This window comes from Taudactylus pleione, unplaced genomic scaffold (genome assembly GCF_031769625.1).
Source record: "Taudactylus pleione unplaced genomic scaffold, aTauple2 ptg000086l, whole genome shotgun sequence".
NCBI lineage: Eukaryota > Metazoa > Chordata > Amphibia > Anura > Myobatrachidae > Taudactylus > Taudactylus pleione.
The window spans coordinates 17,920,922-19,005,122 of record NW_028284488.1 but is presented as its reverse complement, the minus strand read 5'-3'; the positions used below and the strand labels follow the sequence as shown (position 1 = coordinate 19,005,122).

Genomic DNA, 1,084,201 nt, shown 5'->3' with positions numbered 1-1,084,201 from the left:
ACCATTTATCCGGGTTACTCCGTGCCTCTTCCATAAGTTCAACGAGCTGCTTTTACCACCTGGTGTCTAGGAGCCTGGTCATCATCCTGTATATATAGGATTGATTTGACAGCCCTCACCAAAGAAAGGACATACCCTGTAGAAGGATGGTCCTCCTCTCCTGAGATAGACCCTGGAGAAGAACCCAGCGCATCATCTGATTCCTCTGATGATGCGTCTGAATCTACATGCTGAGCAGACTGATAAAAAGATAACGTCCAATTATTCACCTTGGTGACTACCGGTCTGCTAGCAATAGTCGACTGAGCCATACTCTGACTTGAGTGGGCATAAACATCCATCCAGGAAGGATGTATAGGAGGGGCAAACATAGCATGTTGAAACTGCTATGGGTATTCTTTTAAAGGGGGCAGCTTGGGAGTAGACAAACAATCCACTAGCTGCATCATCACCTGAGACAAGGAGGACACAAAAGATGACTCCTGTACTGGGCCAGGTAAACTGGACTGGTGAGGTGGTTCTTAATAACAGACAGCACATAAACCATCCTGTATAAAGTCCTGAAGGGACAAGCCTGCCAACAGGATTTACATGAAACCAGCACAGGGGCCTCAACCTCCTGTTTCCCTTTACCTTTCCACATATCAATTATAAGTAACAATGCAATGTAATGTGACAGCCTTCAGAAATAACTAGTAAATGTGAAGTACAAAGAACCCCCCCTCCCCCCACCCACCTGAAACTGAGGGATGAGAAGAAAAAACAGTGATAGTTATAACTCAATCAGAAATAAAAGGCAGTATCAACACCGCAGCTAGCAAAAAGTCACATACAATGCATATGTAATGCAGTTGCAATGGGCCCTGAATCAACTACTCAAATCTTGGTAGGATATAGAGAACTGTATACCTGACCCAAGGGAGACTGACCCAAAACCTCCTGAGACCAAACCGCTTCAGCAGAGCACCAATAGTGGGCTGTGAGCATCTCATATACCAGAGGAGGGTAGGAAGAGCAACCCAGATGTGGGAAAACCTTTGGTGGATCTGCATCTGGGTCGGACTAGGATCTGCCGGTGGAGAGCCTACCTCCCCTAAGCTGCATCAACCGGCCGTGTAAGATGACTTCATGGCAGCAGAAGCATCTGCTGCCGATCCCCGGCGTCAGACAATAAGGCCCCGGTGGTCTAGTGAGGGAGCGGATGGCCCCACACCCTCAATTCAGCAGCTTCTGGTACTTCTCTAGTGCAAGAAGCAAGGAATCACCTTACCTGACATCTCCGTGCATCCGGTTCCCAGTGTTGCCGCTAGCAAGCTCTGCCATGACCCGCTGAAATCACCAGAGATGTTACTGGTGTTGCAGACCGGCGGAGGTAGACTGAGTCGCAGCGCAGGTGTTTTATTATGCTCAATACTGCTAACTCAATAACATAGAAATAAAATAAAACATAAACTTAAAGCTTAGGACTGGCCTGAGCAGTCCCCCTGTTCAAAAGGTGCGTCTGAATCCTGCCACACCAAACTCAAAACTGAATGCCTGTGGCCAGGGGCAGGGTATATGTGGAGGAGGACCTGGGGCATCCTGGGAGCTGAAAGCTTAACTGTTTGGTGCCTGGATCACTCCAACCACATTATCCCCATGGTATCCCTGTCGATCCCTATGTACCCTGAAGAAGAGAGAGTTCTTAGTTTAAAACACTCCTTGATTATTTCCATGGATGTGGAGAAAGCATTTGACTTAGTCACCTGGGATCACTTGTACTATACTTTTATGAAATGTGGCTCTTCTACTAAATTTATTTCCTTATTGAAAGCTTTATACACTGCCCTTCCACCCAGGTATCCCGCAATGGCTTCCTATCTGCTCCCTTCTATGTACACAAAGGCACTCGTCAGGGTTGTCTTATGTCTCCCCTTTTATTTGATAGCCCTGGAACCCCTGGCTGTATGTCAGTCACATAGCTTTACAGGTATACGTATTGGTTCGGCCGAGCTTAAATTGTCACTATTTGCAGAAGACATGCTCTTGTTTGACAACCCCGCTTCAGCTATACCAAGTATTATTTCTCTGTTAGCCCGGTTTGGATCATTTGCAGGGTATAAAATCAATTTACATAAATCAGAATTGATGCCTCTTGCGAATATCACAGCAGCAGATTTGAGGGATCCTGCCTATCAACATTTTCGTGTTTCAGCCTCCCGTTTCAAATACTTAGGTATTAATATTCCTGTGGTTACGTCCTCCCTACATCATCTTAATTATACTTCTATTATTGCCCAACTGACTAAATTGCTGGATGCCTGGAAGATGCTACCCCTTTCCCTACTTGGTAGAAACGCATTACTTAAAAGTTTAACTTTTCCCAAATTATCTTACTCCATACAAATGCTTCCGATTAGCATGTCACTAGCAGACATAAAAACCTGCACCAAGCTATTTACCAAATTTCTGTGGAGAGATGGCAGACCCCGGTTGGCAGTGAACAAATTACTACTGCCTAGGTCTTATGGAGGGCTGGGGCTCCCCGATATTCTCACATTTACTAGGGCGGTGCATTTTAGGTATATTGGTGATTGGTTGTTGAACAGGGAAACATATACCCATGCGCCTACTAAGGTAGCCATGTTTTCACCTTACTCAGCTGCTGCTTTGTTGCATACTCCTAGAAAATCTATACATATTTCATAATGTCTTATTTCATGATACCTATTTGGCCTGGAGAGCTATTTGCACCAAACTATCTAGACCCTATACCGCCTTGAAGTATATCCCTTTTACTGGTAATCCTATGTTCCCACCAGGACTAGATAACTCTGGGTTTTGCCAGTGGAAACAGAAGGGTATTGCCTTATTTAAGGGCATTTTTGACCCAGCTGGAGTTATTCTCCCTTTCTCTACCCTCCATACTGATGCCCATATTCCACACAGACAATTCTATATGTACCTTCAAGCCAGGGCCGGCTCCAGGGTTCTGAGCACCCTGTGCCGACGGCAACTGAATTTGGGGGCGCAGCCTAATTACCATAGGCCACGCCCCCTGTGTGATGTTATTTGGAGGCACGCCTCCAAATAATGTCAGGCTGGGGGTAAAGCCCAGCACTCTGTCACTGGCTTTGCTTCCCCCAGCCCTCTCCCATCAGTGAATGGTTGCCGCGCACATGCATTCACTCTGTGGGAGTTCGGCACCACCACACAGCTGAGGCGGTGGGGGTCCCCAGCCTCTCGATTTGACCACCTGCGGGCCACTTCGGCCCCTGGGTGGAACAGCAGGACAATACTGCTGAAATCGGGATGCTGGGGAGGGGTGCCAGTTCATTCCTCCAATTCGCCTGATCCTCTGCACAGTCTCCTATCCATTCTCGTGCTACACCTCTATAAGACTAAATATCTTGTCACAGATCTGGTGGGGAGTTTGCATGACAAGGTATGGAAACATACATTTTTATCCTGAAGCAGAGACCTGACTACTGTCACTTCCATGGACGACTTCTTGCATACTTACGATGCTACTCTAAAATTTTTGCGCTGTTCCTGGCTACAAGAGGTTCACATCAAAACTATTAATACAGGGGCGTGGCCTGACCGGCAAGCTAAGTGTACGTGCCCCTACACAGCTCCTAAAACTGCCACAAAAAATGACCTATTCCCGCAGAACCCTGCTGTCTGAGGGTCTTCCCATCACCTCTAACAGCTTGTGGTGCCGCTGACCCCTCGTCTGGACTCCGGGAGTGATTTTGAGCTCTGTGACCGTCGTGGCCTACTACATCTCTGGAAGCCCCGGCCTTGATTTTGGCTCCCAGTCCGAATCGGCCGCCGGACACTACTGCGACCTCCATACCTTGCCCAGACCTCCATTACCAGACAGGGATCTTGGGAGCAGCCTCCAGAGCTAGAGGTCCCCTAGAAAGGTCAGTGGCCGGAGCCACAAGTCGCAAGGGGCGCCATTTTGGCTTTCCTCTATCTCCGCAGCATCACCTCAGAATCTTACCTGCAGTTAACATTGAGACACAGGGAGTCACAGCAGGCAAATTTTCCTTTCCCAGTCACTACTTTTTCACTGCTGACCCAACCTGCAGTATTATATTCTCTGAACCGGAGGACCTTTTCTCTCCTTAAAGTGTGATTTAAACCTGACCACTCACCCCTGGATTGCCCCACTGCCAGCTGGGTGAATTAGCACCATGCCCTGGGACTTTTGCCCCATATAAATCCGCATACATCACCATGTATACATCACGTACATAGAGGTGGAAGTAGTGGTGATCGGCCAGTTTTTTATTATAAGATATCAAGGGATCTATATACAGGGTCTTAAGGTTTCACATATAATATATCCATGACTGAGATGAGGATGGTTTTCTTTTTAGTCCCACAATCGACCTCCGTCACCCATCTTTTGATATTAAACTACAGTGCAGTTACCCATACCGCCAATATAAATACTCGGCTTTCCAGATGATGCCCCCCTTACAATGGGCTCAATGAAAATGCTCTTAGCATCCTTTAAAGATGATATTACCATCGAATTTAATGCGGCATTGCAGTGCTGCCAACACTCGGTAGATGAGTTAGGGACATGCACAGATCATCTAGAAAGCAAATTAGAGATTGTTAAGTCGCACAATGAACTGACTACACTTCAGGATGACTTGCACTCCGAAGTTACATCTCTCAGAAATAAAGTTGTGGATCTTGAAGATCGATCTAGGCGCAATAACCTCAAGGTTCGAGGGATTCCGGAGACAATCCCGAACTCAGAGCTGAAGGATTATGTAACGGAGCTCTTTAGTAAGCTTCTCCCGACCACACAGATTTCCGATTTCCTAATAGACTGTATCCATAGATTACCTAAAGCCTGCAACGCTCCTGCAGATGCTGCCAGAGATATCTTAATGCAACTTCATTATTTTCACTCTAAAGAAGAGATACTTTGTGCAACAAGAACAGCAGATACTGAGGTTTTTGGAAATCTTCAAATATTTGGCGACTTGTCAGCTGAAACTCTGGCATTGAGAAGATCATTTCTGCCAGTAACCAGAGCACTTCAGAAAGCATCTATTAATTATCGTTGGGGCTTTCCCACTGAATTAATAATGTCAAGAATCCACTCCACCAAGGTCATTTCAGATCCAGCTGACGGCATCCAACTGTTGGTGTCATGGAACTTAGAGGACATTTCTCAGAAGATCCCAAGCAGCCTTCATGTTAAACAAGACTGGTCCTGATCAGTTCCTAACCATTGATATCCTTTTCAAACCATACTTCATATATGTTCTAAGCAGAGATGAATATTTCTTTTGTTTCACGAAGATTCTTATGAAAAAAAAAAACAGAATACCAGTTGATATGTTATTTGTTATGTCATCATGAATATTGCTGAGGGGTAGTATTTTGTTTTCATAGCACACATTATGGGTGTATATCTATTTTTATTTATCTCAGGTATGTTCTCGCATATTGTATTTTTGAGTGAGGTTTATTGCTCGATTTTTCTTTTCTATTTAGAGCACTGATATATTAAGTATATGTAACAGTTTTTGGGCGATGGAGGTTATATGCCTCTTTTGCCACATACCCCAATGTACCACCTATGGAGGTGGTCCTCAATAGTCCCTTTTAGGTACTATTTTCTTCCTAACCCCCCTTTTTTTTCTCTGTCCTTATTTTTATTATGATGGTACAACATTTCTTCAAATGTTAGTTTTATATGGTACACAGCTTTTGTCCATTTCACAACATGATTTAGACAAGCTACAGTACTTTCCAGCATTATGATTCTCCTTCCAAATGGTTAAGGTGCTCTCTATTAATGTAAAAGGTTTCAACTCTCCTACTAAAAGAAGACTTGCATTGAGACATTTGCAAGAAACCCACTTTCAGCCCCCCCCCCAATTTTCAAACCTGAAATACCCCCATTGCTATACCTCCAATGGCTTTTGCAAGAAGGCAGGAGTGGCGATACTGCTTTCTAATACATGCAATTTTTTTGTAGATAAACAAATAAGACAAGGAAGGTAGGTACCTAATTTTATAGGTAAGATAGATAATATTCCAGTGACAGTTGCTTCAATCTATGCCCCAAACACTAAACAAGTGCCCTTCACCAGGAAATTTTGCACAGCCCTTCAAATTTGTAGGAAGTATACTGTTAATTTTAGGAGATTTTAATATGGTCCTAGACCCCTCTTTGGATAAGTCTTCAGCCAGTCCTAGAGCGGGATCCCGCTCCACTTCTGATTATTCCCATAGTTTCCGTCGAATCCTCAGTGAATATGAGCTATATGATGCATGGAGAGTGGGACACCCCGGCGAAAGGGATTATACCTTTTACTCCCAGGTGCATAGGTCATATTCCCGTATTGATTTGGCCTTATTGGACAATGGTCTCTACCTTATATTAAGCAATCACTGATTCTACCAGTAGCATGGTCCGACCATGCAGCAGTTTCTATTGATTGGGACATTTCCAGACTGAGAATCCCCCCGGGCCCTTGGCAACTGGGAGAACATATCTTAGTTAACCCAGAATCTAAGGAGATAATATGAAAAGCTCTCTTTACCTATTTAGAAATGAACAAACCAGAAGACACCACTCCATTTACATTTTGTTGCGCTCTAAAGGCGGTAGTTAGAGGATCAGCGATTCAGGCTGCAGCTCGCATACATAAAACAGCTGTTCTACGTCAAGTAGATATAGAGTGTCGACTAGCCAACTTAGATGCTAAACCTAAACTTAACCCCAATGATGATACAATGATGATACAATATACAGAGACTTGCTCAATGTTCGAGAAGAATGGAATACTTTAGCATTCAGCAATGTTCACCGAATGAAACTGCGCCAAAAGTACTATGTACAAGGAGATAGGGCTGGGAGTTTACTAGCTCAGAAACTGAGAGGTAAACAAGCAAAAGAAAACATTAGGAAAATTTCTAATCTTCAAGGTACCAAAATCACTGATCCCTATGCTATAGCAGAATCTTTTGCGCAGTATTATTCTACTTTGTACAACTTGAAAGATGACCCCAAAATACCCCAACCTACAACAGCACAGATAGATACATTTTTAAACACGGTTGACTTGCCCTCTATAGATGCTGATTCTCTCGCCTCCTTGGCGAGGCCATGGTCAGAGGAAGAAATATCGGCAGTTATAAAATTCCTTCCTCTAGATAAGGTCCCAGGCCCAGATGGGTATATTAACACATTTTTTAAATATTTCCAGAATACATTGTCCTCTATTTTAGTACAAATATTTAATGAAGCTTCATCGGTGGGTTCGTTTCCGGGAGAAATGCTTGAAGCGAGAGTAGTAGCATTCCTTAAACCGGGTAAGAAGTTGACCTCCATGGCTAATTATCATCCAATTGCACTTCTAAACACGGATATAAAAATATATGCTAAACTTTTAGCTAATAGAATTAATGTATTGCTACCTGACCTAATTCATTGAGACCAGGTAGGATTTGTATTAGGACGCCAAGCCTCGGACAATACGAGAAAAGTGATTAATATTGTAGAAGCTTTTTCAGACTTTGATCAACCTCTTCTTCTTCTATCATTAGACGCTGAAAAAGCATTCAATAGACTGAATTGGCGATACCTGAGGGCTGTCCTGGAAAAATTTTGGAATTGAGGGTAGACTGCTATCCTCAATCCTTGCACTATACTCTTCCCCCTCGGCCAAAGTTTATATAAATTGTATACTCTTCTCCCCATTTATGATTATGAATGGCATGCGCCAGGAGTGCCCCCTTTCCCCTTTGGTATTCGCCTTGGCAATTGAGCCCTTAGCTGAGGTCATTAGAAGGGATCATATTATTTCAGGCCCCATATTATTTAATAGAATATATAAAACAAGTTTATTTGCAGACAATGTACTCTTAACCATCATCACAGACCCTCTTACCTCCCTGCCAGCCTTACACACTATTTTAGAAAAATATTCAGAATTTTCATATTCTAGATTAAATTGTTCCAAAACAGAAGCACTCCTCATCAACTTCCCTCAATGTCTATTAACAGCCCTTAAAGCGAATTACTCTTATTCCTGGCAGGATAATTCCATTAAATATTTAATTTAACCTCCTCTACTAATAGCTTAATATCAACTAATTACTTACCCTTGTTGCGGAAATTATCCCTAACAATGACTGACTGAATGTTGCACAATATCTCATGGATGGGTAGAATCTCCGCTCTAAAGATGGTTGTATTACCGAAGTTGATATATCTATTTAGAGCAATACCTATCTTTGTACCAAAATCCACTCTTAATAAGTTCCAAAAACTCTATATATGGAAAGGCAAAAAACCAAGGTTAGTGATAAAAACTTTGGCCCTCATTCAGAGCCGTACGCTCTGAGCAGAGCGCACGCTCTGAATGAGGGCCAGGCTCCATTTTCATGGAGCGTCCTCCTGGACGCTCGTATAGCTGTGGGTCACCACCCACAGGCTATACGAGCGTGCATTGTGATGGCCGCGATGGTCGAGACCATCGCGACCATCGAAATTGCGAGCCGGAGCCTGCGGTTGAGGTTTTCAACCGCAAGCTCCGGAGTGATTTTGGCTCTATCAGAGCCAAAATCACTCCCACTGACATCACTAGTGATGTCAGTGGGCCGGCTTCTGACGGGAGGTGTTCCCGTGGGAACGCCCCCGTCAGGGAGGCACGCCCCCGGCACGCCCACCAAAGGGGGCGTGCTGTCAATCAACATTGACAGCACGCCCCCTTTGATCGGACACAACGAGCGAAGGACTTTCCTTCGCTCGTCGCGTCTGGCGCATGCGCACGACGGAGCTCCCTCCGTCGTGCGCATGCTCAGTCCATAACATCGACCCACTTGCGAGCGGACAGCCGCTCGCGAGTGGGTCTGAATCAGGCCCTTTGTCTCTCCCAAAAAACGGAAAGAGGTCAGGGGTATTCAGACTTAAAGTACTAACAGTTAGCGTCGCTTTCAGCACAATTGCCTAACCATGAGATGTTAGCTTCAGCTTAATGACAAGAAATTGGTAGTATGTTGGCCAATTGGTGATATCTAAAGAGTTGCGTTACTAGATCTACTAAACTGACCTGTATTTATATTTCACATAGGTAGCTATAATTAGTGTAGTCTAACGCTACCAATGAAGGTTTGAACCATATACCTATCTTATGCATCTGAGAAAGTGTATAATTGAAAAGTCTGGATCATGGCTGTGTACTTATTTTGTATATTCTGTATTCTAAACTTTGTGAATGTTTAGCGGCTTTTCAAGTTCGCAACCATTGTACCTCTAACACACCCCCTATCTCCCCACCTACTTTTTATTTCTTTACCCCATACTCTTCCTCCAAAAATGTTTTAAACAATAAAAATGTAATGTTTAAAAAAACAACAACTATTAATAGAGCATATATCTCACAGGCTTGCAGGAGCTTTATGGTGCAAGTGGAAATGGGTGATTGCTTTAAATGGGGATGCAATCGGGAAGCCGGCTGACATTATACCGACAACTGGCGTCCCGACTGTCATATCCCGGCGAGGGTGAAATGCCCGGCGTCTAGATGTAGACGCCGCTCATTTCACCGGCGCCCGGCATCCCGACTGATGCCGGACGCCGCGAGCGGACAGCCGCGGGGTGGGGGGGTTAGGTTTATCGCACCCAGGGGGGACTTAGGGTTAGGCACCCCCTCGAGAGGGTTAGGGTTAGGCTAGGGGGGGAGGGTAAGGATTAGGTACCCCCCGGGGGGACTTAGGGTCAGACACCCCCCGGGGGACTTAGGTTAGGCAGCGGGGAAGGGGGGGTTAGAGTTAGGCACTTACAGGGGATTAGGGTTAGGCACTTGGGGGGGAGGTTAGGGTTAGGCACCCCTAAGGAGGGTTAGGGTTAGGAGGGTTAGGTTAAGTTAATCATTACTTACCTTACGACGATCAGGATTTCCAGTGCTGTCGGGCTGCCGCTGCCGGGATCTGTTCCAGTGTTGGGCTGCCGCTGCCGGGAATCGAACCACTGGCCATGCGCCCGGCCGTATTTCATACCGGTTCCCTTTTAATGTAGGTGCCCGAATGCTACGTTTTTTCATAGTTTCTGGACATGCCCTAAGATCGCAAAGTTGCGGGGTAAGGTAATGATCTTTATTAACTATTTTTCACCTTTATAGTGATCCGCTGGCCTTATTACAGTATGTGCTAATTTCACGGTAGCTAAAAAAGTAATTTTATGTGCTTGGACCTCCCCTTCCCCTCCCTTTTTGGGAATGGTCAAGTCTATTATGCTCCAGATCCTGTATTATGATAGACAAGCAGTTTTCCCTGCGCTGGAAGCAGGGTTTACATCCTTTGCCCATATATTGGGCATGGCTGCACAGCTCTGTGAGTGGGCCTAGCATGTAAGAAGCACCCACTCACAGGAGCATGGCATAGCATCCAGCATCCGGGACTATAGTACTCACTATTAGGATGGTGGGACAGTCCCATAATAGCCACATTTTAGCTGGATGTATTTAGATGCTAAAATTTAACAGACAAAAATTAAAGTGCAAACTACTTTATTTTGTACATTTCTTATGCAAATAACACATAAATAAAATCTATTTTTGTCATATAGATGAATGAAGAACTTCATTTTGACATAACACAAGGTCATCTTATACACATTCCGCAACAAAAATCCTAACCCACTGCTCCATGCTCCTTCCTCACTATCTACCCCTTCTGTGTTGCCCCTGTCTGTCTGCCCCCCCCTTTAGAATGTAAGCTCTCACGAGCAGGGCCCTCTTACCTCATGTATTTTTTATCCTTTACTTACATCGTTATCTACTCTATACTCCAAATGTTTATATACCATGTACTTGTCCTGCAATGTCTTGTACTGTATGTCAGTGTTTTCTTGTTTTGTTCAAATGTTTATGTACTTTGTAAGGCGCTGCGGAACCCTTGTGGCGCCATAAAAATAAAAGATAATAATAATAATAATATTGAATCACTCGACTCCCCTACACAAGCTCAGATTATGAAGGTGTTTGAGACTACCTCATGGTATTTACTCAGACAGTTATCTTGAATGATACAGAAATTCTTATGTATTGTATTTCCTTTTGATCAATTGTAAAAACTGTATATTCTTATATATAGTATGCTCAGGGGACATGTTCTGTACATCACCCTGATATTGACCACATATTCTCTCTTCACTGATTCTACTGTGACGCTGCCTTTCTTTCTTTCCTCCTCTACCCCCCCCCCGCTCCTTTTTTCTAATATTTGTATTTTTTGCTGTTATCTTTGTGTTTTGCTCCAGATATCCATATGTACATGGGCTCTTTTTGTAGTGTTATACTTGTTGCTACAAGATCAATCCCGTTGGAGACATTGGAGGGCACCTAATTGCTATATCTTTGAGTTTAATTTAAAGATGTTGAGGAGTGCCGCTTCCAACAAAATTATATATATATATATATATATATATATATGTATATATTATAATATAGAGTCCTGAAGAAGTCCATATTGGACGAAACGCGTTGAGGCAACCTCACCCAGGCTCTCTAGACATTGGACACTTATACCTAAGAGGACTGGGTACCATTTTGAAAGATAAGCATTCATTTTTTCTTTTTATGTGTTTCCCTTCAAATTGTTCCCCCATGTTAATGTATCCAAATAAAATATTTGATAAAACGTACTGACGAGGGATCAATCCTGTATCAATTCCAAAGCCTATGCGTATTGCATACTCCTCCAAGGAATACTGAGGAGAAAGGAATACTGGGAGCTGTCTTGGTTATACATACTACATGCTTGATATACAACGATACATGGTACGCAGCTAATTGCAGTCCTGTCTTGCTATTTCTGTCAAAACAAACTACACCATATCATCCTTTTTTTCCCGGGCTTGAATGAGCCTCTTTCAAGGTGTTCCAGTAGATGACATCCCATATACTCCTCCTTATATGAGTTATACCAATGGAAACCAGATAAGCTTTAAAGTTCTTTTCTTTGGTACGCACAGTCATTTTGAGCACCAATCGTCACTTTATTTAATTTACTACACTATCAGGCGTATGTCTCTTTAACCCCCTTTTTCATATATATATATATATATATATATATATATATATATATATATATATAATATGTATGTGTTATAAATAATTATACACCCATGCAGCCTGGAACTCCAGAATAATAGGGTTGCTTTGATCACAATCGCACTAGTGTCCCAGTAACCTTTCTTCTTAAACAGTCTTTATTAAGTAACGCCACTATTTTTCTTGCCTATACGGTGTGTTTCACCACCTATTGTGCATGTTCTTACTGTCACTCACTATCCTCTAACAAGTATCTCTGAGATAACAGAACCACTGACTAAAAAAAATACACAGCAAGTTCTTAACTGGCCCTCATTAACTTGATAGCTGACAACTTGGCAGCAGTGAATTTTCTTTATTGTTACCTATCACTGCGTGTTAGAGAATCCCTGTCACTGTTTTATTTTGTGTTTGCAAGGTAGTCTTCAATTGTTTGAAACCACACAGAAATGCTGGCACATTTTTCAATGGAAAGCAATTTTATGTATGAACAGTGACCTAGACAGTATAGGAGGCCTCTTGTAATTACAGCTACTGACCTCTGCTTATTTCCCATCGATGACTAAACCAGCTCTAGCCAACAACAAAGAAATAAGGGCTGTGGAGGAAAAAGTCCTTGCTAGTTATTATGGTGTGTTAAAAAACAGAACTAACCATGGTGACTTGGAAGTTCTGTATTTTAGGATTATGGTAGATTTTGAGTTGTTTAGGAAAAGTGTCATTGAGAAGATTGCAACTAGATACAGTATTGACAATGCATACTGAATACAGGTAAAATAGACTGGAGGATGTCTTCTTTCTTACCAAGCTATAGGTAAAGTGCTTCATAATATATAGATGACCATATCCATATAAATGTTTATCAAAAACAACCATGTTTGTTAATTATATCTTGGAGAGTTCCGTAGTATTACAGCATTATATTGTGTTTCCTGAAATAAAATACAAAATTACAAACCGTTAAATAGAAAACAACTTAAAAATCTTACATTATTTTAATTGATTTTCTTTCTCTATTGGTCATAAGCTTTCCAAATCAAAATATGGTGACACTTTAAAGTGAAAATACCACTTACCTGTAGGTCTTTTTTTCAGGGCTGGATTTAGCATTAGGAATATTAGGCATAACATATAATGATAAAGAATGAAGAAAAAGGTCCAACATCTATAAGGTTATCTTGTTGGATAACCACACTACTCAGTGACCAGACTGGCTTGCAAAGCTACAGAGTGTAAAGGTTGTGGGCTAGTGTACTGGGCTGGACTTGAAATACCAATATCTGTGCACCTACCAACTCCAGTTATGTCAAACTAGCCTTGCTCACCAAAATTACCATGCAATCAGGATAATTTGTGGTTCAAAAAGTTGAATTTCTTTACAGACTCCATGGCAGCCCTGATGAATGGTTTAAACCCTCTTTTTCCATGATGGAAAAATGTGCACTCCTCAGAAGATATAATACTGGACTCCATCTTACTTTGCATGTGTTTTTTTCCGGTCTTCACATTAGATAGTCGGTGCCCAGGGCCGGCGCTTCCACTAGGCAAGCTTAGGCAGCTGAAGGAAAAAGAGAAAAATGAAGAGCACCAAAAGTGTGGGTAACAAGATTAAATAAATACATAGTGGAGATAAAAGTAATATAGATAAAAAGGGGAAAGGTCCTGTAGGACTGCTGTTTCTAAAGAGGTGCTGGACCTCACCAAGTGACCAATGGAGAAAGAGGAAAGAAAGAAGCGCAGTGCAAATAACAGAATAAAGATAAATACATTTAATTCACAATAAATAGATATGGATAACTAAAGGAGTCAGGTTGAGAAAACATATTAAATATAAATAGATAAATGAATATAGAACACACGTGAGGTCAGGAAATACTAAAAAAAACTAATTGCAGCTGCATAAAACAACATATATGGATGATGTAGAATACAAAGTATCAAATAGTTTCATGCATGAACTGAAAGTGATAACATCACTGGTAACTGTATCCACAGGAAGTCCAAAGCACTAAGTATAATGGATAGATACAGTGTAACCATTGTACTGACACATCAATGGGCATATATTTCCAAATCCTTAATGGATAGACAAAGTACTTTCAATTGTATGGTATAAATGGTGTTAGGGACAAAAACTGGCTAGATCTCTCCGTATAGTGGCCTGCTAAAGTAAGATACCTTACAGTGGAGAATCGGCCCAAATCCAATAGTGAGGGAGAGCCCCAGCTGGCTGTCTCTTTCACAGCATCCCGGCTATCAATGGAGTGTACCTGCGGTAGTTAGCCCGTATAGGCAAAAGGTGTCGGAGCTTTGCTGGACGCCGGGAGGAGTGTGAGTCACCACAAGGATGCGTGGTGTGCTGAGCGTGAAGGGATCCCAACAAGTCGGCTCTTTGTCAGTGCCCTGGTGTCCTGGAAGGATAATCCCCGCAGTGAGTCAGGCCGGGGGAACACCTCGCTACCAGACCTGAAATTGCCAATGGGCAGGTGATTCTCCAGGCACAGTGGAATAGCCAGTAGGTGTGTCAGATGCTGCTGCATGTAGTGGGGATTCAGACTGACGTCACAAGCGGGATAGTGTGCTGCTTGATGCGTTTCTCAGCGGTAAGCAGTTTCCTCAAATGCAAACCTCACGTGTGTTCTATATTCATTTATCTATTTATATTTAATATGTTTTCTTGACCTGACTCCTTTAGTTATCCATATCTATTTATTGTGAATTAAATGTATTTATCTTCAAGCTTAGGCAGCTACTTAGGGGCGCCGGCAGCTGGAGGGCGCTTCTGAGTCCGCCCTAACTACGGAGGGTGCAGGGGGTGTGATTGCTATGGCGCGATCGCACCCCTTGCACCCTCCATTTGCCGGGCGCCCGCTGAGATTGTGTTACCAGCAGGCGCCCAGCTCCACTCTGCCCCCCCCCAGCTCCAGCGGCAGCTGGAGGACGGAGCTCACTCCTGAGCTCCGGCTTCCTGGTCCCACAGTGCACTATGGGAGTGATGTCATGACGTCGTGTGTGTGCATGGGGGGGTCTTACTACAGGGGGCAGTGGCAAACGCAGGATTTTGAAAGGGGGGTTTCCAATTTCTGAATACAGAGCCAATTAAAAAAATCCACAGACATATATATATATATATATATATATACACACTATTACACACATATATATATACCAATTAAATTAAATATCCACTTACCACAAAACTGTCTTCCAGAATAGCCTGTTACAGTCCAAGGAGCGGACTTGGTGGTACTGCAGCACTTCCCTTGCCTATTTCTGCTCCTCTTAGGTGGCCGCGGCCCGCCGCTGCAGGGAAGGAAGTAGGGCCAGCACAGCGTTGTATGTAATGGCGCTGCAGCGTCATTAGTATGACAAGAGTAGCCAGGAAAGGGACCATTCATGGGGGAGGGGAGGAGTCACCAGGAGGATTACCAGGGCTGGCGGCGGCACTGTACCCCAGCTTTGAGCCCTCTAAACCTCAGGGCCCGGGACGGGGGTACCAGTTTGTACCCCCCTGTCGCAGGCTTGTCCGACAGGTAGTCTGCAGGCGGAGTGGCAGATTGGGCCAGCCGGTGTCACAGTGATGTCACTTGCGCAGGACCCAGCTGCCGCAGTTAATCTGTGTATTCTACAGGGAGGTGGAAGCGGGTGACCATTAGAAAAGGCAGCACTGTGATTGGAGACTGGAGCCTGGAGGCGGGGCTGGCCGGGGAGTGAGGAGACAGACAGTACTGTGACACTGCAGTCTGTCTGTCTGTCTCAGCCCCGACTACATGATAGCTCGGTGGTCGCGGCCAGCTTCACAAGTGCCGCAGCCGCCGGGCAGATACGATGGACACCTACAGGCTGTGACTGTGCCTCCCGCGGGCGGCTCTGCCTAATGGAAGCAGCCGGGCCTGAGGACCCCCCACCCCCTTCACCTGCGGCTCCAGGAGAGAGTGCCGGGAATAGTCAGCACCCGGCGGCAGCTCAGCTTCTCAGCCGCCTCTCACAGTGCCCCATCGGAACTCCCTGTGAGGAGCTGCGCTCCCGCTGCAGCTCCCCCTACGTTCAGCCAGCAGCCAAGCCCCAGCTGGTTGTAAGTCGGGCCTGGCTGCTCCTTCTCTTTCGGAAAAAAAATAATTCAGCCGGGCAGCAATGGAGCGGCGGCCAGGGGGGGTTTCTAGGTACTCGGAAACCCCCCCTGCGTGCGTGTATGGGGGGCACTACGGTGGGCTTGTTACTGGGGGCATCATATGGGGACACTACAGGGGCCTTACTATTGGAGGCACTACAGGGGCCTTACTACTGGGGGCATCATATGGGGGCACTATTGGGAGCATTACAACTGGGGGCACTACAGGGGCCCTTACTATTGGGGGCACTTCAAAGGGCCTTACTACTGGGGCACTGCAGGGAGCATTACTACTGGGGGCACTACAGGCAGCATTACTACTGGGTGTACTACAAGGGCATTACAACTGGGGGCACTACAGGGGCCCTTACTACTGGGGGCACTGCAGGGGGAATCATCCCTTTAATTCAGGTCATGTGAATATTATTAAGGTGCTGTGTATGTGTCTGTGAGCTGGGCGGATGGTTTGCGGGAAAAAAGGGGTGGCATTGTGAACCTTTGCCTAGGGCGCCCTGAAACCTTGCATCGGCTCTGTCGGGGCCCTGTTGAGCTGCAAAGGAGACAAAGTCAGAAGGCTCCTGATGTTGCTTCTATATAGTGAGAAAGCGCTGATCTCTGCTATTCACAGTAAACATGGTTTGGTGGGCCCCGACTATATAAGAGCAGTCTTGGCCGACATTATTAAAAGGTGATGGCATGCCAGGGCATTCTCTGTATTGCAAGTCTCTGAACCTGTCTGCGGCATGGAACCAAAACCTGCCCACAAGAAAAATAAAAAACTTAGTGTTATGGCAAGCCCCTCTCTGGAGGGGTTAAGTGTTGACTCAGTATTGTTAGGTATTTAGTTTTTTTTTATATATTTGTTTATATTTCAGTACTCTGGGGTAGAGAACCAGCAAGAGAAAACATTTACTATGTGGCACATGTGATAAGGATTTACCTGATGATCAATTATTTATGTACAGAATGTGTTTACAAAGGAGTCAGTCTCCTGGCCATTTCAAGGATTTTATCACTTGGATTATTAGATATTTTGTGTCTAAGGAATATTTTTAAACTGTAGTGAAGAGATCTAGGTCACAGGTGGCATTATAAATGCAAGATGAATATCTACGATCCTCCCCAGGTGTCTCTGAAGTCATATGATATGTCTTCCCAGAGTGAAAAAGGAGAAATTAAAAAGGATTTTTCTGTAATTAACGAAGAAAGTGTATAAAGTCTTATAAAACATAGAACCATGGGTATCTAGGAGGTTCATGCTGAGTATGATGCTCCATTATTTGGATATAAAACTTCAGCAATGGTCTGTCTTTGCTATTCACAAAGTGAAAAAGGAAATGTGAGATAAAGAACTGAGTCACCGTGAGCTTGATAAGAATCAGACAAATACTAGAAATTCAAATATGAAGTATCCATTTCCCGGGAGATTTGGGACTATGCACCTAAATTCAGATTCAGCTTTGGTTGTATATGTTCCACGGTGATCCTATTAAAAGATGTAGGCCGTATGAGAGATGTGGTTGATAGAGAAATGTTTTAAATAATTACATGTGTCAGTATGGATGACCATTAAAACATCTATTGCCATATCATCCATCTGTACTAGCCATATCTTAAAGCTGTTAGAACCTGGATGTGTAATTTATATTCTGATATACAGGACAACATTAACAGACAGGAGCTGCCCAAAGATATGGAGTTTATTAAAGACTGCATAGATTATGTGTGACGCCTATTATACTGACGTAGCCTGAAAGACCATGTTATTTTCTTATTGCCGGATTCAGTATGGATCGCAATTACAATGGCAGCTGCGTAATCACATGCAATGAATCTGCGAAAATATGCTAATGTCAGCCACCGCTCAGCCAGCATAGAGATGCCCACTGCATACATTGGTACCATGGAAGCGCATTGGCCGGTCACGCACAATTACAGCAGGTCTGTCCTGTCGTAGAAACTGCAAGTCTCATCACACGCAGAGAGTACTCAAGCTGCACAGGCAATCGTAGTGGCTAATTTATACACACCCATGCAACGGTGTTCAAACAGGCAGACATGCCTGCGTTTCTCCAACCACTCCCCCGTCACCACCCCCATACGCTCACGCCCTGTCACTCATTTTGAAATGGATTCTTATGTGCGTGTGTGATTGCAGTGCGATTGCAATGCACGCACAGTGCAGTGCATGAGCAGTGCTGAACAATTGGCCGATCTGCGTACGTCGTTGCAATTGTGTATGCTACTGAATCAGGCCCTTGGTCTGCAGATCAACAGTCCAAAAATTTTTTGTTAACATTACTATTTGAGCAAGGTGTACTTTTTGGTAGAAAATTAGGTGAGATGATAAAAAGGGGTGCGGGAAATAATTTAAATTAGTTACCAATGTCTAACAGACAATCGTGTTCCTATTCCTACATCTTGCAGAAAATACTTGAAAGAAACATGAACATATCACCCTGATCAACAATATTCAAGACTTGATTCAGGGAATAGTTCCAGGCATCCTTTTAATTTCTTCAGGAGAAGGAAAGAAAGACATTATGGTAATACTCAATGACTAGCCACCACTCCTGAGGGAGGCAGAATTCAAAAATTCTTAGACATATGGTTTGCAGCAACACAGGTCAAATGGGTGCAAAATCAAAAACTCTGGCTACTAGATAGATGTTTGCAAAATCAAGACACACAGACACTTTAAGAAAGCAATTTGTTTCAGACATTCCAACACTAATAAACGAAAAGAGAGTACCTATAGTACCATATTTTATTCAAGACTGTTCTTAGTGAAAAAGCAATCCAGAGAGAATACAGGATGGACCTGGATCTCAGAGGTCTCAAAAAATTTATATAGACTACTGCACTTCAAGATGGAGTCAATCCTGAATGCGGTTAACAAATGAGATTTTATTATATCCATCGATCGTTAGTATGCATACCTATACATAGCCATTGTGGCACATCATCAGAACTTACTGAAATTCTATATTATAAGAAAAATCACTACCAATTCACTTGCCATCAGTTTGGACTTTCAGCAGCATCAAGAAATGCTAACACTTTGGGACCACAAACCAAGCAGTTTAGAATATCTTGTGTGACTGTCAAAAGGAACCTGCAGGTATCTAATTTGGTGGCAGTGCCTTCAGGGACCTACGGAGGTAGTGCCTCTAGCAGAATCTCAGTGGTATGTACTAACAACAGACTCAAGTCTCAAAGGTCTTAAGGACAAAATTGTTTAAGATCAGTGAACCCACAATGAAAGAACCTTACATATAAATGTCTTGGAAGCAAGAGCCATATACCAAGCAATGCAGCACTTGGTCCCTATGAAACCAGGCAAACCTCTAAAGATATTGGGCTTGATTCCAGAGGTGCACACTATGTCTATACTGCATGCTAGGGCTGGTGCAGTGTTCGCTGGTGCGACCACTGTAGGTGTATAAAACAGAACAAATCCTTTAACCTTGCTCCTATGTCTGCAGCTATGGACCTCTACATGGGCACACCCTAGTCCCCAAAAAACAATTATATACTGGCAAGAAGAGGTTTAACAGCACTGACTTGTTGTATATAAATCAATATGATATAATCACTATATTCAGTCAATCCAATCCCGTGTTGTCCTCTGTTCCCGAACAATAGGATCTAAACTTACATTAAAGTTCTGACCGAAAGTAAACAAAGGTATCTTTTAGGATGTCTCTCTGGTGTATTCAATAATCACATATACAGTATCTGGACCCCATGGAAAGAGGAAACTTACATTAAAGTACTATCTCGCATGCACATCACGCTGATATTGATTTATATACAAGTCAGCGCTGTTAAACCTCTTCTTGCCAGTATATAACTGTAAGGTGTATGGTGGTTCTTCATGCGCACTGTTACTGGTGGTGCCTCTGTACAAATCCCATCGGCTGCAGCATTCACATAGAGACGCAGTTGTGCTGCAACAAAAGACAGTCGTGGCTGTAAAACGCTCATTCTCTGACAATCGGACTATAATGACCTTTTTGAACAAACAATGCGGCACAAGTATGATGATAAGACAGATATTGTCAATCATGGTTTGGGCTGAGAACAATTTAATATCACTAAAAGCTCTATATGTGAATGGCAAGCAGGATAATCTAGCAAACTTCCTCAGTTGTAACAATACATATCCAGATGAATGGGAGCTAAACAAGGAGGTTTATTATCAGCTGACCCATTCATTCAAAAAACCACCAGTAGATTCAATGGCAACAAGCAAAAACAGATTTACAGATGGATAAAGGAAATTATGTATGCATATCAGAGGAAAAACCTTGAAGTCCACAAAGTATTGAGGACAAACTCAACTAGGGCCATACCAATGTCTTGGATCATAGACAGCAGGTTTCGACAACAGATTTGTGTAAGGCAGCAGTCTGGTCTTCTCTACATACCTTCTGCAAACATTATCTCTTGGATGTGGCTAATGCGGAAGATACTGGAAGACAAAAAACGTTTGTCAAGTTATTGATCATTAAAATTGTTGTACAGTTTTTCTCCGTTCTGTGTATTTTGACATTTCATAGGATTCCTCCCATATATTATTGCTCTGGTACATCTCATTTATCAGGGTTGCCATGGGATTTATAAAAGAAATAAGCACATTCTCAACTGAAAAACTCAATGGCAGCTTTATATATCCTTCCCTTGTACGTATAAAAAATGTATTTCAGAAGCAGCATGGAAAGTTACTCAAGACATGGAAGGTAAGGTGGAGTCCAGTATTATATCTTCTCTGGCGTGCAGATTCCCTATCACGGTGGAAGGGTTTAATCCATTTGTCAGGACTGCCATGGAGTTCCGCAAAGAAAATAAATGACAAGTTGTGAACCTAATTTGCTTATTTATGCTCATTGAGCAATTTGTAATTAAATGTTTATTCTATATGGAAGACCAGCCATAGTTTAACTTAAAATAATATTCATGTTCCCAGTATTGATGGGAAGAACTGCAGCACATTGCATGCTCCTCTATAAATGAGTTTTCCTGTCTCTCCTGTGCTCCTTCCTTTTCAATTCTTCAATCTCACAGTTCGCCTCTTTCTGCTTCACACTGCCTTGAATATAGAGTACGCTCTGTTTCATGCAGCTTTGCTATGATTACCCTTGACCACAGATGACTGCTTATCTTCCTTTCCTACACAGTATCTGATATCTGGGAGATATTCTGCTTTGGAGCTTCTGGATCTAAATGGAATTTACATGTCCAATATTAACCCATTTAAAGCCAGCTAACAAAATCATTTTCACCATTATGGTGCTCCACTAAAAAGGGTTCTGTTATAGCACAATTGCTTCCTAGAACTCCTTCTGACCAACTAACGGTTCCACTGGTTTTAAAAAGTGAGTGGCATGCCTATTTGTGCAGATAAGTAATGTGGCTTCAAGCAGACTCCTAATTAAATCAGTGATTAGTTTTTGTTTAGGGTAATTATTTTTGTAAAAATTATTTTAAAATCCTATATTATAACAAATATTTTTCTCAAGGTAATGTTGGTAATAAAAAATGAGGATGACCAGTGCTGAATCATTTGAGTACCGTGAACTATAAAATGCATGTGACAGTCGATCATGGGAAGCATTATCATGCTGGTTGTAGAAACTGAATTAAGGGTGAAATTACTATAAGGATGACTAAAAGCCATAAGAAAGGGGACAATATTTCCTGACCATATGGCATTGATCTAAGAGTGAACACCATTACCATCATTATTCCATATTTATTTTCCATGTTGCAGTCCTTTGATCAGGTTTAGACCAGAATGTTGCATATCATTGTTGTGTTGTGGAATAAATGTTATATCTACACAGTGCTTTGAAAAAGCAAATTATACAAGTTTGGCATGTGTTCTATTGTGACATATTTTCTTTTAAATGTGAAGTATGTGTTGGTAGGAGTGCACACCTGCGTTACCTCTCTCCAGCATCCTGTAGGTGGATATGAGCCAGCAGTCACTATGACCCAGTGCAGCTTAGTCAGGAGGAGTCTGACCTCTGACAAGCACTACTGCGCTTCAGTGGCGTCTCCACGCATCTTTATTACACAGCATCCATGAGGTCATGATGGACTCCAGAGGTTCTCTACAGAATAGATGTCGGTACAACCTGAAACAATAACTGCCCTATAGCACCACCAATACACAGGGGGACTTTTTGGCTATCATCCACTGGCTAATTCGCCCAGCTTACGCTGGCCGCACTACCAGCATTACTCTAAGCTCCAGCCTGCTATATTCCACACAGAATGCCTACCGCTGTTACACCTGTGATATCCCTGTGTCTTATGTTACTTGCTCTTCTGCCAGATTACAATAAATATAAGAACTGGTTAATCATACCATGTGTGGACTAACCACCACCAGCACAAACATCTGCGAGAAACAAACTATGCCACCAGCATATTGGCCAATACAAGTGTACCTGAGTTTAATGCCATATCTGGAGGCCTACTACACCAAGCACAATTCGTTATGCGTAATTATGACTGTACGCTCTGCTATTATTATCATCTGCTGCCACCCTACACTCTATAAGCATGTACCTGCAACAATAATGAAATACAGTGCACAGTGTGCCATAAACTAAATGATGTATTATATAGCATCATATTCCTCATATAAAACCCAATGTCTAAGCATTCTAAAGGCATTTTTAATATTATGACTTGAAATAATCGACCATGTATTCTCGCTACATCTTTTGTGTATCTATTTTCCCTTGTCGTTTTTTACATTTGTTTTTATTGCCTTAATGGATAATTAAATCACATTATTTTATTTGACATTGGTCATTAGAGTTATTAACTTATTTTACTTATATTTAATCCATTTAGTTTATTTGGGAATACCAATTTCATCACATGGTGTACAATGCTGATTCCTGAAGTTTATTGTTGTCCTTTTTTGGTGGTTGACGCGAGTTGGGTATGAAATCCTGGCAGTCAGGATGCCTGCTGTCACAATGCTGACAGTGGCATCCCGATGCTGGGAATCCCAACAGGGGTCGGGTAAGTATCTTAACCCTCACCCCTTCTCCCCCTAACCCTCCCTTCTTGCACCCTAATCCTACACCGCACCCTAATTCTCACCATTAGTGCCTAAAACTAACCCTCCCCCTTAGTGCCTAACCCTAACCTTCCCAAGTGGTGCCTAACCATAACCACCCCCCCAAAAGCCTAACTCTAACCCCCCCGTGAAGCCAAAAACGAACCTCCCCCCCGCGGCTAACAGCGAAGGGCACCCCGGCTTACCGTCGATCGAGATTCCGCCATCGGACTGTGGACTGGCATTGGCATGTAGCCGCCTATGTTAAATCCTGGGTCGGGATTCCGCACCAGGATTTCAACAGATGGCGTCCCAGCCGTTGGTATTTTTACATCCTGTTGCAGCCACCTGTTAGCAACTGCTCCACACCTGGTTTTCCTCCTTTCCTATATTTTTTCTGCTCAGCGCCGCGTTCCTTATAAATAATTTCTATCTATTTTCTTATATCTGTATATCTCTAATATATAATATACACTCAATGCCCACTTTAATAGGTACACTGGCTAATGAGTGCACATATCTAATCAGCCAGTCTTGTGGCAGTATCTTACATGGTCCAGATATTCAATTATTCAGACCAAGCACCACAATGGGGTGATATAATAGACTTTGCCCATGGAATAATTGTTGCTGTTAGACAAGGGTCATTTGAGTATTTCAGAAACTGTTGATTTCCTGGGATTTATATGCACAACAGTGTCTAGAGAATAGCGTACACATGAAAGAAAAATCCAGTAGGTGTCAGTTTTGTGGACACAAATGCATTGTTTGAGAGAGGTCAAATGAGAATGATCGGGCTGGTACAAGCCGACAGAAAGGCAGTAGTAACACAAATAACCATGCTTTACAGCAGTGCTATGCATAAGTGCATTGAAGTGAATGTTCTACAGCGGCAAAAGACCACATCAGGTTCCGTTCCTGTCAGCCAAGAGCAGAAAACTGAGGCTACAGTTGGCACAGCCTTCCCAAAACTGGACATTTGATGACTGGACAAATGTTGACTGGTCTGACATATATTGTTTTATATGCAGCAGCATGAAAATATTATGGTCAGACATTGTTGTAAATCACATGAATTCATGGAAAGTTTCTGCCCTGTGACGGTGCTTTAGGCTTGTATTGTGATTGTGGGTGGAAGGTATTCTTGGCACACATTAAGCCTCTCAACACCAATAGAGCATTGTTTAAATACCACAGCCTACCTGGTTTTGTTGCAGACCATGTGCATCCCTTTAGGTCTACTTCCAGCAAGATACCACACCTAAAGCAGAAGTCATCTCAGGCTGGTGCTGAAAGATGAGGAATGCTCCAGCACTGCCTCCATCCACGCTGCATTCAGGAAATGAAGCCAACGATCTCTAGGACCTGCTGGAGTTCAGCTGGTGTGTCTTTCCTCCCCGGCGGTCTATGTTAATGGATGTACTCTCTGAGACCCATTACTACAGAGCCCGCAGAGTACTGCACTAACCACCAGGGTGTTTGTCATCACACCCTACAACACCTAGCAATACCCTCATGCTCCAGGCTGCTCAATACATTTATTATACCTGTACATCCCTGTGTCTCTATGCTACATGTTGTTTCTACCTGGTTAAATAAAGCTAAGACCTGGTTAAACTGTAACACATGAACACTAACCACCATCAGCACCAATATACTGCTCAACATGCTTAACACCATTATACAATCTGGTAAAGTGGATTTGTTTTCCAACTGGACAAACACAATAACACCCAGTGTGCTGAACCCAAACTCAATACAGATGCAGACCAGCAGCTACAAGTTAATAGTTTGCGAACTCCAGCATCCTTCCCATGTTGTGCAATACTCTGCTATAAGGTTCCACAAACATGACAGTAAGTTCAGTGTACTCCAATATCCTCTTTATTCACCAGTCACAATCCAATGGATCGAACCTGGACTTACATGTTTATATATTACTTTGTTTGATTGCAATATTTTGTTAACATCTATGAGTAAAAGTTAAAACAATCTTATGTATACACTTGCTGAAGCTGGGTACACATCTATTCGATTACTCTGCTGATCTGCCGAGTGCTGTGTCCCCAGCTTGATCCCGTCAGTTGCCTGCGGTTCCCATACACACTGTGCAGACATAGCTCAGTGTGTACAGGCATCTATGGGATCGGGAGGTCTGGCCGGCAAAGATTAAACAGCACATAAGATGCAACCAACCTGATCCTGACTGTTGCAGCCTTGCAGGAGCGTTATAAGCCGTTTATCGGCTAACGTGCCTGCAATGGTACTGTATACACACCTATACAATTGTTTGCCCGATCACCCTTCATCGGGTGATTTGGCCGATGATTGTATAGGTGTGTATTTAGATTTACTTTAGATGAAACCATTATATCATATAAAAATAAAAATTGTTCTTGAATTATGTTTCATGACTGAAAATTCCAGATTTGAGCATATTACTTTTAAGGGTATATTAATTAAGTGATTGTTTTGGGGTTTTCAGTGATTTTCCAGCAGGATTGCTTCCCCCTGATTTACTACAGCCTAAACTGCCGTAAAGCTGTAGTGAATACAGTCTTTAGAATAGAATAGAAAATTGTTGCACTATCAATGTTTTGACCATTATACTGTAAGTATAGAAGTCCTATATTTTCTAAGCAGTGGCATTAGAAACCACCAAAAAAACTTTCAACAAACAAACTCAAATAAATGATCAGCCTCAGGTAATGTTTGTAGAATGGGCTGCACTGACCCCATTGTTCCCAAGAATCTGCCTTATTGATATTTGGAATTGTGAATGATTGTTTGTATCACACTCATTTTCACTAGACCAGAGGTGTCCAAACTCGGTCCTCAAGATATCCTAATGGTCCAGATTTTAAGAATAACCATGATTGAGCACAGGTGACTTAATTAGTACCCATCTGTGCTCAATTATGGATATCCTTGGAGCCGCAACATGCTGGCCAGGTTTGTTGGCGGTCGCTCAAACTCTGTCTGGGAGATCATTAGTGGCGATGAATCCTGGATCTACAGTTTCGACCCAGTGGATCCCAATTGGTGGTACGCCACCATAGAAGTTCAGACATGAGTGCAGACTGGTCATGTAGCTACCGTACCACTCATGGAGCACTGCACCCTTACTGGCGAATGGTACGCCAACCAATGCCTGCCGCAAGTGCTGGAAGCAATTTCACCGCACTGTACAAAAACACGCGCCCGTGGGTTCTTCTCCATCATGACAATGCACCTACCCACAAGTCCAGGAAAGTGGTGGATTTTCTGACCCATGAACTCATCCAGGAGCTTGGTCATCCATCTTATAGTCCAGACCCAACCCCCTGCACCTTTTTCATGTTCCCACAAATCAAGCACAACATGCATGTGATTAGTTTTGAGTCACTGGAAGCTGCAGTTGAGACCTTTATCCAGCATGTTAACGACTTACCTGCTTCAGACTGGACCATTAGGGTGACTTGAGGTCTGAGTTTGGGAACTCTAGGCTCTTCACCTGACCAGGGCTTATTGTGTGTTCTGCGTGTAAAGCTGGCCATCCACTATACAATTATCTGTCAGATATCTGTCCAATCTGGCTGGTTGGAATGAAAACCTGGTAATGTATGGGAGCAAATGACAGTGGATCATATGGTTTTAAACACTGAAAAAAGGACAAATAAATTGTTCAAATTGGTTAAATTTGTGTGTTTTAACAATTTGTCTGAACAACCATTTTTGGTTATTTCCCAGTATTTATGAGCATCTGGACGATATTGTAGCATGCTTTGTATTCCTAATAGTATATGAGACAGACTAATAAGTATAAAGTTACAGGGAACATTTTATTTGTATTTTGGGGGAGGGAATGACTATTAAAAATGTATTTATTTTAGGAAAAATATTTATAAAATTGTTGAATTCAAGGTGGGGGTAATTCCTCTGTACAGATGATTGTGCCAGCAGGGCCAGTTCCAGGGTTCGGAGCACCCTGTGCCAGCTATTGAAAGAGCGCCCTCACATCGTGCGTGACCAAAAAATGGGGGCGTGGCCTAATTACCATAGGTCATGCTCCCTATGTGGTGTTATTTGGTGGTGTGCCTGCATGGCATGCCTCCAAATAATGTCAGGCTGGTGGAGCCTCAATAACTGGGCTTCCCCCAGCCCTCTCCCATCACTGAATGGATGCCGCGCACATGAACGCAGCATCCATTCAGACTCCTGGGTGACCAAGCTCCTGGATGTGCTCATGGCCGCACTGGTCGAACACCCCTAGAGCCGGCCCTGGTGGCTAGGGTACTGGTAGGGATTTTGAGGTAAATGGACTATTATATGAGTTATTAGAGATGACACGTGCTTTTTGTGAGGGCTGTAGTGAGAAATAGGCTCACGCTGCAGGCAGGAAGGAGCAGAGGCTCGCAGGAGGATATAAAGGGGAGCACTAGCGGTAGAGCTTATATCCCCTACGGCAGTTCCCCCTCGAGAGTCCTCTGACGTGCGTCCACAGTGCTGTCCAGTGAGAGAGCGGGACAGTAGCGGCAACTGTGAGGCACAAGTCAGAGGAGCCAGTGTGGGCTTAGAGGAGGTAGCAGTATCAGATGGAGATGGTACCTGCTACGAAGGGGCAACAGCTGAGTCCAGACAGCTGACTGTCATAGAACGACTGTGACAGTCTGGCAGTGGGAGCTTCTGGATGGCAGGGAGGAGGCGGGCTACTGTGACACACTCTGGCAACTGAGAGTGACAGCTGGGAGGAGAAGGGCATTGAGGGCTGATGGGCAGGTCCATCATATTAGGGAAGCTGAATCTTTCGATGCGATGGTAACTAATCATCACATCAAAGAATTTGATGGTAAAAACTATTTATATGACTAGTCAAGGGGCGGAATTGTAGGTGGGGCTTAGGGGCGGGGTTTGGAGTTGGAGCAAAAAAACAAACAAAAAAAAAACAGTGCCAGGCAGGTAGAGCTGAGCGAGGAGGAGAAACACTGTCATTGCTGCTACAGTGTTACAGCTGACACTGGGACCTGCACACAGACCTGGACACTTAACAAAGTAACAATAAAAACTGAAGTGTAAAATGGGGGAGGGGATTCTGGCTGCTCCCAGGGAAGAAACACTTGGCTAGAGAAGGTATCAGAGGGGTCACTACCAGCCAAGCTGCTTAGTCCCCAGATGTGTGATAGGTGAAGGAAGGGAAAATGTAGGATCATGAAGGAGGAATTGGATATACTGGAAAACAAACCTTACAGCACCAGCAGTGACATTACTGTCCATCTCTGCTGGTGTAAACATTGCTAGATGTCTGTGAGTGACAGCTGCTGCAGGGCCAGGGCTTCACACTGATTGGCTCTCTGAGACAGTGAGAGCCAATCAGAGCTTTCAGCAGTCAAAAGAGAGGGGGGAGGGGCTGAGGGTCACGTCTGAGGCAGTGAGAGACAGCCTCCAATGATCCCAGCAGCATGATCCATGAAGATTTTGAGATGCAGACACACAGCACACAGTAGCCAGGGGAAGGATAGCATTTAGGATTTAAAGAATAGAAGCCACCATTGAAACACCATCGAATGATTACCATTCAATGGCAGCAAACATCGGAATGCTGCCATCGAATGGTAAAATCACTAACTTCGCAAGAAAAACATTGATGGTCAGCAAACATCGACCATAGATGTCCATCCTTACATCATATCACAGTAGCCAGGAAGCCTACCTCACCAGAGGAGCCTGTGTCGCAGCCTTAAACCAGCGGAGCATTACTCTACAAGAGGCGGTGAGCCTATAGTATTTATTTATTTATTAACAGTTTCTTATATAGCGCAGCATATTCCTTTGCGCTTTGCAATTGGAATCATAAATAGAACAAAACTGGGTAGTAACACACAGATATATAGGTAGGAAGGCCCTGCTCATAAGCTTACAATCTATAGTACTACTGTACGCCATACTATTAATGCTGACATGTTTGCACCCACTATCTGCTAGTATTATCCTAGTTACCACTAGCATATGTAATATTGCAGCGTTAGGAGAAAAACAGAGTCAAATGAGCACATAACCAAAAGTTAAAGTAGCTACACTGAAGTTACCAGTACTCAGGGCCGGACTGGCCATCTGGCAATTCTGGCAAATGCCAGAAGGGCCGATGCCAAGATGGGCCGGTCCGGCCACTGAGATGCAACGCAGTCGGCAGACCATATCTCCATTGATAAAATCACATACTGTAGAAGAATCCTTCCCAAAATGGCCGCCAGAGGGAGAGGTGGGCTCTAGTGTCTGCCCGGCTGGAGGTAGTACTGTTGCTGCCAATCACAGGTGCATCCACCCCCCCACCCCAGGGGTCACAAGACCCCCTCCTACTGCGGGTGCCCCCCTCCCATGATTACAACAGCCCCTCCTCCCGTGGGTGCCTCTCCCGCGATTACAGCAGCCCCACTTCCCACAGGTGCCCCCCCGCGATTACATCAGCCTCTCCTCCCACGGGTGCCCCCCCCTCCTGCGATCGCAACAACCCCTTCCCCCGCGGGTGCCCCCGTGCCCCCCCCTCCCGCGATCGCCAAAACAACCTCTCCTCCTGCGGGTGCCCCCCCCTGCAGCTATAAATGTGTGTGTGTATATATGTGTTTTTATGTATATATGTATGTAGTGTTCACTCTAGGTCCGGCACTGCGCAGGGCGTCGGACCTAGAGAAGGAGCACTTGTGTGCACACGCCTGAAAGGGGGCGTGGCCAAGGAAAAGGGGACTTGTCTTTACGGTCTCCCGGCGTCGGGGAAATGCAGGCGTCTACATCTAGAGTAGACACAATCTGACTATTTTGTGAACTGTAATCTCTGACTAAAGTTCTTGTGAAAATTCAGTGCACAGAACAGTATATAACACTGCACAACAACAAAATCAGCTTGTTTACTTGCTTCAAGAAACTCATTATGGAGCTCAAGACAGGCCCCTGGAGAACCATGATCTACGACCACAAAAGTGGTCTGCGACAGCAGGAGAGTTTTGACTGACTGCAGGCTGTTTTTGGGGAGGAAGCACCATCCTGAACCATTGTGTTTAAGTGGTTTGTAGAATTTTGACGTGGGAGATGATCCCTGGAAGACGAGGAGCACTGTGGCCGACCTGTGTCTGCCATCACTGAGGACAACATTGCTGCCAAGCAAGCCATAGTTGAGGTGGACACCAGGGTCACCATGGCCCAGTTAGAGAAGGAGACAGGCATCTCATCGGGATCCATCTGCTTGTTACTCCACAAAATGTTTGGCCTGAGCAACATTTCTTATTCGAGAGCAGAAGGAGGCTCAGGTGACTTGGAGCAGCAACATGCTGGCCAGGTTTGATGGCGGTCAATCACACTGTCTGGGAGATCATCAGTGGCGATTAATCCTGGATGTACAGTTTTGACGCCGAGACCAGTCAGCCCAGTAGACCCCAATGGTGGTGCACCACCACAGAAGTCCCGACATGAGTGCAATGTGGTCAAGCAGATGTTAGCTGTTTTTGTGGTCAAGGCAGGTCATGTAGCTACTGTACCTCTCGTGCAGCAGTGCACTCTCACTGGGGACTGGTACACCAACCAATGCCTGCTGCAAGTGCTGGAAGCCATTTTCAGGCACCATCCATGAACTTGCGCTCATGGAGCCCTTCTCCATCATGACAATGCACCTATACACAAGTCCAGGGAAGTGGTGGATTTTCTGGCCCATGAGCACATCCAGGAACTTGGTCATCCACCTTACAGACCCAACCCCCTGAGACTTCTTTGTGTTGCCAAAAATCAAGCACAAGATGCGGGGGATTCATTTTGAGTCACCAGAAGCTGCAGTGGAGAACGTTATCCAGCATATAACCATACCAGCTTCAGACTGGCCCAGCTGCTTCACCAAGTAGTTTGAGTGCATACAACTTTCCATAGACTCCTCTGGTGAATACTTTGAAAAAATGTAATGTTCACTTTGTTTATAAATTATAATACTTTTTGTGCATCCAGAAACTTATTGCAGACCCTTGTATCTAAACCATTTGCAAGTGTGTTATGACCATAATTCTCTACTGCTGCTTCTCCAAGTTCAGGTTGCTTAAAAACCCTTCAAAGTGTTGTCGCTGACACAGGGTGTAATCGTTGAAGCATAATTTCAGTAAGACTGGTCTGGTGCACTCTTATGTATTTTGGTGGCCTAACTGTCACTATTCGACTCTGCCCTTTTGCTGATCCCTCTCGCAAGGTAATAAATCCCTGACCTGTACCACTATCCTCTTTCTTTGTGCCTCCCCCTAAAAAACTGGAATTTAACTCCCTTACAAATGCCCCCTAAAAATCTCCTATCATTCCTGGTCATATTTATATCTTTGTTTTACTATAGTCTCTCTTTCTCAGCTATTTCACTCTTTTCTTGGAAAATACCCTGGCGTATTAAATATAGCCTTAGAATATATCAATAGCCTCATTATAGGTATAATACGAGTATATACTCCTGTAAAATATCTGTGTTATCTGTAAACGTTTATAGCCAAATTTCCTCATTTGTAGAATGCTACATAAGTAAATGTCGGAAGCAAATTTGATTTAACATGTAAATGTTTCTATTAACAGGAAAAAAAACAATAATATACATTTTAACAAAGAAACAAATTAAACTTCTGGTGTAAAAAGATCAAAATGTGATAACTCTGGACCATTGTAAGCTTTGTTGCTGAATATAAATTTAGACAGTAGTAATTAATCATCTTGTAACCTTGTTGTAAAAGCTGTTTGTACAGAAATAAGGTCTATTTATTTAATAACATACCTATTACACTTTTGAGTGTGGTTAAATAATAACTATCCTATTTCACACCTGGGACTGTATCACACTTGGGAAATCAGACACCCTTACCTCCGGCTGCTCCAGAGATTCTCTGTATTAAACTCACTCATCCGATACATCATATGCTGTCAGACTCTAGCAGGGTTGCTCACTTATTATTCACATATATGTAATTCAAGAACATAAGTACATAGCCATATAGAAATATAAATTTTTGTGCTGAATTCTATTGTTTGGAAATATGTTAAACAGCTTTTAGTTAAAGTTAATGTAGTCTGCAATGTATATTTTAGTTTTGTATTTTTATTCAGTGTCAATAGTTTTCAAGGTATATCTTGCCAACATCAGAATGCTACATATTAAACAAATACGTGTGATGTTGGCACTAAATAGATTCTGACTCCCTAATGAAGATTTTATAAATATATGTATATCTATATACAACACATTGCAAAAGGGAATGGGATTGAAATACAGACGGCTGTTTAGCCGCTGGTTCAAATCCCGACAGCAGATGCCCGACAGAATGAAGATCCCGACTGGGGCAGGTAAGTACCCTAACCCTCCCCTGTCCCCCCCCAACCCTAAGCCTTCCTTAACGGTGCCTAACCACCCCCCTAGTGCCTAACCCTAACCTCCCCCAGGGGGTGCCTAACCCTAACACCCTCTTACCGCTCCCTAAACCTAACCCTCCCGGGGGGTGCCTAGACCTAATCTCCCCCCCGTAATCTAACCCTAACCTTGCTAGACTCCCTAATCCTAACCCTAAAGGCGCCCCGAATTTACCTTAATTCGGGCTGGCGTCCTCAGCGTTCCGGCATCGGGATTAAGATGGATGTCGGTATTTCGACGCCTATCTTAAATCCTTTGCTGGGATTCTGATGTCAGGATTGAGACCTGCAGTCTCCTAACTACATCCCCTGCAAAAGTTTTGGGCATGTGTGGAAAAGTTTTTTTGAAAGCTTACTTACTTTGCAGCATCCACACCTTTTGCACAGTACTGTGTGCGTATGTATGTATGTATGTATGTATGTGTATATATATATATATATATATATATAATATATATATATATATATATATATATATATATATATATATATATATATAGTGTGTGTATATATATATATATATCATACATCTCAAAGGTGATCAGTGGAAACAGGATACACCTGAGCTCAATTTTGAGCTTCATGGCAAAGGCCGTGAATTCTTATACAAGTGATTTCTTAGTTGTTTTTTTTAAATTAAATATGCAAATATCGCAAAAAAACTGGGGTATTGTGTGTAGAATTTTGAGGACAAAATTAATTTATTCCATTTTGGAATAAGACTAACATAACAAAATGTGGAAAAAGTGAAGCGTTGTGAATACTTTCCGGATGCACTGTGTATATATACTGTATATATATGTATATATATATAATATATAGTGTTCACTCTAGGTCCGGCAGCAGGCAATGTGCCTGATCTAGAGCTAGGGCACGTCTGCACGCTTCCAAATAGGGGGCGTGGCCAAAAAGGGGACATGTCTTAATTACACATCACCTTTTCGTCCCTCCTGGGCAGGGGCGCCGAGGGGGGGGAGAAGCGGGTACAGATTACCCTGGCCGGGGCTTCCTGAGGGGCCCGGCACCGCCCCCTCTCCCTCACAGCAGCCCAGCACACAGCGTGTGCTGAGCTGCAATGGGAGACTGCTCGTGGCTGCTGAGCAGCAGCCACAGCAGTCTCCTATGCCTGTGGGGGGGAGCGATCACCCTGATCGTGCCCCCCCTGGCTTTGAGCCAGGCTGTGACCCACGGGTGGAGACAGAACCTGCAGGTTGTCTCAGCGGGGCTCCGCACTGTAGGGCAGGGTGCTTTCTGCCCTTCAGAAATAGGGCAGGGCACAGCGCCCCGCTAAAACAGCCTAGCGGGAATGCTATATATATATATATATATATGTGTAAAGTCAGAAATCCACTGCCCTCGGCACTCCCAGATTTGGGGTGCAAACCTGCACTCGCCATACCCAGGACTGGGGTGCAAGTGGCCTGTGACCACATTCCTTAAATAAATAAAAACAGAAAACTCAGCACTCACCATTGTTAAATCACTCACAATAATACATAAATAATGGGGTTTTGGTTCATGGATTGATCAATGCATTTAAGCCTGCAGCCCACATCACGGGACCCCACTTCTCTGCAGGTCCTACACTATCTGTCATACTGATGGAAACCTGGTAGCTACTATCACAGAGGGCCGGACGCTATTTGCACTCGCTCGTTCAGAAAAAGGGGCCGGCTATTTAAATTGAGCGCTCGCTCTTTGTGGTCTGTTGACGCCTCTATGTCTGAGCGAGCAAACGAAAAATGCGCTCGCTATTTTGTAAAGACGCCCCCTGGCCGCTCGCATCCTACATCATCTCCGCTATTTATTAGATTAATCGAGTACATCGAAAGGCGTCTGAACTGCTCGTAGTGCTTGTGGTAGGATTTTCCTACCGCAATCATGCGAACAGTTAAGGCTAAGAAACAACCAAGTGACGTGGCCGATGACGCTGCTTTGTTAATTATGCACACCCTGACCGTTTGGCACGCCTGCGTTCGGATCTCCACTCCCCGTTTTCAAGCACCTTCCCCTGTTACCACCCACAAACGCCTCATCCTGTCACTCAAATTAGCAGGCACTCGCTATTTTGCGAGTGCTCGATTTCCGACCGCAATGACTGGTTGGCGCATGTGCATTACGACCCATACGCATGCGCAGATGTGCGAACATCGCTCGGAGCGAACGAGCGGCTGCTTACGAGCGGCTCTGAATCAGGCCCAGAGTTTGAACTGAAAACATGTTAATTGGTTTAAAGCTTACCTGCCAACTAACTTATGGCTTTTAAAGGCAAGACAGTCACCAAACATAGCTTCTATCATACTACCAAAAAGGCAGCTGACACAGGTTATTATAAATGAGCTTGCACAGGGGTGCATGAGAAAGCTGTGATCACAAAAAAGCTAATTAAAAATTAACCAAATAAACAAAATCAGTGCACCCCAAATCTGGGAGTGGCGAGTGCAGTGGATTTCTGACTTTGTTTATTTGGTTAATTTTTAATTAGCCTTTTTGTGATCACCGCTTTCTCATGCACCCCTGTGCAAGCTCATTTATATTAACCTGTCAGTGTATGGCCACAATATCTGCATTCTTCCCAAGGGGAGGAAATAAGGGAAATATCCGGTGGCTGGCTGTGGCAGTGCAGCCGACCATTATCGGCTCTATCTGACATGCTGGATAATTTTGCATGTCCGATAGACCAGTAATTGCTGATTAGTCGCGGCAATACACTTCATTTATCGACCTGATCAGATGATTATTGGCTGATCAGTCTGATAATTGGACAGTGTATGCCCAACATTAGAAATGAATACTTATAGTGGGTGTATTTGCAAGCAAGCATGGTCCCTTATAGCCCATATAAAATAAAAAGCACAATGATGGATAAATGACACCACAAAAAAGCGGACCCTAATTTTGCCATATGTTGGCACTAAAGTACCACTATTTAAGTGGTTACATAAACCGATGTAACAGATGTGTCCTCATACACCTAGCCTCAATACACCATATGGTATGAGATACCTTCTCCGGTACTGCTCGACTTGGCTTGTGTCAAGCATTTTTTACGCCCAAACATTCATCTTCGTCGCAATATGATGAGACAAACTGCTTCACGAGACTGCATTGCTTAATTTGATAGGCGCGACTTTGTGCGTCTGAGTATACAAAGCACAACAAAACTTGCCATCTTCAGATGGTGAATGCTCTCGCTTGTGGATTACAACCCATTCCTTCCCTAAGGGAAGGAGGACCGGGTTGTGAAGAGGAATACTTTTGGATCCCTCCACCCCTGTCCGGCTCCTTCCACCGGATGTCGGAGCTCTTGTGCGCATGCGTGACCTTCAGATCAAGCATGCACACAACAGTCACTGCTCTGAAAGGAGTAGTGAAGCTACTCACGGGAACAGCTGATTTCGCATCAGCTGTCACCACACTGCAGCATTGATGAATTTGCTCTGGATTCCACGGCGAGTTAGAATGTTTTTGGCTCCAGTGTATGAAGAGAGATGACACAGTACATGTGTATGGCTAGCCCAGAGAGTAGAGCAGGGGAAAGCAGCTGCGACTGCATCTGCTAACACCCGCTGCAGCCACCAGCATCATGGAGATGAAGTACTGTATGTCTGCATCAAATACATGCTTATGGTAGATGGAGTCAACTGCGCCCTCTAGTGGCCAGTGCCCTAGGCAGCTGCCTAATGGAAGTGCCAGACCTGGTCCAGGCACCTGGCAGATTCATTGTGCAGGCACCGGGACCCTACCATATGGCCAGGACTGAGTGTATCCGCCTCTCCTTCGGCAGCGGCAGCCCCCCTCATCAAAGAGGGTAAGAGTGCTGTTGAGGACATATCTGTATAATGCACAGAGGGCCTAATTCACTACCATATGCAACTGCGATTACGAACGCAATTGGCTGATTGTTGCTTACTACGCATGCATCGCAGTGGGCAAACCAGCCATTGCAATTGGGACTGCAATCACATTGACTACGCAGATCCATCGCAGAGTGATTGACAGGAAGTGCCATTTGTGGGTGGTGATGGGGTGGTGGTCGGGCAAATGCAGGCATGCATAAATTATCCACTGCGATGCCCTATGCAGCCTGAGGCCTGATGGCATGCGTGGAAGTTAGCAATTTCTGGGTAAGGTCAGGGCTTGTGCAAGTGTGCGTGAGACTGCCATGGTACTCAATTGTACCGATGGATTCACAGTCTTGCTAAACATTACAGATGTGTAAGGTAAGGTGGGTGCCCTCATGTAGTGCTGCGTATGGCATTGTGATTGCAATGCATACTATCGCAGTTGAACTGCTTGCATAATCACTATTGCAGTTGCGTTCCGTAGTGAATCAGACCCAGAGTTATAAATATTTGGAGATTTGTCCGCTTAGCAATAATAGTGAACAGTACTGTTGTGTATCCTCCTGATCCAAATTAAGAATTCTATATAACATGTGAATATAGAGATTTGGGCTAGAACCTTTTTTATTGTAGAGGTCAAAATATTGCATGCTTCTGTATAATGCGTCCTTTCAATTGCACAGATGTCATACAGATGTGTCCTTATTCAACTAGCATTATTGCGTGCGACTCGTGGCGTCACTTAAATGTAGCACCACGGATAAGTAGTTTCAGACTTTAGCAGTGTAGAGCCTTTTTTTGCACCACATAGCGTCTTTCTTGCATTGCAGCCACACACAAACAGGTTTGTATTGTACTGAGTTCTTAGAATTTGTACTTTTCTCATAGACATAGCAGTGTAAATTCTCATGAAATTGCGTGGTGAGGTGCATGGCGCAGCTTAGTCATATCAGTTCCCGGTCTGTTGCCTATTTTTTTCACAGATTAGCATCTTCTTTGCTGAGCACCCTTGATCACTCCTCAGTGGCTAGAAAAATCCCAAAACTTAATAACACTTATGACTCTAGGTAAGTGTGCCATCATGGTACTGGCTTTCCTGTAACTTTTACCAATGCCCACACTCCAGCTTTATGATCCAGAGAGCATAAATCGGGCTCGCCATTTTGTATGCATGGACCAGCAGTGGTCAATAGCCTTCTCTCAAAGGCAGCTTTTAGCTCCTAGCTTACTACCCTATCCCATGACCTGGAACCCGACTTGTAACAGTCCTCTAGAGCTAACTTCTAGCGGAAACTGGCCAAGTATTAGTATGATGGATTTGATCTGCAGCTATCCTCATAGTGTACATATGAGGCATTTACTGCAGATGGAATAGTGCTATTGCCTCCTGCACCAACGTGGTGAGTAGGAGGATATTATACCCGAGTAGCAGTGCCTGGTCAGTCCGGGGGCCATACACAATAAGGATCCCGAATCTGGGCCTCCTCCCAGGAGCACATCCTCTGGACCATGTTACCTGTCAATTAACAGGCTGGAGTAGTGCCGCTACCTATCTCCTGTTACCCCGGAGGAGAGACACTAGCAGAATACAGGTTCAGTTTAGTCTCTGTGATGAGACTGGAATATACTGTAAAGACAGACTCTGGGGGATTAGCTATCATGCCTCAACGTATTTGGAATATCCATATAACTGTTACCAAATATAGGTTGAGTCTCCCATATCCAAAATGCTTGGGACCAGGGGTATTTTGGATAAAGGAATATTCCGTATTTTGGAATATTTGCATATCATAATGAAATCTCTTGGGAATGGGACCGCAATATACATACAGAATGCATTTATATGTGATATACACCTTATACACACAGCCTGCAGGTAATTTTATACAATATATTCAATAATTTTGTGGCTCAAGCAAAGTTTGTCTACAGAAATGAAATTCATTTATGTTTCATAATGCATCTTATACACACACAGCCTGAAGGTAATTTTATACAATATTTTTAACAATTTGTGCCTTAGACAAAGTTTGTGTACATTGAACCATCAAAAATCAAAGGTTTCATTATCTCAGTCATGCTAGAATGATTCCGTATTTCGGAATATTTGGATATGGGAGACTCAACCTGTAGTTGATTATCGAAATATTGTTTACTAGGGGACCTGGCACAAAATTGAGCTTCAGACTTGGACTAGTTTATGGATCTTAAAGATAAACGGCATTCACCATTATTCTCCTCTAAGGATTTCACTGAAGCCTATAGACACCAAATAACTGTATTATTTGGGAATACTGGTCAACCTGAGATAAAAGATTTTCTTCACATTTTGATAAATAACATTCCTTATTGACAGAAAGGATTAAAGTGTATCTAAGTCCCCATTGTGCCTAAACAGCATCCAAGTATTTAAGAATCTAAACCATATGGCATTTTCTATACCAGATAAAATAACAGTATCATTTGCAGAGAGCTGTTAGCACACAGTTTACATATAACGTTTTTCTCTAACAAAAATAAATAAATCTCAGTGTTTTAGCTGTATGTGGAAAACTAATTTCAGGACCAAGTGACATCCATCCTATCTGAGTACTATAATAAATATAATTTTCAGCAAACTCAATGGTCATACTAAAAACCTTTACTGACCTTTGCAGAAGAGCTGTCGAGTATAACCTGCAACCTACTTCTCTGTAATAGCAGGACTTATAAGAACACTTGAACTTATACCACAGTAACTTGCAATAGCAAGACAGCACAATTAATACAGTATAGTTTATTGGCCAACTGATAGGTCCTTTTACAGTTAATACTTCAAAATTGTATATAACAATCAAACCTACATTGTGAAATATTACAACTGGCCTAGGTCTGGTTATTTTATAATATAATTAAAAATCAGATAGGTGAGGTGACAGCAACACTTCAAAATAATAAAGCTCCAGAGTTCTAGAAGGCTTAAAGTAGTGAATAACATAAAATTTTAAGACCAAATGTTTTGCCTTTTATAATACTTGATCTCCTCCGGTAGATCATAGCCTAAAACAATATTTAGTCATTACTAAAATGCTTATCCGCTCCAAACAATTTTACCTAAACGATACGCGATATTTATTTAGAAATGGCATCTCAAGGGGTTTGTACATGAAACTAATTGTGGAAAGTACATGAAAAAGTGGGAAATAAAATAGCAGGGTAGTATCGAAGGCTATTAGTAGACATAGCTTATAAAAGGTTTTAAATGGCAGAATTTTTTTTTTATGTTAACAATGTAAGCAAGTATGCAAGTGTTTTTCAGCAAATTCCAGCCTCTACGTTAATTTTGGGTACATCAAATTGCCTGTAATGTGATTTTAAGACAGAAAAAAACATGTCACTCGCACCTGCAAATTCAAAATCTAATTTGCCACCTAGACTACACCTCCCCACATGCCTCACATAATTAACCCATTTGTGAGCATTTTTGAGAAAAATACTAGAAAAATCATGTCTTTATTGACCAGATTTTATTATTTAAAATAATCCCTCTCAAGTGCATTATTATACATTGGGGGTGTACCAGAGGTTCTGCAACAAGTCCCAACAGTTTTACCTTAAAATAAATGTTTCCTAATTTTTCACCTACTCCGGAAGTGCAAACTAAAAAGCATTAAACTAACAGGGATTTCTAACTGCATAGCAAAAACTTGCAGTCAGCTTATCGCAGCAAAATTGCGGCTAATTGCATTCAACCCTTAGGCCTTCTCAATTGGGCTTCACATAAAACAGATATTCTGTAAATGCATGTAGAACTGCTATTGATCCTACAGTGTGGGAGACTCCCAATTTTTTGAGAAGTCTCCTGGCCTCCTGGAAGAGTAGGTGGTCCTCCTGCTTCCTAGTGAAGTGAGCAGGGTGGTGCAGGTAATACTGGGAATTCGGGTTCTACCTGTTTTGATAGTGTATGTGAATACAACATATAATGCTGGCCTGGGGATGGCTATATCACACTGTTTTTATACTGTACCATCTGTGACTTATAGTTCTACCACCTACAGAGCGGTAACTAAACTTTTTGGTGCCGTGGGCCAGAGATAGCATTGGCGCCCTCCCCATATTTTAAATAGGGACATAAGATAGTACACCTGAAAAAGGGCCATGGTTCATGGGGAAAGGGCCAGAGAAAAGATAGGGGAGGCCAGGAGATGCTGGGGATAAAAGAATAGGAAGCTACAAGTGAGAATGATAATAAACAGAAAAATTGACAGGCCCAAACAGCACCCCCTGCCCTACAGTGCTATATGTCATGGCAAAGGTCGCACTACCCTAGTTACGGCCTTGACCACCCATGCCATTCTTTCATTGTTTGTGACTCCAGCACTACTGGTTCTCACTCCAACAAGTTCTTGCTACACTAATTTTGGCTTGTCCTGGTGTTTTCCTGAATTGTCATCATGTTTCTGGAAAGACTGGAGCAGACAAAACTACCCCATTCTATTCGCTTCCCATCCACATTGGTCCCTAAACCCACTACTGCTACTGCCACTGCCACCTGTACTAGTTCCACCTACTTTTCTGCTACACCGGTCTTCCAGGGTCCACTCACTCTGTCCAATCTGGATGGTTGGAGTCCAATCTCCATGCACTCCCAACATGTCCTTGACAGTGCATATGATAATCCAGATGTTTACTGCATTTTGGGTGGATTTGCTCTCAGAAATTAAGTCATCTGTTCAGTTGCTTTGCCCGAAGGTTACAAGAATCAGTGACCACATGGACCATTTGGAAGGTAAAATGCAGGAAATAATTCTCTCATAATGAACTGCTTACAGCCCATGTCTTCAGTCTGAGGTTACTTTTCTTAGAGACAAACTGGCAGACCTCATGAATAGATCTAGATGAAAACAATTGAAAATCTGGGGAATCACAGATTTGGTTTCCATTGCAGAATTGTTGGAGTATGTTAATAAACAAGCTCCTTCCCTCTGCTTCAGCTGAGGATCTCTTGATTGATCATATCCAACGCCTACCAAAACCAAGGTCAGGCTTAAATAATTACCCCAGAGACACTCTGATGCAGGAAAGTATTCTTAAAACAGCTAGACAGGCAGAGGATACAGAATTTTTCCTTGATGTCTTAGCCACTATCCTGGCAAAATTTAAATCTTTCCACGACTCCGGCTTTGAGGAACAATGATATTTCCTTCATCCTAAGTCACATCTCCTATGTGAAAGCTGATATGAAGTTCCTAGCTGAGTGGGATATCTATGTCCCATCAAACATGGCTGGATACAAAGACCCAGTCCCGCAAGATTGGTCTCAATATAATTGACTATGCAGAACCTCTGGAGTTGTAAGTTTTATTTGTCTGCAATAGAGACCTTTGTCAGTCCGTGGGACTTTCTTAGCTCATTGATTCTTGAGATACTCCCGTCCACTTGCAGCATCTTGAGATGATACATTTCCATCTCTGAGCATTTTTAGATTTTCCATCAGACACACCATGAACACTTGCACCAGCCCTATGGCAGATGTACTTTCTCAGTTAAGTATGACTTCCTGTGTGAGCAGTTCAGTGTCTTTGGATGCAGCCTGTTTCAATGAGATGCTCCCGTCTGCTTAGCCACCCCCCCTGTTACCCCCCAGGTATGCCCACTAATATCCACAGACCCTGCATACATATCTGTACTGCATCTCTGAGCGATAACTATCAGGCGCATTCTCAGTGTGACTAAGATGCATATGCACAGACTTACAACATCGGCTGCTTCGTGCGTCATCACCACTGTGTCTACCTCTGAATCAGGCCCATTATGTCAATTTATGCTGATGTGCTTGATATCCTCTCCTTTCTTTTTTCCCTGCTTCCTATTACTGTTTCTTATGCTGTTGTGACAGCTACATTTTGTTGCCACATTTGTTGGCTGTTGTACTGTAATTTGGGTTTTTACACATTGTATGCCTAAGTTTCTCTTTCTGCATTTATTATCGAACTGCTATGGAAGTATATGTTTGATGACTACTGTGTGTAAGCTTAGGTGGCTGGTCCTTCATTCTGCTCCTTAAACCACCCTCCCCGTACTTGGTTTTGCCGTATTCTATTCCCTTCGACAAACTCTGTAGCCTCAGTTTTTGGGCTATATCTGTTTTATGTCCCAGATTTTCCCGCCCCTCCTTTTTCTTTCCCAGTTCTCCCCCCACCAAGGGAACCAATGGTCGATGTTAGTCTATACTTTTCCTCTGTGTAGGGTCCTCCTTTATGTTTGTGTTCATGCCAACCGATGTACAGTTTTTTTGGTTTTATTGCTAAATGGTTACTTTTTAGAAATTGAATTTTCATGAGCTGAATTCTCCAATTAAAAATACATTGGTCCTCGGTACTTTTCATAGACACATATCTAAAATTGTTGGAAACCAATTTTTTAATCTCATGCACCTCCTACTCTCAAAAATAATAGGTATCCATTGGAGAATTAGCTAACTGGCCATTTGAGAGAAATGGGATTGTTTTATTGTTTCATAACTCAGTGCATTTTCACCACTCTTCTAAATTAGAAGACAGTCCATTTTTGATTGAACAAAGGCAGGCTGTTGGATGAGGAAGTCAATGTAGTTTCTTTGTACGCCCCAAATATGTGCCAACTCCAGTTCCTCAAACATGACTTTGGGGCAGTTATTATTGTTATAATAATATTAATAATAATTATTATTATTATTATTAACAGTTACTTATATAGCACAGCATATTCTGTTGCGCTTTACAATTGGGAACAAGCAGTAATAAAGCAAGACTGCGTATTAACAGACAAACATAGAGTTAAAAGGGCCCTGTTTGCAAGCATAAAATCTATAGGATGTTCAAAAGATACACAATGGTCATGTTATAATTATAGGTGATTGTAATATCCACCCTGATAGTCACCTTGATAGATCATTCTCTGTGGTTTCCAGCCCTAGGGCAGATGCAAGGAGAGTTTTGTTTGCTCTGTGTGACATATTCACAGTATCTGATCTATATGACAGAGGGTTCAGGCCCAGGTGGTTAGGGACTATACGTATTTCTCACACGTCCTCACGATTTACTCACAAACTTTATCCTACTGGATGAGTCGGTGCTTCAACACACACCAGTCTAAAATTCTAACCTAAGTAAGGTTAGATTATACACCAGTAACATGACATGAGCCATTAATGATCTTGCTATGCCACCGTGACCGTGGAGGTTTCCTAAATGTATGTTGTCTTCCCCTGAGGCCATACAATCCTTAGTCGACTCTATTAATGCTTACCAGCATACTAACGTCCCAGAAGACACTTCTATATACAGTATTTGTGCTTTTAAAGTAGTCCTCTGGGTGGTAGCCATTTAAACAGGTGCACACTTGCAAAAACTATTTTCCAACAACTGGCAGACCTGGAAACAAGTTTGGCCAACAGGAATAAACTCCAAAAACTGTTTATGGCTTGTATGAAAAGTGCCTACTTAAAACTTCAACAAAAGTGCTACTCTTTTGGAAATAGAACGGGTCATTTTCTTTTTCAGAAACTTCGAGTTTGCCAGGGTAGGAATGGAACTAGTGCAATCCTCTACGTGTGTGGTAAAAATCTCCTTATCCTTGTTGATATAGCTAATGCTTTTGCAGACTATTACACTAAACTTTTATAATCTATGTAGTGATAGCGTCATCTATCCATTACTTCCTTTCTTAATGACCTTAAACTCCTCTCTTTAGATCATGACTCTCTAGCCTTTCTTAAAGCACCCTGGAATGAATAGGAGATTCATGCTGTCATTAAGACTCTGCCTGTGTCCAGATGGTTTCACAAACTCTTTTATAAAAAATTTGCTGATCTTATGTCGCCTTGTCTTACCTTTCTGTTTAACAGTGTGGCTCTTTTCCAGCAGAATTGGTGGAACTTCAGATTATTACATTGCCAAAGCCAGGTAAAGATGCCACTGATTGTAAAAAGTATAAATCTATAGCCCCGCTCAACACAGATGTCAAAATATATGCTAAATTGATTGCCAGTAGGCTGACCCCTTTTTTCCCCAATTGATCCATCCAGACCAGGTGGGCTTTGTGGAGGGCAGACACGCCTCTGATAACACTCGTGGGGTCTTTGATCTCACCGAACATATTCTGAGACATAAACACCAGTTCTTCTCCTTTCCTTGGATGCTGAGGAGTTTGATTGCCTTCATTGGATGCACTTACATTCAAAAGTTAGCCTTAAGTTTGCCTTTAGTGGAGATATTCTGAACTCTATTTTTTGCCCTGTTTACAAGCCCCCCAGCCCTGGTCTTTAGCAACTGTTTTTTATCATACATTACCCGTGTATCAGATGGTACAAGGCAGGACTGCCCTCTCTCTCTGTTGATGTGCGTATTTGTAATTTAACCTTTTGCATGTACTGTTAAATTAATTATATTGTCTTCCCCAATGTGTCTGTACTCTCTTCTACAACTAAAATGTGTATGTTTACAGACAAAGTTTTGTTATGTGCCATTTATCCGGAACCTGCTGGCCTTCCATACACACTATTATTGATCAATTTAGTGCAGCCTCCTTATATAAACTTAATGCTACAAAACCGGTCGCTCTGGCATTTAATATTACTGGGTATTCCTTATAGGCTTAAAGCCACCTATAACTATAATTGGAAATCAGATTATCTTCTTTATTTGGGCACCAACATCTCTAATTGCCTCTCTGATGTTGCAGATATGAACTTTACTCCTTTACTTAGGCAGGTTGTTGAGCTATTGAATCATTAGGTTGGGCTCTGAGCTATCTTGGTTTGGCCATTTAACCGGTTAAAACCAAACAGTGGTTTTACCTAAATTAATGTGTTTATTTTGCATGTATACCTTTCTGATTCCCAAATGACATTTGAAAATTGCTCATAATTGATTTTGTCATATATTTAGAAATGCAACCCTCCTTGTTTGGCATATTCTAGACTGACTAGGTCAAAGAGACAAGGTGGGCTGGGAGTTCCAAGTTTACCACTTATCAAGCCGCATGTTTGGTGGCACAGCTAAATTATAGGACACTACTGGCAGGCACAAACCCTGGGTTTATCTAGAGAAGGTGCTTTTTCCCCATTATTCCCTTCTGGAACTCAGGTGGATACCCAGACAAATGGAATCGGTATGAAATACCGACTGCTGAATAGCCGCCGGTTCTCATACTGATGCTGGAAGCCTGATGATCTACAATTCCAACTGGGGCTGGTAAGTATGCTAACCCTCCACTCTCCCCCCCAACCCTAACCCTAGCCTCCCCCCGATGATGCCTAACCCTAACCCCCCCTTCCCACGCTCAAAACCTAACTGTCGCGGGGCGGTGCCTATCTCTAACCTCCCCCCGGGGTTGCCTACCCCTAACCCCCCTCCCTGTAGGCTTACTCTAACCCTCCTGGGGGAGGTGCCAAACCCTAATTTCTCCCAGGGGGTGCTTAAACCTAACACCCCCATCCCCAACTATACACTTACCCGGCTGTGGACAATCAGGATGGCGGGGGTCGGGATGCTGATGCCGGTATCCTGATATCATTCAGGATATCAGCATTATGGTGGGTGACGGGATTCCAACGTCCTGGATCCCGACCACCGGGAAACTAACTACAGTACATCCCCATAGAAGACATCTCTTTTTGCTGAAAGATATATTTTATCTGTAGCTAGTTATTAAAGGGATTTCTATTGTAAGAGCGGTTCACAAGTTCTTAGACGCTGTAAGTAAGAGTAGATTAGACATTTTTATTTAAAAAAATGAATTGTCCAATTGCAGAAACAGTAGTCAGGAAGGACATTTTCCTCTTAAGTCAATTGGGCTGCGCATCATATTTTTTATTTTTTTATTTGCCTTCCTTTTGATCAGTGGAGTTTTTGAGGTGAGTAGTTGGATTTGATTGGCATGTTTTTTTTCTGTAAATGAATAACTATGAACCAAGGTATAGTTAAGTGTGAGTCCCCACAATAATATATGTCAATTTGTGGCTGACACTGTACAGTATATTAGTGATGGGCAACAGGAGGCCTGCCAAGTCTTTACCCACATCTCCCAGGTCTTCTCAGCTTCATGTGTCGGCCATGAGCTCTAATTCTCTGCTTTATGCCCTGCAAAAACTTCCTCCTGCTCTCTTGCTCTTATTTACCAAGAGTGATACTGGGGGAAGCTCAGCGTGTCATAAAGAAAAGAAAAAGCTCAAACTTCATCATAATTCCTGCTTACTTAATTAAAGCCAGTTACATAATGTTAAGTAATATTTAGGCATGCCCTGTTATGCCCCAGTGCACTGCTAAGTTGTCTGTTTTCACTTTTACTTAAATATGTGAATAAATATGAGACAAACTAAAATCAGCAAGCACAGGTGGATGGATCTAAACCTCTCTGTAAAATTGTATTGTACCTGTGTCGGGATGTAGTTGAGATCCGGCACACACAATGCCAGCGGTTGCAATACAGATGCCGGAATCCCGACAAGAGTCAGAAGCTCGGCTTGACTATCCCGGCGGCTGCAATCTCGAAGGTAAGTTTTAGGGTTAGGTTTAGGGAAAGGAGCTAGAGTTTGGCTGCGGGAGGGGAGGGTTAGAGTTAGGCTGCAGGAAAGATGGGGTAGGGTTAGGGTAAGTGTTAATTTACTTACCTGCTTGCATCAGCATTTCAACTGACAGGATTCTGGTGTCAATATTGCGACTGCTGGTATACTGTGTGCCAGGATCTCGTACCCAGCTCCCTGTGTCAATCTTACACCTATTTTTCAATGACTGGTGGCAAATTTGATCACCCAGAAATCACACTGAATATTTGTTTGTCATAGTTTGTATTGTAACACTCATTTATCCCACCAGCTGATATGTTTTAAAAAATAGTGTTATGTTGCCCATCCACTAGGCGATTCTACCTAGCGATGGAGCGATAACGACGGTCTTTATCGCTCCATCGCTTGGTAATTGCCCGCAAATCGGGCAGTAAAAGGTTAAAAACTACCAGCGATATGCGTGCCCGCTGGCCGTTTTTAACATCAATCATCGCCCAAACATGACGGTCAACCTGACGATCGCCGTCAGGTTGCCATGTTCGGGGATGATTGATCTGCATACACTGAATGTCTGAACGTTCAGTGTATGCAGTTCACCCCGCAGGAGACAACGGCGTCATAATTGTGCCGTCGTCCCCGCATCGTGTAATGGATGGGCAGCATTACTCTTTTGATTAAATGTAGTGTAATGGTTAGGTTGGCTATGCGGCCCTTGAAATGTATCAGGATTCACATCATGTTGTAGATGACACAACGTAATAACATATAGGGAAAGCAAATGTCTTTCCTTTTCATAAATATAAAAATAATTCATTTCATACTGTGCTGTTGAAAACGAAGTTACTCTATGAAGCAACATATTCTTTCTATACATGTAGAGCATCTTCAAAATAGCAACTAAACAGCTGGATCCTCTTTCTTAAGTACATAGAGCTGGAGCTGCTGTGACCGGAGGTTGATTTATGCACAAATTGAGCAGTGGCTCTGAAGTCCAGAAGTTAGATGACTGTTCCATAATTATTGCTGTGTGCTCACTTATAGGGAAATGAACTGGAGGATAAAGTAACAGTCCATTTACATGTAATCATATGGTACTAAATGAGATCTCATGAGTCAGCTCATGCTGCAAGTATTTTATTGTTCAAGAATCAGATTTTAATGTTACATCATTAGGTATTTTCACCATAGATCTGCTGGTTTTGACTTTATGAAATTCCATATGTTAAGTGGCAGAATTTAGTTTGGCCTAGCTATGCTGAACATGGTTATCGGAAAAGGAGCCTGATTCAGAGCCTCAGGCAATGCCGATTGTACATGTAGTTGAGCGATTTTTTTGCTACTGCGCATGCACAAAAATCTCTAAAAACTCCTATGGCGCATGCGTTACACAGAGTGCACACACAAAGCCGCTGCTGCGAATGAGACGCACAGTATCAGTCATGTCTTGTAAAAGGCATTCCTGGGAAGTGGCTAAACAAACGCACAGTCTTATGGCCATGTTATGTGTTTGCATACACAGATGCTCAATCATCCACTCTAGGAGGAATACTCAGACGGGAAAGCTGCACCTAGCATAGGGCTGGTGCAAGTTTTCATGGCGCCCTGTGGTGGCATCTAAACATGCACCAGGCAGAATTACAGCGTCTATAGACCATCATAGTGGGTGTCTCAGTCCTAGCACATTCTTATTCACGGGTGTACACCAGGGAATTGATTTGTAGCTTCATTTGCATAAAGTCCTACCTCTGAATCAGGACCAAGGTGTTTATTTTTTATATTTACAGTTCATAGCTACAAAAACTCAAGACTTACCAAATGGATGGGAAGAATATTAAAATGACTTACAGCAAATTTAAGTGGTGATATATCAAAAATCTAAAATCTAATCGCAATTTAATAATTTAATCTCCCTCCTCTCTCTCTCTCTATGCATGTTCCACAATTAAACTGATACTTTTCAAAATCTGATTATAGACTGCATGGGCTTCTAGATTGCATAAGGTTTATTTCTAATTAGTATCATATCTGCTACCAATTAGTAACATGGGCTGATTCGTAAGTAGTATGTCTGCTTGTAGTAATGTAATACTGAAAAGCCTCTTTAAAGCTTAACACCTTACTGAACTGTCACAGCTTTCTATGACCTTGAACATGATTGCTTTACCCTAGAAAGGTCTGTTTATAACAAAGAAAGAAGTACGGAGTTAAATATGTAAATATGTAATATAATGTACCTTTGCAACCCCAGTGGGTTTTTTTTTGTATACAAAAACTCCAACTATAAAAAATATTTTTTTCCTTATTTGGTCCATTTATTATATGGTGAACAAGAATTCCTAGTCTGTTTTCTTTTTTCTGGATCCAGATTAAATTGGAGAACAACTCTATGATCCATGATCAACTTTGGGTGGAGCAACTGAGGTATCATTCCTTATGATAGATTGAATTTTCCACACTCACTAGAGGTAGCATTTGCTACTATCTTACAAAATGAACATATCTGTACACTTCAAACCAGCTTACTTTATGCTAAACTCAGTAAAACTATAGCGTGAGCCTCCCTAAATGGCAGTGACCATGATAAATCTTTCTAAAAAATGAGGTCACAAAAAGATCAATAACTTAGGATACATCTATCGACTAACCACATTGCACATGCTCAACTCTTTTCTAACCAGAGTGACACGCAGCACAAAAAGGTCTATATTGTGCTGTCAGCAGAGGAAATTGGACGGGAATGGAGTTCATCTTTCTAAAATCCATAGGATTATCTGACAAATGCTTCAGGCTACACACACTTGGATACATTCAATAAAAGCCAGACCCTGTGTATTGTGGTGGCAGTAATTAGATGAAGTGGACATAAATCTCAGATTTGTGTCATACCCATCAATATTGATTCATATATATATTATTTTGTTTTTAATCTTGTCCTTTGGAAATGGTTTATTGTAGCAGTAAATGTCATTGAAACATTCAGCTGTTTAAATGCTCCATGTCGGCTGCCAGTATTGAATATTACTTCTCAGGGTGTACTGGTAGCATTCTTCTGCTGTGTGCAACCTTTGTGTTTCACAATACAATCAATGCATGCTGTGATTTTGTTCTCCTGCGGTGTATGAAATATGGATCTAGGATTTCAGAGAAGAGAAATGGCTTTGTTTTATTATTTTTTATATATTATAAGATTACATTCATGATAGTGCTTTTACAGAGGTCTAGTCTCAGCCCCTGCATCATTTATGATCATGTGTGGTGCTCAGAACTGCAGCTATTAGAATTACTATGTTTTACTGAGAACAAACTAAAATACTTTGTAACAATAGACTCTTTCCTATGCTGTGAGTCTTAACAAAAGACTATCTCAATACAAGTTTAACAATACAGTGTAAGGGGTCTATTTATCATTATGCTGCAATAGAAAAAAAATTATTACTCCAATCTATCATTAAAAGTTCACAGGGGCAGCTGAATGATTCTCAGCTCCCCAGAGGTACAGGCTGGCAGTGGTAAGGGGACTATTATTGCTTCACCAGCCAGTCTTGGGGCCTTCTCCGCATATGTAATGGTTCCAAACCTGTGCACCGTGGCTCCCTGTGGTGCCACAGTGCTGTCGCCAGGTGCCGCAGCCGGTTGACTAATGAGGCTGCTCAGTAGCTGCCTGATTTTTTTTTTAATTGTCTTTTTGCCCTATGGTAGAGGGTGGAGCAGAGCTGTCATTGGTAAGCTACAGGCAGCAAAACCAATGGGGTCCTGGCTGATCTGAGGAGCTGAATGAAACGGTACTGGCTGCTAAAGGTAAGTAAAGGGGGGGCTGCAAAGGGAGACTGTTAGTCCCATTAAAATTACAATCTTGTGCTGTACAGTATACAAAATATACTAGGTAGCATTTACGTTGTGCTTGGCTTTTCTATCGCTACAGAAATACTGTCCAGGAATGATGATGTTCGTCCATGTAAGATGACGTTTTGCCTCTTTCTGAGTTCCGTTTTTTTGGAGGGAAAAATCCGAACTCCACGTGCAAACTCGAACCTATCCGAGACTGCACATCCCTAATTTCTTATAGCCCTAATCTAAATGAGTAGTGTTTTTTTTTAAATATGTTTAACCATAAAAAGCTGATATGTTTAATAGAGAATAATAAAGTAACTATTCTTTGTTTTATTAAAGTGAACATTATACTAAAGCCTAGGTTAGTTGTTTTCACATGATAAATACTGACTGAACTCACAGCTTTGGTTTATTATACTTTTTTTGCTGGGACAGTGCATCTGAAAAGTGGAAGACCCTGCAAACAGCTTTCCCTTTTGTGACATCGTTTGGTGATCGACATTCTAGTCGTCATAGGAAGCTACTGAGCAAATGTGGTCATCGGACTGTGCAAACAGACAGTCCAGCCAGGACATAGTCTATGTTCCTGGGGGTAGCTTAGTCTATCTGCACCCCCTCAGGACATAGGATACTTACATGATGGGTGGTGGTCATTGCTGTTGTCTCCTCCCCTCCCCGCATCTCAACCGGCTCCCAGGGAACGCTGCCTTGGTTTGAATCCAAGATGGCCAGTCATCTTGGATTCAAATGAGCCAGTTTGTTCCCTGGAAGCTGGCTGAGATGCAGGGTGGAGATGCTGTAGGTAGGGGTTGAGACTGCCTAAAAGATGGGTACACATCTGAACAACAGTGCAAACCAGTGATGCGACAAGCAATATAACGATACATTGCACGTGCTGTAAACACTGCACAATCCGGCATATGATAGTGTGATATAACGTTACATGCTGCAAGTAATAGTACTGCGTCGTTCATTGCATCATCCCATCTGACGTGCAGGACAGCAGATGGGACGATGCTATGAATGACCATTGGGAATGACGGATCCGGTGTACACACTATAGATGTGTAGGATATATTGTTCTTATCTGCGTCAGAATGATATATCATACAATACTTAATGGTTGTGTGGGCACATACCCTGTGCGCATGCCTATGCTTCCATACTCATTCATCCTCTGACTCCATACCAACATTACTGTGAGACTAGAACATTGAGTACTTTTTCCCATTGCAAACCTCATGCTCAGTATCAAACTTCTATTTTCCTATTGATTATAATATATCCAGTAGGGGCCAGTTACCTTTGTTTTTTAATACCCCGTCTTTTCTTATAATTATGTTTCAAAATGTTAAATCACTGATTATGCTGGCACTATACAAATGTTAATAATCAGTTTAATAAATTAAAAAGGAATGTTTTGGGGGTGATGTTTGGCTACAAAAGAGGACTTGTCTGGTTACTTAAAAGTTGTACATTAGTCTGGCCCACACAAAACAATACATGCACATACCCTTAGTTCAGAGGTTCCCAAACGCAGTCCTCAAGGCTCCTCTACCATTCAGGTTTTTGAGATATCCATGGTTGAACACAGGTGGCTCAATTAGTACCTCAGTCAATTTGAGTTAGCCACCTGTGCTCAACCATGGATATCTCTAAGATCTGTACTGTTGGGAAGCCTTGAGGACCGTGTTTGGGAACCTCTGCCTTAGTTTATAGGCATGATTCAAAGTATACTGACATGTTGGCAGAATGTATCTTATACTTGTACTGGGACTGTCCTATATTCTCTCTCAGCTCCTGACACAGTATGAAAGGTGTTCTGTACCTAACAAATTACACCTAAAATCATTTAATAAACTATCTTCTTACAAGTCAATATGGAGTAGCTTAAATGGAATTGAGTGCTGGATTTAAATCCAAGTTTTTATTTTCCTTTATAACAAAACATCATAGCACTTTAGAAAAAACCCTCTAACATCAATAATTCTTACTGAAAATGCCAAGCTTACATTCAGATGTGCCTGCGTCTTCATTTTCTGCTAAACATGGCTGTCATCCAAAAAACCATTGAAGAGAGAATAACTTGTCTGTTACACATTCTTACTGCAAATGTTTCATTGGACGTAATGAGCCTGTGGGTATACAAAATCTGTAACTCTACGAAAGTGCTATGTGAATGTGGGGCTAGTGCATATTAAATTGGGGTCCTTGAAGGGAAGACTGTTTGGCAATGACTTTACTACTACTCTGTTTCACTCCTCTACTGGGGGCATCATAACAAAATGGTGTTAGTGTCAGAAAACTGTCCCTTCTCAGACTCAGGAAAAGCAGGCCTGGGTTACACCAAGAAATTAAGCATAGGGGCTTCTGTTGCTCAAACCTGAACAATTTTGACCCATCCTTCTTAAAACAACACATTTCATCATAAACACAGCTTAGGTCAGAGGATGCATTTTTGCATTCATGAGATACAAAGATATTCATGCAAAGGCTATTTCCTTCAGAAGATGACTTATATGCAATGTAAAGTGTAGATAATTGTCCCAATCAATTCTTTAAATGTAGAAGCGCCAATGCTCGCAAAAAGTGGTAAATCCCATGCATAGAGTAAACGAGGACCCATCAACATGATCATCATACATAAATCACCATAAATATAATATACTATTCAATCTAAAAAGCAGCTACAGACCCTACAGAATAGCCAACATGAAAATCAACCACAAAAAGAAAAAAAAAAAAATTGAAAAAACTAAAAAAAAGCTAAAAAAGTAATAAATAATATTAGAGAAAATTGGGCGGTGCACCGCTTGTATACAACGGAGTCCAATCAATCCAAGACAATGCCCAGATGTATAGCTTCATTCAAGCCAGTAGGATTTATGGTATCCAATCTGTGAGTCCACAAAGCTTCCTTTTGTAGCAGTAACTTAGCACGGTCACCTCCCCTTCTTGGTGGGGGTACCCAGTCAATAATGATTCATTTCAAGGATGCCAAGGCATGATGTGCTTCATGAATATGTCTAGCCACTGGTTTATCAGAGGATCCGCTGGACAATTTGGTCCTTTTAGAAGATCTGTGGTTAGCCATTCTTTCACGGAATGGCCAAATGGTCTTGCCCACATAATACAAAGAACAAGGACAAATCACAATATACGTTACATGTTCCAATGTACATTTAAAACGATGCTGTATCTGGATTTTGCGTCCTGTGTGGGGATGATGAAAAAATTGTCCAACAAGTATACTTCTACAAGTTGTGCAATTTATACAATGGAAACAGTCTGGTTTGTGCTGGTATAACCATGTGTGTATTCCTTGTAATGTACTTAAATCAGGTCACACTAGAATGTCTTTAAGGTTGCAACCCCCCTTGAAGCGCTATTGGTTTTTTAGGCACTCGTCCCTTTAAGACCGAGTCTGTGGCAACCACATGCCAGTGCTTCTGTACTGCATTACGAACAATTGATCCAGCGGTATCAAAGGTAGTGGTTATAACAAACGGATTGTTGTCTCCCCTACTTTGCCTTTTGGTGTTACCTTCTCGAAAGATTTGTCTCTCTTTCACCAAACATCTCTCAGTGGTCCGCTGATCATATCCTCTCTCAATGAATCCGTCCTGCATTTCCCAGAGTTGAAAATCAACCATCCAGAAATCTGAATTGTTGTGAAGAACTTGCAAAAATTGAGAAACTGGTAAATTACATTTTAAAGAACCTGGATGGTGACTCCTTATTGCCCAAAATCCACAAGACCATGGATAAGCCACCCGGGCGGCCCATTATATCAGCCCGCAACTCTCTATTTGCACCTATAGCTCAATATTTAGACCGCTTTTTGCAGAAATGTGTCAAAGGAATTGGGAGTTATCTTAGAGATACAAATGACCTGATAGATAAATTAAGGACCTTACTGGTGGTTGATGATGGTATTTTGGTCACTTTAGAAGTAACATCTCTTTTATACTGTTATTTATTAGAGGATCCGCTGCACAATGCGGTCCTTATAGAAGATCTGTGGTTAGCCATTCTTTCATGGTCGAATGGTCTTGCCCACATAATACAAGGAACAAGGACACATCAGAGTGTACACTACATGGTCCGATGTACATGTAAAATGATGCTGTATCTGGATTTTGCGTCCTGTGTGGGGATGATGAAAAAATTGTCCAACAAGTATACTTCTACAAGTTGTGCAATTTATACAATGGAAACAGTCTGGTTTGTGCTGGTATAACCATGTGTGTATTCCTTGTAATGTACTTAAATCAGGTCACACTAGAATGTCTTTAAGGTTGCAACCCCCCTTGAAGCTCTAGTGGTTTTTTAGGCACTCGTCCCTTTAAGACCGAGTCTGTGGCAACCAAATGCCAGTGCTTCTGTACTGCATTACGAACAATTGATCCAGCGGTATCAAAGGTAGTGGTTATAACAAACGGATTGTTGTCTCCCCTACTTTGCCTTTTGGTGTTACCTTCTCGAAAGATTTGTCTCTCTTTCACCAAACATCTCTCAGTGGTCCGCTGATCGTATCCTCTCTCAATGAATCCATCCTGCATTTCCCAGAGTTGAAAATCAACCATCCAGAAATCTGAATTGTTGTGAAGAACTCGCAAATATTGAGAAACTGGTAAATTACATTTTAAAGAACCTGGATGGTGACTCCTTATTGCCCAAAATTCACAAGACCATGGATAAGCCACCCGGGCGGCCCATAATATCAGCCCGTAACTCTCTATTTGCACCTATAGCTCAATATTTAGACCGCTTTTTGCAGAAATGTGTCAAAGGAATTGGGAGTTATCTTAGAGATACAAATGACCTGATAGATAAATTAAGGACCTTACTGGTGGTTGATGATGGTATTTTGGTCACTTTAGAAGTAACATCTCTTTTATACTGTTATTATTAGAGGATCCGCTGCACAATGCGGTCCTTATAGAAGATCTGTGGTTAGCCATTCTTTCATGGTCGAATGGTCTTGCCCACATAATACAAGGAACAAGGACACATCAGAGTGTACACTACATGGTAAAATGATGCTGTATCTGGATTTTGCACCCTGTGTGGGGATGACGAAAAAATTGTCCAACAAGCATACTCCTATGAGTTGTACATTTGAAACAATGGAAGCAGCCTGGTTTGTGCTGGTATAACCTTGCTGATCAGCAAGCCTGATATACAAGCTTTTTATTTTGCTGCTAAACCCTGTGAGTGCCACCTTCTGCTCTTAGTGTCTTGTTATCCTAGTGAAGAGCACCAGGGTCATTGTTATAGTTGTGCAGAGTGCCGAGTGAACAGGGCGTTTAAATAATAATAATAATAATAATAATAATAATAATAATGTTATTTATATAGCACTTTTCTCCTAATAAGACTCAAAGTGCTTTGCTTTACATTTGCATTTACAGCACAAAATACAAAGCAAGCTTAACAAGATGCATTAGTGATATGCTTGGGTGAACAGGAAAGTCTTCAGTCTATTTTTGAGGGATTCTAGAGTGGAGGCTTCTCGAACTGTGCGAGGAAGTGAGTTCCATAGAATTGGAACCACAAAGCTGAAAGCTTGACCTCCAAATGCATTCCGGAAGGTCTAGATACTGTTAACAGTCCTTCGTCAGTGGATAGCAGTAATGGAGTGGGACAGTAAGGGATCAGAAGCTGCTTCAAGTACATTGGGCCCTGGTCATGTAGGGCTTTGAAAGTCAGTAAGCCAATCTTGAAAATGTTTTTTTTTAAGAGAGGAAAGGGCCCATGTGTAGACTTAGTGCAGGCCCCCTCCTCTCTGGCAGAGCAGTAGATTCTGGCTTTGTGCCAGAATCTACTACGCATGAGCGGGTCTCTGGGAGAATGGCACTTCAGAGCAGCTCTGGAGACTGCGGAGAGGTAAGTACAGCTATATATGAGTGCAGGGTGTGTGGTGTGAGCCCCCCTGCGCCCATTATTGCGAGTGACATATATATATTTATTAGCAGTTTCTTATATAGCGCAGCAAATTCCATTTCGCTTTACAATTTGAATCAACATTAACATTATACTGGGTTGTAAAAGACATACATACATACATATATAAAAGACATACATAAGGGTAAGAGGGCCCTGCTCGCAAGGTTACAATCTATAGGGAAATAGGTGTTGATACACAAGGATATATATATATATATAATTATTATATATATATATATAATTATATATATATATATATGTATATAATGTGTTTTGCAGCTTGAATAGCAGATTTAACCTGCATATAGCATATGAGGAACCTATGTGGAGTCCCAAGAGAGGTTTTTTATATAAAAAAAACAGTTTGAAAGAATACACACTAATGAGCATATGTAGGGTCAGTATTTCTCACTTAAAAATATCCTTTGTTATAAGCACAGAGTTTCACAGTTTTCCTTGCTCTGTGTGTTATTTTGAAATGTTCCAGAGTAATTCCCTATTTATTTATTTATTGAATATTTATTTGAAATAAACCTGATTCAGATATTTGCAAGGTGCCAAGATATTTTCCCACATCCATGGTAATAGGGGTGAGTGATAGGCTAAATGACAGCCTGGAGAGTGCTGATTTGTTTTGAGTCTCTGACTTTTAACTCCACTCATTGGTCAGTGCAGGGAAATAGCCTGCGGGTAACCTTGGTATCACAAAATCCATGAAATGAATACAAATCAAACTTGTTTGGATATTTTCCTGAACTCTAAGTATATATCCTTAATATCAAGAAGTATAGTTTATTTATATGTATATATATATATATATATATATATATATATATATATAAATCCAATGCTCCGGCACTCCTCCACGCAGTGTAGATGGGAATACTACAGCCCCAACTTGCTCCGGTGCCTTCCCAGGAGGACAGCAGCCCCAAATCGATATGAAAACAATGTCAGGCGGCACTCGGAGGCTGGTGTGAACAATACCCTCACCAGAGGGATTTTATTTGGTGGGTCAACGTTTCGGGGTATTGTACCCCTTCCTCAGGACAACATATATATATATATATATATATATATTTATTTTAAACTATTCGCCCCTATTGGTAATTTTCTCTTGCAGACTATGGCACTTTTTCAGTTTGTTCTAGACTGGCCCTCATCTAAGCCAAGACAATGATTTATCTAATTGAGGAGCCAAGTGGGCCAAATGCTTCTTAAGGTACTTGTCCTATGCCAGGTCAGATCCAGCATAGATGGGCTACTTGATGGACAAGCATACTTTATAAATACAGGGTAGTTTTGCATAATATTTCTGTGTGATAGTTTTTGTATCTGTCCCCAAATGTCTTGATCGGTTGTCTCTATAATGAATAACTGGTATTTGCATTAACCGCTTCATGACTGGGGCTGTGTTTGTACCCTTTTAACCACATGACTTTTTACAATATTGCTGTTAAATAATCACTTAAATTGCATGCAACTGAATGAATAAGGTTTTCGTTTTGTAGTAGGTGGAGATATTTTTTCATTTTAAGAACATTTTATTTTTTTGCTTTATTTATCAAGGAACCTGTCATGTCAGAATTGTTAGATTCAATTAAACCTATATACAGCAAACATATTATATTGAGAAATACACGATACAGTGATTTCAATAGTGTATAAATTAATTGGGCCTAAGTAAATTTGCATGGCTTTAAATGTGAGGTGCAGATGGAGAACACAAATCCAATTACTGTGATACAGTACTGCAAACTCTAAATCAGTAAATCTAGTGTTTCAAGGCTGTTTGAAACAACAAAACTGAATCTGTGCACCAAAGTAAAAGGTAAAATGCACATGGAAACTTAATACAACCCAAACTGACAAAATATTGATTAGAAAACATGTTATTTGTCCTGAAAAACAAACATGGACTTGTAAAAAGATCTACAGATTGATGTAACAAGCAGTGTACAGAATTGAGAAGTGGTCCAGTAGAGTTGTTGCGCATAGCAACCAATCATCATCCAGGTAGCATTCATTAAGTACACTGTATAAAATGATTGATAGTTAGAAGCTGATGGGTTGCTTTGGGCATCTTCTCCACCGGTTCACTTCTCTACTCTTTACACTGCTTGATACATTTCCCCCTTAATAGCTGGTGTTATATGAATTGATTCTACAACAGTGCATCACAATCCTCTAGAAGTGAGAAGAACTGCAAGAAGACCAATAAGGAAGTAACTATTTTGAACTAAAATTAAGAAACAAATATTTGCTGCTAAGGGAGATCATGTTAAGTATTACTAATTTTATATATACACATATATATATATATATATATACAGGTTGAGTCTCCCATATCCAAATATTCCGAAATACGGAATTTTTTTGGCATGACTGAGATAATGAAACCTTTGATTTTTGATGGTTCTATGTACACAAACTTTGTCTAAGGCACAAATTATTAATAATATTGTGTAAAATTACCTTCAGGCTGTGTGTATAAGGTGTATATGAAACATAAATGAATTTAATTTCTGTACACAAACTTTGCTTGAGCCACAAAATTATTGAATATATTGTATAAACTTACATGCAGGCTGTGTGTATAAGGTGTATATAACACATAAATGCATTCTGTGTGTATATTTGGGTCCTATTCCCAAGATATTTCATTATGGTATGCAAATATTCCAAAATACGGAATATTCCGTTATCCAAAATACCCCTGGTCCCAAGCATTTTGGATATGGGAGACTCAACCTGTATATATATATATATATATATATATATATATATATATATATATATATATATAAATAACCTGTGTGTTCCTGACATGTTCAGAAGAAGTAGAAACTGACACTGGTGGGAGGGGTCAGGGGTCACACCAACTGTCAGTGACTGTAATTTAGCTGTTGCTTATGTTGGCCATTCACACTGTGAGATCTGACATTGCTATACACCAGCCTTCCCTGTCATGCTCCTGAGATTTGATATTAAATGATTAAATTAATACAAAGAAGAGATGTATAACTTATAAACATCTTCTTTGTTTATTGTAATAATTTATTTTAGTTAACACTCACCAGCTTTGTGGAGCTCCCTGGGACTGCAGGGAGACAAGAGATGAGGCAGCAACAGCTCAGCCTCACTTCTGTATAGTCAGACACTGCTTGCAGAGCTGGGGGCAGGACCACACCACCGGCAGTAAGATGCACAAAAAGAGAACTTATACAGAGACATGCCTCTGCGTAAGGGAGGGGGGAGGGGGGGTTTGCCTTGAGCACTGATGGACACCTTGGATGTGTCATGTGACCAGGAAGTACACTGCAATGTTTAGTGTTTAGAGATCAGAGCTCAGCCAGCAGTAGCAAGAGAAGACACAGTGATGCAGGTAGGAGAGTCAATGGACACTGAAGCTTAGTGTAGTGAGGGGAGTGTTACAGTGAGAAGGGGGTGAGACAAGTTTCCAGCTCTCAGACCAATCTCCATGTGTGCCTCCCCAGCCTATGACATCACAGCTCTGCGAAATTTAAGGTATTGAAAGCTTTTTTAATAATACTTTTATATTCTTAATTATACTCCTGTGTACATCAAGACATAGTATATTAAAAAACATTACCACATCACATATACCTATAAGGGGGTTACATACATTTTTAAGAAAAAACAAGAAGTTAAATTGATTTTTACATATTTATTGTGAAATACGAAGAAGTGTAGATGATATCACTGTTTTTGTCTTAATTACATAATAAAATAACAATAAAATTAAACAATAATAGAAACAAACATACAAACAAACATAACATACTGTATATGTACTGTGTGTGTGTAGTGTGTACTGTGTGTGTGTATGTGGTGGTAGGCAGGGGTTAAAATGAGCCGACACAGGGCAAAACTGTGTTGCATCTGTTGTATTTGGTTCCACCTTCGCCAGCTCACCTTGTAGTTGTAGTTGTGTGTGTGCAATGTTCCTTTAGACAGTATGGGGTTTAGGCCCTTAGTAAATTTCAGTTCCAGGCCCATGTGGACCTTAATCTGGCACTGAGCGGGGGGAAGTTTTATGACGAGAACTGAATTGCAATGTTCTATACTACTGACTGAATTCATTTAAGACAATGTTTTATAATAAATGTAGGCAGAATACATTTATTACTTTAAAGAATATGAAAAAAGTGACTTATTCATAAATATAAGTTTTTCAGAAAAACCTGATGTGATATGCAAAATCGGGAGTCATATTCGTGTTCAGAAGCCAAAAATCTATAAGTATCACATAAATTCGTTAAAAAAGCTTTTTCATCGCAGACCTGTGTAATTGGTCTGTCTGTCAGATAGGTAGTATATCTCAGCACAAACTATGGCATCTGTCGGACATGCTGAAAGATTTTTCGTGCCCATAATTGATGCCCAGCTGCCGCCATACACTGTAGAATTATTGGCCTGATCAGCCTTTAGTAAGTTTCTTTTTTCTGGTGTCTCCTTCAGATTTGCATCTAACCTTTCATAGAACCATTCTACAGAGACTGTGTTAAGATGGGGAACACTCTTAAGGCATTTTTATAGAATGCAACTGACACCAAGATGATCACTCCAATTGGCCATTAAATCTCTAGCAAAGAAAATAAATATATTTATACCATTACCCTGGGTCAGCTTGGCCTGGCCGCTCACCCACCTTTCCTACTAACTCCCACATGATAATTTGCCCTTGATCCCCTATTTTGTCACTTTGTCCCTGGCCAGTGGAGCACATCTGCAGTGTGCTCATGCCTGTGATGATGTGCAATAAACAAACTTTAGCTTCAGCACAACTAAGAGTATGTAAAAAATAAAAAAAAACAGAAAAAAAGACCCAGAGAAAAAGGGGAAGATGTACCAAACCGTGGAGAGAGATAAAGTGGAGAAGTTGTCTGTCGCAAACAATAAGCATCTAGCTATCATTTATCTAGCACAGTCTATGAAAGACAGAAAGTAATTGGTTGCTTTGGGTAACTTTTCCACTTTATCTATCTCCATGGTTTGATACATTAGGACAGTGGTCTTCAACCTGTAGCTCGCGGCCTTAATTTTGGTAGCTCACCTAGCTGCAGTACTGCCGAGTCAACTAGGAGGAAATGACCTTTGATGTGTGCTCCCCCGTGGCATTGATGCCACAGGGAAGCATGTCAGGTGATTGCCGCAGCCCATGATTGCGAGAAGGCTGTGTAACTATTAAAGAGCGAGAGAAACACTATAGGGGAAGTGTTTCAAGCCTTGGAGATAGAGAAAGTGGAGAAGTTGCGGAATGCAACCAATCAGCTTCTGTCATTTCATGGATTTTGCTAGATAAATGAAAGAAGTTGGTTGCTTTTGGGCAACTTCTACTTTTTATCTCTCTCCAAGGCTTGATACATTTTCAAGTATAGGAGAGATAATAAAAGAACACACAACAGAGTGAGGATCGTAGTGGCAGGTTAAAAAAAAATAATAGCACGACCTAAACAGAAGAAAGAAGTAAACACAGAGACAGACTAAAACAGAGAGAATTCACCTCTAGTTACGGCATGGTGCGCACATGTTTGTTTGTAGACACTGCAGCCAAAGTGTAATAGCCTGTGATTTGCGAGCACCAACATGATTGCCACAATATACTGTAGCTGCTAGATTTAAAGTAGAAATTCTGGCACCATCTCTTCAGTTGATTCCACAAATGTAGATAAAGTGTCTACTTACAAATCTGTAGAGCTCTGCTTGCTGTGCTCATCCCAACCTTATCTAAAATCTGCAATCTCTCTCTCTCTACTGGCATCTTTCCATCATTATTCAAGCATGCAGTGACTACTCCTAATCTGAAAAAAAAAACTACAATTCCACTCTCTTAAATTACAATGTCATATTTTAGCTTCCTTGCCCTTCCAAGCTAAAGACTACACCCAACTCACACTTTCTTGACTCACGCAACTTAATTAACTAATTTCAGTCAGGCTTTTGTTCCCAACACTCAAATATTACACCAATTAAGGAGGGGAATGATTTGACCACCACTGAGATTAAAGGCCATTATCAGTTCTTATTGTTCTGGATCAAAATGCTGCATTTGACACTGTTAGCACAAAGTTTTGGGTATGCCGGGGGTCAGAATACCGAAAGCGTCATTCCGACAGTCAGAATCCTGACACCATTAGGTAAGTACCCTAACGCTAACCCTTTGCCCTAACCCTAAACCCTCCCTCCCTGGTGCCTGACCCTTACCAGTGATGTATTAGTATGTTTTCATCAACAAGTAGATCATTTACATTTGGATGTAAGTCAACTTTATGCCATGGCTCCCAGGCAGAACAATACATGTCCATTGTAACGCTGTGCTCAAATGCTTTTTCAAAAGTAGGCAAGTATGTTACACACTGTATTTGACCATTCACATCAGTCCCTGCCACAGTGGAGCTTACAATCTATAAGCCCTACCACATGTAAGTACACACACAATAAGTTTTTTGTTAGTGACCATTTAACCCATCAGTATTTACTGTACATGGTGGTCCATAACGGTGTGGAAACACCCTTATGAAAAGGAAATGAGTAAGAACATGTTAATCAAGTGTCTACACATATGATATGGGAGTGGGGAAAACATTTATAGGGTATGTCACCAGTATGGTGGCCATCTTGGATGCAACTCTAATTTTTTAATTGGGAAGGAAGTCATGTGACATATCAAACAGATGCAGAATTTCAAAAGAAAAACAATGGTGTTCTTAGTCTTAACATGTCTTTATTCATTCTCAAGTTTTAACATAAAGTTTATAGAATATGTTCGAAGTGCTGTCCACCATGTTACATAGAAACATAGAATTTGACGGCAGATAAGTACCACTTGGCCCATCTAGTCTGCCCCATTTTTAAACATATTGTTACTTCAACCCTTATTGATCCTTACTTCTTCTGAAGCCTTATGTCTTCTTCTGATAGCCTTATGTCTATCCCATGCATGTTTAAATTGCTCTACTGTCTTAGCCTCTACCACCTCTGATGGGAGGCTATTCCACTTGTCCACTACCCTTTCTGTGAAGTAATTTTTCCTCAAATTCCCCTGAACCTACCTCTCTCCAGTTTCAGAACATGTCCTCTTGTTCTAATACTTCTCTATCTTTGAAGAATGTCTCCTTCCTTTACCTTGCTAAAACCCTTTATATATTTGAACGTTTCTATCATGTCCCCCCTTTCCCTTCTCTGCTCCAAACTATACATATTAGGATCCTTTAGTCTTTCCTGGTATGTTTTGTGGGCATAGTTTCCCTTGAATACCATTGCAATGTCACAAATAAAGATATTAAAAACCACTGGTCCAAATACAGATTCTTGAGGTACTCCACTGGTAACATTTCCCTCTTGAGACTGCACTCCATTTACTACAACTCTCTGTATCCTATCTTGCAGCCATGATCTTATCCATTCAACTATCTTTGTATCCAATCCCATGCTTTTCAGTTTATTTAACAGTTTGCTATGTGGAACAGTGTCAAAAGCCTTACTAAAGTCTAGATAAGCTATATCTATGCCCCCCCCTTTATCTATTTCCTTAGTCACCCAGTCAAAAAAGTCTATAAGATTTGTTTGACATGATCTCTCCCCAGTAAATCCATGTTGTTTGGGAACCTGCAAATTGCAGGATTTGAGATAATCTACGACTCTTTCTTTTAAGAGTGTTTCTATCAATTTCCCAACTACTGATGTAAGGCTCACTGGTCGGTAGTTGCTCTCCTCTTCCTTGCTTCCACTTTTGTGCAGTGGGACAATGTTTGCTTTTCTCCAGTCCTCTGGAATTATTCCAGTAGCTAGTGACTGGTTGAATAATTTTGTTAATGGTGTTACCAGCACCCCTTTACGGTAATTTAGTATCCTTGGATGTATCCCACCAGGCCTCATTGATTTATCCACTTTGTTTTGAGAGTTCTGTTAGGATCTTCTTTTCTGTAAATGTGCTTGTTCCTACCTCACTTTTCTGATCACACCTGCAACTTAACTGTGGCCCCTTGCCCTCTCTCTCAGTAGTGAATACTGAACAAAAATAATTATTAATGTGATCAGCTATTACATTGTCTCCCTCAACAAGACACCTTCTTTCTGTCTTTTTAGTTTTTTTATTCCACCTTTTGTTTTTCTCCTTTCGCTTATATACTTAAAAAAACGTTTTGCCCCCTTTACCCACTGACTGTGCCATTTTCTCCTCAGCTTTTGCCTTTGCACATCTGATTACTTTCTTAGCCTCCTTCTGTTATACAAGATACTCCTCTTTGTCTTCATTATTTTGCATCTGCTTGTATTTTTTAAAGGCCATCTTTTTTGCATTCACAATACTTGCTACCTCTTTCCCAAACCACACTGGTCTGTTGCCTTTAATATTGCACTTTTTAAATTTTCCCACCACTCCTGCACTCCTTTCAAGTTCCTCCACTTTGCCAAAGATTTGCTTACACAACTTCCCATCCCTGCAAAATCAGCCTTCCTAAAATCTAACACCTCTGTTTTTGTATGGGGTGAATCAGTATATCTGTCTTTATTCTGAACCATACTGCTTGATGATCACTGGATCCCAGGTTTTCACCCACTTTTACATCAGATACTCTGTCTCCATTTGTAAATATCAAGTCTAATATTGGTTCTTTCCGAGTGGGCTCCCTCACCAATTGCTGGAGGGAGGCTCCGTGCAATGAATTCAGGATGTCCCTACTTCTAGTGGAACTTGCCACAGACACCTCCCAGTTTATATCGGGTAGATTAAAATCGCCAATGATTATAACCTCTCCTTTTAATGCCATTTTAGTGATGTCCTGCAATAGTTTATTGTCCAGTTCCTCTTTCTGACCTGGTGGTCTTTAGATCACCCCAATACGAAGAATAACTTTCTCCCCTGTTTCTATAGTCACCCAAAGGGACTCGTTTTTTTCTTCAATACTATGTATTAACATAGTATTTATGCTTAACATAGTATTTATGCTTTCCTTGACATACATTGCTACTCCTTCTCCTACATTTGCTAGCAGAAATAATACCACTGTATTGGGGGAGCAGATTTCTTTTTTCTTTTTTTGGTTCACTGTTCCCCTCTTCTAGTTTAAATAGTTCTTGGTGAAACTTTCAAACTGTTCACTCAGTATACTAGTTCTTTTTGAAGATGGGTGCAGGCCATCATATTTGTATAAGCTTCTATCTTGCCAGATGGCATGGCTATGGACTGTCAATCCAAATCCCTCCTCATAACACCACTTCTGTAGCCAAACATTGAAGTTTCTGATGCAATGATTTCTATCTCCCCCTCTGTGTACTGGCAATACTTCTGAAGTGTTAAAGCTTTTTTTTCCCCATTCCTGATGAACATGTCTGGCTGAATCTGAGCACAAGCATCAACAGTTCGTTGTTGCAGATGATAACGATCTTGTATCTTCATAGAATAAACAAGTTCCTTCAGATAACCCCCGAGAAAGAAATCTAGCGGAATGAAATATGGTGATCTTGGTGACCACTGGACTGGACCTCTATGGCCAATAACTGCACATCAAGATATTCCCTGACAATGAGTCCATAATGAGGTAGGCCACCATCTTGCTGGAAGAAATTAGAATATAACCCATCCTCTGATAACAATGAAGGAAAAATCTCTCATCTAACAACCTTGTAATGTGCTGCTGTTAATGTTCCATCAATGAAGAATGATTCAACAATGCGGATACCCCACAAACCACACCATACCAACTGTTTTGCCGAGCCTACAACCCTACAGGCATCCATCCAGTGAGGGTTTGTCTCTGACCAGTACCTGTGGTTCTGTTTGTTTATCTCACCATTTACAAAGAAATTTGCCTTATCACTAAACAATACCTGGTGTGAAAAATTAGGGTTCAGTTGAAGTTGCTGTGTTACCCAGTGTGCAAACACCACCAGACGGTGTGGGTCGTCCTCAGTCAGGTTTTGCAGCATCTGAATCATGTATAGGTGCCATTGATGTGTAGACAAAATTCTTAAAATTGCCATACGACTAACCCCACATTCATGAGACAGATGATGAGTGCTGCTCTACGTTCTGGGCTTTTTGAAAATGATGCCAGCACAGCAGTTTTTGTTGCTTCATCTGTTACAGTAGTTGGTATTCTGGTTTATCTGCAACTGATCTGGTTTCTTTAAATTTGGCAAGGAGTTTGCAATGCACTGTGAGGAATGGATGGCCTATTTGGATGATGTTGGTTGAATTCACTTGCAATTGTAAGTGTGCTTCATTCTCCAGATATCAGGACAATCTCAGCACATTCTGTCTGTGTTAGTGCTATTGTTATTAATGTCACTACCTGCAAAAGAAAAGTCAGTTAAAACTTGAGAGTGAATAAAGATATTTTAAAACGAAGAACACCATTGTTAAAATTCTGCATCTGTTTGTCACGTGACTACCTTCCCAATTAGAAAAATTAGAGTTGTATCCAAGATGGCCACCACCATAATGGTGACATGCCATAAAAAGTTTTCTCCCATATCATATGTGTAGACACTGGATTAATATTTCCTTACTCATTTCCTTTTTATAAGGGTGTTTCCAAACTTATGTACCACCCTGTACTTTTGGAGTGCAGGAGGAAACCCACACAACCAGAGAGAGAATATACACATTTCACACAGTTAGGGCCATGGTGGGAATCAAACTCAAGACCTCTGTGCTGTGAAGCAGTAATCTTAACCATTTCTTTTGCATTTACCATAAATAAAAGGCAATGTTGAACTTTTAACTCTGGTGGCATATATTTGCCATCTCTGGTTAGTCATAGACAACTTTATGTAGCCTTTTCCTGAACAGAATCCTTTCAACAACTGATGAGCAGGTTATGGCAATTATTTACTAAAAATGCATATAAGGAAATCTTTACTCGGTAACTCAAAATCTTTTACTGACAATGGTTTTTATAACAAACACTGTGGGGCATCACACAGTAGGGGTCCAGGTAATTTGCTCATGGTAGACACCTTATTTATCTTCAGCATTGCTTCCATGATTGTTTGGTTACTGGTACCCATGCAGTTCACATCTTTCATGCTTGCAACCCACAGAATAATTAGTTTAAAATACTAAACTAACATTTTTAATAATAAACACAAACTAAACATAGAAAATGCAAACTTTATCCCAAATAATTTGTATATCGATGTAGTGGTAAATTTATTAACTATCGGTTTTGGCTTTATTAGTTCTATTCGAAAAAATTACGGTAACCGACGGATATAGACAGCGTGTTGCTGTCTAAATAATTAGTACTTACCATCTGTCAGGTTTCAGCTTCAATTAAAACCAGACGTCGATGTCTGTTTTCGCAAGCTGTAAAGTCCATCGATTTTGATCTCTCCGAACAAAACCGACGGAAACTTAAAAGCAGAAAAAAAACCAGCCATGGACCTCGGAGCCTATCCTGGGATTGGAAAATAGATGGAAAAAATGGCGTGGCGTTCCCCCTACTATCCAATAACCAGCATTAGACAGAACCAACATGGGAGATAATCCTATAGCAGGGAGACATACAGCTGGGGTCAAGTGCCAGCATCCATGGGTATTAAGGGTCCACTGGCAATTGTAATCCACCTATAAAAAAGATATTAAAATAAACACAGGACACACGCACCATATGTTGTATATATTTAATAAATAAACACTACCCCACACATCCCTCTTTTTCCAATTTATTACTTACAGCATCCTGGGATCAGTTCCCCTTCATTCCATGTAGGTATCCACGGGTCTTGGCACAACAAAAAAACACTGAACTTTCCCTTTACAGGGACGCAACGAAAGTGACCAGGTCACTCATGATCATTGTCTATAGAAATTAATGGGGAAGCGCTGGTTTGCTGAAAGCGTCCCCACGCTTTTAAAACAAATAGTTTTAACCATTTATTGCCTTTTCAACCTTACAAAGCCTGCACAGATCATAGTGATCTGTGCAGGGCTTCATCCTGACTCACCTGCCACAGGCAGGTCTATTCTTTGGACGGGTTTGCAGTTGTTTTATGTTCGGTTTTAAAACCGACCATTAGTAAATCTGCGGCTCCTATATTTGTCTACGTGAAAAAATTAATAGTTTGTCCATTGTTCTACGTTTTCTAAAGTTGGATTTTTGGTCGTTTTGTCATCAGTTTTGACTGTAGTAAATGGTTGGTTTGCTAAACTGAGGGCACAATGACCAAGAAGCCAAAACTGACCATTAGTATATTTACCCCTAGGTGTCCCAGAAATGAATGTAAGAGTTCTTGATTACATAACTGGACATTGATGATTGGCAAGTTCCAGGTTAGCACACACAAAAGGACCGTGGCCTCGTGGCACGTCCCATCTTTTTCTGCATGCTGGTCAAGCAGAGCGCTGGGAGGTGGGGTTGCTCGGCTAGGCTTTCAGGCTGTACAGGACCATCAGACCATTGACCCTTCTAGCATTTGCCAGAAGAGCCAGATGGCCAGTCTTGCTCTGCATTGCTTCCTGTTGTGTTTCTCATGCATGATTTCAGCAAGGGATGTGTATTGATCCTATGAAGGGTTCCAAAAGAGAGACTCTCACTGATGTTCTGTGACGTAGAAATAAAGAGGGAGTGTATAACCATCTCAAGAGAAGAAAACACCTTTAATGTTCCACCTTGTGTAATCGAATGAACTTGTGTTTTGTTTGTAGCAACTGAAAGCATTGCAGTCTGGCTATTCTAAAACTAATTATGCTAACTTTTTAAAATATAAAATTATCTAGGTACTGGAGTTGCACAGTACATGTGACCATAATCATTATACTTTACTGTGCTCTCCAGATAGAAATAAGCACACTCTTTAAAGTGATGGCTCAAATAGTGGAAATACATTTGCTGGAGTCTGAATGCAGGTTCCGCTCTTGGCACAATTCTGCACTTCACAATACCTTTAGAGCTGCTGCACTCAGAACAGTACTTCACTGCACATGAAAGCCATAATCTGCATTTATACGTGCCCAGAAATCAAGGTCTTTTGTAATGTTTTATAACACTCCATCATTTTCAAAACAGTTCCACTGATTGATATCTGTGAACCTGAACAGTGTCACAAAGTTCCAGCCAGTGTGTGAATAGGAGCAATTTATTGAAGAGCGTATTCAGTGCCTAGCACTGTATTGCTGTGAACATGAATTACCTCAGCATGCACTGTCATTTCTCCCTTTCCCATGTTAGATAGAACATTATCTGTGGGAAACTTAATTTATGTAAATAGAAATCTAAACATGTGATGGCAGTTTTTAAATGAAAGATGTTAGGATCAATCATGCAAATAGTAAAATGCTTGCAATACTGTATCTGGCAGCATATTTTTTTATTTAAATATTTTTTTTTTTAATCTTTGCAAACGAAAGTCTAAAGCTTTAAAGAAACGGAAACAAATACATTGTATGCTACTTTCAGGATTTGTCTTTTTTGTTTATTACAAAATATGGTAGTTACATGTACTTTACTATTAGATTGCACACAGCTTTGTGCTCCATTATTGACTTTTAAGGAGTTCATTTCTTTTAAACAACCATCAAATTTTGTCCTGAGCTTTCAAGCAGGGAATGAAGAACTCTTCCCAAACCACCAGTGCCAATAGGTGTCGGTCAGGTCTGGCGATGACTAAATCCGCCCAGTCCCCTTTAGTAGTGCAGATTGGGGGGGGGGGGGTGTTGTTGTGGGTTTATGGGTCAAAATGTGGGGTCTCTCAATTGCCTATAGGTTTTGCGTATACTGAAATAAAGAATAAGTAAAATAAATAAGGAAATAAATAAAGTCACTTTTAAATGTCAAATTACTTCAATTTGAAATAGTTATTTGATTAAACTAGAAATTATGTGACATGAAGGCTTTAATTGCAAAAACTGTTTTCAAAACAGCATTTTGGACAAGTGTCCACAGAGCTTAATTAATGTATTTTGCTTACTGTTTATAAGTCTGTCTTTTTTTTTATATTAATGAATCTACATTTTTACTGACAGCCTTAGCATACATTACATAAAATATTAACTTTGCATACATTTAAGGTGTATAGTTTGTTTTTAGCAAGGTTAGTATCATTACTGTTATACTTTATAGAAAAAAAGTAATCAGGAATACTAAGGGGCATATTTATTAAGTCAAAGCCCCTGAAAACAGCTGGGATACCCACAGAAAGCATTCCCAGGATGTATGAAGGGGTGACTGCAGCAGATATTGGAGCTATATGCTGCCGTCTCTCCATTTTTTTATAGCAAAAGCAGCCCCCATAGGTTTCTCTGGAGGCTGATAAATTGTGGAATTTTCCAAGCTCCGGCAGTTAATGCCATCTCAGATGGTTTTAGCCCATAGTAGCCCATGGGCTTCGGCATTATGTTATAGCAGAGAGGGATACCCTGGATACCTTCACTTTGGCCCGTATTGGTGCATTGCGCAGCCACAACAGCTGAACATGCACAATCTGCTTGCCTGGTCTGTACTTGGCATCAAAGTGATAGTGATAGCTGTCATTTTGCTTCTAACCCTTCCCCGTCACAGCGCTTTTTTAGCTCTGTCCCAGCATCGGCAGAATCTCAGTAGCGGGTAATAGGGAATATAAATGTTCTAATCCTTAAAATGAGTTTTTAAAGAAGACACTAGAAATGTGGCTGGAAAGTTGTATGACAACCGAGATATGATGGTGCCCTTTAGGCCTAGGGGGTCAGAGTTTGGATATGAAGGATGTGATCATTTTGAACCACTAAAACAGATCTGAACCTTGAAAGTAAACTGTTTTTCAATACTAACTTGGTGTTGCACTATATTGATATAATCTCTCCACTTCATTGCAGAGTACTGGAGCTCTGCCCCTATTTTAACTATCCTAAGGGCATAGGGGATGCATGGGGTGCCGTTGGTATGGGGCCCAGAGGCATAGGGTGCACCAGACCCAGGTCTTATAGTTCTACCAAGTTCCTGTGATTGCCTGTTAAGCAGTTAGCCCACTTTCAAAAGGGGGACTCATCAGCGCTTTTATAGGTGGCTGTCTCTGTCTCTCCCACTCAACAAAGCTCCACAGTCCCGTGCTCCTGTTTTATCCTCACAGGCACGACAGTGAGCTTGGCACTGTCGGAGAGTAGGCTTCACCTTAATGCAACCTTTATGAAGTGTGCAGGGAGTGGGGATCGAGCACGGAGATTAGGACTGTCCCAGAGAGAGACAGTGTGCTGAAATTAAGATCTCCACTCAAAGTTGGACTCTCCTGCATAAGGAAGTGTCCCCCTCAGGTAGGAACTGGCTGGTCTCTGCGCCCTACTCTACTATCTTTACATTCACTGTAAACTGCAATTTTCTCAGATCTGAAGGACCTGCAGACATGGGGCTGGCATGCAAGTTTCAAAAGCTGACAAAAGGGATGAAGCACTTGAAGCATCAGCAAATTATGTGAGATAAGATAAAAGGTTAATGGAATATCTCTTACCAGACTGCTATGTAGGATAAGGCTGTCTAATGCTGGGTACACATTGGCCGACATATTGGCCGCCCAATTGAACGGCTGATATATATCGTGTTTGCGTCAGCCAGTGTGTACAGGCGATATGTCTGAATTACGTAATTCATGGACATATCACAGCACAGCCAATGCCCAATATATCTGCAGATATATTGGTGCATCGTGCTGTGTGTACGCTTGCTGCAGGGGACACCAATGACCGACAGCTCAACTGGGGGGGAACATCTAAATGCCCGCCCTGTTGTGATGTCAGGCACGACACATCGGGCTGATGATTGGTAAGTGTGTATGCAATTACCAATCGTAAGGATGGCAAATCGGCTGTATGGCCGATCTGTTGTCCTGGTGTGTACCCAGCTTGACTGGGCGATATCCCATTTTTAGCGAGTTTTAATGGATTGAAGGTGTGTGTAATGGATGTTATACTGTAGAAGTCACTACCATGGGGCATATAATTTAACCCGGAAACTACTATGGGGAATAAAAAACCCCCTTTGGTGAGAGATGTCTCTTTAGAAAAGCCCCGATTGGTGTGGGGGCCCCTTCAAAGTGATGCTATGGGGCCAACAGAGTTCTGGCTATGCCTTTGCCTAAGGGAATCAGATTCTGGGAAAAACATTGGCCCTGTAGGCAGTTGAGTTGCTGTGGCATAACAGGCCACCAATAAATATTTTATTATTTTCATTCACATCATACTTTTCTGCAAAGCAAATCTGTCAACTTCATCCTAACATAGCAACCTGCAATGAATGAAAGAGACCATGGTACGCATATTTAGTAAAGTATGAACACTCCTGTTACTTTAGATATATTATTTGGCTCTGTAACATACATCTTTTAATATATGTTATTGTCAAACAGTGGCTTTATTTGCTTTCTAGCTTATGAAGAAATGTAAAGGTTTTTTATCACTGGATTGCAAAATGTAAAAGCTATATTAAAGATTGCCCAGCACAATGTGAGTGGAGAGATAACTGGTTAGGGAGCTGCACAACATAATTCAAAAAGTGTGTCTGCCAAGATGTTAGAGGCAGGGCTGTAATTTGGGGGAAAAGATGTATAAAGAAAGGGCTTCTTGGAATGAGATGCATGTCAGATGAGGATAAAATACCAGATGAAATATACACGTTAAATATTTCCGTTAGATAAGGAAGAAGTATTTGATAAAGAAAGCAAGCAAGGTGTGTGGGAAGTGAATCAAGATGCTGAATAGTTGGACAAGAAAAGGAAGAGTTGCAACATCCTCAGTTGCAGGGTTCAACAAAGATAGAGAATATTTGGAGGAGTTAACGTGCTGTATAGTTTAAATCTTATCGCGTAATAGTCAGGTGTTGTACAGCAGATGTCTGCATTGTTAATACATAAAATAGTGAAGGTGCTAGAGATTTTTAGTGTTAGCGAGAAAATGGGCTATGTGAAATAAAGTGTTTGCATCTATAACTGCCTATAGGCAGAAATTATCTAGATTCATGTGCATATGAAATGTTGTAATAGGTATTTCATAGAGCAGCAAAAAGGAATGCTTATGAATCAAAAATAATCTACCTTTAGAAGAGAAGTTAACACATTTAATAAGTCGTATACTTCAATTGAAGAAAGTACAAAGAAGAAATACTTAGATGGTGTTTAGATCGTATTTTTCCTATGTATCATGGATGTTCTGAGAATGCTTCTCTTTATATTCAGTGGACCAAAGTTTTTCATACATAAAGATACAAATGAACATGCAATGTGTAGTATTTTTAAATACTCTGTATATATAAATAATAATTGAATTTGATGGTCATCACTTGATCAGTCACTACTTGTACAATTTATTATCTTCACCGTAAACATTTGGAACAAAGATCCTCACTTTCATATGCAAAAGTGAGCTCTTGTTAGTAAGGATTTCTAATGATCTCTCTATGTATCCCACCAAATAGTCAGAAAGGGTGAATTAGAGACACACCTGACTTACATAGATAGGCACAGACCAAAGCCTGTAAAGGTATCTTTTCATTTGTAAAACGTGGGTGTTAATAATGACTAGGAAACACACCTGACTCACATAGACAGTTGCAGACCCAAGCCTGTAAAGCTATCTTTCTTTGTTACACGTTCTTATTCCAACCCGGGATGTACAGAATAGATGTCAGAAATAGCAAAAGAATGATGGTTATACCAGCGTACCAGTACTCACACTTATCACGGTGTTTGGCTATCACATCTGGGTATCTTTACTGTTTATCCCACAACAACATGGACTTCATCTTAGCGCAGGTACAAAAACTTCATTTAATGTTACAATAGCCCAATCAGGGGCAAAATTCGAATCTAGATTATTGTTGAATCCTTCCTCCTGGGTGGGGCTCCTGAACCTGGCCCACCCAGGAGGAAGGATTCAACACTGATCTATATTTGAGCTTTGCCCATGATTGGGCTATTGTAACCATAAATTAAGTTTTTGTACCTGCTCTAAGATGAAATCCATGTTGTTGTAGAATAAACAGTAAAGATACCCAGATGTGATAGCCAAACACCGTGATGAGTGTGAGTACTGGTACACTGATATAACCATACTACTTTTGCTATTTCTGACATCTATTCTGTACATCCCGGGTTGGGAAAAGAACGTGTAACAAAGAAAGATACCTTTACAGGCTTTGGTCTGCACTTATCTATGTAAGTCAGGTGTGTCTCTACATCACCCTTTCTGGCTATTTGGTGAGATACATAGAGAGATCATTAGAAATCCTTACTAACAAGAGCTCACTTTTGCATATGAAAGTGAGGATCTTTGCTCCAAATGTTTACTGTGAAGATAATATTGTACAAGTAGTGACTGATCAAGTGATGGCCATCAAATTCAATTATTATTTATATATACAGAGTATTTAAAAAATACTACACATTGCATGTTCATTTGTATCTTTATGTATGTATGAAAAAATTTGGACCACTGACTATAAAGAGAAGCATTCTCAGAACATCCATGATACAAAGGAAAATATGAAAGAAACACCATCTAAAATAAGTATTTCTTCTTTGTACTTTCCTTACTAAACAAAAGGCATCGCCAGTTCTCCACACCATACTTTTTATTGTACCCGGTAGACCTAGACCTATAGGGATAAGGTCTTTTTAGTGTGGACTGGCTGAAGCTTTCTCGAGTACAGCGCCCAATTGTCTCCCCATAAACCTTCTTTGTCTGTTATATCCTTACATTGATTTGGAAATTATTAGATTATCTGCTATTTTTGGATGGGAAAGTAAGTTTATGCTATCATTGTTTGCTAAGTGAGTTTGAAAATAACAAAACAGTAATTTGCTCTGACCCCCCTACAATCCCTATTCACTACTCAAACAGGGACTTTTCTGTTATGTGGTTTTTTGTTGCACTTTGTAGTAATTACAGTACTGTATGTAGTCTGCAAAACTGTTAACTCTTGTGCCAAGAAACAGTTTGTTTGCCTTTCAACTGTAACAAAACTGATAACAATGTTTACGAATCATCTAATCCAGTGATGTTGATATAGAAATAAAGTCTTGTATGATCTCTGTATAAATACTAGTTAACTCTTATTCAATCAATTCTAATTTGTAAGTTCTGATGTAATCACTTTAGTGAGATCCCAAACTACACTGCGCCGCCACTGTTGTGTGTTGTGTATTATACAGCCATGGCCAAAAGTTTTGAGAATGACACATTTCACAAAGTTTGCTGTAGTCCAGGTGAGTAACCTAGTGAGTCTGTAATGTACTTAGGGTAATTGCACTCAACACTGAATTTTCACTTTGGATGGAATTCTCCTCAACTAGAAAAGTAATCTAAACAAACAGAATGACTACTGTAACGTTCATAAATGTGTGCTAACAATTCATGAAAAGAAAATATAACAGCACTTTCTGCACTACAAAAGATTATGACTAGGGAGTGATACACAGTAAACATGTTGAATTCTGCCATGGTATGAAAACTATGAAAGGATGCTATAATGGGTTAATTTACTAAAAACAATGAAAAAAAGGTTTGCATACACTGTGAGCAGTACAGCCATGGCCAAAAGGTTTGAGAATGACACAAGTATTGGTTTTCACAAAGTTTGCTGCTTCAGTATTTTTAGACCTTTTTGTCAGATGTTACTATGGTATACTGAAGTAATATTACAATCATTTCATAAGAGTCAGAGGCTTTTATTGACAATTAAATTAAGTTTTATGCAAAGAGTCAATATTTGCAGTGTTGACCCTTCTTTTTCAAGACCTCTGCAATTCGCCCTGGCATGCTGTCAATCAACTTCTGGGCCACATACTGACTGATGGCCGCCCATTCTTGCCTAATCAATGCTTGGAGTTTGTCAGAATTTGTGGGTTTTTGTTTGTCCACCCGCTTCTCTTGAGGATTAATCACAAGTTATCAATGGGATTAAGGTCTGGGGAGTTTCCTGGCCATGGACCCAAAATTTTGATGTTTTGTTCCCAGAGCCACTTAGTTATCACTTTTGCCTTATGGCAAGGTGCTCATCATGCTGGAAAAGGCATTGTTAGTCAAGCATTGATTAGGCAAGAATGGGCAACCATCAGTCAGTATGTGGCCCAGAAGTTGATTGACAGCATGCCAGGGCGAATTGCAGAGGTCTTGAAAAAGAAGGGTCAACACTGCAAATATTGACTCTTTGCATAAAACTTAATGTAATTGTCAATAAAAGCCTCTGACACTTATGAAATGCTTGTAATATTACTTCAGTATACCGTAGTAACATCTGACAAAAAGGTCTAAAAACACTGAAGCAGCAAACTTTGTGAAAACCAATACTGTATAGATCCATCTGCCACCACTGCATAACTGTAGTATATGTGTGTGCACCATAGGCATAACACCAGCACCAGTATACCCTGTATGCTCATGGCTGCAATTGTATATATTTGTACCTGTAGCTGCTGCTTATACATATAACCCTGCTTATACTGTACATGTAACCCTGCACCTGTTTCTACCAGTTAATAAACCTGGATAAGTTTATCTGCTGTGTGGACTGACCTCCATAGCACACTGCTGCCACCTACTACCACCATAGGACCTGTCAATATTAAGGGCTAGAAATCTCTGATATATACTGTAGACACATTACTGGAATCTGTTTCTGACTAGAAAAATGCATAAATATATGACCCAAAGTGATCCAATTATCATGTAGTATAGGACCACCAGAGCAGAGATGCCTTGACGTGGCTGGTGGCTTACCTTATTTTTGCACATTGTATGTAATGAAGTCCTCTGCATGTTATTATCATGTAGGATGTAATTCTCTTTTGCTGGCCTATTGCAGTGTGTTGGGGGAATTTGTTTTATATTTCTCTAGTCTAAATTAACCCCTCCCTTACTTGCAACTGTGATGAGCCAATAAAACAATTGAGCAACTTCCATTCTGTGTATCACTGGAGTCTGTTTCTGTACTTAAATTATGCTCTTCGTTATAGGCTTAGAGCCATATCCAATTTGAGCCGAGCCGCGATATTTTTTTGCGGCCCGGACTTTTCACCTACTTCGCCTGTTTTGTAGGCGGAAAAGTATCACGCGCGTGCCCGCTTTACCACGTATTCAATGTAAAAGTAGGCAAAAACGGGAGCCGGGCGAAACTTGAACAGGCGGAAAGTACTGTCAGATTTGGGGAAATCAGCCTGACACCCCCCAAAAGATGCTCTGACATGGGGATACCCTATGGTACCCCCCGATTTGGCTTGCTGAAGGTATTTGGTGTTTTTAAACGGGCTCAATAGCTGCTAAATAACGTTTTTCTATACATGATGCAGAATAGTATTCAGGAGTATTTTTTGCAGAAAATAAGTTATCCCAGCAAATTTGGGGTACTTGAAAATGGGGTCAGCATATTTAAAAGTTGCTAAAGTGAAGTTGAAAAAATTGTGAAAAATCCACCTGCCACAAGCACCTGCAATCAAAAAAAGCACTTGGAACATACCTGGGGACCCCACCAGAGTCAAGTTCGCTAGTTTTTAACTTTGTCCCCCAACTTTTTTTTTTTCGCCTCCAAAATGAAAGTGATTTTTTGGGGTGTTCTTAAGTGTTTTTTTTTTACATTTTTTAACATAGTTTACCTTTGGGGGACTGTCTGAAGGTTGCAGGGGAGTTCCCGCAACGTTGCACCCCAAAACCCCAATTCTGCACTTTTTTCCGCCTGCTATTCATAGGCGAAACTTTTTTGCCTATTATATTGCATTGACTTTCTGCCTAGGCGGAAAGTCTTTCAAATTGAATACGGGGTAAAAGCAAAACAGGCGAAAATGACGTAATCGGCGATAAAATATTGCAGATCCGGACTTTTCGCCTCAAATTGAAAACGGGCCTCGGAATATGATTAACATTTGTTTGCATACAGTCACTTTGCTATGAATTTACAGCATCATTGTATTATAAATTTTTGTTTAATAAAATATGATTTTGGGATGTTTACATTTTTAAATATTCTTTTGAACCAATATTTAGTTACATTGTGTGTACATTTTCCTAAATATTAGATCTTGCAAGTGGTATAATCCTGTTAAGTTTATATAAAAAGTCCTTTGAGAATTGTGTTTCACAGTGGTCTCTGCTATTAGATAGAGTGGCAGTGTGTGACACTTTACCAAAAATACTGTTACAACAAATATATTACAGTGATTGCGTAACCGCAATGGTGCAGTTAATTTTTATTCTGCTAGTGACGCTCTAACAGTCTTGTGTTGTTACAAATGACATTGATTCCACACTGGAGGGAAGGGTAGACGTGAATCTAGTACTATTAGCTCCTAAAATTCTCGGCTGAATCATTTGGCCCTAGAATCCCAGAGCATCGGAGACATTTGTCTGCCATTACGATCAGGTGGAAATCAGCATTGTAGCAAAAATAAACCCAGTAATGAGACAAAAGAGCATGTTTTATGATGGCTTTTGCAGACTTTTTTTTATATTTAAAGGTTATGGAGTGTTCCCCAGAGCAATCTTATTGTTGGGATTTCACAATCCTGTCTGCTCACAGAAAAGCTGTGTTTTTTTCTACTGTGAAGTGTAGCTGTTGTGTTTAGTGAAGCAAACTGTTTTCATAGCTACACTCTGGGGATTATCCTGTAATCATTGTAGATCTGAAATAGTTGCTGGCAGTCACACATGAGCAAGTGGAAGTAACAGCAATTCTTAATGAAATAAAAAACTTAAGAAATAACTACATTTATCATGCAAAGAAAATTAGCACAGTATGTTAGCTCAGATCAGGCAATGTTTTTTTCCCTATATACTGGTATAGAAATGGTGGCTTCAGAGCCTGATTCAGAGATGCAGTGATTGGGGCTACCTCTTCAGTAACAGCGGATCTGAGAAGGTAAATTATGCAGGTCTCGTCTTTTGAACAGAGACTCCCTCTTGTGCTTTCTCATATCAGCTGTATGTGGCTGAAGCTGCAGCATTGGCTCACCAACGGGAACATCACGTGGACCATTGGACATCTTAGTAGCCCTAAGGTTACTTAGAATGTCCACCACTTCTAAGTTGCCGAGGCCAGTGAACCTACTTCAGAAGATGCGGTTGCTGACTTTGGCACACCTCAAAAATGCAGCCAACATGCCATTTACTCAAATGGTACAACACCTCATCAGTAGAAAGAACCAAAATTGTAAAGTGAAGTCTCTATGAATGCTTGGCCAAAACAAGCCAGGAAACAGGCTGCCTTAGGGGTTGCGTGACTGCCACATTGCAATCTAAATGTGCCCATATAGATGTCAGTGTTATGGCTCAAATCAAGGGTTGAGTGACAGCAAAGTTTGAGTGACAGTTTAATCTGTCCAATCATGAAGACATCCTAAAATACAGCTGTTCAGCCCTATAGTAGAGCCATTGGGAAAACTTCTGTTCCATTCTCGCTGACAATTTTTTTGCTGTGGGAAAAAATGGGAGTGCTGGGAGAAACCCACATAAACCTGGAAAGAGCATAATCTATGCAGACTATGGACATAATCAGACCCAGGGACTAATACTGCTAAGCACTATGCGACTAGGAATGCTTTAAATGGATTACTTAATTTGGCATTGAAATTTGCAATATCCAGTTTACCTGTGGCCACCAGGGCGGACAGGGGCTATACTTAATTTGAAGCGGAGCACTCTGTACTGTCTCCCATCTTTTTATATGCCAGGCACTGCAGTAAGCTAAGCGCGTGCAATAATATGAATTAATATATAGATAGGATGCTGTCTATATCTCAGCAATTAAGTTCAGTAGGCGCCAAAGTAAATGACGAGGAGGTTGCAATAGTTACTGCAAAACCTTATGCCAGAGTATTATTTTTTAGTAGAAGCCTTGGAGTCATGCGTTTCTGAGCTACCAACGGAGATTGTACAGACCAAGCTACAGTTTCAAGAGCGCATTGAAGTTGAGACCAATGCTGAGAATTCTATCCTGCTAACAAAGGGCACAAAATCAAAAAGACCCAATTACAAGTGCAATAAGTGTCACAAGGTGGAACATAAGGCCTCAGGATGTAGAGAAACTGAACCAAGTGGTACTTTGTAATGCAAACTTGCAGCATTAAATGTAACTGACAGTCACCATAAATATTGCTGGAATATAGATTCAGGAGCCACAATGCACTTAAACTGTAATGAAAGTTGTTTCAAGTCACTAAAGTCATGTGATCCTGTAAATGTCAGGGGAATAGGAAATAAAGTACTAAATGCCATGAAAGATGGTACAATTACTGTGTGCTTGAGGATCTAGGGCAAAACAGTTGTCACAGACATAGAAGATGTACTATTTTTCGCCAGATCTAGGTACCAATCTAATTGCTAGCAGTGTACTGGAAAATAAATGATACAAGGTCCAATTTGCAGAGGGACAGTGCATTCTGTACAATAAAAGAGGGACTTATAACTGTAATGGCAACCCGGTGCAAGCAACTGTACATCCTAGACACTGAGGAGTGTTGTGCGATGGCAGCTTCAGATTCTAACCAGCTAATGAAACAATGTACTGAAGATTCTAGATCAGGGGTGGGCAATAAACGGCTCTCCAGCAGTTGTTGAACTACAAATTCCCAGCATGCTTTGTAACAGTTTTAGCATTGCCGAATAGCAAAACTGTGGCAAGGCATGCTGGGATGTGACAACAGCTAAGGGGCCATTTATTGCCCACCCCTATTCTAGATGGCTTGGTGACTAGCATGTCAGTGAACAATCCAGAAAAACCATTATGTGAAAGTTGCGTGAAGGGTAAGCAAAAACATTGCGCCTTTCCGAAGTCAGCATCCAGAACAAAAACACCATTGGAACCAGTACATATGGACGTGTGTGTACTGATGGAGATAGTCAATAAGCTCCACCCATTTCTTCCCCTTTCTCCTCTGTCCAGTCCAGCTGACCAGTGATTGGTCCATAGTTTGTGGCTTTTGGTGCTAGAAACAGCGCCGAAGGTTACATGTAAGAAGGTGCTCCAGTCCAGACAAAGAATGTTTACTTCCAGTCCCAGGGTACTTCATATCCTTTTGTCCTAAGTCAGGATGAACCAAAAGTCACTGTGCACCTAGCAAAGCAAATACAATAGCTGCAATATTACCTGTTACAGGAGATTTTGGAATTGGGCCCCATGTGCTTGTAGACCTACAGTACTTTTAGCTGATTTATCTAACTTGAAAAGGGGGGATGTTATGTATGAATATTGTGATTGTTGCTTTAAGTTAAAGGACAGTGTTAGGATTCTCTTTGTAATCAAAGGTAATACTTTGGGGGTATGAGATTGGGCGAACCTGGTTGCCAATAGACTTTGATATTATTTTATACTCAAATACATCATTTTGTAGCACCATGGAGACATGAGCTGTGCATGCAGTAGAACTATCCTAACAGCTCAGAAACTTTTGTCCACAGTTACATGTCCAATGAAAGTGCGTAGGATCACTTTACAATAACGTTCCACATGTATGGTGTTTTTGAAGAACATGGGGCCAGTTATCTGTTTTCCACATCACACGCCAACCTTCTGATCATCTAGTCATGTGTCTCATGCCAATTATGTGATGACCAAATGCGGCTCTTTTGGCTTTTCACATAACCAAATAAATAGAATCATGCCTCATCAGAAAAAAATGTGTAATCCACAACGACGAGTCCATTGACAGCAATAAAGTATTTGAATCATTAGAATTATTCAACATGCCTGGCTTGGTGTGTTTCTTTCATTTCATGCACGGATATTATTTTTTAGGGGTGGCAGAGCAAATGATATTCAGCCCCCTACATTTTCTGTATGATACCCCCAAATGTGCCACTTTACAAACAGTCTATTTTGGTAATTTCTTAATGAGATCTGGAATATCCTTTACTTTATCTTCTGTTAGTGCTTGCAGCCATCTGGATCTTAGTGTGTCCACTGATCCAAATGAATAAACAAAATGCTGCTTTGATTTGCAATGGGGAATGTCAGTGTCAGAAAATTTTTCCAAAAACGTACCTTTTGCTTTTTCTATATACTTACTTGAACTACGAAGCACCTGTTCCAATAAAAACACCTGAGCCTCAAAACTATTAAAACCATTTTCGGGGTCACACTTTTGGATGGTATCCACTATCTAGTCACATTGTCGACAGTTACCATATCGACATTTATACTGTCGACACTAGAATGTTGACGTGCACAATGTTGACATCTAAAATGGCGCCACATGAAAGTCTCAGAATGCAAATGATTAGGTTTAGGCACTGCCAGGAGTGTTAGGCATTAGGGGAAGGTTAGGGGCAGGGATTAGGGTTAGGCAGAAAATGCTCACCCAAACCACCATTCTGTCAGACGTCAGCACCGAAAGTGCCGGGACCTGGAAGCCGCACTGGAGCAGGTGCAGATGTTGGGACCAGGTGAGTGACGCTGGATCACCAGGGACGCTATGTAGACATGCTATCATAATGACATGACATCCGTGTACATATGAATGTCGGCATGGTCACTGTCGACATTTCAACCTGATGCATGTCGACATAACTGTCGACCTAACATACCAGACCCCTTTGGGACTGGCTGTCTTTCAAAGCAACAATGAAGAACAAGGACCGCAAGACCTCATGAATGAGAGGGGAGGGATGGAGGATGGCTGTTGCACAGTGACCTGACTCCACCTGTAGTTTTCCATGGGAATTTGTTCCCATGGTTCCCATGTGCTTGCAGACCGACAGTACTTTTACCTGTTTTATCTACTATGCAAAGGAGGGATGTTTTGTATGACTATTGAGATTGCTTCTTTAAGTGAAAGTACAGTGTGAGGATTGTCTTTGCAACCAAATATAATGATTTGGGGGGGTGAAATTGGGCGAATGTGGTTGCAATATAGCCTTTGAGATTAATTTGTATTCAAACTTATCACTTGGGAGCACCATTGAGACATGAGCTGTGCATGCAGAAGGACTATCCTAATGGCTTATTAATTGCAAACTAATCTGCAAGGTGTATGAACAGTTGAGATATACTGTCATTCCTATGTGTTATCAGTGGCGTCCCTACCTTTTGATGCATCCGGAGCCCGGTCGGAGTGTGTATGTTTTAAGCAGTGTCGTGTGCCGGGAAAAGGCAGCGTGGTTTAATGTCAAGGGGCGTGGCCTCATGGCTGGGGGTGGGGCAATGCATCCGAACCCAGGTTTTAGCCTCTCCAGGGGGTCCCGGAGGTGCGGGCTGCCCCCTGGGACCAGTGTACTTGTAGTGCCGGCTCCCTCCCTGTGACAAGAGCCAAGTGCTGCATGTAATTCTACAGTGCAGAGGGAGTCTGCACTTTGGTGTCACCTCTCGGAGGGTGACACCCAGGTGTGGCCTGCACCCCCCTTGTGACGCCACTGAGTGTTATCAGATGCAAGTGCAGCATCAAGCAAAGTTTTCATCTAATCTATGGTATACCTTGAGGTTACAATCAGTGAGATAAATTGTGTGATTGTTTCTGAGAAGGAACACAACTTCATGCAATAATTGCAGTAGCTCTATAAAGAGAAAGTTGGAACCAGAGCTGTACTAGGGGTGTGCAACCTGTGCCACAACACAGAGTGCAGGACTCAGTGGGTGGCACATTTTTGCCACCCCACCACCTGGAATGACACCCTGCAGCCAAGATAGCTACTGCATGCCACCAGAGTCTCCTTTAGATGCTCCATGGGCACCCTGCAGTCTGTGCAGCTGATGCGTGTTAAGCACTGCACTTCCCAAATGCTGCTGGCCCCACCCCCTCTGCACGACATTATGACATCTTGTGAATGATGTCATGACATCGGGTGCTAAGGGGATGGCCCGGCTTAGAACAAATCTTAGCTCTGTTCTACGGTGCTGGTGGGAACTGTCAGACTCAGAGAAAAGAAGAAATGGGTCTAATACATTGATGTATTTATAATGAGTGCAGGCATGGGCCCCACACCACACACCATGCCCCCATATAATTATACTTACCTGTCCAGAGTCCCACATTGGCTGGTGCTGCAGAGCAGTAGAAATCAACAGGAAAATGGCGTTGCAGCCTTGATCCTGGAGACCTGCGCATGCACAGTAGACTCTGGCACAAAGCCAGGTTGGGCTTTTTAGCAAGCAAGACTTCCATTGGTGTTGAGTTTCTTGTAAAAGACCCTCTTGTTTTTGATTGTTTTATGGTGAATCAGCTCCACAATGATCCTTTTGGTAATTTTGTTTAAAGCTGTAAGCTTTATCTATGGCTGATTTCCATTCTACCCAGTCGCTGCTTTACTTTGCTTCTGTTATGGATTGAAGTTCACAGCAGACAAAGGGGGTAGCTCCCCGGCAGCTCCTACACACGATTTGGAGTAAAAAGCATAAGATCTATCTTTTTTCCCAGTGCATTTTGTCCCAGATTGTCAGATCTGCCCTACTGCATGGCAGATCTGACGATGCGATGTGCGACCAGCGGGGACGCGCATCACATCATGATCGTGAGTTAGGACTCACGATTTCCTCACGATTTAGCCATATTTTACACGATCTGTCGTCACGATTCGTCGGAATCGGCCAGATCGTGTAAAATATCGCTATGTGTGTGGGCACCTTAAATGCATCCCCATAAAGTTTCTGGATGCAAAGGTGGCACCCTAGCTCCCTGGCCGTTCAATTTGAAAATGACCTGGATTTTCAAATATGTGTAAATAAATATTACTTAATATGACATTTAGCATAAGAATAGATACTTAAAATTGCATCCAGGCATATTTTCTTGGACAAATCGTTAAAATATGTGACAGTTAATATCTGTGTTCCTAATTTACACTGACTATGGGGCCTATTCATCAACACTAAAATAACGTTTTTAAGGACATTTTCCTTGAATAACGTTATTTTAGTATTCATGATGACACTTAGCACCAGAGATAACACTGATATCTCCTTGCTAAGTCCCTCTGCGTTAATTTCCACACTCCCAATCATTAGTATGGGGATATGGAAATTATGGTATTCATCAAATTCCGAAAATTATGTATTTTCGGAATTTGATGGAGGTACTATCCACCACTGTTAGGTGGCGAATAGCAGGTGAGACTTAACTGCGGTCAGCTGGACAGGTCCCCAGCAGCTCCCTCCGGCGCTCTGGTCCCTCCTCTGGCTCCAGTGGTTGCTCGCACACTGTGTTCTCCCAGCAGAACACAATAAAGTTTAGAAAAAAGAAAACATTTTTTTTTTTTGTTTCTAAACTGTACTGTGGTGTGCTGGGAGACCACATGTCAGACCAGCAGGATGGAACTGGAGGCTGCTGCGCGGCAGGTAAGTGCGGGACAGGGGGGTAGTGAGTGGAGGGGGAAGGAGGGAGGGAAGGAGGGCACATAAACTTTCTGCCGCTGTAGGTAGTGCTGCGCATGCGCTGGGTTTACAAATGTAACAGCGCATGCGCAGCACTGTTTCCAGCTGCGGTAAATTAGAGTAGAGAGGGAAAAGTATATTTTTCCCGAAAAGCTGTCATCGCAAAAATGACAGCTTTTCGGAATAGATACTGATGAAGAGGAATGATGAATTCCTTCGGTAATTAGGTAGAACTACATGCGAGTTCTAAACCTATTTACCTCCATCGGTTTTTAAGGTATGATGAATAGGCCCCTATGTCTTTGAATATACTTTGCAGGTCTCTCTTCTGCAAATCTGCCATGTTATTTGCTATCCTTTAAAGTTCTATAATTTAAATGTATTTTCAATTGTATTATTTACAAACGTGTTAAAATATTTTATTGAATAAGTGGTCAAATTAATGTTTTGAAGGTTTGTCATTTAGGTTTAAGGCTAGTAAAATTCTGCTGTTTTCATAATATAAATATACAGTATGCATGTTTTTGTTTATACTGGAACATTTTTCTGCAGAGTTTAATAAACTTCTGCTTATACAACAAGTAAAATGCTTACAACCAAACAAACCTAACCTAATTTATCGTACAACAAATCTTGTGATTTGATTTCACAAGGTCAAGGCTTAAAATAGCATATGTGCCAAAATACTACATAACAAATTTGTTAAATAATAAAATTGACACTTAAAGTATCTGTATTATTCACATTGTCTGGGTAAAATCACCTTCAGTGCAGATTTCTCTGTACACTGCTTTTTCAATGTTGTTACATATCTGTTCACCACACAACTGTTGTTCATGCACAATTTGCATTAATTTACCAGTCTGCACACTTTTCTTAATGCATGAACTATTTATAAATTATAAAAGATATTGGGCATAATATCTACGTTCTGCAAGTTGGTGTTATCAATTGTTCAGTGAGGTATATAAGATATATTTACCTTTATCCTACTCTAATGTAGAGATGAGCAGTTCGGTTTCCCCGGAAACCGAACACACCTGAACTTAGAGAAAATTAGTGGATCCAAGTCTCAGGTTGGGTCTTCCCGCCAACTTCGGATCCCAAAACAAGGCAAAACATCATCTTCCTAGCGTCAGATCTCACGTGTTTTGGATAGCATATAAAAGTCCCTCCCTCACGATTGGGCGCCATTTCAAACAGAAGAGCGGACCAAGAGGGTGTGGTACTGTAGGCTTAAGCATTTAGAGGCACTGTTTTAAAAATATGTTTTAGCAAGCCATCAGGGCGCCATTACGTTAGGAGGAGTTACTGCTGTGTCCTGCTACATCTTTGCTCATAGCGCAGCATTCTGGCTTCCCTGCCGCGGCATGTCAATACGCGTTATGGCATGGCATACTGTATGCCGCAAAAGACTACATGCCATGCAGTACACAGTTAAACCTCTGGGTGGTGTATGCTCCACGGATGAAGACTACAGTACTGAATACAATACTGTAGCATTGGATGGTGATCCATGAGAGGCTGGCCAATCATGTTCAGGCAATGTAAAGCGTCACTCCTCCAGGTGCTTGAAATTATCACTTTGTGTGGAGACTAAACCGCTATAGACATTAGTGTATATTGTACTCATTACGGGCCATCCGTACTGTATACTGTTGCTACATGGTGTAAAGACTCCTGGCCTAAAGACGCACGGGCAGTTTCATAAAGAGAGATAATTTCAGGTTCAATACTTTTAAAGTACTCTATTCAACTCTATGCATTGCTCCACACTTTCCTCATCCCTTATGACATACAGCTTCATTAGACTATAAACTGCTATTGATATTGTATTGTACATGTTGGTGTAAAGACACGCTAGACATGACATACACAATAGGTGTAACAGCTGCTGTGGCTGGCTTGGGTGAGTGCTTTACAAAGCCTGCACCTCGGGTTTCAGGCCTGGAAAGGGACAATATCGTTTTGTAAATCAGCATAGTTTATTTATCTGTTTTTTTTAATCTACTATATAGGTTTAAATCATTTAAAGGACTAAGGGCTCTATTTATTAACATTATTTTTACTAAAATAAAGTGAAAAACGGTGTTTTCACACCCTTTTCACATTATTTTAGTTTCACCTGTAGTTATTACAGGGCAATTGGAGTAGAATTAGTAAAATTCTACTCCAACATCTAAGTATCACTTATTTTTAGTAAAGCAGATCGCATTTCTCATAATTGTAATGGGAAATGTGATCCGACCAGAGTTACTAAAAATAAATTGTAAAAAAATACCGGGGGAAGCCCTGTGATAATAACGCCACCTGGAGGTGGCATTATCCAGGGTCTCCCCCGGTTACCGTGCTCCCACTCTGCTCTAATGGGAAGAGCAGAGGCGGGAGCCGGTACCAGTAATCAGCTGTGTGGTCTAAACAGACCGCAAGCTGATTGCTGTAAAAAAAGAAAAAAAAAATTTAAACATTTTTTTTTTACTTACCTGAATCCAGGGACCGGTGATCGGGCCTCCGGTGATGGCTCCTCTCCGGTCAGCTGGTCTCCCATAGTGCACTGCGGCCCGGTCATCAGGTGATCGGGTCCCAGTGCAGTATGGGAGATTACCTGATCGGGAAGCCCGGAGAAGATCACCGGAGGCCAGGAGGATGCAGGTAAGTGTAATGAAGGGAGGGGGGATCGCGGGGGGGAGGGGGGGTTGCGGGGGTCCGCGATCGTGGGGGGCGGGGCTTAGCGTCGGTGGGGGGTAGCAGTGGCGGCCGGTCAGCACATGCGCGGGCTCTTAGTCGCGGTATTTTTTCCGAAAATACCGCGACTAGAGTGCGGATGGCATCCGCAAGGACAGAGCTTTATCGCAAGCTCTGTCCCTGCAAGGGATTTATAATAAATCCCTGTGATATTGCACAGGCAGGTTTTCATAAAGAGAGAGAATTTCAGGTTCAATACTTTTGAAGTACTCTGCTCAACTTTATGCATTGCTCTCCTTTCATCTCTTTGTTATGCCACCAAGCTGCATTAGACGCTAAACCACTATAGACAATGTATTGCTGGATGGGACCCTTTCCTCCCAAATCCAAGCCAGCATGAGTCATTCATCGCAAATCTCACAGGGGAGTGGGGGCGGAGAAGCTGCCTACAGTATGAAAGTGTTACACACTGCTATTTGTGCCATGGCCCTTGCAATTTTAGTGGCCTCCAGGAGTGCTGTTTGAAATGATCATCTTGTGTCAAGACTAAGTCACTATAGAAATTACAGAGTACTGTGCTCATTACGGGCCATCCGTACTGTATACTATTGGGCACTGTACAAAGCCTTTCATCTCTATGTTATGCCACTCAGCTGCATTAGACTCTAAACACACTTAACATGACATACACAATACATGGAACAGCTACTATGTCTGGCTTGCATGGGCGAGTGGGTAAGGTGAGTGCTTTCCATAGCTGGCCACTCAAGTTCGAGGCCCAGAAAGGGAAGATGTAATTCAGTATTTTTTTTTAAATCTACAAAACAGGAATAAATAATGGATTACATAATTTGGTGCGTGAGTTCTGTGTTTTACAAGAATGTATGTGTGTATGTATCAATGTCAATAGCATTTTAGAGTGTAATGCAGATGGGTGGCACACAGTAACTTAGAGATGAAGGGAAACGGAAAGTGCAGAACAATACATAAAGTTGAGCAGAGTGTTTTAAGATTAGTGAACCTGAATTGATCTGTTTTTATGAAAAGCTTCCCATGTGTCTTCACCATAGGCTTTTTTACACCATGTAAGGACAGTTATCTGTGCAGTATGGATGGCCCTGTAGCGTGTGCAATACAATGTCTATAGCAGTTTAGCATAAAATGCAGCTGAGTGGCATACAGTAGCATAGAAAAGACAGGTGGTGGGAAGTTGGGAGCAATGTATTGAGTTCAGCAGAGTTCCTTAAGAATATTGAACTTGAATTTATGTCTTTATTTAACACTGGGTGTGCGTCTTCTGGCCAATGCTGATATGTAACTATTTAATCCTGCATTCATGACAAAACGCAGTTAAGTACTACTGTATAGTGTAATGAATGACAGGTTCCGTCAGCCAATCAGAAGCCGGTGCTACAAAAGCATTATTGGCTATTTGACGCATGCGTTGTGCAGTTTAGAAAAAGCGACATCTAGTGGACAGAAAGTTGTATTACACACTCCAGCTTTCCAGCGCTTCAGTATGTTAAGTTGCAGTACGGCCAGGTTCGACTAGCATGGCACGCTATATGGCGTATGTAGCAGGACACATCTGTAGCTAAGTTTAGGTTTAAGAGTTTAGATCTGGAGACAGGTGTAGGTATCTGGGAAGTGTGACTGCAGTGCAGGCATCATTGTCACCAGGGCCGGCGCTGGCTTTGCTGCGCCCAGCGCCGTCTCGTGTTGCCGCCCCTTCCCTCCTCCGCTCCCTCCCCTTGAGCTTACTTATTCACTATAGTGCCGGGAGGGAGGGTGGGCATTTCTTGCGCCCGCCGGATACAGTGGCACTCCAGGCGACGGCTCGGCTCGCACGGGCCTAGAGCCGCTCCTGATTGTCACTTGTCACTCAGTGTTTGTGTGTTTGTCACACACACTGCACACTCATGCACTGCAGTGCAAACAGACAGACTACTGTCTTTGTTGCTGGTGATTGTTTGCTTTTGTCTCTTAAAGTGACCCTTTACCTTTATTTTTCTCACTGCAGTATACTATATTGTTTATCTGTGCTTGAGACTGCTGCACCCCAGCGATGTGTGCAGTGGTGTCCCCCCATCATCTGCACTCCAAAACAATTCTCATCAAGACCTGTTCTTCCAAGTGCATGCAAACAATTGCCAGTGTTGTCTGTGTCTAAAAAACGAACCCATTATTGCAAAATGTGTGCAGTGGTGTCCCCACATCATATGCACCCCAAAATAATTATCACAAAGATGACACGACAATGTGTTCTGCTTCAGTTTCTCTGGTAAATGCTGCTGCCAGGAAAAAAATGCCCTTTCCCAAGGGACCCACTGGTGAGGTAAACATCACCAGCTTCTCATTCAAGCAAATAGGCCCTGTTTCCTGCAGCTTCTCAGAAGATACAGATTAGTATCATCAAATCATATATTCAATTATTCAATTTGACTAGGGTGTTATTCTGTCTTAATTCCTGAGGACTCAATCTCATTGGGATTTTGAATGCTTGTTTTTTTAGTAGTGTTTTGCATTGTCCGATTTACTTTTTTCATAGTTAAATTAACACTAATCAATTTTAATGGTTTGTTCCATTTATCCATTTTTATTATTTATAGATATATTCTGTAATCAATCAATCACTCAATCAATCTCATTGGTTTCTCATTTCTTAATGATTTGTTCTATTAAATTACTTTTCATTTATAGTTATATTCTGTAATGAATCAATGAATTAATCAATCAACCTCATTGGGATTTTGGAAGCTTGTTTTTTGGTAGTGTTTTCTTTATAGTAAACTGCTATCCTGTCTGCCACTGCAATGCCACTTTGTTTCCTAGATGTGCTATATTCTTCTTTAAACTGCCATGTGTTTGTGTCACTGCTCTGTCGTTTAATTTAGCCAGACAGCTCGCTGCCGCCTTTGGCCGATATAGGTAAAAACTGAAAACAATATTGTGAGCTGTGAGGCATTCAGAATTGACTGGAAATGACTGGAAATTAATGTTATTAAGTCTAATAATACTGTAGAACAAAACAGGACAAAATTACACGATTTTAGCTGTTTTTATCCATTTTTAAAGAAATTCAGATCCAAAACCAAAACACTTGAGGGTGGTTTTGGCAAAACCAAAACATGGTGATCCGCACATCTACCCCAATGAAGGTCGCCCCAACTGCAAGGTGAACTAAACAATATTCTGTAAGTGGTTACTGATTTCTAAAAAGATGTTACACAGTTATACTTAGCTAGTTATTTACTCTATGAAACAGAATTGTTACATGCATTTCATGTGTACAGGCATATGGCAATGCGTCTGAGCTGTAGATGTGCTCAGAGTGACTACTATGAGATGGTATGTTAAAGTGATAGAGTAGTTAAACTGCCAGATGGCAGTTAACGTTTATAATGGTAAGTGATGTTATCAAAAGTAGTGTTGGTGTATCAGGGGGTGGTGTCCCACTGACTGTGAAGTACACCTTCTTACTCGCTGTAGATCTTCATGCTTGTAAAGTCCTGATCTTCCTTCTCCTGCTCTTTACTATGTACTGGGTAAAAGGCAATAAAAGTTTTGTGCATTTGGTTAAACCCATCAGTCCAATATACAACTATTTTACAGTGATGACAACTTTTCAGCTGTGTTCTTATCAGGGCTGCAATATTTCGGAAGAAACGTCTTATTCTATCATGTTGTCAGAGTCAATGTGTATATTCAGTTCAGGACTTTATTCTCACGACAGATCTGCATAACAATGTTGGGGAATGTCAAGCCTGAGATTTTGTTGTGGTTAGAACAGGCATGGGAGGCTGAAGTGGAGACTTGAGAGGCATAGATGAAACTGGGTGGTTTGAGCCAGGACTTCCTCATGTATGATGTGAGGAGTTATATGAACTTCAGAGGATGATGGGCCCAAAGGCGGGACAGTAAAGTAAATGTCTTTAATGAACAGCAGGTTGGAATGGGAACTGGATATATGATATTGAGGAGAAGGGCAGAATTGGATTAGGACCAATGAGGCTGGATTGAGAGCTGAATTGGTTTGAGACCGATGTTGATGAATTTAATAACTTGATCAGTCTGAGACTGATGTTTATGAATTGAAGAACTTGATCGGTTTGAGGCTGAGATTTGAGGATATTAAATGGAACCGGTATTTTTAGATATCGAATGGGACCGATATTTGGAGATACTGTATAGGATGGGACCGATGTTTGGAGATATCGGCTAAGACCGATGGAGGCAGATAAAAACAAGTCTGTGGTAAAACCAGACTGGAGTGTTAGATGGAATGGATACTTGTAACTGAACTGAAGTGTTAGATGGAATGGAGTCTTGTAACCAGACTTGGAACTGGAATCACACAGACTGGAACCATACAGATACAGAGTACCTGGGAGCTCAGCACAGAGCTGTAACTTCAGCAGAAGTAATGTTGTACTGGCAACAGAGGAAGCCAGGAAATGGAATTTATAGGGGAGGATCCCTACGGATTGGCTGCTGTGATCAGCTGGCCTGGGAGCAGCGCTCTGAGTGGAGGAAGAGCATCAGGTGACAAAGTCCAACATGGCTGCACCCATACTGTGGTTTAGTAGGAAACTCTGGCATGCAGCTTGTGTGCCATCTTTCTGGGAAGACACTGTGAGCAAGGGGCTGCAGAGAGCCATCTCCATGCTCAGTGACAGGACACTGAGTGGACGGGGCCGGAGCAGCACAGACAGACCTCAGCACCAACTGGGAGTAATGTGTAGCATGAGCAGACCTCTGTGCTATCTGGGAGTGATGCACAGCATGAACAGATCACTGCACTAGTCTGGACAGACCCTGGAGAGTTTAAGAAAGTGTTTTTTTTTAATGGCCGGTGCATGACAGCACCCCTCCCCCTTCATGGGTGGCCCCAGGACACCTCTTAGGCTTACATGGAAACTTGGCATAGAATGCTTGGATCAACTGAGCTGCATGGACATCAGAGGCAAAAGTCGAGGAATGTTCTTCTGGACCATAGCCTTTCAGTTGATCAAGTATTGGAGACATCCATAACAGATTCTAGAGTCCAGAATCTTTGCCACTTCGTATTCGACTCCACAATGAGTCTGGACTTTGGGTGCCTTTGGATGTGATGAATAAAACTGGTTGAGTAAGAGTGGCTTCAATAAAGAAATATGGCAGACATTTTAGTATCCTCAGGAAGGGAGGTAGCTTGAGTTTGAATGAAACTGGGTTGATAACATGCTTAATGACAAATGGCCCAATGTAGCAGGATGCAAATTTAATGGATGTAACTCTTAACTGCAGGTTTCATGCAGAGAGCCAAACTCGATCTCCTTGCTTGAGACTGAGGACTACTCTCCTCTTCCTGTCAGCAAACTTCTTGTACCGCTCAGAAGAGATCACAAGGGAGGAGAGGATCTCTCTCCAAATCTTAGAAAAGTGCTGCAAGGTGCAATCAGCATCTGGAAACTGTGAGGCAGGATGAGGCTGAAACGAAATCGAGTGTGAACTCCATAAGTGGCATAAAATGGCGTGGAACCAGATGAATAGTACTGATTGTTATGACAACATTCCGCCCAAAGGAAGCAGTTCAGTCCTGTTGTCTTGAGAGGATATAAATGAAGAAATTACTCCTTCCGTCTGGCCATTAGACTGGGGGTGGTAGGCAGTGGAGAAATTAAGCTTGACTTGAAGTGAAGAACACAAACACCAAAACTTGGTGACAAACTGCACTCCCTGGTCAGAGATGATTTTCAGAGATAGTCTGAAAATTTCTTGTATGAATAATTGAGCCAACTTGGGAGCTGACGGAAGGCCAGTGAGGGGTATGAAGTGAGCTATCTTAGTGAACCGGTCAACTACCACCCAGATGGTGTCACATTTGTTTGAGACTGGAAGGTTGGTAATGAAGTCCATCAACAGATGTGACCACAGTTGATGTGCAACAGAGAGGGGAAGTAACTGCCCAACTGGAGACTATTGAGGCACTTTATGCTGGGTGCATTGTTACAAGAGGCAATGAAGTCTTGGATGTCTTTTCTGAGAGATGGCCACCAGTAAGACCTGGAAATGAACTGAAAGGTCTTTTGTATGCTTGCATGACCTGCAAAGTGGGAAGCATGAGCCCAATGTTGCAGTTTCTTGTGTAATGCGGGCTTGACAAGAGTTTTCTGAACAAGTGGTGAGGATTCTACTCCAACTGCAGATAAAGCCACTGGATCAATAGTGAGAAGTTTGAAGTTAAATCATGAGAAGAAGAGAGCCCATCTGGCTTGTCATGGGTTCAGATAATGGGCTGTCTTAAGGTATAAGAGGTTTTTGTGGTCTGTGAGAATGGAAATGGGATGCACAGCTCCTTCCAAAAGATAATACCACTCCTCCAAGGCTAACTTAATAGCAAGAAGTTTTTGATCCCCCAATAAAGTAGTTACACTCAGCTAGAGTGAATTTTCTGGAGAAAGATCCACAGGGGTGGAGAAGACCATCAGGAGTATGTTGAGAGAGCACAGCTCCAACTTCTACGGAAGAAGCGTCAACATCCAAGATGAATGACTGTGTGACACCAGGCTGTCAAAGAACAGGAACTGAAATTAACTTCTTTTGGATTTTTTGGAAGGCTTCCTTTGCTTCCTTTGACCATTGTGATGGATTGGCATCTTTCCGAGTAACATCGGTAATAGGTGCAGTGATGGTAGAAAAGTTCTTTATGAATTTGCTATAGTAGTTTGCAAACCCAAGAAAGTGCTGGACAGTGTTGAGTGTATTAGGAAGAGGCCATGTTTGAAGTTTTTCTGGGTCCATTTTGAGACCAGAACCTGAAATGATATATCCCAGGAAGAGAATACACTTGACTTCGAAGACACACTTTTCCAATTTGCAGTAAAGATGATTGACGTGTAAGAAACTCCTTTACTTGATGGCGATATTCCCCCATATCATTGGCGAATATGAGAATATTGTCAAGATAGACAACATGTTTGTACAACAGATCATGGAATATCTCATTGACATAGTGCTGGAAAACTGAGAGAGCATTGCTGAGACTGAAGGGCATAACGAGGTAGTCGTAGTGACCGTCGTGGGTATTAAATGCAGTCTTCCACTCATCTCCTTCCCAAATTCGTATGAGATTATATGCTCCACCCACTTAGGTGAGGATGGTGGCTCCACTGGCTTGGTAAAAAAGCTCTGTGATCAGAGATAGAGGATAGTGGCTTTTAATGGTGATGTCATTCAGACCCCTGTTGTCGATGCAGAGATGCAAACCTCCATCTGTTTCTTTTACTAAAAAGAAGCCCGCACCAGCGGGAGAGGTGGAAGGGCGGAGGAACTCTTTTTCCAAATTCTCTTGTAAATAGTCAGTCATGGTCTTTGTTTCTGGAAGCAATAGCGGATAGGTTTGCCCTCTAGGAGGAGATTCAGGGATTAAATCAAATTGGACAATCCCATTCAAGGTGAGGAGGAAGTACATCAGCACCAAACATGGAAACACTATACATTAACATTGTCAGACAACCCTGTAAACAGGAAAAACAACCTGTAAGTAAAAATACTGAATCCAAGGCACCATTCAGTTGTGCCTATCTTTTCTGATGTGGGACGGGAGTTCCCTCTGCCACACTTGCCACACTACTCCTCTTTGGTGGACCAGACTTTATCCCTGACATGCCTCCTTTTGTTGATGCAGCTCTATTCTCTTCTCTGACAGCATGGATCTTCCTGAACACTGATCCACCATCGTCATTGGCTGAGAGAGGTGGGGGCTGACCTCTCTCAGCCATTGAACTCTCAGAAACGGCCCTAAAAAGGGAAGAGCCGCATCTGAGCTCTTCATTCGGGTGGTAACAACCATTGTGGTTGTTACCTGTTGCGTGGCTCGGCTTTTCATGTTTTTTTATTTTACGAAGTCCTAGGATGCATACAGGGAGAAGTGGACCAGTCCAGGTAATATAGGTGAGTATGTGTGAGAGTGTATGTACGTATTACACCTAAACTGTCACAGTGTGTGTGTATTGTGTTTATTTAAACATTTCTTTACAGGTGAACTACAGGTACCAGTGGGCCCTTAAAGCCCCACATGCTGGTATTTGTGGTTCTCCAAGTACCAGCATGCAGGGTAGGCTTGCTGGAACCTGCAGTTCTACTCGTAAAGACAATGTTTACACTTCTCTTTTTTCACACTACATTTACACTATCAACCCACCACCCACGGGTTGAGGGGTTAGCCTTGGGCTATCAGCCTAGGCCTGTGGTGCCATGGAGAGGGGGACCCCTTTATTGGATCCCCGGCCTGGGCTGACTAGCGGTCCGGTGCTGGTTGTGGGTATTACAGGGGAACCCTACACATTATTTCCCCTGTAATTCCAGAACCAAGACTGGACCAGAGCCCAGAGCTGGTTGTGCTAAGTACAGGGGAACACTACGCAATTTTTTCCCTGTACTTACAAAACCAGGACTGGCTATGAAAAGTCTGAGGCTGGTTGTGTATTTAGGGGGGGGGCCCATGTCATTTATTTAATTTTTAACCATTAACTCTTTACAAGCTTTTTACAATAAGATACATGCATGCATGCATCTCACTGGTGTATGCATGTATCTGTGAAATCAATCTGATCATGCTGAAAAATTCTTCTATCCATTTGGGGATTTGCAGTTCGAGTTTCAGTTTGTTTTTCATTAGATTTACAAATCGAATGTTCGTAAATGAAGGGATCCTATTGTCCTCTATGTAAAAGTATTGATGTTTTTCAGAAATTCAATTTCATTTCAAATTCCTTTTTCTGTTTAATTTGACATTTGATTTGGCCTTTAGTAAATCCCTTCATAAAAAATCGAACCAAAGTCGAACCGAAATCAAAATCGAACCATAGTAACTATATCCCCTGGTAGCTCTGTAGGCTGCTGTTTCACTAAACCACTGAATATTAAATCTGGTGTTTTTTTGGCAGTGTGTTGGCAGCTTAGCCTTTAATAAATACAGGGATTAAAAACTGCAGGGGAAATACCCAAAACCTGAGTTTAGCACAAACTGTACTTAAAATAAATATCAGGGGGTAAATTTCGAAAAAGGACAAAGTATTATTGTGGGCTTGGGGAATGTGCAGAGGGGAAATGTCAACCTCTAGGTGGCTTATAGATTAAAAGACAATACTTATTTGAAAGTGAAAGAGTACATTAATCCCAAGTGTTAACTGTGTTAATTAAAAGAGATTTGCAAAAATAAATTTTTAAAGCTATGTGTATAAAGGAATGCAACAGAATGGGCAAACTACATTTTCTAGATTAATAATAACACAAATTGACATAATACTTGCATCCAGAAAGACTCCTATTATACTGCATTTAATATAATCAAGGGTCAAAGCTATTTTCATAAAATATTTTATTGCAAACAAATAACCAATAGTCTAGTGCCCAAGTCTGCTTTAAATTTAACAGCCCACTACTCTTCAATTGGGTAATTGCCACTCAACCTTGCTGAAAGCTGTAATTTGTAAGTCATTTTCTTGACTGGTATATAAGGGCGATGAAGGAGAACACAGCTAGCATTAGTGTCCAAATGGTAATCATTGCACTGGCATTAGGAAGAAGGAAACTGGTTTGGTTCTATTAACAAGTGTGTTAGAATTAGCAACAAATTCAGTGCTGCATGATAATGAAATACTTTTTTGCAAACAAAAAGAATGTACTTTGGGCCAGATTCATCACTGATCGCAATTGCAACAGTGTATGCAGATCGGTCGATGGTGCGTACTGCGCATGCATGTGCATTGCAGTGCATGAGTTAGCATTGTGATCGCTCTGCGGTCACTCAAGCAGAAAGAAAGCCATCGCAAAGTAAGTGACGGGAGGTCAGCGTTTGGGGGTGGTGATGTGGGAGTGGTCGGAGAAACGTAGGCGTTTCTGTCCGTTTGAACGCCGTTGCATAGGCGTGTATCAAATAGAAACTGCAACGGCATATGCAGCTTGAGTACAACAAGTTTAGCAATTTCTGAGTAAGGTCAGACCTGCTGTAATTCTGCGTGAGGGGCCGATGTATATGCAAGGCTGCAAGGTATTACAGATGTGAGATACCGGTAGTGGACGTCTCTATGCTGGCTGTGCGATAGCATTGCAATTGCATTTGTTAGCATATTTTCGGAGCAGACCTTCATGCGTAATTGTAGCCGCGATCGCAATATCGATCCGTAGTGAATCAGGCCCTTTGTTTGTTCTGACTGTCTTTTTAGGTCTTGTTCTGAAAATCTTTTTCAACCCCTCTTGTGATAGCTTCCCCATACTAGCAGACCCTATAGCATTACCCCACCCCACCCCTGTAGCATTTTTCATTTGTCCTTTTAGATCCCATCTGTAGTTTTTCTGCCCCCTGTATCATTATGCCCCCCAACCCTTTTGAATATGCTCACCCCTTGTCCTTAGCCAAGACCCCGCCCCTCACACACAGTCTGGCATCCTCATCTACCCTGTCTGACTATTCTATTCAGCCCTGGTTAAGACCCCGCCCATCACCCGAGACCCCGCCCACTCCTATACCCTGTCTGACTTTATTAACATACTCCCTCTTGTCCATTTCCAAGACCCTGCCCCCTTGCCTGAGTCTCCGCCCCTTTCCTAGTCTATGCTGTTGTTAAATGATTATCCTGTATTGTGGAGATCTGCAGGGACCAGACAGTCACTTCCTCATTCTGGAAGGTAAGTGCTAAAGGAGGGGTGAAAATTTTAAATATTGTCTAGGGGGATGGTATACTTATGCAATGAGATTGGGTAGTTTTCTTCTTTACTTTCTTGGAGGGGGAGTGTTAATAATGTCTGTGCTGGGGACGATTTATTCATGTGTGTGTGGGTGTTATTATTGTATTTGTGTGTGTTAGGGGTATATTCATGTAATCTGTTGTATCTGGGTCAGTTATGGTCTCTGCATTATCTTGAGGTCACTGCGGCACTCTGCATTATCTGGCGGTCACTGTTATGCCCTCTGCATTTCACTCTGCATTATCTGGTGGTCACTGCGGCACTCTTTGCATTATTTGGCGGTCACTGTGGCACTCTCTGCATTATCTGGTGGTCACTGTTACGCTCTCTGCATTTCTCCCTGCATTATCTGCATGCTTGCCGACCGCTCCTGATTTTTAATTTAGCCTCCCGCTGCCCCACAATGTATGCTTCAACTCCTGCGAGTCTGGAATGGGACGGAGGGCGGGGTCTGTGAAGGGAACGTCATGACTTAAAGGCCGGCCACCGCGGGGTTGTAGATAGCGGTGGCCATTCTAGCAAGCAGCTGGGCTGGATTAACGGCAGAGCTACAGACCCCCACACAGGCTCGGTCTGAGCCTCCGATGCCTGAGAGCAGGTGCCGCCCCCCGACCGTCAGCTGTTGAATGCAAATGCATACAGAGCAGCTCCCGAGTCCCTTAAGTTTCACATCATGTCCACGATACTTAAGGTACTCAGAAGCTGCTCTGTATGTTTGGGACGCCGGGCTATCATCATCAGAGAAGAGCCCACCACAAAAGGTAAGTACTTAGGGTTCTGTCATATTAATTCTGGTGGGGCATACTTTTTAATACTGGGGGCATAATATTAATGTTAGAGGGCACTGTGGGGTATAATGTTAATACTTGGGGGCATACTATTCATACTGGGGTAATATATGGCATAGTGGGGGCATTGTGGGGCATAATATTTACTACTGGGCATAAAATTCTGGAGGGGACACTGTTACGCATAATATTTCATTTTGGGGCACTGCGGAGCATAATATTCTGAAGGGGACACTCTGGGGCATACTATTTAATACTGGGGCACTAGGGGGGGCATCATTTTAATTCTGTAGGGGGCACTGTGGGCATATTATTTAATATTGAGTGACAATAGACACGCCCATAGGCTGAGCTAGACACGCCCATTTGGGTGGAACATGACACGTCCCCTGAGCGGCGCGCAGCAGATTCTGCTGCCTCCTACAATCTTCCCGAAACTAGTTTTCAAAAGTAGGCAAATATGATTATCTGGCGGTCACTGCGGCACTCTCTGCATTATCTGGCGGTCACTGTTATGCTCTGTACATTATCTGACGGTCATTGCTACGCTCCCTGCATTATCTAGCGGTCACTGCAATGTTCCCTGGATTATATGGTGGTCACTGGAATGTTTCCTAAATTATCTAATAGTCACTGCAATGCTTTCTGCATTATCTGGTGGCCATTGCGAAACTCTCTATATTATCTGGGGGTCACTACAACACTCTCTGCATTATCTAGCAGTCACCTTTACTTTAAAATTAACTCCACCCAAGCTAACCAGTGCTACAATTTACTTTCTTACTAAGGGCCTGATTCAGCATGGATCGCAGTTGCTAATATGCACACAACTGGCTGATGTTAGCAGTCTTCGCATGCATCTGCGTGAACCGCTCACTGCGACTGGGTCTGCGAGCGCACCTAGTACGCAGTCCCCTCGCAGAGTGATTGACAGGAAGTGCCGATTGTGTGTGGTGACGGGGGGTGGTTTGCGGAATGCAGGTGTGTCAGTGCGTTTGAATGCCGTTGCAGGGGTGTGCACAAATTAGCCACTGCAATGCCATAGGCAGCTTGAGGACCCATAGCGTGCGTGGCTGTTAGCAATTCCTGAGTGAGGTATGACCTTGTGCAATTGCTGCGTATAGGGAATCGCTACGAAATACCGATGGACGGGATGCTGGCTGTCAGTACACTGACAGTGGCATCCCGATGGTTTAAATCCCGACAGGGGAACGGTGAGTAATGTTTCCCCGTCCTATTTACCCCTAACCCTCCTTTTTATTACCTAATGCTAACCCTCCCCACCCCGCTCCCTAACCCTCCCGGTAAGTGCCTAAACCTAACCTTCCCCCCTTAGTGCCTAACCCTAACCCTCCCCAGCTTAGTACCTAATCCTAACGTCCCCCCAGTGGTGCCTGAACCTACCTCCCCCTGTCTAGAGCCTAACCCTAACCTCCCCCATCCCGCAGCCTAACACTAACTCCCCCCGGGGCGCCTAAACCTAACCCTCCCCCCCGTGACTGATACGCCATCTGCCGGGATCATGGCATCGGCATTCCCAGTCCTGTCGGGATTTCGTCGCTGGTGTTCTCTCAGTGATCGGGATTCCAGGCGGCATCCCGGTTGTCGGAATCTTAACCGCATCCCGCGTATACAGTAGGTCCAATGTTAACGATTGTTTAGCAGTCTTGCTAAATATTACGGATGTGAGTAAGGGGAAGTGGTTGTCCTTATCTGAGACTGCGATCACAGAGCAATAGTGGGCATGTTAATGTTTTGCTTGCGATTGCAGGATTAACATACCTTCACAGCGGCCGCCTGTGTGCATATTAGCAACTGCGATCCATGCTGAATCAGGCCCTAAGGTGGGCCTGTCTCAAACTACTAGTAATGTTGTACATGAGTTTACATGAATGGTAAATAAGGGGCATTGACTTATGTGGTGCTGTCTGAATGAATGAACTGTTTGGTTTATAGTGTCATATTTTTAGGTAAATGATTAAGCTCAGTAATATACAGCTTTTCCTGATAATATCCTATAGGGTTTCTTGCTGTTTAGAATGTTAGAAATTATTTAAATAACAGCCTGGGAGATGGCAGAGAAGGTGACCCATGTGGGAGGTGTCTGTCACCATCAGGAAGGTGTCGGGCTTGAGAGGCGCCACTGCTGTATTCTCTATATGTCGGGTGCCCGCTGAGAGTTTGTTACTTGATGGCTCCATCCCTGCAGCCAGAGGCTGGAGCTCACTCCTGAGCTCCATCTTCTGGCTCCCACAGTGTGTGTAGGGAGAGATGTCATGACATAGCACCGAGCGACAGGAGCTGTCGGACAGCAGCGGGCACAGGTGCGGTGTTTCAGGTAAGTATAGTGTGTCTGTGTGTCATTATGTGTAAAGGACATTATTACTGTGTGTCATTATGTGTAAGGGGCACTAGTACTGTGGGCATTGTGTAAGGGTCACCACTACTCTGGGCATTGTGTAAGGGGTACTACTACTATGTAGCATTATGTAAGGGGCACTACTACTGTGGGCATTGTGTATAAGGGGTACTACTACTGTGGGCATAATGTGTATAAGTTGTACTGTTGGCATTGTGTATAAGGGGCACTACTGTGTCATAACATAAGTGATACTACTATGTGGTTTAATGTGAATCAGCGGAGCTATGTACAGTGTAATGTGAATAAGATTTTGCTACTGTGTGGAGTAATTTGAATTGGGGGGTACTATTGTTTTGCCACGCCCCTTCCTTGTGAGACCACACACCATTTTTGTGGTGCGCTCTGAAGGCGAGTGCTATCCCTTTATAAAAGCTGGGAGAGAGGGCTCAAGTTTATAGTTTGCAGGGGGACGTTGAACACCCTGCACATTGTGTAATGTGGGCCTGATTCAGCAGGGATCACTATTCTGCTAGAACGCACGCACCGCAGTTGCTAATATTAGCGGTGAAATGCAAATGTTTGCAATCGAATTGCGATCACAGCTTACCAAGAGGACGCCCACTTCCCCTTACACACATCCTTGGGCAACATAGTGAAACAATCGGTAACATGGGACCCATACGCACAGTTATAGGCAGGGTCAGACCTCACTCAGGAATTACTAACTTTAGCACACGCTATGAGCCCTCATGCTGCGTATGGTATTGCAGTGGATAAATTATGCACGCTCCTGCAACGCCGTCCCAACGCACTGGCACGCCTGCATTCCCCCGACCACCTCCCCCCGTCACCACCTACAAACGGCACTTCCTGTCAATCACTGTGCTCGGGGTCTGCGTAGCCTCTGCAAACACATTTCTCATTGCAATTACGCGTGCACACTGTGATGCATGCGTAATGCGAATAAATTGACCAATTGCGTGCCTCTTTGCAACTGCGATCCTTGCTGGATCAGGCCCTGTGTATGGACAACCACACGATACATTGGCACAACCTTTCCTCTGTTTACCATTGATCTACACTGATGACTGCATAGTGTGTACAGATGAAACAATCAATTGGCTACAATGCCCCAACACGATATATCGTGCCGTCAGTCAGAATATTGCATAGTGTGTATGCTCTGCATCGTGTGTTCTGGTGTTAGTGAAATTAGAACGTCCATCGCATTGTTTGTTACATAGTTTAAGTGTATACCTAGCATGGATAGTGAGGGGAGACAACAGAGCCAGCATGATGATGGACTTGTCGAGAGGCCATATTTTATAACCCAAGCCAAAGAAAATGTGGTTGATATTTTATTAGCCATATCCACAAATGGCCATATAACCCGGATTCCTGCTCAAGACCAAGAAGCAAAATAGTGGGCAGCTTGGGCATCCTGGAACTTATTACCCAGCAGGTGGAGAAAAAGTAAATAGTGACAGTTTAAATTCTATTTGCGATGAAACCTCCTGTAACAACCCTGCACCCATACTTTCTAATACGTACCTCTCCGAAGTCCCACGTTGACTGGAGAGGCGCTACACAGAGCCACATCGGCCATTTTCCCAGCACTCTGCGCATTTGCAGTAGGGAAATTGCCGGGAAAATGGCGCGGCAGCATGTGCAGTAGACTCCGGACACAGACTAGTGTCCGGAGTCTACTGAACTTGTCAGTGCACTGCGGCTGCCAGAGAGAGAGGAGGGGGCCCCAGACGGTGAGTGAACACGGGCCTCCTCCTCTCTAATTATACCCCTGATCCATGAGGACATCAATAAGATGTTAACAGAAATATCAAAGGGAATTTCTTGTTTGTGAAGGTGCAAAATAAATAAGGTCAATGCTAGGTAAAGATTGCTGTTCCAAAGATGTATTCGCGAACACACCTTGCTTATGGACCCAATGTTTAATATACCTGCAAGCAGCAGCCAATTATATCATTCTAGATATCAAGAAAGTGAATACCTAACTCCGATCTAGTACGCCGTAATATGTCTAGACTCATTGTTTCTTGTGATTTCAAATAAACATTTGGAACACTCAACTAATAGCTATAAGATCAGAATGACACAAAATGAAAAGGAATATCTGCAGCAGACACAGGACCTCATTCAGACCCCCTGAGCGCTTGCAAGCGGGTCGATGTTTAGGCCCTGCGCACGCGCAGTGGCCGCACTGTGCATTCGCAAGCCCCAGAGCGAGAGAAAAATTCTCTCGCTCCGGGGCTCACTACAAAAGGGGCGGCTGTCGATGGTGATCGACAGCTCGACCCGTTTTGTAGGCATGGCGGGGGGTGGTTTCACAAATGGAGGCATTAAGGAACGCCTGCCGTTTTGTAGGTGGCCGCACTGACATCAGCAGTGATGTCAGTGGGGCGCTTCCTGCTCGATCAGAGCAGGAAGCTCCCTGGGGCTTGCGGTTGCCGAGACCCAACCTTGGTCTTGACCATCGCGACCATCAATCTGGTCGGTCGCTAAAGCTGTGGGTGGTAACCCACAGCTTAGCTAGGGACCAGGAGGCCGCACTTCAAAAGCCAAGTGGCCACCTTCATTCAGAGCGACCGCTCGCATTTTGCGAACGCCTCTGAATGAGGGCCTCAGTACTTTGGGGAAGGTGATCACCTTAATTAGATTCGCTCTTCCCAAAAAAGAAAGGGGAAAGCGTTGCCATGCTCTCCTCAATCGATATTATGATAATTTTGTAGACATGGGGCTTGATTTAGAGTTGTATGCTTTGCCGATGTTTTCGCAGTTGAGCGATTATCAGCAGTCTGCGCCTGCAGCAAGGTACATTATCATAGCTGCTGCCAGTGAGTATGTATTTGCAGTGTTTGAGAGTCGGGGAGGTAAAGGGGGGGTGTCGGCTAAAAATGCAGGCATGTCATGATCATTTCAGGGGCGGGTCACATCCTGCATCTGCGATCCCGTATGCAGTAAACATGGAATGGGTATGCTGGCAGCATGGTGGTTCGATTCCCGTCAGCGGCAGCCCGACAAGAGCAGAGTTAGAAGCAGCGGAAGCCCGACAGCGCTGGAAATCCCGATCGTGGATAAGTAAGTATCTACTAACCTAACCTAACCCCTCTAACCCTAACCCTCCTTAGGGGTGCCTAACCCTAACATCCCCCCCAAGTACCTAACCCTAATCCCCCCTCTAAGTGCCTAACCCTAACCACCCCCTTCCCCGCTGCCTAAACCTAAGTCCCCCGGCGGGGTGCCTAACCCTAAGTCCCCCCCGGAGGTGCCTAACCCTAACCCTCCCTCCCCCTAGCCTAACCCTAACCCTCCCAGGGGGTGCCTAACCCTAAGTCCCCCCCGGGAGCCCTAAACCTTCCCCTCCCCCCCAACGGCTGTACGCTCGCGGCGCCCGGCATCACTACGATCGGGATGCCGAGCGCCGGTCTCCCGGCGTCGGGGAAATGCGGGCATCTACATCTAGATGCCCGGCATTTCACCCTTGCCAGGATATGACAGTCAGGAAGCTGGTATTTAGGCAGTCGGCTTCCCGATTGCTTCCCGTAAACATGGCTCCGGTGTCTTATTTCCCGCGGCCTTTATCACGACCATAAAGTTACTCAGGATTGCTAACATTGAATGATCTGTGACCAATGCTGCGTCTTTGTACGTAGATGCTTGGATTTGCAAAGGCGTTGGTGAGTGTCTCAATACATCTCCTGGCAGCTGTGACATTTGCATATTTTCGCATAGCAGCTGCGTACGACTCTGAATCAGGCCTATTAACATCATATAACTCAGACACAATTGCTTAGGTAGATATATGCCCAAATAATTTTCTCCATAATGAGAGGAGGACAATGCTCAGGGCTGGCAACATACAAAATGAAGTCATTCACAAACACTGTTGGTTCAATTTCAGTGGACCCTCGAACCAAACTCAGTTTTGCAGACTTCAGCATGAATTCTCCAATGAGATCATTTATTATGAGGGAAGTAGTGGGTTCACCACTCGTATACTGATCAAATTGGCCAAACTGATAATCAAAATCACGAAATTCAAATACTGTACATTACATATTTTAGGTAGGCCCTTGATACCTTATTTAACACCTTTTTTATTTTTTACTTAAAAGGAGGTCTGTGGTATGTACATCAACACCAGATGCCAAAACCAGCCCCAGGGACATGTGAACACCTTTGAGAGAACCTGCATCCAGCACCTCTCTCTGTTGGCCAGTAATCTTGAGAAGAGCCACCTCTGTGAGTACAGTGTGAGATAGAGAACTATACTATTTTTAAGCAGGAACTATGATGTAATGACCTAGGCCCCCCTCCCTCCCAAAAGAGCAACCAGCCCCAGGCTTAGTGACCCAATGCTGGTTGTGCAAAATACAGGGGACAGATGACGTAGGGTTCCCCGTATTTAAGCACAGCCAGCACTGGGCTCTGATCCAGTCCTGGTTATGGAAATACAGGGGGAAAAAAATATGTAGGGTTCCCGTGTATTATCCAGAACCAGCACCAAACTTTTTCTAGCGGGGGGCTAATGTCACAGCCAGGGAAACTCTATCACCAGGTCCCCTGGTCGAAGCATTAACCCTGACCACTAGTCAGCCCAGGCCGAGGGCTCCCTGGGGAGCTTGGGACCCCCCCAATAAAGGGGACCCCCTCTCCAGGGCACCCCAGGCCTTGGCTGAGAGTCCGAGCCTATCCCTGGCACCCCTTGAGTGGTGGGTGCTGGGTTGATAGTGTAGTGTATTTGAAAGTGTTGAAAATATTGTCTGTTGTGGAACTACAGGTCCCTGCAAGCCTCCCCGGCATGCTAATACTTGGAGAACCACATGCGGGGCATTACAGGCCCTCTGGAACCTGTACTTCCACAGCAAAAGCAATATTAAAATAAACACAGGACACGCACACCGTACAAACTAAAAGTTTATTAAACATACATACACATGCACACACTATCTCACATAAATTGCAGTGTAAAAATAATGCTGTCCCGCATTTGTGGGCTACATGGAAAAGCAGCCAGTATTTACCCTGCATGCAAAAAAATTTATGTATTTGCACCTCTTGCATTGCAACATGGTTTGTCCAACTGCACAGTCACTTGCTATTTCTTAACTCTGGGCCTGATTCAGACCCGCTTGCGAGCGCATAGTCAATGGTGTCCCAGTGCGCATGTGCACGACGGAGCCGGCTCCGTCGTGCGCATGCGCAAGACCCGGATAGCGACGGGCAAACCGTCCCTCTGTGTCTCATACCAAAGGGGGCGTGCTGTCGATGTGAGAGCCGAAATGTCTCTGGGGCTTGCGGCAACGAGACCCTACCACAAGGGTCTTGTTACAAGCCCGATGGTCTTGACCATCGCGACCATCTTCCTGGCCGCTCGCTATAGCTGTGGGTGGTCACCCACAGCTATGCGAGCGGCCAGGAGGCCACTCTAAAAAACAAGAAGGCCGGTCCTGATTCAGAGCGAGTGCTCTGTCAGAGCGTCCAGCTCTGAATCAGGGCTTCTATTCCCAACTCTGAGTCAGTTCCTAAGACACTGCATATCCACATTTGTGTGCATTTTCTGGACATAAACTTACTATCTCAGTTTCCATGCAAACTAAACTTTTCCTATGCTCTGATCTGAAAGTTTTCTAAAAATAGCTGCATAATAATGATAATAGCTGAGGTAAGCTAAATAAGTGAATCTTCACTGTTGAAATTAAAATCGTAAATAAATATATAAAACAATGTAAAGCAAAAGATAATACTACAGGCAAACATCTTTTGTGACTTATGAATGCAATCAATGCAATGACTCATAACCTAATTCAAGCAATCCCAAAAGTAGCAATAGTTCATTTATCCAATAAAAAATATTCCTAATACTGCTAGCATTATAGGAAACGATAAATCAACCTGGAGGTGAAGTCCTTGTGATAAACATCTGTGACCTTGGAAGTATTGTAAAAAAAAATAGCTGTGAGTAAAAGAAAACATTAAACTATAAGTCAAGCACAAAGAGAGGAGTAATGTAATTTGTGTTTGCAAATGACACATACTGTAAGAAACTGACTGCATGTTTATATGGTTGAGATATAAAGGGGCAGATTCTGAGGCGCACCGAATCTCCTTTCACTAAGGCGCACCGTATCTCCTTTCACTGAGGCGCACCGTATCTCCTTTCAAAGGCGCACGTACTCCTTTCACTGAGGTGCAAGTATCTCCTTTCTCTGTGAGGCACATGTATCTCCTTTCTCTGAGGCACATGTATCTCCTTTCTCTGAAGTGTAAGTATCTCCTTTCTCAGAGGCGCTAGTATCTCATTTCTCCGAGGCGCACGTATATCTTCTTTCTCTGTGAGGCACAGGTATCTCCTTTCTCTGAGGCACATGTATATCCTTTCTCTGAGGCACATGTATATCCTTTCTCTGAAGTGTAAGTATCTCCTCTTTCTGAGGCGCACGTATCTCCTTTCTCAGAGGCGAACGCATCGCCTTTCTCTGAGGTACATGTATCTCCTTTCTCTGTGAGGCACATGTATCTCCTTTCTCTGAGGAACATGTATATCCTTTCTCTGAAGTGTAAGTATCTTCTTTCTCTGAGGCGCACGTATCTCCTTTCTCAGAGGCGCACGCATTTCCTTTCTCTGAGGCACATGTATCTCCAGTGGCGGGCTGGGCCGGGGGGCAGGGTGCCATGTGCCCCCCGGGCCGCAGCGTCATGCGGGTCGCGGGCCGGTGCAGTCTGTGTCACTGTGACACAGACTGCACCGCGTGTGTAGCGCTGACCGGACGGAGTTCGGTCAGCGCTACACTGACAAACACACAGCCGCCGGCTTCGGCAGCTGTGTGTTTGTTGTAAGCAGCAGCCAATGAGAGTCTGTCAGACTCTCATTAGCTGCTGCTGCTGCGCCCACTGCAGGAGCCGCTCCATCTTCCGGCTCCCGCAGTGGACAATGGGAGAGACGTCATGATGTCATATGACGTCTCTCCCATAATGCAGAGCGGCCCGGCCCGGGAGGACAGACGAGGAGCAGATGGCGGTGGCGGGAGCGCGGATTCAGGTAAGTGGTTTTTTTTATTTTGTTTTTTATTTTGTGTGTTTACTGGGGGAGGGGGAGGGGGGGTCTGGCACTACTGGGGGCACTACAAAGGGGGGGACTACTACTACTGGGGACACTACAAGGGGGGTGGGGGACTACTACTACTGGGGGCACTACAAGGGGGGGACTACTACTACTACCGGGGACACTACAAGGGGGGGACTACTACTACTGGGGAAACTACAAGGGGGTACTACTAATGGGGGCACTACAAAGGGGGGGACTACTACTACTGGGGGCACTGCAAAGGGGGGACTACTACTACTGGGGGCACTACAAAGGGGGGGGACTACTACTACTGGGGGCACTACAAGGGGGGGACTACTACTGGGGGCACTACTGGAGGCCTGCATAAGGGTGTTCTCTCCTGTGGCACACAGGGGCACTGCATATGGGCACTACGACAGGGGGCTGTCCTAATCTTTATTTTTACCTTACATTAATCCCATATGGACCTGCCTCCTCCCTGGAACACTTGAGGGGGGGGGCGCTGTAGCACGCACGTTCTTCGGACACCCTGGCTACACGCTACTCCTCTGCCAGGGCCGCCTGCATGCATTTGCCCCCCAGGCTAAAAGTTGCCAGCCAGCCCCTGTGTATCTCCTTTCTCTGAGGTGCACATATCTTCTTTCTCTGAGGCACATGTATCCCTGTTCTCTCAGGCAAATCACAATTTTCAGCATGCATAAAAGTGAATTTACACAGTTTTTACAATTTGGATGGCTGTTTGTTGGATCTCGTTTTGCATGAAATGGACATCTCAGTCATGCATACAGGGAAGGGAAGCCTATGTCAGACACTTTTCTTGCACCTAGCATAGGGCTAGTACAAGTGCTGATACCGGTTGCGGCTGTGGGCAGAGTGGCTTCCTGCATGCATCCCCACATTAGCCCTATGGAAACTTGCATTAGAGTAAAGCTGGCCACACATATAAAGATTATCTGTCCAACCAGCCAACTAGTTGATTGGTTGGAATGAAAATCTGGTAAGGAATACAATCAGCAATTTGCTCCCAAACGCTGGAAAATGGACCAAAACTGTTGTTTGAACAAATGGTTTGGATCAAACATTTAACAAAAATGTCTGAACGACCATTTTCATCTGTTTTCTGGCATTTAGGAGCAAATTGCTGATCATCATTTACTCCCATACGTTACCAGATTTTCATTCCAACCAATCAACTAGTTGGCTGGTTGGATGTAAGTTGGTCTAGTGTGTGGCCATCTTAAGGTAGTAAATCTGGCAGCCGCTGTATCACGCAAGCACAGTCATTTTGTGTCCGACTCAGAATCAACCCCAATTTTCTGAAGTAAATTTGTGTTTTACATGTGGGTTATTCATGATCGCTTGGAGACAGATAAAACAGAGAGATATAAAGTACCAACCAATCAGCACCTAACTATCACTATGCAGGCTGTGTTTGAATTATGACAGTTAGGAGCTGGTTGGTAATATTATGCAGAATTTCCTTATGTTCTGCAAATAATACTTGGCTTTCTCCTATGCTTAGGTATGACTCTTCTAGGGGTATATTTACTAAAGGTCAATTTTAACCAATGTTGAGCAATTTAAATTTGGATCAACATCAATTTTCTGGGGCTAAATCACACATTTACTGACAGACAATCTTTGATTTGTTTTTTTTTAAGTAGTAGTAAATGTATGATTTAGCCCCAGAAACACAAGTTGATTGATTTTCATTGATTTTAAATAAATCAAAATGGATTAAAATCGACCTTTTGTAAATATACCCTCTGTACTCTACAAGTGCAAGCAATAAGTCGGAAAAGGTCTTTACAAGATGACTCCTGGTAGCTTGGCGACTCCATTCCAGATTTGGATGGAGACACTGCACCAATAGATCAAGGTGAAACCTTCTTCTGTGACATTCCTAGAGACTGCAACAAGCTGAGAGGTATGCAGGTCCCAGGCCCATCCACATTCTAGATCCTGCTTCATCTCCTCTCCAGAAAATTATTGCTCCCTATCCTACACTTGACTATTTTCAAATTTCCAATATTGCCATTATTGTTTATGATAGCTCATCTAGAGATCAGTTTTATAATATTGATGTTTCCCGAACTGGTTTTATATAATTATAGGAAAATAAAGATTTGAAGTACATACAGTATATGTTAAATATGAGGGGACTATATGTAAAATTCACTGGGATGTGTGATTTCAATTTGCCTATGTATGCTGAGGTTTACACTATGCATAATAGTTTTGACTCTCTCTATTCTGGAAACTAAGAAAGATTATTTTTTAAATATTCAACAGAATAGATGTGTGTTCCGCATATCCACTGAACAGTTACCTTTGTTCAATGAGACAAGGAATGTGTGTTGATTCTTCTTAACACAGACATGGTTGTATTACTGCAGAATGAAGCTTAGCGAAATTCACAAATGGTAGCTATAGAGTAAAATTTTATTTTGGCTATCTGCATACCCCAATTTTTTAATCAAAGAGGAATTTTTCTGTAAGATTTAACTCCGCATTAAACAAGAACAGACTTTAAGAGTTGGCAAGGAATTCACTTTTGTAGCCCTGTGTGAGCTGCATGACTTTATATAACACATGGTTTTCTTCACTGAATTTTCCATTATGTCTTCACATTTTTTTTTTATTAAATATAAAAGCTCTCTCGTCCTGCTGCTTCTAAAAGTGTGCACTTGGCACCACCTGTGCCTGTCATCACGTGATGCCAGTAGCCGCAGGAACGCAGCCCATTGATCAGAATATAGAAGGTGTGTGGTAGAGCACACTTACATTTTGCATAGTTTTCTGTGAACAAGATTTATTCTCTGATGTATGTCGATGTGAATTAAGAATGTATCTTCCTATGTAGAAGAAAGTCGTAATATACATGTTTTGCCCTCAGTTATTTTTTTATGCCACTGACTGCATTCTGCACATACAGTCATGTCCATAAATATTGGGACATTGACAGAATTTTCATATTTTGACCTCTATTCACCACCACAATGACTTTGAAATGAAACAAACAAGATGTGCTTTAACTGCAGACTTTCAGATTTAATTTGAGGGTAATTACATCCAAATCAGATGAATGGTGTAGGAATTACAACGGTTTTTATATGTGCCTCCCACTTTTTATGGTGCCAAAAGTAATGAGACAAACTAAACAATCCTAAATCTAAATTTCACTTTTTAATACTTTGTTGCAAATCCCTTGCAGGCAATTACAGCCTGAAGTCTGGAACGTATAGACATCACCAGACGCTGGGTTTCATCACTGGTGATGCTCTGCCAGGCCTCTACTACAAATGTCTTCAGTTCCTGGTCATTCTTGGGGCATTTTCCCTTCAGTTTTGTCTTCATCAAGTGAAATGCATGCTCAATTGGATTCAGGTCAGGGGATTGACTTGGCCATTGCATAACATCCCACTTTTTAGCTTTAAAAAACTCTTTGGTTGGTTTTGCAGTATGCTTCGGGTCGTTGTCCATCTGCACCGTGAAGCACCGTCCAATGAGTTCTGAAGCATTTGACTGAATATGAGCATATAATATTGCCCGAAACACTTCAGAATTCATTCTGCTGCTTTTGTCAGCAGTCACATCATCAATAAATACAAGGGAACCAGTTCCATTGGTAGCCATACATGCCCACGCCATGATACTACCACCTCCATGCTTCACTGATGAGGTGGTATGTTTTGGATCATGAGCAGTTCCTTTCCTTCTCCATACTCTTCTCTTCCCATCACTGTGGTACAAGTTGATCTTTGTCTCATCTGTCCATAGGATGTTGTTCCAGAACTGTAATGGCTTTTTTAGATGTTGTTTTGCAAACTCTAATCTGGTCTTCCTGTTTTTGTGGCTCACCAATGGTTTACATCTTGTGGTGAACCCTCTATATTCACTCTTGTGAAGTCTTCTCTTGATTGTTGACTTTGACACATATACACCTACCTCCTGGAGAGTGTTCTTGATTTGGCCAACTGTTGTGAAGGGGTTTTTCTTCACCAGGGAATTAATTCTTCTGTCATCCACCACAGTTGTTTTCCGTGGTCTTCCGGGTCTTATGGTGTTGCTGAGCTCTCCGGTTCGTTCTTTCTTTATAAGAATGTTCCAAACAGTTGATTTGGCCACACCTAATGTTTTTGCTATCTCTCTGATGGGTTTGTTTTGATTTTTCAGCCTAATGATGGCTTGCTTCACTGATAGTGACAGCTCTTTGGATCTCATATTGAGAGTCGACAGCAACTGATTCCGAAATGCAATTGTCACACCTAGATTCAACTCCAAACCTTTTACCTGCTTAATTGATAATGAAATAATGAGAGAATAGCCCACACCTGTCCATGAAATAGCTTTTGATTTGATAGTCCCATTACTTTTGGCCCCTTAAAAAGTGGGAGGCACATATAGAAACCGTTGTAATTCCTACACCGTTCACCTGATTTGGATATAATTACCCTCAAATTAAATCTGAAAGTCTGCAGTTAAAGCACATCTTGTTTGTTTAATTTCAAAACCATTGTGGTGGTGAATAGGGGCCAAAATATGAAAATTCTGTCAATGTCCCCATATTTATGCACTCGACTGTACATAGAAATGATTCTGCCATAATTACTATTTATTATTAACACAACTAATGACTTTGGGGTCTATTTACTAAGCAGTGTTAGCAGAGCCGGATTTAGGCCTCCTGGGGCCCTAGGCAAGATACCGGTTTGGGGCCCACCCTCCCTCAAACAATTCTGTACTTTGTTAGGCTCTGTGAAAACCTTGTGGTGCCATATAAATGAAGGATAATATATATATATTTCACAAAATGCCCCATGGTGGTGGGTGACAGGGGGAGGCAGAGGGTGACAGGGTAAAGAGAGGCAGATGGGGAGAGGGTAATGGGGAGGCAGAGGGTGACAGAGAGAGCAGGACAGTTTGAGCCAGAGGGTGATGGGGAAAGGGTGACAAGCAGAGGGCAATCGGGAGAAGCAGTGGGTGACAGGGAGAAGATAACAGGGAGAGGTAGAGGGTGATGGTGAGTGGGTGAAAGGGAGAGGGTGACAAAGGGAGGCAGAGGGTGACAAGCAGAGGGTGATAGGGTGACAAGGAGAAGCAGTGGGTGACAGGGAGAGTGGGACAGGGAGAAGGTGACAAGCAGAGGGTGATAGGGAGAAGCAGTGGGAAACGAGAGGGTAATGGAGAGGAAGAGGGTGACAGAGTAGGTGAAAGAGGGTGACATGGAGAGCATTTGGAAACAGAGAGGAGATGACGGAGGATGGGTGAAAGGGAGAAGGGTGAAAGGGAGAGGCAGAGGATGATATGGACAGTGTGACGAGAATAGGATTACAAGGATAATCAATGAGTGACAGGCAATGGGTATATTAAGTTTCTGAGTGAGGGAGTAAAGAGGAAAAACAAAGCTAGTGGAAGGAGAGAGAGAGAAAGAGAGAGACAATCAGGAGTTAACTGCGAGTGAAGAACTGACCTTTCATGCTTTTCTTGTGCAGTGAAGCTACAGCAGGTATTTTCCCCTGACCAACACAGCAGGAGCCCAAAGAGAGACGGAGAAGATCCGGACTGGCATGCCTAACTTTAGACCTAATGCTGACTGTAGCGCTCCTCTCCTCTGGTTTTTTCGCCGGGGCCAGTCAGTAGATTGTGACGTTCGACCCCTGGTATCAACAGTGTCAGAGGCAGTTGGCACCTCCCCACGCCACTGCACCTCTCCACACCACACAGCATTGCACCTATCCACACCAAACAGCACTGCACCTCTTCACACCACTGCACCTCTCCACACCACACAGCACTGCACCTCTCCACACCACTGCAGCCCCCCACACGGCACTGTACCTCCCCACACCATTGCTCCTCCCCACATTACTACACCTCCCCACATCACTGCACCTCCCCACATCACTGTACCTCCCTACGCCACTGCACCTCCCTACACCACTGCACCTCTCCACACCACACAGCACTGCACCTCTCCACACCACACAGCACTGCACCTCCCCACACCGGGCTGCACCTCCCCACACAGCACTGCACCTCTCTACACCACACAGCACTACACTGCTCTACACCACACAGCACTGCACCTCTTCACAACACTGCACCTCCGCACACAGCACTGCACCTCCGCACACAGCACTGTACCTCCCCACACAGTACTGCACCTCCCCACACAACACTGCACCTCCCTGCTTCACAAAGCACCACCACAAGCGACTACGTAGCCGCCGCTGATTGGCTTCCAATCCGCAAGCTGTGATTAGCTTGCGGAGAGGATGATGTAAAAGGCGGGCCAGACCGCCTCCTCCTTCTTTGTTATGGTCGGCCGCAGTGTACTGAAATTAGTCACTTTGACTCATTATCAGCAATGCTGACAGTGTCGCTGTGGGCTCCTTCATCATTGCTGCGGGCACCGGTGCAATGCACCGCTGATATGTCTACTGGCCGGATGGTCGGGGCCGGATTTCGGGCGCCCGTTCGCGGGCCCCATGAGACCCGCCGGGCCCTAGGCAGGCGCCTAGGTTTCCTAGCGGTAAATCCGGCCCTGAGTGTTATGAGACAGAGTGAAAGTGATAAGGTGCCAGCCAATCCGCTCCTAACTGCCATCTCACAGGCTGTGTTTGAAAAATGACAGTTGGGAGCTGATTGGCACTTTTCACTCTGTCTCCTAACACTGCTTAGTAAATAGACCCCTAAATCTACAATTGTAAAGAAAATAAAATCAATCAGTGAGCTGCCCCTACTGCTCTGATTATGGAGTAAATTTACTAAGCAGTGATTTTGTAAACCTCTGTGTCTGGTTTGGGTCACTGGATTTAAAGGGCCTATATTATTAAATACAATACATGCCTGGTTTTGTATTAATACTATTGCCCCTTTAAATCCAACAGAAGAAAATACTGAAGATGAGAGGCCTTTGAAAAGCACTACATTGTAAATATATCCCTAGGGGCAAATTTACTAAAGTGAGAGTTTTTAGAAGTGAGTTTTAAAAGTGATGTTGCCCATAGCAACCAATCAGATTATAGCTATTATCTTCTAGAAGGTGCTAGTTAAATGTTCAGTAGAGTCTGATTAGTATCTTTCCACATACTCAGGCCTCTATGCACATTCACTTATACTTTTATTTATTTTTTTATCTTGTTATGTGACTTTCGTTTTGCACATTTATGGAAAACAATGTTATGAAAAATGAGTACTCTAATGTAGATGTATGTGTTTGGGTATATTTCAAGGCAAAATCACAAATATAATTGTTAAACATTGTACATATCTTGTTTGGCGTGGTGTTTTACAACAATGATATGAATTATAATCTGAATGAAAGTACATGGGAAATGTTCTCTAAATTGTATATTGATTCCCTGCTAGTACTTTGTTCCGGGGTACTGAGTTATGTGAAAAGGAAGAGGTGAAAATGAGACCAGCCCCATGTAAAATCTAGTTGCAGCCACGCATTCCTCATTCCAACCTTACAATTATCAAGAACAAGCACTTAAAAAGTAATTACTGTACAAGGTTCTTTATGTTGCTATGAAATAAACAATACAAATCACATTATAATTATAGTTTGAATGACCTGGCAACTTTGGAGTGTAATTATTATGTATGCTGTGAAATGCAATGCCTGTAACATTGGAAACTAGGGATAATTTAACCATTGGAAGACGTGGTAATTATGATTTTCTTCTCTGTACTGTTACAAATCAAATGTTGGCAACTTTCTTTCCAAACCTGTTAAATATGATTTTCATTTTGAAGGATAAAATGGAGACATAAACTGCCCTAAACATACTGTTCTGTTCATAGGAAGGCAGATGCAGTGTCAGTGTCTTTAATAAACGCAGCTGTGTTTATTATTGTAGTGTACAAGTTGCCCCTTCAAGTAGACATATGTGGGGAAGGATCTATGTTTTGGAGTGGTGTATTCCAGTTCTTTGAACAGAGAAGAACTTCTAAACTGCTAATTAACACTGACAATGAACACTGCTAACTTATTCAGACTGCTGGAGAAATAAATGTAACCCCTGGGAGCAGTGGCGGCTCCAGAGGTGGGGCTGCAGCTCAGTTCTAAACTCAAATAGGGGAGCCACACCAGTGAGTCCAGGATAGGGATGTTTGGCAGCATTTGGGATGACAGTGGGTGTGGCTCCGCTATTTCAATTTTAGAGTGTGTTGCAACACCACCTCTGGAGACACCACTGCTTGGGAGGATGCTGCACAGAGTGTTTGATAAAGTGAAGTAGATTCACTTATCTTCATTGCTTCCATCCAGGTCTCTTCAGGTGTTCTTTCAGCAGAAGCAGTCATGTCTTCGTCTGGCAAGAGTCAACCCAGAAAAACCTTGCCAGTCTCACCCACAACACAATAAAAACACAGGATGTATGGGGGATCCTTAAAGTGTTATGTTTATTCCAGAACAAGAAATAGTTGAGTCGGTGGATAGAGCAGGAGAGAATGGATTCGGTGAATGGTATTTACGGTTGTATTGAGCTGCACATTTTATTGACCGGATTGGACCCTAAGAATCTTGACTGTCATTAACCTAGCTTCAATTATGGACTATAGCTTGATAGAAATGTGAATTAGCAAATAATGTGGGTAATGGCCTTTCAAGGACAGCTGGAGCAAGAGTGAAAGGTGAACATTGCATCAACATAACTAAAGTAATTTTATCAGTATTTCATATTAGATGCCAGGTATTAGTGGATCTCATCTATGTGGTGAATTATTTATGAAGGGCCTTATTTAGTATTAGAAATCAGTTCAGTTAAAGGGTGACATTTACACCTGGGCGGACCATCCTGCGATACAAGCTCTCTGATGCATTTCTATGCATGCAGGGAATATAAGGTATGCTTATGCATGCTTCACACAAGTACAGGGTATAATGTATTTTGTGCTGCATTGGAGAGTTTAGACAGGAGTTAAACAGGAGGAATACAGGAGGACAACAGTTAAAAATATCTCTTTACAACTTTGAAACAATTGGATCTTCCGAGCTTCCGGATACCCTGCAACTCAGCCACCAGCTTTCATTATAACATGGACACACCTTTTGCCAACACTCTGCTTCAGTATTGCAAGCAACTACCCAGTTAGTTTGCTGCACTTTAATTTTTGTATGTATGTTTTTTGCCTCTACACTGTTCAAATCATTCCTGTACCACTGTCAATTTATTTCTATACCACTGTAGTATCTACCATTGTTTAACACCTATACATCTTTAAAAATACTTTATCCTAAATTTAAAGTTCAGCAAGTTTAACAGCTCATTTTGTTTATTAGATACTATTGTAGTTGTTCCTTTACATCTACCAGCACTGTTCTTCCTTTTATCTGATTTTCAGACACTTTAACTGTACTGTTCCTGTATCTCACTCTCATCACTACTACAGTCGTTTCCCAATTCCCACATCTACACTGTCTTTTCTTCTGCTCCCCCCCTCACTCAGTAGCTACATTACTTTCTCCTCTACCACCAGTTCCCATCTCTTTCCTCCCTCCATATTCTCCTCCACCTTCTCCTCCCCCTCCTTCCTTTCCTCTGTCTCCCTTCTTACCATCTAGTACTCTCCACCGTATCTCCCATAACTCCATTATTATTTATTTCTATTCCACCATGGTCCTGCTATAACACCACTAAGCCCTGTACCCTCCCTTTTCGACAATTTACCTCTCCTCTTCTCCACCCACACCACACCAAACCTCCACCTTGCCCACCACCTGCCTCATTCTCAAGTCCACCACATACCCACACTGTCCTTATCCCCCTGCTCTAAATAAATCTCAATCCCACACTACAGTAGCCCTAATAATCTCCTTCTCTCTCCTCCTAACTCTGTCCCTCTCTCCTTTGTCCTCTGGAAAGCCAGCTCTGTCTATAATCAGCTGGTCCCCATCCATGACAGCTTCATCTCCAACTCCTTGAATCTCCTAGCCATCACCAAATCCTGGATTTACCCATCTGACACCACACCCCCTGGCCGCTCGCATCCTACGTCATCTCCACTATTTATTAGATTAATCGAGTACATCGAAAGGCGTATGAACTGCTCGCAGTGCTTGTGGTAGCATTTTCCTACCGCAATCATGCGAGCAGTTCAGGCTAAAAAAACAACCAAGTGACGTGGTCGATGACGCTGCTTTGTTAATTATGCACACCCTTAAAACGCCCTTTTTGACCGTTTGGCATGCCTGCGTTCGGATCTCCACTCCCCGTTTTCAAGCACCTTCCCCTGTTACCACCCACAAACGCCTCATTCTGTCACTCAAATTAGCAGGCATTCGCAATTTTGCGAGCACACAATTTCCGACCGCAATGACTGGTTTGCGCATGCGTATTACAACCCATACGCATGCGCAGTTGTGCGAACATCGCTTGGAGCGAACGAGCGGCCGCTTACGAGCGGCTCTGAATCAGGCCCTATGTCCTTTGGGGGCCTCACATTCTTTCACACTCCCTGGAGGTTGCCTCGGTGTTGGTGTTGGGGTACTTCTATCGTCTGGTCACTCCCACCAACTCTTACCTTCTAAACTCTCCATTTCATTCTTTCCATTCAATGCTCATTATATTCGCCTCTTCCAACTTCTTCGAGTAGCTGCCTTTTCTTCGTCCCCCTGGCCGTAGCTCAAAATTCCTTGATAACTTTGCTTCCTGGATCCTAACCTTCAAATGGGCTCTCAAGAGCCCTTTCTTCCTCAAAGCTTTCCAGCACTCAGCCTAACCCACTACTCCATGTTCGTTCCTCACAATCCAGCCCATCTGTGTCACCACTGTTTGGCTGCCCCTTCCCTTTAGAATGTAAGCTCTTACGAGCAGGGCCCTCTTCTCTCACGTGCTTCTCCTTCCCTTACTTATATTTTAATTTACAACAGCACCTAACACTTGGTTGCTGACACCCTGCTACTTATATGTTAATAACTGCTTCCTCTCTTGTGTGATCATTTGTTTATGTACTTTGTAAGGTGCTGCGGAACCCTTGTAGCACCATATAAATAAAGGATAATAATAATTCCACTCCTCACAACTTTACATCTGTCTACACATTTGAAATCCTCCACACCCTTATACACACTTCCTATGCTACACATATCTGCTTTACATGTAACAGGTACAATGCTGTGTTACACTCCATTTTACTATAATCCATCCTGTCTTGTGTCAATAGTACAGGGTGGTGTTATGGTGTGGGAAATATTTTTTTTCCATACCTTGGGACCCTTGATAGCAATATTAATTAATCATCATTTAATACCACTTGAGCCTGCCTGAGTATTGTTGCTGATCATGTGCATCCCTTTATGGCCACAGTGTACCCATTGTAAATGGTTACTTCCAGTAGGATGATGCAGCATGTCACGAAGCACTTGTCTTCTCAAGCCGATTCCATGCACATGACCATGAGGTCAGTATACTGCAATGGCCGTCACACGGTATCATTCCTATAAAGCACCTTTGGGAAGTGGTAGAACAGAAGATTTGTACCATTAATGTGTGCAGCAACTGCATAATGCTATCATGTCAATATGTACTAGACTCTAAGGAATTCATGCTGCAAAAATGTATGCAGGGGGCAAAGTGAGTCCTACCCAGTACTGAAAGGTGTACCTAATAAATAGGCTACTGAGTATATACATTTGCAGTCAATTGATCTGCGATTGCTTATCTGTTTTGCCTTGCATTTCAATTTAGTGCATAGATACCTCTAACATAGGCAAACACAGGGGGGTTTCCTGTTGCCGGGAAACCCCCTCCCCAGCCCGCACCATGACCACAACAGAAATAGTATATAATACAATTTTACTATTGCTTCATGTTCTCATCAGTATCACAAATGAAATAATTACCACCACCTGTGAATATTTTAACATGTGTCAGCCAGTATTAAATATACCTGTACACCAACTAGGAGATCTGGAAAACATGCACTGTTTAGGGTGCACTGCTTTAGACTATCTATAGGGTAATTATTAATACTGTTATCCAATACATAAGGAGACCAATATGTACATATATGTCCAGGGCAGTGCTAGGCTCTTCTGCTGCTCCCCTAGACTCCCATGTTCTGAAATGGTTGCCCACATGTGAGATAAAAACACTCAGCTCAGGCAGGATGGCCCTACAAAGTGTATTGTGTGTCATAATTCCAGCCTATACAGGACCAGCGTTCACAGAAATCTGGAAATCCCCTCTAGAAATCCTGCGTTTGCCCCTGTCTATCCTGCCCACTGTTGACTTTTGCTGGGCCTGATAAAGAGCTGGACAAAATTGCAAAGCAGCACACAAGCAGCTTTGCAATTCTGTCCTTGCTATTATGTTTATGCAGCAGGTGGCATTTTGTGAAACTGAGGCCGTCGCCACCACCTCCACAAATGGCAGCAGACCGTCAACCACTGACAGTCTGCTGCTGGCTCTGCATACGATCACGCATGACCCGTTCTGCACATGTGCAGAACGTATCCTGTGCTCCAATACTAGTTCCTCTAGTTTCTGATTGGACAATGGGCGGGATGTGTCAACCATAAAATTCACTCAAACCTTAAAACTGCCTTTTTCGGAGGATTGCCACAAAGCCCATGTGCATAAAAGTGGTCTGCAGCAGATATTGAAGATATTTGATGTGGCCCACCGCCGTGAAACTTTCCAGAGCTTGCTCCCACGGGGTCCGCCTGTCAAACACTGTCAGCAAGTGCAAACGAAACCTATTTTAATTTCCACCGGCCGCGGGACCTGCACTGACTGGGCGGTCTTTTAAATCAAGGGTCATGTTTTGGAATATAGTGAAGATATAAATCTGACTTTCCAGAAATCAAGATGTCTACCCTTGATTTAAAAGATGGCTCCGTGTAATTGAGAATACGTTTGGGATGCCTTCCAGAAACAAAAATGGCCGCTCCATATCACCGGAATGTCTTTGTTTTTTTTTGTTTTTTTTTTGTTTTTACAGTGTCCAAAAATGATTTATTGGGACTTATGTTATGGCTGCTATATGGGACTTTTATTTGTTATTTCTGCTGACTTTGACTAAGACTATAGAGGATATAATCTATGTTATGATAACATCCAAGATGGCGGTGGGTTCCACCTGGGAGGCGCCTCTTACGTAGCCACGCTCTATGTAGGACGCGCTGCCGAATATGACGTGGCCACGCCTCGGATGTGCATTCCGACGCCGGGTATGACGTGGCAGTGTCATTGGGTATGATGTGCCTGACACGCAGATGCGTTTCAGGTCCGGCTGGTTGATGCACCCTGATGCCGGATGTTTTAGCTATTTCTCAATATGTCTGCGACGCGCTTGACACACAGATGCGTTTCAGGTCCGGACCGCTGTTGTTCCCCGCCTCCGGATATGACCCATATATACTGTATGTTAGAGGTAGTTTATTTATCTATCTCTTTCCTGGTCATTTTAATATTTATTCATTATATCTGTATTAGTGATTATTACTGCATGGCTTTATGTTTTTGGCATACCAATTCTTAAACAGTTAAGGATTCTCACTCCCTAATGACAGGAAGTGAGGTCATGCTGGCTTTACATGTATGGTCTCCACATTTAATTGAATAGGGTATAAGTAGAGCATCTTGTTACTGTGTTTCCATCCCCTTGATGAAGTCATAAAAAGATGAAGCGCATTGGAGTTTGCTGCTCAACAACCCCTCACATATGGACAGATAAGCATTGAATACTTTTATGGCTTGTATGTGTGTGTTTTTTTTACCATTTACTGGATACTGTGTCATTAAAACTGTTTTAATATAATCTGTCTCTGACCCAGAAATGTGCCTTGGAATAATCTTCTAGGTAATAGGAATGATTTCCAAAAGGGTCTAGCCGACTATCACAATATGTGAAGTCATACACAGTATAGGATGGTACACGCTATGTTGTTTTCTTTTTTTTTTTTTTTCCTCTTTCATATCTCTTCTAATGGTCATTTGTCCGAAGAAACACCCTTTCAGATAAGTAGTGGATATATTACGGATCATTTTTTCACTGTATTTCACTATCCTTTGTTGTGTTTATGAAGTTATTTTGGACACTAGTAGACGCTCCTTTCTTTCACTTTATATCAGCTATTGTGGGTGCCATACTTTTTGGAGTTGCCACTAAATGATTTTTGAAGTGTGTCACATCTGTTTATCTATATTTTGAATATTTATTATTGTGTATTTTTAAGTGTCACGTTGTACCCAGTGTGCCTCTTTATCGCATATATATATATATATATATATATATATATATATATATATACACACACACACACACACACACACACACACACACACACACACACACACACACACACACACACACAGTGCATCTGGAAATTATTCACAACGCTTCACTTTTTTCACATTTTGTTATGTTATAGCCTTATTCCGAAATGGAATAAATCCATTTTTTTTGTACTCAAAATTCGACACACTATACCCCATAATGACAACGTGTAAAACGTTTTTTTTGTGCAATTTTTGAATACTTTCTGGATGCACTGTATACATATAAAACGGAATTCCTCCTTAGTAGTTTAGCAAGCCACAAAGCAAAAGAATGAGCTGCACTCCATGTGATGAAAACAGAAAAACTTGTATTTAAATGTGATACATATTACACAAACTGTGTCTTATGTATCCCATTTAAATACAAGTTTTTCTTTTGGAGTGCCGCTCATTCTTTTGCTTTGTGGCTTGCTAAGCTACTAAGGAGGAATTCCGTTTATTATTTGTTTTGGGAAGGCACCCAGCAACTAACCTCAAAAACAGAGTGCCAAACGAAACATTACCTATATTTATTTATTACCAGTTATTTATATAGCGTACACATATTCCGCAGAGCTCTACAGAGAATATTTGTCCATTCACATCAGTCCCTGCCCCAGTGGAGCTTACAATCTATATTCCCTATCACATGCTCACACACATACACACTAGGGGTAATTTTTTTTGTGTTGGGAGCCAATTAACCTACCAGTATATTTTTGGTGTGTGGGAGGAAACCGGAGTACCCGGAGGAAACCCACGCAAGCACAGGGAGAATATACAAACTTTGCACAGGTAGGGCCTCAGTGCTGTGAAGCAGTAATGCTAACCATTACACTATCTGTGCTGCTATATATATATATATATATATATATATATATATATATAATATATATATATATAATATATATATATTAAATTAAAATGTGTCAGTTTATATCTGTATATAATTTTTAATTGCTAATTATATTATCATTATTTTACAATTTTTTTAACAATTTAACTTTTCATTTAATTATTTTTTGTAGAACCCGCTGGAAGCTATAGTCAAGGCTTCAAGTGCATTCGGCAAGTGTGATCATCAGAGCCGGGCTTCGCATGTGCAGAAGGTACTATACCTGGCGACCAAGGCTATAGTGTAAGTGGCTTTTTACTGCTGCCAGCCTGTAGCGCCAAGGAGCTAAGCATCACTCACCTGTCCTGGCTTTGCTTATATGTTACATTGAGTAAGCATTGGCAGAAAATCTTTAATACTGTACTGTCCCAAACAGTAGATGTGCCCCTAAAGTGGAGTGGGTGCGGTGGGAGAAGTGGGTGCCCAAACTATCCCTGTGCCTATGGCCCTTTGGGGCCTAAATCCGGCTCTGGATGAGGATAATATGGTTGGATGTGTGGTTTATTGTGGAATCAGCTGACATAAGATGGCCACCTTCATGTGCTTTTGTACCCCTCCCCCCTTTGAACCATGTTCTTGGAATAATGATACAGAATGAAATGCATAGGATTGAGTGGTATGTGATTGTTTTAGCTGTAGAAGATGGAAAAGTTGGATAGTGTAATCAGCTGAAATGTATTATACAATGTTATAGTTATGCATTCTGGAATACTATATAATGCAGTCTTTGACTGAAATATATCATATATGTGAACTTTATGAGTAGCAATTGTTTATATGAATACATTCGTACTTTAGTACATCTGGTGTGCAAGTTTTCTTAAATTAAATTATCCTAATTATTTAAAGGTATATTTCCTGGGTAAAACCTTACGAGTAAGCTATTAATGATGTATAATTAGTTATTAATTATGATAACTTATTAAATGATACTGTAAATATAGAATATTTGCTTCAAGCATATGAGATTAAAAACCAGGCAGGAAAGAGGGAAATAAATACAAACAGACAAACAGGAAAAACCCACACCTTTTCATTATACATATGACAGAATAGTGTCTAGACAGTTTTATGAATAAATACAAAAGAACTGCATTTATGCAATTAAATACTAATGCAAAATCAAAGTACAAATTAATTTTTATTAATGCTGTCTTCACCTTTTAAAATCAAATGGAAATATCCTTAACTGCCACCATCCAAATATACTGTAAATATCAATTAAATTATATGAATAGTTAGTCGCGACATAATAAACTATACCACACTAGTGATTTACATACAGTGGGGGTCCTCTACTCGCAATCAATAACCTAATCAGATGCTGTTGTTGATTATACTCATCATAAGTATTTTACACTAGGGTTCAAGCGGCCATAGGAGATATGCATTCTGCTACTTTCATATTAATCGGTGCCCTTATCTACCTTGGCCTACTTTTGCATGCTCCATGCCTTTCATGCTCTGGCGGATGATTATAGGTTCAATAATAAAAATATTTTTTACTGATCTGCTTTTCCTTTTTGTTGTGCTAAATAATAAACCAAACAATTAATTTATTCCTATAAACAAATCTCACAAAACAAAATAAAACATACTACAATTGCATTGTTAGGGGTATATTTAGTAAAGTGCAGGTTTTTAGAAGTGGAGTTTTTGCCCATTGCAACCAATCAGATTCTAGCTACTATCTTCTAGAAGGTACTAGATAAATAAGTAGAATCTGATTGGTTGCTATGGGCAACTACTCCACTTTTATAAAGCCACATAGTAGTAATACCCCTTAGTGTTAAAGTTTTAATAGATGGTAGTCAAGTTATTTACTGTATGCAATCTCCTTTATAACAGACCTCCAAGGAGACGAGCATTATTCATTTCCCCCATTCACCGATTGTATTTTAGAACATGATTCTTTTTTTCTTTCATCATCCAATTAGCTGCTTATGCTTTGATCTCTTTTTTGTCTTCTCTGTGGGTCACCTGACCTAACTGTCACCTCCACCTCAGTTTGATTTGACTTCTTTCATCTCTTTCAGGATACGAGGTGCCACATAATCGCCGGCTAACCACCTTTTGTATTCCATATCAGAAAAAAGTGGAATCCTGGTGACCTTGTCTTTGATGGGTATTTAACCTCTAATTTTATTTTTACCATGAAGCAATTTCTAAGCCAGTCTGTCCATGGTACCTTCTCATCAGTTTTCCCTTATAGAGAATATACACATGTAGTTTTATTTACCAGTCAATAATATATTTTTTAACCTGCATGTATGGAAGGAAATTGCAGTTTATTGCACTTACAAGACAAAGCTTTTGTTCTTTATATTGGAAATAGTATGCAGTTTATAAGGATTTAAGCTGTGAAATGAATGCATGATATTCAAAGTATAAAATGAGTCATTGATTGTGGTGTTCTGTGAAATACCTATTTCATAAATATACAGTTAGTAAAATACAATACAATAGCTGCATATGCCAGAATTGTTCATATGTGACGGCTGAAAGTGTTATAGATAAATTCACTTATAAACCTTTCAAGCAGGAAAATGTGAAGGTGCAGTGCTTATTTTTACTCAAATGCGCCTATTAGACTACACAGATGAACGCCTCTGCTCCAATTTTTGAAGAGCATCTGTGCAGACGATTTGCACTACCATTTACTGAATAGCAATCTGCCTTTGGAAAGTACTTGGTGACATATATTCCTACCTGCTTTCACTTTTAAACCAACCTTGTAAATTACTACTTCTTTACCTTTTTAAGGTGCATTTGACTGAGGCTGGAATATGTTTGTCACAAGCCGCTGCATTGCCAATGCTGTGCGGGGTGAACACCGGGCAAACGTTCGCTGAAGTCTCCTCCTTCCTCCTGTTAGGATCTGTGGTTGCAGCATTTTGTTTGCAGTCCCAGTCTTGATTGCTGCTGAGGCTGTACACTAATTACTCCCTGTCTGTGTGCAGTGTCAGGTGCACGCTAATTTATTCTCCTGTCTGTGCACAGCCCAGGTGCTCCCTGGTCTCTCATTAGGGAGTCGTGCGCTGTTTGGGCCCTGTTTTTGTTAAATTCCAGCCAGCCCTTCACACCATGCCGGCGATAGTTCCTTGTGCTTCCGGTTGTTCCAGTCTCCTGTTTGTTCAGTTGAGTATCTGTGTCCAGTTTAAGTATTATTCACTGCCGTTTGTTCCATCCAGACGGCATTGGTCTGCATTCCATCTGCTGTGTGCTGCTCGAGTCATCTAAGCAGCACAGTGTGTACCTCTACACTTAGCCGCGTGTGTCATCCCAGCGGTTCAGAGTACACCTCCGTCCCGGGCGCATGCCAGCGTCCGGCAGCTAGTGTCAACCCGGCGACACTCGTCGCATCTCAAGTGCGCAATCCAGCACACCGACGCCAGTGTCAACCCGGCGACATCGGTAATTGGTAGCATCTCAGCGTCCCAAGTGCGCAATCCAGCACATCGATGCCAGTGTCAACTCGGCGACATAGGTAGCATCTCAGCGTTCCAAGTGCGCAATTCAGCGCACCGATGCCAGTGTCAACTCGGCGACATTGGTAGCATCTCAGCGCCTTGTTCACATTTTGTTAAAGAGACTCACCAGCCCTCAAGGCTGCCTCCATGGCCCAAAGGCTGCATCACATCTTTGACCATCAGGCCACAACTAACCACAGCATTCCAGCCCTCAAGGCTGCCTCCACAGCCCAAAGGCTGCATCACATCTTCGGCCATCAAGCTACAACTACCACAGCATTCCAGCCCTCAAGGCTGCCTCCACAGTCCAAAGGCTGCATCACATCCTCGGCCATCAGGTCACAACTAATCAAATCAATTCAGCCCTCAAGGCTGCTGCACGGCCGCATCCAGCCAAGATATACCAGCCCTCAAGACTGTTGCAGGACTATTCCCTACTATCATGCCCAAGCCTTAACAATGTTTTTGCTATTACTTTTCATCTTTTGGTTATTCTAATAACCGCTCAACTTATTTCAGGAGATGGGTCATCTTATCAGAACCGGTGATCTATTCACTAGTAGAGATGTGTGAGGACCTATGTGTTTTTGCTATGGTGTTGCCAAAATCACCCTCAAATGTTATGGTTTGGGCAAAACCATCCTCAATTAGAGATGTGCGTGGACCTCCATGTTTTAGTCCTAATTCATCGTGTTTTGGCAAAAACCCTCTGAAGTGTTTTTTTCAGATTCGGGTTTGGATTCTTTAAAAATGTATAAATATCTATAAAAAAGTGATACAAACAACTAGGGGTGTGCACCGGCCACTTTTCGTGTTTTGTGTTTTGGTTTTGGATCTGGATCTTTCTTCGTGTTTTGGATCTGGATTGGTTTTGCCAAAACCACCCTTCCGTGTTTTGGGTTCTGGGTTTTGTGTTTTGGATCTGTATTTTTTTGAAAAAAAGCATAAAAACAGCTAAAATCACAGAATTTGTAGGTTTTTCTGCTCCTATGCTATTATTAACCTCAATAACCTTAATTTCCACTCATTTCCAGTCTATTCTGAATACCTCACACCTCACAATAGTGTTTTTATGTCCAAAAGGTTGCACCGAGGTAGCTGGATGACTATGCTAAGCGACACGAGTGGGCGGCACAAACACGTGACCCATCTAGGCGTGAAACTGCAGTGGCAGACAGGATGGCATTGAAAAACTAGGCCCCAAACTGTACATAATGCAAAGAAAAAAAAGAGGTGCAAGATGGAATTGTCCTTGGGCCCTCCCACCCACCCTTATGTTGTATAAACAGGACATGCACACTTTAACAAACCAATCATTTCAGCGCCAGGGTCTGCCACACAACTGTGGCTGAAATGATTGGTTCGTTTGGGCCCCCACAAAACAAGCTGGCAATTTATCTGTCCCTGCACAAACTGGCTCTACGGAGGCAAGATGTCATCCTCATCCTCCTCATCCACCGATTCGTCACCCTCTTCAGTGTGTACATCCTCATCCTCACAGAGTATTAATTCATCCCTGCTGGAACCACAGGTCCCTCTGTACGTTCTGGAGGCTGCTCTCCCTGGAAGAGTTGATAATTCATTTTATGAACATCATCTTCTCCACATTTTGTGGAAGCAACCTCCTACGCCTTTCGCTGACAAGGTTCCCGGCTGCACTAAACACTCTTTCGGAGTACACACTGGAGGGGGGGCAACTCAGGTAAAATAGAGCCAGTTTGTACAGGGACCTCCAAATTGCTTCTTTTTCCTGCCAGTACAGGTACGGACTGTCTGACATGCCTACTTGGATGCTGTCACCGATGTAATCCTTTAACAGACAGACGCACGCTTGTCGCTGCTGCTTTGAGGATTCAAGTGCGGCTACAGCCCACACAATTCACAAAGACAGAAAAAAAAAAAGAATATTTTTATTGTTTGTGGAGCACACTTTGAGGGTTACACCACCCTTTAACAGACAGACGCACGCTTGTCGCTGCTGCTTTGAGGATGCAAGTGCGGCTACAGCCCACACAATTCACAAAGACAGAAAAAAGAAGAAGAATATTTTTATTGTTTGTGTAGCACACTTTGAGGGTGTCACCACCCTTTAACAGACAGACGCACACTTGCCGCTGCTGCTTTAAGGATGCAGGTGCGGCTACAGCCCACACATTTCACAAAGACCGAAAAAAAAGAACAATATTTTAATTGTTTGTGTAGCACACTTTGAGGGTGTCACCACCCTTTAACAGACAGATGCACGCTTGTCGCTGCTGCTTTAAGGATGCAGGTGCGGCTACAGCCCACACAATTCACAAAGACAGAAAAAAGAAGAATATTTTTATTGTTTGTGTAGCACACTTTGAGGGTGTCACCACCCTTTAACAGACAGACGCACGCTTGTCGCTGCTGCTTTGAGGATGCAAGTGCGGCTACATCGCACACAAGTCACAAACACATTAAAAAAATAGTTTTTTATTTTTTGGAGCACTTTGAGAGTTACATCACCCTTTAACAGACAGACGCACGCTTGTCGCTGCTGCTTTAAGGATGCAGGTGCGGCTACAGCCCACACATTTCACAAAGACCGAAAAAAAAGAACAATATTTTAATTGTTTGTGTAGAACACTTTGAGGTGTCACCACCCTTTAACAGACAGACGCACGCTTGTCGCTGCTGCTTTGAGGATGCAGGTGCGGCTACAGCCCACACAATTCACATAGACAGAAAAAAGAAGAAGAATATTTTTATTGTTTGTGTAGCACACTTTGAGGGTGTCACCACCCTTTAACAGACAGACGCACGCTTGTCGCTGCTGCTTTGAGGATGCAAGTGCGGCTACATCGCACACAAGTCACAAACACATAAAAAAAATAGTTTTTTATTTTTTGGAGCACTTTGAGAGTTACACCACCCTTTAACAGACAGACGCACGCTTGTCGCTGCTGCTTTAAGGATGCAGGTGCGGCTACAGCCCACACAATTCACAAAGACAGAAAAAAGAAGAAGAATATTTTAATTGTTTGTGTAGCACACTTTGAGGGTGTCACCACCCTTTAACAGACAGACGCACGCTTGTCGCTGCTGCTTTGAGGATGCAAGTGCGGCTACATCGCACACAAGTCACAAACACATTAAAAAAATAGTTTTTTATTTTTTGGAGCACTTTGAGAGTTACACCACCCTTTAACAGACAGACGCACGCTTGTCGCTGCTGCTTTAATGATGCAGGTGCGGCTACAGCCCACACATTTCACAAAGACCGAAAAAAAAGAACAATATTTTAATTGTTTGTGTAGCACACTTTGAGGGTGTCACCACCCTTTAACAGACAGACGCACGCTTGTCACTGCTGCTTTGAGGATGCAAGTGTGGCTACATCGCACACAAGTCACAAACACATTAAAAAAATAGTTTTTTATTTTTTGGAGCACTTTGAGAGTTACACCACCCTTTAACAGACAGACGCACGCTTGTCGCTGCTGCTTTAAGGATGCAGGTGCGGCTACAGCCCACACATTTCACAAAGACCGAAAAAAAAAGAACAATATTTTAATTGTTTGTGTAGAACACTTTGAGGTGTCACCACCCTTTAACAGACAGACGCACGCTTGTCGCTGCTGCTTTAAGGATGCAGGTGCGGCTACAGCCCACACAATTCACATAGACAGAAAAAAGAAGAAGAATATTTTAATTGTTTGTGTAGCACACTTTGAGGGTGTCACCACCCTTTAACAGACAGATGCACGCTTGTCGCTGCTGCTTTAAGGATGCAGGTGCGGCTACAGCCCACACATTTCACAAAGACCGAAAAAAAAGAACAATATTTTAATTGTTTGTGTAGCACACTTTGAGGGTGTCACCACCCTTTAACAGACAGACGCACGCTTGTCGCTGCTGCTTTAAGGATGCAGGTGCGGCTACAGCCCACACAATTCACAAAGACAGAAAAAAGAAGAAGAATATTTTTATTGCTTGTGTAGCACACTTTGAGGGTGTCACCACCCTTTAACAGACAGACGCACGCTTGTCGCTGCTGCTTTGAGGATGCAAGTGCGGCTACATCGCACACAAGTCACAAACACATTAAAAAAATAGTTTTTTATTTTTTGGAGCACTTTGAGAGTTACACCACCCTTTAACAGACAGACGCACGCTTGTCGCTGCTGCTTTAAGGATGCAGGTGCGGCTACAGCCCACACATTTCACAAAGACCGAAAAAAAAGAACAATATTTTAATTGTTTGTGTAGCACACTGTGAGGGTGTCACCACCCTTTAACAGACAGACGCACGCTTGTCGCTGCTGCTTTAAGGATGCAGGTGCGGCTACAGCCCACACAATTCACAAAGACAGAAAAAAAAAGAACAATATTTTAATTGTTTGTGTAGCACACTTTGAGGGTGTCACCACCCTTTAACAGACAGACGCACGCTTGTCGCTGCTGCTTTGAGGATGCAGGTGGAATCTAGACGGGATTTGGAATCGAGGACACACTACCTCCATCAATTGTCTAAATCCCACTGCACTAATGTCGGATACCGGACGCACGTCAAACACCAACATAGCAGTCAAGGCCTCAGTTATACATTTTGCTTCAGGATGACTGCTGTCGTACTTCATCCTCATCGCTAGGGACTGTTGGAGGGTCAATTGTTTAGTAAAAGTAGTGATGTTCCTACTTCCTCTCTGGGATGATGAACAACTCCCAGCAGCAGCAACAGCACTAGGAGGAAGTGGTTCTTGATCTTTCCTTATTTTAATTTTTATCGGAGAAAGTTTGGTCCTCCATTTATGTTATATTGATATATATACGTGCGGCTAAAGCGCACACAAACACAGAAAATATTTTTTTATTTTTGCTGGAGAATAGTGCACTTTGTGGGTTACACCACCCTTTAAGAAATGAGCCAGCCGGCTCTTTACTTATGGGACACAGGCGCACGCTTGGCACTGCTCCTTTGTTGATGCACGTGCAGCCACAGTGCACACAAGTCACAAACACAGAAAATATATATTTTTTTGGTTTGGAGTGTACTTTGGGGGTTACAGAACCCTTTAACGGTCAAGCCAGCCGGCCCTTTACTTATGACACAGGCGCACGCTTGGCACTACTTTGTTGATGCACGTGCGGATACTGCGCACACAATTCACAAACACAGAAAATAATTATTTTTTTGGTTTGGACTGGACTGTACTTTCGGGGGTTACAGCACCCTTTAACGGTCAAGCCAGCCGGCCCTTTACTTATGACACAGGCGCACACTTGGCACTACTTTGTTGATGCACGTGCGGCTACTGCGCACACAATTCACAAACACAGAAAATAATTTTTTTTTGGTTTGGACTGGAGTGTACTTTGGGGGTTACAGCACCCTTTAACGGTCAAGCCAGCCGGCCCTTTACTTATGACACAGGCGCACGCTTGGCACTACTTTGTTGATGCACGTGCGGCTACTGCGCACACAATTCACAAACACAGAAAATAATTTTTTTTTTGGTTTGGACTGGAGTGTACTTTCGGGGGTTACAGCACCCTTTAACGGTCAAGCCAGCTGGCCCTTTACTTATGACACAGGCGCACGCTTGGCACTACTTTGTTGATGCACGTGCGGCTACTGCGCACACAATTCACAAACACAGAAAATAATATTTTTTTTGGTTTGGACTGGAGTGTACTTTGGGGGTTACAGCACCCTTTAACGGTCAAGCCAGCCGGCCCTTTACTTATGACACAGGCGCACGCTTGGCACTACTTTGAGGATGCAAGTGCGGCTACATCGCACACAAGTCACAAACACATTAAAAAAATAGTTTTTTATTTTTTGGAGCACTTTGAGAGTTACATCACCCTTTAACAGACAGACGCACGCTTGTCGCTGCTGCTTTAAGGATGCAGGTGCGGCTACAGCCCACACATTTCACAAAGACCGAAAAAAAAGAACAATATTTTAATTGTTTGTGTAGAACACTTTGAGGTGTCACCACCCTTTAACAGACAGACACACGCTTGTTGCTGCTGCTTTGAGGATGCAGGTGCGGCTACAGCCCACACAATTCACATAGACAGAAAAAAGAAGAAGAATATTTTTATTGTTTGTGTAGCACACTTTGAGGGTGTCACCACCCTTTAACAGACAGACGCACGCTTGTCGCTGCTGCTTTAAGGATGCAGGTGCGGCTACAGCCCACACATTTCACAAAGACCGAAAAAAAAGAACAATATTTTAATTGTTTGTGTAGCACACTTTGAGGGTGTCACCACCCTTTAACAGACAGACGCACGCTTGTCGCTGCTGCTTTAAGGATGCAGGTGCGGCTACAGCCCACACAATTCACAAAGACAGAAAAAAGAAGAAGAATATTTTAATTGTTTGTGTAGCACACTTTGAGGGTGTCACCACCCTTTAACAGACAGACGCACGCTTGTCGCTGCTGCTTTGAGGATGCAAGTGCGGCTACATCGCACACAAGTCACAAACACATTAAAAAAATAGTTTTTTATTTTTTGGAGCACTTTGAGAGTTACACCACCCTTTAACAGACAGACGCACGCTTGTCGCTGCTGCTTTAAGGATGCAGGTGCGGCTACAGCCCACACATTTCACAAAGACCGAAAAAAAAAGAACAATATTTTAATTGTTTGTGTAGCACACTTTGAGGGTGTCACCACCCTTTAACAGACAGACGCACGCTTGTCGCTGCTGCTTTGAGGATGCAAGTGTGGCTACATCGCACACAAGTCACAAACACATTAAAAAAATAGTTTTTTATTTTTTGGAGCACTTTGAGAGTTACACCACCCTTTAACAGACAGACGCACGCTTGTCGCTGCTGCTTTAAGGATGCAGGTGCGGCTACAGCCCACACATTTCACAAAGACTGAAAAAAAAGAACAATATTTTAATTGTTTGTGTAGAACACTTTGAGGTGTCACCACCCTTTAACAGACAGACGCACGCTTGTCGCTGCTGCTTTAAGGATGCAGGTGCGGCTACAGCCCACACAATTCACATAGACAGAAAAAAGAAGAAGAATATTTTTATTGTTTGTGTAGCACACTTTGAGGGTGTCACCACCCTTTAACAGACAGACGCACGCTTGTCGCTGCTGCTTTAAGGATGCAGGTGCGGCTACAGCCCACACATTTCACAAAGACCGAAAAAAAAGAACAATATTTTAATTGTTTGTGTAGCACACTTTGAGGGTGTCACCACCCTTTAACAGACAGACGCACGCTTGTCGCTGCTGCTTTAAGGATGCAGGTGCGGCTACAGCCCACACAATTCACAAAGACAGAAAAAAGAAGAAGAATATTTTTATTGCTTGTGTAGCACACTTTGAGGGTGTCACCACCCTTTAACAGACAGACGCACGCTTGTCGCTGCTGCTTTGAGGATGCAAGTGCGGCTACATCGCACACAAGTCACAAACACATTAAAAAAATAGTTTTTTATTTTTTGGAGCACTTTGAGAGTTACACCACCCTTTAACAGACAGACGCACGCTTGTCGCTGCTGCTTTAAGGATGCAGGTGCGGCTACAGCCCACACATTTCACAAAGACCGAAAAAAAAGAACAATATTTTAATTGTTTGTGTAGCACACTGTGAGGGTGTCACCACCCTTTAACAGACAGACGCACGCTTGTCGCTGCTGCTTTAAGGATGCAGGTGCGGCTACAGCCCACACAATTCACAAAGACAGAAAAAAAAAGAACAATATTTTAATTGTTTGTGTAGCACACTTTGAGGGTGTCACCACCCTTTAACAGACAGACGCACGCTTGTCGCTGCTGCTTTGAGGATGCAGGTGGAATCTAGACGGGATTTGGAACCGAGGACACACTACCTCCATCAATTGTCTAAATCCCACTGCACTAATGTCGGATACCGGACGCACGTCAAACACCAACATAGCAGTCAAGGCCTCAGTTATACGTTTTGCTTCAGGATGACTGCTGTCGTACTTCATCCTCATCGCTAGGGACTGTTGGAGGGTCAATTGTTTAGTAAAAGTAGTGATGATCCTACTTCCTCTCTGGGATGATGAACAACTCCCAGCAGCAGCAACAGCACTAGGAGGAAGTGGTTCTTGATCTTTCCTTATTTTATTTTTATCGGAGAAAGTTTGGTCCTCCATTTATGTTATATTGATATATATACGTGCGGCTAAAGCGCACACAAACACAGAAAATATTTTTTTATTTTTGCTGGAGAGTAGTGCACTTTGTGGGTTACACCACCCTTTAAGAAATGAGCCAGCCGGCTCTTTACTTATGGGACACAGGCGCACGCTTGGCACTGCTCCTTTGTTGATGCACGTGCAGCCACAGTGAAAACAAGTCACAAACACAGAAAATATATATTTTTTTGGTTTGGAGTGTACTTTGGGGGTTACAGAACCCTTTAACGGTCAAGCCAGCCGGCCCTTTACTTATGACACAGGCGCACGCTTGGCACTACTTTGTTGATGCACGTGCGGCTACTGCGCACACAATTCACAAACACAGAAAATAATTATTTTTTTGGTTTGGACTGGACTGTACTTTCGGGGGTTACAGCACCCTTTAACGGTCAAGCCAGCCGGCCCTTTACTTATGACACAGGCGCACACTTGGCACTACTTTGTTGATGCACGTGCGGCTACTGCGCACACAATTCACAAACACAGAAAATAATTTTTTTTTTGGTTTGGACTGGAGTGTACTTTGGGGGTTACAGCACCCTTTAACGGTCAAGCCAGCCGGCCCTTTACTTATGACACAGGCGCACGCTTGGCACTACTTTGTTGATGCACGTGCGGCTACTGCGCACACAATTCACAAACACAGAAAATAATTTTTTTTTTGGTTTGGACTGGAGTGTACTTTCGGGGGTTACAGCACCCTTTAACGGTCAAGCCAGCCGGCCCTTTACTTATGACACAGGCGCACGCTTGGCACTACTTTGTTGATGCACGTGCGGCTACTGCGCACACAATTCACAAACACAGAAAATAATATTTTTTTTGGTTTGGACTGGAGTGTACTTTGGGGGTTACAGCACCCTTTAACGGTGACAAGCCAGCCGGCCCTTTACTTATGACACAGGCGCACGCTTGGCACTACTTTGTTGATGCACATGCGGCTACTGCGCACACAATTCACAAACACAGAAAATAATTTTTTTTTTGGTTTGGACTGGAGTGTACTTTGGGGGTTACAGCACCCTTTAACGGTCAAGCCAGCCGGCCCTTTACTTATGACACAGGCGCACGCTTGGCACTACTTTGTTGATGCACGTGCGGCTACTGCGCACACAATTCACAAACACAGAAAATAATTTTTTTATTGGTTTGGACTGGAGTGTACTTTCGGGGGTTACAGCACCCTTAACGGTCAAGCCAGCCGGCCCTTTACTTATGACACAGGCACACGCTTGGCACTACTTTGTTGATGCACGTGCGGCTACTGCGCACACAATTCACAAACACAGAAAATAATTTTTTTTTTGGTTTGGACTGGAGTGTACTTTCGGGGGTTACAGCACCCTTAACGGTCAAGCCAGCCGGCCCTTTACTTATGACACAGGCGCACGCTTGGCACTACTTTGTTGATGCACGTGCGGCTACTGCGCACACAATTCACAAACACAGAAAATAATTTTTTTTTGGTTTGGACTGGAGTGTACTTTGGGGGTTACAGCACCCTTTTTATCGGTCAAGCCAGCCGGCCCTTTACTTATGACACAGGCGCACGCTTAGCACTACTTTGTTGATGCACGTGCGGCTACTGCGCACACAATTCACAAACACAGAAAATAATTTTTTTTTTGGTTTGGACTGGAGTGTACTTTCGGGGGTTACAGCACCCTTTAACGGTCAAGCCAGCTGGCCCTTTACTTATGACACAGGCGCACGCTTGGCACTACTTTGTTGATGCACGTGCGGCTACTGCGCACACAATTCACAAACACAGAAAATAATAATTTTTTTGGTTTGGACTGGAGTGTACTTTGGGGGTTACAGCACCCTTTAACGGTCAAGCCAGCCGGCCCTTTACTTATGACACAGGCGCACGCTTGGCACTACTTTGTTGATGCACGTGCGGCTACTGCGCACACAATTCACAAACACAGAAAATATATTATTTTTTTAGCACTTGGGGGGAGCACCCCTGATGGACAGAGCACCCCCTGGACAACACTACAGCACCCCTTTAGGACTGGGACACTGCACAGGACTTTGGTGTGGACACAGCCCCTATGGAGAACTGACTGCACAACACAGTCCAGCCAGCCCCTATGGACTTTGAAGTAGTGGACACAGCCCCTATTAACAACAGCAGCACAGCACAGCACAACACAGCCAGCCCCTATGGACTTTGAAGTAGTGGACAACAGCAGCACTACACTACACTACACTACACAGCGCTAACTCCCACCCTCCCTCTTCACTGTCCACAGCCGAGTGAGAAAATGGCGCCGACGCGGGTAGCTTATATAGGATCCAAAACCCGCGAGACTCGGAAGGCGGGATGATGACGTTTTGCCTCGATTTCAGATCCGAGTCAGGCGGGAAAAGTCGAGCCTGATTCGGATCGGACTCGGATCGGGGGGGCTCGGGGGGGTTCGGATTTCAGAAATCCGAACCCGCTCACCCCTACAAACAACTAAATCATGTAATTTGGGCCTGTTTACATGCAATCCAAAACCTGAGTTCGGTTTTTAAATCCAAGTTCTGGGTGTTTGGGTGTGTTTGTATTTTAGGAAAACTGAACTGCTCACCTTTACCCTCAAGTGTTATGGTTCAGTTTTGTTTTGGATTTCTTTAAAAAAAAAATATAAAAACATCTAAAATCATGTAACTTGGACCTGCTTTTGTTCCTATAGTATTATTTCCATCAATAACACTCATGTCCAGTAATTTCCTCTCAATTTTGAAGTCCCAAGACAGCGACTTACATGCAATCAAAAACACGAGAGATTTGGTTTTTAGATTAGAGACCCGACTTGCAGGAAGACGGACCTCGGTTCTACTTGGAACCCCAAAAGTGTTCCGAGTTGTGATACAGTTCGACTCAGAATCCCAAAGTTCAGGTATCAGTGTAATGGTTATAAGCAAGAAGCCACAAACTGAAAATAAGAATAGCAGTAGAAGGAGCAAGAACCTCTAACAGGGAAGAGTAATAATATGAGACTCTGGTCAAATGTTCCAATATTGTAATATTGTGGCACAAAGTACACCTCAATATGAAATGCTGACATGTTAATAATGTTTACATCATTGTGTTGTCGACATTATGAATGTCGACATTGTAAATGCTGACCTAATTACTACATCCCTTTCTGAATGCAATGCACCTGACTCTGCACTTGAATGCAGGAATTAAATATAGAGTGCATAATGTACCTTTAGGGAGGCATTCCCAGTTTAAAAAGTATCATACCATTCCCTTCACAAAGGATCTTTTCAATTTTCCCAACTCTTCCTATCAAAAGAATTAACTGATTCAATTAACTTGCCCCCGCATGGGAGGGAGGTAGTTGGGGTTGGAGCTGCAGTGGTGTAGAAACACCAGCAACCACAGCCACACTTGTACTTGCCCTGGACCCTATAATTTGTGAATGCAGCCCTATGGGCCTGCGAAAAAAGATCTGAGAGTTCCGACCTACATCAAGTGCGGCATATAGCCGCACTTTTCATGGATGGGGGCGAGTTAATTGGATCAACCTCTTTAGTGTTGTTCCCTTGAAGGTGCCACTAATTTGATATACTGTAGTGACTTTGAAACAGGCACAAATGCACAATAATAGGACCATGTTGTCACTAAAGAAGGATACAAGACATTTGCAATTGGTAGCAGCATTTCTTCACATTACCAATGAATACCTCTATGTTTAGTGTCACGACCAGGGCTGTATGTGTCCAGGGCCAGCGAGCCTTACCTGTTCGTATGCTGTGGCGGGATCCCTCTGGCTGGGGCGCTGGCATCTGGAGGTCAGCGCTGCATACTTCGGGGTCACACAGACACAGAGTTCTGAATGCAGCTGTCAGTTTGGGTCACTTTAGGCAGTGCTGCAGCACAACAAGGGCATCGCCATCTTGGATTTCATCAGGTGACTCATTTCAGCCAATCCACCAGAGCGTTATCAGGAATCCTAGCAACCATGCACTTCCTTTGGTATTTAAGGGCTGCTGAGCAGTCCTTTCTTTGCCAGTGCAATGTTAATCTCAGTGCATGCTGGGTGCTAGTTATCTGTGCTCCTTTGCTGTTACCTGTCCTAGCTACTATCCACAAACCCTGCTTGCTCCATACTCCAGCTACTCTTGTCAGACCTCTGTAAGAGAGCAGTACTTCTCCAGGCTACCACCCCTAGGGGTACTCCTGCTGACTTCCGAACAGTCTGCGCTTCTCCCCAGTCAGCAAGTTACCAGTCAGCAGTACTCAGCATATCTGTCTGGTTTATCTCCGTCTGGGCTACCACCTGCCAGCGGGCCACTCATGTATCATACCTCTCTGAAACCTGCATCCTTCCAGTACCAGCAATCTGCCCTGAAGACCTCTCCTAGCTCCACTCCGGGTCCAAGTCCTAATGCTCCTGTGACATTTAGTTTACCAGCATTGGACCAAACAGTATGCCTACAGTTACCTATATATTTTCATGCATGGTTATTCATAGAATAAATACTAGTTGTGAATTTCCCCTAATTTCTAAAACAAAAGTAGTAAGTTACAACTATAATTGATTAATTGTATGAATGTTTAAAAACCTTCACAGTGGCGGGACTCCCGGAGGCCATAAAAGCATTGGCCTCTGAGGCCAACTGTCCCCCCTGACACAAAGAGATCCATCTATAACCACTGCCTACACCCTACTGATCACTGCAGTGGTCCAGGTAGCTGTTATAGATGGAACTATACTATCCATTACTGTGGGGCCAGTTGTTAGCAGCTGCCTGGTACAATAAAATTTTTATTTATTGAGACACATGACACCATGTCGTCACGTGTGCCGCACCACTGACAGAGGAGCCGGTCGCAGCACAAAAGGGAGCAGCCACAAGACACAAGATCGCAGGACCCGTTCTGCACATGTCATCGGGTTTGCGGACATCTCTGAATCATGCCCTAAATCTGATGCATGATACAGGTACTGTTGAAAAGTCAGGTGGATATCCAAGTGGGAAGTGACATATACATTGCCTTTATTCTTAACAGGTCATTTCATATGGCTGTCTTTCTCCTGCAGCCTACCTGACTTTAACTTAAGCTGACTACACACCTTTCAGATTTCACTTATGGTGCAATCTAATGTATGTTTTTGCTTGTCAGGAAACATTCAATATTATGTGTACACAGTATACTATTGTTCCTTTTGGTCCTCATTATTATCTGGAAATACAGTATTGTCCCCCTGTACACACTGCACAGATTATTTGTATATGTAGCTGCCTAATAAAAGAAAAAAAAATTTGATAGAGTGTATACACTATAAAATGTGCACAATATCGGCACAACGTTTATCGCATATTTTAAGTAGTATGTACCAGTTTTAGAGCGATAATCAGTGCTCGTATGTGCGTACACACTATACAGTTAGTGGCTGATTGTGCCGCTAATTGTATAGCTTTAGGTTGGCCCCAGCTTGATAGGAGGAAATAGACTTCAAAAGACCATGTGATAGGTGCAGTTATAGCAGATTTGTAGGGACAGCCAGAGGTGCATTTACTGGTCCTCCTCATTTATGCTTTGGAGCACACCATTGATTTACACTACTGCATCCAGAAGGTTCACCATGCCTAGTTAAAGGTGCAAACCTAGTCTATGTGCTCTGGCGATGCCTCAGAACAGGATGTAGTCGGCATCCTGGCATGTGATGCCAATGGTCTAAATACCGGTGTTGAAATCCCGACAGCAGTATCCCTACTGCCGGCATCCCGAGGGTAAGTATCGGCAGTTAGGGGAGGGTTAGAGTGCGGGGTCACTTTAGAACTCATTCACAAGGAGAAAAATGTTTCTCCTAAAATACAGCTTGGTTTGTTGAAACGTTCATAAAGTGATGGGACAGCAGGACTACATTATGTGGCACTTTGTGAGTTTGAAGCTTTTTTTATTTCATTGGGCAAAATGCATCTAGACGTGCTTCACTGGCGTGCAACTGGAATATACAAAATGTCTTCCATTAATAAAACAGAGCTGTTTAAAGTTCAGTTGCTTTTGAGTGGAAATTAATGTGCACTCTTCTGCAAAGCAAGGAATGTCCCTAAAAATGTACCCTCTACAATCCATAATTTCATTTCAAGACAGTCTCATCAAAATTATATCTAGTATTTGATCTGCTCTGTAAACCTAGGGGCACTGGTGTATCTACTTTGAATTTTCAAAAAACTACTTTGCTCCTCCCTGCTTCTCTATTTGACAGCCCAGACTCTTGCTGCTCAGCATACACCACCCTGCTGCAGATAGGTAGGTGAACCTCTACAAAACAAGGTGCACAATGCCATCATACAGTATTTTGCACTGAGTATCAACCATACAGTCCTTTGCGCTTACAATGTGCGTATTCTTATCTTATTCCCTGGCTGAGTTGTTAAATAGACCCCATTATCTGGAAATATTGCAAGGAACATAGAGCTTGAATCAGACCCGCTCGCAAGCGGGTCGATGGCCGGGCAGTGCGCATGTGTGAGCCCCGGAGCAAGCGAGAAATCACTTGCTCCGGCACTCGCATCCAAAAGGGGCGGCTGTCGATGTTGCTCGACAGCTCGCCCCCTTTGGTAGGCGGGGAGGGGGGGGGGGCTGGCCAAATGGAGGCGTTCCCGAAGGAACGCCTGCCATTTGGGGCGGCCCCACTAACATCATGAGTGATGTCAGTGGTGAGCTTCCGGCTCTATTATAGCCGAAAGCTCACTGGGGCTTGCGGCAGACGAGACCCTGCCACAAGGGTCTCGTCACAAGCCCCGATGGTCGCGTCCATCACATGGCCGCTTGTTAAAGCTGTGGGTGTTACTGTGTATAAAATATATCCACAATGACTAATGTTCATATATGCATACTAGTTCCTTATTCAGATATAGATGTAATTACTTATTTAAACACAGCAGCATACAAAGTCATCTCTTGTATCTAGTAATATGGCAGCTTTTTGTACAGTTGAGTAGCCTGGGACACTGTTTAACTTTAGCTTTTATATGTTTGTTGGTTTCCTCGACTGCCACTGCTACAGGGGCAATCCACCGTTTGTACCAGGAGTACTCAAACTGGCTGGCTAGGATAGTGGTAGTGTTTTTCCTTTATGTTTACTTTGCAGGTACTTCCTCTAGAATCTGAAACTCTCACAGTCCAATGATGAAAGGCCTAGGTTGCCTGTGAATTTGCATGAAAGTTTTGCAAAATTTGAATCAAAATATTGCCCACTATCCATACCCAATCCAATAATAACTTCCAAAAACACATTTGAGATATGCAAAAGTGTCTAAACAATATAACAAGAGAATGCCCCATGTTGAAGGATTCATGTATACAAGTTAGCTGCTAAAATGTCATTTGTATAATAATAATATGAAATTCCTGGCAAACATGGAGCTCAAGAATCCATAGTACCTTTTCCTGAGAGAGAGTTTTTTAAAAATGTAAACAAAATAGATTAGTAGAGGTAATCCATGTACATAGATGTAATAGATTTAGCCAAATACCTCAGTCATGTCCTATTCCAAAAATCTACTATGTTGTTCGTTAACTTGAGCAACTGTTTGTAGCTGACATTAAGTTTTGGTTGTTTTGGAGGCATGTACTGTATACAGTAACGTTTTTTTGTTGTTTTCTTGACACAGGGCTTCTGCCACTTGTGTTAGTGTGTATGGCTGGGTTCAAAACAAATTACCGGTATTTTAAATTAATTAATCCTCCATCAACCATTATGGGATATAAACTGAATAAATTCTAGTCCTGTTATTGCAAGTAACTAAATAAGATACATGTAGCAAAATAAATATCTGCTTTGGAGCAGTGGATAAAGGTTCTGAATTTAAACCCTCTATAGAGTTTGGTGGTCTGATCATTTGAAAATAAGTTTTACAAATTTTATATTTATAATAAAATCCTTGATATATACTGTAGAAGTTATGACTTTTCTGTTTTAAGAATGGTTGGTAAATACGATAAGTATTATCAAAAATACACTGTTCTTGATTTCAACTATAAACTCTTTGTAAAGGAATAAGCTCAAGTGCAATATAACCAATATAAATAGTTCTGATTACCATAAAAATAAAAAAACTATCTTAACCGTGTGTAAAATAGTTGGCTCAACATCTTTAGCAATCTACAGTTGAAACATTTCTCCAAGTATGTCTGGGTCAGTTCTTAATTGAAAAAAGATAACCAACCATTAAATCCAGATGTTATCTTTTGCATAAAATCAAAACAAGACATTATTTTCAAGTTTTGATGTTCATGGCCATCACGTAATTTCTGCTTTTGATATAATACAGATATTGCAGACATTTCGGGACACAGCTCATAAAAAAATAAGTGTAATAAACAAAACATAAAAATGATGTTCCCCTGCTTTCTCAATATAGCACAAACAAACAGACTTAGAAAATCAACTGTCCAGAAGAGGGGATTGATGGATTGGAGCAGATGCACTCAGCGGTAAGTAGCTGTAAAATGCACCTACATTATATTGTAAAAAATACATATTATATATATATTCCATGCGACACTCGGCACTCCAGCTATTCAGAATGTTATGAGTCCTGGGTGCCTTCCCCAGCAGGATAGAAATGCTTATACATACAAATCAGATGGCACTCTCAGTGTATCTATAAACATATAATGAGGGTCCAGGATAAGAGGACCGGGACCCTCAGTATATGTTTTATAGTTGCACTATATATATAAAATAAACAGCCATTGGCAGCGGCACTCATCGGATTTCCAGAAGGTAAATTAAGACACACACAGTGTATTTCAACGTTTCGGGTTTATTCCAACCCCTCGTCAGGGTATATATACATACAGTACTGTGCCAAAGTTTTAGGCAGGTGTGAAAAAAGTGGTGCAAAGTAAGAATGCTTTCACTTTCAAAAACTAGTGTTAATAGGTTATTTTTATCAATTAACAAAATGCAAAGTGAATGACCAGAAGAGAAATCTAAATCAAAGGAATATTTGCTTTGACCACACTTTGCCTTCAAAGCATCATCAATTCTTCTAGGTACACTTGTACACAGTTTTTAAAGGAACTCCGCAGGGAGGTTGTTCCAAACATCTTGGAGAACTAACCACAGATCTTCTGTGGATGTAGGCTTGCTCAAATCCTTCTGTCTCTTCATGTAATCCCAGACAAACTTGATGATGTTGAGATCAGGGCTTTATGGGGGCCATATCATCACTTCTAGGACTCTTTGTTCTTCTTTACACTGAAGATAGTACTTAATGACATTAGCTGTATGTTTGGGGTCATTTTCCTGCTGCAGAATTATTTTGGAGTCAATCAGACGCCTTTCTGATGGTATTGCATGCCTGTATTTCTCAGCATTGAGGAAACCATTAAACCTGACCAAATCCCCAACTCCATTTACTAAAATGCCGACCCAAGCTTGCAAGGAACCTCCACCATGCTTCACTGTTGCCTGCAGTCACTCATTATTATACCGCTCTCCAGCCCTTTGGCAAACAAACTGCCTTTGTTACAGCCAAATATTTCAAATTTTGACTTATCAGTCCAGAGCCCCTGATGCCATTTTTCTGCACCCCAGTTCCTATGTTTTCATACATAGTTGGGTCACTTTGCCATTTCCATGTCGAATGTATGACTTTTTGGCAAGTCTTCCATGAAGACCACTACTGACCAGACTTCTTCGACCAGTAGATGGGTGTTCCGGGGTCCCATTGGTTTCTGCCAGTTCCGAGCTGATGACATCTTCCGATATCAAAGGAAAGTAAACATGATGTGTCTTTCATCTGATGCACTAAGTTTCCTTGACTGATCACTGCATCTACAGTCCTCAACGTTGCCCATTTGTTTGTGCTTCTTCAAAAGAGCTTGAACAGCACATCTTGAAATCACAGTCTGCTTTGAAATATTTGCCTGGGAGAGACCTTGTGTCTTGTTGCTGTGCTCAGTCTTGCCATGGTGTATGACCTGTGACATGAAACTGTCTTCACCTTTGTAGCAGAGTTTGGCTGTTCCTCACCCAGTTTTAAGCCTCCTACACAGCTGTTTCTGTTTCAGCTAATGACTGTGTTTCAACCTACATATGAAAATGATTATTAGCACATGTTTGGTATGATTGGTTAATCATATATGACTATAATCCTTCAAAATCCCTGACTTTATGCAAGCGTACCTAGAAGATTTGATGCTGTTTTGAAGGCAAAAGGTGGTCACAGGCCAAATATTGATTTGATTTAGATTTCTCTAATGTTCATTCACTTTGCATTTTGTTAATTGCTAAAAATAAACTATCAACACTTCTATTTTTTAAAGCATTGCAGCATTGTTACCACACCTGCCTAAAACTATTGCACAGTATTTCATATATATATATATATATATATATATATATATATTTGAAAAAAAGGGAGCACTCACCAGGCTTTAAAAGAAGTATTCACGTTTTTAATCTTAATCATAACATGGCTTCTCCTCGACGTTTCGGTCACAGTGCATGACCTTTTTCAAGAGACATAGCCCAATTGTGAAGACAAACACAACAACTACCAGGTAGGATCCAGAGATAGAACTTACCTTGACACAACCGCCTTATATATCCCTTAACTGATGAGGAGATTGCACAGGGCACACACCTGATCGCCTCCCATGTGACAGACATCAGCATGACGTCACTTCCGGTCACGGACCTCACAACATAGTGTAGTAATGTAGCGCACAAAAACACAGAACAAACTAACACCAATCATCGGCACTAGGTGAGTAAAGCGTGTGTCAAGCACGCGATCGCGCTAATATAACAGCACAACATATGTTCACAATCCCATCCGGGTAGTCCCCATGGAGCTCACTCACAATGTAAGTAACCAAGGCAACCTACAGGAACCGGACATACACAAGGTAAACATCCGGTTAGCCGCGCTATGTATTTCTGGTAGTCACGGCAACCACCCACTACGGAAACTCCGACTTGCTCATTAATCAAACCAAAGTTATATGTTGTCACGACAACAAATATTATAGAGAGCAAACAGGGAAAGACGCAGACGGATGCAACAAGGATATTTAATTTATCTGATTACAAGCTTAGCCCCTCTGAATTGTCTCTCCTCTCCTTGGGATTGTCCTTTGTACCATCTTATACACATAGTGATCTACAGGGAGCAGTCGATCATTATAAATTCATGCGGAAGATCCGATTACGTGAGTTTTTTGGTGATCGAAACAATGAGCCGGCAGCTACTGAACGATTACTGCGGAGACCAGGGCTCTTTGATCCACAATCCACCAATTCTAGCATACGTACTTTTCAATGTATGACAGAAATGGATATCAAATCGGCTCCTCCCATGAAGCATTATGAAAACCTGACCAGTGAACAGAGATCTGCACTTTCTACTCTCAGGAACAATCAGAGCATTGTTATTCGCCCCGCTGATAAGGGCGGGGCAATTGTTATCCAAAATCTTTGTGATTATGATAAAGAAATTAAAAGACAGTTGTCTGATTTTTCCACGTATATCAAATGTGAGTGTAATCCCATTCCAAACTTTAAAAGGGAAATTGATTTGATTCTTGATCAAGCCTTATCACACGGTTGGCTTGATGAACGACTTTGTGAATATCTGAAAGTGGATTATCCATTGTGTCCGTACATTTATACGCTAAAATCTACAAAACGCTTGAGGACCCCCTGGCAGACCAATTATATCTGCCAGGGGATCCTTGCTACAACCTCTAGCTGTTTTCGTGGATAGTGTACTGCAAGAGGTGGTACCTTTGATACCTAGCTACGTCAGGGATACTGGTGATTTCCTTGATAAACTGGCTATACTGCATGATTTACCCAATACTCTATTATTAGTATCATTGGATGTATCATCCTTATATACAGTCATACCACATGACCATGGGATTTGTACTGTACATAAATTTCTTATTGAGAAGAGTAATACACATATACCAATTGAATTTGTTATACAGTTATTGTCATTGGTTCTTGAGAAGAACCACTTTATGTACAATTGAGATTATTATGTACAGAAATCAGGTACGGTGATGGGTTCAAACCTGGCGCTGGCCTATGCTAACATCTTTATGCATGAATTTGAGGATACGTATATTTTACCTATTTTGGTCATAAAATTTCTTACTACAAAAGTTTTATTGATGACATTTTTTTGATTTGGAATGACACTGAGGAGACACTCATTGAGATGGTGGCGGCCTTGAATGGTCTGGACTCTACAGTTAAATTTACTTACACATGCAACCCTACTTCATTGAATTTTCTTGATTTGACAATTACCTTTAATGGTTTGTTTTTGGAGACAACACTCTTTCGGAAAGAGACTGATAGGAACTCTCTATTATTTGCAACCAGTAACCATCCCCCGCGGTTGAAAGAGAGTCTTCCTATATCTCAGTTTTTAAGAGTATATCAGAACAATTCTAATCCCCTCAAGGCTGAGGAACAAATTACTGAAATGAAGGACAGGTTCCGATCAAGAGGTTACTTGAACTCTATGATAGAGGGTTGCCTCACCAGGGCTAGAAAATACCGCAGCTCCAGAAGCACATGTAAATCACAAGATAGAATGATCTATGTCACACAATATGACTATAAATCATCAGTCATTTCTAAATCTGTGAAAAAACATTGGTCCATCATCAGTTCTGACTCCACTTTGGGTCAAAAATCAAAAAAACCTCCACTGATGGCATATAAATGAGGCAAGAACCTGAAGGATATACTAATGCGCCCTCTGGGATTTACCAACAACACTGACCAGACGTGGCTACAGACACAGAAACCAGGTTGTTTCCGGTGTGCAGGGTGCACCACTTGCAGGTCCATGATGCCAGGCTCGTCCTTCCCACATCCCCAGAGTGGAAAGCCCATTAAAATAAGGTATAAATTACACTGTCTTATGGACCACGTGATCTATCTACTTATGTGTCCGTGTGGGTTAGCCTATGTTGGCCTTACCACTCGTCCTTTTAGAGAACGGATGGCGAACCATCGTAGTGCTATTCGTTCAGCACTAAGCTGTGGAAGAACTGATAAACCGGTCGCTGGACATTTTTTAGCTTTCCAACATCAAGTCTCTGCACTGAAATGTCGTATCATCGATTGGGTACCTCCACCGATAAGAGGGGGTGATCGCTCATTATTGCCGAGGAAATTGGAAAAGAAATGGATTTTCCAACTAGAGACCCTCATACCTAAGGGTTTGAATGAAAGTAACCCATTTAATATTTTTTTACGCTAATTTTTAACAATTTTTCTATTTTTGTGCTGTCACCTTACAATGACCCTGTGCTCCTTAAATTAATTTTTCTTTATTTATTTGGTATATTTTTTCTTCCTTACCTGTTTGTCTTCATATGCTTTATAGAATTTTTCTGGAATTACGTGTGTATACTGATGTTTTTGTGATACAATGACACAACTTGCCTCTATATCCTGACTATAACATGAGGTTTTGATTATCCTCATATTGTACTAAATATGCAACACTTGTTGTAGGCTGCAGCTATATCAGGGGTGTCTGCCCCGATATTCACTATATTTGCGGTTAGTACACTAACCTGTTTGCTCTCTATAATATTTGTTGTCGTGACAACATATAACTTTGGTTTGATTAATGAGCATGTTGGAGTTTCCGTAGTGGGTGGTTGCCGTGACTACCAGAAATACATATCGCGGCTAACCGGATGTTTACCTTGTGTATGTCCGGTTCCTGTAGGTTGCCTTGGTTACTTACATTGTGAGTGAGCTCCATGGGGACTACCCGGACGGGATTGTGAACATATGTTGTGCTGTTATATTAGCGCGATCGCGTGCTTGACACACGCTTTACTCATCTAGTGCCGATGATTGGTGTTAGTTTGTTTTGTGTTTTTGTGCGCTACATTACTACACTATGTTGTGAGGTCCGTGACTGGAAATGACGTCATGCTGATGTCTGTCACATGGGAGGCGATCAGGTGTGTGCCCTGTGCAATCTCCTCATCAGTTAAGGGATATATAAGGCGGTTGTGTTAAGGTAAGTTCTATCTCTGGATCCTACCTGGTAGTTGTTGTGTTTGTCTTCACAATTGGGCTTTGTCTCTTGAAAAAGGTCATGCACTGTGACCGAAACGTCGAGGAGAAGCCATGTTATGATTAAGATTAAAAACTTGAATACTTCTTTTAAAGCCTGGTGAGTGCTCCCTTTTTTTCAAATCTATCTAATGAGTGGCGTCTGTGGATTCCACTTTTAGGTTGACACCCCAGCACCTGACATTGTCTGTTTGATGTGAGTGCCACCTTTCCTCTAAAGTCTATATATATATATATATATATATATATAATATATATATATATATATATATATATATACAAAGCGACAGGCCGGCACTCCAATATACGTAGTGTTTACTTGCCCAGGTGCCATCTAAGGACCAAGTTCCAAGCCCAGACGTATTCCCACAGATGAGCGGCACTCCAGGGTCATTCATTCAAGAAAAGCGGACACCAAATCCAAAGCAATTCGACGTTTCGGTTTATTCAACTTTTCTCAAGAATATAAAAGACATAAAACATAAACACCTTAAATACACCAGAGCCCTCATTTATCCTGGCGTCCACTCCGGCGTCTAGAGATAACATCACTCGCCTGCGGCGCACGCAGGAAACTTGATAAAGTCACATGTACTCAGTGCAGAAGCCCGGCAAGGTCCCGCCCTCTGACATACCATTGGAGGATCGCAGTTACCATAACAACCAATAGTGTACACAACAATCAGTGAAATAATCCCCGTCTGGAATCTAGCATTCCCTAATGGGCTGAAAAATACATACCCCGGATATAGCATAAAAGTATAGGCATATGAACAATATAGCTCATCAATCCTTTTAAATAGACAACACAGCATCTAAATGCGATAAATATAACTACACACAATCAAATCTGTATGTGTGTAATGTCCAGAAAAGCACACCATCTAACTGTAATCCGATATATGAAACATATAGAAGTACCAAATGAAAAACTGTCCCTATAATGAAAAGAGGGGGGGTTCGTAACTGTAAGTTGCTGCAATGTGAGGCAACATGGATTTATAACATGAACACGGTTGCACCTAATGGACTGAATGAGTCCTTGTCTCTTGCTTGTTTTCTATAATGTATATGTAGTTTGTCCTAATATGTTGGTTTTTCATGTGGTGCTTCTATATGTTTCATGTATCTGATTACAGTTAGATTGTGTGCTTTTCTGGACATTACACACATACAGATTTGATTGTGTGTAGTTATATTTATCGCATTTAGATGCTGTGTTGTCTATCTAAAAGGATTGATGAGCTATGTTGTTCATATGCCTATGTTTTTTATGCTATATCCGGGCTATGCATTTTTCAGCCCATTAGGGAATGCTAGCTTCCAGACGGGGATTATTTCACTGATTGTTGTATACACTATTGGTTGTTATGGTAACCGCGATCCTCCAATGGTATGTCAGAGGGCGGGACCTTGCCGGGCTTCTGCACTGAGTACATGTGATGTTGTCAAGTCTCGTGCTTGCGCCGCAGGCGAGTGACGTCATCTCTAGACGCCGGAGTGGATGCCAGGATACATGAGGGCTCTGGGGTATTTAAGGTGTGTATGTTTCATGTCTTTTATATTCTTGAGAAAGGTTGAATAAGCCGAAACGTCGAATTGCTTTGGATTTGGTATCCGCTTTTCTTGATTGAATGACCCTGGAGTGCCGCTCATCAGTGGGTATATATATATATATATATATACAAAATATCCACAAGTGCGGCACTCAGGCATATAAGAATAATAAACGGCAAGCACAATTCAGAGCTTCAACGTTTCATTCAACAGAATTTCATCAGGAAGTAAAAGAACAATTAAAAACATCTTGCCCTTATGTACCCCTAAGCCGCATGTGAAGATGCATCCTGCCAGGCATCCAAACTGGAGGAGACGCGACATGATGGCGTCATCGCGTATCAACGCGATACACGTCTAGTGACAAACCCATCACCATAGAAACAAGTATACACATGGGTACGCTGGAAAAAACACATAATGCTATAAATATAACAATACAAATGATCAAAACTAGAATCCTAAACATATTGGGTAATAAAAAATCCAAAGAGAGAGGCCAATAATCAATAGGACCGAATATAATGAACAAATGTGTCTATTATCACAGAGTGGTCAAATAGATCTGTGAGTGGTAAAACCTCATTTAACCCTTTTGGGGAAATAACATCCAAAAAATTTATCCACAAAGCTTCACACTTAAGAAGAAGCTTACCATGATCAGCCCCTCTTTTAAGGGGGGAACATGGTCAATCATCCGATACCTGAGACTTGCAAGATTGTGTCCAGCTTCAACAAAGTGGTGAGCCACTGGCTGGTCACTCGTGCCATTAGTGAGTGCCGCTCTAATAGAGGAACTGTGGACCTCCATCCTTTCCTTACATTTTCTAGTAGTCTTTCCATTATAGGAAAGACCACAGGATCAAACAATCTGGTATATAACATGCGTAGTATCGCAGGTCAAATTATAATTAATATGGAATTTCTTACCCGAATGTTGGTTGAAGAATGTCTCACCCGTACGCATATGACGGCAGGTCACACGAGCAATTAAAACACCAAGGTTTATTTAGTTAGAACATTTTTAGAAGGTCCTTTCCTTATACCTGTTATGTCAGTTTTGACTAAAAGATCCCTGAGTTTTCCTAGATCTCAAATAACATGCCCTTAAAGAGTGGTCAGATAGCTGCAGATCTCTATCTGTCTGAACCAGATTCCACAACTTTTTGGTAATGTTATTCACTTGTTGGGTTAAAGTGTGGTATTGGGTTACCCACGTAAATTTTTGAGAGATCTCAATATGTTGTTTTATACTTAGTAATTAATTTTGTTGCAAAAGCAACACTTTCTGTTTTAATAATAGTAACTGTTTCCGATCATAACCCCTAGTAACAAACCGCTCAATCAGATCATTGATTTGTTGCTCAGCTTTAACCGATACATTGTTAATTCTCCTCAGCCGTATCACTTGAGAATATGGGATGCCATACTTCAAATTCTTAGAGTGACAACTATTGACATGCAGAAATGCGATCTGTATCTTTACGATACACCATTGTATTGATCACAGCTTCATTCAGATACATTTTTACAACCAAAAATGCAATCTCCTGTTGGCTCATTTACATGTAAATTTTACTGGACTAGAAGACAGGTTATTATTATTGAAGACAGCTATTAAATCATCACATGGACCCCTCCAGATTAACAATAAATCGTCAATGAATCTTTTGTAGAACAAAATTCTGGAAGAGATTTTTTAAACTTTTCCTTAATTTCTAGTATAAGTTCTATGCATGTGACAAATGTAAATATGATGGCCTCTTTTATGCCATCAGACCCTTCCACATCTTATGTGCCAACAGACCCCTTCACATGCCCTTTGTGTACCTACAGACCTTTTCAGATGCCACTTTTATGCAACAATTTCCCACCACAGGCTTCTTATGTGCCATCAGTTTCCACATGTCCCTAATGTGCCTTTAGGCCCTTTCACATGCTCCTTATGTACAATTAGACCCACCCAAATACAGTTTTTTTCCATCAGACCCTTCCACATGCCTCTTATGTGCCTTTATTTATTATTTATTAACAGTTTCTTATATAGAGCAGCAAATTCCGTTGCGCTTTACAATTTGAATCAACATTAACATTATACTGGGTTGTAAAAGACATACATACATGACATAAGGGTAAGAGGGCCCTGCTCGCAAGCTTACAATCTATAGGGAAATAGGTGTTGATACACAAGGAGAGGTGCTACATATTGCAAATTGGTCCAGCCCAATTGCAGATATTCTTGGTGGGCTGCATAACCCAATCACACTGGAAAGTTGGCCTAGGGTTAGGAGGATGTTAAATTGAAGAAAGAGAAGAAGTGATAGGTGTTTACTATAAGAAGAGAGGTAGTAGGGAGCTATAAAAGGTTAGGTGGGCGGTTCTGGAATCTGATAAGCTTGTCTAAAGAGGTGAGTTTTCAGAGAACGCTTGAATGTTTGGAAACTAGTGGAAAGTCTTATTGTGCATGGGAGGGCATTCCACAGGGTGGGTGCAGCCCAAAAAAAGTCCTGTAACCGTGCATGGGAACAAGTAATGCGCGGGGATGAGAGACGCAGATCTTGTGCAGAATGGAGATGTCGGGTTGGAAGATATTTTGAGATAAGTGCAGTGATGTATGTTGGTGTGGTTTGGTTAATAGCTTTATGTGTGAGTGTAAGTATTTTAAATTGAATACGGTAGAATACCGGCAGCCAATGGAGGGACTGACAGAGTGGATCAGCAGACACTGAACATTTGGTGAGAAAGATCAACCTCGCAGCTGCATTCAAAATGGATTGTAGTGGGGAGAGCCTGTTTTTGGGAAGACCAATAAGGAGACTATTACAATAGTCAATGCGGAAAATTATGAGTGCATGTATTAGAGTTTTTGCAGTGTCTTGCGTAAGATATAGTCGAATTTTGGCTATGTTTCTTAGATGTATGTAACAGGATTTAGAGACAGATTGAAAGTGGGGAACAAAAGACAGTTCAGAGTCAAGGATCACACCTAGGCAGCGAGCTTGTGGGGTGGGGTTTAGACCAATCTACACTCTCTTTATTTTCCATCAGACCCTTCCATATGCCCCTTATGTGCCATCAGACCCATGCGCATTCCCCTTATTTGCCATCAGACCCCTACAGATGCCCCTTAAATGCCCTTCAGTCCACCCTATGTGTCCCTTTTATGCCATTAGACCCCTCATGGTGCCCATTCTGTGCCATCAAACACCTTCCACATGTTCTTTATATGCGATCAGACTCTTTCACATGCTACTTATGTACCATGAGACCGATCCACATTCCCAGTATTTGCCATCTGATACATACAGATGTACCTTATGTGCAATAAAACCCCCTCAATAGATTTCATATGTGCAATAAAACTATAGTACCTCAGTAGGTTTCATATGTGCCATCAAACCCCCACCATGTGCCCCTTATGTGCAAACAATCCCATTACACATACACTTTATGTGCCATCAGACTTTGCCCAATGCCATTAGAGCCCTACAGATGCCCCTTAAGTGCCATCAGACTCATATCTTATGTTTCAACAGTCCCCTCTGGATGCTACTCATATGCCATAAGTTTCAGGACTGCGACTATTTCAGTACATAAAGATAGATTACTTTTCCCAAAGTTCCTTTGTGGTCATTGGAGGAGCTATCCTGCTTGCTGGCGTTCTTCACATACAGGGAATAGAGAGTTAAAGTGATCATCTGTTTCCAAGGTGTTGTCAGGTTGTGGGATTCCTAGATTGCTCATTATTTCAAACCTGATTCTATTTGGGTCACATGTTCTGAACTTCCTATGGATCACAGACCTCTAGTATAAAGCCTGTTACTAACTGTGTTTCAGTGTCTGTGCAACGTTACTTTCAGGTCTTTCTTGGACTCCTGCCAGATCCCTGCTGTGCTTGTGGGTTGCTGTGGACGTTGCTATATCTCCGCTCATGTTCCAGCTTAACTTCTGATACCAGCTACCAGCCACACTACAGAGCTCAGCATAGCCATTGTCTAAGTATTGCTTTCTACTCCACTGCTGTGGTTTCACCTTTTGCTGCACTATTTACTTTGCCTGTTGCCTCTCACTCCTGTTGATATCAAACCCATCTTCATTACAGTTGTCAACTGCACCATTACAGTTATCATCACCGCATCGCGGGGCTCACCCCCGTTCCGGATTCTAGTCACACCGCAGGGCTCAACCCTGTTTCGGAACCAAACCGCTTCACAGGGCTCAACCCTGCTTCAACCTTCATTGCATCACAGAGCTCAACTCTGCTCTGATCTCACTGCATCACAGGGCTCAACCCTGCTCCGACCTCACCACATCACAGGGCTCAACCCTGCTCCGACCTCATCGCATCACAGGACTTAACCCTGCCCTGACCTCATCGCATCACAGGACTTAACCCTGCTCCGACCTCATCGCATCACAGGACTCAACCCTCCTCCGATTTCACCGCATCACAGGGCTTATCCCTGCTTCAACCTCACAGCATCACAGGGCTCAACCCTGCTCCATCTTTCACCACATCACAGGGCTCGCTCTGCTCTTGATCTCCATCACTACAGGGTTCCACCCAGGTGAAGCTCCTCTATACCATCCTGAGGTTTTAGCCTCATACTGGATCGGGGTTCCCTACCATATTAACTTTTCTGTGTTAAAGACTATATGGGGTTTTTTCTCCTATACTCGTTATTGCTTATGTGAACCTCAAGTGTTGTTGAGACTTTATGTGAGACGTTGCTATTATATTTCTCCTGTGAATAAATTCTATTTACTTTTATTCTGTGCTATCGAGATTTCATGAAAAGGTCATTCCTAAAGCCACCCCAGTTTATTGTGCCTAGTAGGCCTGCCTCCTCCCAGGAGTCTCAAGTGTCGGCAGCTGTGACAATAAGCCTCCTCAAAATGCCCTCATATGCCATCAGTTCCCTCCAGGTGCCACTCATGTGCCATCAGCCCCTCCTGATGCCCTTTTTTTGCCATCAGACCCCTACAAATAACCCTTAAGTGACCCTTAGACCTCCCTACATGCCTTTTTTTTTATTCTGAAACATGAACTGTAATAGTTTGAAAACAAAATGACATCGGTTGACAATACAGGTTAGAATCAGAGGTGAGGGACACCAAGTGTATAACCTAGACAGAAATAACTGAACTTTATAGTACAATAACAAAGTTCTAAAAAAAAAAGAAACACCCCCAGACTGGAGTAGTTTGTCTCAGAATATCACCTTTTCTAAATTTTTCCACCTTGGTAATCTAAGACTCTGCACCCGGAAAATAATGGTGCAGTGTAGACTTGTAACAGTCATAATACCAAAACTAACCTATGGATATACGAAAATCAAAACAAATGTGTGGTAAAATGCCAAAAGTAGCACTGAGGCAAGAAACATCAATGTAACATGATATAGTTATGATAAACTTATAGTCTTAAGCATCAGAACATCATGCTGTCTTAAATGTCTTATGCTGGCCATATACCTGCATGATTTCTGGACGATTGCCCGATTTTCGATGAGTCATAAGATGGATCTTGTGAAAATTGTGTATTATTTTAGTAAGATAAGATCCAATGCAGGCTCCCGCAGCTCCTATAATTGGATCTTATGATCAGATATGCAACCCATATGTTCCATCCTATCGTGTGTAGATCATGGCATTTATTTTGTTCATGCGATCCATCGTGCAGCAATTCAAGTCATTTCAATGACTGTTTCCCTTATGAGCCTGTGAGACACAGGATCGATCTTACGACTGATCCTATGCTAAGAAAAACAACAAACATGCTGCCGGGACTGCCAGGGAGCTCCAGGGAATCTAAAGGAAATCGTATGATGAATCGGATCTTATGCTGGTCGTGTAGGTTTATGGCCAGCATTAGTCAATGTACTAATACATGGATAATACTGGTGTCCCAGTGTAACCTAAACAACTCAAACAGTCAACAGCAATGAAAATAAGGATGCATCTGTTAAACAATTGGTATTCCCCACTTCACAATAGTTAAGGACAGAAATATGTCCCCATGAAATTAAAGATATATTCAGGAGAAATAGGTTACGTGTCACTGAGAACGGGCAGTTAAGCATCAATTGACCAGTTACAGTATGTAACAGCACCTAGGAGACCCCTAAAAAAGATTTAAGATTGTCCGCCTTACCTTTCTGATAAACACCACAGCCCGGTGGGTAAAGGAGAGATTCAAATGTAGAGACTAATAGAACAGGACTTGTATCTGATGTGTACCCTCCATTGGGATAAATAAAGGGCAGTGTGCAAAAGGGAAGCTCCCAATTGAATATGCAGTTCCTAATTGTCAAAGAGATGAGAATCAGGGTTTGCAGCTAAATTAAAAGATGTAAAACAGTGGTAATGTGTAGGGGCAGAAATAGAGATGGCAGCCTCAGAAGTATGTGTGAGCATAAAGATAATAAAATCAGTCCTGAGACTAGTATAAGGTGGATCTCCACTCTTAGAGTCACTTTGTAACTAAATTTGGGTAACCGGATAGGGAGCTTGGTCATTTAAAGGAATCCGATCAGGATCTAAGAGATACATCATGTGGTTAAATATTGTGTCTATGTAGGGTATCATGATCTTGGATAGCTTCATTGCCAACTGAGTATCAAAAGCCTCAGTGTCAGATACTGAATACATGACCTCTACCACTGGTGAGACAGGAGGGAGTGGGGGTAATGGAGAGAACTCCCCCACATGAGAAATCCTATATCTGGACATATTACATGATTCAGTGTTTCAACTTGGATACACAAATGAATTCACAAATTATGAGGTGTCCAGTGTAATATATCACATGTAGTAAGAAATATGAAAAATGTTAGTTCGTGGTAACAAATGATAAAGAGAAAAAACATGCAGTATAGTCACCATACAGTTCATGTAGTAAAGAACAATGAGAAACAAAAAAATTGTTTAGTAGCAGAGTAATGATTCCCTGGGACATCGGTGCTGGTCTAGCAACTAGAGGCTGTTCCACAATAAAAGTACTAAGCCGCTGCCTCAGGATGGCAATCGCTTAGACCGCAGGCAGAGGGGTACAGGTGGCGGTCCAGTCAGCAGGAATGGACAGAAAGATGTAGTTAAAGGAGTCAAACAATGATCCCACACTGAGAAAGCACACAGTCAAAGGCGGTCAAGACTGGGTGGCTCACTGACCACCAAGTGGAACACAAACACTTACCACAAGCAGCGGGAGAGCCATGGGCAGCAATCTGTAACCCACAGAAGACATGTCTTCACTGGAGTAGGGAAGGAGATTCTCACTAGAAAACTGGTGAAATGGTAGTGTGCGGTGGAAGGTAGCACCTCAACAGGATCAGATTTGTTGCAACACCCAGCAGCAGGCAGCAGCGGAAACCATGGATTTAGCCAAGGTCTTTGATGTTGCTGGGAGAGAACACAGGAATCACTGCAGCCCCAGATGACAGTGCCTGGAGTGGCTGGAGCAGAATCAGCTCCCCGGAAAGTAAGTCCAGCATCTCAGATGTAATGGGGTTGACACAGACTCAGACTTCAAGAGCCCAAACATGTAGCCAGCAGTGGCAAACGCAGGATTTTTAGGGGGGGTGTTTCCAAATCTCTCTCTATATATATATACACACACACATATATACTGTACATACATGTTTTTATATATTTATATATATATATATGTATATATTTACATATATATATGTGTGAGATACACCCCCGTTTTTAGTCCTTTGTATCTGTATTGTGACTCTTATGCAGTGCCCCTAATGCAGTTCCCCCAGTAGTTTTGTGCCATATGCAGTTCCCCTTATGCAGTGCCACCTGCAGTTGTGACCCATATGCAGGTCCCACTAAAGTAGTGTCCCTTATGCAATGCCATATATGCAGGGCCACTAAGTAGTTTTGCCCCATATGCAGCCCCCCTGTAGTTTTGACCCCATGCAGGTCCCCCTAAAATAGTGTCCCTTATTCACTTTATTTTAGTAAAAATAATGATAATAAATAGAGCCCTATACCATTGTTACCTCTATCGATGGTGGTTGTTGCCCTGTGTGTCCAGAGTTCATGCTGAGTTTCTGCATCAGCAATCATTCTGGTTGTTGGGGACTGGGTGCTGGACCTAGCCGCCTCCTTGAGGATTTAGGTTCCAGTGATCCAGCTCTGATAGGTGGTCTGCAGCATCTGTTAGCAGATTCCAGACAGGCTACAGATTACCCGAATTACTCGCTGTGCTGTCCCCTGAGTTCTCCAACACTGGTTCCAACCCCTATTCCCTAAATTCAGGGTAAGGGACACTCAATTGGATTCCAGAGTGTTGAATCCTCTGGGACCCTTTCAGATATAACTGAACTTTCTGAAGGCTCCAGGCATTTATCACATGGGTCTCACCCGTAAGTAGACCTCTAATCCTACCACTGCTATTCTGCTACAGCCCATCAGTTAAGTCCACAGGTCCTGAGTCGGATCTCAAAACCCTAAATGTGACACTCCTGCATTAGATACATGGAAGCAATTGCGTATGTTTGCCAGTATGCTGAGCTGTATATTTGATTTTATAGCTGTCACCATTAACAGCTCACTTGAACCAGCACTGTCTTTGGATATGAATGATCTATCTCAAAACATGCTTATTTATGCATATGTACACCTCTGCATAGCCCCCAATTCTGTCGACATGCCTTCACTGACCTTTTGTCCTGATTCAGCAAGTATTGGCTTTCACTGCGTTGGATGAGGTCAGCAATTGCTGAGTAAGGTCAGACCTTGTGCAAGTGTGCGTGAGGCTCCGATTGTACTCGATGTTACTGATGGTTTCAGAGTTTTGCTAAGTATTACGTGTGTGTGTAAGGTGAGGTGGGCATCCTTATTGTTAGGCTGCGTATGGCATTGCGATTGCAATCATTAGTATATATTCGCAGTCAGACTTTGTGCTTAGTCGCTATTGAGATCGCAATAGCGATCCTTGCTGAATCAGGCCCTTTGTCTTCATGCAAATAAACCTATTACCATCTAGCTACACCCTGAAAATGCTTCTGAGTTGCATACAATCTGAATTGCCCACACTTGCATACTCTCAGCTCCAGAACATGCACAGTATGAAAACATATACAATACAGCCACAAAACTCATATACTGTATCAGCTCTTCATCAGCCACTTTGTGTTCTTACAGAATCCATGTGTCAGGCTTGATGTTTATAATGCTACACTTACGTAGAGAATTATTTGGTTCACAGTAACTGATTAAATTAGGTTATGATTGCATTCAGGGTAAATTAGTGAGTAACTGAAGAATTAAAATGAGTGTCCGCTCCTGAACTAAATCTTAGTGGTGGTAGTAATTTTTGTTTACTTAATGCCGAGTTATTTTATGAAGCCATTGCACCCGGAAAAAACGCATTTCACGGCGGGCTCCAAACCCAGTGATGTACTATGATGGGTGTGTGGCCTACATGTGGGTGTGTTGAAGTGAAAAAAAAAACAACAACAGTGGCAGTATCGTACAGGAGCATGAAGGGCTGACTGGGGGAATGCAAAGGTATGGGCCACAAACTAGTGTGTCCACCCACCAGATGGAGTGCGGCCAGCCTAAATTTTACATAGTAGAGTACAGGGAGTGTACGATTTAAGCCCCCAGTCCACCCTTGGGCAAGCAGACATCATGGGACGCACTCTCTCTTATCTATATGGCAGTAGGCATCATGCGTCTTAGTACAGGAGTGAGGGTGCTTTTGTTGGTGTCCCCATCATCACAGGGTTGTTCTGCTGCCAGGAGTCAAGCGGATGATCCTGGCAGCCAATCATCATTGCATTCAAATCATGAGAGGTCTACACAAAGTGCAATTTCTCTGCCTGCTCCACCCATGCTATGCCCCTTATACCCCTTTCAGACATACTGAGAATCCCGGGAATTTGGTCTGCCTCAGCCAAATTCCTGGGTTGCAGCATATGTCTGAAAGGTACCTACCCGGGAACATGTTCCCGGGTAGTCAACCCTTCAATTAACCAGGGAATTTCCTGGGACTTAAGTCCTGGGAAATTACCCTGCTTATGTCTGAATGGTGCTACTCCCAGGCTGCACCAAGCAGCTTTTACATTGATTTGGCAGCGTAGAGCGTCCTATAGGATGCTCAGCGCTGCTGCTCACCACCCCCAGCGCCGGACACCAGGGACACCTGCCAGCGGGTCTCTGCCACAGCAGGCCACCCGTACTCCTGCTGGACCACCAGGGCACATTTAAATAATTTAATAATAATAAAATAAAATGCCTGTAGTGATTGGTCGGCTGCCTGCTGCATGATGATGACATCATCAGTGGCAGCCAGAGAAGGAATAGGCTAGGAAAGGGAGAGGCGAGGCAGGTAATATTAAAAACTAAAAAAACCCTTCTTATGTCTGAAGGGGTCTACCTCTGAATTTCCCGGGTAGATGCTGTAGTGTGAAAAGCGGGTCTCAACCAAATACCCGGAATTTGCACAGGAGAAATTCCCGTGTCTGAGTAGGAAATTTCCCAGGTCGTATGTCTGAAAGGGGTACTAGTGATATGTTCTTGAGGATAGGAGGAGGAGTCATTTTAAGACAGACTGAGGGAGAAGTGTATCAAACTTTAGAGAGCGATAAAGTGGAGAATTTAAACATAGCAACCAATCAGCTTGTACCGTAACTGTCATTTCATAGACTGTGCTAGATAAATGACCATTGCTATGTTCAGCTTCTCCGTTTTATCTCTCTCAAAGGTTTGATACATCTCCCCCAAAGTGATTTTGTTTTGTTTGACCCTTTCACAAGGACATGTTGGATATTTCCCGGTGAGTCTGGCAATAATATACAATAATCTGACCACAAAATTAAAGATTGTAATTTTAGCAACAGAACAAAAGGAATCTTGGAATTACAGTTTAAGAGTATTCATAGAGTTCAGGCAGTAGTTTATATGACAAATGCTTTGAAATTGGAGTTATGAAGATTGAAAATTATTAATATTAGAATTTTTACAGAAAAGGTGATGGACCCATAAAATAGCTTCTCGGCAGTCGGGGGTTAAGCAGAAATGAATGACAAGAAATAACCAAATCCAAAATAAATACACACACAAACACAATATCATACTGGATGGATCTAGATTCTATTCTGCCATCAAATTTTGTTTCTATAAATCCTGTTTGCTTGAGATTGGATTTTTTTTTTGGGAATATAAATTGGTCCACTTCACATTTGATGAATCCTCTACACCTGTCAATCAATAATTACACCTTACATTGTTCAGTGTTCTCCCCACAAAATGTTCCCAGCAAGGAGGCATTATGAAGAAGCTGGGAGGGGGCACACTGAACGCTCTTACATTAATTATAAAGACCCTGGAGGTTATTGCCAGGAATGCGGAACAACACAAGACATTTGTGCAGCTCTAACATGTGCAATAGCGCAGATGAGGTGTTATATTGTTCGCCCTGATTCAACTTGGTAAAATCTCTACTAATTACTGCGCTTGGTAATAAGTTATATTTAAATCAATTTAAATCAAATGCATAACACATATATAAATTTTATATATATATATTTATACACAAAATCAGAAATCCACTGCACTCACCACTCCCAGATTTGGGGTGCAGACCTGCACTCGCCATTCGCAGGCATGGGGTGCAAGTGTCTTGTGACTACATTGCTTAAGTAAATAAAAACAGAAAACTCAGCACTCACTTCCAACGGGCGCTCCTTTCCTCACAGGATGCGGCAGCTAGAGGTAAAGAAGAAGATCGCTGAACACTGCGGCAGTGGCATGTAGCAGCTGCTGCGATCAGCATGCATCGGCTGCATTGCTCTATTCCCGGCTGCCAAGGTGAGTCACACTGAAGACCGCAACAGTGTCAGGAACAAAGTGTGTCTGGAGAATGTTCCTGCCACTGTTCCGGCAGTGTTCAGCGATCTTCTTCTTTACCTCCAGCCGTGGCATCCTGTGAGGAAAGGTGCGCCCGTTGGAATGGACCCAGGCGTGGCCACACTGACCGGGGGTCCGAAGAAGTTTTATACCTCCTCACTGCCTGGCTGTAACACACTGGACTCACTTCAGTGGCCTCACCACCAGTGCTGGGCATAATGGACTCTGGAACCAGACTGTATATGTAAATATAGCATACCCTCCAGTCCACACAGCACAGCAGCACTGCTAGATACACTGGAGAAGACACAGTATGTATGTTGCTCCGGGCCACGCAGGGGCATATCTATAATGGGTGCAGGGTGTGCGGGGAACATGGGCCCCTGGGTCCAGGGGGGCCCTGCACCGCACACCCTGCACCCATAATATTACTTACCTCTCCGGAGTTCCACGTCGGCGCGGGGATCTGGCGCTGTAACACGACTGGAAAATGGCCACCGTGGCCATTTTCTCAGTGACCTGTGCATTCATTATAGACTCTGGGCACACTCTACTGCCCAGAGTCTATAACTCCGGTGCTGGCCGCGCACAGCCCAGTGCACTGCCGGCCGCCAGGCGGAGAGGAGGGGGCCCATGTTGGAGACTGCACATGGGCCCCCCTTCCAACTGCGCTGCAGTGTTTTGTGTGCAGGCGTATATCATATAAATAGTTTTTACCATCAAATACTTTTGATGCGATGGCTAGTTACCATCACATTGAAAGTTTCAAAGTCCAGCTAGCATTTGATGGTGGGCTTCCGATGTCCATCCCAGAATAACTGAAAATAGTGCCAGTCGATGCCAGGAGCACACATGGCGAAGATGACATTTTGTGGAAATTTGCAATATTCTGACCTTTTTTCCGGGGGGGGGGGGGCCACAGACCGCCTCTTAAATGTCTACCCCAAAGGTTTGTATCTAACTGAGTTTAACTGAAGCATTTTCACCTAAAAACAACTTCATTGCCAAAATTTGTGCCCCAAAACCGTGCCTTCACCTGATTCCAAAATATCCTAATTTGTGTCAAATATTCAAAACTTCAAGCGCCCACTGGGGATAGTAAAAATTATCCAACCGAGCTGGAATTTTGCACATGAGTTACTGTTATGCAGTGGCGTAACTAGGGGGGGTCGGGCAGGGTGCGTGCCCTGGGCGCCGTGGGACCGGTCAGCCCTAGTTAGCCACAAGTGTAGCGCCGACCGCAGTGATTGCGGTCGGCGCTACACATTTACACAGGACCGGCGCTAGGCTTCCAGCGCCGGTCCTGTGCTGCACACCTGAGCCCGTTCCCTCCCCCTGAGCGCTTGCCCAATAGCGCCAGGAGGCGGGCTCAGGCTGTGCATAACACATGCATCGCCGCCAGCGCTGGCGGCGATGCGTGTGTTAAACAGCAGCCAATGAGAGTCAGATAGACTCTCATTGACTACAGCAGCACCCACTGCAAGAGCCGGACTTCCGTCCGGCTCCTGCAGTGGGTAATGGGATTGACGTCATGACGTCATGACATCTGTCCCATAATGCTGAGCGCGCCAGCCCGGGAGGACTGGCGGGCGGCGGCGGGAGCGGCGGCGCGGACCGGAGCAGCAGGTAAGTATGTTTTTATATATATATACATATATTTTTTTTTAACCTATCTGCAGATCGGGGGAGGGGGGTGGCTACTACTGGGAGGACCTCTACTGGGGGCACCATTACTGGGAGGACCTCTACTGGGGGGGGGGCTACTACTGGGGGCACTTAATCAGGAGGGGGAACCTCTACTGGGGACTACTACTTGGGGGGGAACTACCACTGGGGGCATTATAAAAGGGGCCTACTAGTAGAGGCACTGCACTCGGGGGACCACTACTGGGGGCAATAATAGGAAGGGCCACTACAGGGGGCACTGGATAGGGGGGATCACTACTGGGTGCCTGCATAAGGGGACCACTACTGGGAAAACTGCATGGGGGGGACTACTGCTAGGGGCACTATACAAAGGGCACTGCATGGGGGGGGACTACTACTCCGGGCACCATATAAAGGGCACTGCATAAGGGGATACCGCTACTGGGCACACTTCATTGTGGGGACTGCTACTGGGGACACTGCATAAGGGGGAACACTACATGGGGCACTGCATTTGGGGGGACCACTATTGGGGATACTGTATAAGGGGCACTACTATGGGCCTGCATAAGAGGGACCACAACTCCATACTGGGGGTACTATATAAGGGGTACTACTGGGGTTAAGGTGCATATGGATAGGAATGTTCAGTGTGAAAATAAAGGGGTGTGTCATGTTGACACGCCCCATTTTTAAGTGACCACGCCCATTTTTCCGCACATCGGGGGGGGGAGGGGGCTCCCTTTTCAAATTTGCCCTGGGCTCCAAATACCCTAGTTACTCCACTGCTGTTATGGACCCACAACTTTTCCACATTATTGGAATTTTTAACTCATGAGATCATGGGGACAGCAAATTTTCAGATCAGCTGTCTCCACACCGGAGAAATGTTGAATTGCTCCGTTGCCTTTGTATCCACTGCTGCTGTCTGACCACTGATAATGAACATAATGAATGGCTCCCATGATCACTGAAAAGTGCTTAACAATATGAAGTAATTGGATCTGCGATCCAAGGACTTCTGCTCGGTATGGTGAGCACGTCTGCAAGCAGAACTCTTTCCGCCACTCGAATGTCACACTGAGTGGGCGAGATTGAATGAGGAGTGTGATGGACGGTGAGTTGGAGGGATTTAATCAGGAGTGGGACGGATTGTGAGTGGGTGGGATCGAATGAGGGGTGAGAACTGATGATTGCTGTGGTGATACCTGGCTGTTAATCACAGACCTTGGAATGGATTGACAGCTGAACTGGACAATTTGGGAAAAATGGCGGGCAGTGCAGCCCTGAAAATGGCCCTGGCAAGAAAACTTTTGTTAGTCTCATCTCCCCTGTGCAGAAAGTGGAATCAATGTACAGTATTTGTGTCATAAAAGTAGTAAAGCTCCATTAGAGTGAACAGGTATATGAATATGGAGCTATTGTTCTATTTTTTATTTTTTGCTACATTACTATTACATTGCTCAATGTCATTTGCAATTATTACTGTTTAATGCCTTTTTAGTGGAAATATTCATTATTATCTGTAATATAAATGCAAACTGAATGAAGCTGTGATAGCAAATTAATATTGTAATCTGTTTTCTTTTCTTCTGTTACCACCCGAAACAACATGAAAATTGGATTCTATCATATGCTCATTCTCATGTTATTTAATTTTTTTTTTTATTACTGCAATAAAATTTGTTTCATGTTATGAAATAAGATATTGGTTAACCACATGCGTGCTCGACCTGGAAAATGTCATCTTCTTTTGTGTAATAACACATTGCATAGAAAAAATTACATTTATAAATTATCAGTCTCTCCTTGTGGTGACTTTTCATCACAACTTTTGATGTTAAACAGTCATTTACCTCCCAACCAAGCATTCTAGCACTGGCTAATACTTAACTATATTAACACTGACATACACTTAACATTGGCAGTCATAGCAGTGAAGGAATACATGGAAATCTAGTACTGCAGAGTTTTAGGTGTGTGTGTATTTGTATATATGTGCTTGCAGTGGAGGTCTGAGTGCATGCTCCAAAGGCTTCCACTGTGAGGGAGATAGGACAGACTTCAGAGAGGAGGACTTACCACGAAGGGTAAGTATAAGAGTTCTGGCAGGAAGGAAGGATCGGGATGGAGGTGGTGAGAGGAATAGAGAGGGGGTGGGGCCAGTTAGAGAGAATTGTGGGTTCGAGCAGGGGCGGAGTCTGAGGTTATGCGACATATGCCGGGTCTGTTATACTACTATATATATATATATGTATTTGTTGATTTGGGATAGGATGTTGCCATGAATAAGGTCCCTGTGTGGACCAAAACGGCAGTTGTATTATGGATCATATTTCAATAAATATTGATTTTTATTCAAGTCTAGTGAGACCCTGCTCTATTTAAAGTTTAGTATTCTTCCTTGGATGGATGTGATCTTCCATTGGTTGTTACAGGAAGCCCCCCGGCTGCTGGATGAAGTAACTGTGAGTGCGTTGCTTTTATATATATATACATATATATATAGAGATAAAGGAATGGATGGCACTCCGGTGTAACACCAATAAATCAAACCACTCAGCAGTGGGTAGCCAACGTTTCAGGGGCTTAACCTCTTTTATCAAGACATCACAAACAAATACACTGAACAAATGAAATATATAGTCACTCACAAACGTGCATCGCTGAGCCTCACTCCCCATCCAGGCGCCGATGACGTCATCAATAGCGGCAACCCGCTGGCGTCACGGCAACCTGTGGGGGGCGTGGCTAGACCTACGTGCCCATCAAATAGACAACAAGATAAACAAACAGGACAAGAAGCCGGTATACAGATATAAAGACATGCGCATGCATGTCATATGGAAACATGTATAATGATGCATTATAGTAACCTGATAAATGCAAATCTTCATGTCCAGCAGCGCAATAACAGCAAATGGACTCATGGACATCACTGATAGAAAAGACTAATAGGCTGTAAAGGGGTCATGGGGCAAAACCGTGCCCTTCATTAAACGACCAATACTACCATAAGTACTGACACATTAGAACAGGCTGTGGCAACTACAAAAAACATTATAATGAAAGCATCTCATTAAGGCCGGATGGATGCACCGTATTCAAAACGTGGATCCATCTTGCCTCTTTCTGCAAAAGAATGCGGTCAAAGGTGGTGGCGTGGTCATCCAGGATCTGGATACCTATAAAAATGACATTTATGGACAATTATCGGACATCAACGTATATGAAGAACTGGCTTCAGATCCTACCATGAGATATAAAGTGGAGCTGGACGCTATATTGCATAAAGCTGTCATGGAAGGTATCATCTCCCAGAAGACTAAGGATTCCCTTGTCATCGATTTTTCAAAAGTACCGGTGTTGTATTGTATTCTGAAATTACATAAAAAACCTTCTAATCCTCCTGGAAGGCCGATCATTGCGGCAAGGGACTCATTATACTATATCATCTCACAATTTGGGGATTTTTTTCTTCAGCCTATAGTACAGCAGGAATCCACCTGCCTGAAAGATACTACAACAATTTTTACTAAAATTACAATCTATGTCCCCACTGCCAGCACAACACCTGATGTGCACCATAGATGTGGTAGGTTTGTATACCTGCATACCACACAATAGAGGATTGGAATCCATCAGGTGCATTTTGAGCAACAATACAGCCTATACGGGTCCGGATATTGATTTTTTTATCACTCTTTTGGAGTTGAGCCTAGCTAGGAATTATTTTATTTTTGATAACAAATTCTACAATCAACGGTCGGGATACGCAATGGGATCGTGCGTGGCTCCTTCTTTCGCTAATCTCTTTATGGTGCAAGTAGAAAGGGATATCTTTTTCTCAGACCCTCAAATTGGACAGTACATTAAGTTTTTTTGTCGCTATATCGATGACATATTCATCCTGTGGTCTAATGGAGAAGAATCATTTCTGAAGATGAGTAACATCAATGAGAAAGATCCTGCGGTTAACTTCACATTTGACTGCAGTTTCAAGGAAGTACATTACCTGGATGTAGCGGTCAGGCTTAACAATGACTTTGAAATTGAAACCTCAATTTATTCTAAGAGCACTGACAGTAACAAATAGCTAGATGCTTCAAGTTATCATCCTTCAGCGTCAAAAAAAGGTCTCCCATTTTCTCAATTTTTGCGGATTTTAAGAATTTGCAGCAACAGGGATGATGCTATTATACAGATGGACCTGATCACCAATAAATTCTTTGCTAGAGGTTATCACCCAAAAATCCTAAAATCAGCGATGAATAAAGCCTTGACAGTTGGCAGAATAAATGCATTGAAACCCGCCACCAAAACTAAGAACAGGAACCAGCGCATTGTGTGGACACAAGATTATATGGCTTTAAGTGGCAAGCTGATGAAATCAGCCAAAGAACTTTGGCCTATTGTGACTGGTGATGACTCCCTACAAGTCCTGAAGAATACTTCCATAATGCCAGCATTTAGACGTGGCAGTAATATTAAAGATCTGGTAGTGCATAATGACATCTACTCCTTCAAATCTCCCAAAAGCAGTAATTTTCTTACTCGTAAAGCGGGGAATTATCATTGTATGGGTTGCATTACATGCAGCTATTTAGAAGTCGGAGATACCTTTGTGCACCCCAGATCAGGCAAAAAGTTCCAGATAAGGTTCCCTCTCACATGTTCGAGTAAATTTGTGGTTTATTACATTAGGTGCCCCTGTGGGCTCCTTTATGTGGGTAAGACCACGAGACAATTAAAAGAGCGCATGGCACTCCACAGTTCTAGTATAAGAAGAGATATAGACAGCAAACCCTCTGAGCAACCTGTGGCGAGGCACTTTCGTGATGCCAAACACGGTTTGAGTACCTTAAGGTACAAGATGATAGATTGGGTCCCCCCCAGCCTGAGGGGTGGGGATAGGGGCCGCATTCTTTTGCAGAAAGAGGCAAGATGGATCCACGTTTTGAATACGGTGCATCCATCCGGCCTTAATGAGATGCTTTCATTATCATGTTTTTTGTAGTTGCCACAGCCTGTTCTAATGTGTCAGTACTTATGGTAGTGTTGGTCGTTTAATGAAGGGCACGGTTTTGCCCCATGACCCCTTTACAGCCTATTAGTCTTTTCTATCAGTGATGACCATGAGTCCATTCGCTGATATTGCGCTGCTGGACATGAAGATTTGCATTTATCAGGTTACTATAATGCATCATTATACATGTTTCCATATGACATGCATGCGCATGTCTTTATATCTGTATACCGGCTTCTTGTCCTGTTTGTTTATCTTGTTGTCTAGGTGATGGGCACGTAGGTCTAGCCACGCCCCCCACAGGTTGCCGTGACGGCAGCGGGTTGCCGCTATTGATGACATCATCGGCGCCTGGACGGGGAGTGAGGCTCAGCGATGCACGTTGGTGAGTGACTATATATTTCATTTGTTCAGTGTATTTGTTTGTGATGTCTTGATAAAAGAGGTTAAGCTTCTGAAACGTTGGCTACCCACCGCTGAGTGGTTTGATTTATTGGTGTTACACCGGAGTGCCATCCATTCCTTTATCTCTATTCCATACCTGTATCACTTGGACTACAGCAGGAGGGGCACCTGGACAGTTGAATTTATCATTTGAGTGCCGGAAAATCCAAATACTATATATATATATATACATATATATATATATAATATATATATACATATATATATATATATATATATATATATATATATATATATATATACAGTCAGGTCCATAAATATTGGGACATTGACAGAATTTTCATATTTTGGCCTCTATTCACCACCACAATGGCTTTGAAATCAAACAAACAAGATGTGCTTTAACTGCAGACTTTCAGATTTAATTTGAGGGTAATTACATCCAAATCAGGTGAACGGTGTAGGAATTACAACGGTTTCTATATGTGCCTCTCACTTTTTAAGGGGACAAAAGTAATGGGACAAAATAAACAATCCTAAATCTAACTTTCACTTTTTAATACTTTGTTGCAAATCCTTTGCAGGCAATTACAGACTGAAGTCTGGAACGCATAGACATCACCAGACGCTGGGTTTCATCCCTGGTGATGCTCTGCCAGGCCTCTACTGCAAATGTCTTCAGTTCCTGCTTGTTCTTGGGGCATTTTCCCTTCAGTTTTGTCTTCATCAAGTGAAATGCATGCTCAGTCGGATTCAGGTCAGGGGATTGACTTGGCCATTGCATAACATTCCACTTTTTAGCCTTAAAAAACTCTTTAGTTGCTTTTGCAGTATGCTTCGGGTCATTGTCCATCTGCACTGTGAAGCGCCGTCCAATGAGTTCTGAAGCATTTGACTGAATATGAGCATATAATATTGCCTGAAACACTTCAGAATTCATTCTGCTGCTTTTGTCAGCAGTCACATCATCAATAAATACAAGGGAACCAGTTCCATTGGCAGCCATACATGCCCACGCCATGACACTACCACCACCATGCTTCACTGATGAGGTGGTATGTTTTGGATCATGAGCAGTTCCTTTCCTTCTCCATACTCTTCTCTTCCCATCACTGTGGTACAAGTTGATCTTTGTCTCATCTGTCCATAGGATGTTGTTCCAGAATTGTAATGTGTTTTTTAGATGTTGTTTGGCAAACTCTAATCTGGTCTTTCTGTTTTTGTGGCTCACCAATGGTTTACATCTTGTGGTGAACCCTCTATATTCACTCTTGTGAAGTCTTCTCTTGATTGTTGACTTTGACACATATACACCTACCTCCTGGAGAGTGTTCTTGATTTGGCCAACTGTTGTGAAGGGGTTTTTCTTCACCAGGGAAATAATTCTTCTGTCAACCACAACAGTTGTTTTCCATGGTCTTCCGGGTCTTTTGGTGTTGCTGAGCTCTCCAGTGCATTCTTTCTTTATAAGAATGTTCCAAACAGTAGATTTGGCCACACCTAATGTTATTGCTATCTCTCTGATGGGTTTGTTTTGATTTTTCAGCCTAATGAGGGCTTGCTTCACTGATAGTGACAGCTCTTTGGATCTCATATTGAGAGTCGACAGCAACTGATTCGAAATGCAAATGTCACACCTAGAATCAAGTCCAGACCTTTTACCTGCTTAATTGATAATGAAATAACGAGGGAATAGCCCACACCTGTCCATGAAATAGCTTTTGAGTCCCATTATTTTTGGCCCCTTAAAAAGTGGGAGGCACATATAGAAGCCGTTGTAATTCCTACACCCTTCACCTGATTTTGATGTAATTACCCTCAAATTAAATCTGAAAGTCTGCAGTTAAAGCACATCTTGTTTGTTTCATTTCAAAGCCATTGTGGTGGTGAATAGAGGCCAAAATATGAAAATTCTGTCAATGTCCCAATATTTATGGACATGACTGTATATATATATATATATATATATATATATTTAAAAGTAGTAGTAATGGAGAGAAGAGAGGTAGTGACTCATGAGTTATGGAGAGAGCAGGGGCATGTATTAAAGGGAAGGAAGGAAAGGTCATTTGTGACATGGATATACAGTAGTATAATATTCCAATTGAGCTGGAACTAGAGAACTGCTTAGGAAAGTAGTGACTGCCCTCGGGCACCAAATCTACCATACTTATATGGTGTACTCCACAGGTCAGTTGTCTCTCTTGCCTTTAATTTTATCCGAACAGGGGGCTAGATGTACTAAGCCTTGGAGAGAGATAATGTACCAACCAATCAGCTCCTTACTGTCATTTTTTAAACACAACCTGTAAAATAACAGTTAGGAGCCAATTGGTCGGTACTGTATCTCCATCCACTTTATCTCTCTGCAAGGCTTAGTACATCTCCTCCAGGATGAGAGGCAGCAAGAAAAGTAGTTTAGTAATACCATTAGTCAATAGGTCTGTGGATGCCACGCAACAAAAGAGAAGACAGTAAACAGAAGAGAGACCTATGGAAAGAGAAGTCTTTTAAATGAATATTGGAAAATAGTTTTACTTGATGAATAATTATTATGCAAATTAATATTTACCTTGTTAATTTATAGTAGGATTGCTGGACCTGGATGAAAAGCCATAGTGTGATAACATCATAGAGGCATTCCAGCAGGCCCTCCTCCAAATAAACAGATCTGTGGCATCCTACCCCTCTTTCTTTCTCTGTATAGGCCAATGAACAGAATGAAAAAGAAATATTATAAAATGCAAAGCTCTGACTGAAAACAACCTGGTTATATAGTTGAAGCCCAAGTCAATGATTTGAGCAAATGAGTGAACTATTGAGCCAAGGGCTTAATTTATTTTGTGGCACGGTACACGGGAGATTCACTCATCTCTACCCACGTCATGCATTACATTAAAATAAGGCTATTTTGCCTTTCATCTGTAATCATACTTCCAGGAAATGTTCAATCCTCATACTATCAAATGAGTGTCACAGTTTATATTAAGGTACTGATGTGCTATGGTAAGGTTAGCAGTGTGTGCACTTCTCCTTATGGAGAGCCAGCACAATTATCCAGAACTCTGTAACCTGCAAATATTAGCTGAGGGAATGCATCCACAAGCCATGGTTACAATGCAATGATGATGGAGATCTGCGATCCAAGGACTTCTGCTCATTGAAATGAGAAAATGAATATGTGAATAGTAATGGAGTGGGCACACACATTAATGCTCATTGGAATACTGATTTATTGGTGTTTAACATGGCAATAATAATTTAGACTGCCTTTAGTGCTATTTATGACTTTCACTGTCAGTCCTGGGCTAGAACACAAATATTTACAGATATGCTTCAATGTATTATGTAAAGGCTGCACATTCTCGTCAAACCAGATGCTCTCTTTAGATATTTTATTGAAAATGGAATATCACTAAAATGATTCTCTCTGTGCCATATATGATTAATGTAAGATTTATTCAAGTCATTTGAATACATATTACACCCTTTCTGGCTCGTTTTTTTATTTATGTGAATGACAGACAATATATAATGTTTACCTTGGATTGCATCATTTGACACAAAGCTTTGCAAACAGTCTACTGAATAAATAGAAATAATCCTGAATATTAATTATTTCTTGAAAAAACTATTCAAATAATCTGCCTACAGGCAATAGACAATCAATGATTCTATATGTCAATGCTGCAACATGTTGTTGGAATGAAATACATTGTTACATTGTATTAAACAAGTTATGTGACAACATGAAAGATTATTATTATTACATTTTATTTATAGGGCGCCACAAGAGGTCCGCAGCGCCGTACATACAGTAAAGGGTACACAGAACATTACATTACAATACAGTAACCAAAATATAAACAGAACACAAGTAACAGTTAGCAACACAATTCTCCATACACAATACAGCTCTGAAGGTGAAGGCTGTCATATAAGTGCTAGAGAAAAAGGCTGTGAGACAGTGGGGAGGAGGACCCTGCTCCTAGGAGCTTACAATCTAGGGTAGAGGGGAGACAGACAGATGACATGAGGCATGAGTGTGTAGAGGGGGACCATGAGTGCAGGACGTAAGCAAGGTAGAGATGGCTGAGGCGGAAGGGACAGAGACCTGGTAACATGGTTATGTGGTGGAAGGGTATGCTTTGGTGAACAGGTGGATTTTTAGTGCACTTTTGAAGCTCTGCAGGGTCGGGGAGAGCCTAATCGAGCAAGGAAGCTCATTCCAGTGGAGGGGGGCTGCACGGGCAAAATCTTGGACACGAGCATGAGATGAAGTAACCAGGGTGGAGGAGAGGTAACAGTTATTGGCAGACCTGAGTGAGCGGGACGGAGTATGTAATGAGATGAGGTTGGAGATGTAGGGAGCAGTAGAGTTAGAGAGGGCCTTGTATGTAAGGAGTTTGAAGAGGATTCTGTAGGGGAATGGGAGCCAGTGAAGGTTTTGGCAGAGGAGAGCAGCAGAAGTGGAACGGCGGGAGAGGAAGATAAGTCTAGCTGCATCATTGAGAACAGACTGGAGGGGGGCAAGATGGCAATGTGGGAGGCCAATAAGGAGAAGGTTGCAGTAGTCAAGCCGAGAAATGATTAATGAATGAATAATCAGTTTGGTAGCATTCTGGGAGAGGAAAGGCCTAATGCGAGCGATGTTGCGTAGCTGGAACCAACTGGATTGTGCCAGAGATTGAATGTGGGGGGTGAAGGAGAGTGTGGAGTCAAGGGTGACACCCAAACAGCGAAGTTGGGGGGCAGGGGAGATGATGGTGTTGTCAACAGTGATAGCGAGATTGGATGGAGTTGAGACTTTATTAGGGGGAAACATGATGAGTTCAGTTTTGTCCATGTTGAGCTTCAGAGAGCGCTCGGACATCCAGGAAGAGATGGCAGAGGCAGCTGGATACCTGAGAGAGGACAGAAGGGGAGAGCTCAGGAGAGGAGAGGTATAGTTGTGTGTCATCGGCATAGAGGTGGTATTGGAGGCCGAAGGATCTGATGAGTTCTCCTAGTGTAGAGGTGTACAGGGAGAAGAGCAGCAGGCCCAGGACAGAACCCTGCGGGACACCAATGGGAAGGGTGTAAGGGGGTGAGGTGGAGCCAGAGGCAGACACTGAGAAGGAGCGGTTGGTGAGGTAAGAGGTGAACCAGGCATGGATGGTGTTAGAGATGCCAAAGGTCTGAAGGGTGCGGAGGAGGAGAGTATGATCCACGGTGTCGAAGGCTGCAGAGAGGTCCAGGAGGATGAGCAGAGAGAAGTGGCCCCTGGATTTGGCTGCAAGCAGGTCATTGGTGACTTTGGCCAGGACAGTTTCAGTGGAGTGAAGTGAGCAAAAGCCAGATTGAAGAGGATGAAGGATGGAGTTGTCAGAGAGATAACTGGTGATGCGGCTGCAGACAAGCCGCTCAAGCAGTTTGGAAGCAAAAGGGAGAAGAGAAATAGGGTGGTAATTGGCGGGTGAGGACGGGTCACGGTTGTTTTTTTTTAGAATAGGTGTGACAAGAGCATATTTGAATGAGGAGGGAAAGATGCCGGTGGAGAGAGATAAATTGAAAAGGTGAGCAAGGTGGGAGCAGGCAGTGGAGGAGAGGGAGTGTAGAAGGCGAGAAGGGAGGGGGTCAAGGGGGCAGGTGGAAGGGGGAGAGGACAAGATGAAGGAGTGGACCTCATCGCCCATGGTGTGGCTGAAGGAGCACAAGGTGGGATGGCTGGGAGGTACGGATGGTGGGGGAGGTAGGGTTGCAGCAAAGATATTGAAGGAAATACTGTGATGAATTGCCTCAATTTTGGAAGAGAAGAAGGAGGCAAAGTCAAATGCAGTGAGGGAGGATGGGAGGGGTGGAGGGGGGGACGAAGGAGAGTGTTGAAAGTACCAAAGAGGCAACGGGGATTGGAGGACTGAGAGGTGATGAGCGACTGGAAGGATTGCTTGGTGAGGGAGAGGGCTGAGCTGAAACTGAAGAGAGGACAAACTTGAAGTGAAGGAAGTCCGCCAGAGAGCAAGATTTCCTCCAGAGGCGCTCGGCTGTGCGTGAGCACTTTTGGAGAAACCGGGTCAGTTTGGAGTGCCAGGGTTGGGGTTTGGACTGATGGAGGGGGACAGAGGAGGTGGTGGCAACAGAGTCAAGTGCAGAAGTGAGGGTGATGTTGTAGAAGGAGGCTGCCTGATTAGGGCATGGTTGATAGAAGAGAGAGAAGAGTATCAAGTGATGAGGACAGGACAGCAGGGTCAAGAGTCTCAAGATTGCGTCTGGTGATGGTGGATTTGGGTGAGGGGAGGAGTGGAGGAGTTGAGAGAATGAAGGAAAGCAGGTGGTGGTCAGAGAGGGGGAAGGGAGAGTTGGAGAAGTCAGAGAGAGCACACAGATGGGTGAAGACAAGGTCAAGGGAGTGGCCGAGACAGTGGGTAGTGGTGGAGGTCCATTGAGAAAGTCCAAAGGAGGAGGAGAGGGCAAGAAGATTGGTGGATGCAGGATTATTGATGTCAATAGGGATGTTAAAGTCACCAAGGATTATAGAGGGAAGGTCAGCAGAGAGGAAGTGAGGAAGCCAGGCAGCAAAGTTGTCAAGGAATTGGGTGGGGGAGCCTGGGGACGGTAGATGACTGCAACACTGAGATGAATGGGATAGAAGATACGGATAGAGTGTACCTCAAATGTGGAGAAAGACAGGGAGGGCTCAGGTGGGATAATGCGAAAAGTGCAGTTGGGGGATAAGAGGATGCCCACTCCGCCGCCTTGGTGGTTGTCAGGTCTGACAGAGTGGGTGAAGACGAGGCCCCCATAGGAGAGCGCGGCGGGGGAGGCAGTGTCATAGGAGGAGAGCCAGGTTTCGGTGATGGTGAGAAGATTTAGAGAGTGTAAAATAAAAAGGCCGTGGATAGCAGGCAGTTTATTGCAGACAGATCTGGTGTTCCAGAGAGCACAGGAGAATGGGAGGGAGGGGATGGGGGATATGTGGATGAGATTGTCTGGGTTGTGGGTGAGGGTGTGTGGGCTAGATCTAAGGGGAAGGTGTAAGCCGGTGGATATGGTTGGTATGGGGCAGGGGCGAGGAGGCATGGTGGCTGACTCAGGATGGAGGGAGACTGAAGGTTGACAAGGGAGCAAGTAGGAGGTGGGCAGAAAAGCACAGCAGAGGATGCAGCTAATTAGAGGGGAAGCAGACAATTAGTAAGTGTGATATGATGGTGAGGTAGTGGAAGAGACTAGCTAAGTAGTGTTGGAGGAATAAAAGTCAAATGATGAGTAGAAAATAATACACTAGTAAGAAGTAGATTTAGACAGGGTATTCATATGTATATAAAGCAAAGATGTAATATGGGATTCATTGTGTCTATACTATAATGTGTATTGTTGGGTACAGTTAGTGCCTTAGAGATATAAATTAATCAATGCACTATGTTTCCTCTCCACAGATTGTCCTATTGCAGTCCGTTCTAAATGCAATTTCCAAGCTTATTCACCTAACCAAATAAACAGCCTAAGCTGCTACACCCTGATAATTATTGCATTAGCATTCTACTTGTAAGGATACAGCTCATATGGTTATTTGTAACCTAACAAAATAAACCCCTGAAACTGAACAACTCCAGCAGGGACGGGCTGGTACAATTTTAGTAATCTACTGTGGGGCCGCCCACAGTCGTGCTATGCACATGGCTGCCAGCGGGGGGCAGGCATAGGTTTCTCCTTGACTGCTCTTGCTATAGCACAATTTGAGCACGTGCGATTGTGACATCATTATGTCATGTCAGACTGTGTGCCACTGCAGGAGAGCAAGCCACCATCAAGGTGCAAGATGGAAAGGTAGAGTTATCCGCACTTTTGTCATCTATGGCTCCCCCGTAGTTTGGGAAGTTCCACTGGCCATCATATTCTTCAGCAATACTTTGCCATTCCTCATAAGTGCACAAGATGTATTGCACAAGCCCCCAGATGATTGGGATGTTTTTGGTTCCAATATTATTAAGATGCAGTGTATGAGTCTGGAGCACTGGGCGCATGCTGAGCGCATTGTTTATGACACAATGATAAAGGGTCTAGCTGGGCACTTTGAGGAAAACAGTCAGGTAATAAACAGGCCTCAGTCTGATACAAATAGTCTCATTCAGCCCCACTCCGAAAAGCAGCCAATTTTGCATACCCCACAGGGCTATGTTGGCCAGTCTTCTACAGCCATTCATAGTGCCATCTCAGTATCCACCAAGTATCATGGGATGTCGGCATCTCAGTTTACAGCACAGAGCAGCTGACAAGGGTTTTTGTTTTTTTATTATTATTATTTTTTTTTTTACAGTGATCAGCATGTGATCTATTTAGATACACAAGGCTGATCACAGGCATTGGGTCCTGGCTCTGCTGTGCCTGTCAGGAAGTCGGTGAAATGGTGAAAGCCCTAATAACGCCATCTCCAGGTGGCGTTAATATCGCAGGGCTCCCACCATTATTTGTTTGCAATTTTAATTGAATAAATTTGAGCAGATCACATTTCCCATTCAAGTATGGGAAATGTGATTTGCTTACTAAAATATTGTGAATTTAAGTTAAATTGTAGTAGTTTTTTTTTTATTTTTTTACTACAACTGCTCCAAAAGCCATTTAATATGTGATACTAAAATAATGTTGTAAAAATAATATTGATAAATTTGCTCCAATAAGAGAATGGGGTAGATGTATTATAGCGGCACTTAACGTGCCGCTATAACGCTTCCCGCTTCGCCTCTTTACCGAGGCGAAGCAGGAAGCACTACTGATGAGATGTATAAACATCTCATTGGCCGGAGAGGGGGAGCGTTAACTCCCCCCTCCGGCGCTACCCGCTAGAGACAGCAGCGCATCAGCCTAGTGTTGATGCGCTGTCTCTTCCCGGCCAGCTCCAATGAGCATGCGCGGGATCTCGCAAGTATCGCAAGATCCCCGCGTGCAGCCATGGAGCCGGCAGCCACCGCAGCAGGTACAGCGCTGTCTCTGCTGTGGGGATAGGCTAGCGCCAGGCTGTAGCTGTCGATAACGACAGCTACAGCCGGACGAACGGTCAGACGATCTGACCGTTCATACATAGCCCAGGCTATCAGCGCTGCTATCTTGTAGATAGCAGCGCCGATAATGACAGGGGCACCTAGCGCCCCTGTCATTTACAGCCCAGACCCCCGATCATACATCGGGGAGAAGCGGTATCAGCGCACATAATTATGTGCGCTGATACCGTTTCTGGGCATCATACATCTACCCCAATGTGAGATGTGCACCAAAATTAAATTTATCAACTTTAACAGCCTGATATGTAGTGCAAATTCAATTAGCAGCAGTACTTACCACGTGGCAGCAGCTCACAGGTTTAACGCCCAGAGATATTCAATTAGCAGCCTGTTTTCTCATGTGGCAACCCAGAGATTCTGGGTTAAATGCCCAGAGCTATGAGTTAACAGCTACTTTCTGCGGATGTGGGCAAGTGAATTGCAACATTGCAATATTGTTGTATTTCATTATACTATTGAGAATCAAGGTGGTGCACTATACTGTACCAGTTAGCTGGCCATATAGTTGCTGTTTGTCAAGGTTAGCACACCTTGCTAGACTAGTGTGGGTGTCATACAGTAACATTTGGTATACAACTGCGTTTTACTTTGATATTTTAAATAATGTGGCTTTAAACAATAGCACTTGGTATTGAAAGCCTATGCATTATTGACCTCGTATATTCAGAATTTGAAGAACACTGTTGTACTATTCAGAGGACCTTCAGCATAGATATCCCTTATCTTTTTAAGCACATACTTTTTTCATAAAGCCTTTTGTGACAACCACATCCACTGACTTCTATATAAATCTTTTGTTTTTATTCTACTTTACTTTACTTTATTCTATATAAGATATTTTACTCCCTTTTCCATTTGTTTTATTTAATTTAATTTTTTTCTTTAATATACATGTACTTACAATGTATTAAGCAACATAAAAAATAAAAAGATTAAAAAAAGTAATGAGACAACATCTAACCCATATATAAACTATAACAGAAACCAAAACAATTAGGGAATGTTGGAAGCAAGATCAAAAGAGGAAGTCTTTGACCCTGTCTAACAAAAATAAGGCCAGAATATATTATAAGGGCACAGTTGAAAAGGCTGCATGCTCAGTAGGTGCCTCCAGCAGGGGGGTGTACGTGGCTTCACATCGGTGTACTAAGATGGCTGCCTTTTATTATTGTTTTTAATAATCCACTTTTTCACCAATTGATATCCCGACACGACAGCATATGCTTTGTGATTATATAGAAACAGGACAAGCGGGATGCTTGGCAGCTACCTAGGGCGGGAGTAGAGGGTCTCTGGAGCTGTTCCTACCCTCCACCATGACCCGTTCCATTAGGTACAAAATGCTCTGCTCCTGGACTTAATGTATGATTGCAGTCACCTGTGTTGAGGAAATACCATTCAGCCGCTTGCAGGCTCGCTTCACTCGCCACGCTGTGAGCATGGTGGTTCACTTTGCTCGCCACATGGATATATTCCCCCTCCATGCCCACTGGGATGGTAGGGAATGACGTTGGACACTGGCTGATCTTTACGAGGCGAAGCAGGACTAGTGAAGATACGTAAGTAGCGTAACCAGCGCCTCCAGCAGGTGGTCGCAAAGAAGAGGAAGTACCCAATTGTTTTCACAAGGGTATGTATATACAATATATAATGTGTTTGAGGGCAGCGACAATACTGTGATTTCAAGCTTAGCTGACCAATGATCCAGTTTGCTCAGTGCTGTACATGTCAAGGGGAGATAAGGGATATACAGTACACTATGGGGTATATCTAATTGGCTGCGAGGTGTTGACTGCAAAAAAATCACACGAACCTTGCAACCAATTTTGGATTACCGCGGGTATGTGCGCTCCTGATACCATCTGTAGTAAATAAAAAAAATGCAACTTTGAGAACCCAGAGGTGCGTGAAAAAAAAAAAAAAGAACTCACCTGCTCCGGACATCTGCTACCATCTGAGCCCAGCTGCTACATCCTCCGAAAGCTGGACCGGCTCATGTGCTCCTCTGCAGAAGAATGAAGCCGGCCAGGGAAGGTACGTTTAGTGTGTGCAGGGTAGCGGGGGTAATTTAGTGTGTTCGTGGAGGGTGGTGCAGGAAAGAGGGGGTAGTGTAGTGTGTACGGGGAAGGGTGCAGACTAGTGGGGGTAGTGTAGTGTGTGGGAGGGGGTGCAGGGTAGCGGGGATAGTGTAGTGTGTGCAGGGAGGAGGGTGCAGGGTAGAGGGGGTAGTGTAATGTGTGTGGGACGGGGTGCAGGGTAGTGGGGATAGTGAAGTGTGTGTGGGGAGGAGGGTGCAGGGTAGTGTGTGCGCGGAAAAGGGGTGTAGAGTAGTGGGGGTAGTGTAGTGTGTGTGGGAGGGGGTGCAGGGTAGCGGGGATAGTGTAGTGTGTGCAGGGAGGAGGGTGCAGGGTAGAGGGGGTAGTGTAATGTTCAGGGAGGGTGGTGAAGGGATAGTACATACCTGTTCTGTGCTTGGCCAGTCCCTGGTACCTGTCTGCGATACTGGAGAGAAGAACAGGAGGAGGAGGCAGCACTGCAAAATATGAGTAATTAAGTAAATTGGAAACTTACAATTGCTTAATCAGTCATATGGGGGGGTTGCCAACGGGGTCCCAGAGCAATACGCGACCATTTTTCCTAAAATTATGGATTTTAAGAAAAATTGGTTGTGCTCTAGAAGTGCGCAAACAAGACCTCCTGGCACAAAATTTAAAATCCTGCACCTAATTGAATAGCAAAAATCCCGCACCTGCAGGAAAAACCCTGCAGGTGCAGAATTTTTGCTATTCTTGCACTTAATTTAATATGCCCCCTGTAGCTAGCAATCTGTACGGGCTCCTCTTTGTGCATGAGTCTGAGTTGCACTTACTGTGAACACATTTGAAGGGTATATATCTTGTGCATTAGGGACAGAGACAGTACTGTGATTCAAAACAAGAGGAGAGGTACCGCAAATTCCCTAATAATTATCAAAATAGTTAAGAAAACCAACAAATATTGTAAGTTTAGTGTTCCCTATACAGGGAGTCCTAAACTGCTATATGGTCGATGATGCTTCCTAGAGATGTATAACTGTATAGACATGGAGAGAGGAAAGGAGACTCTTTTTCTGGGGCACAGCTGACCAAAAAATACTGTGCTGTGTCTGAGTGAGCTGCACCCCAAAGAAGACAACGTATCTCCCATCCAGATACTCATGCGGACTACTCCACCAGACCAGCAGTAGCTGGTACTCTCACACTGGCCTTCTCCCATCCAGATACTAGTGCGAACTACTCCACCAGACCATTAGTAGCTGGTACTTTTATACTGGCCTGGTCCCATCCAAATACTAGTGTGAACTACTCCATCAGACCATCTGTAGCTGTAACTCCCACACTGGCCTGTTTTCATCCAGATACTAGTGTGGACTACACCACTGGACCATCAGTAGCTGTTGCTCTCACACTGGCCTGCTCCCATCCAGATACTAGTGTGGACTACTCCACCAGACCATCAGTAGCTGTAACTCTCACACTGAAAATGAAAATATACCAAGCGTTCCTTTTTCTTGCATATGTATATGGATAAAGTTACAATAAAAAATACTTTTTTGTATTTGTTTTTTTTTCAGTCAGATACTTTTTGTACATAAATGCATGTGACTGGCACCTCTTGATATTTTCCCCTCAGCTCACTTGAAACATTTCGTAAAGGAAAAAAATGGGTGAAAAAATTTATAGAGTAAGACCATATTCCTCATTCTGTAAGCTGCAGAACTATTTATGCAGTGAGTATCTTGTTAGTTTCATTTTACCCTTGCATGTCTTATTTTCATGTATTGCTAATCGCACATTGTAACCTATGAAGTATAAAGTGCACCCAAGATGGCTGCCTCGCCTGGTGCTCTCTTGTGTAGAATAAACAATGCATGGTTCTGGTGATTTAGTAAGGATCTCTCCTAGTGTTTTTTTTTTATCTCCCTGATTATGTGTCAATTCTTCCAAGCATTGCCTATTCTGCACAGTATAATCCTGTGGATCTCTCCTAGTATTTTTCCCAATTATGTGTCATCTCTTAACTTGCATTAATTTCTTACTTACAATTATTGATAACTTATTACTCAGAGGCATCGATCCAATCTCATCATGTCTCCATAAACCCCTCTCATTTGCATTGTAACCTCAGTGATTAGGCTCTAAGCCTGCTGATCTCACACCATTACCTATACTTTATCTAAGCAGAGCTTTCATCCTCTCAGGCTCCCCACCACCATATTCCTTCCATTACCAGCTCTGCTCTCATTTACCTCGCCAAGCCTCACTTCAGCCTCTTTGCCTTTTGAGAGCATTTATTCATAAAAATAAAGACAACTTCAAGCAGAAATGTATTTAAAAAAAAATATTTAAGCTTTTATTTCAAGCAATATATAAACTTTTGTTTTATGTACTCTGCATTATAAAATAGAGAATTCTGGACCAAGATTGATACAGTAGTCACACTGTCTGCCGACGCATGGAACTAAGCTGCCCTTATCTTTGTCCAGTCACTAACCTTATGCGAGTATCTCCTGCTGGTGTGTGGTGCAGTGTCAGTGACCTGGTAGTGTATGAGAGAGGCAGCAACAGCAAAGCCCTGATACAGGCAGTTACCATTATGACATCACAGTATGACCTCACAGACTCCAACAGACAGGCCAAAACTGGTTATTTCTGGTTTGAGGCCCCTGGTGTCTTTTGTATGACTGACCTAAGGGAAATGTGATGTCACTTCTTATTTACAACTATTACAGTCACATCAGATTATTATTATTTTTATGGCAGGGTTTCCCTTTGAATTTTTGTGCTGTTTTGTATGAACCCAATTTCACTGGTTACGGGTTTTTAAAAAAAAATAAATGAATAAAAAAATGTATTCCAGTATAAAAAACATTATCAATACAGGTATTTAAAATATCGGTATCATTTACATTCCTTTGGGGAGCATTACATTTGTAAATAAAATCACATGTAGCACCATGCTCATATAAACCCAAAAAACTATATAAACAAACTGAAATCAATAGCACCTCTATATAAAGAAATAAAACTTTACGTTGTGTTTTAATGTTACAGTGTATCAGTGATCACCACAATTAAGGATTAAGCACTGTTTATGGCACTGCCTCCCTCAGACGTATTGTGATACTTTTAATAAAACATCATATTGGCCATAAAATTCAGCACTACATTCTCTCCCTTCACCAATAGGATCTGCAGAGCAGCTATGGAAAGTGTCCAATTGTCTTTGTTTAGAAATAAGTATATATACTAAAATATTATATTAATAGTTATCAAAAACCATAAGGGCAGCAAGTGAACAGACCTATATAAGGTCACCAGAGGCTGCATCTGGGACCTCCGGGACTCTGCTTGATGGAAGACAGAAATCACTGCAGCACATTAAACAGCTAAAATTGATTAGTTCATGTTCATGTGACTGCAGTAACCAGTCAGGAAAGCCCTGACATGGGCCTGTGTGATGGGAGGGGCTATTTTAAGTGCACCAATCACATCAGGGTATATCTGTGGGTTGTATTATTCATATATACATACATAGATGCTAAGTACCACATTTTATTAGGAGAATGTTGATGAGAAAGGGTCCCAGACTGACAACCAACTTTATTTAATCACATCATTAATACAACAGGCTACAGCCCTGGGGTCCAAGCAACTCACCTCCATTTGCTATTGCCATGTTATGACTATGACTGATGGCCTCTCCAGCTTCATTCCAGTTGAGAAGATTTAGGTCCCCTTCTGGATGAGCATTGGGAAACTATTCTATGCACCCTGCGACGTGCTACTATGTCGGCGCTGTTTCTACAGATTAGCTTTATATGTTAAATTTTTTTCCTCCCTGCAAGGTGGCTATATTTGGAGGTGCTTTGTGCAGTAGTGTCAGACCCTCCAACATGACCCCTTCCACCAGGTACAAAATGCTCTGCTCCTGGACTTTCCACCTAATTTATTATTCCTTTCACCTGTGTTGAAATGGTTTATTGATGTGAAGAAGGTTTCAATACAGGTGACTGCAATCATAAATGAGGTAGGAAGTCTAGGAGCAGACCACTTTGTACCTGGTGGAAGGGGTCATGTTGGAGGGTCTGTATTGTATCTATAATGGGTGCACACGGACCACTGGGTCCAGGGGGGCTACAACCAGTGGTGGGTCCAGGGGGAGGGGCGATCTGGGCTATCTCCCCCCGTCACACAACTGAAAAAAATAAAATCAAAATATTTTTTTCCCCATAAGCAGGTGTGGCCACGGACCTGCGATTAGGCCATGCCCCTTTGATCCAGCTGGCTCTCTACATAGGCAACTGCTCAGGAAGAAGAATAGCCTGAGGAGCAGGCAGTGCACACTTCACTGGCTGCCATGATTGGAGCAGCAGGACGCTGATCTCAATGAAAAAGAAGCAGTCCAGCTGCCGAAATTAAGGTAAGTTGGAGGGGGCCAGGGAGCTGGTTGGTTGATGAGGTTGAGGTTACTTAGGGCTGGAGGCTGGAATGACAGGAGCCTGAATGGCTGGAAAGATGAAGGGATGGAGGGGACAGGAGGCTGAAATGACAGGTGGCTGGAGGGGACACAGAGGGCTGAATGGCTGGAATGATGAGGGAATGGAGGGGACAGGAGGCTGGAATGACAGATGGCTGGAGGGGACACAGAGGGTTGAAGGCTGCAATGATGAGGGGCTGGAGGGGACTGGAGGCTGGAATGACAAGTGATTGGAGGCTGGAATGATGGGGGTCTGGAGGGTTCACAGAGGACTGGAGGCTGGAATGATAGGGGAATGGAGGGGACATAGAGGGGTAGAAGCTGGGGGGGAACACAGGGCAGGAGGCTGGAGGGGACACAGGGGGCACACTTTCTGTTGTACGATGATGAAATTGGTTATATTCCTACATAAACAGGCATCTTTCAGACCATATGATCTTCAACGTGAATAGTGACTACTGATTGAGGACATTGGGCCTGATTCAGAGCCGCTCACAAAAAGCGAGCGCTCGCTCTGAATTTTTGTTTGGCCTCCTGGCCGCTCGCTAAGCTGTGGGTGATCACCCACAGCTTTAGTGAGTGGCAAGATGATGGTCGCGACCATCGTGACCATCGGGCTTGCGACAAGACCCTTGTGGTAGGGTCTCATCTGTCGCAAACCCCAGTGAGCTTCCAGCTCTAATAGAGCCGGAAGCTCACCACTGACATCACTCGTGACATCACTCGTGATGTCTGACATCACTCGTGATGTTAGAGCCGGAAGCTCACCACTGACATCACTCGTGATGTCAGTGGGGCCGTCCCCAAACGGCAGGCGTTCCTTCGGGAATGTCTCCGTTTCGCCAGCCACCCCTCTCCACGCCTACCAAACGTGGCGAGCTGTCGATCAACATCGACAGCCACCCTTTTTGGATGCTAGCGCTGGAGCAAGTGATTTCTCACTCACTCCGGGGCTCGCGCATGCACAGTGTGCACGCTGCGCGTGTGCACTGCCCGGCCATCGACCCGCTTGCGAGCAGGTCTGAATCAGGCCCATTGTCTGCCCACAGAGGATCAATTTCTTCAGAGGTTCCCCATTGCCGAGAAACCACCATATAGGTAAGGTGAGTTTTTATTTAGTACACACAAATACAGTATTGATTTTTTGTCCTTTTGAAGTGGGGCACCAAAAGGAATTTTCACCCTGGGCTCTACTTGGTCTAGCCCGGCTCTGATATGACACACAAGGTCCCCCTCCTACAGGTGACTATTGTCAGAGTCGTGGGATTCTGGGACTGTGGGCCTGATTCAGAGCCGCTCGTAAACGGCCGCTCGTTCGTAGTCAGTCGATGTTGTACAACCACGCATGCATCGGTGTAACAGTGTGCATGTGCGTACGTCTGATTGCGGTAATTTTTCAGTCAATCGTAGACACAGCGAACAGGAAGTGACATGACAAATGTGATTGACAGAATTGGCCGTTTTGGGGTGGTGACGGGGGTGGAGATGGGAAAACGCAGGCGTGTCGAGGCGTTTTTTGGGCGTACATAAATTATCTTATGCAAGCACCAAATGTGAACAGAACAAGTGATACATCACTGTCTCATCCAATTTCCATTAAGACTGCTCGCTCAGCTTGTGATCTGGTATAGTCTACCACAATGACGATGGTCTCTTCGTACTTCCCTGGGCTCATCGATGGTGTAGTGATTTATCAATTGAGGCCACAAAAACAATCATCTTTTAATTGCAAATCTGCTTGTAAGGTATTAAGCAAATAGACCTTTTTTAGTAGCTAAAATCCGAACGCAGGTGAACTACTCAGCTGCTAATTTCTGGGTTATACAATCAATCAGCTAACAAATATTTTTTATTTTGGGGCTTTTAAAATATTTGTCAGTGTTTCTTTTTTAGGGAAACAATATTGAACGCATGTTTTTTTTTTGCTTATTTTTTTGGAGAACAAGAAACCAATCGTCCTTTTGTTTTTTGCTAAGTGTTAATTCAAACTCATAAATTGTTTTTAACCCTTGTTTTGTTTTACAAAATGAAATGTTTCTATTTCCGTTGTATTGTTTCTAAGTGTTTTTGAGGAATTACCTTTTATCCCGTTTTGGAATAAATCATCAATAGAATTTTGCAGATTTTTATCATAATTTTATTAAATGATTGTGTCCTTTTTTTTTTTTGCCATAAACATATTTTTAATAAGGAAAAAAAACTTAAAAATGATTTGGCCCATACACACACAAAATAAGTGGCATTTGAACTTTAAAAAAACAAAAACAAAAACAATTCACAAGAAAGGAGGGGGAGGTTGTTGTCATGAAGGAATATGGGGCAAACACAGAGATGGATTGTGGGGTAATTAGCCAGTGCTGTCATCGCCTTTTAGGCCTTTTGGCCAGGGTTTGGAGGGAGCCGGAATGGGCCCGGGAGCTCCTTCGGCTGGCCTGGCCAGAGGCAGAAGTTGTTTCCTCTGGACTAGGCATAGGGCTAGGCACATTTGGAGGGATGGTTGTTGTTGTGCCAGAGGTGGAGGGTCCTGATGTTCCGGCAGGAAGGGAGGCCGGCTCCAACATGTGCTGGCGAACGAGCTGCTCCAGGGCATTTGCAATTCTTACGTTTGCCCCAGTATTTTCCACCAGGGCATTTGCAATTCTCACGTTGGCCGCAGTATTTTGCTCCAGGGTGTCCGCCACCCGTAGCAGATTGGCGTCCATCCTCAGCAGAATCTCGGTGTGCTGATCCGTTTTAACATTGAGATCAGTGAGGAGGGTCACTGCCTGCGAGGGGGAATGCCCTGGACTGTCTGCCACAGGGTCCCCAGCCGGATCTACTGCTTCCTCCCCTGCAGAGCCAGAAGAAATTCTGCGGCCAAAGCTCACCTCTGGAGCAGACTCATCCGCCTGTGTCTCTGTGAGAAAAAAGAGAAAAGATTAAAATTCAAAATGAGATATTTTACAAAACACATTTCTGAGTTGTTAACATTACAACATTTACCTGGGGCAACATGAGGAGCCGCAAAGTCTGGCATGTCGTTATCCATGTTCGACACGCCAAACACCTCCTCATCCTGCACACACCCCTGGGCCAGCTCCTCCAAATCCGTGAGCTCAAGTGACACAGGGGTGGGACCCCCACCTGTTCCCCCTGCATGCCTAGCCCTATCAGCCATTTTTTGTTTAAGCCGATATTTGAAGTCGCTCCATCTGTTGGTTAAACAGTTGGCATTATTACTGCAGTATTTGGACCTGTAACCATTCTTTATTCCAATGTAGTTTTTACGTTTGACTTCCCGGGTTGAACGTTCAAACTCACCCACCCCATTGACAGCACTGGGTATGTCGTCCCACAGTTTCCATCTCTGGGTTGCACCCATATTCTTTGGTGCCTGTGCCAGGTTGTCGTTGCACATTTCCACCAAAACCTCCATCTCCTTCCTTGTGAATTGTGGCTGCCTTTTTTTTTTTGCCCTAGTTTGCCTACTAGACCCAGCAGCCTCTTCCATGGCATCCTCCACACCTTTTTTTTAAATGGTTGAAAAATTAAAAAAGTTAAATGTTTCAAAATGTAATGTTAAACATAAGCATTTTCACATAATTTTTAAAATAATTACATGGCGCCTCTTGGCTAGTACTTTGCTGCTCTGTACTCATTGTCTTTTCTCAATGTAGCAGACCGATTTTGGCCTTCAGTGACGTTTTTATACATGCGTCAGCATTATTCGGCCTCATCATTCCTTGTGCACTCCTATTGTCCGTCCTTAATTTGAGCGGGAAAATAAAGCCTATTTATGGCTTGGTATGACTCCATTCGAGGTGGCATTTTTGGATTGATGGAGGTTTTTCGGTGTAGTGGTTTGTTCCTGGTTTGTGGTTTCGTGAAGGAGTAGTTTGTATTTTTGAGAAGTTTTGTTTTTTTATTACTTTGTTTACGTTAGCATTTTTGCGTTTTTTTTTCTATTTTTATTTATATTTTTGAGTAAGTATTTCAAAAATTCCCATAAAAATGTATTATTAAATTGTTTACATTTTTTTTTTTTTTTTCTTTTTTTTTTACAGTTATTTTGGCAGTGACCAAGTGACCTTTTCTAACTTTGGGATATTTGTCTGTTTTTGGTAAGTGTTTTTGGTTTTATTAATTAACAAATTCGATGTGTTGGTCTTAGCATATGTTTCGCAAAGTAATGTGTGTTTTTTCGGTGTCAAATCATGTCTTAACTCTAAATGTAGCGTACTATTTTGCGAACTAATGTGTGTTTTTTTCGGTGTCAAATCATGTCTTAACTCTAAATGTAGCGTACTATTTTGCGAACTAATGTGTGTTTTTTTCGTTGTCAAATCATGTCTTAACTCTAAATGTAGCGGACTATTTTGCGAACTAATGTGTGTTTCTTTCGGTGTCAAATCATGTCTTAACTCTAAAAGAAGCGTACTATTTTGCGAACTAATGTGTGTTTTTTTCGGTGTCAAATCATGTCTTAACTCTAAATGTAGCGTACTATTTTGCGAACTAATGTGTGTTTTTTTCGGTGTCAAATCATGTCTTAACTCTAAATGTAGCATACTATTTTGCAAACTAATGTGTGTTTTTTTCGGTGTCAAATCATGTCTTAACTCTAAATGTAGCGTACTATTCTGTGAACTAATGTGTGTTTTTTTCGGTGTCAAATCATGTCTTAACTCTAAATGTAACGTACTATTTTGCGACCTAATGTGTGCTCCCTTCTCTAAATTTTCGACAACTATATTTGGCTTAATTCCTAGTTTATTAAATTAATAATAAAAATATTTTCAACTTTGGAAATGTAGGTTGATTTTCACATGACACGACCCAGGCCTGTAAGAATCTTTGGTTTTCTTTGAAAAGATAAGTATATTTTTCTTAACACATTTGTCTAAAACAATAACTACCTGGCTTAACATTTCAGGTTGATGTTGGTCGTATTATATTGGCCATGGTTCCAGAACCCGACCAACCTCAACTTCGTCCCAGGTGTAGGCCTCGTAGGCATGCAAGGCCCCAGATATATAAAACACGTGTCACCCTTTTTGGAATACCAGATGATGAGGTATTAAGGCGATACCGTCTTCCGCCACAAATCATCATAGACACTCTCTCATTAATAGAGAGTGATCTTGAATGGCAAATTGACAGTCCTACAGCAATACCGCCACTTACGCAATTAATGTTGGTGTTACATTTTTGTGCCTCAGGATCCTTTCAAACCACCGTGGGAATAGTGGCAGGAATATCCCAATCCTCCTTTTCAAGGCTTCTGAGGGCAGTGATGGAGGTACTTTTTAAACACCTCCATCATTTTATTAAAATGCCATTGGATATGGGTTCCCTTAATGTGGTGAAGGCTATTTTTTACCAAATTGCTGGCTTCCCACACATCATAGGGGTTGTGGATGGCACTCACATACCACTTCAGCCTCCAGCAAGGCTGGAGGCTATATTTAGGAACCGAAAACACTTTCACTCGATGAATGTAATGGTGGTATGTGATGCCTCCCTCCAGATCCTGTCCCTGAATGCCAAATTCCCAGGCAGTGCACAAGATTCCTTCGTCATCCGGCAATCAGGGATTTGGCACAAATTAAACAACCTACAAGCTGGTGATGCGTGGCTTCTGGGTAAGTTGACACCTTCTGTTGAAACCAATGCAAAGCTTGGTACACAATGGTCCTGATGTTGTTTTTTATATTTTCACAGGAGACAGTGGTTACCCTTGCACACCCTGGCTGCTCACTCCTTATTTGGTTCCCACACCAGGGCCACAAAGTCAGTATAATTCCGCACTTACAGCCACCAGGCAGGTGGTGGAGCACTGTATCGGCCTTTTAAAAGGCAGATTCAGATGCCTCCACCGCTCTGGTGGCGACCTCATGTATTTGCCAGCTATGGTTTCGAAAATTGTGGTCCTGTGTGGGATATTTCACAACATCGCAAGGAGTGGTGTCCCAATGCAGCCAGAGGATGCCTTGCCTGAGGACGGCCCCCCCGAGGTTGGTCGGAGGTCAGTATGTGGGGGGGGGCCATACGAGATGAAGTTGTTGCAAGATTTTTTAGGTAATTATTTCCACAAATTTATTTAATTGACAAAATGTAGACATGTAATATTTTAATGTACACTTTTAACTTTTTTTTTCTTTTTGTTTTATTCCCTCAAATGACCATAAAGAACCATGCATACTATCTGATCAACACAAATGACTTTATGTGGACACATTGGATATAACTTCGGGAACAATGATTTCTTCTCCTCATTTGTGGATTCATGTTGGCATGCTACTTCTTCAAACAATTCCTGATTTTTTTTTTTTGGGGTGGTTTTTGGTGTTGTTTGGACTTTTGTGTGTGTTTTCAATGTCTGAATTTATTGTGTCAATTCACTTGGTGTTTATTATTTGTGTGCATTAAATTTTTTTTTTACGTTAACCAACCATTTACTTCGTAAATTACAACCAAGTGTAACCTGTTCCAAAAAATGCAAAGTTGCTTAATGCCTAATACTGTAATTTCTTAATTTGTAAACTTTAGTACCCTGCTTTGTTGCTCAAAACAAACAACAATGATATTATGGTGAATCAGTATGTTTTCCATTCTAGGCCTAAGCAGGTAGCTTTAATTTTTACATTACCCCCCCAAAAAATTATTCTCTTTTTGAGGTTAATTCTACAAACCTATTGGTATTGTTATGTGTTTAATGTGCAAGCTTACATACTTACTTGAGCTTTCTACAAACAAATTTACATTACTTAAAAACTCAGGGACAAATAATATACTTATGTAAGGTTCAACAATCTAAGATTTACAGACAAGGAATGAGACTAATATAATTCAAAATAAACTTTATTTTTTGTGAAAATATTTTTAGTCATGTTAAAAAATTATTGGCGCAGGATCGCCAAAAGATGGTCCAATGCCACCAGCATGGCAATTACATGGCCCCGTATATCCAGTAATCCGGCAGCAAGTGCCTCATTACGCCTCTGGTCCTCTGTGGGTTAAAAAAATGTGCGGATTACTAAAATGACACCTTCATTTAGATTTTAAAAACCAACCAAAAATTCAGACTATACCAAAAAAATACATCAGTTAACAAAACATCACCAAAACAAAAGGAATGCAAAAAGAAAAGATTTAAAACAAATAAGGGCCCAAAAAGAAGAAAAAAATCCCTGAAAAAAATAAAAAAAAACACTAAGCAAAACTACGACATTTGTTGGTAGCGTAAACAAGAAAGACACAAGTGTGAGTGTTTGGACATGTGTCATATGTGTAAGGGAAAAACATCCTTGACTTTGTTTCACAAAGATATATTTAAAAAACATTTGAACTACTTTAATATTTTGAACTGCACAGGCAAAGGGACAACATCAACCAAAATCAAACAAACATAACTAAAAACCATAGTTTAAAATGTAAACATACCGGGCACACTGCTGACTGGGCCTGGAGCTCCGAATTCCTCCTCATCAGAGGTGGGCCAGTGGAGGGGTAATGTGGGAGGAAGTGGAGGGTGAGGAAAAGAGAGGGGGGTTTGAGGGGAGGGGGAAGTTGGAGGGATGTTAATGTGAGGAGAGGGAGGGGACTGACGGTCGGCAAGGTCTGGGGTGGAGGGGGAATTTGGGGAAGAGTGGGCAGAGGATGTTTGGGTGGGAGTGGGGGATAGGGGATGAAACACACATCTGCGACATGTGAGTCTCCGCTCTGCCCCTAAATGATGGAGAAAAACATTTTTAATTTTAATTATTTTTTTTTTTGGGGATTTTATCCCAAAAATTAAATTAAAAACAGGGCTATACTGTAAACATGCACACGCAGGTATGTCCAAAATAAACAAACAGGGCTATACTGTAAACATGCACACGCAGGTATGTCCAAAATAAACAAACAGGGCTATACTGTAAACATGCACAAGCAGGTATGTCCAAAATAAACAAACAGGGCTATACTGTAAACATGCACAAGCAGGTATGTCCAAAATAAACAAACAGGGCTATACTGTAAACATGCACACGCAGGTATGTCCAAAATAAACAAACAGGGCTATACTGTAAACATGCACACGCAGGTATGTCCAAAATAAACAAACAGGGCTATACTGTAAACATGCACATGCAGGTATGTCCAAAATAAACAAACAGGCCTATACTGTAAACATGCACATGCAGGTATGTCCAAAATAAACAAACAGGCCTATACTGTAAACATGCACATGCAGGTATGTCCAAAATAAACAAACAGGCCTATACTGTAAACATGCACACGTAGGTATGAGAATAAAAAAACAAAACAAAAAAAACATACACAGAAACACTTACTTTGCACTATCTGGAGACGCAAACGGGCCAGCAGGCGTGGGGATCTGCGCCTCAGATCCGACCACCTGCGTTCCAGCTGGCCGATATTTCGGCGATAGCCGAGGGAACGCAGGCGGCGGCGCACCTCCGTGTAGGCCAGCCGCTTGCAGAGGTTGGTGATGGGGTGCGGATGGTCAGTAATTCTCTGGTCCATCACCTCAAAACAAAACAGTTTTAATAAAGGTCCTAGAAAAAATTTGATTGGCTAATGTACTTTGTAAACTAACAGGAACAATTTTATTGGTTATTGTATGAGTCATGTGACCTACACCCTCACAAATATAATGTGAGTTATGATAGGCTTGATGCAGTGACATGCGTAAGCTAATTTAAATATCAAAATTAAAGTATTAAAATCTGCCTATAAAAATAAAACGCAAAACAATAGCAGCATTCTAACAAACTATTAATTTCGAAAAACCATCCCCTTGGTCAAACCGTACGTATTCTGCGGAAGAAATGACACACACTAACAAGAATAAAGTTTATTAACATTGAAAAAAAAACAGGATTGCAAACATGTGAATAACAATTAAGGTAATTAATATAGTGATTGCCATTAATCGATTCAAGTATGCTTGCAGAATGAAATAGCAGGCAATCGAAAAATGACAGGGCCACTTCCGGAATTGACTTGTGCGAGCGCTCAATGCAACCAAAGAGGAGATGGACGCTCGCTATTTTGAACGCTCGCTAGCTAGAGGAGGGGTTGGGAGAATATGGGGCGGAAGGTTAGCTACGAGCGAACATACAAGCGAGCACTTAAATTTACATTTTTGTGCTCGTACAGCGGACAAGCGAACGGCCACTTGCATCCGGGTCTGAATCAGGCCCTGTGTTCCCAGGCTGGGCCTTGGACCTGTATTACTCAGCTCGGATGCTCGCTGGAGGAGACTAGGTTTGATGAAGTTCCTCCACATGAGAGGATGCAGAAGACTGGTAGAGGATTGATTTAGCATGGGAGTTGCTTGATGCAGCTGGAAAGCCGTGTAGTGGATGGTGTAAGCACGGACTGCTAGGTGCGGCTAAGGAGCCTTATGGTAAAGATGGCAGCACGGGCTGCTGGGTGTGGCTAAGGATCCGTAGAGTGACGGTGGTAGCTCGAGGCACTACTTGGAGTGGCTGAGTAGCTGAATGGAGATGGTGGTAGCGTGGAAGCTACTTGGAGCGGCTGGGTAGCCGTATGGAGATGGTGGTAGCATGGAAACTACTTGTAGTTGCTGGGTATCCGTATGGAGACAGTGGTAGCATGGAAGCTACTTGGAGTGGCAGGGTAGCCATATGGAGATGGTGGTAGCTCGGACGCTACTTGGAGTGGCTGAGTAGCCGTATGGAGATGGTGGTAGCGTAGGAGCTACTTGGAGTGGCTGGGTAGCCGTATGGAGATGGTGGTAGCATGAAAGCTACTTGGAGTGGCTGGGTAGCCGTATGGAGACGGTGGTAGCTCAGACGCTACTTGGAGTCTCTGGGTAGCCATATGGAGATAGTGGTAGCATGGAAGCTACTTGGAGTGGCTAGGTAGCCGTATGGAGACGGTGGTAGCTTGGACGCTACTTGGAGCGGCGACAACACCTATGGAGTGCAGTGGTGAGGCTCACTAGTTAAAGTAGGGGACTTGTTGCACTGGAAACTTGCTGGGAGAAGTGGAGATCCTTTTATAGGGAGTGCCAGATGTTCATTGGAGGAGATCGCGTCACATGAGCAATCCAAGATGGCCGCGCCCATGGACCAGAGGACAGCATGTTTCAGCATGTAAGTATTTGAGCTGGAGCTGCCATCCATAGCTGGCGTGGAGGAGAGAAGACAGCGGGACCTGTCAGAGAGAACAGCGGGCAGCGCTGCACTTTGCGGGAGCCGGAAAGCACACCGGGATATTACCCGCAAAGGTAAGCGTCGGGGTCTGAGTCTGAGGTTTCTGTTGCGGGCTGTGACAGTACCCCCCTCTTCATGAGTGGCCACTGGACACTTTTTTGGTTTATGAGGGTACTTCGTATGGAAGGCCTTGATTAAGCGAGGAGCATGAACATCGGAAGCATTTATCCAAATCCTTTCTTCTGGACCACATCCCTTCTAATTGATGAGGTATTGAAGATGATTGTATTGACAACAGGAGTCTAGGATTCTGTCAACCTCAAATTCCTCTCCTTGTTGAGACTGGACAATAGAAGCTTTGGGAAGACCCTTCTGGAATCTGTTTAGGACCAGTGGCTTCAGGAGAGAAATATGAAAGGAATTGGGTATCTGAAGGAAAGGCGGTAGTCTCAGTTTGTAAGCTACTGGATTCAGGACCTTGATAATTGGAAAAGGACCAATATAACGTGGTGCAAATTTCATTGAGGTTACTCGGAGTCTGGGGTTTCGAGTGGAAAGCCAGACCATATCTCCAGTTTGAAGACTTGGAATAGCTTGTCTTCTGTGGTCAGCAAATTTCTTATACCGGGCTGAAGCTTTAGTGAGAGTGGAGTGAACCCTTCTCCAAATGTCATAGAATTGTTGAAGGGATACTTTGGCAGCAGGCACATCCAGAGCCGGGAGTAAAGGGAAGTCTTTAATCCGAGGATGAAGGCCGAAGACTGTAAGAAATGGAATTGAATCTGTGGATGTATGATACTGATTGTTGTGAGCGAATTCAGCCCAAGGGAGAAGTTCAATCCAATCATCTTGGGAGGAGGAGATGAAGGTGCGTAGGAACTATTCCAAATCCTGGTTTACCCTTTCGGTCTATCCATTAGTTTGAGGATGATAAGCAGTGGAGAACTTTAGTTTCACCTGAAGGGCTGAGATGATTTCTTGTGGTAGACCATGAAGTCGAAAGATCTCCTTTATGAAATTCTGGGCCAGTAATGATGCAGACGGAAGCCCAGTAAGAGGTACAAAGTGGGCCATTTTAGAAAACCTGTCCACGATAACCCAGATTGTGTTGTGACCCCGAGATGGAGGAAGGTCAGTGATGAAATCCATCGACAAGTGTGTCCATGGCTGGGAAGGAACGGCCAATCATTTCAGTTGTCCGGAAGGAGCCTGCCGAAACTTTGTGCTGGGCACACTTCACACATGAAGAAATATAGGAGACAACGTCCGCTTTCATTGAAGGCCACCAATAATATTGCCAAACTAATTCAAGAGTTTTCTCAATATCATAGTGTCCAGAAATATATTAAGCTGATTGAGCAACTACCATATTTTTTGCAGTTTGGAGGCATGAAAGTAGTCAGCATTAGGAGGAGGTGCTGATCCTTATAGTGCCATGTGGAGGTTTTTTGGGGTACCTCCAAGGTAAGTTAGCTCTCAGCTCATACTTGTACTGTTATCATGCAGTACATCAATTTGTTATTATATGACCCAGAGTGGGTGCTACTATTATGTAGCAATAATTATTTTGGGGTGAGCATTTGGGAGTGGGGCCCCCGGGGTTGTTCTGGCTGGACCTTGCTCATGACATCACCACTTAATTCACATAGAATATTTTTTCACTTTTCTATTCGTTTGTGTATTATTTATGTCATTTTAATTCTTTTACATCTCATCAACACTTATTGATTTATCTTTACACACCTATCCTTTAACACTTCACTATCACCTTTTTTCCCCTTTTCGTGTGATGCCCTGGGGATGGTCCTTGGCTGTAATTTTTTGGGGTGCCTTGCTTCTCGGACGTGAACCCCTTAATGTTAGGGACGCTGGTATAGAGGAGCCTTGACGTCGGCCCAGCGCTTATTCATATATTTGCAAATGTATGTAAACCAATACCTCTGAATTTCTATTATCATGTAGGATTCAAGTATTTTTGATTTATCTGCAGTGTGCTGGGGGGCAATTTTCTTTTTTCTGTGTTCAGTGTAAACCCAGCTCTTTACAAGCACCTGTAGTATATTAAGCTGATTGAGCAACTACCATATTTTTTGCTTCCTGGGTGATTCGATGGCTACTCCTAACTTAACCTCTCTGCGATAAGTTAGGAGGAGGCATTTCTCGGACGAATGGGACAGGATTTAACTAAATGTTGGGAAGATCCGCAGTACATGCAGAGATTCTGGGGGTCATTCAGACCCGGTCGTTAGCGCCGATGCGCTCGGACCGGGTCGATGGCCCCCCACAGAGCATGCGCACGACCGCACCGTCGTGCGCATGCATGAGACCCGCTATGACCGACAGCGCCCGTCGTAGCGGGTCTCGATCCAAAGGGGGCGAGCTGTCGATGTTGATTGACAGCTCGCCCTGTTTGGAAGGCGAGCCGGGGGGGTGGCAGCCCAAATGGGGGCGTTCCCATGGGAATGCCTACCATTTGGGGGCGGCCCCACTGACATCACTAGTGATGTCAGTGGATAGCTTCCTGCTCAAACAGAGCCGACAGCTCTCCGGGGCTTACGACAAGGTAGACCCTACCCTAGGGTCTCGTCGTAAGCCCCGATAGTCGCGATGGTCTTGACCATCGCGACCATCACCTTAGGCGGTCGTAAGGCTGTGGGTGTTAACCCACAGCCTTACCACTGCAAAGGAGGACTTCTTGAAAATTCAAGACATCCTCCCCTCATTCAGACCGACCGCACGCTCTGTGCGACCGGTTCTGAATGAGGTCCTCTGTCTCTGCCTTTTCTGCCATTCCTCAGGGGTCAGGCAGGAGCGGTTGACCTGCCTGAGTTCTTCACCCATGGGAGGAGAAGGTAGTCGAGAAGCTGAATGTGGTCTTTCACAATCGAATCTGCCTCTGTCCAAGGCACGCTCTCTGTGTCAAAGATCCACCTTATTGCAGAGAGTGACTAAATCATCCAGACTGGTTGGAAGGTCACGGGAAGCCAGATCGTCTTTGAGTCTTTCTGAAAGACCACTCAAGAAGGCAGCAATGAGAGCATCCTCATTCCAATTGAGCTCCGAAGCCAGGGTCCGGAATTGGACGACATATTGGCCGACGGTCCTGCTGCCCTGACGGAGGCATAGAATATACGCTGATGCGGAAGTGGTTCTTCCAAGCTCATCAAAGCAATCCAAGATGGCCGTGCCCATTGACTGGAGGACAGCATGTTTCAGTGTGTAAGTATTGGAGCTGGAGCGGCCATCCGTAGTAGGCCTGGAGGAGTGAAGACAGCGGGACCTGTCAGAGAGAACAGTGGGCAGCGCTGCACGTCATGGGAGCCGAAAAGCACAGCGGGATAGGACCCGCAAAGGTAAGTGTCGGGGTCTGAGTCTGAGGTCTCTGTTGCGGGCTGTGACAACTATAACAGAGGAGTCTGAGGACCCAGGCGACACGTACCTCACTCCCTGGGCCCCATTGGGATCCATGATGATGGACGGATCGCCGACACGGTGGCAAGCACATCCTTGCCACCACTGCATATACACACACACACCACCCCCCCTAAAGCAAGAGTCTAGATCTGTCCCTGGCCACAACCCACATCCTACTCTCATTAACAACACTTGCACTGAGCCGAGCCTGAGGCCACCTGAGAGGAATCCTCCAGGAAAATAGTGCCGACACCATTCTCTGTGAGATATGTACATGCAGCGTAGATTCTAGCACAGTGCACATGTGCCAGCTCAAGGGATTGGGTTCTCGGGCATGGCAGACCAGACCCACAACTGATATAAGATGTCAAAGCAGAAACATGTGAATGCAGTTTGAAGTACACTAATACACCACCCTTCCAACCCTCCAACATGACCCATTCTATTACAGCAGTCCCTCTCAGAGTCATTCTATTCCCTGATGTCAGTCACTGAAGTCAGACTGCTGCTCCATACATGTCCTTGATGGCGCAGAACAGTGCCAGTCTTCTTGGTCACTGCCACTTCAATCATTTCTGAACAGTTGGACACTGCAGCCTTAGGGTAGAAAGCAAAGTTCTGAAGCACAGGAGCTGTTACAAGTCACGGTCATGACTTGTCTCCTTTGAGCAGTTTACCCAGTCAGGACGGGGTTACTCCAGTTTCTCCTGTTACTAGATGATCGGCACGCCTTAGGAAGTGACGTGTCATCCAAAGTGCAGCATGATTGGTGCTTCCTTCTATTTGTACACACTGGTGGACGCAGTGTCGACATTGGTAACAAGTGGGCATTGTTTTCAGTCTGCGCATGTGTTCAAGCTTCACTGCACATGCGCCCCGATGGTTACCGGCAGAAAGAATTTGATGCAGAGGGAAACAATTTCAGTGAGTGTTCCTTGGTGGTAACAGGGGAGAGGCTAGCTAGATTCAGACGTGTCACAACCAGCAACTGCGTCTTTTACCATAGATGGGCATTCTGAGCAACCATAGGGCTTCTCTAATGTCTGATGGTGCAACTGATGTGCGTCCAATGGTGCAACTTATTACGCAAAGCGTCAGATAAGAGCCGCAGATGGTTGGCATCTCTGTACAAATCCTAACAGCTGCGATTTTAGCATAAAGATACAGTCGCGCTGCGTACAAAGATGCAGTCACAGCTGCATTACTATACACCTCAGAAATCAATGTGCTGTACCTCTGCCCTCCCCTCCCCTCCCCTGTGCATTGAGCAGCAGCTGGGACAATCACTGAGGGCTCCATCCAAACAAATGTGAGTAACTCTCACCCGCTAGTAAGTGTGACTGTATGCCGCACCTATGGTACCTCCAGACTCACACATTTCTGTACGCAGTCCCATAAGACTGCAAGCAAAAATGTGCAAGATTGGGGTGAGATCGGGCTGCAAGGGGGTGAATTGCCGTGCCGTCGCCGGTGTTTCTATGTCATACTAACAGCAATTGCCTACCCTCCAACATGAGCCATTCCATTAGGTACAAAATGCTCTGCTCCTGGACTTACCACCTAATGTATGATTGCAGTCCAGGAGCAGAGCATTTTGTACCTAATGGAACGGGTCATGTTAGAGGGTCTGCACCCTTTACATAAACTTTATGTTCATCTACTAAAGTATTGCTCATCTTAGTCTCCTTTATGGCTTAAATCAGTATTTCGCATGGGCTAGATACTATAGCAAGCAATCTGCAATACAGGCTCCTCCTGAGTATGTTTGAAAGTGAGCTGCTCTTACAATTGTTTTCACAAGGGTATGTATATACAATATATAATGTGTATGAGGGCAGCGACAGTACTGTGATTTCAAGCTTAGCTGACCAATGATTCACTTTGCGCTTTTTAGTTCACCAAGACACAGCACAGAGCAGTCTTTTAAACTGTACATGTCAAGGGGAGATAAGGGATATACACTATGGGGCATATCTATTTGGGCGCGAGGTGTTGACTGCAAAAAAATCACGCCGACCTCACAACCAATTTTGGATTGCGCAGGTATGCGAGCTCCCGATACCGACTGTAGCCAATAAAAAAAAATGCAGCTTTGAAAACCCAGAGGTGCGTGATAAAAAAAAAAAAGAACTCACCTGCTCTGGACATCTGCTACCATCTGAGTCCAGCTGCTGCATCCTCCGAAGGCTGGAATGGCTCATGTGCTCCTCTGCAGAAGACTGAAACTGGCCAGGGAAGGTAAGTGTAGTGTAGTGTGTGTGGAAGGGGGTGCAGGGAAGTGGGAATAGTGTAGGGCATGCGGGGAGTGGGGCGTAGGGTAGAAGGGTAGTGTAATCTATGCAGGGAAGTGTTGCAGAGTAGTTAGGGTAGTATAGTGTGTGCAGGAGGGGGTCCAGGGTAGCAGGGATAGTGTAGTGTGTGCGGGGAGGGGGGTGCAGGGTAGAGGGGGTAGTGTGATGTGCGGGGAGGGTGTTGAAGGGGTTGTACATACTTGTCCTGTGCTTGGCCAGTCCCTGAAAGCTGTCTGTGATGCTGGAGAGAAGAACAGGAGGAGGAGGCTGCACTGCAAAAAATCAGTAATTAAGGTAATTGGAAACTAACAATTGCTTAATCAGTCATTAGGGGGGTTGCCCCCGGGTCCCAGAGCAATACCTGACCATTTTTCCTAAAATTATGGATTTTAAGAAAAATTGGTTGTGCTCTAGAAGTGCACAAATAAAACCTCCTGGCACTCAAAAAATTAAAAGCCTTGCACCTAATTGAATAGAAAAAATCCCGCACCTGCAGGAAAAACCCTGCAGATGCAGAATTTTTGCTATTCTCGCACTTAATTTAATATGCCCCTATAGCTAGCAATCTGCACAGCCTCCTCTTTGTGCTTGAGTCTGAGTTGCACTTACAGTGAACACATTTGAAGGGTATATATCTTGTGCATTAGGGACAGAGACAGTACTGTGATTCAAAACAAGAGGAGAGGTACCGCAAATGCCCTAATAATTAACAAAATAGTTGAGAAAACCAACAAATATTGTAAGTTTAGTGTTCCCTATACAGGGAGTCCTAAATTGTTATATGGTTGGTGATGCTTCCTAGAGATGTATAACTATATAGACATGGAGAGAGGAAAGGAGACTCTTTTTCTGGGGCAAAGGTGACCAAAAAATACTGTGCTGTGTCTGAGTGAGCTGCATCCCAAAGAAGACAACGTATTTCCCATCCAGATGCTTGTGCAGACTACTTTACCATACCATCAGTAGCTGGTACTCTCCACACTGGCTTGCTCCCATCCAGATACTAGTGCGGACTACTCCACCGGACCATCAGTAGCTGGAACTCTCACACTGGCCTGCTTCCATCCAGGTACTAGTGCGGACTATGCCCCAAGCAATCAGTAGCTGATACTCTCACACTGGCCTGCTCCCATCCAGATACTTGTACGGACTACTCCACTGGACCATCAGTAGCTGGAACTCTCACACTGGCCTGCTCCTATCCAGATACTAGTGTGGACTACGCCACTGGACCATCAGTAACTGGAACTCTCATGCTGGCCCTCTCCCATTCGAATACCATTGCATATTACGTCATTAGACCAGCCTCATGGGGCTTTCCCTTTTTCAGGATAGCGACCCAGTGTGTCTGACTGTACAATTGTGTGGTTATCCACCATGGCTGCCTACACCTGGTGATTGTAACAGCTTCTATTTATCCCAATATAATTTTTTTGTTCACAGCATCCCTTATATACATTGGAGCAACAGTGCGTATGCTAACATGCCATAACACTTTTATTGTGCTTTAAGTGAAAGTTAGATAAAACCTGTATGTTTAGATGATCTCATATGCTTGCATTTGTTTATATTGCACCAAAACATTATGAGCATGAATATGAGTCTAACATCGTCTGAGTACAGTATCTCATGATTAATATAACTTTTTTGTATTTGTTTTTTGCTTATTGTTTCAGTCAGATACTTTTTGTACATTATTGCATGTGACTGGCCGCTCTTGATATTTTCCCCTCAGTTCACTTAAAACATTTTGTAAAGGAAAAAAATGGATGAAAGCATTTATAGAGTAAGACCATATTCCTCATTCTGTAAGTTGCAGCACTATTTATGCAGTGAGTATCTTGTTAGTTTCATTTTACCCTTGTATGTCTTATTTTCATGAATTGCTAATCGCACATTGTAACCTATGAAGTATGAAGTGCACCCAAGATGGCTGCCTCCCCTGGTGCTCTCTTATGTAGAATAAACAATGCATGGTTCTGATGATTTAGCAAGGATCTCTCCTAGTATTTTCCATAATTATGTGTCATCTCTTGACATCTCTCGATCCAATCTCATCATGTCTCCATAAACCCCTCTCATTTGCATTGTAACCTCAGTGTTTAGACTCTAAGCCTGCTGATCTCACACCATTACCTATACTTTATCTAAGCTGAGCTTTCATCCTCTCAGCCTCCCCACCACCATATTACTTCCATTACCAACTCTGCTCTCATTTACCTCACCAGGCCTCACTTCAACCTCTTTGCCTTTGAGAGCATTTATTCATAAAAATAAAGACAACTTCAAGCAGAAATATATTTAAAAAAAAATATTTAAACTTTTATTTCAAGCAATATATAAACTTTTGTTTTATGTACTCTGCATTATAAAATAGAGAATTCTGGACCAAGATTGATCCAGAATTCTTACACTCTTGTCCTATAAGAGGAACAAGATGGCGGAAACCTCATGACTCACGAAGAATCATCCTTCAGCACTCAGGAGAGGAAAAACCCCCTGTGGAGGAAACCTCTGGGGACCCATTGCTGAAGGACTGCCCGTCCCTCTAGGCATTAAGAGGCTATGCATAGTTTTCCCAAATCACCCACCCACCACTAACCACTCATAACCCGTCATCCCTTCTGTCACCTCAATCTGCTATTTTGACCTATTAAACGGCCGGTGATAAACGCATCTGTACGTCGATGGAGAGCGCATGTCCACGGTCAGAGATAGAAAAGAGAGTGACACACAGGGGAAGTGGGAATGGAAGGCGGAGAGACAAGACAGAGAGGGGAAGAGGGGGGTGGGAAGAAAACCCCTAGCACCCCCTAAGTATTTAGAGCTCCATGTAATAAAGAGTTATGACACCTTTAGTCCTCATTTCTGATGCTAAAAGGGGTGTGACTGCAATGCTATATTTAGCAAACAGCTCTAACGCTGATTCTAAAGTCCCCACAGGGTTTGAGCTCTATGCGCATACACAGACGGTCATCATGTATGAACATTAGTCAGTGACCCATCGCCAGCAGTATTAGGCTGCCAGCAACACAGCAGGGGATGCATTGGAGGAGCACACCGCTGGACCTCCCTGCGGTGGTAAATGCAAGCAGCATATTCATATGTATCACAGTGACACAAAACAAAATATGCCACCGGCATTTAGTATCACTTACATGGAGCCCAAACTATGATCTAAATGTAAGATTTACTAATGACAGTATTGGATAAAACAAATAACTAAAGCACAATATGCTGTAATTCTCTCACAACTCTGCACATTAATAACAATAGAACAGGCCGCAATACTGGCATGCCGGGCTTAGGAGGCAGAGTGTAAAGGAATTAATTAGGAACAGTATAGTGCCATCCAGGCAGTGCCCATCTAACACCTATAAGAGATGTCCCAGATAAAAGCCGCTCAGGGCTTATAGACACTGTCCCACTAGGTGTGAGATTCTATTTTTAACCAATACCGTCCTGTCCCCAAGGTCTTAAGTCATATTACAGTAGTTACGCTGTCTGCTGACGCATGTAACTAAGCTGCCCTTATCTTTGTCCAGTCACTAACCTTATGTGAGTATGCCCTGCTGGTGTGTGGTGCAGTGTCAGTGACCTGGTAGTGTATGAGAGAGGCAGCAACAGCAAAGGCCTGATACAGGCAGTTACCATTATGACATCACAGTATGACCTCACAGACTCCAACAGACAGGCCAAGACTGGTTATTTCTGGTTTGAGGCCCCTGGTGTCTTTTGTATGACTGACCTAAGGGAAATGTGATGTCACTTCTTATTTACAACTATTACAGTCACATCAGATTATTATTATTTTTATGGCAGGGTTTCCCTTTTAATTTTTGTGCTGTTTTGTATGAACCCAATTTCACTGGTTACGGGTTTTTTTTTTAAATAAATGAATAAAAAAATGTATTCCAGTATAAAAAACATTATCAATACAGGTATGGAAAATATCGGTATCATTTACATTCCTTTGGGGAGCATTACATTTGTAAATAAAATCACATGTAGCACCATGCTCATATAAACCCAAAAAACTATATAAACAAACTGAAATCAATAGCACCTCTATATAAAGAAGTAAAACTTTACGTTGTGTTTTAATGTTACAGTGTATCAGTGATCACCACAATTAAGGATTAAGCACTGTTTAAGGCACTGACCTCCCTCAGACGTATTGTGATACTTTCAATTAAACATCATATTGGCCATAAAATTCAGCACTACATTCTCTCCCTTCACCAATAGGATCTGCAGAGCAGCTATGGAAAGTGTCCAATTGTCTTTGTTTAGAAAAAAATATATATACTAAAATATTATATTAATAGTTGTCAAAAACCATAAGGGCAGCAAGTGAACATACCTATATAAGGTCACCAGAGGCTGCATCTGGGACCTCCGGGACTCTGCTTGATGGAAGACAGAAATCACTGCAGCACATGAAACAGCTGTAATTGAATAGTTCATGTTCATGTGACTGCAGTAACCAGTCAGGAAAGCCCTGGCATGGGCCTGTGTGATGGGAGGGGCTATTCTAAGTGCACCAATCACACCAGGGTATATTTGTGATATGTATTAGCATCTATATATGTATATATGAATAAGTACCACATTTTATTAGGAGAATGTTGCTAAGAAAGGGTCCCAGACTGACAACCAACTTTATTTAATCACATCATTAATACAACAGGCTATAGCCCTGGGGTCCAAGCAACTCACCTCCATTTGCTATTGCCATGTTATGAGGGGTCTATTTACTAAGTAGTGTTAGGAGTGAAAAATGAGAAGGTGCCAGCCAATCAGCTCCCAATTGTCATTTTTCAAATGAAGCCTGTGAGATGGCAGCTACTAGCTGATTGGCTGGCACCTTATCACTTTTCACTCTGTCTCCTAACACTACTTAGTAACTAGACCCCTAAGACTGATGGCCTCTCCAGCTTCATTCCAGGTGAGAAGATTTAGGTCCCCTTCTGGATGAGCGTTGGGAAACTATTCTATGCACCCTGCGACGTGCTACTATATCGGTGCTGTTTGTACAGATTAGCTTTATATGTTACATTTATTACTCCCTTTGGGGTGGTAACATTTGGAGGTGCCTTGTGCAGTAGTGTCAGACCCTCCAACATGACCCCTTCCACCAGGTACAAAATGCTCTGCTCCTGGACTTCCCAACTAATTTATTATTCCTTTCACCTGTGTTAAACTGGTTGATTGATGAGAAGAAGGTTTCAATACAGGTGACTGCAATCATAAATGAGGTAGGATGTCTAGGAGCAGACCACTTTGTACCTGGTGGAAGGGGTCATGTTGGAGGGTCTGTATTGTATCTATAATAACCATTCTCTGTGAGATATGTACATGCGGGGTAGACTCTAGCACAGTGCGCATGTGCCAGCGCAAGGGGAAGTGGGGCAGGGTAGTCGGACACTCCAGACTAGACCCACAACTGATTTAAGATGTAAAAGCAGAAACATGTAAATGCATTTTGAAGTACACTTATACACCACCCTTCCTACCCTCCAACATGACCCATTCCATTACAGCAGTCCTTCTCAGAGTCATTCTGGCCCCTGATGTCAGTCAGTGAAGTCAGACTGCTGCTCCATTCATTTCCTTGATGGCACAAAACAGTACCAGTTTTCTTGGTCACTGGCACTTCAATCATTTATGGACAGTTGGACACTGCAGCCTTAGGGTAGAAAGCAAAGTTCTGAAGCACAGGAGCTGTTACAAGTCATGGTCACGACTTGTCTCCTTCGAGCAGTTTACTCAGTTAGGACAGGGTTACTCCAGTTTCTCCTGTTACTAGACGATCGGCACGCCTCAGGAAGTGACGTGTCACCGACAGTGCAGCATGATTGGTGCTTCCTTCTATTTGTACACACTGGTGGACGCAGTGTCGATATTGGTCACAAGTGGGCATTGTTTTCAGTCTGCGCATGTGTTCAAGCTTCACTGCGCATGTGCCCCGATGGTTACCGCCAGGGGGCACAGAAAGAATTGAAATGGAGGGAAACAATTTCAGTGAGTGTTCCTTGGTGGTAACAGGGGAGAGGCTAGCTAGATTCTGACGTGTCACAGCCAGCAACTGCGTCTTTTACCATAGATGGGCATTCTGAGCAACCATAGGGCTTCTCTAATGTCTGATGGTGCAACTGATGTGCGTCCAATGGTGCAACTTATTACGCAGAGCGTCAGATAAGAGCCGCAGATGGTTGGCATCTCTGTACAAATCCTAACAGCTGCGATTTTAGCATAAAGATACAGTCGCGCTGCGTACAAAGATGCAGTCACAGCTGCATTACTATACACCTCAGAAATCAGTGTGCTGTACCTCTGCCCTCCTCTCCCCTCACCTCCCCTGTGCATTGAGCAGCAGCTGGGACAATCACTGAGGGCTCCATCCAAACAAATGTGAGTAACTATCACCCGCTAGTAAGTGTGACTGTATGCCGCACCTATGGTACCTCCAGACTCACACATTTCTGTACGCAGTCCCATAAGACTGCAAGCAAAAATGTGCAAGATTGGGGTGAGATCGGGCTGCAAGGGGGTGAATTGCCGTGCCGTCGCCGGTGTTTCTATGTCATACTAACAGCAATTGCCTACCCTCCAACATGAGCCATTCCATTAGGTACAAAATGCTCTGCTCCTGGACTTACCACCTAATGTATGATTGCAGTCCAGGAGCAGAGCATTTTGTACCTAATGGAACGGGTCATGTTAGAGGGTCTGCACCCTTTACATAAACTTTATGTTCATCTACTAAAGTATTGCTCATCGTAGTCTCCTTTATGGCTTAAATCAGTATTTCGCATGGGCTAGATACTATAGCAAGCAATCTGCAATACAGGCTCCTCCTGAGTATGTTTGAAAGTGAGCTGCTCTTACAATTGTTTTCACAAGGGTATGTATATACAATATATAATGTGTATGAGGGCAGCGACAGTACTGTGATTTCAAGCTTAGCTGACCAATGATTCACTTTGCGCTTTTTAGTTCACCAAGACACAGCACAGAGCAGTCTTTTAAACTGTACATGTCAAGGGGAGATAAGGGATATACACTATGGGGCATATCTAATTGGGCGCGAGGTGTTGACTGCAAAAAAATCACGCCGACCTCACAACCAATTTTGGATTACGCAGATATGCGAGCTCCCGATACCGACTATAGCCAATAAAAAAAAATGCAGCTTTGAAAACCCAGAGGTGCGTGATAAAAAAAAAAAAGAACTCACCTGCTCTGGACATCTGCTACCATCTGAGTCCAGCTGCTGCATCCTCCGAAGGCTGAACTGGCTCATGTGCTCCTCTGCAGAAGACTGAAACTGGCCAGGGAAGGTAAGTGTAGTGTAGTGTGTGTGGAAGGGGGTGCAGGGTAGTGGGAATAGTGTAGGGCATGCGGGGAGTGGGGCGTAGGGTAGTGTAGTGCAGCGTGATTGGTGCTTCCTTCTATTTGTACACACTGGTGGACGCAGTGTCGATATTGGTCACAAGTGGGCATTGTTTTCAGTCTGCGCATGTGTTCAAGCTTCACTGCGCATGTGCCCCGATGGTTACCGCCAGGAGGCACAGAAAGAATTGAAATGCAGGGAAACAATTTCAGTGAGTGTTCCTTGGTGGTAAAAGGGGAGAGGCTAGCTAGATTCAGATGTGTCACAGCCAGCAACTGCGTCTTTTACCATAGATGGGCATTCTGAGCAACCATAGGGCTGCTCTAACGTCTGATGGTGCAACTGATGTGCATCCAATGGTGTGACTTATTACGAAAGCGTCAGATACGAGCCGCAGATGGTTGGCGTCTCTGTACAGATCCTAACAGCTGCGATTTTAGCATAAAGATACAGTCGCGCTGCGTACAAAGATGCAGTCACAGCTGCATTACTATCCACCTCGGAGATCAGTGTGCTTTACCTCTGCCCTCCCCTCCCCTCCCCTGTACATTGAGAAGTAGCTGGGACAATCAAGTTACACTGAGGGCTCCATCCAAATAGATGTGAGTTCAAGTGTGACTGTATGCCGCACCTATGGTACCTCCAGACTCACACATTTCTGTACGCAGTCCCATAAGACTGCAAGCAAAAATGTGCAAGATTGGGGTGAGATCGTGCTGCAAGGGGGTGAATTGCCGTGCCGTCGCCGGTGTTTCTATGTCATACTAACAGCAATTTCCTACCCTCCAACATGAGACATTCCATTAGGTACAAAATGCTCTGCTCGTGGACTTACCACCTAATGTATGATTGCAGTCCAGGAGCAGAGCATTTTGTACCTAATGGAATGGGTCATGTTGGAGGGTCTGCACCCTTTACATAAACTTTATGTTCATCTACTAAAGTATTGCTCATCGTAGTCTCCTTTATGGCTTAAATCAGTATTTTGCATGGGCTAGATACTATAGCAAGCAATCTGCAATACAGGCTCCTCCTGAGTATGTTTGAAAGTGAGCTGCTCTTACAATTGTTTTCACAAGGGTATGTATATATAATATATAATGTGTATGAGGGCAGCGACAGTACTGTGACTTCAAGCTTAGCTGACAAATGATCCACTTTGCTCAGTGCTGTGTCTTGGTGAACTAAAAAGTGCAGTCTTTCAAACTGTACATGTCAAGGGGAGAAAAGGGATATACACTATGGGGCATATCTAATTGTCCGTGATGTGTTGACTGCAAAAAAAATCACACCGACCTCACAACCAGGGATTACCGCAGGTATGTGAGCTCCCGATACCAACTGTAGCCAATAAAAAAATCGGGCTTTGAAAACCCAGAGGTGCGTGAAAAAAAAAAAAGAACTCACCTGCTCTGGACATCTGTTACAATCCAGCTGATGCATCCTCCGAAGGCTGGACCGGCTCATGTGTTCCTCTGCAGAAGAATGAAGCCGGCCAGGGAAGGTAAGTTTAGTGTAGTGTGTGTGGAAGGGGGAGCAGGGTAGTGGGAATAGTGTAGGGCATGCGGAGAGGGGGGTGTAGGGTAGTAAGGGTAGTGTAGTCTATGCATGGAAGTGTTGCAGAGTAGTTAGGGTAGTGTAGTGTGTGCGGGAGGGGGTCCAGGGTAGCAGGATAGTGTAGTGTGTGCGGGAGGGGGTCCAGGGTAGCGGGATAGTGTAGTGTGGGGAGGGTGCAGGGTAGAGGGGGTAGTGTAATGTGCGGGGAGGGTGTTGAAGGGGTTGTACATACTTGTCCTGTGCTTGGCCAGTTTCTGTCTGCGATGCTGGAGAGAAGAACAGGAGGAGGAGGCAGCACTGCAAAATATGAGTAATTAAGCTAATTGGAAACTAACAATTGCTTAATCAGTCATTAGGAGGGTTGCCACCGGGGTCCCAGAACAATACCTCACCATTTTTCCTAAAATTATGGATTTTAAGAAAAAATGGTTGTGCTCTAGAAGTGCACAAATAAAACCTCCCTGCGCTCAAAAAAGAATAGCAAAAATCCCACACCTGCAGGAAAAACCCTGCAGGTGCAGAATTTTTGCTATTCTCGCACTTAATTTAATATGCCCCTGTAGCTAGCAATCTGTACGGGCTCCTCTTTGTGCATGAGTCTGAGTTGCACTTACTGTGAACACATTTGAAGGGTATATATCTTGTGCATTAGGGACAGAGACAGTACTGTGATTCAAAACAAGAGGAGAGGTACCGCAAATGCCCTAATAATTTACAAAATAGTTAAGAAAACCAACAAATATTGTAAGTTTAGTGTTCCCTATACAGGGAGTCCCAAAATTGTTATATGTTTGGTGATGCTTCCTAGAGATGTATAACTGTATAGATGTGGATAGAGGAAAGGAGACTCTTTTTTCTCTTTTAACTGTGCTGTGTCTGAGTGAGCTGCACCCCTAAGAAGACAACATATCTCCCATCCAGATACTCGTGCGGACTACTTCACCATACCATCAGTAGCTGGTACTCTCACACTGGCCTGCTCCCATCCAGATACTAGTGCGGACTACTCCACCAGACCCATCAGTAGCTGTAACTCTCACATTGGTCCGCTTCCATCCAAATACTCGTGCGGACTACTCCACCAGCCCATCAGTAGCTGGTACTCTCACACTGGCCTGCTCCCATCCAGATACTAGTGCGTACTACTCCAACAGACCATCAGCAGCTGGAACTCTCACACTGGCCTGCTCCCATCCAGATCCTAGTGCGGACTACTCCACCAGTGCATCAGTAGCTGGTACTCTCACACTGGCCAACTCCCATCCAGATACTAGTGCGGACTACTCCACCGGACCATCAGTAGCTGTAACTCTCACACTGGCCTGCTTCCATCCAGGTACTAGTGCGGACAACGCCCCGGACAATCAGTAGCTGGTTCTCTCACACTGGCCTGCTCCCATCCAGATACTTGTGCAGACTACTCCACCGGACCATCAGTAACTGGAACTCAAACGCTGGCCCTCTTCCATTTGAATACCATTGCATATTACGTCATTGGACCAGCCTCACGGGGCTTTCCCTTTTCCAGGATATCAACTCAGTGTGTCTGACTGTACAATTGTGTAGTTATCCACCATGGCTGCCTACACCTGGTGATTGTAACAGCCTCTATTTATCCCAATATAATTTCTTTGTTCACAGCATCCCTTATATACATTAGAGCAACAGTGATTATGCTAACATGCCATAACATTTTTTATTGTGTTTTAAGTGGAAGTTAGATAAAACCTGTATGATATTAGAATTTTATAAATGTATGTTTAGATGGTCGCATATGCTTGCATTTGTTAATATCGCACCAAAACATCATGAGTATGAATATGAGTCTAACATCTTCTGAGTACAGTATCACGTGATTAATATCACTTTTTTGTATTTATGTTTTTTGCTTATTTTTGCAGTCAGATACTTTTTGTACATTATTGCATGTGACTGGCCGCTCTTGATATTTTCCCCTCAGTTCACTTAAAACATTTTGTAAAGGAAAAAAATGGATGAAAGCATTTATAGAGTAAGACCATATTCCTCATTCTGTAAGCTGCAGAACTATTTATGCAGTGAGTATCTTGTTAGTTTCATTTTACCCTTGTATGTCTTATTTTCATGTATTGCTAATCGCACATTGTAACCTATGAAGTATGAAGTGCACCCAAGATGGCTGCCTCCCCTGGTGCTCTCTTATGTAGAATAAACAATGCATGGTTCTAGTGATTTAGCAAGGATCTCTCCTAGTATTTTCCATAATTATGTGTCATCTCTTGACATCTCTCGATCCAATCTCATCATGTCTCCATAAACCCCTCTCATTTGCATTGTATCCTCAGTGTTTAGGCTCTAGGCCTGCAGATCTCACACCATTACCTATACTTAATCTAAGTTAAGCTTTCATCCTCTCAAGCTCCGCACCACCATATTACTTCCATTACCAACTCTGCTCTCATTTACCTCACCAGGCCTCACTTCAGCCTCTTTGCCTTTTGAGAGCATTTATTCATAAAAATAAAGACAACTTCAAGCAGAAATATATTTAAAAAAATATATATTTAAACTTTTATTTCAAGCAATATATAAACTTTTGTTTTATGTACTCTGCATTATAAAATAAAGAATTCTGGACCAAGATTGATCCAGAATTCTTACACTCTTGTCCTATAAGAGGAACAAGATGGTGGAAACCTCATGACTCACGAAGAATCATCCTTCAGCACTCAGGAGAGGAAAAACCCCCTGTGGAGGAAACCTCTGGGGACCCATGGCTGAAGGACTGCCCGTCCCTCTAGGCTTTAAGAGGCTATGCATAGTTTGCCCAAATCACCCACCCACCACTAACCACTCATAACCCGTCATCCCTTCTGTCACCTCAATCTGCTATTTTGACCTATTAAACGGCCGGTGATAAACGCATCTGTACTTCGATGGAGAGCGCATGTCCACGGTCAGAGATAGAAAATAGTGTGACACACAGGGGAAGTGGGCATGGGAAGGGGAGAGACAAGAGAGAGAGGGGAAGAGGGGGGTGGGAAGAAAACCCCTAGCACCCCCTAAGTATTTAGAGCTCCATGTAATAAAGAGTTATGACACCTTTAGTCCTCATTTCTGATGCTAAAAGGGGTGATGACTGCAATGCTATATTTAGCAAACAGCTCTAACGCTGATTCTAAAGTCCCCACAGGGTTTGAGCTCTATGCGCATACACAGACGGTTATCACGTATGTACATTAGTCAGTGACCCATCGCCAGCAGTTTTAGGCTGCCAGCAACACAGCAGGGGATGCATTGGAGGAGCACACCGCTGGACCTCCCTGCGGTGGTAAATACAAGCAGCATATTTGTATGTATCACAGTGACACAAAACAAAATATGCCATCGGCATTTAGTATCACTTACATGGAGCCCAAACTATGATCTAGATGTAAGATTTAATAATGACAGTATTGGATAAAAACAAATAACTAAAGCACAATATGCTGTAATTCTCTCACACCAATGCACATTAATAACAATGGAACAGGCCGCAATACTGGCATACCGGCCTTAGGAGGCAGAGTGTAAAGGAATTAATTAGGAACAGTATAGTGTCATCCAGGCAGTGCCCATCTAACACCTATAAGAGATGTCCAAGATAAAGCCGCTCAGGGCTTATAGACACTGTCCCACTAGGTGTGAGATTCTATTTTTAACCAATACTGCCCTGTTCCCAAGGTCTTAAGTCATATTACAGTAGTCACGCTGTCTGCTGACGCATGTAACTAAGCTGCCCTTATCTTTGTCCAGTCACTAACCTTATGTGAGTATCTCCTGCTGGTGTGTGGTGCAGTGTCAGTGACCTGGTAGTGTATGAGAGAGGCAGCAACAGCAAAGGCCTGATACAGGCAGTTACCATTATGACATCACAGTATGACCTCACAGACTCCAACAGACAGGCCAAGACTGGTTATTTCTGGTTTGAGGCCCCTGGTGTCTTTTGTATGACTGACCTAAGGGAAATGTGATGTCACTTCTTATTTACAACTATTACAGTCACATCAGATTATTATTATTTTTATGGCAGGGTTTCCCTTTGAATTTTTGTGCTGTTTTGTATGAACCCAATTTCACTGGTTACGGGTTTTTTTTTTATAAATAAATGAATAAAAAAATGTATTCCAGTATAAAAAACATTATCAATACAGGTTTGTAAAATATCGGTATCATTTACATTCCTTTGGGGAGCATTACATTTGTAAATAAAATCACATGTAGCACCATGCTCATATAAACCCAAAAAACTATATAAACAAACTGAAATCAATAGCACCTCTATATAAAGAAGTAAAACTTTACGTTGTGTTTTAATGTTACAGTGTATCAGTGATCACCACAATTAATGATTAAGCACTGTTTAAGGCACTGAACTCCCTCAGACGTATTGTGATACTTTCAATTAAACATCATATTGGCCATAAATTTCAGCACTACATTCTCTCCCTTCCCCAATAGGATCTGCAGAGAAGGTATGGAAAGTGTCCAATTGTCTTTGTTTAAAAAAAAATATATATACTAAAATATTATAATAATAGTTGTCAAAAACCATAAGGGCAGCAAGTGAACAGACCTATATAAGGTCACCAGAGGCTGCATCTGGGACCTCCGGGACTCTGCTTGATGGAAGACAGAAATCACTGCAGCACATGAAACAGCTGTAATTGAATAGTTCATGTTCATGTGACTGCAGTAACCAGTCAGGAAAGCCCTGGCATGGGCCTGTGTGATGGGAGGGGCTATTCTAAGTGCACCAATCACACCAGGGTATATTTATGATATGTATTAGCATCTATATATGTATATATGAATAAGTACCACATTTTATTAGGAGAATGTTGCTAAGAAAGGGTCCCAGACTGACAACCAACTTTATTTAATGACATCATTAATACAACAGGCTATAGCCCTGGGGTCCAAGCAACTCACCTCCATTTGCTATTGCCATGTTATGACTATGGGGTCTATTTACTAAGTAGTGTTAGGAGACAGAGTGAAAAATGAGAAGGTGCCAGCCAATCAGCTCCCAATTGTCATTTTTCAAATGAAGCCTGTGAGATGGCAGCTACTAGCTGATTGGCTGGCACCTTATCACTTTTCACTCTGTCTCCTAACACTACTTAGTAACTAGACCCCTAAGACTGATGGCCTCTCCAGCTTCATTCCAGGTGAGAAGATTTAGGTCCCCTTCTGGATGAGCGTTGGGAAACTATTCTATGCACCCTGCGACGTGCTACTATATCGGTGCTGTTTGTACAGATTAGCTTTATATGTTACATTTATTACTCCCTTCAGGGTGGTAACATTTGGAGGTGCCTTGTGCAGTAGTGTCAGACCCTCCAACATGACCCCTTCCACCAGGTACAAAATGCTCTGCTCCTGGACTTCCCAACTAATTTATTATTCCTTTCACCTGTGTTAAACTGGTTGATTGATGAGAAGAAGGATTCAATACAGGTGACTGCAATCATAAATGAGGTAGGAAGTCTAGGACCAGACCACTTTGTACCTGGTGGAAGGGGTCATGTTGGAGGGTCTGTATTGTATCTATAATGGGTGCACATGGACCACTGGGTCCAGGGAGGCCACAACCCACATCCTACTCTCATTAACAACACTTGCCCTGAGCGGAGCCTGAGGCCACCTGAGAGGAATCCTCCAGGAAAATAGTGGCGACACCATTCTCTGTGAGATATGTACATGCTGGGTAGACTCTAGCACAGTGCGCATGTGCCAGCACAAGGGGAAGTGGGGCAGGGTACTCGGACACTCCAGACCAGACCCACAACTGATTTAAGATGTTAAAGCAGAAACATGTAAATGCATTTTGAAGTACACTTACACACCACCCTTCCTACCCTCCAACATGACCAATTCCATTACAGCAGTCCCTCCCAGAGTCATTCTGGCCCCTGATGTTAGTCAGTGAAGTCAGACTGCTGCTCCATTCATTTCCTTGATGGCACAAAACAGTACCAGTTTTCTTGGCCACTGGCACTTCAATCATTTATGGACAGTTGGACACTGCAGCCTTAGGGTAGAAAGCAAAGTTCTGAAGCACAGGAGCTGTTACAAGTCATGGTCACGACTTGTCTCCTTCGAGCAGTTTACCCAGTTAGGACAGGGTTACTCCAGTTTCTCCTGTTATTAGACGATCGGCACGCCTCAGTAAGTGACGTGTCACCCACAGTGACGCGTGATTGGTGCTTCCTTCTATTTGTACACACTGGTGGATGCAGTGTCGATATTGGTCACAAATGGGCATTGTTTTCAGTCTGCGCATGTGTTCAAGCTTCACTGCGCATGTGCCCCGATAGTTACCGCCAGGGGGCACAGAAAGAATTGAAATGCAGGGAAACAATTTCAGTGAGTGTTCCTTGGTGGTAACAGGGGAGAGGCTAGCTAGAGTCAGATGTGTCACAGCCAGAACATGCGTCTTTTACCATAGATGGGCATTCTGAGCAAACATAGGGCTGCTGTAACGTCTGATGGTGCAACTGATGTGCATCCAATGGTGTGACTTATTACGCAAAGCGTCAGATATGAGCCGCAGACGATTAGCGTCTCTGTACAGATCCTAACAGCTGCGATTTTAGCATAAAGATACAGTCGCGCTGCGTACAAAGATGCAGTCACAGCTGCATTACTATCCACCTCGGAGATCGGTGTGCTTTACCTCTGCCCTCCCCTCCCCTCCCCTGTACATTGAGAAGTAGCTGGGACAATCAAGTTACACTGAGGACTCCATTAAAATAGATGTGAGTTCCCCTCACCCGCTAGTAAGTGTGACTGTATGCCGCACCTATGGTACCTCCAGATTCACACATTTCTGTACGCAGTCCCATAAGACTGCAAGCAAAAATGTGCAAGATTGGGGTGAGATCGGGCTGCAAAGGGGTGAATTGCCGTGCCGTCGCTGGTGTTTCTATGTCATACTAACAGCAATTTCCTACCCTCCAACATGAGCCGTTCCATTAGGTACAAAATGCTCTGCTCCTGGACTTACCACCTAATGTATGATTGCAGTCCAGGAGCAGAGCATTTTGTACCTAATGGAATGGGTCATGTTGGAGGGTCTGCACCCTTTACATAAACTTTATGTTCATCTACTAAAGTATTGCTCATCTTAGTCTCCTTTATGGCTTAAATCAGTATTTTGCATGGGCTAGATACTAAAGCAAGAAATCTGCAATACAGGCTCCTCCTGAGTATGTTTGAAAGTGAGCCGCTCTTACAATTGTTTTCACAAGGGTATGTATATACAATATATAATATGTATGAGGGCAGCGACAGTACTGTGACTTCAAGCTTAGCTGACAAATGATCCACTTTGCTCAGTGCTGTGTCTTGGTGAACTAAAAAGTGCAGTCTTTTAAACTGTACATGTCAAGGGGAGATAAGGGATATACACTATGGGGAATATCTAATTGTCCGTGATGTGTTGACTGCAAAAAAATCACACCGACCTCACAACCAATTTTGGATTACCGCAGGTATGTGAGCTCCCGATACTGACTGTAGCCAATAAAAAAATGCAGCTTTGAAAACCCAGAGGTGCGTGAAAAAAAAAAAAGAACTCACCTGCTCTGGACATCTGCTACAATCCAGCTGATGCATCCTCCGAGGGCTGGACCGGCTCATTTGCTCATCTCCAGAAGAATGAAGCCGGCCAGGGAAGGTAAGTTTAGTGTAGTGTATGTGGAAGGGGGAGCAGGGTAGTGGGAATAGTGTAGGGCATGCGGAGAGGGGGGTGTAGGGTAGTAAGGGTAGTGTAGTCTATGCAGGGAAGTGTTGCAGAGTAGTTAGGGTAATGTAGTGTGTGCGGGAGGGGGCCAGGGTAGCAGGATAGTGTAGTGTGTGCGGGAGGGGGTCCAGGGTAGCTGGATAGTGTAGTGTGGGGAGGGTGCAGGGTAGAGGGGGTAGTGTAATGTGCGGGGAGGGTGCTGAAGGGGTTGTACATACTTGTCCTTTGCTTGGCCAGTTTCTGTCTGCGATGCTGGAGAGAAGAACAGGAGGAGGAGGCAGCACTGCAAAATATGAGTAATTAAGCTAATTGGAAACTAACAATTGCTTAATCAGTCATTAGGGGGGTTGCCATCGGGGTCCCAGAACAATACCTCACCATTTTTCCTAAAATTATGGATTTAAAAAAAAAATGGTTGTGCTCTAGAAGTGCACAAATAAAACCTCCCTGCGCTCAAAAAAGAATAGCAAAACTCCCACACCTGCAGGAAAAACCCTGCAGGTGCAGAATTTTTGCTATTCTCGCACTTAATTTAATATGCCCCTGTAGATAGCAATCTGCACGGGCTCCTCTTTGTGCATGAGTCTGAGTTGCACTTACTGTGAACACATTTGAAGGGTATATATCTTGTGCATTAGGGACAGAGACAGTACTGTGATTCAAAACAAGAGGAGAGATACCGCAAATGCCCTAATAATTTACAAAATAGTTAAGAAAACCAACAAATATTGTAAGTTTAGTGTTCCCTATACAGAGAGTCCTAAATTGTTATATGTTTGGTGATGCTTCCTAGAGATGTATAACTGTATAGTTTTGGATAGAGGAAAGGAGACTCTTTTTTCTCTTTTAACTGTGCTGTGTCTGAGTGAGCTGCACCCCTAAGAAGACAATGTATCTCCCATCCAGATACTCGTGCGGACTACTTCACCATACCATCAGTAGCTGGTACTCTCACATTGGTCTGCTTCCATCCAAATACTCGTGCGGACTACTCCACCAGCCCATCAGTAGCTGGTACTCTCACACTGGCCAACTCCCATCCAGATACTAGTGCGGACTACTCCACCAGACCATAAGTAGCTGGAACTCTCACACTGGCCTGCTCCAATCCAGATACTAGTGCGGACTACTCCACCAGACCCATCAGTAGCTGTAACTCTCACATTGGTCTGCTTCCATCCAAATACTCGTGCGGACTACTCCACCAGCCCATCAGTAGCTGGTACTCTCACACTGGCCAACTCCCATCCAGATACTCGTGCGGACTACTCCACCAGACTATAAGTAGCTGGAACTCTCACTCTGGCCTGCTCCCATCCAGATACTAGTGCGTACTACTCCAACAGACCATCAGCAGCTGGAACTCTAACACTGGCCTGCTCCCATCCAGATCCTAGTGCGGACTACTCCACCAGCCCATCAGTAGCTGGTACTCTCACACTGGCCAACTCCCATCCAGATACTAGTGCGGACTACTCCACCGGACCATCAGTAGCTGTAACTCTCACACTGGCCTGCTTCCATCCAGGTACTAGTGCGGACTACGCCCCGGACAATCAGTAGCTGGTTCTCTCACACTGGCCTGCTCCCATCCAGATACTTGTGCAGACTACTCCACCGGACCATCAGTAGCTGGAACTCTCACACTGGCCTGCTCCTATCCAGATACTAGTGTGGACTACGCCACCGGACCATCAGTAACTGGAACTCTCACGCTGGCCCTCTTCCATTTGAATACCATTGCATATTACGTCATTGGACCAGCCTCACAGGGCTTTCCCTTTTCCAGGATATCAACTCAGTGTGTCTGACTGTACAATTGTGTGGTTATCCACCATGGCTGCCTACACCTGGTGATTGTAACAGCCTCTATTTATCCCAATATAATTTCTTTGTTCACAGCATCCCTTATATACATTAGAGCAACAGTGCTTATGCTAACATGCCATAACATTTTTATTGTGTTTTAAGTGGAAGTTAGATAAAACCTGTATGATATTAGAATTTTATAAATGTATGTTTAGATGGTCGCATATGCTTGCATTTGTTAATATCGCACCAAAACATCATGAGTATGAATATGAGTCTAACATCTTCTGAGTACAGTATCACGTGATTAATATCACTTTTTTGTATTTATGTTTTTTGCTTATTTTTGCAGTCAGATACTTTTTGTACATTATTGCATGTGACTGGCCGCTCTTGATATTTTCCCCTCAGTTCACTTAAAACATTTTGTAAAGGAAAAAAATGGATGAAAGCATTTATAGAGTAAGACCATATTCCTCATTCTGTAAGCTGCAGAACTATTTATGCAGAGTATCTTGTTAGTTTCATTTTACCCTTGTATGTCTTATTTTCATGAATTGCTAATCGCACATTGTAACCTATGAAGTATGAAGTGCACCCAAGATGGCTGCCTCAACTGGTGCTCTCTTATGTAGAATAAACAATGCATGGTTCTAGTGATTTAGCAAGGATCTCTCCTAGTATTTTCCATAATTATGTGTCATCTCTTGACATCTCTCGATCCAATCTCATCATGTCTCCATAAACCCCTCTCATTTGCATTGTATCCTCAGTGTTTAGGCTCTAGGCCTGCAGATCTCACACCATTACCTATACTTAATCTAAGTTAAGCTTTCATCCTCTCAAGCTCCCCACCACCATATTACTTCCATTACCAACTCTGCTCTCATTTACCTCGCCAAGCCTCACTTCAGCCTCTTTGCCTTTTGAGAGCATTTATTCATAAAAATAAAGACAACTTCAAGCAGAAATATATTTAAAAAAAAAAATATTTCAACTTTTATTTCAAGCAATATATAAACTTTTGTTTTATGTACTCTGCATTATAAAATAGAGAATTCTGGACCAAGATTGATCCAGAATTCTTACACTCTTGTCCTATAAGAGGAACAAGATGGTGGAAACCTCATGACTCACGAAGAATCATCCTTCAGCACTCAGGAGAGGAAAAACCCCCTGTGGAGGAAACCTCTGGGGACCCATGGCTGAAGGACTGCCCGTCCCTCTAGGCATTAAGAGGCTATGCATAGTTTGCCCAAATCACCCACCCACCACTAACCACTCATAACCCGTCATCCCTTCTGTCACCTCAATCTGCTATTTTGACCTATTAAACGGCCGGTGATAAATGCATCTGTACTTCGATGGAGAGCGCATGTCCACGGTCAGAGATAGAAAATAGTGTGACACACAGGGGAAGTGGGCATGGGAAGGGGAGAGACAAGAGAGAGAGGGGAAGAGGGGGGTGGGAAGAAAACCCCTAGCACCCCCTAAGTATTTAGAGCTCCATGTAATAAAGAGTTATGACACCTTTAGTCCTCATTTCTGATGCTAAAAGGTGTGATGACTGCAATGCTATATTTAGCAAACAGCTCTAACGCTGATTCTAAAGTCCCCACAGGGTTTGAGCTCTATGCGCATACACAGACGGTTATCACGTATGTACATTAGTCAGTGACCCATCGCCAGCAGTATTTGGCTGCCAGCAACACAGCAGGGGATGCATTGGAGGAGCACACCGCTGGACCTCCCTGCGGTGGTAAATACAAGCAGCATATTTGTATGTATCACAGTGACACAAAACAAAATATGCCATCGGCATTTAGTATCACTTACATGGAGCCCAAACTATGATCTAGATGTAAGATTTAATAATGACAGTATTGGATAAAAACAAATAACTAAAGCACAATATGCTGTAATTCTCTCACACCAATGCACATTAATAACAATGGAACAGGCCGCAATACTGGCATACCGGCCTTAGGAGGCAGAGTGTAAAGGAATTAATTCGAAACAGTATAGTGCCATCCAGACAGTGCCCATCTAACACCTATAAGAGATGTCCCAGATAAAGCCGATTAGGGCTTATAGACACTGTCCCACTAGGTGTGAGATTCTATTTTTAACCAATACCGTCCTGTCCCCAAGGTCTTAAGTCATATTACAGTAGTTACGCTGTCTGCTGACGCATGTAACTAAGCTGCCCTTATCTTTGTCCAGTCACTAACCTTATGTGAGTATGCCCTGCTGGTGTGTGGTGCAGTGTCAGTGACCTGGTAGTGTATGAGAGAGGCAGCAACAGCAAAGGCCTGATACAGGCAGTTACCATTATGACATCACAGTATGACCTCACAGACTCCAACAGACAGGCCAAGACTGGTTATTTCTGGTTTGAGGCCCCTGGTGTCTTTTGTATGACTGACCTAAGGGAAATGTGATGTCACTTCTTATTTACAACTATTACAGTCACATCAGATTATTATTATTTTTATGGCAGGGTTTCCCTTTGAATTTTTGTGCTGTTTTGTATGAACCCAATTTCACTGGTTACGGTTTTTTTTTTTATAAATAAATGAATAAAAAAATGTATTCCAGTATAAAAAACATTATCAATACAGGTTTGTAAAATATCGGTATCATTTACATTCCTTTGGGGAGCATTAAATTTGTAAATAAAATCACATGTAGCACCATGCTCATATAAACCCAAAAAACTATATAAACAAACTGAAATCAATAGCACCTCTATATAAAGAAGTAAAACTTTACGTTGTGTTTTAATGTTACAGTGTATCAGTGATCACCACAATTAATGATTAAGCACTGTTTAAGGCACTGAACTCCCTCAGACGTATTGTGATACTTTCAATTAAACATCATATTGGCCATAAATTTCAGCACTACATTCTCTCCCTTCACCAATAGGATCTGCAGAGAAGGTATGGAAAGTGTCCAATTGTCTTTGTTTAAAAAAAAAAATATATATATACTAAAATATTATAATAATAGTTGTCAAAAACCATAAGGGCAGCAAGTGAACAGACCTATATAAGGTCACCAGAGGCTGCATCTGGGACCTCCGGGACTCTGCTTGATGGAAGACAGAAATCACTGCAGCACATGAAACAGCTGTAATTGAATAGTTCATGTTAATGTGACTGCAGTAACCAGTCAGGAAAGCCCTGGCATGGGCCTGTGTGATGGGAGGGGCTATTCTAAGTGCACCAATCACACCAGGGTATATTTATGATATGTATTAGCATCTATATATGTATATATGAATAAGTACCACATTTTATTAGGAGAATGTTGCTAAGAAAGGGTCCCAGACTGACAACCAACTTTATTTAATGACATCATTAATACAACAGGCTATAGCCCTGGGGTCCAAGCAACTCACCTCCATTTGCTATTGCCATGTTATGACTATGGGGTCTATTTACTAAGTAGTGTTAGGAGACAGAGTGAAAAATGAGAAGGTGCCAGCCAATCAGCTCCCAATTGTCATTTTTCAAATGAAGCCTGTGAGATGGCAGCTACTAGCTGATTGGCTGGCACCTTATCACTTTTCACTCTGTCTCCTAACACTACTTAGTAACTAGACCCCTAAGACTGATGGCCTCTCCAGCTTCATTCCAGGTGAGAAGATTTAGGTCCCCTTCTGGATGAGCGTTGGGAAACTATTCTATGCACCCTGCGACGTGCTACTATATCGGTGCTGTTTGTACAGATTAGCTTTATATGTTACATTTATTACTCCCTTCAGGGTGGTAACATTTGGAGGTGCCTTGTGCAGTAGTGTCAGACCCTCCAACATGACCCCTTCCACCAGGTACAAAATGCTCTGCTCCTGGACTTCCCAACTAATTTATTATTCCTTTCACCTGTGTTAAACTGGTTGATTGATGAGAAGAAGGTTTCAATACAGGTGACTGCAATCATAAATGAGGTAGGATGTCTAGGAGCAGACCACTTTGTACCTGGTGGAAGGGGTCATGTTGGAGGGTCTGTATTGTATCTATAATAACCATTCTCTGTGAGATATGTACATGCGGGGTAGACTCTAGCACAGTGCGCATGTGCCAGCGCAAGGGGAAGTGGGGCAGGGTACTCGGACACTCCAGACCAGACCCACAACTGATTTAAGATGTAAAAGCAGAAACATGTAAATGCATTTTGAAGTACACTTATACACCACCCTTCCTACCCTCCAACATGACCAATTCCATTACAGCAGTCCCTCTCAGAGTCATTCTGGCCCCTGATGTCAGTCAGTGAAGTCAGACTGCTGCTCCATTCATTTCCTTGATGGCACAAAACAGTACCAGTTTTCTTGGTCACTGGCACTTCAATCATTTATGGACAGTTGGACACTGCAGCCTTAGGGTAGAAAGCAAAGTTCTGAAGCACAGGAGCTGTTACAAGTCATGGTCACGACTTGTCTCCTTCGAGCAGTTTACCCAGTTAGGACAGGGTTACTCCAGTTTCTCCTGTTACTAGACGATCGGCACGCCTCAGGAAGTGACGTGTCACCCACAGTGACGCGTGATTGGTGCTTCCTTCTATTTGTACACACTGGTGGACGCAGTGTCGATATTGGTCACAAGTGGGCATTGTTTTCAGTCTGCGCATGTGTTCAAGCTTCACTGCGCATGTGCCCCGATGGTTACCGCCAGGGGGCACAGAAAGAATTGAAATGGAGGGAAACAATTTCAGTGAGTGTTCCTTGGTGGTAACAGGGGAGAGGCTAGCTAGATTCAGATGTGTCACAGCCAGCAACTGCGTCTTTTACCATAGATGGGCATTCTGAGCAAACATAGGGCTGCTCTAATGTCTGATGGTGCAACTGATGTGCATCCAATGGTGTGACTTATTACACAAAGCGTCAGATACGAGCCGCAGACGGTTGGCATCTCTGTACAGATCCTAACAGCTGCGATTTTAGCATAAAGATACAGTCGCGCTGCGTACAAAGATGCAGTCACAGCTGCATTACTATCCACCTCGGAGATCAGTGTGCTTTACCTCTGCCCTCCCCTCCCCTCCCCTCCCCTGTACATTGAGAAGTAGCTGGGACAATCAAGTTACACTGAGGGCTCCATCCAAATAGATGTGAGTTCCTCTCACCCGCTAGTAAGTGTGACTGTATGCCGCACCTGTATGCCGCACTCACACATTTCTGTACGCAGTCCCATAAGACTGCAAGCAAAAATGTGCAAGATTGGGGTGAGATCGGGCTGCAAGGGGGTGAATTGCCGTGCCGTCGCTGGTGTTTCTATGTCATACTAACAGCAATTTCCTACCCTCCAACATGAGCCGTTCCATTAGGTACAAAATGCTCTGCTCCTGGACTTACCACCTAATGTATGATTGCAGTCCAGGAGCAGAGCATTTTGTACCTAATGGAATGGGTCATGTTGGAGGGTCTGCACACTTTACATAAACTTTATGTTCATCTACTAAAGTATTGCTCATCTTAGTCTCCTTTATGGCTTAAATCAGTATTTTGCATATGCTAGATACTATAGCAAGCAATCTGCAATACAGGCTCCTCCTGAGTATGTTTGAAAGTGAGCTGCTCTTACAATTGTTTTCACAAGGGTATGTATATACAATATATAATATGTATGAGGGCAGCGACAGTACTGTGACTTCAAGCTTAGCTGACAAATGATCCACTTTGCTCAGTGCTGTGTCTTGGTGAACTAAAAAGTGCAGTCTTTTAAACTGTACATGTCAAGGGGAGATAAGGGATATACACTATGGGGCATATCTAATTGTCCGTGATGTGTTGACTGCAAAAAAATCACACCGACCTCACAACCAATTTTGGATTACCGCAGGTATGTGAGCTCCCGATACCGACTGTAGCTAATAAAAAAATGCAGCTTTGAAATCCCAGAGGTGCGTGAAAAAAAAAAAAGAACTCCTGCTACAATCCAGCTGATGCATCCTCCGAAGACTGGACCGGCTCATGTGCTCCTCTGCAGAAGAATGAAGCCAGCCAGGGAAGGTAAGTTTAGTGTAGTGTGTGTGGAAGGGGGAGCAGGGTAGTGGGAATAGTGTAGGGCATGTGGAGAGGGGGGGTGTAGGGTAGTAAGGGTAGTGTAGTCTATGCAGGGAAGTGTTGCAGAGTAGTTAGGGTAGTGTAGTGTGTGCGGGAGGGGGTCCAGGGTAGCAGGATAGTGTAGTGTGTGCGGGAGGGGGTCCAGGGTAGTGGGATAGTGTAGTGTGATGAGGGTGCAGAGTAGGGGGGGTAGTGTAATGTGCGGGGAGGGTGTTGAAGGGGTTGTACATACTTGTCCTGTGGTTGGCCAGTTTCTGTCTGCGATGCTGGAGAGAAGAACAGGAGGAGGAGGCAGCACTGCAAAATATGAGTAATTAAGCTAATTGGAAACTAACAATTGCTTAATCAGTCATTAGGGGGGTTGCCACCGGGGTCCCAGAACAATACCTCACCATTTTTCCTAAAATTATGGATTTTAAGAAAAAATGGTTGTGCTCTAGAAGTTCACAAATAAAACCTCCCTGCGCTCAAAAAGAATAGCAAAAATCCCACACCTGCAGGAAAAACCCTGCAGGTGCAGAATTTTTGCTATTCTCGCACTTAATTTAATATGCCCCTGTAGCTAGCAATCTGCACGGGCTCCTCTTTGTGCATGAGTCTGAGTTGCACTTACTGTGAACACATTTGAAGGGTATATATATTGTGCATTAGGGACAGAGACAGTACTGTGATTCAAAACAAGAGGAGAGGTACCGCAAATGCCCTAATAATTTACAAAATAGTTAAGAAAACCAACAAATATTGTAAGTTTAGTGTTCCCTATACAGGGAGTCCTAAATTGTTATATGTTTGGTGATGCTTCCTAGAGATGTATAACTGTATAGATTAGGGGTGTGCACCGGCCACTTTTCGTGTTTTGTGTTTTGGTTTTGGATCTGGATCTTTCTTCGTGTTTTGGATCTGGATTGGTTTTGCCAAAACCACCCTTCCGTGTTTTGGGTTCTGGGTTTTGTGTTTTGGATCTGTATTTTTTGGAAAAAAAGCATAAAAACAGCTAAAATCACAGAATTTGTAGGTTTTTCTGCTCCTATGCTATTATTAACCTCAATAACCTTAATTTCCACTCATTTCCAGTCTATTCTGAACACCTCACACCTCACAATAGTGTTTTTATGTCCAAAAGGTTGCACCGAGGTAGCTGGATGACTATGCTAAGCGACACGAGTGGGCAGCGCAAACACGTGAACCATCTAGGCGTGATACTGCAGTGGCAGACAGGATGGCAGTTTGAAAAACTAGGCCCCAAACTGTACATAATGCAAAGAAAAAAAAGAGGTGCAAGATGGAATTGTCCTTGGGCCCTCCCACCCACCCTTATGTTGTAGAAACAGGACATGCACACTTTAACAAACCAATCATTTCAGCGCCAGGGTCTGCCACACGACTGTGGCTGAAATGATTGGTTCGTTTGGGCCCCCACAAAACAAGCTGGCAATTAATCTGTCCCTGCACAAACTGGCTCTACGGAGGCAAGATGTCATCCTCATCCTCCTCATCCACCGATTCCTCACCCTCTTCAGTGTGTACATCCTCATCCTCACAAAGTATTAACTCGTCCCCACTTGAATCCACCACCACAGGTCCCTCTGTACGTTCTGGAGGCTGGTCTCCCTGGAAGAGCTGATAATTCATTTTGATGAACATCATCTTTTCCACATTCTGTGGAAGCAACCTCCTACGCCTTTCGCTGACAAGGTTCCCGGCTGCACTAAACACTCTTTCGGAGTACACACTGGAGGGGGGGCAACTCAGGTAAAATAGAGCCAGTTTGTACAGGGGCCTCCAAATTGCCTCTTTTTCCTGCCAGTACAGGTATGGATTGTCTGACATGCCTACTTGGATGCTGTCACTGATGTAATCCTCCACCATTCTGTCAATGGTGACAGTATCATATGCAGTGACAGTAGACATGTCAGAAATTGTTGCCAGGTCCTTCAGTCCGGACCATATGTCCAAACTTGGTCCTGCCTGCCCTGCATCACCGCCAGCGGGTTGCTTAGGATACCTAAGTTTTTTCCTGGCAGCCCCAGTTGCTGGAGAAAATGAAGAAGGAGCTGTTGACGTGTCACGTTCCGCTTCAGCTGACAGTGTGTTCACCAGCAGGTCTTTGCACCTCTGCAGGCTTGTGTCGGCCGGAAAGAGAGACACCACATAGACTTTAAACCTAGGATCGAGCACGGTGGCCAAAATGTAGTGGTCTCATTTCAACAGATTGACCACCCTGGAATCCTGGCAACGCGAATGAAGGGCTTCATCCACAAGTCCCACATGCCGAGCAGAATCGCTCCGTCTTAGCTCCTCCTTCACTTTCTCCAGCTGCTTCTGCAAAAGCCTGATGAAGGGAATGATCTGACTCAAGCTGGCAGTGTCTGAACTGACTTCACGTGTGGCAAGTTCGAAGGGCTGGAGAACCTTGCACAACACGGAAATCATTCTCCACTGCGCTTGAGTCAGGTGCATACCCCCTCCTTTGCCTATGTCATAGGTGGATGTATAGGCTTGAATGGCCTTTTGCTGCTCCTCCATCCTCTGAAGCATATAGAGGGTTGAGTTCCACCGCGTCACAACCTCTTGCTTCAGGTGATGGCGGGGCAGGTTCAAGAGTGTTTGCTGGTGCTCCAGTCTTCAGCACGCAGTCGCTGAATGGCGAAAGTGGCCAGAAATTTTTCAGGCCACCCAAAGCGTCTCCTGCACGCCCCAGTCGCTTTTCAGAAAATTCTGCACCACCAAGTTTATTGTGTGAGCAAAACATGGGACGTGCTGGAATTTGCCCAGATGTAATGCCCACACAATATTGGTGGCGTTGTCAGATATCACAAATCCCCAGGAGAGTCTAAGTGGGGTAAGCCACTGGGCGATGATTTCCCTCAGTTTCTCTAAGAGGTTGTCAGCGGTGTGCCTCTTACTGAAACCGGTGATACACAGCATAGCCTGCCTTGGAACGAGCTGGCGTTTCTGAGATGCTGCGACTGGTGACGCTGCTGCTGTTGCTGCGTAAGGTGATACATCTACCCAGTGGGCTGTCACAGTCATATAGTCCTTACTCTGCCCTGTTCCACTTGTCCACATGTCCGTGGTTAAGTGGACATTGGGTACCACGGCATTTTTCAGGACACTGAGGACACTTTTTCTGACGTTTCTGTACAGTCTCGGTATCGCCTGCCTAGTGAAGTGGAATCTAGACGGGATTTGGAACCGGGGACACACTACCTCCATAAATTGTCTAAATCCCACTGCACTAATGGCGGATACCGGACGCACGTCTAACACCAACATAGCAGTCAAGGCCTCAGTTATACGTTTTGCTTCAGGATGACTGCTGTCGTACTTCATCCTCCTCGCTAAGGACTGTTGGAGGGTCAATTGTTTAGTAAAAGTAGTGGTGTTCCTACTTCCTCTCTGGGATGATGAACGACTCCCAGCAGCAGCAACAGCAGCAGCGACAGCAGGAGGCGTAGCAATGCAGGATCCTCCAGAGGAATCCCCGATAGGAGAGTCAGTCATGCCAGTGACATGGCCTGCAGGACTACTTCCGATCCTAAGGAGGAAATTGACAAGGAGGGAGTTGATGGTGTGGTTTGCAGGCGCTTGGATACAACAGGACAACGGGATTTAGGTGTCCCTGGACTGCTTACGGTCTTAGCCAAAGTTTCTGAACTTGACAGTAACTCATTATGAACGCGCTGCAGGTGCTGTATAAGGGAGGATGTTCCTAGGTGGTTAACGTCCCTACCCCTACTTATTCCACCTTTACATAAGGTACATATGGCAAGACAGTTGTTGTCCGGATTTGGATAGAAATATTGCCAGACCAAAGAGGTGGAATGTTTGGTCTTCTGCCCAGGCATGACCGTGATGGTTTTTTTCATCCCACGGACAACAACTGTCTCCCCCGGAGCCTGATTTAAACAAACCACATCACCATCAGAATCCTCCTCTCCAACTTCCTCCTCAGCGCCAGCTACACCAGTATCCTCATCCTGTTGTACTTCAACAGTGACATCTTCAATTTGCATATCAGCAAGTGGACTGTGGGTGCTCCTTTCAGCACTTGCAGGGGGGCATGCAAATGGTGGAAAGAGCCACCTCTTCCCGTCCAGTGCTGGGAAGGTCAGGCATCGCAACCACCACCACACTTGGACTCTCCTTGGGGATTTGTGATATCTTCTTAGAAAGCACAGTTCTTCGCTGTGCTTTTGCCAGCTTAACTCTTTTGATTTTTTTAGTGGGAGGAGGGCTTCCATCGTCATGTGAAGCTGAACCACTAGTCATGAACATACTAGGGATCGACCTTAGCCGTTCCTTGCCACTCCGTGTCGTAAATGGCATATTGGCAAGTTTACGTTTCTCTTCAGCAGATTTAAATGTTTTTTTCAAGGTCATTTTCCTGAACTTTGTCATTTGGGATTGTATGTGCCCTCTATTATGACATTGGGCATCGGCCTTGGCAGACGACGTTGATGGCATGTTATCGTCTATGTCACGACTAGTGGCAGCAGCTTCAGCACTAGGAGGAAGTGGTTCTTGATCTTTCTCTATTTTATTTTTATCTGAGAAAGTTTGGTCCTCCATTTAGGTTATATCGATTTGATATATACGTGCGGCTAAACACAGAAAATATTTTTTTATTTTTGCTGGAGAGTAGTGCACTTTGTGGATTACACCAGCCTTTAAGAAATGAGCCAGCCGGCTCTTTACTTACGGGACACAGGCGCACGCTTGGCGCTGCTCCTTTGTTGATGCACGTGCGGCTACTGCGCACACAATTCACAAACACAGAAAATATATATTTTTTGGTTTGGACTGGAGTGTACTTTGGGGGTTACAGCACCCTTTAATGGTCAAGCCAGCAGGCCCTTTACTTATGACACAGGCGCACGCTTGGCACTACTTTGTTGATGCACGTGCGGCTACTGCGCACACAATTCACAAACACACAAAAAATATAATTTTTTTAGCACTTGGGGGGGAGCACCCCTGATGGACAGAGCACACCCTGGACAACACTACAGCACCCCTTTAGGACTGGGACACTGCACAGGACTTTGGAGTGGACACAGCCCCTATGGAGAACTGACTGCACAACACAGTCCAGCCAGCCCCTATGGACTTTGAAGTAGTGGACACACCCCTATTAACAACAGTAGCACAGCACAACACAGCCAGCCCCTATGGACTTTGAAGTAGTGGACAACAGCAGCACAGCGCAGCACAGCACAGCACAACACTACTCTGCACTACACTACACTACACAGCCCAGCCAGCCCTAACTCCCACCCTCCCTCTTCACTGTCCACAGCCGAGTGAGAAAATGGCGCCGACGCGGGTACCTTATATAGGTTCCAAAACCCGCGAGACTCGGAAGGCGGGATGATGACATTTTGCCTCGATTTCAGATCCGAGTCAGGCAGGAAAAGTCGAGCCTGACTCGGATCTGCCTCGGATCGGGGGGGTTCGGATTTCAGAAATCCGAACCCGCTCACCCCTAATATAGATGTGGATAGAGGAAAGGAGACTCTTTTTTCTCTTTTAACTGTGCTGTGTCTGAGTGAGCTGCACCCCTAAGAAGACAACGTATCTCCCATCCAGATACTCGTGCGGACTACTTCACCATACCATCAGTAGCTGGTACTCTCACACTGGCCTGCTCCCATCCAGATACTAGTGCGGACTACTCCACCAGACCCATCAGTAGCTGTAACTCTCACATTGGTCTGCTTCCATCCAAATACTCGTGCGGACTACTCCACCAGCCCATCAGTAGCTGGTACTCTCACACTGGCCAACTCCCATCCAGATACTAGTGCGGACTACTCCACCAGACCATAAGTAGCTGGAACTCTCACTCTGGCCTGCTCCCATACAGATACTAGTGCGTACTACTCCAACAGACCATCAGCAGCTGGAACTCTCACACTGGCCTGCTCCCATCCAGATCCTAGCGCGGACTACTCCACCAGCCCATCAGTAGCTGGTACTCTCACACTGGCCAACTCCCATCCAGATACTAGTGCGGACTACTCCACCGGACCATCAGTAGCTGTAACTCTCACACTGGCCTGCTTCCATCCAGGTACTAGTGCGGACTACGCCCCGGACAATCAGTAGCTGGTTCTCTCACACTGGCCTGCTCCCATCCAGATACTTGTGCAGACTGCTCCACCGGACCATCAGTAGCTGGAACTCTCACACTGGCCTGCTCCTATCCAGATACTAGTGTGGACTACGCCACCAGACCATCAGTAACTGGAACTCTCACGCTGGCCCTCTTCCATTTGAATACCATTGCATATTACGTCATTGGACCAGCCTCACGGGGCTTTCCCTTTTCCAGGATATCAACTCAGTGTGTCTGACTGTACAATTGTGTGGTTATCCACCATGGCTGCCTACACCTGGTGATTGTAACAGCTTCTATTTATCCCAATATAATTTCTTTGTTCACAGCATCCCTTATATACATTGGAGCAACAGTGCTTATGCTAACATGTCATAACATTTTTATTGTGTTTTAAGTGGAAGTTAGATAAAACCTGTATGATATTAGAATTTTATAAATGTATGTTTAGATGGTCGCATATGCTTGCATTTGTTAATATCGCACCAAAACATCATGAGCATGAATATGAGTCTAACATCTTCTGAGTACAGTATCACGTGATTAATATCACTTTTTTGTATTTATGTTTTTTGCTTATTTTTGCAGTCAGATACTTTTTGTACATTATTGCATGTGACTGGCCGCTCTTGATATTTTCCCCTCAGTTCACTTAAAACATTTTGTAAAGGAAAAAAATGGATGAAAGCATTTATAGAGTAAGACCATATTCCTCATTCTGTAAGCTGCAGAACTATTTATGCAGTGAGTATCTTGTTAGTTTCATTTTACCCTTGTATGTCTTATTTTCATGTATTGCCAATCGCACATTGTAACCTATGTATGAAGTGCACCCAAGATGGCTTCCTCACCTGGTGCTCTATTATGTAGAATAAACAATGCATGGTTCTAGTGATTTAGCAAGGATCTCTCCTAGTATTTTCCATAATTATGTGTCATCTCTTGACATCTCTCGATCCAATCTCATGTCTCCATAAACCCCTCTCATTTGCATTGTAACCTCAGTGTTTAGGCTCTAGGCCTGCAGATCTCACACCATTACCTATACTTAGTCTAAGTTAAGCTTTCATCCTCTCAAGCTCCCCACCACCATATTACTTCCATTACCAACTCTGCTCTCATTTACCTCGCCAAGCCGCACTTCAGCCTCTTTGCCTTTTGAGAGCATTTATTCATAAAAATAAAGACAACTTCAAGCAGAAATATATTTAAAAAAAAAAATATTTCAACTTTTATTTCAAGCAATATATAAACTTTTGTTTTATGTACTCTGCATTATAAAATAGAGAATTCTGGACCAAGATTGATCCAGAATTCTTACACTCTTGTCCTATATGAGGAACAAGATGGTGGAAACCTCATGACTCACGAAGAATCATCCTTCAGCACTCAGGAGAGGAAAAACCCCCTGTGGAGGAAACCTCAGGGGACCCATGGCTGAAGGACTGCCCGTCCCTCTAGGCATTAAGAGGCTATGCATAGTTTTCCCAAATCACCCACCCACCACTAACCGTTCATAACCCGTCATCCCTTCTGTCACCTCAATCTGCTATTTTGACCTGTTACCCGGCCGGTGATAAACGCATCTGTACGTCGATGGAGAGCGCATGTCCACGGTTGGAGATAGAAAAGAGAGTGACACACAGGGGAAGTGGGCATGGGAAGGGGAGAGACAAGAGAGAGAGGGGAAGAGGGGGGTGGGAAGAAAACCCCTAGCACCCCCTAAGTATTTAGAGCTGCATGTAATAAAGAGTTATGACACCTTTTGTACTCATTTCTGGTACTAAAAGGGGTGATGACTGCAATGCTATATTTAGCAAACAGCTCTAACGCTGATTCTAAAGTCCCCACAGGGTTTGAGCTCTATGCGCATACACAGATGGTCATCACGTATGTACATTAGTCAGTGACCCATCGCCGACAGTATTAGGCTGCCAGCAACACAGCAGGGGATGCATTGGAGGAGCACACCGCTGGACCTCCCTGCGGTGGTAAATACAAGCAGCATATTCGTATGTATCACAGTGACACAAAACAAAATATGCCACCGGCATTTAGTATCACTTACATGGAGCCCAAACTATGATCTAGATGTAAGATTTAATAATGACAGTATTGGATAAAAACAAATAACTAAAGCACAATATGCTGTAATTCTCTCACACCAATGCACATTAATAACAATGGAACAGGCCGCAATACTGGCATACCGGCCTTAGGAGGCAGAGTGTAAAGGAATTAATTCGAAACAGTATAGTGCCATCCAAACAGTGCCCATCTAACACCTATAAGAGATGTCCCAGATAAAGCCGCTCAGGGCTTATAGACACTGTCCCACTAGGTGTGAGATTCTGTTTTTAACCAATACTGTCCTGTCCCCAAGGTCTTAAGTCATAATACAGTAGTTACGCTGTCTGCCGACGCATGTAACTAAGCTGCCCTTATCTTTGTCCAGTCACTAACCTTATGCGAGTATCTCCTGCAGGTGTGTGGTGCAGTGTCAGTGACCTGGTAGTGTATTAGAGAGGCAGCAACAGCAAAGGCCTGATACAGGTTATTATCATTATGACATCACAGTATGACCTCACAGACTCCAACAGACAGGCCAAGACTGGTTATTTCTGGTTTGAGGCTCCTGGTGTCTTTTGTATGACTGACCTAAGGGAAATGTGATGTCACTTCTTATTTACAACTATTACAGTCACATCAGATTATTATTATTTTTATGGCAGGGTTTCCCTTTTAATTTTTGTGCTGTTTTGTATGAACCCAATTTCACTGGTTACAGGTTTTTAAAAAAAAATAAAATAAATGAATAAAAAAATGTATTCCAGTATAAAAAACATTATCAATACAGGTATGTAAAATATCGGTATCATTTACATTCCTTTGGGGAGCATTACATTTGTAAATCAAATCACATTGAGCACCATGCTCATATAAACCCCAAAAATGATATAAACAAACTGAAATCAATAGCACCTCTATATACATCATATTGGCCATAAAATGCAGCACTACATTCTCTCCCTTCATCAGTTGGATCTGCAGAGCAGCTATGGAAAGTGTCCAATTGTCTTTGTTTAGAAAAAAAATATATACTAAAATATTATAATAATAGTTGTTAAAAACCATAAGGGCAGCACGTGAACAGACCTATATAAGGTCACCAGAGGCTGCATCTGGGACCTCCGGGACTCTGCTTGATGGAAGACAGAAATCACTGCAGCACATGGAACAGGTAAAATTGATTAGTTCATGTTCATGTGACTGCAGTAACCAGTCAGGAAAGCCCTGGCATGGGCCTGTGTGATGGGAGGGGCTATTTTAAAGCTGGCCACACACTAGACCAACTTACATCCAACCAGCCAACTTGTTAATTGGTTGGAATTAAAATCTAGTAAGGAATGAAAGCAAATGACAATCAGCAATTTGCTCCCAAATGCCAGAAAATGTACAAAAACTGTTGTTTGAACAAATTGTTTAGATCAAACATTTAACAAACTTGTTTGACAACTATTTTCATCTGTTTTCTGGCATTTAGGAGCAAATTGCTGATTATCATTTACTCCCATACGTTACCAGATTTTCATTCTAACCAATCAACAAGTTGGCTGGTTGGATGTAAGTTGGTCTAGTGTGTGGCCAGCTTAAGTCCACCAATAACACCAGGGTATATCTGTGGGATGTATTATTCATATATACATACATACATACATACATACATACATAGATGCTAAGTACCACATTCTATTAGAAGAATATTGTTAAGAAAGGGTCCCAGACTGACAACCAACTTTATTTAATAACATCATTAACCACTTAACTGACAAATTCTTTTTCCAAAAACCGAACCAAAATTGTCGGTTTCTTTTATGATTGAATTAGGTAACGAACATAATTTTAAACTTATCCATCACTATTTTAGTTGAAAATTTTTTTTTTTTAAAACACAGTATACCATAAAATAAGCAATTTTTATGTTATACTGTAGTGATGGCAATTGAAGGCTGTACCGTCGATGGTTCAACCATCGTTAGAAGGCATCAATTGTTTTGCGATTGGTCAAAGAGATCTGTGTAGACCACAACTGCCGATGTTTCCTAAACATCGATTGAGGGTTGCCATCGATGGTGCAACATTGATGGCCACCAGCAATGGCAAACCCACTTGTTGTCAGTCAGACCATCGATGGTTTGCAAACCATCGATGGTCAGTTGCCATCCCTAATCAGAGGCTCTGCGATATCCATCGATATATATATATATATGCTCCTGCTTACACACACACACACGCATGTGTGTGTATATATATATATTAGGGGTGTGCACTGGCCACTTTTGGTGTTTTGTGTTTTGGTTTTGGATCTGGATCTTTCTTCGTGTTTTGGATCTGGATTGGTTTTGCCAAAACCACCCTTCCGTGTTTTGGGTTCTGGGTTTTGTGTTTTGGATCTGTATTTTTTTTAAAAAAAGCATAAAAACAGCTAAAATCACAGAATTTGTAGGTTTTTCTGCTCCTATGCTATTAATAACCTCAATAACCTTAATTTCCACTCATTTCCAGTCTATTCTGAACACCTCACACCTCACAATAGTGTTTTTATATCCAAAAGGTTGCACCAAGGTAGCTGGATGACTATGCTAAGAGATACGAGTGGGCGGCACAAACACGTGGTCCATCTAGGAGTGACACTGCAGTGGCAGACAAAATGGCAGTTTAAAAAACTAGGCCCCGAACAGTACATAATTCAAAGAAAAAAAAGAGGTGCAAGATGGAATTGTCCTTGGGCCCTCCCACGCACCCTTATGTTGTATAAACAGGACATGCACACTTTAACAAACCAAACATTTCAGCGCCAGGGTCTGCCACACGACTGTGGCTGAAATGATTGGTTCGTTTGGGCCCCCACAAAACAAGCTGGCAATTAATCTGTCCCTGCACAAACTGGCTCTACGGAGGCAAGATGTCGTCCTCATCCTACTCATCCACCGATTCCTCCCCCTCTTCAGTGTTGTGTACATCCTCATCCTCACAGAGTATTAATTCGTCCCCGCTGGAATCCACAACCACAGGTCCCTCTGTACGTTCTGGAGGTTGGTCTCCCTGGAAGAGTTGATAATTCATTTTATGAACATCATCTTCTCCACATTTTGTGGAGGCAACCTCCTACGCCTTTCGCTGACAAGGTTCCCGGCTGCACTAAACACTCTTTCGGAGTACACACTGGAGGGGGGGCAACACAGGTAAAATAGAGCCAGTTTGTACAGGGACCTCCAAATTGCTTCTTTTTCCTGCCAGTACAGGTACGGACTGTCTGACATGCCTACTTGGATGCTGTCACTGATGTAATCCTTTAACAGACAGACGCACGCTTGTCGCTGCTGCTTTAAGGATGCAGGTGCTGCTACAGCCCACACATTTCAAAAAGACAGAAAAAAAAGAATAATTTTTTTATTGTTTGTACAGCGCACTTTGAGGGTTACACCACCCTTTAACAGACAGACGCACGCTTGTCGCTGCTGCTTTAAGGATGCAGGTGCGGCTACAGCCCACACATTTCACAAAGAGAAAAAAAAGAGGAATATTTTTATTGTTTGTGGAGCACACTTTGAGGGTGTCACCACCCTTTAACAGACAGACGCACGCTTGTTGCTTCTGCTTTAAGGATGCAGGTGCGGCTACAGCCCTCACATTTCACAAAGATAGAAAAAAAAGAGGAATATTTTTATTGTTTGTGGAGCGCACTTTGAGGGTTACACCACCCTTTAACAGACAGACACACGCTTGTCGCTGCTGCTTTGAGGACAGTATCATATGCAGTGACAGTAGACTTGTCAGAAATTGTTGGCATGTCCTTCAGTCCGGACCAGATGTCCAAACCGGCCCTTGACTTATGACACAGGCGCACGCTTGGCGCTGCTACTGTGTTGATGCACGTGCGGCTACATCGCACACAAGTCACAAACACATAAAAAAATAGTTTTTTATTTTTTGGAGCACTTTGAGGGTTACACCACCCTTTAACAGACAGACGCACGCTTGTCGCTGCTGCTTTGAGGATGCAAGTGCGGCTACAGCCCACACAATTCACAAAGACAGAAAAAAAAGAAGAATTTTTTTATTGTTTGTGGAGCGCACTTTGAGGGTTACACCACCCTTTAACAGACAGACGCACGCTTGTCACTGCTGCTTTAAGGATGCAGGTGCGGCTACAGCCCACACATTTCACAAAGACAGAAAAAAAAAGAAGAATATTTTTATTTTGTGGAGCGCACTTTGAGGGTTACACCACCCTTTAACAGACAGACGCACGCTTGTCGCTGCTGCTTTGAGGATGCAAGTGCGGCTACAGCGCACACAATTCAAAAAGACAGAAAAAAAAGAATAATTTTTTTATTGTTTGTACAGCGCACTTTGAGGGTTACACCACCCTTTAACAGACAGACGCACGCTTGTCGCTGCTGCTTTAAGGATGCAGGTGCGGCTACAGCCCACACATTTCACAAAGAGAAAAAAAAGAGGAATATTTTTATTGTTTGTGGAGCACACTTTGAGGGTGTCACCACCCTTTAACAGACAGACGCACGCTTGTTGCTTCTGCTTTAAGGATGCAGGTGCGGCTACAGCCCTCACATTTCACAAAGATAGAAAAAAAAGAGGAATATTTTTATTGTTTGTGGAGCGCACTTTGAGGGTTACACCACCCTTTAACAGACAGACACACGCTTGTCGCTGCTGCTTTGAGGACAGTATCATATGCAGTGACAGTAGACTTGTCAGAAATTGTTGGCATGTCCTTCAGTCCGGACCAGATGTCCAAACCGGCCCTTGACTTATGACACAGGCGCACGTTTGGCGCTGCTACTGTGTTGATGCACGTGCGGCTACATCGCACACAAGTCACAAACACATAAAAAAATAGTTTTTTATTTTTTGGAGCACTTTGAGGGTTACACCACCCTTTAACAGACAGACGCACGCTTGTCGCTGCTGCTTTGAGGATGCAAGTGCGGCTACAGCCCACACAATTCACAAAGACAGAAAAAAAAGAAGAATTTTTTTATTGTTTGTGGAGCGCACTTTGAGGGTTACACCACCCTTTAACAGACAGACGCACGCTTGTCGCTGCTGCTTTAAGGATGCAGGTGCGGCTACAGCCCACACATTTCACAAAGACAGAAAAAAAAAGAAGAATATTTTTATTTTGTGGAGCGCACTTTGAGGGTTACACCACCCTTTAACAGACAGATGCATGCTTGTCGCTGATGCTTTAAGGATGCAGGTGCGGCTACAGCCCACACATTTCACAAAGAGAAAAAAAAACAAGAATTTTTTTATTGTTTGTGGAGCGCACTTTGAGGGTTACACCACCCTTTAACAGACAGACGCACGCTTGTCGCTGCTGCTTTAAGGATGCAGGTGCGGCTACAGCCCACACATTTCACAAAGAGAAAAAAAAAGAAGAATTTTTTTATTGTTTGTGGAGCGCACTTTGAGGGTTACACCACCCTTTAACAGACAGATGCACGCTTGTCGCTGCTGCTTTAAGGATGCAGGTGCGGCTACAGCCTACACATTTCACAAAGAGAAAAAAAAAGAAGAATTTTTTTATTGTTTGTGGAGCGCACTTTGAGGGTTACACCACCCTTTAACAGACAGATGCACGCTAGTCGCTGCTGCTTTGAGGATGCAGATGGAATCTAGATGGAATTTGGAACCGGGGACACACTACCTCCATCAATTGTCTAAATCCCACTGTACTAATGGTGGATACCGGACGCACGTCTAACACCAACATAGCAGTCAAGGCCTCAGTTATATGTTTTGCTTCAGGATGACTGCTGTCGTATTTCATCCTCATCGCTAGGGACTGTTGGAGGGTCAATTGTTTAGTAAAAGTAGTGGTGTTCCTACTTCCTCTCTGGGATGATGAACAACTCCCAGCAGCAGCAACAGCACTAGGAGGCAGTGGTTCTTGATCTTTCCCTATTTTATTTTTATCGGAGAAAGTTTGGTCCTCCATTTATGTTATATTGATATATAAGTGCGGCTAAGGCGCACACAAACACAGAAAATATTTTTTTATTTTTGCTGGAGAGTAGTGCACTTTGTGGGTTACACCAAACTTTAAGATATGAGCCAGCCGGCTCTTTAATTATGGGACACAGGCGCACGCTTGGCACTGCTCCTTTGTTGATGCACGTGCAGCCACAGTGCACACAATTCACAAACACAGAAAATATTTTTTTATTTGGTTTGGAGTGTACTTTTGGGGTTACAATACCGTTTAACGGTCAAGCCAGCCGACCCTTTACTTATGACACAGGCGCACGCTTGGCACTACTTTGTTGATGCACGTGCGGCTACTGCGCACACAATTCACAAACACAGAAAATATTTTTTTATTTGGTTTGGAGTGTACTTTGGGGGTTACAGCACCCTTTAACGGTCAAGCCAGCTGGCCCTTTACTTATGATACAGGCGCACGCTTGGCACTACTTTGTTGATGCACGTGCGGCTACTGCGCACACAATTCACAAACACAGAAAATATTTTGTTATTTGGTTTGGAGTGTATTTTGGGGGTTACAGCACCCTTTAACGGTCAAGCCAGCCGGCCCTTTACTTATGACACAGGCGCACACTTGGCACTACTTTGTTGATGCACGTGCGGCTACTGCGCACACAATTCACAAACACAAAATATATATTTTTTTGGTTTGGACTGGAGTGTACTTTGGGGGTTACAGCACCCTTTAATGGTCAAGCCAGCCGGCCCTTTACTTTTGACACAGGCGCACGCTTGGCACTACTTTGTTGATGCACGTGCGGCTACTGCGCACACAATTCACAAACACAGAAAATATTTTTTTTTTGGGTTTGGACTGGAGTGTACTTTGGAGGTTACAGCACCCTTTAATGGTCAAGCCAGCCGGCCCTTTACTTATGACACAGGCGCATGCTTGGCACTACTTTGTTGATGCACGTGTGGCTACTGCGCACACAACTCACAAACACAGAAAATATTTTTTTATTTGGTTTGGAGTGTACTTTGGGGGTTACAGCACCCTTTAACGGTCAAGCCAGCCGGCCCTTTACTTATGACACAGGCGCACGCTTGGCACTACTTTGTTGATGCACGTGCGGCTACTGCGCACACAATTCACAAACACAGAAAATATTTTTTTATTTGGTTTGGAGTGTACTTTGGGGGTTACAGCACCCTTTAACGGTCAAGCCAGCTGGCCCTTTACTTATGACACAGGCGCACGCTTGGCACTACTTTGTTGATGCATGTGCGGCTACTGCGCACACAATTCACAAACACAGAAAATATATATTTTTTTGGTTTGGACTGGAGTGTACTTTGGGGGTTACAGCACCCTTTAACGGTCAAGCCAGCCGGCCCTTTACTTATGACACAGGCGCACGCTTGGCACTACTTTGTTGATGCACGTGCGGCTACTGCGCACACAATTCACAAACACAGAAAATAATTTTTTTTTTGGTTTGGACTGGAGTGTACTTTGGGGGTTACAGCACCCTTTAACGGTCAAGCCAGCCGGCCCTTTACTTATGACACAGGCGCACGCTTGGCACTACTTTGTTGATGCACGTGCGGCTACTGCACACACAATTCACAAACACAGAAAATATTTTTTTATTTGGTTTGGAGTGTACTTTGGGGGTTACAGCACCCTTTAACGGTCAAGCCAGCTGGCCCTTTACTTATGACACAGGCGCACGCTTGGCACTACTTTGTTGATGCACGTGCGGCTACTGCGCACACAATTCACAAACATAGAAAATATTATTTTTTTTGGTTTGGACTGGAGTGTACTTTGGGGGTTACAGCACCCTTTAACGGTCAAGCCAGCCGGCCCTTTACTTATGACACAGGCGCACGCTTGGCACTACTTTGTTGATGCACATGCGGCTACTGCGCACACAATTCACAAACACAGAAAATATTTTTTTTGGGGGTTTGGACTGGAGTGTACTTTGGGGGTTACAGCACCCTTTAACGGTCAAGCCAGCCAGCCCTTTACTTATGACACAGGTGCACGCTTGGAACTACTTTGTTGATGCACGTGCGGCTACTGCACACACAATTCACAAACACAGAAAAAATATAATTTTTTTAGCACTTGGGGGGAGCACCCCTGATGGACAGAGCACCCCCTGGACAACACTACAGCACCCCTTTAGGACTGGGACACTGCACAGGACTTTGGAGTGGACACAGCCCCTATGGAGAACTGACTGCACAACACAGTCCAGCCAGCCCCTATGGACTTTGAAGTAGTGGACACAGCCCCTATTAACAACAGCAGCACAGCACAACACAGCCAGCCCCTATGGACTTTGAAGTAGTGGACAACAGCAGCACAACGCAGCACAGCACAGCACAGCACAGCACAGCACAACACTACTCTGCACTACACTACACTACACTACACAGCCCAGCCAGCCCTAACTCCTACCCTCCCTCTTCACTGTCCACAGCCGAGTGAGAAAATGGCGCCGACGCGGGTACCTTATATAGGATCCAAAACCCGCGAGACCCGGAAGGCGGGATGATGACGTTTTGCCTCGATTTCAGATCCGAGTCAGGCGGGAAAAGTCGAGCCTGACTCGGATCTGCCTCGGATCGGGGGGGCTCGGGGGGGTTTGGATTTCAGAAATCCGAACCCGCTCACCCCTACTATATATATATATATATATATTTTATATATATACACACATATATATATATATATATATATGTGTCCATATGTACTATGCATATATACAGTCAGGTGCATAAATATTGGGACATTGACAGAATTTTCAGATTTTGGCTCTATTCACCACCACAATGGCTTTGAAATGAAACAAACAAGCTGTGCTTTAACTGCAGACTTTCAGATTTAATTTGAGGGTAATTACATCCAAATCAGGTGAACGGTGTAGGAATTACAACGGTTTCTATATGTGCCTCCCACTTTTTAAGGGGCCAAAAGTAATGGGACAAACTAAACAATACTAAATATAACTTTGTTATTTTTAATACTTTGTTGCAAATATTTTGCAGGCAATTACAGCCTAAAGTTTGGAACGCATAGACATGACCAGATGCTTGGTTTCATCCCTGGTGATGCTCTGCCAGGCCTCTACTGCAAATGTCTTCAGATCCTGCTTGTTCTTTTTGCTATTTTCCCTTCAGTTTTGTCTTCATTAAATGAAATGCATGCTCAATCGGATTCAGGTCAGGGGATTGATTTGACCATTGCATAACATTCCACTTTTTAGCCTTAAAAAACTCTTTGGTTGCTTTTGCAGTATGGTTCGGGTCATTGTCCATCTGCACTGTGAAGCGCCGTCCAATGAGTTCTGAAGCATTTGACTGAATATGAGCATATAATATTGCCCGAAACACTTCAGAATTCATTCTGCTGCTTTTGTCAGCAGTCATATCATCAATAAATACAAGGGAACCAATTCCATTGGCAGCCATACATGCCCACGCCACGACACTACCACCACCATGCTTCACTGATGAGGTGGTATGTTTTGGATCATGAGCAGTTCCTTTCCTTCTCTTCTCTTCCCATCACTCTGGTACAAGTTGATCTTTGTCTCATCTGTCCATAGGAGGTTGTTCCAGAACTGTAATGGCTTTTTTAGATGTTGTTTGGCAAACTCTAATCTGGTCTTCCTGTTTTTGTGGCTCACCAGTGGTTTGCATCTTGTGGTGAACCCTCTATATTCACTCTTGTGAAGTCTTCTCTTGATTGTTCACTTTGACACATATAATCTATCTCCTGGAGAGTGTTCTTGATTTGGCCAACTGTTGTGAAGGGGTTTTTCTTCACCAGGGAAATAATTCTTCTGTCATCCACCACAGTTATTTTCCGTGGTCTTCTGGGTCTTTTGGTATTGCTGAGCTCTCCAGTGCATTCTTTCTTTTTAAGAATGTTCCAAACAGTTGATTTGGCCACACCTAATGTTTTTGGTATCTCTCTGATTGTTTTGTTTTGATTTTTCAGCCTAATGATGACTTGCTTCACTGATAGTGACAGCTCTTTGGATCTCATATTGAGAGTTGACAGCAACTGATTCCAAATGCAAATGTCACACCTAGAATCAACTCCAGACATTTTACCTGCTTAATTGATAATGAAATAATGAGGGAATAGCCCACACCTGTCCATGAAATATCTTTTGAGTTGATAGTCCCATTACTTTTGGCCCCTTAAAAAGTGGGAGGCACATATTGAAACTGTTGTAATTCCTACACTGTTCAACCGATTTGGATGTAATTACCCTCAAATTAAATCTGAAAGTCTGCAGTTAAAGCCCATCTTGTTTGTTTCATTTCAAAGCCATTGTGGTGGTGAATAGAGGCCAAAATCTGAAAATTCTGTCAATGTCCCAATATTTATGGACCTGACTGTATATACATACATATATATATATATATATATACAAACACACATATGTATATATACATATATATATATATATATATTATAACTTCATATGTTGCCCGATAACTGTGGCCAGCAGTGATCGGGACACATGGGGACTGGTAGGCGGATCTGAGGCCAGAATTCAGTGGGCGGGGGCGCCGGTCTACATGGCAGCAGCTACACAGTGATCTTACGGAGCTGCAGCGGGTGGATGTCCCGCTAGCGGCCCGGAGACTTAGCAGCTGCGGCGGCTACCAGAGCCGCCGCTGCTGCTCGTACACACACAGTGATCTCACTGATCACTCTTCTGGTGCCAGAGCTGCCACTACTGCTTCTGACGGTCCGGCTGCCCGATCACTGCTGGCTACAGTTATCGGGTCACAGCAGCAGCGGCGGCTACATAAGCCGTGGCTGCTGCTTCCAGGGGGTGCCGCTGGTGTCTGATCACTGTGGCCAGCAGTGATCAGGACACAAAGGAGGAGGAGGCACAGGTGTAGAGGGACCAGCAGGTACCATACAACCATACCAGAAAGCCCTGTCTGGTATGGTTGTATCTGATACTACCGTGCCAGGCAAGTGGTTAATACAACAGGCTACAGCCCTGGGGTCCAAGCAGCTCACCTCCATTTCCTATTGCCATGTTATGACTATGACTGATGGCTTCTCCAGCTTCATTCCAGGTGAGAAGATTTAGGTCCCCTTCTGGATGAGCGTTGGGAAACTATTCTATGCACCCTGCGACGTGCTACTATATCGGTGCTGTTTCTACAGATTAGCTTTATATGTTACATTTATTACTCCCTTCAGGGTGGTAACATTTGGAGGTGCCTTGTGCAGTAGTGTCAGACCCTCCAACATGACCCGTTCCACCGGGTACAAAATGCTCTGCTCCTGGACTTCCCAACTAATTATTATTCCTTTCACCTGTGTTGAACTGGTTGATTGATGAGAAGAAGGTTTCAATACAGGTTACTGCAATCATAAATGAGGTAGGAAGTCTAGGAGCAGACCACTTTGTACTTGGTGGAAGGTGTCATGTTGGAGGGTCTGTATTGTATCTATAATGGGTGCACATGGACCCCTGGGTCCAGGGGGGCCACAACCCATATCCTACTCTCATTAACAACACATGCCCTGAGTGGAGCCTGAGGCCACCTGAGAGGAATCCTCCAGGAAAATAGTGCCGACACCATTCACTGTGAGATATGTACATGTGGGGTAGACTCTAGCACATTCCGGATGCGCCAGCGCAAGGGGAAGGGGGGCAGGGGACACTCCAGACCAGACCCACAACTGATATAAGATGTAAAAGCAGAAACATGTAAATGCATTTTGAAGTACACTTATACACCACCCTTCCTACCCTCCAACATGACCCCTCCCATCAGCTACACAATGCTCTGCTCCTGGACTTCCCACCTAATTTATGATTGCAGTCATCTGTGGTGAACTAGGTAAATCATGAGACAGGTGTTTCACCACAGGTGTCTGCAATCATAAATTCAGCTGGAAGTCCAGGACCAGAGCATTCTGTACCTAATGGTATGGGTCATGTTGGAGGGTCTGCAATTCACCTACTTTGCACCTAACCTCAGGCTCCTTACCCATTCCAGCGCAATTAAGTTACTACTTTGAATTCCCATGTAGTGACAGCATCAGCTAGAAGGATCTCTATAGAAGACTTCCCTGTGTGCACAGTTATTTCTGTATGTGCGCGTATGGTGGAGGTGAGAATATGCCTTTTTCAGTCTCCCATGCACAGCAACACTGCATACCCCCTAACCATCCCAATGTTAGCGGGACAGTCCCGCTTTTCAGACTCTGTCCCTCTGTTCTACCCGCTGGCCACAGTATTCCGCGGGCGGGGGAAAGGTTGGGAGAAAATTTGAACACTGAATAGGTGCCGTGCACTGAGGGCATGCCCCCCAGAGTGACAAAAATGGGAGATGTGCCGTGGGGCTGCACTGCGTCTTCCGAGACATGCCCCCTTTTCGGGCGAGGCACACACATAGTCCCAATTTGAGAATTCCAATTGTGGGGAGGTAAGAAACGGTACTGGCAAGTAACCCCTGCAATGCCGATTAATTACAGACCCTCCAACATGACCCGTTCCACCAGGTACAAAATGCTCTGCTCCTGGACTTCCCACCTAATATATGATTGCAGTCACCTGTGTTGATACATCTGTTTCATCAATTAACTAGTTAACACAGGTGACTACAATCATAAATTAGGTGGCAAGTCCAGGAGCAGAACATTTTGTACTTGGTGGTACAGGTCATGTTGGAGGGTAGGTAATTAGGACTAACCTTGATAGATGTGTTTTCCTGCTTGGGGTTACACAGCCTCCTGCCTCAGGCTCTTCTTCATTTAGATTCTCCTTCTGACTGCCCCCACCCTACTCTGTCTGATTACTGCAACAGCAGTCCCTCTAAGAGTCATTCTGGCTCCTGATGTCAGTCACTCAAGTCAGACTGCTGTTCCATTAATTTCCTTGACGACACAGAACAGAGCCAGTTTTCTTGGTCACTAGCACTTCAATCATTTATGGACAGTTGGACACTGCAGCCTTAGGGTAGAAAGCAAAGTTCTGAAGCACAGGAGCTGTTACAAGTCATGGTCACGACTTGTCTCCTTCGAGCAGTTTACCCAGTTAGGACGGGGTTACTCCAGTTTCTCCTGTTACTAGACGATTGGCACGCCTCAGGAAGTGACGTGTCACCCACAGTGCAGCGTGATTGGTGCTTCCTTCTATTTGTACACACTGGTGGACGCAGTGTCGATATTGATAACAAGTGGGCATTGTTTTCAGTCTGCGCATGTGTTCAAGCTTCACTGCGCATGTGCCCCGATGGTTACCGGCAGGGGGCACAGAAAAAATTTAAATGCAGAGGGAAACAATTTCAGTGAGTGTTCCTTGGTGGTAACAGGGGAGAGGCTAGCTAGATTCAGACGTGTCACAGCCAGCAACTGCGTCTTTTACCATAGATGGGCATTCTGAGCAACCATAGGGCTGCTCTAATGTCTGATGGTGCAACTGATGTGCATCCTATGGTGTGACTTATTACGCAAAGCGTCAGATACGAGCCGCAGACGGTTGGCGTCTCTGTACAAATCCTAACAGCTGCGATATTAGCATAAAGATACAGTCATGCTGCGTACAAAGATGGAGTCACAGCTGCATTACTATACACCTCGGAGATCAGTGTGCTGTACCTCTGCCCTCCCCTCCCCTCCCCTGTACATTGAGCAGCAGCTGGGACACTCAACAAACACTGAGGGCTCCATCCAAATAGATGTGAGTTCCTCTCACCCGCTAGTAAGTGCTACTGTATGCCGCACCTATGGTACCTCCAGACTCACACATTTCTGTACGCAGTCCCATAAGACTGCAAGCAAAAATGTGCAAGATTGGGGTTAGATCAGGCTGCGAGGGGGGTGAATTGCCGTGCCGTCACCAGTGTTTCTATGTCATACTAACAGCAATTGCCTACCCTCCAGGAGCAGAGCATTTTGTACCTAATGGAACGGGTCATGTTGGAGTGTCTGCGCTGTCTGCAGGGGTCTCTACAGGTGGTTGGGTATGCTCGGTAGGAGGAGAGGGGCAGGCTGTGGGTGGCGGCTCCCCTGTTCCCTTCCTGGTGTGTTTGGTGACTGTGCACAGAGTTCCTGGCCGCCGCCTCCATTCCGCCCATTCCCAGGAGGTTGGCCGGGAGGCGGGAACCCAGTCACCTCTGCAGGAGATAGTGCTAGCACCATAAACAAAGGCTGGCCTCTGCCCGCCCACACTCCCCGCATAGGCCGGCCTTTGTTTATGGTGCTAGCACTATCTCCCTGCCCACCCATCCTCTGTACTCCCTGCTACTGCTGGGATCTGGCCGAGGCAGCCCCGACCAGCACTCAGAGGAAGGTGAATGCACTTCCTCTGTAACATGTGTATTGCAGCCTGTCATAGGGACTTCTGCACCCATACTCGTGTAATGCGGGGGACACTGCTGCTCCCAGGCCTGGCTAAGGAGAAGGAGAGATCAGGCATTGCCCTTCCCTGGTGAGTGCTACTGGGATAGACATGAGCTGCGGGGCAGTGCAAAAGGCACTGTGGTATTACCGGAATGGGGCACTCCCCATGGTGTGATATGTATGGTGTCCTAGTCTGAAAATCATTTAGTTGACAGCAGTGATGGAACATGTGACTGGTGGGCCCATGTGCAGAAATATCTTTTGGGCCCCCCTCCTCAGTTCATAGTGCCGTGGGTGACATGGAGAGGTAAGGGATGATATTGAAAGGTAGACGGGGAGGGGCACAAGGTAGACAGAGAGAGGCAAGAGGATGACAAGGAGAGGGTGACGGGTACTGGGTGACAGGGAGAGGGTGACAGGCAGTGTGTGACAGGGAAAGTGTACACAAAAATAAAGAGGAATGAAGTGTAACATTTCATTCCTCTTTCTTTATTTTTGTGTACATAATATAAGTGTCTGTGGTAGCACCCCTCAAATACATTCTTTCATTGTCAGTATATTCAGTACGATGGTTCTGATATTCTCTTTGTTTGAGAAATAATGAAATTATTCTACTGACACGGAGAGTGTGACAGGCAGTGGGTGAGAGGGAGAGGGTGACAGGCAGTGGGTGACGGGCAGTGGGTGAGAGGGAGAGGGTGACAGGCAGTGGGTGACAGGTAGTGGGTGACAGGGAGAGGTGACAGGCAGAGGGTGACAGACAGTGAGTGACAGGGAGAAGTGACAGGCAGAGGGTGACAGGCAGTGGGTGACAGGGAGAGGGTGACAGGGAGAGGGTGACAGGCAGTGGGTGACAGGGAGAGGGTGACAGGTAGTGGGTGACTAAGGGTACACCTGTACCGGGCCCTGAGGTCCAGAGGGGCCCCCGAGGACTGGACAGGCACAAAACGAGGCCGCAGCCGCCGGGACCAGTGCCAGATTAAGGTCCACATGGGCCTGGAGCTGAAATTTATGAAGGGCCTATTGTGTGATGCTGCAGGGGGTGTGACCAGCATGGCAGGGGTGTGGCCTCTGATGTGGGGGTGTGACCAATGATGTGGGGTGTGTGGTCTGTGCCAAGGGGTGTGGCTAGCACCATGGAGGGCATAGCTACCCGTCTACCTTCAGCCATCTCAATCTCCCTGGTGCCGGTACTAATGATGACACTTGTGGCTCCGAACAGGAAAACAGAGGGGGGAGCGGTTTCCTGCTTGCAGGCGCATGGATTTTTGCATTAGCTGAATGGAAATTCCCTTTAGCATAAAGTGCAGTGTAGACATTGAGCTTGGTAAGGATTAAGGGCCAAATTTATCAATGAGTTTTATCATTCATAAAGAGTGGTAAAACTTGTTGCATATGATAATGGTGCTCCAGCCAATTAGCTCCCAACTGTCATCTATTTGAAATATGATAGTTGGAGTTGAATGGCTGGAGCACCATTTATCATATGCAACGAGATGATAAAACTTGTTGATAAATGAGGCACTGATTCAGAGCCGGACGCTCTTTCAGAGAACTCGCTCTGAATCAGGGCGTTTTTTTTTTGGAGCCGGCCTCCGGGCCGCTCGCATAGCTGTGGGTGACCACCCACAGCTTTTGCGAGTGGCCAGGTTGATGGTCGCGCTGGTCGCGACCATCAGGCTTGCGAAGAGACCCTTGTGGTAGGGTCTCGTTCCAGCAAGCCCCAGTGAGCTTCCCGCTCTACTAGAGCAGGAAGCTCAACTACTGACATCACTAGTGATGTCAGTAGGGCTGCCCACAAATGGCAGGCGTTCCTTCAGGAACACCTCCGTTTGGCCAGCCACCCCCCATCCCCACCTACAAAATGGGGCGAGCTGTCGATCAACATCAACAGCCGCCCCATTTTGTTGCGAGCCCCGGAGCAAGTGATTTCTCGCTCGCTCCAGGGCTCGTGCACGCGCAGTGTGCATGCGGTGCGTGCGCACTGCCCGGCCATCGACCCGCTTGCGAGCGCATAGCGCTTGCGAGCAGGGCTGAATCAGGCCCAGAGTCCCTAAATTTGAATGCACCCTGACAAAAATTTTAATCATGCACCTGCCCCTTCCTATCTCATACAAATATTGTGCTCTTTTTTGCCATTTTTTCCAACATCCAAAAATCATACATGCTCTCTATATATAATATATACACATATACAGTATATCTAGCTATATATAATATATACACATACTGTACTGTGCTTAAAGTGGTCCTATATATATACACCCTCCCCTCCATGGGTGACATGCCCCGAGCCCCTCCCTTTCCTGACTACCTGGCAGATGCCACACCCCTAGTCCCTCCCCTTCAAGTGTGATTGTGAACCATACACCTATACTGTATATAGTCACACATACATCCATATAGCAGTGCAGGAGGAGACTGATTTATAGAACAAGAGTGAGGCTAGCACTCCAAAGCAATGACCAATTTTATTATTATGCTTTATTTTTATGGTGCCACAAAGTCTCTGCAGCACATTCCAGCGTACATAAACAGGGTATGAGGCCCCCCAAAAAGTGAACTACATTACAAAACATTGCAGAACAAGGACAAGGTTTATAAACCATTGTTGAATATTGGGGGCACTGATTGGACTGGCTGGGGGTTCTTGCTGAGGGTTCAGCAGGCTGGGCTGGCTGTATGGGAGTCACTGGGATGAGTGGGTCAGTAATGCTGGGGAACCGGGCTGAAGAAGGTGCAAACACTGGGATTGGAACACCTGCTGCTGTACCATTTCTGCCGGGCCCCGAATACTCGCTGCAGCACTGCACGCTCACACAGCAGCCTCCTGAGAAGCCCTTCTAACTCCGGCTGCTACTGGGATCTGGGAGGAGTGTCCGTTAGAGGTGGCTAACTTTCCCTGGCAGTGCGGCTCCGATTCAGTGGGAGAAGAGACTAGTGTGCCCACCCAGCCCAGGCAGCAGAGAGACGGAGCTTAGAGCAATGAGGAGGCGGGGCCTCTCATCAGCTCCATCTCTATTGAACAGTGATGAGGCCAGGTCAGGCCAGCTCCTGATCAGCGCTGGCGGAAGTGGATATATGATGATCCCCTTTAGTTTTTGTACCCTGACATCACCCAGCGCTGGCCAGGGCACCACGAATTTTAAGAAAGTTAATATATAATAAAACACACGCAAAAAAAATGTGTGCCTTGATGGGGCTTAGCTCACACAGGCAGGGACTGCGGGAGGAGGAGCTGAGCCGAGAACACGGAGAAAGATAAATTAAGGGACCCGGGGATAGCCAGAGCTGAGTACATGTAACCTAATGGCAGGTCGTAGCATGAGGCCGGCGCAGCAGAATGCGGGGACGGCGCCTGTCCAGTCCGGCGCTGTCCTGCAACGCATACCCCGCTTACTGCTTCACGCTGGTACTGTATACCAGCTTAAGATGCAATCTATATAAGTACTGGCCCGCAGCGTATCTTAGGCCAGGGAAGGTGGGGGAATGGAGGCGGAACTGGTTCTGCCTCCAATTACAACCCCGCCCCGTTCAAGCCCACTTTAATCCCTGCACATATATATATATATATATGCAAGGCCACGCCCCCTTGAGGACACCTATAAGTACCTAATGGGTCATGTCGGTGGTTATGTATAATATATATATATATCCAGAAAGAAGCGGCACTCAGGTTAGGGTTAGGTGGGGGGTTAGGTTAGTTTATACATACTTTAGGACAATCAGGATTTCCTCCTCTGCCGGGATGCCGCTGTCGGGATTAGAATGGTAAATCATACTGAATCCCCCAGGCAGCACTGTCATCAAGAAGACCGTGGAAGATACGGCAGACAAGAACTACAGCCTGCATCATCTGTGACAGAGAGACAGTGTGGTAAGCCATCGTGTATTTTACTTTATTTAAAGGCTGGCATATTTTTCAGTTTACATATCATGCTTCACATATCACACATGCAGGGGAGGGATGTGCGGGTTCGGGAGTGGTGGTGAGGTGGGGCTCCCAGAGACATCAGTGTACTGGGCCCCGAGATTTCTGTTGCCAGCCCTGAGTATGAGTGACAGTGAGTGTGAGTGTACATGTTTGTGTGCATGTATGTTTTAACAAACTTTTACTTTCAACTGTGTTTGTGTCTTGTGTTTATTTTAATATTTATTTTGCTGTGGAAATACAGGTACCAGCGGGCCCGTAATGCTCCGCATGCTGGTACTTGTGGTTCTCCAAGTACCAGCATGCTGGGGAGGCTTGCTGGGACCTTTAGTTCCACAGCAAAAGACAATATTTTTAACTCAATTCAATCGCACCACACTTTACATAAATAATCAACCTGGCACCCACTGGCCAGGGGTGCCAGGGATAGCCCCGGGCTATCAGCCCAGGCCTGCGGTGCCCAGGAGAGGGGATCCACATCTGCCCAGGGATCCCTAGCCTGGGCTGACTAGCGATCAAGGGTAAGCGGTCAGGGACTAGATTAAATTGTTCCCCTGGCTGTTACATCACTCCCCCGTTAGAAAAAGTTTGGTGCTGGTCCTGGAATTTACAGGTGAACCTTACTCCTGTATTTACAGAGCCAGGACTGGCTCAGAACCCAGTGCTGCTTGCGCCAAATACAGAGGCCCCCTACATTATTTGTCCCTTGTATTTTGGCAACCAGGACTGGTTCTGAATAGCCCGGTTCTGGTTGTGCTTAATACAGGGGACCCCTAAATCATTTGTGCCCTGTATTTAGCACAACCAGTACTCGGTCTCCAAAGCCTGGGGCTGGTTGGGCTTTGAGGTTTTGGTGGGGGACACACCCCTTTTTCTTTTTTTTCAATACTTATATTAATTTTTTTGCACAGATGCACGGACAGATCTCACTGATCCGTCCATGCATCTGTGTCTTTTATCACAAGTGCTTGCCACGCGGATTGCACCAATCCACGTGGGCTTCTGTGTTTTGATGCATGCAGGGATACTAGGTGAGTATGTGAGATTGTGAGTGTACATGTATGTGGTAATAAACTTGTGCTTTCACAGTGTGTGTATAATGTCTTTTTTATATTTCTTTCGCAGTGGAACTACAGTTACCAGCATGCCCTGCGTGTGGTTCTCCAAGTACCAGCATGCAGGGGAGTTTTGCTGGGACCTGTAGTTCTCCTGCAAAAGACTATATTATTTCATCTTTCTTTGCCTTACGGTTTCACATGTCCCATTAAGGCTTCTTAGACATGATCTGAAATTTCACAAAGCCTCCTGAATTTCTGCCACTCAAACGTAAAAAAGCAATGAAATTCTGAACATTATGGCTGACGCCTTAATGGACATGTTAATTGAGCAATACAGATATAGTATGCCATCACACCCTGTGGTTAACTGCAGATTTAGCACTCTCACAGAGTGAGATTGCCGACTCACAAAATGGTGGAGCTGCTAATTCACAGAATTGTGTGCTCATTGGAATACACACATGCAGTCTATGCAACTGGGGTCTGAGCAGAAAATAGAGCTGCGTAGGTGGGATTTGAGTGGTGTGGATGGGGGAGGAGACAGAGCAGAGTAGATGGGGAGACAGGCGTGGAGACGGGGAAGATTAAACAGTACAGCTAGGGGGAAACCAAAGTGATTCAAATAGGTGGAAGACAGTGGTGCGGGTGGGGGGGCAAAGAAATGCAGGTGGGTGGAAAACAGTGGTACGGATTTGGTGAAGACAGCAGCGAGGAGGGAGGGGACAGAGTGACGTGTATGGGGTGGTACAGAGTGGCATGGATGCGGGCAGGGCTGCCATCAGAAATTATGGGGCCCGGGACTACCAAAATAGGCAGGGCCCCCCCACAGGATGACGGGGAGAGACAGTGGCTGGCAGGAGAAATAGGTGAGATGGAGAGGTAGTGGGTGATGAGAAGAGGCAGTGGGTGATAGGGAGCAGCAGAGAGTGACGTGGAGAGGGTGATACCTTGTAGAAAGCAGAGGGTGACGGGAGAGAGAGGGTGATGGGGAGATAGTGATGCAGGAGAGATGCAGAGGGTGACGGGGAGAGGCAGTGGGTGATGTCAGAGAGAAGGTAACAGGGAGAGGCAGTGGGTGATGCCAGGGAGAAGGTAACAGGGAGAGGTAGGGGGTGATGCCAGGGAGAAGGTAACAGGGAGAGGTAGTGGGTGACGCCAGGGATAGTGTTATATAGTATCATGGAGAGGTAGTGGGTGACGCCAGGGATAGTATGACATGCAGTGGGTGACAGGGAGAGGCAATGGGTGATGCCAGGTAGAGGGAGAAAAGGAGGGGCAGTGGGTGACAGGTAGAGGATAATGGGGAGAGGCAGCGAGTTTTATATAGGGGGGCACTGGGCTGGATGGAAAGAGGGCAGTGAGATGGTGGTGGGAGGGGGACACTGGACTGAATGATGGCAGGACACTGACTGGACTGGCTGGGGGGTGTGCTTGCTGAGGGGCAGTTAGATGGAGGCAGTGAGCTGGTTCTGGAGGGAAGGTGGTAGACACTGGGAAGTGGGAGTCAGTGAGATGGTGGGGGACACTGGGCTGGATGGGGGGGACACTGGACAGGATGAGAAGGGGGATCACTGTGACTGGACTGTTTGCATAGTACCTGTGCCAAATAGAATTGCACATGGTACATGTGCTGGGGTTTTGAAATTGCAGAGAGAACAAAACAATGATCTGCAGCACAAAACATGTCATCTGTAGAATTGCTTTTCCACAGCTTCTGTTTTGCAGCTCATTGGACTCTCTCTCTCTGCAATTCCAAAATCCTGGCACTTCATGTACTATGTGCAATTCTAATATATTTGGCACAGGCACAGCATATGCATATGAAATAAAAAATACACCTGACCTTACCTATATGGAGGTTTCTCTGCGATGGGGAACCTCTGAAGAAATTGATCCTCCCTGGGCAGATGGTGTCTTCACTCGGTATTCACTATTCATGTAGGAAATCCCATTGTCTGGAAAATGCCTATTTGTGTAGGAATATATCTAATGTCATTATCATACTACAAATGTTCAACCAGACTCACCACTTGTGTCCCCTCCGGCCTCCTGCCCATGTGTCACGCCAGCCTCCTCCATCTATGCCCATGTCTTTCCAGCTACATACCCTATGTCATCTCCAGCCGCCTGCTTCCTGTGTCATCACCAGACCCCTGCAACATTCCAGCTTCCTGTCCTGTCTCCCCTTAAGATCCCTATGTCATTCCAGCCTCTCTGCCCTATGTCATCTCCAGATCCTTGCCCACTTTCCTCCCTGTTTTTCAAGCCACCTGCCCCCTTTTCACCCCATTTTTCCAGCCTTCAGTCCCCTTTTCACCCCATAGTTTTTCAAGCTACCTGCCCCCTTTCCACCCCCATTTTTCCAGCCTTCTGCCCCCTTTCCATCCCCTTGTTTTTCCAGCCTTCTGCCCCCTTTCCACCCCCTAGTTTTTTAAGCCAACTGCCCCCTTTCCACCTCCATTTTTCCAGCCTTCCTACCCCTTTCCATCCCTTTGTCTTTCCAGCCCTCTGCCCCCTTTCAGCCCCTAGTTTTTCAAGCCTTCTGCCCCCTTTCAACCCCCTAGTTTTTTAAGCCAACTGCCCCCTTTCCACCCCCATTTTTCCAGCCTTCTGCCCCCTTTCCATCCCCTTGTCTTTCCAGCCTTCTGCCCCCTTTCAGCCCCCTTGTCTTTCCAGCCTATGTCTCCCTGTCTTACCATTTGCATGATCCTGTTAGCTGGTCCAGGCCTCCCACGCGGCCGGCGGCTCCTCTCTTCGGCAGGGAGCGCGAGGTGATGTCACGAGGTCAGCATCGTGCTCCCAGCAGTCCTTCAGGTAGGAGGAACTGTGTCACAGCAGGAACTGCCGCTGCACCGCCGAGCAAGACAGTAGAGCTCGGCGGCGCAGCGGCAGTTGCTGCTGTGACACAGTTAATAATGGTGACTGATGTACGGTGTTGGCGTTACTAGGAGTGGGTAGGGCCCCCAGAGTATCCGGCTTCTACCATTGTGCAGCGGCAGGTGGGCCCCCGGAATGTCCAGCCATGGCTGTGTAAGGTGCAGAGTGGGAGGACCTTACTTGGGCTTGGGCTGCGGCAGGGGGTAGGAGTGGACGGGCAGGCCCCCCAAGTGTCCGGGCCCAGGACTTCAGTCCTGGCGGTCCCCCCCTGATGGCGGCACTGGATGCAGGATGACAGGGCAGCGCAGGGGGGTGAAGACAGATTGGTGCGGATGAGAGAATACAAATTAGGACAAATGGGAGAACACAAAACAGTAGCAATTGGGGAAAACAGAGTGTGGATGGGAGGAGACAGTCCCCCAGTTGGGGGGGACAGAGTGGTGCATATGGAGGAAGAAATAGTGGCACAGATGAGGGGAAGACAAAGCGGTGTGGCTGGGGGGAAGGCAGTGGTGCATATGGAAGGAAGACAGGGTGGCACAGCTGGGGAAAGACAGATTGGTGTGGATGAGGGTATACAGACTAGCCCAGTTGGGGTACCACATAGCAGTAGAGATTGGTAAATATAGAGCAGTATGGAGGTGAAGATACTGTACATGCATAGACAGAGTATGATAGTTTTAGCAATTAGGGAGCTGAATGTTTATTCAGAATGAGATGGATATATGGAGTGAGAAGGATGGTGGAACCCAGTGGGGTTGTTGAGGTAATCGAATAGGAAGATTGTGGGCACTGAGTGGAATGTATGTGACACATAACTTCTCAGGCCTCAGTTGCATAGACTGTATGTGTATATTCCAATGAGCACACAATTCTGTGAATTAGCAGCTCCACCATTTTGTGAGTGACAGCAATCTCGCCCACCAATGACATCGTCTCCAGATTCCTGTTGCCACAGTGACTATAAAAACACAAATACACATTACATAAAAATACCGCACTATAAAATGCAGACAATGACCCATAGCAAAAATTTGTAGCTGTAAGGGCCCCAATGGTGCAAAAATGTGTATAACACATGTACATTTGACAAGGTAGATGGTCCTTCTCAGCCCTGGGTCCCTTAGCAGCTGCACCTCTAGCACCCCCTGCACCTATGGTAGTTGCTCACATGCTGTGGAGCAAAGAGGAGAACACTATCCAACAACCCATTCTCGAAGAGGTGTGGTGGGGTGTGAGAATCGAAATTTTACTCCCTTGAGGTAGGGTATTGGAATCTCCAAGGATCAGTCAGCTGGCCATTCCTATTATTCAGGCAGCCATACAAACTGCTCTGTATTTACATGTTCAATACTCAGTCTGTTTAAAAAGCCAATACAGCAACTGACTGAAAATTAGCAGTAGTCACAATATTACTACTTATTGCAACTTTCTAACCCTCCCTTTCATTAAATGGAATGTTTGTTTTACTCCTAAAATACTGCTTCTATTAATAGATTATCTTGAACGATTGAGTGACATCCCAACTGTCTTTATTACATGCATTTGAATATTGAACATATAAATACACTTACCTCAAATGCACCTGGATGGTAAAGTACCTTCTAATCATAGAATGTCTACAGTGCCGGATTAACCTCTGTGGGGGCCCCTGGGCAACAATCATGTGGGGGCCCCTATCAATAAAGGTTATATATATATATATATATATATATATAAATATATATATACAGTATATATATACACACATGTAGTACCCCTTCTGCAATGCCCCCTGAAGTTGTGCCCCCTCTCCAATGCCCCCATAGTTGTGGCCCTTCTCTAATGCCCCCAGTAGTTGTGCCCCCTGCAATGCCCCCAGCAGTTGTGCTTCTTATTCAATGCCCCCAGTAGTTGTGCCTCTTCTTCAATGCTCCCTGTAGTTGTGCCCTTTCTCTAATGCCCCCAGTAGTTGTGCCCCCTGCAATGCCCCCAGTAGTTGTGTCTCTTATTCATTGCTCCCTGTAGTTGTGCCACTTGTCCGATGCCCCCAGTAGTTGTGCCCCCTGCAATACTCCCTGTAGTCGTGCACCCTAAAGTAGTGCCCCCAGTACTAACTCCCCCTCCGCGCCCACACCCCTGTGAAAAACGTACCTGTCTTCGCTCCATGCTGTCAGGGTTCCCGGGTCCCGCCGTCGCTGCTGCCGCTGCTTGCTGGATCTAAATAGATCCAGTAAAGGCGCGCAGGCTCCTCTCATCGCGCGTGACGTCATGACGTCACCCGCGCAATGCATCACTGGGAACGCTGGCCTCTGAAGCGATCAGAGGCCAGTGTTCCCAGTTAGTTGGTCACGATCTACATGCAGGAGCTACGCAAGCTTCTAGTAGATCGCGACCAACCTTAGCCGGACCTGACCTGAGGCATGTGGCCAGGGGTCGGGAACAGTGTGTGGGGGCCCCCTATGTGTGGGGGCCCCTGGACGACCGCCCCTGTCGCCCTGCCTTTAATCCGGCCCTGAATGTCTATAATTAAGGCACCTTCTCCGCACCTAAAACTCTAATACTGTGGTTGGAAATAAGTGCATTACTTTCCTCTTTTTAATCTCATTTAATTTGTTTTGACCTGTTACATAAAATATTGGGCCTGAATAAGAGTAGTAGGCAAACCCGATGGTTTGTGCACTACTCCGGAGTTAGGAGATAAGCGCATATGCTGGATCTGTACTGTGCATGCACCGGTCTTCTACTGCGAGATCTCTAGCAGTTCTACAAAGCTGATTGACAGGCTGCAGCCGTTTGGGGATGGGGAGTGGGCGGGGCCGGCACCCAGCCAACATTTGCCAAGGAACTCTGCAAACCACCCAGCTTGTCCTATCTTACGCTAAGAAATGTAATGCTACCTCAAAGATGATTCGATCTTGACACACAGATCTATGAGATTCCCACATCTGCATACAAATAGGGGCATTGTGTCACAAAGCCATCTATGCATTGGGCGCTACAGTTATGTGACTTTGTAAACAATGCTTTTGTTATCTTTATGATTTCATATACTTGGTGCAAAATCTGTATGTTAAATGCAACACAATAGAGAGTATAATTTGTTGGAGAAGGTACTCACTCATCAATCCACTAGGATTAGTTTTTGAGGGTTCGATATTTGTCACATGCACCATGTAATTTAATTTGAGTTATGAGAAATATTATTAGAAAACAGGGTCTTTGTAATATAAATCATTTGTTGTGATGCAGTGCATCTGCGCCCATACTGCCACAGGCTGAATAAGCTCCTGTCTTAAAATTCCCAATTATATGCAAAATGTTATCAACATATTCTATATGCCATATATGTTTTTTTTTAATTCATTTCAATTAATATGTGTCTTCTTTTATGTTTCGGCAAAAAAAAAAAACACAAAGACTGTAGCTAAAAGGATGATGGTAATATCATTATCATCATGGAAGTGGGTAATCCTTGTTCAAATACCAATATCTTCTCTGTTTGATCTCTCCATCCCTGTGTCTGGCACCAAAAATTTGGTTGGAAGCCCTTGGAGACCAGATGTCATTTCCATTGAATATCATCACATTAATGTATGACAGAGCTGGCTTTCTCTCACACATTCAGTATCCAGCTCTTTTGTTTATTCTGCCACAATTAAAAATAATTGATAGGAGGAGGCTGTTATCCTCCTAAAAACACATTGTCCACGCTGTTGGTTCAAGCTATACATTTCCCTTAGTTTATGTTCTGCTTTCAGTCAAAACAAGCTATGTAATAAAAGCTATACAGGAATATTATAAGGACCTCATTCTTGTGTTGTCCTTCTATATTTGAATACTATCACAAAGACATACTTTGACTTGCATTGTTGCACTAATGGGATTCTTCCCTAGTATAAAAAATCTCTTTGAGCAACGTTTGAGAGGTTTCAGACTAGTGTGCATGCATGTATGCATATTTATATATACATATATATATATATAGATATATATATATATATATATATATATATAGATATATATATAATCTTTGCAAAAAATTTTTCAATTGACCCACCAAGATAGTGTAGGTGCAGGGTCAATGCAGACTGCTATAAGTGATAACTTTGGAGATTCAATTAATGGTGACTGATTTGGAGAAAGTGTGCTGGTCTCACCTATGTTCGAGCTCTGGTGGAGCTATATATGTGTATATATATGTATTCATGCAATATTTGACCGCCACTCTGCTGGCCACAGCAGGCCAATATCTTGCCCAGGGTGCAAAAAGCAATACAGGCGGCACTCCTGGGACTCTCCAAAAAGGTGTAAATAACCGTGTTTATTAGGGGTGTGCACCGGCCACTTTTCGTGTTTTGTGTTTTGGTTTTGGATCTGGATCTTTCTTCGTGTTTTGGATCTGGATTGGTTTTGCCAAAACCACCCTTCCGTGTTTTGGGTTCTGGGTTTTGTGTTTTGGATCTGTATTTTTTTTTTAAAAAGCATAAAAACAGCTAAAATCACAGAATTTGTTGGTTTCTCTGCTCCTATGCTATTATTAACCTCAATAACCTTAATTTCCACTCATTTCCAGTCTATTCTGAACACCTCACACCTCACAATAGTGTTTTCATGTCCAAAAGGTTGCACCGAGGTAGCTGGATGACTATGCTAAGCGACACGAGTGGGCGGCACAAACACGTGACCCATCTAGGAGTGACACTGCAGTGGCAGACAGGATGGCAGTTAGAAAAACTAGGCCCCAAACTGTACATAATGCAAAGAAAAAAAAGAAGTGCAAGATGGAATTGTCCTTGGGCCCTCCCACCCACCCTTATGTTGTATAAACAGGACATGCACACTTTAACAAATCAATCATTTCAGCGCCAGGGTCTGCCACACAACTGTGGCTGAAATGATTGGTTCGTTTGGGCCCCCACAAAACAAGCTGGCAATTAATGTGTCCCTGCACAAACTGGCTCTACGGAGGCAAGATGTCATCCTCATCCTCCTCATCCACCGATTCCTCACCCTCTTCAGTGTGTACATCCTCATCCTCACAAAGTATTAACTCGTCCCCACTTGAATCCACCACCACAGGTCCCTCTGTACCTTCTGGAGGCTGGTCTGCCTGGAAGAGCTGATAATTCATTTTGATGAACATCATCTTCTCCACATTCTGTGGAAGCAACCTCCTACGCCTTTCGCTGACAAGGTTCCCGGCTGCACTAAACACTCTTTCGGAGTACACACTGGAGGGGGGGCAACTCAGGTAAAATAGAGCCAGCTTGTACAGGGGCCTCCAAATTGCCTCTTTTTCCTGCCAGTACAGGTATGGACTGTCTGACATGCCTACTTGGATGCTGTCACCGATGTAATCCTCCACCATTCTGTCAATGGTGACAGTATCATATGCAGTGACAGTAGACATGTCAGAAATTGTTGCCAGGTCCTTCAGTCCGGACCAGATGTCCAAACTTGGTCCTGCCTGCCCTGCATCACCGCCAGCGGGTTGCTTAGGATACCTAAGTTTTTTCCTGGCAGCCCCAGTTGCGGGAGAAAATGAAGAAGGAGCCGTTGACGTGTCACGTTCCGCTTCAGCTGACAGTGTGTTCACCAGCAGGTCTTTGCACCTCTGCAGGCTTGTGTCGGCCGGAAAGAGAGACACCACATAGGCTTTAAACCTAGGATCAAGCACGGTGGCCAAAATGTAGTGGTCTGATTTCAACAGATTGACCACCCTGGAATCCTGGCAAAGCGAATGAAGGGCTTCATCCACAAGTCCCACATGCCGAGCGGAATCGCTCCGTCTTAGCTCCTCCTTCACTTTCTCCAGCTGCTTCTGCAAAAGCCTGATGAGGGGAATGACCTGACTCAAGCTGGCTGTGTCTGAACTGACTTCACGTGTGGCAAGTTCGAAGGGCTGGAGAACCTTGCACAACACGGAAATCATTCTCCACTGCGCTTGAGTCAGGTGCATACCCCCTCCTTTGCCTATGTCATAGGTGGATGTATAGGCTTGTATGGCCTTTTGCTGCTCCTCCATCCTCTGAAGCATATAGAGGGTTGAGTTCCACCGCGTCACAACCTCTTGCTTCAGGTGATGGCGGGGCAGGTTCAAGAGTGTTTGCTGGCGCTCCAGTCTTCGGCACGCAGTCGCTGAATGGCGAAAGTGGCCAGAAATTTTTCGGGCCACCCAAAGCGTCTCCTGCACGCCCCTGTCGCTTTTCAGAAAATTCTGCACCACCAAGTTTATTGTGTGAGCAAAACATGGGACGTGCTGGAATTTGCCCAGATGTAATGCCCGCACAATATTGGTGGCGTTGTCAGATATCACAAATCCCCAGGAGAGTCTAAGTGGGGTAAGCCACTGGGCGATGATTTCCCTCAGTTTCTCTAAGAGGTTGTTGGCGGTGTGCCTCTTACTGAAACCGGTGATACACAGCGTAGCCTGCCTTGTAACGAGCTGGCGTTTCTGAGATGCTGCTACTGGTGACGCTGCTGCTGTTGCTGCGTAAGGTGATACATCTACCCAGTGGGCTGTCACAGTCATATAGTCCTTAGTCTGCCCTGTTCCACTTGTCCACATGTCCGTGGTTAAGTGGACATTGTGTACAACGGCATTTTTCAGGACACTGAGGACACTTTTTCTGACGTTTCTGTACAGTCTCGGTATCGCCTGCCTAGTGAAGTGGAATCTAGACGGGATTTGGAACCGGGGACACACTACCTCCATCAATTGTCTAAATCCCACTGCACTAATGGCGGATACCGGACGCACGTCTAACACCAACATAGCAGTCAAGGCCTCAGTTATACGTTTTGCTTCAGGATGACTGCTGTCGTACTTCATCCTCCTCGCTAAGGACTGTTGGAGGGTCAATTGTTTAGTAAAAGTAGTGGTGTTCCTACTTCCTCTCTGGGATGATGAACGACTCCCAGCAGCAGCAACAGCAGCAGCGGCAGCAGTAGGCGTAGCAATGCAGGATCCTCCAGAGGAATCCCGGATAGGAGAGTCAGTCATGCCAGTGACATGGCCTGCAGGACTACTTCCGATCCTGACTAAGGAGGAAATTGACGAGGAGGGAGTTGACGGTGTGGTTTGCAGGCGCTTGGATACAACAGGACAACGGGATTTAGGTGTCCCTGGACTGCTTACGGTCTTAGCCAAAGTTTCTGAACTTGACAGTAACTTTTTATGAACGCGCTGCAGGTGCCGTATAAGGGAGGATGTTCCTAGGTGGTTGACGTCCCTACCCCTACTTATTTCACCTTTACATATGGTACATATGGCAAGACAGTTGTTGTCCGGATTTGGATAGAAATATTGCCAGACCAAAGAGGTGGAATGTTTGATCTTCTGCCCAGGCATGACCGTGATGGGCTTTTTCATCCCACGGACAACAACTGTCTCCCCCGGAGCCTGATTTAAACAAACCACATCACCATCAGAATCCTCCTCGCCAACTTCCTCCTCAGCGCCAGCTACACCAGTATCCTCATCCTGTTGTACTTCAACAGTGACATCTTCAATTTGCATATCAGCAAGTGGACTGTGGGTGCTCCTTTCAGCACTTGCAGGGGGCGGGCAAATGGTGGAAAGAGCCACCTCTTCACGTCCAGTGCTGGGAAGGTCAGGCATCGCAACCACCACCACACTTGGACTCTCCTTGGGGATTTGTGATATCTTCTTAGAAAGCACAGTTCTTCGCTGTGCTTTTGCCAGCTTAACTCTTTTGATTTTTTTAGTGGGAGGAGGGCTTCCATCGTCATGTGAAGCTGAACCACTAGTCATGAACATACTAGGGATCGACCTTAGCCGTTCCTTGCCACTCCGTGTCGTAAATGGCATATTGGCAAGTTTACGTTTCTCTTCAGCTGATTTAAATGTCTTTTTCAAGGTCATTTTCCTGAACTTTGCCATTTGGGAATGTATGTGCCCTCTACTATGACATTGGGCATCGGCCTTGGCAGACGACGTTGATGGCATGTTATCGTCTATGTCATGACTAGTGGCAGCAGCTTCAGCACTAGGAGGAAGTGGTTCTTGATCTTTCTCTATTTTATTTTTATCGGAGAAAGTTTGGTCCTCCATTTATGTTATATCGATTTGATATATACGTGCGGCTAAACACAGAAAATAATTTTTTTTGGGGTTTGGACTGGAGTGTACTTTGTGGGTTACAGCACCCTTTAACGGTCAAGCCAGCCGGCCCTTTACTTATGACACAGGCGCACTCTTGGCACTACTTTGTTGATGCACGTGCGGCTACTGCGCACACAATTCACAAACACAGAAAATAATTTTTTTTTGGTTTGGACTGGAGTGTACTTTCGGGGGTTACAGCACCCTTAACGGTCAAGCCAGCCGGCCCTTTACTTATGACACAGGCGCACGCTTGGCACTACTTTGTTGATGCACGTGCGGCTACTGCGCACACAATTCACAAACACAGAAAATAATTTTTTTTTGGTTTGGACTGGAGTGTACTTTCGGGGGTTACAGCACCCTTTAATGGTCAAGCCAGCCGGCCCTTTCCTTATGACACAGGCGCACGCTTGGCACTACTTTGTTGATGCACGTGCGGCTACTGCGCACACAATTCACAAACACAGAAAATAATTTTTTTTTTGGTTTGGACTGGAGTGTACTTTGGGGGTTACAGCACCCTTTAACGGTCAAGCCAGCCGGCCCTTTACTTATGACACAGGCGCACGCTTGGCACTACTTTGTTGATGCACGTGCGGCTACTGCGCACACAATTCACACAGAAAATAATATTTTTTTTGGTTTGGACTGGAGTGTACTTTGGAGGTTACAGCACCCTTTAACGGTCAAGCCAGCCGGCCCTTTACTTATGACACAGGCGCACGCTTGGCACTACTTTGTTGATGCACGTGCGGCTACTGCGCACACAATTCACAAACACAGAAAATAATTTTTTTTTGGTTTGGACTGGAGTGTACTTTCGGGGGTTACAGCACCCTTTAACGGTCAAGCCAGCCGGCCCTTTACTTATGACACAGGCGCACGCTTGGCACTACTTTGTTGATGCACGTGCGGCTACTGCGCACACAATTCACAAACACAGAAAATTATTTTTTTTTTGGTTTGGACTGGAGTGTACTTTGGGGGTTACAGCACCCTTTAACGGTCAAGCCAGCCGGCCCTTTACTTATGACACAGGCGCACGCTTGGCACTACTTTGTTGATGTACGTGCGGCTACTGCGCACACAATTCACAAACACAGAAAATAATTTTTTTTTGGTTTGGACTGGAGTGTACTTTCGGGGGTTACAGCACCCTTTAACGGTCAAGCCAGCTGGCCCTTTACTTATGACACAGGCGCACGCTTGGCACTACTTTGTTGATGCACGTGCGGCTACTGCGCACACAATTCACAAACACAGAAAATAATTTTTTTTTGGTTTGGACTGGAGTGTACTTTGGGGGTTACAGCACCCTTTAACGGTCAAGTCAGCCGGCCCTTTACTTATGACACAGGCGCACGCTTGGCACTACTTTGTTGATGCACGTGCGGCTACTGCGCACACAATTCACAAACACAGAAAATATTTTTTTTTTTGGTTTGGACTGGAGTGTACTTTCGGGGGTTACAGCACCCTTTAACGGTCAAGCCAGCCGGCCCTTTACTTATGACACAGGCGCACGCTTGGCACTACTTTGTTGATGCACGTGCGGCTACTGCGCACACAATTCACAAACACAGAAAATTATTTTTTTTTTGGTTTGGACTGGAGTGTACTTTGGGGGTTACAGCACCCTTTAACGGTCAAGCCAGCCGGCCCTTTACTTATGACACAGGCGCACGCTTGGCACTACTTTGTTGATGTACGTGCGGCTACTGCGCACACAATTCACAAACACAGAAAATAATTTTTTTTTGGTTTGGACTGGAGTGTACTTTCGGGGGTTACAGCACCCTTTAACGGTCAAGCCAGCCGGCCCTTTACTTATGACACAGGCGCACGCTTGGCACTACTTTGTTGATGCACGTGCGGCTACTGCGCACACAATTCACAAACACAGAAAATAATATTTTTTTTGGTTTGGACTGGAGTGTACTTTGGGGGTTACAGCACCCTTTAACGGTCAAGCCAGCCGGCCCTTTACTTATGACACAGGCGCACGCTTGGCACTACTTTGTTGATGCACGTGCGGCTACTGCGCACACAATTCACAAACACAGAAAATATTTTTTTTTTTGGTTTGGACTGGAGTGTACTTTGTGGGTTACAGCACCCTTTAACGGTCAAGCCAGCCGGCCCTTTACTTATGACACAGGCGCACTCTTGGCACTACTTTGTTGATGCACGTGCGGCTACTGCGCACACAATTCACAAACACAGAAAATAATTTTTTTTTGGTTTGGACTGGAGTGTACTTTCGGGGGTTACAGCACCCTTAACGGTCAAGCCAGCCGGCCCTTTACTTATGACACAGGCGCACGCTTGGCACTACTTTGTTGATGCACGTGCGGCTACTGCGCACACAATTCACAAACACAGAAAATAATTTTTTTTTGGTTTGGACTGGAGTGTACTTTCGGGGGTTACAGCACCCTTTAACGGTCAAGCCATCCGGCCCTTTACTTATGACACAGGCGCACGCTTGGCTCTACTTTGTTGATGCACGTGCGGCTACTGCGCACTCAATTCACAAACACAGAAAATAATTTTTTTTTTGGTTTGGACTGGAGTGTACTTTCGGGGGTTACAGCACCCTTAACGGTCAAGCCAGCCGGCCCTTTACTTATGACACAGGTGCACGCTTGCCACTACTTTGTTGATGCACGTGCGGCTACTGCGCACACAATTCACAAACACAGAAAATAATTTTTTTTTTGGTTTGGACTGGAGTGTACTTTCGGGGGTTACAGCACCCTTAGCGGTCAAGCCAGCCGGCCCTTTACTTATGACACAGGCGCACGCTTGGCACTACTTTGTTGATGCACGTGCGGCTACTGCGCACACAATTCACAAACACAGAAAATAATTTTTTTTTTGGTTTGGACTGGAGTGTACTTTCGGGGGTTACAGCACCCTTAACGGTCAAGCCAGCCGGCCCTTTACTTATGACACAGGCGCACGCTTGGCACTACTTTGTTGATGCACGTGCGGCTACTGCGCACACAATTCACAAACACAGAAAATAATTTTTTTTTTGGTTTGGACTGGAGTGTACTTTCGGGGGTTACAGCACCCTTAACGGTCAAGCCAGCCGGCCCTTTACTTATGACACAGGCGCACGCTTGGCACTACTTTGTTGATGCACGTGCGGCTACTGCGCACACAATTCACAAACACAGAAAATAATTTTTTTTTTGGTTTGGACTGGAGTGTACTTTTGGGGGTTACAGCACCCTTAACGGTCAAGCCAGCCGGCCCTTTACTTATGACACAGGCGCACGCTTGGCACTACTTTGTTGATGCACGTGCGGCTACTGCGCACACAATTCACAAACACAGAAAATAATTTTTTTTTGGTTTGGACTGGAGTGTACTTTCGGGGGTTACAGCACCCTTTAACGGTCAAGCCAGCCGGCCCTTTACTTATGACACAGGCGCACGCTTGGCACTACTTTGTTGATGCACGTGCGGCTACTGCGCACACAATTCACAAACACAGAAAATATATTATTTTTTTAGCACTTGGGGGGAGCGCCCCTGATGGACAGAGCACCCCCTGGACAACACTACAGCTCTCCTTTAGGACTGGGACACTGCACAGGACTTTGGAGTGGACACAGCCCCTATGGAGAACTGACTGCACAACACAGTCCAGCCAGCCCCTATGGACTTTGAAGTAGTGGACACAGCCCCTATTAACAACAGCAGCACAGCACAACACAGCCAGCCCCTATGGACTTTGAAGTAGTGGACAACAGCAGCACTACACTACACTACACTACACAGCCCTAACTCCCACCCTCCCTCTTCACTGTCCACAGCCGAGTGAGAAAATGGCGCCGACGCGGGTACCTTATATAGGATCCAAAACCCGCGAGACTCGGAAGGCGGGATGATGACGTTTTGCCTCGATTTCAGATCCGAGTCAGGCGGGAAAAGTCGAGCCTGACTCGGATCGGACTCGGATCGGGGGGGCTCGGGGGGGTTCGGATTTTAGAAATCCGAACCCGCTCACCCCTAGTGTTTATTCAACATTTCGGGGTTCTGGGACCCCTTCTTCAGGAACACACATTATAACAAATACAGAAACCGTGACAATAAATACCTTGCTCATGGTGCCCATAGTGCTATCTCCCACTACACTCCACCGATGCTCAGACTGCACACTTCCGTTCGCGGCATCCGAAAACCGGAAGTGACGTCATCCTGCACCCAAAACGTTGAATAAACATGGTTATTTACACCTCTTTGGAGAGTCCCGGGAGTGCCGCCTGTATTGCTTCATATATATATATATATATATATATATTGTGATAGAAGCACTGGAGAAGTGTGGAATGGCTTCTATATTTATACCAGATTCCTGTCTTATGTCTTTTAAAACCCACAGAAGTTTGTTAGGAAAGCAGACTAGTAATGTCGGTTTCTGTGAAAAACCGAAATGGGTCCTGGGGGTGTGGATGTGAGGAGAGGGAGGGCTCCATCCACAGGCCACTCCAGGTCTTGGGCCTTTCAGCTTGGTAGCAGCCTCATTAGGGCTTCCACCTGGAACGGGCTGATTTAAGCTGGGTTTGTTTGTGGCTGAGTGTCTCATACCTGGGAGAGCTGGCAGTCTAGCCTGTTCAGAGACACTTGGTTAAAACCCTGTAAGTACTGTGCATGTGTTTTGTTGATGGTGAGGGCAATAGGCCCTACCATTGTTATAGCAAAGGAATCTGCTGTGTAGTTAGTGCCCACCCGGGCTAGGATTTATGTTTATGTTTTTGTTTATACTTTTGTGTGTGGCACAATAAAGACTGGCGCCGACCAGTTTGTACAAGATTCCCAGACTTGTCTCCTGTTTCTACAGTTGCTGTGTGTAATGAGGGAGTCCATCTACCCCCGGAGAGGGACCCCTATCCCAACCTTGTCACAATACACATATATAAATATATATATATATATATATATATACATATATATATATATCTATACATACATATACATATATATATCATAGAAGAAAAACAGCGAAACTCCAAGAATTTTATAAATAAATGAACATCTTGTATTGGCAATGAATACCGACGTTTCAAAGCAAAATGTGCTCTTTTTTCAAGGCAGCCAAAACACAAGTCAAACTTCAAGTCCTGTGTTACAACGTGCTAGTAAAGCACTGTGGCCTATTGTAGCCACAGATAGGGACCTTCCAAGTCTCAGAAACAAAATACCTATGGCATGTTTCATTAGAGGCCACAAGATTAGAGACATAATGGTCCACACGGACATATCCGGATTTTCAGAGAAATCACAGTTGCTCCACTCATTTTTACAAAGATCCCCGGGATGCTATAAGTGTCTCCACTGTACAAAGTGCCAACATATGATCACAGGACGTTCATTCAAACACCCTCATAAGAACAAAATGTATAATATTTGGTTTACTCTAAATTGTTATCTACTCACGTAATTTACATGGTTATGTGCCCCTGTGGATATTATTACGTCAGCAAAATGATACAGAGTCTAAGGGAAAGAATGGCATTAATAAGTCAGCACTTATTAAAAAATCGTCTGATCAACCTGTGGCCCGGCACTATTTGGAGAAGAGACACTCCTTAAAGGACTTTTGTCATATGATCATTGACCACATTCCAAAATCTTTATGTGGGGGAGACAGGGATGGTAAATTACTGCGACGTGAAATGAGGTGGATCCACCAAATGAATACCATCTCACCAAATGTTCTCAATGAAAATATCTCTTGGAATACCATAATAAATTGATCCTTAGAGTCCAATGATTAATATGATATATTTAATTAATATTGTTGAACTCTAGAATAGATAAATAGTCCGTTGTATAGCTTGAGGTGATTTGTTCCCTGCAGTTTTCAATAGCGTTAGCTATGCTTATGCCTGACATCATTGTTACTCCGTGATATATACCATTTAAAATTACTCACTTTATTCCCAGTACTTATGAGTGCTGGGACAAACTATATATATACCTGGTACCTAATGAATACTTAGGTTTATGTCAGGATACACTTAACCAGCGGTATTTAGCTTTAGTAGTACATTTCTGTGTTGGGTCTAGCGTTGTGATGTTTGTGTGATTTTTTCATTTGAGTAGTGTGGTTACATACCAAAGACACTGCAGATGGTTGAGTTCCGTAGATTCCAATTGCTTCTATCTATCTATCTATCTATCTAGATAGATAGATAGATATGAGGGTGGTTCAATAAATAAGATAACAAGACCTCTCATTGTGTACATTTATTTAACTTGTACATTTTTCTTTTTCAAAGTAGCGTCCTTCACATTCAATACATTTTTGCAGTGTTTCAACAACGATTCATAGACTTGCAGTAGACTGTTTTGTGACATCAGTTTTAGTGTTGCAGCTGTGGCATTTTTCACTCCATTGTTTCTTCTTTCCACGCAGTTGTTTTTTCAGAGTTGGGAATGCCCAGAAATCACAGGGCGCTAAGTCCGGGCTATATGGAGGGTGTTCTAGTGCTATCCCATTCATTTCAGTCAGTGCTGCCAATGCAACAGCAGCAACATGTGGTTGGGAATTGTCTTGGAGCATAAACTACTGTTTCTTCAGCAAATGTGGTCTTTTCTTCCTCATGGCTCCACGCCATGGGCAGAACTATGGAAGACAATGGAGGCGACTGCTGCCAGGCTACAGCTCTGAAGGGGCACCTCTTCCATTGTCCACATCATATTCACCCCAGTTAGGGCTGTAACTATGTACACTGTGTATACCTTCACGGCTGCCCAATACATGGCACCCCTTCCCGGCACCTGAGAAGCCACCATACACTAGTGGAGAGCTGCATGTCAGACCATCAGCTGCTGCCTTCATCTATCTATAGCCTGTCTACATGCAAATTGCTACATTACAGTGTCAGCGACTGTGACGGGGGGAGGCACCAAATTATAACTTGCGTCTGGGATGAACTTACGCCACTGTTCCAGGCAAATGAGTTTGTAGGAAGTTTGTATAGTAGTTACCATTAATTGTCTGTCCACGGGGAACACAGTGCTGTAGGATCATACCGTGTGCAGCAAAGGACAGCAGAAGCATAACTTCACACGCCGAAGGAATCACACGCAATATTTTGGGTGAAGGCGAATTTGCGTGTTTCCATACACTGGACTGTTGTTTGGATTCCGGATCATAATGACAAATCCAAGATTCGTCACACGTCACAATCGATGTCAGGAAATCGGGTATCCTCTCCGACATTTGAATGGTGTTCTTGCATGATTCAACTCATCGTCGCATCAGCTCTTCTGTGAGATTTCTAGGTAACCACCTGGGACACACACAAAGCATTTCCAGTTCCTTTGTCACAATACGCTAAACCCGTTCAAATGAGATGCCAAGTGAACAGGGCTGCCATCAGAAATTGCATGACGCCGCGTGCGACGACTCCAGTCCACAACAAACTTTATTTAACAGTGGACCACAGCGTGTTGGTGTCCTGTAGGTTGGTGCAGCTTGGGCCCTGCTCCAGCCTCCATTTACTTAGTGGGAACCGGGTTGGCGGCGGTGAGCAGTAGCAGCGGCGGTACAAGAGGTAGTGTAGGGCTGCAGGCTGTGCAGCAATGGTAGAAGCTGGCAGGCCCCCTCCCGTTCTGCCAAGATCCAGGCATATGACTCCAGTCCCGGCAGTTCCCCCCTGATGGCAGCCCTGCAAGTGAAGCCGAAAGTTTGTGTAAAGTTAACCTTCTGTAATTTTGCAACATCTCTGCAGCTTTAGCAATTTTGACATCTGTAACCGCGGTGAAGGGTCTCCCAAAACGCGCTTCATCAGTCACTTGTGTATTATCCTTTTTGAAGTGCTTCCACCACCGAAATACTGCAGCACGGCTAATTGTTTCTCCACCTTATGCTTGCCGTAACATTTTATGAGTTTCATTTCCGCTTTTTCCAAGTTTAACAAAAAATTCAATGATATATATCTGACGTAATCTCATAGACACGTCTTCCTCATCTGCCATGACAAAATGTACGAAGATCTTCCACTGGCTGTGACTAAACAAAGAAGACTATGGCTGTCCAACTACAGGTTCAGACACATCAATGTATGGGCTTCACAATAACCAGCATAGCGTTGCTATGTCTACCTATGGGAAGAAAAACAGAGACAGTCTCATTACTTTTCAATCAGTCCTTGTACTGAGATGTTTTTACACAGGAAAATATGACCAATGAAGACATCATTTTTATGTAATTTTCTTTAAAAAGTAGTACTGGGTTAAATGATGTGGGACATGAATATTGAGTTGTTGTATTAATTTGAACTTGCAAATGGGAGTTTTTTTCCAATATTTTACAAACTTGCATATATACACACACACATAATAATCACTATAAAAACATTTTAAATATACAGTACCCCAAAATACTGTAGACACTTTTATTTGCTGAAATACACTTGCTATCATTTTTCCATCATATGTAAAATGTGCAATAATCAACCATTTGATGCCATGTAACTGTCTCCAATACTTTGCTTATGGCCACTAACAGCCTTCTACGCTGACCTGCTATCTTATTTGTCACTTTTTTGGGGGTTCAGGATGATCTCCAGACTCTTTCCCGCACTTTACGTAGCATACTTGATGGAAATATCAAGCAAAGTGCATGTTAATGTAATGCAGGACTTCACACTGCAGAACTTGTGGCTGATTGAATTCGACCACAAAAATAAGAGAAACATAACAGAGAGAATCACACCTAGCTATTGCAATAACTAAAATATATTATAGAAAGGTGGCCCATGTATTTTTATAGTAAAACTGCAGTGTGAAGTTGTCCTTTGTCCCTTTCTGTATGATTGTGTGCCAGCATATTTTCTACTGTCTCTGTATGTATATGTGTGAATTTAAGTGTCCTTGTAAAGTGTGTGAATGTTGCTGCATCCAGAAGTGTAAAAAATGACACCACTCTGCAAATCCCTACACATGTTCGCCATTTCCCCTAGAAATCAATTCAAGATATTTCCCTTCCTCTTAAAAGCCCTCACCAACCAGCATTCATACATCTCTGATATTGTCATGATATTAACTCCCTCTCATCTTTTTGATCTACCTATGATCTGTGCCTCTCTTCCTCTCAGGTAACCACCTCCTGCTCCCACCTCCCTATATTGCAGTAGCTGCTGCTGCTGCCTCAGAACTTCCAATATCTTTGTTGACTCCTATCCCATTGGGTATCGGCGCTTTGATCTTCATCTGGGTAGCGGTGGCCAGTTTACACTTTTCCAAGGGCTTCCGCTGTCTTTCTTGCTGCTTCTGATTTCTTCTTTCTGCAAGAGCTCTTCCTCGCTCCCACTTAAGCGACAGGGGGCGGGGTGATGATACAGTAGGCTGCGATTGACTTACCACGGCCATCTTGGAATGACTTGCTCATGGCGCTCTTTTCAAGAAGCCAGTCCATGATTGGCGGCAGGGCCAGAATCCTTGCAGATTTATGGCTGCCAATGTAGTGCAGCTGTACCCACAATCAGTGCCTATCTCTGTGATACTGGCTGGTGGGTACTGGATCCTCACAGATTCATGCCCTCAACCATGCCCACGGGTTATGCAGGGTCCTACCGCTTTGGCTGATGGGGCTGGGATCTCTCCACATTCATGCTCGCCACCATGCTTGGGGTCCCCAGGTGTCCATGCCACCCAGGGGTGCGTCAGCTCCTTCCCCTTGCTCTCAACTGTCAGGTGCTTCTCTCCTCATTCTGGCAGAACCTCTGTGTTGAGCCCAAAATTTCTCCCTGGGGGGACCATAGCTGATGACCTGTGTCTCCTCAATCTGTCCTCCTTTGGCTGACTCAGGTCCTTTTAGCAGATCTCTCCTCTGCCCATTAAAACATCAACAGTTTCTGGACAGCTGCTTTCTGTGTTAGTTTTCAGCACCTGCTCTCTGACCAACCCTGCTCCTGGTGGCCTGTGCACCCTCAAAGTCTCCTTGCTATGGGACTGTTTTAGCTGCTCTCTTGACTGCTGAGATTACTCCACAGGAGTCCAATCTGCCTTAGTACACCTGCTATTTATCTACAACTAGCCACAGGTACTTTACCTTGTTATGCAGTCATTTTTGCTAAACTCCTCCCTGGCTCCATGCTATCTGCATCAGTCTGGTCTGTGTTTGACCTCTGTTGCCCTATGAACAAGACTTTCTTGAACTAGAGAAAAGTCTTATGGTGCATATCCACTACACGAGAGTGGAACAACTATACGATTACAACATTGTAATCGTGCAATTGTTCACTATCCTTTGCAGTGGATAATGTGCCTACACTGAATGATATGTAGTTCAGTGCAGATACCCTCCCTCATCTCTGAACATGCACAACCTGCTGATATTGACATGTTGGCCTGCAAGTTCAGGTGATGACAAATACTGACAACGACCAGAGAGAGTGCGCGTCGCTGGTCATTGCCGGCATTTTACTGCACGATTACTGCATGATTAATGAAGGATTGAACGTTAACGATGTCGTAATCATTCAATCACTCATTTTTCTCGTCTAGTGGATAAGCGCCTTTAGGTATACAGTAAAAATGGACATAGCAGTACTGCAAGCGGACATCTCTCAAGTTTCTCACTGCCTATCTGAACTGGAAGACCAAACTAATGCTGTGGGGGAGTATAAGGTTAGACTCCAGAAAAACTGTGCACAGCTTTTGAGGAAATGGCACAGGATATGAGAAATGCGTCAAGCCACAGCCCTTTGTTGACATCAGCGGGACTCCATGCTCCTACACACACAGCACACTTCTCACTGTGAACCATTGCCAAACAGTATCAAACCAGACCGCTTTATTTTGCCACAGGGATGGGAAACGGTGACCAGGAGGATGGCTGTGGCCGCAGTCACGGGTCTCCATACCACAGGTACCGGTCTCACCATAGAAGTACCATGAACATCAACAGAGCACAGGTTCGGTTTCACTCACAGTAAGTGGCTGGCCCCCGTAAATAGGCTATTCATGACTCTTTATCAACACATGCATGTGATTTTACTACATTGACTGTGTTTCCAACAAGTGGCAAGTAAAACTATGGAAGCGGTATTATTCATGTTACAGAAAATATCCATCACAAGTTCTGCACTTTAAGATTTGGTTGGTTACATGTGGCAAGCTATTTGGCTGTGTGTTCTAATTCCATCTACAGTAGAAGTATACCCACACACTTGACAAAAACAATTTGTGGACATAGCGCTCCATCCAGTATCTTGGATACTTATGGTGTCAGGTCTGAGAGAACTATGACTTATACCGAGATATAGTCCGCTCATTAATAATTTAAGGTTTGGGAACGGAGTCCCATTTAGATGTGTCTTATTTACATGATTTTTTAAATTGTGGTTTTATGAGATATATATTTTTTATGTGTACAATTTCTATGCATTAACTAATTTTACTTTTACTGTGTTATACCCTGTTAGTAGGACAGCGCTCCACTCATTTCTCTATTGTTACTGTGCTTTCTGTATTTTGATGATCCAGGCAGCGGTTGTTTCCATCTTAGCCCAGTTGAGTTAATACACTTTTCAACTCTTGTATCATGGGCTCCATTGTGCTGCCCACATGGTCCAACAATTTTTCACCAATGTTTTCTCTTTCAATTTTTATTATGGTGCATTCTATGTGACTTGTTGTATCTTTACCTGTTTCCTCCCTCCCACATGTTACAGCCTGTCCCCTTTTGGTATGCTCCACCTTGTACAACTGGTAGATTCATGGGTTGTACATCCCTTTATAGACCTCCAATGCATCTTTAACTTCCCCACTCTTTTTGGATTTATCTCCAGCAGAGAGACTTATTTCCACATTGACATGAAGTAGCTCCCCTCAGCAGTTACCTTCTTCATTTGAGTCTCACTGGGTGGCAAAGGATTCTCCTGAAGAATTAGTTTCAAAATCAGCTACAGGTACCCTAGAGGGATTGTCCAATTTGCCACTTGTGTATACCTTGGCCTGGAACAGGTAGTTCAATAAGGAGCATAGGGCCTGATTCAGAGCTGAACGCTCTGACAAAAGCGCTCGCTCTGAATCAGGGCCCTCCTACCTAAAATTGGAGCGGCCTCCTGACCGCTTGCATAGCTGTGGGTGACCACCCACAGCTTATGCGAGCGGCCAAAAAGATGGTCGCGATGGTCAAGACCATCGTGACCATCGGGCTTGCGACGAGACCCTGCAGAAGGGTCTCGCTCCCGCAAGCCCAGGAGTACTTTTGGCTCTATGAGAAAAGGGAGCTGTGCAGTGATGACTTTAGTGAAGCAAGTCAATAAAAAACTGACGTCTGAAAGCTTTCTTGGCTTACGCTGTCTAAACCATTAAAGATATATCACAACAATGGACTTTGGCACTCATTCAGAGGCGCTCGCAAAATGCGAGCGCTCGTTCTGAATGTGGGACGCCGCGTCTCTTTTGAAGTGCGGCCTCCTGGTCGCTAGCTAAGCTGTGGGTTACCACCCACAGCTTTAGCGACCGACCAGGTTGATGGTCGCGGTGGTCGAGACCATCGCGACCATCGGGGTTTGCGACGAGACCTTGAGGTTGGGTCTCAGCAACTGCAAGCCCCAGGGAGCTTCCTGCTCTGATTGAGCAGGAAGCTCCCCACTGACATCACTGCTGATGTCAGTGCGGCCGCCCACAAAACGGCATGCGTTCCTTAAGGAATGCCTCCATTTGTGAAACCACCCCCCGCCATGCCTACAAAACGGGGCTAGCTGTCGATCACCATCGACAGCCCCCCTTTTGTAGTGAGCTCGGGAGCGAGAGAATTTCTCTCTCGCTCCGGGGCTTGCGCACGCGCAGTGCGGCTGCTGCGCGTGCGCGGGGCCTAAACATCGACCCGCTTGCGAGTGCTCAGCCTTGCGAGCGGGTCTGAATGAGGTCCTTTATCTTATACTTTAGAATGTAATCTCTCGCAAGCAGGGCCCACTTCCCCCATGTGCTTTTCCTTCACTTACTATTACTTTCGGCACATGACCCTTGACTTCTGCCACAAAGTACAACTTATTTGAGGGTTAAGATCACTGTTGGAGCAATGTTTAAATATCATGTATCTGTCCTGCATTGTCTTGTACTGTAAGTCACTGTTCTCTTCTTCTGCAGAATTGTTTATGTACTTTGTAAGGCGCTGTGGAACCTTTGAGGCCCTATAGAAATAAAGTATAATAATAATAATACCATGTAGAGAATGATACGTATTATCCAGTTTCTCCTGGGAAACTGAAGAAACCCTGTTTACTAAAACAAACTTTCAGTTCTTACCTTTTTTTTACCATTGCTTTTTCATTTATGTAATAAATTATTATTTAATTTCAAATGAGTCCAATTCCCAGTAAAGAGTCTGCTTTGGCGTGACAATAAATAAAGCACAGGGATGGACACTTAACATGGCTGGAGTTGACCAAAGTGGAGACTGTTTTGCTCATGGACAACTTTACGTGGCCCTTTTGCATGTCACATCAAAACGAAATCTTTTCATGTTGACATCAGGAGGAAAAATGACTAATGACGTCTACAAGACCTCTATTAAATAAGACTATTGCTGTAAATTCTAAATTACTCCCATGCAAAGCCGAGGCGGGGAGCTAGTGATAGTATAAGTAAGGAAAAGGAGAAGTACATGAGTGAAGACGGCCCTGCTCCTGAGAGCATACATTCTAAAGGGAAGGGGCAGACAGACAGGTGACACAGATGGGGTAGACAGTGAGGAAGGAGCAGTCGGTTAGGATGAGAGCTGAATGGTTTTGATGAAGAAGTGGGTTTTGAGAACCTGTTTGAAATTTAGTAAAGAAGTGGAGAGTCTGTAATGAAGAGAGAGAGAGACGTCCAGAGGTAGAGAGCAGCACAGGCAAAATCTTGGAGGCGGGAGTGGGAGGAAGTGTATCTACTCTTTGTGGCCATTCCCTCCTGGTGCATTTGACTTCCCTGCAGCATTCCTCTCCACTGCTGTCTCCTACACTCGGTTCCTGATACCAGACCCTCTCACCTGTGTCCTTCATTTGACCTGGCAACTCTGGCCCTGATTCAGAGCCGGATGCTCTGACAGAGCGCTCGCTCTGAATCAGGGCTGTCCTGCTGAAATTTTAGAGTGATCTCCTGGCCGCTCGCATAGCTGTGGGTTACCACCCACAGCTATAGCGAATGGCCAAAAAGATGGTCGCGATGGTTAAGACCATCGCGACCATCGGGCTTGCAATGAGACCCTTGTGGTAGATTCTCGTTGCCGCAAGCCCTGGTGTGCTTTTGGCTCTATCAGAGCCAAAAGCACTCCCACTGACATCACTTGTGATGTCAGTGGGGCCGGCCCTACACGTAGGCGTTCCCGGAGCCGGAGCCGCTGGCACTGTGGGGAGGGAGCCGGGCGCCCGCTGGTAACAAAATCTCAGCAAGCGCCCGGCAAAAAAGCCTCCCTGTGTGAGTCGGAGGAGGTGGAACTGGTTTCGTCTCCAAATAGAAGTGATGGAACGCAGTTCCGCCCCATTACGACCCACTTTAACCCCTGCTCAACATGCTTCCTCACAGGCCCCAGTGTGTGTATTTCACCATTCCCCCCCTCCAGTCCCCTGTGTGTGTGTCACCATGTCCTCCTCTTCCAAGCCTCAGTGGGTATGCCCCCAGTATATATATCATCATGCCCATCCAGCCCTCAATATATGTATACATGTCGCCGAAGGCCCCTGTGTGTCTCTTATCATCTTTGTGTGGTTGGCCTTTCTTTTTCCTACTTTGCATGTGTCTCCAATTGCTTCTCTTATTATATCTGTCCCTCCGCCTACATCTACCATTTACCCACCACCTGACAGGTAGGAGGAAGGGGGGCCGTGTCAGATGGCCTTTATGGGCCCCTCCAACAAGCCTGGGTTATCAGTACTCGCTCCCCCCCTTCCTCTCAGCGCCCCTGAACACCCCCAAATGGCCACAACATGTCAATCATTCTGCGTCTTAAAGGTCACTGCGATCATCGTCGCAGACACAGAATGCATGCACCTATTGGCAAACATCTGAGTTGTACGTTAAACATTGGGTTTGGATACAACTATGAATCAAGCCCATAGTTATCCAGTTCATCACACATTTATATTTAAGGATGGTCACGTTAGTGTATTAAACAGTATAAAGTACCTAGATTAGAGTAACATGTGTTTAACTTAAAGCAAGTATATTAAAGAGACAAGATCAGAATTGTACATCTCATGGTAACAAAGTTGCATGTCAGTTATATAATAGAGTTACTAACAGCTGATATGAACTCTCACTCTGTGCAAATATCTGGTAAAATGAATCCAATTATCCAGAAGATCCTTTGCATATGTGTATCTTCTTTCCTGATAGGTGAATCCCCTGTAGTGTTTTTTTTACTATTCCATCAGATCCTAGGTAAGTCCAATCCACTACAAGTAAACCTGCTGGGAAATGACTACGTTGACACATACTACCCTGTACAGTACAGATGCCATGTGATCCCAGGTTCATATGTTACAGAATATGACAACATGATCCAGCTACAATTTATTTATGTTTAATCATTTAATATAATTTAATATATTTCTTAATGTCAATTTCTTAAAATTGATGACTACTTGAAAATATGTTCATCCTTTAGTAAAACATAATTTAAATGTCATAGTTTGCATTTAATTAACCAAAATGCCACATCTATCTTATAGTTCTTTCCTTCCACTATTACCGGTAATTTGTTACCATTCATAAAAAGTAACAAAATAGGAGAAAGATCTAAACACATTATAAACTGGTCTTCAGCATTCGTAGTCTGCTGAAAGGGGTACAAGATGTCGATATTCTCAATGCTGACATGTTTTCAATGCCAACATGGACTTTTTTATCTTTTCATAAAGTTTTTTTCCTTAAACTTAATAATTCTTCTGTAAATCCTGTGGAATGTGGCAAAAATCTATATAGATATGAATAAAAGTGACTCACGTTTTACTGTGCACGGTGAGCCATTGTTGTATTATGTTTTCTTCTACATTGTGTACCACCCTACACTATTAGATTGTTACTTATACAGTATTTTCATATGCTCTGTCTAGCACTATATCACTCCACTCTTATGGGTATTATCCAGATACTGGTCCTAGTGAAATTAAAGGTTATTCACAAACAATTTTGCTTTGTCTTGGTCTTTTCAGTTGAAACAGCGCATGAACCATTATTAAGGTTTGGAGATCTTTGCATTGAAGTTTACTTTTTTTCTCTGTTCCCAAAGAATAATAATTTAAACCTTAGGGCTATGTTAGATACCAGTTCATGTACTTGCAACATTTTCACTGTTGTGTTATATTTCCTTAGGGACAAGCAGAAGTTCGATCATACTGACTTTAAGGGAACAGCTGATGTATTTTGAAAATACAATAATGATTTATTTTTCTCCAGTAACTCACATATATCTTATTGTATTGTTACCTTTGTACTCTTCAGAATTTCTGCAAGAAGATTTTATGCCTTGTATGCATGATATATTTTACATGAGCTTGTCCATTCATATTTTGGTGACTAATATAACATATACAATACTTTGTGAACTTGCAAGCCGGCCCCTCAAACCTCTTTCTCTCTCTGGTATTACCCAATCTGTTTTAATTACTGTTTTGTTCCCAATTTTAATGAGCCAGGGGACTCTAATGTTAGAACATGGAGATTGCACAAATGGAATTGGTATGATTTATCACCGGACCCCTGCCCGGCGGTTGGAATCCCGACAGCGGCATCCCAGCAGAGGAGGAAATCGCGATTGTCGAAGGTAAGTATTCACTAACCTATTTCTACCCCCCTAACCCTAACCCTCCCTTAGGGGTGCCTAACCCTAACCTCCCCCCAAGTGCCTAACCCTAATCCCCCCTCTAAGTGCCTAAACCTAACCCCCTCTTCCCCGCCTTCTAAACCTAAGTCCCACGGGGGGTGCCTAACCCTAAGTCCCCCCCGGGGGTGCCTAACCCTAACCCTCCCTCCCCCTAGCCTAACCCTAACCTCCCGGGGGGTGCCTAACCCTAAGACCCCCCGGGAGCCCTAAACCTAACCCTCTCCCCCTGCGGCTATCCGTGCTCGGCATCCTGCATCACTGTCATTTAACCCTCGCCGGGGGGATAAAGCAGTCGGGAAACCGGCTGTGGGTATTAGGTCCGCTGGTTTCCCGACTGCATACCGCACAAATACTGTACACAGGTACACAAATGTGTTCAATTAAATATAGCACTGCCATCACTTCTGAGATTCTCACTGAAGATTGTATACACACAAATCATCTCAAATGACAAAGTATATGTGTTTGTGTGTTGTTTACTGTTAAAACGTCCCAGATGCCCCAATAAATTTTGTACTTTACTATGGATATTAGAAATCACCTTTGATTTCTATGATTTGATATGGAAATGGTATGCCTCAGTTACTTACTGAAAACATTTTAAGGGCCTGTGATATTATTGGCTACAAGCTTAAGGGCTCCATTTAAGAACAAGTCATAACATCTTTAGCACTCGCTGATGGGGTTATGATAACATCTGTTCTGTAATTAGCAGACAGCAGTAAGCTGTTTATGACTGTACTGCTTATGCCGTCTATAGGTGGCTTTAACTGTAGGGTCCTCAGTCCTGAAAATGGGAATGCAGCAGAACCTTCTAAGCTTCGGCAAAGCCTTCTGGGTTTTGCTTAGTTCCCACCAGGTTACAGAACTATGCGCATGTGCAGATGGTTATTTCACATGTGCATTAGTCAGCAGCTCGTCTCTGACAGCAAGTCAGACTGCAGAGGACACCACTCAGGAGATACCCACTGCTGGAACTCGCCGGACAGGTAAGTTATGTTAAATACCGGCGGCATATTAATTAATATCACTGTGATACTACATGTGCCACCAGCACTTGTTATCGTTATGGAGCCCATGATATAGAATTTACCAAGTGCACTTTTATTTCTTCTCTGTGTTTGTTTCAAAGTACTGACTAAAGTAGTCTTGACTACTGTATATCTCTTAGGTGTACCTTACTCACCGGCTTGCTGCATGACTGAGGTGAATGCAGTTGATCTAAGCATGATGTCAGTGTAGGACTTGCAGGACTTAGAAGCACCAGGACGTCTACTACAGGTGTGAATGTTTCCAAAATATGAACTTATACTGTATCTAATTTTGCTAGATATTTACAGATTTGCAAAGTGAGCAAAAGCGCTTTTTATTTAATAATTTACATATAATTTACAGTAAAATATATGTTTTAGTATTATTGTACTATATTGTTTTCCCAACTGGATGTTTGTATTTGCGATCTAAGTATATTTTTCATTATTATTTGTTAATAGTTTTGTTTTTCACTTAATTTTTCCTATATTTTTGATTATTGTGGATTTAACAAAGATCTCACACACAAAATGATTTTACTGCAATAGATTGATGTTTGTATCACTGTAATTTCAAAACTCTGAATGACTAACAATTCATGGATGTATTTAGATTTGAGGAGTTGCAACAAATATGCATTTTATTTGTGATATGACATAGTTGAGAAGAACCCATCTGTAGCTCTGTATGGTTGGCCACTGGTGTCATACATAGTTGCCTACCTTCTAAAATCTCTTCCCGGGTGAAGCCCGGGTAAGAGAAGCAGGAGGGTGACATCGGGGGTGGGGCCTGACAATTTGTGTCATTAAGCCCCACCCCCTCATGGTAAAATTGCCGTGATTGGATATAATTTGCATAGGGGGCGGGGCCAAATGATGTGATTCATGTAGAATCACGTCTTAAGCCCCGCCCCCTACACGGAGACCTGCGATCGCTGTGGGAATTCTCCTCATTCTGCCCACTTCACTAGGAAGTGGGCAGAATGCGGGAGAAATGCCTACCCTTCCGGGGGTGTGGGGGTTTACCCGAAAAATCGTGAGCCTCCCGCGACAACTAGGAGGGTAGGCATGTATGGTGTCATATGATCTTATTTTCATGATGGCTCATATTCTGAACAGTCTTTATGTACAAAGCACACAGGAGGCCCACTACATATTGCTTTAGTTTTGCACCATTTTATCTATATGGTCACTCAGCATAATTCAAGGTGCATGATGAATTTCTGCTTTAGAGAAATAAAAGTGCACCCCTTGTCCATGCAAATAGGTGCATTGATGTACAGAGCCGTAACTAGACTTTTTGGTGCCCTGTGCCAGAAAGAGCATTGGCGCCCCCCTCATTTTTCAAAGGGACAAAATGTACCCAAAAAAGGGCCATGGCTTCATGGGGAAGGGCCAGGGAAGAGATAGGAGAGGCCAGGAGATGCTGGGGATGAAATAAGAGGAAGCTACAAGCATGAATGATAATAAACAGAAATTTGACACTCCCAAACAGCGCCCCCTGACCTGTGGTGCCCTGTGCGATGGCATCGGCCGCACTACCCTAGCTACGGCTCTGTTGATGTATAAGCTTTGCAGCTTATGTCACTGTCTTGCACCTTGTATTGTGATTTGTAAGTTTAGCCAAGTGAAAACAAATCAGGACCGATTCTGAGTTGAGAGCAAAGCAAACAAAAAGCAAGTAAAGCTGGAGCGAGCAGCAATTGTTCCGACTTTCCTGCGATTTCCCATGAGTTGGAATTGAGCGCACACACTAGAAGTACAGGAACAATATACAGTATATTGTTCCGTCCTTTTGTAACATACATTAGGTCACATGCAATATCATCAGGTTTGATGTGCAGCATGTCAGACCTGACAACATCACAAGCAACCGTGGGCATCTACATACTGAGTGTACACACTGAGCGATGCAGACAATTTGTAGTTACGACACAGCAAATCGGCCCGACATCACTCCTTTGTGTATCCAGCTTAAATTTGCACCAGGACAAACCATGTTGCACAGCAGGTGGGGCAGATGTAATATGTGCAGTGAGATTTAAGTTTGGGAGGGGTGTGTCTAAACCCAAATCTACATTTCTGGGTAATAATAAAGCTGTCAAGCATTTGTGGGATACATGCAAAAGCTGCCACTCTTTACCCTGCATGCAAAAATAAATAAATGCACTCTTTATATTCCAACATGCTTTGTCACGGGGCACAGTTACTGTACTTGTTTTTTGTTGTTTTGTTTTTTTCTTTATTCCCAACCCAGAATCAGTCTCTCATACTTAAAAGTTATGTCATGCAAGTAACTTAGGGGTCTATTTACTATGGATGGTGGTAAAGTGAATGGATACAATGTACCAGTCAATCAACTGCCATGTTACAGGCTGTGTTTGAAACATTACAGTGAGGAGCTGGTTGGCTGGTACTTTATCTCCGTTCACTTTACCTCCATCCTATGCTTAGTAAATAGACCCCTTATATCTTAATTCTATAATGGGATGACAATATCAGTATTTTATGATCTGTTGGTGTATTTCTAAATTTGCTAAAGATGGTGTTAACCCATTAAGAGATTGTGTGACTATGTAGATTCCATTATCTTTACCCATTACAGAAGTTATTTTCACCAGTTTCTCATTAACATTGGTGGAGTATTTCTAAAGAAGGCATAGCACAGCATGTGAATGGTGGGATTAATGAGCTATCAATATACAAAGTATACATAGTGTAGTTACAGGGTTATTACAGTGTAATCTAGAAGATCCTCTTTGCTTCTTGGGTTGTTTGATTTTGTCAATTCTTGTTTGAAACATGCTTCACCATTCTGCAAACAAGCATATATTTTACGTGACTTTTGCAACAGTATCCCTAGTGTTTATCATGGACTTATTTATGCAGTGTATGACCTTTACACAGAATATTTGGCCACTCACATCAGCCCCAGTGGAGCTTACAACTTATATTCTCTACCACATGTACATATACACATAAGGGTTATTTTGACTGACCAAATTAAACTATCAGTATATTTTTGGATTATGGGAGGAAGCTGGAGAACCTGGATGGAACCCATGCAAGCACAGGGAGAACATACAAATTCCATACAGTTATGACCATGGTGGGAATCATGTAACATTACAACCAGATACTGTGATATGGGAATGCTGACTTGACCATTATTGACTTGTGTCTTATATTCCACTGATTATGCTGTATATAGTTTTTCTAGAAGAGTTTAAAAGCAGTACCAATGGGAATGGATTGTGCTGCTATGTCAATGAACTTGATATCCATGTGTTGTCTATATCTTCTCATGACCATATTATCTTCAGTCTTCACAGTTCATCTCCTTGGCCAATAATCTTGAGATATTTTATAGTATTTTGCCTATTAATTAACCTTCTTTGAAACATAACAGACAGGCAATTGATTTCCAGTTGTAGATATGCCATTTGAAAACAAAAAGGAAGGAGGGTTCCATAAGAAGGGCATCCACTATATAGGTATTTTGTCAGGGCCCCTGTAGAAATTGCCCATTCACAAAGGAGGAACAGATGTGAAAGCAAGTATTGGTACTATATATCTAGATGGTCACATTAGAACATTTTTCATATGTAACTGCATTGAAAAGTACAGTGCCATTACTTACTGTATTATTGCGACTTACTAGTGTCATAATGTAACCAAGTGAAATATACAGTATATGTGTGTGTGTAGCCTCATTACAGCAAATGTCTAGTTTCAGCATTAGCCTACAACACACACACATATATATATATATATATATATATATATGGGATGTAGTCGTCATATATTATATACTATATATAAAGTACTCACCATTAGGTTCCATGGGTGTCGGGATCCTGGCTGTCAGTATTCTGAACAGCGGCATCCCGACAGCCGGAATATCATACCCAACCCATATATATCAAGAAACACAATACCTTTATATTGCACTGAAAAATAAGCAGCACCTCAAATCGGACCCCTGTTAGTGGGTCCCAAAAGGATCTGAGGGTGCTCGAAAGGTGCAAATATATAAATGTTTCTTAACCGCACAATTAGTCAGTTAGTTCCTTGTTGTAGTGAACATGTCTTTAATTAATTCTGGTTCCACGGACCAATGAGGATGGATTCTTCTTGTATCGGTTCTAGGGATACCCCATCAATGGGTTAAATGAAACTTCCTGGAATTAGACCCTCTCACCAAAAAAATCACCCGAAACATGGCCGAAAGGCCTCTTGTTAGTAAAATACCAATTTGTTTATTTTTGATAAAAATAGTTTTACAATAAATGAAATTTGCTTACATCCAATAAAATGGTGACTAATACCCAACATTTTCTTCTACTCCTTACTCCCCATAAGGGCACCTAACACGTGGCTGCCAACTCCCGGCTGCTTATTGTGAGTGCTTTAATCGCTATTGCATCAATGTATATAAATCGTGTCCTTGTCCTGTAATGTACTGTAAGTTACTTGTTTCTTGTTCATTTATTAGTTCTATGTACTATGTAAGGTGCTGCGGAACACCTGTGGCGCCATATAGATTAAGGATAATAATAATAATAATCGATACTAGAAGAATTCACCCTCATTGGTCACAGGAACCAGATTTAATTAAAGTCATGATCACCACAACAAGGAACTAATTGACTAATTGTGCAGTTAAGAAACAGGGTCTACATTTATATATTTGCACCTTTCTAGCGCCCTCAGATCGTTTTACTGTATGTGTGTATATATATATATATATTTATTTAGACATAAATACACAACCTATGTTATTACACATAAGTTTATGTTATTACTGCTATACAACATTGAGGTTATGAGTTCAAGACCTGATAATTATCATTTCTTATCGCCACTTTTCATGGGAATAAAAATGAAATGCCGCCGCCATGTATCATAGCTCATGTGCAGGGACAGGGACTTCCTGCATGTACCAATATCTCCGATCTCCTGTAGATACTTACTATTTGCGGGGTGTTTTGTGGGATATCAGGCAAATAATAATTAATAGGCCCCAAGTCTGGGGAATGGTATGGTGGAATCTGTCATTTACAAGTTCTGTAGATATGTATGTTGTTATCTGTGAAGATACTGAAACATTGGATTACAGTATTTTGTATTCTTCCATTGTTGATGATTGTTATGTACAGTATCCTTTAAGGTTCCTGCAATACAGTGGTAGTGCGTATATTTGGAATGTACCCTATGGGAAAGAGAAAGACAGCAATCTTCTAACACTTTTCACTTTAGTGAATTTTGCCAACAAGTGATAATGAACTTCTAAGTACAATGTTATTTTCATTTCAGTAGGAAATAATAAATGATAGAACTTTATGTTTTGTAATATAAAATATAAAGACAACCATTTTTATATATGTTTATTTTATTATCCATGTTCTTCACAGACACATCCAAGGTAGGGTTCTTGAAAATCAGAGCATAGTTTCAGTGAGGTGAGGATGCTAGAAATCACTTTTACTATTGTTTTTCTTGATAACAAGAAAACAAATCCTGGCAATTCTTATATTATGAGCATGAAAGAAAACAAAACACAGTAATAGCAGTGAACTACAACAGGGATGAAGAACAAAATATATCGGCAAGTTTAACAGTACAGTCGATTCCTGATAAGTGAATAACCCAGTTGTGCACATAGTGTATTGTATTCACTTATCAGGAATGATTAATATAAAAGTGTTGTGACCTGACCATAATGAAAGAAACTTGCATAATCTTATTTGGTATTTTTCAGAGATAGTATATATGACTGTCTTTTTTACATTAAATTTATATTGCTTAACAGGCTAGTGCTGTATTCAGAACATGTAAACATATTACATTGTGACAGGAAAGTGTCTTCTTTACACCAAAAAAGGGGTTCCATCAACCTGCTGTATTTTATCAAGTAGAAATCCAAGGACAACAGTATGGGCGCTAAATATCTATATTATTATAGTCTCTGCATATGTTAGGTGCCAGCATGATGGAGATGTTAATAGAAACCAATACATTATCTACATCTATAACTATTGAAACTAGGCTGCCATAGTTATATACGCATATGTGGTTTCTCCAACAATCCTATTGCTCAGTTACTGTAAAACAGATTATTATTGTTGGGGAAAAATGGGATAATCACTTTGACATGTGCATGTTAACCAAAATGTTTTGAGTCCTTTGCAAGTCATTTATTCACCCTACCACCGAACTTCCACATATACAGTAGCTGCTACAAGTGGCTGTCCTGTCTTTGGACATTGTACACAGACAGCTTCTGAAAATGAGGTATAGCAATATTTATGGCAGTATTTATGTGTCTTCAGTATTTGCTCTCTTTCCATTAGTTACTCATTAGTAAACTGACCCAATGTTACTTTTAAGCTGGCCGTACACTGCACTATAATCGTTCAAACTAGCCAACAACATGACTGGCTTGAAAGATTATGGTTTAGTGTATGGTACTAAATGATGACCATTCACAGCCAGAAAACATCTGAAAAGCGGTATGGATCATTTTGTCCGATCCACCCAACTGTTGTTTAGCCAACTTCCGGCTATGAATGGAGATTGCATTCACACATTGTGTAGTTTATGGAGGTGTTCCAACTATTGGACAGTCACCTCTTCCCCTGTCCTTCCCTATCAGCTGGACAATCGTACAGTATATGGCCTGCTTTACAGTTTTAATAACTGGCTAGCTTAGGGATCAATCCAATTCGGTGCGAATTGCGAGTTGCTATTTTCTCCTCGAGTTCGCATAGCAAATTCATTTTGCAATCCAATTAGCTACTCGCACTGAACAAGTCAGACTGAATTTGCGTTTTCCATTCGCACCTCCCTGAGGGTGAGAGATGGAAAGGTAAAATCTTTATTTTAAGGTTAAAATGTCGGGACACTGGGGCTGATTCAGAGCCACTCGCAAGCGGCTCGATGTTTACCCCCGCACATGTGCTGCCTCCGGCATGCACATGCGCGAGACCCGGCCAGCGACGGGCGCTCCGTCGCTACGGGTCTCGCACCAAAACGGGATGACTTTAGATTATGATTGACAGCTCGCCCCATTTTGGAGGTGGGCAGGGAGGGTGGCTGGACAAATGGAGGTGTTCCCGAGGGAACGCCTTCCGTTTGTGGGCGGCCCTATTAACATCACTAGTGATATCAGTAGGTGGACTTCCTGCTCTATTAGAGCAGGAAGTCCACTGGGGCTTGCGATGGACGAGACCCTACTACAAGGGTCTCGTCACAAGCCCGATGGTCTCAACCATCTCGACCATCATCTGGCCGCTCGCAAAAGCTCTGAAAGCTCTGAAAGAGCGTCCGACTCTGAATCAGGGCCACTGTGCTGAACCCCTTGGACACCTCCCCTAATGACTTAGTAGGCAACTGGAAGTTTCCAATTAGCTTAATTAGTCCAATAATTACATGTCAGTTTTTGGGGTAAAAAATTACTCCCAAATCAACTTTTTCGTTAGTTTAGGCATCCCGTATTTAATTACAATATTTTTTAACTGAAAAATAAATTGTTTTTTATTATTTATATTTCAAGGTGCACTCAAAGTACCCCAAAATCCCTTTTTCCTACTTTTGTTTTGCATTTTTAATTTAATTAGTTAGAGATTATATGAAAAAAGTTTTTTTTTAATCATTTTCTTGCATTTTAACCCCCCCCCACAAATCATCCATTTGACACCATTTAAAACCTACAGTACCTTCCTAATGCCCACAAACCACCTTTTATATGATCCTGCTAACGAAATTATCTATTTTGGGGGGTCCAGGATGGAGGGGCGTTTCTAGAGAGGAGGGGGCCCATGTGCAATCTCCGATACGGGCCCCCTCCTCTGTCCGGCGGCCAGCACTGGAGTTATAGACTCTGGGCACTAGAGTGCACCCAGAGTCTATAGAGTATGCGCAGGTCACCGGGAAAATGACCACAATGGTCATTTTCCCTGTACTGTGCATGCGCAAATGATGGGAAAATGGCAGTGGCGGCCATTTTCCAGTCGTTTTTACAGCGCCGGATCCCCATGCCGGAGAGGTAAGTAATACTATGGGTGCAGGGTGTGTGGTGCGGGGGCCCCCCTGGTCCCAGGGGCCCGTGTGCCCCGCACACCATGCACCCATTATAGATTTGCCCCTGCCAGGATGGTCGCCCCGCTTTTTCATGCACTTCTCTCGAATCTCATTTGGCAGTCAATTCACACCCCTCTGCTGCGAGTAGTGCGAATAGGCATTTTTAATTGGATAGAAGAATTGTGGGAACATGCTTCGATGCAAAGTCTGCGAGTTTCAAAAAACAAACTCGCTACTCACAATTCGTACCTAATAGGATTGACCCCTTAGTCTTAAAACACACTTGTTTAAGTTACTACAATATTGTCTGCTGAAAGTATATGCTATGTCTTAAAAAGAAAAAAAAAGTCTAATTTTGAAAATCTTTTTGTTATTGTAGTGACATTGGTAGCCTTGATGAAGTAAACAGAGGTTGCAAATTGATATATCACAAACTTTTAATGGACTCTGCAAACATCTGCAATCATTCGGCATTTTCAAAGTTGGCCTATAATACTGTATAGGTAATTGATAAACACTATACTCAGTGTATTGTTTCCCAGAGTTAGGTAGGAGATTGAGATTATGGTGATATAACAACCTTATTAGATATAAAGTGAACAGATGTCAGCTTTCATTTAATTAACTAGAAGAATATACTATGATTCATATAGACATACTATACGGTGATAGCATTGCAAAATCATCACAAAAAGATTATACTGTGTTTTCTCTGTCCAGGGCTGTAATCTTGTAAAATGTTACATAAGAAGCATTTTACAGCATCTGTGGGTTGTTTTTATTTTATATTCAACTGTTTTCACTATGGTCTAGGCTGTGTGTTTGGCATAATGAGGGGTAAATAATACCTAATAGCTAAGAGGCACAGAGCTATTCATATTGATAGTGAGATTTAATGTACAAAAGCATTGTCGTGAAGGACAATGCTTTATGCAAATGAATCCACATTCATACATTGTGTTGCAGATCTCTAGCAGCGTTGAGGCCTGTAATACACAACTCAGCAATAATGCTTCGTTTAGTTACATAATGTACAGTACATGCCTGAGAAACAATAAGCTTCTTTCATTGCTGAAAGATATATAATTGCAGCCTCACATTAATGTTGTGGCTATACTGTGGTGTTACATGTTACAGAGTTAAAGACAGTTGTTCCCAACTATTGTATTCCATTAATGCCATTCCCATTAGCAAGAAAATTAAGGTACACTTATTTTATGGTTTAAGTACTGTAGTGTATAGTTTACAAATTATAATGTCATTTTTTATTGTATATATCTTATTTGTTCAATTATGTAGATTACACTTTAACTCATTATGTTACTCTGTCTTTTGTAGGAAAAAATACTTAAGCTACAAATAATGTTACATGTAGTATAAACCTTATTGCAATACATAAATATGAGGAACAAAAAGGACCATTGCTCCCTTTAATTGGTTTGCATTTGGGTTTTCACTTAATGGAATCGACTGTAACTTTTATATGCAACAGAAATAAACTAAAAAAAGAAAAGACGTTAAACAGTGGAGTGTATAGATGTTTTACCACATGATGAACACCAACAAACACAACACACAGAGAGACGAGTATTAGGAAAATGGTTTAATATTGGAGACAGAAGCAAAAAACTGCATCACACAATAACATACGTTACAAAAATAAGTTTGACTGTTTTAACTACACAGTAATGTTCACAATGAAGACAAAAGAGTCGGAAAAAACTTTGATCTAAACGGCAAAAAAAGCAAACCCCTATTTTTTTGTTTTAATTATTACTAATACATTTATCCACTTAAAGTGACTGTGTATGTCTAGCGCTAAGTACCTTAGTTGTGTTACTGCACAATACATAATAAAAAGTGAAACTTACCGCTTTCGTTCTAGACATAACTCTTAACGTTAGGTATAAGCAAATGAAAAAAAAGCAAGCCAAAGTTTTTAAGCGTTGAAAGCAAAACCCCCATTCTTTTTTACCAGTCAGCAATCAAACTCAAAATCGGTCATGATCGGGCCTTCAAGAGTAAGCCACAAGTTTTCCTTTCGTATTTTTAATCTCCAGTATAAAATGTTGCACTGGTACAAAATGCATAAGTACAATCAGTTAGTAGAAATAGGAAAGCCTGTTTTTTTTTTTGTTTTTTTTTTGGCTAAAATTCCATCACACAACAGAACCAAAATGCATCAATAAAACATAAACAATACTTAAATGATCTTATAGTTTCCACTAAAATTGCAGTAACTTTGGCTTTTCTCAGACGATACTTAAAAACTATTTGTAATTCGAAACAGAATGAGTTATTTAATCTACAAACGACAATTCTCACAGCACAAAAAAAAGAAACACAAATACATTTCTTTTGTATGAAGTAGCTCGAAAATGTTATGAAACTACAAGTTTTTTTTCTTATTTGTATTTAGCACTTGAGATAATAAAAACAGAACAGTTAATATGACTTCAGAGTTACACAAGCCAAAAAACTAGAATCTTGTGGTGAAAGAAAAGTTGAACATATTAGTCCTTTAAGCAATGTCTCTTCAGTGCGAACCTAGTGATTAACTACATCAGTGCTGGACATTATCTTCTATATACAGTAGGACAATCTGTTATCCCAATGACTGACTGGTTCATCACTTTGTTCAAATTATTGTATATAAATAATTTTTTTTTTCTTAATGAAAGAACAAGTACCCTGATTGTTCTACTGTAAAAGGAGATGAAGAAAATGGATATTAAGCATTACTAAAAGTTTTCTAAAACATCCTCTCCCCACCCATTTTGAATAAAAGTTTTATAAGAAATACATTATAATAACATAAGAAATTGGTATTAGACAAGTAACTGTATTGTTCTCTATTCTGAAATTGATCCAAATCTGCATAAATCTACATAATAAAAATATGTGTTTTATATTATATATCTCTATACATATATTCCTAGGATTGCATAAAGATATAATTTAGTCATATTCTTTGTTAATTTTCTCATACAAAAATAGCCCTCAAATAATTCTGGTAGGACCCAGTGGTAGAGACATAAATACTTGTAAGGACCAGTATACAAATTAGTTTACCAAATTTACTGTACATAGGGGTTTATGCTAGTATTCTTATACTGTATTTGCTGAGGCTTAAAAACGAGGCACTGCATAATTAACCAAATATGTTAATTGAGAAGAAAAGTAAGTGTCCATCTTAAATCAACCTTACATTTGTGCCATTGGTAATGAATGTCAGCAACGTTTTGTTTTTGATTTTTTTTCATTAGAAAAAGAGAAAACATGAAACACACTGTTAAAATAATGCTGCTGACATATGGAGGATGGAGACAAGCAATAACAAGTATGGCACTTTTTCAATGCAGTATACAGTATAATTGTGTGTTTCTGAAATAGGCATCCATTGCAGTGTAAATTTCACACTATGATACCAGGAAAATGGATGTCTGGGAAGTTCTACATAGACTGTATGGACATGCTTATAAATCATGTGTGTTTTATATACCCTGATTCTCTAGGACAGTGTGCTTAAAAGGAATAGCAGTTCAACACTTCCTCACCAAGAAGACATCCACAGACCATGAAGAAAGTACAGTTATGAGGTTTGCTTTCACAGATATGATGTGCAGAGTGGCTAAAAAAGTGGAACATGGGCACTTACTGTATACAATGTTTTACCAAAAACATCAAAGAGATATAACAAACAATAACAATTTCAGGCAACAAGACCACAGGATAGCAAGTTAACAAACTTTGTAATCTCTCTTTTTTTTAAATAGAAGGGATTTATACAAAACACATAATAAAATACCCATGTTATCAAATTACTTCGTACACGAAATACACTGAAGCTTTAGGCAGGAAGTACCTTTGGAATTTGGCACTGTTATTTTCACTGAATTTTTTTCTTTAGAAGAAAAAAAACAGGTCACATTTTGCTGAACACAAACACATCTAAGTTTCCCCACAATAGAAAATAAGAACACCAATGCTTTACAAGCCAACACAAAACTTATTTTTCTGGAATAGTTTTTGTTTCACATGAAATCATAGCAAACAGACTTTTTATTTCAGAAAATTATTTTAGTTCAAGTAAACCAATATATTTTTTTTAAACTTATTAAACATAGAACACTGAAGACTCTTAAGACTTAGTGAAGCCACAACTAAAATCACAGAAGCACCAACGTGACAGTATACATTTACCTTCTTTTCTGTACATTTAAACAGTATAAAATATAGGTAATTTCATGTGCATTAAACCATGGATTGTCTAACTGTGAGTCAGTTCAGCAAAAGGTGACAGAACTAGGTAGCATTTGCCCCAAAACAGGGTAAATATTTTCTTATACTAATCTACAAAAAAGTGGTTCTATATATATAATTTAATGAGAAAGTGAGCCACCTAAAATGGCCTTATCAAAAAACTTTACACTGCCTGAAAAATGTAAAAACTATTACAGAGCTCTAGAGACTTAAAATCAGACAGTTTTTCTCAAACTGTTGTGGAAGTTGTCTGCTTCATTTAGAAACCAACATTCTGTATTCCTGGACACATATTGCTTTAGGAAACAGTGACCAGACAGAATGCTAATCCCTGTGTAATACTTTCAAGTCTGTTTATGTTATGAAACAAAACATAAAGAAAGAAAGAAAATAAAAGAGAAAACTTTTTTTTTGCCACAGGATTTTTGTCCTTTTTTTTTCTCTATAATTTATCTTATAGTAAATATCAGTCTTGCGTGAACGCTGCAACGCTTTTCACATTGACTTTTTCCCAGAATTCATAGCTAGATGAGATCACATGCAAATTTCAGAAGTCAAACTAAGTCAGTTGTAGGATCAAATATGATGTGAGGTCAGAAAGACATCAGAAACAATGACGGGACGATGAAACTTTTTTTTTTTTTATAGACGCCACAGGGACATGCTAGGCAAACGGTGAACTAACAGGCATGAAGATGTTCTAGGGAAAAAAAACAAGGAAGAGTATAAAGTTACACAGAGTCTATGCAGCAGAAACAAAATCACTTTTTAAGCCCATCAGTGTTGGTTTGTATCAGTAGTGCATTAAAAGAAAATGCAGCTCTGTTCTTTCCAGCACTGAAAAGCTTAACCAGTGTAGGAATAAAATGCAATGCAAATCTTTGTAGTTATTAGAATATATATGCATTCCATAATTCACATTTATCTATAAATATATAGGATATAGTTTACACAAAGCACAATGAACAGCCCAAAATAAACCATCTATTAGAGTTAGTGCAGATGGATTGCTTTGGGGAGCAAAGGTAGGGTTACAGAAGGGGGAAAGCGGCCATTTTGAACATATGCCACACAACAGATATGTCACGGGACAAATCTTTCACTACGCAATGGAAACAAAAATAACCAAACAAAACATAGAAACGAAAGAGTGGTTTGTGCACAATGGGTGTTTGACCTAAAAATAAAGAACTTATTTTGTTATTATTATTAATATTTTGTTACTCTAGAGTCTATTTCAAAAGGTATCTATCTAGCATTGAGAACTTCTCTTTAGATATCCAATAAGTTAACAATAAATAACTCCCATTATTTCTGAGGCAGTAAAAATTTTTGTACAAAAATAGAAATGTTTTTTTACAAATAAAATTTACAGGCCTGTGGCTTCCTTTTTTATTAAATTTATCTCTCAAGAAACATCAAGTATATTCACTCACGTTAGTTATTTTTAAACCCTGTAGCTTTAGAAACAGTTCTCCGAGACTTCTTTTTTTGACACACATCTTTTCCAAACATATTAATAGTATAATAATAAATAACAACGTACATAAATAAATAGTGAAATAAATAAACTAACTCAACTTATCATCGTAACAACGTAGAGACCAGCAATTTCTGGTCCATAATATAGTTTACTCAATTCAAACTGAAACCATCTAAAACAATTTGACAAAGTGGAAGGACTTTCTTTTTGCCTGTGCATGAGAGTGTTCCTCAAATAAGCAAATATATAAATAAATAAATAAATAAATAAATAAAAACTATGCGTAGATTGACTGTAATGTCATATTAGGCCACTACACTATCCTCCTAATTGCTGGTGTCACTATTATACAACTAGGTCTTTGAAACCTTTACTTGTGTTGAGTATATTTGTTTTTTTGTTTGATTTTTTATGGCACCAGTGGTTTCAGATTGTAATTGTACATTGTTTTGCTGCTATTGTAATCTGAAGATGTCATACATAAAAAAAATATAGGCAAATGAAAAGTGGAACAGAAAATTATTACACAACTTGCTTGATTCTGGGTAAGAAAATATAGCCAGAGTAAGTGGCAAGACCAGGGGGCCAGGGTAGAAGGGAATGGAAGCTTTTAATGTAAAAATAATTGTCTCTCTTGGTGTGTGTTGGCAATGTTTTCCTCCTCAGCCCCCAGTGGAGAATAGGCTGGCTCATGGGACTTACCCTAAAAAAGCTAAAATAAGAGCAGAAAGCTTCTGGGGTTAAAATCAGTACGGTTTGCTGTCATTTTTGGAGCGTTTCAGCTGAACTTTCAAGCGTTTCATGCCGATCTGAAATCCGTTCATCGCCTGAATAGCAGCTTGTGCAGACACAGGATTGTCATAGCTAACAAAGCCTGCAAAGGATAACATACAAACATTAATGCAGTACTAAAGTGCATATTATACTGGGGATACACCATAATATAAACAATTCAACTTACATATCAATAGTAAGGAAATGTAAAATGATGCTAAACATTGACCTCATTGACTACATTCGTTGCACAAAGACACACTAGAAAAACAAATATTGTAAGGAACAGGATTTAATCAGAAGAAACTTGTTAGTGACACACAGTAATGTGATCTTCCTGAAGATTTCCTCGAATAGTGACATAACAAATTATATAACAAATGATATTTGACATTATAGGTTTGTAAAATGTGTCCCTCTTTCAGTTAGACTACTACTGGCTGTTTGGCATAAAAGAGTAATTAAAGCTGTATTTCATATAATATAACATCTGTCTCAATGCTACTGTTGAGAACTCATTCTGCCATGACAAACTGTAGAGGCATGATATGAATGCTGAATGTCTTTAGCAAAATGTTTTGGTTTAGCATTCATGGATAAGACGGATATTGTGAATTAGATATAATGTAAAAAAAAATAAAGTTGAAGGTAACTAGTAGTGCACTGAGCCTTCATTTAAATAAAAAAAATTGCAATGTACAGGTTTATATAATCTTGGCAGTGTGAATGCAATGTTAAAGCGTGCTTATTAGTGGACTGAAGATGAGCATGACTGTACGGTTCATACCTAAGAGCATTATTTTATTGGACAATATGACACAACTCTTCTTTCTTTTCCGATCATTTTAACAAATAAATGTATAATACTTTTCTGGTTGCAGAAATGTTTCTAGATTATATTAAATATGAATGAAGACTTTAGGTTGCCTATAGAGTCACTGTTTTGGCCTTTGTCCCATAATTCCATTATCTCTTCCCACAGGCCTTTTGTCAGTCTGTGTAGTAATCCTTTCACAATGGATGACATGACCCCATGGCCAGGTATGTCAGAAAACCTTGGTACTGTAGTAGGATGTCATTGCTGGCTTAGCACAAACCAGAAGTATGAGAATGACAGATAGAGGTTTATTGCCTGCCTACCCTTTCCCTTCTAAGCTTGATAATGGCCTGCACACAGCATAAAATGCTATTCCCTTGCGCTAACAGCGTGGCTATCAATTTTTTAAATGTAACACCTACATTTTATATACAATAGCATGCATGCAATAAGTAATTTCATGATCTCCTTGCGGCAGGCATGTCAACAATTGTTGACAAGTGTACAACAATTTTTCGCAATAAGCATGCATCTGAGCATTTGCATATGAGCAACTATATGTGCATCTCAGCCACGTCTTCACTTGCAACTGAGGTGGTTGTAACTGTACGGCAACTTGGTGCTCGAGCTTAAGTGCCCTGAGGGCGAGATTGCGGGCTATTCAGAGTTCAGCGATCACACCAAGTAGAGGGATGATAGTGATGACAGCTGCTATAACAAGCAGATAGTTGGGAGCAGTGTGACAAACTCTAAACACAGATGGAGATCTGCATTTATTTCTGGGGTCGCAATTGTAGTCAACTTTTCTGCAACTCTGAATCAGGCCCTGTAATTTGAAGCACCAGTGAAACTATGTCAAGTGCAAACACATTTAATATGTGGTTGTTAACTTTATAGCCATTAGGAGGTCAATGAAAGTCAATTCATTGATCTTAATACATATAATTTGCATTAAGCAAACTGAATGGTGTAGAGGGCATTTGGAAAATCACTAGAAAATTGCTAAAACCACTAGCATAAGGCACACATTTGATGCCACTGGGTAGGAGTTCTTAAGCATTAAGGCTCATACACACGGGACATGTGCTGTATGAACGATATTGGTGAAAGATTTCCCTTGAACTTTCTGTAGTGTAGGACAAACAATATTGGGTGTACACATTGAAAGATATCTTTAAAGATATCTTTCAGTGAAGTCATCCTGCCACATCTCTGAACAGGTAGTTCTTGACGATATCATCAGATTGGCCGACATGTACGGACGACAAAAGACAGCGTTAATGACCCGCGGGATAGTGCATTGTTGGTCATTTACTGCATACACACTGAATGATATGAATGATATATCATTGAACAATATCGTTATTGTCCATATCTTTCCTAAAAATCGTCAAGTGTGTATGCGGCTTTAGGCTAACCAGTGGATCATCTGCTATCGGCAATGGTCAGTTCAAGCACGTGTGTAAAGTGCAATTGAGTAAAAAATTATTTTCAGGTTAGAGTGTCCGAGTGCCTGAGCTTTATTTCAAGTTTAACCCTAAATTCATGTTTGTAGAGTAGGACACATACAAGGCCAATATAAAGGATACACTAAAGTGGGTTACACACTAGACTATGGGGGCGATTCAATTCAACACGAATTGAATAGCGCCGGGAGCGAGCTCCCGGAGCTAGTTAATTCAGTGCGCTGTGTGGTCAGAGAATGCCTGTTATCGGGGTCATCACGCCTTAACAAGGGTGTTAAGGCGCGGTAACCGCCATTCTCTGACCAAAGTGCCGGGCCCGCGGCTGTTAGCGCCGCGCTATGCACCCGGCACTTTGGTCGGATTTCTCTTTGCATCCCCAGGGGGGTGCGAGAAGAAATCCTTAGCGCGCCCAAACAGCGTGGTGTATTGAATAGCTTCGGGAGCCCCTCCCGTCGCTATTCAATAGAGCATTGAATTGAATTCCCCCCTATATGTCATCTGATCTGCCATATCAGACAACATATCGTCCATATCGGACAGTGTGTACGGCTATGGCACTGACGAAGCTCACTCCCGGGTGTCGTCAGCGACATCAACAGCTGCCGAATGCAGCATGGCCCCCGCTGCCGGCACCAGCAAGTGTGTATGCACTTGCCATTGCTGGGACCCGCCAAGAACGACATTGTGCTGGGTACACCTCGTTAAGTGTGTACCCAGAATTAAACAAATACAAACAGCAAGAAACACCTATAGAGCTTAGCCAGTCCGCATTTCTATTCTTATATATTGTACTTAACAGATCATAGCAATTAGCCGCAGGACATCGGTTACATCAAAAGCATTCAAAATTAAAGGTGGAAAGTGAGCAACGTGTACTTTTAACATTAACAACTCTCTTTTTAACATTATTACTGTATGTTTCATATTTGAAAACAATGAATTATCAACAATATTTCAAATAGAAGTTTTTAACTAACATGGTAGTTATAGAGGGAAATGTCGCACATATGCAAAATTAAAATCAAACCATTAGTCCCTTTAAGAGAGATAGAATAACCTCATTCTAAGCTGCCTATTTACATAGACTTCAACCAAAATTTACAAGTGCTGAGTCAAGACTTTCCTCAGTTCATCAGAAGACAAAAGCGTTTAGTCACAATGAAGCATGTGACCAAGTCAACAGCAGAAAAAATAGGGACAAAGCTACTCGGTAAGACAATTAGGTATTCTTGCACTGACAAGCAGATAGTGTAGTAATGGCATTTCCCTACACCAAAAGTAATTTTGTTTCATTTACTAGTTACATTTACTTGTCAGCTTGTATTCATTTTCTTTTGTGAACCATTGTGTCTGTGCATCGTTCATTTTAAACAGTATAAAATAAAAAAAGGTAACCTAGTATTATCGTCCTAATGCTTGAATGACAGACAAACTCACTGCAGGTGCTGGAGGTCAGTATATCTTGACTGAAGAGATTAGTATGGATCCAAATGTACAGTATGTGAGAATACCATTAAATAAGCCCTATACGGTGTAGGAAACTTACTTGTTAAACATTATTTTACTTTTGAATTTTAGCATTCCCCCTAATTACTGTTGTTGCTGTTACTGTGTCTTGTTTTTGTGAGTTTGCTTGTTTGTGAAGCCTGCTTTAGCCCATTGAAATTGTTAACATGCACTGATCATCTGCATTATTCCCTTACCCCATACAGCGACCAAATTATCAATGGGCCATTTTCGGGGGATACCCGTAAATTTTAAGCATCCCAGAGATGTACCATGTAGGGACCACAGAAGATATCTCCAATATGTTACAGTCCATCCATTTTTGACAGCAGCCACAGTCCCCATATGTTTTTTTGGGGCTGCAAAGCTGTCAGATTTACTAAGCTCTGGAATGCAAAGCATTCTGGACATTGGCCCATATAGGATAATGCTGTCTCCAGATGGAGTTTATACGTATGGGCTACTAAGTTGCAATTTTTTATGAAGTGGGAGCCCCGCGATGATTCATGCACTGACAGCCGTGCATATACCGGGAACCTGAACCAGGAGTAATGATATTATACTATCACGCTGCTTCCAGCACTTTGCCACATCTCCTGGCTAGAGATTTATTAGTACATTTCCGCAAAAATATAAATTTTCACTTTGCGAATATACGCAAAAAATATTTATCACATCTGCATTAATAATGCGGATTGTGATAAATATGCCCCAAAGTCATAGCTTAATCTTTGTTCAATCTATTATATGAAGTTGCCAAACTCAACCATGATATTCTTTCATAAGCTGCAGTTGTATGGAGCCTTCTGCAATATGGAGTGTGGTACATACAGCTCCAGCTGGTCTATTATGAATGTGCATTATTTCTCTTTATGAAATATCACTTTTATTAGGCTAAAGATTTGATTGTTTGTTCTATATAGAGAAACTTGCATTTTAATTTGAACTAACTTCAAATAACTTCATGGTATCATGGCAAAAAGTTTGAGTTGCAATATTAAACTTAAACAGCACAGGAATGGATAGACTTTTATTTATAATGTTGGCAAAAATCCCTAATTTCTTTTAATTTTATCTCTAGTATAGCCCCATAGTCAAATTAGATGCACAATGACAAACATGAAAGTGGTTTTGTATTAGTTACTGTAAAAAATAACAATACTTTACTTTGGAAAAAAAACAAACAAGCAAAAAAAACGCTTACAGTAGTCCAAAAATTCCAGTGAAGAACATTTACATCATGGGGTCAAATCAATCAGGAGCGAGTTTGCAAAAGCAAGTTTGTTTCATGAAACTCACATACATCGCACAAATGCACGCACCAGGAAAATGCAGATTCAATTAGAAAATGGCAATTTGTGAAAGTCGCTGTGAGAGTATGTGTCTTTACTACAAAATACGATTCAGGAGAAGAGCATGAAAAAGTGGGGAACCATCCTGGACCCCAAAAAAGTGACAACTGTGAGAGCAGGACAATATAGAAGGCTGATAGGGGCTATAAGAAAAGTACTGGAGGTTTCTAAAGGGTGTCAAATGGCTGATTATTGCAACTTTTACTAATGGTTGAAAATTGATAGCAAGCAAGTGTTTTTCATCAAATTATAGTCTTTCAAGCATTTTGGGGTTCAGAAAAATATATGTTTAGTAGTTTTTCATACTAGTTTTTATACAAGTTTTTTAAAAAGTTGGATTAAACACTTACCTCTCATCTGTAAGTTCTAATACCTCTCTGCCATCAATATACCGCAACATACCTGTACCACATCATGTACACCTCCACATATGTCCCACATCATTTACATCTCCACATACCTGTCCCACATCATGTACACCTCCGCATATATGTCACACATCATTCACACCTCCTCAAACCGGGTGCCGGACTATAGATAGACAGTAAAAAGGTTGACAATTCTAGATAGACACCAGATGTTACACAGTCAATAGGTCGACTGGGACTAAAGGTCGACAAACTAAAGGTCGGCATGTAAGAAGGTTGACAGGAACAACTGGCTGACAAGGTCAAAAGGTTTACATGAAAATGGCTGGCATGAAAATGGTCGATTTATTTAATTTTTTTAGGGTTAGGTTTAGGATTAGGCACTTACTGGAGGGTTAGGGTTAGGCACTTAACCCGACGGTTAGGGATAGGCACCAGGAGGGAGGGTTAGGGTTATGCTCTTACTGGAGGGTTAGGCACTATAAAGGATGGTTAGGGTCAGGCAGCTACCTCAACGGTTAGGGTTAGGCACCAGGAGAGAGGGTTAGGGTTAGGTACCAAGGGGAGGGTTAGGGTGAAGATTAAAGCTAAAAAATAAAAAAAAATGTGTTGACCATTTTTGTTGACCTCTTTGACCCTCTCGACGATTTGTACATGACAACCTTTTTACATATCGATCTTTAGTGCGGCAACCTTTTATACCTGTCGCCCTTTTGTCCCAGTCGACCTATTGACTGTCTAACATCTGGTGTCTATCTACACATTGTCTAATTTTTTACTGTCTATCTGTTAATCCACACTCCTCATACCTGTCCGAAATAATTTACACCTCCACATATATGTCCCACATAATTTACACCTCCACATATCTGTGCCACAAAATTTACACCTCCACATACCTGTCACACACAATTTACACCTCAACATATCTGTCCCACATCATTTACACTGCAACATACCTGTCCCACATCATTTACACCTCCACATACCTGTCCCATATCATTTATACCTCAACACACCTGTCCCACATAATTTACACCTCCACATACCGGTCCTATATAATTTGCACCTCCAAATACCTGTCCTATATAATTTATACCTCCACATACCTGTCCCCACATCATTTACACCTCCACATATCTGTCCCACATAATTTAACCCATTATGGAGCTTTTTAGAGAAAACCAACAGGTCTTTATTGGCCAAATTATGGTATTTAAACATCTCCAAGTGCATGATTATTCATTGGGAGGGGTATATCAGAGGTTCTGCACTGTGTTCCATCATTTTTACCTTAAAATAAAGATTTTTCCTACCTTTTATCCTGCTCAGGAGCGTGCGCACGAAAAATTGAACTCCCTCATTTATTTTGTACACTAGGCTATGTCACAACAAATGACAGCATCTTGATACAAAGTGTAATTTATTTGTGTGTGATTATGATACAACAATTAATACCATTTTACGTACCAAAGCACTTGCTCAGATTGGTCTGTTTGTCAATGAAGACTTTAGCAGAGATAACATTTCCAAAAGGCATAAACATCTGCAAGATGTCCTGGTCACCAAACTCTTGGGGTAGATGATAAATAAAGAGATTTGCACCTTCTGGACCTTGAGAGGAAGAAAAAAGGAGGCCTGACTTCACTATAGTTAGAATCTCTTTTCACACATCTTTTAAATGTATATACACATCAAAATAATTACATAAATATATTACATCAATAAATACAGTAAGTGTAGTACAATAAAGATAAAATACAAAAAGAAAATGTAAAAAGTAAAAATATGGATGTTAGTTTGACCTAGAAGGCAATGATTGATTGTGACACAATAGGGCAGTACGATGGGGCAGACATGGTAACATATGGTACCAGAAATAGCCAATTGGAAGGGATACATACAGCTTGTTGACAATCAGAATTCGATAAGCAGTACGTGGACCCCTATAGGCAGGGACGTTGGCAAGTGCGAAATGCTATTTAAAACATTTCACACAAGCTAGCAGTACAAGTGTAAACATAATGTTATTCTTTCAAGCTTTTCACACTTGCCGGCATCACAGCGCCTGCCTTCTGTGGTCACCCTAATGCTTGCCGACATTTTGATTGTCACAAGCAAACTGCATACCATCTGGAATTGTCCAAGAAATTACTTTAGATTAAAAGTGCCCTATCTGTAACTCCCAACAGCCGTGGACATTTATGTATGAAAAAATTATCCTTTTACATAAAGGCTGAGATTGAACCCATTTGCATCAAAAAATGAAGTTGAACACATATGCAAAATTATGGCAAGATGTGTATAGGTTTTCATCAGTAGCGTACACATCAGATATAAAATATATTTGCGAATGCAAAATTATTAAGTTTGTATAAAATAAATAAAAAAAATCTCAAATAAAGCAGGTAAAACTATTTCTCTCTGTGTAAATATAACTAAACAAATTGCTAAAATACACTCACAATATCATATAATATATGTGTGAGCAGTGAATAACCAACTGTCACTTTTAGAGGTGAATCCACCATCAGCAGCGGGCAGCTAGTGCTGGAGACAGTGCTCATCATGGGTATATGTTTGCACCAGCCTTTAGAGCCCTGCAACTGATATTGCTCCTGTGAATTGTATGAATGTACGGTTATGCATCTGTTCCCAATTACGCCTTTACCGTATCTTTTACGATATACAGAAAAAGATCAAAACAATAGAATTATATTATTTCTTTACCCTATCCCGATCAGACACTAGTGTCAAATAAAAGCTACTCTGCCCTACAATGTTCTCTATGTAAACACACCTTACAATACAGAGCACTAACGTTCAAAATAGTACACTACGTCAACTTGACAATTTAGAAGCCTAAAATATACCATAAATATACACACAAAATGGAACAGTGCAAATATGCAGTAATCCATGACAAACATTTTAGGGTGTTTCCCACTTTTAGAACAAGGTCCAATGTAACAATATTTAGTGGAAACGCTAAATAAGCACATTACAAATATTTTCTCACTTTTATAAGTTTTAAATATAACACAACTTTTATATATGATTACATTACACCGTTTCCTGGATAACACACATTTGTGCATAGTCTGCTCACTGACACACCCTGCTGTTCTCATTAAATAATCAAGCTGTATAATAAATAATAACATTATTTTTTGTATGAATGGAAAGGGGTAAAAAAAAAAGTATAACATATAATGTACAAAATTACAGAAAAAAAACAATGTACTAGTGTAATTTGCAGTCTCTCTCAAATGTTGGGCAAACATACTAACATATTGATTTAAGCACTTTATTATATTGTAATCAGTTTCCAGGAGAACATCAAAAATAATTTTGTGCATTCAAAAATGCCAAGTGGTATTTTCAAGATCTAAAGTCTGTTATTTGGGATGCCACAAAAAGATGAAGAATACTATAGTCAACATTCCAGTTAATTTTCTCACTGGGAAATATGGTAAACAGAAAGTAAACAAATACATTTTATTTACTGGATGGAAAGTCTGAATGCTGCTTTCAGTAGTGAAAGCTGATGAGTTCATGGGATCAGATGGTATAGATTCCAGGATATTAAAGTAGCTTAAAGGTGTGCTTATAGCACCACTTCCAGAGCTGTGCAAGCAGTCACTATTGACAGATGTAATTCCAGATGACTGTCGACTTGCAGATTTAGTCTCTCTATACATAAGTGGAGGCATGATATAATCAGATAACTACAGGCCAGTGAGCCACGTATCAAGTATGGGGAGAAATGAATGAAGCCAGTATTGCAGGAATTTGAATATTTTATACCACAAGGCACAACCTATATTAGGATTAATTGAAGAACAAGAAACAGTATATGTAAGGGAAATATGACACAAGATATCTAGTCCTGCAGACAAAATATGAAATAAAAATGATTTGTGTAAATTATAGTGTAAAATATATTAAAAAAAAGGATGGAGGTTAATATAAAGTAAGAATAACGGTGAAAAAAATACAATTTGCTAACAAAAGCCAATACAAAATGAAGCAATCAACATGGGTTGGAGACAATAGTATGGCATATAATAAATATGTAATTTCATATGATTTATCTTAAGAGAGCTTTCAACTCCATATGGTCTGCATTATCACATCTAGGGAATCTGTATTTATTGAAAATATGTTCACTAGAACCTGCTATTGGTAATGTCTTTCTTCATATAGTGTCCAATTTACTAGCATGCTGTACATTTGCACAAATACATATAAAGTTGTTATTGACTAAAAAAGCCGTTTGAATGAACGGTGTGAATACATGAACTATACACTAAATATCTTTTTTTCTTTTTGTCAGATTTCCATATTAAGAACACTGCCCAAATATGTAGCATTCTACTGTTATAGCAACAGCACATAAAATAAATAGATAATTCGAACAGACATGTAGGCTACTTCTAAATACAGGGGTGACAACCCTATAGTTCCCTTATGTACAGACCCTCAAGGCATCATAACCACCACAAGTGCCTGTATGCACTGTACAACCATGAAAGAAACCATGGAGGCATTGGTAGAAAAGTGCTGGTTGGTATAAAGCCTTAGAACATGCAATTGCTTTTCGTTCTAGTTGCAATGAAATTGTGAAAGATGTTTATTGGGATTTGCAATGATCAGGTTATATTCTCACTTGCATATGTAGGGAATAATTCCCAAAACAGCGACAATGTGAGATGTAACTATATGTGTAATATAAACACTTTAAGGAATAGATTCAAAGGTCTTTTCCTGAATTAGAGAGCTGTGAGAAATAATGACAGCTCTTATTGAATCTGCAGAAGTAAATGAGTAAAATACATCTATGCAATGGCAAAACATCAGTAAAATGTTGAAATATAGTCTGGTCACGTTACATAACCAGTTTTGAGAGATGTGTAGTAAAACATGAAAGGAAGCTGGGGAGTTGAACAAATCGTGCGGTCTCTAATGTGTTAATGATTGTCATATCACTAATTTAAAAATGACAGGTATGGTGAAAACTCCACATGCTACTTATCTCAAGTGACCTCACAAGGGATAACAGTACAGGATGAGGTTCCTAGTCTAAATGTGATCTTGTTTAATGTGTTTATTTCTCACATGTTACATTTTGATAAATTGCTGTGTTCAGGCCTAGAGTGAAGGCTGTGAAAAATATTGGGCATAATAATCTCATTTTCAAATATGGTCCATTCAACAGAGTGGACTGAGCAGCTTATCATAGTGTACCATAACTTCTTATTGCGTAGGCTCATAATATGACAGTGTCATCTTTCTCAGGAATGTGGATTGAAAATAAATCTAAAGAGAATTCAATAATCTCAGAACCCATCAATCAAACCTCCCCTTATGCTGCATTATTTTAAGCAATACTTTAGATAAACCCATTTGCAATGCTAAATTCTTTATAAACTCTTACCTTCCTTCTGACTGCCTGCAGCACTCTGCTGTTGTAGCAAACTCTGACTATAAAGTGTTGGCAGTGCCGCGGCGGCATACTGCTGAATTCCTGAGTAGGCCTGGGTGAGGGCATCCATTGTACCGGCCGTACCATTCGTCAAGCCTGTGGCGCCGAGTCCTCCATTCAGAGCAGCCATACCTGAGAGCATTTGAGCAACTTTACAAAAAACCCAACAATAGAGAAAAAAAATTGCACTTGTTCATTAGTGCTTTCTAATAATATTGACCATTTTATACACCAATATGACTGCACTGCATGCAATAATGTGACCACTCCAACAAGTAGAAACTGATACAACAGCACTTTCAACAATGGTGGGTTTAAATATTTAAAAACATGCACATTTCTGACAACAGGCAGTACAGCTTTACGGCATTCTACATTTCTTTCTGCAACAAAGAGCATGCAATAATTAAGCTTTGAAATAGAACAATGCTTGGGTACACACTGACAGATATATTGGCCAATCAATTGATCAGCCAATATATTGGGTGCCCATCGGCCATTGTGTGCCAGCAATATGTCTATGAATGACGCCGTTCACAGATATATCTGTCCACCGGGCACACTGTCCACCGGGAAGTATGTTACGGGCGGTCTGCTGACCACCCGTACACATGCAAAAGAGGCTGCGGGGAGGGGGATACGCCCCTGGGCAGCGGGACCCGCGGCCAAAAGCAGATGATGGCCGTTCACTGTGTATGAATGACCATCATCTGCAAATATATCTGCAGATCACTCGATCTGCAGATATATCTGTTCGGTGTGTACCCAGCTTGAGTCATCCCATAATAGATGTAGGGAAGATTATTTATTATACAGTTGCATATATTAAAAAAACAACAACAACAACATTTATTTACTAAATTATTAGTCATAGTTAAAAGTGAAATCCACTTTGTAAAAATGTTGTTACTGTGGTGTAATACCCGAAAGAGTGCTGAGTATTACAAGCACATTACAAGATCCAAGTAATAAGAAACTGATTTGCAGGTATACCTATTTGTTTCTTGTTCAAATGGTTTACTGTCTTACAATAGTGTGGCCTTCTGATCTGTGGTGGCTTTTACCTAGGGGATGCAGGATTGCAGCTCCTGCAGTAAAATCCATCGCCTGCAGGGACTGTCTAGCAGTGGCCAGTGGCATTATGAGGGGGGTGCGGACCGCACATGGGTGTCACCCTCAGGGGGAGTGAAACTAAAATACTGGCTCCTCTGCAGTGACAGGAGCTGGGTGCTGCAGTGTGACATTCTCCTGCAGCACCCAGCTCCTATCATAGAAGAGGAGCCGACTGTGCAGACTGCCCAGTCTCCGGTGATGTTATTAGGATCCCCAGTGAGGCCATGCCCCCTTTATTTAGACCACGCCTATTTTTGCTGGCCGTGCCTCCGGTGTGCGGAGGGTATACAGAGTACGCACCGGGTGTCACCAGACGCAGTGACGCCTGGCTTCCCATTGGAAGCACTCTCTGCTAATCACAGGTGGATAAATAGTCCCACGGGGAGGTGTTTTAGCAGAGAGAGTGCTTTCAATGAGAAACCCCTTCCCTGCTATAATGCCAGCTACAGCTGATGCAGTCCCAAGAAGCCTGGGCTGCTTGTCAATTTGTGCGCATGTGCGGCATCGCGTCCCTTTGCATGCGCACATGCTGGCTGAACAGATCAGCACAGAACCCAGACTTCCCTGGAGGTAACAGGTAGGAGCCACCACTTGCTTCTAATACACTAAATTATTGAGTGCATCATTCAAACGATTCATGTAACTATCTTTTAAATAAATGTGAAATCCTTTAAAGTGGACAACAGTTACATTGTAATTTATTTTGTAATGTTTTACTTTAAAGTCTAAAGCTGGCCACACATCTAAAGATTATCTGTCCAACCAGCCAACCAGTAGATTGGTTGGAATGAAAATCTGGTAAGGAATACAATCAGCAATTTGCTCCCAAACACTGGAAAATGGACCAAAACTGTTGTTTGAACAAATAGTTTAGATCAAACATTTAACAAACTAGTTTGAATTACCATTTTCATCTGTTTTCGGGCATTTAGGAGCAAATTGCTGATCATCAGTTACTCCCATACGTTACCAGATTTTCATTCCAACCAATCAACAAGTTGGCTGGTTGGATGTAAGTTGTTCTAGTGTGTGGCCAGCTTTAGTGTTTCATTTTGTGTGTACATGTATATCATGCATTGTCTAAAGAATCAGCAGCATCAATATTTCTTTTTTTTTTTTGCTAATAACACCCTTTATAAAAGATTCCCTTGTTGTAATATTTAAGTTAGCAAATAGATAATCCATTCATATATGAGAGCTGTGTTAAAAACTGCATATGGATTCGCTTTTTGCAGGTCACCCAGCAGGTGCACAGGTGTATTCATTACTCACTGACACATTTTAAAAGATCTACAGGTGCAGCTGACTATTTCACTAGTAATTCTGTGAGGAGACCTGCAAAACATGCACTGTTTGGGGTCCTGAGGACCGAGTTTGAGAACTTGTGCATTAGACAATGAACACAGCCCAGGGTAATACTACCTCCAGAGGTGTAAAACCATCCCATTGTCATTCAAATTCAAAGTGTATACATTTAAAATTCCCAAATCCATAAAATGGTAAAAATGATTTATGTTATGCAGCAAGTTAATGCAAAAATGTTCCCAGCTAAACAAAAATCATCCAAATACATGAGCTGTGTCCTATGAAATCTGGGTCTGATTCAGACCCGCTCGCGAGCGCTGAGCGTGCGCATGCGCGAGACCCGGATAGCGACGGGCAGGCCGTCGCTATGGGTCTCGCTACAAAGGGGGCGTGCTGTCGATGGTGAGTGACAGCACACCCCCTTTGGTGGGCGTGGCTGGCCAGACGGAGGCGTTCCCATGGGAACGCCTACCGTCCCGGGCTGGCCCCACTGACATCACAAGTGAGGTCAGTGGGAGTGCTTTTGGCTCTGATAGAGCTATTAAGTCACAGTCAAAATGTGTCTAATTTTCAAAATTACATGTTGGCATATTAAGAAGGATTAAATGAGCTACAGTGTAAGGGCTGATAACAGAGCAAACTGACAGGCTTACCTTGTTTTGCAAGGTCTTGCTTCCTGTATACAGACCACGGCTGGACTGGCAATTTTGACGAATGCCAGAAAAGCCAATGGCCTGATGGGCCGATCTGGCTGTCTAGAGGCCTGACCAAGCAGCTCTGCCTTCAGGTGCTCTGGTCAGCTGGCATGTTTAGACGGGGTGTAATGCAAGGCCACACCTATGACGCATGACCACCTTTCTTTTAAATGTGTGTGTATCATAGGCATGATCACACATATAATGCCAGGGTAATATTTTAGCTCCAGTCCATCCCTGATAGGGACCATGTCCTGGCAACTCCATATAGTGTACATAGTAGTCAAATCACATGATGTACAGTGGATGCAGAAACTAACAGAGAGCAAACTGGAAAATATTTACCCCCATTGCACTCCAGGTGCAATGGGGGTAAATAAGATATGCATAATTGAAATAACTGAACTTGGGAAAAGTCATGTTTCAAATGATTTTGAATTAATGGTATCCAGATAGAAGATCAACAGTGTAATGGTCAATAGTCAATAGGATGACACCAGATAGTCAACATGGAATATAAGGTCGGCTGACAAATCGTAGACAGTGCAGAAGGTCGACAGGGACAAAAGGTCGACAAAAATAATTAACACAAAAATGGTCAACACATTCTTTATGGTTTATCAACATTTTTAAGGTTAGGGTGAAGGTTAGGCACTTGGAGGAGGGTTAGGGTTAGGCACAAGGGGGGGTTAGACACAAGGGGGAGGGTTAGGATAAGGGTTAAATGACAAAAAAAAGTGTTGACCATTTGAACTTGTAGACCTTTTGTCCTTCGACCATTTGTACCTGTTGACATTTTGCCCATGTTGACCTATTACATGTCAACCATCTGGTGTCGACCTACACATTGTCAATCTTTTATACCACACTCAAATTAATATGGGTGTTTGACAAGTATGTAATGCCCACACTAAGCAAGACTTAGAATGTTTTTCCTACTACTTTCCCTCAGTAATGCTAGGCATTTCACATGTTAGCGGGAATGACAAATACATTGTAAATTATTGTGTTAATATTTCATTCTTGCATGTAGACAATATAATAAAATAATCACACAAAATCCAATGGAAAATGCCATCCACCACAGCACTAAATACTCACTGTTTACGGTACCTGCTAGTGCATTAATATTGTTCAATCCCACGGTGGCCCCAGCCAGTCCCTGTAGAGTGCCTAGAGAAGTCAACGAATTCATGGCAGCTCCAGCAGAGGAGTTAGCAGTTGATCCAGCCACTGTAAAAACACATTAAAAGACAAAACGTTAAAATCATTGAGGAACCATAGATCACTGGGGAAGCAAAAAAAATAAAAGGTTCCACTGGTGTAACTTGTTAATTTACTATATCATAATTGATGGCACCTGTTATTATATGACAAGTGCTAGTGTTCATCATATCTAAAAAAGAAAGCTAGGCGGAACCATTCAGTAAGGTGTTCTGTACAATATATTCCAGCCAGGAATGTGTTAAACTGTGAACAGTCAAAAGTATCTAATCCTGGCCAGGATTCATTGTACAAAACATATTGTACATGGACTCAAACCTGTTAAACATTTGAACAAACTGAAATGAGAATGTGTGAAAGAGAGGTGCTTGCACAGCAGAAAAATGTAATATCATAATAAAGCACAGCTCCCTTCTGGCAGCATGAAGCCAGAGGTACCGTTCACTGAGAATATGAAGCTAGACCTTGGCACTTGTTTCATCTTCCAGTTCTTATCATTGTCTTGCCCTTCAAGCATCATAAAAGGAAGACATTAATAGAGCTACCCCTATCTACTTCCTAAGTAGAATTTTTTTCCCTTGCTCCTGGGTCTTTTCATAGTTGGGCAAGTTAAACTTGTTTTTTAAAACGGCAAAATGTTAACCAAAATATTTAATATGACTGTTATAGTTGGCAGTCTGACTTCCATTTTAATAATATAATTTGATTTGTGGAGGAAATTTTAAGTAAGCTGTGGTGCTGGAGTCAGTGGTGAATTTCCTATTAGGCACATGAGTGGAGTGTAGACGGATAGGACATGCGTGGACTTGCCCCTATAAGTTGTCTTACTTAGTAAATATGTATACACAATTAAATAAAAAAATATATATCATAGTTCATGGTTTTTTATTATTATATTAAATTGCCAAACATTAAATGATGGCTTATAACCAAACAATGAAATTATAAAATTGGGCAGAGGGGGACGGCAATTACTGTTATGCCTAGAGGTGTCCTGACACCTAAATCCGCCCCTGAGTAGAGTTGGACACATTTTTCATCAAAAGTACAGATGGAAAATGTGTCCATAAAAAGCAATTTTTGAAGCATTCAGAGCTCTCCTAATCATTCATACATCACAAGAAAACTGTAACATGAAACTAAGATAAAAAACATTTGTAGTTGGTTGCAGCTTGACAGTGTTATTGGTAAATGCTATGTCACCAAATTTGTTCACAATATAGTATTTTAATGAAGTATCATATTCATCAGATCTTCAAATTGCATTTGTGCGGGTTCGGTTTTACTCGGATTTACTCGGTTCTTTTCGCCAAAATTATTGCAAGTTCGGATTAGTATATATTTATTTTATTGGCTATTCAAAACACGTGATAGCTGATAGCCAGTAAAATGCAGTTTTTGAGATCCGAACATTTCCGAGTAAAACCGAACCCGCACATCTCTAAAAAACATGCAAATAGAGTAAAATATTATGCTCCCCCCTAAAATAACAAAAATCAAATTCAAATCTGCCTCCTTTCCATGAACTAAATGCAAATATCAAACAAATAATGTGAATAGACCATTAGCCACACTAATCATTTACATTGTATTAGTGGGAGGGATCAAGACAGACTCAGCCAATCAGAAGCAGCTGCTGGCCTTCATAATCAATGCATATTTTGCACCAGGGGTAAAGCACCCACAAATGATATGCCTCCTGGCAGGCACATATGTATCCTAGTTGTTGTCTGGCCAAGTCGCATTTGCGTGAACACACCTGTACTCAGGCTACATTTGCACTGCAGTTGTATATTCAGGTGGTTGCAGTGGGAGCGACCACTCCTTATTTTATAAGTTATAAACAGCCTCCATCAGGCATAGCCAGATTAAGGGTGCACAAGGGGCCTGTCAGCCATTGCCCTTGTCATCATTCAGTTATATGGGCAGTGGTGGCTGTAAGCTGCCTGTCAGAGCACGCTTCCAGATTACACAGGCACAGGTCCCGAAGTTTTAAACAGCTCCTTCCCCCTCTCTACTTCTACCTCTTTTGCCGGTCTATCAATATGCACAACACAATCCGGTCTAACAGCGGCGCCAATAACATACTACGTTTATGAAATAATAGGTAGTTATGAGCGTTTCGAGCTCAGAGGCTTTTCCATGTATCTTACAAGTGAAAAATATGGGATGTCAGTTTATAAAAAAATAAAAATAAAATATATATATATATATATATATTTTCTCCTTGTTACATTTTGCAATTAATTGTCCTTATTCATCTTTAAATGTTGTCATTCAAAAATGTTAATTAAAATCTAATGTTCTGGTCATATTCGTTTCTAACGCAATGCATATAATTCAGAAAGAGTTTTGGATTGTCCTGCACAGTGGGTAATTCATTTTCCTTAATGTATGATGCACTTACCTAAAACTCCTTTCCCTTTGTGTTTAATATTGCTCAATTGATAAAGAAATATATTTTATTTAATTTTCATGGAGAAAGAAAAAGAGAGTATACAGATGTGTCCTCTTACATCTTTGCCGATCGCGCTACAAATGTGTGCACGCATCGCGCCATGTGATTAGCGCTATGCCATGCCGCACGCTGTGTTAGCACCATGCAATCCCATGTGTGGCGTGATTTGCCGCAAAAGAAGCAAAGATGCAAGAAGATTCATCTGTATATGGCATACTAAGGGAGGGTTTTCAAATAAAACACTTCTTGAGTGTGCAATATATACTCTCTTTTTCTTTCACCATAAAAAACAATGCATATAAATAATAGAGACGTGTTCTCATGTACTATTTCTGCAGTCACGCCAAACAGCCAATCTTGGCACGCCAGCTCCCCTGCTACTTGGCTTGCGCTGAATGTTTTTTGCATCTTTTACTCAGATGTGCATCCTAGACGCAACAGGATGCAAACAAACTGCTCTACGAGACTGCATTGATTCATTTGGTATGCACCACTTGTATACTTGTATGTGCACACCACTGTGTGCGATGGAGTCTGCATCTCTATACAAAGTGCTATGGTTTTTACACCAATTTGGAGCTAGGGTATTTGGAGCCCAGGGCAAATTTGAAAATGGAGACCCCCCCTATGTGCGCGCGCCGCAGATGCGCGCGGTGAAAAATGGGCGTGGCCACTGAAAAATGGGGCGTGTCAACATGACACACACCCCTTTCTTGTCACTGGGAACATTTCTTTCCATTTGCACCTTAATGCAGTGCCCCTTATACAGTCCCCCCTATGCAGTGCCCCTAGTAGTGGTCCCCCTTATGCAGGCCCCAATTAGTTCCCCTTATACAGGCCCCCAGTAGTGGTCCCCATATGCAGTGCCCCTTACACAGTGCCCCCTGTAGTGGTCCCCCTTATGCAGCCCCCCATTAGTTCCCCTTATACAGCGCCCCCAGTAGTGATCCCTCATATGCAGGCCCCCAGTAGTGATCCCCCATATACAGTGCCCCTTATACAGTGCCCCCAGTAGTTGTCCCCCTTATGCAGTGCCCCCTGTAGTGGTTCTCCCTTTTCAGTGCCCCCTGTAGTGGACCCCCCTGTGCAGTGCCCCCAGTAGTGAGCCCCTTATATAGTGCCCCCAGGAGTGCCCCAGTAGTAGTCCCTCCTATACAGTGCCCTTTATATATTTCCCCCAGTAGGAGTCCCCCTTGATGCAGCACCCCCTGTAGTAGTCCCAAGTAGTGGTCCCCCACAATGCAGTGCCCACAGTAGTATCCCCCCCAGTGGTAGTCCCCAGTAGTGGTCCCCCACGATGAAGTGCCCACAGTAGTATCCCCCCCAGTAGTGGTCCCCCCTGAAGCAGTGCCCTCAGTAGTATCCCCCCAGTAGTGGCCCCCCCGAGGCAGTGCCCACAGTAGTGCCCACAGTAGTATCCCCCCCCCAGTGGTAGTCCCCAGTAGTGGTCCCCCACGATGAAGTGCCCACAGTAGTATCCTCCCCAGTAGTGGTCCCCCCCTGAAGCAGTGCCCTCAGTAGTATCCCCCCCAGTAGTATCCCCCCAGTAGTGGTCCCCCCCGAGGCAGTGCCCCAGTAGTATCCCCCCTGTCATTGTCCCCAGTAGTGGTCACCCCCCCCCGAAGCAGTGCCCCCCGTAGTTACACCCACCCAGTAGTAGTCCCCAGTACTGGATTCCCCCCACCTGAAGCAGTGCCCACAGTAGTATCCCCCCCAGTAGTGCCCCCAGTAGTAGTCCCCTTCTTTGTAATAGAGCGCCCCCCGAAATACACACTAAAATGAAACAAAAAAAAAATACTTACCTGTATCCACGCTCCTGCTCCCTCCGCCGTCCGCACGTCCATCCTCCCGGGACAGCCAGCTCTGCATTATATGAGAGACGTCATGACATCATGACGTTTCTCCCATTACCACTGCAGGAGCCGGACGGAAGCCTGGCTCTTGCAGTGGGCGCGCAGCAGTCAATGAGAGTCTATCTGACTCTCATTGGCTGCTGATTCACACACACATCGCTGCCGCTCGGCAGTGATGTATGTGCAGCAGCAACAGCCAATGAGAGTCAGATAGACTCTCATTGGCTGCTGATTAACACACACATCACCGCCAGTGCTGGCGGTGATGTGTGTGTTATGCACAGTCTGAGCCCGCCTCCCACCCTCCTCCTGGCGCTATTATGGGCAAGCGCTCAGGGGGAGGAAAGGGGCTTAGTTGTGCAGCACAGGACCGTCGCTGGAAGCCTAGTGCCGGTCCTGTGTAAATGTGTAGCGCTGAAAGCACTCACTGCGGTCGGCGCTACATTGGCTAACTAGGGCGGGCCGGTAACATGGCCGGCGGCGCCCCCCCCAATGCCGCCGGTCCCACGGTGCCCAGGGCACGCACCCCGCTTGCCCTGCCCTAGTTACGCCACTGTGTGAAACAGATGAAATGTGAAACAGAGAATATGCTATACCACTCAGCGCAGCTCACTTAGGCGTAATGAGCCTAGTGTATGAGGATACGTCTGTACAATGTTTATGTTAATTATGCTGTATGCATTGTATGGCGGTCACTGAAGTCTGTGTTTACTATATGGTGATCTGGCTTTATTGCTTCATGCTGTTTCCGCAGTGCATGTGTGTGCGTGGGTAGTAATGTAATGGCATTGGTAATTATTTATGTAATTGAGATGCAGATAATGCATTTAGATGTTGATATCTGGGGTGCCTATTGTTACATCTTTGCTCCCCTTCCTGTCAAAAGCTGGCTTTGCCACTGTAGCACCGTTCTGTCTTTATATAAGCATGGGGATGTAATTGCAAATAAAAAAAAATGTCCAAGTGTGCACACAAACACGAAGTGTAAGAACTTTTTGTGCCCATGCGCAGGACAGTAATGCATATTTTGCACAACAAAAAGATTCTTATGTCATACTCATACTCTGTCACTAATATTATGAAACCAACAAAGCAATAAAAATTATATAGAAGTATATGTTTGACGTAAGTCATTCATTTATATGCAGTGGTCAGATTATAGTAACTAGTTAAAATTGACAAATAAAAGGAATTCACTTTCCTTACTAATTCTGTATATAGAAGACATGGGGCTTGTTTGCAATGCACTATCCGACACCTCCCCCTGAATGGGTAAAACTTGACATATACTCAGTATCCTGTGCATATTCATCTTACCTTCATGCACTGTATCCCACCAATGTTATTAGTAAATCCACCTGCATCTCTACCTACTGAAAGAAGCACATGCTATAATAGCACATTGATACAAGGATAGTGGAAAATGGCCTCCAATCTGTGGCATCCAGCTCTCATCCTAACCCACTGCTCCATGCTCTTTCCTCATTGTCTACCACATCTGTTCTTGCCCGTTCCCTTTAGAATGTAAGCTCTCACAAGCAGGGCCCTCTTCCCTCATGTGCTTCTCCTTTCCCTACTTTTACTATCATCTACTGCATACTCCCTACCATGGCACCTAACCCTTGGTTTCTGCCACTCAGCTGCTTATTTGAGTGTTATGATCACAAATGCAGCAATGTTTTATAAACCATGTCCTTGTCCTACATTGTTTTGTACTGCAAGTCACTATTCTATCGTTCTGATCATTTGTAAGGCACTGCGAACCCCTTGTGGCCAGGGCAGTATATAGGTCTGTTGAGGCATCTGGGCAACAAAAGTGTGGGGGCCCCTATCAATAAAATGATAAATTTGAACTTGATATTTCAGTACCTTATGTTTCTAAGCAAATATAATGAAGTGGTGCTCTGGTCTGACCAGTCACAGTCTCGCGACATTTGACGTCAAAATCTCACGAGACTGTGACTGTACTGAAGTTCCTCGGCGGCCACTGAGCTGAGGGAAGGGATCAGCTGGGCTGCCGAGCAGGACCGCAGAGGAGACAGCTAAATGCTGTACCCGCAGGGGCAAATGCAGGATTTGTAGGAAGGGATTTCCAGAGACGGGATGGAGCCAAGGACAAGGGGGGGAGGTGAAGACGGAGATTGAGGTGACCTAATATATGCCAAGTCCTTTAAACTACTGTGTGTGTATTATATATATATATATATATATATATAGAGAGAGAGAGATATAAACATGTACATTACTAGCCTGTATACATCTCCTGGTGGCAGAAGTTGGACCAGGTCACTGCCACGATTCGTGAGTCTTTGAAGAGGGGGCAGAGCCCAATGCAATGAGGGGCGAGGCTTAATCACAGACCGCGGGTGACGGCTCCATTAAAACCATTCAACCCCCCCTGCGTGCACTACTGACTCTGGTGTTTAGGTAGTATTTGTGTAGGACCCGGGGCGACAGCCCCTGCCAGCCTGCCTATAATCCGGCCCTGCTTTTGGTACCATAAACAAAGGATAACAATAATATACTCCATGCCAAATAGTTTGTGGCAAAATAAATACAGGACATTGAATTGGGTGTCAATAATCTAAATAAGCAGCAAAAAATTCTGTTAAAATAAGCCCCCAGTTACAGTGAATAGAATGGCAAATACATCATTATTATCATTCCACAAGAATAAGAGGGATAAAATAAAGGATATGTAAAATAAAGAACTAATCTGATGTGAAGCATAAAAAAACCTATTTATGCCCATGCTGATACAGCTGTGGTGTTGTCTAACACTGAGTAACCTACATATGTCAGTGTAGTCACAGTGGCTTCTGGGTTTGTCAGTTGTGCACTGTAATGACAATGCAGTAGCAGCTTATCTCTGCATGTCTTTATTTGAAATTTATTGTGCCTCTTGTCCTACTGACAGACTCGGATTGGGCAATGGCAGAACTTTTAAATTGCATTTCTTCAGTAGCTCCCAAGACAGCAGCTAATACGTAAATAACTGTATTGAAATTTGCCTACTTTGAATTGCTTCTCCTCCTAGCTTCTTTCAATATTGTCACAGTAGGCCATGTCTGTGTACCTTATAAAAAGCGTGGCCACTAAGGATCTCAATATTTATTCATGGCAATTTAACCAACGTCTCTGTTAATAATGCTGGTGCAATAAAAAAGTAATGACGTTTTGTTTTTGTAATGTCTCAGGTCAAGCAGAATAACATTATCATGTTACTGTTAAATCAATGTTATTTGTCAAGTGCTGTATTCCATCTGTAGAACACGCCTGCATGGAAATATGGTACATAATAGAAATAGCCAAACAAAGTATTATTGCTGATTACTGAAGAAAATATTCATACAGTATATACAGTACCTGGTTTTAATATCCTAACTGACACCGCCTATTTGAAGCAACACCTTTGTTGTGTTTTCAGATAAGACTATCTCCTACATTTACAGTATGTGCTTTAAATAATTTACATACAAACGTGCCAGTCACAATTGAACATAAGCTGCAGGTACTGGATAACAACTTTATTTCCAGAAAATATCTAATTGCTTTCACTATTCAATGTAATATTACTTATTTCTCCTTAAAAGGCAATTAAGTACAGTGGCGGAACTAGTGGCGGTGCAGCCGGAGCATTGCATGCACTGGGGTCTGCGAAAATAAATAGACCTTCAACTAGCAGCATTATCAACAGGCCACTCAGGTCCTAATAATGAATCAGACTCATTATAGTAGGCTGCCAACCACCAGCCGTAACGAAAAAGGGTGGTGGAGGCAGTATGGCTTTAGGAGAGGAGGTGGTCCCTCCCTTCTTCTTTGAGGCAGTTCTCCTGCTGTTGACACCAAGTATCTGACATCACGATCCAAATTCATCAATACAGGGTACCCTCCGCAATTACAGCATGCAATCCAGAAGCCTGGGAGGGGGCGGCGGCACTCCAATCTAATCAATTTAGTACAAGCAGTCAGGGGACCTAAGTCATAATTCAACATTTCAGTCTTTATTGACAATAATAATTATGACTTAGGTCCTCTGACTGCTTGTACTAAATTGATTAGATTGGAGTGCCACCACCCCCTCCCAGGCTTCTGTCTATCTATCTATCTATCTATCTATCTATCTATCTACACATAATGTCACCATAGTCCTCTACATCTCAGCACAGCCTCCTGCTTCTTTCTCCTACCCCCTGCATCTCACAACAGCCTCTTGCTTCTCACAACTGCCCCTTGCATTTCACCAAAGCACCCTATATTTCACCACAGCCCCTTGCACCTCACCACAGGCCCCTGCTTCTCACTCCTGCTACTGGTTTTAACCACAGCCCCCTGCATCTCACCACAGGCCTCTGCATCTCACCACAACCCCCTGCTTCTCAATCCAGCCCCCTGCATCTCACCAGCTTCACCACAATCTCCCCTGCTTTTGTCCTGCAGCTGGCTGGGGCCTGGCCACTGGGATGTGCTAGGAAGGGCAGAAGGATCATGGATAAATATTTGTATTGCAGCTACTGTATGCATTATTAGCATTATGCACAGGTGTCCCTGGGCTGGGACACCTGTACATATTTCTGCAGCCTTCCCAGCTGCCAAATATGGCGATGAGCAATGTCCTCTTTGTACAATGTATCCTGTATTTCCTGGGCTTCCTGTTGAGCTTCTTCGTTGTTAAAAATAGCACTGACTTCAATGGGAGTACCTCCTGTTCACCATGGGCATGTGGCTGAGTGGGAACATCACGCTGGAGAGGGAGCACTTTATGATGGAGGAGTGGTGGCCAAAGTTTGCCTGCAGGTTCAACTTAGGGATGGACATCGGAATCCGATGGTTACTAACCAACAAAAATTTTTTGTTTCGATTGTTGTGTTTTTACAATTTGATGGTGGTGGTTTGATGTTTGCCACCATCGAATGGAAATCATTTGATGGTGTTCCAATAGTTGTTTTTTTTTTAATTCCTAATAGCTATGCCTCCCCTGGTTCCTTCCTGGCGACTGTGTCTGCATTAGGGCATTTTCATGTTTTCATTGGAGGCTGCCTCTCACTCTCTGTCTGCCTCAGATGTGACTCTGCTCAGTCCCTGACTCCCTCCCCACTCTAGGTTGCTGCACATTGCTATCTCTGATTGGCTCTCACTGTCTATTGCTGTTTCAACACCTTGGCCAGCTTCTATACAGCAGCCTGGGCAATATTTTTTTCTGTGACTTTGCTTTACTAAAATTGTCACTGCTTGGCTCACATTTGCCACAGATGAATAATTCATATACCTAAACCTTCCAGGACCAATTCTGTATAGAATGGTGAAACCCCATCAAAATCCGCTCAGCGGTTCAAGAGATTAGCCCTATCGAACAGGCAGACACCTAAACCGGGATGGGGCAGCCAGATCAGCACAGCAGATGGTGTGGCACAGGTGGGTGGTGTGTGGGGGGGGGAGTGACACGACTAGATCATTATGACACCACCCCGCTATACATGACGAGATTACCAATCACGTCATCAGCCACCTGGACTGCTTAGAAATATGGTGACCCTGGGCCAGATTAACAATGGGGTACTACAGCTCCAGGACTCTACATAAAAATACCCATCACTATGACAGCATGTTGATGATCAGCCATCCAGCTGTTCACATGGTCGTTCGTAATTAATCATAACTATTAAAATTGTATTTCTAGTTTCCTTACAAAATTAAGCAATTTTTATACTTTAACATATTTAAGGAGAGATTGGAACTGATAGTGTAAGGGTGATGCTTTACAATTATGTTTAAAATTATAATGGCAACACTTTAAATTACTTTACTACTGCATCTGTATAACTACCTCCTGTATACCATTTACAGGACTAATTCCTAGGCAACAAATTAAGAATCAATCATGTTCTACATACATGTCTACATTCTGTTTTTTGCACAAACTTTAATAAGGATCAAGGAGTGAAAAAGTAGTTTGTACTTGAGATTCAGACACAAAGTGAGGAAATGTCTACAGAATGCGGTGTAAACTGTGTTTACCTATTACAGCTGTAAACACCTCCTGGATCAATAGGATTAAATTGCAGTCTTTTGGAACACATCTGACATATTAACACAGGCACAATAAAAAAAAATAGGAAAAAAAAGTAAGATGTTTGAACTGACAGGGGAAAAAAAACAAGGGCAAAGTAAAAAAAAAAAAAAAAAAGAGAGAGAAAGAGACGATGATATAAGGAAAAAACATGATGAAATTGGTAAGAGCTAGCAAAGGTATCATTAGAACAAAATAGGTTAATGGGAATGAGTGCTGTAAAAAGCATTGCCCAAGGGCTTCTCTTTCAGATACCAAGAGGAAAATATTATCTTATAACTGAAGTAAAAAAAAAAAATTGAAAAGAACAAAGTGAAGTGGAAATAGAGGATGTGAATGTTAAAAAGATCTATTGTGCTTCCTATTTAACTGTTCATTTTGTTTAACAGTTGTTATAGGGTTAGTGTGTAATAAATAGTTGTTTAAAATATATCGGTATAAATACACTAATAATACACTGCTTTCAAGGTTAAGATTGAAAAATGTAACCAGATAAAGGACTTAGCTGGCCAATACCTTTACAAGAATATATGGTATTTCTTTCTTAGGAGTGAACAATATATTATTATAAGAACTCCAGTTTCCAGGGTTTTTTATAGTGTTTACTCTGCACATGCTGCTCTCAATACTCGTGGCACTGTTTTCTCCAATCCATCTGAGTATGATAGCATATGATATATTTTTCATACACTAGAAAATAAATACATTTCTACTGGCTGACTCTAGCTACACATCTCCACTATATTTTCATTCAGACAGTTTTATCTTCTCAATTGCTTCCCAGCTTCATTCTTATCTTCCTCTATCAAATTTACCTCAGCCACATTACACATACCCACATCACTGCACCTGGCCCCACCCCTGCTCCTCCTCCAGGCTGCAGCACGTCACAGATTTTTGCCAAGAAACCACCTGGGTAACAGGTCTCATTTAGCTCATGAAAACATGGAAAGCAGGAAAGCACATATACACAACTATACATATACCAAAACAAAACTGTGTCAAATAGAAATAATAAGCCCACAAACTTTTTTTAAATTTTTTGGTCAAAACTACAAATAATTTGTTCCAACCTATAACATTACGTCAGCCACTGATCAAAGCACACATTACAGTAAATGCCCCCTGTATCCTCTCACAGATAGAATATAGTTAAAAGAAACAAACAGCTGAGGCAGTTTCTATCCTCTCAATAAAAACCCAAATTCTTATGTAAACAGTAAGTCAAGAAACCCAGAACATAATTTAATAGAATAGAAATGAAAATACTCCCAATATATTTAAGTTCTTTGTCAAAAACTACAACTCCTATATAACATTAACAAATCTCAACAATGCCCTTACTATCACCCCTGTACCCGTCTAAATACTAATATTTCTCTCTCTCTCTCTCTCTCTCTCTCTCTCTCTCTCTCTCTCTCTCTCTCTCTCTCTTTCTCGCTCTCTCTCTATATATTAAAGCATAGAGAGATCACTCACCAGTCTTCTTTATGCAAACATAGTAGAAAGTTTATTCACACACATAACATCCCAATTGCATGTGTCAACGTTTCGGGCCATACAAGGCCCTTTGTCAAGACCCAGAGACAAGAATGATGTATATATATATTATGGATGTTGACATGGCCATAATGTCAACATACTTGGCATGTACAATATCGTCATCGTAACTATCCACTTTGTGGTATCAACATTGTAATTATGACTACATATATATATATATATATATATATATATATCCAGAGGAAGTCCTGTACGTAACAAGAACAGAGGGCACTCACCAATAGCCAACGAATTCTTTTTATTCCATATCTCACATGGGTGAATAACTTTAGTCTTTGTCGACGTTTTGATCCCGGAGGACCTTTGTCAAGAATATCATCACTTGTACTTAATAGCCAATAGTGTCACCAACACACGTATATCACCCGTGACATCATAACATAAAATAAACATACAAGCCCCTATTTATACCATACCTACTGCCGCCGCGCGCGCAGTCCCATGTGTAGCGCATCACGGAAGTGACAGACACTTCCTGTCGCATGGCTCTGACATCATGCTGCATGTCAGGCGGTTGCTATGCAACCAGCGACTGCTAGTCTCAGACGCGATCCTGTCACACGATACCAAACATAGGATCCCGGCGTGTTGCTATGCACAAAAATAGCCACTAGTCAAATGAAGACGGCTTCCATATAGCCAACATGGCCAATCTACAGAGTGCCTGTCAGATATGTAATCGTGCAACATCGTATCGCTCATAGGCATACCAGAATAATATGCCTAACACCACGGCTCGTTGCTATGCAACCCCGGGATGCCAATCCTAACTCTTACCCCTCGTGGTTTAAACGAGTCCAATCCAATGACTATGTTTTTGAGATAAGTTTTTGTGTACTAAAAGTTGGTCATCATATTTGTTTGTTTTTTAATGTGTTTTTGTACTGGTATGTCATTATGTATTACGGGCCCTTATCTATAGCATATGTCCTATATTAGCTATGATTATATTTATGTGTGCCATTATTTGCGAGTAATACAGTTGGAATCTAAACAATGTTTAATACTGTGTTGACTATTAGGTACAGACAGTGGCACTATGTTCAATGCGTGATGTTTATTAATTTGGTGGTTGCTATGTAGTCGGTGGCGCTAGTTTTCTGGCGCCTAGCAACGCACCTGGACATAACGTATTGGACGCGCTGACTGACCGGATGTGTGTCTGTTGCACATTTAGGATTGGCATCCCGGGGTTGCATAGCAACGAGCCGTGGTGTTAGGCATATTATTCTGGTATACCTATGAGCGATACGATGTTGCACGATTACATATCTGACAGGCACTCTGTAGATTGGCCATGTTGGCTATATGTAAGCCGTCTTCATTTGACTAGTGGCTATTTTTGTCCTTAGCAACACGCCGGGATCCTATGTTTGGTATCGTGTGTCAGGATCGCGTCTGAGACTAGCAGTCGCTGGTTGCATAGCAACCGCCTGACACGCAGCGTGATGTCAGAGCCATGCGACAGGAAGTGTTTGTCACTTCCGTGATGCGCTACACGTGGGACTGCGCGCGCGGCGGCAGTAGGTATGGTATAAATAGGGGCTTGTATGTTTATTATATGTTATGATGTCACGGGTGATATACGTGTGTTGGTGACACTATTGGCTATTAAGTACAAGTGATGATATTCTTGACAAAGGTCCTCCGGGATCGAAACGTCGACTAAGACTAAAGTTATTCACCCATGTGAGATATGGAATAAAAATAATTTGTTGGCTATTGGTGAGTGCCCTCTGTTCTTGTTACGTACAGGACTTCCTCTGGATACATGTGGACTTACAGTTAAGTCTTGGGAGGTTGCACCCCGCTGTTGAAGTTACTGGACGTGAGTGCAGGACCTCTAGTTTTTTTTTTTACATATATATATATATATATATATATATATACATACTAGCAGTGCCTACCCATTGTTGCCGAGTGATTATTAATTTTATTCAATGATACTGAATCGATGATTAAAGTATTATGTGGATGGGGACTCTCTCACCTGGTTGTCAGTGAGATCAATCAATCTGCCTGCTTAGAGCCGTGCAGGCAGTTTGGTGGCCATACTTTCCCTCTCCTTCAGTCCTCTCCTGCACTGGGGTCCTCCGGAGCCTTGTCAGTCACAAGCTTCCCCCCCCTTCCCCCAAATTACATGAGGAGCTGCTGCTAGAAAGAAGCCCATTAAGTTATTTCTGTAATGGCCTCCTGATGAGGAGAAAGGATTGGTGTGTGTGTTAAGCTGGCCACACACTAGACCAACTTACATCCAACCAGCCAACTTGTTCATTGGTTGGAATGAAAATCTGGTAAAGTATGGGAGTAACTGATTATCAGCAATTTGCTCCTAAATGCCAGAAAACAGATGAAAATGGTCGACAGACAAGTTTGTTAAATGTTTGATCTAAACTATTTGTTCAAACAACAGTTTTGGTCCATTTTCCAGCGTTTGGGAGCAAATTGCTTATTGTATTCCTTACCAGATTTTAATTCCAACCAATCAACTAGTTGGCTGGTTGGGCAGATAATCTTTACATGTGTGGCCAGCTTTAGACTATGCCACTCGGAGGATCTTAAGGAACATTTCAGTGAAAACCCGATCAAAATCGGCTCAGTAGTTCTCGAGTTTATTGCGAACATACATGCAGACAAAGATTATCTATCTACAGTATCTATCTATCTATCTATCTATCTATCTATCTATCTATCTATCTATCACTTTTCATGGTAGTTTCTAAAATCCCACCCACTTAAATGCAAGGACCTTCATTTTAATTTGTGGAAAATGGACGACATTCATTTGTTTATTAACACTTGCTCTTTTTGTGGTGTATGTTCTTTTTATATTCTTTTAATATGCTATATTTTTCTTTGCTTTCTTGTAAAATATGTACAGTTTCCAGGAAAGCCTCATTACTCCCTTGATTTGGTACAATTTACTTGAATTGCATCCTCCCTCCCTTTGTTTGACGACATAGAAGTGCAGGATTTCCAGTCAATGAAATATAGAAATCCTTATTCATGAAGTGTTTTAATTTATTACAGATTGCAAAACAGCTTTTCCATGAGTCTATATTTCAGTTTAAGTTATAAGGGGAGCCTAAGTTTCACTCATTCAATGTCTTCATTGTCACCACACTGAGCCCCACATACTGAGATGAAGCGGCAGCACTAGACAGCTTCTTACCTGTGAAACTGCTGATCCTCCATACTTGTAATGTGCTGAGCATGTCAAGGTGTCATCTATGGCACCCAGAACTGACACCATCTCTGCTTACATTACCACCTGGCATGTGTAATGCTGGGTACACATTAAATGATGTATACCCAGCACAGTCTCGTTCACGAGGGGATCCGGCGGGGGTCCAGGCATCGGCAAGTGCATACACACTTGGCGATGCCAGGAGCGACAGCGGGGGCCATGCTGAATTCAGCAGCGTATGCCCCACTGATGATATCGCTTGTTGGACCTGCATGCAGGTCCGCCGGGCGATGTCGCTGACGACGTGCTGGAGTGCACATCATCAGAGACATTGCCGGTACACACTTGCCGATGTGGATGATATGAATCGGACGAGATATCGTCTAATGTGTACCCTGCTTTAGGCTTTAAAATAAAATTATGTCTTTATGGAGGTTTTCTTAAGACACGTCAATAAGTATCCACAGCATTTCCTATTATCAACAGTGTGATCAAAAGTAAACTATACCAAATAATTCCCCCCAAATACTTTAGAATGAATCATGAGAATGACGCTTTCCCTTTAATATTATGTACTGTTAGAAGTGAACTGCAGTGGTGTTCTCAGAGGAAGACTTTCATTTAGAGGAATCGGCTGTGTTTTATTATTTAACAAAACAATAACAGTTTCACCATATGCAATGAGCTCAGTTGTTTTTTATTCTATTCCCAGGTACAAAGGGAAGACTGTGAAATAGCTGTGATTTACTGTACGGAAATTGCTTCTACATTCGGGTTTATACCAAAGATGTGATGTGAATACACACAGATAGGAGAGAAATAATTAAGTGATGACAGAGGTATCATCATCATTACATAATCACAACCCAAAGCGATAAAAAATGCCAAGTGCTCCCTATCCCACGGGGTCTCATTATTTTTGTGGTAACCACACCTCATCATTTGAATCCATTCCTGGAAGGATTTTTTCTTTTGGTGAAAGAGGAAGGAAGGGGAGATGATGATTTAAGAGCTGGCGCTTGGAGAGAATGAAGCAGCATTTTACAAGGCCTGGGATACACTTTGATGAGGAGGTAAATGTGACCAGCATATTGTAGGGAGATAAAGATTTTCTAACACTCAGTATAATATGTTACATAAATGCCACTGTACCTGACAGATTAGGCCATACAACTAACAGTAATCAACACTTCACTTGTAACCATTACTTTTATCAGGTGCGACAGCAGTTATACAACCCACCCTTTACAGCAGGGGAGATACTCAATACAATGATAAATACATATTTTTGTGGCATTATGAACTGGGATTTTCTGGTCCAGCACTGCAGATAATGTCAGTACTGTAAGCAAGAGATTTTACATCCTCAACATGAAATTCATTCCCCAACAGATCATCAGGCAATGGCCATAATTAAATGTGTAATCATTATGTAACCATTCAGCACTATAGAATGTTGAGTGATTCACTAACAATTAAGTTTGATTTTCTATTGCATAGACCCTACTGTGTTCAGTATAAACACTTCAAGCAGAGATGAAAGGAAACAGCTGTAAAATAAAATATTGGGCCTAGGTATAACCATACTGTACATATTCATTTTTGCACCAGTTATGGCTCTGTATATTATTTTTGGCAACACATATGGCTCTGCACCATGAGCGTAACTACCGGGATAGGTTCAGTATCCCGACACATGGGATGGCAGTGCTTAGAATACAGGTGGTGCAGTCCCAGCACCTGTCAGAATCCCGGCGCTGGCTTCTCGACCGCTGGCATCACAAAGGTAAGTAGGTTGGGGGGAGGGTTAGGCACTAGGGGAGGGTTAGAGATAGGCATCAGGGGGGAAGAGTTAGGTTTAGGGTGTGGGGAGGTTAGGTTTAGGCACTAGGGGGAGGTTAGGTTCAGGCACCAGAGGAGGGAGGGTTAGGGTAAGTAGTGGGGGATGGTTAGGAGACCAACCGACAGGTGTCAGTATCCTAAACCTGTCGCGATGCCGTACCTATCCTGTAACTACCATAGGTACAAGGGGTGCAGCTGCTATGGGGCCCAGAGTTGAAGGGGACCCATCTTCCTTGTCAAAGATACATGTGTTATATACATATACACCATTGGGTGGTACATAGGGGCCCTTACAAACTTTTGCTATGGGTCCTTCAAATACCAAGTTACGCACCTGCTCTGCACAATAGTCTTGTCACCAGATATGACCCTGCACAATAGTCTTGGCATCAGGTACACGTGTGCACATTAATTTGGCATGAGATCTGTCTGTACACATTAGTTTTCTCACTATGCCATAGCTTTGTCATTAGATATGGTTATGCACATTTCTCTAGTCACCAGATACGTCTGCTCACATTAGCTTGACACCGGTGTGGCTGAGCACATTAGTCTCTCCAGAACCTGTCCTGCCAGCTCTTCACTTAACCATACCTCACATAACCTGCTGTGCAGGCATATACTGATCACTCCGGTTCAGTGAACATATACCAAGGCAGGCTCCATGTAGTGAGGGAAACAGGAGGCTAGATCTATAACATTATGGCACGTAATGCATAAAGATACCTTTTCAAACCATTTATTACACCATATACTACACACACTAACATTTCACACTATCCCATCTGTATATGAATATGGACCCGATTAGAATACCAATTACTTAGAAGTTATATTAACCACACTTTTTACACCTTCATTCAACAAATGGGTACTTTTGTCTAATATTCCATGAATACTTTTCTATGAGTCTTTTCTTTAGCTAAACTCTTGCTTTAAATAACATTTAAATTGAAAAAGCAGTACTGAAAACAAGCCAACTACTTACAATAAGCATAGTTACAGCAATGATGATTTTAAGACCAATTATGCAGGGCTGCAATGATCCAAAACATTTTGCAGATGTAGATACTTTCATTAAACTGAATAATTTATAGACTTAATGGGAGAAAGGCAGAAGGAAGGGAACATGAAGACATTTGAATGAAATGATCACTCTTCTTTAAAATTCTAAATACGGCACCTCCTAAAGAGCTTCCTCTTATATTTAAATATTCCCTATATATGTACAGTAGTAGCATATCTGCTCCTATTCTGCAAAATCTCTCAAAAGGCACAATATATTATCCTCATTTTATTTAGCAGTAACAATCATTTAAAAAATATTTATAAATAATTATGAAACTGCTTCTGCCCATTCTGTATTTTCATGGTCTTGAACAATATATAGGGCCTATTTACTAAAATAAATTTCCCCAAAAATCATGCAGAAACAGCAGTACTCTTCACAGGCAGTGTTAGACCGCCGGCGAGGCAACACTGCTTATGAGCTGGGATTTCGGCGGGGCTTGTTAAGTAGCATGTGCTATGAAGCGATAAGGAATGCTAATTATTGATGTCCAAATGCTAACATTAATAAATAGGCCCCTTAGTGTTTTTGGCCCATGACTTCAAGTCACATATCTGCAAAAGTAAAACCTTCACTGCTATTAAAATTTGTACCACTAATAAATTGAACTTCATTTGTTTGTTTGCTAAAGTACTGCTCATTTATCTCTTTTGTATTATCATTTATGACTATACCTTACTATTTAATATTTTTAGCTTTTGATTTACACTAATAATTAATGCACTTCCACTTTAAAATGTTAAATGTTTGGAAGACCCTTTCTCAATAAAACTTGCCCTTTCTATACAGGAAAGAGCCCCATCTCCATTTTGGCTTAAACAGAGAGTAACCTTTGTGGCTCTATGTGCTGACACATAGAGCCACACCAGGGGCATTTTATCAGAGGAGGGGGCCTGTCTGTGTGTCATCTCTGTCAGCCACCAGCCCACCTGGAAAGAATTGTATCACTCAATGTGCCAGAGTCTACAGCGCATGCGCAAAATCTCTGGGAAGACGCTGCTGGCGGCCGCAAGGTAAGTAAATTCAATGGGTGCAGGGTGTGCAGTGTGGAGCCCCTGACGTGGAAGCCCATGTGCACAGCACAGGACACCCTGCACCCATTATTGATACAAAGGTGCATTCATCAAGAGACTTCACTAGAAGCTGTTCAACAGAGCTGTGCTGAGGAGAACTGGACGGTCTGCAATGATCTTGTTATTGCTGAAAATAATCAAGCAGAATTCACAGTGGCCCATCTCCCTGGCTTTAGGTAATACGTGAAGAGGGACTCCTATATGAGGGCCCTTTCTATTTTCTACACTGGATGTACATATTTTATTGAAAAGGGCTTGAAGACAGCCTTATTCAGATATTTCCAGCTTAGTTATTATTTGATTAATTCTTATGCTGGGTACACACTGCACGATGTATCGTTTGTACAGCCGATGAACAATATACCGTCCAGACCATTGGCAGGTATGTACACACAATATATCTGTGAACCACATCGTGCAACATAACAGATGAACTATATCTGGAAGATATATTGTACACATCTGCCTGTATGTACGGGTGACTGACTGACTGACCAACCCATATGCTGTCCGCAGGAACAAGCAACAATGATGTCACAACTGGTTCCTGTGGCCAGACATATTTGGCAACCGATTGGTTAGTGCGTACGCACATATGGTTTGTGCAGAACACCTAGCAAATGGTTGAATCGGCCGGCCGATCCATCGTTCAGGTGTGTACCCCACATTAGGCTGGAGTGTCTCAATGATATCAATAGTTATTAGTACATTTATAATCTACAATGTTATAAATATTGATAACAGAAAATGGGTACCTCAACCATGACAAATTTCTACCAACAGGTAACAAAACACGTTTTAAAGTGTCTAATCAGCAACAAATGTATTTTGTCTTTAATTTTACAAATCTGCATAATTTCTAAACACTGACATCACTGTAGTACACTATGTCAATGCCTCTGTGTTTGTTTTTTCTTTCATTTAATATGTGCACACACTCTACCATGAAACTGCTCACGTTCACATTTCAATATCATTATCACGTCCACAACCAAATTACATGACAAATGCCCTAGCAGGAGAATGCTTACACTGACTATTATGCAGTAAATAAATTCCTCTTCATAGGGAATTGCAGACTGCTAATGTGAAACACCTTGTGCTTATTCATCGTTGGGATAACTGACAGACATGTACATTCACCTGAAAAATCCACTATTTTTATATCACCCCAGGGCCAAATCACCAGTAGATTTGGCCTACTGTATATAATAAATGTTGTAATGACTGTTGAGAATTACTCAAACAAATGCAACTAGGAAATACAATATTACCTTTTTAACATCCGAAAACTGGGCTACTATACTTTAAACCAGGGGTGGGGAACCTTTTTCTGCCGAGGGCCATCTTTATATATATAATATTATTCACGGGCCCGGTGCAGACCACAACCCATCCGTATGATGACACACATGAGTGGGGCCACAATCAGAGGTGATTACAGCAATGCCCAGAGCATCTTCAGGATGCCTCGGGGAGCTGTAAGGGCAGCAGTGTGACCGTCTGAAGCATCCTAAAGACACTCCAGAGGGCACTGCTGCATAGATTCTGGCTGCAGGGTACCATTCTAGGCAGTGGCCTAACTAGGGCAAGGCCCCGGGGGCTTGTGCCCTGGGCACCGTGGGGGGAGGGCGCTGCAGGCCACGGTACTGGCCCATCCTAGTTAGCCAGTGTAGTGCAGAATGCAGTGAGTGCGGTCGTACCACACATTTACACACACATCGCTGCCAGCGTGGCGGCGATGTGTGTGTTTCAGCAGCCAATGAGAGTCAGACTCTCATTGGCTGCTGCTGTGCCCACTGCAAGAGCCGGGCTGGAGCTCACTCATGAACTCCACTTTCCGGCTCCTGTGGAAGGAGCAGAAGCCGGAGCTGGTGTATTTTTTTATTTTTTTTAACTTGTGTATATTTGTCTGCACTATTGGGGGTACTGCATCGGGGGGGTACCTTTACTGGGGACTACTACAGGGGGGACTACTACTGGGGCACTGCATCAGGGGGGGCCCTATACTGGGGGGGACTACTACTGGGGGCACTGCATCGGGGGGGGACTACTACTGTGGGCACTGCATCAGGGAGGGACCACTACTGGGGGCCCTATACTGGGGGGGACTACTACTGGGGGCACAGCATCAGTGAGGGACCACTATTGGGGGCACTGCATCAGGGGGGGACCACTACTGGGGGCACTACTGGGGGGGACACCTATTGGGGGCACTATATATATATAAAGGGCACTGCACAGGGGGGACCACTACTGGGGGCACTGCACAGGGGGACTACTACTGGGGGTACTATATAAGGGGCTCTGCATAGGGGGGACTACTACTGGGGGCACTATATAAGGGGCTTTCTACTGGGGCACTGCAGTGGGGGGACCATTACTGGGGGCACTGAATACGGAGGACCACTACAGGGGGCACTGTATAAGGGGTACTGGATATGGGGGACCACTACTGGGGCTTGCATAAGGTGGACCACTAAGGGGGCACTATATAAGGGGCACTACTGGGGGCCTGCATAAGGGGGACCACTACTGGGGGTACTGTATAAGGGGTACTACTGGGGGCAATGCATAGGGGGGACTGTATAAGGTTCACTGCGTTAATGTTCATATGGAATGGAAAGGAATGTTCAGAGTGATGAGAAAGGTGTGTGCGTCATGGTGAAATGCCCCATTTTTAAGTGGCCATGTCCCCTTTTGACCACGCCAATTTTTCACCGCGCACATAGGTGGGGATGGCTCCATTTTAAAATTTTCCCTGGGCTCCAAATACCCTAGTTACGTCACTGATTCTAGGCACCCTGCTGGCCAGATGAGGCTAGCAGAAAAAAGCTCAGAGGGCCAGAACAAATGATTCCGTGGGCTTTATACGGTTCCCCATCCTTGCTTTACACCATGAAAAAGTAATAGTTTTTATCAGGGGCTGGCTGGTAACTTTTAGCCTGGGGGGCAAATGCATGCAGGCGGCCCTGGCAGAGGAGTAGCGTGTAACCAGGTTGTCCGAAGAATATGCGTGCTATGGCGCCCCCCCCCCTCAAGTGTTCCATGGAGGAGGCGGGTCCATATGGGATTAATGTAAGGTAAAAATAAAGATTAGGGCAGCCCCCTGTCGTAGTGCCCATATGCAGTGCCCCCGTGTGCCACAGGAGAGAACACCCTTATGCAGGCCTCCAGTAGTGCCCCCAGTAGTAGTCCTCCCCTTGTTGTGCCCCCAGTAGTAGTAGTCCCCCCCCCCTTTGTAGTGCCCCCAGTAGTAGTAGTCCCCCCCTTTGCAGTGCCCCCAGTAGTAGTAGTCCCCCCCTTTGTAGTGCCCCCATTAGTAGTAGTCCCCCCCTTGTAGTGCCCCCAGTAGTAGTAGTCCCCCCCTGTAGTGCCCCCAGTAGTAGTCCCCCCCTTGTAGTGTCCCCAGTAGTAGTAGTCCCCCCCTTGTAGTGTCCCCAGTAGTAGTCCCCAGTAGTAGTAGTCCCCCACCCCCCTTGTAGTGCCCCCAGTAGTAGTAGTAGTCCCCTTATAGTGCCCCCAGTAGTAGTAGTTCCCAGTAGTAGTAGTCCCCGCCCCTTGTAGTTCCCCCAGTAGTAGTAGTCCCCACCCCCCTTGTAGTGTCCCCAGTAGTAGTAGTCCCCAGTAGTAGTAGTCCCCCACCCCCCTTGTAGTACCCCCAGTAGTAGTAGTAGAAGTCCCCTTATAGTGCCCCCAGTAGTAGTAGTCCCCCACCCCCCTTGTAGTGTCCCCAGTAGTAGTAGTCCCCAGTAGTAGTAGTCCCCCACCCCCCTTGTAGTGCCCCCAGTAGTAGTAGTAGTCCCCTTATAGTGCCCCCAGTAGTAGTAGTTCCCAGTAGTAGTAGTCCCCTCCCCCTTGTAGTTCCCCCAGTAGTAGTAGTCCCCCACCCCCCTTGTAGTGTCCCCAGTAGTAGTAGTCCCCAGTAGTAGTAGTCCCCCACCCCCCTTGTAGTACCCCCAGTAGTAGTAGTCCCCTTATAGTGCCCCCAGTAGTAGTAGTCCCCAGTAGTAGTCCCCTCCCCCTTGTAGTGCCCCCAGTAGTAGTAGTCCCCCCTTGAAGTGTCCCCAGTAGTAGTAGTCCCCCACCCCCCTTGTAGTGCCCCCAGTAGTAGTAGTAGTAATCCCCTTATAGTGCCCCCAGTAGTAGTAGTCCCCAGTAGTAGTAGTCCCCCACCCCCCTTGTAATGCCCCCAGTAGTAGTAGTCCTCCCCTTTTTTAGCGCCGCCATCTGCTCCTCCGTCTGTCCTCCCGGGCCGGGCCGCTCTGCATTATGGGAGAGACGTCATATGACATCATGACGTCTCTCCCATTGCCCACTGCGGGAGCCGGAAGATGGAGCGGCTCCCGCAGTGGGCGCAGCAGCAGCAGCTAATGAGAGTCTGACAGACTCTCATTGGCTGCTGCTTACAACAAACACACAGCTGACGAAGCTGGCGGCTGTGTGTTTGTCAGTGTAGCGCTGACCGAACTCCGTCCGGTCAGCGCTACACACGCGGTGCAGTCTGTGTCACAGTGACACAGACTGCACCGGCCAGTGGCCCGCATGATGCTGCGGCCCGGAGAGCACATGGCACCCTGCCCCCCGGCCCAGCCCGCCACTGGTTTCTACTGCAAGTGCATAAATATTTAATAACTTTATTGAATGCACAACATAGTAAATTGGTGGTTTTAGATTTCTATATATCTCCATATTGGAATGTGAGTACTGATAAATGTAGTCCAATTACTTTCCCTTGAATTCTTGATGATGATGATAATAATAAGGTCTATATTGAAACAATTTATTGAAGATATCCCAATGAAGTAACAGAAAGGTCACTGTGCTGGGCATATAGCAACAGACAATATAAACTGAACCTGTCTTCACAGTGACTGAAGGCCTGATTCAGACATGTACCCTAATGACGCCTACGAATTTGTACACAGTGGCTGTGTGTAAATATGCAAATGTAGCAGCCGTCGGGATTTGTACTAAGATGCCCCCTGGTGGCTTCACAAATCCAAGTAACTGCATTAACAGATGCAGCTCGGCCGCAGTTCATTTGGTTATCGGACTTCTGAGTAACCTTATGGTTGCGCAGAATGACCGCCAGAACAGAGATGCCGGAGCCATTTTCACTGCGTACACGATCACAGTGGTAGGCAGAGACATGCCCAGAAAATGGTTATGACATGTCTGCATTTGAATCGTTACCTCCCCATTGCTGCACAAAAATGGTCCCTCCCTGTCAATCAATTTGCAAATAAATCCTCACTGCAAACAACATCGGTGATGGTACTTGATGCATGGGCAACCAGATGCAAGCGCAGACCACAATAATCGCTCAACTTTGTAAAAAGTGTACGGTTTTTCAGAACTTACCATTCAGTGCAAATACACTGTCAGATGGGGTGATTCAGTAGAGGACCGAATTGCAAAGCTGAATGCAATTCCACCCTTGAAAATATGCAAATGCAGCAAGAGGTGTTGCAGGCTGGGTTAACTATTGCGACCATCAGTCTCGATGGTGGATGGCGCTTGCCAGCTGAGTTAGCCCCAGCTTGCGAGGCCAGGTAGCTGCATCCGTGGCCGCAGATACTGGCCTTGCCACACATGTGCAATGCTGAATCAGGTCCACTATTTTGCTCAACAGTAGTGAGACAATATTAATTGAAAAATATTAATAAAGAAACATAAGGGGACATGGAGTTCCATTTATGACGTGGTGACAGGGCATTTTCACCACTTTGTGTTATTTACAAAGGGTAACATTGGACACATCAGATTTTTTTCCAATGCAAACGTATTTATCAGCACTTCACCATCCCCATATACCTCTTTTGGGGGAAGGGAATTTACTCAATTTATCAGGTGCAAAGTAACATCAACCTGTAGAGAACTACAAAAACAAGATAATACACATCATATTTAAGTGTGATATGCAATGAGGGAGCAATGAGCAATGCGGAGGGGGCACTGAGGGAGATATGCAGGGAGGGCTTGATGAGACAGCTATTGAGGGGGCAATCAGAAAGCTATGCAAGGGCAAAGAGACGACAATGGAGGGGGCGATCAGAGTAATATGGAGTGAGGGGGTAATGAGACAACAATGGAGGAAGGGGGCAATCAGAAAGCTATGGAGGGGACAGTAAAATAGATATGGGCAGTGAGAGACATATTAAGGGGCAGTGAGAGATATTCAGGGAGGGGGTAATGCTAAAGATTCATGCATTCTAATACTTTATGATGGCTAGCATTTGCAGATTTAGGGAGAGCTTAGAACACCAGCTGGCAGCTGTAACAAGTTGTCAAGTGCAGGTAGGACATAACTTGTCTTGGCTTTGTTTACTGTATGTACCCCATGCCCCCAGCGTGCCTAAAATGGGTGGGGGGGTTTTGCATGTATGGCGTTTCCTGTGAGGCAAAGCCCCTTGCAACAAAACCACACCCCTTTTCCGGGATTGCTTGCATGCCCTTGGTGTGCATAAATGTCCCTAACATCACTATCCCACATCCGTTCCTCTATCGTGGTTCCCCCCTGTCATGTTCTTCTGGATCTGCCTCTGTCTTACAGTATAATCATCATCAGTGCAATTTTCACCTTATAGTGGTTTGTAATGTGTTTTTTGTTTTAAATAAATTCTACAGAAATCACTTACTGTCAATAGAATTGGAGCATCTGTTGTTTAGATTATATTTTATCAATGAAGACTAATCCAACCACCATGGAAATACAATGGAGTTGTTTGGGTTATTGCAATTTAATCCAGTGTGCTCACTTTCCTTTGGGAGACACCAAATTGCGCCATTTATTTAAAAGAAATGCTCTATACTGTATGTATTAGCCTCATAAAAAAGATTCAGTTCATGTTCATGTTGAATATTTAAAAGAAAAGCCAGTCGGTATTTGCTGTTGAACTTGTGTTTTATTCCATTTTTACAGTATGAATTTATATGTTTGTCCTTGCATGTCTGTTATAATTAAAGGGGACATTTACTTTGTTCAAAGACAATTTAGAAATATGCAACTCTATTTTTTGAAACCATAAAACAAAGGAAACAGCTTATTGCCCTAGGTGTTATTTTCAACAAAGGGAATCTCACTTTTTAAGTTACTGCACAAAGTTACCAAGGATCACCTAAGGGAATGCTATTGGAAGGTACTCAGTAGCATAAAAAAAGCAACAAACAAGGCACTGTTATCATGATTTCAGTTTAAAGTTTACCTATTTTCTCCATGTTTACTACCCTCTAGTGACCGAGACCTTGGCGGATACATTTTCATGTCCTCTGTGACAGAGTACAGGACAGTTGTGTTCTAAATACTCTTTTAATCTGTGTGTTGTGCAGTAATAATACATTACAGTAACTATGTTATTTTGCGATGTCATTAAACAGTGTTAATAAATTGGCATGACAAAATATTAGTAATTATCTATCAAATATTAGATGTGGGCTGCCTAATATTCATAAAGCAAAACTTGTTTTCATCTACAGCCAAACCTAAATTCACTGTTAAAATAGCTACAACACCACTGGCTGTAAGTCCCGTTTGTCAGGAAAATTAATTTTTCTGATCGTCAATGTACATTATAGCTACAACCTATTTTTCAGTGCCGTGCTCAATTTAGGGATGTCAATTCCACTGTGTTGTCTGCTGTTTCAAAACGTACCTTCTGTATGTGTGAGTGCAGATATTCATACATAACTGGGGAATCAACAATGCATTGGGTGATGTATGGGTAAAGCCAAGGCATTTCAAAAAGGGACACAACCCTACCATTGCAACCCAGCATAACCTTGCATTTTACATATCCTTGTGTTCAAGGCAGTAATCCACATACAGTATACAGTACCAGGCAGAACTGAGTTAGAAGAGTACCTTGTCCAGAAAGGAGAGGACAACTTAGTGTTTTGCTGGGGACCATTGTTGCTGGAAGAGGAGGAGTACAACCTGAAAGAGAACTTGGATGCCATATGGGAAGGAATGCATTACAGTGCATTTGTGAGAGTTAATATTAGATTATTAGATTTGTTTTTAGCTTAACTTTATTTTTGTTCATCAAGCTACATGGACTACAGAAAGTGAATATGATATATCTCCTACTGTCTCATTTACATTATTCTGCCACTGTGGGTTATGGTTATTATCTCTCTCTCTCTTTCAAAGAAAAGATTCCCAACTCTGTAGGTATGCATTGGGCATCAGTAAGGATAACATACTGTTCTGTGAGAACTCTCCCCCTCTTTGTTTTATTATACATATATCCAATACCTTGTGACCGGCACTCCACTAGAGCAAATAAATGTACCAGGGTGACCTTCCGGGAACAATACGTTTCCAAATGCAGACCAACAGTAGGGGCGGCACTCCTCAGGTTTACAATCACACGTCTTTTTGAAATCAACATTTCAGATGTTTTATTATTTACATCTTACGTCAGGATGAAAAGATGTAAAATAAAACATCTGAAAAAATGCGTGACTGTAAGGCGAGGAATGCCGCCCCTACTGTTGGTCTGTATATGTGTATATATAAATTCAACCAAAGGATGTGTTTAATTGTACCACGTAATGACAGACATACAAATTGACAGCATAGTCGCCTGAGGATTACAAGAGCTCAGTGAGTGTGGCCATCTTTTAAATCAATGTTTGTTACAGGGGTATAGAAAAATGCACTCAATACACAAGCTGTGTTCAAAGGACATTGCTGAAAAATCAGAATTTTGAAATAATACAAAAGGAAGCTGAACAAAGATATAGTGAAACCTGCTAGAATCAGCACAGAGAATGCTTTTGATACTGACATTGAGCTTTTATTATGAAAGAAGCTCTGTTAAACTAGAACTTTATATATCTTTTTTATAATAAGAAAGAGTTGCAGCATGGTATTTCGTATATTCTCTCACAAAAATGCGTATCTGCGGAGGCCAAAGTCACACCATTTTTCCAACAAAGCCACATTTTCAAGATCCATTGCTTTGTTATCCAAAAAAAATGATTCTAAAACTGCTATTGATGAATTCTCAACTTAAGCTTACCTCCCAGTTATAGAGAGCCAATATTATAACTCGCACATACAAAGTGACAATGCAGTACAATGAAGTGAAATTACGAAAATATAATTGTAGTGTTATACACTATAGCTGAGAGTGACAGTTTAGAGAGAGAGAACACAAGAAAGTATGTTGTACCAGGTAATGGGGGGCATCCACTAGACAATTTTATCCCTGTCCAACCTCTTAACGATTTTCCCTTGAAGTTTCCCCTGAAATTTGATCTTCCACTCTGAACAATGTGCAAAAGATTTGCAAACGATTTGCAAAAGATCTAACAATAAACTATGTTGTTTGAATCTGTGACTGAGAGCTTTCAGCTATAGTGGGCAGATAGTGGTTCATCGTTTGATCGTTCAGCGTGAACGATGTGTAAACGATTTGTAAGAAATCATGTGAAATTGACCTGCATGTTCAGTCGATGGAGGAGACGATCAAACGACCAGCGGGAGCTCGCATCGTACATCGTTAGAAACAATTACTGCACGATTTGCAAACGATGTTCAAACGATGTTTGAACAATTATCGAACGATTTTATCATTATCGTTCAATCGTTCAACTTTATCGTCTAGTGGATGCCCCCCATAAGATATTTGTTTAATAAAATCCCAACCAGTTAATGTATAATAAAAGTGATACATTTAATATTATTCAGAAAAGTGCTATATATAAGAAGGTATACTATATTACAGAAGTAAACTAAAAACCATTGTGACATTACTTGCACACTCATGAGTCACTGGAGTGGCACATCTATATTATTATTATAAAAGTATATGCAAATTTTAATATTACAAAAAATTCTTCCAACTTGTTTTGTTGCTACACACAAATCGTACAGTACCATACTCATAAGCTACATTATATATTCATTTTCTTAGTCTCTCAAATTATATACATTTTTAAGTAAATAATGGTATGTGATATATTTACTATGTAATTTCCATTGTGCTCCATTATGAAGTACTCACTACCTTTTGTTTTTACTGTACGTCTGCAATTGTCTACCATGTATGTCCCTGTTTTCCCCACTGTTCCACAATTGTTTCAACAATAAGTCAAATTAAATAATTAATATAAAAAATGTGGCCATTAGTAAATTATTATTTTGCAGCATGCTAAATATTTTAGGTTACTTCTAGGAATGCTCAATAATCTCTTAAGCTGCATACACACACAACGATTTTTTGACCGATAATCGTTAAACGATATCGTTTAACGATAATCGTTTGAAAAAATTGTTCACTTTCTGAGTCAAATGATGAACGATTATCGTTCATGCGCATTCACGTTTGTAGTTTGTAGTTTGTAGTTCAGTCAGACTTGTCAACTGAACGATTTTCATTAAGGGAATATGCAAAAATCGTTTGTAGTTCATAAAAATCGTTCATTACACTTTAAAAAATCTGACAGATAATCTGACAGATAATCGTTCCTAAAAATCGTTGTGTGTGTATGCAGCTAAAGACCTCACTTCAGTTTTAGGAACTGAAATTAACATCTGAGTGTCATGATCAACAAGTGTTATCAAAGCCTAGTGTAGTCCTGTCCCGAACTAGCCATTACAAAGGGGAACAAGTGGTTAGCATATCTGCATCAATTGACCATATAGACACAGGTTGGTGAATTGCAAGCAATTTTCCCAGATAGGATTAATAAAGGGTTGCAACTTAGAGTAAATAAACATAACAGTTATACTCAGTTATCAAAAGGATATATGACCCTTCAAGAGATATTTCTTCATATTTCAGCATTTGTGGAATTTGTTTGCTTAGTTAGGCTTCAAAACAGGAAATGCATAAAAGTGTGAACCATAAATAACTGACATATAAGGAACAAATAGTAATTGCGTATGTTCCAAAATGCAGTTTATTCATGCCCTAAAAAAGTGTTTGTTTTTTTTTATATGAAAATGTGCAGGTTGTTATGTTTAATGTAATGTACTGGACAGGGAAATTATATCTCTTGGAGGTATCAGGGGAAAGTTATACAATGGAAACATTTTTTGACCCACTAGAGTTCACACTTATACCCCTTTCACATCGGTATGTCGGGTCGCACCCAAGATTTTGTTCACGCGCCTATATCCTGGGTGCGACCTGTCTGAGACCCCTTTCAGACTGGCACCCGGGGCACTAATGACAGGTCGATGACATCACCGCCATCACGTGGTGAGCTGGCGCTTGAACATGATCTCACCTCCCAGCGCCGACTCTTCCTATGCAGTGAACGGGACCCAGGTTGCATCGACCCAGGTTACCCGTTAACACTGCATCATGAGCTGGGTTGGATGCGCGTTCAACCCTTCTTGTGACCAGGGTTGAAATGCCAAGTCTCTCGACCCGGCTTAATTCAACCTGTCCCCTTCACACTGCACAGTAACCTGGGTCGCTTTGCGTTCACATGCATTGCTTGTAGCGTGAAAGGGGTATAAGCAGACATTTAGTCCCCCGCATTAGATAAGTTTATTTACCCTGTGGATAAATTGGCAATCAAAGATCTGTTCATTATTCTACCTTGTTCCCGGCATACAGAATATATCAAACCATCTAACATGACACCTTCTACCAGGTACAAAATTCTGTACTTCTGGTCTTCCCACTTAGATTATGATTGCAGTCACCTGTTTTAAAAGCACCCTTCTTATCAATTAAGCTATCCACACATCTAAAGATTATCATTCCAGCCTGCCAGCTCGTTGGCCGGTTGGGAGACAACTCTGGTAATATATGGGAGCAAACAGATTTATCAAAGCTTGTGGAGAGAGATAAAGTACCAACCAATCAGCTCCTGTCATTTTTCAAAGCCTATACAATGACAATAAGAAGCTGATTGTTTGGTACTTTATCTCTTTTCACTTTATCTCTATCCAATCTTCGATAAATTTCCCCCTAGGTCACTTCAACATAGATGAATGCAATCGCAAATGAAATGGGAAGTCTAGGAACAGAGAATTTTGTACCTGGTAGATAGGGGTAATGTTGGAGGGTCTGTTATATTTCTTAAAATTTAGCATTTTTTTATTTATGACTATATTGGCAGTGGCACTTATATGTCAATTGTGATATCCGATTTCCCGTACCTTTACTATATTAAAACTAAAATGTAATACGTTTGTCTTTGTTACTCTAATTAACCCACATGCCTTTTATGAAGAGAAGTATATGCTACATTTTTAAAAGCTTGACTGCATTAAATTTGCATGTTAGGGCAGGCTGTGCTAACCCTTTGAATGCTGGTATGATATCTGCTGGTGTGATATCTTTTAATTAACAAAGAGATAAGAGTGCAACAGTGGGTACATTTGTTCAGAGCCGTAACTAGACTTTTTGGTGCCCTGGGGGAGCATTGGTGCCCCCCCCCATTTTTTAAATAGGGACATAAGAAAGTGCACCTGAAAAAGGGCCATGGCCTCATGGGGAAGGGCCAGGGAAGAAATAGGGGAGGTCAGGAGATGCTGGGGTTAAAAAAAGAGGAAGCTACAAGTGAGAATCATAATAAACAGGAAAATTGACAGGCCCAAACAGTGCTCCCTGCCCTGCGGTGCCCTTTGCCATCACACTGGTCGCACTACCCTAGTTACGGCCCTGCATTTGTGTAACGAACGGGCAGATTTATTAGTCAGCCTTGAGCTATCTAATTAAGGCTTGCTATCCCACATGCTACTTTCCATTAAATGCACCCTCTAGGTATTAACGTGCAGGGTAAACCATAAATTCCAGCACTTAATGCAGAATCTATTGCTAAACGTGCATTACTCACAGGTTTACTGCACAGGGAAATTAACTAATAATTGAATAGCTCCACGAGGTAACCCTGGAGCTCTACCGCGGGTAATTGAATCTGCCCCATAATGTCTTGGGGTACTTATGCCCGCTTTTAATAGATGGTGGCAGAAATAGGTGTCTATGGATGCCAGTGACTGTTTAAGGCATCTAGTCTAGGTGAGTGCAAGATTCAGTTGAATACTTGAGAAGCCCTTACAGTATCATACTATGTCAGGCGTGCACAGGTGATACATGTTCCTAACAACTGATTCTTAACAGTGAGATACTTTATACCTTAGACCAGTGGCACCCTGGGGTGCCTCACGGCACTTGCAGGGGTGCCTTGGGTTGGTGGTCTAGTACCAAATAAAATGATTCTTAGTCAGTGTTTTAGGCAAAACCAGTGCTAATGACTGCTAATCAAATAATGTGGACAAAAAGAAGCGCAGCCCTGCCGACCACCACATAACTGAAGGGCAGCACAGACGGTGTAATGGTTAGCATTACTGCCTCACAGCAATGAGGTCATGGGTTCAGTTCCCACCATGGCCCTAACTGTGTGGGTTTCCTCCCGCACCAAAAATATACTGGTAGGTTAATTGGTGTGCATGTGGTAGGGAATATAGATTGTAAGCTCCACTGGGGCAGGGACTGATGTGAATGGCCAAATATTCTCTCTGTAAAGCGCTGCGGAATATGTGTGCTCTATATAAATAACTGGGAATAATAATAATAATAATAATAATAAAGCTACTAAAGACATTTTGATAGAAATTGCTATAGGTATTACTATAGATTAATATGAGAGACAGCACAATTAACTTAATGCATTAAAACAGCAATGTTGCATTGACAAACATACTCTCTTTTATTGGTTAATTGATAGTAGTTAAGCAGGATTAATCAAAACACAGCTGTGTTGTTCCAAACAAGTCAACGAGAAAATAAAAAAAGACTAAAACATATAAAAAAGCTGAAAAAGATAAAAAGTTGAACAAAAACCCACAAATAAATTAATGTGTATACAAAAACAAATTTTCTGTACTAAAATATAAATGCATGTGAGCTGTCAGAAGTGCACAGGGCTCTTCAATAGATATCAAAATAAATAAAATAGGCAACATGGAGTACAAAAGAGTATAGTGACCTATGAAGATGGCTGCTGCTTATTAGTAGAATGTTATTGCTAACCACCAAGGAACATCTATAATCGCTCTTAGGGCCTGATTCAGAGCAGAACGCTCTGACCAGAGCGCTCGCTCTAATCAGGGCCCTCCTCCCTGAAAATGGAGCGGCCTCTTGGACGCTCGCATAGCTGTGGGTGACCACCCACAGTATATGCGAGCGTCCATGATGATGGTCGAGATGGTCTTGACCATCACGACCATCGGGCTTGCGACGGAGACCCTGCGGTAGGGTCTCGCTGCCGCAAGCCCTAGAGTGATTTTGGCTCTGTCACAGCCAAAATCACTCCCACTGACATCACTAGTGATGTCAGTGGGACCGGCTTCAGACGGTAGGCGTTCCCATGGGAACGCCTCTGTCTGGCAGGCACCCCCCCGGCACGCCCGCCAAAGGGGGCATGCTGTCAATCAACATCGACAGCACGCCCCCTTTGGTGCGAGACCTGGAGCGATGGAGAGCCCGTCGCTCGCCGGGTCTCGCGCATGCGCACGACGGAGCTCCCTCCGTCATGCGCAGTGGGGGAACATCGACCCGCTTGCGAGCGTACTGCCGCTCACGAGCGGGTCTGAATGACCCCCTTAATCCACATGCAAATTCAGCTCAGAATGCACTCTGCATGCATTCGAATATGAATAGCTGTTCTAAACAGAAAACTGTTCTTGCGGGATAGATAGGAAGTTTTAAAGTCTTGCTCTACAGCACCCATACATTGCTGCAAGCCATTTTCCCTATGTACCTGAGAAACCACAGACATGTTCAGTCTATAGCACTAGGAATGTACAGGCTCGTATAGGTTCGAGTTTGCACGTTGAGCCTCTTTCTGAGTTCCGGTTTTTTGGAGGGAAAAATCCGAACTCAACGTGCAAACTCGAACCTATCCGAGCCTGCACAGCCCTATATAGCACATGACTTAATAGAGATCTTGCAGTACTTTAAGGCTGAACTAAGGAAGATGATGGGGAACAATTGCTGAACTAAATAATATTTTAGTAACATTAAGAGATCTTCATTAGTAGACACATGCTGAGATCTCTATTCTTTTGATCCTATGTTTTTTCCCATATATTCATCAGTTGTGTTCACAATTAAACTGCAACTTTATAGATTTTGCATGGCATTTAACTTTTAAGGCATACATAAAATAAGTCACATGGTATGGTCTATATGCAGTACACATCTATTTGAAAGAATGCAGAAGCAGACCCGCCAACATAACCATTAGGTACAAAATGCTCTGTTCCTGTAGTTTCCTCTTAATGTATGATTGCCGTCACCTGTGTTGAAATTGTTAAAATGTGCTACTTTCAAGTTTCAACACAAAAGTCCAGGAGCAGTGCATTGTGCACCTGATGGAGGGGATCATGTCGGAGTGTCTGCAGAATCAATTGGAGACTTATGCATTTCTTCCTAAATGGTTCAGCAATAGCAGAGAGGATAGAGATGTTCTTGATAGTTTACGTTCAGACTACTAAGATAAGTTGTCAACTTCCACAGTATGGAATGCCCATAACCGCAGTGATACAAGAAGACTCCATTCAAAGTTGTTCACAGCATAAGAAACCATGACAGTATTGAACTGAGAGGCTAAAGCTGGGTACACATTAGACGATTTTATTTAATGATTTGTCCAATTACGACAGATCGAAACAACAAATCATTCAAACCATCAACTGTGTATGCATTATGCATGCTCCCGTGGCATCGTCCATCGCATCATCAAGTTGTCTCTACATGCAGCTCAATCTGACAATCTTGTTAAAGATTCCATACAAATCGTGCAGTGTGTATGCACTACCGGATGACCAGTCGATATGTTAGCATTATATAGTCAATTATATAGTTTATGACAGGGCTGCCATCAGGAATTGTGGGGCCCGGGACTGACAAAGTCGTCCGCCCCCCCCCCTCTTTCCCCCACTACCTTATTCCCACACAAAAACATTTTGGTAAAAAATATCAAGCCTGCCCTCTTCTGTGTCCAGCTAAGCAAGGTGGTTATGTGTGTACAGCCAGCACCACCATATGTGCGTCCAGTCAGCTCCCCTTTCCGTACGTCCAGCCAGGCCCCCCTTATGTGCTTCCAGCCAGACCCCCATTATGTGCGTCCAGCCAGGTCCCCCTTATGTGTGTCCATCCAGGCCACCCTTATGTGTGTCCAGCCAGGCCCCTCTTGCTTGCATCCAGCCAGCCCCCCTTATGTGTGTTGAGCCTCCCCCCTCTTTCACAGGCACAGCACAGCCCACCAGCAGCACGTTTAAACTTACCAGCTTTGTGTGCCACTGCCGTCTCTTCTGCTGAATCCGGGGCATTGGCACACACGTGCATCCTAGTGTCCGCTGACTCAATCTAATCTGTTGCTGCTCTCCGTAAAAAAAAAAAAATTTAATGTATAGCTCACCGCAGTGAGGGGGTCCATTCATTATGCTTATTATTGGGGGCTGGATGGCCCCCGATAATTAGGTATCCAACTCGCTACGAGCAGCAGAGGTGGATACAAAGCCACGGAATCAATTCAACATTGCTCAGGTTTGGAGACAGCGAATCTGAAAATCAGCCGTCTCTACGATCATCTTAATACTTAGCAATTAGACCTGCCAAATCAGACTCAGCAGTGCTACTGCACATGCGTGAACTCCGGCGGAAGGAGACAGATGGGGTGGAGGGTTGAGAATGGATCTTCACAACCCGTGACTCCTTCCCATAGGAAGGAACTGAGATCCGAGAACAAATGGCATCTGAAGATGACATTAGTTTCCACAGTCGAACTAAAAAAAAACATCACTTACTGACTTCTTACTGACACCACATGCTGTATTGAGTCTTGGTGTATGTGGACACATCTGTAGGTCAAGCTCTTATAAATTGATGTAAGACATTATTCACATACAGAATTAACTGAAGCAAACTGAAATGTGATATGTAAAGTTGCTTTTCAGAATTGGATTATTATTCACAAGGGGAAGGCTATAAAGATTATTTTTCACCGGTATTTAACCACTTCCCATCATCATCCATTATTTCCTTCAGATCCATTTTGTTTCCATGGGTGTGGGGCTTTATGATATATGGAGGTCCCAATTGTAACCTCCTACTGGTAGGTGTTGGCCAGAAAGCTTACTAATATTTGGAGTCAGTATAGCCACATAATCTGATTATTTTCTCTTGCTCTTAAACCATGAGCAAAATTGTCAACATTTCTCTTGATTTTTTCTTACTCAATGTTTACTTGCTTTCATAACTGTATTGGAAGAAACAGAATTTACCCACACTCTGGAAACTTCATTGACTTAGTCCAAACTGGACCAAGTCAATGACTATTACATAGTGGCTGCTTTGGAATAAACACAAAACAAGTTTTGTTAAGACACCGAAACAGTCTAAACCTACATCAACAGTGGAATCTCTTCTCCAGGAACTTCTATGTAGAGGTAGTGATCACTTTAATGTACTTCTCTTAATGTGCTTCTCTTCTCTTTTCTCTCCCCCATACCTTTTATTTTTTATACTCAGTGTTCCCTATTGTTATTTTGTCCTGCAGTTTTTGTGCAAATTGTTATTCTTACTTACTCTTTATTGTTCTTGAAAAATTCCCTACATAAGGGACGAAACGCGTTGATCATGCCAAGATACTAGTGCATTCTTAACTTCTGCTGTCTATTTTCCGGGACTCATCAAACATTTAATTATGAGCCAGATTATTGTGGAGAAGAGGACGCACCTACTGGTAGCTATACTATTGCCCATTATAGAAAGCAGACAAGCCTTGGGGTTTCCCGAGCTCAACACCACATTATTGTTCTAGCTCATCCTATTTGGGGAGAACAGTGCGTCGGGTCCAGATGCTGCTGTTATTCCCACTGCTGCTGTCTGTGGCCCTGCAGGGATTTATTGCTATGGAGGTGCACCACCTGGAGCGAGGACTGCTGCCTGTCACTCTCATGCACACTGGACAGGTGCAGCAGGTGGTGAGTATTGGATGTGGGGCAGCTAGCTCCTGACGAGGACTATTCAGTGTCCAAAGATATTGGGACCCAGGACAACAGTTATATAAAATAAGCACACAGCAAAATGGTTCTGGATTTTTCTAAGGAATGACATTTGAAGTATAAAACAGACTTGATCTTGGAGCGATATTGTTACTTTAAAATATTTTCAATCCTCCGGACATTTTATCCGGCAATCTAAGAAGTCCCTGGTAAATATACTTATGCATATATTTGTTATGATTGAAGTTATCTTAATCATCCGTTAAAGCAATTTTATTGTATGTTAATGTTTATGTGTTTAAAATAAATTGGTATATTTATAAGAAAATCCATTTCTCTTTGCAAGACTCTATGAACAGATTTACAATACTTATCTTTTTGTGATATTCCCCACTGGCGCAGTCTCTTTACATTATAGTAATGTATTACAGACAGAATTTCTTCCTATTTGCACTTTTATCAAAGGCATATTTTTGCTATACAATTATACTTATTATCTTTTTTATAGAGGGCTAAAATATTACAAACTTTAAAAAAAAAGCAAAAAATAGTCTATCGACAGTCCTCTACTATAGCTGAATGCCCAAATAGTTGAATAATCATGCGTAAAGTAGAAGGGTAACAGTTTATACAGCATGTGCAGCCAGCCCACCAAAGAAAACTCAAAATGAATCAGAACAATGGGGAAATAAAGACAACTACGATGGAAGTGGTGAGATAAATGGAGTTAAAAAGCCCCACAAAACATGATCTCTGAATAATATTTGTCAATGGAAAAATAATGCAATTGGAGACACAAATGTTTTCTTTGAACATCCAGGAAGAATGCTCTGCGTGACAGACAGAAAACACGTCTCACCCGGGCTTGTTAGCGCTCCCAATGCGCTAGTCGTTGTGGAGAGAGGATTTGCATTGGTGGTAGCTGAGGTTTGGGCTGCGGCTGCTGCAGCTGCTATAGTAGCCAAATTCTGTAATTGCAAAGCATTCATGCCTGTGTAGGAGACAAAAGAAACCTTCAGGGACAATGTCACAAAAATAATTCACTTGCTTTGTGAGCAGGCTTCCTGCTTCATGCACTGTGATGAAATCTGAAAATAGACCAGTGTAATGGAAATGGTAATGGTCAGTTAAAGGGAGTCTAATGTAGATTGCAGTAACTAAGACATATCTGCCGTGTCTTCAGTTCCTCTGTGACAACACATGCTAAAAATAAATACTTCATAATCTAAAATAAACAACAAAAACAATGGAAGCCATTCTGAAATCTGACAAACTCCTTGATCTAAATACATAAAATGGAGGAATATGAAAAAAGCCCTAATCTAAAGTACATGATGATTTTGGGCATGATCATTAATTGCTAGAATTTTTAGAATAGATTCTCGTTCAAGAATATCTTCAAACAATGTTAAATCATTTTTAAGGAAATGGGGATTACAAATGGATATTTCTATCAATGTCTGTCCATTATTGAAATCAAAGAGTATACCTGAAGTAACTGGTTTATACTAGGGATGTGCAGGCTCGGATAGGTTCGAGTTTGCACGTGGAGTTCGGATTTTTCCCTCCAAAAAAACGGAACTCAGAACGAGGCAAAACGTCATCTTACATGGACGAACATCATCATTCCTGGTCTTTTGTCCAGGAATGATGATGTTCGTCCATGTAAGATGACGTTTTGCCTCGTTCTGAGTTCCGTTTTTTTGGAGGGAAAAATCCGAACTCCACGTGCAAACTCGAACCTATCCGAGCCTGCACATCCCTAGTTTATACACATAACTAAAATTTCAGCATGCTAAATAAATCATTAATTTGCTTACAGGAGTTACATCTTATGTCTGAATGGAGGGTTTGCATGCTTTTAGTTTTGAGAAATGATCTGCATAGAGGTTTATTCAAATGCAAATCCTGTATTAATGATGACATTTTGGGTTTGTAGTGAAATTGTAAGCATGCCTTAAGCTGAGTACACACCAGTACAATCACACTTTCAATGCGATGTTACGATCAACTTCACTCCCGTTCGGAAATCCCAACCACAGTGGCTATACACACATACACACCTACACAATCTTATTTGCAACCTTCGATCCGCGTCTGACCAAAATGTTGGAAGTTTAATTATGCATGCCCACAAAGGCAATGCTACTGTAGGAGGAGCATCACAAGACAGGTCGTAAGAACGGTTGAAGCTGTGTACACATTTTACTTTTGAGCCAATATGGCACCATTGAATTGGATGAAACAGCACATAAGAGCCTTTGATCCATCCAGTATTCATCTGACAAAACATTATCGAAGGTGCGTTGACACTCTTACGATATGGAATGAACGGGTCAAAATGGAAAGAATGGGCCAACAATTGTATAAGTGTGTACCCAGCTTAAGTTGCTCTTTAAGCTCTTTGCTATGTATTTGCAACAATTGACAATTATCTTTGTCATGGCACAATATGTCATCTGATTAGAATAGGCCGTAGAGTAAATACTCTCTTATAGCTTATTTATGCATTACATTGTACAACATAATTATATACAATTCTTAACTTGTTTTGAAGTTTTAAGATTCTTATGTTTTTGTGTAACTAATTGCACTTGCCTTCACTCAAACTGGCAAATTTGGAACATGTTTCCAACCTGGATCAAACCCAGGACAGAACCTTTCTACACTGCTGCACCAACCCGTGGTATGCCCAGGTCTGCACCGTTCACACCGGAGCCAGGTCTGCAGTGACCCGTCTCTTCCGACACTGCAGTGGATTCTTGGAGATGATGTCATCTCCAAGCGCCACTGAAGCCAGCCAATCAGGTTGCATGCAGCACAACCCGGGTCATCGTGACCCAGATCGCGCAGTTTACACTGCAGGGTGACACGGGAACATCCCGTTGCCAACCCTGCAAGCTACCCGAGTTGGATCCATGGGTTCCTGGACCCGGGTGGATCCGTTTACACTGACAAAAATCCCAGGTTGATGCACGTTCACGTGCAACAACCCGGGATTTTAATGTTGGTGTAAAAGGGGTAAACAAATTGTGTTTATATCCTTGAAAGGAGAATAAATGAACAGAGTGAGAGTATTATTTATAAATAGAAAAACATCTTATCTCTAGAGGACAACATAAGTATTAATGCTTTTCATATTGGTATCTGTTGCATGGTCTAACAAGCCATGCAAAATAAATATTATTATATACAGATGTGCCCTCATTCACCTAGCGTCAATAGGCCATACAACGCAAAACACGTAGCACATCTTTTTCTTTACATTTTGCATCATCTGCGCAATGCAGACGCAGTGAAACACCACTCACAGTGTATCAGAGAAGCTGGGCTGCGACTTTAACCACACAGGAATACGTTTTAAACACCTACAAAGTTGCAGATAAGCACAACGGACCTTGGCCAATGCATTGCAGCATTTTGTATACAGATTCAGTTGTACACAGATATACAAATGTCACATATCAAATCGATCAGTGTAATCTAGAAAAGTAGTTTTGTCACTTCCAGTTGTTTTATTTCTGTTAATAAGATGCACATTGTGAGTGGCAAAGACGTCAAACATTTTCTGAGTTGTCTGGGATCTGGCACCCCGAGAGGGGCTGCTTGGCGCGACTATAGCCACAGAGTATGAGGACACATCTGTTCAATGTGTTGAGAGCAATCAAGATGATTTTTTGGAACCAAGGCGGCAGCGGGCGCAAAAAATATGGGAACCACTGGTCAAGTATATACATTTTACTATTTTGGAGACTTTACTATAGTTGGAGTCGGGTTGGGTATGGACTGCCGGCGGTCTGCATGCCGCTGGTCAAAATACTAACAGCGGCATCCCAACAGTCAGAATCCCGACACCCATAGGTAAGTATGCTAGCACTAACCCCTACCCTAACCCTCCCTCCCTGGTGCCTAAAGCTAACCTCCACCCTAGTGCCTAAGCCTAACCTCCCCCTCCCCACACCCTAATCCTAACCATCCCTCCCCGATGCCTAACCCTAACCCTCCACCTAGTGCCTAACCCTGCTCCTTACCCTCCCCTAACTGGCAATACTTACCTTCGGGATACCATTGTTTGGGATACAGGTGCCAGGATCCCGACACTGTCAGGATTTCTGTGCCGTATTTAGACCGTCGGTATCCCGCACCCCAGGATGTCAACTACATCCCGTTGGAGCCATGTGTTCATTTTCCTGGGACTCTGTGGTCCTTGTAAAAAAAGAAAAAAAGACCTGACCTCACCAATTAGTTTATTTAGCTCTATTTAAAACATAACTTAAATGTATCTATGCATATAAGCCTAGGAAATAAAATAACTGAAAAAATGTCAATTTGTCAGTTACATTTTGGATTCCATAGGGGAAAACAACATGTACAAAGGGTTCATGTTCAATGAAATAAAATAATAAGTGCCCTAGTTTAATTACAATTAATCATTATAAAAATACATGTATCATACGCAAAGTTGCCTTAAAACCTTCCTGACTTAAATCATGACCAAAATAACAGTAATATATAATATAATTTTACTAGAGCTGCAGTATAAGGTACAAACTAGATCACAGTGGCAGCAGCTTTTCCTACCAAGTCTGCTGTGTGTGTGAATCTGAGCGCGTAATAAGCGCACCGGACCAGCGAGAGCAGCTGGCAGCAAGAAGAGGTGGGAGACTGTGTACTTAGAAAGCTCAGTTCTGGTTATACTATGTATATATTAGGGGTGTGCACCGGCCACTTTTCGTGTTTTGTGTTTTGGTTTTGGATCTGGATCTTTCTTCGTGTTTTGGATCTGGATTGGTTTTGCCAAAACCACCCTTCCGTGTTTTGGGTTCTGGGTTTTGTGTTTTGGATCTGTATTTTTTTTAAAAAAAGCATAAAAACAGCTAAAATCACAGAATTTGTTGGTTTCTCTGCTCCTATGCTATTATTAACCTCAATAACCTTAATTTCCACTCATTTCCAGTCTATTCTGAACACCTCACACCTCACAATAGTGTTTTTATGTCCAAAAGGTTGCACCGAGGTAGCTGGATGACTATGCTAAGCGACACGAGTGGGCGGCACAAACACGTGACCCATCTAGGAGTGACACTGCAGTGGCAGACAGGATGGCAGTTAGAAAAACTAGGCCCCAAACTGTACATAATGCAAAGAAAAAAAGAGGTGCAAGATGGAATTGTCCTTGGGCCCTCCCACCCACCCTTATGTTGTATAAACAGGACATGCACACTTTAACAAATCAATCATTTCAGCGCCAGGGTCTGCCACACAACTGTGGCTGAAATGATTGGTTCGTTTGGGCCCCCACAAAACAAGCTGGCAATTAATGTGTCCCTGCACAAACTGGCTCTACGGAGGCAAGATGTCATCCTCATCCTCCTCATCCACCGATTCCTCACCCTCTTCAGTGTGTACATCCTCATCCTCACAAAGTATTAACTCGTCCCCACTTGAATCCACCACCACAGGTCCCTCTGTACCTTCTGGAGGCTGGTCTCCCTGGAAGAGCTGATAATTCATTTTGATGAACATCATCTTCTCCACATTCTGTGGAAGCAACCTCCTACGCCTTTCGCTGACAAGGTTCCCGGCTGCACTAAACACTCTTTCGGAGTACACACTGGAGGGGGGGCAACTCAGGTAAAATAGAGCCAGCTTGTACAGGGGCCTCCAAATTGCCTCTTTTTCCTGCCAGTACAGGTATGGACTGTCTGACATGCCTACTTGGATGCTGTCACCGATGTAATCCTCCACCATTCTGTCAATGGTGACAGTATCATATGCAGTGACAGTAGACATGTCAGAAATTGTTGCCAGGTCCTTCAGTCCGGACCAGATGTCCAAACTTGGTCCTGCCTGCCCTGCATCACCGCCAGCGGGTTGCTTAGGATACCTAAGTTTTTTCCTGGCAGCCCCAGTTGCGGGAGAAAATGAAGAAGGAGCCGTTGACGTGTCACGTTCCGCTTCAGCTGACAGTGTGTTCACCAGCAGGTCTTTGCACCTCTGCAGGCTTGTGTCGGCCGGAAAGAGAGACACCACATAGGCTTTAAACCTAGGATCAAGCACGGTGGCCAAAATGTAGTGGTCTGATTTCAACAGATTGACCACCCTGGAATCCTGGCAAAGCGAATGAAGGGCTTCATCCACAAGTCCCACATGCCGAGCGGAATCGCTCCGTCTTAGCTCCTCCTTCACTTTCTCCAGCTGCTTCTGCAAAAGCCTGATGAGGGGAATGACCTGACTCAAGCTGGCTGTGTCTAAACTGACTTCACATGTGGCAAGTTCGAAGGGCTGGAGAACCTTGCACAACACGGAAATCATTCTCCACTGCGCTTGAGTCAGGTGCATACCCCCTTCTTTGCCTATGTCATAGGTGGATGTATAGGCTTGTATGGCCTTTTGCTGCTCCTCCATCCTCTGAAGCATATAGAGGGTTGAGTTCCACCGCGTCACAACCTCTTGCTTCAGGTGATGGCGGGGCAGGTTCAAGAGTGTTTGCTGGCGCTCCAGTCTTCGGCACGCAGTCGCTGAATGGCGAAAGTGGCCAGAAATTTTTCGGGCCACCCAAAGCGTCTCCTGCACGCCCCTGTCGCTTTTCAGAAAATTCTGCACCACCAAGTTTATTGTGTGAGCAAAACATGGGACGTGCTGGAATTTGCCCAGATGTAATGCCCGCACAATATTGGTGGCGTTGTCAGATATCACAAATCCCCAGGAGAGTCTAAGTGGGGTAAGCCACTGGGCGATGATTTCCCTCAGTTTCTCTAAGAGGTTGTCGGCGGTGTGCCTCTTACTGAAACCGGTGATACACAGCGTAGCCTGCCTTGTAACGAGCTGGCGTTTCTGAGATGCTGCTACTGGTGACGCTGCTGCTGTTGCTGCGTAAGGTGATACATCTACCCAGTGGGCTGTCACAGTCATATAGTCCTTAGTCTGCCCTGTTCCACTTGTCCACATGTCCGTGGTTAAGTGGACATTGTGTACAACGGCATTTTTCAGGACACTGAGGACACTTTTTCTGACGTTTCTGTACAGTCTCGGTATCGCCTGCCTAGTGAAGTGGAATCTAGATGGGATTTGGAACCGGGGACACACTACCTCCATCAATTGTCTAAATCCCACTGCACTAATGGCGGATACCGGACGCACGTCTAACACCAACATAGCAGTCAAGGCCTCAGTTATATGTTTTGCTTCAGGATGACTGCTGTCGTACTTCATCCTCCTCGCTAAGGACTGTTGGAGGGTCAATTGTTTAGTAAAAGTAGTGGTGTTCCTACTTCCTCTCTGGGATGATGAACGACTCCCAGCAGCAGCAACAGCAGCAGCAGCAGTAGGCGTAGCAATGCAGGATCCTCCAGAGGAATCCCGGATAGGTGAGTCAGTCATGCCAGTGACATGGCCTGCAGGACTACTTCCGATCCTGACTAAGGAGGAAATTGACGAGGAGGGAGTTGACGGTGTGGTTTGCAGGCGCTTGGATACAACAGGACAACGGGATTTAGGTGTCCCTGGACTGCTTACGGTCTTAGCCAAAGTTTCTGAACTTGACAGTAACTTTTTATGAACGCGCTGCAGGTGCCGTATAAGGGAGGATGTTCCTAGGTGGTTGACGTCCCTACCCCTACTTATTTCACCTTTACATATGGTACATATGGCAAGACAGTTGTTGTCCGGATTTGGATAGAAATATTGCCAGACCAAAGAGGTGGAATGTTTGGTCTTCTGCCCAGGCATGACCGTGATGGGCTTTTTCATCCCACGGACAACAACTGTCTCCCCCGGAGCCTGATTTAAACAAACCACATCACCATCAGAATCCTCCTCGCCAACTTCCTCCTCAGCGCCAGCTACACCAGTATCCTCATCCTGTTGTACTTCAACAGTGACATCTTCAATTTGCATATCAGCAAGTGGACTGTGGGTGCTCCTTTCAGCACTTGCAGGGGGCGTGCAAATGGTGGAAAGAGCCACCTCTTCCCGTCCAGTGCTGGGAAGGTCAGGCATCGCAACCACCACCACACTTGGACTCTCCTTGGGGATTTGTGATATCTTCTTAGAAAGCACAGTTCTTCGCTGTGCTTTTGCCAGCTTAACTCTTTTGATTTTTTTAGTGGGAGGAGGGCTTCCATCGTCATGTGAAGCTGAACCACTAGTCATGAACATACTAGGGATCGACCTTAGCCGTTCCTTGCCACTCCGTGTCGTAAATGGCATATTGGCAAATTTACGTTTCTCTTCAGCTGATTTAAATGTCTTTTTCAAGGTCATTCCTGAACTTTGCCATTTGGGATTGTATGTGCCCTCTACTATGACATTGGGCATCGGCCTTGGCAGACGACGTTGATGGCATGTTATCGTCTATGTCATGACTAGTGGCAGCAGCTTCAGCACTAGGAGGAAGTGGTTCTTGATCTTTCTCTATTTTATTTTTATCGGAGAAAGTTTGGTCCTTCATTTATGTTATATCGATTTGATATATACGTGCGGCTAAACACAGAAAATAATTTTTTTTTTGGTTTGGACTGGAGTGTACTTTCGGGGGTTACAGCACCCTTTAACGGTCAAGCCAGCCGGCCCTTTACTTATGACACAGGCGCACGCTTGGCACTACTTTGTTGATGCACGTGCGGCTACTGCGCACACAATTCACAAACACAGAAAATAATTTTTTTTTTGGTTTGGACTGGAGTGTACTTTCGGGGGTTACAGCACCCTTAACGGTCAAGCCAGCCGGCCCTTTACTTATGACACAGGCGCACGCTTGGCACTACTTTGTTGATGCACGTGCGGCTACTGCGCACACAATTCACAAACACAGAAAATAATTTTTTTTTGGTTTGGACTGGAGTGTACTTTCGGGGGTTACAGCACCCTTTAACGGTCAAGCCAGCCGGCCCTTTACTTATGACACAGGCGCACGCTTGGCACTACTTTGTTGATGCACGTGCGGCTACTGCGCACACAATTCACAAACACAGAAAATAATTTTTTTTTTGGTTTGGACTGGAGTGTACTTTCGGGGGTTACAGCACCCTTAACGATCAAGCCAGCCGGCCCTTTACTTATGACACAGGCGCACGCTTGGCACTACTTTGTTGATGCACGTGCGGCTACTGCGCACACAATTCACAAACACAGAAAATAATTTTTTTTTTGGTTTGGACTGGAGTGTACTTTCGGGGGTTACAGCACCCTTAACGGTCAAGCCAGCCGGCCCTTTACTTATGACACAGGCGCACGCTTGGCACTACTTTGTTGATGCACGTGCGGCTACTGCGCACACAATTCACAAACACAGAAAATAATTTTTTTTTTGGTTTGGACTGGAGTGTACTTTCGGGGGTTACAGCACCCTTAACGGTCAAGCCAGCCGGCCCTTTACTTATGACACAGGCGCACGCTTGGCACTACTTTGTTGATGCACGTGCGGCTACTGCGCACACAATTCACAAACACAGAAAATAATTTTTTTTTGGTTTGGATTGGAGTGTACTTTCGAGGGTTACAGCACCCTTTAACGGTCAAGCCAGCCGGCCCTTTACTTATGACACAGGCGCACGCTTGGCACTACTTTGTTGATGCACGTGCGGCTACTGCGCACACAATTCACAAACACAGAAAATAATTTTTTTTTTGGTTTGGACTGGAGTGTACTTTGGGGGTTACAGCACCCTTTAACGGTCAAGCCAGCCGGCCCTTTACTTATGACACAGGCGCACGCTTGGCACTACTTTGTTGATGCACGTGCGGCTACTGCGCACACAATTCACAAACACAGAAAATAATTATTTTTTGGTTTGGACTGGAGTGTACTTTCGGGGGTTACAGCACCCTTTAACGGTCAAGCCAGCCGGCCCTTTACTTATGACACAGGCGCACGCTTGGCACTACTTTGTTGATGCACGTGCGGCTACTGCGCACACAATTCACAAACACAGAAAATAATTTTTTTTTGGTTTGGACTGGAGTGTACTTTCGGGGGTTACAGCACCCTTTAACGGTCAAGCCAGCCGGCCCTTTACTTATGACACAGGCGCACGCTTGGCACTACTTTGTTGATGCACGTGCGGCTACTGCGCACACAATTCACAAACACAGAAAATAATTTTTTTTTGGTTTGGACTGGAGTGTACTTTCAGGGGTTACAGCACCCTTTAACGGTCAAGCCAGCCGGCCCTTTACTTATGACACAGGCGCACGCTTGGCACTACTTTGTTGATGCACGTGCGGCTACTGCGCACACAATTCACAAACACAGAAAATAATTTTTTTTTGGTTTGGATTGGAGTGTACTTTCGGGGGTTACAGCACCCTTTAACGGTCAAGCCAGCCGGCCCTTTACTTATGACACAGGCGCACGCTTGGCACTACTTTGTTGATGCACGTGCGGCTACTGCGCACACAATTCACTAACACAGAAAATAATTTTTTTTGGTTTGGACTGGAGTGTACTTTGGGGGTTACAGCACCCTTTAACGGTCAAGCCAGCCGGCCCTTTACTTATGACACAGGCGCACGCTTGGCACTACTTTGTTGATGCACGTGCGGCTACTGCGCACACAATTCACAAACACAGAAAATAATTTTTTTTTGGTTTGGACTGGAGTGTACTTTCGGGGGTTACAGCACCCTTTAACGGTCAAGCCAGCCGGCCCTTTACTTATGACACAGGCGCACGCTTGGCACTACTTTGTTGATGCACGTGCGGCTACTGCGCACACAATTCACAAACACAGAAAATAATTTTTTTTTGGTTTGGACTGGAGTGTACTTTCGGGGGTTACAGCACCCTTTAACGGTCAAGCCAGCCGGCCCTTTACTTATGACACAGGCGCACGCTTGGCACTACTTTGTTGATGCACGTGCGGCTACTGCGCACACAATTCACAAACACAGAAAATAATTTTTTTTTGGTTTGGACTGGAGTGTACTTTCGGGGGTTACAGCACCCTTTAACGGTCAAGCCAGCCGGCCCTTTACTTATGACACAGGCGCACGCTTGGCACTACTTTGTTGATGCACGTGCGGCTACTGCGCACACAATTCACAAACACAGAAAATATATTATTTTTTTAGGACTTGGGGGGAGCACCCCTGATGGACAGAGCACCCAATGGACAACACTACAGCACTCCTTTAGGACTGGGACACTGCACAGGACTTTGGAGTGGACACAGCCCCTATGGAGAACTGACTGCACAACACAGTCCAGCCAGCCCCTATGGACTTTGAAGTAGTGGACACAGCCCCTATTAACAACAGCAGCACAGCACAACACAGCCAGCCCCTATGGACTTTGAAGTAGTGGACAACAGCAGCACTACACTACACTACACTACACAGCCCTAACTCCCAACCTCCCACTTCACTGTCCACAGCCGAGTGAGAAAATGGCGCCGACGCGGGTACCTTATATAGGATCCAAAACCCGCGAGACTCGGAAGGCGGGATGATGACGTTTTGCCTCGATTTCAGATCCGAGTCAGGCGGGAAAAGTCGAGCCTGACTCGGATCGGACTCGGATCGGGGGGGCTCGGGGGGGTTCGGATTTCAGAAATCCGAACCCGCTCACCCCTAGTATATATATTTATTATGTACCACTTATGCTATTTATATGATATAAATATGTTAGATATAGAAAGGACATATTTTGGCCTCTCTCTCCTACAAAATATAATATAGATCAGTAGTTCCCAAACTTAGGGTAGAATTACTAAAACTTCTAAAAATGAAAGGTGGTGATGCTCAACTAATCAAATTCTGTCTATCATTTTCTAGGATACAATACAGAAATAATAGCTATAATCTGATTGGTTGCTATAGACAACAGCACCACTTTTCATTTTTAGAAGCTTTAGTAAATGTACGTCTAAAGCTGGCCATAGACTAGACCAACTTTCATTCAACTAGTTGGTTGGTTGGAATGAAAATCCAGTAATGTATGGGAGCAAATGACAATCAGCCATTTGCTCCCAAACGCCAGAAAACAGGTAAAAATGGTCGAGCAGACAAGTTGGTTAAATTTCTTTTATTTAAACAACTTGTCTGAGCGACAATTTTTGTCCATTTTCTGGGGTTTGGGAGCAAATGGCTGATTATCATTTGCCCTCATACATTACCAGATTTTCATTCCAATCAACAAACTAGTTCAGTGGTTCTCAAACTCGGTCCTCAGGACCACACACACAGCACACGTTTTGCAGGTCACCCAGCAGGTGCACAGGTGTATTCATTACTCACTGACACATTTTAAAAGATCCACAGGTGGAACTAATCCTTTCACTTGTGATTCTGTGAGGAGACCTGGAAAACATGCACTGTTTGGGGTCCTGAGGACCAAGTTTGAGAACCTGGGAACTAGTTGGATGGTTGGATGAAAGTTGGTATAGTGTATGGTCTTGATGGACCTCTAACAGATATCCTCACTGTCACCATTGAGTTTATTAGCACCACCTGTGGATCTATTAAACAGTGTCAACCAGTACTGAGTACACCTGTGCACAATTAGGAAATCTGTACAACATGCACTGTTAGGGGAACCTGAGGACTGAGTTTGGGAAACACTGCGATAGACCATTCACAGTGTTAATTACTAATACTATATTAGATACACTGTCCAGTGTATTAGGAGGTCATTACATACATATATGTTTGGGCCAATACTAGGGTCTTCTGCTCTCCCCAGACTCCCAGACTTGCTCCAATGTTCCACAAAGCAGGGGACTTAGATTATAGAGTAGTACCCACATTGGGAAAACAAAAACTAAAACAAAACATTCAGTTCAGGTGGTCCATATCGGCTTACCATGATCGCTGCCCTCTAAGTGTCAGAAACATTAAATCATATTTGCTGACTTTACAGAACTTCTCCCCGGGAAAAGCCCGAAGAGGAGATTCTGCTGACATCTTTGGGGGGTGGGGCCGGATTGTAGATGTTATTAGGCACCGCTCCATCACAGGAAAAGGCAGGTATTCGTGGGTCCATGAGGAAAGGGCAGGGCTAAATGATGCAATCCGTCCATTTTAGCCCCACCCCCACTGACCTGTGAATTCCCCATAAATCACCCCATCCTGCCCACTTCACTAGGAAGTGGGCAGGATGAGGAAGATCTTCGTACTCTTTGCGGGGGGCTACCTGAAAAATCGGGAGCCTCCCAAAACTTCCGGGAGAGTAGGCAAGTATGTATTGAATACACAACACTTTGTATGAGGTATGCTATAGTTTGTTAACTGCTAATTATAACCCCTTTGTGGGCAAGCATTTGAAAACCTCTCCTCTAGAAATCCTGCATTTGCCTCTGCATTAAAAATTCCACAATTATAGTTCCCTGCAGTGCAATATGGCTATATAATGAAACTTCAATGTACAGATGTGTCCATATACATCTTACTTCCTTGCATGTTAAACAGCCCTTATAGTCGCACCATTCTGTGGCATAACTCAGTAGCACTTAGCTTCTTTTTGTGCAACTTTTTCTCTTCAAATGCGTCTTATTCGCACATAGATGCGAATAGGACGCACAAGCAGCTTCTGCTGATTAAAATGATATGTGCCCTGCAAATAAGATGCATTTGAAGGTAAAAAGTTGCATGAAAAGACAATTGGTGCTACCTAGTTGCATAGCACTCACGTGTTATGTTTAACGCAACTTGTAGCGCACAGAGGTAAGATGTAAGCTGCATTCCGACTGCCGGCATCCTGAAGGTAAGTGGCAGGGTTAGGCACTAGGGGGGGTTAGGGTTAGGCACTAAGGGGGAGGGTTAGATTTAAGGTGCGGGGAGGGGAGGTAAATTTTAGGCACATGGGGGAGGTTAGGTTTAGGCACTAGGGGAGGAGGTTAGGTTTAGGCACCAGAAAGGGAGGGTTAGGGGTAAAGAGAGGGTTATGATACCAACTGACAGGTGTCGGTATCCTAACCCTGTCGGGATGCCAGCGTCGGGATTCTGACCGCCGGGATCCCTATCGCCGGCATCCCATACCCAACCCATCTCTGCACTCTTTACAGCATACTATAAGTGAGGTCATCAGTGCCAGCTCTTTGAGCGCTTAAGCACCCTCAATTGTTATGCTGCCACTCTTACCAACCATGATATGTTTCAGTCTTATGGAGGACAGGTAACAAGACTACCCAAAATCATTTAAAGATCATTTTAAAAAGTTGGAAATTTTAAATGAAGGTTAAACCACACAGTATTTTATAATAAAAAATAAAACATTTAAATGAATAAATGGAGTGAAGGTAAAGTGGTAGGAGTGTGTGTAAGCAGGGCCAGCACTAGGTTTCTATGCGCCATCCTGTGCTGCCCTGTTGCTCCCCTTCTCTCCCCCGCTCCCACCCCTTGAGCATACAGTATACCAATAAAGCCAGCGAGTTGGTGGAGTATTTTCCAGAGCCGGCCAGTGAGGGGTACCTATGTTCAGGAAGGGCACTGGGCTGCACCCTTCAGTCCATGGCACTCCAGGCGACGACACTTCTAGCCCATGCCTTCAGCCGCCACTGTGTGTATGCTGTAAATGGACATTTCACATTCTTCCTTGTGCTTTGCCTGATGGACTGCATTCTCTGCAAAAGTAGCTGCAGATTGGTTTTTCAAAAGGCAGTTCTGGAAATTGGTACAAGTGTGTGCAACTATAAATGCACTAAGCTGACAAGTATATAATCTCTGCACATAGATATGTTTTGAACTTTACAAAATAAACTTTTCTTGATCTTATGCAGACTGATTTCAATTTGAATTCAAAGTTATATTTGTAATATAAATCCAATATTTTCCACAACAGGCATGAATAATTAATATCTAGAACATTAAATCATTAGTCTACACACCAGACATGCCATACAAAACACTTAAGTGGCGTAACATCTGGCTGGCTCCCGACAGGAAGAAGAAGCAGGGTTCCAGGTTCATGGTTAGGGGAAGAACCTGTGGGCACATTACACAATCTCCTCCCCTGCATAGGCTCCAGCGGCAGAAGTAAAATGGGGGATTCTGATGGCCATATATATATAGATTACACTACAGGAATGTGGAGGGGTCTGATGGTATATAAGGGCTATATGGAGGGGTCTGATGGCTTACTTAGAACATCAGTCATCCATGAGTAAATAGGAAAAGACATAAGGCGGAACTTAGAGGCTGTATACTGTAAGCACTACAGGGACACCTTTTTACCAACATTTTTATAGCCAACCACTATTTTCATTCCAACTTAAAACAAGTAAAACACAACTACAGTAAATAAACAATTGTAACAATAAATATCTGTTACAATAATAATTGGATATTACTGTTTTTTATAAACAACCGGAATCACACTTTTTGACACCCCGTAATGGGTGTTTTAGGTTACAGGATGCACAACTTGTAGCTTTATGATTCAAGGAGATCAATTTAATCATTCATCTACTAGCAAAAAGTTCAGAATTCAACACAGATTAACCCGCAACTCAAAATTTGTGGTCTATCTTCTGTCTTACCCATATGGGTTACCCTATGTGGGCAAGACAGATAGACAGTTTAAAGAAGACAGGTGAGCAGGCTGTTTCTTAGCTGTGCGTAACTGTTATTTAATTTCTAATGTGATATGTGTGTATATAAGTATCTACTTAGGAAATGGATTAATTATTATACATATTGTTGTATCTTGTATATAAACACTAAAATGCCCTTGCGCTTATATTAAAGATGAAAGTTGGTACCGGAAAAAGTCATAGATACAAAATTATAAACACAATTATTATCACATACAGTATTTAATATAATTCACTGACCGGTCAACAGAGATAATACTAAAACATCACATAAAATAAATCTCCATGGAATGAAAATTAATATTACAGAAATTATTATACTTGAAAAATGGTTTTTACTATGAATTCAGTTGATTAATATAGTTGAAGGAGGTGGATGTTATATTTTATATTGATTTTAATATAACAATAGCGGTTATTTACACACACAACTCGTGATGATTTATGGATATTCAGATGTCCTTCTTTTTAAATATATAGAGTCTCTCAGTTTAATAGACTGCAGCCGCAATCAATTTAGATATAGATGCCTGATGGAATACCTCCCTAACATGGGACATGTGCAAATGGTAATTAGGTCTCCACTTCGGGAGATCCACAGACCCCTTCTTAGCTGATCGGGGGAGAGAAAAAAGAGGGAGGGAGGTACAATCACTCCAACAGGAGACTTTCCAATTAGTACCTGTCAGGTTATTATGTCCTTTAGTAAGCGGTGATACAGTCTCAGCCTCAACCTTGCAAACAGTTCACATCGAGCAGTGTAGTGCACGTCCATCTCTCCGGAGTTCCAGGCAATAGCGCCAAACGAGTAGGTGTCACAGATTGTATTCAAGGGTCCAAAACGCTCACGCGTTTCGCACCATCACTGGGGGCTTTTACAACTATATATCTTATCTTATCTTATCTATATATATATCTTATGTATAGCATTATTATTATATACAATGCAAAATGATCACATCAGTCCCTGTCCCCATGGAACAGGCCCATGTCTATTATGAAAACAGTAAGATTTTTTTACTGTATTAAAAAAACACATTTCCAAAAAATTATTAATACATTCTGTTACCTAAACTTTTCCTTCCCTGCGCCGACTAAATTAATTTTCCAATAAATTTACTGACTACTTACAAAAAATTTTAGGACACTTGAAAGGTGTATTCTTTACATAATTCCACTTAGGGCCCTGTTTATCAATTCATATTTTCGGGTGATATCCAGGAAATATTAAGTATTTCCTGGAATGCATGTATAGGGGACTGCACCAGATAGGTTTCTAAGGGTGCTGCTTTTTTGCTTAATTTATCAAGCTCCAGACCGCTTGGCCCCAGTAGCTAATGTTATCTCCAGGTGGCGTTCGCTATTGTAACCCATGGGCTACTTTATGTAAAAAGCGATCCTGCAGGACCCGTTCAGCACAAGAGTAGAAAGAGTTCTGCATGATGAGCATAACGGGTCCTTTATGATGAGCAGAACAAGTCCTGCATGATGAGCAGAATGGGACCTGTATGATGAGCAGAATGGGTCCTGTATGATGAGCAGAATGGGTCCTGCATGATGAGCAGAACGGGTCCTGCATGATGAGCAGAACGGGTCCTGTATGATGAGCAGAATGGGTCCTGCAAGATGAGCAGAACAGGACCTGTATGATGAGCAGAATGGGTCCTGCATGATGAGCAGAATGGGTCCTGCATGATGAGCAGAACGGGACCTGTATGATGAGCAGAACGGGTCCTGCATGATGAGCAGAATGGGACCTGTATGATGAGCAGAATGGGTCCTGTATGATGAGCAGAACGGGTCCTGCATGATGAGCAGAATGGGACCTGTATGATGAGCAGAACGAGTCCTGCATGATGAGCAGAACGGGACCTGTATGATGAGCAGAACGGGTCCTGCATGATGAGCAGAATGGGACCTGTATGATGAGCAGAATGGGTCCTGTATGATGAGCAGAATGGGTCCTGTATGATGAGCAGAACGGGTCCTATATTTTAGCGAAGATTAACAACACTCCTCACTCCTTTATCTATTTTTCCACCCACGTTTACACTTAAATCTACATATTATCTTTTCTTGTCTAAAAATGTAATATATAAGAAAAATAAACACAGCATTACTTGGTATCTTATTGTAATCCTGCAATATTGCATCTTTTCCAACAAGCATATGATGTTTGGTCTTTCTTGCTGCCTTGTTCATCATTTGTATTTTCTGCAAGGGATTTAATGCATCTAAACTGATTTATAAAGTGTTTATTTTAATATAAATATTTAATATAAATCTATCCTACATGTAGTCTACATCCTGCAAATGCTTTCCATTTTTTCATGTTGATGTAAGGAATGCAGATGCAGCGTACGATCAGTGCATTGACACTTTTATACTATTTTATTTTATGTACAGAGGCTCCTAAGGTTTGGCCTAGGCTCACATTTTCAGGTAGCCACTTTAATATACCCAATGCAATGCCACCAGCTTTCAGTAAACAATTACAATTAAATTTTATTAGAAAATGCTACAAATGTAACAGATTTTAATAAAATTATCTCAATGCATCTATTGTGTGTTTTAACAATGGTTTACATGTTTTCTAACTACCAGTGTGTATAAATTATATATGTTCAGAATTGATATTGTGCACATTAGGAACACTAATGGTGCATACACACTCATCAATCGTCAACGATAACGATATCGTTGAACGATCTCCCGGGTGTGCTGGATGATCGATATCGATCATCCAGCACACCACCAACCCACCAACAACGGCCAACGACCCGCGATCGTTGTAAATATGGTCGATATCGACCAGGTTGGCCTGCATTCACGGTCAATGGTTGATATCTTTATTGTCCATACGTGCCCGCGCATCGCAGGTCGTTGGTGGGTTGGAGGCACTGAAAAATGCACGATATGAACGATAACGATATGATCGATATCGCTATCATTCATAACGTGCATTTTAATCGTACTGTGTGTATGCACCATAAGTGTACTGCATTAGTAGATATTACATATATGCTGTTGGTTGTGTTTAAATGTTTGTATGCCTGAATTATTATTATTTTTCACTTTATTCAAGATCAATTTAAACTAGGAGATCAATTAGCTTCTTAATTTATATTAGTTTCTTTAGGGTTGGTATGGCAGAAATTTAACATTCACCTTAGGTATTTTTTATCTTATTGTTCATAGCCATTATCATAAATCTGCATATCAATAAGCTCAAACAGATGTCAGTTGTTAGGAGTGCTTGCCAATCAGGCCTGTTAAAAAGTGACAGATGGGTGGTTATAAAAACATTCTCACAAGACCTATTAGCACATTCACAGAAACATTTTGGAGTGAGTCTGTACAGTCACAGATGCAGCTCTATGAAAATAAGGAACTGTTTACAAGTACGATATGTGCATTTCTCCATGTTAGAGGCTGCCCTTTACAGACGTGCTCAGTCAAACAGGAAAATAATTATCAAATTGACAATTATTCTTTTCTCCATATACAATGATATATAGACATTAGCAGACTGTGTTATTGTTTCTTTCTGTAGAGTCGTGTGTTTTTCTCTTTTTCATTTATATCTCTACTACATATATCTATCTATTATATATCTATCATATAGATAATGATTTAATACCTGTCAATCAATAATTGAGAAGCAGTAATTATTCATTTTTGGATTTAAAATATAAAAATATACAATATAAGTTCATTCTTGAATAAGTTAGTGTGTAAAACGTATTGTCAGTTATAAGGCATGCTTATATGAATGCATACCATCTTCAATGTAAAAGGTACATGTATGCAGTACATGATATTGGTTTTGAAAACATTGCGTGGTCTTTCCTAAATAGTAATATAGCAGTAAAGAATCATTGCTTGTACAAATACATAATATTTGTTTATGTCTAATACACAATACATAGTAAAAGCCATACTATTTAATTACAAGTTTAATTATCTACTTTAGTATGCACCGCAATACATTACTTTATTAACAGTATATTTTAATTTGGATCATGTCATGTGATTGACTTAAAATGTATCTAGTTTACTAGACATATATAATTATTATTTTAGGGACAATGTTGGCACATAGAAATCAAAACCTCTGGCGCTTCTCATATCAACTATATAGTATGTAATACACAAAATCACAAAATAAATGAAATAAAAAGGAATTTAATATGTAAAACAATGGTAATCCATATATAGCATAAAACTGGTAAATACCGGTACAAACAACATATAACATGAGACAGTGCAATTCTAAATTCTAAATTCAAAAACAATGTTGGCACAATCAAATCTCTGTAATGTCAGGTACCATTAGACATATTACTTCATTGTGTCAGCATATAGAGTAGTTGTAAGAAAAATGCTACATGCACCCTCCCGACCAGAGCAATTACCCCTGTCTACTCCGTAATCTTAACATACGTGAGCACAGTGCATTCACACAATCTATGTATCAAATGAATCCATGATTGGATGGTGATATCAAATCATGAGCTTGATTGGCCATCCATACGCTAGCCTACTGTTCCGCCTGCATGGACAATTTATTCTGATGCCCTGGCCTCATCTTAGTTATAAAGGTGAAATATGTTGACCACGTGATAGGACCCTCTTATGCAAGGTCCCTGAAAGGAATCATGTTGTCATCCACTGGAATAGTATTATTAGCTTGTAAAAACTAAACAATCATGTAAACCATTACAGTTCAAGTATTTACAAAAGAAGGGCCAAATACATTTGTGCGCTCCCAGCATTATAAAATAACATCATGCCACAAGACCTAGGGGTTTGTCTGGGAATCTCGGGACATTAGAAAGCATTTCGGTGCAGCTTCCTGCCCTCGGGTATCCAGTTAGAAGCCCTGTTGTAAACAGTATGCAAAAATAAAATAAATAAAAAAACACCTTGCAGGAATGCAGCCGGTGAATTCACATTTTGAAAAATTTGTAGTCTATAAACAGTGATGGGATTAGGATGGTCAATGTATTCTGCTGTTTTGTATGGTTGGGGAACGACTTTGAACACTTAAGGCCAAAAGTCTGCCAGCAAAAAACATACAAACTCTAGTCAAATACAGAATATGCTACAGTGTTGATCATTTTGCTCTTATCTAGTAATCATAGTTCTCTCACTCAGTGATTTGACATAAGCAACACAAATGGTAAAAGCTGTGAGAATAATGTACAGAAGATGCTGTAGAGACAGAAGTTATGTATTGCCCTTGTTAACCTATGTTCACCTGCAAGTGAGACGCATATATACTACTTGTGCTTTATTATCACAGCTCCCAGCTGCAAACCTGAAGCAAACAGCACAACAGGTGTTAAATAAAACATCAAGCAAACACTGCACAGAGCCTTATTCTATATGAGGAAAAAGCAGATGTTACTCTTTTCTCTTGTTAACAACTGTGGACAGCAGTGGGAATTACGGTCAAATCGACTAGCGAATAATGACCAGTATGTGTTCACCTAATAGAATACATTTGAAATTGAGTTTTTCTTTTGATAAAGTGAGTGCAATTTTCTCTTCTCTTGATTGGATTTTATTAACACAATCTTAACAAATAAATTAGATGTTTTACACTTTGAGGTAGAGTTGGTACAGTGGAAGACATTATTCTAAAGACTAATGACAGCTCAAGTGACTGTTCATTAAGAAAGTAATAAGGAGAATCATTTTATAAAATTACTTTAGGTAATGAAAGCCACTGTTTTAATTCACTCAATCATATGTTGTAGGCTAAAATAAATATTGACATTACACTGAAAAGTCAACTAAAGATAGAACACTATTCCTGACAGTGTTGCCAATAATATCGTATAAGAGTTTTCTCAAAGTCCTGTATTGCCAACTCTGCTACTTACTTTGTACAAAATGTATTTTAATTTCTATATCCAAATCATGGTCTCATATTATGTAACAGTTGTGCTTTTTTTTCTTTTGATACTAACTGTATTTGGTGACCCCTAAATGGTTATTGTTTTATGGCATTGTTGTTTATTATACAGTATATTTAATTTATTTTTAGTGTGTGCCTTATATCTGCTGGGGTATATGTTTCTCTATGTGCAGTATAGAACGAAAAAGCAAAAAAAAAAAAAAATGTTTCAGACTTTACACTAGTATTAAGTGTCATCGGCCACGGAAAATGTTAACATGCTTTCTGCATTCTCAGGTCTTACGGTCTATCTTTACTCATATATTAGATTAAAAGTAAATATGAAAAAATAAGAAAAAAAAATCAACAGCCAGCAGGTGTTAAGATGAGAAAATAATTCTGTGATCTTTACATCTCCAGGCCAGTTTATATTGTCAGGCAGCAGGTTTAGATTACTCATAGATGCCTGTGCAATAATGAGTTGCTGTACCAACTGATCACAGAATATCTGTGGGGAGAGACTTGTACCAGTAAAAATATTGAAAGTCTTATTGGAACTGAAGTTAGAATCTAGAAGACAATAAAACGCACAGATGAGAAACCCTCAAGTGATAAACTCTTGCCACAAACAGGAAGCTCCCATTAGAAAACAGTCATGCACATTTAAAAAACCAACCTCTTGCAATGGACAACTATATATTAGTTGTTTTGCAAGTATTGAATGTAATTTCTAAAACACACTTATTTATATTGAGTTCTCATACTGATGTTTGATGTGCATAAATAAACAAATAATTTAAATGTTAAGTGTTATTAATTTAGTACATCATGGACTACTGGTCTTTAAAGGAAACACTATGCTTATCCTGCCTGCATTATACTATACTCTTCTAACTAATCATAATATAAACACAAATTGCATTTTACAGTGTGAACAATAACAGTAAGCAAAATATACCAGTTTATAAGTGAAGGTTGGAAACTCTAAAGTACCATCCCTCCCATTACACAGAGTTGTGTTATAACTTTTGCATGCCTATTGCATGTATATATTGTTATAATTTAACTATAACTCATAATTTATCAATGTTCCAAAAAGACACTTGGGTATCCCTAAATTCTGTACAACTAGACCACAAACGTGTGCCTGAAGGAGCTGGATTACTGCCAATCACAATGAGTCTAGGCAAATTCCTTGGTTTTTTCATGGCAAATGGACAGCGTCCCAACACACATATAGCTCTTTGGTTCATCTTCGGCTCTGCTCTCTCCATAGCATGCCAACACAGTAGCTCTATGGCTTTCAAAGTTACTTCTCCTCTGATCCTCTATATCCTACCTGAGCTTCACAATGCCAGATCTCAAAGGCCAGTTACAGTACATGCTTCCAATAACGTCAATGCTTCAGCGCCTCTGTTTGGTTGTTTTAAAAGACTAATAATACAATGTGGCCATTCACTGGCCTTCCAGACCCTAACAGTTTTATTGAAGCTTGTACCACATTCCATATTATTCCAATCTACACCACTTTTGTTTGAGCTGTAGCTGCTGTCCAGGTTTTTCCTGTTAATTATATGCTGTTAGAGCATGCTTGCATATTGTAGCAGCAAATGTCTGATACCATTTGGTGGAGAGATATTACATCAGTCAGACTGGTTAGCCACAGTATCTCCTTGCACCTATTCCTTAAATAGGACATGCTCAGTAGATGGTTGGTAACAATTTTGAAAAGACTTATGTCATTACAGTATGTACTGTAGATTGGTTTGTGCGTTCTCCGTCTTGCACAGTGTAAAATATTTCAGCATCTTGTACAGTGTCAGTGGACAGAACAAGCTAACAAAGCTGCAGATGTTGACATCACTTTATAATTTGCAGACATTGCAACAGATATTCTGATGCGTGATCTGTTCAGATCCCATTAGCTGCCCTTCTTGCACTGTATCAGTAGCATCTTATACAGCATTAAATGTTTGACATAACTTAATGAACACACTCATGTCCAACCATTGGCCAGTGGCATTGATCATGGCTCTATACAGTTCTTTCTCACTTCTTTATACATGTCTGTTGTCATAACAAAATTTGTGATACTACTTATTTAAGAGTCTAATGTACAGATTTTATAGCCTACATTTAAAGTAGCTTGTGCCATATTCAATTCTGAATTACTTGCACTTGCATTGGGGCGTATTTATCAAGCATGAAAACATGTGGAAACAACTGTTTCCGCATGACTAAAGCAATCTGCAGTAACAGGGCTATTTGGCAACAGCCGAAAGCAGGAGATATCACCATTCAACAAAGCAGCACTGAATACCACAGTGAGACTGGTTTGTGCTCTCTCCAATTCTCCCTCTGGCCCCCTCCAACCATAGAAAACAAGACAGGCTCACACAACAGCAGATTTCCTCTCATCACTAAATAGAACGACGGATGTTAATTTTAATGTAACACTGATTTGTGCTGTTTAAAGGCAGTGACACCTGAACACAGACCTATCAATCAATGTTCTAAAAACTGCACAAGTCATATCACACCCTCAGGGCGGCTTACACCAACAATTTTGATGAGCAATACAATGTCGGGATCCTTGTCAATATGTTAACATGGCTGAATAGTGTATCTGTAATATAGATTAATTTCACATACAATATAAATATTTTCTATGACTACAATATGACTGTCTCCAAGTCAACAACTTACCTTCTTTTCCTACCAGGGCTCAGACAACCGCATATCAAGTTAATTCAAGCTTGCATTAAAAATGTCCCTATTTTTTAACAGTAAATATTTCGAAGCATGGGAAATAAATTACTATCCAAAGTGTAAAACATGATAGAAAAGCATTTAAAATGCCTGCATAGCCAGGGTAAAGGAGTAAGATACTGTACATACATAAAGGGCTAGACCTACAGTAGCTTGAAATATTAAGTAGGCAGAATACTGCCAGTCCAGAATAGGAAGAAAAAGGGACATTTTGTACTTGTTTGTGCAGATTACATATTTATTGATGCAGTGGGGGTTATGATTAAAATAAAATACAGCCACATTAATGCTCCAAATTGTTTTGCTTTTGCATCAAACAAAGAGAAAGCTTTCTTGCGGTTTCTCACGGCAGGCATAATGGGCATCCAAGCTCTGATTTACCGCACGTCCTGCCTGCTGCAGCTCCATGTTAAGTTAAAATATCAGCATGGAAGGTCACACAGTAGGAATGACCTTTTACTAATCACTACACATCAGCAACTACAGGCAGAGCTCATTACAGGAAAATTCTTCAACTTGCAGCCTTTCAAATATAGCTTTGATTTTTGGATAACAAAAGATAATTTCATTTTGGGGGTTGAAAATAAGGAAAGAAAATGAATGTGTGCGTTGTGTAATTTTGTTGTCTGGGCTTCCTGTGCAACTAGTCCATTCTGCAAGGGTTTAAGATGTATTTTAATCCTGTATCGACTCAATGCCTGTAATTTTAGTTTTTTGCCAAAGAAGGTCAGAACATTTTCCTTCCCAGCGTTCACTGCTTTCTGTAAAATGCCTGCGTTGACACAGAATTGGTTGCCAGGACATTGCAATCTCCATAGAAGTTAAACTGAGGTCCTGTGGTTGTTTTGTCGTCACCATTATTAGAATATGATGCAGCTGCAGGGACTAAAAGCTCTCCTGCCTTTTACAATTGGTTGCTTAGGACAAATGGCGGGTGACTAATGCAGGATAAACTACTTGTTCAACCTCTGAGCAGTTGGTTCAATTTTCCATTTCTAAGAGAGCAAGTGTTTCAATTGAGAATTTAACAGAGGGGTGTCCCTTTTTAACAGAACATCATTAGTGCCAAAGAACTTAAGAGCCAGAGAAAATAGAGCATAATTGGCTAAAATTAAATGCTTTTTTCTTCACTTACCAGCCATTTGCTGAATACCGCTAAATGCACCCAGGTTACTAGAGGAGGTGGCTTGCTGCAGGAGCTGTACATAAAAGAAGAAGAAATCAAAAAATGAGGCACCTACAATGAGACAAATTGGCTGCTTGATATGCATTGTCGCACACAGGTTTTTCCCCCTTCTTCATATATTCAGTTTCTTAAAGACTTTTTGCTCACGGATGGACAGGATGTCCCCTGGGTCGAAGCTGTAAATCTATATCAATGTCTAATCTCTGCAAAGAAAGGAGCACACACTGGGGGGACTCAATAAAATGACTGCTTTAAAAACAATTAATCAATTTAGTCTTTTTAACAGCCAGGTGTTAAATACATTTAAACCGACACAGCGCGACTAATTGAAGCCCTCTGTAGTATTGTAGTTACCATAACTCATCTTCAAAGAATATTCTAATCTTTTTCTTCTTCCTGAAATGTGTTTCTTTTACAGTAATATACTGGTGTCTGGGCTTCTGTTTTCATGGAGTGGGACATACAGAGGCATGTTTATATGAGTACTTGTGATAAAGTTTAACTGAGGGAAAGCTCTTATGTGAATACTGAACAAGCATTAACTATGATTTGCACTAATAAACCTGAAGGCCCCTTGAGTTAAATACTAATTACTCATTAAATGTCAGTGTTGCAGAAAACTAGTTGTTAAGCATACATGCTATTCAGCTGTTCTAATCTTTCCTTCATTATTACTTGGAGTACTGCAGAATAATTATCAACAGGTAGAAATTACCTTTTAATCCATTAATACATCTTTGAAAATAAATGTACAATTTGTCCTATATATTCTAGCTATTCCCCATGAACAGTTTCTTTTAGAAACTTTGATAATGCTCTGGACAGCTTACTAACTCCCCCCTGTACCCTCTTCATGCTTAAATAAACCACTGCCAATTATACATGGTCACCTGTGTTGGGAATGGACAAGAAATAATATAAGGAATGTGCAGATGCATGACGCCCCCACTGCAGAACTAACTATCTATCTATATAAAATCAAATGTCCTGACTCACTGACTCATCAACACCCAGCCCAAACCTCTGGACCTAGAAACATGAAATTTGGGGAGTATATTCCTTCCATGACGTAGGTGCCAACTAAGAAGGGATTTTTCAAAATTTGACTCCTAATGAGGTGAAAAGGGCTAAAATGTTTCCTCCCCCTGTGCAATGTCCTGCCTGACTTCTCATCGTGGTTGTAGCACAGTTCAGTATTTAAACACGAACTGTCATCCCAAGTGCTGCCAAATATCACTGGCAGTTGGTGTGTCTCCTCTATTTCATTAGTGAGGGAACAAAGGGAATGTGTTACTACAGAGGTGAGAGAGGAAAATGTGTTACTACAGCAATGAGAGGGGAATGTGTTACTATACAGATGAGGGATAGGAATGTGTTACTACACAGAAGAGGGAGGGGAATGTGTTACCACACAGGTGAAGGAGGGGAATGTCAAATGTGTTACTACGTGGAGAGGGTTGGGATTATGTTACTACAGTGGTTAGCAGGAGTAATGTGTTACCACAGAGGTGGGGTAAGGGAATGTGTTACTACAGGGATGAGCAGGGGTAATGTGTTACTACAGAGGTGAGGGAGGGGAATGTGTTATTCCAGAGGTGACTGAGGGGATTATGTTACTACAGGTGTGAGTGAGGGTAATGTGTTATTACAAGTGTGAGGGACGGATTGTATTTCTACACAGGTGAGGGAGGGGAATGTTGAATGTGTTGCAAATCGGGCGAGAGATGGAAATGTGCTACTACAGAGGAGAGCGAGGATAATGTGTTACTACAGAGGTGAGGGAATGTAATGTGTTAGTACACAGGTGATGGAGATTAATGTGTTTCTATATCAGTGTTGATGTGTTTCTATATCAGTGAGGCATTACTATAGCGTTGAAGGATTAATGTGTTCCTAGAGAGGTGAACAGGAAATTGAAACAGTAAAAATCTACTTGGGTGACATCATATACATCTGCTAGTATATATATATATATATATATATATATATACATATACACATGCAGTATAAACACAATACTCTCCTTAGTCACAATATTCCATGATTGTTTTCTTTATTTCAAATATTCTTGGAATCAACTTGTGTCTCTTCATTTGATACTAAAATGTCATCTAATTTTACAGGCAAAGACATTTACTTACTGCTAAGTACTGTGGTGTAAGCCCTCCAAGTCCAGTGAGGTTCCCCCATGTGGCAGTATTAAGCTGTTGCATTTGTTGTGCTAACTGCTGCTGTAGACGTCTCTGTTCCTTGTCTTTCTGGGTATCGGCAAACTTCACCACTATTGGTGAAGAACACCCCTAGAATGGGATAGACCATAACAAAAGCTATATAACAACAGCTACACCATTCAAATCATGACTGCCACTAGTTGCATATTGTTTCTTTTTACTTACTGGATTCTGTACGACTACATTTAATTGCAGTAGCATTGCAGGTTATCTAGTAGAAATAGTATGCATGCTAAATGTTATACACATAACTAAGTTATTTTATAACAATTTAAAACCAATTGTGCAATTTTAAATTACAGATATAATAACTAAGCTATAAGTAATGCAAGCTGCATGATGAGTACTGTACTGGTTTTGAACAGAAAATCAAAGTCTCCCTTTGACATAATATTGTTTTTATATGCCATGAAAGCCTACCTGTGTTTCTTTCATGTCAAATATACTAAAATGATAGAAATCAGAGCCCAATATTACTTACTCCTTTAGCTCAAGTCTCAAAAACTGTGAAAAACCCATAGGAAAATTGGGACTGGTTGGGGCTCAAGAACATTACACATATGAAGGGTAATTTATGACATGAAATACATTTAACCCTTGCAGAAAAAATCCTATTCTGATTAAGGAAAATATTATAAAAAGTATATAAGAGAATGTTCACACAAATGTTCTTGCAGCCCACTGGGTGTACTTCAATAATTAAGTGTATTTGCTTCTTCTTCCACTGACCACCACAGATTATTAGGAGGGTGAATTAGGTAAATATCACTTGCAGTTTCAGCAAATACACTTTTAAGCTAATACTTCTGACTTGCCAAAACGACACATTGTTACGTAATTGGAGGTAAATAATAATTCCAATTGTATAAGTAAATGATATGCTGTGAATTTCTATTCTCCTGTATAACGGCTTGATATCAAATTCAGCAATTATGTAGCACAATCAGTTACAAGAGAGGTTTATCTTGTGGTTTTATAAAAGACAGATGGGGTTTTTCTAGAAAGAAGCAAAATAAATAATCGTAAATATATGAAATTGAAATACAATGCAGTTTGCCTTGCTATCTTGACTGCGACCTGACATTTCATTTCTGGAAGCTCCTTTTCAATGCAATGCATAAAAACAATTTCTTCATTGTATACCCATCTTATTCATCCTTCTGTGCCTACTCCGTATTTCACAAGTTTGTGAATTTCAAAAGCAGAAGCCATTATCAAAATTGTAATGATATGAGAAAGTGGTTTTTTTTGTTGTTGAATGAAATATGTTTAGCAGAAATGAAAAATAGAAGAACCATACCTAGCAGATGCTTTATATCTGAAAAGTGTGTTGTTATTATTACGCCGTATTTCTATCTTACATAGGGCTTTTTGGAACATACTTTTGACGCAATAAAAATTAAAATGAACATAATGGGGTCGGAAAAAGAAGAATTGTATGTATTCTTTGGGTGTGGAAAAAATGGTGCAAAGTAAGAGTGCTTTAAAAAATAGAAGTGTTAATAGTTTATTTTTATCAATTAGCAAAATGCAAAGTGAATGAACAGAAGCAAAATCTAAATCAAATCAATATTTGGTGTGACCACCCTTTGTCTTCAAAACAGCATTCTTCTAGGTACACTTGCACAAAGTTTTTGAAGGAACTCGGCAGGGTGATTGTTCCAAACATCTTGGAGAACTAAGCTCAGATATTTTGTGGATGTAGGTTTGCTCAAATCCTTCTGTCTCTTCATGTAATCCCTGATAGACTCGATGATGTTGAGATCAGGGCACTGTGGGGGCCATATTATCACTTCCAGTACTCCTTGTTCTTCTTTACGCTGAAGATAGTTCTTAATGACATTGGCTGTAGGTTTGGGGTTGTTGTCCTGCTGCAGAATACATTTGAAACCAATCAGATACCTCCCTGATTGTTTTGCATGATGGATAAGTACCTGCCTGTATTTCTGAGCATTGAGGACACCATTAATCCTGACCAAATCCCCAACTCCATTTGCTGAAATGCAGCCCCAAACTTGCATGGTACCTCCACCATACTTCACTGTTACCTGCAGACACTGATTATTGTACTGTTCTCCAGATCTTCGGTGAACAAACTGCCTTCTGTTACAGACAAATATTTAAAATGTTGACTTATCAATCCAGAACCCCTGCTGCCATTTTTCTGCACCCCAGTTCCTATGTTTTTGTGCATAGTTGAGTCACTTGGCTTTGTTTCCATGTTGAAGGTTTGGCTTTATGCCCACAATTCTTCACCACTTCTGGCCAGACTTCTCCGAGCAGTAGATGGGTGTATCTGGGTCCCACTGGTTTCTGCCAGTTCTGAGCTGATGGTACTGCTTGACATCTTTTGATTGCGATGGGAAGTAAGCACGTCTTTCATCTGATGCACTAATTTTCCTTGGCTGACCACTGCATCTACGGTCCTCAACCTTGCCTCTTTCTTTGTGCCTCTTCAAAAAAGCTTGAACATAACATCTTGAAACTCCAGACTGTTTTGAAATCTTTCCTGGGAGATAAGGTATAACTACTGTACCTTGTTTTTTGTGTCTTGTTGCTGTGCTCAGTCTTGCCATGGTGTGTGACCTGTGACATGAAACTGTCTTCCACTACCCCACCTTTGTAGCAGAGTTTGGCTGTTCCTCACCCAGTTTTAAGTATCCTACACAGCTGTTTCTGTTTCAGTTAATGACTGTGTTTCAACCTACAGTACATATAAAAATGATGATCATTATTACCTGTTTGGTATGATTGGTTAATCATTTACCTGACTATAATCCTACAAAATCCCTGACTTTGTGCAAGTGTATCTAGAAGAATTAATGCTATTTTGAAGGCAATGGGTGGTCACACCACATATTGATCTGATTTAGATTTCTCTTCCTTTCATTCACTTTGCATTTTGTTAATTGATAAAAAAAACTATTAATTGTTGACCCCTAACACCTGAATGGGCAATATTCGGTATCACACCTATAGGTACTAGAATGGCATAAGGGGTTAGAAAACTACTAATTATTGTATCGGCAGTAGCAAAAAAGTGTATTTTGCAAGTATGGCTACAACCCACAGCTCCTACACTTGCCTTATTTATGGGAATTTTTTTTTAATATTTTCCGGATGGAATGGCTAAAAGCCTCGCTACAAAATGAAAAATTCACAGAGAAGCTTTTCGAAATGTGGGAAAGCTACATAGACACATTACCTCAAACACTCAAAGACCAGGTGTGGAATTGTTTTTGACATACACTTTGGTATGAGACACGTGTTAGTAAGCAAAACCTCCCGATCTCCCTTAATGCTATATAGTTTAAATATGGGAGTTGGTGTTGCGGACCCGGGTTTGCACTATTTTATTTCACTTAATTTGTTTACCAGTGTATAAAGTTTTGGTAATTGAATGTGTCTGTCTATTAACACTTCTATTTTTGAAAGTATTCTTACTTTGCAGTATTTTTTCCACACATGCCTAAAAGTTTTGCACAGTATTATATATATATATATATATATATATTTATATTTAGGTCTACAGTTTAAGTAATTCACTAGTAGTATTACAGTTGGTGTATGGGGTACAGCCACTATCAGTCTCAGAGCTTAGGGGCCTACAACTCCATTTTGCTCTAGTCTAAGTCCCCTGCACCCCATCTGAGCAGTGAGTGCATATATCAGACGTGCTGATAAGATGCTCTCATTCAGTTTTCAGGGCAGACACAGGGCACAAAAAGGGGCCTCTCTAGAATTTCCAATTGAGACCAGCTATGAACTGTTCTGATTCTGGTAGAATTAGATATTTTTCTGTTCCCCAAGGACAATATTTTATCCAGGGCCAGATTAAGGGCTACATGGGCCTGAGGATGAGAAAAACTACTGGTAGAAACAGAAGAGGTGTGACCACTGCTTAGTGTAGGGGGTGTACATTTCCATATGGCATTGGACACACCCACAATCAGCCCACATGTATCCCTTAATACTGTACATAAAAGTAGAAAAATGACATAATTTTAGTAATAAATGCAATTTTAATAGTTATGATTTATGACTAGTAGAAAATGTGAGTTTGGCAGTAAAACTCTCACACTAATACATTGATCGAGTTATATTTTCAAAACAGGAAACACCTGGATGAGAGTTTAAATCTTGAGAGTTTTTTGAGTCTGAAAAACATGCATGTGCCTGTTCTGTGACTTTATTACATTGGCTGAGTTTAAAAATGTGACAGTTTTCTCTGATTTTCTAATCTCTCACCTATTACATTTGGCCCTAGATGTCTGTGTGCATTGTACAGAATGTGCCAATGTTTTTTTTTTTTTTTTTAATATTGACAAACTATACAGTAAATTATATTTCAGTTGGACCATTTGACAGATGTGCAGTACATATTTTTGGGAGCCACCTCCTGAGACAATGGCAAGTGGACAGCTAAGGTTTCCAATACAATGATGCACTGAGAGTGAGGTCCCAACTATGAAGAATTTGTGCACCGCTATTACAGAGGTTAAGTTTAATTCAATTGTAGGTGTACAGTGTTATAGTGGGCGCATCCAAAAACTCCCCATTGGACGGACTGTTTTTTTTAACTGTGATGGATTCTCAGGGGTATGGGGAGGGCGTGCGGGCTATATAATGGGATACTTTTAATTTAATCATTTTGGCTGTGCTCTCTATCCATAGACCATTATGCTGTGAATCAAGACCTGCTGCTGCATCTTCTTATAAATGTGGACACGCACACATTTTATATAGTTTATTTATATATATATATATATATATATATATATATAATGGGATACTTTTAATTTAATCATTTTGGCTGTGCTCTCTATCCATAGACCATTATGCTGTGAATCAAGACCTGCTGCTGCATCTTCTTATAAATGTGGACACGCACACATTTTATATAGTTTATTTATATATATATATATATATATATATATATATAGCGCACATCTACGAACCCTCCCCCTTCTTTACAAAGTCTGTTTTTCCTTCATTGTACCATTGTTTCATGAAATATATATTATGTTATTGTAAATTAAAATTAAACATTTCAAAGAATGCCTTCATAGTTGACACTGACAGCCTTTGTGCGCTCAATATTAATACAATTTATAATAGAGTATGTATAATAGAATGACCTGCACAGACTATTGTGATATAAAATATATGATAAACTATATGAAAGGAATACCGACTATTTAATTCTGTAATAATGGTATCACACAGCCAGAAGCCACTGAGTATCTATGGTCCGAGAGAGAAATGGATGATTAAGCAACTTCCATCTTTAGTCACATCGCATGCTTTGTGTCACACTAACAGACCTGTTAGAATGATTAAAGTGAGACCATATTAATTTAATGTTCCGTGTGAAAGAATTATGCTTTCAACCACAGTGTGAAGTGTCGCAATCCTTTTCTGATTTGTGTTCAATGCTTTAGCTGTACAAGACACCATACATATTTTACCAGCTATTCAATAGCTTGTTTCTACTATGTTGTTGATAACAAGACTAATCAATCTTCAATTAGATGAAAGTAGAACTCCCGTAAAAAGTCTGGGATTTCTTATACGGAATTATCATCAACACACATTGGACAGGATATAAAGCTAAAATTTTAATATTTCAAATATAAACTTTCAATTTACATGTTTACAGTTATCTTTAACAATGACATTATTTTAGGTACAGAACTGTATAAGCTACAAAAATAGATATTTTCTATGTGAATTCTAATTGAATAAACTATATATGTTTTCCTTACCTAGTGTGTATACTGTACACAATCTAATTTTTCAGACAGTGTCCTAACCTAATAATCTATAAATATTAGGAAGGTAGTTTTAATGTTATGGCTGATCAGTGTAGACATGATATACTGTGGATAGATGACTAATTAAAAAGTAAATGTAATTTGCATTCCCATACAACAATATACACTGTTGTGTATGTTTTGTATTGGTTCAAATTGAAATTCATCTTTTAAATCAAATTAATTCGTTATTTTGCTTTGGGTAGAGATTATATCATATCTATTCATTAATTTTGCTATATTCTGCGGTATATGTAGAAAGGAATAGTTGTCCAGTGTCATAAGGTGGAGACTACTTAGAAAACAACATTAGTCCTGCATGAGCTCTATACAAGTACCACTAGGGTTAAAATCACAGTTAAGTGCACATCATTATCTGAAGAAGCAAACCTGCCACCGAGATAAATGACAGGCTAAGTATTTTTCAGGCATGCTTTGGACACAAAGCACTTTTAATGGGAAATTGCTGGACTCCAAGGGGTTACAAGTTCTGTATTAGTCACAGCAATTATCAATACTAATTAGTGCCTCACATTACAAAAATGCCACAAGTAAACACATTTAATTAATTCCCTGTTAGCCAGTCTGTGTACTGTACTTCCTGATCTCCAATGGATACCAGGCAGAAAATTCTGGAGAAAATAAAACGTCATTCTGCATTTCTACAGAGTAAATTATTATTTTTTTTAAAAGAGGAGGGTGGGGGGGGGGGGGTGGCGTGTATCATTTACACAGCATAATTAGTTATATCATAATGCCATTTTATTTAGTGCCGAATAACAAAGTGGATAATATTTTATAAAACCAACATTCTTTCTAGATCTTGATTATGATTGTTCATCCCCTACAGTCTGCCATATGCAATGTCTGCTTTTAAAGCAGATCAAATAGTTAAAGGCACTGTAGCAGACAGGCACTTTAATAGGCTGGATCTCAAACAAATTGTATTGTAACTGTAACTCCAATTTCAGCATGGGTAACAATTTTAGGGGGTTGGGTACCGGATGCCGACACTCGGGATCCCGGCGGTCAGAATGCCGATGCCAGCATCTTAACAGGTTTAGAATACCGACACTTGTCGGTCTGTATTCTAACCTTCCCCTTCTCCCTACTCTAACCCTCCCCAGTGCTTGACCCTTACCTCCCCCTCCTGAGACCCTAACCCTCCCCCTAGTGCCTAACACTAACGCTAACCCTCCCCCCAGCCCCGCTACTTAAATTCAGGATTCCATTGGTCGGGATGCCGGGATTCTGACAAATGTCGGGATTCCGGTACCGGCATTCTAAATGCAGAATTCCCATGGTCGGGATATTGACTGCAATCCATCTCGGGGTAGTACCAGAATTTTTTAAGGGACCAGTACATATTAGGTATTACTGTAATATCAAGGCTGCATTAAGCGTCTTAACAAAATATACTGGTGGGCCTGAGGGTGTGCTTGTTAGAAGTCTCAGGCAGTTAGTTAGTATGTGGGACATGAAATGTAAGTAATATAATATCATTTTCCTGAAAATGTCTAACTTATCCAGATGGTAGACACATTTAATAACGAGTCAATGGGTCATTTATAAATAAGTTGGGTGGCACATAAGGCATAAAGGTGTCAGTGTGATGTCATGAATAGGCAGCTGTGGGCCTTGCGCCAGTTTTTATGATGCAATGGAACAAGATGGTGCTTTTTGTGGGCAGACCTGGACATACTTGGAAGGATTGGTGCATTAATTATGAAATGCAAAATACTTGCAATTTATGTGCAATTTGGCAAAAGAGAAGTTTTTTCTCCATTTGATTGTAAAGTAAGATGAAAGTTGTGGAGATTAGGAATATATGAAAGGGTTCCTGAGCTGGCACATTCCGGGAGACTCCCAATGGATGAAATACTTTGTATAATGAAAGAATTGTATGTTAGGTTTGTAAATATATGGTTATTCTCTGAAGGTTTCATTACCATTACTTTTCACAATTTAATGTAATCCTAAACTTTAAAAGCCTTTCTGCAAACTATGGTGTCTGAACTTGTATTTGACATTTCTCCACTTCTCAAAGGGGAGGGGGGTCATAATAGAGCAGAAGCAATCTTAGCTATGGCAGATGCTTTTTACTACTGTGGATGTTAGCTGGTATTACTACTACTCATTGCTTTTTTACTATGATTAGAGGTGCTGGAACTCACTTATTTATTTATTACCAGTTATTTATATAGTGCACACATATTCCGCAGCGCTTTACAGAGAGAATATTTGGCCATTCACACCAGTCCCTGCCCCAGTGGAGCTTACAATCTATATTCCCTACCACATACTTACACACTAGGGTTAATTTTTGTTGGGAGCCACTTAACCTACCGGTACATTTTTTGGAGTGTGGGAGGAAACTGGAGCACCCTGGGGGAAACCCACGCAAGCACAGGGAGAATATAGAAACTCCACACAGTTAGGGCCATAGTAGGAATCGAACTCATGACCTCAGTGCTGTGAGGCAGTAATGCTAACCATTACACCGTCTGTGCTGCCCAATTAAAGTTACAGGTTGATACAATGTTTGTTGTAGCCTCCAAGTCTGGTAAAATTATCCAGACATTTAATTGTATTCCTTTCTGAAATTACAACACTGTTTTTTCCCTGTCTCCAGAAATAGACATATGAGAATTAAATAAGAAAGGGGAACTACATGGATTACCTTTTAATACTATCAGGAAAAAAGTACTGGTACTACTACTACTTTACTATGTACTTGTCTGCAGCAAGGACAATGTAGTCTTAAGCTGGCCACACATCTAAAGATTATCTGTTCAACCAGCCAACTAGTTGATTGGTTGGAATGAAAATCTGGTAAGGAATACAATCAGCAATTTGCTCCCAAATGCTGGAAAATGGACCAAAACTGTTGTTTGAACAAATAGTTTAGATTAAACATTTAACAAACTTGTCTGACGACCATTTTCATCTGTTTTCTGGCATTTAGGAGCAAATTGCTGATAATCAGTTACTCCCATACCTTACCAGATTTTCATTCCAACCAATCAACAAGTTGGTCTAGTGTGTGGCCAGCTTTACTCATTTTGACCTATTTAAATCCATATATATGTTCAGCCTGAACAATGAACACATATGTGAGTGGGCACATTAGAAAATAACATAAGGGCCCTATTAGTGCAGTAAGCAGAAGACCAAACACATGCATAACACACACCAGTAGACTGCATTTTCATGGAATAATTATCCGAATCTAGTGATTTTAACAATTTCTATCATTTTCCAGTGAAGTAATAGACCCATAAATTTCAGGCTAAATCTTCAGTCTATTTATGAAGCCCTGAAAAGTCTCATACAGATGTGTTCATGCTAATTTTTTCTGCTTATGCGGCAAACGTGCGCACACATTGTGGCATGTGATTTCCAGCGCACGCATACGCCAGGCCACAGCAGCATGTGCACCATACAATCCTATGGATCGCAGGAGCGAACAAGATGCACGCGCCCATTCATGGGCATGAGACACGCAGCATAGGTGCCTCGGCGACTCGCAGCAGCGGCAAAGATGAGCGTGGACACATCTGTATTTGTAAAAAATGTCTGTTTTCACCAGAGCCAGGCCTTTTTTGCTAATTAGCCATGTCCGCCACCCAGAGTATCGTCAGTTTAAAAGGGTCAGTGGCATTCCTTCAATCACTATCATCATCTCGGGATGGTGATTGGAAAAGGAAAAAATGTTTTAAAATTAAAGCATTTTTTTCCTTCTTTTAAAAATTTTTTTTTTTATTTATACAAATGTATATTTCTGTTTGTGTAAATGATTGTCACATATTAATATGTTGATGGTTTGCATTCTGTTTTTTTTTTTATGTTAATCCAGAGAGAAACTGGTACACCTGCCTCAACAGTTATATTGACATCAGTTAATTGAGCTATGATTATTATTATATAAATATAATTTTTAAGGCAAATATCTAGTATTATTTTAATGCCATAATGGCACAGTCCTGGAAGAAAAACAGTTTGGTTACAAGTTGAAGATTTTCAACCAATGTTCAAATGTGCTGCTCACAAAAAAAGAGGACAGATTTATGATGCCAATCTCATTACATCTGGAAAACGGAAAACAATTAAATTATGACATTTTTCATGCACAGTGCTTTTCACCTCTCATTTAACAAAGCCATAGATTAATGGGTCACAACATGATGCCATAATGATGATTTAGTACCCAGCATGCTCTGGGAGAGAGTAGCATTGCAAACTAAACAAACAAACAAACAAAAGAAAAAAAAGCAAAAATAAAATCAAGTACATTGACAGATTTTGATTTGAAAACACTGCACAGAACATCACAAAATCATAACCAAAAAAATATTATACACAGAATTACAATATACAGAACACAGTACACATGCATGCTGAAGTCAGCCAGTAACAAAATGTTCATTACTGTTTTTTGTGCAAAATTCTGAAAGGCCATGACAGAATCACAGACTAAATAGTTTAGGCATAATTTAGATTTTGATGTTTTTGAAAATAGATGTAGCTGATATGTGAGTATTGGCTTTTAGACATAGTTCAATCATTGGAAAATGTCACCATTTTGGTTATTTGGTTTATGTCCACTAGAGGGCAATAAGTGTGAGTACATTATATCAGGGAATAATAAAGTGTTTGGGATAGTAACTAGAGTGTATTTTGACTTTGAATAATCTGCTATGTCGTTAATCTAATGCTTAAACATAATGGGCCTCATTTACCAACAAGTTTTATCATTCACAAGTGATAAAACTCGTTGCATATGATAATGGTGCTCCAGCCAATCAGCTCCCAACTGTCATCTGTTTGAAAAACGACAGCTGGGAGCACCGTTTATCATATGCAACTAGTTTTATCACTAGTTGTGAATGATAAAACTCATTGATAAATAAGGCCCAATTTATCATAAGGTTGGGGACTGGGGTTATTTATTTACTTGTTTATTTTTGAATATAATGCATTGTGCATTATATATATTTAAAAGCAAGTATAACAGATTGTTGTTAAAGAAAATTAATATTTGCAATATACTGTATGTGCACATATTTACAAACGTTAGCACCTTATAGTATATTAGAGGTCTGATGTCTTGCTTCTGTTATCTGAACTAAGTTCCCTGTTCATAGTGCTGACCTCTTGTACTGCTAAATATTTCACCTCCTCTCTCTGCACATTTAGTTAAACTATGAAAATTATATCAATGTCATTGTAAGCCACCATCTTTCTAATGCAACCCTTGCCCTTTCATTTACTAATGGTGACACTGCCGTTTCCCATTAGTAATATAAGATAATATACAATAGCTATATTATTAAACTAACATCCTTTCACCTTATGGAAGCTGTGCTGTTACTTTTAGGTTAGGTTATATAAGCTTCATATTTCTGTAATGGCAATATTTTAGATTAGAATAGCTTTGTGTGATCTGCTTTATTGCAATATACATGCTGAATATATTGTACATTCTGTATGCTATATTCAACTCAGTACATTACTATGTTGCATTAAAATGTTACAAAAAAATTAGTACAGACCAGTGCTTGGGGTTTTATTCTTTAAGTTTCTGTAGCACTCTTAAATCTATTTTTGCAAGTTATTTTTCAGTTGAAGCAGTTAAAAAAAGATGTCTTCACTTAGACAGGTTAAATATCACTTTGATAAAGTGGGAGCCAATTTTCTATGTAGGATTTCAAAGATATAATTGCACGACCGCAGCGGGCCAAGCTGTAATTTTAGAAGTCAGTGCTCTGTATCAAAACGAACCTTTCTTTTAATGTTTGGGATAATTGTGCAACAAACACAGGTGGTATTGTAGCAATGCGGCATTTTACTTGTAGAGATTTTTTTGTGTGTTTTAAATAAACACTATATTTCAAATTCTTCTAAACCTATATGCCATGCTATAGTAACAGAGAACATTTAGATAACTGACAAAATGAATGGTATTTGCCCTAGAGCCTTGCATTTTTATTTTACTCTTTCAGGCATACAATTCCCTGAAGAGTTCTATTTTATGTTTTTCTTTTATTGCACTATGATTTTTACTCCTTGTTTTAGCTTTATTTTGGAGGTTCTATGCTGTTATCGCTATACATTATGGCTCCGTTTTATTGAGCTTAGAATATCGGATTACAAGATGACATTTAAATATATATGGACTGATAGTGTTAAAACAGCAAGCTGGAGATAAAAAATTGTGTCCAATGAGGTTAAGGCTGGTCTGCTGCCTGACTACAAGTCACAGACTAGGTGTCACTGGTGATTTAAAAAAGAAAACTCTCTTGAGAAACTGCCTGCTGGCTGTTGATTTAGGTCTGTTGAACCATGGTGACCTAAAGTCTGGTAATTGCAAGGTTATTTGACAGAAAGTGGTGATATTAATCAGCCATATTGTCTTTTGAAAGCTCATTTATGAGAAATAAAAGAGCTCACCCTGCTGCTGCGGCTATGGAGATTAAAGGTAATATATAGCCAGTGATCAGTATGTTACACATTAGAGGTGGACTGCAGATAGTATTAAGTCAGCTGCCACACTTTAAGTGCCCAACAATGTGCTCCTTTCCAGCATTGGTAGGAATCAGGGTACAGATATGATTGTAAAATGTATATATTAACCATACAATAGTTCTTGAACAGGTACGCAAGACGTAAAGTAGAGTATAGCAGCTCTACCAGTCCGACCTAGCTGCATGTCCTGAACAATGGCAGATCTTGGAAAAATAATTAACAGTTCAGATTGTGTTAATTAAACCAATGAGGTCAGAATCTGTACATTGAGGATCAGCATAGAAGACTAATCTAGAAGAAAGAGCGAGACAAGCAACATTTTCAGACTGTCGCATTGCTTATGGTTCTAAAGACTATGCAATAACTGCAGCTATTATTAGTTTACTTGTCTCCGGAGCAAATCCTGAAAGTGCAGTTACTCCTCCACTGGTTCATGTGCTGGAACCTAAATCTCTAGTTGAACAACAGACCAGACCTTTTCCACTAAATTACATAATAACTGCCTTGTGGAATGGTATAAATCACTGTAGAAAACTATCATAATTCAGTTTCATGAGACATTAGTAAATCTTTTATACCCAGCTGCTTTCTATTTGAAATGAATGTGCAAATCCTATCAGGATGCATTGTACCTGAATTAATCGACAATATGCAGTGTTGTGAGACCTGGCAGCCCTATCGCTTGCAATGGAACAGCAACAATGAGTGCTGTAATAAGTGTCAGAGAGAGGTCTGGGGTCTTTGCATCTGTGATTGTCATGTTAACAGCCTGTACAGGAGAGAATGACTTTATTTTTACCCAATCATTTGCACAAAGAAAACAAAGAAAGGGCAGATGATACAGTACCTCCATGGTCTGAGACTGGTGCATGGCTTTGATTGCATTCTGTGCCATTGCCCTTGTAGAAAATGTAACAAACGCACAGCCTGTGGGGACAAGGGGACAGGGAGCAGGAAAGACAAAAAAAACAACAAGACAAAAGGGTTGGACGCTTGTTAAACCAACACAGTCTACGAGAACGGCCACAAGACGACACTGTTCTCAGTAGTACATAAAAGTAACAACTCCTGGAATTTTTTAGTGGTTTGGTACTTACAGTGTTGACTTGCTAATCCGACCATAGAAGAAAGGAAAAACAAAAACAAAAAAAAACAAAATGGGGAAGTGTTCTTTTCAGCCACAGGTGGTTACATATAATTAGAGAGCGATAGATCTACAGATATTCTACAGATATTCACAGGTATTTAACTTTTTATGACTGTTACACGATAGAATAAGACCATTTATAAAGGGACCACGGATAACATTTGATAGTCTGGCGCTAAATAATAGAGGTATAATACTAGAGAGCACATTTATAGCTGGTTTTATTATTTACATCACTGTAATAACAGTTAACAAAACAAACTTATTTTAGCTTCACAGAATACCTAATTTTTAGTACAAAACTTGTATCTGTCACTATACTACACATTTACTGCATATAAATGACATTAAACATTGACTAAACACCATTTTTTAGAAAGAGATCCAATGCTCAACAGGATATATTTACATTTCATTTGCACCCCATTTAGCGCCATATTTAAAAGAGGAAACCCAAAGAACAGTAAACATTTAATGTTAAATGCAGCTTATTATAGTGACTGGATCTGTAAATTTGTTCCCATTTAGTTTGTGCTGTTGTTTTCTTGATAATCCCATTCTCTAACTATCCCTAGACCATTGCTAGTCTGATTTTATTAGGTTGTCGTTGCACCTCCCCTAGTGCATTCATTAAGAGTGAGTGACAGTCTCATGCATTGATCTTCTGACCTCGCTGTTCTCTCTTGGCACATTCTGAAGCCCAAAGCATGAGTGTCACATTGGTTATATAAGCACTAGGAGGCAGGTCCTCAACAATTGCTTCTAGTGCAGAATTGTAGTGTACATATTAAGGAACTGTTAGAAGCTGAGGCTTAATAGATATCAGAAGAGAGTCACTAAAATAAAACGCACATCGCGAGTACACTAATAATAATAGGCCATAGTACATTTAACATTACATGTTTAGTTTTAACTGGTATTCTCATGTAACCTCTTTTAGTGTGAATCAAAAACAAAAAAAAAGAACAAGCTACTATTATACAAAATTTTATTCCAGATTAAGATTATAGTTTAAAACACATTTATGTATATTGCATATTGTCAGTGAATGTTGAATACACAGCCTCACAAAAAAGATGATTTTTATGCAAGTGTTCACCAGACTGCCCAGATATAATATATAGAACTTGGCATGTGTCCAATGTTATCTTTTGTAAAGCAATATGATATGGTACAACCTGATAAAAAGTTTTTAATTAAGTACCAAAATATGTAAACAAGCTTAATTTTTTTAAACTATGTAGTTGGTCCCATTCATATATGACCTCAAATATGTTATGCACAGCATTTTGTAAAACATTAATATTTAGTGGAGGGACAAATATTTTACATATTATATAAAAGAAATTTAATGACATTTCTTAGACAGCTCACTTAAAAGGACACCAACAGTTTAAAAAATATATCCTCAATAAAAAGTATTTATACATATTTCTCTGATTAAATTACTTCTTACAAAGGGGGAGATGTTTAAAACCTTGGAGAGAGATAACGTACCAAACAATCAGCTCCTAACTGTAATTTAATAAGTGATTGAAAAATCGAAGTTAGAAGCTAATTGGTTGGAACTTTAACTCTCTCTTCTTCATCTCTCTCCAAGGTTTGATACATTTCCCCCAAGTTGCAGAGAGATGTCAGCCTCTGTGTTTAAACAACACTTTATTAAGACTGCAGACTTTTGCTAATGTGCACTTGAAGGACATATTTCAAATACATTTTTATTTCAGAGTTTTTTTAAGCACTGACATGTTTGTGGGTATATATAGTACATGATGTGTTAGTGTCCTTTTAAGATAGTGTTAGATCTATAATTCATTAATGACATGCATTTTTATTATATACTTTTAATTAATTTCAACTAAGAAATTGTAGTTGAATTTCTATAAATAAATGATCTAAACAAGATACATATTAGAGAAGCTTACAAACAAAATGAAGTTAGTAAACACTAATTATGGACATCCTTTATAACTCTGGCAAGTGGCTGTGCTTCATGGAAGCTAGAAAACCCAGCAACATTTGGAGTATCAGAGGTTGTCCATGCCTAACAGACATTTATAACATAAGCTTTATATAAACTTAGCAGTATACTGTATAATATTAGTGCTCAGACATAGCAATATAGACTCTTGTTAGTATTTAAGAAGAGAAAATCATTCAGCTGCTGGAATTTGTAATATTTAGTCTATTATTTTTGCAGTGTGTTCCTTTAACTTTGCAGTATGGATATAAAATCTACCTAATTCTCAATTATTTGAGAAAAATGCTAAATAATTCCAAAGGTAAAAGAAAAAAAAACACAAGGGGAGATGTATCAAATATTGGTTAGAGATAAAGTGGAGAGAAATAAAGTACCAACCAAACAGCTTCTAACTGTCACTTTACATGCTGTGTGTGAAAAACAACAGTTATGCTGGGCATCCACTATACTATTTTCTGTCAGATATCTGTCCAATCTGGCTGGTTGGAATGAAAACCTGGTAATCAGGGACGGCGCTTTCACTAGGCAAGCTAAGGCAGCTACCTAGGGGCGCTGGCCACTGGAGAGCGCTTCTGAGTCCGCCCTAACTATATAGGGTGCAGGGGCTGCGATTGCTATTGTGCGATCGCACCCCCTTCACCCTCCATTTGCCGGGCGCCCGCTGAGATTGTGTTACCAGCGGGTGCCAGGCTCCTCTCTCCGCCCTCCCCTGGCGCCAGTGGCAGCCGGAGGACAGAGCTCACTCCTGAGCTCCGGCTACCGGGTCCTGCAGTGCACTATGGGAGTGACGTCATGACGTCACTCCCGTAGTTCCGAGGAGCGGGCGCCGGGGACGGGCGGCAGCAGGCACTGGAACAGGGTTTAAGGTAAGTATTTTTGTGTGTGTGTGTGCGCGTGCGGGGGGGCACTTACTACAGGGGACACTACTGGGGGCATCATATGGGGGCACTACAGGGGCTTTACTATTGGGGGCACTACGGGCCCTTACTACTAGGGGCATCATATGGGGGCATTACAGGCCCTTACTACTAGGGGCATCATATGGGGGCACTACTGGGAGCACTACAACTGGGGGCACTACAGGGGCCCTTACTACTGGGGGCACTTCAAGGGGCATTACTACTGGGGGCACTGCAAGGAACATTACTACTGGGGACAACATATGGGGGCACTATTGAAAGCACTACAACTGGGGGCACTATAGGGCCCCTTACTACTGGGGGCACTACAAGGGCATTACTACTGGGGCACTGCAGGGAGCATTACTACTGGGGGCACTACAAGGGCATTACTACTGGGGGCACTGCAGGGAGCATTACTACTGGGGGCTCTACAAGGGCATTACTACTGGGGGCACTGCAGGTAACATTACTACTGGGGCACTGCAGGGAGCATTACTACTTGGGGCACTACAAGGGCATTACTACTGGGTGCACTGCAGGGAGCATTACTACTGGGGAACTGCAGGGAGCATTACTACTGGGGGCACTACATGGGCATTACAACTGGGAGCACTACAGGGGCCGTTACTACTAGGGGCACTGCAGGAGGAATCATCCCTTTAATTCGAGTCATGTGAATATTATTAGGGTGCTGTGTATGTGTCTGTGAGCTGGGCGGAGGGTTTGGGGGAAAACTGGAGCGGCATTGTGAACCTTTGCCTAGGGTGCACCGGCCCTGCTGGTAATGTATGGGATCAAATGACAGTCGATCATATGGTTTTAAACACTGAAAAATTGTCAAAATTGTTAAAATTGGTTAAATTTGTATGTTTTAAGCAATTTGTCTGAACAACCATTTTTGGCTATTTTTCAGTGTTTGTGAGCAAATGGACGATTGTCACTTGCTCCCATACATTACCAGGTTTTCATTCCAACCAGCCAGATTGGACAGATATCTGACAGAAAATTGTATAGTGGATGGCCAGCTTTAGGAGCTGATAGGTTGGTACTTTATCTCTCTCCAAGCTTTGCTACATCTCCCCCACTGACAATCAATTTTTGAATAAATATTTGTACTTAATTTAATGGAATATTTACAAAAGATTCACATTCAAATTGCGAATAAAAGACAGGCAACCAGCAACACTGCTTTATGTTACGCAGCAAGTGGTTGGTCATCTTAAATAATGCATATCTCTTGTGCTTTCCAGCAACCAATCATATAGACACATGCACTGAGATTTGCAGATAACAAGAGGTGAAACAAGTAATACAGTTAATGTATGCACTTGTCTAAATACTTGATTCTACAGTAAATATATAAATTAGCCTTTACTGACTTCAGCTCTTATCTGTATGTACAAATTCAAATAAAGTGTTTCAGCTCCTAGAATACATAATTCCTTAATGCTACCAGTGTCAGTGCTGGCTACTCTGTGGGTCAAATGCAGCACTTTCAAGGCTCATTGCCCCCCTAACTAATAAAAACACTGGCTTTTCCCATTTTATTCATCAGGCACCCTTGGGTATCTTGAAGAAAGAGACTGTGAAATGAATGCAGATTCTGGCTGATTCTGTAATAATACTATGGCTCACTAAAAGCTTCGTCAGAGCCACACTAACATGTTTGACTCTTGCTCTCTAATGACTTTAAAAGTGCATTGATTTTCAGCATCTTTAGCCTTGCACAGTTTGAACTCAGGTTTCAGAGAATAATTTAGTGTTCCACTCAATTTCCTCAAAACATTATTATTACTACTTAAAAGATTTCCAAATGAAGCAAATCTAAACACTGAGTGGTTCCAGCATATTGTCATTTCAGAGCTAATGCGCGGAATCCTGTTCTTGGCATTGCATGTATATCAGCTGCCCCAGTGGCCAGTGACGGCAACGTAACAATTATTTATTTATTTATTTATGCTATTACATGTTCCAGCAACTAAAGGATTTGTAGAAAATGGCCAAATCAATCAGCTGGCTAAATCTAATAATAAAAATTTACATAGTTTATTTTGGTTCTTTACTTCCCTTGTGCACAGCTGATGAGATTAACAAGTCATTACTGTAGCAAACAATGGAAATAGAAAAATAGAAATAGAAAGAAGAGCTCACACTGCACCAACTATACCATGATTATGAGAGAGGCCGTCAGTGCTCATGCTTATTAGACACCTTAAAGTAGAACTTCAGCTGTGGGTCTCCTAAAGCCAATAGTTATTTTCCTAACAGTTTAGTTATGACTGTGTAATAAGTGCACATGCTGCATTAATACAATCACATATTTCAATTAGTTGTGTTACCTTTCAGGACCCAGCACAAGATCAACCATAATCATGCAGAAAAAAATGTCCCATGCAACAGATGGTCAGAGACCTTAAATGATCAAGCTTTATTTTATATCAGAAAAATATTGCCATTGTACAGAATAAGGGGTCTATTTACTTAGCAGTGTTAGGAGACAGAGTGAAAAGTGATAAGGTGCCAGCCAATCAGCTCCCAACTCCCATCTCACAGGCTGTGTTTGAAAAAGGACACTTGGGAGCTGATTGGCTGGCACCTTATCACAGTCTTATCACTTTTCACTCTGTCTCCTAACACTGCATAGTAAATAGACCCCTAAGTCATCTAATAGTTCAAATCCATAGCTAGTAGAGGCATAGATTGGACCCCTAATGTACAGCATCTGGTCAATCATATGAATAAATCAAGCACGCTTATGTACATTACAGTAGGGATACAATGTATTCCTCTACACATCTTCGATATGGACTGCATAGTAAATTATTATTCTCTATGAAGATCATATGTAATGAAAAGGAGCTGCTTCATCTGATGTAATGGACATTCTTTTATGTAAGCCTTTTCTTCAATTTAAATAATAGGATTAGTAGATATGTCATTTATATGTATTGCAGTATGTCACTCAAACACAAGCATAAGAAGACTTTTGGAACAAAGATTAAAAGATGGGATGATCATTAACCTTAATACAGTGGGTGAGGTTGAATACTTCAGCATTCAGAATGTCGACATACAGTATGTTGAAATATTGACATTGTCATTACGACATTGTGCATGCCAGCATGTGGCATGTCGACTATACGGTCTCCCATTGGGCTCCTAACTAACGCTGACTGCAGCCTAACCCTAAAATCATGAAAATTGGGTCACTGTCTACATTGTGGATGTTGATATGTCTAATGACGACCTTCCATCTATGGCTACATTCTGAATGTCGACATTCTGGTGTCAACATTCTGAACATATACCATTACAGTTTTATTAGCTATGGTAGCATGGCATCTACAACATAATGATATGTTAAGTGTTATAGTGATTGGTATTAAGTGTTTGGTCATGCCTTTTTTGTGGATTGTTCATTTTTAACTAAGAACAAATATACAAGTTAACTTATGTAGTATTAAATATAACTGAAATGTTATGTAGTACTTTTTCCCTTTGAGTTTAGAAAGTGTATGCATGTACTTATAGACAATTTTTTTTTAAATATTCTCATGGTGCGTAAGCAGATCTCTTTTTATTACCTTTAGGAATATATGTCTGTGCTCACAGCATTTATTTTTTCAAATGGACTAAAAATAGAACTACTTTCAGCATTGATGATGATGAATGATGATGAATGCCTTAATTATATTGATCTCCTGAAATGCAGTATGCACCTCTATCTGTACAGCTAATCAACACAATCAATAAACAGCAATTAGGCATTGAACTTGTGATTTTGCAGGAATAATGTGCCCCTTCTTATATAACAAGTTGGAGTTTTTTTTTAAGCCAAAAATCATTTAACAGCGGTATGTTTTAAAAAGATTGGGTCTAGCAAGACAATTGGGGACATTTATAAAAGTAGCACAGCAATACTGGCATAAAAAGAGGAGTTACATAAATACTCAGAAATTGTGACTAGGAAATTATATCTTGCTTCCCTACTTCACTTTTAATAATGTCTCCCCATGAGTTTGCAGACATACTGGCTAATATGTGGGTGAGTTAAAGCAGATGTGTGCACCACATAGAGCTCTGATCATTTTATTTTTTATTTTTGGATTCTGTTGCTTGTTAGATATGCAATACATTCTTCTGTAAACCATGGCACTGAAGCACTTGGATTCCCAGAAGGTGGCACACTGTTTGGCATCCCAGCTAAAAGAATGTTGAGGACTACTGAGTTCTAGTGCCATACATACTGCATATACTTGAGCATCTAGAGCATGGGTTCTTAATTCCAGTCCTCAGGTACTCCAAACAGGTCATGTTTTGTAGATGTCTTTACTTATAGACAGGTGAGTTTGTCTATGTTGCTGGGTCAGTAATTATCCCACCTGCTTCCACAGACAGACGTCCTCAACACATGACCTGTGGAGGGAACCAGGGGGTTGAGATTGAGAACCGCTAGTCTATATGATTTAATATTTAAAGAAGTTCTACTTCAACATATCCTCTTTGCATTCAGCACATTATTTTTTCTATCAAGTAATTCCAGTAAAGTTCATGTATAACATGTTGATGTATTGTTTGGTTATAAGTACATTATTTCACATTTACCATTTCTATGTAATTTAGGTGATTTTGGTGTGCAGATTTAAAGTGAGCATTGAACGTGCATACAATCTAGTAGTGAGAATAGAAAAGATAAGGAGGATAAAGGGGAAATAAAGTTAAACAGTACCTCTGCTAGATTCCATATTGCTGCTGGGCACTAAAATTAAAAAGGGCTCACGTTTATGATCAAACTCAAAATGTAACATATGAATCTTACAGTACATGTGCCACCATAACATGGTCATTTTGAACAAACAGTCATTTATTTAAAGGAAAGCCTTCACTTTAGTCCTTTTTGGATTATCTACTTCTCTGATGACCAGCAGAATGACAGGGCCCTACCATTAGTATTGGGAACATTATGACCAGGGCTGGATTAAGGGCCATGTGGGGCTGGGGATAAAAATGTACAATGGCCTATTGTGAGAAGCGGGTGAGCTGTGAACACTTTTAGCCCCAATGTCTTTATGTAAAAATACAAATAATTACATCATTTTGTGAGCAAAATAGAAATACAATTTTTATACTTGGCAGCTGGTCATCATGCTGGCAAGATAATGGCCTATTATTTGTGGAGGCCTGGAGATGTAGTCCCATTTGCCCCATTGTTATTCTGCCCCTGATTATGGTCCCAACATTCTGCTTTTTAGGCTGGCAATGAAAAATAAAATACTGGCATCATACAAGTTAACTATGACTATGAGAGTTGCTAAATGTTTTTGCCCTCTCCATGAACAGGTGACAATGCTACAATTATCTTAAGCACTCCTCAATACTGCACTGCATTCACTCTCCCTAACCACTCCTTCCTTTGGTGCATTTGACCCTGGATTACTGTGACAGTGCATCTAGCTCAACTTTCCTATACTTTTTCTGCAGGAACTCTTTAGGAAGGTTAATATAGGAAATAAACATAGAATTTTTAGGGGCCTATTTGGTAATCAATTCTGCCTTTAAAATACGCTAAAACTGCAATTTCTGCATGTTTATGGGCAGAATTAAGTATCCCTTAAATGTACAAATTAGGAGATATCTTCTGCTTTCTGTCCACCAGCCCCAGCATCAGCCATCCCCAGAGTTTTCTATGTGGACAGTATTTAACAGGATCATGCTTGAGTGGGCTAATGGGATCTTCAGATTGTGTTAGCCCATTACCTGCAATGGGGCTGCTCTGCCGGAGAGGAATCTTGCGAACCCTCTCTGGTGGGCTGCAGGATGTCTTTTTGACGCATTGTGCATGCACAGCTAGAAAGCCATGTCTGCACAGAAGCCACAATGGGGTGCCTGATCGCCTGGACAGGTTCCTATTCAAGAGTTTGTCCTGGCTGTAAAAGTGGTATATTAGAATGATAAAAGGGACAGACTGCATATTTTAATAAATATGCCCCTTACTGATCTATTATATTTTGGCTACTTCTTTAGATATAATGAATTATGCTCACCTATGGACCATACAATGATAATGGGTCAGTTGCCCAGTATGCTATAGATGCTGCAGGGTGTATTCATGTATTTTAGGTTTAGTGGCTATTTCAATCAAAATTAAAGGGCCTCAGTAACCTCTTAATAAATGAAAGCACTCCCATATACATTCAGTTCATATTAAAATAAGTGTGGTACAGTATCATAAATGTATGTACAGTATATTAATGGGTATATCTACAGATTAATGCAACAAGGATTGTGCCAATTCATTAAATGTACAAATATTATTTCCTCCTTCCTTGGATAAACCATATGTAAAAGGTTTTGCACTTTCCTTATCCGATTGTAGATAATAAGTACTTATGGTTTTGCCCTTTTAATCTAGTTCATAGTTACACAAAGAATGGCAAGCATGCTGACATAAAATAGCACTAGCAGAAAATTGACATCTGTTGTTATGTAACGTTTTACTCAATAGAATAACTATGGCAACTATTGTTCTTTATTGAGTTATTATTATGCTGTCATTTCTTTCTTTTTAAAGAAAAATATAGATAATTCCTTACAAGAAATATCTGAGTGCTGGAATTATCTGGAGATACTCAGTAATAACATATTAATTTAAAAAAAATGCCAGGGGGCATAGTATATATTCATCAGTATTCACTTGTGGCAACACTTGCGATAATGCTTCCCAGCATTTTGTTGTCCCAATTCTTATCATTGTAACTATTGGCATCCCACTTCTTAAAATGGTATCTGCACAGATTCCATCTAGTACCCACAACTGTGCCAAGAAAGTCTATTACAAGCTTAGACATATTTATGATAACAGATATAGAGTTTAACCCCCAGCCAGAAGGGGGGAGGTGGAAAAAATTAAAACTCTCTGTGGGTAAAGCAACATTTCCTAAATCAACTAGATAAATGTTGCAAGATAAAGCTAAATAAAAGATGTATTTCTACCCGTTTAACAGAAGAAGCAGGTGGTTTACTTTAATGCAGGATATGGCACTTAAAAGTCCCATTTTCTTTCTACTGATTTAAATGTGAAGATTATTATCTTATAGTAGTACATACACATACCGCATTCTTGAATAACATGGCACTTTGTTGCCAAGGAATCCTTTTAGTTACCTAATTTGATCTTATTATCCATGAGTGTGTTCCGTACTGGCAATTACTAAACAGAGGTTAAGAATACATAAGAGGCATGTAAAATGTCAACAAAAATCAATAAGGCATAGTTTATGCATTTAGCACAATTTTCAGCAGCAGTGTGCTAGATAGGAGCTGCACAGAGATGGTGCAATTAGCTGTTCTTGAGAAAAGTCAAAGTGTTAGCAGAACAATAAAGATGCTTTTTATGCCAAAGAGAACAAGCAAGGCCTTTCAAAAGTGTATGTATTTTAATTTACAGATCAATCAGTATTCCTTTTAGTGTCAAATGAAATGCATAGCACCTCCCAAATTCTATTTGAAAATCTTATAATAGCTTTCAAGTAGCCTTGATGTTGGGCAGAAATGTGTGTGTGCATACATGTATATATATATATTTTTTTTATTTTTAAATGAAGTGAATAGTATTGATTTGATTTAGTTTAAAAAAAAGAAAGCACTTTTTTATTATCATCCAAGACCATTATATGACAGTGCCATCAATATAAGAAATGTAAAGTAAATAAATATCATCCTAAGTATAGAGTGACTGACCCAGTCATTTTGGAAATGTGCACCTATTATTTGTAAAATATTCTAGATACTTGATTTATCTTGTTCCAAAGAATATTTTCCGAGCATAGTCTGCAGATAACATGCATTGATATTCAATTTAAGAATAAGTTGAAAAGCCCTAAGTGAGAAGCTTGGTGTCTTATAAGTAATAGGAGCATGGCAAGCTAGTGTATCTACAGTTTTAGTGTACATAAAGGTACATTCTTGTCGTGATTCTAAAAATGTATTCCTGAAGTCTTTCATTACGGGGAATACAGTTGGAAGTGAATGCAACAACCAACCGCTGCTCTTTTTGGGACATCAAACTATGAGCTGTCTTTATAGCCCACTAAATATTACAGGAATACACAAGCTGGAATTTATATCAATAATAAATATTACACACAGAAGGGCATCAGTCGCAATTACATAAATTCAAATGAATTAAAAGTGATTTGATGACCGGTGTTTTTCAGTATATATAGTTTTCTATCTGTACATTATGTTTTATGTTTATTGCACATATGGAAAATTTTACAAAGCAAATTCTTCCAATAAAGGAATATTGCCTGTGGAAATACAAACGTACAAAATGGATGGATGGATGGACATGTGATTCTATTTTCCTCACATGTGGAAGAGGAAGGTAATAGTGCACGAAAGTCTGCTAACAATGATCACTAGTGATGTGCATTTCTCTCTGTAAATAAAAGTAGAAAAAGTAGCACAAGTCTCGGGGGAAAAATATTTATATTATTATTATAATCAGTATGATAGGGGCAGAGTTATCAAACCTCCTATAGAGGACAAGTGAGATGTTGACTATAGCAACTAATCCAATTCTAGCTATTGTTTATCTAGTACATTCTATAAAATGATAGCTTGTTTCTTATTGGTTGCTATGCACAACACCTCCACTTGTCCTCTTTAGAAGGTTTCATAAATCTCCCCTAAGTAAGGGGTCTATTTACTAAGCCTTGGATGGAGATAAAGTCCCAACCAATCAGCTCCTAACTGCCATGTCACAGGCTGTGTTTGAAATATGACAGTTAGGAGCTGAATGGCTGGGACTTTATCGCCGCTCACTTTATCTCCTTCCAAGGCTTAGTAAATAGACCCCTACATGAGCAGACAGCATATTTATAGGTGTTAACGTAGTAGTGAGTGAAGACATGTTCTGTACCAAGTCTAATGTGGGATCATATATTTTACAATGTACTAAGTAATCATACAGTACTCCATGTAATACATCAGTACTGCATATAAGACTACATCTGGTAAATGTAAAAAAATAGATACATAATGGATATATGTGCATATGTGTGTGATAATATGTCACAAATTATATACATAATGTATGTATATTTTGTTAATTGGTGATCAATATGCATGTATATTGATAAACTATTTTTACTTTAAGCAGTGTTCTAATGTAATTGCCTGTAATATATGTACAACCAGTTGTAAGTTTGTATTACTAAATGTTTTTAGTGTGCAATGTAAACATATTTCAAGAAAGATCACTCCCATATAAGCCATTATGAATGAAGTAGAGAGGACAAAGATGAGTTTATTAAGTTAAAACGTTTTCAGAGCTCTGAGGTAAATTTCATTCCTCGATCAGAAACCAATGGAATGCCTTAGAGACTAAACAGTTCCTGGTTTACCAAATCAGTTGCTTGTTCAGCTGTAGGGAGACAGCTAGTTGCAATTAAGGTTACACAGCACCTGCTTCAATATCACACAAGCTAAGGAGTAGGCACTGAGGCAAAATGGTCCTTGGTTAAAAAATTTGGACAGCACCAAATTTTATAAAGATTTTTGCAGTGTGCAATCTTCCCTGTAATTCAGGGATCAATGGAAGAGGATATCCAATTTTACTGGTTACCACGTCTTGGCAACACAGTGGCACAGTGGTTAGCCTTGCATCTCACAGAGCTTGGCCATGGATTAGATTTTGACCGAGGCACTATCTGTGAGTTTGTACAGTATGCTCTCTTCATGTTTGCATGTGTTTCCTCTGGGTGACTTGCTTTCCTCATACATTCCAAAGAAATACAAATATGTTAATTGTCTTCTGATTAAATTAACTTTAGGGTATGTATATTTGTCCATGGGCTTGGGTCCGGTGTGAAAATTAAATATTCTTTGTCAAGTGCAGTGTAATATGTAGGTGCCATATAAATAACAATAACTGGCTTTTAGGCTCAGAATCATGACGTATACAACCTTACTGCTTCTGGAATGAAAAAGTCAATGTTCATTGGCCCAGTAGACATCATGGGCCTGATCCAGAGGTTTTTAGATAAACAAATGCAGGTTCCACATCAGAAGACCAGTTAAACGGAACATCCTTCAGAGTAAATTGGGTGACGAGCAATAATTGTAGCTATGGTTTTAATAAATCGTATGTACAAGATTCCAACCTTACAAATACTTGCATTTCTTGCTCATTTTTTGGGGACAGGTTATTCTAAAAATATTTATTTTGCTATGGTGAATAATTAGACCTTCAAGATAGTTGATGTATCCAAGAAGATGGATTTGTGTCTTCTCAAATTCACACTTATCTAAATATGTAATTGATGTTGGTGTTGATGCTTTGACACAAGATTTACTTTTTGCTTCAATGTCGACAACAGGACATCAAGAATAAAGTATGTCATCAAGATAGTTCATCAAAAACTGAACCAAGATAATCCCATGTTATTAGGTTCTATAATTGCACAGAAATTAAAGTAGTGAAAAAGCACCATTAGATATTTAAAGTGCCCATAAGGGATCCAGAAAGTGATCTTCCATTCATCCACTGGTCATAATGCAGATCAAGTTGTAGGTCCCTCAAAGATAAAGTTTTATAAAGATATTTGCCAATCTCAACTTTATAAAGTTTATCTTTTCTAGTAACTCAAGAATTAATGGAACAAGAAGTCAGTTTTTAACTATTACTTTACTAAAGTTCACTGTTGACAATACAGGAACATAATGTTCTGTCTTTTATTCTCCACAGAAAATATGACCGCTTAAGCCACAGAGTTTGAAGGTCAGATAAATCCCTTATCTATATTCTCCTTGAAACATTCCATAAGAACTTTTAACTCTTGTTCACAATGACAATAAGAACAGCCAAAAGGTATAGCAGACATCCAATGGGACGATCATAAAGTCATTGGGGAAGCAGTTGATCATTATTCTTTTGATCGCTATATCATGATTTCAAGTAAGTGGTTTATCAATTTCTGTAATTGTGAGACACTGTGTACCATCAGCGGCATCAGAAGATGTTGCAGGATGACCGTGAACGTGGCAATATTTTGAAGGAAACAACAAAGTCTTTGTCTTCCAAACAATTGTTGTATGTGTTATATATGAAAGTCCTCAGATTTTAATGATCTGCTGAAATACTCATTTATTATCACCTATAGGATAGTATATACATATTGTCCAAGCTTATTGCAGTGCACACACAGAGGACCTCCAGTGCTTTCTTCAGAAATGAGGATCTTCTAATCAAATCCAATAACATTGGAGACACAGAGTACAATTGGTTTAAGAAACATTTTGAACTTCTATAGCTAAAGCATGGTGCAGATGGTCTTTCAATACTTCTCTCAAAAAGTAATTGATCAATATGAATACTTAATATTTACATCTATGTTATGAGGGGTTTTAGAAACTTGAGAAAGCTAATATTTTGTTTAAACCTCTATGTAAATGATACTGTATAGTCAGTGTTAACAACATCTGTTTCAGTGGAGTATCCAGCCACTGTATGTTTTCCTTGGCAGAGAGTTGTCAAGATGGCTTCAGCTGTGTTGCATTATAAAGTAAATTAAGTTAATAAGAACATTATCCAGATCTCCTAACTTAGGGCTGTTGTGTTCAAATAAAGTGGAACCGTAGCCTTATTTAGGAGGAAACAAATGATCCAATCCACTTTACCTGTTCTGGAGCAGAACTGTAGCTGGAAATGTAACCTGCTCTGCTACTCCTCACTAGACATACTCTGATATGCCTCATTGGTTAGTACCTCCGATACATTCAGATGATAAAATTTTATTTTCCAGATTGTTAACTCTAGAGGTGACTACTTCATTTGGGTATCTGAAGGGCTATAGTAATGAAGAGAGATCCTGGGTCAGGACTTCTGGGGTTCACCCCCCTTTTTGCGAAAGGAATTATATACTGAAACTTGCAAAAAGTACAATGGCAAATTTTGCTTTGGGAAGAATGGAGTATTAAAACCTGAGCTCTTTCAAGGCTTCCCTATATCATGATTTCCTTTATACCATTTGAAAAATGACTGAAAATCATAAAACTTCAAAAATAGTTTCACTCATCTCAAGTTTTTTACATTCTTTGAATTTTTTGTTGAGTCTGCTGTGTAAGGCCAAATTTTGGTACACAATAACCACAACTCACCGACAGCAACAGTAAATTACTTGCATCTTATAATACATCTGTGCCTCAAAACAGGCCACCACCCCCAAGAACAAAAATACAAACCCTTCTAAAGTCTATTATTTTCGTGGAGCATTTTGAAATCTAGGTTTTAATTTTATAGCACATGGCGGCAAATGCATACCATTTAAAGCCTGTATGCAAAAAAAAATGTGTGCATTGTTATATCATTTAAAACTTCACTTATTATATTACTGATGAATCCCGGTCAGAATAAGCCATGTTGTGAGATAAAACTATGCTGCTTTGCCTACCCTTTCTAATTATGTAGGCAGTACTGTTATTCTAAATAGTATAGAGGCTTTTTCATTTTTCTTTTAAGCTTTTAAGATTTCAAGCATCTCAATATGTAGTGCTGTATCTAGATTCCTAAGTCCAGCTACCTGTATAAGGAAATGTCAGGTAATTATGTAGTGCAGAATTTCAGCAATTTATGAAAATGCCAGAAATGATTGAGTCTGCATTACAATGCAGGTAATTGTTAGCTTCTTACTTGATTCTAGCTGACATTAGAATGTGTGGTTCTGCCCAATAAGTGGCAAAGGTCACTCTATCTTTTTTGCTTTAGTCAAGCATACTCTTCTCTAACCTTGCAAGTTTCGCAATTTAAAAAAAAAGAAAACATTATCTCACTTACTAGACTATTAGTAAAGTCCCCTTTTGAGTTCATGGGTCAAAAAGACTAATGTGTTAAATGAGGGTCTTAGAATTATCAAGTGTTGAATGTTGAAGAATAAAATAATGTAGCATTTGGTATCTAGGTGAGAATAGGAAGAGCATGTGGATGCTTAGGGTGGGGTTTGCATGATAGCTACTATATGCAAGGTTTACTATTTGTCTGTGACACAAAACACATCCCATGTCAAAAAAGAATAAGAAATATTTTTTACTTCGAAACACATCTTAGTCAAAAATGCTCATTTTGATTTTCACAATGTAGATTTCAGTAGACTGATTTTTTTTCATGCTATTCCTTGAATTCAAGACATTGCTCAAATTGCTCAGTGTTCCTGAAACTGATCCTCTCAAGGGAAAATGAAATATGTGTCCATATTGTTTTCATTTTATCTGTGTAATCTACAAATGAAAGGAGAAGTCTATTGGGATTGGAAAGCTGTATTCTCCTTCTCTCAACTATTCGGTTGGTCCAATTAAAGGTATCACCATGTACAGTCAACATGATCTACTCTGGGAGGATTGTGCCAGACAAGCTCTAGACGAGACACTAAAAATCACATTCAATTTTGATTTTACATTACATTTCTGAGTTGCTCTTGTTCAATTGTACCTTTGTGCTGTCACAAAATAATTACACATTAACCTAAATTGTGTAGGATGTGTATGGAGAAATATTAATCACAAACAGCAGTCATTGCAATATTCTGTAATCTGGCCAATAATCAGTTGCCACCACACTGTACAGACGTTTCCATCAAGCTTCATTTTGTATGCTTCATGTTGCCGCCAATCAAATATATTTGCAGAAATCTCCAGCAGTAACACAATTTGCAGAGTAAATGCAATCAACTGCATATTTGTAGTATTGTTGGTAAATGCATAAACCATAAGCACTGAGTAAAACAAAACTGGAACAACCATGAGTGACCATGAAACATTCACAGCTGAAAAAATGCCTCTGTTTCAGTCTTTATGACTGTTAATTTTAACTTTGAATCCCTTTTATGTTATGTTTGATTAAAGGGCAAACAATCTGTAAGTCCCCGCCTTATGTATACTGAAAATCAAGAGGTGCTTTTCTCTTCTGTGTTTTTTCCCTGATTCTCTGTTATTTTTCCCGTACCCTCTCATTTAGAGAATAGAATATTTTACAGTTTGTGCCCGACCATATTTAGCTTATAACTGAGATACAGCTCTGGTCCCTTCCCAGGCAGCTCTGCACATGTTGGGTGCAAGAGGCCAGCTGTTGGACTTGTGGAGTTTGACATTGCTCCTGTGTTTGGATTTTCTGACATGGGCATAATAAAATGTGCTATACAATGATAGTAGCAGCATTAGGGAGATGTTGGGAAAACTAAAATACCAGAACCCCCTTCAACACAGTGGATCAACTTACCTTCATGACTGTACAAGTGCAGATCTTCTGGTTGTAGCAATCAGGTTATCACAGGTATAAATATGGGTGGTCTCAGAAATTTACATAAGGTAGTTTCTAAGAGGGTGGGGTACAGCAAACAGTGGAGAACTCCTTTAAATTGGCCATAGTTATATTTCATAGATAATACATGCTAAACAATGACAAATAGTAAAAATCTACCATTGCCATGAGCAGTATGGACAAGTTTTAAAATGTACTGTAAGAAAAAGGGGTTGTGCTTACATTCTTCAATATGACCCCAGTACTATTACCCCCAAGAGAACTTGGTGTGTTCATTATGGGGTACTGGTAAGATCGGGGATGACTGATGCTGACTGCCCTAATAGATTGCAACTAACCATCTCTGCTTTAATCTACATATAGTAACTACGGTATCTGAAAATTAATGGTTTATTCCACGTTTGTAAAAATGTTTGTGAACACGGGCTGTAGCAAAACATTGTATTGGGACAGTTTCCTGACATATCATCACACAGATTAAGTTTACCAACATAATTAAGTTTCACTTGCTGAGTACAGTATGTTAAATATTAGTGCAATGTCTTTGAAACATAATTATGCCAGCGGGTTGAAGCAGGGTCTATTTTTGGGATTCCAACAATTTAGAAGAGAGTTCTTGTGTGGGAACACCTGAATTTAATATGTATTGTTCTATAAATGTAAGGATATTATATAAACTTGTATTCATTATTTTTTCCCATATGTTACAGCTTAGAAAAACAACTTGACATTTGTGTATTAAATTTTTTTTAAACTTAGATAAGAAATTTTTCTATTAAAATAGGTTGGGTTTTTTTGTCTTTGTTTTTTTAGTCAGAATATTTAACCTGGCCATTCAGTTTATTCCTTGGCTGCTTTGGGGATGTCCCTATTAAACTGAGACTTGATTATATATTCAAACACTTTCATTTGTAAGGTCAATCAAAATACCCCAAAATTAAAAGCAAATGTGTTGTATGGAAGGGAAAGTCTGGGACTGGTGCTTAGAATCTATTTTTAATACCTGTTTATAGCTACCAGCTGGGTGAAGACAGGATGGGTTAATCCAGAATGTTGAAATCAAAGGCTACAAATCCCAGAATGGTTCGAAAAGGAATGAATTAACTTGTCCTGTGAAATTGAGTTCTGCTGGTAACATTCAAGATGTTGCAGTTATAAATGTTACATTTGAAAATAATCCTTTAAAGAGCTGCAGTCGTTTTGCACACAAGTGACTGAAGATAAATTGCTTTATTGTACCCATGTTGCATTGTAATAGATAACTCACCAAGTCATGCTTTCCGTAGAGACCCCCTTTGACTTTACAAATAAAAGTGATTACTTCTTTCCATCTTTGTGAAAAGTTCATGTGGGTAACTAAATCGCGTGGGAAGCAATCGTAAGTGACCTCTGGCCCAACACATCTGTCGTCTGTGACATATTGCTCCAATTAGCTGTTAAGGAAAGGGTCTTTATAGACGGCACACTCACCTCGACTCAGTCCATCAGGTCCCCGAAGGATTCTGCATTCTTCTATTTGACCAAATGGAGAAAACATCACCCTGATATCGTTCTCGTTACACTTCTTCGAAACCATTCCTATGAACAATTTTCTGTCTTCCACAGCTAGGAGATAAAAATAATGAATGAGCAAAGGCCATTTCATCTTTTTATTCCTGTGATCAATGCTTCATTACCACATCAAAACCAACTGCGATCATGTGAGCCTTGCTTTGTGCTTTACACAGGTCCCATGAAGGCAAATGCTTACTCTTTATTTCACATTTATTTTCTTTCTTCCTTTTTTATTTTTTTGCTGTGATGCTACTACAGCTCGCAGCATGATAAAAAGCCACTGTTCATCCAGATACATTCATTTCAGTCACTAACACTGTGAGCAAGAACATTCTATTTTATGTCTATGGGACACACTGTATTTTAATACATCTAAAAAACTGAAAAAGAAGAATAAAACACAATAATAATAAAGTGAAATCAGCAAGACTAAGGGAACTATATTTCAATTTAAATTGGAACAATAGTGGTATTTTGCAGAATTATTTGACATTATTAGACAAAAACCTACAATGTTTCTGTAAATATTTACTTTGCTGAATCCAAAAGACCAATAGGTTTCCACATATTAGAGATGAACAAAACCATGATGACATTTTACACAAACCAGTTGTACAGTAGAGCAGTATAATAAGAAAATTTTAAAAAAATGCTACTGTTTAGTTTTGTTTTAGGCATCAGGTGTACCATGTGTTTTAGTAAATTCCAGCTTAACTACCTATTTTTAACAACTTAACTGCTCATTAGCTATATTTATGGCAGTAGATTTTTCAGCTTGTACCAATAGTCAGCAGTTTAATCATCATGGTGTCACTGTGGAACCAAAATATTTTGAGGTGATCATGGTATCACGGATATAGAACGGCTGAGCAATATGGTAAACGTGTATATTATGGTTTGTATTAAAAGTATAATTTGAATTCATACATGAAATTAAACCTATCTCCAAACATTGGGAGAATCCAAATCAGAATGATATTTTACATTCAACAAGTTTTATTAAGCTTTTCAAGTTAAATAGCATACAATAACAGCAACAAACACATACGATAGTAAGGTATAGCCAAAAAACAGTGTCAAATACACAGATAGAGTAGTAGCACTGTCTGAAAAAATGAGTAGCGCAGAGGCAAGGAGCATTCTCAAGGGGTGTAATAGCTTTATGAGGTGTGGCTATTAAATAACAAGACTTTACTTGTAAAAAAGAAATCATACTGGGTGAATTATAAGAGAGTAGACTAATGGTTTTGCTAGTTGCACCCCTCTCACACAGATAGTTTGCGATCACACAGCGTTCGAAATTATGTTTACCCTGTGCAAAATGCTATGTTACAGTGTCAGCAGCTGCGACACTGTAACATAGAATTTCACATGCAGATACAGTCGCACACAGAATATAGGCATGCCAAATAGAAAAGCAGGCATTGAGACTAATGGGACAGATACAACTCTCCTGGCAATGCATCCTATCACGGTTGCTAAGAAAACCTGCACCACAGGGCAGGCCCAAAGAATGTGCCAAAAATTAAAGAATGGGGCATGACATTTGGGGATGTCAAGGGGCTTAAATATGATCTAGGCAAATAAATAATGACATTTGGTAGAATTTCACTGATATAGTGGTTTAATTTGTAGTGGCCAGAATAGAGTCTCATTCCTCATAGGACAGTATAACCAGGTCCCGCTCCCAATGTAATTGTGGCAGATATTCCCTACAGATTACATCCAACAGCTTGCAGAGTGAATTAAAGTGGTTTGATTGAGTACATAATAAGTCTCATCGTCCTCTCCATGTGGCTAACACTGGGATACCCTCCAGGAACTACAACCACTGCGCATGTCATAATTGTAGGTATCTAGAAAATATAAGTAGCATAATACCCAAAGCCCTACAAAGTTGTTCAAGATAGCAGAGGCCACCATCGCCATAAAGCTGACCCAGAAAGACTGGCCCATGCTCTCCACTAGCCTGTATAAAGTAATTTCTGCTTAAGGGGGTGCAGTGGATCTACACCTAACCTTCCCTTCATGCCATGTGACAGAAAACAAATGTTACTGGCATAATCACTATCAGTGCTGCACTACGAGGGAGATTACCACATAACAGCACCTGTAATGGAAAGTGTGACTGGCCCAACCTCCTCAACAATTTACAGTGGAGGTAACTTATATCCAGGTCTCATATTCACCCGCAAATCAAAACAATCCAAGAACAGTCCAAGAAAATTGGAACTACCCCACCAAAAGTAGTACATTTTTATGTATGATTTCATGCATACCTCCCAAACATATGTTTGGTAGTAAACCAGGTGACTTGTACCATACCATGTCATTTTGCTCATCTGAACTCCATAATTTTAAGGGCTGAAGTTATTTCCCTGAGGTCTCAGACTATTTAGCTTTTTGACACACCTGACACCAGATTTTATTTTTTGTGACCCACCAATATTAAAATTATATAAGAATCATGAATACATGTGTTTATTTGAAAATCCAAGTAAATGTTATTTTGTTATATGTTTCATTTACAGTTAAGAATAATTCATACATACATATATAATTTCTTATAATTAACTTGTTTTAGAGTTTTCCTTATTGTGATACATTCAGTTTGGTGTCAGGATACAGATTGTTGGAAATCATTGCTGATTGGTGTGGTTAATCCGACACCCTTGTTCAGCAAACAAGCCAGGTTGTAGAGGCAATTGTTAAACTACATTAAGTCTGATCCCTTCCCCTCTAGCTGCTAAAACAGACTTATTGAAAATTAAAGGATATAACCATGACATAGTAGTCATTATATTAATGCTTGCATTGTGGTTTTCTTCTTGAGAGACTGACATATTTACCACTTGGACTGTTCATTTTACACTGGAAAATTTCTCTGAGTATTGTTATCACTATAGAAGAGCCCCTGGAAATACTCATTGATTTAGCAAAGATTTACTGTTTTCTTCTATGACCAAAGGGAAAGCTTTTTCCGTTTTAATTGCAGCTATTCTCTTTAACAGTAGTGCCTGCTAGCAGCAGCAGCTATCATTTTGTCTTTGTTAGAATCCCAATTTAGCTAGAAGGGAGAACATCATGGATAATTGTGAATACTTTCACAGCAATCTTAGGAATGGAGTTACATATACTATGAAACTTTAGACACATATCAAATATGACCTTATGATGCACTGGATCTGGTTCCACAGATCAAGCTTTGTTCCCAGAGTCACGGTAGGTTATAGTCAGGATATTAATAGCCACAATAATTGCAGTATTTTTCAAAACCAAAGTATACAGCTGAGACATTTGTGCAGCCATTCTTGAGTTGGAATTATATGAAGAACATGAAAGTACTACACATTGCTACCTGTAGATAAAGCCAGGTGCCATGCTTATCACTTTTCTCAGGCTACAACAGTGGTTTAGTGTTTGACAATCTCTACATTTGTTAAAAAAAACAAAACAACTTACTTTTCGACAACCATTGGTTCAGCGGTTTCAGGGGCCTATTCATTAAACATTAAAATTCTCTAGAGATAATTAGCTTTAGAACTCTCATGGAGTTCTAGCTAATTATAGGTGGAATTCATCATTCCACCTCTCCATAAGTCTATTCCGAAAAGCTGTCATTTTTGCAATTACAGCTTTTCGGGAAATAGATACTTTTCCCTGCCTACACTACCTTATTGCATCTGGAAACAGTGCTGCGCATGCGCTGCTACATCTGTAAAACCAGCGCATACGCAGCACTGCCTACAGATGCGTTAAGTTTCGTATACCCCCCACCACCCTCCCCCCTCCGCTCACCTCCCCCCCCCCCCGACTTACCTGTCCGCGCAGCAGCCTCCGGCTCCGTCCTGCTGGTCTGTCATGTGGTTTCCCAGCAGACCACATGACAGATTAGAAAAAAAAAAATTTTTGTTTTCTTTTTCTAAACTTTCTTGTGCTCTGCTGGGGAGCACACATGACAGACCAGCCTCCGGAGCCTGAGGACGGAGCAGAGCACCGGAGGGACTCGTCGGGGGACCTACACACGCTGATACAGGTAAGTATCACTCACAGTGGCGAATAGTAACTGCATCAAATTCCGAAAATTGATAATTTTCGGAATTTGATGAATACCACAATTTCCACATCCCCATACTAATGTATGGGGAGTGTGGAAATTAACGCAGGGGAAGTTAGCAAGGAGATATCTGTGATATCTCCTGTGTTAAGTCTGTTCATGAATACCAAAATAATATTATTTAAGGAAAATGTCCTTAAAAACGTTATTTTAGTGTTGATGAATAGGCCCCTTAAACTTGTTTGTCAGTTGATGGTATACAATTGAGGGATTAATACAATAGGCGAGATTTATCAAACCTTGAAGAGAGATAAAGTGGAGAGATAAAGTACCAGCCAATGAGCTTCTAACTGTCATTTTATAGGCTGTATTTGAAAAATGAGAGTTAGAAGCCTATTGGTTGGTACTTTATCTCTCTCCAAGCTTTGATAAGTCTCCCCCAATGTATCCTGAACAACATACAATGGAGGTATGATACAATTAGTAACTAAATAACTTCCTATGTAATATAAGGACCACTATAAATACTTTGGGTCATCCTGAAAAAACTATTTGGAGAAGCTTAAGATAGTATATGTTCAAGATAGCAGAATGCCTCAGGAGGTCAGACTGGCATCACTGGGCACTAACTCAAATTATGGTATGAGGATTGGCAATGTACAGTAATGTTCCACCCCAGTTCCTAAGGAAGACATACTGCAAAGATTTTGTTTATGAAAATTGCAGAAAAAAGCTGTTCTTCATATGACAACTTATTTACAGTATATTCTGCATTCATATTTCGCAGCACTTTACAGAGAATATTTGGTCATTCACATCAGTCTCTGCCCCAGTGGAGTTTACACTCTCATTCCCTTACCACAGCTACACACACATACACAGTAGGGTTCATCTTTCTTTGTCAGCAGCAAATTAACCTATCGGTATGTTTTTGGATTGTGAGAGGAAACCAGAGTATCCAGAAGAAACCCAGGTTAGCACAGAGAGAATATACAAACTCTGCACAGTTGGGGTTGTGTTCGGAGTTGAACCCAAGACCTATCAGTGGTGTGATGAGGCAGTAAAGCTAACCACTACACCAATCATGCTGCCCCAATATTTTATATATAAAGAGAATTCCTGGGGCTTGATATACTGCAACTTTATTTGACCTGCCAACATCACTGTTAAATAAGATTAGGCAATGCAGTTCATAGCGCAATCTGATTAAGTTGTAGTCTCACTCAACCAACATCTCAACCTGTCCCGCTGTCATGATCAGGACTTAATTGTCCCTATTGCCATGGAGATTTTTCCATTCCCTGTAGCTCTGCACACCATCAATGTTGGGAGGTATGTTCACCCTTTCTATCATGTGGACTAGAGGTATGTCAGCATATAGTTGTGCGATTCTTCCTTAATTTGGCACAAAATCAACATCATAAAGTTTTCATCCAAAACTAAACTGTTTCACAGCTATATTGTTTGCAATGAATGAACAATTCAACAAATTCCAATAGCGTTACCCCAACTTATTACTTCTTCCCTCTCCCGCCTCAAAGATTTTGCACTTATTGTTCACTTACTTCCCCTATCAGACTCTCCACCTCTCTACAAAACTTCAAATGGGCTCTCAAGACCCACTTCTTTATTAAAGCCTTCCAACTCTCATCCTAACCCACAGCTCCATGCTCTTTGCTCACTATCTCTCCTCTCTGTGTCACACCTGTCTAACTGCTCCTTCTCTTAATTAAGCTCTTATAAGCAGGGGCAGTGGCATCACAAGGGGGGTGTGGGCCGCACCCGGGTCTCACCGCCGAGGGGTGACACCAAGGAGCAGACTCCCCCTCAGTGACAGGAGCCGGGTGGTGCACTGTAGTATTAAGTGCAGCACTCGGCTCCTGACATTGTGAAGGAGCCAGCACTGCAACCACAAGGCAGTTCACACCTCCAGTCCTGCACACGACTTCCCCCACCGGTAAGAAGAACGGGACCACGAGGGTACAGCCCGCGAGGCCACTCCCCATCATACGTGGCCACACCCCTTTTCAGCATCCCGCCCTGGGTGACACTGCGGGGAGGAACACCACTGAGCAGGGGCCCTCTCCCCTCATGTGTTTTCCTTCCATCACTTGTGCCATCATCTCTTCTCTGCAAACAATGGCACCAAACCCTTGGATTCTGCAGCCCTGCTGCTTATTTGGGAATTATGGCTACTGATGCAGCAGTGTTTATAAACCTTGTCAATGTCCTGCAATGTTTTCTACTGTAAGTCACTTTTTTCATATTTTGTTCATGCTGTTTCTGTACTTTGTAAGGTTCTGCGGACCCCTTGTGGTGCCATATAAATAAAAGATAATAATTAGAAGAAGAAGAATTAAAGGGATACGTTCAATAGTCAGACTTTACTACTTTCCTATATGTTAGAAAAACCTTGCATGTCTGGAGTAGCATGTATATATCTCTAACTAATAATCTGTATCAAACAAATGAAGGAAAGAAATATCACATACTACAGTGCAATGAAATCTATTTGTATGTTCTCCATTTGCAATACATCAGGATGAATATTGATGATGAATTTGAAAATACTTATTTGTCACGTGATCTCCATCAAGAGTCCATCAAACTACACTGCTAAGGGCTGAACTAGTGCGCGTTTTAACAGAATATATTACTTATGTTCTAAGTAGGGGTGAGCGGGTTCGGATTTCTGAAATCCGAACCCCCCCGAGCCCCCCCGATCCGAGTCCGATCCGAGTCAGGCTCGACTTTTCCCGCCTGACTCGGATCTGAAATCGAGGCAAAACGTCATCATCCCGCCTTCCGAGTCTCGCGGGTTTTGGATCCTATATAAGGTACCCGCGTCGGCGCCATTTTCTCACTCGGCTGTGGACAGTGAAGAGGGAGGGTGGGAGTTAGGGCTGTGTAGTGTAGTGTAGTGTAGTGTAGTGCTGCTGTTGTCCACTACTTCAAAGTCCATAGGGGCTGGCTGTGTTGTGCTGTGCTGCTGTTGTTAATAGGGGCTGTGTCCACTACTTCAAAGTCCATAGGGGCTGGCTGGACTGTGTTGTGCAGTCAGTTCTCCATAGGGGCTGTGTCCACTCCAAAGTCCTGTGCAGTGTCCCAGTCCTAAAGGAGTGCTGTAGTGTTGTCCAGGGGGTGCTCTGTCCATCAGGGGTGCTCCCCCCAAGTGCTAAAAAAATTATATATTTTCTGTGTTTGTGAATTGTGTGCGCAGTAGCCACACGTGCATCAACAAAGTAGTGCCAAGCGTGCGCCTGTGTCATAAGTAAAGGGCCGGCTGGCTTGACCGTTAAGGGTGCTGTAACCCCCGAAAGTACACTCCAGTCCAAACCAAAAAAAAAATTATTTTCTGTGTTTGTGAATTGTGTGCGCAGTAGCCGCACGTGCATCAACAAAGTAGTGCCAAGCGTGCACCTGTGTCATAAGTAAAGGGCCGGCTGGCTTGACCGTTAAGGGTGCTGTAACCCCCGAAAGTACACTCCAGTCCAAACCAAAAAAAAAATTATTTTCTGTGTTTGTGAATTGTGTGCGCAGTAGCCGCACGTGCATCAACAAAGTAGTGCCAAGCGTGCGCCTGTGTCATAAGTAAAGGGCCGGCTGGCTTGACCGTTAAAGGGTGCTGTAACCCCCAAAGTACACTCCAGTCCAAACCAAAAAAAAAATAATTTTCTGTGTTTGTGAATTGTGTGCGCAGTAGCCGCACGTGCATCAACAAAGTAGTGCCAAGCGTGCGCCTGTGTCATAAGTAAAGGGCCGGCTGGCTTGACCGTTAAAGGGTGCTGTAACCCCCAAAGTACATTCCAGTCCAAACCAAAAAAAAAATTATTTTCTGTGTTTGTGAATTGTGTGCGCAGTAGCCGCACGTGCATCAACAAAGTAGTGCCAAGCGTGCGCCTGTGTCATAAGTAAAGGGCCGGCTGGCTTGACCGTTAAAGGGTGCTGTAACCCCCAAAGTACACTCCAGTCCAAACCAAAAAAAAAATTATTTTCTGTGTTTGTGAATTGTGTGCGCAGTAGACGCACGTGCATCAACAAAGTAGTGCCAAGCGTGCGCCTGTGTCATAAGTAAAGGGCCGGCTGGCTTGACCGTTAAGGGTGCTGTAACCCCCGAAAGTACACTCCAGTCCAAACCAAAAAAAAAATTATTTTCTGTGTTTGTGAATTGTGTGCGCAGTAGCCGCACGTGCATCAACAAAGTAGTGCCAAGCGTGCGCCTGTGTCATAAGTAAAGGGCCGGCTGACTTGACCGTTAAGGGTGCTGTAACCCCCGAAAGTACACTCCAGTCCAAACCAAAAAAAAAAATATTTTCTATGTTTGTGAATTGTGTGCGCAGTAGCCGCACGTGCATCAACAAAGTAGTGCCAAGCGTGCGCCTGTGTCATAAGTAAAGGGCCGGCTGGCTTGACCGATAAAGGGTTCTGTAACCCCCAAAGTACACTCCAAAACAAAAAAATATATATTTTCTGTGTTTGTGACTTGTGTGCACTGTGGCTTCACGTGCATCAACAAAGGAGCAGCGCCAAGCGTGCGCCTGTGTCCCATAAGTAAAGAGCCGGCTGGCTCATTTCTTAAAGGGTGGTGTAACCCACAAAGTGCACTACTCTCCAGCAAAAATAAAAAAATATTTTCTGTGTTTGTGTGCGCTTTAGCCGCACGTATGTATCAATATAACATAAATGGAGGACCAAACTTTCTCCGATAAAAATAAAATAGGGAAAGATCAAGAACCACTTCCTCCTAGTGCTGTTGCTGCTGCTGGGAGATGTTCATCATCCCAGAGAGGAAGTAGGAACATCACTACTTTTACTAAACAATTGACCCTCCAACAGTCCCTAGCGATGAGGATGAAGTACGACAGCAGTCATCCTGAAGCAAAACGTATAACTGAGGCCTTGACTGCTATGTTGGTGTTAGACGTGCGTCTGGTATCCGCCATTAGTGCAGTGGGATTTAGACAATTGATGGAGGTAGTGTGTCCTCGGTTCCAAATCCCGTCTAGATTCCACCAGCATCCTCAAAGCAGCAGCGACAAGCGTGCGTCTGTCTGTTAAAGGGTGGTGACACCCTCAAAGTGTGCTACACAAACAATTAAAATATTGTTCTTTTTTTTTCTGTCTTTGTGAAATGTGTGGGCTGTAGCCGCACCTGCATCCTTAAAGCAGCAGCGACAAGCGTGCGTCTGTCTGTTAAAGGGTGGTGACACCCTCAAAGTGTGCTACACAAACAATTAAAATATTGTTCTTTTTTTTTCTGTGTTTGTGAATTGTGTGGGCTGTAGCCGCACTTGCATCCTCAAAGCAGCAGCGACAAGTGTGCGTCTGTCTGTTAAAGGGTGTTGTAACTCTCAAAGTGCTCCAAAAAATAAAATAAAAATTTTAATGTGTTTGTGACTTGTGTGCGATGTAGCCGCACTTGCATCCTCAAAGCAGCAGCGACAAGCATGCGTCTGTCTGGTAAAGGGTGGTGACACCCTCAAAGTGTGCTACACAAACAATAAAAATATTCTTCTTTTTTCTGTCTTTGTGAATTGTGTGGGCTGTAGCCGCACCTGCATCCTTAAAGCAGCAGCGACAAGCGTGCGTCTGTCTGTTAAAGGGTGGTGTAACTCTCAAAGTGCTCCAAAAAATAAAAAACTATTTTTTTAATGTTTGTGACTTGTGTGCGATGTAGCCGCACTTGCATCCTCAAAGCAGCAGCGACAAGCGTGCGTCTGTCTGTTAAAGGGTGGTGACACCCTCAAAGTGTGCTACACAAACAATAAAAATATTCTTCTTTTTTCTCTTTGTGAATTGTGTGGGCTGTAGCCGCACCTGCATCCTTAAAGCAGCAGCGACAAGCGTGCGTCTGTCTGTTAAAGGGTGGTGACACCTTCAAAGTGTGCTACACAAACAATAAAAATATTCTTCTTCTTTTTTCTGTCTTTGTGAATTCTGTGGGCTGTAGCCGCACTTGCATCCTCAAAGCAGCAGCGACAAGCGTGCGTCTGTCTGTTAAAGGGTGGTGACACCCTCAAAGTGTGCTACACAAACAATTAAAATATTGTTCTTTTTTTTTCGGTCTTTGTGAAATGTGTGGGCTGTAGCCGCACCTGCATCCTTAAAGCAGCAGCGACAAGCGTGCGTCTGTCTGTTAAAGGGTGGTGTAACTCTCAAAGTGCTCCAAAAAATAAAAAACTATTTTTTTAATGTGTTTGTGACTTGAGTGCGATGTAGCCGCACTTGCATCCTCAAAGCAGCAGCGACAAGCGTGCGTCTGTCTGTTAAAGGGTGGTGACACCCTCAAAGTGTGCTACACAAACAATAAAAATATTCTTCTTTTTTCTGTCTTTGTGAATTGTGTGGGCTGTACCGCACCTGCATCCTTAAAGCAGCAGTGACAAGCGTGCGTCTGTCTGTTAAAGGGTGGTGACACCCTCAAAGTGTGCTACACAAACAATTAAAATATTGTTCTTTTTTTTTCGGTCTTTGTGAAATGTGTGGGCTGTAGCCGCACCTGCATCCTTAAAGCAGCAGCGACAAGCGTGCGTCTGTCTGTTAAAGGGTGGTGTAACCCTCAAAGTGCGCTCCACAAACAATAAAAATATTCTTTTTTTTTTTCTGTCTTTGTGAATTGTGTGGGCTGTAGCCGCACTTGCATCCTCAAAGCAGCAGCGACAAGCATGCGTCTGTCTGTTAAAGGATTACATTGGTGACAGCATCCAAGTAGGCATGTCAGACAGTCCGTACCTGTACTGGCAGGAAAAAGAAGCAATTTGGAGGTCCCTGTACAAACTGGCTCTATTTTACCTGAGTTGCCCCCCCTCCAGTGTGTACTCCGAAAGAATGTTTAGTGCAGCCGGGAACCTTGTCAGCGAAAGGCGTAGGAGGTTGCTTCCACAAAATGTGGAGAAGATGATGTTCATAAAATGAATTATCAACTCTTCCAGGGAGACCAGCCTCCAGAACGTACAGAGGGACCTGTGGTTCCAGCAGGGACGAATTAATACTCTGTGAGGATGAGGATGTACACACTGAAGAGGGTGAGGAATCGGTGGATGAGGAGGATGAGGATGACATCTTGCCTCCGTAGAGCCAGTTTGTGCAGGGACAGATTAATTGCCAGCTTGTTTTGTGGGGGCCCAAGCGAACCAATCATTTCAGCCACAGTTGTGTGGCAGACCCTGGCGCTGAAATGATTGGTTTGTTAAAGTGTGCATGTCCTGTTTATACAACATAAGGGTGGGTGGGAGGGCCCAAGGACAATTCCATCTTGCACCTCTTTTTTTCTTTGCATTATGTACAGTTTGGGGCCTAGTTTTTCAAACTGCCATCCTGTCTGCCACTGCAGTTTCACGCCTAGATGGGTCACGTGTTTGTGCCGCCCACTCGTGTCGCTTAGCATAGTCATCCAGCTACCTCGGTGCAACCTTTTGGACATAAAAACACTATTGTGAGGTGTGAGGTGTTCAGAATAGACTGGAAATGAGTGGAAATTAAGGTTATTGAGGTTAATAATAGCATAGGAGCAGAAAAACCTACAAATTCTGTGATTTTAGCTGTTTTTATGCTTTTTTAAAAAAAAATACAGATCCAAAACACAAAACCCAGAACCCAAAACACGGAAGGGTGGTTTTGGCAAAACCAATCCAGATCCAAAACACGAAGAAAGATCCAGATCCAAAACCAAAACACAAAAGTGGCCGGTGCACACCCCTAGTTCTAAGCACCTGCTTACTGGAATTAATCTAATTTGGCGTGCCTCAAATGACTGCAGGGAATCTGAACACCTTCCCGCAGTAGGGTATAATACATATACAGAGAAATAATCACAGTAACTGACATATAATTGAACAACAGCTATACAGAACATATCCAAAGTGGGTTGTGGTCCCCCTGACAAGCGTTCACTGCAGGGGTACTTTAAGAGAGGAGGGCCCCTTGTGCAGGCTCCGATCGGGCCACCTCCTCTCCGGCGTCGCAGTATAGACCTGCGCATGTGCAGGTCTCCGGGAACATGGCGCCCATGCCATGTTCCCAGGATATCTCTAATGCGCATGCATGAATCACTGGGGAAATGGCCGCGGTTGCCATTTTCCTGGTGATTTCTGCAGCGCTGCAGCCAGCACCGGAACGAATGAGAGGTAAGTATATGTAATTGGGTGCAGGGTGTGCGGTGTGTGGGCCCCCTGGCCCGTGTGTACCGTACACCTTAGACCCATTATAAATACGCCCCGAGTTCACTGTGTGTATACAGTATGTCCCAGGCTAGGGTTAAACCTAAATGCAAGTGTGTAATACAGTTGAGTAACTTTACAGTGGATTGTAGCATGACAATTAGTTTCAATCCTACAGATTTCAGAAACCATTGTGATAACAGCTCTAGATGGTGGATAATTCCAGTAAAATCTAGAATGCAGTTTATGCACAATGTATGGTCTCAGGTGAGTAGTGATCTCTTAACTTCTAGTACAAAATAAATTCTCACTACAGAGTTGTCCCAGAATTTCAAGATGGACAGCTAACCTAGCTTCTTCCTTGTACTGAAATAGCTTAATAACGTCTACGGTCCTGTTGGCAAACCTAGGGAAAGACTATTCTGTGCAGAGTCGAAGGAACAATCCTCTCTCTCTAGCAGCAATAACTTTTACATATTCCTGTCCAGGATATTCAGGCATTCAAATGGCTTGTCCCTTTTAAAGACTCAGGAGTAAATTTACTAAAGGTTGATATTAATTGATAAAAAAAAAAAAATCAATCAACATCGATGTTGTGTTCCAGGGGCTAAATCACACATTTACTAACACAATTTTTTTATATAAATTTTTAAGTGTTCGTAAATGTGCAATTAAAATCGACCTTTAGTAAATGTACCCCTCAGAGAGAGAGAGAGAGAGAGAGCTCCAACATTCTGGTCAGATTCTTTACAATGCACCGGCTGACGCGTCATTCTTTGACAGTACTCTGTCTGGTGGGCTCCGTGTTTCTGTTTTTTTATTTTTCCAAGACCGTGGAAGCCTACATGGAACAAATAGGCCCTGAACCAACAGGTGAATGAGTATGTTTTTGTTTTTACAGGTACAATCATGGATTCTACTGGACAAGGGGACAGACCGGCGCAAGGGACAAGGTAAGTATGTAGTGTGAGTGCGGGTAAGTGTGAGTGTATGTGTAATAAAATATTACAATGGTCAGTGTGTGTCTTTTAATTTCTTTTATATTTCTTTCACAGGAGGACAAGAGATACCATTGGACCCTTAATGCCCCGCATGCTGGTACTTGTAGTTCCACAAGTACTGGCATGCAGGGGATCTCCAGTCCCCCTATAAAATACAATATTAGTTTTACACAATTAATTAACACTATCAACTCTGCAATCACTGACCAGAAATGCGACGGATAGCCCTGGACTACAGCTCCGCCTGGGGTACCCTGGAGAGGGGGGACCTCTTTATTGGGGGTCCCCACCTCCCCAGGGATCCCATGCCCACACTGACTAGTCAGGGGTGAGAATGCTTTGGCTGGGCGACTCCGTCAAGTGTGTACCCTGGCTGCGGCATTACCACCCCACTAGTGAAGCATAATGCTGGTTCTAAAAATATGGGGGAACCCTATACCATTTTTTTCTCATATTTTTAGAACCAGTGCCAGATCCAAGAGCCCAGTGCTGGTTCATTAAATATGGGCTACCCTACATTTTTGGGCTTTTTTTTGAACCAGCACTGGCTCAAAGAGTACGGAGCTGGTTATGTTTTTGGGGAGGGGGACCCCATGCCATCTTTTTTCCTATTTTTTATACACAATACACACATATAGCCTGCATGTATCTCACTGATGTGTAAAGGCTGCATGTTCAGGTGTGTTTGGCCACGCTCAGACACAGGGAACACCAGTAAACAACACGATCACATACACCCAGGGGCGCCGAGAGGGGGGGGGGAGCGGGTACTGATTACCCGGGCCCGGCCATGTCAGGGGGCCTGGTCTGCAGCACAACAGTAACTTTTTTGTCATTTTTCTTATCTTTTTATTAAAAAAACCTCCTTTATTAAATCTCCACCGCGGGGGGTAGCAGTTCGTTCGGGTGGGGGTGTTAGTGGGGAAGTGGGGGGGGAGGGTCTTGGACGCCGGACTTCTGCATAGTGCATCACTCACTTCTGGTCCTAGCTGCAGCGCCGCTGCGGAGCTAAAGGTCTCGCGAGATGATGATGATGTCATCATCTCGCGGGGCTCTCTCTCTACACCAGACTCCGGAAGGTGTGCCTGGACTAGGAGGGACAACAGGAAGGCTCAGAGACAGAGACAGAGTCAGAGTGGTGTCAGCAGTGTATGGAGGAAAGAGAAGAGCCCAGGAGTGCCCCGCTGACTGCAGACTGTGAGTGCCTTTGACACTGGTGCTGCAGTATATAATAAATGTATTCATCCTTTAGTGTACTAGATATATATATATATATATATATATATACATATATATATATCATACATATAGATAGGTACATTTAAATGTGTGTTATATATATATATATATATATATATATATGTATATGTGTGTATTAGCGTTTGGATATAGGTGTGTGATATATATATATATATATATATACATACAGTATATATTATACAGTATATATGTGTGTGTGCATATATACAGTGTGTATATATATATATATATATATATATATATATATGGTAATACCTTGACAAAAGGGCGACCTGGAACGTTGGATTAAATTGCATTCATTGAAGACCTTCAGTGCCGCCGTACTTTCCTCTATGCAGATTATTCATTATCAACGGAGGGCACAAGGGCTATCAAAAAACCTTAATAGTAGTGCCGGACCATTGGACTTATATATATATATATATATATATATATATCTTTATATATGACACTGTATAGAGTCGGCACTCAAAGGTCTAAATGGTAACCTGATGCCCTGGTGCCATCCCCAGCCATAAGTATAGAAACACTTGTCCCTCGCAAGAAAGACACGGGCGGCACTCCACAGAGCACAGAGCCGGTGGAGCTCTGAAACATTGGTGTTCAAATATATGCATTTTTTTCTAACAGTCCTGGAGTGCCATCCATGTCTCTCTTGAGAGGGAGGAGTGCATATATATATATATATATATATATATATATATGGGTCCTGGGGGATGCGCTATGCAACCAATCCAATGTCGGATGAGATGCACAGCATGACGATAGCGTCCGGTAGTGTTCCCGCTAGGCTGTTTTAGTGTGGTGCAGTGCCCTGCCCGATTTTAAAAGGACAAACTGTGCCCTGCACTTTTAATGTCACCCCACTAAAATCAGCCTGCCCTGTGTCTTCCCCACCAGCAGGCCGCAGTGTCCCAGTTGCAGTGACCAATTACCACCGGGTTAATAGAAGCCATGCGCATGCGCTCATCATATTTATACTGTGAGGGAAGAGCTTGGGGGACGTCCAGCACCTCGGTAAGTGCCGGGTATGCCCCCAAGTGCGATGAATTGTCCTTGTGACACGCCCTTCATGGTTAGCTTCACCCACTTTTTGTGAACGAGCACACAGACTTCCTGCCCTGGCCACGGTCTAGCAGAACACTAATCCGGCTGCTCTGTGCTGCAGCCGATAAGATCTTGTCCTGTCTCCCCCTGCAAATGGCTAGGGGGGGGCCTGGGAAGTTGCTGTACCGGGGCCCAGGATTTCTCTTGGCAGCCCTGCATACACCATTGAAAAATACGATTCAGCAAAACACGATTCTTGGTAAATTTTAAGGGTTTCAGCTGACAAATCTCTCTCGTGTCCCTGCGATGCTGTGCTTGTGTAAGCTCTGGCAAACTCGGGTCCCAACATGTGTAGATATATTTATAAGAATTAGTTAATTGTAACAAAATGTTATATATAAAAAAGTAGAAGCAACATTAAGATAAACAAAAGCCATAGATCATGAATCAAGTTTCAATTATAATTTTTTTGTGCTTTTATTTTTAAAGTCTTTCCACATAAACATATAGGAATATATATTTCATTGTGGTAAGGTACACCATCTTTAGTGGGTTTAGGGCCTGATTCAGAGCCGCTCATAAGCGGGCGCTCGTTCGCTCCGAGCGATGTACGCACAACTGCGCATGCGTATGGGTTGTAATACGCATGCACGAACCAGTCATTGCGGTCGGAAATTGTGTGCTCGCAAAATAGCGAATGCCTGCTAATTTGAGTGACAGAATGAGGCGTTTGTGGGTGGTAACAGGGGAAGGTGCTTGAAAACGGGGAGTGGAGATCCGAACGCAGGCATGCCAAACGGTCAAAACGGGCGTTTTAAGGGTGTGCATAATTAACAAAGCAGCGTCATCGACCACGTCACTTGGTTGTCTTTTAGCCTGAACTGCTCGCATGATTGCGGTAGGAAAATGCTACCACAAGCACTGCGAGCAGTTCAGACGCCTTTTGATGTACTCGATTAATCTAATAAATACTGGAGATGATGTAGGATACGAGCGGCCAGGGGGCGTTTTTAAAAAAATAGCGAGCGCATGTTTCGTTTGCTCGTTCAGACATAGAGGCGTCAACAGACCGCAAAGAGCAAGCGCTCTATTTAAATATCCGGCCCCTTTTTCTGAACGAGCGAGCGCAAATAGCGTCCGGCTCTGAATCAGGCCCTTAGTTCTTTGAGCGCAGTGACACCAGTCCTGCAAATGTTTTGAAAATCCACAATAGAAAGCTCCGTTACCATGAATTAAGACATAATCATTGACTTTCAGTTTACTGTCTTGTTGTCAGCAACCTGCAAGGTAGTATTTTTCTGAATGAGATGCTAGTGGAAAGAGAAGCATGATATTATCTAGTTTTCACTCTCCCTTATTTATCCAAGATGATCATTTTTCCTAAGGTGGTAAAACATCAATACTTCATAAGTGCTCCATATGGGATGTACACATTGTTATCTAAAAGCTAATCCTTTGATTAGTAATGATCTTGAATTGGCTGGAAATAAAGCATATGCTCTTGAGCTATCAGTGGGTTATTTTCTGCCGTGGTGCAGTCAGTAGAATCTAGGACACCACAGCTGAACGTTGAAAACCACCCCCTATCAGATTTACCGACTGTGTATTTACAGAAGTAGGCACTGCAAGCAGTTGTTATATTTGTATTTAATCTGCCCTCATACTGTACTTCTGAATTGGTAACTACTGATTTTTTTTGTTTGCAGTTAATACAAACTGAAATCTAATATTTTTTGTTTTAAAATGCTTAAAGTACTCTGAATTCCCTTTTTATGATTGTATTCCTTCCATTCCCTAAATGGCATGCAAATTCAATTCATTGTTAATGAGCAGGCTGTCAGAGCTAGTTTTGAAGTACAGCTACGAAGTCAGAATTTTCCCCCGCGAGACTTTCCAGCGTACATATTTATTTTTATTATTGTGCAAATTATTTTAGCAGAGTCGTTGTATTTCCATTTTTTGTGTTTGTGGTATTTTTCTCTATTTTTTATGTTTAAAAAGGACCAATTCCCTCAGATGAGGAAAATAAATTTGTTATAACAAAGTCAATAAAATTAGAATAATGTGTACATGTTTAAGCTCTAGTTTATTGGTATTATTCAGCATCCCTGCTGAATTTGTATGCTTGTTTGGGTTCTTTCTTTAGTAAAGTGTAATCCCTCCACTTTCCTTGATATATACTATGAAAAGAATAATTATAAATGTGAACATATTAACAGCAACATTTAGGAGGTGATTCAATTCTTTTATTGTGCACCTTAACTAATGGGCATCCGACAGAGTAATTAAATTGTTGCTCCATTCAGGTGTCCGTACTAAACCCATCTAAAGTACTGCTTTGGGAGCCCAAACTTCAATTTAGGTGCCCAAAATGCAGACTTGCACATTTCTGCTTGCCACTTCTGGAGGCGGCGAGCAGAAAAGTGTCTACCTACGGCGTGGGCGTCAGAATGGAGCAACAGTTGAATTGCTACGTCAGGTGCCTATTAGTTAAGGCGCCCCATAAAATAATTGAATCACCCCCTTAATATCATTATCAATGAAAATAATCAAGTTGCTTGTAAGAGGGGATCCACAAGTATAAGTAAGCTGTAGAGGACACAAAAATGAGTTATGTGACATAAGTATGCAGGGCTTCTTAGGGCTAGGATTTCCCATTTGTGCTGCTCTCCTGTCTTCCCATCAGCACAGAGATCCACCACATCTCCTCCATATATAATACACATATTCTGCCAGGAATAACAATGATCAGAGATTATATGTTCTGGCAGCTATAATATACACAGAAAAAATGGTAAAGGTTGGCTCACTAGGTCCAGGTATACTAATCCATTAGACACCATCTTAATCATTACTAATTATAACTTTAAAAAAAACAAAACTACACAAAGATGGAACCCTATGTCAGATAAATGTGACATACATTTGGAATATCTGCATTCCATGGAATCCTAAGAGAAATGGAGGTTTTGTAAATAATACAAAGTAGGACATTTTCTGAGACCACACACTTAGGTCCAAAATAATGCTTCTACTACTGCTAAATGTGACATTCCTTAGTATCTGATCTATTACTAATACCTGGATGACAGGAATTGTTATTCCAAAACAATATATGTGTCTACTTAGCTAATTTAGGTTATCAAACTAATTATAACTTCACACATCTGATATCACATCACTGTGAAGCTCATAAAACACTGCACAGAATGGTAGTACTCCCTAAAGAATGCAGCTCTTATATAGACAAGTTATACAGTTATATTGGCCACATAATTCAATAACTCATTAAATGAATTGTCTCTTTGAAAACAGATGGAAAAAAAAACTCTTTGGACTATTATTTCAGAGGCAGAGCTAGTGGTGTAGCTGTCCAAGGTACTAAAAAAAGAAGCTGAACTGCTGACAATAACATGTTTACACACAGCGAATAAAATAATCCTAACTGCAGTATTATTTATTAACATTTATATATAGCGCCAGCATATTTCATTGAACTTTACAACTGAAATATAATAATGTTCATGGGTTAAAATATCTGGAAGAGGATAGCATCACTAAAACAGTAAGTCCATGGTAGTTAAGTAGGGTAATAGCAGCATTTGTTTTTTACTTTATCTACATATATAGCTACATATATTTCACCAGATATTGCTATATATTTATTGACATATTCTAAACATAATACTACATAAAAATCACAGTTCTTATCAGACTTATAAGTGAGTACTCTGGTCACCCTAATCTAATCATACAAACATTTTAGATAGGGTACAAATAAAGGTCCAGATAAAATCAGATTTGAACAGTTATTCATTTTAAACAATTAAGTTTAGAATTTTACTGTTACTTTCTAAAACAAAATGTCATCATACTCTAATATACCACAAAAAGTGACAGAAAAGTGAGAAAAAAATGTAAATCACTTGACTCGTCTCACAGAAGAACTAATAAAGTACTACTTAGCTCAGGTGTGTCGCTGAGGCACTTGAGGTACAGATGTGTCCTCTTGCATATTTATCGCTTTCATGCAACTAGCAACATTCATATCTGCATTTAGTTATTACATAAGAAATCACATTTGCATATGTACAACTACAAAGATAGACTTTTACAGCATATATTCCATTTTCAGATGTGCACTTGTTTTCGTGCAAATGTGTCTATTTATAGGGTAGTGCATGGATAAGGATGGTGTCTGTGGTGGAACTACAGTACAGTTTGAAACTTCTGGAGGGAAAGGTTGGGAAGTTTTGGGTTGTTTATTGCTTAATACGGACTAGAAAGAGGTTTGCTATACTTTCATTAGCCATGTAATAAAATCATTCAAACATAAATAGAATAAAACAGTCCCAATGTTTCATCTCTCTCACACAATTACTTTAGGACACAAATGATTAATAAACTGGTAAAATCTATCATAAAAATAGCTATATTGATATTCATGAGAGGTTGTTCCATAACTGGAAGTAGGCTGGACTTTGAAGAGGCTGAAAATCAGATTCTGGGTATGCAGATATTTATGCATAAGGTGAATAAATATTGCACAAAACTAAAAGGGTGACTCAGCAGAGCACACTAGTGCACTTCTTATCGCAAATTCCCAATGGCCAATCTGCACATGCGCCGGACTCGTAATGCGCATGTGCAGTACGGATCTGCAATGTTGCACTCAGTCCGACAGCATATTATCAGTGATTGACAGTCTGCTACTGTTTCTGGTGGGGGGGGGGGGTGGCGATGGTCTCAGTATCCCAAAGTGGAGGCATGTCACCCCCATTGGAGTGGAGAGGCCAGGATCTCTGACGGCTGAAGAAGATTTCCTGGTCTCTTTTACAGATCTACGGCGGCCGGCTTGCACTAAGCCGGCCAATGGACACACTGATGATCCAAAGTTGTGTTCAAGGATACACCTCAGATCAGTAATGCCTGCAGGAGGCGTGATGCTGCACATCCTGCCAGGTTAATTACTCCCGACGTCTGCCAAAAGGGAGTATGTTACATATGTTACAATAGATATATCAGATTTTACATAAAGATTATGGGAACCATTCAACTGCAAACCTAGCTACAGCCATCATAAAACATTCATATATATACAGTATCTCTTTTGATTGATAAAGTAAAAATATGACTTTGTGAATTACTTAAACAAGGTATTAGAACACACTTCACATTAAGTAGGATGATACTTGGATACAAGACTGAACCTTAGACTAGGAACCTATTTGCAATAATGCCTGGCTGTTCAATATCTGGCCTTTCTGTATGGATTCAGTTGTATACCTACTTACCATGGAAATAATTCACTTCATTACATTTTTAATTGAGAAAACAATATTTTCAATTGTACATATTTTAACACTTTGATCCAAGGGTGAATATATGCAAATCACAGGCAAGAATTGCCTGCATTAATTAACACGTTTTCTATGTGTTAGTGTGAGCATATGGCATTTAATTACCAACTGCCAAATCTGTGAGTGTTTCTGATTAGTAAAGCAGAATTTGTCACCCAGGTTTTAAATAAAGATATAGCTTATTATTTCTTTTTATTCTAAAAGATACCGGGGCTGATACAGAGTTTCTTGGCAAAATGGATGTATATAATGATGAAAAAGGGAGCACGGAAAAATAGCGTATTTCCGCACATATTTAGAGATGTAATCATTTTGTGCTGTGTTCCCCTCGGCATCGGCAGGATATGCGCCCGGTTTACGGTAAGTCATCATAATCAGCATGAACAGATACTGTATGTTCTTACAAATCATTGCTGCAGTCACGCCAAATCCGCCTATATTGGCGCAACTGGTTCCATGCTAGCACCAGCTGTCTTTTTTTGCCGAAAATGCGTCTTAGTTGCAATGCGACTGTGCTGATTAATTAGATATGTGACACTTGTATATCTGTGTGCGACTGAGTCTGAATCTGTGCGGCTCTTTTCATGCCAAGTGTTGCATATCAAATTAATCAGTACAGTCTTCTGGTGCATCCTAGTCGCATCACATTGCAACTAAGATGCATTTTCGGAAAAAAAAGTCTCAAAAAGCGGCTTGACGGTATCAGAGTAGCACAGGACCTGGCGACTCACTCATGACAGGCATCACGCACTGTGTGGCGTATTGATACCAGATATCTGAGGACACAGCTGTACTTGCTCTTGTCCTGCAATGGGCCACATTTGTGTAAACACCTTTTACCATACTGGTCATATTTTAGGAATCCCCTTTCCTGTCCTTCCAGCAAAAGCAGTCGTAAGAGGCAGAATTGGGCAAGTCTGTAAAAGCACATAAGCATGAGGCTATTTTCTAGGTATGCATAGAGTAATTTCACTGAAGCAACAGGCCAATTGGCTTTCTGCAACAATCCAGTCAGATTGCTACAGATGCCTCATCTCGTGTTAGATCCCAACACCAAAGATCCATGAATGGATCTTTGGTGTTGGGACCTAACATGAGATTGTGTGTTAAAAGAAGCCTTGATAAGGTTTACACACACTTCAGTTGAAGTTGGGGTACGTGGAGATGATTCATGTCAACATAGATTGTGTCTCACTGTTAGGGGTGCTTTATGAAGTTCTATTTATAAGAAATGATTACACATTGTTGTTTTTATATTTTTCCCCTTTTTGTGTGTACATATTATGGAGAAATATAATCATTTGAACAAGAAGAGAAATTTAGAATGAAGAGATTATGTTTAACATCTTCACAAGAGGAAACCTGCTGACTCGGAGTGGTCGGAGTGGGCTGCTCTTTATACCTTGTTCTTTGCACCCAGATACACTTTTTCCTATATTTATATTCTACAGATGCCTGTTAATGTGAGATTTTAATCCATAATAACTTTAGTTTCCTGTTTGGCAGTAGCTTTGTTTTATTGTAGGTTGTAATCCACATTGTAGTAGGTGACCATCTATACATTTACCTTATTTTAGGCCATGATTTATAAAACAGTGAGGGCTGTAGAAATTAAGGATCTTTCATGAGGATCTGCAATACTTCTTTACATGCACAAGTATAAGTTTTTGTCTGTCTAGAGCATTGGAATGGGCATGCCCACTCTCCAGTCCCGGGAACAGAGCTCGGAAATCACATTTCTGGGTTTGTGGACTATTTCCGCTGTAGGCCCACACTCTAATGGATTAAATGTTTCTGCTTCTCTACTAAAATACTGTTCAGTTTAGCTTTAGTTACATGACAACTATACCAAATAATTTCTTTACCTAATCAAGCACATTGTAAATTTCAATGAAGGTCTATAACCCTAAATACGTACAATTAATTTCTGTTTGATAACCTCATATATATATATATATATATATATATATATATATATATATATATAAAACCTCCATTGTATATGGCTTACTTGTGCAGTACCAACTGAAGTTGTGCTGTTTACTTATTGTTAACTTGTTTTTTAACAGAACATAAGTGAACAATGGTTGTAGTTGTACCCATGGATGTTACATTGTAAATGAATAAACATTGATAGATTCTAATATTCTCAAATTTTTTATTTTGTATTTCATTAACCCTGCTGTCTGTAGTGAAACAAGTGCTGCTGTTTTCATGCATATTCATTTACATATACAGTATTCTAGACTTATTATTCAGTACTTCTTGCAATACAAAAGGCATAAAAGGCATAAAAAGCCCAATCTAATTATTAACTTGTTTTAGCCATCTTCTGATTTGTACACATATATCACAGTGTACTTACTGTGTTTGAAAAAAAAGTCTCATATAAAAAAAAGCTATTTTTTTTGCACCTATGTTGGAAGTATCTAAACAGGTGACCTGCACAGCATCTGTAGCATACAGTACCTGCCAGGTTTATGTCAAACATACATCAGATACACTTAAACCCTACCAGGTCACATACACAAGAAAGTTTGACAATTTGCTTTTATAGCAAAAGATTAGCTATAAGGTTTGAGTTAAATGTAAAAAATCTCTTTAATACAGCAGGCAAATAATCTTCCTTACCATGTAGTAATGAAAGTAACTACACTTCTGATGCCCACATGCCACCAAAACTTTATATGATATTTGTAAAGGGACACGGCATATGTTGGGTCACTGCAGTCTGCACGCTGCTCCACCCTGTCCCGCCCCATCTCCCTCCCTGTCTACTGCTCTGTCTGTGCCCTCTCTCTATGTCTGCTGCTCTGTCCAACTCCACCCCAGCACACGTTATCCCCTGCTGCTATTACATACAGCAATTACCGCTTCTGGCAGGTCCTCCTCCTCTGTGGCTAGGCTATCGTCTGTCGCTGTCCAATCGTTCTCATGTACTGGGCAATACACTAGGGCAGGTGCGCACCACAGTCTCTTAATGCAAGATGAAGACAGGACAGACCTTACAAGATTTTATAAATATATTAGTCATGATCCTGGCTGTCAGGATGCCGGCGCTGGAATTCTGACACCAGTCAGAATCCCGGTGCCAGCATCCGGATCGCTGACATCCCAATAGTAAGTATTGGGGTTAGGGGTAGGGTTAGGTGTTTGGGTTAGCCACTAGGAGGAGGGTTAGGGTTAGACTGCTGGGGGGAAGGGTTAGTTTTAGGCTATGGGGGGGTTAGGTTTAGGCTGTGGACATGTAGGCATGTGCTTCACTGGTGAGAGAAAAAGTTAAGTTAAGGCACACATCCACTTGCAGACCAAAAAACGACCGCACAATTATGACATTGTAATCGTGCAGTCGTTTCACAGTCTGTGCTGTGCCTACACTGAACGATCAGTCGTCCAGTGTAGGCACATCAATCATCCACTACCATGCTGAACCTGACGTTATCGTCAGGTTGTACAGCATTTTCGGCCGATGATTGATGTTGGAAACGACCAGCAGGAAAGCGCATCGCTGGCCGTTTCTGACATAAATGTGCACAATTTGTGAATGATTACTGAGCGATTGCATGATTATGATCTCGTAATTGTGCAATAGCTCAGTATTATCGGCAAGTGGATGTGTGCCGGATGAGTGGCCTGGCCAAGCTGGCTCAAAGGATACAAACTTCTGTTGTGTGAGATTTAATGGCTAATCAGTATTTATGTAGGCTGTTAGGTGGCAATACAGTTTCACAAAGCAATTTTGAAAAATACCTCTTTGATGTTCCCCATCTTAACTCTGTCGCTGTAGACTGGTGCTAATCAAAGAAGTAAACAAAAAACACCTTCACTAAGTAACAGCTACATTACAGTTACTGACAGGTGGTCTGAACTCTGACTCCCCCTCTCACTGGTGTCAGTATGTCATTACCTGAGAGTTCCTGACACCTACTGAGCATGTCAGAGGCAGGACGGACCTTATGGTGCATACACACGGTCAGATTTTCTAGGACGATATAAACGATAATGATATCGTATAGGGACCCGCGATCGTTGATCGTGGGTCGTTTAGGGGTTGGTGGTGTGCTGGGTGATCGATATCAAATATCCAGCACATGCAGGACGATCAGACAACAATATCATTATCGTTGTCTGATCTGACTGTGTGTATGCACCATTAGACTAGTAAAGGTACTCGGCATAAACAAGGTCACCATGGTCCACACCGTCCAGCCCCTATCATGTCCCTTACACAGGTCCGCCACGCACTCTGTTCCGCCCTGCCCCCCTCTGTCCGCTGCTCCGGCCCACCCAGGAGTGTCCAGTTTATAAACAAAGCTGCCCAGTGTGCATGTGTACAGCATACAAGAACATGCAGTACATACTTGCTCTTTAAGCAAAACTAAATTTGTTCAGCTACAAATATTACTCCCAGTCAAAATCTGCACCAACTCTTAATCATCCACATTCTCTCTACATCAAGGTACAATATTGTACATATTTATTGGCAAAATTCAAAATTCTAAAACTTATTTGCAGACTATATTATGAATAAAAATAGAAGTGCACATTTAACAATACAAGCCGACACCTTTCGATCAATGGCATTGTGACCCAGGGTGGTCAGTTTTGTGGTATAAATCTATAATAACAAAGTTGTTAACAACGTGACCTATAAAAATTCCTACATTCAGCTAGGTCATTATCACATTGACATGAAGAGAGTTAGCATATACTGTATTGCTTTCATACACAGCACACCGCCTAATCATTATTTGACCAGATGTGCAATCTTCAACACAGTGCTCTTGATTAAAATCAATATTTTGCATTAAAATTCCATTTCTGGTCTACAATCCCCAAATCTCACAGATTGTGCTTCTTGGAATTTGACATCCTTGCTTCACTAAGCATTTCTCTGGGAAACGTGCTCTAATTAACTTCTTTCTTATTTCCCACAGGAGAACATGTGATCCTTGTAACAATCATTGGGTACAGAATATTGTGTCTTCTGATAGTTTCAATTAATGGTAGCTAACTATAGCAGCTATAGCAGCAACCTGACAGCGATTATGAGCTACTCCCAATCTACAGATATATTTTATGATAACAAAGACATGACATTATTAAATAATAATTAGTAGTATCCAGAATATATATATATATATATATATATATATATATATATTTCATTTAAAAAAAAATAAAACGTATGGCACTGGAACACCTGTCACTATGGCCTCATTGTGGTTTTGACACCTCCCCTGTCTGCAGTATTTATACCAGAGTATATAAATGTTAAGCTTCACAAACAAAAGATAAGAAAAACAGACTTTAAACTATGTATGTCTCCCAAAATCTTCATAGAAAAGCCCATACCTTTCACAAATATAAATTATCTATACTTATTTTAACAAATGTAAAATGTTAAGCCATTGTTAATTATGGCTATAATTAGCAATCATTTAGGTTTAGTCGTGAATGCATAATATAGTAGTGCTGAGAGGTATTCAAATAACAACATATTTTCCTTATTTAAATATGGTATTTGTTTATCATCACAATTTGGCAATTTACACCTAGCGGCATCTTGTATCCATGGAGTATTATAAATCCATATTATCAAATTATAATCATAAGAACTGGCACTATGCTCTAATTCTTTACATCCTTCAACTGACACAGTAATGGAACAAAGTGAACTCAATTTTATTTGCCTAATTGTATACTTGATGTGAAATTTCCCATATTTTGTCAGCAGAATCTGACCATAAGTGTTCCTAGACCTACCCCATCCAGACCATAAAGCAGAAAGAATTGACCACAGTCATACCAGTAGCAGTAATACTTACTGGTGCCACTCATTGCGTAGGATGCAGAGAGATTTGCCCGGATCCCTCTCGGCAACCCCAGACAACCTTCCCATAGGAAGTTTTCAGAGTTTTCTGAACATTAAGAATATTCCCACTGCACTGTCAATAGCAGCTGGTATAGGGGTGTGGGTGTGTGTCACTCCCTAAAAAAAGCTTAAGCAAATAAATAAATAAAATCAACAGTGCTGTTGCTAAAAAACAATATAAAGGACGTCCTTTATATTGTTATGTAGCAACAGCGCTGGTGATTTTATTTATTTATTTATTTGATGAATATTAGGCAGCCCTGCTGGGTCCCTAATAATGAATGGGCACGTTACTTAAAACATGTGGAAACTAGTGCCCATTAGTGATAATAAATAGGCCCCTATAAATTCAATGACATGCATATTAATAACAAATATAGGGGCATATGTATCAAAGCTTGATGTGAGATAAAATTGTGAAATATATATCACCAACCAATCAGCTCCAATATATCATTTCTTAAACACAGCCTGCAAAATGTAAGTTAGAAGCTGATTGGTTGTGATATATACAGTATCTCACAATTTTATCTCACATCAAGCTTTGATACATATGTTCCCATAGTGTTGGAACATAACACTTTTTTTTTAAATTAACCGTTTTGATGCTTATCTTAAATGACACTCCATTTCACTGTTATTTCAATCATATCTAGGATAAAGCTTTCATAGCACCTAAACCTTTCTCTTTTTTTCACTTATTTTTATTTAGGATGTAAAAGAATGGATCTCTGCAGATATAACCACTAGCTCTGTGCATCAGACTCTTGCTATTGACATGACATATACGCACATACACATGTACAAACACACAGTGAAATAGCAGAATGTCCTAACTGATTTTTAAAGCTAGTAAAGCAAAACACAGGAAAGGATGTACTCTGCTCAGTTCCTGACAGAGACTGAGTGGGAGAGGAAGCAACTGCTCAAATCAAGATACAATCTGTAGTGATTGGAAGCCTGCTGAAGTTACCAAGAGATGCTTTACATGAGAGCAAATATTGAGGACTATAGGGATCATCTACAAAATGAAACACTGCCAAGACATGTTGCGTCTGTATTTGCACAATTATGCATATATTATGGACGAACGCATATTGTACATAGATGTCTCTGTACAGAAAATTCACGGTCCACTTTGCCCATTAATAAAACACACCTGTTACGTCAGACATCGTTTGTGTTGTTCTGCTTACTTTTAGTCCACTTAAATAATAATAAGTCAGGAAGCATGGGACAATCTTAATTTGAAGCGTCTCAGGTATAAGGACCTATTCATCACCATTTAATTTGTACAAAAGTAGGTGAAAATGAACATTTGAAAATGAACCTTCCGCTTGCGGAATGGCCCGCTGTCCCCATACACTAGTATAGGGACAGAATTCATCAAGCTCTGAAAATACAATATTTTCGGAGCTTGAATGTGGTAGCATTCGCCATCTTCAGATGGCGAATGCTCCTGCTTGTGGATCTCAACCCGCTCCTTCCCTTTTGGATCCCTCCGCCCCTGTCCGGCTCCTTCCGCCGGACGTCGGGGTTCTTGTGCGCATGCGTGACCTGTAGGTCACTCATGCGCACTACCGTCACTGCTCCGAAAAGAAACAGTGAAGCCGCTCGCGGGACAGCTGATTTGGCATCAGCTGTCACCGTGTCGGAGCAATGATTAATTGCACCGGCTTACCCGGTGAGTTAGAATGTTAATTATCGAGGTCCATTCGGACCCCGATAATTAACATCATGAATAGACCTCTTAGAGTTTAAATTTCTGGATTATTTGCTAAGCTCTGTACAACCCACTATCAGGAAAAAAAAGGGCACAAAACAACAAAGATTTGTTGACATCCTACGAAATTGGCAATTAGTCCAAAAACACATTATGTTTTCTCTTTATCATTACCCATTTTATTTTATTATTGATTTCTCTGTATCATTACACATTTTATTTTATTATTGGTATCTCTATATCATTACACATTTTATTTATCACTGGTTTTCACTGTAAATAAAGATTTGCTTTTCATCAATTCCGGCACCATGTCATGTTAAATAGTCCGCAAATGTATGTGCTATTTATTGAAACCAACAGCCTACACTTTCCATTTATAAGCTTTGGGTAACCCAAATCAGAAAGTTACATTATTTGTTTAAGTATTTATTGGAGCAGTGTTTCACTTATGGGTGCCTGTCTTCCTTTTTATGTGTCGTTATGATAACCTTTTCAAATTTTGAAATCAATCTGATGTGAGAATGTCTAGGACCAGCTTCATAGAACCTCTTACTTACATTATATTGGTTTGCTGTCCCATAATATTCTGAATGCGCCAAGAATAGTTTCTGCAGACTGTTCAAATCAATTTCTCTGCTCCAATATCTGGCAGAGAATCATGGGAAATGTAGTTCAGCTACACCTGGATTTGCAAAGGTTTTCCATTTATGCTTTAAACCATCTTGTCTTGTAAGATACAGTATACATTAAAATTGATATATATTTTTTAATTGTGTTTTAGTATTTTTATAAGCTATAGCAATGTGCTATAAAAAATTCTACACAAAGCAGATAAACGGATGCTTTAATATTATACGATTATAGTAAGATTTCAGAATGGCTTCCTGCTGAGACCCAGTACAGTCACACAGGAAAAGGATAACAGTTATTTTTTATAAATATATACATACTTACAGCGATCTCTTTTTCAACAAAATTTTTCATTTGTTACATTTTGATTGACCTTTAACCTCTGCAATGGCGTGCTTATATGTTCTATATTTATATTCTATTTCCCATTTTGCTAAACATTAAAAGACACGATATTTGGCCTGTGTTGTGTATTCACTGCTGGAACCAAAAAGTAATTTAAAATTCATTACTACCACTACAGTTAAATTCAGTGTTTTAATAATGCATTGCAGTATTTTCTTTCAGTTTTATGTTTGCATTAGTAAGATCTGAGACCTTTATTCTTGACACCCTTTAATAGCATAACGTTGGTGAGGTCAGCTCAGGATTTGTACCCTTCCTGCGAATATCCACTTATTTTAAGTTCTAAATTATGTTGTACAACATGTACATTGATTCGAAGGAATAACATTATAATAGAGGTTCATTTAATATAGAAATTCTTGAGATTACGTTCTCTATAATATTTCCAAATGCTCCCAATCAATGATGTACCAATGTTAGAAAACAGTGAGTGGTCAAATGGGTGATTCCCCCCTCCGATCGCATTTACTGCCAACACCCCAGTTCTAGCAGCACTTATACTCCCCCTTAAACCACATTCACTACCAACACCCCAGCAGCACCCAACACACACAAACTACCTCCCCCTGCATTCACTACTAACACCTAGAAGCACCCAGAAACACACTGTCTCCCCTCCTGCATTCACTGCCAACAATCCCAGCACAGGTGCCGAGAGGAAGGAGGTAGTGGGTACTGATTACCCGGGCCCAGCTATGCCATGGGGCCCAGGCCACAGCACACCAGTAGCAGTTTATTTTTTTTTTTTTTAATAAAAAGGTTAAAAAAAAAAGCAATCAGTTTTATTAAACCCCCTCGCCCGGCAGTTTGGGTGGGATGGTAGGGGAGTGTGGGGGGGATGTCTTGGTCATCCGACTGTGTGTCACTAACTCCCAGCCACGACGTCGCTGCAGACCTAATGGTCTTGTGAGATGATGATATCATCATCTCACATGGCTCTGTCTATCACTCGTCACCAGGCTCCAGGAGGCGGGCGGGGAATGAGAGGGACAAAAGAGAAGAAGGCTGGGCTTGGTGATCCTGGGCCTGGTGCACACTTGCCTACTTTTGAAAAAGCTTTTCAGGGAGATTGTGAAAACTACACCTATGAACGCACATTAAAGTGGGCGTGTACTGCTACATCTGAGAAGCAGGTCATAAACCTGACTTACATGCAAATGTAAACGAGTCCCAAAGCAGTTAGTAAGACCTATTTTTTGATGAAAACACACTGATATTTTTTAGAAAATGCATGTAGCCATAGGGATAATTGTGCCTTATAACCAATGCAGGGAAATGGTACTAATGATCCCATTTGAATATATATATTTCTGTTTTTTTTTAATATAACAGCTACATAATGGGGGTATAGTGCAATGAGGGAGATTGCTAGACTCTTCAGGGAGTCTGGGAGATTGCAACTATTTCAGGAAGTCTCCCTGACAATCAGAGAGAGTTGGCAAGTATGGACTGGTATGGTGTAAGTGTGACTGAAGGAAGAGCTGAGGAGCACACCGCTGACTGCAGTTATTGTGAGTGTGACAGTGCTGCAATTTCTATATCTTTAGTTTATAAATATAACAAATGCTTCCATCCTTTAGTGTATTAGATGTGCGCATATATATATATATATATATATATATATACATACAGTATATATATATAGTGTTCACTCTAGCTCCGGTGGCAGGCAGGGCACCGGAGCCAGAGAGGGTACTTCCGCACGAATACACCCGAAAAGGGGGCGTGGTCATTGAAAAGGTTGCGTGTCTATAAGACGCGTCCCCTTTTCGTCACTCTTGGGGGCATACCCGGCACTTACGGACATGCCGAGCAGCCCCCAAGCGCTGCTGATAGGTAGAATCGATGCCGGGCGCATGTGCCCAGCGTCTATTCACCGGCGGTGACAGGGTCACCGCACATTTCCCCACCCGCAGGACACTGTGACCCGCAGGCTGTCTTAGAAGAACGCTGCGCGATGAGGGCAGGGCGCTTTTTGTCCTCCAGAAGGAGGGCAGGGCGCAGCGCCCAGCTAAAACTGCCTAGCGGGAAGGCTATATATACACTAAGGTGTTGTTGGTGAGAGATCCTGTTGTTGATTTTGGTCCACTTTTTATATCTATGTGGATATCAGTGAACTAACACTCAGTTGCTTACATTTGTCTAACTGTAACAAGCTGGGAACCTGTCCCTTTTATATTTATGTGGATATCAGTGAAGTTCCATTCAGTCATTTAAATTTGCCTAAATGTCACATCAAATAGTGTTACCCCTGATGAAGTCCTTATAATGACAAAAGTCTCCCAATCTTGCTATTGCTGCTCCCATAGCAACAGCAGAGGAAGCTGGTCCTGCATGTGTGTGTGTGGGGGGGGGGGGGAAGAACCAACAAAGGAGAGAGGGGCCATACACTCCAGCATGTACCCCGCCCCTTCTACTGTATATACATTGGTGTAGTTTGCTTGCTGGAGAACCGTCCCTAGAGACTGGACTCCAGGGTGGGGGCCCTGGGAGAGGGACGGCTGCAGCAAATGCCCCCTTGGCTTTCTGCTTGTTCCTTCTTTGGGGCACATAAATCAGAACCTAGAGCAATGGAAGAGGTCTGTGTGTCCCTTCAGGGGTGGCAGCCGGGGGGCAACCACCTTCCATTGCTTCCTCTATTTCTGCCACTGAACTGCATAGAAAGAAACTAATAGAATATCAGAGGAGACTTTAGATTATTTCTTTAATAAATTACCAATTTTGTAGGTTCTTTTCAACTATCAAACTGTATGGATCTAGACAACATTTGCCATAGAAGAAATAAAGTAGGATTGCATAGTGTAAACCTGCTATACTACCAACTGTTTTTCACTGCGGTTAACATTTCAGTCTCCAAGTGGCTCATTGAAGTGTTCTAAAAAGTTTTACCAACAGGTAGTCTGGCCTGCGCTAAATACAATACATATGCCATGAAGACTGACTCGTTTATGATCTTTTCGGTTTAGAGCAAGTTCACAAATATGTCTCCCCTCCATAAGACTGCCTGTCAGTCTTTGTCTCCCAATGTGAAGAGCAAAATAGCATCAATATTTTCATGGAACTAGTGAGCGCATTTTGAAAATAATCGAGTAGGTACTAAAAATGGGATTTCAAACCAATTACTTCCACACGGTTCATTCTGCAGTAAATAATTTGAGAAATACAAAGTATCACAGCTTAAACAATGTAAAGTTATTTAACAATCTATTGATATTGATTAGGAAAAAAAAGATTTTAACTACATGCACTGCAACCAATAAAGTGATAATTCTTAGCACAGATATTGACCTTGAGTTAATTTTCTTTAATAAACCATGAATATGTTATCCTAATTGTAGTCTTAAATCAATAATGAACAACACAGTAACTAAAGGCCATTGATTAATCATCTGCACATCATTACATGTAACAACATAGTCCGCTGGCCAAATACAATGCATCAACTTCCATATAGCGCAAAACACCATTATCTCACAGAAAGCGTCATGGTGCATATTTTACTCAGGTAAGAAAAGTAAAGTAATGTCATTTATAATTTGGGATATTATAGGTAAAACATGCTGTGATATGAAAAAGATTTCATTTGTTATTTGTAATATAAGAGTCATTAGTCTAAGGTGCGTGTCACAAAGGCTCTGCTCAGCACCCTTTTTACCAGCCAAAGAAATGTAACATGTGGTCAGAAGCTCTTGTAGTTACACAATACATTTAACACATTTTGAAAAAGGTCTATTTAATTAAACATGACCCTCTGTACAGGGCCGTAACTAGCTGCGGGCGACCGGTGGCGTCGCACAGAGCTCAGAGGCTATGTGGGCGGCACCGCCGCTGCCCAACAGTCGCTGCTCCTGGCTAGCGGGGTGCCTGCAATGGCACCCTGCAGCCCGGATTGCTGCTGCAGCACCCACGGAGCGTCCTATGGATGCTCCAGAAGGGAACCCTGCACACTATATGCAGCCTGCATTTACTGTAGCTGCCGGGCGCGCCCCCTTTGCATGACATCATAATGTTGCATGCTCAGTGGGTGGGGCTGGCACAGGGAGCTGAGGTGCCCAGTTATGGCCCTGCCTATATATAACAAATAGAAAAGATAGGGACCCAAGCTCTCTTGATTTCACACTTAGGGGCATATTTATTACTGTTTCTGGCGAGCCCCGGAAAACAAAGATTCCTTTATACCATAATTTGCAGCAATAAGGGTCTTTATTCGCCCAGATACAGTGGCGTCACAAGGAGGGTGCGTGCTGAACCCGGGTCTCACCCGCCGAGGGGTGACACCAAGGTGCAGACTGACACTCCCCCACAGTGACAGGAGCCGGGTGCTGCACTGTAGTATTAAGTGCAGCACCCGGCTCCTAACACTGTGATGGAGCCGGCACTGCAACTCAAGCAGTGAGCACCCCCTGCACCCCCCCTCCCCAGTAATATTAATAATGGGACCACGGGGGATTGGCCCGCAAGGCCATGCCCCCATCCCAATAGGCCACACCCTTCTCATTAGGCCACACCCCTTTTTCGGGGTGAGCGCCACGCTCAAAATGTCCCTCCCCACACCGGGTGACACCGCAGGGAGGGACGCCACTGCCCAGATGTATCATTTCTGAGTAGCCAGGGCAGGGGTTCCGATAGGTGAGAGGTAAAGTGATCGCATTGCAATCACCATACTTCCTGCTTTGTCCTCTAGGCTGCGTTACTGCACATGCACCTACAGACCCCTCTCCCCCCAAAAAAACCCAGCAAGGGTAGCCCTTAGGCTACTATATCTTAAGATGGCATTAGCTATAATGCTTCGCATTCCTGAGCTTGGTAAATCCAGCAGCACAAAAGCTGCCATAGAAACTTATAGGGTTGCTGTTGGAAATGGAGGGACTGCTTCATATCTGAGATATCAGCTGTGGTCCCTACAGTACTTCTTACATTTTGAGGATACTGCGGGTATACTGTACTTTAATAAATATGCCCCTTAAAAAAGGTTTCTCAATCTCACCATAGCTTCTTATTATTCAATTGGTAACAAGTAGTGCTCCAATTAGCACCGACCCCCCCCTCCCTCCCAATTCAACATTTCATGTGTAGCATTGGCTGGCTGGCAACTTTTAGCCTGGGGGGCAAACGCATGCAGGTGGCCCTGGCAGAGGAGTAGCGTGTAGCCAGGGTGCCCGAAGAACATGTGTGCTACGGCGCCCCCCCCTCAAGTATTCCAGGGAGGAGGCGGGTACATATGGGATTAATGTAAAGTAAAAATAAAGATATGGGGCAGCCCCCTGTTGTAGTGCCCATATGAAGTGCCCCCCTGTGCCCCTGGAGAGGACCCCCTTATGCAGGCCTCCAGTAGTGCCCCCAGTAGTGATACCCCCTATGCAGTGCCCCTTATACAGTGCCCCCAGTAGTGGTCCCCCCTGTGCAGTGCCCCTTGTGCCCCCAGTAGTAAGCCCCTTATATAGTGCCCCCAGTAGTGGTCCCCCCTGTGCAGTGCCCCCAGTAGTAATCCCCTTATATAGTGCCCCCAATAGTGGTACCCCTATGCAGTGCCCCTTATATAGCCCCCCAGTAGCAGTCCACCACTCATGCAGTGCCCCCAATAGTGGTAACCCTTATGCAGTGCCCCTTAAATAGTGGCCCCAGTTGTAGTCTCCCCACTATGCAGTACCCCCAGTATTGCCCTTTATATAGAGCCCCCAGCAGTGGTCCCTCGATGCAGTGCCCCCAGTGGTAGTCCCCTCCCCTCTATGTAGTGCCCCTAGTAGTAGTCCCCTCCCCCCTATGCAGTGCCCCTAGTAGTAGTCCCCCCTTGTAGTGCCCCCAGTAGTAGTAGTCCCCCCCTTGTAGTGCCCCCAGTTGTAGTAGTCTCCCCCCCTTGTAATTCCCCCAGTAGTAGTAGTCCCCCCCTTGTAGTGCCCCCAGTAGTAGTAGTCCCCCCTTGTAGTGCCCCCAGTAGTAGTAGTCCCCAGTAGTAGTAGCCCCTCCCCCTTGCAATGCCCCCAGTAGTAGTAGTCCCCCCCTTGTAGTGCCCCCAGTAGTAGTAGTCCCCAGTAGTAGTAGTAGTCCCCCCCTTTGTAGTGCCCCCAGTAGTAGTAGTCCCCCCCTTGTAATGCCCCCAGTAGTGGTCTCCCCCTTGTAGTGCCAGCCCCCCCCAGTAGACACACGTAATAAAAAATATTGAAAAAACCCACTGTCCTCCCGGGCCAGTCCACTCTGCATTATGGAAATTGGAAGAGAAAAAATATTGACACAGCTTTATCAAAAGCTGAGATGAGGTGGATTTTTAAATTAAAAACCTTATCACCACTAGGGCTCAACACAGATTTTGAGCTGAAATGGTTTTTATAGTAGTGTTTTATAAGTGTATTTTTTAATTATGCTTTCTTCTTTATGTTTATTGTACATTATTATCTTATCAGGATATATGTCTTCATTAGTACGATCTTTGAATACTATTAGCTATGTGATTTTTACATGATTGAATCTGTGTCTTAAAAACATATATTTTTTCTCTTTTTATGTATATTCCATCTTGGGAGTACAAAATTAGGAATAAGAACTACACATCCCAGAATCCTATTTGAAAGTGATCTCCAATGAATAGAACGGCGTGCTCTATCAAAATCTATTAAATGTAAATGGAGTTCACGCCGTCGTAGGAGAAACTACATTTCCCAGACATCTTTCTCTGTATTGACGCACTTCCGGATTAGCGCTATCTACCTCCGGCTGCCCGAATGGGAGTGGCGGTGATGGGGGAAAAAAAAATGCTATTGCCTACGAACTACTACATTTCCCAGATGTATGTGCGCGGAATGACGCACTTCCGGGTTAGCGCTACACACTTCCGGCAGCGATATAACGTCTCTGCCCATTAATAATCCTGAAGGGGTAGACTTTAAGCTACCCACGAATCTCCATCTTGGTAGGGGAACTGAAACCGGAAGTATAGAGGAATGAATATACGTGCACGCCTGCCTATTATATAAGAATTTGTGTAATATGAATAATATTTATTTTTTCTGAGATTTGGATCTATTATGGATTCCACGTTATTGGATGGGATGTATCATTAGGACTGTGTTTGGAACTATTGTTAATATTGTTATCCTTGTAATTGAGTTTTGTTTGCTACTTCCGCCCTTCATGGGCGGAACAGGAAGTTCATCATCTCTGCCCTATAAATATTCTGCTTTATGCATGCATCCATATGCCTTGAAAAAGACCCACAAAGGTCGAAACGCGTTGGTATTGGATGCCTGCATCATCTCTGCCCTGGAAGCAAGAAACACCTTTATTTGAAAGCATTGGGACCCCAAGTTTGACCCCTTAGGAGATTCCGGATGATCCCAGGACCGGTTACCTAGGGGTCCAAGTGCTTATTCACTGGGTATGTGACAGCTTGCTCCATCTTTTATTTTATTGAACACTCCCTATTGTTATCCTAGGGTGGTGTCATATCTGTATGCGGCTTCATCTGCACTTTATTATATTTGTGTGCAATTGCATTTGCACTTTATTTTTATCTATTCCCACTGGGATTTATGTGATTTTACTGTGTATTGTGTGATTAAATTGTTATATTTCATCAACTATTCACCTATTTTTTCTTTAGTACTCAGCGCAGTGTTGGAATTATTTCCTAAACCTTTCTATATATCATTTTATTAGCAGTCGGTGGGTGATACCGACGAGATTTATTCCATCTGCAGCAGAGTTGTGCGCCCAGAGTGTCATACATTTATTGTTGTACATCATGATGTCATGACGCCTCTCCCATTACCCACTGTGGGAGTCGGAAGATGGAGCGGCTCCTGCAGTGGGCACAGCAGTAGCTAATGAGAGTCTGTCAGACTCTCATTGGCTGCTGATCAAAACAAACACACAGCTGCCGAAGCCGGCGGCTGTGTGTTAGTCAGTGTAGCGCTGACCGAACTCCGTCCAGTCAGCGGTACACACGCGGTGCAGCTGTTTCACAGAGACACAGACTGCCCGCGGCCAGCGGCCGGCATGGCGCTGCGGCCTGGGGGGCACATGCACCCTGCCCCCTGGCCCAGGCCGCCACTGATGTGTAGAATGTAAGTAAGCAGGTGGCCATATTGGATGTGTCCGCATCACTGGGGCATGTTAATCCACTTACATGGCTACCCAAAACCCAGGCAAATAGTGGTCATCATCCCATTTAAAAACATTTACTACCAGTGGCGGCTTTAGAGGTGGGGCTGCAGCGTAATCCAAGATTCAAATAGGGGAACCACACCAACTGCCAGTTAGTCTCGTGCTGCTGAAGTTTGGCAGCATTTGGAAGGGCAGTTGGTGTGGCTCCCCTATTTGAATTTTGGACTGAGCTGCAGCCCCACCTCTAAAGCCGCCACTGTTACTACCCACATGATAATTATCTAATAAATTTTCATTAATTAATGTGCCAAACGCACTGTGGTATCAGACATTCTGTCCATAAACGAATGCAATATCATAGTGCGTGTGGCTAGTATTAGACTGTACACCTAGGTTTTCACATTATAGGCACATTGCTGAAGTAATCAGGCAACACCAACTTTTCTGAGTATTTTGGAAAGTTTTACATAGTTGACTGTATAAAACAAAAGTACGGAAGAATCCATGAAAGCAAAACACATATACACCTATTTTTATATAAATATTAATATGCTTTATGTTCTCTCTATATACAACAATGTCTACATAAAAATGAAATGTAAAACTGGGAAGAAAACAAAAGCCTATTGGTAACTAAAGGCATTCTTGATTTGCACTGTGAGATATGCAGATCTTTAAAGCACCAATTACTAATTAGTAAGGCTGAGTGATTTCTTTTATAACTAAACAAGCCTGACCATAATGACCTGCAGGAAGCGGTTTTCAAAGTTTCATTAATTGAAAATTATGAGAACTTTGAAGAGTTATTATATACATTTTACTACAATTTCCATGGATGCTGTCATGTATGGTATCACAGGCAATGGAATCTTCTGTTGACAATGAATTCTGAGACATTATCAATCAGTATAGAATAGGAATATTAAATCAATAAAATATACAGATCTAGGCATAATTAAGGAATACATTAAACCACTTAACTGACAAAATGTTTTTCCAAAAACAGCTCAGAAATTGACATTTTTTTTATGACTGAATTAGGTCAAGAACATCCTTTTAAAATGTATCCAACACAATTTTATTATTATTTTTTAAAAAAAACACTGTATACCATAAAAATTGCAATTTTGGCCGATGGGTTCAACTATCTATAGAAACCATTGATTGTTTAAGGCCACAGCCACCGATGTTTCCTTAACATCAGTTCACAAACCATCGATGGTCCCCTTTGCACCCTGCCACGGTTGCTTGGAAACTCCCCTCCTTAGCCCACACCATGAAGACCACAATAGAAATGGCATATAATACTAAAGTTGGATGTTTTGAAGATCCACTCAGTGTAACAAATGAAATAGTTTGATCTTTTAAAATGTGTCAACCAGTAATGAACATACTTGAGCATCAACTAGGAGATCTGGAAAACATGCACTGTTAGGGGTGCACTGATATAGACCATCTATAGGGTCAATTATTAATACTGTATAATAATTCACTATCCAGAATATAAGGAGACCAATGTGTACATCTATGTCCAGGGCAGTGCAAGGTTCTTTTTCTGCCCCCTTCCAGTTTCCCAAACTTGCTCAATGATCTTGAAAGGAGCCTGCATATATAAAATAAAAAAAAATCAGCTCAGACAGGATGGTCCTACTGTGATTGCTGGTCCTGCATATTACAGAATTATTTCATACCTTTGTATGACGTATATTATTGCTGGTTAAGTGCTGATTATGCCTTATTCATGGACTGGCCACACTTGGTTTAAAACCAAGCATTTGGAAACCCCTCTGTAGAAATCCTGCATTTGCCACTGGGAGGCTCTCTTCTCTATCAGCCTGGCTTCTCAGAAACATAGAGTTTTCAGTCTACAGGTTCAGATTGCTACTACAGGTCATATTTTATTAACCTGTTGTATATTTTGCAAGTTAGTTACTTATTTAAAAATCCTATTTCACTATAAGATAATATGCTTAATTGATAATAATATTATATAAACTCATCTGGCACTACTCAGTGAGGGCTGGAAAGCTATACCTTAAGCACTACTGTTTATTTTACCCTTATGGGGTCTGTGCCTATGGCAGTAGGTTAAGAGAGAGAGCAGATAGCAAATATATATATTTCATTTGTGTCTGTTCCCCTCCTAAATATGGTACCTGGATGTTACTATCAGAGGGAAGAACAAGAGAGAAGATAAATGTGCCTAACTGCATTGAACTCTGATGCCTAGAAACTCCCTATAGGTGTATTGACAAGCTAAATATCTAGGTATTAACAGGCAGTATAGCCACTTAGAAGTCTTTAAGGCCTACAATGTCATTATGCTGGAAACACAGTGTATCCAGTCACAGTTCAGAAAGCAGGACACATACCAGTCAGCAGAACACAGAACCCTCTTGCCTTATTATAAAAGCTCGCTGACACAGGCTGCAGACCTGGAAGAGGAAGAACAGAGTTCTAGGTCTATTTCAGTTCTGTGTTAGCTCTGTTTTCTTTCTTATTTGCCAGTGTGCTTGCTGCTGCAGTCTCATCACCATAAGTACTCATGAACACCTCAATGTGGGATGAATGTGGTCCATGTTGATGTTGCTTTTCTCAGGTGCTTAAGCAGATAACATGAGTATAACCAGTGAGTGGGAATTATAATGTGACTATGCTATTGGGTTTGCTCTGTAAGAGATACTACATTTACCTTGCTATCACTTTTTGGGGTATTGTTTGCTGGTAATCCTAATTGTATCAGTGTATGTAAACATAAATATTTTGTGAGTTTCCAGACCTAAAGTGGATGTGCCCTGCCACTGTACTTTGTATGCTACCTCTATAATACTTGCTTTTCAGGATTGTCTTTCAGAACATCCCTAAAGGTGGTCCAGGGGCAAGTGTGTAGTCACACTAATCAGCACCAAAGCTTCTATTTGTATTTGTGTGTTCATAGGATAAAAAAACTGCTGACACTTTTCCTGAGAATTCAGCAGGAGAAATTGAGAATCTGAAGACCAGACAACATAATCTACAGAGGGCACAGATCCTCAAACTCCCACATATGACACCAACAAACATTTAATGGTCAAACAAACGGGTCTATTTACTAGGCCTTGTATGGAGATAAAGTCGACAGAGATAAGGTGCAAACCAACCAGCTCTTAACTGTCATTTTTCAAACACAGCCTGTGACATGGCAGTTAGGAGCTAATTAGTTGGGACTTTATCTCCGTTAACTTTATCTCCATCCAAGGCTTAGTAAATAGACCCCAAAGTCACTTATACCCCTTTTCCACTAAAATTTTGGGTCTGACCCGGAGTTGGAACAGGGTTGCTATACGGATCAGACCCGAAATTTAGCCAGCGCCGACCCGGGATATTCCCGAGTCGGTGCCGCTCACACCACAGTCGGGTCTGCATAGACCCGGCTTTTCCGGCGTGAAAGTGGATGCTTGGAAATGACGTTAGCTCCAAGCGCCACTGAAGCCGGACCAATCGGCCGGCTTGCGGTGCACTGCAGGTCATTGTGACCCAGAGTGCACCGTACACACAGCAGGGTTTCACAGGTTACTCCCGTGTTAAACCCTGCTAGTTACCTGGGTTAGATTGCCGGGTCACTCGACCCGGCAATCCAACCCTCACCCCTTTTACACCAAGGAGCTGCCCGGGTTAACCCTGCAATAACCCGGGTTTTAACTCCGGTGTAAAAGGGGTATTAGTCAATGTAACTTGTTGTTTGGTCTAAACAGCAACTGAACTTCCTGATGATGTCTGCATGCTTATATGAATCTACTAATATAACATATACATATTTATATTCTGTATTATACAGATATGTCCTTCCTTGTCTGTTCTCCATGCATTATGAGTTGCGTTACAAAGTGCGCATTAGAGAGCCGCCGGCTTCTGTGCGACTCGGCCGGCTCCAGTCTTCGTACAAGCAGACTTTGCTGATTAAAATAATATGCGGCATGGGAATTTTCTGTGCGGCTGAGTCTGTAAAATCATCACAACGTAACGTGGTTTGGAAAACACCCGCTGACACTGTAAAGTAGCATTTCATATGCAGACACAGCTGCACACAGAACATACACATGCCACACATAATTGTGATCAGCAGAGTGTGTATCTTATTCACACCGCATTGCGAATAAGACACATTTGCAGTAAAAAAAGACACAAAACGACGCTCGGCATGAGTAAACTCGCATGGGTCTAGGCGCGACTAGAAGGGCTGTTTAACATGACTGCAGCAACACTATATATATTTTGTGGCAATATCAGGGTAAGTATGCCATCTCCTGGGTAGACGTGTGCATTATTTACACAGCAGCTGATAATAATAAAAATAATAATGTTATTTATATAGCACTTTTCTCCTAATAGGACTGAATGCTTTACATTTGCCTTTACAGCAATTAATTCAAACAAGCTTAACAAGGGACATTAGTGAAATGCTTAGGTGAACAGGAAAGTCTTCAGTCTATTTTAAAAGGATAGAGTGGAGGCTTCTTGAACTGTGCAGGGAAGAGAGTTCCATATTGTTGGAGACATAAAGCTGAAAGCTCAACCCCCAAATGAATTCCGGGAGATTCTAGGTACTGTTAATAGTACTGCGGATCGTAGTCATCGAGTTAGGCAGTAAGGGATCAGAAGCTGCTTCAAGTACCTTGGGCTCTGGTCATGTAGGGCTTTGAAAGTCAATAAGCCAATCTTGAAAACGATTTCCCCATCTTATAGGCAGCCAGTGAAGTGAGTAGAGAATGGGTGTTATGTGGCTGGAACGGGGTGGTTGGTTAATAGCTTGGCAGCAGCATTTTGTACCATATGCAAGTGGTGCAATTCTTTTTATGAGAAACCAAGATAGAGGGCACGGCAGTAGTCTAGGCATGATGATATAAATGCATGTGTGACTTTAGGCAGATCTTCTAAAGGGAATTAAGTGTTTGATTCTGGCTATGTTTCTCAGATAAAAAAAAATGAGGATTTGACTGTGGCTGATACCTGATATTTAAGTTTCAAGTCCCTATCCAGGAGAACACCAAGATTCTGCACATGTTCAGTGTTTTGTAGTATTGAACCCCCAAGCATTAGTCCTGATGGTTTGCAATACTGCAGCCTTGTTCTGTGACCTATCATCAGAACCTCCTGGTGGTCACCTTGACAGCCATTTAGGATTGGTATTGGGTTTTCAGTACCTAGAGCAAAGGACAGGTACAGTTGTGTATCATCTGCATAGCAGTGGTAGACCAGGCCATGATGTCTCATTATTTCACCCAGTGGTAGCATGTGTACTGCAAAGAGCATGGGAGATAGTATAGAACCCTGTGGGACACCACATGGAAGTGGCACTAGTGACGAAGAGTTTACTCCAGAAGAAACTCTCTGTGACCTGCTGGTGAGAAATGATTGAACCAGCTAAGGACTGTACCATCCAGTCCACTGAAATTTTTCAGATGCTCAATTAGTAGCACACCAGTTTACGGCTTTGGTACAAGTATCAGGAGCTAGTTTTATTTGCAGCATAAAGATAAATAAAACATAAAAGAAAAAACTAGCCTGTCTGGCTGTAACTGAACAAAATGATTACCTCTCTCAGAGTGGAAGGACCTAACGTCCCTCTCACAAAACAACAGTACTAGGACAGTACTTACCGTAAGTAATCACAGGTAGTGAGAGACTGAGACTAGCAACTAACATACCTTATACACCTTATATCAGCTTCTAACACTATGGGCTCTATTTACTACAATCCGCATATTGAATGCGGATTGTAGTGTGATATTACCGAGTGAATTCGCATTGCGAATTCAGGCAATATCACAGGGATTTACTATAAATCCCTTGCAGGGACAGAGCTTGCGATAAAGCTCTGTCCCTGCGGATCCCATCCGCACTCTAGTCGCGGTATTTTCGGAAAAAATACAGCGACTAAGAGCCCGCGCATGCGCCGACCGACCACCGCTACTACCCCCCCACCGATGCTAAGCCCCGCCCCCGGTGCTAAGCCCCACCCCCCGCGATCACGGATCCCCCCGCGACCCCCCCTCCCTTCATTAGACTTACCTGCATCCTCCTGGCCTCCGGTGATCTTCTCCGGGCTTCCCGATCAGGTGATCTCCCATACTGCACTGGGGCCCGATCACCTGATGACCGGGCCCCAGTGCACTGTGGGAGACCAGCTGACCGGAGAGGAGCCATCACCGGAGCCCCGATCACCGGTCCCTGGAGTCAGGTAAGTAAAAAAAAAAATTTACATTTTTTTTTTCTTTTTTTTACAGTAATCAGCTTGCGGTCTGCTTAGACCACATCGCTGATTACTGGTACCGGCTCCCGCCACTGCTCTCCCCGTTAGAGCAGAGTGGGAGCCCGGTAACCGGGGGAGACCCTGGATAACGCCACCTCCAGGTGGCGTTATTATCACAGGGCTTCCCCCGGTATTTTTTTACAATTTATTTTTAGTAACTTAGGTTGGATCACATTTCCCATTACAATTATGGGAAATGCGATCTGCTTTACTAAAAATAAGTGATACTGGGGGTTGGAGTAGAATTTTACTAATTTTACTCCAATTGCCCTGTAATAACTACAGGTGATACTAAAATAATGTGAAAAGGGTGTGAAAACACCCTTTTTCACTTTATTTTAGTAAAAATAATGTTAATAAATAGAGCCGTATATCACTATATATATATATCTCCTTTATTTACATGGCACTGTAAGGGATCCGCAGTGCCTTACATAAAACAGAAGCTGTAATGTAGCATTTCATATGCAGATACAGCTGTACACAGAACATACACATGCCACACATAATTGAGATCAGCAGAGTGTGTATCTTATTCACACCGCATTGCGAATAAGACACATTTGCAGTAAAAAAAGACACAAAACGACGCTTGGCATGAGTAAACTCGCATGGAACTAGGCGCGACTAGAAGGGCTGTTTAACATGACTGCAGCAACAATGACGGAGGACACACTATATATATTTTGTGGCTAGATCAGGGTAAGTATGCCATCTCCTGGGTAGACGTGTGCATTTTTTACACAGCAGCTGATAATAATAAAAATAATAATCTTATTTATATAGCACTTTTCTCCTAAAAGGACTGAATGCTTTACATTTGCCTTTACAGCAATTAATTCAAACAAGCTTAACAAGGGACATTAGTGAAATGCTTAGGTGAACAGGAAAGTCTTCAGTCTATTTTAAAAGGATAGAGTGGAGGCTTCTCGAACTGTGCAGGGAAGAGAGTTCCATATTGTTGGAGACATAGGCCCTCATTCAGAGCCGTTCGCTATTTGCGGTCGTTCGTTCAAAAACAAGGGGTGGCTATTCAAATGATCCGTTCGCACATTGCAGTCTGTTCACACCTCTAAGTCTGAACGAGCGAGCAAAACATACGCTCGTTTATTTGATAAAAACGCCCCCTGGCCGCTCGCACCATACGTCATGTCCGCTATTTATTAGATTAATCGAGTACATCGTACAGAGTATGAACTGCTCGCTATTCTTGTGGTTGGTTTTTTCAACCGCTATTTTGCAAGCAGTTCTGAGTTTAAAAAAACCAAGTGACGTGGTCAATGACGCTGCTGGATTAATTATGCACACCCTTAAAACGCCCGTTTTGACCTTTAAGCACGCCTGCGTTCGAATTCCACTCCCCCGTTTTCAAGCACCTTCCCCTGTTACCACCCACATACGCCTCATTCTGTCACTCAAAATAGCAGGCACTCGCTATATAGCGTACAAACGATTTTCGGCCGCACTGACTGGTTCGCGCATGCTTACTAAAAACCGTACGCATGCACAGATGTGCGAACATCGCTCGGAACGAGCGTACTGCCGCTAACGAGCGGCTCTGAATGAGGGCCATAAAGCTGAAAGCTCAATCCCCAAATGAATTCCGGGAGATTCTAGGTACTGTTAATAGTACTGCGGATCGCAGTAACAGAGCGGGACAGTAAGGGATCAGAAGCTGCTTCAAGTACTTTGGGCCCTGGTCGTGTAGAGCTTTGAAAGTCAGTAAGCCAATCTTCAAAACGATTTCCCTATCTTATAGGCAGCCAGTGAAGTGAGTAGAGAATGGGTGTTATGTGGTTGGAACGGGGTGGTTGGTTAATAGCTTGGCAGCAGCATTTTGTACCATATGCAAGTGGTGCAATTCTTTTTATGAGAAACCAAGATAGAGGGCACTGCAGTAGTCTAGGCATGATGATATAAATGCATGTGTGACTTTAGGCAGATCTTCTAAAGGGAATTAAATGTTTGATTCTGGTTATGTTTCTCAGATAAAAAAAAAATGAGGATTTGACTGTGGCTGATACCTGATGTTTAAGTTTCAAGTCCCTATCCAGGAGAACACCAAGATTCTGCACATGTTCAGTGTTTTGTAGTATTAAACCCCCAAGCATTAGTCCTGATGGTTTGCAATACTGCAGCCTTGTTCTGTGACCTATCGTCAGAACGTCATGGTGGTCACCTTGACAGCCATTTAGGATTGGTATTGGGTTTTCAGTACCTAGAGCAAAGGACAGGTACAGTTGTGTATCATCTGCATAGCAGTGGTAGACCAGGCCATGATGTCTCATTATTTCACCCAGTGGTAGCATGTGTACTGCAAAGAGCATGGGAGATAGTATAGAACCCTGTGGGACACCACATGGAAGTGGCACTAGTGACGAAGAGTTTACTCCAGAAGAAACTCTCTGTGACCTGCTGGTGAGAAATGATTGAACCAGCTAAGGACTGTACCATCCAGTCCACTGAAATTTTTCAGATGCTCAATTAGTAGCACACCAGTTTACGGCTTTGGTACAAGTATCAGGAGCTAGTTTTATTTGCAGCATAAAGATAAATAAAACATAAAAGAAAAAACTAGCCTGTCCGGCTGTAACTGAACAAAATGATTACCTCTCTCAGAGTGGAAGGACCTAACGTCCCTCTCACAAAACAACAATACTAGCACAGTACTTACCGTCAGTAATCACAGGTAGTGAGAGACTGAGACTAGCAACTAACATACCTTATACACCTTATATCAGCTTCTAACACTATATCACACTATATACATATATATATATATCCTTTATTTACATGGCGCTGTAAGGGATCTGCAGTGCCTTACATAAAACAGAAGCTGTGCAAACAAATAAAAAAAACACAAAAACTTAAAGTACAACACAACACATTACATTACATAACCTATAACCTAATATAAGCATTGCTGCACATGCTGTCATTATACCCTCAAAAGCAGCGCTAGTTGACACCAAAGGTTCAGTGGCATTGTTGGCAATGGGGAGGAGGTGATTGTATAAGTAGGCACAGGAAAGTTTAAATAGTTTTGTAAATATTGCATAATGTTTTTTTTGTTCTATTATGAATTATGAAATTTGTGTTTAATTTACTGATTATGTACTTAATAAATGAAAGATATAGTGGTCCTGATTCAGAGGTAGATGCTCTTGCACCTGGTGCCAGAGCCGTGACTGCAATAATGTGCCAATGCTAGTATCTGCATTCCCTTGGTGTAGTAGCCTGCATCTAAATGTGCAAGGACTGAGATGCCCACTTTCACTATCTATGCACACTCTAATACCACTGGTGACTTTTTTTTAAACGCCACCATTGTCGCACCATCAACACTGCATCAGCCCTATGGTAGGTGCAGTTATTATGTTTGACTATGGCCCCTGTGGCTGCAGCTTTTACTGACACGCCAGCGACACTCCCATAACACGTCGCTTCTAGCCATCTCCCAGTAACCTACCAAGAACGCCCATCATGTTGCCGCCCCATTTCTAATACGGTATGTCCATATCACAATAGCACCTTTGTGTGTACACTCTGAGTCTCATGCAGACCGTCTCGCAAGAGCTATGCGCTCGCAAGCGGGTCAATGGTTGTCCATTGCACACGCACGGCGTGTGCAATGCGCGTACGCAAGCCCCGTAGCGAGTGAAAAAGCCCCGTAGTGAGCCGGAAGCTCACTACTGACAGTGATGTCAGTAGTGAGCTTCCAGCACTCTATTAGAGCCGAAAGCTCACTGGGGCTTGCGGCAGATGAGACCCTACCACAAGGGTCTCGTCGCAAGCCCGATGGTCGCGATGGTCACCCACAGCTTAGCGAGCGGCCAGGAGACCGGCTTTTAAAAAATAAAAAGCGTCTGCCCTCATTCGGAGCGAGCGCTCGCTCGCTTTTTGCGAGCGGCTCTGAATGAGGTCCTCTGTGTGTTGCATGCGCCATCGGGGTTTCTGAAATGTTTGCACATACACAGTTGCAAATAACCACTCCACTATTTGATCACCGGCATTATGTGCGAATTGCATGCGCCTCTGCATCAGGCCCTTGGAGTGAAGTGTTTGCTTAAAATGATAAATAAATATGCATTACAAAATGTGTTACCAATCAGATATTAAACTTACCATTTGACTTTTCACTGTCTGCAGGTTTCATCTGAATAGGATGATGCATCTAAGATAAAAATGTAAAAATTTATTAGTTTTCTAGTAAAAGAATAATCTGTACAGAGCAGACCAGATTTATACAACCATAACAATCAGTACTTTAAACCTTTTCTATTATATTCTTGCCCGTTAAACCAGAAGTGAAAAATGCTCAGCTCCCAAACTTCTCATTTACACATAAAGGTATCGAAACATGTTGGCTAGGAGGACTCACACGGTGGAAAATTTAGGACTTGACCTGGCAGCGGGACGGGTTTGCCTTGGGACGTCTGGTATTTTTGTAATGTTGCCTTATTTGTCTACTATTTTCATCTGGTAAACGATACTATTTGGCGAGAGGTCATTTTTCCATTTGTATGTGTGGCTAGATTTTTAGATTTTTTTATTATTTTGCTTATGATAAATCTATAATGTATTACAGAAGTGTGTGATCTATTACACTATGAGGTATATTTATTAAAGTGAGAGTTTTTAGAAGTGGAGATGTTGCCCATAGCAATCAATCAGATTCTACTTAACATTTATCTAGCCTCTTCTAGAAGATAATAGCTAGATTCTAATTGGTTGCTATGGGCAACATCTCCACTTCTAAAAACTCTCACTTTAGTAAATTTACCCCTATGAGTGTATTTTTTTCTCTTTTTGAGTATTCCAAAGAAAAAGAACGTGTGTACTACTTGAATAAGAAGATTACCGAGATATTGTAAACTGTTTAGTGCTGCAGGATCCATTTGGTGATATTCTGTTTTGCTGTGTATTTGGTGGAGTGTGAGGTGACACTTTGACACTATATGGTCCTATTGGCTGTCTGAAAAAGTGCACTTGTTAGATTCACACCCTGTACTTTTTGGTTTGTTCTCAATTAATCTATTATAGCAGTTAACCATGCTATATAAATAAATTCACTAAATGATGAAATGTGTGTTTTAAAGCTGTATTACCACCTAGGAAAATATTTTTACTAATGTCCCCCTAATCGGACTATGAGGGATACAGTACTGTATGCAGCCAATTTTCCTGAGGCTCTATAAATCAATAAACTTCTTACCTGGTGTGGTTACATGGGATGTGACCACAGCCAGCTGGGGTTCTCCTGCGACACAGTCGCATCCCATGTAACCATGGGGTCTATTCATATAGAACATGAAGTGGCTACTAAAAGATATTGCTATATATCGCATCACAACGATGCAATATATACAGTCAGGTGCATAAATATTGGGACATTGACAGAATTTTCATATTTTGGCCTCTATTCACCACCACAATGGCTTTGAAATGAAACAAACAAGATGTGCTTTAACCTCAGACTTTCAGATTTAATTTGAGGGTAATTACATCCAAATCAGGTGAACGGTGTAGGAATTACAACGGTTTCTATATGTGCCTCCCACTTTTTAAGGGGCCAAAAGTAATGGGACAAACTAAACAATCCTAAATCTAACTTTCACTTTTTAATACTTTGTTGCAAATCCTTTGCAGGCAATTACAGCCTGAAGTCTGGAACGCATAGACATCACCAGATGCTGGGTTTCATCCCTGGTGATGCTCTGCCAGGCCTCTACTGCAAGTGTCTTCAGTTCCTGCTTGTTCTTGGGGCATTTTCCCTTCAGTTTTGTCTTCAACAAGTGAAATGCATGCTCAATCGGATTCAGGTCAGGGGATTGACTTGGCCATTGCATAACATTCCACTTTTTAGCCTTAAAAAACTCTTTGGTTGCTTTTGCAGTATGCTTCAGGTCATTGTCCATCGGCACTGTGAAGCGCCGTCCAATGAGTTCTGAAGCATTTGACTGAATATGAGCATATAATATTGCCCTAAACACTTCAGAATTCATTCTGCTGCTTTTGTCAGCAGTCACATCATCAATAAATACAAGGGAACCAGTTCCATTGGCAGCCATACATGCCCACGCCATGACACTACCACCACCAAGCTTCACTGATGAGGTGGTATGTTTTGGATCATGAGCAGTTCCTTTCCTTCTCCATACTCTTCTCTTCCCATCACTCTGGTACAAGTTGATCTTTGTCTCATCTGTCCATAGGATGTTGTTCTAGAACTGTAATGGCTGTTTTAGATGTTGTTTGGCAAACTCTAATCTGGTCTTCCTGTTTTTGAGGCTCACCAATGGTTTACATCTTGTGGTGAACCCTCTATATTCACTCTTGTGAAGTCTTCTCTTTATTGTTGACTTTGACACATATACACCTACATCCTGGAGAGTGTTCTTGATTTGGCCAACTTTTGTGAAGGGTTTTTCTTCACCAGGGAAATAATTCTTCTGTCATCCACTATAGTTTTTTTCCGTGGTCTCCCGGGTCTTTTGGTGTTGCTGAGCTCTCCGATGCGTTCTTTCTTTTTAAGAATGTTCCAAACAGTTGATTTGGCCACACCTAATGTTTTTGCTATCTCTCTGATGGGTTTGTTTTGATTTTTCAGCCTAATGATGGCTTGCTTCACTGATAGTGACAGCTTTTTGGATCTCATTTTGAGAGTCGACAGCAACTGATTCCAAATGCAAATGTCACACCTAGAATCAACTCTAGACCTTTTACCTGCTTAATTGATAATGAAATAATGAGGGAATAACCCACACCTGTCCATGAAATAGCTTTTGAGTTGATAGTCCCATTACTTTGGCCCCTTAAAAAGTGGGAGGCACATATAGAAACCGTTGTAATTCCTACACCGTTCACCTGATTTGGATGTAATTACCCTCAAATTAAATCTGAAAGTCTGCAGTTAAAGCGCATCTTGTTTATTTCATTTCAAAGCCATTGCGGTGGTGAATAGAGGCCAAAATATGAAAATTCTGTCAATGTCCCAATATTTATGCACCTGACTGTAGTGAAGTTTAGTAGCCATTCATGTACACTTACCTGTCCGACGTATGTAGCACAGTGAGAAGACAGACCTGCGCCTCACAGTGCATGCCCTGGAGTCTGAGATCAGGGGTACCGCTGGAGAAGTAATACATTTTACCACGGTAAACTAGCTTCACGATTAGCACGAACCAGAGAAGAGCCCTGATTTCAGCTAAACAGGGCTCTTCCCTGCTTCATGAATAGACCCCCATGTCTGCTGCTAAATTCCCCAGAGATTTCAGAGGAGATCTGTTCTTGCAACCTTGCAGAACAGATCTCCTCTTCCTCCTCTAACCCACCTCTGTGATGTAGCAGTCTGTGAGCACCGTCATCACTGGAAAATTTGCACCCTAGAATGCTGTACGAATGTTATTCTGTAACGTTTGTAACGGCACATAAAGTAGAATGCTGTGCGAATGTTATTCTGTAACGTTTGTAACGGCACATAAAGTAGAATGCTGTGCGAATGTTATTCTGTAACTTATACACTGGCACATAACGTAGAATGCTGTGCGAATGTTATTCTGTAACGTATGCACCAGCACATAAAGTAGAATGCTGTAAGAATTTTATTCTGTAACGTATGCACCGGCACATTAAGTGGAATCCTGTGCAAAGAGGAAAACTCTGCGTTCTTAACACTATTGCTGATAGCTGCACTCTAAGTACAAAAATCGGCAGGGGGACTGATGATCAGTCTTCCCTGTGATCTGCTCAAATGTGCTCTGCGTGAGGGAAGTGGTCAATGACAAAAGGGATCTAAGCCCACTCGGGTTAAGTCAAGCGAAAATGGAGTGGTGGGCAGATCACTCCACATACCAAATCATTGCCACTGGGGGACGGGGCTTATTCTTCATTGGAGACCTATAGACAGGGGGGGGATGGATAATGCCTCTGTGGGATCTGATATCACTGGGGGGGATGCCACTAGGAGTCAATTGCCATTGGGGGAGTGGGTATCATTATTACAAAGTGGACCTATAGACATTGGGGGAAGTTAGGTACCCCTAGAGTTTTCTTTTTTCAATAACAGTTAAATATTTAAAATCCTTTATTTTTTTACTAGATTAGATAAAAATTGGGTGGGGGGGGGTCACTTTTGAAAAACAAACAGACGTCAGTTAAGTGGTTAAGATAACGTTCTGTAATTGGTGGTGGATTGGGTTGTAAGTGCAAGGACCAATCACATGCCACAATCCCTGGCTTCCAGCATGTGATTGATCCTCCTCCCTGGTTTTATCCAAGGCTGTCACAGTAAATGGAGTAGCCCCAGAAAAAATAGTTGCAATATCTTCCTAGGTGATACTTGAGCTTTAAAGCACCAATGTATTCAGCCCAGGTACAGTAACTCAAATAGTAAACAAAGTTGAAAGTTGAGGAGCAAATCATCTTGTAATAGGTGATTGGGGTCATACTGGAGATATTAACAATGAAAATCCCTTACACTTTTGAAATGATTGTGAATCTTTAAAATCAAGGTCGTATTATAAGACTATTCTAGCAATTCCACCTGAGTATACATCACAGCAGAACATTTCATTCTTATAGTTAAAGATTTTTTATGCTTATACTAAAGAATATTTACAGTATCAGAATGGAAATATACATATATAAATAAGGCCGGCCGCACTATATTTCTACATTCTGCACAGAAAAACTTAAGCTGGGTATACACAGTAGTAGACACTTTGTTGGATGGAACGAGGAACGCTATATCAATAACGGATAGGCGGATGTGTACACCCGGAATGTGTATGAAGGACATATCTCAGACATGGAATCAGCTTTATTTTGTTCAGTAAAACATATGGGGGCTGGAAAATCCTGATCTGTGTCTGACTCAGAAACAGCCCTATGGTTTCCACAACAAGATTTGCCATACTGCCCTTTATTAAATCATATAACCTTCTATCTTCTGGTTGAAAATAGCTTATTTCTAGTAAAGGGTTATATGATGGCACACATTACTGCTATATTCACATGCACTATATATATGTTGGTGTAAGTCTTCAGCGCACAAGTAGATAGTATTGAACACATGAGCGGAGACATCAGCTTATCGTCAACTTAAGGATATGGATAAAAAATTTTGTAGTTGCTCTTGACGTATTCTTCTATATTCATAAGATACCACAGATCTTTAACATTCCAATATACATACAAATAAAATAAATGTGTTTATTTGTATAGAAACTATTTAAATAGTTTTACTCAATTCAGAAAAAACAAATGCAATGACAGGTATTTAACTCCGTAAGTGCTGCCCAGACGTTTAACAAATAGTTGTGTATGCTCTCTGTACATAGGATGCTGGGTACTGATGCTGAGAAGCCTAATAGGGATCAAGATATTCAACACTGCAGAATAAATTACTCTACAAAGATGGCATTTCTTCCACTGGTAATACCAAGAAATAAGTGCATTCACTGACACTAAAATAGAAGCATAGGCTTTGTAATAAATAACAGCAATGACAACGCTCAATGAAAATACCATTGTTCACTTATTACAGTTCACAAAATAGAAGTGAGCAATGTCTCCCATCAAATGAGATATTATTGCACATCATGGCCTAGTATACCTGAGACATACAGTAAGCAGACATTTTTTTCTAGCTTACCCCACTGTAAAACTATTTGTATTCTCCGGAATCCTGTCCTACTGATGCTAAACATGCTGTTTTCTTTATTATAATAGTATTTAAATACTGCAGTGCTGTGTGCGGACATGATTTTTTTTCTTTTTCTGGACCAGCTGGAATTGTATAACATTTTACATGCATAACATTTTATATTGAGGTTATTAATACTGTAGCTTGGATCTCCCTGCCTGCCCCGGATCCCTCACCCGAGGCAAAACCTCACGATCCCACAATCGGGTCGTGAAGTTTTGTATTGAGCGGGCTTAACGATGATTGGCTGAGAGAGCCGTCTGTCGCGGCTCTCAGCCAATCAGTGTTAAGCCCATTATGCAAACAGTCAGGAAGCAAAAGAAGATGTCGCCCGCCATCCCCCGCTGCCTGACACCGCCGGCACCCCCCGCTGCTGACACCGCCGGCAACCCCCACTGGCAGCATCCCCCGCTGCCGACAGCACTGCTGCCGATACTGCCGACACCCCTGCAATGCTCCACATGCTGAGGACACCGTCAGCAACCCCCACACTGCCGACACTGCCGGCACTCCCACACTGAGGACACCACCAGCACCCCTGCACTACCGCTCTGCCGACACCCCCGCTCTGCCGACACCGCCGGCACCCTGCATTGAGAACACCCCTGCACTGCCGACACAGTCAGCAAACCTGCACTAAAGACACCAATGGCACTGCCGACATCGCCGGTTCCCTTCACTGAGGACACTGCCAGCACCGCAGCACTGCCATTCCATGTACTGAGGACACCGTCAGCAACCCATGCACTGCCGACACAGCCAGCAAACCTGCACTGAAGACAGCGCTGGCACCCCTGCTCTGCTGACACCGCCAATACTCTGCACCGAGGACACTGCCAGCACCGCAGCACTGCCATTCCATGTACTGAGGACACCGTCAGCAATCCCGCTTTGCCGACACTGCTGTCACAGTAAGTGCACTATTGGTGTATCCAACCCACACTGTATAACACATTGTATATGTGTTGGAAATTGGAAGCTGAACTGCCACATGTTAGTGTCACCCACTGTGTCACTTAGCTTAGTCAGCCAGCTAGCTGGATGCAACCTTTTGGCCTTAACTAGATGAAAAAAATAATATTGTGAGGTGGTCAAAATTGATTGGAAATGACAGGAAATAAATGTTTTGAGGTTATTAATACTGTAGGAACAAAAACAGGCCCATTTTATGTGATTTTAGCTGTTTTATTTTTTAAGAAAAAATCCAGATCCAAAACCAAAACCCGAAAACAAAACACGGAGGTGAGGTTTTGGCAAAACCAATCCAGATCCAAAACCAGGGGAGATCCAGATCCAAAACCAAAACACGGGGGTCGGCACACATCCCTAATTATATATATATATATATATATACATATATATATATATATATATATAATCAATTACCCTGTCCTTCTTCTTCTGTGCACATCTCTGTTATAGATTATTTTCCTCCATGATCTTTAAATATTTTATAGCCTCTGAACTCATAATATGTCCTATCTTGTCTGAAGTCCCAGGGGGTGAGCATCTGGCTTTATAATACTATGTGATTTGTTGATACTCCCCAACCTATTTCACTCACTGTAATGTTATACAGGCCAACATTTTCCCATTTGTCAGTCACTGGTTATTTATGATAAAAACCCCATTGTTAAACTTGCAACAAAAAGTTCACCAATCAATACTGTTTAAACACGTTTCTGAGTCTAGATCACACACACTTCACATGCCCTTTTTTAATTCTGTTTATTGTTTATTTTTATTAACCACAATTTTTAATTTACACAATTCTTTCTTCAAAGACCTGGGCTGCTTTGGTCTGGTAGAGTATTAATAGTAAATGAAATAGTATATTATTGGTTTAATAAATATGATGTTTTGGAAAATATCATGAAAAGTCTCAAAGTCATTCCTGATGATATGTAGTACAATTAATTGTCAGTGTTCCCATGGGAACATCCGTGAAAGTTTTGCATGTGCTCTGTCAGGATTGCATGGTGCAGAATGTGTCTGCTAATGCAGGATATGTGGATGTGTAATAATTGAATGTAGGTAATATCTTCCTGTTAAACCAATGATGGAGATATAAAAACATGGATGCTATGAGTTTTGGATCCAATTACCAATAAAACGAGAAGTGCTCACTCACCTTAATTTCATTTGCATACCAAACAGAAACTGAAACTACAGTAATGACGTGCCTCATTTACTTGTGGATAATCTCACATCATGCATGCAAATTAATTATGCGTACAAACACTAATGATAATACTGCATGAGTTTTTATAAGCAATAAAGTCTATATAACATTTATATCTGTTCCCTACAGGCCCCTATAGCTTGTAAATAACAATCATTGTCACTAATCATTTTTCACTTTATTTCATTAACCCGGACGTAAAGACATTGCCAGATATAACTGATTACCTATATAGTGAATTTCATAAAAAAAACACAACAGGTTTAAATGTTCATCTTTATTGTAACCATTAGCTATTAGTATTGCCATTTCACAGAGGGGGCCACTTAACAAGTTTAAATAAATGTCGAGGGCTGGGGGTTGGAGACAGGAGAGTCACACACATGGCAATAACTAGGGGTGTGTAAGCGGTGCCACTGTCATCATGACATCACATGTGCAGGGGGCGGGGCAGTGGCCGATAATTATTGCTCCACTATGGCCCTGAGTACTTATACGAAATTTATGACAAAGGAAAGAAAACACGGGGGTGATCAGTGGCAAACGCAGGATTTCTAGAGGGGGGTTTCCAAATGCTTGATTGTAGAGTGAGTGTCGCCAGTCCATGAAGAGGGCAGAATTAGTACTTAAACAGCTTTAATAAGTGTCATACAAAGTGTAGTGTGTCATATACAAAAAACAGACTTGCTGGGGCTGAGCTGAGCTGTTCCGGCTGGACCTCTCCAGAGCATCACCATTTAATACATATAGTCACTTTGTATATCACTTTCATGTTTGTTTATTATTTATGTATTTTTTCACACATATTCTACCCTTATCATTATTATAACACCTGTTAATTACTTTACACTAGGGGTGAGCGGGTTCGGATTTCTGAAATCCGAACCCCCCCGAGCCCCCCCGATCCGAGTCCGATCCGAATCAGGCTCGACTTTTCCCGCCTGACTCGGATCTGAAATCGAGGCAAAACGTCATCATCCCGCCTTCCGAGTCTCGCGGGTTTTGGATCCTATATAAGGTACCCACGTCGGCGCCATTTTCTCACTCGGCTGTGGACAGTGAAGAGGGAGGGTGGGAGTTAGGGCTGTGTAGTGTAGTGTAGTGTAGTGCTGCTGTTGTCCACTACTTCAAAGTCCATAGGGGCTGGCTGTGTTGTGCTGTGCTGCTGTTGTTAATAGGGGCTGTGTCCACTACTTCAAAGTCCATAGGGGCTGGCTGGACTGTGCTGTGCAGTCAGTTCTCCATAGGGGCTGTGTCCACTCCAAAGTCCTGTGCAGTGTCCCAGTCCTAAAGGAGCGCTGCAGTGTTGTCCAGGGGGTGCTCTGTCCATCAGGGGTGCTCCCCCCAAGTGCTAAAAAAATAATATATTTTCTGTGTTTGTGAATTGTGTGCGCAGTAGCCGCACGTGCATCAACAAAGTAGTGCCAAGCGTGCGCCTGTGTCATAAGTAAAGGGCCGGCTGGCTTGACCGTTAAGGGTGCTGTAACCCCCGAAAGTACACTCCAGTCCAAACCAAAAAAAAAATTATTTTCTGTGTTTGTGAATTGTGTGCGCAGTAGCCGCACATGCATCAACAAAGTAGTGCCAAGCGTGCGCCTGTGTCATAAGTAAAGGGCCGGCTGGCTTGACCGTTAAGGGTGCTGTAACCCCCGAAAGTACACTCCAGTCCAAACCAAAAAAAAAATTATTTTCTGTGTTTGTGAATTGTGTGCGCAGTAGCCGCACGTGCATCAACAAAGTAGTGCCAAGCGTGCGCCTGTGTCATAAGTAAAGGGCCGGCTGGCTTGACCGTTAAGGGTGCTGTAACCCCCGAAAGTACACTCCAGTCCAAACCAAAAAAAAAATTATTTTCTGTGTTTGTGAATTGTGTGCGCAGTAGCCGCACGTGCATCAACAAAGTAGTGCCAAGCGTGCGCCTGTGTCATAAGTAAAGGGCCAGCTGGCTTGACCGTTAAGGGTGCTGTAACCCCCGAAAGTACACTCCAGTCCAAACCAAAAAAAAAATTATTTTCTGTGTTTGTGAATTGTGTGCGCAGTAGCCGCACGTGCATCAACAAAGTAGTGCCAAGCGTGCGCCTGTGTCATAAGTAAAGGGCCGGCTGGCTTGACCGTTAAGGGTGCTGTAACCCCCGAAAGTACACTCCAGTCCAAACCAAAAAAAAAATTATTTTCTGTGTTTGTGAATTGTGTGCGCAGTAGCCGCACGTGCATCAACAAAGTAGTGCCAAGCGTGCGCCTGTGTCATAAGTAAAGGGCCGGCTGGCTTGACCGTTAAGGGTGCTGTAACCCCCGAAAGTACACTCCAGTCCAAACCAAAAAAAAATTTATTTTCTGTGTTTGTGAATTGTGTGCGCTGTAGCCGCACGTGCATCAACAAAGTAGTGCCAAGCGTGCGCCTGTGTCATAAGTAAAGGGCCGGCTGGCTTGACCGTTAAGGGTGCTGTAACCCCCGAAAGTACACTCCAGTCCAAACCAAAAAAAAAATTATTTTCTGTGTTTGTGAATTGTGTGCGCAGTAGCCGCACGTGCATCAACAAAGTAGTGCCAAGCGTGCGCCTGTGTCATAAGTAAAGGGCCGGCTGGCTTGACCGTTAAGGGTGCTGTAACCCCCGAAAGTACACTCCAGTCCAAACCAAAAAAAAAATTATTTTCTGTGTTTGTGAATTGTGTGCGCAGTAGCCGCACGTGCATCAACAAAGTAGTGCCAAGCGTGCGCCTGTGTCATAAGTAAAGGGCCGGCTGGCTTGACCGTTAAGGGTGCTGTAACCCCCGAAAGTACACTCCAGTCCAAACCAAAAAAAAAATTATTTTCTGTGTTTGTGAATTGTGTGCACTGTGGCTGCACGTGCATCAACAAAGGAGCAGCGCCAAGCGTGCGCCTGTGTCCCATAAGTAAAGAGCCGGCTGGCTCATTTCTTAAAGGGTGGTGTAACCCACAAAGTGCACTACTCTCCAGCAAAAATAAAATAATATTTTCTGTGTTTGTGTGCGCTTTAGCCGCACGTATATATATCAATATAACATAAATGGAGGACCAAACTTTCTCCGATAAAAATAAAATAGGGAAAGATCAAGAACCACTTCCTCCTAGTGCTGTTGCTGCTGCTGGGAGTTGTTCATCATCCCAGAGAGGAAGTAGGAACATCACTACTTTTACTAAACAATTGACCCTCCAACAGTCCCTAGCGATGAGGATGAAGTACGACAGCAGTCATCCTGAAGCAAAACGTATAACTGAGGCCTTGACTGCTATGTTGGTGTTAGACGTGCGTCCGGTATCCGACATTAGTGCAGTGGGATTTAGACAATTGATGGAGGTAGTGTGTCCTCGGTTCCAAATCCCGTCTAGATTCCACCTGCATCCTCAAAGCAGCAGCGACAAGCGTGCGTCTGTCTGTTAAAGGGTGGTGACACCCTCAAAGTGTGCTACACAAACAATTAAAATATTGTTCTTTTTTTTTCTGTCTTTATGAATTGTGTGGGCTGTAGCCGCACCTGCATCCTTAAAGCAGCAGTGACAAGCGTGCGTCTGTCTGTTAAAGGGTGGTGACACCCTCAAAGTGTGCTACACAAACAATTAAAATATTGTTCTTTTTTTTTCTGTCTTTGTGAATTGTGTGGGCTGTAGCCGCACCTGCATCCTTAAAGCAGCAGCGACAAGCGTGCGTCTGTCTGTTAAAGGGTGGTGACACCCTCAAAGTGTGCTACACAAACAATTAAAATATTGTTCTTTTTTTTTTGGTCTTTGTGAAATGTGTGGGCTGTAGCCGCACCTGCATCCTTAAAGCAGCAGCGACAAGCGTGCGTCTGTCTGTTAAAGGGTGGTGACACCCTCAAAGTGTGCTACACAAACAATTAAAATATTGTTCTTTTTTTTTCTGTCTTTGTGAATTGTGTGGGCTGTAGCCGCACCTGCATCCTTAAAGCAGCAGCGACAAGCGTGCGTCTGTCTGTTAAAGGGTGGTGACACCCTCAAAGTGTGCTACACAAACAATTAAAATATTGTTCTTTTTTTTTTGGTCTTTGTGAAATGTGTGGGCTGTAGCCGCACCTGCATCCTTAAAGCAGCAGCGACAAGCGTGCGTCTGTCTGTTAAAGGGTGGTGACACCCTCAAAGTGTGCTACACAAACAATTAAAATATTGTTCTTTTTTTTTTGGTCTTTGTGAAATGTGTGGGCTGTAGCCGCACCTGCATCCTTAAAGCAGCAGCGACAAGCGTGCGTCTGTCTGTTAAAGGGTGGTGACACCCTCAAAGTGTGCTACACAAACAATAAAAATATTCTTCTTTTTTCTGTCTATGTGAATTGTGTGGGCTGTAGCCGCACCTGCATCCTTAAAGCAGCAGCGACAAGCGTGCGTCTGTCTGTTAAAGGGTGGTGACACCCTCAAAGTGTTCTACACAAACAATTAAAATATTGTTCTTTTTTTTTCGGTCTTTGTGAAATGTGTGGGCTGTAGCCGCACCTGCATCCTTAAAGCAGCAGCGACAAGCGTGCGTCTGTCTGTTAAAGGGTGGTGTAACTCTCAAAGTGTTCCAAAAAATAAAAAACTATTTTTTTAATGTGTTTGTGACTTGTGTGCGATGTAGCCACACTTGCATCCTCAAAGCAGCAGCGACAAGCGTGCGTCTGTCTGTTAAAGGGTGGTGACACCCTCAAAGTGTGCTACACAAACAATTAAAATATTCTTCTTTTTTTTTCTGTCTATGTGAATTGTGTGGGCTGTAGCCGCACCTGCATCCTTAAAGCAGCAGCGACAAGCGTGCGTCTGTCTGTTAAAGGGTGGTGACACCTCAAAGTGTTCTACACAAACAATTAAAATATTGTTCTTTTTTTTTTGGTCTTTGTGAAATGTGTGGGCTGTAGCCGCACCTGCATCCTTAAAGCAGCAGCGACAAGCGTGCGTCTGTCTGTTAAAGGGTGGTGACACCTCAAAGTGTTCTACACAAACAATTAAAATATTCTTCTTCTTTTTTCTGTCTTTGTGAATTGTATGGGCTGTAGCCGCACTTGCATCCTCAAAGCAGCAGCGACAAGCGTGCTTCTGTCTGTTAAAGGGTGGTGTAACCCTCAAAGTGTGCTCCACAAACAATAAAAATATTCTTTTTTTTTTCTGTCTTTGTGAATTGTGTGGGCTGTAGCCGCACTTGAATCCTCAAAGCAGCAGCGACAAGCGTGCGTCTGTCTGTTAAAGGATTACATCGGTGACAGCATCCAAGTAGGCATGTCAGACAGTCCGTACCTGTACTGGCAGGAAAAAGAAGCAATTTGGAGGTCCCTGTACAAACTGGCTCTATTTTACCTGAGTTGCCCCCCCTCCAGTGTGTACTCCGAAAGAGTGTTTAGTGCAGCCGGGAACCTTGTCAGCGAAAGGCGTAGGAGGTTGCTTCCACAAAATGTGGAGAAGATGATGTTCATAAAATGAATTATCAACTCTTCCAGGGAGACCAGCCTCCAGAACGTACAGAGGGACCTGTGGTTCCAGCAGGGACGAATTAATACTCTGTGAGGATGAGGATGTACACACTGAAGAGGGTGAGGAATCGGTGGATGAGGAGGATGAGGATGACATCTTGCCTCCGTAGAGCCAGTTTGTGCAGGGACAGATAAATTGCCAGCTTGTTTTGTGGGGGCCCAAACGAACCAATCATTTCAGCCACAGTTGTGTGGCAGACCCTGGCGCTGAAATGATTGGTTTGTTAAAGTGTGCATGTCCTGTTTATACAACATAAGGGTGGGTGGGAGGGCCCAAGGACAATTCCATCTTGCACCTCTTTTTTTTCTTTGCATTATGTACAGTTTGGGGCCTAGTTTTTCAATGCCATCCTGTCTGCCACTGCAGTTTCACGCCTAGATGGGTCACGTGTTTGTGCCGCCCACTTGTGTCGCTTAGCATAGTCATCCAGCTACCTCGGTGCAACCTTTTGGACATAAAAACACTATTGTGAGGTGTGAGGTATTCAGAATAGACTGGAAATGAGTGGAAATTAAGGTTATTGAGGTTAATAATAGCATAGGAGCAGAAAAACCTACAAATTCTGTGATTTTAGCTGTTTTTATGCTTTTTTTCAAAAAAATACAGATCCAAAACACAAAACCCAGAACCCAAAACACGCAAGGGTGGTTTTGGCAAAACCAATCCAGATCCAAAACACGAAGAAAGATCCAGATCCAAAACCAAAACACAAAACACGAAAAGTGGCCGGTGCACACCCCTACTTTACACACCTGATACTTTAACACTTCACTGTCACCCTTTTTTTCGTGTGATGTCCTGGGGAAGTCTTTGGCTGGGCTGACTTTTGGAGTGCCCTGCGTCCCAGATGTGAACCCCAGAGTGTTAGGGACCTGCTCAATGAGGTACTTTTGGCCCCTGAAGAAGTGGGAGTCACATATAGAAACCGTTGTAATTCCTACACCGTTCACCTGATTTGTATGTAATTACCCTCAAATTAAATCTGAAAGTCTGCAGTTAAAGCACATCTTGTTTGTTTCATTTCAAAGCCATTGTGGTGGTGAATAGAGGCCAAAATATGAAAATTCTGTCAATGTCCCAATATTTATGCACCTGACTGTAATAAATCTAAATGTAAACAGTAATGATCGCATAGTGCATCTGCAACTCTGTTTTTTGTATATGTCACTTTAAAATCTCAGCATGATGGCACCTTTCATTACTATTAGGGTGTGCAGTCTAGAGCCCCTCCTTAAAGTGTAGTGTGTGTCATAATTCTGGCATATACAGGACCAGCTATCGCAGTAACCCATTAGATGTGGCAGTAGGGCCATAGCAAGTTCAGGAGTCTGGAGGAGCAGCGGAAGAACCTAGCACTGCCCTGGACATATATGTACATATTGGGCTCTATAGCAGTGCATCCCTAACAGTGCATGTTTGCCAGATCTCCTAGTTGGTGCACAGGTTATCACTGGCTGATACATGTTAAAAGATCCACAGGTGGGGCTAATTATTTCATTTGTGATACTGAGAATAAACTGCAGCACTAGTAAAATTCTAATATATTACTATTTCTATTGTATTCATGGTGTGGGCCAAGGAAGGGGGGTTTCCAGGCAGATGGAAACCCCCTCCTGCGTTTTCCTATAGTGATGGAGACAAACAAGACAACCTGTTGCGAAAGATAAACAAGCATGGTAAGGAAGAAAGAGTCATGGAAGGATGGGCAGTGAAGGGTCAAGGCAGATAGTACCTTGAGAGCTTTTAATGATCCATTCCTACTATTGGGATTCCCTGATAGATTTGTTTCAAAATGGTAATAAAAAAATAGGCCTTACATTTTACAGTTACAGGGCTTTCATTTATTGTGGCGAGCTGCAAACTCATCAATTTGGTTTTTGTTATGAAATTTAAAATGTAAATATATGCAGAATCTGATGATTGTTTTCATTAAGCAGCCGACGCAGAGAAGGGCTTACCGACACAGAGAAAGTGAGGCTGCACACGTGCACTGCAAAAGGCTGCAACTGTTAACGAAATGGCGGCAGAATAAGTAGCTCTCAGTCCATGTCCTAGTGCCCTTATGGGCGGGCATCACAGCTTATGTAGGGACAAAAGGAAAAGGGCCAACTGCCTGGCAGACCGCATATGGCCTGGAAGTCGCATTTTGGCCCTCCCCCCTTTAGCCACTACAATCACCATCCCTGGTAGTATGCAATATGGGATAGTCCAATATTTTGTAGTCTTTTCTGTCTGTATACAATTCCTGAGGATAAAGTTTGAGCTGAGCTCATTCCTGAGAATTGCGGTGCAACTACTCAGGTTTTCCAGTGCCCGTCCTGCTAATTAAATTGGCTAAAATGCAAATAAGTAATAATAATAATAACAAAGACAACAGCAAAGTTTGATAATATTATAAATTTAAGAGCCAGCACAGAAATGTTTTGGGAGTAAACAAAAGTTGTTCTTGCTGTTGTTTTTTTATTCCAGTCAAACTTAAAAGAGGGACAATTTGGAAGTAAAAACTGAGGTACTTGGGCCCAATACAGAAACACTTGGAATGTGTGTATTTATTGGCACTACTACATTTTTATGCAAAATATACTTGCCAACTCTAACTGATTGTCAGGGAGACTCACTGAAATAGTAGCAATCTCCTTGACTCCCCGAAGAGGCTAGTAATCTCCCTGATTGCACCATGCCCACATTATGAAGCTGTTATATAAAAAAAAACACAGATATATACATTGAAATGGGATCATTAGTATAATTACCCTGCATTGGTTATAAGGCACAATGATCCCTATGGCTACAGGCATTTTCTGAAAAGTATCAGTGTGTTTTCATCAACAAGTAGATCTTACTAACTAGTTTGGGGCTCATTTACACTTCAATGTAAATTAATTTTATGACACACCTCTCAGATGTAGCAGTACACGCCCACTTTAATGTGCACTTATAGGTGTTTGCGTCACAATCTCCCTGAAACGCTTTTTCAAAAGTAGGCAAGTATGTGTGCCTGCTGCATGAACCGTAGCTGAGCAGCTGATTAAAGCTAAAACATTTTTCTTATGATTTCAATTGCACTGAAGGAATGATACCGTACCTAGTTAAAATATCAGCTAACATTTATTCCATATGAAATAGATCCATGATAAATAATATATAATATGCTTATGGACACCCCTCTATATCATACAGTACTGTCTAAATATTTATAAAGAACCACAGAGGAACAAACAAACCTAAACAGAAATCAGAGCATCTAATTATTTTAACGTGTAATGCAATAGTTAGAATTCTTAGTAGAGACCAGGGAAAATAAAAATCTATTTCTGCTAAATATAGAGCTGAGAAACTGGTTCAACCTGGGTAGAATTCTATCTGGGAATTGTGAGCCTGTCTGTGGTGATTAATTCATCATTTCTGTCAGATTGCTCTAATTGGCTGTCAAATGACACTGCACAATCCCATCTGTGACTTCATCTTATCTACTATATGTGGTGTAGTAATGAACACAGAATACAAGTAAAAAAGAACAATTATGTATTTTAATAAGTCATTTAAATTATTCTATTAGTCAACAGGGAAAATTCCAGTGCTCAATGTGGAAATTAGGAATTTATGAAAAATGTACTACTGCCCTGTGGATTAAAGCTGTTTTTTATGGTTAACATGCCCACTATTACAGCTGTACAGGCTGTACACGCAACATCAAATAGACTTGTTGAGAAATGAACCTTGAGTTATAACTAAATGTTATATATAACCCTAAATGTTAGCGAGTTACCACTATTTTTCAATAAAGTATTTCATTTTGTGTACAAGTTTCACTTTCCATGGACATTAGGACCATTTCTAGTGTCTCAACCAGAAATTGTAAGATTGTTTATTTGCATAATGTGCCTCCTCAATGAAATGAGCTTACCTGGGGCAACAGCTGAATGTAATGGCTGATTCCCAGCTGTCATCATAGCAGAGAGAGAGAGTAGGAATCTGCATCTTTGGCACAACAAAAAAGGGGCCTGTAGACACCCATTAAGACAGGAGTGTGTCAGCAATATACACTCACTTTGAAGTTCATTAGATTTGCATATATGCACAGAATTAGGAACATAACTCTTATCTAGTACATATTCAAATAGCATCCAAGCATACATGTAGAAAAATATAAGGCGAGAAAAGGTAAAGACTGTAATATAGGTTAAGCCAACGTAATAGTTAATACAACAGTGTGAGGTCTGCACTAGAGAATTAATTTAAAGAATACCACTGAGTTATTGTAATATAGCAATAAAGGCAAAGACAGAGACAAAGGAGGGGAAAGAGCTGAAAGGGAACAGACGGACAAGCACCGTAGCTTAAAAAAAAGAATTGACAAGAGGGTCTCTGTCATCAGCAGAATAGAATAGCTCAGGCTTTTCAGGAAGATTAAACTGCAATTTAATTAGGTCAGTTGAGGCAGTGTTAGTAGTACAGTATGTCATGTTGGGAGAACAGTGAAAAGCAAAGTATCAAGAGATTCCTATGTACAGTAGTATCCTGGAATTCATTCCACAAGAAAACAGGTAACAGTAATGGTCAATAAGGGGACCTTGGAGGTAGCTTGAAGACACAGGGGCCTATTCATCATCACAGGGGCCTCCGATGATGGAGTATTGAAATCGCTGCGAGGGATACTTAAGTATCCAACTCGCAGCGGGGGAAACGTGTCACCGGAGCAATTTATCATTGCTTCGGTGAGGGGACAACTGCTCCGAAAAGCAGTTGTCCCCTTGGTTAGTATCGCAACTACAGATGTAGCTGCGTTACTTACATGTTCCTTATTGTCCCGGCTACGCATGCATGACCTCAGGTCACACATGCGCATAGCCGCCAGGGAGGTAGTGAGGAGGTGGCGGAGGGATCCGGTCGAATCCCTCTTCGCATCCCCAGAACTCCTTCCCACAGGAAGGAGTGGGGATCCGAGAACAAGCGCCGTCTGAAGATGGCACTTGTTTTTGGCAGCAAGTTTGCTGAATACCAAGGGGGTCCTATCAGACCCCTGATGATGAATGGCCCGGTCACTTAAATATGCAGAAACTAGCATTTCCGCATGATTATTGGACCATTTATCGTTTGATGAATAGGCCCCACAGTGTACATAATGAATTTATATATAGAAATAATAATGTCAAAGATGGATATATATTCTCTTCCACATGCCTAGGATAACAACATTTGCATCATTTACTAAATCAGCAGGGTCTCCTATCTATGTCTATCAACATGTTAGATCAGGATGTATGCAGTATTAGGGGTCTGTGCTTGAGTCATTTCTGATATACAGTACTGTAGGAAGGACAGCATTCCAATACAATTTGACTTTTGTACAGTCCTAAGGACCCTTCAGCTCTGCCACATCCTTTCTAGCAGGTTTTATTTTAATTAGACTGTCAGCATGTCATTGCTCATGCTTTAGAATAGAGGAAATATTTCATAAGGGTAATAATCAGGTCACCTGTGGCTTAAAATTGCACCACTACAGAGTTTTCCCTAAAATACGCTTTATTATCAAAGGTAGTGTATTATCTGAAACTCCTTTATTAAGATAACAAATCACATATTCTCAATAATATTTGATAGCATCTCTTGTAGTAGCAGTAGTAGTCTGCCTTCTGCCAGAAGTAACTAGCGTCTCTCGGATGTGCTGCTCATGAGCACTGGAAGTGAGAAGAATCCAATTAAGTTTTATATGTTGCTGTGTTAATTTTAGTCTTTTTAAGACAAAACAGCAAATGATTCTGTCACTCTGATAACAACAAGCTGACACTTGAGAGGTGAGGTGCTGTTGTGAGATAACACTACCAAAGAAGATCTTGCAAATGAGGTAGACTGTCCCAGGTGTCATCTTATCTCCCACCTACTAATTAATGCTTAATTAAGTCATTTATAGCAGACTGTTCATTAAATATGAAAAAGGCTCAGTTATTTGGTTTTGCTAGTTCTGCGGCCAGAGGTAGGATTTTCTAAGAAGCCTTGAGGTCATATAATCTATTGTAGAATATTACAATAAGGAGAAAATACATATTGTGCTACTGTACAAGCACATTTCTAAAGCCTGGTGCAAAAAAGGAGTTCTAATTTATAACAACCAATCAGATGTTTGCTTTCATTCTGTAAACTGTACTGGAAAAACAACCCACTCCCCCAAAAACACACAAAAAAAACAAAATGTTCCCCATTGAAAATATGTTCTGGGATTTTTTCTTTTCTTTTTATGTGCTATACTTGATACTTTCAAAATACGTTATGCACTTTACGTATTACTTAATTATTTATACTGATTGAAATCTATAAGCAAAAGAAATAGACAAAATGGGCCTTTTTACAAGATAAATGCCATTTTTTTCTGTTACACACAGAGAAGGCACCTGCCTCTGTTGCATGTGGCACTGGAATGACTCCCATACCCCCCCCCCCCCTCCCCACAAATAGGGACAAATATCCCAATCACGGGATGGACTAGTGAAATCAGGAATACCTCACCAAGATCAGCATGATTGATAGGTGATCATCACAAACAACTAAATCTAATCAATGCATAAACACTTAATACTGGGATAAATGATCTTTGCCCAAGACAAAGCACATCAAGCGCATAGACCTGGTCTGGGTAAAATAACTCCCCCATACACATTCTACTTTCAGAAACATAAGCGTGTATCAAAGTTTCTAAGAGCCCAGGCTGCAGATTTGAGCCTACTTGTGGCATGTAGGTCCAAGTCATACACTATGTTAAGATTAACATCCAACCTGTGGCTGGGTGCTGTAATTCATTTACCCTGATAGCTGAGCCTCCTTGTTTCATGCAACAGTATGCCTTAGCCTTAGGCTAAGTCATATGCAGCATCCCAATTAGATACAATTGCATCTGCAAAATAAAATGTAAATGTTCTTCATACATTTATCAGTGAAGAATTTCTCCTTCACTACCTTTCGCTGTTTTTTATTTTTGGGAGAGTGTTGTTGTGGCAAAGCAGGAGGTAATGTGACCTCAATGATCGCTGGGACAGGCTCCTTTCAGAGCCCCTATGCTGGTAACTCACTAATGGTACATCGGGGCAAATTAAGATGCCTTATTTCTGTGCATTGCGGTGTTAAGGAATCTTTTTTTTATTTTTATCTGTCCTCAAATCCCAAGTAGCCCTACTTGCCGCACCATAGACTTTGCGACTTAGCCACGCCATGCGACTTTTTCTTAAAAAAATCTTCTTCTTTCTACCAATTCTTTACCACAAAAATACTAAGCCTAAAAAGTTAGTACACTAGTAGTGAATGAAGGAAATTATAGTACACTATTAACAAAATTTTGGAAAAAGTATGTAATCTGGGTAAAAAGGCAACAGTAGGATGTCTTAATCAAGCCTGGGAATCGCTACCCTTAGCATTGGATTTAATAAACGCCAGGCGTCTCACACTATGTGGCGCAAAAAGGACAGGTGATTGAGGAAGCATGTAACATCAGAGAGATTATTCACAAAGTTCATTTCTGTTGCTGTAATGAAAACTATTTTAAACATACAATTTAGTATTAGTTTTGCATTTCTTTTTTTTTTTATTGATTTACTTTTTTTTCAGGACATAACAGGTCGACTTACATAAGGGCAATGGACATACACTGGAATGCTAAGTGAGATGGTACTAGGCCTTTAAAATAATTTCCTCTTCTGCTTTGAAAAGATACAAATGACTCAATTTGCTTAGTATGTGATTATCTTCTCGTTTTAATCTAGATGTGCACCTCTACATTTAATGTCAAACCACTTGTATAAAATGCAATCTCTGTGAGGCCTGCTGATGCTTCTGAATTGCTCTCAAGAGAATACCATTATTATATAAAGTCCAGCTGTTTTCTCATCATTCACCATCATTCAAGACCTCAGTACACTTGAACTTTAACAATGGAGGCCCATTCCTATCTTCTTCAGTAATTAGGTACACCATGTTTTCAATGTCCAAGCAATTATTTTTCCCCATAACTTCTGTAGTAACAGACCTTGAGCTATTAAAGTATGAATGGAGAGGATATGGAAGTTATTTTTGACTTATTATGTCTAGGGGCACTTCACCTACTACTACATGTCAGCAAGAACAGCTACAATAATCTTCTGATTCATTTGAGATTTGACTGGGAGGGTTACATATTAAACAAGCAACTTAATATGCTGCAAAACAACCATAAGACAGGTACTGTATATACCCATATGTGGCATTCATAAGTTGTCGTTCTTTCATTATGGGCCAACACTGCATTTATTTTAAAAGTAAGGTCAAACAGATTGTGTCAAACATAAAAAAAGGTATCCAGAATCCTACATTTTGAGCAGCTGAAAACCATCTCTATGTGAACTGCTAAACTTTACAAGACAGCAGTGGTTCTCAACCTCAACCCTCAGGTTTTCCCAACAGGTCAAATTGGCATCTGTGCATGTGCTGTATGCTACAAGAAGCCATACATAGAAAACCGCCCAACTCAGAATCAACCCCTGTATGTGCAAATGAGCCCGATTTTATGGATCCGTATATGGATATGCTAGTGAAAATGAGGGTGTCTGTTGAAGTAGAAAACTTGTTGGTGGATTTGGGAGTGTGTTGCTAACTATAGAGCAGGTGCAGATGTGCAATCAGTTTTGCACCCAAGTGAAAGTTTACATTTCAGTTTGCGTGATGGAATGATTTAAATGAGATAATGAAAGGTGAGACATTTATGTGGTTAGTGGATGAACATACCCAAATACAGAAGTATAATATTTTTCCACCTGCCCAGAGGAGATGTAAACTATGCCTCATGTTATTAACAGTGGCACATGTAGGGGAATGGGGGTTCTGAGTACCTAGAAACCCCCCTGACTGACCACAACTGGAGCCTCGCAACACTTGCAGGTGTCATTTTAGCTCTGCTGGTATTGATGCTAATTACCTGGCCCCCTGCCCCAGCTGCTATATTGCAGCTGTCTTCTGAAGGTAAGTGTAAGATATATATATATATATATATATATATATATTTTGTATATATAGAATTCACCGAACGGACAGCACTCCATATATATTGTGAATAATAGCGTCAGGTGCCCTCATTGGTAACCCTATAGCCAGGGTACACTATACAGCAAGCACATGGACAGCACAACGATCAATAAAGTCCACACACAGCAGGATTCAAAATGTCAACGTTTCGAGATTTTTAATTCTTCATCATCAGGATCATGATGACGAGGTGTTAAAAATCTCGAAACGTTGACATTTTGAATCCAGCCGTGTGTGGACATTATGGATCGGTGTGCCGCCTATGTGTTTGCTATATAAATATATATATGAGAGAGACAGAGAGAGAGATATGTTGCAAAGGAGTTACATGCGCTCATTAATGTACATTAATAACCTGCGTATGCTATTATAATTGTTACAGAACAACAAAATGTGTTGCAAACCATAGAAAACAATCTGATGTTCATGAGTTTAATACTTGTTTCTAGACTGACAAAATGTAATGTATGACTGGTAACTATGGGTTACTTACTTACAACACATCTGTGCTTTAAATAAATCTGAATATATTTGTGTTAGAAATGAAAGGAAACAAAGAACATGATGCAAAAAGAGTATTTTGTGCAATAAACAACCTCATTATTTCAATGTACAGTATGTAGCATGCATAACATAGACAGGAAACTATAAGATGATTAATAATTTGGTGGATATGGCCAGAAAGATTTATTTAGTGATAAAAGTGCATTACAGTTATGTTTAGCTTCTCATTTTGATCATGATTTTCATCAGATTTATAACGTTATCATATAATTTAATATCCATATTACATATAAATGGTGTGTAGCTTTATTTAAAAAAAATATAACCAATAATGCAGCATTTTACAAATATTATTAGGGTATTATGGATACATTATTGCCTATTTTAATTGCATTATATGACCAGTGTGCGGGAGGTATGCTTAACAGTCTGAAATTATTCAGTCTTAATTGGCACCTTTCTTTGATATGCAAGGAAAGCATTTGGATGAAAAGGAAGGCTCACAAGCAATGCCACTGGGTGCGAAGCTTCTCTCCAGTCATCAGTCACTATTAATTCCAGCTAAAATACTGATTTTCCAAATCACAGCAAAGCCTTCATAGTGGGTAAAGGCTACAGTATCTGAGGTTACTTTAAATTTCAATAAAATATCACTCAGGTTAAATATTTTAGAATATATATTGTGTTTACAAATGAGGAGGACTACTTAATGATTAATAGTAACATTTATATGTATAGTTGTAAGGAATATATCAGCATATTTGCAATTATATAGGATATAAATATGTATGTCCCATCTTCAATCATTTGACAATTTTACAGTGGCCTTATCATGATGATTGAACATTTATTTTTCTTGTTAATAATAGTGCTTGTACTATGCTGGTCACTTCTCCCAGAACTGCTCTGTTTTTGCTTTTTTTCTAACCTATCCAAGTGATATTGCATGGTGATATGAGAGAGCAGGCATTCAGCAGCATTCCCGTGCTTCAGAAATAATTGGTATTTGAAAGATGCTGGCTGGGGAGGGGGAGTCACATCCCTTACTGATGACCCCCAGCAGCAGTGACACTGAGAATCTGCCAAGGCTTAGTTCATTGTTGTATATGTTATAGGTCAGCCATTCACTGGTAACTAGTGTAGTACATGAGTTAATTACACAATGAAAAGCAGGACCGGATTTCATATTGTATGCACGATTTGTATACTTATCAAAACGATCTGCCAACAGGAAAGTGACGGTAGATCAGCATCATTATTACAGTGCAGTACTACCAGATAAATTTTTATACTTGCTTTCCTAAAATATATACAATAAGTCTTTGCTACTGTATGTGAATCAACGTGGTATTGCATATGCTGCAAGGTGATCTTCTTTATTTTAGTATTAACTACTGAGCCATAATTCTCACCCGTCACACTGTGGGGAGGGATTCAAAATCAGTGTAGTATTATCCATCCACTGCTGTTTAGGTGAGTGTATAGTAAGTTAGCACTTTTCAAGCACCAGTAAATTAAAAGCCTATCAGAGTTGCATTGGTTTAACATGTCCAAAGTGGGCACGGTGAGATTTGTATAAATGCTGGGAGATGTACTGCTTTGTGGAAACACACGCAAGTTTAAAGGGAGGGGCAATGCAGCGTTTACTGTAGACTTTGCACATACATTGCTATTGCTAACTAATAATATGGGCATGATTCAGAGATAGATGGATTTGCAGAGCGCACACAAGTGTCTGTGCAATTCCGTCAATCTCAGATGCAAATGAAGAAGGAGGTGTTAGATATCTCCTTGCTGCATTTGCTATCCCAACACTGCCACCGACGTCGCAGGCTGGGACCACCAATTTGACTGAGGGTCGCGATGGTTGCTCCTTTGGTCAGGCTGCAGGAGATGAAGCTTCCCACAGCCTGACAGGGTGTTGGTCACGTAAGTGGTCATAAGTCTGCATCCACCGACGCAGACCCTGGCCTCGTCCCTCCTGGATAACGGGGGCGAAACCCCCCCATTTCTGGAAACAATGACCAAGCATATGACTCTGCACCCCAAATGCCACAGCATTTCAGTCATGCTACAGCTTGGGAGGGTCTGCTAGATCACAGGACCCGTTCTGCACATGCGCTTGCGCAATCATCGGATTAACATACATCTCTGAATCAGGCCTTACAGTATGTGTGCATCTTCAGCTACAGTGTTGTTTTGATATCTTTATGTAATAAACATACTGAAAATAGCTTTTTTTACAGTGTCTGAAGAATAAAAACAAAATGGACCTGATGCAGAGTTGAAAGCAAATCAACCATATTTGCTGCCATGTTGCATGCTAGGAAATAAATGTGTATATTCACACCATACTTGCCTACTTTTGAAATAGCATTTCAGGGAGATTGTGAAAGCAGCATCTATGAGTGCGTGTTACAGTGGGCGTGTACTGATAAATCTGAGAGGCGTGTCCTAAACCTGACTTACATCCAAATGTAAACCAGCCCAAAAGCAGTTAGTAAGATCTGTTTGTTGATGAAAACACACTAATACTTTTCAGAAATTCATAGGGATCATTGTGCCTTATAATAACCAATGCAAGGAAATGACACTAATGATCCCATTTGAATGTATATATCTCTGTTTTTTAATATAACAACTTCATAATGGGGGTAAGGATGAAATGAGGGAGATTGCTAGAGTCTTCAGGGAGACAGGGAGATTGCTACTATTTCAGGGAGTCTCCCTGACAATGAGGGAGAGTTGGCAAGTATGATTCACATATATGCAGAGTTGTACGCATTTCTATGACTGGACCACCCATACCCATACATGTGTTTGATACCCATTATTATCATAAGTGCACACAACCAGTCCTTCACTAGGAGCAAACAATTCATCTGAAAAGAGGTTTAATTATATGTATGCAGAACTCCACATTCTGTTGTGTTCTGTTACAGCCCAGTAACCTTCCTCCAAGTGGAGAGATGTTTGGTTTGTGTACAGCTCTGCATCACCCATATTTGCGTACTCCCTCATTCAGGGGCATTAAGAGAGGAGAGTGCCCGTTTCCAGACTCTGTATGGCTCCCTCTTCTCTGTGTTGCTGTCTACTGCGCCAGTGCAGGTCTCTAGGAAGGGTGCGGTATAGAAGATCTACAGTGTCCAGACACTCAATAGGTTGACAACAGATGGTAGACAGACAATAGGCTGATAGGGACAAAAGGTTCAAAGGTACAAATGGTTGACACACATGGTCAACACAAAAATGGTTGACGCCTGTTTAAAAAACAAATGTAAGTATAATTTTCAACCTAGCCCTCCCTCTGGTGCCTAAACCTAACCCTAGTAAAACTCTAACCCTCCCCCTAGTGCATATACCCTAACCTTCACCCTAACCCTAAAAATGTTGAAAAAAACCATGAATAAACATATGTCGAACATTTTTGTGTCGATCATCTGTCCCTGTTGACCTATAAACTATCAACCATCTGGTGATGACCTATTGAATGCCTATTTAGAAACTGTTAATCTTTATTCCTCCAGGAATCTGGCAACCACACCATGATCCAGGTGACTTCTCTACTACCCAAATCTCCAGGAAAATGGGCACTGCTCCACTTTCCCGGTGATTTGTGCTGCTGCTGCAGTGCTGACACAGGACTCTGAAGAGTTAAGTATTACACATAGGTACAGGGTGTGTTTTGTGTGGGCCCCCCGGGAACCGTGTGCACTGCACAACCTCACACATTGTAGATACACCAACGACCTGATTCCAGCACATGCGCAAAGTGAAAACATGCAAGATAAGCTCGGCAAATGCACGTATGTTCATCTTAGCATTAGTCCCAATGTGTTCCATCTCCACCTTTTGCCATTTTTGTTAGAAAAATGAACTGCGGACAAAGCTGAAAGTGACCTTTGTAACTGCATAGATTTTGTCACACATTCCTTAACAAGGACAAGCATCACTGTAGCTATGGCTCTACAAATTAATGCATGTTAAGGGAAATTGTACGATAGGTCACTGTTCACTGACCTGACCAGGATTAAGCTTGGGAAAGCTACTGTAGAAGACTATGTTTTGCAATGCACAATGTCTTCTGCAATCTGGTACAGGTTTTAACAAGATTTTTTTTTTTGCTTCATTATTTTCAGTATACGGTTTTAGAGAGTTTGTTTAAAGTCCATGAATATAAAAGAAGTAACAAGAGTCAAAATGTAATTATTGTATATCAGAACAGCCAATAGAGATATGCTTGCTCTAAATTTAATGTGTTATGGACTAAAAAAAGATATATATATATTTACTGTATATTTTTGTTAAATATTAAAATGTTTACTTACTGTATGTTAAAAATGTTAAATGTTTTCTCTCTGCATATTATTTTGGAATTGAAGCTCAATATAACAATGTTAAACCTTCTATCGGATGAGGTGTTGTCATGTGTGCAAACCACTTATCATACTAACATAAAATAAAGACACTGAGACGTGGATTTGGCAGATAACTTGATGGCGATTTATTGGAGCAATAATAATTATTATTTATTTAAGGATGTATGGTGGCAAAGAAAGGACGGCCAGAAATCAGCCAGATCTGCTATGCCCACACACAAACAACAAAAGGCATAGCAGGCGTAGATCGCCCAGAGTGCATACACATAACCATGTAACTCATATGCTATTCCATGACTACCGCAAAAATTAAATAAATAAATTCCGCGCACCAGTGTAGGAAGGTGCTAAAATGCTCGAAAAACGCACAGGACACAGAACACCCCATAGGCAAGCATTTGTCTATGCAATATCCGTTGTCCAAGCTAAAAACCCATAAACTGGAATGACTCTGGGTGCAAAGGAAGTAGACGAAAAGCTGACTCAACATCTATCTTAGCCATCAGTGCGCCCGGACCATAACACCTAATGACATCCAAAGCATCGTCAAAAGACTGGTACACCACCGAGGAAACCTCAACTGGTATGGCAAAATTTACTGACGAGCCTGGCGGATAAGACAGATGTTGCATGAGCCTGTATTTTCCTGGAATTTTCTTGGGAACCACTCCCACCGGGGAATTCACAAGATCCCTAATGGGGGTTCTGCAAAAGGCCCTGCAATGCGCCTGACGCTAACCTCGCCAGCCACTTTTTCCCTAAGAATGTGAGGCAATTCAAAGGCAGACTTCAAATTTCTAGGCGAATATGTGTCGACATCCCTGCAAATAGGTAAACGAAAACCAAAACTGAAGCCTTTTAACGAAAATTCTGCGTCCTGCAGAACCGGGTACCAACTCAACCATTTTGCTATCGCTGTGACACGGACAGGGGATGGAACTTTACTTAGCACTTGTGCCTTTTGCTGGCTGTGCAGGCTGCTGCTGGGCACCCCCCTTGAAACACTTGGCAACTGGGTGATTGCCACCACATCGCAAGCAGAGGTGACGAAAATGACATTTTCGTCCCTGCGTACAGGTGGAATTATTAAAGGCGAAGCATTTTCCCCAGACGCCTGCTGTTAGCCCTGACGAACTGAACTAGCTGCTTTGCTCGCGTTGTACCCCTCATAGGCAGGACGCGAAGGCTGCGTGACCTCCAGCAATGTATATTTGTCGAAGTAGGAGCATAGCTGAGAATGGAGCTTCCCGGTGATAGCTGCTTGGGGCAGTGATTGCAATAATAAGCTGTGCACCCTGTAGAAATTCACTGTAGCACATGTATTCTGACTATTTTGTAAGTTAAATGCTCAGAATACAGTATATAATACAATCTCCTCTATTGACTGATAATATGATTCAAAGGAGATAAAAGCTAGATCTAAGGTGCCATACATAAATAAAGCAGTGTCAAAGCCATTACCCCTTACTGTCAGATAACGCATCACTAAAGCATTCTATTCCCCCAATGATACCTCAATGCCCAGCATAATACTGACACTGTTTGCTGCAACTGTTTTCTACCATTAAGAGGGCATAATCAGCACAGACCAGCTATAAAATACATCATACGAATGTACTGAATGATATAATTCTGGCATATACAGGACCAGCAAACACAGTAAGCAATTATATGTAGAAGTAGAGCCATCCTGTCTGAGCTGAATCTTTTTATTTCATGTGCAGGCTCCTTTACAGATCATATGAGCAAGTTGGGGAATCTGGGAGAGGGCAGAAAAAGAAACCATGCTCTGTCCTGGACATAGATGCACAGATTGGTCCCCTTATGTACTGGATGGTGTATTATCCAGTATTAATAATTGATCCAATAGGTGATCCATATCAGTGCACCCCGTACAGTGCATGTTTTCCAGATCTAGTTGGTGCACAACAATATTAATTACTGGCTTTTAACTTTTTCTACTGGCTGACACATTTAAAAGATCAACAGGGACTGTAGTGCTAGTTATTTCATTTGTGACACTGAGGGGATCCTAAAAAACATGCAACTTTAGTATTATATGCTATTTCTATTGTAGTCATCATGGTGTGTGCTGAGGGGGGGTTCAGGCAAGGCACTCATAAACCCCTCCTGCATTTGCCTATGGTGCTGGCCACTGCAGCCACAAAGATGATATTGACCAGGGGCATTAAGGACTGAAGGGAAGCACCCCTCCCCCGCACTGGCACACCTTCCACAAAGCTGCTGCAGCAGCCTGAGGGGGGATAGAACTATCAATAGGGGAACCACACCTGCAGCCCCTAATAACATGGGGGCACTGTGGAGCCAGGGACCAGGGTCTGGGGAGGCTCATTACTAGGCAGGACATAGCTACACCCACCCCCAGCAGAACAAGAAATCAGAAAAGACAGTGATTGAGGACAGAAAGGAAAAGTAAAAGCAATGATATGAAGTAAATGAAAAGAATGACTAAATACAATAAGGAAAAGGAGGAGAGAAGAAGGAGAAGCACTAAGAGTTTTATTAAGGAAAATGACAACTGACAAAATGCACTTCCCTGTCCTGGAGGAATCTGGAACAAAGAGGCTTTGGCCCACACTTTTATCCCACTATATAATGTTCCTGTTACAAACCCGCCCCTACTTGCCATAGGCTAACTCCCACAAGTAATTTGCATACATGCCTGCCCCCATCCTAGAGGTTTAAAACACCTCTTTTCTTATGCAATCTTTCGGTTTCTCTTCTACAAGCTTTTTACACATTACATAACGCATTGGAACTCCATACGTTAACTTAAACTACCTATATTTGCTATTGTCAACAAAACAAATTAGTGGTAATGCTTTGCAGCACAGGGAAAACTAATAAGCATTCGATACCCAGGAGACAAGAGATAACAGCTGTAGTAAAAATGGTAAACTTGTGTCTACACAAAAGACAATTATACACTCCTGTTTAAATGTTAGTGATAAATGATTTCCAGAACAGTCTGCCCTTATGTTATCCAAAGCATCACAATGATACAGCATTATGTCAAACCATTAAGATGAGCTCAGAGTGATGATGTCCAAATACACAGACGTTGTTCTCATTATTGTCTCTACCTGATGCCACTCTACTGGGCAGCGCTTTGGCTTGTGTTTAGCATTGCTGCCTTATAGTGCCTGAGCCATGGGATCTAAGCTGAGCCATGCCCCAAGCAGGAACAGAACCAATATCTGCTGTGTGTGTATTTTCTACGCTCTTTCCTCTTGCAGCTCCAGTTTCCTTACATGACAGTAGAAAATTCAGACTGCAACCTCCATTAAATAAGGGACGAATGTGAATGATTAAACATTCTCTGCAAAGTGCTTTGTAATATGTTGCTGCCATATAAGGTTAATAATATTAAATGACCACACCATCCTGTTTGATTGCTACTAATTGTTCACTTGCTGAAAGATATAATATCTACTAGCTGTTGCCCGCAGGTTTGCCCACAATGAAATCGCTTCTGCCCACATTTTTTTTAATTGAAGGTGTTCTAATTGTATTGCTTTGCATAGGGGCCCTGTCGTGAGAGTGGCCCACGTGACCAGCAGCACAATACAGACTGGTGGCAGCAGCACCTTCACCCACCAGTCACACCAATGTCACTGTGTGCCCTGTGCTGTATAGCCTATCCTATTCATGTGATGTGGGCCCAATGCTCCTCTTCCCTCACCCCTTACCAGCCTCGCACATGGTGCCACCCCTATCTATTGCAATGATGATGTACATTTTTTCTATTTTTGTTATTGCTCAGCTTTAACTTGAAAAATCAAAAATGAAACAAAGTACAGGTTATTTCTAGGAGTTTCCACTACAAAATGATGCAGTTTTCAAGAAAATCGGTTCAGTCGTTTTGGCGCCAACTTGGAACAAACAGACACACACAATGTAATATATAGATTTTTCCTGCAATATTAACATAATAGGAATGGTTATTTTTAAAGTATAAAATGACCACTGACATATACTTTAAAATACTCCTCCTCTTACCGCTGTAAGACATTTAGCTGCAGTGTAGGGCTAGTATTGTACATATACATATGCCTGCATTTATTGTTGGTGCATAAGCAATTGTATCTGTTTATGCTACTCATAATATACACAGCAATAGCAGTTTCAAAATTAGACCTACTACAAGTTAAAAAGTTCAGTAAAGATTGTAAGGGAAAGCCTACTGCCTGTGTCTGGATTGATTTCTAAAATCTGACAAATGAGGATGGTCCATTGGTCCCCACTTGACTTTAGAGGATAATACAGTACAGTAACGTTGATGTACTATATAATATAGCTGCTTGTGACTGTGCAATGATGAAGTTCATTTCCATTGTATGGGCTATTGTGCGACACCATATGAAAGTTATGACATTTTTTGACATATCTATCATGTTTGTTTTTCACTCTTTAGTACAAACCTTCAAGTGTCATTCACTTGAATTACAGTTGTATGTTATGTTATTCTCCATTGTCTCTAGAATAAAAGAACCAGAATTGATTTCCTGTGTGCTGTGTTTTATAAAGGTTAACTTCACGACATATCTATCTATCTATCTATCTATCTATCTATCTATCTATCTATCTATCTATCTATCTATCTATCTATCTATCTATCTATCTATCTTACAAACGCGTACACACACACATATATATATATATATTATTATTTTTTTTTACAAACTGCAATTTATGTACATTACTATTTGATTTTTGCAGTGCCATAGCAGGACAATTCTGCAACCTGAGCACATGGCATTATCATGTCACTCAAGACTGGTACGGGAGAGGGGGGCCCTTCCAGGCACCCCTCAAGCCAAATACAGGTGCCACAAGGCAGTGACTCTGTGACTCCCCCTCTGCCTTGCATCCTGGGCAACAGCAATGGTTGCCTAACCCTAGTTACAGCCTGGGATTGTTGTTTTATTTAGGCGCAAGGGAAGGACAAGAATTAGGGTCATAAAAAATAGATTAATAGATATAATAATTCAACTGAAGAAAGTAACTGTTAAACTATGTTATGTTTAACATACATAAATCGGTGACCAGATGAGTTAGGCAGATCTATACCATTATTTGAATGAGATAAAGGTGTGGAAAAGGTGCTTTTATGAAGCCTTTTTCTCTTTGATTTTCCACAACCACTAATACAGCAAAATTGGGTCTCACTGTATAATTTCAATGGGGAAGCCTTTTGTACCATTATTTGTGCTTTTGGGAAAAAGCTCATATCTAGATGCATTATGACCACGGCAACAATTCATTAAGGTGGCATATGTAATAAGGGCCATTTCCCCCATATCCCTTACTCTTATGATCAATTGAAGATACAATATATATCATACTTACTTAGTCTCCAAGAAGTTGCGGAGGGCTCCCGAATTTACGGGTAGTCACCTGCACCCCCAGAATAGTGTCCATATCTCCTGCATCCCATCTACTTCCTAGTAAAGAGGGGAGGGAGATAATTGCCGGGAATCGTGGCTCAGTTTGTAGGGGGTGGGGCTAAATTACATGAAAATTAATAATTTAGCCCCACCCCTCCTCGTGGCCCTGCTCCCCTGAAGTGGCCAGCTGTATCTCCTCTCCGGGCTTCTCCCATAGAGGAGATTTAAAAAGTCAGCAAGTAGGGTATATAGAGCGGCATCGTGAAGGCAGAGCCAGTGGTGCTCACACTTTGGGCGCAAGAACCTGTTGGTGGCACCAGCAGGGCAGATTCCCCGCTGTGTTGCATCCCTTCTCTGCTCCTCTGGCTGGCCAGTTTATTGGGGGGCACATAGGGGGATCTGTAATAAATGAAGGGGAGTTTGTGTCACCTAGGGAGCTATGGTCACTGGGTGAGGGAGGAGTTATATTACTGGAGAATACAGGAATAAGCCACAGGGGAGGTAAAATAATATCTGAGGGTATCAACATTACAGGGGGTCAAAGGGAATTCTATAAAAAAAAATGTTCAAGGATTGGAGGATAGTGCAGAATAGACTTTGTAGACACACCCACAGGGTGGCGCCAGACACCCACTGGGGTGATGTGGGGGGACATGACATGCACTTGCTCCAGGTGCTGTGGCTCCTCGCTATGCCTCTGGGTATATATATGAAGGTGAACTTGCCATTTTAGGACTAAAAAATATAAAAGTAGAAGCTATAGTTGTCATGGGCATAACTACCATAGTTGCAATGAGTGTGCAACTGCTATGGGGCCCATAGCTGAGTAGGGCCCATCTTTCTTGTCAAAGTTACTTGTGTTATATATACATTTTTCACAATTGGGTGGTACATAGGGACTCTTACAAAATTGTACTATGGGAACTTCAAATACCCAGCTAGGACCCTGATAGTTGTATTAGGATGTAATAGAAATTCATTCTATCATGTGCATATTCATGTGGATCTGCAAGCTCCCAAAACTAGGTGTGGCGCCATTTGCATGTACCAGTTGAAAGTTCAGGTAAGTGACAGAGCACCTAGATATGCGTTTGACATATAAAATAGCCAAACATGCACAATAAAGAATTAGTACAGGTCTGCATTTTGCTCCCTAAATGAGCTTTCGTAGCTCATTATGTTACAGATCATTTCATAAAATAAACTTGAGGGCATATGCATGAAATCTTGATGCGAGATAAAATTGTGAGATATATATCACCAACCAATCAGCTTCTAACTTACATTTTGCAGGCTGTGGTCAAGAAATGATAGTTTGGAGCTGATTGGTTGGCGATATATATTTCACAATTTTATCTCACATCAAGCTTTGATACATATACCCCTTAGTCTTTAAAACCAGGAGCAATGAATGCAGATGGCTTTTGATTGTAATTAGCAGTAAATTAATGCAGTCCTTTTTCCTAGTTACAATAAGTGGGTGACTACAAATAAAAGATATATAAATTCCTCTGCTCCTAAGCCACCAGTGAGAAATTAATTAGTATTAGATGTGTTAATATGTGTTCATTACTCTGAGTGCATCCACAACTTAAGGTGCCAAAATGCATATGCATCTAATGCAGAGGTTCTCAAACTTAGTCCTCAAACCACCCTAATGTTCCAGGTATTAAAGATAACCATGCTTGGGTACAGGTGACTTAATTAGTACCTGAGTCTTTTGATTTAACCATCTGTGCTCAACCATGGATATCCTTAAAACCTCGACCGTTAGGGTGCCTTGAGGAACGAGTTTGGGAACCTCTGACCCAATGCTTCACATTCTTTGTGCATAAGCCAATGTTTTTAATTAAATTAAGTAAATTCACAGCAAGCAATTTATGGTAAAAGTAAAGCAGCTTAGGGTGTAGCTAGATGTTATCACTATACAAAGTGCAATAAACAGACAAAATGAATATAAAAAATAAACCATACACAATTAACAAGGTCTGTTAAGATAGATTATCAGCACAACTTCATATTATTAATAGCTAAGAGGAACATAATAATAATAATAATAATAATAATAATAATAATAATAATAATAAAATATTTTGTTATAATGATAAATGATCAAGAGCTGACAATTTCCATATATGAGGCAATGAGTGGAAAATAATGCATTTGGGACACAGTCTTTCAGTGGAAGGCTTTAGAATTAATGGCACTATACTGTCAACAGCAGCAGATGAAAAGGACCTGTGTGACATTATTTCAAAGGAATTAAAAGAAAGAAGTGGGTAAAGCCAGCAGGTTGTATAGGAAGAGACATAATGATGCCACAAATTAATGGATCGCAAAGAACAACAGAATGAAATAGTCAGCACAGACTACTTTTAACTTAATACACAGTTTAATATGGACAATCTTTCGTATTTTTTAGGTTATAGCATAATAATATTTATATAGCATTTTTCTCTTATTGAGACTGAAATGGTTGAATGCTGCAAAATAAACACAACTAAAATGAGAAATGCAGCATAGATGTTTCATGTTGGACAGATAGTGGTGAATAAGTGAAATGCCTTTGTAAACAGGCAAGTCCTGAACCGGCTCCCAGACTCTGGGCCTGATTCAGACCCGCTCGCGAGCGGGTCGCAAGCGGGTCGCAAGCAGGTCGAGGGTGCCCTAGTGCCATGCGCGAGACCCGGCTAGTGACGGGGAAGCCATCGCTCCGGGTCTCGCACCAAAGGGGGCGTGCTGTCGATGGTGAGTGACAGCACGCCCCCTTTGGTGGGCGTGCCGGGGGCGTGGCTGCCAGACTGAGGCGTTCCCATGGGAACGCCTACCGTCTGGGTCCGGCCCCACTGACATCACTAGTGATGTCACACTGACATCAGTAGTGATGTCAGTGTGAGTGATTTTGGCTCTGATAGAGCCAAAATCACTCCAGGGCTTGCGGTTAATGAGACCCTACCGCAGGGTCTTGTCACAAGCCCGATGGTCGCGATGGTATTGACCATCACGACCATCTTTTTGGCCGCTCGCATATGCTGTGGGTGGTCACCCACAGCTATGCGAGCGGCCAGGAGGCCGCTCCAAGTTTAGGTAGGAGGGCCCTGATTCAGAGCGAGCGGCTCTGAATCAGGCCCTCTGTGCGAGTCATAGAATTCCACAGTCTAGTAGCTGTTGAGCTAAAGGCTTAAACTCAGGTATTCTGTCGACACTTCTATTAGTCCAGCAAAGTGTAGGAGTGAGCGCAGCTATTGCTACAGATAGCTGGGACCATGAATATGCAGGGCTGAATGTAAACAAGCTACTCTAGAAGGAAGAAGAATAAGTGCTATGTGGCAGAAATGTGTATGCAAGATTTGCAGGTGGCACAATTCTGTTCCGTAGATTTAGGCCCAAGTGATATTCTTGTTATCACTCATTACTAATCTTAAATGGTGCTTTAACCAATCAGCTCCTAACTGTCATTTTTCAAAAACATGACAGTTAGGAACTGATTGGTTGGAGCACCATTTAAGATTAATAACAAGTGATAACAAGAATATCACTTGTTAATAAATCTGGGCCTAAGGGTGAACAATCACCTACAGTATGTCGATTTCCATCAGAAGATCACTAAGCACATAAACTAATGCTACACTATTTCAGTACTATATTATTTCCGGAATGGGTACGCCCTAAACCTAACCCTCCCGAGGAAGGGGGGGAGGTGCCTAGCCCTAACCTCCCCCCAGTGGCACCTAACCCTAACCCTCCTTCCCCTAACTTAACCCTAACCCTCCCCGGGGGGTGCCTAACTCTAAGTCCTCCCGGAAGTCCCTAAACCTAACTCTCCCCCCACGCGGCTAAGTGCTAAGATGCCCGGACTTATTTTGTTCGGTCCGGCGTCTATTTTTCTTCTGGCATTGGGATTAAGATAGGTGTCGGTATTTCGATACCTATCTTGAGTCCTCCATCTGGCTTTAGCAGTCGGGATATAGACCAGCGGCATTTAGTCTGCCGGTCTATTAACTACATCCCATTACTTCCTGAATATTGACAGGAATGGGCCATACATTTTATAGGTCACAATGTTGGCCTCCAGCTACTGTAGGAAAGGATTTTTTTCTAGAAGAGGTCCGACAACTTCTTGCTTTGGTAGTACTTGAAAAAGCACTGGGCCATGTTGGCAAAAATTAAGCCAATTAAATCGATGTGCCCACTTACAGAGGTGTGTTGAACCCGGATCAAAATTACAGCTAGTGGGACTCATTCACTGGATAGTTTTCACAATATAAAATGGTCCAAGGAGCCAGATTACCCAAATCTGCAAGTGTGGTACCCTAATAGTAATTCCATTGGCAGTATTAGGATGGAAGTTACCTTCTCAGTGAAGTAAATGACAAAATTATGACATCATTCCTGGAAGGAGGATACATCTGTGCTCATGAGCTTTCATGTGTGGGAGAGGTTACACAGTGGACACTTGATTCATAACAGCTTTGCTTTATATTTATTTCATACTTTGCTTAAGCATTGCATAGCATACTTATTTATAGATTTACCATATTTCTATTTGCATATACAGGAGCTGCAACAGTGACATCTGCAGTTAAAAGGAGTGCACTGCATTAGAAATGCTCACAAGGAACAATAAATGTTTACAAAATGTTTGTTGAAATGAAAATAGATATTAAATATAATAGTATAGAAAATATAAACCTAGAGAGAGAGGGAGAGAAATGAAGCCAATGTAATGAAAATACTCCTTTAAAAACCAGCCAGGCACAGATGTATTAGTTTTGCTCAGCTGAAAATCTGTATTTTCAGTTTTGGCTATAATCCAGATGCACTCTGCTTTGTCCATGTAAACAATACATGCCAACTTGTAAATGGCACACATAACTTGGAATTCAAAATAACCATGAACTGGTACAGTGGGTAAGTATAGTTTTACGCCGCACGGAGGGTTGGGGTTAGGCTTCGGGGAAGGGGGGGTTAGGCACTAAATGGGGAAGGTTAGGTTTAGCACTAAGGGGGGAGGGTTAGGTTTAGTTACTAACAGGGAAGGTTAGGGTGCGGGGGGGAGGGTTATAGTGCAGGAAGGGAGGGTTAGAGAGCGAAGGGGGAGGCTTAGTGTACTTACGGAGCCCCCGTCGGTATGCTGACGATCGGGATGCCGTTGACGGTCTTTTGACCTGCGGAATCCTGACATCTGGCATGCCATATCCCACCCGGATTTGGCCATACAAGAGTAAACCAATCACGGTCTTCAAGGGTTCAAAATTTCCTAACATGAGATAAAGCTGTGGAAATCATGAACTGTTAGCAAACCCTGTGGACCAGCGATTGGAAACACCGGACATGAGAAAAATATCTTATTTTACCAAAGCTCTAAAGTTCTAAAATATTGCACAGTAGTAGCAACGCTAGAATTCTATTTGTTTCTAAAACAGAAAGAACAAACAATGACCCTTTATATGTAATAGCCGTCATGAGATTTTGACTGTTGTAAAAAATCTTTGAGATGCTTCACAAATGAGAGAACACCTAAGATCTTCTCAGTCCCCACTCCTCTCAAAGCACAGGATTGTTTGTATAACACATTCAGTTATTTGATGTGGAGATCTACACAATATTGCAAATTGATTGTTATCTGACGGTAAGTCCAAATCGGTCCACCAGCCACGGCAACAAATTGTCTCCACTACAGAAGATGCCAATTTGCCAGCCAGATTAGTGAGCGACAGCGAAGACAATCCACAGCATAGCGGATAAATAAGCAGTCAAGTGATAAACCGTAATAAGGTCAAAACAGCCTTTACAATGTGTCGCATCTCTATCTTTTAGTTTATAAAATGACCCCCAAACATCATGCATATAGAGCACAGTACAATGGGCCTGAATCAGAGGTAGCCGCAGTGCCAAGTTTCATTACTGATCGCAGTCACAGAGTGGACTTGGATTTAGTGTGATTGATAGATGGAGCATTTGGGGAAGGTAATGGGGGTGTGGCAACTGAAATGTAGGCATGCAGCATCTGTTTTGTGGGCGTGTCTGTGCCTGCATCTGCGAATTCCTACACAGTGGCTCTGGCAGCTTACTTGCATTGGGAATTCTGAGCGACCATGGGGTTTCTCAGAAGATCAATGTTGCGACCAAAGTTGCCTCTTTGTAAGCAAGCATTCAGACTTGAGATGCATTAGTACTTAGTACAAATGCCAGCGGCGGCAAAATTTTTCGTAAACACCCGCTGCGTACGGAATCACATCTGTGATGGGATTTGCATGCACCTCTAAATCTGGCCCAATAAATGTATACTTACAAAATCACATCACTTATTTCCATTTTGTATACAATCTAAAACAATGTGTGATTACTGCTGAAACAGTCACAAGCTGGGTAATTAAGGTTTGTTCACTTAGATACCCCTAATGTACAATAATTAGATGTGTGTTCCTAAATGTGATTTATGTGAAACACAATAACACAGTAGATAACCCTTGCCTGGAATTGCTTATGCAATGGCCATTAAGTTTAACATAAATACATGCAATAAAATTTGAAATCTGTGGTTTCTTTCAGGCATCACGCAGCTATCCTTTGTGTGTTGCTTATTTGATGTTGAAAACCGAAGGCTTCTTGCAAAAGGGCATCATTAACTTCTTATTAATTCCATAACACAAAAGCAATCCTTTTAAAACACTGACTCTGTAACTTTAAATTACAGAACTAGCTTGGTATTTAATGAGAGATTTAGCACAGCGGGGCATCTGTTAAATTAAGTTGTGCCTTCACATCACAGTGGGGAAACAGGTGTATATTGGTTTAGAATTATGGAAATGTTGACTAATTCTGAAGCTTGTAATCAAACGGACGGCACCCTGCAATATTTTCTTCCAAGAAATCTGCATTAATCATTTACACTCCTCCCTTTTCACTATGCGTCCATCATGAGCCAAAAAAAAAAAAAATCAAAGGTTTATCTAACATATTTCGATGTGTGAAAGTAGTAAATCCTGAATACAACAACACACAGAAATAATGATTTGCTAAATTTTTTCAAACGTGGTAAAAGGTGACATTTTGCTGTCACCAAGTAGTTACTATATGTATATATATATATATATATATATATATATATATATATATATATATAAAGTTTAGGTTACCAATAACTTAACAGTAGTGTAAATTTCAGAGTTACAAAAAAGGTCTTTTTCAGGAAACAAGTAATGGGTTAAGAACTTAATACTGAATACTGGAAGAAGGACCTATGGACCAATGAATCAAAATTTGAAATCTTTGGTTCATCACGCAGGGTTTTTGTATGCTGTCCAGTAGGCAAAATAATGGTTCTTCAGTGTGTGGGGTTTATTTAATAAGTGGCGGCTTGTAAAAGCCAGCACTTCCTAGTGTGTTTAAGCTTAAAAATTATCAGGGAAATGTTTTTAATAGCAAAACACCACATGTTTTGCTTTGAAAAGCATTGTCATTTTACATTTCCAAATTAAACATGCCAGGAAGCAGCAGCTTTTACAATTAAAATAGACCCATTTGACACCAACTGTCAAACATGGTGGAGGAAGTGTGATAGTCTGTGGTTTTTTAGCTGGATCCCATGTCGGCGACTTGCACAGAGTGACTGGCATCCTGAACCAAAAAGCCTACCAGAGTATTTTACAGCACCATGCAATACTCTCTGTATAAAGCTAGTTGGTTAAGGGTTCATTCTACAGAAAGATAATGACCCAAAACATACCTTTAGGCTATGTCAGAAACCATTTGCAGAAAAGAACAATATGGCAGGCTTCAAAGCTCTAGACTTAAACCCCGTCAAGCTGATTTGAGCATTGGGCTGAGATGTGAATGAATAGGTAGCAATTGCCCAGGCTCGGATTTGTTGGAGGGGCCTAGCGAGGGCCCAGGTCCGCCACCGCCCTCCCTCTTACCTGTCAGCAGCCCAGCACCCAGCACATGCTGCTATGTGCTGGGCTGCAGTTGGAGACCAGGAAGACTGCTGCTGCTGGCCAGAAGCAGCAGTCTTCTCTCCTTTGCCTGTGGGGGGGAGTGATCACACTGATCATGCCCCCCCAGATTTGCGTCAGGCTGAGAGGCTCACAGCATCCCCCTCCCCAGGGCAGGTTTTTCCATATTTATTTTTCTAAGGGGTCATGACCACGCCTCCCATGATTAGACCATGCCCCCTGATAGTAATGGGGCTCGGGACGGTTCTTGACTTCCTTGGGTTTGTGATAAACTGGACAGATGGGTGGAAGCAAAGCACCCTACAAGTGAAACATTTGTGTGAACTTCTGCAACAGTGTTGGGAAGAACCTCCCGAACAATATTTGATTTAATTTGTAGAAAGAATCCCATGAGTGTGTTATATCTACAAAATGTTGCTACTTTGAGTAGTCAAACATTAATATTACATTTTGTTAAAAGAGTCTTTGATTTTTATATATCTCCAATTGTATATTTTCTCAATGCTAGAATTTCAGAATTTAATGAGACATTATACTACGCATTTGCAATACAAACTGCAAAAATTGCAGATAAATACATGTATGTATTTCCTATTAAGCCATCCAAAAGATGACTGGTATGTGGTCATGGTCAAATATAATAACCATGGTTGCTAACCCTTAAAATTACTGTATTTAATTAAGTTTTACTGGCAGCTATAATTTTACTGCCAAATTTTCATACTGAATAAAAATTTGTTTATACCTGAAAGTAAAATTAGTGTCTACAATTAAATTGTTCTGATAATGCAATAATTGGCTTTATGATTCTACATAAGCCCCATATCAATGGTGTGACTCTTGTTCAATATTATAGTATAGAGAGAGACACTAATCTTTATAGATATACAGTCTGATTGTGTTTATGGATGGAGTACTTTTGTATCAGACAAACCACATGAATAATCATTATTTAACTTAGCACCTGATCGTGCCATGTACCTTTATACATGCTACGCTCTGCTTTGGCATCCAATACTACATCTAATTGTACAATACAACTGAAGCGTAGTATATGGTGATATTAGGTGCGTGCTCTGTGATTCAATGGGTCACGATATTTACACAAATAAATGTGTACCATCTGTACATCCCAATAAAACAGAAGTACTATAAGGTGAACAAAACAGTAATATTTTTGGTTGGCTACAGTAAGTGGTGGGTAATGTGAAGAAAACCGCAGTGGAAAACCAGGCCATAAACAGTGCAATACAATAGCTAACGGCAAGTCAAATTAAGTTAACTCAGGGATGTGACAAATATATAAAATTGTATTAAATCTTATCACTAGTAGAAAAATACAGTGAATATATGAATTATATGAGAGATATTTTGGGACCAGAGTACATGGTGTACTTCTGCATTTGTAATAAGCGGAAAGCTCAGGAAAAGGGAGGTGCTCACATATGGTAGGAGACAATCTCTGAGAAAAGGGAACATTATCAGCTATAGGTGGATATCTCAGCTGGAATTCAAGAAAAAAATTAATGAAAAATGATAATGAATGTCAGACACATGATTGGTATTATATTTTATTAGATTTGAAAAAAGCGGATTAGATATGCCACAGCAAATTTTCTGAGAAATATGTATGATAATGTATCAGCGTGTGTGCTGTATAGCAATTTCTCATCCATTGTTTTTAAATTAGTATAGTAGTTGTAGATGCATTTTGTTGTGTTTCATAGAATAGTATACTTTAGAATAAGGGCTACCCTGTAGTGGAAGTGTTGGGGAAAATTTGACTGTTCAACTTTGGAAGGATACCTTAAGGGCAGTAGAATCAGCCTGCTTTCAACAATGTGACCAAAGCCGTATTCATTTCAATATACAATTGCAATACGTACAGTGTTTGCTTGACTATTAATACCATCATTACTAATGATGGTATTAATAGTCAAGCAAACACTGTGCTGTTGAGTGTTTCTGACACCGACATGACCTGTAAACTTCCAATTAGCCATGTAAGTAAAAAATAGAAACTATTCTGGAAATAATAAAATCTAAAAGCAACACAGTGCTTACATAGCACACCTCTCCAGTCTCCTTTATGAAAATATTAATGACAGCAAAACAAAATAGAAGGAAATAGCAGGTACCATGTGTGTGTGTGCTCATGTACACTGGCACTGCATGCGAGACCAATATTCTAGCGCTGCAGGACAAGCAGACCTTTCTGTGCAGTTTTGTTGTCTAGATGATAATTATTCTCCAAGGGAAAGCATCAAGTTTTAATATCTCAAAGGCTTACTAACCCAATTAATGCAGCTCATGCTAAATTATCCAATTAAATGATACTGTGCATGGCATCTATTCTGAAAGACTGCCACATTTATTTACTAAACGGCTACTGGTCATGATACAAATGTACTATATAGAGAAGCTACCTATGAATTCCAAGCTACAATATTTGCTCAGTCTTACCTTTAATAATTATGGAAGACCTGTATGTGTATGTAGTGCTGCCCTGTAACATTGTCAGACACCACTGGTCATTGTCCTGAGAAATGTATTATTAAGGCATGAGAGATGAGGAACATATGCAATGAATCAAATAAATTATAATATTTTTCTATTAGAGTGACAATTAGTGTTCTCATATTTTATCATTCTCTTATTATTAACTTTATCAGCATAGCAATAAATGAAGATAACCCATATTATTGTTTGCAAGTCACATACCAGGTTAAGCTACTAATTGATTTACAAGACACTTTTTTTTCACAATCTAGAACTGATGTTTTTTGTTGCCTGGAATTAGAAAGAGAAGTTGGTTTCAACATTTACAGAATGTTCTCAACATAAGGTCATTAAAAGTAACTTTAATCCTTCACTTTCTTCAGTTCATATTGTTGAACTAATTGGTTTTCTACTGCTATACTTACCTACTTTTGAAAAAGCCATTTCAGGGAGATTGTGGAAGCACCACCTATGAGCGTGGCGGTAAAGTGGACGTGTACTGGTACATCTGAGAGGTTTGCCATAAAATTGATTTACATCCAAAGCAGTCAGTAAGATCTACTTGTTGATGAAAATACACTGATACTTTTCGGAAAATGCATATAGCCATAGGGATCATTGTACAGTATATACTGTTCAAGGAGCAGTTTGGTGATGATGAAGCTACTACAGTAGATCAATGCAGCATCTGTATCGTGACTGGCTAAGGCTTAAACACAAAGAGCTGGACTTTTATTATCACTGAGTTGCGCTCAATGATTACTACAAAGAAAAACGCATACTACAGGGATTCTGGGTCAAGAACTACCCCACCATTGGTCGTTATAACATCAGCTTTTGCAAAAGGTGGATCGCTATACTTATAAAAGTAGTTATGATCTGATGCCCCTCATGATTGAGGAGGAGGCGGCACGGGTAGTGGCGTCACAAGGGGGGTGCGGGCCGTGGGGTGACACCAAGGTGCAGACTGACACTCCCCCACAGTGACAGGAGCCGGGTGCTGCACTGTAGTATTAAGTGCAGCACCCAGCTCCTGACACTGCAACACAATGCAGTCAGCACCCCCTGCACCCCCTCCCAAAAATATAAAAAAAACAGGATGTGTCCCTCGCCCCTGCCTCGCGAGGCCACGCCCTTTGTACAAGGCCACACCCCCTTTATGTGCGCACGTGGCTGCGCCACGCTCACAATGTCCCTCCCACACCGTGTGACACCGCGGGGAGGGACGCCACTGGGCACGGGAACTCGCAGCAATACGTGACGAGCTGACCATCTTTGAGAGGCAACATAAACCTTCTTTTGAGGTGGATACCAACACGGCTTGGTTACAAAAATTAAATAACCATGTTGCGACATATAATAAGCAATGAGCAATGCCGTCCTGATAGACGTGGTTACCGCAGGATGTTTGGTGATTCTGATTCCTCTCAACAAAATATTAATACAAATGATTCCGACAATAGTACAGGTAGATCAACCAACTCCATGGCCCCTTTGGGGGCAGGCACATGCAGCCAGCAGAATATCTGAGGGGGAGGAGGAGGTTTACCAGGAGGGGCAAGCAGTAGTCGCGGAAGAAGGAAGGTGGGAAGGCCACCGCTCCCATGAAAATGTTAATATTTAATATCTTCTCCCACAAGCTGACGGATCTTGAAAGAAGAGTGCTAAGCAAGGGTCTATCTTATGTATCCACATCTAAGTTCGATGGAATGCAATGGGAGATCGAAAAATACAGACTAACTGGACAACTGAAGCGTCATGAATTTTACAACGGATCTAGAGCTCCACCCAGAGACTCCGATAAAAGTGAAGATAAGATCCCAAGTCAACTGCGCAAATTACAAGCAAAATCACATTTTGAGCTAACATCTAATAACGCTGCAATAAAAACATTTGTGCGCATGTTGGATCTAGAAGTTGTTGGATGAAATCCAACAATTTATCCACTGGAGAAGGGAAGGCACTACGGGACTTATCCAGAAATTCCAATATAGTGATCCACCCAGCGGATAAAGGCGGGCCATTGTGGTCCAGGACCTATCTGCATACAAACTGGAAATTGAGAGACGCTCTCAGATACGTCTGTTTATAGACTGCTTGAGGCGGATCCTACAGATGTATTTGCTAAACAACTGCAAGATAGGCTGGCCTTGGCAGTGACCGAGGGTTGTATTTCTGAGAGTTTAAGTTAAGCTTTGATTCTTAAATTTCCCCTTATACCTTTGTTGTATATGCTACCCAAGATACACAAATGCCTGGACAACCCCCCAGGTCGACTGATTATATCTGCTGGGGGTCATTGTTCCAGGTGTTTTCTGTGTATCTGTATACATTACTCCAGGCATGTGTGCAAGCGCATCCAAGATTTTTATTGGACACAATGTCCTTTCTTAACAAGATTAAGCACTTACCTATGATTCTCCCTGTTAGTCAATAGTCTGTACACAGTTATACCGAATACTGAGTGTTTGCTAGCTATCAGAAAATTGATTATGGAGAGTGAGGTATATGACGGACCGGATGTAGATCTGGTAATTGATTTGCTAAACATGATCCTAACTAGAAATGTATTTTTGTGTGATGGGAATCTCTACCTTCAGCTCATTGTTTGTGCAATGGGGTCCAATGTGGTCCCATCGTACGCCAATGCATACATGTTCCTGGCGGAGTAAGAGATATTTTTTGATGACATCTGTGTATCTGGCAAGATTTTTTTCTATGCCAGGTACATGAACGATGTGTTTCTGATTTGGACAGGAGCTAAGGAACACTTCATTACATTCACTGAACAGCATAATAGTTCTAGTAGTCCCAGCAAGTTTACTTTTTATATTAATGAAAGTTCCGTCAGTTTTTTAGATGTAAAATTGAGTGTATGTGAAGGTAACATTGCTACAAGTGTGTATAGCAAATCTACAGACAGAAATACTCTCTTGCATTGTGAAAGTTTTCATCCCAGACCACTGAAATATAGGTTACCCTTCTCTCAATTTGTTAGGACCCACAGAATTTGTAGTGATGATGATGCGACTAGGGCTGAGATTGACATGATGATATCCAGATTTTTAGAGAAAGGATATCCATTGAAAATCCTTACACAGGCAAAAACCATGGCTTTATCATTGAATAACGATGATCTTCTTAAATCAAGTTTAAAAAGAAGTACTAATAAACAAAATATGCCCTGGGTGAATCACTTTAATACTCATAGTGTCATAGTGATGTTATTCGTAAATCTGTGAAGTGCTTGTGGCCTATAGTCAAAAGTGATAGTGATCTCAACCTTACTAATATGCCCTGTTATACTAGAGGCCGCAACAAACGTAACTGGGTGATGAAGACTGATGTGACGGGTCTTGGCAATGAAGGGTCTGAACACTTTCTGCATCTTAAGTTAGAATGTTTTAAATGTCTTAATTGCCTGACCTGCCAATATTTGACTACTGGCAATAGTTTCTGTCATCCCTACAGTGGGAATTTTTTTTATAAGACACAGGGTAACATGCACTACAAAATTTATAGTGTACCTTATTACCTGTCCCTGTGGGTTGGTATACGTAGGGAAGATGGACAGGACAGGACACTAAGGGAGCGAATGGCATTGCACCGGTCTGCCATTAGGACCGCAATCAATTTTGGCAGTAGTGAACAACCGGTGGCTCGCCATTTTGCTCAAAAAGCCCATAATTTACCTACCCTCAGATACATTATTGTAGATCACATGCCTAAGTCTATTAGAGGGGGCAATGTGAGGCACGATGGATCTTTAGGTTGGACTTCTTGGCACCTAGTGGCCTCAACGAGAACCGTGGATTGCATTGTTTTCTGTGAAATATTGTGCTAAGCAGGGTATGATTGATATTAGGGAATCATCAGGACAGGATGTTTGATTAAATTGTTCTTGGTGAGGCAGTAGTGGGCAGTGACACTACAGGCTGGGGGTGCTATACTATTTATTCTGGCTACACTATTTATTCTAGTGGTTTCTATTTGATTGATGTATCTATATATTTATGTGATTAACATCACTGTTATAGTATTGATCCCATTGAACAATAATGCATTGTAGACGTCTGTTATGTATATGAAGATAGATTAAGGGATGGATCTAACATTATACACGGTCAGAGCCATAGCTAGACTTTTTGGTGCCCTGTGCCAGAAAGAGCATTGGCGCCCCCCTAATTTTTCAAAGGGACATAATGCACCCAAATAAGGGCCATTTCTTCATGGGGAAGGGCCAGGGAAGAGATAGGGGAGACCAGGAGGTGCTGGGGATGAAATAAGAGGAAGCTACAAGCAAGAATGATAGTAAACAGAAATTTGACAGGCCCAAACAGTGCCCCCTGACCTGTGGTGCCCTGTGCGATGACACCGGCCGCACTACCCTAGCTACGGCCCTGTACACGGTTGCCCAGGCTACAGGGAGACTGATGCCATCTGATGTCGCTGCGCATGTCTGTTTCCTGGTGACGCCAAGTTGGTGTCTGGATGACGAGCGGGGACATATGACGTGAGTCAGACACGTTCATCATTGGAGACTGGCCAACGCGTACTACACATGGTGGGTTGCAGGTATAAAGTGAAATGTTTTGTATATGCTTGACTTTGATGAAGGAGCAATAAAGGGATCTGAAACGTTGGTGATATTACTTGTGCTGTGATATTGTTTGATTGACCTGAGTGCCGCCTTTCTTGAGTTGTATATCTATCTATCTATCTATCTAAAAACAACAGCAGACTGGCGGCACTCAGAAAATAAACGCATCACAGTGGCAGATAAAGTACAAACGTTTCAACAAATTTATTTCATCGTCATCAGGGCAATAAATTCACTGAAACGTTGGTACTTTACCTGCCAGTGTGCTGCGTTTATTTTCCGAGTCTACTGTTGTTTCTGTTGGAGCTCTGTGCTGGGGCTGCCTACGGAAGGCACCGGTAACTATACTGCATTTATAACGAGTGTGCCGCCTATCAGGAAAAGTATATTGGGGGTAAGGTGCATTCAGGGAGTTTACTAGACTCTTCAGGGAGTCAGGGAGATAGCTACTATTTCAGGTCTCCCTGATAATCAAGGAGAGTTGGCAAGTATGCTGTACAGATGTGTCCTCATACAACTAGCCTCCTTGGATGTTAAACCAGGGCCAGCGACCCTGACTTGGAAGTCAGAATGGAGGAGGGCTTAGGTTGGGCTAATATAGTATATAGTATAGTAAGGGTGTGTTCACATAATTGTGAATTGATGTAGACCTCCACGGAGCTGCATATGGGCAGTACGGATGGTGTAATGGTTAGCATTACTGCCTCACAGCTCATTTTAATTTCCCCCAACATGGCCAAGATGCAAAGTTACTAGCTTCAGTCAAATTAAATTAATAATAATCAAATTGTCTACGGTTTGTTCTATCCTATCCACTTCATGGCTAGTGACATGGGGGTTGATGTATCAAACAGTAAGAGGAGAAGTTGCCACTAGCAACCAATCAGCTACTACCTATGCTTTTATAGAATGTAACAGATAAAGGCTACCTCAGATTGGATTGGTTGCTGCTAGTGGCAACTTCTCTACCGGTCAACTTATCCACTCTTTTTACGTCTTGATACAGCAGCCCCATAAAGCTGTGCAGAAGAATAACAAAAAGGCGCTTTAACACCAGGTAAAATCACCACCGTAAGCACCATACCACATTATCACTTTCAGGAATATCTATGGCCTGAGCAGTTCTTTTTGCAACATTTTCATATATCTTAATTAATATTTTAAAAATTAAAATAGTTTCAGCCCATTGCATACAATTTCTAATAACTGTTTGATAGCTTCCAAACTGCTGTTGAATCCTACTCAGAATATAATGTGGGAATTGCAACAGGTTTACTGAGATTTTATTGACGTAATTTAATCCTAAAAATAAATAAACAATGTTTTGGACAGTAGAAAAAATGAATATGACCAGCGCCAACCCATAAGGAACATTAGATTTTCAAAATAACAATCCAAATTTGCAGCTCCCATGGATTAGGAAGGTTTCCAGTTTCCTATTTCTTTTTAGAATTTTACCATATTAAACAATGAATTTCACAATTTCTGAGAATATATTTCAACAATGTTACAGTGGTGCAAGAAGTAGTTTGCAGAGGGGTTGGTGCAGAGCTGACAACTTAGCACCAGTTTACATGAAAGTCAGATTTTCTAGAACATCTCTTTATTAAGAAACCCACTTTAGTTTCATTAAGTTTCAGCGCCAAGACAAGGAACGTGTGTCACATGCCTTAAGTGTAAAAGGGATTAGACTAGAAAGACAGCAACGTGGTTTCCCCTAATACATTCCAATAAATCTTTATTATTACATGTATTCCCAATACCCCCGATTCCAACACTGGCACTAGTTCATTATAGACAGGAGTAAATACTGTGATGTACTAGCATGTATAGCCTTCTGCCTGGGCCCATAGGTAAAGAAAAATCATCACAAGCTGGCAAGGTTATAACTGAAGTAGTAAGGGAAATATTTGTTTACTACATAAAGCCTTATGTACATTCATTGTATTGTGCACCAAGGCATCTGACTGAGACAATTAATGGATTAGCCCCATCATGAGTCCATTCCATTTCTGCCGGGTCATTTTCTGCAACACACACTTCATCATGTACTCATTGTTTCTTTGGAAAAGGAGCTACTGAATAGCAATAAACAGAACAAATACATTTAATCATGACAGAGTGTCAAGGAGAAGAAGAATGTACTCACCCCAGGTAGAGTTTTAATATTGTGCAATGCGTTCTGTGCTTCCAGTGCGGCTTTTCTTGTATAAAACGTTACGAAACAACAACCTGCAGATCAGAAACAGAAAGGGATTAGAAAATGCCCTAAAATATTTTGCAGGATAAAAGGATGATAAATTAACTGTGCAGACAGTGAAAGAAGAATTTAAAAATCCACTCAAGCGTTTACAATAGGGTAGAAGTATTAAAGTCTACTGTAAATGTCCTTCACATACAATATTTTAAATGATTATATGAACTGGGTAGGCAACTGTTGGTTCATTTATTGACACTAAAAATACATCACATTTTCAGCTGATCTTTGTGGTAGTTTACTATAATGTAGCATTTATAAGGCAAATGTGCCTGCTTTTCTTAAGACTGGCAGACAATTGAGGTGTTTTGCCATCAATTGTGAGCACACACATAGTTATCCACACTAAAGCAGGAAACATAAGAGAGGAGGTCACAGGGTCTGAGGTTCAGCTGGGACTTTTCTGGCATAGTTGACTGTCATCTGTAAATTTACTGTTATTCTGTAAATAAGTCTGCTAATTATTATTATTATTATTATTAGATATTTTTGATAAATATAGTGGCCACAATAAAAGAAGGTTTGCCCATCTCTGAGACCACGTTCACAGTTCTATTAGCAACAAGGACTGAAGGAGGTATGAAATGCTAGATATACCCAAGCTGCTATCATTATAGGTGACACTTAGGTCTATATATATAGTATCATACTTAGACAACCAAACCTTGCAATCTTCGTGATTGCTATAATTTTTTTTTTTAAATATCTGCATGCAAGAAACATTATGAATGAAAAATGTGGAATCGCAATACTTTTTTTTAAACATAGATACATAGAATTTGGCGACAGATAAGAACCACTTGGCCCATCTAGTCTGCCCCATTTTTAAACATATTGTTACCTCGACCCCTATTGATCAGTACCTCTTCTGAAGGATATCCTTATGTCTATCCCATGCATGTTTAAATTGCTCTACTGTCTTAGCCTCTACCACCTCTGATGGGAGGCTATTCCACTTGTCCACTACCCTTTCTGTGAAGTAATTTTTCCTCAAATTTCCCTGAATCTACCACCCCCCAGTTTCAGAACATGTCCTCTTGTTCTAATACTTCTCTTTCTTTGAAGAATGTCTCCTTCCTTTACCTTGTTAAAACCCTTTATATATTTAAACATTTCTATCATGTCCCCCCTTTCCCTTCTCTGCTCCAAACTATACATATTAAGATCTTTTAGTCTTTCCTGGTACGTTTTGTGGTGTAGACCTTGCACCATTTTAGTTGCCCTTCTTTGTACAGTCTCTAATGTATTAATATCCTTCTGGAGATATGGCCTCTAGAACTGAACACAGTATTCGAGATGAGGACATACCAATTACCTATACAGTGGTATTATCACTTCTTTCTTTCTGCTACTGATTCCTTTCCCTATGCAACCAAGCATCTGACTTGCCTTCCTCATTGCTTTGTTACAATGTTTGCTTGCCTTTAAGTCACCTGAAATAGTGACTCCTAGATCCCTTTCCTCTTCAGTAGTTTCCAGTATAGTGCCATTAATACTATATTTCGCCTTTGGATTTTTGAGACCCAAGGTCATGGTCTTGCATTTTTTGGCATTAAACTGTAGTTGCCACGTTCTTGACCATTCCTCTAGTCTACCTAGATCATCAATCATTTGTTTTAGCCCTCCTGGTGTATCTACCCTGTTGCATATCTTTGTGTCATCTGCAAAAAGGCATAGTTTTCCTTCAATACCATTGCAATGTCACAAATAAATATATTAAAAAGCACTGGTCCAAGTACAGATCCCTGAGGTACTCCACTGGTAACATTTCCCTCTTGAGACTGCACTCCGTTTACTACAACGCTCTGTTTCCTATCCTGTAGCCATGATCTTATCCATTCAACTATCTTTGTATCCAATCCCATGCTTTCCAGTTTATTTAACAGTCTGCGATGTGGAACAGTGTCAAAAGCCTTACTAAAGTCTAGATAGCATATATCTATGCCCCCCCCTTATCTATTTCCTTAGTCACCCAGTTAAAAAAGTCAATAAGATTTGTTTGACATTATCTCCCCCCCCAGTAAATCCATGCTGTTTGGGATCCTGCAAATTGCTGGATTTTAGATACTCTACAACTCTTTCTTTTAAGAGTGTTTACATCAATTTCCCTACTACTGATGTAAGTCTCACTGGTCGGTAGTTGATTGCCTCTTCCTTGCTTCCACTTTTGCGCAGTGGGACAACGTTTGCTCTTTTCCAGTCCTCTGGAATTACTCCACTAACTAGTGACTGGTTGAATAATTCTGTTAATTGTGTTACCAGCACCCCTGTAAGCTCACTTAGCACCCCTTTAAGCACTTTTTTACCCGCAATTGTGGGTAAAATATTTTATGGTTTGTAACTGTAATCATCATGTTCCTGTACAACTATTTTTGTCATATATGAAGAAGTGTTTGTAAAGTAAACTGTAAGACATGAATAACATAATAAAGTGAGCATTGTTTCCAAATCCATATTTATCTTCCTTGCACATACATACACCTAGGCACCGCCTTTTGCAAGTGCCTCATGAAAAGCATTCTGTGGGACTGTGGTCTAAGCTGGGAAGGCACGGGATCAGCCCCAATGACAGGGGGGTACAAAGGGGACACCAGTCCCAGGCCCTGAGATTCTGAGAGGCCTCGAGTCTGAATGGGCCCAAAAGCAACAAACTTAGAGGCTGCAGTGCCAACTGACAAAATTTAAATGAGGGACTGCCCTGCCAGTGCAGACCAAAAAAATCAAGGGTACCCCCAATGGTTAAAAAATTAGTAAAACCAAAAAAATCAAGGGTACCCCCACTGGTTACTCCTGCTACCCCAAGGAAACATACTAGTGTGCTGCAACTGCGCATGCATCATAGTAGTCAATGATGCATCGTCTTCGTCATTACATGCGCTGCTGTACCGTGCTGGCTCTTCTCTGGCCCTGCTACCACAGCCACCTGGGAAGAGTCGAAGCTGGGTGGGCAGGGCCGCGTTCAAGTGATTCGTTCAGGAATGCTGGGGACATCATTTGCATTGTCACCACCCCCCTCCACCCCCCTGTACTTTTCCCTTCTAGAATATCCCAGAATGGAGGTACAAAAAATAAGTATGACAAATAAACCAAGAAACTTTGACCCAGTAAAATTAATTTCAAAATAAACTATTCAGCAACACTTTAGAAAACGAATAATCATTAAATCAGAAAAAAAACAACCCAGGATTGAGTGGCATAATTATGGGACAGTTTAAAATAAAGCTAAGAATGTAGCTTCCTCATGGTTACATCACATGCAGTACTGATCAATAAGCTCATCCGACTGGAACATCACTACAGCTACATAACAGTATTCTTCACTTAATGTTTTATTTACCTTTTTCATTAGTAAAATATTGTTCTCTGATAATTAAGGCATAGATAATTTAACAACAACTAAAGGCCAATATCCCCTCTAAGATGAGCATCCTGAAGTGAAAGTCAAATGCTTAATCTAATGTGCACTTTTCCAGATCACTCATACTAGATGGAAGAATGCTGGAGATACTGAATGTTTTTTCAAACTTTTGTAAACCAGACTGTTCCTCTAAAGACAAAACCCCTGTGCCACCAGTTGGTTAAATTTGTTTGTTTGACAATACATAAAAAATAACTACATCATCATCATCATCATCATCATCACTTCAATCACCCATGTAAGAAAATCCATGCATATACTGTACAGTACAGTACCTTTTTACAAACAAACAATAAGGCCACTGACCAAATAACAAGATCACCATCTCCAGGTGGCAGACACCAGCCGTCACATTGAACATGCAGGGAGAATCTCAATATATATTATAAAAAGCAGGTAGTCTTTATGTAGATACATATTACCTATAGGCATTTATGTTACAGTTTGCTAGTATCAACTAGAATGTACAAGGATTACAAGACTATTAGAGTCTAATAGTGCTAAGTAGGACACTGTGGTATTCTACTGTGGTAGTACAAATGTACAGTACTGATTGTTTGAGTCAGACAAAGTAGGGCTAGCAAACAAAGACCTATATTCCTGGGTAATGCATACACTTCATCATGATCCCTTCCACTAATCACAAAGTATTCCTGGTCATATTTTGTCAACATTCATCATGACATAAAATTATCAACATGGTCATAATATCAGCATGTAGCATTAACCACATCGACAAGTACCCCTTATGCAATGCCCCATGTAGTGGTACCCCTTATGCAATGCCCAGAGTAGTGTTGCCTCTGATGCAGTGCCCCCAGTAGTAGTGACCCTTATGCAGAGCCCACAGTAGTGGTACCCCTTATGCAGTGTCACCAGTAGTGGTGCCCCTTATACAGTGACCCCAGGAGTGGTGCCCCCTATGCAATGCCCCCCACTAGTAGTGCCCCCATTAGTAGAGCCCCCATTAGTAGTGCCCTCAGTAGTAGTGCCCATTACACAAAAAAACACACAATACTTACTTTACCAATACAACTGTCCCTGGGAACTATGGAAGAGATGTCATGATGTCTCTCCCTTCAACCACTGCGGGAGCCGGAAGGCAGAGCTGTGGAGTGAGCTCCAGCCTCCGGCTGCTGCTATAGAGAAGGAGACGGGTGCCCACTGGTAACAAAATCTCAGCGGGTGCCGTCACCTCTCCAGACCGATGCCTCGACTGGGCAGGTAAAGTGGGATGGAGGAGGTGGAACTCGTTCCGTCTTCAAATAGAACTGATGGAATGCATCCCTGAATGCACCCCTGCCACAGCCTAACCCTAACCTTCCCCTGTCATAGCCAAACACTCTGCTGCTGGTCTGTGCTTTCTGCAGATGCCAACATGTTCAATATCAACATTTCAACAATGTCGACATCATAACTGACAAAATTGTTGTGTCAACATTATGAATGTTGACTTTGTAAATATCAATAATATGACTACATCCCCCACATGTTATGGTTGCAGCTACCTGTATTGAACTATGTTATGGAAACTTTGTGGTCATGTGGCTGAGACAATATCAATATACAAAACCCATTTGTCTAGATATTGAAAGATTAAGACTAAGCAGGCTTACAAGACTAGCATACGTTTCAGTACCAGTTTCAATTGGCTTCCTTAGCTCTTTTAGGAAGGAGTAGGAACACTCACCTAGAACTGATGCTGAATGTTTCTTTGGCCACAATGAGGGGCGTTGGAATGATTTTATGTTGTGGGGGGCAACATAAAATCGGCCTAACGCCCCTGTATCCGTCCCTCCCTCTCCTCCCCCCCTTTCCGATGCCCATTACCACAATGACAGAACTTAGGACCTCATTCAGAGGCGGTCGTTACTTGCAAGCGGTCGCCCTGAATCAGGGCGGCCGCTTGCATCCTGAACGGCCGCCTCCTTATCGATCGTTAAGCTGTGGGTTACCACCCACAGCTTAACGACCGACCAGGTTGATGGTCGCTTTCGTGATCACCATCGCGACCATCGGGGCTTACGACCAGACCACTGATGATGTCAGTGTGGCCACCCACAAAACAGTAGGCGTTCGTTAAGGAATGCCTCCATTTTGGAAACCACCCCCCCCGGCCTGCCTACCAAATGGGGCAAGCTGTCGATCAACATCGACAGCCGCCCCTTTGGTAACGAGCTCCAGAGCGACAGAATTTCTCTGTCGCTCCGGGGCTTGCGCATGTGCAGTGCGGCCGCTGCGCGTGCTCAGGACTAACCATTGAGTCGGTTACGAGCGCATCGGCGCTTGCAATCGACTCTGAATAAGGTCCTTATTGTGGTTAAGGTGACCTGTGGTCAATTTTAATCAATGTAAACTTGATGAAAATCGATCATCATCAATGTGTTTCTGGAGCTAAATCACACATTAATTAATAGACAATTTTTATTTGTTTTTTAAGTATTAGTAAATGTGTGATTTAGCCACAGAAACACAACATCGATGTTGATCGATTTTCAGCAATTTTAAATTGATGAAAATCAACCCAATTATTATTATTGCAATTTGCTATTATCAAAGCCTCACAAAGATACAGGACCTCATTCAGAGTTGGTCATAAGCGGCCGCTCGGTCGTACGCATCCGATGTTTCCAAACCACGAATGCGTACGGTTAGTTGTGCGCATGTGCGTACGAGACCTTGCGATCCAAAATGCTGTCGATCGTACGGCTTACGAGCAGGAAGTGGCTTTCGAGAGTTGATTGACATGATTGTGGGTGGTGACGGGGGTGGTGGTCTGAAAACGCAGGCGTTCCTCACCATTTTCAGGGCGGTTTAGGGGCATACATAAATTACCTGCTACGACCGACATAGAAGGCCAGAAGTAGTAAAACGTCACTCTGCAAGCAGGTTAGAGGCCTGGCTGATCATACAGCTTAAGGTTGGGTACGTGCTCTCTCAAGCCCCAGAGTACAATCGATACTATCAAATGTTACTGATGTTCGGAGTGATGTTTCTATTTTGAGCCACACAATGCAAGCAGCTAATAATCGTTTGTTGTAGCTGATAACACTGCTAATTGGCATGTAATTGATTCAGCTGCATTTGCATTAGCGAATAATAAGAATAAATATATTTCAGGGGGATGGCTTATTCTATGTGTTTTTTTTGGTAATTTTTGGAGTAATTTGCACACAACACAAGCGGCCGCAACCATCAGAAGAAAATTAACATACAGCAACTGACAATGACTGACAACGATTGACTCGATCGCTAGCTGCTATCACTCGTTAGCTAGAGGAGGTGCATTGTTCACGTATGGGCGTCACTTTGGTTACGACCGACTGGCTGTGCGATCGCTTCCTTTTTCAGTTTTGCGGTCGTTAGACGTACGACCGAGCGGCCGCTTGCGACCGACTCTGAATGAGGTCCACAGTGGCTACACTGTAATATTTCTATTTAAATGCATGTGGAATAAATAACATACCCATTGAAAATAAAATATATTTTGGAATTGAGGTGAATATAGTTTTATTTTTGTGTTGTTGCTGGCCTAAAACAAAACAAACAAACAAAATCTATTTTGTATGAGTGGTATGGGAACAGGAAGCAGCATGCACATGAATCAACAATCTAATCGTGCCTAAAAACAGAATATCATTTTAGTAAATTCCAGTTATTCTGAGTATGTATGCGACTGGTTGCACTGTTCTTCTGTGTAAAATGAAACCTGATGTGAAGTATAATACACCAATATGAAATATGTCATGCGTGATGCTCATAATATGCATTGGATAGGCTAGGCATCATGCAATTTCATCTCTTTTATCAATTTGCTATGCTGCCCAATACCCAATATAATGCCCCAGAAAGTGGCGCTTATAAACTGAATCTCACATCTATCTTATGTGTGGTGTTTAATGTTTTGCGTGGCAATGTGAACATAACATATACTCCAAAAAGCCTCCACTTTTATTAAACGCAACATTATATTTACAGAGGTGGTTTGCATGTACGGTAACAAATGAGTACTGAAGCTTCCTTCCTGTTTACTTCATCACTGCTGAAAGTGCAGTTCTTTGTAACATATTTATTATCACAGAGATACAGGGCCTGATTCAGACCCGCTCGTGAGCGCTGAGCGCTCGCAAGTGGGTCAATGGTGCCCTAGTGCGCATGCGCACGACGGAGGAAGCGCGAGACCCGGGGAGCGACGGGGAAGCCGTCGCTCCAGGTCTCACACCAAAGGGGGCGTGCTGTCGATGTTGATTGACAGCACGCCCCCTTTGGTGGGCGTGTCGGGGCGTGGCTGCCAGACGGAGGCGTTCCCATGGGATGTCAGTCTATCAGAGCCAAAATCACTCCAGGGCTTGCGGTCACCGAGACCCTTCCGCAGGGTCTCGTCGCAAGCCCGATGGTTGCGATGGTCTTGACCATCGCGACCATCATCATGGACGCTCGCATAAGCTGTGGGTGGTAACCCACAGCTATGTAGCGTCCAAGAGGCCACTCCAAGTTTAGGTAGGGGGGCCCTGATTCAGAGCGAGCGCTCTGGTCAGAGCGTCCGGCTCTGAATCAGGCCCACAGTGTGTAGCCTCAATTGGTTACTTTAAAATCACAGGTGAGTTTGTTAAGCTCTTTGCAAAATATGAAGTAGGACTGGAGTTCCACTTACAGGTACAATGTTCTATTAAGAAATGAATAGGAATACTGTAATCGTAGTACCATCTTCATGCATGCACACTACCAGGCAAATTGAATTTAAGACGCCAAAAAAGGTGTCTAACTCATTGGTCTTGCCATCACCTAGTACACAATACTAGATGTCACATACATTTTTTCTGGACATTATTATTACTGAAAACGCAAGACTTCTGTTCTTACATGTCACTTGTCACTTCACATTAGTTGCTAATTTTACCATTTTTTTGTATAATGAAAGAGTTAATCAGGTCAGAAACCCCCATTCACAAAGTCTATTTTCACAGTTTCTATAATTATAAGTAATTGCACTAGAGATATTAAAGGTCTCGTTTGTATTACCACAGACCAACTCAATTTCATAGTTTAATATACTAAAAATGGAGTATATGAAAAAAATTTAAATCAAATTTATTTCACTCATTTAGGTATCATGGGGTCGGTTACACATCAATGCATAAGATGATTAAAATCTTGTGATGATAAATGCAGTATGCTAATTTCATTCAACAGGATGGGGTTTACTGTATGGCCACACAGTTCAGTACAGAGATTAAACCACTTCACATATGAAAGACATCGGGGGTCGCACCCGAGATGCACATTAGTGTGTGAAGCGAATACAGCGAACTGTAAGGGGAGTAGATAAGTAGTACTGGAAATACTATATAATATACAATCACCAGCCACATAAAAGGGCTTTCATCAATCAGCTGAACATCATGGATGATTCTTTAAAAAGAAACGTTTGCAAACTATTAATATGCCTGCAATCAGCGTACAGACATATGACATGCACTCTTTCTAACCTAAGTAATCTGCAAGGTATTATTGTTCAATATTTACATGAAACATGTTGCTTATGACCTATATGCTTGGTGGGCAATGAATTTAAAGCTTATTATTTATACTAAAATTGTGGTCACATTTTCTCTTGCAGCCCGTTTTCCCACATGTAAGCCAAGTCTTGTCAGCTCAGTGGTTCCCAAACTTTTTAGAATTACGGCGCCCTTGAGAATCAGCACTTTTTCCATGACACCCCTTCGCCAAAAGTTTCTTATTGAGAAATTCAGTCAAAAAGTAAATGCAGTAAACTGTGCTTATATGTCACCCTTAGGTTCAGTTATGTGGTGGATGACAGGGCTGTGCTTCTTTTTATCCACATATTTTTTATTACTTAAAAAAAGTCATTAGCACTGATTTGCCTATCACACTGACTAAAAATTATTTTATGTGGTACTGGACCAGCAACCCTGAGGCACGGTGCCACGGCTACCAGTTTGGGAACCACTGTGCTAGTTTCCTAGGTGCTCATTAATTGATATGCTTGGGGGAGGTTCTGTCTCTTTAAGCCTATGAGCTAGCAGACCTGAGCCCATAAAAAAAGCATAGTTTGTGTATAGAATCTGTGTGATACCTGATGGCAAAGGATGCAGAGCAATGGTCATGATTTTGCAGCAAGCAAAAGGGGGAGAAAGGGGGCGGGGGGTTCTCAGTGCAGACAGAGGGGCACGGCAAAGACTCTACTCACTGCATTATGAGCCTGATTCAGAGATGGATGCAATGCAATGGACAATTTGTTCTCTACTGCGCATGTGTTGGAGTCGCACTGCACATTTGCCACGATGGCTTTTTGACTATGGTCACAGAGGGGATTTATTTGCAAAGTTATTGACAGCCATGGACAGTTTGTGGGTGGACTCAAACACAGACATGGCACGGCGGTTTTTGGGGCATGTCTCAGCCTGTGACTGCGATCACGCAATCAGTTGCACAGGCTCCAGAGTGTTAGTTCCGATGGCCATTCTAAGTAACCATAGGGTTACCCAGAAGTTGAATGATCGACTGATGTGCGACCGATGGTTGTATCTTTGTATGCAAGCTCTTGGATTTGAAGTCGTGACAGGATTTGCATCCATTTTTAAATCAGGTCCTAGAAATGTGTCCTCATACACTAGCCTCCTTGCGCGTTAAACAGCCCTTCTAATCGCGCCATGGCGTGACTTGGTAGCGCCAAGCGTCTTTCATGCAATTTGTTACCTTCAAGTGCCTCTTATTCACACAGTGATGCGAATATTTAGCACAAGCAGCTTCTGCTGATAAAAATGATATGCAACATGCCTATGTTCTCTGTGCATCTGCGGGTGTATCTGCATGCAAAGCGCTACGTTACAGTGTTACATAGCATTTTGCATGCAGATACAGCCACAGTCACACACAGAGAACATAGACATGCTGCATATCATTTCTATCAGCAGAAGCTGCTTGTGCTAGATATTCACATCACTGTGTGAACAAGACGCATTTGAAGGTAAAAAGTCGCACGAGAGACGCTCTGCGTTACTGAGACACACAGAGCTCCCGCATTATGTGTGGACACATCTATATGTGCCATAACGGCTGCGGTTGTCAAGATAGACCATAACACTACAAATAGAAATATATAACTATCAGGCTGAAGGGAAAAAAAAAATGGTTAATGGTAAATATAATGTTTCATGCTTATCCCCAGTAAAAGGATTACCAAGTCTGTTAAATAAGAAAGTAAATGTGTATGCTTCAAAACATTAGATTGTTGTAGATGCGGAGAATCTAAAAATGTAAATACTGATATTTATAGATACGGACTTCTGCACATTTTTCTTATGCTTAAAAGGTTAAAACATCTAGAAGAAAATAATAAGTGAAAGATACGTTTTTTTTCCCCCTCCCGACCCGTCAAACAAACCAGCTGGAAGAATCCTGCTTGTGAAAAGGGGAGCCTGAATAATTATATTTATGAGCAAATCCTCCTGCATACCAAAATGGATCTGGTTTAAGCAAATGAAATGACACAATATAAATGCAAATTATTATTACGACGATCATTTCCTCAACCTGCCCAATCAATTTAGGAACTGTATAATTTGAACTCACTTCCCATAAACAGCATTATTTTATGATGCTGATTAAAAGTAACAGGAACAATACCTTGAGTTTCATTTGCTTTGCAGAATACGAGTAAACAATGCACTGTGATAATTTAATACATAAAAGACAAGCCACAAATACTATTTTGATAAATTTTAAGTGTGGGTGCTATTTTATAGTCATATTAACTGGGTGAATTACAACATACAAGTTATTTATATTGTACATGTGTGTGTGTGCTGCTTGTACTCATGTGACAATCTAACTTTTGGGGTGCTTCCTATTACACCACAGAAAATAATATCTGGAAATGCATAATTGTTCTATAAGGAATATGGCACTGAGCAGCCAATGTAGAAAAAAACTATTGAAAGTTTATCACCCAATCAGTGCATCCTGCATCACAAGCTGCAGCACAAATCTTCAAAATGAATCAATGTTGAATGTCATATATTACTGAAGGACAACCGGTGAACTGGCAAAAAGATCATGGGAGCCCAAGGCTCACTGATGCACATGGGGAGTGAAGGCTAGCCTGTCTGGTCTGATCCCACAGAACTGCTACAGTAACACAAATTGCTGAAAAAGTTAATGCTGGCTATGATAAAAAGGTGTCAGAGCACACAGTGCATCCCAGCTTGCTGCGTATGAGGCTGCGTAGCTGCAGACTGGCCATATTGCCCATGCTGACCTCTGTCCACCGCATGACACCAAAGGAGGGAGACACCCAAAGTAGGCGATCTCCTTCATTGACTGGTTGACAGATTTGTCCTGTTTAATGATAAGGAAGAGAAAGTCCTCTCTATCATTAGTGGGATGCCCACTTACTGGTGACAGGACATGGCCATTAGTTCAGTAGCACCTGTCTGTGGACATGTGATGAGCAACGTAGAGCTGTGCCATGTCATGCTGCTACTGGACCATTGTATATAGTTAATACCTTCCAAACAAATTGAATCACTGACAAAACGGTTTCAACAGGTCTAGTGATAAATATTATAGAACTGCATGTTTCCATTGTAATTTTCACTTTGATAGTTACAGTATTAAGGTCATCTTGACACTTAAGTTGCATACACACGGTCAGATATGTCAGATGAACGACTGAACGATTAAATTATTTAACGATTTGCAAACGATTGAATGATTTTTGACTGCATTAAAATGAATGGAAATCGTCCAAAACTGACTGCAAACACATCAGATGTCAGATATCGTTATCTGACAAACGGGAACACGCATCGTTCATCATTGCACATGTCAGATTTTTCTTTCAGATATGAACGACTGAACAATTTTTAAAATAGTTATCGTTCAGATCTGAAGAAAAATCTGACCGTGTGTATGCACCATTACAGTTGGCTAAATCCTGTTGAAAGGAGAATAATTTATAATGAACATTATGCTGTATTTAGAGTCTGTACTGGCATTTCTTATTAATTGTGTCTCATCTGTGCTCAGTGCTCAGTTTGTCTAAAGCCGGCCATACATGGTGTGATAGGCACCATGCGATGCGACGGGGGATCCGACGTCCGACATATCGGGCGGCCCCCACACACGGTGTGATCGGGTGGCCGACCGCCCAATGTGCTGGCTCCCTTGTCCCCCAACCACATAGTGCTTCATGGGATCGCACATCGCATCCCCTGATCGACTGTTCTTGCAGTAAGATCACGGGGTGCGATGTACGGCCCCATGGGTGTGCGCTCGGTCCGACATCATGCCCATACACGGTGCAATATAGCAGCCAAATTGTACCAATCTGTCTGATCGGCTACTTTATCGCACCGTGTATGGCCCGCTTTACACCCATTAAAAAAAAAATTATAAACATAAAAACTATTTATCAGATACAGTACCAGGGGCACAGTGATAGATGAATCCTATCATTTAGTGGACATCCAGTACATGGTAAGCACAACCTTGTCTTCAAGTCATCAAACAACTTATACACACACGTTGTTTTTTTGTTTCCTTTTAACACAACCTTGTCCCCGATCATGTTCTACATTTAAACAATGATTTTACAATCAATTTAATCGAGTCTCATTTGCTTTGTTTTTCATGTTTTTTGGGAGGGGGGAGGAAGGAGGGAGGGAATCCATAAAGGCTCATTCCTATGAATGCATTGACACTGACAGTATATTCTCATGTGTTCTAAACAAGACAAAAAGGAAACAAACCACCAGATTCCGCCATCCTGTGACTACAATATTCACAGGGGTGACAGTACAATCAGCTGGTCAGAGCAAACTGACTCAAAATCATGTATGCAGTATCTTGTAGCATTTTGTCCTTACTACATCTTACACTGATGCAATTGCCCATGTGAACAGCAGAGGTATATCGGGTTCAGGTTCAAGGATTCCTGTGCTTGGGCCACTTACAAAGTGGTTTGTTCCTATTGTGTTCCTTTGGAACATGGTGTGAGCATTTTCTATAAAAATGTTTTTCTAAGCAAGCTCTTTGGGAAAATTACCCTATTAAAGAAGACTGGAACATGTAATTTTCTAAACATATCAGATATCTCTCAACAATCATCATATTATTGGGTGTCTAGCTAGCAGAAGTGCCACTGTAACTCCAAATCAAATTCTGTGGTCCACAACACGATCGCTAAATATGTAGAGATATATAAACATGTATTTGTACAGTATGTGTATGCAGGGCCGCCATCAGGGGGGGTCTGCCGGGCCTGGAGTCCCGGGCCCGGAGAGAGCGGGGGCCCGGTGACAAGACGGCAGTGAAATCGGGCTTCGGCAGCCTGGGAGAAACGGTGCAGCGCCGCCGCCAGTATTTGATGCATGGCACCATCCGCGAGCATTACAGCTCGCGGACCGGCGGCCAATCAGGAGTGGCCGCTATGGCTGCTCCTGATTGGCTGCTGGTACGCAAGCTGTGATTGGCTCGCGGCCAATGCCATATTTGAAATGCCGCCGGCAGCGCTGTGCTGTTTCTCCCAGGCTGCCGTTGTGTGTCTGCGCCGCTGACCCCGGGGCCGGGCCCGCTGACACTGAGAAACAAGGTAGGACCCGGAGTCCCTGCTGTATGCCCCTCCACCTAGTGCAGCTGGCCTTCCCTACCCTAACCCCCTACTCCAGCCAGCCTTCGCCTGCCCTGTGCTCCCCTTGTATAGGCAGCCTTCTCTTCCCTGTGACCCCCCAGTCCAGCTAGCCTTTCCTTCCTCCATCTAATCAAGCCACCCTTCCCTGTGCTCACCCTAAACCAGCTATCCTTCCCTGCCCTGTGCCCTCTAATCCAGCCAGTCTTTTCTGCCTTGTCCCCCCTTCCCAGTCCAGCCTTCCCTGCCCTCTGCCTCCCCCCTAGTATACCTAGCTTTCGCTGCCCTGCCCCCCTCTAGTCCTGTCAGCCTTCCCTGCCCTGTGCACCCCCAGTCCAGCCTTCTCTGTGCCCTCCCAGTCCAGGGTTCCCAGCTGTATGTCCCCATGTCCATCCTTCCTTCCCGACCCCAAACTTTGAGAATGTTTAAACTGGTTTAATCACCAATTGACGTCCCACCCCCGAGTGTAACTCCACCCACATTATACAAAGCTCCGCCCACCTCTGTGCCATCCCCAGGGGGGCCCTACCTATTTTGTCAGTACCGGGCCCCTCGATTTCTGATGGCAGCCCTGTATGTATGTATATATATATATATATATATATACACATATACCCACACACATACACACACACACACACACACACTCACTCACCCCCATATACACAATAAGACCTATGAAAGCATATGCACTTTGAGTTGGAATCAGTTTTAGAATCAGCCTTTATTCTGCTTGCCATTGTTTACCAGATAACCAGTGATGAGTGCTGCTGCAGTTCAATTTTATTTTCATAGCAAAATATCTACGATACAGAGAGTTTAAATCCTTTCTAGAAACGAGTGACTACTGCAAATATTTTCATTTGAATGATAGCATATATTCACAGCAAAGAAACCCATCTGGATCAAAGCAAATCTTTTCAAATCACATCTGTTTCTCGTCTCAGGGAAATCTTTCCCAAACACCTCTGGAGAACATTGCGCATAGCTGCAGATTATCAGGTTCTCTAAGATAACCTGTTTACAGCCGAAGACTCAACAGATGATGCGGGGAATGTTTTCCTAATACAAAATTATTTAAATACTCTGTCTCTCACAAAACTAATTTTGTGTACAAGCATTCTGTTCATAGATGGGTACACTAGAGATGATTCATTAGTTTAGAAGCAAGCACAGAATGGTTCTATAAAGGTATGACTTCTTCAAGCCTGTTTTAGAGCTCTTGTAAATAAGTTTTTTTAGTAATAGTTGATGGACAAATTGTATTTCATTTGATATACAAAAAGATGATCTTGTCTCTTCCCTCCTGGAGAAGCCCAGAGAAGAGATGTCGGCTGACTGGAAGTGGCGGCGGGGCCTGACACTACACATTATTAGGCCATGTCCCCTCACGGGGAATGCCGCGATTCCCGAGTCGATCATGAAGGGGCGGGACCAATGACATGATTTGCATAGAAATATCATGTTGGACCCTCCCCGTTTACACGCGATTTGCAGCATTAACCTTCCCATAGTGGCCACTTCATCTAGAAGGTGGGCACTGGATGCAGGAGGACCTCCTACTCTTCAGGGGGTGTGGGGGACTGCCTTCAAATTTGGGTGTCTCCCGCAACTTCCGGGAGAGTAGGCAAGTATGACACATAAGACAATTAGTTGTAAGGTATTGCACAGCTGCTTCACTGCCTCTGTGCAAATGAGACCCAATGTTTGCTCCATATATGCTATGAACAGGTAAATGGCATTAGTGCTTTAATACTTGTTTTCATAGTTTGTAAATTATCTTATTAAATACATCTTTACATCATACTTGCCTACTTTTAAAAAAGCATTTCAGGTAGATTGTCAAAGCAGCACCTATGAGCGCACGGTAAAGTGGGCGTGTGCTGCTACATCTGAGAGGCGTGTCATAATACTGATTTACATCCAACTGTAAATGAGCCCCAAAGCAGTCAGTAAGATCTACTTGTTGATGAAAACACACTGATACTTCTCAGAAAATGCATGTAGCCATAGGGATCATTGTGCCTTATAACCAATGCAGGGAAATTTATACTAATGATCCCATTTGAATGTATTTGAATGTATATATCTCTGTTTTTTAATAATATAACAGCTATATAATATGCATAAGGTGCAATCAGGGAGATTGCTAGACTCTTCAGGGAGACAGGGAGATTGCTACTATTTCAGGGAGTCTCCCTGACAATGAGGGAGAGTTAGCAAGTATGCTTTACATACTTTAAATATGCAGCATTTATCAGTAAAATATTATACATTAACTGGAACATATTTTCCTTTAGGATGAGCCCATAGTAATCACTATAGAATGATGTAACTAGCTATTATCCATGGTGTGGTCTGGCTTTTTATTATCTCTCTCTCTTGCTATCTGTTTCCTCACTCTCTTCAACGCTTGCACCCATCCCTCTCTCTCTCCTCTTCTTTCTCTCCCTCTTACTCTATGTCTCTCTACACCGTCCTCTATTTCTCTTATCAGCACTTGATTTTATAATATAGATTATCTGTAGCATAACCTATTTTCTTTCCATCTTTAATATTGTGCTTTTGGGACATTCTCACTTTTTCTTGCATGCAAAGTGTTTTTGTGTATGTGACCAGTGCATTCCTGTGTGCCTTTATTTCTTCTATACTGTATACTGTTATACATTTCTGGTTGTGGCTAAAGTTGTGATGTTGTTACTGGGTGATGATCAGGAGTGTCTGTGTTTTCAACATGAAGTCATGTGTGATGACTAAGTATGGGGAATTAACAAAAGAATTTGGAGACTGTACAGATGCTACAATGTTACATTGTGGCTGATTGCACCACAAACATGGGCACGCATCACACCATTGTAATACTTGCGTCTGCATATGCTACGGTACGCTATGGCGTGCACTGCAATCGCACCATTCATTCCTATGGAGGCGCGGTCATGTACGCAGTGCGTGTACCCAATCGCAGCACGTGCCTCCCGCTATGCATGGAGCGATTAGCCGCGCCAACAGCAATGATGTAGCTGGGCGGATCTGTACCTCTGTTTTATGCTGGAACTTCGAAAGTAACGTCACTGACCCTGGTGGGAGAGGTCAGCGTTCATATGAATTTAAAAAATGCAATGAGAAATTTTTTATCACTCCTCAGCTTTATATACGTAGATTAACCCAACTTGTGCATCATGACTCACCAGGATGTTCCCTAACTAGAATGCTGTTCTGAGATAATTGTGCTGGACATATGCCTGCGATGACGTGATACCATGTGATCAAGCAGTATTGAAAATCTGATGAACAGGACTGCCAGCTATATAATTTGTCCTTCAGTGATTGGGCAAATTGGCAAAATATTAAGTTTATTGGGTGAATGGGCTGGCAGCATGGATAGTTAGACATTGTAATAGGACACCTCAGAATACTGTAAATGAATAGAATTGTACACCTATTATATACTGAGATGCAAGCTCTTTCATATGCAACTGCGTCCTAATTTATTTGTAAACAAAGCTTACTACTCCAAAGCTTAAATAAAAGACAAATAATATGTAGAACATAGGTGACACATTAGGTATAAATGTGAAAATGCCAAAAAAAACTAAAACAAATCAACCAATCAGACATTTGCAATCAGTACAGTATATTACTGTGAGTCTCAACCCACGTACACATTTGCATGTAAATGACTCATATAGGGCCTGATTCTGAGTCGCACGTACTGTTGATGTTGACACAGTGGAGCAATTTTTTTCTTCTATGCATAAGTCTATGTCCTACAGTAGGAGGCCATACTGAGATGGAGAAACTGCACCTGCCACAGCGCAGGTGCCAATTTTGATGGTGTCACCGATGGATTTCAGCATCTACATACATGGACGGTGGGCGTCTCAGTCCTTGAACATTGGGACACATCAACGTACACCATGGGCTTTGTACCTGTATTTGTATAAAGTCACAGATGGGGTACCACCAATAGATGCAGACACGGACACAGACTTAATCCATTAGCCAATGGAGAGGAGCAATATATCATTATAATATAAATAGTACCAGCCATTCACCATAGATTTGGAAATGAAGTCACTAATTTGCATTATCCAAAAAGTAGCCGTCTAAATTCAATATAATGACATCTTTATTGTGTAATGTTGTCATTCTCAGTGCTTTGTACAGTAAACTGTGACATACTGAGTATTTATTTCTATACTCTAGAGGTTTGCTATGGTCACCAACACTGAGACATCAGAGCCATTTTTACTGTGCACGGGATCACAGTCACAGGCTGAAACATGCCCTTAAAATGGTCACAATACACTTGCATTTCAGTCACCACGGGCCCCTGGGTCCAGGGGGGCCCACACTGCACACCCTGCACCCATATCTTTTAATACTTACTCCTCTAAAGTACCGCCTTGGCTGTAGCGCTGCACAAACACTCAGAAAATGGCATCTGCAGCAATTTTCCCGTCATTTTGCGCATGCACAGTAGGGAAATCACTGGGAAAATGGTGGCCACGCTATTTTCCCAGTGACCTGTGCATGAGCAGTACACTCTGGGCACAGACAAGTGTCCAGAGATTACTGCTGCAGTGACGTCGCTGTCCGCCAAGGAGAGAGGAGGGGGCCCCGGACGGGGAATGCACACGGGCCCCCTCCTCTCTTAATACGCCTCTGTGCACAGTGCAACTCAGACGCTCACGTAGACCACCGATAATCACTAAACTCCATAAACATTGGCATTACTTCCATCTCTGAATCAGCCCCAATGTACAATGAAGTTTACTGTGAGTAATGTGACCTGGTTTCAGGAGAGCTTTGAGGTGCCTTCACTAATGCATCTCAAAGCGGTTCCTGAACTGGGTGTATCACTTTATATACTTTATAGGTGTTTCAATAGGACTCCACTATTTCAACAATAGTTAATGATAAACACTGCAGGTGACAGACATTAATGTGATATTGTGCTCGTCAGAAAGTGTGTGTATACACAGGCTTATTCACTTACATTTTATTTTTTGAAGCATTCTTGTTGTCAGAGAGCTTACTACAGTAAGTTCTTTTAACGTGTGATGAAAGCCTGATTTTAATGGCTGTATGTACAGTACAAGCCCTAAGTAATCACCTTTATCTTTCTAGAGTTCATAACTGAATTTTCTGGATGTGTCAAACACAACAAAGTCCATATGTTTGCATTTTTCTTTGATTTTTAAGCTGTGTGGCCTTACCAAATAACTGCCTTTGGTTATCATAAAGATGTAGCAGTGCCAGCAATTCATAGGTTTGGTTTAGCGTTATTTAAAAGGTATGTCACTTTGTGTTGTTTATTTTAAACAAGCAAGAACATGATCTTAGAGATAGCCTATAGTTGAGAACATTATCAACTACTGCCAAGATCTGAACCCTGACCACAGGATAGGAGAACATACATCAGTATGCATTTCAAAGCCCGCCATAGCTGAAAAGACTGAAATCTGCTTTACTTTCCAGGCTAATAAAATAAGCACTTCAAAACAGACATTATGATTATCTGATGACAGACGTCTGTGTTTTCTTAGCAAGTAATGGAATCCTAGTTGACAGACTCTATGCAAGACACATTTGTGTTGTGAACTGAAAAGACAGTTAGCCCTTGCACTTCCTGAGGGGCCTACTACAACCCACTGTGTAGCAAAACCCTCCAGCATCCTAGAGGTTAACACTGCAGTAGGATTTAAGAGCTGACAGATCAAGAGACTGCATCCCCAGAAGGCTAAATGAGAAAAGTCCTACTGAGGTTTTTTTTCTGTGAATGAAAGTCTTTTGTAAATGCATTTGCAGGCAGATCAGGTGTCTACTTCACACGAGCCTGAAATCTCAATTGGGATATTGTCATCTTGTCAATCCAGAGCAGTTCAAGAGAGGCAAGCAAGAGGCCAGTTATACCGGGTACTTCCTCCTATTTAAAAGATCAAAAGCAAACCTTTACCGTATGTGTTATATTCAATCAGATAAAAAATATATATGAAACGCTCTACAGTATGTTTTAACTTTAGCGTATTATGGAATTTTTTGCCTATAACAGAAGTTAGTAACCAGTTGTTATTTAACAACTGTAACAATTTTTTTATTCTGGTTGGTCAAAGTTCATAATTGGAAAATATACTTTTTTAGTAAAATTAATTTGTTACAATTACCCTTCTCTTCTTTATACTGAGTCATATATTTTGATATTTCTAAGGATTATTTGCAGATTAAATGTAATGCAAAGACAGGAAAACAGCAAAAGAATGCAAAAGCGATATTCACAGGCTGCAAGAAGGCACTACACAGCATCTCTACTAGTGTGCATCTCCAAGGAGTTAGGTTAATAACCATGGTCTGATCAGCAGGTCTTGAAACAAACTGTACAGGACGTCAGTTTAACATTTAATTTTACTGTCTAATTTTCTGAATGTATTATCTTTTACTGTGTTCTTCTGACTAGGGTTGCCATTATTTGAATCATACATACATGCAGGACTAGCTCTACCATTAGGCAGCTGTCTAGGGTGTTAAAATCTAGGGGGTACCACTGGGTCTGCCTATCACAAAATTAAGCATTTCTCTGAAAGAGACATCCTTGTTGGACTTAATGCCGATGGTGGCTGTGGAACTTCTAAAACACCCTCCCTGTGATGAATTCAAGCCTGGAGGTTGTACAATATACTGTAAGAGCAATTTTGCTATCCATAATGTTGCTATTAATGAGATCTTACTTTTCTAAGCAACAATTAAACAGTTACATACATTGAATCTACTTTAGTATTATTTAGAAATGATTGCTCTTCTCAAAGATTCCTGTTTGACATTAAAATTGTATTCCTATTTCCTGCAAAGAGATAAGGGGTGTGATTTGCTCTAGCAAAACTACAGCAGTTTAAGAATTGTTATTAATCCAGAGTCATTTGTCCAACGAGTTGATGCTACTGTTTCAGCTGAACCATTCAAGAAGCCTACTGACCCCTCCTTATGTCTGTATGATAGTCAGTACTTCTGAAACATTGATTGAAGCATGTAATGTAGTGAGATACCAACACCTGCACTTTGTCCTGCAGTCATAGTGTTAGTAATATGGTATCTGAAAGAAAGAATGGACACTGTAATGGGGAAGGGATTGTGATTCCTCTCCCTACCCGATACCTCTAGTCATACTGTTAACCTCCTCACTGTAAGCACAATAGTAGAGGCAGGGGGAGGGAGTGGGGAGGATGATTGCTTGCTAGCTCAAGTCCTGATATTCTGTACCAGGGCTTTCTCCCGCACCGGGCGCCCTAAAGCCAACTCCTCTGTTAGCTCCAGGAGCTACGTCACTGTGCAGAGATATACGAAAGTCTGATATGAAGAACCATATTTGATGCTAAGTCTAATATGTAGGTATGCAATCGTGAAGCCAGCGGACTGGCAAGGGTCTAAAGACAGGCGTCGATATGCCGACGCCTGTCATTAGACATACGCCGGGAGCCCGACGCCCGGCATCCTGATCGAAGGGACACCGGGCGCCGAGTGCGGATAGCTGCGCGGGGGGAGGGTTAGGTTTAGGGTTCCCAGGGGGGACTTAGGGTTAGGCACCCCCCCTGGGAGGTTAGGTTTAGTCTAGGGGAAGGGTGGGTTAGCGTTAGGCACCCCCGGGGGGGACATAAGGTTAGGCATGCACCAGAGGACTTAGGTTTAGGCGGCAGGGAAGGGGGTGGTTAGGTTTAGGCACTTAGAGCGGGGATTAGGGTTAGGCACTGGGGGGGAAGGTTAGGGTTAGGCACCCCTAAGGGAGGGTTAGGGTTGGGGGTAGAAATAGGTTAGTATATATTTATTTACCTGGGGAAGATCGGGATTTCCTCCTCTGCTGGGATGCCGCTGTCGGGATTCCACTGCCGGGCATGGGTCCGGCGGTAAATCATACCGATTCTAATATGTAACCTCATATCAAATTTGTAAGTGTATTAATTAGAGCCATATCTAGTGCCATTCTATAATGAGCACCCATATCTCATGTCCAGTGGAATATGCTGCTCAATATCAATATACTCACTTACCAATCCTTCTGTTGTCTGATCCTGCAGCCATTTTTATTCTATTGTCTTATAACGCTGTTATCCTGCCCTGCGTGTGAACACCAGCAGCCAGAGTTTAATGTAGTACAAGAAAATTAATAATAATTTACCTGGAAGAATGGAATACATACATGAGAGGGCATCAGTTGGAGGCGCAGACTATAATATTTCTTAAAAGAGAATTAAAAACAAAAGAACCCTGGAGTACACCTGTATTTAATAGCCATAGGTTGATTGCATTTGCTTGTGCTAATGCTGTCACCACCATTCCCCACAAATCAGGGACTAAAAAGTGGAAGGAAGGATTCTTGAAAATGCCACTTTGGGTGACAAAAGGAGAAGGGACTCATCTGACTGTGGTCCAGCCATTATTATTTACACTATTTCTATTGCTAGTTTACATAAAACTGGAAATGACCTGAAGTGTACAGACGGATGTGTGGTTACGACAATAACCTGCATTACCATTAAAAACTGCTAAAGTTAAGTCACTTCATTTTTTTCAGGGATCTGCACATACTTACAACTACTGTAGGCAACTTTTTGTTATAATTTAGAAAGACAATTAAGGACTCCACAATTTAAATTTATCACTGTATATTACTAGTTTAATTCTAAATATAATAATACCAGTGATATTTGACAATATTAATGTACATTTTAAACACATATAACTCTTACTGACAGAGGACAAAAATAGTCCACTACAGGTGCTATAGTTGTTTCAGATTTTTGTTCCTTGTTGTGAATAATTCTCTACAGATCTAACAATTTAATTTGCAAAATGACATAAAAATTGGACATTATTTTGTACCTATCTCAGGGCGACTAAATAGATTACTCAGACAATCTGTTAGAAGAACATAACTTGCAATTCAGCAATTATCATTCACTGTAAAATTTACAGCTGGAGACTACATCCAGAATATGTGGTAATACTTTTGCTAGCCTTCAATTAAGTAGAAATTGCACTCAAGATACATATTTAATTTTAACGTTCTGTAGCTTATAGTACGTTACCTTGGAGACATCAGGTCAGCATATTTTAGTTCTTTATAAGCCAACAAGATTTTTCTCAATAAATCACTTTGCACCCACATTGCTCAGATGAATAACTGGCATACGAATTCTACAATTACCATTTATTTGCAACTTCCTTTTTAGAATTTGAACTTCCATCATAGTCTGCTAGTTATTCAGTCAATTAGAACTTACTATTGATGGATATATTAAAACTCCAAACTATGCTTTGTGGTATTGCCATCTAAAAATATCAGCTTTGTATTTACTTCCAATTATTTCTTCCTGTTTTTTTCATGTGACTTGCATTTCTATGCAGCTTTTGGCTCAGCCCATTCCAGGATACAGTCTTGGCTTCAAACTTCTCCTAAACATATACATCCCTTCAATCCCCAGGCAGTCACCTCATTAGCTCCTTCTGCTGCAGGCACTTCTAATCTGTTCTTCACAGAGTGATAAGACCTGCCTTGCAGTCATATTGTAAAATGATTTATTTCAACAATAAAAGGGTAATAGCAAAATACATTGTATTATTCATATTGTTTTTTTTCATATTTTAAAGCTCTAATGCAGGGATTTTTAAACCTTTATTATGTCTATTATAAAAGTGTATGTGCTCACAAAGAAATGTAATTCCTCTGGAACATCTTTCAATGCAAATATTTGATGCAGAACTAGTTTTATGCAGTACGAACCGAGGGACATAATTCCTGTCTTTTCACTGATTGAGAAATTAATATATCTTTAGAATTCTATTGAGGCATTGCAGCTTTTATAACAGACTGCTATTATGTATTACAAAAATTTTATTGTACAGGAAAACTAGCATATCACACATTTATCTGGGAACAAAGCTTGGGAGCAAAAGACAAAGCACTTCTAATTTTGCAAGAGTTATGGAAAATAATAAACATCTTTGCGCAGCCAGATTATAAAAGTATTGAAGCAGAAGACAAACAAGTTCATAAGTGATGCTTAGAACATCTACGCTACATGTTTAGAAAGCCCTGATCCTATAAAGAGGCTGGTTTATGCATTTTTATTTAATTGGCTGCTGGTAGGTGAGCTGTCCGTTTTGCCTGGTGCTGATTGTTACAGCATTTTTGTGTCTAGTCCTCCCAAGAGTGTCGCCCTCATTGAACTGGCTATAAATCTTCTCAGATACATGGACTGTATAGCAGCTTGTTTTACTCTCTTACAGGTGCGAGGTTAGTGTTTTCTTTGTCTCTTTCATGATCCCTACAATGCCTCCTGATATAATCTGTAACTGTTGCTCATGTCCTGTGTCATTGAATTACTAATATTTTTATATATGTAGAGTATAATAGTAAATATAAAGAGTAGGTAGAAATCAGACTCACTAGAACCAGCTTAAGAAAATGGCATCAGTGAATGTACTCAAAGTCAGAGTCCTAATAACCAGTCATGCAAGTGACCATCAAACAGTTTTCACTTTCTGAGATTCATCAGTTGAACTAACATACCATGAAACCTCACTACTCAGCCCATATCTCTTTTATTTGGAATGTCTTCACAGCTCAGTTATTGGCGGCTATTCAGTGGCGCCGACATTCCAAGACACCAAACTCTCTATAGGCTTTTAAGTAAATGGGGACATTTCTACAGCTACATCCTTGTATCTTTTCATAAGTAAACAGTTATACAATCTGGGATCACCCAACAATGATCTCACTTTAAGCTATCCCTTAGTTTTAATTATATTTTCTATCCTGTCATTTAAACACCAAGAAAGGTCAAGTCATTCCTAACTATGGTTCTCCTATCTAATAAAGAAAACTAGGGTTTTGGATGCATGTAAAAAAAAAAATCATATTTTGCATTTGACCCAGTTATACATTATAAAAATAACAGTACCATTGAAGAGCAAACAATATTCTCCTATACAAATGTCAAGCTGATATATACTCTCAAAATTATCCTTATAAATCAAGAAAAATAATGAACACAATCACCTACAGATTATTTTATTGCATTAAGATGTGCAAATGAAATATGATTTCATGAACAATGTATAGCATCTAATCACTCTAAAATAATAATCACACTTGTTTATGTTTATAAGCACTGTACTGTACTTTATATATTGCATTTCCATAATAGATTTTTTTAACATTATGTCACCATATAAATTTTACATCAAGAGAATACCAAATCTCAGGCCTGCTACTGAAAGATTAAAGCATCATTCCACAATACACAATTTGTTGCCCATGAATCTTGCACATTGAGACTGCATTCCTGTTAATTGGGCACAAGTCCAGGTCTGCTGTCAGCCTTTGGTTGCACTGGGGAATTCTACAAGAAGAGCCTCACTCTGTCATTTTTCTTCTCCAGTGAATACAAATGTTCTGTATAAATGTCCTCCACTGTAAAATCGAGGTCTTTTTTGACCTAGATTGCTTAAAATCGGCTGCAATTTTTTTTTCACCCTTTTGGGAGAGTAACTACAGTAACGTTGGGATGTGTGCTGCAACACTTTCTATCATTATTATGTAAATTCCAAATAAAGTGCGACACAGATAGAAAAGATATCAAGGACAAAATTGCTAGAGTCTGCTTCTCTTTTTCTCTGAAGTAAGCCACTTGCATTAAGCAATTTGAAACATCTAATGGCTGTAAATGTATCTGAAGAATTTTAATGTAATTTTGTCATATACAGTAGGACAATCGCAGCTTTTAGCTGTTTCTTGAACTCCAGTGCTGCATGCATAATACATAGAAGTTTACTGCTAATGTGCTAGCACTGGAAAACACTGGTGTATCTGCATAAAAAATGACAGATTTGTTTATAGAACTTGTTCTACAGCTTAGAATTCTGAGACACAACAGTGTTCCGCAGTGATCAAAAATATAACCATTTGCTTTACATAATTACATTGCCTAAAATCATGACTGAATATTTAATGCATACAAAGATAAGAAATCCAAAAAAGGTGAAAATTCGCCATGCAGGGCAACATGCCTGGCATGAGTGAGCTGCCAGGTCCCATGCAACTCTGCTAGTGTCAGACATCTTTTTGTGCTGATTCATTTAAAATATGACACTTGTATATCTGTGTGCAACTGAGTCTGTAAATGGAACTGGGTGTGGAAAAAAGCTGCTTCCGTTGCATCATACTGTAGCACTTTGTATGCTGATTGAGAGTCTCAGTCACACAAATATACAAGTGTTGCATATCAAATAAATCAGCACAGACTCCTGGTGCATCCTAGTCACATTGCATTGCAACTTAGATGTAATTTTGGTAAAACAAGATGCAAAAAAGACACCCAGCACTAGCAGTGTCTCACGGGACCTAACGCACCAAGAAAGGCTGTTTGGTGTGACCGGAGCAAAGATGTGTGAGGTCACATCTGTAACAGTATAGTCTGGCACAGGCACTAATTTTTGTCACTCAGCTCATTAATTATCGTAACTCTGTTTTTGCGAGATCAACAACCTTTTGAGATTGTGTCAGCCATCATTAAAACTGCAATGTTAATAATGGCAAAACCTACCAGATCTTTGCCTTTATTGTGTCTCAATTTAAAAATGGGCAGCAAAATCACTAAAAATTGTCTATATCAGACTTTAATGCATTTCCCTCAATATGTCAAATCCACTTCAAAAACAAAGAAACTGACTATTCTGCTCATGCCTGTTGGTCAAAGCATGAATATAATGATTTTAAGGTGTGACAAGGGGCAGAAGGCAGGAGTGATGGGGCAAAAGGTTGGAGTGGGCATGAGGATGAAGTGACAGGCGGCAGGAGGCTGGAGTGATGGGGCTGGAGTGATGGGGCAGGAGGCTGGAGTGACAGGAGGAACGAGGATGGAGTGATGGGGCAGGAGGCTGGAGTGATCTGGCTGGAGTGACAGGAGGCTGAAGTAAGAGAGGGCAGGAGAATGGAGTGATGGGGCAGGAAAAAGGACTGACAAGGGGCAGGAGAATGGACTAATGGGGCGTGAGGATGGTGATGGGGCACAATGATGACGGGACAGGTTTTAAGAGGCTGGTGTGACATGGGGCAGGAGAATGAAGTAATAGGGGGCAGGAGAATGGAGTGATGGGGCAGGAGAATGGAGTGACAAGGGGCAGGAGGATGAAGTGACAGAGGGCAGGTTGTAATCTCCTATATGAATAATGAGTACCAACTAAAGACACTGCCTGATCAGGGAGAATCAATTACTTCTGACAACTGTCTTAATACATGGGGTGCAAACCAAGTCCACTTGAGGTTCCACAATTATAATCCAAAAGAAAGTAATAGAGTGCACTCATCAGGAACTTTTATAACTAGACTTTATTCTTCAAAAATGGTATAACATCATAATGTGGTCGATGTTTGGCCATAACCCGGCCTTCCTCAGGACAAAGCACACATCAAATTAGGAGGAACAAACACTGTGTATATATATATATATATAATATATATATATATATATATATATATATATATATATACACACACACACAGCGGGTAAAATAAGCGTTGAATACATCAACATTTTTCTCAGTAGATATATTTGTAATGGTGCTCTTGTAATGAAATGTCACCAAATGTCAACAACAACCCATGCAATCCACGCATGCAAGGAAATCAAACCATAGATGTCCATAAATTAAGTTATGTGTAATAATGTGAAATGACACAGTGAAAAAAGTATTGAACACGCGTACTGAAATTTATTTAATACTTCGTACAAAAGCCTTTGTTGGTAATGACAGCTTCAAGACGCCTCCTGTATGGAGAAACTAGTCACATGCATTGCTCAGGTGTGATTTTGGCCCATTCGTCCACACAACCAGTCTTCAAATCTTGAAGGTTCCGTGGGCCTCTTCTATGAACTATGATCTTTAGTTCTTTCCATTGATTTTCAATTGGATTCAAGTCAGTGATTGGCATTCTAGCAGCTTTATTTTCTCTGTCTGAAACCAATTGAAAGTTTGGGATCATTGTCTTGCTGAAATGTCCACCCTCATTTCATCTTCAGCATCCTGGTAGATGGCAGAAGATTATTATCAAGAATGTCTCGGTACATTTTTCCATTCATCCTTCCTTCAATTATATGAAGTATGCCAGTACCATATGCTGAAAAACAGCCTCACATCATGATGTTCCCACCTCCAAACTTCACTGTTGGTATGATGTTTTTGGGGTGATGTGCAGTGCCATTTCTCCTCCAAACATGTGTGTATTATGGCATCCAAAGTAAAATTTTGGTCTCATCTGACCAGACTAAATTCTCTCAGTATTTCACAGGCTTGCCGAAATGTTGTGCAGCAAACTTTAAATAAGCTTCAACATTCTTTTTCTTCAGCAATGGAGTCTTGCGTTGTGAGCGTGAATAAAGGCCATGGCAGTTGAGTGCATTGAGTAGAAAATAAATACCACCTGCGCTTACTCCTGAAATGGTAGTGTGAGCAGCGGGCACTAGGAGTAATCCCTACTCCTACTAAACACAAGTGAAAACAATAATAATTGTGCCTGCGCTTAAGAGTGATGAAATGGTTAACAGATATATAAGTAATGATAACTAGATGTAAATGGTAGCTAATATGTTTATTTATTTACAAGGTGCAGATTCAAGATGAATCACAGTGCTCCTAATCTGCTGAACACTTGATGATGCAGGATGTGTGGGGTGGAAAAAAGGGGTTGGAGAGGGGTATAAGAGGAATTCCGGATTGATTCCGGAGGTCTCCAATGCCAATAGGGTTTGTTAGCAGCTAATTAGATGGGGTTATGTGCATGTGGCACAATGGATATGGTCATAGGGGGTAGGTGATGGTCATATGGAACATTCAAATGGAGAAGTAAATGTACGGGTAATTTAAAGGAAAAAATTATATGGAAAAAAACATAAGTAGGCACTGGCGCTCTGGAGGGGCGGCGTCCCATGCCCTCCGGTCCGTCAGCTTACGCTTATCCTCTGAATCAACATGATCCTCCAATGTCCTTTGATGGTAGTTGGCCCTATTGTCTGCTTCTTCAGTGTGTGCCTAGTTACACACTCTCTGGGGTTCCTTCCTGCTCACTGGCCGCAGGGACGTCTGACGGAGCCCACGCTTCCTTGCGGTCACATGGTCCTGGCTGACTGCTGACGCGGCCGGCCGCTCGACCCACCAGCCGGTGGAGAGACTTGGGGATGGTAGTACTGCTGTGCGCTGACTGCTGCTTCAGTGTGTGCCATGTTACACACTCTTAGTGGTTGTTTCCTGTTCACCGGCTGCGAGGATGTCTGACGGACACCAGGCTTCCTTGCGGTCACGTGGTCCCGGCTGAGTGCAGATGCGGCTGGCTGTTCCACCCACCAGCCGGTAGGGAGACTTAGGAATTGTAGTTCTGATGTGCAGCTGTGGGTATGCGCATAGGCTGTGTGCCAGGTGGAGTCAGTGGATTCGTTGTTAGATTCACTGCTAACATCAATACAAATTATGGTAAGTGGTGTGGCTGTCTCTGTCGAACGCGTGGCTGTTGAGTACATTACTTATTGTTTTCTTTGAAATAATTGTACCTGCTAATTCCAGGTCTTTCTGAAGCTCTCCACAAGTGGTCCTTGGCTCTTGGACAACTCTTCTGATAATTCTTTTCACTCCTCTATCAGAAATATTGCGAGGAGCACCTGGTCTTGGCCGGTTATGAATTGATGTCCTTTCCACTTCCAGATTATTGCCCAAACAGTGCTCACTGGAACATTCAGAAGTTTAGAAATCCTTCTGTAACCAATGCCATCAGTATGTTTTGAAACAATAAGGTTGCGAAGGTCTTGAGAGAGCTCTTTGCTTTTACCCATCATGAGATGTTTCTTGTGTGACACTTTGGTAATGAAACACCTTTTTATAGGCCATCAGTTGGGATTGAACCAGTTTATATTAATTTGTACTAACAAGGGGCAGGATTGCTTTCTAATTACTGATAGATTTCAGCTGGTGTCTTGGCTTTCCATACCTTTGCACCACCCTTTCTTTATGTGTTCAATACTTTTTCCTTGTGTCATTTCACATTATTACACATAACTTAATTTATGCACATCTATGGTCTGATTTCTTTGCAAGTAACTGAACTAAAGATCAAAGTTCATAGAAGTGTCCACGGAACCTACAAGATTTGTAGACTGTTTGTGTGGAAGAATGGGCCAAAGTCACACCTGAGCAATGCATGTGACTAGTTTCTCCATACAGGAGGTGTCTTGAAGCTGTCATTACCAACAAAGGCTTTTGAACGAAGTATTAAATAAATTTCAGTAAGAGTGTTCAATACTATTTCACTGTGTCATTTCACATTATTACACATAACTTAAGTTATGGACATCTATGGTTTGATTTGTTTGCATGTATGGAGTGCATGGTTATGTTGCTGACATTTGGTGAAAATTTCATTACAATGGCCCCATTACAAATATATTTACTGAGAAAAATGTTGATGTGTTCAATACTTATTTTACCCACTATATATATATATATATATATAAAAAATTTCATGGGGGGCACCAAAGGGACATGTAGCCCTGGGCGTACCTGATCTAGAACCAGTCTTGCTGAAAAGAGGCCTGCAAAACATTTATGTATTTATAATACCGAAACAAAAAAAATATAAAATTGATGATGATGATGATGATAGTCTACCAGTTTTAGGGGTCTATTCATCATCTCTTAAATTATACAAAAGTAGGTGAAAATTTTTTTTTTTTCCTTCTTTTGTATAAATGAAGTTCCAGACCCATTCATCATTCATGTAATGCAGGAGATATCACAGATATCTCCTGATTACAAATGTGCCTCGATACTTTCCATAATCCCTATACTTTAGTAAAGGGATGTAGAAATTATGAAATTCATCAAGTTCCGAAAATGCTTTTTTTTGGAACTTGACTGAGAAACTGTATGCCATCCTGAGATGGAGTACAGCCCCCAATAATCTTTACAGGTTGCTGTTTACACATATGAATCACACATATTCTGTGGCTGGCTGACTTCAAGTATCCATTTCACCTGGTTTTAATCAGACACAGAACCTGTGTAATTCACGTGTCCCAAAGTAAAAGGATGATACGGCAAACTTACTTATAGACCATCACAAGACCGTAAGTATTGTATGACTTGGAATGCTATTTCAAGTTATTTAAATGAAGATTGCATGGAAGAGTAAACAAGTAGTCTAAAAGTTTACATTACAGTAATATTATTTAAGTATGAACTGCTTACAAAAAGCCATATGCATAGCAATCCAACTTTTTCTAGATTCTTATTACAGTACTTCGTTTAAGATATCATCATGCATTAAAGTAAATGTACTTTGCTATTAAACCCCATACCATTATTTGCATTGTTTAAAGAAGCAAGACCAAGTCAATAGATCCTCCTTTATACCTGTGCCTCAAGCAACAAAATTAAATTGATTTGGCATGGACATGTATCTAAACAACTTTATATCTCAAACAGTCCACATTGGTATTCTATACAATCCTAATTAGTACCTCTAATTGCTACAGAGCCTGCTGCTGATCCAGAAAATTTCCCAATTTATTTATTTTTTTTTGTGCTGGAAATGTAACATGGCAGAACTATTCTCTGCAACGACAAACTGCTAATAGTCTCTTAATTTCCATTTGTTGTTTCCAACAGGCCACCTGGAAAATCAACTGCAGCTGAAAAGCCTTTTGTAGCCTTTGAAATACATCAATAAATTTGAAGCATTTTCTTCTTCAGGGCATTTTCTCTATTCCATTTTCACAGAAAATATCTGATGGAGCATTTTAACTTAAAATACCCTTATTTATCATTATCAAAGTCCTTGTTGTTTTGGAAAGCATCCATGGCTCTGTCGTGTTTGTATAAACCTCCTTGATGTATGGATAAATTTCATGCTGTGTCCACATTCTGTGCTATTTAATGCAATGTAATTTATGCACTGCAATCACGCTTCCTTGTTGCTGTGAAGTGCAATAAAGGTTGTACATATTTCCTGTGTGTATATGTTGTATAGATTATTTTTTTTTATTCAAATGCACCTAATTAACCAATGCACGTTAGGGATGGACATCGGATGACGATGGTTAGCAATCACCAATGTTCCCGATTTGATGAAAGTTGTGTTAATGGGCGTTAAAACGGGTTAATGCAGATGCAGCATGGGTTTGGAAAGACGCCATCTGCCATTTGAAAACTGGCACTACACTGTACGGAGTCTTAATATGTTGTATCACATCTCGTTGCACCAAGGCATGCATAAAAGACATGCCATGCATCATACGCTATGTGGAGGAGAAACAATAGGATAAATTAGGACACATCTAACCAATGAATATAATTTATTGTTGTTTTGTAATTTTTTCATATTGGCAGGTTTATAGAAGAGAAAAAGCATAATATGATGAATTATACTTACCTACTCTCTGGAATGTCTGGTAGATTTCTGATTTCTTGTGTAGTCCTCTGGACACCTGGAAGAGTGGTAAGATTTCCCATATCCTACCCACTTCCTAGTAAAGTGAGTAGGATGCTCAGTAACATCAGTCGCAGTGCCCTGTAAGCAGCAGCATAACTGACATGTTGCTGGCATTTAGGGGAGGTGTCCGGGAGTGTTCCAAAAATGGGGTCCTTGGGCACAGTGTCACTGGTAGCATAGTTTTGCTGTGCATCTTGAGTAACCTGAGGGTTACTCAGATGTCCAGGGTGTGGATTAAAAGATCTAAAGTAAAAAAGTAGACAATGTCTAGGTAGACACCAAATATTAGACAGTCAATATTTGACAGGGACAAAAGGTCAACAGGGACAAAAAAAGGTCAACACACTACAGCCATGGCCAAAAGTTTTGAGAATGACAAGTATTGGTTTTCACAAAGTTTGATGCTTCAGTGTTTTTAGACCTTTTTTGTCAGATGTTACTATGGTATACTGAAGTAAAATTACAAGCATTTCATAAGTCTCAAAGGCTTTTATTGACAATTACATTAAGTTTATGCAAAGAATCAATATTTGCAGTGTTGACCCTTCTTTTTCAAGACCTCTGCAATTCGCCCTGGCATGCAGCCACATACTGACTGATGGCCGCCCATTCTTGCCTACTCAATGCTTGGAGTTTGTCAGAATTTGTGGGTTTTTGTTTGTCCACCCGCCTCTTGAGGATTGACCACAAGTTCTCAATGGAATCAAGGTCTGGGGAGTTTCCTGCCCATGGACCCAAAATTTTGATGTTTTGTTCCCCGAGCCACTTAGTTATCACTTTTGCCTTATGTCAAGGTGCTCCATCATGCTGAAAAAGGCATTGTTCATCACCAAAATGTTCTTGGATGGTTGGGAGAAGTTGCTCTTGGAGGATATTTTGGTATCATTCTTTATTCATGGCTGTGTTCTTAGGCAAAATTGTGAGTGAGCTTACACCCTTGACTGAGAAGCAACCCCACACATGAATGGTATAAGGATGCTAAACATTGTCTACTTTTTTACTGTAGATCTTTAGACCGGATCCCGATGTCCAATGGGCTGGTGATGTTCATGCTGTGAACCGAATTCTGCATCTTTGGACACAGCCAGCAGATCTGGGAAGCCAGCAGTGGACTTTTTACAAAAGACATCACCTGCGGCATTAGCATATGCACTCAGGGGATGTAGTTATTATCCCGACTGTCGGGATGCTGATGCTCATAATGGCGAAAACAGAGTCCTGACACCAGTCAGATTCCCTACGCCAGCATCCTGATTGCCAGCGACACAATGGTAACTGTTGGGGTTAGGTGCGATAGGGTTAGGCTGCGGGGAGGATGGTTAGGTTTAGGCTATGGTGGGAGAGGATTAGGTTTAGACTGCAGGGAGTGAGGGGTAGGGGTAGGGGAAAGGTAGTATAGTAGTATACTTACCTCCTTCTGTCGGGATTTTGACCCAGTCGGGATTTTGACCACCTGGATCCTAAGCGTTAGAATCCCATGGACAACCCGCATTCGGACCTGCTGCGAGCAGAGATGCAGCACCAATCCACACTGCGTCCACCGTTGAACCAGTCCCTATGTCATGTTGGGGGCGGGGCTTAACATCACAAAGGACCTGTCCAGGCCCAGCCCTTCAGTGGCTAGCTCTCCAGGCTTCAACAAACTAGGCAGTTCAACAAACTATGGATGAAGTAAGGTCCTAATCTGTCTCCAAAGGCACTGGCCTATGTGCTACAGTATTTTCACTGACTGACAAACTAGATTTCCATATGGATTTACACACACAGCCACACATATACAGAAATGTAACTATGTTCTTTAAATGACTGAAGTGCAGACCTCGATATATGGCGTACTAATAGAAAAACTTATCTCAACCAGCACTGCACTCTCAAATACAAATATCATACAGGGATTTTTATCCAAAATGTATACTCACATACTGTACACAGTATTTCAATTACTTTTTGCACCTGTCAGCATCAATCAATTACATTTATGACCTGTCAATTACTTTGCTTTGTTCTTTGTTTTCCAGCAGATCTACTGTGAAATTATCTCACAATCTCCGAACATTTCTCTTCTTATTGTCACCAAAGACAAATTACTATATTTATTTAGAATTTATTACTGGTCATTTATACAACACACACATATTTATGCAGTGCTGTAGAATATTTAGTCATCCTCATCAGTCCCTGCCCCAGTGGAGCTTACAATCTATTATTACCTAACACACATGCACGCACACACACATACGTGTTATTTTTTGTGAGCATCCAATTAAATCTCCAGTATGTTTCTGGATTGTGGGAGGAAACCAGAGCACTAGGTTGGTCTGATTATACTGTATATCTATAAGCATAAAAAATGTTGTACAGTCTACACATTTTTTGTTTAGAATCTTGGCTGTCATTTATTTGTCTAACCTAATAAAAGAAAATACAATTGTATTATTCTTTTATAATGGAGATATTTGTACTTTTGTGTTTATTGTTATAGATTTGTTCTTGTACTGGATAGGTACAAGGAGAAAACAACACTTCAAAGGAGTTCCTATTCTAGGGGAGGCGGGTTAGGAAAAACATGCACACTTCCTTGTTGTCACTCAGTGCGACATTTCACCTTTTCTACAAATTAGACAATCTACCAATGCAGAGATACAGACAATGATCCAGACAGTATATCTTTTGAAGCAGAATTTCTCACTTCAGCTGTCACTTAATTGAAAATAAAGCAGCTAAAAAGTTATTTCCCCCTCCTCATTGTAACCTTTTTTGTATGCTACTTTCTGCAGCAAATGTGTTTTCAGATAGTGGAGGAAATGAAAAACAAGCAATTATCAGATATAATGTTATGCCAGCCAGAGGCTAAAAAACTATTGATTATCTTTTGTTAAAGAAAATCTAGGTGAGTCGCCGAGTTAAGGGCTACAAAAATGAAACAAAGTAATTACATGAAAAAAACAGACTTGAAAAACACATATTACAAATCTGTCTCATGCAGAAGATATGTATGTACATTTCATGTAAAAGAAAACTTGGCAAACTGTTTTTAAGGAAAGACTTTTAAAAAAAGAATGCAAGCAAACTAATATGCCTATTACACCAGAGTTAAAACCCGGGTTATTGCAGGGTTAACTCGGGTAGCTCCTTGGTGTAAAAGGGACAGGGTTGGATTCCTGGGTCGAGTGACCCGGCAATCCAACCCAGGTAACCTGCAGGGTTTAACACGGGAATGACCCGTGAAACCCTGCAGTGTAAACGGCGCGATCTGGGTCACGATGACATGGAGCACGCCGCAAGCCGGCTTCAGTGGCGCTTGGAGATGACGTCATCTCCAAGCGTCCACTTACACGCCAGAAGAGCCGGGTCACGTAGACCCGGCTCCGATGTGATCAGCGCCGACTCGGGAATATCCTGGGTCGGCGCCGGCTAAATTCCGGGTCTGATCAGGTTTGGACCCCTGTTCCAACCTCCGGATCAGACCCGGAATATAGGCATAAAAGCGGTATCAGAGGCAAAAGAAGCACAATATGGATTCAATTTAAAACAGATCAAAATATAAACTGTAAGGGGTAAATTTACTAAAGTGAGAGTTTATAGAATTGGAGATGTTGCCCATAGCAACCAATCAGAGTTTAGCTATTATCTTCTAGAAGGTGCTAGACAAATGTTAAGTAGAATCTGATTGATTGCTATGGGCAACATCTCCACTTCTAAAAACTCTCACTTTAGTAAATTTACCCCTAGGACTCATTAACGAAAGTGCAAAAGTGATATTAATTTGCCCTTTTGTGATATCGCAAACTCACGGTACATGTGATTTTATGGTTAAGCACATGGATTTACAGGCCGATACAGTATTACTGTGTCTGTGGGAAAATTCTTGCTCCTTCTACATTACAGTTGTCTTTGACAGAAAAGTAGATTTCTGGACACATTGCGACCGATCTAATAAATGCTATTAATCACTCAAAAGTGGTGGCACCCAGCAGAGCATGTTTGGGTACTGGAAAAGATGAAAAGGCCCTATTCATTTCATATTTTATTAAGGCTTGACTGAGCTGATGCCCTGTTTGGAATGAATAGAATATTAAATGTTAGATGAGCAGGACAGGTAACCTATTATGGACTCTTTCAGGTTGTCTTAATAGTTTGATATCCATACCTCTCTAACAGGGCTGTAAGGAGGGGTGTGCGAGTGGTACCATCGCCCAGGATGCAGAGCCCTGGGGGTGGCACTCTCGCTGCCCAACGACCCCTGCATCTGGCTGGAAAGGTACCTGCTGGAATGTCATCCTGTGGGGACACTCTAGGCACGCACCCTGCAGTGTGTTGAGCTGCCCAGAGTGTCTGGGCACCTCTACACTATCTCCTGCTAGCACCCCCGCCCCTCTCATGACATGATGGTTTTGGGGGGCAGCCCAACACAAGGCAATGGAGAGCCATTCTCTAGCACTGCTCTCTAACATTACAGTTTACTGATGGGGCCTCCAGTTATTTCAGGGTACAGTGAAGAGCCTCCTGTCTAAGGGCAGATGACAGGGCAATACAATATCTCCTATCCCCCAGAGCTACTGCACTTATTAACAGACCAATCTCAAGCAAAGGCTCCACATAGACTTATATATTGCCGTCTAGACTTGTTCCTTTTCTGACCTTTACAGCATTAGATTGGTCTCTTGAATCACTAAGTCTAGAATGTCTAGTAAGGCTCATCCGATTTTACAGGCCAGCATGTAAAAACCCCTCAAATGAGAGGTATGGATAATTTAGGCATGGTTAATTAAGTAGCAATTGTTCTAAATTGCTGGTTTGTAGGCACTGTTAAAATATGATTTTGAAAAATAGCTAATATGTAAATGAGGGGATTTATGCGAATGCAAAAGCGATTAATCAATTCATCTGTAGGCCAAACCTGGTCTCTTAAGGAGACACAGTACTGTATGCTAAATTTAACCCACAGTTCCCATTATTCAAATTAGTGTAAACTACTTACTTGACAAATTCATATGAATATTGCCTATAATAGACATGTAAGTGTCTATTACATGCAATTCTAAAGAAAAACTAGAGAAAAGTTTTAGAGACTTTCCTGAAATCATGGCTAGAACATAAAGTGTACCTGTTAAATATACTTACTTTAGCGGAGACAGGAATTTTGTGAGTAAAACAATTATTCTCAAGGCTATCCATTCACTCATAATCAGTGACATCCCTCAGCTGGCAACCTATTGGTTCAATGGGAACCAGTGAAATGTCTCAGAATTCAACTTATTTATTCACTAGGAACCAGAGAAGTCACTCCATGTGCAATTTACACAGTCACTGGGAACCAATGACAGGACTCACAACCCATACATTCACTAGAATCCAATGACTTCACAACTTTAAAAAAGTGAATCTTATAGGCTGCATTTTCATAAATATAGGGGCTAAATTAGTTTGTAGACAATCATCAAACCTTTAAGATGATTCATCCCTGTTTTTCATCTTACTGATGCTAATTAAAACATTTGCAGAACTAAAACAACTTTTGCTGGGTGATGCATCTCTAATATATATAACATGTTTTGGTCGTGCAACCTATAGTTGGTCCTGACTGCCACCAAGGTTATTGTAATAGAACAATAAGGAAAACAGTGTTGTACTTATCATTTAAAAAAATCATTGTAAAAAGTAAAACTGCTTTAGTTACAATGAGAAACAATTATATTTCATTTTTTCACAAGATATAAAACGGGATGTAGTCAGAAAACCGATGCCCGGGAAGCCGTCTGACGGAATCCAGACGTTGAAATACCGATTTAGGACTAAAGACAGGCATCTAAATCCTGATGCCTAGCTTTAGCCTGACGATGGAATCCCAACAGACGGCTTCATGAATGAAGGTAAGTGGGGACAGGGTTACCATTATCCGCACGGGGGGGAGGGTTAGGGTCAGGCACCACCAGGTGGAGGTTAGGGTTAGGCACCCCCCAGGGAAGGTAAGGTTTAGGGTGCGGGAAGGGGGGTTAGGTTTAGGCACCTCTGGCGGGACTTAGGGTTAGGCACCCCCCCCAGGGGTTTAGAGTTAGGCACCCCTAAGGGAGGGTTAGGGGGAGGGAGAGGGGTAGGGATAGAGTACTTACCTCAGCCATTGGGATTCTGTTTATTGGGGATTACGGCGTCAGCATTTCACCAGGCAGCTATTCAGCCGGGGTTCCATACCCAACCCTAATAAAACACTGGAGATCTTGAGAAGCCCCAAAGCTTCACATGAAGAAAAAATATTTATCTTCATTGCCCAATGTACTATGAACAATATAGTGCAATCATTTCTTATCTCCAGTGGGGGTTTTCCTGCACAGAGCAGCAATGTACAAAGTCACCTGTCTTTAACTTGTCATGTATACTATGAAAGAGAAAACCACCATTTTGAAATGAGTGTCCCATTTAAAAACAGCTTGACAAATACAAATGTCTACTTTCTTGCAAACCCCCTAAACACGCGAATAAGCCTCAATAGTGTGCTTCATTTTCCATTTTCTGATGAAACACAATTTAAGAGAAAGGTAATCCTACAATATAAAAGTCAGACAGTTTCCAGAGGTTCAGTTTATTCAGGGACTAGAGAAAACAACACTTAATAATGGAATGACAAGAAACCTGCACAAGTCCATGAAGAATAGTCATGTCAGACACAGCCTGAGTTAGCCCGAATTTGTGCAAGAACTGAATCACAAAGACTGGCTGAACACTGCTTTGCATCTGAAGCAAAGCATTAGTAATAAATGATTACTATGGTACGGCAGAGAAGTCTGTGGGGAACTGTGGGGCTTTAGCAGAGTGCTAAAGTGCCTTATAATAAGCAGTCACAGAACTAGTATATAACTACAATTTAATGACAAAATGAACAATGACAATGCTTTCAGTGAATGGTGTCTCAAGTCTGATGTGGCAAATTCCAAAAACAAAAAGGAATCAGACTATTTTTTAGTTTCACATATTTTTGCCTAGATTTCTCCAAAGTGTCCAAATGCAAAGAAAATTGTCATATTTACCTTATCTGCACATCAAACTCCAGCTCCATGCAGATGTTTATCAGGCTGAAAACATGGCTGCCCATGATGGCTGGTGTTGTAAGATAAATGAGTTTTCATTCTGCTGACAACTTAAACACATATGTGTGTGTGTACTCCTGCAACTTTTATTAACTAAAATGTATTTTATGTTTATGTTATATAGACAGAAGTATGATTGCTTTGTACTTTGGATATAATTATATTCACAGCTGAGTTTTTTGTCATATTCATGGGCATAGAAAAATGTGCAAATCTACCTAGATAGAATGAACACTGGTGAAAAATGCAGAATGGAGCTAAAGATATAAATATATTTAACTCGTATACTCTTTGCTCTAAGATGATTTAGAGGTAAATACAAACAACTGCCTTCACACGTACATTTGCAGATTCACTTTCATGCATAGGATAAGTGTAACCTTAAATCCTATGTTAATGTCATCTATTCATCATCACTTAATTTCTACAAAAGTAGGTGAAAATTAATTTCCACAAAAACAGGTGAAAATCTTAAGTATCAGTGTTATTTATCAAACATGTAATGCAGGAGATATCACTGATATCTCCTGGTTACAATTCTCCCCCGATAATTTTCACAGTCCCCCCTACTAAAGTAGGAAATGATAAAATTCATCAAGTTCCGAAAAGGCAATTTTTTTGGAACTTGACAGTGATGATAGAATGGGTTGGGCTGGTGTGGGCGCTTCTGGGATCTGTCTCTGGTTCTTGGGATTAGCGCCTTTGATTCATGACACCACCATTACATTGACACTGATGATGTACACCACTGAGATGGAGTACAGCATCCAATACAGCAGAGGCATCTGAAAAGATCCCTCCCTGCAGTGTCCTCTTACCTCAATACAGCTCCCTCCCAGCTCCCAGAGCAGTCCTTCTGTGAGCCGAGGCCAGGAGAGGGCACAGCAGCGGCAGCGATGGACCTGCATGGAGCTGCAGGTCTGACCAGGGGAGGAGGGGGGGGCAAGTCACCGGCAGTGGCGGATGCAGGAACATTACAGAGGATAAAGGGGGGTGTCGGACACCGCACAGCCGTGTGGGGGACCAGGGCTGCAGGTCTGAGGTAGGTGGGGGCAAACTCTTTAGCGGGGCTCCAGCCAGGATGGGGGTACGGGACAGACAGACACCGGTGGGGTTGGTGGGTGGGTGGGCAGACAGGCAAGGGGGAAGGAGATCTCTTCTGCTGCAGATAAGTCTCTTGCAGCTTGAAGACATGCAGTGAAAACTGACCAGTTGCAGGAGAAAAGTTCATCACTTCCGAAAAACTGCTTCGTAGAAACAGCAGTTTTTTGGAAGTGATAATTCAGGGCAGGAGGTATGATGAATGCCTCCTAAACTGTGTTTCAACATGCAGCGAGTTTAAACCATAATTATCACATGTGATAATTATGTTTTGATGAATAGGCCCCTAAGTGTGTCTGAAGCAAATACACAGCAATCATCATCAATAACTCAAAAACTGCACCTGTTTTGTATAGGTGGAGAATTTATGTTTGGTAAGGAACGTATTTCAAAGATATGTGTACTTGAAAATAAGACGCAGTTCAAGGTCATACGCATTTACATGTGGATGCCTCTGACCCTCCTCTCCAAATGCACGGGTTCACGGGTGTCACATCCATGCAGCTTAATATGCTACCACATTGTATGCAATTTTATATACAAAATTAAAGCTGTCCCAATGCACTTACATGCAACTAAATTGCCCCATTTTAGTTAATTTGTATTGAAGTGGAGTATTCAAAATGCAAAAAATTACATTATAAGATGGGAAGCAGTCAAAAAGTCAACAATCACAATGTTGACACACCACAATGTTAACAGTTATTATGTCAACATTGTTGAAATTTCGAGAGGCAACATGTCAACAGTCCTAGAATGTTGACATTAGGGTTAGGCTTCGGACAGGAGGGTTAGGCTGCGGACGGGAGGTTAGGGTTAGGCTGCAGGTGGAGGTTGGGTAAAGCACTAAAGTGAGAGTTAGGGATTAGGGATAAGGAAGAACTACTTACCGGAACGTCAGAGAATCACAGTTGTAACCCGAGCTCATGGTTACATGACCGCTGGGACCTGCAAGATGCCGCGGGTGCAGCTGCAGCCATCAGGAGCAGGTAAATCACCCCTGGGCCACCAGGGACAATATGTAAACACTCTAACATCTTTACATTTTATCACTGTCTACATGATGAATGTCAACATGATGACTGTCCACATATCATCCCACACCCTTAGAAAGTTCAGTAGCATATGATGGTGATTCAGTAGCTCCTAGACAGTTCCCTGAGGAATGTGCTTAGATGCTAAAGTTCAGCTGCAAAGTGCCTCTAAAAATTACAATCTTGGTAATTATGCTCCTAAATGGAGGAAACTAGTCTCCCTAATTACTTTGTCCTGGACAAAAGACAGTATATTTCAGATAGAAAGAGGTTAAATAATATCAGCCAACTCATTCATGATCTATAATTTGTTTTTGTTTTTTTTCTCTCTCTACAAAGTATATGGTACTGTAAAATAATTGTTTCTGAAACACGGTAATGCCAGCTTCCAACATTACAGACATCATAAGCTCTGATACAAAGAGATAAGTAAATGATTACATGACTACCTATTTCATTTCACTGCTCTTAAAGGAACGGATAAAGAGGCTTTCTGTGTGCAACAGCAGGGCCCAGATTAGTCCAGCAGAGTTCACAAAATATAGAGAAGCAAATATCTGCTGATTGAAATTGAAACAAGGCATCTCTTCTCAATATTGTTAGCAGTTCACAGCTAAATACATTTTAAAAATCCTGAGCTAAATGCAATCCTTCCCTGAGCTTGGAACAGCAAACTTCATACATGGATAGTAGCAAATATAGCTATAATAAAAGGAATTACCGCCCTAAATTGATGGATCTTGTCTATTCTCTGCCTGTGTTATACAATATTACCATAAACTTTTATGACCATGGTGTAGTTCATATATTGCAGCATTTCTCAAGCTCTCGCCTCAAAGCCATACTTCAGCACATGTAGTTTGATTATACCACTTTCACATCGCAAAAGAAACACGGTATATTGCTGGGTCGAGCCGGGTCAAGGTGCAGTGTGAAAGCGCCGACAGAAAAATTGCCGGGCCTGGTGACTCTGCATTTCAACCCTTCAATCAACCACAACTGAACTCGGGAACAAGCCGGGTTGATGTGCAGTGTGAATGGGCCCAACCCTGTTTATCCAACCCTGGACTCAGCAAACACCACTGATTGGATGTTCCTCAGAGCAGCTTCTCTGATCACTTCAGGCCTGGCCCAGGAGCTTCCTTCCTTCTAATTCTGCAATTCCTGTGTGACGACAGCAGGCATCAGGAGCAGTGCACTGCATTGTGCCCAGACACAAACAGGAGCCGAAGGGAGGAGGAGGTGCGGAGCGGGAGGCGGGACCATCAGCCAGCAGCACTGACTCTATGGTCGCGAGTCTCGAGACTTGCACCTGGACCACTAGGTTGCGCACTGTCTGGGGCACTGTTTTGGCATCTGTGCTAGGGGATATAGAATATTAAAGGTAGTGCAGAGATGTAGTGTGGGGAGGTAGTGCAGTGATATAGTATGGGGGATGTAGTGTTGGGAGTTAGTTAGCGCTGATTATATCTCCTGCGGCGACACACAATAGGCCCTTCATACATTTCACATCCTTAATATGGCACTGAATATGCTGTGACAGGGATGGGGCCTAATGGTGCAAAGAGCTTGGCCCCACCCCTGGAGTGGTTGCCTGAATCTATTATCCGGGATTTTACCTAGAGAGAAGGAGGAAAAAGTAAGCAGGTATGATGCATAGTATATACTGCATATTTACATTCACATATGGTTTACACTTTTGTTATTATTCATATAGATAAATTGCCTTATATAGGCATTGGTCCATTAGAGTTTATGGACAACATATCATATTTACTTGGTGGAGAAAGCACTAGGACCCATAAATGTAAATATCCATTTTAAAGATAACAATAAAACTTACTTACAAATGGCAAAAAAAATTAATTTCAAAATTGCTGAATTTGTTATTAGATTGAGCTCTAAACAAATATTTCTGCTGTACAAGCACCCTTAGACCAAAGTGAAAATGGAGGGAAAAATATTTTTATTATATTGAATACTTTCCTGAGTTCCTTTTAGTGTATTATTAAAATTCACAAAGAGGAGATGAAGAGGATGTAAAACTATACACCATTGATTTATTATACAGTTATTTGTTAATTAGAGTATATTAGAAAGAAAATATTTATTTTATTAACAGTTATTTATATAGCAGAAGGGATGGCTTAGTGGTTAAAATTGCTTCCTCACAAGACGGTTCAATTCCCACCAAGGCCCTATATGTGTGGAGTTGATATGTTCTCTCCGTGTTTGCGTGGGTTTACTCTGGATGCTTAATTTTCCTCCCACACTCCAAAAACATACTGGTAGGTTAATTAGTTTTTTACAAAAGTTAACCCTAGTGTAATTGTATGTGTGTGTCTGTGTGTACACGAGGTAGGGACTAGGAAATATAGATTGTAAGCTCCACTGGAGCAGGGACTCATGTGAATGACCAAAATAATCTCTGTAAAGCACCTGCCTGTATAGAATAACTTGTAACAAATAAATAATATAGCACACACATATTACGCAGTGCTTTAACAGATTAACATCAGTCCCTGCCCCAGTGGACGTTACAATCCATATTCCCTACCACACCTTTGTAGGATGGGCCACGCGCTGCCTGTTGCCGTAGAGAAACAGCTCAGCCATTTACCGGCTGAACTGCTTCATGTTTGCTAGGCATCCCTAGCTCCTTTCCATTCTACTACTCCTTCTCTGCGCAGGACCTTACATACATTATTTGTTTATATGTGGGCATGGATTTCCCTAGGGAATTCAGCCCTGTGCTGAACAGCCTAGACCTGCTGGGCATTATAGCATTCTTTGCTATAGTCTACCCACTCTGTTTTTCTGTCCCTCATTCTGATGATTTTGCCACTACCAGTCTAGACTGTAAGCATACCAGGATTGGTATTGGGTTAGCACCTGGAGCAAACAAGAGTTACAGTTGAGAACCATCTGCATATAAGTGGAAATCTAGACCATGACATTTGGCTATTTCACAAGATGGTAGCAGTTATAGTGCAAATAGCATTGGAGACAGGATAGAGCTCCATGATAGCATTGGAGACAGGATAGAGCTACATGATAGCATTGGAGACAGGATAGAGCTCCATGATAGCATTTGAGGCAGGATAGAGCTCCATGATAGCATTGGAGACAGGATAGAGCTACATGATAGCATTGGAGACAGGATAGAGCTCCATGATAGCATTGGAGACAGGATAGAGCTACATGATAGCATTGGAGACAGGATAGAGCTACATGATAGCATTGGAGACAGGATAGAGCTACATGATAGCATTGGAGACAGGATAGAGCTACATGATAGCATTGGAGACAGGATAGAGCTCCATAATAGCCCTGGAGACAGGATAGAGCTACATGATAGCATTGGAGACAGGATAGAGCTACATGATAGCATTGGAGACAGGATAGAGCTACATGATAGCATTGGAGACAGGATAGAGCTCCATGATAGCATTGGAGACAGGATAGAGCTCCATGATAGCATTGGAGACAGGATAGAGCTACATGATAGCATTGGAGACAGGATAGAGCTGCATGTACATGGCACTGGTGCAGATGAATATACTCCCAGAGATACGCTGGGACCTGCCAGTGAGAATCAACTAAGGATTGTACCATCCAGTTCGCAGAAGTTCTTCAGGTGTTCTATTAGAATCCCACAGTCCACAATATCGAATTCTTCAGGGAGGTCATAGGGGATTAAGACTAAACAATCACCTCTGTCTCTGGAAGATACATCATGCCAGAAGATACATTTAATTAGCTGTGGTTATCTCGCACCTGCCAATAAGTGCTGCTATACACTGCACTTACAGCACTTCCGGACTCGCAGATTGTTGCTCGCAGCCTCGCAGGGCTTAGAGCAAAAATGTGTGAGTCCATCGTGAGTGCAAGCTGCGAGAGGGGTGAGTTCTGATGCTGTTTCTAGCATTTACACGCTGCTGCATCAACAACCTGTCCCCCTAACGTGTGGGTGCGAGACGATTGTATTCCCTCCATAATATCTCTATACACAGTCAGTTCAGGTGTCATCACTTGATATTGGTGATTAAATATCTCATTTCATTAGGAAAAATGTGCATCTTTTAAAAAACTATTCTGAATATCAGACGCCAACAGAATTCCATAATCTGCATAAAAGAACTTGCTCTGAAGCTTTTTATATGGTGACAGATCACCTTAGTGACTACTAAAATATTAATAATTAGCTGCAAGATGTACATTATTCCATAAATGTTGCGTTTGAGTGCAATATATCCAGGTATACACTGTAATAAATCTGTTCATCAATGTGAGACCTTGTAGAAGCAATAAACATGGACTGAATTAATTTAGTGTGATAGTTTCCCTTCTGTAATAAGTATGCTAGACTCAGACATAATGAACTATTAAATGAAAGCCCTATTTTCTATTGCTTAAATCAGACCATTAATACTTTGTATGACTGTGTCACTGAATGAAGACATTCAAAAAACCATTATGTTTTCAACTTAGGTTAATAATAGGGCTATTTTTCCTCCCACTTCTTGGCACAGCTGCTGTGACTTAGGGATGAAGTGGGAGGCAACGTGGACAAGGATTGGAAAGACAAATAAAGTCTAATATATAGTGCCAGTTCAGATACAATATTACCAGTCTGAAAATGACTATTTACTGTGAAAGTGATTACATCAATATCTCAGATATTTGTTATGTCCCTTTAGTGGAAGATGGCAACAATGTTTAGTACAAAGGACTGAGGGCCTGATTCAGACCCGCTCGAGAGCACTGAACGCTCGCAAGTGGGTCGATGGTGGCCCAGTGCGCATGCGCACAATGGAGCCGGCACCGTCGTGCGCATGCGCGAGACCTGGATAGCGATGGGCAAACCGTTGCTCCGGGTCTCGTACCAAAGGGGGCATGCTGTCGATGGTGAGTGACAGCACGCCCCCTTTGGTGTGCGTGCCGGGGGCGTGGCTGCCCAGACGGAGGCGTTCCCATGGTGAACGCCTACCGTCTGGGGCCAGCCCCACTGACATCACAAGTGATGTCAGTGGGAGTGCTTTCAGCTCTGTTTGAGCCGAAAGCACTCTTGGGCTTGCGGCAACGAGACCCTACCACAAGGGTCTCGTCGTAAGCCATCTCGTCATCTTGACCATCGCGACCATCTTCCTGGCCGCTCGCTATAGCTGTGGGTGGTCACCCACAGCTATACGAGCGTCCAGGAGGCCGCTCTAAAAATCAAGAAGGTCGGCCCTGATTCAGAGCGAGCGCTCTGTCAGAGCGTCCGGCTCTGAATCAGGGCCTGAGCACCTAAGTAACCACACTCTCATGTTTAATAACACTGATTGACCCAGTTTAAAATCAAACACATTACAAGTGTTTTTAAATTATATTTTATGTATCTCTTATTTCTTCTAGGGTAAGTAATTACCTGCTGGAACTAAAGCAAAGTAATATATTCAGGACTGGGTGGGCAGTGAATGTTCCATCAGCACCAATAAATGAATCATACAAGTCTATTTAATGCAAAGAATGACTTGACCACTATTACTATCATTAACCATACATTGCTATATTCTATACTGCTGGACACTCTATATTATCTATGTCACCTAACATGTTTTATTTGACTTCATTGCATCTGAATTTACTTATGGGCCTTGCCTTGTACATCGTACATATCACATGTGAAATAAACAATAATACCATGTAGTAACATCTGACCTTGTGTGAATTGAGCCTGAATAAAATCTTCCGATTTAAAAAGCAATATGTCTATGTAAGTTATTAGAAAAGGACAATTTGCTATAAAATGTATTAAGACTATTCATAATAATTGAGTAACTTTCATAATAATTTAGTGGGTTTTCTTGAAAACATTAGTCATTCAACCTGACAGTACTGTAGCAGCTAGTAATCACGTTATTTTCCAGATAAACAAAATAACTCCATTAAAATATTTCGGGGTCTATTTAACAATTTTGTGAGTTATCAAAGCTATCGCCATCGGGGGACTACTTGAATAAGGCATGGACATATTCACCAGAACTAGGACTTAACTCCCTATAATAAGTACATCCCTAATACAGTCACAAACACAACATGGCTTAACGGAACACTATCTGATTGCTAATGGCAGTTTTCCAAATGTAACACTATCTGATTGCTAATGGCAGTTTTCCAAATGTTTTTCCTACAAAAGATAAAGCTCTGCATACAGTAACGTTTTCATATCTTTACACTTTAGTAATTCTGTTAATACAGGGTGTTCCATTTGCTATTGACCCCAAAGTTTTTCCTATAACTTTTAAAGTAATTGACGTAATTTAATGAAATGTGACACAGACATAACTTGGTCTATGAGAAACATGAGGAAGTTATAGCAAGTGATGAAGGTTTTCGCCATTAGCATCCAGGCCAGCTGTTCACGCATGCGCAAAGTGAAGGCCAGCTGTTCACCACCCTAGTCAGAAGTGCAGTCCAAAATTCAAATAGGGGAGCCACACCAACTGCCAGCGAGGATGCCAGTGAGGATGCCAGCGAGGATGCCAGTGAGGATGCCAGTGAGGATGGCAGTGAGGATGCCAGTGAGGATGGCAGTTGGTGTGACTCCCCACCTCTGGAGCCGCCATTGCTAGTCAGTAAGTATTCCTGCTTCTGATAGTGGTGTTATGTACTGAGACATCCACATTCATCGTGTCTGTGTGTTATGTTCCGATATGAACCTTTATCGATTTCAGTATGTTTTCCAGTGCGTCTGGACAATAAATACGCATTGTTCAGCTGTGTACTGGTTCCTTTCGCTACATAACATACAGCCACGAGGTGGGGCTGTGTTAAATTTGACTAAATTATGTCAATTGCTTTAAAATTTATAAGAAAAACTTTGTGGCCTATAGCGAGTGAAACACCCTGTATATTGGAAATCTCAGTTTGTACCTAGAAAGCAGTCGCACAAAGGGATTTGTGATCCACAGCTTAAGCCCAACCGCCTTACATACAGATTCAACCTGGCAGTCATTACTTAAAGTACGGTGACAATCCTATAGCCCTCCTGTGTATCACTCACACAGTGCTACTTTCAACATTTACACTGGAATGTTGAAAATACAACTACATCTTGAGCGGCCAATACCTGTGAATTAGATGTTAGATGGCTGATTCAAACAAAGTGAGATGATGGAGCAGACTGATGTTTGTTTTTTGTTTTATTTAAGTGGTCCTTTTCTCTGCACAGCATTAGAGAAATGTAATACGGCTAATATTTATCACTTATTTCTTTTTTTTTTTTTTTTTTAAATCTGTTTATTAAAGATTTTCAGAAGGTAACACAGAATACAGATATATGAGCTATTTATAATATACTAGCATAACAAGGAATAAGGCGTTCAATGATGGTGAACATACATATGTTTATGCAATGTTAAACAATTGTAGTAATACAATAACAATTAGCATGAATACAACTCTGAGGTTCCAGCGTAGAAAAGCTAAATTATAGGCCTTAACCATAAAATTGAACTGAGGATGTAGAGTTAGAGAGAGGGAGGGATGGAGAGGGTCTGGGAAGGGGGAACCAGTCGGTGTGTTCTGCCAAAAATTATGGTTTGTAACTTATTTCTGTTTGTCTCCTTCTCCTGTTCGTTACTTGTGGCCTTTCTTTCAGAGGCAAACAGTTTGGGCACTGAGAGTTATAAATACAACGCCTGCTGTGTGAAGAACCATTTTATGCTTGTTTTCTGGCAGCATGGGAACCACCGTGGGCGCAGGGGGACCTGTGGCACTCCTCGTCCTGTTCTGAAAAGAACCCCTGTTTTCTGACACTGGGCCTGATTTAGTACCATACACAAGTGCAAATACAAATGCAGATTGAGCGATTGTTTGCCACAGTGTATGCGTATAAGCTGCACTGCGCATGCGCAGCGATCACACTGCAATTACGGACGCACAGAGCAATCCATCACAGAGTGAGTGACAGGCTGTCAACGTTTGAGGGCGGTGACAGGGGGGTGGTCGGAAGAACGCAGGCGTATCTGTTTGAACGCTGTTTCATGGGTGTGCATAAATTAGCCGCTGCGATTGCATATGCAGCATGAGAGCTCTCTGCATGCGAGGAGACATGCAGTGTCTGCGGCTGGTCAGACTTGCTGTAAATGCTGCATACCTGGTTGATGTGCATCGATGCTACTGATGTTTATGCAGAAGAGCGACATTGGACGGATATGAGATAGCAGCAGTGGGCGTCTTTATGCCGGCTGAGCTTTGGCAAGCATTTGCATATTTTGCGTTCAGTATGGATTCACAGCTGCGAATGCAATTTCGATCCGTACTGAATCAGGCCCCCTGTGCCTTAATCAGCCAGTCACAAACTCAATGTAATTCATGGGTACTACTACAACCACTGCAACGTTTGCTGCTACTATTGTTTTTTGCAGTCATTTATTGAGAGATACTGTACATAATTATTAAAGATTTTTTTATATACAGTATATGTTTAACAGTGTCTTTTTAGTTTCATTTCTGTTTGGGGAATATAAGTTAATTATGTTGCTCGTTATGCTGGGTACACACTGACAGATACATTGGTCGATCAATTGAGCGGCCAATATATCTACTGCATGTCGGCCAGTGTGTACCCGCGATATGTCGGTGAACGTCGTTGTACACCGACATATCGCATTGGCTGTGCTGCACAGCCGAAGGACAGATATGTCTGCAGACCGCCCATACACACACAGCAGCAGCTGCGAGGAGGGGGGTGGGACACGCCCCCGACCCGCCCGCCGGCTCCCGCCCACTGGCCGCCTGGACCCGAAGGCACAAGCAGATGATGGCCGATCAGTGTGTATGAACAACTATCATCTGCAGATATATCTGTCAGGTGTGTACCCAACTTTAGAGCAACTTCATATTGAGGTTTTGCCTACTGTAGATACTAAACTAAAATACTACTACTATCTAGTAATCATTGTCTTTATTATGTCTATCTGGTCTCTCTAATGATATTTCTTTCTTTCAGCATTGTAAACAGTTTCAACTAAAAATATATATATTTTCTGTTAGAAGCCAGTACACGCCCCTTTGTTTAACACATGGAAAAGGCTAAAAATAGGTTGCCTCCTCATTAAATTTACATTTCTCTCAAGTTTAGTATCAGTTTCTTTCATCATCTGGAACTGTGAGGTTGTCGTGGAAATGTTAGTATATGTAGTTCACTCTAATTATATATACATAATAGATGCACATGTAGAAAAAACACAAAGGACTAGGGCAATTTATAGGTGTAGTAAATGCAGGGCATATTAAGGTCATTCACTCACACTGGATACAGTTAGTACTATGCCAGCTGGAGTAGTTGATCTTGCATGAGTATACACTGCAGAATAGTGAGCAAACGCATATTTGCTTAATTCTGCTTGAGCCTATATAGGCAGGACAGGGGCATACTACTGTATGACAATTGAGTGGTAAAAAGAAGAATACAAACTATACTTCTGGGGAAACTGTATTTGCTGGTGGTCAAGGGTGGGTGCAGATACTATCAGTGATGTGATGTGAGGTCAGGTGAGGCAGGTTAGCAGAACCTTTCCTGTCATACTTAAGTATACTCCAGAGTTTTGACTATAAAAAATATTATTAAAGAAAATATAAATATCTTCTTTGTATTATTCTAATCATTTTTATAGTCAAAACTCTGGCGTAAAAAGTGTATGGCAGGTGAGGCACTGCCTCCCCTGTCTACCTTTCCCGCACATCCCTGATCAAAGCACACCAAATTTCCAGCACTATATACTGCTGTACCTTTATAATGCCCACATGAACCCTCACCCCTCCTCCCCTAAAAACACTTCATAGGTGCCAGTGGAGAGGCGGCAGGGGCAGTGCATTATAGCAATAGGTAATAAATGGATGAACAGCGCTATTAAACTAGTAACCATAGACTATGTTGAACTGAATTAGTGGAGTGGAATTTGACCTCACACATTGAATCAAATAATATAGATGTAAAATCACAGTGGGGTAAGTTTCCTAGCATACAATACAAAAACAACACCAATTGATATAAAGAAATAGCTATTTATGGCTGCAATTTCATAAAAAGGATTAAAAACATGCAATAAAAAATGTATAAGCAAATCATTCTAATGCTCGGTATTCAATTTCAGATGAGATCCTGCTACTGAGGAAGCTGTGGGACATTCCACAGGGAAACGTGTCTAGCACCCCACAGGCATCGGCAATTCCAACATTGGATCTCATTGGAACATTCTCCGGACCAGCACCACGCACTCCATTCCAGTCTTATGCTTTATTTATTCAAGCACGCCATTGCAGCCATCCCTGCATGTTCATCGGGACGTGATCTTTCAATACAAGTCTGGTAAATACCAACAAGCTGGATATTATTCCGGATTTCTTAATTGAGACCAGTGACTGGGTTTTCAGCTTGTGTCGATTGCCTTTTTAACAGTTACTTATGCTTATATTATATTAGCATCTCTCCATTTTTTTCTTCAGATATTCATCCATTTTTATTATTTTGTATTAATTTATCATTCAATTTATTTTTATGTTTTTTATTATTTCACATGTAGAATTGAATACCAAGCATTTGGATGATTTGCTTATACATTTTTTATTGCATGTCTTTAATCCTTTTTATGAAATTGTAGCAATAAATATCCATTTCCTATACAACCAAGCTGCTTAGAGTCATATAACAATTATATATGCATTATATCAATTGGTATTGTTATTGTATTGTATGCCAGGAAACTTACCCCACTGTGTTTTTACATCTATATCATATGATTCAACGTGTGAGTTCAAATTCCACTCAACTAATTCAGTTCAACGTAGTCTATGGTTACTAGTTTAATAGTGCTGTATACATCTATTACTTATTTTTCTGTACCAGGAGGCTGACACACCCCATTTGAACTAGCTGCTTAGTGACAGCACTGAACTGATCTGTCTTACTTTTTATTGTGCATTATAGCAATAGGCTGCACAGCCACTGCACTGCATGGAGGAGGTGTAATGTGCAGTCTTAAAGTTAACAGCAGGGCCAGGAACAGAAATCTTGGGACCCGGTACACTGATGTCTCTGAGGGTTCCACCATCTCACCACCACCCCTGATCCCGTACATCCCTCCCCTGCATGTGTGATATGTGAAGCATGATAATGTTAACTGATAGATATGCCAGCCTTTAAATAAAGTAAAAATACACTATGACTTGCCACACTGTCTCTCTTTCACTGATGATGCAGGCTGTATTTTTTGTCTGCCGTCTCTTCCAAGGTCTTCTTGACAACAGTGCTGTGGATGCCTCAGTGGTAGGAGGAATTGTGTCTGCAGCCAGTCATCCTCAGTTCTCAGCCCTTCATCACCTTCCTCAAATTCAGCCTCTAGTCACTATCCTCAGCCCAAAAGCTCCTCATTACCTTCCTCAGCCTCAGACCCTCATCACCTTCCTCAACCTCAGACCCTCATCACCATCCTCAGACCTCAGCACCTTCATCAGACCACCATCACTTTTCACCTTCCAAAGCCCTTAGTCCCATGACTCCCATCACCTTCCCCAGCCCTTAGTCCCATGACTCCCATCATGTTCCCCAGCCCTTAGTCCCATGACTCCTATCACCTTTCCCAGCTCTTAGTCCCAGGACTCCCATCACCTTCCCCAGCCCTTAGTCCCATGACTCCCATCACCCTCCCCAGCCCTCAGCCCCTTTTACCTTCTTCAGCCCCCAACCCCCTTCACTTTCTTCAGCCCTAAACCCCTGCCCCCTTCCCCTCACCACTGCAGCATACCTGACAGGCAGGTATTATGTGCGGTGGCGTGACCTATGTCACGCTGCCGCATTGCTGAAGGACATGTACGTCCCGGGCTGTGCCTGAGCCACATGGAAAAGCCCAGCTCGGCCCGTGCCAGACTACAAAGAAGCTGGGTGGCGGGTACGGGTACCTGCGGCCACAGCACGCCGGCTGTAGCTATCTGCCGTCCGTGGCCCGCTTTGTGCCCGACTGGATCTCGGGGCCCAGTATGGGGTGCACCCGTAGTCCCCTCCTGTCACCGGACCTGGTTAACAGACCACACATTACACTTCCTCCTCCGTGAAGTACAAGGGCTGTGCAACCTATTGCTATAATGCACTGCCCCTGCCTCCTGCTCCAGTATAGTGCTCCTCCCTGGTGGTCCCATCCTCCCCTTCTTTCGTGGTGCTTGTCTCCTCTACCCATGCTTCTGACCTGCCTACGCCCACAAACAGGTACATTTTAAAAGGGGAGGGGAAGGGGGGTGTGGGAGAGGGAGCGCCAAAATTAAATTATATATTGTCCCCCCCAACTTAAAATCATTCTGATGCCCGTGGAGGTTGGTGTCAATTGCCAGCACTAGAAAGTCATTTGTGATTTGCTCACCTGATACAAATTGGGGCTTTCTTCATCGCACGGACATAGATTATGTGGCCGATTCCGCATTATAAGCAAATCAAACAGAGCAAGTAACTTTGTACCTGGACAAACAATGCAAGAGGTCGAAATACATTAAATTTTTTGCATGCCCACAAATACTGTACAGCTTTATGTTTACAATGCAATTTAGTCTTGAGCTTGGACATGCCCCTCTCACATCTAAATCTCTCTGCACCTTTTAAATTTGCCCTCCATGCAGTGCAACATGGTTTCACCAAGGTGCAAAGTTTTTTTCCTTTGTTCCGAACTCAAAAACTGTACGCAAAAATTAACAAAACATAGGGACAGGTTCTAAGTAAATCTGTTTTTTTTCAGGAGGGGGGGTTGTATACATAAAACCAGGATTATTTTTTTGCTGTGTTAGAGAGGTTTCTGTAGTTTGGTTGATGTCTAATAGTGATTGCATGTTTTGCAATAAAATAAATGGCTTACAACATGGCTGCAAGCGGGTTATAACTTATAAGTGTATGTGACCTGTGCCTGTTGTAAACCCATGCTTGTCGACATTCTTGATGCCCCCTCCTGGAGGGAGCAGCCAGGTCGGCATAGCAGGGGGGCATGGCCTGCATAAGGGGGCGTGGCTGGACATATTACCCGGTATTTGTGGGTGGGATGGGGGAGTGGCCACGCAAACGCGTAATTTTGGCCCCACCTCTGCTACACAATGCCAAGATTACCGGCATTGTGAAGCAGGGGGTGGGGTCATGATGACGCGATTCATGCTGAATCGCGTAATCGACCATCCCCGCTGCAGGAGTTTCTGTTGTAATTGCGGGAGCAGCACAGAGGGGTCGGCGGCTGCCAGGAGACTTCCCTGCCTCTGCGGGGGACGGGAGTGGCTCATGATTTTCAGGAGGCTCCCGCCCGAATCGGGAGGGTAGACAAGTATGTGTAAACCACACATACGATACTGTTGCCAACCGGAATGCCTCTCAAGCACTGCATATGATTGAAAATACACTATTTATGTGAATTACTTTTTTTGTCAAAAACTCTGCATCCGCGCCACAGCCTCTAACCTGTATATAACAGCAGCTGGTGAGATAAATCCTCCTCTCCTCATACAAAACTATTCCAGGTTGTTCCAAAATGAGACAGAAATACTGCTCATTGTGCTCAAGTGTACTGCAGATTTAATTGTTCAACAATAGGAAAGATGACGATTCCCTTGAAAGTTTCAAATATGCTCAGTATAGATTGGAAATATGTAAATGACACATTTGTCCAACAACAATATTAAAACATACCTGGATGATGGTGCCATATATGGTTACCATACATCAGGGAAATATTTATGCAGTTTGTGATATCACAACAAACCAATTATACTCTTTTAGATTCTCCAGACACACCTACTGCTCTGGTAGTATAATGGGTGGGAATATTTCTATTTCATAGCCAGTAACATTTAATCCCAGTAGACTAAATTAATGTAAAAAAAAATAGCATTTTGAAGCTCATTCATATTATTCATGAAGCATTTTATGACGTCTTAGCTGCAAGCTAGGCAAAATACTCCTAGTGTAAAAATATGAATTTTTATTGCTGAAATAAGTACAAAATGGCTCTGTCTATAATTCTCTTGAGTTCAAACAATATAGTTATGTAGATACAGAACACAATCTGACATTAACCCAGATATCAAATGCTACTAAAAATGAATTGCTGAAGCTCAAAATATAAATTGGACTACAGTTCTGAATAAATGCTATCACACTGAATCTTCTGGAGAGGTGAAATGTATTAAAACAAGTGACATGGAATTAAATGAATCAAACATATTACACAAATGCAGTTCGGTAAGCACAATTTTTCTGCAGCTTGGGAGCAGAGACCATTTTCTCAGAGATGGATTTCACTTACTTTCACATAAATTACTTTAGCCATTGTTGTGATTTGAAACGCCAAATAGAAATTTAATACCCAAAATATACCGAACCATTTTCTTTCTATGAAATACACAAGCCGTCAATTGAAATACAAAGAGATTATCCAGTGGGAAATCATATGCGTAGAAAGAGTTTTTAACTATTTCATCCTAGCCACTTACTGTAAGGATAGGTTGTGTGTGTCATTGAGTTGTATTGGACAAGTTTGGCTTAACTTGTCCAGCATATCATTAAATCAAATTTTCCACTGTGATCTGTTGTATTTGCATTTTTTTTTATTTAATTTTTTAAATAAAGCTAAATAGTTTTTTAAACTATTATGGGCCATAGCCAATTAGCCTCAGTAAATTACCCCGGCTAATTAGCACGCACGCTGCTCGCTTGGGGCTATCCAATTAGCCCCAAAGTTGGCCTGATAACGGCACTTATCAGGGGTCTTTTTTCGGGACCCGAAAAATAATCCACGATAAGTGCCGTTTTTTTTGCCCAAAAAAGGCGAGAACACATGGGGCCGCAAGCTTATCAAATTAATAGGATAGGGAGGAAAAAAATATTGGCGAAAATCGGGGATTATCGGCGAAAGATCCACGTTTTTCGCCAATCGCGGGGATCAATTAGCGCCCGTACAGTGTTTGGGGCTAATCAGATATGGTCCTTAATATGGAATGTGAGATTTATCACAATGACGCTGAGGAAGTGGAAATAAATTAAACATACACTATCAAAAAAGACTGTCCAAAGTTTGGTTGTGAGTGTCAAGTCACCAGTTCATACCGTACTGCATACTTGCCGACTCTCCCTTAATATTAGACAGACTTCCTGTCATAGTGGGTGATTTCCCCAACTCCCTAGAGAGTCTAGCAATCTCCCTGAGGCCAGGCAGATGCAACACAGTGATGGTGACATCACTCGTCACCCACCATAGAGTAAACACTTAGGTGAAGAATAAGGAGGATGTGTTCTAAATGTCTGTGGCTCTCCAGCAGCCTGATGGTTATGTGACATGATGTAATTCGCATTGATCGCCCCCCCCCCCTGGATTTGCACCTGGCTCAGGGGCACACAGTGCCCCCATCCTCAGCGCCCGCGCTGCAAATAGGTTTTTCTTTATTTTTCTAAGGGGGCATGGCCACACCTCCCATAATTAAGCCACGCCCCTTGATAGTAATGGGGCTCAGGATGGCTCTCTACGGCACTGAGGATATCTGTTTTATGTATCAGGTAGGATAATCCACAGAGGAAGGAATTCTGCCAGGTTTTTGTCAGAAAAGATCATATAGGAAATTGAATAAAAGATGTAAATATTTAATCAAATTAGACTGTTATGAACCTATTGCATGCATTCTGTTGGCAAACATAATAGATGGAGTACAGTATTCTATCTAAATGTCTATTAGCTACAGTATGTCTGCCTAAAGCCCAGTAGCTACAGTACTCTGCCTGAAAGTAGCTTTGAATTTTCCTGGTCTTTCTGATAAAGGTAATTTTATTTCAGGTATTCGGGCACACTCATATAAGTGCAATTATTCATAGTGAAGCCCATGAGTGAGTTAAGTTGATATTAATATAAAGCAGAGGTAATCGATGTGAGTAAAATGTTAAAGTGTTTTATATTACAGTACTTCTCTTTGGTAGAATCATAGTAATTGAAAAATCATGTTCTAGGCTAGAAGAGCATTATAAATAATCAAAAGGAAAAGAACAAAATGAACTTTGGGCTACTCGAAAAGATGTAGCTTCAGGGGCTGATACAAGGTACATCAGCCATAGATGCTCATCTTGTGTGAATATAAAAATCGGATACTTTTATTAGTACGAAAAGGACCTTAACTGCAGTTCCACCTCTGATGTTGGACATATCTTGGCAGCTGTTGTGTAAATGAGAAATGCATTTACCATGTGGCAACCATTGTACTTTGCAAACAGTCATTATATCTTATACACACCAACTTTTTTACTTTGGAGAATTGTAATTAATAAATTAGTGTTTTTACCATACTACACTATGCTCGATATGTTTATGTTTTTCATATGAATGAGAACATCATCAGCAACCGACAGTCATACACTGGACCCCCACATACATAATTGGGAAGTACTGTTATAACCTTTTTTAGCACCGTGCACACTTGTATTGTCACAACGATTATTTAACTTATGTATCTGGGTATCGAAGGGTGATACCAATTTTTGACAATTAAATTGCAGCAAATTAATGTGCTAGGCGTCTGTGAACACCACTTACTGTATTTATTTTAATATAAAATTTGCACATTTTGTAAGTTGACTTCCTGAAGCTTAAAATATTTGTCTATATATACTGTATATATTTATTTACAATAGAACTGAGCACACTAGTTTGGCAATTTTGCATTGTATACATTTTCAAATTAGTAAAAGTTTTGGATGGACAGGTCTTTTTAGTATGAAAATGCTGAGCTATTTCCTAGAATGATGTGAAATAGGAAAGGATGAGTTAGAATAGTAAAAAAGACAGGTCACCCAAAAATGCATGAAGTTTACTGGTTCATTTTGGTGGTTTGCAAAAAATGAATAAATAATTGATGTATGAGCAGCACATCTCTAGCCTTAAAGATGTTCCATATTATTTTCCTGTTCATGCTACAGTAAAGTTATACAGAATCTTTACTTAAGTGTATTAATAATGTGCCCTAGATTTACCTAATACTTTCCACTTTCCCACACAACAATACTTACATGTTATTTCCTCACCTTGCAATGGCTCAAAAAGGACCATTCTTTCTAGAATGATTGATAATACTTTGGAATCAGAACAATCTTAGCACATAATTGAAACAGTGGGCCTGATTCAGAGCCGGATGCTCTGACCAGAGCGCTCGCTCTGAATCAGTGCCCTCCTACCTAAAAATGGAGTGGCCTCCTGGCCGCTCGCATAGCTGTGGGTGACCACCCACAGCATATGCGAGCGGCCAAAAAGATGGTCGCGATGGTCAAGACCATCACGACCATCGGGCTTGCGATGAGACCCTGCGGTAGGGTCTCAGTGACCGCAAGCCCTGGAGTGATTTTGGCTCTATCAGAGCCAAAATCACTCTCACTGACATCACTAGTGATGTCAGTGGGGCCGGACCCAGATGGTAGGCGTTCCCATGGGAACGCCTCCGTCTGGCAGCCACGCCCCCAGCACGCCCACAAAAGGGGGCATGCTGTCAGTCACCATCGACAGCACCCCCCCTTTGGTGTGAGACCCGGAGCGTCAGCTTGGCTGTCGCTGTCCGGGTCTCGCGCATGAGCACGACAGAGCTCCCTCCATCGTGCGCATGCGCATTGGGGTAACATCGACCCGCTTGTGAGCGTCCTGCGCTCGCGAGCGGGTCTGAATGACCCCCAGTGTGTGCTCTATTGATAGCATATTGTATAGCTAAATATAACATTTCCCTACGTTTACATAGTAATTCTTTATATCTCACAGCAGTGGTTCCCAAACTTTGTCAGTTCGAGGCACCCTTAGGGTCTCCATTATATTTTCAAGGAACCCTAAGCCAAAATAATTACCGAGCAGTCCTGTTTTTTAAGTAGTTGGGTCAAAATAATGTAATAGTATTTAAAAAAGAAAGAAAATATCTGTGCTATTCTTACCCATTGCCCCCTCTGTCTCTCTCCTATTGCCCCCTCTGTCTCTCTCCCATTTCCCCTCCATTTCTCTCCCTTTGACCCCTCCATTTCTCTCCCCGTGACCTCTCCATGTCTCTCCCTTTGCCCCCTCAATGTCTCTCCCTTTGCCCCCTCAATGTCCCTCCATTTAACCCCTCCATGTCTCTCCATTTGCCCAATCCATGTCTTCAATTCAGACTTTTAACTTTTCCTCTCTGGGAGTTGCCCGATGAGGAGATGCAGGTGGGCGGTGATGGGGTGTAAGGCCAAATGGTCAACATAAATAAGCCATGCCCCTCGCGGTTGTAGGCCGCAAAACCTGCATATTTAATTAGGGGGTGGGGCCAAATGACACGATTCTCATGGAATTGTGTCATTAGGCCTCACCCCTTACCTGTGGACCACCAATCCCCAGAAAAATTCTCCCCCATCTGCCCACTTTACTAAGACTGTGGGAGAAGTGCTTACTCTTCCAGAGGTGTGGGGGGTTACCCCAAAAATTGGGAGCCTCCCGCAGGTCTCGGGAGAGTAGGCAAGTATGCTTCATTTGCCCCCCTCCATGGCTCTCCCTTACCCACTCCATGTCTCTCCCTTTACCTCCTCCATGTCTCTCCCTTTGCCCCATCCATGTCTTCTCCTTGCCCCCTACATGTCTATCCATTTGCCCATCTCCATGTCTCCCCTTCTTACGTACCTGTGATCATCAGCACACTTCTGCAGCATTGCTCCTCAGATCAGACACTTCCTGTCTGATCTCCCACAATGCACTGCATTGTAGGACCCCATTCAGCAACAGGCAGCCTTAGGATTCACTGCCTGTTGCTTTACAGTGACGGCTCTCTCCCTGCTCATCGCAACCCCCCTTCCTCCGCTGCCATCCCCTCTCCCACCCATGCAAAAATTAAATATTTACACACGCACGAAACAAAATACACTGGCCACAACAGTGACAGCACCCCAGGGAGTCTCAGTGCACAGTTTGGGAACCACTGCCATATAGTGGAAAACTTGCTTGGAAGGAAAGAAATAGTTGCAATAGTTGCACAGTTTTAACCTTTCAAACTATGCAATTTGTTAAATATAATAGAATAATCTTGTGTTTGATTTCCATTTACAGTATATGGCACTTTATATTATATGAAGGTTGAATTGCCTCACTTAAATTATTCAGTCTACCAATCATTTTCAGCAACTCTGTGCTTGACAAAAGGGAACAAGTACATTCAGAAATACTTTATGTATATGGAGCCCAACAAGCAAATATCTTGAGGACTTTGGGGTAACCGTTGTACAGAGCCTCTGGCAATTTTGTGAGAAAAGCACCAGCTATTATAATAGTGTCAATGCCTCCTCTCAGTATGGGCTCATTCATTTATTACAAGAGGAGTCCTTATTTCTACTAAGTCTTATGCAAGAATACACACAAGGCTTTATAAGCATTCAGTATATTGAGCACAATATGACAATATAGTAGTGTGCAGCACATTAATATGCCTGAAATGCACTGTAGGCAGCAAATTGGGGACAGTGGCCTACATAGCAGCAAGGTCTCATGCATTGTACCTGCTGACACTTGGTAAATATTTACAGAGACTCAGCAGTGACTCCTACTCTCTTGGATGAGGGGGCTGCCACTACCGAAGGAGAGGGCTAGACAGTCCAAGGCGGCTGGGTCCTAGTGCCTGACAGGCGCTGGGACCGCAAAACATTGGCTTCTAGGGACTGCATCGCCAGCAGCCATAAGAAGCTGGATAGGGCTGTCCAAAAGACAGAGGAACGGCTTTCCACTGGAAGCCACTCTCTGCAAATCACAGCCCGGACTGTCAGTCCCAAGTGGAGAAAACACTTCCCCCCCGGGACTGCCTGTCCTCTGTGTGACTGGCAGGTAGTGCTTCCAATGGGAAGTCTGCCAACCACAGGGTAGCCAATACAGTCACAGACTGCAACTAGCTCACTGAGGTGGCAGATTTTACTGGGGGTTGCAGTAAAATCTGCCACCTCAGTTATTTTTCAAATAGGGACTTAAGATGCGCTCCCCAAAAAGGGGCATGGCCTCATGGGGAAGGGCCAGGTAAAAGATAGGGGAGGCCAGGAGATGGGGGGAAAAAAAGAGGAAGCTGCAAGTGGAAATGATAAACAGAAAACTGACATGCCCATACAGCGCCCCCTGCCCTGCAGTGCCCTGTGCCATGGCACAGGTCGCACCACCCTAGTTACAGCCCTGCCCCTAGGTATAATCCGCCACTGCAGAAACCTTATTTTCCCGACAGCACTCAAAACTGAAGTCTCTCTTAAGTACAACAAGAAAAAGTTCAGTAGCAAAGACATGGAATACTGCTAAACTAAATAGAGCCTTATGTCTGTATACTACCGGGGACTTATCCCTCATTTGGGGGCATATCCAATTAGCCGCAGGAATTCACCCGCGAGTAATTGTCGGCCAATAGTCCCGTGGCGCGGAGTTAAGCTATTCAATTAAATAGCTTTTTCCCGCGCCATTAATTCGTGTTTTTATCTTTTGCGCGAGGCAGAATAGGCCGGTTTTCCGTGGATATTACATCGCTCCTCCATGAGATGCGATGTAAAGTCTGACAGCGGGGATTCACGTGGGGTCTCGGGGACTCCTGCGCGAGGAATCCCCGCTAATTGAATCGCGACCAGCTAATTGGATATGCCCCATAGTCTGTACATTAGCTTGTCATTGTTTGTCCCATCCCCAATGTAGTGCTACAGAACCATTGTGGCACCTTACGAGGGATACATAATAATAATAATAATAATAATAATAATAATAATAATACATTTAGGCCTACTTCATACTTGCCAATACTCCTTTATTGTCAGGGAGACTCACTGAAATAGTAGCAATCTCCCTGACTCGCTGAAGAGTCTAGTAATCTCCCTGATTGCACCTTAGCCCCATCATGTAGCTGGTATATACTTAGAAAAAATGAAATAATATATATATATTCAAATGGGATCACCAGTGTAATTTTCCTGCATTGGCTAGAAGGGACAGTACAATGATCTATGATTGGTTGCCGTTCCGCCAGATGTGATTTGCTCGCGGCCGGCTCCATATTTCTAATTCCACCGATGCTCGCCAGGCTCTTTCTCCCTGGCTACAGCTGCATTCTCCACTGCTGTCAACCGGGCCCCCTCTCTCTCCAGGCCCGGGACTAGAGTCCCGACAGTCTTTTCCTGATGGCGGCCCTGGTCGTATCTATATCCAGGCCACAGGACTCAAAATCTCTTTAGTTACAATTGCACAGTATCTGCAACACAAACTATAACTCACAACAGTGATATAATTTTATGGTAGCTTAAGACAAACAAAGTAAGACATGCAACAGTAGTTATGTAATACCTTTCAAAACCTAGACCATACTTCCCTTGATGTCATCCGCCTCTCTCCTGTGACACACTGGCTGCTATCTGATCCTGTTATTGTGATTGCCGTGATTGTGCGGCTCTTTTCTATGTTAAACCCCTAAATATTTCTATGATGTTAGAGATTTTTAGCTACATCAGAAATTATATTTTTTATAAAAAAAAAAGATTAAAATATTAAGCAGGTATTGCACTTTTGCCTGTTGGAGTCCACCTGTGTCTGCAGACAGGCTTTCCTTTAAAGTGTCCCAAAAGTACTAAATTCGCAATCCTGGGTTAAATATAGGAAGAGGATATGTGGGTTGGTATTATGCATGTGTACAGGTTATTTAAATGTTCCTGTACACAGTATAAATAGTCTGCAAATCATTCTCCTACTTACGGGATATCGCCAGTAATTTACATTCTAATAGAATACATTTCAAAACCTCTCCCACTTCCCTGCGTTCACTGTGACAGGTCTCTGTTTTCACATGGGATGAGTTATAAGCTTATTAAAAGAGACATATCTTGTTACATTTCTTCTGCTATGCCTGGAACGAGGGATCATACCTCTCAACATGCATGAAAAGGGGGCATGGCCTTGTGCAAGCTAGGCCACACCCCAGGTGTGAAATTTATGGGGCATGACCACATGTCATGCCCCCATTTCTCATCACACTAGGGGCAGCCCAGCACACCGGCAGCTGCTGGAGGACCCAGAGACTCCTCTCATCATTGAGTGGACGACGCGCATAAGTGTGCAGCAGTGCTTTTCTGCAGTAGGCCAGCTGTAACAGAGTGACCCCCAGGCTCCCAACCACCTGTGGAACACTGCAGCTACAGCGATTGCCCAGCGGTACAGTGCGAAAAGTGGGAATGTCCCACTGAAATTGAGATGGTTGTGGGGTATGCTGTGTAAGATAAATGGACAGATCCGTGCCGCTTTGCCTCCGGAGAATACAGATCTGTTTTATGTTCAGCAGTCCAAAACCCAGATACATTCTTTTCTAGACTCTGGGAGGAGTTTTTCCAGCAACCTTATGGCAAAGAATATTTTGGAGACATCAGCACGGAGCATGTGTAATGCACCACAGCCACGTTGAGATGTGGAAGCACTTTTCCTGCCTGCAGGTTTGTTAGATCCAAGCATAGCTGAAGAGCTGACAGGGGATATGGTTTACGTCTCTCTTCACATACAGACAGCTGCGGTTTGCACAATGCTCCCACTATAATAGCTTACCTCAGTATTTCTCTATTTCCACTAACATATCAGTTGCATTATTTGTATCAATCAGCTTTTTTCCTCAACTAATGTACTTTGTCTATTTTACACTTCATTTGCTTTGCTGCCAGGAATGAAAGTAGAATTTTAATGCTGACTTCTAATGAGCCAAATCTGGCGATTGAACAAGTGAATAGGGTCAAGCCATCTTCCATTCTATCTCAGACACATGAAATTATAGGGCACATTCATTTCTCCCCTTCCTGCTCCTTAGGTTAAAATGGAAATGAGAAATAACAAGGTTAAGCCTGATCTAAGAGCGATAACAGACCTTGTAAGACTCATGAAAGTGAAATGGGAGATGTCAATATCTAAAGCATGCAGCTCTCCTAATCTCCTGGATAAACTAACAGGATGAAGAAGGGCCGTCAGCCATGAGAAGGAGCATGGAGGTACTGTAGTGAGAAGACAAGATATCTTTCCACGTAAGCTAAATCCAATTCCACTGGGTACCGAAAACCTATAAAATCTCCACCTTTATTCTATCTACTTTCATGTCAATGACATTCACAAAGATCTGACAATAAAGGTGTTAAATGCATATTTAATTCAGCATATTTTCTCTCTTTGCTTGTAACAAAGATGAGAGCATATGACCCTGTAATCACAAAGCAGACTTTTCCTAAAGGGGGAACATGCTACTTTGCACTCATCTCAGCAGAGCTACAGGCCTCCAAAATCAAAGCTTACACAAACATATTTGCTGACTGCATTTTGGTGAGATAGCAGGTGTTGTTCAAGCTGGACTTCCCCCTTATTAGATGCACACAAATTTACTAAAGGTTTAGTTGAATCTGGATGTAATAAAAAAAATTGTAAATAAAGACCTTCCAGTAATCATATCCAAAGTACAAAATCTGTTCAGTTTTTTTTTCTTTACAAGCACCAGTTGCCTTCATTTGCTAAATTTGTGTTATAATGTACAATAAAACACTTAAGGTGCCTACACACTAGACAATATTTTACACGATTCGCCCGATTTCTACACATTGGAACGACAAATCGTGTAAAATATGTCCAAATCGTGAGTGTCCACTCATGATCACGATGCCGATGCTGGTCCTACATCGTATCTTCAGATCTTGCCTGCTGCAGGTAAGATTTGCCAATCTCTTACAAGATGTTGTGCAATAGATAGATCTTGTACACAATAGATATTTAGTCAGATTAGACACTTTAGCACCATATCGTGTCCTGGAGAGCCTGGGAGCTGCCGGGGAGAGTTCAAGGGAAATTGCTCACAATATCGCATTGTGAGCACATCGTCTAGTGTGTAGGCATCTTAACCTTTCAATCTCTTTCAATAATAAAAGGGTCCAGTGCATTGCAATACCAATCATATAAGTTATTTTCCTGTATACAAGTCACACGAAACATATTAAAATACTTGAGACCAAAGAGCTACAAACTGTATTTTTAAGAACTACAAATGTGCATGAGTATATTAGTACTTTTTCTCACTAGAACATAAAACTAAGTTTGTCTATACTATATTACTATTCTTCACTATTACTCTAGAAAAAAACACAATTAATAAAGTACACATGTAGCTAAACAATAATATCTGTAAAATAATAACTACCAGTGCCAGCACATGGATATATTTTACAGTGAAGGGAAACCAGCCAGCTGGAGAGCCAGAGGTTGTCCAACTATTGACAGAACATTCTGTGAGCTGTTTCGCAACAACAGCTGGAAAGTCACCTCTGTCTCTTGAGTTAATCATAAAAAGTATCACTGTGTTCTGTCTAAATCAACATCATTTAAATATGCAATTGGTTACAGTTGTGCTTGGAAAAACGGTAACACAAAAAATCATTACCTTTACTTTGGGGTGGATTCTGACTCCTGTCTCGTAAGACATTGATCTGATAGACAGCTCCATAAGGCTCAAAAAGGTCTTTGAGTTCTTTTTCTGACCACGAACGTGGGATCTGACCAACAAACATCTTAATGGCATCTAGGTCAGGCTGATCGGAGTGATCCAAAGCTCCATTCATCTTGTTGGTTGTACCGTTACTGTGAAGAAAGCACACAAGCATCATTAGAACTGACAGAGCACACAAGAAATATCTGAACAAAACAGCAGCTGTCTCGGAGAAAGTCTTATGAATGACTGAAGTTTACATGTTTATAGACTCGGACTTACAAATCAGGCTGTAATGAGAGCTGGAGGAGACAGAAGAATCACGTTTTCAGGGACAAAGTTTAGAATTCAGTAACTGGGCATTTCTATCAAACAATGCAGACAGATAGTTTATCATGGCTTTAGATTGCAATAAACTGTTGCTGGAGGTTAAAGGAATAAAATTCATTAGCCTTCTTTGGCTTCTGTGTCAGGAAAAAAGAAAAGACGATTTTGGTAATAAAGTCATATGAAAAGAATATGAAACGCTTGGCAATCTGTCAGATGACTAATGCAAGATGCCAGTGATGAATCTGTAGATTGTGTGAAGCCTCCATGTGTGCATTAAATTAGTCTAACTTTCCTCAGAATGCTGGAAATGGCTTTACACTGCAAATCTGATCCCACACTTGCTCTATTCAAGGAATGAGTGAGATCGAAAAATTTAGCCCACTGTTTGTGGAACAAAGGCTTCAATTCACAAGCAGAAGTAAGGAAAGCAGAAAACGTACTGAATACTGTGAGAACCTTTTGCTGCCTAAAACTTTTTTTAAAGCAGTGTGTTAAAATGAAAAATATTTTTCAAGTATAATGGGAACATCAGTAGTATGCATGGCATAGTACTTTATCTAAGATTGGTATAATGAGATAACAAAAAAGAGTGAGCCAGAGATACAAGGTCCTATAGTCGTAGTAATGGGTGCAGGGAGTGTGGTGCACCCCCTGCAGCCAAAGCAGGGACATATCTATAATGGGTGCAGGGTGTGCGGTGCACACGGGCCCCGGGTCCAGGGAGGGCCCCACTGCACACCCTGCACCCATATTATCTAAAACTTACCTCTCCGAGGTCCCACGTCGGGTCTCTCAGCGCTGCTCAAAATGCCAGAAAATTTGCAGACGCAGCCATTTTTCCAGCGTTTTGCGCATGCGATGTGAGGAAATCGCCAGGAAATTGGTGTCCACGCAGTAGACTCTGGGCACACTCTAGTGTCCAGAGTCTACTGATTCTGCGGTGGCCGGCCAGCAGCATCAGTTGGCTGCCGGCCGCTGGGGTGAGAGGAGGGAGCACGTGACGGGGATGCATACGGGCCCCCTCCTCCCTAAAGACGCCCCTCAGCCAAAGTATACTTGCCCAGCTCCAGCAAGCAGGTCCCTCCACCTCCGCAACGCCATCTTCCCAGTAATATTCAGAGAGATGGCACTGTGCAGTGGAAGCAAAGACTCTGGCACCATGCCAGAGCCTTTTCTCTCTTGTGCACATTAGCCATCTTCCCGAATATCACTTGGAAGATGGCGCAGTGGAGAAGGAACGGACCCATTTCACTTGTCAGAGCAATAGAACAAGCGCGGCCCACTGCTCAGAGGAGATGGCCAGCTGCAAACGGGCCCCCTTGGGTGTTAATATTCCCCTGAATGGGGGAAGAAGCCATCTTTATTGTAACGGGCCCATTAATTATTAGTAGCCCGGTGGGTTTGCCTTGTATTCAACAGACTCCAAATTGAACGTTATCAGAGTTTGCTTGGGGGAACCAATGCCATCTTCAGATGGTGTTGATTCCCGTAGCCCTGCTCCTTCCTATGGGAAGATGGTCCAGAGTTGCGAAGAGTTATCCCTCTGCCACCTCCACACTGAGTACAGTGCACAGAATTTAGGTCACACATGCGCAGTCAGCCAGCACTTCACCGGTAAGTAACACTGTACTTTGGTAGTAGTTTAGGGGATCGAGAGTACACCTGGGTAACACAGGCACCATCAGGGTTTTCAGAATTTTTTGAGCATGCACAGTAGCAAATAATCACTCAACTACATGAACCTCAGCATTGTGTGCGGTCTGCGTTGACTCAGAATCAGGCCCATGGTGTCATGAGCTGAAAATTTTAAAATGTTACATATCTAATATATTATAAAGCTAGAGAGTAGCTTGTATTAAAGAGAAATAATGTTGGGATACTTGGGACATAGGCAGACTAAGGAGGCCTACTTATCTGTGTACAGTATATGCTTCTACTCACATCATCAAGCATAGCTAAGTCTCTCTCTAAACCAGCTTTAGCCCTCAATATAATGCACTTTATGTGGATTTCCTACATCATGCATTAAGGATGAGTTATATTCCACCTCTATATACATTGAATGTGTTCACAGATATTGTCAGTTCTACATTTGTAGCCAATCACAATACTTTCTTGGGATCAATATAACAACTGTGCATGATGAACCAATATACTATATAATGACTTCTTATAGATACAGCCAGTCAGCACCAATTAGGATGGCCAAATATCCTGCTAAGGGTTGGCAATTTTCAGTCTGAGAGGCCAACACATTCAGGTGGCCCTGGCTTTTGTGCCAGAAAACTGCTACATAAAATGGGCATGACAATGAAATGTAAATATTACTGACGCACCCCTTCCTCGTTAAAAATGTTACCCCAGATTTTACCCCCCTTAATGCTTAAAAATCATAACCCAGATCTAAACCCCTCCCTCATTAAAAATTATATTCTAGATTTAATCCCCCCCCTCTCACTAAGGGGGATATTCATCATCACTTAATTTCTACAAAAGTATCTGGCCTGGCATCCCCATTCACTAGTATGGGTCCCTAAATTCATCAGGCTCCGAAAATACGTCTTTAGATGGCGTTTGTTCCCGCACCCTGCGAGGGTTTGCGATGACGGATCCGGACCGGCCATGTTCGGCTCCTTCCACCGGAAGCCGGTACTGTATGCGCCTGTGTAAACCCTAGTTCACGCAGGCGCATTAGCACTGCCGAGTCAAACTCAGCAGTGTTAATTTTCACAGCTATGAAGGCTAATTTTCGGATCTGCTGTGTCTACACTGGAGCAATGGAATTGTTTAGGTGTCCGGTGGAAAATCAGAATGTTATTATCGGGGCCGGGCGGCTAACATTAATTAACAATAAATATCCCCTAAAAATTATACCGCAAATCTGCAACCCCCATCTCAGTAACTAAAAATTAAACCCCCATCTTATTAACAATTAGAGCACAGATTTGTGATAACAGTGATAAGGAATGTGGTAGGTGGTAGTCCTCTAAAATAAAATAAAATGCATTCTGTGATCCTAAACATCATACTGTTTAGCACTGCATTTAGTTATGTCATGAAAAAAACAACAACAATTACTGTACATCAACAAAATCCCAAGGCAAAGTAATGAGGTATACTGAAAGAACATTTATGGATTAGTACACTTTACTTGATTCAGCACGCATCGCAATTGCGATCACAGCTGCGTAATCGCACGCAATGCAGCTGCAAAAATATGCTAATGTCTGCCACCGCTCAGCCAGCATAGAGATGCCCACTACTGCTTTCTCACATCAATAATACCTCGCAGTCCTACGTATACATCCAGGCACGCAGCATGGAGGGGGGGGGGTTCTGAGTACCCAGAAAGCAGAAAACGTACTGAATACTGTGAGAACCTTTTGCTGCCTAAACTTTTTTTAAAGCAGTGTGTTAAAATGAAAAATATTTTTCAAGTATAATGGGAACATCAGTAGTATGCATGGCATAGTACTTTATCTAAGATTGGTATAATGAGATAACAAAAAAGAGTGAGCCAGAGATACAAGGTCCTATAGTCGTAGTAATGGGTGCAGGGAGTGTGGTGCACCCCCTGCAGCCAAAGCAGGGACATATCTATAATGGGTGCAGGGTGTGCGGTGCACACGGGCCCCGGGTCCAGGGAGGGCCCCACTGCACACCCTGCACCCATATTATCTAAAACTTACCTCTCCGAGGTCCCACGTCGGGTCTCTCAGCGCTGCTCAAAATGCCAGAAAATTTGCAGACGCAGCCATTTTTCCAGCGTTTTGCGCATGCGATGTGAGGAAATCGCCAGGAAATTGGTGTCCACGCAGTAGACTCTGGGCACACTCTAGTGTCCAGAGTCTACTGATTCTGCGGTGGCCGGCCAGCAGCATCAGTTGGCTGCCGGCCGCTGGGGTGAGAGGAGGGAGCACGTGACGGGGATGCATACGGGCCCCCTCCTCCCTAAAGACGCCCCTCAGCCAAAGTATACTTGCCCAGCTCCAGCAAGCAGGTCCCTCCACCTCCGCAACGCCATCTTCCCAGTAATATTCAGAGAGATGGCACTGTGCAGTGGAAGCAAAGGCTCTGGCACCATGCCAGAGCCTTTTCTCTCTTGTGCACATTAGCCATCTTCCCGAATATCACTTGGAAGATGGCGCAGTGGAGAAGGAACGGACCCATTTCACTTGTCAGAGCAATAGAACAAGCGCGGCCCACTGCTCAGAGGAGATGGCCAGCTGCAAACGGGCCCCCTTGGGTGTTAATATTCCCCTGAATGGGGGAAGAAGCCATCTTTATTGTAACGGGCCCATTAATTATTAGTAGCCCGGTGGGTTTGCCTTGTATTCAACAGACTCCAAATTGAACGTTATCAGAGTTTGCTTGGGGGAACCAATGCCATCTTCAGATGGTGTTGATTCCCGTAGCCCTGCTCCTTCCTATGGGAAGATGGTCCAGAGTTGCGAAGAGTTATCCCTCTGCCACCTCCACACTGAGTACAGTGCACAGAATTTAGGTCACACATGCGCAGTCAGCCAGCACTTCACCGGTAAGTAACACTGTACTTTGGTAGTAGTTTAGGGGATCGAGAGTACACCTGGGTAACACAGGCACCATCAGGGTTTTCAGAATTTTTTGAGCATGCACAGTAGCAAATAATCACTCAACTACATGAACCTCAGCATTGTGTGCGGTCTGCGTTGACTCAGAATCAGGCCCATGGTGTCATGAGCTGAAAATTTTAAAATGTTACATATCTAATATATTATAAAGCTAGAGAGTAGCTTGTATTAAAGAGAAATAATGTTGGGATACTTGGGACATAGGCAGACTAAGGAGGCCTACTTATCTGTGTACAGTATATGCTTCTACTCACATCATCAAGCATAGCTAAGTCTCTCTCTAAACCAGCTTTAGCCCTCAATATAATGCACTTTATGTGGATTTCCTACATCATGCATTAAGGATGAGTTATATTCCACCTCTATATACATTGAATGTGTTCACAGATATTGTCAGTTCTACATTCGTAGCCAATCACAATACTTTCTTGGGATCAATATAACAACTGTGCATGATGAACCAATATACTATATAATGACTTCTTATAGATACAGCCAGTCAGCACCAATTAGGATGGCCAAATATCCTGCTAAGGGTTGGCAATTTTCAGTCTGAGAGGCCAACACATTCAGGTGGCCCTGGCTTTTGTGCCAGAAAACTGCTACATAAAATGGGCATGACAATGAAATGTAAATATTACTGACGCACCCCTTCCTCGTTAAAAATGTTACCCCAGATTTTACCCCCCTTAATGCTTAAAAATCATAACCCAGATCTAAACCCCTCCCTCATTAAAAATTATATTCTAGATTTAATCCCCCCCCTCTCACTAAGGGGGATATTCATCATCACTTAATTTCTACAAAAGTATCTGGCCTGGCATCCCCATTCACTAGTATGGGTCCCTAAATTCATCAGGCTCCGAAAATACGTCTTTAGATGGCGTTTGTTCCCGCACCCTGCGAGGGTTTGCGATGACGGATCCGGACCGGCCATGTTCGGCTCCTTCCACCGGAAGCCGGTACTGTATGCGCCTGTGTAAACCCTAGTTCACGCAGGCGCATTAGCACTGCCGAGTCAAACTCAGCAGTGTTAATTTTCACAGCTATGAAGGCTAATTTTCGGATCTGCTGTGTCTACACTGGAGCAATGGAATTGTTTAGGTGTCCGGTGGAAAATCAGAATGTTATTATCGGGGCCGGGCGGCTAACATTAATTAACAATAAATATCCCCTAAAAATTATACCGCAAATCTGCAACCCCCATCTCAGTAACTAAAAATTAAACCCCCATCTTATTAACAATTAGAGCACAGATTTGTGATAACAGTGATAAGGAATGTGGTAGGTGGTAGTCCTCTAAAATAAAATAAAATGCATTCTGTGATCCTAAACATCATACTGTTTAGCACTGCATTTAGTTATGTCATGAAAAAAACAACAACAATTACTGTACATCAACAAAATCCCAAGGCAAAGTAATGAGGTATACTGAAAGAACATTTATGGATTAGTACACTTTACTTGATTCAGCACGCATCGCAATTGCGATCACAGCTGCGTAATCGCACGCAATGCAGCTGCAAAAATATGCTAATGTCTGCCACCGCTCAGCCAGCATAGAGATGCCCACTACTGCTTTCTCACATCAATAATACCTCGCAGTCCTACGTATACATCCAGGCACGCAGCATGGAGGGGGGGGGGTTCTGAGTACCCAGAAAGCCCCCCTGCCCGCCGATCACTAAGTGTAGTGTGGACCGCAGTGAGTGCGGCCCGCACTACACACTAACAAACACACCGCCGCCTGCATCGGGTAGTACGCTCGTACTACCCGGCAGCAGTGTGTGTATTTTAGCAGCCAATGAGAGTCAGACAGTCTCTCATTGGCTGCTGCGTTCACGGAGGGAGCCGGCTGGAGCTCACTCATGAGCTCCGCCTTCCGGCTCCCCCCGCAGCGGGAGATGGGAGAGACGTGCAGAGCGGGCCGGGAGGAGCGGACAGCGGCGGTCACAGCAGGAGCGGGGATTCAGGTAAGTTTGGTTTTTTTGTGTGTGTGTATACATAAGGGGCACAGGCACTGACATTGGCACTGCATGGGGGGCGCTACTGGGGGCACTGTATAGAGGGGGGCCGCTACTGGGGGCACTGTCTAGAGGGGGTGGCTGCTACTGGGGGCACTGTATAGGGGGGCCGCTACTGGGGGCACTGAATAGGTAGGTGGCCTGTTCTGGGGGCACTGAATAGGGGGACTACTACTTGGGACACTATATAAGGAGCACTGCATAGCGGGAACTACTACTGGGGGTACTATATAAGGGGCACTACTGGGGAGCATGGCAATGGGGGGACTACTACTGGGGGCACTATATAAGGGGCACTACTGGGGGTACTGCATTGGAGGACTACTACTGGGAGTCACTATATAAGGGGTACTACTGGGGCCACTGCATAAGGGGGACTACTACTGGGGGCACTGCAAAGGGGGGACCACTACTGGGTGGAGGGGGGTCTTTAATAAATCATGCTGGCTGTATTTATTTGCCTGCTGCATTCATGTTTTTTAGTTATAGAGGTGTATGTGTGTCTGTCTGTCTGTGTGTGTCTATGTCAGTCAGTGTGTCTGTACCCCGTCATAGGTTGAGTGGTATATTTTACTGTAGTGGTCCTAAATCCTGTGTAAGCTGCTTCTATCTATCTATCTGTCTATCTATTTGTGGCTAGATGTTTTTTCATTGGTTCGGTAACCAAGGATTTGGAAACCCCCCTTTCAAAATCCTGACATCGGTAACATCGAAGTACATTGGCCCATTGTGCACAATTACAGCAGCTCTGACCCGTCGCAGAAATTGCAAATCTCGTCGCACACAGCGAGTACTCAAGCTGCATATGCAATCGTAGTGGCTAATTTATGCACGCCCATGCAAAGGCGTTCAAACAGACAGGCACTCCTGCATTTCTGCAATCACTCCCCAGTCACCACCCCCAAACGCTCACGGCCTGTCACTCACTCTGCAATGGATTCCTGTCTGTGTGCATAATCGCCGATCACGCGCAGTGCAGTGCATACGCAGTACACAACAATCAGCCAATCTGTGTACACAGTTGCAATTGCAATCCGTGTTGAATCAGGCCCTCTGTTCCTCACAGATCATATTGGGTGATTTGAGTCACAACAAGGAATGAGTATTTGTGGGTCTACAGTGTGTACAAAAATAATTTTGGTTAAAATGGCACAGCGTATTAAATATAGAGTATACCCCTAAGGCTTTTTTTAAGCAGCTGCTGGCTATGCACTCTCCTATCACCTGTAATGACCACCCTGTGGCTATGATATGATTAGCACATAAGACTGTGTCAAATACTAATAACTGAATATAGAAGGATTTTTTTTAATGTTTTTAGTACAATATGTATTTCTTATTTAAAATTACCCTCTGATCTTCTGCATCTGTCCTTAGAATAAAAGGTTGATTCTCACAACAAGGTATGGTCTGTGGACATGGTATATAGCCTAAAGACTAAACATTCTGAATACAGTAAACACACGCAGCAGCACATTCATAATAATGACTAACGTCAGTCCCACACAGAAATCATCTGTAAGCTTCTGCAATCATATCTACAATAAATTTCTCACAAATACAAAAACTGTGACCATGTGACCCCCACCCCTTAAATCTTCTCTAAATAACACAATATACAGCTCAAATACACATTTATAAGAAGCGATTTTAAAATTAATATTGGAAATCTCACCTATATTTTCACTGCACTAAACAAGAATTTGTAACGATAAAAGGAACATTTGGTACAGAAATAAATGCATAAGAACTTTAAAACACATTTCAAAGTTTCATATACTATATGGTACAGAACAGAAAATGAAAATCAATAGGACAAGTAGCCTCTGTTTTCATAAGATCGTCTCTTTATTCGACAAGATCTAGGCAATTTAGACAATCTCTAGACTACAGCTTTGTTTATCACAAAGATTTCCATTGGGGTTAAGGTTATTGAGATCATCGATCGGCTGAAAGAGAGAAAGTCCTACAAGCTTCCTATGTAGATGAATACTGGTTATTAGACCCATAGATAAAGGAGAGAACAAATAATAATCTCTGCATTCAGCTTACTTTGTCATTTTATTCTGCAGTACCAACTACCGAGGGAAGAGAAGAGATCTTTAAAAAGCCCTCTCGCACTATAACATTGCAAAGAATTATTGTACAGTGTTTCAATTCAATAAGCATATCTAAACTATTGTATGTGTAGGGAAATAAATGTGCTGCATATATTTGAAATTGGCAGAAACTCATTTAACAACAACAAAAATATTGGTACCAACTATTGTTTCTACACTATAACATAAATGCAGTGGGTTAAAACATCAGAGAATAAAAGACTCAAACTTTACAGTATTGTGTGACTGATTAAGTACTCCTACAACCCAAGTACTCCTACTGTACATACCAAGTGCTCCTACTGTACATCCCAAGTACTCCTACTGTACATCCCAAGTGCTCCTACTGTACATCCCAAGTACTCGTACATCCCAAGTACTCCTACTGTACATCCCAAGTACTCCTACTGTTCATCCCAAGTACTCCTACATCCCAAGTACTCCTACTGTACATCCCAAGTACTCCTACATCCCAAGTACTCCTACTGTTCATCCCAAGTACTCCTACTGTACATCCCAAGTACTCCTACATCCCAAGTACTCCTACTGTACATCCCAAGTGCACCTACATCCCAAGTACTCCTACTGTTCATCCCAAGTACTCCTACTGTACATCCCAAGTACTCCTACATCCCAAGTACTCCTACTGTACATCCCAAGTACTCCTACATCCCAAGCACTCCTACTGTAAATCCCAAGTACTCCTACAACCCAAGTACTCCTACTGTACATCCCAAGTGCTCCTACATCCCAAGTACTCCTACTGTTCATCCCAAGTACTCCTACTGTACATCCCAAGTACTCCTACATCCCAAGTACTCCTACTGTACATCCCAAGTACTCCTACTGTACATACCAAGTACTCCTACATCCCAAGTACTCCTACTGTTCATCCCAAGTACTCCTACATCCCAAGTACTCCTACATCCCAAGTACTCCTACTGTACATCCCAAGTACTCCTACATCCCAAGTACTCCTACTGTTCATCCCAAGTACTCCTACATCCCAAGTACTCCTACTGTACATCCCAAGTACTCGTACATCCCAAGTACTCCTACATCCCAAGTACTCCTACTGTACATCCCAAGTACTCCTACATCCCAAGTACTCCTACTGTACATCCCAAGTACTCCTACATCCCAAGTACTCCTACTGTTCATCCCAAGTACTCCTACTGTACATCCCAAGTACTCCTACATCCCAAGTACTCCTACTGTACATCCCAAGTACTCCTACATCCCAAGTACTCCTACTGTACATCCCAAGTACTCCTACATCCCAAGTACTCCTACATCCCAAGTACTCCTACTGTACATCCCAAGTACTCCTACATCCCAAGTACTCATACTGTTCATCTCAAGTACTCCTACTATACATCCCAAGTACTCCTACATCAAAGTACTCCTACTGTTCATCCCAAGTACTCCTACTGTACATCCCAAGTACTCGTACATCCCAAGTACTCCTATTGTTCATCCCAAGTACTCGTACATCCCAAGTACTCCTACTGTACATCCCAAGTACTCCTACATCCCAAGTACTCCTACTGTACATCCCAAGTACTCCTACATCCCAAGTACTCCTAGATCCCAAGTACTCCTACTGTTCATCCCAAGTACTCCTACATCCAAAGTACTCCTACTGTACATCCCAAGTACTCCTACTGTTCATCCCAAGTACTCCTACATCCCAAGTACTCCTACTGTACATCCAAAGTACTCCTACATGTCAAGTACTCCTACATCCCAAGTACTCCTACATCCCAAGTACTCCTACATCCCAAGTACTCCTACATCCCAAGTACTCCTACTGTACATCCCAAGTACTCCTACATCCCAAGTACTCATACTGTTCATCCCAAGTACTCCTACTGTACATCCCAAGTACTCCTACATCCCAAGTACTCCTACTGTTCATCCCAAGTACTCCTACTGTACATCCCAAGTACTCGTACATCCCAAGTACTCCTACTGTACATCCCAAGTACTCCTACTGTTCATCCCAAGTACTCGTACATCCCAAGTACTCCTACTGTACATCCCAAGTACTCCTACATCCTAAGTACTCCTACATCCAAAGTACTCCTACTGTACATCCCAAGTACTCCTACATCCCAAGTACTCCTAGATCCCAAGTACTCCTAGATCCCAAGTACTCCTACTGTTCATCCCAAGTACTCCTACTGTACATCTCAAGTGCTCCTACATCCAAAGTACTCCTACTGTACATCCCAAGTACTCCTACATCACTAGTACTCCTACATCCCAAGTACTCCTACTGTTCATCCAAAGTACTCCTACATCCCAAGACAGAAAGCTTCACATATGAAAAATCTACTAATGGACTTTACAATGTAACTCTGTGACAAAGTCAAATTGGATCGGTGTGCAATGTAGACAGTTTTGCCGACCTGCTAATAATGTGATTTAAAGCATATTAACAGTGTCAGCTTTACAACTTTAAAAATGATGGTAAAGCACCATTTACCATGGTGATGGTAAAGCACCAAATTTGACGTTGCCTCTCGGGAGGAAAAGATTAGGCGTACATGGCATCCAAACACTGTTGTGAGAGGCAGCCCAGCAGGCTGGGAAGCGCTAGCCTCACACAACGCAGCCATGCCCCCGTTTTGTGTATGATGTCTCAAGATCTACCAAATATTGGAAGGCATGGTAATGGCTGGGCAGAGTAAATGGCTTAATACACAAAGAATACCCAAATGTCTGCTCATGGAGCTTGTTTTTATTACTTTACTCATTTTAGTAACATTTACAGTATAAAGCACAAGACCAAGTCAGAGGAATAAAGACCAAATGGAAAATGAACAAATTGCGGGATACCCAAGTTCGTTTCCCAGTGCCAGCTGATGCTGGACAAATCACTTGGTTTTACCAAAACTAGACTGCAAACTGAATTGGGTATGGAAAGGAAAGAGAACCTACAAAATGATGTATATACTGCTGCATACAAGTTCTATATGTTATAGAAAAAGCTTGAAAATTTGCTCTAAAATTATAAAATCTTTACTTTTCAATCCTATTTTCACCCAAACATGACAGGAAGCAGTCGAGCTAGAGTTAGGGGAGCCTGGTGTAAATCCTGCTCTCAGCATCTTGTAAACATGGGCAAGTCACATTATCTTCTAGTGCCTACGGCAACAATGCACATATTGTATACTTTGCAGGGTGGTTTCATACACTCTATTCCCCTTGCCAAACACAGTATGCCACTAACTATATTGTAATTGGGAAGCACATTGATTCTCATAGGGGATGATATGAAATCTTTTGCATTGTTATTTAATGTTGTCATTACTAATTTAAGCTTGAAGATTACTCTACAAACATAAAACACAATATTCCGCAAAAGGCAGAAATAGGCAAATGGTCAGCTTTAGCTGCTGAGCTAATACCCCAAAGAGCAACATATTATTTTTAAATATGTTTATTGTCTAATTGACAAATAAAGAGAAAAAAACAAGTGGCCGTTAATCCACAGTATTTGGGGTGGATGATTAGGTGACAGGGAAGTGAACACAGAGCAGGAATAATGGATAAACATAGCAGAACTGCTTCTTGCAAAAAGTCACTATAATAAGGTTAGTTCACATGAAACTATGTTAATATTCTATTTAAATTTGTATGACTTTAGTAACATCCCTTTCAGTAACCTAAACTTCTAAGATTTTGGCTTAAAATACTATTCCTTTCAGTTTCACTTATGGCTTATATTAATCATGAGAGGAGACATGGGTGCAGTCTTCATTATATGTGTCAAGTTTCTATTTATTTCAATAATTTGACTGGGATGGGTATGGGATGCCAGCGCTCGGGATCCTGGCTGTCAAAGTCCCATTGCCGGCATCCCGTCAGGGTTAGGATACCGTCACTTGTCGGTAGGTATCCTATCCCTCCTTCTCTCCCTACCCTAACCCTCCCCCCCGGTGCCTGAATCTAACCCATACTTGCCTACTCTCCCGGGACTGCCGGGAGCCTCCTGAAAATTGGGATCCACACCCGGCACCCCGCAAGAGTAGGCAATTCCCCCAGATTGGTGACCGCCCCTGCAACTCCTCTCCGCACCTGCCACGAAAATGGGCAGTCCGTGGGTGCGATGACGCAATTAGCACTGAGTCGCATCATTGTAGCCCAGCCCCCGCTTTATAATGCCAGTAATATCAGCATTATAAAGCAGAGGGTGGGGCCGTGATGACGAGATTGCGTCAGTACGCGCCCGATCTGCCTACTTAAACCTCTCACCCTCCCTGCTGCACTAACCTAGCAGCTCCCTCCCGGAGGGGGATACCAAAATGTCGGTAAGTATGAGCTAACCTCCCATCTTAGTGCCTAAACCTAACCTCTCCCTCCCCACACCCTAAACCTAACCCTCCCCCCTAGTGCCTAACCCTCCCCCTAGTGTCCAACCCCTAACCATGTACAGGGGCCTATGAACTAAGCCTTGGAGAGAGAAAAAGATCCTAACTGCCATTTTACAGGCTGTGGGTTTATATATCAAGCAGTGGAAAGCATGGAGAAGTGAACCAGTGGAGAAGTTGCCCATAGCTACCAATCAGCTCCTACCTATTATTTTATAGAAAGTATGTGATAACTGCTATTTCAAAGCTGATTGGTTGCTATGGGTGAGTTCTCTACTGGTCCACTGTTGCATGCTTTTCACTGCTTTTAAACATAAACCCCACAGCCTGTAAAGTGACAGTTAGGAGCTGATCGGTTGGTACATTATTTCCATCCACTTTTTCTCTCTCCAAGGCTTAGTTCATAGGCCCCTATACATGCAGGTAATTGTTTATGGCACACTTGACAATCTAATAAAGCAGAAATTAATATGCCTTTCTTGCATGTGTGGCTTAGTATATCTACCCCACAGTATTATAATTCTGATCTTAAAACATCCATATATGGATAAAGTAGGTTGATCCTGAAGATGAATGAAAGCAAATGTTTTCTTTCCCACTGCGGCAGATTGTGGTTTGGGTAATGCGCATGTATAGAAAGCAGTCTTTCTCCGAGTAATCCGGAAGTGTTCCTATAATACTCCCCAGTCATCATTTCAATTAGTCACTTCAATTATTGTCCTGCCCTATCGGGTCTCTCTATTCATCTCCATGCTGAGAGGAATCAGGCCACGAGAATAATAGCAATTTTGCCATGGAATGCATGATTACGTTAGTGAAGTAACACACTGATATATATGAGAAGCACTATGTGTAATTATTTTAGCTCATATGAGCACAAGGAATATACTTGTTCAGTCTTTTTGTTCTATCACATACGTGCACTCACGCAATACAGTTTCACCATTTGTTACTTATTATTTCAATGTAAGTATAACCGGCTGACAGCAAAATATGTAATATGTACTGTAATATCTTCCTGGTAAGTAAGGATAGGTTATTAAATAAATTAAATACTGTGCAGAGTCATATATTTGCTCAGAGAATGCTGTGTTCCACAGATGCCATGAAGATCCAATCTTATGGCAATTAATGTCAAGGAAGAGATGATTATATATGGGAGAGAGAAAAAAGTGAAACACTGTATATGCTTGAGTGCCTCTGTGTGAGTGGCAGGCTTGACTCAATGTCCAATTTAGCTTACTGGACCCGCAAGTGACCCAACACTTCATCTTAATCACTGACAAGGTATCATCTTTTTCATTGAATATGAGCCTGGGGATACAGATTAAGACTCTGAATGACTGGTTACTTAAATTAATGCTCTGAAAACCTACTGCCAAATATTTAAAATATTTTTCTTTCTTGAAACAATTTGGTGAAAGTAACAAACAAGCCAGAATACGTCTATACCTGCACTAGTTTTTTTTTTTTTTCATTTTATTAAAAATAGGCTCATATTTCAGAAAGTAAGCAGTTCATTTCAGAAAACATGTTTTCATTTCAAATAAATTCTTTGTTTTGATGCAGTTACACTTGTGGTTTTAAAAATGAGAAGTAGAACAATTTAAACGGAACATGTGAAATCAGATGATGTGACAGATGGCAATAATAGGAATCAAAGAGTTTAAAACATGCATCCAACAATAATTACTGGTGGCGAGTTTAAGATGGACTTAAAAGTAGTGTTTATAGTTCCTAGAGCTGTTTTAGAAATAAAAATAGAATTATTTACAGCTATGAAGGGTATTTCAACTTGCAACATCACTGGGATTTCAAAAGATCTTTAGAGAAGTTCAAGATAAGAACGTTATACTGATCAGCATTTTGAAGTCTGCATTGAAGGCAGCTCTTTAATGCGTGTTGCTGATGAGGTTTACAGCCAAAAACACTTCAGTTTTTAAGCCATGACAAAACTAATTTTTGGCAAAACTCTAAAATAAGAATATAATAAGGATGTGTGTGTGTAATGCTGGGTACACATTTAGACGATGGATCGGTCAAAAGACCAATCCGCCGTCAGAGTGGCCGATTGGTAAGCTATACACATAACAATCTGCTGATCCTTACAGCAAGTATATGGATCACCTGTACACACAGTTAAATTGGCATCGGCTGTGCTGCAGGGCCGACCTGAGATGTCTGTGAATCACGCTGTTACAATCCCGCCGTTGTACTTGCGACATATCGCTCGTTGATAAAATTAGCAATATGTGCTGCCAAGTGTGTACACAGCATTAGTGTCGAGGTGATTTGTCAACAAATACTGTTCTGTAATACTGTATATATTAAAAATAATAATATGCTGTCAAATAGAGTTCTCAGAAGATCTGAATGTCCCCCATTATTTTAACCTTTTCCTCACTCCTTGTTGCATTTACTTTACACCTACTTCCCCATATCCTACTTAGTTCTGCACTCCTGTATAGCCTCAGCTATACAGCACTTGAGAGAATAAAGAGAACTGATACAGTTATAAATGCTAATAACAGATACATGATTTATGGCAGGAATGATTGTATTGAATTTTGAGTAAGAGTCTGACCTGGGATTGCCTAAAAATAGCTCTAGAACAGCAGCTCTAGTTCAGTTGGGGAACACAGACAGGTATTTATTTTGACATACTTGCAATACTCATTGGGTGTGTGGCAGTTATATAATAACTATACATATTAAAAAAAATAACAATATAAAAATTAAATTTTTATGCTGTGACATTTTTAAGTTCTATTTGAATGTGGTGTGTAAAATAAAAGTGCAAATATTAGAGTATGTGAAAAGGTGTCTGCAGTGTCGTATATAACATAACCACAGTACAACCAAGAGCAGAGGGGAACAGGGGTAGGGTTGGGGGAGTCACTTTCTTGTAAAGGAAGCAAAGATGGCTCTCACTGGGGCTCATGTGCTGCTGATTTATCACACATGTACTGTATTTATGGGGAAATTGTGCAATTCATTCTGTTGTAGGATAATGTCATAATTACAGATCTGTTGCTTGTGCTTGACATCTTCTCTACAGTATGATCTTACTTCTTTTAATTATGCTAAAGTCCATATAGCTTAGACATCCTTTGGACACCACTGAATGGGTGTTGTTTGGCACTGAGCTCACTTACAATGTTCTCTGCTGAAATCAATAATTTAGTGTTTAAATGGAGGGATTATAAATTGTATAAACATGCTGCTTTTGTTTCCTCCAAAGCATCTGCTAACTTAAGGGCCAGCAAGAGCAGGGTTGTGGTCCGAACAGACATCCCGAAAAGACCTTCGTGTAAGTCAGGGTAATCGGTAAAACAAAAGACATTCATATTTTGTATCTGTTAAAGCTCTGTTTCAATAAGAAATGACAGGCAATGCTCTGCCAAAGAAGACTCTTGAGTGGTTTCCAAATTATGGGTGAGTATTTGGATACAGCTAACATTGTTCCAAGCTTCATCCATGTTTTACTGTCTGAATCGTTGCCCAGTGGCAACTGGATGTTCAACTACAATTCAGAAATCATCTTTTGTGTTCAGGGCCTGGCATTATGGAACAATAGCCTGCCATGTCCTAATGATATATGGAGCACGGAAAATGCTATAACAATGCAGCTAATGGCAAAGCAAAGTATGCTGCTAACTAGCAGTGTGTTTTATTTGACACTCCATTTCCAGCACTACATTATTATATATTGTGGATTAAAGATGCTTGCAAAAGATAATGGAATGGCACTGACTGCGAAAATTGTAAGGTGAAGGTGGATTGTAGGCTAAAGATATCAAAGGTGTTTAAAACTTAAACCCTCCGAGGCCCCAACTACAAAGCAGTTTGCATCCTGTAAGCTCTGGATTTATCTTTTAATTAAGGTTGTTCTATAAAGGAAATGAATATGGCATATTCTTAAAGAATCTGAACTCCAATAAAATGGTCCAATATGAAATGTGATCTCTCTGACCACAGTAAATGTAAGCGTATTCTTTCTATACTTTTGTCTGGGTAAATACGCCTGGTTGTCAGCTTAGCACATTCATAGGGTCACGCCCATGGCATGTTTGTAACCATACCTGGTCCAAATGGGAATGCACATGGGGGAAAGAATGTTAACAGCACTTTAAAGTAAATAATCATAACACTTTAGGACCACTCCCATTCAATAATCTTATTTGCATTTATTTCTTAATCATGTAGATGAGAGGACATCAGGACAGTGTTTATGAGTTGTTACTATTCATGTTTGAACTTGTTAATTACATAATTATTAATGTGCCTAAAAATGCCCCAAAAATGCCCCTGAATTCAGAATACTGGTCCAGGATAATGGCGTGTGCTTTGCTTAAAAGTAATGATTACCAGCCTAAATGTGCCTTATCCTCTTGTTGAATTTGTTAAAATAGTTTAAACCTATACAACAAAATCTAGTACCTGCATGTGAGACTGTAAGTAAGTATGAGCATTCATGCATTAGTCACCACTCAGCAAGGTATGCCTCTATCCATCCTGCTCAACCAATTTAAATATGCTAAATGTTGTACATGCACAGACGCTGCTGTCTTGGTACTGTACTAGTACATTTGTACAAAGAAAAAAAAAGTGCAACATCACAAAACGCATTTGCACTGCACTTGTTTTCCCCTGTATGGGTGGGATGTATCAAAGAAGAAAATGTGTTAAATCCTCAGAAAAACTGCTGTTTTCAGAGGTTTATTGCAATGCATATGGATCCACATAGATATTAAAAAGTTCACATGGCATAGCAAGTCCCATAGGATTCTATGGGACTGTAATGTGACCATATGCATCCAGAGCTTGTGCCCACTAGCTAATGCCATCATTAGATGATACTGGCTATAGAAGCCTATGGGATATTTTACACAAAAATCCATGGAGAGGGATTCCATACTTGCAGCTTCCACGTGTTTAGGGCCTATGGCTCCGCATGCGCTTTTAGACCACTTAGTCATAAACTTGGAAGTCTATACATTGCCGGGACAGCTCTACTGTATATCAGAAGAGCCATCCTGGAAAGAAGTTTTTCTGCGTACTAGCGATCACAATGGGCGTAACTTCGCTGTCACTGCTTCTGCTCATTTTCCATTGCTCCGCCCCTTGAGTGCAGCATCAGCCCTGTGATGTGGGCAGATGCTGGAGTGCAAGGCATGGCTGGCACATGCGTAGTGTAAAGAAGACTTATCGGACTGCCGGCAAGTCAGTCTTCGCACTACTTGCCGGGATCACAGAGGGGCTGTTTATTGGAAGACGTTGTCGGACAGGTAAGTTTTTCTGAATGGCTGCAAAACATTACTATATATCATATCGATATAGTGCAGTATACAGTGATATTTTTTGTGAGCCAGTTCATGTTCTAAGCTCCATTGCATAAACATTTTTTCGTCAGTGCCTAATCATCCTGTACTTTAACCTTCAGAAATATGAGAAAATTATTTACCTATTTTTTTTCTGCTAAAAAATAATGAATAGAGCATGCTATTTTAGTATTTCTAGAATTTCAGCTTTGCTGTCTAGATCACCTCTTTATGTCACTGCTCAATATATAGCTTTTAATTGCCTGTCACTATAAATACAGCCCATGGCAGCATTATGCCTGATGCACAGCAGCCCTTCAGCACAGACTAAAATATGACCTTTTCTGCCTAGCAATTATGTGCATAGAACATTTTTATGGAAATAAAACAGGTGGATTAATATATTTGAAAATACATTTGAACAAACGAGTTTCTACCTAGATATTATACACTTTGACATCTAAAATGTGCACATATTTACCATAGCTTCAAAAGCAATACTGCCTACTAGACCTGTGCTAATGAATTGTACACATACATACTCATATAGCCTAGATTCTATTTTGCAGAGTGCGGAGATGGGTGAACCACTGAGCCAGGGAAGTCTGACATAGGATATTTTGAAGATTTGTAAAATCAGTTATGGTCAAGTTACTTAAAACTATTCAAAATATTTCTGTGAGCTACCTGGGTTTCACCACACAAATGAATAAGACACTTTTATATCATGCAAACATCAAAAGTTATGAAAAAGAGCTAAATGTTTCTCTGAGCGCTAATGTGTATTATACATTGAATGCTACCGTATATGCTGGTCATATCCTTGTATGGGGTCCCATGAATCAATAAACAAGCTCTACCCACATTCCAGGTGTATACACTGTGTTGACTAAATCGCCTGCTAAAATCGTGTAGTGGATGCCCCCCTTTAGTGTTGGCCTGTCCTATTCCCCGCCTTCAATTCTCTTCCTCCTTTATTCTGCTCCTCTCCCTAATTCTTCTTGTACTTGCCGTCCCCATCACTCACCCCAAGTGTACTTCTGCACCAAACCCCATGCCCAAGTGTGTCTCTGACCCCCATCCATCCTCATGTATGCTTTTGCTTCCCTCCTCATGATTATTATTATTATTATTATTATTACAATTTATTTATAGGGCCCCACAAGTGGTCCGCATCGCCATACATACAGTAAAGGGTACACAGAACATTACATTACTATACAGTAACCAAAATATAAACAGAACACAAGTAACAATACAGCTCTGAAGGTGAAGGCTGTCATAGAAGTGCTAGAGAAGAAGGTTGTGAGACAGTGGGGAGGAGGACCCTGCTCAAAGGAGCTTACAATCTAGGGTGTGCCTCTAACCCCCCATCCCTCCTCATGTATTCTACTTCCTTCCTCATGTGTGTCTCTGATCCCCATCCCTCCTCATGTATGCTTCTGCTCCCCTCCTCTTGTGTGCCTCTGACCCCCCGTCCCTTCTCATGTATTCTACTTCCCTCCCCATGTGTGTCTCTGATCCCCATCCCTCCTCATGTATGCTTCTGCTCCCCTCCTCATGTGTGCCTCTGACCCCCCCATCCCTCCTCATGTATGCTACTTCCCTCCCCATGTGTGTCTCTGATCCCCATCCCTCCTCATGTATGCTTCTGCTCCCCTCCTCATGTGTGCCTCTGACCCACCATCCCTCCTCATGTATTCTACTTCCCTCCCCATGTGTGTTCCTGATCCCCATCCCTCATGTATGCTTCTGCTCCCCTCCTCATGTGTGCCTCTGACCCCCATCCCTCCTCATGTATTCTACTTCCTTCCCCATGTGTGTCTCTGATCCCCATTCCTCCTCATGTATGCTACTTGCCTCCCCATGTGTGTCTCTGATCCCCATCCCTCATGTATGCTTCTGCTCCCCTCTTCATGTGTGCCTCTGACCCCCCCATCCCTCCTCATGTATTCTACTTCCCTCCCCATGTGTGTCCCTGATCCCCATCCCTCATGTATGCTTCTGCTCCCCTCCTCATGTGTGCCTCTGACCCCCCATCCCTCCTCATGTATTCTACTTACCTCCCCATGTGTCTCTGATCCCCATCCCTCCTCATGTATGCTTCTGCTCCCCTCCTCATGTGTGCCTCTGACCCCCCATCCCTCCTCATGTATGCTACTTCCCTCCCCATGTGTGTCTCTGATCCCCATCCCTGAGGTATGCTTCTGCTCCCCTCCTCATGTGTGTCTCTGACCCCCATCCCTCCTCATGTATGCTACTTCCCTCCCCATGTGTGTCCCTGATCCCCATCCCTCATGTATGCTTCTGCTCCCCTCCTCATGTGTGCCTCTGACCCCCCATTCCTTCTCATGTATTCTGCTTCCCTCCTCATGTGTGTCTCTGATCCCCATCCCTCTTCATGTATGCTTCTGCTCCCCTCCTCATGTGTGCCTCTGACCCCCATCCCTCCTCATGTATGCTTCTGCCCCCTCCTCATGTGTGCCTCTGACCCCCCATCCCTCCTCATGTATGCTACTTCCCTCCCCATGTGTGTCTCTGATCCCCATCCCTGAGGTATGCTTCTGCTCCCCTCCTCATGTGTGTCTCTGACCCCCATCCCTCCTCATGTATTCTACTTCCCTCCCCATGTGTGTCCCTGATCCCCATCCCTCATGTATGCTTCTGCTACCCTCCTCATGTGTGCCTCTGACCCCCCATTCCTTCTCATGTATTCTGCTTCCCTCCTCATGTGTGTCTCTGATCCCCATCCCTCCTCATGTATGCTTCTGCCCCCTCCTCATGTGTGCCTCTGACCCCCCATCCCTCATCATGTATTCGACTTGCCTCCCCATGTGTGTCCCTGATCCCCATCCCTCATGTATGCTTCTGCTTCCCTCCTCATGTGTGCCTCTGACCCCCATCCCTCCTCATGTATTCTACTTCCCTCCACATGTGTGTCTCTGATCCCCATTCCACCTCATGTATTCTACTTCCCTCCCTATGTGTGTCTCTGATCCCCATCCCTCCTCATGTATTCTACTTCCCTCCCCATGTGTGTCTCTGATCCCAATCCCTCCTCATGTATGCTTCTGCTCCCCTCCCCATGTGTGCCTCTGACCCCCCATCCCTCCTCATGTATTCTACTTCCCTCCCCATGTGTGTCCCTGATCCCCATCCCTCATGTATGCTTCTGCTCCCCTCCTCATGTGTGCCTCTGACCCCCCATCCCTTCTCATGTATAAAATCAAATTAAGTTTAGATTAATTCAGTTTTGTACACAATCCAGTATTTTTTTGACCTCATGTAACTTTGGTTGGGTTCATGAAACTAAAATCCTAATACTTGATATGAAGGTGAGAATGACCATACAACAATATATGTGTACTACTACTTACACATCTTTTACAAAACCTAGCCTGCCACATTTACAGTATAGTTTTTCAAGGTAAATTTACAATGATTCAGTCATGTATAATATCATAGTTTATTACAAAATGCATATTTTATTCTACTCATGAAATGACTTCAAAACTTGCAAAAATAGGCGTAGATCACTACAGAAAAAGTGTATAAAAGTAGTATATTTCTGCCCATATTGAGTGTTTGAGATGAAAACATAATATATGTCCTAATGACAAAGAAAGCACCAATCTGTGTCAAAGGAGCATTCACAAATAGCAAATTACAAGTAGTTCGCTAGTGCTCGTGACAGTCATTATTATAATGTGCTTATTTGCTTCTGAACTTGACACTCTTAAAGAATACATCTTTCCCAAACCTACTGTATACGTATCTTTTTCACAGTCTACATGTGCTCACAATTGAGCGAACATACCCTTACTGTACTTGGACTACAATAAAAGGTTCAATTCGTCCCATCCGGGTGCTGGCAGATCTAAGTGGCAGAACTGAATAAATTTGCATGGGAACATATGCATACACTTTTCTGGACATGCCTAATGCCAATTTACATCTGCATTGTCCATTTTTGGTTCCTTTTTAGTCTTTTTCTTAGATTTTTCATATAGCCATACTGTACTTGCAAACTCTCCCTGATTGTAAGGGAGACTCCCTGAAATAGTAACAATCTCCCTGACTCCCTGAAGAAGCTAGCACTGATTGCACCTTACCCCCATTATGAAAGGTCATATATAAAATAAAAATATATATTTACAGTCAAATGGGATCATTAGTATAATTTCCCTTCATTCGTTATAAGACACATGATCCCTATGGCTACATGCATTTTCAGAAACGTATCAGTGTGTTTTCATCAACAAATACAGTACTAACTGCTTTGGGGCTCATTTACATTTGGATGGAAGTCAATTTTATGACACACCTCTCAGATGCAGCAGTACACTGCCATGCTCATAGCTGTCTCCAAGAAAAGTAGGCAAGTCTGCACATAGCCACACAGTGTATTATGGTTTAGTATATGTGTGTCGTTGGGTATTATAGTTAATGTGGTGTGTGTGTGTAAGTGTGTTTAATTGTGTTTTAATAAGCTGTGTTTTATATATATATATATATATATAAATATATATATATATATATATATGTGTATATAATGTAGCGGATAGGCACTCTGGATAATCTGTATACTCTTTGGTGCCCTCCCAAAAATAAGGAAGCACTATTTTATATATATATATATATATATATATATATATATATATTATATATACACACAAATAAAAAAACAATACACATTTAAATTTAAAATGGAGCTTTTATCCTGCATACAGTATATATTCACTAATGTCTGTCACAAAAAAAACAACTTTTAAATTACCCTTTTTAAACATTTGCCAAAGTCATGCCAGTTATTGAACTGTTTGAAGTACAGTTACTAAAGTGAGAGTTTTTAGAAGTGGAGATGTTGCCCATAGTAACCAATCAGATTCTACTTATTTATCTAGCAACTTCTAGAAGCTAATAGCTAGAATCTTATTGGTTGCTATGGGCAACATCTCCATTTCTAAAAACCCGCACTTTAGCAAATATACCCCTTACAGTCCATGCTGAATCTGTACCTAGTCTCCCATTTACATACACACTCAAAGGTCCTGCAATTCATGTAAGTTCACTCAGTATCATCAGCAGGACATATTACACCAGAAGTTCTCAAACTCGGTCCTCAGGACCCCACACAGGACACATTTTCCAAGTCTCCTAGCAGGTGCACAGGTGTATTCATTACTCACTGACACATTTTAAAAGATACACAGGAGGAGATAATTATTTCACTTGTGATTCTGTGAGGAGACCTGGAAAACATGCACAGTTTGGGGTCCTGAGGACCGAGTTTGAGAACCTGTGTATTACACCAATATAGGTGGGGCTGTGTGTTACATCATATTACAAAGTCATCCATGTAACCTAGCCCTGAGCAGTGCTTGTATCCCAAGCAAATACCTCAGTGTCACCATGAGGCATTTTTTACTGAAATGTAATATATGGGATACACAGACATTTAAAACAAATACATAAATACATAAATATATTTGGTATTGAGCAAAATAAACCAGTTGAATTTGCATTTGTCCTTTCTGTACATAGACTGCTACACAGTAGATGTTTTTTATTGACAAGCGTACTTTACAAAAATATTCTTTTCAGAATTCCTTTAACCGAGATTTGAAAGCAGTTTCTTTATTGTAAAGCTGCACATTCTACTTATTGTGAAAGTTGTTCACAAACAACTCTTTGAAATGAGGAACACAATGCATCCAGACGAGGCAATTGATGGCAATTGTCACCTTTGGCTAATGTGTTTGATTTTTCATATGTCTCGCAGGCATTAACAGTGTCCCTTCCAAACGTGCTCCATCAACTAATGGTTTCATAAAACTAAATACCACTTTACACTATATTGGCTATTTATCATTACTGTAAAATGACTATGCTAAGGAACTCAACAAATGAAATTTTAAGAGCCTTTTGTTTACAAGCGCGTTTTCAGCAGGGGTGGTAATGCATTAAAATATAAAGCGTGGGAGTCCTCTCTCTCTTTCTCTGGGCTTATCAACCCAGTACTCCTATATGCAGAGCTGTTACAGACAGTATAGTCATAATAGGGACAATAATGGCTATTTGCATTTAATCATTGTAATATATTCTAACATTTAATTAATTTTTTTTATTAGGATGAAATAAACAAAATCAGTGATCAGTAGCGTGGTATTATTTTTGGAAGATGGATAACAAAATAGTCTTCTTGGACCAATTTATGCCATTTTTACAAAGTTGTTAGATTGGCCTTAGTAGATACTATATATGTACATGTTTTTGGTGTTAATAGAATAAGTGAATAGAATTGGAAACAGTGACCCCAAATACTCTACCAATGGATTTTTATTGAGGAGCAGAAGGTCAGGATAAGGACCATGGTAATGTTTTTTTTAGAGTTCGTGTATGTGTCTTCAAATTATGATATACTAATATCCAGCATATTCTTGATAAATTATTCCAGTTCTGTAAATATCAGCCACTGATTCTCCATGTACAAAATATATAAATAACCATCAGCTACTGACTTTAATAGTAAGTAAATATTCTATATACAAATCTTTAAATTTGCAATCTACATTGAGGCAGATTTTGTCATTATGCTTTGTAGGAAATGTAGTCGTTATAAACACTAAGGACACTAACTCATCCTGTGATGCAAATGTCAGACTTAGGAGCTGTCAATCTCATAGGATGCCTTTATTATCGTACTTGTTTCCATTGCAATTTGAGTTGCCATGGAGATGCGACAGCCAGTTCCAGAAAATTATAAGATAAATGTCAGGCAGTGATAACAGTGTTAATGAAGCTTCATTGACAAGCAGCTTCATGCTTCAAATAATAAGCTTACTTCCATTAGCATATGCCTAGCTATCAAATACTGAATGAATTATGCTAATATCATATATATATATATATATATATATATATGCACACACATAATATATAATACATACATACATAGTAACAGTGTTACTTGACCTATAAGTATAATACATAATTGACATATCTAGGGACAACTCACACCAATAAATAAGACTAGGTAAGATGATGGGAAGGGGCGAGTAGTGGTACATTGCAGGGAGGGGAATGAAGTTCAGAACTCAATGACCTTGTACCCAACATAAGGGTGACCATGCTGTTCCATTATCAGACTCACTGAATGGGCTTTGCAGAAGAAAATCAAGGAGCACAGGTGACATAGTACTTAGAGAAGAAAAAGAGGACAGAAGCCTTGCCTGTGGGATAAAGGGGAGGGGTAATCAGTTTGTCACTTTATGTACAAAGGGCCAAATCTACATTTTATAACTGTTAAAAAAACTGTTTTTAGTATACTCATTAATAAACAAATGAAGTTCCTGGTGAGCAGTAAAGTTTCCTAAAAGGATTGTTTGAGCCGACACTCCCTTAAATCACCCTTCAATCCACCCTATTAACAGCATTTAATAAGAAAATAGAAATTGCAAAAAATATTATTTATTTCAGGAGTAGTAATTTCTGTGAGTTCTTTAAGCCAGTGATTCTCAAATTTGGTCCTCAGGACCCCACACAGGTCACGTTTTCCAGGTCACCCAGCAGGTGCACAGGTGCAGCCATGACTCACTGACACATTTTAAAAGATTCACAGGACAAGCTAATTATCTCACTTGTGATTCTGTGAGGAGACCTGGAAAACATGCGCTGTTTGGGGTCCTGAGGACTGAGTTTGAGAACCTGTGCTTTAAGATAATGTCTTCCCCACTGATTATTATACAGAGCATTAAACAAGGAACTGCAGAACTAGATACCACCTACTGTACCCATAGCAATTTTGCCTCTTTATGGAGATCATCAGTGTAGGACGGGGTTTTTGATTAGCCCTATTTATATTTATTATTTAATTTTAAATATATTTTCTTAGATTTTGAGTATTTAAAAGTAGTGAATTAATTAAAGTTGGCAGCTGGGATGTTCTTGTCTTAATATAGTAACATTAGTAGTTACCTACATGTGAGCCTAATGAGGATCGGCAGATAACTTTAGCCTTATGATGGTGCTAAGCTTTCTACTGCAGCCATTAACTTGCTTCTTTAAAGTGAGAGATCTTTAAATCAAACAAGCAGAGTCTTATTGCAAACTTGTTCCTATTCAGAAGGCAGGGAAAGTGCAAATACTTATATCGCTATAAATGAACCCAGCAAAGTATCTGGAGATTGAAGACTCTAGTACAAAGAGGGCATCTTAGATGGAAACAAAGTAAATTATTATGCATTGTTGCTGTGTAAAAGGGCAAGCACTCTTGTACATATTGTACTCCTACTTACAGTAATAAACAGATGGGTTAACAAGAAAACCTCATTGCTACATTTAAAAAAAACAAAAACTGCACGTTTGTATTATTATATTTTCAGTGTGTTCGCTAGTAATTTACTTTAAGGTTTGCAATTTTTACTTTCTAATGATGCTCAAGAAGTTTAGTCACCGACTAAGTGGTCTGAGAGCTACAGTAGTTTTAGAATAAGCAAAGGTACAGTAGATCCATGAATAGGCTGAATTGGAGAGGTAGATTTTCTTTCTTTCTTATGGTTCACACCAAAACTGTAAAGTTTGAATGAGAAAGTCAGAATGATTTAGACTAGTCAACTGGAATTATATACTATTAAGCGGTCTTTAATTAAAATGGGAAAATTGTTCAGTTAATGGAGAAACACAATCTAACAATGAGGGAATAAATTATGCAAGGTAGTGCTGCTGCATACTTTTCTGAGAAGGGGTTTTATTGGGGATCCGGACAAAATATAGACGTGCGGGATGTCGGGGCTTAGAATACCGGCGCCGGAATCCCGACCATAAATACTAAGGTTAGTGGGAGGAATAGGGTTAGGGGGTTAGTGCTAGGCACTAGGTGGAGGGTTAGGGTTAGGCACTAAGGGGAGGGTTAGTGTTAGGGTGCGGGAAGGGGGAGTTTAGGTTTAGGAACTAGGGAGGGAATTTAGGTTTAGGTACCAGGGAGGAAGGGTCATGGATAGGAATAGGGAGAGGGGGAGGGTTATGATACTGACTGACAAGTGTCGGTATCCTAACCCTGTCGGGATCCCGGAGTCTGGCATCCCGTACCCAAACCTTATGTCGGAATATACAACTTGTACTGTTCCTCAAGTTTTAATACCATATTGATACATGGGTACTGTATATGGGGTCAGTCTAGAGCAGTGATTCCCAACCTCGGTCCTCAAGGCACACTAACAGTCCTGGTTTTAGTGATATCCATGATTGTGCACAGATGGTTAAATCATAATAACTGAGGCACTAATTAAGTCACTTGTGCTCAAGTATGGCTATTCCTAAAACCTGGACTGTTAGTGTGCCTGGAGGACCGTGGTTGGGAACCCCTGGTCTAGAGTTACCAAAGGTCTGTAGGTTGTGAATTGTCAATTCAGCCTGGAATGCTTCTATATCGATTTGTATAACTTAACAAAGACTAACTAAAAGCATAATTAACTTCTATATTTGCAGTGTATTACACATATGTTTATACACAGATATTTTTTTTAATTAAAATATAAATTTCACAATAACAGAACAATGTGGTAAATTGGAAATTGTTTGTAAATTTTCTTCTATTTGATATTTTAGACTAAAAGGTCTAAATAACACACATGACAAACTTAACTATGGAACAAACTCACAAAACAATATATTCTCCAGCATATCAACTGACTCGCCATGTAAACCACATACATTATTTAGAGTAAAATAAAATGTTAACGTCAGAAAAAAAATTGTTTATCTAAATTAAACCAAACAGGTACATCCAGTCCTATATTACTGTGTCCATTATTTTGTAAGTGTAAGTGTTGCAGTATTAATTACAATACAATACAATACTTTAATAAATATGAACAGTAAAATTACTTGCATTTACAGGTTGAGTCTTCTCCCGTATCCAAATATTCTGAAATACGGAATTTTTCAAGCGACTGAAATAGTGACACTTTTGCTTTCTGATGATTCAATGTACATAAACTTTATTAAATGCACAAAATTATCAGAAATATTGTATAAAATTATCTTCAGGCTGTGTATAAGGTTTAAATGAAACATACATGAATTTTGGTTATGTACACAAACTTTGTTTAATGAACAAAACAAATAAAAATATTGTATAAAATTAGTTTCAGGCTATGGGCCTGATTCACTACTGGTCGCAACTGCGATTGTAATAAGTGATTATGCATGCAGCTCAACTGCGATAGTATGCTAATTCATTGTGATCGCTATGCCGCCGCAGAACTACAAAAGGATTCCCACTTTACCTTACACACATCCGTAATGTTTAGCAAGACTGTGAAACCATCAGAACAATTGAGTGCCATCACAGCCTCATGCACACTTGTAGAAGGTCTGACCTTCCACAGAAATTACTAACCAGCGCAAGCTATGAGGTCTCAGACTGCATAGGGCATCGCAGTGGATAATTTATGCATGCCCATGCAATGGTGTTCAAACGCACTGGCACACCTGCATTTCACCGACCACCCCCGTCAACACCCACAAACGCCACTTCATGTCAATCACTCTGCGATGGGTCTGCGTAGTCACTGTGTTCGCAGTCCCGATCGCAGTGGCCAGCTCGCACATGCGCATGTGATACATATGCAAATGCAGAATGCAACAATCGGCTGATTGTGTGCATATTAGCAACTGCAATCCAAGCTGAATCAGGTCCTATGTGTATAAGGTGTATATGAAACATAAATCCATTATGTGTTTAGACTTGGGTCCCATCCCTAAGATTTCGCATTATGGTATTCACATATTCCAAAATATGGAAAAATCTGATTTCCAAAATACTTCTGGTCCCAAGCATTTTGGACAGGGGAGACTCAACCTGTATTTATATAGTGCTAACATTTTGTTGTGCTTTATAATTGGGAACACAATAATAAATCAATACTGGGTGTTAACAGACAGACAGTAAGGTAAAATGACCCTGCTTGCTAGTTTATAATCTAATACCATTACATTTCAACACTGTGATATAGTCAATGTGGGTCAGTTTTGTTGTTTAAAATGAGGGAGAAGTTAGTGTACACTGGGAATTTGGGGCATTGAAATGTATGAGAGAATTTAAAAAAATAAAAATAATATACTGTCTAGGAAAGTGTAAAATCAGAGAATGTAGAGACTATTTTACTCAGAGTAATATAACAGCTGTAAACAAAGATAGTGGGTTATCGGTGTTTGTCCTTGGTTATCACAATGGTGATAAATGACTTCCACCTGTATAACAGATCACATTTGCACTGAGAGAATCTGGCTCTTCTGCCGAGTTACTGGTAATTAACGCAGGTGTTGGGAAAAGCTAAGATTCCATCATTGTAATGGTCAGTGTGATTGAGATTGATCCACATTCCCTATATGTGTTATCTATTCTTGGTGCATAGCATCCGGCCTCCCTTTTTAGCACTCTGCCCAATATAGCTTCACCAGTGCAATGCAAAACAGAGAACAGTTTAGTTTGTCATGTCATTAATCATGCCCTGCAAATCAGCTTTAATCCTCAAAGGAAGTTGTCAAAATGTGGTTCAAATTCTACACGGTAGGCAGAGATTCCAGTCTCAAGCTGTCTCACAAAGCTAGGAAGTGTATGGGGATGATGGACTTTGCACATATCCATTTATAAATAGACTTTAATGGTTAAGAAAGAGTTGATTTTAAATCTTATTTTGGTTCAACATTTATTAACATTATATTATGCCCCTGTGTTGAAAAAAATAATATTGGAAAGTAAAATACTTGCATAATAGTTAAACTATTGATAAGAATCTTGTTAAAAAAATGCTACCACAAGGCTTTTAGTATGCAATAATACACACTGCATAGTTCATCCCCCCTGTCAGGGGGGAGTGAGGAGGGGGGGCACTAATCGAGGCCTGGCACCGTAAGTGCAGGGTTAGGGCTGGGCCCGGGGCTGTCCAGGCCCCATAGCAGCTGTACCCCCTGACCCTACGGTAGTTACGCCACTGCTTACGGGTTTATAATGTCATAATCTAGGCTCCATAGTATTTTACAATTCAATATTGTGGTGTCGACATTATGACTGTCTATACAGTTATTGTCAACCTGGACCTGCTGTGTAAAATGTTTGTGTTATATAAATGATGATAAGGATAAAACAGTACATTCTTAGGTGGTAACTAGGGTGGTGTGACCTGCACCATGGCACAGGGCACCGCAGGGCCGGGGGCGCTTTTCGGGCCTTTTAATCTTCCTGTTTATTATCATTTTTGCTTGTAGCTTCCTCTTCTTTTATCCCCAGTATCTCCTGGCCTCCCTATCTCTTTATGGTCCTTGCCCATGGGATAAAGTCAGCAAGCCGACGGCCTAAATACCGACCGCCGGATTCCCGACTCTCTAATCCCGGCGTGGTACTAATGACAGGCATTGAAAACTCAATGCCTGACATTATCCATATGCCGGAAGACCGACGCCCGGCATGCTGAACGAAGGTAAGCTGGGCGCAGGGCGCGGACAGCCGCGGGGGGGTAGGGTTAGGTTTTAGTACTCCCGGGGGGACTTGGGGTTAGGCACCCCCCCGGGAGGGTTAGGTTTAGGCTAGGGGAAGGGAGGGTTAGAGTTAGGCACCCCAGGGGGGAGGTTAGGGCTAGGCACCCCCCAGTGGGAGATTGTTAGGTTTCGGCACTTAGGGGGGAGGTTAGGGTTAGGCACCCCTAAGGGAGGGTTAGGGTTAGGGGGTAGAATTAGGTTAGAGCATACTTACCTTTTGACAATCGGGATTTTCACCCTTGCCGGGTTGCCGCTGTCGGGAATTGAAGACCTACTACACCCTTGCCCATGATGCCATGGCCCTTATTCAGATGTGCTATCATATGTCCCTATTTAAAAAATGAGAGGGGGGGGGGTGGCACCAATGCTCCCTCTGGCACAGGGCACCAAATAGTCTAGTTACGGCTCTGCATACACACGCATCATTGCAATATATTTTTCTCTTTGTTGCAACTACAGTATAATAATTACTAGCCATTATGTTTAAATACACAATGTTTTAATGTACTGTGTGATACCTGAATTTTCTATTGGAAACTAAATTATAGTGATAAAAACCAAGGTGGGGGGTGGCTGGGGTGGATAGATAATGCAGATGGTATATAATAATTGGCTTAGAAATCAGGAACAATTACACACCAAGGTCTATTACTGGACCTCGCTTACAGTTAAATATGAAAAGGGCACCCCAGAGAGATAGTTAACTTTAAACCAGCATATTCTGGCTGTTAATTCTGCACAGTACATGAGTAAATAATCTTTAACTGTAAATGGTTATAAATTAGATTTCACATGCACACAGATGAATGAAGCTACCTTCTGTACATTGTACTGTAATATTGACTCACATTTCTGCAAAGTTTTAATGGCCTTATTTGCAAAGAAGACAGCTAATACATGCTATTTATTCCTTGGGAGACTGAAGAAAGGTTATGCAGGCAAACTGTCACATTATAATCTCAGTGCTCAGAGTGTATATTGACAAATGGACATTTTTAATTTTGTAGCCATCATGCTGAAACAACACCAATTACTGTTTCCAGCATGTAGCAAAGCTATCAGAACATTATCTCTGCTGCCTTTTTATAAATGATCTGTTGTGTTCACCTACAGAAACTAATGATCCAGGTTCATCTTCCTCTGCCTTTTTAGACCATGGATCAAACGTGACCCAGTTTCCTGTAATATTTCCCTGTCTTTCTTTTAGTCATGAGCAAAACGAAAAAGTCATGTGCTAGAGGAAAAAGAATGGGAGAGACTGTAGCATTAATGTGAAAAAGAAAGAATTAGGGAGAATAGGAGACTATAAATAATTAAAAAGACCAAAACATTTACTTGGGGGTAGATAGTGGTGCTGGCAAAAATGAGTGCGTTTCCCTCCTGTAATTACCCACAATGTACACATCTGCACATTGCACAATGTTCCATCAGAAGCTCATGCTTAATTGAATCTCCCTTTTGATTGGACAGTATAGAAGTGTAATAGGGTGTGCTGCGTCTGTTAAATTTGTAAGCTTTTTTAAAATGCCATGTTAGTGATTTCCAGTGCCAGAGTAGGGCTCTATGCCGTCCTGTGCTGGGCCCCACCCCAGAACATATGCCATCATGACATCACAGCAAGGGGGAGGGCAACCAGAAGTAGATCACTGCTTGGAGTGGATATAGGATGCCGCGGGCGGCTCTACAGCAGCACAACTGGTTGCAGGGTGCCATTCCAGGCACACTGCAAGCCAAATGCAAGTGCAGTGGTGCAACAACAGTGTTGCTCCCAGAGAAATGTGCCAAGAGCGATGGTGATCGCTCGCATATCCCTACTGTAGCTAAGGCCCTGGTGATATTACCCACTGGAGTTTAAACGCTGCACTTGACATGTTTGCATGCTTTAAAAATTACTTTAAAAATGCATGTAAAATAAAATCCATTCTATTTCATATTTCAAATTATATATATATATATATATATATACACATATCATTGCCTTGAGGCAGGTTTTATTGTGGTTTTTCTTTCTTTCCTTTCCCCATTCCAAATATTTAAAAGCGGGAACTTTTCTTACAGGTAGATCCCTGAATTCCAAGTGCTTCCAGTGGGTTATAATTAAGTATTCTCATTGGATTAGAAAGGCCCCATGGATTACAAGAAGATCCATTGGACTACGAATCAAGGAAATTTCCTGTGGATTTCAAGAATAATTATTTTGAATTAAACATTTTCCCTATGGATTACAATGAGTGATTCTCTAACAGATAGCATACATATAAATCAATAAGTAGAAAGACATAGTTATAGAATGAGTGTAAAAAAGCACATATAAATAAGAAAAAATACCTTATAATATACATTTTCCTGCGGCAAATGACTTAACAAGATTTTATTCTATTTAAATTGTAAAGAACAAACAACAAATATGTTTTTGAAGATGAGATTTGCTCTTAAACTGTGGTTTTTGTGTTGTTTTTGAATAATGCCAAAGGCTTCCAGGCCTTTCTAATATTCATAAGTCTCCCCTGTTCTTTCTTATGCATATATTTGTATACAGTAATGATTTTCATTTATTTTCCTTGTCCTGTTTTCAAGGAAGGCTGCAAATGCAAAGCAGATTTTTAAGCGCAATTCCCCTGCTAGAGAAGGGAATGATTAAATGTTTTAGCATTAGTTGGCCATTTTTCTTTACCAATTTGCTAGTTTATCACCTGTGGTATATGGGGTGACTAGAGAAATGTATGTTGCATGCAACCAAAATAATTGGATTGATGAATCACAAAATTATATAAACAGGAAACCATCATGAACATGTGAGTATAAAATGTTCATAGCAATATGAAAAATAAAAGACAAAGAAAAACAATAGTTTGCCTTGAACCCTTTTCTTAATTTAAGAAATTGCAATATATTATTTAACCATACCGTGTGCACATGATGTAAGAATGTTTCAGCTAGCGCATGCTGCTGCACTTGTAAAGAAGGCATTACATTGAACATGCCATGTTAGGCCAGCCCATTTATGTACAATTTATGCAAGTTTGGATTCCTTGTAGTTTAAAGGAATTAGGGGATCGCTAGGCTGCGTTGGCACGCAGCCAGCCGATGTTTGCATTCTGCGCATGTGTATAAGAAGCAGTGTGCGTGCGCAAACCAGGGACTGCGATCGGGAATGCGTTCACAGGCAGTACGCAGAACCAGTACTCAGTGATTGACAGGAAGTGCCTTTTGTGGGTGGAGCATCAGGTCAACCAGTATTCTGCATCTTGGCCCGATGGTTCTCAATTGTACCGATGTTTTCGCAATCTTGCACAATATTACGGATGTGAGTGAAGGTAAAGGGGCGTCTTTATGAAGTGCTGGGAGTCTTCATAATATGGTGAGGTGGCGGTGCGTATGCATTCATTAGCATATTTTCACAGCAGCCGGGTGCGTGCGATTGCATACTCACGATCTGTGGTGAATCAGGCCCTTGCATACAAGGATAGGAAAAAGGTATGTCCTTTAACAGGGATAATATAATGAAAAAGTCACTTTGTGTGTAAACATAATAGTTACAAGGGTATTTATAAGAACATTACTTTGTTATTACAAATATTCATGGAATATTACAAACAATTACAAAAACCTCTTCCCCTTCATTCAAAAAGGTGCTGCTTGAGAATGCCTGGCAGGGCTGCCATCAGAAATTGTGGGGCCCATTACTGACAAAATAGGCAGCCTCCCCCCAGGGTGGATAATGTGGGTGGAGCTACTTTGGGGGTGGGGCATCAATTGGTGTGGAATCCAGTTTAAAAACTCTCAAAGTTTGGGCTGTGGGGGCAGTTGTTATAACATGGCAATCTACAATATGAAACAATACAGATAATAGGAGAGAAAACTGCTGTAAATTCACACACACACTGAAAACCAGAATCTATACTAAATATACATGGAAAGCAACATTGATTCATTCTCTCTCTCTCTCTCTCTCTCTCTCTCTCTCTCTCTCTCTCTCATCAGAACTACATAAAATACATTGAAAAAGCCAGACCGATATAAAAAGCAAGAAGGAAGGTGGAGTGCAGAATAGGGAGGGCTGGACCTATTGGGGCATGGGGATGGCTAGACATGGTGGAGGGGGTGGCACAGGGTAGGGAAAGCTGGGCAAGGGGGGCACTAGGCTTGGAATGGTGGACTGGGGTGGCAATGGGCAAGGAAGGCTGGTTGGACTGGGGGCAAAGGGCAGGAAAGACTGGCTGAACTGGGGGAGGAGCAAGGCAGGACAGGCTGTCTGGACTGGGGTAGGGCAGGGAAGACAGGTTGGCTGGTCTGGGGGAGCACAGGGTTGGCTAGCTGGACTGGGGGGCAGGGTAGGGAAGACAGGCTGACTGGACTGGGGGAGAGGGTGCAGGGAAGGCTGGCTGGACTGGGGGAGGGGCAGGGAAGGCTGGCTGGACTAGAGGGGGGGCACTGGGCAGGGTCAGCATACCTGGTTAACTGAACACTGGCAGCATTACCTGAAATAGAGGGGGCCTGGGTGGCAGCGGCAAAAAATGCACCGGGTGGCAGGCAGGAAGAAAGAGCATCAGCGCCGCGGCATTTGAAATATGAAGCCATCCGCGAGCTGTGATTGGCTCGCAGTCGGTTTCATATTTCCAATGCAGCCAATGTTCTCTCTCCCTGCCTGCTGCCTGGTGCATTCCTCGCCACTGCCACCTGCGCCCCCTTTCTCTCCTGGCCCGGGTGGCAACCCCCTGATGGCGGCCCTGATGCCTGTCAAAGACAGTAACATCTTCCAAATGGGGCAATCTGCCATTGAAGTAGTAGTGTAACTAGTGGAGACAGTGCAGGCATTTGGCTTCAGACTGAAAGGGACACTTTGGGGTAGGGTTGCCAACAGGGGAGTAGAGGAAGCACCCATATAAGTGGCCCAAGTAACAAGAAATTTGGGCCCATTATAGTCACCTGCAAATTAGCAGTAGTTTGTGGCCGGGATCATTATCGGTGCTGTATTAAGTGGTGGCACAGGGCTCAAGTCTTATGGATTCCCTTCCTCTCTAGACCAGAAGCACATGTTGTGTAGCACCTAACTTCCAGCATGTGTGTCCCCCCTCCACCGCAACTCTCCCTCCTCTCTTGTTGCTTCAGCTCCCTCTGCATTGGTGGAACCCACTACTGTGCACTGAATAGCCTGTGAAGAAAATGTCAATGTACTGTAAGTACAACAATATCACTGTCTGCAGGTCTCTGCTGTGTCTGTCTCCCTCTTTGTATGTCTTTCTGAATTATAGCTTTCTAGTGTACTTCTTTCCATGTGTGTTTCCGCCCCCTCCCAATATACTATATGTCTCTGCTGACTTTCCATATATGCTTCTGCCTCCTGCACCCCAGTAAAGAGGGAACACGTCAACCTCTATCTCTCCTCCAGGAGGAGAAGACGTTACACCCATGTATTGAAGTTTATGAATATTATTTCATTTGCCCCATTTTTGTTTGCAGATATTAAAGGGCAACAACATTAAAAAACTGTAAACATCATTTGTGATGCATGAAGACATTCTAGTGAGCCAGTAGGTTGATTTAATTAAAAAAAATCCTCCCCGGTAATGCTCTTTACTATTTTCATATGCGATCTCAGTTTAGTAAATATAGAGTGCTAGTTGTTATATCATTGATTTAGTAACAGATCTGTTGATTTATGAAGATACAGCATTGGAAGTCTTATTTATGGTTTGCACCAGTTTAACTATAAATTGTATAAATGCAGCTATAGTAAAAGTAGTAGTTGCAGCAGACTAAAATAAAATACAGCAGACTGGGGTTTGTGCATCTTTGAAAAGCAGATTACAGGAAATAAAAATGACTATGGAGAACTGTCAGTGAACCTGGACAAATCAAAGTGTTTATTGCAGTCAGCAATTGTAAAAATGTCCCACAGAAGCATAACATTTCCTCGTGGTGTGCAAAGTGTCTGAGTGAATTAGTTACCGATTGACGTCTCATCACTACACATGATCATTACACCTCTGGGTCATATAAAACTCTTACTCCTTTACCATGTTTTGTCATGTTTGACAACAGATGTAATAGTTTAACTATTATTTTTAATTGTCATCTACTAATTAAATTATAAAGTCCAACCAAATTCAGTCAAGGTTAATTTACTTTACTCCTTGATCTATGGGCCAATCGGTGTGACAGTCGCTGTGCTCCCATTGGAGGTGGGGAAGGGGCGACGATGGCCGACTTTCTGAGTACTACCACCTCATTCATAACAACTTCATTCATTCATTCTTGTTGATGCCTCATGTAATGCCTTAAAGTAATCATAAGGGACATTTGGAAACACTATTACATATCAATTTTGTGTGTAATAATATATTTAATGGTCATTTGTGCACTTCTAAATACCAGGATGGTAAATATATAAAGCCTATGGAAGGTATAGGATTATTCCCAATTACTCTTTTGCAGTGGTAAAGGTATTCTACAATTACCAAGAAATGGCGCTATCAATCAGCCCTCTCCAAACGTCGAATCTGACTTTCATATCTCAGCATAGGAGAGCACAGAGTTAGTATTTATTTAAGAAAGCCCCAGTCAGTCCATATCCTCCAACAGAATATGTGAAGGTTTTGACCATTTCATAAACATAGGACAACTTTACATCTAACTTTTATGATCCTGTTTAATGTATACTCCGTTTCCCTTACTGTTTCCAAACTAATTCATGACACCAATAATAATTCTGTGCTTCCCATGAAACTGTTTAAAGGTGCACAAATATAGAAACATGTAGTCACAAAATGATATATGTGTTGCATTTGTAACCATAATTGTCCATGCAGCATTCATTTATCATGACTCCACTCTCATGCTAATGTGATTTGTTTTGCAATATGTAGATATTATTGACCTCCATTCAAACCATGTGCTAGAATTGGAAATACAATGTACTGGACTTTATTCATGGGAGGTGGAAGAGAGAAGTTATCTGCATATATTTCTTCAAATTACACTCACAATTTAGATACCCTGAAATAAACCAATTTAAATTGCCCCTAAACAAACATTTAAAACCTGCCCCTGTCTTTTTTTTTTTACATACAATGCCCATTTTTTTTTATCTTTCTGGTTTCTAAGTTTTTAGAGTTTTGAATTTCAACTATATGTGTCGTCAATATGTTAAATACGATCATCTAACTGATAAGCAGCACTAAAACACATATTACACTATTCACATCTGATAAATTTAACAATGCTTTCAAGTATGCTACAATTTTTGTTTTAAAAAACACTGTTGACCCTGCCTTTCCTTCCCTTATCACACTGTATGCTTCCTTGCACTCGCCTCCTAATACCTGACATATAGAAGAAGAATGCTATTGCTTTCCTCCAACTCTCTTCTGGACCCCCTCCAATTTGGCTTCTGCTCTCTATAGTCTGCAGACACAGCTCTTGAAGTCCCCAGTAATCCTTTTTAAAGCCAATAATTCTCAACGCCTTCTCATTTGCTTTTGACATGGTTATTATTATCTTTTAATTATATAGTGCCAACATATTACAGAGTGCTTTACTTTGTCCTATGTTGACAAACCTTTTTTTTTAGTTTCATATGATAAACTTGTTATTATTGTATTCTTCTCTTGTTCTTGGAGTAATACATAACTCAGTCAAAGGAGATGATATATTGTAGGTGGACAGCTAATAATCACATGCATGCTTCATGGTACTAAGCGTAACATGATATATATATATATATATATATATATATACACACACAGTATATATATATATATATATATATGTATATATATATATATATATATATATACACACACAGTATATATATATATATATATATATATATATATAGCCTACCGTATGTGGGATTGCTGCTTTAATATCTGCTACAGCATAACCTTCCTGCACTGTAATATTTCTTCTATCACCTAATGATTGCCTCAAGAGCAGTTGAAACTAAAGCTGGGTACACACTGTCAGATATATTGGCTGATCCAATATATCTGGTGCCCAATAGCCATCGCGTACCAGCAATATACCTGTGAACGACATCATTCACAGACATATTGCCTCCATCAGCAAGTGTGTTTACGGGTGGTCTGCACACATGCAGCAGAGGCTGCGGGGAGGGGACGGGGCATGCTCCCCGGCCAGCAGGACCCACGGCCAGAAGCAGATGATGGCCATTCAGTGTGTATGAATGACCATCATTTGCAGATATATCTGTGCAGTGTGTACCCAGCTTTAATCTAGAAGAAAGAAAAAACACCCAACAAGTCCCTCAGAGATGATACAGTATAATGTATCCACCAAACAAATATTTGATTCACCTGTATCATAATAGTCTTAGCTACCTCTCTTAAGTAATCTTCATCTCCTCTCTTCTAGTTGCACAATATGATTTGCATAGATTTAAACTTTACATATTTTTTATAATTTATATATGTTTAGGAAAACTGCTAACTCACTCTTTAATATCCTGTACTGACTAATGTAATTTCCTTATAAGTAGTGTTTTATTTGGTTTCCTTTTCGGTCTCTTAATATTAGCATTAGACTTACCCACACTTGCCAATTTCCTAACTACCCTCTCTGGGTGCATATGCGTAGTTTATCTGGGGAAGAGATGGCACCAGGATGCATTGTGGGAAGAAGGAGAGCCAACTGTAGCAGTGTGATACTCTGGACAAAGTTCTGTTGGGAAACCTAGGGACCTGGCATTCATGAGGATGTTACTATGTCATGTAAACATTGCTGCAGATCAAGTACTTCTCTGATGGCAGTGCCCACTGCAAAAATTGTTCAGGAATGGTTTTAAGAACATGACAAGGAGTTTAAAGTGTTGTCTTGGCCTCCAAATTCCCCAGTTCTCAATCCGATCGAGTATCTGTGGGACATGCTGGAGAAACAAGTCCGAGCCATGGAGTCCGCAACTCACAACTTACAGGATCTCCAGCTATCTTCTTGGTGACAGAAACCACAGAACACCTTCAAAGGTCTTGAGGAGTCCATGCCTCAATGAGTTAATGCAGTTTTGGTTGAATGAGGGGGATCTACAGAATATTAGGCAGGTATATATATATATATATATATATATATATATATACAGTAAGGTGCATAAATATTGGGACATTGACAGAATTTTCATATTTTGGCCTCTATTCACCACCACAATGGCTTTGAAATGAAACAAGCTGTGCTTTAACTGCAGACTTTCAGATTTTATTTGAGGGTAATTACATCCAAATCAGGTGAATGGTGTAGGAATTACAACGGTTTCTATATGTGCCTCCCACTTTTTAGGGGGACAAAAGTAATGGGACTATCAACTCAAAAGCTATTGCATGGACAGGTGTGGGCTATTCCCTCGTTATTTCATTATCAGTTAAGCAGGTAAAAGGTCTGGAGTTGATTCTAGGTGTGACATTTGCATTTGGAACCAGTTGCTGTCAACTCTCAATATGAGATCCAAAGAGCTGTCACTATCAGTGAAGCAAGCCATCATTAGGCTGAAAAATCAAAACAAACCCATCAGAGAGATAGCAAAAACATTAGGTGTGGCCAAATCAACTGTTTGGAACATTCTTAAAAAGAAAGAATGCACCGGAGAGCTCAGCAACATCAAAAGACCCGGAAGACCACGGAAAACTACTGTGGTGGATGACAGATGAATTATTTCCCTGGTGAAGAAAAACCCCTTCACAACAGTTGGCCAAATCAAGAACACTCTCCAGGAGGTAGGTGTATATGTGTCAAAGTCAACAATCAAGAGTGAATATAGAGGGTTCACCACAGGATGTAAACCATTGGTGAGCCACAAAAACAGTAAGACCAGATTAGAGTTTGCCAAACAACATCTAAAAAAGCCATTACAGTTCTGGAACAACATCCTATGGACAGATGAGACAAAGATCAACTTGTACCAGAGTGATGGGAAGAGAAGAGTATGGAGAAGGAAAGGAACTGCTCATGATCCAAAACATACCATCTCATGGTGGTGGTAGTGTCATGGTGTGGGCATGTATGGCTGCCAATGGAACTGGTTCCCTTGTATTTATTGATTATGTGACTGCTGACAAAAGCAGCAGAATGAATTCTGAAGTGTTTCGGGCAATATCAAATGCTTCAGAACTCATTGGACGGCGCTTCACAGTGCAGATGGACAATGACCCGAAGCATACTGCAAAAGCAACCAAAGAGATTTTTAAGGCTAAAAAGTGGAATGTTATGCAATAGCCAAGTCAATCCCCTGACCTGAATCCGATTGAGCATGCATTTCACTTGATGAAGACAAAACTGAAGGGAAAATGTCCCAAGAACAAGCAGGAACTGAAGACATTTGCAGTAGAGGCCTGGCAGAGCATCATCAGGGATGAAAACCAGCGTCTGGTGATGTCTATGCATTCCAGACTTCAGGCTGTAATTGCCTGCAAAGGATTTGCAACAAAGTATTAAAAAGTGAAAGTTAGATTTAGGATTGTTTAGTTTGTCCCATTACTTTTGGTCCCTTAAAAAGTGGGAGGCACATATAGAAACTGTTGTAATTCCTACACCGTTCACTTCTTACTCTCTACCAGGGCACCTAACACTTGGTTGCTTTGCATTGTTGCTTATCTGGGGGTTATGGTCGCGAATGTAGCGATGTATATTATCCATGCCCTGTAATGTATTGTATTGTATTGTACTATAAGTCACTGTAAATCTATTTATGTACTTTGTAAGGCGCTGCGGAACACTTGTGGTGCCATATACATAAACGATAATATATATATATATATATATATATATATATATAATAGGACACAATAATCTGCACACATTTTCAGTCAATATAATGCAAATTAAGGTGCCAGGTCCAGATCAAATATATAGAAAATTATCCAACTCAATGTGGATATTGATACTCCGATACAGAAAAATATTTCATTTAATATCCATGATATAGCGGGGGAAACAAGCCATCCATATAATCAGATATACAAAAAGATATCAGTACTTATCATAGCCAACAAAATAGAGGCTCCATGATGTCAACATGCCCATATCGTGCAGGAAAAGTCCCTGGGACTTTTCCTGTATTGGACTTTGCTGGTCTATATTCCACATTGAGTTGGATATTTTTTTTTTCCCCTGCTGACGTAATGGAAAGCTCAGTTATTAATACATTGCTTATTTTTAAAACATTAAAACAAGAAGGAAAACTTAACTAAATGTCCTTATTCCATTTGCAGCTGTAAAATCGTTGCATTAAATCCCTTTACATTTTAAAGGAAGCCTCTTGCAATGAATATTTTGTTGTTTTGTATACATGGTATACTCAGGATTTTGTACATTTTATGTAGTTTAATTCAACGCGGTCAGTGGTTTTTGTTATGCATTAAAAAAAGTCTAGACATATTGTAACAATAAACATGCAAATATTAAATAAAACCAACAACGGCATCCTTCAGCTGCAGAGTAAGCAGTACATAGTACAGTAATTCCCAGGCTGAACATTGAAGTCCATTGTCAGTGACATCTATTCCCTTTACATTTCTCTATCTGGTGTTCTGGCTTCCAGCTTTCTTGAGCAGTGATCAAGGTGACAGTTCTTTACTCCTTGAATTTTGGAGTTGTTCCCAACAAATAATTCTTCATTGAACTAAAAATGCACCATACATTCTCAGTTCTTTTTTATGTAAATAAAAATATTAGCCATAGGCCCAAAATACTTGCACATATTGGTTACAGTAAATAATTAAATGTCCCTGTTTGTGCAAATTATGGAATAAAATCCCATAACGTCTAGAATGCTACATGACTTGTCTACAGAACATCCAGTGACTATAGTGCTAGGAGTAGGACATAAAACCCAAGGGTACAAGTACTTTACGTCATCTGCTAAGATATGTTCCTCTAGCAATACTTTATCATACAGTGCTTTATGATGGGTGACTTGGAAATCCGTATAATGAATGGCATAATAATTATCAGTAGTAACATGATCCAGCGTATCCTCCTTTCACTGATTTGCCACTTTCAAATAGGCAGCGCCATCTATTTGAATTAATAAGGAGAGCATGCCTGGACCCTAACAGACATCAGGACACCCAACACATGGAGAGAGACACCCATTACTTGAAATTGCTGTTAAATTTACTGATCTGGGATTCTCATTTAAAGAACATGGGTTTGGTTACTGCAATGAGTGGTGACTCCCAGATACACTCATCATTTGCGGTTGCCAGTAGCTTAGTGTTTTACACATACTACACAGTGCCGTAACTAGGGTGGTGCGACCTGTCATGGCACAGGGCACCGCAGGGCAGGGGGTGCTGTTTGGGCATGTCAATTTTCCTGTTTATTATCATTCTCACTTGTCGCTTCCTCCTCTTTTATCCCCAGCATCTCCTGGCCTCCCCTATCTCTATCCTGGCCCTTCCCCATGAGGCCATGGCCCTTTTTCAGGTGCGCTATCTTACGTACCCATTTAAATAATGGGGGGGGGGCGGGGGCAATGCTCTCTCTGGCACAGGGCACCAAGGTCTACTTACAGCTCTGTATCTACAGTTTCTGCATCAAGTTTCTTCCATCTGCATTTTTTTCTCATTCCAACCATACTGCAGAGAAATACCAATCAACTAGGACTGCTTTATTATTAGTGGCTGATAAAACTACCACATTACAAGAGCACCCACACTTTACAATTGTCATTCTGCAATCAGTTCAATCAATTTATGTATCAATTGTTTCCCTTATTTGGGCAGGGCCTCTATTACCTTCTATTTCTTGTCCTTGTATGTAATCTGTGTCATTCCATGATCCCTATGATCAATGTACAGTGCTGCGTAATACATAATATCACAACTTCATAAAAAAATATATAATTTAGCAATCCACAACTGGAGTGAAGTGGGGCAACAGGTTTGACCTATTTTACAGTACTTGCAGATTACGAACAGAGGTCTCAGTTATTTTGCATTGAGGTTTAAGAAAAATGTAAAGAGTCAGCTGTTTGCTATTTTCACCTCACTGCCATTGCTGGTTCGTAATGTGTTTGTGCCTAATTGTAGTGTAATATACAGGTTTACAAGTACTATTTACTTTGTAACAGGAGGACACTTTTTTGGTTACACAATTTAAACTACTGTAACATAACAAAACAGGGCACATACAAAAATACATTGAATACGTATATCCCTGATCCAGGATTTTGAAGTGAAGGAGGATCAAAGGGCAAAAATAGCAATTACTGTATAGCAATATATGTGCTGCTGTATGCCTGTATGGCAAACGACTATTGTGGGTAATAGTAACTACATAGCGGCAGTGCTATGTAGTCTGATGCGGATAAAGCCCACCAGGTAGCCAGCTTCCAAGAGACAGAAGTATGGTGCCAGCTAGTGGCAGGTTACCCCAGGCACCCAATGATTAATATAGACAGGAGCCAATTCCTGGTCACAAGGAGGGCCACCACCAGCCAAGACCCAAGTAAGCCGGAAGACACTGTACCCTGAATTGTTGTTTACAATTTTTGAAAGGCTGATGAAGAAGGCACCAAGTAGGCCAAGATTTAAGTTAGCAGGCTACACCACTCTCCCTAATGATGTAATATTGTTAATGGACAAAGCATTCTGTGGCTTTTATTTTCTATAGAGGAGGTATTTTATTTCTAATAAAGCAAAATGTGTTAGTATTCCCAATACCAAATATTGATGTTCTATTTTGTTATATACCTCCTTCAGATTATAGTAAAATATTAAACATTCAGGATTCTACCATAGTTTAAACCTTAAACATGAAGAAAACAGTAAACCAATAAATCTACAGTAGCAGTATCTGAATATTATAAACATTTGAACAAGAGCTGGTTTAATATCGTAGACAGAGTACTTAACATGAAAATTTACATTTACAAAAATGTTTATATATATACAGCCATCTTAGATAAGCGTAATTAAGTTAAGTACGGCACTGCGAACACCTTGTGGTGCCTAATGATAATAGATAAAACAGTGTCTAGGAATTTTGGGTAAACATTCCATGTACCCCATATAAACCCAAGAGAGCCCAGGAGTTGAGCATTGGAAATCTTTAGCTCAGTCTGTTAGAACTTGGCTACATTGAACTAATGAGAGCATTTGATTATGTGGTTTCTATATTTATCCACAATGCATACAGCGAGATAGTATTGATTGTGGTGTATTGCTAAATTATTCAGTGTCATTGTACAGTTTAGTGGAGGTGTTCCTAATTGGTTACTTTTGTACCATTTTGAATCAAGTAATTTGTCTTAAGAAATTATTCATATGGAGCATGTTAGAGGCACAGCTTTACCCAAGAGCTCTTTTATTGTTTTAAATATATATATTTTTTTCATGCCTAGAATTCATCACAGATTGTACTATAAGATAAGTCTTTGTCGCTTGGATAAAGATAGAGATATTCTGAAAAGGACAAACAAAGCATGTATGTGGAAATTTAATTTCACATAAGTAATCTTTGCATTTGCCTCTTTGTAATATAGGGTAATTTAATAGCCAGAGCTGCCATACAAGTGTTTCAAAAGTGCCATTGTGAATAAGTAATTATTTTTGTGGGTTGTGGTATTATTGGTTGACAGTTATTATGTCGACATGCATCTGGTCGACCTGAGAATATCGCCATGTTTCAACTGACTTGCAGAATGTTGACAGTGGCCATGTAGGCATTCATCATGTGTACACGGATATATCGACATGCTAAACTATCGACAAACCATTCCTGGTGGTCTAGCAGTGTCTTACCCGCTCCAATGTCTTCTTACAGGTCCCAGTGGTCACCTGTGAAGCAGTTTTAGTGGCGAAGCTTCAGTAGCGATGTTCCAGTGAGCATTCAACACCATATCCCTAATCCTAATACTGCCCCTAGTGAAACTTCCCCCCTAACCTAAACTATTCCCCACAGCCTAGCTGTTGGCATCCTCAGGTAGTTGACATTTTACATGAACCATGTCGACATTTTAATGTCGACGTGCTTACTGTTGACCATCTGACAAGACACACTTTTAGTGAAATGCCTACCTATTTCTATGGAATTGCACAGTTTTCAGTGCACGATGGATGATCCTGCAAATCATGAGTGCCAATCTCTTCTGCAGGCTAGATGGAGCATCGCACACCCTGCACCCATTATAGATACGCCCATGGCTCTGGAAAACTATCAGCGTCTACAAGTAAAAATTCCTAATAAAACAATTTAGTAAGGGAAAGTTGCTTTTACCATTTGATTTTGTGATCACCAATTTCATGGGACATTTAGCACTGAAGTTGAATTAAATTAAAGTAAATTAAAATACATATATGAAATTATACACACTTAAGCCCCTTTCACACATACGACCCGGCAGATTGCCGAGTTTATCAATTCGGCAAATTCCCGGGTCTCTCAGCCCAACCCTGGTAAGAAGCAGGGTCATGGACCTAGGATTCTGACCCGGGTCGGCCCTTTTTACACATAGTCTATAATCGGGTTGGTGCGCGTGCAACGGCAAAAAACTGGGTATTTAGGCTATGGGCCTGATTCAGCAAGGATCGCTATTCTGACAATACGCATGCACCGCAGTTGCTAATATCAGCAGTGATATGTAAATGTTTGCAATCGCAATGCGATCACATCCTAACATAAGGATGCCCAATTCCCCTTACATACATCCGTATACTTGGGCAATATAGCAAAATAATCGGTAACATGGAGTAACATCGGACCCATATGCACAGTTAAGGCAGGTCAGACCTCACTCAGGAATTGCTAACTTCAGCACACGCTATGAGGTCTCAGGCTGCGTATGGTATTGCAGTGGATAATTTATGCACGCCCCTGCAACGCCGGCCGAACTTACAGGCATGCCTGCGTTTGCCCTACCACCCCCCTGTCACCACCCACAAACGGCACTTCCTGTCAATCACTGTGCTCTGGGTCTGCGTAGCCTCTGCAAACGCAGTACCCATCGCAATAGCTAGTTTGCGCACTATGATGCATATGCATGCGCAGAGCTAAAACATTGGCTGAGTGCGTGCGTTCTCTCCTGTGTGTTCCTTACTGAATCACGCCCTATGTCTGAAAGGGGTACTACAATTGTCTACTAGCTGTTTCAATCTTGACAGGGGATCGGTACGATTTACCACCGGCCGCATGGGTTCATATCCCGACATTGGAAGCCCGGCAGAGGTGAAGATCCTGACTGCGCTAAAGGTAAGTATAAACTAACCTAACCCCTCCCCTAACCCTAACCCTGCCTTAGGGGTGCCTATCCCTAATCTCCTCCCCAAGTGCCTAAACCTAACCCCCCTCTAAGTGCCTAAACCTAATCCCCCCTTCCCCTAGCCTAACCCTCCTGACGCTAAGTCCCCCCCCGGGAGCCCCTAACCTAAAACTGCTTACTTTTGATCGGGATGCCGGGCACCAGGCTCCCGGCGTAGGTAACATGATAGGCGTCAGGATTTCGACGCCTGTCATTAGACCCTTGCTGGGATTAGACCGTCGGCATCCTGACTGCATACCCTTGACAGGAGACAAAATACATGTTCCCACTGCTCCTCTTTCCCATAACAAAAAGAAAATCATAGTGCTTTTTTGCCATCTGACTTTGAGCCCTAACTTCAGTGTGATTATTTACTGGGAGGAATTACAAGAGGAGTATCAAATGGTAAACAGGTATTTAGTAAGCAGATTTAGGTCTAACGTTCTTGTATTGGAACATCTGATTTGCAAATATATTGTTTATTAATTAATCTGCTGTTGACACATTTTATAGTTGCAATAGAGTAAAAGAGCATTGCTCCATCTTCAGTGTATCAGCTAGAAGAGATAGTAAATATGCAGTAATATCTATCACGGTCACAATACATTTGGCAGTAACTAATTATTTCACTAAGAAAACCACCTTTCTATGGGAGATGCATGTGCTAATATAGATTTGTTGATTGCTTAGAGATGTCACTTGAAAATTAACAAGTAATTTGTGTTCCTTTTACATGTCGCTATCAAGGCAGGGGTGCAGCTGGATAGAATCAGCACAAAGAGAATGTAATTTATTTAGCATTAATTCTTACTTTGTTTAACAGGCAATTTTAGAGCATCATAAAAGCCTCTTTAATTTGTCTCTATGTAATATAAAGCAGATGTACTCTGTTAATAAACTGATTTGTTAAACAGTATACATTATTCGAACGGTTTTCTTCATTAGAGGAGACATGTCAGGAAAGATGTGTGTTGTCTGATTTAACTAAATAACTGCAGTTCAAACATTAAATAAAATGGGCTTATTTAATAAACCAGTGTTGTGTTTAATGTACAATACTAGCAGAAAAACATATTTGCTTTCATTTTCTAAACTGCATTCTAAAACTGACAGTTGGAATCTCAGGTTGCTTGCTATAGGTTACAGCACATTGCACCTTTTTAAATAAGGCCCAAAATGTAACGGCCTTTGCTTATCCGAATGCAGCATGGCCCCCGCTGTCGCTCCCACATGGGCAAGTGTGCCCCGCTGCACGCGACATCGATGCTGAAGTGGCAAACGCAGGATTTTTAGAGGGGGGTTTCCAAATGCTCAATTTTAGAGTGAGTGTGGCCAGTCCATGAAGAGGGCATAATTAGCACTTAACCGACTTTAATATGCATCATACAAAGTGTAATGTGCGTCATAATTCCAGCATATTCAGGACCAACAATCACGTTAAGCATTAAATGTGGCAGTAGGACCATCCTGCCTGAGCTAAATGTTTTTATTTCAGATGTGGGCACCATTCTAGAGCATTGGAGCAAGTCCGGGAGTCTGGGGGTGCAGCAGAAGAACCTAGAATTGCCCTGGGAATATATGTACATATTGGTTATCTTATGCACTTAATAGTGTATTATACAGTATTAATAATTAACCCTATTGATGGTCTATCGCATTGCTGCCTTAACAGTGCATGTTTTCCAGATCTCCTAGTTGGTGCACAGGTGTATTTAATACTGGCTGACACTGGTTAAAAGATCAACAGGGGGTGCTATTTATTTAATTTGTGATACTAAGAAGAACATGCAGCACTAGTAAAATTCTAATATATTACAATTTCTATTGTGGTTATGGGCTGGGGAGGGGGTTTTCCAGGTATCCAGAACACCCTCCCCACCCCTGCATTTGCCTATGTGCTGGATACACAGTGCTAAAGTGTGTACCTAGCTTTAGTCTTCATAGATAGGAGTAGGAGCCCTGTCTACAGCTAAAAGATTTAACAAAAAAACTGAAAGCGGACACTGTAGCAGGGGTGCCGAAGAGAGGGGGTGCGGTTACAAATTACCCAGGCCTGGGATTGTTGGAGGGGCCTAGGGGCCTGATTCAGAGCCACTCGTAAGCGGCAGCTCGTTCGCTCTGAGCGATGTTTGCCCAACTGCGCATGCATACGGATCTTTATACGCATGCGCGAACCAGTCAGTGCGGCCGAAATTCATGTGCTCGCAAAATAGCAAATGCCTGCTAATTTGAGTGACAGAATGAGGCGTATGTGGGTGGTAACAGGGGAAGGTGCTTGAAAACAGGGAGTGGAGATCCGATCGCAGGCGTGCTTAAAGGTCCAAACGGGCGTTTTATGGGTGTGCATATTTAAAACAGCAGCGTCATTGACCACGTCACTGGGTTTTTTTTAAGCCAGAACTGCTCGCAAAATTGTGGTAGCAAAAACCAACCACAAGAATAGCGAGCAGTTCATACCCTGTTCGATGTACTCGATTAATCTAATAAATAGCGGACATGACGTAGGATGCGAGCGGCCAGGGGGCGTAGTTTCCCAAAAAACGACCGCAAGTTTTGTTCGCTCGCTCAGACCTAGAGGCGTCAACAGACTGCAAACAGCGAACGGTTCATTTGAATAGCCACCCCTATTTTCAGGACGAGCGAGCGCTAATTGCGTCCGGCTCTGAATCAGGCCCTAGGTCAGCTGCTGAGGGGAACATTGTTCCCATTTACAGGTGCTGCTCAGGGTGTGGACTTCCTGCTTTCCTGTTGCCTCCTGACTTGACAAGTCTCGTGTTAGTACGGCTGGTTTTCTCCTCCGGCTGGGGAGAGAGTCCAGAGAGCGGCAGATGTCGCGCATATGGTGGCCTGGGTCAGCTGCTGAGGGGGACAAATATCCCCCATTGCAGCGTTCAAGATGCCATGGATAGTATTTTTTTAAAAAAAATTTGGGAGGGGGAATGGCCATGCCCCCAGTACCCGTGCAAGCTCTCAATGGTCCTGCTTCGTTATGTAATTGTGTATGCATGTTTTTTTTCTACATTTTTCTAAGTAGTGAATATATTTTGGGGGTTTTAAATCCTGAAATAATCATCTTATTATATCACGAGAGTTGGGACATGGAGACAATTGATAGAGTATTACCTAGCACCATGTGTCTAGTGTCCACAGCAGGAGTCCCCAGCTATTACAATTCCCACTACTCACCTGATCGCATACTCTTATGTTGGTGTGTACAGAATTGGGCTGCAATCATAATTCAGCTAGGGAACGTATAGATTTGCAGTTATTATTGTTAACAGATACTGATCATTAAACTATAAAATAACAAAGAATAATTCAGTGCAATTTATAAAAGTGTCTTTTCCTAGCCACATTCGTTTGCAATTCAATAAAAAAAATACTGGTATAATAAATTTAGAATATAATTAAAATGGACAGTCTAACTTTGGGGTTCAGTTTCCATTCCTCCATAACACAACATTAGTCCATAGCCCCTGCTCAGAGATTCACAAGCACTGGGAAAGTAGAGATCATGTGCAGTTTGCATTAAGGTTCTATTAATTGGATTGGATGGTTAGCTCACATTACAGCTAGAGCTTTGGATCCCTACTCTCATGCAGCTCACCTACAGCATTTGTAAAAGTACAGAGAGATGGAAGCATTGTGATGAGGGCCACATTGGAGTTACCCACACCAATGAACTAGCGTAGGAGGAAAGTCAGAGAGGGACACAAAGATGTAATGCCCGGTTTAAAAATGTAATACACAGACATCACTTGAATCTCTTTTTGTAAAAAACAATACTAGAAAACATGTCTATGGTGCATACTGCTTATCATATTTATTAGATTAAAAGATATTAGCATTTTAGTTATTTTACTTGGTATAATAATCGTGACAAACAAATCTTATGATTCACAACTGACATTGATAAATTATTTACAGTATTAGATGATGACTTAAAATGCTCAACTGAAATTAAAAAAGTCAATTATTTTCAATTTACTAAGCTAGCAGGGGATGCAGTCACCCAATTATGGTATGGTATGAAGGTTATGTATGTATGTTTTTCAAGTAATAAATGACTCAAAATGAGTTTTTTTGCTATGCAGTAGTCAAAAGTTTGTGATAAGAGCAGACATACAAAAGTTATTATATAAAGGTTAGATGAAAACTATGGTAAATGCACATGCTTTTTTTTTAAGATTACTGTAACTAACTGAAACTACCACCAGGTAGGTCAGAATCACCCATTGAGCCCTAGGTAACATGTTGGCTTGGGACCCCTTCCAGTTTATAATTTAAACATAATGATGGGTTACAGTAATCTGGGCCCCTTAGTTGTTACTGGGCAGAAGCCTTGGTTGCCTACTGGATGATGTGGCTTTGGACATACTGACTATCACATAAAGGATGAGTAACTGTCAAGACTAGGTCATATATAGTAACTTCCATACCCTAGATATGTTTTCAGATGCTATACTTCATTCACTAATACAACAATTTCTTTCTGCTTTTGAAACTAGTTACAAGAATTAAAACTTATAAGAATGGAAGAAAACAAAAAACCCAAAATGGTGCTGTTGAGTACCATCAGAGACAGGGGAGGAGAGAAAAGGGGAAGGGGGGTTTCAGGCCCAAACTACACAGGCCTGTTGGGGCCAAGGAACACAGGGAAGGCCTATCCACACCCTCCACAATGACACAACTATGCTCCCATTACAAATGTACATTACGACGGGGTATCCCCACAATGTCTTGGCATCCTTTATTAGAAAAAGGAAGCACTCTGGTTAATAATGTTTCTGTTTCTTTAGTAGGAAGATGTCAATTATATGAAAGCATTTTAAAAATTCTCTCTTTCTCTCTCCCTCTCTATTTATATTTATATATATATGTTCCAACAATCGGCACTGCACGCAAACAAATCATACTGATGTGAAGTTCAGCTGTGACTTTCCCAGATTAGTTAATGTACTGCATATATGAGCCTATTTTTTATTTTAGTAGGGTGACCTGATTTCAAGCACTGCTACTCATTTACAAGACAAACAAGTGAACCGTGAAAATAAATCATTCTTCAGGCATCATAATAATAGCAGTGCTCTAACCTAGACAAGCTCAGTAATACAGACATGGAAGGCACCATTACATTTTATGTCATCATGGACTATTAGATATTATTTGAAATATACCAAATAAGAGCAGTGAGTCTGAGCTGTCAAACATGTACAAAGAGCCATCACAGGTAGTAATGAAATAGTGTATTTTTGTTGAAGTCCGTGTGTTCCTATTACCAAACATTGCATCTCATCATTTGAAGATTATTTACCAATGCAAACACAATAGGATACTAACATGTTCTGTGCCATTACACTATATATATTGATATGTAGAACATTTGTAGCTTAAATATTTCTACTCACCACCTTATCTGACCTGTTTGTGGTAACCTTTTAGTACAGAGTCCCCTGGGTTTTGCTGATACACTAAACAATCTTTTAAACCTTCTATCTGTGAGCAGGGTCCCCAGAGAAATTCTTAGAGAGATGAAGGAAAGCTTGAAGCCCTATCCCTTGACTTGGCAACAGGTATTGGAACAAAAGACAGGCATGTAACACAAGAGATAGCACAAACTCTAACAGAGAACAGAATGAATCACCCGGCTGTTTATCAATATTAAGAAACTGAAAGTAATAATTGGAAAAGTTTATACCCTGTGATATACAAGTGCTGTTCGGACTAGAGTCATTATATAAAAGGTATTCTGCACCTCCAGGTAACTTTATTTGAATATATTTGTTAATGTGTAAAGATTGTAAAGGTGCCCATACATGGTGCGATATAGCAGCTGATCCGACAGATTGGTACGATATCGCTGTCATATCGCACCGTGTGTGGGATGATATCGGCCAGTGCCCGCTCACGTGGGGTCGTACATTGCACCTCCAGATCTTTGTGCATGTTCACATGATGTGGGGATGCGATGTACGATCCCATGCAGAGCTATGTGGGTAGGGGAGGGGGTCCCGGCATATCAGGCGGTCGGCCACCCGATCACTCCCTGTGTGGGGACGGTCCAATATGTTGACCGTTGGATCGCAGGTCGCGTTGCAAGGTGCATATCACAACGTGTATGGGCACCTTTAGCTTGGAAGCAGGGCCCTCTTACCTCTATGTCTGTCTGATAGTACCTAGTCTTGTTTTATTACTGTTTGTTCTAATTGTAAAGTACAACGGAATATGCTGGTGCTATAAGTTAACAAATAACATGTGACCTCTTGCAAATTAGCCATTCTGAAACTTACAAAGGGGGTTAGATTCTGCATCGGCAAAGATAGTTATTTGTTAGATATCCAAAGGACCAGCAAATGTTGCACTCCTATGAAATTTTTAGCTATGTCTAGGGGAATGGGATTGTAATGCCAGCGGCTGTTTATCCGTCGGTGCAAATCCTGACACTGACAGTTGGAAATCCCAACAGCGTAAGGACGGGCGCCCCATACTCATCTCGTTCGGGAACGTGTCATCCTGGATTCCGGCATTGGGATTATGACAGGTGTCGGTATCTCGACGCCTGTCATAAATCCCTAGCCGGCATTCTGCCGTTGGGATTGTTACTACATACCTTTCCAGGGTACTGGCGGTGCACCAGGGAGTCAATAATCTGAGTAGGAAAGAAAACTCCTTTATTGGCTCACTCACAGTAAAATTACAGTATAAAATGTAACTTTTAACTTGGTGTCATTAAAATGATATTTGTATAAACCCTGCAAAAGAGTGAGAACGTATAAAGTATTGAATTGTCACCAGAGTCCTGGACATCACTAGGTGATTGTTGTTTCTATTGTATTGTATTGTATTGTATTGTATTTATTGTTGTCATCAGCAAAACAAGTTTGACGAAATTACATTGCACTTTTAAAAAAAAAAAAAAAAAATAGAGAATATTAAGGGGATATATACCACAAATGAGTAGTAGCATTATACTTAAATTAAATATCCAAACTAGCTCCCTTTATAAATTGATAATGAAGTGAGGGGCCCATTTATTTTGCAGAAGTTATCTACAGTAGTACAGGTAATTATCAGACTGCAAGTGTGGCATACTAAATATCATTCCTACACACATATCCACTATATAAAAATGAAAGTTAAAACTGAAACAGCTTTTATTCTTTTTTAGTAAGAGAGCTATGGTCACAAGAATAATATATGTGTAGAAGTTTTGTGTGTGGAGAATTTAATTTTGTATGTGCTGGAACTTACAATATCATGCAGTGCTGACTTCCTGTTCTGAAGAATAGGAAGTCCTATTTTACACTGAAAGGACACGACAGGAAGCAACACAGTGTTGATAAAGTAATTAAATATATACAGTACTCAGTTATTTAATACAAGTATATTATATTTAATGTATTTGAAATTCTGCAAGGTTATTAAAATATTTGACTACTTAAATGCATCAGCTCCAGCAACATGATATCTATTAGTTGTATTAAAACAAACATTTATAATTTTCAGTCATGAAATGCTTGGGGTTTTCTTAGAATAATACTTTCATCTACAATGCACAGTCTTGTCATTCTTTTTTTTTTTTGTACTCTGAAAATAGCAACCAGAAATGAATCCACTGTATTGTATGTTTAGCATTCTCATCATTTGCTTAGAAATTGTTAATTATTATTTTAAAAACACGATGATGTGTGTGTGATGGTACATGGTACAATCGTAGCATGGTAATCAAACCTATTTCTGATTTGTTACTACAGGCAAATGCCCTTTATTCACACCAAAGCTGTATAGGTCCAACAATGCCCACAGTATTTTATTTAGTTAGGTAGCTTGAAATAATGAAATAATCTTGGTTTATCATCCAGTTTATATTATTAGATTACAGGCATGTTGGACTGTATATACAGAAAGTTCAAGTATTATTTTTTAAAAAATATTTCACAATGTGATATCATGTACCTATCTTAACATATACAGCTCTATAGTTTCCATTTTATGAACAAGTTCATCTAATTCCTTTTCTGAGGTAAAAACATCCGTGGGCTGCACAAGAGATGCAAGTAGGTAGCGGTGAGTCACAGTCGCCCACATCTTGATGTTACATCCTGTTGAACAGCGTAATACTTTGTAGAATTTACAAGGCCAATAATTGTTGTCAGTAGCATTCAGTATGGGAGCAGGGACAACGGTGCCGTAGATTTGTGCTCTCTCTCTATTACCATATTGAAGGCCACCCAAGCTCTGAATAAGTGGGAAATGGATTTTTTATTAGCACCGAATACAATGATTCATTAAGAACACTGCATTAAAAAATATATAATCAGCATCGGAAAGCTATATTTTTTATATTGATACTAAGACTGTAAATGTGGTTTTCAGTAAACTGACCTTCACCAGTCTGAATGCTGCTTGCACTGTTCTGAAATCTCTTATAGGCATTTTATTGTATGTGTGGTTGTTATAAATTCAGGATATTCATATTATGGTTGTCCCTAGATTTATGATACTCAAAATGTAGGTTGCAATTCATATACGGTAGTATACTGTAGTTTATATGGTTCCGTTGTTATTTGAGAAACATACTAATAGTAATCATAATGATACAATGATTTTTATCAATAAACAGTAGTCTTTGTTTTACTTTTATTGGTTCTAAGAGGTCATATAAACTACAAAATATTTAACTTAAGATGTCTATGCTATATTGTACCTTTCTGAACCACATATTAGGTTTAGGCATTTGAGCCTGATTCAGAGCTGCACGTATATAATGCCATTGTTCATGTAATTGAGCAATTATTTGCAACTGTGCATGCACAAAAAAATCTAAAGACTTGTATGGCACATGCGTTACACAGCGTAAGCATGAAGATGCTGTAGCGATCGAGGCAGGCAGTATCAGCAATGCTAAGGAAAAGTGTTGGGCGTTCTTGAGAGGTGGCTAGGAAAGCACTCAACAATGGTTCGTTCAGTGGGCTTGTTATGGGAGTGTCAATGCAAGCGCTGTGTATACAGACACAAGCTGGTGCAAGTTTCAATGGAAACTATATAAGAGGTCACCAATTGTTATTACAGCATGCACTGATGCTAGGGGAGGGGATTCAACTGTTTTTTTGGTGGTGGTAAGTAATGGACACCCAATGGAGCAATTCAGTTATTTTGCTGAACGGGCGTGACTACATTGCTTACCGTGCAGGTCACACCCAAATTTACCAGGTTTAGCGAGGAAAATGGCTAAACCAGTGCAAAGTCTTGGTTTGGGTGCCCAAACAGTTCAGATTTCTGCTTGCCAGCTCAGGAGACTCAGCAGAAATCGTGCAGCCATGACCAATTGGCAAATAACTGAACAGCTGCCATTGGGCGCCCATCACTTACAGGAGCCCAAATAACAATGGAACTCTCCCGAAAAAGTGGGCGTTTCAGCCATATCACATTAGAGACTTGGCTATATATGAGTGGCATTTGCATAAAGTCCCAAGCAGACAATAGATGCTACAGAGTGCGGCTCTGAATCATTCCTTGTCACTGCATCGGCTGACAATCCCAATGGGCTCCATCCTCTTCCCCCAAACAATATTACTGGATATAAAAATCAGAAAAGTGTAAAATAAGGTCAAGTGAAAAACACATGCTTCATTGTTTGTCTTACAATCATTAGTTACACATTCTGCATGCGCCATTGAACAATTAGGTATAGACAAACTGGTCATAATATAGTGGGCAAACTGTGGCTGTTTCAGCATCTGAGAGGGTCGAGGGGTGGGGTGGTACATGGCATGGCCGTACTAAGGCCTCAGCACTATTCAGTCTGAGTTTCTCAAAATTGGAGGATATGGATTTTGTCTCTGTCTCTTTTTTTGTAGTGAGCCCTTCACTTTCTACCAGGAGAATAGGGGAATACCAGACTTCACTTTCACTTTATAGCAGAGTTTAATTTAAAAAGGCTCAGGATGCCAGCTAGGACACACAGCAGGGAGCTCATTAAGCAACCTGCAGACAAGTGGTCAGAATGCTACTACCCCTGCTACCTTAGTATTAAAAGCTTTGATTAGTTTTATGACTACAATCAATAGTACTTGTCAGGGGTCCTCCACCTTACTGGGAAGGTCCACTATGTGGTGCTCTCATTGAAACACCAACTGAAAAGAAATTCAGTTAGAATAATCTCTACCACATATTAAATTGTAAAGATTGCAGAATATGATTGGCAAAAGTGCACATGACACACAACATATGGTTCATGCCTTGTATCATTTTGTACTGTGAAATAGAGAAACAATGTAATGTATTTGTGCATTCACACATGATATGATGGATGTCTTCAGTAATTAATCATAATCTGTTGTCTTTTAGACATGAGCATTTTTCACATTAATGTTGTAGGCTGATTGATTTCTGTATTAAAATAAGCAATTTATCAGTCAATGATTATTTTTCATAACCTAAATAAATTACAGAACAACATATAATCTTATTTTTCTTTGTAAGGCAGTTTCCTTCATGAATATGTAGAGTTGGCTTAAAGTCTGTTTCAGTAATGGGATAGGCTAATGGTCTGTGCATGGAGGAATTTTATATTACTCGTTCCTATATAAATAGCATTGACTGACACCAGAGCCTATAATCAGTGATAAATAGCAGGAGGGTCAAACATCACTCTCAAGTGACTTGAATTTAAAAGTTCCCAAACATGTGTTTCTGTCAAAGACAAGTTTCTACCTTTCAATGTATATTTTGTGCATATTTACATTTATTTAATGTTAAAATATTTATTTTATTATGTAAATATACTCTACAAGTGACCAGCAAAAGTGATCCATGCAGATAAAACAAGGTGATTATTAATAAGGTATCAAGTTTAATTTAGAATCTTTTTTTTAGCCAAAGTACTCTGCGATACTTTGTGCCCTTATTATAATTTTTCTTATCATCAGTATGCACATATACTTAACCACTAGGACAGCTCTACCAATATAGCACTGTCCCAAAGACACAAAGACCTCTGGGTTTATGAAATGGGAGTCCAAATGCGCACGTGCAAGGCACAGGGAACAAGAGGGATCCTCTCTGGTTATTTCTTATGAAGAGAAGCAAATAGACTTCTATAAGCAACATTATCTATTGATGGCATTTCCTATCAGACATAGGGGTCTATTTACTAAGCAGTGTTAGGAGACAGAGTGAAAAGTGATAAGAAAGTGATTTCTTTTTTTTTTTTATTTTGTGAATTTTGACTAGTTTGGGTGTCTCAGAATATGTTGTGTAACAATATATGGGAAGTACACTCAGAACGATATTCAAGAAACATACAATGTTATACTTACACTATTAAACTCAAGGGGTTGTACAAACATAGTATGCGTCTTAGTGTATTAATTATTAAAATATAAAATAAATATATGGGCCAATTATTATTATTAATATTATCATTTATTTATATGGCGCCACAAGTGTTCCACAGCACCTTACAAAGTACAATGAGTTAGTACTACATGCATACATAAGGTTGTGGAAGTTCAGTGCTCTGGCTAATGCAAATGTATGGGCAGAATGCCCTCCTAGATAGGTGGTACAGCATACTAATTCCTAGAATGGGCACTCCACAGCCTTTTTTCCAAATTAATTATATTATATTGATAACATCAGGACTGCTTAGGGTTCTACAACCTAAGAAAATGGTTCAAAGCGGCCTACTACTCAGTTATGTTCAAATCTTAAAACCACCTCGCAGGTGATTTGGTAAGCCAATAAGATAGATCTGAACTTACGCTAAAATGGCAAAAAGAACCAAGTCAAAACTGAACTGCTCATCTCTAGTTTTATATATATATATATATATATATATATACGTATTTATATATATATATATATATATTGTAACAAGCAAGATGGACGGCACTCCTACTTAAAGTCTATTAATGTCTGGTGCCCTCCCAGAAAACAAAAATGAAAACTTTTCACATAAATCTCCACATAGGGCAGCACTCCCTGAACTTCGATGCGTGAGAACACGTCTACAACATTTCAATCATATTAAATGAGAAATTTCTTTAAATATGATTGAAAAGTCGGAATAATGTTGTAGTGTTGCAGATGTGTTCTGATGCTTTAAAGTTCAGGGAATGTCGCCCCACTCTGGCCAGTCTGTGGTTACACAGCAAGCTGCGATGCACTGTGTGTTCTGACAATGTAATTTTTTCAGCAATGTGTGCTCTTCTGTGGGATAAGACCAGACAGGCAAACATTCACTCCTCACGCTCATCAATGAGCCTTGGGCGGCCATGACCCTGTTGCCAGTTCACCGGTTGTCTTTTGAAAGGTATTAATCACTGCATACTTGGAACACCCCACAACACCTGCCATTTTGGAAAATCTCTGACCCAGTCGTCTAGCCATCACAATTTGGCCCTCGCCAAAGTAACTCAGGTCCTTACACTTACCCATTTTTTCTGCTTTATGTTACTCACTTCACCTATCAGTTATTTTAATGGTATAGCTGATGGGTGTATACAGAGATTATAATTATATATATATATATATATATCTTACCTCTTTGACTGTCTGTTATTAACCAGTCTACAGTCTTGTTTTAGTACTACTTTGTTCCCAATTGTAAAGCGCAACACAGTAAGTAACTGTTGATAATAATTAGAAGATTACACCAGCTATATATGATTCAATACTATGTTTTTACTCAGGGGCATCTTTAGAGAGGAGGGGGCCCGTGTGCATCCCCCGTCAGGGACCCCCTCCTCTCACCCCAGCGACTGGCAGCCGACTGACCCGACTGGCTGGCCACCTCAGAATCAGTAGACTCTGTACTGCTCATGTGCAGATTGTCGAGGAAATGGTGCGGCCACCATTTTCCAGGCGATTTTCTCACAGCCCATGCACAAAACGCTGGAAAAATGCCCGCGGTGGGCATTTTCCGGCATTTTGAGCAGCGCTGAGAGACCTGACGTGGGACATCAGAGAGGTAAAAAATAGTGGGGGGAAAAAAGAAAAAAGAAAATCATGTAGTTTTAATACACTTTTTTTTTCCAGGACTTCGACCCTGCTTTTTACCAGGGTTGGAGACCTGGCAATTTTGACTCGAGTTGACCCTTTCACACAGAAAAAATACCCGTGTTGATCAGCAAATTACCAGGTAAAAATGCCTTACCCGGTAATTTTGTTTTCTGTGTGAAAGGGGGATCAGGGTAGAACCGTCAAAAAGACTCGGCACTCAAATGCCAGATAAAAGCTGAGATTTTAAAGAAATCCTGTGTAAAAGGGGCATTGCGTGCTCTATCTTACTGTATTCCCAAGTCTGAATCAGGCCAATTGACAGTTATATGTTCACAGATGTCTCATATATGCCGGCTCCTGCTGGGAATTAAATGCATTTCAGTTCATTGATTGCAAGTTAGAATTCCACAACATGCTTTAGTACTAAATGAATGCTCCAAATACTGGTCTTATAACATTTATTCATGGTCAGGACTAAAGGTGAATCTTGCAGGCATCCTTTCTTCTGCAAAGTCTTCATATGGAATATGCGCCAGCTGTCTTCAAGCACACAGTAAAGAGCTTGATGAAACCCACTGAATGTGTGCCTGAATGAACGTGGATGTTGGAAATGGCATTGTGTTACAATAGGTATTGATAGACACACTTTATAGATCATTTGCTCTAGCTGTGAATACCAGCTTGTAACAAGAGAAAGTTCCCAGACAATGCCATTAGGTCACCACACCCATTTCTTGCCCCAAGTTGAAACGTTGAACTTTGATCAAACCAGTGAAAACATTGACATTATCCAATGTTCATGGTGAATGTACACAGGACAATAATATAAGAAATAGGGGAATCCGCGCTCACTATAAGAGTTAGTATCGACGAGCTGCAGTAATAGGCCAGTCGATCCTGACTTGTAGGTCATACACAAATATATAAATAAATAATTACTGCGCTCAGTCTAAATTGGATGGTAAATATGCAAAGGAAACATGAAAACCTTCATATATATATATATATATATATATATATATATATATATAACACAATTGAACTTTACTTGTAATTCTATACATGCAGTACAAATTCTTATTAAAACCACAATATACGTTAATTTACTCCTAATGCAGTATAGGCACTATTGACTATAAGCTGTTAGTGACCAGAAGATGCCTGTCGATAAGTGTCCCAAAGGTCTCTTAGTTATTTGCAATCCAATGTGAATGCCAAAGTCGAGTTTTATTTCGGGGTAGTAGTATTCCAAATATCCCCTTAAATAGTGTCAGTTAGCAGAGGAGTAGCGTGGAACCATGATGCCCGGAGCAAGTGCATGTCATAGCGCCCCGCTACCCTGTACTGAACTGTGCCAGTAGGGTATGGCCAGCCTGTAGGGGAATACTGAAGTGAAGAGAAAAGCACCAAACAGTGACAAGTATTAGGCTAGGGTATGGAGGCCCCATTGGGGGAATATAATGCTTTGGTAATCTGACATAAAGGGGTAGCTCCTTTTGGCACTGCTTTATTTATGTATAGCACCTAGGATCTGACATTTATCTCCTTTGAATCATTGTTATTAATCAATAGAAGAGATTGTATTATATTTTCTGATTATTTAACTTAAACTGACAAAATACATGTCCTAGAGTGAAATTCCACAGGGTGCGCAGCTTATTACTGCAATTACGGACCTGAGCAGCTATCACTGGAGTGGGAACACCTATAGGAAGCTCCCTTCTTTGCTATGCTCCCACTTTGCAAATTTACATTGCACCTATATTAATGTGAGTACTACTAACCATTCTCTGTCTACCACCATTATTATTATTTCCGGTCTCCTAGTATTTTTTAAAAGACCTTTCAAATAACACTGTGTGGTCATGTCTGGTAATATCTCATTATTTTAAATAGCAAAACAGTGACTACTTTTAAACTCATACCTTATAATTGAAGTTTAGGTTTTTACCTCAGATGTGTCGCTTTTAAGTCAATTGAAGCACAATGAATGAATGAATGAATGAGGAGAGAAGGAGGGAGGGGATCAAAAAGGAGAGGGGAGAGGAAAGTGCTAATAGAGAGGGGAGGTGTCAGAGGCCAATACGAATGGAGAGGGGAAGGACAAAGTTAATCAGAGACAGAAGCCAATAAGAAAAGGAGAGGATAGGGGCAAAGCCATGAGAGAGGGCCAGTGACCAAAGCCAATAAAAAAAAGGAAATGAGGGGGGTGGTCACAGAAGCCAATAAGGAAAGGAGAGGAGAGGGGTGGTCACAGAAGCCAATAAGGAGAGAAGAAGGATGGTGACAGAAGCCAATAAGAATGGAGAGGGGAGGGACAAAGTCGATCAGAGAGGGGTGGTGACAAAAGCCAATAAGAAAGGAGTGGACGGGGTAAAGAGCTTATCACAGGGTAGAGAAGGGAGAGAATTAAAGAGGCGAGAGTGAATGTAATCAATCTGACAAGATAGGGGAAGTGACAAGATGATCACAGAGGAGGGAGGGCCGGAGGGGAGACCATCTGGGCCGCTTGAGGGAGCATTAAATGTAGAAACGGATCTCAGATCCGTAACTTATTTAGGATATAGAGCAAACAAACCGAGATAAAACTAACAGACGGCTGTCAAACTGTGCAGTGTCCCATGAATTCCGGAACTCTGGATGCTGCCCTCTGTCCATTTTGGCGCCCGGAGCTCATGCTCCACTGGAACCACCCTCGCTACACCCCTGTCAGTTAGTAAGCTAATGTAAGCGGCGTCCTGCTTTAGAAAAAGTTAGTGGTTGGATGCCCGGGATCTGGATCTTCCTGGGGATGGAGTACGGCACTGGTCACTGATTCCCGGGGATATCTTAGAGGCTGCACATCTAGCCCCTGGGTGCAAATGCCGGCGGAGCGCCCGTATGACCGGTGCCGCGCCCGCAGTGCCTGCCTGAGGATACCGCTGCTGCCTAGGGAGAGGTTGTTACAGTGTAAGTTCCTGAGTGAAACTGATAACCGTGCAACCCCTCCTGCTGTGAGATTTACTTCCCTTGTCGGTGTCAGGATGCCAAGGAGGATACAGATGCTAGAGGTCCTTACTGGACCTTTAGTGTCTGTCTCCTCATTGGTGGCGGACATTTTTGGATGGCCGTTTTCAGCAGATTCCATACAGACTAGACATCCGCAAGGACTCTGCTGAAAATGGCCATCCCAAAAATGGCCACCGCCAAGGAGGAGACAGACACTAAAGGTCCTACTGCACACAGCATTCCAGGAAGTGCCGGGAGAAGATGCTAAAAGCTGCATCTTCTCCCGTGAAACCCCCTGGCAATGAGCATAAACCCCATAGCAACAAGCATGAAACCCCCTGGCAATGAGCATGAAAACCCCTGGCAGCGAGCATGAAACCCCATGGCAATGAGCATGTAATCCCTGGCAATGAGCATAAACCACATAGCAATGTGCATGAAACCACCTGGCAATGAGCATGAAACCCCCTGGCAATGAGCATGAAACCCCCTGGCAACGAGCATGTAACCCATGGCAACGAGCATGAAACCCCCTGGCAACGAGCATGAAACCCCCTGGCAATGAGCATGTAACTCCTGGCAACAAGCATGGAACCCCTGGCAATGAGCATGGAACCCCTGGTAATGAGCATAAAACACCTGACAACGAGCAGGTAATTTTAAAGTAATTAGAAGCCTTACTGTGGGGCATAAAATGGTGTCGGGCAAGTATGTAAGTGGCACTTTGGTAATAGGCATTACAGTGTGTGGCATAATGTGTAATGGGCATTATGGTGTGTGGAATAATGTAAGTCACTATACCAGGGAAGTTTGACTAGTGCACTGCCTTATGGAGGAGCAAGGACAAAATCCAGGTACGGGAAGGGAGAGGACGCAAAATTGCTGCCTTGCACCGGGTGACAGATACTCTAGTTTCGGCCCTGATTTAAGGGGATATATAGAATACTACTACCCTGCAATAGAACTCGACTTTAGAATTCACATTGGATTGCAAATAACTAAGAGACCTTTGGGACACTTATTGACAGGCATCTTCTGGTCACTAACAGCTTCTAGTCAATAGTGCCTATACTGCATTAGGAGTAAATGAACATAAATTGGTGGTTTTAATAAGAATTTGTACTGCATGTATAGAATTACAAGTAAAGTTCAATTGTGTTATTTATATCAAGGTTTTCATGTTTCCTTTGCATATTTAACATCCAACTTAGACTGATCGCAGTAAAATATTTATTTATCTATTTGTGACAGGACAATATTAGTCTGTGATTGCCAATCATCATTGTTGTGCATAGATTATATGCACATGACACAAAAAGCCGTTAGTAGAGTGATTTGTCATCTTCATACTAATACTCAGTGAATTAATTAGAATGAACAATTGGATATCGGCCCACCTGTGTGGAGTTTGTATATTCTCCCTGTGCTTGCGTGGGTTTCCTCCGGGTACTCCGGTTTTCTCCCACACTCCAAAAAAATACATGTAGGTTAATTGGCTCCCCACAAAAAATTGACAATAGTGTGTATGTGCGTGTGCATGTCATAGGGAATATAGATTGTAAGCTCCACTGGGGCAGGGACTGATGTGAATGGTAAGATATTCTCAGTAAAGCGCTGCGGAATATGTGTGCGCTATATAAATAACTGGTAATAAATAAATAATAATAAATAATATCATATATGCATATTTTGAATGGTAAAAGCCTTATATCTATATTATCAAGGCCGTAACTAGGGTGGTGCAACCTGGCACCGCAGGGCAGGGGGCGCTGTTTGGGCCTGTCAATTTTCCTGTTTATTATCATTCTCACTTGTAGCGTCCTCCTCTTTTATCCCCAGCATCTCCTGGCCTCCCCTATCTCTTCCTTGGCCCTTCCCCATGAGGCCATGGCCCTTTTTCAGGTGCACTATTTTATGTCCCTATCTAAAAAATGGGGGGGGGGGGGTGCGCCAATGCTCTCTCTGGCACAGGGCACCAAAAAGTCTAGTTACGGCTCTGTATATTATTAACCCCTTCTCTGGTACTGCACTTTTTTCACCAGTGTACTGAGCTCACTTTGTCAATTTTGGATTCATCAAAGTCTGATTTTAATTTCAGTGTAATTTCAACACAAATCTTCACTTTTTTTGTTTTCCAGAAGACTTTATATTTGTAGAAAATACTATTGTTTTTTTTATAACTCAAGACTAGAATACATTGTAGTTTCTGCAAATTGGCACAATAGCCCAAAATAATGCATTTTTTATTTATTAATGAAGCAAAAGATGGGCAAACAGTTTAAAACAAAAAAACTATTTTAACCTTGGGCAAAAACAAGGAATTGTTCTATCTTTTTTAAATAAGTGCTGGTCAAAAACATACCCTAATTGTATGTGAAGATGGAGTAAAATTGTCCCAGGAGTGCATAGATGCACTTGTTACTTATACCCCTTTTCCACTAGATTGCCGGGTCACACCTAGGATTATGTTTGCGCGCCCTCGGCTGAGACCCGTCAGACAGATGGCCAGACCCAGCACTAATGCCAGGTTGGTGACGCATCCGGCGTCACGTGATGATCCAGCACTTGGAGATTATGCAGAGAAGATCCCGTTCACACTGCATCACGAGCAGGGTTGAACATGCGTTCAATCCTTCTCGTGACCAGGGTTGAAATGCCGGGTCACTCCACCCGGCTTATTTCAACCCTGTCCTTTCAAACTGCACAATAACCCGGGCTACTGCGTACTCACATGCTCAAACCCGGCTTATTGGAGCTAGTTTTATATATATATATATATATATATATATATATTTTTTTTTTTTTTTTTTTTTTTCATTAGTGTTTGCAAGGCAATAAATAAAAAGCAATACTTGTTTAAAACAGGGTGCAACAGCAGTGGTTGAGAGATTGAGGCCATGAAAGAGAATAACCTTATCCCTGGCATTTTCAGTGCTCATTGCCCAGGGGATAACATGAGAGATGCTCTGCTATAGAACTACAGGAAAACCCACTAATCATGGAAGACTGTGGTTGGTGGGTTTTCTTGGAACCCTTTAACTACAGCGCAATTGCAGTTTAGGGCTCCATTTAATAGGAGAGTCCCATTTGCTCTCAGCATTCAAGGAGTTAAAGATATATTTATTCATACTACAAAACAAAGAATAAATTATCAGAAATCACTGGATTAGTAAATGAAAACTTTGCAGCATTGGGTATGTTTACTGAAGAAACAGTAATGTAAAACATAGATGTTGTAGCACTTTAGCTTTCAAGGCCAGACGACCAATAAAATGGTTGAGAACCCTTGATTACAATCAATATCTGCTCGTTTTTGTGTTTGATTTGAGTGAACATATTTCTTATAGCAATTATGCGGCCAGCACACGTTCAAGGTTATGATTTCTTTCTTTCACCAAGTTTAAATGAATCACCATTTCGTGCCCCATTATTTTATTGTATTATAAAGATTATTTTTTATACAGCAATAAATGTATTTTATGCAGAGTGTGCAATAGATAACAGTAGTTATCATTAGCCTTGCTGGTTCAATGATCAAACGTAATAACAGACTAAATTTGTTCTCTCTCTGCTTTCCAGCTTTTGTGAGGGGATACGTGAGTTATATAACCCACTATACCCACTCAGTAAAATTTCCACCTAGAAAATAATTTTCTAATCCATAAAGGAACCTGTTACTCGCCAGCTCTCCTGGAATGTCTGGAAGAGTCCCAAATTTCAGAAGGTTCACCTAATCTCCGGCATACCCACCACTTCACAGGTGAGTGGGTGGCCAAGGGTTTGATTTTGCAATTCACATTGAATATGGTGTGAATAATGGCTTTGAAAAGCGGAAGGTAGAACCATGATGACACGATCACAGTTCCCCATCCCCCCCAGCTTGGACATGGTGGACATTGCTCCTTGGGTGGTGCAAAACCCTCGTTATGAGCCTGTGCTCGAGAAATTGCGGCTGACTGCCATATTGCTCCGCACCGGCACAATAGCTAACAAGTGACTATTAGTAAAGCAAAGAAAAAAACAACAATATGTGAACTCTTTAAGATTTGAGTAAATGAGTGGTTGTAAGATTAGAAACTATGAATTAATTTTTGTGAAATTAGTAGATTTTGTTCTTATTAACAGCGCCGTAACTTTGAGTTACGACACCCGATGCTGCCCACGCCCCCTCAGCACATGATCATACCACAGGGGGAGGGCTGCCAGCAACAATAACAACAGCACTGCTGTTATGGCTGCATTCTTCCGTTTGGAGCATCAAGAGGATGTTCCAGGCAGCACTGCAGCTGTGATTCTGGCTGCAGGCTGCAGTACCAGGCACCCTGAAAGCCAGATACAGGGACTATGGGTGATCGGCAGTGCTGCCCACAGAGCCGGTGTCACCCATAGCTACAGTAGTTATGGCTTTGCTTATTAAGAATTACAATACACTATATTTTTAGTATATTATCTATAATTGGTATACATTATTAGCATACCCTTTCCTTAGCTAAAAACACAGCTACCCCTTTAGTCCAATAAGGCTAATACTTTCACTCTGAATTCCCCAAGTCCCTCTAATATATGGAGAATTCACAGCAGTTAGGTTCATGCATCTAACACAAGAATGTATACTGTAGTTTGGTAGTCTATAGTCCACATCTTGGAAATTGAAGGGATCCAGGGAGAGGAAACTACATTGCCTAAGAACAAATACTAACAAATATAAAACACAACACAGGAACATATTTTTTGCTGGGCTATTTACAAAAAAATGTAATGACACTGCAAATAATGGTGATTTACTGAAGTTTTGTGTTTTTAAAAAAGACAATTCTTCAATCTACAAAACCGATAAAACAGTTAAACTGCGCTGTAGGGACATCTGTTACACACAAGCTCTAGCTAGAGGCAGAATGATGAAGAAAAAATATGATGGATTAGTTTGTGATTGACAGTGCAGGATTATAATGGCTTTCAGCAATGCAGCAAATGCAATAATGCAAATGTGGATGACAACCATTTTAACTCTTTGTATTTTATCCCTCATTGATTTACTGGTAGCATATCCAGTATAGTGTTATCCAAACACAGATGTAGCTTCGATATACTTTGTTGGCAGTGACAGTTAAGATCAATATTGGAGACCAAATGCCAGCCGTAAAAGGACGATGTCCGTCACTATTCCACTGACTAACTGCTCTTATCACAGGTTCTCATGCTTCACTGAGTGAAAATACAGCCATTGATCTTACTGTCACCGCTCACATTCCTTTTACATCAAACAAAATTTTTTCACCATCAAGTTTCAAAGCATCCAATTTTTTCCCCTTTTCAAATAATCACCATCTTATAACTCTTACATGAATGGATTTACAAAAGCACTGTTTTACCACATCTGTGTTAAAAAGGGTTTGTAACTACACAACAGACAGTCTTCGGCTGGAGCATATGTAAAATGCTATCAAAGCATAGTTATACATTACAGTCAGGTGCAATCCATCAGGTTGATCATGTTTTCCCGCTTTCTGTGGCCGGTCTTCAAAATATCTTGGTTTAAATAGCAAAGTCACTCTCAAAAGAAAATGTAATTTCAGGTATTAAAAACTAAATTAATCTTTAACACAGTTAAAGATTAACTGGTGCAATCTTCTCAGCCTTTTCCAATATCAGCCTCCGCAGAAGAATTTGTTACAATTCATAGGCAATGACAGACTAAAGGTCACGGGGCGATTTTTCACACAATATGACCATTTTCTACTGATCGTAACGACCAATTGTGTGAAAAGTAGTGTTTTCCCTGGTGTCGTGTATCGGCATCGCAGATCAGATTGTTTTGCAGAAGGAATTTGGCTGAACAGTACAATGTGACACATCTCAATACATCGGATCATATGGTCGTTTGTACAATCATGCCTTTTCTAAACTCAAATCGTACAGACTGTCAAGGGAAGAATTTTCAAGGGAATCGTATGCGAGATCGGATCAGATACAAATCGCCTCGTGTATGGGCACCTTTAGGGGCCTATGTATTAAAGCTTAATGAGAGAAATTTGTGAGATATAAATCACCAACCAATCAGCTTCCACCTTACATTTTATAGGCTGTATTTGAAAAAAAGACAGGAGCTGATTGGTTAATACTTTTTCTCTCTCAATTTTATCTCTCATCAAGCTTTGATACATAGGCTCCTAATAGAGTACATATTTGTCAGCTTTTTGAAGGTTTCCCCTTCTTTCCTAAAGGGAATTATTGGGCAAACTGCAGCCAATAGTTACTGTATTAATAATATCCATAATATCCATACAGCACATCTGAATCCCAACTGATACTATGGGGTCTATTTACTAAGCAGTGTTAGGAGACAGAGTGAAAAGTGATAAGGTGCCAGCCAATCAGCTCCCAACTGTCATCTCACAGGCTGTGTTTGAAAAATGACAGTTGGGAACTGATTGGCTGGCACCTTATCACTTTCTTATCACTTTTTACTCTGTCTCCTAACACTGCTTAGTAAATAGACCCCTGTGTTTTTTATCAAGCAATAAATAATCTATACATAAACTTTGTCAAGCATATTGTTGTCCTAATCTTACACTCTCTGATACAGCCTTGTTTCAAACTATCAAAGTAGCTGCCAATAGTAACTGAATGTACAGAGCACGTGAGGAGGGTGTGACGTACCCCCAGGAAAAAGAGCCAGGCAATATATATGTTATAGAGAACTGGTCAGGTTACATGGTAAATTAAACTGGGCAAGTATAGAGCAATTATTCTTTTATCCTAAATAACATATATGTAGAGCATTTGTTGGATGATTAGACTTTAAGTAAACAATTGAATACACATTGTTTCAATTAACTTTAATATGATCATTTTGGATAAAAGAAAAAAAAAACACCTAATACTATCAGATTATTGATTAAGTGTAGTGTCAGCCACACACTTGTCTGTTCTTTAACAATTTGATAAGAAACGATGAGATGGAATGATGGATTGTAATGTGTGCCATCAACATAAAAGTATCATCTACACAATATCTTACAATGTGAGATAACCATGCCTACAGCTGCATTTCTCTAATTTGGTATGTTATGCTGGCCATACACTAGTATGACCAGCCAGCATAATATAAGATTCATCTTACGATTTCCCTTGAGCTCCCTGGCAGTCCCGGCCGCACGATTGTCACACGATGTACATACGATCTCACGATATGATCGAACTGCAGTTTAGGAGGGAAGGTCATTAAAAGAACACACACTTCTTCAAAATGTAACTCAAATTATGCCGGTCGGACGCACAATGCATCTCATGCACAACTACATGGCACGATCTGCATACGATTATGATAGATCATTTGGGCTGCACATCTGATCATACGATATGTTTTAAGAGCGGCGGGAGCGCTCATCGGATCGTATCCTACCTAAATACTACACGATTTCGACACAATTCATCGTACGAAGTGTCTAAAATCGGGCAATCGGCCCGAAATTGTGCTAGTGTATGTCCAGCACTAGTCACTGACCTTTGGTTGACCAATATCAGGGTATACAGGAAAGGTAATTGCAGTATAGGATCTAGGAAGAGTACAGCATTGCACAATCTGAGATTTATATCAGTAAGATCCTGAATGATTCTCTGTCTCCTAGCAACCACTAGATGGAAGTTTAAATTTAACAAAGCAAGTAATTTTATTTATCTGTATGCTAACAACATAAAATGTGATTTATAATGCACACACAATTGACCTAGGGATACTGTTATAGGTGCCAGTCAAATATTATAACTAGTAGTTTAAAATTACATGATTTATAGTTTTACAAAATGATTGACTGTAAATATATTAATGCACTAACATGTTTTTTGCTTGCAAATTTCATTAGTCAAACAAAAGATCCTTTTAATTGTTTTATGGAACATTTCAACAATGGATTGTTTCCTTTGTTTATTAAACCCACTCTAAATTGAGGAGAGAGGAGCCAGATCTCTCCCCCAGGAAATGATTCTTTTCAAGGAGGACTCTGTAATAATGAGATTTTTTTTTTTTTTTACGATTATCCAAATTGTCGACGATAGTGAGCATCATTATATCTGTATGGGATGTAGTAAAAGTGTAATAGTAAACTAGATTGGGTCCCTAAAGGATTGTACTCAGCAAAATTATTCCAGGCAAGGGAAAACTTAGGCTGCATGGGTATGTAAAGCATAACAGACTCTATTTCCTCTCTGTGACTCTGAAAATAGAGTAGAAGACGAACATTAGCTAATGCAGCTTTGTACACATTGCTCCCTTGGTAGCAAGTTGATTTGTTATTGCCCGGATAGGTTTTCCCTGGTTAGTTAAAGGTCCATTCATTTCCAGTTCTAGTAAACATGATATCTCTGTCCTTTGCATAAAGCAATTGTGTTCATGTACACTCTTTGATAACTGCCAACAGGTCTCTTAAAGAACCTGTATCACAGGCTCCAATTAATGGTTGTTTGGCAGGTTTTTTTTTTTAAAACAGATTATAAAAGCTATTTATAGCATTCAAAAATTCTGTATATATGTAATTTCTATACTGTAGAAGATATGTTCTAATATGCTTTAGTTGTGGAATTTTCCATATTGAGGTACTTAAGTGAATTATAATTACCTTTGTTTAATGCACACTTACTTACATAAAACAATAGCTTTTGGTTCCAAAGTCTGGCCACCTTATGTAGCGGCCTGTGGATTATTCTACAATGTAGATATTTATCCATTGTGTTACATTGATGTGAGCTGCATCACTGGGAGGGGTGTTGCTGTATTCTGTCTAAAGTCGGTGGGTTGTAGCAATTCATGACAAATTCAGGCAAAGAATATGTTGCAGCTGAGACATAATCAGAGATTAATGCTTTTGGAGGTTAGAATTGTGAAAGGATCAATGGGACACTTTAGCTGAACTCTGCCGACAAATGGCAGTATATAAAGGGATCATAAGGAGAAGCTAAAATTGAATCTGAAGGACAAGTGTCTATGGGGCCTGATTCAGAGGTGCACGCGATGCTGATATTTGCGATGTTGAGCGATTAGTTTTGTACTACGCATGCATATGAGTCTAACAGCGCATGCACCACGTGTCATTACCTATGGCAGTCGCAGTAAGGACTTGGACTCAGAGTGGCAGTCAGGGAGCATTTGTGGAAGGTAATGGGGTTTGGTGACAAACGCAGGCGTGTTGCGACCATTCGGGGCATGTCTGTGTCTGTGACTGCAAATTTGTAAACATTGGTTATGCTCCAGCAGTTTACTTCTGACAGACATTCTGAGCGACCATAGGGTTGCTTAGAACATCGATGCTGCAACAGATGTGCATCTATGTACTCAAACGGTGGCCTTGACAGTTGCATAATTTTGCACAACTACTGCGTGCAGGATTGCAGAAGCAACGGGATTTGCGTACACTGTGCTGCAGTTGTGCCAAAAAGCCGCTGTCTACGTGCCAGGTTCCTTATGATGTGAATAGATAGCACAAGCAGCTTCTGCTGTTTAAAGTGATATGCAGCATGCCTATGTTCTCTGAGCGAATACAGGTGTATCTGAATGTGAAATGCTACGTTACAGTATCAGCGGCTGTAACACTGTAACGTAGAGTTTTGCATGCAGATACAGCCACAGACGCACAGAGAACATAGGCATGCTGCATATCATTTTAATTAGCTGAAAATGCTTGTGCTAACTATCCACATCACTGTGTGAATAAGATGCATTTGAAGGTAAAACGTTGCATGGCTCCCCAAGTCACACGGAGCTCCCGCGTTATGTGTAACGCGATTTGTAGCGCTTGGAGGATAGATATATGTGTACACATCTGTAAAGCTGGGCACACACTGGAGCGATATCAGCCCAATATGTAGGTTGTGCCTGAATCGGAATTACATATCGACTGGATCATTCAGTGTGTATTGCCAATCTGGGCGCTCACGTGTTCGTTAGCGATATCTTTCGGTCGGCCATGCTGCGCAGCCAACCAGGTGATATTGCATGCAGCGCAGTGAAAGGTAATGAAAGACGGAATGAGGAATTGTTCCGGCCTTCATTACATCGCCCTTATGTCTACCACGGATACGATATGTCAGCCCGTCGGTTGCCATATCGTCCGGGTACACATCGCTTAATAAACAGATTAATGATTACATAGATTTTTGATCATTTTATTAGATTTCATATAAGTCAACCTGTACTTGATGATTAATAGTCAATCAACACAGTTTGATCTTTTCAGGGAATCAGTATGATATACCGGCGGACGGGATGCCGCCAGTCAGAAGACTGACAGCAACATCCCGATGGTGAAGATCCTGACTGGGGCCGGTAAGTAACATAACCCTCCCTCTCTCCTCCCTTAACCCTAACCCTCCCCCGGTGGTGCCTAAACCTAACCCCCCCCCTCCCACACCATAAACCTAACCCTCCCCGGGTGGTGCCTATCCCTAACATTCCCCCGGTGGTGCCTAACCCTAACCACCTCTCCCAGCAACCTAACCCTAACTCTCCCCAGTCTTTGTCTAACCCTAACCCACCCCGGGAGGTCCCTAAACCTAACCCCACCACCCCCGCCTAACCCTAAGTCTAACCCGCATACTTACCTTCGGGATGCCGGCTGTCTGGATGCCGACGTCGGTATCTTGATCCCTTCGGGATGCCAGCGTCGGCATTCTGACGGGCGTCGGGATTCTGACTTCCGGCATCCTGTCCACCGGCATCTTCTCTGAATCCCCTTTTCACTAATTTCTGTATTAATTGAGTGAAACTGGCCAACAATAAGGAACACAACAAATAAAGAACTTGACTCTCAACTAAGTTCTGTTTTCTTTCAATACTGCTAAATTATTTTAATTTCTAATTCAGTGGGAATACAATATTGACTATATACAGTGTAGCAGTAGGCAACAGTAGAGAGTATTACCAGAATAATATATAACACTGCTAAACAGTATGATATCAATAAAATAAAAATTATAATAAAAAAAAAAAATTGAAATTACTTTTGTATAATGTTGGTTTTATAGCTTAACTTCTTAAATTTCATTAGGGAATGTTCGAATAACCACCTCACACTATAAAGTGTCTATTGGACAACCAAGACATTTTTCAAAAATCCTTTATGTGACTCCCTACGTTTGGACTTAAACATGATAGTGTCCTATTCGCAATAAAAAAACCACTAGTTTATGATGATGACAATTTAAACTCATTCAAAGGCCATACCATTTTTCAACATTTAGCAATCTGTCAGAAGGAGGCCAGCTTACATTGTGCAGAGAGCAGATATGTGTTAGAGCAGTTCCTAGCATTTTTAGTAAGAGAACACCTTAATGCCATAACCCTTCACAGGAGTCAGAAATCCCACCAGTAAATTACAAATCTATCTGTTAAATAAATCATTTTTCTGACTTAAGCTGGTTATACTTGTTTTTTCTATGACAGTTTCTGTCAAAGTTTTTAGATTGATGCTGGCGTGCAGTGGGCTGAGATAAGCAGCAGCTCCAAACCCCTCCGGCAAATGGGAGATAGGGAAACTTACAAGTGTTGGAGAGGAAAAAGAGAAATGTGGACTGTTTTCTCTCGCTCTCTCCTTTTTTTTTTTTTTTTTTTAGTAAGATAACAATTTTTTAGCTATTAAAAGTACAGACAATGGCCCTCATTCAGACCCACTCGCAAGCGGGGGGAACGTACGTTAGGCGTATGTACAAAATTATTTAAATTCAATGGCTCGCTCGTATTTTCTTTCGCATCTAAAATTCCTCCCTAAACTCAGGCGACTCCTCCTCTAACTAACGAGCGTGCGAAATAGCGAGCGTACATCCCCGAAATGGCTTGAAGGGAACGCACGCACAAGTGAAACCGGAAGTGGCCTTGTCAGATGTCGATTACCTGCTCCTTTATTCTGCCTACCTCCCTCAATCGTATCATGCCAATCAATGTATCAATTAGCTTAATTGTTTTTTTTTTTTCAACACAATGCAAGAAACTTTACTCTTGTCCGTGTTTGTGTTTACCCGCAGAATACGTACGGATGGAACATTCGCTTTTATTGTTCAAAAAACATGTGAACCACAATTAAACAATTGTTCTATTGCTGTGGATCCCCGCATATTTTCCGGGGTTCATTTCTTTATTTATATTTGCAAACGCATGTCACTGCATCAAGCCTATCATAACTCTCCAGAGATTTCTGGCCCTGTTGAACACATGACTCATACACTAATCAATAAAATTGCTCCTGTTAATTTCCAAAATACATTAGCCAATCAGAAATTTTTTGCACACTTTATCAAAAATGTTTTGTATGAAAAACTCCATTGCCATCATGAGAGCCTCCGCATTCACCAGGCGCGAGCTGCTGGTGCTTACGGAGGTGATGGATCGCCGTATCACCAGCCAGCCTCCACCCATCACCAACCGGCAGAAGCGCTCCGCGTATGCGGAGGCACGGTCCCGCCTGCGGTCCTTGGGTTCACGCCGCAACATCGGGCAGCTGGAGCGCAGGTGGTCAGACCTGCAACGGCGAACGCCCCGCTTGCTGGCATGCTTTCGCATGCAGATCCTGGAAAGTAAGTGTTATGTATTGTGGTTTTCATGTTTGTGTTTGTGGGGCAAACTGCGTGTGCATGTTTTCCTGTCTGTCCTATTTATTATTTGTCCTCATATCTGCGTGTGCATGTTTTCCTGTCTGTCCTATTTATTATTTGTCCTCATATCTGCGTGTGCATGTTTTCCTGTCTGTCCTATTTATTATTTGTCCTCATATCTGCGTGTGCATGTTTTCCTGTCTGTCCTATTTATTATTTGTCCTCATATCTGCGTGTGCATGTTTTCCTGTCTGTCCTATTTATTATTTGTCCTCATATCTGCGTGTGCATGTTTTCCTGTCTGTCCTATTTATTATTTGTCCTCATATCTGCGTGTGCATGTTTTCCCTCTATTTCTGTTTTTTTCATTCTACTCCTATTTGCATGTTTTTGTTGGTGGTTTTTTTTATTTTATTTGGGCCCCGGATTTGCCCAGAAACTAACCTCAATTTGTTTGACATATTTTAGGAGGACAGCCAAGACTACGCCGTCACCGTCCGGCCAGACGGCGTTCCCGGCCACTATCCCCAACCCCCAGCCAACACTCCACCCCAAATATTTCCCCTATACCCCACTCCTCCCCAGCCTTCCAAGACCCTCTCCCGGAACTGTCGGGCCTCCTTCCCCTCCGTCCCACTTCCCCCTCTCCTCCACCCACCCCTCTTCCAATTACCCCCTCCCCGGAGTCTGTCATTACCCCTCCCTGTTCTGTGGGGAATGAAGGCTCCTCCGAGGAAGAACATGGAGGGACTTCCAGAGCTCCCGTTTTGGCTCCCGGTATGTTTTTCTTTCACATTTTTTTTAACCACAAACTGTTTGTATGTAATCATGTGTCGTGCCTTTATTCGTGCTTGTTTGGTTTACTTTTGGTGAATTAGCAGTTTGCCTTTACCTCTTCCTGCTGATTTCAACATACACATATCACACCTGTGGGAATTTGTACATAGGCCTTGTATTTTTGGCAGCACCCCCTTTTTGTTTTGGGTTTTTTTTTTTAGGTTTAGGAGTGATTTCGTTGTGTTTTTGTTTTTTTAATGTGGATTCCCTATTGTTTTATTAATCCACACACTTTTCTCACCCACAGAGGAACAGAGGCGTCGACAAGAGGTGGACGAATGTGTTGGCCAGATGCGCCAACATGTCATTGGCATTCTTGTGGGCCTTGACCGGCTGTCTGGCATCCTTCGCCAGTAGTTTTTTTGGTTTATTTTCATTTTCTAAATAAATTTTTTAGTTCTAATATACGTTCTGGCTCATTCTTTTTTTCCAAAACAAAAATAGTTTTCCCTGACATAAGTAGACTGTTCCTGCAAGGATTTCCCTTTTTTAAAAGTTAGATTGTGTTTTGTATTTGTATGTTAAACAGCCACAAGAAACACATAACAGTAACAATGTCATTTCCCTTTTTGGGTGTAGTGTCAATTAGATATTTCGACATTTTACAGGTTCCTAGTTGGTGTGCAAGCTGCTTAGGCCAATCTTCAAAATCCAAAGGTTTGGACAGGCTTCCTTTTGGTGTGGGTTGGGAACCTGAAAACATATTTCAGTTTACATCAACTGGTGTCAGTACTGGATTACCCCTTAGTCAAATGTAAGGTGTGTTAACCTGGTTACACTTGCTGTTAACGTCCAAAAAAAGGAAGACCATTTCACTCTCCAAACATTTATTCACAACATAAATGAGAAATCAAAGTGGTCACTCCCCCCCAAAAAAAACAGTGATAATCTCAAATACAACACATACAAATAAAATATTTAAATAAAAAAAACAATCAAGAACTGGTTGACGAAGGACCATGCCAACATGATTCCACAAACATGGCGTTGCGATATGGGTTCCAGAATATATGCCCAAAATCACCAGATCCAGGTTTGGTAAGGGTAGCAGGAAGTAGTGAGCGTTGGAGTGGCAAAGATTATGTGAACAAACAGAAGATGGTGAAAAAAATAAAAATAAATTAGATGTTCGCAAACAAACACAAACACATTAGGTATAAACACTGTAGTTTTGGTCAAACTTACCTAAAAAATCTGGCCACCACATCATCGCGTATGGCCCCCCCACATACTGACCTCCGACCAACCTCGGGGGGGCCATCCTCAGGTAAGGCATCCTCTGGCTGCATTGGGACACCACTCCTTATGGCGATGTTGTGAAATATCCCACACAGGACCACAATTTTCGACACCATATCCGGCAAATACATGAGCTCGCCACCATAGCGGTGGAGGCATCTGAATCGGCCTTTTAAAAGGCCGATACAGCGCTCCACCACTTGCCTGGTGGCTGTAAGTGCGGAATTATACTCACTTTGTGGGCCTGGTGTGGGAGCCAAATAAGGAGTGAGCAGCCAGGACATGCAAGGGTATCCACTGTCTCCTGTGAAAAATAAGAGACAACATCAGGAACACTGTGTATCAAGCTTAACATTGTTATGTACTAAAGGTCTCCACTTACCCAGAAGCCACGCATCACCAGCTTGTAGGTTGGTTAATTTCTGCCATATCCCTGATTGCCGGATGACGAAGGAGTCATGTGCACTTCCTGGTAATTTAGCATTCAGGGACAGGATCTGGAGGGAGGCATCACATACCACCATTACATTCAGGGAGTGATAGTGTTTCCTGTTTCTAAATATTGGCTCCAGCCGTGCTGGAGGCTGAAGTGGTATGTGAGTACCATCCACAACCCCTATGATGTGTGGGAAGCCAGCTATTTGGTAAAAATTGGCCTTGGCCACACTAAGGGCACCCATATCCAAAGGCATTTGAATAAAATGATGGAGGTGCTTGAAAAGTGCCTCCATCACTGCCCTCAGGATCCGGGAAAAGGAGGATTGGGAGATGCCCGCCACTATTCCCACCGTTGTTTGAAACGATCCTGAGGCACAGAAATGTAACACCGCCATAAATTGCGTCAGTGGTGGTATTGCTGTTGGACTGTCAATTTGCCGCTCAAGATCACTTTCTATTAATGAGATAGTGTCTATGATGATTTTGGGAGGTAGACGGTAACGTCTTAAAACCTCATCATCGGGCATTCCAAAAAGGGTGACACGTGTTCGAAATATCTGGGGCCTTGCATGCCTATGATGCCTACGCCTGGGATGAGATTGAGGTTGGTCGGCTTCCGGGAGCATGGCCAGAACAATCCGCCCCAGATCAACCTGAAATTCAAAGATTTCAAAGTAAGGCTTTTGACCCACCCCAAAACTATATTAAAACAACTTAGCTTGATGATACCATCCATTGCTGCTTACATGCCGGGGTATTGTCATGATACGTCCAAACTGAAAATAAACACCAAAATTACTTGACACATTTCACTCTGTGCATTTTTGTTTAAAAATTTTGTGCTAGACCAAAGTTAAAATATGCCAAACACCCATTTAGCAAAACCGCAAAGCGACATTTAACACAGTACATCAAAACGGGTCGAAATGTTGGCTCAAAAAGCGAAAGATAAACCACCAAAAAGTTAGAATGATTATTAAGCTGTTTAAAATGCGCTAATTAGTTCGCTAATACAAGTCACAAGAGTAACTACTAAAAATGCGCTAATTAGTTCGCTAATACAAGTCACAAGAGTAACTACTAAAAATGCGCTAATTAGTTCCCTAATACAAGATAAAAAATGGACTTACCAAGAGCAAATATCTAAGATGCAAAATCAAAAGGTCTTTGGGGTCGAAAATAAACAAAATCTAAAATAGAAAAAATTAGAGATCCAAAAATTACAAAATATACGAAACACAATGAAACAACAACTGAACAAAAGTTAGACTTCACAAAACTTACCAAATCAAGAAACGAGGTCCCAAAAATATAAACCAACAAAGATAACGGAAAAAAAAACGCAAATCTAACCAACAAACGAATCTCCAACCGCCAACTCCTTTCTACGCAATCAATAAACTCCAGCCAAGATAACCTCCAACAATCCAAAAACGCCACCTCGACTTGAGACACACCAAGCCATAAATAGTGTTTCGTTTCCCGCACAAATTAAGGAGGGATCATAGGGCCGCACAATCAGTGATGCGGCCGCAAAATAAGGACGCATGTATAAATACGTCACGAAAACACATTCAAATTCTGGTGTATTTCTTGTTTGGACCTCAGACATGGCGACAGACCAGGGAAAAAATGGCCAAGAGTCAGGCGGTAAGTCTTTCATGCATTTTCTATCAACGATTAATTTGAAACATAAGATTAGGCAAGTTGTGATTTTGTGAATTCTGTAAATTTACACAAATAGGTGAGGAGGATGACATGGAAGAGGCTGCTGGGCCCAGTATTCCGGCCAAAGCGGGCAAAAAAAAAAGGCAGCCACATTTCACAAGAAAGGAGATGGAGGTTTTGATCCAGAAGTGTGTGGACATCCTGCCACAGGCAGACAGGAATATGAGTCTAAGCCAGAAGTGGAGAATGTGGGAAGAGGTAGCCGTTGCTGTCAATAGAGTGGGTGATTATGTCCGTCTAGCCCGGGATGTCAAACGGCGGTAAGTAAACCCTTGCCCCCCCTAAAAACAAACCCCATTTTAAACCAAAGGATAATGGCTTCCATTTTTCCCCACAGATGGGGCGACTTCAAATATCGCCTAAAGCAAAAACTCGCGGACAGGGCTAGGCATGCAAGGGGGACAGGTGGGGGTCCCACCCCTGTGTCATTGGAGTTGACGGATTTAGAAGAGCTGGCACAGGGGTGTGTGCCGCCTGTGGAGGTGTTTGGCGTGTCCAACATGGATACGGACATGCCAGACTTTGCGGCTCCTCATGTTGGCCCAGGTAAGTATTGTGATGTCACCAACTCTGAAATGCTATTGTGCCAATATGTAGATTCTAATGTGACTCTTTTCTCATTTTTCCAACAGAGACACAGGCGGATGAGTCTGCTCCAGAGGGAAGCCTTGGCCGCAGAATTTCTGCTGGCTCTGCAGGGGAGGAACCAGTACATCCGGCTGAGGACCCTGCAGAAGCCAGTCCAGGGCGTGCCCCCTTGCAGGCAGTGGGCCTCCTCACAGAACTCAATTTCAAATCGGATTTCCATACGGAGATTCTGCAGAGGATAGACGCCAGTCTGATACGGGTGGCTGAGGCCCTGGAGCAAAATGCTGCGGCCAACGTGACCATTGGTCAGGCCCTGGCGGAAAATACCAGGGCCAACATCCGCATCGCCGATGCCCTGGGGCAGCTCGTTCGCCAGCACATGGTGGAGCCGACCTCCCTTCCTGCCGGAACATCAGGATCCTCCACCTCTGGCACAACATCAGCCAATCCTCCAAATGTGCCTAGCCCTGTGCCTAGTCCAGAGGCCACAACATCTGCCTCTGGACAGGCCAGCCCGATGGCATCCCAGACCCGGTCTGGCGCCCACCCTCCCCCATCCAAACGGGCGAAAAAACGGTGACAGCAATGGCGACTTTTCCCACACTCCTTCTGTGCTTGGCTCATATTCCTTTCTGGTCAAAACTTCCCTCTCCTTTCTTGTGAAATGTTTTTAATTTATTTTTGTACGTTTATGTTAGCAGTTATTGATTATTTATTTTTGATAAAAAGTATCTTTGCCAGAAAAAAACAAAACAAAATATTATGCCAATTGGTTTGTGTTTAAACAATAAATTTATGTTAAAAATCTGACATTGTATTGTGACATTATTGTACAAATGGGTTACATTTAATCCTGGCCCTAAAGGCAAAAAAGGACACCAAAAACCATTTCATTTTTTAAAAAAAAAGGCCTCTTGAAGGAACGTTTAAAAAATCACATAACGATGCAAATTCCACATTAATAAAAAAAAGGGGAGCTAATTAAAACATGATGACATTATTGTCACAATAGGCCATAAACAACAAATTGAGGCCAAAAAACCCCCCAAAAAATGTACGCCAATTGATTGTGTAATCCTGACATTAGCAGGTATGATTTCCACCTGCGTACGGTTTTGTGCTATCCCAATAAACTGCTTTCCAAACACATACCAAGCCGGTTTTCAATACAACACTAATTGCTTTTGTGACCACCCGCGATTAATCGCTGCAACATCATGGAGTCCCGGGACGGAGGAGAAGGCAATCGCCAATGTGGTCGAGTAATCCAGACCCTAAACTGTGCGAGCATTTTGAAGGGAAAGAGGATGTTCCAGTGACGTATGTGACGGTCCAAACACATTTGACGTTCGCATCTGCTAATGTATGTACGCCCCAAAAACGCCTCGCCACGCCTGCGTTTTTCCATCTCCACCCCCGTCAACACCCAAAAACGCCCTGTTCTGTCAATCACATTTGACATGTCACTTCCTGTACGCTATTTTAGGAACGAGAGAAAAAAAGCTAGCAATCTGCCGTACGCACATGCGCAGTGTAACACCGACGCATGCGCGGTTAGTCAACATCGGAACGCAACGAGCGTACTGTTGGTAACGTGCGGCTCTGAATGAGGGCCAATCTCTGTACTAACTAAAGAACAACTGATTTTCATTGTTTGTAATGCTTAGCAGTTCCTACTAACTGTACTTCAGCCCTATAATTAAACATTTTGTGCAGACAAGGTTAAATTTTAGGCCTTCAGCTCTGCTCTTCATAGGTGACACATGCACATTGGGTGCATGCATGTACTCAAAAGAGGCCACATTTTCAGAACAGACGAAGTCTGGATTTCTGGGCTCCTAACAAAGCCTGATAAGGTGTAAGCTACATGGCGGGCTATACGAGATATTATGTGCTACACACTACACAATGGGTGTACCCAGCGACGGCATGATACATTGCATTGTCCGTACACACTGCACAATACATTGATCGATAGAGCAATGTGTAGTTCCAAGCTGCATTTAGCAGCATGGCGTCGTTCATCACATTTTCCCATCTGCTGTGGGATGATGCTATGGACGACCCACGGGCACGCGTGATTGGGTGTACACACTATTCAATCCGTTTCAGAACTATGGCCCTGATTCAGAGCCGGACGCTCTGACCAGAGCCCTCGCTCTGAATCAGGGCCCACCTCCATTAATATGGAGCGTCCTCCTGGACGCTCGTATAGCTGTGGGTCACCACCCACAGCATATACGAGCGTGCAGGATGATGGTCGCGATGGTCTTGACCATCGCGACCATCGAAACTGCGAGCAAAAGCCTGCGGTTGAGTTTTTCAACCGCAAGGCCAGGAGTGATTTTGGCTCTATCAGAGCCAAAATCACTCCCACTGACATCACTAGTGATGTCAGTGGGGCCGGCTTCAGACGGTAGACGTTCCCTTGGGAAGGCCTCCGTCTGGCAGGCACGCCCCTGGCACGCCCACCAAAGGGGGCGTGCTGTCAGTCAACATCGACAGCACGCCCCCTTTGATGAGACACTCCGAGCGAAGGAAAGTCCTTCGCTCGTCGCATCTCGCGCATGCGCACGACGGAGCTCCCTCCGTCGTGCGCAGGCGCAGTGCGGACCATCGACCCACTTGCGAGCGGACAGCAGCTCGCAAGTGGGTCTGAATGAGGGCCTATATATCGTGCAATGGATTGTGTAGTGTGTACCCAGTTTTACTTTGACATCCGTCAAAAAGAGTAGCTCACTCATACTTGAGTCAGTGATGCTGGAATCTGTAGATGTTGTAAAGCAGATTCTATGAGCACTCAGCTACATAAACAGTACGGTTAGATTAATTACTAACACTTGTATGTTAATGCTGACTCTTAAAACACCCGCAACTTTTTCTCAATACCCTGCTTCCTGTCACCTTCCCCAATCTGATTTAGCAGAAGCACACATGCAGTACTAGTTTCTCAAAGTTTTGAAAAGGCTATAAATAACAGATTTTATCAAATGGAAAACTATTGCTATTCAAAATGATTATACGTTTGCAGTATATTTTGTATAGTTCTATGTAACTAAAGTGTTTTACTGTTTCTTTAAATATTCTTCGTATTTATGAACATGTAGAGTGAGGGCTGTTGTAGTTTAATAAATACATTGCTATTATGTGGACCCAGAACCACTGCACGCCGAGTTTGTAACAACCTTCCATGTGCAAAATGTTATTAAATTCAGCATTTAGCTGGCATACACAGTATTATGTATACAAGAAAAAAAGAGAGATATAAGAAAAAGGAACAAGTCAGGTTCTGTATTTTGTCTAGTTCAGTTCAGAAATTAAAAACAAACTTCTGACGGGTTACAGCAACTTTTTGCATTGCAACAGCTTTCAAGAAGGTCACTTATAGAGTAACAGAAGCTGATGCAGAGTTGAACATACACATGTTGGAGGAAAGTATTTTATATGTTTTCTCACTGTATATGCTCCAAAACGGAGTATAGACAAGAACAGGCAATAAGAGATATGCGCAATCCGGTCTGACTCAGTTGTACGCTAATGCTGATGCAGCTGTGTATGTGCAAAGCTATGCACAGAAACTTGTATTAAGTCACCTACTGGAGCCTTCCTAGCTGTCCACAACTGCATACACATTATCTTCACGACATGGAGGCTGTTCCCTCCCCTTTTCAGGGTGACCGAGAGCGCCACCCAATTTTCGGGAGCCTCCCGGACGTTCTGGGAGAGTAGACAAGTATGGTACACATACGCAGCATCGCACCAAGGTCAGGCAAAAATCGACTCCTTGAGTGAGTCTATGGTCTTGCAGCATTGCCGCCGTACCTGAGACAATGGAGTCATGTTCTCTGCATACAGGACGCAGACACTGCTGGAAACACGCCCTAAAAATGTCCGGAACAGGCCTCCGTTTTACCTGTCACTCCCTATTACCTCCCACAAAACGACTGCTTCCTGTCAATCACTTATGATCGAATCCTCACTGCAACCGTAAATGCAATTCAATCATCGCGCGTGTGCATAGCAGCTAGGACACATGCGTAGACCACAGATAATTGCTAAACTGTGTGAACATCTTTATAGCAAACAATTCTGAATCAGGCCCTTAAATTGCATTTACACCTATTACTGAACATACGTATCTGTGCTGTATCGGGGTGTTCTCATACAGGAAAAGTCCAGTGACAGAATGTGGACAGAACCATGGGCTATGCAGAGATGGATGTAAGCATGAATAAACATGCTTCCAGGCATACTTTTTGCACATAATATGAACAGGTCAGCGCCATAATTGGCTGATCCGGAGTCATGTGTTGGCCACAACCCCCGAATGCATGACATCATAATGTCATGCTGAAGGGGGAGGGCCACCATCGCCAAGAAAAATAGCAGTGCCCAAAACATTCTCAGGATGCATTGGTGGACTGTATAGGCTGCACTGTCATGTCTGAAGCGTCTAGAGGATGCTCTGGACAGCAACCCAGCAAGGAATTTGGAGTTCATGCTAGTGGCTTACACCAAATACCAGTGCACTTATTAGCACCAGGGTAAAAATGGTAATATACAGATGAGTCCTGCTACATCCTTGCAGATCGCGCTACAAACATGAGCACACATCGCGCCATGCGATTCCCCTCAGCAGCCCGGCAAATGGAGGGTGCACCCTCCGTAGTTACACCACTGGAGGTGGAGCGCCGATCAGTGGTGCTCCTTCTCCATGCAGCTCCTCCTCAGTAGTGCTCGGAACTACCGGGTGACAATGAAGCCAGGTGCCCCCTTCAGGGCTGACGCCCTGCTGCAAATTACTCCATTGTCTCCGGGAGTTCCACCACTGAATAGACTATTGATTATATTATATTACTGTAAGCAAGAGCCGTAACTAAACTTTTTGGTGTCCTGTGTCAGAAAGACCATTGGCACCCCCCTTCCCATTTTTGAAATAGGGACATAAGATGGGCACCCGAAAGAAAGGGCCAGGGAAGAGATAGGGGAGGCCAGGAGATGCTGGGGATAAAATAAGAGGAAGATACAAGTGAGAATGATAATAAACAGAAACTTGACAGGCCCGAACAGCGCCCCCTGCCCTGCAGTGCCCTGTGCCATGCCACAGGTCGCACCACCTTAGTTACAGCCCTGCTGTAAGCATACAAGTGTACAGATGGCGCACATCTCAATGTTACAAATGGTGTAATCCAATGAGAACCATGATACTGGTGTACATCTCATCAAAACATGCTCCATCTGTATGTGCTGCCCAGTTATTTGTACTCTGTAGTTACATAGCCACACCTTAGCCGACTTCTGGCTATCAGTACATATAAAGCAAAATGTAATCCTAAAACACTCAATAATGCACATACAGTAGTGGATATGGTTTAAATTTGTTTGATTGAATTTAGAAATCAAACAGCACTTTTAAAACGAGGGGTATAAAAGACAAAGAAAGAACTGCAGAGAAATCTAGATCTATGTTGGTAAGAAGGTGACTGTATTTCCAGTTAGATACAATACTAGTTCTATATTTTATACTTAATTAAAAAACAAGAAAAATAGAGAAAATACAATGTTCCAAGTATTGGGGAGGTGAAGGGAGAATGGTAATTGTCTGTGTGCATATTATAATAAATCATATTTGTTGCTAGCATTTCTATTCATTCATTTCTAACTACAAAATCACCATTTGTAAGAGAAAATAAAACAAAACGTACCTTTCTAACTGTCACCAGTGTTGAATTTGAAAGAGGTTGTGCCCTATAACGCACAGTTTCCTCTCTCTACAAGTTCCTCTTTTAGAGATAGAAACACTTTCAAGCCTTTCTAATACGATTTGTCAGTTTCGGCCCAATTAGTTGGATTTCCAACCACAGACACTGTATCTACTAATTAAAAAAAATGGGACTGCTCTCTGCAAAGTGCAGGACTGCAGGAAGACTCTAAATAGCACAGCAGCAAGAAATGATGAAATGAGCAGATCCGGTTGAATGAAATGAGATGTGGTTTTGAAATCGCTTTGCACAACGGATGTGCATTGTTAAACTTTCTTTTTTTTTTTTCTTCTTCTGAGTTACTGCTATCTTCCCCAGCCTGTAGCTCATTCAAACAGATACCTTTTAACCCCTGTCACATTGAATGTAGCATATACTTAATTCTATGATTCTAGAAAAATAAATAATATCTATCTACATTTCTTGCACTGTGCTGCATTTTGCCTGTTGGCGTTTTATAGTCTTGCAACATTTTTAGAATGCTGGGGTACATAAAATAAAGATGTAATAGCCAACAGCAGCTAGAGTTGTGTCCTCACACATTGTTGCTGCAGCCGCGCCAAACTGCCCATCTCAGTGCGCCAGGTCCCGCGTGACTCTGCTTGCGCTGAATGTGTCTTATTAGACTAAGATGCACCAGGAGACTGTGCTGATTAATTTGATATGCAGCACTTGTACAGAATATCTGTGCGCGACTGAGTCTAGTATATCTGTACAAGTATCGCATTGCATATCAAAATAATAAGCACAGTCTGCTGGTGCGTCTTAAGCTGCATACACACGTGAAGATTTTCTGTCCAACCATCCAACTAGTTGATTGGTTGGAATGAAAATCTGGTAAGGAATGAAAGCAAATGACAATCAGCAATTTGGTCCCAAACGCCGGAAAATGGAGAAAAACTGTTGTTTGAACAAATTGTTTAGATCAAACATTTAACAAACTTGTCTGAATAACCATTTTCATCTGTTTTCTGGCATTTAGGAGCAAATTGATGATCAACATTTACTCCCATACATTACCAGATTTTCAATCCAACCAATCAACTAGTTGGATGGTTGGACAGAAAATCTTTACGTGTGTACCCAGCTTTAGTCTCATCATATTTCGACTAAGACGCATTTACAGGCGAAAAAAACAGTTGGTGCTAGCAGTGTCACTCGGGACCTGGCAGCTCACGCACGGCGGGCGTCTCGTGACGCATGGTGTATTGAAGCTAGGTGTGTAAGGACATATCTGTGACAAATACTAGATATGATTAGTAAAATCTATTTTCAGATTCATTTATTGTATAAATTGCTTTCACTTTTGTGTAACCTGGCCATGCTAATATTGCAGGATATCTTTTTGTATTCAATGAATAAATAAATGACTGTGCTACACTTGTAATTAAAATAATCATGTATTTGTTATTCTTGCAAACATGCACAAACCCATTCATCCAGCCTGGTATACCATTCCTTCTGGTTAGAATTAATGACATTTTGAAAATGGTTCCACAAAATATTTGATTTGCCTTGTTACACTTTTTTCTGCATTTTGCTGGTAGAATTTAAGTGGTTACAGCCCTACCTTACCCAAACAACTGAAATAATTGTCTGTTGTTATCATTGCTCTATTCATAGATGATAAATTATGCAAAATGCACATTTTCAAAAACAGTGCAGAATGGTATTGCATGGAAATGTAAAGTATAAGGAGAAATGAAAATCATATAGCTGGAATTTGTCACTACTGTGAAATAGCCTGTTCTGCAAGGAATTTCAATAAGCATAAACTTTGCACATTGCCGGGTACACATCAGAACAATGGATAATTGGCACAATGGTTGACCCAATTTTCCTTGAGCCCAGAACAAAAGACATTGAACGTACACACTGTGCAATCCTTCAAGCGATGGCACGATTTAACACGTCGTTTGATCATATACGATTTATAGTTGCTCCTGTACACACTAGAACAGGGGTGAGGGCTATTTTGATATATAACATTATTCGCAGGCCTGGTGCAGGCCACGCCACCTCCAGGTGAAGTCACATGAAGGTAGGGCCACAATTGCCGGTGATTACAGCAATACCCAGAGCATCCTGAGGATGCTTCGGGGAGCTGTAAAGGCAGCGGTGTGACCGTCTGAAACGTCCTAAGGACGCTCCAGGTGGCACTGCTGCATAGATTCTGGCTGCAGGGTGCCATTCTAGGCCATTCTAGGTACTCTGCTACCTGGTTGAAGCTAGCAGAAAAAAGCTTAGAGGGCCAGGCCTTATACGGCCCCCGGGCAGGAGGTTCCCCGTCCCTGCACTAGAACAACCATCTTTAATAGCACTGACTGGGAGTGGCAAGAGGTGTCATCTACAGAGGCCAAATTGGAACTAGATATCGCCTGGTCGTCCAGTTGGCCATACACACTACATAATGTGCACCACATAGTTCATGATATCTTCTGATTGACCGTGCAGCACACCCAACCAGAGGATGTCATATAATCGATGCGTGGGAGCATGCAATTGTGCATACACACTACACGATTTGTCATTCCAATTTGATAAATTGTGCCGATATTGTTCTAGTGTCTACTCTGCCTTATTTTGGCACAGCCCTGGGCCTATGTGGCATTCCACAAATATATCCTTCACCATAAATAGGCACTAGTTACAGTAGTGGTGCTCAGTGCAGCTCACTAATGTTATGTGAAAGCTGAAGTAAAAAATATGAAATGGTGTTTGTAAGTGTGGCAGGGGAGTATTTTCATCCGTGACTATTATCTTTGCCATAAGAGAGAGCTACTCTTAAGCTTAGAGATACTTTCTAATGAATAGAAGGCCAACATTTAGCACCCATCTTCTCCAATCACTTCCTGAAGGTGACTGTTATACTTGCAGGTGTCAGTGCCAGTCATTTCCTTCCTTCATTGACATCCCCTCTAAATTTATATTCACTTCAGCATGACCCTATAGCCCTCTAATACTGACTCAGAAAACCTTACTTTATGTCAGAGACCGATGTGGTTAAAGGAGCTTTTCTGCAATAGAATATACATAGCAGGTAAGCTTCAATACCAGGGGATGTTATCTGAACCTCTTTATAGTCAGCAGATATGCCAAAATCCTAGGTAAATAAAATGTCACCCTTGGGAAACACTGCTTTTTAGATAGGACTTTGTATATTATTCTTTGTACCATATAATAGACAGGGCACCATCAATGGGTTTGCGTATTAAACTGGCAATCAGTAGAGATAAGGCTTTGTATGTAATACTGAGCATCATATACACTTCTGTTATTGAACTATATATCCTTCTACACAGCACCAAATATTTAGCAAATATAATAAATTTCATAACATATAATCATGGTCAATGATCTATTAAAGTGGCTGAAAAGAGTGTCGGGCAGGATTTCACAGGCACAGAGGGTGAGTGATGGAAATAGAGATGTAAGTGGTGCGTAGGACCTATTCATAATTAGGCCCTGCCCCAGAAAAACTATACAAATAGCGGATCTTCAGGGAGAGTGCAAGTAAAAAATTACATGATTCTTATAGAATGAATCAGACTATGAATAAAAATCATGTTTATAGTTTTTTGTTTAATGTTTTCCTTTTTTTGAATACTTATATTGTATAGACAGTATATTTACCTTATATTATATGTATACTGTATATCATTAATTTTTAAATAAAAATGAAATGTTACATTATTCTTCTAAAAGGCAAAAATGCGTAGTTTTCTTAAATCCATAAAAAAACATTGTTAAAAAATTATTGATGTAGCTCATGCAACATACAAAAGATTATATGGGTCAAATATTTTACAAGAGTGTGTTGGCAACTTGGCACTTACTGTACTTGTTTTGAAATTAATTTGTGGAACTACACATGTCAGAAATGCATTTTCTATGCCTTGAACTGGACTCAGTCTAATCAATGCACATGAAGAGTATTCAGAAAGACTAGTCAGTGGAATAAAGTCTTGCTGAATGCATAAAAAATTCATAAATTGTTTTTGTGCTCATTTAATAGACTTGGAAACACGTCACCTTCTATATTAACAAGGTGATGAGAGGGATTAACTGGTTTGTGGTTTATGGATAATGTGGATCAGTAACATGACAAATTGAGCAACCATGGCAGATAATTAATATGAAGTGCTCTAATACATACACTACATGGGCCGAATATGCGGACACCCAATCATCAAACCCATATGTGCTTGTTCAACATCTCAGCAAAAACCAAGGACATTAATATGAAGTTTTTATTTATTTATTAACAGTTATTTATATAGTGCACACATATTTTGCTGCGCTTTACAGAGAATATTTGGCCATTCACATCAGTCTCTGCCCCAGTGGAACTTACACTCTATATTCCCTACCACATGCTCACACACATACACACTAGGGTTAATTTTTGTTTGGGGACAATTAACCTACCATATATATTTTTGGAGTGTGGGAGCAAACCAGAGTACCCAGAGGAAACCCACATAAGCACAGGGAGAATATACAAACTCCACACAGTTAGGGCTGCAATGGGAATCGCACCCACGACCTCAGTGCTGTAAGTCAGTAATGCTAACCATTACACAGTCTATGTAAAGAGGGGAGTTGGTCCCCTCTTTACTGAAATTACAACCTCCACTCTTCTAGGAAGCCTGTCCACTAGTTTCTGGAGTATTCAGCCACAAGGGCATTAGTGAAGTGGGGCACTGATGTTGGGCGAGAAAATATGACTCGCAGTTAGTGTTCCTGTTCATTTAAGAGGTGTTTTATGGGACTGAAATCAGGGTTCTGTGGAGATCAGTGAAGTTCTTCCACACCATACTTGGCAAACATTTTATAAAAACCTTGCTTTGTGCATGTTACATGGAAATGCAGAAATAGTAAAGCACCTTCCACAAACGGTTGCCACCAAGTTGGAAACACACAATTCTCTAGAATGTCATTGTATGCTGTAGTGTTAACATTTCCTTGACTGGAAGAAAGGGATCAAGGCCAATCAAAGAAAAACATCTCCAGGCCATTATTCGTCCTCCGCCTAAACTTACAGTTGCCAGTAAGCATTTGGGAATAAAAGCATTCTACTGTCATCCACCAAACCCAGATTAATTTATCAGACTGCCAGATAGTGAAGTGTGACTTGTCACTCCAGAAGAAGTGTTTCCATTGATCCAGAGTCCAATGAGCTTCAAACCACTACAGTGAACTGAGGCAAATTAGAAGGAGTGGTCACATACTTTTGGCCATGTAGTATACAAGAACTTAATCTAACAGTATGACCTCTGTGGGGCTCCAATCCCTTATTGTGCTTTAAGTACAGGACCCAGATTCCAATAATTGGACTGAACGGAGTCATTCAGATGACTTTCTCCACCACTGTTTACTTGCCATTTGAATGTCATTGCATATATGTGTGCACCACTATATTAATTAAAATGCATATATATACCTTGTTCATTATAAAGAGGTATAATTTTGTATTTATTTTTACTATTTTGTATCTTAAACCTCCCAGATCTAATAGGCATATATCAGGAAATTAAAATGTTCAGATGTGATAGTGATAGTGTAGGCTGTCACTGTCATATCTACTAGGCATGCCTATTAACATTACTAAAACAATCCCAGCCTTCCACTCTGAAAACTCTGGGATTGTAAATCTAGGCCATAAGAGTGTTCCATGAAAAATAAATTTCCATTAAAAAAAGACAATGCTACTGTATAATAAAACTTCATACTATGGGGCCTATTCATCATAACTTAAAATTCGATGGAGGTAATTAGGTTTAGAACTCGCATGGAGTTCTACCTAATTACCGGAGGAATTCATCATTCCTCCTCCCCATAACTATCTATTTCGAAAAGCTGTAATTTTTGCGATGACATATTTTCGAAAATAGAAGTAAAAATTATAATTTTTTTTTTCTAAAATTTATTGTGTTCTGCTGGGAGAACACAGTGTCCAAGCAGCCACCGGAGCCAGAGGATGGACCAGAGCGACGGAGGAAGACGCCAGGGGACCTGCCCAGCTGAAAGCAGGTAAGTGTCATCTGCTATTCGCCACCTCACAGTGGCGGATAGTAACTCCATCAAATTCTGAAAATATATAATTTTCGGAGTTTAAGGAATACCATAATTTCCATATCCCCATACTAATGTACTAATGTATGGGGAGTGTGGAAATTTACGCAGGTGGACTTAACCAGGAGATATCAATGATATCTCCTGTGTTAAGTCTCTTCATCAATACTAAAATAACGGTAATTAAGGAAAATGTCCTTAAAAACGTTATTTTAGTGTTGATGAATAGGCCCCTAATACTTAATATTAATCCATGATACTAATACTTAGTTATGTATGTAATTTTCTAAATCATAGGACATACATCTAATTATTAACAAGTAAAACCATTATTTTACTGTTATTTCCCCAGAGAGAAATTAGAGAAATGCAAGCAGTTGTCTCAGGAGAGGATCAGCCATGACATAAAAAAGAAAATGTATACAGTGTAAAAAAAGGTTGTTAAAATGTGACAGCGGCAATAAAGCGCTTTCCTTTCTCACATTGGGGCCTATTTATTAACCTTATTTTGTACTAAAACAAAGTGAAAAAGGGTGTTTTCACACCCTTTTCACATTACTTTAGTTTCACCTAAATTTACTAAAGGGCAATTGGAGTAAAATTTGTAAAATTCTACTCAAAGACCTAATTATCACATATTTTTAGTAAGCAGATAAAATTTTCCATAATTGTAATTGTTTTACTAAAAATAAAATGTGAAAAAATTCAGGGGGAATCCCTGTTATAATAATGCCACCTGGAGCTGGCGTTATCCAGGCATTCTCCTGGTTCCCCGCCTCCTGCTCTGCACTAACAGGCAGAGCAGAGCCAGAAGCTGGGCCCCAGTGATCAGCTCTGTGCTAAACAGACCACAAGCAGATCAATGCAAGAAAAAACCTAACAAATGATTCCAGGGAGATTGGTGCTCGGTGATGTCCTTCCCCGGGGCTCCGGTCAGCTGATCTCCCGGCTCCTGCACTGTGACCTGTGTCAGCTGCTGCATAGAACAGCTGACTGGGTCACAATGCAGGATGGGAGATCAGCTGAAAGGAGCCCTGGAGGGAGGACATCACTGGAGCAGCGATGACCGGAGGTAAGTGAAATCAAGAGGGGGGGGTCACGGGGGGGCCGTGGGGATTCATAAGCGGGGGAAAGGGGGCGGTCGAGGGGTGTGTACAATGATAAGGCTGAAGAGGGGATTCACTGGGACAGAGCTTTATCGCAAGCTCTGTCCCTGTAAGGAATTTTTAATAAATCCCTGTGATATTGCCTGAATTCGCAATGCGCATTTTAAATGCGGATTGTAGTAAATAGGGCCCATTGTGAGTTCCTGATCAAGATTGTAACCGAAGTCATATAAAAACACAACTATCAATAGGAAAATAAACTGCAAACATAACTAATAAACTGAAACATTACTATTCTCCTTTAAGGGCCTATTCATCATCACTTAATTTTTACTGCAGTCTCCTCTCACTATCCAATGTGCCGTTGCAGCTACTCTGCTATACAGACGCGGCCTCAGTGGTAGTATGTGGGCAGAGAGGAGAAGTGTTCCCCTCTCCCCAGGAGTTTATTCCATTTTGGAGGTGAGAAGGGGTCCGTCAGAACTCTTGCTAGCCCTGCATGTATCCCAAAATTCTCAACTCTGCAAAAGAATGATATATGAGATTAGTTCAATAAGAATGGTAACAAGACCTCTCACGCTTGTAATGTTCTCTATTTGATTCTAATTTCCCCCCCAGTAAAGAGCAGGTAGATCACTGCTTCCTCTCACATCCATTAGACTGCGCCTCATATCAGGCATACTGTCCCAACATCAGCTGTAAGATGAGCGGGGCTGGCGGAAATATGGCCAACCATTGAGGTGCGTAGTGTGATCAGATTTGTGCATCTAAAGGTCACATCAGCAGCTGCAATTCATCGGCAACTTGTTGAGGTGTACAGTGATAACGTCATGTCACGGAAACGGGTTTGGTGCACTGCATTTGATGAGGGCAGGCCACACTGCATGCGTGAATTGTTACACTGGTACCATTGGGAGGTACTTTACCATCTTACCTACAGTCCTGACCTAGCACAGAGTGATTTCCATCTCTTTGGACCATTGAAGAAGCACCTGGGTGGAAGGCGTTTCGCAACCAATGGTGCAGTTCAGTAAGCCGTTCTGGGAGAGATGTCTTGATGTACCGTTGGAACAAATGCTTAGACAAGTATGGGGACTATGAGGAAACATAATCTGTACCAAGGCCATACTATTAATTATATGTATATGTACAAGTTGAATAATTTTACGCAATGACAGGTCTCGTTACCTGATATATTGAGCCACCCTCGGATATTCTAATCAAACACAGAAGTACATTATTTAATTACTCTGTGACCACTAAAGTAAATAGATATGTTGCAAGGCTGAGTTGAGTAATATAGTAAAATTTTTTATTTGCAATACTCCCTACTCACTGACTCCTCACTGTCTCCAGCACACTCACTGACAGGTCTATTTTATAGCTGAAGTAAATACAAGTCTCCCTGTTTACCAAGCCTTCCATGCTAGTAAAATATATTGCCAGTCCTTCCTGATTGTGAAACCTACAGTATTGATGTGTATTGCCAGAAATAGCTTTTGCCAGGACTCTCTGGTGGGTTTGGGTACAGGATGCCGGCGCTCAGGATCCCGGCGGTCAGAATCCCGAAGCCGTCATCCTGACAGGGTTAGGATCCCGACACCTGTTCATATATTTTAATTTCCTAAGCTTCGATGCAAACTATAAGCAAATCTACATCACATCTCATTTTGTTACTGTGAACTATGGTCCTGATTCAGCAGTGCACTGCTGAACGCAGATACCCGATGTTTGGGAATCTGCGCAGGCGCCAGACCCGTTCTGTGCATGTTCAGAACGGGTCTGGAAGTTTGCTTACAAACTGGCGGCAGACTGTCAGTGATTGACAGTATGCTGCTGTTTGGGAGCGGGGAGGGGGCGGAGACAGCCTCCGTTACCCGAAACTGAGGCGTATCACCGCCGTTGGGGTGGGAGGGAAGAGGCCAAGATCTCCGTTGAGTGACGGAGATTTCCTGGCCTCTTCCTGTAAACTGCCGCCGCTGACTGCGGGACCCCATGGGTCACTGCAGCCGAAAGATGGTACACAGTTTAACCGATGCTGCGTTGAACAACTCAGCTCAGTTAAGTAATGCACAGGGGGCGTGATGCCTCTTGTGCATTACCATATCTGCAAGGATCGCAATTACAAAGCTGCCTGAGTGCACTACACACTACAGTATATGCCTGAGTGCAGATTTGCAATTACGATCCTTACAGAATCAGGCCCTGTGTTTCTATATTCATTATAGTTTCTAGTACTTTTTTTGATCCAGTTTTGTTCCCATATTATTTGGTATTGTATTTGGAGATATTTTCCAAACCATTCTACGAGCACAATGATTGATTCTGTAGGGTTTATACGGGTTGGATATTGGATGCTGATGCTCAGAATCCCAATGCTGGCATCACAACAGGGTTAGGATACCGACACCTGCAGGTAAGTATTATAAACCTAACCCTCACGCTCGCAGAGTAACACTAACCTCTCGTCCGCAGCTTAAACCTAACCCTCCCCCCTAGTGCCTAACCCTAAACCTAACCCTCTCCCTAACCCCACTACTTACCTTCGGGATGCTGACAATCGGGATGCTGGCACCGGGATTCTGACAGGTGTTGGAATTCCGGCGCTGGTATTCTGAGCGCTGGCATCCTGACCATCGGGATCTAAACTACATCCTCTCGGGTGACGTCCTCTCCATGAAAACATTGGGAAGCTGATTTAAGAAGAATTATGATGGTACATGTACCACCGGACTCCTCTTGTCGCTATCTTTGTTTGGCCATAGAAGTCTTCTGCTAACAGTTCAGGTTTAAAAGGATATCCCTGTTTGAGCACAGGTGACTTAAATATTACCTCAGTCATATTAGTTTAACCATCAGTGCTGAATCATAGATATCCTTAAAACATGGACTGTTAGCGTGCCATGAGGTAGGGTAACACTAGTTTAGTCTATGGCTCTGAAAATGTATGCAATGGTGTAATGCTCTTTACGCCTATGTGATGCACTCCAACATGCAATTATGGAAACACACTTTTTTTTTTATCCAAGCAGAAAATTGCCACAGCAACTAAATGCAAATACAATAGGTATAACATGAATACATTAAACCTAAGAATCACTTTAATTTTTTAATTGATCACATACAGTTTGAAGAGTATGTTTATGTTTTGGAGTTTTTTCGTTACTACTTGCAAGTAGTTGTGGTTCATTGACTGAATCCTATCGCCCCTGGAGATTGTTTGTTCATCTGTTTGCCGGAATGTAATTATTAAGTACATCAACCAAAACTGGAGCATTCAGACAGTCTAATATTCTCTTCTCTCGCTCCTCCTGTTGTATCCCTCCTCCCCTGAAGAAAATGACTCTTAATCAGCTTGTCATTCTTTATAACAACAGTTTTTATAATCTGAGAATGGCACAGAACAGCTCTTTTATTGCATCGTGTGATTTTAAAGACAACTGGATTTAATTTACTCAGTGAAAAGATGCAGACAGCTGCTGCCTCAGATTCCTAGCCTCAAATGCAAGTCTTCAATCTGTGTCCTATTGAAGCACTGGAATTAGCTTCAGGTAAGGGATGAATACATAGGTTTGCAGAGTGTTTAAAGGGGGAGAAATGAAGTTATTTAAAGAAGCAGAACACCCTTATCAGCAGGATTTTATAAATATATATATTTTAGCATACCAGTATTCATATGACCTCAGTTCTTCATGGACAGTAGCTAGCGATTTATTACATTGATTAAATGTTAATCTCACAAAATCATTAATTATTATGTAAATATTTCTAAATATAAAGAAATTATGTCACATAATTAATTATAATGCAAATTGAATATGTGCTTGGTATCCAGTGGCAGCCAATCAGCTGCTTACTTTAATTATTTATGTTGGGTAACACAGCCCACAAGTGTCATTTTTACACTAAATTATGAAATATGTATATATTTCTTACTGTATGTTTACAAGTATTTTATTTTACTTTCAATGCAAAAATGACACACCAACAAAAACCCCATTACTATTGGTATGAAAATATGCAGTAACCATAATTGTAATTTAGTCTCCCTACTAAGAGTAGATTCAGGTCAATCCATTTTAAAGACAGGAAATAACTTTTCAATAAATAGAGTTAAGGTCAGGGGCCTGGCATGGAAGTGTTGAAGTATGCATTTGGTATAGCCATAGTTGGGACACCCAATATGGTCCGTTCCATCAAGAGAAGGGAAAGATAATGTTCAACAGACTGTTAGACCTATAGCCAAGAATTCTCAGCATGAGAAGACTGCTGGAAGTGAAAAGTAACCCCTACAAAACACTCTAAAGTGCATGTCTCTATAGTTACATGTTAGCCAGTAAGATCTTGTTAGCATGAAGTAATGAGTCAAATACAGCAGATTCCTACATGGTAGGAATCATAGTGCCCACTGAGAGTGGACATACTACTTCTCCTATGGCCATCATAATATGATGCACTTAACAGCACCTACATACAAGAGATTGCTTTTGGTAGCACCTAAGCATTTTGTAGAACAACGTCCAATGTTTTATGTACATGAAGATGCGATAAATATGTTAGCACTCTATGTATATAGTGCTGTGCTTGCAAGAATTGCATACCAGGAGTATTGAGGAATGCAAATTTAGAACTGGCCATTGAAATGGTCAACAGTTTCCTAGTATTAACATCAACTAGGGCACAAATAGAGCCCATAAAGTAAATAAAAATGTAGGTGTACCATGCTGAAATTCTGCACTGGTCAATAAAGGAAGAAGCAGAGAAGTAAGGCGTTCAGTGGGGGATCTCCAGCCTGTGCATGTGTACAAAGCATATTAGGCAATATTAGTCCCTTTATGGCTTATACATTGATATTTTTCTATATCTATCTATAAACACATAACACATATAAATAAAATATCTATCCCTTCTTACTATAAAGCTGATGATTAGTTTATTATTAAACAAATTGTGTTCTTGTACTGTCTTCTGGTTGATTTAATGCATAAATCACTTTTTAATATGAATGTAATTGAAAAGAATTGCTTACTTGACATTTTCAGAGACAGGCCAGAAGCTACACTCTCCACATCTTGAAATACTGCCAAGATATGTACAGTAGGGGGAAGATACACGTTTTGGCCAGGAAATTATATTGAACAATACGCAAAAGGAATTGTGTTCAAGTAAATCAAGTACAATAATTCTGGCTTTTATGTTATTTGGGTTTATTCTCATGTATAGCAATCTAATTTATAGCTGAGGTGAATATGAAATTCACACATATAACAAAGCTGGATGCAGAGCAGGTCTCAAAGTGGATTTTCACAGTGAAGAATAGCAATGGAACAAAAAACAAGCATAAAGCAGGAGTTCCTGCATGAAACTATGTGCAGGAACAAAGATATCTAATGCTGGTTACACACTGCGTCATTCGAACAGCCCACGAATGATAGAACATTCAGTGTATCTGGCCATGTGTACACACAATATATCATCTGTCAACGTTGTTGTTCACCAATATATTACGTCAGCAGTGCAGCCAGGCAACCGACAAACTGACCTATTATGCTGGCCGCTGGAGTCAGCGATAATGGCATCATAACTGGATGGTCAAATTTAAATGCCCACCCATTTGTGATGTCTGGCCACTGACATGTTGAGCGGCCAATTGGTAAGTGTATACCAAATCGGTCACACAGTTGGCCGGCTGCTGCGTCGGTCTGGTGTGTACCCCACACAAGAGCTGCAGGTGCTCTGGTAATAATGGGACAATTATAAATTAAGCTTTGGGAATGATTCTTGATTCAAACTATAAGATACTTACAAAATATATCACTGTGAATTTTACAAGAAATAGTTGCGATTTCTAGACCAATTAGTCAAATAATAATTTGCAAATAATTATCAGTTTATAAAACAATTTGGATGATCTACATTAGCAGATGTAGGAGGTTGGGTACGGGATGCCGGCACTCGTGATCCCGGTGGTCAAACTCCTGACTCCAGCATCCCGATAGGGTTAGGATACCGACACTTGACGGTAGGTATCCTAACCCTTTCCCTACCCCAACCCTAAACCTCCCTCCCAGCATCCTGAACCTAATCTTCCCCTCTAATGCCTAACCCTAGCCCTCCCCCTAGTGCCTAACCCTAACCCTCCCTGTCCCCCCACTACTTACCTTCGGGATACCAGCGGTCGGATTCTGACAGGTGTCGGGATTCCAACGCCGGTAATTTAAGCACCAGCATCCCATGTGCAGGGATTGTGACTATATAGGGTACCTAGTGCTACAAGGATAAAGATGGATATGTTTAATATATACCACATGAACTCATCTACCCATGATAATTAAGTTCTTAATTTAGATCATTACACATGTGCTTTTAATTATTTATGCTCTATTCCTTTCTTTTTCACTTTTCTCAAATGACCGAGTAGAGGAAGATTGTAGCATTTGTCCCAGTACTGAGTGCAGTGTGTGTGCCCCTTGTTATGTGCAAGGCAATTAGCTCATTTATACAAATAGAAATATACTGTGCATTCTCGTAATTGAGGTTAATACTTAATAACTATGCAGTTATTTTATCCAAGTTAATTAAAAGCATATCAAATTACAATTAATAGCAAAAAAAAAATCTCTAATGCACATTTATTAATTTTGGTAGTATTATAGCACCAAAATATTACACAGCACAGTTCATTTAGGGTGTCATGATACAGATAAAAAAAAACCTATACAATAAAATGAACAGAAGTTAAATATTAGTTAAGTATTAATATTTTATTACAGCCTCTAGCATTACTGTTCATGTTATTTCATCTACAGTATATGGTATTTCTAGTGATGGCAAAATGCAGTATAATAACATAAAGAATATGTTACAATAGCCCTACATAAGGGGTAAGCTCAACCACTGTTATCATATTGTATGGTTAACACCGCTGAATAGCAATACTGGTCTTGCTGCAATATCAGTATCAGCTCAAGTTAAAGGATAGATTGATTGAAATGTATCTGAAACGGCCCAATAACATACTAATCTGACAGTCCCCCATAAATTGCTCCATAACAACAGTGGATAGTTTTTGCTATGCAATTATGTAAATAAAATGTATTAAATGTAGTATGAGGACACTTCAGTGCAGGGCCAGCTCGAGGCATGTTCGACCAGTGCGGTCGAACAAGTGTGCCACCCCATAGAGGGCGCACCCCTTCTAGCCATTCCCGATTTCAGGGGGACAGTCCCGGTTTTCAGGCACTGCCCTGCTGTTCCACCCACGGGATGAAGTGTCCCGCGGGCGGTCGGGATGTTGGGCACCTCCACTGCCGCAGCTGTGCGCCGGTCCCGGCCCCTGGGAACAAGAATAGATGCCACCATGCATGCGTGTGGCATCCATTCAGTGCAGGGAGAGAGCTGGGGGCAGCCCAGCTACTGACGTAGTGCTGGGCTCGCCCCTAGCCTGACGATAAATGGGAGGTGTGCCATTCGGGCATTCCCCCAAATAGCGTCATTTAGGGGGATGGCATATGGTAATAGGTCACGCCCCCTTTTGGCCGTCTGGGTCCCTTTCCGCACAGGGCACGGCTCATGCACGGCATTGGGATATGAACCAGTGGGATTTCATACCCATTCCGATGTGCACAGCGATCTGGGGAGTGCTTCCGGAAGTGATGTTGGTGGTTAAAGACCGGTGCATCACTTACGGGGGTCCTCGGGAGTCAAAGGAGATCCGTTCTGCAGTTGTGCAGAATATTTCTCCTCTGCTAAAACCGAGGACAGAGCAGGCTGGCATGGTCGCATGTTATGTGACCTTGCCAAACTAAGCACTGCTGGCTCCGGTCACATCACATGCAACACCAACAGGTAAGGGGTTAAAGGAAAGGCTACATGATTTTGAGTGATTGGTGCTTGGAGGAGTAGCTGAAAAGTTGAAGGGGGAGCTGAAAAGTTCCTGCTAAATGCTGGATCTGCCGAAAGCATTACAGAGGTGTTGACAGTTTGAGGAGCTGTGTAGGTAAAGGGGTGTTTGAAATGTCCTTTGTTAAACATAACATTAAATGTAAGCTTTGTCCTTTACTGCTACCACCTCTAAAGCAGTAAAGCATTAATTTCCTCTTAGGTCTATCTAGTTTTTGGCCAGTCTCTCAAAATTATGCCATTGACAGATGCATTCGGTTTAAACTTCAAAGACAACGATTAGCGGAAACAACAGATGGAAACAAACCTGCTTCAATATGTAATGATTTTTGCTTTTTACTTATCCCTATTGCCAAATCTCTTCCAGAACAGGAGTACAGGCAAATGAGGATTCAAGGGATCTTTTTTTACAAGTTTGCTGAAAAACCTTAACCCATTCTGTTTCTATTCTATTTAATCTTTTATCAGCATACCCAGATTCAGCTTTTGGTGGCAGAGGGTTGCTGACAGTGGATAGGAGAGCCTCTGTGGATTGTTGCAGTATTGACTTCACACTGATGACTCGAAAAACAGCATCTTCATTTATCAGTTTTTAACTTTGAATATTAGTATTATTATAATCTCAAACAAGTCGTACTTCATCTTTAGGGACTACGGTCTAAAAAAGTCATTGTACTCTCTTCCATAACCAATTCTTGTCCATCTTCCCCTGCAGCCTGCTGAAAGTAAAATGACTCAATTTACAGTATATGGAACAAAGAGTTGGTTTTGGTTTAAGCTGCTGTTAAGGTACAGAAGTGTGCATAAACCAAAGTGGTTAGTCTTTGAGCTAAAATGCAGGTTATAGGATCAGTTATATGGGGTAGTAATTCTCCCTAAAACGGGCAGTCTTAGGTGTTAGTTAGTCTATGGTAGTGTAGAGGGGATCGGATTAAGAAGTTTTTTTGAACTGCTTCAGGACTCTCCACTCACCCTAGCCTATGTGTTTTTGTATGTTATGGTTGAGGATCATAAGAATATTCTTACAAAGAACTGAGGAGCACATATGGTTGAGGTTACCAAAAGGTAAAAAAGGGCAGACTAGATGGGCCAAGTGTTTCTTATCTGCCATCAAATTCTATGTTTCCATGTTTATCTAATTAACTCATTTTCAGTTTCAGAGGAGGTGCAACATAAGCTCACCCTACCAAAGGGCACCTCCCCTTTGGTAGGGTGAGCTGTCTCAGTCCCAAAGGGGGCTTTTCCGTTAAGGTTGGGCCCCAGTAGTATTAAGCTAATAGAAAGGGGGTGCAGGCCTTCACAGTTCAGTCTGCCCCCATTTTGGTAAATCACACCATGGTTAGAGTTGAGATTCACAATACTTTCTTAGGCCACCTTTATCAATTCATAATATCAAACTAATTAAATTCATGACCTTATTTAAATCCCAATACTTCCTTCTGGTGTGTTTGTTTCTAGTTTAATGTTTATTGTTTATACATATGCGTCCTCAAGCACCTAGCCTCAATATGCCATGCAGTGTGAGAAACCTGCAAAAGTGAACCTGCACGACTCTGCTGGCACTGAGCATCTTTTTTTGCATCTTCTTAGGAACAATTTGTCTTCGTCACAATGTGATGCGACTAAGTAGCACCCTCGACTTCCGGCAACACATCTTCACACACTAACTTCGCAGCTCTGCAGCCAGACGCTGGATAGGAAGTTGTGGGACGACGCACTTCTGGTCACATGCAAACAGAGGAGGTATAAATATCGGTACAGCAGCAGCACAGATCCATGCCGTGAGCTCAATAGAAGCTTGGAACACGTTGGCTGACTGGATTGTGTATGCAGAAGGACCCTTTATCTTATCTACACCCATTCTGGATAAAACTTTTGGAGCCAATGCAGGGTAGTCCAGACCTACTCTGCATATAAGAGCTGCGGCTCCACATCTCCAGCTGGGTAGGATCCTCCATTTATTTCCATGCTTTTTAGCATCTTTTTAAGATAAAATCTAGCAACACTGGGATTTTATATGTTCACAAACTTATGTGTTTTTATGCAGTTTTTATTCCAATTTTATTTTGGATTTTGTTTTTAATGTATTTGTATACTTGTCATTAAATATTTTTATATGCATAAGGTCCGATCTGCATCTAATTGGAGTGTCAAGAAGTCAGCACCACTATTTTTACCTACATAATCTTTGTTAAAGAGTCATAGGTTCCAACCACTAGAGCTGGCTCATACTCCATTTGTCTTGCGCTCCAAGGAGGATATGATTCTTTCTCATAAGTAGCACCAGACTTCACTGACTAATTTGATATGCAACACTTGCATATCTGTGTGCGACCGAGTCTGTGTACGAAGTGCAACAATACTGTAGCCGCCACTTTTTTTCACGCCAAGTTCCGCTGTGCTTATTCGCACACCGATATACAAGTGTTGCATATCAAATAATGAGTGCAGTCTCCTGGTGCATCTGTGTTACATTGCATTGTCACTAAGATGCATTACGTAACCGTAAGCAATTTTCAAATAGCAGACCACAGACCCACAGGACTGTGGGAGAGGTGTGTGTGGAGGGGAAGTGTTCTTTTATAAATGTGTAATGGGTTCGACCTTCAGATTACTTAATTTACCGATTTATACAGATGTGTCCTCATATACTGTTGCTTAAGTCTCGCCATGTCCCAGCTTTTCACTCAAAATGTGTGTCCTACACTATACGCGTAAATGTAACTACTGGAAGCGACAAAACTGTATTACTAGCATATGCAGGTGCGGGTTTTTAGAAGTGAGGTGTTGCCCATAGTAACCAATCAGATTCTAGCTATTTTCTAGAAGGTGCTAGATAAATGATAAGTAGTATCTGATAGGTTGCTATGGGCAACAACTCCACTTCTAAAAACCTGCACTTTAGTAAGTATATCCCTAGATGTATGTTTACAATGCTGTCTTGCAACTTTGTTAACATAAAAAAAGTTTTGTACAATCTTTCTTCTTTGGTTTTAACAACAATCTATGTATCTTCACACAGAACTGTTTATTTAAGTTACTTGGGGCAGATACATCACTAACATATTAAGTAAAATGTTAGAAGAGGGCATATACAGAAAGAACCTATAAATGACTGTCATCTCAAGCTGAAACACCATTTAAGCTGATAAGGAGGGACTAGATAGTAACTATACACAGTATGGAATGTATGCTATTATAAGGTATTAAAGGTAATTAAGTCTACTTTTTCCATGAGTTTAGTACCAATTAAAACTGTTAATGTCAGATAACTACCTATTGTGGCACAATATACTGCATTGCCATTTCAGCACAGAATTTAATTGGTGTCTCAGTAACGAACAGTATGTACTTTGATTAAATGTATTCATGTAGCTCATTTTATTATACAAAATGTAAATTAAGCAGCTAGCATTCTGAAAATACATGAATATGCTCTATAAATATAAATTAAAAGGCTATATGCCAGGGGTAATTATCGTTACTAAGAGAAAACTTAATATAACTGTAATAATAAAGTTTTGAATCATAATTATTTTACGTAAGTGCTTTTGTGACACAAGAAAAAAGAAGGACAGTATTAGTTAGCAATGGGTAGATTTCTATTGTTATTACAGTGGTTTGCAACCAACCTGCCTTATCAAAGCATCTCTTATGTGGTCCAACCGTTCTTCCTGAAAACCGTGAAAATAGTCGATATTAAACTTTCATGCTTCTCTAGCTGCAGCTAAAAATATACTGGCATATTATATCCTCACCAGTAAACAGGAACTTTAGTGTTATCTACTGTACCAAGGAAGTTAAAATGAAACACCCCATTCATTAGAAAATACTTACATAAAATCTATCTTTTGTTTTGAAAAACTGTCAGGCTGGTAAATGCCACTATTTCCAAATAAAAATAATATTGTGTTGATATGGCTGCAGGAATTCATGTTAAACAATAATATTTTATGATAAAATTCCACCTAGGAGAAGGTGTCTAGCACCACCCTGGCATGTCTAGCAGATTACTGATGCTTTATTATCATCAATTTCAATCCCCATGGCCATAGATCAATATATTTATATTCTATAAACTTTACCTCCCAAATCCCAGTATCCACATATGCCCCTGTAGTGTGCACTCTCACCTCCCCTTCCCTCCTCCTCCCCTATGTGCAGAATGCTACGGAGTGAGTAACAATACACAGCTCAGAATGGACCGATCAGTTCCCTCTGAGCAGGAGGTAGCAGAGAGGCTGATAATCATACATCAGCCCGCTCTGCAGTTGATCGGCAATATATTATATATTTATATATATACCCGGGCAGCACAGATGGTGTAATGGTTAGCATTACTGCCTAACAGTACTGAGGTCATGGGTTCGATTCCACCTACGGCCCAACCCGTCATCAGGAAAGACGATGGGTGATGACCCGATTCCTGATGACGAGTTGAAATAAACCTGACACGTTGAAGGACTGTGTGAGCTTTGAATTTCTTTTGAGAAAATCCGGTGAGTGCCGCAGCTTGTGGATATAGATATATATATATGTGTAATCGGTATGTAATGCCGGCTGTCGGGATTCCTCCTGTCAAAAACACAGACAGCGGCATCTCGATGGTTGGTATCCTGATAGGGATCGGGTAAGTATACTTGACCTTCTCCCCTTAACCCTAACCCTCCCTTCTTGTAGCCTAACCCTAACCTTCCCCATTAGTGCCTAAACCTAACCCTCCCCCCTTAGTGCCTAACCCTAACCTCCCCAGTGGTGCCTAACCGTAACCCTCCCCCCCCTACGGGTGCCTAACCCTAACCTCCCCCCAAAACCTAAGGCTAACCCCGCTATGCTACCTAAACCTAACCCTCCCCCCACTGTGGCTAACACTAAGGGTGCCCCGGACTTACCTCGCTCGGGCTGGCGTCCTTCTGGATTCTGGCGTCAGGATTAAGATAGGCACGGTATTTCGACGCCTATCTTAAATTCCGTGTCGGACATTCAACGTCGGGATTGAAACTGGCGGCATCGCGGCCACTGGTCTCATAACTTCATACCATATATATATGGGGAACTCATTGAAAGATCTACTTCTACATGCTCATTTATTGGAGCTATATGGTACGCAAATTCACACGAGCGGCCCCCTTCAAGATTGGGAATATAGTGGACCTTGTTCTAACTGGAGGACTATTTTATACAATATTCCGACTGTGTTTAGCACCATCACTAGTACCATTATTGTTATATATATATATATATATATATATATATATGGCAGCACTCTATATTGTATAATATATATATATATATATTATACAATATAGAGTGCTGCCACACATAGCGCAAGCGGATACGTGCACTGCGTATGCGCCACCATAGGAATGCATGTTGCGATCGCAGTGTGCGCCATACCATAGCATATGCAGGTGCAGGAAGTCACATGGCGCAATGCGTGCACACGTTTGTTGTGCAATCAGCCACAATGTAACTGGGTGCATCTGTATATTTACCAATATAAGAATAAATGTGTAATTATCTCTCATCAATGATAAGATGATGTACCATATATGCAATACTTCTTTATTATGACCTAGGGGCCTATTCATTAAACCTAAAAATTTGATGGAGATAATTAGGTTTAGAACTCGCATGGAGTTCTACCTAATTATAGGTGGAATTCATCATTCCACCTCTCCATAAGTATCTATTCCGAAAAGCTGTCATTTTTGCGATGACAGCGCTTCGGGAAATATATACTTTTCCCTGCCTACACTACCTTATCGCATCTGGAAACAGTGCTGCGCATGCGCTGTTACATCTGTAAAACCAGCGCATGCGCAGCACTGCCTACAAATGCGTTAAGTTTGTGTACCCCCCCTCTTTTTCTAAACTTTCTTGTGCTCTGCTGGGGAGCACACATGTCCGACCAGCCTCCGGAGCCTGAGGACGGAACACAGCGCCGGAGGGACTCGTCGGGGGACCTGCACACGCGGATACAGATAAGTCAATTCTGCTATTCGCCACCTCACAGTGGCGAATAGTAACTGCATCAAATTCCGAAAATTCATAATTTTCGGAATTTGATGAATACCACAATTTCCACATCCCCATACTAATGTATGGGGAGTGTGGAAATTAACGCAGGGGAACTTAGCAAGGAGATATCTGTGATATCTCCTGTGCTAAGTCTATTCATGAATACCAAAATAACGTTATTTACGGAAAATGTCCTTAAAAACGTTATTTTAGTGTTGATGAATAGGCCCCCTATTCTTGAACTTCAGTTTTACATAAACTTTTTCAGTCTAATCATCACCCACAGCATGACAGATATACTGTATCAAAATATTATCTAGAAGCCACATAGCAAAGAACTATGCCACTCTCTGCAGTAGTCACCTGTACAATATAGAGCTGAGCTTATGTCAGAGGAGCATGGACAAACTCTGGGGTTAATCCAGTCAGGTGCAAGGGGGGCGAGTTGCTGTTGTACCGGACTCGACAAATTTTTTATGTACAGTAGCCATATGGGGCTGCAAACAAAGGTTAGTGAGTTTAAAGGTACCTTAAATGCGGTTATAAAGCCGTCAGTCGACTTTTGGAGGGAGAAATTGCAGCTATATAAGGTTTTTACGGTACCTCTGGACTCGCTCATTTTTGTGTACAGCCCCATATAGCTGCAAAAAAATCTGCAAATCTGGGGCGAAATCGGGCTGTAGGACGGGGATTATTTGAGGTGCTTTTAGCTTTTCCATATCATTGCAACAGCAACTACTCACCGTCCTGCACCCAATAGGATTGACCCCTAAATATATTGCAGCATGCAGCACTCACACTGATACATGATGAGCAAACACTAATGGGAATGTTTACAAAATAGTCTGTGTATCAACTGCAGCATTGAAGGATAGCCTGGCCCTAGAACTAGGGCGCTATTCACTCTTCGCATTGTAGGCAGAACTCTTATTACATGTTACACTTCGTACAGCATTCACACTACAAGAAATCAATTATGGGACTCTTACATATAATATACAAAAAGTGAATTGACTTTCAAATAAACGATTAAATAGAATACTGAGAAATATGCATTAAATGACAGATACATGGTTTCTGACTATTCATAGAGTATCAAATATACTAGAAGTCCAATAGCAATAGCAAAAAATATAAACATTTGTTTTTACCGCAATGTAGTTTTAACAACATAAAGAACTATCATGTGGCAATAGATTGAAGACAAGAGGCATTGTAGGAAGCAGTTTAGTTTGTTTAATATCTCCTATGGTTGTGCTTGTGAGCTAGCAAATTGCTCATTGGACACCATGAAGCTCCCACTGTTTCATTAGACAGAAAGGGGATCATGCTACGTTGACTTCTGACTGTCATCATCATCAGGTCACATTTTATGCCAGGGCTTGTGTACTCTCAAGTGATGCACTTCTTAAACAGATGCTTATTCGTCTTTCCTGTGGTCAGCATGGGATTCACTTTGCGGCAATGTGCCCCTGCAATGCTTTTCTCGGGCTTACATGGCCCCTTTAACCTCCATTCTTTCCTTAAGTGTTATAAGCACAAAATCACAAAATGTTTCCCAATCGCCATAGGGAAGGAGGCCTAAGCATATTTGGAGTGCATAAACAGTTAAAAAAAATATATATTTACTAAGACAATTAGAAATCAGGTGTTTTTCACATTTTTCAGCGTGTTTTCTTTACATTATTTTAGTATCACATACATTTATTAAAGGGCAACTGGAGTCGTTTTTATGAAAAAACGACTCCAATCCTTTCAATTCGCATATTTCTAGTAAGCAGATCGCATTTCCCATACTTATAATGGGAAATGCGACATGCCTGAAATTTACAAAAAATTACTTGTAAAAAAGTCCCAGGGCAAAACTCTGATAATAATCTTCAGATGGTGTTATCAGGGCTACCCCCCAGTTCGCCGACTCCAGCTCTGCTCGGACAGGCAGAGCAGAGGCGGGAGCCAGCCCATGTGAACGGCCGTTTGGTCTAAATAGACCACAAGCTGATCACTTAAAAAACAAATATTGTTTAAAAAAACCCCATCAAACACTTACCGTATATGCATCCAGGGACCGGTAATCAGTGAGGTCCTCTTGGGCTCCAGTCAGCTGGTTTCTGGGCCCCTGCACTGTGACCCTGATCAGCTGCTACATAAAGCAGCTGACCGAGGTCACAATTCAGGAGCCTGGAGACCAGCTGACCGGAGTCCTAGAGGGAGGACCTAAATGGAGCACCATTCACTGTGCAGGCAAGTGTAAGCTGGGAGGGGAAATGCGGGGGGTTGTGATAGATATGCACCTAAGTGTTTTAAAATACTATTTAGACACTGGCTGTCTAAAGATAGTTTAGGAGAGAGGTTCCCAAAGTTGGTCCTCAAGACACCCTAATGGTCCAGGTTTTAAGGATAACCATGCTTGACCACAGGTGACTTAATTAATACCTCAGTCATTTGATTTAAACATCTGTGCTAAACCATGGATAGTTTGGGAACCTTTGGTTTAGAATATACAAGCGCCATATAATCATCCAAAACCGTCAGAGAGAAACTTTCAATTTCGGCATAGCATATGGGTACCATATCATAATTAGTTGTCCAGGTACACAAGTAACAGCACCAATAAGCAACATGACCCTAATAATAATGCAGCAGAACATTATAGCAAAATGCAAAATCCACATGACAAAAAAAATAAAGAAAGAAAGAAAGTGTGTCCCATAATGTGTAAAAATTCCATTAAAAGCTAAAATCTCAGTCACCATACTGCTGATATGTTTTAAAACTCACACACAGTAGACGCCTTATCCGGACTAAAGATCTTGAACATGTTGGCTAAACAGCTTTTATTTGTGATTCCTAATCCCCTTTTCTCCTTAACCAGCAAACTATTCCTGCATATTGTTTGTGCTGTTGCTTAGGAACTAGTCTCTTCTGTGTCGCTTGGCATTGTGTCACATCTTTATTTCTATCTGGTCATCTATCACTGTACAGATTATTGAGGAGTACTTTGGCCGTGAGGCCATTGAGTATACTCTGCCTATGCAACTTAACAGAGATGCGCAAAATGATTCTGTAAAGGTCAAGGTTCCCTGAATATCAGCGATTCATAGTGAATGAATTACTTAGCAATGATTGTACTGAAATGTCAGGCTCAGAACACAATTGTTATTTAAAATAAAGAAAATCTATAAAAAAAAAATGTAATAATTATCATCGTTGAATCCTTTCATTAAGAATAAAAGCATTGGCCCATTATGCCAAATTGTTCCACAAACTGAAGTGCAGGAGATTCCCTTGTGTCTGCAACACACTATAATGCCATTTATATAGCTTTTAATTGCTACTAGAATATATCAAAAGCCACCATAAGAACTAATAATAATGATGTGACCAATGCTCATACTAAGCTATATGCATTAGAAATTAGTTAATTGTTAAAACGCTATTGTACCAAATTTTACTAAAGAGCACATTATGGGCCTATGCAGATTTGAAGGCAAGTCAGTTCTGCAGACAGATGTTGCGTGTTTTCTCAGTGCATACACTAAATGCATGCATCTACTGGCTGTTCATACTAATGGTGTACAACTCAGTCACATTTCTACTTGTGTCTCAAGGTGCATAACTGGTTAACAACGGGGTAGTTCGCACGTGGGTTAAGTGTAGTCTGTGTACGTGTTCGGAATTGTGGGCTATGCAGAATTGTGCGTACATGACAGGGGCGATTTAAGAGAGGAGGGTGCCCGTGTGCATACCCCCTCCTCTCTGCGGTGCAGTAGACTCTGGCATTGCGAATGCGTAGGTCTCCAGAAATATGGTGCCTGTGCCATGTTCCCAGTGACTTCATTACAGAGTGTGTCTCCGGGAAATGGCACCATTTTCCTGGTGATTTCTGCTGCTACTGCAGTGCTGATGATGCGGGGCTCCAGAGAGAGGAGTATATGGGTGCAGAGTGTGCTGTGTGTGCCAAAGGTACGTGAAGATACTGCTGGTTTCAGACAGGTTACTCGCAGAGGGATAGAAGAGCAGGTGCAAGTGCATACTGATAATGATGATGGGTATGAAAACAAGCACAGGAAAGCGGCTGACATAAGCCCGACAGCCGGCTTCCCGATTGCTTTATCCCGGCGAGGGTTAAATGACAGGCGTCTATATCTAGACGCCTGTCATTTTTCCGACGCCAGGAGACCGGCACCCGGAATCCCGATCGAAGGGATGCCAGGCACCGTGAGCGGACAGCCGTGGGGGGGAGGGTTAGGTTTAGGGCACCCGGGGGGGACTAAGGGTTAGGCACCCCCCGGGGGACTTAGGTTTAGGCAGCGGGGAACTGGGGGTTAGGTTTAGGCACTTAGAGGGGGGATTAGGGTTAGGCACAGGGGGGGAGGTTAGGGTTAGGCACCCCTAAGCAGCGTTAGGGTTAGAGGGGTTAGGTTAGGTTAGTTTGTACTTACCTAGGGACGATCGGGATTTCCATCTCTGTCGGGCTGCCGCTGCCGGGATCTCTGCATCTGTCGGACTGATGCTGCCGGGAATCGAAATGCCGGCCATGCATCAGCCGGTATTTCATACCGATGCAGTTTGGCTGCATAGATGTGTACAATTCTGCATTTTCCTTTAATGGTGTAGTTGTAAATAGTGTGATCTTTAATTCCTTAATTTTCAGAATTGAATTTAAAAAAATGGATGTTGCATCATGACAGCATATGAAACAACATGTAAAGTTTCTGTGATTCATATCAACCCATCAGATATTATTTTCCATCAGATGTAATTAACAATAACTGTTCAATGGGAAAGTGAGTTCTCTTGCTCCTTTGCAAGAGGTCACAATCCGTTTGATGAGGCGGTACATAAAATGGTATTTAGAGCAGAAGCCAGGTATGAAACGTGTTGAAGCCTTCAGTGCACCAGGTTAAAAAAGCAAATTTGTACATGAAAAAACACCTGCTTTTCTTTTTCAACCACACAGAGGTGGGAATTTTCCTTTGGGATTCACACATTATCTCAGCCTGAAAGAGCAAAATAGCTGTGATATATTTTAATCAACACTTTGTGGAAGAATAAAATGGCAACAGGGAGGCAGATTTCATCCGAATGACTGACAGTGACCATAACAGGCTTTCAAAGTCAGTTTGCCATTCCCAATGCAGCATTTCCCACACACAATTGATGCATAGCAACTGAAGGACAATTACAAGTGACTGCATATCACTTTGCATCTATTGGCAATGGCACGTTAATTCCCTGACAGATTAAGAAATTACTGCTAATGCCATTCACTGCCTCTGAGTTCAGCAACGCAGTCTGGTACTGGAAATAACCATACTTACAGTAAATTGTGCCACTTTATAATAAACCATACAAACTGTATTAATTGTTTAGAAAATTAGATTAACTGTAGATTATGTATTTTGGTGAAGTGTTAAATTATTTTATGATTTTTCCCTCAAGTTAGATATAATTTGCATTTGCAGTTGTTATTTATATATCTATGTTTTTAAGTCTTCTAATGCATGCTACAAATATTGTTTCACCCCTTAACATGAGGCTTTCCTACACAGATTAAACATTATACAGAAGCTACTTCTAGAATCTTAGAGTATTAAGTGAGGGATCTGGTAGTCCAGGTTCTAATGATTAGGTCATACACACACTAAAGGAATACTTCATGGGGAGCAATTCAATTACATGCGTGTGATGAGACTGTGCAAGATATTGTAGTTAATTGTAATTGCTACTAGTAAGTAATTGATCACATCCTATAGCGGTGTGAACAAAATTAGAAATGTTCTTAATGTAACACCTGGAACTGCGCTCGCACACACATATCGCACATGGTACCAGCAGGAGCACACACACATACAGTTTTGGTTGAGAAAAAAAACTGTCAGCCCCCATATTGGTAACAGTTATAATTAGCCTCCCTGAGGGGGTGTGAGGGTGACCAACCTACTATGTCATGGAGCATTGCTAGTCCTTTACAAGAGCTAGCCCATACTCCAACCCCATCCCTCCCAGACCAGTCAATTCTCTATATTGTGGCTGCTTATTAATCTCTGTGTGTAATGAAGCCCCTAATTGTATAAACAAATGAGCAGCATATTAAACAATCTAAGCACAATTTGTCATCTTACCCAGTAAACTATCCTGTGTCAAACACATCATTTTCCCCACAGATTATTGCACCAGCCTGTGCCCTTTGTGGCTCCATTACAACGCTAACCTACATCTCAAGTACACAACCTATTACACAATCAGCTTGTACCCTATCACACACCAGCCTGTGTAAAAAGACATTCAATTGTTGTGGCACACACAAATGAAAATGTATTTTTTTGATTTTAAGTCTATAGAAGCAAGGAATACAAAGTCACTTATCGAGATACAAATGGGAATTTGTACCTTTGGTCCATTGTTAGGTCTACATCTCAATAGATTTATGGAGGGGAGTTTGTAGTCCCAAGCCAAAGATTTCTAGGGGAGATTCAAAAAAATTGCATAGGATCAATCTCCAATGAGAAAAAAACCTGTTCCACTTAAGGCTGTGGGAAACTTTTAAAGCGTGAGGGAAGTCACATACTGTAGGTCTGTGAGAGAAACAATAAGTTCATACATGTACTTAACATTGGTACTTTTTTCCACAGCCTTTTAATTTCTGCCTTCTTGCAACTAATCTTATTTTCAGCTCCACTCTACAACACCAAGGTAGACCCCCAGCTCCATATCACTGCTAATCCATCCATCTGCAATTCACCACACAAAGCGATTCACGGCAATGGATAGCTAAGTATTTTAATTTTTTCCTAGCATGACATACCAGGTTGCTAACGAGCGCACAACCCATACTAGAGCTAAATGCATTATTGGCACCCCTTGAATATCTTGTTAAATAGTGGACAGCGCCCCCCTATTCCTATTCTGTGTAGAGGCACTGCACTTGTTCCTGTCCTCTTTCTTTAAAACTATGGCATTTTAATTAAGAACACCTTTATTACTATTTAATAAAACAGTTTGTTACAGTATATAAAAATGATTACATGCAAAGGACCTTCTTGGGTAGTTTATTAACACTCGCCACATATTGTTTTCTGCACGATTCCCCATGTTAAACTCAATACATCATTCCTTCTAAACATTTGTCTTGTGCTGTGTCAGATTTATATTTATGAAACGCCTTTCTTTAGCCTCCCATGACAGTCTATTAGAAGTCTGTTATCTTTATGTGCATGGGTAGGAATAAAAGATGATTTGTGAAGTTATCTATTATGTGAAATAATCAAGATTAATGAGTCCTTTGGCACTAACTGAACACCCAACTGAAAATTATACTGTTCAGGTTTATATTCCTGCTTCTCTAAAGAGGTTTCTTGCTATAACAACTGCTTGTAAGAACAGACATTGTTTGTAATGAAAATTATGTCTGTATCAAATGCCCAAAAAGTACAATAGCACATTTATAATGCAACTTGCACCACACAGACAATGCTCAAATGCATGTGTGTATGTACAGTATAAGCTTATGGCAACACAAAACATACAGTGTATCATATAGGGTGGTTCAACTGTCTAGTAGATATTTAAAAACTATATAGAAAAGACCTTACCATATAATTAACATTATTCCAAATCATGGAACATACTAGTAAAATAATTTACAGAACACTTCGCAACTACTAAGATTTAGCAATACACATGTCTCATTTTGGTTATACATACATTGTTTACTACCCCCATGTGACATTCCATTACGTAATATATTGTTTATGATTCACTTTAAGATAGTTGAAATTTCATAAAAAAACAAGATGTGATAGTGTATAGATATCATTATATCTATATGGTAAGCAAGAAAGTGTGTGTGTGTTTATGTGTGTGTCTGTCTGTTTGTCCTTTATGTATGGCCAGTGTTTTGTACCTAGCTCCACCAAATTTGGCATGGTGGTGTAGTTTGACCAGAATTAGGTTTTTGGCAATGTTTGAAGGCCATGGAGATCTACATGGTGCCCACCTAGTAGGCCTTGGAGTCTCTGATTTAAAATTTTGGTTTAAGCAAGTTCATTCAGGCTGTCTTCCTGTTCCTAAAACTGCACTGACCTGAAGACACAGGCTGATATGTACCAGTAGGGGGCAAGCAGAGCTCCAATGGAAGAGCAGTGAGTCAGAGGATCAACTGTCACACTGCACCCACACTGACAGTTATTAATTTCCTCCAAGCACATTTTCCTATGCCATGCTCTCCAAAGTTGATCTACAATGTAAATAATAAAGGCTGGAGATCTACTTAATTGTAAAGTACAATGGAATATGTGCTATAAATAATTGTTATTAAACTGTTCATAAATGTCATTGGAAATCAATAACAGATGGTAAATATATGACGGTTCTTTCTTACATGGCCCTCCTTTTATTTTATTTCTTTAAAATATAGCACACAAACTACAATTAGGGATGGATGTACTATATAGTTTTGTCCCATTGTAAGATTCTGCAAAATTTCAGCAGTTAAATTCATTTTAAAATGTTTCCATTTGTTAAATATTAGACTTGTGCTCCGTCACCCTGAATTTCTAGGGTAACCTATCAGTATTCTGGCCCCTCTGTATTGCTCCCTTATTTGCAAATTGGGGTAGCTAATTAGAGAGTGTGGTTACAAAACAGTAGGTTTACATATCTGCAATTTAGTGGCATTTCATGTTTATGGAGGTACTGTATGTTCCGAATGCAAGTGGGTTCCTTGGAATATTCTGGTTGAACCATCTAGTAGCAGTCATCTATTTGGTACATACAGTATCTGTCTAAGCAGTCTGATTGCCTTGTCCAATTACCATTTTTTTTATTTTACAACCAGCTAATGTCCTATAAATGTGTGCAGTTTTTTTCCCAGTTGTATAAATTGACCAAATCTTCACACTCTTCCAACTTTTATATTCATTACTACTGCAAGAGAGTCAAAAGCTATTGTTCTTGTACATACCTCCACTTGCACCAGTTCTGTTAGTAAACCAGTTACCCTTTAATTGCCTTTTCATCACCTACCTAGGTATTTGGGGCCTGATTCAGACCCACTCGCGAGCGGCTGTCCGCTCGCAAGTGGGTCGATGGTGTGCACTGAGCATACGCACGACGGAGGGAGCTCCGTCGTGCGCATGCGCGAGACGCGACGAGTGAAGGACTTTCCTTCGCTCATTGTGTCTGATCAAAGGGGGCGTGCTGTCAATGTTGATTGACAGCACGCCCCCTTTGGTGGGCGTGCCGGGGTCGTGCCTCCCAGACGGGGGCGTTCCCAAGGGAACGCCTACCGTCAGAAGCCGGCCCACTGACATCACTAGTGATGTCAGTGGGAGTGATTTTGGCTCACAGTGGCGATGGTCACGATGGTCAAGACCATCGTGACCATCAACCTGCACGCTCGTATAGGCTGTGGGTGGTGACCCACAGCTATACGAGCGTCCAGGAGGACGCTCCATAATTATGGAGGTGGGCCCTGATTCAGAGCGAGCGCTCTGGTCAGAGCGTCCGGCTCTGAATCAGGGCCTTAGATACAACAGTCATTACATTGCTTCTCAACAAGTACGTACATTGTTTTACAATGCATTTCTCAAACACAAATGTTTCTGCACTTGTAATTAGCACGAATTGTAATGTAAGTGTACATACCCAGGCAATACATTGGCATATCAACTGTTATTTCTTACCACACATTGATTTGCATTATTATTAACACCATTAACTATAACGGTGTCAATAAATCCAGGTGACCTTACCATTTCATTCTGTTGCAGACTACTGCAAACACAATTTTTTTCTGTGTTGGATCCTTAATGCCATTAAACTATGTAGGTGCAAAAATATCCAGGCAATCCATTTTAGATCATCCATTGTATTTATTAAAACATTGTTTACTGTGCTATAATATTCTCTCGAAAACATACACTTTTATTTAAATTAATTTTCATTGTGAAGTCAACATATCTAATGTACTTGTGTTGACTGGCAGTTACAGTCGTGTCAGACAGGCACTTTTAACGTTAGCTCTTTTCCAGCTGGAAAAGCTCTTGCAATAATAGAATAAACTTGCTCCTGTGCCGACACATTGTAGAGCAATGTGACAGTACGGGAATAATTGAGTTCTCCAAATGGAAAAGTGCTAGCATGAAAAACCCCACTGACACTACCCTTATTCCACACAATTGTAAAATGATTGACAGGAAGTCCAGGAATGAGACTTGATCAGTGCTACTGACAAAATTACTGGTAAAATTCTAAAAACACAAAATTTTGTTATGACTCTAAAATTTTTAGCAACAGCAGCAACACAAATTTCTAGGGTCTCTATTATTAGTTTTATTAACCATCACAGATATCTCAACCTAACTGTATTTCAGTTCCTACAGTAGTTTCCAGACATCACTTTATATACAACTGCAGCCCAGCAAGTCAACACCAAGTTAATTCCTGCAAATATCTCTAATGGAGTTTAAGGGGAAAGTAAAAAACATAACATTTTAGCAGTCAAATGTTTGCTTAAAGACATTTCCTTGCTAGTCTAAATGCTTTATAATAAAGTACAAAACACTGATATTTCTCTTTAGAACAATAAAAGCTACTGAAGACATATCCAGTTGAATCTCAATGCATCATTTTTTGTTCTGTACAAAGAAAATCTGAAAAGGAAAAAGACAAGAAAGCAAAGCAACAGGCCAATGTGATGGAGACTGAAGACTCAGGCAGCACCATTGTTATTTATCTAATACGCTAGTCCTGTGAACAATAACTGTAAACCTACTGTGAAATTCATCTCGCAGCACAGACTAGTTTTGGTTGGTATTATAAATCTCCTATACTTTAGAAAAGTGTAAGAAAAACGTAAAGAATTAATTTTTGCTGTCAGTTCTTTGTAATGAATCATCGTGACTCTTCAGCAAGCTTCACACGTCTCTATTCATACTGATACCGCTATACTAAGTAGTCATTCTTTTACCCTTCTCAAAGGGTCAATGACAAGATCAGTCATATGTGCATCCTGCATTCAGTGCTACATGCCTACTATTATTACTTGTTGACTTTTTGTCTCTCTTGTAACCTATAATTTAAATTTCCCTTTGTACTGCAGAATAAAGATGTAAACAGCTTTTATTAGCATTCTGTGTGGCATGTCCTCTATAAATGAGTCTATATTTTCCTTAGGTTTTCTTATATAAAAATATGTTTTACAAAAATACAGAATTAATAAATATGCCTTTTTTTAGATTTAATCAGGACAAAGGGACATTTAAGTTGGAGCTGTAGTCACAGGGTTTGTTTTTTTCCCCATGGATAGCACACTTTCCGTCATAAGCCTTAACAGATGGTATCATCGCTTATGGAACCATTTGGCTAAAGGGGCACATCCACTAGCAGACATAGAAACGACTTTACAATTACGACATTGTAACCGTGCAGTCGTGTCACAGTCTGGTGCTGTGCCTACACTGAACGATCAGTTGTTCAGTGTAGGCACATCAATCATCTCCTAACATGCTGAACCTGACGTTATCATCAGGTTGACCAGCATGTTCGGGCGATGATTGATGTCAGAAACAACCAACGGGAGCGCGCATCACTGGTCGTTTCCGACATTTACATCCCCGATGTGTGCCTGATTACTGAACGATTGCACGATTACAATGTCGTAATCGTGCAATCGCTCTGTGTAATCGGGTAGTGGATACGTGGCATATCACTGAAAAACCTTATCTCCAGGGAGAGAATAGGCAAGTCTATTTAATAAGGATCTTTACAATGGCGATAGCAAAAGATAATCTGTGAAAAAAAAGCTTCATTATTATTATACAGTGCGATAAGTGGCATCAGTACCACCTATTTTCATAAATAGGCCCATTAATATGATATGATTAACAGCAGAGAACTGTAGTTTCACAGATTCAAAAAGTCAACCACCCCATGCTCTGTCAGGTACGGTAACTTTAGCATAGAATATATATACTTGTGAATGTTATTATAGCCTTTTTATAAAAAGCAGATTGTATTTTAGGTTTAGGTCCTTTAAGAACTGCCTCTGTCAACAGAATGAATTATCCCGCTCTATACTGTATAACATACTCATACCCCTTTCAGATCTAAAACCCGGCTTTAACCCAGCTCTGACCGAGTTCACAGAATGCTGGTTGAAGCCAGGGTTTTTTGTTTACCATTGTTCACATATGGGTCAGGACCCGGGTTATTCCCGGGTCATCATCCTTCACACTGGACCCGTGTCTTCCAGTGATCCGGGTCTTCCGTCTCTCAGTGGGCGCTTGGAGATCATCCTTTTAGGCATGACTCGGGTCATGCTTTTCAGACATGAGCCGAAGCACTGAGCGGGGTTGCAAATCTCGGGAAAAACTGTGGTCGGTTGCAGGGTTGCGAATTTGGGACTGTCAATCTGGGTTATTCCTTTGAGACATAAGCAGGACCTGGGTCAATGTGCATGCACATAAAAAAGCTGAATTTTTAGCTGATGTCTGAAAGGGGTACGTATAAATTATATTTTAATTGCAATGCTTGGCTAATGTGGTAGATGTTTTTGCATAATAAAACCACACTCAGGTCTTCTGATCATTTCCACAACTATCTATAGCGATATTTTCCTTGTACTGTCCAATACATCAGGTAAAAGTTTACTCCTCAAAGTAATAAGAGGGCTGAAATGGAAGACTTTCTGGCTTGACTTCACATGTTTAGTGGCTTTTATAAAAAGCTTGCTTTGTCTGCCGCCACGACTGAATCAAATCCTTCTCTTATGTAGCAGATTAGCACATACCTTATAAGAGCGAGAATCAATTTAATTTAATCTCGCAGGAGATATTATGTTGCTCCTGCATTTGAAGTTCAGTATATCAGAAATCCTTTGAGGGAACACAGATTTACTCTGCACCATTGGTTATCATGGTATCATAGACTAAGGTTTGCAAACTTTGTTTGCAAAGGACATTAATGTGAAAACATTGACAGAATGGATTAGTGTGGTGGTGATGTGTATGTATTTTACTATTCATCTTATTTGTCACCGTGAAGTTTAAGATGTAGTTTATCAAAACAAGGGGATAAAGGGATTAAGGCCACATTGCTAGTACTTGGATAATCAAGTAGAGGAGAAGATGGTCAATATGTTTTTGAAAGTGTTTTACTATAAAATAATGCTAAAATAATTATATGCATTTTTATACAGCAGGCACTTGAGATATTGGTTTTTTACATGGTTGCTACTGTATGAACAAGCTCAGGTTAGCCACAGGCTTGTCTGCTTCATCTTTGCTTTTTTCAAAAATATAGACATGGTCAGAATTCAAATGCTTAGAATTTATTTTAAAGACATGTAGAGTTGGACGTACCTTGCACTTTCATACTGTGCATACAGATGTGTCCTCGTGCAACAAGTGTCATGCCATACTGCGCGAGACTGAATTGCTCAGAGACTTGAATAGTACCTTCTTATTCTTTCAATTTCTTATTTGGATTACAGACACTCAAAGTGTACTAGAGCTGCTGGGCTGCAACTTTAGTTTTAAACACGTACAAAGTCGCAGGTGAAGCACAGCGGAACTTAGTGTCACAAATCAAATTGATCAGTGTAATCTAGCAAAGTAGTTTTGTTGCTTCTAGTTGTTTTATTTATGCAAATAGGATGCACATTATTAGCGAAAGACGATCGGTGGACTGAGTTGAGGGGCTGGAGGACACATCTGTATGTACCAAAATATAAACTAGAGCAGTGGAGGCATGGGCTGGTCAAGTGTAGACGAAGTACAGTAAGTACATGAGATGTGGATGCAGATGCACCTGTCAGGAGACTTATATCTTGTGTGGGGGTTAGATGGCTGGTGCAAATATAAGCAAGACTATAAGCATTTTTATGCTGCTGTTTCTTAATGGCTGTGTCTGGATTGAGTGTTGTGCATTTTGCAATAAAACAGCCACAATGTGATATAAAATAAAGACATTTTTCATGTGGTGTACTGTAAGTACTAATTTTTCTTTGCAAGATGAGATCATCTCTACATGTGGATGCAAGTACTCTTTTTCTAGCAGGTGTCTGTCCTTATGTACTGTATACCAAAGGTGCATATGTATTCACCCATAAAAGTGCTTTAAAACCTCTTTCTTCAGCATGATGATTAAGATGACCACTGGATGCAACCAGTGTATTTAATGGAGTTAAACAAGCTACAGATGTTCCTTCATACACAAATGCTGCAGTTGCGCCAAACAGCCCTACTCAGTGCACCAGGTCCCGTTCGGCTCAGCTTGCATACTGCAGTGATCATCAGGGGCCCCATACATGCCTGCACCCTGGTGATCACTGCAGCAGCAGTACAGGAAGCATTCACTCTCTGGGGCCCCCTAGGACCTCAAGGCCCGATACAGTTGAACCCCTGGGCCTCCCCTGTCGCTGGAGGACACATCTGTATCTTACATGGTTTTTTTTAAAAGATCTGCATACCAAACAGTTTTGATGGGATGAGCAGAGGGGTCACTGTGACCTGTAATCCTGAAGTGTTATACAGATTTTAATAAAATGTAAGGGTTGGCTGGTATTTGGCACATGCAATACAAAATGCACAATCCTTCATACTTCTTTTTTACTTTTAGAATTAAAACTGCTAGGCAAAAACTTAGCTATAATTCTTGAGAAGCTGCTGCCTTTGCATGTGTAGCCTATGCAATTAGGTGGAGATGTAAGAAGAGGTGGTAAGTGCCAAATGCAATATAACCAGTGCTTTTTGACATTCATTGGACATCGGTATGTGCAAAAGCAGATAACGTTGAGAAAATCACTTTTCTCTACGTGATGGAAAATCACCCAGAAGATATTAAAAAATGACAAGCGCACTCTTGTGGCTTATAGTGTTTTTTACATATCTACAGGATTACCTGCTAGTATATGTACATACCTGCGCAGCTGGAATTCCCGAGGTTCGCAGGCTGCGCACGAGATCTTGCAAAATTTGTGAGATCTTGCGCATTCGCAAGGGATTTGCCAGGAGGTATGACACAGCGCTAAGCTGCGTCTTACCCTGGCTCTTGCACATATTACAGAGGGGGGGCTCTTCTCTCCCCCACTCCAGCGGCAGAGATGTTAATACATCTGGTCAGATAGTATGATTGGGGAGAATAAAATGGAAGCACTATGGTAAGTGTTCCTATTAAGTGAATCACATATTATAATTAAATGTAAGCTGAGCATAATATTTAATATAAACATGTAAATACCACAAACACTTATTAAACCAATGAATCAAACAAACTATTAGAAGTGATGCCACTATTGGAAAAATGCAAACAATTAATGTAACATTTTAAGTTCTGATTTGTAACTGATTAACATACAGTATATCTGGTTATATCAATTCTCCAAAGTTCTAGTCCTATCTCTTTGGGATTTGCAGGATAACCACAGCTTGCCTGGTTATTAAAAGTAAATATTGGCATAGGGCTTTTGTATGACCTTTTCTATACATATTGTGTCAGTATGTAAAATAAATTAAATAGCTTAAACATTAATATGGAATATCTGGTATAATCAATATTAATGTAAGTTACCCAAAAAATACTTTGCACTGTCACACTGGAAATCAGAAACACATTTTATGCAGTTCTCCTTTAGTACAATGAAAAGTACTGACATTTACAGGCTCTCATGGTAACTGTCTTATTGTCATCTTTATGCACAAGACACATTTTCAATTAAAGACTCACGCAGAGGAATTTTGGTGTTTGATTTCATATACAAAGCAGGATTTGAAATGCTGTAAAAATGTATCCTTAGCCGTTCCCTGACAGTGAGGATGACATTTTTCTGCTTAAAGTGAAACAGACAATTACAGTGTGACACTTACCGGACACGATATGGAACACTGCAGTATTTCAGGACAGTAGGAGGGCTAGGGGGTCTATTCACTAAGCCTTGGGGAGAGATCAAGTGGATAGAGATAAAATACCAACCAATAAGCTCCTGTCAGATTACAGGCTGCATTTGAAAATTGACAGTTAAGAGCTGATTGGTTGGTATTTTATCTTTCTCCACTTATCTCTCTCCCCCTTGATATGTCAGCTTGTCAAAAACTTACTAGGTGGGTAAAAGGGAATGGGTATGTAATGCAGGCTGTCGGGATGCCTCCTATCACTATACCGATAGCGGCATCCCGATGGTTGGTATCCTGACATGGGTCAGGTAGGTATACTTACCCTCCCCCCTTCTCCACCTAACCCTCTCTTCTTGTAGCCTTGCCCTAACCCTCCCCACCCCCTAACCCTAACACTCCCCATTAGTGCCTAAACCTAATTTTCCCCCCTTCGTGCCTAACCCTAACTCCCCCTATTGGTGCCTGTCCCTAACCCTCCCCCCCTAGGGGTGCCAGACCCCAACCTCCCCCTGCCAAAACCTAACTCTAACCCCGCTAACTTACCTAACCCTCTTCCCCCCCCCCCTTCCCCGAGACTAAGATCCGTGGCGTCCCGGCTTACCTTCATTCAGACACGCCTATCTTAAGTCCCTTGTTGGGATTCCAGCGTATATAGCTGTTTTTGCATCTTTATTTACCATCATTTTATAGGTTTTTCTATGTACAGTATTTATTCATTGTTTCTGGTCTAAAATCTATAAAATGTGAGGAAAGAATGTACAGCATGTTGGGGAAGGATCCTTATGAGCGAAAACAAGTTCTCATACTCATAATACACGTCTCCTTCCAATGCATTGGATGTTTAACCATCCATTTAGTAATTTAGCTTTTTGTGAAAAGTGTATTTTAATCTATGAAAAATAAATTGTAGGGCATATTTAGCGGTTATTCTGTATTATATATATAAGAGTTAGCAAGAAAAAGGTTTCAGGACAGTTTTAGCAGAATGCAGGCACCACTCCAGTCAGCTCTGCAGCCTGAAGCAAAGCACTAAATGGAAACACATTCTAAAGGACTTATGAACCACATCACGACCTGGAGCTTTTGGCTAAGTGGCACTGCTGATTTTAAATAGCCTCTCATTACACAACAAATGTTATATTAATTATTTTAAAAACCAAACTACTTCTTCTCTGTAAGGATGCCAATCCTAGTCACATTTAAAATATGTTCTCTCCAGGCAAAAATATAATTCCACATTAAACTTTTATGAATAAAACTAGTTATTTTGTCATTTCAATTGATACTGGTAAGAACGGTGTGAGAGGACCATGGAAAGTAAATCTCCATGTAATTTCCTTTTAGGTCAAGGAGGAAATAAGGGCATATTGGAGTTTTAGTACCCTGTTTGTAATATGAATTAAAATTAATTGAGTCACTATAAAATGTCTTCCCAGATTATTTAAGCTAGTAGTAAAGTTAGCTGGACACTTTAAAATGCAGGGTTGTTGGCAGAGAATTTAACATGTGTCTCTGCATTCCCTATCATATATTATATAGGATTCTAGTCACAAGTGTTGACATTACAATAGAAGTCACACCTGCCTACTGTACTGAAGATCCCAGAGGGGGAACAGATAATGGGGTTTGCATCATTATGCAGTTGGTCATGGCCTAATAATGCTAATTGAATCATCATGACCCTCACCCCTGTATATTAGGGAATTTAGGGGTCTATTTACTAAGCCTTGGATGGAGATAAAGTGAAAGGAGATAAAGTACCGGCCAATCATCTCCTAACTGCCATGTCACAGGCTGTGTTTGAAAAATGACAGTTAGGAGCTGGTTGGTTGGTGTCACAACCCAGGCTTGTTACCCCTGCCGCTTGTCACTTAACGCTCCTGTGGGTAGCCAGCTCACTCCCTGAACTCGGTCCCTTGTGGGACGCAGGTTCCTTCGTTTCCGGACTGCTAGGGCACAGCTCCCTTCTAGGCAGCCCCAGAGTACTGCTGTCCCGATAACCTCATCGATCTGGCCAATCACTAGCCAGTCTGAGTCAGCCGGGACCATCTGACGCTGCTCATCCAATCCTGGCTAACCACGGGGTATATATTCCAACTGCTGACTCTCGGTCATTGCCAGTACAATGTCTAGCTCAGTCCATACTGAGTGAAGCTTAGCTGTGCTCCGTTTACATTCATTGTTATCCTGCTGATGCAGTTTTGTTTGTTATTACTGCACTAACTATCTATGAGAATCTTTTCCTGTGTAATCAGCATCACAAGTTGCACAGGTAATTCCAGCTTGTTCCAGTGTACTGAATCTGTGCTACACCTGTGCAAATCATCCACCTGTCTGCTCAGGTATATTAGCCGTTCCTGCTTCTCTGGTTCTGTGCCAGAGTGTTCTACAGCTACCATCCATTCAGGTGTTCGGTCTCTATCCGGTCCTGTCATCTTTAGAGTGCTCCTAGACTACAGAGAAAACCCAGTCCAAGCCTATTAAATACTTCTGCCAAGATCTGCCACTCAAGAGTCCTGGACTACAGAACCAAGTAAGAAGAGTACTTTATTATTATCCACTAACAACCCAGATCAGCCTGGTTAATTTACTGCTACACCATCCTCTGCTACATACATCATACTATCAACAACACCTACGTCCCCAGTGGTCTAGTGGGTATCTCTCTGCCGAGACCCGGGTTCGATTCCCGGTCAGGGAATTATCTATTTCATATGTCAAGATGTCTCCTCAGGCCTGCCAGCTTTGCATATACACCTCCCAATACTCATATAGACATCTTCCCGACCCCGGTACCACAAGCAAATACAAGCGTGACAGTTGGTACATTATCTCCACTCACTTTATCTTCATCCAAGGCTTAGTAAATAGATCTCTTAAGATGGGTACTCATCAGACAATGTGTACCCAGCCTAACGTCGCGGGCGTTGAGACCCGGCATGCGGCAAGTGCATACACACTTGCCAATGCTGGGTCCGGCGGGGACATGCCATACTGCATTCTGCAGCATGACATCATTAGCGACATCCCCCTTTGGCCCAGCAGTAGTGCTGACGGGGGATGTGGCTAATGTACAGCGGGAGCGTGCATAATCATGGGACTATGTACCCGATATGTTGCTCCGATCTGCGGGATTGGACGACATATCGTCTAGTGTTTACCCAGCTTTGGACTGTAAGCTCCAATGGGTCAGTGACTGATATAAATGACAAAATGTTCTCTGTACAATTTACAGCACTGCATAAATTATTGATCATATTATATAAACAAGAATATTTAAGTAGCTGTTAAATATATTCTCTTTCTGTTTTTCTAAACAAAATATTACTAGAAAAGGCAAAACTACTGGATCAGTCCTGAAAGCATTCTAGGCTTAAAATGAAGTGCACCAGAAAATTCCAAATGAATGATAGTTCTCAATTTTATCAGGATTCTAATGGATAATATCTACAGTATTCTGTAGGTCTGCTTTCTCACCATGCACAAACAACTATTTATAAGATGATCATAAATAACTGCCTTCATTTTTCTAGATATTGTAATATAATATTACAGTAACTGGCTTATTATAAAACACTGCTTGGGTTTGCATACAGTTGTCTCTGGGGCTGATTTAGAGGTGGACACTATAGCTGCAGACACTGCGTCACTGTATGGAGCGGCTGTGCTAAATGTCAATGCCGCAGGAGGTGACTTGTGTAACTCAGGATGTCCAATATAGTCACACTGCAGAGCCGAGTAAATCTGCTTTGGAGGGCGCAGACCCTGGCCTTGGTACGCCTATAAAACGGGGCTGCAACGCCCCCGTTTTGTCAAATGCTCCCTGTCGCAGCCCCTGCCTGTCAATCAGACTGTGGCATCCAGTGCACTGAGAGCGATGTCACAGAACGAGATCTGCACATGTGCAGTGTGGCATAGGAGATCTGTGTTAACATTGAGTAAACGTACACTCTAAATCAGGCCCTCTATACAGCACACTGCGAGCAGCTTACACGGTACACTGAAATCACTGCGGTCATTAAGATCTTTTACTTCACAGCAAAGCTTGCTTATACTGAAACAGCAACACTGTCAACATTGTATGCAATGGGTGCTGTCATCACTGCAATTAATGAAGTCAACATACTAAGGTGCAAGGTCATTGCTCTCTGCCATCCTCATAATTTATCACTGTTTAGTCATTATTTGTAGAGATGGGTGAATCAATTTGGCCAAGAGCCGCCATCGGCTAATTAATTCTCAACTAGATACTGAATTGCCAAAAATATGCCAAATAAATAATGCCATTTATAGAACTAGGCCAGTGAGAGTATGCTAAACTTAAAGAAGCCAATGAACCTGTCTAAACCTTATAATAGAAGCTTATAGCCCCTTAGACAATCAGTCTTCCAGGATTGTTGTAGTGGTCTAGAGAGAACTACAAGTTGCCCATACAACAGTGCTCTCCTTTGCTATATACTGTAGCTGTAAATATGGAGCTGCAGGATTGCTGGTCTGACTTAGCTTTTCTCTTATACCTTGAACACTTTCACAACAATATAGTAACCACCACAAAACACAATCAAATTCTGTATTAGTGATTATCACCAATAGCTTTCTAGGTGTAGAAACACCCAGCCAATTAATTGTGAGGATATTTATTTCCACTAAAAGTTTCTCAAATACACAGCTGTCCAAATTCCTATTTGGGGAAATGTGAAAAAATTTAATTCTTCTAAGTGTGTCACAAAAAATGCATATATAGGAACCCTGGAAATTGCATTAGCTGTAAAATTGCATTGCCTGGAATGAATATGGTATTTGTACACATGAAAACATCAGACATTACTATGGTAACCAATGATGGCATGTAAAATTGCAAATGTTGAAGCTCAGCAAGAATTGTGTTGTTCAAGTTGCAGATGCAATACAGAGCTCAACGTCTGCATATTCCTTGCTTTTAAATATTGTCTCAAATTCATTTATTTTTATTAAAAATAATTCTATGGCCTTTACTTATTAAATGGTAAAAAATCATAACTCCAGCGAAAACTAGGGTTTTTATCCTATCAAGGATCACTGCTGGTAGTAGCCCCCAACGCCAAAATTATTTGCTGTATCCCTCTAGCCACAGCTTCCCCAAGTCCATTTAACAAGGATCACATCAGTGGTGCAAGCAGGGCCGGCCCGACCATTACGTACACAGTCTTGTAGGACGCCAGCCAGAACGGGTCCCTTTTCCCTGCACAGAGCGGGCTGGGCATCCAGCAACACCAACTCTGCTTCCTATAAGGAGCAGCACGAAAATCTCCACCTGCACACCCTGCTTCCCAGCTGCTTTGGAGTGGGTTGAACTTGAGAGGGAGGGAGAGGGAAGGGAGGAAGGGTGCTCGAGGGATGTACTACTTACCTAATTTATTCAGGTCAATCTTCCCATGGGTGCAAAAAACCATGTCATTCTTTTGTTATTGCCAAAATACCTACAGTAGTAGTTATTAATACTATATAGTATTCCTTCTCACATGAACTTACTTTTCCTTAAATGTTTGTATACTACATGCAAGATTATTTATGTTTATTTAAGCATAGAATAAAGTAATAAACAATACTTTCTGCCAAGTTTACAGTTCTAGTAGAGATGTACAGCACATACTGACCCCTCCAGTGTGTATAAGGTATTGTAACTGTACTGTAACGGTACCTTATACTACTCTAGCTGTTTCCCAAATACTGGACTAACCACTAAAATGCATATTAAAATTAAATAGGATAAATGTTCTGTGTCTCATCCACCAAAACATAAAAAAAAAATAGGTTCAAAAGTTGGCCGGCCAAATCTTGGAGATTTAGCCATATTTTAACTTTGCGTTTGACACAGCCTCCCTGTACAAATAAAGAGTGATATGCAGAAGACATCAATATATCTCAGTAGAAAATCACAAATCACGTTAAAAATGATTTGAGTAGTAAGATGTATTCATAACGTGACATTGTTGAAATGTCAACATTCAACATGTTCATGGTTATGGTTAGGGTGCTAGAGGGGAGGATAAGGTTTGGCACTAAGTGTAGGGTTAGGATTAGGCCATGGGAGGGGAGGTCAAAGTTAGACACTAAGAAGAGAGTTAGGATAAGTGGTTAGAATTAGTAATAGTGCTGGAAGTCACTCAGGACCCGCCGTACCAGGTAAGTCACTGATACACCATCCGGGACAGTCTGTCAACATTCTAATCATGTGGACCATTCATCAGTGTCGACATGATGAATGTTGACATACCAAGCATGTCACGATTATGATCAAAATATGAACATGAAGAATTTCGACAAAATATATCACCCCCTTGAGTAGGGAATGTAGTTTGGAAGCCGATGGTCTAAATGCCGACCACGGCTTCCAGACTTTCTAATCCCAGCGTGGTACTAATGACAGGCGTCGAAAACTCGACGCCTGTCATTAACCAGATGCCGGAAGACTGACGCCTGGCATACCGAACGAAGGTAAGCCGGGCGCAGGGCAGCCGCACGGGGGGGGAGGGTTAGGTTTAGGGCTCCTGGGGGGACTTAGGGTCAGGCACCCCCCCGGAAGGGTTAGGCTTAGGCTGCGGGGAAGGGGGGGTTAGGTTTAGGCACTTAGAGGGGGGATTAGGGTTAGGCACTTGGGGGGGAGGTTAGGGTTAGGCACCCCCCCAGGAGACTTAGGTTTAGGCTGCGGGGAAGGGGGGGTTAGGTTTAGGCACTTAGAGGGGGGATTAGGGTTAGGCACTTGGGGGGGAGGTTAGGGTTAGGCACCTGCATCCGACGGTAATACCTACTACACCCTTGAGTAGTACCTTCTAATATTCTTGCTATACTATTTAAATGTATTGGGATAATTTGAGAAACAATGACAGCTGCAAATTTGAAAATCTGGAGAATTTAAAACAAAAATCCACATAGAAATATGTTATAAAGTTGAATTAGTTTTACATTCACATATTAAAAATATTAAAACCTCTAAAAATATAAATAATAATGGATTACAGGGACTATGCATACAACATTTACATTTTAATACAAATCTGATAAAGAAGAAGATCTGTAAGGCAACTATTTAAATTTAAAATGTATAAGGGATTTAACAAAGGTTGAATTCGATGGACCAGGGTCTTATTTTTACAACCTATGTAACAAAGCAATTCCCAATTTTCTGTAGACTGGATTGTCTAATTTAAGAGAGACGAGCAGCATGGATTCTGCAGTGCGCAAAGACATCCCAGCTCAATCAGCTGACTTTTATCTCTGTGACTGCAGGTCGCATTATCTCATGAATGAACTGCTATGTAGGTCAGTTTGAATCTTCTAATTGAATGCACATTTTAGGCATGGCATTCATGCTCTAAATATCAAGATCCCTGATAATTGGTAAAGAGAATATATACATAACATAGGAAAGATGTAACAATTTTAAACTGCTATTTTTCTTTCTTTTTTTTCTTGCTTTATTTTATATCAGTTTTTCAATGTTCCTGTGTTATATTGAATATAGATGTTTATTAAGTGCTTTGTGTGTTTGTTAAAAAATAGAGTTTTGGAAGAAAAGATGCAGTTATTAGTGGTCATTTTATTTATTTTAGCATATATTACATATGGATATAAGCAATAAACAGTCTTGTCATGTCTTTAAAACAGAATTGGGTGTTTATTTATATATTATTTTAGAAGAAGATACAGTGCTGTTTAGTACAATGCTGCTGCACTTCACTATATGCCCTGCCTTATATCTATGCATCACACATGGAGACCTTATTAGCAAATTACTATTATAACAAGCTGCACAATTTGTTAAGTTGGAAATCTTGAATGAGGATTTAGGAGCTTCTCCCTTCAAGAAGGATACAATTTTCCACAAACATCCCCTATGGTTAGTAGTAACTTTGGGTTTATGTGCTCTCAATTTTCAAAACTGAACTCATGGGTGCAGGGGTGTAACTAGAACTTTGTGGGCCCGATAGCAAATTTTTTAAGGGGCCCACCATTCACATCCTGCCACAGTTGTACCTTAAAAACATTATGCCACACAGTTGTATTGCCCCTTATAACACATTATGCCCACAGTAATGCCCCTTACACATTATGCCACACACAGTAATGCCCCTTATAACACATTATGCCCCACAGTAAAGCCACACACAGTATTGCTCCTTACTTAGGCTACTATGCCAGCCCACCACCCTCCAGCAACTCTCCCTGTGTCCCTCTGGGAGCATCTCATCTCCCCCTTGTGTCCGTCCACCAGCCTCTATTCTTGTATGCCCAGGTGAATTTGGTGCCGGGCCACCAGCACCCATGGGGAAACAGAGAAGATGTCATTTTTAATCAGGCGACGGTCGTGAACCAATCGGAACTCGTGAACCAGAAGCCGCTGTTGATTGGCTGCTGGTCTACAAGTTCCTATTGGCTCGCGCCTGATTAAAAATTATATCGGTGCTGTTCCTGAAGAGTTGCTGCAGCTGTATGCAGGTGCTGGTAACTTGGCACCAAAAAGGTGAAAAAAAAAAAATTGGCAGGGTGCAGGGGGTTGCTTGGTGGGCCTCCTAAGCCATCAGGCCCCATAGCAAGCGCACCCACTTGCACTATCTATAGTTATGCCACTGCAGGGGTGCCAAGAGGGGTGGTGGATACAAAATATTCAGTCTTCTTCTGCGCATCTTCAGACAGTTGGGTGCCAGCCAAGGGCAGCAATTGTTCCGCCCCATCTTCCTTACACCCTGGGCAACGATACCTGTCACACTACCTCTACTACATTATTGTCCTCATTATTTCCATATATGTTCCTTCCTTTATTGATTCCTTACTGCAGAAGTCGAAGTGCCAACTACAGCAGTCTCAGACATAGGCGTAACTACCAGAAGTGCAAGGGGTGCAGCTGCTATAGGGCCCAAAGCTTTGGTGGGGGGGCATCTCCCTTGTTGTATGGTGTTGTATGGTTGGATGGTACATAGGGGCCCTTGCAAACTTTTGCGATGAGGCATTCCAATACCTAGTTATGCCCCTGGTCAAAGATACTCATATTTTATGTATTTTCTAGGTTGGTCTTTGGTATAACTGTTTATGTGACAAGGCAGAAATCACTTAGTGGAGCACTTGAAAATAGTTCTGTTTATTCATAGTTGCTAGAATTGTCCAAGCACCACAGTAATGTAGCAGGCACAATACATTGCCTTTAGTCTAGTCAGGGGAAGATGCTTTTGGATGTAAAAATGCAATGTGGAACTGCCCCTTAAAAGTAATGAATGTTATCATTTAAACAGTGTTCAATACTAGCCATGTGTTTGTGCTATCCATCTAACCACTCATCCATATACTTCACCACAAGGACCGCAGCATGTGGCCTTCTGATTAACAACATTTTTTTTCTATTTTCCATAAACAACATTAATGCACTGACTTGAAAGTAACTGATTGTGTGTTTCCCTGACAAATAATACTTAATATTTCAATTGCACTTTATTAGTCTCCATCAATCTTTCTTTCACAAAACATTTAGAGGTGAAAATTTAATAAAGGAAAAACAATAATGCTACGTTCTGAAAAAAAAAAATCTGAACAGCATTAATATTTAAAATAAACAAGGGAGGCAGAATAGCAGAAGTATGTGCTAGCTAATGTACTTTGCCAGCATAACTGAATTTCACAAGACACTAGATAAATGTTCCAGTTAGACCTGCATGCATTACCACATTAACCCTCTCCATGACTGGCAACGCTAGTTTAGCAAAAGCATTGTTAGAGTTCATTGGCGTTCTAGTGAAACAGAATTCCATGTACATAGTATGTCATTTTTATTCATCATTTATTTGTAGAAAAACACCATATTATACTGAATGCTGCCACATCTTAGAGTGTTTAATAGGAAATGTAAAATGGCCATACAATTCAAAGCAGAACACGCCATGTTTTGACAATTCACAGCAGAACACGCCATGTTTTGCTTTGAATGGGGGGAATTCAATTCAACGCGATGTTGAATAGCTGCGGGAGGGAACTCCCGCAGCTATTCAATACACCGCACTGTTTGGGTGTGCTAAGGATTTCTTCTCGTACCCCCCTGGTGATGCGAGGAGAAAACCGAACAAAGTGCCGGGTGCGCGGCTGTTTTTCTGCTTAGAGCGGCACTAACAACCGCGCGTCTGGCACTTTGGTAAGAGAATGCCGGTTACCGCTCCTTAACACCCTTGTTAAGGCACGATAGGTGCGGTAACCGGCATTCTCGGATCATATAACGCACTGAATTGAATAGCTCCGGGAGCTCGCTCCTGGCGCTGTTCAATTCTCATTGAATTGAATCGCCCTCAATGATATTGAAGCCATTAGTTTCCTGCTTAATCACGCTGAGAGGTGGTGGCATTTGCAAGGCACCACTTAGTAAATTTGGGGTTCATTCACAGAGCAATGAAAAGACCCGTTTAGCTGAAAACAGGACTTTTCACTGCTTTCGGCAATTCACACAGGGGGTTACCACGGAGAAGGTTATTCCTTCTCCAGCAGCACCCCTGCTTCGTGTATGAATCGCATCACTATACTTTTGTATGGTAAGTGCGATTTATAGAAGAACAGAAAATTCAACTGGCTCTGCCCCCTTTTTCCAAGAGTCCATTACAGCAGGTCTCATGTGACCTGCTGCTCTCAAATGCTGGCGCATGCACAGTAAGAATATACACTTATTGGGCACCCGATATTCTGTATCCTCACTGCATCCAGGGATTACCGAGGGGCCAAATACCACACAAAGTTCCCGGACATGTGAGTCTTCATGAATGGCTACTAAACATCACTATTATATATATATATATATATATATATATATATATATATGTGTCGCATCGATTTGATGTGATACATAGTGATATTTTTTTTCGTTAGCCACTTCATGTTCTTCATGAATAGACCCCTTTATCTTTAAGAGCTAATATTGTATTGCCCCGTCAGCCCCACATGACCTAATGAGGATAAAACTTACAGAAGGTCACATCATGGCTGATAAATAGAACTGGAGAATAAAGATTTACTTGGAAACAGATAAGTTGCTGGTGTATTTTTACCTTTCAATTTCCCTGACATAGACTTAACACCCCCTTCTAGCAAGGTGTTGCCCAGGACGCAATCCATCTCCAGCAGTATCAGTATCTTGGTGCTAGACCCAGGGGATGTATTTTATAGACCCCTCTGTCTTTTACAGTCTTATATACAAGATATATAAATATGGTAAATCATTTGGAGTTATGTATTGACAGTGGTAGAAATTTAAAAACCATGCAGTAATGCAAAAATGGCAGCGAGCCTCAATATTTCCAGCATTGGCATGCAAGTAAGAGAAATAAGCCATGAACAGCAGGTGAGTAACTGATCAGCATATTCATGCAATGGAAATCTTGGGCATTGTGCTCTTAAATGTGAAGCACTATGCTCTGAATAACTCCACCATCAAAATGATTGGCAGAAAGAAAGCAGCAATGTGTACAAAGAAACATGCACAGTAAAATAGGAACTGAAGCGGTGCTCGATTATTTCTGATTGTATATAAGGGAAATCTCCAATGTGAATATTGGAGACAGCAGAGCACAGTATTGTTCCTATTCCTGGTGAGGATACTGTGTAATCCCAGGTGTTAGCAGCTGTAAACAGTTATACAAATAAACTTTCAGTCCTATGTAAGAACTGTAAGTACTTGACATTGTGTATTTTACTCCATAGTTAAAATGATGCAATTTTTCCTTTGTACAAGTACATTGTGCGTATGTTATGTTTAATTTTTTATTTTAAAGAAAAAATGCTGAAAAGCAAATGAAACCTGTTCACAGAAACATGTAAATATGTTGCTACTGTAATTACGCAAGATTTGCTCAGTTTCTCAGTTGTTTCATTTTAATCTCCTGTTTCCACTTATTATGAAAGCTAAACTTGTACTGAGAACATTTTGCAAACGTGTTTGTGTGTGACTTCAGTCCAATTTATATACAGGTCTCTCTTTCATTTGTAATTTAGAAAACGTGAACAATAACACAGCAACAAGGGATATGGAAAGAGGGGGGACATGACAAAAGGACCTGATTGGCAAGATGCCATGGGGTGTTCAGCATAACAGTGGGAGACCATGGCGTAATTTAGTGAATTTAAATGAAAATAGCAGAGGAGGACAATTATGGATTTGTCTAAGTGTACGAGTATATGGTGTATATAGCGTGATGTTTGTATGTAAGGAGCTGTAATTTATTTTCCAACAGTTGTTTTTATGCCAAGAATACCATTTTTTTTAACTGTTATGAATTGTAATAAACAAAATTCAAGACCCACAGAAACATGTGCTTTTCATTAATAATGAATTATATTGCAACTTTTAAAAACACTGCGCTGAAAGAATTAAAACAGTTTATTAAATACAGTGTTTGATCTCAGGTATTCCAGTCTTAAACTGGGCTAGGCTTCACAGGCAGCTGAAACGAATGCTCCTTAGTGACCAATTAAATGAGCTGCTTTACTGCTTAATAGTGACTACAATCTCCCATGAACAGAGAATAACCCAAAGCCTGTTGGTAATAAAAGATAATGCTGCGTTGGATTACAGAAGAGAGGAGTGGGTAACTCTTAATCCATAATATACCTTAACTAATTTGCGGTTCCATCTCAGGAGACACTTCACAACTGGAGCTGTCACTGGATTGTCAATTTAGGGGCACTATGAGAATAACCCTCAAGCTAGCCAGTGGTCAGGCCTCATACTTAGTGAGTTAGTACTTGACTGTCTGGTTCACGTGATTGACAAGTAGAAGACATAGATAATGATACAGCAAATGACACCATACTGAAATCACCTAGATGTTTTATGGCAATTCTGAACTAAATTTAAGTCACATAAATACAATTTGACACAGATTATTTTACTTGACACCTGCTTTTGAAAAAACACTAAGAAATAAAAAAGTCATTGGATACACACCGCTACATGACTGTACATATCTTTTTAGGTAGCAGGGCAGGAACTCAAGGATGGTGGTAAATGCTATTTATTTTATTTAAGATCTATACATGTTGAACAATCCAGATATCATATATAGAAGGTTAATACAAGGTCACTATTGTATGCTTTACAACAGTGGCCTATCTATAATGGGTGCAGGGTATGCAGTGCACAGGGGTCCCTGGGTCCAGGGCACCCACACTGCACACTCTACACCCATATATATTTAAACTCACCTCTCTGCAGTCTCCAGAGTGCTGTTTTGCAGCGCCAAGCCAGCACTGCGGAGCGGAAAAATCACAGGGAAAATGGTGGTGGCCATTTTCCCAGTTACTTGCGCATGCGCAGTATTCATGTCCCAGGAATAAGGAACGGGGTGCCATTTTCCCGGAGACCAGCGCAAGTGCAGTAGATACTGGCACCAAGCCAGAGAGGAGGGGGCCCGCAATAAGTCTGCACACAGGCCCTCTCCTCTCTTAAAACACCCCAGCTTTACAATTAGTAAACAAAATCTGTGTTCTTATTGCTCCGATGTGTCTCAGATTTTACAGGACATATTTGGCAAATCGGAATTAGCATGGTAAACAAGAGCAAAGTCCTATAACCAATTTACTTTTTTGAAAATATAATTGGTTTAAACTTTTATCCTGATAATTGCTTGGTCTCATATATGTCCCTATTTTTCATTTTTAAGACTATGGGATCCTCAACATAATAAATTATATACTTAGTTAGCACACATTTATAAAATACTGTAGCTCTATCTTTTTAAAACAAGCTGAGCAGGGGCCTAAAAAAGTGGGTTATGGTCAGCAATTTCTCAAGGTTTGGACCCTGCCATTACACGTTCGTGTCATACAGCCACATTGAGTTTGAATCTGTGCTTGGCTTGAACAAATAACAATGAATATGTATGCGTATATGTATTAAGTAGAGCCAACTCTACATCTAAACATTAACTTCTATAAGCAATTCAGAAGGAAAAATGCTACAAACACACACACACACACATACATATATATGTATATATATATATATATATATATATATATATATATATATATATATATATGTACAGTCAGGTGCATAAATATTGGGACATTGACAGAATTTTCCTATTTTGGCCTCTATTCACCACCACAATGACTTGGAAATGAAACAAACAAGATGTGCTTTAACTGCAGACTTTTAGATTTCATTTGAGGGTAATTACATCCAAATCAGGTGAACGGTGTAGGAATTACAACGGTTTCTATATGTGCCTCCCACTTTTTAAGGGGTCAAAAGTAATGGGACAAACTAAACAATCCTAAATCTAACTTTCACTTTTTAATACTTTGTTGCAAATCCTTTGCAGGCAATTACAGCCTAAAGTCTGGAACCCATAGACATCACCAGTTGCTGGGTTTCATCCCTGGTGATGCTCTGCCAGGCCTCTACTGCAAATGTCTTCAGTTCCTGCTTGTTCTTGGGGCATTTTCCCTTCAGTTTTGTCTTCATCAAGTGAAATGCATGCTCAATCGGATTCAGGTCAGGGGATTGACTTGGCCATTGTATAACATTACACTTTTTAGCCTTAAAAAACCTCTTTGGTTGCTTTTGCAGTATGCTTCGGGTCATTGTCCATCTGCACTGTGAAGCGCCGTCCAATGAGTTCTGAAGCATTTGACTGAATATGAGCATAAAATATTGCCCGAAACACTTCAGAATTCATTCTTCTGCTTCTGTCAGCATTCACATCATCAATAAATACAAGGGAACCGGTTCCATTGGTAGCCATATATGCTAATGCCATGACACTACCACCACGCTTCACTGATGAGGTGGTATGTTTTGGATCATGAGCAGTTCCTTTCCTTCTCCATACTCTTCTCTTCCCATCACTCTGGTACAAGTTGATCTTTGTCTCATCTGTCCATAGGATGTTGTTCCAGAACTGTAATGGCTTTTTTAGATGTTGTTTGGCAAACTCTAATCTGGTCTTCCTGTTTTTGTGGCTCACCAATGGTTTACATCCTGTGGTGAACCCTCTATATTCGCTCTTGTGAAGTCTTCTCTTGATTGTTGACTTTGACACATATACACCTACCTCCTGGAGAGTGTTCTTGATTTGGCCAACTGTTGTAAAGGGGTTTTTCTTTACCAGGGAAATAATTCTTCTGTCATCCACCACAGTTGTTTTCCGTGGTCTTCCGGGTCATTTGGTGTTGCTGAGCTCTCCGGTGCGTTCTTTCTTTTTAAGAATGTTCCAAACAGTTGTTTTTGCTATCTAATGATGGCTTGCTTCACTGATAGTGACAGCTCTTTGGATCTCATATTGAGAGTCGACAGCAACTGATTCCAAATGCAAATGTCACACCCAGAATCAACTCCAGACCTTTTACCTGCTTAATTGATAATGAAATAACGAGGGAATAGCCCACACCTGTCAATGAAATAGCTTTTGAGTTGATAGTCCCATTACTTTTGGCCCCTTAAAAAGTGGGAGGCACATATATAAACCGTTGTAATTCCTAAACCGTTCACCTGATTTGGATGTAATTACCCTCAAATGAAATCTGAAAGTCTGCAGTTAAAGCACATCTTGTTTGTTTCATTTCAAAGCTATTGTGGTGGTGAATAGAGGCCAAAATATGAAAATTCTGTCAATATCCCAATATTTATGCACCTGACTGTATATATATATATATATATATATATAAATATATATATATACACACGTACAGTATATATATATATATGCACACAGTATATATACACACACAGATGCACACATATTTATTTCAATAGCATTTCGATTTTAACAAATGTAGATCTTACTGTCTGACAGTGAAATGGTGACAATAAGGTGTAAGATAAACTGAATACATCTTTAGCGTGGCTTGGTTTTATTGAAAAACCTATGCCCTGCTATATTTCAATGACAAAATGCAGATAAGAACCCTCACTCTTTGGTGATATATTGTTCAGATCTAGGCAATTTATTATCTGAAGGCTGTTCGGAATCCTTTTATTTCTACATTCCATTTTCTGACTTCCATTCCTATAAGTGGCTGCTGCCATAAATAGCTATCTGTGATCAGGAGGCAGAGAGCTTCTAATCTATGTGTTAACATGGGTATCCACCTATGTTGAAGTACCTGTGGAATGCTAGGATTTGTGATGGGTCTTATTAAGTATTGCTTTATGATATTACACTGTAACATATAGGTTCCATAAATCCTTGGCATTAGGTTACTGAAGAAATAATTAGAACTGTGCAATAAATGAGCACAGCAAAAAACAATGTTCTTTATGTCCAAACAATAAAGGTCTAATCCACCACATCAATCAATTACATCAACACTGATACCTAAAAATAACATGTACAAGCAGAGTAAAATTTAGTAAGTATAATAGCTAAAATAAATAGGGAGTAATGCAACTGTTAATATAAAATATAGAGATTAAAAACAATAAGATGATACAGTATATGACCATATAAAAGCACAAGATACTTTCATGTAGGAAAAAAAACAAAACCTCATAGACCTTCTATATAAAAGACTCTCCCCAGTGTGCAGGGAAAATGGATTACTCAGGGTCTAACAAAATGTCTCTATTCTCACTTTTATTTGAACCTGAACACCTCAAACTTTCCTGTGGCATCATCCCTCCTTTTCTTCTGGCCAATCGTCCCACAGTGCCTCTACTTGGACTGCAGTTGGTATCACCCACTTCCGATATGTTATTGGTAGCTTTGCTCCTCAATCCTTTGCAGACATCCAGGAGAAGCATTCTCTCCCTCATTTCCTTTTCTATCAATACCTCTAAATTCTGAACTTTGTCACCACATCTCTTACTGAGCCCGGTTCCCTCCAGAACCCCATGGCGAAGGAACGATTATGCATATATCGACCCATGGACAGAGGTATTAACTCCAAACTGTACCACTCTATTCTAACTCCAGACACCCCTCTCCTCGAAGATCAAAAAATTGCTTGAGAAGCGAACCTTGGGGCATCTCTGTGAAAGGACACCTGGGAAGCAATTCGCTTAAACTTTCTAAGCACTCCATTCGTGTCTCTGTTAAGGAGAACTCCTACAAAGTATACTCCCGGTGGTACTTTGGGCAAGCCCCGTAGCGACTGAACTTCAGTTGCTACAGGGCTCGCTGCAAGACGGGGCAGCTGTCGATGGTGAGTGACAGCTCTCCCCATTTTGTAGGCGGGTAGGGGGCAGGGCCGGATTATAGGGGGGGCGACAGGGGCGGTCGTCCTGGGGCCCCCACACCTAAAGGACCCCTACATAGCAGCAGCTGTAAAAGAGCAGGCACCATTAAGCCCAACCCACCTCGCTGCAAAATGCCGCGATTCACGGGTCAATCAGCTGGAGGCGGAGCCAGTATGATGTATTTCCATTACAATTGTGTCATTTGGCTCCGCCCCTTTCTGATTGACCCACGAATCGTGGCCAAAGCCATGAGGGGGCAGAGCTTAATAACATGGTGCCTTCCTGCCAGGTCCCCTCCCCATCCACAACAAGCAGTGCAGATGGTGCAAGGTAAGTGTGTGTGTGTGACTTGTGTGTGTATGTTTGTGTGTAATGTACAGTATGTGTGACACATGCATGTGTGGTGTATATATGTGTTTTTCTGTGTGACTGTATGTAGTGTGTGTGTAAGTTTATAAATATATGTGTGTGGTGTATGTGTATATATAACTATATACAATTATATTGATAGGGGCCCCCACAAAGTTGTTGCCCCAGGGCCCCCTCAAACCTTAATCTGGCCTTGGTAGGGGGGGTGGCTGCACAAATGCAGGCGTTCCCTTAGGAACACCTGCCGCTTGTGGGCGGCCCTACTGACATCAATAGTGATGTCAGTAGTGGACTTCCTGCTCTATTAGAGCAGGGAGTCCACTTGGGCTTGCGGCAGCTGAGACCCTACCCCAGGGTCTCATCGCAAGCCCGATGGTCGTGATAATCACGACGGTCTTCAGGCCGCTCACACAAGCTGTGGGTGGACACCCACAGCTTTGCGAGCGGCCTGGAGACAAAAAAAAAGAAATGCCCACAGACCCAGTGAGCAGGTCTGAATCAGGGCCTTAGTCCTAACATGCCTTTACAAGATGTACCCTTACACCTCCAACTTGTGTTGGTGGCATTGTGGCCAGGCAGGAACTTACAGTACTTTAATATTTGGTGCCTGCATGTCTACCCCTCACTCTGGCCTCACTACCCCAGTATGCCAGCTACCTAAATACTCTAGCAAGCTGATCCTACACCTCTCCACCTTCCCTTCTCCCTCTCCTCCCCCCCATGAAAATACAGATGTGTCCTGCTACATCTTTGCTGTGTATGCAGCAAATCACTCCATGCATAGCGCAAGGTGTGCGCCCGCGAGTATATACGTGCACTGCATTCGCACCCACGCCTCCATAGGATTGCATGGTGCGATCGCAGTGCGTGCCACAGAGTACCATAGTGTATGCTGCTGCAGTTAATCGCATGGCACAATGCGTGCGCATATTTGTAGCGCAATCTGTAAAGATGTAGCAGGACACATCTGTATGTACCCTCCATGTGCCTACATCATCTTGATTCTCTAGATTTACTGGTCTTACCCTAGACAACCTCCATCTCCTTTGTATTTAGCCAAAGTGTTTTGCTTACTGCACAGTGTACACTGGTTTGTCCTTGTTTTAATATGCTCAAATTTCTTTGTGCCAAAGGGCTCTATTTACTACAATCCGCATTGGGAATGCAGATTGTAGTGTGATATTACCGACTAAAATGCATTGCGAATTCAGGCAATATCACAAGGCTTTACTAAAAATCCCTTGCAGGAACAGAGCTTTCGATAAAGTTTTCTCCATGCAAATCCCCTCCACACACTTATCACGGTATTTTCGCCAAAAAATACAGTGACAAGTGCCCGCGCATGCTCCGGCCCCCACTGCTACCCCCGGCACTAAGCCCCGTCCCTGGCACTAAGCCCCGCCCCCTGCGATCGCAGACCACCCGCGATCCCCCCTCCCTTAATTATACTTACCTACATGATCCGGGCTCCGGTGATGTCCTCCATGCCTCCGGTCAGCTGACATCCCATACTGCACTGGAACCCGGTCACCTGATAACCGGGCCGCAGTGCTGTATGAGAGACCAGTTGACCAGACGGAGGACACCACCGAAGCCCCGAACTCTGGTCCGTGGTAAGTAAAATTTTTTTTGATTTTTTTTTTTTTTTTTTTAGCAGTGATCAGTATGTGGTCTGTTTAGACCACACAGCTGATCACTGGGGCCGGCTCCGGGCTCTGCTCTGCCCGTTATAGCGTAGCAGGAGCCCGGTAGCCGGGGGAGACCCTTCATAGCACCACCTGCAGGTGGCGTTATTATCACGGGGCCTCCCCAGGTATTTATTTCACAATTTATTTTTAGTAACTTCCACACAGATCACATTTCCCATTACAATTATGGGAAATGCAATCTGATTACTAAAAAAAGTGATACTTAGGGGTTGGAGTAGAATTTTACAAATTCTACTCCAATTGCCCTGTAATAACTTTAGGTGAAACTAAAATAATGTGAAAAGGGTGTGAAAACACCTTTTTCACTTTATTTTAGTAAAAATAATGATAATAACTAGAGCCCTTAATCCTGAACCTTCAATAAAAATATATAAGTATAAAAAATGTAGGTAGTTTGTTAAGGTCTAAAATTACCTGACCAAATTCTTCTGAAAATGTAAAAAGAAAAAATCCTAATAATCACATAGCTTATAGGAGTAATAAGTGACAAGTATATATGTGTGTGATTTCTTTTAACAGTAAACATGGTGCTTCATTGCTCAAATAATGTATGATAAATCCCCTAATACAGCTAATCAGATTAGATCAGCTTTGTGCACTTTCCATAGACAAGCTGCAACAAGACTCACATACCACAACAAAGCAATCACATCTCAAATGGGTACACAAAGTGGAGTGGAAGGGAGTGAGGAATTTCATTGTAATATAAGAGATAATGCCTGAGGTCTTGCTTTCTTTAATCTTAAACTCACTTGTATTTTCCTCTTCTCTGCCCTGACAGCTGTTCCATCTTTGAGTGTTCCCTTCTTATAGCTGTTCAAATTTTTCTTCATTCCTAAACCTCTTATTAAAGCTTATCAGAAAACTGTAGTGGGAAGCCAGAATGTACACTACTGTCTGCATATGGTTGCCATCCCTCCTTTTGTAACTAATATATATGTTTCCTTCACAGACTGGTCAAATGGGGGTGATGAGGGTGGTGGGGGTCTAAACTTGGTTACATTTTGCAAATAACTGCGTTATGGTTGCTTAGCTGCAAACACTGAATCAGACATAAAGTGCTACATATTTGTCACAACCAGACTATAAAATACCATAATTACACAAATTAACTGTGTATTACATGCCTACTTTTACTTAATCTAACAGGAGCAGTATATAGAAAATGAACCTACACTGAAAATGTAATCTTGCCTTTAGAATAATTAGTGGCAAAAGACACTGAAATAATCAGAAGGGTTGTCCTGTATACCAATATTATAGAAATATAGAAATCTCACAAAAGAGCTGTGAGTCCTACAAGAAGCAGGAAAGATGAGTGGATCTGACAAGAATTATGTACCAGCCATCTGGAATAATCTCCAGCGAAGTGAGGAGCTGAGTAGAGGGTCCAATATGAGGCCATTGTGTGTCCTAATTTAGAGTGAGGGGTTGTGGTATACAGGGAGATGTATTATCAAAGCACATACTGTTCGGATAAATCAGCTCTTGCTTCGACCGTAGTAAGCAATAGCGCCAGGAAGTATTAATATGTTAGCCACGGAGATTGGGAAAGTCCCATAGCCAGCACTGTACTAAGGCCGCAGTGCGCCGTTTCAGCATCGCCCCATAAACACATGATGTCATGCCTAGGGGGCAGGGCCACCGGCTATGGCAAGTAGAACACTGCCTGGAGCATCCTAAGAATGCTTTGGGCAGCTCTACAAGCTGCAGGGTGCCTGACCGGAGTGTTTCTTGAATGCTTCGGGCGGCTCTGCAGTAGTGCTATTGGCTGCAGAGTGCCATTCCAGACATCCTGGAACCAAATGCAGCTGCTGTGAGGCAGCGCAGTGCCACCCCAAGATCTCTGTGTGAAGCCACAGGTCGCACAACCCTAGTTACAGCCCTACCTGTACACACTTAAAATAAATGTTTAATTCCAAGAACAGATATTTTTCTAGTATTATCACCATCCTAACAAGAGGACAACTAAACTAAGATTGCTGCTGTATTCATACTGGCATGGTCCTTGGCAGAGGCGTAACTTGGTATTTGAAAGCCCCATAGCAAAAGTTTGTAAAGGCCCCTATGTACCACCCAATGGTGAAAAATGTATATAACACATTTAATTATGACAAGGAAGATGGACCCCCCTAACCTCTGGGCCCCATAGCAGCTGCAACCCTTGCACCTATGGTAGTTACACCCATGGTCCTTGGTAAATAGACTTCCCTTCATACATGCCTACTCTCCCGGAATTCGTGGGAGGCTCACGATTTTTTGGGTAACCCCCTGCAACCCCTGGAAGGGTAGGCACTTCTCCCACAATCTGCCCACTTCCTAGTGAAGTAGGCAGAATGGGCAGAATATTATCGGGAATCACCGGGTCTGTGCATTGGGGGCGGGGCCTAATGATGCGATTCTCATAGACTCACGTCATTTAGCCCTGCCTCCTATTTAAAATATGCAATGTTGCTGCGAGTTCCCTTGAGGGGTGGGGCTTGATGGCGCAATTCCATCTTGCCCGCCCCAACTCCGCCCACCTGCTGGTCCTCCCCGGGCTTCTCCCGAGGAGGAGAATGTCTAAGTTGGCAAGTATGCTTCCCTTTGCAAAGCAAGTTCAATTAAATCTTATCGCCAACAGGGGCCAATGCTTACAACTGTGCTATTATTGCCTTTACCTCCTTTTTACTCTTTCACAAATAGACCTTTAAATTATAAAGATCACTCTTGAAGGAGGTAACTACATAATTAATGCTTGGACTCAGAAACATCCACATTATTTCTAAAATTAGGGATCTTAAATGATGCTGCTTACAGAAAAAAAACAAAAAAGTAAAAAAAAAACAGACAAGATGTGGAAAATTAATTAGAATTACATCAACAAAAATATGAAGAGAATTGAAAAGAGATCTCATGTGCCAACTCTGTAAAACAATAAGCTTAACTTCTCATCCAATTTATCTACTTGCACAATTTGCAATTCCCCATTTTTCATATTTTTTGTAGGTCTGACAACATACACAGCTGCATAGAAAAATGTCTCTTGTCAGAATCACTGTGATCATTAAACATAAAATATAGCTAGCTCTCATCCCCTGAAGCCAACTCTTTGGAAGTTCAGATTACTGTATACATCCCTGTTTTCTATTGCATCAGATTCCAAGCAGCTTTTTTTCCTCCCTGACATAAACAATACACATTCCTAATCGCCCTTGCTGGATTAAAACCACATTTGCTGAAGTGTTAATCACTGTCCTATGGGCTAGCTCTGCATTTTTGTATATTTCCCAAGTTTCTCTCTTGTAAACAAGGGCATAGATAAACAGGGGCCTATTCATGAAGTTAATTATCGGGTTCTGAACGCCGCGGCTACCGGAGCAATACATCATTGCTCCGGCGCGGTGACAGCTGATGTGAAATCAGCTGTCCCCACGAGCGGCTTCACTGCAGTGCATCTTTTCACTGCTGCAGTGCCGGGACTGCTCATGCGAGACCTACAGGTCACGCATGCACACGAGAGCCCCGACGTCCAGTGGAAGGAGCTGGACAGGGGAGGAGGGATCCCTCTTCGCAACCCGGGACTCCTTCCCATAGGGAAGGGGGGGGTTGCGTGCCCAGAGCAGGAGCATGCTGCCGCAGCTTGATGAATACTGTCCCCGTACTAGTGTATGGGGACAGCGGGCCATTCCGCAAAAGGAAGGTAAGTAGGAGATATCTATGATATCTCCTGCTTTACCTTCTTGATGAATGACCCAATAACTTAATTTTTACAATTGCAGGTGAAAATTAGCATTTTCACCTGCTTTTGTTAAAATTGAATGTCATCGGAATCAGTATTATATATATATATTCAAATCCCGACAGTGGAAGCCCGGCAGGGGTGAAGATCCCGAAACTACAAAAGGTAAGTACAACTAACCCTATTCTACCCCCTAACCCTTACCCTCTTTTAGGGGTGCCTAATCCTAACCTCCCCCCAAGTGCCTAACTCTAACCCCCCCTAACCCTAACCCTCCTGGGGGGCTGCTTAACCCTAAGTCCCACCCAGGAGCCCCTAACCCTCCCCTCCCCCCTCACGGCTGTCCGTGCCCGGCGCCCGGCTTACCTTCGATCGTTATGCCGGGTGTCGGGCTCACGGCGTAGGTCTAATGGCAGGCGTCTGGATTTGGACGCCTGTCATTAGTTTCTTGCTGGGATTTGACAGTAGGGAACCCGGTGGTCGGTATTGCAACCATCGGCTTCCTGACTGCATCCTGATGAATAGGCCCCAAAGTAACCAGAGCACTCAAAAAAGCTCACCAATACTGATACCTCCAACAAGATCCCTTCCACCAGCTACAAAATTCTCTGCTCCTGGACTTCTCATTTTATTTTTGATTACAGTCACCTGTATTGAAATAGCTTTCTCATCAATTAACTAGTTCAACACAGATAAATTACGTGGGAAGTCCAGGAGTGGAGAATTTTGTATCTGGAAGGGGTCATGTTGCAGGGTCTGGGCTACCTTTAGTGATGTATTTTGGGCCCCATCAGCTTTCCAATGCTTATGTACACATTTTGCATGCATTTCAACTATTTTTGTGAAATCAGGTGCTCTTCTCAGTGTACCGTAAATTGTATTGACAGATCTTGAGGCAAAGTTTTCCTTGGAACATGTTGTTTGGCAGAGAGAATGCAATGCTCGAGTTTTGCTTCTAATTTTGCAAAATATCATTCCCTCACTGTATTTGCATATTCAACTCACTGAATTTATTTACTGTGTGATGCGATTGGTGTAGGGCAAAGAACATCCAAGGCCAGATTTTACTAGCAGAACATTAAAAAAATTGCAGTCAAATTAGGAATGATGTGAATATTTCACAGAACAGTTTTGCTAGAGTAAAGTAGACATTGCTCTTGCACTAAAAAAGTGCCCAGGGGTGGAACTCTTGTCTAGATCTAGTGTTAATGTAAGGATTGATAGTACAACATTAACTGGTATGAGCAAAGACCTCTATGATATCAGACACCCAAAGTTTCAGTAATGCTATACTTTTTTCATCATTTACAAAAAGTACAATATCCTCTAGCAACAGTTTTATCTGGTTTGGAATTTTAGCATCAGGTGGACATAACTGTCAATGTGCCACTTTGAAAATTGGCCAAAAACACACGTACCAAATATAAACCCTGTGTCTGTATCCAGCTGCCATGTCCATCTCTCCTGATGAACATGCTGTTTTCTCACTTGCACAGGCTGACCTTATTTTGAAACTAAGACATCTTTTAAGGTAGATTTTTTTTAAATAGTGTACATGCATGGAGAAATTGAAACCAATTTTAATGACCAATTGCAAAGCACTTTCGAAGGTTATGTGGATGCAGCTTAAAAAGTTACTAGCGATAAAAGAGTTACAAAATAGTCCTTGAGCAGTCAGACAGTAATTTATGAAGCTTTAAAATTGCAGTGACAAGTGGCATGAAATAGGTATAATTACTTGTATAAGGTTACCTATGTGCCAACCAATTACATTGACAGGTTTAGTCAGAAAGCAATTAGGTTTAAATTGATTCAGAAGGATGGAGCAAGATTGTGTTATCAAAAATGTATGTAAATGATATATCATTTAAAAACCCAAACACCTTTCTGGCCTTTGTTGCCTCAAGGACAAATAAGATAACATTGATTCTGATCATTTTATCAATAAATTATATGATAAACTGATAAATATTGTTTATAATCAACATTTTCAGAACATAGCTAACCTATACACATGCCGACTATGTTACATTTGCTTAAAAGAAGACTTGTTTGGTTACTATATTCTTATAACTTATCTGGGTGCTTAGCATAATGTACAGTATATAGTTTTGCACAAATTTGCCTATTTGTCATTTTACACATTGGGCCGAATTCAATTCAGTGCGATGTTGAATAGCCGCGGGAGGGAGCTCCTGCAGCTATTCAATACACTGCGCTGTTTGGGCGGGTAAAGGTTTTCTTCTTGCACCCCCATGGGGATGCGAGGAGAAATCCGACAAAAGTGCTGTTAACAGCCACGCACCCGGCACTTTAGACAGAGAATGACGGTTACTGCGCCTTAACACCAAGGTTAAATTGCGAGAACCAACATTCTCAGACTTAACCCATTCCCGACAACGCTAACAGCGCATTGAATTGAATAGCTGCGGGAGCTCTCTCCCGCGGCTATTCAACATCGCACTAACTTGAATTAGGCCAATACTTTGGTTTACACTTACATCTGATACGGGTGTGCAGTCACATATTGTTTATAGGGCCTGATTCAGCAAGGAACACAGGTGCTAATACACACACAATCGATCGTTTAATTTGAACTGCGCATGCATCGCAGTGCACGTGCGCAAACTAGCATTTGCAATCTGAACTGCGATTGCAGAGGGTACACAGACTCATGGCAAAGTGATTGACAGGAAGTGATATTTGTGGGTGGTGATGGAGGGGTGGTCGGGCGAATGCAGGCGTGCTAGTGCATTGCAATGCCGTTGGAGGGGTGTGTATAAATTATCCACTTCGTGGTCATACGCAGCCTAAGGACTCATAGCATGCGCTGAAGTTAGCAATTCTTCAGTGAGGTGTGACCTGCCTTAACTGTGCGTATGGTTCCGATGTTATTATTTCACTATGTTGCCCAAGTATAAGGATGTGAATAAGGGGAAGTGGGCGTCCTTATGTTAGGCTGTGATCGCAATGTGATTACAAACATTTGCATTTCACCGTTGATATTAGCAACTGCGTAGCATGCGGATTTGCTGAATCAGGCCCATAGTTTTGAATGGGATGCAGTCAAGATGCCAGAGAACAGGATGCTGAACATCAATATACCAACACCGAAATCCCAACGCCCGTCAGAATGCTGACACTGCCACCCCGAAGAGATCAAGTTACCGATGTCGGCATCCCGACACACTGATGGCAAGTATGCGGGTTATGGTTAGGCCGGGGATGGGTGGGGTTAGATATAGGGATCTCCCAGGGGGAGGTTAGGGGTAGGCACCACCCAGGGAGGGTTAGGTTTAGGGTGAGGGAGGGGGGGTTAAGGATAGGCACCACCGTGGGGAGGTTAGGGTTAGGCATTATCGGGGGGAGGGGGGAGGTTTAGGGTTAGAGGGGGAGGGGGAGGAGGGTTTGGCTACTTTCTTGCATCTGTCGGGATCCTGATCATCGGGATGCCACAGTCGGTCTTCTGACCGCCGGCATCCCGGCTGCCGATCATTCGTATGTATTCCATTTTGTACAAATGTGCCCATTTGTCCTTTTACACATACTTTGTTGTACACTTACATCTGATATGGGTGTGCAGTCACATAATGTATATAGTTTTGAACAAATGTGCCTATTTGTCATTTTACACATACGAAACACTACTAACATTTCAACAATGTCGACATTATATCAATATCAATATGCTAAATGTTGACATGATGAACATTATGACATGTTCAATGTCGGCATTACAGCTAAGTCAACATTCTCATGTTGACAATAAAATATGACACCCCTGATACATGTTAGTAAATATTAACAATACAGGAGATGGCAAAACAAAAGACTGGCAGCTCAAAAATCCTGTTATCAGAAGAACCAACTGTGTTACCCATGTATGGAAATATGTCAGATAGTCCACTACTGTGTGCAATTCAATAGTGGGTATTGCGGGGTATGTTCCAATGCGTTTCATCCGGTTCCTGGTCCCTTGAAAAAGTCAGACTATTTGAACATTATCCGTATACCAATAAAGAGGTTTTCGGATTACAGGTCGGGACTATACATTTGACAGAGTGAGAAGGATCTCACTGAGACTATCTAATCCCCTCAAACATCTAATACCATGGAGATGGAGTATAAGTAGGATATTATCATTTAAGAACATCATTAGTGCCCCAAAGCGCACCACATTTTTTTCCTTACAAGCAATACATATGTATTTTTATATCAGCAGATAGCAATTTTTTTTATCAATGTAGTTTAATACCTACACACCAATAAAAATTACAATGTACACTTATTTTTAACGGCGGTTGATGGTATATAGGTGTGTAAGGCATTATATGTTTTAATCTCCAGGGAATTTTAGTATTTATTGTAAAGCTGGTTTACATGGTCCCTGGAGTAAGAAGAGGAGAGTGAGTGGGCCTCCATTCCTTAAGGCCACTTCTGGTTTTCTGACTACACTTTTAAATAACAGAAAAATTAACAGACTGCAGCTAAGTGCAGATATAATAGCCTGGGCTAGTCTTCTAGGTGGGTATCAATGCATGGAGGAAAAACATCAATCAAGACAAATCAGGAAATGTAAAACCTGAGAGTGAGCGCTCTAACCTGTAAATTGGGATGACTTGTGTCTTTTTATTATGGTTTTATGTTGTTTGGATACTAGGTTCTCCTATAAGTAAAAAGGGAAATGTTAATGTTTAGATAGAAATTCACAAGTTTAGGATTTAGGGCATGATTCAGAGTAGTGTGAAAACCCGATTGTTTGTGTACTACTCTTGATTGCGAGAGACCTGTGCATGCGTAGGATCTGTACTGCTCATGTACAGATCTCCCAGATCGCTTGCAGTTCCCCAAAGCCACAGAATGATTGACATGCTGTGGCATTTGGGGGCGGAGTGTGGGCGGCGACTGGCACCATTTTACAAAGCGGGGGCAGTCTTCCTTCTGACAATGACTTCCTGGCCTCGGCTATGGAGCTGTGAAGGGCAATCTAAGCAACCTTAAGGTTACTCAGATGGGCGATGGTCCCGCAGAAGATTCAATGCTGCATCTTAGGACACAGCACTTTGATCTGCGATACAGTCAGGAGGTGTCTATTTATACCAGACACCTGCTGGTGCATTAGCAAATTAGTTGTCCGGTATTGGACAGCAGCTTCCCTGCGGCTGTGCAATACCGTACAACTCTGAATCATGCCCTTAGTTTAGTTGTTGTTCTTTAACTCCTTACCTGGCATGGTCGTATTGGTACATGCTAACAGGTTGCATTGCAATTTGATGCACCATGGAGGCTTGTAACTTGTAATACATTGGGACAAAATGGTGGAAGTTTTTACAACGTGGTGCACAAGTCACGGTGTAGAAAAAGGTACTAGAGAAAACAGGTCAGTATCATCAATAAGCACCTTGCAGCCATCTTACAACAAGTATGACCTGCTGTGAGAACACTAAGCTGTCTAAGCTATCACACAGTGGGCAGGATACATCAAGCATCATATTTTGGATGCAATGCATCCCACCAATCATTGCATGCCTACCGGCATTTAGTAAGAGCTGTCGTTTGCTACAGTATATCAGCACTTCTGGGTTTATGACCCAGGAGTCCCCATCGGCAAGTGCATTCACAAGCCACAGGGGACCCTGGAAAGGATTATATTGGATCCCTCTCGAGGAAGTCTCCTGAAAAGAAGCCCATAGCCCTATTAGGCAATATATCAACTATAGATCAGGTTCAAGCTTCATTTTCTGGAGCTTGGTGCAAATGGAATGTGAGGTCAAACCAAAAACTGCGTTTTCTGAGATTTGACCACATTTGAAGTGTTGACGGATCCCGCCCACAAAGTTGGATGGAGCAGATGTCACATAAAGGAGCATATATGCAAATCTGATGCCATAAATCCATTTTTCTTTGTTTACTAAAGTGGAAACAAAATGGGCAGCAATCTGACATATAAAATGTTTGTGACCGCCCAATGGTTATGGCCAGGGCCGGATAAATCCTTTGGGGGGCACTTAGGAAAGGGGATCCACAGCCCTCCCACTCTTGTCAGCACTGTCCCAGTCATCATGATGGGACTTGTAGTGCTACAACAGCAGATGGTGACCACTGGTAGCTGTGCCAGCAGGATGCAGTCAGTATATAAGTGACTTCACGCTGGGAAATCTGCACTCATCTATCACCGGCTGCCCATCCGTCACCTCACTTATAGTGGTGTCTGAGTCCCCTGATTTGACAGAATGCAGCCAAACAATCCACCCTTCTCCCCGCCACACACACTGGGAATCGGCGTGTCACACACACTTGTCATTCGGCCCATCCCCACTATGAGACTGCACAGTCTGTGCAACAGCGTGCTCCAGTCTGTGGGAAGGAGGTGGCTGAGAGAGGGGAGCCCCGGGCACAATGCACCCCTCTTAATCTGGATCTGGTTGTGGCCATGCACCCCAGTCATGCCTCCTGCTGGTAATCTGAAAATGAGAAGGCGGTAACCCTAACACAAACATACACACACCTTTAAACTTGCACTGTACAAAACATTACCTTTACCTTTTATACAAAAAATGCAGTAATGCAGCTTTAGTGGTGTATCAAAGTATTGTATATATATATGTATATGTATATATATATATATATATATATATATATATATATAGGCAAAAAATATATAGTCAATAAGAAAAAGAAAGAAAAAAGAAAAATGTACCATTTGTTGACCACATTTCCATTACAGTGTTATTTTTTTCCACTGATCTTGCTTCAATCTAGAGATGGGATGTTGCAATAATCATTTTTAAATGGGAAGTAGCATTATACTTTATATTAATGAAAGTCCATTCTGGTTGTATAAACCATTAAGGCTATTAGAAAGCATATCAGAGTAATCAGCACACAACATTTAATAGCATATAAGAGCCTAAGAGACAAAATAGTGCATGATTAAGGGCAACTCACACATCTTAAGACTCATCATCATATTTTACAGATCTCTGCTAGACTATAAAAACAGTTACTGAAATTGAGCTAATGACAAGTAAACATTGATGTCATATTGCAGAAATGACAAAGTGGAAAATACACTAGAAGAAAAAGAAAACGATTAAAATAGGACTTACAAAGCTCTCAAGGTTAATTGGAAACCATATACACCATACACAAGAAGAAATACGGAAATAACCAAAATAAATGCACCTTTAATTTAAAAATATATATATATTTAACAAATAACTCTGCATACTAGACTTTGAGAACAGGAAAATAGGTCAGTTTTAATGACCTGGTCTTGTTACTACCAGCTTTGTTTAGGTTCTAACTTACTGAGGTATTGTCAAAGAGCAGAAAGTAAATGTACACATTGAAGTGTACTGGGTGGACTGTTGAAACTATTGACATGGTACACTACATAAGGAGGTCCAGATGTGTCTAAGCTCTGAAGAACTTTGATCTGAGTAACATACTGATGTTGAAGAGAGCAATCCTCTAAAATTTCCACATATTTCTTATTGTGCATTACCAAATGAAGTCTAAGATTTAGGGGTAAATTTACTAAAGTGAGAGCTTTTAGAAGTGAGTTTTAGAAGAGATGTTGCCCATAGCAACCAATCAAATTCTACTTAACATTTAACTAGCACCTTCTAGAAGATAATAGCTAGAATCTGATTGGTTGCTATGGGCAACATCTCTTCTAAAACTCACTTCTAAAAACTCTCACTTTAGTAAATTTACTCCCTATTATTACACAAAATTCTTAACAAAACCTTATGAAATGCCCCACGAAACAATACAAACAATACACAATATGTATATTTCATACATTCCTGAGGAATAATAGATTTATAAGAAAAAATCTATAATAATATATGCACAAATCTACAATATATGTGTCAGTTTGTTTCACCCATTAGATAACTATAATCTATCTACATTGTGGTCAGCTATTTATTGAGCTTAATACTATAGTTGAATTTGTTTGAGTTTTCATTGTTCAAAGAAAGCTTTTCAAATCATTGTTTGACTTTTCTCATTGTAAAAGGTTAAAAGGCAATCAAGGGAATTGTTTCCCTTTTATGATGGCAAAGCAAAGTTAAGTAAACAGAAAAAAGTACAAATGGGAAATGTTTTTTTAATGTACAAAGTTGAATTACACATGACATAGAATAGTGATTGTTCTCAGTTTAGGAAATTTGGACTTCTACAACATCAAAAATCAGAGAAGATTGACAAATATATATATATATATATATATATATATAAATATATATATATATATATATATATGTATATATTACACCTATGTAGATGTTTAAACAGCTCTACAAGTTATACAGCAGGTCACTAATAGTGGCTAGTTCTAATGGTTTTACTAGCTTAATGTAGATGTACCTTTTGCACTTGTCTATTTACTAAAGCCTTGGATATGGAGATAAAGAGATAAAGTGAACAGAGATAAACACAGCCTGTAAAGTGAAAGTTAGGAGCTTTTTGGTTGGTACTTTATCTCCGTTCACTTTCTCTCTCTCCAAGGCTTAGTACATAGACCCTCTGTTTGAAAAATGACAGTTAAGAGCTGATTGGTTGATACTTTATCTTTCACAATTTTATCTCTCACCATGAATACCTTCCCCCATTGTACTGTCAAATTAATTATTTCAAAAGTGTTATTTTTTGGATTACATAATGTCAGGGAAGACAAAACTCGCTGGCAGAGAATAATGGTGACTGGGGATGTTATATCATATGAAAAAACTTTTCCTTCATGCAAAAGAATGGGACAGTAGTTTCTAAATTACAATGCTATTGTAACTAAAATGTTTGGAGTAAGGCCAGTGACATGCAGGCAGCGCTCATTAACAGTATCCATGCTTGTGTGACAGGAATCTGCCTGCTCTGTGCAGGTACTGTAAAACACAATGTATAACCGATGGCCTCCCTAGGCCAATGTACGCTCGTGTAGAAATCATGCGCCTACTCAGCCAACATTGGAAATGACTCCAAATGGTTTAGCTTCAGACGATGACTATATTTTATTTATAGTATTTTTAGCTATTCGACTATAAAGCAGATATAAACATAACAGACTTTGTGATGAAATGATCTACATAGTTTAAAACCACTACCATTTCTTCCAATTATATTAAGGTTATTCTACATTCAGCAACTACATTGTGGGTATTCAAGGTTGCGAAGTACAACTGTTCATTATCCTGACTGCAAGTGTCTGCAGAAATGGCTGTTTGAGGCCCTTTCCTAAACCTTAATTGCTTAAGTCTTAATTTGCAGGAATTTGATGCATAAATGTAATGCTACTGTAACAGGACTTGTTGTTGGGGAAAAAAAAAAAAAATGTACCATTTAATTTTTAAACATTAACATTACTATTGAAAAAGGGATAAAGTATTTTAGTGTTACTATCTGAAACTACATCTTTAATGAAGTTACCTGAATAAAATATCTCAAATTTAGCCATTATTAAAACAACAAAAGTGGTGATCACTGGCTGTAAAATTCCTCATCCCCTAATTAAACAGCTCATTAATGCATTTGGAAAAGATAGCGGTCATGACCAGTCTGTAAACTGTTGACTTGTAATGGTCTGTGCACAGATTTAATGGCGTTCATTTCAAACACAAACCTCCCTAAAGTAATTCATTGTTAATTGCATCAAGCTATGTGCGTAATACTGATCTTTCTGAAATCAACAGGAAGATGTACTGCAGAACATACAAGCACAATGAGAACACTGGCACCTGGGCTAGCAACAACACCAAGCTGTTAAGGTCCACTGACTCTAACAAGTGGGGTTTGAAGTCTAATGTCTGGATCAAAAATTACAGTTTTAAAATGTAATCTAGATACATAATGCCTATATGAACCAACAGGATATAAATAAGCGCTAATAAAAGATACATTTTAGATACATGACTACATTTAAACCTAGGACCATTTTTTTGGAAATGCATAAAAAGGTTTCCAAAGATTGCTAATACAAAACAAAATAGAAAAGCAAAGCAAAACAAAACTAAAAAGGAGTGTTAGTTGTAGATCCTAACACCCCCTCAACAGCTCATATTTTCTGTTTTTGGGAACAGGTAAGAGAAGTACTGACCAAGCCAAGTGTATTAAGTTATCCATGCAAGATTGAAGAAATCCTGAAAACATATGCTGTTGGGAGTGCATGAGTACCAGATTTGAGAAACACTACTGTACATTAGATTGTAGCAATTACTTTGCTAAAACACGTTTAAATCACCAACCTAAAGGTTTTTTGCCCACTATAGGCTGCTTTTCTTGCAGCTGCTTAAACTTTCAAGTTATTGGCAATCAGGGGTTCCATATTTTCTGGGCCTGCCATTTCCCAGTCATCTGGCTTAAAATAATGTGCTTTACTAAGATAGCAAAATGTAAAATAATGACAGGTCCTCTACTGTATTAAATGGAAGAAAATACCTGTCAGACCAGTAGCCCTGGAGTCTTCTGTGTTGACCATATTTCAAACACTAGAAAGTCCAAAAAAGGTACAGGAAGCTGTACTATATAGATTGTAATCAAATGGGAGAAAAGGAGTAACCTGAAGAACCCTTTAGAGTAATATATTAGTCCGGTTTAGTATATTTTGTACATGTAATAGATAGTTTTAAAGCAACACCTGTAGAGAGTGGTCATGCATTTCCAATACAGTAGTGGATCAGTATAGATATATATAGTATTGCATTGTTTTATTGGCATTCGTGTTGCTGTCCATATACACTTTGATGCACAACTGCTGAACATAGCTTGTATTTCCCATGACAACGTAAATACAGGAAGCATTGTTATCAGGGATGTTTAGAATGCCTTCTCAGCTCTTAACAGGAGCATTTAGGAATAGAAGTGCTACAGTTGGATTTGGCTGCCTATTACATGGTCTATTGAGACAAAGATGTTCGTGGCTGAACTGTATAAGAAGCAGTTGCGCAGAAACAAAGAAGTAATCTACAGTTTCCGGTGCTGTTCTAGCACAAAGCTACTCCCAATGAAAATACACAGTGAAATATGTTCACATTACATAGATAAGGCAGTGAAATTTAAGTTTATGTTTTTATTTATGAAAGAGCAACTCAATTCTGCCTCATATAATAGTAATACAGCTATAACTTATCACAATTATGCCTGCGACTGTTGTATTGATATGACAGTTCTCAGCATGTTTGCTTCCTAACTAACCAGTTTTGGATAAAGTAATGTAAAAAGACCCAGGTTGTTTTTGCCTGAATATACCATGGGCTTTTGAAATTCCATATGTATTATTTTAATCATGTTACTTGTAAATGCAACCTGCCAAAAGCTGAAAGGGCTTCAAAATAAAGAATGTCATGCCCCCCACTCTAAGCTCAAAAATCTTATTTGTGACTATGTGTATAAATACTGTGTATTTTATTTGTTGTTATATCTAAACCATGTATGGCATTGCATAAACTTTGTGTAATCTAAGAACAGTAATGATAATAACAGACAAAAGTATGCATATATTTAGCATACAGTTATATTAACTTCTATATAGGCTATGAGACAAATTAGGAGCTGGTCTGCTTCCCTATATCTCCAGATCCTCTGAAACTGAAACATTCCCAAAGATTTTTCCAACAACATCCTACCCTCTTTTTCAATAAGTCCATATCACAGCTAATGGGAAAATCAACATATGTGAGCAAGATTGACAGGGGGAATCTTCGGAAGACATAAGAGGAGTATGGGACAGAGAAACAAATAATATTTTATTGACTGTTAAATCAGCAAGCAGAAATATTAACAATTTATAACAGCTTTACATTATAAATCCCTGTATGAATTCCTGAAACAAGTGTATCAGCGCGGGATCCGGTCACATGGTCGACAGTTACCACATCGACATTCATACTGTCGACACTACAATGTTGACATTAGAATGTCGGCATGGTTCTGCATGTCAGCATCCTTAGAATGTATATATGATCACAATGTCGACATGTAAAATGTCACCCTGTGAAATGTTGACAGTGTCAGAATGCTAATGGTTAGGGTTAGGCCTGCTGGGAGAGTTATGCTTAAGCTGTGGGGGGGGGGCACTAGGGGGAAGGTTAGGGATTAGGGGTAAAATACTCAATGGAACACCACTCTTGTCAAACATATCTACTGGAAGTGCCGGTAACATGGCCCCTGGACCTGGAATACGCAGCTGGAGATGCCACTACCATCTGGGCCAAGTAAGTGACCACTGGGCCAACCAGGAACATTGGATCAGCATTCTATCATGTCATCTGTGTAGACATGATGAATGTCTATGTGGATGAATGACATGTTCTCTGTTGACATACTAAGGATGCTGCATGTTGACATTTCAACCAGATTCATATCAACATAAGAACTGTCACCCTAACATACCACAACTATTAGGCTACCATTATACAGGGCCGGATTAAGGGGGGGCGACAGGGGCGGTCGTCCCTGGGCCCCCACACATGGAGGGGCCCCCACTAGCAGCGTTGCGCTGTCTGCACCCGCCGCTACTGTTCCTGCCGCTAGTGTAGTGTAGACTGCAGGGAGCGCGGCCACACTACACAGTGACAAACTGTGGCAGGCGGCAGCTGTGTGTTTGTTAAAGCAGCTGATGAGAGTCATACAGACTCTCATTGGCTACTGCACAATGGAGGGAGCCAGCTGGAGCTCACTCATGAGCTCCGCCTTCTGTCTCCCCCCCGCAGTGTGTGATGGGAGAGACGTCATGACTCTGACGTCTCTCCCATAGTGAAGGAGAAGAACCGGGACTCGGAGCTGACTGTGGCGGGCGCGTCAGGAGCGGGGATCCAAGTAAGTTGTGATTTTTTGTGTGTGTGTGTGTGTAAGGAGCACTGCATAGGGGGGGATGCTACAGAGGGCACTGCATAGGGGGGGCGCTACAAATGGCACTGCATGGGGGGGCCGTTACAGAGGGCACTGCATGGGGGGGCCGCTACAGAGGGCACTGCATGGGGGGACACTACAGAGGGCGCGGCATGGGCGGGGCGCTACAGAGGGCACTGCATGGGGGGGCGTTACAGGGGGTACTGCATAGGCGGGGCCGCTACAGGGGGCACTGCATAAGGTGGGGCGCTACAGAGGGCACTGCATAGGGGGGTGCTTCATGGGGGCACTGGGGAGGTGCTACTAGGGTCAGTGCATAGGGGGACTACTACTGGGGGCACTGTATAGGGGGGACTACTACTGGGGGCAATGCACAGGGGGGACTACTACTGGGGGCACTATATAAGGGGCACTGCATAGGGGGGACCACTACTGGGTCTGGGGGCACTATATAAGGGGCATTACTGGTGACTGTATAGGGGGGACTACTACTGGGGGCAATGTATAGGGGGGACTACTACTGGGGGCACTATATAAGGGACACTGCATGGGGGGACCACTACTGGGTCTGGGGCACTATATAAGGACCACTACTGGGGGCATTATATAAGGGGCACTGCATAGCGGGACCACTACTGGGTCTGGGGCACTATATAAGGACCACTACTGGGGGCATTATATAAGGGGCACTGCATAGGGGGACCACTACTGGGGGCACTGCATAAGGGGCATTACTACAGGTGGCACTGTATAAGGGGGACTACTACAGTGGGCACTGCATATGGGGGACCATTACTGGGGCCACTGCAAAAGGGGCACTGCTACTGGGGACATTGCATAAGGGACACTACTACAGTGGGCATTGCAAGAGGGGCATTACTACTGAGGTGAATAAAAATAAAAAAAATGTCTAGGGTGACAAGAAACTGTGGTATATAAGAGCCCCTACAAGTTTGTTGCCCAGGGGCCCCCACAGACCTTAATCCAGCCCTGCCTTTATCTCTTAATACTTAAGATTTTAAATAGATGTTTCCAGTTTTAACCAATAGAACATAACCTTAACTTAATTGTAAAGAGTAGTTTCTAGAAGCTATACAATAATCTATCAAAGAAAATGTTACAATACAAAAATGAAGAACACACAATTTTGTTTAAAGTGGACGGTCATTCCTACATACAAGAATATGGTCATTGCATTTCCTTTCCTATTCCAAAACCTATTGTGTTAGCAGGGCCCTACTTCTTACACAAATAGCATGAAGTTAGCCATCAGGCATGCTATTATTAGCAAGTGAGAGAGAAGAAAAGGATTGAAAACATCTAGCTAAAAAAGTGACTGGCTAGCATGATGTACAGAAACAGAAACATTACTGAGTGGCGGCACATACATTTTATCAACCACTCGCAACTTCATGACTAATAAATTGGTGGGAGGCAGACCATGTTTTTCTTAATGATCAAGTTTCCTGTGTTTTTGTCTGAAGCTAACTTACCAAGCAATGATGCCTGGGGATCAATTTAAGATTTGCAATCTCAATATAAGAGGGAGTAGTACATAGTGTTCTTAATACACTGTTCCAGCACCATGAACTGGTCAATAAACTCCACCCCTGTTGCATAATAAATCACATAGTGATCCAATATATTCCGGGAGATTGACAGATTAGTTAAAATAAAATAATTGTGGGCAATCCCTTTAACATCCATTCACTGATTTAATGCTATACTGATCCTTGCAGAAATAACAGGGTATTAATATATATGTGTACCTGGGTACTGATTAGAGTATTTAAAGGACTATCATTTACTGTAAGCCATAATAGCACATGAACCAAAACAGGTCTAATACAATTGTATTATTGTTATATGCTTTATTTTACACTATGGAAGCTAGAATGTAAAGAAAGGTATTTTGATGAGGATTTGGGATATAAAAAAAATACATATTTTAAGCAACTGCATTCCATTATGTATATTTTATTTTTCAACAAAGCCTACTATTCGTACTGGCTTAAAAATGTAATTATAGATAATACTTGCATGACTAGTGAGAAAACAATGTACAAATGGGGCATGAAGAATTCACTCCAATCACACCTTAGACAACAAAGCTTATGCTCTGGCTAAAGTGAAGCCATTCAAGCAGATAATATTCAGTATGTAGCACTAGTGAGTTATCATAAACTGCATGTGAAATGCCAGACAATGTAGCCATTAACAGAAAGGGAAATAACTAGCTTTATAAGATGTAACAAATTCAGGACATAACATACTTGCCATTGTTATTTTTCAACTTTGTGCTATGACTTCTGCAAACAGTATATTCATGAGCAATAAAAATGACAATAATCATATTGAATATAAAATAATATATTAGATAAGAATATTAGACTATAAGATTCAACAGAATTGTAAGCCAGTGCTTAAATAACATGGGCTAATTTAAATGTTTTTTTTTTCTTGCTATTAATTTAACTAAACGGTAAATAGGAGCCGTGTTTGTTTCCATAGCAGCAGAGAGAATACCAAGTTTACTGCCTGTTATTTAACAAAGTGCATGTGATAACACGTGATCAGTGTGCATTTGAAAAAACAGGTGACCGGACTACACATGAAACATGTGATGAGTATAACATGTGATCTGTGTATAATAAAAACAGACCAGATTTTTTTTCTTATTGCATAACAAGATTATACAGATGAAAAGATAAACTACAATGTTTGATAATATCAGTGCGATAGACTGGGAAGTTTCAGTGTATGTGCATTTGCAATTTATACTGGTATATACACTATTATGCATATAGTAATACACTTTTTGGCTGTATGTTACTACTACTACCACACCACACAAGTGAAGTTAGCAACAAATGACATGTAAGCATTAATTTAAATAAGTATTAGATGAAAAGAAAATGTGTATGGGTGGCAGTGTCAGCACTGAAAAAGAAATGTGCTAAATACCACATAGACTACAAGCTAATCTAATCCATTTGTCACCACATACTAAATCCATCGTTACTTATCACATAAAACCGTATATCCATTCAAACCGATGCCAAGCCCGATAAGCCTATGTGCCTGTAATTCACTTGAAGTAGTAGCTTTATTTCTGATGTGACAGTACAGAACCAGTAACTTGTTATCTCAGTATGATTCCTTATACAACCGTTCTAATAACCATCACATGAAAACCATCTGATTCCTTATTCACAAGAGTAACTCGTTTTCAAAGCATCATTGACACTGAAATTGGCAGGACTTTGTAACAACTTGTGGTATATAATTTAACTAATCCACATGATTATTCAAACACTCAAGATTTAATGACCAAACTGAAAACCGTATGTAGCATATATAGCAAACCCTTCAATCTAATGTTATAATTAGAATGTTATTAAATAATATGCTATTTCCATTTATAATACAGGGCCTGATCAGAGTTGGATGCAGTTAGCATCCCTGTTGCGTTTTTGGACTCACAGTGATGCTAACATATGGGAATGCAGCAGGAGGCATCTGTAGGAAAAAGACGCCTCTTGCCAGCATTTGCGATCCGAGTGCTGCATCTGAAGATGCATTATTGGATCACTATTGCAACCATCGGTTGCAGAGGCTGCAGTTATCGCCCATCTGCTTAAACTTAAATTCTAATGTGATAGCAATTGCTATGTTTATAATTCTAAGGGATAGAGTAGGACCTTGCAGAAAATTGGGGTCACTTGACTGGGGCTGCAAGCTTAAATGTTTTGATCAAAATATGAACTAAATCCCCAGGCTTTATTAAAGAGCAATTGTGATTTTTGTTTAAAAAACATGGTTAAACATACCACAAGAACCCCAGATCTAGGAGTGGCCAGGGCAGTGGATTAATGCCTTCTGTTTATTGATTAGGGTTAGCTCATTTATTTTAACTTGTGTCAGGTGCTTTCCTTGAGGTTTAATAGCTGATATGCTTGGAAGATGTCTTAACTTTAAAACCCTGTGTGCAGTTGAGCTTCAAAATAGAAAGCATATCTTACATTTAATTCTAATGTGATAGCAATTGCCTTGTTTATAACTCCGGTGATAGAGTAGGACTTGCAGAACATTGGGGTCCCTTGATAGGGGCTACAAGCGTAAATGTTTTCTTCAAAATATTAACTAAATCCCCATGCATTTTAATAATCTGTGATTATGCATATATCTTATATATAAAATTCAATGGTCTGTTTGTTTGTTATACATTTGGAAACCCATGCACCGATTGGGATGAAACCAATGCGAGGTGGTCCAGTTGGATCCTGGCCAGTTTAGGGCCCCAGTCGGACCTCCTGTTGGTATAGGCTGGGCAGAGCTTTAACTCGGGGAACCTGTTCTCAGCCTTCCATTGGATGGATTTGGATGAAAACTTCACAGAGTGGTAACATTGGATCCCAGGAGACATACTAAGGTGTTGAGGTCCCGGTCTGATCTCCTGTTGGTGTACAATTGCCAAAAGTTTGACCCAGGGAGCCTGTTCTGGGCCTTCCACTGGATGGATTTGCATGGGATTCTACAAGAAGAGAAATGCTGAAACACATTGGATCATTTTCTTTATAAAGAAAATCTAGTTCAACCTTGGAAAATTAGGCCTATTCAATTTCTATGTTACTGAAAGTGGCCACAGCATATTTTCGCAATTGCAATCCATGAGAGATTGCAACTGCGACAGCATTTGCATCTATCTCTGAATCAGGCCTAGAGTCCTTTATAAATATGAGGTTTTCACACACTGACTCTAATGTACAATACTTAGCGTTTGCTGTCTCTTTCTATCGATTCTATATTATTATGTGTGTACGTCATTCTGCATTTGTAACAGAAGCATGACCAAGGGCCCACAGTATGCTAAAATATTTGAAAGCAGTTTCAATGTGTTTCAATTAGCTATTAAATCAGTATTGTTACTTTGATTATACAAATATACCTACTGCCACATGATAGTTTATGTAAGATATGATAACAGCACCATTTCAGTCACTGCCTGAGGCAGCAAAGTGGTTACATCCGCCGCGGCTCAGAAGAACAGCATATGTAACATGACTGATGCCCTGGCGTTCAGGTTGCTGAAGTTCGTCTTCCAGAATCCTAAGACTTTGGCAGCTAATGTTAAACAAATAGCATTTGAACCCTGTGCCAAGTTTTAACACAAGTTGTAGAATTAAATATTGTAATCTACTCTATGTAAAACATAAGAAAAAAAACTTGACAACCTATATCAGTATGTATGAGACACAACTCTTTTTAGATTAGATCTATTCACAGCTATTACAAGTGATTAAGGCCCTCATTCAGAGCCACTCGCTATTTGCGGTCGTTCGTTCTAAAACAAGGGGTGGCTATTCAAATGAACCGTTCGCTGTTTGCGGTCTGTTCACGCCTCTATGTCTGAACGAGCGAACAAAACTTGCGTTTGTTTTTTGGGAAGATACGCCCCCTGGCCGCTCGCATCCTACGTCATGTCCGCTATTTATTAGATTAATCGAGTACATCGACAAGGGTATGAACTGCTCGCTATTCTTGGGGTTGGTGTTTGCTACCACAATTTTGCGAGCAGTTCTGACTATAAAATAAGCCAGTGACGTGGTCAATGACGCTGCTGTTTTAAATATGCACACCCATAAAACGCCAGTTTTGACATTTAAGCACGCCTGCGTTCTGATTTCCACTCCCCATTTTCAAGCACCTTCCCCTGTTACCACCCACATACGCCTCTTTCTGTCACTCAAAATAGCAGGCATTCGCTATTTTGCGAGCACATGAATTTCGGCCGCACTGACTGGTTAGCGCATGCATATAACGATCCGTACGCATGCGCAGTTGGGCTAACATCGCTCGGAACGAACGAGCGGCCGCTTACGAGCGGCTCTGAATCAGGCCCTAAGTACCAAGGCCTGAGTATTGAGATATACTCTATAAACAGCAGTTGTATTTCAGAACTAACTACATCTTATACTAGGTACACACCTGAAAGATAAGAGGAATGATCCAGGTTTTCTGACAGCTGAAAAGATCCATAGAACATCCGATTTCCTGTTTACACACTTCACAATTATCGTTCCTATATGAACGATATATTTTCCTAAAGATCACTGAGGCAATGTTTTTACATGTTATCTGTCAGACCTATTATGTAGACACTACAGTACATTTGCTTCATGACATTGACTCATTGGTATCAAATGTTGTGCAGCACTCCAGATCTCGGGAGTCAATCTGATCTGTTGTTGTGTATGCACTGTGCAATAATTGGACTAGCTATACTTTTACTTACTTTTACTGTGCAAAGCTATTAAAGAGGTTTGAGTACCGAGTACTCCATGAGTACTGAACACTGCCCCTAGTGACCACACTCAAGAAAATTATAGAATGTTAAGGTGAATATACACTAGAGCAGTGGTCAGGGAACAGGGGTAAATTACCCCAAATGGGGTAAAAATTAAATTCCTGGAGGTAATGGACGGATAATATAAAATGATTCATATGCATGCCCGGCTGTGCTGCAGGGAGGCTCTAAGCTGGACGCCCGCTGAGATGTTATTACCAGCTGGCGCCTGGCTCTTTCCCTGCAGTGCCGCATTAGCCGCAGGCTGGAGTTCTCTTCTGAACTCCAGCTTCTGCCTCTCGTCATGACGTCTCTCCCATAGTTCCGAGGAGCAGCCGGGCAGACAGGACGGCGGCAGATGCAGGAGCGGGGATTAAGGGAAGTGTTTTTTTTTTGTACAAGTGGCACTACAGGGGCATTATATGGGGGCACTACTACAGGGGCATTGTATGGGGGCACTACTACAGGGGCATAACTATGGGGACACTACTACAGGGGCATTATATGGGGGCACTACTATATGATTTCCTTTCTTTCAAATCAAGGGGGTAATTTCGGCGTATCTAAATATATTTTGGGGTAAAAGGTAAAAAAGTTCCCTAACCCCTGCACAAGATGCTCTCCCGGGCAATCCACATTGGGCATACACACTGAACGATATTTGTTAACTATATCATATCATCAGAATGTCCTGCAAGTTCAGGCTATGGAAAACATTGTTAACAATCCTTGGGAGCATGCATCATTAATGATATTGTGCATACACACTGGACGATCTGAACTATATGAATGATAACAATATTGTTATCGTCCATATTGTTCACTTTTATTATCTAGTGTGTATGCCCCTTTAGGCTACAGCAAGCTGTCACTTTGGGAAACGCTATTTAATTCAGTAATGCAATATGAAAAAAAACAAAAAAACAACACAAATATCCTAATCAGACAGGAAATATATTATGTTTTTGCTCAGTCAATATATTGTCGATAATTTGAACATCATGAAAAAGGAAAACTAAGATTAATGCAACTAAGTTTAAATTCATCAGGTAACTAAACTGATCATAGGGGGTGATTCAGCAAGGAACGCAGTTGCAAAGCTGCACGCAGGCAGCTTCGCAATTCTGTCCTTGCTATTATGCAAATACATCAGGAAGTGTATGGCACCCCCTGCTGCATTTGTGATCCCAGCACTGTGATGGAGGTCGCAAGCTGGGATCACCATCGCAACCATCGGTGGTCAATGGTTGCGATGGTGGATAGCCAGGTGAGTAAGCCTCAGCTTACTCAGGCTGGCCGGCTTGCAAGGCCAGGACACTGGTCGACGCAGTCCCTGGCCTTGCCACAAGACGGGGTGGACATGCCCCCGTTTCCAGGAATGCCGGCCACCCCCGCACTGCCCCTTGAATGCCTCTGCCTGTCAATCAGGCAGAAGCACAGAAGGGTCTGCTTGAGACTACGCAGGACCCATTCTGCACACTCGCAGAATGGGTCCTGCGCACGCACAGATTTCTGATAGTCGGGAATATGCGATCAGCAGTGCATTTGTGTGCACTGCTGAATCAGCCCCATAGGCTTTTCTCTAAGATAAAAATGTTTAAAAATAGTATGTATGTATAGTATCAATATTATGATTTCATACAATTAATAAGCCATACAAATTAACATTCAGCCATATTAAACAGCAGATATTAATGGGTGATGGGTAACCCTCATATAGGTTATGTTAATAAATTATAACACACAATTTAAAGGAACACTTCATTCAGTATTTCAAGGATTCAGCAAATTAAAAAGTCCCAAAGCAGACATTAATTGATTGCTTCTCTTAGGATCTACATTATAGTTTGGTACAATTTGCTTTCATTTCAGTTCCTAAGGAATCTGTTCACATGGCCTACAGTGTATTAAATACTATTCATAGGCAAGAATCATTCTGTCTTAAATCCTTTAGATCACATGATCATTTCCAGTACAACATATAACAGTAACTTCTGATGCCTAGTTGGACAATTTGTAATCACAAATCTTAGCACTCATTAAAGCTGCATTAACAGCTTACATGCTCCTCCCCTCTCTGGAGCCCCAGAAGCTGAACACAGCAGTCATATTTCCAGGGGCTCCTCTGGTAGTTCTGTAAAAAAAAAAAAAAAAAGAATCAGTTTTGTTCCCACCTTTAAAATGGCAGTGGAGGGAGTATGTGAATTGAAGGGTCAATCACAAGCCACAATCTCTGACTGTGGCTTGAGATCAGGACTCTCTCCAATGCTCCCCTTCTGTTTTCAACTGGGGCTGTAATGAAAATGGAGAGGCATGATAGTGAAAACTGTTCAATAGGTGTTACAATTTGTGCTGTTATATGTGACACCTTTATCTTACATACATACAATAATTACTTGCAGAGGGAACACAATGGGTGGCAACACCTGAGGTGGCGCCTCCTGACCCCTCTTGCCAATTAGGGGGCGTGGCCATGTATCCTTGTATTTTAAAGGAAAACATCAGAGGGCACTCACCAGCAAAAGTACGCTCACTTCATTTATTGCAGACAGTAATTTGTAAACAGGTTGCAATCATCGCCATAGTAGCCAACATTTCAATCTTGTAGGACCTTTGTCAAGACTTCATAAACAACCATAGTACAAGTGCAACAAACTCTTCACTGTCACCAACAGCTTCCGAAGCTGAGAGAACTGGAATTCTCTGACTAAAGTGCCGGCAGTGAGGCTGTTAGCGTCCTGCTAAGCTGGAAAACAGCCATGCGGCCCTCACTTTAGTCGGATCAAACAGCACGCTGAATTGTATAGCTCCATTAGCTCCCTCCCGGGGCTATTCAGCATCGCGCTGAATTCAATTTCTCTCTATGTGTGAAAGGGGCATCATTCACAATCTCAGAGGCCTATGGATCAGGGAAGCCATCAGGACAATTGGGAGATATGAAATACATATACATGTGATGGCAAGATGTAATTGTGTAATTTAAGAGTGTATAATTCCATACTACTTAACAGTGGGAATACCATGACTGTGAAGTGGTCAAATAGTTATCCTGTGTCACATCTTGCATGACATCTGCTTGCCTAATGCTTTTATATAAGGAATGGTCAATATAATGATAAATAAAAGTTAGTATTAAGCATTAAAAATATACAACCTGTGGACTTTAAAGTGACACTGTATGGGTAATCACATTTACATCACTGATTCATCGTGTGCTCATTGTGCACAGTATTCATTCTGTACCAGAGAGCAGTCCAAATGCCTGACAGTATACTACTACTGCTGGTCAAGAATTATCATCAGTTTTCTATTGTATGTTATCTATAGATTAAATCAGTACTAAATTCAAGTGCATACAATATGACAGGGGTATGCAACGTGTGGAACTCCAGCTACTGTAGTACTACACATGCCAGCATGCTCTGCCACAGTTTTAGCATGCTTTAAAACCTTGGCAGAGCATGTTGGGATGTGTAGCTCCACAGCAGCTGGAGTGCCACAGGTCGCTGACCCCTGCGAAATAAAAAGTAGAAGTCATTCTTAAGGGCAAAACAAGTATACATGTTGTGAATACTTATTTATTTGCTTCTTTCAGTGGTCTATTTATCAAGCATTGAAAAGTGTGGAGAAGTAGACCAGTGGAGAAGTTGCCCATAGCTACCAATCAGCTCCTGCCTATTATTTTATAGACTGTACTTGATAAGTGCTATTTCAAAGCTGATTGGTTGCTATGGGCAGCTTCTCCACTGGTTCACTTCTCCACACTTTTCACTGCTTGATAAATAGACCCCTAAGTACCCTATGTAATCATCCTATTGATAAAATAACAAACCAAGCATTTCCTTTAAAATACTAGAAGGACTAATCTTTTTCACTCCGTTGAAACATAATGGGAGGAGTAGCCAAGCATGTGCTAAGGTGCCCAATGACAGCATTTCATGGCCTTGGACAAGTTGTTTTTCATGTTTGTCTCCCAGGCACCAAATTAAGGTTGTACATTTGACTGGACAGGAAAGCGCTGCCTGAAAAATGTTATGTACATTGCTGCATTTGCATTGAAAACAAAGATGAGCAGTCAGTTCCTGAGTTACCAAATGCAGAACTAGTCAAGAATTATATATGTACTAGGTCTGTAATTAGTTGCTACACTTGTTATAAATAGCTTTTTGCCAATGTAAAATCTAAAACATACACTGTATGGTAAAAAAAAGCCCACCTCTTCTAGTGTTGGTTAAAAAAGATAATTAATTCCTCATGAAACCTTCACTATTATAATAAAAAATTATTGCATTCAGGATCCAGAAGAGCATGAGTACTGTGAACAGCTGGCCATTTAAAACATCCGTTATTCCCACAATTTGCTAGGCTGTTATGAAATAAACCAAAGCCCACTCAATGATATTTATTCGTGAACCTGTTCATCATAAATATAGCTTTAAAAGCAGTATGGGGCCATATAATTTGTGGCTTTTTCAAATGGAAACAGCTGTGTGCCAAACCATTGAATTTACTTTGCCTGGTCATGGAAAGTTGAAATACTTAAATGTCCCCTTTTTTGCTATGCCTAGGTACAGTGAAAGGCCCCAGAAATAAGATAATGCTTCACAATACTTAACTGACTATAGAAGTCAACACCTGCGTAAACTTGATGCAAACTTTTTTTTGTATATGCCATCCAAGCAAGTTAGGAAAAATATAACAAATTATATAGTACAGAACATCAGCTGCAATACATTAGTCACTACAGTCAGTCACCAACAGCTATTTTTTTTAAGACTATTACATATTTGATGTTTAATTGTGTAACTTGCTGTATTGTATTCATCTGATGAGGATCTACTGAATATAAGCATTATCAAAACATGCAATGCCGATTTCAGGTCTAGGTCAAATTTAAGTGCATGTTATATAAACCAAAAATTAGGTTGTTTGTACACACAATAGGTTACACATAGTATTTATTTTGCTTTATTAAATCTTGTGATCAATAAACAAGCAACTTAAAAGAATAACCATAAACATATTATAACTATTTATTATATTCTGTTTATCGAAAATTGCCATCAAAGTCATCTACTGTACCAATAACAACTGATTTGCTTCCTCAGCTTGTACACAGTGAAATCCAAGGGTTAATTCACAAAATACTGAAGACTTGAGAAAGTGATACAAAGAACAGCCAGATACAATGTTATTACACTATTTATGTTAAACAAGGACCTTTTTATTTTACAAATACACTGCTCTTATTGGCCATATATTTCCCCTGAATTACATTACTGCCCTTTACATATTATTAAATAGGACACACATACTTTATATAAGTAAAATTTGTCTTTGTGATCTAATTATTAATCAATACCTTTTTGAAATCTCTTTTTACTTTTTGCTTCCAGGCGATACAAAAAAGGTCATGTACCATGCCTGAAGTACCATACCACTTACTACCTACTGTAAATCACATTTTATCCCGATGACAACTACTGTCAACAACGTACAACCCAGAGAGGCAACAATTAATCTGTAAAACCTTTCTTTCATCACTAGATGCAAGTACAAGTACAATTATAACAGCATATTAACATGAATTCCGCTGCAAGTTTATAAATGGGAATCAATGCAAATAACTATGGACAGAGCTTAGAACACAGCAGACAACAGTCAGAAAGAAAATAAATCCATATATACACACTACATATACTTCAGTGTTATGGACAAATTATACCATATTCAAATTTAGTCAGCACAGTTATGTGTCTGGATGACAAATGAAGCATTCCCTGAAGCTATATGTCTTCGTAGCTGCTCGGCTCATCAGCAAAGTGTACTGTTCATATTAGTGTTAGGGGAACTTCTTTAAAACAATACAATAATGTCCACATATCTAATCACAAAGCATCAAAACTCAAATAGTCTGTTTTTTTTAACTTTTTTAATTATATAATAAAATAAATTCCTTATTTAAACAAATTATATGTGATAATGTTGTAATGTTATCTACTCACATATATGCATGTACACTTAGTTGTATTTTAGCTTCATATTAAACATAGCAGGTATTATATGTAATGTGAATTTTGCACAACACATTCCACACTGTTTGCAGAGCTAATAATAATATTTAGCGCCACTGCTAGATAATGCGTGGCCTAAATTAGAACATCTGAATTTTTTTTTGTCATTTTGCTATGTGGCATTTTAATAGCATTGTACCATGACTGACCGGTCACATGTCTTGTGATATCCCCACAATTACGGTTACGTGGTGCATCGCTAAAAATATAATCATGAGTTCTGCTGCATCTGTGCTTTTTGCCATTACATTATTAGTAGAACAGAGTGTGTAACAATGTCCCTAGAATTTCACCTAGGCTTAAAGCTTGAACTAGAAAATAAAACTAATACTTACAGCAGTGGTTCCCAAACTAGGTGCCGTAGCACCCTGGGGTACCTCAGGGAACTTTCATGGGTGCCTCGGGTTGGTAGTCCACTACCAAATAAAATGATTTTTAGCCAGTGTGAAAGGCAAAACCAGTAGTAATGACTGGCAATTAATACATTTGTGGACAAAAGAAGCACAGCCCTATCAACCACTACATAACTGAACATAAGGGTGATATATAAGCACAATTTACTTCATTTCATTTTTGCTGAATTTAACAATAAGAATCTTTTGGCCCAGGGGTGCCGCAATAATAATGCTGATACTCTAGGGCGCCGTGATTCAAAGAAGTTTGGGAACCACTGGCTTACGGCATTAAATTACGCCGCCATGCTTATATCTTGGTATGGGAAAACATTATTAATAATAATAATAATAATAATAATAATAAGCTATTTATGGCATCTGCCAAAGCCATGAAGAAGGATCACTTTATCCATAGAATTTTAATGCTTAATACTGCCAAGGTAGAAAGCCTTATCTAGCCAGTTTAGTAACTCCATGGATGATGGTTTACATTCTATTAATTTTAACTGTACAGTACATGTCCTTTGTTAATGAGATGTATGGTGAAAATCCTGGTAATCTCTACAACAATCCAAGGATATGATGAGACACAAGGGTGGAGTCAGATACTTTACAGTTACACTTTTGGAGGTGGGTCAAAGGTTACCCTCAGATTTCAAGATGTTTTTTTTTTTTTGGAAAGAATGATGGATTGGAAGCCTCAGCTAAACACAGACAAATCTGCAATATTTCCAAATTACATTTAGCTCAGGTAATAATCACTGAAATTTCAATATTCAGTTATGCAGTCGATGGGAATACTTATTTGTTTTCCCAGTCTGAACCTTTTTTAGAACTTTGAACTTAAGATACCTATACAGTATTTGTTTCACCTGTGTAAGACCAGCTGATGAACACAATGAAGTGTTGCAGTGAAAGACAATACCCAGCATGACCTCACATTCACCTCTGTGCACCTCATGTGCGGAATTATTTATTAGTTTAACTTTTTCAATGCTGAGCGCTTCCTATTAAAGTGCAAATGTTTCTCAGACTGTTGAAACTACTCTAGAATATATAAATTGCCTCTAACAATTTATGAATGGGCCCTATCTATACAACTGAAAGGAAAAAAAATATAATATTGGAAAAGTAAATTTTTAGTTCTGCACTAGTAACTGTGACCTCATGATATTAAACAGACAGTTTAGTATTCTGTATTATTGACTGCAAGAATTGTATGAATTAAGTTGGCCAGCACATGAAAGGCTTATGCTCTCCACCCCCTATAGCTCAGCAGCTTAAACAATAGACTTGTATTGAATCTCTTCACTCAAAGGCTTCCTTTCTAGTGTGCTTAGGAAAGCAGCAAGCACCGATGGGGAAAGTTTGCTGCCAGTAAAATTGATCATAAAACTCTGAATGGTTCTTCTTAGGTTCTGCACAAAGACCTACCATGAATCATGGCTGGCATTTATGAGAACATATACTTGCCTTTATTTATAGGTACACTTTAACCCTACAAACTATAAACTATTTGGATTATATATATAATTTTTTTTAAGTACTATGGTAACATAACACGTCTGTAAATGACTGTGTAAAAGTTAGCAGATGTGGATTTGCACAGGCAGGTTTGTTAAATACTTGTATTTATTTCCCTTGGCTTTGAACAACTATTTTTTCAGTGCAATAACTTTGGAAAAGACTCTCGTGCTGCAGCAGGGATCAATTAAGAAATGTCTTGTAAATATTTATTTCCATAAACATTAATGGCACAGCCACGTTTTCCAGTGAAACTAGAAGACTGACACATTCCGACGTAAATCCCTGTTTAGCTGATCATATCCCATAACATAGCACTCAGTGTCACTCTGAGTACAGTCACATATCCCATTCAAGTAGAACAGTGGGGGACTAGCACAGTTTTCCAGCGTTATATAAATATGAAATGACTTGAGCATGGGGGTTTAATAATGTGTTGTCCTAATCTTTGTATCCATAGCCAATGATAAAGGTGGAAGAAGCACATTGTATCTTATTAAACTGCATTACTGGAATCCATAAGCATCATCTCTAGCAGGACTCAGGCACAATAAAGAAATGTGCTGTAATTCAGGACTGCTACAAGCATTATGATTAATGCCATTTTTGCAGCATAAAAACAGAAAGTGTGGGAAAAACATCCATTGCTGATCCTTGCTTAGTAGCCTTATCAGATAGATCATCATGGCAATAAAAGCAGCACATAATTAAGAAATTCAAAGTGACTGCAAACGATTGTCTGAGGCAGGGTAAACTCGAGACATCTGAAAGCACAGATCACTCTCCCTAAAAACTCTGTAGCATGGAGGAACTACAGGATGGGAATATTCCCCCCTCACTCTCTTGTCGTTGTACACACATGAGCAATGTGGCAATAATGTAGCATGGCACAGTTCTAAATCTCCCAGATCACTGGATGTGTACTTACATTCTGTCAGAAACTAGCAAACGGCTATCGACCATCATATCAGGGAGAAAATCCAGCTTGAATGAAGAAGTCATGTTCTTGCTTCTGCACGCCGTTCTGCTCTGGCAAATAAGAATGTTTCTCTGCTTGTCTGATTCAACAAGAGTGCTGGCCAAGAGACAGGCAGGGACAGGTGCGGGAGGCCTCCCCAAGGCAGCAGCCAGAGCCGGCAGTTGTCACATTCTCTCCCCCTCTTGTTTTCCTCCAATCCCTTCTGAAATCTACTGCTGAGGCAACTGTCTATAGAGTACCAGGTGCTGAAAGCAGAGGCGGAGCTCCCTTCCTACTGCAGCTTCATTTAACCCCTGCACTTCTCCCACCCTATTATCCCCAGTGCATTAATACTTCCACTTCATTACATAAATGTTCATGTGCAATACTGTCAAGTATCATTTGTACATATATTATTATTTTTTCTTCTTTTTGAGGGTTAGCAGATACTGTAGCACATTTAAAAGCATCAATAACTAGTGTAGCTGTAACTCATACACATATCTTCTTTGAAGTGAATTATGCAATATGCCTAACCTCTATTGAATTCAGCATTGCTAAGTGAGGAGTTTTATATTTAGAAATGTGTTGTTTGCGAATATTCCTAGACCTGATAATACTGTATTTCCTGATTGTGTGAGGTGAAATTACTTGCACTCATTGCAACTGAACCATACACATGTGAAAATTAGTGAATTTTGCAATGTTCACTGAAAAATCATAATTTACTATGTCAGAATAGAAAATATAAACTATATATATTTGAATTTTACTTATAACACTATAGTAAACCCAATACCAGACACGCACACAGAAAAATACATCAACTTATGTTTTGAGGATGTCTATAATAGCACCAGCGCTATATAGATTAGGGGTCTATGTACTATACTCGTGGTACTGCCGCAATTTTTGTATATCCAACTCACAGGGGATATTTTCACTTTTAATAAAAATATCCTTGCTATGTACAAAGGGGAACTCACAGAGACTTTGGTTGCGGTAATCACTGTGTCCCTGTGAGGTATATCTCTGGCATTTAGGAGAAGTCTTTCACTGGGGAAGCTGATACTGAGCATGCGCCAGGCGCCAGCTTCAGGGACCGGCTGGGGGCTGCGAGATTGAAAGATCTCTCTCCTGCACTCGGAGCCCCCCATAGGCTTACATTAGTTTACACCATCTGAAGATGGTGTAAACTACTGGGGCTAAACCCCGAAAAGCTTTACTTCTTGGAGTTTAGTATATAGAGGGTCAGAACGTAGTCCCCATTGATAATAAGCGCTAATAAAGATCTCATAAAGATAGGTGTGTGTAATATTATTTTCTATTTATTTACTCAGCAATATATCTATCTATCTATCTATCTATCTATCTATCTATCTATCTATCTATCTATCTATCTATCTATCTATCTATCTATGCATACTATATACAAAGTATTATATTAGATGCACAAACTTCTGCATAATTGTATGTATCAAACAGCTCGATACATACTGTAGGCCCCTTTATGAGATGCACAGACTTCTGCATTGAATGTCACATACTGTAGTTCAGCCTTTATGTCACAACCCAGTTCTGTTTTATTATTTTCCTGCTTTGTACTTGTTTCACTACACCAGAGACAATGTTAATCCCATGTACTTGAAAGGAGCTGCACATTTCCTCAGTACTGGTGACTCCATATTCATGTAAATATTTTCTGCAAGTGCTAAACATCATGCTCCCTTCTCACTTCTCCTGTTAAGAAGAAGATACTCTTTTAAAATTACTCTGCATAGTTCATTGAGGTCATTTAATTCCTTTCCCTTATATAGAACTGTACAAATGAATGTCTTGCGTTGGGTTAAACTAAAAAAATGTATGCCTTAAATCTTTTCGATATGTGTAAGTAAAATGGAAGGTTGTATTTTAAAGCCATTTAGCTAATAAATGTTATGTTTGAAACACTTGAGCGATGATGCCAGGCACTTATTTTTTGGCCCAAATAGCCTATTTTTACTGTGACCCTAATGACCCTATTCTTTTTGTTTCAATGCTCCACCTTGTTCCTGTGTGTTTCACAAACTCAGGATTGAATGTTACTATTGATTTTGGGCATGTTTATGGAGAAATATAAACAACACTGTGTAACAGTATTAACTTATGGGGCCCATACAGCTGGGACTGATTGCCACAAATTCCCGTTCTGCCAACAGCAGGGTCAGGGAATTGGGGATAGTCAACATGTTGAAAAATCTTGATTCCCGGATCATTACCCGAAAATAGTAGAAATCGATGAGTCAGGGATTGTTTACATGCTGAATTTCCCCGATCTGCTACCAATGGATTGCCCATCAACGATGGCTGCCATTTGCAGATCAGTTTGGATCGACAGAACGGGGAATCGGGCCATAGATGTATGGGCTCCTTTATTCTTACAAATGGAAAATTGGTCTGGTCACTACATCTACCCTACTGAAAGAGAGTCTAAGGGGCCTATGTATCAATCTGTTTTTTGCATAATTTAATGTATTATTCCTATGTACTAATGGCACAATGCAGGAGATTTCACAGAAACCTCTGGCAGGGTGCTAATTAGCACTTCAGGGTCGCAGTCCCCATTATTATCAATGGGGACTACGAGCTGACTCCTATGTACTAAACTCCAAAAAGGGAAGCTTTTCGGAGTTTAGCCCTTGTACAGTGGTTTACACCATCTTCAGATGGTGTAAAACTGCTTTAAGCCTATGGAGGCTCCAGGTGCAGGAGAGAGATTCCCTTTGTACATTGCGAGGATATTTTCATTAAAATGAAAATATCCCCGGCGATATGGCAAGATAATAATTTATTGGTGGAATTCCCAGCAATGGAAGCATACATAATTCATACCAAATCATAAATAACATTATAATGTAAAAGTATACTTTTCCTTATTTACAATATTTAATGTCAAACAGTCAAATCCCCAAGCACTCACTTCAGAAATGACCAAAATCCCAGTTTGTTCAGCTGCCCTACTGTAGGAATCTGAAATTATCAAAGGACAGCACCACCATCCCAATGCCATAAGGTCAGGAGGTAACTGTGGAGTGCTCTGTATATGGAAGACAGAAGGCTTCCAACAGTGAAATCTTATAAACAAGAAAAAATAAGACTGCACATAAGGAAACTTATAAAGAGAACAAGTGGAGAAATTGCCCATAGCAAAATACCAGATTCTGGGCCTGATTCAGACCCGCTCGAGAGCTCTGAGCACTCGCAAGCAGGTCAATGGTGCCCAAGTGCGCATGCGCGAGACCCGAATGATGACGGCCAAGCCGTCGTTATGGGTCTCGCACCAAAGGGGGCGTGCTGTCGATGTTGATTGACAACACGCCCCCTTTGGTGGGCGTGCCGGGGGTGTGGCTGCCCAGACGGAGGCGTTCCCATGGGAACGCCTACCATTTGGGTCCGGCCCCACTGACATCACTAGTAATAGAGCCAAAAGCACTCCTGGGCTTGCGGAAGCGAGACCCTACCACAGGGTCTCGTCGCAAGCCCGATGGTCGCGATGGTCTTGACCATCGCGACCATCATTTTGGCCGCTCGCTATAGCTGTGGATGGTCACCCACAGCTATGCGAGCGGCCAGGAGGCCGCTCCAAAAAGGAGCAGGGACGGCCCTGATTCAGAGCGAGCGCTCTGTCAGAGCGTCTGGCTCTGAATCAGGGCCTCTGTCTATCATTTTATAGAATATACTAGATATATGATAGCTAGAAATGTGTTGATTGTTATGGGCAACTTTTCCACTTGTCCTCTTTAGAAGGTTTGATATATCTCCCCTTTATCTGACACTTCCAAACCAATCATGTGTATTTTAATTCTATGGCTTGCACAAGAACAATTTCAGCCAGAATCTGAGTGGTTGCCATGGTGTTGCAGCACATTACATGCACAGTTACCTGGGCGCAGGGTTTTCTAATTATAAATTCTACCAATAGCTATGATGTATGCAATTCACAAGAACCAGACAGGTATCGGCTTTCAGACAAGTTATGATTAAATAAAAGATGATAGGATTGATTGCTATGGGTTACAACACAACATTGCTTAATGTCATGCTCAGATATGTCCAATATGTGCTCGTATTCATATATGTCATATAAACAAACTTGTACTGACAGGGCCGAATTAAGGGGGGGGTGACAGGGACAGTCGTCAATGGGCCCCCACACACAGAGGGGCCCCCACACAGGGTCGACCTGTTCCTGGGAGGAGGGCGCTCTGCAGCTGCGGCTATTCTACTGCATGCAGCAGCACAGTCAGTGCTGCTGCATCAGCTTGGGGCAGGGCGGTAGTGTGGACAGCACATAAGTGCCGTCTGCACTACACTACACAGCACAAACACACAGCTGCCAGCGCCGGCAGCTGTGTGTTTGTTTTAGCAGCAGATGAGAGTCAGACAGACTCTCATCGGCTGCTGCGTCCACTGCCGGAGCCGGGCCATCTTCCCGCTCTGGCAGTGGCTGATGGGAGGGCGGATGGACTACTACTAGGAGCACTGTTGGGGGTACTACTAGGGGCACTGCTGGGGGTACTACTACTGGGGGCACTGCACATTGGTGGGACCACTACTGGGGGACACATCATAGGGGGGGATTACTACTAGGGGTACTTCTGGGGGGACTACTGTTGAGGGGGGACTGCTACTGGGGGCACTGCTGCGGCAGACTGCTACTGGGGGCACTGCTGCGGCAGACTGCTACTGGAGGCACTGCTGGGGCAGACTGCTACTGGGGGCACAGCTGGGCTCGGCTCTGTGTGGCTTGAAGGGGGCACCCGCAACTTAGTTGCCCTGGGGCAACCACAAGCCTTAATCCGGCCCTGTGTACTGACATAGATGTTTCTGTTTATAAAGGAGCTGTACCAAGCCTTCTAAAGTATGGAGAAGTTGTCCATAGCAACCAGATTCTACAGATCAATTTTAGAGTGTACTTGATGAATGATAGATAGAAGCTGATTGGCTGCTCCTGTATGGGTAACTTGGCCACTTTTCCACTCCTTAGAATATTTAATACATTTTCCCCTAAGACTTTTATGTTAATTTTTTGTCAAAGGAGCCATTTAGGATCACAATAGAATTGTAGGTTATTAATCAGTAAACAACAAGAACAATAGTGGCAGTAGGGAGAATACATACCTTTCACACCTTTGTTTTACAATGGAATGTAGGCTTGTAATAAAATATCAAAGGGCCTGATTCAGTAGTGCACGCAAGTGCACTGCTGATTGCAGATTCCCGATTATCGGGAATCTGCGCATGCGCAGGACCGATTCTGCAAGTGTGCAAAATGGGTCCTGTGTAGTCGCACACAGACCCTTCAATGCCTCTGTCTTATTGACAGGCAGAGGCATTTAAGGGGTGGTGTGGGGTCGGCCGGCGTACCCGGATATGGGGGCGTGTCCGCCCCGTGTTCTGGCAGTGGCAAGCCCAGGACGCAGTGTCCTAAGCTCACAATCCAGCCAGCCTGAGTAAGCTGAGGCTTACTAAGCTGGCTGGTGGCCTGGTGCCGTCCTCCATCACGACCATCGACCACCGATGGTCGCGATGGTGATCCCAGCCTATGACCTCCGTCGCAGTGCTGGGATAGCAAATGCCACAGGGGGTCATACACCTCCTGCTGCATTTGCATGCAGCTTTGCAATTGCGATCCTTGCAAGATCACCCCCTAATACCAGTTTCCTCAGTAATTGCTATTTTTCTTAATACTGCTTTCTGTTTTATTGTAACAGGCAATTACATTAGTAAAAGAAAAAAAAAGTTTTATTTAATTATTGATCAGAGATTAAATTGAAAGGAGCTCTTAACTCCCTTATCACGACTGTTTTATATATGGAACTCCATATGCAGCCAAGTAACAGGTTTCAAAAAATCATATTGTATAACAAACCCTAACAAGAACACTAATAGAAATATAAATGGACTAATATGCTACTTTCTTTTAAACTAGTTCATTTAGAAATTCATATTTCCCCACTGAGATATGTAGCAGCCTGAGATGATTTTAAATGAGTGCAAACTGTTCCTGCTTCATAGCATCTTAGGGCCTGATTCACAGTTTTACGTAAAGAGCCAATGTTTGCAGACATGCATATGCGGAGGAGCCGCACTGCGTATGTGCAGATCTGGTCTTGCGACGTCGGTCTCAGTCCCCCAAATGCCACAATACAATTGACTTGCTGCTGGTGTTTGGGAACAGCGACCGGGAGCATTACAGAATACGGGGGGTATCGGGGATGCCTAAGCCAGTGGCTGCATCATTGGACGCAGCATTACGGGCCCTGAGGGTAACTCAGATATCCAATGTTCATGCAGTTGATCCAATGCTGCATCTTCGGACACAGCAGCGGATCACATGAGTCGTCAGTGGGAGTTTTTTACATAAGACGCCTCCTGCAGCTTTAGCATATTTAGCACAGCCGCTGCGTACAAAGACACAGAGGCTGTACTTCTCCGTAAATCTCTGAATCAGACTCTTAGATAGAAAATATGCAAAAGAGTATTTAGCTGGAGTGATTTACAACATTCACTTTATTGTCTCAGATGGGCTTCTCTCTTTAATGTTGTTACTCTAGAATATACCGTTGCATATGACGTGGGCAATAATACTTGTCTATTGAAGTATTCATACACATTTGAAATGTTTTGTAATAACATATCCTAAAGTATATATATTTTAATTTAATCAGAGCAGAGGTATATCAATATCCAAAACATCCATTTAAAAAGAAAGGCTCACTGTGTCTCACATACAAACATTTTTTAATAAACTTTTTTTTTTTTTTTTTACAGAATATTGAAAATATGCTCTGATAGTCAAATAACCTTAACATCACTATCACAAAAGATTCTATTTGTGACTACAAAAGCATATAACTGCATAAAATATATAGACTATAACAATAACATGCTACTCACATTTGACTTTCCATAACATGCCTGCACAGGCTGCACTTGATACAATGAATTATATTTACCTTCAGGGTTATTATCCATTCACTACATGTCTTAACACTATGCACACCAAAGCATTTGGTCAACAGTAAAAAATATAAAAAAACTTTTCTAATTTACACACTAGCTATGCAAAGAGGATTAAAATAATACTTCTATTTTACAAGAATACTTAAGTGAATGTTATGTGATGATACAATATTTCATATACAGTATTGTTGGTTACTGAGCCATGACTAGTTTAATAATTCTTAATACAGCAAGGGAGTATTTTTCACATCATACAACTCATAAAGATGTAGAAACAGAGTGTCATAATTTATTTATTTATTATCAGTTATTTATATAGAGCACACATATTCCGCAGCGCTTTACAGAGAATATTTGGCCATTCACATCAGTCCCTGCCCCAGTGGAGCTTACAATCTATATTCCCTATCACATGCTCACACACATACACACTAGGGTTAATTTGTGTTGGGAGCCAATTAACCTAGCAGTATATTTTTGGAGTGTGGTAGGAAACCGGACCACCCGGAGGAAACCCACGCAGACACAGGGAGAATATACAAACTCCACACAGGTAGGGCCAAGGTGGGAATCGAATCGAACCCATGACCTCAGTGCTGTGAGGCAGTAACGCTAACCATTACACCATCTGTGCTGCCCAAAAGAGTTAATCACTCTCCTTTTTTTGAACTCCTAGAGGGAATCTACAAAAGATAATTTTTTTTCTTCTAGTTTTAAATAAATCAGGATCACTTTAAATTGTCAACAGAAAAATGTGAATTTCTGGCTTAAACTATCTAATCTTTCAAACTAAATTTTCTTTTAAAATCGAGTAGTGGCTATTTTGAATGTATCAGTTAAAAAACTGATTTACCAAAATCTGTTCTTTAAATACTGTAACATGAACAATGAAGGAAGGGAAAGGAACTGCCATTCACTGTCCATCACAAGTGTCCAGTGTGAGAAACCACTTGTGATTGGCTGCCAGAAAGGAAGAACCACAGATATGCCATGCTTTGTTCTTCTAGTTTTGGGCAGAGTTATTGTGTGGACACTTTGTTTCTTCTCACACCCTCCTCTAATAATTGGCATAACGGGCAAGGCTACCTTGGTGTATTACACTGAAATCAATGGGGTAGCCAAATTGTCACACCTAGGGGTATATTTACTAAAATCAGGTTTTTAGAAGTGGAGATGTTGCCCATAGCAACCAATCAGATTCTACCTATTATCTTCTAGAAGGTACTAGATAAATGTTAGGTAGAATCTGATTGGTTGCTATGGACAACATATCTACATCTAAATAGCAAATATACCCCCAAGAGTCTCAATCTTGTTCATTACACTTGCAGCCACAGCCAAATAGCAAGGGGTTTGGGAAGAGTACGGAGGAAAAAACAAGTTCATAAAACCAATGAGTTTAATTTTGTCAATTTTTATAGCTTTTTGCCACATCAATCTTCCATAGATTACTGTCGTTAATAGTGTACTTAACACTGAATAAATCAGTAATCTCTTTAATTTTGTAATCACAAATTAACCTTGGCGCCTGGTGGGGGCCTGTGGTGAAATTGGCACAGAGGATATAGCTGCCAACTTGCAGAATTGGAGATTGCCTGTCTCCAATACAAAAAGAGAGCTAAACAGGGATATACTGCAAATGCGCTTACAATTTCATGAACACTATACCAAACCAAAAACTAAATTAAAAATATATTTATTATAATACACATAAACAAAACTAGCTGTTCCCGGTTCTAATCTAGGATTTATGCTACCAGTTAAGTACTAGTTACTATGCTCTCTTACCAGAGATTTTACTGATTGTTATGTGTTAACATTTATTTACTCCTGGGAGCAGCTAGTTTTGTTTATGTGTATTAATAAATATATTTTTTATTAAATTTTTTGTTTGGTATAGTGGCCCTGATTCAGAGCCGGACGCTCTGACAGAGCGCTCGCTCTGAATCAGGGCCGTCTCTGCTCCTTTTTGGAGCGGCCTCCTGGCTGCTCGCATAGCTGTGGGTGACCACCCACAGCTATAGCGAGCGGCCAAAATGATGGTCGTGATGGTCAAGACCATCGCGACCATCGGGCTTGCGACGAGACCCTGCAGCAGGGTCTCGCTGCCGCAAGCCCAGGAATACTTTTGGCTCTATCAGAGCCAAAAGCACTCCCACTGACATCACTAGTGATGTCAGTGGAGCCGGACCCAGACGGTAGGCATTCCCAAGGGAACGCCTCAGTCTGGGCAGCCACGCCCCCGGCACGCCAACCAAAGGGAGCGTGCTGTCAAGCACCATCGACAGCACGCCCCCTGTGGTGCGAGAGCCATAATGACAGCTTGGGTCTCGCGCATGCGCACGATGGAGCCGCCTCCGTCGTGCGCATGCGCACTTGGGCACCATCGACCCAGTGTTCATGAGATTTTAATAGCATTTGCAGTATATCCCTGTTTAGATCTCTTTAATTTTGCTATGTCTGTTGATTTCAATTTTTGACTTTTGAAAAATGAATGACTTCTATGGTGATTTCCTTTATATAGATTTGGTCATTTGAAAAAGCCCAAAAATAGTGTTAAATCATTAAAGAACAAAATTATTATTTTGTCGAACCTTCCATTTGTTAATGTTTAATTTGACAAAGAATTACCTACAGAAAAAAATAAAATAGAAAACCCTTTACTGCTAAATATGGGTGGAACTTTCCTAAGCACTGCCGGGCTTCAAATTGAGAGGAGGGTGATACAGTATCCCCTGTTAATATCTGATGACCCTGGGAGTCTTGAGGGGGTGAGGGCTTGATGACATCATGGTGCCCCAGACACAATTATGTAATTATGCCTCTTCCCTTCCAGGAACTACCCAACAGAAATTTTCAAATGTCAGAAAATAGGGAAATGAGCATTAAAAGTTCTTAATCTCCTCAATTAACACCTAAAGACTCAAAGGTACCATCACTTGAAAGAGAGGAGTCCCATCTATCAAATGATGTGACCCTTAAAAAGTTATTCTCTGGAGTTCATGTGTGGTGATCAGGATGTAGTCATGATGTAGACATTTACAATTTTGACATTCGTAATGTTGACACCACAATGTAAAAAGTTATGATGTCAAATTGTTAAAATGTCAACATGGAACATGTCCACAATGTTGACATGTGATATATAGTTTTCCAAGGACTGTAATGTAAGGGTTAGGCTGCGGCAGTGGAGGATTAGGGTTAGGCTATGGGAGGGGAGGATTAGGCACTGCGGGAGTTAGGATTAGGCTATAGGAGCGGATGTTATGATTAGGCACTGAGAGTGTGTGTGTTAGGGGTTAGAGTTAGCAATACTCACCACCGCAAGTGCCGCAGGAATCGCCAGAAGTCATCAGGATGTCACCGCCAGACCCAGAAGACACAGTTGAAGCTGCTGTACCAGGTAAATCACCACTAGACCACCAGTGACGCTTTCTACATTTCACCAGTGTTGACATGATGAATATTGATGTGTTCAATGTCGACATGGTAAGTATGTTAACGTGTTGCATTACGACCATGTCAACATCCTTATGTCGACAAAATATATCACACGCCATTCAAACATATATGAAAACAAAACAATGCATTATCATTTTTGAGCACAGAATTTATTCTAAAAACCTGTGTGGAATCCAGCATCTTGCTGCTTTACAAGAACCACAAATTATTTTTTGATGGTGGTTAGAAAAAAATAATACACACATTTTCAGTTAAAAAGAGCATCCAGCAGCAAAGGGGTTAATAAAGAATATGTAAACAATCATCATATACTGTATACACTTGGAAGATGAAATGCAGGCTGGACATCAGTCTCCTATTGTGTTAGTGACACTACATTTGATAAAGGAATCACTTTTGCTACTCTTCATTCAAATAAAGACTGAATGGGGCTATAGATCAAGATAGCAGCTGAGTGTAGTAAGTGTAACACCTGGTTGGACAGGTGCCAGTACTGTCTAATCAGACACTTCCTCATTCCCTGCCCTAACAATTGTAATGTAATGTAATGCTCTATTCATCCATAACAGGATTTCTCTCTAATGTGCAAAATGACATGGCCTTATGTCAGCTGGCATGTAACGGGGCTTCAAGGAGGAGGGTTACAGTAACTGGTAACCATAATTACCTATATATAATGTCTACCCTCCAACATGATCCCATCCATCAGCTACAAATTGCTCTGCTCCTGGAGTTCCCATCTAATTTATGATTGCCACCACCACTAGCGCAAGCAGGGGGGGTTTCTGAGTACCCAGAAATCCCCCTGACAGACTGGAGAGCAGGCACCATCTTCTTAAGCCCCACCCTCTTGCAGCAAAATGCCGTGATTCACGGGTCATACGGAGGAGGCGGAGCCAATATGATGTGATTCCATTAGAATCACATAAATTGGATCTGCCCTCTCCCGATTGGCCCGCGAATTGCGGCATTTTGTCGCTAGGGTTGGGGCCTAATGACATGGTGCCAGCCTGCCAGGTCAGATCCTCATCAGGTCTACAACCCGCAGCTGCTGCAAGGTAAGTGTGTGTGTAATGTATGTATGTATATATACATTTATGTGTGTGTGTATATATATATATATACTGTATATATATATATATACATACATACATACAGCATATGTGTGTGTGTGTGTGTGTGTGTGTGTGTGTGGAAACCCCCCTGTAAAAATCCTGCGTTTGCCCCTGACCACCTGTGTTGAACTAGGTAATTGATGAGAAGGGTGTTTCACCACAGGTGACGTCAATCATAAATTAAGAATGAAGTCCAGGAGCAGAGCATTTTGTGCCTAATTGAACGGGTCATGTTGGAGGGTATGATAATGTAATATGGACCCTTTAAAGCTTGACATATGCCTTATATTTTATTAATACCATGGAATAATGAATCTCATACTGCAATGCTTAATTTTTTCATCGTCATTATATAGCTTCCGCTTTTTCCTAGCGTTAGGATGCTTCAACTGCCCAGTTTGTGTCATCTCTGCTATGCATAATTTATTCCACCCAGGTTAATCCTACATAGTGTGCCCAAGATGGCTGCCTTATCTGGTACTTTTTGTTGGTGGAATATATAACCCGTGGAAGTTATTTCCAAAAATGTCTCCACCAACCCTACAATATGCTTATTGTGCTCTCTAGCTTTTGGTTGTTTTTAATTATCTCTGTGTGGTTTTCTATTTTCTGCAATACCAAATCCTTGAACAATGTACCATGTTTTCTGATGTCTGCAAAGCGACTTTGAGTCCTGCGGGAGAAAGTGCTATATAAATAAAATGATTATTATTATTTTTCCCTTTTCGTTAGAATGTTAGCAGAGCAGCATCTCTATAATTGAGAGAACCCATTCGTATTTAATAGCAGTTTGGTTTGTTTTATTTATTTTGCTCAAAGTTTTCTTTTTCTTTGTACATTAAAGCCACTTTATCAAATCACACAAATCACCAATTTTTTCAGCCTATTTACATTTGTTGAGTTTCTTTGTTTTGTTTTGTTTTATCAATTATTATTGATAAAATGGAAGAAAATATTTAATAAAAACCAATGTATTCTGAAACGGCTCACTAGTAATTTATCACCATTACCTAATTAATAGTTCAAGACAAGTACATTCATTCAACTATTCTGGCATAGACAATGCTTTCTGCATGTATTTGATTCTTTGGTGGGAACTTGCCAGTAGAGTGTGACTGGGACTGTTATAAACTGGACGATAACTGACCAATTTAAATGTATTTAAAGCATTCATAATACCATGCCCTCCTGATTGCCCATTATAACTGACTTTAAAATACATTTAAATGCAAGAAAACAAAATATGTAAACTTTGGCTATTAAGGTAGCACCAGTTTATTACTCCACCTCTTTGTACTGATTCTTATATTTTGGGTTATCTTGGGTAAACCCTGGTGTTTTGATTAGACTGCTAATAACTAGTGGAGTGTCGCACATTATTTTCTCTATTCTACACATTTTTAATAATTATGAAAAATAACTAGTATTAAATACAGTTTCCTTGATTTATATTTAAAGATATGTACTATGAGGATTGCATAGTCTATACTCATTCCAATAAACTTAGAAACCATCTCTGATATAGAAATATATAAAAATAATATATACTTTATGCACTAGCAACAAATAAAACACCTATCAGCATCAGCTGTGCATTCACAATCAGCCAATCACAGGCAGTTTCATAATCATCTTGTGCGTAGCACAGCGCCCAGTGGTTACCAATACTGTCTCATAGCATTGGGGTCATGAGATAAATACTTGCCATGGGCCCTCTCTATAAGGAGTTTGTATGGTCTACCCGTGTTTGAGTGGGTCTGCCTTTAGTGCTCCAGTTTACTCCAAAAACATACTGGTAAGTTAAATGTATTCTGACAAAATGAACCCAAGTGTATGTACATTCTTGTGCGTTAGGGAATTAGACTGTAAGCTCCAATTCAGAAGAGACTAATGTGAATGACAAACCTTCTGTGTACAATGCTGTGTAACAACGGTAGTGCAATAAAATAAATAAAAATAATGGTATATTTGCTCCTGACATCTGTAAATGATACGGTATGGACAGGCATATACTGTATGCATCTCAATCTTTGTCTGTTTGCAAGCAAACAATCCCTTATTGTTATCGGCGTACATTAGTCCACTCCTTCTCTCCCACATCCCTCATCTCCAGCCACAAGTTGGTTTAAGTATCATATTTATCTGTTTTCTAGGCACGCACAGAATGGCTTTACATATTTTATGTTATACAAACAGGCGCAGGTCACAATCTGCATCAGCCACAGGGGGCCTGATTCAGAGGTGGACACAGTGTCAATGTCGGATGCAATTGAGCGATTATTTTGCTCCTGCACATGTGCCAAAGTCGCACTGCACACACGTGGTGATAGGTTTCCATTCCATATGCACCTTAATACCCCCAGTAGTAGTGGCCCTTATGCAATGCACCCAATAATAGTGGCAATTATGCAATGCCCATAGTAGTGGTGCCCCTTATGCAGTGCCACCTGTAATAGTGCCCCTTATGCAATGTCCCCAGTAGCAGTGCCCCTTACGCAATGTCCCCAGTAGCATTGTCCCTTATGTGCTGCCCCTAGTAGCAGTGCCCCTTAGGCAATGCCCCCAGTAGCAGTGCCCCTTAAGCAATGCCCCCTATAGTAGTGTCTCTTATGCAGTTCCCCCATTTGCAGTGCCCCATATGCAATGCTCCCTGTAGTAGTGCCCCTTATGCAATGCCCCCAATGGTAGTGCCCCTTATGCAGTGCCCCCAGTAGTAGTCCCCCTATTGCAATTCCCCTGTAATGCCCCTTATTCAGTGCTCCCAGTAGTGCCCCTTATAGAGTGCCCCCCATAGTGCCCCTTATACAGTGCCCCCAGTAGTGCCCCATATGCAGTGCCCCCAGTAGTTCCCCTTATGCAGTGCCCCCAATAGTGCCCCTTATGCAATGCTCTTTATACAGTGCCCATAGTAGTACTGTCCCTTACACACAAAATACTAAATTATACTTACCCGTCTCTGTCCGCTCCTCCCGTCCTGCTTGGCACTATGGGAGAGACGTCATGGCATCTTTCCCTTTACCCAGTGATGGAACCAGAAGGCGGAGCTCATGAATGAGCTCCTGCCTGGTGCTGGCCCTGGGTGCAGCTGCCAATAAGAGTCTGTCTGACTCTTATTGGCTGACAAAATAAACACACTGCCACCAGGTAGTACACTAATGCAACTGTGCAACTAATGTGCAGCAGCTCGAGTCTGTGGAGTCATATTGGTGGATCTGATATCAGGGTATAATCTGGGTGGTAAGTATGCCCTTTGAGGGGGTTACTTTCCGTAACATATTACGTCACCCTGTGTGATAAGTCCAAGTTGGTGTGTGAACCACACTTATTAGCTGATATGGGTATATCCTGGGTGGTGTGCGTGCCCTTTGAGGGGGTTACTCTCCGTAAGTATATACGTCACGGTTGATCTGTGATTAAAATTAGCTGCTGATGTAACCTACATCAGCAGCTAATTTAATCACAGATCAACCGTAACTTTTACATGGGGTGACGTATATACTTACGGAGAGTAACTGCACATTAGTTGCACACAAGGAGACATAGTACTGATCAAACACTACGGATAGAGGTACCCTGAAGGAGCCATCTAACTTCCCTAGCAACCATTCCCAACCCTTGGGATTTTACATAGTGATAGTTCACAGACTGGAGAATTGTGTCTGCCAGAACAAAAATATTATACTAGATTTCTACTAATAGAAGTCATTTGTCATTATTAAATTATCATCCCTGACTAACACCAACACACTATTCTTTGGCTAACTACCCCAGGTGAGCGCTAAGTACATTCCCTGCTTATACTTATATTTTTGGAGACAGGACATCTCCAGTACTAAGCTGCTCCCATACTTGGGATACCCCCTGTTGAGCGCTGATCACAATCTCCATTTATCTGTACACTTAGAATATAGCTTGCACTTATAGTCATGATTTGTGACTAAAAAATCCACCAAACCAAAGCAGACAAGGCTGCCTAGAGTGGCCTGATTTGAAATCCTGACACAATTTATTTACTGATGATGGTAACAGAAGCAACCTCAGTATGATTAGAGGTAAGCATCTAAAACACACTTATTTATGCAAATACAAGTATACTCCTGTAACAGTGTTTTAAAAATCAAAATACATAGCAATCAATACTTGTTTTATACAAATAAAGTTTACTACATACTCTGCTTTGGAATGGGGAATCCTGTGTGTTGGCTTGAAAAAATATATATATAAAAAAATACATTTGTATCTGATTTGCTTAGCACTGAGTATTATTACCTACAATATACATCCATCAAATGAAATGTGCATGCACTGTGTACCGCAATGTATGGCACTTTGTGTACTCACAGTGACTCCACACACCCAATCATATTCTGGGCACTGACACAGGTATGACAAGGAGAAGGGGCTGCAGTTGCAAACCTGCATATGTGTCCATCTCTAAATAGGTCCCAAAAATGCTTTTTCTCATATGCTTTTTGCGATTATGTCCAATTCTGAATAAGACCCATTATATAAATAGTCGTATGCTGATTTTACAGACTGATTAACCTTCTTATTATAGTTAGAATTTAATAATACATGTATACATGATGATTTAGATGTCAATGTATTGGTTAGTAAGGGTTTCTCCTTCTGGATTTCTGATTATCAATACTGTATGTTAATTTTTCTCTGAATATAAATACTGAACATATCTATCTATACTAATATAATAAGAACGTTGTTTCTGTTTGTTCCAAGTTGGCGAAAAAACTACTGAACTGATTTATATGAACACTACATCATTTTGTAGTGGAAACTCCTAGAAATAACCTGCACTTTGTTTCATCTAAATCCAGTATGTGGAAAAAGACCCTAGACTGCACACCCTGAATATATATAATGGGAGGTGCTACCTGTTGAGACTATTGTTGCAGACACAAAAAGAAAAAGTACATGTGCACAACTCCAACATTACTAATTATATATAATACATTTTGCAATAAAATGTTGCAATAAATAAATAAATAGAGGTTTTAGCATAATCATGGCCAAGGTTATGGGCCTACCCACCGCGTCCAGGTAACCTCTTAGGGTAGGTCCCTAACATACTGGGGTTGAAATCCAGAGCACAGGACACCCCCAAACCAGCTCAGCTGAGCCACCCCAGGGCATCACTCTAATGAGAAAAGGTGAAGTGTAGAAAAGTGTTAGATAGATAGGAGCAGCTACTGCTGCATATATTAGGAGTAAGGTGAAAAATAAAGATGTGAAAATAATATATATATATATATATATATATATATAATAAACCAACAATAGAGGTGGTGAAAGTGCAAAAACTGAAAATGTGTTATAATGTGATGCCCTGAAGCAGCCCAACCAAAGCAATCCAGGGGACCCAAGCCCCAAAAATCAACCCATTGGAGTTGTGCACTTGTACTTTTTCTTTTTGTGTCTGCAACAGTGGTCTCAACAGGTAGCACCTCCCATTATATATATTCAGGGTGTGCAGTCTAGGGCCCTTTCCACATACTCTATTTAGTTTGCTCATATGTACACCTGAAAGCATGAGACTCCTTCAGCCTAGGCTAGCACCCCTCCCTACCTGTCCCCCATTGGTTTTAAGCAGGGATTCTGGCATTTTGACTGCACTTTAGTAAAAGGCACAATTTAGTTAAGTATTACAAATTTATATACTGTAGTGCAGACATGGTTGATTTTTGGCATGTGGGTCCCCTGGATTGCTTTGGTTGGGCTGCTTCAGGGCATCACATTATAACACATTTTTTCCTTTTTTGCACCTTTAGCACCTCTATTGTTTGTTTAATATATAAGTATTATTTTCACATCTTTATTTATCACCTTACTCCTAATATATGTATCAGTAGCTGCTCCTATCTATCTTACAATTTTCTACACATCACCTTTTCTCATTAGAGTGAGGTCCTGGGGTGGCTCAGCTGAGCTGGTTTGGGGGTGTCCTGTGCTCTGGATTTCAACCCCAGTATGTTAGGAACCTACCCTAAGAGGTTACCTGGACGCGGTGGGTAGGCCCATAACCCTGGTCATGATTATGCTAAAACCTCTATTTATTTATTGCAACATTTTATTGCAAAATGTATTAAATATAATTAGTAATGATGGAGTTGTGCACTTGTACTTTTTATTTTTGTGTCTTTATCTAAAGCCATCAAGCTAAAGCTGAGCAGTGACAAAAACAAAATTTATTGACATCATTAATGCAAGAGATAGGTGTGGCACCATACGCATGGCTGGTAAGGGGTGGGGGGGGGGGAGAGGTGCTTTGTGCCTGCATTCAATTGAATAGGATAAGCTACATAGCATTCTGTGCAAAGGGCACACAGTGACATTGGTGTGAGTGGTGGGTGAAGGCGCTGCTGCCACCAGCCTGTATAGCGCTGCTGGTCATGTGAGCCACTCCTGCGACAGACCCTCTATGCAAAGCACTACTACTGTAACAACTCAAAAAAAAAAAGTTGGCAGAAGTGATTTTGCTAGTAACATATAGAGCATTATATCATATATATATATATATATATATATATATATATGTATCATATATCTGTCAAGACATTCTTCCTATAGTAATGGTACAGGCTACTACATGTAGTATGGATATATGTTTATGATCAGTTCAATGATTATTACGAAAAACGTCTTTAGGTGTTCACTTTTCTATTCTTAAGAAGACATTATCATTCTAACTAAAGGTGGCCATACATGGCACGATATACGTGCCGATCCGCCGGATCGGCACGATGTAGGTGCTATATCGTGCCGTGTATGGGCACGATATCGTACCTGATATTGTGCTGCGTGCTCCAGCGAGATCGTAAATTGCATCCCCAGATCTTCTCGCATGTTTATCTGATCTAGATGCGATGTAAGATCCCATTCAGATTGAGAAGGGGGGAGCCGGCATATCATGTGGTCAGCGGGGACCGCACGATTGCCGGCGGTGATGGCACGATCCATCTAATGATGGATCGGCAGTCGCACTACACGGTGCATTGCACCGTGTATGGCCACCTTAAGATTAAGGGGCCTATGTATCAAAACTGGGAGAGAGATAAAATTGTAACAATTAAATTAGCAACCAATCAGCTCCTAACTATCATTTTTTAAACATAGCCTGCAAAATGTAAATTGGAAGCTGATTGGTTAGTACTTTATCTCTCACAATATTATCTCTCTCCCAGCAATGATATGTAGGCCCCTAAAAATAGTTTTACATTCATTATTGACCTCAGGAACCCAATTCTTTTTATAAACGTCTATAGAACAAAGTAGTATGCAGAGCTAACCAGAGTAATAATTAGCATTAACAAATGAAAACTTCACCTATATTTTCAGCATAGTCAGGGCTGTATTATTGGTGACAAATTATGCTTACCACTTTGCTATGGCAGCTAGATAAAAATTGCTAAATAACTGGACACAGTATCACTTAAAGCAATAAAAAATAATTTTTTTGCCAATAAAAACACCTGAAATGATTATTGTTTTGAAATAGATATATGCATTTAAAATACTACATTAAAACACAAGATTCTTTGAGAAATGTATTTTATTTTTAATTACATGTGAATTAGCTGGAAGAAGCTGCAGGGAAGCCCGGGCTCTTACTGACTTAAGCCTTCTCAGCAGTTTGTTAAATTCTAGCCTCAAATCCCTTGAGGGAATGGTGGATTCAAAGCAGCTTTTAATCATACCACAGGGAGGGTGAAGTAGTATGTAAGTAGGTCATATAGAAAGCACTGCAAGTGCATAGGTTACTGTTTTATTTAACAACTAGTGTGTCACATTTTCAGTGCACCTTTGCTATTAACATTTGAAGGTAACGGTATGAGTAGGGTCAAACACAATGGGATATGTTTTATAGAATGGAAATGTTATTTTAAATTGGAACACTTGATTCTCTTTTGCAAAGAGACAATGGGCAACTCTATAAATCTAATTCTCCTTTCTAGCCAATAAAACACACACACACACACATGGTACTCATACATATTGTACATTAAATGACACAGCGTGCATGATGAAATTGATTACACAAACACACTTGTTCATTTCAAATAACTTATTATAAAATGTTTCCTATAGTAAACAGGTATAACTGTACCTTCCTGTTTTCAACTTTTTGGCTCAAATGGTGTTAGCTGCGTCAAAAAAAAAAATAATGCTATATTTTCTTCTATTCACCATATCAAACTGTAGAGAACGTAATACCACAGGATTAAAAAAGAAAAAAATCCTTAACTTTAACAATACAGCAGAAATATATTCCATAGAAATACTACTTGAAAAGCAGATCTAGACATGAATAGGTCCTTTTACATTTAACAATGTATTAGGAATCAGCAATTCTGCAAAGCTACAGTTCTCTGTTGCAGTGAAGGTTGTTTCAGGCAGCGTAGTAATTCAGAAGCGGGTCTTAATGCTGGGAGATGAATTTTAATAAAGATGATAACTCAACTTAAAAATAAACATGGTCTCTTACATTCAATGATATGGGCCTCTTCATCATCAGCCCCTTTTCCTCATAGATGCCATTATGATAATCAATCATCTATTAATTATTTAACTGAAAGCATTTGGAGCCACTCAGAGAAGTGTGTCAGAACAGGCTTATTTCACAAGAAGCCTGTAAGGCAGTGCAATGAGAGTTCATATTATTGCTCCGGATTTTTCCGCCTCAAACACCAATCAGTGTTAGTTGAGCTACATGTTGCCTTTGGCACTGCAGTGAGTCTGAAGACGCAACTTCCCAGTATAAAAAGGATGCATAACACAAGTTCCATAATATGCAAACAGGGCAGAGGCCTACAAAAAGCAAAACGGATCTTCCTTGGCCTGAGTGTGACTAGTTCCATCATTACATTTCTTTCATTTTGCGCAATGATTTGATGCGTAATGTCAGTACCGAGACCTATGGCTTAGCATTACAGAAAGCTACAGTATATTGGAAAGGAAAATACGATCATATCTATACCCTACCTCCTCAATTCCCTGGAGATCTTCAATTCAACCTCAATCGCATTAGATGCAACATATTTACTTTAGTATGTGTACAGTGATAATCAAATAAACACAAAAACGGGTTATTTCGTACTGTATGAATATAGATGGTGACCTCTTCCAAATTGTGGGATAAAATAATATCTTATACAGTACATTGTTAAGCTTGGAAATAAGCGTGTTTTGCCATGAAACCCCATGGTGCCTCATTTTTACAATTTTGGTGTTAATGATTATTTGTTTATGAATCAGTTTTCCTTTCTTTTTCATTTACTGTTAATGAAAATATAATAAAATACCAGCATCATATACAGCCATGCTCAATAAGAAGAGGATGAGCATAGATAATACATAAAATCTAATAAAAATAAGAGGAAACGAGGGCCCTGCACATGAGGGCTTATTATCTATCTGAGGAAAGGGAAAAAGGCAGACTCAAGGCAAGGTGCTGTTCTAGTTACTTTATTAGGCTGAGAGCCAAGTGGGCTGTTTATACAAATAATACTGTATGGATTACTTAAAGAAATAATGTGTTATAAAACTGCCTCATACATATGTTATATTCTATCATTAAATAAACTTAAGTTTGAATAAATACATTTTACTAAATATAATCTAACCCTCAGGGTTATTAAATGGAAAGCTGCAAATACTGTAAACATGAAACCATAGCAATCAATCAGCAATTAGCTTTCATTGATTTATTGGATGCAATATAATAAAAGTGAATGTCTGTCATTATGAGTTATAGCACATTTATATTTTTTAGTACACTGTAAAGAATGGGAAAATACTATGTTTTGGTCGATATATTATAAAGTCATACTGTTCAATAAACAGTATATAAAAAAAAAGAATGGGAGAATACAGATTGCCATTTCTTTAGGAAAAAATATTTTTAGATTCCGTAGTGGAAGTGAGATGACTTATTTTACATGTGTATAATGTAGGCTTTATGTTGGCTATACACGCTGTGATATTGCAGTGTGTATACAGATGTATCCACATATACCTTTCCTCAAATCTCGCCAAATACTGCAGTTCGGCACGCCATGGACTTTTCAACTAAGCCACGCCATGTATCTCGCCACAGACTTTTTCACAAAATATGTGTCTGAGTAGCATCACTAATGTGACAACATTACAATGCACAGGTGTCCCGGACACTGGTCCTGGCATTGCCTGCAGCTGTGTCTGACTATCCTGTGCAAAAAGGAAAAAGACGGAGAGGTCTTATATGAGTGAGCTGCTCCATGCTTCACGCCACACATCGCTGTGCTTTTTTATGCGGCTATGATGCGGCTAACTTTATGAAAAAGTATGAAAATCTGGGAATTGCTACCCATGGCAGAGGGTCTAAGCCGCACCAACTTCTCGTGCCATATATCGCAGAAAGGATAGGTGTATGAGGACACATCTGTAGCCCAAAACATCATACTACCAGATTATGATCTTATATAAACCTGTGGAATGATTACTCCAAGTATTTGCTAATGCAATTGGAGGTGACTCCCGAAGCCCCCTCGTCCTTTATGCGCAGTCATCCTCCAATGATGCTAAGAGGACCCAATGATCACAAAAGTGATCTGTATTTTTGCAACCACTTGCTGAACCAGAAATAGATCTTTCTTATCCCTTTCCTTCATAATTTGTTTGACTCTTACACTGTACACTGGCCTATAGGTGATCACTCTGAACTAAAATGCAGCTGCCAGACTACTTACCAACCAGCCCCATTCCATCCACTTAACCATTTTTTACTCCCTTCCCTGGCTGCCTGTAAGATGAAGAATCTATTTCAAGATTGGCTTATTGACTTTCAAAGCCCTACATAACCAGGACCCAAGGTACCTGAAGCAGCTTTTGATTCCTTACTGCCCGGCCTGATTACTGTGATATGTAGATGAAGGACTATAAGCAGTACCTAGAATCTCCCTGAATTCATCTTGGGGATAAGCTTTTAGCTATGCGGCTCTGACTCTATGGAACTCGCCTCCCCGCACGGTTCGAGAAGCCTCCACTCTAGAATCCTTCAAAAACAGACTCAAGACTCACATGTTTATTCAATCATTTCACTGTCCCTTCACTAATGTTTCTCTTTTCTGTTACGCAAATTTTGTGATTAAATGCAAATGTAAAGCATTTTGAGTACTATTGGGATAAAAGTGCTATATAAATAATATTTTTATTATTATTATTATTATTATTAGGAATTAGTCTCAAAATGCAAGTTAATTTGCTAACTCAAAATGATAGGTCCAGTTAACAAGTGACCCCCATCATCACATCATATCACTTGTGATATCAATATGAATATGAAAAACCTTTTACTTTCAATCCAGTGGTTCAGATCAACATCCAAAATGTGTGTTAAAATTTTGCATAGATCCATTTTTTAAGCACCTTGGTCCAATGATTGAATCACCATGTATCTGACCAACATTAAGGGGTAATTTTCATGGATTTCTGCCTGGAAACATTAGACTTAGCATGTACACATCCCTGGTAACTGTCCATAAAATCTGTTCCACAATTCAATGTATTATTTCAATTAATTACAAACTACTCAGTGCAGGGATTACATCAATGACATACATCATTATAATACTGTATGTTGCTTTACTTATGATGACTGTCAAAGGAAAAGATTGACAAAGAACTGAGGGAAGATATTGTGCTGCCTAACACTTTTTCTCGCTGTTGCCTAGCAGCCAAAACTACTTTACCCGATGAACCTTGGGAATAAAATAAAACATTCAAAATGTTATAATAATAACTATATGGACCCACTACATGAACATTTGCTTTTATAAAACCATAGTGGATATTAATGTTAACACTCTGAAATACATTTTTTTAAACACTAAAGGTGGCTTGGATTAACTTTGCTGTATTTAATATACATTTAAGTGGAAAATGGCCCTTGCCCTGCAAACAAGCAGCACTGTTTGATCATTCATTCTCTAAATGTTCCCTCTAAGACCTACACAAATTCAACAAAACCTCATTTTACATAATGCTTTGTGATTTGTATTGCAGCTTGAGAAATGCACTGTATTTCATGGAATAAATGAATTTTATCATTGAAGCTTTCTTCAGGTAGAACAAATTTTGTCTCATGGATCATGTGAGTGATGATCAGGAAAATGAGCTCAGAAGTAAAGCATAGAGTTCTATCTATAAAATAGTCATGACAATCTGACTATGCCAAACTCACAGATTTGAAGTACAGTACTACTATATTTAAAAAGTGCAGATTTATGAGTAAAAGCAACATACATAGAAAAGGACTAAGAAATATTCCTAACTATTAATGGCAAAATAAAAGGGACATTATTAAACAAAAATAAAATAAAATAATAGATAACATTTTAAGCAAATGTTGTCCTGTAGAATGAATATTTAATAGATTTATAATCATATTATAATATCATATTTTAGTGGGCCATACCGTCTCCCTTCTGAAAACAAATAAAGACCAAATTGCCCATTGCCCATCTCCCACCTCCAGACACAGCAGTGTATATATGGGATAATATACCCCCTTCTGTGAAGGATATTAGAAGTCTTGAGGACGCAGAACAGCTGTTAGGCTGCCACAGAGCTGAGCATTTTCAGGTGATTCTATCTGTGACAAGTTGCTGCATGAGTGAAGGGGATGGGGCAGAGCTAGGGTGTATTAGGGGCATTATTGTGCACTTTAATTTTCAATTGAGATACATTTAAAGAAGATAGACAGGAATGAAGAAATAAAAATGTAAATAACATTCAAAGACAGTGTGATAAATAATTTGATATGATTTGTTATTCTGTGTCATGGAAAAGGAATGTTCTAACTAGAGATGAGCGGTTCGGATTCTGTGGAATCCGAACCACTCCGAACATTGGGGATCCGAGTCCACCCGAACCCTGTTCGGGTGTTCACCGCCTGACTCGGATCCCCGTTCGGGGCCGAACGGCGGCCGCCTGATGTCGGATTCTCACTAGAGAATCCAACATCAGGTCTCCTCGCGTGTAGGGCAGAGCGCAGTGATAGCGCTCTGCCCTACACAGACACACAGCCGCCAGCGGCAGCTGTGTGTTTGTTACAGCAGCCAATGAGAGTCACAGACTATCATTGGCTGCTGCACGGAGGGAGCCGGCTGGAGCTCACACATGAGCTCCGTCTTCCGGCTCCCTCCTCAGCGTGTGACAGAGCGGACGGCGCGGGAGCGGGGAATCAGGTAAGTTTTATTTTTTTTATTTTTTTACTTGTCAAAGGTCCGGGGGCGCTACTGGGGGGGGGGGTCTGCTACTGGGGGGGCTATACTACTGGGGGGGCCATACTACAGAGGGGCCTGCTACTGGGGGGGGCTATACTACTGGGGGGGGTCTGCACTACTGGGGGGGTCTGCTACTGGGGGGGGCAATACTACTGGGGGGGCCATACTACAGAGGGGCCTGCTACTGGGGGGGGATATACTACTGGGGGGGGTCTGCTACTGGGGGGGCCATACTACTGGGGGGATCTGCACTATTGGGGGGCCATACTACAGAGGGGCCTGCTACTGGGGGGGGCTATACTACTGGGGGGGTCTGCACTACTGGGGGGGGTCTGCTACTGGGCGGGGCTATACTACTGGGGGGGCCATACTACAGAGGGGCCTGCTACTGGGGGGGCTATACTACTGGGGGGGTCTGCTACTGGGGGGGCCATGCTACTGAGGGGCCTGCTACTGGGGGGGCCATACTACTGGGGGGGCTTACTACTACTGGGGGGGGCTGCTACTGGGGCAGCCTACTACAGGGGGGGCCATACTACAGGGGGGGCCCATACTACAGGGGGGGCTACTACTGGGGCAGCCTACTACTGGGGGGGCCTGCTACTGGGGCAGCCTACTACTGGGGGAGCCATACTACTGGGGGGGCATACTACTGGGTGGCATGCTAATGGGGGGCTTACTACTGGGGGGGCCTGCTAATGGGGGGCATACTACTGGGGGGGGCCTGCTAATGGGGGGCATACTACTGGGGGGCATTCTACTGGGGGCACTGCATAGTGGACCCTACTACTAAGGGGACTGCATAGGGGGCACCACTGCTGGGGGACATTGTGTAAGGGACACCGCTACTGTGGGCATTGTGTAAAAGGGTCACTACTGTGGGCATTGTGTAAAAGGGGCACTACTGTGTGTCGTAACATAAATAAGAGACACTACTTTATGGTGTAATGTGAATCAGGCCCTATGTGCGGTGTAATGCTAATAAGATTGTGCACTGTGACTCCTAGGGCCGTAGCCCACTTTGTAAACAAGTACTGTGACTCTGCTGGCCGTACCCCACTGGGTGGGTGCACTACTTTTCATTTCTGCCACTGCTGTGTGGCAATGTGTCATAGATGTGCTTTATACTGTGGTGTCTGTGTCGTTGTGCCGCTGCTTTGTCGCTTAGTAACCAGTCAGCTCACTGCAACCTTTGGCCAATAATGTTGAAAACAATATTATAAGCTGTGATATGGTCTAAATTGACTGGAAATTAATGTTATTGAGGTTAATAATACTCTAGGAAGAAAAAAAAGACCAATTTATGTGATTTTAGCTTTTTTTGTCAATTTTTGTAAAAAAATCCAAATCCAAATCCAAAGCCAGTCACCGCAGTTTGGCAAATCCAAATCCAAATCCAAAGCCGGACGATGAATTAGAACCAAATCCAAATCCAAATCCGGCAAAAATGGTCCGGCGCACATCCCTAGTTCTAACAAGGCTATAATAGTTAAATATCTTATTATATTAGATAACTAGGGATATCAAAGCTTTTTAAATATATTTATATTACACCACTTTGTAAAAGTATTCCCACTACTCTTGTATTATACAGTATATACATTTTGATATTTTTATGATTGTTTTTCCCAGCAAATACCTATACCCAAATGTTTACATCCCACTGTTACTAAACTGGAATTCTCAGCCTTGGGTTCCTTTATATAGCTCTAAAACTTTCACTGACCCTCAGCATTTTTCTAGCTCATAATAATTATAATTATATTCATAAAAAATTATATTCCTGTAATATCTACGTTGCAGTGTCCATTGAGTTCTTGATGTTATCTGTCTTGCACGTGTCTACTTCTATATCTGCTATGCAATCAAATATTCTATTCCAAAAAGTCAGAAAGGACGACTAAATTGAATACAAATTTTGCTTGTATAGGAGCTACTGATGTATGACATTATGTAGCTCATTGTATTTGTATTTCACAGAATGTCACACAGGTTACAACCACTGTTATTTAATAGAAAAGGTGAGATATTGATGACAGGTGAGACAAATGTTGAGCTGTGGTGAGAATTGTAACAAAAAGAGAAAAGGAAAAGGATGTTCCATAAATCACAAATACAAAGTTAAAACTTATTACAATTGAAGATGTATGAGATGTGTTTCCAAAATAAATTTTCTGATATAGTTTAATATTTTATTGGCAATGTCGACATGTGCAAGAAGAAATGTGGTGTCTTAGAGGATTAGTGGGTTGGTACAGACTCTCTAGCGCTGGTTTTAATAGTTCGGACCATGGTCCTCATTAAGCAGTGCACGCTCGGGAATCTGCACAGGCGCATGACCTGTTCTGCGCAGAAATCGGGAACCTGCACCTGACAAATTTAGCAGTGCACGCTAAATTCCCGATGATCGGGAATCTGCGTAGGCACCTGATCCATTATGCGCATGCGCAGAACGGGTCTGCGATCCTGCACGGAGACTGGCAGCAGACTGTCAGTGGTTCACCGTCTGCTGCGGTTTGTGGGCGGGAAGGTGGCGGCGATGGCCTCCGTTTCCCAAAACAGAGGAGCGTCGCCGCCATTGGGGGGGTGTCAGAGATCTCCTGGCTTCTTCCTCTCACTTGCGGCGGCTTGCTGCGTGACCCCATTGCTGCGTGACTCCACCTGCTGCGTGAGCCCATTGCTGCGTGACCCCACATGCGGCGCATTGTTGCTTCACCTTAGCTGGCCGATGTTCCGCAGATTATTCGATGCTGCGTTGGACAACACAGCTCGCGTAAGTAATGCAGCTGGAGGCGTTATCATATCTGCAGAGATGGAATCGCAAAGCTGCTTGCGAGCAGCTTTGCAATTCCGTCTCAAGCTGAATCAGGCCCTATAAACTCTGTACTCAGCTCCCACCTATATATAGAGAGAGCATTCCAATGTGTTCAATAAACGTTGAAGTCCTCTGTAGCTAGGGCAGTGCAGTTTGCCAGGCCTCACTTTTAAGGCCCAGTCCATGCCTAAAGGACAACCATTCCATCAATCATGAAAAAAGCTGCCAGTACTCACCTAAAGTTACAAGTTGATATAAGATTTATAGCAGCTTCCAGACTCTGGATGCAGAAGCTTATTTTATTAATTCCTGAAGTTAACTAACTGATTTCTTCCTGTTTCTGGATTTAAAGAATTAAAAATTAGACCAAATACCCCTGAGTACAGTATCACCACAAAAAAGCACTGCCATCAATGATCCACTAAATGTGAATAATTATAGAACTTGGTGTTGCTCAATTGTTCCCTCTGAATCAGCTCTGTTGCATTCATTTAGGAGAACACATACTGTAAATATAACAGCTTAAACCAAGAGCAAAGATAATGGGTTTGGATGAGGAATACTGAAAACAGGAAACATTTACGGTCTATCATCTATAAATGAAAAATGTGCGTCCAGCATAATTAATGTAACAGTGTTTAATGTGTAGACATAAGGCTTATGTGTATAGCTACTAATGACTAAAGATGAGGTCAGTTTCCAAATGACTGAAGCTATCCATTATTCATTCTGCTAGGGTGGGAGGGGAATATACAATGTGACATCTAATTGGTTGCTTGATGTTTCCAATCAGATGCTGCATTCATTACATACCTTGATTTCATGTGAATTACATTCCAGGCTTCTAGCAATGTAATCATAGGTCTCTGCTACTGGTTCCAGTCCAAGAGGTGGAGCTCACACTCAAGACATAAACTTGAGGTGTATAGGTTTCTAGGTAAATGCAATTTACATAGCAAAGTTTTGAAGTACCCCACAACTGTCTATATAGCAACACTGTAACCACCATAGATTCTATAATGTAGTGGAACTGCCTACACATTCTCATTGGTGAAAAAACAGTCCAAACTCTTCCATTATATGACAGCGCTATTTGATCCTCATTGATTATATAGCAGCACATTGTGTAAAAACTGGATCAACTCCTACGTCCATTGTTGCAGACAACAGAGCATAAACTTTGGCACCAGTATATTTGTCAATGTAATTGTACAGCATGATGTAAGAGCACCAGGATTCCTGATTGATTTCATGTCTTAATGACAATACCATTGCATGCTCTTCTGTCTTACAGCAAGTATTGATAGCGTGGAGGCATCAGGGTGTAGTTACACCTCTGGGACAACCCCTTTAATGTACTGTAGGAAGAAAGCAAAACATTGGTCTATAGAACTGAAATAGTGAACATTGTTTATTGTCTTGAAATTCCATACCTCATATGCATCTGGCCAATCACAGCTTTCTAAAACATCACCTACCGTATATTATGTTATCTCTGCTGTACTAGAGTACAGCAAGTCTTTAAATATAGGAATTATTCCAACAATCCCACAACTAAAAAAAATAACTAAGCAATACATAGCAGCCTGATAGGTGATAGGAAAGTCAAATTACCTGCACACAAAGTAATGTGTGTTGTAATGCAGCTAAACCTGATTACACATGTTTTGAAATAGGTGAGGTTCATCTGATTTTGTAACAGATTAGATTGCAATCTTTTTTTGTCATGTTAACATAATAGATTACTACTTTTTTCTTTGATATCCATATCATTGAGGGACTTTTCTTAAAATTATGTAGAAACTGCAGTTTCTGCATAATTGTATTTATTGTAGTTATGTACTAATGGTACTGGATGTAGTCTGGAAACCGACGTTCTAAATGCCAACCGCCGGCTTCCAGACTCTCTAATCCCAGCGTGGTACTAATGACAGGCGTCGAAAACTCGATGCCTGTCATTAACCATATGCCAGAAGACCAACACCAGGCATACCGAACTAGGGCAAGCCGGAGGCTGGACGAGGACAGCCGCGGGGGTGGAGGGTTAGGTTTAGGGATCCTGGGGGGACTTAGGGTTAGGTTTAGGCTAGGGGAAGGGAAGGTTAGGGTTAGGCACCCCCAGGGGAGGTTAGGGTTAGGCTGGGGGACTTAGATTTAGGCAGCGGGGAAGGGGGGTTAGGTTTAGGCACTTAGAGGGGGGATTAGGGTTAGGCACTTGGGGGGGAGGTTAGGGTTAGGCACCCCTAAGGGAGGGTTAGGGTTAGGGGGTAGAATTAGGAATATTTTAGGAATGATCGGGATCTTCACCCTTACCGGGCTACCACTGTCGGGCATGCGGCCGCTGTAATACCTTCTACACCCAATGGTACATTGGAGGAAATGTCACAGAAATCTCCAGCAAAGTGCTAATTAGCACTGCAGATTGCAGTCCCCATTATTTTCAATGGAGACTACAATCTGACCCCTATGTACCGGGAAATAGTCGGCATCTTGACAGTCAGAATCCTGGAGCTCACTATATCAGCTGTGCGAACCCATCAGATCAAAATGCAGACAACTTTAAACAGTAAGTAGTATTAGGGATGGGGTTAGGCTGCAAGAGGGGAGGGTTGGGTTTACACTGCGGGTGTGGTGGGAGGGTTGGCCTTAGGATACTTAACAAAAATCTCTGGCATTTTCACCATCGGTATTCCGACCATCAAAGCTTTTCAGAGTTTGGCCCCCCAGATGGTGTAAACTGCTTTAAGCCTATGGAGGCTTTCAAGCAGGAGAGAGATCTTCCAATCTCTCTGCCGCAGCCTTCGGTCAGCAGCAGAAGCTGAAACTGTGTTCATGTCTTGTCTTTAGGTGGAAGTATATTATTTTTTTTAGAATAATACCTTAGAAATTATTTTATTATAATATCTATCACAGCATGCTAGATAAACCTACTGCAATTTTTTTTTATCCTAACAGGTTGTCTTCCGTACACTACCATTGCCATTAGTAGTAAAATAAACTGTGACTGTTCTGTGACTGTTCTTCTCCGGTAAATGAATCTACAAGAAAATACAAGTATAGGATCTTTTATCTGGGCACCTCTTTATGAAGTTGCAAAATATTAAAAGGGAATGAGTAAACTCTAGCTTCATCCTGCTGATTTTGTCATATACACAGACATGATCATCGAATGGTTCTTCCTGTAGTTACTATGCCAATCTCTGCTAAGCAGTTTAATGAGGAGAAGAATGCCAGGGGCACAGTGGGGGAAAATTGGAGGAATGTATTTTAGTAAACTTTAAGCAAGTTGCTCCAAATTGCAAAAATAAATATAAAAAAACATCAACTGGGAAATCTTAAATGGCAGCCATACTAGATGATAACTTCATATCTTTACATATTACCTGGTGTTAAAAGGCTCCTGCAATACCTTGGAATTTGTCAATAAAATTGTTAATCTCACAACCCATTATTTAGTATAAATGATTTACATTTTATATCAAAAACCGTTACAGTGATATCTGATAAGCATATAAAAACCTCAGTTTTAAAAAAAACTGGAGCAACATCATTTTTCATATATTATGAACAATTTGGAAAGGTATGCTCCTAGGCTGATTACATATGTGCATTCTTTATAAAGGCTGTGACCAAAGCTCAGGCTGTCAATACATGCAAGCTGTGCAGTATAGCATTGATTGCATTCCAATCTTACATAATTTTTAATCATTGTCACAGGGCAGTTGCATTTATTTATAATAACACCTATTATATTGTTTGTTTTCTTTATTAATGTTTGTCATATTGGTTTTTGGAATGGATGTGGCTGCTTGTATACTACTTTGACTGCAGTACTTTAACCTTATTTTGTATGAATTACTAATTATTAAGCTTATCTATATTTTACTAACATTATTACAGACAATAGTAATGCAATTAGAAAGAATACATTCAATAGTAATTATCAATTACGAATTATAAATAAAAAACAAGTTAGATGAATAAACACTGTTTCATTGTTTACTATAGATATTTGTTTGACATCAGACTCTTACTGTTTCATAAGCCTGAGATGACCATTCTGCTCTTTCTCCTCACATAGTCACACTGCCCTTGTCACATGAAACCCTGTCCTCACCTATACAGGTCACTGCCTCCCACAAGATCAGTACACTCATATTCTGCTTCTGTGACTATTACAATGATCTGATTAACTACAGGTTGTTTTATTGGTACCCACTTCAATACTAAGGATGTGTATTTGTAATAGTTGAAAATTCAATAAAACTGTCACGTTTGGACTAGGGAGATCCTCTACTGAGGGATTGGAAGTTGGGGTCCCAGGTTGGGAAAGGAACTGGAGGCCCGGGGCCTGGATATATGCCTTCCTCATCCACAAATACCGGATGTTGGCTAGACCTGACCAAAGGCGTGGAGTCTAACTTACTGGGAGGTATTCACCAGTGATCCCTCCAACTGGGATTTGGGTTTAAGCTGCACCCAGCAAGCAGGTCACGGCCCTTTGGTCAGGTATCCGGCACAAGTGGGAAACGGAAGAACACAATCGCAGGGTAAGCACAGGTGAACGATACTGGGAGATAGTACTTGGATGATGTACTGAGTACACACACTGTGGGTCCAGACGCAGAACTGGCTCAGGAGAATGACACTTTGGAGATGGTACTCGGATGACATACTGAGTACACACACTGTGGATTCAGATGCAGAACTGGCAGAGGAGGATGACGCTGGGAGATTATACTCAGATGACGTACTGAGTACACACCCTGTGGTTCCAGACGCAGAACTGGCACAGGAGTATGACACTTAGGATATAGTTCTCAGATGACGTACTGAGTACACACACTGTGGATAACATTAGGAAGATATCGCTGAGGAAAAGAGCTTGGAACCAGGAACACTACAACAGCAAGTATTCACTGGAAGTAATGATGTTGTACAGGCAACTTCCTATTGTAGCATTGGAGGATAGTGTCAGTTGACAGCAATCAATGCTACCATTGGGTAAAGGGCTACTCAGGTGATGTAGACTGTCATGGCTGCGTCCATGGCGGCAACTGCAGGAACCAAATCATGGAGCAGCACATGGATGTTTTAGCAGACCCCAGGCATAATCCTCAGCGTGTCACTCGCTGTCGCACCTGGCGTCTGACCGCTCGAGAGGTCATGGGAAGCCTACACTGAGGTGAGTAATGGCCAATCCTAGGCCACAAACTGACAAAAATAAGTTTCCTAGCCATTGGACTTAAATATTATCAGTGCAATCATAATTTGTATATTGCCTTAAAAACAGACAATATTATCTTAGTTCAAAATCTTGTTTTGAACACAGAATTGGTATGTAATGCTGGATGTCGGAATGCCTCCTGTCAAAATCCAGACAGCGGCATCCCTATGGTTGGTATCCTGACAGGGGTCGGGTAAGTATACTTACCCTTCCCCCTTCTCCCCCTAACCCTCCCATTTTGCAGTCTAACCTTAACCCCTGCCCACCCCACACCCTAACCCTCCCTGTTAGTGCCTAAACCTAAGTCTCCCCCCTTTGTGCCTAAACATAACCCTCCCCCCTTCGTGTCTAAACCTAACCCTTCCCCTTAGTGCCTAACCCTAACCCCCCCAGTGGTGCCTAACCTTAATCCTCTCCCCTAGGGGTGCCTAATCCCATCCTCCCCCCAAAAAATCTAACCCTAACCCCGCTACACTGCCTAAACCTAACCCTTCCCCCTTAGTACCTAACCCTAACCACCCCACCTCAGTGGTGCCTAACCCTAATCCTCCCCCCTAGGGGTGCCTAATCCTATCCTCCCCCACCAAAACCTAACCCTAACCCCGCTACACTGCCTAAACTTAACACTCCCCTGGCGCGGCTAACAGCTAAGGGCGCCCCAGGCTTAACTCGTTCGAGCTGGCATCCTTCTGGATTATGGCATTAGGTTTAAGATAGGCGTCGTTATTTCAACGCCTATCTTAAGTCCCGTGTTGTACATTCAGCGTTGGGATTCAGATCGGCGGCATGCCGTCTGCCGGTCTGATAACTACATACTTTTGTGCACAGTAAGCTTGGGTATTACATTAGAAATGATCCTCATCACTATTAGGTATTAGGTTTTATTACTTGTGAATTATTATTGATATTATTATTATATATTGTACATTTTTCAGCTCAATGTACAGTGCTTCATAATATGTGGGTGCTTTATAAATAAATGATAATAAATATCACACATGACTGAAAGTAGCATAGGAAAACTAACAATGTCTACTAGATTTTGCAGGTTGAGTAAAATTATCATTTTACAGAGCATGTAAGGGAACGGGGTTGGAACCTAAGGATATCACCTAGAGATGAGTGAAGTCATTGTGAAATTTTGTGCTAATCAAATGTTGCAGTAGAATAAGTTTTTCAGAGAGGTGTGACGGTCCTGCTATCTAATCTCCAAATTCCACCTCTGCTTCCCTGTATTTAAACATTTGTAGTGCACAGAATCTATAAATAGACCTGGGACGATGGTGGTGAATTCATCCTGCTTTGTGGTATGGTATATTAGGTGAAATGCGCAAATATTTGGGTTAAATATGTAATGATACGAATATTGTGCTAAACAGTGTTGAACATTTTCACATCTCATAATATAACCTACGGACGTATTTCAGGTTACCAAAGGGCACAGATCTTAGATCATCTCATTAATGTAACAATCTGGTATAAATGCTGGTGCTTCATCCATACATACAGCATTAGTCTATTCTTTTCACAAGAGACCGGTGCATTATGTATGGGGTACTGTACATTATAAGTGCTATAGCAATAACTGAGAATGTGGTTTACAGGAAGTCAGAATTATGCAACTTCCTGTTTATTACTATTCAGATAGCACCCTCGGACTGCTGTTGTGGCCTTGAATGGAGAACTTGAAGAGGATTTCAATGAATCCTTCACATCAGATAATGGAAAGTGAAGCATTTTAGTGTATAATAAGTGTATAATTGGCACATTCAGACATCAGAATGTCCTGATCAAACATGAACGGATTACCATCTGTTCCTGCAGCTTGGCCTGACTACAGAAAGCCCAGATGTGTCCAACTTGACCAGAGAGCTGTGAGGCTATATTAGATATAGATCACATTGCTCAGCATTTCAGCCAGGAGGTAAGACCAGCCTGCTCGTGGTCAGCCTGTCTGTGATTGGGAAAGGCCTAGCATGGTGTAATATGTTTCCAGCTTCTAGAGTCTGGTCAGGTACTTAATTGGTTGGATGTCTAAACACAATTTAGAGTAAAAGAAGCAAGTGTGAAAGTGTGAAACTGTTCTATTCCTATTTATAAGCCCATTAAAAGTGTTGGGATATTTTGATCTAGTGGGAGGGCCAAAATTGGCTATAAAAACTTCAGACCATAAGAGAATGGACGGTCTTGGCCCCTTTGTTTTCATTTGTCCTGGACTAATATTCATATGATTTAATTATTCTTTAGCAGGTAGCCTATTCTAGATATACTACTTCTCTAAATAAAAAGTAAATGCATTTGTTTTATACAAATGGAAATAAATTCTTATATTTTTTCACCTCCTCATATATTTTTGTGTTCCGGCAGGCATTAAGCTTGTTGGAAGATGTGAGCTTTACCCTCCAATACAAGTTTACATATTGAAATCCAAAGGATATATCTATCTACTGCATCTTGTCTACACGACAGAGAGTAAATATATTCATGGCCTATGTATGTGATTCCGCCGATTCAGATGAGTGCCTTATCTTACGCATCCAGAAACTGTAGCAAGTTCATTTCAGACATATTGCAAAGAAAGCTTCCAGGTTTTATCTCATTGTAGAGGTGTCGGAACAGACACATAAGCTGTAATGATTTTTCACAATCCTATATAGTCCATCATTGTACAGGTCAAGAAGAAACGGGTCAAAGTGCCAGAAGCCCATGCTGCCCTCATAATACATGTCAATCCAAGCATGGTGACATGCTTTCTCACTGGCTGCCATTTCCAGTTACCTATTATAGGAATGACACACAAATAAATACTTGTAAACAGGCTACAGAAAAAGTAACACCTGCAGAAGAGTATCTGTCATGACATCATGAGTAGGGTGTTATCAATTTCACAGAGAGTTTATCTCACATGTAAACCAAACTAAAATCTATTTTACAACTTTCCTTAGCACCAGGTGTCTGCAAATTTACTGGGAATGCACTAGGCACTTTTATTTCTTGGTTGCCATATACTAAACATCAGCTATAAACCAACTAATGGAGGCAAAGTGTAATTGTTTTTGTGACATAGTAAGAAAATACTGCAAGTTACAGTGCTTTACACAAAAAAGCTATAGTGACTTAGCTTTGTACTTATGTGTCCTCATACACTGTGGCTACAGTTGCCCCAAACAGTCCCTCTTGGCGCTCCAGGTCCCGGGCGACTTGGCCGCACTGAGCGTCTTTCTTGCTCAAAATGTGCATCTTATAAAGCAACTGGAAGTGCCAAAACTCTTTGTTTGAATACACTGATCAATTTGATGTGTGACATTTGTACATCGGTGTGCAAATGAGTCTGATTTTATCTACGAAGTGCTACAGCGGCTGCAGTTTGTTCTCACACCAAATTTCCTTGCGCGTCATCTGCGACTTTGTACGTGTTTAAAACTAATTCCTGTGCTGTTACAGTCTGAATCCAGTGCCTCTAGTACAGTTGTGTTCTGCTGCTTCTGTGATGTGAATAAGATGCAAGATTTAAAGTAAAAGACTTTGGGCTACACCTGTTGGTGTGGCTGAGTCAGGCTGGCCGTCTCGAGCTGTAGGGTGTATAGATGCCAGGTGTATGAGAACAAATCTGTACCTAATCTTTATATTAAACAGTTATCAAACTTGTATTTATGTAAGCATGACTTACAGCTATGGTGCACGAGGATTTATGTTAAAAAAGGAGAGAGATTTATCTCTTGTAAATTAACAAGAAGGAGTTGTATATAAGTGTAGCAGCAAAGCTCTTACATCTGCTTGGATAATAAACTGAGAATCTAATCTATTAAACAAATCTACCTTGACTAGTTTATTACCCTTATTTTTTAATGAATAAATATATATGTTTACTTATTTACTATTGATTGTAGCCCATGCCTGTTTTTTTTTTTACATTTCCAATGCTTAGAAGTAGTAATATTTCTTAAATAGAATCAAATTAAAATGCTTCTATGTGACACAGAGCGTCTTTTCCATGTAAATGTCTACCTGTTGTATGCAATAAAACATGTTGCCTTATGTAGAGTAGATCAGGAACAAGGGATCTGAATGCTTATTGTGGAGTAAAATATCACATATTTCATTCTTACAATAACCGCATTTAGAAGTCTCTCACCGATTACAGTCTAAGACAAATGATTAACATCGGCTGAAGCATTACACAAATATTTTCAGTAAATCAATGCATGCATACAATCACATACAATGTATTAGATTATACGATTTCAACTTTTCTCCGATATTCTTCATTGATCTGTGCTCTACTGTAATTCTGTTTGTAATTACATATGACAAAATGTCCCTTATATCTCTATGTAAAAATCGTCATATTATGTGGTGGAATCTGCCAGAGAATAAAAATCTGTTTCTGCTGTCAGTCAGTCAGTCTCTCCCTCTCCCTCCCCCTCCCCCCCCCTCTCTCTCTCTCTCTCTCTCTCTCTCTCTCTCTCTCTCTCTCTCTCTCTCTCTCTCTCCCTCTCCCTCTCCCTCTCCCTCCCTCTCTCTCTCTCTCTCTCTCCCTCTCTCTTATATTATATTGATGTGTGCATGTGTAAAGTGTGTGCTTGTAATGGTGGGACAGGGGGTGGGGATATCCTTCCGCTCTAGCTACATGGATTTCAATACATATTATGGGAAAGACAACTGAGAGGCTTTAACTAAATACTGTTTTGTGATGGTCATTGAAAGCTCACAGTAAGGCTTTCTCCCAGCAGAACAAAAACTAAAATACTAAAAGCATTTCATACTGAATAAGAACACAATGATGCTTTATCGTCTAGAGACAGCACAAAATGTTTTACACAGCCTAGTTCTACTTTTGCAGCCTGCCCCGTGGGAATTCTGGGTATACATATTTATAGTATTACTTGTATAAATCGGTTTACCGGGTCATGGCATATACCTCGATGCAAACAAGATCAACAACTGTCACAGTGTTATTTGTTTTCGCTCTTTAAAGAAACAGGATCCCTGGTGAATTTTTAAATGCACATTTTCTTGGGCCTTTCTCAAGGTATGAAGTAATCCCAGGCTGTATTTATTTGCAATAAACTGGAGCAAAGCTGGAGCACTACAATGTTATACATGATCATTCCATGGATCGGTATGTGAAATGAAACTTCTGAGATGTTATATGCACAGCACAGGGAATGTTGCTTTCTTCCACTATATAAAGGAAATGGTTGACACTGTATATATTAGCAGGATGAGAGATGAAGGTATGAAGGTACTTACAAATTCAACAGGATGTCATAGCAATGTAATGACTAATGAACTTATATCTATCTAAGGCTACAGTTGGTAAAACCAAACATAAGGTCAATACGAACATTGCACACTGTGATTTCTGTTTTTTTAAACTGTGCTATCTGTATGCTGCAACTTTATTTAATTCAATAAACACACACAACGTTCTGTTGCTTTCACTTAATGTAATATAAAACATGAATCAAATTTGTACAGTAAATTGACTGTAGAAATCTCTATTTGAATCAGCTTCTAGAGACACTGAAGTCTGCATATGCACAGTGGACATAATTTGTAGCAATACTTCATGGCTTAGAATCAAGAGTTAGACAGAGCATTTGAAAAAATGTAATTTGACAATTCCTTTACAGTGACTACACCGCAGAAGTGGGTCGCATACATCGCCCTGTTTATATGGCAATACAGAAGTTGTTGTTTCCATTTCTGAAAATGATTTTTTCTCTCTTCATGATATCAACTTCCACTTTTATATGAGGTTTCATCAAGTTAGGTGTTTTCGAGCTATAAGCAATGAACTCTCCATCAGCAGCATCTTCAGCTAATTAACCCCGTTGATTACAATAATTAGTATTGATTCACTCCTGAATGACTTCCTAAGCATCCGCACCCGATCTACTCTGGCTGCAAAGTTCTGGGTATGAATATTAATTTGATGTTCCTCTTTGTTTTGGAGCCCCAAAGGTATAGTTTGCAATCTTATACACTTCAATTTGATAACAGATGCACTTCAGTTTTATTGTAATTTAACAATGAATGTGTGCATACATTATGGGATGATGATGATAATGCAAAATGCTGGACTGTGGATGTTAGTAAACATTTGAGACAAGAAAATTCCAATAAATTTTATAGCAAATCCTGTTCATAAAGAGTAATATTCTAAAGGTTAATATGATTAAAGACAATGCGACTTTTGACATTTTGTTAAATATTCTGGTAGAGTATGGGATAAAAAGTGTCACTGCATGTAAAATCGGTGATACATATGTATTATCTATTAATTCTTCTTATTAACTCTTGCAGTTCAAAACCAGTAGGAAAATGCATTTTCTTTGGCTAAAATGGCCTTCTAAATGCATTTTAACTCATCTCTTGCCAGATTGTAAGGAATCCCCCGACAACTAAGAGGTTAAAAAGCTACTAAGGTGTGCCAAATTGCAGTGGCTTTCCTCCTAGATACATGCTGGAGGTAATATTTAAGGTAACTGCTTAATATTATTTTGGCCACTGCAAGCCATGCGGGATCAAATGCTCGCACAAAGTGCAAGCTTACGTTATTTAGAAAAAAAAAGAAAAGAACTGGACACATTTGTTTAACAAGTGCCATAATAAACACACTGTGCTCCTGTCATTCCCTGTGAGGCAGCCGAAATCTCAGTGTAACACAAGATCATTTTCCTTCCCTTACAGACACAGATAGGGTTTGTTATTTTCACTTTTCGTCGCTCCTAATCATTGAAGGATCAACTACTGCACTTCCTGCAATTTCTGAACTGGATAACTCATTGCCTTCATAACAACAGATATTGACAAGCTTACTAGCGTCTGACCAGCACTTTACTCTTCAATTTCTGCTATTCACGCCTTATGGCTGTAAAGGTCACTTTGTTATTGCAGCAAGGTGCACATCTCTGCTTAGCAATAAAAACTGTACTCTCTATGAACTGATATGTGCTAAGAACAACATAGAACAATTTCACATGGGGGAAAAAAAAGACGTCTAAGAAAGGAACGAAAGATAGAGTAGGCACCTATTTAACTACAAATGAATAATGTATGTTCATTACCAGTCTATAACATTCATTATATTAGTTTATTGCAGAATACTCACTTTTATGTGAAAGCATCACTGCAAACATATATTCTATATATTTGCTTCAATCACACAGAACATATGGAAATTAGTTATGACTAAGACAGATTTGCTTGCAAACACCTTACAATGAGGGTAAAGAAGATATTCAATGCAATGGCAAAGCAGTTACATTTGGGCTTAAGTCCAGGTAATTCCAACCAGGGTAGATAGGCAGAGGGTACAGGTGACACTTTGGTCTTTAGCAGAGATCTGCAGCTGTCTCATTTCCTCAGCAGTATCTTTTGACTGATTCATGAAGTGGCATTTGCATTGGCTTTAAAATGAGCCACCTTGCACGCCCTCTCAGTAGGTGGCAATGGAATGGTGTATGGATGATAGCAGCTGCTAGCTAGCAATAAATGAGATACTGTCTGTGCTGAGGGAACACAAGCATATACAACAATACAGAGCTCAGCTTTTGTATATTGTAAATATTTAATTTTGCCAAGCCACACGTAAGTATACATGCATTACAGTATTAAAAGGAAAGAATTAAATGCAAGAAAAAAATATAAATATATATATATAATATTGTGCATACATACATTCTTCAGCTGCCAACTGAACCCATTATGCCTTGCATGGCATAAATAGCAGCTCTTATGTGCTACGAAATAAAATGTGTGATGTTTGTGTAACCCTATATTTGCTGGAGAAATTATGTTGTGTAGTGCAAAATAGACACAAACCTAGAGCATGATGTATAGGAAAACAAAATACACTCTATTTCTATAAAACATTCAATGAACAACATACAATGAAAACTATAAGTAATATATATATATGTATATATTATGCCGTTTGCAAAGAAAAGTTATATTTGCAATGTATGCATGTTTACATTCATAGATAGATAGATAGATAGATAGATAGATAGATAGATAGATAGATAGATAGATAGATAGATAGATACTTGACTATATCAAGGGAGTTGTCATTTCAAAAACAACATGAACTGTTTTGGGGTCATACAGGGACAGAAATGTTTTAAGCTTCCCAGCTTCCCTCTGTCAAAATCTTTCACATTACACACAATACTAAGCTTCAAAAAGCTGTTTAGAAATAATGATGCGAGATGTATGACAAGTGTAAAAACAATGAATGTACAGTAATTGATAATGTATACTACTGCTAATGAAAATAATATCTAATCATTTATACTAATAAAAAAACAAGGACTGTAAATTCAGCATTGTTATACTGGTGGGAGTTGCAGAGCATTTAATCGTCACATTAAAGCTATTTAGCAAACAAATCTGAGATATATTTTTTTTCAGGCACAATATGATTGTAAATAATGTTTAGCAGGATGAAAGACCTATATAAGGGAATGTTTGCATTTATTTAGGAGATAACTGTCACTCAGAAGAAGATTTTATTTATCAAACACATAAATTCCATCCATACACTTGGCATCATTTGCTGAAATAAATGCTTAATTTAATGCACAACTATCTGGGTTATACAGTAGAACTGGAAGGCTCTACTTGTCATCATGCACTTTAATCTTTTTTTGTGTTTTAAGTGTACGGTTGGTCTCCTTGCACTGTAAAAATGTGCAGATTAGTAAAAAGCCAGAAGCATAAATAATTCTCCTGATTCTTCACAAGGAATGTTTTATTTAAATGTGTACAGTATGCCTGAATGATCATCCCACTTAACTGTTGTGAAACCGGATTTCAAAATAACTTTTCTGCCAGTGTCATGATTAGCTGAACACTGCAAATGAGTGACCTGACACGTACGATGCACTATAAAACACATGACCCATGTTTTATGTTTGTTATTAGTAGAGCATCCTCCTAAAAGTATGGCAAACTTGAAATCATGGCCATAACATTTGGCTGAAAAATTTCAGGGAACAAGGGAGCTGTCATTTCAAACAGTTTTAAAGGCCTTGAAATCAATAAGTTTTTCTGCATAACTAATGAAGGGGTTAGCAATAAATCTGTAATGTAATCCAGAAGACATAACTGCAACACAGAAAGTATGGCTTAACAGAGGATAGCAATTTAGCAAAATAAAAAAAACATTAAACAAGCAGCCAATACTTAATAGCCCATGCTGACATTTAGTCTGCACAAACACGATTATAGAAGTGGAGACATAATAAAAAAGGGATGAGGGGGAGAAAATGGTGCCCCAGACATGCATTAAGCTACTTTGACAGCTCCATTGTTTGACTGTCCCATTGTCAACAGCAAAGATGCATTCAGCGATACAACGTCTAGTAACAAATAAACAAAAGACTGATTTTTTTCCAGAGCCTGATGCCAGTTCACATACAATTCTCCGGCATTTAAATATGAAATTGCAGAACAGTTTTTTTTTTCTGGTCAACTCCAGCTCCGGTAAAGAGCAAATGAATATATAGTGCTCCGAACAAGGCAGAACCCTGATGACTGTGTTTAGGTAGGCTAAGTCCAGCTTAAAATAGTATTTAAAGCTCTCACGTCTGAAGCCCTACCTTTTTTTGGGATTATTTTTGTAGCTAACAAAGAACAGATATACATATTAATGGAAAGATAAAGGAAGAGCAAGCTGGGCTTTTAAAGCTGTCCGTTCTGAGTGACCCTGGGATAAAAACAGCTTTCGCTGTGGAGGTAAACAGTACAATTTAGTCCTCAACAGCAAAGCTAGCTACTTAATACACAGCATGTTTATAGCCAAGACCATCCAGGACAACTGAAAAGCAACCGTTTAAACAAAGGAGTGTACAACATACCTTAAAAGCAGCTCCTCATTTCTCATAGTAACAGCAGATTTGGGACAGCGCATGCTTTCTGCACAGATATTCTCAACAAAAGCCAGTTCAGAAGTGCGCTCAAACATCAATGCCACAGTAGCTTCTAATGGCTATGGCTAGTCCCTCTCTCTTTTTCTCTCTCTCGCTCTCTCTCGTCAATGCTGAGTGGTGAAGCAAAGGGGCCCCTGCAGATTCACTAAGCAGAAATAATCCTCTGTGACAAGTTATGTTGTCTGGCCATAATTTACATTAGTACACTGTGCTGCCTATAAGGGCCTTGCTTGCTTTTGGTATTTATTGTCTTTTACATGTCATAATTTTCGCAAAATTACTTAGGGAATACAATATAAATGACAAATTATCTTGACATTTACTCAAATACAATATAATGCAATTTTTTATATTATTAAAATAGGCACATAGTCTTTGAGAACTTTAAATATATTTTTAAAGGCATAAAATGTTATTGGAGTTTGTGTATGTTTCAGATATTTACACTACTGAAAATAATGTGTAGATATATTTTCTTAAAAAATAAACATGATTGCACCAATACTAGAAAGCAATATTGTGCTCATTTACATACACTAAATATTCTAATTTATCTGGATAAACAAAATATAGTACATAGAAATGAGGTCATACATAAAATAAATGCAAATGTTGTCTTGTGTTTATATGATTCTGCCCCATCATGATGCATTATTCTGTATAATACAATAAATCCTTCTTGTGTAATATTGCATGCCCAATTTATGTTCTCTCGTTAGGTTTTTTTTTATAGTAACCATCCTACAGCTGTAATTCATATATGTCTCAGAATTAGTTTTGTACTCAGGAGACCTAATAGACATTAGAATTGTTGGGAATGTTTAGATCATGGCTGTATCACATCTTGTGCTGTAACTCGATTACAATAGTCTGCCAGGCATTAAAGACCTTAGTCTGATACCAGCTGGGGGAGTTATTTAGGAAACTCAGCAACATTTCAATTTTATCTTTAAAGCCCCACAGGAAACAAAAATAGGGATCTATGTGCTAGTTGTATAGAAGTAATTTGAAATCTCAGCTTTGGAAAATATTGGGCTTCCAACATGTTTTGCAAGAATAATAGCAGACTCAGATGTTTCACTGTACTGACTGTCAGGGCTTCCATTAGTTCTGGCTTCCCAAGAATAAGCTCAAAGTTTGGGCACGGTGATCTCTAAAATACTGCACTGTAGAATGCTTCTTCCCTAATGTTCATACTTCTAATACCCATATCAAAAATATTTTGGGAATATTAACCTAAAAGCATTTAATATGTTTTGGAAGTCAAATAAGTATCAATTAAATATGAATAATTAAAAGCATAAAACCACTGACAGGTGAAGTGAATAACATTTATTATTTTGTTACAATGGCACCTGTCAAGGGTTGGGATATATTAGGCAGCAAGTGAACACACAGTTCCTGCAGATCATGTGCTGGAACCAGAACAAATGAGCAAATGTAAGGATCTGAATGACTTTGACAAGGGCCAAATTGTGATGGCTAGACAATTGCGTCAGAACATCTCCAAAACAGCAAGTCTTGTGGGGTGTTCCCGGTGTGCAGTGGACTGGCTACAGGGTCATGAGTGCCCAAGGCCCATTGATGTAAGTGGGGAGTGAAGGTGAGCCCATCTTGTCCAATTCCACAGAAGAGCTACTGTAGCACAAATTGATGAAAAAGTTAATTTTGGCTATGATGGAAAGGTGCTAGAACATAAAGTACATGGCAGCTTGCTGCATATGGGACTGTGTAGATGCAGACTGGTCAGAATGCCCATGCTGACCCCTGTCCACCACCAAAAGTGCTTACAATAGGCACATGAGCTTCAATACTGCACCATGGAGCAATTAAAGAAGGTGGCCTAGTCTGATGAATCATGTTTTTTTTACATCATGTGGACGGCCTGATGCATATGTGTTTTTAACCTGAGGAAGAGAAGGCACCATGATGCACTATGGGAAGAAGGCAAACCAGCAGAAGCACCTTACTGCTCTGGGTTCTGTTATGCTGGGTAACCTTGGGACCTTTCACCATTCATGTGGATGTTACTTTGACATTTACCACTTACATAAACATTGTTGCATACCAAGTACACCCCTTCATAGCAACAAAATACCTTGATGGCAGTGGCCTCTTTCAGCAGCATATTTCACCCTGCCACATTGCAAAAATGGTTTAGGAATGGTTTGAGGAACATTACAATGAGTTCAAGGTGTTGACTTGACGCCCAAATTTCCCAGATCTCAATCCAATCAATCATCTTTGGGATGTGCTGGAAAAACCTTCAGAGCCAAGGAGGCCCCAGTTTGCAACTTACAGTACTTAAAGGATCTGTTGCTAATGCAGTGGTTCCAGATACAATACCACAGGACACCTTCAAAGGTCCAGTGGAGTCCATGCCTTGATGGGTCAGAGATATTTTGGTGGCACAAGGGGGACCTACAAAATATTAGGCAGGTGGTGTTCGTTCTCTCTCTCTCTCTCTTATATAAGTATGTGCATAGTGGCAAGATCAGGGCAAGGGTGCTGTCTCCTGAGGTAAATGGTTGCTCTTGTCATGCAGCAGCCAAGTAGTAGTACACCAGTCCAGGGCCTTGGTACAAGTAACCGCAGCTAGTTTTAATACCAACATAAAAATAACAAAACAATAAAGTAAATCCTGGCCTTTCTGGCTCTAACTAAACAAAATGATTCCCTCTCTCAGATTGGAAGGACCTAACGTCCCTCTCACAGAACAGACATCTTAAACACAGAACTTACATTCAGTAATCACAGGATTTCTCAACAGGCCTCTGACCTGTTCCCCAGACAGTGACAGACTGACTACAGAAACTTATACACCCTTTATCAGCTTCTCACAGGTGGTCTGGCAATCAAGGCTTTTAATCGGGTTGGATACGGGATGCCGGCAATCGGGATGTCGGTGGTCAGAATCCTGATGCTGGCATCCCAACAGCGTTAGGATACTGACACCTGTTGGCAGGTATCTTAACCCTCCCCCTCCACCTAACCTTATCCCTCCCTCCCCACTGCCTAAACCTAACCCTCCCCCTCTACTGCCTAATCCTAACCACCCCCTCTGAAGCCTAACTCTAATGCTTCCCACAGTGAGTAATCATAACCCTTTCCCAGTGTCTAATCCTTACCCCTAACCCTAATCCTCTGTCAAGCTCCGTACACTTAAAACCATAATTTTACCTCTCTGGTGCCTGTCCAGGCGAGTGCTGAGGCCCGCATGTGCTGTGCAAAGAGGTCCGCTCACACTGAATGCCAGAGGCCCTGATTCAGAGCCGGACACTCTGACAGAGCGCTCGCTCTGAATCAGAGCCGGCCTTCTTGTTTTTTAGAGCGGCCTCCTGGCCACTCGCATAGCTGTGGGTGACCACCCACAGCTATAGCGAGCGGCCAGGAAGATGGTCGCAATGGTCAAGACCATCGCGACCATCAGGCTTGCGATGAGACCCTTGTGGTAGGGTCTCGTTGCCGCAAGCCCCAGAGAGATTTCGGCTCTGACAGCCGAAATCTCTCCCACTGACGTGACTCATGATGTCAGTGGGGCCGCCCCCAAACGGAGGCGTTCACATGGGAATGCCTCCGTTTGGGCAGCCACTCCCCCGGCCCACCCACCAAAGGGGGCGTGCTGTCACGCAACATCGACAGCACGCCCCCTTTGGTATGAGACCCGGAGCAACAGTTTGCCCGTCGCTATCCGGGTCTCGCGCATGCGCAGGACCAAGCAGTCTCCGTCATGCGCATGCGCACTGGGCCACCATCGACCTGCTTGCGAGTGCATAGCGCTCGTGAGCGGGTCTTAATCAGGCCCAGAGTTCCCTCCAGAACAACAGTATGGGCGCAGCCATATTGGACTCTGTCACCTGACTTTCCTCCACCACTCAGAGTGCTGCTCCCAGACCAGCTGATCGCAGCATCAAATCCCTGGGGATTCTCCCCTATAAATTCAATTTCCTAATTGGCCTCTGTTGCCAGTACAATGTCACTTCTTGCTGAAGTTACAGCTCTGTGCTGATCTCCCAGGTACTCTGTATCTGAACGGTCCCACTCCATTACATCCAGTTCCTAGATCTGGTAAATAAGTCTCCTATACCATCTTGCACACCAGTCTGGTTTTACCACTGAGACTTGTTCTTACAGCCTCCATCAGTTCCAGATGATACTTCCAACCATCAGCCTCAGCCGATGCTTCCAACATTGGACTCTTATCAATTAAGTTCCCCAGTTCATCAATATCAATTCCAACCGAACAAGTTCATCAATTCATGAACATCGAACTCATATCAGTTAAGTTCCTCTATTCATCAACAACGGTTCCAACCAATCAAGTTCATCAATTCATCAACATAAGACTTATCAATTAAGTTTTCAATTAATCAACTTCGGTCCCAACTGAACAAGTTTATCAATTCATTAATATCGGACTTGTATCAATTAAGTTCTTCAATTCTTTAATATTGGTCTCAAACTGATCAAGTTAATCAATTCTTCAATATCGGATTCAAATCCATCAAGTTCTTCAAATCATCAACATCGGTCTCAAACCGATCCAGCTCTCAATACAGCATCATCAGTCCCAATCTGATTCTTCTCATCCATTCAGTGTTAGCTCATTCTCATTCCAATCTGCTGTTTAATAAAGAGATTCTATTTCCATCCTTGTCTTCGGGTCCATCACCCACTGCTGTATCTCTATCTCCTCACATCTCTATCTCCTCACAAGTCCTGGCTCAAGCCACCCAAGTTCCTTCACGCATCTCTGATCTTCCCTTCAGCTTCCCATGCCTGTTCCTACTCAAACCAACCCTCAGATGTGGCACCCTCCCCCTAACCCCACTACTTACTGTCGGGATGCCAGCACCACGATTCTGACAGGTGCCGGGATTCAGGCACCAGCATTCTAAGCTCCAACAGCTCGACTGTCAATATCATAACTACATCCTTTTCTAATTATCTTCTTTAACCAGACAGAAGCTAAATGCATAAACAGTATCTCCCCATGAAAACCTTTCCAGTGTTTTGTAACATATATATATATATATATATATATATATATATATACTGCGGGTAAAATAAGTATTGAACACATCAACATTTTTCTCAGTAAATATATTTGTAATGGAGCTATTTTCACCAAATGTCAGCAACAACCCTTGCAATCCACACATGCAAAAAAATTTCAAACTATAAATGTGCATAAATTAAGTTACTGTATGTGTAAAAATGTGAAATGACACAGGAAAAAGTATTGAACAAGCTTTATTTATTTAATACTTTGTACAAAAGGCTTTGTTGGTAATGATGGCTTCAAGATGCCTCTTGTATGGAGAAACTAGTCGCATGCATTGCTCAGGTGTGATTTTGGCCCATTCTTCCCCACAGTCTTCAAATCTTGAAGGTTCCGTGTGCCTCTTCTATGAACTCTGATCTTCAGTTCTTTCCATTGCTTTTCAATTGGATTCAAGTCATGTGATTGTCTGGGCCATTCTAGCAGCTTTATTTTCTTTCTCTGAAACCAATTGAAAGTGTCATTGGCTGTGTGTTTTGGATCATTGTCTTGCTGAAATGTGCACCCTCGTTTCATCTTCAGCATCCTGGTAGACGGCAGCAGATTTTTATCAAGATTGCCTCGGTACATTTTTCCATTCATCCTTCCTTCAATTAAATGAAGTATGCCAATACCATATGCTGAAAAACAGCCCCATACCATGATGTTCCTACATCCAAACATCACTGTTGGTATGGTGTTTTTGGCGTGATGTGCAGTGCCATTTCTCCTCCAAACATGGTGTGTATTATGGCATCCAAAGAGTTACATTTTGGTCTCATCTGACCAGACTATATTCTCCCAGTATTTCATAGGCTTGTCCAAATGTTGTGCAGCAGACTTCAAACGAGCTTCAACATGCTTTTTCTTCAGCAATGAAATCTTGCGAGGAGCACCTGGTCGTGGCCAGTTTATGGTGAAATGATGTTCTTCCACTTCCACATTATGGCCCCAACAGTGCTCGCTGGATCATTCAGAAGTTTAGAAATCCTTCTGTAACCAATGCCATCAGTATGTTTTGCAACAATAAGGTTGCGAAGGTCTTGAGAGAGCTCTTTGCTTCTACCCATCATGAGATGTTTCTTGTGTGACACCTTGGTAATGAGACACTTTTTTATAGGCCATCAGTTGGGACTGAACAAGCTTACATTAATTTGCACTGACATGTGTTCAACACTTTTTCCCTGTGTCATTTCACATTATTACACATAACTTAATTTATGGACATCTATGGTTTGCTTTCTTTTCATGTGTGGACTGCATGGGTTGTTGCTAACATTTGGTGAAAATTTCATTACAATAGCTCCAAATATATTTACTGAGAAAAATGTTGCAGAAATAATTCAGCACTGAGGTCATGGGTTCGATTCCCACCACGGCTCTAAGTGTGGAGTTAGTATATTCTTCCTGTGCTTACGTGGGTTTCCTCCGGGTGCTCCGGTTTCCTCCCACATTCCAAAAATATACTGGTAGGTTAATTGGCTCCCTACAAAATTAACCCTAGTGCTTATGTGTGTGTGCATGTGATAGGGAATATACATTGTAAGCTCTTCTGGGGCAGGGACTGATGTGAATGGACAAATATTCTCTGTAAAAGCGCTGCGGAATATGTGTGCGCTATATAAATAACTGGTAATAAATAAATAAATAAAAATTGGAGATTTATAAATATATATAAAACAATGAATGGAAACAATGTAGTTTGGTGTTGTCTTTATTTTATTTGAGCACTTGGTGTTACCTTCCTATTAGGAATGACAGCACAGGGAAATACAGAGGAAGATGGAATACATACTCACATAAACCCAGCTCGTGGAGAGTCTTCATTCAGATAGTCTGACAGTGATGCTGAGAACATCCTGTTTAAAGAAAAGCTGTCTGCATCCTGTGAAAATCATTTGCATTTTTATGTACAAACCCTGGCGTGTGCTCCACTGAGAACCAAAGTGGCTAAAGAGCCAAAAACCAACAGGTCACCTTAGTGTTGACCTCCCTGTTGGTGTACATCCAATGAAAGGGCACATGATCTCTTACCAGTGTAAACTTTTGGCCAAGTAAATAATAATGCTGGGCCTCAATGACCCATTTGATGGTCAAGCTCTTATTTTATACAGTGGCATACTTTTGCTCTCTGGGCAACAGTTTTCTACTGAGACAACTGAGTGAACTTCTTTCACTTGGGACAATATGACCCCTAAAGCCACACTAGAGGATTTATTTGTAAAATATACATCTGGTTGAAGTCAGTTTCTTGTAGCACCAGAAAGGAGCATAGTGCAGATCATAAATCAAGTCATTGCCAACTGATTGGGAGAATTCTACCATAATATTTCTGTTAATGGAGCCACCAGAGTGGCAAAATGACTTACAAATTGCCTATAATATCCAATTTGCCCCAATAAGGTCTGTAGCTGACTCTTTTTGAGTGTCTGTGGCCAGTTCTACACTGCCTCTACTTTGTCCTGCTGTGGTTCTACCTGGCCATGACCTATTATATACCCCAAGTATTTGGCATCCTGCATACCCACCGTACATACACATAAGGTCACTAGTACATTCTCAACCTTTAAAGTTTCCCAATCATGCGTATGGATGACAATATCCGAGGCATAGGCACTATGGGGTTTGCAAAAACTTGTCCATACCTCTCTGAAAAGTAGCCAGAGCCCCATGTACACCAAGTGGAAGGACCTTGTATTGAAATAGTCTACCTAGGGTAGGGAGCGCGGTCTTGGCTCTAGCTGAGGGGGTAAGTGGGATCTGCAGTCACCTTTTGTATGGTCAAGGATAGTTAAGTAATGACTGGTGGTCAGCTTCTCGACTAACTCATTGACTCAGGGCATGCGATTGTTATCAAATAAGGAGACCTCATTAGTGGAAGTCATTAAAGAAACATATGCTTCCATTGGGTTTGGACACCAATAAAATTTGGCTGTTCCATTTGCTGGATGTATATTATCCTTGTCCTCATCCTGTATTGTATTGTACTGTAAGTCACTGGTCAACCAATTTGTTTATGTACTTTGTAAGGTACTGCAGGACACTTGTGGCACCATATAAATAAATGATAATAATAATAATAATAATAATAATAATAATAATAATAATAATAATAATAATTTTAATAAAAAAACCCAGTTGTATAACTGACCAGTCAGAGTCCTGACCAGGGGTTGGGGAATCTTTGTCCAAGACTTCATCAGCATAAGATGCTAGGAGATGGTTAATTTCCCTAAGCGTTTAACCCCAACACTTAGTACTCCAAATTTTCTGGTAGGACATTGCAGCAGACCAGTGGCATAACTAGGGCAGGTCGGCCGGGGCTCGTGCAGGAGGGGGGGTCCCACTGGCCATGTTCCAGGTCCACCGGTAAAGGCAGTGCGGTCCGCACTACACAGTAACACACACATTGCCGCCAGCACTGGGTAGTACACTCATACTCATACTCAGATAGACTCTCATGAGTTCCACCTTCTGGCTCCTGCAGTTGGAGATGGGAGGAACGTCATGGTGTTTCTCCCATTGTACCGAGCGGGACCAAGTGGGAGGATGGAAGAGTGGACAGCGGCGGGTGCGTCAGGAGTGGGGATTCCAGTTTATTGTGTATGTATCTATGTATGTATGGCTGTGTGTGTTATGTAAGGGCACTACTGGCCGGGGTCACTGTATAGGGTGCTCTGTATCACTACTGGGGGCACTGCATAGGGTGGACCACTACTGGGGGCACTGCATAGGGGGGATCACTACTGGGAGTACTGTGTAAGGGAGACCACTACTGTGGGGCACTCTATAAGGGGCACTACTGGGGGCCTGCATAATAGGGACCACTACTGGGAGCACTGCATAGGGGGACTGTATAAGGGGCACTGCATAGGGGGCACAGTGTAAGGGTACACTACTGGGGGCACTGTATAAGGGTGCACTACCGGAGGCACTGTATAAAGGGCACTACTGGGGGCACTGTATAAGGGGCACTACTGGGGCACTACTACATGGGGCCCTGCTGCTGGTCACATTGCATAAGGGGCACTACTACAGTGGGCATTGCAAGAGGGGCACTACTATTGGGGGCATTAAGGTGCATATGGAATGGAAAGGAATGTTCCCAGAGTGATGGGTGTGTGTCATGCTGACACTCCCCATTTTTTCAGTGGTCACGCCCCCTTTGGCATTTGACCATGCCCACTTTTTGGCAAGCGCACATAGGGGGGCGGGGGGCTCCATTTTTAACCTCCCCTGGGCTCCAAATACCCTAGATACACCACTGCTGCAGACCCCTTGAATGCATTCATGAAGGATAATTCTATCAGCTCGGTGTTCAATTAGCTATGGCCCTTCCTTAGGTCTTTCAAGTTTAGATTTTTGACCTGTGTTGTCTAATTGCTGACCTGTTCAAATGGACATGCTTTTTGAGGACCTCTTTATATAGTGGAAATCTCTGGTAAGAACTATCGGATATGGAAATTTGGGAATGATGCCCCTTGATGGTGATCGGCAGGAGAGTTCTTTCCAACAGGGTTGGGATTCCGACATCTGTCGGTAGATATCCTAGCCCACCCCCTCCCCCTACCTAACCCTCCCTCTCCGCACACTTAACCTAACCCTATCCCCTTTGTGCCTAACTATAACCCTTACCCTAATGCCTAACTCCTAATCCTCCCCCTAACCCAGCTACTTACCTTTGGGATTCCGGCGGTCGGGATGCCGGTGACGGGATTCTGACAGGTGTCAGGATTCAGGTGCTGGCATTCTGACTGCAGAATCCCTGTGGATGGGATATTGACCACATCCCATAATACTTATCAGACAGGTGTACAAAAGAAACCATATGCAATCATGCTTTCATGGTCGCCATCAGTGGGGTACAGCTGGTACAGTACTGGGCCCGGGGGCTCGCAGTGCAATGATGATCCAGCCTGTGTAGAAAGCAGTTTGTTGTCAGGATCATCGGTGCACTGCGGGCCCCGCTGTCAGTGTCAGTCAATATGATACTAGCCCATGCGGCAGGCCGGCAGCTGCATAAGTAAATTCAGATAGTGGCAGCGCAGGGCACATGAGTTAGGAGGACAGAGGAGAGAAAGTTCAGTCTGCAGACCGCCCTCATCTCCTGCCGGCTTTTTCATTCCCCGCCCCCAACTGTCCTCCTTCTTTATTCTTTTTCCTCCTCCCCCTGCTTCCATTGCATACAGTATCCCTGCAATGCCTGCTATCAGGGGCTGATTCACCGAGAAATTTCTATTAATGTGCTGTACATTTGTCCTTTCTCGTTTGGTAAGAACTCACTTGTTGTTACAGTATCTATAATGCTGCAATTGATAGAGAAATTGATGTCTTTGCTATGGCTGGGTGTCAAACTTTAGAAAGAATATGTGGAATGCTAAGCCATCTTGGCCTGGCACTTTGTCTTCTTCACTGGCCATTGGTAGGAGCATGTAATAAGGGTCTATTTATTGTTTTCTGATTTCAGTGCAGTCACAATAAAACCATGTTTAGTAGCTATAAAGCCTGTAATAGTATAGGAGCTATGGGATTATGTTGTCATTCACACCATTAAGCAAGCCTTGCCCTCCAATAAATAAAAATATATATGATTTATTCTATATGGATAAATCTGCAATGTCCTAAAGGACCTGAATAGAAAAAGGAAAACAGTAAACAACGAAAAACAAAGCCAAACCTAGCATATATTTTAGATTTCCTTAAGCTTGCCAGCACTACACTGACCTTCAGCAAACTATTCTATTATAGTATGTGAGTTCTCGGAACAGTCATGGGTCTTCTTTTGCAGAAAATGTTATGTCACATTCTATTACATTAGATCTGAGGGTGCTGTCATATAAATTATTTCATTGTAGTTGGACCCTGCCAACTATTCATTCAATTCTCCAGTGCTGTTGAAAGATTGTCATATTTTGTGAAAGTAGCACAAATTTTATTCTGGCAAATATTTAGTTAAATAATGAAATTTTTATGTTTCTATAAGCTCTGTTTTTTTATCCGCTGAGCTAAACCTTCAGTGCATTTACTAGGGTCATTGCCTGTCCATATTTTACCACGTATTCAGTATATATATCTTCATTAACATTTTTTTACAGATGACAATCAAATGATTTACTAAAATAAATCCACTGAATGAACAAAACACATTATGCAATACGTTTTTTTTTCAGTTATGCAAGCTCACACAGGCAAAACTATCACAATAATGCTATGTACATATATTTGTTTTGTGAGATGCAATATTATTTTTAAATGACAAAAAAAACAAGTATACAGATATATTGGGATTTTATTGGTATCCACATAGGTCTGTAGACCAAAAAGAAGACAATGTAAATAATTGTACTCTGCGATAATGTCACACACGTGACATACACACAGACATAACACAATACATCTTCCAAAAGTCTGAATGTGGTGAGAAATGCCTGGAATGCTGTCAGGAAAGACAGAATCATTTGTAAATGTGTTTCAATAGATTTGAAACAAGGGGCCTCATATGATGGAGAATCTCATTCAATCACTTTCTACAAAAAGCACAAATCACTGATTTCTGGATCATTTCTGTATAACAAGGAAAAGTGGGGACTAGTAACCTGGAAAAAATATAATGTTTACTGAACAAATAATAGATTTGTGTGTAATAATTGTACAATGTATCAGCTCTGTGGCATAATATCCATCCTCTGACTTCCTAATAAATCTCCCCTTATACTTTTTCCAACACATGATAGAGTATTATCAGATATGTATTATCCAAGAGCACTGTTTTACACTCCCCACTCAGGGATATTATTCTGTGTCGCATATAATGCGCTGGCAATTCCGTCCGCTTCCAGCAATGGGAAATGCTATGCGTACATCTGCATGTATTCTTAGTTGGATGCAATCATACCGCCCCCAGCTTTCCGCTTATGATAGAAACTGTGATCACTATTTTCTGCATTTGCACCATCCCCATGCTCTCACCTCTGAATATTCCACAGTTCTCCCTGCAGTCTCATGACACACCCACAAAATATTCCTTCTATATGTGAAAGCCCCGTAGCCACCCAATAAAGCTAATTCAGCTGCATGTGTGAAGCAACCGTGATACGGCAGTCTCAGAGTCATGCGTAATTGCTCTAAATTGCTTATGTGCACCACAACGCATGTACAGTTTGCTATAAATTGCCAAATTAGTTTGCACTTGGAATTGCATCCAACACTGTATCAGTCCCTAAGACTTTTTACAGCCAATCTCTCATAAATCCATTCATTTCCATGTAACGGGGAGGTTGGGCTGACTGAACGAGAGAATTCTTCATCTGTCTATCAAGACAACCAGGACCTTTTTGGCTGTAGTCTACCCCCCAAAGCATTAATACTACTGAGCTACAGCTGCAGAAGAAAATAAAGTTCTAATGACATAATTATGTATGTACATCACATAGTAAAATGTAAACATTGTTACATAGCTGATTACTCACATCACATTAAATCACCTATGATTAAGCATTTCTATCACCATGCATCTCCAGCTGTTGTAATATTGTGCATTTAGATTAGCACACAGTGAGGGTTATATACTAAATATAACAATTCGCTTTTATTTGTCTAGAGTTAGGCCAGCTATAATAAATTGCTATGGGTTAATAAAGTATTGCAACATTGTTAGTAAATAAGATGCCATATACTGAATATCAGATCTGTATAATTATTCCTTTCAACAGACATTAAAAGGATTTGTACTGTCAGCAGTAATTACAAATAATGCTTATTAAGAAAACCTACTGGCTTCATCATTGATGCCCTTCAGCTCATAGAAATGAGGGTAAAACAGACTGGTATCTATGGTAGAGAGCTGGCATCTTCTCATTGCTAAGTGAGGCAACTTATTTAGTTTTAAAAAACAGGAACATGTAAAATAATAGAATATATTTAGATACATATATATTTGGTTGTTTATTGTTTATGATCTTGCATGTAAGGTCAGTTGCAAAAACAAGATTTTATCTGCTAAACATAGCCGAACACCTAAATAGAAGTGAATAGTCTGAAACTTGTAGTTTCATGTACATACCCCCTCCAAATGTGTCCCGTCACTCTAAGTGCAAGGGGTCGTATGTCCAAAATGGGTCTAAGTCAGCATAGCTACTGAATTCTTAAGCATTTCTGGTGCACATGCACAATAAAATAAGAGCATATGCAGGGAAATAAGTCACAATTTACAATTGTATCCAATACAACATTAGTACTAAATATAAATGTGTGGTAAACAGAAATCATCCATGATACAGATCTCTTTTGAACTGCTATAAGTCAGAGGGCATTTATGCTTTTATGTCCAAATTTTCAAAAATAAGACAATAACACAAAACTCATGCCTGAGGTACTGTACAAAAATGTTATCTATATAATGTTATCTCTATAATAAATGTGATACACCCACAAAGGAGGCCTGAAGGTAAAACTAAGAGAATCAGAGGGGGAAAAAACAAGGGTCGGGAGAGAAAAAGACTGAAGGGAAGGCAAGACAGAGTGGGGCAGACACAGTTAAAGAGAGACACAGGGAAAGGACAACACAATAGGAAATAGAGAAGAAAGAGAGAGAAAGAAAAGAGAAAAAAACCCACGTAATAGCTGGGAAAATCTGTCTTATTGATAATAATTCTTTACTACATACCACTTCCTCAAATGCTGTAGGATAGAGGTGCATGTTGTCAGTGTTGCAATGATAAAGAAACTTTGCTGTCTATTACATTCCAAATACATTAGGGAAGCTGGGGGCAAATTTACAATAAATCGTGTCTGGCCAACATTGCATTCCCTTGAGAGTTTCCCCTGATTTAAAAAAAAACAGATATTTACTAAACGCAAACAATTTTCACCCACATCAACCCCACACCCACCACCCAGGTGTGTGGGGGATAGCCCTGGGCTTCAACCTGGGCCTGGGGTACACTCGGGAGGGGGATCCCATTATTGGGGGTCCCTATATTCTGAAGAATCTCTGACCTGGACTGACTATTTGGGGGCTAGTTAATTCTTTGGCCTTGGGACCCTGTCAAATGTCCCCCCCAGTGCCGGTTCATGGAAATGCGGGGGACCCCTACACAATTTTCCCTCCATATTTCATGAGCCATGACCGGCTCACAGAGCCTGTAGCTGGTTCTTAAAATACTGGGACCCTATGCAATTTTCCCCCCATATTTTTAGAACCAGGACTGACTCAAAAAGCCCGGTGCTGGTTATGCTTTTGGGGGGACTTCACATCATTTGTTTTTAAATTTTAAATTTTAAAGCCTGTTTTACACTTAGAAGCATGCACAGATCACACTGACCTTTGCATGCTTCTGTTAAACACACTGCTGACAGGCACTTCTATTGTGTTCAGTCCAAATACCACCTGCAATACCTATTCCAAGCATACAATTCCACGATGCCACCTACAAGTCTCATAACAAAAAACAATATTACATTTCATGAATTACAACTGCCTCTAGGCACCTTTCTGATTTTTTAGCATTTTAGCAATTTTTCTGATAAATGTAAAAGTAACATGGATGTATACACTATGGATATGTCCAGCTTCTCTTGATAGGACTATCACCCAAAGTGCTGTAGCCTAGAAGGGGTGGATCCAAGGGGGGTAGGCAGGGCTGCCAATACAATTAGGTGGCACTGCTGAGGCTGGCTAACACTGAGCTGGTACCAGACATGGTTCTTATTCACCACAGCCATCACTATCCAAGACCCTATGAAGAACCTTCATTCCACACTTCATTACCAGGTGTCTGCCGGGCTATCAACAACAGTAGCACTGACAGTCATATGAATCCCTAGTGCTGTGATGCAAGCAACCAGCATAGCGCAGGCTCCTGTCCCCGGCTCTTCTCCCTTTCTTTGGAAATGACAGACAAGTAGCAAGCTGGACTAAGAATACTAATGGTGTCTGACTGTGGTTAAAAAAAGAAGCAAAAAAAAAGCACTGGCCTAAAACCATCAGTCTAGGTGGCTATGGATATACTAGTTGATTCACGATTTTTCTCCATAGGCCATGTACACCGAATATATGTTATCAGCACTGCATTTTGGGAAGTAAAATATTTAATAATGTTTACTTTGTCTTTGACATGAATTAAAGTGGGGAACCTAAATTGGAAAGTACATGGGCACTTGGGTCCAAGTATATCGTTGCCCATTGTACTTGAGAGCATACAGCCATTGACTGTCTGCATGAATGGGAATGGAGAAAAAAATGCTGAGCAAAGATTAATGAATGACGGTGAAGTATGAGCTGATGAACTATTAATGACCTTCTTCAAGAGCCCTTGAAGACTGGGAAATCCAGTATGTCTTGCTCAGCTCCTGTGGCAATTTGGGTGGTGGCGTTCTGTTTGGTTTTAATGCAACCTTTACCAGCTCAACAGAAGACATGATATCAATGTCCATAGGGGACGTGGTCCATAGTTTTTTGGAAACTTGGAATAGCATATTTTGAACTTTGGGGTATCATTCTAAAGGGATGGGAACTTCCTGCATATGTGCAAGAAGTGTGGTTGGTAGGCTTTGTAAATATTTAGTTCTTTCCTCATTTTCTTTGAGTACCTGAAAGAAAACTCCATCAGCAGTACAGAAAACAGTACAGTATAATTCATATAGTTTACACTAATAATTTTTGCAAACTTTCCAAGATCTATAATATATTACTGAGTCTTATGAACGTGTACTGGGGTTGCACTTACATAGACCCCTGTGAGTTAAGGATCAGAAATAAACACACAATAGGCATATCGAAGACATAATAATAATAATAATAATAATAATAATAATAATAATAATAATTAATAATAATAACAACAATTATTAATTTTACATTGTGTTACATTTTAAGCCAATTTTCATTTAATCTGATTTTGCTGTTGTTTGTAGCATTAGTCAGGTGTTTGTAGCACTAGCCAGTTAGACAGGCTATGACTGCTTTTGAATCTTCTTATGTAGAAATATTGGATTATATCCAAAAGTACTCAGCTATTAAGCTTCAGAATTACACATTTTAAAACAAAAACTATATGAATAAGAAATTTGATTATAGAGAATGTAGATTGTATCTCTGGATTTCAGGAAAGCTGGCACAGGTAGAAGTATACCAGAAAGTTCTTTGTTAGATCATTTGCTGACTTAGACAGCGGCAACCACCCTCAGTCAATGTGTATCTTTAAACACAACAGAAAATTCAGCACCACACCCACTAAGAGAGCAGACCAATGATATCATTCTATTAAACTATTGACACTATACAGATCATATTGTTTCAGATTGACTACAGCAGTGGTTCCCAAACTGTGCACTGTGGCACCCTGGGGTGCCTCAGGACACTTGCAGGGGTGCCTCAAGTTGGTTGTCCAGCACCAAATCAAATTATTTATGGTCAATGTAATGTAAATATGTGGACAAACAGAAGTGCAAACCTGTCCACCACCACATAACTGATACTAAGGATGACAGGTAGCACAATTTACTTAACTTTACCACTTTACTACATTTTTGTCTGAATTTCTCAATAACAAACTTTTGGCTTAGGGGTGCCGTGAAACAATGCTGACAATCTGGGGCACCGTGATTCAAAAAAGTGTGGGAACCACTGGACTACAGTCTTGTTGCAATGGTAGTTACCTTTGCATTTATCATGGTACTGTATTTATTTATTATGGCTGCACCATTATTCTGGTGTTGATACATGTGACCATTTATTAATACTATAGATTTTTAAAACATTATGTTAGGATTACATTATAGACTTCTTATCCACATACAGTATATCACACATACAGAAAAAATAAATGAGCATATACTCAGTGGACAAAGTGGGAATGGAAGTTTAAAGTGAATTGAATGAGGCCCAGGGGACTAGGTTGCCCTTTAAAGCTTTGGAACATGTAAATTTAATTTTAGATGCATTTTAACACTATACAGAATAATATAAAACATATTAAATGACGCAATGTTTTCCACTATATTCCTCCCTTCTGTGTCCAATTATTTTGCATCTGTGTCCCACCACCTCTCCCTCATGTCTCCTGTGTTACTTCACTGTTCTCTCCCATGTTCCTAAATTTCTCTCACTGTCTATTTTGTGTGCTCACATTTTCCATCATATAACGTCTCTCCTGTCAGTTTTTTATACAGTACTACTAGATAGCTACTAAACTCTTCTCCTTTCATGGGCTGCCACAGATGTTATAAAGTGATCCAAGAAAGCAGGTTGAGCATAAACAGTGTACAAATTACTAATTTCACCCAGGACAAAATAGGCTAATTTATTAACACTGTAAAAAAGCACACATGCACAGATTCTAAAATATTGAATTAAAGTACTAAATACCATAATCCTGAGCACTAATCATAAACTTCCTAGAAAATATAGGTAAGCACAAATGGGAACTGTCCATCTCTCATAATACGACAAGGGATTAATTAAAAGTAAATAAAAATAAATTATATAAAATATATAAACAATTCTAAAAACATACACACCAACAGGTTTGCAAACATACTCACAGACACAGGGTCTCACAAAAAGAGACATAGAGTACACATACAGTACACACACAAGCACACAGTGGTAAGCACACAGACACTAAGGAGTATATTTACAAAAGTGAGAGTTTTTAGAAGTGGAGATGTTGCCCATAGCAACCAATCAGATTCTAGCTATTATCTTCTAAAATGTGCTAGTTAAATGTTAAATAGAATTTGATTGATTGATTGATATGGGCAACATCTCCATTTCTAAAAACTCTCTTTTAGTAAATATACCCCTAATAGTGTCCACACCCATATTTTGCAAAAATACTTATTCAAGCATTAAACATGCAGGGAAAGATTGTGGCATAAACTGTTGATATGTTTGTTATTTAAATAAACAATAGAACTGAAGATTTGTTTTTCACCTACAGCAGTCATTAGTTTCCATAGAGCTACACTGTAAGTGCCTACTTGTACTCAGGTTCAGTGAAAATCCTTCTTGTTCTTGTGAAAACATATACTGTAGGTTTATGTATATTACTACTAATCTGGTATATACAAAGATTATGCTAAAAACTGGTATCATGCATCACACAGAATAAATAGCATGCAACTAAAAGGCAAAATAGTCAGTTATAATCCAAAATAGTAAAAAGCAGCAAATAGAAAAGTAGGCAAGGATCATTAATAAACATGCTGAGGTCAGTGCAGAAAGTAAACAAAGTAGGAGTCACAAACTGTGGTCAAGGCAGGCAGTAGACAAGGATTGTCAAAACAAAGAATGGTAAAAAATCAAACAGACAACAATTCCGATACAAAGAACAGTGTCTGATCAAGCTAATTACATGAAAAAGAAAATGGTGTTCCCTCCAGCACACTGCAACAATATCAGCAAAAATACTTGAACCCTACATAATAATAGAAATTCAGAGGTATTAGTTGCATAGATTTGCAAATATATGATTAAGTGCCGGGCCAGCATCAAGACTCCTCTATACAGGCATCCATAACATTCAGGGGTTCACATCTTAGGCACAGGGCACCCTAAAAAAAAAATCCAGCCAAGGACCAACCCCAGGGTATCACACGAAAAAAGGAAAAAAGGTGATAGTGATAGATTTTTTTTTGCGAGCTAATTACATAACAGGCAAAGATAATGTATAGATGTCAGCCTTAAAAAGCCATACCAATCACAATACAGTATGCTGATAAGTGATGCTAAGCAACTGCAATTGTCAGTTATGTTACTCACATTTTTACAATTGTGTTGCAATTTAAACAGTTCAAGTCTATTAAATAACCTGAATGGTACAGATGTAAGATATCAGGAAAAAAAACAAGTTTAGGCTAGCAAAAACTAAAAAAATAATGTATTTTTCGAAGTTACTATATATATAAATAAAGCTTTTTTCAGAGAACATGTAATGGGTTAAGAACTTCCAGCTGTTCTGCAGGATTGAAAAAGAGGCTTGCCTGGGCCATCAAGCATTGTCAGTGGACTATTGAGGGCCATCAAGCATGCCAGTGGACTATTGAAAACTGTAAGAAGGTCTTATGGACAGATTAATTAAAATTTGAATTCTATAATTTGTTCAGAAGATTGTATTGATAGTCTGTTTAGTGTTGGAGTCAATCACATCAAGTCTACTGAGGCCACTACATCATGGTTTAGGACATCAACAATAGTCACGCTATTGCTGAAAGTCACCATTGGCTAAATTTACTAAAGGTTGGGGTTTGGGTAATTCTTCCATCGGTTTTGCAAGTTGACCATTTACTGGAGTCAAAACTGATGGCAAAACATCCAAAAATCCGGACTTTAGAACAATGAAGAACATTGGACCAATAATTGATTTTTAACATAAGCAAGAATAGAATCTGCAGATTTACTAATGTTTGGTTTTAAAACCAAACAAAAACCAACTGTAAAATGATGGTAAACCTGCCCAAATAGGTGACTTTGGGAGAAGCATGACACATATCACTATGATCTGTGCAGGTTTCTTTAGGTTTAATAGTATAGAAAGAGTTAAAAATTAGAAAACAAATTCCTGGGGACCACCCGCAATAACCATCCTCAGACCGGACCTCTGAGCCTGAGCTGGTATTGGAAAATGGGGAAAAATGTGTGGGGTTCCTTCAAACTGCCATAGCAACCGTTCTCATGCTCTTAGCCATTCAGCACCTCCCAATTCATTTCTATGTCAGTGTCCACAACTGACCTGTCACTTTGTAGTGGCTATGCTAGCAGCCTGTCCATTGAGATTGGTTTGCTTTTTATTTTGCCAAGATCCGTGGATGCCTACTTGAATGCAATGAAGAGGAACCCATAGAAAGGATTACATTGGTGGAATTTGGATGTGTTTTTTTTCCTTGATAAAGGATTACAACATGCTGTACAGTGTCAGTGTTCAGTCTTTATTTTAATATGCACAGATCATAGTAATCTGCTATCATATCATACACCCCTGCCACAAGCAGGTTCATTGTTTAGGTAGGATTACTGTAGTTTTATGGTCGTTTTTTACTTCTATTTCACGTTGGCTTGATCTGAAAGGTCAAAACCGATGACAAATACACCAGGGGAAACTGGCTGACATAATCGTCGAGCTTCAATTGAAGTTGAAACCCAACAGATAATTAATAGTGCTTTTTAGACAGCAACATGCCTTCTGTGCCTGTCGGGTAAAACCAAAACTTACGGTTAGTAAATTTAGCCCCATATTTGTTCTAGGATTCTGTATTTTTTGGAACTCTCACTATATTCATCAAGAACTTCACCAAGTCACAATTCATATTGTATTGTACAGTATTTTCTTCACCATTCTGGAGAATAATCTGTTTGGAAGTAAGTACTGTAGCTGTTTTTGCCTTTCACATAATGCAAACTCTGTTAGTATGCATCTGATAAATTTAGTCTGGGTTCTGCTCTACTTTACAGCTACTCAATTTGTTCTGGTGCTTTTTGCTGTTCTATAATTTGTTGTTTTAAGAAGTTCTCTGTTTTATGTCCTGTAAATATAACTCCATTTATACTTCTAAATGCAACTGAATTTTGCTGGAACTTGGTACTTGTTATTCTTACATAGTCCTGTGACCTGTTAATTTTTTTATTTTTGTTTTTTTAATAGCTAATTGGCTGTATATCTTAAATAGTCATCTGTAAAAGTCACTATGTATCTGTTTCCTCCTGGTGTGAGTAATTTCATAGGACAACACACGTCACTGAGTACGAGATTGAGGGGTCTTGTGGCTCTACTCTTACATATTCTAGTGACTTTAATTGAGATGTATCAAGCCTTGGACAGAAATAAAATGAGAAGTTGCCCAAAGCAGCCAATCAGCTTCTGACTGTCATTTATCTAGCACAGTCTATGAAATTTTCCAAGGCTTGATACATCTCTCACTTTAGCTATTATGCAACAATTACATATCAAAATTGCTGTACAAGCTGATGGCATGAGATCCTTTGTCATGACCTGTTTTTGCAGTTCCTGAATGCTTTAGAGGTATATGTATCACATACATATGAATGTAAATTACATGTGTGTGTTTAGACTCACCTATCTCACCTGGTGTTGAGGCAATACAGCTATTCATCAACTTTAGCTCTTGCTATCACATTTCTTCAATTACTATTATCTTTTATTTATGTGGTGCAAATAATTATTTGTAGCACCATACAGGGAAAATGATAATGGTATTATCGAACAATACAATATGAAAGATTCAAACAAACAGTTCATGTGGTAAAAAAAAGTGAAATAATTAATTATACTAATTGAGATCATTGTCGCTGACTGCGTGGGAGCACATAGAGAGCAGTATAGTGCAGGCTGAGGGTGGAAGGTCCTGCTCATGAGAGCTTGCATCCGTGGGAGCAGGCGTTAAATTTAGAAGTGAAATTAGAAGAGATAAACAGTTATTGGCTGGCAAATTTTAGCCTGGGAGGCAAATACAAAGCACTGGCGCAAGAATAGCAGATCATATTTAATAGGTGGTTATAGACATAAAATAAAGATGAGAAGACCAATGGGTGTTTTCTCTAGCAAAAATGGCTCGTATTTGCCCTAAGTTACCATCAGCGATAACCCTTATTGTTCAGCTTACTGTATTACTGAGCATGCAGTATTCCTTTTTTTGTATATGAAGCTGCTGTTTCTTCCCCTATTACAGACCATATGCATTTAACTTTTTGGCTGCATCTACAACCCTTTATTTGAAGTAGTATATACTCCACTGCAGTGGTTTTCAGGACCCCACACATATCACGTTTTGCAGGTCACCCAGCAGGTGCACAGGTGTATTCATTACTCACTGACACATTTTAAAACATCCACAGGTGGAGCTAATTATTTCACTTGTGATTCTGTGAGGAGACCTGAAAAACATGCACTGTTTGGGGTCCTGAGGACCGAGTTTGAGAACCTATGCACCACTAAACCGGTGGTTCTGCTACACCACAGGTTCTCAAACTCGGTCCTCAGGACCCCAAACAGTGCATGTTTTGCAGGTCTCACAGAATCACAAGTGAAATAATTATCTCAACCTGTTGCTCTATTAAAATGTGTCAGTGAGTAATGACTACACCTGTGCACCTGCTAGGTGACCTGGAAAACGTAACTTGCGTGGGGTCCTAAGGACCGAGTTTGAGAACCACTGTGCTACACTATTATCACCCATTAACTGACTGATTGAAAACGTATTAATATATTCTTTCAGAACAGGAATCTCTTCCTTCAGCTATAAACACCATCATCAGATAATTTTCCGACAACAAGAGGCAAGGGTAATTAGTACCTGCTCTCCCTCCCTCTCAGTGCCCCTGAGTGGGGGACATAATCAGTAAGATGCAATCAGAGAAAGAACTGAGAGGACATGACAAAATATGGAGAGTGGATTGAGATGAGAGAGAGAGAGAGAGAGAGAGATTGACTGAGTGAGTGAGTGAGTGAGTGAGTGAGTGAGTGAGTGAGTGAGTGAGATGCAGAAGGCAGGCACTTCTCTATTGCAAAAATAGTTCTGACTGTTCTGTGGGCAAAGCATAATCTACCATCCATCCATCCATCCATCCATCCATCCATCCATCCATCGTTAGAACTCATGTTTGAAAACTCTTTGGCTAGGGAAAATGAATCCAACATCTCAGTATTTTATTACTGTCTTCATGGATACAAATTATGTACAATGAAAAGGACTACTCACCTCATATTCCCTCACACCATTGTTTAGAGACACCGGAAGCTAAGAACCTACGCTGGGTTGGTGGTGCTGAAAAGTCACATCACATTAGGATTCATTACCACGACAAAGGTTGCAACCAAATATACCACTAATGAACACAAACATTTAATGAAAGGCTGCAATCTACTGTTAAAAGGAAAGTATACCCAATATCATGATACTACAGACAATAGCTATTAGACACAAATGCATATATATATAGGATCAATATATTGTAATAGTAATAGATAAACAAAACTTGTCAATATAAAAGCAAGTATGAAACATAAATTTTGCAGAAATCACCATTAAAAGGATAACAATTTATTAAATCTCTTGAAAATTAATAATTTTAATAATATTTTATTACACATTTGTTTATTGGTGTTTTGCATTAACTAGTCCAGTTTAAACTATTTTTTATTTATTTTACATTATCATAAAAACAGGTGATTTCTCCATAGAAAAACAAATAGATAAGTGGAACCTTATACTGTACATGTGTTTTTTAATGTTACACAAAACAATGAAACATTAAAATAGTAAATAATGTATCTGACACATTTCAAATTATTTTACACATATATAATTATTTATATTAATATGTTAATATTAGAAAGTTAGTGATACAGTGTCACAATTTTAAAATAACCCAATCAATAAGTGCACATTATGAAAAGTGTATGAGTCCAAGAAACTGCAATACATGCAAAAAACATGTTTATTTTAAACATTTTTATTTATTCATTATGTGTGTGTACATATAATACAATAGGCTAGTGTTAGTCACTCTACATTGGATTCAAAATTGGCCGCATCTACAATTTTTCACACTGCACATTCTCACAAGGCCGAACAATGCAAACTGAATATTCAGAGTGGCACAGAAGTCATCAGGATCTCCACTTGTGGCTAAATGGGTGTAATTGGGGATTGGCACGTAATCTAGCTATACAATTTTGGGCCAATTTGCCAATAATCGGGTGATTTATTGTATAGTGTGTATGAATGATCGTTTTAGTGTTTCTCCGATAAAATGGTTAAAAAACGCATTCTTTCAATTATCTGATCGATCGGTCAAGAACGAAAATCTCGGCCTCAACTTCCTGATATCGAGCAGTGTATGTGCATTTTCAATAATCTGCCCATATTCCCTGTACGGCGATGTGCAACAGCATAAACATTGGTACCATCAACGCACATTGGGCAGCCATGCTGTATATGCGGCAAGTCTGACCAGTCGCAAACACTGCTGCTCTCCTGACATGCAGAGAGCTCTCATGCTGCGCAGTGCGGTGTTCACACATGCGCATTAGCAAGCAATCGCTCGTTCTGGGTAAATATGTGCATTGCGTCCGTCTCTGAATCAGGCCCTGCGTGCAGCTCTGAATGAGGTCATATGTGGGGTGATGTAATTATGTAACAAACATAGTGAATTTTGATTTGCGTATAACACATTTATGGAAATTCACATGCTGCCAAAAACAATGACTATACAATAATACATATAAAGTGCAAAAGGATTATTTTATCAAACAGACAATGCCTACCGCAAAGAGAAATGCCTCCCGCAAAGTACTCGCCTTACAGTGCTATTGAGAAAACCCCCTAACTGCAATTACATTTTATTATCACGTATGCGATAATAATTAGTCTTTTTGCAATGTACCTCTATTACAAAAGTTGAAGAGCTATCTTCAACTGAATTAATTGTTTATATGTGCTTTTTCTTAGATTGTGACCCACAAGAACAAAAATAAAAGAAACCCTACTGTAAGTCAACCTTATATTTCATAGAGATCATCCCTTGATGACCAACCATATATTGCAAAGAGATTCCTGCCCAATATTCAGCCACCATTTTGCCCAGAGATACCACACACCAATTACTGTCTTCATATTGCACTGCCAGTCTTGCAGTTTGCCAACCCTCTTGCCACTACACCTCACTGTGCTTCTCACTGCTACCACCAGGGAAATTATGTTAATTTCACATTGTTTTAGAGAACATATTCACAAAGAATGGTTTCTTGAGAAAAGACCCTCTAAACGGGCACTGTACCTGGGAAATAGGAACATACTGTAGTATAACCGCACATCACAACTGCTACCTCTTAGCCCTTAAAGCTACATGAACATTTTCAAAGAGAGTTAATAACTACACTGAGAAAAACCTGACATATTGTGCCTTCCTCTGAAGTAACTCTACTACTTAGAAGAAACAAAGCAAGGCTACAGCACATATCCATTTTTGAAGAAAAAAAATCAATCCAAACTATATTTTACTTAAACAGCAAAAGAAATTAACAAGTATGAAGCACAATGTTTTGCAATTTTAACTTTGGCAGCATGCTTTGTTGTTTTTTTTCTAAAGGGATAATTAGTTTATTTAGACTTTTTTTTAGTGATTAATATCAATGTAAAGTTGTACTATTGATGTCTGTCTTGAATATTTGTTGGATTACAAATGCAGTTTATTCTGACTTAAACAAGCATACTGCATTCTCTATTTGTAGAGTAAAGGCCCCCATACATCAGAGATTGATTGCAGCAATCATGCAATTTGCAATCGATTGCGTATAAAAATCTTTCCCATTTTCAATCAATTGCAGATAGCAGAATTGCCACAATCGATTGAAAAAGGGAAAGATTTTTATACACAATCGATTGCAAATTGCACGATTGCTGCAATCAGTCTCTAATGTATGGGGGCCTAAAGAGTGGAATCATATTTAAATTAGGGGTGAGCGGGTTCGGATTTCTGAAATCCGAACCCCCTCGAGCCCCCCCGATCTGAGGCAGATCCGAGTCAGGCTCGACTTTTCCCACCTGACTCGGATCTGAAATCGAGGCAAAACGTCATCATCCCGCCTTCCGAGTCTCGCGGGTTTTGGAACCTATATAAGGTACCCGCGTCGGCGCCATTTTCTCACTCGGCTGTGGACAGTGAAGAGGGAGGGTGGGAGTTAGGGCTGGCTGGGCTGTGTAGTGTAGTGTAGTGTAGTGCAGAGTAGTGTTGTGCTGTGCTGTGCTGCGCTGTGCTGCTGTTGTCCACTACTTCAAAGTCCATAGGGGCTGGCTGTGTTGTGCTGTGCTGCTGTTGTCCTTAGGGGCTGTGTCCACTCCTCCAAAGTCCATAGGGCCTGGCTGTGTTGTGCTGTGCTGCTGTTGTCCATACTAGCTGTGTCCACTCCTCCAAAGTCCATAGGGGCTGGCTGGACTGTGTTGTGCAGTCAGTTGTCCATAGGGGCTGTGTCCACTCCAAAGTCCTGTGCAGAGTCCCAGTCCTAAAGGGGTGCTGTAGTGTTGTCCAGGGGATGCTCTGTCCATCAGGGGTGCTCCCCCCAAGTGCTAAAAAAATAATATTTTTTGTGTGTTTGTGAATTGTGTGCGCAGTAGCCGCACGTGCATCAACAAAGTAGTGCCAAGCGTGCGCCTGTGTCATAAGTAAAGGGCCGGCTGGCTTGACCGTTAAAGGGTGCTGTAACCCCCAAAGTACACTCCAGTCCAAACCCAAAAAAAAATTATTTTCTGTATTTGTGAATTGTGTGCGCAGTAGCCGCACGTGCATCAACAAAGTAGTGCCAAGCGTGCGCCTGTGTCATAAGTAAAGGGCCGGCTGGCTTGAGCGTTAAAGGGTGCTGTAACCCCCAAAGTACACTCCAGTCCAAACCCCCCCAAAAAAATATTTTCTGTGTTTGTGAATTGTGTGCGCAGTAGCCGCACGTGCATCAACAAAGTAGTGCCAAGCGTGCGCCTGTGTCATAAGTAAAGGGCCGGCTGGCTTGACCGTTAAAGGGTGCTGTAACCCCCAAAGTACACTCCAGTCCAAACCAAAAAAAAAAATATTTTCTGTGTTTGTGAATTGTGTGCGCAGTAGCCGCACGTGCATCAACAAAGTAGTGCCAAGCGTGCGCCTGTGTCATAAGTAAAGGGCCAGCTGGCTTGACCGTTAAAGGGTGCTGTAACCCCCAAAGTACACTCCAAACCAAAAAAATATATATTTTCTGTGTTTGTGAATTGTGTGCGCAGTAGCCGCACGTGCATCAACAAAGGAGCAGCGCCAAGCGTGCGCCTGTGTCCCATAAGTAAAGAGCCGGCTGGCTCATTTCTTAAAGGCTGGTGTAACCCACAAAGTGCACTACTCTCCAGCAAAAATAAAAAAATATTTTCTGTGTTTAGCCGCACGTATATATCAAATCGATATAACATAAATGGAGGACCAAACTTTCTCCGATAAAAATAAAATAGAGAAAGATCAAGAACCACTTCCTCCTAGTGCTGAAGCTGCTGCCACTAGTCATGACATAGACGATAACATGCCATCAACGTCGTCTGCCAAGGCCGATGCCCAATGTCATAATAGAGGGCACATACAATCCCAAATGACAAAGTTCAGGAAAATGACCTTGAAAAAAACATTTAAATCAGCTGAAGAGAAACGTAAACTTGCCAATATGCCATTTACAACACGGAGTGGCAAGGAACGGCTAAGGTCGATCCCTAGTATGTTCATGACTAGTGGTTCAGCTTCACATGACGATGGAAGCCCTCCTCCCACTAAAAAAATCAAAAGAGTTAAGCTGGCAAAAGCACAGCGAAGAACTGTGCTTTCTAAGAAGATATCACAAATCCCCAAGGAGAGTCCAAGTGTGGTGGTGGTTGCGATGCCTGACCTTCCCAGCACTGGACGGGAAGAGGTGGCTCTTTCCACCATTTGCACGCCCCCTGCAAGTGCTGAAAGGAGCACCCACAGTCCACTTGCTGATATGCAAATTGAAGATGTCACTGTTGAAGTACAACAGGATGAGGATACTGGTGTAGCTGGCGCTGAGGAGGAAGTTGGCGAGGAGGATTCTGATGGTGATGTGGTTTGTTTAAATCAGGCTCCGGGGGAGACAGTTGTTGTCCGTGGGATGAAAAAGCCCATCACGGTCATGCCTGGGCAGAAGACCAAACATTCCACCTCTTTGGTCTGGCAATATTTCTATCCAAATCCGGACAACAACTGTCTTGCCATATGTACCATATGTAAAGGTGAAATAAGTAGGGGTAGAGACGTCAACCACCTAGGAACATCCTCCCTTATACGACACCTGCAGCGCGTTCATAAAAAGTTACTGTCAAGTTCAGAAACTTTGGCTAAGACCGTAAATAGTCCAGGGACACCTAAATCCCGTTGTCCTGTTGTATCCAAGCGCCTGCAAACCACACCGTCAACTCCCTCCTCGTCAATTTCCTCCTTAGTCAGGATCGGAAGTAGTCCTGCAGGCCATATCACTGGCATGACTGACTCTCCTATCCGGGATTCCTCCGGAGGATCCTGCATTGCTACGCCTACTGCTGCCGCTGCTGCTGTTGCTGCTGCTGGGAGTCGTTCATCATCCCAGAGAGGAAGTAGGAACACCACTACTTTTACTACACAATTGACCCTCCAACAGTCCTTAGCGAGGAGGATGAAGTACGACAGCAGTCATCCTGAAGCAAAACGTATAACTGAGGCCTTGACTGCTACGTTGGTGTTAGACGTGCGTCCGGTATCCGCCATTAGTGCAGTGGGATTTAGACAATTGATGGAGGTAGTGTGTCCCCGGTTCCAAATCCCGTGTAGATTCCACTTCACTAGGCAGGCGATACCGAGACTGTACAGAAACGTCAGAAAAAGTGTCCTCAGTGTCCTGAAAAATGCCGTTGTACCCAATGTCCACTTAACCACGAACATGTGGACAAGTGGAACAGGGCAGACTAAGGACTATATGACTGTAACAGCCCACTGGGTAGATGTATCACCTTACGCAGCAACAGCAGCAGCGTCACCAGTAGCAGCATCTCAGAAACGCCAGCTCGTTCCAAGGCAGGCTACGCTGTGTATCACCGGTTTCAGTAAGAGGCACACCGCCGACAACCTCTTAGAGAAACTGAGGGAAATCATCGCCCAGTGGCTTACCCCACTTAGACTTTCCTGGGGATTTGTGATATCTGACAACGCCACCAATATTGTGCGGGCATTACATCTGGGCAAATTCCAGCACGTCCCATGTTTTGCTCACACAATAAACTTAGTGGTGCAGAATTTTCTGAAAAGCGACAGGGGCGTTCAGGAGACGCTTTGGGTGGCCCGAAAAATTTCTGGCCACTTTTGCCATTCAGCGACTGCGTGCCGAAGACTGGAGCGCCAGCAAACACTCTTGAACCTGCCCCGCCATCACCTGAAGCAAGAGGTTGTGACGCGGTGGAACTCAACCCTCTATATGCTTCAGAGGATGGAGGAGCAGCAAAAGGCCATACAAGCCTATACATCCACCTATGACATAGGCAAAGGAGGGGGTATGCACCTGACTCAAGCGCAGTGGAGAATGATTTCCGTGTTGTGCAAGGTTCTCCAGCCCTTCGAACTTGCCACACGTGAAGTCAGTTCAGACACTGCCAGCTTGAGTCAGGTCATTCCCCTCATCAGGCTTTTGCAGAAGCAGCTGGAGAAAGTGAAGGAGGAGCTAAGACGGAGCGATTCCGCTCGGCATGTGGGACTTGTGGATGAAGCCCTTCATTCGCTTTGCCAGGATTCCAGGGTGGTCAATCTGTTGAAATCAGACCACTACATTTTGGCCACCGTGCTCGATCCTAGGTTTAAAGCCAATGTGGTGTCTCTCTTTCCAGCCGACACAAGCCTGCAGAGGTGCAAAGACCTGCTGGTGAACACACTGTCAGCTGAAGCGGAACGTGACACGTCAACAGCTCCTTCTTCATTTTCTCCCGCAACTGGGGCTGCCAGGAAAAAACTTAGGTATCCTAAGCAACCCGCTGGCGGTGATGCAGGGCAGGCAGGACCAAGTTTGGACATCTGGTCCGGACTGAAGGACCTGGCAACAATTTCTGACATGTCTACTGTCACTGCATATGATACTGTCACCATTGACAGAATGGTGGAGGATTACATCGGTGACAGCATCCAAGTAGGCATGTCAGACAGTCCATACCTGTACTTGCAGGAAAAAGAGGCAATTTGGAGGCCCCTGTACAAACTGGCTCTATTTTCCCTGATTTGCCCCCCTCCAGTGTGTACTCCGAAAGAGTGTTTAGTGCAGCCGGGAACCTTGTCAGCGAAAGGCGTAGGAGGTTGCTTCCACAGAATGTGGAGAAGATGATGTTCATCAAAATGAATTATCAGCTCTTCCAGGGAGACCAGCCTCCAGAACGTACAGAGGGACCTGTGGTGGTGGATTCAAGTGGGGACGAGTTAATACTTTGTGAGGATGAGGATGTACACACTGAAGAGGGTGAGGAATCGGTGGATGAGGAGGATGAGGATGACATCTTGCCTCCGTAGAGCCAGTTTGTGCAGGGACAGATTAATTGCCAGCTTGTTTTGTGGGGGCCCAAACGAACCAATCATTTCAGCCACAGTTGTGTGGCAGACCCTGGCACTGAAATGATTGGTTTGTTAAAGTGTGCATGTCCTGTTTATACAACATAAGGGTGGGTGGGAGGGCCCAAGGACAATTCCATCTTGCACCTCTTTTTTTTCTTTGCATTATGTACAGTTTGGGGCCTAGTTTTTCAAACTGCCATCCTGTCTGCCACTGCAGTATCATGCCTAGATGGGTCACGTGTTTGTGCCGCCCACTCGTGTCGCTTAGCATAGTCATCCAGCTACCTCGGTGCAACCTTTTGGACATAAAAACACTATTGTGAGGTGTGAGGTGTTCAGAATAGACTGGAAATGAGTGGAAATTAAGGTTATTGAGGTTAATAATAGCATAGGAGCAGAAAAACCTACAAATTCTGTGATTTTAGCTGTTTTTATGCTTTTTTTAAAAAAAAAATACAGATCCAAAACACAAAACCCAGAACCCAAAACACGGAAGGGTGGTTTTGGCAAAATCAATTCAGATCCAAAACACGAAGAAAGATCCAGATCCAAAACCAAAACACAAAACACGAAAAGTGGCCGGTGCACACCCCTAATTTAAATACTTATTAAACTGGTTGTTATTACTCAAAACACAATTGGCAGCAATGAGTTGGTGATTTGGATTATGTAGGATGCTGTATGAATTGTGAATGTAGCCTTTTCAGTTTTCTCTCCTATTCCTATAACTCACCAGGCAAGGCCGGCTTTAGTGGTGTACGACCAGTGCGGTCGCACAGGGGCGCCACCCGTAGAGGGCGCACCCCTCCCCAGCATCCCAGTTTCAGCGGGACAGTACTGTCGCTGTTCCACCCGCGGGCCGAAGTGGCCCGCAGGTGGTCAAACCAGGAGGTTGGGGACCCCCACTGCCTCAACTGTGCGGCGGTGCCGGACCCCTGGAGTGTGAATGGATGCAGCACGCACATGCGCATGGCATCCATTCACTGACGGGAGAGGGCTGGGGGAAGCACAGCCAGTGACTGAGTGCTGGGCTTTACCCCCAGCCTGACGTTATTTGGAGGCGTGCCACGCGGGCACGCCTCCAAATACTGTCACATAGGGGGAGTGGCCTATGGTAAATAGGCCATGCCCACAAATGCCACGCGCGATGTATGGGCGCATTATCAAGGGCCGGCACAGGGTGCTACAACTCCTGGAGCCGGCCCTGTCACCAGGTTCTTTTTCACTGGTTCTATTGGCACTATTTTTATTCTGTAGCCAAATGTTGATACTGTACAAGGCAGCTTTTTGATTTATTTAGCTCTGAGGAGACCATGTGCATGCGTAGGGTAGTTTCCCATTGCCTGGACCCTTTAGGTCACATCAATGAATTTCCCATTTAGTTCCTGCATTAGATAAACTATAAGACTTTGGGGAAAAATTATCAAATCAGTATTGCAAAGCCACACAGTGGAGTAACTACTGCCCCCGCAGCCCCCGCGGTGGCTTGGGGGTGCCAGGGGCCGATGCTTTACCACTGCAACTGTGAATGCTGGCCTCTGAAGTAATGCAGTGCGTGGGTAACATCATGAAGTTACCCGTGATGTGAGGAGCCTGCGCAGCCGTGCCTGCTGGATCAAGTAAGATCCAGTCAGCACAGCAGCAGGAGTAACAGTCCGGATGATGGCTGCATGGAGTCAGGTAAGTACTGGGGGGTACACTAATTAAAGGGGCACAACTACAGGGGGCACGGCATATGTGCACAACTATAGGGGCACTGTATATGGGCTCAACTACAGGGGGCACTGCATATGGGCACATATATAGGGATACTGCATATAGGCACAGCAAAAGGGGGCACTGCATATGGGCTCAACTATGGGGAGCACTGCATATGGGCTCATCTACAGGGGCACTGCATATGGGCACAATGACAGAGGGCACTGCATATGGGCACAGCTACAGGGGGCATTGCATAAGGGGTAGTGCTACAGGGGGCATTGCATAAGGGGAACTGCTACAGGGGGCATTGCTTAAGGAGCACTGCTACAGGCAGCATTGCCCAAGAGGCACTGCTACAGGGGCATTGCATAAGGGGCACTGTTGCAGGGGGCCCTGCATAAGGGTAACTGCGTATAAGGGGCACTACTACAGGGGGCATTGCTTAAGGGGCACTACTACAGGGGGCATTGCATAAGGGGCACTAGTACAGGGGGCATTGCATAAGGGGGACTACTGCAGGGGGCACTGTATAAGGGGCACTAACTTGATACACCCAGTTTACAGGTTATAAACTATGGGCCTGATTCAGAGCCGAACGCTCTGACCAGAGCGCTCGCTCTGAATCAGGGCCCTCCTCCATGAAAATGGAGCATCCTCCTGGACGCTCGCATAGCTGTGGGTGACCACCCACAGCATATGCGAGCGTCCATAATGATGGTCGCGATGGTCTTGACCATCGCAACCATCGGGCTTGCGATGGAGACCCTGCGGTAGGGTCTCGCTGCCGCAAGCCCTGGAGTGATTTTGGCTCTATCAGAGCCAAAATCACTCCCACTGACATCACTAGTGATGTCAGTGGGGCCGGCTTCAGATGGTAGGCGTTCCCCTGGGAATGCCTCCGTCTGGCAGGCATGCCCCCTGCACGCCCACCAAAGGGGGCGTGCTGTCATTCAACATCGACAGCACGCCCCCTTTGGTGCGAGACCCCGAGCGACGTATTCCTCGTCGCTCGCGGGTCTTGCGCATGCGCACGACAGAGCTCCCTCCGTCGTGCGCATGCGCAGTGGGGGAACATCGACCCGCTTGCGAGCGTCTGAATGACCCCCTATGTTCCCAATAATCTGGTTCTACACGGACATAGAAACTGTGCAACCTGTCTTGAGCTGAGGTGACAGACTAGCAGGAAAGGAGAGGAGGGTTGGTGAAGTAGATCTTTCAGGGTGGGATGTAATGGACATTACTGCGCTGGCATAATGCGCAAGGAGCATTACTGTGTGGCACAATGTACATTTAGGAGTATTACTTAGTGTGGCATAATGTATTATAAAGGGCATTACTGTGTGGCATAATGTGTTGTAAGGGGCATTATGGTGTGGCATAATGTGTTAGGGGCATTATGGCATAGCATCATTTGTTATAAGGGCATTACTGTGTGTCATGTGTTATAAGTGGCATTATTGTATGCCATAATGTGTAAGGGGCATTACTGTATGGCATAATGTGTTGTAAGGGGCATTACAGTGTGGCATAATGTAATATAGGTGCATTAGGGTGTGGCATAATTTGTTATATGGGCATTACAGTGTGGCATAATGTGTTATAAGGGTCATTACTTAGTGTGTCATAATGTGTGAGGGACATTACTGTATCATAAAACCACACACCTTAAATGTCGTCTTTGGGTGTGTTTGTTTTAAAGGTGGGGGGGAGGAGCCTGAAACATTTTTGGCAGGAGGGAGCAAAAATTATAGTTACACCACTGAAGCCACACCATGTTTGCAAATTTTTGGTGAGATTTATTAAAGACAAAACGGAATACACAATTGCATGTATTGAAACTGCACTGTTTAAAACCACAATACCAATTTAACAAAAGCCAAGTATACAAATTTCACATGCTGTACACAAGTGTATCATGCAATAATAAGTGTTAACCCCTTTATATAATTACATAGTGATAATGTCCCCTTTATAGACATAAATTCATTTTATACCCATAAAATAATTTATAATTAATTTACCCCATAACATAAACAATAATTAATCCCCCCCCCCCATAAAAACATCATAAATTGCTACAGTCTTAATATGTTTACTGTGCCTCCGCTTATGTTCTGAATGGCAAGTTAACTTTTGAACTTGAACTATCTGGCCATGCTATATAAATATGGGTTTGGTGCTTTCAAACTGCCACACATCGCATGCGGTTTGAGATTTCAGCCACCAAACCACAGGATTGTAACTCTTGTCATTAGTTGCTGACAACCACTAATGATTTGTGGCTGTTTTTATAAGTTCAACCACACAAAACTGCATTTTTATAATTATCCCTCTTTGTCTACAGCCTAAGAATAATGTTAGTGGGAAGCTGCTTGCCTTTTCATGGTCTTTGGATTCAACAAATTGGCCAGTGTCATTGTTCTAACTTTGTGGCTCAAAATACAGTATTGTTCTTTTTATGTTTTGGGTCTAATGTTTTTTGGTAAGTTTTAAAAATATATGAAATGCATAAAGTAAGCTACCCATGCTCCTCAGCAGCTTCTTTGCAGCATTGGTTGAATAACTACAATTATATAGCAGGGGCGGATTTAGGAGTCAGGCAACCCCTAGGTGGAATGTTATTGGCTCCTCCACCCCCCACCCCCACGGGCTTCCATCAACATTATTATTAACAGTTGCTTATATAGCGCAGCATATTCAATTGCACGTTACAATTGGGAACAAACATTAATAAAACAAGACTGGATAATTAATAACAGACTTACATAGAGGTAAGAGGTCCCACCCCCTTCAGCTACTGAGAATGTCCTGGACTTCACATGTGGCTGCTCCTGAGACTCCCCCGAAGCATTATGGGAGATGCAGTTCTTGTTATCCAAATAGCCGCTGCTGAATTAGGCACTGGAAAGTTGTAATGCAGGGGGTCTGCTGTGCACCCCCAACTACTGGCACCACTAGGCAAACTAATTTATATTAATTACACTAATTGTATTTTTTTATTTTAATTGGATTTGAGAGGAAATTATTATTCATATTGTGTTTTAATTTACAAAATGTTATATTTCGATTGGCAAGTTGGTTAAGTTGAATTTTTGTAATGGTGGTTAATTATGCTGTGTTTTTTGTACAATAATGTACTGTACAAGTTGCTTTATCTATTTGGTTGCTTGCTTCAGGAAGGAACAGTGGTTGAAGAACATAAACAAAGCTTAGTAACCTAGCTGTTAAAATCATTATATAAAAAGTCGGGGTGAAATTTCAGCGCTTTCTGAACCTTTAAAAAAAAATCTTTCTAATCTTAATGTATAATTGGTCAATCCCTACCAGTGTATAAAAAATAAAGAATAATTCATAGTGTATTCCATATAGACCATTTTCTTATCACTGTAATGCGTACATACATCAGTTGCACTCCCTTGATAGAAGCAGTAATTACAGCTTGGACAATATCTCGCCGTTGTCCACCTGTGGTTCACAACGTAACAGCACGATAACTGAGGATATACCCAGGGCTGCCAAGAAAATCCTGGGCCCCCCGGTACAGCAACTTCCCGGGCCCCCCTCCCTAGCCAGATATTTCCGCTACATCGTGGGCAGGGCATGGAGTCTCTGTGTGAGCGTTCCTGAAAAGTGGGTGTGGCCAACCAGGAAGGGAGTGTCCCTGTGACACCCCCAATTCATCACACTTGGGGGCATGCCCAGCACTTACTGAGGTGCTGGGCTTCCCCCAAGCTCTCTCCTCATGGTATAAAAATGCTGGGCGCACGTGCATGGCATCTATTAACCCAGCGGTGATCGGTCACTACAACTTTTCCCATCAGCGGGACACTGCAGCCCGCTGGTGGGGAAGGAACAGGGCAGGCTGTTTTAGCGGGGCGCATTTTGCCCTTTTAAAATTGGGCAGCTGTTAAGCCCCACTTAAACAGCTATGAGGGAACACTATTGGATGCTATCGTCATGCTGCGCATCTCAGCTGTCATTGGTTGCATAGCACATCCCCCAGGACCCCTAAACAAATATATACAGTGGTCGAAGTGGGAATTTTTAAGTGGGGATATGGGGGAACTGTGTGTGTGCATTGTAGGCACGTCCAGAAAATGGGTGTGGTCTCACATCACAAGGGGCATGGCCATTCAAAATGGTCAACATCCATCTCTCACCCTATAGCGACCCAACTGTCTGTATATTCCCTATAGTGACCCCTCTTGTCTGTATATTGCCTATAGTGACCCCCTTGTCTGTATATTCCCTATAGTGACCCACTTGTATGTATATGCCCTATAGTGACCCCCTTGTCTGTATATTTCCTATAGTGACCTCCTTGTATGTATATTCCCTATAATTGACCCTCCTTGTCTGTATATTCCATATAGTGATCCCCTTGTCTGTATATTTCCTATAGTACCCCCCTTGTCTGTATATTACCTATAGTGACCCTTCCCCCTTCATTAATATATAACTGACCTCCTCAAAAATGCCCTTGCCCCTTCTTGATGTCCCTAATTGTGTGACTCAACCCCATTCCGTCCCCCTTTCTCCCAGTCTGTAATTATCATAATCCCCCCTCCCCTGCTTGTCTGTCCCTTAGGGCTCCCTTACCCCTATCCATATAATCCATAAGTGCTCCCCCCAGGGCCAGTAGTATACTTACCAAAGAAGAAGGCCCCCTCCTTTGTTCTTTTGTTCTATCGCACCCGACGGAGCTATTCAATTCTTGCTCCTGACGGGCACGATCAGCTGCCAGCGCTACATTTCAGCTCGCAGCCCCTGGGGGATGAGAGCTGAAATGTGCGAAAAGTGACATATTTGGGCGCCCAAACATCACTTTTCATTATCGCACTTTGGTCGGGTTTAGCTGCTTTACGCGGCTAAACCCGACCACTTTGGGCACGATCAGCACGAAAATCTAGAACAATTGCATAGCGGCCCGCGATCTCCTGTCACTTTAGACGGGAGATGCGGGCCACGAAAACAATTGAATTCCGCCCTATGAGTGAGTCTCTGTCAGGTCCTCAGGTCCTCCTCTCTGGCCGGCAGCATGCATGAGTCATCAACACTTCCTGTGTAAGCTGCTGCTGTCGGGGTGAGTCATAGGTGCAGCTGCAGCAGTGACAGCCAAGCCTCAGCCTGGTCTCATCATTATAAGCCCCTCTATCACCAACCTAAGCCCCTGTACTGGCGCCCCTTCTCACAAGCGCACATGCCCCAGTTGACCCACGTTCGTTAAGATACTGGAGAGGTGCTGGGTATTACATGAGAGCTGGTGACAGGGGGTGGGGACATAAGTAGTAGGCTGGGATAGGAAACAGAAAGAAGCCAGGTACTGTGAATGTTAGAGGTGGAGGGGAGCTGGGACCAGGAGCAGAACCGAGCCGGGTAAAGAGTAGGCGGGGATAGGAGAAGAAGACGGGGTGCTGGGTTTTAGAGGTGGAGAGGGGCCAGGCACAGGAGGAAATGTGAACACGGCATTAAAAGCAATGAGGTTTCTACTGGGGTCAGTCATGCTGCAGTGCAGGGTGCTAGCATATCCTCCCTGGGGCTGGCTCAGAAAGCAGGCAGGGGAGGAGAGAGACACAGAAAGGGGTTGGAGCCACGCATCTGCATTATTCCTTCTGACCGGGCACTGCCATTCTGCAGAGCTGCAGAGACCAGTGGTAGGCCCAAAGTGCTGAAAACGGGACCAGCCCAGCTGCTGACTGGCTGTGAGAGTAGCGGCGAGGGGGGGTGACTCAGCAGGGCTTCAGGGTGTGCCTGAGTAAACTGTCACTCTGCACTTTCAAGCCACGCCTCCGCTTTCAGCACTGTGTAAAAAAAAAAAAAAATTACTAGTGCTTGAAGTGCCGTTGCATCCCGGCACACTTCGAGCACTGAATACATATATATATATATATATATAACTAAATATATATATATATACACATATATACTGTATACACACATATACATATTTATATATATATTACACAATATTTAAATGTACCTATTTAAATATATATATATAATTATATATACATATCTATATATATATATATATATATATATATATATGTGTATGATGTATATATATACCCGGCACTCCTTGAATAGATGTATGTGCTCCGGTGCCCTCCTAAGGTTTGTTAGCCCATCCATATGATACCAATATAGGCGGCACTCTGGCGTCTGTATTTATAATGCTGATAAAAGTTCTTTAATGTGCTGACATTTCAGGAGTCACCCCGTCATCAGGGACAAGATACCTGTAATGTGACAAGAAACATACATATATAGCATCACAGTAAGACTCATTAGTGCACAATACCTCTCACCTGGAGAACGCCGGCACCTGTTGCCCTCCGGTGCGTGCTGGGAACATGCGCCGCATAAGAGTGACGTCAACAATCGGCATCTCCAATAAGAGTGGCCGTGAAGTGGCTGTGTGAGGTTGCCTAGCAACCCATTGTATCATGCACAATTTTTTAAAAAAGTTGCACAGTTGCATATACAAATTAAAAACAAAACTGTAATGAATATAGGATATAGGAATATAGGAAATACAGGAAAAATAGAACCAAGTATCAAATATCTAGCTTCACTCATACAATAACCGCTTGATCCCTGGTTTGTATATATACAGTCAGGTCCATAAATATTGGGACATTGACAGAATTTTCATATTTTGGCCTCTATTCACCACCACAATGGCTTTGAAATGAAACAAACAAGATGTGATTTAACTGCAGACTTTCAGATTTAATTTGAGGGTAATTATATCCAAATCAGGTGAACGGTGTAGGAATTACAACAGTTTCTATATGTGCCTCCCACTTTTTAAGGGGCCAAAAGTAATGGGACAAACTAAACAATCCTAAATCTAACTTTCACTTTTTAATACTTTGTTGCAAATCCTTTGCAGGCAATTACAACCTGAAGTCTGGAACGCATAGACATCACCAGACATTGGGTTTCATCCCTGGTGATGCTCTGCCTGGCCTCTACTGCAAATGTCTTCAGTTCCTGCTTGTTCTTGGGGCATTTTCCCTTCAGTTTTGTCTTCATCAAGTGAATTGCATGCTCAATCGGATTCAGGTCAGGGGATTGACTTGGCCATTGCATAACATTCCACTTCTTAGCCTTAAAAAACTCTTTGTTTGATTTGCAGTATGCTTCGGGTCATTGTCCATCTGCACTGTGAAGCGCCGTCCAATGAGTTCTGAAGTATTTGACTGAATATGAGCATATAATATTGCCCGAAACACTTCAGAATTCATTCTGCTGCTTTTGTCAGCAGTCACATCATCAATAAATACAAGGGAACCAGTTCCATTGGCAGCCATACATGCCCACGCCATGACACTACCACCACCATGCTTCACTGATGAGGTGGCATGGTTTGGATCATGAGCAGTTCCATTCCTTCTCATCTCTTCCCATCACTCTGGTACAAGTTGATCTTTCATCTGTCCATAGGATGTTGTTCCAGAACTGTAATGGCTTTTTTAGATGTTGTTTGGCAAACTCTAATCTGGTCTTCCTGTTTTTGTGGCCTACCAATGGTTTGCATCTTGTGGTGAACCCTCTATATTTACTCTTGTGAAGTCTTCTCTTGATTGTTGACTTTGACACATATACATCTACCTCCTGGAGAGTGTTCTTGATTTGGCCAACTGTTGTGAAGGGGTTTTTCTTCACCAGGGAAATAATTATTTTGTCATCCACCACAGTTGTTTTCCGTGGTCTTCTGGGTCTTTTGGTGTTGCTGAGCTCTCCGGTGCGTTCTTTCTTTTTAAGAATGTTCCAAACAGTTGATTTGGCCACACCTAATGTTTTTGCTATCTCTCTGAAGGGTTTGTTTTGATTTTTCAGCCTAATGATGGCTTGCTTCACTGATAGTGACAGCTCTTTGGATCTCATATTGAGAGCTGATAGCAACTGATTCCAAATGTAAATGTCACACCTAGAATCAACTCCAGACCTTTTACCTGCTTAATTGATAATGAAATAATGAGGGAATAACTCACACCTGTCCATGAAATAGCTTTTGAGTTGATAGTCCCATTACTTTTGGCCCCTTAAAAAGTGGGAGGCACATATTGAAACTGTTGTAATTCCTACACCGTTCACCCAATTTGAATGTAATTACCCTCAAATTAAATCTGAAAGTCTGCAGTTAAAGCACATCTTGTTTGTTTCATTTCAAAACCATTGTGGTGGTGAATAGAGGCCAAAATCTGAAAATTCTGTCAATGTCCCAATATTTATGGACCTGACTGTATATAACATACACTGTCATTAAGTATGTATATACCAAAAAAGTCACTTCTATTAGGAGTACTGAATGATATTAGTAAGAACATATATTAATATATCATTATATGCTAGCTGGTGTAGGTGTACTCTAATTTTTATCACATCAATAGTATTAATGTTATTCTAGTTGAAATTAGTATTAGAAGGGGTAATATTCATGGTTTATTACAATCTTATAGACAGCATTGTAACCCTAATGTTTCATTTAGACCCTTAGGGGATAGCGTGTTTAATGTAAATATCCACTTACTTTCTTTTTGTAAAAGCATTTTAGCTCTGTTACCCCCTCTTTTCAATACTGGGACGTGATCAATAAGTATTACTCTTATGGTCGCCACCCCATGTTTTGCCGATACCCAATGGCAGGCTACAGGTTGGTCCGAGTAGTCAGTTTCAATAGCTTGTCTGATGGCACTTTGATGAAGGGCCATCCTTTCTTTGAATTTACGTTTTGTCTTGCCCGCGTAGCAAAGGCCACATGGGCAAGACAACATGTATACAACATGTGTAGAAGTGCATGTTAAAGCATAATTAATTTTAAATCTTTTTCCAGTATGAGGGTGTGAAAATGTATCACCTACTAAAAGTGACCTACATATCTACTACACTAAAGGATTGATGCATTTATTATATTTATAAAATAGAAATATAGAAACCGCATCACCGCAGTGTCAAGGTCACTCACGGTCACTGCAGTCAGCGGGACACTCCTTGGCTCTTCCCATCCCTCCATGACACTGACACCACTCAGTCTCTTAGCCCACGGTCATCCATCCAGCTCTCCTTCCTATTGTCCCTCCTAGCCCGGGCCCGCCTTCTGGAGCCTGGTGTAGAGTCAGAGAGCCTTGCAAGATGCTGACTTCATCATCTCGCGAGACCATTAGCTTCGCAGTGGTGTCGTAGATTGGAGGGAGTGATGCATAGTCCGGTATTCTTGTGGTGACCAAGACACCCACACCCCTTCCCCACTACCAGACCCAAACGACATTACTGCCACCCCTTGCGGCGGAGGTTTAATGAATGTGAATTTATTTTTATTTTTTTTAATATACAGTAAAAGTAAAAAAAAAAAATTACAATGGCAAAGCAGTTACTGGTGTGATGCAGGCCAGGCCCGGGTAATCAATATTCTTCCCCCTCCCCTCCCTCTCGGCGCCCCTGGATATATCTTATAGATATTTGGCCTCCATTAGATCTCCTTGATGGATATTTGTATTATACTGTATGTTGCAAATAAAGGATACAGAGTGCAGGCATAATTGTGTGTACTGTATTCAGAATATGTGAACAGCTCTGTGTTATATTTTCACATTTCACCCATTTTGTAGATCAAATATGTTGGTGTTTATTCATCATTATGTTTATAGATTACATAATGTTACATTTTTATTATGAATTTACACATTCCCTAAAAATCTGGTTGAACAGTACAAGTAAAACAATTTACTAATATGTTTTTAAAAATACCTTTAATCATATTTTAGAACGGGATGTAGTCAGGAAGCTGGAGGTTGAAATGCCGACTGCCGGCTTTCTGGACAGTGAAATCCTGGCTTGGGACTAATGATAGGCATCTAAATACCGATGCCTATCATTAGCCCCATGCCAAAATCCCCACGCCCGGCATACCGAACATAGGTAATCCGGGCATCAAGAGCTGATAGCCACGGGGGGGGGGGAAGGTAAGGTTTAGGGACTCCCAGGGGGGACTTACGGTTAGGCACCCTTCCAAGAGGGTTAGGCTAGGGGAAGGTGGAGTTAGTGTCAGGCACCACCATGGGGGGAGGAAGGTTTAGGCACCCCCTGGGAGGACTAGGTTTAGGGTGCATGGAGGGGGGGTTAGGTTTAGGCATCCCTGGGGAAAGGTTAGGGTTAAGCCATCGGGGGGGAGGTTAGGGTTTGGCACCCCTAAGGGAGGGTTAGAGTTGGGGGGGGGAAGGGTTAGGGGTCTTACTCACCTCAGTCGGGATCTTCATGTGCCAGCATTCCAGCATTTGTATTTTATCCACCAGGCTCAGGTCCGGCTGTAATTCCTACCGATTCCGTTAGAACACATTACAGCCATGGCCAAAAGTTTTGAGTGTGACACAAGTATTGGTTTTCCCAAAGTTTGCTGCTTCAGTGATTTTAGAAATTTTTGTCAGATGTTACTATTGTATACTGAAGTAAAATTACAAGCATTTCATAAGTGTCAAAGGCTTTTATTGACAATTACATTAAGTTTATGCAAAGAGTCAATATTTGCAGTGTTGACCCTTCTTTTTCAAGACCTCTGCAATTTGCCCTGGCATGCTGTCAATCAACTTTTGGGCCACATACTGACTGATGGCCACTCATTCTTACCTAATCAGTGCTTGGAGTGCGTCAGAATTTTTGGGTTTTTGTTTGTCCACCCGCCTCTTGATGATTGACCACAAGTTCTCAATGGGATTAAGTTCTTGGGAGTTTCCTGGCCATGGACCCAAAATTTCGATGTTTGGTCCCTGAGCCACTTAGTTATCACTTTTGCCTTATGGCAAGGTGCTCCATCATGCTGGAAAAGGCATTGTTCGTCACCAAACTGTTCTTGGATGGTTGGGAAAAGTTGCTCTTTGAGGACATTTTGGTACCATTCTTTATTCATGGCTGTGTTCGTAGACAAAATTGTGAGTGATCCAACTCCCTTGGCTGAGAAGCAACCCCACACATGAATGGTCTCAGGATGCTTTACTCTTGGCATGACACAGGACTGACGCTCACCTTTCTTTCTCCAGACAAGTGTTTTTCCAGATGCCCCAAACAGGGCCGGATTGAGGGTCACATGGGCCTGGAGCTGAAAATGATCATGGGCCTAATATGAAGCAGATGCAGAGGTAGTGTGACCAGTGCTGTGTGGGTGTGGCCAGTGCCATGTGGGTGTGTACACCCCTATACTCTCAGCCCCAATGTCTCCCTAAATATGTAAAAGAAAAAAAATGCTTCATTTTGTGAGGTAAATGGAAATACAATTTTACTACTTATGATTTATGGCTGACTGTGCGGAAAGCTGATGGCCAGTCATCATGTTGTCATGACAATGGGCCTATTTTTATGTGGAGGCCTGGAGCTTTGGCTCCATCCGCCCCATTGTTAATCTGGCCCTGGCCCCAAACAATCTGAAAGGGGTTTCATCAGAGAAAATAACTGTACCCCAGTCCTCAGCAGTCCAATCCCTGTACTGTTTGCAGAATTTCAGTCTATCCCTGATGTTTTTCCTGCAGAGAAATGGCTTCTTTGCTGCCCTTCTTGACACCAGGCCATCTTCCAAAAGTCTTCATGTCAACAGTAAAGCATCTTGAGACCATTCATGTGTGGGGTTGCTTCTCAGTCAAGGTTGTGGGATAAAAATACTGAAGCAGCAAACTTTGTGAAAACCAATACTTGTGTCATTCTCAAAACTTTTGGCCATGGCTGTAGAGACATTAACACATGTGAGTATGCTATATCCAGACATAATAGCATCACAACACCCAACGCTTAATATTTTTTATTTATTTAAATAATTTCATACTAAATGAGATTGAATGTAAAGAGGAGAGACTAACGCACACATACTTACTTTATGGTCTCCAGAAGAAGGAATCCAAAATGGTACAAGATATCCAAGAAACAATACCAGAAGTAATGTCTGCAAAAACAGAGAAAAACATACAAACATCAGGTTGAAACCCTGGTTTTTCATAACAATAAGAATGCATGGAAGAAAGAGAGGTGTGTGGCACAATTACTTACCTGCTACCAAAAAGAAAACAAATTAGCATTGCAAGCCACAAATTGAAAAATTAAATGAAACAACTTGTAGGAAAGGAGAATATACAGAAACACATCAGGGTGAACAGGGTGAACTTATGTTGTGCTTAGAAAGTAGTAGTGGAGGGAAGAGACACACACACACACACACACTTACCTGCTACCAAAAAACTTCCAGCACTTCAATCACTGCTACATATACCACCTGTAAGCACCAGGCACCTGAATCCTGGAGCCAATCATGTACAGTGAAGAAAAACCTCCCGCGGGTCACGTGGAATGCAATGTGCGATCTGATTTGCTGCGTACGCACATCATTGCGCCAGAACATAATTAGGGGGAAGGCATTTAAAACTCCCACACACGTGCACCATGCTATCATTCCAACATGGATCCAATTGAGGCTCATCTAACCAGACTCACGGAACAATAAAGAGCAAGGTAACATATGGAGGAGGCCTCAGGGCGCACCCATGCCATGGGAGAACATGACCCACCTGCAGTGGCAGGCACTAGCCATGATGAACTGTCTGCAGGAGAAGCCCCTACACACGTAGAAGAGCCTGCAGTAGCAGGGCCCAGCACAGAACCCCAAAGTTCAAGAGGAAGGGGCAAAAGAGGACAGCCCCACTTCAGTAGCAAGGAACAGGCCTGCCAAGAGCCGCGGGTGGACCCGGGAAACAGGGGGCGTGGCCTAATCGCGGGAGGCGTGGCCATGCCCCATTCCCCAAAAAAAAAGCTTTGCAGCGCCACGAAACGGTGCTGCGTGCTGGGGAGGGGGGGTGCTCTGATCCCCCTCAGCCCTGCTCAAAGCCAGGGGGGGGCACGATCAGTGTGATTGCTCTCACCCACAGGTATAAGAGACTGCTGTGGCTGCTGCTCAGCAGCCACGAGCAGTCTCCCACTGAAGCTCAGCACACGCTGTGTGCTTGGCTGCTGTGAGGGAGGGGGGGTTGGTGCCGGGCCTGGGCCCCCGCCGGGGCCCTCAGGAAGCACGGGCCTGGGTAATCTGTACCCACTCCCCCCCCTCTCGGCGCCCATGGCAATGAACTGGACATCCTTGTGACCAATGCAATGGAGAAAATCCATTATGGCACCAGGAATATGGGTGCTGGTATGAATGCCCAGATCTGGCAAGAGATTGCTGATGCAGTCAACACGGAGGTACCCATCATCCATATATCATATGAAGTGAAAAGACGGTAAGCTATATTTAAATACATTATTAATGTACAACATTGTGTTGTTTGTTCAGTTATGTTTAAATAACACATGCTTTAGTGTATAACACATATAAAGGGGAGAAAAAAAAACAAGTCTGTCAGCTCAGCATTGCTGTGATGCAGTATGTATTATGTGGTGTACATCACCAGTACATATACAGTATGTGTACTAATCAAAGTTCCATGATGGCCACTGTAATGAAAACTAAGGCTTTATTTGTAAAAATTAGGACAATGAAAAGAAACCTTGTGTATCAGAAAACAGTAAGGGGTGGTGGTGTTATTGGTGTGCATTGTTAAAATCAGGTGCATCCATTTGCTCTCTGCATTACAGTTTATGTTGTTTGCTCTTGAATAAACATTACTTCATCAACCAGTTCAACACAATATCTAACTCTACTGGTGCAGATAATGAAATGGGTGCCATGTGTCCCTCTATATGATAACTGACCAAAGATATAACATAGCTCTTAATGCCTGAATATACAGAATATCAAACAAAGTTCAATTTACAATATATGAATTGCTTTGACATCAACCACAATGTTTGGATACTTATAGGGGCATATTCAATTAAGTGAGAGAATAGCAAAAATCCCGCACTTTCTGGGTTTTTCATGCAGGTGCAGGATTATTGCTATTCAATTAGGTGCAGGCTTTTTGCTATTTTGAGCACAGGGAGGTTGTTTTTTTTAGCACCTCCACAGCAACGCAGATTTTTCCTAAAAGTGTTCATTTTAGGAAAAACCAGCGGGACTTGCTCTGGGACCCAATTTCCAATTAGCTTAATTAGTCCTTAATTACTCACCTTCCAAAGCGGTGTCTTCTTCCCCCAGTGTCGAGCCTCAGTCTCCTGCAGCAGGGGGAGTATGTCAGTGTGTGTGAGTGTGTATGAGTATGAGTGAGTGTGTGTGTATGCATGAGTGTGTGTGTGTGTGTGTGTGTGTGTGTGTGAGTGACCCTCGGTGTGTACGTGTGTTCCCTCCCTGTAACTGGTGCTGGGAGAACTACATCTTACAGCAGCCTTTGCTCCTCCCACCAGCCCCTGGAGCCTCCCCAGTGACAATATGGAGGAGAGGATACAGGGAGCCACGGAGACCACCGGAGACACGTAAGTATATATAGTTTTTTGTCACGCGCCATGGGGTTTTCAGCTCTGAAAACCCCGTGACCATTTTTTAAAATTGTATACTGCAGGAATCAGGAGCATGCATACCAGCGGTAATCCAAAATTGGGTGCAAGGGGCGCAAGGATTTTTACCTCGCTAAACCTTGCGCCCAGTTGAATATGCCCCATAGTATTTTGTGTTAATATGGTCTTTAAAATAAAGTATACAAATTTTTTTTTGTTGAAATAAAAATGTTTTATATTTGTTGTGTGTTCTAGATATAATCTATAGAAGCTTGCTTTAAATTGTTCAGTATTGTAGTACAGGTTGAGTCTCCCATATCCAAATATTCCGAAATACGGAATATTCTGAATTACGGAATATTTTTAGTATGACTGAGAATGTGAAACCTTTGCTTTCTGATGGTTCAATGTACACAAACTTGTTTTAAAGCACAAATTCATTAAAATACAGTATACAATAACCTTCAGGCTGTGTGTATAAGGTGTATATGAAACATAAATGAATTTCATGTATGTACACAAACTTTTTTTGATGCTCAAAATTATAAAAAATATTGTATAAAATGAGCTGCAGGCTGTGTGTATAAGGTGTATATAGAACATAAATGCATTCTGTGTTTAGTTGTGGGTCCTATACCCAAGACATTTCATTATAGTATGCAAATATTCCAAAATACGGAATAATCCGATATCCAAAATACCCCTGGTCCCGAGCATTTTGGATATGGGAGACTCAACCTGTACTTAACATTTAATAATTTTTCTTTCCTTGACAGATAGGCAGACTTCCGTTGCAGGCTGAAGGCAAGAATGTCAGCCCGCTGGAAGTATGTGAGAGGGAGAGGTGGTGGGCGAACTCCTCAATGCTTGGAGTACACCCCATTGGAGGAAATTGTTCTTGGGTGTATTGAAGAAAAGGAGGTGGTAGGCGTGGCCAGGGCCAGACTGGCCATCTGGCTCTTCTGGCATTTGCCAAATGGGCCGGTCTGTCCAAGCACACACGTTTTACCCGATACTGCAACACTGCCTCCTGGGTGGCGCCATGCTCACAAGTGTTTATCTGTTTACAATGCACAGTCGCGTCATGACATCATCACATGGCCGGCGGTTGTGTGTGAGAAACACGATGGGGGCATTTAGAATCTGGGCAGGTGTATGCTATTCAGCCAGCTCCTGTGAGCTGGCACTGGCAGCGTGCAGGGTTGCCCGGTGTTATGTGTAGTTGCGGCATGACGTATTGATGTCTTTAAGCGGCCGCGTACCTAAATCTGTCTATCTGATTCTGCTGGCACTGGGCGCCCACTGCTTACAGTGCGATGCGCGGCACCCAGCTCCGAATAGGACAGCAGCCACAGCCTCTCACTTCATGTGACTCTGCTTCTCTAGTGCCTGTGAGCAAGGTCCGGTCTCCCAGCCCCAGAGCCCAGCAGAAGGGCTTGGTTTGCTCTGGACTGGACGCTGCTGTGGTAGTTGTACGTGCCGCGATGCTGGAGCTGAAGTGCGGGGCCAAGCATGCCATCTACTGGAACACCAGGTCAGTGTTCTAATCTTCCCAGCCCAGTGCTCCATTCTCCCCCCAGCCCAATGCTCCATTCTTCCCCCAGCCCAGTGTTACCCCATGTACTGCCCACTGCCCCCTCTCTCCCCATTCCAGTGTTTCCCACCCACCCAGCCCAGATTCTCCATCCTTCCCTCCCTAAACAGCCTACTGCCCCTATCTTACTGCCCACCACCTATAACCCTCCAGCCAGCACAGTCAGTGCCCCAACATTAATCCCAGTGCCCCCTTCTGCAACCCCATCTGCCTCCCCTTCCCATCCAGCACAGTGCCCCCATTGCACTGTCCCCCAGTCCAATCCAGTGTCCCTCTCAAATATTACTCCCCCTGACCCCAGCTCATCCAGCCCGATGCCCCACCTCCAATGTCACTGCCTCCTTAACTTGGAACAATGCGGGCACCACTTATACCCCCCATTATTAAGGCAGCCCCCTCCCTTGACAACCCAGGGTTCACCTATCCATCTGCTTTCTTCTCTGTGCCCCCTCCCTTCTGCATCCTTTGCATCCTTTGGTAGGTCTTATCTTCTAATAAGAACCAGAGAGAGAGCTGGATCTCTCCATGCAGGGGGTATATATATATATATATATATGTGTGTGTGTGTATATGTATATATATATATATACATGCCCCCTTTTGTCTGATAACCCATCACTCTCTCTGTATTCTGTGCTGCGCATGGACATCTGATGTGTGTGTGTGTGGGGGGGTTATTAATTATTTTGTAATAAATGGTATCAGCTTATTACAAAGTGATGTGCTGCAGGAGTAGATGATTGATTATTCCTTAATATGGTAAAAGCAATCCATTTTCTGAACTTTATTGAGTGAGTATTGTAGGGTCAGCTTGCGGGAGGGAGGGGGGAGGCGGTGATCACCTGTATTATTTCTCGCACAGGGCACCAAAATGTCTAGTTACGGCTCTGGTAAAGGGCATCTAGATGCTGGCACTCCTAAAGGTGCGTATCCACTACACGACCCAGGGAAAACAGTACTATTACGACATTGTAATCGTACCGTCGTTCCCCATCCCCTGCAGTGCCTACACTGAATGATTAGTGTAAGCACCCTCCGTCATCCCGGAACATGGCCAATCTGTCATTATCGGCAGATTGATTGGCATGTTCAAGCGATGAGTAATGTCGGAAATGACCAGCGGGAGCGCGCATCGCTGGTCGTTTCCGACATTGTAGCGCACAATTTGTGCACAATTAATGAGCAATTGCACAATTGTCGTAATCGTGCAATCGCTCATTAATATCACCTAGTGGATGTGCGCCTTTAGAGTAAAAGTTAGTTTCCCCAAATTAGAAAGTCAAAACATTTGCGTATTCAGGCTCTATTTACTACAATTCGCATATTGAATGCAGATTGTAGTGTGATATTATCGACTGAATTTGCATTCCGAATTCAGGCAATATCACAGGGATTTACTACAAATCCCTTGCAGGGACAGAGCTTGCGATAAAGCTCTGGGCCTGATTCAGACCCGGACGCTATTAGCGGACGCTCGTTCCAAAAAAGGGGCCGGCTATTTAAATTGAGCGCTCACTCTTAGTGGTTTGTTGACGCCTCTATGTCTGAGCGAGCAAATGAAAAATGCGCTCGCTATTTTGTAAAGATGCCCCTTTGCAGTTCGCAACACACGTCATCTCCGGTATTAGATTAATCGGGAACATCGAAAGGCATCAGAACTGCTCGCAGTACTTGTGGTAGGATTTTCCTACCACAATCACTGCGAGCAGTTCAGGCTAAAAGACAACCAAGTGACGAGGTCGATGATGCTCCTTTACTAATTATGCACTCCCATTAAACGCCCATTTTACCGTTTGGCACGCCTGTGTTCGGATCTCCACTTCCCCGTTACCACCCACAAACGGTACATTCTGTCAATCAAATTAGCAGCCCCTAGCTGTATTGCGAGCGCACGATTTCCATCCGCAATGACTGGTTTGCGCATGCGCATTATGACCCATACGCATGCGCAGTTGTGCGAACATCGCTCAGAGCGAACGAGCGGCCTCTTACGAGCGGCTCTGAATCAGGCCCTCTGTCCCTGCGAATCCCCTCCGCACCAGTAGTCACGGTATTTTCACAAAAAATACAGTGACAAAGTGCGCGCGCATGCGCCGACCGGCCGCCGCTGCTACCCCCCCTGGTGCTAAGCCCCGCCCCCGTGATCGCGGAACCCCTGCGACCCCACCTCTCCCTTGATTACACTTCCCTGCATGATCCGGGCCTCCGGTGATGTCCTCCATTCCTTCGATCAGGTTATCTCCCATACTGCACTGGGACCCGATCACCTGATGACCGGGCTGCAGTGCACTATGGGAGACCAGCTGACCGGAGGGGAGACATCCCCAGATGCCCGGTCACCGGTCCCTGGAGTCAGGTAAGTAAAAAAATTTTTTTACATTTTTTTACAGTCTTTTTTTCTTTTTTTTTTTACAGTAATCAGCTGATTACTGGGACCGACTCCCAGCTCTGCTCTGTCCGTTAGAGCAGAGTAGGAGGCCGGTAACTGAGGGAGACCCTGGATAACGCCACCTTCAGGTGGCGTGGCCAGATCACATTTCCCATTACAATTATAAAGGCAGCTAATTATAAAGCTCTAAAGACATTGAGGACCTAACATAACAGCTGGATAAAAAAATATTTGACCTCTAGGTCACTAAAGTGAAGTTAAAAAAATCGTGAAAAACCCACCTGATGCAAGCACCTGCAATCAAAAAAACACCTGACCCATCCTTGCAGACCCCCTAAAAATCTATTTTGCTAGTTTGTATGCTTGTCCCCCCACTTTGTACTTTTTCGCCTCCAAAAATGAAAGTACTTTTTTGGGGTGTTAAGCATTTTTATGGATTTTTTTGATGCAGTTATCCTTTGGGGGCCTGTCCCAAGGGTTCTGAGTGGTCACCTTTGCCCCCCAAAATAAAAAAATGCATTTGTTTTCTCCTGCTATTCAGAGGCAAATTTTTTTTGCCTATTACATTGCATTGAGTTCCGCGGACGCGAAGAGTGTTTGGATCTGAATACAGAGATAAGTTTCCAACACGCGAGATCAGCGATACTTTTCCGCAGATCTCGGCTTTTCACGTCTAGTTGAATATGGGCCTTAGTCAGGAGAGGGTTCCTCAAAAAATACTTAAAAGGTCAGGTGAATTTTGTATGTGGTTCACTGCTTGCAAGACTTAATTTTATTCTCTCCTATCATCACAATGTATTGTCTGATGGGCTAATAACATCAGGGGCACTACTACTGTGTGGGGGATTACTGAGTGGCATAATGTATAAGGGGCACTACTACTCTGTGGCATAATGTGTATAAGGAGTACTACTGTGTGGCATAACGTGAATGTGCTCTGTGTGGTGTAATGTTAATGGGCACTACTAATCATGCCTACTTCTGAAAAAGCATTTCAGGGAGATTGTGAAAGCAACACCTATGAGAGCAGCGTTAAAGTGAACGTGTACTGCTACATCTGAGAGGTGTGCCATAATAATCACTTACATCCAAATGTTAATGAGTCATAAAGCAGTTAGTAAGATTTACAAGCATTGCGTTTAACAAGTGGTTCCATATAAGTGGCCACAAACCATATATGAAAATGCATGTAGCCATAGGGATCGGGCTGGGTATGGATTGCCGGCGGTTGGGATGCCGCTGGTCAGAATACCAACAGCGGCATCCTGACACCCATAAGAATACAAGGTAAGTCTAACCCTAACCCTCCCTTCCCAGTGCCTAAACCTAACCTCTCCTTCCCGGCACCCTAAACCTAACACTAACCCCTTTGCAGTGAGACCACACCAGATTTTTCTGCTGCGTGACACCAATGGTCTTTATGTACACAAAGCACCAGAATGTGGAGTTACGGCTCTGCTTTGGTGTGCACAGATGTGTCCTCCTCTGTGTTCAGCATTCCTGTTCCTGTTCTAAACAATTCCTACAGTGATCACAATCTAATCCTCTACAACTGCTAATCTAGGGCTTGGTCAATTGGGAAAATGCCTTCCCTTTTCTTTGTGCGTGACTTACACCAGTGGTTCTCAAACTTGGTCTTCAGGACCCAACACAGTTGATGTATTCCAGGTCACCCAGCAGGTTCACAGGTGTAACTTACATCAATGAAGTGCCAGCTTTAACTAACAGAACCAACCAAATGTCTGACTATGGCACATGTTTGAATCCCCTGCAGGGTGAGCTCCCAGCTCTGCATGTGTATTTTAATACAGAGATTTATGTACACTTGTATGTTCTAATATTAATAATATTTGTAATGGCATAAGCTAAGTGAGAGGAGTCAGGAATAGTAAGGGGAGGAGTCTATGCCAGGAGCAAGATGCTGACATGAGGTGGGCCTATGTGCTTTAAATGCCAGGGTCTATTTTTAGTCCCAGTCCAACCCTGGGCATGGCTAATGTTGACACCGACATGCCTACCGCTGAAGCCCTGCATGTTCTCTCGGGTATGTTGAATAAATGTTAGAACTAAACAACATTCTTTTAATTCTGACATATTTTTGTTAATATTGCAGATGTGGATGATGCTCCTCAAGGCCTGGATGATGCTGCTCATGGGACTCATTCTGGGGAGGGAGTGGCAGTATAACCACCAGCCTCAGAAGCACCATCTGAGCTGCCCCTCCTTAGCAATGATGACTTCTCCAAGAGATGCATGCAGAAAGCAGAAATCTTCTCGGAGATAGTGTCATTATTGCGGCAATGGAATGAGCTCACACAGGAGCTCATCCAGGTTGAATGGGAGTGATACTTGTGAGAGGACATGCTAGAGCGCTCCTCTTTTCAGTTCCACGGATTAAGGCCCAGCACCTCAGGTGTTCCAGTCACCTGGCCAAGCCATGACCACCTCTGGCCAGGGCACTTGCAGATCCAGCCATCGGGTGGCATCAGCTTAATTTTCGGCTCAGCCTGCAACAAAGCGTAGACGGAAAAAATGACTGCATCAGCAATCTTTTGTTGTCTCCATATTCCTGAGTGTGAGTTCTCCATGGGAGCAAGTATGTTCAGTTCCTTTCTACTGATTTTACCAAGTGTTGTTTTTTTTATTTTTGTGGGAGTTGAATTTTCCCTAATTATTAAGTTCTAATAAGTCATGTTCACTTGATTTATATTTTTTTAATTTAACTTTTTTTTAAACAAAATATTTTCCATTTATGAAAATATGAATAAAAAAATGTAGTATATGAAAAAAACAATAAAAAATATTCAGAATGTGTGTTGTGCTATGTTTATTAAATACTGAGTAGCAGGGCCGGCTTGAGGCACGTTCGACCAGTGCGGTCGAACAGGGGCACCACCCCATAGAGGGCACAAACCTCTCAACCATTCCCAAAATCAGCATAGTGCTGGGCTCGCCCCCAGGCTGATGTTAACGGGAGGCATGCCATATGGGCACGCCCCCAAACAACATCATTTAGGGGGTGTGGCCTATGGTATTTAGACCACACACCCTTTTCTGGTGGGGTAACGGGCGCCTTAGTCCCATCCTGCTCAGGGTGCGGCTCCCCCTGGAGCCGGCCCTGCTGATTAGTTAAAGACTAATGCTGTGTATTATTATGATTTTACAGTATTAATGTAGCTGTGTTACATATGTTTCTAAATTAACATTATTGCACTGCTCAGATACAGTGCTGTGATGATTTGCTTCTTATAGTATTTAGAAAAACACAGGTGGTTATTAAGGTATTATGCACAATATATAAAACAGTTTTTAAGAAAACTTTTTAACAATTTGAACAAATTATATGTAATGCACATCACTCTGTTAAAATTAACATACACACCAACATATTAACATACATACATACATACCTACCTACACATAAATGTAAAGTACTTCTTTCCACAGCAAATATGCATGTAGCACACAAACATTTTTTGCCTGCAACAAGCACACACGTCTCTGATCTTCAACAGCTGCATGTGATTCTGCAATTGTTAGCTGGAACATCGGAACTTCTGCTCATGTCATCATTCATTGCATACTCTGCGTGACTCTCCAGCTATTCCAGCGATGCTCGCATATATACCATAGGTAATACCCACTTCATGCCCAGTGGCATAACTACCGTAGGTGCAGTGGGTGCAGCTGGTATGGTTCCCGGACCGACCTGGGGGCCTGGACCTCCCCCTGCACCCAGGGCTGTAGCTAGGGTAGTGCGGCCGGTGCAATCGCACAGGGCACCACAGGTCAGGGGGCGCTGTTTGGGCCTGTAAAATTTCTGTTCATTATCAATCTTGCTTGTAGCTTCCTCTTATTTCATCCCCAACATCTCCTGGCCTCCCCTATCTCTTCCCTGGCCCTTCCCCATGAGTCCATTCCCCTTTTTTGGGTGCATTATGTCCCTTTGAAAAATGAGGGGGGCGCCAATGCTCTTTCTGGCACAGGGCACCAAAACGTCTAGTTACGGCTCTGCCTGCACCTACGGTGTCAATCCTCAGTCTGTGGCCCCCTCCGCACTCCACCCCCATACGCTCCTCACTCTCCTCTCCTCGACTTACCTGCTCCATGGTCGCGGCCCCCCCTCCGTGGTCCTCTCAGTCGGCTATGCCTCTGGCTCTCCTCATTGACTGATACTGGGAGGAGGCAAGGCTGTCTCCTCCCAGTATCAGTCAGTGAGGAGAGATGTAGTTGACCAGGAGAGGCAGTGTGCCTGCCCTGCGCAGCGCGAACATGGAGCAGGTAAGTCAAGGAGAGGGGAATGAGGAGGGTGCAGGGGAGGGAGTGTGGAAGGGGGGGGCGGGGACCTCAAGGTGCCCGTGAAAATTTTGCTATTGGGTCCCCTTAGGCCTAGTTACACACCTGTTCATGCCCCTTACACGTCCTAAGGGTCGTATTCAATTTGGAGCTATAAGCCATTTTTGCGTGTTTTTGGCGGAAACTTTTCGCCAATGACGTAATTTTCGCCTGTTTTGATTTTACACTGTATTCAATTTGAAAGACTTTAGTCGGAAAGTCAATGCAATGTAATAGGCGAAAAAGTTTTGAATATGAATAGCAGGCAGAAAAAAGTGCAGAATTGGGGTTTAGGGGTGCAACGTTGTGGGAACCCCTGTGCAGCCTTGAGACAGTCCCCCAAAGGTAAACTGTGTCAATTTTTTTCTACAAAAAACACTTAAAAACACCCCAAAAAATCACTTTGAATTTGGGGGTGTAAAAAAAAAAGTTGGGGTACAAAGTTAAAAACTAGCGAACTTGACTCTGGGGGGGGGGTCCCCAAGTATGCCCCAAGTGTTTTTGTGATTGCAGGTGCTTGCGGCAGGTGGATTTTTCATGTTTATTTCAACTTTACTTTATCAACTTTTAAATATGCTGGCCCCCATTTTCAAGTACCCCAAATTTGCTGGGATAAGTTATTTTCAACAAAAAAACCTCCTAAATACTATTCTGAACCACTTATTAAAAAACGCTATTTAGCAGCTATTGAGCCCGTTTAAAAACACCAAATACCTTCAGCAAGCCAAATCGGGGGGTACCATAGGGAACCCCCATGTCAGAGCATCATTTGGGGGTGTCAGCTGATTGCCCCAAATCTGTTTCACCGGGTCCCATTTTCGCCTACTTTCAAATTGAATACGGCAATACACAGGCACGTGCGCGATACCTATCTGCCTGCAAAACAGGTAAAGTAGGCAGAAAGTCCAGGGAGATGAAAAAGTATTGCGGGTCCGATCTAATTGAATATGGGCCTTAATTGGAAACATTATGTACCTGTCCCACTGCCACGCCTCCAACACTCCTTTTTTTCGTTATATGCTGCGAGTGGATTTGTATACGCAGATATCTACGTGCGCACTTGCGCCTTGTCATGTCTGTTCTTTGGTATGCATGCACAATTTGCCAATAATCGCTCATTGCGTGCTTTCTCGCAGTTGCGATCGCTGCTGAATCAGGCCTTTAGAGTCTAGCCACCAAATCTCCTACTGTAATTCAAGCGAGGATTTAACTCAGTACAAAATAAAAGGAGAAATATCTCAAATAAAGAAAACACAATAAAAAGTAAGTGACAACTTGATATGTAGAAAAACAAGTGACTCTCTGGAGGTTGAAGATAATGAAGATAATGGAGATATGCTTTCAAAACAACTGAGTGTAGCATTTATCTCTACATATAATTGTTACTCACATTATAATAAGAAAATTATTCAAAAGAATTACAGTATCCTCAAACAAGATCCAATCTTAAGGAAGAAAAATGTTAGATCCAAGTTAATTGAAATATAAAGAAGCAAAAATTAACACAGAACCCTTAAACTGGCTGTCATGAAAACCAGAAGGCTTTTATAAACATGGAAGGAACAATGCATAACATGCAACTATGTATATAATAAAACAAAGAGATAATGGAAGAAGTGAAATCCCATCTGATACAACATTTTCATAATTGTGATACTAAATATAAATAAAGGGAGGAGGGTCAGGTTGTAGTAATGATGTGGACAATATGTAGTTATGTAGGTGTTTATTGGGAGTAACAGTGCTCCTCCTACATATTAAATTCACAACAATCACAGATTAAACTCAAAGTCCTGTATATGACAAGGCATGCATGCAGATACATTGTATATTGAAAGACTGTGTCACAGGTAGTATTGCTTTGCATATGAATACAGATAGGTTAGTACAATGTTACTTATGTTATTCGAAATGACAAATCCCGAGGAGAGTCTTATATGTGGGGTAATCCATTTTGCTATCTCATCCCTGAGTTTTTCCAACAGATTATCACCGGTATGCCCCTTAGTTAAGCCAGTGATACAGAGAGCAACCTGTTTGTGAATGAGCTTGCATTGTGTGTTAGATTCTGCTTTTGAAGGCGATACACCCACCCAATGAGCCATCACAGTATTGTAATCTTTAGCTTGACCAGTACAGCTTGTCCACATATCTACAGTGAAGCTGGTAATATAGCATTTTCTAGGCACAGAATAACATTTTGTTTAATGTCTCGGTACAGGTGATGAAATGGGAATCGGTATGAAATACCTACAGTTGGGATCCTCGCGGTCAGAATACCAATGTCGGGATCCCAACAGGGTTAACATACCAACACATTGGTCGGTATACTAACCCTCCCCCTCTCCCTACCCTAACCCTCCCTTTTTGGTGCCTAACCCTAACCCTCCCCCTAGTGCCTGAACCTAACCTCCCCCTCTCTGCACCCTAAACAGAACCCTCCCCCCTTAGTGCCTAAACCTAACCCTCCCCCTAGTGCCTAACACTTACCCCTAAACCAAACCCTCCCCCCAACTCCGCTACTTACCTTTGGCATCCCGGCAGTCAGGATGCAGGCGCCGGGATTCTGACTGGCAGCCGTATTCTGGCATCATTAATGTAAGCGTTGGTGTTCCGATCACCGGGATGCAGAAAGCATACCAATGAGTTCTTCTGGTTGTTCTGGTAAAATAGAATCAATATGGTTGATGATAAAGGTATTGGCAGTGGAGATTGCAAGTGATCTATCCATGCTGCTGGTAGATGATGCTGGATTGCTTATTTTGCAGGATTTTCCAAATTTTAATATAGTTTGAATGAACTTGCTGCAAATGACAGGGAGGACGTCCCTACCTCTACTTACTGTGGAACAACTAATGGTACAGAAACCTTGAAAAATTTTGTCAGGATTTGGATAAAAATGATTCCACACAGAAGAGGTGCTTTTTTTTTGCTTATATGCCCATGCATTACAAGGTGCTTCTTCTTATCACTGGCAAGAACTGCTGCTACTGGTGGGTGACTTACTTTGACACAAACATTCATCATAAACAGTAGTGACACATTAGTGTCAGATACACAGTTATCCTCCAATCCTGTTGTTCTTCCACTTCCACGGTAGCATTCTCAATTTTTATGTCTAAACCATCATCATCATTACCCATCCTCATATTTACAGTGTCAGAATCAGAAATACCAGCACTCGTGACAACCGCAGACTCTCCTTAGGGATCTGTGAAGTTTGTGAGCACACAGTTTGTTCTTCAGCCTTAGTGTTCTTATTGTTCACTGATTTGCCTGTTTTAAAGTCGACACATTCAGACTCAAAGCAAGATGGTGTTGCACGTGAGGATACAGAAGATGCATAAAGTTGGGTACACACTAATAGATATATCGCCCTTTTGTTTGAATGGGCAATATATCTATAGTGCATCGCCGGGTGTGAACAGTGGATATGTCTATGAACGAGGTAGTGCAGCACAGCAGATGGCAGTTAAATCTGAAGGATATATCGGCCATCTGCTGATGTGTATGGGCGAGCCACTGATTGCCCTGCACATGCTCGACCCGGCAGTGATTTACAGCTCAACTGAGCGGGCAATTTAAATACCCGCCCATTTGAGCTGTTAAGCCAGCACATCAGGCAGACAAACTGGTAAGTGTGTATATCATCAGATAGGACGGATCCGCCGACCTAGTGAGTACTCAGTTTAACTGTGTTTGGCTCTGTTTTTGCAATAGGCATTCTAGTGCATGAAAGGCTAGTAGAAGGAACACAAATTGCAAATAAAACCCATGCTCTGAACCTTTCCTTGCCACTGCATGTGATATGTGGGATGTTGGCATTTTTATGTTTTATGGAAGTATCTTTTCGCTTCATAGTGAGGTGATGTTTTCTTATAGATTGTCAAACATTGTTTAGATTTAGAGCTCCATTTCTTACACCTTCTTCTGACCCTTTAAGCTTCTTTTGAAAGTAGATACTGAAGAAGTACTATGACTGCCAACACTAGTACTGGGATACTCCTGGTTGACTGATCCATGATTGATTTTTACACCAGAACAGGAGTAAAGTTACTGTAGTTGAACTTAACTGCCACCACACCAAGTGAATTAGATAGAGAAATTAGGGACTGTTACCTTTTCCATGCAGTTTCTGTGGAATATGAGATCTCAAAAGCAGCCAGAATGTAGAAAGTAAATATTTAATTTGCCAGCTAAGTAGTAAGTCCAGTGAAGCAATTTTGCCAATACAGAATGGTCACAGCCGCACTACTCAGATGCGGTGATTGATTAGCAACGGCGAATCCATGTGCTTCAGAAACAATATCAGCAGTGAACAGAAAGCATATCAGCAGTGAACAGGTCAAAGCCACACTTAATTCTTTTTGGAATAGTTCAAGAAGAGCAATTTTAGCTCAGATAATGAAGTATCTCTCTGTGGTTTTAAGCAAAGGGACATGAATATTACAGGTAATAATCTATTGTAGAATCAAGCACTGTTATTACATTGATTCTATAAAAAAGGGCATCTATTCATATCATTAGAAGCAAAAACTTGTCAGCAATGGTTTTTAAATCACCTTATGACTATGGGGCAGATTTAGAGATGGACAATAACTTGATTTGGTTGCAACTGACAAATGGTTTTAGGTTGCAATGGTGACCCCATGTTGCATCTTTGGACGAATGCAGTGGATCTGGGAAGCCAGAGGTGGCCATTTCATTACTACATCTTTGGATGCATGCAGCGGATCTGAGAAGCTGGAGGTGGCCATCTTATTACCACATCTTTGGATGCATGCAGCAGATCTGAGAAGACGAAGGTGGCCATCTCATTACTACATCTTTGGACCCATACAGCGGATCTCAGAAGCCAGAGGTGGCCATCTCATTACTACATCTTTGGACGCATGCAGCAGATCTGAGAAACCGAAGGTGGCCAACTCATTACTACATCTTTGGACCCATGCAGCGGATCTGAGAAGCCAGCGGTGACCATCTCTTTACTACATCTTTGGATGCATGCAATGGATCTGAGAAGCTGGAGGTGGCCATCTCATTACTACATCTTTGGACGCATGCAGCGGATCTGAGAAGCCGGAGGTGGCCATCTCATTACTACATCTTTGGACGCATGCAGCAGATCTAAGAAGCCAGAGGTGGCCATCTCATTACCACATCTTTGGACCCATGCAGCGGATCTGAGTAGCCAGAGGTGGCCATCTCATTACTACATCTTTGGACGCATGCAGTGGATCTGAGAAGCCAAAGTTGGCCATCTAATTACCACATCTTTGGACGCATGCAGTGATTCTGAGAAGCCAAAGTTGGCCATCTAATTACCACATCTTTGGACGCATGCAGTGATTCTGAGAAGCCGGAGGTGGCCATCTCATTACTACATCTTTGAACCCATGCAGCGGATATGAGAAGCCGGAGGTGGCCATCTTATTACCACATCTTTGGACGCATGAAGCAGATCTGAGAAGCCAGAGGTGGCCATCTCATTACCACATCTTTGGACGCATGTGTCACGACCAGAGTTTCTCTGCATAAGGGGCGATGGGTATTACCTGTATGGGCGCTGTGGCATGGTCCTTCTGGTGGAGATGCTGGTGTCTGGCGGCAGGCATTGGCTGTGCATCTCAGGTGTTCCGCAGGCACTGTGTCATTCTGGCTGGGGTAGGCCTGGTGGTGTTTCAATTCTGCTCTGGTATGGGTGCCGCCATCTTGCCTCTGGTCATGTGACTTAGTTGCTCCAGTCCTGGTGTGTCACATGATCTCTCTGACCTATCACGATTCTGCACTGGGTACTTAAGGGAGTTCAGTGTTTCCCATAGTTGCCAGTGCAAAGTGTTTCACAGTGTATGCTGTGAGAGAGTTCCTGTGCTCCTGTAAACCTGCCCGTTTGAGTGCTCACCTGTGCTCCTGCTGGATTCCAGCTTCCAAGTAGCCTGCACTGCTCTGCCTCCTGCTAGTGTCCTGCTGGAACCATCCTTCACCTTCTACTTACCCTTTCCCTGCCAAAGGACCTGTGTGTACAGTTAACCCTGAACCTACACTGCCTCCATTTACTTAGCTCTCTGTTTCTACATTGAATCATCTCAGTACAACTCTCCACTTAATTCATCAGCTGCTGCTATTATAATTGCTCCATTACCTCTCCGGATTTCACATCACCAGTTTCAATCAGCGACCATTTGGATTACAACGACTTTTATTAGTTCTGCCACTGCCTGGACATTACCTATACATACTTCACTACAGTTTCTAATCATCACCCTCCTCTTAATATTCTGGGCTTTATTTTATTATCCGTGTACATGTCTGCAAGTTCACCCATTAAAAAACCCACTTTTCTATTTAAATCTGTTCAGGTGTCTGCTCCTATTTCCACCCGGGTCCACAACAAACTCAGATCCTAACAGCATGCAGTGGATCTGGGAAGCCAGAGGTGGCCATCTCATTACTACATCTTTAGATGCATGCAGCGGATCTGAGAAGCCAGAGGTGGCCATCTCATTATTTGCATACCTTCTCACATCTGCTGCTACAGAAGACACAGCACTGACACTACTTGTGCCCACCTCTAAATCAGGCCCTATTATCCCAGGGCTTAATTAAATTGACCTCACTTTTAACAAATTGTTGTGTAGTCACAAAAAGGCTCCAACTGAATACCATGGTACTTAGGGCCTAATTCAGACCCGCTTGCGAACACTGAGCGCTCGCAAGCGGGTCAATGGTGCCCTAATGCGTATGCGCACGACGGAGGGAACTCCGTCGTGCGCATGCGTGAGACCCGCATAGCGACAGCCAAGCTGTCGCTATGGGTCTCGCACCAAAGGGGGCGTGCTGTCGATGGTGACTGACAGCACGCCCCCTTTGGTGGACGGGCCGGGGACGTTGCTGCCCAGACGAAGGCGTTCCCATGGGAGCCGGCCCCACTGACATCACTATCACTATCAGAGCCAAAAGCACTCCTGGGCTTGCGGCAGCGAGACCCTACCGCAGGGTCTCGTCGCAAGCCAGATGGTCGCGATGGTCTTGACCATCGCGACCATCTTTTTGGCCGCTCGCATAAGCTGTGGGTGGTCACCCACAGCTATGCGAGTGGCCAGGAGACCGCTCCATTTTTAGGTAGGAGGGCCCTGATTCAGAGCGAGCGCTCTGATCAGAGCGTCCGGCTCTGAATCAGGCCCTTAATTCCTTTTCAAAGACAGAAAACAGTCAAACAATATAAAATATTAATTTGTAATCTTAGTGGGCAAATTCCCTAATAGAACACCCATGTGAATTCGTGATATATGCATTTTAGTATTACAAAATGTTCCCTAATGCTCATTTGTTGACAAAAAGGACTGCTCCTTTCACATGACTTTTATTGTATTATAGCCAATTTCCTTTTGAATATATGTTCAAGGAAACTGTTTGCGAAGCGATTTCCGCAGTTTGGGAAATTTGGGGAAAATTTTTATCAGTCACAACATTATTATTGTCTGACAGTAACCTAGGAGTACTTCACTTATGTAATATAGGGGGAGATGAGGCAAAGGGAGAAGTTGCTCATAACTAGTGCCATAACAGGGCTTCTGAGCACCCTGTGCCAGCCCCACACCTCTGAGTGCATGGTGTCATAATGTTGCGCAGAGGTGGCAGGGCCAGGGGATGGGTCGCCAGCACCAGGGAGTGCACTACTCTCCAGAGCATCCATGGGAAAACTTAGAGCATCTGCACTTAAAGGTGGCAGGGTGCATGGCATGCTTGGTGAATACAAAGGACGCTCTTGGTGGCACTGCCGCTGTGATACTTGTTGCCGTGTTCTTTCCAAGTACCCTGCTAGCCAGAAGCAAGGGGCGTGGGCTGCGACAATGATGCCCACAGAGCCTTACCCTCTGTCAGGCGGCACCAGTTGCACACCCCTAGTTATGGCCCTGCCCATTGCGACCAATCAGCTTCTAGCTATCCTTTATTTAGTACATCCTATAAAATGATAGGAAGAATCTGATTGGTTGCTATGTGCAACTTCTCCAATTATCCTCTTTAGAAAGTTTGATACTGTACATCTCCCAATGTCTTGATCTTAAATTTTTATAGCAATAAGTATTTTTGCAGGTTACAAACAAACAAAAAAACTAAACATACAATGGAAGTTGTAAATAGTTAAAAGATGTCTGTTTTGTTTACTGGCCACCAAATTATGTGGAGAACATACAAAAACTCTGCATATCAATTTGCAGCATAATAAGATTTTGCTGAGTTTCATGGGAAAAGTCTGTTCATCCTATATTTAGATTCCCATTATTTCATCTGCATCAAGATTTTTGCTATATTACCTAAGAATTTAAATAATAATTTGATTCTTACATACGTAAATTAGAGGGAGATTAGTTGTGAAAAGGGCTCTTATTTAATGTCTTTCTCAATGTACGGTGTATGCCAGTATTAATTGCAGAGCTCTTAGTATTTAAATGAGATGTGTCCTCTTGCCCTCGGCTCACTGTGGTCTGTTTTGTTACAATTATTAGATCTAAAATTTTCCAGTCTCTTGATGTCAGACCTAATGTGAGGCACATATCTAAAATGCAAGGTTCTCTTATGTCCAAAGTATAAAGTAATGTCCTATATTAACCTACAGGATTCCTCGTCATTTACTCATAAAGTATATTGAATAACCATAAAAAAGATTTTTATTAATTAATGACAGTATAGAATATTCTTTGCAAATATTTAGCATCTGTCTGGTGCCTCTCTCTGATGAAGTAGATTACATACACACATTATAACATACATTTCTCTCTTTGACAGAGGTGGATTTTGGGATCAGGCCAGTACCCCTCTCCTTCACAACTGCCCTCAGCCGCCGCAGTCACGACAAGTTAAGAAAAGCTGCAGTGCCGCCCAGTAGTAGTAACAGGCAGTTCTGCATAGACATCATGATGGTGTCACTGCCGGCCCAGGCTTTGCCCCCTTCATAACAACTGGGACCAACTTGTCCCGATGCTGAAGCCTTCCGGCAGACAGCAATTAGGCAGGTAGCCCCAACCATTCCTTCATTAAAATTGCCGCCTGCAACCCCCCTTCCTCTGCTGTTACTACATCAAAAAAGGATCTTCATCTATGTGGGGAATGGTGGGACTAAGACAGGAAGCATCCTGCTGTACTGCCCCCAGCAGGTGGCGCCCATTGGAATGTGCTTCATGTGACTATGGCGAAATCCGTCACTGCTCTTTATCCCAAAATATGCCTCAACAGTTGAAAATTGTGTCCAGGTGTAAAGAAGAAGAGATACAACATGCAAATTAGGAAACGTCACATCGAAATCCTACTCCTGAAGTACAAATGGAAGGTGTATGGTGCATCTAATTAACAGTATACTGTTGTTTCAGACCTGTTTTCTGACAGATTACAGCTGCTGCAACAATCAAGTTCTATTGAGTAATGAAATAAACTTGTGCGCCTCTATTTATTTAATGCCCTTTTACTGGCTATGTAATACCATAGAACAGAGGTTCCCAAACTCGGTCCTCAAGGTACCCTAACGGTCCAGATTCCAACCATGCTTGGGCACAGGTGACTTAATTAGTACCTCACTCAATTTGATTTAACCAACTGTGCTCAACCATGGATAGCCTTAAAAGCTGGACCAATAGGGTGCCTTGAGGACAGAGTTTGGGAACCTCTGCCATAGGATATCATAGACAGGCTTTGTCAGAGTACATAATGTGATCTACAATAATGGTAAATGAAAAAAAAAAAAGAGAAAAGGCTTAGGTCTTCTGTTACCCTGTACAAAAGGAGATCAAGTACTTGGCCCACAGCCCAGAGTAACCTTTGTCCAAGAATTTGATACTACAGTATAGACAGAGGGGGAGGAAGAAGGAGACCCACAGAAACTATGTTGCAAGATGGGTTAGCATACAAACAGCCCACAGAGTTTAGAGGATGCAATACACAGGGAAAAGATACATACTATACAATAAATGCTACAGCACTCAGCAACTTCAAATATTGCCATATTATTCTTGTTATAATGCACTTTTTTAATATAGGTAAAGTATGCTTATAGCTTTAAACTATTCAATTAACCACGATAATGGCTGTTTTCCCAATTAGATTTCATTTCTGAGAACTTTTCGGGAAAAATGGTTATGGAAAAATGCTATTAGCCCGGTTTTCGCATAAGCGAAATCTGTATAGAAATTATCTCAAATTACTTTTCACCATCTCTGAGTAGGTGATAAACTGTGCAAAATCCCTATTTTGGGGTAAAAATGTCAGGTCGGTGCAGAACACCAGTGTTTGAAAATGGTAGTGAGTCTGGTATTTTGTGGGCTCTATGTGTTTTAAACATTGCAGATGGCAGCACCAGATGTATCTTGATTTTTTTTTTAACAGTGCCCTAAAATTACACAAAAATATGCTTGCACCCTAATTTAACTGCAGCATTTATTTTTCAAAAAAGTGCTTTCTATCAACTTTTCACTGTTATAGAACAATGCATATAACAGACATTTGACACAATTTAAGAACGCCAAACCCTTTGATTATGTCCACAAAAACACTTCTATACTATTCCCCTATCTTAGTTTACCTTTTTTTGTGGTACGGGCTGATTTGCCCATTTTCACCTGCACTTTTTTCCGGTCTTCAATGCAAGAATTATTGGGCGAATGTGTTATCACACCTTTTGCATTTGGATTGTCCGATAAATGGGAGCATGCAAACATGCAAAAAGCGGCAAATTCGGGCGAATGGTCCAAAAAGTTTTCTCCGGAGAAAACTTAACGTTATCATTGCTAATTGGATACGGTCCATAGAGGCTTCTCATTTACATATTTTGTACTGATAGTTCAATATTTAGTAGTGTCTTCTTTTACATATTCCAGGCCACCCTTAGTGGGTATGGAGAGAAAAAACTAGGGAGTTAAATGCAATCTAAGCAATGATATTCATATAGGATATTTTCCCTGCTCTCATGCACTAGCAGCAGTACATTTTTAAAGGAAAACAAATAAAATGAACTCTTAATTCACCCAGCAGGTGCCTTTAGTTTTTAAACATTCTCAAAAATGTATTTCATGTATTTAAAGTGTGTTATACAAGACATAGTATCAAACTGACAGAAATTCTTTATCATTGTTTCAAAGTGTGGCAAAAAGTATGAAGTGAAGAAGGATGACCTAACACAGCAATATGTAGCACAAAATCCATGTGTAGAACCAAGATTGTTTTATGAGGCCTTACAGCAAACATAGGGCCTTATTCAGAGATGTATGTAAACCTTGATGTTTACCTACATCTCCGATGTCTTTAGATCTGTGCATGCGCCAAAGCCACGCTGTGCACGTGCAGATCTGGGGCAGCGATGTTGCTCGCAGTGCCCCAAAAGCTGCAGCTTGATTGACATGCTGCTGGAGTTTGCGGACAGCGACGGGCAGTATCCCAGAAAATGGGTCTGTGTTGGCCTCGTTTTCTGGGCGTGATGAAGCCAGTGGCTACGTCCTTAGATGTAGTATCACTGGCTTCAGCTGCATGAATTTCCTGACCATCCTGAGTAACATGAGGGTTACTCAGATGTCCTATGTTCATGCAGATGATCCAGTGCTTCATCCTCGAACGCAGCCGCAGATCAGGGAAGCCAGCAGGAGGCGCCTGTTTACACAAGATACCTCTGACAGCATTAGCAAATTATCACACAGCCACTGTGTGCAAAGACACAGCGGCCGTGCAATCTGCATCCATCTCTGCATCAGTATCATAGCTAACACAAGTGCTGATCACTTTATAATCAATCCCTTCTTTTGTTTGGGGCTAAACTCATGCCCTATTATTTAATGCAGAGATTATAGCGATGGGTTAGTAATATCCATACACATATCTATAAAAATATATTGAAATAGACTGTGCACATTATAAAATATTTTACAATACATATGATATTTTATGATATGAGTAAAAGGAAAGGGAATATATGACATGATATTTGCTATACTTTTAATTACCTGTCTCCACATCATTGTGCATATAAAATTAACTCTGCATTAAACCAAGTTGCTCACAGTCATAGAAGATGAAACATCAACAATTTAAATAGAAAAGGAAAGGTAAGAGCAGTGTTCAGAGGGTGCAGCAGATGAATACTGTGCATTATAAAATGTAGAAAGAAGAGATGAGTGCAGACACCCGTGTTTTGGTACTAAATCATTGTTGTGTTTTGGTTTTGGCAAAACCACCCTCAATTGTTTAGTTTTGTTTAAAAATGTTTAAGAACAGCTAAAATTATGTATATTGGCCCTGTTTTTGTTCCTGCAGTATTAACATCAATAACATACATCTCCGGTCAATTTTGGCCACCTCACAGGTAGATTTAAAAAAAAATGTGTGCCACCTCCAAACTCCCCCCCACCCCCCGCCCACAAATCAGTAACCAGCCCTGGACTTCTTAGCCTGGTTTGGTATTGGAAAATCAGGGGGAACATGGGGCCTGATTCAGAGCTGGACGCTATTTGCAGTCGTTCGTCCAGAAAATAGGGGTGGCTATTCAAATGAACCGTTCGCTGTTTGCGGTCTGTTCACGCCTCTATGTCTGAACGAGCGAACAAAACTTGCGGCCGTTTTTTAAAAAATTACGCCCCCTGGCCGCTCGCATCCTACGTCATGTCCGCTATTTATTAGATTAATCGAGTACATCGACCAGCGTATGAACTGCTCGCTATTCTTGTGGTTGGTTTTTGCTACCACAATCTTGCGAGCAGTTCTGGCTATAAAATAACCCAGTGACGTTGTCAATGACGCTGCTGTATTAATTATGCACACCCTTAAAACGCCCGTTTTGACCTTTAAGCACACCTGCATTCGGATCTCCACTCCCCATTTTCAAGCACCTTCCCCTGTTACCACCCACATATGCCTCATTCTGTCACTCAAAATAGCAGGCATTCGCTATTTAGCGAACAAATGATTTTCGGCCGCACTGACTGGTCCGCGCATGCGTATTACGATCCGTACGCATGCCCAGTTGGGCAAACATCGCTCGGAGCGAGCGAGCGGCCGCTTACGAGCGGCTCTGAATCAGGCCCATGGTGTGGGGTATCCCCTATTTCCCATTAACCAGCATTACGCTGAACCAGCCGGGGGAGGGGTAATGCTATAGCATGGAGATACACAGTGCGGGTCCCCCTTTCACAATGTTAACAGCCCAAATCTGGTCAGACCAGGGCTGGAATCTCTCAGAAAGTTTGGATCACCAAAAATGTAGTCCCCTTCCCACGGGACAACCAGCCCAGGGCTGTTCCCCACACCACTGGGTGGTGGGTGTGGGGTTAGTGGTAATAAAAGAGTTAATAATATTGTTCATGAAAGGCAAGCCTGCCCAGGTCTGATGGCACTTGTGGAACATAGATCATAAAGCACCGGCAAGTTGCAAATTAACTTATGCGTTTTATTTAAAATCGATTTTCATTACCCCTACCTAAAATGTAGGTGCAATGAAGAATGTTTTTGGTCCTGAGAGTATTTGGCTGTCTTTTACATTATTATTATTATTATTATTATCGTTTATTTATATGGCGCCACAAGTGTTCCGCAGCGCCTTACAAGGTACATATCCAAAAAGTGACTTACAGTAAAATACAATACAATGAAGGACAAGGACATGGATAATATACATTGATACATAGGTGGCCATAACACCCACATAAGCAGCAAAGCATAGGCACCAAGTGTTAGGTGTCCTAGTGGTGAGTAAGAGGTAGATGAACATATAGTAAGGAGAACCACAAGAGGGTAGAGGGCCCTGCTCGCAAGAGCTTACATTCTCAAGGGGAGGGGTAGACAGATGGGTGTGATACAGTTGGGGAAGACAGGGAGGAGGGAGCATGTAGTAGCAAGTTAGGATGAGAGCTGGAAAGCGTTGATGAAGTAGTGGGTCTTGAGAGCCCGTTTGAAGGATTGTAGAGAGGTGGAGAGTCTGATGGGGAGAGGGAGAGAGTTCCAGAGGTGGGGAGCGGCACGGGCAAAGTCTTGGAGGCAGGAGTGGGAGGAAGTAATCAGCTGGCATGAGAGGAGGTGTGCATTTGTTGAACGAAGAGGGCGGACAGAAGGGAGATGAGGTCAGAGATGTAAATGGGAGAGGAGTGTGTGAGGGCTTTGTAAGTGAGTGTGAGAACCTTGAATTGGGCTCTGAAGGGGAAGGGGAGCCAGTGGAGGGCTTGTAGGAGAGGGGAGGCAGATGTAGAGCGTTTGGAGAGGAAGATAAGCCGTGCAGCAGCTATACAGATGTGCCCAGTTATATTGTGGCTGATCACAACACAAATGTGCGCACGTATTGCGTCATGCAATTTCCTGCATCTGCATATGCTATGGTACGCCATGGCATGCACTGCGATTGCACCTTGCAGGTCTATGGTGGCATGGTCGCTCGCATTCGCACATCTCGCTCCATGCGTGGCTCAGTTTGCCGTGCTGGCAGCAAGGGTGTAGCTTGGCATATCTGTACATGAATGAGGGTCTGCTGTTTTAGGGGACAGAGGGCTTGATTCAGACCCGCTCACAAGTGCTATGTGCTCGCAAGCGGGTCGGTGTTTGGCCACTGCGCATGCACACGCCGCATCCTGCTCCGACATGCGCGAGACCCGGCTAGCGACGGGCGCTCTGTCGCTCCGGATCTCGCACCAAAACGGGGCGGCTGTCGATGATCGACAGCTCGCCCCATCTTGGAGGCGGGCAGGGGGGGGGTGGCTAGCCAAATGGAGGCGTTCCTGACGGAATGCCTGCCGTTTGGGGGCAGCCCCACTGACATCACGAGTGATGTCATTGGTGAGCTTTCAGCTCTATTAAGAGCCAGAAGCTCACTGGGGCTTGCGGGAACGAGACCCTACCGCAAGGGCCTCGTTGCAAGCCCCGATGGTCGCAATGGTCGAGACCATCGTGACCATCACCTGGCGCTCGCAATAGCTGTGGGTGGTCACCCACAGCTATGTGAGCAACCTGGAGGCCGCACGAAAAAAAAAATGCCCTGATTCAGAGCGAGCGCTCTTTCAGAGCGTCCGGCTCTGAATCAGGCCCAGGTTTCTGAGATGGCTGGAGAATTATTTAAACTGGGGCATATAATAGGTTGGAGACTTCAAACATTGGTGAGTCCCATGCGAGACTGCACAATGTTTTAAAGTAGCGGTCATTTAAAAGTTATAACCGGGTTGGCTTTGCCTTATAAATTGCTGCTACTGTACTTTAAAACATTCGGCAGTCTGGCCTGGTACTCGCTGATGCTTGAAGTCTGCATCCTAGTACATATACCCCAAGCTGTTTGAGAGAAGGACAAGATAAATAAAATTGGGGTAAATAAATCTCACAGGGACGAGGAGATAGGGAAGGATTATCACATCTGACAAATAGGTCCTTCTGTTACTTTTAAATGTTAAAATTCCTATAATCTATTATCATTCTTAAGCATACTGTATATGCGCAAATGAGAAATACTTTGTTGTAAGCATTATCACTAGCACTGCAAATCTGTGTGTATATAGCAAATTAATAATGGGGATTTTGTCCATATTTTGATCAAAACATTTAAGCTTGCTGCCCATGGTCATTTTCTTGAGATAGCCGGTCAAATATGTAATCTCATCTGTTAATTAAAAGAACTGTATTGATTGTGGCAGCTCCCACGGAGATCTGTATATAGCCTAACAAGTTATAATGTGAGAGCGGATATGGGACCTACTCTTGTGGAACTTTTAGTATCACATTTATAAATGTACTTTTTCTATACAGTAGCTCTTACATTTAATTTAAACAATTTGCAGCCAATAGACTTGGATTCTGTAGTCCCGTCAGCATCCCGCACGCCGGTATGCTGACTACATCCCCCAGCTAGGTATTAACAGAATTTAGTCACGTTTCTCTGGTAATTGTGTGCAATCAGTGGTAACTTTTAACTCAGCGATTAACTGAGCTCCAGCTTTACAGTTTAACTCCCTATTGCTGACAACCAATGAGTGAGCTGCAGGATTTGTGTTACTGACCTCCCATTGTCAGATACCTTTTGTCTATTCAGCACCCAGGGGCTCCTGGAGACCTCCACTGGTGACGTCACCAGTCCTGAGACCACCGATGTAGCAGCAGTGATGGGCGGCATCCTTTGACCTGTCCATCCCGCTGCAATGAGTCAGCCATGAAAGACCTCTCTCTCTCTCTCTCTCTCTCTCTCTCTCTCTCTCTCTCTCAGGTACCCCAACAGCTTCTTCAAACCCCAACTGTTATTGTCCACAACTGAATTTTAAACTACCTGGCACATGCCCAGTCTCCATGGCAACCTCCCCACATATCACTGCACAGTTGTCTCTCCTGTATGAACCCTTTCACTGCGACAATAGCAGTGGCAGGTTACATACATATTTAAAGCTATCTGTACATTTTCTTAATGGATCTGTGGTCTATAAGAACAGAATCTACGGGGTTGAAAACGTTTTCACTGTTGGGTTTAGTTGGATCAAGAGCATTTCTTGCACATTGAAGATACGGCACTAGAGTAAACTTAGATTTGCCTTGGGCAGCAATGACACTTCATTTTGTATGATGGAGTTATTTAAATGAGATAAAAGTTTGGAGAGGAAATGTTACAAGAGTATTCCATGGCACACTTGCCATGGAAATTCAGGCACAATTACAATGGAATTAATTGGAACTATTTTTTCTTACATAATACCAACTATTTTAAAGTAATTTCCAATAAATACATCTTAAAATGTGTATCTATGTGGAATAAAAAAAAGGATGGCTTACTTCAAAGGTAAAGGCATTTAAAAAATATAAATCTGAAAGAACAAAATCTTAACTTATGAACAACAATATTAAACAATGTTTGGCTAACAGCAAATAAAAAGCAGTTTACGTAAAAAAAAAAAAGAATGATTGTTAATGATCCGAATCAAAGCTGATATGTTTGTGAAATATTTCTCCTGTAGAAACTGACATTGCATATTCGGACAGTATCAGCCTCCTTCACCGGCTGGAGGCTGCGGGGGAGAGAACGTAAGATCTCTCTCCTGCTCCTAAGCCTCCATAGGCTTAAAGCAATTGACACCAACATAACATGGTGTAAACTACCAGGGCAAAAATCTGGAAAGCTTTGTTTTTTTAGAGTTTGGTACATAGGGGTCAGATCCTTTGAAATAATGGGGACTGCGATCTGCAGCGCTAATTAGCACAGGGATTTCTGTATTTCCTGTATTGTGCCATTAGTACGTATCTACAATACATACAGTTATGCAGAAACTGCAGTTTCTACATAATTTTATAAAAGCTTGATACATAGGCCCCAAGAACTGAATATGTTAGTACTTTAATTTATGCAAATGAGACTTAGGTTAAAAGTGACAATGAGATGGCTGAGTTATAAAACATTTCTTTTAAATCTGTGGCTGAGAGAAGTCTCTGTTCTAGGAAGATTAGATGCTGAATGTAAATAAAGCACTTGGTCTTGATGACATCTCTGTGTAATCAGAGAGCTACTGTAAGCTCAGTTATTGTCAAACATTATTTCTAATTTTTAAGAAAAAGAGACTCCTCAAACGGGGATGGCCCCAATGGATTGGAAAGCAGCAAAGGATGTACTTACATTGAAAAGGGATTAAGGTCTCTGTAGTGCAGTACATTTAACATCTATATTTGTAAAGATATTTGATTGGTTGTTAAAGGACCATATTCAAAAATACATTCTAGAATATAAAATCATCAGCCAGCATGAATTTGTGGAATTCAAAGTTATTGTCAAATAAATTTACTTCCATTTTAAGAAGTTTTGAAGAAACTAAAGAGAGCATCAGCAGGGGTTGTATAGTGTACTGTAGCAAATTTAGCTTTTTCAAAAGCTTTTAACACTGTACATTACACAAACTTAATTTAGTAGTTAAAAACTTGTTCTAGAAAGTGCCTGGATGGAAAATTGTCCAAGAGTAGTTATAAATGGTTCATACTGTACTTCAAACAGACTATGATTAAGTTGTGGGTTCTGCCTTGGGACCAATGTTGTCAATTTTGTTTTTTTAAATTATGTAGGACTTGGAGATAATAGTAATGTCTCTGTGTTTGTAGGTAACACAACATTGTAGCGTAAAAAAGCTAATTAAATTTATGTTTTACCTTTAATCTTAATGAGAAGCAAGTAGAGTGGGCAGCAGATTGAGGCTAAATATATGAATCTTACATCTTAGATGGGCACATTTTTGGTAATTATTTTCTGCACAAATTTGCCTAGCTTTGTAAGGTAATACTTAGACCTGTGGTGTATTATGGAGGAAGATTTACATACAATAGTATGCAATGCTAGATTCAGAGCCTGTCGTATATCATCATTGTCATGTGACTGGGAATTCTCATGTGTGTGCTTACAAGGAATAATAAATGCACTATTGATGTTTGGGTTAACCAATGCTGTTTATTAAAACCAGGACATAGTGCAGAGGATAGGCTAATACTTAAGCATAAAGGTAGGCTGACCAAAAAGGACATAAATGAACCAACAATGATAACAGTCCAGGAATGGACTCTCAGAATGTACTGTGGATAAATACAAGATTGTCCAGGAATGTGCTAAGGTAGTGGTTCACAAGCTTTCTTGAATCATGGCGCCTAGAGTATCAGTATTTTTTTTTCTTGGCACCAACAGGCCTATCATATCTTAAATTTAGTAAATTGTGCTTACCTGTCATCCTTAGGATCAGTTATGTTGTGGACAGGGCTGCAGTTCTACTGTATTTGCACACATATTTATGATTGGCAGGCACAAGCACTGGTTTTGCCTATCACACTGACCATAAATCATTTTATTTGTTCCTGGACCACCAGCATGTGGCACCCCTGCAAGTGACCCACAGCTTCCCAGGGTGCCATATGACCCAGTTTCTGAACCATTGCCCTAAAGCAATAACACGAATGGTATCAGGCAATAACACGAATGGTATCAGGCAATAACACGAATGGTATCAGGCAATAACACGAATGGTATCAGGCAATAACACGAATGGTATCAGGCAATAACACGAATGGTATCAGGCAATAACACGAATGGTATCAGGCAATGGATAATGGCAGAACAGATATAAACAAAGTAACTGTGCTGAGTAATGGGAATGGCTGTATGCAGCTGCTCAAGGACAGTCGCTGGTTTTTTGAATGTTCATGGTAGGATCACAGTTGCAGGTTTTCAGGATGTTCAGTGTACGAACACTGGTGCATGTTTTCTGGAAAGCATTGGAGCAGAATGATGTCATACAAAACTGAGCAGGTCTTCTTGATAACACTGGAGCAGAATGATGAGAAGCAGTACTGAGCAGACTTTCTGGATAGCACAGGAGCAGAATGCTGTGAAGCAATACTAAGCAGTTGCAAGCACAGGATTTCTAGAGAGGGGTTTCAAAATGCTTGATTCCAAATGGGGGGGGAGGGGGCAGAAAAAGAATCGTGCACTGCCTTGAACATAGATGTACAGATTGGTCTCCTTATGTACTGGATAGTGTATTATTACACAGTATTAATAATTGACCCTAAACAGTAGATGGTCTATATCAGTGCACCCCTAACAGTGCCTGTTTTCCAAATCTCCTAGTTGGTGCACAAGAATATTCATTACTGGCTGGCACATTTTAAAAGATCAACAGGTGGTGCTAATATTTCATTTGTGACACTGAGGGTATTTTAAAAACATGTAACTTTACTATTATATGCTATTTATATGGTGGTCCTCAAGCTGTGGGCTAGGGAGGTGGTTTCCAGGCAACCGGAACCCCCCCTGCATTTGCATATGTAAGCAGGCTTTCTGGAAAGCACTGGAGCAGAATAATGTGAAGCAATACTGAACAGGTTTTCTGGATAGCACTGTAGCAGAATGCTGTGAAGAATTACTCAGCAGGTAACTGAACAGGTGCAGAATGCAAAACAGAATCTGGAACCAAGGTGCTAGCCTTTGGGAGAGTTGTTCTATATGCTGGTAACAAAGGGATACCAGGAGCCCAGATCATACCATTCAGCAGGATCAAAGGATAACCAAAATTATACAAGCTGCAGTGCAGGAATCTGAAATGATGATCTGGCTCAGATGGAACAGAAGGGCAAGTTGAAATAGCATAGGCAAATGCAGGGGGGGTCTGCCTGGAAACACCCCCTCCCCAGCACACACCATGACCACAATAGTAATAGTAATATAATACAATGTTACTAGTGCTGCATGTTCTTCTCAGTATCACAAATGAAATGATTAGCAACACCTGTGGATCTTTTAAAATGTGTCAGCCAATAATAAATATGCCTGTGCACCAACTAGGAGATGTGGAAAACATGCACTGTTAGGGGTGCACTGCTATAGACCATCAATAGGGTTAATTATTAATACTGTATAATAATACACTATTCAGTGCATAAGGAGACCAATATGTACATATATGTCCAGGGCAGTGCTAGGTTCTTCTGCTGCTACCCCAGACACCCTGACTTGCTCCAATGCTCTGGAATGATGCCCACATCTGAAATAAAAACATTCTGCTCAGACAGGATGGACCTACTGCCACATCTAATGGCTTACTGTGATTGCTGGTCCTGTATATGCTGGAATTATGCAACACAATATACTTTGTATGATGCATATTAAAGCTGGATAAGTGCTATTTATACCCACTTCATGGACTGGCCACACTCACTCTAAAATCAAGCATTTGGACCCCCCCCCTCTAGAAATCCTGCTTGCCACTGAATAGGACAGTCACATGTACAACCATAACAGTTGGATCACATAATTAACACAGGCTTGTAGGAATACCAACAGAATATGGGACCAGACTGGCTGGAATTTAGCAGAGTAGCACCAGTGGAGAAAGCAGAACCACTAGTAGGACAGCGGTACTGCTGTGGATTGTGACAATAATTTGTTAAATGGTGCATAGACTCATGTTTCCCAATTACAGTATAAGCACTTGTTAGACCCCACTGTTTGTTAGATATCGATTCACAAACACAATATACAGGAAATGGGAATAGTGCAGATACCTGTACAGGCAACTAAAATAATAAAGGTTATGGAGGATGGACTAGATTTATTTCCACTAGATATTAACAGTGTTGTAAATCACTGTTAATACATATTTGAATGGTCCATAACAAACATTCAGTGTTTTTTTTACATAAAATGATGCAGAAACTGCAGTTTCTGCATCATTTTATGTATCGTTCTTATGTACTAATAGCACAATGCAGGAGATTTCACAGAAATCTCCGGTAAAGTGCTAATTAGCACTGCAGGTTGCAGTCCCCATTATTATCAATGGGGACTACGATCTGACCCCTATGTACTAAACTCCAAAAAGTTAAGCTTTTCAGAGTTTAGCCCCGGTAGTTTACACCATCTTCAGATAGTGTAAATGGCTTTGAGCCTATGGGGACTCCAGGGGCAGGAGAGAGATCTTCCAATTTCTCTCTCGCAATCCCCGGAGCAGTCCCGGGAAGCTGCAGTATCACCTTTCCCCGGAGAAGTCTTTCCCTTCTGTGAAAGACTTCTCCTAAATGCTGGGGATGTAACTCGCTGGGACAGCGGTTACCGCAACCACTGTCCTGCGAGTTCCTAGCCGAGATATTTTTAATAAAAATTAAAATATCTCTGGTGAGTTACATACATAATAATCGATGTACCGTGATTATTAGTACATAGACACCTAAGTAATGGAAGACTACAGTATGTAAAACCACCCATTATGACTGAAAGAAAGGATATATGCTACCAGTGGTGGCTCCAGGGGTGGGGCTGCAGCGCAGTCCAAAATTCAAATAAGGGAGCCACAGCAACCGCCAATGAGTCCTGGCCATCTATGTTTGGCAGTGTGTGAAATGACAGTTGGTGTGGCTCCCCTAATTGAATTTTGGACTGCGCTGCAGCACCACCTCTGGAGCCACCATTGTATGCCACTATTAAAAGATGTCTTTCCCTTAAGAGCCACAAAATTAAAGAATGCTCTCCCACACAATCTGTTGTTGGCAGACATTGTGTATAAATGTAAAAATGGATGGATAATTGACCTCATAAAACAGATTATTCAGTGTGGCACAGTGACACAGTGTTTAGCATTGCTATTTTACAGCTGTGGGCCATGTGTTAAGATTCCATTAGGGCCCTGTTTCTCATGAGTATGTATGTTCTACCTTTTTTATATGAATTTCCTGTGTATGCTCCATTTTCCTCCCACAGTCCAAAACAATAACTGCATTTAAAATACTGTTAGATTAGTTAGATTGGCTCCTGACAAAAACAGACCTTAGTGTGTATATGTGTAGAAGAGATATATAAGACTGTAAGCTCCAATGGGACATGGATTGACATAAATATTTAATTATTCTCTGTAAAGTACTGTGTAATGAGAAGGTAATATAAACTGGTAATAATAGCATGCATGTGCACTGCCTTTTATAATAGAATATATTATGTTGATCCAGAGAATTGTTGATTAAGCTTTCTGAGTATTATTACACACCCTCCAACATGACCCGTTCCATTAGGTACAAAATGCTCTGCTCCTGCACTTCCGTCTTACAATTTATGTTTGCAGCCACCTATGTGAAACACCTTTCTTATCAATTACCTAGTTCAACACAGGTGACTGCAATCATAAATTAGGTGGGAATTCCAGGAGCAAAGCATTTTGTACCTGATGGATGGGGTCATCTTGGACGGTTGGTTATTGGTTCAACTTGATGAACATGTCTCTTTTAACCTACTGTATTGGGCCCCATATATTATCGATGGATTGCCTCGATCCCGCGATGCTGCAACCCATCATCGCAGGATCGCAGAAATCCAACATGTTGGATTTCGTCGATTTGACCATCGCGATCAAAAAATGATCGCAATTGTCAAATTGCGGACATTTGACATGTGAAATGTCTGCGATCCGGCGACGGATCACAGAACATCGATGGTGGGAGATCGGCGTTTCCACCTGCATCACCGGATCACGACAAACAGTCACTGATGTATGGGCACCTTATGATAAATTTTCCAACTCATGAACTGCAACCCAGTCATTAGAAATGTAAATTGCATTGCGTTATCTGCAAATGAGATTGTCTCCCTTCCTTGATAACTGTCACAAATGAATCCAATAAAGTGGATCTAACCACCTGATGTATTACAAAGTATTATTACGTTACTTTTATCTAGGACTCAACTTTAAATGTGAGACAGTATAAGCATAAATTACATTCTAGAATCTATATATAGAACATTATCACCCTCAATGGCATTTGTTAAAAATCTACATTGCTAATCCCTAATTACATAAAGAACACTTTAATTAAAATGGAAAGAGTGTGTGGTGTTCATTTCATGTGCCTGTGCTAGAAAGCTTAAAAATAACAAAAAATACAAAACAAAAGTAACAAGCTTCAGAATATTCAGGTGCCCATAGGAATTCTGTACAATAAATGTAATTATTTTATTTATATGCTTTGGTTGGTGAAAGAAAGTGACATGTAATTAGGAGCTAAATAGCATCAGTTTCCTTCTGGTAATTTACTGCAGCTAATTTTGTTAATAAGACTGGTAATTGTTTTATGCTCATTCAGTATGTAAAGTTTACCTAATACTGAAGCCTATCTGGAGAAGAAAATAAAGATATTTTCCGAGAAATCAGTGCCATTATTAAACATAATAGGAATGCAGAGTCAGATGAGCGAAAATCTCCTCTGGGCTTATTTCACTTTTATATTCATGGCTAGGATAAGGTTATTATGAAAGAATATTCGTCTGATGATTGAAGAAAAAGCATACAGTACACTTGGATCTAGAGCCCTTGCTGATTTTTACAGATTTTATGGAAATTACCTTTGAGTCGCATTTGCTTTTCTCAGATCATTAACCCCTGGTAATCTTTATAGCGAATCCTATAATTTGCAAATACAGGATTTTTCTTATTGCTGTGATAAATTACTATTTATTAAACATATGCATTTGCTTGTGTGTGATTTATTTTGCTCTGGTAAATAATTGAATATTCTGAAATGCATAACCCTGCAATAGTTACTGCAATAGAAAAATAAGTGAGGAGTTAGAGGAGAGCACTTTGTAACAGGTGGAAAAGGCCATGCCCAGCAGTTATGATTGGCATGTGGACAAAATATAAAGGCCATTAACATTGGAACTGAATTACAAGTCTCTTTAAAGGTAATTTACGAAACAAAATAAAGCGATCAACAGTCCAACTTATGTTTAGTGATGTCTTGCACCTGTTTAAATGCAAAAGTACATGGATGAGCAGGTCAACATAGTAGTGTCTAAATGAAAGAGTTTTCTGAAACTGGGTGGATTATAGTCAGTCTTTTCTGAATAAAGGCTAGTTATTTTTAGAGATGAGCGGGTCCGGTTCTCAGAGAACCGGACCCACCCGAACTCTCACATCTGAGGCGAGAACCGAGCTCGGCTCGGGTTTTCCCACCTGAGTCGGATCTCAAAATGAGGGAAAACGTCATCCTTCTGCTGTCGGATTCTTGCGGGTTTTGGATTATATAAAGGTCCCGGTGATCGGCGCCATTTTCACTCTGGGTGTGGATGGTGAATTGAACAGACATGTTGCTGTCACTGTTTGTGTCAGTGTATTGTCCAACTTGTCCTGTCGGGGTCTGGGGCTGAAGGCTGCTGCTGTGTTGACCATAAGGGGGCTGGGGCTGCAATATACAAAAGGGGGCTTCAGTGGGTGCTGCAGCTGATGTGTCACTTGTCCTGCCAATCAAGGGACTGCAGCTGTGTTGTTGTCCTGTCCATCAAGGGGCTAGGGCTACAGTCCATAAAGAGGTGCTGTGTTCTCAAGGGGGGGTGCTCTGCCAATCAGGGGTGCTCTTCCCCAGTGTAAAAAAAAATAAAAGTGCTTTTTTTTGTGCGTTAGCAACTTAGCTGCGCTATTATTGTTTGGTGACACTGCCGGCCAGACCGCAGTTTATCGTCCACGTACTGTGACACTATAAGTCGTAGCGTAGTGTGTTATTCTTATTCATAAAAAATATTGTGACACTGTAAGTGGTAGCACAGTGTTTTACTCATATGGTCTGTCCGGACTCAGCAGGGGTGCTTTGTTGTCCATAAAGAAGGGGACCTGTCTGTGTTGTTCATCAAGGGGCTGTTGCCTCATTCAGGGGTGCTCTTCCCCAGTGTAAAAAAAATAAAAGTGCTTTTTTTTGTGTGTGTGCATTAGCAACTTAGCTGCGCTATTATTGTTTGGTGACACTTTCGGCCAGACCGCAGTTTATTGTCCACGTTTTGTGACACTATAAGTCGCAGAGTAGTGTGTTATTCTTATTCATAAAAAATATTGTGACACTGTAAGTGGTAGCACAGTGTTTTACTCATAAAAAATATTGTGACACTGTAAGTGGTAGCGCAGTCTAATATTCAACCTTTCACTTCTTTTCTCAATCATGAATAAATGATTAGTCTACACGCCGACTACAAGACCACAACAAAGTGCTAAATAACGTGCGTTATATATAAAACATAATTACATCACTGTAAGTGGCAGCGCAGTGTTATTCTTTTCTTATTTATAAAAAAATCTTGTGACACTAAGTGGTAGCACAGTGTGTTATTTTTATTCATAAATAATCTTGTGACACTAAGTTGTAGCGCAGTGTGTTATTTTTTTCTTATTCATAAAATAATCTTGTGACACTGTAAGTGGCAGCGCAGTGTGTTATTCTTTTATTATTCATAAATAATCTTGTGACACTGTAGGTCATTGATACCACAGTGTAATATTTAAAATTGGTACAAATTGATGTGTCTGCTGTACCCCTCTTTATTCATGTTTGTTGATATGGAGAATGATCAGTAGAGAGGAGAGCAGGAACCACATACTAGTGCTGGAGCTGCTACCAGTGCCATCAGTCATGACGATACTAGTCCATCTATATCATTTACTAAAGCCGATGCCCATGGGCATACAGGGCTTAAGTCAGGGCATCTAAAATCAAGAACCAATCTTTTACAGTGGCAAAGAAAAAAAACATCAAAGGGAAAGTTAGCTCCAGAAAGACATAAAATTGGCAATATGCCTTTCACCACATAAAGTGTCAAGGAAAGGCTAAGGCCTTGGCCTTTATTTATGACTGGTGGTTCTCTATCTTATGATTATGTAAGCACAAAAGAACATGCTGACATAGAAATTGAGGACGCTTCTGTGGAAGTGCACCAGGATGAGCAGGATATTTGTGTAGCTGACGCTAATATGGATATTGTTGATGAGGATGTTGTTTGTGTAAATCAGGCACCAGTGGAAGAAACAGTTATTGCCCATGATAAGGAAAAGCCCATTGCCATGCCTGGGCACAAGACAAAAAAATCCAGTTCTTATGTGTGGAATTATTTCTACCCAAATTCAGACAACAATTGTCAAGTCATCTGTGCCCTTTGTAAAACCAGAGCAAGTAGAGGTAGGAACCTTAACCATCTATGAATCTCCACCCTGTTATGTCATCTGCAGCGCATCCATCCAACAAGTTTTTGTGTTTTGAGTTGACTTATCTGCATCACCAGTGGGTCTTTTGGGAAAGTTTGTTTTTTTATTGGCAGATGTACTTGCTGGAGAAACTAAAGGAGATGCCATCACTGCATCACGTGCCACTTGAGCTGACAATTTGCTTACCAACAGTTCTTTGCATCTCTTCAGATCTGTGTCCATTGGGATGAAAGATACAACATTTGACTTAAACCTTGTATTATAAATCTTGCATTTACTCTGTTCAGCTTGTCCACATATCTGTGGTTAAGTGGAGAGTGGGTACAACGTCATTTTGGAGACCACTAATTAAGTTTTTTTTAATGTCCCTGTACAGGTTGGGAATTGCTTTTCTAGTGAAGTGAAATCTTGATGGGGTTTGGTAGCGGGGACACAGGACCTCAATTAACTGTCTAAAACCCACTGCATTATTGGCGGATATTGGAGCACATCTAATACCAGCATAGATGTTATGGCATCAGTGATCCGCTATGCATCTCAGTGACTGCTGTCATACTTGCTCCCCCTTGCAAATTATTGTTTAACAGTCAATTATTTTTTAAAGTACTACTAGTAGTCTTCCTGGTACCCTACTGGGATGAAAATCCACTCCCAGCAGCAGCAGGCATAGCACTCAAGGATTCTTCTGGGGCAAGGACTGATGTGAATGATTTCAAAATTTTTTGTAAATGCCTTCCCTCCTTCCCTCCCCTCCTCTTTCATAAATTTGCTTCAGAATACATTTTTTTATTAAATTTACTACTAATCAAATCTTCCTTTCCCTGCCTTCAACTACATACATACTCCAACTCCCTCAGGCCTCTTGAATAATAAAAACATTTGTTTCCTGATATGCCATGTAGGAACTGGAAGTTGAACTGCCACTGCTGCTGCAATCTTTGATATTTGGTTGCTGAATGACAACAATGTCCAGAAATGTTTATGGCCACAAACAGCATCTCCTGCATGCCCCTTTAATTTTAAAAATATATTTTGAACCACCAAGTTGATTTTGTAGGCAAAACATGGGACATATTGTTCACCCATGCTCTCACCTCCTCCCTCAGAAATTTGCTTTAGAATAAAAAAATAAAATAAAATTTACTACCAATCAACCCTTCCTGTCTCTGCCTTCAACTACATACATACTCCAATTCCCTCAGGCTTCTTGATTAATTAAAACATATGTTTCCTTATGTGCCATGCTGGAAGTTGAACTACCATGTGTTTGTGCCACTCACTGCTGCCACTTAGCTTAGTGAGCCAGCTAGCTTGGTGCAAATTTTGACCTAAACCAGATGAAAACAATATTATGAGGTAGTCAAAATTGACTGTAAATGAGTGGAAATTAATGTTATTGAGGTTAATAATACTGTAGGACCAAATAAAACAAATTATGTGATTTTAGCAGTTTTTATAAATTTTTGAAGAAAAATACAGATCCAAAACCAAAACCAAAACATACAAGGGGCGGTTTTGGCAAAACCAAATCCAGATCCAAAAGAAGAGTAGATACAGATCCAAAACCAAAACACGGGGGGGTCGGCGCACATCCCTAGTTATTTTCATGCTCACTCTAAAACTACTGTAGTTTTTGTATTGTAGGTTGAGATATTAAGTTGTATAAAGTGCACAATTGAGACATAAGCAAGGCTTGACCTAGCAGTATTTAACAGGAAGAAGTTAAAACTAAGGAATGATGACATTAGCTAGTAGAAACAAACTATAGAAAGTTAGCTTTCTTGAGCTTGATGCAAGCAACCACATTGCAACCCCATAAAAACCTATGCGACTACTGTGCTGTGGGACTGCGGTAGATAGTTCTGATATCTGCTGCAGACCTTTTTCTTAAATATATAATGTGATGTGATAAACCTCGGAAAACAGTTGTTGGAGGATTTACCACATTTTTCCACTTGATACATCCCACCCAAAAAGTTTTTTATTTTCTATGGCAGATGAAGAAGTATTGTCTGAATGTACCCATGCTTCATTCAATTATGGTGTTTGTTATTGAATAATAACTAAATTGATCATGGTTCAACGGACAAGAGGGGCTTGACAATTTTTTTTAACATATCGTTGAGTTTCCTGTGAAAAGCGATACTCTACCTACTCAGATAGCCCTGGGACAGTAATGGCTCATATCCACTATACGATATAAATGGACGATTGAACGATTACAACATCAATCATTCATTATTACGATCAGCGATGCGCACTTCCGCTGGTTGTTGTCGGCATCTGTCATCGTCTGAACATACTCCCCAACCTGCCGATATTGACAGGTTGTACATGTTCAGGGATGAGGGAGGGTGCCTGCACTGACCGACATATCGTTCAGTGTGGGCACTGCACAGTATAATGAACGATTGTATGATAACGATATCATAATCGTACAGTCGTTCATTACTCATGTAGTGGATGTGCACCCTAAGATTCATGGTTACTAGCTGCCTCCTAATTTTGGTGCAGGAAATTCTTGTTGTCACACTCTTAACAGATGTTTAAACTATGGTTATTAGATCTGCAAAGTTGACATTTCAAGGGGTGACTGACACCTTCCGTGCTTTTGATGGTGCAGATGGGTAGGTGTCAGTAAAGGCACCTGTTTTATTGGTAACGCTTATTGGTGTACCTGTTATAGGTGGTGCACAGATATTTCTGCAACATCTTAGCCTCAAGTTTAAGTTTAAGGCTTATTTTGTATTGGATATAGCAATGAATGAAACATACAGTCTTCCAGTGCTTGTGAGCGGTCCTTTCATTTCCACAGTGATCATAGGGCCTGATTCTGCAGTGCATGCAAGTGCACTGTTGATCGCAGATTATCAGGAATCTGCATGTGTGCAGGACCCATTCTGCGAGTGTGCAGAGTGGGTCCTGCGTAGTCGCACGCAGACCCTTCTATGCTTCTGAATGACAGGCAGGTAGGGTCGACCAGTGTTCGTAAAAACGGGGGTGTGTCTGTCCCGTTTTCAGGGAGTGGCAAGTCCAGGGACTGCGAAGACCGACCACCATCGCGACCATCAACCACCGAAGGCCGTTATGGTGATCCCAGCTTGCGACCTCCGTCGCAGTGCTGGGATCGCATATGCAGCTGGAGGTGTCATACACCTCCTGCTACATCCTTGCTGTTATGCAAATGCAATTATAAAGCTGCCTTTGTGCAGTTCTGCAATTGCAATCCTAGCTGAATCACCCCCATAGTCAGGATGGTCAATTAGAATAACATCTGTCACTGTTCCTGATATACTTTACATCTGCCACTAGAAATGTTAAAGCAAAAAATCTATTAGTTCCAAATGTAATAATGGGAGAGATGTATTAAGCTGTTGAAAGTGATAAATTGGAAAGCGATAAACTACCAGCAACTTAGCTCCTAACTGTCACTTTACAGGCTGTGTTTGAAAACTGACAGTTAGGAGCTGATTGATTGGCACTTATCACTTTCCAATGTATCACTTTCCAGAGCTTAATAGATCTGCCACACAGTATTTTAATAACAGTATATTTTTCCTATAGAGGAGGTACCATATATAAGACAATCACTAGATCTATTCAAAATATATTTTTTAAGTTTATTAATTTGGGTATGACATTAAAGTAATAATATAATCTCTGTCCACCCATGCTACATACCTCCAAACTTATCCCATCAGCAGCGATAGGCATTGCCTCCACCCAGTGGCGTAAGTTCATCCCAGACCCCCGAAGGCAAGTTATCATTTAGTGCCCCCCTATCCCCCATATTTACAGCCCTAAGTGGGGTGAATATATTGTGGGTGATGGAGGAGGTGCCCCTTCAGTGCTGGCGCCCGGCGGCAGGTGCCTTAATTGTCTCCCATACTTCTGCCCCTGCCTCCACCTCTAAATCAGGCCCAGTCTTATCTGCAGTCCAGCCTCACAGGCAACATACGAAAAGCATGTGGTTTCTCCTTTGCAATTTTAGGTAATGAGAATAAAAACTCCACTCTTCTCCACCATTGCCTTGGACATCCCTGTCCTACCTGTTCCCGTGACTCCTTACTCCATCACTTGCCTGGTAATTCATTGCCCATTACTTTGCACTCCTGGCCTACAGTAGCTACCCTGTCAACTCTATCTCATATACCCCTCTTCTGATCACTTATTTGCTTTCCTTTTCCTTACTTACTGTATCTTGTTTTTACCTTTTTACTGTGTTTCTGCTCTCCACTCTCCATCTTTCCTTTACTGTGACTCTATAAAAAGGATACCAGATCCTCATCATCCGATAGTTTATTCCTGTTACATTACTTTCATACTCTGATTGAAATTTAGGTTACATTAATAAACATTACTACAAATAGTATTTTTATGCTTTCATTTGTGTTAACCAAAGACAATTATAATGTGTCTGAAGCAGGCAGCAAGAGGTAAGTAGATTTTGGTACGGAACATGGCAAATAAAATTGTCCCAAAGCTCTCAAATACCTGTATAGAACTTTTACTGTAATAGTCAATCATGTGACTAATAATAGAAACAGAAAGAGAAAATGCAGTGAAACTTTGGAATCCAGTAATTAACGAGGTGTACACAAATAGAGCTTTATTATGGAGAATTACAAAGGGATTTATTAATCAGATGATCTCACTTCTTTTGAATGTTTAATGATGGAGTGTGGAAGCACTTCAAAGACATCCTTTTAAATTCACTGCGCAGAAATCTTGTATAAATAAATGTATCAGGAGTGAATTGGAATGTATTTATCTTAACACATACAATTCATTGTTGATTCATACAAAGCTGCTAAATAATGTATTATTCATGTTACTTCATTATGCAGAAAAGTTGTATAAAAATATATATTTGGAATGAAGTGAAGTGTATTATTATAATCTTTTTTATTCATAAAGTACTGACATATTACCCAGCACGGTACATTGGTGGGATCATGGTATGACACAAACAAATCACATACAATTACATAAAACAGTTGTGGGGCAGTGGCGTAAGTTCATCCAAGACGCCCGGAAGTAAGTTATAATTTGGTGCCCCCCCCTGTCACAGCCGCTGACACTGTAATGTAGAAATTCGCATGCAGACAGGCTATAGATAGACAAAGGCAGCAGTTGATGGTGTGACATGGAGCTCTCCACTAGTATATGGTGGCTCTCAGGTGCCGGGAAGGGGTGCCATGTATTAAGCAGCCTTGACGGTACACTCAGGGTACATACAGTAGTTACAGCCCTAAGTGGGGAGAATATGTTGTGTGCAATGGAGGAGGTGCCCCATCAGAACTGGAGCCCGGCGGCAGGTGCCTCCGTTGTCCCCCATAGTTCTGCCCTTGTTGTGGGGTACACATGATACAAGGGCCTTGATTCAGAGTCATACACAAAAGTGACTGCAGCAGCATCTATTGGCGGTCAGCCTTGTGAGACTTTATACAGATAACCTACAGACTCCTTCCCTGGTGTACATCCATGCGGGTGAATGTACAAGAACTGAGATGCCCACTTTTAGTGCCTGTACATGCTTTCATACTGATTGGTGCATCCCTGTACAGCACCATCAGTTGCATCATGGAAAAGTGCACCAGTCCTATGGTCGCTTGCAGGCAGAGCCATAACTAAACATTTTGGTGCCCTGTGCCAGAAAAAGTGTTGGTATCCCCCCATTTTCTAAAAAGAATCTTTAGGGGTGTGGGTTCATGGGGGAACAAGATTTATTTTGCTGCTTATTCATTATGATTGTAAATGACGTATTGATTGCACTGCTTAGTTGATTAGTAGAGGAAGGAGATGAGCTTAAGGGTACAGAGCAGAGAGGGCAGAAGGGAGTGTGGACATAAATTTGGAGATGTTGGATGATATTGAGCAGTTGAGGGCTTTATAAGTGAGGTTGAGTAGATTAAACTGTGTTCTGTAGTGGATGGGGAGCAAATTAAACAGCATACGGAGGGGGAGGCTGAAGCAGAGCAGTGAAAGAGCGGTGAAATAAGTAAATGAGATGAGCAGCCATGTTAAAGATATATTGCAGTAGTGAGAGACAGGTCGACGACCATAAAGGAGGAGATTGCAGTAGTCCAAGGATGAGAATTTTGGAGGTGTCCATTGTGAGAAAAATTCTGATTCTAGAGATAATGTACTGCATAGGTGGAAGCTGCTAAATTATATGGAGGTGCTAAAATAACATCATTAGCTTCCAAGTCATTACAATTTCTATTTGTATATGTACTGTATGTAAAATTCATCTGCAGTCTCAGGGCCATATCCAATTAGTTTCGCACCCGCGTGTTTTGGATGTGAAAAGTTTTTGTGCGCGCCCCCGCTACTCGCCGTATTCAATTCCAAAGGACGCGAAAACGCATCCCGGCTAAACTCAAACAGGCAAAAAGTGCTGTCAGAGATGGGAAAATCAGTCTAACACACCCAAAAGGTGCACTAACATTGGGAATCAGTATAGATGTCCCCATTTAGCCCACCTGAAACTATTTGGGGTACTTAAGTGCTTTCAATTGCCTCTATATAGCATCTTTACACAAGTGGTGAAGAATAGCATTAAGCAAGTTATTTGGGAGAAAATAAGTAGTCCTGTCAAATTTGGAGTATTTGAAAATGTGTGCAAGCATGGTTTAAATTTGCATGAAATAAATACAGGGACAGACTGCACAGGGACAAACACTGGAACTCTCCCCATGTGCCATGAGGTATGGCCACACAGTACAGTAGCATGCCGTGAGTCACGGGTTTGTCCTTGCATCACATCTGTCTAAATTTGCTTGATAAGCAGAATGCAGGGAGGTGGAGCTGCTCGGCCAGGTGGCCAGAACGGCCAATCAGGCCACTGGTCCTTCTGGTTTTTGCCAGAATTGCCAGAAGGCCAGTCCGAATGTGTATATACATCTGTTTGCAGAATTGTACACATCTTTGCAGTCTGCATGAGTGTATCCTTAAATTTGGTTTGCTATTCATTATAATCATTATCAAAGTGGGCTTACACCATTCTTGGTGCAAATGATATACCTGGAAACAGGCACATTTGCACTTTAGTCCAACTCTGCATACCTTCAGTTGTGTCGACAAGCCCTCACTGAACCTTACCTACATGACAATGCCCCATTATAGCCCAGTGGAATTTGTCTTGAAATATATTGCACATACCTTCATATACTCAGTTCCATGGCCTATGCAGTGTGAAAACACACAAGGTATGTTCTGCAAATTCAGAATCAGGTCCAATGTTTATATGTCTACTCATTATATTAACATCTCTGCCAGTATTTTATTTATCAAATCATGTTTTAGGTGTGTAAATTTGTTATATCAGAACTGACAGATATGAATGAAATCTGTCTGAATCCTTACATTTTAAGCAATAATGCCAAATACAAATATATTCAGAATATCTATCCATAACTGAAAGGGTAATTGATTCCATTTTCATATAGGATGTCAATTTTTTTAATCCAATCCCGCATAGGTGGGGGTATGACATTTTGCAATATAAAACATAATTACTTTGGCTGCATTGTTTCAGTGTTTTATTAATGATGTTTTGTATTTAGAGGTGAGATTGTTCATAAGGTTGAAAAGCCAGAAAACTGGGTCAGATTACACCTGCTCCCCTAACATTTATTTGGAAATTCTAATTATTAATAGCCAGGAAGGGGTGAACTTGGAGCATTACCACCAGATTTAGGTGTAGATTTAGAGTTTGAGCACACCTCCTGACATCTCTGAAATTAAAAATTACTACAAAAATTTCCTTGTGCATTTCATTGCTGTGAAAGCAACTTCTTCAGAAGGATAAATGAAGACTGTATTAAATCAAAATAATATTAGAGATTTGAGCGGACCCCCCGTGTTTTGGTTTTCATCTTAATTTATCATTGTGTTTTGGGTTTGGCAAAACCACCCTTAAGTGTTTTAGTTCAGATTCGTTTTTTGTTTCGGATTCCTTTAAAATTTATAAAAATGTATAAAAACAGCTACAATCATGTAATTTGGACCTGTTTACATGCATTCCAAAACTAGAGTTCCAAATTTACAGCAGACTCGTGCCATGACTCGGTTTCACTGTGCACCCCAAAGTGATTCTGAACTGGGACTTAATTCAACTAAAAACCTCTAAGTTCGGGTGTGTGTATTTTTCAAGAAAACTGAACCGCACATCTCTAAATAAAATAAAAAATGATCTTAAAAATATACAAAAAATAATGTGTGTATAAATTTTTAAATTGCGTTCACACATGGCTTTTGTGCAAGTAACTGAATGCACACTTTCCATATGCCACTTTGGTACATACATGTGTAACACACCTTTTCCTTTCCCACAATGTTGTTTTTCTGGGGCTAAATCACACATTTACTAACAGAATTTTTGATTTGGTTTTTAGGAATTAGTAAATGTGTGATTTTGCCCCAGAAATACAACATCAATGGTGATCAATTTTGATCTATTTTCATTGCTTTTAAATCGATCAAAACCAATCAAAAGCTACCTTTAGTAAATATACCGCTATGTCCCTAGGCCTTCTTGGGTAAGCCCAATTTGTGTTAAAAACCTGTATTCTTAATTAACATAAAATATAATTTAACTGGCAATATAAAATATTATCACTTTCACAGCTTAGTTTATATGTAGTTGACACAATTGATACAAATATTATTTTCTTTATTTTTCACAACTTGATTCATTAGTCCATGAAATATGATTAATATATGTAGCATTGAGTTATGTAATTTATCTAATATAGACAGAGAATACATATATGTCAGGAGCAGCAGCTCCTACCCTCTTGCATGCGCAGTGAATCTGGCAGGCGCTGGTACCACATACTGTAGAAAAAAGAAAAAACAGATACACCATACAACCATTAATAATTATGCATACTATGCAAGGTTTTTGGCATAAATTTCAACTTTAGCAAAAAAGAGGTGGTGTCCTTCAAATTGGTGTCTTCGGCCTATTATAGCGGCAAGGGCCTCTCTTTATTATGAGGTCTCTATATTCATTGACTGTCATACAGGCAGAAAACACCTATTTGAAGGACACCACCTCTTTATTGCTAAAGTTGAAAGACTTAAGTGACCTACCTAATGATTGCTGGCTATGTACGGTAGACATAGTCAGCTTTTGCACGAGCATCCCGAATCATAGGGGAATGGTAGCAGTTGAACAACTATTGTGTAACAACTCTAAAGCTGGCCACACACTAGACCAACTTGCATCCAACCAGCCAACTAGTTGATTGGTTGGAATGAAAATCTGGTAAGGTATGGGAGTAACTGATGATCAGCAATTTGCTCCTAAATGCCAGAAAACAGATGAAAATGGACGTCAGACAAGTTTGTTAAATGGTTGATCTAAACAATTTGTTCAAACAACAGTTTTTGTCCATTTTCCGGCGTTTGGGAGCAAATTGCTGATTGTCATTTGCTTTCATTCCTTACCAGATTTTCATTCCAACCGATCAACAAGTTGGCTGGTTGGACAGATAATCTGTGGCCAGCTTTAGTTTGGTTGCCCGGATTTACCCTATTTTCTACATCTACTACTTCTCATGCTCACCAGAAATGATTTTGCTTTTGATGGGGTGTTTTACTTACAAACCCTAGGGTGTGCCATGGGTTCTTGCGTGGCCCCGGCTTATACCAACGCATTTATGTACCGTGTGGAGCAGGATCTGTTCTTCAGTAACAGATCATAGGCTGATAGGATCAGGTTCTTCACACAGTACATAGATGACATGTTTATGGTTTGGTTGGGGAGCAGGGATGAATTTTTACAGATGACAAGTGAAGTAAATGTCCTTGACCCTAATGTCAAATTTACCTATGACATCAGTTCAGAGAATATACACTTTTTATATGTATCTGTAACTTTATCCAAGGGCCAGCTGATTACATCTGTATACAAAAAACCCACTGACATTAACGATCTGCTGCTCGCCTCCAGTTACCATCCCAGAAGCCTTATTACCAGAAGCCATACCCTATTCCCAGTTCCTGAGAATTCACAAGATCTGTAGTGATCCAGTTGATGAAATAAAACAAATGATTGTCATGACAGAGAGCTTCATCAACAGGGGTTATTCCCTCAAATTACTCAGAAATGCAGACAGAAGCTCTTGCAGCCCCTAAAACTGTTGATTATGTTTCCAACAGAAATAATAAAAAATTGGGTGAGAAATTGGTTTGGGCCAACAGATATGGTGCCAGCAGTGGTCCTATTGTTAATACTTCTAAAAGATTCTGGCATATGGTTAGTACCAACACCAATCTACCCACATTAAAGAACACCACTCTCTTACCATGTTACAAATGGGGTAAGAATATCCGTGATTGGCTGGTGGATAAGAATATTACCGGCTTTGGGAACTCCATCAAAACCCATTTTTTTCACTAAGAAACCTGGCAACTATAAATGCCTGGGCTGTACCACATGTAGTATTTTTTAGAAATGGGTGACAGTTTTGTGCACCTGTACACAGGCCGTGGATACAAAATCAATCATGTATTAACTTGCACCAGCCAGTACGTAGTCTATTACATGAGATGCCCTTGTGGTCTATTATACATCGGGAAGACAACATGACAACTGCGTGAAAGGATGGCACTACACAGGTTTGCCAATCGTCAAGCCCAAATAGATAAAGATAATGAGTAGCCCGACATTTCAGGGAACATAGGCATAATCTCTCAACCTTATGTTACAAAATGATTGATCATGTCCCAAAAAACCCTAGAGGTGGCGACAGATCTAGATGCCTACTGCAGATGAAGGCACGGTGGATACACCGGCTGAATACATGCAACCCTATGGGCTGAATGAAAACTTGCCACTGTCATGTTTTAATTGATTTTCGCCTGTTTGTTTCTCTGCTGATCATTTCCTTGTGCTTGCAGAGATACTCCGTGTATCTATATATTTGAGGTTTTTCCTCAACAGCATTCTCATAGCCGTTCCTGTTATATATACAGTGTTTTGTTTGCTGTGCAGTGCTTTTATTATGTATACCTGCTGTTTGTTTGTCACCCTGTGCCAGTTTCTGTTTTTTCTGTGTTTTCTCACTGTCTTGTCATGTTCTGCTATTTCTTGGTGGAGGTGTGTGACACTCATATTACTCCTTTGATAATTTTGTTGCCATAGTGAGGGCCGCGTTAGACGTCATGCCAGCTATGAAGTGCGTCGTGATGACGTCAGACAACTACTCTGATGGACATGATCGGCTGCACTCATGGTGTGTGTCTCATATATATAGGTAAGTGTTTTTTGTCTTTTGTATACTTCCTGATGAAAATCTTGTTGATTGAAACATTGAAGTAAAGATAGATGTTTATACAACCCAGCTCCAACGTGACTTATTGGGGAGTGCTGCATAAATTTGGCCAGGTTATGAGCTTACCCACCATCGTCAAGGTAACTTCATCAGGTAAGTCCCTAACACTATGGGGTTTCATGTCTGAGGCATGGGGCACACCCAAACCACCCCAGCCAAACCACCCCAGAGCACCACACAAAATAAAATAAAAAATTTAAAAGGTGCTGTTACCAACATGTGCACACAAGTGGCAGTGATGCCATGCATGAGCATAACACTTGCTTCTAGGGACTGCATTGGCTGCAGCCCATAGAAGCTGAGTAGAGCTGTCTAAAAAGCAGAGGAGCAACTTCCCACTGCATGGACTGGCAGTCCCAGGGGGAGAAAACACCTTCTTCTGCGACTGCCTGTTCTGTGTGTGACTGGCACGTAGAACTTCCAATGGGAAGCCACTGCAAGTCACAGTGTAGCCAGTGCAGTCATGGTCTGCAACTGGCTCACTGAAGGGGTGCATTTTACTGGGGCTGCAGCCCTTTGTAAAATCTGCCCCTGTATGTCAGTGGTTCCCAAGCTCTGTCCTCAAGGCACCATAACAGTCAAGCAAGGATATCCATGCTTGAGTACAGGAAGCTTAATTAGTACCTCAGTCTGATTTAACTATCTGTACTCAAGCATGGCCTGTTAGGGTTCCTTGAAGACCGAATTTGGAAACCACTGATATACTTTTTGTCATAGATATAGATTAACAAATGTGAACTGTTGGTTATTTTTTTTCCTTTCACTAGTAATCCCAGTCCAAGTTGAAGGAGGTGGTATAACATGTCCATCAAAGTGAATAAACTAGAGAACACATTTGCCAGTACAGTACTTTTGTTTTCCTTGATTTTGCTCACAATTATTTCTATTCTTGCAAAATTGAAGTGATGATAAATGAATGAATGTCTGGCTGTCTAAGTTGTAGTGATCAGAAAAACATGAGGCCAGCTTTCTCAAGTGTGCACTGGATAGCCAGAAATTCTAGACCATGTGCTAGCCCTGTGTGCTGCCTTTGAGAGCAGCAACAAAGTACTCCATTATACAAGCATGCATGGCAGGCGGAAGCACTCTGGTCCCGTTTTTTTCTGTTAGGGCAAGAAGAATTTCTGTGGAAGGTGGGGCACAGTCATGTTTCAGCAGCTGAGCGCCACTTTTCTAGCCCATCACTGACATTTAGGAACAGCAGCCATCAGACAGCTTCATAGGCAAGAAACTACTGGCTGCTTTTCTTGTTTGTAGCAGATGCTCCATGTTGGGAACTGCAGAGACATTGAAAACAATGGATGAGTGACAGTGTCAGGGTGCGGCCTGGGATCGGCCACTTCTCACTTATGCGCTGGTGTCTTCGATCTCTCAGGCAGTCAGACGCCAGGCACACGGGTTTGTAGTGGACTTAGTATTATTCCCAGGGTCTGCTAGAATTCCATACTGCGTCTCCTTGTCATGATCACATTTATGGGCGCAGCCATGTTGGTCTACGTCACCTGATCCAGTTTTCCTCCAATGGTAGTCTTGATATACCTAAGGGTATTTAAGTTCGGCTCCGGGAATAGGAACTTGCCTGTGCAACTTCGCTTCTCTAGGGATCATTTGCTGAGACTGCGTCCCAGGCTCCACACTATTTCTATAGTGTCCTCGCTCAAGTTCAATTTCCTTGTGTCACCCTCCACTATACAGCGTTTGGATACCTAGTTATCTCCATTACAGAATTTAGATAATCTGAGTTGTTATCTATCTCTGTTAAGCGTCTGGATACCTAGTTCATCTGACACCTCCAATATACAGCGTCTGAATCACCAGAGAGGTTATCTATTGCTATTCTGCATCTGGATCCCCAGTACAGCTACTTGTGTCATACAGTATCTGGTTCTCTGGAGTTGTCTTCATCGCTAAACAGCGTCTGCTTCTCCTTGCTGATACTACTATTCTCCAGTACATTCTAATATTTTTCTCAAAATCTGCTAGTACAAGTTTCTACATTTCTAATTTTGTCACTGGCTCCTCGCTTCTCTCAGATAACTACTCTGGGTGCCGTAACCTGTTCACTTGGTGTAGCAAAACCAATATGCAGCTTGGAGGGGTCACTGGTGAATACAATCAAGTGGATTAGACTCTGCACCTCAGAGTAGGTCTTGCCAACATCTGTGAGTTGCATATGAGGAAGACTTATATATTGCCTCCTCGGCCTTTACCATCAGCCCACCCTCACACCAGGATCTGACAGACAGCGCATCACAGTGTTTTAGTGCATCCTAGCCATTGGCACACAAGGTGACCACTTAGGTGTATTTTTAATTTGGAGTGCTGTGCTTCCCCTCACAATAAATAGCCGGCACCATATAATTATATGCTGCCTTTGAGAATAGGTAAACCATAATGAAATGCTAAGCAATTTATTACCATTTTTTTTACTGTACTTTCTAAATATTACTTCCACTTTTCATAGAGATATTGGAGCAAAAAAATAATAAAAGTATTGTTTGCTGACCTTTTCCATAGTCAACAGTGCAGACATTTATTTTATATGCTACAGTGCACAGATACAGTCATTAACTTATCTAAATCCAATCTGTTCCAATTAATCATATACATGCAAATATAAAGTGCATAATAGCAATAAAATATTTTCAGGCCTTATATAAGAGAATAACATATATATTGAAATTACAATATACATATTTTATTGCAGTTATGTGATTGGCAGCACCAGACTGAAACATCATAAACAATATCTGCAGTGCTTTCACCAATGTTCCAACTATTTGAATAATTCCTTTGTTCTAGGATATTAAAGGTAAAATTATGTTCCATCTCTTAGTAAATCGTTGTCTTTGAGTTTATGAGCAACACATAGCTCTACAGTGCACACTGCATGGTGGGACTAATGCTGAGTTTAATGAATGCCTGTTGTGTAATGTCAGGGGAAGAGAAGCTGATAAAAGCTACTTTTTTGTGCCCTTTCTTGTGAGGAGTGCTACATAGTGGAGGAGAACCTGTGCAGCCGCCCCATTGTGTTTTTTGTTCTCTAATCTCTTTTTACCAATCTTTACCTGCCCTTAAATAAATGTGTTGAGGTAGCTTTTACAAAAATTTTGTGTGTGCACTGCCATGAGTATGTTTGTTTGGATCCAATTGATCTCCAGGGTCAGCCCCTAGTGGAAGATTTCCCTACTCAAACTCACTCATGACAAGAGGAGAACACTTGGGTGGAGGTACTGTTTCACCGAGAAGAAGGAAGGAAGTGAGGACACACACACAGTCTACCTAACTGCAACACCTTTCCAGATTTGAGAAAGGAGTGTTACACTTAGATACTGGAAGGGAGGCTGATAGGGTAGAGTGAGCTCTGAAGCAGCACAGGAGAAATCTTGGATGTGAGAGTGAGAGGAACTGACCAGAGAATAGATGAGATGAGAAGGTGGTCAGTGGAGGGGACAGGAGGGAGTGTGAACAGAAATGAGGTTGGAAATGTAGAGGTACGTGGAGTGATGAAGGGTTTTATATGTGAGGGTGAGGAGATTGGATTGTACTCTAAGTGGAATTCAAAGCCATTGAAGTAGATGGCAAAAGGCAAGGTTGACAAAGGGATTTGGGAGAGGAAAATGTTAAGGTCAAGTAAATATGGGTGTCATGGTGGATAGCATCAATTTTGGATGTGTAATGAGTTGCAAATTGAAAAGGGAAGAAGGAGGGGGCAGAGGAGGGTTTTGAAGGTAGCAAAAAAAGCATTTGTGAAACTGAGATGAAATGAGGCCTGATTAAGAGATGCATGCAATGCCCATTGCTGTAGGATTCCTGTATGCAGTGAACTTGCGAAAATATGCTAATGACCCAGCTGATGTCTTGTGTACAGAAACGCCCTTCTCTGGCGTCTCACATTCGACGCCTACATACAAATGTGAGGACATCAGAAACATTGGTCATACATCAAACCTCTGAGCAAGCCTATGCTACCTTAGAATGAGCATTTCACCTAAGATGCAAGGGCCTCTGCAACTGCAAAGAAATTTGCAGAAGCTCAAAAGAGCATGCCCAGAGAATGGTCTCAATATGTCTGCATTTTTCTTACCACCCCCCATTACTTCTCTCAAACACTGATTACCTGACACTCACTTTGCAAATAAATCCTCTCTGTGACTAGTCCATTGCTTTGCATGTGTAGTGTGGCTTTGATGCATGTGTAGTGACAAAAAATTGCTACACTGCGCCTGATATCGATATTGAAATAGCTTGCTTCTCTGAATCAGGCCCTTAGTGTAAAGTTGTGAGAGAGTTAAATGCCAGAGCCCAGGACCCCATTACCGGCCTGGTGTTGTCACCTAGTGTTCATTTATGCCCCTGCTGTCCGCCTGTGGCCTCCCCAAGTTTCTAAGTCACTAAGCTGAAATGTGGCTGACATCCTCCTCCTGTTGGTTCCTGCCATTCTGGACTATAGGACAGTGTTACATGATCTGCTCTGCCAACCAGTTTTCAGCAACTCTTGTGACATGTTCCACTCCAGTATTGCTTCAAAGCATTCTGCTCCAGTATATTCCTGCAGCCTGCATCAGTTGTGCTTTGAGCACCCATTTCCAGTATATTTCAGCAGCCTGTTCCAATTGTTCTCCAGTACCCAGTTTCAGTACATTACTGTAACCTGCTTTAGTTGTGCTATCAGCACCCAGTTCCAGTATAATCTGCAGTTTGCTCTAGATATCCCAGCATACTGCTACAGTACATGTGTTGTGACAGGGCCAGCATAATTCCACATGAAGTAAATGTGGAATATTCAGATCTCCCAGGTTTGGCAGAACAAAGGCATTAGGAATGTGTAATGTCCAGTCCAGGTGTTGCCTTGATCAGAATCTTGAAGGCAGCTGATTACAGACACCTGTATGAGGCTGGTTTAAGAACTGCAGAGACACTGGGGAAACTGAGCCTGACGGTGAGATAGTTGCCCAGCTTATAGGCTGTTGCTATGGGGCCTCTAAAGTTCTACTTATGCCCCTGACTAGGTCACTCAGGGCCATATTCAATATGGGGCGAAACGTCAGTGCCGATGATGTCATTTTCGCTTATTTCCAATATCCCCGTATTCAATTTCATTGACTTTTCGCCTGTGCGAAAAGTCAATGTAAAAAAATGAGTATACTTTTTTGCTTGCTTTTAGCAGGCGAAAAAAAGTGCAGAATTGGGGTTTAGGGGTGCAGGCTTAAAAAAGTAGCCTGCACCCCTGGCAATGGTCCCTAAAAATAATCTGTGTTAAAAAAAGTTTTTTTCAAAAAATAGGGACACCCCCAAAATATGTATTTAAATGTTGGGGTTTAAAAAAAAGAAAGGGAACATATTTCTAAATTAGCGGAATGGAGTCCAGAGGGGTTTCCTTATATGCGGCAGGTGTTTTCATCATTACAGGAGTAGCGGCAGGTGCATTTTTGCAGAATTTTTTAAAATCATTTAAGGGACTTAAAAATATGCTTGCACTCATTTTCAAGTACCCCAAATTTGATGGGTATAGTTATTTTTCCCCCAAAAGACTTCTAAATGCTCTTCTGCATCACCATCTTCCAAGCCGCATTTATGCACCTGCCACAGCTATTTAAAAACCCGACTTTCTTCTGCAGGCAAAAACGGGGGTACCCATAGTGATCCCCCATGTCTGGACATCTTTAGCGGTGTCCTAGGATTATTTCCTGAAAATTATTTTTTTTTTTTGCCGATCCAAGTTTTGCTGGTCCCCGTTTTCGCCTACTTTGGAATTGAATATGGGGAATAGCGGGCACGCGTGCGATACTTTAACACCTGGAAAACAGGCAAAGGAGGCGAAAAGTCTGGATTTTTCGCCTCAAATTGAATACGGGCCTCACACTCCAGCACATACAGCTAGCCCAAAGAGAACCTCCTAGTTCCATGACAAAGAGGAAAGAATAACATTTGAAGTTGAAGTCAGTCTGCGAGCATGACTTCCTACAATGGCACTCAGTAGTGCGAGAGCACATATTGGAAGTAGTGGGTGAGTTTGGAATGCCAATGTTGGGGTGTGGATTGACAGTGGAGAAAGAGTCCTAGCTAGCTGGTAGAGTTCAGGAAATAAGTGAAGGTGGAGTAGTAGAGGGATAGAGCCTGGTCAGGGAAGGAAAGAGTAGAGATGGAGTCAAGACATGAGTCAAAGAAGATAAGAACAGGGTCAAGGGTGCTGAGGTTATGGTGAGAGTAGTCTTGGGAGGGGGAGGAGGGGACAGAGGAAGAGCCTAAAGGAGATGAAATAATAGTCAGAGAGAAGGTAGGTAGAGTTGGTTAAGAAAGATATGTTACAACAGTGGGAAAAACTAATGAAGAGAGTGAATTCCACTCAGTGTATAGGAAGGGGCTAGGAGAGTCATGGGAGAAAAGGGGAGATTAATGTACTTTGGTGGTTGTGGACTAGGAAGGGAGGAAGAAAGATAAGAAAGTGAGGAAGTTTATTCATGAGGGTTCTGGAAGGGGAAGGAGGCAAAAGGAATTGATATCTGTTATCCTGACTGAAATAGTTGATAGTAATTTTCAGCTTTTGATTATGGGATTATTCTTTTTGTTAAGTGTGTGCATGCGTCCGAGTCGCACTACATATGCCTCGCAATGGCTACTACCGGGACACGCAGAGTGCATTTGGAGGCAAAACAGTTAGGGATTTCAGTGGACATTCCTGAGAGGTTACAGGGGGGTGGCTAACCAAATGTGGGCGTGTTGCTGACTGTGACTGTTCCTAAAGATGTAATAGCGTTAACCAGCACACCATGTTAAGATAGAGAAATTGCACATACACAGGGCTTGTGCAAGTTTCCATGGTGCATCCGATGGTGTGTCTAAACATGCACCACAACATATTAGCACCACTGCAAGTAGGTGTCTCAGGGGTCTATTTACTAAGCAGTGTTAGGAGACAGAGTGAAAAGTGATAAGAAAGTGATAAGGTGCCAGACAATCAGCTCCCAACTGTTATCTCACAGGCTGTGTTTTAAAAATGACAGTTGGGAGGTGATTGGCTAGCACCTTATCACTTTCTTATCACTTTTCACTCTGTCTCCTAACACTGCTTAGTAAATAGACCCCTCAGTATGAACAGAATCGGTTGTGGCATTATCATAAAGATGTAGACGTGCATCCACCAGAATCAGACCCATATTGCTATTTCCCCGAAAACTTTATTTTTTTTAGCCCCCTCACAGCAGATGAAGAGCCCTCTTGACTTTCACAGTTTTAATGTACATGTATTTAGTGTCAGTGTATTCTGATGCTCTGCAAACACAGGGTACAATCGTTATTTTATTGAGAAAACAGGAATTTGAGACTTTTTGGGGGGCTTTACAGTATAATAATAAAGTGTATTCTGATAATGTGGAACTACCCCAATTGTTGTGATTATTTCAGTGTAAAACAGGCAAGTGAAAGTTTGGGCTAAGATAAAATACAAATTTAATTTACTAAAAAATCGTAGAAACTCCTGAACTGTTTCAATAAATATATATAATGTAAGTTAGATTTATAACATTATTTACTGTAATACCTATATATTAACCCTGTCTGCTGTTAGAGATCCTTACCAAAATTGCACCATGTGAGACCCCACTGTTTTGTTGATTTCTGAGGAAATAACTTTTTTTAAAATATTTTTACTCTATCCAAGCTAAGTCTTTTTTTATTATTTTTTTGTCTTTTCTTTTTAGTAGTGTTGCAAAAATACATCATTAATGTATAGTCAATATGCAGAAAAAAAAGAATCCAATTAAAAAATAGAATTTCGTGATTCTCATTTTCCATAAATTGCATTCACATGATTTCTACAACCAACAAAATACATGATTATATTATTGTGCACCTAATGTTTACAGGGGATGCGTTTAAAATGCAGACAGTGGGGATTCTGACGGTCAGAATGCCAGCGCCAGAATCCCGACACCTGTAAGAATCCTGGTGCCGGCATCCCGACCGCCGTAATCCCGAAGGTAAGTAGAGGGGTTGGGGGGAGGGTTAGGGTTTGGGATAGTGGTTAGAGTTAGGCACTAGAGGAGGGTTAGGGTTAGGCACTATGGGTTGAGGGTTAGGTTTAGGGTGCATGGAGGGGGAGGTTAGGTTTAGATACTAGTGGGGAGGTTAGGGTCGGGCACTGGGGAGGGAGGGCTAGGGTTAGAGTAGGGAGAGGGTTAGAGTACCAACACTTTGTCTGTCCGTATCCAAACTCTGTCAGGATGCCAGAATCGGGATTCTGACCGCCGGGATCCCGAACACTGGCATCCTGTACCCATCCCTTTTACAGGGACACCGCATATGTATATTTTATTGGGGGTTTGCTTTGTGTATATTTTGGGAATCAGTATGAAATACCAACAGTCGGGATTCTGGCAGTCAGAATCCCGACGCCAGGATCGCCAGGACGCCAGGATCTCGACAGGTATGCTAACCCTCCGCTATTCCACTGCCCTTTGTGGCACCTAGCTGGATAGAAATTTCTATGAGATAATGAAGTCACAGGACCACTATATATATGGGAATCAGGTGGCCCCTGGCTTACTGCAGTTCTAACCTGGCCAACAGCACAGATGACCCAATGTAGCATTAACAATGAATGATTTCAGGATTATTTTACAGAAATCAAGAGTATGTACAATGTAAGCAAGTATGTCAGTACAGCTTGTTAATAGGCAGAGCTGTGTTGATTCATCTAAGAGGCAAACTTTTCTATTTTAATACTATCAGAAAGAGTGTGAAACCTTTATAGCTACAGTATGTGATGGTCACTTTCGCTTCTTATTGCTTTACTGGCATTGATTGGTTTAATCAGGGCCAATGAAACATCAGACAGGCTTTGGTACTGTGTGTGTGTGGCCTCTGGAGGGGGCATGTCTGTGCACAGATTATGTTATTAAAGTATTTGGTGCAAGATTGCAGTTTAGTGTGGGTATGATTGCTATACATCTCTCTTGCAACCTGATCCCCTGATTCCTGTCTGAATTAAGCCCAGTTCATGAAGGTATTTAGAAAACAAGAGTTTTAGAAAGTTACAGTATACAAATGTTAGCTTTGGAAATATCGATTTGTTCAACTTTACAGGTAGCAGTAATGATAATAATATTCTTCTCAGTCAGCCCCTTTGATCAAAAGAATTTAAGTATTCTATCTGATGATACATCTCACAGTACTTAGCAAGTTCCTCCCTTAGTCATAAATATCACAGACACAGTTTATACTATGTGCATTGCTTTAATAAGTGTACAGTGATGCATCTCAGCCATAAAAAAAATTTAAGTTGTGTATTATAGCATTTAGAGCTACTTAATAATTTGCTACTGTGTCTAACAGTGTATGTGATTATCAGTGGTGGATAATACCAAATGTGCTTGTGCTAGGCCCATTAGTAAGAGAATGTAATCAGACACTTCAGAGTAGACTGTCCATTACAAAGATATATCATGATGAAAACTAATGTCATTAAGATACATTTCCTTTGACACGTTTGATGGTGCAGCTACAATGTAAACTTTATTTTCTATCATTAGAACCACCCTCAACTTGTTTTAGGCTGGGGGCACATCAGAATGATGTGTTTTCTGACCAATGGGGCGGCTGATGGAACGACATTGCAGTCGCCCGTACATATTGAACGACATGACAGCGCCATATATTGTTCAGTGGCCACATCCAGAAGCATGGGGTCTTACACGTTATCTTCTGATTGACCTGCAGCATGGTTAACAAGAAGATATCGACCCGAAGGAGCAATCGGGCGCACACACTGTGCGATCTGCATGACATGTTGTTCCAATTTGTCTAGATCCTACATATCATGTCGATATCGCTCTAGTGTTTACCCAGACTTACACTTCTCAATCAAGATTTCAACATTATTTATGTAGCCAATGTTACATTTTTAACAATGTGTTGTTAGTATTGTTGGAATATTTTTTTTTTTTTACCTGGTCTGGGAAAACATTTATTTACATATTTTACTGAATATTATATTAACTTAATAGTAACAAACAGTGTGACTCATGTAAAAGTAGACCTCTAACAATTTGCATAAAATACACATTTCTCTACTGTGCATGTACAAAAAAAAAAGACTTATGTTTGCATCCCTATGTTGACTTGATCACATCTTACACTTTCTTTGCTTAGAGGGATGGGAAGGAGGGTTGGGTAGGGGTGGCAAGCATAGACCAAATACAGTAATAATTATACAGTAATAATAAAATAAAAATAAAGCATGACAGATATATCTGTCCAATCTGTCTGGTGGGAAGGAAAATCTGGTAATGTATGGGAGCAAATACCAATAGAACTTTGCATCAAAACCCTGGAAGACAGACCAGATTTTCCTTTCCACCAGACAGATTGGACAGATATATCTGTCAGTGTGTACCCATAAGGAGATGTCCACATTAATGTGACCAATTTAGAATTAGACACATGGGGCATACGCCTATGAAAATTATACTATCTTGTGGATTATGTTGATGATTGGTATTTATTCCCTTCACTACTGACCAGACCAGCAGAATTTCCTCTGATGCTATATTTTTGTCTGAAAAAGGAGAGAAGTCCCCGGGACATGTACAGTCCTCTCCATGAACCTTGAATATACATCACATACTCCAAACAGTGAGTGCATTATACATACACTTCACAGTAGTTCACATGCTAATAGACTGGACTGGTTGTAGCATCAGCTTACGACTAATCTATCTATATGCAGGCATATTTTTCTGCTGCTAACAAATTTGCTTTATCATCATTTACAAAATGATTCAATGTGCTGCTATTCAATATTGACAAACACAGGAGTATGGTGTTTACAGGATGCAGTACAGTATATATATGCCCAAAAGAATACTATTAATGCATTTTGGACCCATAAAGCTGTACTGTCTGCATTTAACGAGGATCCAGTCACTAATCCATTTATGAAGTAAAATTTCATCTTTACCACTAACAACAAAGTACAAACTCTGATAAGGTTTCTAATGTTGGTTGTTTGGATTACAAGGTTTTATCAAATACAGTATTTAATTAAATTTTCCTCTCTTCTTTCATAAATCTGCATGATATTTTCTATTTTGGACTCCATATCCATACAAGTTTTCACAAATATGATGGATCACAACTTTTATAGTCTAAATATTATCTACTAGCTGCCCAGGTTTAAATCTTCAAGTTATTACATTTTATTATGTGATGTCGACCAAATCCACCCAGTGGAAGGCCCAGAACAGGCTCCCTGGGTCAAAGTTCTGCACGGCGCACTCCGCTGTGATGTCCAACCGGGATCCCAACAACTCCATTAGTCACCCCTCTGTGAAGTTTTCTCCCAAATCCATCCAGTGGAAGGCCCACAACAGGCTCCCTGGGTCATAGTTCTGTCCAGTGTACCTGGGTCAAAGTTCTGCCAAGCGTACACCAACGGGAGGTTCGACCGGGACCTTAACCCCCTAGTACAGTGGTCGGGATCAGGGGTAAATTACCCCACATGGGGTAAAAATTAAATTCTGGGGGTAATGGACTGACAGCCGGACATGCATATGAATCATTCTATAATATAGAATGATTCATATGCATGCCCGGTTGTGCCACAGGGAGGCTCTAAGCCAGACGCCCGCTGAGATGTTATTACCAGCGGGCACCCAGCTCCTTCCCTGCAGCTCCGCATTAGCCGGAGGCTGGAGTTCTCTTCTGAACTCCATCTTCCGGCTCTCTCCATTAACACTATGGGAGAGACATCATGACGTCTCTCCCATAGTTCCGAGGGCGGACAGGACGGCGGCGGATGCAGGAGCGGGGATTAAGGTAAGTGTTTTTTTTTTTTAAAGAGGCACTACAGGGCCATTATATGGGGGCACTACTACAGGGTCATTATATGGGGGCACTACTACAGGAGCATAACTATGGGAGCACTACTATAGGGGCATTATATGGGGGCACTACTACAGGGCCATTATATGGGGGCACTACTACAGGGTCATTATATGGGGGCACTACCACAGGAGCATAACTATGGGAGCACTACTATAGGGGCATTATATGGGGGCACTACTACAGGGGCATTATATGGGGGCACTACTATATGGGCATAAATATGGGGGCACTATTACAGGGGCATTATATGGGGCACTACTATATGATTCCTTCCTTTCAAATCAAGGGGGTAACTTCGGCGTATCTAAATATATTTTGGGGTAAAAGGTAAAAAAGTTCCCTGGCTCCTGCCCTAGTATGTCTTCTGGGATCCAATGTTATCACTATGAAGTTTACATCCAAATCCATCAAGTAACAAAGCAATTTATCTATAAAACTTGCACAATCACCTCCAGCAGCAGCCTGTGTAAACAAGGAGCCTTTACCACTCTCCAAATAAAGTGCATGTACAAATAAATAATGTCCCACAGTAGCACTAATGTAAATTGCATATAGTACTTCTCAGATGAGTCTAGAAGCCCAGTCACTACACCTGGAGAGACAGATAACTTCTTACACTTTTTTTTAGATGTTATCTTCTTTCCCTCTTTTCTTTGTTCTAGATCATATGCTCTCCTACTGTCCATTACCTATCTCAATAGTTTGCTTTTTACCTTCCTTTGATCAAATCAATTATGATTAAATCAACCGATTTACTGATCTTCAGTATCGACAGTATAATGTTGAATACCCTATGTATTTCACTGGGGAACAATTTTTTTTTTATTTTTTCTTGCCAAGGATTTAAGATCGGTTTGAGAGTACTCGCAGGTACCATTTTCGCATTAGATCTTCGCTATAGCTGAATTGGCTCCAGTTTTTAAATTAAAGAAAAATTATAAACTTCAATTATTCTCTCCATTTGAAGTACCTTACTAGTCTAGACCTGCTTTACTTAATAGAAACAACTTAGTTTTGCTGTTTTAACAATTACCCTCTTTCAACAATAACAAGAATTTATTTGTGATAACATAGCTGGTAGTCATGTTTGAGACACATAACACATTCAAATTTTCTCACCAACGCTGGGAGGAGGCGTGGCCATGCACTGCTGAGCCTACTAGGACATCCTCATGCCACAGCCACGCCTCCCCCAGCATACAGAGAGGAGCAACGGAGAGGACTGAGTGACACAGTTAGCACACCTCCTGTTCCTTTGTTTGGCCCTCTCTCTGACCCACCACAACCAATTTCCCGCCGTTTGGGCTTGTTTTGTTCAATACGTCCTCGGCTTTTGTTGGGAGTTAGCACTGAATGTGTGAAACAAAATGTTTTTTGCCGTAATAATTAGTTCTTCTCGGAGACGGTGTACTAACAACCCTGATGTTTTTTGTTATATTTGTGGCAAATATAGTGTTGCAAAAGAAAGAAAAAATATAACTGTATTCGTAAAACAAGTGTATCAGGCTTATTTTGGATGTCACATAAGCCAGCAAGACAAGATTTGGGTGCTTCACAAAGTTTGTAAAACCTGCGTGGAATCACTCCACAATTGGACTAAAGGTGATCGAAAAGGACTTAATTTCGGCATACCTATGATGTGGTGCGAGCCAACAGATCACTTGAGTGACTGCTATTTTTGTGCTGTAAATGTGAATTGATTTAAGGGTATGAATCGATTTAAGAAACGCAAATGGGAATACCCAAGTGTGAATTCTGCAAAACAACCGATACCACATAGCGAAGATTTACCTGTACCATCATTCAGTTCTTTGTGCAAAATTGAATGTGATGATGTGGAAATGTTAATTTCATCTAGAGCAAGTGACAACACAGATGAAAGTGAGTTTGAAGAAAATTCCTCTACTCCAAACAAATTTTCTCAAAAGGAACTAAACGATTTAATTCGTGACTTGAATTTATCTAAAAAAGGAGCTGAACTTTTAGCATCCAGACTTAAGCTGGCCACACACTAGACCAACTTACATCCAACCAGCCAACTAGTTGATTGGTTGGAATGAAAATCTGGTAACGTATGGGAGTAAATGATGATCAGCAATTTGCTGCTAAATGCCAGAAAACAGATGAAAATGGTCGTTCAGACAAGTTTGTTAAATGTTTGATCTAAACTATTTGTTCAAGCAACAGTTTCCGTCCATTTTCTGGCATTTGGGAGCAAATTGCTGATTGTATTCCTTACCAGATTTTCATTCCAACCAATCAACTAGTTGGCTGGTTGGACAGATAATCTTTAGATGTGTGGCCAGCTTTAGTCTGCAGTCTGCAGAGGGACTGCCCGCAACAAGAATACAAAAGAAAATCCTACAAAAAACAGTTCTCAAAGCTTCCTAACACTTATGTATGTAATTATCCTCCGTCTTTTTATAAAATTAGAGTATTTTGGATAACGGAATATTCTGTATTTTGGAATAATTGCATATCATAATGAGATATTTTGGGAATGGGACCCAAATCTAAACACAGAATGCTTTTATGTTTTATATACACCTTATACACACATCTTGCAGGTAATGTTATACAATATTTTCAATAATTTTGTGGCTCAAACAAAGTTTGTGTACATTAAACCATCAAAAAACAAAGGTTTTACTATCTCAGTCATGGTAAAAAAAAAATCCGGAATTCGGAATATTTCGTATTTCGCAATATTTGGATATGGCAGACTCAATCTCTATTTGTTATGTGCTTTACTTTTTAATCCTGTCTATGATACCTGCTGCCTATATGGGAGGCTTAAAGCGAATTAAGTTATACCAGACCATTAATCATTTTATGGTATTTTTCTTCACTGGAATAGCGGGTCATGTGACATGCTCTAACACAGGATGCTATATGTCTCCTTGGCTACCAGACCAAGGGAGACAGGATGTCTCTCCATGGAACACTGCACCGTCAGATTCAGATGCCGCACTCCATGTGCGTATCACGTGAATAGCTCTTGGAGTCATGTGACACCTTTGAACACAGGACGCCATATGTTTCCTTGGTTACTGGGCCAAAGGAGACGGGACGTCTCTCTGCGTTCCGCATTCCATGGGCGCATCACATGATCAGTTCCTGGAATCACGTCAACAAGCACATTTGAAATTGAGGCTTGTAGTGCAGTGACAGGGGTTGTGATGCTCCGAATAACAATTGAGCTCCGTCCTGTTAATATCATGTGACAGTGGCGTCACTTGAGAGGAGACGGAAACCATTATTATTATTTATTATTATTTATTAACAGTTTCTTATATAGCGCAGCATATTCCGTTGCGCTTTACAATTGTAAACATTAATAGAACAAAACTTGGTAATAACAGACAGATATATAGGTAGGAAGGCCCTGCTCGCAAGCTTACCATTATGATTATGGACTCTAATTAAGTGATGTTCTAACCATTGTTAAGTAAGTACTTTTCCTTTTTTTATTTTACCTTTAGGAACTGTGGGTTTGCCTCCCGTTATATGCTGTTTTAGGACTTGTAAGCGATTGGTAACAAATGTTTATTTATATTGGGATGTTGCTTATACAATTGATTAATTGAACACAGCTGGATTGATTTTAGTTTGAATGAATGGAACAAATTTAGGAGCTCTATTGGGATCAATTCAGTCACTTTGAAAAAGCTGCCAATCCGGCAGGGAAACGCATTGGTGTGACACCCTGTTCTTGGCATCGGTACCTTACTTTCTGCAGCACCGTGGACACTGTGTTTATTGTGTTTGGAACTACCAAGGTGTGGATACTGACATTAGTTCTAGACCCAAGAGTGTATTTCTCCAGTCTGGGACCTGTGGAGTCATAGTGAGGGACTCGGTCCACCATTGGATTATCCAGCAGGGCTCATTGGGAATGGAACCACCAGTGATCGCCTCGAGGCGTGGATTTCTGTGTGGGACTTGGTTCATCTTTGTTTCCATTTTCTTCAGTGCCAAAGAAGATTACCTCTGGATGCATGGGTCTTTGGCATATTTTAGACCATCACTAATAAAACCTCACGCTGGAGAATAAGATGAGCTTGTAATATTTTAAATTCTCACACTGAAGTTCCAATTGCACTTTGAACTCTGCTTGGTGCATAACAGACTGTGCCTATAAAGGGTGTTTTTCTATTTTAAGAGCTTATATTTAGACATGCATGTCTGTCATTTGTGCTTACATTCATTCATATACATTGTTTGTGAGTTAAATAATGATCTTTAAACTTGACTTGTATTATTAAAATGTGTATTTTTACTTTTTCATTGGAGTGCTGCTTTAGTTGTTTTTGATTGTCTTATCTAGGTGACTAACTGAGCAGCTGCTTGGTCATACCACTCCTGACAGCGCCTTATTATTTAAATGACAATGCTGTCTGGAGGTATATTGGCCCTCATTCAGAGCCGTACGCTCTGAGCAGAGCGCACGCTCTGCATGAGGGCCGGGCTCCTTTTTCATGGAGCGTCCTCCTGGACGCTCGTATAGCTGTGGGTCACCACCCACAGGCTATACGAGCGTGCATTTTGATGGCCGCGATGGTCGTGACCATCGCGACCATCGAAATTGCGAGCCGGAGCCTGCGGTTGAGGTTTTCAACCGCAAGCTCCGGAGTGATTTTGGCTCTATCAGAGCCAAAATCACTCCCACTGACATCACTAGTGATGTCAGTGGGCCGGCTTCTGATGGGAGGCGTTCCCGTGGGAACGCCCCCGTCAGGGAGGCACGCCCCCGGCACGCCCACCAAAGGGGGCGTGCTGTCAATCAACATTGACAGCACGCCCCCTTTGATCGGACACAACGAGCGAAGGAAAGTCCTTCGCTCGTCGTGTCTGGCGCATGCGCACGACGGAGCTCCCTCCGTCGTGCGCATGCTCAGTGCAGACCATCGACCCACTTGCGAGCGTACAGCCGCTCGCGAGTGGGTCTGAATCAGGCCCATTGTCAGCAAGTTCTATCAGTTTCTCATAATATATTTTATATTATATATTATATGTCAATATAAGAGAACAAATGCTATAAAATAAATAACAACAAATGTGCATTATAATTACGTTGGTTTTACAATTTATGAAAAACTATTCTTTTGTGGCATTAATTAGTATTGAAATCTATAATTATAGTAGCGGTTAATAGTAGTAGTAGGAATATTCTTTCCTAGCCAAAGTGGCTTGTACACATTTGAACTACAAGCAGAAAAACTTTTATTTTCTCTCTTACAGGCTCACAGACGCAAAGAAAAATTGACCACTTGCTTGTTCATATGTACCATAAGCGACTGTTTTGAGAGCTTTGAGACAGAACTGCTTCTCTGCTCCATTGTATTTAAATGCTTGGATGAGTGGCCTTCAGTCTGGGTTTATTGAAGCAAGATATTTGGCAGTCTTCTAAGAAAACTCCACTTATCATGCACCTGGCAGTGTTTCAAGACTTCACATTCTAAGAAGCACTCTCTAAAGTGTGCAAATTGAAATTTTACCCTTTAGAAAAAATGAATCCATGGAAAAGATGTGCCCTTAACATTTAAAACTGTTTTATTTAGTAATTAAAAACTGTTTCCTTTTATCCATAGAAATAGCTATAATCTTGGAGAGCGCAGTATAGAAACACCAATTATTTTGTTTAAATTCCAAACTACTGGAATATATTTTAAGGATCTCTTTTTAATTTTCTGGATTTAGTTCAATTATCATTATTAAGCTTTTTCAAAAGATTAGACATACTACAGTAGCTTGTGCAAAACACCCCAAATGGATGAAATTTTCCCAAAACACAATACACTATGCAACTTAATTGTAAAATTTGTAACACAAATCAAATAATGAGCTTATTACATAAAAACAGATCCAAAGTAGAGATGTGCGCCAACCCCGTGTTTTGGTTTTGGATCTGGATCTCCCCTGGTTTTGGATCTGGATTGGTTTTGCCAAAACCTCACCTCCATGTTTTGTTTTCGTGTTTTGGTTTTGGATCTGGATTTTTTCTTAAAAAAATAAAAAAAAACAGCTAAAATCACATAATATGGGCCTTTTTTGTTCCTACAGTATTCATAACCTCAATAACATTTATTTCCACTCATTTCCAGTCCATTTTGACCACCTCACAGCTCACAATATTGATTGTTCATCTTGTTTAGGCCCAAAATTTGCACCAGGATAGCTGGCTGACTAAGCTAAGCTGCAGCAGTGAGTGGCACAAACACATGGCAGTTCAATTTCAAACATGGCACATCAGGGAACACTTTTATTATTCAAGAGAGGCCTGAGGGAGTTGGAGTATGTATGTAGTTGAAGGTAGGGCAGGGACAGGAAGGGTTGATTGGTAGTAAATTTAATTTTGTTTTTTGACTCAAAAGAAAATTTATGAGGGAGAAGGGGGAGGGGAGGAGGCATTTACAAAAAAAATGTCATACAGTACATTTATATCAGTCCTTGCCACAGAAGAATCCTTGAGCATGACTGCTGTTGCTGGGAGTTGATTTTCTCATCCCAGAAGGGGACCAGGAAGAGTTCTTTCCAAAAAATAATAAACAATTGACAAATAATGTCTTGCAAAACTTCTATAAAGGCATTTCCCAACCTGTACAGGGACATACAAAAAAACATAGTTAGTTAGTGGCCTCAAAGTGCCACTTAACCAGCACAGATATGTGGACAAGTGTAAGATCTATGATTTAAGGGCAGGGGTAGCCAACCCTGGTCCTCGAGAGCTACCAACAGTTCATGTTTTCCAGGTCTCCTCACAGAATCAAAACTATAATAATTAACTCCACCTGTGGATCTTTCTAAATGTTTTGGTGAGTAATGAATACATCTGTGGACCAGCTAGGTCATCTGGTAAACGTGAGCTCTCGAGGACCGAGGTTGGCCTTACATTGTGTCTTTCTTGAGAATCCTGTGTCTACTTCTGTGGCTTGGAGTGGATTTTCATCCCAGAAGGGGACCATGAAGAGTGCTTCCAAAAAACAATCAACTTAAATAATCCTTTGCAAACCTTCTGTTCTATAAAGGCATTTTCCAACCTGTATAGGGACATTAAAAAACATTAGTTAGTGGCCTTCAAACTGCCGTTGTTCCCACTGTCCACTTAACAATATGAGATATGTGAACAAGCGGAACAGAGCATTAAATGCAACATTTCATATTTAAGGTTTAAGTCTTACGTTGTGTCTTTCTTTGAAATTCTTCCTTGAGCACCATGCCTGCTTGCTGGGAGTGGATTTTTTTCATCCCAGAAGGGGACCAGAAACTGTGCTTTACAAAAATAAATAAACAATTGACTTAAATAATCCTTTGCAAACCTTCAGTTCTGTAAAGGAATTTCCTACAGGGACATTAAAGAAAACAGTTAATTAGTGGCCTTCAAATTGCCATTGTTCCCATTGTCCACTTCTTAGATATGTGAATATATTAGAATGTAGAAGGCCAAAAATTGGGTGGCCCATACATGGCTGATTGATCAATCATGGCAACTGGATTAGTGTCATAAGCAAGAGGAGGCTGCAAACTGGGTGTCATGTTATGAGTTGGCCATATGGAGTATGTTGCTGTTAACGGATCACGCTGGTTATCATTATCAGTGGACACATTATTATTATTATTATTATTATTATTATAGTTGTTGTTATTTTGGGTTACCATCTCCTGAAGGGTGTTTACCAACAGACAGAGACTACCTATCAGCTTAGGCATAGACACTTCCTGAGGAACAGAGCTCTGTTCTCTGGAGGGAAGCCCAAGTTCCAACATCAGAAAATCTTATCTCTCCACATCATCTATTATAGAAGAAAAAAAAATGTCAACAGGGACATCTAGCTCCTCTTTCTGGATGGATGGATGGTTTGGAAGAAGAAGGCCTAGCAACAGTTGGGGATGGTCATCATCAAGACCTGGTCCCCCCAGTGGGTGTAGTCTGGGAGGTATTGGTTGGCATGCAGGCAATGGAATAACAAAGGCCTCCATGTTGTCTGTGCTTACTATTCCGTATTTCAGTTTGTGATTCAGGTAAGAATAAAGTCGGCTACAGAACACAGTGGCAGAATCACTGGATGTCTTAATGCATTCAGGCCAAATACGATCCATGAATTCCCAGACAGATTCTGGACAGATGAATCCTTTGCTTGTAATAATCTTTGGTAATTTCTGGCAAAGGTGGGTGTTATAGCCAGACACTTTGAAGGCTGTAACTTTGAACTGCTTTATAGAAAACATGTGAATGAAACCTTTCCACACTGCAGAACATGATGGAGAAATCCCTTGAAGTTCAGCACCTAGAGCATCTTTTTTCATGTTCTCTGAGGCCTCTCCTGACTGTGAAGAAAGATTCTCCACACTGTAGTCTTCCATTGTGACTTTTTAATGGTGATTTCAATGTTGTCCACTGGCTGAGATCCATCTCATCTGAGGGTTGGGTTTCCCATGCAAATGAGACAATGCACAGAAGGTGACTCTTATGTTTAGCCGTGGTGTCAGTCTCTCTTTTGGCAGAATTTGCACAATCTTGGTCTTGGGGGCACCATGATGAATCAGACAGATTCTCCAGGGTAAACATCTGATCTGGTGTTGTATCTATTTCTATTAAACCTTTGTCTGTGAGTTCTGTCATCTGCCGCTTGTGGTGGAGCTCTTTTTCTGCTTTCTAAATGATCTCCAGACACAACGTAAAGCTTAAACCTTATAATTAAATGTTGCATTTAATGCTCTGTTCCGCTTGTTCTAATAACACACTATAACACACTAGACTTAAAATCTTTGCTTTTGTTTATGTTTTTGAATAGAACAGTTTTAGAATTTAGGATATCTACTCTATATAGGCTTGTAAATAAATATAGGCTTTAATTTTTTAGAGCATATAACTTTATAAGCTGTTAGGATAACATTTCTGCTATGTGTAAGATTAAAAAAAAACTTTTTGTTACCCAATAACTTAAAAAAAGTTTTCATTGCAATATTCATGCAGCTCCTTGGCAGACAGCAGCACAGCGCCCCTGCACAGCTATGCCGATGACAGGTGTGGCTAACATGCACAAAATAAAAATTGTTATTTATTATTTTGGACAGCAGCCCCTCAACACAAAGGAGCACAGCACCCCTGCCCACCTACACCGATGACAGTGACAGCCAGGTGTGGCTGACACGCACACAATAAAAATAGTTTATTTATTATTTTGGGCAGCAGCCCCATAACAGACAGGAGCACAGCACCCCTGCACACCTACACCGATGACAGTGACAGCCAGGTGTGGCTGACATGCACACAAAAAAAATTTGACAAAAAAAGACAATATATTTTTCTTTTTTTTCAGCTCCAGAACTTGGGCCCAGAGCACAGATTGATCATGACTGGAGTTGGGCAGCACTAGGTTGCAACTTGTGTTGCTGGCTAGATCTTCTGCGGTTAAGCCTAACACACACGCACACACTGACAGTAAAAGATAAAAAAAAAGGCAATTGATTTTTATTTTTTTTCAGCTCCAGAACTTGGGCCCAGAGCACTGGTTGATCATGACTGGAGTTGGGCAGCACTGGGTTGCAACTTGTGTTGCTGGCTAGATCTTGTGCGGTTAAGCCTAACACACACACAGACAGTAAAAGATAAAAAAAAGACAATTGATTTTTATTTTTTTTTCAGCTCCAGAACTTGAGCCCAGAGCACCAATTGATCATGACTGGAGTTGGGCAACACTAGTTTTCAACTTGCGTTGCTGGCTGGATCTTGTGCAGTAAAGCTAACACGCATGCACACACAGAAAATATTACACAGAAAGACACTTTTATTTATTTATTTATTTTTACTATTTTTTTTTGTTTGAGTCCAGAACTTGGGCCCAGATGGATGCAGCAGAGCCCAGATGTATTCTGCACCAGCCCAGATGGACACAGGAGACAGCACAGCAGCACCACCAGCCCAGGACACAGCAGACAGCACAACACCAAACAACACCATCAACTCTCCCAGCCCTACACTACCCACCCTCCCTGTTCAGTCTCCACAGCCGGAGTGAAATGGCATCCACCGTGTGGTCCCTATGTACTACATTGATCATAGAGATGTAAGCTCGCGAACCGCGAGATTTCCAACTCTGGTTTTGCCTCGGTTTTGAGATCTGAGTCAGGTGGAAAACCCCGAGCCTGCTTGGATCCAACTCGGATCTGCTAAATTCGGGTGAGTTCGGATCTCTGAAATCCAAACCCGCTCATCTCTAATCCAAAGTACTGCAAAAGGAAAACATTTTAAGTATAAGAAATGCAGATTTTTGGTTAGGAGCATGACAGCATTGAGAGTGCTAGCCAGGGTCCTCCCTTGCCTTCCCAGTTATTAAAACTAGCTGAATTACCCAGCATTTCCTGGGTTTAAAGCTTCAAGTTATTAAGTTACCAATAAGTTGGTAATTATTTTTTAAATGTTGACAGTTAAATCCAACTAAGCAGCTATTCCAACACACCCATGAGGAAAGTACTGCCCGGTGCACTAGGACGTGAGATCTGACTGGGCCCTCAACCACTCCATTAGGCATCCCAGACCAATTGTCAAACCCTCTGTGAAGTTTTCATCAAAATCCATCCAGTAAGAGGCTCAGAACATACTCCCAGGGTCAAAGTTCTGCCCAGCGTACATCAACGGGAGGCTAACCAGGACCCTAACCCCCCCAAACCTGGCCAGGATCCAACTGGACCAACTCGCATTGGTTTCATCCTAATCAGTGCAGGAGTGTCCGAATGCATAACCGGACAGGCAAACCAAACAACAGACCAATTAATTTTATATATAAGATGTCTGCTTCTGACAATTTATTTGTTTTGTAAATCAGCCAAGATACGCTTTAAATTTACCAGATAAATTTTAACTCTGATGAGTACCATTTCAATCATAATGCATTGGATATAATAAAACTAATTAGCGAGGATCAACAAATGTCACGTGTCTATATTTATTTATTAACATTTATTTATGTAGATCTATCATACCCTGCAGAACTTTCTCTATTAGTTCATCAAATGCGTTTATAGCTACAGCTGGCACTCCTGAATTCATTCTATATAGGAAAATATGTGTGACTATTGCTATTTGTGATTATATTTTCTAATTTAATTCCGACTTATTACTGTCCTGACTTCTGGCTATTATAATCTTCATCTTTACTTCTTTCTGTGCATACCAAGTACATAGTCTAATTATTCTATTGATATCCTACTTGCAGATTGAAGATTAATATATAGGTGTAAAGCTTTTGCCTGCATTATACAATTTGCCTAGACAGTATCTTCACCACCATTATTTAATTCAGTGTTGTACTAACTTCCAAACTCATTGTTTCTGCACTATTTTAATATGGATAGGAACAGGTAGGAAGTACAGTAGTTTGCTTGTAGACCCCGAAACGTTCCTACAGTATATGTAGCATTTTACTAGAGATGTGCACCTGAACATTTTTGCTAGTTATGGTTTTGGTTTTAATTCATAAGCCAGTTTTGGTTTTGCCAAACCACCATGACTGGTTTTGGATTTTTCTCCAATAATTAACAAAGAAAGCTAAAATCACATAATTTTGGCCTTTTTTTGTCCTAGAGTATTATTAACCTTAATAACTTTAATTTCCACTAATTTCCAGTCAATTATGACCACCTCACAATATTGTTTTCAATAATCAATTTTGCGACTGGGCGAGAGTTGTCATACTTGCTTCCCCTTGCAAATTGATTTTTACACAGTCAATTGTTGTTTGAAACTAGTCTTCTTGGTCCCCTTGTGGGATGATCCATCCCCAGCAGCAGCAGGCCTAGCACTGAAAGATTCTTCTGAGGAATCCTGGATATGGACGGAGTCACCTAGCTTTAACAAAATGGATGCAGGACTACCTCCAATCATTACTGTGGATAGTGAGGATGAAGTTGTTAGTGGTAGAGATTGCAGGTGCTGGGATCTACTTGAACTTGAATGAAGGGAGCTAGCTGATGCTGGACTGCTTGTTATTATTTTCTGATGTTGTTGAAAACTTTTCATGAGTTCACTGCAAATGATGTAACATGGAGGAGGTTCCTAGATGGTTAATGTCCCTACCTATACTTATCTTGGTTTTACATATGCTACAGATGTCTTGAGGATTTAGGTAAAAATTATTTCACACATAAGAGGTGCATTTGTTGGTCCTGTGCCCAGGCATGACAATAGCCTTCCTCTTAACATGGCCAAGAGCTGCTACCACTGGTGACTGACTTACACATATAAAATCCTCATCCTCAACATCCTCATTAGTGCCAGTGTCAGCTACACAAATGTCCCCCTCATTCTCTTGCACTTCCTCTGTGGCATCCTCAATTTCTTTGTCATCAGCTACATTAGTGCTGCTTCTTCCACATTTGCAGAGGGAGCAGAAATGGAGGAAGGTGGCTTCTCTGCGAGTACAACTGTATCAGAAAGGTCAGGCTCACACACTGCACTCATGGACACACTTAGACTCTCCTCATGTGACATTTCTATTTCTGAATACACAGTTTGTTGTACTGCCTTAGTGGTTTTAATTTGTTTTATACCTCTTCTACACTCTTAATGATAAGGTCTTGCATCATCATGAGTGTCAGAGGAAGATGCCTCACTGACACTTGCAGAACCACCACTCATAAATAAAGGCCAATGTCTCAGTCTTTCCTTGCCACTGCATGTGGTCAATGTCATCTTGGCAATTTTATGTTTTTCTGCACCACACTTTCCCTTTATTAGATGTGATTATTTCTTTTGCACTCTATATTGTTTTTTTTATTTTAGATGCCCTGAATTAGATCCTCTATGCCCTTGAGCTTCGACTTTAGTAGATGACATTGAAGGACTAGAGTCATCATCCTTACTGGTGGCAGCAGCTGCAGCAACAGTATTTGGTTGCTCTTTTTTAAACGGAGCGTTAGCCATTTTTCAATTTGCAGATCACTTCATAGCTTATATATGCACGTGAACAAAGTGCACCAACCAGTACAAACAATACAATTAATTTTTTTTATATCACAACTCTTTTCCTGCATGGACTGGAGTCACAAGGCTTATATATGCAGCATGTGAACAACTGCACCAAACAGTGCGATACAAACAATACAATTTTTTTATATCACAGCTGTATTCCTTAGTGGTCTGTAGCTACAGGGCTTATATATGCACATGAGCAAAATAAAACACAAAAAACAGTACAAACAATACAATTATATTTTGTTTGATGGCGCAGCTGTATTCCAGTGTGGACCCACAGGGCTTATATATGCACATGAGCAAAGCACACAAAGCAGTACAAACAATATATATATATATTTTTTTGATGAAGCAGCTGTATTCCTGTGTGGACTGGAGCCACATGGCTTATATATGCATGTGAGAAAAACAAAACGCATTAAACAGTACAAACAATGCAAATATATAAACTTTTTGATATCGCAGGCACAGCTCTATTCAAACAGCATGGAGTGGAGCCACATGGCTTATATATGCATGTGGATGTCTTACTGAAGGACACAGCACATCCAATAAAGCAGAGTACAGCACAGCATACAGCAGCATGCACTCCCTATACACATTGTCTAAGAAGCACAGCCACTTGTGACTTGTGAATGTGGACACAGACTATACAGCAGAGTACAGCACAGCATACAGTAGTGTGTACCCCCTATACACATTGCCTAAGCATCAAAGCCACTTGAGACTTGTGAGTGTGGACACAGCCTATACAGCAGAGTACAGCACAGCAGTGTGCACCCCCCTATATACACATTAACTAAGCAGCACAGCCTATTCAGCAGAGTTAAGCACAGCATACATCAGCATGCTTGACAAATGGAAATGGCACCAAGTCTCGTATGCATTATATAGGATCCAAAATATGCAAGAATCCAGTGTCGCAAGCATGACATTTTGCCTTGAAGTGGAATCCACGTCAGGCAGGAAGATTCGAGCTGCCGCTCAGATTTACTCAGTTTCTCAATGTTCAGGCAGGTTTGGATATCTATGTTTCCTCATACATTGTGGCTCTAGTCACAGCAAATAGCCCCCCTCTGCGCGTGTGGTCCCAGGTGACTCAGCTGTGCAGAGCGTCTTTTTCACTAGTATACTTTTTGAGGTGTTCTACTGCATCTGCGATGTAAATAAAATGCTAAATTTAATTAAATAGATGGTACACTGCATATCTCAGAGGTGCTCAGTCAGGATACTAGTTTTATGAGGATACATCTGTAAATTGGTGTAATTTTACAAAGCACTTGTCATTAGCTAAATATTGCTTTTTATGTTTCTAAATGCTTAGACATCGCAAATTTCTTAAAATCCACTGACTTTAGTCTCCGGTGGAATGCCTTGAGAAAGAATTGACTACAAACACCGAACGCATTGGAGCTTTTGATGTTTTGCCCTGTGGACATTATTATGGACACTAAAGGTGCCCACACACATAGCGACATTTTACACGATTTGGCCGGTTTCGACGAATCGTGACGACGAATCGTGTAAAAAAAGTACAAATCGTGAGTTTCTACTCTTGATCACGATGCCGATGGGCATCCCCACTCGTCGTATATCGCATCTTCTGATCTGCCGTGCTGTAGGGCAGATTAGCCAATCTGGGATACAATGCATTGGCTGAAAGATAGATCTTTAGTCAGATTGGACATTTTTAACTCCAAATTGTGATCACGACGGCAAGGGAGCTCCTGTGAAAGTTCATGAGGAAATTGGCCTAAAATCGTATCGTGAGGACATCGTTATGTGTGTGGGCACCTTTACAGCCATGCAGCATTTTTATGGGAGATAGGACAAGAGGATGGGAGCTTTCAAACTTTATTTACCATCGCTCCCTTAAAGTGTGAATCTAGTTTCATTATATAGTTCATCTATTGTCAGTTTTATCTATGTTTAAACAAATACTATGAAAAAGATATTGCAATATGTATATTTTTTATACCTATTTATTGCATGAGTTCTAAAGATATTTGCCCCATCATAGAAGGAAAGCAGCCATTCCCCCCTACAAAAATTCTACCAACTGTGCATTGAAGTATCACAGAAAGTAAGCAGATAACCATGAAATTTTTTTTGCCATTTCTCCATAGATTGAAAAATGGGTATGACACCTTTTAATCTGTAGCAATATCATAATATTATATTATCATGTACTGATGATGTATTGATGGTAAGTACATAACATTGGGGTTGATTCAGACCCGGACGCAAAGCTGCGCTCTCTCACAGCCAAAAGGGGCCAGGTATGCAAATTCTGCGATCGCACTGTCGGGTGTAAGGACGCCCTCTAAGTCATCTCCAAGCAGAGTATGAGTAATCAGAACCATCGTGATTCATCAGAGCTGCTCGCAGCCCTTGAGGTTGACCCTACCCCACCGCAAGCACTGCGATCACTGCAGGCTGAAATACAACCAAGTGATGTGTACAATGATGCCTCAATGCTAATTATGCACACCCATAAAACGCCGTTTAGATGCCCAGACACGCCTGCTTTCACAGCACCACTCCCCCGTTCACAAGCTCCTTCCCCTGTTACCACCCACAAACGGCACTGTCACTCAAAGTAGTGTCCAGTCTGTGTACTACGAGTGCACAATTCCCGAGCGCAGCAAGTGACTCATGCATGCGCATATTGACGCATATGCATGCGCAGACAGGCGACTATAGGCTATAGCGTGCATTTGCAGCTTAGCATCCAGGTCTGAATCAGGCCCTTTGATCACAGTCTATAAAGATGTCACTAAGGAAAGTGTATTTCTTTCATTATTTTATTAGCACTTTATATTCCATTTGGATGATTTTATTTATTCATTAATGTATGAAAATATTATAATGCTCCAGATGTGTGACTGTGAACAACTATGGGGCTGGGATCAGGGCTGGAAAGGGCAAGAAGACACAAGCAGTGGGTGTGCAGACACAACTTAAGTACAGTAAGGTTGTTGTGTGAGTGTGTAGTCGTGATTGTGACAAAAAATGGGCAAAGAGAAATTGCAAGCGTAGTCACCTTGAGGGCTCTGATCTGCAACTGATGCAACCCTAGCAAAAGTTGCACAATGATGAAAATACACTAAAAGGGCTGCAAGCCTGCAACAGCAGGGCCATCTTAACAGCAGTGTACGCCCTGGGCACTGTTTGTTTTAAAAGTCACTTTTTACACTCATTTTACAGAAAAACAGAATGTTTCATACACAATTGGGGTAGGGGAAGCATGCATATATATATTTTTAATTCTTGTCATGGAAAAAAAAATCTGTTTGTATCTGCTTTACTTTGTATTTCAGATGTTCCAATCCACTTGAGTACTTATTATCTTCATATCCAATTTACTGTAATGTGTTTCCATTGTGTACTGCAATATTTGCCATTTTCAGTTCTCCCACTGAAACCATGTCTCTAGTTGTAGTACTCCAGCTGCACCAGACCCAGGTACATGAAGAGGAGGAAACCACAGCTACAGGCTTGTGAAAGTGATCGACTCTAGAAGATCACATAAATTAGATTGTGCTGATGCATTTTGCTACTCCATTTGCACCAGACTGTATACAGAGCTGTGCACATCTTGCAGTGCTCTCATCCCCTATCCGTATGATTGGTTTGCTAACCTTCATCATCATCACCTGTGCACACTTGCATCATTTCTATAGTTAGTGCAAATGATATGCCTGTCAAATTTATACTTACAGTACACAACCCGCAGTTCCGTGGACACGCCCTCACTGAACTTTGCATGTAAAGCTCTGCATATCCCCCACTTGGCAAATATTTATTCTGGTGTATGCACAGTGTGAAAACACACAAGATGCACTCTTGTATGAAGCTTTGCAATTCCGTCCTTGCAATTATGCAAATACAGCAGGAAGTGTACGACACCCCCTGCTGATTTGCGATCCCAGCACTGTGACCGAGGTCGCAGGCCTGGGTAACCATCACGATCATGTGTTGTGATCGTGGATGGTGCCGGCCAGCTGTGTAAGCCTCTGCTTACTCAGGCTGGCCAGCTTGAGAGGCCAGGAACCTGCGTTCATTGACGCAGCACCTGGCCTTGCCACTCTCGGTGAATGGGGCCGACTGCCCCCGTTTCTGCCGTCCCCATCCCCGCACTGCCCCTTATATGGCTCTGCTATCAATCAGGCAGAGGCATAGCATATGGGTCCTGCGTACCGGCACATTCCCGATAATCGGGAATCTACGTTCAGCAGTGCACTGGCATGCTATGCTGAATTAGCCCTTGTGCATATGACCCTATATCTACAAAGTTAAAGGTAAAACAGCATAAATATATTATCATATAATTTAGGTTGTACTGCTATATTTGCATAAGTATCTGATACAGTAAGTACATTAAGTGGTTACCAACTATCTACTACAATGGGGTGAGAAGACTTCAAAGTGTTTCCATCAGTAAGTTCAGTAGAGAAAAACTGCAGCTGCTGGAGTGGAAAGTAGATAAACATTGCTGACTCAATTTAAATTTTTTTCTCTACAGCTATATATTTGCTATGTATTTGCCCACTGACTGCTAGTTATGCTCCTCACATATATATATATATATATATATATATATATACACAAATAAAATAACTGTGGTAAGTACCCATAACAAATGTCCTCTAAGTTGCAAGTATAGTAAGGCATTCTGAGTGTTGGGAATTAATGGCATAGGTGAGACCATTATAGCTCTACGAATAGATGTCATCTTTGTTCTGTAAATACATGACATCAGGTCACATGACTAGCTCCTCTAGCAGCATGCAGATGTTACCTGTCTGTGTCTGCACCAGGAACGTGGTCTACCCCATATTTCCAATATATGTTTAATCTACAATCTTGCTTCAGTAACAATTCTGACAATCCTTTAGGTAATGTAATACTTAATGGTGCCTGCAGCAGTTTAGACGACTGCTGTACACTACAGTACATGCAAACCGCTTTTCTACTATTTTTATACATATATATTAACATGGACTAATAATATTCACCTTAGAACAATTATGACATTCTATATTTTACAAAAATAAAACTAATCTAATCATATTTTATATACATTCTGACATTTTATATAAAATATCCATCTGGTGTATTCATTATATATACAAAATTAATTTCTCAGTAAATGTTCTTATATTTCTCCATTGGCTTCTAAAAGTTACTGTATATAAATGTTTTTAAGTGCTTTCTGGTGTTTGTAGCTGTGTTTTATAGTAAATTGTATCTAACAGTAATTTTGTATTTGTCTAGTAATACAAAAAAATACACATTTCCATATAACTGAAAATAAAACCAGGGTGCATTTAAAAAGAATGACATAGTGTTTTGTATAGCACTTAAAACAATTTTACAATTTACAAGCAATTTTATAAATGGGCAGCTGCATCAAAGAGCATCCTGGAAGAAGCATGAAAGTTCTTAATCACATCTGTAAGGACTTTTTGAAATGCAGAGGTCTTCACGTTGAAGCTTGTGTAAATTCAACATAGACAGTCATTTTAAAAGCACCTACAGTATATCCTAATACTGTATAATACTAAATAGGTTGCAGTAAGTTGATAAGTAGAATAGTTTTCAGGAAATGGATTGGCAGTGGAATTAATTTTTAAATTTACTAAAAAGGTGATTTGTGTAAACCACCAGTTTTTGGTAAATTTTTCCTTACAAATTTTCAACCGCCATATTTATTAAAGCTCATATACTACTCAAACCTAGATTTTTCTTTGGGCACTTAGGACCTCATTCAGAGTCGGTCGAAGCGGCCACACGGTCGTACTCCACCGATGTTCGCTATACTGTGCATGCGTAAAGTTTGCAATGCGCGTGCGCACACTAGCCGCTATGATCAGAAATTTCTCTCTCCTTGAACACAGGCAGGTCGGTAGTTTGAGTGACAGATGGAGGCGTTTGTGGGTGCTAACAGGGGAAGATGCTTGAAAACGGGGGAGTGGAGATCCGAACGCAGGCGTGCCTCATTATGCGAACAGCGTTTTATGGGAGTGCATACGGATTATGGTAGTGCATTATTAACAAAGTAGCGTCATGGCACATGTGACATGGGAGGTTTTTACACTGACATGATCGTAGTGCTTAAGAGAGGGTATGGTCAACCTTAAGCTCTACGATCAGTTCCTATGATTCCCAATGGTCTCGATTAATCCTTATATGCCCGGAGATGACGTGTAATGTGTACGAGAAGGGGGCGTATTTTTTTGTCTTCCGACCGCTTCCTCCCCTTGGTCGGTCAGCTACTGATCCGAACTTAGGGACGCAACTTGCGAGGGAATCATTTGCATATCCGGCCCCTTTTCCCGTACGACTGTGCAGCCGATTCGACCGACTCTGAATTAGGTCCTTAAACCTTAATCTCCTTTCTGATGCTGACGTAATAAAGATGTTTTGTTTTAATTGCATCAAGCTGCTGTATCTGTGCAAATGTGTCCATATTAGAGATGAGACAAGCACGTACTTAGTGGTTACAAGAGAATCCGAGTTCCTGCTTGGGTCTTCCCTCCAATTTCAAGGTCCTGATTCAGCACGGATTGCAACTGCGATCACAGCTGCGTAATCGCACCCAATGAAGCTGCGAAAATATGCTAATGTCTGCCACAGCTCAGCCAGCATAGAGATGCCCACTACTGCCTTCTCACATCCGTAATACCTCGCAGTCCTGTATATACATCAGTAACATTGGAGAACATTGGCCAGTTATGCACAATTACAGCAGGTCTGACCCATTGCAGAAACTTCAAGTCTCGTCGCACGCAGTGAGTACTCAAGCTGCATATGCAATCACAGTGGCTAATTGATGCACGCCAATGCAACAGCGTTCAAACGAACAGATACGCCTGAGTTTCTACAACCACTCCCCTGTCACCACCCCCAAATGCTCATGGCCTGTCACACACTCTGCAAGGGATTCCACAGTGCATCCATGATCGCAGCATGATTGCCGTACATGCGCAGTGCGGTGCATATGGATGCGCAATGTGCAACAATCAGCCGATCTGCATATGATCCATGCTATATCAGACCCCAAATCCCAATACGAGGAAAGAGGTCATCTTCCCAGAGTCTGATCTTGCGCGTTTTATATTGCATATAAAAGTTCCTCCCTCGTGATTGGGTGCCTTTCCACACAGGAGAACAGAGGGAGAGGGTGTTGGACTGTGGGCTGGTGCACTGTGTTGAAAACAATGCCAATAGCATGCCATCAAAGCGTTATTACGGTGCCATTAGGACTAGGAGGAGTACAGTAAGTAGGAGTGCAAATAGGTTATTTAAGTAGTAGCTTGAGTGGATGCCCTGTAGAAAGGGACAGTGTGACTGAGGCATCCTCATTGTCAGTGTATTTATGTAATCTATTACACACACTGCAGTGCAAAAACCAAGCTATTGTCTGTGGGCATGATTCATTACAATCGCAACTGCGATTACACACACAATCGGCCGATTGTTGCGTTCTGCGCATGCATATGCATCGCAGTGCTGAACCGGCTACCGTGATAGGGACTGCGATCGCAGTGACTACGCAGACCCATCGCAAAGTGAGTGACAGAAAGTGCGGTTTGTGGGAGATGACGGGGGGTTGTCGGCGAAACGCAGGCGTTCCAGTGCATTTGAACACCGTTGCATGGGTATATATATAACTTAACCACTGCAATGCCATATGCAGCTTGAGTACTCATAGCGAGCGATGAAGTTAGCAATTCCAGAGTAAGGTCAGAGCTTGTGCTGGTGTGCGTGAGGCTGCGATGGTACTCAGTGTTACCGATTGTTTCACAGTCTTGCTAAGCATTACGAATGTGTGTAAGGAAAAGTAGGCGTCCTTATGTTGTGCTGCGATGGCATATTGATCACAATGGATTAGCATACTATCACAATGAGACTGCGTGCGTAATAACTATTGCAATCGCATCTGCGATCCTTGCTGAATCAGGCCCTGTGAGTGGTGGTGTTGTTGACAATTGTTATTTTTGTTTGTTTGTTAAGGTGAACCTGCAACTTTTTTTTCCCTAGAAGAACAAATGAACTGGCAGTAGGAATGAATCCTGAATGACCCAGACCCCGTCCATCATTAATGCATGGTTTGGCAGCGGCTGTGATTTGGAAGCACTTCCAGTTGCCATATTTAAAATTCAAAATGGCCACAGTGAGCCAATCGTGGTGAGCTGCGGCATCGCCCCACCCCATCCCGCTGGCTAATATTAGCCAGCATGAGGCAGGGGCACTCAGTATGACAGCGGAAGAGGAGCGAGAACGAGCTCCTGAAGAAAAAGATGCCAAAGTACTGGATTGGCGGCAGACATGAAAAAGCGCTAAAAGGCTGCTTCCCCCAAGTGAAGATGCTGGAAGCCCTGGGTTGGCACCCGTGGACTGTCACTGTCATAAATTATGTAGTTTAACCAGTGCCGCTTGTCCACATATCTGTAGTTAAGTGGATAGTTGGTACAATGGCACAGATAACTTCTTTTTTTTTAATGTCTTGGTACAGGTGAGGCGTTGCTGTTTTGATAAAATATAATCAAGATGGATTTTAATATCGTGGACACATATAAAACCAGATGCATTGATGCAGATCTAATGCTAACTTAGCCGTGATGGCACAGTGATCAGGATGGAGGCTGTCATACTTGGTTTCTCTTAAAAATTATTGCTTCACTTTCAGTTTTTGTTTGAAACTACTAGTTTTCTTGGTCCCTTCTGTGATGAAGATTTACCACCAGTAGCAGCAGCCCTAGCACACAAGGATTCTTATGGGGAATGCTGTATAGGGGAAGAAGGTACCAGTTTGCCTTTGCAAATTTGGTGCAGAACTCATTAATGAGTAGGTTGATGATGAAGGTGTTAGTGGTGGAGATTGTGTGTGCTGAGATCTATCCATGCTGCTATTAGCTAATGCCAGACTGCTTGCTGTTATTTGACATGGTTTTCCAGATTTTGATAATTTGCATGAACTCACTGCAAATGATGTAACAAAGAGGTGGTACCCAGATGATTAACATCCCTACCTCTATGTAAAGAAAAGACAAACACCCCAGTTCCAGCACTATGAAATACTTATGGTAATTAATAGGAGCTGTGTCCTGCAGTATCCAACAGTTTTAAACGTTTGTCCTTTTTCAACAGGCCAAAATTTAATGTAAAAAAGAGAAAGGTATATAGTGCAATACCATTTAATCACATAAGAAAAAATTCACATAAAAACACAATATTAAAATGATGATGAGTGCAAAAATGGTCGACAAATGAGACTATTTAGGATCCCCAAACAGCTGGAGGACAACAATTACCAGATCGTAGAAGAAAAATAGCAGGAAACAGGTATTTTTCGTGCATCTCAAACACCGAAGTCCTGTAGATATCAGGAAAAGGTTCACCGTCAGCGTCCCTTGTAGATCTGTAACGAGTTGTCAGGTTGGGTCCCAAAAGAGCAAGCAAACCAACGCGTTTCGACCTGTATCTGGGGTCTTTTTCAAGGTTCAAATCAGAATGATCCCAGTGTGTATTTTGGTCCATTAAATACCTAGTTCAATCTAAATACATCGGACGCAGCTGGTCCCTAGACAAATGAAAACTACAAGTCCCATGACCACTTGCTGCGTCCGATCAAATTCCTATTCGTGGATCACAATCATGTGGTAACTCCTGTTCCGCTCGGCATGTATACAACGTCACTTCCGGTAAGTATCCATGGTAACCTGATGCATTCGCGTAGTCGACACTACAAGTCCCATAGTTCCTTACTATGATCACTCAATTTCCTGTTGGAGAAAGCGGGTACGTAACTTCTCCAATATTACTCAGTTCATACATTGAAATAGCCCGTTCTCACACGACATCACTTCCGGTGTGTAATTATAACAACCGGAGTTGTTTACATGGTGACAGGGAACGAGATCCTTATTGTATTTTGCTCCATAATGTAGTGTATACGATGTCAGCAGATAGGAGATAATGAACAAAAGTGCTGTGTACTTGACGATCATAATTCTAAAATCAATAAAAGCAACAATGAATAACACATTTAAAAATAGATTGATCCCAAAATATTGATAAAGTGCACAGTGCAATATTGGTGTACCAGATGAATATAAGGGAATATAGGAAAGGTGAGCAAGAAAAAAGTCTATAAAATTATAGAAACCATTTTATTTAAAAATCGAGGTTTAATCCTCCTGGTTTTAAAGTGCCCAACTCATAGATCTTTTTCATCTCAGCCTTAGCCAGTTGTTTTGGTAAGTTTTTTTGTCTCCAATTCCCTTTAACCCACATTAACCCTATAAATCTTCTTATGGCTAATGGCGAACAATTGTGACGTAATTTAAAATGACTAGACAACGCATGCATTTCTAGACTTTTCTTTATATTGCGTAAATGTTCTCCTATTCATATTTTTAAAGGTCTAGAAGTACGTCCAATATAGTACAGTCCACATTCACACTCGATAGCATATATAACACTGCTAGTATTGCATGTTATAAATTCTTCAATAGAGTGAATTTTGCCATTAATATCTACTTGTGTGATTTTTGTTGTGCCGTTACTTTTTATGTGTCGGCACGCGATACATACTCCACATCTGTGGAAGCCCTTTGATCTAATAGTCGGCATAGCTTTTAGTTTTGGTAACACACTATTGACTAATGTCGAACTCAAAGATGGTGCTTTCCTGTAGATGCATTTTGGTTTCACTGGTATCAAAGAGCCAATGATAGGATCTTTTTGTAGGATATTCCAGTGTTTTTTCAAAATTCTTTCAAAAATTTTATGTTGGCAGCTGTACGTAGTGAAAAAGGCCCAATCCTTCGGGCCATATTTTTCCATTTGTGCATTTTTTATTCTTTCTTCCAAGAGTTTTTCTCTAGGGATACTGTCTACCTCCCTTATCACTTTCTCCAAAGTTTCAGATTTATAGCCACTAGATAAGAATTTTGTTTTAAAGTTCTGTACCTGTGCTTCATAGTTGTCATTCTTACTACAATTACGTTTAAGACGTCTAAATTGGCTACCTGGAATGGCACTCAACCAGTTGTGATGGTGGCAACTATCGATCTGAATGTATGTTTGTGAATCAGTGGGTTTGGTAAAATTCATGGTATTTAAAACTCCTCCGTCAACAAATAGGGTTATATCTAAAAAATTAACCGTGCACTCACTTGATACAAAACTAAAATCAATATTAAAAGGATTATCATTTATCTATACTTACATTGGCCTCAAAAATGGTACATATGGTTTGGCAAATGGTGTCAGGATTTGGGTAAAAATATATCCACAAAGAAGAGGTGGCTTTTTTGTCTCATACCCAGGCATGACAAGGTCCTTCTTCTTATCACTGGCAAGAACTGCTTCCAATGATGGCTGCCTTACTTTGACAAACAACATCATCCTGCTGACTTTTATCAAATTGTTCTCATCCAAAACATTCATCATTAACATCTCCATTAGTGTCTGATACATAATTATCCCCCTCACCCTGTTGCACTTCCAAGGTAGCATCCTAAATATTTATATCTAAACCATCAACCTTATTACTTCTACTATTACTCATCTTTACATTTGCAGAGGGTTCAGAAATGCTGAAAAGAGGATTTTCTGGGATTACAGTGTCAAAAATTTGAGATTTACACATAGCACTTGTGGACACCCTTAGACTCCTCAGGAATCTGAAGATTGTGAACACACAATTTGTCCTTCAGCCTTAGTGTTCCTTTTGTGGACTGATTTGCCTGTTTTAGAGAGCACTCATCTAGGGTTATATTTACTAATTGATTTGAAATAAAATATAAATCGATTTAAATCAGTGTTGTGTTTCTGGGACTAAATCACACATTTACTTACAGAGAATTTTTGATTTTTTTTAAAGTGTTAGTAATGTGTGATTTAGACCCAGAAAAAAACATTGATTTAGATAAATCAAGCAAAATCAATTACAATTAACTTTTAGTTCATATACCCCTCAGTGCGAGAAGGTGTTGCATACAAGGTTACAGAAGATGACTGTCTGCGTTTGGCTCTGGCTTTCGCAATATGCATTCTAGTGCATGAAATAGTAGTAGCAGTACCACCAATTGCAAAAAAAGGTCATGGTCAGTACCTTTTCATTCCACAGCATGTGATGTATTGCTGCAGAATTAAAAATTGCCAACATGCCATTAGCAATTTTCATTTTTTTAGCAATAAATTTTCCTTTTATAGTTGATGTTATCTTTAAGAATGTGAATAATTATTAGATTTGAGGTGCACATTTATTTTTTTTACACCTTCTTTCTTCCTGACCTCCAGCACTAATGCCAGTATTAGTACTGGGATTTCTCTTCTTCTATCGACTGATCCTTGATTGATTGTATCTTTTACACCAGGACAGGACTAAAGCTGGTAACTGTAGTTGAATTTAACTACCACCACCCCAAGTGAATGTACAATGAGAGAGGGAAATGAGGTACTGTCACCTTTACCATGAAGTTTTACTAAAAGACTGCAGATTTTTTTGACCCCAGATAATTTGTTTACAGCATCTGACAGGCAGAACTAAGCAGACAGTCAATAGGGCCTGCCGGAGCTCAGATATAGGGTCTGACCTCTGACATGTGAATCTGCGCATGAGTGATATCCCCGTAAATATTTACTCCCTCGCATTCTGCATGGGCAGTCGGATTCAGGAGACTCTCACTACTTTGGAACCTAGCACTGTCGCTGTTGTACCCGCAAGTACAGTATACCACCACTGTTGTACCCTAGACCACCAGTGCTACTATCCGCCAGTGCCGCGTTCATGCCCAGCACACTATAACGCCAATCAATACCCTGAGCTTAAGGTTGCAGCCATCCATATGTTACACCAGCCACTATTACACCTTTAATATTCCCTGTGACATATGGTACCTGTTATTCTACCTGATATAATGAATCTAAGAACTGGTTGAGCAAACTACATGTGGACTAACTGCCACCAGGACCAACTACTGTATTATATACCTATTCAATGCCACTCACATTCTGGGCAGATATATTATACCATGGTATACCAAATTGTCTTGAGAACTACTGAACCCATCACAATTTGCTTAACACTTCATATTAACATCAGCACACAGGTACTATAATTGATCACTGGGTCCATCACTAATAGGTGGACTCAGAGTTTTTCAGCATAATAATTAGAATACTGATATAGCTAAATATCTTGATCAGGCACAAATATATATATACAGTATATATATATATATATATATATATATATATATATATATATATAATGATAATCACTTGTTACCCATATTGCAGCTCCCAAAAAGGTTCTGGTAACACTAAACACAACACAACAGAAAAAATACACACAAGGGAGCACTATAATAAAGAGTTAGATTCACTTAATGTAGCATGATTGCTAGAATATATTATACACCTTACATACAATAAAATCACTTAATATGGCCAAAGATAATTTAAATAAATTAAAAACTAGTATAAAATAGGCCAAAATAACCTCAAGAACAACAAATATAAAGTCCACTATGCTATAGAAATCCGTTTAGAATGCAGGGATCCACTTTGTGAATTAACGTGTACATTTATCCAGGTATGAGGATCAATAAGCCCCAATGCTGGCTTTTCAAGCTCAACCTCCTCACCGTGAATCAACCTCACCACCTTGCAGATCTCGATCCCCAATACTCAGTCCCGAAGTAGCAGCGGTGGGAGGGCAATACCTCAGTGAATTATGCTCCCTGTGAGATGTATATGTAACCACCTGATGTTGAAGATGGAGCTGTGTCAGTGGGAGCAACACATCATTGGCTGGTGTTTTAGGGTGGGAGAAGCAGATGGAGTAGCGTAATAGACCCAAATTTCTTGTATCCACGGGGTCCCGATTGTTTTCATTTAAATCACTAGAATCTGTGGAAATAGTGGGCAAGCCTGTGGATAAGTCCTTGATCTGCAAGGTGGTGAGGTTGATTCACGGTGAGGAGGTTGAGCTTGAAAAGCCAGCATTTGGGCTTATTGATCCTTATATTGTATACCTGGATAAATGTACATGCTAATTCACAAAGTGGATCCCTGCATTCTAAACAGGTTTCTAAAGGCATAGTGGACTTTACATTTGTTCTTCTTGATGTTATTTTGCCCTATTTTATACTACTTTTTAATTTATTTAAATTATCTTTGGCCATATTAAGTGGTTTTATTATATGTAAGGTGTATAATATATTCTAGCAATCATGCTATATTAAATTAATCTGTAACTTTTTATTATAGCACTCCGTTGTGTATTTTTTCAGCATATTACTCTGCTAAAATTGAATAATAATAATATATTTTTTTAAATAGCACTTTTCTCCTAACTCAAAGTGGTTTACATTTGCAGTACAAAATACAAAATAAGCTTAAACAAGGGACATTAGTGAAATGCTTCGGTGAATAAGTAAGTCTTGAGTCTATTTTTGAAGGATTCTAGAGTGGAGGCCTCTTTGAGTTCCAAAAGGTTGGAGCCACAAAACTGAAAGCTCGACCCCCAGATGAATTCCGTGAGATTCTAGGTACTGTTAATAGTCCTTTCTCAATGGATCGCAGTAATCGAGAGGGACAGTAAGGAATCAGAAGCTGCTTCAGGTACCCTGGGCCATGGTCATGTAGAGCTTTGTAAGTTAGATGGCAATTTGTTTTCAAGATTGGCTTACTGACAGGCAGCCAGTGAAGGGAGCAGAGAATGGGTGTTATGTGGCTGGAACATGGCTGGTTGGTTAATAGCCTGGCAGCTGCGTTTTGTACCATCTGCAAGCGGTGCAATTCTTTTGCTGGGAGACCAAGGTAGTGGGCATTGCAGAAGTCTAAGCGTGATGATTTAAATGCATGTATGACTTTAGGCAGATCTTCTGAGGGAATTAAGTGCTTGATTCTGGCTATGTTCCTCAGATGAAAGAATGAGGATTTGATTGTGGCTGTTACCTGATGTTTAAGTGTCAAGCCACTAGCCAGGACAACTCCAAGATTCCGCACGTTTAGTGTTTTGTAATTCTGAACCCCCACGCGTAAGTCTTGTTGGTTGGCTATGTTGTAGCCCTGTACTGTGACCTATCATAAGGACCTCTGTTTTACCAGGGTTTTGTCGCAGCCAACTGGCACTCATCCACTCCTGAAGCTCAGCTAGGCAGCCATTTAATGTTGTTATTGGGTCCTTTGTACCTGGAGCAAAGGACAGGTACAGTTGTGTATCATCCGCATAGCAGTGGTAGACCAGGCCATGACGTCTGATTATTTCACCCAATGGTAGCATGTATATATTTAGACTTAAAGATTTTTCTAGACACTGTGTATTCATCTGTAATGTTAAAAGTCAGAGTGCATTCCTTACTATGCATTAAGTCACCTAACGATTTAACGACTGAGCATAATAAAACCATCCCTTAAAATATTTTTTATTGTGTAAACAATAAGTTGGTGGTCAAAAAAGTATTGCAGACAATCAGTTTTAGCCCAAACACTATATAACAAAAATGGGGAAGATGAATGCCTTGATGGAACCTGAGTTGTAGAGAAACCATCTACCCTTAACTTGCTCAGTACTAGTTGGCTTTACCACAAGAAAGGTGCCCAGGTCCACCCTCACAGGCAGTGACAAATTGTCCATCCAAAGGTGAAGTGCTCCACAGCCACCACTTGTACCACCAATGGGTGCTGAAGAGCAATGTTTTTACACCAACAGCTATGTTTAGTAGGAATTGCAGTCCACCACCCACATGAGCGCAAAACCACCAATAATAAAAAAATAAAACATCTGCTCTCAGAAGAGGCTCAGGCCAACCTCAAACATGAACTGTACAGACAGGCATCCTCGAAATGGATCCTGGGGATGACAGACTCTAACACGCCCTACTTAAACACACACATTTCTCCATGGTTTAATTTGCTTTGTGCCTCATCTTGTCAATGATGGTGCCCCCATATTGGCATATGCAGAAACATTTCCAAATTTTGTCTGCCCAAACCACCCTCATTTGACCCCACTGACCGTGACCTCTAGAATATCAGCCTTAATGTGCAGAACAAGGTCAATCCTATGCCATTTGAGTAGTTTACTGACCAATAGGTACTCCTTAACAAACTGCTTATCTTTTTTAAGTCACTATATAATCTTCCCTCTCTTTTTATTGTAGGTGCAACAGGCTGGAATGTAGCTAAAAACTGGCCACAGCTCACTTTCACAATACCATATTCCTAAGGCACAGAGATCAGTTATGGTTTAAAATCATTGGTTGTTATTGAAGACCAAAGCTCTCAATCTCCTCTGATCTAGTTTCCTTTGACAGAAATAAAATTCAACACCCAATTATGGAATCAGAGTGAACCCAGAGTATCTGCATTTTTTGATTTCTTCTACCAACTCTCGCCTATTCGAGTGGGTGGGTGTCATTGCTTGTGTCTGCTTCTAAACTTCAATGATGATTAAAGCATCAAAAATTAATCATGAACATATATAAGTAATTTACAAAAATATTGGCTGCATCTATACATTTTCATTGAAAATTTATTTCATATAGCATACTCATTATACAGTATATTCATGTATTTTAAGACTTTTCAAGCTAGTAAGTTGTTAACAATAGAGCCGGCAAAGAAAAAAATAATAGCAAAAAGCCCTTAGAGTGGGTACACACCTGACAAATATATCTGCAGATCGAGTGATACACAATGAACGCCATCATCTGCTTGTGCCCTCGGGTCCCGGTGGCCGGGGGGCGGGACTCGGCAGGCGAGTTGGGGGCGGGTTGCGGGTCCCGCCCCCTCCGTGTGACTGCCGCTGTGTGTGTACAGGCGTTCTGCCGACTGCCTGTACACACTTGCCGATGGTCAGATATGTCTGCAGACATATCTCTCCATTGACTATGCAGCACAGCCAATGCGATATGTCAGTGAACGCTGACGTTCACCGACATATTGCAGGTACACACTGGCCGACTGGCAGCAGATATATTGGCCGATCAATTGATCGGCCAATGTATCTGTCAGTGTGTACCCAGCATTAGCCTGATGAAAACAAAATTGTGGTCGGTTGCTATTATTGACTCATCTAGAACTACTTTCCTCATTTATTTGTACAAGATCTGTACTTGTTGATATCATGTGGTATCATCTTGTTTAAACCATTTTGGCTCTTCATACCTGTATGTCGGAGATATTCTCTTTGTGTGTCTTATTCCTTTATAAATAATAATGTTTACACTGCCTATATTTTCTCTTTAACCTTTAATCTAGTGGACAGTGTAGTACATAAATTGCATGATTAACGAATTGTCTTCTCAGGCTGTTAGTCAATCTAAGCCATGATGTACTGTTTGAATAAATCACAATGATTACTGTATTCATGAGGATATGTTATTTTAAAACATATCAAGATAATACATAAAATGTTTTTTATCTTTTCATATCTTCCTACCATTTTTTTCACTATTACACTTAATTTCATTTGTACCTATACAACAAATTGATGGTAATCATAGTAATTGCAATAGTAATGAACATCTATTTTTTTCTGCCTTGTTATCTGCCTGCTGCACACAACACAGATTAAAATGCATCAAGCAAATAACACGGAAAATATATTCAAATAAACAAATCATGCTCTAGCATCATTACATTGCTAAAAGAAAATGCCAAGTCCAAGTACATCAGCACTCACTGCAAACCACTTTTCATAACTGACATTTAAAACCATGGCTATGTTATTAAATTGTGACGCTATTAAATGTGTACAGAAATTTATAAACTCCAGTTTTATAGCAGCCTTGCTGTATTCTTTCATTCGCTTGCCATATTGTTTAATGATGTAGACTATGAATCAATCAGAAAAGTGTAAACCATTACTATTCTGAGAAACGTCAATAAAAATTTTCTGAATTTTTATCTCCACTGAATAATACAAAGACTATAGCTTTTCCTTTACCTGTGCAGATAGTAAAATTCCACAACCATGGTTATGCTTAGAATCTTCATCACTTCTTTTATGAAGTGTTTATTAATGCCATTTACTGCACTGATAAACTACTAGCATTCCACATTGTACTGTAATGGAATGATTGTTTAGTAAAATGTTTTTTTTCTCTGTACTTTTTGATCTCCAAAAAAAATAAAAAATAGTTTTCATACAAATAGAAACAAAAAAAAATCATTTATAAAGAGATATACTAAACAAAATCACATATACTACTTAAAGTAAAATTTCTTTTGAAATAGGTCAGGATGCATTTTTTTTAACCACAGCAGCTCAGCAAGGTATGTTGTCATTTAAACTAGAGTTTGTGGAGTTTTGCAAATGAGAGCACTAGCAGGGGACTGCTTAGTCAGCCAGGGCTAATAGTAAAATTGCCCTGAATATTTTTTACGGCACTATATAAAAGGCAGGAACACAAAGGCACATGAAGCATGGTACAGTATATGCCTTTATTACTAGTAAGACTATCTGTCTGTCTGTATATACATACAGTACACATACCTACTTAAATATATATGTAGATAATTTCTATAAAACGTAACAGCGCTCACAAGGCTATTCCTCTTCTTGAAAATGTATTATAGGTGTAATCTATCAATTTGTTCCTTGTATGGACTGTACCTTCCCTAACTACTTGCAATAGATAGATAGATACTGTAGATACCAGAGCAAGTAATATGTGCACCTGTACAAACCATGTTGCAATGCAAGGTGTGCAGCTACATACTATATATATACATATATACATATATATATATATTTATTTTGTTTTTGCATGCAGGGTAAATACTGTCTGCTTTTGCATGTAGTCCACAAATGCTGGACAGCTTTATTTTTACACTGCAACTTAGATGTCAGCTTGGACACGTCCCTCCCAAGTATAAATCTCTGAACATATTAAATCTGCCCCACCTCCAGGTCAATATGGTTCTACCAAGATGCACAGTTTGTTCTTACTTACTCTATTCCCAAATCTGAATTAGGCCCACAATCCACTAGCATTCAAATTACTCCCAGACCCACACATCAGATTATATGGGTCATATAAGACTGGAATGAGACAAAGCAACCTTCACATCTTATTATGAACTCACCTTGACTGCCAACATACTGTACACTCAAAATAATAAATTAATTGAAGAATTAAAGAATTTTACTCCTTAATCTGTTCTCATCGCACGATGGGCCTGATTTTGAGTCAGATACAATGTTGATGTTACACACATTTGAGAGTTTTTTTATCTACTGTGTTTGTGCCTAAGCTGCACTGCACATGCATACAGAGTCCATGGGCACACAATCATAGTTGCTATTGAGACTCAATCTGATGGATGAGAGACTGCTCCTGATTTGCTGGCCATATACAGTATTTAGTAGGATGGCTTAGTGAATGTAACTACCCCTGATGCCGAAAGGTGTTTCTAGGTGCGCAATCTGAATGTATTTTCTCTCACTTCTCAGAAGCACAATGCCACCACCCAAGTCTCCTCCAGTGCTTGTGCAGATGTGGATAGGGGGATCTTCCACTAGGGGTTGACTTGGGAGTCCCCTTGTACCTAACACTAGGAGCACACACACAGACTGTTGGATTTGTTATCCTACAGTATTCACACACTAGCACTCCTATCTTACTGGTGAAAGTTAAACAATGCATTGTACTTTGTAGTTCAGTAATCTTAGCTTTATAGATCTATAGAGCAGAACTACAGTAAGTAAGCTTTGTCACCTACTATGCACATGGCGCGTATGCTCACACTACAACTTTCTCTCTCACACTGGCTACCAAATGTTAAATAGTAGAAACACAAATATATGAATGTTGTATACCATTGGTGCATATTTAGTTGGTAACCCAGGTTGATAGAACAAGTAACAAATGGCAGCAACTACTACATGTAAGTCGCTAGAAGTTCTCTTGGCTAAGCATTAAAGCTATTGTAAATTTGGACTTGCAAAAAGTATTTAGATGCAGAAGACATGTGCTAACAATTTCATTAATGTGGTGTGTGTACTTGTGGATCAATCTCTTAGGTATAATCTACAGTTTGGGGTCATTTATGGTGGTACAATAAGTGCTGCAATAAGTGCTGCTTGTCACGGCCAGGGTATTTCAGCATGGCGCTAGGCAGGTGTTACCTGTGAGGTCATTGTGGCGCGGGCTGTCTGGTGGTGGAGCTGGTGTCTGGCGGGGGGCTTTGGCTGCGCGCATTGTTGTGCGGCCCTGTTGTCACTCTGTGCTGGTGAGGCCTGGCGGAGTCTCCATTCTGTTTGGCATGGGCGCCGCCATCTTGCCTTCTGGCCATGTGATGTGGCTGGCCAATCCTGGTGAGTCACATGTTCCCTCCGGCCAGTAACAGCACGGCATGGGGTATTTAGGAAGGGTCAGTGCCTTCCTTCTTTGCCAGTGCAATGTGTATCTCAGCCTAGCTGAGAGGGAGTTCTCTGTGCTTATCCTGTTCCTGTGAATTCGCCTGTCTGCCAGTCTGCCTGTCAGCTCCTAGCTTCCGCTGGACTACCCCGCTTCCTCCATCACCCTTGCCCATACCTGAGTGCCTGAGCCTGCTGACATCCTGCTCATTGCCTTAGTTCACTACCTGCATACCTGGCTATTATTTCCTGCTTCACTACCTGCATACCTGGCTGATTATTTTTCAGTCTCACTACCTGCACACCTGGACAGCTCTAATTGTTTCTACTTGGACATTAACCCATTACTTCCACCACAGAACTCTTGTGCACATTTATATATTCCTGGACTTTTATTTACTGCTATAGTTTTTGTCTACTCAAGCACTTATTAAAAAACCAAGTTTTTTATTCAAACCCGCTTCTGTGTTCGCTCCTGCTACCACCCCGGGTCCACAAACAACCCAGAACATAACACTGCTATAATACATGTCCCTGCTGGTACCCCTATGCTACATTTGAGTATTTTCTGTCAGTGACTTGGTAGCTGCCTGACCACTGGCTGAATAATGCTGGCACAACTGTCTCCTGGATATTACCCCTTGTTCCTTCAGCACCTGTTCCCAGTTTCTTCATCCTGACTCCATATTTCTCGCTCACTGCATCTCCATACTTGGTATAGAGGGACTTCTCAGCCTCACTGCCTGATGTAGCAAATGCTATCATGTATGACCCCTCTCTATCTCTAAGATCCTGTGTTATCTCAAGCTACTTCATTTCCATCCTGCTGTCAGTACAGTACTTCTTTCTCCCAACTGCTGGTGCTGCTAGGATGTACAATCCTGACTATCTCTGCATAATACATACAGACAGGCAACATAGCTCATTCTGACTGTGTCACAACCACTTATTTTTTTCAAGTGTTTTTATCTTGCTATTTATTAAACTATAGGCTCAATTCTGAGTTGGATGCTGCGTCAATGTTGGATGCAGTGGAGCAATGTATTTCGTATGCACATGTGTCATCCCAATGATGTTTGCAGGTGTTCTGAGAGGTGGGGTGGATGTGTACTAATTACGAAGGCCCAGGTTTGTTAAAGGGGCCTGGAGGGAGACTGCACTGATGGCCTGCCCTCCTGGATCTTAAGGTGGCTGAGGGGCGCAAGGCGCCATCCTGTACAGCACCGATTAATAATATTATTTCATTATTTTTTAGGGGGCATGGCCACACCTTCACAATTAGGCCATGCCCCTACAGTACCCAGGACTGACCCCACTCTCTATGGCCCTGGGTGTTAATACAGCGATACAGTACAGATTTGACACATGGCCTCTGAAATATATTGGGTGGTCCTGAGCAGTGACTCGAAGGAAATGGGGCAGCTAAATTTGCATGAAGATGTGGCATCTTATGGGAGCATTGCAGGCTTGTTGTTATATTGTAGTATAAAATTTGCAGTAGTCCTATACAAAATTATAGTCACTCTGTAGAGCTGGTATATAGTAGCTCCGGGGATGCAGGTATGTGGAATGGGACGTCAGATGATAATTCTTTAAGGCATTTCACCGCTAGCAGCGGCTGTCTCAAAAGGCAATAATATGAACTTCATGTGGACTCTGTGTTTCAGGCTACAATTCAGCCATGCTACTTCTTGTTATACCCACTAGCAGTATTTATAAGATACTTTTATTCATTTAACTGTCTGCTACATTTCCATTCAATTATAAGGATGATTTGATCAGCTCTACAGAGTGACTAAAATTTTGTATAGGACTACTGCAAATTTTATACTACATTCACTGTGTTGCTGCTCCGTTGATACATCATTTTGAATTCTGTTAGTGTTTTATCTTTTTCTTGTGATACTAGAGCTCCAGTATTAGATATCTCAGTATATATCAGTATTATTCTCAAATATATATATATATATATATATATATATATATATATACAATTGTACATTAAATATATTTTTTATTATTAACGAAATTTGATTTATGTGTGTGTGCAGCACTTTTTCTCCTATTTTTCTATTTATTTTTGTTTTTGGTAAGAGTGCCAATATTTCCCAGGTGGTAAGCAGCAGCCTACACATTTTTTTTCACTTGATTATTGCCTTGGTGGTGCCTGGTAAAATTATTTATTTTGTTGTTATAATGTTATGTAAAAGAAAATACTGCAAATTGATTGTTATATTGTGTAAAGTAGCTTTTATTAGATACAGGCATTGTTTTTTTAACAACTTGTGAACTTTAGTGTATTGTGAAAATAAATCATTAAGGGCAAGTGTTTCACATAACCTCATTTTATGGAAACCATTGTATTAACTGTTTTTTGAATACACACCCAGTAGCCTTGGGGTAAATAATGCTATGGTCGAGTTGCTTTGCCACCAACACAGCTTTAAAATGTATAAATAATAATACTGGTTATTAATAATTCCCTAGTGCTCACCAAGATACATTTTTGTTCGAATCACTCAAACATTTAAATATAAAAACAAAACTTAGCATTATTTAAATTATATTACATGGGATTCCAACTGACATACACTATTTCAGATTTAGTTTTTGTACAAATTTTGTGTTTAAAATGAATTAAGCACTACATGATGTTAGTGGATACTAAAAACTATCCTTATAAACACTGAATAATGGACAATTGCATTATACTGAAATGCTTAATCCAATCACATGACATGAAAAGATTGGTATGATATATATAGGCCTTCATTCAGAGGCGGCAGAACGGTCTACGACCGCACGGCTGCCTCGATGTTTGTCAAGTGCGCATGCGCACGAGGGAGCCGGCTCCTTCGTGCGCATACGTGAGACCTGCTACGACCGACAGCGCCGGTCGTAGCAGGTCTCTTTAAAAAGGGGGCGAGCTGTCGATGTTGATTGACAGCTCGCCCCATTTGGAAGGCGGGCCGGGGGGGTGGTAGCCCAAATGGAGGCATTCCCATGGGAACGCCTACCATTTGGGGGAGACCCCACTGACATCACTAGTGATGTCAGTGGAGAGCTTCCAGCTCTGACAGAGTCAGGAGCTCTTCGGGGCTTACGACAAGTGAGACCCTACCCTAGGGTCTCGTCGTAAGCCCCGATGGTTGCGATGGTCTCTGACCATTGCGACCATCACCCTAGCGGTTGTTAGAGCTGTGGGTGTAAACCCACAGCCTAACGACCGAAACAGAGGCGGCCGGTCAGGATGCAAGCGGCCGCCCAGTTTCTGAGCGACTGCTTGCATCCTCCGACTGCCTCTGAATGAGGCCCATAATGTGGTAGGGCTTAATCCCTTACCAATTTTATTTAGAACATTATGTTAAGTGCCACATATCAAATGGGCATTTATAAACTCTCTTTACAATACTTGTAGTAATGTTTTGTTGATCAATAGCATTGCAGGATGCTGAAACAGCAGTGATAGCGGTAATATGCCAGGTCTCAAAGGTAGCTGAGTGGAAGATGGATGTCTCCCAATGTGTCACACTTATACAGTGGCAAAATGGTGCCACGCAAAATGGTGACCTTGGTGGCCATCCTGGAACAGGGAATGGAGCCTACCTCAAGGAACAAAATGGAGTCTGCACAGTAGAACACTCCCTTATCAACATTTTCTTCTTATAATAGCATAGTACACTTCCATTTAATGGAGGGAATTTTGTTAAAATCATTGTACTGTAATATCCTTTATGTGTAGAAAGGACAAGGACTTCTGGTAAGACCCAGATAAGTCACATTAGAAATATTAGATCTTGCAAAATCTGCATATCAGCTTTTCCCACCATCAGGTTACATTTCATCATATATTGCGAATATGGAAGACCTTTCCAAAATAAATCTCTCAGACTTGATATACATTTGCTCTGTGACCCAATAAGTGAGTCAGGCCTTGAGTAAAGTCCACATTTTGTTACTGCATAAAAGTAGGTGAACAAGTTGAGTATAACTGATGTTGTTCTTGTTGGGTCTCATCTAAAGGTGGACACCTATGTACTCAGAATGTAAATGGAGAAAAGTTGCATGCAAAAAAGGCATATTCACAGGCATATGTTCTGTAAAAAGAGCCTCAATGCACCCGGTTCAAAAACAGTAGTAAACGTGTGTATATGCAGGCGCTGATGCAGAGTTAAAAACAATTTATTTTGTGGAGTGTATTTTTGCATACTGTGAATGCTCTTGAAATAAACGTATGCAACTACTATGAGCAATACAGAGTCGCACACATCTACATTTGCAACAGAATCTGTGTAACTGGGCAGTAATGTAGGGTTCTTACATACTGTAGGCAAAGTTCAGAGCGTGCATGTTAAAGATATTATGGGCTATAATAACTATGGTAACAAGAATACAAATAGGAGAAGAGAGAAGTGAGTAACTCTGAATTTAGGTCTGTGCATGGAATGAGGGAGCAATAATGGTTGACTTGTAGTGAACTCTGCATTGGGCCCTTTGTGTGTAGAGATAGGATAGAGAAGGCATAGAAATGTGACTTTGCAGTATATGTCATACAGTATATTAATGCCATTCAGTCGCTAATTTGCGGTGCAAGTCGCTTTAGAAAGAATTGCTTTCCAGTCTAATCGTGTGGTTCCAAAGCACAAAAATTATTTTTATGTAAAAAAGGGGTAACACGATATAAATGTAACAATTACAGTAAAAAGCAAGATAATGAACAATAGGTACAGCCGATACATACGCATGCGCACTGGTTCCAGTATATAGTCATTCAGTCCAGAAGTCTGCGGCCGCAAAGAAGATGTCTGTACACTGAAGCCAGTATACAAGCCTATATATGGTACAGGTTACAGAGATAACAAAGGGACAAGTTGGCAGGTTTTCATTGGTTCTTGCTTCTGGTCAATCTGGTTATTGGTCAGTTCATATGGTGTCATCAGGGGTATGGATCAGTCTTCCAGCGGTCACATTGTGTATCTTCCCGCCGAAGAACTGGTTAAACCTGGCTACAACACTACATACAAGAAATAGCATTCTACTGAACAACTCCCTATCATCCATAACTAGCGGACGCATGATGCAACTTCTTTGCCGATAGAAACGGATGTCTGCAAATATACAGGGATTTAGTATGATACCAAACATGACATGTCCACTGTATTCTGAACCTTAGATCTATTTTAAGTACATCTTACATCTTAATTATTAGCTAACAATACCTTTAAATAACTTTGATAATTATCTATAATATGTGGGAACCATTTTATATGTATGCGTTCGCATAAGTGCGTCTGTGTGTGGAATTCGCATATACGCGTTTGTGTATGTGTGTTTGTGAACACATGTGTGTGTTCGCATTTGTGCACATTGGATTTGCACCGACGCAAAGTAGCGTCCTAATAACACACCTTCATACTATAGACGACTACTATATCGTCAGATAATAATTGTAAAGCGATCATACCCAATTACTGTACCCTATTTATGTACAATATAATAATGTAATGAATTGACAGATGCACAAGAGAAATTATGTCTGGATAGTTATTAATAAATATGAAAGCTGCATTTTCAAAGCACAATTTAATTAAATACAAAATAAATTATAATAAAATCATTAAATACAAATAAATAACTAAAATAAAGTCAAATTGAAGGTAAATAAAATTACAGTATGTCCATTGTTTTCCCTTTTGAAAACCAATATAAATAATTTTCATGCAGTACTCCAAATGGAATTGTCAATTCAATAATGTGAATAAATGGCTATGAATTATAGTATAGCTATTACACTAATGACTTAAGGTGATTAAGGGATCAATATGCAATCAGCAAAACAGAAGTGGCTACATAGTCCTACTGTCATCATCATCATTGCGTATCATTGCATCAGTTCCACAGCACCTGCAAAAAGATACAGAATATATGCGTATCTATGGAAAAGACCATGTCTAACTGTCCAAGTAATTTGAAGCCACATCAAAGATAAATATGGTGGTAATTAGAAAGATAGGCTGGGTCAAGATTTTTTTTTTTTTTAGGATTGGTGAAAGCATGTAATTCAAAGAGAATGCTAATTTGCCAGTGGGGAGAGACTGTCACTTGTTGAAAAAGTGATTTAGAAATGTATGTGCAGTGGAAGAGAGAGAGAGAAAGGAATAGGTTTGATGGGGCAGGTTTTTGTGTGAGACAATTTGTCGAGAATTCATCTCCAGAAGCTATAGGAGTGAAGAACTGGGGCTGATTACAAGAGTTAAGTCATTGTGCATGAGTAAGGGGGAATTGGTGCAGGTGGGTAAAGATATCTTAGAGGTTTTCTTAACCTTAGACATTTGTTAATTTCTGATGTTTGTAACTAGTTAAATGTGAATTTATAAAGTTTGTTTAAAAATACCCACTTTAATGTGCAGTTTTGTTTTAATGTTTATTTTGTTGCTTAAAACTACTATATATATATATATATATATATATATATATATATATATTAAGGTAAATGTATCATTAATTTTTAAATAGAGAGATGAAGCCTCCTCCCAAAGAGCATGAGCATGACCTCTGTAAGAAGTGGATGTGTTTTCCAACCATGCAAATTGTACAAGCCATCTTTATTAACATATCAAAAGCACACACAGAAACAAAAAGATCTAAAAACAATCTGACAATACATCAGACACACTGTCCTTCTCAATAGCCTACAGTATGTATGTAAAATAAATACACTATTATAACATCACTAGGTAGTATAAGTGAATATGGCAAATACAATTTTCTAAGAACCATGTATTCCTCAAGGCAAATTATGTCAAATATACAGTATATACTCTATGGAAATAAAGGTCAATGAACAACTTCTATAATTTCATCAACCAGAAAATGATTCAAAGATAAAATAACACACACGCAAAAATAAAAAATAAAGGAATAATATTATCAAAGTTATTTGTTTTGTTTGAGGTATTCTATCTTATCTAATAAGCAAGTTAAAATAGTTGAGCAATATATGAAAGAAGCCTGTTGATCTCTGTTTAGCGCAATAGAGATATATGTGTTAACACATTAACACATACATATCTACATGTCTGGTATGGATCGGGTACTCATATTTTTTTTTTTGCGAAGACCCATGGAGCCTACAGGAGAAGGGGACCAATCTGAGCCAGGAGGTGTGTATTGGATTTTTTTTTTCACAGGTAAACTGTGGGAATTCTACTGGAGAAGAGGATGTGAACATCTGGAAGAAGGGAAGTTTGTGTTGGTGTGTTAGGTATGTAATTAACTTTTACATTCTGTGGTGTACTGTCTTTTTTTCACTACTTTTTTTTACAGTGGGGGTATGGATGCCAGCTGTCTGCTGGCACTTGTAGTTTCACAAGTGCCAAATGGATAGCATGCTGGCACCTATAGTTCTACTGTAAAAAACAATAGTATTAATCTATTCACACTATTACCCCTCCACCCACTGGCCAGGGGTGCAGGGAAAAGCCTTGGGCTTCAGCACAAGCCTAGGGAGTTCAGGAGAGGGGGGACCCCTTTATTGGGGGGTCCCCAACTACCCTGAGATCTCCAGCTTGTGCTGATTAGCTTGGGGTGCTATGCTTTGGCCTGGGATTAGGGCCAGATTAAGGCTTGTAGGGGCCCTGGGGCAACTAAATTGTGGGGCCCCCACCAAGCCACACAGAGCCTACTCCCCACAGCCCACCCACCACATGGAACCTAATCCTACTCCCCCCATGTGTGTGTGTGTTAAACATGCACACACATACATATACTGTGTGTGTATATATATATATATATATATATATATATATATAGTGACACAGAGGGGATAGGGGTCCCTCTCCTGGGGTAGATGGACTCCCTCTTTATGCACACAGCAGCCAGAAAAACAGGACACAAATCTGGGGTTCTTGTACAAACTAGCCGGTGCCAGTCTTTATTGTACCACATGCATAAACAAAATAAAACATAAACAAAACCCTAGCCCGTCTGGGCTCTAACTAGTCATTAGGTTCCGTCACTACCAGAACACTAAAAAACAAGTTCACGTCCACAGTACTTACAGGTTTGTATTCACAGTGTCTCAAAGCAAACTATCCTGCATGCCTGCTCTCCCAGGTGTGAGACACTCAGCCACAAACAAACCAAGCTTATATTAGCCACTTCCAGGTACAAGCCCTGAAGAGCCTGCTACCAGGCTGAAAGGTCCAAGACCCGGAGTGGCCTGTGGATGGAGCCCTCCCTCTCCTAATGTCCACACCCCCAGGACCGAAACCAGCTTTTCCAAAAGCTGATATTCTGGTCTGCTTGGTAAAACAGACTTTTCCTGGGGGTTTAAAATACATTACTTTTGGGCCCTTTAAAAGTGGGAGGCACATATAGAAATTGTTGTAATTCCTACACCGTTCACCTTATTTGGATGTAATTACCCTCAAATTAAATCTGAAAGTCTGCAGTTAAAGCACACCTTGTTTGTTTCATTTTAAAGCCATTGTGGTGGTGAATAGAGGCCAAAATATAAAAATTCTGTCAATGTCCCAATATTTATGCACCTGACTGTATGTAGCAAACAGTATGATATATATATATATATATATATATATATATATATAACACTCATATATAGTATACACACAAACACATACTAATACATACAGTGTATACACATTAACACTTGCATACACATATATACACACATACTGTGTATATACAATAGCACATACACATATATACACACACAGTACACAGACACTTACTTGTAACCAGCAGCTGCAGATTGCTAATGGGGGCTGGCACCTCACATCATCGGGGCTTGTCATATTGGCTCCACTCCCATTACGGCCAGTGAAGACGGGAATTGGTCCGTCAGAGGGGGTTTCTAGGTACTCAGAAATCCCCCTGAATGTTCAAGTGTGGGGGCCCCAGGATGACCACCCTGTCGCCCCCCCCTTAATCTAGCCCTGCCTGGGATACCCGGTGAAAGGGTCCCCTGGCTGTGGCATTACACACAGCTAGATTGGAGCCCAGTGCTGGTTCCTAAAATAGGGGGGAACCCTACATGTTTCCAACCCCATATTTTTAGAACCAGGACTAGCTCAGGAGCACAGGGATGGTTATGCATTTTTTTTTTGAGGGTGGACCCTATGTAATTTTTTTTTTTTAACATTAACCCTTTAAACAGTAATTACAGACAGAAACATACACTGATCTGTGTATGTTTCTTCCAAACTCGCAGCTCAGGGGGTAGTCTATTTAAAACTTCTATTTAGGACTGAGGCCCTGATTCAGAGCCGGACGCTCTGACAGAGCGCTTGCTCTGAATCAGGGCCGTCCCTGCTCCTTTTTGGAGCGGCCTCCTGGCTGCTCGCATAGCTGTGGGTGACCACCCACAGCTATAGCGAGTGGCCAAAATGATGGTTGCGATGGTCAAGGCCATCGCGACCATCGGGCTTGCGACAAGACCCTGCGGTAGGGTCTTGCTGCCGCAAGCCCAGGAGTGCTTTTGGCTCTATCAGTGGGGCCGGACCCAGACGGTAGGCGTTCCCATGGGAATGCCTCTATCTGGGCAGCCATGCCCCCAGCACGCCCACCAAAGGGGGCGGGCTGACAATCACCATCGACAGCACACCCCCTTTGGTGCAAGACCCCTAAAGATGGCTTGGCCGTCGTTATTTGGGTCTCGCTCATGCGCATGACGGAGCCGCCTCTGTCGTGCGCACGCGCACTTGGCACCATCGACCCGCTTGCGAGCGCTCAGCGCTCGCAAGCGGGTCTGAATCAGGCCCTGAGTTTGGTCAAATTACACTTGTGATTATAATTACGATTTTTGTTAAATTCCCGAGTTGTATATATCGGGCTTGCGACAAGACCCTGCGGTAGGGTCTTGCTGCCGCAAGCCCAGGAGTGCTTTTGGCTCTATCAGTGGGGCCGGACCCAGACGGTAGGCGTTCCCATGGGAATGCCTCTATCTGGGCAGCCATGCCCCCAGCACGCCCACCAAAGGGGGCGGGCTGACAATCACCATCGACAGCACACCCCCTTTGGTGCAAGACCCCTAAAGATGGCTTGGCCGTCGTTATTTGGGTCTCGCTCATGCGCATGACGGAGCCGCCTCTGTCGTGCGCACGCGCACTTGGCACCATCGACCCGCTTGCGAGCGCTCAGCGCTCGCAAGCGGGTCTGAATCAGGCCCTGAGTTTGGTCAAATTACACTTGTGATTATAATTACGATTTTTGTTAAATTCCCGAGTTGTATATATTCCACAAGTTTAGCTGATGGTGTATTGAATTGAGATGGCATTCTCACCTGAGATTTTCTGTCTAAATAGAAAAATTTCTCCCGAGTTTGCCTTTAGTAAATTTACGAGTTGCTGAAAATGGTTATACTCACCCAAGATTGCAATCTCGACCTAACAGGATTCCTAGTGAATTTACCTCTAAGGGTCTATTTTTGTGTTATGTCAGACATATGTAAGGTGTACAAATGTGCATACTTTAAACCACAAGAGTTGTGACTAGGTTGTGTTAATATTTAATGTGTAAGTTATATTACCCTATTCTTGCGCAATATAAAGTAATAAAATGTTGTTTACACTAGTGAAGATAATTCCTTCACAACATTATTAATAATTGGGAAAATAGCATATCCAGTATAAAATATGATGATATACAAATAACCCCATCTAGATCATTTCACGCTTTAAAATCCAATTACATTTTTTCTTATAGTAGTCTTTCCAAATAGATAGCCAGTACTTAATAAGATAAAGCAGTGATGTTAATGAATGAAAGTGGTCAGTACACAAGCAGCCACCCAGAAGTGGCTAGATAATACTGCTGGTGTCATCATCATTAACTTTGTGGAAGCATCGCACAAGAGTGGTGAGGAGGTGTGCATATTGATAAGAAGGGAAGGGATTATCTAGACCAGGGCATTTAAACTATGGGCCAAATGTGGCCCACTACCTGCTTACTGACATGTAATCCATAAACCTTGTGACAAATAACAAATGTACTTAGGTGACATGGGTTTATTTTGGCGATGAGTGCACTGGCTAGTGACAGGCATGTTGGAAGAAAGAGTGAGCACAGGACTGTTATGTAGGCGAAAGTGATGGCATGTCAGGGAGAGAGCAGATGCAACACTGTGACATAAGCGGCAATGATGGCAGTCATCGGCCCACAGCTGCTCACAACAATATCCTCTGATTATGGAGGAAAGAAAGGAATCTTGAGCAGAAGATAATGGGATGGATGGGGGCAAGAGTCAGGCAGTGGGGGAAGGAGGAAGAGGTGACAGGTAAAATGATAGGAAAGGGGATTAAGTACAACAATGGGTGGGGCAACCTCCACAGAGATCAACAGTGCTGGACATTTAGCTGTTGGAGGGCATGCATCATTATATTACTCCCCACACCAACTAAATAGATTTTATATTGATGTCATTTTAATAGTTTTTTTTAATTTTTTAATCTTTGATGTACGTGAACATATGGTGAAGTAAAAATTGTTTTTATTACTTACAAATACTTACAAATAAGTTCTCCTTTCATTCAGTGTTTTTTTAATTGTTTAATTAATTGTGTCTATTTTGATGTGTTCAATTATTATTTGGTTTATCCAAAATGTAATAAATATTTTAATACTTGAGACTTTGTAGCACATTTGAATTGAGTGCGCAGTCAGATATATACTCTATGTAATTTCATTTTCTGAATGGAATGCACACCACTCGTATATCAGAAAGCTGCACCACAGTATATGGTTTACCCCCCTTTTTTCATGGTGGTTTGAATTCTTTTTGCTATGTGCTTCAGCAATCAGCAGCCCAGTTCTCTATCTTGGGTGGCCTACTGCTTTGTGTGTGTGAGCTGTTGTTGCTGCTATACATTTTCACAATAACAGCACTCACAGTTGACTGGGGCAGCTCTAGCATGACAGACATTTGATAAACTGACATTTTGGGAAGAGAGCATCCTATTACAATGCCACGTTAAAAGTCACTGCTCTTCAGCACAATCCTTTCTACTGTTAATGTTTGACTATGGAGCTTGCATGGCCGTATACAAGAATTAATGCACTTGTTAACAATAAGTGCGGTTGAAATGGCCAAATAAACTAATTAGTAAGTGGTTATCACATACTTTTAGATATGTAGTTGTGACGCTTAGGGATTTTGTTTCTATGGGGGTACTAAATGAGTAAATAAACGAGTAGAGCTTTACAGTAGAGCTTGAAAGTCCAGCCCGGCAAACGAACACCTCGGCGATAGCAGCATCCGAAAGACCTGCCTTACAAGCACTGGAAACCAGGAGAAGGGACAGATAGGACTAGATCGTATCCTCCATGCTTTGGCTCCTTTGCCTGACAGCCGCAGTCGGAGCGCAAGGTGGGACTCTTCACTTTCCCTATAAAGGGCTATAAACATTACCAAAGTAAAGCTACCAGGTGCACATCTTTACATATAGAGTAGAAAAAATACATATACATTAACATTAAAGCATAAATCTGTATTCAAACTAACTGAAATAGACACAATCACACACAGCATTTGAGCGATCATTTATTTACTCATTTATTAACAGATTTTTAACTGAGCTGCTTTTAAATCAACAGAAGAGTGCACAGAGGGATATCAATGACATACTGGGGAGATTATTGATTTGGTATTGTCAGACTAGCAGATTTTTAATATTGTTAAATATTATCTAGTTGATACATTGAAATTGTTTTGTCATATTGCACATTGTGTGTTATAATACATTTTTGTCTATTTGTCTATCAGCGCTACCTTTCTTTTTCAGATTTGTACGCAAACACCTCAGAGGCACGTCTGAGACACTTCCATAACACACCCATAAGATGGACCATCACCGTGCTCCTGAATAGCCACCTCCCTGTCACCACCCAGTTACTGCCCAGGAACGCATAATGCATTTTCAATACACTACTACATGCATCTGAAATCATTACTGCAACTCTGTACAAACACAATTGGGATGTATTTGCGTTGCAACTTGGATGCATGTGCAGAAAAAATAAAAATCGCTAAACTGCATCCAACATTGACATAACATGCAACTCAGAATCCGTCCCTTCTGTGTTTGCAGTTTGCGTTCAACTTTGACAATTTGTTTTCATTTACATAAAAAGAACAACTTAAACAATAGGCGCAAAATAAGGCAGCATAGAATTGTCAATAAACATGTCACCCTAACTTGTCAAATAAACAGAAAACAAAATAATTTGACAGGAAGGCTCGTTATTTTGGTGACCCTATAATCGATTTACACAGAAGGATTTTAAAAGCGCATTTATTTGCTACCCTTCCTTTGAAGTTTGAATTTGCATCTATATCTCTTATACACTGTTATTTGTTTGTCTTGTATGTTCTCGGTGGAGTAATTATATATGAGAAGATCCCATCATCTAGAATTCTTCCATTATCGGAAAATAGGATTGGACTGAATATTTGGCGCAAGGAATATGTTGTCATTATTTTGTTTTCAATTTGTTCGCCATTGGGTGATATCAGATATTGAAATATATAACAATACTCTTGTAAAAGATTTAAATCTTTTTTTTTCCGCAGATTTTAAAGTACATTTGATCTCTGAATAGGGGGAATATATTTTATTCACAACTTTGCTTTAACTGGCGGACATTAGTCACTGACTAAAATTCAGCTGTTGCAACACACAAACACGTAAAAAAAGCATAAAAACTACAGTTTATATATATATATATATATATACACACACTTATTATATACAGTATGTTGTCTAAAAAAACCTTTGTTTTATTTTTATTTATGAATTGCTTTTATTTTCTCAGGATTGTGTGAGGAAGCTACAAATTTTCTCTTTAAAACCCATCGTGCGCATTCAGCGGTGATGGTGAGGTCAGCTATTGAAATGTATAACAATGCTCTTGTAAATGATTTAAACCTTTTTCCACAGTCTTAGAAGTAAGAAGAAAATTTTATCTCTGAGAATAAAAGTGATAGACAGACACAATGGGAGATATATCATAACATTTCTGATATTGGGGAAAGCATAAAATACAGACAGTTTGCCTCAAAGATTATATTGAAGAGACAAAATACGGAAAAGATGAACACATCTGACACCAAGCATATCATTGTATGGATCGATACCTAGTGCAGTACTGTAACTAGTGCCTGAGGAGACAAGTTGGTATTTGGTTTGCCACCCTTGAAAAGACCTTACACCTCAAACAGTTTAAAGACTGATGGAAGCAGATAAGAGAACCATTTTTCCAACACTGTAAGCCTTTTGACACTATGTACTATGGTGGATTCTAAAAGAAAGTTATCTTGTTATGGTGCTGATGTACAGTGCGAGATGGATGGGCAGGAGATGGCAAAGGAAAAATAGAAAGTAACATTGCTACTAATATTTAAGGTACAGTATCCAAAGAGTTTTATTAGAATGGTGAAATATAATCCATATGTAACACTAAGGGGTAAAAGTGATAGCCTGTGAGTTAAAGGTAACCGTGTGGTTGGTTCAGTGGTGCAACTAGGGCATTTGGCACCCAGTGCAAAATGAAAAATGGTGCCCCCTCCAACTGTGTGCCCTCACCGAAGGTGCGTGTGCCAAAAAAGTAGACATGACCAGTTGCCACAAGGGGCATGGCCATTGAAAATGGAGCATGTCAACATGACATGCCACCATTTCTTGTGTCTCTGGGAATGTTCCTTTCGATTCCATATGCATCGTAATGCCCCTAGTAGTAGTGCCCCTTATGCAACGCCCCCAGTAGAAGTGCACCTTATGCATTGCCCCCAGTAGTAGTGCCACTTATGCAATGCCCCCTGTAGTAGTGCCCCTTATGTTGTGCCCCAAGTATTAGTGCCCCTTACACATAAAACACACAGAACACTAAACTATACCTATCCGAATCCTCGCTCCTGCATCTGTCACCGTCTGCTCCTACCGGCACTATGGGAGAGACGTCATGACATCTTTCCCTGCACACACTGCGGGAGCTGGAAGGCAGAGCTCATGAGTGAGCTCCAGCCCAGCTCTGGTCCTGGGTGCAGCAGCCAATAAGAGTCTGTCTGTTATTGGCTGCTAAATCAAACACACCACCGCCGGGTAATACACTCACTGTCAGTGACTGCACTACCCGGTGGCAGTGTGTTTGTTTTAGTGTGTAGTGCCACAGATAGCACTGACCTGGATGCGGCATTCCTCCCCACACACACACACACCTTGTCCGGCATGGCCCAGGGCACATGCCCCGCTCGACCCCCCTAGTTACCGCCAATGGGTTTTTATAAATTAATGATGCCTTAAAACTAGGCCATGGGAGCGAGAGAGCAGACAAGAATACCTGCTATCCTCCTTAACATGCCGAAAATGACAGTCAATTATTGACATAAAATTCCAGATATGTAAGTCATGTTACCGGCAGCATATTTGTACATATCACTGTGATACTAAACTAAATTTGCTGCCAGTATTTGGTACCATTCTTAAATGGACCCCAATAAGACCATGTATAATTCAAACTACTTCATCAACACTGGCATTAGCATCACAAGGTTATCCTACAAACAGTAATATGCGGATAATTGGCGGACCCTACCAACGCTGATAGTAAGATTACAAGCGGTCCCCACCATCACCCCACCAGTAAATGAAAAGCTCCCACTCATCATTAAAAAATTAGCCCTATTCTCACCCTACAAAGATTTTAGTCATTTATGCCCCTACCCACACTGCACAAAATAAAAACTTTTCCTACACATATATGAATGCCTTTTTCCACCGTCTCCCACACTAATATTAAAATATTACACAATGATTACATATGTTTTATTTACATTATAAAGTGCTCTCTCACACCTTTTATATATGGCTCTGCACTGAGCATTGCCTTCGCTGCTGTATTTGGTCACCTGCAGCACTGAACACTTGGGGGCCCATTTGCAATGTGATCTGGGCAAGACATTACCGCTCCTTGATGCATCATCCGGCTTATGCAGGGACAGGGGTTCCTAAAGGAGCCCATCCCTGCGATGTGCCAGGTTTGCTGTCGGGGCTACTGCGCATGAGCAGTCACGCTGACTGCACATGCAAAGTAGCCCTGACAGCACATATCCAGCGGTAATGACAAATGAGCCCCTTGGTGAGAGATATGAGGACACCAAGGGAACAGATGGAGAAAGAGAGACAAGTGTGGAGGAATACAATCAACACAGATCAGTGCGATCCGAGGCCAAGGACCAAAGTGCACACCAGCACTGAGCCACTAAACCTTCATGTGCTGGCCAGACAGTGACTTCCTGGGAGGCCTGATGTGACCACAGCACTCAACTAAACGTTACTGTGCATAAGTACATTTTTAGCTCAGCTCGGCTGTTGTTGGCTTATAAAACATAAGCCAACATCAGCCGAGCATGAGACATGGGGCCCACTAGAGAGTGAACCCCCTGCCCCTCCCTCTTAATTCAGCTCTGCACATAGCCCATGGCACCTTTGGCTAACTCCCCACCCAGCCCATGATGCCTTCGGCTACCTCTCTGCCCATCCCTGTGATGGCTTGACGCAGCGCATCTTACATGCAGTGTATAAAGTTGGATTGTTTCATGTGGGGAGGTGGAGAATGGGGGGAAAACTGGCTGCATTATGTGTGCACAAAGAACTACACCTTCATAAAGTACCACATAACTTAGGGTGCAGTGACCAGGTAATTTCACTGCCAGCCCTGTCAATAGCACATCCAATATAGAACAATACTCAAGTTAGCATGATACCCTGCAGGAGACAGCATTACATTAATTAAAAAGTCAAAAAAGAGGTTTAGTACATCCTACCCTTTCTTTCCTTTTTACAGCCTGTTGCTTCAATGTTGCTAACACAATGGTTCCAGAGGTGAGCAGAGAGCTCATGGTAATGTGCTAGAGAGCTGCAAGAGCCCCCTGTGCACCCACCAACCCTGCCTGCAGCACAAGTCACAACACAACATTTCCAAGGTATGAAAGTCCGCCGGACCAATGTCCGACGGTTCAAATCCCAACAGCGGATGACCGGCAGCCCTGAAAATCCTGAAGGTAAGTATTTTAACTATTGCTAACCCTCTCCCCTCGCTAACCCTCCTTTAGGAGTACCTACCCTAACCTGCCCCCTAGTGCCTATCCCTAACCCCCCTTGTAAGTGCCTAAACCTAATCCCCCCTTCCCCGCACCCTAAACCTAAGACTCTCGGGGGTGCCTAACCCTAACCTTCCACCGGGGGTGCCTAACGCTAACCCCACCTTCCCCATCCCTAACCCTGTCGGAGGGTGTCTAACCCTAAGTCCCCCCAGGAGCCCTGAAAGCTAACCCTCCCTCCCCGCAGCTGTCTGCGCCCTGCTTACATTCCTTCGGTATGCTTGGGGTAGGTCTAATGACAGGCGACTATTGATAGGGCGAAAATATATTAAGATAGTATATAATGTTCTTGGATAATGTATCATACAATATGTCCAAGAAATCCGGTCACAACCAGTATAGTAAATACTATCTGGTATAATAAAGGTTCCTATAGGGTAGTTGACCACAAAAAGAAGCTGATGTAATAATATGAAATTCTGTGTATAAAGTGCAATGCAGTATAATCCAAATAACATAGGTTCATACAGTAGTAAAGTGCAAAAAGAAGCTGTTGGATTTATGTAGAATTCTGGATATAAAGTGCTATGCAGTATAAACCAATAGTACGAGATCATACAGTAATGATATATAGCAGTAATCCCCTAGAGCAGTAGAAAAAGAAAAATTCTAAATATTTATAACCTGCAATCAAGGGTAGTCACTGAAATAATTGATACCGCCCTATATAAAGAGGCTTTACCCATTGTCCAGTATTTGGTTCATTTATTAGATAAGGCAACTCCAAGGTGAGAGATGAGGGCATTAGTTCTGATGGTGATGGGAGAAAACAGAGGGCGGGGGGTAGTGGGTGTATGCTGCATTCGGCAGCATGGGATCGTTAAAGATATTCCCAGATTGAGCTGCATGTACAGACAACTGGGGATATTGTTAATGACCAGCGGGAGCGCGCATCATTCGTCATTCAGGTCACACACACTGGACGATTTGAATGATATATCGTTCAACGATATCATTGTCGTTCATTTCGTTCATAAAAATTGTTCGGTGTGTATCAGCCTTTAGTACAAATGAGATTTAAAACACAATCTGTAGGTAAGTAACAAAATTTGAATCTTGTCATGTGAAGTAACAGTCACAGAATTTTATCTACCATTTAAAGACAGTTATTGGATGTTATTTTACTGTGTAATCATAGCCCTAAATATAGTATTACACTCCTAACATTTCACACCATTTAGTAAACTAGAGTACAGCTGTTCTTATTTCTGCCTGAGATATAATTGTATCTAACCTTTGTTAATTGTCAGGATTTCTGAGTGCCTTTGATCTCATGTGCAACACATGATATATATGTTTATAGTCTTATGCTTACTCTTATATTATCAGGAGGGAACAAAAAAACACATTCAACATTTGATAGAGTAAGTCAGCAAGTCACTCCTGTATTCTATCTCAGCAAATATTCCTTAGAAAATAAATGTTAATATTGAATGTTTGAAACAGGAAAAAACATGTACATTTATGGTAACTATTATCCATAATGCTTGGGATTTTCAGAGAATTCAGATTACCATGGCTAAAATATACTAGAATATAAATTAGTCCCCTTACCCACAGTGCTCCATGCATTTCCATCCTCATAAATTCCTTTAACAGTAATAATTTTATACATGTGAGTCAAGCAATCCACAAACTAAATGCAAATTTAGAAATACAGAGGCTGATGGACAGTTATACAGTAGTCTGTCGTAACTGCTCCCTCATTGCCTATATGAAAAAATGCTTATAGTCATCCATATTGCTGCATCAGTTTGAAAACATGAATAATTACACATACAGTACACACAATTCTGCATGGACCACTATTCCAACAACTCTTCATGTTTCTGAACTTTGTCTATGTGTAAATATCTAAATTCTACATACAGCTGTAAACATAGGCGTGCACAGGGTCTTCGTGCAGGGTGTATATGACATAGCCCTCAAAATAGTCATTGCCCCGTCCAACACAGATCTCTACCCTCTTTCTAAAGGCTGGAGGATGACATGGGTCTAAGCTATTGGAGCACCCAGCTACATCACTGCTGTATTGCCCAGATCCTGGTTAGACACAGATCCCAGTGACTTAGTAGATGGCTTAGGGGCACCTAAGGAGTACACTTTTGGCTGCAAAAGGAAAAGCAACTGAGTCCACATGGGAACGCCTCCATTTGGGCAGCCACTCCCCCGGCCCACCCACCAAAGGGGGCGTGCTGTCACTCAACATCGACAGCACGCCCCCTTTGGTACGAGACCCGGAGAGACGGATTGCCCATCGCTATCTGGGTCTCGCGCATGCGCACGACGGAGCTGGCTCCGTCGTGCGCATGCGCTCTGGGCCACCATCGACCAGGTTGCGATCGCTCAGCGCTTGCGAACGGGTCTGAATCAGGCCCTGTGTTTGCAGACACTGGTGAAAATCTCTCAAAAAATTAAATTACATTAAAGTTCTTGAAAACTTGCATAAAGCAGTAATAATAAAGAAAAGGAAATAGTAATGCAACTAAGTTCAGTTGGCAATAATCAGAAACGTATCTGAGAAGCAAACAACCCCACACCACCAAAAAATCATTAGCCTGTGAGGGAAAGTGAACAGTAGTTTATGTTATTTTAAGTGAAACCAATAACTCAATACGAGACAGTGCAATAGCTACCTATTTCTACATCACCTACAAACAAGCATCAAGATAGCTTCCAATCCAGACAGCCACCATTACAAGCTGCAAATACTTGGTTTGTAAATCTTGAGTAATATGGCTAAGTGCAGAAATTGTGCATAAAGGGTCATTTGCAGATGCCAGGGAAAAAGTTTTTGGAAGGTCAACCTTGATCAAGCACTTGGAAAGGTATTATAATCTGTATTGGGATAAAATAATCAGAAAGCAGTCCAAGCAATAAAGATTACATGGCTATCACAACAAGACCCACTCTGGCCTGTGTGAAAAAATGACCAAAATAATAAGAAGCTAAAATTCCCTGACCTCTCCCAAAAATGTATCTGAACTCACTATGAAACACCTGCTATTACTAAAATGTAGTTCTAGAATTTACACTTTTAATAAGTTTTCCGTTACTCCGTATCTATTTCCAAAGTGTTATCAATTATTTAATAAAAATGACTGTAAATCAAACAGTTCCCTATATAAATGTAATATTGACAGTGGATTTGTTCCATGTTAACACAAAGACCAAATTTTATTAAATGTGATCTAGAAGGATAAAAAATAAAAATGCTAATTTAAACAAAAAGGTGATAGCAAATTTATATACTGAAATATGAATTCAAAACAACTCTTCAAAATGAAACAGATTTAAATGTATAAACAACTACTTGGCATAATAGGACTGGTTTTGTATATCATAATGTAACATTATAGGACTGGTTTTGTATACCATAATGTACCAAAATGTTAAAACGACCAGTATATTAGAATATTAATATGTTTAATATATCAATTACTACAATTAAAAAGTACACTTCTGAGAAAAATATAATACAATTCCACATATTTGTCACATAGAATATTTTATAAATGGGCAATAACAAACATAAGGTGTAATTCAACAAATATACATGTATAAAAGTAACAACACAATACTAACTATCACGAAGTATGATAGCCCTATTACCAGCATAAGGGGTTTACATGACTGAGAATGTAATACAATCTCATAGGCACCCATAGTACTGAATAAAATTGTAGTTTGATTAATTGTGGGAAATAATTCCCTCTGTAGAGACCATAAACCAGAAGTGCAATAGTCTGTAACAAAGTTCATCCAAACTGTAAGGGGGAGGATATGTGGTGATGGCACCCCAGTATGAAGTTCACCACTGCCATGAGAAAGAGTCCCAGTGCATCACTCCCAATCTTTAGCTGTATCAGCAATAGAAGATTACTGGTGAGTTCCAGACTGTGAACTGAAGGATAACATGCAAATGGAACTTCCATTCATGAATCGTGTAAGTTACAGCACTAAGTTAATGGCACCGTGAGTTAGTCACAAAGTATTTTTTACGCGTTTCACCATTGATCATGACTACAGACACAGAAACAGTAGTAGTGCAGCCACGTACACACTTATGCATAAGCTGTCATCTTGAGAAGGCTGGAAGGTATAGACAATCAGTAGAACACTTATAAAAACCTTTCAATGATTTTTAAACCTTTTCCTATCATCCCAAACTTTCCTTTACTTCTACATCATGGCATCTGGAGGATTCGTGTGACAATCTGTTTTACCACCCTTTTATTAACCTTTGTTCAAGAACATTTCAAGTGGCACAGATTTGGAATCAATTCTGTTAAGCATGACATGATTTTCCACACATGGATATAAAACTTGTATATGTTAAATTAATTCCTTGGGGCAAATGCATTGGTGCTGATTATGACTTGGTCAAAACACTGTGCACAGGCCCAAATTATGAGTTCCTGCATACAGCGCATGCACAGATTTGAATGTATGCATGTTTGCGTATGCCCATCCTATTCTGAGTCAGACATTGAGTTTCAGGGTGGTAACTGGGCAGAGACAATGTGAGCACACAAATCTGCCCTGACTTGAGGCACTGTCATCTGCATGTATCTAAAGCTCTGTGCAATTTTGAGTCATGTGAATGGGAAATGGAAGTCTGTTCCTGACAGAGCTCTAGCACCTAGCATGGGGCTGGTGCAAGTGCTAATACTAATGATGACTCTTGCAGTGGCTGGCGAAAAGTTAGCAGGCAGTATGGGTTTCTGTTTACAGATGCAAGAACATTTGCATTAGCTCTATGGATTCCGACATTAAGATATGATAGTAAATTAGGTTTCTACAGCTGTCCGCCTTTACAGTTTGCGTGTGACTCAGAAACAGCTCCATTATCTCTATAGGTTTCTTATGGACATGTAAATATCATTGTCATGTTACAGTATGTTTTTGCTTATGGAGGTTATTAATTTACGCAAAGATATTTGAAAAAACATATTATGCAATGACATGCGGTGAAGTAAATGGCTGGGGAGACACTGGCTAGTATCAGAACCAGATTTACAGATACATATATGAACCCTAGGGTTCATGTGGGCATTTTAAAAAAATGCAGCAATATATAGTGCCGGAAATTTGGTGAGTTTTGATCAGGGACATGCGGAAAAGGTAGACAGGGGAGGCAGTGCCTCACCTGCCATACACTTTTTACTCCAGAGTTTTGACTATAAAAATGATTTGAATAATACAAAGAAGTTATTTGTAATACTTTCTTTATTTTTTTCTTATAATTGTTATAATAAAAACTCTCCTGCCTCATCTGACCACACATCACTGATATTATGAATAGTATTGTTTTGCTATATTATGTTGTAAAACATATTTTTCTTTCAAGACACTATCAGAAGCTTGGTTAAGTTGGAGCTGAAATTGCACTGGTTACATCAATATTGGTGTCTGAATATATCTGCTGCTAAGGAAACAATAAGCTACTTTAATATTTAGAAGACTGAATTCAGTTCACAAAACTGTTACCTATGTACAGGGCTGGCCTGAGCCTAATATATTTGGTAAACGAAGATACATTTTGGCGCCCCTTGGCGGACTTTGCACATGCCCAAGGTGCGTGCACCCGCCAAAGGAAAGGGGTGTGGTCGCACGGGAAAAGCCATAATCACGAGCGCCGCCCCATAATTCTAATCATGCTGGGTACATGCCCAGTTCTCTTAATGCTGCTGGGCATGCTCCCAGTCCTTTTCTCCAGTCAATAGATGCTGCATGCAAGCGCATGGCATCTACTCACCATTCCCCCCCCCATCTGGGACACTTTCTTGCTAAAATTAGGATGGTTGGAAGGTATGCTAAAGGCGAGGTCTCAAAAGAAAGGGACGTGGTCACACAATAGTATCCCCAATTCAAACTACTCCACACAGTACCACAATGTTGTTCACATTACACTGCACATAGTGCCCCTGATTCACATTACACCACATAGTAGTGTCCCTTATTTATATTCTGAGACACAGTAGTGCCCCTTTTACAGAATGCCCACATTAGTGCCCCTTATAAACAATGCCCATAGTAGTAGTGCCCCTTATACAATGCCTACAGCAGTAGTGCCCCTTACACATAATGCCCACAGCAGTGGTACCCGTTATGCAGTGCCCCCAGTAGTGGTGCCCCTTCTGCAATGCCCCCATTAGTAGTGACTCTGTATTAGTGCCCCCAAATGTAATATTTTCTGTATTAGTGCCCCCAGTAGTAATGCCCCCTGTAGTATTGCCCCCAATAATGCCCCCTGTAACAGTGCCCCCAGTATTAATGCCCCTGTAATAATGCCCCCAGTAGTTAGCACCCAGCAGTAGTGGCCCCAATAGTAATGCCTTTGTAATAATGCCCCTGGAAAATTGCCCCCCAGTAGTAATGCCCCCTTTAAGAGTCACCCAGTAGTAATGCCCCCTGTAAAATGTGCCCCCAGTAGTAATGCCTCCTGTAAAATGCACCCCCAGTAGTAATGCCCCCTGTAAGATGTGCCCCCAGTAGTAATGCCCCCTGTAAAATGTTCCCCCAGTAGTAATGCCCCCTGTAAAAGTGCCCCCAGTAAGAGTGCCACACACCCACACACAAAAAAAACAACACAATACTTACCTTAAGCCCCGATCCCGCTTCCGCTGCCGTCCACCGTTCCTCGGAACTATGGGAGAGACGTCATGTGGGAAGGAGATGTTACGCTGGGGACTGAATTGTGGCTCGGCGGCTAATCACAGCACCCTCTGCTGGCTGGCGCCCAACGCACGTGCATACACGGGTGGATTGCAGCATCCTCATAATGCTCTATACGCTGGGAAATGTTGTTCACCATGTTAAAACACTTAAATAAGAACACTGCCCCCTTAACTGAAAACCCTCATGCTAACAAAACTTAAGCCGCGTATCCACTAAATGATATAATGAACGATAACTATATCATTATCGTTCAATTATTCATTGTATCGTGCAGTGGATATGCCGTCAACGACCAGTGATGTGCGCTCCCGCTGGTCATTGATGACATCACTTATCGCCTGAACCTGCTGTCCAACCTGACAATATTGTCAGGTTGTGCAGGTTCAGGGATGAGGGAGAGTGTCAGCACTGAATGGTATCGTGAATGATATCGTTCAGTGTGGGTGCTCAATGTCATTAAGGACACTGAGCACAGCACTGTCGGGGATACACTACACGGTATCTATACACTTACCTTCACCTATATAGGGCTCCCCTTCCCCCATCCACATATCAGACACTGCTCCCCTTCCCTAGCTACATTAACACAGAGGCTCCCCCTCCCCTAGCTATATTAACACAGGGACTCCCCCTCCCCTAGCTACATTAACACAGGGGCTCCCCCTCCCCTAGCTACATTAACACAGGGGCTCCCCCTCCCCTAGCTACATTAACACAGGGGCTCCCCCTCCCCTAACTACATTAACACAGAGGCTCCCCCTCCCCTAGCTACATTAACACAGGGCTCCCCTTCCTCTTTCCAATGTTTCCCCATCCCTCACAGGGCTCCTCTTCCCCCTTGTTCCCATTTCCCTCCTCCTAATACAGCACAGCATAAAATAAATAACCCCACACCCTCCAATGGCCACGGCTCCCCTCACTGTACTGCACTTACCTTTTACTTTCACTTCACACACGGGTGGTAGCTGCTGCTGCTGGGAGAAGCTGAGCACTGAGTTGGGGGCAGAGCTGCTTGATGATGACTCATCGGACCAGTGACTGAGGGATCTGAGGAGTCAAGTAGTCCCACCCCCAACCCATTACTGCTCAGCCTCACCAGCAGAGTGTCTTAATAAAGATATTAATGCTAGCACTTCCGGGAGGGTAATGGCGGAGCCGCATCCACGATGGACAAGGACAGTACTAGCAGCTATGGAGAGTAATCACCAGCCCCTCCCCCCTTACTCCCTCTCCTGGATCCACCACTACCTATTGCTGCCATAGTCCCTGAAGGAACCACCGCTCACATGTCCTCTCTGCAGCGGCACACAGGGGCGACCCTGGGGGAGGGGAGCAGCACAGCCCTTCTCGCACACTCCTTCTAGCCCCAGCAGGTACCTTACCTTCCTCGAAGTCCACTGCATGGCTGACAGCAGGGAGCATTAATTCCTTGCGGGCCACACTCTAGTCTACGCGCCAGCGTAGTCAGTCTTCTTTCTTTATATCTATGGGGACTCACCGGCGCCCTCTAGGGGCCGGTGCTCCGGGCCGACGGCCCTGTTAGCCCGCCCTTAGAACCGTCACTGCATGCAGCTTTGCAATTCAGTCCAGTACAGGATCACCCCCGCAGTGTTAGATATGATGTGTGTGCAGGTGTTGATATTGCAGAGTTATATAGGCAAACACTAGTGGATGACTCAAACTATGTACAGCCCAGTTACTTAATGAAGTGGTGTTGGTTCGTTGATAAATAACAAGTACAACCATACACCTTGTTATATGCTTGAGTGGAGCGGGGTCCTATACAGCTCACCAGCCGGTGAGTGTATCCTGCTTGCAGGTAATGGTGCAGGACGCTGGAACAGCTTTAAGCAAGTATAACCTGGGGCCTCTCACAAGGAGCTAAGCAGGAGACTACTATCTCCCACCATGTCATTCTACACACAGTACTAAGATGGCTGCAGGCACATGTGCATGAGCACTTCAGGGTGGGGGACAGCCCTACTTGCAGACTCTGGGTCCTAGTATCCAGCATATATGCACAGTGAGGAGCACACTGCTTTCAAACACAGAGCACCCTGTGTTGTTTATTATTTATATACACAGTCACACACCTAAAGGAAAAACTTTTAATCATAGCATACATGCATATGAGATAAAAACATTTGGGAAAAGAATATATGTCTATAGAAAATATGTGCAAGTTTATTAATAAGCTAATACTTTACAGATAAGAACAAATCCTTTTCATTTGACCAATAAAATAGCAGATTAAATATCTTTGTATGTTGCTCTGTTGCTTCATTTATTATTTTAATTATCATATTACAATAATATGCTTTGATTAAAATAAATAGTAAATTATGTTTTATTATTGTTGTAATTTTCTTTGCAGTTTCTGACATACATAAATCATATAACAGAGACTGTCCATGCAGGGGAAACTCCTCTCAGTTATATTAGAACACTACCAATCTGTCAACAATCATTACACTGGCTTTTCCCCCAGCGTGGAACAGCCAGCCTTGTGTTAATCTCATTCAGGCATTACTACAGTCAGCATACATAATTACATTCTGGACAAGTGAAGAGGATTTTGAGTCCGAAAGTCATCAATATCTCATTTTAATCCAAGCTTCAGACATCAGGAGACTGCATCATTACTCATGACTAATAGTAACACCATCATTGGTAATATACTGGCCTTCACTCTGCTGAAAAGCCTGTTATATTGGGTGGGATATTCAATAAGCAGCTCTTTGCAGGGAAAGCAGGACCTTAATTAACCATCTAAAAAGGGTCATTGACATTAGGAAGGAATTAATGTATGATGTTATTCTGCTACGGCCTTTCGGTTAAGAATGGATCGACTGCACAAATTAACATTGTTTCTAAGTGGTCCACCTTCTCTTTTGTGTTTCTCATTAAATAGCACATGAATAAAATAATTACATCATTACACCTGGTGTAGCTATCTATTGAATAATGTCTATACTATTATAATTGATGCTATGGGAGATGCTGCCATTTCAGTCTGTATACTGTAGCTCAGTGAAAAGTGAACATTATAATGTTTTCTATATGCAATATGCAGAGGCGGATTTACCGCTAGGCAACACAGGCGCACGCTTAGGGCCTGGCAGGGCCAGGGGCAGATTGGGCCGCCGGGCCAGTTCCCACTGGGTCGGTCCCTTTGGTGGCCGCGGACTCCCTTCATTGATTGACCCCTTCTCTACCCCGGACCTCTGCTCCCCCATCCCAGTACCACGATCAAAGCTCAGCCTCGATCAGGCAGCTGCACAGCTTCTGCTCAAGCGCAGCAGTGTGCGTCAGTGTCCTCAGAGTTTAGAAGAAAAAAGAGGCCGACGGGGGAGCTGCTGCCCACAAGCCTTTGCGGAGACGGGGCCATCAGTCACCACTGACGGCTCCGCCTCCAGCCCCCTGCGGCCTGCCTCCAGCCTCCGACCTGCAGAGAGATCACACTACACGCAGGCAGTGTGCAGATGCAGCAGCACATAGCCTGCGGCGGGCAGCTAAACCATTGGAGGTGGTGCCAACAGCTGGAAGCAGTGGCGGATCGCATTGAGTATATTCTACCCACTCCTCCTAGACGTAAACTGCCTCCCCCCTCATGGCCAATGTGACATACACTCCTACCCCCACCCCTGGTACATGTACTACCCACCGGATCATGCTCTTTTCCGCCCCCCCACCTATTAAGCATAATATGATATGTAAAATAAATATAGTTGTCATACACATATGAACCCATGCACAGATACATGTATTACCCACCTGATCCTGACTCCCCCCCTCAACCAATTAAATAGAATATATAAAATAAATGTTTATTTGTCATGTGCATACAACCCCTATACGGAGATACATGTACTACCTGCCCAATCCTGATCCCCCCACCCCAATAAATGTAATATATAATAAATGTAAATTTACTTGTCATGCCCATATAACCCCTCTCCCAGGTACATGTACTACCCACCTGATCCCCCCTGCCCTAATAAATATATAAAATATATTTATTTGTCATGCCCATATAACCCCCCTGCCCAGGTACATGTATTATCCCTCCCCGAACCCCCCCTCTGCCATAATAGATATAATATATAACATAAATATAAGTTTGTTTGTCATGCCCAGTGAAGTGATGATGTAATATAAGAGAGCACGTACTACCTGCCCGACTCCCCCAGCCCTAGGAACATATACTAAACAACCTTGCCCCCCCTGACCCCATAGACCTAAAAGACCTAAACGCCTCCTTACATCCCCACCCTCTCCCCGGCCCCAGAGACATACACTACCTGCCCTACTACCACACCCCACCTCTCCGGCCCCAGGGACAGACACTACCCCCCGGCCCTCTAGACACTGTCTGCCCCCATCCTAGGTTACATACAATGGTACTGCTGCCAGCCTGAGCACCACAGTGGTCACAATAAACTACAGTGCCCAACAGCTCTTGTACCAGGATCTAAATTGATGAACACACATTGCTCTGGGGGGGCAGAGCCAAGCATGTCAGCAAGTAACTTCAGAAAGGTCAGTCTTTTGTGGGGCACTGGGGCAATTATGTATTATATTTTCCTGTTGGGGCCAAAGTGTTTATTTTTTTTCTTGTGGGTGCCAGTGTGTTATTATTTTCCTGTGGGGGGGTGTACTTGTTTTGTAGTTTTTTTTTACCCTGTGGGGGCCTATGTGTTTTATTTATGTTGGTGTCCAATGTGTTTTATTTTTTAGTTGTGGGTGCCAGTGTGTTTTTTTTACCTGTGAGTGCCAGTTTGTTTGTTTTTGCCAACACAACAGCAGCAAAGACACAAGGAGGACCGCAACTGTGTCCAACTCAGAATCAGGCCCTTGAGGGATCCCACCCCCCTCAACAGACCACATCCCCTCAACAAACTCCTCCCCACTCAGGGATGCTTCCATTAAATTTCCTGGGCTGGTTTTCCATCCCAATCCGCCCCTGGTACACGCACATAACTGGCCCATTAATAAGCCCTATCTGTATAAATGTATAGCGCACGCACATCACTGGCCCATTAATAAGCCCTGTCTGTATATATGTATAGCGCACGCACATAACTGGCCCATTAATAAGCCCTATCTGTATAAATGTATACCGCACGCACATCACTGGCCCATTAATAAGCCCTGTCTGTACATATGTATAGCGCACACACATAACTGGCCCATTAATAAGCCCTATCTGTATAAATGTATAGCGCACGCACATCACTGGCCCATTAATATGCCCTATCTGTATATATGTATAGCGCACACACATGACTGGCCCATTAATAAGCTCTGTCTGTATATATGTATAGCACACACACATGCCTGGCCCATTAATACGCCCTATCTGTATATATGTATAGCGCACACACATGACTGGCCCATTAATACGCCCTATCTGTATATATGTATAGCGCACACACATGACTGGCCCATTAATAAGCCCTATCTGTATATATGTATAGCACACACACATGCCTGGCCCATTAATAAGCCTTATCTGTATATATGTATAGCGCACACACATGACTGGCCCATTAATACGCCCTATCTGTATATATGTATAGCGCACACACATCACTGGCCCATTAATAAGCCCTATCTGTATATATGTATAGCACACACACATAACTGGCCCATTAATATGCCCTATCTGTATATATGTATAGTGCACACACATAACTGGCCCATTAATAAGCCCTGTCTGTATGTATGTATAGCGCACACACATGTCTGCATTTTTAACTAACTCTCCCTGTTACATACCCCAAAGAACATTGGGGAGGTAAATGTTGTAATGTAAGCATGAGGTACAGGGGCATTCAGAGCCATAACTTGACTTTTTGGTGCCCTGTGCCATAGAGCGAGCATTGGCGCCCTTCACCCCATTTTTTAAATAGGGACATAAGATAGTGCACCTGAAAAAGGGCCATGACCTCATGGGGAATGGCCAGGGAAGACAAAGGGGAGGCCAGGAGATGCTGGGGATAAAAGAAGAGGAAGCTAGAAGTGAGAATGATAATAAACAGGAAAATTGACAGGCCCACATAGCGCCCCCTGCCCTGTGCCACAGCACTGGTCGCACTACCCTAGTTACGGCTCTGGGGGCATTCATAACTTCTCTCACATTACTTGTTATGCTCTGTATTACATTCAGCCAATCATTACTACAGCTACAACAAGGTAGACATTATACTTCTAGGAATTTATTGTAAATAAATGATCTTGTTGTAAGTGACCTGTCTACTTGTCATTCCCCTTCCTAAATTCTACTTCTTGAGACAGTTGCCAGAGGTTATGTCATGACCAGGATACCCCAACGGAAGCTACAGAGCTGGTAATATACATTTGGATGTGCCATACATAGGGAGACATTTTGAACTCTTCCAGATATATAATTGTATAACTGATAACATCATTCCACAATAATGTGCAAATTAGTTATCATCAATGGTCAGCGCCATTAATGGAAATACATATATTAAGCAGCTGGCTCTCTCCCTGCCAGTATGGCAGTGTGACATCTGTGATGTCACTGTGTGATCCATTATGACACGTGAGCAGGTATAAAGCACCAGAGCATACTGACAACAGTGGCATTTCTTCAGTTGAGGCACTTGTTGCTGAAACTGTCTTGCCTTTCCAGAGCGAATTGCTGATAATTATTATATATAACTTTCAGTAGTTTATAACTGTGTTCAGGCACCATAACATTTGTGCTTTTCTTGAACTTTTTTATTTATTTATTTCTATATTAACATCTGAATGAAACGAGTCGCAGAGAACTGAGAGTTCTTCTGGAGGACCAGAGAAGTTGGGAGACATGGAGATCTTGGTGAGTAAAATGTTTAGGGCATATCCCACCTCACACTTTTTGTTTTTATTCTTACAAGTTTATACATTGGATATTTGGGGATACTGGGCCTGATTCAGAGCCGCTCGCTCTGACAGAGCGCTCGCTCTGAATCAGGGCCGGGCTTTTTCTTTTTTGGAACGGCCTCTTGGCCGCTCACATAGCTGTGGGTGACCATCCACAGCTATAGCGAGCGGCCATGATGATGGTCATGATGGTCAAGACCATCGCGACCATCAGGCTTGCGACGTGACCCTTGTGGTAGGGTCTCGTTCATCGCAAGCCCCAGAGAGATTTTGGCTCTAACAGAGCTGGAATTTATCCACTGACATCACTCGTTATGTCAGTGGGGCCACCCCCAAATGGCAAGCGTTCCCTTGGGAATGCCTCCGTTTGGGCAGCCACCACCCCGGCCCACCCACCAAAGGGGGCGAGCTGTCACTCAACATCGACAGCCCGTCGCTAGCTGGGTCTCGCGCATGCGCACGACGGAGCCGGCTCCTTCGAGCGCATGCGCTGTGGGCCACCATCGACCCGGTTGCGAGCGCTCAGCGCTTGCAATTGGGTCTGAAACAGGCCCACTGTTGGTAAATGAAATGATAGCACCAAAGAGTGACTTCACACCTAGAACAAGGCTATTTTAGAATAATCATTCAGTTGCTGGAGCCAAAGAAGGTATTGATGTGTTAATGACACAATATGATTTTTGCTTTGTGCTCTGAATGCTGGAAAAGAGGTTGAGGGATTTTGAAACAAATAAATTACAGGTGGATTTGTGTATGAACAGTTGAACGAAGATGGCAACAGCTACTGTAGGTTGGCCCAAAGTTATATAGAGTTTCAGTGTTCACTAAGTCATTGTATCATCTAATTAGATTGTAACCTCTTATGGGCAGGGCTCTTGTAAACCCTTGTTTTCCTGTGTGCATTTATTTTGTTTTCTGTGCACCCTGTTTTATTTGTGTCCTGTTTTCCCCACAGTCTGGTGCTATGGATCACTGTAGTGCCTTATAAATCCACAACAATTATAATCTGTACAGCAGGTGTCCTATGAAGCAGAAGGAATTATCCCAACTTTAGGAAGTTTCCAACTCGCCATGTCCCCAGCAGGTGATTTTATTATAAATATACAATTTGTTTTAATGCCTCCTAACAAATCGGTACAATAATGGGACGACTGGACACTGGAAATGGGACTGTACCACTGTATTCACAGTTGGGAGGTATGGTGTCAGGATAATGTGTATGTATTACTGGCAGATTTCTTCAATGCAGAGTTGGCCACAAAATTAGTGCATTTTGGGGATAAAAAAAGTGTACACAACACCTGAGTATATGCAGCAATATGCAATAAAGTCCACCAGCCTTTGGCAATTCATCACATTCCCTAGGGAATTGGGCAAGCCAACCCCTCTAACCCTCACCTTGCCCAGGAGAAACCAGCCCCATGCTGATAGCATTAGGACCCTTCCCAAACACCCCTGAATGGTAGTAAGCCATCATGCCTAAACTGTTGGGCATGCTGGGGCTCCTTGTATTTCTTCCATGCTTTTGTGGGTTAAAAAAATCCACTAAAACTCATAGGTAATGCTAGACTGAATGACAGTCTGTAACCTTGTGCCTCTAATCAAACATAGGCCCTGATTCAGAGGCGGATGCTCTGACAGAGTGCTTGCTCTGAATCAGGGCCGTCCTTCTCTTGTTTTAGAGCGGCCTCCTGGCCGCTCGCATAGCTGTGGGTGACCACCCACAGCTACAGCGAGCGGCCAAAAAGATGGTCGCAATAGTCAAGACCATCGTGACCATCGGGCTTGCGGCAAGACCCTTGTGGTAGGGTCTCATGGCCGCAAGCCCTGGAGTGCTTTCGGCTCTATCAGAGCTGAAAGCCCTCCCACTGACATCACTTGTGATGTCAGTGGGGCCGACCCCAGAGGGTAGGCGTTCCCATGGGAACGCCTCCGTCTGGGCAGCCACGCCCCTGGCACGCCCACCAAAGGGGGAATGCTGTCACTCACCATTGACAGCACGCCCCCTTTGTAGCGAAACCAGGAGCAACGGCTTTCCCGTCGCTATCCGGGTCTCGCGCATGCGCACGACGGAGCCGCCTCCGTCGTGCGCATGCACACTGCTCCCAACATCGACCCGCTTGCAAGCGCGCAGCGCTCGCGAGCGTGTCTGAATTAGGCCCAGAGTGCCTTCACTCTGACTGGTTAGAGCTTGAGAAAAGCCAATCTGATTGGTTAGAAGTACACAGTGTACAATTATACAATATACTACTTTCATACATTTTATCACCCCTGTAGCATTTTCCTATCACCCTTGTAGCAGATGACCAACATATAACATCGACACCCCCTGTAGTGCCAATGGCCCTGTAGCATTATATCCCCATTACCCTTGTAACATCAGCCCCCACACCTAATTGTACATAGAACTGCATTGTAACATTACCCCCCCTGCAATAATAGGTCCCCCTATAGATATATGGCTTTAAGTGGACCCCCCTAGTAACCATAGATACCCCCTCACTCTTTACCCCCTCCACCTCTCATATATGCAGATGGCAGCGGAGCTTCTGTCAGATGGGACCAATCTGTCCCCATGCTGAGCTCTGCACTTGGAGGGGATGAATATCACACATCAGCCTCATGACATAGAGCTAAGTGGGAAACTATCAGCAGGTTTATATTATTTTCACACTCCCTTAGCATAAATTGACTCTGCGAGAGTGCTCCTTCCCAGCCATGTTCCCTGATAACGTACTTATGATCAGGATATGTCTCACTTTCCATAGCCTGTACTTACATGTCACCAGTTTTTTGAGCATTTGAAAAACAAAAATATGCAAAAAACACTCCACAAACAAGCATACATTTACCCTTTATCAGGCCCAATACATGTAAAAATTATTTCTGTAGTTCATGATACTGTTTGATGTTTATATGTTATTGGAGGGTAGTTATTATAAAGATATATCTTTTCAGATGTACCCATCATATATGATGAGAGGCTGCAGTCAGAACGGAGAAGAGCTGTAATGAGGAATAGACATCAAAATGCTGGAGGAAGGAGCCGATCTCCGCAATATTGTGGGCGCTCACAAAACACCAGAACACAGCCTACTCTACATTCTGGGCCATTGTGACAGGGATACCAAGCCAAAACCCCAGCACTGGGATGAGTGAGCCTCTCCAAAACACCAGCACTGGGACAAATGAGCCTCTCCCAAACCCCAGCGGTGGGCCAAGTTAGGCACTCCCAAACCCAAGTCCTGGGCCAAGTCAGCCTCTACCAAACTCCAGTCCTGGGCCAAATCAGCCTCTACCAACCCCCAGCCCTGGGCCAAGTCAGCCTCTCCCACACCATCAGGTATCTACTGAAAATAGGCAAAATATCTCGACCGGCCGTTGGACGCAACAATTCAACAGACTCCCATCCCGCATTATCACTGAGAGTGAAACCGGGGAATCCTGTTCAATTTGTTTATTGGATTATGAGAGTGGGGAGCAGGTTACAGTTTTACCTTGCAGACATATATTCCATCCCCTTTGCATTGCACAATGGATTCGAAGAAGGCAAAACTGTCCTCTGTGCCACAGCTTATGCTTTCTGCAGAGAACATGGAAAGACCTTTGTTGTATCTTTTGAATTCCAAAGGAAATGAAGCAGTAAATATTGCCATTACACCAAGCTGGTAAAATGCCAAATGGACTTCTTGCCTTGGGCTCAACTACCAGCCCTGCCAAGTTCATCTTAAGTTGCTGCTTAATCAAATCGCAGCCTTCCACCTATTCCTGCCTTTACTGCTTCTACAAATTCATCTCAAATTGCTGCTAATCTAACTGCAGCATTCCATCTATTCCTGCATTTACTGTTACTTAAAGTTCATCTCAAATTGCTGCTAATAAAACTGCAGCATTCCACTTATTTCTGCATTCACTACTACTTCAAGTTCACTCAAGTTGCTCCTTATCAGACTACAGCATTCCATTAATTTGTGCATCATCGCAAGTTGCTGCTGAATCAAATGGAAGAATTCCACATATTCCTGCATTCACCGCTTCTACAATTTCATCTCAAGTTGCTGCTTAATCGTACTGCAACATTCTACCTATTCCTCTATTTTACGCTAATTCACAATCAACTAAAGTTGCTGTTTAATCAGACTGCAGCATTCCACTAATTTTTGCATCATCCCAAATTGCTGCTTAATTATATTATGAATTCCACATATTCTTGAATTAACTCTGTCTGCAAGTTCATGTCAAGTTGTTGTTTACTCAGGCTGCAGATTTCAACCTATTCCTGCTTTCACTGCTACTTCAATTTCATCTCAAGTTCTTGCTAAATCAGACTGCAGTCTTCCACCTATTTCTGCATTTACTGCTACTCCATTCAACACAAGTTGCTGCTTAATCAAAATGCAGCATTCCACCTATTCCTTCATTTACTGCTACTTCAATTTAATCTCAAATTGCTGCTTAATCAACCTGCAGTATTACACCTATTCCTGCATTTACTGCTACTTCAATTTAATTTCAAGTTGCTGCTTAATCAAACTGCAGCATTACACCTATTCCTGCATTTACTGCTACTTCAAGTTCAACATAATATTGCTCCTTAATAAGACTGCAGCATTCTACCTATTCCTGCATTTACTGCTACTTCAAGTTCAACACAAGATGTTCCTTAATCAGACTGCAGCATTCTACTCATTTCTGCATCATCCAAAGCTGCTGCTTAATCATATTGAAGAATTCCACATATCCTTGAATTAACATATTTTACAAGATTATCTGATTAAGTTCCTACTTAATCAGACTGCATCATTCCACCTATTCTTGCATTTACTGCTACTTAACGTTCATCTTAAGATCCAGGGTAGATTGTCTCAGGATTCTGTAAATCCCTGTGTACTGTGACATGCTAGAACAACAGGCCCTTCTACTGGATTCCTGCCACATTGCTAGAGAGATAGAAATTTGGTCAAGCTTCGTCAATTAAGGTACCAGGAGTAAAGATGGCTGCCGTCTTCTGGTCTACAGCATAAGTAATAGGGTGTTTGTTAAACCCACCTGGCATTTGTTTAAAGGATATTTTCATTCTGGTGTATTTCTTTAACAATTAACAATAAAATTATTTTTATATTTCTAACCTTGTCTGAGTGATTGAGGAACCCCCAGAAGGACCTGGGAACCTTTCTATATTATAATAAAGGACCTCCAAGGGCCAGCCAGTGTAAAACACGTACAAGTGGGTGAGAGAAACACACTAGGGGGTATATTTATTAATGTGAGGGTTTTTAGAAGTGTAGATGTTGCCCATAGCAACCAATCAGATTCTACTTAACATTCATCTAGCACCTTTTAGAAGATAATAGCTAGAATCTGATTGGTTGCTATGGGCAACATCTCCTCTTCTAAAAACCTGCACCTTAGTAAATGCACCCCTAGGGCTGATTCAGAGTCAGACACAACTCTGACGAAATTTAGCTAATGGAAGTCTAATACGTGTATCCACCCATATTCTGAGTTGCACGGATCCCTGCATGTGTGGTAATCTCTGTTACCGCACATGCTATGTGCAGGATATATGATTGAAATAGGCATCTACTCTGCATATGCACAATTTAGGAGACAGTTCTCAAATGTGAGTATGCCCAGTTGCCACAAGTAATACCCATTTGACAGACGGATAGAAACTACTGAAATGTGTCTAACTCAGGATCGCTCAGAGATACATAAAGATGCATATAATCACTGCAACATATGCACACTCTACAGTTGTGGTCGAACTAGTGTGTGACTTACAATCAGACCCGCTATCCTTACACAAATTATTATAGAAAGTTCATCACACAAGCTATTCCGCATCTTACATATAAGGGAGTGATTTTTCTAATAGTTCATCTCAGACCAAGAAATTTTTCCTATTGTAATCAGCAACGATGCTAGTTTATCATAATACAGCTGATGCAGCTTATTGTACGTAGAATGTAAAAGACTATGTAAGATGCATACAATGTATGTTGGAGGACCAGAAGCGCAATCACCATACCACATATACACAATCAATATGTAATATAAATCCAGCACTCCATGGTGTGACTGTACCAGTGCCCATATAAATGAGTGCCTTTATCACTCAGAGGACAAAGGAATAAATAGGCATATTTTCATATCTTCCTCACTGTTCCTCAGAGAGAAAGAGACCATCTGTGTGTATAGACTGTTAACACACCATCACTGCCCCTATGTTTAATGTTATTCACAATATGATATAACTTGCATATCACAATAATATAGTTCTCCACTGTTTCAACCTCTCTAAACAGGGATGAACAGGACCATTCCTCAGCCAAATTACAAAGATTATTATTGTGTATTACCCTTAACATTTATTACCAGTGGTGGCCCCATGGGTGGGGCTGCAGCGCAGTCCAAAATTCAAATAGAGGAGCCACACCAACTGCCAGTGATTCCTGGCCATCTACGGTTGGCAGCATTTGAAATGGCAGTTGGTGTGACTCCCCTATTTGAATTTTGGACTGTGCTGCAGCCCCACCTCTGGAGCCGCCACTGCTTATTACTGTACAGTACAATACAAACAAATAGAATAAAATCTCCCACCCAAGGGGGATATAATGCCTACCGGAATACAGAAGAGCAGTAATAATCACAGTATTCCCCTGATGAATGTCCCGGGATCAGGAGTAATAAACAGAAAGACGCTGTACTACTCACATTGAAGGCCATACGGATGATCTGCACCTAGCATAGGGCTGGTGAAAGGTTCAATGGTGCTACTGATGGTGGCATATAAAGACGCACAAAGCATGACAGTGGGTGTCTCAGTCCTTGTATATTTGTATGTACACCAGTTAGAGCATTGTAGCGGCATTATCCTAAAATCACAGATGCAACTGCTGCAAAAGATGCGAGGAAGGCTGCAACTACGTCCAACTCAGAATCAGGCCCTATGAGGAGGAATCCCGCCCTCTCAATAGACCCCACCCCCTCAACAGACCCCCCCCATTAGGGCTGCTTCCATTAATTTCCCAGGCTGGTTTCCCATCCCAATCTGCGCCTGGGCGGGTCCCAGGGGGCCAGGCCGCGGCCACCGTTGGGGATGTATAATTGATCATCGCAGAAGGCATTTTTTTTGCTGCCAGGCTCCAGCAGGCTGGACAGGACGGAGATTAGCCTCGCCCCCGTGCATCATAGAGCATCTCACTGTCTACTCTAGTGTCTCCTCCACTGTGTGCACGTGAGACAGGGGGAGTGAGGAGCCGAGAAAACAGATAGGAAGACAGAGAGGTGCTCTGCTGAATAACAGGAATGTTACTGCCTGACAGTCCTGCTGCCTTGCCTTTACTATATTGGGCAATAAAGCTCACCACCACCACAAATGGGGGGTAGGTGGAAATGGGACTTGTTTAGGGGGAAGGTCAAGTGAGGTGCTTGCCAGTGCCATTACTGTTTGCAACAAGGGGGAGGGGGACTAAGGGAAGTGAGGTGCCTGTCAGTGCCATTACTGTTTGCAGCAAGGGGGAGGGGGGCTAAGGGAAGTGAGGTGTACCTGCCAGTGCCTTTACTATTTGCAGCAAGGGGGAGAGAGGCTAGGGGAAGTGAGGTACCTGCCAGTGCCTTTACTGTTTTGGGGGGGTAGGGGAGGTGACATGCCTGCCAGTGCCATTACTATTTGGATAGGGGGCTAGGGGAGGTGAGCTGCAAAGATCCCTGCCTGCTGTGTCCTATTACCTCAGTAATCTCCCTATGGCTCCCAGAGCAGTCATTGTGGGGGGGGGGGGCTACACTCTTCAGTGGCGTTGGCTGCAGCAAGGATGGGGGGGAGGGGGGGACAGACACTGGTGGGGTTGATGGTTGGGCGGGCAAACAGGCAAGGGGGAAGGAGGTCTCTTCTGCTGCACATGCGTAGCTTGAAGACAGGCAGTGAAAACTGACCAGTTGCAGGAGAAAAGTTTCTCACTTCTGAAAAACGGCTTCGTAGAAACAGCAGTTTTTCGGAACTGATAGTTTAGGGCAGGAGGCATGATGAATGCCTCCTAAACTGTTTGAACTCACAGCGAGTTCAAACCACATTATCACATGTGATAATTACTGTATGTTTTGATGAATTGGCTCTTAAGGGGTATATTTACTAAAGATATATATATATATATATGAATAGATATACCACTTGCAGTATGCGGTTGCGCTGATAAACGCATGCCAAGTCATACATATATCAACGCAACCACACACCAAGAGAGTGGCGTAAGTTCATCCCAGAAGCCAGGAGGCAAGTTATCATTTAGTGCCCCCTATCCCCCATATTTACAGCCCTAAGTGGGGTGAATATATTGTGCGTGATGGAGGAGGTGCCCCTTCAGTGCTGGTGCCCGGCGGCAGGCGTCTCCATTGTCTCCCATACTTCTGCCCCTGCACCAAAAGTGGTATGTCTATCTTATAAAATGGCCCCTGTTGTGACAAAATAAATAGGAGAAAAGGGGGCCTCAAATCGGTGTCTTGCTTAGGGCCCCGTGAGGACTAATTCCGCCTCTGGCAATATGCAGCAGTGTTTCCACTAAACATAACAATCCGGAGAGGAAAGAGTCAAAAGCCAGTCTAATGAAGAATCCACCATAAATGCCTGTACTTATAATCCACAGTATTTTGCAGTTACATTTTCAAAGTTATCATTTTAAGATTGCTCAGTTTAAAAGGAACAATGTTGTGCAGGCCCGTTTTATGACAAATACCAAGCAAACTGCAGACTATCAAATCTGGCTGTTATAGACATACATCTTGACATAATGTTAATTAAATTTTAAGGAGGACATTATAGGAAGTCAGGATTTACAATCCTTAATTGAAATACTTAACCCTTGGTTTGATCAAGTGAACCCTTGCAATAAAGTACAACAAATATGTAAATTGGTTAACTTTAAGTCCTGACAGGTCCAATTTAATTAACTTTCTTCTGATCTAATTTAAATATCAATAAGCTATACATATTTGCAAAAAGGTCTTGTATATATAATGTGTGCTGGTATCCACAATGCTTGTGTCTTGGGGTTTTTTGTATTAGGTTATCGCAATCAGTTTTTTCTGCCTCCCGAAGTAATCAGAAGAGGAAAAAGGGCTATTTATTTCATGTAAATACTAGCACTTATTCTGCTTTTTTATAATAGAACAAGAGAGAGACTCTTTATTGTGTTTCTGGACCCTGACTGCAACCACTGACTTCTAGTGATCCCTATTACTACCATAGTTCTGTCTCATCCTAGCTGCTGTAGTCCCCAAACTAACTGAGGCGCACTATTGCACATGTGTGACCTCTGACCCATTGCGCATGATACCACATGTCTTCCTCACCATCCTCTGGACTGTAAGGACGTAACCCTGAGTGTCTCCTAATAGAGATTTGGTGGTACCACTGTACACCATGGTGCCACCACTGCTTACTGGTCTGTGTATTCCACTGCCTTTACTGCATGTATCTGCAGATACATGCTCCAGGCACCGCACACTACTGTACATGGGTGTTACTACCATAGGTGCAAGGGGTACAGCTGCTATGGAGCCTAGACAGGACTGGCGCTAGGCTTCCCTGCACCCAGTGCCATCTTGTGCTGCACAGCCTCACCCCTTGCCTCCCCCATAGCGCTTATCCAATAACGCCAACGGGAGTGCGGGCAGCTTTTTCACTGGCGAGCTCAGGCAGAGAGCAGGGCTTCACTCCGGGCGACGGCCCTGCTAGCCCATGCCTAGAGCCACCATTGGGCCCAGAGCTTCATAGGGCCCATCTTGCTTGTCAAAGTTACATGTGTTATATTATATAAATTTTTCACCATTGGATGGTACATAGGGGCCCTTACAAACTTTTGCTGTGGAGCCTTCAAATACCTAGTTACACCCTTGCTCTGTACCTGCATTAACCCGATCTTGGCTGGATCTGTTCATACTGCATGTTCCTGTGTAGTGCTTCATTAACCCTGTGTTGCCTCACATCCTGCTATTCTACCTTGTTAATAAGCCAATCCCTGGTTAAGCTATTCATTGTGAGGAAAAACCTCCATCACACACTGATTACACCTATCAACATAAGTTCTGCCAATAAGTTATTTGTACTGGTGTAGTGAAAACTCCAATGTTAGCCACCAAAAATAGCCTGATGTGACGAGAAAGGTGAGTTCTCTCAAGGTTTTTAGGGTCTGTCAGTCCTAAGAAAATTAAGGACGCTCTTTATCTGACAAGTATATAGCACATCTGTACCATTAGTACTTACTGTCATGCTTGTCTCTGAAGAATCTCCTGCTAAGGAGTTGCAAACTGAGGCCCGGGGTTGAGGGAGGAATCAGAGACAAGGTGCCTGGATGTATATTCTCCTCATCCACAAGTGTCGGATGTTGGTGAGACCTGTCCAAAGGTATGGCGTCTAACCTGCTGGGAGATGTGCACCAGTGATTCCTCCAAGCGGGATATGGGTTTAAACTGCACCCAGCAGGCAGGTCGTGGCCATTTGGACAGGTATCCGATACCCGTGGGAATGGAGACAAACACAAACAATTGCCCAAGCAATATACTTCAGAAAGAAGCACTAGCTGAGTATCTGCACTGGAGAGTGACTCTGGGTATACAGCTAGGAGAATAGATACTCCACGAATGGTAGAATGACAGGTGAAGTACCAGAGGATATGTTGAGTACACAGGCTAAAGTGTTTTGATGCACTGCTTCACAAGGAGCTGGCACTGGGTATGTTCGTAGGTAAGGTGTTTCTGATGCTCTGCTGCACAAGGAGATGGCACAGGTGGATGCATGCAGGTAAGGTGTTTCTGACGCACTGCTGCACAAGGAGATGGCACAGGTGACTGCACACAGGCAAGGTGTTTCTGACGCACTGATGTACATGGAGATGGCACTGGTGGACGCACGCAGCAAAGGTGTTTCTGATGCACTGCTGCACAAGAAGATGGCACTGGAGAGACTTGAGGGTATAGCAACAGGGAACCTGGAATGAAGTGACGACAAGTAGACACGAGAAGTAACAACAGTGTACAGGCAACTTCCTGTTGCCCAGAGCCCGGTTAATTACCCTAAGGTAGCAATTAATTGGAAGGCACTGTCAGCTGACAACAACCATGCTACCATTGGATGGAGGGTCAGTCAGGTGATACAGACTGTCATGGCTGCGTCCATGACGGAAACCGAAACCAAATCACGGAGCATCCACTTACGATAATGCACCTAAGGCATAATTCTCAGTGCGTCACCCGCCTCCGTACCAGATGTCTGACCGCACGAGAAGTCGGCGCAGTGGTGAGTAACGGTCGATCCTAGGCCGGAACCTGACACTTACATTCTGTAAATGCCATAAAAAGTCTTTCTACAAAAAGTATTTTTGCATTTACCCAACCAATTCAGAATAGACATGGGAAGTGGAAAGTTAAACACAATACCACATTCAAATATAAGCATTATAAATTCATGAAAAGTGAATGAACCATAGAAAACACTGTTAAAAGACTCATGATAGCCAATGACCCCTGGCAGCAAATCTTCTATGTTAGCATCTAGGAAAATATCACGTTAAGTTGTTATGAAAAGAGAATTCTCTGTGTTAGTATACCAGTTATTGAAATGGATATAAGATACAGACAAATGCAAGCAATAGATCAGGATAAAATTACAAGATAGTTTTGCACGTTTATGAGGCTACATTAAGTAGTGTCACTTTGGTTTGTGACTGTCCTTATATATGAGATAATGTAAATTATCTCATTATACAGATGTGTCCTTGCACCTCTTTTCTGCGGTCATGCCACATAGCCCCTCTAGGCCAGGTCCAATGAGACTCTGCTAGCACCATGCTCCTTTTTCGCGTGTTTCTGCAGACAATGGGCCTGATTCAGACCCACTCGCAAGCGGCTGTCCGCTCGCAAGTGGGTCGATGTTCTGCACTGAGCATGCACACGACGGAGGGAGCTCCGTCGTGCGCATGCGCCAGACGCGACGAGCGAAAGATTTTCCTTCGCTCGTAGTGTCTCTTCAAAGGGGGCGTGCTGTCGATGTTGACTGACAGCACGCCCCATTTGGTGGGCGTGCCGGGGGCGTGCCTCCCTGACTGGGGCGTTCCCACGGGAACGCCTCCCATCAGAAGCCGGCCCACTGACATCACTAGTGATGTCAGTGGGAGTGATTTTGGCTCTGATAGAGCCAAAATCACTCCGGAGCTTGCGGTTGAAAACCTCAACCGCAGGCTCCGGCTCGCAGTTTCGATGGTCGCGATGGTCACGACCATCGCGGCCATCAAAATGCACGCTCGTATAGGCTGTGGGTGGTGACCCACAGCTATATGAGCGTCCAGGAGGACTCTCCATTTTTATGGAGGGCGGCCCTCATTCAGAGCGTGCGCTCTGCTCAGAGCGTACGGCTCTGAATGAGGGCCAATGTGTCTAAGCCACAATGGACTCTATTTATTAACATTATTTTTACTAAAATAAAGTGAAAAAGGGTGTTTTCACACCCTTTTCACATTATTTTAGTTTCACCTGTAGTTATTACAGGGCAATTGGAGTAGAATTAGTAACATTCTACTCCAACCCCTAGTATCACTTATTTTTAGTAAAGCAGATCGCATTTCCCATAATTGTAATGGGAAATGTGATCCGACCAGAGTTACTAAAAATAAATTGTAATAAAATACCGGGGGAAGCCCTGTTATAATAACGCCACCTGGAGGTGGCGTTATCCAAGGTCTCCCCCGGTTATCGGGCTCCCACTCTGCTCTAACGGGGAGAGCAGAGGCGGGAGCCGGTACCAGTAATCAGCTATGTGGTCTAAACAGACAGCAAGCTGATTGCTGTAAAAAAAAGAAAAAAAAAATTGAAAAATTTTTTTTTACTTACCTGAATCCAGGGACCGGTGATCGGGCCACCGGTGATGGCTCCTCTCCGGTCAGCTGGTCTCCCATAGTGCACTGCGGCCCGGTCATCTGGTGATCGGGTCCCAGTGCAGTATGGGAGATCACCTGATCGGGAAGCCCGGAGAAGATCACCGGAGGCCAGGAGGATGCAGGTAAGTGTAATGAAGGGAGGGGGGGGGTCGCGGTCGTGGTCCCTGCAATGCGAATTCACTCGGTAATATCACACTATAATCCGCATTCAATATGCGGATTGTAGTAAATAGAGCCCCATGTGATTAGGACTCACCAGTCGCACACAGATATAGATAGAAGTGTCACATATCAATTTAATCAGTACAGTCTCCAAATGCAACATAGATGCATTTTAGGCAAAAAAGACGCCCGACACTAGCAGAGTTGCACGGGACCTGGCGGCTCATTCACTCCAGGCATGTCAGGCTGTGTGGCGTGTTGAGGATAGAAGTCAGGGGCGTATTTATAATGGGTGCAGGCTGCAGGGTGTGCGGTCCACACTGGCCCCTGGGTCCAGGGGGGCCCCACACTGCACACCTTGCACCCATATATACTTACCTCCCCGGAGTCCCACGTCAGCACCAGTGCTGTAAAAACGCCTGGAAAATGGCCGCAGCTGCCATTTTCCTGTCATTTTGCGCATGCTCAGTATAGGTAAAGTTGCCGCCGTGGCCATTTTCTCAGTGACCTGCACATGTGCTATAGACTCTGGGCACACTCTAGTGCCCAGAGTCTATAAGTGCGGCACTGGCCGCGCTACACTCACTACGCTGCCGGACTGAGAGGAGGGGGCCCGTGACGGAAAGTGCACACGGGCCCCCTCCTCTCTTGAAACTCCCCTTATAGAAGTATCTATATATTGTTTTATTTTAATTGATAGGCAAATAATGGGAATTATGTGATAAAAATGCACTTTTACATGATTCTTTCCATAATTTCACCACAAATATTTACACCACAAATATTATGATGGTGATGTATAAGGATGCTCCAATCTATATTACAGCGCGCACAGGAGCTGCAAATGGTCCTTACACATTTGGCTACATAAATGTACGGGATGCAGTCAGGAAGCTGACGGTCGAAATGCCGACCTCCGGCTTCCCGATGCCTGTCATTAGACCTACGCCAGGAGCCCGACGTGTGGCATACCGATTGAAGGTAAGACCGGTGCTGGGTGCGGGAAGCCACGTGAGGGGAGGGTTAGGTTTGGGGCTTCCTGGGGGGGGGACTTAGGGTTAGGCATTCCCCCTGGGATGGTTAGGGTTAGGCTAGGGGAAGGGGGGGTTAAGGTTAGGCACCCCCAGGGGGAGGTTAGGCACCCCCCTGGGAAACTTAGGTTTAGGCTGCAGGGAAGGGGTTTAGGTTTAGGCACTTAGAGGGGGTTAGGGTTAGGCACTAGGGAGGGATGTTAGGTTTAAGCACCACTAAAGGAGGGTTAGGGGGAGTTAGGTTAGTTAGTACTTACTTTTACAGCTGTCAGTATCTTCAGTGGTGCCAGTCTTCCGGTGTCGGGATTTGAACATAGGTCTGGCGGTATTTCATACTGATCCCCAATCTACACAAGGGAAGGAGTTTGTAGGCTATTTACATAAAGTCGTAGATGGGCAACCACCAACAGATGCTGCTCCGTCTATTGAGTCACACACACTCCTCTTGTTTTAGCCCTACCTTATACCCTATTCCCTATACCCTACCCTACCCTATTCCCATTAGATAGTACCAGCCATCAGCATGCACATTAAAGCATAGCATTTTGGTATTATGTCCAACTTTAAATCAGGCCTATCATGTTTAATTCAGAAAACTGAAATGCTGGGGATTTGATCATGTTTAATACAAAAACCCCAGTTTACTGATAGGACCCTTTTTTATTCCTTCCTCTGGAGGATATTTGCCATTTATTGCTGATTTCTCTGTTTTGTAGCAGCATCCAACAAGACAAGGAATTACATGAGACATAGCTTGTTATTTTCTGGGTAATAAATCAGCACAGATCACAATTGCAACCGTGTATGCAGATCGTCTTATTGTTGCATACTGCACATGCACCGTACTGCATGTGCACAGCGATCGCTCTGCGATTACGGACGCACTGTGGAATCCATCGCAGAGTGAGTGACAGGCTGTGAGCATTTGGGGGTGGTGACAGGGGAGTGGTTGGAGAAACACAGGCATGTCTGACTGTTTGAATGCCGCTGCATAAGTGTGCATAAATTAGCCACTACAATTGCCTATGCAGCTTGAGTACTCCATACTTGCCAACTCTCCCTCATTGTCAGGGAGACTCCCTGAAATAGTAGCAATCTCCGTGACTCCCTGAAGAGTATACCAATCTCCCTGATTGCACCTTACCCCCGCTATGAAGCTGTTATCTATAAAAAAACAGATATATGCATTAAATTTGGGTCATTAGTATAATTTCCCTGCATTGGTTATAAGTAGGGATGTGCAGGCTCGGATAGGTTCGAGTTTGCACGTGGAGTTCGGATTTTTCCCTCCAAAAAAACGGAACTCAGAACGAGGCAAAACGTCATCTTACATGGACGAACATCATCATTCCTGGACAAAAGACCAGGAATGATGATGTTCGTCCATGTAAGATGACGTTTTGCCTCGTTCTGAGTTCCGTTTTTTTGGAGGGAAAAATCCGAACTCCACGTGCAAACTCGAACCTATCCGAGCCTGCACATCCCTAGTTATAAGACACAATGACCCTATGGCTACATGCATTTTCTGAAAAGTATTAGTGTGTTTTTTTTATCAACAAGTAGATCTTACTAACTGCTTTTGGGCTCATTTTCATTTGGATGTAAATCAATTTTATGACATAAGCTGCATACACACAACGATTTAATAAATGGACGATTTTAGTAAACGATTTTCATTCATTTTTTCAAGGGAAAAATTAACGAAAATCGTTTACTAAAATCGTTCATTCACTAAATGTAATGAACGATTTCTTTGAACTACAAACAATTTTTGCATATTCCCTTACTGAAAATTTTTTAGTTGGTCAGTCTGACTGAACTACAAAGTACAAACGTGAACGCGCATGAACGCGATAATCGTTCATCTTTTTAACTAAGAAAGTGAATAATTTTTTCAACGATTGAATGATAAACGATATTGTTATCAATAATCGTTCAAACAATCGTTGTGTGTGTATGCACCTATACCTCTCAAATGTAGCAGTATATGCCCACTAAACCGATGCACTCGTAGGTGTTGCTGTCACAATCTCCCTGAAATGCTTTTTCAAAAGTAGGCAAGTATGGAGTACTCACTGTATGCAACAAGACTTTCAAATTCTGAGACAGGTCAGACCTGCTGTAATTGTATGTAAGGGGCCGAAGTTCTCTGATGTTACCAATGTATATGCAGGACTGCAAGGTATTATGGATATAAAAAAGCAGTAGTGGGCATCTCTATGCTGGCTGAGTGGCGGCACACATTAGCATATTTTTGCAGTTTCACCGCATGCGATTACGCAGCGATTGCAGTTGCGTTTCATGCTGAATCAGACCCTAAATTACATTATTCTGTGTGGAACTTTAACATTTATATTTTTCAGTCATTGTTGATATTCAAATGGCAGTCATTCCCATTTGTATTGCCAATTCTTTGAATTACTTCTGCTGTGATAGAGAAAGATTCCCCATTGATTCTTCATAGAATGCTTCTGAATTCCAACAGCAGTACACCTAGAGCTAATTTCTCAGTTGCAAGTGCACTTGATTAATTAACGAGCCTGTTGGTCTGATTGTTTACATGTTGCCATACTGTGAGCTTAATAGCATGGCTTTTATAACAGTCCTTTGTAAATTCTGTGACTACAAATAACCTTAAGAGTTTTTAAAATATATTGTATTGATTTCAGTAGATTGCATTGACAGCCATAGGTGTAAGAGCTTTCAAATTGCTGCTCTATTGTAAGCAGTCAGTTTAATTTTTCCATTGCTAAAGTACTTTAGCATTAATGAAAATTGGGCACTGTTACCTTACAAGTAAGAATTAACTATTGCTTGTAATTTAATATTAGTTCATCACTTGCATACTGTATGGTTTACAGAGAGGTGAGTTTAATTCTGTGACCACATATACACCATTCAATTTCCATAACTGTAAAGGGGCCCATACACTAGCAATCGATTGCTGCGTTCCTGCAATCCTGAGATGCCAGGTTGGAGGATCTGTGAAATACAACATGTTGGATTTCACTGATTTTCCAATCATGATCAAAATCTGATCATGATTTGCAAACTGATGAAATTTAACATAGAGAATTTAACCGATTCTCCGACGCATAGCGGAACATCACTGACCGCTGGTCGGCATTTCCGACAGGCAGATCGTTGCATTTGATCGCAGGATCGTGCAACCTGTCAGTAGGTGCATGGGGGCCTTTGGTCACAGAATGAAACAATTGGCACAAACAGATCTGCAAGTGAAAAAATAATATATTTTCACTGCAGATCAAACAGTGGTTAACAGGTGTTCATTTTTACCCATGATTGATCTACAGCCATCTAAACTGTTGTGCTTGCTAAACATGTGCAACTGGTTAGTCCTCCAAAATAAACTGTATTTGTTTTCTTCAAACTTTTATCAGGATGATATTGACTATCACCACACAAATGTGTAACAAGAATCCTGTTGTTTGGTAGCAGAAATACATTTTATACAAATTTTTAACTCTCATAATAACACTTTGCTCTACTGCAAAGGCAAATAGTATTTGAATGTAATACATTTAATATACATTTTGATTGGATAATATTCATTAACATTGTACTACTAGCTGGGATACCCGGTGTTGCCCGGGTTGAAGATTGCACCCTGAAGTACACCTGCAGCCTTTATTTGTTTACATTGTCATCGCTTATAACCATACTTGCCGACTATTTAATATTCCTCCCTGGGAGATGCCCAGGGAGCTGAAGCAGGTAGGCAGAGTTGGGGGCGGGGCTGGCCGTGTGTCCTTAAGCCCCGCCCCCTCATGGGAATTCACCGCAATTATGACATTAGGCCCCACCCCCTATGCTCAGAACCGTTGATCCAAGCTAACATTCTCCCCATTCTGCCCACTTCACTAGGAATTGGGCAGAATGCATGAGAAGTGCCTACCCTTCTGGGGGTGTGGGGAGTTACCTTAAAAATCGGGAACATCCTGTGAAAACCGGGAGGGTAGGCATGTATGCTTATAACCCCATTCCATTGATCCTGCAAAGGACACCACTGTTTGCTAACATGCATGCAAACAGTGGTTACTACTGTGGGTAGAATGGGTGCAGCTGCTATGGTGTCCAAGCTGCCTTAATGGGCCGCCGCTTCCCCTGCACCCAGTCATGCAAACAAGGTGTGCTGGTCCAGACATAGCTGTCGAGGGGGGCCCGGGTGGCAGCAGTGTTACTTGGTGTCGGCCCACCAGCGTACCGGCAGGCAGACATGACAAGACTTTGTGATAAGTAAATATTAGCATTTCCATATGTTGCTTTTCTTAGCACACATTATTTAAAATCTCTATAACTTTTTACCAAACTGCTCACAGCAATAAGCCGTTCACTTATATCCCTTTTTCACAACAGCTACAACCCAGGTTATTGCCGGGTTAACCCAGGTGGCTGCTAGGTATAAAAGGGGCCATTGTTTGATACTCAGGTCAATTGACCCGGCAAAACAACCCGGGTAGTTTTCAGGGTTTAACACGGGAACACCCAGTGTAACCCTGCAGTGAAAATGAGTAACCTGGGTTGTCCAACCCATGCGTTGCTTACAGGATGGTGAGTTACAGATTTTCTGGTGCTTGGAGATTATGCCATCTCTAAGCACCAGCAGACCAGTTCACTGCACCTGTGTGCAGTGTGAATGGTGCTGACCTGGGAATAATCCAGGACGGCGCTGCAGTCTAATACCCCTTTTCCACCTAAATTCCGGGTCTGACCCGGAGTTGGAAGAAAGTTCCTATCCGGATCAGACCCGGAATTTTGCCGGCGCCGACTCGGGATATTCCCGAGTAAGCGCCGCTCACACCACAGTCGGGTCTGCATAGACCCAGCTTTTGCGGAGTGAAAGTGGTCGCTTGGAGATGACGTCATCTCCAAGCGCCACTGAAGCCGGACCAATCGGCCGGCTAGCAGCGCACTCCAGGTCATCGTGACCCGGAATGCGCTGTTCTCACAGCAGGGTTTCACGGGCTACGCCCGTGTTAAACCCTGCTAGTTACCTGGGTTGGATTGCCGGGTCACTCGACCCGGCGATCCAACTCTCTCCCCTTTTACACCAGGGAGCTGTCCAGGTTAACCCTTCAAAAACCCAGGTTTTAGCTCCGGGGTAAAAGGGGTATTATGAGGGTATGTCCCAGGTCTGACTTGGTTTGGAACCTTGTTACAAATACCGGGACAGCCCCATGACATTAGTGTTAAAACAGTATTATAGGACTCCAGGCATTTGAACTATTGCCAATTAATAGGTCTCTGATACTACAAGAGAAATGTATTCAAATAAATTGTCTATAGCAGAGGTTCTCAAACTCTGCCATTACATTCCACATTTTAAGGATATCCATGCTTGAGCACAGGTGACTTAGGGGTCTATTCATGTAGAGCATGAAGTGGTTAATGAAAAATACCACTATATATTGCATCACATCGATGCTATATACAGTATAGTGATGTTTAGTAGCCCTTCATGTAGACTTAGCTGTCCAGCATCTTTGAGCGGTATTTGACCCCTCCGCGATTCCTGGAAGCAGTGAGAAGACAGACATATTGGGAGTCCGCTATGTCTGCTTCCCAATGAGCATGTACCAGCATCTCAGAGCAGCAGGTCATGTCAGGGGACGGAGCTAGTGCCAAGTGCCTGGCAGAGAGCAGGGAATTATTCCTTGCTCTGTCTGTTTCTCTCAGATTATACCATCCCGAGAGGGCGAATCTGTAAATTGCACATTCTTCTATGAATCGCATTCACCATACAAAAGTTTGGTGATGCGATTCACACACAAAGCCAGGGTGCCACTGGAGAAGGAGTAACCTACAGTAACCCCCTGTATCAATTGACAAAGGCAGTGAAAAGCTAAACAGAACTTTTCACTGCTCTATGAATAGACCCCTTAATTAGTACCTCAATTTGATTTAACCATCTGGACTCAAGCATGGATATCCTTAAAACCTGGATTGTAATGGCAGAGTTTTGGAGCCTCTGGTCTATAGGGTTCTAATTCCAAGTTTTTAATGTAGATGTGCCTGATGCAAACCTGGGTGAGCTACTTGGAGTAATCTTAACAACAATAATGAGCCTGCTGTCCAAGTCCATGCAATAAAGATGATTAATCATCTCTCTAAAAGAGGATACATTATGTTCCACAATTTTTTGCTACGAAATAGCCCAGGTTCCATTTTGTTGCTGAAGGCCAGGTACCCCAAAGGGATGATTCTGGTTGCTGTACTGAAAACATTAATTTTATCCCTTCTACATACTTTTTAAAACATATTTTCTTTATAAGAGCAAAACAATAAACATATAGGTCACAAAGTCAGAAAAGTTATCAACTGATAGAAAGAAAATGGGTATACAATGCAAAATATCAGGGTACCATGTGATAATACAAGACAGAGCCAACACTCACTCTGACAAGCAAGTCTACATACTGTGATAGTAGGCCTTCTCTCTCTGCTTTTTTTTATGACACACCACATAACAGATTATGGGGTCTATTTACTAAGCAGTGTTAGGAGACAGAGTGAAAAGTGATGACTGTGATAAGGTGCCAGCCAATCAGCTCCCAACTGTCATTTTTCAAGCACAGCCTGTGAGATGACAGTTTTATTTTTTTTAATTTATAAACAGTTTCTTATATAGCGCAGCATATTCCATTGCGCTTTACAATTGGAACATTAACAGAACAAAACAGGGTAATAACAAACAGATATATAGGTAGGAAGGCCCTGCTCGCAAGCTACAATCTATAGGGAAATAGGCATTGATACACAAGGATAGGTGCTATATATTGCATTTTGGTCCAGCCAGAATGCACACCTTCTTGGTTGGCTGCATGATCCAGTCACACAGGATTATCGACCAAATGTCATGAGGATGTGAGAGAAAAACGATGTGTGAGATTGTGTGTGGACTGTAAAAGGGGATGTAATTAGATATGGAAGCTATGAAGGTTATGTGGGAGGTTCTGGAATCTGATAAGCTTGCCTGAAGAGGTGAGTTTTCAGGGAACGCTTGAAGGATTTGAGACTAGAGGAAAGTCTTATTGTGCGAGGTAGGTTATTCCATAGAGTGGGTGCAGTGCGAAGAAAGTCCTGTAACCGTGAATGGGAGCAAGTAATGCATGGGGATGAGAGACGCAGATCTTGTGCTGAGCGGAGAGGTCGGGTTGGGAGATATTTTGAGATGAGTGAAGAGATGTATGTTGGTGTGGTTTGGTTAATAGCCTTATGTGTAAGTGAAAGTATTTTGTATTGAATACGGTAGAAAACCAGCAACCAATGGAGGGACTGACAGAGCGGGGCAGCAGAAGAAGAACATTTCGCAAGGAAGATAAGCCTTGCAGCTGCATTCATAATGGATTATAATGGCGATAGCCTGTTTTTGGGAAGACCAGTAAGGAGGCTATTGCAATAGTCAATGCGGGAAATAATAACTGCATGGATTACAGTTTTTGCAGTGTCTTGTGAGAGATATGGTCGAATTTTGGATATGTTTTTTAAATGTATGTAACATGATTTTGAGACAGATTGAATATGGGGAACAAAGGACAGTTCAGAGTCAAGGATGACACCAAGGCAGCGAGCTTGTGGGGCGGGGTGGATGGTCGAGGTATCAACAGTGATAGAGAGATCAGGATGGTAATTGTTATTGGCCGGTGGAAATATAATTAATTCTGTTTTAGAAATATTAAGTTTCAGGTGGCGAGATGACATCCAAGATGAAATGGCAGAAAGACATTCAGTGACACGGACCAATACAGATGGAGATAAATCTGGAGAGGATAGGTAGATTTGAGTATCATCCGCATACAGATGCTACTGAAATCCAAAAGAGTGGATTAGTTTGCCAAGAGAGGTGGTATAGATTGAGAATAGTAAAGGACCTAAGACAGAGCCTTGCGGTACTCCAACTGATAGAGGTAGTGAAGAGGAGGCAGAATCAGAAAAATGAACAGTAAAAGAGCAATCAGATAGGTAGGAAGAAAACCAAGAAAGAGCTGTGTCCTTAAGACCTAGGGATTGCAGTGTTTGTATGAGAAGAGAGTGGTCAACAGTGTCAAAAGCAGCAGAGAGATCTAGAAGAATTAGGAGTGAGTAATGGCCTTTAGCCTTGGCAGTGACAATATCATTTACTACCTTAGCCAGCGCTGTCTCTGTGGAGTGTTGGGAACGGAAGCCAGACTGAAGTGGGTCCAATAAGTTGTGTGAGTTAAAAAAGTGCGTGAGGTGGGTGTAGACAAGTCTCTCAAGTAGCTTGGAGGGGCATGGGAGCTGGGAGATAGGACGGTAATTTGAGAGAGTATTAGGGTCAGAATTTTGTTTTTTCAGAATGGGAGTAATCACTGCGTGCTTGAACAGTGATGGAAAGTTGCCAGTAGAGAGAGAGAGATTACAGATTTTTGTTAGGGTTGGGATAAGCACAGGAGACAGAGCTTTACTGATTTGTGAAGGTATAGGATCTAGAGGAGAGGTAATAGAGTAGGAGGATGAGAAGAGTGTAGATACTTCATCTTCGTTTGTGAGATCAAATGAAGAGAACGTGCCAGAGGGTTCAGGTAGGGAATTGAGCAGGTCACTAGCTGAGGAAGAGTCTACCATTTCATTTCAGATCTTATCAATCTTGTTCCTAAAATAGGAAGCAAAATCTTGTGCACAGATAGTAGCAGGTGGTTTGGGTGATGGAGGGGTAAGAAGCAGTTTAAATGTATTAAAAAGTCGCTTGGGGTTAGAAGCTTGAGCAGAGATTAGAGATTGGAAATATGTTTGTTTGGCAGTGTCCAGAGCAGTACGATAAGAGTTGTAGATAGTCTTATATGTGAGGAAGTCACTTGGAGTATGATTGGAAGTCACAGTTGGGAGCTGATTGGCTGTCACTTTCTTATCACTTTTCACTATGTCTCCTAACACTGCTTAGTAAAGGGACCCCTGAATGTTAGGATCCTTCCACTGCTCAATATTCATGTTGGCATAGTACAGCTAATAATGTTTGAAAAAATTGGTAAAAATGGTCAGACTAATGTAAATATGAAGGAATATCCATTAGTATACTTTGGTCCCAAAGTGGTCATTTGAAAAGACAATTCATATGGTGCATGATCACAAATCACAATGTCACCCAATGTTCACATCTGTAACTTTGGGCATCAAAGCATCAGCTAACAAAATGTAATCTATTGATGAAAACAAGTGATAGATACTTGAGAGGAAGGTGAAATTCTTCTTAGTGGGATGTAAAACTCTCCAGATGTCTTTCAGATTATCAGTCAATGATAAAGTGTCCTAAAGTGTCCCACATAGGAGAGGTGAGATTAAAAGATCAAGGGGGCAGTCTTTTACTGCATTTATGTGTACCTTTAAAGTAAGAGTTAGAATGTCCTGCTAAAAATTTGGAGAGATGTTGATGCATAATTAAGAAACATTCATGGAAACTCATCAATTTTGACATAAAATAAGACAAAAAATATCTGGTTCAAGGATCATATTCACAATCATGCAAAAAAGATGCTTGGCAAACAATATGGCTACCCCCGTTTAGTTTTATAGGATTCTGAGACACAGTTTTTCAGCCATCTCCAGTTTTCCAATGTGTTTCCTGGAGGTACACAATGTCAGGATCATACCTCTTAAGCTGTGAAGTGACCTTCTGAGTTCAGTCCACCCGCATTCAACAGAAGTGTTAGGAGGCAGGAGGATAAGTAAAGTTGAAGGATACATCACTATCCAATTACAGATTTAGGAAAGGAAACCAAATATGTAATGTAAGACGCTGCCTACCCCAACGACCAGGATGTGAACCTCTGGTCAAAGTTCCCATCCCAATTTCAATCCCTTGCTCTGCGTGTCCAATACTCTTCAGAAAAGACCCAAGCAAAACATAAAGTATGTGTGACAAAACAAGATAAAACATTTTCGTATTCTTACAAACCAAACTAATCTTGGTGAGTCTTGTCTGATAAACCAAAACCAAAGGTAATTACCATTTAGGAAACAGAAATCATTTTTTTTTTTTTTGTAATCTTTTTATTATTAAAGACAGAAATACATTTTTATACATTGTTTCTAGAGATTGTCCACCATGGAGGTGATTGTCCCAGAGCTGAAAAAAATTTATAAATTACAAACTAAATCAATAAAATAATAAATAAAAACACAGGGCCTGCTACAGCAAGGATTGCTATTCTGCTTATACGCACGCAACGTAGTTGCTAATATCAGCGGTGATATGTAAATGTTTGTATTCGCATTGCAATCGCTGCCTGATATAAGGACACCCACTTCCCCTTACATCCTTATACTTGACCAACATAGCGAAAAAACAATCAGTAACATCGAGCAACATCGGACCCATACGCACAGATAAGGCAGGTCAGACCTCACTCAGGAATAGCTAACTTCAGCACACGCTATGAGGCCTCATGCTGCATATGGTATCGCAGTGGCTAATTTATGCATGCCCATGCAACGCCGTCAATAGGTATCTGACCTGATTTTTTAAATGCCTTTCAAACAGCCTCCTTTTTTCTGTAATCAAGACAAAAATTAGTAACCTCTCTCTCCACTCCAAATGTGGTTTAACCATTCTATTTTTGGAAACTCAATCACCTCATTACATATAGTGTATGCATCCTCCTTTTCTCCTTTACCTTACCTTATCATCTGCATCTCAAACTATGTACACCATTGCACCCATTTTTGCCCCTTTCTCTGTACTACCTGTTCTGTGGTTCCTTTGCCCTTAGGTTCACTACATATTACAACCTCACTGTGACACCCTCCCCACATTAGCTTCCCATTTGTTTATCTCCGGGGTCAAATTAACAATGGGGCAGAAGGGATTACAGCTTCAGGCCTCCACATAAAATAGGCCCATTATCATGACACCAGTAACCTAGCAGGCCACATGGTTGACCATAAATCTTTTTTCAAGTGTTAAAATTATATTTCTATTTTCCTCACAAAATTATGCAATGTTTCTATTTTTATGTATTTAGGGAAACAGTGGTTCTGATAGTGTAGGCAGTGTGCACAGTGTTTCTCAAGCTAGGACCTCAGGACTTCAAACAGGTCACCTGTGGATTTTAAAAATGTGGCAGTTGGTAATACACCTCTGCCTAGCTAGATGGTATGGAAAACATGAACTGTTAGGATTCCTGAAGACCAGGGTTGAGAAACACAGGTGTACATGCTCACATGGCACAGGCCAATCCCACACACAGCACTGGTCACACCACCTCAGCTTTTTGCAATAGGCCCTTGATCATTATCAGCACCAGGACAATTTGGCACTTAATCTGTCCTTGGTTATCCATGACTGTACTTGGACAATTTAAAAAAAGACTATCCCTGCAGTATATACAAGTTATATAATTTTATGAAAAGATTTAAGATGCTCCACTTCACATAACTCTTTAGGGTATATTTACTAAAGGTCAATTTTAATTGATTTCAAATTGATCGCGTGAATGCGCAGCAACCCAGGTTTCTGTGCAGTGTGAAAGAGCCAAGTTAAAATAATAAGCCAGGTCAAGTGTCCAGGCATTTCAACCCTGGTAATGGGCAGGGTTGAACACACGGTGCAGTGTGAAGGGGTAACTCGGGCCGATGTGATCCGGGTCCCGTTCACTGCATAGGAAGAACAGGCATTTGGAGATGATTTCATCTCCAAGTGCCAGCTCGGCATGTGATGGCGATGATGTCATCAACCCGGCAAAGTGCCAGATTGGGCCGTCAGTCTGAAAGGGGTCTGGTTGCACCTGGGATGGACGTGTGAACAAAATCCCAGGTGCGACCAAGCATTACTATGTGAAAGTGGTATTACTAAGGGACCTAGTCATTATCACTTAATTTATACAAAAGCAGGTAAAAAATAAAATTTTCACCTAACTTTCTATAATTATTAGTGTCAGGGATATTCATGAAATCATGTACCGCAGGAGATATCACAGATATGTCCTAGTTACAATTGTACCTCGATCATTTCTACAATCCCCATACTTTAGTATGGGGATGTAGAAATCATGAAATTTATCAAGTTCCGAAAAGCTTTTTTTTCGGAACTTGACTGAAAAACTGTACACCACCCTGATGGTGTACAGCCCCCAAAGGCTTCACAGGCTGTTGTTTACATGGCAGCCTGTGAAGAAACACCTGACAACCACAGCAGAGGGATCTATTAAGATCCCTCCCTGCTGTGTCTGCACTGCAGAGCCCTGGAACTGAGAACTCCAAGGGACCGCAGTGAGAGTGTGCCGAGGGGGGAAAGAGGATGCAGCCGCCGGGGATGTTTTGTGGTGGGGAGAGAATCGGACACCCACAATGTTGGGGGGTAGTAGGGTGGACATTGATGGGGACTCCATGGCTTCCTTTCCTCCCGGCCAGGCAAATGTACAGCCTGGCAGACCCAGCGGGGGACATCCAGGGCTGCAGCAATTACCTGCAAGGGGGGCCCTGTGGCTGCAGCAAGAAGGCTGACCACCCTCTTTGCAAGGCAGAAGGACAGCAGCCACCTCACAGTTGGGTAGACCTGGCGGGGGATCTCCAGCTGTAGCAATCATTGGCAGGGGGATGCTCCCGTCCAGGCTCCTGGCAGGTGAGAGAGCAGTAGGGAGAGAATGCAGCAGTGGCAACTGTTCAATCTCCCACAGGTCATTTGTGGTGGCAGCTCAGGATCCTACAGGTCAGGGGGTTGGGATCAGATAATCACTGGGGAGGGGGGATCGGATACCCTTGGTGGGGGTGTAGGGATCGGATACCCACACAGGGGGAATTGCACACCTGTGTGTGGGGGGGATCGGACACCTGCGGGGGGGAGGAAACTGGATTGGACACCCATGGGGGGAGCTTTATCAAACACCAGTGGGGGTATCAGACACCCGCAGGGTGGAGGGTAGCCAGACTGGACACCCATGCTGGGGGAAGGTGCATGGACCCAAGCCAGAGAGGACCTGGCAGTTTCTGGTGGATGGGATCACCAAAGGAGAACCTGACAGGGAGGACTCCGTAGCGAGAGGTGGATAGTACCTGGGGCAGAGAGTACCTGGCAGTCAGAAGAGGTGCACATAATGCTGAACATAGGTACCGGCAACAAGGACCCAGCAGCAGAAGGTGGATAGGGCCAAGGGCAGAGAGGACCTGGCAGTTGGGGAAGAAGGGGGGTGGATAAAATCACTGAACAGGGGACCTGGCAGCAAGTGCCCAGCAGCGAGAGGTTGATGGGGCCCTGGGCAGAGAGTACCTGGCAGTCAGGGGAGGTGCACGGGATCACTCCTTAGGGGTGCCTAACTCTAATCTTCCCCCCCAAGTGCCTAAACCTAATCCCCCCTCTAAGTGCCTAACTCTACCCCCCCTTCCCCACTGCCTAAACCTAAGTCCCCTGGGGGGTTGCCTAACCCTAAGTCCCCCCCTGTGGGTGCCTAACAATAACCCTCCCTCCTTCCCCCTAGCCTAGCCCTAACCCTCCCAGGGGGTGCCTAACCCCAAGTCCCCCCCGGGTGCCCTAAACCTAACCCTCCCCCCGCGGCTGTCCACTTGCGGCACCCGGCATCCCTTCGATCGGGATGCCGGGCGCCAGTCTCCCAGCATCAGGAAAATGATATAGACGCCTGTCATTTAACCCATGCCGGGATAAAGCAATTGGCAAGCCGGCTATCGGGTTTCTCGATTGCATCCCCCGGGAACAGTGGGAAGAGAATGCCAGCAGAGAGCGAGGATAGCGCAGTTGAATGGGGAAAAGTATCAAATTTCTGAAAAGGTGTCTTTGCAGAAATATCTTTTTTTGGAAGTGATACTTTAGCTATGCAAGGATGATGACCCGGCAATCCAACCCAGGTAACTTGCATGGTTTTACACGGGAACAACCCGTGAAACCCTGCAGTGTAAACGGATACCCCGAGTCATTTGACCCGGCTCCCGTTTACAGCATGGGGACTTCCAGGTCTCTCGGCCCTTGGAGATGATGTCATTTCCAAGCATCGGGAGAAGCATTCCACTGCACCCATGTGCATTGTGAACGGCACCGATCTGTAAAAATTCGGATCGGCACCGCAGTAGAAAAGGTCTGTCCTGGGTCTGACCCATTTTGAAACTGTGGGCCTGATTCAGACCTGCTCGTGAGCGCTGAGCGCTCGCAGGCGGGTTGATGTTGCCCAAGTGTGCATGCGCATTACGGAGGCGGCTCCATCGTGCGCATGCGCGAGACCCAAATAACGATGGCCAAGCCGTCGTTATGGGTCTCGCACCAAAGGGGGCGCGCTGTCGATGGTGATTGACAGCACGCCCCCTTTGGTGGGCGTGCCAGGGGCGTGGCTGCCCAGACGGAGGCATTCCCATGGGAACGTCTACCATCTGGGGCCGGCCCCACTGACATCACTAGTGATGTCAGTGGGAGTGCTTTTGGCTCTGATAGAGTCAAAAGCACTCCAGGGCTTGCGGCAGCGAGACCCTACCGCAAGGGTCTCATCGCAAGCCCGATGGTCGCGATGGTCTTGACCATCATGACCATCATTTTGGCTGCTCGCTATAGCTGTGGGTAGTCACCCACAGCTATGCGAGCGGCCAGGAGGCCGCTCCAAAAAGTAGGAGGGACGGCCCTGATTCAGAGCGAGCGCTCTGTCAGAGCGTCCGGCTCTGAATCAGGGCCTGTGTTTAATATCTCGGTCGGACCCAGGATTTAGGTGAATAAGCAGTATTAGTGAATATACCCCTTTATGTTTTCCTGATGCAGTTGTTTTACCTTTCTACAGACTTAAATATACAAAAATATCTAAAGTTGTTTATTTTTTTCTGGCAACAAAAAAATATAAGGTATGTAATGACATTGCTTTTTCCATTACAAAAAATTAAAAAGCGCACCCTTTAGCCAACTATACAAAGCACATCACTAGATAAATGGTTTGTCTTTTTGGATAATTAAGCTGGAGATCATCTGATGTTTCTATGTGGGAAGTTGATTGCTTGTGACCAATGGTTCCTTAAGTCTGATTCATTTTCTCACACATACTGTAGTAATAGAATGGATTATCGCAGATTAACTGTTTGCTTTCTGTGTGATTGATACCTTTGCATGCTGAAGTAGAACAACATAATATTGTACAGTTCTAATTACTAAGCTAGTGCAAAACATTGGGGAGAACAGTGTATGAGTTATTTGGCAAGGAGTCATCATCAATTAATTAGAATATTTTTCAAGTGTGAAGTTTAATTTAAAAATAGAACCTACTGCAGACAGATGAGAAGAATTACAAGGGTAAAGTTATGCCTGTGATTACTGAAGTATCTACTTGTTACTTTTACTATCTGTAATTTAAATGCCGACTGACATTTTTACTAAATGTAGGGTTTACAGCCCAAATAGAAGTACAGATTGCAGAACATAAAGATTGTGACTTTTAACTCACTATTTCTTGCAATATACATATTTTTCCAGTAAATTGTATAATTTATTACATTTGTTTCCAATACATTGAGAAAAAATTGCAATCTAATTATATGATGCTTTATTTGGGGAAAAAAAAACCTCTGAGGAAACAGCCGTCAGTAATGTCCTTATTTTTCCTTCTGGGACCCCACTTTGGAGACTACAAAAGACTCTTACTGTAGGAGAACAAGGAGAATTGGTGCACTCCCTCTTAAATATCACTGTGCACACTGAGACTGGAAGCATCGGCTCCTGACTTCATCTGCTGGTACTAAGGATTGCCGAGCTCTCCCTCCCAAGTGCCACTTGGTGGAACCTCCATGACCGCGGCACTGGGGGAAGAGATTAGCTAGCCATATAGTCACATAGTCGGTATCCAACTACAAGGAAGGTGCAGTATAGCACTGGTTGGACTGATATATTGAGTCCAGATAATTGAAAGGACCATGAATATATTGGGTGACATTTGGTACTATTGATTAGCAATCATCTGATTACAGTTTGAAGCGGGTCCACCATCTTCTTCCATAGGATTTTAGTGATTCAATAGTTTGATATGCAGTAATTCAAGCTATTATATTGTACATGTTTTTAAATTTACTGTTCAAGATATTAAATTCAGTAATACTACATCATGATTTTTTTGTGTGTGTTTGTTGCCAGGTTGAATTCTAGATTTGGAGATCACTAGAAATTGTGAAAAATTGTACCACAGGAGGGCTGTATGATGAGATCCATTATTTATGAATGGATTTATATCAGATAAGATAATTTGCACATCATTTAAAAAATGCTTAATACTCAATTAATGGCCAGATCTTAGTGCTTTATTTACTATACTATGAGCGCCTTCCTGTCTTGCAGCTTTATGTTTGCCTCTTAGATCTTCCTCCAGCTAGGATCATCCAGGAGCAGCTGCACTTCATCTATCTATTCATCATTCATTAATTGTATACCATATAACACATGGGGGGTTTGTTGTTTATATTTGAAGGAATACCTGGTTATTTCTGGACACATCACTGGCAGATGTGAGGGTTTTTTTACATAATCTTATAATAGATGCAAATAATGCACATTCTACACATGTATACATACACAAACTAAATTAATTAAAAAAGGCAATTAAAACATTTGCCATTTAAAATGAAATAAAAGGCCTGTTTTAGGAGTTCTGAAGTATATAAACATAAGTAATGTATAGTCAGAAAAATGTACTGTAAATTAGAAAAATAGAAGGCTCTAATTTGCAAAGATATTTCTACTTGTGCAAGAAATAAATGCTTAAATTCCAGCTTCAAAGCCACAATGACAGCACACATAAAGGGACAGGTTCAGTGTTGGTAGCAAAATGAGTGCAATTTGCATTTAGAAAAAGAAAATTCAAAAGTTCCATATGCAAATACTACTGTATAAGCAGAGCAACACACATCTCTATAATGCAAAGAGAGCATTAAACAAACATATGAAAAGCAGCACAACTGAAAAGCACCTTTGGTAGCACCTTTCCAGCAAATGTGCTTTTATTCATTACGCAATAAATATCACTGATTTTTACCAATTAAAGAATATTGAACATTTTCCATGAACACTGGAGATTTATGGTCTACTCACACATCCCCATTACTATCTCAATATTAACCACTTCACAGCTGCTAACTTTGGAAAAACACAATTATGGAAGTTTTAATACCAACATTTACTACATTACCCTCATTAACCCCTAATATTCTCCATGAACTCTACAGTTGGAGAATTGGAGCAATTAATATGCTTCGAATTGTGGAAAAATATTAAACTAGCAAATATATATTCCTATCAGCCATAAAGTTAAAACCAACTGTCTAATATTGTGTAGGTCCCTCTTATGCTGCCAGAACTGCTCTGAGCAGTTGAAGCATGGACTCCACAACATTGAAGGTGTCCTGTGCTATCTGGCACGATGTTAGCAGCAGATCCTTTAAGTCCTGTAAATTGCGAGATGGGGGCTTCATGACGTACACTTGTTATGCTCCTAAAACCAGTCCTGCACAATTTTTGCAGTGTGGCAGGGTGTGTTATCCTGCTGAAAGAGGCCATTGCCATCAAAGAATACCATTGTTATTAAGTGGTGTACTTGGTCTGCAACAATGTGTCAAAATAAATCCACACGAATGGAAGGACCCAAGGTTTGCCAGCAGAACATTGCCCAGAGCATCACACTGAAGCTGACGGCTTGACTTCTTCCCACAGTGCATCCTGGTGCCTTCTGTTCCACAGGTAAACTGCACACACGCCCCTGGCCATCCACTTGATGTATAAGAAAAAAAGGTGATTCATCAGACCAGGCCACCTTTTTCCATTGCTCCATGGTCCAGTTCTGACACTCACGTGCCCATTGTAAGTGCTTCAGTGGTGGTCAAAGGTCAGCATGGGCAATCTGACTGATGTGCAGCTATGCAGCCCCATACACCGTAATCTGGGAAGCACTGTTGGCTAGGACAAACTAGCCTTCACTCCCCACATTCATCAGTGAGCCTTTGGCACCAATGACTTTGTTGCCAGTTTATCAGTTGTCCTTTCTTGGACCACTTTTTTCAAATTTGGAATCTGGTTGACAAACTTTAAGATGTGGTAAGCATTAAGATCTGTTCTAGTCACTCTATACATGCACCTACATTAAATAATTGTCTTTTCTCACTGTATACCACTGCATACCAGAAACATCCCGTTTGAAGATTCTCTGACCCAGTCGTCTAGCTGTCACAATTTTGTCCTTGACAAAGTCGCTCAGATCTTTACGCTTGCCCATTGACCTGCTTCCAACACATCAACAGTGTTGACTTGCTGCCTAATATCCTATCCCTTAACAGATGCCATTGTAACAAGATAATCAAAGGTATTCACTTTACCTGTAAGTACAGTATACAGTACAGTATGTCTATGTTATCATTGCGCTTTTTAATTACAAATCTTTCTCTATAGGATCATTATTCAGAATTGAACCAAACATAAGTACACCTTGCAATCTAATTTCTGATTTGGCTGCAGATGCAAAATATGACCCACTCTGCATATACAGCATAGGCAGCTCCCTCCCCATGCAAGTAACAGGAGCAGATGTGCCAAGAATACGATAGGTGTGCCTTGACTGAGAGTACAAAGTATCCCAAAAAATCACAGAATACAACACATTCACATTACAGTAAATGGCCGGAGAGTGCAGAAAATAAGTATCCAAATCAATTGGATTATGTGAAATGCTAATCAAACAAACTGCAAATATGTGTTGTTGATAGTATTATTATTATTATTTTTTAATAAATAGCACTAATAATTATATGGGCACACTTTCCAGAGAGGGAAACCATTTTTATATTTCTAAAATGAATATATATTACAATGTAATCTATCTTATAAATCACAGTGCAGCACTTTTACTTTATTTGCATGAATAGTTGTGATATAGATGCATTTCCCTAATCAGACACAGCCTGTCACTGCCTTTGGTATCATCATCATCAGCTAAGTTGCAAAAGGCAGTCACAAATGAAGACAGATATAAAATGCCCATGAGTACTAAAAAAGAGCAAATGGTCGCTGAAAAAAGATACAACTCTGAAAGAGGTCCTATATTTCTATTGCCAAGGTTAGGCCCCTGTCCCATTTACACCCAATAAACACTTGTTAATCTTTACTACTAAGATCTTCTTAGAAATGTATACCCTAATTTATTTGTGAGCAAGAATAACACAGAACAGTTCATCTCTATATGATACACAAACATATAGCAATGGTAACATCGCATCAATGTCATTACAAAAAACATTGCTTTTTTCAAATTTGGAATCTGGTTGACAAACTTTAAGATGTGGTAAGCATTAAGATCTGTTCTAGTCACTCTATACATGCACCTACATTAAATAATTGTCTTTACTCACTGTTTATTTCTTTCTGTTGCTAAAATGCTTAATCTCTCTTTCTGTTGCTAAAATGCTTAATCTCTCTTTCTGTTGCTAAAATGCTTAATCTCTCTTTCTGACCATTTTGAAATTTTCCCTCTTGCCTGGTTCTGGCTTTTTCTTGTTGCTATTGTGTATCTTTCTGAATTTCCCTTCCATCATCTCTTCTTCCTTTGTCCTTTGTTTCTCGTAGTATAATATCTTGCTTGAGAAAAAAAATTGACCAGGCTGAAACACTGGAGTAGTCAATTTACAGTAGTTGGCAAATGACCACAAATATCTTACAGATATTAATTTGCCAAATCAGTTGTGGCAGATATACTCTTACTGCAACATATCCTGGAATTTTTGTAGAGCCATCTGCATAAAACTAGAAACTTTCTTTTAATATTATGGGATTCATAGCTTTTTGTTCAGAATTGATTATAATGACTGTAAAATTAGAGAAATAAAATAATCATGTTTATTTTTACATAGCTACAGCTTTCCTGTAAAAATACCTTTAAGAAGTTTGGTAACTTTGCCATATATTTAAATGACAAATCTTTTTTATTTATTTATTTATGTATTTATTTATTACTGTCATTTTTAATATAATTTAGTATCAGAGATATTGTTGATACATCCATATTATCAATTGCTAAAGGTAGGTAGCTAGGGGGAAATGAAAGCTGCCGATTGCAGGCATGCTATCGAATTGGTGGTGTTTTGTTAAAAAACAATCACTGTTTGCAATATAAATTTCTGCATTCTAGTCAAACTGCTGCAATGAAGGATTAATTATAGAGTCTGTATGAGCAGCATAAAGAAAAAAAACATGAATTCATATACAAATTAAAATAGAAACAATAACAAATAACAAATTTCCTTAAATGGTTTTGTGATAATGGGATATACAATAACCATTACATGCTAACAAAACATGATTTTTAATTACAGTATAAAATGAAAGGATAACAATCCCATAGTAAAGTATACCCTAAAGTCATTTTGTGCTTTAAGTCTTAGTAGTAGTTAATTTTAACTTTCACATTCTGTTATACAATGTTTTATAGCATATTGTTTTGACACTTCATACATTGGTCATAATGAGAAAAATAATAACAATGGCAGCAATATTATTTATTGTCCTAATTCACCTATTTATTTTCAATACAATTTTCTCTTCACTTTTTCATTTTCCTCCTGATCACAAATTTCACAGTGAAGGCTCCAGTAGTTTTTTTGTTTGCTGAGATAATAATATGAAATTGGATTGCCATTGTCAGTTTTGTAAAAATTGTTTTATTTCGCAAAACCGCTCTCTGCAGCTTTGCAACAACATTTCTTTTAATTTATGGGACCAATGCAAAGTTGGCAGTAAAATTGGCACAACTTGTGTCCAGAAAACGAGGTGTATTTTTACATATATGTTGATGAAATTACATCTCAGAGATAAAGCCAATTCTGCCAGGGCAACAAACTTGATGTATTTACCAATACCAATTTAAAAAAAAATGTACAGTAGACATATAGTACATACAGTATTCAGAACAAAACACACAGATGGAAAGCATCATTGGTAGCAGATATACCACTTTACCCAATCAAATATTTACCCAAATACATTCAGATCCTGGTGCTGCCATTTTAATTATTGATATTTTTTTTACCTATTATAGTTCTACATTTTGAATGCTGACATTGTCACTGTTGACATTTCATACCAGACTCAAATAAATATAATTTATTATAAAGATACAGTCATATATGAACAAATAAATTATATTTAAGTCTTTTTTAAATTAAATTGTAGAATAAAATTAATGACTCTCCTCCAGGAGCTCAACATACTAGAGGATGCTGACCAAGCTCATAATCTGTGCTATACTTTGTAGTAGCAACTTGTTCCTTTACAATAGTGGAGTCACTATTTTAAAATATTGGCCAGGTGCTATTAATCCCTGGTATTTAGCGAGCGTGATACTGTGAATGGAGAAGCAACTTTCAGCATCAGGTCCACTGGTGTCCGCATACTCGAACCGTGGGACACACCTCCTTTTACTGTAAAGGGGGACTCACCTGACATTCTAGTAAATTGCATACCTGACTTGTTTCTATTTTGCTACTTGCCCCTTTGCTTGATGTATTTGTGTACCCTTTAATTGAGTTATTTGTGGTTCCCTAGACCCATTGTGTGGATAACATTGTGTACTGACCTAGATCTATATACTGGACTTGGCTTACATTAACCCTTGGTGTGTTTAATCTGCTGTGTACCAAATTTGGATTATTACTGGACCTTGCCTTGCTTAATTCCTACGGAATAGACTCTGTTTTGTCGTGCATCAGACATGGACTGTCTGACTATAAGGTCTGATACACAGACTCTGACAGATGAGCAAAGTAATGTTTATTGCTCATGATTACCTGTAATAATGTGTCTCTGCCACTGGGGTTCATATTGCAATACTGTGTATACTACACCTGAACATGAAAAAAATTATGAAGCCAAAATAATGGAACCCAAAGCGACTGCTAACCTGTCCAATAAAGCTGCATTTATGCAAGCTATACACACAATACAAGGACATTTAGCTGCTTTACAGCAGAGAATGGAAGAGGTGCAGACAGCCTGGATTATACATGCTGCACCAGCTGCAATTGCTGAAGCATTTCCTGCTCCCCATTGTGAAACTGAACATATCATACAACTCCCAGAAAAATTCACTAGAAATTGAGCTCAATTTCATCAGTTTGTGGCACAATGTAATTTAAATGTAAAACTGCATCCCAGGGCTTAGCATTCATATGCTATAAAAGTAAATCAAATGTAATATTAATTCAAAAGTGACAGTTTTGCCTGGGCTGCCCCCTATTTGGAAAAAAAATGTTGCACAGACCAAACACAAGAACAGAAGTTATGTGATCTAAGCAACTTTGACTGTGGATTGATTGTTGGAGCCAAACAAGGTGGTTTGAGAATCTCAAAAACTACTGATCTCCTGGGATTTTTACTCTCTAGAGTTACAGAGAAAGTTATGCAAAATAAAAAACATCCAGTGAGCGGCAGTTCTATGAGTGAAAATGTCTTGTTAACAAAGGAGGTCAGAAGAGAATGGAACATGTTCATAATGTCAACATTGACCATGTTGACATTCTCCATGTCAACACTGAAATTATGTTAACACTGTTAGAAAGTTGACATACTATTTTTCTTCTTATTGTGTCCCTAACAGTAACCCGAAAGCTAGCCCTAACCCTAACAGAAAACCTAACCCTACTGGTAATCCTTGTGCTAACCTTAGTGGCTACCCTAATGCTAACGTAATGCTAATTCTCCTGGAAATGTCAACATTATGTCGACATTTCCAATGTGGATATTTTGTCAAAGTCAACATTTTGCAGGTGTCAACATTAAGGATGTTGACATTTTAACCATGTCGACATCATCAATTTTGACCTGCGGTCAACATGGTAAATGACTACCTGATGATCGGCTACATTGTGACTCCATACAAGTGTCATTAGCTATCAAAGTGTACACATACTGGTGTATGCTTGTGTAACTTGTATAAAAATCCCAATACCTTTATACAGTTGCCTAATTAAAAGATTGTACAGACTGCTGCAAAAAGACAAAAATATTTTTTTATGCATAAGAGCCAGATTAATACCTCCTGGGGACCTAGGAAAAATACTGATTTGGGGCCTTCCTTCAATGCAATCCAATTTCATAGACATTAGAGCTTTTTGCTCTTTAACAAATCATCCTTTAATACCTGTCTCTTCAATGATGAGTCCCTAACTGGCAGTGACCGGAAACACCATTAGTACATTGCTATTGGGATTCTGGGCTTAATGACTAGGACCCATATAGTGTATTAGTAGGGTCGTATTCCATACCTCAGCAAAATTATTACTGTGAAAACATTATACTTACCAGTCATATTTAGATTTGGCTAACGTTTTGGACACAGTTGTACCTACGTTTGCCCAAGTTATGTCTGGTCAGCAGCAACCAGGATCCCTAAATTTCAAAAGAAGAGGAGGAAGAAGAAGGTAACGGGTGAAGACAGCAGAAGTGGAATAAGAATAGAGAGGTGGGACTAGATGCTGGGCCAAAGAAAGAGATTTATAAGGTTCACAAGAAAAAAGTGTATTGGGAAAAATGGTAGAGGGATTGGGAACAAAAATATATAACAAAAAAAGAAAGGGACAAACACATACACAAAGAGGAGACAGATGAACAGACATTCAAATGTGTGTGGGGGGACAGATACCCACATGTGGGGGTAAAGATACACATACAAAATTGAACACAGGGAAGCAAACAGAAAGGGAGAAACAGACAATGATGGAGATGGAGACATACACATGATTGGAGTCAGAATGCAGACAGCTGAACAAGGAAACAAGCCAGGGAAGGAGAAATGCTCAGCAGCTTCACACCCAGTGGAGAAGGAGTAATGGTAGGAATCAGAAGGCACAGCTTTTGCACAGAAAGAAGATGTGTCTCCAATATATACAGAGTGTCCACATGCTGCCAATTGTTTCGTTCCCATCTCTGTAGAGAAAAACTAGCAGAAGATGGACTGAGAAATGAGGGTAATAGGCAGAAGCTGTGCAGAGAATAGGGAGACAGAAAGAAACGAACATGCAGCAGATGGATAGAGATAATTGTGAAAAGGTAAAATAATGGTATAGATGCCATGAGAAAAGATGCCATTTAGAAAAGAGTGATATGGATAATCATTTACAGGTTTTAATTGCCAAAGGTATCACATTTATTTTGAATAATAACTACATTAACTTTGATGGGTTTTATTTATAACCAAGAAGTTGGAATGGCGATGGTCACCAGGTTAACCCCCAGCTATGCCAACCTATTTATGGCCCAGGGCCATAGTTGGAAGGAGCAAACCTGCTAAATTAGAGGTGCTTAGTTGATGATATGCTCTTAATGTAGCATGGAGATAGTTTTGCATATTTTTGTGTTTATTAAAACACTAATAAATTGAATATCAATATTACTTTTAATATTAGTTATGTATCTATCAATTTTTTTTTATCTTAAAAATGTATGTGGAGAATGGTAAACTTGAAACAAAAACCTATATGATGCCCATCCACTCCAATACTGTTATCTAAGCCTGGAGTAACCATTTAGATCAATGGCTTGAGAATACCTTTAAAGGACAGTTCATGCATCTTTGCTGGAATTGTTCATTTAAGAACATATTTAGAAATGAAGCAAAAGATATTAAGAATGAATTTATTGAGAAGGAATATAAAAATAAGTTAGTACAGGTATTACAAAAGTATCTAATATGGAACAATCTACTTTATTGTCAGTATTAAATAGCATAATTATCATCTTGCCTTTAATATCAAAGTATGGGTTAATATAAGCATTTAGAGAAAACTTTTAGAAATAATTGGGGAACTTTGCTTTGATACCCTGTTTTGAGTGATCTTTTTCCTGAAAGGCCAAAATGTATATATAGAAAGGCCCCAAACTTAAAGAACAGGGTAGTTTCTAGTGCATTCCATACAGAAAAGCACAGTGGTCTACAAAGGAATAAAGGTTATCGATGCAGAGACTGCATGATGTGGAAATTATGCAAATCTGGCAATATAGGAACTAATAAAATCACATTATTTAAATTTAAAGGACAAAGATGTTGTATTAATGACTTTATTTGTTGTAACTCCAGATATTCTATATATGTGATATAATGCTCGTCATGTAATATGTTATATATAGTATTGGAAAACCAGTAGGCAGCTTAAAGTGAGATGGGTTGAACATATAAGAAATTATTAGAAAAGGTTTAGAAAGTCACCCATTTTCCCTACATTTTAAAAATATTCATCACCAATCTGTCTAAAAATTTTTTGGAGTATAACTACTGTTAAGGAGAATTGGAGGACTAATGATAATGAAATGGATATATGATTTGGAGAAGTTAGTTCCTTTAGGTTTAAATCATGAATTTGAGCTAAAATAGTTTATATGACATGTCTATTTCAATGTGTTTATTCCTTATATAGCTCACTCAATGGATTGTTAGACTATAATGGAGCATGGCATCCTAGAAAAAAATATTTTTCTACTTCTAACAATTATTTTTCCCCTTGTTGTTTTCTATATTGTATTACTATTTCAGGTATGAGGTATATAGGTTATACCAAATATATTCTTTTGATTAGACTTTTGTTTTAATATTTACCAATATGGGATAGTATTTTAAAATCAATTATGAGTGGCAAAATATTTGTACATGGTGTGTAATTGTTTTATTAACATTAGATATATGGGTTGATATTACAATGGTGTACTTACAGTAGCAACCATTAAATAAAGAGACTGTCTGTCATCCAATCTGATGGAGTGCTGAATGGACCTACATCATACACCCACTACACCAACTTTGTACATAGTTATACATATGTCTTCTAATTAGATGGAGCATGTTATTTAACGATGCCGCACACTCGATTCACCTTATCATTCCTGTTATCTTCAGGAACTGACAGTGAAGCACATGTGCATTGTACATTTCCTCTATGTTAGAAGCTGGGAACTGATTCCAGCAAACCGGAAATAAAAGCTATGCAGTATTTATAATCCACTCACCTTGAAAATGATTTATTTCAAATCAAAATGAAAAGTGGATGTAATGGGACCTTCCAACCATACACGTGTGTTGGAGAACATAATCGGACCTCTACCCAGGTTCCAGCCATATACTTTTTAATCCATTGCTGCTAATGTTTTATGCAATTGTTGGGCTCATGTTAGCATATTAAATCGAACCTACTACACTATATAAGCAATTTTTTTAGTTTTATGTGAATATCTGAAATTGTGAGGAAGAATGTGCTTCAGTGTATACTTGGACCTGTATAAAGAATCTGAGCTATACATAAGAGAAAGCTTGCTTAGAGTAAGCACAATACCTACAGGGACTTCCTGTCCCATGTGTGGCTGTTTTTGCTTCTGGATAGTGGGATAATGATGTCAATCCATTTCCTATATGTCACCTTGGGTATTTATATTTATTTATAGAATTACACAATGTTGTGATTTTTTTGTATTATCTTACAAGTTGGAGTTCCGGTTTATGAAGCATCAAAGTGGAGATTTGTTTTAAACATTTCATACACCTGAGTACATCTTTTGGGACATTTCTGTAGATCCTTGATTGTATATTATATCTTTCTATAAGAATAATACCACTACCACAGACTGAACCAGAATTTGAGTAAAAGGACAGGGTGATGCCTGAAAACAAGCAATGAAAGAACCAACCTATTTACAATGGAAGGATTACACCTAATAATCACCATGTAAAACAGTACCTTGTCATACTGGATCAGCTAGATACTTTACTGCACTCATCTGATATAAATAATTTAATATTTCAAACACCATTATAGACTCTTTATTGAATTTGTGTATCCTTGCCAGCACAATCACACCAACAGCTGAATTGTTTGATACATCTAGTAAAATTTTGCATAGAATACTGTAGATGTGAGGCATTGCAGCAGCAAACCAACATCTGCATCTATCTTCCGAAAGCAGAGAATGTATCCTGTATCCAACTATAAATGAGTGCCTTAATGCTTGGTAAACTTGACTATAAATGAAATATATTTTTTAAGACCAGCATAAGTCTTTAATGTGTAATTATTCCATAGTTCTGATATTTATATATGTAAAGAAATATTTGTTATAGGTTATAGTAGATCAAATTTGACTTTTATTCTGTTCATTATGTCCTACATTTCCATTAATGTCTTTGAAATAGTATAGGAAAACCTCCTGTTGTCTGAAATTCCATTAGGAAACCCATTTACCTTTATTTTCTAAATCTTATCTCACTGTGCCTAAACTAGGTAATTTTCAGCTAATCAGCTCAGTAGGGGACATTCAGCTTCTAATGCAATAATTTCTGATAATATGCTTCTTTTAGTTTGTTACACCATAAAGCCATATAAACAGGTTCCTAAAATGTTTTTTAAAGACATTACAACAGTTTGTTATGAAGCAAGCAAATAGCTCAGATGGGTAAGATGGATAAAGGTCATTTACAGTGTGATAGGGCATCTAAAAAATGCATATACCTTTCTGCCATAGTTCTGCACCTGACCTATTCCTATAAAGATAAAGTCTATACATTTCAGTGTCGTTTGCAGACTGAATGTTTGTACAAACCATGCTCTTATATGGGATACTGTAGATGCAAAGTCATTTTGAATTCTTTCAAGAATAGTTGATTCTCTTTGATGCAACTCCTCATTAAACCAGCTTATCCAAAGTATAATCATGTAACCCTGGTTGATATTTTAAAAATGTTAGAAAATTATGATTCAAAAGATTTTTTTTTTTATTTATATCATTTGATTTTTACATTTTTAAAATATCATTATTTTAAGTACGTAAAAATGACTGTGGAGGTGTGTGTGCTATTAAAGTTTTGGCTTAACATGTCCTCTAGTTTAGACATGAAACTACAATCTGTTTGCACATCAAAAAGTCTTTGCAACACCTTGTAAAAGAACGGAATCCCCAGAAATGTAGTTGATCGCCTTTTCTTATAGTTAAGTTAAATATAATAGGTGAAAATTTGACATTTCAATTTTGCAATTTGACTCAATTGTGTCAAGACAATTACACTTACAATCCTTTGTCACTACAAATTTATGAAAATATCATCTTATCTGCAGAGGCAGGTGCAGATGTAGATAAGTCACTTCACCGATGCTCCAAGGCTACCCTAAACTCAATATGTCCAAGATGGAGAAATTGAGGTCTTCTCCACCATATGTCAGTGTTCTTACCCTCCTCTGTCTTGTGGTTTGCAATATCATGCTCTCCCTTGTTTCCTAAGCCTGCTGCCGCGGTGTCACTTATGGACTCTGCTTGAAGGACTGGATGTGTGGAGTGAAGCTGTCTTCTCACCTACTACTTCCACACATTGCCAGAGTATGCCCTTTTCTCTCTTCAGAGGCAAACAAAAGCCTTGTTCCCCTTTTATGGAACCCTACCCTGACTAAAGAAAACTCTCCAACAACCTGTAATCTTTGTAGTGCTCTCTAAAAAACACCTCTTATCTATAGCATGCCATATCCCCTCCAAGACTTCTCCCTCTACACTCCCTACCAGCAATGCCCACTTGTGTCCCGTTAACACCTACTGTCTGTTTTTCCCCTCACACTAGACAGTAAGCTCTGATTTGTAAGGCCCTTTCCACCCGTGTCTGACCTCCTTTTTCAATTGTACCTCAAATGTACTTGTTTTATGTGTATACTTTTTATGTTTAAATGGTATTTGTGATATTTTTCTGTTTAATTTGCTGTTATGGATTTTGTATTTTTATATTGGCAACTTAAAATTGTACTTGTAATTTTTACTTGTTTGGTTTGTTATTTAATTTAATGTGATTTGTGCTATGACTGCCTGGCACTGTGAAATTTGTGACAACTTGCAATAAAAAAACAATAATGATACAAAAGTAGGTTCAAGATGCCCTGTACTGAGAATTTCAGCTATCATGTCACAATTGATTCATAATTGCTCTGACACAAATTACTGTGTGAAACAACAAATGATGGATAGAAATGATCTGAGTGGTGCTATATGTACAAATATCACTTTTTAATTCTCATTTGTATTCTTCTCAGTTTGCATTATTAAGTTGTGCAGTCAAATATCAAACACAGACAAACATCAAGTGTTCTATTCCCTACATAAATAAATGAATGCATAATTGTCTAATACCAATCTCACACACTGATCCATCAGGAATTGAATGGTGATCATGCTAAACAATCGCTGTGTGCTTCCTCCTGAAACATATTATCAAAACAGTCCTTGAAGAACTAAAGGTGGTGAAGCCTAGGGAAGGAATTGGAGTGGTAGTGTTAAACCCAGATTGCAAACACAAAATCTCCCTATATAATAAAATGCTATTTTTGTATACTATAATAAAAATATATGAAAAATGCTAGCCCCAGAATAATTTAAATTTGGTAAGGAGTTTGGCAACTGCACTGTGAGTAATGGGTGGCCTAATTGGGTGACGGTTGAAATAATTAGCAAAAACACATGTGCTTCATTTTCCAGATAACAAGACAATCTCAACATGTTTTGTTTGTGTTAGTGCCATTGTCATTAATCTCACTACCTGCAAAATAAAAAAAACTCAATTAAAACTCAAGAATGAATAAAGATATGTTAAAATGAAGAACACCATTGTTTTTCTTATGAAAATCTGTATCTGTTTATATGTCACATGACTACCTTCCCAATTAAAAAAATTACAGTTGAATCCAAGATGGCTGACTTCAAGATGGCCACCATACTGGTGACATACATTAAAAAGTTTTCCCCCATTCCCATATCATATATGTAGATACTGGATTCATATTTCCTTACTCATTTCCTTTTTATAAGAGTGTTTCCACACTTATGGACCACCCTGTACTTCAAATAATGACTTATACTTTACTAAATATGTGGGAGATGTATCAAAGTGCAACTGCTGTAATTTACTGTATCTGAGAACTGCCAAGGATTACTGCAACAAGTAAGGATCTCCATAATGTAAGAACAGGGATCTGACGCAGATGTTGGAGATATCTCAGGCAGTTCTCCTAATTTTTTTTTATATAGCAGACCCCATAGGCTTCCATGGGGACTGTGATTTGACCAAATGTATCAGGCTACAGAAAGCTTAGTTTTTTAGAACTTGTGCCCTGATATTGTAGCAATCATCATCTTTTGATGGTGTTAGCAATTGTAGACTATTGATCTCTCTCCAATACTTGCCACTTGCACATACATACTCATCTCAATGGCTTCACATGCACATTACATCTTTCAAGTCTGAAACCTGGAAGCAATGATTTTGCCGGGACACCAATTTACTGGTGGAGCTCTCCTGGCAAGATAGGAGCATACAGTTCAGTATCTTAAACATAGAAAGTAGCCCCTGACATGGACAAGAGGGCAGATTATAGGTGAAATGTAGCAATTGCCTCCTTTGGCATCAGCAGTCAATAAGCATTGGTAGCAGCAGCTGTGAGGTCCATTGGAGTTGGGCATGGCAAGTTCCTATTCATAGCCTGTGGAGAGAAAGAGATTTAAGCTGGCCATACACTTGCACGATTTCGGGACGATTGCCCGATTTTCAATGAGTCATAAGATGGATCTTGTGAAAATCGTGTATTATTTTAGAAAGATAAGATCCGATGCATGCTCCCGCAGCTCCTATAATCAGTTCTTATGATCAGATGTGCAGCACATCTTGTCCATCGTATTGTGTGCAGATCGTGCTGTTTATTTTGTTCATGTGATCCATCGTGCAGCAATTCAAGTCATTTCAATGACTGTTTCCCTTATGAGCCTGTGAGACACAGGATCGATCTTACGACAGATCATGTGCTAAGAAAAACAACAAACATGCTGCCAGGACTGCAAGGGAGCTCCGGGGAGTCGTAGGGATAGAGAAAGGATGCCAAGGCACATGAGTTCCCCCTATTGAGAGCAGAGGGACAAGCTAGGGAAAAGATGGCCATGCTTTCAACAAGTCTATTTACCCAAGCCTGCTCTTGTCGCACTGACAATTGTACATTTTTGCAGCTATGGTGATACCTCAGAGCAATTTACAGGATCTGTGAGTATTGTGTTTTTGCACTCACTGAGGCATAAATGTTCAAAAATGCATCCATACATTGTCATAAAGCAGGATTAAAGAACAGTTGTTCCATCAATCCATGTTTTTGAAGCTTTGTAAATTACAATTCATCCCAAATGTCTACAGGCACAAGGAAGAGCTAGAAATTCAACCTATTCAAGTATGTACTTAAAGTCAGTAAAAGGCCACTTACACTTTTGACTTTTCATACAGTAATAATATTAAAGGCAAATAATGTTTTTTTTCTTCTTTACTACCCTTTAGGAAGAAGACACTTCAAGATTGTGTTGTTTTTAGATATAGTAATGTTTAGGTCCCACAGATGCCTTGAGTTTATTATATTTAAAGTTGAGGTGTTTTGGAATATGACAATTGTGTTACATTATTTGTGCTGTTGATGCTGTGAGAGATCATTAATATAGCTTGTTGTTATTATCATTAGTCTCTGATACAGTCTATCAACAGCGTGACAACAATCTATTGTTTTCATGGATTTTGTAGTACTGAAGTTATTATGTAATAAAAAAAGAAAAAAACCTTCAGGATATTATAACAGTATAAATATGACTATATATTTTCATAGCATTTTCAATGCTAAGAAATAATTCCAGAACCCTAGTTTTAATTTTGAATTCATACAAATCATACCTGCAACAAATTACTTCTAATTGCGAATTAGAGATTCTGAATAATTGAATAAAAACATGCTTATATTTGCAGCTTGATATGCATGCAGCTTCTAACTGAGGGTTACATTAGCTGAAGTCACTTAGCTATTAAAATGTAACTGTCAGAAAAATGTGATTAATCTGATTGCTAGAAAATAATAGGTTAGAGAGAATTTATGCTAAAAGTATTAAGTTTAAAGTACACATTGCAAGCTAAAATGGTGTGAATCATTAGGCTTCAGCAGCATATACCATGGCCAAGAGCACTTCTCAGCACCACCTAGTTGAGAGTGATGCTGAGTATAATCAGTGTAGACATTTCTTCATACTTGCCCCTGTTTTTTGGTCCTAGGAACTGGATCAACTTATGAGTGACTAAACCTTCTGACCAGTGGTGCATCCAAAGGTGGGGATGTAGCACTGTCCAAAATTCAAATAGGGGAGCCACACCAACTGCCATCCCAAATGCTGCCAAACATTGCAGGCCGGGACACACTGGTAGTTGGTGAGGCTCCCCTATTTGAATTTTGGACTGTGCTGCAGCCCCACTGTTTCTGACCTTCTAGTATGTGGTAATAAATTGTGCAAATAGGAGAGAAATGAAGGATGCAGGTTGGTGTGGTTCACAGGAAGTTTAATATTAATCATGGTAAGACAAATAGCTATGTATATTTTCATTTAGTTGTATAACAACATTTCAGAAAGACATCCATTTAACACATTTAGTTCAAGTGAGTTTTGTTTAAACAAGTACTAAACATTTGCCTCAAACAAAGTTAGAATATGAATAATGTTAATATTGGATACCATTACTTTCACACATTTTCATACCTCTGCATGATGAGGAGGATAATGTGTAATCAATATTTTAGTGCTTATTAAATGTTAACTCAGCAGCACTACATGATTTTGGTATAACCATCACAGGGTTTAGTGATTGAGTGTGCCATGTAGGCCAGGATTTCTGCTGCTGATAGCAGTCTGTAAGGCTGTCTAAGGAAAGGTAGGAGAGCTTTGTCTAGTTTTATCATTTTTCCTTATTTTTTGTTCTTGCATTTCAAATAGAAATACTGCTGCTACAATCAAAACGTATTCATCTCCTTTGTCTCCAGCCCTTTTATTCCTGTCTCTCTCATGGTTCCTTATAAGTCAAATCCTTTATCATTTATAGCTCTAGAGTCCATTGTGTCCTCTTACGAAAGGGAAGACTTCACTAACACTCTCTCATCATGTCAAACTTTCCCCAATGCTGTTCCATGCTGTCCAGCTCCTCAAGCTACTCTATTCTTCCTTGCTTAATATGATTAAAAACCTTTTACTATATAACAACATTTTGTTAGCTAAACAGTCAAGTGATTCACTTTGAAAAACCATGCAGTACAAAAATGTTGTCTTAATTCCTAAGTACAGTATGGTACTGTTTGTCCCCTAGGGGCTGAGTCACATTTAAGAACAAGTCTGATTGCAGAACATATCTTGTGTGCTTTCATTCTGTGTGTGTTCTGAAAACAACAATATGAAACTATGGATGAAACACAGTGGTAATCATCTTCATTTGAGACTAAAGGGGTGTAACTGTGTTGAAAAATAGCTTTTACTGTAACTGTAGGCTAAATTTAGTGATGGTATGTCAATGGAATTTCAGACTTGTTGGTATGTGTAAAACTCCTGATTTCAGACAGATGTTTTGCAAATAATGTAGGGCTGGTGCAAGTGCGCACTGGTACTAAGGATGGGTATGAAACCAAACATAAAATATGGGTGATATGGGCAGTTATATACATACAAGTCTGCATAGAGTATGGGCAAATATACAGATGTAGCCATGCTCATCTTTGCCAAGATGCGTGTGCACAGGCACACCAGGCTGCGACCCGTCGCAGCCAACGTTTACTCCATTGAAGTATATGGCATGCGCATGCATACGTACGTGCACACCGTAGACGCAGGCACACTAGTCGCGCCTTCCATTGCAGCAACGATGACCGTGGTTACATCTGTATATGTATTTAGTTTCATGCACACATTGTAATTACAATGAGCAAATCTTTCAATGTTAAAGCTATAGCATGAATAGCACTATTGATGGTGAATCAAGTTATAAATATATTATTGTTACTTTAAACACAAAAAATAAAGGGTAATTAAACTATAATTTTAATGTATTTAGTTTGTTGACATATTTTTTAATAGTGTTTTAAAAGACAATATAATAATAATAATAATAATAATAATAATAATAATAATAATGCTTAAAAATAATAAATTGTGTTCAATTTAATGTTACTACTAATACAATAAATACCAATATAAATGTATTTAATCTTATTCAGAACCTGACATAGACTTGGTCGGAAAGACACATTATTTATGTCTATAAAAAAAATCTTATGAAATGGATTTCAGAGAATTCCATAAATTTTACTAACAATTACAACTTTTGCTCAGAGTGTGTTTGTTTCAAACCTACTGTAATCTTAATCACTGTTTTTGGTGACATGAATATTTTTGAAATTTCTGGATGTAAGACTTTGGCTTCTTTTAACATATCATAGGGAAAATTCTTCATCTATCTCCAGATTAAATCTCCAGATATTGCTGTATTTTCCGAATCCTCCAGGCCAGATTCTTTGTAGGTTAAAACCTTTATTTCTCAAAAAACCAAAAGCATTTTATTGTCATTATATAAAGTGATCTGTCATCACTGTATGAAACCAAAAAGACCCCCTGGATGATGGAGGTCAAGAAATCCTTACTAACTTTATTAAAAGCCCAAGTGGTTTATGTGTGGGATGCTGTATCTCCAAAACTGAGTTATTTGTTTCAGAGAAGTCAGTTTATGAGAAATTTATGATAGACAGAAAAAAATATCTCTTTATCCAAATCTCCTGAGAAGACAGTAACAATTTCATGACATTTTACTAGTTTCCAAACACTTTATGCCAGATTGGTGTAGTTTGTGTTGGCGTATTTCCATATTTATAACAAGGACTCTGTGTTGCTCTTATTGTTGGCATGTTGTTGCTTAGTTACTGTATGACTCTTTACTTTGCAACTGTATCCTAATAAAAATCAGATTTTGTCATTTGAAAATAAAAAAAATAAAAATCAATAGTCAAAGACAACATTTTATAACAGTTTCATATCATATTCAGATATATTTTTTCAACATGACCCCTGTGACCATCAAACACTGACATTTGTAGTGATTGAAGGTTTGCCAATCATTTTGTATATCTCTAGTTCTAATATTTACCTTGCATAAAACTCTTGTCAACTTCTCTGCCTCCCCAGTGGCTCTGACACTTGTCAACATTTCTCCCTTCCTAGTGGTCTATAAAAATCATTGTAAAAGCATGCCTTCACACATTTAATAAAGAAGAGCATAACAACAATTTTTTTGTATTTTATGTCGTTGGGAGATTTGGATCTTGTATTAATTTGTAAGATGAAATAAATGCATTTTGCTTAGTTAGTTCAGTCAAAAAATAAACTCCTAATGGTATCCAGTCAACTAGTTGACATTCAGAAGGTAGACATTCTGAATGTTGACACCAGAAGTCAGCAGGTTCATAATGTTGACTTGGATGTTAGGTCAACAACCAATATGTTGACGCACACTTATGTCGATATGGTTAAAATATCGTCATGGTCAGAATGTCGACATTTAATAAGTCAACACCAAAATGTCTACATATTTTCTGTTGAGTTATTGTTAGTATTATGGTTTGGGTTATATTTAGAGTTAGGTTTAGTGTTACAGTTAGGGGTAAGGTTTAGAGATAGGGTTAGGTATTCTGAATGTGTCAACAGTTTAACCATATGGACCTAGTTGCATGTCGGCATGTTTGTTCATGTCGACATTCTGACTGTAGACATTCAGAACCTGTCAATAGTCTGGTGGTGACATTCTGCATGTCAACATGTCATACTACACCCCCTTCTAATGAAATTACTTCTGAAAGTGTTTGCAACATTGATTTTTACTGAGGCTCCTCTTTTATGAGTGTTGTAATCAGTAAACACCTATACAAAGCTAGTGTGAAACAGATAAAACTGTAAAGAGCTTCATTGTTTCAAACCAAAATAATGATTTGAGCAAATGGGTCAACAAAAATAAAAACATTTGGACAGTGACTCAAAAGGAACCAATGGAAGAGCTTTTATAATTTCATATGTGACTCCAAACCAATTGTTGCAATATGGCCACAGTGATAAAAAACAAAAGAGAAGCTTAGTGTAGTCAATTCATATGTTTCACAATGATAATAAAAATCCCCCCAAAAATAACATTGATATAATATTGTTTCCATCTTTTATTTGTATTAATTTTCCAATAGATGTTACATTTTAACAGACGTTACATTAATGCAAACACATAGGTATATAATAAATCTTGTATCTAAAATTCTAAATTTTAAATAAGACATTTTGGAAATTAAAATTTGAGTTTATATATCTATGGCCTGGTATTACACTTGCCACATCTCATTATCTACAAAAATATGTTACTTTGTACGTGTCCGCTCCTCAAACACAAGACATATCTGAGAAATAGGCAGAAAAATATGATTAAATGTCTCCTATCCTCAGTGATCAGAAAACCTCCAGGGTCTATTAAATTGATGAAGTTAAAAACGACAACCTTAAGTGTGAGATGTTAGAAAAAATTGTTACGCTGTTGACTAAAGTAGACAGAGTTACTTACAGGAGAGGCTAATCCATTCGACCTGCCAAGCCTGTGTTTCACATCTGATTAAAAACATGCCAGTCTTCCCACACAGAAAAGAATACAACACAACAAAATAGACCCACTTTCCAGTGAGTGTTTTCTGTGAACCTGTTGGGGCTTGGCAGAAACATTAATCTTTTCTTTTCCCCTCAACAGTAAATCAGCAGCTAGGAAAACATTCTGTTTCCAAAGACCCAGGGGGAGATATCCCCGCTGAGGTAGAATAAAAGAGTGCTGCATAGGAAATATCATGCTGGATGGTACATGTTCATATACAGCTTTTTCCAGAAGGGCAATGGAACAGTTTTGTGAGCACCATACGGTTTTTGCTAAAAATAATAACAATAATAATAATAATAATAATAATAATAATAAATTAATTATGCTCGGTACACAGCCTGTTTTTCTTGAAGTTGTATAGCATAGAAAAATCTCTTAATTTAATTTGACACCAGTATTGGTCTGGCATGATAAATGTTCACAAACAAAATTATATGCCAAGCTGCAAAACTTCTAGTTTAATGATAGACATAAACTATTGATTTTGAGGTACAAACCTGTGGATGTTTCTAGTTTTGATTAATTAATTTACACCACATTGAAGGCAAATGGGTGAAGAGAAGTCTTGTTTGACACAAGAAGAATTAAATAAGCAATGTGTGACTATTTAGATTTGAAGATCTTGAGAGAAACATATAAAATAATGCCAGCATGATCTCACACTATACAGATGAAGCTGAGACATGCACACAAAGCTATTCACAACAAAACCTACAAGATATCTTTCACAAGATAACACAGAGTTTCCATTTATAGATTGTACCCTAGTAATTGCAATAAATAAGCCCTATTCTACTTGTTCTTTGGAGGATAAACCAAATTGCAATATATATATATATATATATATACAAATTTTAAAATACTGTACAATGGAAGCAGGGTATCAACATTTTCCATCCAGGGTTTAATTTGTTCTTTTTTGCATAATTGCCCAAAGTGTTTTTTTTAAAGCATAAATCACCTATCTTAAGCACCCACACCCACTCTGCAGATTGCAAGCCAGCCCAATGTTTGTCAGACACCTGAGTAGGATTGGCTAATGAACCAATGTTTGCTCTAGTCACACCTCCCTCATTAGGCACCTTAACTACACATGTCAGGTGCTCCCATGCCTTTCCCCCCACAGATGTGTGGCAGAATCTTCTCCTCATGTGAGTATGGTAATGGTCTGTTGCATAAATAAGGGCTGCACTCCCATTCAGTTCTCAACATGGGTGAGGAACAGTTGGCAGCTATTCAGGCAAAAAACTTCTGGCTGTTATCCCCTCCATGTCAGTGCCTGGCTCAAAATGGAAGTGAATAACACTGTGAAAATGAAAGAATTTATTTAGTGACATGGTAGCTATGGTACAGTATCTCAACCACCTTTGAAATTCTTTGCAGCAGAGACCAGATGGAACAATATGCTCTACAATGATCATGAGACCAAGGGGATTGTTTATCAAAGCTTTGAGAAAGATAAAACTGTCAGAGAAAATGTACCAACCAATCATCTCCTAACTATAATGTTTTAAGCACAGCTTGCAAAATGTAAATTGGAAGCTGATTAGTTAGTACTTTTTCTCACACAATTTTATCTCTTTCTCAGCTTTGATAAATACCCCCCCCAGGATGATGACCATACAAGAGAACTCAGAGATAATTATTATCACAGAGTTCAACTCTCAACCCAGCTATGGTACCTTTGCATGACAAAGAACGATGGTTCTTTAAGACCCTGAATTTACTATCAGGGGCTCAATGAAATTGTTTGCAAGATATGGAATCCTCTCCCTCTGATCTCTTACCTCTTTGAGAGGCTCCATAATGCCACAGTCTTCACCTAGACATGTGTAACCTAATTTGTGCCTTGAAGAATGAAAGGTCAATGCTAATGCACACCTACTGCACTATATGATAATCCTCCACAATACAGCTACAATGACACTGACATCTAAACAATCCTTATCACCTACTGTAATTAGCACTATATGAAAGATCATGTCAATTAGGACTGAGAGACCCTACCGGTATGAAGCCTTTATAAGTGCATAACTTCTACTTAATTTCTCTGCTGGTCATTAAGAGTCTTGTTTTGTTTGCCTGTATATAAACATTGGCTTTGTTTCTCATGATTCTGCATTCTCCATCCCACTGACTTCACGAGATTAACACTTCCAAAATTGTGATTTCTGCTTTGTCCCTCACAACCTGTCCTTTCAGGTCCAAGCAGGCTGGCCAGTTGTGGTGTGTCTCTGATACAGTAGCTAAACAAAGTGGTTCTATCCTCAGAGTAACCAGTATCATGAAATAAACAGGCATATGAACTGATAAATGATATGAACATATGAACTGATAAATGCAGGTAAGACATCTCGGGCCAAATATAATAGGGTGAGCCCTAACCATGTAGGCCACCCCCTAGATCATGGTCTGCGGTCCCCAGAGTCATCACTCCGAGGGTTACCCTGCAAGAGTGCGCCATCGGATCCCTGACCAGAGGACAGTGCGGCATGATCCAGAGAAACACCCACCACTATCCATTCTCTGCCCGCATCACCACACTGAAGAGGAGACATCTACACCGCATGTGCACCAACCCCCTATTGACTTTCAACATTTAGGCAAAGTGGCGGGACACCGCACTTTGTCATCTACTGTGACTTTATATCATTCTCTACACCAAGACTGACTATTCACCACACCGGAGACGTGCATCTAATACACCAGTTGAGCAATGATTGCCACGACCTAATACATATATTGATATTTTATATATATATTATTTTTTTGTGTATGCAATGTATATTTTGGCCTGCTACTGAAGTAAAACACTTCATTGTCATTGATTCATTTCCTGCCATCATTATCTCTGTGTAGCATTTCTATGTTTATGGTTTACATACTGGTACACACCTACCGCAAAATATTGTGACATCCGATTGCCATAACGGTCACTACAGACCAAGCGATATACACACTATAATATAAGTTATTCAACACCATATCTTATTTTATTAATTTTTTATTACCCACGTTACCATAGGTTTTGGGAGCATTCCTGTAGCTCACTGTGAGCTGACCCACCAGACCATTATCTTGGTGTGCAACAAAAATATACAACATTGGTTAGCAACACATCTATAATATTGACAAATATTTATGCACCTATCATCCACTACTCCAGGTGAGCGCTAAGTACATTTTCCTTGTTTATATCTATCTCCAGGTCCATTCTATCAGGATCTCTTTGAGAATCAGAGAAAGTTGGAACCATGGGTAATGTCAGGATCATGTATTTACTTCCTGGAAAAATAGTTTTTGTAATAATGTATAATTAAAATGTAATACTTTTCTTCACCTACTTCCCTGAGATCAACTACCTTGCTCATGAAAGATACACAGTATTATCTAGTGTACACATGAAAATTGAGATTTGAAAATGGATAACTGGACCAGAGAAAATTAAATATGACAGATAGTTAAAATAAACTCTTAGTAAAATTAGGTAACTGTGGCAACAGAACAAATATCACAGTGTTCGCAAAATTATCAGTGTAGGTTATTTTCTATTTATTGTTTAAAAGCAAAGCACAACTCATTTGATTCCAGATCACTACACTACCAACTAATAAATGCTATGAATTGCATTAAGAAAATCACTGTTTAGTAAGATTTCACAAGATGCAATGTACAGAAAATAGAGATGCACAGCAATAGTATATATCATTCTATGCCACTGTAGCACTATCGCTTTTACCAAAAAACAGAATGTAAAAATAAATTTTCATGTGATATAAAAATATGCTGTGCACTTCATTAAACTAGAGGCAAAATGCAACTGTATGACATATAATGAAATGTTAGCATACTAAAAGAGTAGTAAAATATATGCAATAAATATATACTAGAATTTTACTTTGAATAAAGGAGGAAAATTGTGTGTGTTGTAGCTTTATTATTGTTAATGTTGTAAAACCTAAAATAAATTGCTAGAAATTAAAACAATACCAAATAAAAGGCCACTAAGCCTCAAAATTGTCAAATATAATATAAAATGTATTTTTCAGTCACAACCTGACAGCTCTAAAAAAAAAAAATGATTACCTCCCTTGTTACTCCATTAGATACTATGAATATGGGACTATGGACCTGATTCAGCGAGAATGGCAACTGCAATTGCGGCTGCGATTACACACGCAGTCTCACTGCGATATGTGCTAATCCATTATGATCGCTATGCCGTTGCAGCACAAGGACGCCCACCTTACCTTACACACATCCGATATACTTAGCAAGACTGCAAAACCATCGGTAACATCGAGTATCATCACAGCCTCACGCACACTTGCACAAGCTCTGACCTTACCCAGAAATTGCTGACCTCACCGCACGCTGTGAGTACACAAGCTGCATATGGCATTACAGTGAACAATTTATACACACATATTCAATGGCAATCAAACGCACTGGCACGCTCGGGTTTCGCCGATCACCCCCGTCACCTCTTGTTAATCACTCTGCGATGGATGGGTCTGCATAGTACTGCGATCACAGTCCCAATCACAGTGGCTGGTTCGTAAAGGCACACTGCGATGCATGCGCAGGACGCAACAATTGGCTGATTGCATGCATAATCTCAGTTGCATAATCTCAGTTGCATAATCTCAGTTGCATAATCAGTTGCATAATCTCAGTTGTGGGGGTTTTGCCGATCACCCCCGTCACCTCCTGTTAATCACTCTGCGATGGGTCTGCATAGTACTGCGATCACAGTCCCAATCACAGTGGCTGGTTCGTAAAGGCACACTGCGATGCATGCGCAGGACGCAACAATTGGCTGATTGCATGCATAATCTCAGTTGCGATCCTTGCTGAATCAGGCCCTATGATAGTTTTATGTAAAACATCCATTATGCAATGATTTTCAGACCTGGATTTTAATGATTTATATATAATTGTATACTTAGGTGAACTTTTGAATAAAATTTAGATTTATTTTTGAACTCACAATACTAGATGGACATTTTATGTTTCATTGTATGTCTCACTGAAGTGAATCAGTTCTTCGTTCTGGTTCTAAATGAGAATATCAAAATTGTGTTGTTTCTAGCAGTGGCTCATCGCCTGCACAATGGACCTGGCAAGTGCTGGGACTGGCGCATGCACACTAGCAGCAGTGGCACTGCACATGCACAAAGCACCAGCTTCTAAGGACTGCATCGCCTGCAGCCCCTAGAAGCTGGGTAGGGGTGCCTGGAAGGCAGAGGAGTGGCTTCCCACTGAAAGCAGGCTCTCTGCTAATTGCTGCTAATTGCAGCCCAGTCTGGCAGTCCTCCCACTGAAATTCCTGTCCTGTGTGTGATTGGCAGGTAGGGTAGAATTTCTCATGGAAAGTCACTGCCAGGACTACAGGAGCCAAATTTTTCCAAAGTTTTAAAATGCTTTACAATGTTATATGCTCAATGCAGCACCAAAGATCAGTTATTCATGTTACACTCTATTGGCTGCAGTTTTTCAGTCACCTGCGATTTCTTTATCTGACACTTGCCAGACTACTCTTTGTACAAAGTCATCTTTCTCCATAAACTTAAGAGCCCTGAAATTAATCTAGGTATACTTAAGCAAGACTAGATGCACAATGGATTGAAAGCCACTTTTACACTTCATAACTGACCTCAAGTGTATTTGGTAAAGTTTGCCAAGCTTTGGCTAGAGAAATACCTACCTCCCAATATGAGACCCAGCTGCAGAAAAATAAAATAGTTAATCTACTTGATTACTTAATTACTTCATCTACTTAATTAAACACAATTATTTCCTGCACATTATTCAGCTCAGTAATCTTTTGATATATATGAGGGAGGTTAAATAAATAAGGTAACAAGACCTCATTGATAGATTTATTCAACTCATACATATAAATATAATCAATAGTATGACCTTGGTACAGATAATTTCACATAGTCCCCATACTTGTCTAAGCATTTGTTCAAATGGTATCTAGAAGAAATCAGTGTCAAGCTCCTGAAGTCAGGGCATGAAGGCTTGCTAAACTTCACCATCGGTTGCGAATCACTTTCGACCAAGGTGCTTCTTCAGTGGTCCAAAGAGATGTAAATGCTTGGTGCCAGGTCAGGGTTGTAGGAAAGATAGTCCAGTACCTCCCAATGGTAGCACTATAACAAATCATGCCTGGTGTTGGCTGAGTGTGGCCTGGTGTTATTGTGTAGCAATATAATGCCTGTTTGCAGCAACCCAGGTAGTTTTCGTTGAATTGCCCTCTGCAACCAGCTCAATATGCCACGACATTGGACAGCTTTCACAGTATCTCCCTTGGTGAGAAGAGCGCCCTTTTGGTCCCAAAACATGGTCACCATGCCCTTCATTGCTGATGGAGTTGTTTTGTTTTTCTTTGACGGTGGGGAAGATGCGTGTTTCTATGCCAGGGGAGCTTGCTTCATCTCTGGTGTAACATGATGCATCCACATTTCATTGCCAGTAACAAAATGCTGAAGGAACTGCACTTCCTCCTCATGGTAACACGTGAAGAGCATGAGGGACAATCCTATTGGTTTTGTGAACTTCTGTCAGTTGCTTCAGTAACCAGCATGAAAACTATTTCCTTTACCCTAGTTGCTAATTAATAATGTTCTGCACAGTACCCACTGAGATGTTCAGTTCGTCAGCAATATCACTAACTCAAATGCGTCTGTCCTCTTGATTTAGACCTTCAATGTGGCACAGATTGTCATCTGCGCTGGACGTGCTTGGCTGGCTGGATTGCTGCTCAACTTGAACATTTGTCCTGCTGTAATCAAAGGCAATGCACCAAACCCAAACCTTTCTGTGACATGACATTATCAACATATACATCAACAAGTTGGCGATGAATTTCAGCTCCTGATGTGCCCTTTAGACACAGAAATCTAATCACACTATGCATGGCAAAAGTTTGCTACAGAAATGGGAACTTTGAACAATTAAGAGGTTTTAGTGGACTTGTTTGTTTATTATTTGACCATGATTGCCACCATTCCCCAAGTGCATGTAGAATCTTTTGAAGGGCACCCGGGACATTGTTACAGGTTTGCATTGAGTGCCAAGAGTATATATATATATATTATACTAGTAGTTACAGTATAGACTCAATATCTGCCAGGTCAACCTCAGGTGCCCCAGTCTCGCCCTCACTTCGGTCTCCCCCATCTTGCCCACTCTCCTGCTGCCCCCATCTCATTTGCTCTCCAGCGCATCTTTCCCAGCCCGCTCTCCTCCACCTCTCTCCCTCCCACTCTTTGCCCATCTTCAATCATCTTTCTAATACTTACCATACTTTGTAACTGATCGCTCCCTATTGAAACCTATGGGGACTGTTTCACTAAGACAAGAGAAGAAGAAACTCCGTGAAGTTGTCAACTTACTGCTTTTAAAAATAGGAAAAAGAAAATAAATGTCCTTTCTCTAGCTGAAATTCTGGAGAAAAGAGACTTTTATGTTAACTAAATAGAACTTATAGTGTGTTTTTAGTAAGTGTTAACATATTTCCCCATCTTATTAAAGACATTATAATGTAAGCATGTAAAAGTTTAGGGGAACTCTCTACTACTGTAAGTGCTGCAGACTAGCAATAGTCATCATGTGTCATCAATGCTCAGTATCAAAGTATCACTGAATTAACATTTTATTATTTCCTAAGAGAGTTATGGAATCACTAAAATAGTAATTTCATAATGCCAGATGCTCCAACTCAAATGGATCAGCCTGGGTAACTCACCATGCGTTCTGGTAATAGAGCACCCAGCACTTCGCTAATATTTAAAAAATATATATTTTTTTATATTGTTTTTCACATAGAGCTTAGCTTAAGCAGCTTGACAGTTCTAATAGTCACACTGCAGCTTAGTAAATTCTACACTTTACTGAGATTCCATTGCAAACATCCATCCATCGCTACTTGTCCTTATCATTGCTGAACACTGCCAGGGTTAAACTCAATGCTTATTGCTGCTCTTCACGGCCTATTATAGGGCTGTCAATGTTTTTTTTAAACTACTCCAGTGATGACTAATGAAGAGAAGTGATGAAGAATGTTATGTCTGCTTGTTAGTAAATGCACACCTACATCTGCTATCACTCACCATTATATTGCATGTTTACAGAGTGCAATATAATAATAACCATACCCTTAGAATGAGGTGACAAACTGATTTCTTTAGTTTTTGGTTTAGGTTTTGTTTAAAATTGTGAGCAGGTAATATGACCATTCACAGCTTAGAAGGGGATGACTGGATGTAGTCATAGTATAGACTAACATCATAGCTTATTTATTAACATTTAGGTCCAAATTAGCCAATCAATATGCAGCCATGGCCAAAAGTTTTGAGAATGACACAGGTATTGGTTTTCAGAAGGTTTGCTGCTTCAGTGTTTAGACCTGTTTGTCAGATGTTACTATGGTATACTGAAGTAAAATTACAAGCATTTCATAAGTGTCAAAGGCTTTTTTTGACAATTACATTAAGTTTATGCAAAGAGTCAATATTTGCAGTGTTGACCCTTATTTTTCAAGACCTCTGCAATTCGCCCTGACATGCTGTCAATCAAATTTTGGGCCACATTTTGGCTGATGGCCGCCCATTCTTACCTAATCAATGCTTAAAGTTTGTCAGAATTTGTGGGTTTTGTTTGTTCACCCGCCTCTTGAGGATTGACCACAAATTCTCAATGGGATTAATACCATTTCTGTTTCTGGGCCATAGACTCAATACTTTGATGTTTTGTTCCCCGAGATAATTAGTTGCTATGCTTCGTAACAAGGTACACACATACAGCGTTGTAACAGTGCTCAAATGCGCCCTATGCCGGCGCACCCCCTGAGCGCCCAACATTATGACGTCACGTGCAGGACACTCCCACTGGTGCATGTCTGGAGCATCTAATGGATGCTCTGGTGGCACTGAAGCAGTGATCCTGGCTGCTAGCCAGAAGCAAGCACTGTGGGGTGGTGACTGTGCTGCCCACAGAGCCCTGTGTGGCGGCACCAGTCTAACACACTTTTAGTTATGGTCCTGCACACATCAGTAAAAGGTTTGTAAATGATTCCTATTATATTTAATGATATTAAAACTGCCTAATAGGACACATTATAACATGTGTGTCTCAAGCAATAAATACATTATCAAAGTCCCTGATTTTAATGTTCTCTCCTGGGGCAATGGGACAATAACAGACTTTATTTAACACACATATAGGCAATTTTTTCAAAGGTGAAAGGTTGTCTTGAAAACCAATTTTTCAACTGATTTTATATTGCTTTTAAACATGTATTTTAGTCTTATTTTCTTGAAGCTGCAGTTATAAGTCTAGCCATAAAGGTTTGACTGTGTGTGGCCATAATACCCATAAACCTGGAGTTCAAGTCAATAAGCAATCAATCCAGTAACATCTGTCTAAGAGATTACATGATAGATTTCTAGACATCCAATTGTTTCAGTAACAAGCCTCTACAATCCTTTTAGCAGAAAAGGTTCATTTAATGACACTAACACTGTGACCTGTTTGTGCCACTGTAGAATTGTACAATATTTTATAATTTGGTGGCCTATCATTACTGGTGAACTCAGGCTGAAAGAAACTGTTTCCTATTCTACATGGCTAAAGCTGCATGTGCTTTGGAGGAAGTGACAATCCAGAAGATGGATTCCTTTTATCTCAGAGTTAATTATATAATGTTAGCATCATTACATGCAGTCGTATATTCTGGGATTCATTAGGTATTTTGCAATAGATTTATTTTTGACATACGGATTTGAGGTATCATCTGCAGGTGGCAATAAGGAACAATATGGTATGCTTTATCAGTTCAGCTACAGAAACAAAAGCCAAGGTAATTACTGTCATTCTAAGCAGCTAGAGCCTTTTCAGACTGCAATAGGAGCCTGACAGCTCTGTCTTTCTCACTGTGGCTGATATCTGCTACACTGAACAAAGTAGTGTACTCAGAGAAATCTTCAGTAGAATACATTAATAGAAATGTTTGACATGTATTTATATTGCCTAATACAAGTATCCACTTAAATGTGCTGGGCTGGTTTTTTTTTTGTTTATTTCTTCACTTGCTTTTTAGATGAAAAAAAACCCCAAAATATATATATTTCTATTCTATGATATTGTACTAAACAAATATTGAAGAAAAATAATCTGATAGTTGAAATGTTTCATTAGAAGTATAGATATTTATTTTATTAATAAAATTCTATTTTAAGTGCTATTCCCTTTATAAAATTTCAATAATGTATCTTCTGCTCCAGATAAGTAGCCTCAGTCAGCCAGACACAACAAATAAATTAGTTATACTGTTTATTATATTTCATAATGTAGACAGTTATAAGCACTCTGACATGATGTCAGAATAATTATTTTCTTGCATCTGATGATAATATTGTTGATACAGAGCGCTGCAATTTAAATAGCAAGTAAATAGAGGAAACTTTCCATCTGTCAAACCATTATAATGCCTGAGAAAAAAGAAATAGTACTATATTTTAGTGGCCAAATGTATTTATAGTCTTAGAAATAAGGCCCATTCACATTGTGTAATAATTAAAAAATTATTGAATTATGATTTAAAAGAAATTATTTTTTGTAAAATTTGATTAGCAAAAGTCTTCAAAGCCCTAAAAAGTCAACAGATTTGTCTCCATTACAAATGACACTTACACAGACAGTATTTTTATTGCATATTAGTGGGTTCTTAAAGTAAGTTTTCAAACTCATAAACCATTATTTGTCTGCAGGTTTCTTTTTTTTTTTTTTAAATTAAAATTGAAAAAAAAATGCTGTTTGCATAAGTATTCAAGTCCTCTGCAGTAGAAGTTCCATGTATATATAGATGAAAGATATTGCTCTAACAATTGGACTTTGAATCAATAAAAAAGGTCAGCTTTTATGGATAAAAGACTCACCAATTCAAATAATGTTGGAATATCGAGTAAAACTATGAAAATTAAGACCAGAGAGCATTCTAGGAAAATTAAAAATGAAGATATAGATATGTAAAATATAGGAAAAGGCAACTAAATAATATCCAAGGGCTATCCCAGTGAGCACTGATGGATCAACTGTGAGAGAATGGAAGCTGCATTATATCACTCAAACACAGCCTAGACAAGAATGTACCTCAAAACTCAGCGTCAGAGCAAGGAGACTTGTGAGGGAAGCCATAGAGAGGCAAATTATCACCTTGGAGGAGATACAGAGTTCTGAGACTTAGACTGGCATAAAGGTACACTAGTCAACCATATCAAGCATTCTGTAAATAACTGACCTATAAAGGAGGTGGGCTAGTAAAAAGAAACCATTACTGAAAAAAATACATCAAAGCCTTTCTGCATTTTGACAGAAAACACCAAAGTGACCCAGCTAAAATGTGAGATGCAATAGAGGGAGGTTTTTGCCGTGGTTGGGCGCTCTCGGATGCTTCCAAACAAAATAAGGATACGAGGTGTCTTCAAGTTTTAAACATGAAACATACACATTTAATCAATAAAAGGACATTCAACATGGTGAAACAATAATCATATTCACATATGAAATGAATGGAGTTGGGAAAAAAGGGGGTGGGGAGGAAGATGATGCTTGGGTAGCAAGTATATAAAAAGGAATCCAAGTGGTGGCAATAAATTGGGTAAAAAACAGAGCAATCCCACATACGGGGTAATGATTCCCAAGTTAAAAAACACTGATAGGGTTATATAACAGTGAGAATAAAAAACACCATTGTTGGTGAAAGTAATGCAATGTGTCCATAATAGAAGGAAATCCTACACGGCATGGAGTGGGGAGCCAGTGGGTGTAAGCTGCAGGGTCCCGGGTTGCCCTGCAGTGGCTCCAAAAGCTTAAACCCAGCCTGGGAGGGAGTCCAGGTGATGGATGGGAGTTTCCGGATGATGGCACAGGAAAGAACCACCGACGAGTTTCGAGATGTATAGTCTCTTCTTCAAGGCTACCATAGCCCAGGACCCTGCAGCTTACACCCGCTGGCTCCCCACTCCATGCCGTGTAGGATTTCTTTCTATTACAGACACATTGCATTACTTTCACCAACAATGGTGTTTTTTATTCTCACTGTTATATAACCCTATCAGTGTTTTTTAACTTAGGAATCATTACCCCATATGTGGGATTGCTCAGTTTTTTCCCCAATTTATTGCCACCACTTGGATTCCTTTTTATATACTTGCTACCCAAGCATCATCATCCTCCCCACCCCCTTTTTTCCCAACTCCATTAATTTCATATGTGAATATGATTATTGTTTTACCATGTTGAATGTCATTTTATTGATTAAATGTGTATGTTTCATGTTTAAAACTTGAAGACACTTTGTATCCTTATTTTGTTTGGAAGCATCCGAGAGCACCCAACCATGGCAAAAACCTCCCTCTTTTTCATTATCTAATAGGTTTTCACTGGGGAAAACCATTTGCCCAATATGGCCTGCTCCTGCCCGGTTCCACTTTTAATTGTACCCTCCATAATGTGAGATGCGTTTATAATCAGGTGAGAAAAAAATGGAGGTTTTTGGACCCAATTCAAGATTAATGCCAAACATAATACCAACTGTGAAATATGAGAGTGGCAGTGTCATGTTGTCTGAATGCTTTTTCTCAGAGTGGGCTCGCATCTTGATAAAATGGAGGGACATATGGATGTTGCAAAATACAGGAAGATACTGCAAGACAACCTGCTTCAGTCAGCTAGAAAGCTCAAGCTTGAGAGAATGTTTATCTTTCAGCAGACAATTGATCCCAAGCACAAGGCCAAAGCAACAGTGGCATGGTTGAACAATAAAAAATTAAATGTACAATCTACAATGGTCAAGTTAAAGTCCAGTTCTCAATCCAACCGAGACTGTGTGGCACTATTTGAAATTTATAATCCACAAGCATCATCCCACCAACCTGAACGACCTGGACAACCTGTAGGAAATCTGCTAGGAATGATGGGCAAACATCACTCCAAAACAGTGTACAAACATCACTCCACAACAGTCTGCAAACCTGGTAGAAATGTATCCCAACAGACTTAAAGTTGTTATTGCAGCAAAACAGTATTCATTTTGTCGATGAAAATTTTGACTTAAAGTAATCGTCAACTACATTTTTTTGAGGACTAAATTGTAACAATAAAGATAATATAAACAGTTTAATAATGAAAATTATGACAAAATCTGTGTTCAATTTTAAATAAGCGACTAAGACTAAAACTACATTTTAAATCCTTGTCAAAATGAACACTGGTACTAACAAACTTAAGGCAATAACTTATATAACACATTCTCAATCAGTCTACTAAACCTAGATTACTAAACACATACTGTAGTTAAAGGTATGCTGACTTCAAGTTCTCAAGGGAATTTTAGAGAAAAGTTCTCAGTAAAATCTATTACAGTATCATTAAACTGTTTGCAAAAATGATGAATAAAATTAGACTAAAATGAAAACTGAGGTCCACTGACTAAATCTTGACTAAAACAGAAAAAAAGACAGACTAAAATGTGACTTTAAAGTTTAAACCAACTACAATTTTAAATAAGCGACTAAGACTAAAACTAAATTTTAAATCCTTGTAAAAACTAACACTGTAGCAAAAGGTGGTTCTACAAAATACTAGTAAAGCATTTTTGTTCAGTTTTATTTTTTTTTCAATTCACCAGATAAATAATGATTTATATATATCCCTTATTTTCCATATATATATATATATATATATATATATATATATATATATATATATATATATATATATATGGAAGCACTCACCAGATTTCCAAAATAATCCAGTATCCTTTATTTAGTACATAGTTTTAACAAGTCCACTGATGTTTTGATCCTCTTTGGGACCGTTATCAAGGTATACACACACAGTCGACAAGATGGTACTCATAAATAATAATACAAAGCAGTGGCTAGTTGACCAACTTATCTATATTAGAGATAAGTGTAGACCCCTGTGTTCTAGTTTTGTATCTAAATTATCATCGTGTTTTTGTTTTGGCAAAACCACTCTCAATTGTTTTTGTTTTAGATTCCTTTAAAATTGTTAAAAACAGCTAAAATCATGTAATTTGGATCCATTTTTTATTCCTACAATATTATTAACATCAATAACAGTCCTTTCCAGTCAATTTTGACCATGTCACAATATTGTTTTCACCAATATTGGCCAAAAGCTCCAGTGAGCTGGATGGCTAAACTAAGCTACAGAAAAGAGGCACAAACACATGGCAGTTTAAAAAAATATACTACATCTATGATCTATGAAACATAAGGTCACAGCAGTGGCAGACAGGATGGCAGTTTAATAAACTATATGACCCTGTAGAATAATGAAAAACTAATTGCCCAAAAGTAAACATGTAGTAGAAAATATAATATATGACTAGCAACACTTCACCAAACAGCAAAAGCCTGCCATTAGGTCAATACAGGTGATTGCTGCTGGACTAAAGTCTAGTAGAAAACTAGATCACCAAACTTACTTCAAAGAGCAAACCACAGGCCTGAGAGCAAAACTGGTGATTAGAGGTGGCGAATTTAGGGGAAGGTAAAGCATTTATTATTATATGGAAAGTAAATCTGAAAAATGGAACAAATTATTAAAAACCAAGCTTCCAAATGTGAGTTTTCAAATGCAAACTGAATACAAACAACAAATCACTGGCCAACATAAGGCAATTCGAATCAGAGTAACAGCCTAGTAAAAAAAAATAATAATAACAAACTTCTCCAACCAGCAAAACACAGGTCTTAGGCCAGTACAGATAAATGGAGATGGAGTAACAGGCTAATAGTCTTTACACTATACACCAAGGTGGGCAAATCCCATAATAAAAAATAAATCATGATGGAATTGCCATTGGAGTCTTCCACCCACCCTTGTGTTGTAAAGTAAAAAATACATGCACAATTTAACAAACCAAGCACTTCAGCGACAGGGACTGCCACTTTGTGGCTAAAATGCATTGTTTGTTTGGTCCCCCATTTTTTTAACATCCCGCTAAAGGTGAGGAATGCTGTCCTGGAAAACAGAATTGAGATGGAGTTTGGACACATGACCTCTACTAATTGGCTAAAACCAGGTGAACTGATGGTGGATATTTGGTGAAGATCTAATGCTAACATAACAAAAATGGCTTCAGTGATCTGCTGTGCAACAGGGTTGTGCCTGTGCTTGGTTCCTCTTGCAAATTATTTTTTCACAGACAATTTTTGTCTTCCTGGTCCCCTTCTGTGATAAATATTCCCCCCAGCTGCAGCAGCCCTAGCAAACAAGGATTCTTATTGGGAATCGTGGATTGCATTAGGAGAGTGAGTTTTACCTTTGCAAATTGGATTCAGGAGGACTACCTCTGATTGCTAATGTGAAGGTTGTGAATTAACATGTTGGCAGTGGAGATTCTATGTGCTATCTATACATGCTGCCGGTAGCTAATGCTGAATTGCTTATTTTTACATATCATTTTCCAGTTTTTGACAAACAACTAGAATTATTTTGCTGCAAATTATGTAACTGGGAGGGGGCGAATAGATGATTAACATCACTTCCTCTACTTACTTTAGTATGTCAATTACCAAATATACCTTGACAAATATATATGGAAAGGTAATAAGGGCGCTGTCAATTAGCAGCTAGTCAGAGGTAGTCAGCCATTAAATATTTAAACAAATATAAATAAAGGAACCAGCACTTAAAAAACCATTAAAAGCAATAATAAATGATGAAGCTGGAGCCCTAATATCCAGTGAAACACGTTAAGCCACTACATAATTCTTTGATGCTGTATTGGCTTTGGGATATTCCTTTTCTGGTGGATCCGGTGGACTTTGAATACAACATCTATGCAATTTGGATTTATTTTCATCTCCATTTGACTGAGGATACAGCTACAAGTGGACCTAACGATCTATTTACTTGCTGTTGCAGTGATCTGCTAATTGGACTGCTATCCTAAAGAATTTCCACTTGGTAAATATCTGCCGTTCTTGAATCCCCATCATACTCTCAGTTGAGGACCTACCATGATATACTAACAATTCCACTATTTCTCCAATAAGGATTCCCTTAACAGTTGAATGAATTGCATGAGCCATTTTGCTCCTAAAAGAGAATTTATTTAATGAATCAATGTATCTGTAATAAATGTGATTTTTGATATTTTACACATCCACTTCTCATATATATATATATATATATATATATATATACTTCCAAATCCACCAAGGGAAGGAGGCACTCGCCACTGTATTTCTTCAAAATACTTTATTCATTCATGGGTTTTACACTTGCTTGGATGTATAGAAATATAGTATCTGGTCGACGTTTCAGTTCCAACCTGAACCTTTCTCAAGACCTCATCAAACAATAGGTGCTTATAACAGATGCATACAAAAAAATCATCTGTGAAAAACAGAGAAACAACATTGATAAGTCTACCAGGCTCCTACTGGTCAAATATACAGCACATGAAATAATCTATAATGTTATATATACATGTTACCCGCCGGTCACCATCACCCAGGTGTCTGTATACCAAAATGGTCACATCATAACTACCGCAAGCATTGTTAGCCACCAGACTGTGCAAGATAATATATGAATACCTCAATAATACAGCACTGTAAATAAAGCGCATAGTCCAATATAGATGCACGGGGTTCAAAGCCTGTAAGGGACACGATAGCATCAGCCACCAGGTAAAATATTTTTTGTCAATCACTCCACAAGAAAAATGTGGAAATAGGCTCACCTTATAACATAGGAGTAGCTCTTAAGTGGCCACTGGTGCATCGCTAGGTGTGCCGCATGTTGAATCACAGTCCGGTGCACGCTGTGTGTTTACTCGCTTCGTGTTTCCGGCTATAAGAGCCGCGAAACCGGAAGTACGTCTAGGTATTGACTAGACACTTCCGCGTGCCAGCTTGGAACGCATGTTATTACTATAACCTAGGTAACCAGGGGTGGTGGCCTGCTAGGGTCAATAAAGGGGTATACATACCACAGAGTGGACGGAGTATAAAACGCCCTACTTCTCGTCATATTACAAATCTATAGGAGCCTGGTAAAGCCTTTCATCACAATACACCAAAGTAACATTAATCTATTCATGGGTGATAATATATAAGTATGTGTGTATACATGCTCACATACATCAGTGTGTAACTGTACCGTTGCAGAGGACATCAATTAATAAATACTATTAACCAATATTAGTAAATCGCTTATAGATGCTGTGTAGAGAACATTTCTTTACATAAAACAAAACAAACACACATAAATACACAAACATATTAAAATGATGTAATATCATATTTCAATAGTCATAATATGAGACTGAGTACCCTAGAGACCAAAGTATCTAGTGTATCTAGTCTTATAACAAATATGCCATACGGGACCCTCATAGGTGGCCCGCATAGCAATGAAGTCTTCTCAATCTACCTCGATATTTATGGTGTTTATAGGAAGACGTTCAACGGATTGTATTCATTAAGTCCTTTTGGCATACCTGTGTTTAATTCATATATCCAAAAGCTTTCACGCCTTTTCAAGGCTGTGAGCCTATCTGTGCTCTGCCGCGGTGGTATCCAATCTATTAATTTGCATCTTAAAGATGCTGCCGGATGTGCTAATTGCAGAAAATGTCTCGCCACTGGTTTATCACTTGCGCCAGTGGTCAAAGCCGCTTGTATAGATGCCCTGTGATTGGCCATACGATCTCTGAATCTTCTGGCCGTGAGGCCAACATAATACAACCCACATGGGCATACAAGAATATAAATGAGATAGTCGAGTGCGCAATGTAATTTGTATTTAATTTTAATTTTTTGACCCGAATGGGGATGGGGAAACGTGGACCCCACAATCATGGAGGCACAGGTAACACAGCTACCACAAGAGTAGCTACCCGGCCTTTTTAGCATCAAATCCGACATGTCACTTTTCTTATTGGGATAAAGTGTAGGTCTCATTAATAGTTGTCTTAGATTGGATCCTCTCCTATACGCCATCATTGGTGGTGCCAACTTCTGAAAAGGTAACGTTTGGTCACTTTTTATGATCGGCCAAAATTTCTTTAATGACTTCTGCACTGACTGTGCGTTGCCATCAAAGGTGGTGGTGTATATGAGGCGAGTTTCCTTATTGGTATTAGAGTTCATATTACATGAATCAGTCTGAGACATGTGTATAGCTTTTGTCAGACAACGAGTGAGTGTGGATTGTTGGTAACCACGTTAAAGAAATCTTTTTGTCATTTCTGCAATTTGGACTTCTCTATTGGCTTCCGTGGAATTGATTCTAATTACACGTAGGTATTGCGACAAAGGTAAGTTTTCTTTCAGTTTTGTAGGGTGATGGCTTGATGGTAGAAGGGCCAAATTTCTATCTGTTGGTTTCCTGAATAAGGTTGTGTTTAATTTACCATCAGTATAACTGATGTAAACATCAAGAAAATTAATGGTAGTGGCATCGATGTCATAGGTGAATCGAATCGGTGAGTTTAATGAATTCAAATCAGATACCATTGATTTAAAGGCTTCAATTGAACCTCGCCAGATTATAAAAATATCGTCGATAAAACGACGATAAAAAATAATCATATCGCCATAGACAGATAGTATATGTTCCCTTTCATATTTAGCCATAAATATATTGGCATATGATGGCGCCAAATTCGAGCCCATTGCCATACCCGATACCTGTATGTAGTATCGATCTTTATATTGAAAATGATTTTTATGAAGAACCAGAGTAGCCAATTCAATTAAAAATTCTGTGGGAATCGCAATTTTAAGTCTAGTTGACAGTGCTTCCCTCAGTGTTTCCAGCCCTTTATCATGTGGTATTACTGTATATAAGGACTTTACGTCCAGGGTGGCCAAAAAGATGTTATCAAGGGCTCCTAGATTTCTGATCAGTTCTAAAAGGTGACCCGTGTCATGAAGATATGATGGATTGCCTCTTACAAGTGGTTGTAGTTCGCTGTCGACAAAGATGGCTATAGGCTGTAAGACCGACCCCTGAGCAGAAATTATGGGTCTACCAGGTGGTTTAACTAGGGTTTTGTGAATTTTTGGTAAGGTGTAGATAATCGGACATTGTGGTTTATCCACCGTCAAAAATTTAAATTTGTCTTCATCAATCCACATTTGAGTATGAGCATGTATAAGAACCAGATCTACCTGCTTTTTAATTTCATCAACAGGTCTGGTAACCAGAGTACGATATGTATTGGAATCATTTAATTGTGACATGATTTCTTGGTCATAGTCTACCCAGTCTTGAATTACAACCGCCCCTCCCTTGTCTGCAGGATGAATAACTATATGAGGATTGTCCCTAAGGATCTGTAGGGCAACCTTTTCTTCTGATGATAAATTATCATAGATTTTTAAGGTAGTATTGGAATTGATTTCATTATTGACTAACCTTAAATAGGTTTTCAGACTGGCGTTATGTGAGGGGGGATCGAAGGTCGATGTTCCATTGAATTTTTTGACTGGCATGGTACTGCTCCTGTCAGCAAAGTATTCCTTTAACCTCATTGATCTTCCAAACTTGTATATATCAACTGCAGTTTTAAACCTACTATGTCTATAGGTAGGTACAAACGTTAGGCCTTTGGCTAACAGTGTCAGTTGTGTATCATCAAGAGGAAAGCTGGACAAATTAAAGACAGGACTTAGATCCGTCGACCCCTTCTGCGTCGTCTTGTGGCCGCTCCGCGCGGGTGCGGTCTTCGTTTTTTCCAAGTTCTCCTATCTGCAAGAGTTGTTCTTGATCTGTCCCCTGCCCTAAAAAATAACTAGAGGATGTCGTACTCGTGTAGTTAACATCAGTATCAGAGGTAGATACTGAGGAACCGGAGTCATTCGGAAATCGTGGGGTTCGATGTCGGCGTGGCGGCTGATTCTGTGCTCTAGTTCTCAATTGTGTGTTGTCACCTGATAGCCAACGATAAACGGTATGATTTTGATAGTCACTGGTGACTATATTCAGTTTCTTTCTTTTAAAGGAAGTCAAGTCCCTTTTATAGATATCAATCTGGGACTGCAACCTTTCCAGCCAATTTGTGCCCTTATCCTCCTTCAGCTGAGGTAATGCAACAAGATTAGCTTGCTCAATGTCACTTTTAACCTTACGTAATTCACTGCCAACCTCTTCTATGACCAAAACCATCAAATCTAGGGAACATTTATTTAGAATAGCGCACCATCGGCTGCAGAAAACCGGGTTGTTTCTGCCTAGGGTTGGAATATTATTTATCCTGAAACCCCTAGGTAACTGTTTACGATGATGATATTCAGAAAGAAATTGGCCATCTAATAACATGGTGGCTGATGCTATCGTGTCCCTTACAGGCTTTGAACCCCGTGCATCTATATTGGACTATGCGCTTTATTTACAGTGCTGTATTATTGAGGTATTCATATATTATCTTGCACAGTCTGGTGGCTAACAATGCTTGCGGTAGTTATGATGTGACCATTTTGGTATACAGACACCTGGGTGATGGTGACCGGCGGGTAACATGTATATATAACATTATAGATTATTTCATGTGCTGTATATTTGACCAGTAGGAGCCTGGTAGACTTATCAATGTTGTTTCTCTGTTTTTCACAGATGATTTTTTTGTATGCATCTGTTATAAGCACCTATTGTTTGATGAGGTCTTGAGAAAGGTTCAGGTTGGAACCGAAACGTCGACCAGATACTATATTTCTATACATCCAAGCAAGTGTAAAACCCATGAATGAATAAAGTATTTTGAAGAAATACAGTGGCGAGTGCCTCCTTCCCTTGGTGGATTTGGAAGTTTATTTTGGGATCACTTTCGTTTGATCCTTGGAAGCACCCCAACGTTGTACCATATATGGTTGTGAGTGCGGGACATTTTTGAATATATATATATATATATGCAGCTAAGGTGCAGCACTCCCTTATAAAAAACCACACAGACCACCAGGGAAATAAAGCTGAAGATAGTACTTAAAGTACTGAAACGTTCCTTTATTTCCCTGGTGGTCTGTGTGGTTTTTTATAAGGGAGTGCTGCACCTTAGCTGCATATTCAATCCTTTTTGTGCGGGCACCCCTGCAGGATATATATCGTTTTTTGGAGTGCCGGACCTCTTGAACTGTATATATTTATATATATATATATATATATATATATATATATATACATATTTATCATGTATTATTGCTTTTAATGGTTTTTAAGCGCTGGTTCCTTTTTTTATATCTTGACAAATGTCAGGATTTGGGAAAAATAACTTCCACACAGAAGAGGTGGCTTGTTTGGACATGACAATGCACATCTTATCACTGGCATAAGGTGTTTCCACTGGAGGCTGACTTACCTCATCACAAACATCACCAGCCTCCTGAATGTTATCAATTTGGTCTTGTCCAACACATTCATCATCATCATTAGTGTCACATACACAATTGACCCCCTTATCCATTTACAACTTCCAAATGAGCATCTTCAATTTCTTTGTCTAAACCATCATTATCATTACTTTTAATAGTAAATGGCAGAAGCAGGCTTTTCCAGGACAACAGTGTTATAATTAGAAATATCAGACTCACACATAGCACACATGGATACCATTAGTCTCTTTCCAGGAATCTGTGAAGTTTGTAAACATAAAATTTGTTTTTTGGCAGAAATTTTTCCCTTCACAGTTAGAAGTGATATTTTATTAATGATTGTCAAACATTATTTACATTTGGAGTACCCATTCTTACATCTTTTTCTCAACACTTGACCTTTTTAAAGTAGGTGTAAAAGAAGTACTAGGACTGCCAGCACTAGTACTGGGATGCTCTTGTTCTTGTATAGACTGACTCTTGATTGATTTACACTAAGACAGGAGAAAAGCTACTGTACTTGAGGTTGTAACTGCCACCACTCCAAGTGAACTTACAATAAGATAGGGAAACAAGGGACTGTTACCTACTATGCAGTTTCATTGAAAGCTTTGATAATTTCTTTTAAACTAGAAAAAACATTCTTTTTTCAGCTCCTATTATTTTGGGGTGCAGCTGATGGGGCCAAACTCCCAGTATAGTATTTTACACCATCCTGAAATATATACACTGCCTCTCAAACACACACAATCTCCCCTTGAAATATTTACATGTAAATTGAATTAAAAGACTTGATAATTTTTTTAAACCAGAAAATGTGTCTTCTTTGGAGTGCAGCTCAGATGCAGTACAATATTTTTTGATCAGCTATACTTGCAATATTGTCTCTGCCCCTAATGCACAAGATATATACCCTTCAAATGTGTATACAGTATGTGCAGCTCAGACTCAAAGACAAGCAGGAGGAGCCTTTGCAGATTGCTGGATATAGTGTCTGTCCCTTTATCTCCTCTTGACATGTAGGGCAAAATTTAATAAGAGGCGGGTTCTAAAGCCCAGCGGTTTGATGGTGGTTTGGTGGCGGTTTTGCTATCTGCAGATTTATAAAGGCCAAAACCACTGCAAAACCATATCAATGCAAATTTCAGAATAGAATAGAACAGGGCTGTCATTTTGAAACCACTGCCAAACCGCCACCAAACCCCTGGGGTTTAGAACCCACCGTCAAACTGCTACCAAACTGCCAGGGTTTAGAACCCACCGCTTAGTACATTTTGCCTATATAGTTTAAAAAAACTCTGCTGTTTTGTCCACTAAGACACAACACTAAGCAAACTAGATCTGTGGTCAGCTAAAGTTGCAATTACAGTTCTGTCTTTGCCCCTAATGTTCAAGATAAGTACCCTTATAATATGTTGACAGTAAGTGCAGCTCAGACTCAAACACTGGCAGAAGCCTGTGTGGATTGCTAGCTAAAGTGGGGAGTCCACTTAGCGGCTATTTACCATGCCACGCAGGGAAAAGCTATTCAATGAAAAAGCATTTTCCCCTCACGATAAATCAGGGATTAATGCATAGAAACTCACTGATTCTTCGTAAACTGCAGAATCAATGTGTTTCCCCTGTGCTTTAAAACCCCTATGGTGTCTTTTTCTCATGGAAAAGTCCACCTAGAGGAAAATACATGTGGCGGTAACCCAGCTAATTGAATTGTCTGCAGTGTGATATTAGATATCACACTCTATATACTGTAGTTTATTTAAATAGCAAGGTACATTTTGCTTTTAGGCACAATTTTAAGAAATCAGATATCATTGTCAGTCAGAGGTATCATCCAAAGTTTCCATGGAAATTTGCTAACTAAAGCCAGATTAGACTATATAGGTTGGGGCTGACATAAGCATGATGATGCCAATATGGGCCTGATTTAGAAGTGAACACAAAGTAATTGTTTGCACAATTGGCCAATTTTACTGTACATACATCTGAATCGCACTGCACAAGTGTTGCAAAATTTAATATGGTGGTCGTAGTATAGATTTGGACACAGAATGATTGACATGTAATGATATGAGCAACTATAGGGCTGTTCAGTACTTTGATGGTGCAACCGATGCTGTGTCTTTGTACGCAAGCAGTGGATTGGAGATGACAGTGGTGGGAGTCTGTGTACAAAAGATAGCGGCTGTGGCAAAAGCATATCTTCTCAATTCCAGTGCATACAAAGATGCAGCAGTGACATGATTTGTGTCCACCTCTGAATCAGGCTCCATGTCCATAGTTAGTCATTATTCCCGGGAGTATGTTATGACACAGCCTTCCATTATCTGTGGACCAATGATCATGGAAACAGTAGAAATTTTTTTTCATTTAAATAGTCACTATGGTGAAGGTTTAAGCTATTCATATTTACTGTACATTGGAATTCATTTACGAAATTAGAATAGGTACAGTAATGGAAAAACAAAAACAATTAATTTAAATTTATTGGATCATTAGGCAGATGTTAATGTGATCTGTGTTAATATGACAATCTGTATGATGTACTGATTTCTGTATTTTTTTATATTATCTGTTTTGGTTCTGTTTGACTGGTTGAACCATGCTGTAGGATTGGTCTGGCAATAACCTGCCTTGGCACATAATTGTGACATCCGAGGAGGAAGGCAACACCCCTTATGAAGACAAAATTGCAAAACACATTGGGTGGCCAGGCCTCCAATATTGGTGATAGCATGGATCCTTGGAACATTCCTGGGGAACTTGAGATGTGAATGATAGTGGTTAATTGTTAGACAAACTTGTTAAACCTTTTGTTAGTGTGAGAGGCCATTCTTTGGAGCTTTTCATTCTGGTTTACAAACTTTACAGGTTTACACTATGGTAACCCACTGTGGCTTTTTAGTTACATTGTAGGTTGGTCCTTGACACCTTTGGATTGATTGACATATATATATATATATGATAAGAAGTCCAATTAAGGACAAAGAGTGTAGGATGTTGGGAAACTTATCTCCTTCACAGATACGAACTTTATGGGGCATATCCAATTGGGCGTAAGGTTTAGCAAGGTAAAAACCTTGTGCCCCTTGTGCCCAATTTAGAAATACTGCAGGTATGCGTGCTCCTGATACCCGCGGTATTCAATTCCAAAAATACTAGTCGCGGGGTTTTCAGCTGTGAAAACCTTGCACCGAGTATTTTTTATAAAAAAAGTAAAAAACACTTATCTGGCCGGGGTTCTCCAGACATCTCCATGGCTCCCGGTGGCCTCCTCTCTCTCATCTTACTGGAGAGGGGGCTTTTGGAAGTCCCAGGGGCTTGTGGGAGGAGCAAGGGCTGCTGGGAGATGTAGTTCTCCCAGCGCCCATTCCGGCGGGCCACACTAGCACTGCAGGGGCACACTGACAGTGGGACACACACACTCATACACACACACACACTTATACACACACACTTATACACACTTACAAACACCACACACACTGACATACTCACCACAGCTACAGAAGAGCCGGCTCCCGACGCAGGATTAAGACAGCACTGCAGGAGGTAAGTAATTAAGGGCTAATTAAGCTAATTGGATACTTCCAATTGCTTAATTAGTCCTCAGGGGGGGCGCTGCGGGGGTGTCAGAGCAAGTGTCGGTGATTTAACCTAAAATCATCGATTTTTGGAAAAATTACGCTTGCTCAGGAGGTGCTGGATAAAACCTCCCTGTGCATGTTTTTTAAAAACACAAGCACCTAATAGAATAGCAAAAAGCCCGCCCCTGCAGGAAAAAGCTCGCAGGTGTGGTTTTTTTACTAATCTCGCAGCCTATTGAATATGGCCCTATGTGTGGACTTGCATTACTTGTTCCACATTTGGAAATGCAGTCAGATACCAGATGCTGAGGAATTTATTTTGGCTATGATCCTGCTAGTAACAGAACCAATCTCCTATATTAAGTTAAGCATTTTTCCTTTGTTTATTCATTTTTAATTTTTTTTAGATAAACTTTTTTTAGAATGTGTTTTTATGCTATGTATATTAGATAATACATGTACCACTTTTTAAGTGATATAGAATATTTATTTTATCTGCCCATATAAATAAAAAAGAGTAAACAATCAGTTTTAAGGATTTATTGTACCTCTTAGTACTAGTCACTTTTATTGATAAATGGTCCTCCTATTTGTGTTTTGCATATTGCGGAGTTCCAATATAGACACACAATGGGTTATAGATGAAAGATACGGAAGTTGTTTAAAAATGCTAAAGTTCAAACTTCTATCCATCACGCATATAAATAGGGAGTCTGGTTGAGAAGTATCACCTTCTTTGAAAATACAACACTATTAGACGCGTGTTTTGTTATATCTGTGGTCCTGATGAAAAAGCTATATTAAAGCTTTGAAACATTGACTGTACTATTACGCTACCTCGGAGTCTCTGTTTGTACCAGGAGTGCCGCTCTCATGTTAGAATATATATATATATTTTTTTATATTATTATATAATATTATGTGTGTGTGTGTGTCTGTGTTGGGAAAAACTTTCTTGTTTCTTATCCTTTGTAGTGGTAAGTGATTCTTTTTTGCAGAAATGGTAGTGTTACTCGGAAAAATCATGTCAGAATGCTGTTTGAAGTGCCATGGACTTTGCGACAATAATCCTTGTCATGCATCTCGCAACATACTTTTTTCAAGATAGTCACATTGTTAAAGTGACAAAATAACAATGTACAGATTCTATAGCATTGCAGTTGTGTGTGTCTCATATGCTAAATGGAGCAAAAAAGTAAAGACAATGACCTGCTACGAGTGAGCCATGACATGCTTCGCTCCATGAATCATTGTGTTTAAAGTGGAGATATATAACAATTATTTGTGACAAAAATACTAATTCTGTGTGGCTAGTACACTATAGGTAACTTTATATGCTGCTACGATGCCATTGAGAAATTAAATTTAGGAAAAAGTTCAAAAGACTTGGAATCATTACTTGTTGCAGAGAATCTAAGTCAGAATCTATGGCAAAAAATTATATGTGTATTGGGACACATCTGTTCCATTAATTTAAACATGTACACAATACATGTTGAATATGTAGAATTTGTTTATACGGTAGTTCAGCTAACTTAGAATAAATAAATTCTGCATTAGTTATTGTTCAAATTACCAAAATATAGTTTAAACTAATAACTACAGAGAATTAACTGTTTTATAAATGGCCTCATATTCATTCACATGGATATAGCAATGCAATGTATTATAGTGATGTTACAAATTCAATTATCTGTAATTATAATGATTTTTTAATACAGAGAGCTAAATATGTGGTGTGCAAAGCTAAATATGTGCTGGAATGTTTCTTGTGTATTTATTTATCTCCCCAGGCACTCTCCTATGACAACACATCAACAAAGAAATGAGAAGCTTTTTGGGTAAAGCAGTGGATTCAATATGGGAAAACTTTCCAAGATATCAAATTTTCGCTGATTAATCTTCCATTGCACTTGAACAGTTTTACACATGTGCTTTCAAGAGGAAAAAACAATATCAAAACATATCAAATATCATGCTGCAAAGAGCTATCTTCTTGGATTACTAGTTGTGTTTGGGGACAGCACGAACAAAGAATTTGTCATGCACTGCATAGTGGACAGTACACTGATATTAAACATAGGAAAACTTTGGTATTGATTATAATTGTAAACATTTACAGTAGTAGCCACCGCTGATCTGAAAAATAGTGTAATAGTGTATAAAGAACACCATCACAAAAACTGAAATACCATTGAATTAATAAAAGTAAATACTGTATGAAACATTTCTTAAGCTGCTAAGTGAAACATAAAAATAAGGATCTATCTTAAAGTGGTATACAAGACTAATTTGGCTAAGTGCATTATTTACATACTGCAGCAAGCCACAGGTATGTAGATAATATGTGTACATTTTTTAATAATGCTACAATCTGTAATGTGTACTACAAATGTGAAGCTGGACTCTCTGTCACCTGGCAACAATACATTTTGACATACAGTTTTTAAAATATAGTAATTTGTGCATCTTCATCCATTTCAAAACTTCCAATTCTTTCTCTTGAACCTCTAGCCAAACACTCTATAGCCACATCAATATCTTTTTGACTGTACTTAAGAACTTCAACAATTTCCCTGACATGAGATGGCAGAAAGCTAGAATCTGTAGTCCATACTCTTTTTTTATGTCTGGATTTAAAAAAGCAACGTCAGACACTAGCGTACGGAAACCCCCCCCCGACCAACCAATATTTTTTTTTCTTCAGAGATGGAGACAGCCTTGTCTCCATCTCTGCAACATCCCCAGGCCATCCACGATTGGCCGCGCGGCGCTGCCCAGCCAGGCCCCTGCCAGTTCAGATGTCAGCGCTTCCGCGTCAGCTGGCTTTCATACCACCTGACGCGGAAGTGCTGGCAGCTGAATCGGCAGTCGACGGGCTGTGCGCCATGCACACAGCCCTCCCAGAGGGAGCTAGACAGAGCGAAGCTTTGCCAGAGCCGGGCTCCACCTTCCGGCTCACGGACGGAGGCGGGCACAGGAGCAGGATTATTCAGGTAAGTGGGGTTTTTTTGTATTAGATTTTGTTATATATGTAGGGGGCACTGCTGGGGGGAGGAACTACAGAAGGGCACTATATTGGGGGCACTTCAAGGGGGACAACTAGTGGAGGCACTGTCACTGCTGGGGGGAGGCACTACTGGGGGCACCATCACTGCTGAAGGGAGGCCCTACTGGGGGCACAGTCACTGCTGGGGGGTGGCACTATCTAAGGGGCACTAAATAAGGGGCACTGCATACAGGGGGCACAATATAAGTGGCATTGCATATGGGGGACCACTACTGGGGGCTCTGGCACTGTTGGGGGGGCACTACTGGGGCACTATATAAGGGGCACAGCATAGGGGGGACTACTACTAAGGGCACTATATAAAGGGCACTACTGGGGGCACCACTACTGGGGCACTGGCACTGCTGGGGGGGCACTATATAAGGGGCACTGTATAGGGGGGACCACCACTTAGGGCACTGCATAGGGAAGACTACTCCTGGGGGCACTATATAAGTGGCACTACATAGGGAGGACTACTACTGGGGGCAGTATATAAGGGGCACTTCATAGGGGGAGGACTACTACTGGGGGCAGTATATAAGGGGCACTGCATAGGGGGAGGGCTACTACTGGGGGCAGTATATAAGGGGCACTGCAAAGGGGGGGACTACTACTGGGGGCACTATATAAGGGGCACTACATAGGGAGGACTACTACTGGGGGCCTCTGTCGCGCGCACCTACTTATATATGTGTGTGTAGATATATATAATGGAAACCCCTCCCTGAGAATCCTGCATTTGCCCCTGACGTCAGAGAATGTTCCGAGGAATTCAAGACCTTTCAATTTCTCTTCATTTCAATGACTTTGATGAACAGGGAAAGTCACTTCAGTTAAAGACCCAATGAGCTTTGAATTACTTTGTAGCAGCACATTGCTGACCAAGACACTGCCGTCAGCAGCAGACTTTTCCAAAATATACAAATGTCTGCAAAGATCACCAGAGCATAAGGACACCCACTGCTGCCTTCTTACCTGTGTGCAATGACACATACCAGTGTAAATATCGATAACATCGCCACACATTGGCGGACAACTTGGCATTGAAGCAGGTATGACCTGTCGCAGCCTTGGGAGCTCTTTAGACATGCAGAGCTGCAAATGCACTCACAATGGCTAATTTATGCAAACCCACGTAATGGCATTTAAATGGACAGACATGCCTGCATTTCTCAGACCACCCCCCATCACCAACCCAAATTCTGACAGCCTGTCACTCATTCTGTAATTAATTCCTATGTGTGTCCATGATTGCACTGCGATCGATGTGCACGCGCAGTGTGGCTTATATGCATGCGCAATGGCAAACAATCGCTTGATTGTGTGCATAATCGCCTTTGTGTCCATCTCTGAATCAGGCCCTCTCTCAGTAGAAGATCAGATTTCAGATACAGGAACTGATATCTAAGGGTGGACACTTTGAATAATATGTATGTATGTACATAAGAGTGTCGGCCACCTGCTGGGCAGGCACACTGGCGCATGTAGTTCTACTGTAAAAAACAATAGACTAATGCTATTTAATACTATAACCGCTGAATCCACTGTTCCAGAGGTGCGGGGAAAAGCCCTGAGCTTCAGCTTAAGCCTGGGGTGCTCGGAAGAGGGGTGACCCCTTTATTGGTCCCCACTTCCCTGAGATCCCCGGATTGGGCTGACCGGCTTGGGGTGATAATACTTTGGTCAGGGTGACACGGTGAAAGGGTCCACTGGCTGTGGCATTACACCCTGGCCAAATTTGAGCCCAGTGCTGGTTTTGAAAATTGAGTGACCCCTATGCAACTTTTTCCCCCTATTTTTAAAACCAGGACAGGCTCAGCAGCCCAGTGCTGGTTCCTAAATATGGGGGAACCCTACTCATTTTTCCCCCCATAATTTTAGGAACCAGGACTGGCTGAGTAGTCCAGGGCGGGCTGGTTATGCTTGTTTTGGGGGGGATCCTACATAATTTTTTTCAATTAACACTTCAAACTATCTGTAGGCACAGAAAATTCACAAATAACCCCGATCTGTGTATTTTTCATCAAAACACACTCCTCAGGAGGTGGTCAATTTAAAACTTCTATTTAGGTCCGAGTTTGCTACCATTACACCCGTGATTGTAATCACGCTTCTAGGTACTGTAAATTCCTACGTTGTATACTTTTCAGTGAAAGTACTTTTGAGTTTGGCCAATGATGTATTTAATCGTGTTTGCAATCTTACCTGAGTTTTTCAGTGTACATATAGAATCTCTTCCAAACTCACCCGAGTTTGTCTTTTGTAAATTTGTGAATTGAAAAAAATGCCTGAATACAGCCAATATTGCAATCTCAACCAAACACGAGTCTTAGTAAATTTACCCCTTGTTTTCATGCACTAATTTTCACCTGGAGACTGTGCAACTGTTTCTGTGAACTTGATACATTTTTCAAGGTTTCATATGCTCTCCTTGTGACTCCTCAATCATAGCACATACATTGTAAAGTACTTTATCCAAATCTTCACTTTATTCTGCTGTTTCATGCAGGATTTCCTCTAGAAATATATTTATTTCAGCAAGTCACTCTGAAGTATTTCTGAAAGTAGTCAAGTTGGAGTGGAACATCCATATTTTCTTCTCAAAACTTGATTGAATACAAACAATCTCCATGTCTTTTGCATCCCTGTCTCTTTCCTTTTGAGCATGATGCTGAAGCATATGGAGATATTCCTTTTCTTACCCAGAGCATTAATGGAGCTTCGCAGCTAGACAATCTCTTTCTAATTCACACTCTGCAAATTATGCTTGTGTGTACACAATTAAAGAGTCTTTTTTGTTCAAGACCAGAACTAAATTTGCCACTTTTCCTTGTGTGTGCGCTGCATTACTCTTATATCCCTTTGCACATTTTTTTAATGCTTCCACTACCTGCAAAAGTATCACACACCTTTGGTGCAATTCAACAATATCTTGCTCTTTCTCTTCAAGAATCACATTATCTTTATTTTCTTTTTTCATCATAGACTCTTTCAACACTTCAGCATCCTCAATGAGTCTAGATATATTTGCCAAGTTGAGGTCCATCCAGCTATAATTTTGAACTCGTTTTCTTCTCATCTAAATTATATTTTTATAGAGGATAATTCACTCTATAACTTGCCCATGCAACAGTGTCTCTTCAGCAGACTTTATTTTATTCAGTCACTTACCATCCCCACAAGATACAAAAGTCTTTAATGCAAAACTTTACTCAAATGGTCAAATTATTCTATGCTGATGTCATCCTCTCCTGGTAGTCCTGACACCATACACTGACCACAAACTTACTCTGTTTTTGCATTTTAGATGTTTCTTTCTCTGGAACATCACTTTGCAACACAGCATCTAGGAAACAGTTATCGCCCATCATATCACATAGGAGTTACATTTAGATTACCTCCTCTCAAAATATATGTTTTGTTTCCAGACTGTAGACCTGAATTTGCAACTTTCCAGCTTGATACTGAATATTTGCTGCAGGCAACCTGCCTTTTATAGTTAAAAAAAATATTTTTTTTCCCATATGTATCTGTACATAATATATACAGAAACTGCTTTACTTGTTTTACTGTATCACACATTGCTTTCAAAAGTATTCTCAACACAGAAAATCACTAAACTTAACATTACAGGCATGGCGCTACAAGTACCAGCAGATATCACAGTAACAGACCCTTTATCTGTATTTGCAAACTTTATTTTTCTCTGCACCACCCTTAACTCTGTTGAGGAAGGTTAAAACAGTAGAAATACACTTAGGCAAAAATACACTTGGGTTTTCCTCTTTTAACTGAGCGCTTGCAAAATTCACTGCACTAAGAGACATGCATTCCAAATACAAAAACCCTATTTTCTCATCTCATATCAATTAAATGGATGGCATATAATAAACTTAATTTGCATCACTTGATATAGAAGGCAAATACTGTGAAAAATACTCACTTTGCACTAACTGACAGGGATAGTAAAATAAAAATCTAGTATTGATCAAGTTGACATGAATGAAAAAATAGATATGGTACCCACTTCTTTAAAATTATATATAGTTGGCAAATATAAAAAGACTCAGATGAATAAGTCACATTTTGGGGAGTATTCACATAATGCCAAATGTCAGAAGTGTAGATGTACTAAGCCTTGGAGAGAGATAAAGTTCCAACCAATCAGTTCCTGTAATTTTTCAAACACAGCCTGTAAAGTGACAGTTAGCAGCTTATTGGTTGGTACTTTATCTCTCTAAACTTTATCTTTCTCCAAGGCTTAGTACATCTCTCCCTGAAAGTAATAATCAGTAGTTGTGGCAACAATATTGCAAATTTACTAGAAATATGGAGGGTCATCTAACCTCATATCTGTTCCACTGCAATTCAACATTACAGCGGAATGCTAAATTGATTTGAATTTCAGAATATCACAATAGAATTTGGCAAATGTGCTATTTATTTCTAGTTGTGTGACTGTACTGATTATTTGCTGGAAAGTGATTTAACTGATATAATGTATCAATCTCTCTGCTTGCATAGAATTTTCCAATAAATTAAATGTTTAGCCAGTCTTATACAGTTAAGGCTGGAATGAAATACCTCTGTATTGTTTCAAAATATTCTTTTTACAAGGTGATTTTATGTGAATGCATTAAACTGTCTTGAGCTAACTATTGCAGTGACCACAAAGGTTTGGAATGGGTTAACCACATAATAAGAAGTGATTTCATTTCTATTCTGGACTATGAGCTATAAGGACACGTTGGAAGTATGAGATATGGAGATGGTAATAGAAACTTATCCCGATACCGTATTGATTAAAAGGGATTAAAATGATCATGCCACATGGAAATCAAGATGGACAATGGACCTGTTGACTAGAGACTCTTATGAACTATAATGAACTACTTTATACCCCCTAAAGTGAAGACTCTGCATTTCTCTTCACGTAGGCCAGTAATTTTCCCTGGACTTGCTTTATTTGCCCACTCCCCTGAACGCCCCTTGCTATCACCTCACCTCCTTGTCACCTCCCTGTCACACCTTCTGATAACGGATTAACAAATCATGTTTCTGTAATATGATGTATTGCAATGTAATTATGTATACCTTTTTCATTAATCATTGTCATTGGAGTGCATAAAATGTATTGTAACCTAATGAAGGATAGGATATCTTATTGATAACTCAATGTGCATGGTCCACGTCTGTGCGCACAATTTTGTGACTGGTCCAGCTGAATAAATCTACCTTTGTTTTCACTACAAGCTGTCTTGAAGAAGATTTTATATTATCAACATCTTACTACGGTATTGGTATGACATACCACTGACATCGGAAGGTAGAAGACTGAAGATCCCAACAGGGTAAGTATTTTAACTATCCCTAACCCTCTCCCCTCGTAACTAAAACATCCCTTAGGGGTGCCTAACAATAACCCTAGTGCCTAACCCTATCCTCCCCCCAGGGGTGCCAAAACCTATCCCCCGTCCCCACACCCTCAACCTAACCCTCCAAGGGGGGTGCCTGACCATTACCTCCCCCTGGGGGTACCTAACCATAACCCCCTTTTCCCCTAGCCTAACTATCCCGGGGGGCTGCCTAGCCCTAAGTCCCCCCGGGAGCCCCTAAACCTAATCACCCCTCCCTGTGGCGGGTAGTTAATGATAGGCATCGGGATCATTAGTCCCATGCCGGGATTTCACAGTCAGGAAGCTGGCAGTTGGCATTTCGACAGCCGACTTCCTGACCGCATACCTTTACTACAATATACAATAATTGAACTGTCATTTTCATTCATATTCAGAGTAACTTTCTTATTAAAATAAAGTTATATAGCTTTTAAAGCAATGATAAGACATGCAATTTAGTAAAGGTGTATAGAGATTATATAACTATAGGTTGAGTCTCCCATATCCAAAATGCTTGTGACCAGGAGTATTTTGGATAACGGAATATTCCGTGTTTTGGAATATTTGCATATCATAATGAAATATCTTGGGAATGGGAACCAAGTATACACACAGAATGCACTTATGTGTTATATACACCTTATACACACAGCCTGCAGGTAATTTTATACAATATATTCAATAATTTTGTGGCTCAAGCAAAGTTTGTGTACAGAAATGAAATTCATTTATGTTTCATATACACCTTATACACAGAGCCTGAAGGTTATTCTATACAATATTTTTAATAATTTGTGCCTTAGACAAAGTTTGTGTACATTGAACCATCAAAAATTAAAGGTTTCATTATCTCAGTCAAGCCAAAATAATTCCATATTTCGGAATATTCAGTATTTTGGAATATTTGGATATGGGACACTGAACCTGTACTATTTTCAGTGCATGCAGGCTCTATACATTGATAGATTAACTATTAAAATTGGCAACAATTTGATTACTTTTAAACGAAATAGAATATACTTTTACAATGAAAATGGAATTAGTAACATCTCAGTTATTGTCACATTGCATAAGCAATACACAAGAAGTGTCTCTGTGCATCAAATCACTGAGAATTCTGACACTTTTAGCAACATGCTGTTTTTATACAGAGGAAGCATATGTGACAGATTACTTTATTTTTCATGCAGTGTATTTCAATGTATCTTTGAAGTTTATATAACAATTGAAACATTCTTATCTTTTTGCAACCAAACTCTTTCCAAAAAAGATAACATATCATTAGAATGAAATATTTATATATTCACTGGTCCTGTGCAGAACCAGTTACATGGATATGCTCTTATCTTAATCTCATCTTGCAGTGAATGCTGACACAGGACCTGATTTGGGCATAGAGGGCCTGATTCATTACCAATCGCAACTGCAATTCTGCACTCAATTGGCCAATTATTGTGTTCTGTGCATGCATATGCAGCGCAGTGCGTGTGCGCAAACCGGCCCATGCGATTGGGACTGCGATTGCAGTGACTACGCAGACCCATCGCAGAGTGATTGACAGGAAGTGCCAATTGTGGGTGGTGATGGGGGGTTGTCGGAGAAAAGCAGGCATGCCAGTGTGTTTGAACGCCATTGCATGGGTCTGCATAATTTATCCACTGCAGTGCCATACGCAGCTTGAGCACTCATAGTGTGCGATGAAGTTAGCAATTCCTGAGTAAGGTCAGAGCTTGTGTAGGTGTGCGTGATGCTGCGATAGTACTTTATGGTACTGATGGTTTCGCAGTTTTAAAGTGGGCATCCTTATGTTGAGCTGTGATGGCATAGCGATCACAATGGATTAGAATACTATCGCAGTGAGCTGTGTGCATGATCGCTATTGCAATCACAATTGCGATTGGTAGTAAATCTGACCCAGAGTAAGAAAGAGCAAGTAACTCTGCACCTTGGTAAAACCATGCTGCACTGCAGGTGGGGAAGATTAAAGACGTGTAGAGCGATTAAGATTTGGGAGGGTCGTGTCCAAAATGAAATCTAAATTGCAACATGTTGTGTTTCTGTGGCAAATCACACATGTACTAACACAATTTTTATTAGTTTTTTTTAAGTATTAGTACATATGTGATTTAGCTGTAGAAATACAAAAGATGAATCCCAAATCAGTGCAGGATGTAGTATGATAATAAACACAAATAAAGTACTCATTGGTTCATATGTCAGTTCTGGATATGGAATTGAACCAAGAAGAAAGCTCAGAAAGCAGCAGAAGATAAAGTATTATATTCACAAATTGTATTTGAGTAGAATAAGTCTTTTAAACGTGTCTTTCTTAATGCACCTACAATTTCATCAGTAGGTGGCAGTGTATGTTATTGTCCTCAACCAATTTAGACATCTACTTAGCTTGTATCCATTCAGTTATGGACCTCTTGTGGGTTCTTACATATAGATGAATGGATAAGCCGAAAATGAGCTGGATGTTTTAAGAAGTACAGTGAGTCCACTCAACTTAAGTGGCAGAGAATGTTGCTGGTGGTCAGGATATTGGAGCAGCTTATGTTACAGTTTGAGCCTTGTGCAGTCACACAACCAACAGCTGAGTGGTTCTGGGTCCTGGAAGGTTGCAGCTTCCTGAAATGAGTTACAAGTGTCCACAAAGTATTAGACGCACTGAGTTTCCTCTACCAACCTGCAGCCCTTCTCTAACATACATATGGTCCTACAGACCTCTATGGGACAGTCTAAATTACCCAAGCATTGGTGCCGTAATTGTTAAAGCAGTGTGGCAGGAGAGGTAGGTAGCATTGTCACACATTTAGACAATCCCAGTGAGGTAACTTACATAGCACATCCAAACATGGCAGGAGGAGGAGAATGTGTTCTGCTACAAGTTTCTGCTCTTTGCATGGTAAGTGGAGGATTAGAGAGATACATTTGGAGGAGGTCTGATGTGCACATAAAGGGCAATTATGGTCATCTGATGGGCATATGAGATGTATGGGGGAGTCTGGTAGTTTGTGGAGGTGGTCTGATGTAATTCAAGAGCATGCGGGGAAAGTTTGATGGCATGTTGGAGGGTCTTATGGCATGTGGAGAAGGTCAGATAGCAAGTAAGGGCATGTGGGTATGTCAGATGGAATATGGGGTGTGTGATGTACATATAATGGGCAAGTGCAGAGGTGTTATGGCATGTGGGGGTCTGATGACATGAAAAATACATGTAGGGAGGTCTCATGGCATGTGGATTGGGTCTGATGACATATACAGGGAGTCTGACAGCATGTAAGTGCATGTGGGGAGGTATGATGGCATGAATGGTGTCCAATAGGCACATATGAAGCATTGGAGAAGGTCTGATAGCATATATGGGCATTTAGAGATTTTTGATGGCATGTATGGAGCATGTGGTGGGGTGTAATTGCAAGTGCGGCTGCCTGGTGGCATGTTAGGGGGTATGTAGAGGAGGTCTCATGTCATATGGAGGGGGTATGATGACATCTAAAGGTGGTCTGGTTAACATGTAAGTGCATGTGGGAAGGTATGATGGCATGAATGGTGTCCAATGGGCATATAAGAAGTATTGGAGAAGGTCTGATAGCATATAAGGGTATTTAGAGATTTTTGATGGCATGTATGGGGCATGTGGTGGGGTGTAATGGCAAGTGGTTGGTCTCATGGCATGTAGAGGGGCTATTATAACATCTACAGGTGGTCTGACAGCATGTAAGTGCATGTAGGGAGGTAAGATGGCATGTGTGGTGTCCAATGGACATATAAGAAGCATTAGGAGGAAGTCTAATAGCATGTAAGGGCATGTGGGATTTTCTGATGGCATGTAAGGGTCATGTGGGGAGGTCTCATGTCAATTTGGAAAGTCTGTTGGGCATTTGGAGAGATCTGATGGGATGTGAGGTGGTGTGAGGGGCATGTAAGGGCATGTGGGTAGGTCAGATTTCATGTGTGTTGTATAATGGGCATATAAGGGGAAAGTGGCATGTAAGAGATGTTATGGAATGCGGGGGTCTGTCAGCATGTAAACAGCATGCGGGGAGGCCTGACGGGCATTTGGGGAAGTCTGTAGGGCATTTTTGGAGATCTAATGAGATGTGGGGAGTTGTGAGGGGTATGTAAGGAACATGTGGATACTGTAAGTCTGATTTAAGCCTTCTAGTTGTGTCAGGATTCTATGACCATAATAGTGAGGTCAACATAGTAACTAGTGACAATATCACTGTCCATCTCCCAAACACAACCCAATTTGGAAAAGTAGGGTTATGTCTGATGGCATTTGGAGATGTTTGCTGGGCTTGTGAAAACATTTGATGGACATGCAGAGATGTTTGATGGTCATGACTCTTTGCAGTATCCATATTTTTTTGGTGTTTTAATTTTCTGACAGGTTGGCAATTCCTTCTGTATAGTATCTCTTATATCTAGTTTATTTTGACATTCACTGGTTAATTGGTGAAGAATATCTATATTTTCTCCAAATACAGCTTCAACATTTCAGGAACTGGCCAAGAAGCAACTGAGCTTAAGATATTAGCATGCTCATCACCTAAAGCTGAGAGAGAGAGAGGACAGAATTTAAGTGCATTTACACATATATAACCCAGCACTGTAAATAATGAAGGCAATGTGCAGCAGGCGGCACTCAGGGAATGTTCAGCATAATATATAATAACAAGACCAAAAAGGTATCAATCCAAAGATTTGGTTTTAATAACCCTCTTCAAGGTTATTGAAACTGAAACATTGGATTGGTCTTGTTTTTTATATGCTGCTTAACAGTTCCCCAGGTGCTTATTAACTGATATCCCTGAGTGTGGTCCTGTCTCTTTAAGCCAGGACCCATGCTCATGTTTAAAATTTGTGTGCTAGCTTGAGCCAAATGCGGCAGAGCAAAGACCATATATCTGAGAGTCAGTGTAGGGACTGGCCAGATGGGAAAACCGTGAAGTGGTTGGTTGGCTTCACAAATTATTGCAATATTTTGGAACTAACAATCTCTGTATTCAAAGGAAATATAGTTTGAAAAGTAAGTGATTGTGATTTCCAAGTTTGTATGATTATATATATATATATAGGTGTGATAGGATCACTGGTAAAGTGGTCTGTGGCAGGTACATTTGTCCCAGATTCCTGTCTTATGTGTTTTAAAACCCCCAGGAGAAAGTCTGCAGTGTAGCAGGCTTGAGTCTTGGCTTTTTGAAAAGCCGGTTTGGGACCTGGGGGTTGTGGGTGAGAGGAGAGGGAGGGCTCCACCCACGGCCACTCCAGGTTTTGGTTCTCGCAGCCTGGTAACAGGCTTGTTAGGGTTCCCACCTGAGAGTGGCCAATATAAGCCTAGTGTGTTTAGGGCTGAGGGTCTCACCTGGGAGAGCAGACAGGGAGTTTGCTCAGAGACACTGGGAAAACCTATCCTGTGAGTATTGTGCTGTGCCTTTGTTGCTGGTGAGGGCATTAGGCCTTGCCAGGTTCTGGTAGTGAGGGAACCACCTGTGAAGTTAGTGCCCCGACAGGGCTAGGATTTATGTTTATGCTTTCTTTATGTTATTTCTGACATTGTACAATAAAGACTGGTGCCGACCAGCTTGTACTCGAATCCAGTCTGGCGTACTGTTTCCCAGCTGCCGTGTGTGTAAGGAAGGAGTCCCCTACCCAGGAGAGGGACCTCCTAATCTGACTGTGTCACAATATGGTGGAGAATGCGGGCACCCACACACACTGAAGTTGCAGCGAGAGGAATACTTTCCGTTTAAAAATTAAAGGGACAGACACCCAATTGGTGAGTGTGGAAATAACACTGTGTCCTTGGAGTCCCATAGAGGAGGCGTCAGCCAATGCTCAGAGAGGCAAGGTTCAGCTTCCAACCTACACCCCAGGACAAAATGGAGGACATTATTAAGGCCTTGCTCCAAGCTACAGCAGCTCAGCAGGAGACAAACAGAGTTCAGCAGGAATCCACCAGGGTGCAACTGTTGGCCTTGGAGACAGCCCAGAGGCAACAACTGGTCGCCGTTGAGGAAACCCGCCAAGCCTTAGTGGAAAACAGCAAGGCCTTAGTGGAAAACAGCCGGGCCATAAAAGAGGTGGTACAGCACCTGGTCACCCAGCCCAGAGATGTTACTACTGGTCCTCCCACCACCACTCACTCCATACGAGCCAGTGACTTCCTCCAAAAGATGACTTCGGGCGATGATGTGGAGGCCTACCTCACCGCATTTGAAAGAACGGCCGAAAGGGAGAGTTGGCCAAAGGAGCAGTGGGCAAGTCTGGTGGCACCTTTTCTGTCGGGGGAGCCACAAAAGGCCTATTTCGACTTATGCCTGGCTGATGCCATGGACTATAAAAAACTAAAACAGGAGATCCTAACTCGCTTGGGAGTCACCACCTTTGTTCGTGCCCAACGGGTCCACCGCTGGGAGTTCCATATGGACAAGCCTCCACGTTCACAGATGCATGACCTCGTCCATCTGTCCTCAAAATGGCTACAGCCCGAGACGCTGACAGGACCACAGATCGTGGAAAGGGTCGTGATGGACCGGTACCTGCGATCATTACCTGTGACTCTGCGCAAGTGTGTGAGCCATGCAGACCCTAAGTCCGCGGACCAGTTGGTCGAGCTGGTGGAGAGGTACGTGGCAGCTGAGGAGCTGATGAGTATGCCCCACCGAGCCCCGATGGCGCACCGGCGAACTCCCACAGACACTGGTAAGACTGTTCCAGGGGAGAAGGGTGCTTGGCGGTGGGATGTACCTAAGACTGAGGGTGTAGAACCTGGAGATAGGCCTGCCAGGCCGGGAAGGTTCTTGCCCCGTAAACGACTAGACATTAATATGACTCAGTGTTTCCGATGTGGTGGCTTCGGCCATATTGCCGCTAATTGTTCACTTACAACTGAACCTATGCAATGTGATACTGCTCATGTCTACCGCAGGGGGTCTTTCTTTGCACAGATAGCCTGTATGGCTGACTGGCAGGCTGAGACTGATAAGCACATGTGTGTACTCACTGTAGATGGCAACCGAGTAGAGGCACTGTTAGACTCTGGTAGCTTGGTGACACTTATAAAAGCTGAGCTGGTGAACCCCTTGTGGCGTGAGGGGAAAACTGTTGGTGTGACCTGCATACATGGGGATACTCGATATTATGTTACTGCCAAGGTGAACATCGAGACACCATGTGGTTCTGCTATAGTTTCTGTGGGTTTGGTGCATGGTCTGATGTATGATGCAATATTGGGGAGAGACTTTGCTCACTTCTGGAAGTTGTGGGAAAGCCATTTTTATTCCAGAGGTGAACAACCCCGATCCATTTGAGAAGGTTGTCGATGTAGTGGAGGAGGGAGTTTCTTCTGAGTCAGAGTTATTCCCTTTTTCTACTATGATTGGCGAACTAGAGAATGCGGAGCGTGACGGTGGCCCGCCAACTGATGTGCCTCCCATTGAGGTGGGAAGTGTTGTTGGGCCAGGTGATCATTTGCCTGATTTAGAGGTCAGAAGAGAGGTCTTTGCCGTGGAGCAGTTGAATGACCCTACTTTGGTAAAAGCCAGGGAGAATGTAAAAGTAGTTGATGGTAAACCCGTAGACCCTGATAGTCCTTTGTCCTATCCCCACATGGCAATGTGGCAAGATTTGTTATATCAGGTGACTAAGAAGGGGGAAGATGTTGTGGAACAATTAATAGTTCCCAAAGCCTACAGAAGAACAGTGTTGGATCTGGCCCATGGTCATATAACGGCAGGCCATCTAGGGGTAGAGAAAACCACTGAGCGAATAATGCAGAGGTTTTTCTGGCCCGGGCTTCATAAAGAGGTATCTGACTTTTGTGCATCCTGCCCTGAGTGTCAGTATCATGCTCCCAGGCCACATTTTAAGGGTCCACTAGTTCCATTGCCTATTATAGAGGTGCCATTTGAAAGAATAGCGATGGATTTGGTTGGACCCTTAATGAAGTCTGCCAGGGGACACCTGTATATTCTGGTCATAATGGATTATGCTACCAGGTACCCGGAAGCGATCCCATTGCGCAATACGTCAACCAAGACCATTGCCAGTGAGCTAGTTCATGTCTTTAGTAGGCTGGGTATACCTAAGGAGATACTAACTGACCAGGGTACACCGTTTATGTCAAAAGTCATGAAAGAGTTATGCCGCCTGTTCAAAATCGAACAGTTAAGAACTTCGGTTTATCACCCCCAAACCGATGGGCTGGTCGAGAGGTTTAACAAGACGTTAAAACTCATGCTTAGGAAAGTGGTCGACAAGGATGGTAGGGATTGGGATTACTTATTGCCGTTTTTATTGTTGGCCATAAGAGAAGTTCCCCAGTCCTCCACCGGGTTTTCACCCTTCGACTTGTTGTATGGGAGACACCCAAGGGGGTTACTAGACATTGCCAAAGAGACATGGGAGGGGCAGTCTAGTCCTTACAAAACGGTGATTGAGTATGTTTCTCAAATGCAGGAGAGAATTGCTGCGGTAGTGCCGATAGTGAGAGAGTACCTGAAACAGGCTCAACAGGCACAGCAGAGGGTATACAACCACAATGCTCGGTTACGCAGTTTTGCTCCTGGGGACAGAGTGTTAGTATTGGTTCCCACTGCGGAAAATAAACTTTTGGCTAAATGGCAAGGGCCCTTTGAAATCTTAGAAAGAGTGGGACAAGTCAATTACAAAGTTTACCAGCCGGGGAAAAGAAAGCCGGAACAGATATACCATATAAATCTGTTAAAGCCCTGGAAAGATAGAACGGAACTGTCGGCCGTCCGAGCCCCTCCAGTGAATCCAGGGCCCTTAGTTCCCGAAGTGACAGTGGCAAAAACCCTGTCGGCAATTCAACAACAAGAGGTCAAGGAGTTTCTGATCAGAAATAGGGTGCTGTTCTCTGACGTACCTGGGAAAACCTTGGTCATTAAACATGACATCATCACTGACCCAGGGGTTAAAGTTAATCTAAAGCCCTATAGGTTACCAGAAGCACAAAGAGAATCGGTGTCGAAAGAAATAAAAAATATGCTAGAGTTAGGGGTTATTGAAGAATCACATAGTGAATGGTCAAGTCCCATTGTGTTGATTCCAAAGCCCGACGGGAGTGTACGTTTCTGCAATGACTTCAGAAAGTTGAACAGTGTTTCAAAATTCGATGCCTACCCGATGCCAAGAGTGGATGAACTGATTGAGAGACTAGGGACGGCAAGGTATTTAACCACTCTTGACCTAACCAAATGGTATTGGCAAGTACCGTTAACTGAGAGCGCCAAACAAAAGACAGCTTTTTCAGCGCCAGAGGGCTTGTTTCAGTACAATATAAAGCCTCAGCTCTATAAGGTTGATGCCATACAAAACTGGCCACGGCCTCTGAATAAGAAGCAGGTGAGAGCCTTCTTGGGAATTACGGGGTACTACAGGAGGTTTATACCCAACTTTGCCACCATGGCAGTCCCACTGACTGACCTGACCAAAGGCAAACAAAAAGTCATGGTAGAATGGAGTCCTGAGGCAGAGAAAGCTTTTCAGGAGTTGAAAGTAGCATTGTGTTCCCAACCAGTCCTGATGACTCCTAATTTTGTAAGGGAATTCATAGTACAAACCGATGCATCAGAAGTAGGTATAGGAGCGGTCCTGTCCCAGAACACGGAGGGTGAGGAACACCCTATTTTCTATCTTAGCAGAAAGTTGAATGTACATGAGAGAAACTATACCACAGTGGAGAAGGAGGCGTTGGCCATAAAGTGGGCGTTAGAGGCTCTCAGGTACTACTTGGTTGGAAGAAAGTTCAAATTGATCACTGACCATGCCCCTTTGAAGTGGATGTCCGAAAATAAGGACAGTAATGCGAGAATTACGAGATGGTTCTTGGCGTTACAAACTTTTACATTTGCAGTGGAACACAGGCCAGGAAGCCAGCTGGCCAATGCAGACGCATTGTCACGCGTTCATTGTTTGGGGGCTTCAGTTATTCCGCCCCACAGGTCGAAACAAAGGGGGGGATATGTGATAGGATCACTGGTAAAGTGGTCTGTGGCAGGTACATTTGTCCCAGATTCCTGTCTTATGTGTTTTAAAACCCCCAGGAGAAAGTCTGCAGTGTAGCAGGCTTGAGTCTTGGCTTTTTGAAAAGCCGGTTTGGGACCTGGGGGTTGTGGGTGAGAGGAGAGGGAAGGCTCCACCCATGGCCACTCCAGGTTTTGGTTCTCGCAGCCTGGTAACAGGCTTGTTAGGGTTCCCACCTGAGAGTGGCCAATATAAGCCTAGTGTGTTTAGGGCTGAGTGTCTCACCTGGCAGAGCAGACAGGGAGTTTGCTCAGAGACACTGGGAAAACCTATCCTGTGAGTATTGTGCTGTGCCTTTGTTGCTGGTGAGAGCATTAGGCCTTGCCAGGTTCTGGTAGTGAGGGAACCACCTGTGAAGTTAGTGCCCCGACAGGGCTAGGATTTATGTTTATGTTTTCTTTATGTTATTTCTGACATTGTACAATAAAGACTGGTGCCGACCAGCTTGTACTCGAATCCAGTCTGGCGTACTGTTTCCCGGCTGCCGTGTGTGTAAGGAAGGAGTCCCCTACCCAGGAGAGGGAGCTCCTAATCTGACTGTGTCACATAGGGTTATATGAAACAGCGGCTCTCCATTCCCTTGTGTAAATGATAACAGTAGCGTTGCTTAATTCAATGTTTCAGCGCTGAAACGTTAACAGTAGTGTTGCTTAATTCATCATTTACACAAGGGACCGGAGTGCCGCTGTTTCATATCCCTTTACATTGTATCAACCTATGTGGCTGATTCAACATCTGCACTCTTGTCTGAAAGACTCCACTGATTTATTACTTAGATTGCAGGATTTGGGATCAATACCTGAGGGTTTGGTATTATGAAGCGCAGACGTCACTGGCTTATATACCTATATACCCCTTGAGGAGGGTATAGAAGCAGTAAGGATGTTGTTAAGTGATAATCCCCATTATGTTGGACCACCAATAGAATTTTTTCTGACACTGCTAAGATTAGTTTTGACCAGAAATTATTTCTATCAAGATGGCAGATGTTACATCCAAAAGACGGGCTGTGCCATGGAGTCGGCAGTGGCTCAGGCATACGCCAATGCCTATATTCATAGCTTTGAACAACAGCTACTGTATTCAGGTGGGGTTTTGAAACATCAAGTTGTTTTATATTTGAGGTTCATAGATGACCTACTTATATTGTGGCATGGCCCAAAAGAAGAACTTAAATCCTTACTAGAATCTCAAAACCAATCTAGTAGTGTGTAAAAGCTAACCTATAAAATCATTAAGGATACTATCCAATATTTAGATGTAAGCATCAGACTTCAGGGACAGCAACTTAGTACCTACTTCTATAGTAAGGATACTGATAGGAATACCCTCCTACGCCATAAAAGTTTCCACCCATTACCTCTCCGAAGGGGGTTGCCTTACTCACAATTTCTGAGAGTGAGAAGGATCACATCGGATCAAGATGCAGTTGAACAGGCACTTGATGACATGTTGGAAAAGCTTGTCATAAGAGGTTATGACCATAAACACCTTTTAAAGCTGAAACATAAAGTATTAAATAATCCACAAGCAAATACTTTAATGCCCAATGAGCATAGGACCAACACCCTGTCCACACAGAGGATTCCATAGGTCAACAGGTATGGCCCTAATAGTCATACAGTTAACCATATGGCTAAACAATGGTGGTCAATAATCACCAGTGACCCTGATCTACCTTTTCAGGATTCCAGATTGCTTCCCAGCTATACCAGGAACCCTAACATTAGGTGTAAGGTTGTCAAGCTTGATATTACTGGTTTTCAAAAATCCCAGAGCTATCATTTTCTGAGTTGCAAAGTTGGTTGTCATCGTTGCCTGTGATGTGTGACCTGTCGATCTTTACTGATAGGTGACACCTTTAGCCACCCTCACACAGGTAAATGTTACAGAATTAATCATTCTGTTACCTGCACGAGCACACATGTGGTCTACATGTTAAGTTGTCCCTGCGGTTTAGCCTATGTAGGTAAAACCCAGAGACAATTCAAAGAGCGAATGGCGTTACATCGTAGCGCCATTAGGCAAGCTCTGGAGACTGGTCATAGTGACCAGCCGGTGGCAAGGCACTGTATTATAGCTAAACATAATGTAGCCAGCGTCCGTTCGATCATTATTAATCATGTGCCCCTCAGCAAAAGAGGAGGAAACAGGGATAAAATCCTATTACAAAAGGAAAGCAGGTGGATATTCACCCTTAATACTTTAAACCCAAAAGGGTTAAATGAAACATTACCATTACAATGCTTTTTGTAAAGTTTATTCATATACATGTATATTGCCATCTAGGATAACAGGACCCTGTTCTTAACATAACTTGCCATGTTTATTTCTGCTGTACTCTAGTACATCTTCATGTTTTTTTAAATAGTTCACGATTTCTATGTTGTTTAAATTTTTTCAGACGCTGAGGTTGCCTAGCAACCAAGTCTGGTGTTTTGTGATGCTCTTCCTAGATGTCCCCGACTGATGATGTCATTGTGCCAAGTACACTGGATGGACAGCATGCAGCACGATGTGGAGGATGGCGGGGACAGACAGGTGAGCACTATCTGAGTTAATTGTATATGTGTCTGTATGTATTTATAGCAGTGTTTTAGTTACCTTAGTCATGTATGTATTCCTGAGGATGGGGGGGTAAAAGTACAACTTTTAAGTGCATATTTCCAGACTGCTGAGTGCTGCTTTTTTTTGCCTCTTTATATTTGGATGCGCTGACTTCCTAGGAGGGCACTGCAGCAAGTTACCCAGCATCGTTATCAGGATTGCAGGACTCCAAACTATTGTTTTATAAATATATATATATACATATATATATATATATATATATATATATATATATATATATATATATATATATATTGGCTTGGGCCCCAGTGGGTCTTGATCTGGCTCTGAGTTTTGGATCTGTGTAAAGTACACACACCATGATTAGTGCCTGTGTACATACATGAAATTAATTTATGTTTCATATACATCTTATACACAAAGCCTGATGGTAATTTTATACAATAGTTTTAATAATTTTGTGCCTTAAAAAAAGTTTGTGTACTTTAAACCATCAAAAAGCAAAGGTTTCACTATTTTAGTCATGCTAAAAAAAATTCCGGATTTCAGAATATTCCGTAACTCGGAATATTTCGATATGGGAGACTCGACCTGTAGTCTAAATAGAGATAAACAGTTAGGTTCTGTTGCCTCAGAGCCCAATTCAGACCCGCTCGCTAAATGCGCTCGCATACAGCCAAAGTATGCAAATTCCGCGATTGCACGGCAAGGCATTAGCATGCCCACTATGTCTTGGTGTGCAATCGCAGTGTGTATTTAAGCCTGTCTTAAGATGCCCACTTATACACGTCATCTCCAGGAAGTGTATGCAACAATCAGTAACATCGAGCACCATCGGAAGCGTACGCACCACTTGTGGCTGACCACTGCGAGTGCTTCAGTGTGTTAAACAACCATGTGATGTGTACTATGACACTGCATCTTAATTATGCACACCTCTAAAACGGCGTTAAGATGCTCAGAAACGCCTGCGTTTGCACCACCACAGCCCCGTTTCCACCGACAATCCCCTGTCACCACCCATAAATGGTTCGTTCTGTCACTCATTCTAGCGAGCTGGCTATCCGCAGCGAGCGAATGCTTCCCAATCACAAGGACTAGTTCACGCACGTGCACTGCGATGCATTCGCATGCGCAAATTGCAAAACATCGGCAGGCTACGTGCGAACGCAGCCTAGCGAGCAGGTCTGAATTGGGCCCTAAGTTCCCCTAGCCAAATCCGGGTCTCAAATCAAGTAAAAATATCATATTCCCAGAAATATTGCCTCTAGCATGTTTTGGATTACATATAAATACAGGTTCAGTCTCCCATACCCAAAATGCTTGGGACCAAGGGTATTTTGGATATCGGAATATTCCATATTTTGGAATAATTGCATACCATATTGAAATGTCTTAGGAATAGGGACAAAATCTAAACACAGAACGCATTTATGATTCATATACACCTTATACACACAGCCTGAAGGTAATTTTATACAATATTTTCAATTATTTTGTGGCTCAAACAAAGTTTGTGTAGATACATGAAATGCATTTTATATGTCATATACACCTTATACACACAGCCTATAGGTAATTTTATACTTTATTTTTAATAATTTTGTGCCTTAAACAAAGTTTGTGTACTGTACATTGAATCATCAAAAATCAAAGGTTTCACTATCTCAGTCATGCTAAAATTATTCCGTATTTTGGAATATTTGTATATGAGAGACCCAACCTGTATCTCCATGTCTACTTTCTAGTTCCTACTTCTCCCTGAAGCAGATCCATTTTTAAGGGCAGGCTGAAAGCACTCCACAAGTCATAAAATAAATATTTAATTTAAAAAATGTGTGGGGTCTCCCCAAAATCAATAACCGTCCCTGGAACTATGAGCCTGGGCTCGTATTGAAAAATGGGTGAGGGGGAAATGGCGTAGGGTTACGTCAACCAGCCCCAAACTAGTCAGCCTGAGTTGGAATTCTTCAGAAAGTGGGATCCTCAAAACTTAAATGGGATCCACTCTCCCGAGCAACCACCAGCCCTTGCCTGAAAACCCAGGGCTCCTCCATACACCCCCTGGGCTTTGGGTATGCTGGTAATAGTAAAATAAAAGTTAATATTGGTGTTGTTTACAGGTAGACTACAGGTCCCAGCAAACAAGCTCCAGCATGCCAACACTTGTGGATCAAGCATACACTGGCACCTGTAGAAAATTCTAAATAAAGACAGGCCTCACACATCATACGTTCTTGCATTAAATTTAAAAAAGTTCATACTTACCATAACCATGGGTGGCCTTTTCTTCGGTCCATGTAGGTACCCTTGGTCTTAAAAAATAAAAAAACGCATGCCAGACCCCACGTACAGGAATGTACATACAATATTACACAAGTGCTGAAGCATGAAATTACCAGTTACTCCTGGTCACTCCATAGGATTAAATGGGAAAACACTGGTTGGTTGAAAGCATTGGAATGGTTGCTATGGTAGTTCTCAGCCAATGAGTGCTTCCTGAAGTATTCCTATGGCAATGACCACAGTGACTGCACACTGTGTACAGTACCTAATGCAAAATGACCAGAGCATGTCCAGTGGACTCTGTGCATTTCATTATTTTACCAAGACCAACCAAGGATTTGGTAAGTATGCAATTGTTGCATCTGTGATATGTTTTATTTTACAATACAATAATACAACATGTGATGTGTGAGTCCTGTGTTTATTTTAATATTTTCATTACATCTGGTCTAAAGGTGCCAGGCGTGCTGGCATTTGTTGCTTCACAAGTGTCAGCATGCAGGAGCAGTCTACCTAGGACCTGTAGTCTGCCTGTAACAAACAATATTATTCACTATTTTATTACTATAAAATAATACACCAACCGCCACCAGGGGTGTAGCAAATAGCACTGGGCTGCTAGTTGTTCCTCATAAGGGGGACCTTTTTTATTGTGCCCACTTTCCAAGGAATTCCAGTCTTGGGCTGACTAGTTTGGGGCAGGGGGTCCCCACGCTATGTGTCTTCCTGCTATATCATCAGCCCCAAGCTGGCTTAGCCTGGTGCTGGTAATTGTGAAATGACTTTTTACTTGTGACATTACTTTTGTTGTCAAATCTATTTACCCAGGGGAGCACATCGTTGGTCTTGGCCTGCTTGTGTTTACCCTCCTGTAGGAGTGCCAAACGGTTGTGGCCTTGAGCACTTTGGCACTCCTACAGGAGGGTAAACACAAGCAGGCCAAGACCAACAATGTGCTCCTCTGGGTAAATAGATTTGACAACAAAAGTCATTTCACAAGTAAGAAGGCCAAGAAACTTTGGCCCCTGGTCACCTCAGATCCAGATTTACGAAGTGTAAAAGATGTGAAACTTATGTCCAGTTTCTCCTAATATTAAAGATCTGGTGGTCAAAACTGATATTACCAACTGGAATGTCAGCCCAGGTACCCAGAAGAGAAGAGGGAGTTTCTATAGATGTACAGGATGTGTGACGTGTAATTATTTAATACCTGGTGAGAGATTTGCCCATCCGTACACTGGAAAACTGTTTACCATCAAACACCCCCTGTCCAGTTCCTCCAAATTTGTTGTGTATCTTCTGTCTTGCCCATGTGGGTTAAGGCCCCCATACATCAGAGATTGATTGCAGCAATCGTGCAATTTGCAATTGATAGTGTATAAATATCTTTCCCTTTTTCAATCGATTGTGGAAATTCTGCAATCTGCAATCGATTGAAAAAGGGAAAGATTTTTATACACAATCGATTGCAAATGGCACGATTGCTGCAATCAATCTCTGATGTATGGGGGCCTTTACACTACGTGGGTAAGACAGATAGACAATTTAAAGAGAGGATCGCGCAGCATAGGGCGGCTATTAGAGCTGCATTATTGTCTGGCACGAGTGCGCAAGCAGTAGCCCGACATTTTGCAGAGGCCAGACACAACATAGCCATGTTGCGTTATCGGATCATTGATCATGTCCCAGCTACATTGCGGAGAGGGAACAGATCACGTAAACTTCTGCAGTTAGTGTCCAACCAAAAAATCCACCTACATTCTATTAGTCTAAAAGGACTAAATGAAGCACTGTATTTTAATTGTTTCCTGTAACAATTATTCACTGAGTTGGTTTTTTGGGCCATGAGCATCCAGGCGTCTCTCTATTATGTATCATATTGGAGTATGCTGCAGCCATGGGTAGTCACAGGCGGTGACTTATTCCATTTATATATTTTATATGTGTAGGGCAGCAGTATACACAGTTCTCTGTAGTGCAGGCTGCCATGACGGTTGTGTGTTGCTGTTTGATACTGTATCTAAATATTATGTGTTTTCATGTAATATGTACTATTTATGTTATAGTTTACAAGACAGTAGGCATTTTGTGTACTGTATTTTAATAAGGTTCACTGGATTTTTGCATGATGGCTGCTACAGAGTGGGGATGTTTTATTGTATATTATTATGTAATTTGGAGCATCTGTTTTATATGTATTGTTTTTTAAAACACTCCAGCTTATGATTTAGATGCACTGTATAAGAATATGTTACATGTTGTTTGGTGTCAGCATGCACTGTGGAGCAGTGTTCTCTGTGGTTCCCATGGTGATATACACATAGGACGTTGTCAGGCTTGCCAGTTTGCTCCCTCCTCCTGAGCCCTGAACTTCTGGGTTCGCGGTAGAGGAGGAGGGTGAATTCTGCATGTTAGCTATGTAAGTTTGCACAGTTTTTTGTCACTGTTGTGTGTCCTGAGGAAGGGGCCTGGACCCCGAAATGTTGATTAAAGCACTTGCTCTTCACCTTTCTAAACAAGACTTGGAGTACCACCTTTTTGTTCTTCGATTGCATTAGGGGTATGCTAGCCCCAGGGAGGCACCCAAGCAGGCTGCCAGCCGGCACTCTGTAGGTAGCTGAAACCTGCTGTGTTGATTTTCTGTATATATATATATATATATAATATATATATATATATATATATATATAATATATATATATATATAAACTCCGTCAGGTGCGGCACTCCACGCAAAAGAAAACGTTCATACATAGCTTGGAAGTGTTAATGTTTCAATGCCTAATTCACAGCATTTTCATCAGAACAATAAAACATATACAAACAATCTCACCTTATATATGCAAGTGCCACCTAATGCTCAAACGCAGGTTGGTAGGAGAGGGACTGCACGCCCGACCGCCTGCGCTACTCTGATGACGTCATCACATCACAGCGCTACTGTGCCATCACCATGGATACAGAACATACACTAACAAACAGTTGGACATGTACATATATAACAAAACCAGTTACATACATGGCCCATATAGTCACAATATAGTAAATCCTGGTGCAAAAAACACCTATGAGGCAACATGAATGCCTGCACGAACGGCTAAATAGTAGACAAGCATCAAAGCAAAGTTCTATACTAGCATGAACAGCTTTGACAGCCCCTATGGACAACTGACTGCAAAAAGGGGTGCTGTAGTGTTGTCCAGGGGGTGCTCTGTCCATTAGGGGTGCTCCCCCCAAGTGCAAAAAAAAAATATATTTCCTGTGTTTGTGAATTGTGTGCGCAGTAGCCGCACGTGCATCAACAAAGTAGCACCAAGTGTGCGTCTGTGTCATAAGTAAAGGGCCGGCTGGCTCGTCCGTTAAAGGGTGCTGTAACTCCCAAAGTGCACTCCAAATAATATATTTTTTTTTCTGTGTTTGTGAATTGTGTGTGCAGTAGCTGCATGTGCATCAACAAAGTAGCGCCAAGCGTGCGCCTGTTTCATAAGTAAAGGGCCGGCTGGCTCGTCTGTTAAAGAGTGGTGTAACCCCCAAAGTGCACTCCAAACAAAATAAAAAAATATTTTCTGTATTTGTTGATGCACGTGCAGCCACAGTGCACACAATTAACAAAGGAGCAGTATGTGCCTGTGTCCCATAAGTCTGTTAAAGGGTGGTGTAACCCCCAAAGTGCACTCCACAAAAAATAAACAATTCCTTTTTTTCTGTGTTTGTGTGCGAAATGTATGCTCAGTAGCCGCACGTGCATCAACATAGCAGCAGCACCAAGCGTGCGCCTGTGTCATAAGTCAAGGGCCGGTTTGGACATCTGGTCCGAACTGAAGGATGTGCCAACAATTTCTGACATGTCTACTGTCACTGCATATGATACTGTCACCACTGACAGAGGTGACAGATGCACGTGCATCAACAAAGTAGCGCCAAGCGTGCGTCTGTGTCATAAGTAAAGGGCCGGCTGGCTCGTCCGTTAAAGGGTGCTGTAACTCCCAAAGTGCACTCCAAATAATATATTTTTTTTTCTGTGTTTGTGAATTGTGTGCACTGTGGCTGCACATGCATCAACAAAGGAGCAGTGCCAAACGTGCGCCTGTGTCATAAGTAAAGGGCCGGCTGGCTTGTCTGTTAAAGGGTGCTGTAAACCCCAAAGTGCACTCCAAAAAAAATTCAAAATTCTTTTTTTTTTTTGTCTTTGTGAATTGTGTGGGCTGTAGCCGCACCTGCATCCTCAAATCAGCAGCGACAAGCATGCATCTGTCTGTTAAAGGGTGGGGTAACCCCCAAAGTGCGCTCCAACAAAAATAAAATAATCTTTTTTTCTGTGTTTGTGTGTGAAATGTATGCGCAGTAGCCGCACCTGCATCCTCAAAGCAGCAGCGACAAGCGTGCGTCTGTCTGTTAAAGGGTGGTGTAACCCTCAAAGTGCACTCCACAAAAAATAAAAAATTCTTCTTTTTTTTTCTGTCTTTGTGAATTGTGTGGGCTGTAGCCGCACCTGCATCCTCAAAGCAGCAGCGACAAGCGTGCGTCTGTCTGTTAAAGGATTACATTGGTGACAGCATCCAAGAAAGGCATGTCAGACAGTCCGTACCTGTACTGGCAGGAAAAAGAGGCAATTTGAAGGCCCCTGTACAAACTGGCTCTATTTTACCTGAGTTGCCCATCTCCAGTGTGTACTCCGAAAGAGTGTTTAGTGGAACCTTGTCAGCGAAAGGTGTAGGAGGTTGCTTCCACAAAATGTGGAGAAGATGATGTTCATAAAACTTAATTATCAACTCTTCCAGGGAGAAAAGCCTCCAGAACGTACAGAGGGACCTGTGGTGGTGGATTCCAGCGGGGACGAATTAATACTCTGTGAGGATGAGGATGTACACAACACTGAAGAGGGTGAGAAATCGGTGAATGAGGTGGATGAGGACGACATCTTGCCTCCGTAGAGCCAGTTTGTGCAGGGACAGATTCATTGCCAGCTTGTTTTGTGGGGGCCCAAACGAATCAATCATTTCAGCCACAGTCATGTGGCAGACCCTGGTGCTGAAATGATTGGTTTGTTAAAGTGTGCATGTTCTGTTTATACAACATAAGGGTGGGTGGGAGGGCCCAAGGACAATTCCATCTTGCACCTCTTTTTTTTCTTTGCATTATGTACTGTTTGGGGCCTAGTTTTTCAAAGTACCATCCTGTCTGCCACTGCAGTCTCACTCCTAGAAGGGCCACGTGTTTGTGCCGCCCACTCGTGTCGCTTAGCATAGTCATCCAGCTACCTCGGTGCAACCATTTGGACATAAAAACACTATTGTGAGGTGTGAGGTGTTCAGAATAGACTGGAAATGAGTGGAAATTAAGGTTATTGAGCTTAATAATAGCATAGGAGCAGAAAAACCAACACATTCTGTGATTTTAGCTGTTTTTATGCTTTTTTTCAAAAAAATACAGATCCAAAACACAAACCCCAGAACCCAAAACACGGAAGGGTAGTTTTGGCAAAACCAATCCAGATCCAAAACACGAGGAAAGATCCAGATCCAAAACCAAAACACAAAACACGAAAAGTGGCCGGTGCACACCCCTAATATATATATATATATATATATATATATATATATATATATATAATATATATATATATATATATATATATATATATATACTTCAGATTTTCTTAATGTATCTGAGATGCAGAACACACTCCTGTGTGTAATACTGATGCAAGTTATACTTCCTCAAGAATGGGTGTGGGTGTTTTTTTTCAATAGTTCCAATTATACCTCCAATGTAGAGCTTTCACAACGCTCCACTTTTGTATCCACTCATAAGCAGCATCCACTTAAAAATATAAAAGAGGCATTTCATAGTGTAAAAGCTTTAAAACAATTATAAAGTAACACAGGTAAATAGTGGCCACGTACTGCTGTTAGCCTTTTAAGAGAGGCATATATACAAACATGAGGGGTGAGCAAAGCCCAGGTAACTTTCACCTTTCTCTAGGTTATACCTGCTCCCTTCTAAGGTCTCTGCTGGCAACCAGCCTCTTCTCCTGACCACCAATGCATTTCAACAAGGCTGACTTTATCAAGGTGTGACAGTGTGTCTTCTCCATGGGGTTTATATAGCCCTAATAGAAACCCTTCCCCCCTACCTCACTTCCTAGGGACCGGGAAAATATTCATCCAAAATATAGTATATCTATCTTCTTTGAACTCACTTCCTGTATATACAGAGATATTTTGTGATCCCTACATTAAATGCAATCCAATCAGTAGGTCGGTAGTGTTTCCTTACTGCAAGAACACCGATCGCGTGTTCCAATTTCTGGAACGCGTGCAGTTTCTGCCCACTGACTTCCTGTACTAGTACCAGAAATTACGTCTCTGCATTCCACCTTTTGAAATGCGAGGCTAACTTCCAATGTTTCTATATGTATTGCCACTCCATCTTGTTCACAGATGGGGAGAATCAGTGGGGTGTATGTCAGGATGTTTCTGCGTTAGCATCTTTTTTACCAAAAAAGTGAATTGCCTAGCTTGTTTAATCTCTATGGAGATCAGTTGGGGAATGCGATATAAAGCAGATAAATTAATCAATCAATGCAAAATCCGCAAAATAATAATTCAAATAATCCTTTCTGACAGAGCCCTTCGTCACTTCACATTCCCCCAGTGGGTCCGCGATTTGAGATGGAGGGACGACAGTCTGCAGACTCACAAAAGAGAGAATTATGGATTTACATAATGCAAGGTGAATATAAATACAAAAATACATACTGCAAAGCCATTGTAAGTACATAGATACATAAATATATGGATGGCACAATAGAAGAGACCATACCAGAATATATGAAAAATAAATTCGGCATGAAACATAAAATGGACATAAGACATAAATAGCAATGTAATAAAACAAATGGGGTGACTAAAAGAGGGTGGTTAAAAGAAACAGGAATAATCATAAAACCACTTTAGTTCAATTCATCATTGAGGCCGGAGAGTTCTAATGTTTTTAATTCATAAACGAGTTTCATCTCAGCCTTCGCAAAAAAGGGATCCAGACCTTTTGTGCGCCAGTTTCCCTCCACTTTTTTAATGTCCATAATGGTTTTGATACAGTATGTGATACAAAACAATTATGTTGGTCTTTAAAATGCAGTGATAATGAATTTTTCTAAACCTTTCTTAATATTACAGAGGTGTTCCATCTATCTTTTCTTCAGGGTTCTTGAGGTCTTTTCCACATTTTGTAAACCACATACGCACTCTATGAGATATAAACATTTTTTACTTCCACATGTCATAAACTCTTTTATGTTAAATTCCTGTTTAGTTGAGCTTGACTGGAATTTCTCCATTTTAGTTATTTGGTTAGTGTGTGAAATGTACAGTTTACAAGTGCTGCAATGATGTAATCCCTTCATTTTTATTCTCCTTGTCCTCTTTTCTGGGACCCCGCTTTTGACCAAGTGATTTTTAAATTTGGGGTCCTCCTACATTTGGGGTGAGGTGAGATAATATCTCTTAAGATGGGATCTTGTTTTAGGATATAACAGTGTTTTTTGAATATATGTTCCAGACATTTGTATTGCTAATTGAAGGTGGTGATGAAGGGAAGGACACGGGGCATAACATTTTCTTTATGATTTTTATATTCTAAAAGACTAGTTTGTGGTATGTCCATCATTTTATTAATTGGAAAATCAACATTCACCAGATCATACCCCTTATCAATAAATTTTTGTTTAATTCCCTTCACTTGTTCACTAAAAACCTTTTCATCGGTACAATTACAATTACGTATTTTCTACTAGGCTTTTAATTTTAGGATTGATTAATTAAAACATTCTAAAGGGAGAGTTGTATAGTTTTTAAACTACCCTCCTCTCTGCAACTGCTGAGCCACTGTTCTGCAAAATCAATGGTTTATGTACAACTCCAATGTTTGGTGATCTGTGAGCCTGTTTGGAGGCAGAGTCAGGCAGCATCCCAGAAAATGGGGATGTGTTGGCCCATTTTCTGGGTGTCGTGCTGAAGCCAGTGGCTGTGTCCTAGTACACATTATTCACCTGAGTGAAAATATCGCCCATCCTGAGTAACCTGAAGGTTACTCAGATAAACCTATGTCTTTGGACACAGCTGTGGATCACATAAACTGGCAGAAGGCATCTATTTATACAAGATGCCTCCTGCAGGAGTAGCATATTATTGCACAGCTGCTGTATACAAAATCACAGAGGTTATGCAAAAGTGTACAACTGTGAATTAGGCTCTATGTTAAATGCCATGTTTTTTTTGCGCTGCTATGTTGCTTAATTGATAATTAATAATTACCATTTATCAATCTCTTGTACTAGCCTGATACTCTGCTTAAATCACCTATATAGGCCTCTGATATCTGATTTACTGGTTGGAGGAGTGTTTTGCTAATATATAGAGATGCGTTTTTTCGTTTTGGATATGTATTTTGTAAAAGCAGCTAAAATCACATAATTTGGGCCTACTTTTGTTCCTACAGTATTATTAACCTCAATAGCATTAATTTCCAGTCAATTTTGACCACTTCACAGCTCACAATTTTGTTTTCACTAGTTTTCACCACTATAGGCCAAAGGCTGCAGGAAGCTCACTGGCTGAACTAAGTGACAGAGCAGCGGCACAAACGCACTGCAGTTTTTTTTTATTGAAATAGAGCAAACAACACACATGAGTAAAATACAATATTGGTTACAGATTTTGTGGAAAGCATCAGTAATATACACACAAAATTTGCTACACAAACATAAATATACCTTCGAAGTCCTGAATATATTGCTAAAATATCAAATACAAAACCACAAAAAGACTGATTACACCTAGACTATTATTAATACAACGGAATTAAATTATAAGAAAAGAAAGAGAAGAAAAAAATAATCCGAAAATTTGGGGAAGAAGTAGAAAGGGCAGCAGAGACCGGGAGTGGTGAGAGACTGCAATTAGAACCAGTGAGACCATATCACCTGAAAATTACAGTAGAAACCCCACTATTTTGTAAGCTGATGATATATTCCATGGAAACAATAAAGTTAATCTTTGCCACAAGGGCAGTCAGCTGTGGTGGTCTATGATCTTTCCAATGTTTGGCAAGTAGGGATTTAGCTGCATTGCATATGCATATAAGCAATGTATCCTGAGATTTGGAGGAAGGGTAAGAAGTGAGGTCATAGGAGGTGCAAAGCCTATCCCATAGCTGGATCAGTTTGTTTTTAAAACTCTATATTAGCAAAATATAGCAGATGAGAACATATAGAACACATCTATAAATAGCACAAAATGTAAAATGCAACAAGTGCATAGATGTGCATATGAAAAATAAGAATTTTCACAAACGCACAGCAGTTTAAAAGAATATAGGACATCTATGATCACAATGCCATACAGCAGTGGCAGACAGGATGGCAATTTAATAAACTACAGTCAGGTGCATAAATATTGGGACATTGACAGAATTTTCATATTTTGGCCTCTATTCACCACCACAAGGGCTTTGAAATGAAACAAGCAAGATGTGCTTTAACTGCAGACATTCAGATTTAATTTGAGGGTAATTACATCCATATCAGGTGAACGGTGTAGGAATTACAACGGTTTCTATATGTGCCTCCCACTTTTTAAGGGGCCAAAAGTAATGGGACAAACTAAACAATCCTAAATCTAACTTTCACTTTTTAACACTTTGTTGCAAATCCTTTGCAAGCAATTACAGCCTGAAGTCTGGAACGCATAGACATCACCAGACGCTGGGTTTCATCCCTGGTGATGCTCTTCCAGGCATCTATTTCAAATGTCTTCAGTTCCTGCTTGTTCTTGGGGCATTTTCCCTTCAGTTTTGTCTTCATCAAGTGAAAAGTATGCTCAATTGGATTCAGGTCAGGGGATTGACTTGGCCATTGCATAACATTCCACTTTTTAGCCTTAAAAAAACTCTTTGGTTGCTTTTGCAGTATGCTTCGGGTCATTGTCCATCTGCACTGTGAAGCGCCGTTCAATGAGTTCTGAAGCATTTGACTGAATATGATCATATAATATTGCCCGAAACACTTCAGAATTCATTCTGCTACTTTTGTCAGCAGTCACATCATCAATAAATACAAGGGAACCAGTTCCATTTGCAGCCATACATGCCCACGCCATGACACTACCACCACCATGCTTCACTGATGAGGTGGTATGTTTTAGATCATGAGCAGTTCCTTTCCTTCTCCATACTCTTCTCTTCCCATCACTCTGGTACAAGTTGATCTTTGTCTCATCTGTCCATAAGATGTTGTTCCATAACTGTAATGGCTTTTTTAGATGTTGTTTGGCAAACTCTATTCTGGTCTTCCTGTTTTTGTGGCTCAGCAATGGTTTACATCTTGTGGTGAACCCTCTATAATCACTCTTGTGAAGTCTTCTCTTGATTGTTGACTTTGACACATATACATCTACCTCCTGGAGAGTGTTCTTGATTTGGCCAACTGTTGTGAAGGGGTTTTTCTTCACCAGAGAAATAATTCTTCTGTCATCCACCACAGTTGTTTTCTGTGGTCTTCCGGGTCTTTTGGTGTTGCTGAGCTCTCCGGTGCATTCTTTCTTTTTAAGAATGTTCCAAACAGTTGATTTTACCACACCTAATGTTTTTGCTATCTCTCTGATGGGTTTATTTTGATTTTTCAGCCTAATGATGGCTTGCCTCACTGATAGTGACAGCTCTTTGGATCTCATATTGAGAGTCGACAGCAACTGATTCCAAATGCAAATGTCGCACCTAGAATCAACTCCAGACCTTTTACCTGCTTAATTGATAATGAAATAACGAGGGAATAGCCCACACCTGTCCATGAAATAGCTTTTGAGTTGATAGTCCCATTACTTTTGGCCCCTTAAAAAGTGGGAGGCACATATAGAAACTGTTGTAATTCCTACACCGTTCACCTGATTTGGATGTAATTACTCTCAAATTAAATCTGAAAGTCTGCAGTTAAATCACATCTTGTTTGTTTTATTTCAAAGCCATTGTGGTGGTGAATAGGGGCCAAAATATGAAAATTCTGTCCCAATATTTATGCACTTGACTGTATCAAATGTTTGTCATCTATGCAAAAAGACAGTCAGCAAAGCCCCAAAGTGCACATAATGCAAAGAAAAGAGGTGCAAGATGGAGTTGTCCTTCAGCCCTCCCACCCACACATATGTATATTAAACTGGACATGCACAGTTTAACAAACCAATCACTTCAGCACCAGGGACTGCCACTTGTGGCTGAAGTGATTGGTTTGTTTGGGCCCCCACAAAACATGCTGCCATTGGGCAGCTGACATTGCTGGCAATGATCTCTACTTACAAACTGGCTCTACAGAGGCAAGATGTCATTACAATTATCATCAAATTCCTCAACCTCATCAGTGTGTACTCTTCACACAATATTAATTCTTTCCTCCTGGAATCCATCATTACAGTTGCCTCTGGACTTTGACTAATTGCCTGTAAAGGTCTTCCACATGGAATTTGTAGTTCATTTTGATGAACATAATCTTTTCAACATTTTGAGGAAGTATCCTCCTACACAGATCACTGACAAGGTTCCTGGCTATGCTAAAAACTTTTTCAGAGTACACACTGGATTGCGGGTAGTTTAAGTAAAACAAAGCCAGTTTGTGCCAAGGCCTCCATATTGCCTTTTTTTCTTGCCAGGAGACTGACATGCCTACAGTATTTGGATGCTAACATTAAAATAATCCTCAACCATTCTTTGAATGGTAATGGTATCAAATGGAGTAGCAGTAGAGGTGCAATTAATTTTAGTCAATTTTTTTAGACTCAACCAGATGTCAAAATGTTGTTTTCATTTGCATCACCAGTGGGTTTCTTAGGAAAGCTGAGTTTTTTCCTGGCAGCTGCAGTTGCCAGAGAAACTGATTGAGGAGATGTTGACATGTCAAGTGCCACTTGGGCTGACAACTTGCTAGCCAAGAGCTCTTTGCATCTCTTCAGATCTGTGTCTGTTGGAAAGAAAGACACAACACATACCACTTAAATCTAGGCTCAAGCATGGTCGCAAAAATGTATTGATCCTATTTTAAGATGCTCCTGGCAAGGCAAATAAATTACTTGATCTAAATGTCCAACATACTTAGCATGATTGCTTCATTTCATATCCTCCTTCAGTTTCTCAAGCTACTTTCCAAAGGTCTAATTAGGGGAATCAATCAATTCTGAAGAATGTGTTTCCCAACCACAGGTTTTTTTAGAAGAGTCTCTGCACAAAACACCTCTAATATTACACAATATGAACCTGAACCCAGGAAAAAGGAAATTAGACGCACAAGAAGGGGATGTAGGGGGGGAGAAAAAAGCAAGAGACGGAAAAACACGATCACAGAATCCAATACATCAGGACGAGGTATATTCAAACTGAGCAATATCACTTTAACAGACGAACATTTGCAGCTTTTAGACAAAGGCCTAAAGTTTGCTCCAACAAACAACATTAATAAATTCCAGACGTACCTAGATCTGCACAAGTTTACTCACAAACTGGCTTTAAAGAAATATTTTTCATCCATCAATCCCATAGAAATAAGGAACACAGAGCACAATAACATCAATAGACTCACGGATTTAAAACCAGTATCAACATTTTATCCCAGTCATATAAAAGGGGCACATGTGGAAACTTTCACCAGATTGGTGGAGAAAGACATAGAGAATATACACACCAACAATAAACATGATAATTTGACAAAAAAAGAAAGGAATACATTACGAGCACTACAGGAGGATCATTCTATCATTATAAAACCTGCAGATAAGGGGGGAGGTATTGTAATCCTTAACAAAGCAGACTACATGGAAGAGGCACAGAGACTTCTAAGTGACACAACAACATATAAGGTTTTGACCAATGATCCCACACAACAATACGCACAGGAATTAAAGATCCACCTACTCAAAGGTAGTAGCTTAGGTGTTTTGACTAAACAAGAACACCAATTCATTGAAACAAAAAATCCAATAATTCCAATATTTTATTATCTGCCAAAGGTGCATAAAAATAAGAACAAACCACCGGGGAGACCAATTATATCTGGGATAGGGTCCTTGACGTCTAACTTGTCTGAATACATAGACCACATATTACAACCGTATGTGATACAACAAACCGCATACTTGAAAGACACCACCCAGATCCTGAACATTCTAAATGACATAAAGTAGGAGGAGGATTTCTGGCTAGTGACAACTGACATCACTTCCCTATATACGGTCATAGACCATACTCAAGGCATCACCAACATCAGATACCACCTAAATAAAAATGACTCTCTCACAGATACTCAACGGGACTTTATAATTAAAAAATAAAAGAGTCCACTTAACCTGCCGGTGTAGGGACATTTTTTCGGGACTTTATAATTGACAGCATTCAGTTCATCCTTAAACATAATTATGTTTGGTACAACGATCAATTTTTCCTGCAAACCACTGCTACTGCCATGGGCATGAGGTTTGCCCCGAGCTATGCCAACCTCTTCATGAGTTGGTGGGAGGACCACCATATCTGGAGGGGGGCGGAGTTTGGGGCAAACCTCGTGCTATGGAAGAGATACATAGACGATGTCTTCTTCATTTGGCGAGGGGATGAAGCCACTTTGAAACAATTTCTGACCATTCTTAATACCAACGACAATCAACTAGTGTTTACAGCTAATTACAGTAAGGAGAAGGTAGAGTTTTTAGATCTCAATATATTCACAGAAAGAGGGAAGATTCAAACCAACACCTTCAAAAAAGAAGTAGATGTGAATAGTTTTATTTTAGCTACCAGCTGGCATCACCCCACTTGGCTCAAGACCATCCCTAAAGGGCAGTTCATGAGACTACGGAGGAACTGCTCAAAAATAAGTGATTATAAGACACAAGGCCAAAATTTAGCGGAGCAGTTTCTTGAGAAGGAATACGACAAAAACTCGGTCTTCAAAACATTTCATGAAGTAGAAATGAATAATAGACAAGAGCTACTGGAATATAAAAACAGCAATAATAGACAGACCAAGTTCAAGGATGAAGTTCTTTTCATCACGCAGTATTCAAAGCAAGCAAAAGATGTCAGGCGCATCCTGAACAAACATTGGCCAATACTACTTGGTGATGACACACTGGCTAAACACCTACCTCCAAATCCGAGAATCATCTATAATAAAGCACCAGATCTAAGAAAAAAGATCATACATAAACATATCCCACCCAAACAACTTAAACAAACCACTTTAGACAATTCCAAAAACAAAGGCTTTTTCCACTGCGGCAATTGCTTAGGTTGTAGAAATTATGGCTACAGATCCACAAATACCAATCACGACATTTACATCTAGCACGACAGGAAAGGAATACCTTATTAAAAGTACGATAACTTGCAACACAATAGGGGTTATTTACATGCTTGAATGTAGCTGTAATAAACAGTACATAGGCAGGACCATAAGACCTTTAAAAACCCGTGTTAGTGAACATATTAGAAACATAAAAAGAAGATTGGAAGAGCACAATCTGTCAAACCACTTCCTAATTCATCACGACAGTGATCCAAAATTACTAAAATTTCTTGGTCTAGAACAAGTGACACACAATTGGAGAGGTGGGGATTATGAGCATAAGATGAACAACAGAGAGCTTGAATGGATATATGAACTTAAGACATTTGCCCCCCGAGGGCATAATTTAGACAACGAAATTAAATCCATCATATGTAAAAAAAGAAACTAAACAGTATCTCTGAGTTAATTAATTATTGTCAATAGAAGCACCACAACGCCATTTTAGCCCGTACTGGACATCACATACAGTGTGTCTAGAACCACCATCACTCATATCATTTATACCTTCACCACTAAGTCGTGTATGCAAATCCAATGCTACCTAAAATATAGAGCTCAGGATGAATTAGATACTTCTGCAGATAATTTAATATCAGTCTATCACTGTCTATTATTTGGAATATATGGGAAATAAACTTACTACCGTACTATAAAATTTTCATCTAGTATCTGCTAATATGGGGGTACTCTTTTTGGTAGAATACTTGTGTAGCATTATATATTATTAATTAGGACATGTCTTATGTATGAATATCATATGCATACCCAATTTATACTGTCCCAGTACTTAATGTAATAGATTCTTACCTTTGCTTTTATCTACAATAGACTTAATACATATGCTGCTGTGGATTAGGTGTAGAGTATATATTCACACTGATGCAAGTCTATTCTATTGCTAATTGGCACTCTAAACCCTCCCAGTGTGCATGTGACCAATCAGAGAGAAGAAACTCTGCTATTTAACACTGACAGGAACAGAACACATTACTCCTTGAGAAAGGCCATCCAGGCAGAAACGCGTTGGAGTTATCCCACACATCCAAGCATTTGCTGTTTTTATTGTGGCTACCAGTATGAGTGTGCGCTGCAGACTAAGAATATCCAGACTGAATTAATTACCCATTCAACACACGTGACCACCGATCAGGTGATCACATCACGGAGGAGACTACTAGCAACTCTACCATCTGGAGGAACATAGCCGGCAGGGGAAGGAGCGGTGAATCTCAGGGTGAGACAGGTAAGTCACCGGTTACACAGGGGGAGACGCACGGCACGCTACTCAAGTGAGCGGTGGTGCCGGGCAGTCTCCCGTTGGACACAGTGTCATCCCCGGTGTTGCAGGTCGGAGGCAGCTTGGTCATTCAGGCAACCTCCGATACTGACACGGTGAGCGGATCACACTGCAAACCAGGAGGCTACTGCTCCCCGGCATATACACCGTACTCTTGTCCCCGTGAAGATCATCCCGGGCACCATACCTCAGACTGTACTTTTTACCACTTCTTGCTGCCACTACAGCGGGACGCCGCTTTCTGACTAAAAGACTGACATCAAGCATCCAGATTCATTTGGGATCGTGCATGCCAGTGCACCTTATTACTTTTAGTAATATCACCCCTTGGCCTGATATTCACTATCCATTTACCATATCCTGACACATATATCCTATGGTCCTTGAATAGTCAATGCTGATTTGTTTTCATTCCTAACTGATCTGGTAGGATATTGTTTGTTTGTGTGCATGTGCAGGTTTTCCACTCTATATGGTTTAGCCAACTTTGAAAATAAATCATTTTTTATTACATAATATCCACATTGTCTACTAAGTATTTGTTACATATTGTCTTATCATATCATACGTGCTAAACATAGATTAACTCCATACTTGGTTCATAGATACCGCACGTTAGTAATGTTTGCTAGCTGAGCGCAGTATATCTTTTTCTCTGTCAATACTTAAGGATCTGGTCAGATATCCTATACAGCAGCTCGCTTGCATCCTATGCCCTCTAGAAATCTTGGTGCGCTAGTATCCATTTGTTTTCTTCCTAATTAGGGGAATCACCTGACTAAAGCTGGCAGATGTCTGACATCACTTCACAGGTGACAACATTGAAGAGTTTCAGCACCTTGCGCAACTCGGAAATTTTCCACACTGTTCTGGAGTAAGGTACATTCTCCCTATGTCATGGCTTATTGTGTAGATTTGGATGGCTTTTTGCTGTTCCTCCATCCGCTGAAGCTTATAAAGGGTGGAATTCCACCTTGTTACTAACTCTTGATTCAGCTGGTGGCAGGGCAAATTAAACTCTTCTTGCAGGTGCTGCTATCTTCTACATGCAGCTGCTGAATGGCAAAAATGTTCCAACAATTTTTGGCCCACAGGCAGCATGGCCTGCAGACCCCTGTCATTTTTCAAAAAAATTCGGAACCACCAAATTTTGTAAGCAAAACATGGGAAATGTTGAAATCACCCACCTGTAATGCTCTCACAATATTTGAGGCATTGTCAGAAATCACAAATCCGAGGAGAGTCCAAGCTGGATAAGCCATTTTGCAATGACATCCCTGAGTTTTTCTAAGAGGTTGACACTAATATGCATCTTAATGTAGCCGGTGATATAGAGATTAGCCTTCTTCTGAATGAGATTGTGTTTGTAAGATGCTGTGTGCTGTTTGTGCTGCTGAAGGAAATTCACCCACCCAGTGGGCTGTCACAGTCATGTAATCTTTAGTTTGTCCTGTTCCACTTGTAACCATATCTGTGGGTAAGTAGACAATGAGTACAATGGCATTTTGGAGCCCACTAATTAAGTTTTTTTTTACTTCCATGTACAGGTGGGATTTGCTTTTCTAGTGAAGTGGAACCTAGATGGGATTTGCTAGCAGGGAAATAGTACCACAATTAACTGTCTAAAACCCACTGCGTTAATGGTGGATATTGAATGCAGATCTTATTCTAGCATAGCTGTTATGGTGTCAGTGATCCGCTGTGCAATTGTTTTTATAAACTACTACTAGTATTAGTCTACTTGGTCCCTTTTTGGGATGAAGATCCACCCCCAGTAGCAGCAGCAGACAGTGCTCAAGGATTATTCTAAGGAATCCTGGATATGGGAGGACTCAATTAGCCTTATCAAATTGGATGCAGGACTAATTCTGATAATATTTGAGAATATTGATGATGAAGGTGTTGGATCTAACAGAGAGAAGGGAGCTAGTTGATGCTGGACTGCTTGTTGTTACTTTTTTAGCATAAATTCCTGATTTTGCAAAAAAGTTTTCATGAACATGCTGAAAATTATGTAACAGGGCGGAGGTTCCTAGATGGTTAAAGTTCCTATGTATACTTACTGTGGCTTTACAAATTCTACAGATGGCAAGACTATTGTCTTTTAGGTAAAAATAATTCCACACATAAGAGGTGGATTATTAATCTTATGCCCAGTCATGACAATGGCCCTCTTCTTATCCTGGGCTTGAACTGCTTCCACTAGTGTCTTATTTACACAAACATTATCCTCATACTCAACATCATCACAATCTACATCCTCATTAGTGCCTGCATCAGCTACACAAATATCCCACTCAACTTGTTGCACTTCCATCGTAGTATCCTCAATTCTAGGTCAGCATCTTCTTGACTTGTGCTGCTCATCCCCACATTGGCAGAGGGTGCAGAAATGGAGGAAGGAGGCTTCTCTATGAGTACATTATCAGAAAGGTCAGGCTCACATGTAGCAATCACAGACACACTTAGACTCTCCTCTGAATAAAACACAGTTTGTTCTACTACCTTAGTGTGTATTTTCACCACTGACATTCCAATTTTCATTTTTTTTTGGCACCTCTTCTAGAGTGAAGCGCTCTTGCATCGCTATGTGAGGCACAAGAAGATACTAGACTGTCAGCAGTTTCAGAACCACTACTCAGAAATAAAGGAAAAGGCCTGAGCCCTTCCTTGCCACTGCGTGTGGTGTATGGCATGTTGGCAATTTATGTTTTTTTTCTGCAAACTTTCCTTTTATTAAAGATGTTTTTTTCTTTAGCAATGTAGTAAAATATGATTTTTTGGGATTTTAGATGCCTTGACAAAGATAGTGTCACTAAACCTGCCCTACTAATGACTCTCACTGTCTCACTAACTGTCACTGGGTCTGATTCATTATGGATCACAATTGCGATCGCAGCTGCAAAATTGCATTCAATGCAGCTGCAAAAATATGCTAATGCTTGCTACAGCTCAGCCAGCAGATGCCCACTGCTGCTTTCTCACATCCGTGCAACCTTGCACTCCTGCATAAACATTGGTACCATTGGCATACATCAGCCCGTCATGCATGTTACAGTAGGTGTGACCAGCTGCAGAAACTGTAAGTCTTGTTGCACGCTGTGAGTACTCAAGCTGTGTATGCAAATGCAGTAGCAAATTTATGCACACCCATGCAACATCGTTCAAATGGACAGGAGTAACGATCTCCTCAGTAACAGTGTTGCCAAATGCCTTATACTAACCTTTGGAAGGAAGTAAAGGAGTTAATCACCAGGGACTGCTGCCGCAGGTGTATCCCTCCTCCCCAAACCGCATATATTACAAGTCCGGGATGGCAAAATACAGCTTATCCGTGAGACGGGAACACAGTGGTACTGTGAGCCAGTGGCACATGTGTACCTCTTCCCCCAGAATCCGGCACATTCCAAATCCAAGGTGGCAAGCTACTGTTTTATTTCCTCTTGTTTTCCTGTGCGAATTCCAAAAATAACTCTTTTAAGCTACAGTTTGTCTCAGATGACCGAAATACAGAGGTCTCGGGAGCTGTTACGGGTATCGTATATCACCCTAATTATTCAAATCCGGCTTTGTATATAAATACTTTTTTCTTCTGGTAAACACCAGCAAGATGTGGACTTAGAGGTTATTTGTACGCCATATACCATTGGAGATATTTACATGGATTTGTGGAGCGAGCACATACTGTATATAATTAAAACAGCATTTGTTCATTTAAAGACTGAGAGTTCATTGATACAAATTACCTTCAAGCATTTTCATAGTATGAATAGATCCAGCAACATATTTATACAGTAATTACGTTTTATCTATATATTTTTTCTTTGCGGGTGCATTATACATTTGTTTTTCTTAATACTTGTGGCCAATACATATGAATTGTATACATTGTGATTGTTTAAGATTTACATTACAAATTATTAAACCTTGATAAATAATTGATGTTGGCATATTTGCACATAAATTGACATCTGACCACTCTTCTTGCGCTGTTGAAAATATTTATAAATGGATAGGCATGCCTGCTGTTCTCCGACCATTCCCCCATCACCACCCCCAATTGCTCATGACCTGTCACTCACTCTGCAATGTATTTTCCTGTGCATGCATGATTACAGTGCAATCGCAGCGCACACGCAGTGCAGCTTATATGCATGCACAATGGTTAACAATCGCTCAATTGCATACGTAGTTGCATTTGCAATCACTGCTGAATCAGGACCACTGTCACTACCTGTCACTTACTAACTACGTTAACTAGCCTACCCTCCTTCCCCTGTCACAGTGCTGTGACAAATGATGCTGAATCACTGCAGGAGGGACTTATATCGGATCCAATACACTCAAGATCTGACATCGGGAAGATGTCGTAATAGAGAGCCGAGCAACAGCTTGGACCTTCTTGGATAAGATAAGTTCCGGTGGATTCGGTATCCAGGAAACCGAACCCACTTATTATATATTTTCTTCTAGGCTTTTAGTTTTAGGCTATTAGTTCTTGAATAATGAAATTGAAAACATTCTATAGGGTCTTATAGTTTATTAAGATGCTATTCTGTCTGCCACTGCTGTGCCATTATGTTTCATATATGTGCTATATTCTTTTAAACTGCCATGGGCCAAATGTAATCGGGTAAGAATTTAGAAAATGTGAGAGTTTAGCAGTCAACCTTCACATTTTTTAAACTCGCCCAATGTAATAGAGTACGAGAACATGCAAACTCGCATGTTTTTAGACTCAAACAACTCTCACGATTTAAACTCTCATCCAGATGTTTTCCCAGTTTGAAGATAAAACTCAGCCAATGTGAGAGTTTACTGTTAAATTCTCACATTTTCTAAACTCTTATCCGATTTCATTTGGCCCCATGTGTTTGTTGTGCTGCTCTGATGCTTAACAATATTGTGAGGTGGTCAAAATTGAGGTCTGTTTCATTACCACTGTGCATTTTAGGTTTATATTAATTTAATTTAAAATTTATTTTAATCCAATGAAATTTTCATATTAAATGTTTAAGAATTCTATTTGCGCTCCCATCTCTTGTATTTTTCTCCTTTAAATCAGGGTTTAGCCACCCCTTTTGGTGAGCTGAATTTAGACTTCATTATTCATACCACAGCGCCCTTTATTTATTTATTTTTTTATTTCCTGCCAAGGTGGTCAAAATTGACTGGAAATTACTGGAAATTAATGTTATTAGTGTTAACAAAACTGTAGGAACTACATGATTTTAGCTATTTTTATAAATTTTGATAGAAATTCAATACCATAACATTTGATTGTGGTTTTGCCAAAACCAAAACCAAAACATAACAAAGATTTAGAACCAAAACCAAAACAAGAGGGCTGCACACATCTATAAGTATAGATTACTTTGGTAGAAAAGAAAAACACTAGAAGGGCAAAGAACAGGGCATATTTTGTGAAAATGTTTACATTTATCCAAAACTTGGCATTTACGTAAGCTTTTGTGACAGAACAGAGAGCGTTTTATCTGATTGATTATATGTGATTTAGACTTAATTGATCTGGTTGAACTAGTCTGAAATTAAAACAAAATATAATTTAAATAGAACTTCTTTTTCTGAACTGTCATGGTTTCTGAAGCGCAAGTTAATTGTAAACACATCAATGCCTGTCTTCTTCATTTTGCATCCCATTTGTGTGCACTGGCATACATTTGGGAACCTTTGCACTCAAAAAGTGTCCTGTTCTACCAATGGGAGTGAGTGATTATAATTAATATGATAGTAATGCCATTGCTAGAGATAAGGGTCAGTGCTTAAAAGCAATTATTTAGTTGTTCAAAATATGTTTTACACATTTAAATTCTTCAGTTTTTAAAAAGTGATAAATTATTTCTCTAATATTTATAACAAACAAATGCAGAATTGCCATCTGGCAAAACACATGAATACTTAACATGTCTTGGTAAAATGATAAAACATTTTAGAAGCAACTAGAGTTCTCCTGTGCACTGGGTAACCCCTGAATAATTAGTTAAATAAATATAACATCTTTCAAATCGATTACAATAAATGCAAAGGAATATATAGAATATTTAAAAACAAACAAGCAAACTAAATCAAAACTTGATTAAAAAGAATGAGAAAGAAAGGAAAAATGGATGGTAGATATATGGAGAAGAAAATGTTATTACTAGACAAGGTAATATTAACCCTGCGTTGGGCGCAGCTGGCCTGACAGGCGCCACAAAGCTGTTCTCGCTCCCCTCTCCGCCGCAAAGGGGTGCAGAAGCCTGCCCCTCCTAGTACCTTCCTATCTCTAGGTGCTGTGTGAAACCCCTCTAGTCAGTTTTCCCGCCACCTGCATGGAGTGCATTAGTGACCTTCCTGGCCTCTGAGGCTCATTGCCCCTGAACTCGTCCGACTTTTGAAGGTACGTATTTCTTTTTATTTTCTCACAAAATTGTGTTTATTTTGCACATTTTATAAATGAAAATTACAAAGGTTGTTGGTATTTTGTGGAAATATGTAGGTTTGTTCAGGGTGGCCTTTTAGGCACACTGCACCTCTTAAAATTTAGTATTTTTGTTTTACTTGCTTTAAGGTTAATAAATGTGGTTTTGTGAATCAGATTTCCATATATTCTCTTTTTGTACATCCTAATGAAGGTCACTGATCACTTTAAGAGCATTAGAATTGAGTTAATTAGGTGCTAATGATGATTTTATAACAGGTGCCTGTCAGGTGCACTGCGCCCAAACCTGGGAGTCCCAGAGGTGCGCCCAATGCAGGGTTAAAGAGAGGCACAGAGGGAGCGGTGTGTGAATATATGTATATTTCAGACCTGTTGTCTATCCCACAGGTCTTATTTGACAGACAGGTGGACCAGTATTGTGCTGGCTGCTTTTGAAATAATTGGTGTGTGTGTGTGTGTGTGTTCCTTTAGAAAAGAGCATTAATAAGAGGCATACAGGGAGAGATTTGGGGGAGGGACTGATGTAATCAGTTACCCCCTGACTATAATTCAGACAAGTTTGGTTGGAATAAGTAATATAATTTAGAGAATTTAATGTTGACTGGGTTAGGTATGATAATTAAGTGCCAATTATGGAGGTGAGGGTTTTATTAATCTTAATGGGATTAATTATGAAAAGGTTATTTTGATCTCACTGAGGCGGGTAATGATTTAGAGGGCTAATGAATATAAATGGGATTAATGATGTGGGGTTAATTAATATTGTTGATGCTGTAGTCAATAATGTTAAAGGTTGTTATGATGAGGCTGAAGGGGTTAATAATTTTGAGTATTTAATTATTGATGAGGTGTGTGATGAGAGAGTTAATAATTATAAGGGACTTAATTATAATGCTGCCCATTAATTGGTGATGGGATGTTTTGATGTTAATAAATGTGTGATAATGACAATGGTTATTTAATTATTATACTGAGGATGAATAACTTAATGATTATTATTATGGGATGTTAATTATTATACATTTAGGGGTACAATGACTAGTGGAATTAAGCTTGATGGGCTAACTGTAATGAAAGAGGGTTGGTAGACTTTCATGGAAATTGAGAAAGAGATGGAGGAGATTGAGGAGGGGTTAATGCACCAGTCTGCATAACTTGCCCCCAGCTTCATAAGACCCACTCCACCATACCTCTGCCAGAACTGTTTCAGACTGAAAAAGTCTCTTGAAGTCCATAAGCAGATCAAGAGAAAAGAAGATATCAACATTTAAAACAACTGAAAGCCAGCCAGTCAAGGTAAGGTATGAATAAATTGTCTTAAAGCTGTACTGCCACTAATACCTCTTTTCCACCAAAAACCCAGGTCCGACCTGGGTTTTTGGACATGGTTCCAACCCTGGTCAGACCCAGGTCAGACCCATTTACACTGCACCTTTCATCTGGGTTATTCCCAGGTCAGCCCTGTTCACACTGAACTCAGGTCTACCCTGCTAAACCTGTGAGGTCATTAAAAGTGGGAGGTGACTGCTCCACAGCCACCAATCAGCTCATTTTAGGCATGATCCAGGTCAGATAACCCGGGTTGAACCGTTTACACTGCACCATTACCTGGGTCCATCCTGGGTCCAACCCTGGTAGCTACCTGGGTTGGATTGCAGGGTCACTTACCCAGGTTATTTTTCAGGGACCCATTTACACTGAGCTGCGACCTGGGTAGACCCAGCAAAAACCCAGGTTTTTGCTCTGGTGTAAAAGGGGTATTACACAATGGAGTGGCATGAAAACATTCTTGCCTCTTCCTGATGTCTTTTTGCATATTTGTCACATTTAATTGTTTTAGATCTCCAAACAAAAGACAAAATGCAAAGGTAATGTCATTTGTATTACTCCATTTTATGCTACAGACAATGAATAAACACAAAACACAGTTTTTAAATGATCATTTCATTTATATAAGGAAAAATATATCCAACACCAACTGGCCCTGTGTGAAATAGTGATTGCCAACTTAGTTACTCATTCTAACAATGAACCAAATTGAGTTGATAATTGTGTCAAATTACTTTATCATAGACACAAATCAGGTATGCCACAATCAAAATAAATTCCAGAAGATATGAGAAAGAAAGTTATTGAAATGTGCCTTTTGGGGTTATAAATATTCTGTGGACTGATGAGTCAAGACTCAAAAATGGACCTTATTGGAAGACATGGGTCCTATTACATCTGGCATAAAGCTAATACAGGATTTCACAATAAGAACATCAGTCAGAAATGGTGGTGGGAGTGTGA

General features: G+C 41.5%; 1 protein-coding gene across 16 annotated transcripts; it reads right to left on the bottom strand.

Annotated features, from left to right (window-relative positions):
* Positions 1-293,216: 293,216 nt before the first annotated feature.
* On the bottom strand, positions 293,217-792,435 carry CELF2 (CUGBP Elav-like family member 2). Of its 16 annotated transcripts, none has more exons than XM_088468734.1 (16): positions 792,314-792,435; positions 574,641-574,837; positions 508,253-508,335; positions 458,469-458,517; positions 410,348-410,482; positions 399,290-399,319; positions 391,628-391,639; positions 391,378-391,457; positions 378,103-378,261; positions 375,911-375,974; positions 351,434-351,565; positions 313,357-313,488; positions 309,095-309,292; positions 305,128-305,271; positions 298,077-298,248; positions 293,217-296,591 (listed from the first exon to the last, which is right to left on the bottom strand). In XM_088468734.1, the coding sequence occupies exons 1-15, from the start codon at positions 792,418-792,420 to the stop codon at positions 298,121-298,123; spliced, it is 1,650 nt and encodes a 549-aa protein (XP_088324860.1). In that variant the 5' UTR covers positions 792,421-792,435; the 3' UTR covers positions 293,217-296,591; positions 298,077-298,120. The 16 variants fall into 16 exon arrangements, with proteins under 16 accessions (XP_088324860.1, XP_088324863.1, XP_088324874.1 ...); XM_088468737.1 differs by lacking the exon at positions 792,314-792,435 and adding an exon at positions 749,514-749,754 and having other exon boundaries at positions 305,128-305,295; XM_088468748.1 differs by lacking the exon at positions 792,314-792,435 and adding an exon at positions 574,968-575,128 and having other exon boundaries at positions 305,128-305,295.
* Between the last annotated feature and the right edge of the window lie 291,766 nt (positions 792,436-1,084,201).

Coding starts and splice junctions, on each gene's coding strand:
- CELF2 (XM_088468733.1), bottom strand. CDS start 792,420: ATGTTTGAGCGCACTTCTGAACTGGCTTTTGTTGAGAATATCTGTGCA. Junction 378,262..391,377: donor ACCAGTCTCAGACCATGGAG/GTACTGTATCAT, acceptor ATCCCATTCTAG/GGGTGTTCTTCACCAATAGT. Junction 313,489..351,433: donor GGGAGCGCTAACAAGCCCGG/GTGAGACGTGTT, acceptor GTGTTTTTACAG/TGGCTGGATCAACTGCTAAC.